At 41.7% G+C, this 1111617-nt stretch overlaps 6 protein-coding genes, 4 long non-coding RNA genes and 3 other non-coding genes across 51 annotated transcripts; 6 read left to right on the forward strand and 7 right to left on the reverse strand.

Annotated features, from left to right (window-relative positions):
* Window positions 1-6470: 6470 nt before the first annotated feature.
* LOC138761196 (uncharacterized) lies at window positions 6471-26147 on the forward strand. 2 transcript variants are annotated; one of them, XR_011356175.1, is made up of 5 exons: window positions 6471-6545; window positions 6650-6767; window positions 9409-9457; window positions 22436-22469; window positions 24469-26147. It is a non-coding gene; the product is annotated as an uncharacterized lncRNA (long non-coding RNA). The 2 variants fall into 2 exon arrangements; XR_011356176.1 differs by lacking the exon at window positions 9409-9457.
* Window positions 25580-161022, reverse strand: susd2 (sushi domain containing 2). Of its 5 annotated transcripts, none has more exons than XM_069932926.1 (17): window positions 160902-161022; window positions 153656-153773; window positions 138306-138590; window positions 121983-122190; window positions 120058-120209; window positions 115306-115473; window positions 114098-114272; window positions 97924-98125; window positions 87286-87371; window positions 75272-75540; window positions 68066-68221; window positions 60012-60176; window positions 54073-54321; window positions 52008-52280; window positions 48565-48741; window positions 46385-46481; window positions 25580-25640 (listed from the first exon to the last, which is right to left on the reverse strand). In XM_069932926.1, the coding sequence occupies exons 3-17, from the start codon at window positions 138403-138405 to the stop codon at window positions 25637-25639; spliced, it is 2481 nt and encodes an 826-aa protein (XP_069789027.1). In that variant the 5' UTR covers window positions 138406-138590; window positions 153656-153773; window positions 160902-161022; the 3' UTR covers window positions 25580-25636. The 5 variants fall into 5 exon arrangements, with proteins under 5 accessions (XP_069789027.1, XP_069789024.1, XP_069789026.1 ...); XM_069932923.1 differs by lacking the exon at window positions 25580-25640 and adding an exon at window positions 26171-27770; XM_069932925.1 differs by lacking the exons at window positions 25580-25640; window positions 160902-161022 and adding exons at window positions 26171-27770; window positions 155912-156022.
* Window positions 161023-178709: 17687 nt separating this feature from the next.
* On the forward strand, window positions 178710-244461 carry LOC138761205 (uncharacterized). 8 transcript variants are annotated; one of them, XR_011356184.1, is made up of 6 exons: window positions 178710-178799; window positions 183039-183206; window positions 184060-184234; window positions 218138-218216; window positions 219752-219954; window positions 241355-244461. It is a non-coding gene; the product is annotated as an uncharacterized lncRNA (long non-coding RNA). The 8 variants fall into 8 exon arrangements; XR_011356183.1 differs by lacking the exon at window positions 218138-218216; XR_011356185.1 differs by lacking the exons at window positions 218138-218216; window positions 241355-244461 and adding an exon at window positions 223876-224228.
* On the reverse strand, window positions 197748-197852 carry LOC138762561 (U6 spliceosomal RNA). Its single transcript, XR_011356963.1, has one exon. It is a non-coding gene; the product is annotated as a U6 spliceosomal RNA (small nuclear RNA).
* On the reverse strand, window positions 208043-208149 carry LOC138762522 (U6 spliceosomal RNA). Its single transcript, XR_011356930.1, has one exon. It is a non-coding gene; the product is annotated as a U6 spliceosomal RNA (small nuclear RNA).
* LOC138762540 (U6 spliceosomal RNA) lies at window positions 210613-210716 on the reverse strand. The gene has a single exon (XR_011356948.1). It is a non-coding gene; the product is annotated as a U6 spliceosomal RNA (small nuclear RNA).
* Window positions 214246-281563, reverse strand: slc35e4 (solute carrier family 35 member E4). Of its 7 annotated transcripts, none has more exons than XM_069932945.1 (6): window positions 281494-281563; window positions 227102-227171; window positions 225870-225966; window positions 221077-221237; window positions 217631-217717; window positions 214246-217022 (listed from the first exon to the last, which is right to left on the reverse strand). In XM_069932945.1, exons 2-6 carry the CDS (start codon window positions 227150-227152, stop codon window positions 216843-216845), a joined length of 576 nt encoding a protein of 191 aa, XP_069789046.1. In that variant the 5' UTR covers window positions 227153-227171; window positions 281494-281563; the 3' UTR covers window positions 214246-216842. The 7 variants fall into 7 exon arrangements, with proteins under 7 accessions (XP_069789046.1, XP_069789043.1, XP_069789045.1 ...); XM_069932942.1 differs by lacking the exon at window positions 281494-281563 and adding an exon at window positions 271113-271270; XM_069932944.1 differs by lacking the exon at window positions 281494-281563 and adding an exon at window positions 239550-239789.
* Window positions 281448-390604, forward strand: c4h12orf43 (chromosome 4 C12orf43 homolog). Of its 13 annotated transcripts, none has more exons than XR_011356179.1 (8): window positions 281451-281835; window positions 284377-284428; window positions 285292-285390; window positions 291659-291723; window positions 292939-293026; window positions 328133-328171; window positions 334427-334480; window positions 335972-336489. XR_011356179.1 is itself a non-coding variant. In XM_069932953.1 (7 exons), coding segments are annotated over exons 1-7 (558 nt in total). In that variant the 5' UTR covers window positions 281451-281621; the 3' UTR covers window positions 332293-333808. The 13 variants fall into 13 exon arrangements, 10 of the variants coding, with proteins under 10 accessions (XP_069789048.1, XP_069789049.1, XP_069789054.1 ...); XR_011356178.1 differs by lacking the exons at window positions 334427-334480; window positions 335972-336489 and adding exons at window positions 332127-332182; window positions 332292-333808; XM_069932953.1 differs by lacking the exons at window positions 334427-334480; window positions 335972-336489 and adding an exon at window positions 332292-333808.
* hnf1a (HNF1 homeobox a) lies at window positions 344213-723969 on the reverse strand. 5 transcript variants are annotated; one of them, XM_069932934.1, is made up of 14 exons: window positions 723529-723969; window positions 694112-694222; window positions 690916-691076; window positions 630827-630891; window positions 614512-614573; window positions 564457-564656; window positions 547122-547377; window positions 531229-531455; window positions 500600-500757; window positions 449799-450000; window positions 445585-445776; window positions 393910-394028; window positions 367744-367876; window positions 344213-344985 (listed from the first exon to the last, which is right to left on the reverse strand). In XM_069932934.1, the coding sequence occupies exons 5-14, from the start codon at window positions 614532-614534 to the stop codon at window positions 344858-344860; spliced, it is 1638 nt and encodes a 545-aa protein (XP_069789035.1). In that variant the 5' UTR covers window positions 614535-614573; window positions 630827-630891; window positions 690916-691076; window positions 694112-694222; window positions 723529-723969; the 3' UTR covers window positions 344213-344857. The 5 variants fall into 5 exon arrangements, with proteins under 5 accessions (XP_069789035.1, XP_069789036.1, XP_069789032.1 ...); XM_069932935.1 differs by lacking the exon at window positions 630827-630891; XM_069932931.1 differs by lacking the exons at window positions 630827-630891; window positions 690916-691076; window positions 694112-694222; window positions 723529-723969 and adding exons at window positions 600622-600944; window positions 606091-606199.
* LOC138761204 (uncharacterized) lies at window positions 600363-615310 on the forward strand. Its single transcript, XR_011356182.1, has 2 exons — window positions 600363-600859; window positions 614466-615310. It is a non-coding gene; the product is annotated as an uncharacterized lncRNA (long non-coding RNA).
* LOC138759974 (uncharacterized) lies at window positions 644580-662617 on the forward strand. The gene is made up of 3 exons (XR_011355286.1): window positions 644580-644657; window positions 647421-647650; window positions 661931-662617. It is a non-coding gene; the product is annotated as an uncharacterized lncRNA (long non-coding RNA).
* Window positions 722956-899286, forward strand: sppl3 (signal peptide peptidase 3). 2 transcript variants are annotated; one of them, XM_069932938.1, is made up of 12 exons: window positions 722956-723573; window positions 737101-737240; window positions 802567-802644; window positions 815217-815305; window positions 819104-819223; window positions 825633-825711; window positions 834777-834889; window positions 867940-868046; window positions 871471-871634; window positions 887225-887412; window positions 893837-893946; window positions 897703-899286. In XM_069932938.1, the coding sequence occupies exons 4-12, from the start codon at window positions 815227-815229 to the stop codon at window positions 897772-897774; spliced, it is 1032 nt and encodes a 343-aa protein (XP_069789039.1). In that variant the 5' UTR covers window positions 722956-723573; window positions 737101-737240; window positions 802567-802644; window positions 815217-815226; the 3' UTR covers window positions 897775-899286. The 2 variants fall into 2 exon arrangements, with proteins under 2 accessions (XP_069789039.1, XP_069789037.1); XM_069932936.1 differs by lacking the exon at window positions 737101-737240.
* Window positions 899287-926503: 27217 nt separating this feature from the next.
* acads (acyl-CoA dehydrogenase short chain) lies at window positions 926504-1079161 on the reverse strand. 4 transcript variants are annotated; one of them, XM_069932957.1, is made up of 11 exons: window positions 1078749-1079160; window positions 1050243-1050406; window positions 1040934-1041020; window positions 1032973-1033122; window positions 1030132-1030243; window positions 1026911-1027062; window positions 1010178-1010348; window positions 981960-982097; window positions 978460-978555; window positions 931023-931079; window positions 926504-927847 (listed from the first exon to the last, which is right to left on the reverse strand). In XM_069932957.1, exons 1-11 carry the CDS (start codon window positions 1078783-1078785, stop codon window positions 927695-927697), a joined length of 1317 nt encoding a protein of 438 aa, XP_069789058.1. In that variant the 5' UTR covers window positions 1078786-1079160; the 3' UTR covers window positions 926504-927694. The 4 variants fall into 4 exon arrangements, with proteins under 4 accessions (XP_069789058.1, XP_069789059.1, XP_069789061.1 ...); XM_069932958.1 differs by lacking the exon at window positions 1040934-1041020 and having other exon boundaries at window positions 1078749-1079159; XM_069932959.1 differs by lacking the exons at window positions 926504-927847; window positions 931023-931079 and adding an exon at window positions 973485-973821 and having other exon boundaries at window positions 1078749-1079161.
* Window positions 1079162-1111617: the final 32456 nt, after the last annotated feature.

A 1111617-nucleotide genomic window follows, 5' to 3' on the forward strand; every position in this document is an offset into this window, starting at 1 on the left:
ACTGGAGCATCCAGGGGGAAACCTATGTAATCACAGGGAGAAACATACAAACTCTATGTAGGCAGTACTAGCCTGTGATGCTCTGCCACTCTGCCATAGAGAGGATGTGGACATGAGGCCTCAAAGTCAAATTATATCTGTCACTGCCTCTTTATCCCCATGGATCACTGTCTCCATCCCAAAATTACAAACGGTTTCAAACAATCTGGTCCTTTTTCAATAAAATGCTGGAGTCAATGGCTTTTACCTTTCAAGAATTTAATTGGAGGAAACCTGAGAACATCCTGAGAAGCAGAGTTAATGGAAGGGGGGGTGGGGGGGTCAATCGACCCCTCTCAATCAACAACCTCCAAGTTTCCCCACCTGTGTGTGTGAGGACATTGGGGGCTGCAGAGGGTATTATCCACAAAGTCCTGGCCAATTGTGACCATGTGTATCAGGAATTTGTCCTTCTGTGCCAATGTCGTGAAAAACTGATGTGTCCACCCTGCACCATTAGTCCCCCAGGCATTCCAACAGCTGCAAGGTCAGCATCATCATGGGGGGGGGGGGGGAAATTCGTCACCCGTGGTTACCCTAAGGCCCCTCAATTAAATTTGTTCTGATGCCAACTCTGAACAGCTGGAACCCTCTTACCAATTGTAAGTTTCTCATTAATCCAATCCAGGAACAACTCTCAGCTTGCAGATGTGACATTTGGAGAAGTATATTTTATTTTGCCTCACATCACGAATGTTTTCCTCCTGTTGAATCCAAGTGTATTGTTGTGATTTCCACAAATGCAAATCAAAAGCTTTTAGTCTGGTATTTGTATAATCTGTTTATTTGTACTTCTCAAACCAGAGGGATGGTATCTGATGGTATCTGGAATTCAAGACTCTGGGGGCGGTTTTTTTTTAATGCTTTTCTTTCCATTTCCCTAATGCACATTTGTTCATGGGACATGGAAACAGGCGGTTTCGCATTATGGACAGATATTATCACTGTGTGGGACCTTTTTATGTACGCTTCCTGTTCTGCTCTTCTATGCTGTCCACAGCCTCTGTGGTCTGCCCAGTAAAAGAACAGTCGAGGGCAAGGTGCCAGTGCTGCATTTGGGTGGTTAAGAGAAAGAGCTGTATCCATAGAATGTTTGTGTGGAGGGAGGGAACCTAGGGAAGAGTCCATTAAGACAGAGTGAAGACGAGAATCTAGAAAGTCTATTTCAGGAAGGGCGATGGCAAAAGGACAGCATGGATGTGATGGGTCAAAACGTAATTTCTGTGCCATACAGCTCTATGGGTCTATGACAGGGAGCTAATTTGTCCAGATTGAAAGGAACAAGGTGGCCCTGGTCAGTTTGGATTGAACATGTATTAGGATCCGATCAGTACAAATCAAGGTTAGGAACAAGACCCTGGTCAATGTGGCTCAATGAAAGCAGGAGGTCTGATCAGGTAGGACCAAGAGGAGGTAGAAAGTGTTGATCAAGGCTGAGGTTAGGACATTGGTCAGACAAGACTGAGGGATGACAGAGATCATGGTTAATGTCTATTAGATGTTGGAAGAAGACCCAGGTCAGGCTGAACTGATGGAGAACATCTGGTCTGGGTCAGGCTGACTGAAAAGTTGGGGCAGGGGCCTATTGGGAGTAGGTTGAATATAGATTAAAGATGTATCGGGGGAATTTAGCAGGTTTCAGTTCATGATTAAAGGAGAGATCTGATTGAGGTGAGGGTAGCAGAGGCTAGTACCGTGAAGCAACAATTCTCTGATTGGAATGTGGCACCTCTGCTTAGCAGCGTCCACATTGTTTCAATTTGGCTGACAGATAAGTGCTCCTGAGCCCATGTTTCATTAGATAGAACATTAAATTATTTATTTAAATATACATTTGTGCAGCTCATTTAGATGTGGACATCAAAGCAGGCCAAGGTATGATACCTGTACATAGCGTGATAAATTATTGTATTGTACAAAACCATTTATCATGAAACCACCAAGGCTTTTGATGCATTTTCAATGAAGCTCATATTATGAAGGCCAGTCACACCTTCATGCAACATTGTATCTCTATGACCTGAAAAGCCCATTGCCCATTGGTTCTTATTATTGCCATGAGCAGACTAGACATTGATTGGCTACCAGCTATCTGTTTGCAAACAAGAAGCTTGCAAAGATATTAACAGAATCCTACACCGCTCAAGCATAGGTTTTAGGCTGTTTAGTTCCATTGTAATGAAAGTGAAGTTGCATGGAGTACACTTCCTTTAGGCCTAGTACGTGCTTCCTATCAGCGTCTTCGGTGACATACCAAATTTCCTCAAGCACCTCACAAAGTATAGCCATTGGCGAGCCTTCTTCATGATTGCATCAACAAGGAGGCTCCAGGGCAGATCCTCGGAGATTTGACACCCAGGAATTTGATGTTCTTGACCCTCTCCACTACTGAGCCCTCGATGAGGACTGGGTCATGTCCCCCTGACTTCCTCCTGAAGTTCACAACCATCTCCTTGGTTTTGCTAATGTTGAGCGCATAATTGTTGGGATGACACCACTCAACGAGCTGATCTATCTCCCTCCTGTATGCTTCCTCATTGCCGTTTATGATTCTGTCAACAACTATAATGTCATCTGCAAATTGTAGATAGCATTGGAATTGTTCCTGGCTAAGAAGAAGTAAAGCTCAAAGGGCATGTAGATTGTGGTTAGAAATCTATTTGGAAATTCTGGGAAAGAATGAGTTAACAGCACAAGACAAAAATTGACATGATCTTAAAACAACGTGGATTGGTGAGAGATGTGTAAAGAATGTAATTTGTGGATTCCAGATTAAAGGAAATGCAAGGGTTAGAGCACACATGTCAAACTCTGGCCCGCGGGCCTAATTATATTTGGCCCGCAAGATCATTTCAAAAGTGTATTAGAGGTGGCCCGCCGATGCTGTTTTTTGGTAATGTCACCCCCACCATCCTCCCCCTTCACTGCACATCCTTCCCCATTGTAACACGAGAAATTGTAACACGAGAAGTCTGTCGATGTCATCAGCCGGCAAGCTGGTTGGAAGGCTCCCCGCACAACCAGTCACTTCTCCCACCTGCCGAGCGGTGCGGCGGATGGGCGAGCACCTGTGATTTCCTGTCGGCGCGACGGGCATGGCAGGCTGCGCACGGCCCCCGGGCAGCGCAAGCCCCGTGCGACTGGCACCGGACGGCCCTTCCACAGTGCAAGCGCACTTCTCCCAGTCGCCACGGCCTTCAGCGCTTGCACCCACGCGGACCCCAGGGATGGCTGGTTCGGCCCTGCACGTGAAGAGAGAGATGGTGGCTGTCCACAAAGGCTGATCGGCAGCGCGCTGGGCCTGAGTGGGTGGGTAAGCAGGGGTGGGCAGAGGGTGTAGGTGAGGAGTAATGGGCAGGGGAAGTTATGGTGGTGCGAGGGGCAGTTAGAGGGAGGGATGAGTAGAAGGAGGGGTGGATAGGGAAGAGGTAAAAGGGGAGGGGCAGGGCGAGTAGGGGAGGGGTGATTAGAGGGTGAGAGATGGGTAGAGGGAGGAACAGGTTGAGGGGAGAGGCAGTAGAGGGGCATATATAGGATGAGGTGGGTAGAGGCAGAGCGAGTGAAGTGAGGGGTGAGTAGAGGTTGGGTAAAGGACTGGTCAGGTAGAGGGATGGTGGGTCGAGGGTGAATAGAGGCCTAGAGCCTGAGGAGTGAGCAGGAAATGCTGAGTCCTGATGCAGGCCAAAATGGACACAGCCTGTGAATGCTGACTACATCTCCACAGGGACCAAATATGTTTCCCTCAGGTCAAGCAAAGGGTGAACTTGAGCTACCTACTCCTCACCTGTAACATTATCCTCCTAAAGTTATATCCTAAAGTTTAACATTACATATGTTGAAAGAAGAGAAAACATGCAGATGTTGTTGAAAATTTTCAATAAATATTTAGTTCGGCCCTCGACTTAGTCCAAGTTTTTAATTTTGGCCCTCCGTGAATTTGAATTTGACACCCCTGGGTTAGAGGAACAGTAGCCAGAGTAGAAAATTAGAAGAAAGATACGCTGGAACTTAGAACAGAATCCCTTATAAGTGCTCTACTGTGAAATCACAAAAAGCCATTCCAAATTGGATAAAATCTCAGATATCACACAACCTCATTAGAAAGACACATTAAAAAAAAAGACAAGTATATATCTGCTGCATTTGTTACCTCTGTAGATAATGCTGCAATAAGTCTAAAGAAGGTTGTCACCAACACAACATTTCAGGTTTAAAGTTCATTCTAGAGGGATGAGTGTCAATAAGTTGAAAAGCTCTGCATTTGTGCCAACCACTAGAGAAGTCATTAAACTAAATCCCGTCCATTTATTCAGTGTTCACGATTTCATGACAAGGGCTGTATTCGTTTAAGGAGATATCTCACCACCACCTTCTCAAAGGAGATTGGGAATGCTCACTGAGTACTGGCCTTGCCAGTGCCACCTGCATCCCATCACCTCAGGAAATAATAAAATTATCCCTTCCCTCTATTGGCAGAAGAGTTTAGGAGGTCTCTTAGCTGACCAATATCCAGCACTTAACTAACAATACCGAAACAGACTATATGGTCATTATCATTCTTCTGGTTCCCGCATTCTTCATTGTTATGCGTGACAGAATAAGACACAATGGAAGAATCCATGGGAAAATGGTAACAATGGTAACAAGCATACAGGAAAATGCAAAAAAAGTGGAGAGAGTGCAGAGAAGGTTTACCAGAATGTTGCCTGGGTTTAAGCATCTGGAGTATGGGGAGAGATTGGACAGATTGGGTCTTTATTCTTTGGAGCGTAGAAGGTTGAGAGGGGATTTGATAGAAGTATTTAAGATTATGAAAGGGATAGACAGAATGGATGTGGATAGACTATTTCCGTTAAGAGGAGGAAAGTTTAAAACAAGAGGACATGAGTTAAGAATTAAGGGGCAGAGGTTTAGAGGTAACATGAGGGGGAACTTCTTTACTCAGAGAGTGGTAGCTGTGTGGAATGATCTTCCGGGAGAAATAGTGGCGGCGGAGTCAATTGTATTATTTAAGAAAAGGTTGGACAGGTATATGGATGAGAGGAAGATGGAGGGTTATGGGCATTGTGCAGGGAGGTGGGATTAGAAAGGGGTGTTTGGTTCGGTGCGGACTAGAAGGGCCTAATGGCCTGTTTCCGTGCTGTAATTGTTATGTTATGTTAAGGTGGTTATATGGGGAAATTCTGATACCGGTAACAGTGGAGTTTGTAAACGTTACATACTGATCTCTAAGCAGAGGTCACATAGTATAACAAAAGATAACACAATAACAAATTCAGAACATGACTTTAAAGTCCTTTGAGACATCCTAAAGTTGTGAAAAGATGAAATAGAAATAATATTTATTTTATTCTTCTCCTTTGCAGCCTACCCTGCTTCTTCTCTTTAGACCAATTATCCTATGTCCTTTTGCTCCTTATGACCTGAATCGCTGATGTTTACAGCCATTTTCCACTGAGACAAATTCATAAAGTATTACATTGCCAAACAATATGGCCAAATAAACTACAGTAGCTCTACAGCAAATGAGTAACATGTTTTGTTCGAAGGGCTTTAGTTTCCTTCAATCACTTTGCTTTCCTTTCACTACATGTGGTGTCAAATTCCTATGTGTCCACTGATCAGCAACAATGAGTTTATTGGTTCAGGCTGCTTCAGTCATCTGAACCTTTTTTGTAACAAGTCACTCTGGACATTGTCCACCAAGCATTCCCTTGATCTTCTTTACCTTCAGGTCCATGGCAACTCTCTCTCCAGCTGTTTCCATTCTTGGAAATCTTTCCTGAATCATGAAAGCCATCTGTTTTTGTCCACTTCATACAGACCATGTTCATATTCTGCCATTCTTAATTCTTTATTATGTCAAAGATTTTCTCTGAATCCCCTTAATAAATGCTTATAAGGAATGTTTATGATTTTATTGTACTTAAAACACAAGAGAAAATATACTCCCTTGAAGGTTTTTAATTCTTATCTAATCTCATATTTGCTCTTGCCATACAATCCTGTGAAGTTTATGCATTTAATATATGCCTCTTTTCTTTACCCTCATAGATTACTCCTACGTGAACATCTCTGGAATTTGTTTAGTAGTAGCTCACAGGATCCTTTATTCATAATATTTGGTTAGAAAGCATGCTTGAAAAGTTTTTTTTTACTAAAATCTATGTGAAACCATCTTGACATATATTGCAGAATGAGGGAAATTGTAAAGGAAAGATAAATGTCATGCCACAAGTGAATGTTAAATGCATCTACAAATTAACATGGTGTCAATGACATCAGATTTTTTTCTGAGTAAATAATCATTGGTAAAAAAGAATTAGAGCATTATCAACGATTACCATTGTTTGCTTATCTGTTTGCTTGGAACATTCTACAAATTCTACTTCGGAATAGAATGTTTATAATTAATACAAACTATGAATGCTTGGCAGTCTGTAAGCAGCACCACCACACAATGTACTGCAGTAGTTCCATTTACATTGCGCCCATGACATCTTCATGTGAGATATTGTAAATTATAGTCAACGTGTTGGTAATGCATGGCCATACTCAAATGTTTCTTTGTACTTAAGTTTTCTTATTAACTTGACTTTTTTGATCTTAGGTTGCCTTTCAATTTGACTTTCTGCTTCCGACAGAAGAAATATGGAAACTATTAATGAGTAAAAAATGAAATAATAACCACGGGATTTGTACCAGCTGATAGTAATCGGATGGAAATGGTAGGTAAAGAAGATAATGGAATGGAGCTCTAACAGTGCACACATAATTCCTTTCTAACCCAATATGTAAAAAGCTTAGTGAGAGTAGCTTTGGTATCGGAATTTACACCGGTGAATGAATCAGAGCAGATATGCAAAGTAAATGTAAGGGAACATCCTGGCAATAACAATCATAATGTAGTACACAATCCTTTATATGGACATCTAAAATCCAGCATTTTTTTTACTGGTGCTGGTACAGTGGAGGGGGGTGGGGAGGGGAGAGAGAGAGAGAGAGAGAGAGAGAGAGAAGCACGACTCAGGCAGGCAGGGGGGAGAGAGATGGTAGTGCGACTCGGGCGGGGGGGAAGAGAGATGGCAGCACGATTCGGGCAGGCGGGGGGGAGAGAGACAACAGCACAACTCAGGTGGGTGGGGGGAGAGAGAGATGGCAGCACAACTCGGGTGGGTGCGGGAGAGAGACGGCAGTGCAACTCGGGCAGGGGGGAAGAGAGATGGCAGCGTGATTTGGGCAGGTGGGGGAGGAGAGAGATGGCAGCATGATTCGGGCAGGCAGGGGGGAGAGAGACAGCAGCACAACTCAGGTGGGTGGGGGGAGAGAGAGATGGCAGCGCAACTCGGGTGGGTGGGGGAGAGAGACGGCAGTGCGACTCAGGTGGTCGGGGGGAAGATGGCAGTGCAACTCGGGTGGGCAGGGGGCAGAGATGGCAGTGCGACTCGGGTGGGTGAAGGGGAGAGAGGCACCAGCGTGACTGTAACAAGGTATAGATAGAGCAGCACAATTCGAGTGGGCTTAAATCTGGGGCAGCTGGCTTTTGTTCTGAAATCCGGAAAAATCCGAAATTTGGAATACACTGACAGACTGTTCCAGATAAAGGATTGTGTACATGTACACTCTAAAATGTTAAGATTCAAGGGAATCAGAGGCCACACAATGAGGAGTGAGTAGCGGGACATCAACTCCTAGACCTCCTGGACCAGGAGATTTAAAAACAGTTTAAAAAGGAAAAATAAATGTCAAAAATAATAAAAATAATGAAAACAAACAAATAAAGATTCCTAGCTGGAACTAATGGGTAAGAAAAGTGCCAGCCAGGCAAAGACAACCAGCAAGGTAGGAGGAATGGTCCACCTCGTGGAGCCCAAGATGGCGATGCTGAGTCCAGGCATCTCCTGTCGACGGAGATGTGACTTGTCAAGCATGGTTGAAGCTCGTCTAGGAGGACAGCAGGAGGTGAGACCGACCCAGGGAGGAGAGGCAAACTGGTCCCCAATTGATTGCCGGGGGCAAGGGGCCTACAGAGAGGTTCAAGCCTCAGGGAGGGGAGTGCGACACATCCCTCCCCCCCCCTTCCTGAGGACAATGAGCACCTGGGAGCAGAACATGACGAGCAACAGGAGTGACTTATGGGAAAGCGCGGGAGACATCAGCCCCGCATTGGAAGATGGCTCCAATAACGATCTCAGCAAGGCTAGAACTGACAAGGAGGCTGGAGGTAACATTGGGAGAAAATTACAGGGAAGACCCAGAACTAACAAGAGGAGCAGGATGATATCAGTAAGAGGGGGAGGGGGCACGGAGCCCTTACTTCAGGACATTTTAAAGGCCATGGAAAAAAGACTGGCCAGAGACTTAAAGGAAAAAACATGGGAATTGTACAATAAAATCGATGTGGGAAAATACCCTAATTGGACTGACAGGAAAGGTGTCTGAAATGGAAGAAAGGGCCAGAGACAATGAAGACAGAATAAGTAAATTAGAAAGGGAGGTCATTGTGTGGGAGGCAGAAAGGGGATGACTCTGGCAGAGAATAGACACTCTGGAGAACCATAGCTGGAGGAATACCATAAAAACTGTGGGGCTGCCGGAATGTAAAGAAGGGGAGGATCCCATAGCATATTTTTCCCCAACACTGGTTGCCAGAGGTCTTGGGAATGGAGAAACTGGGGGAAGCAGTGGAAGTAGAGAGAACCCATTGGTCCCCCTTCCTGCACCCGGGCCCCGATCAAAGGTCACGCTCAGTGCTGGTGAAGCTCCTGCATCATCAGGACCATGAGAAAATTTTAAGGGCAGCGACTATCGGGATGAAAGCTGGGGGAGGGGGGGGAATTGGAGCTGGAGGGGAAACAAGGTGTTATTTTACCCAGACATAAGTGTGGCCTCCTAAAACAAAGAAAAGAATTTGTGCCAATAAAAAGAATCTGGCAATTCTAAAAATCGTATTGCCAGGGGGCAAAAGAAAATATTGTTGGAGGTCAAAGAGGCCTGGGAGTTTGTAAAGGAGCTGCTGGTTTGTAAGAGATGGTATATATGTGGATAATGCTAAATAGGTAATGCCAACATTTTGTTGAATATAAGAATATATTGTAAGTAATATGAGAATAGCAATTGTGGGTTTAACTGTTTGGTGTATAAAAATATTACTGGGAGAATTTGCAAAAAGGGAAATGGTCTGGGGGGCTTGGGAAGTGAGGACGGAGAGGTGTGAGAGGTAGATGAGTGCAAAATGCACAGCCTGTGGTAAGGAGGGGGATGGTGACGATGCTGAGGGTGATTTTCCTTTCTCCTTTTTTTGTAAATTTTTTTCTTCTACTTGTCCTTTTAAGTTTTGTGGTCCTTGTTTCGGTTTTGTTTTCCCAGGGTTTGTCATAGACACTGATGGGCTGGAGTGGACGGCTGAAGGGAAAAGGTTGGATGAATGATGAATACAGGGTGGTGGAGGTATGGTGGGAAACACAGGTCTGGGAGTCTCTGGGGCAATGGCTAAGAGTATAGTATGTTAGTTACAATGTTATTGGCTTGAATGGGAGGGTGAAGAGGAAAAAAGTCTTGACACACAAAAAAGGGAATTGATCTGGCTTTCTCCAAGAAACACATTTAATGGAGCAAGAACACCAAAAACTAAATAGGGGATTGATGGGCCAGGTAATCTCCTCCTTGTTCTGCTCAAATGCAAGAGAGTGGCAAATCTGATAGGGAAGATTGCTCCAGTGATAGTGCAGAATGTGACCACAGACAGAACAGGAAGATTTGAAATAGTGCACTGTCAGATGTATTCAGAATCCTGGACCTGCGTATGCCCCCAACTTTGATGATGAGAAGTTCATACAGGATGTTTACCAAAGATTGGCAGAGGGAAAAGAGAACATCCTGATTGGGGGAGATTTTAATTTTTGTCTGCATCTGTCTTAGATAAGTCAACAAAGAAAATAACTAAAACAAAGGCAGCGAGGGCTACCATTGACTGCACGGAGCTAAATTTGATAGATGTGTGGAGGCATAAACATCCAAGGGAGAGGGATTATTCCTTTTACTCAAAACAACATGACTCCTACTCTAGAACAGACTTTTTCTTGGCTTCAGCACATGTAGAGGGTAGGATCATGGAGACTGAGTACACAGTGAGATTTCTCTCAGATCATTTACCCCTAACATCAACAGTAGAAATGCCAGATAAGCAAGAAACGATATACAGATGGTGTCTTAATACGTTGCTGGTAAAGAAGCCGGAGTTTTGTAGTTTAAAAAGAACACAGTTAGACATGTTCTGTGAGGCCAGCTGTACCTCTACTCCAGATAAATTCTTCCTAAGGGACACCTTCAAAGCATATTTGAGAGGTTAAATAATCAGATATACAAAAGTAGTTAAAAAAGAATATATGAGGGAGGTGGATAAATTGGAGCAGGAAATTACTTGTCTAGAAAATGATTTTCAAAAGTCAGGTTTAGAGGACCATTATAGGGCTCTAACAAATAAAAAATACTGAAATACAATACACTCCAAACGTATAGTATGGAAAAGGCCATAATGCAGTCTCAGCAAAAATACTATGAACTGGAAGAGGGAGCCCATAAAATCCTCTCTTGGCCTTTGAAGACAGAACAGGCCTCAAAGATGATCAATGCGATACAAACTGGGAATGGCAGGATCATGCATAAGCCAAAAGAGATCAACAAGACCTTCGGAGAATTCTATGAGGGTTTATACAAATCAGAATTGACAGGGAGGTCCGATAAAGCCAGCGTGTTCCTGTTTAGGTTAGAGTTACCAAATTTAGACCCAGAAGAACAGGAGTGCCTAGATCTTCCCTTTATGGAGGAGGAGATAGGGAAAGCATTCAACTCACTTTAGACTAAAAAGTCTCTGGGGAAGATGTGTTTCCACCTGAGTTTTATAAGGAATTTAAAGATTTACTGATGCCTCTCTATATGGAGGTGGTAAACCAGGCAATGGAGACCCATACCCTCCCGGAATCCTTTTCAAGAGCAATCATTATGACGATCCTTAAAAAGGACAAAGATCTGCTAATGCCGTCTTCCTATAAACCTATTTCATTTCTAAACACAAATTATAAGATACTTGGCAAATAGATTGGCAAAACATTTGTCAAAACTTGTTGTCCAAACTGCGCTTTACTCTGGAAGGCTATGGGGAGATCTTCAGCTACAAGGTTAATTGGAGCAAGAGCAAAATCATACCACTCACTAGGGGGGGGGGGGGGGGGGGGGGGGCTACAGTCAATGCCAATAAAACAGTTATTTAAAGTGGCAACAAAACAGATCAAATATCTGGGAGTCAGAATAGATAATAACATGAATAATTTATATAAACTAAATTATTCCCTCTTGCTTGAAAGAATTGAGGAGGATTTAAATAGGTGGATGTCCATGCCCATAACCTTAGTGGGCATGATCAACTGTATTAAAATTAATGTGTTGCCAAGGCTTCAGTACTTCTTCCAGACACTGCCCGTGGCATTGCCCCGGGGATTCTTCCAAAATTTGCTCTCACGAGTAAGAACATTTCTATGAAATGGAAAGGTGGCCAGGGTCTCTATGGAAAAATTGACCTGGGATTACAGTCTGGGTGGATTACAAATGCTGGACTTCAAGAAGTACTATTGGGCAGCCCAGTGGAGATACATTGCCTCACTCTTTGAAGGGGGAGGTGTACCATCCTGGGCACAAATTGACCTGCACATGGTGGGCGAGAAGGTAGCAGAGGACTTTATTTATGAATGGGATGCCAAATTGTTATCTGGGAAAACAGGCAGCCCTATACCAAAACAGATAATTCTTATTTGGAATAAAATCAAACAATATTTACATATCAAAATGGGGCTGTCCCCAAAAACACCCTGACTCCTAATAGATTAATTCCATTGATGGTAGGTAACAAGATTATAGACACCTAGCATCATAATGGCATCAGGCGTAGAGAGGACTGTTATGAGCAAGGGCAACTAATGTCATTTGAAGAACTCAGACACAAGTATGATTTATCAAATAAGAGGTTCCACTGCTACCTTTAGATAAGATCTTTTTCTGCAGGACAGATTAGGTCCAACTATGGCCCTACCAGAGTGCAGTGACAGAGGCCATGATTCGAAAGGGGAACACACGGAAGTTCATCTTGGTAATGTATTTCTTGCTCCAAGCGGAAGGACCCAAAACAGACCTTCGCAAATCAAGGTGGGAGTTGGACCTGTAATAATGATTGATGAGCGGTGCTGGTCCGACCTGTTCTAGACCAGCATGACTGCAGTCATCAACGCGAGGCACAGGCTGGTGCAAAATAATTTTCTGCACCAGCTGTACCTGACGATGCAAAAATTGAACAGATCTAAACCAGAATTAACAGATCAATGCTTTAGATGCGGCATTGAGACAGGAACCTTTGTGCATGCAACCTGGACATGTACTAAGGTGAGGCCCTTTTGGGTGGTACTAGGTCAGGTTCTAGGAAACATTATAGGCAGTGAATTCCCGCAGGATCCAGAGTTGTTCCTATTGGGAAATATAAGACATAAGACTTACAATGAATCTGTCCAAATTTCCAAATCCAATTGTGGCCAGGAAGTGCATAGCGGTTACCTGAAAATCCGACTTCTGCCTGAGCATTGCAAGCTGGGACACGGAAATGCAAAGTTGTGTTCCCCTGGAGAAAATTACTTACAACTTAAGAAAAAAGTATGACACTTCTAAAAAAATTTAGCAACTATACTTAAATTCCATAGGAGCACAACTATAGTGTGGTCCATCGTGCCTCACTATCCTACCTTCCCCATCTGCTTCTCAATTGGTTGGGGACGTCCATCCTATCCCAACCAGGTAAAGTCAAGAAAAGAAAGCAGCCTGAGCTCTGACCATCATGCCATGACAAACCCACAAAGCCCTGATATATTTTTCACACCTTTCTTGTAAATGTCTTCAATATTGTGTGTAATATAGTTAAGTGTTAAATGTTGAGGGTCTGTGGGGGGTGGGGGGGACGGAGGGGGACGGAAAGCTTGAACTCTGCAGAGAACATTGTATAGAATTGGTAACTGTAAACTGTAGTCATGGTGGTATTGTTAATATTGACTGATAATGTTGATAACTTTGAGTTCAAGTTTGGAAAATCATCAATAAAATATTCAAAAATAAAGATTGAAGGGCATCAATATGGGAAGTAAATAGGTTGAGGGCTGCTTTTAAGGTCTGAGAATAAGACTTAACATGGGTCAACAATGGAAAGATTTGAACTGGTGATCAATGGAGTATGGCAAATACATTCCTCTAAATTAAAGAAAAGAGAAACTAAAAGTTAGGAGATTCCATGAATGAATAAAGAGTGAATAACGAATATAAATGAAAGAGGGATACAGAAAGGACATAGACGTAGACATCAGAGCATGACAAGAGCAAATCTGAAGGGATTAGTCGAGAATTAAAACATCATGAAAGCCTACTTCTGAATTTTTTCAAGCTTCAATATTTTTATTGCAAATTTCCATCCTGCTGTCATCTTCACATGGATCTCTCATTAGTAAAAGAGAATGCCTCATAGATTAAGTCAATAACTTTTTTTCTCATGTGGAATAAGGAATTGTTTAATATAATTCCATCAATTTTTTTAGTACTTGTATGTATGAGATGACATGTGTTTTCCTTAAAATTTTGTCTGTGAATTTATATGTTAAACTCAATAAAAATATTTTAAAAAGAAAAAGATAATGCCTTTCCATTGTTTCAACTGTCCTTTTTTCTATACCATTTAATTCTATACACTGCTGGACCAATGTTATGACATTTGTAAAACAATACACTGCTGTCTTGACTTACTGTAAAAAGACACCCTGAAATTTTTATTCTTGCACTTCCTTCTGCACTAACTCTCATCCTTGCACTTCTTTCTGCACTTCTTCCTGTCCTTGCACTTCCTTCTGCACTACTTCCTGTCCTTGCACTTCCTTCTGCACTACTCGTGTCCTTCCAATTCCTTCTGCACTACCTCGTGTCCTTGCACTTCCTTCTGCACTACCTCGCATCCTTGCACCACGTCTTGTCCTTGCACTTCCTTCTCCACTACCTTGTGTCCTTGCACCACTTCCTGCACTATTTCCTATCCTTGCACTACCTCCTGTACAAAAGTATTGGTTGACTTCATTGTTCTGAAATCAAAATTTGCAATTTGAAAAAAACACATAAATGATGATGAAACTCAGCAGGTCAAATAGTGCCTTTATATAGCAAAGGTGAAGGTACATCACCAAATTTCAGGCTAGAGCCCTTCATCAAGGTGTGGGGGAACAAGAGATATCCGAACTAATTAGCTTGCCTTCCCCCCCCCCCACTTTCACTTATTATTCCAGTTCCTACTTCCTTTCTCTCTCCACCTAACCTAGGCTCATTCCCCCCCCCCCCGTGGTGCTCTCCCCCACCTATCATCTTTCACTCTCACCACCCTCCTCCTCCCTTCCCCTTTTTGTTCAGATATCTCTCATGTTCCCCCACACCTTGATGAAGAGCTCCAGCCCAAAACGTTTGTGATGTATCTTCACCTTTGCTTTATGTAGGCACTGTTTGACCTGCTGAGTTTCTCCAGAGGGCCAGAACTGCTGTTTATTGGCCAGGGATAAATGCTGACACTGACTGGATGGTTTCCAGCTGTGAGACCTGTTTGAAACATCATGCAAAGAAGACAAAGGAACCCATGATAATAACTGACCTACCAGCAGAACCATGGCAGGAAGTTGGAACTGATCAGTTCCACATAGATGAAAAGAATTACTTGCTGGTTATTGATTACCTATCAAACTATCCTGAGATTATACTGCTTCCTAACATGTCGGCTGATTGAGTGATCCCATAAATGAAATCAATCTTTGCAACATATGGAATTCCTCGAATTGTCTACAGTGACGTTGGACCATGCTACAGTTGTAGAGAATTCCAGAACTTTGCAGAAGAGTATGATTTCGACATGTGACATCAAGTCCTCTACATCCAGAGTCAAATGGTAAAGCAGAGAAAGGAGTTCACATAGTTAAACAGTTGCTCAATAAAGCACTATACAGTGGTTCCGATCCTTATCTAGCTCTAATGAGATACAGAGCTTTTCCACTTGAACATGTCACGTCACCCACTGAACTTCTGATGGGATGTAGACTACGCACCACACTTCCCCACTCTGCAGAGCCAAACAAGATGTTGAATGGAAACAAAAGTGTCTGCAAATGGAGACCAAAAGCAAACCATGACATCAGCAAGAAGCTTAGGGCCACTGGCACAACATGACACAGTGAGACTCAGAGATTCCAACACTTGGGTCAGAAAGGCCACTGTTCTGGAGGAAGTAAATCCAAGATCCTACACTGTCAGAACAGAGGACAGTCAAATACTGAGAAGGAATCAAAAGAGCCTGCTGAAAATGCAAGAGACACTGCAGGAACAGATAAATCCAGAAAATCCAGTCTGCACAGAAACAGAGGAAACACCACCTGTGCTAGACAGTAGTGGACCAGCAGAGCTGACACAAGCACCTGTTTTAAGAAGATCCACATGTGTTATCAATGCACCTGACAGACTCAATCTCTAAAAGAAAAGGAACTGTACATTTTAAAAGTTTGTGCTGCTAATGTTTTGCTTACATTTGTGTTGAACTTTAAATTGAAATGAATACTGTATTAGTGTATTCTGTTTCAGATTAAACATCTCGACGAAAGGGTAGAGTGCTGATAGAGTGCTGTTGATCCTCCTGACCTCTAGAGGGAGTTGGAAACTAGTTTGGTACAGCTTCTGTCAGATTCAAGATGGATGCCTCCATTCGGTCATGTGTGTACTTTAGCTAATAAAGTATAATTGTTTTAAAAGATCCCAAGTTTCTTTAAAAGAAACATCACTCCTTCAACAGGAAAATATTGGATTAGCAGCAATCTGAACATCTTCAAGAAATCTCTACATTAAAAACATCTGATTTAACTTTCTGTTCATTTGCATGTGATCAGTTTCCCTGAGAAAGAAGACTCACAGAGATTTTATTCCCACAACCTTTAATGTGGGAGTGATTCAGTTTGGGTGAACAGAAGAATGCAAAGGAAAATTACAACATCTTATTAGTTTAGGACCTGACCTCCAATCTAATAACAGGTTGGCCATCAAGTGAAAATTAAAAAAAATAGAAACAGAAAATGAAAGCAATACTCAACAGGTCATGTTGACCAACCTCTGGCTAAAATAAATTGCAATAGTTAAACAAAGAAAACCTGCAGATGCTGTGGTCCAGTGCAGTCCACAAAAGTGCTGGAAAAACTCGGCAGGAAACACAGTGTCCAGAGAAAATAAAAGGCAGTCAATGTTTCAGGCCTGAGCCCTTCTTCAGTAGTGCCAAAAAACCAGGCAGATGTCTGAATGAAAAAGTGGAAGGGGAAGGGAATTGGAAGGAGAATAGGGAGGAACACTGGCTGACAAGTGATAGGTAATAGGTGGAATCACATGGGAGGATAAAAGAGAAAGAAGCTGAGAAATGATAGGGGGAAAGGGCAGAAAATAGAGCATTACAGCTCAGTAAAGGCCCTTCATCCCACGATGTTGTACCGACCAATACCTAAAAAATCTAAACTCTCCCTATTTCATAACTCTATTTTTCTTTAATCCATCTGCCTGTCTAAGACTCTCTTAAATGCCCCTACATTCCAACCTCCACCACAAGTCCTGGCAATATATTCCAGGCACCCACAACTCTGTAAAAAGAAATTACCCCTGATGTCTCCCTAAACTTATCTCCCTTTACTTTTTACAGATATTCTCTGGTGTTTGCTGCTCCCACCCAGGAAAAAGGTTTCTGGCTGTCTACTTATCTCTCCTTCTCATAATCCTGTAGACCTCTATTATGTAATCTCTCATCCTTCTTCGTTCCATAGAGAAAAGTCCCAGCTCTGCTAACCTTACCTCATAAGATATATTTTCCAATCCAGGCAACATCCTGGCAAATCTCCACTTCACCCTCTCCAAAGCTTCCACATTCCTTCCTGTAATGAGGTGACCAGAACTGAAGATAAATGTGGTCTCACCAGAGATTTATAGAGCTGCAACATCACCTCTCGACTCCTGAACTTAATCCTCTGACTAATGGAGCATAGCATGCTATAGGCTTTCTTAAATATCCTATCAACCTGCAGAGGGTTCAGAAGGATAACTCTCTGATAGGAGAAGAAAGGGGAAGCCAGACGAAGGGAGACAGAGGAATGAGAAATAGAGAGAAATTCATGGAAATTGGAGAAGTTGAAAAAGATGCCGTCTGATTGGAAATGGCACATCTTAAGTAGATGGGATGATTTCTACCTAACTGGCTACAAAGTGGAAATGCCAACCAGTTTGGCATCTAGCTCTATACCAAGAAGTGAAGAAGTTAGTTTCCTTGCTGAAAATTCATGAAAAACATTAAAATTCTGCATTTCACTATTTTTCCATTCTTTTAGCAACCTTCTCCCTCTCCAGATGCCTTTGTTTACAGTTTATCCCTCTTGTCACCCCAGTTTTATCCAATCAGAGGCATTCCTCCTCCCCACCCCCCCCCCCCATAGCTTAACATACTTCTTTGATCTTCTTCCCAGTTCTAATGAAGGTTCTTTGACCTGAAATGTGTTTATAACCACAGATGTGGCCTGACCTGCTAAGCACTTCCAGCATTGTTTTGATTTTAGAATTCCATTTTTTTTTCTTTTTAAGATCATACTTTTTCTTAAACAAACATTACACCCTAGTGGAGAAGAAATTCCCCTGCTATTTCCTGCCTTTCAAAATGCAAGCAAGGGAAAAGACAAAAAAAATCCTAAATATTAACGAGTGTTGCCACTCTATATTTGGGTCAAAATATATGAATGACAATGGGGAGGTAAACCTTCTGGGCCTGGGCAGTGGCAATAACACAGTCACTAATGAATCCATAAAGAATCAGTCAAGTTTTAATTTACAATGCCCTTATGGGAGGCATTGAATTTAGATCTAAGAGCCGTTCTATACTCACTGGGTACTTACTCTCCACGGACTTTTGACCTGGGGAGTAAAGCAACAGTCAGGATGGCATCATCTCCCAGGAGTTGAGAGGAGGCTGCATTGGCTTCTGAAGACGTAGACTCCTGGTGTAAAGGGTACTCAAGGTACGAATTTGGGGATAGGAGTCTAAAACTAGTGGCCATAGGTTTAAGTTAAAAGGGGACAGATTTAAAAGGGACTTGAGGATGATCCTTTTCACACAGGTGTTAGGTATGTGGAACAAGCTGGAAATGGGAGAGGTAAATACAGTTGCAATATTCAAAAGGCATTTAGACAGGTATGAGGAAAGCCAAGGTATGGAGGGATGTGGGCAAAATATTGACCAATTCACACCTTTATGAAGGGCACAAGCCTGAAACATTGGCTATGCATCTTTATCTTTGCCATATAACTTACAGTTGTTAGTTGTTAGTTCACACTAACAACTGTGAACTCCATTGCAGAGTTCTCTCCAGTTTTAAAAAATTTTCTACTAGAACTTTTCTTTCTGATCCTCAACCAATGCTGCATCCCCTTTACTCAGTCGCGGCAGGAGTAGATGCACGCAGGCCGATTCCAGGGCGCACCACTCCACAACTGTGGACAGCCGTCATAGATCTCCAGAAATGATTCGACCTAAAAGGGGAGGCAGGCCTCTTCAGCCCGGTTAAGGAACCTGCATAGGAGAAGGACACTCCGATATAAAACCTACGACCCAAGGACCTCGCTGCCATGTCCCAACTTGCTTGGCCACGGCACACGAACCATGGGTGTAAAGGGTGGGGCCAGTACTGCGCACACTGCACTCCACCTAAAAGCTCCTTTGCGCAGGCCCGAGGACATGTCCACATCCTCCCCCTCAAAAGATGCACACAAACTCAAGCTAGCATGCTGGAATATCAGAACCATGCTAGACAAGGCTGACAGCCACCGACCTGAACGTCGGTCTGCCCTCATCGCACATGAACTCCTCAGACTCGACATCGACATAGCCGATCTCTTGCAGATGTAGGCAGCCTCCAAGAACACGGCATTGGCTACACACTCTACTGGTCTGGCAAGCCTCAGGCTGAATGACACCTATCTGGTGTTGGCTTCATGGTCAAGAACTCCATTGCCTCCAAACTCGAAAGCCTCCCGACAGGCCACTCTGACCGGATCATGTCCTTGCGACTCCCCCTTCAAAACAAGGGACACATCACTCTCATCAGTGTCTATGCTCCAACCCTTCAGGCGGAACCAGCAGAAAAGGACAAGTTCTACACTGACCTGCGCAACCTCATCCAACACACCCCTACAGCCAACAAGGTTGTCATCCTTGGCACTTCAACGCTCGCGTCGGCAAAGACTCAGAAACCTGGCCAAGAATCCTTGGCAAGCATGGTGTCGGCAAGTGCGCAGAACAGCGGCTTCTCATTACTAACACCCTTTTCCAGCAGAGAGACAGCCTGAAGGCTACCTGGATGCATCCCTGATCCAAACACTGGCACCTCCTGGACTATGTTCTGGTGCGAGGAAGAGACAAACAAGATGTGTTCCACACCAGGGTAATGCCCACCGCGGAATGCCATACTGACCACCAGCTTGTTCGCTGCAAGCTCATCCTTCACTTCAAGCCAAAGTTCAAGAACAGTGGAGCCCCCAGAAAGAGGTTCAATGTTGGAAACTTGCAGTCAGACGTAGTGAGAGGAAACTTCCAGGCAAACCTCCAAGCAAAGCAAAGCTCAAGGATGCAAACTGCCTCATGTCTCCTGAAACCCTCTGGGATCGGCTGAAAACGTCCATACTGCAATCCACTGAAGAGGTACTGGGCTTCTCCTCCAGGAAAAACAAGGACTGGTTTGACAAAAACAACCAGGAAATCCAGGAGCTGCTGGCAAAGAAGCGATCTGCCCACCAGGCTCACCCAGCTCACCTTGCAAAGCCTTCCTGGCCAGAGAAAAAACGAGCCTTCCGTCTTGCATGCAGCCATCTTCAGCGCAAACTCCGGGAAATCCAAAATGAGTGGTGGACTCAAACGAACCCAGCTTAGCGCCGACATTGGCGACTTCAGGGGTTTTTATGAGACACTAAAGGCTGTGTACGGCCCCTCACCCCAAATCCAAAGCCCTTTGCGCAGCTCAGACGGCGAAGACCTCCTCAGCGACAAGATCTCAATCCTCAGTCGATGGTCAGAACACTTCCAATCCCTCTTCAGTGCCAACCGCTCAGTCCAAGAATCCACCCTGCTCCAGCACCCTCAACAATCCTTGAGTCTAGAGCTAGATGACGTCCTTACCCGGGAAGAGACATATAAGGCAATTGAACAACTGAAAAGTGGCAAAGCAGCAGGTATGGATGGAATCCCCCCAGAGGTCTGGAAGGCTGGCAGCAAAGCTCTGCATACCAAACTGCATGAGTTTTTCAAGCTCTGCTGGGACCAAGGAAAGCTGCCTCAGGACCTCCGTGATGCCATCATCATCACCCTGTAGAAAAACAAAGGCGAGAAATCAGACTGCTCAAACTACAGGGGAATCACGCTGCTCTCCATTGCAGGCAAAATCTTCACTAGGATTCTCCTTAATAGACTAATACCTAGTGTCGCTGAAAATGTCCTCCCAGAATCACAGTGTGGCTTTCGCGCAAACAGAGGAACTACTGACATGGTCTTTGCCCTCAGACAGCTCCAAGAAAATTGCAGAGAACAAAACAAAGGACTCTACATCACCTTTGTTGACCTCACCAAAGCCTTTGACACCGTGAGCAGGAAAGGGCTTTGGCAAATCTAGAGCGCCTCGGATGCCCCCCCAAGTTCCTCAGCATAGTTATCCAACTGCACGAAAACCAACAAGGTCGGGTCAGATACAGCAATGAGCTCTTCGAACCCTTCTCCAATGACAACGGCATGAAGCAAGACTGCATCTTCGCACCAACCTTCTTTACTATCTTCTTCAGCATGATGCTGAAACAAGCCATGAAAGACCTCAACAATGAAGACACTGTTTACATCCGGTACCGCACGGATGGCAGTCTCTTCAATCTGAGGTGCCTGCAAGCTCACATCAAGACACAAGAGCCACTTGTCCGTGAACTACTCTTTGCAGACGATGCCGCTTTAGTTGCCCATTCAGAGCCAGCTCTCCAGCGCATGACGTCCTGTTTTGCAGAAACTGCCAAAATGTTTGGCCTGGAAGTCAGCCTGAAAAAAACTGAGGTCCTCCATCAGCCAGCTCCCCACCATGACTACCAGTCCCCCCACATCTCCATCGGGCACACTGAACTCAAAACGGTCAACCAGTTTACATACCTCGGCTGCACCATTTCATCTGATGCAAGGATCGACAAAGAGATAGACAACAGACTCGCCAAGGCAAATAGCGCCTTTGGAAGACTACACAAAAGAGTCTAGAAAAACAAACACCTGAAGAAACACACAAAGATCAGTGTGTACAGAGCCGTTGTCATACCCACGCTCCTGTTCGGCTCCGAATTATGGATCCTCTACCGGCATCACCTATGGCTCCTAGAACGCTTCCATCAGCGCTGTCTCCGCTCCATCCTCAACATTCATTGGAATGACTTCATCACCAACATCGAAGTACTCGAGCTGGCAGAGTCTGCAAGCATCGAATCCACGCTACTGAAGATCCAACTGCGCTGGGTGGGTCATGTCTCCAGAATGGAGGACCATCGCCTTCCCAAGATCGTGTTATATGGCGAGCTCTCCACTGGCTACCGAGACAGAGGTGCACCAAAGAAGAGGTACAAGGACTGCTTAAAGAAATCTCTTGGTGCTTGCCACATTGTCCACCGCCAGTGGGCTGATCTCGCCTCCAACCGTGCATCTTGGCGCCTCACAGTTCGGCGGGCAGCAACCTCCTTTGAAGACGACCGTAGAGCCCACCTCACTGACAAAAGACAAAGGAGGAAAAACCCAACACCCAACCCCAACTAACCAATTTTCCTTTGCATCCGCTGCAACCGTGCCCGCCTGTCCCGCATCGGACTTGTCAGTCACCAACGAGCCTGCAGCAGTCGTGGACATACCCCTCCATAAATCTTCATCCGTGAAGCCAAGCCAAAGAAATGACTTACAATGTTTGACCTACTGAATTTCCAAATCATTGTGTTTTTACTTCAATCGCAGAGTCTGCAGAATCTCATGTTTTTCTCCATAGGGAAATTCAACTTGCTTAGGTAAACAACTTGGCTATCATGGACCAGTCAGGCCAAAGGGCCTTTCCCTCTGCTGTAAAGTTCCATAACTCTAGATGTTGTGATGGACATGTGTGCCTGCTTTGAATGCCTGCTTTTTTGGGATTTAAGCAGTACAGTTAAACATCACCTTCGCTAACCACTGAACACTCTATTCTTCTCCATTTGATTACAGGAGCCCTTGGGTGACCAACAGAGTAAGGGTAAAGGTAAAGGTTCCATTATTGTCATGTAATACATTTTAAGATGTAACATATATGAAATTATTTAACTTTTGTCGCTACTTTGTCCAGAGCCCCTCCATAAGTACCATTAAAGACTCCTTTCAAGTCACCGTCCCGTGGGTCTTCTCCTCTGCTTCTCCATCTCAAATGGGAGTTGGTCTCCCCATTTTCTGGTGCCCTACTCCGGTCCTTCGCTCCCCTCTGCAATCCCCTTGTGGCTGCTGCCGATCAGAGGTACCGCTATTTTTGGCGCAGACTCCCGTGGTCGTGGAATTTTAAATAAAATTACATTTGGCTCCTTTAGTGGGCCATTCAAAGACTGTGCAGAGCTGACAGCAGTCAACTGGGCAGTTGGACCCTGCGGGAGCATGGTATCTCTGCTCCTCGCTCCCCACGGATCTGCACCAGTGGCAGCGCTGCCATTACAGTGGCTCCAGCAGTGCCACCATTTTCATTGACATTATCACCACAATGTGGGCCTGGCATGACTTCCATTCCACATTCCAGTCACTTGAGAGGACCAATAATGACCAACCACCAAGGAGGACTGGGAGTAACAGTCTTTCCTCACTAAGATGAATGAGCAGGTAAAAATGATTATGATACTACCACATTTGTCCTACATGGTGTTGGAGAATTAAACAATCGGAATTAGAATTTATTGTTGTGAATGTGTCACAAAATTCATTGTTTTGCGGTAGCATCACAGTGCAAACATTTATATAAACCATTTTACAAATAAATAATTTATTTTTAAGTAGTAGAAGCAAAAGTTAAAGTAAGGCAATATCTATGGTTCATTGTTCATTCAGGAATCTGGTGGCAGAGGGGAAAAAGCTGTCCTTCTGCTGCCGAGTGCTTGTCCTCAGGCTCCTGTACCGTTTTCCCCAGATGGTAGCAGAGTGAAGAGGGCAGGGCCTGGGTGGTGGGGGCCTTTGAGGATAGAGGTTGCTTTCTTAAGATAGATGCCCCTGATGGATTGAAGACTGGTGCCTGTGATGTCGCAGGCAAAGTTAACAACCTCTGGAGTTTTTCTTGTCTTGAACATTGGCACCTCTGTACCAGACAGTGATGCAACCAGCTACAATGCTTTCTTTGGTACAACTGTAGGATTTTTCAATGCCTTTAATGACATACTGAATCTCCTCAAACTCCTTACAAAGTATAGCCGCTGGTTATCCTTCTTCATGAACGCATCAACACTGAAGCTCCAGGACAGATCATTGGAGATGTTGATACCCAAGAATCTGAAGTTCTTCCCCCTCTCCACTACTGAGCCCTCAATGAGGACTGGTTCGTGTTCTCCTGACTTCCTCCTGAAGTCTACAATCATCTCCTTAGTTTTGCTAATGTTGAGTGCAAGGTTGTTGATGTGACACCACTCAACGAGCTGATCTATCTGCCTCCTGTACGCATCTTCATTGGCGTTTGTGATTCTAATTACAACCATGTAATTACATCGGCAAATTTGTAGATAGCACTTAAGTTGTGCCTAGCCACACAGTCATGGGTGTATAGTGAGTCGAGCAGTGGGCTAAGCATGCATCCTTGAGGTGCGCCTGTGTTGATCTTCAGTGAGGAGATGTTGCTTCTAATTCACACCAACAGAGGTCTTTCGATGAGGAAGTCAAGGATCCAGTTGCAGTGAGGGTGCAGAGGCCCAGGGTTTGGAACTTGTTAACCAGCACTGAAGGAATAATGTTGTTGAAGGCTGAGCTGTAGTCTATGGGTTTTCTCAGTGATCCAGAGCTGAGTGGAGAGGCAGTGATATTGCGTCTGCTGTGGAGCGATTGTGACAATAGGCGAATTGCACTGGGTCCATTCCTTTGCTTAGGTACATGTCCTCAACCACGCCAGTGGTTAACATAGTCATATGGTTCTATAACATGTAACAGACCTTACACCCAATATGTGAGAGATAAAGAGCAGAGGCATTTGCAACAATGTTAATGATCCATTATGGTTTCTATGGTTTCCTCTGCAGATCCTACCATCACAGTGACCAGTCATAAGCCAATTGTATCCACACTGCATGATAATGGTTAAGAGTATTGGGGCCAGAAAACAAAGCAATGCTACTTTTAAAGGCCTGTATTACAGAATGAACCATACATTTAGCTAAACTGTTCCAGTTCTACAACAATGCAAACATCTACCTGACAATGTGGAAAATATTCCTGCTATGTCCTGTTCAAAGGACAAATCCAGCTGATTACCAGCCAATTAGACTACTCTCAATTATCACCAGAGAGAAGGAAGCTGCCATGGACAGTGCTGGGAAGGGGAGCATACTCACCATTGGGCATCTTTGGTTTAGTCAGGATAACTTTGCTGCAAACCTGATCACAGCCTTGATTAGAACAAAGAGCTTGACATCAAGGTACCTATGATTCCAGGTTAATTGGGATATTTGGGTGGCATGAGCACATGGGCCAGAAGGGCCTTTTATCGTACTGCATGTCTAAATTTCAAAATGTAATATTTAAATGCTTGGCACACACTTGCAAGGCCCAGAAGATTGTGGTGCAAACCTGTTTTTATTGGATATGCATGGGCTGCAAAACTAAAGAGTGGATAGAGGTGTTTGCTGCCACAGAATTGTACCTGAGCAAAAGATGCATCTATGTCGACAAAGCAAAGAGCAATACAGTCACTCCTGATGATGAACCACAGCTCAGGACACTTGGAGTAAAATCACACCTTCTCATAGTCAAGGGAGCAATAACCTGCTTGCAAAGATTCACGCGTTGCTCGACCCAAAGGTTTAAAGCAATGCTCTGTATACCTTGAAAATAATGAGTAAAATGGTCTAATTGAGAAAGCAGCATTTGAGAAAAATGGTTGAAGTTGCTAGAGGTCAATCCATCCCAGCCCTGGGACATTGCCGCAAGAGCTGTTCAGTGTAGTGCCAAACATCTTTTGCTTAAGTGTTCCTGAGGTATTGCTTTATCAGTTACCTCCATCGTTAAGGCCTGTTCGTTGATGGTTGCATATTACTCAGTTCTATTCACAGTTGGTCGGAAAACGAAGCAGTCAATATGTGTGTGCCAATGTGGACAACATTCTCACGTGGGTTTATGAATGAAAAATAATTCTCACCTTCAAAACCAAGTTCGAGGTTGCATCAGCAGGGATCTCCCAAGGGCTTTCCATCATCTACAAGGCACAAATCATGAGCAGGATGAAGGTCAACTTGTCTGCACAATCCAACTCAAAGAACACTCAAGAAGCTCAACACAACCTTAGTTCGATTTATATCCCATTCCCACTATAAACTCCCCACCAAAATCTCACTACAGCATGTGCTTATAATCTGGAAAATTCATGACTGATTCTTCCCAAAGCTACTAGGACAACATCTCTCTAGACTTGAAGTCTCCATCACCGAGAAGAGCAAGAGATTCATGCTCAAGGCACTCCACACTCTGAGGGTTCCACCCAAGTTATGTACCAACCTGATTTGGAAATACATCATCTTTCCTTCAGTGCTGCAAGCAAAATTACAAACATTCCTTCCCAACAAAACTGTGGAGTATTCATCATCATCAATAAGAAGGCAGCTCTTCAAGAGTTTAGCCACATTCTTCTGTGTTTAGTATCTGCTTGATATCACAGCTTTCAAAATGTAATGCTAGCTACTGAAATAAAGACAAATAAAAATTTTGAACTGTTCAATGGTCTTTTTATTGTTAAATTTTAAAACTTACTCTTAGTTCAAATTGGACAAGTACGTGGATGGGAGGGATATGGAGTGGGTGGGGCTCGGCAGGATAATAGTTTGGCACAGCCTAGAAGGCCTGAAGGGCCTGTTCTATAGTTGAATATTTTACGATTTCTGTGGAATTATGATATTTATTAAATGTAATCTTTTGAATGAAATTGGATCCTTGATAAGGAGCTAATAATCTCCATGGAAAGAAGGCACCTCTCTGAGAAGCTGCTTGTTGAAAAGCACCAACTTGATAGACACCCTGGTATAAAAGGGAGGGAATAACAGTAAGGACATGTTATAATCATAGATACATACTGCTCAGACAGATCAAAGTAAACAAATACATTTGTCATAGGAAAATAACAATCTGTGTTGCTTTTAATTTGAGTATTAGTTAATGATACATTCAGTCATAAAAAATGACAGACAAGGCATAAAATGAACATTTCCATTGCTTAGTAAAGAACTGCTATATTTATTGATCATATTCCAATAAAAACCAACAAATATATTGTAATTTTGCAGAAATACTTTTATTTTTAAAACATATGAGATTTAAATTAAAAATAGATAGCAAGTTTCAGGTCTATTCTTACACCTATTTGGATTTGAATTCAGTCCTCGCTCACGGTTTTGAAGCCTGATTGGACTGGCTGCACGAACTCTGAGGGAAACAAGCAGGCAATTCTGCAAACCAGGGAAGGAGAAAAAAAAACACCAATTCAGCAGTCTCACTCAAAAATCAACACAGACAGGTATTGTCAGGAATGGTGCTTCTTTTTTCAAAAGTGGCGTGCTCTTTAGCAACTCTGGAGATGTAGGCACACTATCAGGGCAGAGTTGAGAGAGCCCCAAAACACAACTCATCCTTCCTTGGAGCAACAGTGCCAACATTCAGCATGCCTATTCTGTACATGGAGTGCAGAAACACTGCAGGCCTCACAGATCAAAGTGTGGCAAAGGGAACAATTCAGGTGGATTTTCTTTTTAAATTCAGATAAAACCGAAAGCTAAAGTGTGAGGAAAAAAATATTACTTCTGGAACTCTTGAAAGAACTGTAAAAACAGGATTCCTCACATCCCAGCTCCCAATGGGAAGAGTCTTGATAGTCACAAAGTGGTTCAGTGCTGAGTCAATGCATTTGCATTGGTCTGAAGATGGAGAACATTCCCTGCCCTGTCAATAAATCTTACTTAGCTCTGAGCAATCACCTGATGCCTGATATTTATAACACTGTCGGCAAGCCATGTTTTGGCTGGTCCACATGTTATAAACATGATCATTTGAACAGGACCCATCTTTAATTAATTTGTCAGCTCCAGCCTGGAGCTGCCTGAAAGATTATCCCATCTCAATCTGACAGATCTGTTTTTCATTTTTGCAGACTTCTGAAGTTAAAAGAAAGAGATCCATCTTATAGACAGCATTCTCTGGGCTGACAGTAAGGCAAAGGGTTGCCTCGCATTGAGGGTGGGGGGTTGGGGGAGATAAGGTCTCTTTTAAAAGTTACTTATTTTCAGTTTTCCCTGCATTGGGATTTTGAAAAGAATCTTGAGCCATTTTGGCTTTTTTCCTGCAAAAGGAACAGAGAGAAACGTAATCAATAATGTGACATTCAACCAAACTTCCAACAATGGCAGAGAGGAACAGGCCACCCGAAAACAGGGATACACACGGTTATGGCATTATTCTCTCAAAATATGAGAAGCACCCAAAGCTGACATCGAACTCCAAAATTATTGAATGGAACGATTGACAGAACCTGCTCTGGTGATATTTTCACACTGAATTCCTAAGGGTTAGGAATTTGCTCATAACTCTGCTGTGAAGAACAACTTCCAAATACAGTTAAAAAAAACCCTGATTTCCAGAATTCAAGCAACTGGCAACCTCAAGCAATGGACAAAAAAAATTGAGGAAAATAAATTTTCAAAATTAAAATAAATAAAAATAAAATAATAGATAAAAATATGTAAGTTTAAAATTATAAAAATAAATGTTTAAAGTAACACAAACGTTTGGTGAAGATGGGAGCAAATATTCAGCCAGTGGAGGGCCTTGGTCGTCCTTTGCTCGTGGCAGCTGTTTGAATAAAGTTGTGTGAAATAGCAATGGCATCACCCAGGATGAAGAGCTGGTTGGTGCCGCTCGCTGTTGGGGCGACTCTCTTAAAGTGTCTCCTTATCCCTGCTTAGTGAGAGCCGCCCTGGTCAGAGGCTTTATCTGTAAACTTAGGGGAGGGGGAGGTTAATTATCTATAATGTTATTGTTCATCTTTCAGGCAGCTCCATGGAGTGGAGGAACCTGCAGATGCAGTGACGGTTAAATGTTTTCACAGAACGTGACTGAAAATAAAGTAAAATGCTTTAAGGTTTATATGCAAATGAAGTTTGTTCAGTGTAAGTACAATATAGTTTTTTTGTCTTTTAAACTGTTTATTCTTAATGCATAAATATTAGTTAGGTATTGTATGAGTAAGACTCAAGAAACCGGAAAATACTTTTATTCGGCATTTATCAATCCCCATAGGTGCAGAATACCAGAGGTTTTACATTCCAGAAACAGTTATGGGCATACTCACTTTAACAATTACATTCATCTTCATGAACTATACACTTTTCATCATATCTCAACAAAGTGATGGAGTGCACAACCACTTCATGGTTTGTGGTTGCATTTCCTGACCCATTGTAGAACTGCGGCAGGGTTTCGTAAACTGACAACATTTCATCACTCCCAATGTGACTACAGATAATTGTGCATCATGAACTGATGGAATGTTTACAGACTGAAGGTAACACGGCAGGCTTGGGTGAACTGGAGCAATTGATTCAGTCAGCCTGACTCCAAGGAGGACAATCTCTGAAGGTGGCATTCTCAGTCTCTCCTCATCACCCTCCATCTCCTACTTTGTGGGAGGCAGGTGCACCATTTAATGAATCGAACAGGAATGTAAAATTCACCGTTTTGTTTCCAGATCCATTCACGATCTCAACCCTGTAACATCCTCTAGCCCTACAACCTTCTCAGAGAGCTGCCCTCTTCTAAATCCAACCAATCCAGTCGATCTGGAGTAGGTTTACAAAACAACACAATATTGTAGGCTGAATGGCCTGTAATTTTCTGTATACCAAGTTCACTTTCCAGCGAACTTCCAGTTACCAGTGAACCTCCAGTAGCCAGTGAGTCTCCTTTCCAGTGCTCCACAATCATTACCACGGTTACAGCTGTTTTGGTCTCTAACCTCCCTCCTTTTAGGATCTTGTTAAAAAGTTATTTCATAGGTCTTGCATTTGTTCATAGGCCCTGACATCTCCTTGCAAACCTTGTCTGATTACATTCTACTGCATTGCCATTTAACCACACTGAGAAGCAGCATATAAATTCAACTTTTTGAAACTGAAGTTGAAAAAAATAAAGTTAGCAATAGCAGTGCAACGAAAAGAAAATTGCCCAAAATATAACTGCTGAAATAAAGTGGACAGATAGTATGACATTAAAAGTACTTGCTGAAATCATTTGCTTCCTGAAGTGTGATTTGTTGAAGTTGTTCAGTCATGGGGTTCACATTGAGTCCATATTTTATAGTCTTTGTGAAGCAGCCTACTCACACATGACCCTTGAGGGTGGACCCCTTACACCACCACCAACAGCCAGCCTTATCAATCCCTCTCTGCTGATCTTTACACTTTCTCCTTGCCTGCAGCAAATATCTGTAATACCAGCAACAAAAGTGGGACTCAAATCCTGAGCAGATGTTATCCGCGATCACTTGGTGGTATTCATGTTGTCTTGCTCCTCTGCAATTTCCCAAGGTTAATAACCCATTAAAATGGTTGCCAAACTAATCATTTCAAGCATCACATCACTGCCAGTGGTCAGCACCAGGCTTTGATCGGGACAAGAAAGTAGCTTGTCAAGATTAATAGCTTTTCCCTGTTACTGCCTGCTGCCTAGTCAGTGCACAGTTGGGATCATCAGTGGATCACTTATCCAATTCACCTAATCTAACCTGAAAACTTTTTATTGTGGGAGCATTAAAGGATAGAAACAACACTATGATTAACCATGTCCAACAAAGGGATTTACACAAGTTCAGTTTTCATTCAGCCATCAGTGATTGCAGTCTCCCTACAGCGAAGCACAGATGACCTCAGCTGAGTTGGCAGAAGCCAAAACATACCACAACCATTTTATGCATGCATCAAGCCTACACAACAAAGATGCACTTCATTGAACATTACACTATAGTACAAACTCTTCAGCCCACAATGTTTTGCAGACCCATGTAAACCTACTCCTCAACAATCTAATTTTTCCTACCAAAAAACCCAGAGATCTTCCTCCTAAGTAATATAAGAAATAAATAATTTGGACTCGATTTGGATGGAGCACAAAAAAGATTTATTATGATAGCCCTAGCTGTAGCAAAAAAATGTATTATGTCAACCTGGAAATTAGAAGACAACTTGAGAATACAACATTGGTACATAGAAATAAATAAATGTATTCCATTAGAAAAAATAACAAATAATTTAAGAAATAACATCACAATATTCGAACAAATATGGGAACCATACATGAAATACAATAGAGAAATCCTATCATGGACTTCCACCACCTAAAATGACAGAAGGAGAAGACAACGAAATGAACTGACTCAGTATGTAAAAGTAAAAGACAAAAATTTGTTTATTTTTATTAAGTGACGACATTGTTTAACGGGTTTAATGTATCTTATAGATTGAACTTTGAATAAATGGGAAGGGGGGAGAGGGAGGGAGGGAAGGGAGGGGGGGGAAAGGGGAGAAAATGACACTTTATATTCAAGAGAAAAATGTCTGTATGTATTTTGGTCAGTATGGTTTATAGTGTGAAAAATAAAAAATTAGAATAAAACATAACAATCTAATTTTTCCCTTCCCCACACCATAACCTCTTTATTTTTCTTACATCCATATGCCTACCCAAGAGTGTTTTGAATATCCCTTTTGTACCAGCCTCCACCATCACCCCCAGCAATACCTTCCAGGCATCCACCAATTTCTCCTCTAAACTTTCCTCCACTCATCTTCATTATTAGATTTGATTCATTTTAGACCATTCTTTTAATGGGAAGGTGCCAAATAAATGGTAATTTTCTTTTCCTTTAGATGAGGATCAGATATTCTCCCCATTAAAATTATTTAAGTCTTGCTTACTTAGCTTTGGCTAACAATAAGCAGGATTTGGCCAGGGAAATTATTTATGAACCACTGGAAATTTGCTCCAAACCACCCATCTCTCATTTTCTATATGATTAATTAGTAATATTGCAGCAAACACAAAACTGTAACCAGCTCATAAATGTTAAATGTGATGATACTGTGTAATATTGGAGTACATAGGTTGTTAAATCCACCTTTTACTATTGCACTCTCTTGGCACATTCTACTGTCACACTAATGACCAAGTGATTAAACTATGGCATCCAGATGCTAAAAATCCACATTTGACGATGAGTAAATGGAACAGAAATTTATCCATTAGCTTTGGCCTCAGGTTCTCTGGGATTGAGTATGTGTGTTGAGGGGAATGGCTAAAAATCAGCCCAGATACTATTTTTAATTGCAATAGACTATTGGGTGATGGGGCAGACCTCTCCTGACCTTCCTTCTCCAGGTTCAGCTTGGAAGGTGATGATAGCAGCCCTGCGGGGAGGGGCTTGTGTGCCAACACACCCAGCATGACTGAGAGCAAGATCTGTCACAGGTCAGGAAATGTGGGCCAATAGCTATCCACACCCACAGACCACATGGAACAATGCAAGCAACTCAGTTGTTCTCACACTGATCCTGCTGTGTCAGCAAATGCGAGAGATTAATGTGGAAGGTTATGACAACATCCACTGTCCCTGAAGGAACACAGAGGCACCAGTACCGACTTCACCTGATTTGAATGCCAAATAATGGGGAATGATGCCAATATATTTGCAATCTGTCTGACCTCCTTTATCACTGTGGTCTCATCCTTTGGAGATTTACCTTGATTTTCCTTTATAAAATATTGTACTGTAACATATGCGCTACGACGAGCGTGGAAGGAAGGCGCACACATGAGGAGGCAAAATCGAAGACTGCTTTATTGCATTGGCAGCTCTGCTTATATGGGCCCCTGGCACTGTTGTCAGGTGCCTGCGTCATCGAACTGCTGACCTTGGGTTGGCCGGTGTTCCCACCAGAGTTCCCCATCTTCCCGCCATGCAGAGGTCATCTGGGATGATGACCGGTGTCTCCCCCAAGTTCATCAGCCATTTTGAGGGCCAGGGGTTTACCAACTGCTGTGTTGGAGGTGTCGACAGTTAGATTGGTAGGTGCCTCCGGATTGGGGTGAACCAGAAGGGTGGTATTGGCTAGCGCATCTTTGGCCCTCTGGAACGCCCTGGAGGATTCCTCATCCCAAACAATATCTTTTGCTTTGCTGGTGATCAGCACAAACTGGGGGTGCATGATGTGTGCTACTGCTGGAATGAACCTGTGGTAAAAGTTTATCCTACCAGCGAATTTCTGCAGTTCTTTCACCGTGCGTGGTTTAGCAAAGTGCCTGACCACTTCGACCTTCTCGAGGAGGGGTGTAGCCCCATATCTGTTTACCCTGTGCCCCAGGAACTCGATGGTGTCCAGACCGAACTAGCACTTAGCAGAGTTGATGGTCAGCCTGAACTTGCACAGCTGGGTGCACAGCTGTCTCAGGTGGGCGGAGTGGTCTTTGGAGCTGTGCTGGCAATGAGGATATCATCTAAATAGATGAACCCAAATGGGATGTTCCGGCCCACTGTGTCCATCAGCCGCTGGTAAGTTTGTGCCACATTCTTTAGACTGAAGGGCATGCAGAGAAATTCAAACAAACCAAAGGGAGTTATGACTGCGGTTTTGGGGATGTCCTGGGGTGAACTGGGAATTGGTGGTATCCCTGGATGAGGTCCACCTTGGAGAACACCTGTGCCCCTTGCAGGGTGCAGGCAAAGTCTTGGATGTGGGGCATGGGATATCCGTCAGGTATGGAGGCCTCGGTGAGGTGGCAGTAGTCCCCGCGTGGTCTCCAACCCCCTGGTGATTTGGGCATCATGTGGAGGGGAGAACTGTGGCGCCACTATAGAGGGGAACTCCGTCAGGATGTGGGTGGATTCATTGTCTGAGTGTATTATAGAGTCCAGGTGAGGGGCAGGTAGCTTGGCTTTCCCCAAAAGGTAGAGTCTGAAAAGTTCTGGTGTGTACCAAGCGCAGTCCCTTGAAGTCAACCAGCAAGGAGTGGGCCCAAAGTCCTGAAGGTTGCGTCACTGGGGGAAAGTAAAGGTCCATGTAAAGCAGCTGTTGCCAAAATGAAGGGGATGGTTCAGATCCAGAAACTTCAAATGCAGGAGCTGTTGGCTGCCCTCAGTACTAGGCCCTGTTTGCCATAGCGGATATCTAGGCCTGCAGGGGGGAGGACGCTTATCTCGGCACCTGTGTCGACCAAAAAACACCTTCATGACAGTGAGTCCCAGATGTAGAGGAGGCTATCATGTGGGCTGACTGCCACAGCCATCAATGATGGTTGACCATGGTGTTTCCCGAAAACCTGTGGGGGGGGGGGGTGGCTTCAACGGACCTCCGCACCCCATCGCTGGTGATAGTAGCATAGCAACAGCCATATATCTTCAGGCAGCTGTTCCAGGAAGATCTGCTTGAAGAGCAGGAAAGGCTTGTGACCCTTGGTTAAAGCGAGCATCTCACTCAGGGTGGATGGGGCCCTGTCCCCCAATCCGTCTATATGCAGCAATCTGGCGGTGCACTCTTGCCGGGAAAGCCCAAAAGTGCAGGTTAACAGCTCTTCAAGGGGCACATATTTGCCTTGCTTCAGAGGCTGCCAATGGAAATCTACGATGCTTGCCGTTGTGTCCTGATCGATGGCGTTCACGATGCAGAAGTTGCAGGTGTCATTGATGCAGCAAAGCTGGAACTGGGCCTCTGCCTTCTCGAACCAGGCATGCGGATGTGACACCCAGAAAGTCGGAAGCCTGAGAGAGACAGCATGGATGGTCGTTGGCTCCACTTGATCTGTCGGGTTCACAAATGTAGCATATGCGCTACGACGAGGAAGACACACACATGTGGAGTGAAGATTGAAGACTGCTTTATTGCACTGGCAATTTTGCTTATATGGGCCACTGGTGCTGAAGTCATTGGAGTGCCAACCTTGTGTTGCGTCCCTACCAGAGTTCCCCGTCTTTCCGCTGTGCGAATGTCACCTGGGACGACGACCGATATCACCCTAGGTCCGCATGGTCGCTGCATTCATCGGCCATTTTGCGTACTGGTTCTTGTCTCCTTGTGCGGGCCATTACAGTGCCCTTGTAATGATTGTGTTTTATGGCTGGAAATGTTAAGGTCATTCCTCATGGTGGAAGTAATTCTGTCAAGGTGTGATGCAGGTTCAGAAAAATGAGCTGACAAAATTCATCTGGACTTCTGTTGGTTCGGCAGCATTGGGAACTCAAAAAAACTGGGCAAAGTTCAGTATCACTGGAGGTCACAGAAAATTCCATAAACAGGTAATAGTTTTCCGAATAACTAACTCGCAGGGTTTATCTACTCTTTCAAGGATGCCTTTATACAGTGACCTCTTTAAAGCAGATTTAGATTGGATGCTTACAAGAGAGACTACACATGCTGGTAAACTGCAGCAACACACAAAATGCTGGAGCAATATTTTGTGTGTTGCATAGATTGGAGGCAGGTATTTGTGGCTCTAAATGCATTAACTTTCCCTTTGTTTTTCTTTGGGAATAGGGGAAAAGTGAAGATGTAATTCCATATGTTACAAAGATTGATTTCATATATTGGATCACACAAGCAGCCGACATGTTAGGAAGCAGCATAATTTCAGAATAGTTTGATAGGTAATTCTTTCTATCTATGTGGAACAGATCAGTCCCAACTTCCTGCCATGATTCTGCTGGTAGGTCAGTTATTATCATGGGTTCCTTTGTCTTCTTTGAGTGATGTTTCAAACAGGTTTCACAGCTTGAACCATCCTGTCAATGTCAGCATTTATCCCTGGCCAATAAGCAGCAGTTCTGGCCCTCTTGCATTTTTCCATTCCCAGGTGCCTCTCATGCACCCTTTTCAGCATCTCTTGCCACAGTGATTGAGGAATGATAATTCTGCTCTGACTGAGTAGAAGCCCAATGACAACACTCAGCTCAGCTCTGACATTATAGTATGGCTGACATTCACCTCTTGGCCATTCTTCATTCAGATTCTTGATGACCTTCTGTAGAACTGTGTCCTTTTCTGTTTCAGCTGTGATCTGCTTGGATTTCATGTCAGATACAGGAAGAGATTCAGTGATCAGATTCACATGGAGAATCACATCTGTCTCTGTGGAACTCTCATCGTGGGCTTCAGCTAACACAATAAGTTTCCCTGGTGTGTACACCAATTCAAAGTCATAACATTGTAGCTTCATCATTAGTCTTTGGATTCATGGTGACATTTCACTGAGATTTTTCTTGATTATTGCTGTTAATGGCTTGTGATCTGTCTCTGTCAAGAATGTTGGTAGACCATACACATAACTGTGGAGTTTATCAAATCCATAAACCAGACCTAGACACTCTTTCTTGATCTGTGCATATCAACATTCAGATGTTGTCATCGATCTTGATGTATTTGCTACTGGCCTCTAATCTCCTCCCACAGCTTGTTCGGCACCTACTCCATCTTTTGAACCATCCGTAGATATTTTTGTCCTTCTGGATGGGTCAAAGAATGTCAAAAGAACTGATTCTGTAGTTAGAATGGTCTTCAGTCATCCCCATTCTTCTTCATGGTTGTCTGTCCTCTTGAATTCATGTTTGACCTGTAACAACTTCCTTAGGTACATTGTTTTGGAAGACAGGCTTGGAATGAATTACCAGTGAAATGTATCATTCCTAGCACTCTCAATATGCCTTTTTTGTCATTGGGTCTGGGCATCTCTAAAATTGCTTTCACCATGCTCTTGTCTGGCTCCACACCTGCCTCTGATAGTTTATCTCCCAGAAAAGTGATTTCCTTCTCACTAAACTGACATTTTTCTCTGTTTAACTTTAATCCATACTTTGAGGTGCATTGTAGCACTTTGATGAGCCTCTCGTTGTGTTGGTCTTGTGTGGATCCTCATAGGATCATTACAGATGTAAGCTCTCAATGCTTTTCTTTGAATTTGTCTTAATTCCTTATTTCATCTTGATTTCATTTAATTTTGTTTTTCTTTTATATCTGTTTAAAGTTGAATATTATTATACAGTATACTGTTACTCATTGTTTGAAAATCTCGATGTGAAAGTAAGCAAAATTTTTATTCATTTATATACCTTCTATGATGTGCTCCATTGTCCTGTGGAACACTTCCAGAGCTGAGGAAATTCCAAAGGTCATCCGCAGACAGGAGTATCGGCCAAATTTACAGTATTTTGTGTTATCTTCATGCATTTTTATTTGCCAGAAGCCCCGGGATGCATCCACTTTGGTGAAAAACATTGCACCGGCCATCTCACATCTCTGGTTAGAATTTGACAATGTCCCCTCTTTATATTGGTATTCAAATCTTTTGGGTCCATGCATACACATAGTTCACCACTCTTCCTTTTGACACACACCATTGAATTCACCCATTCTGTGGGCTCCTTCATTTCCTTATGACCCCTAGTGACATCATTCGGTCGAGTTCCTGCTCTTTTAGAGGTGCTGGAATCCACCTTGGAGCATGCACTACCAGTTGTGCGTCCTCCTTTAACTATATCTTAGAGGTGAATGGTAGAACTCCAAACCCCTTGAAGATGTCTGGAAATTGATCCAGTATTTCCTCCACGCTGTTCCATGCATTGTTGCTGTTAATGTGGTAGATCCTCTTGACTAGGCTTAGGTTTTCACATGCTTTGTTACCAAGCAGTGATTCATGTCCATCTGGGACCACTGTGAAGCTGAGGTGCTGCTCCTTATCTTTAACTTTCACCATGAGTTTACATGTACCGCTCGAGTCCATTGTAGGCTTTGAGCTGTACAGGATTTGCATGGATACATGGCTTTATCTTCATTGCCCTGATTTCGTGCTCACAGATCAAATTGACTTTTGCATCTGTGTCCAGCTTGAAAGGAATCTTTGCTCCATCCTGCTCAACTCTGTTCACGTTTAGCTGTCAAATGTCTGTTAGTTTATTATCTTCCTGCACAACCTTGCCCATGAAGAGTGTATCACTAGCAGTAGTTTCTTCTATAGTATGTATAGTTTCACTTCTGTTTTGTTTCCCTTTAGAAAAACATTGCTTTGTGTAATGATTTTGTGCCCTTTGCACTTATTACAGACTTTTCCAAAGGTTTGGTGCATGTTGAGTGCCACATCGTTTGCAATTGATTGTCTCTCTATCTTTTTGTTGTTTCCTATATCTAGTTTTCTGTTTATGTGTGTGGACACACATTGTGTCCAGTGAAAAAAGCCTATGCCTTCATTTTCATTGGCTTTTGCAATCTCATGAAACTTTTTTCACATACTGCAGAGCTAATTCACTAGCGTGGCGTATCTTCACAGCTCCAGCTAAGGTGAGCTCTGGCTCTCATTCCAACCTCTCTCTCTCTCACTTTCTTATCAATAATCCAAAACACAATTTAATCATGGATCAATGAATCTCGCAGCGATCCAAAATTGCAATTTCTTGCTTTTAATTACAAGTTTGTTAAAAAAAAATCAAAGCTCTTTTCCTGCAGCTGTGTGCACGAGCAAAACACACACCTCTCAATCTTCTCATTTTACTTTGGTGAACAGTGCTCATCAAACATCTTGATAACCTTGTCAAACTTGCCCCGGTCTTCTTCTTTGGCAAAAACAAATGTATTGAAAACCTCTTGTGCTTGAGGTCCCATCATGGTAAGCAGCAGGGCAATCTTCCATGCATCAAGTGTGCTATTGAGTCCAATGACTCAGAGGCACAGCATGAATCTTTGTTTGAATAACCTCGACTCGTGGTCAACATTTTCAGTCCAATTTATAGCATCAGGACAGGAGCCTTTACACTCTCCATATCTCTCCTGATAACAACTGATGCACACTCTGCACACTCTTGGCGTTTATTCCACTCCTGGAATTGTGTGATGTTTCTTTTATTGTAATACTTTATTAACTCATTCATGACCATGTGGAGGCATTCAACTTGAATCCAACCCAAGCTGCCACCAACTAGTCTTTGACTCCCTCTAATGGTTGGAGGGGATCACTAGCACTCTAGCGTTACAAAATTGACAGTCTGGTACGGGGACACCAATACCTTTGAGTGTAAAGCTCTCCAAAAGGTAATTGACACAGCCCAGGACATAACAGCCAAAACATTCCCCACCTTCAAGAACATCTACTGTTGGAGAGCAGTAGCAATCATCAAGGATCCACACAACCAAGTACACACCCTGTTTTCATTGCTGCCATCAGGAAAGAGGTATCGGTGCCACAAGACTCACAACACCAGGTTGAGGAACAGCTGCTACCCTCCACCATCAGACTCCTCAACAACAAACTCAATCGGGGACTCATTTAAGGACTCTTACTTTTGCGCTTTATTGATTTTTTTCTCTCTGTATTGCACAGTTTGCTCACTTTCCTTTATATGTTTATATGTACACTGAGCATAGTTTTTTTTTTACACGACCAATAAGTGGTAAATTCTGCCTCGCCCTCAGAAAAAAGAATCCCAGGAGGGTATGTATTCTGACAATATATCTGAACTGAGCTGAACTGAAGATTCAGACAGTGTGGGAAAAATGGTCAATGGTGGCCACTCCTTCAGCAGCTTGCAAATCCCAGGCCCCCAGCCCATTTCAATCATTTCTCCACTGGCCACCGTGACAGAGGTGCACCAAAGAAAAGGTACAAGGACTGCCTAAAGAAATCTCTTGGTGCCTGCCACATTGACCACCGCCAGTGGGCTGATAACGCCTCAAACCGTGCATCTTGGCGCCTCACAGTTTGGCAGGCAGCAACCTCCTTTGAAGAAGACCGCAGAGCCCACCTCACTGACAAAAGGCAAAGGAGGAAAAACCCAACACCCAACCCCAACCAACCAATTTTCCCTTGCAACCGCTGCAATCGTGTCTGCCTGTCCCGCATCGGACTTGTCAGCCACAAACAAGCCTGCAGCTGACGTGGACTTTTTACCCCCTCCATAAATCTTCGTCCGCGAAGCCAAGCCAAAGAAAAAAAAGACCTTTCATCTGCTGTTCCCTGGGGTTTCCAAGTCAACTCAGCTTGAGATATTTGTGGGAATGTCCCTCAATGTTACAAGCAAAGAAAGATGGCTTCCAAAGGCCGCCTCTGGTTAATTGGCTGATATTCTCAAGCTTGGTGTCAGTGGACCACATTAATCCTTTGAGGTCTTATGGGCCCTTGTAGCCTTTCTGCAGGTACGACAGAAGTAATCCACCACCCCCTGGATTATCATTGGACTACTAGTAGCAACTTCCTACTTGAATAATACAGCCTGCATTGAAATCACAATTGCAGCCTCAAGCAACCGGCAAATAAATCAAGGAAAATAAATTTTAAAGATTAAAATAGATAAGAATAAAAGGACATTGCACATACAGTACGACACCTGGTATCTGGAATTCAAGCAACTTGCAGCCTCAAGCAACCGGCAAATAAATCAAGGAAAATAAATTTTAAATATTAAAATAGATAAGAATAAAAGGACATTGCACATACAGTACGACACCTGGTATCTGGAATTCAAGCAACTTGCAGCCTCAAGCAACCGGCAAATAAATCAAGGAAAATAAATTTTAAATATTAAAATAGATAAGAATAAAAGGACATTGCACATACAGTACGACACCTGGTATCTGGAATTCAAGCAACTTGCAGCCTCAAGCAACCGGCAAATAAATCAAGGAAAATAAATTTTAAAGATTAAAATAGATAAGAATAAAATAATAGGTGTTAAAATTGTAAACATAAATGTTCTCTGAAGAAACACATAAAGGGAGCAAATATTCAGCCAGTGGAGGGCCTTCGTTGTGCTTTGCTCATAGCAGCTGTTTAAATAAAGTTGTGTGAAATAGAAATAGCATCGCCCAGGATGAAATGCTGGTGATGCCGCTCACCGTTGGGGTGACTTTCTTAAAGCGTTTCCTTACCCCTGCTTAGTAAGTCACCCCAGTCAGAAGCTCTATCTGTAAACCTGGGGGAGTGGGGTTAATTATCTATTATCTTATTGTTAATTTCTCAAGTGGCTCCATGGAGAGGAAGGAACATGTAGATGTAGCAACAGTTAAATGTTTTCAAAGAATAGGACTAAAACTAAAGTTAAATGCTTTAAGGTTTATATATCCTTGCAGGTGAAGTTTGTTCAATGCAAGTACAGTATAATACTATTATCTTTAAAACTGTTTATTCTTAATCTCGATGTATTAGTTAGGCATTCTACAAGTCTTTAGCAACTGGAAAATATACTCATCCGGCATTTACCAATCCCCATAGGTGCCAGATACCATGCATATTACTGTATATCCAATGCTTGTGTCCATTGCCCCTTGAGGTCCCATCTATTCTTCTTTTTCTTTCTTTCTTTGTCTTGGCTTTGCGGACGAAGATTTATGGAGGGGTATGTCCATGTCTGCTGCAGGCTCGTTGGTGACTGACAAGTCCGATGCGGGACAGGCAGGCACGGTTGCAGCGGTTGCAAGGGAAAATTGGTTGGTTGGGGTTGGGTGTTGGGTTTTTCCTCCTTTGTCTTTTGTCAGTGAGGTGGGCTCTGCGGTCTTCTTCAAAGGAGGTTGCTGCCCGCCAAACTGTGAGGCGCCAAGATGCACGGTTGGAGGCGAGATCAGCCCACTGGCGGTGGTCAATGTGGCAGGCACCAAGAGATTTCTTTAAGCAGTCCTTGTACCTCTTCTTTGGTGCACCTCTGTCTTGGTGGCCAGTGGAGAGCTCGCCATAGAACACGATCTTGGGAAGGCGATGGTCCTCCATTCTGGAGACGTGACCCACCCAGCGCAGTTGGGTCTTCAGCAGCATGGATTCAATGCTTGCGGACTCTGCCAGCTCGAGTACTTCAATGTTGGTGATGAAGTCGCTCCAATGAATGTTGAGGATGGAGCGAAGACAGTGCTGATGGAAGCGTTCTAGGAGCCATAGGTGATGCCAGTAGAGGACCCATGATTCGGAGCCGAACAGGTGCGTGGGTATGACAACGGCTCTGTACACGCTGATTTTTGTGTGTTAATTCAGGTGGTTGTTTTTCCAGACTCTTTTGTGTAGTCTTCCAAAGGCGCTATTTGCCTTGGCGAGCCTGTTCTCTATCTCTTTGTCGATCCTTGCATAAGATGAAATGGTGTAGCCAAGGTAGGTAAACTGGTTGACCGTTTTGAGTTCAGTGTGCCCGATGGAGATGTGGGGGGACTGGTAGTCATGGTGGGGAGCTGGCTGATGGAGGACCTCAGTTTTCTTCAGGCTGACTTCCAGGCCAAACATTTTGGCAGTTTCCGCAAAACAGGACATCATGCGCTGGAGAACTGGCTCTGAATGGGCAACTAAAGCGGCATCGTCTGCAAAGAGTAGTTCACAGACAAGTTGCTCTTGTGTCTTGGTGTGAGCTTGCAGGCGCCTCAGATTGAAGAGACTGCCATCCGTGCGGTACCGGATGTAAACGGTGTCTTCATTGTTGAGGTCTTTCATGGCTTGTTTCAGCATCATGCTGAAGAAGATAGTAAAGAAGGTTGGTGCGAGGACGCAGCCTTGCTTCACGCCGTTGTCAATGGAGAAGGGTTCGGAGAGCTCATTGCTGTATCTGACCCGACCTTGTTGGTTTTCGTGCAGTTGGAAAACCATGTTGAGGAACTTGGGGGGGCATCCGAGGCGCTCTAGTATTTGCCAAAGCCCTTTCCTGCTCATGGTGTCAAAGGCTTTAGTGAGGTCCCATCTAATAGGAAACTCACAATTCACCCCTCATAGGAAATGTATTCTTGCCCAATTTTCTGCATGTGATAATGGCAATAACATTTGCTACCCCTTTAATTATTTACTCGGAAAAATTAGATCAAAGGATTTGAAACTTAGGGACATGGCTGATAATTCACAGTTCTACGAGGAATACATCACAGTGAAAGTAGTGAATCATGCTGGGATGAGATTTTAATATTTTATAAATCTTCCAAAGTCATTTTAACGTGTTAATAATCTCATTGCCAACTGAGGACACTATATTCACAATACGGACATATCCCATGTTTACTCGGATCAACTCTAGCATTGAGAAACAGCCGCCCATCTTGGGAATAATGGAGGATGAGATCTCTTTCCTCCATCTTTTCTCACAGCCTCAACGTCCTTCACCTGCACAGGCAACGAATCTCACTCTGCTGCCTCTGGACCAGCAGGCTGGTGGTGAGTGCTGAGATTGGTTCAATCAACTGGTTCACATCACTGGTCCATAGAAACCCTTTCCACTACCACCCAGACCCTCCATAACTGTTCCCTCATTTTCAATTAATTACCACAGAGAGTTTATTGTTTTTTTTAATCAGCATGGCATGTGAATGAGTCAGCGAGAGAAAGCTTGGGAAACAGTTGCCATTGGTGAGTGCACAAGTCAGGTTCTAACCTTTCTTAGAGTAAACACTGATAATGATTTCTTAAACCAAGGAAGTCCTGAATTAGAATTTTTTTTGGTGACTCTCCATCGATTTGGCAGCAGGGCAAGACAATGCTGAGTGGATTCACCAAAAATAGGCAAAATCAAGTTTTTAAAGGAAATGAATAAGTCTGTAGACACCATGAGTGAAGTACTTTGAATTGAAGTTACCTTGATGAAGGTCTCAAGCCCAAATTGTTGGTTATGTATCTTTATCTTTGCTACATAATGAACACTGTTTGATCTGCTGAGTTTCTCCAACATAATGTTTTTACTTCAAAGGGAAATGAGCCCAGCCACAAAACTGGATGAGAGTCTCAATCCTGTTTCAGCCACCAAACATTTAAGGTTAAAAGGAGCAAATGTGAACTTCACCCTTGGGTTTGCCATTTTAGCATTTTTGACCTTGGGTTATATCTGGAAAATAGACAGGGAATGGACAATTCTCACTCCATTCCCATAATGTGATTTATTTAAAAGATGTTGTGGCAGGTTTCAGAAGAATAGAGGAAGGAAAGGAAAAGAGAACATTCTTAATTTATTATGCACAATAAACAGAAATATTATCTCTGATAGCGTAGGGGTGAGCGTGATGCTATTACAGGGCCAGCGACTCGGGTTCAAATCCATTGCTGCCTAGAAGGAATTTGCATGATCTCCCTGTGACCATGTGGATTTCCTCCAGGTGCTCTGATGCCATTCCACATTCCAAATATGCACAGATTAGTAGGTTAATTGGTCACATGAATATAATTGGGCAGTGCGAGCACCGTTTCAATGTGTGTGTAAAATGCCTTGGGATTCTCCTTAATACTCCTTGCCAAAGGCATTTCATGGCCCCTTCTAGCCCTCCTAATTTCTTCTTTTAAGCTCTTTCCTGCTTCCTTTACATTTCTCAGGCTTTGTCTGATTTCAGCTTTGTAAACAATACATTTCCCATTTATTAAAAATATTATTATTGAGTTCAGCATATAAACTTATATTCAGAGTTTTAGAAAAGAAAGCACATAACAAATCATTTGTATACATGTAAGCACCTAATTTGAACTGATCTGTAAAACCATGTTAAACCCGTTTCTGAGTTAAGCCAAATTAAAAAAAAAGGAAAATAAACTAAAAACTACATCTAACCTATCCACTCCCTCTAATCAAGGTTACCTTATATAATAAATAAAAATGAAAATGTGGATCCAATAGTGACCTCCAGACATTGGACAGTGAATCTCCAGAGCACACGATAATTCTTAATTCTTCCAATTATAATACAATTCGAAGAATGGGCCCCACAATTTTATAAATGGAAACTTTCTGTCATTAATATTATATCTAATTTTCTCCAGACTGAAATAGGACATTGCATCATTTTGATTAAGCTTACAACATTTCTTGTTCATCCAAGCTTCCTTCACTTTTCCATTCAACTCTCATCCTCACAAGAACATGCCGCTCCTGATTCTAATCAACTGGCGCCTAAAAGATCTCAGATGTTGATTTACCTGGAAACAGTCTCTCCCAATCTACTTTCTCCAGCTCCTGTCTAATATTGTTGTAATTACTCTTCCCCCAACTTAGTACTTTCACTCAGGAGCAGTCTTAACCATAACTCGACAAGATGGAGTAAAACACAAAAATCTGCAGATGCCGTGGCTGAAGTGATTTCTTAAACATTTCTTAAAGATACATAACCAACACGCAGGCCCAAAATGTGGGTTATGTATCTTTATCTTTGCTATATAAAGTACGCTGTTTGTCCTGCAAATTTCTCCAGCTTTGTGTTTTTACTATCTAAATGATGATCACTGTTCCCAAAATACTCCCACTCTGAAACTTCAATCACCTGGCAAGACTTTATTCTCTATTAGTTCCCCATAAGTCTAATACAGACTTATAGCTGATTGTTCAAAAACCCTCCTGGATGCACCTGACAAATTATATACAAAAATTGGGGAAGTTAAAAATCACTCACAGTAATGTGAGTGGAAAGAAAAAGTTGGAAAACCACTGTTTTAATCATCCCTAATTGACTCGTTATGTGCACAGTTTCATAACTCCAAAGGAAATGGGCCAATGACAATTTTTATCAAGCAAAATATTTCATTAACAATTGGGTCTGGAGCAGTGATCCCTTATTAATCACAGAGCACCTATGGCATAGGGAATACTTAAAGTGGTATGTGAATGGTAAGAAAAAGGTTGAGAACCACTGAGTTTAGAGGTTCAAGCAAGCAAGTCTCATGTAGAAAACAAGCAGGCCAGGTCAATGAACAGAATGGTACTGTGGTGGTACACCACTGGCCTACTGCAGGGGGAAACCTCTGTACCTGAAGAAGAGCATGGGGTGAAGACAACACCTGGCCGGCTGTCAATCAGCCGACCTGAATAGACCAAGCCCCATCCGGTATGGTCTCAATCATCCTCCAGGATATGCCTGAGCTGGCCCTTCGAAGACACTCTCAGAGTTGACTGCAGTTCTCCTCACAGTTGGCTCTGTGGAAGTTTATGTCAAATAAAGCCTGTTGTACAGTCTTTAGGTTTTGTGTGTTTGCTTCTGTCCGATAGCGCACCACGGGTACTGAGGGTGGAAGTGTCTTTATTTTAATGCTCTAACTTCTCCACAATCTCTCCACCTGCTGGCCTACTGTTCTGCATTCAACACCAGTTTAACTCCCAGGTAGCACTAGCCAACCTCCCTGCAAGGATCCTGATGCCCCTCCAGTATGGGTGCAGCTCATCCTTCCTTTACTTTTTATGCACTATTTTGTTTTTTTTCTTTCTTTTAAAACATTTTTATTGATTTTCCCAAATAAGCATGTATATACTAAACATTTATGGAGCACATAACATTAATGACAAATTAGATAACTCACTAAATTATACAACAAATATAGTGCAACCATAATTCAAAATTACATAATTTTTCACATAAAGCATGATTCTAAACCCTATCCCCTAACTATAACTAAAGAAAATAGGTACTTCATTCATGAAATAAAACAGCAAATATTAAAATTTGAAAATAATATTATGCCTAGAGGTTATGAAAGTAATTCAGGAATGGTCTCCACAGCATTTGAAACCTTTTACTTGAATTATTAATTGAGTAACATATCTTTTCTAAATTTAAACAGGTCATAATGTCCCTCAGCCCATCCTTCTTGTACAGGTCCCAGATGCCCTGAAGGGTAATTGGGATAACTCTTTAGCCATGCTTTTCTTCCTGTCCTTGGCCTCACCCGCACTTGGAACGGGGTTACAATAGTTCCATTTACTTTGCACCATACAGCACATTGAAGATGTTGCATTATTCAAGTAGATGTGTCAATGGGGAATTTGGTTGGATTTATTCCCCTGGCATAATTTGAAATGTCAGGTAAAGAAGGACTGGGCAGTATTCCAGCACAAATATTCCATGGAAGGGGGAAGTGGAATGAAGGGCTGGCAAGTTAAATAAAGGGATCAAATTTTTAAAAAACACAGACAGTGAAGAGCTTCATGAAATGATTACTTACTTTTTCAATCGCCTTTCATTCAGGCACAAGATCAGTCCAGTCAGCAGCAGGGAAAACACAGCAAGCAGAGTTCCCAACACGATGCCCAAAATGTTCTCTGTATAAAACAAGGGCAGCTCAACTTATTTATGTTAAATCTCCAGTTCATTTCCCAATTATGAACCTCCCTGAAAAGTAAGCATCAAAAATAACTTAATTTTTTTTTCCCTTAGCTGTTTATGCTAGTGATGCAATTACACGCTAACCTCCAAACCCATGGATTAGAATGATTAGAATCAGGAGCGGCATGTTCTTGTGAGGATGAGAGTTGAATGGAAAAGTGAAGGAACCAGTACTCACAATGATTGTTTGTCTATCCCATCACCCTCCAGCTTTCCCATCCACGGACAGTCTGCATCCCCACAATAGCTTCATTAAGCACCTCTGAATCCACAAACCTCATTGGAAGACGCTAATCTTCATCTCAATGACACCCAAGAAGACACCAGAATATAGAAATTATTAGAGTCAAACAGTGTGGAAACAGGCCCTTCAGCCCAGTTGCCCAATGACCAAAAGATCCCAGCCATACAAGTCCCAGCTGCTGTGTTTGGCCCACATCCCTCTAAACCCATCCAATAAATGTATCCTTCCAAAATGTTTTTAAACATTGCCAATGGTACCTACCTCAACCACTTATGCTGGCAGGACATTCCATACACCCATCACACTCTTTGTCAAAGAAGTTACCTCTTGGATTCCTGTTAAATCTCTTCTCTCTCACCTTAGACCTATGTTCACTGGTAACCTACTCTGGGCAAAGCATTGAGCTGACCTAATTCTCTCATGATTTTCTACACTTCTATGAGATCATACCTCAGCCTCCTGCACCCCAAGGAATAAAGCCCTAGTCTGCTCAACCTCTCCCCATAGCTCAGGTCCCAGAGTCCTGGCAACACCCTTAAAAATCTTCTCTTTACCCCCTCCAGCTTGACAACATATTTTCTAGTAGCTCGGTGACCAAACCTGAACAGAATACTCCAGATAGGGCCTTACCAACATCTTATATGAGTGCAATATAACCTCCCAACTTCTTTTTAATTTCATGTTGACTTTCAGCATGTTAACAGGTCCTTCCAGCCCATGAGCCTACATTGCCCAAATACCCAATTAACCCACAAACCCTGTATGTTTATGGAGGGTGGGAACAAGTGATCATGGATGTGCATCTACAGAATAACTCAGTGCCTTCAAGAGAGTCAAAGGAACTAGTTCTGAGAATAAAGCACCTGAGAGCACTTGGAGGAAACCCACGCAGACACAGGAGAAGAAATAAACCCCTTAAAGATAGCACCAGATTCAAACTCTGATAGCTGGCCTTGTAATAGCATTGCACTGCCTGGTATGCCAACCGTGCCACCCATTCTATATTCAGTACTCTGATTGATGAAGGCCAATGTGTTGAAAGCCTTTTTGACCAACCTATTGACCTGTGAAACTAGTTTCAACGTATTATGTACTTGTACACCAGGACACCTCTGCTCTACAACACTCCACATATCCCTACCATTCACTGTATAGGTTCTATCCAGATTTACCTTCCTAAAATGCAACACCTCACAATTCTTTGCATTAAATTCCATCAACCACTCCTCTGTCCATGTGCACAACTGATCAAGATCCTGCTGCAAACTTTGGCAGCCGCCTTCACTGTCTACAATCCAAGACACTTTAGTATCATCTGCAAACTTGCTAATCATGCCTTGAAAGTTTTCATCTCAAACACTGGAGATGGCAAACAGCAATGGGCCCAGCATTGAACTCTCATCACACCACTCATCACAGGCCTCCAGTCCGAGAAACAACCTCCCACCATCACCCTCTGTTTTTTCCCATGAAGACAATTGAATTTATTGTCAAGTTTCTTTTGGGGAAATATCATCTTGGCTTCCTCTATCCCACTGCTCTCCCATCTAATGTGGCAATGCTGGAGGACATTCATGTTTGCCCATCAGTTGAATTAAATTATTGATAACTTGTCACACATGCAATGCTTAAAGACTGATGACAGACAATAACCAGAAGGGAACAAGTGATCATGGATGTGCATCTACAGAATAACTCAGTGCCTTCAAGACAGTCAAAGGAATTAGTTCTGAGAATAAAGCACCTGAGAGTTAGTTATGAGAGAACTGTCTTACCAGATACACAGAAAACAGACTCTCCACTCCACTGACCAGTTGGCAGACAAGTGTGCATGGGCGATCCATAGAGCATATACCCCTGATCACATGTAAAATTCACTGTAAATCCAACCAAGTAAATATTTCCTTTCTTTTTCCCATTATTGGGCTCTTCCAAAATCCCACAGGAAGTAACTGAAAAAGAGCATCCAAAAGGAGAGTGAATGATGTGAAATCTGATATTCACCAACACAAAGACGTTTTCAGAAAATCATAATATCCTGCCTAGGACATAGTTCTCTTACTTAGAATATCAGCATTTGACAATACTCCCTATAACAAATGTTTTAACTAATGCCAACAGCTTTAGAAAATTGAGAGCTATGAATCCTTTCCACCTGGGGACTTAAAGTGAAAAATACACCAAAACCAACAAAAACAGTATTTAAAAACACAATCGCTTCAATCTCCAACAGAACAAATACACTGCAATTTCTCACGGACTAGCTCCAACTCCTTAAGAATTATAGATTCTCATGATCAGCCCACTTTATTGCTAAATCTTTCTACACAAAGCCATTGATGATGCCTATTGCCCTTCTTTGTCCTCCTTGATTTGTCTGCCACTTTCTACACCAACTAATCCCTCTTCAGATTGCCCATTATATGGAGAACAGGGCAGAACTGTCTGCAAGTGAACAATGACTTTAATACTGCTCTTAACCCATTTCTCCTTCTTTCTCCATGTATAACAGCCCTCTCACACTCACGATCTCCCAACATGCTATCAGTAATGTCTCCAAACAGCTCGCCACTAAATTACATTGCAGGTCCTAACAGCCATGTAATCTAGACCCATACTTCATAGTGTGGGCTCCTGTTGTTCACTGGCTGAATACAATTCAGTTCCACCTCGACTGTTACCCTCTACCCAAGGGAATATTTCACCCTTGATCAAAGCAACCAAATTTATGTTCCAATTGTAATCTTTGCAGTCTACAAATTTCAGCCTATATAACAATAACAACATAACTTCCAGTATTATTTATTTCCACAAAGCACTTTAGGAATGACTTGATAATAAAATGAGACCTTATAATAAATACATTTTTCCATACTCGTGGGTTATTAACTTGTATAAATATTTGTTATCATCACAGTTCCATCTCAGTTTTTCACCAGCCTTTTTATTTCCTCCACTTTAGCCTTAATCTTTCAAATTACCATTTCTAATAATAAATAAAAAATGTAATTCTCCTTCCGAGCTCTTCAAAGTTGGATATTAAACCCAACCAATCCAAATTCTGAAATTAATTGCTGACTGTAAAACCTCCAAGTATTGATGCGACTTGATGAGGGGAAGAGCATTTTTGCCTTGGTTGTGCTTGAGTTCTGTTGGAGAGTGGCAGAGGACCTGCTTTTGACTTGGTTCTGTCGAATTGTTCTTTCCGTGCTCTAATTTTAACAAGCTTGCCTCAAGCAGAAGTTTTAAGATGTGGGGTTGAAACCACGACCACTGCATACCCTTTCAGCATACACTGTAGCCATAAAACTCAGTGACTGTGTGACAGAGTATATAGATATGTTTTGGGGAGATAAATTGGGAAAGGTTTGTTAGAGTAGGTTACATACAAACACTTTAAAACAGATCTTATTTGAAATACTGGAGCTCTGCTAATGCTAGACATATTGGCCCCACAGCTTTTGCAAGAGCTTTGGAGAGTGCCCAAGAGACTTCACTAATGGATTGTTGTTTACAAAAAGGCAACAGTTGAAAGAGCTTGTTGGAGTCGCTTCTGTCTGGAGCTTTTCTAGGAGGGTCATATGGTTTGGCAAGCAGAGAGACTCAAACGGGCTTTCTCTGTGTGTGTGAGAGAGAGAGACACACACACACACAGATCACTTCTCCAGTGTTACAGTCAGTAACAGCAGCTGGGACTGGAACAGGACAAGCTGGTAAGCTGTGGAAAGCCCCATTTGGAAGATGGGTTTGTAAGTGTTTTGTTCAGCCTGGTCAAAGCCCTTGTAGCTTATGCAAGAGGAGAAGACTGGATGTCTAATGTTTCCCTTGGAATAAGAGAAACAAAAAGGAACTCTCTGGTGACCTGAAGGAAAGAGGTTATCATCTGGAGAACCCTGAAGGGGGCAAGTTTCATTAGCAGGACACTGGAGTAGCTGATTAAGAAGATATCAGTTGTGGATGTCCTGGAACAACAAATTTCTCTCTAAAAACTGACAAGAACCTTCCTGAACGGTAACCATTTACCATTCAAGCACCAAAGACTGGTGAACTTTATAAAAGTTAAATTCTGTGCACAGTATTTGAATTGCCTGCAACCAGTGAACTTGGAGGAATGAGAAGTGAGAATGGACTGTGAACCAAAGAACTTTTCTGAACTTACACACACATTACATACATGTGGGCTTAGAATTAGAAGGGGGTTGAGTTAGGTTAGTTAAGTTAAAATGTGATTGTGTTTTCATGTTTAAAGATAATTAAAAGCAACCTTTGTTTATGTAACCATTTGTCTTGGTGAATATCTATTGCTGCTGGCTTTATGGGTCCTCTGGGCTCATAACAACTGAACTTACTTGCTTTAATCATTATAAAGTTTATATGCTGTTGAAATCAGAAATAATTGATTCTAAAATTATTATTGTTGAATCTTGGGTCAACACAACTGAGATGAATCAGACAAAAGAAAAGGAAAATGTAAATTAATTGAGAAACAATAATTTAATCTGAGGAAGAACCCCATGCATTTTTTTCTTTACGATTCAATGCAGCTCAAACCAGATATTAGATGATCCCAGGGGATTTATCATGATTAAAGCATGAGTCCAGGATTCAGATACACAACTCCAATGTCTTCATTGGGGATTTCATTGATGTCAGGAGACTTCAAGATTTTGAGAATGGTTGGTGCATGGAATGTGCTGCTGACAACGGTGGTCTTTAAAAAGACTAATAGATAGGTAAAAGAAATTGATGGTTTTCCAGTAGGGAAATTCTAAAGAGTTGGTAGGGTAGGTTATTATCTAGGCACAATAATGTGGACCAAAAGGCCTGTATTATGCTGTAAATTTCCATATTCTGTGTTCTAAGTATAGAAGAAGAATGGGGGATAGGATAAAATTATGCAGGTGCTTTGAAGCGGGTCAAGATACATTTGAGGGAGGAACATAGAATTAAGGGAATTCAGACCTCAAATCCTTACGCAGAGAATGGTGGGAATGCAAGAGTTGAAGTGAATAGCATGGATGCATTCCAGGGGAAGTTATAAAATTATCAAGGAGAAAAGAAATAGGAGAAGATGCTGAGAGAGTTAGACAGCTTGTTTTGGAGCTTGAATGGGTGCACTGGTCAATTGGCATAAATGGTCAAGTTGTGAACAGTCATTTCTATCCCATTAATTTTAACAGGCCAACACATTAGCCAGAACAGTGATGACATAACTTACCTGGCTCAAGACTTTCAACCAGCATTCGGTAATTCTCATAAGAGAGCTTTGTTGCATTTCCCATCTGAAGGTTTTTGGTGACAAGAGTATCAAACCGACAAAATTCATTCCCTTGGCACAGAGCTGTCATCTCAGCATGTAATGGATCTGCTGGATTGTCTGACACATGGAAGACAGGTGTGAAGTCTGCGTCATGCTTGGGAGCATGCCAATAATTGTCCAACAAGAACTGACTGTCATAGGTGAAGAGAGAGCTCTTATTTTCAATCGCCCCTAAAAAAAAAGAAAGTGTGAAACCCATAAATTTTGTGCATGTCATTCAAAGGACATTTGGACAGATACAGGTGCGCCTCAATTTACAATGGGGTTGCGTTCCGGCAAACCCATCAGAAGTTGAAAAATTGTTAAGTTGAAAAAGAATACAGGTATACCTTGTATAACACCAATAGTGCTGTATTGTTCTTTCTCCACAGCCCTTTATCATTCCCAACAATGATTCCACTTCTCAGATCTCCCCGACAATGATGTTTCAGTCCCCACACTGATCCCGCTGCACCACTTTCTCCCAACAGCGCAGAATCAGTCCCTGTAAGTTTTCTGACTGAACTAAAATAAATGATTGAGCAACGAGGCTACAAATAGAGGAATTATCAACATTTATTGGAAAAATCAGCGATGCCTTTGTTTACCTTACTTTAACGTATTAAATGAAATTAAATAATGACAGTCGCGCTATTGTACCATTGCAACTTTGAAAAATTGTAAGTCAGACCACGCATGTGGAGAGGAAGGGTTTAGAAGTAAATATAGGGAAATGGGACAGACCAGCCCAGAATGCTGACTTAGTTGGCATGGACAGGTTGGGCTGGGAGGCCTGTTCTGTGCTGTTTAACTCTACGTTCAGAATACTGAAACAAAAGTTGTTCCACCAGAAAGAATTCAGCAAAAGGCCCACATTGATTGTTGAGTGCTGAGATGAAAAAGACAGGATCAGCAAAGCAAAGACTGCACAGGCTGTGGCTCAATTTGTAATGAGTGATGAGTGTGGGGGGAGGAGAAGGGGGAGAGGGTGACAGGGAATGGGCAGGATTAAACTAACCGCTATTTCCATCAGGAAACTGGCAACGTAGCATTGAAACCACAGCATAACGAACATGATGACTAACTCCTTGAGGTGGCTCTGTTGATGTTGTGCAACAGCCAGTGGCTTACCATTGCATCTCTTAAGACATTCTACAATAATTTCAAATTAAAATGAAATTTATAAAGAAAACATTGTTTTGTATTAAATTGAGGCAGGACCTTCTGAGCCAATTTTGTCAGGCATCCTGTGAGGCAGTGAAAAACCACCTGAAATTGATTGCTGGTTTCAGTAGCTTAGCAACCAAGAAATGGGCAGTGCAGGAGGGGAAGGAATCTGGACAGTATAAGCAGGAGGAATTAAATTGTCAGCAGTTCAGTGGATAAAAAGTCCAGGGAACAAATGGTGAGTTTCATGGAACAGAACAAACTGAAAAGCTTTGTGAGAAGGGATGCAAGAGAAAATTAGGGAATTAGATGATGGGACAGCAGGGAATCTTCAACTGAAAGTGCAGAATCAGCAAATTCTGTTCCTGTCATTTTAAAGATGCTTGTACAGATATATGAATAGGAAGGATTTGGATGTACAGGCAAGTTTGACTAGCCTAGAAAGGCAACTTGTCTGGCAAAGATGGGTTTAGCCAAAAGGCGTGTTCCATTCACAAGGGAAGTTTGTCCTGGTGAACAAGAGGCAGGGATGGGAGTGGGCAGAGGTGGATGGCAAAGAAGTCCATGTACTGCTAGTATATGGCTGGAGGTGAGTGTTAGGAGAAGTGGTGATGAGGCTTCAGAAGGGTAGTTGGGAGAGGCAAGATTACCAAGGAAACCACTTTGGCAGAGAAATTAGAAGAACTTCTTGGCCTGCTTCCTTAGTTGGGCTTCCTACTCTTGGCGTCACAGAACGCAAGTACAATTTGGATTGGTGCATGTTTCTACATGTGGCTTGAAACCGAGAGAGGGTGAGCGCTGGGAACCATCTACTTACAGCTGGCACCTAGTTCATAGAGCATCTCCGGACTAGCATCAGCCGGAAGAGAGGATCCATTTCTGAAGGTGAAGTCATCATCCAGATGGTTGTTCATCACTCCAAACAGGCCCTCCGTCTGGTTTATAAATGCCTCTGGTAACAGAATGGCGATGCTCAAGATTGTGCCGCTGCCCCATGCATCCACACCAGCTCCAGAGGGAAACATGACAGTAGCATGCTGTGGAGTGGCTGAATATACAAAAACCCCTAGAGGAAGAGAGGCAGCCAAGTAAATACCATTTACTATCATACCACCGACACAGAGGTCATTCACTTGAACTTAGGGTCCCATCAAAAATTAAAGGAATATAGTGCTTTGAGAAATGTCTGTTGCATAAAAATGTCTTACTTACAGAGTCTGGAAAATTACAGAGGGTCAATCACTCAAGTATGGATTTTTTTTTAGCAAGATCAACACATTGAGGTATAGGAAATTTTCCACAAAAGAGGAGACAAGGTCTGGGGTATTTTTTAAATGAATGCTGTAGCTTCAGGAGCCAAGTGTCCGATCCCTGCGCTTTTTTTATGTTCTTATGGAAGGATGCCCCAAAGCGCTTCTCAGATCATGAAGTACTCTTCCAATCATGGATATAATGTAGACAAGGTGGCAGTCAATTTGGAAAATCAATGGAATGCTGTTGGGTGAAGTATAAATATGGGACATGGAGAAATCGCATGCTGTTTAATTTTAATTTTGATTTTGAGATACAGCACAGTATCAGGCCCTTCCAGCCCATGAGCCAGTGCCACATAAATACACCCATGTGATCAACCAACCTACCAACCCTGTACATCGATGGAATGTGGCAGGAAACCTGAGCAGCCTAAGGAAACCCATGTTGACATGGGGAGAATGTACAAACTCCTTAAAGATAGTGGCAGATTCAAAATTATTATGAAGCTGCACAATTGAAATTTATTAATCATATGCTGGATGTTTTGCATCCTCCACGTCCCAGCTTGCTTGGCCATGGCACACGAACCATGGGTGTAAAGGGTGGGGCCAGTACTGCGCACACTGCACTCCATCTAAAAGCTCCTTTGCGCAGACCCAAGGACAGGTCCACATCCTCCCCCTCAAAAGATGCACACAAACTCAAGCTAGCATGCTGGAACATCAGAACCATGCTAGACAAGGCTGACAGCCACCGACCTGAACGTCAGTCTGCCCTCATCGCACATGAACTCCTCAGACTCGACATTGACATAGCAGCTCTCACCGAAGTCCGCCTTGCAGATGTAGGCAGCCTCCAAGAACATGGCACGGGCTACACACTCTACTGGTCTGGTAAGCCTCAGGCTGAACGACACCTATCTGGTGTTGGCTTCATGGTCAAGAACTCCATTGCCTCCAAACTCGAAAACCTCCCGACAGGCCACTCTGACCGGATCATGTCCATGCGACTTCTCCTTCAAAACAAGCGACGCATCACTCTCATCAGCGTCTATGCTCCAACCCTTCAGGCGGAACCAGCAGAAAAGGACAAGTTCTACACTGATCTGCGCAACCTTATCCAACGCACCCCTACAGCCGACAAGGTTGTCATCCTTAGCGACTTCAACGCTCGTGTCGGCAAAGACTCAGAAACCTGGCCAAGAATCCTTGGCAAGCATGGTGTCGGCAAGTGCAATGACAATGGGCGCCTCCTGTTGGAACTCTGCACAGAACAGCGGCTTGTCATTACTAACACCCTTTTCCAGCAGAGAGACAGCCTGAAGACTACCTGGATGCATCACTGATCCAAACACTGGCACCTCCTGGACTACGTTCTGGTGCGAGGAAGAGACAAACGAGATGTGCTCCACAGCAGGGTCATGCCCAGCGCGGAATGCCACACTGACCACTGGCTTGTTCACTTCAAGCCAAAGTTCAAGAACAGTGGAGCCACCAGAAAGAGGTTCAATGTTGGAAACTTGCAGTCAGACGTAGTGAGAGGAAACTTCCAGGCAAACCTCCAAGCAAAGCAAAGCTCAAGGATGCAAACTGCCTCATGTCTCCTGAAACCCTCTGGGATCGGCTGAAAACGGCCATACTGCAATCCACTGAAGAGGTACTGGGCTTCTCCTACAGGAAAAACAAGGACTGGTTTGACAAAAACAACCAGGAAATCCAGGAGCTGCTGGCAAAGAAGCGATCTGCCCACCAGGCTCACCCAGCTCACCTCGCAAAGCCTTCCTGGCCAGAGAAAAAACGAGCCTTCCTTCTTGCATGCAGCCATCTTCAGCGCAAACTCCGGGAGATCCAAAATGAGTGGTGGACTAGCCTCGCCAAACGAACCCAGCTTAGCGCTGACATTGGCGACTTCAGGGGTTTTTATGAGACACTAAAGGCGGTGTACGGCCCCTCACCCCAAGTCCAAAGCCCTTTGCGCAGCTCAGACGGCGAAGTCCTCCTCAGCAACAAGATCTCCATCCTCAGTCGATGGTCAGAACACTTCCAATCCCTCTTCAGTGCCAACCGCTCAGTCCAAGAATCCGCCCTACTCCAGCTCCCTCAACAATCCTTGATTCTAGAGCTAAATGAGGTCCTTACCCGGGAAGAGACATATAAGGCAATTGAACAACTGAAAAGTGGCAAAGCAGCAGGTATGGATGGAATCCGCCCCCCAGAGATCTGGAAGGCTGGCAGCAAAGCTCTGCATACCAAACTGCATGAGTTTTTCATGCTCTGCTGGGACCAAGGAAAGCTGCCTCAGGACCTCCGTGATGCCATCATCATCACCCTGTGGAAAAACAAAGGCGAGAAATCAGACTGCTCAAACTATAGGGGAATCACGCTGCTCTCCATTGCAGGCAAAATCTTCGCTAGGATTCTCCTTAATAGACTAATACCTAGTGTCGCTGAAAATGTCCTCCCAGAATCACAGTGTAGCTTTCGCACAAACAGAGGAACTACTGACATGGTCTTTGCCCTCAGACAGCTCCAAGAAAATTGGAGAGAACAAAACAAAGGACTCTACATCACCTTTGTTGACCTCACCAAAGCCTTCGACAACGTGAGCAGGAAAGGGCTTTGGCAAATACTAGAGCGCCTCGGATTCCCCCCCAAGTTCCTCAACATGGTTATCCAACTGCACGAAAACCAACAAGGTCGAGTCAGATACAGCAATGAGCTCTCCGAACCCTTCTCCATTGACAACGGCGTGAAGCAAGGCTGCGTCCTCGCACCAACCTTCTTTACTATCTTCTTCAGCATGATGCTGAAACAAGCCATGAAAGACCTCAACAATGAAGACACTGTTTACATCCGGTACCGTACGGATGGCAGTGACTTCAATCTGAGGCGCCTGCAAGCTCACACCAAGACACAAGAGCAACTTGTCTGTGAACTACTCTTTGCAGACGATGCCGCTTTAGTTGCCCATTCAGAGCCAGTTCTCCAGCGCATGACGTCCTGTTTTGCGGAAACTGCCAAAATGTTTGGCCTGGAAGTCAGCCTGAAGAAAACTGAGGTCCTCCATCAGCCAGCTCCCCACCATGACTACCAGTCCCCCCACATCTCCATCGGGCACACTGAACTCAAAACGGTCAACCAGTTTACCTACCTCGGCTGCACCATTTCATCTGATGCAAGGATCGACAAAGAGATAGACAACAGACTCGCCAAGGCAAATAGCGCCTTTGGAAGACTACACAAAAGAGTCTGGAAAAACAATCACCTGAAGAAACACACAAAGATCAGCATGTACAGAGCCATTGTCATACCCATGCTCCTGTTCGGCTCCGAATCATGGGTCCTCTACCGGCATCACCTACGCCTCCTAGAACGCTTCCATCAGCACAATCTCCGCTCCATCCTCAACATTCATTGGAATGACTTCATCACCAACATCGAAGTACTCGAGCTGGCAGAGTCCGCAAGCATCGAATCCACGATACTGAAGATCCAACTGCGCTGGGTGGGTCATGTCTACAGAATGGAGGACCATCGCCTTCCCAAGATCGTGTTATATGGCGAGCTCTCCACTGGCCACCGAGACAGAAGTGCACCAAAGAAGAGGTACAAGGACTGCTTAAAGAAATCTCTTGGTGCCTGCCACATTGACCACCGCCAGTGGGCTGATATCGCCTCCAACCGTGCATCTTGGCGCCTCACAGTTCGGCGGGCTGCAACCTCCTTTGAAGACGACCGCAGAGGCCACCTCAATGACAAAAGACAAAGGAGGAAAAACCCAACACCCAACCCCAACCAACCAATTTTCCCTTGCAACCGCTGCAACTGTGCCTGCTTGTCCCGCATCGGACTTGTCAGTCACCAACGAGCCTGCAGCAGACGTGGACATACCCCTCCATAAATCTTCATCCGTGAAGCCAAGCCAAAGAAAAAGTTGGGCTGGTGTTGAATTGGCCAATATTTCAGAACCTTATTCGCATCATTTTATATTTAAGTGGAATCCTGTTTTATTGCAGACAAATAATGTTCCAATTTTAAAACATTTGTTAGAGATTTGGTATAAAAAGAACCTTATTATAGGTACAAAAGGTAAAATGTCAATTCAAACTCCTTTATGTCAAAATTAATTGATTCCTTTTTCGCTGAATAATAGATTTTTAAAGGAATGGCATATTAAAGGTATAAAAGTGTTGGGGGATTGTTTTGAAGAGGGAATTTTCTTTCTTTTAATCAACTTAGGGTAAAATTTGGAATTACAGCGAATTCTTTATTTGTGTATTATCAAGTTAGAGTATTAATGAAAGATAATTTTGGAAGAGAAATGAAAATTCCTAAGTTAACAAAATTTGAATTTTTGATTTCTAATTCATTAAATAAGGGTTTTATTTCAGATATGTATACATTGTTGCAAGACACTATGGATAAAGTAAGTTTGGGTAAATCTAGGATTAAATGGGAAGGAAATTTAATTTGTGACATTGATCAGGATGATTGGGAGATTATGTGCCATGATAGACTAAATTGCTTAAAGTAAGATATAGTATGGTTAATTACAATTTTTTACATCAGTTGTATCTGACCCCTGAGAAATTGAAGAAATATTGATTTAGTAATTCGGAGTTGTGTTCTAGATGTGGATGCTGTATAGGAACATTTTTACATTCAATTTGGCTTTGTGATAGGTTCAACCATTTTGGCAAAAAATTAGAGAATTTCTTCAAAAACTGTTTAAGATTAAATTTTTATTAGATCAAAAAATATTTTTTGTTGGGATATATTGTTCTATTTAATGATTTGGGGTGGATAAGTTTCAGATAGCTTTTCTTTGTTTAACATTGGCTGTGTGGCGATTTCTTGGAAGGATGACGTAGAAGTGAATATAGCTCGTTGACATAATGAGTTGAGATCTTGTATTTATATGGAAAAAAGATATAATTTACATGATAATTATAATTTTTTTTCAGATGTAGTCGCCTTATTTGAAATGTATGGGTTTTGTAATATCTTAAATCATTGTATTTTTTTTTATGCTCCCCTTGTGGGGTTTGTTGAGGGTGGGGGAGTTGGGGTTATTTGTAGTTCTTTTTTGATTTTTATTCTATGCACTTTTTGATAAGTATTTTGAAAATTGTAAATAAAGGTTTAAAAAAAAACAGCTAGTGGTTCAAATCCAGTCACTAGTGTTGAAAAACCTTGGCACTAACCACTACGCTAACAGTGTTCTTTGACTTCATCCCTCGGCCTGATTTACATCTTCCCAACAGCAAAGATGGGGGCTTGGTTTAAATCGCAATTGAAAGGCAGTACTTCCAACAATTCATCCCTCCCTCAACACTACATCCAGTCTCAACTTTTAGGTCAAGTGCTTGAGGTGAGACTGGAATCAGGTCAGGATACTACCAATGGAGCAAGCACTCTGGGAATTGAATCAGGTAAATTCAGAGTGTCAAATTTGTGGCAAATACCAATTTGACACAAAACTTACCTTTAAGATCCATCTTACCTTTAAGATCCATCCAGCTCTGTTCATTGAAAGTAACAATTTCTGCGTTGACCAGTACCTCCATGCTTCCGTCACTCAAATTCTTAGAGATACGGACTTCAATCACATCAGAGTCACTTTCCTGCATGGCCACAGCAGTAATTCCAGTCACATTTGCATTTGTTGCTGTAAAAAAAAAGAGAACAGCTAAATGTCTGCCAATGTTTATCTGACTATAAAAGTTCAGAAGTGAGATGTTGATCCTGGATCGCAGCCCCACTTGTTAAATAATGCTTCTGCAAATTAATGCATTGGTGTTAAATAGCTCATTTTTTCAGTGCAATATTTGCCTAGTATTTCATGCTGTTTTCAGATTTTCATGATGCGAGAGTTACATAACCTTCTGCTGTGATGCACCAGCAGATGTCACCATCATAACTGGCCACTTTTATATTGTTGTAATTGACTCCTGAGCTCTAAAGGTTGTCATAGCCAAAGGGTGGTTATAGGGACAAGCTCCACTGCTGCACAAATGCTCTTCATGGCGGGTGTCTCAAAAAGCCTCTGACAACCAAGTCCAACGCCTGGCCTTCACATGTGACATATTTCTTATTCCTGTGAAGGGGCAAAGGCGGACCACTGGCACCTTGAAACCAGTTGCTCCGGGCAGATGGGGCTCGTTAACCACGGATGGTAACTCATCTAGGAGAGGGAAAACTCTGAGTTCAAACCTCTGCTGCCTTATGGCATTATTGCTCAAGGGAAAGGCTTTGGGAGTAAACCCCAAGGAAAAATTTGGAGTTGGAGTCCCGAAGGCAGTTGACTACTGTACTCAGCACTGGCAGGGCAACCGCTGCAATGCTCCTGGCACCAAACTGTATCGACTTTCGTCATTCCTTTGGACCTATTATTAACATGGGGGGGCAACATGGAGGGCTCACTGCATGGGCAACAGATGGATCTCCATATCAACTCTGCCTTGGTTTGTGCCCTGGAGAGGCCACTCCATAAATCAGTGACTTCCAGAGGCGTAGTGTGGTGAACTGTCATCTACTCATTTATCTGGCCCCACTCCCTTGCTGTGACTGTACCTGTGGCTCCACCCACTTGACCCAGTAGAAAGGCTTCAATGCCATAACCCCTCCCCCAGAAGCCTGGGTCACAGCATAGGCTACACTCCAAGTTTATTGTGAATAAAAGCTTGTCATTCTGTAACTCCAGTCTTTCAAGTTATTGATAGCATTTCACGCTGTACCCAATCGACCATGACCGACGGAGGCCACAAAAATATCTGATTCCTGTTATAACTGCTCATTGTTAGCATGCTACAATTACCCATGTGTAATGATGTCATATCCCAGGATAATATTATAAATTCCCATCATTATTATGGTATAATTTTCCACTAGAATATTCCTCTAATTGCCCAATTATATTATTATGATGCCCACTACTATACTGCAATATCTGGGCATTATAATAAGACAACAATTGCCCCCTCTTACAATGGTGCATTTGCACACAGTTGCCCATTTATTCAGGAAATGTGAGAAACATAGCCCAGTGAATTCAAGGGAGCAGGGGATCCAAGACACCTGTTTGTTAAAAGACGCACAGGAACCAAGACCGCTGAGCTTGGAAACCAGAGCTCCCGTGTGTTAAAGGATTTGTGCAATCCAGGTTGCTTGTGTGTTAAAGGAAGTGCAGGAACAGGGACCTCTGTGTATAAAAGGGGTTGTGGCAACTGGATCCCAGTGTTTTAAAGGGACCATGGGAATTGAGGCTCCAACGTGTTAAGGAGAGTGCAGAAACAAGACCCTGTGAATTGGAGGCTTTGTGGGAACGAAGACCTCTGTGAATTAGAGGTTTTGTGGGAACTAAGACCCCTGTGAAGGTTTTCTGTGTGTTAAAGGGTTTCTAGAAATCAAGACACTGATGATCCAGATCCCAAACCATTTGAATTTCCAAACAATTGGATTTTTACTTAATTGATTTGGGGCATCATTACTAATTTTACTGATTGCAATAGTTCTGGACTCCGAGCAAGTAGATGACTGGTACAAGGCACCCAGTAAGGGAGATCAACCCCGTCTGAGAAGGAGAAGCAAAGGTGGTGACCCTGCTGAACCAGTAAGAGGCTCTGGGGCTGAGCTGTTGGTGACTTGAAGCGAAGAACCCAGGCAGACTGCGGGCTGCTGGCAACTTGCAGTCAAAGGACTCGTTCCAGGATGCTAGAGACTTACTCAAGGCTGGTTGAAGGGGTACCAGATAGGACGCAAGAGGATGCCGAGAGTGCTGATTGTGTCGGAGGTTTGGATCTGGAGCTCAGGTTGCTGACAGTTTGGACTATAGACCGTGTGGCTGCAGAGGTTGCGTGAACACTGAAGGCAAATCCGTGGACACTCAATGAATCTGAAGGGACTCTCTTTTGCTTCTCTTTCTCTGACTGTAAAGGGTACTGAGCCTTTTCTGCTGAGGGCGAATCTTTACTGCCTTACAGCAGACGAAGTGCAATTCCGTGTAATATTACATTTGTTTATTTAAAAGACAATAAAAAGAACCTTGAATCATTCTAAAACTCAGATCTAGTTACAGTAAAAACAAAATCAAATTTTAGTCAAATCATGAGAGAATATTGCTTTTCCTAAAGTAATGAACACAAGGTGGCATTCTGCAGGAGGCCAAACTCTATTATGTGAACACTCCAAGACCTATACAGAAAAGAGATGCTTATTTTGTTAAATATTAGCTTCTCTTTCCCTAAGATAACAAAGGTAAAAGGTAAAGACAAAAAAAATGTAAAGGCAAAGGTTCCATTACTGTCATGTAATACTATATTTAGAATGTAACATATATGAAATTCTTTAACTTTTATCTATCGTAAGGCAGACAGAGAGTCGCCACGTTGTCCAGCACCCCTCACAGAAACCTACAGCACCTCGTGTTCCTAGGTGGTCTCCCCTCCAAATATTGACCAGGCCTAAGTCTGCTTGGCTTCTGAGATTAGACAATCTCAGGTGTATTCAGCCTCTTAGGAAGGGAAGGAAGGGAAGGAACTTTGCATTAAGCAAAATTTTATTATATTTTTATGAAATAAACATGGCTCTGCATACATTAAATTAACAATACCAGGAATATCCAGATGTAGCAATCAAATTTAATCTGCTTTTGGTATTATTGCATGAAGCAAGGCATTTCAAATGGCACTCACCGCTCTGGTTTTGCATTTCCTTTCTCCATTCTACACTTTCACACATTTTTGTATTTTCCTTGTGACACAGAAGAGGCCTTTTGGCCCACTGAATCCATGATGGTCCTCAATAATTCCATCAGCAATCCCATTCTCCACCCTTCTTCTCATGCCCTCAACCCCTCCTATACCCCAAAGCTGCAACCACCTTCCCATCATGTTGCCAGTCAGTGGAATTTGAAAGTAATTTTCTCACCCAATTTGAGCTCTCTTGGATTTCATTTGAGCTTGAAATTACTGCTTAGCATATTAAATTCTTAAACACTCACAATTAAATATTTAATGAAGTATCAATGCAAGACTATTTATTCAAAAGGATGATTCAATAAAAAGCAGTGATTACATAGCCTAAATCTTAAAGTAAATAAGTTTCTAAATGGGTTCATTGCTCGATAGTGAAATTTGCGATAACATCAACAAACATTCACATAATCTTCAACGTGGTAGAACACCCAAGGCAGTTCACAGAAATATTAATGAAACTGATATTGAGGCAATGTAGGGATGTTAACAACTGAGTTAAAGGGCATGTTGCATCTTCTGGACTAGAGCATAGAACTTTGCAGCAAAGTACAGGCCCTTCAGCCCACAATGTTGCGGCGACCAATTTAAACCTAATCAACAAACTAAACCTTCGCTACCTCACACCCTTATCCTTCTACAGTAAAACCCCTGTTATCCAGAATTCAAGCAACTGGCAGCCTCAAGCAACTGGCAAAAAAAAATCACAGAAAAGAAATAGGTGAAAAATATGAACATTTAAAATTTGCGCACCTCACCGTTAGTTTGCCCATCCATGCAATACGCAATTACTCAGTGGGTTGGATATACAAATGTTGCCCGGTGGAGTGGGGCCAATATCATGTGAACATTGCGCAGGGTTTAACATTACCAAGGCATACTATGAATCTGCTGAGCCCCATAATTCAATGTTCCATGTAGTGTGAAAGGCTTTAACAGTGAAATTCATAATTGAAATTTTACCTACCTGCACCCTTCAGCACCAAATATCTATAAATTTACTGCAGATACTGGAAATCTGAAGCAAAAAAAAAATGCTGGAATTAAAAAGAAAACAACAGATTTGGCAGCATCTGTTGTTGCTGAAAGCTAAATGTCGCAGATGCTCAATGACCTATTGAATGCTTGCTCTGTATTCATAGCTAAAATCTGATGCCGGGTGATTGAATTATTTAGGCCATCCTTACAGTTTAAAAAAAAATGTACATCAGGTCTTCATTCAGGTGCATCTTTCCTTAAGAAAGAAACCCGGACTGTTTAATCATTCCTGGTGTTTATAATCTCAAAACAACTCAAGGAACGCAATTCCTTTCAAACAACAACAATTAATATGCTCGCTATCACTCTGTGTCGTGACCAGAGTGATAGGATAAAGCATAGAGATCGGAGGCAGACTGTGATGCACTAGGATAACCTCGTTAACGTGCTTAGTGCTGTCAACTGGAGAAGAATCCTTGCCAACAAATCTCTTCTTGGGATGAAGAAAATCTCAAGGGAACAATTGTTAAGGTTCACTAGAACTTTTCTGACTTCAAATATTTATCCAATTCCATTTTTAATTTGCTATTGCAATTGCTTTTAACTTCCTTTCGGATTCAATATTCCAGATAAGAACAAGTTACATAAAAATCATTTCAATTTCATTGTTTCCGCCTGCTTTTCCACTTACAGAGACCGGATTGATTCAGTCAGTTATTCCTCTTTTTTTTTCTTGAAACAGCCCATCCTTTTAAATACCCAATACGGGAGTTAGAAATAAGTCTTTTGTGTGGTCATTCAATGGAATTTCTTGATGTGTTACAAATAACATTGTTTTCTTCATATTTCCTCATGACAAATAAGAAGGCCATTTGATCCATCAAGTCTTTGCTGACTCCCATAGTCATGCCATCAATCCCATCTCTCCCAGATCTACACAACCATAGGGGCCTATTAGCGCACCCCATTATCTCATCATACCCACTTCCCTACACTTTTTAAGTATTTTGCAATCATCAACTATCCTAACAACAAGACAATCTTTGGGGTGTGGGAGGAAACGTAAGCAGCTGAGGAGGGAAATTCAATGAAGAATATGCAAACTCCATCCAGACAGCACCCAAGATCCAGACTGAATGTAAAACAGAAAAGCAACCACATTACCTGCAAGATGAAATTTTAAATGGGTTTTTTGCATCAGTATTTATTCAGAAAACTAGCACAGAGTAAATGGAAGTTTGGAAAACAAGCAGCGAGGTCATGGAACCCATACAGATTAAAGAGGAGGAAGTGCTTCCTGTCTTAAAGAGAACAAGGGTGGATAAATTCCCCAGGGCCTGACAAGATATTCCCTTGGATTTTGAGGGCGACTAGTGTAGAAATTGCATAGGCTCTGGGAGAAATATTTAAAATGTCCTTAGCCATGAGTGTGGTGCCAGTGGATGGTGGGTAGCTCATGTTCATTTTAAAGGCTCTAACTAGAACGCTTCCACCAGCGTTGTCTCCGCTCCATCCTCAACATTCATTGGAGCGACTTCATCCCTAACATCGAAGTACTCGAGATGGCAGAGGCCGACAGCATCGAATCCATGCTGTTGAAGATCCAACTGCGCTGGGTAGGTTACGTCTCCTGAATGGAGGACCATCGCCTTCCCAAGATCGTGTTATATGGCGAGCTCTCCACTGGCCATCGTGTCAGAGGTGCACCAAAGAAGAGGTACAAGGACTGCCTAAAGAAATCTCTTGGTGCCTGCCACATTGACCACCGCCAGAGGGCATCTTGGCGCCTCACAGTTCAGCGGGCAGCAACCTCCTTTGAAGAAGACCGCAGAGCCCACCTCACTGACAAAAGACAAAGGAGGAAAAACCCAACACCCAACCCCAACCAACAAATTTTCCCCTGCAACCGCTGCAACCGTGTCTGCCTGTCCCACATCGGACTTGTCAGCCACAAACGAGCCTGCAGCTGACGTGGACATTTACCCCTCCATAAATATTCGTCCGCGAAGCCAAGCCAAAGAAAAGAAGAAGAAAAAGTAACCTTGGAAATTATAAGCAGGAGAGCAAGATGTCAGTCATAGGTAAATTATTGGAAGGTATTCTAATTGATTGGATATACCAGTATTTGGATAGCCAGAGATTGATTAGAGATAGGCAACTTGGCTTTGTGCAAGGTAGATCATGTTTAACCAATCTTATGGTTTTTCGAGAAGGTTACCAGGAAAGTTGACGAAGGTAAGGCTGTGGATGTTTTCTACATTGATTTTAGTAAGGCCTCTGACAAGGTCCTACATGGGAGGTTAATCAGGAAGGTTCAGAAGCCTGAACTTCATGGTGAGGTAGTAAACTGGATTCAATATTGGCTATACGGGAGAAGCCAGAGAGTAGTAGTGGATCATTCCTTCTCAGACTGGAGGCCTGTGACTAGTAGCATGCCTCAGGGATTGGTGCTGGGACCATTGTTGTTTGTCATCTATATCAATGATCCGAATGATAATGTGGTAAATTGGATCAGCAAGTTTAAAGATGACATTAAGAATGAAAGTTTTATGGACAGAGAGGAAGGCTTTCAAAGCTTGCAGAGAAATCTGGACAGGTGGAAAAATAGGCTGAAAAATGGCAGACAGAATTTAATACAGACAAGTGTGAGGTGTTGCATTTTGGAAGGACAAACCAAGAAAGGACATACACAAAATGGTAGGGCACTGAGGAGTGCAGTAGATCTGGGAATACAGATATTTAATTCCCTGAAAGTGGCATCACAGGTGGACAGGATTGTAAAGAGAGCTTTTGGCATATTGGCCTTCATAAATCAAAAGTATTGCGTATAGGAGTTGGGATGTTGTGGTAATATTTTTATAAGATTTTGCTGAGGCCAAATTGGAGTATGGTCTGCAAATTTCATCACATACTTTAACTACAGGAAAGATATCAATAAGTTTGAAAGAGTGCAGAGAAAGTTTACTAGGATATTGCCAGGACTTCAGGAACTGAGTTACAGGGAAAGGTTAAACAGGTTAGGACCTTATATTTCGGAGCTTAGAGAATAAGGGGAGATTTGATAGAAGTATTTAAAATTATGAGGGGGATAGACAGAGTAAATGTAGGTAGATTTTTTTTTCTGCTGAGGGGAGGTGTGATACAAACCAGAGGACATGAATTAAGGGTGAAAGGGGAAAAGTTTAAGGGGAACATCTTCATGCAGAGAGTGGTGGGAGTGTGGAATGAGCTGCCAGCTGAAGTGGTGAATTGAATGCTGGCTCCATTTTAACATTTAAGAAGCATTTGGACAGGTACATGGATGAGAGGGGTATAGAAGGCTATGGACTGGGGGCAGGTCAGTGGGATTTGGCAGTAAAATATTTAATCACAGATTAGAAGGGTTTGTTTCTGTGCTGTAATGTTTTATGGTTCTAGGACCACAGTGTCAACCAGATTATTATTAAGATGACTGGATATTGAATCTGGGTCTCAGCTAGACAATATGGACAACTAATTCAAAAGAAACTACTGACACAATTAAGTAAAAACACAAAGCTGGGAAATTGGGTTTTTTTACTTCAATCACAGTGTTTGCAGACTTCCATGTTTTTCTCCTACCAACACAATTATCTGAGAGAGATTGATCACTTTCCATCACTCTGCCCAACTTTAACAAAAAAAACATCTATCCTTTATCTTTGCATTAATATTGTATCACATGATTGGCTGGGAGTCCACTTTACCAACGTATTGAGAAATGGAAATGAGATAATATGTCTTGGACAGGACACAAAGTTTAAAAAGGCAGCTGATTGTTATAAGCACTGCAGTGGAGGATTCTTACCTTCTGAATCCTTGACTTGTTCTGTCCTTCCTTGGACTTGCAATATTCCAGTTGAGGAGTTTCCTTCACCTTTAACCAGGGTGTACTCCCCCATCCCATTAAAGGTGAAATTCGCACCGTCAAATGTGAAGAGATGTGGGTCACCAAATGCCGAGCCTGGAAAAGAGTTCAAGGAATCAGACGATAAATCTATTTATTTGTAGAGTTCGAAAGGAGGGCCTCAAAAGTTGATGAGTTACAGCTTATGATCTCAATCTTCAATGGGCCAACCACGTTCAACTGGGTGTCAGTAAATTTAATTTAATTTGATCCCTGAAGTACGAAGAAAATACATCTGCCATTCCTATATATTTCTTGGTTAGACTAGTATAACAGAAACACCATTGCTCTGATATGGAGGGGTCAGAATAGGGAAAATAGGAAGCTTCCTATTGTTTTCTGTCGACAATACCACCAGCGATATTACAGTGTTTTGGAGACTAGAGGCTGTGTTATCCCCATCAATGAATTAATAGCTGGAAGTTCGAGGAATTGATGGATTCCAGAAGAGGAGCTGTGACCTGGGGCTGATCAGTCATAGGTTGCATTAAATCATGGACAGGCTTGAGAGAGAGTGGCCTTCTCCTGCTCATATTTTCTTGTGCTCACCAAGGGGTGTTCTTTAACCCTCTGTGTGCCATCCCCCACCTAAACAGGAAACCCAGCTCCTTGTGGCACCTTGAACAATGACGTTAGCATTTCATATTTGTAATCATAGGGACCACTACATAATAAGCAGGGACCTGCTTATTCCTTGAAGAAAGGCTCAGCCCCAAAATATCAGCAATATATCTTTGTCTCCTATGGACGCTGAAAGACCAGCTGAGTTCCTCCAGTAATTTGGTGTGTTTTTACTTCAATCACAGAGTCTGCAGACTTTTGTTTTTCACCTATACATGATTGTCAGCTGGTGCTCCATCAGGCGTCCAGCGCGATGGACAGCCTCGGCTGGCTATCTGTGCCTCTAATCGACACCGCTGTGAATGAGACCACCTCAACAGCAGCCTGCCTCTGCTGGTAAGTGGAAAGGCAGCCTCTACCAGAGAGAAACCCACAGGCAACTGCGAATCGCTGTACTCATCGGCTCACTCTGCTGTGGAACACTGGCCCATCCAGCTGAGGTTCCCACGTATTACCCTCGAGAAATCAATGCTTGAATCCAGCATCAGGTTAAATTTGACAGAGAATCTCCTGGAGTCACAGAAGAAGGTCCTTTGGCTGACCATGCAGTACATTTATAATTGAAGGCCAGCCTTTCAGATCCCACGTTAAATTGGGACTGGATACAGAACCCACGGTCCTGCATGATTGAAGGACCATGGATAATAAAGTAAATGGGAAGGGATTCCCTATTATTCATTGCTTTTGGTTTGATTTAGTGTTTGCAATTGGCTATAAATATATTAGTCATAAACAGTGACATTTTTAAAAAGAATTGACATTTTTTAATTATTTTAATGATTTAATTTAATTTTAATTGTTTTGAAATGCCTCTGAATGTCCACAAAAAGGGATGCCATTCTATCCATCCATCCATCCATTGGAATATCCTTATCAATCCCACTCCTTCTGCAACTTATTCTCTCTCACGTGTACATCAAATCCCTCTGTTGTTCCTATCATCCACACACTGGCATTTACTGCGGACAATCAACATGCATGTATGTATCTGGGAGCTCCACATAATCATGGGGAGCACCAGAGGGCAGGATTGATCCTGGGTCACTGTGAGGCAGCAGCTCCAGTGCTGAGTTGCTGGGCCACCTTCCACACTACTCTTTGCTGCTGGAGCTTTCATGATGCTGAAACCACAATGAAGACCGGGAGACCCAGACCCAACATAAAAGCCCTGCCACATCCACAGCTGGTAATTGTCAGCATGGAGCATGACACATTCTGTTTAGTTTTAAACACCTCCACTACACACCTCATGTGCACCTTAAACCAAGGGAAAATGTCCCAGTTTATCTTCAAGGAAACTTTATCAAAAGAGGTGGGAGACAGGAGAGAGAGAAGGAGGGAAAGAGTGGGGGAGTGGGAGAGAGGGGGAGAGAAAGAGTGGGGGAGTGGGAGGGAGAGAATTTTGATGATGAGCAATGCATATGAGATATATTTCTGAAGGTAACAGAGGGGTGTGAAAAATATTTGATGGAGGGGATTTTAACTTTTGTCTTGATCCAGTCATGGACAATACAGCAAGGAAAGTAACAAAGACCAGGGCAGCTAAATCTACCCTAGCCTTTATGAAAGAGATAAATTTGATAGATGCCTGGAGAAGGCAGAATCCAAGATAGAGAGAGATTACTCCTTTTACTCAGGTCAACACGATTCCTACACCAAAATAGATTTATTTTTGGCATCAGCCCAATTGGAGGGTAGGATAGTGGAGACAGAGTACATGGCTCTGTTACTGTCTGACCATTCACTCTTGACTCTATCCATCATAATGCCAGATGAACAGGCCACAGCATATAGATGGCACCTTAACTTGTTGCTATTGGAAAAGCCAGAATTTTATATCATTAGAGCTCAGAGAGATTGGTTCTGTGAGGCAAACTGTCCCTCTATTAACAATCATTTCCTATTATGGGACATATTAAAGGCTTATTTAAGGGACCAGATAATTGGATATACCAAGAGGTACATGAAAGAAAAAACCCCAACTTGGAACAGGAAATAATCTGATTGGAAAAGGATATCAAAGATTAAGTTCTGAGAAAAAATACAGAAATTTGATGAATAAAAAGCTCAAACACTCTACAATGCAAATGTGTAAGATAGGAAAGATGATTTTAAGATCTAGACAACAGTATTACGAGCTGGGGGGAAAGGCCCGAAAAGTCTTGTCTTGGCAGGTGAGGGTGGATGAGGTCTCAAGAACAATTAATGTGATTCAAATAGGAGGAGGCAAGATTTTACATAAACCAAAGGAGATAAATTAATCCAAGCTGGAATTGTACAAAAAAAAACAGAAAATCAGCAGAAAACATATGCAGATTACTCAATATAGTGCATCTGGCACAGTCGGGGGTGGACCCAGGCATGGCTATGGCTTTGGACATGGAGAAGGCCTTTGACAGACTGCAGTGGGACTTTCTGTTCAAAGTACTGGAGAAATTTGAACTGAGACAATCATTTATTAATTGGGTAAAAACGCTCTACCATAAACCCCAAGCTAAAATTATAACAAATGGGCAGATGTCCACAGCGTTGTTTATATTAGCTATTGAACCACTGGGAGAAGTCATTCGAGAGGATCCAGAAATAAAGGGGTACAAGGTGGGCCAGGAGGAGCACAAAATCAATTTATTTGTGAATGATGTGCTTGTATATTTGACTGACCCGGAGGGATCGTTGACCAGGCTGAGGACCACACCGGAAGATTATGGCAAGGTCTCTGGGTATAAGATAAATTTGGATAAATTTGAAATCATGCCCTTGACAAAGGGGGATTACAGACAGTACCAACAATAGAACCAGTTTAAATGGCCGCACAAGGGCATTAAATATTTGGGGGTAAAAGGAGATAAGGATTTGAGTAATTTATATAAACTCAATTATCTCCCTTTTCTCTGGAAGATTGAGGATTTAGTTAGATGGAAAACCCTGCCCATAACTTTGGTGGGCAGAGTTAACTGTATCAAAATTAATATCTACAGTATCTATTTTAGTCCTTGCCCATTCCATTATTCCAACACTTCTTTAAGATGTTCAACAGATGTGTCAGAAAGTTCCTGTGGAATAGTAAAGTGGCCAAAATCTCCTTGAAAAGGTTGACTTGGGATTACCAACGGGAGAGGGGGGGTTTAAAATTGCAAGATTTCAAAAAATATTATTGGGTGGCCCAGGCGAGGTTTATTGCTTCACTCTTTGAGGGAGCCCCCCCCCCCACCTCATGGGCACAAATTGGACAACATGGGGAAGGTGAAAAGAAAGCTATAGAGTTTATATATAAATGGGTCATTAATTAATTTAAAAGAAAATGGATAACCCCATACTAAAGCATGTACATCAGATATGGTAAAGAATAAATCAATGTATTGGATTTAAGGTGGAGATATCTCCCAAAATGCCCTTGACCCAGAACAACTTAATACCCATGACTCTGGACAATATGATCCTGGACACCTGATCCCAGGTGTATTGAGGATTGTCACAAGCAGTACAGCTCATGTCATTCGAGCAGTTGAGGAATAAATATGATTGGTCTAATAAAACATTCTTCTGCTATCTGCCACTAAGATCTTTTCTAAGGGACAAATTGGAACTATCCGTGACCCTGCCCGGGTGTAGTGACATGAGATTCTAATTTGAAGGGTGAATACGCGTAAGATTATCTCTATAATGTACTTCATATTCCAAAGTGAGGGCCTGAAGTTGGGCTCACACAGGTCGAGGGAAAGGTGAGAATTGGACTTGGGCACAACAATCCCTGAGCAGTTCTGGTCAGATCTGGGTCAGGACAGCATGACAGCAGTTATTAATGCCAGGTACAGGTTGGTGTGATACAACTTCCTGCACCAGCCGTACCTCACACCACAAAAATTACATAAATCAAAACCAGAAATCTCAGAAATGTGCTTTAGGTGTGGTGTGGAGATTGGAACCTTTATCCATTCAACCTGGCTGTGTACAAAGGTGAGATCTTTCTTGGAGGACTTGGGGGATATTCTGAAAAAAATTACAAAGGTAGATTTTCCACAGAATCCGGAATTGTACCTTCTGGGAAACATTATGGACGTATGTTTTAAACTGTACAAGTACCAAATTCAGTTTGTTTACGGTTGCCTTATTGGTAGCCAGGAAATGTATAGCGATCACGTGGAAGTCCGACTCCCAACTAAATATTACACAATGGAATATGGAAAAGTTGCATTCCCCTGGAGAAAATCATGTACAATTTAAGGAGGAAATATGACGCATTCATTATCTGAAATATATTGGTACATAGATATAATTTCACCCCTTCGGAATAAAGGAAATGAAACAATCCATCCCAGGGAAATGATTGGGATCAAAGAACTGGAAGAGGTGCTTTTGTTTTTCTTGGCCCTTACTCCTCTTTATTTAAGTATCTGGGGTTTTTCAGTTCTTTTTATCTCTTTTTTTTTCGCGAGGGTCGTTAACCTCACTGGTATTTGTATAATTTATATAACTTTATTCTCAGTTGTATTGGGGCATGAGGGGGGGGGAGAAGAGCAGGGAGTAGGGAGGGGAAAAATAGACTCTGTATGTTATATATAAGTGTTGAAAGAAAGTCTGAATCTCTACAAGATTTTGAAAACCCAAAATAAAATATTTTTAAAAAGATTTTAAAAAGAGAGATGTTGCAATAGTGAAGACCGTCCTTTTTGGTGAGTCTGGGTATTTTATGAGTAATTCAGTAAGGAAGCGTTCAAGAGCCTGACAACTTGGAAAGTAACTGTTCTTGAACCTGGATGTCAGGACTTCAGATTTCTGAACCTCCTTCCTGAAGGTTGTAGTGAGAGAAAGTTGTGACTTGGGTGCTAGCCGTAAACTTTATAGGGCTCCGGCCACCTCACACATTCCAGCAGGGGGCAGCCCTTGATTTAGGTGAATGGTATTAACCCAGTGAAAGTGAAGATCAGGGGACACGTGCCAATACCAGCTGTTTTTGCCACAGACAAGAGTCAACATGAAGTCCAATGTTTCTTTCATTATCTGGTGAAGGTTCATCATTCCCACTGTGATCAGGTCCTCAAATATGTTGAATGGAATTCCCCAGCAACCATCTTAACCTGAACTGGTCTAGATGTCAGGATTTAAGAAGTTCACAACTCCTCCGGTCAGGTTTGAATCCCAGCCCAACATTGTACCAGAAGTTCTGCATTACTGCACTGCTACTTGTACATTACTGCACAGTAACAGGGCAATACCAAGAAAGAAATACTCCTCAGATAATGAACAGTTCAATGCTGCAAGCAAAGATGGCTTGAGGTATATTAGCTGGCAGGTGACATAAATGAAAGCATATCGTGAAGTTTTATAACAGTGTCCAGAGTCACAATATCTTTCCCAAACCCACAACAACATCCCTGTTCTCATCACAGCATCAAAACTCCATTTACAAAGATGAATATGTTATCACACAAAATAACAGGCAGCATCAATCCATTTCATGCCAGGGCTTTTGTCCTGAATTTAAGTGCACTCCCCAGCAAGCACTATGGATTGCAGACCCAGCATTGACCCAGCTAGCTGGGAGCATGTTGACCTGTGCTTGGAATCCAAGTACTGCTTGGATCAACTTGCCAAGGACCTCAACAAGGCAGTGCCATCTTCTGTAGAGTTCCCAACTCAACAAACCTGGCAACCCAGCCATCAGAATTCTAACAGGCAGAAAACAGCTGCTGGGAGAAAAATAAATAAAATAGATCTCATAACTTTGTTAAGTTAGCTGCAATGTCCTTATTGTTTATGCACGTCTGTCTTTTAGTGGCAGTTTTCTTTTGTCGGTTATGGGACTGTAAAAGGGTTCCAACCTGAAAAATTCACTCTCCACACCTGCTGACTGACCTGCTGACCTCCAGCTTCTTGATGCTTACCGATATGTGATGGAAAGTCTGAAAGGGCAAAAGGAATTCCCAAACGTTCACAAACAACTACAACCTTGACAGAATAGGAAGGGGAGGAGGGGTGTGGGAGTTCACCGGCTGTCGATGATGCTGGTATGCTGGATACTGGGAGATGGAGAGCAGCGTCTGAGGTTGTGTTAGAATGACTGGAATGGACTAGGGATAAGTGGCCAGTGAGTCCAAGGCAACAGAAGGAATGCCCCTTTTGTCTTTTGCATGGCAGAATTAATGTTGCTGGATTTTATTTTATTGGGAATACATCAGACCAACGAACCTCAGCAGTGAATGAATTTTTTTTTAAAAAGCTGACCCTGGAAATCTGAAAATGAACAGAAAATGCTGGAAACACTCAGCAGGACAGGCAGCAACTGTGGAAAGCTCTTAGCTTTTGCGTTATTACCTTAGGGATTTAGCCAGCCCATGACTTGCCAGTCCATAAAATTTGGGATGAGTGTAGGGTTGATGTAAATGAGCAATGATGATCATCATGGTGCTGAATGACCTGCGGCATGCTGCTTGCTGCTGTCTAATCGTTCCTTTGCACCAAGTCTGCATGATTGGTATCACTTACCAACTTTTGGTGGGCAGTAGGTCCTGCAGTCGCTGGAAGGTCGCAGGTCGGTGTATTGCTGGCAGTTGTCAGACCATAGGCAGCAGTAGTAGAAACTGATCACATCATAGAGGCCATGGGAGAAGCCAGGCACTCTCGGGGGTTTCTCATATGGCGGGGAGCCCCAGTCGTGCCCCCGGTCAGGGGTGCTCCCTCCCATGGAGTCCACAGTCAGAATTTGTCTGCCTTCAGCATCGTAACAGCACTGTTGGCCTGATCCATACCGGGGACTGGTGGAAGAAAAATAACCTTAGCACAATAGTCTTACTGCACCAAAGGCCATCAGTGAAACATTATCCAGTGACAGTGGCGTCATTAGGGTTGGTGTCACTTGGTGTGGTAACCCCCCCCCCCCCACTTCCATGGGCCTCCTCCCACAGCAATGATACAAACACCAGCAATGATGAAAACAACAGCATGTTCTTGTAGTGCGTCCAGACGAAACCACGTGACTCGAACCGTCATTGTCATTGGGTAATAACGACAGCTCTGACCGGGGCGCAGTAGAAAGTCCAAAAAGGAAATGAGCATTGAGTTTTAGCCTCGTAGGTACATTGATACGTGGAAACTAGGCTGACGGAAAATGTTTTTGTTGTTATAACTAACTACAGGGATACATTTATAAAAAATAATAAATTTCTGCTGAAACACTGCACTAAAATTTTATAGACAGTCATTTTGGTGTCACCTAGTACAGTTTGCATCCCCCACAGACTCCTAGTGATGCCAGTTCCTGGTGATCTTACCTGGTAAGATGTTCCAGCCCTCAATGTGCATTTCAGCATTGTGGTGGTGGAGGCTGATACAATGGGAACATTTAATAGGCTCTTGAATGTAAGAAAAATCCAGGGTCTGGGTGCGTGGAAGGGATGGGTAAAATTGTTACTGTGCAGGTTTACATAGGTCGGGACAACATCATGGTCTGAAGGACCTGCAGTATTCTATGTAAACCTGATGGCCTGATGTTCTATCCAAGACTCATATTTATGAAATAATATTTATTCATTTATTTGTATATATTGTTCTGCATATGTATTATTTGTCTGTATGTGCATTAAGTCTGGTCATGTGTTTTGAACCAAGGACCGGAGAACACTGTTACATCAGTTTGTGCTTGTGCAATCAGATAAACTTGATTTGACTAAACCAGGCAAGAAAATATAAAATAAGGCAACAATGGAGGTAAACAGGAAAGTCTGCAGATGTTGCGATCTAGAGCAGTGCACAAAAGTGCTGAAGAAACTCAGCAGGTCACACACCATTTGCAGGACGTCAAAGGCAGTCGATATTTCAGGCCTGAGGCCTTCCTCTGGCCCAAAACGTTGACTAATTTGCACTTCCTGAGGATGCTGTGTGACCGACTGGGTTTCTCCGACATGTTTGGACACCGTATCAGGCAAGGTTGGGCCATGTTAGAGCTGGCCAGAGTAAAGGCATCATCAGCGCAGCAGGTATGTAGAATTGAGTGTGAGTGTGCAGCTTTGCTCCCTATCAGTGCCGAAGTCACCAATGTACTGAATACTGAAGCCATTGTATAGCACCAAGGATGATAGATAGGTAGAATATCTGCTCAGCATCCTGGGACAATTCTGAGGTATCCGTGAGGTAGTGAAAGTGTCCCTTTCTAGCTTATTACACACCTGTTGGATGTGCATGTAATGCATGTTATCAATTAGCATTTTTGGAATGTAGTCAGCCAGGAATGGACTGAAGGAATGTAGAACAAAGCAAGTCTTCCTTTGTTCTGGAAATCTCAGCTGCCTTCTCGCTAATGGAGTAACAATATCTCTTTAATACAATAAAATCCCCATTATCTGTAATCCAAGCAATCGGCAGCCTCAAGCAACCGCCAAAAGAAATCACAACAAATAAGTTTAAAAAAAACAAGGTTTAAAATGCTGAAATGCACATTGAGGGCTGGAACATCTTACCAGGTAAGATCACCAGGAACTGGTGTCACTAGGAGGCTGTGGGGGATGCAAACTGTACTAGGTGGCACCCACAGAGGGGGTGACACCAAAATGACTGTCTATAAAATTTTAGTGCAGTGTTTCAGCAGAAATTTATTATTTTTTATAAATGTATCCCTTTAGTTAGTTATAACAACAAAAACATTTTGCGTCAGCCTAGTTATTAGTGGTTAGTTCGCCAATCACGCAATACGCAATATCAGGCAACCGACAAATTCACTTATACGACATCCACTTATACATCATCCACCAATCCCCATAGGTGCCGGATACCGAGGGTTTTACTGTACTTGTAATGGATTTGTGTCTCGACTGATCCTCTAATGTTCAATCCTTGCTCAATGGGGTAGATTTTAAAGCATTTGAAAGGAGGAGCTTGGGGAGGAAGAGAGATTCCAGGGAACCGTCTCCTGAGATTGAAGCTTGGACAACTGAAGCCAAGGCTTGTCAACGGTCAAGTGAACCACAAATATCTCAATGAATTGAAAAAGCGGAGAAGGATGGAGGAAGTAGATAGAGTTGAGGTCATGAAGTAGTTTGTCCTGGAGGGAGAAATCTAATTTGAAACATTCCTCAAGCAGGAGCAAGTGTGGGCAAGTGAATCGGGGAGATGATGTTCCATAGGGTCAAACATGACACGAAATATGCAGTGAGACAATCATGAAGTCTCTACCTTTCCAAGCCAATGACAGACAGCAGCAATTCCTGGAACATCCAAAATCACATCAATGAGTATTCTAACATGTGGAAACTGTGGCCCCACTTACACATAAGGTACACAGCAGGAGAGGAGTAGGACACTCAGATCACAAATTGGCCTCACCATTCAGATTTTAGATTTATTGTCAGACTATATACATGACATCACATACAACTCTGAGATTCCTTTTTCCTGCGGACACTGCAGAATTACCACTAATAAGTAATGCAAAAATTGACTGCATACGGCATAAACATGTAAACAATCAAAAGAACAGTAAAGAGATTCCAAATGCAAACCGACTATAATATAGGAAGAGCAAAGAAAATCAATAAAGTGCACAAGTCCCTGGTTGACTTTGTTGTTGAGGAGTTTGATGGTGGAGGGGTAGCAGCTTTTCCTGGTGGTGTGAGCTTTGTGGCACCTATACCTCTTTCCTGATGGCAGCAGTGAGAACAGAGCGCACGCTGGGTGGTGTGGGTCTTTGATGATCGCTGCTGCCCTCCGATGGCAGTGTTTCTTGTAGATGTACTCAATAGTGGTGAGGATTTTGCCTGTAATGTCCTGAGCTGTATCGGCTACCTTTCAGAGGGCTTTATGCTCAGGGGTATTGGTGTCCCCATAACAGATCATGATGTAGCCGGTCAGCACACTTTCCACCACACCTGTGAAGAAATTTTCCAGGGTTTCTGGTATCATGTATCATGTACCTGTCCAAGTATCTTTTAAATGCTATTAATCTACCTACCTCTACCACCTCTCCTGGCAGCCTCGCTTTACCCATCACCCTCTGTGAGAAATATTTTCCCCTCAGATCTCTCTCACCTTAAGCCTATTCCTTTTACTTTTAGATTCCCCTCATCCTACATTTTCTATATCCAGCACCATTTTATAAAATGCCTCCCTTCACTCCAAGGTAAATAGTTCCTCCTATCCAAACTCCTTGTATCTCATGCTCCCCAGTCCAGGCAACATCACTGTGAATCTCTTTAGTTTAATTACATCCTTCCTTCTAACTAGCAAAGCTTCTCTTATGTTATCTACATACTCTGTTAACTCTGTTGTCCACCAACAATTTATTATTGGCCCCTTCATTCCACCCCTCAGTTTCCACAGCACCACGTGTCCTCATACCACACAAACATTTGTGGCATTCCATTCTACCTCACCTTCACCTATTTTGACCTCTCTCCAGTCGTTACGTTAATCGACACAGCGGCATTCCTTTAATCTTGGAAGAGATATGCCAATGTGTTCAGCCCAAGGCATGCTTCATTGCCGAGCCAATGCCTCCATCTGAAATCAAATAGACCGCTTCCGAACGTGGTGATGTTTCTTTGAAGAAACTCTGTTTTCCTTCTCTTTCTCATTATTGGCCCTGTGGGCAATACGAATAGCTACTCCTTGCCAATACGGCAGGCAAAAGTTGCAAGATGTCATATACATTACATTTTTGGTATTTTTACAATAAAAGAACATGACAATAAGGGAACCTTGAACCTTGAACACAGAGGTGAGTTTTAATTCACGTAGAGTACAAGTGCGGTAGCATTTTGTCAGCTATTTCAGTTCAGCTTGGGCGGCATGGTTAGCGTCACAGTTAGTGCGACTCTAATCAGGACCAGGGTTTGAAACCAGCCCTATCTGTAAGGAGTCTCCTCATGTCTGCATGGGTTTCCCTGGGGTCTCCAGTTTCCTTCCATGTTCAAAATGTACCCCCGGTTAATTGTAGGTTAATTGGGCATAATTGTGCAATGTAAGCTTGTGAGCTGAAAGGGTCTGTTACCATGCTGTATGTCTAAAACATTTTTTAAATTTAATTTAAAATGTAAGAAATCTCCCCTTGAAGCACTCATCTTCAAGATTCTTTAATTGTCATGCAATAAAAGAGGTGTAATATTACACAAAATTATCTTTAATCTATTGTAAAACAGACAGATTCACCATCTGCAGAAATAGAGGGCGCCTCTTACAGATGGAGAAAAAAAGCAAAAGAGAGAGACCCAGAGTGACTGAGTGTCCATGGATTTACCTCCAGTGCTCCTGCAGCCTCCACAACCACACAGACTCTAGTCCAAACCATCAGCAACCTGGGCTCCAGATCCAAACCTCTGACACTATCAGGAAGCCTTCAGCACCCTCTTGCATCTTGGTTCCGATACCTGGTTCCCCTTCAGCCAGTCTCCAACAGTCCGCAACCCAGTGTGAGTCCTTTGACCATAGTCATGAGCAGCCCTAGCCTGCAAGAGTTCCTCACCTCGAGTCAACAATAGCCCTGCTGCCTGTGTGTTCTACAGCCACAAACCCCCTCACTGGTCTGCCGCCGTGGAGCCATGGGTTGTCTCCTCTGTTTCTCCTTCTCAAACATAGGTGTTCTTCCCATTTTTGGTGCTCATAGGCACTGCCATTTTGGGCCCAGGCCCCACGATCAAAGATTTTAAAATAAGCCACTATTGGTTCGCTTAACAGGCAATTTAAAGTCTGTACATAGCTATTGGTAGTTGGATTGGGTAGTAGAACCCTGCAGAGGAGTGCTGTCTCCACTCCTCACTCTCTGTGGGTCCACACCAGTGGCAGCGCTGCCAATGCCTTCTTTAGCCCTGATCAAACACACTGGGGACTCATAAAAATCCGAAGATGCTGGAATCTGCAGCAAAACAAACTCAATGAGGGGCTCAGGCCCATTTTGTCAACCATTATTTTTCTTCCAATGATACTGGTCAACCCACTGAGTTCCTTCAGCAGGTTTTTCTTGTTTTAGTCTACCATCGACACACTCAAGGTCACTCAAACTGTTGACCCTGCCTTCATTCATACTGACTCGTTCACACCTGATGTTGCTGATCCACGATGACTCCCAATTAGTCAACATCACAACTTGTTTTAAATCCCTCAATGGCCCTCACCCTCTGTATTGGGAGTGGATTGTATTGGGAAGGGTTGTAGCTGTCAATGTGACAGCATTGCCCCCTACCTGGTTGGAGGACACACCAGCTGCCAATCAATGTTTGGTTCCACCCCACCCATTAATGCACACCTTGCTGTTGGCTCCTTGTAAATTAACTGGACTAGATTCTCCAGCTTGGCTGTACCTGGCCTTGGTCATTGGCTGTTGTAATTGAATTAACCCTCCTGGTACCAAGTAAATGACCAGAGCTGGACCCTCCAGCACTATAAAGGTGCCATATGTTCTTTGTTCTCTCTCTTTGCCAGCTTGGGACTACCCTGCTTCACTCCAGGATTAGAAATCTGGAAGGGCGCTAGAGGAACTGTTGGTAAGATGTGCACTGTTAAAAGGGTTGCGAGCATTTAATTAGTGTCCCTTGTAACATAGAGCAGTTCCTGCACTGAGTCAAGGGTTAGTGGGGCATTGTAGTGATTTTTCCTTGATCATTCTATGTACCAGTTCATTGTGTGTGTATTTTGTTCCTAAACTATTTTCCCCTTATTCGTTATTAATTTTCCCCTATTACTTTCACATGGCTGTTGTAAAGTGTGTATGTGTGCATGTGTGTGTGTTTTGCATCTGTTACCAATTCCCACACTTGCCTTCTGTAATAAAATTCTTCCCCATCAAAACTATGTCCAGAGTCCTTGCCTTTAAGACCTACCAAACTGGTTTCCTTACTGACAACACCCTCCTTATCAATGCGATATCTTTTAGTTTCACAGCCCTCTGAGATATTGGCACTCCCCTAATTCTGGCCCATCGAGAATTGCTGAATTAAACTGGTTCACTGTGAGCAATGATACCTTCAGTCACCAAGGCCCTGATGTCTGGAATCACCTCCTAAACCTTTCCAACTCTCTTTCTCACTTTAAGATGCTCCTTGAACCCTACCTCTGACCTCTCTATCCTACAATATCTCTGTGGCAAGTTAGAGATGTGTTTTGTTGAATAAAGGTTATGTGAAGCACTTTGGGTTATTTTAAGTTTATGTTAACAATCTCTCTCGCATTATCAAAATTGATTGTCATGAATATGTCATGAAATTCATTGCTTTGTGGCAGCATTGCAGGTGCACCAATGCAACAAATTACATTTTAAAAAAAAACAAAATAAATAAATTGGTGAAAAAGAAGAGAAAATGAGTTGTGTCTGTGGTTCATTTTCCAGTCAGAAATCTGATGGTGGAGAAGAATAAGCTGTTGTACACTGTTGGGTGCTCGAGTGACAGAGTATTTAGAGGTGGTTTGGGAGGAATTGCTAGAGCAGCTTGCACACACATATTTTAAAACAAAATATTTCCAGGACTTTTACAGAGTGATTTTTGTAGAAAGACCAACAAAGTTGCAGAATACAGCTGGCCTGGGAGAGGATGTGATTTTTGCAGGCAGAGAGAGAACAGTTTTGCTCTCAGAGAGGGAGGGTGTGAAACCGAGAGAGAGAGAGAGGGAGAGAGGGAGAGAGAGAGAAATCAATTCCTGAAGGACAAGCTGGCAAACTTTGGAAGGCTGCCTGGTCAAAGGAGAAGACTGGTGGTCTGAAAGGTGACCTGAAAGAAAGAGGATCTTTTGGAGAACCCTGAAGGGGGAATGTTTCATCAGCAAGACTGATTGAGAAGGAATCAGTTGCGGATGTCCTGGAAAAGAAATCTCTCTCTGAAAATTAGCAAGAATCCTCCTGAGTAGTAACCATTTGCCTGTTTAAGCACCAAAGACTGGTGAACTTTGTTAATGCTAACTTCTATGCACAGTACAAGAATTACCTGCAATCAGTGAGATTGGACTATGGTCCAAAGAACTTTTCTAATCTTAAATATACATTACACACACCTGCGCTTCATATTAGAGGGGGGGATTAAGTGGGTTAGATGGGTTAAGTAATAAGTTAAAGTTTAATTCTGTTTTCTTGTTCAAATATAATTAAAAACTACTTTTGTTTAAATAACCCTGTATTATAGTGCATATCTATTGCTGCTAGTTTTTGGGGTCCTCTGGACTCCGTAACACTCATCTTCAGGCTCCTGTACCTCCTTCCTGATGGTAGTCATGTGAAAGGCCATGGCCTAGGTGATGAGAGTCCTTGAGGATGGAGGATGTTTTCTAAGCCTCTTGTAGATGTCCTTAATGGAGTGAAGATTCATGCCCATGATGGTGCAGGCTGAGTTCACAACCTTCTAGAATATTTTTTTTGTCTTGCGCATTGACACCTCCATACCAGACTGGTCAGAATGTAGAAATTTGTAAGAGTCTTTGGTAACATACCAAATCTCAAATTCTTCACAAAGCATGCACTCTTCGTGGTTGCATCGAAATGAAGGTGTCATCAAGTAATTTGTCCACGCCTTGTACCCTGCTTGGCCTGATCATTGTTCCAAGCAGCATATCCCTCGTGCACACTTGCACCTCTCTGTCACATGCATGCACCAACCAATTGAACTCTTGCACCTTCCCCATCCTCTGCATTTTACATGCAGCATAAGTGCCCATCTCTCTGAGGTGCATCTCTGCCATAGGGTAGGTGCTCCACCTATTGGTTTGCCTGTGAACTGCAATGACCAGCAACGCATTGCACAGAACGTGTGATGGAGGATTTAAGGGCTCAGGCATGAAGCGTCGGTTATATATCTTTATCTCTAATGGGCACAACGAGACCTGTTGAGTTCCTCCAGCATTTCTGTGTTTTTATTGTGATAGAGCACGAACAGAGTGATAAATTCATTCATGTTTATTTTCTACATGAAGCTTTTCCATCTTCATCTCAATTATTTTATTCTCTTTCCCAAACTGCTAATTGAACTTCAACACCCAAGACACTGAAGATGTTGGAAAGCCAAACATAATCTGTTGGAGAAACTCAGGAGAACCCAGTGGGAGAAAAAAAACCATATTGGTCTGGAATGCATTCTGTCCTGAATGGCAACCATTCGTTTTCTCCCACCGATGCTACTCGACCCGTTGATTTCTTCCAGCAGATTGTGTTTGACTGCTAATTCAATTTCCACTTTGAATACTGAATATTCATCTTGCCTATCACTTCTTGAGGTAGGAGTGTCTGTGTTCTTGTTTCTGTGAGTAAGCTTGCTTGGAATTGGAACTACACTCAAGGTCTTGGTTTGGATAACCACCAATGGATGCATTTTCTCTACCTGTCTGATTTTAAAAACCTTTAGTCAAGTTGCCTTCTCTATACATAAAATTTCACCCACTTATGCAGTTTTTCCTGATAGTTGCAACTTCTCAGTTTTGGCATCAATCCAGTCGATCTTTTTGAACCAGTGCCTCTATATTTGGGTTCTACTATAGAGAGTAGAACAGTGTGAAGTAGCTCAATGAAGAATGGACCAATCATCACCAAATCAGATGACAGGTCACACCTGAGAGATTACATCCTGTCTCCATGTTCCTGGAATTCCCCTCCGGGATATAAATGCCATCTATTTTAATGGGTTAAATTAATAAATAATAAATAACATTACACAGTGGAACTTCAATTATTGAAGTTCGTTATTAGAGATAAATACAAAATAACCAAATGTTTTGTGATTGGAGCGGTAATCTGAATGTCAAGCATTTGTTTACATTGCAGTGGCAGATAGCCAGAAACTGACCCCTTATGTCAATGACTTGGAAAAGGTACAGAGAGTCCACCTTGTACTTCACAGGATCATTGCTCTTGGATAGACAACCATCAGAATTACAAGTGGAATATAGGCCTTTAAATTCAATCAATCCTCATTAACATTTACATTCCACACAAGGAATTACTTATTCTTATCCCCAGGAGTCCAGATCCTAGATCCATTATTCATGGATGAACATTGATCTAGCTTCTTCCTCAACCAATACCCATGGTGTGGCACTGCCATATTCTGTGCAGACACACAGAATCTCTCCTTTCATGCGTCTGCATCTTTTGCACTGAGGACCGGTGAACGCTGTTTCGTCAGGTTGTACTTCTACAATCAGATGATGACTTGTCATGAACTCTAAAGCCCCAAAACACCATTTAAAGTTATTTCTCTTACTACCTATTCTAAATCTCGTGTATTTATGGTCCTTTATACCTTAGCAGCTTATGTGAATTGCAGGCTTTTGCATTGCAAAAAAAATCCAGAACTGACCTTGGCAAACAGCAGAAGATTTTATAAATCAGTCTGGTGCTCTGGTATCATCACGTAGCCTGTCTCAGAACTATAACTTGGACAACATGTTCCATGTTGACACCAAGGACACCTAGACTTTAACTACTAGCAGGGAGCTACCCTTCGTTCGATACTCAAATAATATTAGCAGATTAATAAATGAAAAGAGAGACCCTTGTGTGACTGCACAGAATATGGCAGTGCCACATCGAAGAGCAAAATTAAATTGGCTGAAGACTGTTACTGCTCTAAAACAAATACCTGGAGAAATTTATAACAATCTTTTTATTGATGAAATCCCAATTACAAGGTTAGTTCTCATTGGGTTGAGGTGTTGGAGTGGATGTGGCAAGAATGTGCACAGCAAGAGTTCATGAGTTGAATTCCTACATGACCACTGAGGAAATGGAATTTGTTAAGTTTTGCAAAATGTGGCCCAATACCAGAAAATAACCATGAAATATGGCTGGGTTGTGAAAGCTCACATACTGGCTTTCAGTATTTGAAGTGCTGGGTTGGTGGAGGGGGTGGGGGGGAGGGGAACTGCACCCTCTACTGGGAGAGTGCAGAATGGCATGGCATATGACACAATTCACCCAAGGCTACCATCCCTTCAGAGAGCTAGATTTTGGTGAGACGAGGATATTGAGTGCTTTAGAATACTGAACAGTCAAAACAGACTTCAGATACTGGAAAGCAGAACACTGGAAGAATTTGATGTGTCAGGCAACATCTGTGGAGATAAAAGACTTTGGGTCAAGAATGGGAGGGAAGGGGAAAGAGAACCAGTATTTGGCAGTGCAAGGTTGCACCTTATGCTTGATCGCTGAGTTCATCCGACATTCTGTTTTATTAGCATTGGCTGCAGGTTGGGCTTGATCTAAATGAATGTAGAACAGGTATATTAGGTAAAACCTGTGGGTTTTGAAGTTTGTTATTAGAGATAACCCTCGGGGTGAGGTCACCAACATTCATCAAACCAAAAAATTTGGTAAAAGAAGAAAAAAAACTGCATTTGTGTGGCACCTTGCATGACCTCAGGATGTCCCAACCCCATTTTACATCCAATTAATGTGTCATGGAACTGGACAATTCCAAGTTGGATGTTTGCAAAGAGGAGATGAGGTGAACTTTCAACTCCTCCCCTACCAGAGGACATGGGTGAAGGGTGAAAAGGGAAATGTTTAAAGGGGACATGGTGGGGGGGTTGGAAGTTCTTCATGCAGAGAATGCTGAGAGTGTGGAACGAGCTGCCAACTGAAGTGGTGAATGCGGGCTTCATTTTGACATGTATGAAAAATTTGGATAGATACATGGCACTATACGGAAGGTAACCTGACCTCTCCGGTGGGAAACAGGTCAGAAGTCACCTCACCTGCCAATCAAGGTTCAATCCACCCACAGGTGAGGCTGCAACACCATTGTTTTTCCACTACACACAAGAACAGGTGGGCACACCTGAACCTCCAAACCCCGCCATGCAGCTGCAGTGTAAAGCCCACCATATTGACCAACTTTTTTTCCCTTGAGCCAACCCTGAGCTCCACTCCAGGTTGTGAACTGCTGGCAACAACGGAGCTGTGTTCTGGTAAAAGGTGGGCGGGCTATTGTGGCATATATCCAAGTCTCACTCATTTTAGATAATAGTCCATTTGTACCTCTGCTAATCATTGTGCTATGCCTACTAGTGAGAGAAGAATGGTCGGTACTGTCTGGTTAACCCTCACTTCACGATCAGGAACTGCGATTATCAGCAATTTGTTGGGATTATCAGTGATTAACTAGTGTACGATATATACAATTTGTGTGTTATTCCTTTGTATGTCTGTGTGAGTGTGTTCCCTATTGTGAATTCCCTCAAGTGGAAATAAAGGCTATAGTTTACTAATAATATGTGTCCAGAACTTGTTGCTTCTTGAACTCTTTGAACTTGTTCTCATCATAACACATGGATGGGAGGGCTATGGTTGGGGTGCAGGTCATTGGGACTAGGCAGAATAATAGTTCGGCACAGTCTAGATGGTCTGAAAGGCCTGTTTCTGTTTTGCAGTGTTCTATGCTCCCAGCTTGATTGGAGGAATGCCGGGTCCTGGATAAAGGGCATCTGGAACTGTCAGTTGCTGTAAAATAGCATTGGCTGCAATAGAAATTCTCATCCGCATCACCATCCTCTCACAATGCAATGCCAGGCCTCTGGAAGCTGGAGTTTCATCTTACCTTGCTTGTACGGCTCGAACGCAGTGGACAGCCCCCGGATGGTAGGTACACACACTCCCCTGTTCAATGTCACACCCATAGTCTGGCTGCATGAGAAATGAGATACTTCAGTCAATCCAGCCTCAGTCATCCCCAGCCTCACTTTGTCTTCATGCTCCCTTCCCTTGCCATCAACAAAAATGTGTCAATGCCCCTGCAGGACCACAGTTAACCCCCAGTCTCGGCCTCTACTTAAGGGAGAAAGTTCAGTGTTTCATGAACATCCTCAGAAATATTATTGTTAAAATACTTATAGAATCAAGGTTTATTGTCATGAATATGTCAAGAAATTAAATGTTTTGCGGCAGTTTCATAGTGCAAACATTTCTATAAACCACAATTCAAAATAAATAAACTAGTAAATGAAAAAGAAAGACAAAGTAAGGCAATGTCTTTGATTCATTGATTATTTAGGAATTTGGTGGCAGACAGGAAGAAGCTGTCCTTGTGCCACTAAGTGCTCGTCTTCAAGTTACTGTACCTTTTTCCTTATGGTAGTAGAGTGAAGAGGCCATGGCCTGGGTGGTGGGGGTCTTTGAGGATAGAGACTGCTTTCTTAAGACACCGCCTTTTGTAGATGTCCATAATGGAGTGAAGTCTGGTGCCTGTGATGTCACAGGCTGAGTTAACAACCCTCTGGAGATTTTCCTGTCCTGAGCGTTGGCACCTCCACACCAGACAGTGATACAACCAGACATAATGCCAATGCTCTTCATGTTTTGAGAGTTTTCAGTGACATATGGAATCCCCTCAAACTCCTCACAAAGTATGGCCATTGGCAAACCTTCTTCATGATTGCATCGACATGGAGGCTCCAGGACAGATCCTCAGAGATGCTGACATCCAGGAATTTGACATTATTGACCCTCATTCACATTTAGCAACCATTTTGTCCTCATGTTCTCACACCTCACTGTAAAAACCATTCAGCCCATCATGTCCATGCTGATTCTCAAATCAATCCCATTCCTCATTTATTTTTCTGTTATTTTTCTCTTACACTCATCCACTTCCCCCATTTCCCTTGCCACCCATCAATACCTACAGTATCCCCCATAATGTTTGGGCTATTTCTTCATTATGATGAGAATTCTTCGGTCATCAGCAGTGCAAGTCTTCCTTGGCCTACCCATTCCTTTGTGATTACCAAATTCACCAGTACACTCTTTCTTCCTCATGATGTTCCAAACTGTTGATTTTGGTAATCTTAAGGTTTGGGCGATATCTATTCTTGTTTTTCAGCCTCATAATGGCTTATTTGACTTTGATTGGCACAACTCTGGTCCTCATGTTGAAAAATGGTAATTACAGACTCCACAGGTGACTAAAAGCTTGGAAATAAACCAAGCCCAGCTCTCTTTTATCTGGACAATGAAGCAATTAAACATACCTGAGTACTCTCAAACACCTGTGAAGCCAAAGGTCCCAAACATTATGGTGCCCAGAAATGACGGGACTATGGATAAAACGTGCTGCAATTTCTACGTGGTTAAACCAAAATGTATACAAATAACCTTGAATAAAATCTGGACTGTGCATTTTAATTACATGTGTATTGTTTGATTACAAATTTAAAACTGTGGAGCTCAGGGGAAAATAAAGGAAAAGAGTGTCTTTGTCCCAAACATTATGGAGGGCACTGTGTAAGTTACAGTGGGCAATTGACTTTCCAGCTTGTGCTTGGAATGTGGCAGGGAACCAGAAGACCTGGATGAGAGCCACACCATCATGGGGAGAATGTGTAAGCTCCTCCTCCAGGTCAGGACCAAACCCGGTTCCCTAGAGACACAAGGCAGCAGCACTAACTGCAGTGCCATTGTGCCACTCCTGTGATTGCTTCATCTCCAGTTGCCCTCTGTGGTGTTGCTCCATTGGAAGGGGTTGTTTGTCTCGCAATATGCACTTGGAGCAGGTCACCACCAATAATGTTGGGGTTCTGCTGGATAATGAATGATCATCCGAACAACAAGTGATGAGAATAGTCTTTTATGCATTTATTTATGGTCGGGCTTTCTTTGTTCATTCTGTTTGCCGACAAACCAAGAATCTCCAAGACAAAGGTATTGAATTTCTATTTACTCATTAGAAGGCATGTGCTATCAATCCAAGCCTGGAGATTCTAGGAGCATCTCCAATGAACCTGCGTATCTCAAAGCTACTGCTCGCTGGTATCCTCCTTTGTAGACAGCACACCCCTTCTCACCATCCCATTCAGTCCAGGTAGAGTTACCCTATGGGGTAGTGGTCTTTGTAGACAGTACAACCCTTCTAACCTTCCCATTCAGTCCAGGTAGAGTTACCCTATGGGGTAGTGGTCTTTGTAGACAGTACAACCCTTCTAACCTTCCCATTCAGTCCAGGTAGAGTTACCCTATGGGGTAGTGATCTTTGTAGACACCCACTCCTTCTAACCTTCCAATCAGTCCAGGTAGAGTTACCTAATGGGGTAGTGATCTTTGTAGACAGCACACCCCTTCTAACCCTCCCATTCTGTTCAGACAGCATTACCCTCAGGTGTACTGACCTTTGTAATTTGAGAGTATGATAAGATCACACAGAAATAGTAATAAGGAGAATGATTCGAGAATCTGTTTATGGTGGGTTTGGACAACCATGTACTCATGCAATCTGACTGTATTGTACCTTGATAGGCTAGACCAGCAATTCTCAGTAATGCCTACCACCACCTTGAGGTGCCACAGCACATGAAAGGGGGCACAGACTGAAATCTTTAATCAGGGGAGTCCCAAGGTATACAAGGGGGCATGGAAATAGAATGGATTAAAACATTTTGGGTAAGAAAAGGACCTTACTGCTAAGCTTTGCTGTATAGTTGCCAAACAACACAAGATTTTTTTTATAAGGTTGGAGGCATTTGGAGACAGCCTAGAATGGCCTGGATAGATATGGAAAATGAACAATGTTTTCAGAGCGTTCCTTGCTTTGAGATGATTGTGTTTGACAGACGTGGACCCAGCTTTAGCTATAAATTTGCCTACCATGTAGTTTTCCTCTTTTGTTCCATCGCCTTCGACTCCAGGAAATCAGTGTACAGGGCAAAATGTTTTGCTCCACATTTCTCGTGTCCACAAGGGCCCCCATTTTACTTCAAGTTTTCATGATAGGTGGTGAATGTATACTCCCTTCTGCTAACTTTTATTGAAGAAGGCATGTATTGTTCTGTGGTGGCTCACCACTAGGCAGGCGAAACAGCCCCACTTGTAAGCCACACGGTGGGACAGCTGGCTAAAGTGGCGCTGTCGGGGGTTTTCCCTTCCTCCGATCATGGGGCTCAGAAGACCGCGCTGGGGGACCACGTGACACCTGGGTGATGTTGGCGCCCTCCAGCACAGTTCTCAGCCAGGTCCGGGCTGGGCGTATAAGTGCAGCCCAGCAGCCTGCAATAAACTAGTCTGCTCACTGAGCTCAACCCGTCTGGTTGTGTGTGTTCTTTCAAGAGCAGTGTAGCTGCCGCTACAATTGGTGACCCCAACTGGTTCAAATGTCTTTGAACCCATCATGAGTGAGCCTGGGATCAGCGCTATAGCCATGAAACTGCCTGAATTCTGGGTTCAGGAGCCGGGGACCTGATTCAGACACGCGGAGGCTCAGTTTCACCTCTGCCAGATTTCGTCCGACACGACTAAATTCTACCATATGGTCGCTGCCCTGGACCAGGCCACTGCCAGATGCATGCTGCACCTCATTCAGCCGAAGACAAATACGAGACCATCAAGTGAGTGCTTACCGGATCCCTTAGACCACACATGTCAAACTCTGGCCCGCGGGCCAAATTTGGCCCGCGATATAATTATATTTGGCCCGCAAGATCATTTCAAAAATGTATTAGAGGTGGCCCGCTGGCCGCCACGCCAGTATAACGCATGCACAGTAATACAACAAATCCCAGAATGCATTGGCGTCAGCCCGCTAATCGCCCCCACCTCCTCTGTTTAAGTTGCAGGGTCTCACCGTGGACTCTGGTTTTGGGGCCTGGCCGGTGTCAGAGGAAGCCAAGGCCGCTTCCCAGCGCCCGGAACCGGAGGCCTCGTGCCTGACCTCGCCAGGACCGTTTCCCACTCCCCCTCCCTGCCGCAGGCCGATCCACGACTCACGGTGATGGGGCCGCTGATCCGCCGAGATGCCGCCCTGCAGCGAGAGCCGATGCCCCCGCACTGTCGTTGTCCGACCCGATCGCCCGCAAACCCCGCCCTCCCGCACACAGGCCTGAGTAAGGATTATGAACTTTAATCTCAGGATAAAAATGGTCCTGTACCTGGATACAAGCTCATTAGGCATAAAACTTGAAAAGTGTGTAAATCAAAGGATATCTGTACCAATGGAAAAAGGGCATAGAAAATAACCCTGCTAGAGTTCATGCCCACAATCAGTCACCCATTTGATTGTTTCAGGAATCATGTTATTCTCCCACATTCTCAATAGCCCTCAGATTTTAATATTCGACAGCACACTAGCAACATTTGACAAATCCTCTATAGAGAAATATTATTTATTGAATATTTTATTTCTCATTTGTTAATGCTTCTGGAAAGAGTTTATCCAAAACTATTATTAAACATTTATTTTAATAAGAAAAAGTTTAACATTACATATGTTGAAAGAAGAGAAAACATGCAGATGTTGTTGAAAATTTTCAATAAATATTTAGTTCGGCCCTCGACTTAGTCCAAGTTTTTAATTTTGGCCCTCCGTGAATTAGAGTTTGACACCCCTGCCTTAGACTATCCAGACATCAGCGTGCCGCTCGGATGCTGTACCTCGATGCCCTGGGGGATAGGTCCCCAATGGAACTGATGGATGAGATGCTCGAGCTCATGGGTGAGCACACCAACTGCCCCCTCTTTGAGTGCATTTTCCTCAACCATATGCCCAGGGACATCCGGCCGCTGCTGGTCCAGGAGAGCTTCACCGACCCGAGGAAGGTTGCCCAGAAGGGCCAAGTACTATGGCTCGCACAATTCCCGGAGGGCTCAGCAGTCCAGCAGGTCACGAGGCATGGACACAACCATGCCAAGCCTGCCCCTAGTGCTGCGGTAGAGCATCCGGCCCCTACGGGGGCCCCCTAAGAGCATAACCAAGGCCAAGACCAAGGCTTGGAAGTGTCATTAGCCCTGCTCGTTCCAGGGAAATGACCAGGCCGGCCATTGTTAATGGCTGCGGCGGCTGGCCAAAGACACAGCCTCCTCTACCTGGGGGACTCAGTCAGCGGCCAACGGTTCCTCGTTGACACTGGAGTCCAGATCAGCATCATCGCGGCCATGGCTGTCAAGTCCAGGAACCAACCTCGTGAACCTCCCCTCCATGCGGCCAATGCAACAGAAATCCGGATATATGGAGACAAGACAGTCCACTTCCAGATCGGTCAACGAAATTTCACATGGAGGTTCACCGTTTTGTCCCTCCTGACTGCCATCCTGGGTGCAGACTTCCTCCTTGCACACAGGCTTCTGGTGGACATTCGAGGTAGGTACTTGGTGGATGCTCGTACCTTCCAGGCTGTTCGCCTCAACACCTCCCGCTTGGAGTAACCGCAGGTGGCCACGATCAGCATGCCCTGAGATGAGTTCCAGCGAATCCTGGACGAGTTCCCGACACCCCTCAAGCCACAGTTCTCCGCTGCCTTGCCGCACCATGCGGTATTCCACCACATCCCCACCCAGTGCCCACCGGTTCACACCAAGATACGCCAGCTCCCACCTGACAAGCTCCACGTGGCGAAGAAGGAGTTTTTGCACCTGTTGGAACTGGGAATCATTCAGCGGTCCAAAAGCCCATGGGTCTTGCCACTCCACCTGGTTCCGAAAGCCTCTGGTGGCTGGCGTCCCTGTGGAGACTATCGACGGCTCAATGAGGCAACAGTTCCTGACCGTTACCCCATCCCTCACATCCAAGACTTTACGACCAACCTGCACGGTGCGACGGTTTTCTCCAAGGTTGACCCGGTGCGTTGATATCACCAGATCCCGGTGCACCCTGCGGACATACCCAAGACAGCCATCATCACCCCCTTTGGCTTGTTCGAATTCCTACTCATGCTGTTCGGGCTCAAGACCTTCCAGCGCCTCATGGACTCTGTGGGCAGGGACTTGGATTTCGCCTTTATTTATTTGGACGACATCCTCGTCGCCAGCAAGGACCAGGCGCAACACAAGGCCCACCTATGCGCCCTTTTCTCCCGGCTTGCCGATTTCAGCCTTACCATCAACCCGGCCGAGTGCCGGTTCGGGAAGAGTCCATGCAGTTCCTGGGTCATACCATCATGGCCGAAGGAGCCACGCCCACCGTTGCAAAGGTCGCCGCTATCAGGGAGTTCCCACACCCGGACAGCCTCAAGGGGCTGCAGGAGTTCGCGGGTATGGTCAACTTTTACAACCACTTCATCCTGGGAGCTGCGCGCGTCATGCAGCCACTATTCGCCCTCATCGCAGCCAAACACAAAATGCTCACTCAGAACCCAGAAGCCTGCACCGCATTCGAGGCCACCAAGGACGCCCTCGCAAAGGCCACCATGCTCACCCACCTGCACACCGACCTGCATATGGCACATATGCCTCTCCCACAGCCGTCAGTTCCGTCCTGGAGCAGCAGGTGAATGGACATTGGAAGCCACTGGCATTCTTCAGCAGCTTGCTCTGCCTGCCAGAACACAGGTATAGTGCCTCCAACCGTGAGTTACTGGGCATTTACTTGGCGGTGCGGCATTTCTGCTATTTTTTGGAGGGGAGGAATTTTACCATCTTCAACCACCACAAACCCCTCACCCAGGTGCTCACGATGGCAAAGGATCCCTGGTCAGCCCGCCTGCAGCGTCACCTCTCCTTCGTGTCGGAGTTTACCACCGACATTCGGCACAAGGTGGGGAAGAACAATGTGGTTGCTGATGCACTCTTGCAACCGGCCATCTGAGTGCTGATGCCCGGCCATGACTTCTACTAGCTTGCCCGGGACCAGAAGTCTGATGAGGAGATAAGGGCCTTCAAGACCGCCATCACGGGCCTGCGGTTCTGAGACCTACTGACTCCAAGCGGTGAAGGCACCATCCTGTGCGATATCTCCATGGGCACCCCATGACCAGTGGTTCCCCAGCAGTGGCACAGGCAGGTCTTCTGTCACATCCACGACCTTTCACATCCGTCCATCAGGTCCACGGTCTGGATGATAGCAGAACGGTTCAAATGGCATGGGCTGCAGAAGCAGTTCACGGGCTGGGCCAGAACATGCACCCATTGCCAGACATCCAAGGTGCACAGGCACATCAGGGCACCCATACAGGAGTTCAAGCATGTCCACATTCACGTGGACATTGTGGTGCCCTTATCCATTTCCTGGGGCCACCGTTACATGTTTACATTGGTGGACCGCACCATTCGCTGGCCCGAGGCAATCCCGATGCCAGACGCCTCCTCCGACTCCTGCTCCCGAGTACTGTTGCATGGTTGGGTCACCCCGTTCGGTGTCCCGGGTCACCTCACCAGCGATCAGGGTGCCCAGTTCACATCTGCGCTCTGGGCACAGCTCGCCAACAGGTTGGGGATCCAGCTACACCACGGTCTACCACCCGCAGACCAATGGACTGGTCGAACATCTGCACTGCCACCTTAAGTCGGCACTCATGGTCCACCGGTCCTGAATGGGCGGACAAACTGCCTTGGGTGCTCCTGGGCATCCACTCCACTCCCTAGGAAGATCTGCAGGCGTCATCAGCTGAGCTGGTCTACGGTGCGCCGCTGGCACTATCTGATGAATTCGTCAACGCACCTCACAATCCCCAGTGTTCGCCGCATGAACTACTTCCTCACTTCAGGGCACGCTTGGACTTGTTCGAACCCCCACCGCCAACCAGACATGGCACCCACCCGTCTCATGTTCCCGTCGAACTGCTTTCTGCGTAGTAAATTTTTGTTCGGCAGGGCCAGACCGCGGCACCTCTGCAGCGACCGTATGAGGGGCCGTACAGGGTTGTACAGTGTTCCGGCTCAACATTCACGATGGACATTGGCGGCAGGCGGGAGCTGTTTACTGTGGACAGGCTGAAACCAGCGCACCTCGATTGCACCCAGCCCGTAGTCGTAGCCCAGCCCAAGAAGCAAGGCCGCTCGGCGAAAAAGGACATTGGCACCAGTTCTGGGGGGTCTGTGTGGTGGTTCACCACTAGGCAGGCAAACCAGCCCTGCTTGTAAGCCACGCGGCGGGGCAGCCGGCTAAAATGGCGCCATTGGGGGTTTTCCCTTCCTCCCAACATGGGGCTCAGAAGCCCGTGCTGGGGGACCACGTGACGCCTGGGTGACGTCAGCCCCCTCCAGCGCAGTTCTCAGCCAGGTCCGGGCTGGGAGTATAAGTGCAGCCCAGCAACCTGCAGTAAATTAGTCTGCTCGCTGAGCTCATCCCGTCTGGTTGCGTGTGTTATTGCAGGAGCAATGTATCTGCTGCTACAGTTCATTATTTTCCATAAAATTTAAGCCGACTTTTGAGCTAAGCCTTGGAAGAAATGCTTTCGTTTTGTAATAGGTAATTTTTGTTACTTTCAAAAATAATTTTACCCATAAGCTCTTTGGCAAAAGAGAAGTGTCGGCTGCATTTGGTGGAATACTTATTGTAAGGTTTCATTACATCTCCCCAAATCCTTCTCTGTCAGGAGCTTGATTTGTTTTCAAACGAAAGCATGGGGCCAAGCCATTTTAGGAACTGACGTTAACAGAGAAATTCAAGCGAGGTCGATTGATCTTCAGAGTGATATAATTGCACACCATAAGTTCAATCAATTTAAAAAAGATTTTAGGGTTAAGAATGCTCTGCCAAAGAGATTTCCACAACTATGGGAAAGGTTGAAATATTTTTCATTGCCTTTACCTCAATGTGCTTACCATAAATATTTGTGTACAATGTGACCCCTCCCCACATTTTTGAGGGGAAAAATTTTTACCCCCGTGCATCGTACGACCCCCTTCCCTGCCTGAGTCGTGCTGCCATCTTTCCGGCCGCTTGCTCGCCCAAGTCGCGCTGCGTTTCTCACGACCCCCCCCTCACCCGACTGAGTCACGCTGGCATCTCTCCGCCTGTCCGGCCGCCCGAATCGCACTGCTGTCTCTCATGACCCCCCCTACCCTCACCCACCTGAGTCACGCTGGCATCTCTCCGCCCGCTCACCCACCCGGCTGCACGATTCGCGATGTCATCTCTCGGGATCCCCCCCTCACCCGCCTGAGTCATGCTGGCGTCTCTCTGGCCCGTGTCGCGAGTTGCAGAATTTTTATTTTTATTTTACTCCCATGTATAAAGCAACCCTCCTATTTTTGAGGGGAAAAAGGGGGAAAAAAATTTAATTATACTCGAATATTTATGGTAGTTGAATGTGAATTCAGTAAGGTGATTTCCTTGAAAAAATCCAGGAACAGACTTGATATCAGAAGCGGTGACCTTCGACTATAACTATCCAATTTGGAGTTTGCCATCAAAAAACTTTCACAGGAACATCAAGCTCAAAGTTCTCACTAAAATTTTCATTTTATAAGAATTAATTTTTAAAGTAACTTTTAATTTTTAATATAGACATAAAGCACAGTAACAGGCCATTTGTCCCACAAGTTCATGCCACCCAATTAACATTCACCCTAGTATGTTTCAAATGGTGGGAGGAAACCAGATCCCCTGGCGACAACCCACTCAGACACAGGGAGAATGTACAGACAGACAGCGTGGGATTCGAACCCCGGTCCCAATCACTGGTACTGTAAAGGCGCTGCATCAACTGCTAACTCCAACCGTGCACCCCATTACTTTATTAAATTTTCACATCCCTGAATTTATGCTTTTGGTGCCCTAATGATTCGTTTTGAGCAAACCATTGCACTCAAAGAATCTTTATTAATGTTTTTGTAATATGTAAGCTCATGTTTTCTTCCTTCCTAAACGTTCAATAAAAATTATTTCCTATTTGTTTGGTATCTCAAGCCACAGTGTTACACTCAGAATAAAAGCTTGCTTTCTTTTCACCTCACATAACAAAGATAATTTTTTGTTTTTATGTAGTCAGCAGGAGAGAAGTACAAAAGAAACCAACTAACTTGACCGCTTTACCAAGAAGGGGCCCATAAACCTTGAGCAGAGTTCTAAGGAGGTCATTGCCAAAAAGAGGTTGAGAATGGCTGGACTAGAGGAAATGCAAGTCAACAAGGCTGCGAATGAGCCATTGAAATCGAGATCAGCCATGAGTTTTAGCAGGCATAGCTGGTCCCTAGTTAGAATAGTCTTATCCCAGATGATAATGTTGAGCCAAATGCTCAGAAAGGGAAGATCAAACACCAGGCGAGGCAGTGGGTAAGGGCTGTTAAATATGCGGACATACTAACTTCCAAGTGACAACCTTTTCCCAATTAGAATTCCAACAGGTTTTCAAGGCTCTCAGCAGTCAAAGCCAGGTTTTCGGATTATGATGAGGTCAGAGCTCAAAAGGGAAGGTGGTCACCATGGATGTCATGTGCAAAGGGAGCAGGAAAACTGAGAGAGTGATGATATTTGAAACCTCCAGCTAAGGTGAAGAAGATCTCTCTGGTTCTTTCGGTGACGAATGGAACTTACATGAAATCGCCCAGTGTCAGCTCTGGATTGTGCCAGCGTACAAGGACAATCTGCGATCTCCGACAGGAAATCCGGAAGGGTCTTTTCATATTTGACCCAGTTCAGGCACTTCTCCTTTGCCCAGGCAGCAGAATCTCTCCTGAAGGCTTCCTCCAGATGCCAGGCGAGTGCATGGCTTGGACTCCACAGTGCTCTCACATTCCTGCATCAAAATAAAGCGTCCCCAGAATGAACCCACCTCCTGACTCTATAAACTACTCAAGTCAATAGAAAGTCCACAAACAGGGGCTATAATTCATTGGTGCATGAAGAAGTAGAACAGTGGACATGTGGATGATTTGCTTTCTCATATGAGTGGCTAAAAGATGCAAATCACCATCTTTGTTCCACCAGTATATGTTAAACATGAACAGTTTCATGAGCCCCAGGCATCAGCTGTAACAAAACAGCGCTAATGTATTTCTTACCTTCATCTCTTAAAGGGGAGGGTTTACTGAGGGTGGAGGACTTGGGGAAATTTGTGAATGAACAAGTTAAACATCAGCCTCAATAAAGGAGTCAGCAATCAGTATTGCTGATGCAGTCTTCGCCATCCAAATGGGAAAGGCCCATTTGAGAAGCACTGAGCAGAGAGAGAAGTGCCCCCCACAGATGAAAAGGTTATTCTGCACAAGGTTGGTGGAAGCAATAACAAATTCTATCAACCAATCTAGAGCACTTACTTTGAAATTTAAGTTTTATTTACAGCACGGTGGAACACCCTTCCAGCGCACGATACCTGTGCCTGCAAACCTTGTACGCTTTGGAATGTGAGAGGCCACCGGTGCACTCAGAGGAAATCCATGCAGGTCACAGGGAGAACATACTACTTTGGATTTGAACCTGGGTCCCAGGCACTGTTTTAGCGTTGTGTTACCATCCATGCCAAGGGTGGCCAAACATTTTTGGTTGTGGGCCACGTACAGGGAAATATCAGGAGTCGCGGCCCAGACAACATTAGGCCCAGCAGTTTTCAATCAGTCACACAGCAAGAAAAATGAGGTTTTTAGATCAGAAAACGTCTGTGCCATCAAAAATTCATTTTCCATCAAAATAACTATATGACACTATTGTACAGTTCAACTGTTGACATCACAGTAGTTTATTGATGCGCTTCCATATTACAGTAGGCCTTTCTGTATCTACTGCTCTTAAATTTAATTTAAATGAAAGCAATAAACCTCTTAAAAACTCTTGTGAGGGCTCACCCACGTGGCAGGCAAACCAGCAGTTGTAGTCAAGTCCGCAGTCAGAGACGTCCTCGGGAGCTCTCAGTGTGGGGCAAAGCAACGGACAGGAAGTTGACGTCATTTCTGCCCCGCACGAACACTGGGACCAGCATGGACCTTTTAAGCGCGTGAGATTGAATCAGTAAATCAGTTGATTTGAAAGTCTACTCTTCCACTCGCAGTGACTGATAGCCACATTGGTGACCCGACACGAACGACTCCAGCAACATGGATAACGCAAGCGACTTGACTTTTCAAAATTCAGTTTTGCTTAATCTGCCAATTTTCTGGGCCACTCAGCCCCTCATCTGGATTCAACAAACAGAGGTCCAGTTACAGGTCAGGAACATTGTCTCCAATTAGACCAGGTACTGCTACTTAGTAGTGGCGCTCGACCAAGAGATGGCAGGCCGAATAATGGACCTTCTGCAGCAGCCCCGGAGGACAACAGGTACAAGGCACTCAAAGTCTTGTTGGTCTTGTCTCAGATCTCTCACGTCGCAAACAGGCCGCACAGTAGCTGCATATAGACGTCCTAGGTAACCACACACCATTGGCCCTAATGAGTGACATGCTGGCACTGGCAGACACTCATAAGCTGTGTCGATTCTTCGAACAGATCTTTTTGGAGCAGGTGCCTCCTATTAGCAAATAAGGATTTCTCCGACCCACAGAAGGTGGCCGTGCACACGGACGTCCAGTGGCACACAGAGAGACAGCAGAATAAGGGTTGGAATTAGCACTGCTAATGACCGAAGGCCACCCCGGGCCCCAGCAGCGAAGTCAGCAACACCAAGAGACAACAACAGCTCCAAGTCTTAGTGTTTCTACCATCAGAGGTGGGGATCCATTCCAGGGAAATGACAGAGCCAGCCGTCGCTGATGGCTACAGAGGCTGGCCAGTGAGATAGCCTCCTGGATGTTTGGGACAAGCACTCCAAGCACAGGTTCCTAGTAGACACAGGAGCAGAAATCAAGATTCTTCCCCCCCGACCACCCCAAGCCAGAAGGGCTGGACCAGAACTCATGGCAGCACCGTCCACACCTACGGCACATGCACTACCCCTTTGCAATTCAGTTACAGCCAATTCACTTGGGCGTTTATACTAGCCACGGTGTCACAACCATTGTTGAGTGCAAAAATCCTCCATGCACATTGTTTGTTGGTGAACCTGAAGGGATGATGGCTAGTTGACGCAAAGACATTTCAAACCTTTCCCCTTGGGGAGGCCAGATTGCCAGCTCAGCACCTGCACAGTCACGTTTTCGGACAATAAATTCACCAGGTTGTTGGTGTAGTTCCCATCCATCATCACGCCACAGTTTTCTTTGGCAGTCCCCAAACACAGCGTGATGCACCATATTCCCACTCAGGGACACCCCCTGCACACCTGAGCATGCAGGCTACCACCAGTTAAGCTCTGACTAGCAAAGGAAGAGTTTAACAAGATGGAGGAGATGGGTATTGTGCGACATTCAGACAGTCCATGGGCCTCTTCACTCCATATGGTCCCCAAGTCTGCAGGAGGATAGAGGCTGTGTGGGGATTACAGGAGACAGAACGAAGTGACCACCTCTGATAGGTACCTAGTCCCTCTCATCCAGAACTTCATGGCCAACCTGCACAGGGCACACATCTTTTCAAAGATAGACCTGGTGCGAGGGTATCATCAAGTCCCTGTCCACCCGGATAATATCCTAAAGGCAGCCACCATAACCCCCTTTGAACTTTTCAAATTCTTTAGAATGCCATTTGGCCTCAAGAACACAGCCCAGACCTTCCAACGCCTCATGGATGCAGTAAGGGGGAAAACCTGGATTTTCTCTTCATCTAGCTGGATGACATCCTGGTAGACAGCCGCTCCCGCCAGGAACACCTAGCACACCTGTGCCTACTCTGCCGCCACCTCAGTGACTACAGCCTGGCAGACAACCTTGCCCAGTGCCAGTTCGGCCTACCCACCATTGACTTCTTGGGGCACCGGATCACCTGTCACAGAGCTGTTCCCCTGCCAAGGAAAGTGGAGACCATTCACAAATTCGCCAGGCCCAACACAGTCAAGGGCCTGCAGGAATTCATCGGGATGGTTAATTTTTAACCCACCAGCATCCCCTCAGCGGCCCGGATCATGCACCCCCTGATCAACTTGATGTCTGACAAAACCAAAGAGATAACGTGGCCAGAAGAAGTGACGGCAACTTTTGACCAGGCCAAGGACGCTCTAGCAAACGCCACACTTCTGGTCCATCCCTGGGTAGATGTCCCCACAGCCCTCGCTGTAGATGCCTCCGAAGCAGCAGTCAGTGGTGAACTTCAACAGTTAATCAAAGGCCAATGGAAGCTGCTCACCTTCTTCAGCTGACACCTGTGGACCCCAGAGATCAAGAACAGCGTGTTCAACAGAGAGCTGCTGCCTCTATATCTGGCCATTTGACACTTCAGGTATTCCCTGTAAGGGAGAGAGTTCACGATCTTCTCCGATCACAAGCCCCTCACCTTTGCATTCACCAAGGTGTCCGACCCGTGGTCAGCCCATCAGCAGTGACACCTGTCGTTCATACTTGAATTCACCACCACGATCAACATATCTTGGGGAAGAACAACATGGTGGCCGATGCGCTGTCCTATACGTCCATCCAGTCGGTCCATGCTTTGGCTCTGGGAGTGGATTACTCGGCGTTAGCAGAGGCACAACAGGGGGACAATGAACCATCAGCATACTGAACCGCAGTCACTGGACTCCGCCTCGAGGACAAACCAATTGGGCCCAGAGGTACCAATCTCCTGTGTGGCCAGAAGCCATCCCAATCACTGACAGACAGCAGAGACGTGAGCCAGGATGCTGATCACAACCTGGGTGGCGAGGTTTGCGCTCCTCGCCCACATCTCCTCAGACAAAGAAGCACAATTCACCTTGGCTCTGTGGTCAGCGGCAGCGCAGCTATTAGGAATCCAGCTCCATCAAACAACTCCATACCACCCCCAAACAAACGGCCTGGTGGAACATTTCCACAGGTGCCTGATGACACACCTGCAAGGGCCCAACTGGATAGATGAATGCCGCGGGTGCTATTGGGCATCCGCATAGCCCCCAAGAAAGACCTGGCAGCAGCATCTACTGAACTAGTTTATAGTGCACTGCTCACAATACCTGGCAAATTCTTGACTGCACCCCGTGGCCAAGAGGTCACACCACCAAAGGTCCTGACCAAACTTTGGGAGAGACTCAGAACACTGGCTCCATTATTGATGTCCCACCATGAGACAAGGACCTCCTTTGTACCCAAAGACCTGCAGCAGAGCAAGTAAGTACATTTTCGTCAGCCGAAGAGCATACAGACCATCCCTGCACCCCTACAAAGTGGTACGTCAATAATGAAGCAACTCGTGTTTTGGATGTGGGTGACCAGGAGGAGAAATTTTCCATAGAACACCTCAAGCCAGCACACCTGGTCATTGAACACCCAGTCGTGGTCCCACCAGTCAAGAGGAGAGGGCGGCCATGTAAAACAGATAGTGTACAGAGTATGGTTTCAGCACCATGGGATCATGTGATGGCTCACCCAACAACAGGCAAACTGGCACCAGCAGTCGCAGTTGAGTCCACAGTCAGAGAGATACTCGGGAGCTTTCAGTGCAAGGCAAAACAACGGACAGGAAGTTGACATCACTTCTGCCCTGCACGAGCCCTGGGACCAACGTGGACATTTTAAGCGTGCGAGTTTGAATTGGTAAATCAGTTGGTTTGAAACTCTACTTGTCTCAGTGTGCTTCTTACACTCGTGGTGGGCGATAATAGCCACATTCTCATTTAAAAAGCAGTGCAAAATAAAAAAGCTGGGTGCAAAATAAGAGCAGGAGAAAAGATCAAGAAAGGGACAAGGCTGACTCCAACATTCCTCCACAACACTCAGTGAATACAGTTCATGCTCAAGTGTTCACCTTAATGATTATGGTGTAATGTATAAATCTGTATATAGGTTATCAACGATAGCTTTTTAAAGTTAACATATCTTTACAAATCAAACAAACACACTTCCCCTTCACACCTGAGATTTTTGGCACTCCCTTGCTATTTTCCATCTTTTCAGTCCTGCCATGTTTAATTGTGACAGAGTATTTAGAGGTGGCTTGGGAGGAATTGCTAGAGCAGCTTGCAGAGGATCAACAAGGTATCAACATACAGCTTGCCTAGGAGAGCATGTGATTTTTGCAGGCAGAGACAGAACAGCTTTGGTCTCAGAGAGGGAGGGAGTGAAACAGAGAGAAGAGACACAGAAATCAGTTCCAGAGGGTCAAGCTGGCAAAGTTTGGAAGGCTGCCTGGTCAAAGGAGAAGACTGGTGGTCTGAAAGGTGGCCTGAAAGAAAGAGGATCTTCTGGAGAACCCTGAAGGGGGAAAGTTTCATCAGCAAAACTGATTGAGAAGGAATCAGTTGCAGATGTCCTGGAAAAGGAATCTCTCGATGAGGAGTCACGTGATGGAGAAGTGGCCAGTAGGAGAATACCAGCCCTCTCCAGAAAAAAAGGAAAAAAGTGAGGAAAAAACAAAGCCCCAGACACACAAATCGCAACAAATAAAAAATAAAGATGTGGAGAAAATGGCACCTAAGAAAGAAAAGCCAAAAATAATGGGAAGAAAAGAAGAAAGAAAGACGCCGGAAGAGAGAGGTAAAGGCCTTACCTGTACAAAGAAGCAGGGACCCACCGTGGAAAGAGGAGCCCACTCCCTAAGTTCAGTGGAGACCCTGCAGGGTCGCAACCCATCAAACGCAGGACTGCAAAGATGGCTTACGAATCCAAACAGAGGTGCGCAACTGCGCATGCGCGATGCGCACGACAAAGACAACACCAACGGGAGAGGGGACCAGCTGTGGAGTGGAACTCTACAGCACGGACAGCTGAGAGAGACCCGACAGCAGGGCTCCCAGCTGGAAGATAAAGAAAATAACGGGAACGGGAGGGGTGAGAATGAAAAAAGGAAACCAGAGACACAACAGATAACCAGCCCAGAAGAAGAGGACCAACATCGCACAAAATACTAGCTTGGCAGCTTAAAACAGAACAAACTAAAAGAACGGTATTGGGATAATTTAAAAAAATACCCAACAAACTGAGACAAGCAGCTCAACAAGAAAGTCAGAAGAGACATAGGTACAAGGAAGAGAAGTAGAAGACACAAACCCTAGAGCAAACACAGAAGAAGAAGAAGGAGAACATCAAGCTCTGCACAGAGAAATAGAAGGTAAAATGAATGGACAGTACATAGATTTTTAAAAATTTCAAGAATATATAGAAGCATTAAGAGAATGGCTGACACTAGAATTTAGTGAAATAAAAAGAAAAATGAAAAGTACAGAAGAAAAAGTGAATAGAATAGAGCTGGTCATAACAGAAATAGGGAAAAGATTAGAAAATGTGGAAGAATGAGAAACAGCCGTAGTAATGGAAGTGAACGACTTAAAAAGAAAATTGGAAGAAAGTGATTTTAAAAAATTAAAGAAACACAGGAGTTGTTAGCTCAGAAGATGGATATAATGGAAAACTATAATAGGAGAAACAATATAAAGATAGTGGGCCTTAAGGAAGATGAAGAAGGCAAAGATATGAAAGAATTTATAAAAGAATGGATCCACAAGGTCCTGGAAATGCCAGAAATACAGGAAGGAATGGAAATAGAAAAGGCACACAGAACATTAGCCCCGAAACCACAGTCACAACAAAAACCAAGATCCATTTTAGTAAAATTCCTGAGACAAACAGCAAAAGAAAATAGATTGGAGAAGCCAATGAAAAAAATGAGAGAAGACAAAAAACCACTGGAATACAAAGGTCAAAAAAAAATTTTCTACCCAGACATTAGTTTTGAACTCCTGGAGAAGAGGAAGGAGTTTAACGCAGCAAAATCGATCCTATGGAAGAAAGGCTATAAATTTATGTTAAGATATCCAGCGGTGCTTAAAATAGTTATCCCAGGGCAGCAAAACAGACTGTTCTCGGATCCGGAAAAAGCACGAGAATTTGCAGAACACCTGCAAGATAAAAGGAGAGATGAAGAGATGTAACAAGAACAAAGAATGATGACAAACTTCATATAAAGAAGAAAAATAATGTATAAGTAAGAACTAAGGAGGGGAAGAAAAGGGAAGAAAGGAAGTAAGGGGGGACAAAAGAGGGTGAGCTTTTTTATATGTGAAGATAAAAGTCTTTTCTGAAGGGGGTTGGGTGAAATCAGTTGACGCTTGCGAGCGGGTTCACAATCCAAATGGAGAGGGGAGTTGTGGTTGCCCGGCAAGGAACAAGGGGCAACTCAGAGAGGAGGGGGACATTTGGGGTTAAGGGAATTTTAGATGTGGGAATAGTGGAAATATTTATTTTTAGAAGTGTTGTCTTACTGTGCGTTCAAAAAAAGAAAACAAATGAATATGGGGGAAAGGTGGTGATGAGGAAATGAGAGGTAAACAAAGTATGAAATGGCCATGTTGAACTATATATGACTATAAATATTAACAGAATACGTAACTAAATCAAAAGGAAGAGGCTGTTAAATTTACTGAAGAAAGAAAAAATTGATATAGCATTCGTGCAGGAAACACATCTAACTGAAGTGGAACACAAGAAATTAAGGAGGGATTGGGTAGGGAATGTAATGGCAGTATCATATAATTCAAAAGCCAGAGGAGTAGCTATATTAATTAATAAAAATGTACCAATCAAAATAGAGGAGGAAATAATAGACCCAGTATGTAATGATAAAGTGTCAGATATATTCAGAATTTTGGAATTTGCTCAATGTATACGCACCTAATGAAGAGGATCAAAAATTTATGCAAGATTTCTTTTTGAAGATTGTAGATACGCAGGGAAATATACTGATTGGAGGGGACTTTAACCTTAATTTGGACTCAAAGATGGATAAAACTGGAAAAAAGACTAGCAGAAAGAACAAAGTAACCAAATTTATGGTTAAATTGATGCAGGAAATACAACTTTTGGATATATGGAGACAACACCCAAAGGAGAAGGAATACTCATATTATTCGAGTAGACATAAAACATACTCAAGGATTGACCTGTTCCTGTTGTCAGCCCACATCCAAGGGAGAGTTAGAAAAACGGAATATAAAGCTAAATTGTAATCGGATCACTCACCCCTGTTATTAGCAATAGAGCTGGAGGACATCCCACCGAGAACATATAGATGGAGATTAAACTCCATGCTACTTAAAAGACAGGATTTTGGAGAATTAATTGAGTGCCAAATTAAAATGTACTTTGAAATAAATACGGAATCAGTGAAAGATAAATTTATACTATGGGATGCAATGAAAGCGTTCATCAGAGGGCAGATAATAAGTTATGTAACTAAGACGAAGAAGGACTACAAACGGGAAATAGAACAGCTGGAAAGGGAAATAGCAAGTACAGAAAAAGAACTAGCAACAAGGGAAGATAGAACAAAAAGAAGAGAATTGGTGGACAAAAAAAAACGAAACACTACAAACGTACAAGATGGAGAAGAACATAATGAAGACAAAGCAGAAGTATTATGAGCTAGGAGAAAAAAACGCACAAAATATTAGCTTGGCAGCTTAAAACAGAGCAAACTAAAAGAACGGTATTGGCATCAAGGAAAAAGGACAAACAAATTACATATAACCCAACGGAGATCAATGAAAACTTCAAGGAATTCTATGAGCAATTATATCGAACTGAGAACGAAGGGAAAGAAGACAAAATAGATGAGTTTCTAGCTAAAATGGAACTACCGAAATTGCAAGAAGAGGAGCAAAGCAAATTGATAAAATCATTTGAAATAGAGGAAATACAGGATATATTAAAAAAACTACCGAACAATAAAACGCCGGGAGAGGACGGACTCCCAATAGAATTCTATAAAACATTTAAAGACTTGTTAATTCCTCCTCTCCTGGAAGTAATGAACCAAATAGAAGAAACACAAAACTTGCCAGATTCATGTAAAACAGCAATAATTACAGTAATACCAAAGACGGGGAAAGATCCACTAACACCAGTATCGTAGAGACCAATATCTCTACTCAACACAGATTATATGATAATAGCTAAACTATTAGCAAACAGATTGGCGGACTGTGTACCAAAAATAGTAAAACTAGATCAAACTGGATTTATTAAGAAAAGACGAACAACGGACAATATCTGTAAGTTCATTAACTTAATCCATGCAGTACAAGGAAACAAGACACCAACAGCCTTTGACAGAGTAGATGGAATTATTTATTCAAAGTACTACAGAGGTTCAACCTATCAGAGAAATATATTAATTGGATTAAAGCATTATATAAGGGACCATTGGCGAAGGTGACAGTAAATGGATATATATCAAACAAATTTAAATTAAGCAGGTCAACTAGGCAGGGATGCCCACTATCTCCCTCACTGTTCACATTAGCTATAGAACCCTTGGCAGAACTGATAAGAACAGAAAATAAAATAAGAGGGATAAAAATAAAAGAGAAGGAATATAAAATCAGTCTATTTGCAGATGACGTCATAGTATACTTAACAGATTAACAGAACCAGATTTATCAATAAAAATTACATAAGAAATTGAAGGAATATGGAGAAGTATCGGGGTACAAGATCAACGCAAATAAAAGTGAAGTGATGCCAATAAATAATGCAGATTACACATAGTTTAAGAAAGAATCACCATTTAAATGGCAAAGACAAGCAATCCGATACCTAGGTATTCAACTAGGCCATCTATACAAATTAAATTATCAGCCATTAATGAAGAAATTACAAGATGACTTAGAACATTGGAAAGATTTACCACTAACACTGATAGGAAGGGTAAGTTGCATTAAAATGAATATCTTCCCAAGGATGTAATACCTAATTCAATTGTTACCAATTCACTTAACAGAGAAATTCTTCAATGAGCTAAAGAAAATAATAACGAAATTCATATGGAAAGGGGGGAAACCGAGGATAGCGCTAGATAAATTAACAGAATGGTACAAACAAGGGGGCTTACAGCTACCAAACTTTAAGAATTATTATAGAGCAGCACAATTAAGATACCTATCAAATTTTTATCAAACAAAGGAAAAATCAGATTGGACCAGATTAGAGCTAGATAAAATAGGGGAGAAGGTACCAGAACATATACTATATAAGTGGGATGAAAAGCTGGTGCAACATAGGAATTCACCAGTACTGCACCATCTGCTCAACATTTGGAAGAAGATTCAAGTAGAAAGGAAAAAAACAAATTACCAACTACCAAAATTAATATTGATGCAAAATCAACTAATCCCTTCCACAATAGATAACCTTTCCTTTAAAGAATGGGAAAGAAAAGGGATCAAAAGAATAGACAATTGTTTTTTGGGAAATAATTTATTATCTTTTAGAAGGACAAATATGGTATAACTCATGGTACAATGTTTGCATACCACCAACTGAAAACCTACTTGAAGGACAAATTGGGAAGCAGGCTGAGGTTACCAGAAGGAAGCAGTTTTGAATATGTGATTACAGACACAATGATAATCAAAAGATTTATAACAAACATGTACATCAAACTGCAAGAGAAAGAGAGTGATGAAATAAGCTGTAAACCCAAACAAAAGTGGGAACAAGATCTAAACATAAAGATAAAGAATGAAACATGGGAAAAGCTATGCTCCGGAACTTTGAGAAATACAATAAACATGAGGTTACACATGATACAATATAATTGGTTACACAGGCTATACACCACGCCCCAAAAGTTACATAAATGGGACCCAACAGTATCAGATAGATGTTTTTGCTGTAAGAAGGAAACGGGAACAACAGTACATGCAATTTGGGCATGTGAGAAAGTGGAAAAGTTTTGGGAAGATCTAAATCAGGTATTAAATAAAATCACAAAAAAATAACATACCAAAAAATCCAGAGATCTTTCTTCTAAGTAATATAAGAAGTAAAGAACTTGGACTCGATTTGGATGAAGCACAAAAAAGATTTATTATGATAGCCTTAGCTGTAGTAAAAAATTTATAATGTCAATCTGGAAATCAGAAGATAGCCTGAGAATACAGCAATGATACATATAAATGAATAAATGTCTTTTTTCTTTGGCTTGGCTTCGCGGACGAAGATTTATGGAGGGGTAAATGTCCACGTCAGCTGCAGGCTCGTTTGTGGCTGACAAGTCCGATGCGGGACAGGCAGACATGGTTGCAGCGGTTGCAGGGGAAAATTTGTTGGTTGGGGTTGGGTGTTGGGTTTTTCCTCCTTTGTCTTTCACAGTATTCAAACAAATTTGGGAACCGTACATGGAACACAAAAGAGAGAGGTCCTACCCTGGACCTCCACCACCTAAAATGACAGAAGGAGAAGAAGACGAAATGAACTGACCCAGTGTGTAAAAGTAGATGACACTATTTTCATTGTGTGATGACATTGCTTAATGGGTTTAATGTATTGAATATGTTGAACGTTTAATGGGTGGGGAGGGGGTGGGAAGGAGGGAGGGAAGGGAGGGGGGAAAAAGGGGAGAAAATAACACTGTGTATATTCAAGAGGGAAATGTTTATGTGTATTTTGGTCAATATGGTTCATAGTGTGAAAAATTTTTAAAAATTTTAAAAAAAGAAAAGGAATCTCTACCTGAAAATCAGCAAAAACCCTCCTGAGTGGTAACCATTTGCCTGTTAAGCACCAAAGACTGGTGAACTTTGTTAATGCTAACTTCTATGCACAGTACAAGAATTGCCTGCAATCAGTGAGATTGGATTGTGATCCAAAGAACTTTTCTAATCTTAAATATACATTACACACACCTGCACTTAGTATTAGAGGGGACATTAAGTAGGTTAGGTAGGTTAAGTAATAAGTTAATGTTTAATTTTGTTTTCTTGTTCAAATATAATTAAAAACTACTTTTGTTTAAATAACCTTGTGTTGTGGTGCATATCTATTGCTGCTAGTTTTTGGGGTCCTCTGGACTCCGTAACGTAATTAACTGAGGTAAAAAAAAATTAACTGAGGTAAAGGTTTTCATTGATGAGTAGCATTTTCAACGATTGGTCTAGTAGTTGTTCAAAATGGCAGCAACATCTAGTGTTGAAACTAAGAAGGGCATTGTACATCCAGTGCAATTTATTGTTAGAGACTATGTTTTAATGGGTCATATTCCATTTTATTTTTAAAATTTACCCTGAGCCACTTAAAAATGAGCAACAGGCCACAGATGGCCCACAACTGTAATTTGGCCACCCCTGCTCTACGTTAACCATGCTGCCCATACTTAAAACTTCAACAATTTCCATGCACATGTTTCAAACTATTCAAGCCAACAGCAGGCATGTCATATGCATACATGTGACAATGCAATCATCAACACGCAACCCTCTCCCCCTTGCAGGGGAATCTTGTACTAAAATGCAGAATGCAACAGCAGATGGGCAAATGGCCACCATATACCATGTCATGACGTTGATTTGAAGAGTGGGTGGTGGCAATCACAGGCTCAATCACCAGAGGGTCAGCTTCCAGCTGAGAATCTGATATTATTGACATCATTGTGTTCAAATCTAATTTTTCATTTCACATCCTATCTCTCTTACATCCCTCATTCTCTTCTCCTTTGCTACATCATTATACCTTTCAAAAAAGCATTGCATTTCCAAACTGGAAGAAGGCATTACCTCAATGGTTCAATCAATGTAGTTGCAGCCACCAGTTCAGATCCTTGACCCTAATAGAGAGTAGCCACAATGGATAAACAGGTGGCAAAAAGGAAACACTAGCTCACCTCATTATATTAGTACATTTACTAATTTAACAGACCTTTAGATAAATGCTTAAATTGTCAAGGAGTAGAAAGATATAATGCCAAAGTGGGAAAATGCAAATTATAAAATTAGTATAGATCAGCAAGAAAAATTTGGAGTTAACTGTCCATTTCTATGATTTGGATCACTGGACAGAGTATTTGTGCATCAGTTCTGCTCCAGAAGTCTCAGTTAAGGACCAGAATGGGGAAAGCCCATTGATGCAGAAGAAACTCACTGATCACACAGCATCCATAGGAAGTAAAAGGTAGCAAATATCTCATTCCTAGGCCCTACATCATTCTACCTACTGTGCAGGTGAGTGGTGCAATCTGGGAGGAGATGATGGGATTGAGGAAGAGTAAAATGAGATGAGTGTAAACAAATGATGATGGTTGGCATGATCTGAATGGGCCGAGGGGGCCTGTTTCCATGCTAAATCACTCCATGATGATGATCAGTATAGAATGAGAAGGGCTAGGTGCAGAACTCAACTACATAACAGTTAAGTGAGTGAAAACTGGCAGATGCTGAGGGAATGGAGGATCTCCGGTGAAATCCAGCCCACACGGCCAGCACGGTTCGTGTAACACAATGGTTTTCAAACTTTTTCTTTCCCAATACCATGAGTGCTCTGTGATTAGTAAGGGATTACTTAAGGTTGTGTATGAGTGGAAAGAAAAAGTTTGAAAACCACTGTTGTAATTGTACCTAATTGACTCGTTATGTGCACAGTTACATCACTCCAAAGGAAATTGGCCCATGACAATTTTTCTCAAGTAAAATATTTCAGTAACAATTGGGTCTAGAGCAGTGATTCTCAACTTTCCCTTCCCACTCACATCCCACCTGAAGCAATCCCTTACTGATCACAAAGCACCTATGGCATAGAGATTGCTTCAGGTGGGATGTGAGTGGAAAGAAATGTTTGAAAACCACTGGTGTAACGGTTAGCACCATGCCATTACAGCACCAGCAAAACGGGTTTGAATCTGCTGCTGTCTACAAGGAGGTTGCACATTCTCGGTGTGACTGCGAGGGTTCCCTCCAGGTGCTCTGGTTTCTTCACACATTCCAAAGATGTATGAGGTTAGTCAGTTAATTGGTCACGTGGGTGTATTTGAACGGCGCGGGCTCATGGCCTGGAAGAGTCTATCACCGTGTTGAATGTAAAATAGTCGCAGAATGCAGCCCAACACAAGTTTAACATCACTGCAGAACATACAAAAATCCACCCTAATCACAATGCCTGGTATTGTACCAGAGCATATTCCTTTAGTGGGTGTGTGGCCTCGAAGAGAACCATTTCCTTGAGCCTGGATTTTGGCCTCAAGTTCCTTAAGAGAGGGAGTTTAACCCACGTCTTTCTGACTCAGTGCTACCAACTAAACCAAGGTGATACTAAAACATAAATTAAATCCATCGTACAATCAGGAGGAAGAGATAGCTTCAAAGATTGCAGTAATGTACTACTGATTTTGATCTTTGTAATTTTTAAAAAATCAAACAGTCCTCTTGCTGAGATCCACCTTGGATTAATGCATTACCTGGCAAATCATTTAAGATTTATATTTCAGACTTATTGTCAGAGTACATACATGACATCACATACAACCCTGAGATTCTTTTTTTCTGCGGGCAAGACAGTTACCACTTATTTGTAATACAACAAAAACCATACACAGCATATACATGTAAACAAATAAAGAACTGTAAACAGATAACGAAGTAAACAAACTGACTGCAATACATAAGAAAATTTTTAAAAAGTGCACAGTTAAGAATCCTGAAATGAGTCGCTGATTGAGTTTGTTGTTGAGGAGGGGTAGCAGCTCTTCCTGAACCTGATAGTGTGAGTCTTGTGGCACCATGCTGCCCAATTATTTTATACCCATAGTATGTAATCGTGGGCCAAAATGGCCTGCTACTGTGCTGTATCTCTAAATTAAAAAGTAAAAAGGTTGCCCACCCCTGACCAACCCCCTAAATCTTGTGCAGAAGAGAAGAAAAGGGAATTAGTGAAGGGCCGGACTTTGCATCAACGCAGCCTAAATTGATTAGCACACTCACCGTTCAGGTGAAACTCAACTGGTACATAGATAATGGGGTTCTTTTTCCACAGATGCTTCCTGACTTGATGTGTGTTTTCAGTAGGGCTGCACAATTGGTGCAGTGGTAAGTGGAATGCCTTCACAGCGCCAGCAACTGGGACCAGGGACCAGAGTTCAAAACCCGCACAAGTTGGAAAATACACAAAAATGATTCAGTTAAGAGACCTATGCCACCACGGTACTGTAATGAATGGCATCTGAAGCACATCGGAGAATGACCAAAAGAGAGAGGAAACTAGTTCAGCCATCCATAGGCACAAATGTAGGTACCGGTATGCATGTCAGACTTTCTAATGCAGTGTTCTCAACTTTTTTCTTTCCACTCACATACCACTTTAAGCAATCCCTTACTAATCACAGAGCACTGATGGCAAAGGGATTACTTATAGTGGTATGTGAGTGGAAAGAAAAGGTTGTGAGCCACTGTATGTACAGTAAAATTCTTATTATCTGGATTTCAAGCAACCGGCAAAAAAAATCACAGAAAATAAATAGGCAAAAGTGATGAAAATTTAAAATTGGCGTCACCTAGTGGCTAGTTCGCCCAACCACGCAACATGCAATCTCAAGCAACCATAAAATTTACTTATCCGTTATCTACCAATCCCCATAGGTTGTATTATAATAGTATTATAGAGATGTTTATAATGTCCAGATGTCCATGGGGCAGCACGATTAGTGCAACGCTGTAACAGTGCCAGCAACCGGGACTGGGGTTTGAATCCCATGCTGTCTGTAAGGAGTTTGTACGTTCTCCCTGTGTTTGCAGGGGTTTCCTCTGGGTGCTTTAGTTTCTTCCTATGTATTGGGGATGTAGGTCAATTGGGTGCATTTGGGTGGCAAAGGCTCATGGAGTGAAAGGGCCTGTTACTGTGTTGTACGTCTAAATTTAAGTGTTAAAATAACTCAGGTGTTCATAACCCTGTAATGTTGGAAAACTCTCATCACACACTGCCAGTGATGAGGTAAATTCTTGTGTACTCACATTTCTCCATCTTCTTCCTTCTTGTCAGTGAGTCGCAACATTCCAAGTTCCCATTCAAAATAGGGCTTCGGAGCTGGTTTTGGGGTGAAAGTGAATTCTCCATTATTCCGAACAGCTATTCCAAGTGAGTACAGGTACGTCCATTCCCCTCTCCAGGAGTCTGAGTATGGTGTTCCTGGGAAAGTTAACAATTACTGAGCTAATTCAAATTACATTTATTGAGTCATTCAACATTTCCCATTCAAAGTGCTTTGACATGTGAAGCAAAACCACCATGGCCGTGAATTTAAATCCCAAAGGCTCCATGTAGTAGAGACCAGCCTAAAAACTTGATGTCAAATAGATTTTTAACCACCACTAGATTTCAGGCTTGGAATTGTCCCACTCCTTGTGGCAAGGCGACTTTAATGGCTGAGTCTGGTCTAGACATCTGTGAAGAGCCAGGAGTAAGTAGTGAGATATAGCCACAGGAACGTCTGCAGGGGGCAGTGCAGTGCACAAAAGTGCTGGAGAAACTCAGCAGGACCTATAGGAAGCAAAGGGTAACCAATGTTTGATCCATAAGCAGAAGGGTTGGTTGCAAATGGATATGTGGGTGTGGTTGGTGGAGAGATTCCCTTGTTTACCTCTTGATGAAGTTAAGAGCTCTTGTGGCACATGATTCCCATATTTATTCCTCCGTGAGCTCTTTATAGACCCATCACTCACCTGCACTGGTCCCAATTGACGGTTGCCAATGGACCCACTAACCGACCAATCTTCACACCTTTATGAGCTAGAGGGAGTCGGGAACTGTGATAGTACAGATTCTATCACCAATGCATATATGTACATATGTACAGATGGTAGTGTAGGATGACTGTGATTGGCTGAGAGTGTAGACACACCTACTGGCGGGTCTTAAAGGATTGCTCCTAGCCAGACCAGGTCATACTGGACTGGTCGACCTACTTGTGATATGTTCCAGTCTTTTAGTTGATAAAAGCCTTGGTTTGGATCAACAAGTCTTTGGTTCTTTCGACGCGCATTACAGGAACACCTGGCAGAAACCTGCAGGTCACAAGTACAAGGTGCAGGCACACCTTAGGTCAGATCGTATAGGGTCTTAGCAACCAGGTGTGACACCCTAAAGAGGAGCAGTTGTCTGAGTCCGAGCAAAGCTGGTGCACATTCTCAATCCACCTCCATCACCCAAAATAGTTACTTACCATTTTCTTTGTAACCCCAGAGTTCAATGTTTAAAAGCTGTGCTGGGAGTAATGTCGTGTTCCAAAGGAGTGTCAGGGTCCCAGACACACCCGGTGTACCATAGTACTGCCATTTGGTTTGGTTCAGTAAAGTGCTTTTCCTTGCGTTTGAAAACTTGCTGTGATGCACTGCAGGGTTGAAGGGAACCAATAGAAAGAGAGTTAAAATAATTTACTAGGAGTGGCTATTACTGACCAGTTCTGACTCTGGCACCTCTGTCAGTAAGGGAAGATTCAACTCATAGAGGGAAATTATTTCAGACAAGTTCCTAACACTAGCTGCCCGATCTCTCTCCCCAACTCCTCCCCATGAGCTGGAGTTGCCTCTGACAACTCTTACAACTTCTGTGGTTGCAATTTCACTTCATTATCAGCTGATCGGTATTTGACGCCAGCTTCAAGAATGCTCAGTCCTTACAGTGAGGTCTCACTGCACTACCTGGGGCCCAAAGCTATATGGGACAGTACCACACAAGAACGTGCCCTCTGCCCAGCAAACACAATGCCAAATTAAATGAAATCTCTTCTGTTTACACATGATCCATCCCCCTCCACTCCCTGCACATTCTAACATCCCCATTCAACCATATTATCTGCTTCCACCCCCACACCTGGCAACCCATTCAAGTCTCCTATCATTTTTTATGTCAACAACTTGTCCCACGCACCTCCTTTAAACTTCCCTCTCTTAGGGTTAAGGCGTTTCATCCAAGTCTCCCTATTACTTTGTTTTCTGAACTAGGAGGGCATGAATGTTGAATGAGCTCTTCAATTGAGCTAATGCTTACTTTGCCAAGGTTCGGTGGGAAGGAAAGTTATTTGAAGTGAATGCCAGATGATGGAACAGCTCCCTGGTTTTCTACCTGTGCCATTGATATGCTTTCTGTGGGTGTGAAGTCATTCAGAATGATCTACCTGACATGTGAGGGCCACCATAAAGGTTTAAAGGTTCCTTTTATTGTCATGTAATAATGCATTAAAAATGCAATAATATACATGACAGACTTCAACTATTGTCTGCCTTTAGGCAAACAGAGATGCCATGAGCATTGCCAGATGCCCCTAAGAGTAGGAATAGAGAAGCAGAAGAGGCCTTTCATAGTCACTGAATGTCCTTGGATTCACCTCCATCACTCTCATAGCCTCTGCAGCCATACTGAGACTTGTTCAAACCATTGGCAACACAAGCTCCAGATTTAAACCTCTGATATGATTAGCACCCAAGAATCATCCGCGCCCGAAGACCTTCGGGTGCTCTTCTTGCCTCAGCACTGTTTTGAAACCCAGCTCCAATGCCTAGTTCCCAGGAGCCATCCAGTAGTGTTGTCTCCCAGGCTTCTCCTTCTCAGTCAGGGTGTGTTCTTCCCAGTTTTGGTGCCCTGTACTGGTCCGCTGCTCCCCCAGAGTCTGCAACTCCTTATGGTCTGCTGCCCAGCACAGACGTCACCATCTTGGGCACAGATTCCGGGTTGCAGGATTTTCAAATATACACCATCATCTCCTTTAATGAGCTGTTTAAAACCTGTATCGAGCTACGTGTACCAGGACTGGCCGGTAGGCCCCTGTGGAGCCGTGCTATGTCTCCGCTCCCCGCTTTCCCAGGTCTGCACCAATGGCAGCATTGCATTACACCTGCTGTAATGCAATGCTGCCACTTTTGCTTCCTATTACCTTGGTCATGTTACTTTCAAGCAGATGGAGACCAGCACCTTTAGTATCAGAAAAGTTTTTTTTTCACGAACACCTAAGCTCGTGAATCTTCCTGTACCACCCTATCCATAACTCTACTCCAGGACCACCAATGATCTGTCTGCACTATCACTATGTCTCTTTATATGCCCTAAATGCAACTGAGTTCATTCAATCCTTTTCTATTTATTACCCGTGTAGCTGCTGCATGTAAGAATTTCAGAACATTTGTATATTGTACTTCTATTTCCCAACACCACCAGGCTGAGGAACAGCTTCTTCCCACAGCCAGCGAGACTGCTGAACGACTGAACAAACTGCTTGTGGTGATATGTATATACTGTTCTGTGCTGCTCTGTGTATAAGTGGTTGGCCTGCCCACTGATGACTCAATCCCCTGTGGCTCCTCCCCCTGAGACCTGGCCATGAAGGTTGACCTCCTTACCCCCTTCCATCCATTAAGCTCATGTAGTTGGGCCAGCTGAAATCTCATGTGTATTAAAACCTATCATTCCTCACTCAGTGATAGTGTGTTCCACTGCTCACACTAACCATCCAAAACTTTCATACTTAAGAAACAAAATGTATTTATTTGAATATATGAGTTCTTGTCCTGCATATGTATTGTTTGTCTATATGTCTGGTTGTGTGCCCACGTGTTTTGCACTGTGGACAAGAGAACACTGTTTTATTGGGTTGTACTTGTGCAATCGGATGACAATAAACTTGATTTGACTTGACGAGTTCTTGGAAGGTTGTGCGTGAAGATGAAATATTTTCTTGGTACTGTATTTAAAATGGTGGCTATCTGAGAACAATCACAACACTACAATCTAGTCATGGAGTTTAGAACTATTATGACCTTAGAGTCATCCCCAATAATAATAACTGGGGAAATCCTTTTATGAGAAGTGTTTTTTGAAGCCTATAGTCTAGACTTGTGCTCAGAAGAATCCTTAATGCCTTTCATATTATTGATGAAAACTGAGATCCATATTAGCCAACTAATTCCAAATGTATTTGTTCAACTTCATTAGCAAATTATTGAAGATGTTAAATGAAAACATCCATGATCTGTGTTTAATCTGTAGGAATTGTACAAACTTTCCACATCTTCAAACAAAAGCAAGTCCAAGGTAAAGCAATGGTAGGGAAAGGGTATGGGCTGTGGCCTTAGCTATTGTCATCCCAAGGAGTCCTTTCTCGGCATTCCCATCCAATTTTCTCCAGCCATCAAAGAACATGATGGCATAAGAAATAAAATATAAGAGCAGGGGTGTGATATTGAGGCTTTATAAGGCACTGGTGAGACTTCACTTGGAGAGTTGGGATCATCTTTGAAAAGAAAGGATGTGCTCACGATGGAGAGGAGGTTCATTAGGATGATTCCGGAAATGAAAGGGTTATCAAGTGAGGAGCATTTGACAGATCTTGGCCTGTTCTCATTGGAATTTAGGAGAATGAGGGGGGATCTCATTGAAACATTTCGAATGTAGAAAGGTGTGGACAGAGTAGATGTAGAAAGGTTGTTCCTCCGTGGTGGGAGAATCTAGGACAAGAGGGCACAACTTCAGGATTGAAGGGCATCTGTTTAGCCAGAGATGTGGAGAAATTTCTTCAGCCAGAGGGTGGTAAATCTGTGGAATTTGTTGCCACAGGCAGTTGTGGAGGACAAGTCACTGGATGTATTTAAGGCAGAGCTTGTTAGGTTCTTATTTACCCAGGGCATCAAAGGTTATGAGGAGAAGGCTGGGGAGTGGGGCAGAGTGAGAAAATGGATCAGCTCATGACAGAATGCGAGACAAACTTGATGGGCTGAATTGCCTATTTCTGCTCCTCTACCTCATGGTCTTAACTGCTTAAACGGATTCTCTATAAAGCAGAGGCAAGGTTTGATTTAACATTTGGGCAAAGCAGGTCAGGTGAAATAGCTAAAAACACAACACTGGAGAAACTCAACAGGTCAAACAGTTTCCTTTATAAAACAAATATAAAGATACATAACCGATGTTTTGAGCCTTTCATCAAAACCTTGACAAAGGGCTCAAGCTCTAAACGTTAGTTATGTATGGCAGTCTTTGCTATACGAAGTACAATGTTTGACCTGCTGAGTTTCTCCAGTGTTGTGTTTTTACTTCAACCACAGTATCTGTAGACTTTAGTGTTTTACAGGTGAAATAGCTGGCTTATCCACCTGTTCAAATGTCAATGGCCATGTCCCCAGTTACAAAATCAATAAAGCTCTTGGGTGAAGTCATTACCCATCTGAACTGGCCATTCTGTTCAGATCAACAGTGACAAGTTCCTTGCAATGCATTTTCAGATGATTAATTTCTAAACATTTCAGCTCAGCCTTGATGTCACCATAGAAGATGGAAATTTCTAGGGGATTTATTTGATTCCTGTTAACAAGGGCAACTCGCCTGCAGTATACTTAGGGGCATTCACACAAGAGGAAATGTGTAGGGAGCAGAGAACTTGATAAATTATTGGTTAAAGATTATCACATTTGGATTAAATAATTAATGTCCGATTGAATAAAGGACGCTTTCTCATTCTATGACTCAACAGATGAAATCCTTCCATCCTTTCCTGTGCTTTTTTTCCTCTGATAGAAGAAAGAACTGAAGATTACCCCAAATCACAGGTGACAGTCTGGTCTAAGGCTTTGCAGTAGGACTAAGGTTTTGTTTGAAGCCCTCGTGTAAGCAGTTTAATTAGGTTCACTTCATTTCCAAATTCACCTGCTATTGACTTCACCAATGGTCAAGAAATGAAAAACACCTCATCTCAACAACAGACCCTGACACCGGGTTCTCTCTGTGGATGCTGTCTGACCCTCCAGCTTCTCTTTATTTACTCAACATTCCAGCATTTGCAGTTCCTGTGTTGTTTTAAATGAAAAATATTGCTCCCAAACGATTAATATAAGCCTTCTATAATTCATTATAATAGTTAACTAATCTATTACCAATGACAACAGTCATGTGTAGATAAAGGTTCAGTGCAAGGAGTTCACTTGACCTGACACCCACGTCCCCTGGTGATTATAGCTTGTTCCATTGTCTGTTGACAATTCAAAAGGTATCCTTCCGTTTTCATAGAGCAATGGTGAAATGCAGTGGGCCACCTTTTTATCATCCACATACCCCTGGGTAACAATGGATTTCTTGAACCTAAAAGAGAATAGTTTCATATTTAATCCAATTTTAACATTCAGTAAAGTGATTTTTAAACATGGAAGTCATAACATTGTGAGGCCCTCGGCTGCGGAAGGAAATTGATGGAATAGTTAAGTCACCACAAAAGTGGCAAATGGAATTCAGTCTGGAAAAATAAGAGACATTTATAGAAGGCAAATGCAATATCCAGGAATAATGCCGACACCTCGCAAAGTGGTTGTCCACAGTTCCCTGAAGGTTGCAATGCTGGCCTGTAGACTTCTTGCATTTTGGGTCTGGGCATAAAATATAAAAGCAAGGACCTCACACTAAAACAATAGAAAGCACAATTTGGAACATGGCTAAGGTACTGCATTCAGGTCGTCATCACGTTACTGAAACACCAGAAGTGTGGATGCAGAGACATTAATGAGGATGTTCATGGGGCAAGAGAATTATACCTATGAGTGGGGAATGAAATGGAGGAATAGATTTGATGGGATTTCTCTGAGATCTGTCATTAGCTCAGTGAAAGTCCTCATATCCCATAAGGAAATATAAACTTAAACTATAATATATAAAGGAGAGCTGACTCAGATGGGCTTTGTATTGTTCCTTCCTCTTTGCTGTCACTAGAAATATATGTCCTTAATTACCCTCGGTAATGAACCTCCTACATAACCACAGTCCTGTTGCTCTTAGGCTTCGAATTTGATGATTTAGCCATGACAACAATGAAGAATTATTGGCAGAATGAGATTTGGAGGGATGTTCCCACGTACCAGAAGTCTCTGCCCTTGGCGAGAGAGCCTGTGGCTTACAGCAAGCGACTGCTGTGCATTCTTTAGAAATGCTTGCCACTGGTGGAGAAATTGAGTGTCCATGTTGATCAACTGGTGCCCCCAGGCAGGTTTGTTTTGGCTTGGAAGATGTTGCACTTCTTAAGAGTGATTGGAGTTATCCAAGCAAGAGCCTTGTAGATTGAAAGGGCATCGGGCTATCAAGAGTTGAGGGTTTCACTCAGCACAGAATGCATGGCCTTTGACCTGTCCTTCCAGCCATAGCATTTGAGTGACTGATCCAGATGTGTTTTAGCTCACTGCTGACTTCCAGGATGTTAATGATGGGCCCTTGGCAATGGTAGTCCATTGAATATAAAGGACAGGTGGCTAGACTCACTTTTATTTTTAACTAGAGACAATCTTTCTCTGGAATACCTGTGATGTATTCTTGCTAAATCAAGGCCAACTGAAAAGAAGTATAATTAAGGTGAGAGACCTTGAGAGGAACAGGAAGAACTTGTTTCTATTGGCAGAGAAGATGATATTGAGAGGGCACAGATTAAGATAGAAGGCTGAAGGAAAGTTAAGGAAAATGTTTTTATTCAGCGGATGGCAAGGATTTGCATCTCCTGACCTGAAAGCATTGGGGGAGAGAAACACATCACATTTCATTAGAAAAACCATTGGCCCACACTGCGGACCAAGAGATGGGAAGCAGAATCAACTGAGGTTGTCACCTTTTAAAGTATGGATTTGATAGGTAGAATTGCATCCTTCTGTGCTTTACAAGTACATGCATGTATGATTATAACATGATAATTTCACTTTATTTAAGAGATGAAAAAATGATCTTAATTTTTAACTGGATCCAAAATATTGTAATTGCCTTGAAACCACAGTCAAAATTGAAGGTATTGCTGTCATTGAACAAATGGTGGCTTATAATCCTGTCCTTGACGAGTGCCTTGAACCAATATGGTCCAGAGTGACTACATTAGAGACTCACCTGCAGACTATATGATCTCTACCAGCTTCAAATGTATTGTTAACAATGACAAAATCTTCACCTCCCATCAAGGTTCCTGACTGAGGAGATATCCGTAAGCAGAAATTCCAGTAATCTGTGCAACACTCTCCCAATGGTTCACATGTCACTTGACAAGAACATTGTGATACTTGATATCCACATTTGCCTGCGCATGAACTCTGACCATCTAGAAATTAAAAATAAAACTGTGTCATTTTGCTTGTGGGCCACCTGTTCATATTGTAACTATATTCTTTCTTCCAAGCCACCCAAGAATGGTGGAAGATTCACCTATCATGTGACTAAGGCATTCCAGGCACACAGCCTCTATTAAAAAGATTATTCTCCTTCCTCCATCATATCTTTCTTTCGACTTTGGAGAAATGAATGCGTGGCTTACAGAAAAGTAACTCCCACTCTGGACAAGAAGACGATGAGAATTGCAGGAAAACGTAGCCAATGCAACAAAAGAACAACCCATTTGGCACAATACTTGTAACGTATGCTTTGTTCATAATATGTCCCAAAGTGAAAGATCTGTACTGTTATTGCATTGATGTAACATGAGTAATTAGGAATTTTAGTAAAATGTTATATTACAAAATGAACAAGATTGTTGAAACATCTAAATTCATCTTAGAAGGGTTTCAGAAAGGAAATGCAGAAGATATATCAGACTGTTAACATTGGCTTCAAAGAAGACAGAATATAGGGCTATGTTTTTCTGGATAGAATGGATAAAGAAGTGATCTATTAGAGGTCTACAGGATGATGAGCAATGGTTTTGGCTGAACACCTGATAAAATCTATGCCATCTATGTTCAACAAATGGCAGTGAAGTTCTCTCCTGCAGCCTGCCCATCGTTTTAATCAACATCGCACAAACCAACAATCTGATCATTATCACTTGGCTGTTTGAAGGACTTAAATGGGATCTAGTTGGCATATTCCCCACATTACAACAACCAGTGCTTTACTGTATGTAAAGTGCTTCTGGTTTCCTCTTCCCCGATGCAGCAGGGAGCAAGATATTATTGCTTATTCACTAGAATGCAACAAGCAAAGAAAGAACAGAATTTGAATTTTTCAGTACCCACTCAAGAGTAATTTGACAATTAGGACATTTATTCCCAACCAGAGGTTGCCAGATTATCATTTCATCAGTTTCACAGACACCGTCTTGAAATGCCAAACATCGTCCTACCTAATACATAGTCCTCTTGTTGCATTCCCATTAACATGTAGAAAAAGTCAATATTTTCAGAGCTCTAATTTCCATAAGAACTCACTTGCTGGTAAATTATACCCTTTTAAGGCTGGTTACTTCATAATCAGAAAAGCCAGTGGTGGGATGATAATCCATTTTTGCTTATTCCTAGTAATTAATTACTACTAAGAAATTTCAAATGACATCAAAAGAAGTATGCAGATACGGCCGATCACCAATTAAAATGTGATTTCTAATATCTTGCTTAACTCGGTACATAATGGAAAACTGAAAAAATCCATCTGAAGGGTAGCAGCTTTTAAATTTTAACCAGCCAGTAACCTTAGCTTACTGACAATCAATGGCAAATACAAGTAAAAATCAATTTTCCTTTTCCTTTAGTAAAATTGCTTTCAGCCTCTTGAGAATTCTGTCTGAATTCTAAAAGAAACTACAAACTCGGTCTATCGAGCACCTTAGACATAGCATTATTCAGTTACTTCATAGTTGAAGCAGCCCAGGTGAAATCTGGCCAAAATAAAATTTAAAAAGCATAAAGCAGCACAAAGAGGACAAGTCATAAAGAGTAAGGTCTAGATATGTCTGACCTTAACCTCATGCACTGCCCCAGGTCTGTCCTTAGCCTCATGCACCGCAAAACCAAGGACACCCGTAAATAGGAGGAGCAACACCTCATATTCTGTTTTGGCACCCACCAAGTGGCATTAACATTGCTTTCTTCGGTTTCTGCTGGACCCGTTTCCCTCTCTTCCCTATCCCTCTGTCTCCTTTCTTCCAGCTCTCCACCCCCTTCCCTCTCCGTTTACTGTTGTGCCCTCCCTCCCTTCTCCACCTATTACCTCTTCCCTCCCCCTGCCCCCCATTCCCCACCATTTTATTCAGACACCTGTCTACATTTTACTCATACAATGCTGAAAAGCTAAGCCCCAAATTTTGGTTACATAAATATTGCTACATAAAGTACACTGTTTGACCTGCTGAATTTCTCCAGCATTGTGGTTTTACAGGTCATAGAGAACCACTTTCTCGGGCAGCTCAGTTAGCACAATACTATTGCAGCGCCAGCAAGCCAGGATTGAATACAATGGTGCATGCAAGAAAGTTTGTACTTTCCCCCCGTGTCAGTGTGGGTTTCCTCCTGGTGCTCCAACTTCCATCCACCTTTCAGAAACCTCGGGGTTTTACAGGTTAATTGGCGTATTTGGTGGAGGGAGCAGGCACATGGGTTGGAAAGGCCTACTACCCTGTGCTGAATGTTTAATTTTTCTTTTAATTTAAGAAACAAGCCCTGTGGCCATTAACTATCAGACATGTTTGAGCAAAACAAGTTCTCCAAACAAGTCCCAAAACTCTGGGCAAGAAGGCAGTAGTTTCCAGCATAATGGGTACTGTAATAGTACAGGTCCCGATTGGTCAGGTGATCAGCCTTAACAAAACAGGGGCTGAGAAGATGACAACCGAATGATCGATGCAGGATTTTGAATGGAGAGCAGAAAAGGAGCCAGCAGCATTCTTCAAATGGCAGAACCATCTCTAATGTGCACTTGCCGTTATTACGGTACTGCCCCATATTGTCATTGAAGATTAATTGAATACAGGGTGATCATTGCTTGATGAGGAGAGCCTTCTTGTTGAAATAATAGGAGTGAAGAAAGGGACATTGTTAATTTTTGTCTTCCCTGTTTGCTGGCTATAGAAAAAAAATTAATCATTCATTTTTTATATAGTATCAGAGGCCATTTGACCCAACAAGTATTTGTCTGCTCTCAGAGCATTCGCATCAATCCCACTCAACCACTTATTGTCTCACATGACAATTAACACCTGCCTGATTCTCCTGCCACACAATTACATTCACAGGACCACAAGAGTGGCAGAGAGGATCACTGGGGTTTCTCTCCCCGCTACCCCCCACCACCACCACCACCTCTGAAATGATTTACAGGAATTGCTATCTGAAGAGCACGTGCAAAACTGTTGAGGACCCCTACCACCCCACGCATAGCATTTTTCAGCTACTCCCATCGGGGAAGAGATACAGGAGTATCAGAGCCAGCTCCACCAGGCTGAGGAACAGCTTCTTCCCAAGGGCAGTGAGAATCTTGAACAGCCAAAGGACCTGCTCACACTAACCGTCTGAGATGCTCATATTCACTCAACAATATTTAATTATTTATTTTTATGTATGCATGTATGTATGTATATTTGTCCTGCATATGTATTGTTTGTCTGCATGTATGTGTATTACGTCTAGTTGGGTGTCTGCATGTTTTGCACCAATGACCAGAGAATGCTGTTTCGTCGGGTTGTACTTGTGCAACCAGATGATAAATGTACTTGAACTACACAAGGGCAACAGAGTTATCAATTAACTGACCAGTGCACCTTTGGGATGTGCGAGGAAGCCCGCAAAGTCACAGGGAAAAAGTGCCAACTTCACACGGACAGCAACCAAGGCCATGAATTCATGACTTTTGAGCTGTGAGGAAGCAGCTCCTCCATCTTTGTACTACACTACTGAATCAACCCAGGGCTCACAAAGTGTTCGAAGTGACAGTTCAAAGAAAACGCCAGAGGTGTTGGGCACTTTCAACAAAAGAATGAATTAAATGAAATTAACCTCTTGGACACCAGTTTTGCGGGACTACCGACAAGTGCATGTACTCTGTGTCCCAGTTTTACAGGACTGATTTTGTACCCAACCATTAGCTGGTTCGTATTGGTATTTGTACTTTAAAGGTTTACCCAGACCAGAGTATGGTATACAGTGTATTATGAAAGGTTAAAAATGGCCAGAGTGTGGTCATTGTTGGAGTGGACATAGTCAAAATGGAATGGCTTTGGCTCAAGGGGCTTCAGAGAAAAGAGGCTGAGATGGTGGTGCAGGAGCTGAAGTAAGGGCCACCCAATTTGAGACAGTGGAAATGGTAGCCAAGGCAGGGGATGCTCTTCTCACAGAATATGGGTCATCGGGGAAGCCAGCAGTATCACTGACAACTTCATCTGCGAGAAGTGCATCCAGCTACAACTCCTGACAAGCCGAATTAAAGAAATGGAACTGGAGCTGGATGAACTCCGGATCATTCACGAGGCAGAGGAAGTGTTAGACAGGAGTTACAGATTCGCTATCACACCAAGGAGAGGGTAGATGAGTGACAGTCAGGAGAGGGAAAGAGAACAGGCAGACAAGGCAGGGCACCCCTCTGGTCATTCCCCACAATAACAAGTATATCATTTTGGATATTGTTGGGGCATGATCTACCAGGGACAAGCCACAGCGATTAGGTCTCTGGCTGAAAGTCTGGTCCCATGGCTAAGAAGGAAAAGGAGGAGATGAGCTGTAGTAGGGGGGGGGGGGGGAAACAGATAAGAGGTTCTGTGAAAGAGGTTGAGTATCCCAGATGGGATGTTGCCTTCCTGGGTCCGAGCTATATCAGTTCGGGTTCACAGCATTCTCAGGAGGGAGGGTGAGCAGGCAGATGTCGTGGTCCATGTAGGGACCAATGACATGAGTAGGAAGGGTGAGGAGGTCCTGCAAGGAGATTTCAGGGAGTTAGGCACTAGGTTGAAGGACAGGATCTCCAGGGCTGTGATCTCAGAAGTGATAACTGTGCCGTGTGCCAGTGAGGTTAAAAATAGGAGGAAAATGCAGCTGAACATGTGGCTGAAGGCATCATGAGGAGGGAGGGCTTAGGGTTCCTGGATCACTGGGGTCTCTTCCAGACAGCTGCAGGAAACACAAGTGTGATAGTAGGAGATTTTATCTTTATACATATTGGCTGGGCTCCCATACTGTAAACATTTTCTAAATCAATACTGTATATAGAAGTACCAACTAGAGAGAGTGCAATACTGAATCTCCTATTAGGAAAAAAAACAGGACAAGTGACAGAAGTATGTGTAGGATCCAGTAATCTTTCTGCCATTAGGATTGATCTGGGCCTCGGTTTGAGATTCTAAACTGGAGAAAGGCCAATTTTGAGGAAATGGAAAAGGATCGAGAATGAATGGATTGGGACAGTTTGTTTTATGGCAAGGATGTGCGAATTAAGTGGAAGACCTTCAAAGGTGAAATTTTGAGAGTACAGAATTTGTATGTTCCTGAGAGGATTAAAGGCATAGGGGACCTTGGTTTTTGAGTGATATTGGGGATCTGATACAGAAGAGAGAGATGTATAGCAGGTTTACCATTGTTGGTTTGGCTGCAGGCGTCGTCCTGGGGTCCGGAGACTGCATGCGTTCAATATCTTCCAGTGCGCATGTGCTATGGACTTAGGTTGGCGCGTGCAAGGGGGTTGCATGCACAGTTGAGGAAATTAGTTACCCTGTGATGACTGGTATGGCGGGATAGACGGTGGGTGAATGAGGCTCCAATATTTTCTGTTGACCATTACACGTTGGTCATGCAGTGAACTGGAACTCACTGTCCGTGTGTTGTTCTGATGGCTGGCTCCTCCTTTGGCTCTATCCTCACCTACCCCAATATAAACCCTGGTTTTCCCACCTTACCTCAGATTCACCTGAGGACAATTGCATTCTGAGGGGTTACTGAAGCAATGGGCCAGAACAGTGCTGTGAAATCAAAGCTAATTTATGATGCAATTGATGGATCAAATAGATTCTATGTGTGACTGGCTGCTTCAACCTAAATAAATATAAATTCACAATAAATATTCCAATACACAATTGGAATGCAAATGGAGACGATGTTCTTGAAACAGAGTTTCTTGACAAAGCTGCTAAAAATAACATTGGTAGAATTCGAATGTCCTTATAAAATACTGTTACAGTAGAAGAAACCCAAAATCTGGCTGACTTTATTTTTGTTGGGTTTTTTTGGACCTTGCTCCTTCCTGACTACACAGCTACAAGTTTTACTGGTCCAGAGTGGTGGTAAAGATCACTCTTTTGAAGGCTATGTGCTGGTAACCTCTGTACTATGAAGAACGAAGAAAGATCGTCTACATAATATTGGAATTTACTGTATTTGATTGTTATTTATAATTGTGTAATTATTATATGAGACATAATAATTAGGGGGAATTGTAAGAGCCAAAGGCTCGTTGTTTACCAATGTCGGTTTGGCCGCAGGTGTCAGTGGCGTCCTGGGGTCCGGAGGCTGTGCATGTTTGGTATCTTCCAGTGTGCCTGCGCTATGGACTGTGTTGGTGCATGTGCAGGGATTGCGCACACGGTTGGGGCAGTTTGTACATGTTGACTGGTATGGTGAATTGACAGTGAGTGAGTGAGGTTCCAATATTTTCTGTTGACCGTTACACGCTGGTCGTTAGACATTACATTACCAAAGAGACTGGTCGTTACTGTTAGTCACATTAGCAAGAACATTATCGTTACCACGTTATGAGTCCTTTTGTGTTCATTAATAAACAATTTAAAATGCATTTATTGGAACGTGTCACAGTAAAGAGCCCACTTAGCCTGAGTGACCTTTTTTTGGATAGTAGCCACCATAGCAGGTATAGGCAACATGGAGCAAAATTAGGTACTTGAGAAGTGTAAAAAAATTGCAAGAAAAGCTTCAAGAGAGAAATCAAGCAGGCTAATAAATAGAAAACATGAGGTTGCTTTGTCAGACAATGTGAAAAAAAATCCTAAGGGTTTCTATAGATATATTAAAAGCAAAGGGATAGCAAGGGACAAAATTGGTTCACTCGAAGATCAGAGTGGTCGACTATGTATGGAGCCAAAAGAGATGAGGGAGATTTTAAATGTTTTTTTTGCATCAGTATTCACTCAGGAATCTCACACAGTCAAGGGAAGTAAAGAAAACAAGCAGTGAGGTCATGGAACCTATACAGATTAAAGAGGAGGAGGTGCTTAAAGCAAATAAGGGTGACAAGATATTCCACCTAACCTTGAAGGAGGCTAGTGTAGAAATTACAATGGCTCTGGCAGAAATATTTAAAATGTCCTTGGCCACAAGTGTGATGCCGAAGGATTGGAGCTCACGTTGTTTTTTTAAAAGAGGCTCCAAAGGTAACCCTGGAAATTATAGGCCAGTGATCCTGACGACAGTAATAGGTAAATTACTGGAAGGTTTTCTAAGAGATTGGATATACAAGTATTTGGATAGCTAGGGACTAATTATGGATAGTCAACACGATCACAGTAGTGGCAGTAACACGGTGAACTGTTTTAGTGCTGTAGCCCTTTGACTGTTCCTTGGAAACTAAAAGTGTCAAGGATATATAGAGAGAATCAGAAAATGGAATTGACATGATTGAGCTTTTGTGTCTCCTGCCCTTATCTTTTGAAATGTTGTTTTCTCAGGTTAGATATATCAACAGGAGATTAATTGGAAATAATTGTAGACAGGATGCAGGCAGGAAAAGCAACGGGTAACCAAGTAATAGAAGAATGATGAAAAAGCAAAGGCAAAAAGTGAAGAAAGTTGAAACAAGATAAGCAAAGGCATGAAAGAAATTCAGGTTATCACGGCAATCACAAACACACAGAGATGCTGGATGAACACGCAGTGTCCATATAACCAGTTTCGACCCTTCCTCAAGGTATACCCACCTTCAAGGTAAAGGTGTGTCAAGATACTTATCTTTATTTGCACACTTAATTTCTAAGTAAACTGATAATCACATTGTGCAGAAGAGGAACTAACCTTGCAAAGGAAACCACACTGTTACAGTCTATCAGAAAATACTGTTACAGCCTAATCTATTAAAAATTAGATCAAGGCCAAGGAGCACCAGGAATAATGATTTTGGACCATGAATGCACAGAATGTTTATACCTTCCTGATCACACTGAACACTGAAGCATTTAGTTATTTAAAAACTTGCCTTTTCAAGTGAAATTACCTGCCATAAATTATTGTTTAAGTATTACATTGTGTTAATCGTTTACACCCCATCCACAATGCTGCCTTACAGCACCAATCTGAGCAATTAGACATTAAATATTCACAGATTGTAGAGCTCTTCGAAAGAATCAAAGACTTGTTGATCCAAACCAAGGCTTTTATTAGCAAAAGACAGGAGGTCTTCACAGGTGGCCGACCAGTCCGGAATGATCAGATCTGGCTAGGGACACAACCCTTTAAGGCCCAGACAGCAGGCGTGGCTAAGCTCTCAGCCAATCGCTGTAAGCACAGTCTAGATACTGTAACTACATACACTATATACATTGGTGATAGATCTGTACTATCACATTCACCCCTTCTTGGAGAACTGACCCTGGAAAAAAAAACGAGGGAGAAAATGAAAGGAAGGGGTAGGTTAAGGACAGTAGCGGTCAGGGGGTCTGACCATCCGGCGTGACCGCCGTGGTGCCGGGATTGGGGTCACTGGAGTGGTGTCACCAGTGGGCTCGTCGGGTGCGACTACTCCTTCGCTCAATTCCCCAGTCGTGTTGTCAGCAGGGTAGCTCGGGTCGTTGGGGTGCTGTTGGTCCTTTTGTTGCGGCACGGGGCCTGGGGAATAAAGAGTTGGGGAAGGTTGGGTTGGGGGGTTTGCTGGGTCTACCGCGTCCTGAGCTGGGTCCTGCACCGAAACAGTGTCCTCCCGCCCGTCTGGGAACTCAACGTAGGCGTAATGCGGGTTCGCGTGGAGTAGAGTCACTCGGTCGACCAAGGGGTCATTCTTTGAGTGCTGGACGTGGCATCGCAAAAGGACGGGGCCAGGGACGGTGAGCCATGCCGGTACAGTGGTTCCTGATTTGGATTTCCTCGGGAAAAGGAACATCCTTTCGTGGGGGGTGACATTTGTTGCAGTACATAGGAGGGAGCACTAGTGAGAACCTCCTGCCAGTGAGAGGTGGGGAGACCTTTAGACCGGAGAGCCAGTGTAACTGCTCTCCATATGGTGGCATTCTCCCTCTCGACCTGGCCGTTACCGCGTGGGTTATAGCTGGTGGTCCTGCTTGAAGCAATACCACACTCCAGAAGGTACTGTTGCAGCTCTGCGCTCATGAATGAGGACCCCCTATCACTGTGGATGGAATTGGGGTACCCGAAAATGGCGAAAATACTGCGAAGGGCCTGTATCACTGAGGTGGCAGTGGTGTCTGGGCAGGGCACAGCGAACGGGAAGCGGGAGTACTCGTCGATGGCCATAAGGATGTAGTTATTACGGTTGGTCGACGGTAGGGGCCCCTTAAAGTCTATGCTAAGACGCTCGAAGGGGCGGGTGGCTTTGATAACGTGGGAGTTATCTGGATGGAAGAAGTGGGGCTTGAATTCAGCGCACACCGAACAGGCTCAGGGTCATGGAGCGGATCTCCTCGACTGTGTAGGGTAGGTTGCGCGCCTTCACAAAGTGGGCAAACCTAGTGATTCCTGGATGACAGAGCGCCTCATGGAGTTTCTGTAGTCTGTCCATCTCCATGCTGGTGCATATCCCCCTGGAGAGCACGTCAGGCGGGTCGTTGAGCTTACTAGGCCGGTACAGGATGTCATAGTTAAAGGTGGAGAGTTCGATTCTCCATCTAGCGATTTTGTCATTTTTTATCTTACCATGCTGGGTGTTGCTGAACATGAAGGAGACTGCGCATTGATCAGTCAACAGTGTAAAACGCCTCCCAGCGAGGTAATGTCTCCAACGACCCACCGCTTCAACTATGGCTTGGGCCTCCTTCTCGATCGAGGAGTGTCTACTCTCTGGACCCAGGAGGGTTCTGGAGAAGAAGGCTACAGGCCGACCGGGCTGGTTCAAGGTGGCTGCCAGGGCGAAGTCGGATGTATCGCTCTCGACTTGAAACGGGACAGATTCATTGATCGCATGCAGCGTCACAGCGGCGATGTCGGATTTTATTCGATCGAAAGCCGCTCTGGCTTCGGTCGAGAGGAGAAAGGAGGTGGTCTCATCTTGAATGTTCTCGTAGACTCTCAAGGACACCATAGACAGCAATGCTGTTAGACGTTGGTTATCCTCCTCCACCCGAATGAATCTCAGGAAGTTTTCAAAGTTCAGCAGCCAGAACTTAAAGGCTTTGAAGGCTGTAGCTGACTGTGGGTCGATATCAAGTTTTTCTGGCCGAGTCAAACGCTCCATCCCTTTCAAAAAAATTCTTTTTTCTTTTTGCTAATAAAATTGTCGAGCTCGTCGAAAGAATCAAAGACTTGTTGATCCAAACCAAGGCTTTTATTAGCAAAAGACAGGAGCTCTTCACGGGTGGCCGACCAGTCCGGAATGATCCGACCTGGCTAGGGATACAACCCTTTAAGGCCCAGACAGTAGGCGTGGCTAAGCTCTCAGCCAATCGCTGTAAGCACAGTCTAGATACTGTAACTATATACACTATATACATTGGTGATAGATCTGTACTATCACACAGATCCAGTCACATCTTAATGGATAAACACTAGACTATCCATACCTGGTGTGAGGATAGACATTTTATACAAAACCCTGTTAAAACCATAAGACAGGAACAGAAATAGCCATTTATCCTATTGAGTCTGTCCTGCCATTTAATTTTGAACTGATCCATTTTCCCACTCAGTCCCACTGCTCGTAACCTTTGATGCCCTGGCTAATCAAGAACCTATCAATCTCTGCCTCAAGTATGCCCAACGACCTGGCCTCCACATCCAACTGTGGCAACAAATTCCACACATTTACCACTCTCTGGCTGAAGAAATTCCTCCGCATCTCTGTTCTAAGCAGAGACCCTTCAATCTTGAATTGTACCCCCTTGAACTACACTCTCCCACCATGGGGGAAAAAAAAGACTTTCAAGATTTAATCTGTCCATAACTTTCAACATTCAAAATGTTTCAATGAAATCCTCCCCTATTCTCCTAAATTGCAAAGAGCCCAACATTACATGTAGATGGCCTGAAGTTCAGCTGGAGAGTTAGAAATGTTAAGGACGCTCATTTTGTGCTTTCTTTCCTGTTATCTTGGGGACTTTATCCTGTTTGTTTGAATGCATTAAGAGCTTGTAAACTTGCAAAGCCAGTAAGATAAAAGGTACAAGTTCAAATTAAGCAGAAGTAATATCTACAATTTCAAAGTTCAAATTTACTGTCAGAGTACACACATGGCATCACATACAATCCTGTGATTCTTTTCCTGTGGGCCAGACAGAATTCCTATGACTGATAACTGTACTCATAGAAAGAACTCTAAACATTTTGGCTGTTCAAATGTAGATGTGGGTACAAATATACAGTAATGAATGAGCCTCGAGATGAGTCTATTGATCAGGAATCTGACTGTGGAGGGCTGGCAACTATTCCTGAACCTGGTGATATGAATTCTGTGGTACCATACCTCCTGAACCTCCTTCCTCATAGCACAAACACATATTCCCAACAGTTGGAATGGGTCTCTTGGCAGAAGGAAGTCCGACCTGGAGTGATCTAGGATGCAGTGTGATGTTGAACTGGAAGGATCATGTGTCTGGATTTCTTCATTTAAAATTTTTCTATAGAATTGCCTTGGTAAACGTAGAATATGACATAGTTCGAAAAAATGTCAAGGCTGGCGTTTATCTTAACTTCAAGTTGTCTCAGCCAGTTAGTTATTTTTTAAATCTAGACATAGTTGTTTACAAAGACACATTGTTATCAGGATCACTTAGTATTCTCTTCATGGAAAATGTCAAGCAGTAATCCAATAGGTTAATGACAGACATTAACTATCTGAGGTGATATCTCACCTTGACTTCATGAGTTATTTCCTCTTTCATTTGTTAACTAAATTGATGGTCAGGTTATCATTTGGATCTGAAAACCTCAAATCATGATTTAATCAGCTATAAAATTATCAATGATCTTCAGGCAAGAAAATTATATTATCTGTGGAATCTGCTGCAACAGCTGGCTTAGAAGACCAAGTCTGTGATGAATCTGTGTCATGCTGTCAGTCATTTCTTCATTAACTGGCACTTCAAAGCCATTGGGTAAATTTCAGACAGAAGTGAATAGGTTCTTTGAGGAGTTACAGGGAAGAAGCAAGAGAATGGGGTTGAAATGAATAGTAAACCAGCCATGATTTATGAGCTGAATGGCCTAATTCCATTCCTATGTCTTATAGTCTTGTTCTCTTCTTTGTAACATGATCTACTTCTAACCCGGTTGCCCTAATTCCACAGTCAATTTTCTCATACTGGTGAAGCATACTCACTTCCAGTTAAAGCATGATGCTGGAGAAACTCAGCTGGTCAAACTGTGTCAGCAGACTTTTGTGTTTTACTTCCAGTTGCCTCATCAACAGAAGAATTTGATAGCAATAAAAAGGGCCCAGGAAAGATATGGATGGTGCATTATGGTTAAAAGTATAGATTAGAGTGGCTGGAATTTTTTTCAAAAAAAATGAAGATTTGAGAATGTTGAAATGATGAGGGACCATGACAGAGCAGATAAAGGGAGGTCATTTTTTTTTCAAGACTAGAGATCAGAGGCGTAAAACAAAGAGGAAGGGAGTCAGGAGAGACATATGGAAAAATTTTCCCAGTGTGTGATTGTAGTCTGGAATGAACTGCTTACATCTTCAAAGGGGAATTGTATAAATATAGGGAGCTACCAAAAAGATGGCAGGGAGTGGAACTGGTGAATTATTCTGGTTAAGAGTCAGTACCATTATGCAAGGCCAAATGGCCTCCTTCTGCCCCATAAACATTTGATATTGAGTATGAATTTATCCACAAAGAAACCTGAAATCTGCAGATGCTGGATGGAATCTTGAGTGAACAAAGAGGACCTGGAGGGACTCAATGGGTCAGATAGCAACCACGAGTAGAAATGGTCAGCCAATGGTCGAGACCCTTTATCAAAACCAAAGTGGGGAGGGCCAAGGCAAGAGGCTACTAGGCAGAAAAAGGTGGGAGAAGTGGTGAGACAGATATGGGGGTGGTTATAGGAAACAAATAAAAATGCAAGCAGGTAAAGGAGAAACAGAAACAGTGGGACCAGATAGTGGAGGGGCTTACCTAACTTTGGAAACTTCAATTTTCATGCCATTGGAAGTGATGAGTTTTGTCCTGGAATGGTGTTGAGTTTTGAAAATTGTGAAGCTACACTCATCTCAGGCATATGGAGATTATCCCCACAGACTTCTGTCTCGTGATGGTGGACAGTCCTTGGTGTATCAGGGGATGAGTCACTCAGCACAGGATATCCAACCTCTGGTCTGCTCTTACAACCACAAGCTTTATGTGATTGGTTAAAGATGACCTCCGCAGGATAGTGTCATGCGAATAAAAGCTCTCACGACTGGAAGGAGAACATACGCTTTTATTAGCTTATAACTGAGGGTAGGGTCTCACAGTGGTCTTCAGAAGGGCTCAGGGTTTAGGTGGGAAACTAGGGTTATACATGGATAGGTGGGGACGGTGCCAGCCGTGAATCATCAGTGAATCTCAGTTCACTGCATTCACTCCTTCCTGCAGGTTTTCTCATTAATAAAGCCTTTGACTACTTGCTTCGTGTCTGCAAGTGGCCATTAAGTGCGCTACAATTTATTAATCAGAAAACCTTGACATGCCTCTACATTCTGCTGGCACACGTCCATGGCAGGTATGAGGGAGGAGACTAGGGCTTGCAGCCTTTATTAGGGATCTTACAGGGAGGAGCTACACATACAGAAGGCAGGCCAGTCAGCCCAGCTCACAGTACTGCATTCCACCATAGAGCTAATTGTTGTCTTGAACATTGTAAATTGTAAATCCATTCATAACACATCTTAAATTATACGCTGAATAACTTAATAAAAAGCACAGAATAAATAAATACCCAAGGGCCTAGAAGAAAGATACTCAAATAACCCTGGACAACAAAGACTTCGCTTCCTGAATACTTTTGGGTGTATTTTATGGATTCTGAGCTGCTGATCATGAAAATCACCTTGAAGCTTTCCTATCATGTATCGATTTTTAGATATAACCTATATTTGTAACTTCCTGTCATACTTTAAGTCTACTTCAAGCCCACAAAACCACGAAGTGCAACATGTCATTGAAAATTCATTTTCTTTTTTTTTAAATAAAATAAAATAAAATTTAAAAAAACAATAGTCGGCCAGCATTGATGGATTCCAGTTGCCATGATACCACTTTTCCATGGTTGCAATGTCCTAGTGAAACCTTTCACCATGTTTGTCACTGACTGCACCAAGATCAGCAGGGAAGAAGTCAAAGTATAAATGCAGAAAATTGAAAATGATGTTTTTTTAAATATATACTCATAAAATTTTCTTTATGAAATGTACTTTGTATGACTATTAATGATTCTTCAAATAAATAAAGTTATTTAAAAAAGAAAATTCATTTTCAATTTTCCGCATTTATACTTTTGAAGTCTTCCCTGCAGATCTTGGTGCAGTCAGTGACAAACATGGTGAAAGGTTTCACCAGGACATTGCAACCATGGAAAAGCGATATCATGGCAACTGGAATCCATCAATGCTGGCCGACTATTGTTGGACACAAGAGGCATCAGATGCTGAGTACAAATGAAAATCAGCAGCTAAACATTTTAAGGTCAGTTGAACTAAGGCAATGTGTCAGCATCATTATGTGATTAAACACGCTAAATTCAATCAAAGTTCATTTAATATTTCTCAAACTTCTTACTTGATACAGCAAATCTGAAATTATCTTTGTGTTCAGCTTGAAGTTGTCTATCATAATCACCAATTCTTTTTCAGGAAGAAAATCTTTTGAAAAAAGATGTTGTCCAGTGTTACTTTATTTATTTCTTTGGCTTGGCTTCGCGGACGAAGATTTATGGAGGGGGTAAAAAGTCCACGTCAGCTGCAGGCACGTTTGTGGCTGACAAGTCTGATGAGGGACAGGCAGACACGGTTGCAGCGGTTGCAAGGGAAAATTGGTTGGTTGGGGTTGGGTGTTGGGTTTTTCCTCCTTTGCCTTTTGTCAGTGAGGTGGGCTCTGCGGTCTTCTTCAAAGGAGGCTGCTGCCCGCCAAACTGTGAGGCGCCAAGATGCACGGTTTGAGGCGTTATCAGCCCACTGGCGGTGGTCAATGTGGCAGGCACCAAGAGATTTCTTTAGGCAGTCCTTGTACCTTTTCTTTGGTGCACCTCTGTCACGGTGGCCAGTGGAGAGCTCGCCATATAATACGATCTTGGGAAGGCGATGGTCCTCCATTCTGGAGACGTGACCCATCCAGCGCAGCTGGATCTTCAGCAGCGTGGACTCGATGCTGTCGACCTCTGCCATCTCGAGTACCTCGACGTTAGGGGTGTGAGCGCTCCAATGGATGTTGAGGATGGAGCGGAGACAACGCTGGTGGAAGCGTTCTAGGAGCCGTAGGTGGTGCCGGTAGAGGACCCATGATTCGGAGCCGAACAGGAGCAATGACAATGGCTCTTTTTGAGGTTTTTCAGTTGGTTGTTTTTCCAGACTCTTTTGTGTAGTCTTCCAAAGGCGCTATTTGCCTTGGCGAGTCTGTTGTCTATCTCGTTGTCGATCCTTGCATCCGATGAAATGGTGCAGCCAAGATAGGTAAACTGGTTGACCGTTTTGAGTTTTGTGTGCCCAATGGAGATGTGGGGGGCCTGGTAGTCATGGTGGGGAGCTGATGGAGGACCTCTGTTTTCCTCAGGCTGACTTCCAGGCCAAACATTTTGGCAGTTTCCGCAAAACAGGACGTCAAGCGCTGAAGAGCTGGCTCTGAATGGGCAACTAAAGCGGCATCATCTGCAAAGAGTAGTTCACGGACAAGTTGCTCGTGTCTTGGTGTGAGCTTGCAGGCGCCTCAGATTGAAGAAACTGCCATCCGTGCAGTACCGGATGTAAACAGCGTCTTCCTTGTTGAGGTCTTTCATGGTTTTATTTAATTAATTTATTTAATTTAGGCACAGAGCACGGTAACAGGCCCCTTCAGCCCGTACCATTCAATTATACCTAATTCACCTACAACCAACCACCGGTATGTTTTGTACAGTGGGAGGAAACCGCAGTACCCAAACGAAACCCACACAGACACTGGGAGAGCATACAAAATCCTTACAGACAACATGGGATTCGACCCCAGTCGCAATCGCTGGCACTGTAACAGCACTGCGCTAACCGTGTCACTCAATAAAAAGGCAACTGGAATAATTATGTACATATCTCTAATTATGTACTGCAACATACCTGTTGGAACTGTAGAGCAGGAAATCAGTCCAATCACTAATAAGCAAAAGAGTTTTGTCTTCAGCTTTTTGTCTTTGACCATGATGAAACATTCCTTCATTTTCACAATCAGTGCAAGAGGGAGAGTCTGGCAATATCTTCCGTATTGTTTGCAAAGCTCATAGGAAAGAAAACACCGACTCTTATTTCCGTGGGAGAGGAAATGAAAAATATCCAATAGTGGACCCGAAAGGCCAACATGCCCTGTTTCCGCTCCGTAAATGGTTATATGGTTACGAGGAATGCCTAGAGTTTAAAAATAAGCAAGTAAATGAACAATAAAACTGAAGGATCATTTATTGAACCTAATTTTGTTTCAAAGGTCAGTGCTTGCTAATGCTGTACAACTGTATCACTGCAGCATTCCTTACCTAGCTTGCACTGACCTAATTACAACATGATGTGTTTAGCATCTTCTAATGTAGACTGCAATGTATCATTGAATATATCCAGATTGATTCTGTCTGCTAGTTTTTTCTTTCCTTTCTCAATCTTTTTATTAACATTTCATAATATACACAGCATCTTCTTTGGCTTGGCTTCGCGGACGAAGATTTATGGAGGGGGTAAAAGTCCACGTCAGCTGCAGGCTCGTTTGTGCCTGACAAGTCCGATGCGGGACAGGCAGACACGGTTGCAGCGGCTGCAGGGGAAAATTGGTTGGTTGGGGTTGGGTGTTGGGTTTTTCCTCCTTTGCCTTTTGCCTTATGCCTTATACACAGCATAAGGTGAGTAGAAATAACATAATTAAAATGGCATGTCCAAGTCTACATACTGTATCATATATAAACTCCGAAGATTGAAAATGTGACATATTAGAAATAATTCTAAAAAAGAAAGCAGAGAGAAATAAATAATTATAATATTATATATTAAAAAAGCAACTAATCCACTAAAAAAAATTATTTCAAAAAACAACTGAGCAGCCTATCCTGAGGATCTGTCGAATAGTTTAAAACATAGCCTCCAGTCCACACCTACAGACAACAAAAACAGCAAAAATTCCATCATGTCTGGAAAGGAAGAGTTAATTCATAGAACACTAGTTATACCCTATGAAAGTTAATCAATAAATGGCTTCCATTTTTCTTTAAATTTAGTAGTTGTATCTAAAGTATGATTTCCGATTTTTTTCTAGATTTAAGAAAGATATAACATGAGAAATCCATTGAAATAATGTAGGAGAGTGAGTCTTCCCATTTAAGTAAAATGTCTCTCCCAGCTAATAATGCAGAAAAAGCTACAACTCGATATGCAGAAGTAAGTAAACAACCTGCATCTGTAATTCCATAAAGAGCAGTTACGGGGTTAGGTTGTAATTGAATAACCAGTATCATTGATAGAGTTTTAAAAATATCTTTCAAAACATACAAGTCAATGAAGCCACATCAGTATTGCATCTATCACGAGTAGAGTTCATATTAGGAATGATACAAGCTCGTTTATCTACTAATTTTTCAATGGACTAGCTTCCAATCATTAACTTCCAAACTAAATCAATAAATCTATTAAAACATTAAAGGCTTCATTGTGGATGAAGACATAAGCGTGGTTTAAAAAATGTCTTCTGTTTATCATGCATCTATTTCTATCTCCATGATACCCCACAACGATGGTGCCCAATGATGCTCAGAAGCTGTGAAGTCACTGGTGTAAGGACACTAGTGAGACTTCACTGGGAGTACTGTGAGCACTTTTGGGCTCCTCATTTAAGAAAGGATGTGCTGACGTTGGAGAGGATTCAGAGGAGGTTCGCTAGGATTATTCTGGAAATGAAAGGGTTATCATATGAAGAGTGACTGCTCTTGGCTTGTACTCATTGGAATTTAGGAGAATAAGGGGGATATCGCTTTGAAACATTTTGAAGTTGGAAGGGGTAAACAGAGCAGATGTAGAAAGGTTGTTTCCCATGGTGGGAGAGTTAAGGACAAAAAGGGACAACTTCAGGATTGAAGACCATCCACTTAGAGCAGATATACATAGGAATGTCTTCAGCCAAAGGGTGGTAAATGTGTGGAATTTGTTGCCACAGGTGGTTGTGGAGGCCAAGTCATTGAGCGTATTTAAGTCAGAGATAAATAGGTTCTTGATTAATCAGAGCATCAAAGGTTTATGGGGAGAAGACCAGGCAGTGGGGGTGAGTAGGAAAATGGATCAAGTCACGATTAAATAGTGGGATAGACTCAATGTGCTGAATGGCTCTTTGATCTTATGGACACATAACTGCAAAGAGATAAATAATCAAATCATCTATTTTCAAAGTGGGAGAAAATATCAAGTAAGACAATGATTAGAAAATGCCAAACATCTTGTTATTTATATTTAAACTGGGCATCAGTCCACAAGTAAAATCAGAAAACTCTGGCAACATTCTGCAAGTCAGGCAGCATCTGTATAAAGAGAATCAATCAACATTTAAGGTCAAAGGGACTTCAGAGGCTACCTGACCTGCTGAGTATTTCCAGCATTTTGTTTTTATTTCAAATTTCCAGCATCGACAGTTCAATTGACAATATATTTGAAGATGTTCACTGAGGTTAATCTGTTCACCTGAGATCCAGGTTTCTTTGGCTTGGCTTCACGGACGAAGATTTATGGAGGGAGTAAAAAGTCCACGTCAGCTGCAGGCTCGTTTGTGGCTGACAAGTCCGATGCGGGACAGGCAGACACGGTTGCAGCGGTTGCAGGGGAAAATTGGTTGGTTGGGGTTGGGTGTTGGGTTTTTCCTCCTTTGCCTTTTGTCAGTGAGGTGGGCTCTGCGGTCTTCTTCAAAGGAGGTTGCTGCCCGCCAAACTGTGAGGCGCCAAGATGCACGGTTTGAGGCGTTATCAGCCCACTGGCGGTGGTCAATGTGGCAGGCACCAAGAGATTTCTTTAGGCAGTCCTTGTACCTTTTCTTTGGTGCACCTCTGTCACGGTGGCCAGTGGAGAGCTCGCCATATAACACGATCTTGGGAAGGCGATGGTCCTCCATTCTGGAGACGTGACCCATCCAGCGCAGCTGGATCTTTAATGTCCACAATAAAGCAGTCTTTAATGAATTTTGAATGTCATACCATATATGTCGACATACAAGACAGTTTTGAAATTTTAAGATATCACCCCTAAACAAGGGGTCATCTTATACACCAAGTATAAAATCAAAACTTTGCATTAAAACAAGCAAACGAAGCGCTCAGCAAACACCAATTGCCATTAACAGTGAGGTCTCAGCACTCCCCTGCAAGGTCCATCTGCCTAGTCTGACTACTGCCCGCTCTGTAAAAACTTCAAATGGCCTGTTAAAGGAGCCAAAGGTGGCTTATTTTAAAATGTGTGCAGTGAACTGGGATTCACTGGTAGTGTGTTATATGGATGGCCGGCTCCACCCCCATCTGCTCACCCATAACCCTTGTTTCCTCCCTAAATCCTGAGCCCCTTTGAAGACCACTGTGAGATTCTACCCTCAGTTATAAGCTAATAAAAGCATTCGTTCTCCCTCCAGTCATGAGAGCATTTATTCATGCTACAATTTTATTAGCTTATTCCCTAAATGATGGAAGCAAACTCAAGCCAGGGGTGCTGCTAATAGACCCTCTGTCCCCCGACGCAGCAGAGGAGCTCACGTATTGGCTAGACTGCTTCCAGGCCTACCTGAACACGACCAGAGTCATCTTCTACACCGATGAACTCAGGAGGTCATTACTCGTTTCGAGGGTAGGATCAAAAGGGTATGCAGCCATCAGGGGCTGTACTACATATGATGCTGCCATTGAGGTGTTAAAGTCATAAAACGAGGTCCTAGAGAGGCATCGATCAGCAACAGCCAGGAGAGACCTTTGATGACTACCTGCTGGATCTGTGGACGCTTGCCAAGAACAGCAGGTATGAAGCGGATACGGGCCACGTTTGTGAAAAAGAACTGATCCAGGACCCTCTAGTCGTGGGGGTCTGCTCAAGGCACATGAGGCAGCAACTGTTTGAGTCGGATAAGAAGGACCTGGCTAGTCAAGTTGAACTGGCCAAATCATTGGAGCAGGCCAAGCTCGAGAATGACGACCTCGAAGCCAGCAAGCACGCTTACCCAGGTGACCCCCTTCCAAGGACCAGCTGCTTCTGCTACCCCAGCCCTAATGGCTGCAGCTTCCTGTGCTAGGAAGTGCTTTTTCTGCGACAAGAGCCACCATCCCCAATCTGGTTGCCAAGCTAAAGATTCAGTGTTTTCTAGCTATGGCCCGGGGAAGTTCACGGCCTGCACTGCTCTGGGATCCGATTCCAGCCCCAAGCCATCTGCCCCAAATTCATCCGAACCCACTTGCTGCGCTGCATGCTGACAGAGGGTGGCAGTGAGGAAAAAGTGCAAAAAGGCTCAGTGGCCATCTTGCCACGACCCAAATTCAAACTCGGCGTCATATTCATCAGAAGAGGAAGGAGAGCGGCCATCTTGCTACGCCATGAGGTTGATGCCATTGTACCCATGCAGGGAAACCCAGGACAGAGGGGGCCACTCAAGTGAGGAGTATTCGGTGCATATATATTGATCAAATTCCAGAATTCTGAATATATCTGACATTTTATCATTACATACCTCCCTGCTGGATCTATTATTTCCTCCTCTATTTTGATTGGCACATTTTTATTGATTAATATAACTACACCTCTGGCTTTTGAGTTATATGATGCTGCCGTTACGTGCCCTACCCAGTCTCTCCTTAATTTATTATGTTCCACTTCAGTTAGATGCATTTCCTGCACAAATGCTATGTCTATTTTTCTTTTTTCAGGAAATTTAATAGCCTTTTTCATTTAATTTGGTTATGTATTCCATTAAAATTTATAGTCATATAGTTCAACATGGCCATCTCATATTCTGTTTACACCTCATTTCCGCTTCCTCACCACCACCTTCCCCGTTTTCCCCATTTTCATCTCTGTTTACCCTTTTTGAACTCAATGTATGACAACACTTCTAAAACATAAAATACTTCAACAACTCCCACATCTAAAATTCCCTTAACCCCAAATGTCCCACCCCCCCTCTCTGAGTTTCCCCTTGTTCCTTGCTGGGCAACCACAACTCCCTTCTCCATTTGGATTGTGAACTCGCTTGCAAGCGTCAACTGATTTCGCAGTGACTGTTATTCTCTCCCACCCAACCCCCTCCAGAAAATACTTTTATCTTCACATATAACAAAGCTCACCCTCTTTATTCCCCACTTACTTCTTTCATCCCTTTTCTTTCCCTTCTTCAGTTCTTACTTATACCTTATTTTTACATCTTTATATGTAGTTTGTTGTCGTTCTTCATTCTTGTTACATCTCTTCATCTCTCCTTCTGTCCTGTAGGCATTCTGCAAATTCTCGTGCTTTCTCCGGATCTGAGAACAGACTGTTTTGCTCCCCCGGGATAAATATTTTATGCACAGTTGGATATCTTAACATAAATTTATAGCCTTTTTTACATAGGATCGATTTTGCTGTGTTAAACTCCTTCCTCTTCTTTAGGAGTTCAAAACTTATGTCTGGGTAAAAAAATATTTTTGACCCTTGTATTCCAATGGTTTTTTGTCTTCTCTAATTTTATTCCTTGCCCTCTCCAGTATATTTTCTCTCGTTGCGTATCTCAGAAATTTTACTAAAACGGATCTTGGTTTTTGTTGTGTCTGTGGTTTCGGGGCTAATGTTCTGTGTCACCTTTCTATTTCCATTCCTTCCTGTATTTCTGGCATTCCCAGGACCTTGGGATCCATTCTTTTATAAATTCTTTCATATTTGTGCCTTCTTCATCTTCCTTTAGGCCCACTATCTTTATGTTGTTTCACCCACTACAATTTTCCATTATATCCATCTTCTGAGCCAACAACTCTTGTGACTCTTTAACTTTTTTGACACTGTCTTCCAATTTTCTTTTTAAGTCATTCACTTCCATTTCTACAGCCGTTTCTCGTTCTTCCACATTTTCTAATCTTTTCCCTATTTCCATCATGACCAGCTCCATTCTACTCACTTTTCCTTCTGTACTTTTTTATTTTTCTTTTCATTTCACTAAATTCTAATGTCAACCATTCTTTTAATGCTCTCATTTGTTCTTGAAAAAAAAATTATCTATATACTGTCCATCTATTTTACCTTCTATTCCTCTGTGTAGAGCTTGGTCTTCTTCTTCCTCTTCTTCTGTGTCTGCAACTATGTTTGTGTCTTCTACTTCTCTTCCTTGTATCTGTGTCTCTTCTGACTTTCTTGTTGAGCTGCTTGCCTCAGTTTGCTGGATGTCTTCTTCCATGGCTTCTTGCTGTTGGTCCTCTTCTTCTGGGCTAGTCATCTGTTGGGCCTCCTGTTGCTGTTCTTCTTTCCTATAACTCCCTTTCCTGTTGTTTTCCTCTTCTTCCAGCTGTGAGCTCAGATGTCATGCTGTGTTAGTTCACTCCTCAGCTGGGCCCCCTCCAGTTGGTGTTTTCTTTTTCCTTAGAGTGCGCATTGCACATGCGCACTTCTGTTTGGCTCAAAGAGCCATTTTTGCCATCCAGCAATTGGAACATCGCGACTCTGCGGGGTCATCACCAACCTTGGGGAGCGGGGTCTTTTCTCCACGACGGCTCCTTGTTTCTTCATGCAGGTAAGGCCTTCTCCTTTCTCTTCCGGCATATTTTCTTCTTTTTTTCCAGTTGTTTTTACTGTTTCCTTCTTGGGTGCCATTTTCTTTCTTTTCTCCACAACTTTATCTTTTATTTGTTGTGTTTTGTGTTTCTTGAACTTTGTATTTTCTTAACTTTATTTCTTCTTTTCTGGAGAGGGCTGGTATTCTCCTACCGGCCATACTCCATCACGTAACTCCTCCCAAGTGAGGAGTATTGAGTCTCCGGGGTCCTAGCCTCAATGGTTCTAGATCAGGACAGACCTCACCAGCTCACCGACTCCATAGTGACTGTGAAGGTAAATGGACATTCCACTAAATGCCTAATCGATACAGGCTCTACTGAAAGCTTCATAGACTCACGGACTGTGCAAGAATACAACCTAAAGATGTATCCATCCAATTATCGCATATGCCTTGCATCTCTATTGCACGCTACTCATATTCAACAACATTGTATAGTGTTTGGAGGGAGGGAATTTTGTAAAATATGGCTGTATGTATGTGATGAATTATGTGCTCTGATGCTGTTGGGTCTGGACTTCCTGTATCACCTTAAAAGCAAGGCCTTGGAGTATTCTGGTCCCCTCCCCCCATAACAGTTCGGAACAGAGGGCCTCTAAAAGCAGTACCCACATGCAGCCTCTCCACACTGATTAGTGACACCCCCCCCCCCCCACACCACCTCTCTTCCCAAATCTGTCCCCAGACTGTAAACCTATTGCTACTATGAACAAGAGGTAGATGCTCTCCGGCTGGCGGGAAGTGGAGGCTGCAGCCACCGCCTTCTTACATCAGACAGATTAGGCCCCACTTCCCAGTGGGAATTGGCCACTGCGCCAGGAGGAATAAGCAAAGAACAGGAAGGTGTCAGAAAAAAAACTAAAAAAAATTTAAAATAGCAGGAGGTACAGCACAGCAGATTTCATAAACTCTGAGATACAACATCTGCCTGATATCATCAAACCTAGCAACAGCCCATGGAGAGTGCAAGTGGTAGTGGTAAAAAGGGAAAACAAGTCCAGGCTAGTAATTGACTATAGCCAAACTATTAATCAGTGCACACTCCTGTACACATACCACCACCACCCCCCCCCCTTGAATTTCAGACATGGTGAATGATATTGTGCAATATCAGGTCTATTCAAATATTGCCCACCTCTCCTCCCTCACAAGGGAACCAGGAGACCCAAGGAGTCCAAGGCCCCTCAGTGCTAAGGCGCTCCACCAGGATCTCCAGACCCTTGGACTGCTTAAATCTGTAAATTTGTAAATAACTGTATTTTTTTTTACTTTTATTCTGAAGTCACGTTCTCTGTCTTCATTCACAGACCCTAAATTCTGCAGGAAGAGGTGAATGCAGTGAACTGGGATTCACTGGTAGGGTGTTGTGCTGATGGCTGGCCCTGTGTCTGCCACCATCTGCTCACATACAACCCTAGTTTCCTGCCTAAACCCAGAACCCTTCTGAAGACCGCTGTGAGACACTACCCTCAGTTATAAGCTAATAAAAGCATTTGTTCTCCCTCCAGTCGTGAGAAATGTTATTCACACTACAATATGCTAATAAAATTTAAACCTTTACTGGGTAATTTGCTTTTAAAACATTGTGAATTAGTCTATTAAATATGTGTAGCAACATCACTCCACTGGTCAGCAGTAAGTGCCAGGCTTGGGGCAGTCTTATACAGTAAATACACCTCAAAACATACATTTTAGGTGGAAATTCTGAGGGTCATCTTGTACACGAGTCATCTTATATGCCAACATGCATGGTATTTTTTACTGTAATTTTGGGGAGAATATGATGGGATCTCTATTACCGTGCAGCAATACAGAAACTAACGAGCAGCCTGTACATGGTTGAGATGCTCAGCAGTGGAAATTCCATTGTGTTCTCAATGTTTTGAGGGCCAGCAGATAGGGCCTTATCCTAAACTCATCTTATACTCTCTCTGCCATCTTCTTGCCTATTTGTTTAACCTATATCGATCCCTTTGTAAAGCTCTTTCTATCCTCACATGTTAACTCTCCTTTCTTTGGATTTGCATCCATCAGTCCCTTCACCCAAGTTATTGAAATGGGTGAATTGAGGCCCCAACAGTGAATCCTGTGTAACCTCCAAAAGTGAAAGAAGTCTAATCCATTTCTTCCCATGCAGGTCATTCCAGGAGTTTGATCACCATTCAACAGCTAGTGTAAAACCTAACATTAACCTGAGCATGAGAAGCCTTGGTATTTCCTTTCCCAGGTGGTTCTGCTTGAAAGGCAGAGCAGAGTTAGGCCATTTGGCTCATTGAATCTGGGCTAAACATTAAGCACCTGGTTACACTAATTGTACATGTCCCTACGTTCCCATCAACCCCTCCCAGATTCTACCACTCTCCTTCACATTTGTAACAATTTAGAGTGGTCAGTTAACCTACCAACCAGCATGCCCTTAAGATTTGGGAGGAAATTAGAAACCCATGGGGTCATTGGGAGAAGGTTTCAAACTCCACACAGACAAAGGTCAGGATTAAATCCAGGTCATTGGTGCTGGCAGGCAATAGCTCAATTTGCTCTCAGTTTGGACTCCACTGGCAGTGGTATTGGCTTCTCTCTCAGTTCCTTCCAAACTCTTTAAACTTTAATCACCACCTTGCTCTTCCTAAATAAGAACATAAGAAATAACAAAAAGGAGTTGGCCATCTGGCCCAACAAGCCTGCTCTGCCATTCAACAAGATTGTCGCTGATCTGGATGTAGGCTCAGCTCCACCTACCTGCCTTTTCTTGAATAATCTTTAATCCCCTTAATATGTAGAAATCTATCTTTGGGTGTTTTTATGGAGGGGCACCACTTTGAGGCCAGTTCCATCATTGAAGAAAAGACTTTTTGTAGAGAAGCCCTAAAAGGCTGCTGTAGCATCGCTTTTCTGAAGAGCAGAGCCTCGTTGCATCCTCTGGAGCCGGTGGAGGCAGGTGATTGGTGCCGTAGTGCCACCTGTCAATATGACAGCATACATACGTGACGAGCAATGGCCATCTTCATTACCCATAGTCTCCCATGCAGCTGGAACCATTCAGGTAAACACACAGCAGTTCCAGCTGCACCGGTGGATTATGGGTAACAAAGACGGCCATTGATCCTTCTTCTGCCCGTCGCTGTCCCTCCTGCATGCCAAGTGACTCTGACCTCCAGCACTTATGCGGTGTTACTGCTAAAATGACTGGTCCTGGATAGTGGGCTGACGGCGTCATCACAACGTGATCAGCCCGCCCCTAGCCAGCCACTTGCAGTGGCAGTACATTTATGGAGCAGGGCAGAGCACTCCGCACCACCTGCGCAACCAGCCTGAGGAAGGATCGCATTCAGCGTCTTGGAGCCACGCGCGAAGGATTCACAGAGGTAGGTTCAGCGATGTGTGGGTGGAGAATATCCACCTTTAGAGTCACCATTTTTTCTCTATAAAAGGGCCTTCTATCTTAAATAGAATCCATTGGGCAGATAATGCCATGGATTTACTACTCTCTGGTAAAAGCAGGCCCTCCTCATCTCCATCCTAAATCTACTCCCCTGAATCTTAAGGCTACGTTCTACACTCACCTACCAGTGGAAACATCTTTCATGCCTGTACCTCATCTATCCCTTCCATAATTTTATTTGTTTTCATCAGAAATATTGCCATTCTTGTAAATATTTGTGAGTGGCACAGTTAGTGTAGCCATCAGAGCACCAGCAATCCAGGTTCAAATCTGGAACTGTCTGTAAGGAATTTGTACATTCTCCCCATATCTGCGTGGGTTTCCTCCGGGTGCTCCAATTTCCTCCCACATTTCAATGACGTATGGGGTTAGTAAGTTAATTTGGCAGCATGGACTCAAGAGCCAGAAGGGCCTGTTACCGTGCTGTATTTCCACATTAATATATATGCACAAGATCAGAAGACACATTTGTGCTGCCAAAAATAGAGCCTTCATTTACAGCACACTATCAAGTAGGACACTTAAGTTAGTCAGAAGAAGTCTCTTGCAGCAGGAACTATTTATCAGTTACACACTGAGCATCACATGACAAGAAATTCCTATGCTGCATGGTTTGCGCAGCAGTTAGTGCGAGGCTATTACAGTGTTAGCGAATCAGGTTTGAATCCAGCGCACTTCTGGTGTCTGTGTGGGTTTCTTCCAGGTGCTCTGGTTTCCTCCCACCTTTCAAAAACGTACAGCGGGGGTTGTAAGTTAATTGGGGTATTTGGATGGGATGGGCTCATGGGCCGGAAAGGACTGTCAGTGTAGGGTAAATGTCCCGAGCAACTGAGTATAGGAATAGAAGAATGAATCAGGTGAATGTGTGGCTGAAGGGATGGTGCAGGAGGGTGGGATTTAGGTTCCTGAAACATTGGGACCTTCTCTGAGGAGGGACCTGTACAAGCAGGACAGGTTGCACCTAAACTGGAATGAGATCAACATCCTTGTGGGGAGATATGCTAGGGTGGTTGAGGACATTTTAAATTGAAATGGCAGGGGGATGGGCCTCAATGTAGATGTTCAGGTGAGGAGGTCCAGTAGTCTACAGGAAAAAAGGGTTAGATAGTCCAGTTGGTAGTTGGTAGAGCAGGAGGATCAACCCACACGAGGTGAATAAAAAGGCAACACTGCATCTATTTTAAAACAAGCAGTCCAATTAGTAAGGTAGATGAACTTAGAACTTTAATTAAGACATGGGGTTACAATGTTGTTGCCATCGCGGAGATATGGTTGACTCTCAACCCAGTACCACGGGAGATATAATATTTTCAGGCTAGACAGTGGGGGCAGAGTGTAACAGAGGATGTGGCTTTGCCCTGTAACTCAAGGAATTCATGACTTAAGGATGGTCATCCGAGAAGCTTCCTCAAATGGAGTCATGTGGGGAGAGATTAGGATGAAAAGCATGCTGTCACTTTACAGGCAGTGTATTACAGACTTCCTAACAGCAAACTGGAGATAGAGATGCAGACACAGTGGCAGACATCAGAGAGATTCAATAAAAAGTTGGATTATCATAGTAGAGGATTTCAATTTGCCAAATGTTAATCGGGATAGCTTGAGTGTAAAGGGTCAGAGAAGGCAGAATTTGTAAAATGAGTCCAGGAGAGCAGTTCGACGCAGATAGACTAATGAAGGAAAGAGCATTACTGGGTCTTATCTTGGGTAACATGCCTGCCCAAGTGGATGGGGTGACAGTGGAGAAGCTTTTTGGAGATAGTGACTTTAACTCCATATATTTCAAATTGGCAAGATAAAAAGATAGGGATGGACCAGGAATAAATTCTTAAATTGGTGGGGAAGGCCAATTTCATTAAAGACAGGACCTGACAAAAGATTTTTTATTTGGAGCGTGTACTCGCAGGTACATAATTAGTGTAGAGGTTAGTGCTACATCTGCGATCGGGACCAGGGTTCGAATTCCATGCCATCTGTAAGAAGTTTGTACATTCTCCCTGCACCTGCGTGATTTTCCAAGGGAGCTCTGGTTTCTTCCCACCCTCCCAAATGTACAGGGGGTTGTAGGTCAATTGGGCGGCATGGGTTCATGGTCCAAAAGACCCTGTTACCGTGGTGTGTCTAAATTAAATTTTAAAAATTAAAATTAAATCTACATAGTGGTAAGAATTCAACGGAGAAGTAGTGAGATTTCAGGGCAAACATCCAAGAGAATCCTGGATGCTTAGGCTGATTGAGAGTTGGATAAAGAAAAAATAGGAAACATGGTAGAACTAAAGATGGGGGAGATTGATCAAGTGTCGGGGACCTTAAAAGGGGAATTAGGATGGCAAAGAAGAATCACAAATTATCATGAGCAAAAAGGATTAATATAAAGGCAAAAGACCTCAGTCAGGGACTCTTTTCAAGACTCATGCATCTTATTGAATATTTTTAATTTTCTCTGTATTGCAGTTTGTTTACATTCGTTATCTGTTCACACTTCCTTATTTGTTTACGTGTATATTCTATACAATTTTTTTGCACTAAAGTGGTCATTCTGCCTCACTTGCAAGACAAAGAATCTCAGGGTTGGATGTAGTGTCATGTATGTTCTCTGACAATAAATCTGAAGATTTGCCAGGAAAGAGTAGAGCAATGAAGAACCACATGGCCATTCTGAGCATGGATCCAGAAGGTCTAGGTGCAGTTCAAAATGAATACTTTTCATCAGAATTCACAAAGGAAATGGACATTGTGGTCCGGTAATTCAGCAAAAGGAAGAGTGAAGCTCTCATGCAATTTTCCATGAATAAAGAGGATATACTGATGCTTTTGTTGATGAAAGGTAAATCGATCCCCAGGACCAGATGGGATTTGTCACAGCCTGCTATGGGAACCAAGGAAAAGGTAGGGCGCTGAGATTTTTATAGCTTCGCTGACTACATGAAGTAACAAATGAATGGACAACAGCAAATTTAGACGGGCAGCTAGGAGAAGCCTGATAATTACAGACCTAACGTCAGTGGTAGGGAGACTATTGGAAAATATTCCAAGGGAACAGACTAATGATCATTGGAAAAGGCAGGGACAAATCAGAGATGGTCAGCATTGTTTTGTCAAAGGCAGATCCTGTCTGACTGAAATGTTCGAAAAAGTAGCAAAATGTATTGATGAGGGCAGTGTAGTAGATATGGTTTACATGGAATTTGTGGCTCCACATGGCAGACTAGTCTAAAGGATTAGGACAAGTTGGTTATTTAGATCTAAAATTGACGTGGCAATGGGATGCAGAGGACGATAGAAGATGCCTGTGTCTAGTGGTGCCCCACAGGATTGGTGCTGGGATCCTTACTGTTTGTACTATAGGTGAATAATTTGATTGTGGATTTAGGAGGGATGTTGAGTGTGTCCACAGATAACGTGAAGATTAGTGTTATCAAAAGTGTGAAGGGTAGTCTTAGGTTAGATGGTGACATTGATGTGCCGGTAATACTGATGTGCTGGTGAAATTGGCTGATTTATAATGGATGTAGATTAACGTGAGGTAATGCAATTTGGGAATACTAATAAGGCAAGGACTTAGACACGAATAAAGGGTCTTCAGTAACAGAGGGACCTTTGTGTACAATTCCAAAGATCCTTGAAGGTGGTTCCGTGGGTAGATAATGTGGTTAAGAGAGTATATGCAATAATGCCCTTCCTTAGTCAGTCACTGAATTAAAGAGCAGGAAATTATGCTCAAACTTTATGAAACTTTGTTCAGATCGGTACTGCAGTATTGAGTGCAATTTTGATCATCACAGATAGATAGTGCTGGAGAGGAAATTCACCAAGATATTGCCTGGGATGTGGCATTTCAGATATGAGGAGAGAATCAAGGGTTCTGTTTTAAAATTTTTAATTTTAAATTTAGACATACAGCATGGTAACAGGCCCTTTCACCCCACAAGCCCATGCTGCCCAATTGACCCACATCCCTGGTGCGTTTTGAAGAGAGGGAGGAAACCAGAGCACCCAGAGGAAACCCACGCAGACATGAGGAGAACATACAAACCACTTACAGACACCATAGGATTCAAACCCCGGTTGATGGCGCTGTAGCAGCATTTCACTATCCACTACATTAACCCTACTCATAAACTTGTGAGAGGTGCAAATAGGATAGATGCCAGGAAACTTCTCCTTCATGATGGTAGATAAAACTAGAGGTAAAGATACAGAAATGCTTGAGAAATTCAGCCAGTCTCGCACCACCCAAGGGAGGTAAAGATGTATTACTAACATTTCGGGCCCGAACCCTTCCTCAAGTTATGAGAACTAGAGGACAAGTATTTAGGGTAAGGAGAAAAAATTAAGAATCAATTGGAAAAGGAACTTTTTTCCCCCACACAAATAATGGTGAGATGGTGAATACCTGGAATGCTCTGCCTGAGAGAACTATAGAAGCAGAGTGGCTGACAGCACTAAAGAAGTGGAGACACAGAGAAGATGGGAAGGGCTGGAATCCAAAGAGGAGGAACGCAGCGGGTCAAACAGCATTAATCGACACAGCAAAACTGCCTCCTCTAGTTTTACCTACCACCAAGGAGAAATGTCTAGTCTATTTGTGCCCCTCATCATTTTATATCTCAATCATGTACCCTTTTAACCTCCTCCGCTCCATGTAAAACTGAGCCCTTAAATTTCTCCTTGTAGCTGAAATATCCCATCCCAGTGGGAGAAAAAGAACGATGGACATGTCAAGCTGAAACTCTTCACCTCATAAAGGATTCTGGACTACAATGTTTCTCCCACTGATGCTGCTCGACCCACAGATTTCATCCAGCAGATTATTTTCATCATTTAAGAAGTGCCTGGATAAGCACTTGAATCAGTTGGGCACAGGCCAAGTGGAGAAAGATGGGACTAATTTCAGGTGGATGCCCACTTGTTGGGCTGAATATCCAGTGTCCATGCTGTTGGACTCTACGGCTCTGTTAATCTGGCGTTAATAAAACAGTGTGACAGAAACAAAAAAATGTACAGTAAACTCCCCGTTATTTGGAATTCAAGCAATCGACAAAAAATATTGCGGAAAATAAATAGGTAAAAAAAGACAATAGTTTAAAATTGGCACCCCCTAGTGGTCAGTTCATGAATCACACAACACGCAATCTCAAGTAACTGGCAAATTCACTTATCCAGCATCTAGCTATCCCCTTAAGTGCCGGATACTGGGGTTTTTTACGTAGTTTGAACAGAGCAACCAACCTTGACAGATTCAAACTAATCCAGAAGAAAAACCAGAAGCAGTCAAGCCTACAAGATTATGTCCATGAGTAATCAGACCCTTCTGCGCGAATTAGATTGAAAGAAATTCTTCCATCATCTGAGGGAAAAAGAATGAGGGTGATTAACAAACCAACCGAAAGTGATGAGAGGATTTTTTTTTATGTACAGTGTATGGTTAGGATTGATAATGCAGAGCCAGGAGAAGTGGGCAGGGCAGATTCAATTGTAGCATTTGAAAGGGAGGTGGAAAGAAGGAACTTGCATTGCTATTGGGAGAGGTGAGGAAGGGCTCTGCCTTAATTACCCTTCTGTAAAATAAATATGGTCTTGATGGTCCAAATGGCCTCCTTCTATGCTGTAATCATTCTGGAATTCCCTGGTTTGAAGTCTAACATGTCTGACTGAGAGCTGTAGATTTCAACGGTTGAACATTTTAATCTTCCTGATAAATCTAATTAAGCTGTATTTAAAAAAAATCCTTGGCAATGAACATGCAATTAACCAGCATCACCTCTACTGAATCCGTAAAAATAAACGAATAAAAAAACATGAAGACAAATAAACAACGACACAAATTTTGTGTAATCAAGCCGTGTGATCAGCCTTCGTTCACATAGTTTTGTAGCCATAATGTGATCTATAGGTTATTCAACTTAGTACACGAGAAAACAAGAGCAACATCATTGAAGGGTTTACTCTGCACGTTGTAGACTATTGAGTGTATATATTTATTAACCTTTTTTTAATTTAAGATTTTATAACATGAATAACATATAGGATTACATTAAAAAAAATTAAGAATAAAATAATAAAATTACAATACAGTATCAGTAATCTAAATAAACTATACCCTCCCCAATAATTATTACACATTAATAACCCAACTCAAATTAGTCCAACTATATTTATTAATCTGACAGAAAACTGCTTAAGATTCTTAGCCTGGTGTCTAACATTTGATGACAAGTTGGCTGCTGGGACACTATTCTGCAACTGACTCATGTTCTAATTCAAGTGTCACAAGTCACATGGCCACCGACATTCCAGTCCCATATTGACTATGTCATGCAATTTATTTCTTTTTAAAATATGTTTTGTATTTCACATAAATGATCCATAAATAAGTTATTAATATAGCAAAGCAATGATCACATATACATAGCATATAATTAAAGTAAATGCACAATCCTACAAATTTTAAATTTCAGCCCTAATTTTTAAATGCGATCGTTTGTTAAAATTATGATGCATAAAAATCAGTTAAATAATATTATAACGAACCTCTTTATCAAAAAAAGATATCGGTGGTAGGGATGTGGAATGAGCTTCCGGCAGACGTAGTTGAGGCGGGATCATTGGTTACATTTAAGGAAAGACTGGAGAGGAGAGGACTGGAGGGGTATGGACCGGGTGCTGGTCAGTGGGACGAGGAGGGTGGGGATTTGTTACAGCATGGACTAGTAGGGCCGAACTGGCTTGTTCTGTGCTGTAAGTGGTTATATGGTTATCTAGAATAATCATAATTAAATCCCATAAATCCATTTATCAAAAAGGAAAAAAACTAAAACTAATCTAACCCCTTCCTCTAATCAAGGTTACAAGGAAAATACAAAGATGGATCAAGTCGTGACCTCCAGAAGACAGAGAGATCAACACCTGAACACCCAAATCACCTAAAACTGCCAATTACGATAGTATTCTATAAATGGGCCCCATACCTTTTCAAGCTGGAACTTTTTATCTTTAATATTAGACCTAATTTTCTCGAAACTTAAATATATCATTACATCATGTAGCCACTGTGGATGAGTCGGTGAGAGTTCAACTTTCTATTTCATTAAAAATGCGCATCTGGCAATCAATTTGCTGAAAGCTAGATCCGGTTCACGCGAAAAACCAAACAGGGCAGTTAAAGGGTTGATCCATTTTATGAAAAGTGTAAAATGTTTGAAGCCTCATTGATTTATAAGTTTTGGGAATGTCCTAAATTAGGAGGATACTGGCAGAATATTTTTCAGTCTTTATCAAGGATGTTTAAGATTAAATTAGATCCATGCCCTGTAATGCAATTTCAAGGTTTTTAACTTCAGTACTTCTGCAATGTGGACAATTGAAGCATATGGCTCATGAAAAATAATGGAACAGTATTTAAAATCCATGCAGATACAATTTGCATTTGCTGACAAGATGGAATGCTGATGAGTTGCTACTGCTAGTCTACATGCATGTACTTACGGCAGAGTACATCACACGCTCTTCTGGGTGATGAACTGCTTCACAGAATGGCAGTAGATCTTTCAAAATGGATGACCTCACAAAATCAGGCATCCAAAGTCACTGGCTATTCACACTTCTCACACCAGCACCATTTTGAACTCCCGAGTAGGCTCATACCTCAAGCCCTGGGAAGTATTTTTAGAAAGGATGTTGGCACCTTGCCTGGTTGAGTTCCTCACCAATATCACAGAACCTGAGGCCCCATATTATTCCCTGCATCTCCAGCCATGATAGTTTCCCAGATGAATAAACTAAATGCCACACAAGGCTACAAAATTTTGTGAAGGTGACTTGTTCTTCACACGTCACAATTCAAAATTCATATCTTTATTTATTCACCTTAGCATTTAAAGTTTACTGATTCTGTTGCATAGCAATTCAGTAATTTTCACCAACACTTACATTGTTTATATACATGTTAGAAGGATTTATATTAATTGAGTATTAGGAAAATTATTTTTTAAATCTTTAAGGAATCTGCTAATTCTTTTAAATAATAAATTTTAATCACAGAATCTTAGACAAATGCAGCACAGAATCCACTTAGCCCATCGAATCCATCTTGACTCGACTAAGTAACGAGTGAGACCTATCCTCCACTCTCCCTCATGAGCAAGTTCTTTCTTTTTAGCTCCCACTCAAACAGTACAATCGGGTCTGCCCTATTACCCCGCCTATCCACTCCACACCCTCAGCACATTCTGTGTAACAAAATCTTCTCCTGTCACTTGTTGTTTCTTTGCTGAACTTTTTTTTCATGGCCTTTCCTAACTGATTCTTCTTCAACAAGAGTAGATCCTCTCCATACCCTTCATGGTTAAATACCTCCATCAGATAACTCCACTGTTTAAAGAATAACATCCTGCCTTCTCCAGTCTAACCACCTCACTGAAGTTCCTCATTCTTACTCATTTCAATTCACCCGTTTGAAAGCAATTACATCATTCCCAAAGTGTGACATCAAGAAATGGAGAGACATCAGTAACGTATTACAGGCACTTTCAATTGTTGGCCAGCTCTACATTAGCACAGGCGTGAGCAGTAGCTCTGCTGGTAGCTATATCATCAGAATTAATTGGTTTTGGTTTCAAAACTCAGTCCCAAAACCTTGGTTACACCCTCGTAACACTATTGCTCCACCCACTCACCAAGACCAACACATCACCTGAACTCACAATGTCACGGAATCCTGCCGAGGGAGAGATCTATTGTTGGAAGTGTGGTGCGCTGTTAGCCAGAATCAGACACACACAAGGTAAAGACTGTACAACAGGCTTTAATCCACAAAGACTTCCACAGAGCCAGGCTGGCTGTTGCTGCAGTAACTCTGAGTGAGGCCTCGGGAGGCCAGCGCAGGCTTATATCCTGGAGGGTGAATGACACCCAACCTAGTGGGGCTTGATCCATTCAGGTCGACTGATTGACAGCCAGCCAGGTGTTGTCCTGTCCCCTTACACTCCTGCAGGTACCGAAGTTGCCCCCTGCAGTAGTCTGCTGGTGCACCACCACAAGAAGGAATATATTTCATGTGAAAATGTTAAACAGATTCCAGTCTGCCTTCTGATGCATGTCACAGATATCCCACAGCACCAGCACCAATTCAAAAAGCTCATATAATTAATTTGCAATATACATCCCTCAAAAGTCACGAGCAAATAATTAATTTTACTGTCTATGGGGTTTTATGCAATTTGTAATATTAATCTTTAAAAAATGATAATTCAATAACTGGAAAGGAATTTTAGACAATCTCTGGAAGTGAAAGATATTATAAAACTGCTTGTAATTCTTTCAATGGTATAACATTGTCACTGACACACACACACACATACACACATCGTACACGTGCATACACATGCAAACAACACCAAGATGTTACCAATATAGTCCTCAAGTTCACACCTTCACTAATATAGTTCTCGCACTCTCACCAACACCAATTCCCATTGTCACACAGTGATTAAACCACCACTTAGGCACATTAAACTATGACCAGAAAACCATAATGCTGTCTTAATTTGACAAATTCATTGCTGCATTGTGTGAAAAGAATAGCTGCTTTCTTTGTTATCACACACAAGTTACTAGACATGATCGATCATGCATATGCACGACTTGGATAAAAAAGTAGATGGGGGTTTGAGTTTTTCTGCAGATTACACTAAGGTTGATGTAAACAAGAAAATCTGCAGATGCTGGGCTCCAATGCCACGCACAAAAGTGCTGGAGAAACTCAGCAGGTCGCACAGCATTCACAGGAAGTAAAAGACAGTTGATATTTCAGGCCTGACCCCTTCATCAAGAGTGTCAAAGATCATGCATATGCCTGAATGAAAAGCTGGACATAGCGAGGGGAAGGAGATGGGAGGGTAAAAGAGAAAAAGAAGCTGCGATGGGATGGGGCCATGCAAGAAGGATACCTTTCCAATAGGGGGCAGAAGAGAAGGAGGTGGGAGCTGGAGGAAGTGCGTCAGAAGGGTGTCACATTAGTGGAGCTGTGCAGAGTGTAAAGAGTTATCAAAGTCTAAGAGAAAAAAAGATGATTTACAGATTATGGGCAGAGAAATGGCAAATTAATCCAGACAAGGATGATGTTGCACTTTGGGAAATCAAATGTAAGGGGAGCGTATGCAGTTGATGAAGCCTAACAGCCTGAATACACCAGGGATTGTCTGATCTCAGAAGCTAAGCAGGCGCAAGCCTGGTCAGTACTTGAAAGGGAGACCAGGACCTCCAGGTGCTGTAGCCTTCTGTGAGGGGCCCTGGACAAAGTGGTGACTCTCTGCCTTCCTTACAGTAGTCAAGAGTTAAAGTATCTTATGTATGTTACATTCTAAGGGTAATATTATGTGACAATAATGGAACTTTTACCTTTTACATTAACATTCTCAGCAAGTCTGTGACCAAAAGTGATACCACTGATGAGGAGCTTAATGTTGATGAACACAGTGCTGAGAAACTCAACAAGTCAAGCAGTGTAATTTAGCAAAGATAAAGATATTTAACCAACGTTTCATACTTGAGCCCTTCATACCTTGATGAAGGGATCAAGCCAGAAATGTTGGTTATGAATCTTTATTTTTGCTATATAAAATACACATTTTGTCCTGCTGAGTTTCTCCACCACTGTATTTTTACTTCAACCACAGTGCCTGCAGACTTTCATGTTTTACCACTAAATATTGAAGAAGATGTGAGCATAAAGGAGAGTGAAATAAAGACTCCACATCCTCACAAAACATTAGCATCAAGGAACAACATCTTAACAAGATGCAAGGTTTGCCAAAATAAAAATGGAAGATGTCGGAAGTCTTGTGCAGATACCTCGTGTAGAAGGATACTCAAATGTTGCATGAACATAGTGCTGTAAGATCCATGACTTTATGAATCCATAAAGTTCAGGAGGAAACCCATCCAAAGATGGATCATAGAACCAGAGGATCCAAGGGCAGAAATTCCAGCAGCAATGGCAAGTGTGAACACGCCGCCCACCCCCCCCCCCCACACCCCACCCCCTTCTGGAAACCCAGCACACCGTGGATGAAGGATAAAGTTGCATTTGATTCCCTTTTCTGAGTCTGACAGCAATCATGAAATTCAAATCAAATTTGAACAAAGGTTATTCCTTCAAAAAACCAAAATTAGGTATGATGGGCCAAGTTATGAATCCCAAAACTTGACTGAACAGGATATTTTTGTTTTAACAAAAAAGGAAGCAATGGGGGAAAAGGCAGAAGTTAGACCAGCAAAATTATGGTGAATCCGCAAGAGAGCAATCAGTGGGTAGAAATGGGCAGACAACATTTTGGGCTTGGATCCTTTTTGGTCACAACTGTACCATGGTGGAGGTCCGAGAGGTTATGCAGTTTCATGATAGAGTTCAATTGGTGCTGTGTTTTCAGCACATGTTGTGAAAGGGCGACTGTGGATTAAGAGCTTTCTTGTATTTAAACACAGGCTCATGTGACTGAATGTTCCCATATTTGGAAGAATTGTCTTCAGGGGGAAAGGCCCTTGCAGAGAAGAATCATTTGAGTTGCTGTTGGGCTGTCCAGGAGCTCAACCAAAACACAATATGAGGAGCTACAGGAGCAATACCTTCGCCAACATATTTCATTCCTCTCCAAAGACCAATGATACACACATCATAACAGGAGCATAATCCTACCTCCCTCTGGATCATACACTCCAGCCTCACATATTCAACTGTGTACACTTCACGCTGACTCTGCCACCGATTGCCCACACCACACTGACACACATCAACCTCACTCCAACCTCAATCCTACACTGACACACTCCAGCCTCGCGCTGCCACTCACATACACTCCAAATTTAAATCATCACATTTACAAATGTTAAGTCTGCCACTAACACAGGACTACAAACATCACTCATTTGCCAAAGCCTTCTATTCTCCATGCTGATTAATTCAGGATATTCAGTTTAATATTCTCCCGAATAAACACTCCAATTCTACATTTGCCTCTAACACATCCCATCTTAAATCCTCACCAACTCCCTGAAGATATTGTTGCTAATACAGATACTCCCTCACACGAACAAAACACCACATTTCAATCTCATTATGTCACCAAGATAGAATCTCTAACCTTATGCTTCCTCTCACTCTGCCACACTTAACTCCTGTTACACATACGGACATTGCCACCTCGCACTACCACTGACACAGACACTACATCCCTTATCACTAAAAAGTACTCCAACCTTGAACGGTCAATAGCACATGATTCAATTCCCACTTTCACTAATACAGACACTTACACTTTCGATCCTCACATTGTCACAAACACACTCTCCAACCTCATACAATCAGTAATAATCATTCCTTCTCCACATCATCATTAAAACATATTCCAACCTCATGTTGACATGTAATTGAGATATTTAAAGTGGATGGAGGAGATGGTGAGGAAATGTTTCCTACCTGTAAGGAAATGGATTGAGCCAGTCCTTTAGAGTAGATACAGATACTTTGGCATTTAAAGTAGATCTCTTCAAACAAGTTCATGAATACCCATCTCTGTTTCTTGAACAGCTGTGGACACCTGATCAGTTCAACGTTTCAAAATGGAGAGTGAAGGATTTTGGTTAGTCAAAGGTCATGGAGACAAGGACAGTACAGAGAGTTATACATTTCTACCATGACACTAAGAACAAACTGTTCAGGGGAAACAAAGAATGACTAGAGGAAGTCAGTGGGTCAGGAAGTATCCATAGCTAGAAATAGTCAGTCAACATTAAAGGATCCAAACCCAAAATGTTGTCTGCCCATTTCTACCCGCTGATGCTGTCTGACCAGCTGAATTCCTCCAGCAGTTCTTTCAACTGCTCAAGATTCCAGCATCTGCAGTATTTGTGTTTCTCAACTGTACAGAGCAGCCTGGCCTACACCAGACTGCCACTCTGCCTTTCCCCAACCCTAGACCCCAACTCTTCCTGACTTCCTTCACCCAGACATTGGATAAGCTGACTTCTGCAGGTTTACACTAAAGCTTGAAACCATTGCTTATCATTTTCATTTCATTTTATTCTTCTGTGACGTTCCTCACTGTCTCCTTCTTTGATACTTGGTCAACTGGACCAATACCTTGTCCCTGAAGTTGCTGTCAATTTAATACTGAATGTGCACCTTGGGATATTTCATTCCATTAAAATACACTAATACTGATTGTGCTATGGATTGCAGATACAAATAGGCATTGGCAAATGAGGAAAAAGTACAGAGGACCAATCATGAGAGAAAACTGGGAGCAGTGGAGAAGTTAAAACAAGAGAGGCGTGGAAAAGAATAACTGGTGGGAAGAGAGGAGATTAAAAAGACAGATACTTTGACATTGGTAACCAGAGGAGGACTGAAAGGAAAATAAGTTGTCAGTTCAATTTAATGATTACTTGGTTATTGACCATGGGATAATTTATGAATGCCTTATATTTCATTAACCCATCATTAAAAATTCTCCATTTAAAATTAGAACCAAATTCCTTAGTTGCTCTGTTTGGAATTCTTGGAGAGGACAATGTCTTATTAATTCCAATTAAATATTGTATTTTATCTTTCACTTCATTGCTGGCCATGTGTGCTATTTTGATTAAGTGGAAATATAATACCCCACCTATTCATTCACAATGGCCAAGGGATGCAAGGTCCTGTTAAAGTTTGGAAAAAAATTAGATCGGCAATTAATGATTCTAACATTAGATTCCAAATGTTATGGGGGCCGTTCATGGACTATTACCATAATCTCTAGGTTCAGTATTGTTATAGAACTTCGGCACTGTGTTATCCCATTTCAGAGTGAGCTACTTTATTTTATCATTGTTAATTTTCATCCTTATTTTGGGCCTGGGGTTTGGAGAGTTTAAATTAATTATTATGGCAATGCTTTGGGAATTTATATGTATGATTATTCTCCTCGTGCTTGTCTTTATCTTTTTATTTTCTGTAGCACATTCCATAATGTACAAACTTATTATTACTGAAAATCAAATAATTTTAAAAAGAAAAATGAGTAAAACTTTACAATCCACTTAACCACAAAAGAGCAATATAAATTTACTCTGCACTTTTGCCAATAATTGAACACACCAAGATTTTAGATACCAGTCCTTAATAACATGCTACCTTTGATCATATCTTCCTTTTACCCAAAATAAAAGTTAGCCTTCATTGCTGGAGGGATGGAATTTAAGAGCAGGGATGTTATGCTGTAATTGGAGTACTGTTCTGGTCTCCATACTTGAGGAAGAATGGGCTGGCTTTGGAGGAGGTGCAGAGAAGGTTCACCAGGTTGAATCCAGTGATGAAGGGGTGACCCTATGAGGAAAGATTGAGTCGTCTCGGACTGTATTCACTGGAATTTAGAAGAATAAGAGGAGATCTATAGAAACGTATAAAATCATGAAAGACAGAAATAAGATAGATGTAGATAAGTTGTTTCAATTGGTGGGGGAAGACTAGAACTAGGGGACACATCCTCAAGATTCAGGGAAGTAGACAGGACAGAGATGAGGAGGAACTGCTTTGTCCAGAGGATGGTGAATCTGTGGAATTCACTGCCCATTGAAGCAGTGGAGGCTACCTCAGTAAATAGATTTAAGACAACGTTGGTTCAAATTTTACAAAGTAGAGGTATTAATGGATATGGGGAAAAGGCCAGTAGGTGGAGATGCACCGATCATCAGATCAGCTATGCTCTCTCCCCAGTTGCCTCGGTTTTTACTAATACCCAAAGATCGCCATATTTTCGATTATTTCGGGGCACCAGGCAAGGGTGCCCCCTTAGCCCTTTATTATTTAACAGCTTTAGAACCTTTGGCAATTGCTATCAGAGAAGCACCCAATATTACTGGTATTATTCGTTGCAGGGATATTCATAAAGTATCACTATATGCAGATGATTTATTGTTATATATTTCCAATCCTGAAAATTCTATTCCTGCAGTTTTATCTTTATTAGCCCAATTTAGTAATTTTTCGGGATATAAACTGAACTTAAATAAAAGTGAATTATTCCCTTTTAATGGATGGGTTCCTATTTATGATAGTTTGCCTTTTAAAATAGCTAGAGACCATTTTATATATTTAGGGATTAAGATTACTAAAAAACATAAAGATTTGTTTAGGACTAATTTTTTTCCCTCTATTGGACCTGATCGGCAGTTTACTTACCAATTGGTCACCATTATCCCTATCCATGATAGGCCGAATTAATGCTATTAAGATGATGATCTTACCTAAATTTTTATATATATTCCAAGCTATACCTATTTTTGTTCCTAAATCTTTTTTTGATAAGGTCGATTCTAAATTGTCCTCATATATCTGGCAAAACAAGAATCCTAGATTGGGGAAAAAATATTTACAGAAATCTAAACTAGAGGGAGGGTTGGCATTACCCAACTTTAGAATTTATTACTGGGCAATTAATATTAGTTACTTAAGGTATTGGTTGAATTATTCAGAATTATCTCTAAATCCCCATTGGGTAAATTTAGAAATTAAACTGATACAAAGTTTTTCAATTAGCTCTATTTTGGGAGCTGCTCTCCCTTTTACTCTTACTAAATTATATAAACAAATTGATAATCCAATGGCTAAACATACACTACGTATATGGTTTCAATTCCGGAGATTTTTTGGCCTAACTCATTTTATCTTGGAAACTCCTATTGTACTAAATTTCCTTTTTCATCCCTCTCTAATTGATCAAGCTTATTTACTCTGGAAAGTTAAAGGTATAACATGCTTTTCGGATTTATTCTTGGATAACTCTTTCATGTCATTTGAACAATTATCCATGAAATATGATTTACCTCGATCTCATTTCTTTCGATATTTGCAGATTAGGAGTTTCTTAGTTTCGACTTTACCCTCTTTTCCCAATCGGGAGACTACGACTGTTTTAGAGGATATACTATATTCAAAATTCCCTCCAAAAGGTGTGATATCTAAATTATATAATATAATTACAAAAATAAATTCTGGGACTTTTGAAAAGTTTAAAAATGATTGGGAAAGAGAACTCAATCTTCATATTTCCAATGAAAATTGGAATAAAATTCTGCGACTGGTAAACTCTTCTTCTCTATGTGCAAAACATTCACTAATACAGTTTAAAGTTATTCATAGAGCTCATATGTCTAAAGATAAACTCCATCGCTTTTATTCTCATATCGATCCTATATGTGATAAATGTCAATTGGAAATAGCTTCCCTTACACATATGTTTTGGTCCTGTCCCTCTTTACAGAATTATTGGAAGGAAATTTTTTCCATTATATCTACTGTTTTGAATATTGATTTACAACCACATCCCATTACTGCAATTTTTGGATTACCTATGATAGATTTGACTTATTTATCTCTTCCTGCGGATCGTATGATTGCTTTTCTTACACTAATGGCTAGAAGATCTATACTATTGAATTGGAAAAAGGTTAATCCTCCCACTGTTTTCCAATGGTTTACCCAAACTATACTATGTTTAAATTTAGAGAAAATTAGAAACTCTGTCTATGAATCCCCTTCTAAGTTTGAGTTAACCTGGCGACCATTTATTCAATATTTTCATTTGTGGTGAGTTGATCTGGCTCTGTTTTCTTTCTATGATTATGTATGATAATTGGGCTGTAAGATGAGATCGGAGTGATCGGCGTGGTTTAGCTATATCTGTAGGTTTTTTTTTAAAGTTTTTTTAATTCAGATTTGTTTTTTCTTCTTTTTTGGGGTTTTTTTTTCTCTTTTTTCATATATTGTTATTAATTATATTTTTTTTAGAGATAGTTCACACCCTAAACTGATCTAAATTTTTTTTATGATATATTTTTATTCTGTAATATTATTGTTTAATATCTCTGTATTAATTCATTACTTACTATGTATTTTTTATATCTCTTTGAACTGTATGTGTTTATAAATTATAATAATAATAAAAAGATTGAAAAAGAAAAGCTATGCTCTCCATGAACGGTGGAGCAGGCTCAATGGGCTGGATGGCCTCCTCCTGCTCCTATTGTTCTCATGTTCTTACTACTGGATAGTAGTGGGCAGTAAGGCAATGCCTGGCCTAACCCTTATCGAACTTACGGAATTTTGTTTACCACTGTACTGATGTCAAGATATTTAATGCAGACCATACAATACAAACAGGGCCTGGCGCTACCATTAGATGGACTAGGTAGCTGCCTAGAATTCAGACCACAGAGGGGCGCAGTAAGGGTATCCAGATGTCCGGTTTTAGGCTTGTCAGTTCGGCTTTGGACTTTGAGGGTTCTTGGAATCCGTATGTTTCCGCATTGAGCACATATGTAGCAATTCAGTGTTTTTGGGGCCAGGTGATTCCCTCACATTCCATGCCCAATACCTTTGCTACAGTTTCACTGCCAGAGACCGACTCTGGTTTGAAATTGCCTCTTGCACTTGGACGCATGCTTGCTCCATTCCTTGGCCCAGGCAATGTTCATGGAGTGGCCGACCAACACACAGCGATCAGGGTGATTAAAGCGTTGTCTAGTAGTGGCTCCCGGAGGGAGGGGTTGGGGGGCCCAAGTGCCCTCACTCACCCATGGCCCCATTGGGTTGCTGCTGGGTCGCTGGAGCCCAGCTCGTGTCCCCCCCCCCCGGTTTCTGCTCCCCCCCATTCCATGCTCCCAACCCCCTCCCTGGTCCCCATTCTGTCTGCCCCCAGGTCCCCACTCTCCACCCACCAGGTCCACGCTCTCTCTTCCCCACCCCCAGGTCCCCACTCTCCCTCCCCCACCCAGGTCTCCATTCCCCCACCCCTTCCTCCCAGGTCCCCATACCCCCCTTCTCTCCCTGGTCCCTGTACCCCTCTCCCTGCTTCCACCCCCTGTCTCTGCTTTCCCTCCCACCTCCCCAGTCCCCACTCCATCCTTCCAAGGTCCCCATTCCCCACTCCCCTGTCACCCCCACCCCTTGTTCCTGCTCCTCCCACCCCTGCTCCCCCCTCCCCACTTCCCACCCCACCTACACCCCAACCAGAGTTCCTGTTCAAAGCCGAACCCTGGGTGGATGATTCAATGAGATATTATTCTGTCTCAACAACTCTCTATTAACGTATCTGAGATAAGCTGGAGATCTGGATCTGGGTTCAGTGGTATACCACTTCTAGCCTTCTTGAATTACATTGAAGTTCCAGCAAAGATAGGGGGTATTCAGCCCAAATACTTGGCAGCAAAGTTTCTGCTCAAATCAGGTCCCTTCCCACTCTCTTCACTTCATTTTAACAGCATCACCTCCCCTCCTCATTTCTTTTCCCATTAGCATGTTTTGCTAATTGATTAAACTAACCCATCTGAGAGCAAGTTCTCCATTTTATCACTGAAAAGATGTGTGAAGTAAAAGGTTTTAATTTTCTGTTGGCCTTGGTGCAGGTATGCCAAAATATTTTCTTTTGTATTTGAGAAAGATTGGTGTTTTATTTATTCTTGCAATTTAAAACAAAGTTGGCAGTTTCAAGTTTTGTGCTTTTCATTTTTCTACAAAATATCTGTTTTTGAAAATCAAGGTTGACAATTTTTTTGGGGGGGCTGCAAGTCGTGCTTTTGTCTAGGGCACAAAATAGTCTGGCACCAACCCTGAATACAAACCAGGGATCTTTAAAGTCTGTGTGGTTCTGGGACGAGCTAGTTATTTTAAGAACATTCTCATTGATAAAGTTGCTTAAGGGTGTGGTCAATATTTGATACAATGTTACAAAAGGGTAATAAATATTCATTCTATGAGTAGTTGACCTTGAACTATGAGTTAAAGGCAGCTATTCCAACTCAGTGACAATTTTTCCATGTCTTAGCAGCAGGAACAACACCTCTGGACTTTCATCATTGTGTCATGCTCGAACAGTGAACCCAGTGCAAAAGAGAACCTGGATACCACATTTCATATCAACTATTTCTTTTCGGCTCTATTTTGCCCTTTGGTTGTTCTCTTTTGCTAAGATTCAGGCTCTCTTCAACCTGTCTCACCAGCCTGAGAAGGAATAGGGTTAAAAGCCCTCTCGGTGAATTCCACAAGGAAAGGGATGTCAAGGGATTGGTAGCGGCATCAGAGCTGTTTGATCACATCCCAAAACATGACAAAAGCAAACAACAATGAAGACAGCAAAATCCCTATTATCCGGAATCCAAGCAACCAGCAGCACAAAGCAACTGGCAAAAATAGTCACGTAAAATAAATAGGTAAAAAATAACGAAGTTTAAAATTTCCACGGCTTGCCATTAATTTTCCAATCACACAATACACGATGTCAAGCAACGAGAAAATTCACTTATCCTGCATCTACCAATCCCCATAGATCCTGGATACCAGGGATTTTACTGCATAATGTTCCTGTTTGTCAAAGTTATCTCTGTCCCAGATTAACTGGAGTATTGAAACAGTTCGGACTCTTCCATTGTACTCCTTTAGGTTTCTGAAATCCAGCCACCTTGACTCCTTGGACATTATTTTTCTCTCCTACCACATTCACTGTTCCCACTTCACCTGCTGCACCTACCAATGTAAATTCTCTCAGGAAAGATAGCCTTCCTCCTTCTGGAAGAGACTCAATAGATGGGGACATTTATTGCTGACCGCTGTATAATTTGATACATAATGGGAACCCAACAACAAAATCAAAGAAATGATCTGACCCCTGTAACTTACCATCCAGAAAAGTGTATCAGTACAGTGTCACACAATTTATCAGTATTACCTGAAGATATTATTTTAATCGTTTGGTTTTATTCTGAAGGATTGAATTGCAGTATTATTGCCAGAGGGGATTTTTTTAAAACCTTTGTATTGATCCAGAACCTCCAACAGCTTCCACTAATTATTCAGAATTAATCCTCAATATTGTGACTTTCATATCATGTGAAAGAATTTTTAAAATTTTGTCACACTCAGAAACAACATCTCTAAGTGCCTTCACTCCAAATAGCTGTTTAGTTCAGAGAAACAGGAGAACTGTAATGAGAGTTACAGGGAGAATTAGAGTGTTGCAAAGAAAATTAATGTTGCAGGTAGAATTAGAGAAAGAGATTGAGAGAGTTAGAAAGAGTGAGAAAATTAGAGAGTGAGTTAGTGAGAGTGTTGAAGAGCGTGGGTCCTGCTGAGGTACAGGTGTTACCACGGCAGCTTGCACCGTTGTTTTCTTTTCATTCACCTTCCTTTCCTCTTCTGCCATCTGCAGCATTAATAGCTTTTTTTCAACCCTTTATTCTGGGTCTCCTGAGATTTTGCTGCTACTTTACATGCCTCAGATGATGTGCGTTACGGGTGCGCTTTTTCTCCCAGCTTTCAGAATCGAGGCCAACAACCTCACCAAGGGCCTTTTGTACCAGCTGTGGCAATGCTTTCTTAACTGTGTGGAAGAACGTAGACTGGGAACCTTCGCTTGCATCAAATGGTTCTCCCATGTTGGTTAACCATGCTTTTTGCATTCTGTCAATTAAGTCGTGAACATCCTCACCTTCTTTCATCTCAGTGTCTGTGGCTTCAGCCAGGTTTGTGTGGAAACTTTTCTCAAAGCTACCCACAAGTCACTTTGATGTTTGTTGAATGGTTCTCCCTCTGATTTATTTTGGTTCCCATGGCTTGCTGCAGACCTCCTTCCTCAAATATTTTCTTAGCTTGAAGACCTCCACATTTAGCGAGCAACTGCTTAATGTCACCAATACACAGCATCAGATGGCAGGTACGTGACCAAATTTTGCTGTCTGTGGTGCACTATCGAACAGAAGCAAACACACAAAACGTAAAGACTGTTCTACAGGCTTTATTCAACATAAACTTCCACAGAGCTGGCTGTGAGAATGCTGTTGCAAGCTCTGAGACGGTCTTCGAAGGGATGGATCTAGCTTATATCCCGGAGGGTGATTGACAGCTGACCGGGTGTTGCCTTGTCCTCCCGTGCTCTTCTGCAGTTACAGAGGTCACCCCCTGCAGTAGGCTAGTGGTGTACCACCACACTGTCCAAGGTCCATCCCCCTCTGCTGATTGTGGAAATCCTTTCACTGGGTTTTCTAGATCGGTGTAGGACCAAGGTTTGCACTGTTTCAGGCTTGGTCCTGGAGCTTGTGGTACTACCTGCAGTTTTCCCCCTTGCACTCCTCAGTAAGCACTGGGTAAAACAACAATGAAGGTGTGTATCTCTCAGACTCCTTCATCCTTCTTCAGGATCTCTGTCACAGTGTCATTTCTCTTTGATTCATGAGTCTCTCCGGGTACACTTGCTCCCCACTGCAACCTCTCTGCTCCACAACTGAGGTATATACGGGTCTGTTGACCAGCTTTGAGGTTAATTCTTAAATCCACTCACGTTCGCACCTGCTCTCGTATTTCCACCCTTCCATTGGGTCCTCATCACTTTATGAAGAGAGTCTCATCTGTCTGACTATTGGACTATCTCTTCAATGGCTTAAGATTTACTATATACCTGCTTATGATCTGTCCTGTTCCAGCACCACCTTATGACTTTCTGTTCCTTCTCTCCCTCCTTTTCTGGGCCTGTCTCTTCCCAGAGCCTCTTGCTCAATTTCTTCCTCCAGCTCCTCAAGCAGCTCCCTGGTAGCACTGACATCGTTGCCTCTCAGGGACAATCAGACGCCACTGTCATCTTGTGCACTGGACTGTTCTTCTCACTTCATTCTCCTGAATGGGAGGTGTTGATTCTCATTTCAGCTGCTCTTGCTCTGTTTGTGGGTCTCAACTGGGACATGCCTGGCTGTCCTTCTACTTTCTGTACTTCCTCTCACTTTGGCTTCCCTCATATACATTCATTCTGCTGGTGGATTGACTTGACCAGTCCTCAATGCCTGCTCTCCTAGCCCCGAAGTTGCGCCCAGTATGTCCGATGGTACTGGCACAGTGTAGGGTGGTGGTGGTTGCTCTGGATCCACTGTGGAGGCAGGGGTCAAGGGAGATGATGGCATTTGTTTCTCCTCGTGGTTTATGAGTATTCCATCATCTGGATTGGTAGCTATGTACCCCATCTATATTCCTCGTACACACTGGGATTCACTCTTCCACTGATTCAGGTGTGCTCTGTGTGTCTTTCTCTCCTATTCTGGCGTTAGCTTCCTTGTGGCAGAGGATGGAGTCGACACACTGGTTATCTATCAGGCTGAATGTTCCGTTCTCTGGCCAAGGTTTTGGATCTCTCTTTGTCCGTTTCTTCCACTTATTCATTGTCTAGCCATAGTCTATCTGGAACAAGCTCTTCATGTACTCGGCAGGGGTTATCAGTTCTGTCTTTCCCTGGACTCTTTCAACACCAATTATTTTACAAGGCTTTGTGGCACAGACTTGCTTCTCAGGAGCTTAGATTATGTACACAAGTTATCAGCCCTTACCCTCTCTGCATGGCTCCCAGAAATTTAATTCACCCCTAAAATTCCCCTGAACCCTTTCTTTTTCTGTGTGTGTTTTTTTTTATTTTACTTTCCACTTTCTGTTTCCCACTTCTATTTTTTTTTCCCCAAGGTTATTTCAGTGGTGCACAGTTCTGGGGAGGATGTCTACTCACTCGCATTTTCTATGTAGCTCACAGTTCGCCTCTTTTCTAAGGCTAGTTTAGTAGCAGGCACAGCCCACTAATGGCGGCCTACAGCTTACGATGAGGCAGGCCCAGTCCACAAATGGCGGCCTACGATGAGGCAGGCACAGCCCACGAATGGCGGCCTACAGCTCACGATGAGGCAGACACAGCCCACAAATGGCAGCCTACTGTGGTGCACTGTTAGCCGGAATCAGACACACACAAAGATAAAGACTGTACAACAGGCTTTAATCCACAAAGACTTCCACAGAGCCAGGCTGACTGTGGCTGCAGCAACTCTGAGTGAGACCTCGGGACACCTGACCGGGTGGGACTTGATCCATTCAGGCCGACTGATTGACAGCAGGCCAGGTGTTGTCCTGTCCCCTTACACTCCTGCAGGTACAGAGGTTGCCCCCTGAAGTAGGTCGGTGGTGTACCACCACACACCTACAGCTCACGATGAGGCAGGCACAACCAACGAATGGCAGCCTACAGCTCATGATGAGGCAGACACAGCCCACGAATGGCGGCCTACAGCTCACGATGAGGCAGGCACAGCCCACAAATGGCAGCCTACAGCTCACGATTAGGCAGGCACAGCCCACGAATGGCGGCCTACAGCTCACGATGAGGCAGGCACAGCCCACAAATGGCAGCCTACAGCTCACGATGAGGCAGGCACAGCCCACGAATGGCAACCTACAGCCCATGATGAGGCAGGCACAGCCCACGAATGGCAGTTTACACCCCACTGCAGCAGACCACAGCTCACAATTCACCTAATTCTCTTATAAAATTATTTTCTCTTATTGTCCATATCAGTGGTTTTCAACCTTTTTCTTTCCACTCACATATCAGGGAGCTGTCCTGTTCCGGCGCCATCGTGAGCTGCAGGCTGCCATTTGTGGGCTGAGCCTGCCTCAATGTGAGCTGTAGGCCGCCATTAGTGGGCTGTGACTGCTACTAAACTAGCCTTATCCCTATGCCATCGGTGCTCTGTGATTAGTAAGGGATGGCTTAAGATGGTATGTGAGTGGAAAGGGAAGGTTGAGAATCACTGCTCTAGATCCAATTGAAAAATTGTCATTGGCCCATTTCATTGGAATTATGAAACTGTGCACATAACGAGTCAATTGGATACGATTAAAACAGTGGTTTTCAAACGTTTTTTTTCCACTCACTTACCTACGGCATATGGATTACTTATGGCATAAGGTGATATGTGAATGGAAAGAAAAAGTTTGAAAACCACAGCTCTATACCATTTTCAACACTTAAAACCCCTTAAATCTTAATTTGTCTCTCAGCCATTCATTCCTCAACTCGATGTCTAATTTATAAATCCTCAAATTCTACACTCATCCACAAGAGTCCAAGGTCACACCCAGAGCTGCCAGACCACGTGGAGCCTCCTTCACATACTTTTATGAAAATGGTGTCTGCTTATCTTATCCTAATTTGGCCAGTTATCTACCGGAGCAACCCCGCAGTCCGTCAGTCACCTTCCACAATCCTGCTGAGAGATTGGACTCCTGGCTGGCTGGCCAAGCTTGTGGCAGATCAATATCGATACTTCGTCCAGGTTCTGGGGTGCGATCTCAATCAGCTATATACTCCCTTGAGGAATGAAGGACTCAGACTCTTCTTCTTTAACCAATTCCCTTTATTCAATACACAGGCCTGTGGGAGGATCAAGGAGCTCACTGAACAGACAAATACATGGGTCTGCGTATCCAATTGCTATCTGAAATTAACCAGTCTCAAAACAGTCTCATCCTGGGTGGCATGCATTATCCATCAGCATGAAGCTAGGCAATGACCATCTACATGTTGCACCAAATTTTGGACCAACCACAGTGACCCCCTCCCCTTGGGTATTGTTCACAGTTTTAGCTCTTGTAGGACACATGCTTTTGTGGAAATTTAACAGCTCAGCTGTAGTTGTCAGGCAGCACACATCATAGCCCACCCTTGGGCCTCTGCCACTGTCTCAGCACTCCTCCACAGGGCAGCTGGCACATGCAGGGATTACTTAAATTTTATTAAATCAGCATCAGTATAAATTAGACAAACTCTTACTTCCACGAGAGAGAGAAAGAGAGAGAGAGAGCGAGCGAGAAAGAGAGAGAGAGAAAGAGAGCGAGAAAGAAAGAGCAAGAGAAAGAGCGAGAAAGAGAGAGTGTGAGAGTTACTTAGACTGTCAGACTATTGTTGTCAAAAGTGAGGAAAACCAGATGAAGAAGCTTTGTTTGAAACTCAGAGAGGAGTAAACATCAGGATGAAGCAGATAGAGATGGTTGTGGCGACAGGTACAATTACAATCTTTAAAAGGCTTTAGAACAGGAATTTGGATGAGATTGTATAGTTCGGTAAGACAATAACACCATCTGCAAATTTGCCGACGATACTACAGTAGTGGGTTGTATAAAGGAAGGGGATGAGTCAACATACAGAATGAAGACTGAAAAGTTGGTTGAATGGTGCACCAACAACAACTTTGCACTCAATGTCACCAAAACTAAGGAGCTGATTGTTGACTTCAGGAAAGGAAAACCAGAGGTATACAATCCAATGATCATTGAGGGATCAGAGGTGGAGAGGGTGAGCACATTTAGGTTCTTGGGATCTTTCTTGGACCCAACACACCAATAAAGAAAGCACATCAGCACCTCTATTTCCTTAGGAGTTTGCGGAGGTTTGGTATATCATCAGAAACTCTGGCAAACTGCTACAGATATGTGGTGGAACGTGTGCTGACCGGCCACATCACAGTTGAGTATGGGAGCACCAATAACTCTGAGCATAAAGGCCTCAAAAAGGTAGTGGACACAGCCGAGGACATTACAGGCAAAACTCTCCCTACTATTCAGTATATCTACAGGGAACGCTGACATCAGAGGGCAGCAGCAATCATCAAAGACCCTCACCACCCAGCACACGCTCTGTTCTCACTGCTGCCATCAGGAAGGAGGTATAGGTGCAATAAAACTCACATCACCAAGTTCAGGAACAGATGCTACCCATCAGACTCTTCAACGACAAACTCAATCATGGACTAATTTAAGGACTCTTACTTGTGCACGTTATTGATTTCTTTGCTCTCCCTGTATTGCACAGTTTATTCACATTCATTATCTGCTTAGAGTTCTTTTGATTGTTTATATGTTCATGCTATGTACAGTTTATTTTTTGCACTACCAGTTAGATGGTCACAGGAAAAAAGGAATCTCAGGGCTGTATGTGAATGTCATATACTCTGACAATGAATCTGAAAGCTGAGAAAAGCAGGGGGATATGAATCTAATGCTGGCAAATTGGATCAGTGTAAATAGCCATCATGGTTTAGCAGGGCCCAACAAAAGGGAGAGAATATGCATTACTTACCACTCCTTTATTTTTGTCAACTTAGAAAGTTATAAGTCTCTGAGATACTGACCGAAATCTGATGATGTGGCAAAGCTGGAGCCTTTCAATCAGGGTGTGTGAAAAAAATATTTCTGGTTTTTATTGATATGGTCTTGAAGGGAGTCATTTAGTAATTTAATTATTTATTGACAACATCAAGGTGAAATTAATTGCATTTTAGCTGACATGAAGAAAAACATTTTGGTTAATATTTGATCTACTTAAACCTGAAGAGTGACTGAAAAAGGAGGCCTTTCATAATTTAATGGCTTTGATCCAACTCCCAGGGAAAATTATTAAGAATATAATTACCTGAAGCATGAAGGGTTTTTTTTTAATATTTGAAGTAATTAATACGAAGAGAAAAGGAAATATTTTTTAAACAATAATTGGCCAGGGACTGGTCTTTGCAAATAGCCTATTTCAGGGATGGAAATTATGATATAAAGACCAACACAGAGGGTGCAGGAGAAGAAGACAGAGAGTTTATATCCTTATTTCAGCAAACCATGAGCTGCTGGGGGAACTGAGCGAGTCAGAGAGAGACCATGGGTAGAATTGATCAGACAATGTTTCTGGTTGAGATCCTTTATTGAGACCTTTATGATCTCAATAAGGTGTGAACAGTCCAGGATCGCACTCTTGTACACTCTCTCTCCTGATTTTTATTCATGAGTAACATGGCTAGCACAATGATATCACTGAACCAAAGACCCAGGATCAAATTCACCACTGTCTGTAAGGAGTTCTTCCATTCTCCCCGTGTCTGCGTGGGTTTTCTCTGGTCACTCTGGTTTCCTCCCACCCTCCAAAAACATATGGGGTTGGTAGGTTAATTGGGTGGCATAGGTTTTATGGGAAGGGCCTTCTAAAGTGCTGTATCATTAGAAATGTAAAAAAATTAAATGTTCCCTTGTTATTTCTTTTGATTTGACCTCCAGTAATCTTACTTAAACAGGTTGCTGCATGAACTTTCTACTCTCTGTCTGCTTCCTGAGCTGAAGTTCCAGCAGGTGTCAATCACATTCTGGGACTTCTCACTCAGTAAGTCAAGTTAGACTGGACAACAAAGATTTTGCTTCTTGACTACTTTTGGTGTATTTTATGGATTTTGGGCTCCTAATCCAAAAAAAACCTTAAAATGTTCTTATCACGTATCATTTTTTAAATATAACCTACTCTTGTGATTTCCTGTCATATTTTAAGTCTACTTCAAGCATACAAAACCCTGAAGTGCAACACGTCATTGAAAATTCATTTCCTGCATTCACACTTAGACTTATTCCCTGCTGAACTTGTCAGTGATGAACATGGTGAAGGGTTTCACCAGGACATTGCAGGGCAACTGAAATCTGTCAATGCTGACCAACTATTGTTGGACAGTGTCAGGAGAGGCATCAGATGCTGAGTACAAATGAAAATCAGCGGCAAAACATTTTTAGGTCAGTCGAACTAGCTCAATGTGTCAGGATCATTCTGCAATTAAACATGCTAACTTCAATAAAAGGATCATTTAACGTTTCTCCAACTTCCTGTGAGATACAGCAAATCTGAAATTATCTTTGTGTTCATCTTGAAGTTGTCTGCCGTAATCCCCAATTTTTTTTTTCAGGAAACCAACTTTTTGAAAAAAATTGTTGTCCAGTGTTATTTTACAGGACGAGTTATCATCATGTTGACTCGTGGTGCGGGGGTGGGTGAAGCAAGTTGCAGTTTAGCCTAGTAATGGCCTGACCTTCCATTCATATGGCATGTTTTCACACAGGAGCTGGGACTCACTAGATACTGATCTAGTGTTAATTGGATATAAAATTGGTATATAAAGGTGTATTGATGTGGCCAGTCACACATAACTTGAAATTAGCTGTCTACTGCCTCTTAGCTAAAACTGTAAAAATGTTTTCGTGTATTAATACCCTTTCCTGAAAGTGATAATAACACTATAAATAACAGCAATTAATTCATTCTGATGTCTCTCATTTGACTGCTCCATGGTTTTTGCAGTGGTTCTTTGTAATAAATATTGTATACTCAATAAAAGAATGACCCAAGAATAAGATATAATTTTCACTTACGCCCAATGGTTTATCAGGTCCATCAGCCCTAATTTAATTGTTTTACAATTACAATTACAATTACAAAAGAACATATTATATAATATAATGGAGCATGTATGAGACTCATAACGAGGCCTGATTATGTAACTACTCAATTCATAAACAAGCTTCGCTGAACACCTACCTTATGAGTCTAAGGTTGAACATGCTGTAACAAACCAGTTCAACTCCCCCAACTATTCCTTTCGTTTTTTTATTTTTTAAATATTTTTATTAATATTTATTCACTAGAAAAAATTGAATATAATTGTATGTGTTACAAGAATCAGTAAAAAAAAGTTACATAATCATCATATGTAGAAATACAGAAGTACAATAGCACAAACATAATGAAACAATAGAACCTAACAAAAAAGGGGGAAAAAAACCCAAGATAAATTCTAAACCCCTCCCCCTAAGTAAGGTTGAAGCCCCAACTATTCCTAAACAGATAGCATGTCCTCAGCCTCATCCATTCCTCCTGTATCTCCTGAATCTCGAACATTCCGCTTCTCTTATAGGTCTCCATACAAACCACACGTTACGAGCAGCAATAGACAATGAACCAGACAGTGTTTAATTTTGAAACACTAATTTTATTTCTAACTCTTAAGCTTATAGTCTTAACTTTTAAACTATCCTTAACACCAAATCTATATCCAGCTATGCGCAGGTGTGTAGTGTATAGGTGTGTGTGTGTGTGTGTGTGTGTGTGTGTGTGTGTGTGTGTGTGTGTGTGTGTGTGTGTGTGTGTGTGTGTGTGTGTGTGTGTGTGTGTGTGTGTGTGTGTGTGAGATATACCCAAACCATTACAGTCCAGGACAAAATCTAGAAAGTTACTTCAAAGATCAGTCTTTCAAATTCAGTGTTGAAGTGTAGGCCTTTGAAATTTGATGCTCAGGAATTAATGATGAACTGATGCAAAGACTGGAGTTGTCGCTGCTACAGACTCATGAATTCTTCTTGCATTGCCTTTGAAGAAATATTCACTCCCCTGGTCCTTTTGTTGGCAAGACTCAAACTGGGCAGCCTTCCCAAAGCTTCCAAGACCCTACCTCTCCAAGTACCTTCACTGCTAGTCACATTTAAAATGAAGCAGTCTCTCCAAGTGACCTCCACAATCACAATCAAAATGAAGCACTTTGCTTCCCAAAAAGACACTCCTGGCACAGGTCAATCCATCGAAAAAGCCCAGTCATTCACAGAGAATGCTTTGCTCTGAATTCCACAAAAATGGTTGGCCACGAGAGCTGCTTCAAAGAACTGTCTTTTCTCCAGCATGTTTCTCCTTTGCAAAATCTCAGTGTCTTTGTAAATGTATCGAATCTGGAACAGTCTGTGACAAACCTTCCCTCAGTTCTTCCAATGTATCGAATTGTCACTGGGCTGACTTACATTGTGATGGTGAATGTTAACTGTGACCATTCTGTTCCTCCTGTCTATACTATCCCTTAAATGCTAATCCCATTTTACTAAAACGGGAGCTCGTAAAATATCTCTCAAGTCAGTGTCCAACAATAGTCAGCCAGCATTGATGGATTCCGGTTGCCCTGACACCACTTTTCCACGGACGCAATGCCCTGATGAAACCTTTCAACTGCGTTCGTCACTGACTGCACCAAGATCAGAAGGGAAAAAGTAGAAATGAGAATGAAGAAAATTAATTTTTAATGACATGTTGCACGTCATGGTTTTGTGTGGTTAAAGTAGACTTAAAATATGACAGGAAATCACAAAAATAGGTTAAATATAAAGAATGATATGTGATAGGAAATTTTAAGGTGATTTTTGTGATCAGCTGCCCAAAATCCATAAAATACACCCCAAAGTGTTAAGGAAGCAAAAACTTCCTTGTGATCAAAAATATTTAGTTCTAACTCAGAGCTAACAATGAATTGTAACCTATTATCAAGTTCTATTTCTGATTAATTATGCAGAAGAGAGGTCTGTGGCAGACCATTGGCTATTACAAACCACTGACCTATTCTGAGGCACAGCAGGGAAAGTTGGAGACAAGGAGAGGGTAGCGATAGAAAACTCGATAGAGGTACAGACAGGCCATTCTATAGCTACACACTCGATTCCAGGATAGAGCATTGTCCTAGGTGCCAGGGTCAAGATATCACCTAGTGAGGTTATATGGGTGAAAATGAGGTCATAGAAGGGGGTGATTGTGACACTGGAATTCTACTATAATGCCGTCCACTACCCCTCCTCCCTACCCCACCTCAGTAGTCTGCACAAATTCGTAAGATAGCAGATAACTGAAAGATTGTAATGGTAGGGAATTTTAATTTTACAGATCTTAACTGGAATTGCCGTAGTGCGAAGGGCTTGGATGGGGTGGAATGCAATACACAAGCGAGATGAAGAAACTCAGTAGGTCACGTTGCATTCATAGGAAGTAATGGGTAACAAATGAATCCAGGTAATCACATGGTCATGGAGCCTGACAGCAGCAGGGATAACAGAGGGGGAGCAGTGAGAGCGGCTCTCAAAGAATTCTCATCAAAGACAGGGGCAGAACTTCTTCGCAGAATTGGAAGAGGTGGAATTTGGCACGCATATTCGGCAACGATTTCTCAGGCAATGTGCAGATAGTCCTACTTGAGAGGAAGGAAAACTGGGCCTCCTCTTGAAAAATAAGGCAAGGCAAATGACTGAAGAGTCAGAGTGAGTCCTTTTGGGGTCATTGACCATAAAATAGTTATGGGAAAGGTTCGGACTAGTCCACATGATAAATTGGACCAAGGCCAATTTTGATAGTATTTGGCAGGAACTATTTGCAGATCATTGTACTAAAGTATATATATTACAGCCATGATGTACACTGTGTACAATTTTTTTTGCCCTTCCAATAAGTGGTAATTATGCCTGGCCTGCAGGAACAAGAACTTCAGGGTTGTATGTGATGTCATGAATGTATTCTGACAATAAATCTGATACCATGCTAGAGAGATGAAGGCAAGTCAGAAGCATTTAACATTGAGACAATGCGAATTCAAGGACTGTAAGTTCCTGTTAGAGTGAAGGGCAATGCTGGCAGGAGTAGAGAAGCCTAGATGGCAAGAAATATTAAAGCTCAGGTCAAGGAGGCACTTCAGCCACAGGCAGCAGGAATCAAGTGACTCTCATAAGGAGTGAAGGAAATCAGGAGGGGAGAAAGGGGGATATGAAATAGCTTTGGCAGATTAGGTAAGGGAGAATCCGGAGAGATTCTGCAAGTACAGTGCCCTCCATAATGTTTGAGTCAAAGACATTTTTTTCCCCTTTATTTCGTCTTGTGCTCCACGTTTTTAAATTTGTAATCAAACAATTCACATGTGATTAAAGTGCACATTCCAGATTTTATTCAAGGTGATTTGTGCACATTTTGGTATGGCCATTAGAAATTACAACACTTTTTAATCCATAGTTCCCCCATTTCAGGGCACCATAATGTTTGGGGTATTAGGGTTCACAGCTGTTTGTGAGTGCTCAGGTGTGTTTAATTGTTTCATTGGTTCAGGTATAAGAGAGCTGGGCTTGCTTTGAGGTTTTTGATCACCTTTGGAGTCTGTAGTTGCCATCTTTCAACATGAGGACCAGAGTTGTGCCAATGAAAGTCAAAGAAGCCACTAAGAGACCGAAAAACAAGAATAAAACCGTAAGAGATATCGCCCAAACCTTAGGATGACCAAAATCAACTGTCTTCCATTAAGATGAAAGGGTTGTAGAGCTTGTTGAAAGAATCAAAGACTTGTTGATCCAAACCAAGGCTTTTATTAGCAAAAGACAGGAGCTCTTCACAGGTGGCCGACCAGTCCGGAATGATCCAACCTGGCTAGGGACACAACCCTTTAAGGCCCAGACAGTAGGCGTGGCTAAGCTCTCAGCCAATCGCTGTAAGCACAGTCTAGATCTGTATCTATGTACTATGTACATTGGTGATAGATCTGTACTATCACAAGGGTGTATTGGTGAACTCAGAAATTGCAAAGGGACTGGTAGGCCAAGGAAGATCTCCACTGCTGATGTCAGAAGAATTCTCATCATAATGAAGAAAAATCCCCAAACAGCTGTCTTATGACTACTGTCCAGAGAACAGAAATACAGAGGCGATATTGCAAGATGGAAGCCATTAGTTAGCCACAGAAACAGGATGGCCAGATTATAGTTTGCCACAAGTATTTAAAAGAGCCTCCAGAATTCTGGAAAAACATCTTGTGGACAGGTGAGACCAAGATTAACCTGTATCAGAGTGATGACAGGAGCAAAGTGTGGAGGCGTAAAGGAACTTCCCAAATCTAAAGCACACCACCTCATCTATGAAACATAGTGTTTTGACCTGGGCATGTACAGCTGCCACAGGTACTGGCACACATACCTTCATTGATGATGTAACTGCTGATGGCAGAAGCAAAATGAATTGTGAGATGTACAGAAAATCTTATCTGCTCAAGTTATAGCAAATGTCTCCAAACTCATTGGATGGTGTTTCATCCTACAGCAAGACAATGATCCCAAACATACTGCTAAAACAAGAAAAATGTTTTTCAAATTAAAAAAAAAATAGAAAATTCTCAAATGGCCAAGTCAATCATGCAATCAAAAAATCATTGAACATGGTGAAGGGAAAAATTTAGGCAACAAACCCCGAAACGGGAGCTGAAGATGGCTGTAGTAGAGGCCTGGCAGAGCATCACCAGAGAAGAAACTCAGCACCTGGTGATGTCTGTGAATCACAGACTTCAAGCAGACATTGCGTGCAAGGGTCAAGCAACAAAGTACTAAACATGACTACTTTAATATATCTACCATTGCTATGATCCAAATATTATGATGCCTTGAAATGAGGGGACTATGTATAAAAACTGCTGTAATTTCCACAGGGTATCATTGTAAATGTACACAAATACCCTTTAATAAAATCTGGAATGTGCACTAATCACACGTGAATTGTTTGATTACAAATTTAAAATTGTGGTGCCCAGGGGTAAATAAAAGAAAATAAGTATCTTTGTCCCAAACATTATGGAGGGCACTGTAAATTAGTGCAAAAGAATAACTAGGGAGGTAATCAGTCCCTTTGAGATCATTGAGGTTATCTATGCGTGGAGCTACAGGAGGTGGGAGAGACCCTTCGCTGTGTAAGTCCTACCCTGGTTTGACTAACTGAAGTGCAGCATCTCACACTTGTCAGAGTTAAATTCCATTTGCCATTCATTGGCCCAACTTCCCAACCAATCTAGAGTTGTGTGTAAATTTAGACATCCTTCCTCACTGTCAACTTCCCAACCAATTTTCGTCAATTCCAAATTTAATTTTGGTATTAACTACATAGCCATCCAAATTGTAAAGATAGAATGCAAACATCAGTGGACCCAGTACCGATCTCTGCAGCACATCACAGGCCTATAATCTTTCTATGACCTCAGCAGGTCACGCACCATCTATAGGAAGTAAAGGGCAAATCAACATTTTAAATGTTAGTTTTCCTTTACTTCCCATAGATGCTGTATGGCCTGCTGTGGGTCTCCACAGACACTCAGTGACTATGAAAGGACTCTTCTGCTTCTCTTTTCCTACTCTTAGGGGCATCTGGCAATGCTCATGGCATCTCTGTTTGCCTAAAGGCAGACAATAGTTGAAGTCTGTCATGTATATTATTGCATTTTTAATGCATTATTACATGACAATAAAAGGAACCTTTAAACCTTTATGGTGGCCCTCACATGTCAGGTAGATCATTCTGAATGACTTCACACCCACAGAAAACATATCAATGGCACAGGTAGAAAACCAGGGAGCTGTTCCATCATCTGGCATTCACTTCAAATAACTTTTCTTCCCACCGAACCTTGGCAAAGTAAGCATTAGCTCAATTGAAAAGCTCATTCAACATTCACGCCCTCCTAGTTCAGAAAACAAAGTAATAGGGAGACTTGGATGAAACGCCTTAACCCTAAGAGTGGGAAAGTTTAAAGGAGGTGCGTGGGGCAAGTTGTTGACATAAAAAGAGATAGGAGACTTGAATGGGTTGCCAGGTGTGGGGGTGGAAGCAGATAATATGGTTGAATGGGGATGTTAGAATGTGCAGGGAGTGGAGGGGGATGGATCATGTGTAAACAGAAGAGATTTCATTTAATTTGGCATTGTGTTTGCTGCAGAGATCATGGGCAGAGGGCACGTTCTTGTGTGGTACTGTCCCATATAGCTTTGGGCCCCAGGTAGTGCAGTGAGACCTCGCTGTAAGGACTGAGCATTCTTGAAGCTGGCATCAAACACCGATCAGCTGGTAATGAAGTGAAATTGCAACCACAGAAGTTGTAAGAGTTGTCAGAGGGAACTCCAGCTCATGGGGAGGAGTTGGGGAGAGAGATCGGGCAGCTAGTGTTAGGAACTTGTCTGAAATAATTTCCCTCTATGAGTTGAATCTTCCCTTACTGACAGAGGTGCCAGAGTCAGAACTGGTCAGTAATAGCCACTCCTAGTAAATTATTTTAACTCTCTTTCTATTGGTTCCCTTCAACCCTGCAGTGCATCACAGCAAGTTTTCAAACGCAAGGAAAAGCACTTTACTGAACCAAACCAAATGGCAGTACTATGGTACACCGGGTGTGTCTGGGACCCTGACACTCCTTTGGAACACGACATTACTCCCAGCACAGCTTTTAAACATTGAACTCTGGGGTTACAAAGAAAATGGTAAGTAACTATTTTGGGTGATGGAGGTGGATTGAGAATGTGCACCAGCTTTGCTCGGACTCAGACAACTGCTCCTCTTTAGGGTGTCACACCTGGTTGCTAAGACCCTATACGATCTGACCTAAGAACAGCTACACTCTCAGCCAATCACAGTCATCCTACACTACCATCTGTACATATGTACATATATGCATTGGTGATAGAATCTGTACTATCACAGTTCCCGACTCCCTCTAGCTCATAAAGGTGTGAAGATTGGTCGGTTAGTGGGTTAATTGGCAACCGTCAATTGGGACCAGTGCAGGTGGGTCATGGGTCTATAAAGATCTCACGGAGGAATAAATATGGGAATCATGTGCCACAAGAGCTCTTAACTTCATCAAGAGGTAAACAAGGGAATCTCTCCACCAACCACACCCACATATCCATTTGCAACCAACCCTTCTGCTTATGGATCAAACATTGGTTACCCTTTGCTTCCTATAGGTCCTGCTGAGTTTCTCCAGCACTTTGTGCACTGCACTGCCCCCTGCAGACTTTCCTGTGGCTGTATCTCACTATTTACTCATGGCTCTTCACAGATGTCTAGACCAGACTCAGCCATTAAAGTCGCCTTGCCAAAAGGAGTGGGACAATTAACTTGCTGATGCAATTCCAAGCATGAAATCTAGTGATGGTTAAAAATCTATTTGACGGCAGGTTTTTAGGCTGGTCTCTACTACATGGAGCCTTTGGGAATTAAATTCAGGATCATGGAGGTTTTGCTTCACATGTCAAAGCACTTTGAATGGGAAATGTTGAGTGATTTAATAAATGTAATTTGAAATAGCTCACTAATTGGCAACTTTTCCAGGAACACCATAGTCAGACTCCTGGAGAGGGGAATGGACATACCTGTACTCACTTGGAATAGCTGTTCGGAATAATGGAGAATTCACTTTCACCCCAAAACCAGCTCCGAAGCCCTATTTTGAATGGGAACTTCAAATGTTGCGACTCACTGACAAGAAGGAAGAAGATGGAGAAATGTGAGTACACAAGAATTTACCTCATCACTGGCAGTGTGTGATGAGAGTTTTCCAACATTACAGGCCACCCCTGGGTTATGAAGACCTGAGTTATTTTAACACTTAAATTTAGACATACAACACAGTAAAAGGCCTTTTCACTCCATGAGCCTGTGCCGTCCAAATGCACCTAATTGACCTACATCCCCAGTACATGGGAGGAAACCAGAGCACCCAGAGGAAACCCCTGCAGACACAGGGAGAACGTACAAACTCCTTACAGACAGCGTGGGATTCAAACCCCAGTCCCGGTCACTGGCACTGTTACAGCGTTGCACTAATCGTGCTGCCCCATGGACATCTGGACATTATAAACATCTCTATAATACTATTATAATACAACCCCAGGTATCTGGCACCTATGGGGATTGGTAGATACCAGATAAGTGAATTTTACAGTTGCTTGAGATTGCATGTTGCATGGTTGGGCGAACTAGCCACTAGGAGATGCCAATTCTAAACTTTTGTAATTTTTGCCTATTTATTTTCTGTGATTTTTTTTGCCGGTTGCTTGAAATCCAGATAATAAGAATTTTACTGTACATACAGTGGCTCACAACCTTTTCTTTCCACTCACATACCACTATAAGTAATCCCTTTGCCATCAGTGCTCTGTGATTAGTAAGGGATTGCTTAAAGTGGTATGTGAATGGAAAGAAAAAAGTTGAGAACACTGCATTAGAAAGTCTGACGTGCATACCGGTACCTACATTTGTACCTATGGATGGCTGAACTAGTTTCCTCTCTCTTTTGGTCATTCTCCGATGTGCTTTAGATGCCATTCATTACAGTACCGTGGTGGCATAGGTCTCTTAACTGAATCATTTTTGTGTATTTTCCAACTTGTGCGGGTTTTGAACTCTGGTCCCTGGTCCCAGTTGCTGGCGCTGTGAAGGCATTCCACTTACCACTGCACCAACTGTGCAGCCCTACTGAAAACACACATCAAGTCAGGCAGCATCTGTGGAAAAAGAACCCCATTATCTATGTACCAGTTGAGTTTCACCTGAACGGTGAGTGTGCTAATCAATTTAGGCTGCGGTGGTGCAAAGTCCGGCCCTTCACTAATTCTCTTTTCTTCTCTTCTGCACAAGAGACAGGGGGTTGGGACAGGGGTAGGCAACCTTTTTTAATTTTTAATTTAGAGATATAGCACAATAACAGGCCATTTTGGGTATAAATTAATTGGGCAGCACGGACTCGTGGGCCGAAATGGCCTGTTACCATGCTGTATGTTTGAATTAAAAATTAAAAGATTGCCCACCCTTGTTGGGAGAAGGTATAATGTTCCTGGTTTTATTTGATTTCAGTAGACCAACGTGCTTAAATATAAAGAAAGTATAAAGGACGATCAGTCAGCATACAGGAGGGAGATTGAAAACTTGGCTGAAAGGTGCAGCACCAATAACAATGCCCTCAATGCCATCAAACTAAGAGGCTGATTGTTGACTTCAGGAAAGCCAGAGATGTACAATGCAGTGATCATTGGGGCATCGGAGGTGGAGAGGGTGAGCACATTTAGGTCAGATGTGCGGTGGAAAGTGTGCTGACCGGCTGTATTATGGTCTGGTGTGGGGACATCAATACCCCTGAGCATAAAGCCCTCCAAAAAGTAGTGGACACAGCCAGGAACAGCACAGGCAAAACCCTCCCTATCTACAGCAATCATCAAGGATCCACATCACCCAGCACACACTCTGTTCTCGCTACTTTCTTCAGGTGCCACAAGATTCACACTATTAGGTTCAGGAACAGCTGCTACCCCTCCTCAACAACAAACTCAATCAGCGACTCATTTCAGGATTCTTAACTGTGCACTTTATTTTTTTTATTTTCTTATGTATTGCAGTCAGTTTGTTTACTTCGTTATCTGTTTACAGTTCTTTATTTGTTTACATGTACACGCAGTGTATGGTTTTTGTTGTATTACAAATAAGTGGTAACTGTCTCGCCCGCAGAAAAAAGGAACCTCAGGGTTGTATGTGATGTCATGTATGTACTCTGACAATAAATCTGAAATATAAATCTTAAATTATTTGCCAGGTAATGCATTAATCCAAGGTGGATCTAAGCAATAGGTCTGTTTGATTTTTTAAAAATTACGAAGATCAAAATCAGCAGTACGTTACTGCAATCTTTGAAGCTATCTCTTCCTCTTAATTGTACGGTGGATTTAATTTATGTTTTAGTATCACCATCGTTTAGTTGGTAGCACTGAGTCAGAAACATGTGGGTTAAACTCCCTCTCTTGAGGAACTTGAGGCCACAATTCAGGCTGAAGGAAATGGTTCTCTTTGAGGCCACACACCCACTAAAGCACACGTCCAACTCTGGCCCGCGGGCCAAATTTGGCCCGCGATATAATTATATTTGGCCCGCAAGGTCATATCAAAAATGTATTAGAGGTGGCCCGCTGGCCGCCGCGCCAGTATGGCGCATGCACAGTAACCGCTGTGTCCCAGGGTGAGAGAGAGAGAGAAAAATCCTGGTCCTTGAAAGGTAGTGGTGGGTGGTTTTATAAACACGCTGTCGTGTCCCCCCGCCCACCCCCCCCCCACGCGGCCTGGCCGGTGTCAGGGGAAGCCAAGGCCGCTTCCCAGCGCCCGGAACCCCAGTGGCACAGCGTTTCTTGGAGCTGCAGATGGAGTCAGGACGCCGGAGGGAAGATTGGGGCTCCCTGCCAGGCGATGGGGGCGCCGGCCGCTGGCCGCCCTGCGCCTTCCCACCGGACCAGCGGCGGGTGCCCGGAGTACACGTGGAGAGCGAGGCTGGTCGGGCAGGTAGGGTGGAACCCCCCCCCCCGCAATCTCGGGAGTGGCGTGGGCTGGATCGGGATTAGCCGCGCTCACCTGCTCCTCCACCGCTGACCCGGATCCCAGCGCGGTCCTGAGCGCGGAGACTGCCCTGGAAAGGTCCTGGGACACCGGCACGGAAAGAAGAGCAGGGTCCGTAGAACATTACAGATCAGAAACAGGCCCTTCGGCCCTTTGACTCTACCTCGTGAAAACCCAACACTGGAGAAACTCAGCGGGTTAAACTGTATCCTTTATCCAGCAAAGAGGTACCTGACAATGTTTGGCCCTTGATCCCCCTCATCAATGTATGAGCGAAAGTCTGTGGTTCTTGTAAAAACACCAGAAGGGAGAAACTCAGCAGGTCAAAGGGGGTCCGGGAGAAACTCAGCAGGTCAAAGGGGGATCCGGGAGAAACTCAGCAGGTCAAAGGGTGGTCCGAGAGAAACTCAGCAGGTCAAGGGGGAGGGGTTCGGAAGAAACTCAGAAGGTCAAGGGGAGGGGGTTCGGGAGAAACTCAGCAGGTCAAGGGGGGTCCGGGCGAAACTCAGCAGGTCAAGGGGGGTCTGGCAGAAACTCAGGGGGGCCTGACCTCGGCAGGACCGTTGCCCACTCCCCCTCCCTACCGCAGGCCGACCCGCGACTCACGGTGACAGGGCCGTGATCCGCCGAGATGCCACCCTGCAGCGAGAGCCGATGCCCCGCACTGTCGTTGTCCAACCCGATCGCCCACAACCCCACCCTCCCGCACACAGGCCTGAGTAAGGATTATGAACTTTAATCTCAGGATAAAACGATCTTCCAATAGTTTCATGTCACAGTGATAAATATATTCCTGGTTAAAAATGGTCCTGCACCTGAATACAAGCTCATTAGGCAAAAACTTGAAAAGTGTGTAAATCAAAGGATATCTGTACCAATGGAAAAAGGGCATGGCAAATAACCCTGTTAGAGTTCATGCCCACAATCAGTCACCCATTTGATTGTTTCAGGAATCATGTTATTCTCCCACATTCTCAATAGCCCTCAGATTTTACTATTCGACAGCACACTAGCAACATTTGACAAATCCTCTATAGAGAAATATTATTTATTGAATATTTTATTTCTCATTTGTTAATGCTTCTGGAAAGAGTTTATCCAAAACTATTATTAAACATTTATTTTAATAAGAAAAAGTTTAACATTACATATGTTGAAAGAAGAGAAAACATGCAGATGTTGTTGAAAATTTTCAATAAATATTTAGTTCGGCCCTCGACTTAGTCCAAGTTTTTAATTTTGGCCCTCCGTGAATTTGAGTTTGACACCCCTGCACTAAAGGAATCTGCTCTGGTACAATACCAGCCATTGTGATTAGGGTGGATTTTTGTATGTTCTGCAGTGATGTTAAAATTGTGCTGGGCTGCATTCTGCGACTATTTTACATTCAACACGGTGATAGACTCTTCCAGGCCATGAGCCCGCGCCGCCCAAATATATCCACGTGACCAATTAACTGACTAACCTCATACGTTTTTGGAATGTGGGAAGAAACCAGAGCACTCAGAGGGAACCCATGCAGTCACACCGAGAATGTACAACCTCCTTGTAGACAGTGGCAGATTCAAACCTGTTTTGCTGGTGCTGTAATGGCATGGTGCTAACCGTTACACCAATGGTTTTCAAACATTTCTTTCCACTCACATCCCACCTGAAGGAATCTCTATGCCATAGGTGCTCTGTGATCAGTAAGGGATTGCTTCAGGGAAGGGAAGGTTGAGAATCACTGCCCTAGACCCAATTGTTACTGCAACATTTTGGTTGAGAAAAATTGTCATGGGCCCATTTACTTTGGAGTGATGTAACCGTGCACATAACGAGTCAATTAGGTACAATTACAACAGTGGTTTTCAACCTTTTTTTTTCCACTCATACACCACTTCAAGTAACCCCCTACTAATCACAGAGCACCTATGGCATAGGATATACTTAAAGTGGTATGTGGGTGGAAAGAAAAAGGTTGAGAACCACTGGGGTAGAGTCAAAGTTGGAGGTTGCAATAAGAGAGTAGGTTAGGATGAACCAGTGGATGTGATGGAATTGAACTTTCAGAAGACCTTTAAATAGTTGATAACAAAATTAGAGCACAAGCAATGAGAAGAACATCGATTGAGGATTGGTTAACAGACATGAAACAAAGTTGGAATAAATGGGCCATATTTGGGTTGAAAGGTTGCCATTTATGGGCTCAGGAAAGGAATGGTTCCCCCATATTCACAAATGTTGTTCAATAATTTGGAAGAAGAGGCCAAGGGTAATATATTAGAGTTTGGTGTCAATGCGAGAAGGATACAAAGAGACTTGAAGGGGAATAGGGACAAGCTGAGCCAATGGACACTTCATCCTAGTGTCTAAAAAAAGTGTCATAATCTCAGAATAAGGGGTCAACCATTCAAGTCCAAGATGAAGATCAATTTTTCCCCCAGAGGGCAGTGAATCTTTGGAAATGAGCTGTGGTAATTCAGAGTCAAGACATTCCAACAGATTTTTAGTTATTAATGAAGGGCTATGGGTTAGCACATGGAAGTAGAGCATAGTTAATTGTTCGTAATTGCAAAATAGACACAAGTGGACACATATTTCTATCTCTCTCTCTCTCATCTTTGCAAGGTTACCACACACAATAGATCTCATGCCCAGTTTCCTTTTGCACTATTTTGCTCATATTCTGTGTGAGTGCTTCAGTGTAATAATGAATTTTTCCATTCTTTCCAACTATACTGTGAAGGATTCATCTTTTTGATCAGACACTCCTGGGCAGCCCAGACTGGCCAACTACTTTACTCTTTGCCACATCACTACCTTAAAGTTCAGAATTATTGTCTGAATAAATACATGACATCACATACATTCAGACACCTTCCTATTTTTTGCTAATACCTTGAAGGGTTCAGGTTCGAAACATCAGTACTATATCTTTACCTTGAATGGACACTGTGAGGCCGATCAAGTTCCTCCAGCTTTTCTGTGTGCTTTTACTACAATCACAGCATCTGCAGACTTTCCTGTTTTACTCAATTCCTTGCTGTCAGAATGCCTTTGAGGATAAAGAACCACTTGATGTTCTCCTTGGTCGCTTCTCACTAGGTCACTGAGGAGTCGAAGAAGGGTTTCAGGGTTCTCAAACAAAAGTAATTCTTCTTTAGTTCCTCTATGTTCTCTGGGGTCAGCAAACTTCACATTCAGCTTCCATGTTCCCCTGCTTGCCTTCTGGAGGTGCGAAGGAGATAGTGGTCAGGAAGAACACTGGCAAAACGTCAGTGATTCTGACCATGATGGCCTTCAACACAAAGAACAATTCTATCTGAGACTGGGTTGAGCTGTCCGATCTTGATCAGGTGGGTTGCAACTGTGCTTCACGTGCAGGGTTGCTGAAGGAGTCGCACAGCTGTTCATTCCTTACTGTCTCCAGCAAGAATCTGGAGGAGCTGTTCAGTCTGCTGTCGTCACCACCAGATGGTCCAGCCGCATCAATGATGCAGTTGAAGTCACCAGCCAGTACGACCAGCCTGGATAACGTCAGCAACAGTGGGAGCTGCTGGAAGATCACCAGCTTCTCGCTCCACATGGGCAAGAAGGACACATTGATCAGCCAGAGCAAGGTGCTGCAGTAAGTCAGATCTACCACAGGAAAACTACCTCCTTAACATTGGTGATTACACAAAGTTGTCTCCCTGCAGTAAGAGGTGCGACAATCATTCCAACCCTCAACCCCCACCATCACGACCACATCCAATAGTTCCTGAGGTGTGACAGCCCACACTCTTTATCCTCAATTATGCAGAGCTAACTGTCATCCAGATATGATTCAGCAAAGACAATGTGGAGTATTTGGTAAATTGGAGAATGGAAGTCCAGGTTCACAACTGAGAACAAGGTGTTTCTGTATCCCAGTGAACCGGCTTCATTTTGTGGAGAAATCATGGACACCTCCCTTCAGTGGGAATGTAGGTAAGGGATGCAGACCTTTTAGTAAGTCCACAGCATTATTCATTGTGATGGAAATGAGGTTACTGTATTATACATTGTACAATGTACATATGCAGTGGAATTCTTACTTGCTGCAGCCAGACAAGTACTTGGCAATAGAAACTAACAAAACAACTAAAAATAATTATATACTGAATACTTAACTGAATCAAAAATATAATAAATATATAAATTGTTTTACAGTAATCCTAGTGTAATAAAAATGACATGGCAATAGTGCAGACAGTCCTTTCGTGGTGTCAGATCAGTCCCTGATGAGTTTACCATTCAAAGAGGGGATCAACAGCCTAATAGCTGATGGAAACAAACTGTTCTTGAACCTTGAGGTGCTGGTCTTCAGGCTTCTGTAACTTCTACCTGAAGGTAGCAGTGAGAAAAGAGTGCGACCAGGGTGATGGAAGTCCTCTATGATGCTTGGCTGCACACAGCGGTGCAGGAGAGGGAATCGAGCAGCCGTGACAGTGGTTACAGCAACCACAGGAAGGCTGGGGTGGTCATCGGGAGGTGGAGAGGAGCAAGTGTGGCGGCAGAGGGTGGGTAGGATGGTAACTGCGGCTACAGACACCTCTGTGACCAATGGTGTGAACTGACAGTTTGCGTTGGATTCCCATCCACTTGCTGGGGGATGGAGCAGTTCCTGGAATGAATTAGATTTGACCAGTTTGATTGCTGTCACAATTAATCTCGTCATTTTGCCTTTACCATGAGAATGCTTGGATCCAAAAGGGCACTGGTGTGTGGGGATGTTTTTGCAACATTTGGATAGCATATCTAAGATTTTTACTCTCTCTCAGTGCAGGTGCCAATAAACTGTGATACTGTTGTGTTACCTTGGAATTTGCTTCCCCCTGTTGGGTTAGTCTGGTAATATTAAGTTATCTCAGAACTTCATCTCTCCTGATAAAAAAAATCACACAACTTCATAGCTGAGAGTCATAGAAACACAGTATGGAAACACAGTATCCCACACCAACCAAAAGGCCCCATCTGCCTGCATTTGGCCCATATCTCTCCAAATTTATTCGGTCCCTGTATCATCCAAATCTTTCTTAAACATTGCAACAGTACCTGCCTGTACTGCCTCCTCCTACTTTATCTACTGCTCCCATTGTGGTCTCCTCAACATTAGAGAGGCAGGGCGCAGACTGGGAGATTGCTTTGTTGAGCCCCTCAGCTCTGTCCGCTGCAATAGCGGGGATTTTACAGTGGCCACCCATTGCAATTTCCCGTTACATTCCCTTATTGAGATATCTCACGCACTCTCCGATTGAGATCACCTGCAAATTGGGGGAACACCACCTCATGTCTGAGCACCCTCCAACCAAATGGCATTAACATAGACTTCTCCAGTTTCCATTAAACCCCCCCCCCCCAATCTTCATCTCTTTCTTCCCTTTTCTCTGTTTCCTTTCACAGAGCCAAAATCAATTCTCACCTCTCCTCTTGTCTGCAGTTAACACCTTTTGTTGGTCTGGACTCCTCACCTGCCATTCTTCAGTCTTTATTCAGATTCCTTCCTGTTCTTTACTTCTACCTTGAGAAAAGGCTCAGGCCCAAATGTCAGTAAAATTTCTTTACCTCCTATGGATGCTGCGAGACAAGCCGTGTTCCTCCAGCATTTCTGTGTACTTTTAGTACCACCTCCTCAAGCAGTTTGTTCCATTACTACTTCTTTATCTGGTCAAAGTGGTACCTGGTGTCAATTTTGCTCATCCAACTTGTCTGGTTTTTTTTTAGTGTGAGGCATTCAGAACTTAACTGATCAATCAGATACCTAAACAGATTTTAAAAAAAGCAGATGTTGGAATTATTAAGCAGGTTTGGTTGAATTTATGGAAAGAGAGTGAACACTTTCAGTTGAAGATCCTTTATTATAATGGGAAAGAGACAAGCTTCTTTTGGCAAGGAATAATCATACCGCCCGTGACCCTGTACTCACATCCACTGACCTATCAATTAAAAAAAAATTCTACATCCACTTCTCAAGGTCGGTGAGTGTGCAAGACCCAGTGAAAACAAAGGCATAGCTGTAGCCACAGTGTGTGTCCAGACACAGCCACCAAAAAAAGGAAACGACAAAAAAAATGAAGAGACAATCAATTGCAAACGATGGAGCATTCAACATGCACCAAAACAATGCCCAGCCTATGGAAAAGTTTGTAATAAGTGCAAGGACAGAATCACTATGCAAAGGAATGTTTTTCCAAAGGGAATCTAAACAGAAGTGAAGAAATTGCTCTTAGCACCATTTGAACATGGCATGTAACCCATTGAGCTTCTGATGGGAATGTAGACTACACACCACACTTCCCCACTCTGCAGAGCCAAACAAGAACAGAGATGTTGATTGGAAACAAAAGCATCTGCAATGTAGACAAAAAAAATCCAAACAATGACAATTCAGCAAGAAGCTTAGGGCTACTGGCACAACACGACACAGCAGGCACTTTTTACACTGCCACTGGTGGAATTTTTATTTTTGAAAAATTTATTTATCATTTGCGTCAATAATACAGTAATTATAAGTCATACAAAAAAAATATTTTTTCCGCCCAACCCCCCCGCAAAGAAAATAAAAAGAACACCTACTTCGACATATTTTTTTTTACTAACTGAGAGGGGTTGGTAAGGAGGAAGATGTGGATGGAATTTTATTCATAAAATCCATATATGGTTCCCAAATTTTATAAAAGTTTTAAATTCGATTCCTTAAACTATATGTATTTTTTTCTATAGGTATGTAATTTTGCATTTCAATATGTCATCTGTCTATTTCTACCAAACTCTCCATTTTCCATGTTACCAATATACATTTAGTTGCAATTGCTACCGCTATAGTTTTAAAAAATTATTGATATTTATCAAATTTCAGTTTTATATCTTTTTTTATATATTCCCATGTAAAAATATTCTTGAATCTTTTTGTATCTTCATAATTCGTCCTGACAATACACTCAAATCATTCCACTTTCATATTTTTTTTTTCTTTGGCTTGGCTTCGTGGACGAAGATTTATGGAGGGGGTAAAAAGTCCACGTCAGCTGCAGGCTCGTTTGTGGCTGACAAGTCCGATGCGGGACAGGCAGACACGATTGCAGCGGTTGCAAGGGAAAATTGGTTGGTTGGGGTTGGGTGTTGGGTTTTTCCTCCTTTGCCTTTTGTCAGTGAGGTGGGCTCTGCGGTCTTCTTCAAAGGAGGTTGCTGCCCGCCAAACTGTGAGGCGCCAAGATGCACGGTTTGAGGCGTTATCAGCCCACTGGCGGTGGTCAATGTGGCAGGCACCAAGAGATTTCTTTAGGCAGTCCTTGTACCTTTTCTTTGGTGCACCTCTGTCACGGTGGCCAGTGGAGAGCTCGCCATATAACACGATCTTGGGAAGGCGATGGTCCTCCATTCTGGAGACGTGACCCATCCAGCGCAGCTGGATCTTCAGCAGCGTGGACTCGATGCTGTCGACCTCTGCCATCTCGAGTACTTCGACGTTAGGGGTGAAAATGGATGTTGAGGATGGAGCGGAGACAACGCTGGTGGAAGCGTTCTAGGAGCCGTAGGTGGTGCCGGTAGAGGACCCATGATTCGGAGCCGAACAGGAGTGTGGGTATGACAACGGCTCTGTATACGCTTATCTTTGTGAGGTTTTTCAGTTGGTTGTTTTTCCAGACTCTTTTGTGTAGTCTTCCAAAGGCGCTATTTGCCTTGGCGAGTCTGTTGTCTATCTCATTGTCGATCCTTGCATCTGATGAAATGGTGCAGCCGAGATAGGTAAACTGGTTGACCGTTTTGAGTTTTGTGTGCCCGATGGCACACTTTGCAGATGATGCCGCTTTAGTTGCCCATTCAGAGCCAGCTCTTCAGCGCTTGACGTCCTGCTTTGCGGAAACTGCCAAAATGTTTGGCCTGGAAGTCAGCCTGAAGAAAACTGAGGTCCTCCATCAGCCAGCTCCTCACCATGACTACCAGCCCCCCCACATCTCCATCGGGCACACAAAACTTAAAACGGTCTCGGCTGCACCATTTCATCAGATGCAAGGATCGACAATGAGATAGACAACAGACTCGCCAAGGCAAATAGCGCCTTTGGAAGACTACACAAAAGAGTCTGGAAAAACAACCAACTGAAAAACCTCACAAAGATAAGCGTATACAGAGCCGTTGTCATACCCACACTCCTGTTCGGCTCCGAATCATGGGTCCTCTACCGGCACCACCTACGGCTCCTAGAACGCTTCCACCAGCGTTGTCTCCACTCCATCCTCAACATCCATTGGAGCACTTACACCCCTAACGTCGAAGTACTCGAGATGGCAGAGGTCGACAGCATCGAGTCCACGCTGCTGAAGATCCAGCTGCGCTGGATGGGTCACGTCTCCAGAATGGAGGACCATCGCCTTCCCAAGATCGTGTTATATGGCGAGCTCTCCACTGGCCACCGTGACAGAGGTGCACCAAAGAAAAGGTACAAGGACTGCCTAAAGAAATCTCTTGGTGCCTGCCACATTGACCACCGCCAGTGGGCTGATAACGCCTCAAACCGTGCATCTTGGCGCCTCACAGTTTGGCGGGCAGCAACCTCCTTTGAAGAAGACCGCAGAGCCCACCTCACTGACAAAAGGCAAAGGAGGAAAAACCCAACACCCAACCCCAACCAACCAATTTTCCCTTGCAACCGCTGCAATCGTGTCTGCCTGTCCCGCATCGGACTTGTCAGCCACAAACGAGCCTGCAGCTGACGTGACTTTTTACCCCCTCCATAAATCTTCGTCCGCGAAGCCAAGCCAAAGAAAGAATAATAAGTGCATCTGTCATTATACCTTCAAAATGACTGTTCCAGGAGTCTCAAATCTGTTCCTAATTTTTTTAAAATATGAATTTAATTGATAATATGCAAAAATTGTACTATTTTGTATATTATATTTATCTTCTAATTGCTCAAAAGTTAAAAAGATCCCAAAAAATCAAATCTTATCCTCTGTATACCTTTACTATATCAATTATCAAATAAAGAGTTATTCAAAGTGAAAGGAATAAGTTTATTTTGTTTTAACAACATTTTAGATAATTGATCATTTTTAATCCCTCTCTCCATTTGAATCCCATTCCATATTTTCAACATATGTTTTAAAATTGGTATTTCCATTTTTCCTTTAAACAATTCACTGTTCAATTTAAACAAAATTTGTTCTGGGATAGTTTCTCCAATTTTATTCATTTCAATCTGAACCCAAGCTGTTTTCTCACCCACTTGATAGCAGGAGGGCAAAAATCTTAATTGAGCTGCTTTATAATAGCTTAAAATTCAGTAATCTTAGTCCTCCCTGATCAAATTTCCATGTTAATTTTTCAAGGGATGAAATTTTTTTTTAATGTAAATTCCATCCCATAATTTTTCCACTCATACCCCTATACATTTTTATAGAGCGGCTGCAGTGTAAATGGACCTCAGGAACTCCGTAAGAAACAGGCCTAACGAATACAACATTTCCCCCTCTGATAAACTCCGCAACACAGGAAGGCTGTGTAAAAGTGTCCCTCTGTAAACAACCACATCGGGACTCACCAGAGGAAAGTATGCTAATTGTATTTTGAGAATAATTCAAAAGTTTCTGTGTAAAAATTCCAAGTGAGACCCAGATTCCAACACTTGGGACAAAAAGGCTGCTGTTTTAGAGGAAATAAATCCAATATCCTACACTGTCAGAACAGAGGATAGTCAAATACTAAAGAGGAATCGAAAGAGCCTGCTGACAACGCAATGAAAGAGCCTGCAGGAACAGACAAATGCAGAAATTTCAGCCTGCACAGCAACAGAGGAAACACCACCACTGCTAGACAGTAGTGGACCCGCAGAGCTGAAACAAGCACTTGGTTTAAGAAGATCCACACATGTAATAAAAGCACCTGACAGGCTGAATCTCTAAAAGAAAAAAAACTCCACACTTAAAAAGTTGGTGCTGCTGATGCTGTGTTTACATGTGTGTTGAACTTTAAAATTGAAATGAATTCTGTACTGCGTTAATGTGTCATGTTGTTAGATTAAACATCTCAAGGAAAGGAGGTGTAATAAGAGTGCTAGTGATCCTCCTGACCACTACAGGGAGTTGGAGACTAGTTTGTTGCAGCTTCGGTTGGATTCAAGGTGGATGCCTCTACCCAATCCTGAGTGAGTTCTTTCAGCTAATGAAGTGTAGTTGCTTTAAAAGAACCCAATTTTCTTTATTATAATAAAAGAAACATCACACTTACCCTATCAATTCCCCTCATCTATGGAAAGATGAACAGTTAAGGCTTCAATTGCAGCTCCATCGTCAGAACTGAGAAAGAGAGAAATATGCTAGTCTGGGCATGCGCCGAAAGATTGCAAAGTATGGCTCAAAGGATTAAACTGAAGTAGTTAACTTCAGATTAAGCTTCTTGTCTGAATGTGTTGCTAATATTATACAGACAGGCCTACTATGTTATCATTCTAATTTTTTTTTAGGGTAATCTGCCCGCATTATTCTGGAAGACAAAATGCTTTGCCCATGCTGTCATGAAAGACTTCAGAGATGTTTTAACCACATGAAAGGCACAATGTGAAAGCAAAAATATTATTGTTGGTTGGTCTCCATTTTAGCCAAACATTTGTGGAAGATAAAAGTAGATGAACCGTGCAAAATATGGAACACTTCACGAAACTGCATGTCATCCTTGCACAGGGGCCATGTGTATTCTCTGAAGAGTTCCAAATTTAGTCAAAGAGCTGCTGAAGCGAGCATGATGGCAACTCATTTCAGAGTGTTATTTGTTGAAAGCCCATCTCTTGTACTTTAAAGTAATGATAAATTGTTGTCTCTTCAAAGCAAGTTGTTTTATCTTAAAACTACGCAGTTGGTTATTCCGAAATATTTTGCATGAATTGCATTTTTTTTTAATTCACCCTAAGTTGCAGGGTTCATTTTGCTCTGCTGGAAAGGATTTATGGTGTTTACCTACTGGGTGGGGCATCAGAGGTTGTATCCTTGCAGGATGGTAGCTTCAGGTAATTGGTTACCAAAGCAATAATGTTCGCCAATCCATATTCACACTGTTTTAATGATGGGTGGGTGATCAAGATACTTTAACACAAGAACATGGAACATTACAGGACAGTACAGGGCCTTCACCTCACAGTTTTGTGCCGACTTATGTAAACCTACTCCACAACAATCTAACTCTTCCCTACCTCACACCCAAAACTCTCTATTTTTCTTATATCAATGTACCCAAGAGCCTTTTGAATGTACCTTCCTCCACTCACCCTAAACAGGTGTCTTCCAGTACTTGCTAGTGTCTGTAAGCTGGTTGATAGTTTGTCTTCCTTTAACATTATTGATACATTTCAAAACAAAGTAATGGAGCTGATCATCTATTTCCATTTAAGACTCTGGGCATTGCCCTTGTTCTCTGCCTCTTTGATGACCTCTCCACTCTTCTTGGTGTGATGGTGTGAAGTAGAGCACATCCCCATAATCTGCCGGTGATGGTCTAGATCAGGGGTCTCAAACTCAATTTACCCGGGGGCCGCTGGAGGTAGAGTCTGGGTGAGGCTGGGCCGCATCAGGTTTTCCACAAGAAAAGCTCTTACAAAAACATTCCAAGGTTATCAAATGTCTTTATTTTTATTTTTTAAACACAAAATAAGATGAAAAAATAAATAAATTAACAATTCATAAGAAAAAAATAAAATCAATCAGTAATAAATAAATAAAATGAAAATAATAATAATACAGCAGATATAGATGACTGAAGAAACCACATATAGTCGCTGACTGGAGAAATGTAATTATTATTATTCAGATTCAAATGTCTGTATTAACAGTTCTTTAACCTTTAACTTTCTGAACATGAATGGAACATTGAACATAAACTGTTATGAACATGTCTTCTTCTGCCTACTTCTTACTGCTGGAGATCTGGCAGCGCTTCCTCTCGCATAGCCCAGCCACATTTGGCTTAAGGGAGGAGGCAGTTGAGACCCTCAGTAGGGCTTGAAGATGCTCGTAAGTAAGTCTGGACCTGTACTTGGACTTATTGAAGTTCAAGGTTCTTCTTTGGCTTGGCTTCGCGGACGAAGATTTATGGAGGGGGTAAAAAGTCCACGTCAGCTGCAGACTCGTTTGTGGCTGACAAGTCCGATGCGGGACAGGCAGACACGGTTGCAGCGGTTGCAGGGGAAAATTGGTTGGTTGGGGTTGGGTGTTGGGTTTTTCCTCCTTTGCCTTTTGTCAGTGAGGTGGGCTCTGCGGTCTTCTTCAAAGGAGGTTGCTGCCCGCCAAACTGTGAGGCGCCAAGATGCACGGTTTGAGGCGATATCAGCCCACTGGCGGTGGTCAATGTGGCAGGCACCAAGAGATTTCTTTAGGCAGTCCTTGTACCTTTTCTTTGGTGCACCTCTGTCACGGTGGCCAGTGGAGAGCTCGCCATATAACACGATCTTGGGAAGGCGATGGTCCTCCATTCTGGAGATGTGACCCATCCAGCGCAGCTGGATCTTCAGCAGCGTGGACTCGATGCTGTCAACCTCTGCCATCTCGAGTACTTCGACGTTAGGGATGTAAGCGCTCCAATGGATGTTGAGGATGGAGCGGAGACAACGCTGGTGGAAGCGTTCTAGGAGCCGTAGGTCAAGGTAGAGAAGAGCTTTTCGCACAAGTATGTGCTCCCAAAAAGACACATGGTCCGCTTGAACATTCGGGAAAGCTCAGGGAAGCTGGGGGGCAATTCTCTCAAAAATTGCCCAAGCTTGTCTGCTTTTCCACTCACCTCCCTGAACTTGGTTTTGAGTTCAGAGTTGCACTGCAGTTCAATGAGCTCCATTTGAAGCACAGGAGGGGCATCTTGCACATCAAAGGAGAAGGGGTCCGCAAAAATTTGAAATGTGGCTCTGTGCATCTTGAAGTCTGCAAATCTGTGATCAAATTCCTCCTGTAGCTTCAAAATGACATCCACATACTTCTTACCACTGAATGGTGTGCCTGAATCTATGAGTGCCTTGCATGCTGGGAAATGGCAAAGGTTTGTCTGAGAAAGCTGGGCTTTCCATAACATAAGTTTCGCAGAGAATGCTCTCACGTTGTCATAGGCAGCACTGACAAGTTTCCCCTGGCCTTGTAACTTCTTGTTCAGTACATTAAGCTCATGTGTAATATCAACAAGAAAAGCTAATTCCATGAGCCATTTGAAAAAGACACGTTTGGGGCTGTATAATATATATAATTCCACTTGGTGCCACTGTTGTGTTGAAGTTTCAGTGTTTAGCCGATGCGTCTTTTCCGCTTCTTTTTCTGTCCCGCTGAGCAACAACTTCCGGGTTCAGACTGGACGCCGAAGCGCGTGAAGCGGGAGCGGCCACGGAAATTGCGCATGTGCCGCGTGCATATAATGACAAATAGAAAATGCACACAAATATGCTTATATTCGCAATAAGCCCAGCCGATGCCCCGCCCCCGAGAGCAATATACCCCACCGTGATTGGTAGGTTCGTTCAGCTCCGCACACAACACTGAAAAATGCCAATCATATCAAACTCGCGGGCCGCACTAACATTAAACTTTCATATTAAGGCGGGGCCACAAACTATCATCCCGAGGGCCGCAGTTGGCCCGCGGGCCGCAAGCTTGAGACCCCTGGTCTAGATGCTAGAATATCAAACAAAAGCAGGAATGCTGCTAAGATGCATTCGAAGATGCTCTTTATCAACTACAGTTCAGCATTTAACATGATAATCCACTCAAAATTAATCAGCAAACTTCAAGACCTGGGACTCAACACCCCATTGTGAAAATGAATCCTTGATTTCCTCAGCTCCAAACGGCAATCAGTGAGGATTGGGAAGAACATCGCCTCCACAATCTTCATCAGTACCAGAGCACTACTGGGCTGCGTTTTTAGCCCCCTGCTCTACTCGCTTTACACCTACGACTGTGTGGTTCGGTATGACAACACCATCATCTACAAATTAGCTGGCAATACCACAGTAGAGAGTTGTATAAAAGGGATGATGAGTCAGCATACATGAGGGAGGTTGAAATCTTGGCTGAATGGTACACCAACAACCTTGCACTCAATGTTACCAAAACCAGGGCTGATTGTTGATTTCCGAAAGGGAAAGCTATGGGTGAACAAACCATTGGGGGAAATCAGAGGTGGAGAAGGTGAGCGAATTTAAGTTTTTGGAAGTCACTGTTATATATAGAAAATTTAGGTTAAAATGGCTTAAGTTAAAATGTGATGATTAATCATAAAAAGGGAAGCCAGAACGGACAGGGAGCTTACTAGCAGCCAAGGACAAAAGGTTCAGCTGGATATGTTTTTTTAAACATATCTTTTCATGGTCATAGTGAGAGACATGCAGGAGACAAAAGATTGATAAGAAGGGTGAGAAACAGAATTTAGTGTATGTAGAGTTCGCAGCGTACGTAACGAACGTGATAATTAAAAATGCAGTTATACTTAGAATGCTTTTGCAATACTAACCAATTAAAACAGTATTAATAAGAAGGGGAAGGGCAAACAATAAGGGTATGAAAATCAATGCACTGTATGTATCGGGGCTTAACTGGTGAGAAGCCAGTTGAGTCCAACTCTGCAGACTTGTAAATAAAGCTTGTCGTGTCATCAGTTTTAAAGAGACTCATGTGTGAGAAGTTTTATTTCTGACAAATGGGGGCTCGTCCGGGATCTACACTCCGGCCATGAGGGGAGGCGAGAAGAGGGACATCGGAGGTGGTGCACCCCGCTGAGTTCAGCGGCTCCTAGTCCCTTGATCGTTGCTTCGGGCGGCTTGAGCGAGTGGTATCCGGACAAGGTGACACGACAAGACGGAGAGGAGAAGGGTGACGGTTCAATCCCCGGGAAGACACCGGTAAGTGACGACTTACGATTGTGGTGTGGGGATTGGGTAACAGGTGTAACGGGATACACCTGTTTGGATAAAAAAACCTAACGTAATAGATCAGGTATAGAGCTTTTGTCGTGGCGTGAGGACCCTGTCGTGGGACTCTAGGATAGACCCCAGGGAAACCTCGGCGGTAACCGAAGGAGGGACAGCACCTCAGACGAAGTGCCGAGAAGAGAGGGGTCAACCCCAGGGAAACCTCAGCGGTAACCGAAGGAGGGACAGTACCTCCGACGAGGCATCTGAGAAGAAGGGAGTAGGGTCCAGAACGAGAGGGTCTTCAGCAACGATAAACAGATCTAGGTGGGAAAATGGGAGGATCAAAATCTAAGGGCTCGTCTGAAAATTCAGGACAATTCCTGGGAGTTCCCCTTGACAGCCCTTTGGGGAGAATGTTTGAAAATTGGGATAGTAAAAGATATCGAGACAAAAACAAGAAAAAGATGATCCAATATTGTCTCCTTTGGTCGAAACAACCTATTAAAGGTTCCTCAGTCTGGTGGCCGAAATTTGGATCTGATGAGGATTGGGTTAGACAAGCATTAAACATATATGTAAATTCGAGACCAAAGGTGAATCAAGAAGAGTCAGCGTATGCTTTTTGTTGGGTTCCCTGGCCAGGATCCTTAACAAAATGTTTTAAATTGAGGGTAGCGGGAGAAAAGAAGTGGGAACCTCTGGACAACCTTCCCCCTCCTTATATTCCCCCGGTGCCTACTGCGCCCGAGGAAAGCTCGTTACCGGAGGGGAAAGGTGATGAATCTGAATGCCCCAAAAGGGGCCGGGAAAAAAAGGATGAATTAAGGGAGTCGGACCCTAAACTTCCACCGGTAAACCGACCCTGGACAAGATCCCAGACTGGTCCAGGACCATCAAAGTTTTCAATAAGCCTAAATCCCCTGAGGGAAGTTCCTATGGGAGGACCGGGAGGGGGAACGGGATATGTGAATGTTCCCCTAACTAGTACAGAGGTGCGGGGATTTAAGAAAGAAATGAAAAAGTTATTGGAAGATCCTATAGGACTGGCTGAACAGCTCGACCAATTCCTGGGACCAAACACATATACGTGGGAAGAGATGCAGGCAATAATGGGAACATTATTCTCACCCCAGGAGAGGCAGATGATTCGACGGGCTGCCCTCCTCATGTGGGAATATGAACAACCTGGGGACCCCAGACCCCATGAACAAAAATATCCCTTAAATGAACCCAGGTGGGACAAACGAACACCCGAGGGATTGGCAAGTATGAGACAATATAGGGAGTGGACAATTAAAGGGATACGGGAGGCTGTGCCAAAGGGTCACAATTTCACCAAGGCATTTGGGAACCACCAGGGGAAAGACGAGTCCCCTACTGATTTTTTGGAGAGGGTGAGAAAGAATGTCCAACAGTATGTGGGCGTGGACCCTAGTACACCAATGGGTGAACAGCTTATTCGAATTGAATTTGTTTCCAAATCATGGCAGGACATTAGAAAGAAACTAGAAAAGGAGGAGGATTGGAGCGAAAAACCCCTAAGCGACCTGTTAAAAAAGGCGCAAAAAGTATATGTGCAGAGAGAAGAAGAAGATCAAAAGAGGGCGACAAAGGTTATGGTACAGACTATCCGACAGATGAATGCCGAATCCAGAGGGGAAAGAAAACAAAACCTTCCTCTAAACAATCCAAGATATCCAAGAGAGGGAAGACCCCGGAGGTTCGTTAAGTGCTATTACTGCAATGAGGAAGGACACTTTAAGAGGGAATGCCCCCGATACAAGAGGGAATTGCGTGCCCTCGAACTTATGGAAGAAGATTAGGGGAGTCAGGGGTTCCAAATGTTAGGGACCAAGTATAAGATGGAACCCCTGGTAAAACTAAAAATTGGTCCCAAGGGAGAAGAGGTGGTGTTTATGGTGGACACAGGAGCGGAACGAAGTAGTGTAATAACTGTGCCGATCGGAACTGAACCTGTAAAAAGTAATTTGACAATTTCTGGGATAGAAGGGGCTCCCAGAATGGTATCAATAATTCCCCAAGTAACAGTGAAACTGGAAGAAAGAGAAGGGGTACAAGACCTCTTGTTGTTACCGTCGGCTGGATTTAACCTCCTAGGAAGGGACTTACAGGCTCTCCTAGGTTTGGGTGCTCTCCCTGTGGACGGAGAAGTGCGAGTCCACCTCTGTGCTTTAAAGGAAGAGGATGAACGGCAGATTGACGAGAGAGTCTGGTATAAGGAGGAAAATCGAGGAGGTCTGGACATCCCACCTTTACATGTCACATTAATACCAGGTCATCAGCCGGTAAGGAAACATCAGTATCCTATTTCTTTGGAAGGGAGAAAAGGGCTACAGCCGGTAATTGAGACTCTAATACGAGACGGACTATTAGAAGAATGCATGTCACCTTATAACACCCCTATACTCCCAGTGAAAAAGTCAGATGGATCCTATCGCCTAGTTCAGGATTTAAGAAGTTTGAATGCTATTGTTCAGACCCGCCACCCAGTGGTGCCTAATCCCTATACTATTATGAGTCGGATTCCCCCAGACCATGAGTGGTTTAGTGTAATCGACTTGAAGGATGCCTTCTGGACGTGTATATGGATGTTGGGTGGTATTTTCTGCCCAGCATTTCTCAGGAACTGAGGTATGGGAAATAAAATTACCCTCCTTTCTTCCCCAAATGTGGTCCTGAAACAGGACCACTGTGTCTCTGCATTTCTTACATTTCACACCTGATAAAGACATAGGCAAACTAAGAAAAATCAAAGAACATAACAATAACATTGTGAATCAAGTCTTTCTGCGAAATCGCAAGGTAAGAGGTTTTTCTCCAGGAACACAAGTCCAATCTGAGTTCGTATCAGGGTCCTGAGGCGCCTCTACAGGTCCCTTAAATCTGGATGCGTGCGTCCACCCCTTCTCTCTTGTTCGTGCTGCAGCCTCTGTAGTTAAGAGAACTTGGTATATCTGGGACACCAGATAAGTAAAGGACAGAAACGGATTACCCCTGAACGGATTGCGGGAATCACTAGAATGCCGTTACCCCGTAATAAGAAGGAAATAAGACAATTCCTGGGACTCTTAGGTTACTGTAGGTTATGGATAGAGGACTACTCAGCGTTGGTGAAGTTTATGTATGAAAAGCTGACAAATGAAAATGAATATCCATTGAAATGGACCCAGGAGGAGGAGGGATGGTTTGAGGACTTGAAGCATCGCCTGACGCGAGCCCCGGTACTCACTCTGCCCTCTTTAAAACAGCCCTTCCAGCTATTTGTCACTCATAACCAAGGAACAGCTGTGGGAGTTTTAACACAGGAAAAAGGCGGTCAGCGACACCCAGTGGCTTTCCTTTCCAAAATTGTCAGAGCAATGGCCTTGGTGGGGGGAGTCCCTCAATTCATTGACCATGATTTCCCGAATATGGACAACTAACCGAACGAGATCAAGAGAAACTTGGTCTCTCTCTAACGTCCCCTCTGGTTTTTATTGTCTCTCACGAACCGGCAAATACCCAGTAGGAAAAAGTCCCTGCAAGGCTGTATGGATTCGCATTTCGCCTGGTATTTTCACTTGGTTTCCTAAACCCCTGACTTGGTTCTTATCCACTGTTTTTAAAACTAATTGCCTACCCCTGTCTAATAGCAGTATTCAGTTTTGGAATTGTACCAGTTCCACCATCACAGGACCATACCAATCAAACCCCGTTCTTAAAAGAGTTTGGGAAAGGGGGTATGGAGTATCCCCAAATGGATTATTCTGGGTATGTGGTAATAAAGCTTATACTCGTCTCCCCTTACAGTGGAGTGGAACTTGTTTCCTAGGAATAATCCGCCCAGAATTTTTCCTCCTACCCCACGATCACGGTCATAAATTAGGAGTGAAGGTTTTTGATACATTACACCGTCAGCCCCGCTCTAGCACGGTACATTTTGGACAATGGGGAGATGATTGGCCTCCAGAACGCATAATTCAATATTATGGTCCCGCTACATGGGCTCAAGATGGATCCTGGGGTTATCGTACTCCTATTTATATGTTAAATCGCATTATTCGCTTGCAAGCAGTCCTTGAAATTGTTACAAATCAAACAGCTCTAGCCCTGCAATTACTTGCATCCCAGCAAGGTCAAATGCGCTCTGCTATATATCAGAACCGTCTGGCCCTAGACTATCTCCTAGCCACGGAAGGAGGTGTATGTGGAAAACTTAATTTGACTAACTGCTGCTTACAGATTGATGATAATGGCCAAGCCATTCGAAAAATCGCTGATAATATTCGTACTTTGTCCCATGTACCGGTTCAAACCTGGCATCCTTTTGCAAAATTAAATTGGATGGACAAATGGTTTGGAGGAACCTGGTGGCGTACCTTATTGTGGGTCATCAGAGGTATTTTATTCCTCCTACTTATTTTGCCCTGTATTATTCCCTGTCTACGCAGCCTGGTAATTTCCATGGTCCAACAGGCTATGCAACCAGGGGGACTGGGAGACCCCGTTAGAATTTTACTTCAGCACGAGATTAATTTATCATGAAACGTTTCTCTTCCCCGAGTTAAAATCCCCATTTATATATATATAATACACATTTTAAAGAGAGAAAGGGGTGGATTGTTATATATAGAGAATTTAGGTTAAAATGGCTTAAGTTAAAATGTGATGATTAATCATAAAAAGGGAAGCCAGAACGGACAGGGAGCTTACTAGCAGCCAAGGACAAAAGGTTCAGCTGGATATGTTTTTTTAAACATATCTTTTCATGGTCATAGTGAGAGACATGCAGGAGACAAAAGATTGATAAGAAGGGTGAGAAACAGAATTTAGTGTATGTAGAGTTCGCAGCGTACGTAACGAACGTGATAATTAAAAATGCAGTTATACTTAGAATGCTTTTGCAATACTAACCAATTAAAACAGTATTAATAAGAAGGGGAAGGGCAAACAATAAGGGTATAAAAATCAATGCACTGTATGTATCGGGGCTTAACTGGTGAGAAGCCAGTTGAGTCCAACTCTGCAGACTTGTAAATAAAGCTTGTCGTGTCATCAGTTTTAAAGAGACTCATGTGTGAGAAGTTTTATTTCTGACAGTCACTCTCTTAGAGGATCTTTCCTGGACCCAACACACTAATGGCATCGCGAGAAAAGCACGCGAGCACCTTTATTTCCTCAGGAGTTTGCGGAGGTTTGACATGACATTGGAAACCCTGGCATAAGTGTGCTGACTGGCTGCATCAATGTCTGGTATGGGGACACCAATACCCCTGAGCGTAAAGCCCTCAAAGGGTATAACAGCCAAATCCCTTCCCACCATCGAGAACATCAGGGAATGCTGCTGTCAGAGAGCAGTCAAGGGGGCATTCGCAGGCATGGCCCCTCCTTGCGAGGTACTGTGCCCCCATACGCTCACAGCCATCGCTCACTGTCAGACCCACCCTTGCCACTAGCGCGTGTCAAGTGTCACAGCATCCAGATGACTCTCTATGCAATAAAAGCAGCTCTTTCCACTATGTCAGAAGAATGGAAGAGGTTTATGTCCACTTGGTTGGTAGCAACCCCCCCCCCCCACAAAGTCTATGACGGTCGAACCCAGTTACCCTAATGCCCTCCTCCAACACTCGTTCTGGCGCCGACCCTGGATCCGCACCACCCAGCACCCGCTCTCTTCTCGCTGCTGCCATCAGGAAAGAGGGACGGGTGCCACTTGACTCCCTCCACCAGGTTCGGGAGCAGCTGCTGCCCCTCCACAACAAACTCAATCAGGGACTCACCTTTGCACTTTCGAAAAATCTTTTCTCTCTCTATTACGCTGTCATGTTTGTGTATTTTTTTAAAAGATCACTACCAACAAGCAGTGATTCTGCCTGGCCTACAGGAAGAGGCACCTCAGGCCTGGGCAAGGTGTCATGCCTGTACTCTTGACAATAAATCTGAAAACTCAGCCAAACCAAGGGGATGGAGAGAGCTGTTTTGCCACCTGAAAGAGAGAGGGGGCAAAAAAAAGGAAAGAAAGCTGATACTCATTTTTCCCTAAACTTGGAGCAAAATATGGAACGCTTCACGAATTTGCGTGTCATCCTTGCGCAGGGGCCATGCTAATCTTCTCTGTATCGTTCCAATTTTAGTATATGTGCTGCCGAAGCGAGCACAATAGGACTTTGCTTACGAAATGTATTTATAGCTCGGATAGCTCTGACACTTTAACATTGTGCCATATCATTTGGTTTTTCTTTACACCATTTGCTCCATCTAATATCTATTCTTGTGTGTACACACACACACACACGCCTGTTCTAAATTATTTGGCATGCAGAGAATTGTTTCTTTGGAAATTGTCGGATTAAATCAGCTCTGCAGCAAAGGTTTATGGGTGCTTGCTCAGAATGTAAATGAGCGCGGTGTGGGCGGGGCTCGCTTCTGCAAGCCTGCGCGCGCCGCTTTGCTTTCGCGCCGCTGATGTGTCATTTTTGAACGTGACAAGTAGGATCAGTGGGGGGGGGGGGAACAAGCAGGATCAGTGGAGGGGAACAAATAGAATCAGTGGGGGGACAAGTAGGATCAGTGGGGGGGAACAAATAGAATCAGTGGGGGGACAAGTTGGATCAGTAGGGGGGACAAGTAGGATCAGTGGGGGGGAACAAGTAGGATCAGTAAGGGGGGGAACAAGTTGGATCAGTGGGGGGGGTATAAGTTGGATCAGTGGGGGGGTGACAACTTGGATCAGTGGGGGGGACAAGTAGGATCAGTGGGGGGGGAACAAGTTGGATCAGTGGGGGGGACAAGTTGGATCAGTGGGGGGGACAAGTTGGATCAGTGGGGGGATACAAGTAAGATCAGTGGGGGGGAACAAGTAGGATCAGTGGTGGGTGGGACAAGTAGAATCAGTGGGAGGAAAAGAATGGTCCATGCTTCGAGCCGAAAGCCTTGGTCGATGTGGTCGAGAAGGTGGTTTATAGGGTGGGACAGGGGACCCATTTGGGATTGGTGAGCGAGGTCGAGGTGAAACATGATGGACAGAGGTGGAGGACTGGAAGATGCCAGAGGCAAGAAAAACCACAAGGGGGTCAGGTGGAGGAAGATGAACCACACAGAGTGGGGTGGGTGATTAGAAGACAAAGGGTGCCAGTGGTGCAACGTGGGAAGAAAAGGAGAGATAGTAGAGAGAAGGGAGCCATTCTTTCTCTCCCATTAATGCTGCTTGCTTGACCTGCTGTGTTTCTCCAGCCAACTGTGTGGCTTCAGATCCCAGCATCTCCACTTTCCTGTGTGTCTCTTGATGCACAGCTGCGGTTTTTAACATCAGCATTTAACGGTTGGACGCGAGGGAAAGATGTCACCGATTGTATGGCGTCGTAAAGGAAAACCTGATGAACCTGGGTAATAAGAATGGATTGGTGTTTCAGCTTGTGGAAAATTACTATTTCTAGCTTGCACCTTGCTGCAAGATCATGAAGCTTTAGATTATAAACACAAGAGACACAGTTGTCAACTTAAATACACATTTGAGCCTATGAATTGGTGGAGGAACTCCGTATCCATGGAGAGGCACCAGGACCCGAAATATTGACTTACCAGTTCTACCACAGATGCTGCCTGGCCTGTTCAGTTACTCCAGCACCTCATCGGGCACACACGATTCCAGAATCTACAGTTTATAACTTTTTAGACATTGTCTTATAAATAAGTTGGGCTAGGATGATGATTGGTTTAAAACTGAGGTGATACTTTTACTTATAATTGTTTGCATGTGCGAATTTGAGTTTGTGGAAATCTTTCAAGAGGCAAATAGAATCTCAGAATATAACAAGTGCTTCCACATAGAGTTTCTGTACAACCTCTGAAATAGCAATAGAGGCGATTTAGAACTACGCTGACGATTCTTACATCCTTTGTCTGGTGCATTAAACACTTTCAACTTGGGACTACCAGACAAAATAAAGAATAGGCAGGACAAGAGTAGCAGCACTGTGAATGGGCCAGCATTATTAAAAACATACCTAATCACCAAGATTATTCTGGCTGCTCAGCAACTTGAATGTAATCCTTTTGGCTTGGCCATTTGTTCCTCCCAGGTTTTGGTACAGGATTTGGGATGCCAGAAATAAACTTGGTGGAGAAAGAAACAATGAATCAGGTACCCTCCCTGCCAAGTGACACGGCTTTACTTTGTAACTCCAAATGATTTGGGCCTTCCAAGACCAAATGCCCATGAACTTGTGGGCCTTCTTCTGTCCAAGGCAAGCAATCATGATACCATCCATTTGAGCGCCTCTGCAGAGATGAATTGTGGACTCTCCAAATCAATGGGGAATTTCCACGATTCAAGGGGAGAGGGTAGCAAATTGGTACTTGTTAATTGAGGAATAGCCTACACCTGTGGCTTTTTAAAGTTCATTTGCCCATATAACCGTTTACAGCATGGAAACAGGACATGTCGGCCCTTCAAGTCTGTACCGGTTCACTTGAACAACTCCACTAGCTCCTCCACAAATTCCTGAGGAAGTAGAGGCTTTCTTCCATGTCTCACATCACAGGCACAAGTCCTTAAAATGCAAGCAGCAAGGGTGGATCCGTAAAGTGGGCAGAGAAAGCATTCAGGCGAGGACCGATGGCAAAATATGGAATGCTTCACGAATTTGCATGTCATCCTTGCGCAGGGGCCATGCTAATCTCTGTATTATTCCAATTTTAATATATGTGCTGCCGAAGCGAGCACGTCCATGGAGAGGAGCATCAGTGCCTTAAGAAGCCCCAGAAATGTCAACGCTTTTTCCATTGTGGTGGATTTAATGTCAACTTCCCCGACAGTAAAACTTAATTGGTATAACTCATTCACTACTTTGCTTTCATCTTGGGGACTATGATGTGATGATGCTCTCGAGGTTGAAATGCTTTTGTATCAATATGCAAATATATGAAGTCCAGGCGAAGCACATGCGCGGTCTGCTTGAGCGGCGGCCCCCATGCGGGTTGACTGAATGTTCAAGTTTATTATCTTCTGCCTGTGTATATACAACCAGACAAAACACCACCTTTCCGGACGATGGTACACACATAAACACAGGCAATATACAGCACATAATAATCCAATCACAGGACCATAAGAGTGGCAGAGATGATCATGGGACCCCCATGGATGTGATCTACCTGGACTGTTGTCTGAAGGAGGCTCGCAAAATCATTGAGGGTGCCACTGTCCTTGCCTTATCTGCCCAATAATGAATCTCCGTCGCAGGGGTGTGCTACTGCACTGCCGGGGCTCACTTGAATGCCTCCAGGCCAGCATCTCATTGGGCTGCTTCGGGGCCGCTCCGGCACCTCGCTTAATGCGGGATGAATGGGCAAGATGGCCGCCTTCGTCTTCCTTACCCACAATTCCCCAGGCAGCTGGAATTGCTCTGCATTTCCCTGGCATTGGCAGAACAGTTCCGGCTGAGAGGGGAATTGTGGGTAAGGAAGCTGACTGTTTTGCCCATTCATCCCACCTTCGGCAGAGCTGTGGCAAGTGGTAGCGCGCTGGCCCTTGGGCACCAGGTGTCAAAGATGGGCGCTGAGCTCTCCGCCACTGGAGGTGGTAGCATCAGCATACAAGGTGAAGGCACCGGACATGGCGACAAGGAAGAAGTGGAGGCCAGGCGACACAAGAAGTTCGGCTGCACAGTGGCCGAACAGATCATGAAGACGATGGCCATGACCAAGGTAAGGAATGGCACAGGCTGTCGGTGGCTGTCATGAAGATCCTCACAGCTAGTAGCTACACCTGGAGCGCCACAACTTGCAGGCCAACTGCGCTGTGAGCAGCTTGGTGAGCTGAAGCTCACTGGTGCAGACGGCTGGTTGCGGTGCCTCGGACTCAGTTCAGCAGCTGCCCAGACGAGCTGCCTGCCCGCTGGGCGGTGAGATGCTAGAGGCCAGATGGCTGGTGGGGTGGTCACAGCCCGCCCAAGCCACGTGGAGACAGTCTCACTGATCTTTTATATAGTGTAGCGGCTCACCCACATGGTGAGCGAACAGGCGTCAGCAGCCACAGGTAAATCCGCAGCCAGCGGCAGCTACGGAGACGCTCAGAGCAGGGCAAAGTTGCAGCCCAGAAATTGGCGTCACTTCTGCCCTGCTGGGGCCCTGAGGACTCTGGGGCTGGATGGCCCTTTTAAGCACGTGATTTGAAACCAGTCATTACTACGGAACTCTGCAGTCTCAGCACGATTCTTTCAGTTTAGTGGCTTACTGGCCGCAATAGCACCATAAATGTGCTTCCAAATTGAGCCTCACAGATGTCCAGCTACCTTCAAATTTCTGCATATTTAATCCCATATTTATTCTTATCACCCTTCTGTAATCAATTGTTATTTTATGTTGTCTCCCCAATCTTTAGAATCTTACATCTTGACAATAAACATGCCTCGAGTGTGGCTCATTTTACACTCTGCCTCTGACCTCATGAAGTTGTTTTCTTTCCTGCTTATTAATGCTGCCTCATTAATTCAACATAAAAAAAGAAACTCCTTGGCCGTGGAGAATCAGAATTCTGAAACTCACTTTGCATTAATAAATATTGGCTGAGGAACAAAGAGTCATTTTATTCAGTTTTAATCTATGATTATGAGACTCTGCAAATTCCTCTTGGGACTGGTTTGGACTAACCGGGTTTGAAACATCCTTAAGTATCCTTCTGCTGCATAATTCCACCTTCTTGCCAACAACTCTGGGTATTGGCAGCCATGTTACTCCAGTGCCCAGGGATGCATTTTGTTCAACATTATACTGACACTATCACCTCTTGGAAACTCTCCCAGTTATCCAAATAGCATGTCTAATCATGAAACAATAGAACATTACATGGCTTTCATGAAAGACCTCAACAATGAAGACGCTGTTTACATCCGGTACCGCACAGATGGCAGTCTCTTCAAGCTCACACCAAGACACAAGAGCAACTTGTCCGTGAACTACTCTTTGCAGACGATGCCACTTTAGTTGCCCATTCAGAGCCAGCTCTTCAGCACTTGACGTCCTGTTTTGCGGAAACTGCCAAAATGTTTGGCCTGGAAGTCAGCCTGAAGAAAACTGACGTCCTCCATCAGCCAGCTCCCCACCATGATTACCAGCCCCACCCCCCCACCCCTCCACATCTCCATCGGGCACACAAAACTCAAAACGGTCAACCAGTTTACCTATCTCGGCTGCTTTGTCGGATGCAAGGATCGACAACGAGATAGACAACAGACTCGCCAAGGCAAATAGCGCCTTTGGAAGACTACACAAAAGAGTCTGGAAAAACAACCAACTGAAAAACCTCACAAAGATTAGCGTATACAGAGCTGTTGTCATACCCACACTCCTGTTCGGCTCCAAATCATGGGTCCTTTGCCGGCATCACCTACGGCTCCTAGAACGCTTCCACCAGCGTTGTCTCCACTCCATCCTCAACATTCATTGGAGCGACTTCATCTCCAACATCGAAGTACTCGAGATGGCAGAGACCGACAGCATCGAATCCACGCTGCTGAAGATCAAACTGTGCTGGGTAGGTCACGTCTCCAGAACAACTTCACGTCTCCTTCTCAAGATCATGTTATATGGCGAGCTCTCCACTGGCCACCGAGACAGAGGTGCACCAAAGAGGTACAAGGACTGCCTAAAGAAAGCTCTTGGTGCCTGCCACATTGACCATCGCCAGTGGGCTGATATCACCTCAAACCATGCATCTTGGTGCCTCACAGTTCGGCGGGCAGCAACCTCCTTTGAAGAAGACCGCAGAACCCACCTCACTGTCAAAAGACAAAAGAGGAAAAACCCAACCCCAACCAACCAATTTTCCCTTGCAACCGCTGCAACCGTGTCTGCCTGTCCCGCATCGGACTTGTCAGCCACAAACGAGCCTACAGCTGACGTGGACATTACCCTTCCATAAATCTTCGTCCGCGAAGCCAAGCCAAAGAAGAACATTACAACACAGAAATGGGCCCTTCTACGCTGTGCTGAATTATTTTTCTGCCGAGTCCCACTGACTCCATCGCCCTCCATATCCCTCTCAGTCATGTACCTGTCCAAATTCTTCTTGAATGTTAAAATTGAACCACTTCAACTGGCAGCTCGTTTCATGTGCCCACCACTCTCTGTGTGAAGAAGTTCCCCCGAAAGTCCTCCCAAAACATTTACCCTTAACCCCATGTCCTCTGGTTTGTATCCTACTTACATTTACTCTATACCCATAATAATTTTAAATACATCTTCCAAACACCTTTTGTGTTGTTCAATAATTTGTTTATTAAGTTCTGGAATCATTTAACATTAAATTTTTGATCATTTATAAGAAAGGTATTCTATCCTTGAGTCACTATTCGCTGAAGTTCTCAGTGTATTAAATTATCTCAGACTATTTTTGTCCCATGGTTTTCTCAGCCCCTTTTGAATAACACTTGTCTTTTATCATTTTCTTTACTTTGCTTTACATGTCAAAAGCAAATTACAGGATTAATTGACATGCATGCTGTGTGTGTTTCTGAGAGGTAAACTATCTATAGTCACCTTTTCACATAAAAATCTTGTGAATACACTCGAATATGTTTGAAGTTCTTTCAACAGCTAGCAGTCAATTCCAGTTTGTTCCTTAAATAAACATTAATGCACCAATGTACCACTCTCTACTTGTAGCTGTACTGTGAGTGCAGAGGCCATTAGTTGCACAGAAATGCTCCCAACGAATCCAGGAGAGATGGAAGTCTGCAGTGTCTGAGTAGGGGGCATCACTGGGTACACACCCAACACCAGGCAAACATCAGGCTCAGTAATACTGGTTTTGTGAGTGAAAGGGCCCAATTTCCAGGGTACTCCTTATAAGTTTATCAAGATGCACCACAAGTGTTAATGAATTGCCCTTTCATTTGCACAGTATGCACCCTTCAGCCCATAATATTGTGCCAACCTATGTAAACCTACTCCACTTCAGTCTAATCCTTCCCATAACCCCCTTTTTTTATTACATCCATACACCTTAATACTTGAAGAAGGGGTCGGGCACAAGAGGTTGGTTACATACTGTATCTACCTCCTATGGATGCTGTGAGACCGGCTGAGTTCCTCCAGCATTTCGGTGTCTTACTTGTAATGTCCATATGCCTGTCTGAGTCTTTTGAATGACCAGCCTCCACCACCACCCTGGCAATTCATTCCATCCTGTATACATAAAAAACTACCTCTGAAGTATCCTCCTTGCTCTTGTAGCCTGTGAAAAGGGTGATGGCTGCCCGCCCTATCTATACCTCTCATAATCTTGTATACCTCTATTAAGTCACCTCTCATCCTTTGTCACTCCAAAGAGGAAACCCCAAGGTCAGTCAATCTTGCTACATACGACATGTTCTTCAATCCTGGTAAATCTCCTCTGCACCATCTCTAAAGGTTACTACAGTGAGGCAACCAGAACTGAATGCAATACTCCAAATATGATTTAACCAGTTTTTAGAGCTGCAAGATTACCTTGCAGCTTTTGAACTCAATCCACTAACAAAGGCCTAGTATATCATAAGCCTTCTTAACCATCCCTATCAGTGTGCACATTATGTATTAATTTTATGCACTTGAGCTTTTAGAAAACTCAAACTAAAACTGTACATTCATAATAGTATAGCCTTTGTATAAAACAGAGGCTACTTATGGATTATTTATGGACAAGACATTTCAAATATCTCTCTGTAATAGAAGGCTGCAATTACTATGGTTTTTAAGACTGAAATGTCAGGAAAAATCGCAGAAAAAAATTAATTACTGTCTGTGTGGTTGTTCACATTGGGCGCCTTTTAGATTGCAAGTACCTGAGTGCAACAGTCCTGGTGGTTGGACGTGCAGTAGAGTGGATGACCGTCAACAAATTTTTCTGGTACAATTTACACTGCAAAAAGTTGTAGGAGTCTACAATTCCTGGAGCAGGAATTGACTCAAAGTTCCTGCACATTCCTTTTTAGACTGCCCATGTAGCAATTCCTTGATTGTGCCATTACATACCTGCAGTCTAAAAACCATATACAACAAATAAATCTGTCCGAGTCCAAGATCATAGATTTATCAAGGCAATGGAGAGGAAAAGATGTTTATCTACTGTTAAAGGTTTTTTGGAATAATAGGAAGATTCAAGTGACCAAATGAGCTTCTCCTAAACATACTGTAGGCCAAATAGTCAAAAGCATAATGTTATTCAATAATTTTTGTTTCTACTTAAATTTGCATTGTCACAATTAACAGTATGCTCAGTGTTACTTATAAAATTGTATTTGAATCGGGGATCCAGGCATCAAAGCACAGAACAATTCAATGGCAAAGAAATCAAAGCTGATCAGTACCTCAGCTCTTTCTTCAGCTAGTTCCCATCTATCCCTCCCACCATTCTACAGGCCTAGAAAATGGAAAATGTATGAAGTGATCTACCACATGAGAGAGAATGCAGCTAGTTGTCAACTGAGTTATGTACACTGGGCGAATATAGGAATGGAGAAATTCCACAAAGGTAGGAAAGCTATATTTGGTGTTGCACTAAATTAATGGAGAAATTCATATCCTGACCCAGATCTTGTTCAAGTATAATTTGTTTTAAAAAGACAACTTGCAAGCCTCACTTTCACGATCGCTCAACTGACCCTGTCCATAAACTGCTTTGTCAAGCTAAATTATCCTTTAGACATAAAAAATACCCAAAATTTCATTTGTAATCAATTTGTTCCTTCAATCCATCTAAAAGTGTTTTTCTTTATATATAATATAAAGTGTATTTGGTTGATTTTGTAGAGCTCTTTGATTCTGAAATGTCTTTTGCAGTCACTGAGTGAGAGGAAGAGCGAAGTCTTCACTGATGGTGTCCTATGCAACTCAGTGCAGTAATAGCAAGATCTGCTCTATCTGAGGATGACTCCCTTCCATCAGCTTCAATAAGAGCCGGCAAATTTGAATCCACACAATTTAACCAAAAGTTTGCACAGCTTGCATGATAGTGACATCCGTTGTAAAGCACTGAATTTACCGTGCCCTGTGAAAAACAAGGAAGAGTGAAATTAATCTGCTACAGATAATTAAAGATTCTAAATATACATTCAGGGTAATCAGACATGCTTTGAAAACATTAAATCATTCATTTCAAAGCCTGCAGCATTTTCTTTATTTAATAAGGGGCATCTACTCCAAAATAATTAATATTGCATCCAGCAGTGATTTGGTATATAGGTTAACCCAAACCTGGTGAGATAAAGGTACACGAGGACCGAACGCATCCTATAAGCTGTTAACGCAACACTGTTGTAGCGTCAGCGACCCACGTTCTAATCTGGCACTGTCTGTAAGGAGTTTGTACATTCTCCCCGTGTCTACGTGGATTTTCCCTGGATGCTCCAGTTTCTTCCCACCCTTCAAAATGTATGGGGGTTGTAAATCAATTGGGTGTAATTGGGTGGCATGGACTCATGGGCCGGAAGGACCTGTTACCATGATGTATGTCTATGAAAGTACGTCTAACCAATTTGATGCAAAAAATTCACAGCACAGATAGAAAATGTCATAGAATGGATCCATTCCAATGTAAAACTCTGCCCCGAGGTTCAATGCAGCAGCAAATATCCAAACAGAATCATTTATACTTGCATTAAGTTCATTGGCTATTATGAGCAGGCAGACTCCACAGCTTTCGTTCTGGGCATTTTCTGAACAGTCAGGGGCCAAGTCAGAAGGCTATGGAATATGAAAAGAGAAACTTTCCATTAGGTAGAGAATCACTGCCTCTTCTTGCAAAATTAATAGATGTACTTTTTCCACTGGGTTTATGTATGTAGAGTAAAATCCCTGGAATCTGTCTCCTTTGGGTATTGATAGATGCCAGATAAGTGTATTTTCTGGTTGCTTGACTTGCTCTTACAATGTCTAACTAATACACTTGCATTAAAAATACATAGTTTAAAAGACAAAAATACTATACTCTACTTACACTGAACAAACTTTGCTTAATACAAACCTTAAAATGTTTTATTTTATTTTCAGATACATTCTTTGAAAACATTTAACTGTCACTACATCTACAGGTTCCTCCCCTTCCATGGAGTCGCCTGAAAGACGAACAATAGCTTTATCGATAATTAACTTCCCCTCCCCCAGGTTGACAGATAAAGCATCTGACCAGGGCAACTTACTAAGCAGGAATAAGGAAGAAATTTTAAGAGAGTCACTCTCAACGGTGAGCAGCATCAACCAAGTCTTCATCCTGAGCGACGCCATTGCTGTTTCACACAACTTTATTCAAACAGCTGCTACGAGCAAAGCACGACCAAGGCCTTCCACTGGCTGAACATTTGCTCTCATCTTCACCAAAGATTCATACAAATTTAAACTTACACATTTATTACATATTATTTTATTGTTATTTATTTTAATTTTTAAAATTTATTTTCCTCAATTTTTTTTGCCAGTTGTTTGAATTCCACATACTGCAGTCAGACATTATAGGTTGCATCAATGCATGATGTTAAACTTAATAAATGCATCTGTTTGCAAACATAGAACAGTATCATAGATTTGCAAGTACTAAAATGGGCCTGTCAGCTCTCTACATTCTTGATTACCTTTTGCCTATACACAGTAATCTCATTTACTCACATTAGGTCCATCCAAATATCTCATAAACAGAGAGATTACCCCATCTCCTGTGACAGTGAGTTCGAGATATCAACCACTTTCCACTCTTAAACTTCCTTCTTTAATTAAACCTTCTTCTTCTCACTTTAAATACATTTTACCTTGGGGGAAAAAAAGATTCAGACTATTTACACTATCTATGCCTCTCATTTATATATTTCTCAGCCTCCATCGCTCCAGGAAAAATAAGCCCAACCTATTCAATCTCTCCCCCCCCCCCCAACTAAAGTCATCCAATCCAGACAACATCCTGGCGAATCTGCTCTGCACTCTCTCCAATGCAACCTGTCTTCTTATAATGTGGCAAATAATATTGCACAAAAGTGCAGTCTAACCTCCCAACTTTTATATTCTGCGTCCTGACTTATGAAGGCAAGCATACTATATGCCTTCTACACCACACAATCCGCTTATGTAGTCATTCCTTAATGTACTACCATACATTCTCACCCTATTAGACTTCCAAGTCTTGCCCTTGTGAGGAGTAAGTTCCATTTGCCATTGCTCTGCCCAATTTTCCATCTGATCCAAATCCTGCTGAAACCTTAGAAAAACTTCCTTGCTATCTAAAACATCTCCAATTTTCATGTCATCTGCAAATCTACTCATTATTTCTCATATATTTACATCCATGTTTTTAGCAACGGTGGTTCCAACACCAACTCCTGGAGTACAAGGTGACAAATTTACAATCAGAAAAGCATTCATCCACCAATACCTTTCAGTTCCTAACACCAAGCCTGTTTTGGATCCAGGTCACCTTGGATCCAAAGTCCTTTAACCTTCTGAGACCACCCTACCAAACATCCACCCTGCCTTCAATGCTCTTCTTGGAGACCTCTTCAAAAAAAAAACTCATTTAAATTCATGAGACAGGAATTTTCTCACAAAGCCATGCTGACCATTCCTGATCAGCCCCTGCCTTTCCAAATGTGCATAAATCTTGTCCCTTTTCTTACAATATCTTATCTGCCACTGGCGTAAAGCTCACAGGTTTGCAGGAGGTTAGTCATTAGCTGACATATCTTTGCTGCCCTTCTTACATAAAGGAATAACTGACTATCCTCTCTTCTTCAGCACCTTACCTGTGGCTATTGAAGAGTCTGAATGTAGCTGAATGTAATTGTGAGAGTGGAAGAGTTGACCAGGGAGCCATGAAGGGATCGGACCCTGTGAAATGCTGAAAGAGGAGGCGAGGGAAAGAATTGTCAAGTGTTGGGAGTTTCTTCAAAAGTGGAGGAAATTGTGGAGAAAGGACATGAAGGCTGTTGACATGGAAGGTGAGGACTTAAGGAAACTATCCTTATTCTGTTCCAGAAGAAAGAGGGTGAGGGCAGAGGCATGGGGATTGGATAAGATAAGGTGAAGGGCTTTGTTTACAATGGTGGAGAGGAATGTATGGTTCAGAAAAATCGGATTTCAGAGGCTCTGTGTACAAAAACTCTCAATATTGGAGGAGATATAGACAACACTTTCCATGTTCTATTATTTCCCAATTTCAAAACGTGTCATCTTCAAAGAAACACAAGAATAATATTTTGAATTCTTCTTTGGCTTGGCTTCGCGGACGAAGATTTATGGAGGGGGTAAAAGCCAAGGCAAATAGCGCCTTTAGAAGACTACACAAAAGAGTCTGGAAAAACAACCAACTGAAAAACCCCACAAAGATAAGCGTATACAGAGCCGTTGTCATACCCACACTCCTGTTCGGCTCCGAATCATGGGTCCTCTACCGGCATCACCTAAGGCTCCTAGAACGCTTCCACCAGCGTTGTCTCCGCTCCATCCTCAACATCCATTGGAGCGCTTTCATCCCTAATGTCGAAGTACTCGAGATGGCAGAGGTCGACAGCATCGAGTCCACGCTGCTGAAGATCCAACTGCGCTGGGTGGGTCACGTCTCCAGAATGGAGGACCATCGCCTTCCCAAGATCGTGTTATATGGCGAGCTCTCCACTGGCCACCGTGACAGAGATGCACCAAAGAAAAGGTACAAGGACTGCCTAAAGAAATCTCTTGGTGCCTGCCACATTGACCACCGCCAGTGGGCTGATATCGCCTCAAACCGTGCATCTTGGCGCCTCACAGTTTGGCGGGCAGCAACCTCCTTTGAAGAAGACCGCAGAGCCCACCTCACTGACAAAAGGCAAAGGAGGAAAAACCCAACACCCAACCCCAACCAACCAATTTTCCCCTGCAGCCGCTGCAACCGTGTCTGTCTGTCCCGCATCAGACTTGTCAGCCACAAACGAGCCTGCAGCTGACGTGGACTTTTACCCCCTCCATAAATCTTCGTCCGCGAAGCCAAGCCAAAGAAGAAAGATAAAGTATTGAAGTGGTATCAAATGAACAATTAAAGCATTTTATAATTTATATTAACGGATGGCAATTTCTGGACTTACCAACATTTGTAATACAGAAGGGCTAAATGAGAAGAAACCTTGCAAGTTATTCCAGATAAGTTCAATGTCCCTCAGACAATTATGGAGTTTTTCATTGTCAATTCTCAGGTCCTTCATTCCTCCTTCCACTCTCTTTGCCACCTTATATACCTCAATGACACCTAGGAATTGCAAGAGAATTTCCAGTGTGATAATGTGCTTGACAGGCAATCTTTTACAATATGCTGTGGACATGTGCATCTATCAACAAATTAACTATGGAACTCCACAATCTATTATGTTAGGTTTCTTAGTTTATCACAAAAGACATTTAAAAACCACCCCAGCCTGAAATGACAGATGTAGGTGGGAAGAGATTGGACAATAAGAGAACAAGACAAAGTATGAAGAAAATAATTCTGTGGGATAAGAAAAGACTGGAAAAAAAATAAATCTAACAGGATTCTCAATCCATCTGGACCCTCGACTTTGGCTTCTTACCTTTCCGAGATCCAAATGTGGAAGATTGGGCATGACATTCACCACCTCAATTTCCCCCACCCACGTTCTCATTCTAACCCATCCCGACCTGAACTTGCAGCATTCAGCCCTAGCGTTGTCCTCAAGCTTGCCAACAAGGGAGGTGCTACTATTGAGCCAAAGGAGGCTGAAATCCAGCTCGACAACACCACCCTCTCGATCTCAGCTCCACCTCAGATTTGATCCTATTGTTTCCTCTGCAAGCACTAACCTCAATCTCACAACACAGGTTGTGTTTTCACTAACCTGCAGTTGAAAGACTCACACCAGTCTGCAGGCTGCTGGAGACTGGCTTATGGGAGCCAGGTATTGGAACTGGGATTCGAGAAGGTACTGAGGATGAGGAGGGCTCTTGATGGGTCTTGACCAATGAAAGCTTCCTGATTGTATCTGAAATTTGGACCTGGAGCTGAGGTTGACAAAGGTTTGAAATGGAACCTGTGCAGGTGCAGAAGTGCTGGAGACACAGATACCATGTTTCTGAAGGGACTCTCTTTTGCTTTTCTTTCTCTTATTGTTAGGGGTGCTGGGCAATGCAAATGGCAATTCTTTGTTTGCCTTACATAAGGCAAAAGTAAATTTCATGTATATTACATTTTTTGTATTATTACGACAATAAAAAATGTTATCTATCTGAAGGTAATACAAGATCCACCAGCAACACAATCCCGTTAAATTCATTTTTTTTCCAGCCTGTTCTTATCCCACAGAATTATTTTCTTCATACTTTGTCTCGTTCTCTTATTGTCCAATCTCTTCCCACCTACATCTGTCATATACACGTCCTCCCCTACTTCAGTTTCTATTTTTGACAATCACAACTTGCTCATTTTTACCACTGACATCCAAAGTCCCTACACCTCCATCCCACACCATGATGACCAGCAGATTCTTCCTTGAATAGTGGCCCAACCAGTCTTCCTCCATTACTGCTCTCCTTGGCCTGAAAACGCTCAGCTGGTCATCTCTGGAAAGAGAAACCAAGTCAGAATGACTTGAAACATTAACCCACTATATCTTTGTAAAGGTGCAGCCTAACCTGCTGAGTATTTCCAGTCATTTTCTGCCTTTATTTCAGATTTTTGGCTTCTGCTGGGGTTTTTTTTTAATTTACACCTTCCTTTGCTGTCTGTATGTGTGCTCACTCTGAACAATTCTTTTATCTCACTTCCTCCAAACCAAAGGTGAGTCAATAGTAAACCATCCAAGTCTTTGCAAGCCCCTCTCCCTCCTTCTTCCCTGTCACCTTTCCCCTCAGCTTTGCCTATCTCTCTCTCTTCCCTTTTCTCTGTCTCCTTTCACAAAGCCAAAATCAATTCTCACCTCTTCCCATCGTATCACATTAACACTTTTTGATGGTCTGGATTCCTCTCCTGGCCAGTGTTCAGTCTTTATTCTGATGCCTTCCTGTTCTTTCCTTATTCCTTGAGGAAGGGCTCAGGCCCAAAATGTCGTTAATATATCTTTACCTCCTATGGACGCTGAGATATTTGACTCAGGAAGGATCAAGCCAAATAGTCTTCTAATCCAAACTTTTTACACTTCCGGATATTAAAGAATAATTTAGTGAAAAGCACCATTTGGTTTCACTTTTGATTAAGAACTTAATTTAGCACACACTGAAGTCAGTGGTATTTTCTCCTCTATTTACTGTTATCGACCCCTATTCCATCAATGTGAACTGTATGCTTTCATTAGTATGTCTTGGCAGCCTTATAATACGGGAAATTAAACCAGCTACAGTCATTAATTGAAGTGAAACGTGAAAGTCTGAAGATGCGGAGGTAAAAACACAGGAATGCTGGAGGAACTCAGCAGGTCTTGCAGCGTCCATGGAAGGTAAAGATGCGTAAATAAACAACACTTAAGGCCTGAGTCCATGAATAAAGGCTCAGGCCTGAAACATCAGTTATATATCTCCACTTCCGATGGACACTGCAAGTCCTGTTAATTTCCTCCAGCCATTAATAGAAGCACTTATTAAAACTCTTACTGAAGTACACTAATTCCTTATCCATGTTATGCCATTCTGACTTGGAGATGTTCTTCATCACTGGGTCACAGTCTTGGAATTCCCTACCAATTAGCATCATAAGAGTTGCTTCATTTGAGTTAGATAAGGCTCTTGTGTGCAGGGGAATTAAGGGTTATGGGGATAAGGCTGGGAATGGAAACTGACAGAGAATGATCAGCCATGATCTGAAAAATGGCAGTGCTGGCTCGATGGGCCAATTGGCCTACTCCAGCATCTACTGTCTATTGTCTATTTAATTCCTCCAGGCATTCAAGGTTCACTTTCACAAGGACAATGAGGAACGGGCCAAAGCCACTGGTGACAGTCAGCTCTTAGAAAATGAGTAAGAAGAATAAACCCTGGCAGTAAATGTGGAACATTTAAGTAGAAAGTCCCAAGACATATTACAGGAGTACCATTAAACTAGCTTTGTCACAAACAATTTTTTAAAAAATGGCAACGCACGAGAGTGCAGAACCCACTTTGGCACCTCACAACGATGAAATCCCTAACCAACTAAGTACAATCTATGACTGGGAAAAACGCTCATGAAACTAAGTTGTTTTGCATATATATTGCTTGTCTGGTTGTGTGTTTGCATGTTTTGCCCTGAAGACAGGAAACATTGTTTCATCAAGTTGTACTTGTGCAATCGGATGATAAATATATTTGAATTTGATTGTGCAGACACTACCCTTTTCACTTCTTCCATGTCTCTACAAAAACAAGAGAGTTTTCATATTATGTGTGGCATCAAAAAGGACTTGACAACAGGGACATTATACTTGTCAGGGATTGATCCGTGTGACTATTCTATATCTAACCATCCTGGGAGACTTGCTAGTCTGCAGGCATCTCAACTGAGTAGTTGGAAATGGAAATGGAAAAATTATTCAATTTTTCAGTCACTATCAAAGATTATCTGTTAATGGTCGCAGGAAGGGCTTTAAATATCTGTATGGATATAACCTATTGTTAATTATTGAAATTTAAAAATTAGGGAAATTTATGACGGGAAAATGTGAAAGGAAAAAGGGAGCTTCAGAGTCCAGGACTTGGAGAGAGCACTCAGTTAGCAGACAGACTGATTAATTTTGGTGAACTTTACAGGACAGAAATAGGCCCTTCATGCCAACTAGTAAAAACCACACCAAGTTTCCCTCTGAGGTAGCCCAGTTTCTTGCAGGTGCACCCATCCCTCTAACCCTTTCCTCTTCACGTACTGTAACTGTCCAAATGTCATTTAAGCATCATAAATTTTTTTAGACATACAGCATGGTTACAGGCCATTTTGGCCCATGAGCCTATGGTGCCCAATTTAGACCCCATTAACCTACACCCCCAGTATGTTTTGAATGGTGGGAGGAAACTGGAGCCCCAAGAGAAAACCCATGCAGAAATGGAGAGATGGTACAAACTCATTACAGAGACTCAAACCCTGGTCTGGTCCTGATCACTGGCACTGTAAAGGCATTGCGCTAACCACTATGCCAACCATGTAATTGTACCCACCTCTACCAATTTCTGTGGCAGCCCATTCCATACTCCCACCACCCTTTGTGTCAAAGTTGCCCATCAGATCCTGCTAACATCTTTCCCTCTAACCTTAAATTGGTGCTCTTTAGTTCCAAATTCTCCAATTCTGGGAAAATTCCTGTAACTATTCAGGATTTGCAGAAATTGGAGAGTTGCAAGGCCAGTGGGGACTACAAATAATTGAAGGGGCAACACCAGTGTGGAACTTTAAAATCAAGAAAAATAGTGAAAGCAGAAGCTGGCATTGGTCAATGTTTATGGAAGAAATGGATGATTAGGGGGGACCCTGGTGGCATCGCGATTAGTGCGAAGCCTTTATAGCACCAGCGATCGGGACTGAGGTTCGAATCCCATGCTGTCTGCAAGGAGTTTGTACATTGTCCCGGTGTCTGTGTGGGTTTTCCCCAGGGGCTCCAGTTTCCTCCCACTATTCAAAACAAACCGGGGGTGTAGGTTAATTGGGTGTAAATTGGGGGACACGGACTCGTGGGCCAAAATGGCCTGGTTCCGCACTGTATGTCTAAATTAAAAATTAAATTTAAGGATTGCTCCAAGACAGAATAGAGACCAAGTTTAGAATGAGGTCAAATTTATGAAGAGTAGCAAACTGCTCTAAGAACTTTGGTCTGGACAGGTCTGCAGGTAACAAAGGACCTAGATGAGGATTTCAGTGACAAATGGGGGTGGGATGGGGTCATCAGCTGGGATCACCCCTGCCTCTCACCTGAAATGTAAGCCACTCCCCGTGGAGACTGCAGCACTTCACTGCACACAGATGGCTGGCTAATTCCACGCAAAATATCATTCGCACTCTGAATGACCTAGAAAAGACCACATTTGCAATAAAACAAAATCATTTAAAGTTTTTTTCCCATTCCGTTTCCAATATGTGATATCCACATCTGCATTTCACAAAGCGTCCGTACACATACCTGTATCAAATTTGACCAGTCTGAGACGTCTGGGGTTCTTGTTCAGAATGTGCCTGTGTTAAAGCCTTACAATCATAATAACTCTGTGATTGCAGAGTGACAAAGACTGAGAACTGGCACAAGAGTTGAGGCCTAGGAGATATCATAAATGATGGCAAGTCAAGATGGAGGGGCGGAGTGGCCTACTACCGCTCCTATTTTCTTGTGTTTTTGGGGATGTGCATTAATCAGGCAAGAGCTTAAGTGGACCTGTCACATATATATACCAGCAACAGGAGCAGGTCAGTAGCTAGGAATCTCATAGACATCTCTTGCTGACTGACTCCCCAACACTCTTACCACCAGTGGGATGAATACTCTGCAGTTTTCTGAATGTTCCACCAACTACATCCAAGAAGATCAGTACTATTTGGGCAAAGCAGCCTGCTGTCCCCATCACCATGCACTGTGGCTGCAGTGTGTTCTGCTACAAAATGCGCTGCAGGGAACTTCCCACACTTCCTTGACAGTATGACCTAAACCTGTAATCAAACACAACAAAAAAATCTTCTGGGCCAACCTACCATGTGGGACCTTGTCAAAAGCCTTCATAAAGTCCTGTTACCCAAATTCCCATCATTTTTCTTTCAAGGAGTTGAATGGATATTATTGCACTGATGTTGATGCAATATTGCTGATTAACATGATATTTTTAAAAAAATTAACAAAGCATTAAATGTTCCCTTACTTTAATTGAACTATGCAAACTTACTAATGCTGTTAAGTCGTGCATCATATTTGAACTACGTTTTTTTTTGCTTTGCAAAAAAAGCTATAAAGAATGGGATTTTTTTTCTCCTTTTCAGAGCCCTAATGCCATGACCAGCATTAAATAAATCAGGAGCACAAAGCAGCAAGAAAATAATAAATTTTGTCTTGTCCTGTTCTCCCAGAGGAATCTGACATCCTTACATAGTATTTTCTAAATACATTAGTTAGTTCTTGGCAGTAAGAGGGCAGATGCAAATCGACACAAATATCTTACCTTATAAATCCCATCAAGACATCTTTGTAAATGGTCAACTTTGGCTTCCATAATGCACAGAATGTAAACACTGTCAAAGTGAAAATTATATTTTTAAAGTTAATGCATGGTGACGAATAAAATTAAAGTTGTGCTGTAGAACTTAGCGTGTAAATTTTCCACAGAAGCATGTAGATTGTTAAACATATAGTGAAGCAGAATTTCTCCAGATGGTTTCCTTTGGAAGTTGGGCTTTAGGAATTTACTCTGGCTGGGTTTCCAGCTGGCACCTTCCTGACGAACAATACAGACCAAAACAATGAGCAATTTGTTGCTGGTTGCCGATCAACAGCAGCACATGATATTTTATTACTCATTAATCTCAAATCTCGCTGTTTACCAAAATTCCTGAGGATTTTGTTTTAGAATTGTGCCTCGTTGCGGCTGTTCCACGGAAACGTTAATAAACACACTGTGTTACTAGTCTGATTATATCCTTCTTTCTGTTGTAATTCTATGAATCTTATGCATTCCCAATAATTTTCATAGTACTGAAAGATGCCAAAACAATCTCACAGCAACATAAATGAAATATTTCAGATTGCAAAAATGATATAACAAATTGAACCAGTTGAAGTTCTTTTACACAAATGTTTGATACCTGGAATGTGCTAGGAGAAAAATCAGTTACAATTACTGCACTACATTTAAGAGGCATTTAGATAGATGTTTAAGGAAACAAAGTATAGAAGGGTACAGTCATAATTTGGGCAAATGGGATTAGTGTAGATGAGCAAAAGGTCAGCATGGACAAGTCAGAGCCAGTTGTGGCCTTGCTGAAGGGAAATTTTTGAACCTTGTACAAAGAGTTGAGTCCCAGACTGGATTTGCCAAGAGTCTTACAAATATGACTAGATTATTTTGTGAAGGAGAAAAGCAAGTGTCTCCAAAAGTATTGACTTCCAAAAGTAATTCAAAGGATTCCACCTAAGAGATAAGTATCGTAAATTGGAATTGGAGGGAACCTATCAATATATATGAGAAACTGGTAAGAATTTGGGAGGTAAAAGATGGAATGATGTGACTAGATTGTCTTAAGGTTCAAAACTGGTGCCTCAGTTTCTCACTATTTATTTCAATGATGGATGAAATATTATAACTTGCATCCAGGTTTGCAATGATACCTCATATCTAAGTTTGTAGATGGCACAGTAAATACTGTAGGTAAATATAGATAGAAAATTATAAAGGAAAGTGAATAGGAATACACATGGGAACTGTTTCTTGGATCAAAGAAAGGTATTGCCCTAAATAACGAGAATCTGGTAAATGTGGAGGATAAGGAGACTTAGATATCCAAGCTACAGACAACTAGTGGACAATTGCGAAATTAATTTATAAAATATAATAGAATAGCAGTTAGCGTAGGGGCAGGACAGTTAGTGCAGTGGATAGCGCAATGCTGTTACAGCGCCACCAAGCAGGACTTGGGTGCCAATTCCGCGCTGAATGTAAGCAGTTTGTACGGTCTCCCCATGTCTGGCGTGGATTTCCTCCAGGTGCTCTTGTTTTCTCCCACCGTACAAAATATACTGGGGTTGTCAGTCAAATGAAAATAATTGGGTGGCACAGGCTCATGGGCCAAAAGGGCAGTTACCGTGCTGATTGTCTAAATTTTAAATTTCAATTTAAAAAATCTTTTCTTTCATATCAAGGGGACTGAACTTGAGAAAGGTGATATTTATTATACAGTTTCATAAAGCTCTAGTTAACTTAACTTCCAGCGCCTTGTTCAGTTTAGGGTAATTTATCAGATTTAGATATGTTAGCCTTTGAGACGGTCACAGCAGATTCATCAGAACAAAGCTAAGAGTAAAAAAAAGGCTCAACTTTTGCAGACAAATTTAATTTGCTACCCTGAGCAAGAGAAGGTCTAATTGATGAAGGGCAGGCAGAGAGAAAGTTATTTCCTCTGGTGGGAGAACCCAGACAAAAGGTGATATCAGCTGTCAAAAGTTTTCAACATAAGAAATAGAAACAGGAGGAGGCCATCTGGCCCATCGAGCCTGCTCCACCATTCAATGAGATCATGTTTGATCTGATGATCGACTCATCTCCACCTGTCTGCCTTTTCCCCATGTCCCTTAATTCCCTTGTTACGTAAAAATCTATCCAACATGGTCTTAAATATATTTACTGAGGTAATCTGCACTGCTTTAATGGGCAGCAAATTCCACAAATTCACCACCCTCTGGTAAAAGCAGTTCCTCATCCTAAATCTACTACCCTGGTTCTTGAGGCTATGTCCCACCAATGTAAATAACTTATCTACCTCTATCTTATCGATGCCTTTCATAAGTTTATATGTTTCTTAAGATCGCCTCTCATTCTTCTAACTTCAGTCCCAAATGACTCAATCTTTCTTCACAAGTTAACCCCCTCATATCTGGAATCAACCTGGTGAGCCTCCTTTGTACTGCCTCCAAAGCCAGTACATCCTTCCTCGAATAAGACCAGAACTGCACACAGTACTCCAGTATCTTGTACAGTTGCAGCATAACCTCCCTCTTCCTAAACTCATCCACTCTTACAGTGAAGCCCAACATTCTATTTGCCTTCTTGATCACCTGGTGCACCTGCAAACCAACCTTTTGCGATTCTTGCACAAGCACTCCCAAGTCGTTCTGCATGGCAGCACGCTGCAATCACTTGCCATTTAAATAATGCTCGGATATTCCAGTTTTTTCTTCCAAAGTGGATAACCTCACATTCACCAACGTTGTACTCCTTCTGCCAGATCCTTGCCTACTCACTTAACCTCTCTATATCTTTCTGCAGACTCTCCGTATTCTCTACACAATTTCTTTTCCTCTCAATTTAGTTTAATCAGCAAACCTAGATACACTACACTCTGCCCCATTCACAGATTGTTTATGTACATTGTGAACAGTTGCAGGCCCAGCACCGACAGTGCTAGCCACCTAACCAGAAAAACACCCCTGTATCACAACTTTCTGCTTTCTCTTGGTTAACCAATCCTCTATCTGTGCTAATACATCACCCTCAACTCTAGGCATCCTAATCTTCTGTTTGTCTTTTATCCAGCACCTTATCAAATGCCCTCTAGATATCTTGGTAAACAGGTGAGATGTTGGGCACAAAAATTGTGGCATTCGTATTTGGAATACTGTGTGCAGTTCTCGTCACTGCACTACTGGAGGATGGGAATGTGGTGGGGAACATGGAGAAGAGATTCATCAGGACATTATCTAGATGGGAGGGCTTTAGCTCTGGTTGAGTCTGGAGAGGCCAGGCTTCTTTTCCCTGAGTAAAGGATGCTGAGGTGCGGCCTGAAAGAAGTAATATTAGATTATGAGAGACGTACCTAGGGTATCTTTTCACCTATGGGATAGGTATCAAAAACATGAGGGGCATAGGTTTAAGGTGAAAGGTAGGTGCTTTAAAGGGGATCTGAGGGGTTAGTATTTTTTTAAACAGAGAAAGGCTGATATCTGGAATGCACTGCCAAATGAGGTGGTGAAGACAGATACAATTGCTGTACTTAAGAGGCACTTAGACAGGCACTTAAATAGACACAGCATAGAAGGATACAGACTTAATGCAGACAAATGGAAGTACCATTGTTCAAGCACAAGAAAATGTTGGACTTATCAGCATGTGATAATGAGAACATAAAGTCAGCAAAATGTTAGAACATTGTGCCCCTGGTTATGCAAATATATCTGCTCAAAAGCTACTCAAAATTCTGACCAAAAATAGTCTAATTATTGCCAACAGGTAATGTCATGCCACCTATCCAAAGCTTTGTTTATCTTGTTTACTTAAACTTGTAGGAAACATGATCACAGCAAACCATTTTTAAAGATGGACCTTTCCTGGCCGGACATCACAAAGATCCTGTCCTGCAGCTTGGAGATATCCTCACAGAAATATGTCTGACCTGGTTATCTTGTCCAACACCCAACTGATTTCCCTCAACTTGATATGCAAATTTAAAAGCTAAACCTGGAATTCTACAGTAGTTTTTCCAGCTTTTACATTTATTTGAAATGCACCATTTAGAGGGTGGTGCAATGCATGCAAAGTTAAGGTTAAAAGAATTGTACATATTTTGTAGCTGTAGACGGTAACAGAATTTGCCTCATCATGATGCATCCTCATGCAGTTAACTGCAGAAATCCACACATTGCTGTCACTAGCTCCTGATCCTTCAGTAGGTGCATTATTTTATTATCTTTTCTTCATCTTAAAAATCAGCAATCTGATTAGAACTTCAATTTTTTTTTTAAACTGTAAATTATCCAAAAAATATTATGCTTGTCTTGCAAGTTCTTAATGGCATATGAAGTGCTAAAAACTGCTTGGCAACTTTTCCCACACCAAAATCTAATTTTATATGTGTGGATTATAATTCCCTCAAGAATGTAATATTCAAAACTATTGATTTTAATAAAAATTTTATTGTAGTATTTCAGATTCTCTTGATTTCATGCATTTGTTTCAATTCTTTAATTTGTGCTCTTTATTTCATTTTTTTTCTGATTTTCAATGAAGTTCCTCATTGCCACTGAATGGGTGAATAGCCCATCACAAACAATTGGAATCCCTTTGCACCAATGCTGAATAACAACCAGTGTTAATAAAGTGGACAATGCATTGCACCAATATCACTTGTGTTTCGCACAGTAAACTTGGAAAGTCATGGTGAAATTCGTCTCACCCACTGACAGGCAAAATCCAGCCCAATACCTTAGCTTCTGCTATTAACATCAAAAAGAGAGACCTGGGCCTGATCAAATGATCAAAAGAATGTTAATTTCCCACCAATAGAATCAAACATTAACTTAACTCTATATTTAACTAACCCAAATTAACCCCCTTCTAATTCTAAGCGCACGTGTAAGCAATGTGTATGTAAATTCAAGAAAAGTTCTTTGGTACACAGTTCAATCTCACTTCTCCAAGTTCTCTGGTTGCAGGCAATCACCATACTGTGCACAGAATTTAACATGTATAAAGTTCACCAGGCTTGGTGCTTGAAAGGTAAATGTTTACCACTCAGGAAGGTTCTTGTAGGGTTTGCAGGGAGAGATATTTGTTGCTCCAGGATTTCCACAACTGAGATACCACTACTAGTCACCTCAGGGTCTCACTGATGAAACTTGCCCCATCAGGGTCTTCCAGATGGTAACCACTTTCTTCAAGCTACCACAGATTTATTTCAAGAGATACATCAGACAGATAGCACTTCCAGCCATTTACTGCTCTGGAACTTGCTTTCATCAGTTTCAAAGTTTTCCCTGGATTGCATTTTTCAGTTAATTGTCAGTGTCCCACACACTGACTGACTGAGCTGTTAACATAACTCTCTTCCAACTGCAACTCCAAAGAGAGCATGTGACTCGTGTCTTGCAAAACTCCCACCTTCTCCAGCAAAAATCAACAGGAGTTCTTTCTTCTTCTCAAGTTGTTATCTTTTTTGGTAAACAATCCAGGAGTAACCTTTCTATGCACTTTTCAAAAAGGGTACTGATAGACAGCTCCAGCAAGACAATGGTCAAGCATTTTAGTCAGTTCAATTAACACCTATTTGTGAAAAGGTGCTTAGATCCTGCAATGTGAATTCTTCAGTCTTTCAAATAAAGAGTGGTTTTAAAATGTGTGAATGTATGTAACCTACTCGAAAAATCTTATAAATTCTCCCCAAATATTCTTTCTTTCTTTGGCTTGGCTTCGCGGACGAAGATTTATGGAGGGGGTAAAAAAGTCCACGTCAGCTGCAGGCTCGTTTGTGGCTGACCAGTCCGATGCGGGACAGGCAGACACGATTGCAGCGGTTGCAAGGGAAAATTGGTTGGTTGGGGTTGGGTGTTGGGTTTTTCCTCCTTTGTCTTTTGTCAGTGAGGTGGGCTCTTCTTCAAAGGAGGTTGCTGCCTGCTGAACTGTGAGGCGCCAAGATCCACGGTTTGAGGCGATATCAGCCCACTGGCGGTGGTCAATGTGGCAGGCACCAAGAGATTTCTTTAGGCAGTCCTTGTACCTTTTCTTTGGTGCACCTCTGTCACGGTGGCCAGTGGAGAGCTCGCCATATAATACGATCTTGGGAAGGCGATGGTCCTCCATTCTGGAGACGTGACCCATCCAGCGCAGCTGGATCTTCAGCAGCGTGGACTCGATGCTGTCGACCTCTGCCATCTCGAGTACCTCGACGTTAGGGGTGTGAGCGCTCCAATGGATGTTGAGGATGGAGCGGAGACAACGCTGGTGGAAGCGTTCTAGGAGCCGTAGGTGGTGCCGGTAGAGGACCCATGATTCGGAGCCGAACAGGAGTGTGGGTATGACAACGGCTCTGTATACGCTTATCTTTGTTACATTGTTACATTAGTCAGATCTCTGGCATCATACTTAAATCATAACCTTCTGTCCCAAAATAGAGATTGCTAACAAAGATCAGAGATTAACAGCAAATCTTGGTTATTTCACTTCATACCAAAACTAGAACCGACCCTCACCCCATAACAGGATCAGATTTATCATCTGACATCACATACATCACATACAAACCTGAGATTCTTGTTCCTGCAGGAGAGGAAGAATGACCACTTACTGGTAGTGTAAAAAAAGTACATAACTGTACACATGTAAAGTGTGTAATAAATAACTGTGAATAAATAACAAATATAAACAGACTAACTGTGGAATACAGAGAGTGGGGGGGGGGGTGGTGTGGAAACAATAAAGTACAAAAGTGAGAGCCCTTAAATGAGTACATAGGAACATAGGAAGTAGGAACAGGAGTAGGCCAAAAATGGCCCATCGAGCCTGCTCCGCCATTCAATACGATCATGGCTGATCTAATTTATGACCTAACTCCACCTACCTGCCTTCTCCCCATATCCCCTAATTCCTCTAGCATGTAAAAATTTATCTAACCGAATTTTAAATATGTTTAATGAGGCAGCTTCAACCACTTCCCTGGATAGAGAATTCCAAACATTCACTACTCTCTGGGAAAAACTATTTTTCCTCATCTCTGTCCTAAATCTACTCCCCCGAATCTTGAGACTGTGTCCTCTCGTTTTAGTTTCCCCGGCCAGCTCAAAAAACCTTCCTACATCTATCCTATCCATACCCTTCATAATCCTATATGTTTCTATAAATCTCCTCTCATTCTTCTAAACTCAAGTGAATACAATCCTAGACGATTTAATCTTTCATCACAAGTCAATCCCTTCATCCGAGGGATCAACCTAGTAAACCTTCTCTGGACCGTCTCCAAAGCTAGTATATCCTTCCTCAATTATGGAGACCAGAACTGGACACAGTACTCCAGGAGCAGTCTCACCAGTACCTTATACAGTTGCAACATTACCTCCCTACTCCAGAATTCAATTCCTCTAGCAATGAAGGCCAACATTCCATTTGCCTTTTTAATAACCTGCTGCACCTGCAACCTAGCTTTTTGCGATTCATGCACAAGCACTCCCAAGTCCCTCTGCACAACAGCATGCTGTAGTTTTTCACCCTTTAAATAATATTCAGCTCTTTTATTTTTCTTGCCGAAGTGGATAACCTCACACTTACTAACATTGTTTTCCATCTGCCAGACCTTTGCCCACTCATCCAGCTTAACTATATCCCTCTGCAGACTCTCCACATCCTCATTACAATTTGCTCTTCCACTCAATTTGGTGTCATCCGCAAACTTGGCTACACCACATTTTGTCCCCTCCTCCAAGTCGTCAATGTAAATGATGAACAGTTGTTGGCCTAACACTGACCCCTGCGGCACCCCACTTACCACTCTCTGCCAACCTGAAAAACTCCCATTTATCCCGACTCTCTGCCTCAACCAATTTTCAATCCAGGCCAATATACTTCCCCGGACTGCACTTTCCTGTAACTTACTGATAAGTCTCTTGTGCTGCTCCTTATCAAACGCTTTCTGGAAATCCAAATATACAACATCAACCTGTTCCCCTCTATCCACCGCACCTATTATATCCTCAAAGAATCCTAACAAGTTTGTCAAACAAGATCTTCCCTTTATAAAGCCATGCTGCGTCTGCCTGATTGAACCCTTACGTTCCAAAAGTTTCACTATTTCATCTTTAATGACGGCTTCAAGCATTTTTCCAACAACAGACGTCAAGCTAATTGGCCGATAATTTCCAGTCTTCTGCCTACATCCCTTCTTAAAAAGTGGCGTGACATTTGCTGTCTTCCAGTCTGCTGGGACCTGCCCAGAATCCAAGGAATTTTGGTATATGACCACCAAAGCATCAACTTTAACTTCTGCCATTTCCTTCAGAACCCTTGGATGCATATCATCAGGACCAGGTGATTTGTCTGGCTTTAGTCCCATTAGTTTCTCCATCACTACTTCCTTTGTAACAACTATTTTATCAAGGCCCTCCCCAACATTTGCATCCTTAACTCCGCACTTGGGCATGCTGGACGTGTCTTCCACCGTGAAGACTGACACAAAATATTTGTTTAATGCCTCGGCCATTTCCTCATTTTTTGCTACCAGTTTTCCTTTCTCATCCTCCAAGGGTCCTATGTTAACTCTGGCCACCCTCTTCCGTTTTATATATTTATAAAATTTTTTGCTTTCTGTTTTTATATTTTGTGCCAATTTACTTTCATAATCCTTTTTCCCATTTCTTACTACCCGCTTTGTAACCCCTTGTTGTCTCTTAAAGTTTTCCCAATCTTCCAGTTTCCCACTGCTCTTTGCAGCTTTGTACACCTGCGCCTTCAATTTTATACTTTCCTTTATTTCCTTTGTTAACCACGGTTGATTTTTCCCTCCCTTGCTGCCCTTTTTCCTGACTGGAATATATTTTTGTTGAGCATTACAAAATATTTCTTTGAAAATCTTCCACTGTTCCTCAACTGTTTCATCAATTAGCCTGTGCTCCCAGTCCACTGCCCAATTCCTCCCTCATCCTATGGTAGTCACCCCCTATTTAAGCATAATATATTAGTTTTAGATCTAACTATTTCCCCTTCCATCTGAATGAGAAATTCAATCATACTATGATCGCTATTTCCCAGATGGTCTCTGACTATTACATCATTTACTCTACCTATCTCATTGCACAACACTAGATCCAGGAGAGCATTTTCTCTTGTGGGTTCCTTAACATGCTGCTCAAGAAAGCTATCGTGGATGCATTCTATGAAGTCCTCTTCCAGACTCCCACGACCAACTTGATTTTCCCAATCTATGTGGAAGTTAAAGTCCCCCATGACTACTTCCATATCATTATTACATGCCTCATTTATCTCTCTATTTATTTCCTGTGCCACTAAACTATTGTTATTTGGTGGGCGATAGGTAACACCCACCAGTAATTTTTTCCATTTGTTCTTCTTTATCTCTACCCAAATGGACTCAACATTATGCTCTTTAGATCTTATATCATTCCTCATTCCTGGAGCTCTTTAGATCTTATATCATTCCTCATTCCTGGAGCTCATCTTTGATTAACAGTGCAACTCCACCTCCCTTACCATCCTGTCTATATCTTTGCACCACCTGATACCCTTGAAACTTTAATTCCCATTTAGGGTCACCTTGTAGCCATGTTTCCATGATGACTACCAAATCATAGGCATGGGTACCGATTTGCGCCTCAAGTTCACTAACCTTATTTCTAATACTGCAGGCATTCAGATAAAGTGCCCTTATGCTCTTTGTCCTTTTAATATCTAGTGACTTCTGTAATCTTTTCTTTTGATTTTTCTGCCCACTATTTTTCTTTGTAATTTTCTTAACACTATCATTGACCCGAAAACTCACTGCACCATCTGATTTTTTACTTTCTCCTCCCAGCATTACTTTTCCTATTTTACTTTTCCTGGCCATTACTTTATCTTCCCTACCCTTTTCCCTATCACTCTGGTTCCCATACCCCTGCCAAATTAGTTTAAACCTTGCCCCACTGCTGTATCAAACATATTTGCCAAAATGTTGACACCTTTTGGATTTAGGTGCAACCCATCCCTCTTGTAAAAATCATGCCTTCCCCAAAAGAGATCCCAATGATCCAAGAAGCCAAATCTTTGCCTTGTACACCAGCACCTCAGCCACATGTTCACTTTCCTTATCCTTGCATTCTTTTCATCACTTGCATTTGGAAGAGGTAGTAATCCTGAGATCACCACCCTAGCATTCCTGTCTTTCAGCTTTCGTCCCAGCTCACTGTAATCCCTTTTCATTACCTCCTCCCTTTTCTTGTCAGTGTCGTTTATACCCACATGTACCAAGACATCAGGCTGCTCTCCCTCTCCTCTCAGAATATTTTGGACCCGATTTGTGATATCTTGTACCCTTGCACCAGGGAGGCAGCACACCATGTGGGTATACTTATCTGGCTCACAGAACCTCCTCTCTATACCCCTGACAATGGAGTCCCCAATAACTACTGCATTTCTCTCTTTCATTTTCTGTTGCACCACTCTGCCAGGCTCATTGCCATTGACCTGGTGCCCATGGCCATCTTCTGTCTGGTCATCTCCCTCAACAGAATCCAACACAACATAACTGTTGCTGAGCACTGGTGTGCTCTCCGTTTTTCTCACTTTTTTCTTTCCCCCCCCTGACGGTTTCCCACTTACCTGACACGGGTTCTGGAGTATTTATCGCCCTGAAAGTTGAGTCGATTAACTCCTCACTCTCCCTTACAAGCCGCAGGTCATCAATCTGCAACTCCATATCCTTAATTCGCTCCCTTAGTAACTGCATCTCGGTCCACCTGGTGCAGATATGGGCATTTGGGAGGGTGGAGGTCACCCATTGTTCCCACATCTGACACCCAGTACAGAGCACTAACCCTATTGGCATGACTCTGAATACGAAGGCAAATAACTCAGCTTACCTTTTTTTCCTTGCCTGCTTTCACCGAAGCCTGATAAGCCAAAGCCAGGAAGTCTCACTCCTTCACTCACTGAGCTGCTCCTCGCTGGCCGCTCCCTCCCCTTTCAGTCCTTTTATTGGCCCCTTGACCAATTAACCCTGTCACTTTCAGCAAGCTCCTCCTCCTCTGACTCACAGCCCGACTCTCTCCAAGCTCCTCCTCCGACTCCCAGCCGAACCAAGTAGGCTCAAGCCCCGGTAAGCCCCCGACTTTAATAGCTTACCTTCTCCTCACTTTCAGCAAGCTCATTTTGATTGAGTTTGTTGTTGAGGAATCTGATGGTGGAGGGGAAGCAGTTGTTCCTGAACCTGGTGGTGCGAGTCTTGTGGGTTGTATAAAGAAAGGTGATGAGTCAGTGTACAGGAGGGAGATTCAAAACTGGGCTGAATGGTGCGCCACAACAACTTTGCACTCAATATCACCAAAACTAAGGAGCTGATTGTTGACTTCAGGAAAGGAAAACCAGAGGTATACAATCCAATGATCATTAGGGGATCAAAGGTGGAGAGGGTAAGCAAATTTAGGTTCTTGGGGATCACTATCTTGGAGGATCTTTCCTGGAACTAACACACCAATGGCATCATGAAGAAAGTATGTCAGCACCTCTATTTCCTCAGGAGTTTGCAGGGGTTTGGTATGACACCAGAAACCCTGGCAAATTTCTACAGATGTTTGTTGGAAAGTGTGCTGACTGGCTATATTACAGGCTGGTATGGAGACACCAATACCCCTGAGCGTAAAGCTCTCCAAAAGATAGTGGACAGAGCGCAGAACATCACAGGTAAAACACTCCCCAATATCGAGAACATCTACAGGGAGTGCAGCTGTCAGAGAGCAGCAGCAATCATCAAGGATCCACACCACCCAGCACATGCTCAATCAGAGACTCATTTAAGGATTCTTACTTGTTCACTTTATTGATTTTTTTTGTTCTCTCTGTACTGCAGTCAGTTTATTTACATGTATATACGGTGTTCAGGTTTTTTTGCACTAATTCTGCCTCGTCTGCAGAATAAAAATATCTCAGGGTTGCATGTGATATCATATATGTACTCTGAGAATAAATCTGAAATTTGACCTATTCCTCTTTCCTGATGGCAGTAGCAAGAACAGAGTGTGTGCTGGGTGGTGTGGATCCTTGATGATTGCTGCTGCTCTCTGATGGCAGTGTTCCCTATAGATGTTCTTGATAGTAGAGAGGGCTTTCCCTGCGATGTCCTGAACTGTGTTCACTACCTTTTGCAGGGCTTTACGCTCAGGTTATTGGTGTCCGTATACCGAACCATGCTGCAGCCAGTCTGCACACTTTCTACCACAGACCTGTAGAAATTTGCCAGTGTTTCTGATGTCAGCACACAGCACAAGCTGTGTAGTACGATTGATTCTGACTCCACTGAGAACCTTACATTTGTTAAGGAACAGACCACATGGATATAATGTCACAACATTCCAGATCAATTTATCTTTTTAAGAAGATCCATTACATTAAAACATATTACATTTCACATTCTATTTTTTCTTACCATTCTGGTAAAGTAGAAACTTGGCTGTCTTCAATCAGTCAGCACCTTGGAGTAGTTTTAATAATGCCTTTTATATTTGACTAACCAGCAGCAAAGTGGAGGTTAATTAAAACAAGTTGCAGCCAACAGTTTGGGAAAATAAGCAATTTAGAATTCTCCTTTGATGAATCCCAAAATAGCATGGATGCAAGCAGCTCAATCCAGCACAGTTCAAACAGCACTCAGGTATCTAAAGCAGATTTCCATGAGCTGAAATAAGGGAAGTTAAGTTCAATGCACTTTGCCCTGAAGTAAAATATTTCTGGGTTGGAACTTCCTGTCTTTCCAGGTCATGTGATTACTGGTTGGACAGCATTCTGAACAGATGATGGATCCCTATGAGATTTCCTTTGACACCATGAATTATTAAGTGGCACATAAGAACCTCCAACATTCAAAGGAACACCATTTTGATTGTCATGAATATTACCTATTACACTTCCAATTATTACCTGTATATACATGTGCTCTTATTTGGATTTTGTCAATATGTTATAGAAGAAAGTGCAGGAAACAGCAGATTAACTCATGTAGTGGAAAGAGAAACAGAGTTAATGTTTCAGCGGTGAATTCTGCAATATTTTACCATATAAATATTAACTAACTCATTTTTAATAATAATCCTACACAAATTATAAATTATCATAAATTAACTATTCACAGGTGAACAGAGTTGTAAAGAGAGCTTTTCGCATATTAGCCTTCATAAATCAAAGTATTGAGTATAGGAGTTGAGATGTTATAGTAAAGTTGTATAAGACATTGGTGAGGCCAAATTTGGAGTATTGTGTGCAGTTTTAGTCACTTAACTACAGGAAAGATACCAATAAGGTAAAAAGAGTGCAGAGAAGATTTACTGGGATGTTACTCGGACCTCAGGGAATGTTAAACAGGTTAGGACTTTATTCCCTGGAGTGAAGGAGAATGAGGGGAGATTTGATAGAGGTATTTAAAATTATGAGGGAGATAGACGGAGTAAATGTAGGTCAGCTTTTTCCACTGAGGGGAGGTGAGATACAAAGTAGAGGACATGCGTTACAGTTGAAATGGCAAAAGTTCAGTGGGAACACTAGTAGGAGCTTCTTCGCACAGACAATAGTGAGGGTGTGTTGCAAGCTGCTAGCTGAAATGGTGAATATGGGCTCAATTTTAACATTTAAGAAGAATTTGGACAGCTACATGGATGGGAGGGGTATGGAAGGCTATGGATTGGGTACAGGTCAGTGGGACTTGGCAGAATAATAGTTCGGCACCAACCAGAAGGACTGAAGAGGCCTGTTTCTGTGCTGTAATGTTCTAGTTTCAAATGCATGTGAACAGACATCCAGGAGATATTTATAAGTGAGAACTCATTCGATGGTTTAAATGTCATCAATCTACTGGTTTCCTGAACTCCTGCAACCATTTGGACTTGATACTGAAAACTCCAACCAGATTTCCCTGACTGTATCAGTTATATGTCTATGATATTTGCTCAGCTTGTTTTGCCCTTTTTGTTTTCTTTTTACTTCTCTGGAAGTGGAGGATGTCAGTATGACTGGCCAACTCTTTCTCTGCATTTCTCACTCTGTCATCCTCATTCTCCAACTACTCCCATTCACTCATTGGCCAGGATACCTCATTTACAACGTCACCCTGGTTTCACCCCATCAGCGACATCATCTCACCTCACCATCCCTGTAGCTCAGCGAGCTTCTTTTCTGCCCTTCCCTCTTCTCATGAAGGATGTTTGACCAGAAACATTAACTCTGTTTCTCTTCCTATAGATGCGGCCTGACCTACTGAGACTTTCAACACTTTCGGTCTTCATCCGCCTGGCAATGTCTGGACAAGAGAACCATTCCTGGTGCTCAACCTGAGATTCACCCTGCTCCTTGTGTGCTTGCCCTTAATGAACAATAATTTCTTCTCCTCAAGGCTCTGGCCTTGTGTTGAGCATTTCCACAGTGACCACCGCTTAAAGCTATCTCTCTCAACCTTAAGTTTGTGGTTGGATCCTCTTCTTATCCTTTACTGGCCTATCAAAATCTGGCAGGACCAAGCTCTGCTCTACTGCAATCAACAACCCATATTTTCCTATGACCCAGGAGGTCAATCAGCCAAATAAGTCTATGCCACTGTCAGAACATTCTCATCAGTCTTATTGCTTCACCTCTGCATTTCCCTGTTACACATGATCTTTGACATAAACATAAACTCCCCAGTGGTTCTGCTATGATTCAGTTACAGTAGAGTTAACAAATTAACCTACAAATCTGAACATCTATGGGATGTGGTTAAAAATCAGCAATCCCACGTGGTCACAGGGAAAACACGCAAACTGCATCTAGACCGGAAGTCAGGACTGAACCTGAGTCTGAAAGGCATCACCAGCATTACCCACTGAGCTATTGTGCACTTTCCAACATCTTGGCTGATAATGTCCTGTGATGGAAATGTGGAACCAATGACTCAGAGATTGCTTGGCCTCTCTGTCCAATAACTGTGGCTTTATTGTCTCGTTCAGTGTGTGGATAGATCATTTCAGCCTCTCCATTGGAGGCTGGATGAAATGGGAGATTAAGAATCACTGAACTCTCTTCAAGTGGAGGAGCTTTACAACCTGTACTGACCTGATCTATAGATCGTGTTTTATTAAGGCTGACCTCACTAGTCCCTCCTATCCATTCATCAGCAGTACATGATCCAAATGGAAGAACTTCTAAGCTCTTCAAATGACCATCAATCAGCAAAAGGAAGCTTAATTCCACTGGACAAGTTGGTGAAACAGTCTGGTAACTGCTTCAAAACTTTTGCAGATTCATAAATGCCCAATCAATATGATTGATTGGGTTCTGCCAGTCAATATGAATGTCTATAACCTATCAGTTTGGTAATCCTGGCCACAACTTCCTTACCATGTTCTTGGACAGAGCTGAAACCAGTAGGATATCCCTGGAGTACACAAACACACACACACACACACACACACACACACACACACACACACACACAAAATAGTGCAAAAACACAATGCTGGAGAATCTTAGAATTTCAGGCTTGAGCCCCTCATCAAAGTACGAGCAATAATGAATTATCAACAAGTGCACCATGTTAATCACCATCCTCACAGGATCACTATTTAGAATCAGAGATGTACAACACAGAAACAAGCCCTTCGCCCCATCATGTCCATGCTGACCATTATACAAATCCTGAACTAATCCCATTTATATACACTTGGTCTTTTGCCTACTATCCCTTGGCAATTCCAGTGCTGGTTTAGATGCTTCTTAAATGCTGTGAGATTATCTCCTCCTCAGGTAGCATTCTTGATTTTCTAACTACTCTCTTTGTGAATAAAAGCCCCCTTCAAATCCTATCTCAACTTCCTACCAATGCCTTCTTACTTTAGTGGTGACATGTGGTGTGTCAGGCAACATGCAGGAATGGAAATTTATTTCTGAAACACAAACATGATGTTATGATGTTGGAGTCCACATTAATGCAGTGCAAAGCAATTACACATATATGGGTGCTGTGGCATCTGTAACATCAGTTTCACATCTTTGAATGAAATTTTCACTGTTGCTTTATTTTTCCAGCATTAACTTGCCAAAACAATGTTTACAGTAACACCCAAAATGAGTCATCATTGAGTCTTCCATTCATTTTGGTTTGAAAAAGAGCAGTGGAATAATTAATTTTCATTGGTGAGGGAATGTGATTTAAAGGGCCAGTCACCCTAACTCTGCATTCATTGTCAGATCACCCCACCAGTTGACAGCTGAATCTGTGCACGGCTCATCACTCTATCCACCCAGGCTTCACGGGAGCAAGAAGGAACAAGGTCCATGCAGGCTGCGTTTCCATAAGGTTGTCCCGACTCACACTTGTGAGTTCAAAAAGCCTCAGCCACAGCTCACACACACAACTCCCTGCACTGCTCACAGTGCCACAGTCAACATCACCCTCAATCTCAACGTCAGAATAACAAATCTGCCGATAAAGGCCTCAAGCCCCAACTTGCTGTTCTCTCTTCCAGTCCAGAACTCATCTTCTTCCCCATTATCCCAAAGGGGCAGAAGTTATAGTTTGTATCTGTGTGGCCATTTGGGCTCCCATTACACTGAAAAAAATGAAGATTTTGCCTCCTGAACATTTCTGGATCTATTTTATGGATTTTGGGTTGCTGATCACGAAAATCACCTTAAAGCTTTTCTATCACATACTGTTTTTTAGATATCACCTATTCCTGTGATTTCCTGTCACATTTTAAGTATATTGTCCACAAAGTAAGCTGTTTTGGTTAGTCCAATCATGCCTAAACATGCCCTCAGTGCAGGTGCTTATTTGTTGTCTTAGGCCTGAGCATGCTTAGTCAGGATAAATCCTACATGATACAGCAAATCTGAAATTATCTTTTTATTCAGCTTGAAGTTGTCTATCATAATCCCCAATTTTTTTTCAGGAAGCAAACCTTTTGAAAAACATTGTTATCATCTAAAGTACCATTAACGAGATGTCAATGTCAATTCTGCATTTGCTGGCAGCTGCGGTGACTCAATCTTTCTTCAGCTGTCATAACTGGTTCTCCTCTTTCAAGGCCCACACTGGCTCAGGATGGATTTAAAGGGATAAGGACTACCTCCTGCCAAGGTGATCATCCTGCCCAGAGCAAATGAGCTGGACTGTGATGACAGTCATATCACCCATAGCAGCATAGAGGTCAGCACAATCGGACACAATTTCTTGTCTGCATCACTCTTACAGTCTCTGCAGTATTCAGCACCAACCTTGTCGTAACCTATACGGCTCTGCGGTGCACTGTATCAGCAAGATGGAGCCAAGGCAGCAGGAGCAGCAGGGAGGGAAGGAGACAGAGAGCAGCAGGGAGAGGGATGAAGGAGGAGAGATAGACAGAAGAGAGAGAGAGAGGGGGAAGGGAAGACAGGCAGAACAGAGAGGGAGGAGGGCTGACAGGCAGAGCAGGGGGGGGAGACAGGCAGAGCAGAGAGGGGGGAGACAGGCAGAGAGGGAGGGAAAGACAGGCAGAGCAACAAGAAAAGAGAGGTAGTGGGAGACAGGCAGAGCAGAGAGGTAGGAGGACAAACAGGCAGAACAGAGAGGGAAAGGGGAGACAGGCAGAGCGGTAGGGACATGGAAAAGGAAAAAGGCAGAGGGAAAATGCAAAAGGAGAAACAAGGCAGAACCATGTGGGAAAATGGGTGTGTTGTAAAGGAAGCATTTGGGAGACACACTTTACTGGATAAGTCGGCTTTGTGAGTTCATAACCTCACACTTGATTTTTAACTGATGTACCTGCTAAAAAGGTGAGAATGGGAGTGAAGTTATCAGATACAGATGCAATGAAGAAGACTTTCAAGGACTTCCAGTTTAGACCAGTATTGGGAAGCCACCCTATTTTCTGGTGGCTTGTCAGGAAATATTGCATTTAGCAGAATCTCCCCGGCAAACCTCTCCCAGCGCTGTTTGCTGAAACCATTGCATGTCTCCCTTGAAAAGAAGTCAAGCCCCAGCAGGTGATATGGCCCATAGCCTCCCCAGGTGTCTGTCAGTAAAGCTAAAACCCTCAGGATCATTGGTGCATGGAAATAAGCACTGGTGGTGGGGTTATTTTTGGTGTGTGCAAGTGTATCCATAGGAACTGGATGATGAGGTTGCATCAAACTGTAGGACATTATGAGGGGTGTCTGATAACAATGGTATTAAGTAGTGGAGTGCACTTCTCAATCTTCTTAGAGCTTTTCAAATCAACATTAAAGAGACACAGATTGCTATTTTAATACCTTATAAAAGGCTCATACAACTTTCCCTTGTAGGCTCAAGATCACACTTGCTTTTGAATTGGTGTACCTGTAATGAAGAGCCCTGGCTGATTTTTATCTTGCTCTCTGGCCAAGATCCTGGAGTCTAATTTTAGTGCCTTATTGGTTCCATGGCTGAAAGCAAAGTCAGCACAAACTGACCTTGCAACTTGACAAATTTAATAGCAGGCTGTTAAAGCAATGTCAGATGTTCAGGTTGGAGCCCAGTGTCAACTGGGGGGGTTATCAAAATGATTTCAATTTAAATTGGAAGTAATGCAAAGAGACTATTTATGTCTCAAGATAAGTCTGAAGGCGAAAGCTCAGTCCACTGCTCTATCAGATTTAACTCATTGGAGAATTTAGGACTCCAATACTGAAAAAGAATATTAGATAATAAGGATTAAAGCTCTTTAATAATGTATTGGTTCATTTTGCTTTAAACATTCTGTAAAATAAATTCATTACATCGTCTTGTCTTCAAATGATCGTTAGGAAAAATAATATTCTGTGCAAACTATTTTTTCCAGCTCCTACTAACTAAAGGTGCCAGAAAATGCAAGATAATGAACATTGCTGATTTAATTGACCTGACAACATTATGTGCCCTCAGAGTCTCCGGTTTAGACTGAAAAATTATAGCTCAATTCATACGATTAAAAACTCAAATATGACCAATGCTGGTGGGTATATAAGAGCTATGAATAAATTCAAGTTGCCCATGATATCTCTGCAGTAAAATAGTCAACAATAACTTGCTTTCTTAAAGCATCATAAGTAAAATGAAGCACTTCAAGTGATTTAAAAGAGTTATCAAATGAAATTTAGCACAGAGTTAAAGTGGAGGACTTTCTGAAAAGTGTTTGGGATAACTCCATTAATCAGTACATTTTCATTCCAATGCAGAAGGATGTTTTGGATTTTGTTTTAGGAAATGTGGGCCAAGTGGGAAAACGCTTCAGCAGTCGTCATTATCATATCACGAGGTTCAGATTAGCAAGTCATAGAAATGGGTGAGGAGAAATCTAAAATCAAACAATTGGAAGGAACCAAACAGGAATAAGAAAGGATCTGGCTTGTGTAAAGTGGAGCCAACTAGAGTCACAGAGTTCCTCAGGCTCTTCAGCTCAATTTATCCATCCCAACCAAGCTAGTCCTATTTGCCTATATTCATCCAGAATCTCCCTAAACCTTTCCTATCTATGTACATGTCTATGTTACAATTTTCTCCATCTCCACTGACAACTTGTTCAAAGTACCCACCACCCTCTGGGGTAATGGAAAGAAGGTGCTTCTCAGATTCCTTTCAACTCTTTCTCTTCTCACTTTAAATCTACGCCCTCTAATTTAAGATGCTCATACCCTAGGGGAAAAAAAAGATGATGACTATTTGTCTTATCTATGTCCCTCATAATTTTGTAAAGGTCTATTAGGTGCCCTCTCAAGTTATTTCGCTCTTGAGGGGAAAAGACCCAGTCTATCCAGCCTTCTATTGCAATGCAAGCCTACCATTCAGGTAACATTCTCCTGAGTCTTTTCTGTACCCTTTCCAGCTTAATGATACCTTTCCTAGTGCTGGGTGACCAGAACTGCACACAATACTCCTAGTGCTGCTTGCTAAAGCTGTAACCAAGTGATTAGTGAGCTTTGAAATGTAGATGTTCCAGCTACAGGTTGGATACATTCCCATCAAGGAAAAATGAAAGTCAAAGTTGTCCAGTTGGCAGGGAGAGACTGAAGGATGTGAAACAAAGGGGGATTTAAGATGAATGTCAGATGAATGATTTGAAAAGGACCAATGGTGAACAGAAGAACCTGTGCGAGAAAGTAGGCCAGATGGATTGAGAAGAGAATTGCAGTTTAACATTAAAGGATGAGAAAATGGTTTAAAAATATACACATTCCTAGCTTTATAAATAAGAAGCACAAAGTACAAGAACAGCACGATAAATCTTTATTTAGGTATTACCCTCCCTGTCAACGAAAACTTTTATTTCTATTTGCTCTATGTGGATTCTCAGAACTTCCTCTTATCCAGCTTTTCAGCCTATCCACATAACCATAGTCCATAATCGATAGCATCATTCCAGTAGCCTCTCCAACACCTTCACATCTTTCCCAGAGTGTGGCATCAGAACATGACACAATATTCCAGTTGTGGCCAAACTGAATGCACTCAAAGGGGAACTGAAAAAGTACTTCGAAGGAAAATAAAATTGGAGGGAGGGGTGTGGGAAAAGGGCAAGAATATAACATCGATAGGATAGTTCCTACCAAAATCTGGCAGGACTCAACAGGGCAAATTATCTCCTCCCATGCTAGAAGTTGTCTGTGGGTCCTTCCTCTCTATTTATTTTCATTATAATTCAGTGTTTTTCTATCAAAAAATATTTTTTTGAAATTAGTTATTTTCTTTGCCGGTTATTCCATTGAGACACAGTTGTGGCACAGTTGTGCAATTTTGATATTCCGTTCACAGGTAGAAAATATTCCATGTAATGTGATTACATTTGACAAAGCTGAAGATTTAGTCCCAGGACACTATCAAGAGTCATAATTCTGATGCTGATTTCATTGGCTTTCAACAATCACAGCCATTTTCTTTTAAATTTGGTTTGGCTCCTATCAGAGGCAACTTTTTTGTGACGCACCTCGTGCAATTTAATACGAATTATTCCAAGTATAAATAATGATTTACTGGTGATATAATTTGGAATCTTCATACCATACAAGTGCGTGTAATAGTCGAGTTTTCTGATCCAAATTTTAGGGTAAAATTTAAGTTGTTGAATATTACACGCACACACTTTTTGATTACGATACCTGCGTAATTCGAGGTGCTGGGTGCTCAGCTGGGCGGCTGGCTGGGACCGGGTGATAAGTCCAAGTTCAGGGATTCGGGAGCTTGGATGGCAGAGGCCGAGGCCTAGGTGAGAGTCTGTGGTCGGAGCGTAGGGAGCTCAGATGGGAGGGTGGTCAGGGTGTTGGGAGCTCGGAGAGGTGAGCAGCCGGGGCATCAGGAGTTTGGATGGGAGGGCGGCTTGGGCCTAGGTAAGAGTCCATGGTTGGGGTGTTGGGTGCTCAGATGGGCAGACATCTGGGGCCTAGTTGAGAGTGGTCGGGGCTTTGGGAGCTCAGATGGGAGGATGGACGGGGCATCAGGAACTTAGATAGGCAGGCGGCCGAGGCCTAGGAGAGAGTCCCTGGTTGGGGCGTCGGGAGCTCTGGTGAGCGGGCGGTCGGCGCGTCAGGAGTTTGGATGGGAGGGTGGCTGACGCGTCAGGAGTTTAGATGGGAGGTGGCCAGGAACTGTGCTGTGTCATCAGTAGGGCAACCACAAAAAATATACTTTGATTACATTGCATCAGTGGCTATAGAGTCTCAGTCCCTGAGGTTTGACTAAATACTGAACCACAATAGGTGATTGAAACTCACTTGCAATTTGATAGATCATTTTTGAGCATTTAGTTCACAGGAACAGGACCATTATTCATGAGTATTGCTTGACAACTTGATTATCCAAACTGTTCATGATCTGTCACTTATTCTGTGAAAACTTCCTATAAAAGTAAATAGCATTCTTGGAGAAAGCACAGGTTAATATCAGATGTGTGGCACAGAAATACCAATGTCTTTAGGCTAACTGGACTGTGCTAGGTTTTCTGCTCCCACTTGAACTTTCTTCTGCTCATATTCTTCTCCAGCCCCTCCTTAAAGTCATCTGCAACATTCACTCCAACCACCCACTGTAGTTCAAAGCTCTGCATTTTAACCACTCGGGTAAAAAGAAGTTTATTCTAAATTGCTGATTGTATATTTTAGTTATTATTATACAGATGATCAATAGTTATGCTCATAAGTGGAATAATTCTCTACACTGTTCTTTCAAAACCTTTGGCAATTTTAAAATACTGCACTCAACTCAGTCACACTCAGTTTTCTTTTCTCAACAAAAAATGAGTCCATCTGTTCATCCTTTCCTGAAATGCATAGCCTGGCATTTCTGGTATCAACCTTGTAACTGTTCTCTGGACCCACTCCAGTTCCTCTATCCCCTTTTTCTAATCATGGTGACCAGGCATGTATGAGATGCAATATGTTCTCATCAAGATTCAATACAGGTTTGGCACAACTTTCCTACTTTGTCTTTCAAGATAAACTAGTGCTCGGTCATCTTTTGCAAATTTCTACAAGGTGTGCTGATCACAGAGAGCATTCTGACTTGTTGCATCACTTTCTGGTATGGCAGTGCAAATGCCCCGAACGGAGGGTTGTGAACTCAGCCAGCACTATCATGGGCACTAGTCTGCATTCCATTAAGGACATCTTTAAGAGGTGATGTCTCAAGAAAGCAGCCATTATCCTCAAGGACCCACACCACCCAGGCCATGTCTCTTCTCACTGCTACCATCAGGAAGGAGGTGCAGGTGCCAGAAGACGCACACCCAATGTTACATAACCAGTTTCTTTCCCTTTGCCATCAGATTTTTTAATAGATAATGAACCTATAGACACTACAACACTTTTTTTATTTTTTGCACTAATTATTTATTTTTAAATATTGGATTTACGGAACCATAATTTATTGCAATTTTGCATCTATCATGCATAAGAGACCTGCTGCAAAACAAGAAATGTCGTGACACGTGGTTATGACAATAAATCTGATCCTGCTTCTTTTTCTAGCCTTGCTAACCTGTGAAACAATTTCTAATCATTGATGCATCGGTACTCCAAGTCTACCTTATGTAGAATTGTGCCTTCCAATACACAACTTTCTTATTCTTCCAATCATTTACCTTTACTTGAACTTCATTTGTCAATTATATTGTGCAAATTTATTAATCATTCTTATTCACACTTTTACTTTAAACAGAACACTCGAGGATCCTGAAATGTGACCCATCTAATGATGTAATATGTCTCCTTCGATTCAAGAACGGTTTGTTTTACTGATAGCAAAGAACAAAATGCCAAAGCTACATTGGAAGTTCATTTTGTTGAATGCTCCGGCCTCAACAATGATGTCAGCTGGAGTTTTGTCATGGTACTTTCACTTCCAAGTCATAGTGCTTTCAATTTAAGTCCCAAGTATAAATTTTGAACACATTACATAGGCTGGGACTTAAATGCATGATCTTGTTTCCCTTCTTGCCTCTGGGGTTTGGCTTGAGTTTAATACACTGGGGATTCAAGAGCAGTATCTATTCACTATCCCTTCTTGCCCCTGTGCAGTTGGTGGAGATGGGGTTTCTTGTTTTGAACCCACTCCCAGAATGCAGTTCAATTTCCTTATAACAGGAAGCTATTTGGCTCATTAAACCCACAACAGCCCCCAAAATGATCCCATTCCACATGTTCCATGCATTGTAACTATTCTTTCTCACATGCTCATCAGTTTCCACTGATTCTCCCGCCACTCATCTGCACAAGGGGAAATTTACAGTAGCCAACTGACCTAACTATCCTTTGTGATATGGGAGAAAACTGGAAGAAATCCATACAGTCACAGAGCAAAAGGCAAACTCCAAGCAGACTGGACTGGAGATCAGGATCAAACTTGGATCAATGGATCTGAGAGGCATCAGCACTACGGTGAACCATTGTGCTCCAAAATTTTCACCAAGCCTTTATATTCCAGATTATAACTGCAAGACCTGAATGTAAAGATATAAGTGAGGCATCCTTTATGTTTTAGGTGTTAAAATTGGAAGTTTCAGAGAGAGTATGGATTTTGGTGAGAATTGGGACACAGCATTTTATCTGCCTCACATTCCTTTTCGGCTGATCAGAAATTCTTAATAACTAGAGGAAAGGAAAATAATTCTTTCATAATTCACATGAAATGAGCAATAAAATATTGTCCTCTTTTTCTTGGATGTAATAACATGAAAACATATCTTCCATAAAAACAGCTATTTAATCATCTGGTCTAAAAGTATAGAATGAAATAAATACACTCCAGTCAGACTCATTGTAGAATTAAATAAAAGAAAATACTGAATAAAAATTTCTTAAATAAGGCAATGTGCTTTACTGTAATATCATTAGTATTTTGTCTGCCTGCAGTTTGGCAACTTTAACCCCATTGAATTGTGAATGTGTTATTTCCTGTCAAAGCTTTGTATCAATCAATTTTTAAACTGTCTTCATCTTCCTGATGCTTGCTTCTTGAATTTAAGTAGTCTGCTATCAAGTCTGAGTTCTGGTACATCAGCACACCCGTTAATGTAAGCCCGATACCAGCGTAGCTTAACACGGTCATCTCACTGCCGAAGAGGACCTGTGAAATGACGAGGTTTCCAACCATGTTGAGGTTTCCCACAACATGCAGAGTGACAGCAGAGGTGAGTGTGGTGACACAGAAACTTGCCAAGTTGTACAGTACTGAGCCCAGACAACTAAAGAGAATGAAAATCCAAAGTCTGTTGTCATACTTAATGGATGGCTCCCACACAGTGTCACTCTCGAGCAGAAAAGCAGCGGAAATAAGAATACAGAAGCTTGGGATGGACATCAAGTAAAGCAGGATGACAGAGTTGATCTTTTCTTCCTGAAGGAGAATACCTTAAAAAGAAAGATAAAAAGAGTAATGAGTGTTGTAATATTAGGATCTGTTTTGAATGTGGGTAAAAACATAAAAGGATGACATTGGAATACAACAGATAAAAGCATGGGCAAACTAGAAGGAAAGAATAGACTTAGGAAACAGAAGCAAACTTTGACAGAAACAAAGAAACAGGAAAAACAAAATCTGCACATGCGTTTTTTAAAACTAACTTCTACAGCATTTTTGATGACTTCCGCTATAAAAACTTGGTTATAACTGAATCTGAACAGTTTCAAAAAAGTTGTTCCGAATTCAAAGAATTCCCAATTCAAGAACTTCTTTGAAACATCCACGGCTGTCATTATTTCCATAGTGACTACTTCAGTCTATCAAAAGTTAAGTTCAGTTCCAGTTTTCCACAAGCTTTGTAAAATGAACATGGAAAAGTCACTCATTCCACAGGAGTGACTGAACGGCATGCAATATTTTATTCAATATTGTAACCATAGTAATGAATTGTGCAGTCATGTAGAGTTTGAAATCCTGCCCAAACACCAGAATTGTAACTTTATACATAACTTATTTTTAAACTACTGTATGCCAACTGTGGGGGTTTTTTCCTGAATAATTTTAAAAGTAAAAATCTTCACCAGCAACAAGGACTAAAGTAGATTTTGAAATCTATTAGAGAGTAACAGAGTCACTATTGTTGTAATTTAACTGTCAATTTCAATAATCAATTTTAGAATTTAAATTCTAATAATTATAGTTCATGAACATATAGATAAATTAACCAACAAGGAAAATGTTTGCCAGAAAACAATGGCGGCACTGCTGCAGTTGCAATAATACAGTATTGCCGCTGATACGGACCAGTAGAAATGGAGATGTGTCTTCCATAACTCCTACACAGCTCCTACTGCTCAGTCATTAGGCGAACGACCATATACAGGTAGAAACTGACTGTAGATTGGGCCCAGTAGTGTTTTTTTCTAAAACATCAGAGAACTCACGGAAGTACAAGCAGAAAGGGGCTTCCTCAATTTGCAGCTACATGCAGCTCCTCTCATGGTTCTGAACCATACGGCTCAGATTATATTCGATATTCGGCACCTATGGGGATTTGTATATGCCAGATTGCGAATCTACAGGATACTATCACCAATGTATATATTTGTATCGATTTACATATAGTAGTAGTGATTGGCTGAGAGCCGTAGCCACGCCTACTGGCAGGTCATAAAGGGCTGCTCCTAACCAGACCCAGGTCAATCTGGACTGGTCGACCTCGATGTACTACGCTCCAGTCTTTTGTTAATAAAAGCCTTGGTTTGAGTCAACAAGTCTTTGAGTCAACCGACGCGCTATAATTTTATTAACAAAAATTTCAATGAATGGTGCAAATGCTGCAACCAGAATGCCTCAAAATGGACTCGCAGTCAGCTACTGCTCAGAGTGATTTCAGGCATATCTGCAGCGATCAGACCGCATCATGGAGGAAGAAACAGATAAACTGCTAGTCCTGATGTCCATGGTGTCCACGAGAGCCTATAAAAATATCCAGGACACAACCTCCTACATGGCTGCCATGAATGTGCTGAGGGGACTCTATGAGCGGCCTGTGAATAAGGTTTATGCCAGGCACATGCTGGCGACCAGGAGGCAGCAGCCCAGTGAGTCTTGCAGAGCCTACCTCCAGGCACTGAGGTTACTGGGTAGAGCTTGTGCGTGCACTGACAAAACTGCGGCCGGGATCACCAACGACCTCATCAGGGACACTTATGTGGCTGGGGTCCGATCCAATAAGGTGAGGCAACGATTACTGGAGCATGGGGGAGACAGCCTGGTGGAGACCGTTCAAATCGCTGAAACAATGGAGGCTGCAGCCCTAAGCATGGACGTCTATACACAGGGCTGGGTCCCCCATTACGATGTGAGTAGAACGCCTGTATTTAACCCAGCCTCCCCACGCCCTGTCGATGGCCTCGCCTCCGCTGCCACACTACCCAACGCAGCCCTGAAGTGCTACATCTGCAGGAGGGAGAAGCACAGTTGATCCCTGTACCCTGCGAGGAAGGCCCGATGCCAGAAGTGCAGAAAGCACTTCACCAGCGCCTGGCAGTCCAAAATGGCCAATGCCAAGCACAGTGCCTCGTGTGAGGCCCAATCGCCTTTCCCAAATTCGAATTACTCATCCTCGGAACTCTCATCAAATGAGAGCGAGGAATTGATCGCGCGGCAATGCTTGATGTCACGACACAAGCACTGCGTATGGATGGTGCCCCTCTCGCAACGCTCCACCCTCACCGCTGTGATGCTGATCCCTGACGTGGCTCCCCTGCCCAACAGGACCTTCACGTCAGCAGGCCCCGATGGTCTGCCTGTACCACGAGTGTCGCCAACTCTGCAGCTCAACGCTGACTGCCGCCTCTGCAACTTGCCGTTGGCCCACCCACTCTGATGACGTTACCGTGCGATTGTAGTGCGCACCAGGCCAAGGCCCCATGATGCTCTGTCCCTACTCCAGTGACGCGAGGATCCACCAGATGGCCCCCCCCCAGTGATGAGTGACATCGTCACGCCAGCCTCCACAGTCACCAACACAGGCAGCAGCCCCACTCCCTGTATCAGTTGCTGCATCAGTGACATTAAACCAGGACCAGCCGCACCCCCTATTTAAGGCCATGGAAACTATTAAGGTGAAGAGCCAGTAATGCTCACTGTCTGTTCGATTCAGGTTCGACGGGGAGCTTCATTCACCTGGATCTGGTCCAACGATGTGCGCTGGCAGTTCACCCGACAGACCAGAAGATCTCACTGGCCACAAGAGCCCACTCAACGGGCATCAATTTTTGTGTGGTGACCTTGAAAGTTGAGGGCATCAAATTTACAAGGTTTAAGTTGCTTGTCTATCTCAATTATGTGCGCCTGTGTTGTTGAGATTGAATTTCCAATGCCATTTTTTTTTAAAAACGGTGTCACTGCATTTTGGGGATCCCCATTCTCCACTCTCTGTCTGCCACCACTCTACCCCGGAGAACTCCTGCCAGCGACAGCCCACACCAGTCCCCGCGCCCCCGATGCTCCACTTGCAGCCTCTCCACCCTCTGGGTCGCTCCTCCAGCACTCTTCACCAACCTCACCCCTGGCTGGAAACCGATTACCACTAAAAGCCGGCAGCACAGCTTTGGGGACTGGAAATTTATTAAAAGTGAGGTGCGCAGACTGCTGGATGAGGGCTTCATCGAGCCCAGTGCAAGTCCCTGGAGGGCGCAGGTGGTAGTGGTGAAGAACGGGGAGAAGCTGCGGAAGGTGATTGACTAGTCAAACGGTCAACCACTTCATGCTCTTGGATGCTTACCCTCTTCCGCGAATCACGGATGTGATGAATCAGATCACCCAATACCGTGTGTTTTCCACCATCAACCTCCGTTCAGACCTCCACCAGCTCCCAATCCGCCTGGAGGTCCACCCTTTCACGCCCTTCGAAGCGAACGGGCATTTGTATCAATTCCTCAGGGTCCCCTTCGGTGTCACTAATGGAGTCACGGTTTTTCAGCGAGAGATGGACCGGATGGTAGACCAGAACGCCCTAACAGCTACATTCCTGAATCTGGACAATGTCACCATTTGTGGCCACGACCCACAGGACCACAACACCAACCTTGAGAAATTCTTCCAAACCATGAAACGGCTGAATCTGACCTACAATTTCAAGAAGTGTGTCTTCCAGACCACTCGCCTCGTAATTCTAGGTTGCGTGGTGGAAAATGGGATGGTAAAGCCCGACTGCATGCGCCCTCTCATGGACCTTCCACCGCCCCAAACTCAGAAGGCATTCAAACACTGCCTGGGTTTTTTCTTCCTATTATGCCCAATGGGTCCCACAGTACACTGACAAGTCTCAGTCACTGATTAAGTCCACCTCCTCCTTCCCCTTGTCAGCAGAAGCCAGAGCGGCTTTCGACCACATCAAGTCAGACATCACCACGGCCACTCTGCACACCGTAGACGAATCCATACCCTTCCAAGTGGAGAGCGATGCGTCTGACTTTGCACTGGCAACTACCTTAAACCAGGCCGGTAGGCCTGTTGTCTTCTTTTCTAAGACCCTCCAGGTCCCAGAATCCCAACACTCCTCTGTCGAGAAGGAGGCCCAGGCCATTGTGGTACGTCGTTGGAGACACTACCTCGCTGGCAGGCACTTTACACTGCTGAACGACCAATGTGCGATCTCATTTATGTTTATCAGCAAACAGCGGGGTAAGATCAAAAACAACAAGATTGCAACCCAAACGAAAGTGGGAAAAAGATTTAAAAATAAAGATAAAAAATGAAATATAGGAAAAGTTATACTCTGGAACTATGAGAAATATAATAAATATGAGGTCACACATGATACAATATAATTGGTTACACAGGCTATATATCACGCCCCAAAAGTTAAATAAATGGGATCCAACATTATCAGATAGATCTTTTCGTTGTAAGAAGGAAACGGGAACAACAGTACATGCAATTTGGGCATGTGAGAAAGTGAAAAAGTTTTGGGAAGATCTAAATCAGGTATTAAATAAAATCACAAAAAGCAACATACCAAAAAATCCAGAGATCTTTCTTCTAAGTAAAGAATTAGGCCTCAAACTGGATGAAGCGCAAAAAAGATTTATTATGATAGCTTTAGCTGTAGCAAAAAAATGTATAATGTCAACTTGGAAATCAGAAGAGAGCCTGAGAGTACAGCAATGGTACATAGAAATGAATAAATGTATCCCATTGGAAAAAATAACATATAATTTAAAAAATAAAGTCACATTTCTTGAACAAATTTGGGAACCGTACATGGAACATAACAGAGAGAGCCTACCGTGGACCTCTACTCCCTAAAATGATAGAATGAGAAGACGAAATGAACTGACCCAGTGTGTAAAAGTAGATGACACAATTTTCTTTTTATTTTCATTGTGTGATGACATTGTTTAATGGGTTCATTGTATTGTATATGTTGAATGTTTAATGGGTTTGGAGGGGGGTGGGAAGGAGGGAGGGAAGGTAGGGGGAAAAAATAGGGAGAAAATGCCACTGTGTATATTTCAGAGGGAAATGTTTGTATATATTTTGATTGATATGGTTCATAGTGTGAAAAACAATTAAAAAAAAACAAGATTGTCAGGTGGAAAATCGAACTCTCTATCTTCAACTACAACATTCTGTACCGGCCTGGCAAACTCAATGACCCGCCTAACGCCCTTCCCCGTGGGACATGCGCCAGTGTACAACTGGAACAGGGTGCAGAGACTCCATGAGGACCTCTGTCATCCAGGGGTCACCAGGTTCCCCCACTTTGTAAAGGCCCGTAACCTGCCCTATACGGTTGAGGAGACCTGAGCCTGCCCAGTATGCGCTGAGTTCATGCCCAACTTTTTCCGGCCCGAGAAGACCCACGTCATTAAAGCCACCTGGCCCTTCGAACGTCTTAGTGTGGGCTTCAAGAGGTCCCTACCGTCGACGAACCGTAAAACCTACATTCTCATGGTGATCAATGAGTACTCCTGCATCCCGTTCGCTATTCCCTGCCCGGACATGACTGCCTCCTCAGTCATAAACGCACTGTACAGCATCTTCACCATTTTCGGGTACCCCAGTTACATCCATAGTGACCAGGGGTCCTCATTTATGAGTGCGGGGCTGAGACAGTACTTTCTGGAGCACGGTATTGCTTCGAGCAGGACCACTAGCTATAACCCGCACAGTAACATGCAGGTCAAAAGGGAAAATGCCACCATCTGGAAAGTGATCACACTTGCCCTCCAATCTAAAGGCCTCCCCACCACTTGCTGGCAGGATGTCCTCCCAAATGCCCTACACTCCATCAGGTCCCTGTTATACACTGCCACCAACGCTACCCCACACGAACGGATGTCGGAAGTCGGAATTGGGAACTCCGGCTTAGCTGACAGTCCCTGGACCTGTCTTGCTGATACCTCATGTCCGCTACTCAAAAAACAACCCCCTAGTCGACCGGGTAACGCTGTTACACACTAATCCGCACTACACCTATATCGAGTATCTGGACAGGCAGGAGGACATGGTCTCGCTAAACGACCTGGCCCAAGCAGAGTCTAACATTGTTACATTTCAACCCAAACTGCATCCAATCCTCCCCTAGGTTATTTGCTGGGACAGTGGGACCAGCAGCACCTCGCAGATGACAAAGGCAGCAGATTGGACCAGCCCATGGCCAACGATGACTGTGGACTAGGCGAAACTGCGCCCACACCCGGGGACCCCAGAGATGATACTCCGCCAGCTACCCCGATCCCGACGCCACAGCGATTACATCAGATAATCAGGCCTCCCGACCATTACAGCCCATGAACACTGCATGCTATACACCCCCCCTCCTTTTTCTTCGTACTCATCCCGGGGTCAGTTCCTAAAGAAGGGGTGAATGTGATTGTACAGGATACTATCACCAATGTATATATTTACATATAGTAGTAGTGATTGGCTGAGAGCCGTAGCCACGGCTACTGGCAGGTCATAAAGGGCTGCTCCTAACCAGACCCAGGTCAGTCTGGACTGGTCAACCTCGATGTACTACGCTCCAGTCATTTGTTAATGAAAGCCTTGGTTTGAGTCAACAAGTCTTTGAGTCATTCGACGCGCGACACAGATAAGTGAATTTTCTGGTTGCTTGAGATTGTGTGTTGAGTAACTGGCAAAATGATTAGTAGGGAGGCCGTCAATTTTAAACTTTTGTGTTTTTTACCCATTTATTTTCTGTGATTTTTTTTTTGCCAGTTACTTGAGGATGCCGGTTGCTTAAATTCTGGATAATGTGGATTTTACTTCAACCTATGTAGGCTAGGTTGATAACGGTTATCATTCGAATTCTGTGTTTAATTTATAAAAGAACATAAGACATAAGAGCAGAATTAGAAAACTCGGCCCATTGAGCCTGCTCTTTCATTCGAGTCATGACTTTTAAAAAAATTATTTATTTTTCACACTATAAACTATATTAATCAAAATACACAAACATTTCCCTCTTGAATATACACAGTGTCATTTTTCCCCCCTCCCTCCCTCCCATCCCCTCCAAACCCCTTAAACATTCAACATATACAATACAACAAACCCATTAAACAATCTCATCACACAATGAAAATAAACAAGAAAATGGTGTCATCTACTTTTACACACTGGGTCAGTTCATTTCGTCTTCTTCTCATTCTATCATTTTTGGGGGTGGAGGTCCGCGGAAGTCCTCTCTGTTGTGTTCCATGTAAGGTCCCCAAATTTGTTCAAATAATGTGACTTTATTTTTTAAATTATATGTTATTTTTTCCAATAGAATACATTTATTCATTTCTATGTACCATTGCTGTACTCTCAGGCTCTCTTCCGATTTCCAAGTTGACATTATACATTTTTTTGCTACAGCTAAGACTACCATAATAAATCTTTTTTGAGCTTCATCCAGTTTGAGCCCTAATTCTTTACTTCTTTTATTACTTAGAAGATCTCTAGATTTTTTGGTATGTTGCTTTTTGTGATTTTATTTAATACCTGATTTAGATCTTCCCAAAACTTTTTCACTTTCTCACATGCCCAAATTGCATGTACTGTTGTTCCCGTTTCCTTCTTATAGCAAAAGCATCTATCTGATACTGTTGGATCCCATTTATTTAACTTTTGGGGCGTGATATATAGCCTGTGTAACCAATTATATTGTATCATGCGTAACCTCGTATTTATTATATTTCTCATAGTTCCGGAGCATAACTTTTCCTATATTTCATTTTTTATCTTTATTTTTAGATCTTTTTCCCACTTCTGTTTGGGTTTATAGCTTATTTCATTTTCTTTCTCTTGCAGCTTGATGTACATGTTTGTTGTAAATCTTTTAATTATCATTGTGTCTGTAATCACATATTCAAAGCTGCTTCCTTCTGATAATCTCAGTCTGCTTCCCAATTTGTCCTTTAAGTAGGTGTTCAGTTGGTGGTATGCAAATATTGTACCATGAGTTATTCCAAATTTGTTCAAATGATAATAAATTATTTCCCAAAAAACAATTTTCTATTCTTTTAATTCCTTTTCTCTCCCATTTTCTAAAGGAAAGGTTATTCATTGTGAAAGGGATTAGTTGATTTTGCGTCAATAATAATATTGGTAGTTGGTAATTTGTTTTTTTCCTTTCTACGTGAATCTTCTTCCAGATGTTGAGTAGATGGACTTCTATATTGCACCAGTTTTTCATCCCACTTATAAAGTATATGTTCTGGTACCTTCTCCCCTATTTTATCTTGGTCCAATCTGCTGTTTCCCTTGTTTGATAAAAATCTCATAGGTATATTAATTGTGCTGCTCTATAATAATTCTTAAAGTTTGGTAGCTGCAAACCACCTTATTTGTACCATTCTGTTAATTTATCTAGCGCTATCCTCAGTTTCCCCCCTTTCCATAACAATTTCCTTATTATTCTCTTTAGTTCATTGAAGAATGTCTCTGTTAAGGGAATTGGTAATGATTGAAATAGGTATCGTATCCTTGGGAAGATATTCATTTTAATGCAATTTACCCTTCCTATCAGTGTTAGTGGTAAATCTTTCCAATGTTCTAAGTCATCTTGTAATTTCATCATCAATGTCTGATAATTTAATTTGTATTGATGGCCTAGATTATTATCTAGTCTAATACCTAGGTATCAGATTGCTTGTGTTTGCCATTTAAATGGTGATTCTTTTCTAAACTTTGTGAAATCCGCATTATTCATTGGCATCGCTTCACTTTTATTTGCGTTGATCTTGTATCCCGATATTTCTCCATATTCCTTCAATTTCTTATGTAATTCTTTTATTGATAATTCTGGTTCTGTTAAGTATACTACGATGTCATCTGCAAATAAACTGATTTTATATTCCTTCTCTTTTATTTTTATCCCTTTTATTTTATTTTCTGTTCTTATTAGTTCTACCAATGGTTCTATTGCTAAAGCGAACAGTGAGGGAGATAGTGGACATCCCTGCCTAGTTGACCTGCTTAATTTAAATTGGTTCGATATATATCCATTTACTGTCACCTTCGCCATTGGTCCCTTATATAATGCTTTAATCCAATTAATATATTTCTCTGATAGGTTGAACTTCTGAAATAATTTGAATAAATAATTCCATTCTACCCTATCAAAGGCTTTCTCTGCATCTAAAGCAACAACCACTGTTGGCATCTCATTTCCTTGTTCTGCATGGATTAAGTTAATGAACTTACAGACATTGTCCGTTGTTCGTCTTTTCTTAATAAATCCAGTTTGATCTTGTTTTACTATTTTTGGTACACAGTCGGCCAATCTGTTTGCTAATAGTTTTGCTATTATCTTATAATGTGAGTTAAGTAGAGATATTGATCTATATGATGCTGGTGTTAGTGGATTTTTCCCCGTCTCTGGTATTACTGCAATTATTGCTGTTTTACATGAATCTGGCAAGTTTTGTGTTTCTTCTATTTGGTTCATTACTTCCAGGAGAGGAGGAATTAATAACTCTTTAAATATTTTATAGAATTCTATTGGGAGTCCGTCCTCTCCAAGCGTTCTATTGTTCGGTAGCTTTTTTAATATATCCTATACTTCCTCTATTTCAAATGGTTTTATCAATTTGTTTTGCTCCTCTTCTTGCAATTTCGGTAGTTCAATTTTAGCTAGAAACTCATCTATTTTGTCTTCTTTCCCTTCGTTCTCAGTTTGGTATAATTGCTCTGGTAGAAATGACTGATGTATTTTTCCTCTCAACCCCATTCTCATGCCTTCTCTTCATATCAGTGCAGATTTCAGATTTATAGTCAGCATACATACATGACATCACATACAAACCGGAGATTCCTTTTCTCCTGTGAGCGTGGCAGAATTACCACTAATTGGTGTGCAAAAAAAACTGTACACAATGTATACATATAAACAAACAAAGTGTGAACAGATAACAAATGAAAAGAAACTAACTGCAATGCATAGAGAATTTTTAAAAAAACAATAAAGTGCAAAAGTAAGGATTCTTAAATGAGTCCCTGATTGAGGAGTCTGATAGTGGAGGGGTAGCCACTGTTGCTAAACCTGGAGGTGCGAGTCTTGTAGCACCTGTACATCCTTCCTGATGGCAGCAGTGAGAACAGTGTGTGTGCTGGGGTGATGTGATTGCTGCTGCTCCTTAATGGCAGTGTTCCCTGTAGATGGTCTTGATAATGGGAAAGGTTTTGCCTGCAATGTCCTGGGCTATGTCCACAACCTTTTGGAGGGCTTTATGCTCAGGGGTATTGGCGTCCCCATGCCAGACTGTGATGCAGCCGGTCAGCACACTTTCCACCAAACCTCTGTAGAAATTTACCAGGGTTTCTGGTGTCATACCAAACCTCCGCAAATTACTGAGGATGTAGAGGCCCTAACGTGCTTTCTTCACAATACCATTAGTGTGTTGGGTCGAGGAAAGATCCTCTGAGATAGTGACTTCTGTGACAGAATATAGATATGTTTTTGGGAGATATATTAGGGCAGAGTTTTTTAGAGTAGGTCACATACAAACACTTTAAAACAGGTCTTGTTTAAAATACTGGAGCTCTGCTAATGCTAGACATGTTGGGGCCTCAGAGCCTTTGCAAAAGCTTTGGAGAGTGCCCAAGAGACTTCACTAATGTTGTTTACAAAAAGGCAAGAGATGAAAGAGCTTGTCAGAGCCGCAGACAGTCTGCAGTGGAACTTGCTGTTCTCGGATGGTCATGTGAGAGACAAACAGGCTTTCTCTCTGAGAGGGAGAGGAAGATAGAGAAAGAGAGAGAGAGAGAGACAGAGATCAGTTCTACAGTTCTGCAGCAGCAGCTGGGACTGGAACAGGACAAGCTGGCAAGCTTGTGGAAAACCCCATTTGGAAGATGGGTTGTGAGTGTTTAGTTCAGGCTGGTCAAAGCCCTTGTGGTTCATGCAAGAGGAGAGGACTGGCTGTCTAATGTTTCACTTGGAATAAGAGAAACAAAAAGGTACTTTGTGGTAACCTTAAAGAAAAAGGTTATCATCTGGAGAACTCTGAGGGGGCAAGTTTCGTCAGCAAGACACTGAAGTGGCTGATTAAAAAGGAATCAGTTTTGGGTGACCTGGAACAACAAATCTCTCTCTGAAAACTGATAAGAACCTTCCTGAGCGGTAACCCTTTACCTTTCAAGAACCAAAGCCTGGTGAACTTTATACATGTTAAATTCTGTGCATAGTATAAGAATTGCCTGCAACCAGTGAACTTGGAGGAATGAGAAGCGAGATTGGACTGTGAATCAAAGAACTTTTCTGAACTTACACACACATTACATACACGTGCACTTAGAATTAGAATGGGATTAAGTTAGGTTAGTTAAGTCATTAGTGATAAGTTAAAGTGTGATCCTGTTTTCATGTTTAAAGATAATTAAAAGCAACTTTTGTTTAAGTCACCATTTGTCTTGGTGAATATCTATTGCTGCTGAGTTTTGGGGTCCTCAGGGTTCGTAACACTTTCCAGAACTTAAATGTGCTCACCCTCTCCACCTCTGATCTCCCAATGATCACTGGATTGTATACCTCTGGTTTTTCTTTCCTGAAGTCAACAATCAGCTCCTTAGTTTTGGTGACATTGAGTGCAAGGTTATTGTTGTGCAATATTCAGCCAAATTTTCAATCTCCCTCCTGTCTGCTGACTTGTCACCTTCCTTTATACAACCCACTATCGTGGTATCATCAGCAAATTTGTAGATGGTGTTATTGTTGTACCAAGCCATATAATCAGAGGTGTAAAGTAAGTAGAGCAGGGGGCTAAGCACACAGCCCTACGGTACTGATGGAGATTGTGGAGGTGTTCTTACCAATTCTCATTGATCGTGGTCTGGAGGTGAGGAAATCCATAACCCAGTGACACAGTACGGTGTTGAGTCCCAGGTTTTGGAGTTTGCTGATCAGTTTTGAAGGGATGATACTATTTCATGACCTCTGGATAATCTCTTCATCCAAAGATGATGAATTGAATTCATTTCTATCTTCTCTAATGTAATAATTTCTGTATTAAATGATTGTGTCCACAAGTGATCATCCATCCCAGTTCACAAAAATAAAAATTAATTTGCTTTGAAGATCATAGAGTTCAGATAAGTGTTCTCCAAATATATCTGCTCCACTTCATACAATATCTCTGCTTAAGGGCTGCCTTGGGGAAAACGAGCTTCAGATAATCTGTGATTACTCTGAATAACAGCCTATAACTGTTTTCATACTTGCATCCCACTAATCGGCCATTCAGTGTCCCAGGATAAGAATGGGGGTTTGGCTTTTCGCACTTGACCAAGCCTAACTGGGACACTGAACGCTTTCACACTTGCAAGGTGCCATCCCCGGGGTTAGGACTGTTCTATCTTCTACTGGTGACATTGTGAGAATTATCCAAAGTGCTTTTTCAGAAAAATGTAATAATTCAGTGTTAACAATAGCTGTACAGATGAGATGTGAGAGAAGAAAAGGGGGGAGGGGGGGTGTCTGCTAGAATACAAGGGAAGGACAGTTCTTGCAGGCAAGGCCAACTTGATATATTTTTTAAAACTGCAAAAGAACGGGAACATGTGACAAAGCATCATACCAAATAAGGATAAGAATAAATAAGAGTTGGGGTCGCAAAAATCATGGGAATGGGAGGAGTAAACAAGGGCGGGCTTTAAGACGAGGAGCGGAACAGCTTTTGATAGGTTAAACTAACATATCAATTACTCAGTTAACTAACCAATTAAATTAACAAAGGAGTGGTTATTAACACAAAGAAATGTATAAAAAGGTTGTTGAATATCAGTGAGTGTGCCTTCTCTGAAGGAGACCCGCTCTTGCAAGAACGTTGAATAAAAGGTTATATCGCTTCACTGATTGACTCTGAAAAATTATTTCATCAGTGAGCTGGGTTTCTCACAACGTCATGATACATTGAGTGATGGTGGATCTGCCCTAAATCCTGATCAATGTATTTATGATCTTATATTTGAACAAAATTAATCATCCCTAATTATAACATAATTAAGCTTTATGTACAGCACAGTACGAGACCTTCAGCCCCTGTTGTTGTTGGGCTGACCTATATAAACCTTTATAAGGGACTGTCGGAAACTGATAGCAATAAAGAGCAATAGCGGACAATTTTTAAACAGCATGGGAAAATTGGTAGAGCTATTGCACAAATATAGAAATACCATAGGAAAAAGCGATGGCGGATCTGTCCTCCCAGAATTCTGTGCAGCAGAGAAAGGGCTGTATGCACAGAACACTCATGGAGAGGCTTCTCTGCCACACAACATTCTGGAAAGTCAGGTCTGCCATTGGTTTCCCCCCCATGGTCTTGATAAATTGTGCACTCTAGTGCTACCAACTTTCCCACACTGTTTAAAAATTGTCTACTATTGTCCTCTCTCTCACCGTGACTTTCCCACAGCAAAGTTTATACCTTTATTTTAATTTTTTCTTCCTTCACGTTCCTGCACTCATGCAAAAACTTAGATAATTTCAATCCCATAATACAATTGCCCTTTCTACACTTGCCTGATTGCAATGCTTGTACTAGAGGTCGAGGCCGTCAATCCCCAGTGTGAGATGATGTATCTGATGCTGGCATTGAGACAATTTTCCTTTCACACTAGACAGTTTAAAGGCTGATTGGCCGTTGATTCCTGGGACCACTAGCAAGTGTGAAAGGGACTTAAGTATAGTCTGGTAAAACTGCAGTAGTGCGTGTAACACAAGTTAATTGAGAAGGAAAACAAAAACACAACAAATTAGCCATTTGCAATTCAGTTTGCACATTCATTTCTCATGGTGTTAATTGTTACAACTCTGTTCTGGGGAGATTACAATGTCCTGAGCGATGTTACTATCGTGTGGTTAAAATTTACAAATAGTGCTCTCAACTTATTAGGAAATAGCTGAAAACCATGTGTTTTGTTGCATCAATTCATTGCGATTCACCATTTGCTAATATAAAAAATAATCTCACGATGAATGTGCCTGCTACTACCAGTATGAACGTATCCCATTAATTTATAGTGGGGAAAAAATAAATAGCAGATTATTCCAAATTACTGGAATTTTGCACTTGTTCATAATCATCCAGTAAATTTCAAGAAATCACTGCATTTGTGATGTTAAAACTAAATTTGTCACAACGACCCCATTGTTTAGAAGGGGGATAAATGAAAGTTACATTCATTGCATGCAAGAAACATTTGACGTCAAAAGTGTTGCATAATAGTAATCTAGAAATATTTTGAAAAATAATTGACTTTTCTTTCTACTTCCTTTTCTCTCAGACTTTCTTTTTCACGTATCTAAATTGAGTCCAACTAACCAGGAGTTCCTCATTTTTTATCTAATGAAAGATGGCAACACCTGTACTCTGCAGGGGCTACAAGGGGTTGCAGACTCTGGGGGAGCAGCAGACTGGCGTCGGGCACCAAAAATGGGGAGAAAACCTTCCATTGATAAAGGAAAAGGAGATGACATTACCATACAAGACAGTGACCACGGCAGTGAACCAGGAAGGGGCTCAGCGACTGAGGGACCCACACAGGCTGCTGGAGACTTGCAGATGGGGGGGCCTGCAAAGGCTTCTGGAGACTGACTCATGAGACCAGGTATTGGAACTGGGATTCGAGATGGTGCTTAGGGCAAGAAGGGCTCCCAGCGCTGAAGGCTTCCTGATGGTGTCGGAGGTGTGGATCTGGAATTTGGGTTGCCAATGGATCGAAAAGGATTCTGTGCAGCTGCAGGAGCGCTGGAGGCAAATCGACAGACGCTCAGAGGGGACTCTCTTTTGCTTCTCTTTCTCTTTTACTGCGAGGGGCGCCAAGGCAAATCTTTGTCTGCCATACAGGCAATTTTGTGTAATATTACTTGTTCTGTACTATTACATGACAATAAAAAAATCTTGAATGAGGAATAAGGATAAGTAGGTGACTGCTGTTACCAGATACCCTGTTGATACTATCCCAACACTTTCAATTCTCATTTCCAGCATGCTGCAGTGCCAAAAGTTAACACTTAGGGTGAAAACATTCTAATATATCTTACTGCAGCATATTCTAGGCAAGTAATTTCGTTAATGCTGGACTCTGATCTTCATGTTGAAGCACTTCTTCCAATCACTTTCTGGAGTGTTTCTTCCAGAATACAACTATTTTGCTGTAACTTTTGATCTTTATCTATGTTTTGAGGCTTTCAATTGGCACCTACTGCTAGCTATAACTAATTTATCTACATTCACACAATTAAGGAGTGACTGAAGATGTTGTTGGAAGATGGTTGGAGGATTCTACTGCTGCACTAGTGTTCAGAACTAGCATATTCATACTTCAAAATTAAAATTAAAATTTTAATTTACACATACACTCAGCACGGTAATAGGCCATTTCGGCCCATGAGTCCATGCTGCCCAATTATCCTACACCCCGGTCGGTACGTTTCATGCAGTGGGAGGAATCCCAGGGGCTCCAGTTTCCTTCCACTATTTGAAACGACCTGGGGGTTGTAGGTTAATTGGGTGGATCAGGCTTGTGAGCCAAAAGGGCCTGTTCCCGAGTTGTATGTATGTCTAAATTTAAAGTTATGTTTTAAAATCATGTGGCTTTGTATCAGATCAATGTTTACAAACATAAGCAGAGAAAAGAAAGACCACTAATTTTAATAATCAAATTACATGAACTACATACTGTTCAGTTTGTACAGAAATCAAACTTGAGGAACTCAGCCGATCAAGCAGCATTCAGGGGAGGGGGGGGGAGAGGGATTGTCGACGTTTTGGATCGAGACCTACACAAGGACTCTAAACAGTCTGGTTGACAGTTTTCTTCATTCCCGTTGGTCAGATATTTCTCTATTTTTCTTTAACTATCTTATTCACTTGTCAAATGAACCAAACCACATTTTCTCATTTTAATTGGAATGAGCTGCCAGAGGAGGCTACTGAAGCAGGTGCAATTACAGTGTTCAAGAGGCATTTGGACAGATATATGGATAGGAAAGGCCCAGAAGGATATGAACCAAATGCAGGCAAATGGGACGAGGCCAGAATGCCAATTCGGTATGCAGGAACTAGTTGGGCTGAGGGCCTATTCCATGATGCAATGCTCTATGATTATGACTGATTTTCCACTATCAACATTTTCACCTAAAATATTCCATCTTATGTTGCAATGACAATTTCTATCCCATCTTTAAGATAAAATATACATTTTAAATGTTCAAAATACACTCAGGATGTTGCTTTTACTCATTACTGCTCCCACACCATATTATATATTCTCTGGCTTAAGGATACTTCCCCTGTGCTCCTTGCCATCCAAACATCAACAGCTCCTGCATGATGAAAACCCAGTGTCCCTTACAACGTATCTTTGTCCAAGTAGAAAACTAATGGAGAATCAGAATTTAATGTCATGAACAAGTCATGAAATTCGTTGTTTTGTGGCAGCGTCACAGTGCAAACATTCATATTATAACCAGCTTACAACATTACTGTAAAAAAATAAAAATGCACAAAAGTAAGGCAGTGTCTTTGGCTCATTGATTATTCAGGAATCTGATGGCAGTGGAGAAGAAGCTGCCCTTGTGCCATTGAGTGCTCATCTTTAGATTCCAGTATCTTTTTTCCCAATGGTAGCAAAATGAAGAGGGCATGACAGAGGTGGTGGGGGTCTTTGAGGATAGAGGCTGCTTTTTAAGATATTGCCTCATGTAGATGTCCTTGATGGAGTGAGTCTGGTGCCTGTGATGTCGCAGGCCGAGTTAACAGCCCTCTGGAGTTTATTCTTGTCCTGAGAGTTGGTGTCTCCATACCAGACAGTGATGCAACCAGCCTGAATGCTCTCCATGACAAATCTGTGGAAGTTTTCAGAGTCTTACCAAATCTCCTCAAACTTCTCACAAAGAATAGCTGCTGGCAAGCCTTCTTCATGATTACATCAACATGGAGGCTCCAGGACAGATCCTTGGAGATGTTGACACCCTGGAGTTTAAAGTTCTTGAACCTCTCCACTACTGAGCCCTCAGTGAGGACTGGGTCGTGTTTCCCTGACTTCCTTCTGAAGTCCACAATCATCTCCTTGGTTTTGCTAACATTAAGCGTGAGGTCGTTGTCGTTACCCCATTCAATGAGCTGATCTATCTCCCTCCTGTACGCTTCTTCATTGCCGTTTGTGATTTTGCTGACAACTGTGATGTCATCAGCAAACTTGTAGATGGCATTGGAATTGTGCCAGGCCACACAGTCATGGGTGTATGAGTAGAGCAGTGGGCTAAGCACGCATCCTTGGGGTGCACCTGTGTGGATAATCAGTGAGAAGGAGCCGTTGTTTCCAATTCGTACTGACTGTGGTCTTGCGATGAGAAAGTCAAGGATCCAGTGGCAGAGTGGGGTACAGAGGCCTAGAGTTTGTAGCTTCTTGACCAGTACTGAGGGAATAATGGTACTGAGGGAATAATGGTACCGAGGGCCAAGCTGTCGTCGATGTAGAGCAGCCGTATGTATGAATTGCTGTTTTTGAGGTGATCCAGAGCTGAGTGGAGAGCCAGTGATATTGAACCTGCTGTGAAGCAATTGTGACAATAGGCGAATTGCAATGGGTCTAAATCTATGCTTTCTTCTATTGGTATATGAATGGATATTATCTTGTAGTTATCTGCCTTAATGACTATCGGCCAGTGGCACAGGGCTGCATTCAACCCACACTAATGGGATCGTGAAGAAAGCACGTCAGCACCTCTACTTCCTCAGGAGACTGCAGAGGTTTGGCCAGATATGACATCGGAAACCCTGGCAAATTTCGACAGATGTGTGGTGGAAAGTGCGTTGACTGGCTGAATCACTGTCTGGTATGAGCGGAAAGCCCTGCTAAAGATATTGGGCATACCATGGACATCACAGTTAATTTCATGGCTTAATTCAGGAGGAGAGTTAATAGCCAATGCTCATGGTTGTGTCACATTTAACCCAAATTGATGAAGAATGTCAGGTTTCATGAATCACATAGACTTATTACACCATATTAAGTTGCAGGGTAATATCTATTGTTTTTCTATGTTAGAAATTAAATTTAATATTTTCAACTGCTATGGAGGGATCTAAATATAATTTCTGTACTGCTGATACTGCTCTTTTGTTCCCTTAAATAAAACCAACTGTGTAAATTCTCAATTACTGCAACATGGAAATGAGTCAGAAGTTGTCTAAACAGGAGGAAAACTTTTTCAACAATATACACACAAACAACAATAAAAAAATGGTTTTCTGCCAGGTCAGAGACAGATTTTAAAGGCACTCAAAACAAAACCTCAGGGCCGAGCTTTGGAGGACCCATGCCTCGCCAATAATTGAAAAGCAGAAAAAACATGTGAGAAAGCTGATTTTAAAACGGAAAATGACAGATAAACGTAGCAGATCAGGGAGCACATGGGAAATCAAGCAATCAGCCACCTCAAGTAACCGGCAAAAAAATTCATAGGACGTAAATAGGTTAAAAAAAATATATTCATTTAAAATCGGTGCCCGTTAGTTCACCATTTAAACAAAACGCAATCTTAAGCAACCGGCAAATTCACTTATCTGGCATCTACCAGTCCCCATCGGTGCTGGATACTGGAGGTTTCACTGTACCGTATTTAAAAATATATTAGATACTGGTGATCCTACATCAGAACTGTTACCTGTTTCTCTCTCTTTGTAAATGATGCTAGATCTTCTATTTTTTCTAGCATTTAAAAAAAATTGCCTGCTTATCACCCCTGAGTTTTCTTATTTCCATACTTCATTGCTGATTGCGAATCGTGCAACTAATTCTCCTGCAATCTTTGTGTCACATTTGGATTTACAATTGCTTTTCATCTTGCAATCTAAACCCCACAATGTTTATTAATTCCTATGACCTCAAAGCCATACATGTCCATTTATTTTCTGGTGACAAGATTGAGGAAAAATAAGGTTTACAGACAGAATGCATTACTGCACTTCATCTAATTTCAACAATCTTCTGAGGACAGACTGAGTCAATAGCCCCTTCGAGCTGGATGACAGCAAGCACCCGCCCACTCACCATACCCACCTAAAATAACTGAGAACCCCAACTCACTTTGTTGGATGGATTTTACTCCTCTCAACATGGTTGCAGCGAAAATGTAGAAGCATCCTTTGTGATCAAATTCCACCTCGCCCATAAGACTGAATGAAGCGCCCAGACAGATGGGCATCATGGCAGTGTACTTAAGAACATGATGGTGCTTTCCCAAGAAGAGCTTTGAAATGGCAATGGTAAAGAGCGGGGTGGTGGTGGAGATCACCTGTGCAAAGGAGACCTGCACGCAATTTAACCCCATGTTCCCAAAAGCGATGGTGGCGCAGAAGGTCAGGCTCAAGAGAAAGACTCGGACTTTGGCAGCAGTGGGCAGGCCGCTAATTTCTTTGATTTTCAGATTGACGAACCCCATTCTGATCAGAAGGTAGTCGACAACAATGGCCGTCAGCATGTGGAGCGCCGACAGCAGGAGAGGGTACCGAAAATTGTACACAGCGAAGATGCATTTGTTGAGGCTGGTGATGGTGGTCCCCGTGGCGAGGAGCACGGCGACCGCGGCGAAGGTGTGCACCATCTGCCTCTTCTTCGCGGTCTCCCTGCTTGCTTGATCGGAGAGCGGCGGAGGAAACTCCGGGAAAACATCAGCAGTTGTCATGGTAACTCCATCTTCGGATTATTTTGCACCCGTGTCCGCTAACACTCGGGGTTCCTCCGCGTTGAAATTAAACACAGGAAGGGGCTGATCCTGTCCATTTCAGCAGCTCGATCTTTGTGAAACACCGCCCGTTGAACACAGCCGTTCATCGTTCGATGGTTGTTTGTTTCATGGGTAAAGGAGGAATAGGTGTTTTAAATGAGAGAAGAGCGATTTCCGAAGTCTCTACGCCTTGCTGTAGCTGGACGTTTCCGATGAATGACCGTGCTTCTGGGAACGCTTTTCTCACCCGCCGGCTGCGCATCGAATTGCTTGGAGCCTCCGCTGAAATGGAGCGAGGGCAGGATCGCACGTCACTCTTCCAAATTTAGTTTGATGATCTTGTGACCTTCCCTGCTAACATTTTTAAAAAAACGCGGGGTCAACGGCCATTCTTTACTAAATGGACTGCGCAGGAACGTCCACACGTTTATTTTTGTTTCACAATCACAACCGGAATGCATCGTGCTCAGATTCACGACGCCGATTCACGCAGAAACAAAACGGGAGCCCGTGGGCTAATGGTTGCACCGTTTTCCTCTCACGTGATCCTGACTCCTTCCTCCTTCACATGTTGCAATGTTTGAAGGACGCCTGTCGCCGAGCAACGGACAACACTTGATTTGCGTCAACCTCAATCCTTGCCTTTGTGATTTTCCTGAGCTTGGAACAAGTCAGAGGGAAGTTAATCACCCCTCACAGGATGCCATCGGAATAGATTTTTAGAAAGCATGTAATAAAGTTCCTTCGAAGAGGTCTGAGGGTGACTGATGAGATTGAAGACAGTTACACTGGACACGGAAGATTTTGCTTCCTGAACATTTTGGGGAGTATTTTATGAATTACAAAAAAAAAATCACTTTAAATCTTTCTATCATGTATCTATTTGTTCCAAATTTAACCTGTTTTTTTTGTGATTTCCCGTCATATTTTAAGTGTATTTCAAGCATACAAAACCACGAAGTGCAACATCATTAAAATTTCTTTTTTTTTGCATCACACTTGGACTTCTTCCTTGCTGATCTTGATGCAGTCGGTAGGCACTTTCGGGGGTCAATTGCCCCGTTTGTCAAGCCGCATATTTTGGCAAAATGCGGCTGTGGGGAGACCACGTGAATGTGCAGGAGGCGCCTGCAAGGTGAGCTTGGCAACCCTCCTCCAAGAGGGATAATCTCCGCAGCACAGTGGGCCCCTCCCCAGCCATCTGAATGCAGCCGCCTAAAAGCATTCGGATGACAGTCAGCTGGTGAGCGCCTGACAGCTCCTATCCCTGTTCCCGCTGCCCGCTCTCTCCCCACTCAAGAAATCAGTCCCACACTGTCGGGCGGCCAGCGAGGGCTGTCCCCACACTGTGGGCACTGATTTCGAGAGTGGGGAAAAGGGGGCTGGCTGAAACAATGCCGGTACCCGACTTGAGCGCCTCCTTGTCCTCTGCCGGCCGTTCAGCCCCCGTCTTCTCCCCCACTGGTGCTCCAGCCTTCTCCCCCGCCGGCCGCTCCAGCCCCGTGAGTGGGGAGAGAGCGGGGCAGCAGGATCAGTGTGGGGACGTCCCCGCACTGATAGCCCGCGTTGGCTGTCCCAACTGACAGCCAGCCATCCTGACTTGACAGCCCAAGGGACAGGAGCCAGCTGTCCTTTCAGGTGGCCAGCGCTGCGCTTTCAACGCTGCCACCTGAACTGCAATTTAAAGGGCTGCTTCTTCAGGCCATTCTTAGTGGAGAATGCACCTGAAAAAGCCTAGTGATGAAATGGTGAAAGGTTTCACCAGGACATTGCGACCATGGAAAAGCAGTATCAGGGCAACTGGAATCCATCAATGCTGGCTGACTATTGTTGAACACTGACACGAGAGGCATGAAATGCTGAAAATCAGAAGCAAAACAGTTTAGGTCCGTTGAACTAACAGAATATGTCAGCATCATTATGAGATTAAAAGTGCTATTGTGGCGAACCGGCCCCACTTGTACCGCTGTGTGGCGGGGCAGCCACGTGAAAATGGCACCGTCGGGGGACCTCCTTGCCTCGTGGCTTTAGCCCAGCGCGCGCCTCAGGCAGAGATGATGATGTCACCTCCCATGTGTGGGCGGAGCTCATGATGCCCTTAAAGGGGCACGCACGAGTTTTTAAATAAATGGTCATTGAGAACCTCCAACGTGGTGGTTGTGAGTCTTCTTCATCGTAGCTCCCGCTACTTTGATGACCCTGTTGAGTCCAGACGTTTTTCCGGCCTCCCAGCATGGATCCCGCAGAGATCCACGCTGTCGCGGTGAAACTGTCCCCCTTCTGGACACATCGCCCACATACATGGTTCGGGCAGGCGGAAGCGCAGTTTCGCCTCTGAAACATTTCTTCAGACACCGCGATGTTTTACCACGTTGTGAGCATACTCGACGAGGAGACCGCGGCCAGGGTGGACTACCTCATCCACAACCCGCCGGACGTTGCTAAATACCCTGACCTCAAGAACCTCCTCCTTGGCACTTTCAGCCTCTCCCCACTTTCAGCCTCTCTCCCTCCAGACTCCTGCATTTGGACAGGCTAGGAGACAGAACCCTGTCGGCCCTGATGGACGAGATGCTGGCGCTGGCGGAGGATCACAAGCTCTGCTTCTTGTTCGCCAGATCTTCCTTGAGCAGATACCCAAAGACGTACAGCTCCTGCTGGCAAACGAGGACTTCTCTGACCCACGGCGAGTTGCAGACCGTACAAACACCCTCTGGCGAACCAAGTGGGAGAACGAGGCCGCCCTCAGCCAGGTCACCCGCCCAGGACCGAGTCAGCTGCAGGCCTCCCCCTGGGCACAAGCCGGAAGAAACACCACCCCACCTGGTGTTTCTACCACCAACGCTGGGGGGCTCAAGTCCGTAAGTGCAGACAGCCCTGTACCTTTCAGGGAAACGACTCGGCCAGCCGCCGCTGATGGCTGCGGTGGCTGACCACGCGAATAGCCTCCTGCACATGACCGACAAGTCCACCGGCCAACCTTTCCGAGTAAACACCAGAGCGGAGCTGAGCATCTTACTCCTGAATGCCCTTGATACCCGCACCAGAGCACGGAGCCCTACGCTGCGGACAACCAACGGATCCAACATTGAGACCTTCGGCACTCGCAGGGCGCAGATCTAGATCAGGAAGGACAAGTTCCGCTGGAGATTTGTGCTGGCCTCAGTGGGCACTGCACTGTTGGGGGCCAATTTCCTCAGAGCGCATGGCCTGCTGGTGGATGTTAAGGGCAAATGACTAGTCAACACTCGCACTTTTCAGTCCGTCCGCCTTGATGCCACAGAGGCCTGTAAGCCTAAGATAGCTGCCATCACAGCTCCCAGGAACGAATATTCCAGCATACTCGATGAGTTCCCCACCATCCTATAGCGCAGTTCACCCTGCCATGCCCCAGCACGGGGTCTATCACCACATCTCCACTCAAGGCCCCCTGCTGCACGCCAAGGCCAGGCAACTACCTGCCGAGAAGCTACAGCTAGCCAAGGAAGAGTTCTCCCACCTGCAGGAGTTGGGAATTGTCCGCAGGTCCGATAGTCCCTGGGCCTCCCCTCTCCAGAGGGTCCCCAAGACTTCTGAGGGCTGGCGACCCTGTGGGGATTATCGGCGCCTGAATGACGTGACTACGCCAGACAGATATCCCATCCTGCATATTCAAGACTTGACAGCAAACTTGCACGGCACTCAGGTCTTCTCGAAGGTCGACCTGGTACGGGGCTACCATCAGATCCCGGTCCACCCTAATGACATCGTTAAGACCACGATCATCACCCTGTTCAGGCTGTTTGAATTCTTGTGGATGCCTTTTGGACTAAAAAACACAGCACAGATGTTCCAGCGCCTGATGGATGCAGTGAGCAGGGACCTGGACTTTGTGTTCATATACCTCGATGACATTCTCATTGCTAGCTGGGACTACGATGAGCACAAGGTCCATCTCCGCACCCTGTTTGCCCACTTGGCAGAGTTCGGCCTCACGGTCAATATGGCCAAGTTCCAATTCGACAAGCAGACGCTGCAATTCCTGGAACACACTATCTCGGCGGCCGGAGCCGCTCCAGCACCAGAGAAGGTCGCCACTATGCGTCAGTTCCCGAAACCCACCACCCTCAAGGGCCTGCAAGAGTTTGTTGGCTTGGTGAACTTTTACCATTGGATCATCCCTGGCCATTATTCTCGATGATCGCCGCGAAGGACAAGGTCCTGGTTTGGTCAGAAGAGGCGGAGGGTGCCTTTGCATCAACAAAGGACATGCTGGCGAATGCCACGCTATTGGCCCACCCACACCCAGAGGCCCACACCGTGCTCTCAGTAGATGCCTCGGCCACGGCCGTTGGGTGTGCTGGAGCAGTGGGTCAATGGCCAGTGGCGCCTGCTGGCCTTCTTCAGTAGGCACCTCAACCCCTGGAACTCAAGTACAGCACCTTCGATAGGGAGCCATCAGACACTTCCAGTACTTCCTGGAGGGCAGGCCATTCACCGAACACAAGCTGCTCACGCAGGCCCTTACCATGGCCAAAGATCCCTGGTTGGCTCACCAGCAGTGGCACCTATCCAACGTGTCGGACTTCACCACAGACATCCGGCACAGGGCAGGTAGAGACAATATTGTGGCGGATGCGCTTTCACGACCCGCAATCCACAGCCTCGCCTCCGGCCTAAACTACACCCAGCTGGCACAGGCCCAGAGGGAGATCGCAGAGACACAGGCCATCTGCACCGCTATTACAGGGCTCCACCTCCAAGACATCCATTTGCCGGGCAGCCCGGACATGCTGCTCTGTGACGTTTCCACCAGATCGCCGCGCCCGGTAGTCCCACCGCAGTGGAGGTCATGGGCCTTCAGCATGGTCCACGATCTAGCACACCCCTCGGTCAAGACATCGGTGCGGATGGTGGCAGAGCAGTTTGTGTGGCATGGGCTCAAGAAGGACGTAGCGCAAATGGCGAGGAGCTGCACGCAGTGCCAGACCTCCAAGGTCCACCGGCACACTAAGGCCCTGATTCAACAGTTAGACTCAGCGGCCAAGAGGTTCCAGCACATACACGTTGATATCGTGAGCCCCCTGCCGGTGTCCAGGGAGGCAGGTTACTTACTGACTGTGAACAAGTGAACCATCCCCATCAAGGATACTTCCGCCGAAACGTGTGCCAGGAACTTGCTTGCTCACTGGATTGCCAGGTTCAGAGTCCTGGCACATATCACCACCGACAGAGGTGCCCAATTCACATCCACCCTCTTGACACAGTTGGTGAGCCTGCTAGGGGTCAAGCTCCACCACACCACGGCGTATCACCCAGAAGCAAACGGCCTGGTGGAGCGATTTCACTGTCACCTGAAGTCGGCCCTCATGGCCTGCCTCACTAGTCCCGGCTGGGTAGACGAGTTGCCCTGTGTCCTGCTCGGCATCTGGACGGCTCCGAAGGAGGATCTGTAAGTTAAATCCGCAAAGTTAGTGTACAGTGTGCCACTGTCACTGCCCGGTGAGTTCTTCAGCCTGACAACAGACTCCACGACCAACAACCCAACCCTGCTGGCAGAGCTCCATATCAAACTCGCCTCACTGGCTTCCCCTCCTCCTACACGCCACGTTAGCTGATCATCCCTACTGCCCAAAGAGCTGGATGTGGCCGAGTACATCTTCATCTGGTACGGCTCGCATACAGCGCCCTTGCAGCGCCCTTATGAAGGCCTCTACAGAGTCCTGCAGATATCTGGCAAGACCTTCACATTGGACATTGGGGGTAAAAGTGAACTGTTTACGGTGGACCGTCTCTAGGCAGCGCACGTGCACTTCACTCAAACAAAACAAAATGCCCAGCCTAAACGCCAAGGCCATCTGCCCAAGCAGCAGGACACATAAGCCGGTTCTGGGGGTGAGGGGTTGTGTGGCAGCACACATACTCGTGGCGAATCAGCCCCACTTGTACTGCCGCGTGGCAGAGCAGCCACGAGAAGATGGCACCATCGGGGGACCTCCTTGCCTCGTGGCTTTAGACCAGGGCGTGCCTCAGGCAGGCGTGATGACGTCACCGCCCACGCGGGGGCGGAGCTCATGCTGCCCTTAAAGGGGTGCACGCGAGTTTTGAAATAAACGGTCGTTAAGAAGCTCCATCGTGGTGGTTGTGAGTCTTCTTCATTGTAGCTGCAGCTACGTTATATTCAATAAAAGTTGATTTAATGTTTCCCCAACTTCCAATGTGATACAGCAAATTTGAAATTATCTTTTGTGTTCAGCTTGAAGTTGTCTATCAAAATCCCCATTTTTTCTCAGGAAGCAAACCAGTTGAAATTTTTTCCCCCAGTTTTATTGACAAGTCACAGAAAGATAGAGAAACAGGCACCTCAGCCTATTGAGTCTTTGCTGACCATCAGCCACCATTTTACACTAATCCTAAATACCTAATTTTGTTATTTTCCCCCTTGCTTACACAATAGGGACAATTTACAATAGCCATTGAACCTTGTGATCTTCATGTGCAAGGAAAAAAGAGGAAACTAACAACTACTCTCAGAGAAAAGATGCAAACTCTACACAGACAAGTGTGCATGCTCAAGATTAAACATCGGTTTCTGGCACTGAGGCAGGGGCTCTACGAGCGATTTCAATGTGCCCACATTATTGAAAATTATCTGAGTAAAGAACAAAATGATCCATTTTAGGAATGCAGCTATTTTCATTTAAGGTAGATCTATTACATGACAAATAGATTTCACTTAAGTAACAGGCCAAAAAAGCAAATGGATTTTAAGACGGGAATTTGAGACAAATAGACGAACAGAGTACTTTGAAAACAATGAGATTTATTGAGAACTAGGGATTGTTAAATTGACAAGAATTTGGTGCAGAAATAATTGAAAAGGAAAGTGGAATGATGGGTGTTAGAGTTTGAAGCTGAAGGCTGGATTGTGAAGCAATCAGAATCTCAGGGTTGTATGTGATGTCATATATGTACTCTGACAATAAATCTAAAATCTGAAAAAAATGCTAGAGATATATAACTGAATTACTGAGGACTGATCCAAAACACTGAAGACCTGAGCACTGATCTAAGCAACTGAAGTGCTGGACTATGTGGGAATTCAGGGAAATAGTTAGTGTACTGCAGTGTAATTTGCAAACACTCCAAAATACAAGTGTAGAGAAGGGGGAAAAAAAACTGTATTGAGTGGACATTCTCCATCTGAACTGAAATGGGACTGATGCCTGAGATAAGAGGATAAATAATGAGGTGCAAGAAAGTGGGAGAAATCCACAATGAATGGACAGAGTTAAAGTGATGTTAATTTAAAAGTAAACTAGGCAAACAAGTATAAGAGAATGGAAGAGTGATGGGTGTTGATGATATGATGGTAAAAGTCAGACAGTAAAATGGACCAGGTGAATATATAGAACATAAAGTTGAACAGAAAAGTCTATATGGTAAGACTGTAGCGTTACACAGAAATATGCTGGAGAAACTCAGTAGGTCAGGTAGTGTTCATAGGAAGCAAAGATATATAACTGACGTTTCAGGCCTGAGCCCTTCATTAAGATATGACCAAAAAGCAGGCATGTAGGTGTGGGGGGGGGGGGGGGAGAGGGAAAGGGCAGAGGGAGGAGTAAAGCCAAATAAAAGCCAACAGGCATGATGTTATAGGTAGATATAAGTGAGAGGGCAGAAGAGGAAAAAGCGAAGGAGATGGGGAGCTGGAGGAAGACAGAGGGATAGGGAAACCAGAGAAGTCAATGTTAATTCCATCTAGCTAATGCTCATGTCCTCATGCCTGTTGGCTTGTACTCCTCCCAACTCACTTCCCTCTTCCCCCCGCCATTTTATTCAGGCTTCTGCTTGGTCTCTGCTCCTACCTTGACAAAGGCTCGGGCCTGAAATGTTGATGACCTGCAGAGTTTCTCCAGCACCATTGTGGATTACACAACATATAGAACATGGGTTTGTTGGCCCAAAATGACCCCTGCTTCTGTCCTGCATGGCTCATGTAATTCCACATAAAGTCAGATTTTTTATGCACACTGTTATGAGCCCAGGGGACCCCAAAACCCAGCAGCAATAGAAATTCACCAAGACAAATGGTTAAACAAAAGATGTTTTTAATTTTCTTTAAATATAAAAACAGGATCAAACTTTAACTAATTACTATTAACTTAATCTAACTTAACCCCTTTCTAATTCTAAGTGCACCTGTATGTAATGTGAACATGTTCAGGAAAGCTTTTTGCTTTAATAGTCCAGTTATTCACTTCTCTAAGTTCACCGGTATCAGGCAATTTTTATACTGTGCACAGAATTTAACATTAATGAATTTTCACCAGGCTCTGGTACTTAAAGGTTACCACTCAGGAAGGTTCTATTTGGTTTCAGAGAGAGATTTGTTGCTTGTTGCACACACACACCCAAACTGATTTCCTCTGATCAGCCACTTTAGTGTCTTGCTGAAGAAACCTGCCCCATCGTGGGTCTTCCAAATGATAACCTCTTCTTCCAGGTCACCACAGGTTCCTCTTGTTTCCGTTATTTCAGAAAAAAACATTCTAGCCAGTCATTTCCTCTTGTAAGGACTACAAGGGCTTTCAATAGGCTGAACTCAGATCTCACAACCCGTCTTCAAAATGGGGTTTTCAACAAGCCTGCCAGCTGGCCATGTTGCAGCCTCCCAAAAGCTACTGCAGAATTGTAGAATGCTCTCTCTCTAAAAGATTAATCCAATTTGGTCTTTTCTCTCTCTCTCCCTGCTTGCAAAACCACATGACCCCTCTTAGAACAGCAAGCTGCAACCAGACAGATTGCTGGCACTGGAATCAGTTTCTGCCTGGGCATCTGTTGCTTTAAAGACAATAGTCCATTTACTCCATAACATCAGTCCAATTAACACCGACTTGTGAAGTCTTCATAGGCATTTTTCAAAGTTTCTGTAAAGTCACTGTGGACATGAAGTCTCTACTTGTGCATAGCTCTTGCATTTTAAGAGAGATATCTTTTGTGAAGTGTTACTCTGTTTGTGAAGTGACCTACACACTAAACCTGCACAATCTATCACTTTTAAAGATGTTTTAATATATAATAAAATATATACCCTGTAACAACACAAAGTTTTCTTTCTTGAAATGATGATTTGTATCTTTTATAAAATAGTTAAGATGATGATTTTGTTTTTAATCTGATTTATTTTATGATTCAATCATTTATTGTTTTTCTATTTTTATTTCCCAATATATATGAATGATGTGGATGAAACCATCTAATTATGCATGTTCAAATTTTCAAATAACTCCTAATTGGGAAGATACAGTTAAAATGGAAATAGGAAGACATAGAAAATATAAGTAAGGGCAAATTTGTGCCAAATAGAATTCATTGACAGGATGGGTAAGAGTGAATGCCTAGTTGAAAGGGAGAAGAGATTATTTGGTTCGATTTTAAGCACAATGAATGTTTCATGGCCACAAATAGACTTTATTCACAAAAAAATTTACAAAAGGAAAACTGTTCAAAGTCTCTTCTTCTTCTTAGTTTTGTATCCATACATTTCCATCACTGTACATTATGTCTATTTACACCATTCCCTCTCTCTCTTTCCCCCCCCCCCCCTCCCTTCTGTCGTTGGGGTAATACTTTGTGTAGCCTGGGCTCATAGAAATCTTGTTCTCTGACAATCCAAAGCATTTATATTCGATTCATGGACTAATATGATGCGACTTAAGTATAAACCAACCCAAATTTGTAAAACAGCTTAAGTATTACTTGCTGATAATTGCAGGGCTGCTTCTCAGGATGCTGTTGCCAAGGCTGGGGTCCGTTCTTATGGGTTAGTTCACGCACATCGCACGTTTCCGACCGACCGCTCGGCATTGTGGGCATTGCAGTTTCAAATGACGTCAGTCCGTGCATTACCCAAGCTGGATCAACTATATTTCCCACGCGCCGGCACGTCGGCAAGCAAGGTCAAGGTGCGCATGAGCGAGTCTGCTGAAATGGCGGCGACTGTGGAAGCGCAGGATTCAGATTCTGACAGCGGAGAAGAGTTATCCCGACTCCGAGAGGCGGTGTGGGATGTTGGACACGTTGGTTGTCAGAGGACAATAGGTACTGGAGATTCCTGAATATGCTTGCGTTGGATTTGTCGCACGATTCCATTCTGGTTTAGTTTGCAATCCGTTCAACACGTGAGAACTCTTCTTCTTTGGCTTGGCTTCGCGGACGAAGATTTATGGAGGGGGTAAAAAGTCCACGTCAGCTGCAGGCTCGTTTGTGGCTGACCAGTCCGATGCGGGACAGGCAGACACGATTGCAGCGGTTGCAAGGGAAAATTGGTTGGTTGGGGTTGGGTGTTGGGTTTTTCCTCCTTTGCCTTTTGTCAGTGAGGTGGGCTCTGCGGTGAGAACACGTGAGAACTAAACATGTCTTAAAACTCAGGGCTCCACCTGTGCAACATGCCCTTCAACGAATTGTATGATATCTGGATATTATTTGACGATACGTATATTCCCTTTATTTTTAAATGATATATTTTTGATGGTGTACGCAGTTTAACTCCCAACTACTGAATTCTTTTTTCAGTTGGTTGTTTTTCCAGACTCTTTTGTGTAGTCTTCCAAAGGCGCTATTTGCCTTGGCGAGTCTGTTGTCTATCTCATTGTCGATCCTTGCATCTGATGAAATGGTGCAGCCGAGATAGGTAAACTGGTTGACCGTTTTGAGTTTTGTGTGCCCGATGGAGATGTGGGGGGGCTGGTAATCATGGTGGGGAGCTGGCTGATGGAGGACCTCAGTTTTCTTCAGGCTGACTTCCAGGCCAAACATTTTGGCAGTTTCTGCAAAACAGGACGTCAAGCGCTGAAGAGCTGGCTCTGAATGGGCAACTAAAGCGGCATCGTCTGCAAAGAGTAGTTCACGCACAAGTTTCTCTTGTGTCTTGGTGTGAGCTTGCAGGCGCCTCAGATTGAAGAGACTGCCATCCGTGCGGTACCGGATGTAAACAGAGTCTTCATTGTTGGGGTCTTTCATGGCTTGGTTCAGCATCATGCTGAAGAAGATTGAAAAGAGGGTTGGTGCCAGAACACAGCCTTGCTTCACGCCATTGTTAATGGAGAAGGGTTCAGAGAGCTCATTGCTGTATCTGACCCGACCTTGTTGGTTTTCGTGCAGTTGGATAATCATGTTGAGGAACTTTGGGGGACATCTGATGCGCTCTAGTATTTGCCAAAGCCCTTTCCTGCTCACGGTGTCGAAGGCTTTGGTGAGGTCAACAAAGGTGATGTAGAGTCCTTTGTTTTGTTCTCTGCATTTTTCTTGGAGCTGTCTGAGGGCAAAGACCATGTCATACCCACACTCCTGTTCGGCTCCGAATCATGGGTCCTCTACCGGCACCACCTACGGCTCCTAGAACGCTTCCACCAGCGTTGTCTCCGCTCCATCCTCAACATCCATTGGAGCGCTTACATCCCTAACGTCGAAGTACTCGAGATGGCAGAGGTCGACAGCATCGAGTCCACGCTGCTGAAGATCCAGCTGCGCTGGATGGGTCACGTCTCCAGAATGGAGGACCATCGCCTTCCCAAGATCGTGTTATATGGCGAGCTCTCCACTGGCCACCGTGACAGAGGTGCACCAAAGAAAAGGTACAAGGACTGCCTAAAGAAATCTCTTGGTGCCTGCCACATTGACCACCGCCAGTGGGCTGATATCGCCTCAAACCGTGCATCTTGGCGCCTCACAGTTTGGCGGGCAGCAACCTCCTTTGAAGAAGACCGCAGAGCCTACCTCACTGACAAAAGGCAAAGGAGGAAAAACCCAACACCCAACCCCAACCCACCAATTTTCCCCTGCAACCGCTGCAATCGTGTCTGCCTGTCCCGCATCGGACTTGTCAGCCACAAACGAGCCTGCAGCTGACGTGGACTTTTTACCCCCTCCATAAATCTTCGTCCGCGAAGCCAAGCCAAAGAAGAAGACTGAATTCTTACAAAAATGTTATCGGTTTCCTTAATTTTCTTCAGATTTTTACATCTGGCATGCTTACATAAACTGTTCTTTATGTAATTGTATGTGGTTGACTAACTCCTCAGTTTGTGACAATTCGGGATGCCAGTAAATGCTGATAGGACCAGTAACACCCATCTTATGCAATGTCTCAGTCATGTATGATGCCTTCTTCCTTTGATGTTTTGTTCTGGGAGCTGTGGACTCGCACCCCAGGGTCTTTCTGTATAGCAATGCTCCTAAGAGCTCTGCCCCTGCCATTTACTGTGCATGTCCTATATGACCTCCCAGGGAACATCACCTCACATCTGTCTTGATTAAATTCTACACCTTCAAGAGGGGCTCGGACCTGAAATGTCAGTCATATATCTTTACTTCCTATGGACGCTGCGAGACCAGCTAAGTTCCTCCAGGATTTCTGTGTTTTTTTTTTATTAAATTTCACTTGCCTTTGCTTGAATCAACTTTCCAGCTGATCAATTTCTAACAGTATCCTTAGCAATCTCTTTTGTTATCCATGATTCTACTTTTTTTTGTTGCAGATAACTCAATATTCTTTAACCATTTTAAATTCAGCCACTTTGAATACCTCCACTTTAAATTTTGATCTTAATAGTTGACCTATTTAATATTTTCCTTTATCAGCTGGGACCAGTGAAGATGAGATCACCTCTGCCTCAACAAAACCAAGTCTCAGGTATCTATGCACAATGTTTCTTCATGTTTATATTCTGTAACATTGTTTTCCATCCAATATTCGAGGCATGTGCTCTTTTTAAAAAAAAAAAAAATTGACTTGCTGCCTGAGATGTTCATTTGTTTTATTTGGTTATCACAAAGAAAAGTAGTTCTTTAAATGTTAATTTATTCTTTTAATTAATTTAAGCTGTATTAGATATAGTTAATACTATTGAAATTTCCAATAATGTTCGCATGAAATAGAAGATGTTATAATTGTGACTTCCAAACAACCTTGTAGGTTCAAGATAGTTGCCTTTTTAATGAATTGTTCCTTGTATTCTGGTGATACAGACCAGCATGTATTTCTTCTTGATAAGATGTCCCCAGTATCAGGGACATTATATTGTCTGTCCTTTATTCTGGAAGTCCATTCATAATAATAATATCGAGGGAGAGCCATCACTATGAGGTTCATACAGACTTGCTCAGAATGTGGCTTCAGCCATGAATACTTAGAGTCTCTTTTTGAGACTTGAGATTTTAATACTTACTATACCGTTAGCGATCTTCCCTAATGTCTACTTTTTTGTGGCCGAGTTGATCTTTGCCAATATTACTGTCTAGTCAAAGTTGAAGCTGTCATGCAAATTACTTTGTTACCAAATGTGAAATATTTATTGGGACTGCTAGATTATTTTTCTGTTTTTTAAAACTTTTTTTGTCCATTTCTATTGTATAAATGAATAATTAAATGGCATAACTAGAATTGTGCTTTGATAATTGTCATGGATGACAATTACAATGACTTTACAATGACAGCTGTGTCCTTCAGAGAAGGAATTGTAATAAATATTAAATTTGATTTGTTCTCCCATGTAGGCAAAGCATAAATAACCATCAGCATGATGGAAATGAGTTGCAGACAACGCCAGAATTCAGAAGTCATGTTGCTAAAAGGCTGAGCATCTTTCTAGATAGGTAAGAAAAAATGAATAATCTTGTATTGGTTTCTTGGTTGCATGTGTAACTGCTGTGTATCTGATCTTTGCATTTTACGTTATTTTCTCAGGTTAAAACACTTTATTAAACTTGTAAAAACATTTGGAGAAATAACCAAATATTCTTCCTGTGCAATGATCTGGGATCATAAATGACTTGCCTCTACTCTGGTTTATTTGGTTCTGTTCTGGCTATTGAGGTCAACTTGGGAGCCACAGGTTTCTTCTCTGATCGGACGGGTGGTGATTGACGACAAGGATAAATAGATTATTTGTGAGGGTGGTGTACTCATTCTGCTTGTACTATTGGTCTGTTTGCTCCACGTGTATGGCCTAAAGGTTCCGAACCCCGTTCTAGAAGCAACCTCTTTTGAGTAGTCGTGTCGCAAGACTCCCAGCAGTCAGGCAGGGTAGTCACACAAAGATTTGAGAGCATCCTTGATGCCGTTTCAATGTCCACCTGGTAATCTCCTAAAAATAAGTGTCTGTTTTGAGAGGCCTCATTTGACAACCAAACACCATAGACAACCAGCCTATTGTATATGATGCTGGAGGTGTGGACCTGGGAGGAGTTCCTAGCATTGGTTCACTTGTACTTTCAGTGAATTTAGAGGAAATATCACAAGGTCATTTGATTTTTTTTTTTTCACTAATTTTACAGAAATGTCTTCCTGATGCCCCATTATTGAAAATGATCAGTGTTGTCTCAGTGATGCATGATCGAAGAAACTCTGAAACCTTGTCTTGCTATATCTGATTTGTCATTGAGAGGAAGCTATAAAAATTGCATGGCTCACTTGAACATCTAGTAATGAAAATTTTATACTCCAGTAACAATGTAAAATAGTTTGGGGGATGTCACGTGTTCCCATAGTGTTAGGATTTAGGAGCCTGACCCTCCTGTGAATTAGTGTGTTTATATATAAAAAAAAGGTGCCGAATAAGAAATATTTTGAACTATTAATACTTTTTAAAGTACATTCAAACACTGTTACAATATTTTCAAAATGCCTCCAAAGAAATATAAAGTAGCTGCTGCCTTACCTGGAGCTTGACATGACAAGAAGACCAAATGAGATCTGAGCCCTAGTGTAAGTCAGAAGCAGGGCGTTGGCTTCTAAACTACTTCCTGGCGCGGGAACTTCTGCCGACATCACTCTCCTGCAGCAACAGAGAGGTGGCATCAGAGAAGAACCCAGAAGTGCACGCGTGCATGAAAAACCGGGGCCTTCAGAAATGCTGTCGGAGGAAGAGGAGGATGGACCAGCAGTGAAGAGGCTGAAGATGGAGGAAGCCCAGGTACTAGAAGAGGAGGTATTAAAAGAAGCTAAAACTTTAAAAGTAAATGTTGGATGTTGTTAAATAATTTGAAAAGAAAAATTAATAAATTAGATGGGAAAATGAAGAAAGTGCAGGGAGAAATGCCGCATATGGGTGATAGAGTTACTGGAGTGGAAGATTCCACCACTGCTCTAACTATGGAAAATTAGAAGCTTCAGCAAAAAGTGGATATATTGGAAAATTTTAGTAGAAGGAATAACATTAAAATAGTGGGCCTTAAAGGAGTGGAGGAGCAAGATCCAGTTGGCTTCTTTATGAAATGGAATCCTGAAGTAATGGGTCAAGCGAACTTTGATTACCCTATAAACAAAACAAAAAGTTTTGAAATGAAAGACCTGATTCACAAAAAAAAGTCAGCAGCGATGCCAAAATAGATGAGAGGTAACCTTTAATCAGTGTATTAGAAGAAAAATTAACATCCGACCATGACTATCTTGCACAAGAAAAAAGTCAAAATCTGTCCTTCCACTGAGGAGCATTGCTATCACTGAGTCACTTCATTAACCTACTGTAGGTCATTTGTTGATGAGAAACTTGAACCTTACACGTGAAGGGATGAGAAATTGTGTACCTCCTTGTCGATGGCATGTCACTTAGGTCTCCAAATTCTTTCTATAATCTTCAAGGCACAAGTCAGAAGTGTGATAGAATGCCTACTGCTTATGTGAATGTGTGCTGCTGTAGCACTCAAATTTCAATGCCATTTGTTAAAGAGTGATGGGGTTGATTTGCACTTGAACTGCTATCTAAACATTCATTGCCCTCTGCCACAACTATGGTTATGGTCTAAAATAAATGAACTGCATTTATTTGCCTCTTCTATTCTTGCGTCACATCATCTCCCAAAATGGAAACTTTCCATCAAGAGGACAATAAGAATGGCTGGTAGTACCCTGACTTTCAGTCTTTCCTTTAAGTCTTAACGTCACTTGACTTGGAAGTGTTGCTGTGCCTTCATTGTTGCTTGGTTTAAATCCTGAAAATGCATACCCAATATTGGAAGTTTAATCGAGGACTTGGGGTTATCAGTAAGGACATTTCAGAAGGTCCTCTTGCCAGCTCTGCTTGCATTGTAGCGAGGTCACTATGGCTACAGCTAAGTTATAGCCCTAAGGCTGTAGCTCAAATCCACAGAAGAAAGATACACACATCAGTCGAGTGTATTCAACACTGAGTTTATTCACTGGCAGCTCTGCCTTTTATAGTCAGCTCTGCCGCACCACCACCGAAGCGTGGCTTGAGTGGGCCAGCTACTGATTGGTTGCCTCGGATGCCCGGGCCCCGATTGGGCCCCCTGCGATCCAGCAGTGGTGATCGGCCAGTTTCACTGCTCTGCCAGCGGCCTATGGAAATGGGCATTTCAGCCCACACAATGCTTTGCCGGTTGCCACGTTCGACGGCCATTTCTTGTGTCAGCCTGAGACGCGGGCTGCTACAACATCTGAATAAATATAAATTCTCTGTATCCATTGGGTATATCACTGTTAAACCATAATACAAAAATGAATACCTGAAAGCTAAAGAAATGTATTTTGAACTTAGAAACATTGGTACCTTAATAACCTAATCAATTCAAGTCTGTTTGAACAGTAGTAGTTTTACCTCAGGTTGACAGTCCCATTTTTAGACTTTTTTCATTCAACAAATTACTTTGTCCAACTGTAACTAACACCTTGGTTGTAAAGCTTAAAGAGAATGAGTGCTATAACTATTTCTGTGACTTGCAGATGTACACTTAATATTCTAGCCATTCTTCTCATTTGTAAACACAGTGGAAATTCTCCCAAGCCGACAGGAAAAAGAATCTCAGGGTTGTATCTAATGTTATGTATGTACTTTGATAATAAATTTGAATGCTGAAACTGGTTTTATCAAACATTCCTAAATGTTTTCAACCAGTTACCTTCAACTAGTGCATGGCTCAGCCCTGGGAATCTCCTGCAGTAAAATCAGTAATGCGTTTGGGATGACTGATGACAACAACCACCTTCCTTTGTGCAGTACATGACTTTAATCACTTGAGTTTTTTTTTCCCCTTCTGATTTCCTTTGAACAGTTTTGCCAGGGCACTTTGATGTCAAGTACAGACCCACTTGCCCTTTCTCGAGAATGCAATTCTTTGGTTCATGTTTATACTAAGACCATGATGGGCCTAGAGCCCAAGAAACTGATTTTCAGTGATTTAATAATGAAATGTAGTCTTTATCAGAATGAGAACTAATGAAGATTTAGGCTTCTTCAGGTGCATTCTCAGCCAAGAATGTGCCTGCAGAAGCGGATTCAGACCTGTGGAATGGTCGTTCAGCTGGTAGCGCTGAAAGTGCTGCCCTGGCCATCTAAAAGGGACAGCTTCACGGGAGGCGCCTCTGAGCGCACTCCGGCTCCTGTCCCTTCAGGCTGTCAGGGTTGGGGCGGCTGGCGCCAGCTGTCCCCACACTGATCCCACTGCCCCATGCTCTCCCAACACCCCTGTATCAGTCCCCACACTGTGGGGCAGCCGGTGTGGACAGAGTAGTGGGATCAGTGTGGGGACCGACATGGGGCTGCGGGGAGAGAGCGGGGCTGGGGGAAGAGAGCGGGGCTGGGGGGAGAGAGAGAGCGGGGCTCGGGGGAGAGAGAGCGGGGCTGGGGGGAGAGAGAGCGGGGCTGGGGGGAGAGAGAGAGCGGGGCTGGGGGGAGAGAGAGAGCGGGGCTGGGGGGAGAGAGAGCGGGGCTGGGGGGAGAGAGAGAGCGGGGCTGGGGGGAGAGAGAGAGCGGGGCTGGGGGGAGAGAGAGAGCGGGGCTGGGGGGAGAGAGAGAGCGGGGCTGGGGGGAGAGAGAGAGCGGGGCTGGGGGGAGAGAGAGAGCGGGGCTGGGGGGAGAGAGAGAGCGGGGCTGGGGGGAGAGAGAGAGCGGGGCTGGGGGGAGAGAGGGAGCGGGGCTGGGGGGAGAGAGGGAGCGGGGCTGGGGGGAGAGAGAGAGCGGGGCTGGGGGGAGAGAGGGAGCGGGGCTGGGGGGAGAGAGAGAGCGGGGCTGGGGGGAGAGAGAGAGCGGGGCTGGGGGGAGAGAGAGAGCGGGGCTGGGGGGAGAGAGAGAGCGGGGCTGGGGGGAGAGAGAGAGCGGGGCTGGGGGGAGAGAGAGCGGGGCTGGGGGGAGAGAGAGAGCGGGGCTGGGGGGAGAGAGAGAGCGGGGCTGGGGGGAGAGAGAGAGCGGGGCTGGGGGGAGAGAGAGAGCGGGGCTGGGGGGAGAGAGAGAGCGGGGCTGGGGGGAGAGAGAGAGCGGGGCTGGGGGGAGAGAGAGAGCGGGGCTGGGGGGAGAGAGAGAGCGGGGCTGGGGGGAGAGAGAGAGCGGGGCTGGGGGGAGAGAGAGAGCGGGGCTGGGGGGAGAGAGAGAGCGGGGCTGGGGGGAGAGAGAGAGCGGGGCTGGGGGGAGAGAGAGAGCGGGGCTGGGGGGAGAGAGAGAGCGGGGCTGGGGGGAGAGAGAGAGCGGGGCTGGGGGGAGAGAGAGAGCGGGGCTGGGGGGAGAGAGAGAGCGGGGCTGGGGGGAGAGAGAGAGCGGGGCTGGGGGGAGAGAGAGAGCGGGGCTGGGGGGAGAGAGAGAGCGGGGCTGGGGGGAGAGAGAGAGCGGGGCTGGGGGGAGAGAGAGAGCGGGGCTGGGGGGAGAGAGAGAGCGGGGCTGGGGGGAGAGAGAGAGCGGGGCTGGGGGGAGAGAGAGCGGGGCTGGGGGGAGAGAGAGAGCGGGGCTGGGGGGAGATAGAGAGCGGGGCTGGGGGGAGAGAGAGAGCGGGGCTGGGGGGAGAGAGAGAGCGGGGCTGGGGGGAGAGAGAGAGCGGGGCTGGGGGGAGAGAGAGAGCGGGGCTGGGGGGAGAGAGAGAGCGGGGCTGGGGGGAGAGAGAGAGGGGCTGGGGGGAGAGAGAGAGAGCGGGGCTGGGGGGAGAGAGAGAGCGGGGCTGGGGGGAGAGAGAGAGCGGGGCTGGGGGGAGAGAGAGAGCGGGGCTGGGGGGAGAGAGAGAGGGGCTGGGGGGAGAGAGAGAGAGCGGGGCTGGGGGGAGAGAGAGAGAGCGGGGCTGGGGGGAGAGAGAGAGCGCGGGGCTGGGGGGAGAGAGAGAGAGCGGGGCTGGGGGGAGAGAGAGAGAGCGGGGCTGGGGGGAGAGAGAGAGAGCGGGGCTGGGGGGAGAGAGAGAGAGCGGGGCTGGGGGGAGAGAGAGAGAGCGGGGCTGGGGGGAGAGAGAGAGAGCGGGGCTGGGGGGAGAGAGAGAGAGCGGGGCTGGGGGGAGAGAGAGAGAGCGGGGCTGGGGGGAGAGAGAGAGCGGGGCTGGGGGGAGAGAGAGAGAGCGGGGCTGGGGGGAGAGAGAGAGAGCGGGGCTGGGGGGAGAGAGAGAGCGGGGCTGGGGGGAGAGAGAGAGAGCGGGGCTGGGGGGAGAGAGAGAGAGCGGGGCTGGGGGGAGAGAGAGAGAGCGGGGCTGGGGGGAGAGAGAGAGAGCGGGGCTGGGGGGAGAGAGAGAGAGCGGGGCTGGGGGGAGAGAGAGAGAGCGGGGCTGGGGGGAGAGAGAGAGAGAGCGGGGCTGGGGGGAGAGAGAGAGAGAGCGGGGCTGGGGGAGAGAGAGAGAGAGCGGGGCTGGGGGGAGAGAGAGAGCGGGGCTGGGGGGAGAGAGAGAGCGGGGCTGGGGGGAGGCCTCGCGACAGCCGCATATGGGCATAATATGTAGTTTTACATCGGGGGATTTTGGCCAACTTAAAGTGCCTAATATTGAGAGCACCAAACTGTAAGTAGATCACTCGTAGTCCACCTGTTTGCTTAATATTCAGTCTTGGGTTGGACATCACAATGAGCTTGGTGGAAATTTCCGGCATACCAATGTGAAAGAGCAGTTCAATTATATTCAATACTTGAAATGTTTTGTTTTACTGCTTTTTTTTAAATTACAGTTTCATTACTATTGACAACTCTGGTCCCTTTCTAAAGCAACAAGCAGAGGATGGTGGTGATGAAGGTATTTGATTATCTTGTTTACAATTACTTATTTGTTTTTCTGGATTAAAGGCTTTGTATTAATGCAAATTGTTGTCACATAGCTCAAATGTTACTGGTTTCATTTTAAAAAAACATTCTTGTGCATTTAATATTGAAAATACTATTGGAGATCAACTTCAAGATCAGGATATTAAATAAATATCCTTTTTTTTAAATAAGTTACTGAATGTACTCTCAGGCAGAAAGAGTTTAGCAAAGGAAAGCACATTCTGTTTTTGGCCAGCCATTTACAGCTTTTTTTTTGGCTATGGCCCCCTAGAGACTCTGCTCAAAGTTTATGGGCCCCCTTCCCTGTAAAGTGGTTGTTTAGTTGTTTTTTTTCTGTATTTTTCTCCTACTGACTACATTTTTTTTAAAAAGTTTAAAAAAATTAAGGATTTCAGCATTGGTGTGACGTGACTTAGACAACATTTGGACATGGGTTGTTGTGGCAATTTACATAAGGGCCAGCAATAACTACTTCCAGCTCTACCTCCCCTTGACATTCAATGGCATTAGCACTGATGTGTCCTACATCATCAATTTTCTACAGACCACCATTAACAAAAAAACTCAGTGAGACCATGGCTATGAGAACAGATCAGAGACTAAACATCTGTAGCACATGACTTGTTTCCTCATGCCTTAAAACCTTTACACCATGTACATGGTACAAATCAGAAACATGATGGAATATTCTCCATTTGCCTGGATGAGTGCAACACCAGCAACATTCGTCAGCAAAGAGAATACTGTATCCTATCAACCACTAAGACTCTTATTCTCTCGACCACAGGCTTCAGCGTATTTAATCTACATTGCAGTTACTTGCCCATCTACATTAACAGAACCTGCCAGACATTGTTCTACCAGCAAAATAAACGAGCGTAGCAGGTGAATGTGCATACCACCATAATTGAGTTTCCTTCCAAGTGATGCACCATAGTGACTTGAAAATGTGTTGCTTTCTGGTTGCTAGATCTAAATTCTGAAACTCCCATCTCACCAGAAGGACTGTAGCAGTTCACTGTCACCTTGAAGGCAATGGTGTTTGCCAACAAATGTTGGTCTTGCAAACGATGCCCAGATCCTGGCAAATATTTTTTAAAGAAATTTGAAAATGAATGATATGGGCATTTCTTTCAAGATTGAATGAACTCAAAGGCCATTTTGTTTTGCATGCTATTTGATGCAGGTTTTCGATTATTTTCCACATCTACACCAGGGGATGGCAGGGAAGTCAAACCCTCTCCAGTTCAATGGGAGCCCCCTCCTAGTTCAAGGTAATGTCTGATTTGCAAGGAATGTTGATTTTTTTATTTGACTAAAATTTTCAAATTATTATTGATTCTTTGATAAATGTTGAAGGAAATTGAATATAATAGATATGCCACACAGTGAAGGTTTGTGGCTCATTCTCATTTATGATAGAGAAATAAGTGAGACATTGCACTGCAAAGACTTTCAAGCAGGATTTTGAGACAGTAATTTGGGTCATCTGGTACATTAATCTAAATTCTTGATGAACTTTTAGGAAAAAATATTTGGACTTCTTGAGGAGGTGCATCAGCAACAGAAAGAGAAACCTCAAATCTGGGTATAGGCCGAGAGCAGGGAAACACAAATTTGAGTATTTGATTATATTATACTGTTCAAATATAATGATGTACCTGTTTTAAAATTTAGGCTGATTCTGTTTGTCCAAAGTATAGTAGGCATGAAATAATTGACCTAAAATGGCGGTGACAGTATTTATGAGACTATTAGGGATCAAATCTGTTGTATTAAATAAAATTGTAAATGTATTTGAAACTAAAATATAAAAGAATGCATGAGGCAAATTTTGTATCAGACATACTTCAGTGAATAGTGGGGATTTGTTGAAACTTGGAAGTCTGCAGAAGCTCCTATCGTAGTAAAAACACAAATGTTGGGGGAACTTAGCGGGTCTCGCAGAGCCCATAAGAGGTAATGTAGCATTTGTGCTCTGGGCGTTACGCCCATGCCCCAGGCGCTGACGTCAGCACCTCGAGTCATTGGAGCGCCAGCCTGGGATTGGCCAGTGTTCCTGCCAGAGTTCCTCATCTTCCTTACGTGCGGTAAGTCACCTGGGACAACAACTGGTGTCACCCCACCCCAGGTCCGTGCAGTCGCCTCGTTCATCGGCCATTTTGGGGGTTGGTCCGTGTCTCCTTGCATGGGCCGCTACAGTAAAGATATAACTGGCATTTCAGACCCGAGCTATCCTTCAAGGTAAAGGGCTCTGGATCGGTTGTTATCTCCTAGGGATGCTGCGAGACCTGCTGAGTTCCTCCAGCATTCTTGTGTTTTTATTAGTTGGGATTGGTTGATAAGAAAGGGAATTTTGAAACCATTAAATGTCACTCCTCTTTATTTTTGAACGCTAATTTGAAATGACTTTCTTCTTTGGACAAACCTAGAATGAGCCAACACCTTGTACTTTGTTTTCCCTATGGTTGGCTATGCAAGATTTTGGGCATCATTATTTAGGTGGCAGGTGTAGTGTAGCTAGTAAAGCTGCTGCTGCTTTGCAGCATTCAAATCTGACTTCAGATGCTGTCTGTGTGATTTGCCCATTCTCCCCAAGGCTTTGTGGATTTCGTCTGGGTGCTCTTCCCCCATCATCATAAAGATGTGTGGGTTGATGGGTTAATTGTAATTTACCCCCAGAATATGATTGAGGAGAACCTGAGAGGAATTGATGAGAATATGGGGAGAATAAATAAAAGTAAAGGGTTTAATGGAGGATGAGTAATAATTGATGATCACAGTGGGCTGACGGGCCTGTATCCATCCTGTATTTCTGACTACAAGTAAAAGTTTATTCTGGATATTTGAGCTGTATTGGCTGTTGTCTGTGCCAGTTTAGGCCAATAAGAAAAGTAGATGATAGGGGCAGGCAGAAATCCAAGCAGAGACAGAAATAAATCGAAAGTGAAATAAGATTCTGTTTTTGAGCGTGTATTTCAAAGTGGGTGAAACAAATCTTGCTTCAAAGCCAGTCAGAAACATAGCAATTGTGCAGAGAGCAAGCCTCGATGAGCACCTAATCTGGTTTGGGTGCTAAATGAGCCAAGCCTCTCAAAGAAGCCACCTTTCCTTCAAATAATGTCATGGGATCTTATGTTGATGCTAGAGAGGGCAGACAGCATCCTTGACATCTAAACCAAAGGTTTAAAAACTCAGAAAATGGGTTGTTGATATTTGGCATGACTCAATGGGCTCGTTCATAAATCCAGCTCATAAGGTTGATCCCCAGATTGTGTGTCTAAGCACAGTGGAGCGATGAATTTGCTTTCAATTGTTTAATTCTTGAGGTGAGGATTATACCGTTAAGCGTGATTGACGATGCATTTATCAGAAGTGAGGAGAGCTGTTCTACCAGTAGTAGCCAGTAAAATTGAAGATGAACTTTTAATGTTAAAAAGCTATTGCATCATTCTAATGAGCAGAATAGTGAATGATATAATGCATACTGCACTCAGGTAGATAGTCTATGTAGTGAATACCAGTTTTATTTTGTATCTTGTGGCATTTTGGGACATATCTATACTATAGATTGAGTCAGCTATGTCCATTTGAACGGTGTATTAACTGCCTGTGGCAGAGTTGTAGGCACAGCTTCTCTTTCCTGATTTGCTTCTTTTATTTGGAGATGTCAAATGCCAACCCCTTCATTTTGAATCTGCTTTGCAGACCTAGGTTTTTCATGGAAACTTTCTAAAGGTCTGATGAAATATTGATGGTTACAAGTCTGTTAGCTGGTTAAAATCTCGTGGATTTATAACATTCTATAAGAATCTTGTTATCCAGCATGTGTTTTTCCCATGCCAGATTGCTATTGAAGTTTCAGGTAAGGGTTATGAAACTTCTGGGTTTCATTGGTACTTGAAGTTCGGCCATTGAATGAATGGTCGGTCTTGAAAGACTTGGTCCATATTCATTTCTAGCCATGCACGAAGTGGTAGATAGGTTAGCTTGTCGTTGCCCTGTGGTGTTAAAACCAATTCAGTTGAATCGTAATTAAAGTTTGATGTGCAAATGTAATGGTGTGATTTGATTGAGGAAATGATGTAAAAGCAAAGATTTAGATCCTTTAGTGTTCAGTTTTGTAATTAAGTGCATTTGTAGACTGTACAGTAGTTGTTTTAAACTTGAGGTTCTCATTGAACTACAAAAAAAGGAACAAGGAAATTGATGTGTATGCTTGTCCAGAAACACTTGACTCCAGATTGCCTTCAGTTATTCTGTTTGGCTGACCAGAGGGAACTGCTGAGCTTGGGTTTTTTTTTTTCCAGTGCTTTCACCAGTTCACCTTTCGGCTTGGCTTTGTGGAAATTTCCCTGGGTTGTTTTGAAAAGTAAACTGATCTGTCACATTCTCAAGCAGTCCCTTGACTTTTATTCCAGTTCTGTGGAATATGGAGGTGACGTCTTGGTGCCAAAGTGAGAATACGGACTCTGCATTTGTGGAGCAGGAAGTGCTTGGTGGGCTAGATTTGTGCTGGGCTAGATTTGTGGTGGGCTCCTGAAGAGACGGAGGTTGTTGTTGTAGCCACTTGTAGCGGCGGCTACACTGCTCCTGCAATAACACACAAGATGGGTTGAGCTCAGTGAGCAGACTAGTTTATTGCAGGCCGCTAGGCTGGACTTATACTCCTAGCCCAGACCTGGCTGAGAACTGCGCTGGAGGACGCTGGCGTCACCTGGGTGTCACGTGGCCCACAAGCGTGGGTTTATGAGCCCTGAGCTGGAAGGAAGGGAAACCCCTGACGGCGCCATTTTGGCCGGCTGCCCCGCCGCGTGGCTTACAAGCGGGGCTGGTTCGCCTGCCTTGTGGTGAGCCGCCACACACTCTTCATTTTGAGTGGTCAGGGGGCTAAGGATTCTTACAAGTCAGTGGGGGTGTTACCCTTTTGCACAGCAGCTTTGAGGACATCCTTGAACTTTTTCTTCTGCCTAGCTGGCAATCTCTTGTGTTGGAGTTTGGGATTGAGTGTCCATTTTGAAATTCTGATGTTGAGCATGTGAACCTTGTGTTCTTTCTATTAGAGGTGACTGAGGGTAATTTGAGCTTTGATGTTTGAGATATTGACCTGCAAATGATGCAGACTGTAGCTCGCTTAACCTGCTGTTGGATTTGGAGAATTTTGTGGAGACTGCATTAGTGTTGTCTCTCCCCTGCTCAGAGGTGCCTTGAAGACCAAAAGCTATCTTGAATTACAATCTGGAGATTGTCCAGAGTGACCAAGTGTCTGTAGATTTGCCTCCAGCGCTGCCACAGGCCCGCAGCCACACAGATGCTAGTCCAAACAATTGGCAACCTGAGCTCCAGATTCGAACCTCCGACTTGGTCAGGAACCCTTCAGTGCCTTTGGCTCTTCATCGCATCCTGGTTCCAATACCTGGTACCCCTCCAGCCAGTTCGAGCCAGTCTTCAGCCGTCCACAGGCCAGCACACTATTTGCCTTCATAATCATCCTATCAAATGCATGGCAGCATTGAGGGATCTATGGTCCTGGACCCCAATATCTCTCTGTTCCTCTGTAAAATTGAGAATCCTGACATTAACCACATACTTTACCTTCTAGTTCAATCTTCACTTCAGATGTCCAAATTGAACACTATCTGCCACTTCTCTTCACGAATCTATATCCTGTTGTAATCTACGGCAATCTTCTACAACACCTCCAACCAGGTTTTATTTTGTTTACACGTACCTTTTAGTATATGTGAGTAAACTACTATAAAAGCTCTATTTGTTGAACTAAGGCAATAAAAATTGGTTCCATTAGTCTGCAAATTGTGCTCGCTAGTTGGCTTACATCAACTCTCAATGAAGTTGTGCCTCAGTTTTAAAATTCTCATTCCTCAAATCCATGCTGCTCTCTGTACCCATGTAACACTGAGATATTTGTGTTCCTCTGGAACAGTGATGTACTTTTCAACAGTTTTGGAATTTTAAAGAAATCCAGAGCAATGGGGATAGCTCAGGTTGTAAATTAGCTGTATTATGAACAGTAGAGCAGATTCCAAGAACCAGATGGCTACTCTTTCTTGTGTTGTATTCCTTAACTGAAAGTCCCTTCAAAGTGTCATTTGTGCTTCTCATTTAAAACCTCAAAAGCTATTTTTTTTAGTTTATTCCCAGCTGTCCAAGAATCTCTTACAGTAAAATCTCCATATCGGAATTTTTGCAACCAACTGGCAAAAATATCAAGGAAATAAATAAATATAATAAAATAAATACAAATTTAAATAGAAGCTTAAAATTGTAAAGTAAATGTTCTCTGAAGCAACACACAACCCTTTGGTGAAGATGGGAGCAAATATTCAGCCAGCAGAGCGTCTCAGTCATACCCTGCCTATGGCAAGCTGTTTGAGTAAAGTTTCAATAAAATTGAGTTTGAATAAAATGGCGTCAGGATGAAGAGCCGAATGATGCTGCTGGGTCGACTCTCCCTATCCCAACCTAGTAAGTCTTTATCTTATTAGTATTAAGTATTAAGTATTAAGCTCACACCAAGACACAAGAGAAACTTGTCCGTGAACTACTCTTTGCAGATGATGCCGCTTTAGTTGCCCATTCAGAGCCAGCTCTTCAGCGCTTGACGTCCTGCTTTGCGGAAACTGCCAAAATATTTGGCCTGGAAGTCAGCCTGAAGAAAACTGAGGTCCTCCATCAGCCAGCTCCCCACCATGACTACCAGCCCCCCCACATCTCCATCGGGCACACAAAACTCAAAACGGTCAACCAGTTTACCTATCTCGGCTGCACCATTTCATCAGATGCAAGGATCGACAATGAGATAGACAACAGACTCGCCAAGGCAAATAGCGCCTTTGGAAGACTACACAAAAGAGTCTGGAAAAACAACCAACTGAAAAACCTCACAAAGATAAGCGTATACAGAGCCGTTGTCATACCCACACTCCTGTTCGGCTCCGAATCATGGGTCCTCTACCGGCACCACCTACGGCTCCTAGAACGCTTCCACCAGCGTTGTCTCCGCTCCATCCTCAACATCCATTGGAGCGCTCACACCCCTAACGTCGAGGTACTCGAGATGGCAGAGGTCGACAGCATCGAGTCCACGCTGCTGAAGATCCAGCTGCGCTGGATGGGTCACGTCTCCAGAATGGAGGACCATCGCCTTCCCAAGATCGTATTATATGGCGAGCTCTCCACTGGCCACCGTGACAGAGGTGCACCAAAGAAAAGGTACAAGGACTGCCTAAAGAAATCTCTTGGTGCCTGCCACATTGACCACCGCCAGTGGGCTGATAACGCCTCAAACCGTGCATCTTGGCGCCTCACAGTTTGGCGGGCAGCAGCCTCCTTTGAAGAAGACCGCAGAGCCCACCTCACTGACAAAAGGCAAAGGAGGAAAAACCCAACACCCAACCCCAACCAACCAATTTTCCCTTGCAACCGCTGCAATCGTGTCTGCCTGTCCCGCATCGGACTGGTCAGCCACAAACGAGCCTGCAGCTGACGTGGACTTTTTTACCCCCTCCATAAATCTTCGTCCGCGAAGCCAAGCCAAAGATTAAGTATAATATTAGTAGGTTTTATCTGTAAATCTGAGGGAGTATGTGTTAATTATAATGGCTGCAAAGTTACAGGAATTACCTGGTTAAAGAGAACTGCATGATTAAGGCAAAACTGATTTTTTTTTTCAAATTACATTTTAACTTTTTTTTAAACTGTCTTCTTAATGCAGGTGTATTAGTTTGACATGTAAGAGTGTGTCTCAGTCAAGTGGAAAATTAAAATATCTGGCATGCGTGATCCCCATAGGTGTAGATACTGGGGTTTTTTACTGTATTTTGTTTGACAATGCTCCCATGAAGGGTCATTTTTCTGCTTTAAAACTGCTGCATAATACTGAAGTGCTGCATTAGGTGTACTTCACCCTTAGGTGGCAATATACACTGCACTTGGAGTCATTGCAAATCCTAGATTCAGACCAATCTGTTTCACAGTGAATTTTCTGCAGTTTTTGCACTGAAAATCAATATTGAAGTAAAAACATACCTTGATCAAGGGTTCAGACCCGAAACTTGGGTATGTACCCACCATCTCTCCCCCCCACCATTGTTATAGGCAGGAGGCAATGCTTATGAAGAGTTGTTTGCCTTGTAGCTGACAAAAGTTGGGTTTTCAAGTATATTACATTATTGCATGACAAAGGATCTTGAACAATAAAAAAAACCTTGTACATTACTGACGCAATAATCTTTCAACTTTGAGAACTCTCCGTTTAGAGATCAGTACATTCAGTTATCATTCTTTGGTTCTTTCTCTGAACATGGGATTCCTAAGGTCACATTTCACATTGAACAATTGTGTGTGCATATAGTGTCCCAACTTGGATTCCATTTTAAAAATGTTAATGTGTTTACTGTCATATGCATTGAAATTCTTGCTACAGCCTAAAATGTCATTGTTAAAATGTCTATAATAGTAAACTTAATTGAATTAAAAAGACAATGATACATACAATAGATAAATGTTCACAGTAATCATGAAAAAAGTTGTGCTATTAGTCCTTTCGTGTGTTGGGAGCAGTTCAGGGTTAGTGTAATGAGAGGAAGTTCCAGACTCTGAAGGCTATTGAACGGAGGTGCTGGTTTTCTGCTTAAAGTAGCAGTGAGAAGAGGTTGTGGTTGGGGTGTGGTCCCTATGATGTTGGCTGCCTTCATAAGCACTCCTCAGATAGATGTCTGCAGAGTCCATGATGAATCTAGCTCAGTGGTTCCCAAACCTTTTTGGGCTGCTGCCCCTTGGCTCCCAGGCACATGCCTAGGAAACACCTCCCCCACCAAACACACACTCAACTCTTTCTTGGTATTAGGTTTACTGCAAATCTAAAACAACTAATCTAACACTACAAACAAGCATATGTATTTCACAAATAAATCTTGTAGTAAACCAATTTTTTTTAAAGCAATGTAAAAGGGTAAATTTGCATATCACCTGATATATAATGCACTTGGTCATCATCCCTGAGCGGTCCCGGGCAATCGCCCCACCCCCTCCTCACCTGACGGATAGTGCACGATGAGCATTGCTGCCTGAGTTTGCTGGAAATGTTCGCATGGGCCTTTTTCTTTCCTCACCGCCCCCTTGGACTTTTCACTGCTCCTGGAGGTACAGCACGACTCACCTTGGGAATGACTGATCAGGCTGCACCATAATTGGTTTAAAGAACTGAACAAATGAAGGCCATGTGTGTATTTAAAAAAAACAATTAAAACTTTCTTGTTTTACCTCTTGCCCCGCCCACCTTCCATTCTAGGAAGGTGGAGCGCTACCTAACCTGTGAGTTTGTTATATTTCTGTCACAGCTGAGTGTGTGCAGTATGACATTAATGATGTATTAAATATTACAGTGATTCAGACAGTGAATGGGAGCGGCTGAAGGAAGCAGCAGTTTCGGGCAATGATGTACTCCGACGCAGTTCCATCATCAGGAGTCAGCCAGAAACAAACCAGACTGAAGGCCCCACTGAGCACAAACACAAGGGAAAAAGAAAGAAAAAGAAAAAATTAGCCACTGAATGCAGGGACCAACGGAGAGAAGATGAGGGCAGTAGTTTAAAAAGAAAATCAAGTCCAAAGTGCCAAGTTCCAGAAAATAGTCGGAGACAAACTGAATTTACTGATGAAACTCTGAAAGATCAAAGACACGATGGGGCAAAAGATAATGACATTAAAAGGAGGAAGAAGAAAAATAAATCAAAAAATGCAAAATTGATAGAGTTTTGGTAACAGGTGGATTATGACAGCCTGCCATATTCATTGAGGTTTCTCGACTTCCTTCAAAGGACTGTTCACTCTGGATAATATTCATGCCTTATCTGTTCTGTTGTTTTATTTGGCCATTCACTTTGAAATAACATGGATCTGCAGTTGAGGTGGGAAAGCAATGAATTCTCACACACTACTGTCTAGCCCCAGGGATCATGTCTTTGAGTGGAGATTTGTTGGACTGGTTCAGCTGAATTGTGTTTAATGAACTGTCGCTTGAGGGAGCTATGAATGTGGAGCTCATTGTTCTGTGTATCTCTCACTTGCCTGCCTGAAATGATAATGGTTCCTTTATTCTCTGCTATGTAGCATTGGTCTGATTTATGTTTGAAATTTGAACTGCAGCCATTTTATTTTTTCTTTTAAGAATCATCATTTTTGCTTTGTTTTAACTTGAGCAGAAAACTGGAGGAACGTAGTGAGTCAAGCAACATCTATTGGGCGGGGGGGGGGGGTTATTATGGAATTGTTGATATTTAGGAGTTGAGGCCCTGAATCGGGACTGAAGAGTGGAGATGGAAGATGAGCAATACAAAAAAGAGAGTGGGAGAGTTGAGTGACAAGTAGACTAAGAAGGGGTGAAGGATGAAGATGGACACCAGATTGAAGGGTTATCTGGAATTTGAAAAATCAGTGTTCATGCCATTGGGTTGTAGATATCCAGGTGGAATGAGGTATGTTTATTATAATTTACATTTGGACGTCATCCTGGCAGAAGGATTGGCTGAGGAGGGATTGGAAGGGGAGGGGAGTTTAAATTGGAGCTCAGGTTAGCCATTGTGGTGATAACGCGTGCTCTTATCTTGTTTCTATCTAATCTGCACTCAGTCCTGCTTAACTTTGACACCATCAACAGATTTATCTGCTGCTGATTCTCAAGACATTGTGACTAAAAGCTTGCTTAAATCTCTCCACCACATGATACTACTGTTTTTGCTGCTTATCACACTCTTTTTTACAAAGAAATCCCATGATGTTGCTGTAAGGAAGACTTGGCATTAACCCAGCTTTGGTCATTTACAGTGAACCAAAAGAGTTGGCCAGATCAGTGTCTTGTTACAGCAAGTTGGCATTCTGGGAGTAAAAGAGGCGGGACGTGTAATACAACAGCATCAGTGTCTAGTGTCACAAATAAACATAGTGTATTTGAGGGCATGTAGATTCACTTTTTTCCCCAAAAAATGGCTGGTGGTGGGTTGTCGGGAGATTCTCCTGGCAGCCCACTTGTCAGTCCCTGTACTGGTCATCATTGTATTGAGAAAATGTCAGATTTGAGAGAGATGAGTTTGCAATCAAATGTTACTTTTATTAACGCACAACATTTAATAGAAGAGCATGGGAAAATTGTAGCAGGAATAAAACACAAATGCATAATTTATGAAAGCATGGGAAAATAAGCACATAATTTAATAAAACATGCACAATTGATGAAAGTGTGGGAAAATACGCACATATTAAAACATGCACAATTAATAAAAGAGCGTGTAAAATCTACTGCAAAATTGATCTATAGCAGTGAATTTCAAACTTTTTCTTTCCACTCACATCTTTCTTCTTGGCTTGGCTTCGCGGATGAAGATTTATGGAGGGGTAATGTCCACGTCAGCTGCAGGCTCGTTTGTGGCTGACAAGTCCGATGCGGGACAGGCAGACACGGTTGCAAGGGAAAATTGGTTGGTTGGGGTTGGGTGTTGGGTTTTTCCCTCCTTTGTCTTTTGTCAGTGAGGTGGGCTCTGCGGTCTTCTTCCAAGGAGGTTGCTGCCCGCCGAACTGTGAGGCATCAAGATGTATGGTTTGAGGCGATATCAGCCCACTGCCGGTGGTCAATGTGGCAGGCACCAAGAGATTTCTTTAAGCAGTCCTTGTACCTCTTCTTTGGTGCACCTCTGTCTCGGTGGCCAGTGGAGAACTCGCCATATAACACGATCTTGGGAAGGCGATGGTCCTCCTTTCTGGAGACATGACCTACCCAGTGCAGTTGGATCTTCAGCAGCGTGGATTCAATGCTCTCGGCCCCTGCTATCTCGAGTACTTCGATGTTGGAGATACCACCTTAAGTAATCCCTTACTAATCATTGTTGGGGGCTGGTGACTGGCTGTTAGAGGGTGGGGGGGGAGAGCGGGGCAGTGGGCTTCAGACTGTTCAAACTGAGGACAACCCCCCCCCCCCCAGACCAGCCTGCTCACAGAACAAGGTGACTAGAGACAGCTGAGAGGGGGTCAGTGGGATCAACGTGGGCTGGTCTTTTATCACAATGCCAGTCCCTAACACAAATCTCTCCCCTAATATCAGAAGATGTTAGTGACTACCTTGAATATATTCAGTAACTGAGCACTCACACCCTCCTGCAGAGTTCCAGACTCCATACCCTTTGTTACTTACTTTTTATCTTATTTGTGAATGATCAAGCCCTATTTCGAAAGGCCAACAACCACCCCACATCTGTGCTGTCAAAACCATGAATTATGTACTTATGAATTAAATCATCTCTTCTCCAAACAACACATCAGTGCTTCACCCACTTAACGAAATGGCGAGTCTAGTAGAGGATTCATCACTCTTTCACCACCAGCTCATTTAATCTCCAGCCATTCTATCTCTAGCTCATTTCAGACCTCTGCATTGATAGAAGCATACCAGGACATCTGAGATGGGCTAAACCCCAAGTGCCTGCCAGTCACCCTAGTACACTACTGGCTGTCAGCCGGATCAACTCTGCCTTTCAATTTTGCTGTATAATTATGGGCCACAGGGAGAGAATGGGACAGCAGTATTATTTTTTTAAAGTTTTTCCGGTTGTCCTACTTGCATGTTTTGTCCATAAATACACAAATAAAAATACGATATACACATGCACATCCTTACCAAGTTGGTTCCCGGAATGCTGAATTGCCCGTTTACACAGATGGCATTCTGGTGCTGTTACTACCTCTGCAGCTTGAAAAAAGCTGGGAGTGGAATGACCCCCCCCCCCCCCCCCCTTGTCAGTGCTTTTACAGAGTAGGTGTGGTGTCAAGCCGCATATATCCAGGAATAAAGTGGCTGTTGACCTCCTTTCCAGTGCTCTGGCCAGGTGAAGGTAAAGGGATGATTAGCAGGTTATTCAACCGAGAAACATTTGTACCAATCACATGTATGCTAAACTTGCAAGTCAAAGACAACATCACTAAGGGAAAGCATGCAACAGATGTGCAATGTTTTACTATCTTTTGATATAGTTAGTACCATAGAGCCACACAGCGTGGAAACAGGCCTTTCAGCTCAATTTGCCCATGCTGACCAAAATATCCCACCCACGTTAGTCCTACCTGTCTGCATTTGTTTTTGTTAACAAAGCATTTAATAATATCTGCCCTCCTGTAATGAAATGAATCCTTGCAATAGAGGAACTGGAGTTCAGTCCTGGCTATAGCCAGGACTGATCTTCCTCACTAAAGAAGCATAGGAAAAGATTTATGTGGAACATGTGCATCAATGAGAAGAATGAGCTGTCATGAGAATAACATGATTAGGAACCAGATTATGTTGATGATTCTTTGCTTTTCACTTTTCTCTCCAGTCTCCTTTGGTGTCCAAAAAGTGTCAAAAATGCACAAAAGTGCCTGTAACTAATGGAATAAATGTATATTAAAGAGCAGGTTTTAATACCCAAGACTAGTGTACTATCATCCTTTAATTGCAGGTTCCTAACTGGTTGACTATTTCCTTTAACAATTAAAAGCTGAACTGGATTCTTGTTCATTTAATGAACATAATTGGCATTTAAAAGAAATTGAACTAATGCATTCCATTAGTGTGGAATACAGGGTAATTAAACAGATTCATTCATTTTGAGCATGGATTTCTCAGGCAATTTGGATTTAAAAAGCCAAAATTTGATAAATTGTACATTTCTCTAGAGATAAAATTATCTTAAATACATTTATCTTTTTTTCTACTCGAAAGAAGCTTTTTTACTGGGGGGAAAATCTCTTTGTCAAATGGTGGTACTATGAATTTCATAATAATTTTTGTCTAATCTCCACCAGAGTTGCTATTTAGAGGTCTTCTTTAAAAAAAATAGTTTCTTTTGTGATACTGACAACCTGGGGTATGTTAAGACCTATTTTTTCAAATTTTTCACACTGTGAACCATATCAATCAAAATACATACAAACATTTCCTTCTTAAATATACACAGTGGCATTTTCTCCCCTTTTTTCTCCCCTACCTTCCCTCCCCCCTACCTTCCCTCCCCCCTCCAAACCCATTAAACATTTAACATATACAATAAAAACATTAAACAATGTCATCACACAATAAAAATAAACAAGAAAATTATGTCATCTACTTTTACACTGGATCAAGTCATTTCGTCGTCTTCTCATTCTATCATTTTAGGGGGTGGAGGTCCGCGGAAGCCCTCTCTGTTGTGTTCCATGTACGGTTCCCAAATTTGTTCAAATAATGTGACTTTATTTTTTAAATTGTACATTATTTTTTCCAGTGGAATACATTTATTCATTTTCATGTATCATTGCTGTACTCTCAGGCTCTCTTCTGATTTCCAAGTTGACATTATACATTTTTTTTGCTACAGCTAAGGCTATCATAATAAATCTTTTTGGTGCTTCATCCAGTTTGAGGCCTAATTCTTCTTATATTACTTAGAAGAAAGATCTCTGGATTTTTTGGTATGTTGCTTTTTGTGATTTTATTTAATACCTGATTTAGATCTTCCCAAAACTTTTTCACTTTCTCACATGCCCAAATTGCATGTACTGTTGTTCCTGTTTCCTTCTTACAGCAAAAACACCTATCTGATAATGTTGAATCCCATTTATTTAACTTTTGGTGCGTGATATATAACCTGTGTAACCAATTATACTGTATCATACGTAACCTTGTGTTTGTTATATTCTTCATAGTTCCAGAGCATAACTTTTCCTATATTTCATTTTTTATCTTTATGTTTAAATATTTTTCCCACTTTTGTTTGGGTTTATAGCTTATTTCATAATTTTCCTTCTCTTGCAGCTTGATGTACATATTCGTTATAAATCTTTTTATTATCATTGTTTCTGTAATCACATATTCAAAGCTGCTTCCTTCTGGTAATCTCAGTCTGTTTCCCAATTTGTCCTTTAAGTAGGCTTTCATTTGATGGTATGCAAACATTATACCTTGAGTTATTCCATATTTGTACTTCATTTGTTCAAATGTTAATAAATTATTTCCCAAAAAACAATTTTCTATTCTTTTAATTCCTTTTCTCTCCCATTCTCTAAAGGAAAGGTTATCTATTGTAAAAGGGATTAGCTGATTTTGCGTCAATAATAATTTTGGTAGTTGGCAATTTGTTTTTTTTCCTTTCTAAGTGAATCTTCTTCCATGTATTGAGTAAATGATGCAATACTAGTGAGCTTTTATATTGCACCAGCTTTTCATCCCACTTATAAAGTATTTGTTCCAGACCTTCTCCCCTATTTTATCTAGCTACAAAAACAAAGGCGAGAAATCAGACTGCTCAAACTACAGGGAATCACGCTGCTCTCCATTGCAGGCAAAATCTTCGCTAGGATTCTCCTAAATAGAATAATACCTAGTGTCGCCGAGAATATTCTCCCAGAATCACAGTGCGGCTTTCGCGCAAACAGAGGAACTACTGACATGGTCTTTGCCCTCAGACAGCTCCAAGAAAAGTGCAGAGAACAAAACAAAGGACTCTACATCACCTTTGTTGACCTCACCAAAGCCTTCGACACCGTGAGCAGGAAAGGGCTTTGGCAAATACTAGAGCGCATCGGATGCCCCCCAAAGTTCCTCAACATGATTATCCAACTGCACGAAAACCAATAAGGTCGGGTCAGATACAGCAATGAACTCTCTGAACCCTTCTCCATTAACAATGGCGTGAAGCAAGGCTGTGTTCTCGCACCAACCCTCTTTTCAATCTTCAGCATGATGCTGAACCAACCCATGAAAGACCTCAACAATGAAGACGCTGTTTACATCCGGTACCGCACGGATGGCAGTCTCTTCAATCTGAGGTGTCTGCAAGCTCACACCAAGACACAAGAGAAACTTGTCCGTGAACTACTCTTTGCAGACGATGACGCTTTAGTTGCCCATTCAGAGCCAGCTCTTCAGCGCTTGACGTCCTGTTTTGCAGAAACTGCCAAAATGTTTGGCCTGGAAGTCAGCCTGAAGAAAACGGAGGTCCTCCATCAGCCAGCTCCCCACCATGACTACCAGCCCCCCCCACATCTCCATCGGGCACACAAAACTCAAAACGGTCAACCAGTTTACCTATCTCGGCTGCACCATTTCATCAGATGCAAGGATGGACAACGAGATAGACAACAGACTCGCCAAGGCAAATAGCGCCTTTGGAAGACTACACAAAAGAGTCTGGAAAAACAACCAACTGAAAAACCTCACAAAGATTAGCGTATACAGAGCCATTGTCATACCCACACTCCTGTTCAGCTCCGAATCATGGGTCCTCTACTGGCATCACCTACGGCTCCTAGAATGCTTCCACCAGCGTTGTCTCCGCTCCATCCTCAAAATTCATTAGAGTGACTTCATCCCTAACATCGAAGTACTCGAGATGGCAGAGGCCGACAGCATCGAGTCCACGCTGCTGAAGATCCAGCTGCGCTGGGTGGGTCACGTCTCCAGAATGGAGGACCATCGCCTTCCCAAGATCATGTTATATGGCGAGCTCTCCACTGGCCACTGTGACAGAGGTGCACCAAAGAGGTACAAGGACTGCCTAAAGAAATCTCTTGGTGCCTGCCACATTGACCACTGCCAGTGGGCTGATATCGCCTCCAACCGTGCATCTTGGCACCTCATAGTTCAGCGGGCTGCAACCTCCTTTGAAGAAGACCGCAGAGCCCACCTCACTGACAAAAGACAAAGGAGGAAAAACCCAACACCCAACCCCAACCAACCAATTTTCCCCTGCAACCGCTGCAACCATGTCTGCCTGTCCCGCATCGGACTTGTCAGCCACAATCGAGCCTGCAGCTGACGTGGACTTTTACCCCCTCCATACATCTTCGTCCGCGAAGCCAAGCCAAAGAAGAATCTAGCTCTATCTGGTTCTTCCCTTGTCTGATTAAAAATCTGATAAATACCTTAATTGTGCTGCTCTATAATAATTTTTAAAGTTTGGTAACTGCAAACCACCTTGGTTGAAGCTCTCTGTTAATTTATCTAACACTATCCTCTGTTTCCCTCCTTTCCTTTTTTTTCGAAATTTATTTATAGTATCTCCATAAATTCATTTCAAATTGACTTAGTATAATATTACATAATAGATACTAAATAATTTTCTAATTTTCACCCCCCCCCCACCTCCCCTAACCCCTTAGGTAACCACCTTGTGGTGGTTAATTCCCAAAAACCCAAATGGGTGTGGTATAAACCACAAGTGGCATATGACTTTCGGGAGCAGAAGTACCACCCCCTGCCCCCCCCCAGGCAGACAAAATACACGTATAAACCGAAAAATCATCATTTCTTATATCCATAAAACCCCGGTCCATCAATTTGACCAATCTTATTCATAAACTCTTTTTTTTGAAAATCCAAACTTGATATTAAATTTTGCACCCTTTCCACCCTCCCAACACTGAGTCAAACATTGTTTACAATCAATAAAAGTTTTTTTTTCAAGTCTTCCTGAATTTCATCCACTGAATTAAAACACCTCTGAACATCCCAGTTCAACACCGAATCTTCCATTCTTCTCAGTCTCAAGTTGAATTTGTAGCTTACTTTCAAAAAAAGTCTTTTTTCAAATCTTTTAAAATTTTCTTGAACATAATTCCTTCGGTCTTGATCTTCTAAAGCATCAATGTTATTCATAAGTTCTTTCTTCTGTGTTTCCCAATTTAATACCAAATTTTCCACTTTGTCAATCTTCTCAATGTTAAGTTGAAATTATTGTTTATTTTCAAGAAAAACTTATTCAAAATTTTTAACTCTTCTTGGACATTGCTCCTTCGACTTTAATTTTATAAATCATCAATCTTGTTCATAGTTTCTTTCTACTGAATTTCCAAATTTAATAATAAAGTTTCCATTTTTTCCAATTTTCTCAATATTAAACTGATCTTGTTGTTTAGTTTAAAAAAATCTTTTCAAAACTATTAAAATCTGTTTGCAATGTATGCATACTCACAGATAATAAATTCACTCTTCCAATATTCCATCCAAAAAAAAATCACTGATAAACCTTATTGCAGGTCAAGGAGTTCCATATATATGTTTATCTTCAGAAAATATTTCAAATATTTCAAATCAACATTCGTCGCCATCTTTCAAAAAGGAGTCCGAAATCAACTTTAATAAGTTCTGTTCTTGAGAAAATTCCAGCACCAACTCCGGCTCTGTCTGGGCAAATAGGTCAAATTTCTTCCAAAGTCAAAGAATGTAATTTTGTTCTGTATTTATAGATAATAAATTCATCCTTCCGATATTCCATCCAAAAAAAATCACTAATAAACTTTAATGTTATTTGGATTTTTAAAACTCACGGGCAACCAATGCCAATTACTGCTATTTATCTTCATAAAACATTTCAAATCAATATTCATCACCATCTTTCAGAGGGGTGTCCAAGACCAGCTTATCCGACAGTCCAATTAATGAGCTCCGTTCTTAAGAAAATTCCAGCCTTGACTCCGTGGTTCTGTCTGGGCAAGTAGGCCGAGTTTCTTCCATAGTCGGAGTGTAGTTTTGTTCTGTATTTGAACTCTATTTTCCTTAATCTTTGTTGCCATTTTAAACTAAAAACAATTGATAAACAAAACAAAGACTTTTAACAAAAAATAAATATTCTTAAAACGGGTATTTATATAACTGCCTGGGGGAGACCGGGAATGCACGTCCGCTCCCTACGCCATCTTGCCACGCCCCCCTGTTTCCCTCCTTTCCATAAAAATTTCCTTATTATTCTCTTTAGTTCATTAAAGAATTTCGCTGTTAAGGGAATTGGTAACAATTGAAATAAGTATTGTATCCTTGGGAAGACATTCATTTTAATGCAATTTACTCTCCCTATCAACGTTAGCGGTAATTCTTTCCAATGTTCTAAGTCTTTCTGCAATTTTTTATTAATGGCTGATAATTTAATTTGTACAGGTGGCTTAAATTATTATCTATTCTAATACCTAGGTATCGGAATGCTTGTGTTTGCCATTTAAATGGTGATTTTTTTTTTAAAATTCTGAATAATCCGCATTACTCATTGGCATCACTTCACTTTTATTCGCGTTGATCTTGTACCCCAATATTTCTCCATATTCCTTCAATTTCTTATGTAGTTTTTTTATTGATATTTCTGGTTTTGTTAAGTATACTATGATGTCATCTGCAAATAAACTAATTTTATACTCCTTCTCCTTTATTTTTCTCTTTTATTTTCTGTTCTTATCAGTTCTGCCATGGTTCTATTGCTAAAGCGAACAGTGAGGGAGATAGTAGACATCCCTGCCTAGTTGACCTACTTCATTTAAATTGGTTTGATACATATCCATTTACTGTTACCTTCGCCAATGGTCCCTTATATAATGCTTTAATCCAATTAATATATTTTTCTGGTAGATTGAATCTCTGTAGTACTTTGAATAAATAATTCCATTCTACCCATTCCATTCCTTTCTCTGCGTCTTAAGCTATAGCCACTGTTGGCTTCTTATTTCCTTGAACTGCATGAATTAGATTAATAAATCCGCTGTTCATCTTTTCTTAATAAATCCAGTTTGATCTTGTTTTACTATTTTTGGAACACAGTCGGCCAATCTTTGCTAATAATTTTGCTATTATCTTATAATCTGAATTAAGTAGAGATATTGGTCTATATGATGCTGGTGTTAGTGGATCCTTTCCCGTCTTTGGTATTACTGTAATTATTGCTGTCTTACATGAATCTGGCAAGTTTTGTGTTTCTTCTATCTGGTTCATTACTTCCAGGAGAGGAGGAATTAATGACTCTTTAAATGTTTTATAAAATTCTATTGGGAATCCATCCTCTCCAGGCGTTTTACTGTTTGGCAGCTTTTTTAATATATCCTGTACTTCCTCTATTTCAAATGGTTTTATCAGTTTGTTTTGCTCCTCTTCTTGCAATTTCAGCAGTTCAATTTTAGCTTAAAACTCTTCTATATTATCATCTTTCCCCTCGTTCTCAGTTTGGTATAATTGTTCATAAAATTCCTTAAAGTTCTCATTAATCTCCATTGGATTATATGTAATTTGTTTGTCCTTTTTCCTTGATGCCAATACAATTCTTTTAGCTTGTTCTGTTTTAAGTTTTTCCCCTAGCTTATAATACTTTTGCTTTATTTTCATTATGTTCTTCTCCACCCTATACATTTGTAATGTTTCATATTTTATTTTTTTGTCTGCCAATTCTCTTTTTGTTATATCGTCCCTTGTTGCTGGTTCTTTTTTTGTACTTACTACCCTTTCCAATTGTTCTATTTCCCAATTGTAGTCCTTTTTCATCTTAGTTACATAACTTATTATCTACCCTCTAATGAAGGCTTTCATTGCATCCCATAATATAAATTTGTCTTTCACTGATCCTGTGTTTATTTCAAAATATGTTTTAATTTGGTGTTCAATAAACTCCCAAAAATTCCTGTCTTTTAAGTAGCATGGAGTTTAACCTCTATCTATATCTTCATAGGGGTGAATGATCTGATAACAATCTAGCTTTATACTCAGTTTTCATAACTCTCCCTTGAATATGGGCTGACAACAAAAACATATCAATCCTTGAGTAAGTTTTGTGCCTACTCAAATAATATGAAAATTCCTTCTCTCTTGGGTGTTGCCTCCTCCATATATCCATAAGTTTCATTTCCTGCATTGATTTAACCATAAATTTGGCTACTTTATTTTTACTTGTTTTTTGTCCAGTTTTATCTAACATTGGGGTCCAAATTAAGGTTAAAATCCCCTCCTATCAATATATTTCCTTGTGTGTCTGCAATCTTCACAAAAATATCTTGCATAAACTTTTGATTCTCTTTATTGGGTGCATATATATTGATCAAATTACAAAATTCTGAGTATATCTGACACTTTATCATTACATACCTCCCTGCTGGATCTATTATTTCCTCCTCTATTTTGATTGGTACATTTTTATTAATTAAAATAGCTACACCTCTGGCTTTTGAATTATATGATGCTGCCACTACGAGCCCTACCAGTATCTCATTAATTTATTATGTTTCTGCACAAATGCTATGTCTATTTTTTCTTTTTTCAGGAAATTTAATAGCCTTTTTCATTTAATATGGTTATGTATTCCATTAAAATTTATAGTCATATAGTTCAACATGGCCATCTCATATCCTTTTTACATCTCATTTCCGCTTCCTCAACACCACCATCCCCCTTTTCCCCATTTTTATGTGTTTTCCCTTTTTGAACTCAATGTATGACAACACTTTTAAAACATAAAATACTTCAACAACCCCCAGATCTAATATTCCCTTAACCCCAAATGTCCCCCACCCCCACTCTCTAAGTTGCCCCTTATCCTTTGCTGGACAACCACAACTCCTCTCTCCATTTGGATTGCGAACCCACTCGCAAGCATCAACTGATTTTGCAGTGACAGTTATTCTCTCCCACCCAACCCCCTCCAGAAGACTTTTTCCTCACATATAACAAAGCTCACCCTCTTTCCCCCCTCCTTTATTCCCTTTTCTTTCCCTTCTTTAGTTCTTACTTATACATTATTTTTACATCTTTGTATGTATTTTATTGTCATTCTTCGTTCTTGTTACATCTCTTCATCTCTCCTTCTGTCTTTCAGGCGTTCTGCAAATTCTCGTGCTTCCTCCGGATCCGAGACCAGTCTGTTTTGCTCCCCAGGGATTAATATCTTAACATAAATTTATAACCTTTTTTCCATAGGATCGATGTTGCTGTATTAAACACCTTCGTCTTCTATAAGAGTTCAAAACTTAGGTCTGGGCAAAAAAATATTTTTTGACTTTTGTATTCCAATGGTTTTTTGTCTTCTCTAATTTTATTCCTTGCCCTCTCCAGTATATTTTCTCTTGTATATCTCAGAAATTTTATTAAAACGGATCTTGGTGTCTGTGGTTTCGGGGCTAGTGTTCTGTGCGCCCTTTCTATTTCCATTCCTTCCTGTATTTCTGTCATTCCCAGGACCTTTGGGATCCATTCTTTTATAAATTCTTTCATATTTGTGCTGCCTTCATCTTCCTTCAGGCCCACTATTTTTTTTTTTTTATTTTTTATTTTTCACACCATAAATCACATTAGCCATGATATACACTATTTCTTTTTCACACATATACAGTCAGGCCCACTATCTTTATGTTGTTTCGCCTACTATAATTTTCCATCATATCAATCTTCTGAGCTAACAACTCTTGTGGCTCTTTAACTTTTTTGTCACTTTCTTCCAATTTTCTTCTTAAGTCATTGGAATAACTAATTATAAAATTTGGTTATCAGGAGCTGCAGTTGAAATGCATTCTAAATTTTGTTTCGTTCAAAATGCCTTTCTTACTGTTTGAAGTTACTGTGATGCGATTTACCCGATTGCAAAAAAAAATGTCTAGCTTGACTTGTCCTTTTAATTTTTTCCCTTATTTGGATGGAGTGTTTTCTTTAACAATGTTCTCTTGCAGGTTGGCCAAGTTGAGAAACCAATTCCATGACGGAACCTCTGCTGCATTGTATTTTGCATTGCCAAAATGAGTGACTAAACCAGGATGAAAAATTTATCATTGTCTTTTCCTAAAGAAACTAACTGTTGTGCCGTGATCCCACAAGCGACAGCTGCCATTCACCTCTCTCTTTGCTGTGATTGTTGAGGAACTTTCATCCGGCTTGCACTACAATACAGAAAAATGGCAGAACTGAGAGTCAGTAAGTCAAACAACTGCATCTCAAATGAGTTAAATTTTAGTAGATCAAGGAATGCACACGGGGAGGAGTCACGTGATGGAGTAGTGGCCGGACGGTGAACTCCAGCCCTCTCCAGAAAAGTCGGGAAAAACGAGAGAAAATACAAAGGCACAGAAATACAAGTTAAAGAAAAGTGAATATAAAGGTGGAAAGAAGATGGAGACAAAAGGAGAAAAATCAAAATCAACGGAAAGAAGAGAGGAAGAGAAGACAACGGAGGAAAAAGGTGAAGGCCTTACCTGTCCGAAGAGGCCCGCTGCGGAGAGAAGACCCCACTACCTCAGGTCGGTAGAAAGAGAACTACAACAATGGCTCACAGAGCCGAGTAAAAGTGCGCAACCGCGCATGCGCGACTCCTCGCGCATGCGCGATGCGCATACAAAAAAACACACCGACGGGAGGGGGGACCAGCTGGGGAGTCGATCTCCACAGCCGGCAACGACAGCTGCAGAACACCTGCAGCAAGAAGACACCACAGAAGACAATGGAAACAAGAAAGAAGAGGAGGAAAGGGCAGCAAAGAAACAACAGATGGTCAACCTAGAGGAAGAAGAAGAGGAAGAGGAAGAGTACAGGGAAATAGAAGAAGAAAAGATAGGCAAGGTAAAGGAGGTACTTGCTCTTGTTAGAGGATACATGGAGTCATTTAAAGAATGGCAAACACAGGAATTCAATGATTTAAGAAGAAGAATAAACAACACAGAAAAGAAAATAAATAAAATGGATATGACCTTAACAGAAATGGGGAAAAAAATGGACAAGATGGAAGAAAGGGCAATAGCAGCAGAAATGGAGGTAGAAGACTTAAAAAAGAAATTGGAGGAATCTAATAAAAAAACTAAAGAGACACAAGAATTACTAGCCCAAAAAATAGATATAATGGAAAATTATAACAGAAGAAATAACATAAAGATAGTGGGCCTTAAGGAAGATGTAGAAGGCAAGAATATGAGGGAGTTTATAAAAGAATGGATCCCTAAGGCCCTAGGATGCCCAGAACTACAGCAAGAAATGGAAATAGAAAGGGCACATAGAGCATTGGCCCCTAAACCACAACCACAACAAAAACCAAGATCTATTGTAGTAAAATTCCTAAGATATACTACAAGAGAAAAGGTGCTGGAGAAGACAATGGAAAAAGTAAGAGAGGGCAACAAACCACTGGAGTATAAAGGGCAAAAAATCTTCATTTATCCAGATATAAGCTTTGAACTCCTAAAGAAGAGAAAAGAGTTCAATGCAGCAAAAGCGATTTTATGGAAGAAAGGATATAAATTTACACTGAAGCATCCTGCGGTATTGAAAATATTTATTCCAGGACAACAAAACAGACTATTCTCGGATCCAGAAGAAGCACGAAAATTTGCAGAACAATTACAAAAATAGACTGAGGGATGAAGACGGGTAATGAGAGCAAAAATTATCACGATTGATATGTATGTGGGTAAAGACAAAAATAGACTGAGGGATGAAGACGGGTAAGGAGGGTAAAAATGACCACGATTGATATGTATGCGGGTAAAGAGGTATAAGAGTGAATAGAGACAACGGGCATATGTGAAAGTATCTGTAATTAGAGGAAAACATAGAAAGTATAGACAAGAATTAATAAGGGAAGGTAATGGAATAGAGAGAATAAGGAGGGAACTAAAAGAGTGACCTTTGTGACATATAAAAAACGAAATCTTTTCTGGGGGGGGCTGGGTGGGGGGAAAAGAGCGGTCACTGCAAAATCAGTTGACGCTTGCGAGTGGATTCGCAAATCCAAATGGAGAGGGGAGATGTGGTTGTCCGACAAGGGATAAAGGGCAACTCAGGAGGGGAAGGGGAGATTGGGGATAAAGAAGATAGAAATAGGAGAATAAGGAAAATGTTGGATGTTGTAGGAATGTTGTCTGGTAAAGAGTTGAAAATAAGAAAACAGAAATGGAAAAGGAGGAAAGGTAATGATGGAAAAACGGAAAGAGAAGATAAACAAAATATAAAATGGCTACGCTGAACTATATGACTCTAAATATTAATGGAATACATAACCAAATTAAAAGGAAGAAACTACTAAATTTACTGAAAAAGGAAAAAATAGATATAGCATTTGTCCAAGAAACACATTTAACTGAATTGGAGCACAAGAAATTAAAGAGAGATTGGGTAGGACATGTAACAGCAGCATCGTATAATTCAAAAGCAAGAGGAGTGGCTATATTAATTAGCAAAAATGTGCCATTTAAAATAGAAGAGGAAATAATAGATCCAGCAGGGAGATATGTTATGATAAAATGTCAGATATATTCAGAGCTTTGGAATCTACTTAATATATATTCACCTAACGAAGAAGATCAAAAGTTTATGCAAGATATCTTTTTGAAGGTAGCTAATACGCAAGGGAACATACTAATAGGAGGGGATTTCAATCTGAATTTGGATCCAAATATGGATAAAACGGGGAAAAAAATTAACAGGAAGAACAAAGTAACCAAATTTATAATTAAATCAATGCAAGAAATGAAACTTGTGGACATATGGAGGAAACAAAACCCAAAAGAAAAGGAATACTCATACTACTCGACTAGACATAAAACATACTCAAGGATAGACCTATTCCTGTTATCAGCCCACATACAAGGGAGAGTTAGGAAAACGGAATATAAAGCTAGACTATTATCGGACCACTCACCCCTGTTATTGGCAATAGAGCTAGAAGACATCCCTCCAAGAATGTATAGATGGAGATTAAACCCCATGCTACTTAAAAGACAGGATTTTAGAGAATTTATTGAAAAACAATTAAAAATGTACTTTGAAGTAAATACGGAATCAGTGGAAGATAAGTTTATACTATGGGACGCAATGAAAGCATTCATTAGAGGGCAAATAATAAGTTATGCAACCAAGATGAAGAAGGACTATAATCAGGAAACAGAGCAGTTGGAAAGGGAAATAATAAACATAGAAAAAAAATTAGCAATAAAGGAAGATACAACCAAAAGAAGAGAATTGGCGGATAAAAAAATAAAATATGAAACATTACAAACATATAAGGTGGAGAAGAATATAATGAAGACAAAACAGAAATATTATGAACTAGGGGAAAAAACACACAAAATCCTAGCATGGCAGCTTAAGACAGAGCAAACTAAGAAAACGGTATTGGCAACAAGGAAAAAAGACAAACAAATTACATATAATCCAAAAGAAATTAAGGAAAACTTCAGAGAATTCTATGAACAATTATACCGAACCGAAAACGAAGGGAAAGAAGGGAAAATAGATGAATTTTTGACTAAAATTGAACTACCAAAACTACAAATAGAGGAACAAAATAAATTAACAGAACCATTTGGAACAGTAGAAATACAAGAGATAATAAAAAATTTACCAAATAATAAGACACCAGGAGAGGATGGACTCCCAATAGAATTCTACAAAACATTTAAAGACCTAATAATACCGCCCCTCCTGGATGTAATCAACCAGATTGATGAGACACAAAACTTACCAGATTCATGTAAAACAGCAATAATTACAGTGATACTAAAACAAGGGAAAGATCCACTCTCACCAGCGTCATATAGACCAATATCTTTGCTAAACACAGATTATAAGATAATAGCTAAACTATTAGCGAACAGATTAGCAGAACAGGTACCGAAAATGGTAAATTTAGACCAAACTGGATTTATCAAAAAAAGACGCACAACAGACAATATTTGTAAATTTATTAACTTAATTCATGCAGTAGAAGGAAATAAAGCACCGGCAGTAGCAGTTGCTTTAGACGCAGAGAAGGCCTTCGACAGAGTAGAATGGAATTACTTGTTCAAAGTATTGCAAAAATTCAGTTTACCGGAGAAGTATATTAATTGGATTAAAGCATTATATAAGGGACCGTTAGCGAAAGTGACAGTAAATGGACATGTATCAAAGCAATTTAACTTAAGCAGGTCAACGCGGCAGGGATGCCCACTATCACCATTATTGTTTGCGCTAGCTATAGAACCACTAGCAGAATCGATAAGAAGAGATAATAATATAAAAGGAATAAAAATAAAAGACAGGGAATATAAAATCAGTCTGTTTGCGGATGATGTGATAGTGTACTTAACAGAACCAGAACTATCAATAAAAGAACTATATAAGAAATTGAAGGAATATGGAGAAGTGTCGGGATACAAGATAAACGTAAATAAAAGTGAAGCAATGCCTATGAATAACGCGGATTTCTCAAAATTTAAGGAGGAATCCCCATTCAGATGGCAAACGCAGGCAATAAGATACCTAGGTGTGCAAATAAACAAAAATCTAGGCCAATTATATAAACTCAATTACAATCCACTAATGAAAAAACTACAGGACGATTTAGAGCATTGGAAAGAGCTACCACTAACACTGATAGGAAGGATAAACTGTATTAAAATGAACATTTTTCCAAGGATACTATACTTATTTCAGGCATTGCCAATACAACTGACAGAAAAATTCTTCAAAGAGTTAAAGAAAATAATAAGGAGATTTTTATGGAGAGGGGGGAAACCGAGGATAGCACTAGACAAATTAACAGAATGGTATAAACAAGGAGGCTTACAATTGCCAAACTTCAAAAATTATTATAGAGCCGCACAATTAAGGTACCTATCAGATTTTTATCAAACAAGGGAAAAACCAGACTGGACGAGACTAGAATTAGATAAAATAGGGGAAAAGATACCTGAACACATATTATATAAATGGGACGAAAAATTGGTACAACATAGAACTTCTCCAGTATTACACCATCTCCTCAATATATGGAAGAAGATACATGTAGAAAGAAATAAAATAAATTACCAAATACCAAAACTAATATTGACGCAAAATAAGCTACTCCCTTTTACAATAGACAACCTTGCCTTTAGAAAATGGGAAAAAAAAGGGATTAAAAGAATAGAAAATTGTTTTTCAGGAAGTAGATTCTTATCCTTTGAACAAATGAGAGATAAGTACAATATAACGGGAGATACAGCGCTGGCATATTACCAACTGAGATCCTACTTGAAAGATAAATTAGGAAGCAACTTGAGTTTACCAGAGGGAAGTAACCTTGAATATGTGATTACAGATACAATGTTAATCAAAAGATTTATAAAAAATATGTATATTAAACTGCAAGAAAAGGAAAATGAGGAAACAAATGGTAAAACTAAACAAAAATGGGAACAAGATTTAAATATAAAGATAAAAAAGGAAACATGGGAGAAGTTATGCTCTGGAACGATGAGAAATACAATAAATACGAGGCTGCGTATGATACAATATAATTGGTTACACAGACTATACATCACACCGCAAAAGTTAAATAAATGGGACCCAACAGTATCTGATAGATGTTTTCGATGTAAAAAAGAAAGGGGAACAACAATTCATGCAATCTGGACATGTGAGAGAGTAGAAAAATTTTGGGATGATCTCAATCAGATATTAAATAAAATAACAGAAAACAATATACCAAAGAATCCAGAGATCTTTCTCCTAAGTAACATAAAAAATAAAGAATTTGGAATTGACTTGGAGGATGCACAAAAAAGATTTGTTAAGATAGCCCTAGCTGTAGCAAAAAAATGTATTATGTCAACCTGGAAATTGGAAGATAATTTGAAAATACAACAATGGTATATAGAAATGAATAAATGTATTCCATTAGAAAAAATAACATATAGTTTAAGAAATAATATCGAAATATTCGAACAAGTATGGGAGCCTTACATTAAATACAATAGCGAAAACCTACCGGGAACAAACATTACCTAAGTTGATGGAAGGAGAAGAGAAGAAAAAAATGGACTCAGTAGAAATTCTGGTGTATTTTTGTTGAATGACAACATTGTCTAACTGAATTAATGCAACCTAGATTGTATAACTAAAATGGATGAGAGGGGGGAGGGATGGGGGGGTGGCTTGGGAGGAGGGAGGGGGGAGGGAGAAAAAGTCACTGTAAATGTGTGGAAAAGAAAAAGTGTATATCATGGCTATTGTGATTTATGGTGTGAAAAATAAAAAATTAAAAAAAAAAAAAAAAAAAGGAATGCACACGATTTTTCTTTGATCAGCCGCAGTATTCTGACAAACAAATTTTCAAGCAAATTCTGCAAATCAATTAATCTGCCCGTTATTATTATGTCACTTTAACTGGACCATGTTGTTTATATTGCAACAGTAACCAATTGAAACATAGTTGGATGTAAAAAAAAATTGTTTTGGAACATCCAGCCTCTTATAAATGCAAGTTGCTGTCTCTTGTAATTTATGTTTTATTTCTGAGGAGCTGGCTGAGCCCACTATTGAATTGCTAACTTAAGTGAAACCTTTAAAAGTTACGCTTACAATCAGTAGCAGCATCTTAAAGAGTAACCTGAGACTCCCATGTTCTTCAGTTTGATGGATATTGTCTGTGATTTAATTACAACCACTTGCTTCCATCATTGTCCAAGTATTTGACTGAAGACGTCGGGTTGTGTGCATTATCTTGTCCTGTATTTCAAAGCTACTGGTTTCCCTTAAATTGGCGTACAGATTATGTGTGTTGAGGTGACAAATGGCGTTCCTAAATTTTCATTTGTTGGCATCTACTGAGAAATCAAACAAGGTCACATGTGGGATGAATTGGGTAGAAATCTGACAGCATGCCTCAAGGACCCCCTCCCCCATAACTTTTGTGTTCCGCAAATTTTCCTCAGGGGAAATACACAGTAGCTGTCCGAACTAATTTAATTCTTTTTTTTTAATCCCTCTGGTGCACGTCATGAGATGAAGAGGCAGCTTCACTGTCTTTAAACGCTTGATGGACAACTCTGCTGATGCATTTTCATATGAATCTATCCATTAGTATTCTCCAATAGAAGCAGAAGTACATATCTTTCCCTTGCCTACAGAGAAAAAAGTAATCACGGTGTTGTATGTGATGTCATGTATATACTCGGACAATAAATCTGACTCTGAAAAAGGATTCCAATCCAAAGCATCGACTCTCCTTCTCTATAGATGATGCCTGATTAGGGTGGCCGTTTCCAAATGTCCAAAATGGAGGACATCCCTCTAAACTGCGCGCCCATTTGTGCATATTTGGGCGTGCACGCAAAACACGCACTGCTTGGAGAAAACACAGCATCGGAAAACTCAGAACAAAAAGTTCAACCACTCTGTCTCCCACTCTCCACACTTCCACTGTCCACTGCATTAACATAATGTAGATTTTTATTTATTTTTTATTGTTTAAACAAACATTTCCATAAGGTGTTATCTCTGATATTATACATATATATCATGTATTCATATTTGCCATGATTTTCCACATAGTATTTATCTGAGGTGTACACTTACCTCAGCAGGAAGACGGTGAATTTCTGGTGGGCTCCACCATGGGAAGCCTGTCGGGGGCTACTGGGTGCTGGTCAGTGGGACTAGGCAAGAAAAATGGTTCAGCACAGACTAGAAGGGCTGAAGAGCCTGTTCCTGCGCTGTAGTGTTCGATGGTAATAGAAGAAAGGAGACACACACACACATATTGTAACGTCTACTCCAGTAGAGTTACTAAATGAATACACCAGACAGTGTTAGTTAGCAAAGACACTTTATTTGAATTTTTCTCCTCTTTTAAATCCCTCCCAGCCTGGGACAGGAAGTGACATCACCCCGTGCCTGCCACTCCCCTGCAGGGCATGTGTTTTAAAGATGATTGAGACCCTTGCCATCTTGAAGGTAAGTACCCAACTCTCCAGTGTGCTGTGACCCAGCCCACAGTGCCGTGCACGGCTCCCTGGCCAGGTGAATAAGCCCCGCCCCCCCAACCTGAATCGTCACCCAAAAGAGATGAACTGCTTGCATGCACCGTAGGCGGACACCCTCGTCCCCTGGGCTGGGGGCAGTGAATAGGGGTAGTAGGGTCCACGTGTGCTGGTTTGACTCTGTCTATACTAAACAGTTGAGAATGTCCTCCAATGTCTAAAGTGTACACAATCCCATCCCTTTTGATCACACAGAAAGGGCCATCGTATGGCCATTGCAATGACGTTCCTGAGGTTTGTCTATGCACGAACATAAAGTCAGTGTCGAGGAGGGCTGGAGGCACATGCTGTTTGGAGGTTCCATCCCAGTTGGTTGGAATCTATGTTCTTATTGCGATGCGGTGTTAAAGCTGCTGAAACACATCCAGATTTGAAGGGCAGGATTCCAACAAGAAGTGAACATCACCAGGAACAGTGAGAATGAACCCTAAACCATTTCTGCAGTTGACGCTGGCATGTTTTCCTTCAGGGTGATGTACACTCCCAGCAGAACCCATGGCAACTTGTCTATCTAATTGGGCCTGACGAGTCAAGCTTTGAGTGCCAACTTGAGTTGCCGATGGAAACGTTCCACAAGACCACTGGATTGCGGGTGGTACGCTGTGGTGTGATGTAGTTGTATGCCACAAAAGCGCACAAAGGCAGTCTATAATGCGGCGGTGAATTGCACTCCATGGTCTGAGGTGACGTGTGGGAACTCCGAATCTTGAGATCCAGTTGGCAATGAACGCTCTGGCACATGTCTCAGCGTCACTGGATGGCAGTGGGATGGCCTCTAACCATCACATGAATCAGTCTATGACCGTGAAGATGTGTCTCATGTTCTGAGACACTGGCAGTGGTCCAGCCAGGTCTATATTGCATATGCTCAAAACACCATCGCACTGCTGGGAAAGACTGGAGAGCCACCTTGATATGCTGCTATATTTTGTAAGTTTGGCAGTGGGTACACATCCGGGCCCACTGCGCAACATCTTTCTTAAGTCCATGCCATACATATTTAGTTGCCATGAGTTTGACCATTGCTCTGATGAAGGGATGGGACAGGTTGTGATCTTCGACAAAAAGGCTGTCTCCAAGACACGGGGATGACTAGCCTGGGGTGGCTCATAGACATGTCGCAATCAGACTCCACCCACCCAGTTGTGGTGCCACATGTTGTATATAATCATATAACCGTTTAACAATTTACAGTATGGAAACAGGCCATATCGGCCCTTCTAGTCCGCACCGATTTACGTGAAACTTCACTAGTTCCACTCACTCCCTTGCCCATAATCCTCCAACCCCCTCACATCCATGTATTCATCCAACCTCTTAAATTACAGAATTGACCCTGCCGCAACTACCTCTTCCGGAAGATCATTCCACTCAGCCACGACTCTGAGTAAAGAAGCATCCTCTTATATTACTCCTAAAGTTTTGCCCCCTAATCCTTAACATATGACCCCTTGTTCCAATCTCCCCTACTCTCAGGGGAAAGACCCTATTCACATCTACTCTATTTATTCCCTTCATAATTTTAAATACCTCTATCATATCCCCTCTCAACCTTCTATGCTCCAATGAATAAAGTCCCAGTCCACTCAATTTTTCTCCGTTTTCAAGATACTGCAATCCAGGCAACATTTTCGTAAACCTTCTTTGCACACTCTCCACCTTATCTATATTCTTCCTATAATTTGGAGACCAGAACTGCACACAATACTCCAAACTTGGCCTCACCAATGCTTTAAACAGTCTCAACATCACCCCCCAGCTCCTATATTCTATGCTATGATTTATAAAGGCCAGCATACCAAAAGACACCTTCACCACCCTATCTACATGGGAATCCACCTTCAAGGAATGCTGAACCATTATTCCAAGATCCCTCTGTTCCTCTGCATTCCTCAATGCCCTCCCCTTCACTGCATGCATCTTATTTTGGTTATTCCATCCAAATTTAGCACCTCACACTTATCTGCATTAAATTCCATCTACTACCTTTCAGTCCACCTTTTCAAATAGTCCAAATCCTTCTGTAGTCCATGAAAACCCTCCTCACTATCCACAACTCCCCCTATTTTTGTATCATCTGCATATTTACTCACCCAATTTACCACCCTGTCATCCAAATCATTAATATAGATGACGAACAACAAAGGAGCCAACTCTGATCCCTGAGGCACACCGCTCGTCACTGGCCTCCATTCTGACAGTGGTCCACCATGACTCTCTAGTGCCTATCTTCCAGCCACTGCTGAACCCATCTATCTCTATATTAATCCCTAGAGACTGAACCTTCCTCACCAACCTTTCTTGTCGGACCATATTGAAAGCCTTACTAAAATCCAAATAGACCACATTAACTGCACTACCTTAATCAATCTTACTGGTCACCTCTTCAAAAAATTCAACAAGATTCATCAAATACGACTTTCTCCTCACAAACCCATGTTGGGTGTCCCTGATCAATCCCTGCCTTTTCAGATATTTATACATATTATCCCTAAGAATTCCTTCCATTAGTATGTCTAGGTTTGTGATGGCAGTTCTGTATGCTTGAATATCTGGGTCCATGGCCTGTGAACTCGTCAAATCAGAGATATCGACACCACCCTGGATATGATGCACTGCCAGTCCGGATAGTGCATCAGCGGCCAGATTGTTCTTTTCCTGAAACATTACACACATCGATAGTGAACTCGGAAATGTACGACGAGTGGCGTTGCTGCCTGCCGACCACGGGTCCGATATCTTGCTAAAGGCAAAAGTGAGTGGCTTGTGGTCCATGAAAGCCGTGAAATGGCGGCCCTCCAAAATGTATCGAAAGTGTCATGTGGCCAGGTACAATGCTAACAGTTCTCGATCAAATGCACTGTACTTCATTATCCAACGGCTGTAGGTGGCAGCTAAAGAAAATCGGCCATTGAAGGATTGTTCAAGAACCACGCCCACCGCTGTATCATAGGTGTCCATGGTGAGTGCCAGGGCGGTGGTGGTATTAGAATGCACTAGCATTGTTGTGTTGGCCAAAGCGTCTTTGGTGGCTGTGAATGCAAACTCCACCCCTGCGGACCAAGTAACTTCTTTGCACTTTGTGGTGAGGGGTTGAAATAGTTGACCAAGAATGTCACCAGCTTCTGGAATGAAACGGTGATAGAAATTCACCATGCCCAAAAATTTCTGCACTCCTTTAACCATGGTAGGTTTTGGGAAAGCACACACACAGCATCCACTTTGGTGGAGAAGGGAAACACACCTTCTGCCACGATCTTGTGCCCTAGGAAATCAATGGTCATTCTGCCAAACTGGTATTTGCTAGGGTTGACGATAAGGCCAAATTCATCTAGCCATTGTAACAGGTGGCGTAAGAGCAGATGGTGACCTTGCTCATTTTGACTGGTGATGAGGATGTCATCTAAGTATATGTATGTGATTTCTAAATCCTTGCCCAAAGCATTCATAAGCCACTGGAACGTTTGAGTGGTGTTCTTCAAACCAAATGGCATCCTAAGGAATTCAAAAAGCCCAAAAGGAGTAATAATTGTTTTGGGAATGTCATCTGGATGGACTTTGATTTGCTGATATTCCTTGACTAGGTCAACCTTGGAAAAGACATGGCAATTGTGCAGGCAGGCAGCAAAATCCTGTATGTATATGTCAGGCTTTGAGCCTGCAGTAGTCACTGCAGGAGCTCCACCCACCAGTGTTCTTGGGCACCACGTGTAATGGTGATGCCTAAGAGCTGTTGGAACCCTGAATGATACCCAATTCTTCCATGGCAGTAAATTCTACCTTGGCCTGCTGTAGTTTATCTGGCAGGAGATGATGAGCCCTGGCATATATCACTGGGCATGAGATGCCAATGTAATGGGACACACCATGGGCCATTGTCAAAATGAATTTAGGAGAGAGTACACCAGGAAATCCGTTGACCAGGGCAGTATAAGTGTCAGGGCATAGAGTGTGCACCCTGAGTAGGGAGACTCGTCATTTGCTGCTTATCAAAGGGTATGTTTGGAAAGTAGTGGTGTTGACTAGCTTCTTTCGCTAACGGCAACTAGCAGGTTGTGGGCCCGGAGGAAATCTACACCCAAGATGGGCTGTGCGACAGAAGCCAAAATGAAACTCCAATGGAACGCTGCTTCTCCTATCTTAATTGTGATGTCGCGTGCCAAAGCTGGGGTCAGAAGTCCCATTTGCAGCTTGAAGGGAAAATCCCTGTCGCTTGTGCGTCTTTTCGAAGTACGTTGTTGGGAGCAAACTGAGCTCAGCACCTGTGTCTGCGAGAAATTTGCACATAAGCATCATCATGAAGATAAAGGAGGCCAGTACTCAAGGCAGCAGCCGAGGCCACTACTGGCAGCTGGCTCTGTCGTTTCCCAACAACTTTTCAGGTCTGCCACTGCAGCTATGGTAGCCACACGGGGGCACACATCTACAGGCATTTTTCCCCCACCAGCGGTGGTAAAAATACCCTTCTCGGCGCCTGTCGGTACGTTTTTCTCATTTGGTTTGAACTGCAGCTACGGGTGGTGCGCAGGGCATGGGAGATGTGGACAGACTCTTGCCTTGGTGTGCAGTAGAGTCTGTCAGCCTCCTGGGCCACGTCATGGGGACAGCTGAAATCCATGTTTGCTATTGGTTTGGAGACGTGACCCGGGAGCTTTGCTAGGAATAAGGTCTCAAAAAGAAAGCAACTGGAATGACCGTCTGCTAGTGCGAGCATTTAATTCATTAAATCGGATGGATTCCTGTCGCCTAGCCTCTCCATATTCAAAAGCTGCATGTCCCGTTCATGCCTGGTTAATTCCAGGGTGTCCAGGAGGAACTGCCGGAACCTGGTGTATTGGTTTTCTGCCGGGGGTGTCCAATAAATTCACTTACTTTAGCTGCTGTAACAGCATCCAGTGCCCCAACAACGTGCCAAAACTTCGTGTGTCTAGCTGTTTTTCCATGAAAAATCTGGGCCTCAGTCTGGTTCAGCCACACTTGAGGCTGGTGGGCCCAGAAAGGGGGCAGGTGAACACCTACTGCATTAACTGCAGTGTGGCAGCAGCTGCTGCTGTTGTCCACGTTGACTGTGGATTCGAGCTTCAGCTGGTAGTTGGGGTCACCAATTGTAGCGACTACTCCAGTAGAGCTACTAAATGAATACACCAGACACAGTGCTAGTCAGCAAAGACACTTTATTTGAATTTTCCTCGTTTTAAATCCCTCCCAGCCTGGACATCTGGGACAGGAAATTACATCACCCATGTCTGCCACTCACCTGCAGGGCTCGTGTCTTAAAGATGACGAGAGCTCACACCATCTCTCCAGTGTGCTGTGGCCCAACCCGTAGCGCTGTAGCGGCGACCAGGCCCATGGTGCTGCGCAGCCACTCGGCAAGCTGCACAGGCGACGGATCAGCCCACTGCACTAGGCGGCCGCTCGGCCCGCTAAAACATAATTATTGATTTGTAAGAATAAGGTCAGGCCTGTGAAATATTTTGTAGTTTTAGCTATTTTTTCCCAGTATGAATCAAATTGTTCCAATTTATAATTAACAGATTGTAATGAGTGGTGCAGTGAATAAAGCACAACAGAAATTGTCTGTGGGCTGAACCAACAGAACTGTTTAGTGGAATCGTTGCAGTGCTATCACAATAACCTGACCTCTGACCTCCCCAGCCACTGGGAACTCCTGATCCTGAGGGGGGCCAGCAACTACGGATGCCGGTTTGATAATGGAGAGGCGTGGTTCGTCACAAGTCGCTATTATCTTTATTTTATAAATGTTCATTATAATTTCCTTCCAGGTGTTTAAAGTTGGACTCTCCTTTGATAACCATTTCCTGGTAAGAGTCTTTTTACCAGCCATCAGCAGTATATTCATTAAATATTTATTTCTTTTCAACCAGTCTTGACGTACATACCCAAAATATCTTGTGGGGCATTGTGTATCCCACTCCAAAAATCTTTGACAATAGGACAGTCCCAAAAAATATGGTTTGCATTTTGATTTCTCCAGCAAACAGGGAAGTTACTATTGTAATGGAATTTCTGAGAGGGTGTAATAAAGTATCTTATCAGGTTTTTTTTCCACTCAAACTCCCTCCATTTCTGTGAACTGGTCACTTCCATTGATACCTCCATATTATTATCCAGTCTTCGTTAGGCATAGTTGTCCCTCTTTTGTTTTAGTGTATGAAGTAGAGTATGTTTTAATATTTGATGGACCTTTCTATACACTTGAAATTATTTTACTACCATTATCTGAATTATATGTTTCTTAAAAACAGTTCTATTAAACATGCACTGGTCTTGGTTATATTTTTAACTTTTCTATTAACAAAATTTGTAGCTGCTATGACAGAGTATATAGATATGTTTTTTGGCGATAAATTGGGGCAGGTTTTTTTTAGTGTAGGTCACATACAAACACTTTAAAACAGATCTTATTTAAAATACTTGAGTTCTGCTAATGCTCGCATGTTGGGGTCCCAGAACCTTTGCAGAAGCTTTGGAGAGTGCCCAAGAGACTTCACTAATGGATTGTTGTTTACAAAAAGGCAACAGATGAAAGAACTTGTCGAAGCTGCATTCTGTCTGGAGTGGAACTTGCTGTTCTAGAAGGGACATGTGGTTTTGCAAGCAGAGAGAGTCAAACAGGCTTTTTCTCTCTGACAGAGAGAGAGAGAGAGAGAGAGAAAGAGAGAGAGAGAGCAGTTCTACAGTCAGCAGCAGCAATTGGGACTGGAACAGGACAGGCTGGCAAGCTTGTGGAAAACCCCATTTGGAAGATGAGTTGTGAGTGCTTAGTTCAGCCTGGTCAAAGCCCTTGTGGTTCATGCAAGAGGAGAGGACTGGCTGTCAAATGTTTCACTTGAAATAGGAGAAACAAGAAGAAACTCTGTGGTGACCTGAAAGAAAGAGGTTGTCATCTGGAGAATCCCGAGGGGGCAAGTTTCTTCGGCAAGACACTGAAGTGGCTGATTTTTTTTAAAAAAGGAATCAGTTGTGGGTGTCCAGCATACAAAAAATCTCTCTCTGAAAACTGACAAGAAACCTCCTGAGTGGTAACCATTTACCTTTCAAGCACCAAAGCTGGTGAACTTTATAAATGTTAAATTTTGTGCACAGAATAAGAATTTCCTGCAACCAGTAAACCTGGAGAAATGAGAAGTGAGATTGGACTGTGAACCAAAGAACTTTTCTGAACTTACACATACACATTACATACATGTGTGCTTAGAATTAGAAGGGGGTTAAGTTAGGTTAGTTAAGTCAAGAGTGATAAGTTAAAGTGTGATTCTGCTTTCATGTTTAAAGATAATTAAAAGCAACTTTTGTTTAAGTCACCATTTGTCTTGGTGAATATCTGTTGCTGCTGGGTTTTGGGGTCCTCTGGGCTCACAACACTGCAAATATCGATGTCTTGAAATACTTAGAGAAAAACTTGTTGGAAAAATTTTTTAAGTAAATCAGAACTGAGTTTCTCACCCTTCTTCAAAGATCACAATCCACACTCCACTTGTCATCGACTGAAGTAATGCACAGCTGAAGATGATTCGCACCAGATGTATGCGCCTACGGCCTGCCCTAAATGTTCCAGAGTCCTGACCCGAATCCCTTCTTGCCATCCCTCCCCTGTCTGTGTGCGGGCCCACCAGCTGGCTCGGTACTCAAATCCATCATGCATGCACGGGTGCTGGCTGGCACATGTGTGCAAGAAGAAACATGGCTGCACACGATCTTCATACCCCGTGATGCTGCAAATTAACAAGTACGTGTGTACTCCTGCCACTTCCCTTCCTGTTTTTGTGGATTCTGCCCCTTGAATTGTGCTTCATTTTGATGAAGTACAGCCTACACCCACAAATGGGGAACAAATTAGCATTCTGCTCGAGGTGGCACTAGATGGAGTCCTCAAAAGCCAGGTTTTCTGGCTTAAATCTGGATGTCTGGTCACCCCCACCCAATAGGGTCCCTCCTGCTTCTCAATGTCTTGCTCAAGATTCCAGCATCTGCAGTTTTTTGGATACATGAATCTTTTAAGGTATAGATTTTGGACTGCTTCATATTCTAAGCTGGAGTATAAATAGTATTGAACTTTGCAATAATCAAGTTTGCAGTCAACATGAAGATGGGTTGAAGGGCAGTAGGTTTGGGGAAGCAGGTACTCTACAGAGGGACTTTAATAGGTAGGGAGAATGGGCAAAGCAGTGGCAGATTGAATACAATGTCGGCAAATGTATGGTCCTGCATTAAGGTATAAGGAATAAATATTTTCTGAATGGAAAGTGAATTCCAAAAGCTTCAAAGGGACTTTAGAGTCCTAGTGCAGGATTTCAGAAAGAGTTAATGTGCAAATCGAATTGACTAGGAAAGCAAATGCAATGTTAGCATTCATTTTGAATGAACGAGAATATAAGAGGAAGGATACAATGCCGAGGCTTTATCAGCCATTGTCAGACCACATTTAAGGTATTGCAAGCAGGAGGGATGTTCTGGTAATGGAGAGGGTCCAGAGGAGATTTATAAAAATGATCCCAGGAATAAGAGGGTTAACGTATGACATATTTGATGGCTTTGGGGCTGTTCTTGTCAGAGTTTAGGATGATGAGATGGTGTTTTGGGTGGGTTGGTGAGGGAGAATCTCATTTAAACCTATCAAATATTGAAAGGCTTGGATAGAGTAACTGTGAAGATTTTTCCAATGGTGGGAGAGTCTCAGTCCAAAGGGCACAGACTTAAAATAAAAGGAAATCCCTTTTAGAATAGAGGTGAGAAATTTCTTCGCTCAGAGTGGTGAATCTGTAGAATTCATTCCCACAGATGCCTGCGGAGGCCAAGTCATTGGGTAGGTTTAAAGTGGAGATCGCTTAGTAAAGGAGTCATGGGTTCCAAGCAGAAGCAAAAGTACATTAGCTACGATTTGGATGGCAAACTAGATTTGATAGGCTGAATAGCCCAAGTCTGCCCTACATATTGTGGTCTCTGAGGTAAAATTAATAACCTAAAATCTAAGATATTAACTTGTGAACAAAAGAAATATTAAGACCAAAGTTGAGATTAAAAGTTTCTGACCTTCAAAAATCTATAAAAGATTGAATAATATCGATTGGTCAAGAAATCACTGAACTTGAAATGTATTAAAAACATTGAACTCAATTTTTCACTCCTAAAGATTTCATTAAAAGGCTATTGTCCTGGAACCATTTCATCCTACGCTTGCAAATCAGCTGGGCACAGGAGGCTTAAATATTTAAAATTGTTATTTATTCACCTCTCCTCTGTTTCTCTAAACCAAGCAAACCATTGAATCCTTGAATGTAATTGTCACAATGAAAGGCGTTCATATCTTGCCCTGGCATCTTTTTGTTTTTGGCTTTTAAAATGCCCTTTAGTCTTACTGAGTAACCTTGTCACCAAATGTCTGATCCTAGTATATTTGGCAAACATGCAGCTAGCTGTCTGACATATGATTGATTAACTCCCTAACAGGGTGATATTACCACTAGTCCCATCCACCCCTCTGGCATGCTGCATTTTGGATGGGCATTCATCCTCAACAAGTGGTTACAAACCTAGACTGTTTGTTTCTATTAATCAGAATGGAATAAACATTTATCTATCATTCATACTTGACCAGACCAGCTATTAAATTCCTCCTGCTTTCAATTTGTATAATAATTATTGTGTTTATCATTACCTTGCAAAGTCTCTTTTATAGATACTCACTTTTAAATCTTAGTATTGCTGGCAAGACCAGAATTTATTACTCATCCCCAATTATCCTCGAATTTGCAGGTGAGCTGCCTTCTTGAACCATTATCAATCTTGTTGGGCAGAGTATCAAGATTTAGGTAACTCCTGCAAAGATCAGATTACCAGTATTTTTAGAATCTGAAAAATTATCTATCTCCTAAATTTCACTGTATTATTGTCAAGTCATTTACTTGCATGCTCTTTCAGATCTTAGAATGAGCAGATCACTTCCGCGGCCAACATCAAGTCACTTCTAGAACATTGATTTGGTACTTGTATTGCCAATAGAAGAAGCCCAAGATCTCTATCAAGGCATCTCAAATATTAATGCTATTTGTAATGCATTAACTTGGATGTTTAACAAAAATCACCTTATGGATTTCTAATAATACTATCTAATCTGTTTAAAGTATTTGGTGATGTCTCCATTAACATCAACAGATATTGCAATCTAGGACTTGTCAATTTGTAAATAGCTCCAACTTTTGTGCAGGTTTCAGCCTGCTTGTGTAAATATTCACCAGCCGCTTGTTTAGTGTGTCCAATTATCCTTGGAACACCTTGTCAACGATCAATGTATGCATCCATATGCATTTTGATCTCCCATTATTCAATGAAAATCCTGTTTGAGTTTCATCAGTCAGTTCTCTAACTTGTGCCTAAGGTCTTTTTAAGAGGCTAAACAAAACCCTATGGATTTACTAAGTTATTTCCAGATTGTTCTTGCTGCAAAATTGTTCTAAAATATTTAAATTGCTTTACATTCCACACACAAATCAACATCAAATATTGAACTTGCAACATCATGCTTACTAATCATTATTGATTGTAATTATTTATAACAAGGAATACCATCATTTTAAATTTTTTTTAAAATATCATGCCAATACGATCACCATGTTACTTGCATCTCCCAATAATGAAAGATTTGTGTATTAGAATCTACTGCGCCTGCAATCATCAATTAAGAATTTAAAATATGCCACCAATTAATAAGACATTTTCATGATGAGACCATTTTTTTTCAATCAGCTTGAGACTGATGCAATCGGAGGACCTGATCAACAATGGACAGATTGTTGGTATGCTTTTTGCTGCCTTGATCATGTTATGCAGGATAGCAATTAACTAGTTGCAAATCAAGGTCATGTCAATAAAACTCATGGGTTCAGAGTAATTGATATTGATTTTTTTTGGTCAATACTTATGTGAAAATGTGCAGTTATTGAACAAATTGTTATCTGAATCCAATGATCAATACTGGTTGACTTCAATTTTGGAATTAGTATTATAATCAAATAGATTTTTTTAAAAACTTGCCAATTTTTTGTTGTCTGATTTTTAAACACAAGTCTGGGACTGTATCTTTTTTTTTAAATTCCAAAACCTTCCTCATTTCAGCCACTTTGAGAAGTTTAGGTCCACTGTACTTATTTTTGTCATGAAGTAAATGAAGATTTACTTCTGGCTGTTGACTGAAAGAATGGATTTACAGTGATGTTTTAATTGTAGAAAAGTAAACAAACCAACCAAACCTGGCTAGCTGCTTCTTCCCCTTGCATGGAAATTGATTTCCCCCTATATTGACCTATGTACCTTTACACAATGCTTCTCAACTCCACAGTTAAAAATACTCCTTTTTAGTATTGTAATTATCATTATTGGTAATGTATTGAGTTATTCGGCAGAGCTTTGCGATTTGTTTTATTTATGTATTATTAAAATGAGCTTTCCTTATCAATTAATAAAGAGATGAGTTTTGAATTTTGTCCTGCTCTGATTCCAAAATTAGCTGCAACAGGGTCTGCTACCACGAGATGCCCAACTCGAATGGGTTAGCACTTTTTACTTACTCTCCCATTCTGCAGAAAATTTGAGATTGAACAATGTTACCTGTCAGATATCTCATTAGTTGTGGTCAATTTAGTTTTGACCAATTTTCATGTTAATCTCAAGTAGAAGTTTAACACTTTTTTAAAAGCTGCAGCTGCTGGATATCTGAAAAAAAAGTAACAAACAGATCAGGCAATATCTGGTTGATTAATGACAGGAAAACAAGCCAAACAACATGTGACAGCTGTGAAATTTGGTCAAGATGTATGAAATGCACAGCAGATCAGGCACTGTGGTAAAGGGAAAAATAGATAATCTACACAGAATTGGATAATTCCAATACAAAGAGAAAAAACTACTCTCTTCAACACCTCCCATTAATCTCTCCAATCAGGTGGCTTCACAAACTATTTATCACCTCAACAATTCTGATTTAATACTACTGGCGATATTTTCTTTGCTTGATTCTTCCCTCTCATCATCTGCATGTTTTACTCTCTCCCTCCCAGATCTCGACCCAAAATGTTAACATTCGTCTCTTGCCATGGATGCTACTAAGTCAGGTGAGCAATTCCAATATTTTCTGGGATTTTTTTAATATAGCAGTCAAATCTCACCATCAGTCCAACCTGTTCTCTTGATATGTAGAGTCTCTTTGACTATTCCATGCCACAGGATGATTGTGACATTACTGCTGCCCCTTGTGAATTCTGGTGTCAACAACTAGCTCATGACAGCTCGTGCTATTTGACAGAGTATCATTCCTTTGCTTTTGGCAAAGTAGAGAGCAGTGGCAAGGTATTTGTCACTTTTGTAAAAACACACCAAAATGCTGAAGGAACTCAGCTGGTCTTTTCAGCGTCCATAGAAGACAACGATGTATTGCAGACTTTTGTTTCACTCACTTGTCATTTTTGCCACACTTACTGCAAAGATGTGTTGCAACAGACCAATTAACATTATGTTTGTAGAAAGCATTAAAGTTGAAAAAGCACTCTTTAAATAATTACAAGGATACACTGTTTTCTATTCCCCATTTCAAAACTCTGCCAGCCTTTCTAATTACTTCACTGCCGTTTTCAATATTAGCTTTGACAATAGACTTGTGGTGGTCACTGGACCCAAAGAGCTATCCCATTGAATGAGGTGGAACAAGTGGTTGATGTGTCAGAGGAGGTAGAGTGTAGCCCCTTCTTCAATAGGCCCATCCCCTTGATGCTTCAGAAAACTTTAATGGACACACTTAACAAATTCAGCCCCAACCCTTGGCATGTTGGCAATCCCAGTCAATATGAGAGAAGTTAACAACCATTTTAACTTTGATAAGACAACAGACTCATCACGAGTTGCTTAAATTGAAACAAAATATTTAAATTTTCCAAAGAACCTGACTGCATGACTGAGCAACTCTTGAGACACATACTTTAAGAGCAAAAATTCTCAAATTTCAAGCAACTTGGGACAGGGCAGAGCTGGTCTTTGAATTAATGGCCACCTCCTCTTTATTATGTATGAGAATGAAAGCCATCAATGGTTATAATATTTAAAAAGGCAAACAGGCTTGATTTGTTAATTTAGCCTTTGGTCATGCTAAAGCTGTTGAAATCTAACACCAGCAGCCAGCATTAAAATTCAGTGTTTAAATCACCATCCACACTAAAATTAGATGCCAGTCTAGTTTTCTGCTTGAATTCACAGTGATGAATGTTCTTTAATGAGCGCTCAATGTGTCTTGGAGCAGCAGGATCTAAAGACCAAGCTAGCTTCATCAAACATGTTAGAACTGGGTTTAATTAAGCAGGATTACACAGAGGTTGACAATGCAGATCACCAGTTATTTGTGCACAGTTTTTATTTATTTTTCAAGTCTTCAGCAGTTGAGTTCCAATATTTTGTTTTAAAAGTAATCGCTGACCTTCACAGGAATAAAAATGCAAAGTACTTTAAAATACCCATCGGTCTTTGTAAGGTTTGTGCTCTCCATCGGTGGAGACTGATATTGCTGCAAAGGCAAATTGCTTGAAGTTTGATAATTGTGGCCATTGAATTTGCAGCCTTGCCTCGTCACTGAATCACGGCACAGATGGAGACCATTTGATCCACAGTACTTATGTCAAATTATACCTACTCTCTTTCAAATGTTGCTGCCTGCGCCTCAATGTTCCCACAACACAGCAAATTGTAATCGTTTCTGTTACCTGTTTTCTGGAAATCATTTCTATTACCTTCTGGGCTTTGGGAAGGGTTGTTTGAATGAGTTCCATAACCTACAAACTGATTTGTCTATCCACTATCATAATAATTCTGAACCCAGCACAGCACTTCTCTTGAATCCAATGGTTTTGGCAACAGATTGTGCAGTAGATTCTCTTGGCAGCTAAGAGGAGAAGTATCCTTCTTCAATGATCAATATAAGAAATGGAGCTGGGAAAAGTCATCGAAATTGAAGTTGTATTGAATTGTATTGGATTTTGACATATGCATTGCATTTTTTAAAATGATGGTTACAGAATTTAAATGTCATTAAAAAGCCTCTGTTGAAGCACGTGTAACAACAGTGGATGTTAGCTAAGGTGGAGATGCTAGCCTTTCATAACCCTTTAAAAGAACTGCACTCTTTCAAGCTTGATGAAAGATAATCAGTTAAATGAGATTCAAAGGAGCAACTTGCAGGCTGGCATGAGCCAATACTTTCAATAAAGGAGGTAAAATATAAAAAAAAGCATACTGAAGCAAGGGAGAGCTTTCAACCAGCACATTTCAGTCATTGTACTGAAGAACTACAAGTGAAGGCTGAGTAACAGCTCATTAAGGAGTGAAACCTGAAAGTTTGCAGATGTTGAGATTAACCGTATAACCGTTTACGGTGTGGAAACAGTCCATGTCAGCCCTTCGAGTCCACACCGGTTCACTTGAACAACTCGACCAGCTCAATCAACCCTTCCGCTCTCCGCCTGAACCCTCCAACCCCCTTATCTCCATGTACACATCCAACCTTCTCTTAAATGACAGAAGGGACCCTGCCGCAACTATCTCTTTTGGAAGATCATTCCATTCTGCCACCACTCACTGAGTGAAAAAGCATCCTCTAATATTTCTCCTAAAGTTTTGCCTCCTTGCCCTTAACTCGTGCCCTCTTGTTCCAACCTCCCCTTCCCTCAGGGGAAAGAGTCTATTTATGTCTAGTCTATCTATTCTTTTCATAATTTTAAATACCTCTATCAAGTCTCCTCTCAGTCGTCTACGTTCCAATGAATTAAGTCCCAGTTTCTTCCTGAAATGCAGATGCTGTAAGCCAGGCAACATCCTTGTCAACCTTCTCTGCACCCTTTCCACCTTATCTATATCCTTTCTATAATTTGGAGACCAGAACTGAGTATAGTACTCCAAACTAGGCCTCACCAATGCCTTAAACAGCTGCAGCATCACTTCCCAGATCCTATACTCTATACTATGATTTATGAAGGCCAGCAAACCATATGCCTTCTTAAACACCCTGTCTACATGGGAATCCTCCTTCAGTGAACGCTGTATCATAACCCCCAGGTCCCTCTGTTCCTCTGCATACCTCAATGCCCTCCCCTTAACTGCATATGTCCTATTCTGGTTATTTTTACCAAAATGCAGCACCTCGCACTTGTCTACATTGAATTCCATCTGCCATCTTTCAGCCCACTCTTCCAAACAAACCAAATCCTTCTGTAAGCCAAGAAAACCTTCCTCACTATCCACCACTCCCCCTGTTTTTGTATCATCTGCATATTTTCTTACCCAGTTAACCACACCCTCCTCTAAATCATTAATATAAATAACAAACAACAAGGGACCCAGCATCAATCCCTGAGGCACCCCACTTGTCACAGGCTTCCAACCTGATAGACAGTTGTCCACCATGACTCTCTGCTGTTTATCTCCCAGCCACCTCTGAACCCATGTCGCAATCTCTCTACTAATTCCTAGTGACTGAACCTTCCTTATTAACCTTCCATGCGGAACATTATCAAAAGCCTTTCTAAAATCCAAATAGATCACATCCACCGCTCTACCTTCATCCACCTTTTTTGTCACTTCCTCAAAAAACACAACAAGGTTCGTCAAACATCACTTTCCTTTTACAAACCCATGCTGGGTGCCCCTAATCAATCCCTACCTATCCAGATATGCGTGTATACTATCTCAAAGAATACTCTCCATAACCTTCCCCACCACCAAAGTCAGACTTACTGGCCAATAATTACTTGGCCTACACCTAATGCCTTTTTTAAACAACGGAACTACATTCGCAACCCTCCAATCTCGTGGTACCACGTCCTCCTCCAGTGATCTTTGAAAAATCACTGTCAGTGCCCCTGCTATTTGCTCCCTGACCTCCCTTTAAGTCCTGGGAAAAATCCCATCAGGACCAGGAGACTTATCCACCTTTATTGACCCTAGAAGCTCCAAGACCCTTGCTTTACTAATCCCTATCCTCTCCATAACTAAGCCCTTTACCTCTCTTATCTCATATAGCCCAATGTCCCTTTCCCTCATGAATACAGACGAGAAAAAAATTGTTCAATATTTTTCCCATCTCATACGGTTATTTAGATAGTCCACGGGTCCCATCATCCAGTGGACCTATTCTATCCTTAACCCTCCTTAGGATTCACCTTCGCCTTATTAGCTATAGACTCCTCATACCTTTTTTTGCCTTTCTAATTTCCCTCTTAAGGTTCTTCCTGCAATCTAAGTAATGATCATACATCTCCTCAATCCCCTGTTTTTTATATTTAGTTTAGGCCTCCCTCTTGTCCCAAACCATCTTCTTAATTTTACCAGAAAATCACGGCTCCCTCGAACTTTTGGTCTTCCCTTTCGGCCTGACTGGAACATAAAGATCCTGTTCTCTCAAAATCTCAACCATAAATACCCTCCAAATTTCCTCTACATCCTTTCCGTCAAAAAGATCAGTCCACACAACTCTCTGCAAATCTCTTCTAATTTCTCCAAATCTGGCCTTCCCCCACTCAAACACCTTCAACCTCAGACCCAACCTATCCCATTCCATCATTAAAGCTAATGGACCCGTGATCACTGGATCCAAAGTTCTCTCCAACACTCACCTGCCCCATTTCATTCCTAAACAACAGATCTAACACTGCTCCTCCTCTAGTGGGCATCTCAACATATTGCTGCAAAAAGCAATCCTGAACACAATGCATCTTGCAGCATCCATAGGAAATAAAGAAATATTACAGACGTTTCAGGCCTGAGCCCTTCTTCAAGGTATAACCAAAAAGCAAGCAAGCATCTAAATTAAAGACTAGAATGGGGGAAGAATGGGAGGGGGAGGAGTCCAGACCAGAAGCCAAAAGATGTTAATTGGATATGATAAGAGGAAATGCTGTTACAGCCCAGCAAACGGGACTGGGCTTCGAATCCTTCGCTGTCTGTGAGGAGTTTGCACTTTCTCCCTGTATCTGCATGGGTTTCCGCTGGGGGCTCCAGTTTCCTCCCACGATTCAAAACATACAGGGTTGTAGGTCATTTGGGTGTAATTGGGTGGCACGGGCTTGTGGGTCTAAATGGCCTGTTACTGTGCTGTTTATCTAACTTTAGAAAAAAATTAAAATGAAGTTCACAAGGCGATGTTCAGAGAAATTTCACTTGGTCTTCCCAGTGTTAATGTGACTACATTGTTAACACAGAGCATGGTGTAGTAAATTGAAAGAAGTACCATTAAAATTTAGTTTCTTGGGAGTCACTATCTTGGAGGATCTTTCGTGGACTTTTCACACTAATGGCATCATGAAGAAAGCGAGACAGCGCCTCTACTTCCTCAGGAGCTTGCGGAGGTTTGGAATGACACCAGAAACCCTGGCAATTAGCTCCAAATGTGTTGTGAAAAGTGTGCCGACCAGCTGCATCGTGGTCTGGAATGGGACACTAATAGCCCTGCAAAGGTTAGTGGATGTAACCCAGGACATCACAGACAAAACTCTCTTCACCATCGAACATCTGCAGGGAACGCTGCTGGTGAAGAGCAGGAGCATTCATCGAGGATCTACTTCACCCAGTTCACGCTCTGATAGCAGAAACAAGGTAGAGGTAACACAAGACTCACAACACCAGATTCAGGAACGGTTGCTACCCCATCCACCATCAGACTCAACGACAAACTCAATCAGGGACTCATTTAAGGACTCTTGCTTTGTGTGCTTTATTGATTTTTTTTCTCTCTCTGCCCATTGGTTTATTTGTTTGCACGTGTACATATGTTCTTGAGTACAGTTTTTTTTTGAACTGCCAATAAGTGGTATTCCTGCCTTGCCCACAGGAAAAAGAATCTCAGGGTTGTATGTGAAGCCATGTATGAACTACGACAGTAAATATGATTGAGGGTAAATGCTGCATTGAATCTTAGAGATTTTATGGTACAGGGAGATGGCTATTCAGCCTGTCATCTCTCTGCTTATCAAGAGTTTGATCCCAATCAGCTTTCAGTTAACAAGTTCCAAATTTCACTTGGTAGTTCTACTCCAGTCAAGTGGGGTTTCAGTTGGTTAATGAAACCTATGTAGGAGTATCAGACATTACCATGGGTGGAGCCAGTGGCTAGGAAGAGTAGAGAAATTTTGCTGGGCTTGCGTCTCAGCACCATCGTGAATGCTCGTATGTTTTAAGCGAGCTTGGGCCAGTTTTGCACAGATCAGTGCAAGGAGGCTTTGAAAATATCCTTGAATTGTTTCCTCTGTTTTTCTGGTAAGCCTCTTGTGATGCAGTGTATGTATTTGGATGTAAGAAGATCAGACCTGCAGTCAGTCATTTGGGTGTATTTAGAGTCAGAGAACACAGAAATGGGCCCTTCAGTCCATCATGTCCATGCTGGCCCTTTGGCCATCTACACTAATCCTATTTGCCCTCTCTGGGGCCATATCCTAATAAGAGGCTCAATGATGGCCTGGGGAAATACACTGGTAGCAGTTTCAGCCAGTAGACAGGTCAAGAATATGGTGATGATGGTGAATAGAATGCTGACCCAGATGGTCATTAGTCTTGGGACAGAGTTTGGAGGTCGTAATACAATTTTATAACACTTTGGATTGGCCACAGCTGGAATGAAGTTTGTGTTTCTGATTGACACACGTTACAGGAATGACATGATTGTACTGCAGAGGAGATGTACCATATTGCTGCTCGAGATAGAATATTTCAGCGATAAGAACTGGATAGGCTGGTTTTCTTGAGGTGGAGGGGCATCATATTGGAGATGTACAAAGTTTAAAGGCCATAGGAAGGGTGGAGAATGAGAAAGTTTTCCCCATAACAGATATGTCTAAATCCAGAGGGTAATGCTTTAAGATGAGTAGGTGGATTAGAGGGGATCAAAGGAACATGTCTTTTCACCAATTGGACACTGCAGTCTGAGATGCACTTCTGGGAGGTACACAGATGCTATTGCAATATTTTAAAAGTATCTCAAGGAGTACATTAATCATCAAGACACTAAAAGCTACGGCCAAGTGCTGGTAAATGAGTGTGCATAGATTCTTAATGGTTGACATGGAGATGGTGGGCTGAGGAACTCCTTCCTTGTATTACTCCCATGACTCCAAATATTTGAGGGATTTTGCAGAATCAATGCTTTAAGGCATCATGAAGAGAGTCTCTGCTCCCTCAGGAGTTTGCGGAGGAGCTAGTGGAGTTGTTCAAGTGAACCGGTACGGACTTGAAGGGCTGACATGGCCTGTTTCTGTGCTGTAAACGGTTATATGGTTATGGAGCTTCCAGTAGGTTGTCCATGTATCTGCAGTGGGCAGAGGAGCAGGAATCACTGTTACTGAGTGGGCTATAAATGTGGTCCCAGCTTTGAACGATAATCTAAAGGTAGTAAACAAGAGACTGTAGATGTGGGAAAACCAGAGGAACACATCATGCTGGAGGAACTCAGTGGGTCAAGCAGCACGAATGGGATGCAATAAACAGTCAACCTCTTGAGTCTAAACCTTTCCTGACAAAGGGTTTTGGCATGAGACCTCAACAATCTTTTGCCTTCCATGGATGCTGCCTGACTTGCTGAGATCTTCCAGCACTTTGTGTGAATTGTTGATCTTCCTGCGTTCAGTTCCTCAAACTACCAAAGCATGTTGGTACACTGGAGTCGATGGTGAAGGTCATCTTTCATGTCTGCTCCAGTGAGAGATAACTCCCAAGACTCTTTCATGTCCTTGATAGTTGGGGGAGCAGTTTGATGTTACAGGGGAAGATTGGTAAAAGACCTTTGTTTTATGCATGTTTAGTCTGCAGTCAACCTCCAGCAAGTGGGCCATTAACTTGTGGTAAACTAAGAGCGGCAGGAAAATTGACAATAACCTCTATTCCAATTTGAAGGAAATGAGGGGCTCTGTAATTAACTTTTAAAATGGGCTGTGAACAAACAGGAATACAAACTCAAACAGGTGCAGCTGAAATCTAGCCACCTGTTTCCAGCTCTGCATTCCTATAGTGTGGTTGTATAAATGTATAAATAACCATGGTCCTGCCATATCTAGAATTTCCCCCAGCAGTCTTTGGAAGTTGTAAATCTCAGATTCACCACTAGTTTAAAAATTTCAGAATGATGATGATAAACAGAATTTTCTCTGATTTAAGGCTTTAATAAATCAGCTAATTCATGGATGGAATAAATAAAAGGTTGGTAGAGGAGCAGAAAGTTATACAGCACTGGAATTGGCCCTTTGGCCCAGCTTGTCCATGTGAACCAATTTGGCTATTTGTGGTAGTACCATTCCTCAATCTTTCCTACCCTTGTGCTTTTTAAAAAAATATCTTTTAAATCTTGTAATTGTACTCATTTTTTTTTGTTTTCTCTGGCAGCATGTTCCACCTACCCACTACCCACTGTCAGGAAAAAAGTTTCCCCATGGGTCCTCTTTAAAATTTTCCCCTCTCACTTTAAATTTATGTTAAACTCCCATAGCCTGATTTTTTTTAAAAACCTGACTATTTCACCCAGTCTATTCCCCTCCTGATTTTATAACTCTCAAAACGGTCAACCAGTTTACCTATCTCGGCTGGACCATTTCATCAGATGCAAGGATCGACAATGAGATAGACAACAGACTCGCCAAGGCAAATAGCGCCTTTGGAAGACTACACAAAAGAGTCTGGAAAAACAACCAACTGAAAAACCTCACAAAGATAAGCGTATACAGAGCCGTTGTCATACCCACACTCCTGTTTGGCTCCGAATCATGGGTCCTCTACCGGCACCACCTACGGCTCCTAGAACGCTTCCACCAGCGTTGTCTCCGCTCCATCCTCAACATCCATTGGAGCGCTTACATCCCTAACGTTGAAGTACTCGAGATGGCAGAAGTCGACAGCATCGAGTCCACGCTGCTGAAGATCCAGCTGCGCTGGATGGGTCACGTCTCCAGAATGGAGGACCATCGCCTTCCCAAGATCGTGTTATATGGCGAGCTCTCCACTGGCCACCGTGACAGAGGTGCACCAAAGAAAAGGTACAAGGACTGCCTAAAGAAATCTCTTGGTACCTGCCACATTGACCACCGCCAGTGGGCTGATAACGCCTCAAACCGTGCATCTTGGCGCCTCACAGTTTGGCGGGCAGCAACCTCCTTTGAAGAAGACCGCAGAGCCCACCTCACTGACAAAAGGCAAAGGAGGAAAAATCCAACACCCAACCCCAACCAACCAATTTTCCCCTGCAACCGCTGCAATCGTGTCTGCCTGTCCCGCATCGGACTTGTCAGCCACAAACGAGCCTGCAGCTGACGTGGACTTTTTACCCCCTCCATAAATCTTTGTCCGCGAAGCCAAGCCAAAGAAAAGAAGAAGGTCATCCATAGCCTCCGACACTCAAGGGGAAGCAGCCTCAATCTCTTCTTGTAACATGAGCCTCCAGACCTGAGAATCCTCTTTATACTCTTTCTGATTTAATAACATCTTTTCTATTGCTGGGTGATCAGAACTGCACACAATGCTCCAAGTGCAGCCTTAGAATTAGAACTGAAATAACATTTGGACTATCAATCCCCTCAACTAATTTCTTTTGCAAATGTACTATTAAGGTGTGTTGCACTTATTCAGCCTAAAAAGTCAAAAGAGGGAATCATTTAGACAGGTCAGAGGTTCTATTCCTCAAGCAGCATGAATCACGTTCTTTAAACCTTAAAAAAACTCACCCAATCAGGCCGGAATTGCTCGGGTTTCGGTGAATAAGGAAAAATATCAACATCTTACAGCATGAGCTTCGATCAAAAAAAATCAAAATTTACTCGTGAAGCAATAAATACAAACAAAAGATACTTTAATACTGTATATATTGCAAATTGTGAACCTCTAAAGTTTGCAAAGTGAGTTGTAATGATAAAATTTGGTTCGTTAAATACTTTGGTCCAATTTTTATAATCAAAAGGAAAAATGTTAATGCATATATGTTTGAAGTGAAAAAAAATTCATCAAAAATCAAAGTTTAAATTAAGTTCATATTATAAAGTCTGTGAATAAGGTGGCAGCACAGAATGCAGAGATGACTACTGACTATTGCTAGAGCTTCACATGATGAAAAGATTTGGGTGAGGGAAAGTTCACATAATTATTAGCATGTGGCTTGTAATTCTTCCCCCAGTTTCCCACCCCATCACTCATCTTTGTCAAACTTCTATGTTATATAGCTCTTGAATTAGATACATCATTTGAGGATTTTCATTAAAATTATTGCACATCGACATCCCTCAAAACAGCCCTCTAAAATAAAGTAATTCTTTGGACAGAATTGCACAGGTACAATCTTCCGATGATGTTTATCGGATTTGCCACAAGTCATGGTTGAACACTTTGGAAAAAATTATTAAAATCCTGTTGTAATTTTTTCCAATGCTTGATCCAAGCCTATAGAATTTTCCGTGTGCTTGCTTCTGCTGAAGTTGGCATGGTTACGGTGCAGTGGAGGCCACCTGCTGTGGGATGAAGGTCTCGATGCTGCTTTGACTGGGTGATAAAAGGTGGCTGTGACCATCTGCTGGCTGAGTGTTTTGGTACATCACAAGACTCCCTGAAGAGACTGTAAGTGAAGAATGAAGAGAAAACTGTCACAAAACGGAAACATTCTTTAGAACCTCATCCTAATGCCTTCAAAGGTTCTCGATTAGTATAGGTGTCAAAGGATATGGGGTTGAAAGGGAAAATGCATCAGATGTGCATTGCATAGCACACTCTGGACCGAATGGGTTAATTCTGCTCCAAAGTCTTATGGTCAAAGCATTCCCATTCGCTTGTCGTCAGAGGCCCAATGATTATGGCCATCCCTCTGATGATCCCTCTGCCCAGTTCTGATCCCATTAACTGATGAGGAGGATGGGATGGGTTGTGTGAGGGGGAAGTGGCTTCTCTCTCACTACTCCTTCAGATCCCTAGATCACTACTGAAACTTTGCTCCAGCATCAAGACCATAGTAAAATGCAATGTGCAAACCACCAGAGAAACTCACAGGTAAGGCAGCATCCATGGAGGGAAATGGACAGTTGACATTTTGGATCAAACACTGCTTCAGTACTGAGAAAGGAGAGGGAAGACCAGCACAACTAAAGAGGAGAAAGGTTCAGTTAATGATGGGTGGACCAAGAAGGATGATGGACAGATGGAGCCAGTTGTGGAAGCAGGAGGCATGGAATTTGGAGACAGAGGTGGGAGAAGCATTGGTGGAAGCAGGCAAAGGGGGAGGAAAGAAATAATGGACAGATGGAGTCAGGAGAGGATGAAGGTTGAGACAACTGGAACCATATAAGGGAGAGATGGTAACCAGATGGGAATAATAGGAGAGGGAGTGGAACCACCTAAGGGACAGGTGGTGTGAGAGATGATAAAAACTGATATACAAATATGAACATGAAGAAACAAAAATTGATACATGGGTAAATGAATGAAGCCAGTACAAACAGGATGAGACATGGATATTAGAATGCAGGAAGCAGAATCAGTCTGAGAAAGATAAGAATCTCCTAGCCTTTAGACAGAATCAGCAAGTTCACTGTATGAATGAGATAAGGATAGACAATAGATAATAGAATGTAGGAAGTAGAGTTAGTCTGAATGAGATAAGGGTCTTCTAGCCCCAGAAAGAATTAGCAAGTTTGCATATGTAATTAGTAAAGCCTTAGAGTATTAGCCAATTCTACATATGAAGAGGACACAGCCCTGAGGGTCGGGAAGGTATAAATTAGAACAAAGACAGGGTTGTGAATAGGGACAATGAGGATAATGACATAAGACACCGAAAGGATACCCCCCTGGTCCTCCAAGTGCACAGAAACAGCAGGTAGGCAGGCAGGATTACCTAATGCCAAACCTCTCCAGGAGGCAGAAGAATGTAAGGGGGAGGGTATTCCTATACTGAAATGAACTGTATAAAAGTTGGGTGAGCCCCAGTGTATGTGTGTATTCCCATGGTAAGGGGAAGCACCCAACTTTGCATTGTTGTATAATAAATGTTCTTTGTTCTCAATTTTTGTCTCGAGCAATTTCTGTGAAGGTACTTCTGTTTCTAACAGTGGAAAATCTGCCTCTTGCTACCAGATCCACTGAGACTCAGTTTGGATTTGTGGGACATTGGCACCAGTATTGGAGAAGGAGGGAACTCTTCTGATGGGATAGGGTCCACCTGAATCATCCTGGGGCTAAGGTCCTAGTGAATTGCAAAAACTGGGGTTGTAGATCGGGCTTTAAACTAAATAGCAGTGGGATGGGTTTAACAGTTTGAAAATATGTGCATAATGTGAAAAGAGAGGTTATTGAGGTGTCTAGAATGAAAGAAGATAGAAATGTTATCCTTCATTAAACTTGGGCAATATGGAAACAAAAGTAAGAATGGTGACGAACATGGGACTGAAGGTGTCATCTATAAATGTTTGGGGTGTGAAAAACAAGGTCATTGAGATTAAAGTGCAGTTAGAAATTGCCAGGTATGATGTGTGCATAACGGAGATGTGGCTGAAGGAGGGTCATAACTAGGAGCTAAACATCCAAGGATACACATCCTATCAAAAAGCTAGGATGTGAGGTGTGGCTCTGTTGATTTAGTAAGAAGGGGCAATAGCATCAGAGGATGGCTAATCCCTGTGGGTCAAGTTTAGAAACTGCAAGTGTGAGAAGACCCTGATAGAAGTTACATACAGTATTCCAAATAGCAGCCAGGATGCCTGTTGCCAATTACAACAGAAGCCAATGTTACAGTGGTCATGGGGACTTCAATATGACAGTATTTTCTGGCTGGCTGCCAGTGACTGGTGGTATTCCGCAGGGGTTAGTGTTGGGTCCACTACTTTTCATGATGCCTGAAAATGAATTAATGGAATTGATGGCTTTGTGGCCAGGTTGGGCAGATGATACGTGGAGGGGTAGAGTAGTGTTGAGGAAGTAGGGAGTCTGCAGAGGGACTGGGATAGGTTGGGAGAATGTAACAATATTAGTATTTGGGGAGAATTTATAAGATTTAGAGTACATTCACACATCTTAAAACATTTCTTCTTTGAAAGATTGAAGACACATTGCAGGATCTCTTGGAGAATGGCACTTTTCACAAGTAGGTGTTAATTGAACTGACATCATAAAATGCTTGACCATTGTCTTGCTGGAGCCATGCTGTCTATTAGTACCCTTTCTCCAAAGTGCTCATAGAAAGGTCACCCCTGGATTGTTTACCTAAGATAACAACAAGAAGAACTCCTGTTGTTTTGCTGGAGAAGGTGGGGGTTTTGCAAGACATGAGTCATATGCTCTCTTTGCAGTGGCAGTTGGAAGAGAGAGAGTTATGCTCTCTTTGGAGTGGCAGTTGGAAGAGAGAGAGAGAGAGAATTGAGTTAACAGCTCAGTCAGTCAGTCAGTGTGTGGGACACTGACAAGTAACTGAAAAGTGCAATCCAGGGAAAACTGTTTGAAACTGATGAAAGCAAGTTCCAGAGCAGTAAATGGCTGGAAGTGCTATCTGTCTGATGTATCTCTTGAAATAAATCTGTGGTAGTTTGAAGAAAGAGGTTACCATGCAAGTTTCATCAGCGATACCCTGAGGTGACTAGTGGTGGTACCTCAGTTGTGGAAATCCTGGAGCAACAAATATCTCTCTCTGCAAACCCTACAAGAACCTTCCTGAGCGGTAAACATTTACCTTTCAAGCACCAAGCCTGGTGAACTTTATACATGTTAAATTCTGTGCACAGTATGGTGATTGCCTGCAACCAGAGAACTTGGAAGAAAGTTGAGATTGAACTGCGAACCAAAGAACTTTTCTTGAATTTACACACACATTACATACACGTGCGCTTAGAATTAGAAGGGGGTTATTTGGGTTAGTTAAGTATAGAGTTAAGTTAATGTTTGATTCTATTTCCATGTTTGAAGTTGATTAAAGATTACTTTTGGTTTAAAAGCCACTTGTCTTGGTGAATGTCTATTACTGCTGGGTTTTGGGGTCCTTTGGGCTCGTAACAGTACAGTGCAGGGAAATGTATGGCCGTGCACTTCTGGAAGAAAGAATAAAGAAGGGTGCTCATTTCTAAACAGGGAGATCATTGAAAAAGCAGAGGTCCAAAGGGACTTGGGAACCCCTGTGCAGGATTCTGTAAAGGTCAATGTAGGTTGACTCTGGTAATAAAGACAAATGCAATGTTAGCATTCATTCAGAGAGGACTAGAAAATAAAGGCAAAGATATAATGATGAGGCTTTACAAAAGACAACTTTTGTAGTATTGTGAGCAGCTTCAGGCCCATAAAAAGGAAGCATGTGCTGGCATTGGAGAGGATCCAGAGGAGTTGTATGAGAATGATCCCAGGGATGAGAGGGTTAACGGGGGGGGGGGGGGGGGGAGGGGTGTTTGATGGCTGTGGGCCTGCACTCACTGGAGTTTAGAAGGACAAGGAGGAATCTCCTCATAACGTACCAAATATTGGGGTTCGATAGAGTGCACATGGAGAAGATGCTTCCACTAGTGGGACAGTCCCTTTGGAATAGAGATCTGAAGTTTCTTCAGCCAGAGGGTGGTGAATCTGTGAAATTCTTTGCCACAAATGGCTGTGGTCGCCAAGTCATTGGATATATCTAGAGCAGAGGATGATGGGTTGCTGATTAGCAAGGGAGTCAAAGGTTATGGAGAGAAAGCCGGAGAATGGAGTTGAAAGGAAAAAACAGATCAGCCATGATTTAAATAAAGGAGCCAACTCTAGATGGGCTGAATGACCAAATTCTCCTCCCAAGTCTTAAGATCTTGCTCTTAACATCTCAATTTCTCCTCCTCACTCATGATCAACACATGCATACCTCAAGGATGCATGCTTAACCCACTACCCTACTCACTCTGCACCCATGACTGTGGCCAGGCACAATTCCAATGCAATCTACAAATTTGCTGATGACACCATGGTTGTCGGCAGAATCATAGATGGCAATGAGGAATGTCGGACTCTGGCTTTACCTTACCCTCAATTTAGTTTATGTGTCATCTGAGTCCAGCGTGCTCATTGAATGAAGTGATAGGAGAAGGTATTCGGTTCAACAATCAGTTTATTATACAGCACAAGAATAAAACTTAACAGAGCTCTGGGTCAGTCGTTAGTTCATAGGTCACCTGCAGAGTGAGCTATTCCCCAAGACTGACCCCTATTGTCCAGTCTGCTCAGTTTATATAGCTACAATTTACCATACAGAACAAAAGTTGGCTTCCTTTGCTAGATTTTTACATAAAGTATACCATCAGCAATTTCCTTATTCTACAGTTTATCTCGGGTGTAGACCTCTTATCTTAAATCTTCCAGATCAGACCATCCTATTGTTTTGACCAGAAATCAATTCCTGCCCCAGATATTTCCAATCATCGTTCTGTTCCTGTCTGGCCAATGTCTTCTGTTCTCCTTAACACCTCCTCATGCCTTAATCTTCTTCCTAGACTGGCTTTCCATTCCCTTTGTTTCTTACAGGATATTCTTTGTTCTGGTCTGCCCTGTGTCTCCTGCACTACTCACCACCTCCTTCAGTTGAACATTCCTCCTAAATCGTTTCATCCATTTCCTCTCCCTTGTATTTGGGAGCAAACCATTCTACCCCTACTGGACTCAGCCAACTTTGCTCCATGCTGTCATTGCCACTTAATTACCTTATACTTTTCCCTTAACCATGAAGTAAATATAAAAAGTTGTTACATAGTCCTCTATTCCGTGATATTTTAGCCCCTAGATTCCAACAGGAAGTGTGCAGGAGGAAGATACAGTGCCTTCCATAACATTTGGGACAGACGCCGTTTTCCTTCATTTGCCCATGTATGCCACTGTTTAAAATTTTTAATCAAATAATTCATGTGATTCCAGATTTTATTCAAGGTTATTTGTATACATTTTGGTTTGACCATGTAGAAATTACAACACTTTTTATACATTGTCCCCTTATTTCAGGGCATCATATTTGGAACATAGCAATGGTATGTATATTAAAGTGGTCACGTTTAGCATTTTGTTGCATATTCCTTGCATGCAATAACTGCTTGAAGTCTGTGATACATAGACATCAACAGGGGCTGAGCATCTTCTCTGCTGATGCTCTGGCCTCTATTGCAGCCATGTTCAGCTTCTTGTTTCGGGGGCTTGTCCCCTTAAGTTTTCTCTAGCATTTGGGAGGCATGTTCAATTGGATTTAGATCAGGTGAATTACTTGGCCATTCATGAACTTTCCAGTTTTTAGTGTTGAAAAGCTCATTTGTTGCTATAGCAGTATGTTTGGGATCCTTGTCTTGCTGAAGGATAAAGCGTCATCTTATGAATTTGGATGCATTTGATTGAATTTGAACAGATGAGGTGTTTCAGAATTTATTTTGCTACCGCCATCAGCAGTTACATCATCAATGAAGATATATACCAGTATCTGTGGCAGACAAAGATGCCAAGGCCATAACACCCCCACCACCATGTTTCACAGATGAGGTGGTCTGCTTTGCATCTTGGGCAGTTCTTTTACGCCTCCACACTTTGTTCTTGCCATCATTCTCATACAGTTTAATCTTAGTCTCATCTGTCCACAGTCCTTTTTCCAGAATTCTGCAGGCTCTTTTAAATACTCTTGGCAAACTGTAATCTGGCCATCCTGTTTCTGTTGCAAACTAGTGGTTTGCATTGTGCAGTGTAGCTTCTGTATTTCTGTTCATGAAGTCTTCTGCAGACAGTAGTCATGGACACATCCACATCTGCTTCCTGAAGAGTGTTTTTGATTATGATGAGAATTCTTCTGTCATCAGCTGTGAAGGTCTTCCTTGGTGTACCAGTCCCTTTGCATTTATTGAGCTGACCAGTACACTCTATCTTCTTAATGATGTCCCAACTGTTGATTTTGGTCATCCTAAGGTTTGGGTATGTCTTTTGCTGTTTTATTCTTGTCTTTCAGCCTCATAATGGCTTCTTTGACTTTCATTGGCACAACTCTGGTCCTCATGTTCTAACTACAGTCACCAAAGGTGATCAAAAGCTTAGAAGCAAGCCCAGCTCTCTTCTACCTGCACCAATGAAGCAATTAAACATACCTGAGTACTCACAAACACGTGTGAAGCTAAATGTCCCAAACATTTATAGTGCCCTGAAATGGGGGAACTATGTATAAAAAATGCTGTAATTTCTACACGGTCAAACCAAAATGTACACAAGTAACCTTGAAAAAAATCTGGAATGTGCACTTTAATCACATGATTTGTCTTATTACAAATTTAAAACTGTGGAGCACAGGGGCAAATAAAGGAAAATAGTCTCTCTAGGCTCTTTCATGCAGTGAAAAATCACGACTGTAAAGGTGGAGATTCTCTGCCCTTATGTCGGGAGACTTACCTCTATGAATGCGCTATGGCCGGCTCCAAGGCACTGACTGCAATTACTCTCAGGGAAGGATAATCTGCAGCGTGCTGCACTCCGCCGGCTCACTTGAATGTACAGCCACTGCAAGTGGCTGGTTAGGATTAGGCTGATGACATCACGATGACATCATCAGGTAGCGACCCATCTTCTCTCTCTCTCCCACTCACTCACTCCTCTCCCTCCATGACCCCTTCAGGGCAGGAGTGACTCAAGTCAGAGGCAGCAGGCTGGGACCATCAGGCCAGGGGTCGTCAAGACAGGGGACGCCAGCGAGAGCCGTCAGTTTAGGGGCAGCCAGTGGGGGCCCTCACGTTGGGCAGCCAGCGAGGGCCGTCGAGGCAGGGGTGGCCATTGGGGGCCCTCAGGTCAGGGGTGGCTGGCGGGGGCCATCAGGGCAGGGGTAGTCAAGGCAGGGGTGGCCAGCGGGAGCTGTCAGGTCAGGGACAGTTGGCAGGTACTGACAGGGTGGGGCCATCAGGTCAGAGGCAGCTGGCGGGGGCCGTCAGGGCAGAGGCGGCCGGCAGTAGTTGACAGAGCGGGGGCCATTAGGGCTGGGGGGGCCGTCAGAGTTGGGGCGGCCGGTGGGGACCACTGGGGGCAGCTGGAGCAGGTTGCAGTAAATCAATCCTGGAAATACATGAGAATTATTGCTTCACTTGAGAGGTCTGTATGGGGCCCCGGACTGTGGTGAGGGTGGAGGTATAGGCACAAGTGTGGCACTTCCTGCAACCAGAGGGGAAGGTTCTGGGAGCCAGGGGAGAATTGTGGGGAGGATGAGAGCAAGAAGGAGTCATGGAGTGAGCGGTCCCTATGGAAGGCAGAGAGGGGAAGATGTGTCTGGTAGTGGGATCCTGTTATATGTGCTGGAAATTCCAGAGGATACTGGTTGAATCCGGTGGCTGGTGGGGTGATAGGTAAGGACAAAGGGCTATTCCTGTATTTATTGAATCAGTGGGCAGAGGGGGCCAGGGCAGATGAGCAGGAAATGGAGGAGGTGCAGGCGAGGGCTGAGTTGATGGTGGCGGAGGGGAAGCCACATTTGTGGAAGAAGGCAGACATTTCAGATGATCTGGACTGGAAGACCTCATCTTGGGAACAGATGCAGCAGTGACAATGAAATTGAGAGAAGGAAATGGAATTCTTGCAGGGGACAGGGTGTAAAGAAGTGTAGTCAAAGGAGTTATGGGAGTTGGTGGGTTTGTAATAAACGTTGGTGGAAAGCTTGTCTCTTTAGATGGAGACAGAGAGATCCAGAAAAGGGAGAATGCTGTCGGAGATGGACCAGGTGAGTTTGAGATCGGGGTGGAAGTCAGGCATGTATCTTTATCTTTGCTATATAAAGGACACTGTTTGATCTGCTGAGTTTCTTCAGCATTGTATTTTTACTTCAACCACAGTGTCTGCAGGCTTGATTGTTTTACTTCTGTTTGATTAGCTGAATGGTTCCTCCATTTCTACATTTGATCCATCTATAATGTCACGACAGTAGTGAGCTGTCAGCTGAAGTGGTGAATGTGGGCCCAATTTTGACATTTAAGAACAGTTTGGATTGGTACATGGATGGGAGGGGTATGGAGGACTATGATCTGGATGCAGGCCATTCGGACTAGGCAGATTAATAGTTTGGGATGGACTAAATGGGCCAAATGGCCTGTTTCTGAACTATAGTGTTCTATGGTTTAGATCGACAGGTATGGTAAAGTTGTTTCCCATGGTAAGGGAATCAAGGACAAGAGGGCATAACTTCAGGATTGAAGAGCACCTTCTTTAGCCAGGGAGTGGTGAACCTCTGGAATTTGCTGCTACAAAGAGCTGTAGAAACCAGGTAATTGGATACATTTACAGCAGATTTGTTGCTATCTAAATAGTCAGGTATCAGGTTATGGAGAGAAGGCAGAGGAGTGAGGCTGAGTGGGAGAATGGATCAGCTCATAATAGAATAGTAGAGTGGACTTGGCAGGCTGAATGGCCTACTTCAGCTCCTATATCTTATGGTCTTTTGGACAGAAAATCCATAATATCCATGTCATATGAAATGTTGGATCTTTCCCCTCCGCTTCTGCTGGAATAAGGCTTCGCCAATATTGCTCTGAAGGGAGGTGTCAGCATTCCTCTGATGCACCTTGGTGTTTCTGCCTCGAGGAGAGGAACAGGGACTACACACAATGCTTTTGCACAACGTAGCTGCAGATGCAAATTCATCAAGGTATGAGATCACTAGCTTAAGCTCTTGAACAAGGTTTCTGTGACAAGTCTATATATCAAGGGGATGAAATGACACGAGAAAATTGCAGGCATGCTTTTTGTTTGAATTCCAACCAGAAATAGGTTCAGCTTGTTCAATTACACATGATAAAATTTCCAGTCACACAATCCTGGCCCAGAACGCTGTCCGCTAGGAGTTTGTATTGGAAATATACAGACAACACTTGATTTTTTTTCCATTTTATGTTCATCGTTTGAAAGTGTATTTTAATTCATACAAGCTGACTTAGTGATGCTGGGATTCTACATATTTTATTCAACAAGGTTATGTGGGTGGTGCATGACATTAGTCAACAGGCTTAAAAGATGAAATTTTCTCATGTGAAGTGGTGCTTATGGCATGTGATGAATGAATCATTTCCACTGCCTATGCATTAACAAGCCCAGTTTCTGAGGAAAGGCTGCCTTTTACCAGGAGGGAGCAGCATTACACTTTTCCATCAGCGTGATTTGAAAAAGAAAGAATTATTGATTGATGGCATCATTTGTGATTTTGGGACTGTTGTCTAGACCAATTTCAGTGTGCGTCGTGAGGTAATATATTCTTTGATTCCTATGGTTACTATACAGGTAGATCTTCTCATCTCTATAATATCACACAAAACACAGAAAGAAATCTCCTTCTAATGTAGAGACTTTAATGGATTTGTGAAAAAAATCACTTGCTAATTCCATCAAAAAAGTGAACCAGGTTGTTCAGGATACATGAAAAATTTCATTAAAAAATAATGGGTTCTCCATAATTAATTTGCTGCTTTGATGTAAAATTGGCCTCTTTGTTAATTGGTCTGTTATTGAAAGGGCCCAATTTTCATTCCCATGGAACGTCATGGGAATTAAAATCAGTTTCTACAGTAGACAGTGGAAGAAACTGGAATATTACTTACAGGATCTTAAATATCAAACCTAGCACTGCGGGAGAAATCCCACTGTGATTCTTAGCAGTATCCATTCAATAACCATGTCACAGAGTTCAAGTAACCTTCCAGGCAGCAGTAGGGCTTTTACCACAGTCAGAGTACTACATTTATTTTTGAGAAACCATGAAAGTGGAACGGTGTAGATTCAACAGTGCTTTATTGCCTGGAATGAGTTATGGTTATAAATAGATCCTTCAGAAATTTGGGCTCTTTTGGGACAACCTTGGACCTCCAGAATTTACACAGTAATGGTGAGGGGGATGACAAAGGTTTATATAATTCCCCTACATGCTAGCAAGAAGGAAAAATTGGATACTAATATAGTTGTGGCAGATGATTGCGTGGCAGAAGAGTTGGTGCAGATTTGTCGATCATTGGGATGTCTTCTGGGGAAGGTCTGTCCTGAACTGGAATGGGACCAATATCCTGGCAGGCAGATTTGCTAGAACTGCTGGGGAGGATTTTTTAAACTAATTTGGTAGGCGGGTGGGAACCAAAATGTGAGTGCAAAGAACAGGGTAGAAGGTGAAAAGCATGATGCAATATGTTGCAAGTTTGTGAGGAAGGACAGACAAGGGAGGAAGCATAAATGTAGTTAGATAGTCTATTTCACTGCAAGGGAGTATTCGGAATAAAGGAGATGAGCTTAGAGCAATGATCAGTACATAGAATTACCATGTTGTGGCCATTACAGAGACTTAGCTGGCAGAAGGACAGGATTGGCTAATGAAGGAAGTGGGGTTTAGATGTTTTAAAAGGAATAGGATGGGAGGTAAGAGAGGGGAGTACGAGCAGCGTTACTGGTCAGGGATAGTATCACAGCTGTAGTAAGGGAGGATGCTATAGATGTCTACTGAGTCGGTGTGGGAGGAAGTCAGAAATAGGAAGGGAGCAATCACTAAACTGGGAGTAGTCTATAGGCTCCCAAATAGCCCTGGGACACCGAGCAACAAATGAGTAGGCAGATTTTGATACATGGTCTTTGTCATTAGGAGACTTCAACTTCCCAAATGTTGGCTGCCCCTTCTGATTGCAAGAGGGATAGAGGGGGCAGAATTTGTCAGGTGAATCCAAGAAGGATTTCTGACATAGTATGTGAAAGAGCTGATGAGAGGAGGGGCCGTCCTGAATCTAATACTAGGTAATGAACCTGGTCGGGTGGCAGACCTATTGGTGGAGGAGCATTTCGGTGAGAGTGACCACAACTCCCTGAGCTTTAGCATAGCTGTGGTTAAGGATAAAAGAAGGCAAAATGGGTAAGTGTTTAATTGAGGAAGGAGTAATTACAATGGGATAAGGCAGAAACGAGCAAGAGTAAATTGGGAATAAATGTTCACGGGAGACAGCACTTAAGTAATGTAGAGGATATTTAGGGACCACTTGTGGAGGGTTCAAGATACCATATATAATCATGTAATAGTTGAGTTTTGGGGACAAATTTTTTGGGTCAAATTTGAGGGGGGTCAACTTTTATACGAATTCTATTTTTGACCGCGGTTAAATACCTGTGTAGTTTAAGGCGTTTAGAGCTCAGATAGCTGGGACTGGGTCCACATTCAGGGTATCAGGAACTTGGATGAGTGGATGGCCGAGGTGAAGGTTCGTGGTCAGGGCACTGGGAGCTCCAGTGGGTGGGTGGCCAAGGCAAGGATCTGCAGTTGGGGTGGCGGGAGCTCCAGTGGGTGTGTAGCTGGAGAGAGGATCTGTGGTCAGGCTTCAGGAACTCGGATAGTTGGATGACCGAGATGAAAGTTCATGGCTGGGGAGTCAGGGCTGGGTTCACGGTCAGGGTATTGGGAGCTCGGACAGACATGTCAGGGTGAGGATCTGCAGTTAGGGTGTCAGGAGATATGGTGGGCGAGCAGCGCAGGCAAGGGTTCATAGTCGGGCGGTGGGAGCTCAGATGGGTGAGTGGTTGGAGTGTCAGGAGCTCAGATGGGTGGGCAGCTGAGGCGAGAGTTTGCAATCGGGGCATCGGGAGCTTAGATGGGCATGCAGCCATTGTGGGGGGGGGGGTGGTTGGGAACTCAGCCGGGGTGAGGATTTGCAATCGAGGCATCAGGAGCTCAGATTGGCGGACGACTGGGGTGAGGATCTGCGATCAGGGCATCAGGAGCTCAGATTGGCGGATGGCCGGGGTGAGGATCCGTGGTCGGGGTGTGGAGAGATCGGATAGGCAGGTGGTCGGGGCCAAAAACAGAGCGGTCGACTTTACCATGAGATTGACTATTACATGAGTATGTATGGTAGGTTGGTCCCATTTAAACAGGAAAAAGATAATAGGAAAAGGGAACCATGGTTGACAAAACAGGTGAAGCAGCCAGTTAAGAAGAAACAAGCATACATCAGATTTAGGAAGCAGGAAACAGGAAGGGCTCATGAGAATAATATGGTAGCCAGGAAGGGACTTAAGAGCTCAAAGGGTGCATGAGAAGGTGTTGGCAAGTAGGATTAAGGAGAACCTCATGTGTATGTGAAGATCAGAAGGAGAGTGAAGGGAGGAAAATTTAGGGGCAACATCTTTCACACAGAACATTGTGGGTGCCTGGAATGCCTTGGCAGGGATGTTGGTGGAGGTTCACAGGATCACAAGAAAAAGGAACAGAAGCAGGCCATTTGGCCCGTCGAGTCTACTCCATGAAGCCTCCCTGAGCTAAATTGTTCTCGCATCTAGTTCCTTGTCCCCATAACCCATGATACCCTAACTAATTAGATACTTATCAATTTCCCCTTTATAATCCCCCAATGATCCTGCCTCCACAGCTGCATGTGGCAACAAATTCCACAAATCCACTATCCTCTGGCTAAAGGAATTTCTTCCCATCCCTGTTGTAAATTGGTACTTTTTCATTCTAAGACTGTGTCCTCTTGTCCTGGAATTCCCCAACATGGGAAACTTCTTATTTACATCCACTCTGTCAAGCCATTCATTATTCGAAATGTTTCTATGAGATCCCCTCTCATTCTCCTATATTCTCATGAATAGAGTCCAAGAGCCGCTAAGCGTTGAAACATTAGGGGCATTTAAGAGACTTATTAGTCAGGTACATGGATGGAGTTATTTATGTTAATCAACTTAAAGTATATGGAATTGTTTGAGCCTTCGTCCTTTGTGATGTGATAGAACTAATTGAGTTAGTAGTGAGGAAATATGCAACGGCATTTATAAAACTCACAGCCACATTCCAGTAAAACAATCTAATCTCCAATTTACTATGGAGAGCTCACAGAGCTGACCTGGGTCATTCATTCCAACAGTTTAGTTTTAGTTATCAAAAGATTATGCCTCAAGGCAATTGTGCATTCCTATTTTCCCACTTGCTATTGGCTCTCTCTGCACTGAGCTTTGGAATTCTCATCTGAACCCACTCCAAAGACTTTGCTCTTCCTTTAAAACTTTTCTGAAACCTAACCTACCTGTATTTAACTTTTGACTAAGATTTTAATCATCTATCCTAATACTTGGTTGGATTTTATTTAATAATAAGACCATATGAGATAGAGCTATTGAGCCCATCGGGTCTGCCCTGCCATTCTCCTACTCAACCCCCACTGTCTGTGGCCTTCTCCCCATAACATTTGATGCCCGGCTAATCCAAAATTTATTAATCTATGCCTTAAATACACCTAATGGCCTGGTCTCCACAACCCATCTGTGGCAACAAAATCCACAAATTTTCCATCCTCTGAAGAAATCCCTCCACTTCTCTATTCTAAGGAAGCCCCCTTCAATCCTAAAGTTGTGCCTTCTTGTCTGGGCTCTCCCACCATGGGAAACAACCTTTCTACATCTACTCTGTCCATGCCTTTCAACATTTGAAATATTTCAGTGAGGTCCCCCTCATTTTCCTAAATTCCAACAAATATAGCGCCAAGGGCTGTCAAATTCTCCTAATTTGATAACCTTTTCATTCCGGGGATCAGCCTTGTGAACCTCTCTGAACCCTCTTCAAAGTCAGCAATGACTTAAATGAGGAGCCCAAAACTCCTCATAAATAATACTTTTGTCCATTGGTCTCTACTGATGGCTGAGTTCCTCCAGCATTTTTGTGTTTTTACTACAATCACAGCGTCTGCAGACTTTTGTGTTTCACCCAATGGGCCCTATGTTGCACACCAATGTTTAGGGGGCAAGAAAAATACAAGTGGATGTTGTTGCAGGAAGCACATCTGTACCACTTTTCCTCAGAGGTACTGGAGTTAATAGATATTCACATACCCAACCCTTACTTCCACCTCCATCACAAAGTAAGAATCAGATTTATCTTCAGAAATTCCAGTGAAGTGGCTCATTTTTCACTCAGACAATAGTGTCTGTTTCTTTGGCTTGGCTTCGCGGACGAAGATTTATGGAGGGGGTAAAAGTCCACGTCAGCTGCAGGCTCGTTTGTGGCTGACAAGTCCGATGCGGGACAGGCAGACACGGTTGCAGCGGCTGCAGTGGAAAAATGGTTGGTTGGGGTTGGGTGTTGAGTTTTTCCTCCTTTGCCTTTTGTCAGTGAGGTGGGCTCTGCGGTCTTCTTCAAAGGAGGTTGCTGCCCGCCAAACTGTGAGGCGCCAAGATGCACGGTTTGAGGCGATATCAGCCCACTGGCGGTGGTCAATGTGGCAGGCACCAAGAGATTTCTTTAGGCAGTCCTTGTACCTTTTCTTTGGTGCACCTCTGTCACGGTGGCCAGTGGAGAGCTCACCATATAACACGATCTTGGGAAGGCGATGGTCCTCCATTCTGGAGACGTGACCTACCCAGCGCAGCTGGATCTTCAGCAGCGTGGACTCGATGCTGTCGACCTCTGCCATCTCGAGTACTTCGACGTTAGGGATGAAAGCGCTCCAATGGATGTTGAGGAGGGAGCGGAGACAACGCTGGTAGAAGCGTTCTAGGAGCCGTAGGTGATGCCGGTAGAGGACCCATGATTCGGAGCCGAACAGGAGTGTGGGTATGACAACGGCTCTGTATACGCTTATCTTTGTGAGGTTTTTCAGTTGGTTGTTTTTCCAGACTTTTTTGTGTAGTCTTCCAAAGGCGCTATTTGCTTGGCGAGTCTGTTGTCTATCTCATTGTCGATCCTTGCATCTGATGATATGGTGCTGCCGAGATAGGTAAACTGGTTGACCGTTTTGAGTTTTGTGTGCCCGATGGAGATGTGGGGGGGCTGGTAGTCATGGTGGGGAGCTGGCTGATGGAGGACCTCAGTTTTCTTCAGGGTGACTTCCAGGCCAAACACTTTGGCGGTTTCCGCAAAGCAGGACGTCAAGCGCTGAAGAGCCCGATCCGGGCAGAGAGTGGGAGGCGGCGGCCCCAGTCCGGGCACAGGGAGAGCAGCAGCGGCCCCGGCCCCGGCCCCGGCGGAGGGTAGGCAGTGGCGGCCCCGATACGGGCAGGAGCAAGGGGGAGACGGCGGCCCCGGCCTCGGTCGAGTGAGGCAGGTGGAGGCCCCGATCCGGGCAGAGAGTGGGAGGCGGCGGCCCCAGTCTGGGCACAGGGAGAGCAGCAGCGGCCCCGGCCCCGGTCCGGGCGAAGGGTAGACGGCGGCGGCCCCGATACGGGCAGGAGCAAGGGGGAGACGGCGGCCCCGGCCTCGGTCGAGTGAGGCAGGCAGAGGACCAGATACGGGCAGAGAGTGGGAGGCGGCGGCCCCAGTCCGGGCACAGGGAGAGCTGCGGCGGCCTCGGCCCTGGTCCGGGCAGTATGGAATAGTGTCTGTTTCTTTGGCTTGGCTTCGCGGACGAAGATTTATGGAGGGGGTAAAAAGTCCACGTCAGCTGCAGGCTCGTTTGTGGCTGGCAAGTCCGATGCGGGACAGGCAGACACGGTTGCAGCGGTTGCAGGGGAAAATTGGTTGGTTGGGGTTGGGTGTTGGGTTTTTCCTCCTTTGCCTTTTGTCAGTGAGGTGGGCTCTGCAGTCTTCTTCAAAGGAGGTTGCTGCCCGCCAAACTGTGAGGCGCCAAGATGCACGGTTTGAGGCGTTATCAGCCCACTGGCGGTACTCAATGTGGCAGGCACCAAGAGATTTCTTTAGGCAGTCCTTGTACCTTTTCTTTGGTGCACCTCTGTCACGGTGGCCAGTGGAGAGCTCGCCATATAACACGATCTTGGGAAGGCGATGGTCCTCCATTCTGGAGACGTGACCCATCCAGCGCAGCTGGATCTTCAGCAGCGTGGACTCGATGCTGTCGACCTCTGCCATCTCGAGTACTTCGACGTTAGGGATGAAAGCGCTCCAATGTATGTTGAGGATGGAGCGGAGACAACGCTGGTGGAAGCGTTCTAGGAGCCGTAGGTGGTGCCGGTAGAGGACCCATGATTCGGAGCCGAACAGGAGTGTGGGTATGACAACGGCTCTGTATACGCTTATCTTTGTGAGGTTTTTCAGTTGGTTGTTTTTCCAGACTCTTTTGTGTAGTCTTCCAAAGGCGCTATTTGCCTTGGCGAGATAGACATAGTGTCTGTAATCTTAATGCAACTCACAGAGATACATGTAAGCAATGTTTGAGCTTTTAAATCAGGCAAAATGACAGAGGGCAGGAAAGGAATCAAAAGATAAGCAAGTCATGGAACAGTTCCTAAAGCAGATCACCCTTGAATTTATGAAAAGGTGACAGATTATGCCACAACATGCCTGTTCCACCTGGACAGAATACCAACTGCAAACTTAAGAAAGGTGACACTTTTTCCACATTGACCCAACATCACAGAACTGACTGTACAAATGTTTTACTAGAATAATTAGCATGAATCCTTCTGTGATAAGGTGCTTAGGCTTTGTATATTGCAAACAGTAACTTGCTGTCAAAAACATAAAGCAGTGACCAATAGCTGTGAATGCCATTTCATTGGCCTGCCGTTGTGCCTTATGAGTTCATGGGAATTCTATAGGATTCTGAGACTGAGTGACATGTGAAAAGAAAAACTAGCAAAGCAAAACTATTGTTATAGATTCTTTGAAGTGAAGGAAAATATATAGCTAATGGCTGATTCATATCATCAACAGGATTTGGATATGACAGGTCTTTGTGGGTTAAAATAAGTTGTGTCTTTTTTCACCCAAACGCTGCACCATGGTGCTGGCATGTCTCAAATATTGCTGAGATATTACAGGAAGCACTCTGAGCAAACTTGGCAAGTCCCTTAAGTGGCTATTGCACTTCAGCTGGGCAGTGGGCAAGGTCCAGGAATGGGTTCATTCTCATTGTCTCTCTCAAGCTATTTGGTAAAACATGCCATCTCTCCAACACTAACAGGGGACTGACTGGGTGGGCCTATTATTGGGCAATATACACAAAAGAGTCTGGAAACACAACCAACTGAAAAATCTCACAAAGATTAGCGTATACAGAGCCGTTGTCATACCCACACTCCTGTTCGGCTCCGAATCATGGGTCCTCTACCGGCATCACCTACGGCTCCTAGAACGTATCCACCAGCGTTGTCTCCGCTCCATCCTCAACATTCATTGGAGCGACTTCATCTCCAACATCGAAATATTCGAGATGGCAGAGGCCGACAGCATCGAATCCACACTGCTGAAGATCCAACTGCGCTGGGTAGGTCACGTCTCCAGAATGGAGGACCATCGCCTTCCCAAGATCGTGTTATATGGCGAGATCTCCACTGGCCACCGAGACAGAGGTGCACCAAAGAAGAGGTACAAGGACTGCCTAAAGAAAGCTCTTGGTGCCTGCCACATTGACCGCCGCCAGTCGGCTGATATCGCCTCAAACCGTGCATCTTGGCGCCTCACAGTTCGGCGGGCAGCAACCTCCTTTGAAGAAGACCGCAGAGCCCACCTCACTGACAAAAGACAAAGGAGGAAAAACCCAACACCCAACCCCAACCAACCAATTTTCCCTTGCAACCGCTGCAACCGTGTCTGCCTGTCCCGCATCGGACTTGTCAGCCACAAACGAGCCTGCAGCTGACGTGGACATTACCCCTCCATAAATCTTCGTCCACGAAGCCAAGCCAAAGAGAAAGAAGAAATATACCAATGCTATTTTAACAAACCCCATAGACATGGTAGAGATGAAAGGAGAGAGTGATAGATTGGCAATTAAGATGCCTTTTTAAAAAAAAATATCCGATTTTTAAATTGTTAAAAACTTTAAGGGGTGAATTTCCTGAATTGACAAGAATACTGGGTTTGTTAAAAAGAGGACCCTTGCAAAGAAAATCTTGTTCGCATCTGGAGGGTGATGCGCTGTCAATAACTTGAAAGATGAGAATTATGGAACAATAGGCTTTTATTCACAATAAACGAAGGTCATCCTGTGCTGTGACCCAAGCTTTCTGCGGAGGGGTTATGGGTGGGAGCCTTTATACAGGGTCAAGAGGTAGGAGCCAGGGGTAGAGTCACAGGATGGGGCAGAGCCAGATTAATGAGTATATTAATGAGTATACAGTAGTTCACCACAGAAGGTGAGAAAAAAAATCATTGTGGACCCCTTCCACCCTGCACACAGCATCTTTCAGCATCTACAAGAGTATCGGAGCCAGCACCACCAGGCTGAGGAACAGCTTCTTCAGTGAGAAGGCTGAACAACCAAAGGAACTGCTCACACTAACCATCCGAGACTCTCATTTTTACAAAACAATATTTATTTTTATAGATATAATATTTCTCCTGCATATGTATTGTTTGTCTATATGAGTGTTGTGTTTGTTTGTGTGTCTACCTGTTTTTGCACTGTGGACTGGAGAACGTTGTTTTGTCAGATTGCACTTGTACAATCAGATAACAATAAACTTGACTTGAACTATCTCTTTGGCTGTAATTGTCTTGTGCAAGGAGGGAAAACATTCTAAACACACAAAGAGATGGTAAGAAAATCTACATATCCTGGGGTCTAGAGCAGTACACAAAAGTGCTGGAGAAACTCAGATATAAAGAGATATGGCTTATCATATCACTATTTGTTCTAATATTCTATTAGTCCATCAAAATGCTTCCTTATGTCAGGAATTAAAAATACTGAGTCCTCCATTTTTGACTGAACAAAATGGCAATTCCTGACAGCTCTTGAAGAATTAGCAATGGCCCTGCAATTGTCCCCTTATTGGTTGCCATTTCTCTCAGATGTGAGATAATTGCTGCACTGAAATATGAAGGTATAAGACCTTGACTGCAGATCACTCTAAATTTAAAAAGAGGACCCTTGCAAAGAAAATCTTGTTCGTCTCATAAAATAGTCATCAAAAACATCTGGACCAATTAAACATCCCAACCTTACATTATTTCTAAAGTGCTTCACAGCTTAATTGGACAGAAATTACCACTGAACCATGCAAGGTTAATTTAGGACAGTGTGAAAAATATTACTGGTCATTAGATAGGAAAATGCTGAAACGCTTGCCAGATCTGTGAACATACTACATTTTTGTCAAACAGCCAGGCTTTAAGGAATGTTTTAAAAGAGGAGAGAAAAACAACAAGGTTTGGAGAGAAAATTTCAGTGCAATGGGCCAGTTTACCTAAAGCCTGCGTGTCAGTGTTGGATGAAGGAAATCAGAGATGCACTCAGGGTCAGAGCTGTATATAGTAAAGAGCTGTCGAGATTGGCCCTGAGCATCCTGGGCAAGCATCCAAGGTGCTGTTTCACGCACAGCTTTATTTTGTTTGAATTTGCCAGACGTGAAAGTTTGAAAAGCCCAGCCTCTGCAGTTGCGCATTCAAAAGTCCATACAACGTGCACGTTAATGAGAACATTGATTTAAATTTCACCAAACTATATGTAATCCTCAGGATAAGATGCTCAGCTGTTTTTTGTTAGTTTAAAAAAAAATTATTAGAGTAGATTAGATGGAGTTTTAAAAAAATAGAATACTTTTGATGTGTTTTTTTCACAAAGTGGAGGGGGGATGAATTTATGCTGTTTGAAGTTTTATACGTATGTGATACTGTATTTTCAGTCTCGTCCGCTCCGTAAATGGTTATATGGTTATATGGTTCCCTTTTCTTCATTGCAATATATTTCTTATAAAAAACAATTAAAAAAGAAAAGATTTAAATTTTACATTACTCTGTGATGTCCATTACACAAAACTAAATGGCTCAGAAGAACAATGAGCTGGGACTCCAAATTTTATGAGTTATGTGGAGAGCAAGTTTTCTTTCTTTTCATTCAATGATTATGTGTGACTTAAACCAACTCGACAGGATTTGAGTTACACTTCTCAACATTTAATCCATTCATGAAAAGATAAACTTCCTGGCCAAATATTTGCCTCCCTTATTTTCCTATACATAAGATGAATTCTGTTTAATGTTTCTTGTGTCCGATAGACATAGATGTTATTAAAATCACTGAGTAGAGTTTAGGCTGTTTTGTGATATGATTGTGAACCAGTGAGATAGATCCTCATGTTATATTGTATATTTTTTATGACATAGAAGAAGAGCCTTTAGCCCATCAAAACTATCCTGGTTCTTGGGGCAACCCCATCAATCCCCAAATTTAGAAACGGAAACAGAAATAGGAGCAGGATTAGACCATTCAGCCTGTTGCGCCATTCTTTACCATCATGGCTGAACATCCGAATTCAATGAGCAAATAATAAACTGCTGGAAGAACTCAGCAGGTCAACCAGCATCTCCACCACCAAAAGCGGTGTGTCGATGTTGCAAGTTGAGACCCTGCATCAGGGCTGGGGGGTGGGGGGGGGGGTGGGGAGGGGGGGGGGTTCGAGAAGTGAATAGATGTATGGGAGATGGGTGGGCCAGGAACTGCTGGAACCACAAATTCAGCCTTCTTCCAATGTCGCTTTATCTCTACACCCTAATATATTGATTTGCATTCAATTGCTTTCTGTGGTAGAGAATTTCACAAGTTCTCCACTCTCTAGGCAAAGATATTTCTCCTAACCTTGGGTCATAAATGCCTTATCCCTTTGTGTCCCCCAACCAATGGACTCCTCACTATCGGAAACATCCTTCCTACAGCTACTCTTTCCTGTTGGAATGTTGCACATGAAATGCTATGAGATTCTTCTAAACTCTAGTAAGCTTAAGCCTAACTGACCCAGTCACCTAATGTCAGTTCTGCCACTCTGAGAATCAGTCTTATGAACCTTCACTGAACTTCATCCCAAGAAAGAACATTCTTCTTCAAAGAAGGAGCCCAAAACCGCACACATTTACTCAAGGTGTCTTAATTTGAATCCTATCACAATGAAGGTCAGTAGACTGTTTGCCTTTTTGGTACTCAAAAGTGCTGGAGAAACTCAGCAGGTCACACTACATCCATTGGAAGTAATGGGTTTCCAACACTTCAGGCCTGAACCACTCTTCAGGAGTGCCAAAAATCAGGCAATGTCCGAATCCAAAGATGGGAAGGGGGGTGGTGGATGGTTGGGGGAAGGACAAGGGGAGGAGGAACACAGGTTAACAGGTAAGAGGTAATAGGCAGATACAGATGAGAGGTAGAAGGAAAAGAAGCTGAGATATGATAGGGCAGAGGGCGAAGAAAGGTTACTCTCTGAAAGGAGAATAAGGGAGAAAAAGGGATGAGGGAAAAAGAGAGAGAACAGGGGAGGGGGGGGGGGTTAACAGAAACTGGAGATATTGATGCCGTCTGGTTGGTGACTGCCGAGATGGAATATAAAATATTGTTCCTCCAATTTGCGGGCAGCCTCAATTTGGCAGTGAATGAGGCCATGGACAAATATGTCAGTGTGGCAATGGGGCATGGAATTGAAGTGGTTTGCACTTTGGAGCAGACAGAGTGAAGGTCCTCAACAAAGGCATCTCCCAGTCTGTATCCCGTTTCCCCAATCCATACAACATCAGAACAGTATTTGCCTTTATGAATCGAATGCTGCACCTACATGATTATTTCAGCAACTGGTGCACAAGGACACCCAGACCTCTTTCATTCTCCCATCTATCACCCTTCAGTCAATAATGTCTTCCTGTTGTTGGATAACCCAATACTTATTCACATTACACTGCATCTGCCATGTACCTATCCACTCACTCAGCCTGTCCAAATCAACATGAAGCTTCTCTCAAGGTTCACCCTGCTACCCACTGGCAAGCTTGGAGATGTTGCTTTCAACTCTCATCCAAAACATTAATGCACATTGTGAATCGCCAGGGTCCCAGCTCTGTTTTACCCCATAAGGATCTACATGCCATTCAGATAAAGGCCCTTTAATTCCTCTGTAAAAATAGAGTTCATCCATCATTCTGTGTGTCAGGTAGGATTGGTGGAGGCAAAAGATGTAGGCTGATGTTCCAGGACTAGAACCAGCATAAGGACTGATATGGGAGAAGGAAGACAGCCAGTATATAACAGTACCAGGGAAACCTGCAATAGGTGAAACCTGATGAGGGAGGAGAATGTTGGGCAGGTAGAACAGGGTGAGGGAGGGAAATGTGAACACAAAGAATAAGCCGAGGCAGACAGGTGAGTGTGTGTGGATGTAGAAAAGTGGGGTGTGGGTCACCTGAAATGGGAACATTCAATATTTGTACCATTGGGGTTGGAAGCTTCCCAAGATGCTGTTCTTTCAGTTCACATTTGGCTCTCCATTGCAGTGAAGAATGGCGAGGACAGATGGGTCAATATGGGAGTGGGGCGGAGAGATAAAATGGCATGCAAACTGGAAGTTCAAGGTTGCCATTGCAGAAAGAGCACCTGGGCTCTCAAAATGCCCGTGTAGACTTCAGAGTCTATGTAATCTTAACTGCCCAGTCCTGAATGATAGGATGACCTAAATCTTTGGAGCATGATTTGACATAAAAATTAGGTTCTACCTGTGGTTATCGTAGGGCTTGAGGAAACTCGATGGATATGTTGAATGGAGCCATCCAGGCTCTGCAGTGGCACTTGCTGCACAGACGTGTGTAGCTGGTTTTCTGGCTGGGTTTCTGAATTAAACGTCAAGACCTGAATTGGAATAAAACGCAAGTGTTAACATCCACCACAGGATTTTTCACCATCATTGACTGGGATTATATTATCCTCTTTAGAAAGGAACGGGCTAAATGGAAGAGTTGATAGTCCGAATCGATCCTTGAGATACTTGTCCATGAATTAGGGCTCCAATTCTCAGAAGGCTTGCCAACAGACCTCGGTGAGCAGATTATTGAGCTATGGGGAGTGACCACGTGTAACCTTTGTACGCACTGATGGTGTCCTCCTATGATTGACAGGGGAATCCTAAGGGACACTTTGTAGTTTTGGCAGAGGGAGGGTCTCAGGCCCATCCCCAACCCAAGTAAGAGGATGGATCGGAAGCATCACCAAAGTCTCCATGTCCATCATCTTGAAGGAAGGATTATATTTAAAGAACTAAAAATAAGTTTGCGCCCTTTTTAAAAATGAATCAAAATACCACTTCCCCCAACACCAAACCTCAGCAGCGAATTCCTTCCCTAACAATCCCTCATAACCAACACCTTCTCTCACCAAAATCAGCCCCCAACCAATGGAATGCATTTCTGTTCCAGGGTCTCAGTATGACATTGAAAACCCTGGCAATTTTCTATGGATGTGTGGTGCTGACTGGCTGCATCATGGTCTGGTACAGGGACACCAATTCTCCCGAGCATGAAGCCCTGTAAAAGATAATGAATGCAGTCCAGGACATAACAGGCAAAACCCTCCCCACCATTGAGAACATCTACAGGGAACGCTGCCATTAAAGAGCAGCAGCAATCATCAAGGATTCACCCAGCAAGCTTTCTGTTCTCACTGCTACCATCAGGAAAGAGGTATAGGTGCCACAAGATTCACACCTCCAGGTTCAGGAATGGCTGCTATCCATCTGCCTCTTCCCCATGAAAAAGAATCTTAGAGTTGTATGTGATGTTATGTATGTATTCTGACAATAAATCTGAAATTTGAAAATCAGGGCTCTTGGGGCTTTAAGAATTCAGCAGAACCTGGGTGGCTAGAAAGGGGGCTTGCTGCCAGGATACAGACTGGGAAGTCACACACCCCGTGGAATCCTTGAGGGATTCCATTAGTAACTAGTTGGAAGGGCAATCCCACTGAGTTTCAACAAGCTGGCCAAAGGCAAGTACAGGCAGTCCTTGGGTTACATTCCCGAGAATGATCCGTGAGCTAATTTCTCCATAAATCAGAAATGGTCATTTTCTACAGTGACTCCCACTGCACCATTCTACACACATTTGCTAGAATTCTTTCATTTTATTGAATAATCACCAGAAAATAACCAATAATTAAACGAATGGAATTTATACTGTATGTAGCCATGTAACATTTTATTATGTTACCATCTTAAAAATGGTTTTAAACTGTTTTAGAGAATTTGCATGAACTCATTTTTCCATATGTCAGGAAGCTCCTGTACTGATAATTAACATTCATAGCTGCAAGAGATCTGATCCCAGTAGAATGGTAATCTCCCAGAGGGAAGTCAATAGCCATGTTTAAGATCATTGCCAAAAGATTGACAGTGGAGATGGTGGCACAGTGGCACAGCTAGTCATACTGTTGTCTCAAAGCTGCAGCAACCCAAGTTTGATCCTGACCTCTGGTGCTGGGTGGTACTCACACATTCTCCCTGTCACAATCCAATTGCTCTGGTTTCCTCTCACACCCCAAAGGAATGCAGGTTGAAAGATCAACTGGCCACTGTGAGTTGTTTCTGTTGACTATATGAGGGGAGGAATCTGGAGGGAGTTAATGGGAATGTGGGGAGAAGAAAATGAGATGAGGATAAATGGGTGCTCGATGTTCAGCGTGAACTTTGTGGAGTAAAGAACCTTTTCTGTGCTGGATGACTTTATAAGATGAGTGCAATTTTAAAAAGATGTATTCCAAAAGGGGGTATTTAGAAATAATACAGTGTATTCAGTGAGTCAGTACACGCTTAAGGAACTACACAGTCCCTTTCTGTGCTGTGCAATCCCAGAATTAACCATTATGCAACTGGTGTCACCTCCATGTCACTGAAGGAGACAAACACATTAGGGCCCTTCGACTGTATCCTGGAAATGGACATTCACAGTCTGAAGAATTCCACTGGTCCCTAGCTTTAAGATCGAGCTATCTTACTTATCAGCTTTCAAGCTTTTTTTAAAATGATCTTTTCTGTAGATAAATAGATCTTAGTTGGCAACATCAGTGAAGAGGAAGTAAGAGACTTCTTTGACCATAGAGATCTCACAAGGACAATGGACTCCTGATTTTGATAAAGAAACTTATCTTTTAAACTGAAGTCAAGCAACTGAATACACAGACATATTGTATTTAAATAAGTCTGTCTCCAATATTTATTTATAGCATGGGTGTGAGAGATGGGAAAATTGACCTAAAATTATGAACATGGAAGAAACTAAAGTTCATCAGTAAAATGGCTGAAACCAGTTCAAACAGGATAAGTTTGGGGCTTAGGATGCAGGAAAGCAGAGTCAGCACGATTAACATAAGAAGCTTCTATCCTTTGTGACAAGACCATAGGACTAAGATAAGGAATGGTAAGGTACAATAGAATGTAGGAAGTTGAGGTAGTCTGGATCAGATAAGGGTCTCCTAGCCCTGGACAGAAGTACCAAGTCATACATTTCTAATTAGCTAACCATACACAGATTTATACATATGAAATTAGCCAACCCTAGATAGAATGAGTCAACTCTGCATATCAAGAGACTGTAGCCCAGAGAATCAGGAAGGTGTGAATAAGGACAATGACATGAAGGGACACCGACAGGATACCCCCCCCCTGGTCCTCCAAGTGTACTGAAACTGCACGTAGGCAGGAAGAATTACCTATGCCAAACCCATCCAGGGGGCAGAAGAATGTAAGGGGGAGGGCATTCTGATACTGAAATTGACTGTATAAAAGTTGGGTGAGCCCCAGTATGTGTGTGTATTCCCAGGGTAAGGGGAAGCACCCAACTTTGCATTGTTGTAGTAATAAATGTTCTTTGTTCTCAATTTTTGTCTCGAGCAATTTCTTTAAAGGTACTTTAATTCCTAACAAATGGGGGCTCGTCCGGGATCACACTCCCTCCACTGACAGAGTACCCCGACGACGAGAGTAGGTGCACCCCGGCTGATTCAGCTGGACTCACGGGCGACGGGTGGCTGGTCAGTGGAAGAAGCGAGTGATATCCGAGAAGAGGCATTGAGAACAAACGGCGGAAGGACGCGCGCTAGAGCAGTACTGCCAGAACTCGGTAAGAGTATTTTACTTGTTCCTAAGTATGGGAATAGCGGGCAGTAGAGATGAGAGTCCTGACACAGGACGTGACCACCAGATAGCTACGTACAGCCCGCTTGGGATGATGTTATCTGAGTGGGGCACAGGAAAGACCCGCGGTAAAGACAGACTAGCGGGCAGTAGAGATGAGAGTCCTGACACAGGACGTGACCACCAGATAGCTACGTACAGCCCGCTTGGGATGATGTTATCTGAGTGGGGCACAGGAAAGACCCGCGGTAAAGACAAACTGACGACGGTCAGGTATTGTTGTAATGAATGGGTGGGATACCCGGTTAAAGGGAGCTCCGTGTACTGGCCAAAATTCGGATCCGAGGATGAATGGATGTGTGAAGTTTGAACTTATGGCTCTATCAAAACCAGCCAGACAATGTTGAGAGCAGGGAATATGCAGCCTGCTGGCTCAAGGGATCCATTGAACAGCTGGTTTTGAATGAGAAATAATCTAGGGATAAGAGAGAGGAGGAACCTCTTGTCCCTGAATCACAGGGTTGGGATGTGTTACATTCCCTCCCTCCACCCTATGTTCCTCCTATGCCAGCTCCTATCTTTCCTTCCCCTCCTATGACCTACCCTTCTGCACCTTCCCCACCTCCCCCACCACTAGAGAAGAGAGAAGAGAGCAGGAGTGGTATGATAACTTGCTCACAAAGCACTCGATTACCACCTCTGTTGGCAGGAGAGAGAGGTAACTTTAATTCAGAACAGCGTGAGACTCTTCAGGAAGAAAGGGCAGAACCCTTTGATTCATTTCCCAGGGAGCAGGAACCCAGACCTAATAAGCCAGAAACCAATTGGATGAGACCACTGCGGGAAGTTCCCATGAGAGAGGGTCTCGGTTTCGTAAATGTGCCCCTGACCAGTACTGAAGTGTGTAACTTTAAGAAAGAACTGACCTCCCTGATAGAAGATCCCCAGGGATGTGCCGAACAGTTAGACCAATTTTTGGGACCAAATATATATACAATATGGGGGTCTCGACATAGAATCCCCAGCAGGGGAACAATTGGTACTAACAAGTTTTGTTACCAACTCAGCCCCAGACATTAAGAGAAAATTACAAAAGACAGAAAATTGGCATGAGCAGGGAATAACCCAGCTTCTACAGATCACACAAAAAGCATTTGTCCAGACATCTGAGGATAAGCAGAAAGCAAAGGCTAACATTTTGATGCAAGCAGTTAAAGGAATAGTAGATGAGTAACATGAAAAAAAAAAGGCAGGGACTGTGTGCCAGCTCCTGAATGTTGGGAGAAGTGCAGGGAGTGGGAGAGTAGAGACCAGAGATAATTTCATAAATCACGACTTCCCACTTCAGTCACTGACCAATATTGATTAAAATTCATGCTAAAATTTAAATGTCATAAAGGATCATTTTTCAATACTGTAGAATTAGCGAATTTAACTACCAGTTAATTCCAATTTATGAAATAAATTGTATTTAAATGTGATTTTGCACAGGGAGTACCTGAGAGTTGAGTGATGTTATAACATTTGCAGGGAGAAATGTTTGCGCAAATAGGGTGAGTTCTATACATCTTAACTTTAAGTGTATGTGAGATAAAGAAAGGATCTGATGTGTAAAGTGGCTGGATCAGCCAGTTGAAGGGGGAGTGTGCATGTCCCTTTAAGTGCACTGTGGCACTTGAAATTGAGGCTTCAGGCTCTTGTCTTGCAGTTAGAGGTATGGAGCCCTATCAACACATTTAATACATTTCTTCTACACATTCAGCAGTCAAGGTCCGTGAGTTTAAAGATCACCCACCTCTGGAGAATAAAGATACCTCTGGGGATTCCTATGGGGATTCCTATAAGTTTAATCATTCATTTCTCTGGTGCATTTTCCTCTGGAGTGAAATTAATGCCTCAGCACAATTTCTCTGTATTGCCGCTGTTATTTAATTCATGATAACTTTCCCCCATTCATCAGGTTTATATTTAAATCCGGTAGTGCGGAAGTTACATTGTAAATAATCACGGAGGTAAATCCTGCGCAACTGGATTCAGCTTAATGGAGAAATAAACCTGCGAACTGGTCTATGGTGGTGTGTGAGTACTGCAATAGGTGGAATATGATTTAAATTGGTGGCATTGTTCAGAACAATTGGGTGCATAAGAATAATAATATCATTAAGAACTCACAGATCTTGTACCAGATGCTATTCAGTACATCTTGACTTAAGGACTGGAGAAATTGGCATGTTAGAATGAGATTGGCATGGTACCAATATTTCTTGATTCAATAATGACTCCACAAGCTCCAGGATTCATGCAGCAGAACTTTTAAGTGGAATATAATAGAAACTAGCCTGTACTTAAATTGTTGTGTGTGCAATCTTCATAAGAACATCTTTAATTTTTTTTGGTGCCTGTTTTACAGACTGTTTTAAATAAGGCCAGCTCCTGTGAGCTGTGGCACAAGGCATTTTACTTAAGGCAGAACTAAAGGTTGAATATGTTTCAAGTTCTCTTGCAGGGGCTCTTGTGCTGCAATGTCTGTTATGTACTCACTCTAACAAATTGGAGGGTTGTGCCCCATACAGACAAGCAGCTCCAACTGCATTTTAATAAGGTCTAACATATTCAAAACCCATGCAAATATGGTTTGTGTTTCATTTTACAATTTTTACACTAACACAAAGGAAAGTCAGATTGTTATTCATTTTATTAAAATCTAGTGATTGGTTATATGTAAAAGCATGGCAAGAGGATCAACTAAAACCTGCCTGGGATGGTCCCTTCTGTGTACTTTTAATTACAGACACCGCAGTAAGAACAAGAGAGAAAGGCTGGACCCACATTCAAAGAATTAATGACAAAGTGCCATAATGTTACAATTTTATTCGTTTTTTAATGGTTTATTCAGTTTTGTGTATTTTATTGCTGTTTTCAATGAGCTTTACATTTATCGTGGTTTATTCAGTTTTGTGTATTTTATTGCTGTTTTCAATGAGCTTTACATTTATCGTGGTTTATTCAGTTTTGTGTATTTTATTGCTGTTTTCAATGAGCTTTACATTTATCGTGGTTTATTCAGTTTTGTGTATTTTATTGCTGTTTTCAATGAGCTTTACATTTATCGTGGTTTATTCAGTTTTTGTGCATTTTATTGCTGTTTTCAATGAGCTTTACATTTATTGTGGTTTTATTCAGTTCTTCTTGCATTTTATTGCTGTTTTCAATGAGCTTTACATTTATTGTGGTTTTATTCAGTTCTTCTTGCATTTTATTGCACTTTTCAATGAGCTTTACATTTATTGTGGTTTTATTCAGTTCTTGCATTTTATTGCAGTTTTCAATGAGCTTTACATTTTTGTGTTTTATTAAGTTCTTATTGTATTTTAATGAGCTTACATGTATTCTTCATTGTTGTTTACTAATTTCTTTGGAATATTGTTCGTTAATGTTTTAAGCCCCCCTGGAATAGGGGCAGCAGAGGTTACAATTCAGCTCCTTTAGAATGTAGACAGGGCATAGATTTAATGTATAGTCATAATGGGATATAAGAGATCCCAATACGGACCAGGGGAATTAAACAGCTTTAGTGGAGTACTCTCGATGTTTTAAGTACTTCTGGAGAAGGGGTAGCAGAGGTTACAGATTGTACTGTTTTACAGGCTAGAGAGGGCATAGAGGCAAGGTATTTAGAATACGGATCAGGGAAACACAGTGGGGATAGGCAGTCACACAGTGAGGCACCTGTGTACACAGACTAACCGCAAAACAAACAATGTACATTTCACACAAAGGGGGAAACTAACAAGCTAACCGCAAAACAAACAAGACACTTCACACAACCACGAGACACATAATCCCCCACCTGGCTCTCTCTCTCTGATCATCCCTGAAGGGGAACACCTGTTTTCAGGGAGCTGCTGCTCATCTGGTGCTTATATAACGTGGAAAGGAGAGAAGTAGAGTGCAGGGTGTCAAAATCCTCACAAAGGACATTGGATTGTACATGTAGCAGAGAGAGAGAGAGTTGACACATATGCTAATGTACACAGACAGGCTGCAACTCACAAGTTCAATGAATGTTAGCAGACAAGCTGCAACACACAGTTAAATCACAAGAAACAATCCCCCCCCCAGCTTGGTCTCTTTTCATCACCCCATGAAAGGGAGCACCAGTTTCCAACAACGTGAGCTGCTTGACACTTTAATATCAGGCTCCAAACAGCCTTCGGAGATCGGTGGCCCTAGGGTTCGGGGCTGAAGGGGACATCAGATACTAGCCACAATCAAACGGAACCGCCTGACTACTGCTACTCGTTCGCTGCTGAAGGCAGCGCTTCTCATAGACTGCGACTCGTTCGCTGCTGAAGGCAGCGCTTCTCATAGACTGCGACTCGTTCGCTGCTGAAGGCAGCGCCTCTCACAGACTTCGTCGGGACAACACTTACAAAGGTCGTGTGCTTCAAAGACACTGCTTCCATATTTCAACGTATGGGATGGACTAGACTCTTTACTGAGAACTGGAGCCTGATACTCCAAACCCTAATAAGCAGCTGGACTCACTCCCCTGACCTTCATGGTGCTCCCCTACCTAAAGACTTTACACAGACATTACAATTCGGTTATTGACCAGCTGGGTAAAACTACACCTTACACTTGAAAGATCAGTGTTACTGATCTAAAAGAAAAGTGAGGAAAAGGGGGGGGGGGGGATCAGTCACACTGACACTAGTAACCAAAGATCAGTAACACTGATCATGGTGAAAGATCAGTATTACTGATCTAAAAGAAAAGTGAGGATTGTGAGAGATGGGAAAATTGACCTAAAATTATGAACATGGAAGAAACTAAAGTTCATCAGTAAAATGGCTGAAACCAGTTCAAACAGGATAAGTTTGGGGCTTAGGATGCAGGAAAGCAGAGTCAGCACGATTAACATAAGAAGCTTCTATCCTTTGTGACAAGACCATAGGACTAAGATAAGGAATGGTAAGGTACAATAGAATGTAGGAAGTTGAGGTAGTCTGGATCAGATAAGGGTCTCCTAGCCCTGGACAGAAGTACCAAGTCATACATTTCTAATTAGCTAACCATACACAGATTTATACATATGAAATTAGCCAACCCTAGATAGAATGAGTCAACTCTGCATATCAAGAGACTGTAGCCCAGAGAATCAGGAAGGTGTGAATAAGGACAATGACATGAAGGGACACCGACAGGATACCCCCCCCCTGGTCCTCCAAGTGTACTGAAACTGCACGTAGGCAGGAAGAATTACCTATGCCAAACCCATCCAGGGGGCAGAAGAATGTAAGGGGGAGGGCATTCTGATACTGAAATTGACTGTATAAAAGTTGGGTGAGCCCCAGTATGTGTGTGTATTCCCAGGGTAAGGGGAAGCACCCAACTTTGCATTGTTGTAGTAATAAATGTTCTTTGTTCTCAATTTTTGTCTCGAGCAATTTCTTTAAAGGTACTTTAATTCCTAACATGGGCAAAAGTTAGGTCTTGTTTAAATCTTTAATGAATATTCTTGGACCATTTTATACCATCTTTAAACAATAACTGAGTGAAACATATTAGCTCAAGATTTTTTTAGAGTTAGAAGTAAAACATGCACCGTGGTTGAAGTAAAAACAGTGCTGGAGAAACTCAGCAGATCAAATAGTGTCCTTTATATACCAAAGGTAAAAATACATAACTTATGTTTCAGGCTTGAGCCCTTCATCAAGGTATGGAAAAATGTCAGCAGGCGTCTAAACAAAAAAGTGGGGGGGGGGGGGAGAGGGGGAGACGTGGTCCCAAAGGCTGGACGTAATAGATGAAGAAAGAGGGAGGGATAGCAGGAAGCAAGGGAAAGAAGGATGATTAGGTGAATAGAGAGGGAAGAGAAGAAGAGAGCTGGGAGGGGGAAGGGAAGGCAGGAGGGTGAAGGGGGAGGGGGGTGGGGAGGAGAGCAGGTTAGCAGAAACCAGAAAAGCCTATGTTAATGCCATCTGGCTGGAGGGTGCCCAGATGGAAAATCAGGTGTTGTCCCTCTAATTTGCAGGTGGTCTTGGGGATGTTTCTACAAGCCATCTTTCAACCCTCATTTAGTTGCAACATGTCTTGTTTATTCCATGTAGTGAAACCACAATGTAGTGCTAGACGGTGTGGACAGTGAGTAACTAAAACTCTGGAGTCAATCATTGATTGACGCCTTCCTATTTATAGTCAAGGAATGAGTTGCCGGCTGACATTCTGATAAACATTGTAGTTTAAGCTTACAGGACATGTCATATTATTGTCATGGCTTGCAGCCAGAGGCTCGCTGTTCTAACTTGCAGGGAAGGTTTCAAAAATTTCCCTGAAGTACTCAATGGATGTATAGCTTCAAGGTTTGTGGTGATATGTAATTACACTACTAGGTCACCAGGGGTCATCCCGGTGACCTTATGTATAAAGCAGTCCAGAGCTACAGTCCAGCCTTCCAGGTTCGTCTTTTTAGAGAGACAAGACCTCTTAGTGTCCATATTAGTTTATTAAAGCTGTCTTATACTTGCACTGCTGGTGTGGTTATTGACAGTACAAGGTTGATTAATGAAGAGGCATCCCAGCAAGACAAAGCTACTTGCAAGGAAGGTCACGTTTAATTGAACTAGTGGAGAACTTTGAGGATGTGGCCAGCAGAATAAATCAGCATTTGGATTTGAATTTTTGGATGAACATTTGGAAATGCCAGATACATGTTTGTTGACAGTTAGTGCACAAGGAGCTGGGGAACAATGTTTGGTTGCTGAACAGAAAACAAAGACTGAGTACAGGATGGATGTTGCTCCTGGCTGAAGAAACTATGATCACAGTCTTGGAATAAGGATTTGTTTATTTGGGATTAGAGGAGTACCAGTGGCCCTTTCCTACTCCCATTTCATGCTCTCCGTTGGTTGCAAAATCCTGGTTGGCCCTTGTGTTCGATAATGACCCAGAGGCATTAAGCTCAGGACCAGCCCTGGATTCGATCTTAGTAGGGCTGGGGCCCAACTTGGCTTTGTCATACAGGAAAGCAGGCATCTTAATTTGAGGGGATCCACTGAGTTCCACCACCAGAAGCACAGAAAACCTTGGAGGGGCTCAGCGGGACAGGGAACATCCATGGAAGGCAAGGTGTTTTGACGTGAAATTCCTGATGAAAGGTTTCAGCCTGAAACTATCTTTTGCCTTCCACAGATGCTTCCTGACCCGCTAAATCCCTCCTGCATTTTGAGTGTTCTTCCACTTTTCCAGCATTTGTGGTCTCTATTTTCCTCCAGCAGGTTGTTTTTGAGCCCAGATTCCGGCAGCTGTGGTCTCTCGGATATCCCCCCTTGTGTATCCCCTTTTGGCATTGCGCAAGGAACCAAGTCCCCATTCAAATGTGGAGCATCCTGTCAATATGGAACTGTTGGCAACTTTACTTCTTACTTTCTACTACCTCTCTCACCTCTTCTCTCCATCCCTACCCCCTTCTTTCATTCTTATCACCCTCTGCCACCTCCCCTCCTTTCTTTTTCATCAATCACTTTAAACCTGTGCCCACTGGTACTTGATGTACTGCCATTAATAACAGTTTCATTTCATTTAGTTTGTCTATATGTCACATTTCCTGAATATTCATGCATCTAAAGGCCTTCATGAATGGAACTATTCCAGTAAAAAAGGGGAAACTACTACCTGCCATAAACTTCTCTTGTAAATCTTTTCAACACACAAAGTGCTGAGGAACACAGCAGGTCAGGCGCACCAGAATCCCTAATCAGGAATACCAAAAACTGGGAAGAGGCCCAAATAAGAGGTGTGTGGGGGTGTGCAGGAGGTGGTGGGGGGGGGGGGGGGGGGGTGAGTGCAGACTGGCAGGTGATAGGTGAATTTAGGTGGGAGGGAAAAAAAGAAAGGAGGTAGGAGGTGATGGGGAAGGGGTGAGGGGTGAGAAAGATTCCCTCAGATACATTTTCTACACTCTCTATGAATTTTTTGAAACCATCCTAAACAAAATATTTTGCCTGGAATTGGAACTAATCCTCCAATTATGGATGGACTGGTGTTTGATTATAACTTTGTGAATATTTTAGTTCTCACAGACTTACAAAATCCAATAAACAAAGCCATTCATGTACATATCCATACCCAAAGTCCGTATTTGCTCCAACACACCCTCTCCCACCCATCGCAGTGAGTACATTCCAAAAACTTATCTCGATTCCTCTCATCGTGGGGCACACGACCCCTGTTAAGACCTGTGATGAAAATAAATCACAATGGCTATGCCATTCAAGGAAAACATTAAAGAGAGAAGAAAGAAACTCAGAAGAAAACTAAGGACCTGAAAAGAAAAGGGCAGGTGCGTCGTCTGCGCCAAGTCCTATTTCCGTAATCACACCTCTGGCCGTGCTGGGATAATTTAAACTTATCCCTTTTTAAAAGGGAAGAAATCAATCAACCTGAGAACCAATGTACTGCAAGTAAGGTTGCAATACTCAAACGAATGTGTCATGTTTCTTTCGTAGGTTATACGTAATTTTCTCCAGGGGAATTCAACTCTGCATTTCCATATTCCATCATGTGGAATTTAGCTGGGAGTCAGACTTCCACGAAACTCTATTCACTTCCTGGCTACCACCAAAGTGACCTTCACAAACCAAATTTGGAATGTAGTCAGTCTAAACTTCACTTCTCCAATATCCCCCCAAGAAGAACAGCAGCGGGTCCTGTGGAAAAAACACTCTTGCAATTTTTTTTTAGAGTATCCCTAGGTCTTCATAAAAAGGTTGCACCTTTGAGCACGGCCAGATAGAATGGATGAAAGTTTCTGCCTCCACACCACATCTACAACACATTTCTGAAATCTCAGACTTTGATCTGTGTTGTTTCTGAGGTGTAAGGTACAACTGGTGCAGGAAGTTAAACTGCACCATCCTGTATCTGGCATTGACGACTCCCATCACACTGTCCAGATATGGGTCCTACCACCATTCTTCACTAATTGTTGTACCCAAGTCTGACTCCCATCTCTCCCTTGACCTTTGTAGGCCCGGTTTCTGGCCCTCACTTTGGAATATGTAATACACCTTAGAAATAAACTTACACACAATCCCCTTTCGAATTAGAATCTCCATGTCACTATATTCAGGGAGGCTCATTGCTGGTCCCAATTTTTCCCCTCTAAAAAAGATCTTATTTGCAGATAGTGTATGATTATAATTCAACAAATCTTTCTTGCAAATCTTCCTTGAGTCTCTATTTATAAAGTCTCGTATCCCATATACTTTCTTTTTGCAGCTTCCCAAGCTTGGAAGTTTTGGACACAAGTATTCCAGATCTATTTATTCCATTCATACTTTTCAAAATTGTGTGCCTTTACTTGATAATCGAAGGAAAAAACATTTTGAATACTTTTGTGTAACAATAAATGGAATCTTGAATTATATCCTTTTTTATATTATCTCTTCCTTCTTCCTATTGTAATATATCATTTTGCTCTTCCCTGTATTTAATTTTGCCTGTCAAACGTCCATTCAACCAATTTATGTCCTCTTCAAGTCTGTTATCTACGGCTCAAGGCCAAAACATTGATTATATATCTTTACTTCCTATGGCCGTTGTGTGACCTGCTGAGTTCCTCCAGCATTTTTGTGTTTTTACTACAATCACAACATCTAAAAACTTTTATGTTTCACCATTATTTTCTTCCTCATTATTTACTGCACATCCACTTTTTGTCACCTGAAAGTATTGAAACGGTGACCTGTAAAGCCATCACAAAGTATTTTGCATGTATAGTAAAACCCCTGGTATATGGCACCTATGGGGATTGATATATGCCAGATAAGTGAGTTTTCCAGTTCCTTGAGACTGCATGTTGCATAAATGGAGAAGTAATGGCGAGGCACGCCAATTTTAAATGTCTGCATTTTTTACCAATTTATTTTCTGCAGTTTTTTTTGCCAGTTGTTTGAATTCTGGATAACAGGGATTTTAGGAAAGGAGCAGTCATCATACTGATTCCCGTGAAATTCCTTTGCATGCAAACAATAATAATCTAGCAAACAACCATCCACTATTGATATTTCTTGTTCCTAATCCTCTTTGGTATAAAGATAGCCATAATAGTCTTCTACAGGTTTCATTTTCACTGATTTTATCAGAAGTTCATATACACATTGACTACATTCCCCTGATTGCTTCTTTGTTTGCTCATCAAAACCTCAATCAATTTTGGGCAATTTGATTTGACTTTAACAGTTCATGCAGGCTTTCTTTCATTCATCTCAACTCATCCAAGTGATGACAAGTTTAATCCCAGTTTGTTACTGTATTGTTTGTGTTTTGTCAACTTCATATGATAGACTGGCTGGTCTGCAGTTGCCAAGATGATCTTCTTTGAAACAAGAAAATAACAATTATGATTTTTTCTTTCAGGCAACATGTCACCACCAAAACATGACAAGAAGTTTATTTTCTGTGTCTCCGCCATCTTCATCTTTCGCCCCAGACCCCAGGCCTCTGGAAGGCATCTCACTTAAATGTGGCTGTTTATCCATTTTTATGATTTTTGCCTATCCAATAGTTCAATTACTCTGTCTTTCATTTTGACATTAGACCATAAGACTATTAGGAGCAGAAATAGGCGGATAACCTCTCGAGTCTGCCCCATCATTTAATCATGTTGTGATCAAAAGATGCTCACAAACTCAAGCTAGCATGCTGGAACATCAGAACCATGCTAGACAAGGCTGACAGCCACCAACCTGAACGTCGGTCTGCCCTCATCGCACATGAACTCCTCAGACTTGACATCGACATAGCCGCTCTCAGTGAAGTCCGCCTGGCAGATGTAGGCAGCCTCCAAGAACGCGGCGCGGGCTACACACTCTACTGGTCTGGCAAGCCTTTGGATGAACGACGCCTATCTGGTGTAGGCTTCATGGTCAAGAGCTTCATTGCCTCCAAACTCGAAAACCTTCCGACAGGCCTCTCGGACCGAATCATGTCCATGCGACTCCCACTTCAAAACAAGCGTCACATCACCCTCATCAGTGTCTATGCTCCAACCCTCCAGGCGGAACCAGCAGAAAAGAACAAGTTCTACACCGACCTGCGCAACCTCATCCAACGTACCCCTACAGCCGACAAGGTTGTCATCCTGGGCGACTTCAACGCTCGTGTCGGCAAAGACTCAGAAACCTGGCCAGGAATCCTGGGCAAGCATGGCGTCGGCAAGTGCAACGACAATGGGCGCCTCCTGTTGGAGCTCTGCGCAGAACAGCGGCTTGTCATTACAAACACCCTTTTTCAGCAGAGGGACAGCCTTAAGACCACCTGGATGCATCCCCGATCCAAACACTGGCACCTCCTGGACTACATCCTGGTGCGAGAAAGTGACAAACAAGATGTGCTCCACACCAGGGTCATGCCTAGCGCGGAATGCCACACTGACCACCGGCTGGTTCGCTGCAAGCTCAACCTTCACTTCAAGCCAAAGCCCAGGAACAATAAAGCCCCCAGAAAGAGGTTCAATGTTGGAAAACTGCAGTCAGACGAAGCGAGAGGAAACTTCCAGGCAAACCTCAAAGCAAAGCTCGACGTTGCAACCCGCCTCACGGACCCGTCCCCTGAAACCCTCTGGGATCAGTTGAAGACTACCATACTGCAATCCACTGAAGAGGTACTGGGCTTCTCCTCCAGGAAAAACAAGGACTGGTTTGACGAAAACAGCCAGGAAATCCAGGAGCTGCTGGCAAAGAAGCGAGCTGCCCACCAGGCTCACCTTACAAAGCCGTCCTGTCCAGAGAAGAAACAAGCCTTCCGTCGCGCATGCAGCCATCTTCAGCGCAAACTCCGGGAGATCCAAAATGAGTGGTGGACTAGCCTCGCCAAACGAACACAGCTCAGCGTGGACATTGGCGACTTAAGGGGTTTCTACGAGGCTCTAAAGGCTGTGTACGGCCCCTCACCCCAAGTCCAAAGCCCGCTGCGCAGCTCAGACGGCAAAGTCCTCCTCAGCGACAAGATCTCCATCCTCAACCGATGGTCAGAACACTTCCAATCTCTTTTCAGTGCCAACCGCTCAGTCCAAGATTCCGCCCTGCTCCAGCTCCCTCAACAGCCCCTAAGGCTAGAGCTGGATGAGGTTCCCACCCTGGATGAGACATATAAGGCAATCGAACAACTGAAAAGTGGCAAAGCAGCAGGTATGGATGGAATCCCCCCAGAAGTCTGGAAGGCTGGCGGCAAAACTCTGCATGCCAAACTGCATGAGTTTTTCAAGCTTTGTTGGGACCAAGGTAAACTGCCTCAGGATCTTCGTGATGCCACCATCATCACCCTGTACAAAAACAAAGGCGAGAAATCAGACTGCTCAAACTACAGGGGAATCACGTTGCTCTCCATTGCAGGCAAAATCTTCGCTAGGATTCTACTAAATAGAATAATACCTAGTGTCGCCGAGAATATTCTCCCAGAATCACAGTGCGGCTTTCGCGCAAACAGAGGAACCACTGACATGGTCTTTGCCCTCAGACAGCTCCAAGAAAAGTGCAGAGAACAAAACAAAGGACTCTACATCACCTTTGTTGACCTCACCAAAGCCTTCGACACCGTGAGCAGGGAAGGGCTTTGGCAAATACTAGAGCGCATCGGATGTCCCCCAAAGTTCCTCAACATGATTATCCAACTGCACGAAAATCAACAAGGTCGGGTCAGATACAGCAATGAGCTCTCTGAACCCTTCTCCATTAACAATGGCGTGAAGCAAGGCTGTGTTCTCGCACCAACCCTCTTTTCAATCTTCTTCAGCATGATGCTGAACCAAGCCATGAAAGACCCCAACAATGAAGACGCTGTTTACATCCGGTACCGCACGGATGGCAGTCTCTTCAATCTGAGGCGCCTGCAAGCTAACACCAAGACACAAGAGAAACTTGTCCGTGAACTACTCTTTGCAGATGATGCCGCTTTAGTTGCCCATTCAGAGCCAGCTCTTCAGCGCTTGACGTCCTGCTTTGCGGAAACTGCCAAAATGTTTGGCCTGGAAGTCAGCCTGAAGAAAACTGAGGTCCTCCATCAGCCAGCTCCCCACCATGACTACCAGCCCCCCCACATCTCCATCGGGCACACAAAACTCAAAACGGTCAACCAGTTTACCTATCTCGGCTGCACCATTTCATCAGATGCAAGGATCGACAATGAGATAGACAACAGACTCGCCAAGGCAAATAGCGCCTTTGGAAGACTACACAAAAGAGTCTGGAAAAACAACCAACTGAAAAACCTCACAAAGATAAGCGTATACAGAGCCGTTGTCATACCCACACTCCTGTTCGGCTCCGAATCATGGGTCCTCTACCGGCACCACCTACGGCTCCTAGAACGCTTCCACCAGCGTTGTCTCCGCTCCATCCTCAACATCCATTGGAGCGCTTACACCCCTAACGTCGAAGTACTCGAGATGGCAGACGTCGACAGCATCGAGTCCACGCTGCTGAAGATCCAGCTGCGCTGGATGGGTCACGTCTCCAGAATGGAGGACCATCGCCTTCCCAAGATCGTATTATATGGCGAGCTCTCCACTGGCCACCGTGACAGAGGTGCACCAAAGAAAAGGTACAAGGACTGCCTAAAGAAATCTCTTGGTGCCTGCCACATTGACCACCGCCAGTGGGCTGATAACGCCTCAAACCGTGCAACTTGGCGCCTCACAGTTTGGCGGGCAGCAACCTCCTTTGAAGAAGACCGCAGAGCCCGCCTCACTGACAAAAGGCAAAGGAGGAAAAACCCAACACCCAACCCCAACCAACCTATTTTCCCTTGCAACCGCTGCAATCGTGTCTGCCTGTCCCGCATCGGACTTGTCAGCCACAAACGAGCCTGCAGCTGACGTGGACTTTTTACCCCCTCCATAAATCTTCGTCCGCGAAGCCAAGCCAAAGATCCATTTCCCCACTCAGCCCCACTGCCCGGCCATCTCCCCATAACCTGTGATTTGGTGCCCTGGCTATCAATCATCTGTCTTAAATACAGATAGTCCCCGACTTATGACCTATGTGACTTACAACTATCTGCACTCAAGTCCGAATTTAAAAAAAATGAAAAATATAAAATTTACGTGGTTTATGTTGTATTTGACAAACTATAACAGGGATACAGGTTATGCAAGAGTCAAAATGTGTGTAATTACTTTGTTAGTCTGTGTTCTGGGATCCTGGGGCTGGGCGTGGGCATCTTGATTCCTGTGCGAACGCGCAAGTCTTCGGTAGGTGCATGCACGGTGGGTTTGCATATTGGAGCTCAATTGACGCGTGCACAAGAGTTAAGCGCGCAAATTCTACATCATCGGTGCACTTAACTCTAACGCATGTGTCAAATAAACTCCAATATGCGAACCTACCGTGCATGTGTGGTGAGTTCGCGTATTGGTTTTCAGTTGGTGCATGAACAAGAGTTAAGGATGTGATTTCAATATTGTCAGGGTGCATAATTCTCACGCATGTGCCAACTGATCTACAATACGCAAACCTACCAAGGGTTTGTGCATGCGCCAACCAAAGACTCACATATGCACACAGGAATCAAGATGGCCACGCCCAGCCCCAGGATCCCAGAACGGTGACTAACAAGTTTAGCATGGACCAGAATGTGGAAAGATTCACCAAGGTTGATCAACAAATTCAGGAAGCTTTAAGTTGTTATTGTCAAATGTACAATGAAAAGAAAATTTAATTTAAAAGATTGCTTTAAGACTTTGGAACTCCATGTGCATGGGCACAATGTTGACTCACGTCTATTCCCAAGATACGACTGATTCTTCGGTCCCCATTATGGTTATAAGTCAGGAACTACCTGTATACCCAATAACTTTGCCTCCACAACCAGCTGTGACAAAAAATTCCAGATTCACCACCCTCTAGCTGAAGACATTGCTATACATCTCTATTGTAAGCAGACACCCTTCAATCCCGAAGTTGTGCCCCTTTGTCCTAGACTCTCCCACCATGGGAAACCACCTTTTTACATCTACTCTGTCTGCGTCTTTCAACATTTGAAATGTTTTCAGTGAGATCCCCCCTCATTCTCCTAAATTCCATCACATACAGGCCAAGCACTGTCAAATGGTCCTCATATGATAACCCTTTCACCCCAGCATCATCCTTGCAAACCTCCTTTGAACCCTCTCCAACGTCAACACTTCTTTTCTTAAATAAGGAACACCAAATTTCTTATAATACTCCAAATGAAGTCTCATCCGTGCCTGATAAAGCCTCAAATTCATATCCCTGATCTTATCTTCTTTTCCTCTTGAAATTAATGCCAGGATCGCTTTTGCCTTCTTCACCACCATCTCACCATGTGAGTTTATCCTGCACAAGGAGTGTCAGGTCCCTTTGCATCTGGGTATTTCAATTTTCTCCCCATTTACATTTCTGGTATTATCCGCCTTGGAAAAGACAGATGTACAATATTCATTTTGAACCTCTGCAATAAACTCTAGTTTTGTGAATAGATCTGTAATATGCCCCAACCCTGGTGTCCCTATTTATTCATTAATTGACTCTGGACGAATGTTAGATTCTCTTTTCTGTTTACTGCTCGGATAATCACATGTTCTGTCTTTATCTTTCCTCCACTAGGTAATAAACCTATTGACTTTGAAAGTTTTCCTGAAAAGATTCTCTCCTTTACACCATTTACCTTATTGTTGTTCCTACCAGCTGCTCAATATCATTCCTGCTAGTTGGTGACCTACAGAACCCATCCAGTAGTGTGTTGGCAGCTTGAGTATTTATTCATCAATGGTAAGTACAGATCAGTCCTTGAAAGGCAGGGACATGATGCCATAGAGTTCTACCGCATTGCAGCAGGCCCTTTGGTCCACCTTGTCCATGCTGACCAAGGTAGTCCCATTTGCCTCCACAACTGGTATTAAGATCACTGGCCGGTGGTTCCCTGGATTATCATGACAGTTTATTCAAAATAAAGACCCTCTAGTCTTCCGGAACCTCACCTATGCTCATCTATGATGCAAGTATCTCTGCCAGAGCTCCTGCAATCTCCCCACGACCTCCTAGAATACAGGGATTTATCCTCCTTAATTCCTTATAAGGCCTCCAGCACTTCCTCTTCTGTCACATGATTCTCTTCAGGACATGCTATTTACTTCCCCCAATTCCCTCACCTCCATGTCTTCCTCCACTGTGAAATCTTTCTCTTCAAGTCATTTTCTGCCACAACCGATACTGCTGCTTTTCTTTCCTTCTCTATCTTTCCTGAGTCTGAGAATACGTTACACTCCATCCTCCCCTCCTTGAGGTACTTGTCATGATTGCCAGGTCTTCATATTTTCATGTAGTACGTTACACCTCCAGCTCACCGATGTTGCAATACATTTAAACATGTGTGCTGTAAAGTGGTCGTACACTTTCTCATGCAGTACACAAACGTGCTGGAGAAACCCAGCAGGTTATGCAGCATCCATAGGGAATAAAGGGTAACTAACGTTTTGGGCCTGCGTCCTTAATCTCACACCCTCTTTGTTTAAAGTGATATAATATTGTAGTATTTCTTACACTCATTCTTTCTGTATGTCCCAAAACTTTACACATCATTTTTCTTCCATTAAAGGTACTCAACCACCAAATTAATTGAAACCTTTCCCACAACAACTGACATTGCAAAGGGCTTGAGGAAATAAAAATCATAATATGCCCTTAATTACATGGACAAGTCAGTAATCACGACGGAGGACTTCAAATAACAAGCGCATGCAAATTGAGATTAAAACTGTCAGGAATAATAAAGGGATGCCAGCTACTATATTTGGAGAGAAATAGTAAACATTGTGAAATAAATGTACAGACAGGATCAGCAAGCAATTGGATTCATCCCTGGAGTGGGAATGAGGGAGATCAATCTATAGAAAGAAGTAATCTATCAACAGAAACAATATTGCACAGGCAGAGTAGTCAATCAATGGACAGACACCAGAGGGAACAGATGGAAGTAGTTAATATTGATTAACTTATTTTCAAATTAGATACATTTCTTTCATATAATAACATTTGAGGATTGAGTATATGCGTAATTTGAGATTTGACATAGTCAGCATAATGTGCCTGAGGGAGAAAAGTTGGCCACTTTCATCACTGTATCACCTGACTACCAATATAGCTTTGCAACAGGCAGCTTTTATTTTCTCTGAGGGACTTGGTGAATTTCATGTTCTAAAAGTTTAAATAATTTGAAATTTCTTTTCTTTTCCATTTGTTATATGGGGAATTGATAATGTCTTTTCTCCAAACCTATTTTTTTAGACATACAACACGGTAACAGGCCCTTTCGGCCCACGAGCTCGTGACGCCTACACCCCGGTACGTTTTGGAAGTGGGAGGAAACTAAGCACCCAGAGGAAACCTACAAAGACGTGGAGAGAACGTATAAATTCCTTACAGACAAAGTCGGGTTTTAATCTAATCACTGGGGCTGAAACAGCGTTGAGCTAACTGCTACACTAACAATGTACTTATGTTCTTAAGTACACTGCATTTTCAAAAATTGACAACAAAATAGGTAACTACTGCTATTTTGGCAGATGCAGTCAGACATGCAGCGTTACAATCCCAAGGAGACATTCTCGGTTCAAATCTCACGTACTGTACAAAAGGAAATTAATGCTCAGCTATCCCTATAGAGGATTTCCACTTACTTGTGCTTCACCTAACTAGGTCCCACTGAGTAACATAAAGGCCAGCAGACCCAGGTTCATTGGCAAAATGCTCATAAGGTGGAATGTGATGTGTCCATGGAAATGATTATGTTAATATAAAATAACTTGATCCATAGGGGTTTTAAATATGTGGGAGAGAGCACAAAATAAATGATTTCTGGTGATAACTCATTCACATTGTTGGTTCTGAGTAAGATTACTAAAGATGAAAGTACCTGTTGCAGAGAAAATGGATGAAGCAGAGCTTGTTTATTTAACTTTGCATGGCCCAAAATTGATTTTACCTGGACTGATCTCAGCAGGGATCATTTCCAGCGAAATCATTACCTTAGTGAGATTGGACTGTCAGAACCCACACCGACTTGCTCGAGAATTGGTTGGGTATGGAATGACCACCATAGTTTTAACTACGTTCTGACTGAAAGTGAACTTTCCACATCAGGAAAATAGCTGTTGTTTGACAATCATAAAAATAGCAAGGTGCATAAGCTATTGAAATCCCTAGAGGGATATGAATTAAAGGGCCCCTATTTTAATGGATGTTTTCATCACGTTATCTGTCATATTCCAATGGTCAAGATATTTTTTAGACGTACAGCATAACAGGCCATTTCAGCCCATGAGTCCTTGCCACCCAATTTACACACAATTAACCTACAACCCCCTAGTATGTTTCGAACAGTGGGAGGAAACTGGAGCCCCCAGGGAAAACTCATGCAGACATGGGGAGAACGTGTACACTCATTACAGACAGTGCGGGATTTGAACCCAAGTCCCGATGCACAGCCATTTTACTCTGTGTTAGTTTTAGAACCGAGATCATAGAACAACCTACAGTATATAAACCTACTCATCATCAATCAAGTCTTCCCTCTCTCATAGCCATAACCCTCCATTCTTCAATCATCTGTGTGCCTATCTAAGAGTCTTTTAAATATCTCTATTATATAAGTCTCCACCACTCTCTACAGCACTGCATTCAGGGCACCCACCACTCTCTGTGTGATTGACAGCAATAGTTTTATTTTGTGCTCATTTATGCATCTTGCTTTAATCCTTGCTTGCTGGCCACGGTATTGTCAGCCCGGGGCATGAGACTCTGCCAGGGCATGAGGTAGCTATTACAGTGTACACTGTGCCTCCTCCCAGGCATTTTGTCTTATCATAATGGCAGCAGACCTGTGGCTGAGGAGAGGTCCTCTAAGTCTGACAACCTTCTCTGCATCGAATGAAGAAAAACAGCATTCACAACATTCCCTGCAGCTTCTGTCGAGGAAAACTTAACTCCAGATTTAAGCTCCTGCCCCTGCCCCTGCCCTGAAAAACAATTTTATTTTCAAGAAGGAACCAGACTGCTGTAAGCCATTTTATTGTGCACCAAACCAGGCCCAATCCAATTTCTCTCCATAGCTTTTCAAGGAACAATTTTGCACCAATGTTATTTCAAGTCAAGTCAAATACGTGTACAACCCGACAAAAACAGCGTTCTCCAGTCTTCGGTGTAAAACATTCAGACACATGACCAGACATAACTTACATACCAACAATATGCAGGACAAGTATTCATATATACAAATAAATTGTTTCATAAATAGAGTCTCGGATGGTGAGTGTGAGCAGTTCCTTTCGTCATTCAGCCTGGTGGTGCTGGCTCTGATCCTCTTTCCTGACGGAAGCAGCTGAAAGGGAGGGCTATTCAATTACTTTGTGCTCTTTCTTCAGACAATGATCCTGGTAGATAACATTGATTGGGGGTGGGGTGTGGGGGGGGGGGGGGGGGAAGGAGGGAGACTCCAGTGATCATCTCTGCCAACTGACTTTCAATCCATTTCTTGGTAGCAACCTTACCACACTGTGATGCAGCCGGCCTAGTGTTCTCAATAGAGCTCCTGCAGAAGGCTGACAAGATGGCGGCCGGTAGCCTTGCCCACTTCAGTCTTCTCAGGAAGTGCAGTTGTTGTTGGGCCTTCCTGACAAGTGTGGAGATGTTGTGTGACCATGATTTTTCCTGTTGCACAAGTTTCCTAACTTCTATGGATTCTGCATTTATCCAGACCCGTCCTGAGGGTTCTGTAATTAGCCACATTGGAACCATCTGAGTTCTGCACCACGAATAGTAGGGGTTTGTAGGATTTACATTCAGTTAGTGATGATTTACACATGGACAATAGTATTAATGTTCCACTGACTGAGAAGGAATAATTAGCCCAGACCCTTGTTGATCCTCACTACCATCCATTAGAGAGTGATAGCTGGTAAGAAAAAGGTTGGTTTATATTGATTCTCCCAACCCCACAGCACCAGGAGCATTCCCTGATAGATAGTAGCCTACCCATAGGTGGCTGCACCAGGACTCAGAGGGCCAGGATGTGCCACCACCCAGTAGAACAAAGTGCAGCAGCGAAGGAATTGTGAAGAGATGCAGGAGAGGAATGCAACAAGAAAATCTGCAGATGCTAGGGTTTAGTGCAGTACAGGGGTGCAGTGCTGCAGGAGCTCACAGGAGTGCCACTCTGGCACCTCAGGGGGCAGCTCCAGTACTTCCTTGTTGTCATTTTTTGTGGGCTCCTGCACCTAAATAATTAGCACTGCACCACTGGTGCAGTACGCAAAAGCGCTGGAGAAACTCAGCAGGTCATGCAGCATCCAAAGGTAGTAAATGGCAGTCGACATTTCGCACCTGAGCTCCTCATCAGGAATGTGCAATATTTTAGATAATCCTGGCATAAACTGCAGGAGAAAAATGTGGTATGGAACTCTTCTTCTCCTGTGGGTTTATCATGATTCTCCCTGTAACTCCACTCCCATCCCAACATCATTGAGCACGGCCTTTGCCCAGTTGTGTTCAGTAACTGTATTGTTCCACTGACTGAGAAGGAATAACTGTGTTGCAAGTTCTCCCTGTGTTCCAGTGCATTTCTTCTAGGTGCTCTAATTTCCTTCTACATTCCAGTGACATATAGTTTGGTAGGTTAACTAGCCACTGTAAATCACTCCCAGGGTAGAATCTGGGGGGAGTTTATGAGAGTGTATGGAGAGTAAGATTGAAAAATGTCTACAAGGATTCTAAACTGGCCATGGGAGGCCAGTGTAATCACATCAACAAAAGATTTCTGCAGAAAAACATCACTGAGCATAAGCCAATTGGGCAGCTCTGAACAGAATGTCCTTGAGACTCTATGGAAATTGGATACAGTGGATCCCACTGGATCATTCTCCAAGCAGATGGTCAAAGCCTTTTGGAATGCCTCCTTTCCAGAGCTTCCACAAGCACAAACCCCTTTCTTGGCTTGTGGAGAGAAGAGCCTTCCTGTCAGCTCCTACAAGGACATTCAGACCTTAATCCCACTGCACACTGCCCTAACAATGGTTGTAGAAAGGGCAGGCATCCACCTCCTTGTAGATTTCGTATTTCCCAACAAGGTTTCAAAAGGGCCTTTGATGAAGGTTCTCCTGAGCAGCTGGTATAACTCAATACTCTGTGCTCCATGCTCTAAACCCGGGGATGCTTACTGAAGGCAAACACCCACTGCTGCTGGAAAATCATCAATTCTGTGAAAGATGAAGTTTGGTCTGCCCAAATCTTGTTGGTCTTCTTGTGCAAGGAACAGTCATCAACTGAATGCAGTCATTTGGAGTATTCCAAGTCACAGGATTATATGCTGAGGGACATACTGAAGCTCAATGAAGCCACTACTAAGCTTATTTCACGATATAGTTATTACAGTGAATAAATAATGGCATCTCCAATTTGCATGTCTGTACATTTTTGGAAACAACAGAGAGTTGTCCTGAAGTCCCCTGGGGCTACTGTGAACATTAGTGTTGAAAGGTCATATGAAAGCACAAAGACAAAAGTGATAGTTTCCCACTATACTTATTTCCCAGGAAAGTGTGCCTCATGAAATAAATGCTTTGGCCACCTTCCGGAACTAAGTGGCAAAGCTGGATATTTTCTTGGTGAGAATTCAACTAACCAGGATTATCTTTGAAGTAAGCAAGAAAATATGCAGATGCTTGGGTCTCGTGCAGAACACAAAAGTGCTGGAGAAACTCAGCACTTCTTGTCCATTCCTGATGAAAAGCTCAGGCCTGAAACATCGACTACATTTTGCTTCCAATGGACGCTGTGTGACCTGCTGAGTTTCTCCAGTGCTTTTGTGCACAGCATCAGAGTGTTTTTCCAGTCCTGTCACTAAGTGTGTGCAGCCATTAACCAGCAGAGTCCAGGCACCTATGGGGATTGGTAGATGCCAAATAAGTGAATTTGCCGGTTGCTTGAGGCTGCCAGATGCTTGAATTCTGGGTAACAAGAATTTTACTGTATTTGATTAGGTTGGCCAAGAGTGTCTACTCACTGAATCTAGCTCTCATAAAACATTTTGGACTAGAGTTCATTCATCAATGCCTGAACAGTACCCTTTCTGTTTGGTGGCAGGGAACAATGCTTTCCCCTAGGAAACTTGCACACAATTCTATAAAATGTATTTGTGTCGCTTTATTTGTTCTGGATGAGCTTGCAGATTGCAGAGCAGATTTGCCAGGGACGTTCTGCGGATGAGTTGAAGTACCCTTTGTCATTTGGTTAACAGAGACGCAGAGCGTGCTGTAAATAATACATGGGAATGGAGAGGAAGCATACAGAATATTCCTGCCCCTGATATTTGCTGGGCAATTTTTAAATCACTACAGTCAATTTTCTTTTGGGGAGGGCAATCACCTTTACAGCTGCGACAATCCTGGCATAGATCGATGCTGTCCCTGACCCACAGTGAATGACAGTAGGAGGGGCAAAAATGTGGCTGATACTGGGTTTGGAAGGCTTGAAGCTGAAACATTGCTGGTAATACCTAACATTAATTCACAGATGCTTCCTAACCTGTTGACCATTTCCAAACCTTTGGATGAAGAGTTTGTGGCTGAAACATTCACTCTGTTTCTCTTTTCATAAGTGTTTTTGGCACATTTTGCCCTTGTTTTACAAAAAAATTCCTAGAAAAGCAAATGGCAAGATAGGAATGTTGATCTACTGGTTACCTGCTTTGCCATGGGAAGACTGGTCAGGCTGCTGAGGTTGCTGGCATCAGTGAAGACCATCGTCTGTGGGAAAAGGCTGGTGTGGTACTGAGACAGTTCTGGCTTGTGGCTGTAAACAGCTGTGTTAAAGAAAAGAGTCCTTTAGTAATTCTCACACCAAGTATCTATTCTCATCAGCACTGCTTCAGAGGTGGCTTTGTCCTTATCTGTTAAATCTACCAGTCTTCCACAGGTGTTGCAATTCTCCAGGGTTCTCTTGGCATCTTGGGATATTGCTTCAGGAGTAGGGAGGTTATCACAGTGTTTGCTCTCCTTTATTTTATTTGAACACCCTTTATGTTAAATAAGGCACACTTTCCTGGGAAATAAGTATAGTGGGAAACTATCACTTTTGTCTTTGTGCCTTCATATGACCTTTCAACACTAATGTTCACTCTAATTTGAGAGGCCACTCACACTCTAGTTTGAGAGGCCACTCACACTCTAATTTGAGAGGCCACTCACACTCTAATTTGAGAGGCCACTCACACTCTAGTTTGAGAGGCCACTCACACTCTAGTTTGAGAGGCCACTCACACTCTAGTTTGAGAGGCCACTCACACTCTAGTTTGAGAGGCCAATCACACTCTAGTTTGAGAGGCCACTCACACTCTAGTTTGAGAGGCCACTCACACTCTAGTTTGAGAGGCCACTCACACTCTAGTTTGAGAGGCCACTCACACTCTAGTTTGAGAGGCCACTCACACTCTAGTTTGAGAGGCCACTCACACTCTAGTTTGAGAGGCCACTCACACTCTAGTTTGAGAGGCCACTCACACTCTAGTTTGAGAGGCCACTCACACTCTAGTTTGAGAGGCCTCTCACACTCTAGTTTGAGAGGCCACTCACACTCTAGTTTGAGAGGCCACTCACGCTCTAATTTGAAAGGCCACTCACACTCTGACCTTTTTTGCTGTTGCCCCTTGTACAGTGAGATTCAGTGTATACTGATGGATCAGCTCCTCATTTTCCAACTCAGCACTCGATAGCTCTTGGAATTCACTGTTGAATACAACATTATCAAAAAATCCCCAGGTTTTTCACTTTGTGTCAGAACTGATGAAAGGATATAGTCTTAAAATTAAAAAAAATCTGCAGATATTGGAAATCTGAAATAGAAAGAGAAAATGCTGGAAACACTCAACAGGTCAAGAAGTATCTGAGAGACAAAATTAATATCTCACGCCAAAAACCTTTCTTCAGAAATGGAAAGACAAAGGGTCTTCAGGCTGAAACATTAACTCTGCCTCATGCTCTCCTGATCCTCCCTGACTCAATGAGTGTTTCCAACATTTCCTGCCTTTATACAGATTTCTATGATCTGCAGTTTTTTTTTGGTTTGGCTAGCAACCACCTCTCACTCAATGTCACCAAGAGCAATGAGCTGATTGTCGATTTTATGAAAGGAAAACCAGAGGTGTACAATCCAGTGATCATTAGGGGATCAGGGGTGGAGAAGGCGAGCAAATTTAAATGCCTGGGAGTCACTATCTCACAGGACCTTTGCTGGACCCAATCTACTAAGGTCATTGTAAAGAAAGTAAGTCAGAGCCTCTATTTCCTCAGGGGTTTGCAGAGGTTCAGTATGTCATTGGAAACCTTGGGAAACTTCTACAGATGTACAGTGGAAAGTGTGCTAACTGGTATGGGGACTAATACCACGAGCATAAAGCCCTGCAATAAACAGTGGACATAGCCCAGTACATCAGTACAGGCAAAACTCTCCCCATTACTGAGAACGTCTACAGGGGGCGCTGCTGTCAGAGAGAAGCAGCAATCATCAAGGATCCACACTACCCAACACTCTCTGTTCTTGCTGCTGCCATCAGGAAAGAGGTAGAGGTGCCACAAGGCTCACACCACCAGGTTCAGGAACAGCTGCTACCCTCCACCATCAGACTCCTCAACAATAAACTCAATCGGGGACTCATTTAAGGGCTCTTACTATGCACATTATTTATTAACAATTTTTTTTTCTATATTGCACAATCAATCTATTTAGATTTCTTTCTTTGTTTATATTTCTTTCTTTTGCATATGTATCTTTTTCTGGAGTACAGTTTGCAATTACTGATAACTAGAAATTCTGTCTGGTCCACAGAAAGAAGAATCTCTGGGTTATATGTGATGTAATGCATGCACTCTGACAATAAATTTCAACTTTAAACTTCGGATTTTCTTTCAATCGAAATATCAGATTTGGGATAAAAGTGCCGTAATGATAAGCAAAGCCATGATGAAAAGTTGTGATGACAGGGTTCGCTCACTTCATACAGGCCACTGTGTTGCTCTCTCACCATTTTCCTGAGTCTGCTTTCCTTCCACCTAGAGTAGGAAATACAACAGGCATCCAGGCCCATTTTCTCCTTATCGCCATCTAAAGGGAAGGAGGGATTCAGCCTCAACACAGAGGAAGAAGGAGAAGAGCGAGGTAACAGGAGCCAAATGGAAGAAGCAGGAGGTGGAGAGATGGAGCAAGACCACAGAGAGGGTGTTCAGGAATGGTGGGGCACAGTGTCTGAACTTGCACTGACTGCATAACAAGATTACCTTAACTGTAGCATTAGGAAAATTAGCGCGGCTGCACTCCCCTGTCAGTGCAGCTTTTCTATTCTCTTTATACATATGTTGCTGAGTGTGTGCTTAAGGTAGAGAGATTGTTAAGGAGACCAGTGACCTCCAGGCTTCACATCACTCAGTCGCTAGTCCCTAGGTAATAGCAAGCAGTTAATGGTCCATCCTGGCAAACAGACTGTATTTCAAATGCAATCGAGAATTACAGGAAAATAATTGTTATTCCATGTAGTATTATTAATCTCTAAAGTGTATTTAAAATGTCAAGCCTCCCCTGGCATTCTGTATTAAGAGCTTCAAAGCCACTTTAGAAATCTACAGGGAGCCCTGCAGAGATCACCAGGTTAATGTAGAAAATATTTTTTTCCATAATTTATCAACACATTTGGCAAACACAGAAAAAAAACTCAGTCAGTACAGAAAATAAACCAAGCAATGTACAGAACTTTGGGACTAGAAACAGGTTTAAGGGACCCATTTACATCACCGTGACGTCAGGTACAACTTACGAGATAGGCCATGATGATTTCAGATAAAAATAAGAATTAGTGACCTGGAGCACATGGAAGTTGGACAATATTGATAAATGTGTCAATAAATGCTGCAAAGCCCCTCGCTGGTTCGCCACTGTGGTCACCATCCTTGGGATCATCTCCTCTTCTTCTCCCTCTTGATGGTGGGGATGTTCTCCCTGTTACTGATGCCCTGCACCAGTCCACTGCTCCTCCGGAGTCTGCAACCCCTCAAGGCTACTGCTGAACACTGGCACCGCCATCTTGGGCCCAGACCCAAGGGTCGCAGTGATATACCATCAATCACCCAGGAGACTATTGTGGAGAAACCAATAGGCTTTAATTCACTTAAGAACATAGCATGTCAGCTGCCCTGCACTGAGTTTCAGGGGGCTATGAAACGGCCACAGATACAACCGGCCAATGGGCATGCTTGACTATTACAGTAGTTTACTACAATTACCCCTTGTTTTTAAAAAGAGTCCTGGGGGGTGAAGTGGAACTTACAACGGTTACAATTTAAAAGTCATAAGTTCAGCCTATCAGGTGGTCTGGCCATTTGCTGGGACTGTGGTAGAACCAGTTGCGGCTTCAGTGCAGCAGTGGAGTCCTGGACGGTCTCAGGCACCTGTTTGTATCCATCAGTATTGTGCTGATGAGTAGGCGCCATGCCTGGTGTACCCTCCCTTGGGGCAGAGCCAGGATATGAGAGATCGGGTGCATAGCGTGCGTTCAATGGTGAGGAGGGTGTGGGGTGATTAGCAGAAGTCTCAGGGTCCCTATTGGAAATGATGTCCTCTTGTCCATCTGGATATGCCACTTAGGTTGGATCACAGACTGGAGGTGGCATGAAGGAGGTGGACCCTTTTGACAAATGGGTCAAATTTATGGTTCCTCACATGCCTCCGGAGCATGACAGGCCCAGGGACATTAGCCATGCTAGTAGTGTGGTCCCAGTTGCAGATTTCCTGGGGAATTGTAGCGTTAGTGGCGGTGTTGAGTCCTGACGATAGCATTCAAGATGATGGCCTCCACGGATCGCACATGGCGCTACTGTCCCCAGGTGATGGCGGTGTTGCAGAAGATGGTCCCCACAACCCACTGCTGCAAGGAAAGGTTTGGACTTGCACATTTTGGCATAGTGGCCCTTCTTTCCACAGCTGGAGCAGATCGAATCCTTTGCTGGATAGCATTGCCCAGGCTGCAGAAGTAGCACTTTGGGGGTTCCTGGAACACTGCAACTGTGGTCCAGCTGGTGGCCAGGAAATACATGTGGCATGGATTGCTGAAACAGGTCAGCGGGTGGGTGAAGGCGTGTATGCAGTCCCAAACAACCAAGTACAGCAGCACACCAAGACCCCACCTCAGCACTTCAAGCCCGCAGATTGAAGGTTCGATCATATCTAAGTAGACATAGTAGGACCCTTGCTGGTATCCCAGGGTTTTCACTATCTGTTTACGATGGTTGACCACTTCTCCAGGTGGCTGGAAGCAGTCCTGCTGGCAGACACGTCCACAACCTCCCTTGCCAGCCTGTGGGGTGCCCAGCTGCATAGCACAACTACCCACAGTCCAATGGGTTGGTGGAGCGCTTCAATAGGCACCTCAAAACCGCACTCATGACCAGACTCTAAGGACCCAACTGGGTAGAGGAACTACCATGGGCACTGCTGGGGATCCTCACGGCACCCAAGGAGGACCTCAATACCTCTTTGGCCGAACTCATCTATGGAGCTCCACTGGTGGTCCTGGGAGAATTCGTACCATCCCCAGGCAGACAGCAGGTCAACTCTGCAGCCTTCCTCAGCAGGCTAAGGGAAAGAGTCGGCAACCTGACCCCGATTCCACCTTCCAGGCACAGACACGCGAGTACTGTGAGTATGGTTTCTTTTGCAGGGGTCCACATTGTCCACCATTCAGAGGCCATACAAGGGTCCATCTGGGTCATCTGCAACAATGGGGCCACATTTGAGCTGGAGGTCGGAGGCAAGACGGAGGTCTTCACTACGGACAGGCTGAAGCTGGCACACCTGGACCCAGCACTACGGCAAGGAGGCAGACCACCAAAGGATCCAGAGACTTTGCCTCTGGGCACCAAGGACAATAACAAGGACAATACTGCTGTTTCTGGATAGGGGGAGGGGTGTCATGTGGCAGCCCACTGTAGCGGCGATCAAGCCGGCACTCCAGGTGGCGAATGCAACCAAAGGCCAGCAGCCTGCGCAGCGGCACTGGCCCCAACAAGTGAACCGGCGGGTGAATGGTAAGGACAGCTAAAAGGCCAGCGACTCTAAAATGGCACTGGCCTTGCTGCGCAGCCAACAGACAAGGACAGTACACAAGGAAGAAGGGCATTGTTATTCAGGAAAGTATCTGCGCACAGGAAACCCACTTTTGTTATGCATGTTGTGACGTCAGCTAACGGGGGCCATGGCAGGAACAGTGCAAGTATAAAAGTCAGGTCTGAGCCCTAATAACACTCAGAGCTTAACCTGACTACACTAGGTGTGCGTGTCTTCTTTTGAGTAGCGTGTGGCTACAAGTGAATATTTACATATGCAGATAATATGAACGGTATTGAGAGCACAGAATTCCTAAATTGCACTGAACAGAACTATTTTAGCCAGTATATAGCAAGTATAATTAAAATGCAGGTGAAATTCTGGATGTAATTTCAGGGAATGAAGTTGGGCAAGTGAAAAAGACATTTGCAGAACAGCATTTTTATAATTCCACTTAATTTTGTGCAGTGTGGAAAACAACCCGCAATAAAGATTCTAAACTGGGACAACTCCAGTTGTTACTAGACTGACAGAGGGACTGGAAGCAGCTATTTGCAGTTCATCAGGCCTGGATGGCATTCAAGAAGCAGATACCAAAAAGAAAAAGAATGTGAGTGTCACATCTGCAGCCTCCTGAAAGATGAGACTGAAAGAGTGTGAGATAAGGCAAAAAAAAAGAACCTTCATTTTAATTCATCAATGGCTGCATCAGGTAGACTGGAACATGATAGAAAATGTAGGAGTGCAATTAAAAATTGGGAAAACAAAGATATTCATGAAAGATACAAGTACTACAAATAGTCGGGAAAGCAAAGAAATATTCTCATTATTGTTTGGGAAACTAGAACACAATAGTAGGAAGGTTTTGCTTCAGTTATATAAGGCATTGATGAGATCATATATGGGGTACTGATGTGCAGTCTTGTGTCTTTATTCAGGGAAGGATTTTAATGCAATAGAATAGTTCAGAGACAGTTTACTTGACTAATAACTGGAATGGGTAGCTTGATGATTGACAAAAAAACATTTGGACAGGCCAGGCTTATATCTGCTAGAATTTGAAAAAGTGAAAGGGGCTTGTTTGATACAGGATCCTGGGAGTATGGTCCCTGTTTCAGATTTCCTGGGGAATTGTAGAGTTAGTGGCGGTGTTGAGTCCTGACGATGGCATTCAAGATGATGGCCTCCACGGATCGCATATGGCGCTACTATGGCGGTGCTGCAGAAGACGGTCCCCACGATCCACTGTTGCAAGGAAAGGTTTGGACTTGCACACTTTGGCGTAGTGGCCCTTCTTTCCACAGCTGGAGCAGATCGAATCCTTTGCTGGATAGCATTGCCCAGGCTGCAGAAGTCTGATTGGGTGCGTGTAGAGAGAATGCTTTTGCTTGTGGAAAAACCTAGAACTGGGATCACTTTTTAAAAATACATGGGAGCTCCTAAAGACAGAGATGAAGCAATTTTTATTCTCAGAAAGTTTTAAGGGAGCACAGAATTTTAATGGTATAGAGAGCACAGAATTCCTAAATTGCACTTAGCAGAACTATTTTAGTTAGTACATACCAAAAGAAAATTATAAGGAAAGTCTAAATCATGTAAATGCAAGTTGGTTTAACTTTGTGAATGGACATAACATTTATTATTTAAATGGCGAGCGATTGAAGCATGCTGCCTTGCAGAAAGATTTAGGAGTGTTTGTGCATAAATCGCAAAAGGTTGGTTTGCAGGTGCAGCAGGCTATCAAGAAGGCAAATGAAACGTTGGCCTTCATTGCTGGAGGGATTGAATTTAGGAGCAGGGAGGTTATGCTGCAACTGAACAAGGTACTGGTGAGGCCACATCTGGAGTACTATGTGCAGTTCTGGTTTCTTTACTTGAGGAAGGATGTACTGGCTTTGGAGGCTGTGCAGAGGATGTTCACCAGGTTGATTCCAGAGATGAGGGGGTTAGTCTTCAAGATTGAGTTGTCTGGGAATGTACTCGCTGGAATTTAGAGAAATGAGTGGGGATCTTATAGAAATATATAAAATGATGAAAGACAAAGATAAGATTGAGGTACGCAAGTTGTTTCCATTGGTTGGAGTGACTCAAACTAGGGGACATAGCCACAAGATTCAGGGTAGTAGATTTAGGGCGATGATGAGGGGAACTGCTTTTGCCAGAGGGTGGTGAATCTGTGGAATTCACTGCCCATTGAAGCAGTGGAGGCTACCTCAGGAAATAGATTTAAGACAACGTTGATAAGATTTTTACAAATTTGGGGAATTAAAGGTTATGGGGTAAAGGACGGTAGGTGGAGATGAGCCAATCATCAGATCAGCCATGATCTCACTGAAGGCGGAGCAGGGTCAACGGGCTGGATGGCCTCCTCCTGCTCTTATTTCTTATGTTCTTATATGATTGGAATTTATTCCAACGGACAGCATAAACTTACATTTGGAAGATACAGGTTAAGCAGGGCCAATGAACATGGATCTGAAAAAGGTATGTACTGTCTGTTTAACATGATTGGATCTTCAAGCAGGTAACTAGGAGGATTGAGGAGGGATATATATTTTAGATGGTCCACCTAGATTGTCTATCCTCACTTATACAAACTAGAATTGTATTCACTGGAGTTTAGAAGGTCACTGGTCTTATAATTGAAATTTTGAAGATATTAATGGGTTCGATTGATTCAATAGATTGAATTTTTTTTAATAACTTGAGCAACTTTGTCACATTTGTTTAAAACTTAGAATGTGATGCTTAAAGAGAAAGATTGGGAAATATTTCAAAAAACAAAATAGTACAAAATAGGGTTGGGTATGTTAGAGTGGGGCATTAGTGAGAGGGACCAACTTGCTCACAGTGGGGGTTTAGCATGATCCGACCTGTCGACCGGGTTTGGGGGGGGTGGGGCTGATATTGAGGCCATTTCTCCGACATGGGACAGGAGGCTGCTCTTTTCATTACACTTGACGCACGCTAGGGACACAGCTGGAGAGTCGTTAGCGTGCGTCAACCTAGACGCTACTAACACAGGACGGAGTGGGGCGGGTCTGATGGCCAAGGATGGCTGCGACCGTATGGAGGGGGGGCACAGCATCTCATTTGGTGGGGGGGGAGAAATGGCACCTCGTTTGGGGGTGCAATGTCTACGGATGACTCCCCTAGGTGCTGACCCTGGATAAATGACTATGTTTTGACAATCAGCATCACATCATCCTTCATACAACTGAAGCTTTTCCTACCACAAAAATCTATTTACATTTCTTTAAAATAAGTTGAGGAAGAATCGTGGTGGTTTTTTTATTGCTGAATGTTGAGACATCTTAGAAGGTTCTGCTCAAAGTGGTGTTGGAAACGGTATCAAAAGGGGAACTTGAGAATGTTTTCTTAGAAGATTTGGCAGAGATACATGGGGCTTCATGGCTTCATCCACAAATCTATTCGGAGAGTGAAACAGAGGTATAGGAAACTAAACCAACTCCAACTGACCTACAGCAACTCCTTTTTCTGCAGTCGAAAGAGATGTATATGAGAAAGGTTCTCCAAGAGGCAGAGTAGCTGGCAAGCTATTCACCTCAGAGTTCCAATCCAGAGTCCACACAGTGGAGCAAGATTTGATGTGCTCACAATTCTTCTTCCAAAAGGTTCAGAGGGAGCTCAGTGATCCACAGCCTTAAGGAAAAGGACAGCTCAGTCACACCCTTGCAGACAGCCATACAGAGGATCTGCAGAACCTTTTATGCCAAACTGTTCGACACTAAGGCTACAGACAGAATGGCCTCCCAAAACTTCATGAGTCTGTCACAGAGGCCTTAGATGAGAGTCTGGACCAGCCAATTACCCTGGGGGAGCTGATGGACTCCATCCATTCTTTTGTGTTGAATAAGACTACCAGAAGTGATGGTTTACCAGTTGAAAAGTACTCGTCTCTGCAAATCTGGGTAGGCTTGGACATGCTGGAAATATATAACGCTATGCTCCTGGCAGGCAGCATGTGACACTCCATGATGAAGGGCATTAACACCCTCAAGGGGGAGAAAGAGGATATCAGGATATAATCGTTAAATGTTGACTACAAAATCCTGTCCAAAGCCATTGACAATTGAGTTAAGTCTACACTGGGGCAGATGATCCACCCAGGCCAACCTGCACAGTTCTGGGCAGAATGATCTCTGACAGCCTTGCGCTGCTCAGTGATACCATCATCTTCATGCAGGACAGCAAATCTGAAGGCTTTTGACTGGATATCACTCAGGTACATGATGAATGTGCTTTCCAAATTGGACTTAGGGGACAGAATCCAAAATTGGATTAAAGTGCTCTGCACAGACATTTGCAGTGCAGTCCAAATCAATTGGCGAGAAATAGACAACTTTCCAATCAAGTCTGGAGTAAGGGTTCAGAGCTCTTTGCTGAATCCATCAGGAAGGCGGAGGGAAAAAGAGGATTAATGTTGCTAGGCAATGGAGGCACTCAGGTCAAGACCAGCCTGTAGATGGATGACGTCACCATCTTCTGCTTGGACACACGATCGGTCTGCAGATTGATCAGCATCAGCGGCCAGTTTGAGTTGGCATCAGGTTCCAGGGTCAACCAGAAGAAGACTGAGGAAATGCTCTTCGGTAACTGATTTGACCAGTCCACCAACCCCTCTATAGTCAGATCTGAATTCCTGAAGGTGTTGGGGATCTGGTTTGGAGGAGTCAAGGCATGCAGCAAGAATTGGTCAGATAGGATTGCATGGGTCCACCAAAAATTAGACATGGCTCTTCCTCTCAATAACAGGAAAGAACCTGGTCATCAGATATGACATGCTCTTAGTACTGCTGCATATCCCCCGCACCTCCATTCTGGTAGTCACCAGGTCAATTCTTGCATTCATATGTGGATTGAAAATAGAAAGGTTGCAAAGGGTCGCCACATACAAGTCGCTAGACAATGGGGGCATGGGCGTACCCAGCATGGCCCTCACCTTCATGTGCGGCTGCATCAGGCTGTGCGTCGAACCAAAGTACAAGGGCACCAAGTGCTGCCATGTGGTGACTTCTACCTGTCACAGGTATTGTGAACATTGGGTCTGGCCCCATTCTCGTGCAATATCCCAGTCAGCTGGACTTTTCCACACCACTTATTCTTCATGGAAATCTTTTTCTAGACAAACACCTTTAACCACAAGGCCATCAGGCAGTGGTCAGCACAGAACGTCCTGCAGACATTGAGAGATGAGGACTCGATTGGAAAGATGGGGTGGTTCCCTAAAATAAGCGTCCAAGCCATCTTGCAAATGCCTCATCGCTAGGGCTCACAAGCAAGCACCAGGACTTGGCCAGGCTGACAGTGAGAGGATAACTCAACCCGGTATCAGATCCTTCCTGCACAACCGGAAGATCTGTGATAGTACAGACCTATCACCAATGTATATAGTTACAGTATCTAGAGTGTAATGACTGTGCTTACAGCGATTGGCTGAGCTTAACCACGCCTACTGCCTGGGCCTTAAAGGGTTGTGTCCCTAGTTAGGTCGGATCATTCCGGACTGGTCGGCCACCTGTGCCTCGACGCAAGCACGAGCCGGGCATGAACTCTGTTCATTGGTTGATCGTACAGTTCGTTCAGTACCTTTATGGCTGCGGTGTAAGTGGTCTCATCCTGGATGTTCTCATAGACTCTCAAGGACACCATAGACAGCAATGCTGTTAGACGCTGGTTATCCTCCTCCACCTCAATGAGGCTTAGGAAGTTTTCAAAGTTCATCAGCCAGAACTTAAAGGCTTTGAAGGCTGTAGCTGACTGTGGGTCGATGTCAAGTTTTTCTGGCTGAGTCAGACGCTCCATCCCTTTTTAAAAAAATTATTTTTGCTAATAAAATTGTAGAGCTCGTCGAAAGAACCAAAGACTTGTTGATCCAAACCAAGGCTTTTATTAGCAAAAGACAGGAGCTCTTCACAGGTGGCCGACCAGTCCGGAATGATCCGACCTGGCTAGGGACACAACCCTTTAAGGCCCAGACAGTAGGCGTGGCTAAGCTCTCAGCCAATCGCTGTAAGCACAGTCATTACACTCTAGATACTGTAACTATATACATTGGTGATAGGTCTGTACTATCACAAGATCACACCATGCACGCTGTCCTCAAGATGACTTCTTTCCACGGGAAGTGAGAAACCTGAACGACCAAAGGAACTGCTTACACTATCCATCCGAGACTTACATATTCATGAAACAATATTTATTTAATTGTATATATGAATACTTGTCCTGTATATGTATTGTTTGTCTGCATGTGTGTTACGTCTGGTTGTGTATGTGTGTTTTGCCCAAGGACCAGAGAACACGGTTTTGTCAGATTGTACTTATGCAATCAGATGACAATAAACTTGACATGATTTGACTTGAGAGCATCATTATCTGGAGGTGCTAATGCACAGGACAGGAAAAGAATACAGAGAGTTCTGAACCCAGCCAGCACCATCATGGGCATCAGTCTTCACTTCATCAAGGACATCTGCAAGAGGTGGTATCTTAAGAAAGCAGCCTCTATCTGCAAGGGCCTTCACCACCCAGGCCATGCCCTCTTCAGACTGCTACCATCACGAAGGAGGTACAGGACTCTGAAGGTGAGCATTCAATGGAACAAAACAGCTTCTTCTCCTCCACCATCGGATTTCTGAACAGACCATGAGCCACAGACACAACCACACTTTCTCTTCTTTTGCACTAATTTATTTTTTCATGCAATTTAGAGCAATATTTGTACCTATAACGCTGCCACAAAACAGTGAATTTCATGACATGTTCATGACAATAAATTCTGATTCTGAGGGGTGGGACAAGGGTCCCACATGGGTTTGGTGAACCAAGCAGGAATGAAACATGACAGAGAGAGACAGAAGAGTATAAAGGGAGAGCCCGGCAGGAAAAGCAAAGGCGTCGTTTGGAGGAAAATGAGTTATACACAGTGGTGAGAGTGATGAGAAGACAAAGGCTGCCTGTGCTGGAATCTGATAAGGCGAGAATGGCTGTATTAAGAGAGGCCTGATGGTGAGGTGGGGGTTGTGGTGGAGGGGGAGAGTAGAATGAGCAGAAGAATCAGTGAAGAGATGCTGGGGAGATACACCTGCTCTTATTTTCTTCCGTTCTGATGAGCAGGTGTTACAGACCCTTTGCTCTTTCGCCTGGTGTTTTCCAAGGTATTGATTGTTCAACATCGAGAGACAATTTAAATCAGCAAATGGTATTTTTTTATGGGTGGAGGCCTAATTCCAACAACACCAAATTTGGAAACTGTCTCTTGTGGATTTCTTCCACTGCCAGAACACTCATATTGTGTGAACAATGAACTAGTAATCTGTCTCATTTAGATGAACAAAGAATTGATTAGCACTGAAAAATGGGAGAATGTGGCCCATTAATCTGTTGGCAAAGTGTTGTACATGTGCAAAGACTACAAATCATATATATTCAAGGAGAAAATTACTGACCTATTTGCAATAGGTTCTGTGAGTGACTTAGCTTTAAAAGGCAAACTTAAAGACACATTTAGTCCAACCAGAGTTAAAGAAGAAAATCTGTAGATGTTGGGGTCAAGTGCTATACACAAGAGTCTTATGAAGCAAGCTTGACAGAGATAGGGCTTTTCTGTTTGCAGCGACAAAGGATGAGAGGTAACTTAATAGAGGCATAAAAGATAATAAGGGGCGGCTTAAATAGGGTGGACAGCCAGCACTTTTTTCCTGGGTGACAATAGCAAATACCAGAGGACATCGGTTTACGGTGAGTGGGGGTAAGTTTAGGGGAGATAGATAACTTTTTTTACACTGTGGTGGCTGCCTGGAGCCTGGGGTGGTGGTGTAGGCAGGTACAACTGGGACATTTAAAAGACTCAGATAGGCACATGGATGTAAGAAAAATAAGGGCTCTGGGTGTGAGGGAGGGAAGGGTTAGATTGTTGAGGAGTAGGTTTGCATTGGTCCACATAACATCGTGAGCTGAAGGTCCTGTAATGTCATATATTCTATATTAGGTGTACACAAGGTAAGTGTGAATGATGATACAAAATTAGCAACAGTGTGGATCTTGAAGTGGACGCAGAAATGTTTAATGGAAATTGACTACTCAAGGATGTACACAAATGATACATTTGTGGAAAAATATAAGGTCATCCACTTTGGTTTAAAAAAATAGAAAAATTGAGTATTTTTTAAAATCATAAAATACTGGAGTTCAATTTCAACATCTAAGAGCACATAAGATATGTACGTGGATGGGAGGGCTACAGAGGGCTATGCTCCCTTGGTACAGGTTGATGGGACTAAGGGGAATAAATAATTTGGTATGGACTAGATGGGCTGAATGGCTGTTCCTGTGTTGTTATATTCTATGGTTCTATGTTATATAGTTCAGAGAAGACCTGGGTGTCCTTGCACATGATCAAACGCCAGAATGGTTCCTTGGATAAAAGGAATTATGTATGGAAAAAGATGGATTGTCTAGAGTTATCCTCACTGGAATGTGGAGGAATGAGATGGGAATCTTGTGGAGACATATATAATTCTGACAGGACTAGACAGGTTAGATACAGGAAGAGTGTTCCTGATGTTGGGAAGCCAGACAAGGGGTAACAGTCTAAGGATAAGAGAGAAATCATTTAAGATTGAGATGAGGAGAAAGATCTTCACTCAGAGAGATGTGAAGTTGTGGCAGTCTCTCCCACCAGAGTCTTTTACACAGCTGCTGTCTAAAAAGCATCAACATGGAATGGTGGGGTCATTCCAGTTCCGGCCTTTTACTGGCAGTAGGTGCTGTAACAGTGGCAGAATGCCGTCTGTTTAAAAGGGGCGATCTGGCATTCCGGCACCATGATGGTACATGTATACGTACCATTTTTTTTGGTGCATTTACCGGTAAAAATTTGGACAAAACATGCAAGTAGCACAACAGGAAAATTAAAAAAATAATAATACTGTTGTCCCGCTCTCTCCCGGCCGTTTGCTACCTGCTCTCTGTTGCTGTGGGCCACTCATGGAGTGGGGTGAGGGCAATCCCAAGTGTGGCTGGGTCCAGCACCAACCTGGCAAGGTATCATTCCCAATCCATCACTGATTTGACACTAGGTCTGCCAGATTGAACTGCAATTATAACAGCAAAGGTAAAAGTCAGAGTTGATCTGGCTGACAACAAATAGTTCACTAGGGAATATCTGACTGCCAGGAACTTGGGGTTTAGCCCATCTCGGATGTCTATGCATGCTTCCATAAATGCAGAAGTCTGAAATGAGCTGGAGATGAAATGGCTGGAGATGAAATAGTGATGCATCCTCTACTGGACCCACCATTTCGTTAGGTGGGTGAAGCACTGATGTGTGGCTGAGAGGAGAATGAGAGATGATTTAATTCACAAGTACATAATTCATGGTTTTGACAGGACATATGTGGGGTGGCTGTTGGTCTTTCAAAATAGGCTTGATCATTCATGAATAAGATAAAAGGTATGTATCAAACGGTATTGAATGAACTCTGCAGAAGGAGGGTGTGAATGCTCAGGTACTGAATGTATTCAAGGCAGACACTAGAGAGACCTTCAGATATTAAGGGAGAGATTAGTGTTTAGTGTTGGGGAGTGGCATTGTGATAAAAGACCAATCCCCACATTGATCCCACAGCCCCACTTTCAGCTGTCCCCAAGTGTCTCTAGTCACCTTGTGCTGTGAGCAAGCTGGTCTGGGGTTTGTCCTCTACATTTACAGCATTCCATTCTTCTCTGAGCCCTGGGACTTCGAGGCATTGTGTTCTTCCATTTCTGACTAATGATGCCAAGGTCAGGTTGTTTTAAAAATTTTATTCAGAGGTCTTTTAGTTGAATTTTTTTTAAATAGCTAACCGACATTACCCAGGAAAATCGATGTAAACATGGGGATATGGGACAATGCAGCTTCATCTGTCAGCCATGCCCTAGCTGGATATTTTGAATTGCAAGAGTTTCCACCAAGCTAACTCTGCATCCAGAGGTGCAGAGGGGTGGAGGTGATTGCAGAACAGGCTTTGCTGGTGGGAATTGATGCTCACATATGAGTGAGAACTCACTCACTTCTGCACACATGCCTGGTCCCAGATACAGGGGCCCGTGTCTACTCCATTCCTCCCAGTTTTCCAGCCCATCTAGCTCCTGCATCTGACTGCATCCTGGGCCCCTGCTCCCAGTTTTGGCCACAGCTTTAACCTAGTTCCAAACCCCAGCTCCAGTCACAGACCAACCACTTCCCTGCTCTCTGACTTTGGCCCAAAACCAAACTACAATGGACCCTGAAGGCTCTGGCTTCACCTACCTGTACTCCTGATCCCAGCTTGCATGCCAGTCCTTGACTCCCATCACAAGCCTGGCCCTCAGTTCCCACCACACCTCTAACCAGATTTCTGGTCCTCAGTTCCCACCACACCCCTAACCATGTTCCAGGTCATTGACTCCCACTTTACATAAAACCATATTTCTGGTCCTCAATTCCCACCACATATATAACCATATTCATGGTCCTTGACTTCCACTCACCATATTCACATTCCCAGTCCTCAACTCTGGCTCTCACCTTCCCTGTAATCAGCTCTTTCTGCACACCTAACCAGCAAATTCTCAGGAAGGATAAGTGAACCAACATCAGTGTCCCCTCCTAGGACAATCCAAAATTTCAAGATCCTGCTCAACTCAATTGGGACAATGGGAAGACGATGTCACTCACATGTCCAATTTCTGACTCTTGAAAATGATACTTTTCTGAGATCTCTCATGGACAGAGGGAAATATTCAAGGATGCACTCAAAGCCTCCTTAAAGAATTAAAATATCCCACTGACTCCTGGGAATCTCTAGCCAATGACCATTTAAAGTGAAGAAGGAGCACTTGAGATGGTATAGAGAACCTTGGGAGTCATGCATCAGGAGTATACAGGAGGCCCTTCGTAAGTGAAGGAGCAGATCCCTTAACAAACCACCTACTGGCTCACCCAGTCAGGCACCTCCTGCTCCATCTCTGGAAGAGTCTAGAGTTCCCACAGTGGGCCTCATCAATCAATACATATGTGAACTGGAGAAACTCACCAGGTCATGCAGTAACCCTTCCTGTGGATGGTGCGTGACCTGCTGAGTTTCTCCAGCACATTTGGATATTACACTCAATCCCAGTATCTGCAGACTTTTCTGTTTAACAGGCTCATCAGTCTTCGCAGAATCCACAAAACTAGAGAGGAAGCAACTCGTCCTCGATCTTTGAGAAGCTTTAAGAAAGGAGAAAAGTTTGTCAACTTCAGCAATACCTGGAAACGGCCTTAATGATGAACCCGTTCTTCTGAACTCAGTTTGAACGTAATTATATTTTGGTGAGACCTGACCTCCTCTGTCTCTCATGAAATGTTATCGACTTGATATTTTAACTCTCCAGCTAAGTTATTTCTCCACATGGATTTCATCTGATCCTCTGAATATTTCCAGCAATAGACATTTTCACTGCTGCCTAAATTATTGGACAATATATTTGTAAATAAAGCTAAAAATGTCAATAACATATCGTGAAATTTTACCGCTATTTTTGCCCATAACTCTGCCATCCCAAACTGTCATCTGCATTTGCTCTTGCTGATTAAAAAATAAATCAGCGTGTGAACAGTTTATGCTTGGATTGGGTATTAGCTTTGATGGAGTGAAGGAATTAATAAAAATCTCCAATGTGAAGGTCGTTACTTCAACATAGAATGAAACAATGGAATAAGAACTGCAGGTTTATGGTTATGAAAAACACACAGTAAATGCTGGAGGAACTCAGCTGGTTTTGCAGCATCCATTGGAGGTAAAGAAATATTACTGCCGTTTCAGCCCTGAGCCTGAAGGTATAGCCAAAAGCAGGCATGTTTATACCTTGTCAAATTGGAGGCCGATGACTGGTGGAGTGCCTCAGGGATCAGTACTGGGTCCATTGTTGTCTGTTATATATATTAATGATAATATATGTGGTAAATTGGATTAGTAAGTATGCAGGTGATATGAAGTGTTATGGACAGTGAAGAAGGTTATCAAAGCTTGCAGTTAGAAGAGTGGACTGAAAGATGGGAGATGGAGTTTAATACTGAGTTAAATAGTGAGGTGGTACATTTTGGTCGGACTAATCAGCAAAGGTGATACATGTTAAATGGTGGACAATTGAGGAGTGCAGTAGAACAAAGGGATTTAGGACTTCTGGTACATAATTCCCTGAAAGTTGAGTCACATGTAGATAAGGTGGTAAAGAAAGCATTTGGTATGTTGGCCTTCATAAATCATAAATCCTTTATCTGGAACCATTGGGGGACAGTGTGTTCCAAATTTTGGATTTTTCCGGATTTCAGAAAGCCCACCTGAATTATGCTGCCGTATCCACCCCCACCCCCTTCCAGTCGCCCAGCTGTCTTCCCCCAACCGCAGTCCCTCAGCTGCACAGCAGTCTCCCTTAACTGCAGTCCCTCGGCCACCTCCTCCAACCGCTGGTCCCTTGGCCGTCTCCCCCGACCGCGGTCCCTCAGCCGCCCAGCATTCCCCCAACCGCCATTCCCCACTTGCCGGATTTTGGAGCTTTCTGTATTTTAGATGTCTGGATAAAGGATCGTGTACCTGTATTGAGTACAGGAGTTGGGATGCCATGTTGAAGTTGTATAAGGCATTGGTGAGGCCAAATGTGGAATATTGTGTGCAGTTTTGGTCACCGAATTATAGGAAGGATATCAACAAAATAGAGAGAGTGCAAAGAAGATTTACAAGAATGTTGCCTGGGTTTCAGAGTTTGAGTTACAAGGAAAGGTTAAACAGGCTTAGACTTTATTCCTTGGAGTGTTGAAGATTGAGGGGTGATTTGATAGGGGTATTTAAAATTATGAGGGGGGCGGATAGAGTCAATGTGGACAGGGTTTTTCCATCGAGAGTAGGGAAGAGTCATGGAGGACATGGATTGAGATTGAAGGGAGAAAAGTTTAGGGGAAACTTGTGGGGAAATTTCTTCACTCAGAGGATGGTGTGGGTGCGGAATGAGCTTCCGGCCAAAGTGGAAGAGGCAGGCTTGATTTTAAAATTTAAGGAATAGTTGGATCAGTATATGGATGAGAGAGGCGTGGAATGTTATGGGCTGGGTGCTGGTCAATGGGACTAGGTGGGAGAAGGTGTTCAGCATGGACTAGAAGGGTTGAACTGGCCTGTTTCTGTGCTGAAATTATATGGTTAAGAAGGGCTCAGGCCTGAAACATTGGTAATATCTTTACCTCCTCTGGATGCTGACTTCCTCCAGCATTTACTATCTGTTTTTACTACAATCACAGCATCTTCAGACATCTGTGTTTCACTCCTTATGATCATGGAAGCCAAGCTCTCATTTCAAGTGAAAAATTGCTCTGTGATCCTTGGTATTGCTTGCTTGTAGTTGCCTGTTGCCGTCTCCTAAGGAGACGCACATTACAGTGTCCTGAAATACGACACTCTTCTATTGAGAAAGAGGCACAAGCAATCGTCGAAGCTATTAGACACTGGCGGCATTATCTGGCAGGTAGACGTTTCACCCTGGTCACAGACCAACGATCTGTGGCCTTCATGTTCAATACTCAGGCCCCTAGCAAAATTAACAACAAAATACTTCGCTGGAAACTAGAATTATCCACCTATAAATATGATATTCTGTACCGTCCGGTCAAACTTAATGAACCCCTGGATGCCCTGTCCACAGGCACTTCTGCCTCTGTAAATTTCTCTCAACTTCAAACATTACACAACCAGTTATGCCATCCAGGCGTAACTAGGCTTTATCACTTTGTAAAATCCCGCAACCTTCCCTACTCTGTTGAGTACATCCGTGCAGTCACTCGCGACTGCCAGATTTGCGCTGAGTGCAAGCCCCACTTCTACCAACCACCACGTACCAACCTCATCAAATCCACTCGCCCCTTTGAGCGCCTGAGCATTGACTTCAAAGGACGTTTACCCTCCACCAACTCAAACACATACATCCTCACCATAATTGATGAGTTCTCCCATTTCCCTTTTGCAATTCCTTGCAAAGACTCTTCCACCACTATGGTAATCAAGTGCCTCGATCATCTCTTCTCCCTCTTTGGTTATCCAGAATACATACACAGCGATAGAGGGTCTTCTTTCTTGAGTGATGAACTGTGCCAATACTTACTGGCCAGAGGCACTGCTAGCAGCCACACTACTAGCTATAACTCTCAGGGCAATGGGCAGGAAGAGAGGGAGAACTCCACAATATGGAAAGCTATTCTCCTAGCACTCAAAACAAAACCTCTTCCTGTCTCCCACTGGCAGGAACTTCTCTCCACCACACTACATTCCATCCATTCGCTGCTCTGCACAGCTACAAATGTGACACCTCATGAATGTTTGTTCTCTTTTCCAAGGAGATCGACTACTGGAACGACTATGCCTAGCTGGCTCACGACCCCTGGACCAGTGCTGCTCAAACGACGTGTGAGGAACCGCAAGACCAATCCTTTGGTCGAACAAGTTCAACTACTCCATGTCAACCTGCACTATGCCTTTGTCGTTCTTCCAAACGGGAGGGAGGATACCATGTCAATCCGACACCTTGCACCAGCTGGTGCGCCACTGGATCCAGCTCTGGCCCTATCACCACCATCACAAATATTCAGCCCGACAACATTTCTACCTCACAGCTCCCCAACTTCCGATTCCTGTGATGACTTATTGTCGACACCACTAACCAATTCATCTCCTAATCACGCCATTTACCTTCATCCTGAATCTGATCTGGAATGTCAACCTTCGACACCTTCATTTTTGCCAGGCCAAACAACGCTGACCTCTGCACCCACTCCAATTTCACCACTCCAACAATCTACTATCCAAGTCTCACCACCTCTAGAACCCACTCCAATTTCACCACTCCAACATTCGACTATCCAAGTCTTACCACCTCTAGAACTGAGACGATTCAGATGTCACATCAAGCTGCCAGACAGATTCAATTTGTAATCTTAACTACCTTTAATTTAGTCTTTACCTTAATCTTGGTCTGTTGCGGCCGACTTTCATTTCAAAGGAGGGGTGAATGTGATGATTCTTGGTATTGCTTGCTTGTAGTTGCCTGTTGCCATCTCCTAAGGAAGACTGGCACTGTAGGCTAACCTGTATACAAGTATCCTGATCTCTGCTCTTTGTTCAGTTTGGGACTAGCCTTGTAGATGGCTAGCACTGCTGTGTTCTTGCTAATAAAAGTCTACATTATTCGTTTGACTCAAGTCTCGTGAGTTATTTACTGCGGTTCACAGAGACAATCAAAAAATCGTGTTAAGTATATGTAGAATAGGAGGAGTCACGTGATGGAGTAGTGGCCGGTCAGGGAATTCCAGCCCTCTCCCGAAAAGTTAAAAAAAAACACACAAAGCACAAAGGGACAAGATTAAAATTTATAATAAAGTAAAAATAAAGGTGAGAAGAAAATGGCAGCGAAGAGAGAAAAGTCGAAAACAACGCAAAGAAAAGAGGAAGAAAGAATGTCGGAAGAAGAAGGTGAAGGCCTTACCTGTCCGAAGAGGCCCGCCGCGGAGAGAGAAGCCCGCTCCCTCGGGTCAGTGGAAGTCCTGGGCTCGGGACTACAAAAATGGCTCGCAAAGCCGAGTAAAAGTGCGCAACCGCGCATGAAAAAAAACACACTGACGGGAGGGGGGAACAGCTGCGGAGTCGATCTCCGCAGCTGAGAGAGACACCTGTAGCACAGCAGCAGGTGCAGAACACAGACAATAACGACAACAAGAAAGAAGAGGGTAAAAAGAAAACAAGGAAACAACAGATGGTCAATCCAGAGGAAGAAGAAGAAGAAGAACAGAAAGAAGTGGAAGAAGAAGAGAAAGGCAAGACAATGGATGTATCTTTTTTTAAAGAATATATGGAATCAGTGAAAGAATGGCAATTACAAGAATTTAATGAGATAGAAAGAAGAATTAAGAATGCAGAAGAAAAAATGAATAAAATAGAAATGGCCATATCAGAGATAGGAAAAAGAGTGGAAAATATGGAAGAACGAGAAATAATTGTAGAAATGGAAGTAGAGGACTTAAAAGAGAAATAAGAAGAATCTAATAAAAAAGTTAAAGAGGCACAGGAGCTGTTAGCTCAGAAGATAGATATAATAGAAAACTATAATAGAAGAAATAATATAAAGATAGTGGGCCTTAAGGAAGATGAAGAAGGCAAGAATATGAGAGAATTTATAACAGATTGGATCCCCAGGGTCCCAGGAAGACCAGAATTACAGGAAGAAATGGAAATAGAGAGGGCACATAGAACATTAGCCCCGAAACCACAACCGCAGCAAAAACCAAGATCCATTTTAGTAAAATTCTTAAGATATACAACAAGAGAAAATATATTGGAGAAAGCTATGAAGAAAGTAAGAGAAGACAAAAAGCCACTGGAATACAAAGGTCAAAAATTTTTTTTCTATCCAGACATAAGTTTTGAACTCCTGAAGAAGAGGAAGGAGTTCAATACAGCAAAAATGATCTTATGGAAAAAAGGATATAAATTTATGCTAAAGTACCCAGCGGTACTTAAAATAGTTATTCCAGGGCAACAAAACAGACTATTCTCGGATCCAGAGGAAGCAAGGAAATTTGCAGAACAACTACAAAACAAGCAGAGAGATGAAGACATGTAATGAGAGTAAAAATGACCACGAACTATATGTATGAGTGTAAAGAGATATATGTGTGTATGTATATATATATATATATATATATATATAGTGTGTATACATGAATGTATCCGTATTTAGAGGAAAATATATAGAGTATAGACAAGAATTAATAAGGGAGGGAAAGGGAATAGAGGGAATAAGGAGGGAATTAAAAGAGTGACCTTTGTTACATATGAAAATTGAAATCTTTTCTGGGGGTGGGTGGGGAGGAGTTACGGTCACTACAAAATCAGTTGACGTTTGCGAGTGAATTCGCAAATCCACATGGAGAGGGGAGATGTGGTTGCCCAACAAGGGATAAAGGGCAACTCAGGAGGGGGAGGGGAGAATGGGGTTAAAGAAGTTTTAAATAGGAGAATAAGGAAAATGTTTGATGTTTTAGAAATGTTGTCTTATAGAGTGTTCAAAACAAGAAAGCAGAAATGGATAAGAAGGAAAGGTGATGATGGAGAAACGGAAAGGGAAGATAAACAAAGTATGAAATGGCTACGCTGAACTATATGACTTTAAATATTAATGGAATACATAACCATATTAAAAGGAAGAAACTGCTAACTTTACTGAAAAAAGAAAAAAATTGATATAGCATTTGTGCAAGAAACACATTTAACTGAATTGGAGCACAAGAAATTAAAGAGAGATTGGGTAGGACACGTAACAGCAGTGTCGTATAATTCAAAAGCAAGAGGAGTAGCTATATTAATTAGTAAAAATGTGCCAATTAAAATAGAAGAGGAAATAATAGATCCAGCAGGGAGATATGTAATGATAAAATGTCAGATATATTCGGAGTTTTGGAATCTACTCAATGTATATTCACCTAACGAAGAAGATCAAAAGTTTATGCAAGATATTTTTTTGAAGGTAGCAGATACGCAAGGGAACATATTAATAGGAGGGGATTTCAACCTGAATTTGGATTCAAATATGGACAAAACTGGAAAAAAAATTAACAGAAAGAACAAAGTAACCAAATTTATAATTAAATCAATGGAAGAAATGCAACTTTTGGATATATGGAGGAAGCAACACCCAAATGAAAAGGAATATTCATATTACTCGGCTAGACATAAAACATACTCAAGAATAGACCTATTTTTGTTATCAGCTCGTATGCAAGATAGAGTAAGAAAAACAGAATATAAAGCTAGAATATTATCGGACCATTCACCCTTGATATTGACAATAAAGTTAGAGGACATCCCTCCAAGAATGTATAGATGGAGATTAAACTCCATGCTACTTAAAAGGCAGGATTTTAGAGAATTAATTGAAAGACAAATTAAAATGTACTTTGAAATAAATACGGAATCAGTGAAAGATAAGTTCATACTATGGGATGCAATGAAAGCGTTCATTAGAGGGCAAATAATAAGTTATGTAACCAAGATGAAGAAGGACTATAACCAGGAAACAGAGCAGTTGGAAAAGGAAATAGTAAATATAGAAAAAGAATTAGCAATGAAGGAAGATACAACTAAAAGAAGAGAATTGGCAGATAAAAAAATAAAATATGAAACACTACAAACTTATAAGGTGGAGAAGAACATAATGAAGACAAAACAGAAATATTATGAATTAGGGGAAAAAACGCACAAAATTCTAGCATGGCAGCTTAAGTCAGAACAAGCTAAGAAAATGGTATTGGCATCAAGGAAAAAAGACAAACAAATCATATATAATCCAACGGAGATCAAGGAAAACTTTAGAGCATTCTATGAACAATTATATCAAACTGAAAACGAAGGGAAAGAAGGGAAAATAGATGAATTTTTAACCAAAATTGAACTACCAAAACTACAAATAGAGGAACAAAATAAATTAACAGAACCATTTGGAATAGTAGAAATACAAGAGATAATAAAAAAATTACCAAATAATAAAACACCAGGAGAGGATGGATTCCCAATAGAATTCTATAAAACATTTAAAGATTTATTAATTCCTCCCCTCCTGGAAGTAATCAACCAGATTGATAAAACACAAAGCTTACCAGATTCATGTAAAACAGCAATAATTACAGTAATACTAAAGCAAGGGAAAGATCCACTCACACCAGCGTCATATAGACCAATATCATTACTTAACACAGATTATAAGATAATAGCTAAACAGATTAGCAGAGTATGTACCTAAAATGGTAAATCTAGACCAAACTGGATTTATTAAAAAAAGACGCACAACAGACAATATTTGTAAATTTATTAACTTAATTCATGCAGTAGAAGGGAGTAAAGCACCAACAGTAGCAGTTGCTTTAGACGCAGAGAAGGCCTTTGACAGAGTAGAATGGAATTATTTATTCAAAGTATTTCAAAAATTCAGTTTACCAGAGAAGTATATTAATTGGATTAAAGCATTATATAAGGGGCCATTGGCGAAAGTGACAGTAAATGGATATATATCAAAGCAATTTAACTTAAGCAGGTCAACACGGCAGGGATGCCCACTATCACCCTTATTGTTCGCGTTAGCTATAGAACCACTAGCAGAATTGATAAGAACAGAAAATAATATAAAAGGGATAAAAATAAAAGACAAGGAATATAAAATCAGTTTATTTGCGGATGATGTTATAGTATACTTAACAGAACCAGAACTATCAATAAAAGAATTATATAAGAAATTGAAGAAATATGGAGAAGTGTCGGGTTACAAGATTAACGTAAATAAAAGTGAAGCAATGCCAATGAATAATGCGGATTTCTCAAAATTTAAGAAGGAATCACCATTCAGATGGCAAATGCAAGCAATAAGATACCTAGGTATACAAATAAATAAAAATCTCGGCCATCTATATAAACTCAATTATTATCCACTAATGAAAAAATTACAGGACGATTTAGAGCATTAGAAAGATTTACCATTCACACTAATAGGAAGGATAAACTGTATTAAAATGAACATTTTCCCAAGGATATTATACCTATTTCAGGCATTGCCAATACACTTGACAGAGAAATTCTTCAAGGAGTTAAAGAAAATAATAAGGAAATTTTTATGGAAAGGGGGGAAACCGAGGATAGCACTAGATAAATTAACAGAATGGTATAAACAAGGAGGCTAACAACTGCCAAACTTTAAAAATTATTATAGAGCTGCACAATTAAGATACCTATCAGATTTTTATCAAACAAGGGAAAAGCCAGATTGGACTAGATTAGAATTAGATAAAATAGGGGAAAAGATACCTGAACACATATTATATAAATGGGATGAAAAATTGGTACAACGTAGGAGTTCTCCAGTATTACATCATCTACTCAATATTTGGAAAAAGATTCATGTAGAAAGGAATAAAACAAATTACCAATTACCAAAACTAATATTGATGCAAAATAAGTTACTCCCTTTTACAATAGATAACCTTTCCTTTAGAGAATGGGAAAAAAAAGGGATCAAAAGAATAGAAAATTGTTTTTCAGGAAATAGGTTATTATCCTTTGAACAAATGAAAGATAAATACAATATAACTCAAGATACAGTGCTGGCATATTACCAATTGAGATCCTACTTGAAGGACAAATTAGGAAGCAGTCTGAGGTTACCAGAGGGAAGTAACTTTGAATATGTGATTACAGATACAACGATAATCAAAAGATTTATAACAAATATGTATATTAAACTGCAAGAAAAGGAGAATGAGGAAACAAATGGTAAAACTAAACAAAAATGGGAACAAGATTTAAATATAAAGATAAAAAAGGAAACATGGGAGAAATTATGTTCTGGAATGATGAGAAATACAATAAATATGAGGTTACATATGATACAATATAATTGGATACACAGGCTATACATTACACCTCAAAAGTTAAATAAATGGGACCCAACAGTATCTGATAGATGTTTTCGATGTAAAAAAGAAATGGGAACAACAATTCATGCAATCTGGATGTGTGAGAAAGTGAAAAAAATTTGGGAAGATCTAAACCAAATATTAAATAAAATAACAGAAAACAATATACCAAAAAATCCAGAGATCTTCCTCCTAAGTAACATAAAAAACAAAGAATTTGGAATTGATTTGGATGGTGCACAAAAAAGATTTGTTAAGATAGTTCTAGCCGTAGCAAAAAAATGCATTATGTTAACCTGGAAATTGAAAGATAATTTGAAAATACAACAATGGTATATAGAAATGAATAAATGTATTCCATTAGAAAAAATAACATAGTTTAAGAAATAATATTGAAATATTTGAACAAATATGGGAGCCTTACATGAAACACAATAGAGAAAACCTACCGGGGACATTCACTACCTAAATTAACGAAAGGAGAAGGAAATGAAAAGAATTGACTCAGTGAAATTTCTTGTTTATTTTTATTGAATGACAACATTGTTTGACTGGTTTAATGTATCTTAGATTTTGTACTTTAAATGGATGGGGGGGGGAGGTAGGGAGGGTGGGATGGGAGGAGGGGGGGGAGAAAATGACACTGTATATATTTGAAAAGGAAAATGTATGTATCATGGTCAATGTGGTTTATGGTGTGAAAAATAAAAAATTATAAAAAAAAGTATATGTAGAATATTGAATAGTGCAGCTCAGAAACAAGCCCTTCAGTTCATCATGTCTATATGACCACAATCCAATTATCGCTGATCCCATCTACCTCCACATGGTCTGTATCGCTCAATTCCCTGCCATGTCTGTCTAAATGTCTCTTAAACAATGCTAGCACATCTGCTTCTATGATCTCCCAGGTAGTGTGCTCAGAACACTTATCACACTCTGTGTAAAAACTTGCCTTTAAACTTGTTTCCTTTCATTTTAAACCAATATTTCTATAATTTGACATTCCACTCTGAGAAAAACACTGAATACCTACTCCATATATGCCTCTCATAATTTTATATAACTTCGATCAGGTCTCTTGTCAACCTCCTATGCTCAGAGAAAATATTCAACCTCGCTCATTTCCGTTAACCTCCTTCCCACAGTCTCTCTCTTTCCCTCATCCCTCTCTCCGTTCCTCCAGCTCCTAACCTCCTTCCCTTTCTTCTCCTATTAGTGAGCTTTCTTTCTCAGCCCTCTGCCTCTCCCCTGTCACCTCATTTATTTTCTCTTATACCCTCCCACCTGTATCACCTAATACATCTCACCTGTTAGCCTGTGTTCCTCTCCCTTCCACTTCCCCCTCCAGCCCACTTTTTTTATTCAGGGGCTGCCTGATTTTTGGCACTCCTGAAAAAGGGCTCAATCCCGAAACATTGACTGCCTTTAACTTTCTATGGATGCTATGTTACCTGTTGAGTTTCTCCAGCACTTTTGGTCCTGTGCAGAGAAAACAGTCCTAGTTTGTCCAACCACTGCTTACAATTCAGGCAACATTGTTATGAACCTTTTCTGCATTGGCTCCAAAAGACTCCACATCCTTTCTATAATGTGGTGATCAGAACTGCATAAAATATTGTAAAGGTAGTCTAATCAAAACTTGTACATCTGCAAGATGATTTCACAACTTTGACCTCAAACCACCAATTGATGAAGGCAAGCATACTTTACATCATCTTTACCACCCTGTCCACTTGTATCGCCATTGTCAAGCAGCTCTGGATTTGCACCCAAGATTTCTCTGTACAGTGGCACTCAGAAGGGTCCAGCCATTTACTACAAACTGATGTAGAGATTCCAGACCACCCAAACATGTTCATTAGACTAAAGCTGCACTGGGCACAAACAGCCATTTTGTTCCTGGTAAGACTGCTCCAAGTTTCAGTTACAGTTGAAGACCGAGGGCTCTTCACAGAGATTACTCCTTTTCAGGGAGACAAGAATGTCACCTGAGACAGGGGGTTGGGTTTTATGGATTTGGAGGGAGGAGTGGCAGATTTGGGCAAGTCAGGGACTGTGGGTCTGGAGAAACGCTGTTTTATCTGGTTGTGTATGTACAGACAGATGAAAAAAAAAGACTTGAATTCACTGCAATTCGGCGTGGAATGCAGTCTCTTATAATACCAGCATCAGGCAGTGCATCTTCTACATATTGTTTCAAGGCTCAATTGCATTCAAACCAGAGTTTAAATGTTAACTTTCATTTGATTTAAAAAAAAATTCAATAATAGAATGTGGCAAAGCTGACAAGGCAAAATTCATTACCATTCCAACATGCCTTAGAGGAAGGTCTGATACTTGAACAAGAGCCCGCAACAGAACTGAAATGCCAGAAACGATATTTGATCTTATCTCTGATTTTAAATAGTGGAATATCTCAAAAAAGCCATAGCTGAGAATATTGCTAAAATGAAACAACCATTTGATATGATTCAGGTAAACCCCACTCAACATTTGATGGTGAGATGTGAGATATGATCTTCTGCATTTGAGAACACAACTTCTACAAGACCATAGTTATTATTTCTCTCTAAACAATGTTCAACAAAATTTCTTTTTCAGGTCCACAAGGTAAATCTGACTCCTCCTCCTCATCACCCCATTCGGATCCATTTTCTCATTGCTTTTTACTGTCTGACCGTTTATCTTGACTGAAAAACTAATCACACTTTCTCTTCAAAGGCCTTGCCTCATGGGAGATCTGCATTCAATTTGTCAATTTGTTACAGCCTGTCCATCAATGGATCTTTGGTCAAAGGTGTCTACGTTCAATGGAATCCTTTAAAGAGGCACAGACCTGTTCATCAACTGTAATGAGACAGCAAAATAGCAATGAGGTGACAAATTGCAGGGCAAGGTTAAACCTGTCTGTGATCCAATAATGGCAGCTAGACAAAGATAATTATGTGCCTACTGTCAGAGGTTAAAGGATGGTTGTGTTCAGCTCACTGTGTTTATACACAGTGGCAAGCTGTATTGTGCTGTGCTGCACCTATGATTTTGGTTCATTTTAGTACAGCCAAGTTTGTATCTGGACCACGGTGGCTCAGTGTACTTTTCATTTAGGAGTGAATCATTACCTCTGTTTGATCTCCAGTATGTGCTTAAATGGAAACATGAGTGTAGAAGATGACCATTTGATTTCTTAAGCTGCACTGTCATTAAATAAAATCATAGCTTATCCGTTTGGTGTGGTACAGTATCCTGGGCATAATTATACCTTAACCTGCGTAGCTAAAAGCAATGACCCATTCATTTATATCACTGCCACTTGCGGAGCTGCACTCTGCTTAATTTAAGTGCAGAACTGACGACTAAGAAAATAAGAAATAGACAGAGGAATAGCCCATTCCGCCCTTGAACCTCTTCCGCCATTCATCAGTTTTGCTTTATCCCTAACTGGCATTGCTGCGTATTCTCCTGAAGACTTCTTTTGCTCTGAACATTCTCAGGATTGAAGGGTGCCTACTTAGAACAGAGATGTGGAGGAATTTCTTCAGCCAGCGGGTGGTGAATCTGTGGAACTTGTTGCAACAGGTGGTTATGGAGGCCAGGTCATTGAGTGTATTTAAGGGAGAGATTAATAGATTCTTGATTAGCCTGGGCATCAAAAGTTATGGGGAAAAGGCCGGGCAACGGGGCAGAGTGGGAAAATGGATCAGCTATGATTAAATGATGGGGCTGAATGGACTCGATGGGCTGAATAGCCTATTCCTGCTCCTATGTCTTATGGTTATGGCCTTATACTTTACTTCTTTCTGGAACTCTAAATTCACAATTCTCTTGGAGAAGGAATCTCTCCTGTTTTCTATTTCAATTGCCAAACCTTTATTCTGAAGCCCTAGCTCTTTATTCTAGATTGCTTCAGGAGGGGAAATATATTCTCAGCATCTTCCATCGCCAAGCCCACTCAGAATATTATGTGGTTCACTATGTGGTATATTATGTGGTTCATTGTTCAGCATCCAAATAAATATTGATCCAACCTGTTCAACTTTCACAGATGCAAAAATGCCTTCGTCCCAGGAATCAACCTCATGCTGTTTCCAATGCAAGTAAACCCCACCATCAGTAGGGAGACCCAAACTAAGAACAGTAGCCTACTGAAGTATATGTGATCTCTACATTCAGTTGCAATCTGTTGGCAAACCCTGTTGAACCTGAAGCAGTAAGCAACCTGCACCACTCCAGAGGAGCATAGTGGTGCAGTTATTTCAGCTGCTACTTCACAAGAGGTTAGTAAGGAAGTAGTGAGATGGATTCAACAATGGTTGGATGGGAGATGCCAGAGAGTAGTGGTGGAAAATTGTTTGTCGAATTGGAGACTGGTGACTAGTGGAGTGCCTCAGGCATCGGTACTGGGTCCACTGCTGTTTGTCAAATTAGATTAGTAAATTTGCAGATAATACAAATGTTGGTGGAGTTGTGGACAGTGAGGAAGATTATCAAAGCTTATAGGGTGATAGAGGACATTTAGAAGAGTGGGCTGGAAAATGGTAGATGGAATTTAATACTGATAAGTGTGAGGAGCTACATTTTGGTAGGACTAATCAAAACAGGTCATACACGTTAAATGGTAGATATTGAGGAGTGCAGTGGAACAAAGGGATTTAGGAGTCATGGTACATAGTTCCCTGAAAGTTGAATCACATGATAGGATTTGGTATGTTGGCTTTCATAAATCAGAGTATTGAATACAAGAGTTGGGATGTTATGTTAAAGTTGTATAAGGCATTGGTGAGGCCAAATTTGGAATACTGTGTGCAGTTTTGGTCGCCAAATTACAGGATGGATATAAACAGAATAGAGAGAGGTTTACGAGAATGTTGCTGAGAATTCAGGGTGTGAGTTACAGGGAAAGGTTGAGCAGGCTGGGATTTTATTCCTTGGAGTGTAGACGATTGAGGGGTGATTTGATAGAGGTATTCAAAATTATAAGGGGGACAGATAGAGTCAATGTGGACAGATATTTTCCATCAAGAGTAGGGGAAATTCATGGAGGACATGAATTGAGATTGAAGGGAGAAAAGTTTAGGGGAAATATTTCTTCATGCAGAGGGTGGTGGGGGTGTGGAATGAACTTCTGGCAGAAGTGGTAGAAGTGAGATTGATGTTAATATTTAAGGAAAAGTTGGATAGGTATATGGACGGGAAAGGTATGGAAGGTTATGGCTGAGTGTGGGCCAGTAGGACTAGGTGGGAGAAATGTTTTGCCGTGGACTAGAGGAGCCGAATTGCCCTATTTCTGTGCTGTAAATGGTTATATAGTTTTACAATGCCAGAGGCCTGGGTTTAATCCTAACTTTAGACCACAAAATATATGAGCTGAAATAGGCTATTCAGCCCATCAAGTCTGCACCACCCTTTAATCATGGGCTGATCCCATTTTCCCACTCAGCTCCACTGCCCGGCTTTTGATGCCCCGGCTAATTAAGAGCCAATCAATCTCTGTCTTAAATATACCCAATGGCCTTGCTTCAACAACTGTCTGTGACAACAAATTCCACAGATTCACCACCTTCTGGATGAAGAAATTCTGATACGTCTCTGTTCTATCAAACGTTCTTCAATCCTGAAGCTGTGCCCTAATTGTCCTAGACTCTCCCACTAGGAAACAACTTTTCTACATATACACTGTCCATGCCTTTCAACATTCGAAATGTTTCAATGAGATCCCCCCCCATTATTCTCCTAAATTCCAATGATAACTCTTTCATTCCCGGAATCATCCTTGTGAACCTCCTATGAATCCTCTCCAACATCAGCACATTCTTTTTTAAATGAGGAGCCCAAAACTGCTCACAATACTCCAAGTGAGGGTTCACCAGTGCCTTTGAAAACCTCAACACCACAATCCTGCTCTTGTATTCTATTCCTCTTGAAATGATTATATTTGCCTTCTTCGCCACCTGCAAGTTCACATTCAGGCTATGTTGTACGATGTCTCCCAGGTCCCTTTGCATCTAGGTATTTTCAAATTTTTCCCAATTTAAACAATAAGTCTGCCCATTTATTTTTTTCTACCAAAGTGCATGACCATACACTTTCTAGCATTATATTTCATTTGCCATTCTCTGCATGTTCTCCTAACCTGCTGCCATGTTGACCTGGAAAGCCAATTATCCATCGATCTCTTCTCCCTCTTCTCCTTCTACTTCTTCTGAAATTGTAAGTGGAACTGCCGACGAAGTGGCGAACTCCGACCGATTGCCTCCGTGGGGAGACCCTATTCTAGTCTCCATGACAATTAATCAAGATGAACCCCACATCCTGAAGCATTCCACGATGAAGGTGGAGGTAAATGGGGAGCCTATTGACTGTTTGTTTGATTCGGGCAGTACTGACAGCTATATTCACCCTACATCCACTAGCGTCCTGAATCTTTCCTTGCGCAAAATTGATCTAAGCGCAAAATTTCTATGGCTTGTTCTGGACTAAAACGAGACATTACTGGTTGCTGTAAAATAACCCTGAAGGTACAGGGAAATGAACATAAAGATTTCAAATTGCACGAGCTCCCCAGTCTGTCCACTCCAATGATTTTAGGATTAGATTTCCAATGCCAAATGAAAAGTATCATATTGGCATTTAACGCCCATTACCATCAATCACGGTACCCCAAGAAGCTGTCTGCAGGTTATCAACTCTAAAGGTTAAACCTCCATGTCTTTTTACCAATCTAACCCCGGATTGTAAGCCTATAGCTACAAAGAGTAGGCGCTATAGCAAAGAGGACAGACTCTTTATTAAGGACGTTTATCGAAAGAAAAAATCATCAATCCCAGTACATCCATGCCGTGCACAAGTTGTAGTCATCAAAAATGGCATGAAACATAGAATAGTCATGGACTACAGCCAAACTTTAAACAGGTTTACGCAACTAGATGCTTATCCCCTGCCTCATATCTCAGACATGGTAATCCAGATTGCACAATACAAAATATATTCCACTATTGATCTGAAATCAGCCTACCATCAGGTGCCTATTCACAAAAATGAAAGGCAGTTTCCCACTTTTGAGGCAGATGGCAAACTTTTTCAGATTAAAAGAGTCCCTTTTGGAGTTACCAATGGTATATCCATTTTCCAGAGAGATGGATAAGCTAGTAGAAGCTCATAACTTGCAAGCCACCTACCCTTATCTGGACAATATCACTATATGTGGCAAGGACTTAAATGATCATGATCGGAACATAAAAATTTCTCCAGGTGGCCAAGCATCTGCACTTAACTCTTAACAAAGACAAGTGTGTATACCGCACTAAATGCCTGGCTATACTAGGCTACATAGTGAGTAAAGGGAAGATCAGCCCAGACCCAGAGAGAATGAGACCACTCATGGATCTACCCCCACCTACGACACAAAAGTCCCTCAAATGTTCCCTAGGGTTTTTCTCCTATTTCTCTCATTGGGTGCCCAATTACGCAGATAAAACTACTAGTTTCCCCCTGTCTGAAGAAGCCCTCTGTACTTCTGAACACATCAAACAGGATATAGCCAAGGCGACAATGTCAGCTATTGATGAGGATTTACCATTCCAAGTGGAATTTGATTCGTCAGATTGGGCCTTAGCAGCTATGCTAAATCAAGCTGGTAGACCTGTGGCCTTTTTCTCTCAGATATTACACAGGCCGGAAGTCAGGCAATTCTCTAACGAAAAGGAAGCGCGAGCTATTGTATTCACTATTGGAGACACCTTTTAGCCAGAAGGAAATTAACTTTACTGACTGATCAAAAGTATCATCTGCAAATTTGGCCTCAAAACCATTCATTCCACAATCCAAAGCATTAATATACAACATAAAAAGCTACTCCAACACTGACCCCTGTGGAACATCACTAGCAACTGGCAGCCAATCAGAATATGATCCCTGTATTCCAACTCTCTACACCCTGCCAATCAGCCAATACATGCTAGTATGTTTACTGTAATACCACGAGCTTTAATCTTGTTAAGTAGCCTCATGTGAAGCACCTTGTCAAAGGCCTTCTGAAAATCTAAATATACATCACTGCATCTCCCTTATCAGCCTGCTTGTCACTTCCTCAAAGAATTCCAAGAGATTTGTGAAGCCAGATTTTCCCTTAAGGAAACCATGCTGACTTTGGCCTATCCTGTCACGTGCCTCCAAGTGATCCATATCTTCATCCTTTACAATTAACTCCAACATCTTCCCAACCACTAATGTCAGGCTAACTCGTTTATAATTTCCTTTCTGCTGCCTCACTCCCTTCATGAATAACAGAGTGACATTTGCAATTTTCCAGTCCTCCAGGACCATGCCAAAAGATTATTACCAATGTTTCCACAATCTCTACTGCTACCTCTTTCAGAACCCAAGGGTTCAATTAATCTGGTCCGGGAGACTTATCCATTTGAATATTTCCTCCTTTTTGGTATGTCTTTATCCTGCACCTTCCCTATTTCTTGCACAAATTCCATCTATTCCTGCTCTGCTGTCTTCCTTCTAAATGCTCCCTTCCAATCTACTTTGGCCATTTCCTCTCTTGTGCCACTGTAGTTCCCTTTACTCCACTGAAATACTGACAACTGACTGTTTTCTCCTTGTTAAATCTCAATTTGAACTCAATCATATTGTGATCACAGCCATCAAATGGCTCCTTTACTCTCTAATCACCTCGGGTGCATTACACAACACCAAATCCGGTACAGCCAACCCCCTCAAGTTATCTGAATAGAGTTTGAACGTTCTCCCTGTGACTGTCTGGGTGTTCCAGTTTTGTTTAGGTTGGTAGGTTAATTGGCCACTGTAAATAACCCCTAGTGTAAAAGTTAATGCTAGGATCTGTGGGGTGTTGAAGTGAACATGAGGAGAATAAATAGGTCAAGGTAGGATTAGTGTAAGAAATGGGTGCTTGATCATTGGTGTGGACCTGTTGAAGATTGTTGAAGGACCTGTTTGTGTGCTACATCTCTCAATAACTCTACGACAACAGTACTCCACTTTTTAAAAAAAATCAGCACGTAGCTTCTTAACTCATGATCATTCCAATGTAAACAATACTCATGGATTCAGGAAGTAACTGTAGCAACTCCCAAATCTTCCTTCCTGTTTGAGGCATCGTGTTATAATGCCAATCATTCTGATAGCGAAGAATGTGGAAGAATTGTTCCAATTTGGCAGTTAGTTCTTTTTCAGGCAGAGTTTGCATTGTTTGTTTACAGCAAGTTGTTAACAATGAGCAATTCCTTTGCCACAAGTGAAACAACATAGCATCAGCACAGTTAGCACAGAGCCAGGAACCTGAGCTGTTACAGAGTTTGAATCCGACATTGTTTATAAGTACATTCTCCCCGTGTCTGCATGGGTTTCCTCCAGGTGCTCCAGTTTTCTCCCACCCTTCAAAAACGTACGAGGGTTGCATGTTAATTGGGATATTTGGGAAACAGGGGCTCTCCTGCTCCTGTGCTGTATGTCTAAATTTAAATTTAAAAAAAATTCTACAGAGAGCAGAAACACTGAGCCTTTGAGTGTGCACTCGGTTTTTAACAGGTAACCACAGCTGAGGATGGGCAGTTGAAACGGAGGTGTGTGGAGATAGGAGGAGTCACGGAGTGAAAAGATAGGAGTGAGAATATGGAAAGAGCCACAGAATCAGGAATTATATATAGAGAGTAAGGATTCAGAAACATGGGGCACACTGTGGAGCATTGCAGCTAGGAGGCGGAGAGGCCACAGGGCCAGGATGGGTGGTGAGGTATGAAATTGAGAGTCAAAACTGTTCTTCAGCCTTGCTTGCATTCAGAGACGTCACCCTGCCTGCCCATATAATATTCTGGTATTGAATAAATTTGTGATTCCTAAGTTATTTTATCAGTGTAAAATCTTTACTTCAATCATTAGCCAGTTGTCCGATACTACAGTAAGTCCTATGCTACTCATTGTCTAAGCTAGCCTCCGACCTTTATAAGACCAACACAGTGCCCCTTGTCTCTTCATATCCTCATCAATTTGTCACTTCTTATCCTCTGTCCACCCCATGGTCTGCTCTGGTTCCCGCCATCCTTTATCACATGATTGGATCATTGGGAACTGCACTGACTCAAGCTGAAGCTTTTGAAAAGATTACTCCAAAGAACGTAGATAAATTTGACATGAATAGATCCCACAGGCACCAACGCCATTCAGAAACTCCCATCTACCTCCACCTAGTTTCATTTAGCAAATTAATCCAAATATGCATTTCTTAAGAAAAACTGAATGAATGACTGAGCAACCAACTATCTGAAGTTATTTTGCATGGCCACTGGCTGATAGAATAAATCTGTTAAAAATGATTAATAATTCATTTATTGTAATTTACAGAAACATTTTTCTCATTTAGTGGCTCCTTTCCTAGGGAGTGCAAATTAATTGTAAATTACTTATTTGCATTCCGTCTGGCGAAGATTTACTCATGGTAAAAATATTTGTGCTCGTTCTATTACTATTTTTGTGGAAATGTTTAATTTTTCTAAATAGCTTAATATGGGTTTTAGTGGAGGAATACTTATAGCTCATTTGAAGCAATTGGTGATCATCCCTCAGGAGTAAGAAGGGAGAAGCATTCATGGTTGGTAAGCTGTAGAATCTCTTCCCCATTATTCCCACTGGCTAATGTGCCCCTCTGTACCAGCAAAGTACCACCTTATCACCCACGTAAACTAGCAGACTTTCTAAAGTGAATGCACAGATAGTTAAACCTTCATCATGACAAACGTTTCATCTGTAATAATATTTATTCAGTCACTATTGCTCAATATATAGCCACCATTTAAGAAAGGGAAAGTTATCCACACTGTTGATTAAGAAAATTTGAAGCAAAAGGCAGTCCTGTTGTTCTTTGGCGAGCTGCTTGCTACCTTACAGAGGCAGAATCCCAGCTCCCTGACACAAGCTTGTTCCTCTCTCTGGACTACGACCCCATTAGGCCACAATTTCCCAGACTTTGGGGCTGCACAGTTAATGATTAGTACAGCAATGCTATTACAGTACCAGTGATCCGGGTTTGAATCCAGTGCTGTCTCTAAGGAGTTTGTATGTTGTCCCCATGTCTGTGTGGGTTTCCTCTGGGTGCTCCGGATTCCTCCCACCATCCAAAAACATACAAGGGTTGTGGGTTAATTGGGTGACATGGGGCGGAAGGGTCCATTACCATGCTGTATGTCTAAATTTAAATTAATTGATTTACTTATCTTGCCTACACAGGGTCCAAGCTCAGATCACCACCTTCAGAGGGCAACCATTCTCCAAGCATTCACAAGCAGGATATGGTAGGCCCATCACTTTTACTAATTTTGAGGTCCACACACATGTAACAATGGGATTATCCACTCATGCCCACTCTGTCTTAGAATAGTGTTGTCATTCCATAGCCTTTTAGGATTACAGTGGAGTTGGGAAGTGTTGAGAACTATAAATTAAAGACAGAAAACAGTAAGGCAGTTGTAAAATGCATTCATTGTACCAAGGCAGCAAACCCAGAAAACCTGCTGAAATTATATTGGTTGACAGATATAAATTGAACAGGGAAAAATCAGTACTTTTATTCTGCCATTGAATATCCAAAAGCCACAGGGTTTGCAGAATGGAGATAGGATGTTATGGTAAAGTTATTCAAGACATTGGTGAGGCCAAATTTGGAATTTTATGAGCAGTTTTATCAATAAGATTGAAAGAGTGCAGAGAAGATTTATTGGGATGTTGCCTGGGCTTCAGGAACTGAGTTACAGAGAAAGGTTAAATAGATGAAGACTTTATTCCATGAAGCGTAGAAGAATGAGGGAGATTTCATAGAGGTACTTAAAATTATGAGGCGGATAGACAGAGTAAATGTAGGTAGGCTTTTTCCATTGAGGGGAGGTGAGATATAAACCAGAGGACATGGGTTAAGGGTGAAAGGGTAAACATTTAGGGGGAACATGAAGGGAAACTTCACGCAGAGGATGATGAGAGTGCAGAACGAGCTTCCAGCTGAAGTGGTGAATGTGTACTCAATTTTAACATAAAGGAATAATTTGGACAGGTATATGGATGGGAGGGGTATGGAGGACTATGGACTGGATGCAGGTCAGTGGGATCAGGCAGAAAAAAAGATTTGGCACAGACTAGAAGGGCCAAAGGGGCCTGTTTCTTTGCTGTAATGTTCTCTAGTTTTATGGTTCTATGGTCTCAAAATATCATTTCATGCAAAAGGGTAGTTTCAATTGTGAGCATGATGACACAGGACTCCCGGGCAAGAGCGGAGTGAGGACCTTGGGCTCCTGGGCAGGAGTGGGGACCTCTGGCTCCCAGTGGGGACCTTGGACTCCCAGGCAAGAGCAGAGCAGGGTCCTGGGGCTCCTGGGCAGGAGTGGGGACCTTGGGCTCCCAGTGGGGACCTTGGATTCCCAGGCAAGAGCAGAGCAGGGTCCTTGGGCTCATGGGCAGGAGTGGGGACCTTGGGCTCCCAGGCAGGAGCGGAGCGGGGACCTCTGGCTCCTGGCCAGGTGGGGACCTCAGGCTCTACAATCAACCCCCTTTCAACCCCCTGGCGTTTTTTGACCACTTTGATAGACCCATCAACCCAAGGAGTTGATATCAATAACTGGGGAACCATGTACTTGTCTAAATATCTTATAAGCCTTGCAATTGTATCCACCTCTACCAAATCCATATAACTTCCATCCCATTGGCAAAAAAGGTGCCCCTCATATCCCTTTTAAATCTTCCCCCATCACCTTAAATCTATGCCTTCAACATTGAACTCCTCTACACTTGAGGGGAAAAAAAACAGGTCTATTTATCTTAACTATGCTTCTTGTAATTTTATGTGCCTTTTTGAAGTTTCTCTTCAGCCTCCTACACTCCACTGAGAAAAGTCCAAGCCTATCCAGCCTCTTCTTGTAACTCAAATTCCGCCAGTTCTGATAACATCTTCCCATGTGGCAGAGGGAGAGTGCACGGAGGGAGTTTAATGTTTATTGGATGTCCCACCTGCACTCAGATGGATCTAAGGCACACATGTCAAACTCTGGCCCGCGGGCCAAATTTGGCCCGCGATATAATTATATTTGGCCCGCAGATCATTTCAAAAATGTATTAGAGGTGGCCCGCCCTGCAGCGAGAGCCGATGCTGTTTTTTGGTAATGTCACCCCCACCATCCTCCCCCTTCATTGCACATCCTTCCCCATTGTAACACGAGAAATTGTAACACGAGAAGTCTGTCGATGTCATCAGCCGGCAAACCAGTTGGAAGGCTCCCCGCACAACCAGTCACTTCTCCCACCTGTCGTGCGGTGCGGCGGATGGGCGAGCGCCTGTGATTTCCTGTCGGCGCGACGGGCATGGTAGGCTACGCACGGCCCCCGGGCAACGCGAGCCCCACGCAACTGGCACCGGACGGCCCTTCCACAGCGCGAGCGCACTTCTCCCGGTCGCCAAGGCCTTCAGCGCTTGCACCCGCGCGGACCCCAGGGACGGCTGGTTCGGCCCTGCACGTGAAGAGAGAGATGGTGGCTGTCCGCAAAGGCTGATCGGCAGCGCGCTGGGCCTGAGTGGGTGGGTAAGCAGGGGTGGGCAGAGGGTGTAGGTGAGGAGTAATGGGCAGGGGAAGTTATGGTGGTGCGAGGGGCAGTTAGAGGGAGGGATGAGTAGAAGGAGGGGTGGATAGGGAAGAGGTAAAAGGGGAGGGGCAGGGTGAGTAGGGGAGGGGTGATTAGAGGGTGAGAGACGGGTAGAGGGAGGAACAGGTTGAGGGGAGAGGAATAGAGGGGCGTGTATAGGATGGGGTGGGTAGAGGCAGAGCGAGTGGAGTGAGGGGTGAGTAGAGGTTGGGTAAAGGACTGGTCAGATAGAGGGATGGTGGGTCGAGGGTGAATAGAGGCCTAGAGCCTGAGGAGTGAGCAGGAAATGCTGAGTCCTGATGCAGGCCAAAATGGACACAGCCTGTGAATGCTGACTACATCTCCACAGGGACCAAATAGGTTTCCCTCAGGTCAAGCAAAGGGTGAACTTGAGCTACCTACTCCTCACCTGTAACATTATCCTCCTAAAGTTATATCCTAAAGTTTAACATTACATATGTTGAAAGAAGAGAAAACATGCAGATGTTGTTGAAAATTTTCAATAAATATTTAGTTCGGCCCTTGACTTAGTCCAAATTTTTAATTTTGGCCCTCCGTGAATTTGAGTTTGACACCCCTGATCTAAGGCATCCCGTGGCATCATTTCACAGAGATGTTCTCAGTGACCTGGCCTGCTTTTATCCTAAAGATGATCTAGTCATTTATTTCACTGCTGTTGTGGTACTTGTTCTGTTCAAATTGGCTTCCATGTGTCCAATGTTATAACAGTTCAAAAGGACTCCGTTACTGGGATGATATGGGATGTTATGAGTGGTCTGTGCAAATGTAATCTTTGTAATCTCTTGCCCAGGTTCTGAAGGCTGGAATTCAGAGACCTGATTTTGAGAGCTGTTGTCTGCTTATCATTCAAGACCTTGAAAGCCCATCACAGGTTAAGTGCACAGGAATGAAATCAAACACAATGGAGGGACAAGACAATTTCGGGGTAAATCCTTTGTCTCAAAGGGGGGGCAGCAGTTATATGTGAGAAATCTCCAAATAAAATAGCGATAAAATAAAAGGAAGCTGGGCAGACCAAAAACATTTCTGCTGAAATTCAAATCTGTTGCCTTAGTGATTTCTGAATCTCCTTGGATTGATTGTTGCGATAATTGCCCAGAGCTTCACCACAGTGAAGGTCTGGGCTAACTGAAGGTTAAAAGGGCAGCTACAAGCAGTCTGATAGGATTTAACCCAACTAGTTTGTTCACTGCAATTCCTCACAGACCAATTGTATAGTATTGTCAACTGGGGTCCTGATCTGAATAAATGAGACCGCTATCAAATAATGACTGCCTCTTTTGAAGAGTTAAAGGCTGCAAGAAAGAAGCAAGGTGGTACTAGTTAGCCTAGGAACGACAATGATTCAGACTCTGTCTAAAGGACCTGCTGTTTGGCTTTAAGTCGACTCTTATGCAGAAGTGAATTTGGATCTGGATGGATTTTTATGGTTGTAGGTAAGTATGCTGTCTGTTTTCAGGTTAAAATGATTACACTTTGGGTCTGGGTCATAAATTGCCCAGACTGGGAAGAGATTTTTATTCACTCTGACTTCCCTCCCTCAAGCTGCCAACTCTTGGGTGCCCCATTTGTTGCAAGGAAATGTAGTGAAGAGGGCAAGATTTGCTGCATAGACTGGTTGCAATCAAATCACAACCACAGGCATACAGCAAAAATGAACAAAACTGCAGGTGCAGTAGGCACTCCGCAGGTCAGTCAGAAAATGTCAGTCAGTGTCTACGGAAGGAATAGGAGTTTTGGCAATATTTCACGTCTTCAGCAGAACTGGGAAAGAGATAAAGCAGGGAATGAAACATGAAAGTCTGCAGATGCTGTAATTGCAGTAAACACTCAGAAATACTGGAGCAACTCAGGAGGGGTCGCAGCCTCCATAGGAGGTAAAGATATATTACTGACATTTTGGGCCTGAGGTGTAAGTAAAAAGTAGGTAGTGCCTGAATTAAAATGCTGGGGTGAAAGGAAGAATGGGCAGTGGGAAGAGTATAGACCAACAGACAAAAGGAATTAATTTGATACAGATAGGAAGGGTGAGAATTGTTGAGGGAGGAGGGTATTTTTGTGAAAGCAGAGCTGGGGGCTAAGGAGACAGATGGAAAGAGAGAGAGCAAGGGGAAAGGAGATGTAGTGAAAGATTGGGAGGGGGGGCTTACGGAAACCGGAGAAGTCGATGTTAATGCCATCTGGAAGGAGGGTGCCCAAACGGAATACAAGGTGCTGTACCTATAATTTTCTGGTTGTCTCAGTCAGGCAGTGCAAGGGAATGGGACAGGGAATTGATGTGGGTGGCCAATGGCAGATCCCTGTTGTTTGCGGCGAACAGAGACAAGATGCTCAATGAAGTGATCGCCCAATCTGCGTCCAGTCTCTACAATGTAGAGACCACAAAGGAAGCACTGGATGTAGTAGATGACCTCTGCAGAAGTGTTCACTTGGAAGGACTGTTAGGGGCCCCGAATAATGGTGAGGGAAGTGGTGTGGGCGCAAGTGGAGCATCTCCTGCAGTCACAGGGGTAGCAGATTGGTGGGAAGGGTGGAGTGGACAAGGGAGTCACAAAGGCAGTGGTCCCTGCAGAAGGCATAGAGGAGTGGAGAAGGGAAGATTTATCTGTTGGGGGGGAAATCACGTAGTAGGTTGAAAAAACAGCGGAGGATATGGAAGCTGATGGGGTGGTTGGTGAGGAAAACAGGAATCCTGTTTTTGAAGGTTGGGAGGAAACTGGAGCACCCAGAGGAAACCCACACAGACACGGGGAGAACATACAAACTTCTTATAGACAGTACCAGATTTGAACCCTGGTCATTGGTGCTGTAATGGTGTTACTCTAACCCAGTGGTTTTCAAATTGCCCCCCTAAACTCATATTCCACCTTTTGCAATCCCTATGCCATAAGTGCTCTATGATTAGTAAGGGATTGCTTATGGTGGTATGTGAGTGGAAAGAAAAAGGTTTCAATCATACCTAATTGACTCATTATGTGCACAGTTTCAAAAGTCCAAAGGAAATTCCATCTTTGATAAACTGAGACATACCATATATTTTGGCACATAAGTTGACCGATGTACAAGTTGACCCCCTGTTTTTCAGCCTCATTTTAAGGGTTTTATTGAATATCCGACATATAAGTTGACCCCCATTTTCTGGCTGCCTGAGGTGTCCCATTGACCAGTGTATAAGTCGACCACAAAACTCCCGCTGAGATGGGCTGTTGACAAGCTTATGCATCGACACCCCCTTCCCGCAGATTGATTTAATGGGTATTGGCTGCAGATGATTGATATCATGGAGGCTCCATCGACCACAACACAGCACACAACAAAAATATGAAGCGAGCTTTAAGTTGAAAGTGATAGAAATGGCCAAGAAAACCAACAACTGCACTGCAATTAAGAAAATATGTTGTGCATGAGAAATTGGTAAGAGATTGGAGGAAGAAAGAAGAGATTTTAAGAAACATACCTAAAAGGCAATGTCCTTTGAGAAAAAGAATCGCTCGTTGGCCAGAGTTGGACAATCACGTTGCAGAATGGTTATGTGAACAGAGGCAAGATTGCTACATGGTCACCTGAAATAAAATAAGAACATTTGCACTCCAGTGGGCCAAGTCGCACCCAGACCTCAGTGATGATGTTGAGGCTACAGTCGGCTGGTGCAATCGTTTCATGAACAGGAAAAACCTGGCATTACACCATAAAACAAAAATTGCACAGAAACTACCAAAAGATCTTGAACATAAAGTTAGAAGTTTTCACCAATTTATTATATGTAATTGGCAGAAACACCATATTACGTTGGCAAAATATGGAACATGTACAAAACCACCATGAATTTCGACATGGTAGGCAATAGAACAGTGGAATGGAACAGTGTTAAAACTGTGCAAACCAGAAGTATAGGGCATGAAAGGACCAGGTTTACCGTGATGTTATTGTGCATAGCCAACGGGACAAAATTAAGATCCATGGTAATCTTCAAATGCAAAATTAAACTGAAAATGAAATTTCCTGCAGGCATTTTTGTACATTTTCATGAAAAATGATGGATGGATGAAAATGGTATAAAACTATGGATAGTCAATATGTGGAACAGGCAGCCAAGCAGTTTACACAAAGAATGGAGTTTGCTGGTCTTGGATATGTTTTGTAGCCACTTAACTGAGAACACCAAATGTAGATTAGCACTACATAACACTTACATGGTGGTTATCCTGAGTGGTTTGATGTCTATATTGTAACCTCTCAATGTCTGCTTGAACAAGCCATTCAAAGACCATGTGCGCGAGGAGTGGAATACATGGATGTCGAGTGCAGAAAAGTTGTCCACAAAAGGCAGGACGATGCGTGCTGCGTCACTTGATCTGCTGTGTAACTTCGTACTTAAGGCATGGGACAAAGTTAAAGTAGAGACTGTGATAAAATCATTTTAAAAGTGCAGTATCCCTTGTGCAATTGATGACACGGAAGATGATTTATTGTCGGCCACTGACGATGAAGCTGAAACCACCTCATCAGATACCGACTGAGACCCCATATGATGACTGTTTAAACAATGAGAATATGGATGTGCTTGTCGCCATCTTTGCTTCAGTCGATGATAGTGAGAGTGATTTTGAAGGGTGCTAATTGTATTGTTGTTTTCAATTAAAATCTGTCACAGTTGGATTTTTTGGTTTTTCAAGGGTCGACTTGTACGCCGGATCAGCGTGGATTGAATTTTGAGCTGAATTTAAGGTCTCAAAAATATATCCGGCTTTTAAGGCGACCCCCATTTTTGAGAGATTTTTTGGGTTTCATGACTTGATTTATATGCCAAAATATTTGTTACATGTAGCTAGGCACAATTCAAATGCCATCTACAAATTTGCCTATGACACCACAGTCGTCAGCAGAATCAAAGTCAGCAATGAGATAGCATAAAGGAGTGAGATGGATCAGCCAGTTGAGAGGTGGCACAACAACAACCTTGCACTTAACGTCAGCAAAAGAAAAGAGCTAATTGTGGACTTCATCAAGAGGTTAGCAGTGGAGAGGTTAAGGAGCTTCAAGTTCCTGGCTGTCAACATCTCTGAGGATCTGTCCTGGTACCACCAGGTGGATGCAATCACCAAGAAGGTTCACTCGCAGCTATACTTCGTGAGAGATTTGGTACATTACCAAAGACTCTTGCAAATTTCTACAGATGTACCATGCAGAGCATTCTGACTGGTTGCATCACTACCTGGTGTGGAGGTGCCAATGCATAGGACAATAAAAGAATACTCTGGAGAGTTGTTAACCTGCCCAACGCCATTGCAGTTATCCGTCTCCGTGCCATCAAGGATATCTACAAGAGGCGACGTCTATCCTCAAACTCGGGCCACCCTCTTCACACTGCTACCAGCAGGAAGGAGGTATAGGAGGCTAAAGACAAACATCCAGAAGCACAAGGAGAGCTTCTTCCCCCTCTACCATCAGATTTCTGAACTGACAATGAACCACAGACATGACCTCGCTCTCTCTTATTTTTGCACTAATTTATTTATTTTTAAATGTGATTTATAGCAATATTTGGTCTGTAATTTGCTGCCACAGCACAACAAATTTCTTGACATGGTCATGACAATAAATTCTGATTCTTACTCTGTAACTAAGGGAAAAAAGACAAGTAGATATACATACTGCTTCAAAATGCAGGCAGTTAGAGATGGTATAAATGGACTGACTTGTCTTAAGATTAGTCCAGTGTTATATTAATCACATTCCTCCTCTCCTCCCTCATCTCTCAATCAGGTCCATGCACAGTGGAGTGACAATAGCCCCTTTCGCACTTGCAAGTGGTCCCAGGAATTAACAGTCAATCGACCTAAAAATGGTCTAGTGTGGAATGAAAGTAATCTCAACAATGGCGTGACATGACGTTGTCTCACGCCAAGGATAGACTGCCTTGACCCTTAATGCAATCCCTGGCATCTGCAGATGCCGGCATTGCAATCAGGCAAGTGTAGAAGAGGCAACTGCATTCTAGAATAGAAATGACTCAAGTTTTTGAGTGAGTACGGGAAGGTGAAGGAAGAAAAGATTAAAATAAAGATATAAAATTTGCCGTGGGAAAGTCGCAGTGTGTGAGAGAGAGAGGAAATAAATAGCAATAGCAGACAATTTTTAAACAGCATGGGAAAATTGGTAGCGCTGTAGCACACTATTTATAAAGACCATGGGAAAAAGAGATGGCGGACCTGACTTCCTAGAATGCCTTGTGGCAGAGAAACCCCTCCATGAGTGCTCCATCTATGCAGCCGTGCATACACCCCCTTCCCTGCCGCACGGCATTCTGGGCGGGGAGGTGGTCTTTATAAATTGTGCATGATAGCACTATCAACTTTCCCATGCTGTTTTAAAAATTGACCGCTATTGTTATTTAGTGCTAGTTCTTTCCCATGGACCCTTATAAAGATTTATATAGGTCAGCACAACAGCAGCAGGGGATAAAGGGCTCATACTGTGCTGTACATAAAGTTTAATTATGTTATAATTATGCATGATTAATTTTGTTCAAATATAAGATCATACATAATACATTGATCAGGATTTAGGGCAGGTCCACCATCGTTCAATGCATCATGACATCACTGGTAGAAGGTAGACAGAATTAACCCCGGCATTAGCTTCTTGCAAGTGTGAATGCGTGCAGTGTCCCATTTAAGAGTGGTCAACTGTGAACATCAAAAATGCCTGGGACACGGAATGGCCGATTTAGTGGGACGCAAGTGTAAAAGGGGCTAATGTGAGAAGGCCAATGTGACACGTATCCTTGTTCCATCAGGGTGTTGAGAAAATACCCAGGGAGCTGCACCAAAAATGGCCTCAAAACACAACTCTTAGTGAGTTAAGATGAACCGTGAGATTCTGTATTGTTACACGGGGTGAGAAACAAAGGGTCTGAAAATGTCATGGATTCTTGGGGTTTGAGAACAGTTGAAGGGTCTTTACATAGAGCAACCTTCAGTGTAAATTTCAGCAAATATGTGCATTGTGCAATGTATAAGACTAATAAATTCATTATTATTGGAAAAAAATTCTCCCACTCCGAGATGCTGGAAGTTAGTGGGTGTAACCACTACAGGCAAGAGGCCAAAATAGACAAAGGACAGCTCAGGAGGAAGAAAGATTTTTTCAGATAATAGCTTTCTCAATGAAGAGGTTGGAGGGTTTGGGGGGGTGGGGGGGGGAGGTTCTTAATTTTCCAGCAATAACTGGGCACTGCTTCTTATTCCACAAACTGGGTGATCTCTTTGCTAGAAAATTATCCCCGTGAAAACCAAAGATTCAGTTTTGGGCACCAGGTGAGGGCATTTTCTTCTTTTATCTGATAGGATTTCAAGTTTATCTTCAATACAAGAATGGGCCTTATATATAGCAAGAAAGCATGAAATGACATCTTACAGCCTACACGAAAAATAAATCAGACCCGAACAAGAATTATTGTTGTTAATAACCTTTAATTAATATAAGATTTGATTGAACCTATAAGAGGCTCTAGCAGCAGAAGTGAATCACAAACACTGAGGCAATTAATGGACAGGAGCTTTCTGGGAGATTGATGGCACTCACTAATTGGCTCCAAAAAGTCTCCTGGAGTAAGATGTGCCTTAGAAATTTATCAAGAGACATAGAATTTTGGTGAAGTCAAACCTCAATTAAACTGCCCTAATCCAATCAGGCCCTTCACTGATTTAAGGCAGCAGGATTTGAAGATCTGTTGTTTTGTGAATAGTTGATCACACAAAATGTGCCCTCCAGTACACAGGTGAGGAAGACATTAGATGACCCAATGCATAATACTTTTTAAATGTTGGGAAGACATTCCTAATGAGCACCCCAATTTTCTGTTTTAAGCCAAAAGAAATAATAAAGTTGGCTCCATTCTGTTTACAGTCAAGGTGCAACAAGGTTGATGTAGGCTTCAGAGAGGGAGACCTGAGAAACAGTGATAAGCTCACGCAACACATACAGTACCATGCCTTCAGCCACACTTTAATTCTGCCAGAACAGAAGAACCGACAAGCACACTCAACAGAATTGAAAGCAGAACTGATCGGATTAACAAGTTAGTTGATTCTGAGTGGGCAGGTTTGTGGTGTGAATAATGTCAGCCTGTATCCTGGGGTTACAGTCTTCCCTCAGGTCTTAATAATTTTAAGCTTGTGCTTACCATGTTTAATGTGTAACTAAAGATTGGCACCTTCACAATAACAGACTGCGAGTGAGGCTGATATGGTGCAATATTATTAATTCTAAAGATCAGCTGGAAATGAGCTAGAGCCAAGGTTGGGCAGTGTTAGAAAAAAAGCTAACACATAATATATAAACATATTCAGCTGAGAAATGAGTATTGCATTTTGAACTTCTATAATGGGCAAATGCAACCAATTGCTTCAGTTAATTTAAGATGCTATTTCACAAAAATGCAATTCTGAAGAGAAAGCACCCCAACACATTGTCTGAGGTACAAACTTTGTAAGGATTTCTGCCTCACAAAAATATATTTCAGTGACTAATATATATTCAAGGCGCACTAAAGTGATGGTTGGAAGAGACATCTTAAAGCTAGCCAACTTGTCACTAGCAATAACCAAGATCTGATTAATACGACATCTTGGAGAGAAGCAGCAGCTGATTTAACTATTGATAACTGCAATTTAAGCTACAATTGGCCACAGAAATATGCCAATGTTGCAGAAACAATAAATTCTCATTCTCCAATGTAGCTTCATCTCATCTGCCATAAGATTATTGGAGTAAAATTGTGAATAACTGTGATTGTAGGAATTTAGGTGAAGAAGAATGATATCTGGGTAGGATTTCATAAATGTATATTCCCAGCACATGTTAATTGTTGCTAGGTCAAGATCCTGCAAATGACTTCATTTGACATAGTAGGAGGCCACTCAACCCATCGAGTCCATGTCTGGTCTCAAAGTCTTCTTATTAGTCCCATTTAGTTTTTTTTAATTTATATCAAAGAACTCACAGAGGTCCATCACCAAGATGGCGACACCCATGCTTGGCAGCCCTGACAACAAGGGTTGTCTCCAAGTAGACACAGACCTGTGCAAGGCCCCAGAGTGCAAGAACACCACCCTGCCAAGAAGAAGAAGCCTGAGAGAAGACCATGCAAGATAGGGGATCACAGCAGTGAACCAACGAGGAGCTCGGTGACTGAAGACCTCACCCCAGGCTGCGGGCTACTGGAGATCAGCTCGTGGGAACTTAATATAGGGACTGGGACGCATGAGGGTGCCGATGGGGAGCAGGGTTCCCAAAGGGCCTTGGACACTGACAGGGATTGGAATCAGGGGCTAAGGAGGAGCTCAGGTTCACCGTTGGACTGGTCAGGAGGCCGTGCAGCTATAGAGGTTATGGGGGCATGGGAGGCTGGGGGAGGTGACGAGTTCCACGGACACTCAATGTTTCTGTAAGGACTCTCTTTGGCTTCTTTTCCTTTTCCTGGTAATGGCATTGGACAAGTGGCAAACAAAAATAAACAAAATTTGTGTATTTTAGTACTTGACAACAAAGGACCCCTGAAACTGAATGTGTCTCACTATCAACTCCCCCCTATTCTTCAGGCATGCACCTTCACGAAGAGGCAACTTAAACCATGCAGCATCTTTTGGGGATGTGGGAATGCACAGGAGCACCTGGGAGAAGCTGAACAGCTGCTTGGGAGTGCCTTCATCATTAGGAAGCTGCAGTTCACAAAGGTCACTTGATGGGGATTAGAGATGAGCATTAAATTCTAGGCTTGCCATTGTCTCTATTAAACGCAGTAAAAACCTCTGTAATCTGGAATTCGAGCAACCAGCAAAAAAATGCACAAAAACTAAATAGGTATCAAATGCCGATTTAAAATTGGCATGCCTCGGTGTCTGTTCACCAATCTTGCAACATGCAACCTCAAGCAACCAGAAAATTCACTTATCTGGCATCTACCAATCTCCATAGTGCCAGATAGCAAGGGATTTACACAGAAATGTGCAACTTATCACCGTATAACTATTATACTGAGTTCACCAGAATGCAAGAACATGGGAGCAGGCCACCAACCCCCTCAATTCTGCCCCATCAAATAATGATGAAGGATCGCTACTGGCCTCAAGTAACAACACAGTGCTGGGGAAACTCAGCTGGTCAAATCCTGATGGAGTTTTACTTCTGCAAAACCCTATTGGCCTCAACTCCTCTCCTGTGCCAGATCCTCACAGGCCTCATTTACCTGATCTTTTGAAGAATGCAGAGCATATCCCCAGAGGATGAAAACATTTGGCAGCTCCTTGTGCCATTTTCTGGCAACATCTCAGTGCATTACAGGGAGAGGATCTTCTCCCTGAGGAGGAGGGGACAGTGACCAGTGGAAGGTGAAAGAAGGGGGAAACAGTACTCTGGTACGCATCTCCAAATCCGTGCCTTTAATTATCCAAGTTGTCCTGTCCAGTGGTTCTCCACCTTTTTCTTTCCACTCACACACCACTTTAAGTGATCCCTACGCCATCGGTATTCTGTGGTTAGTGAGGGATTGCTTGAGTGGGAAGAGAAGGTTGAGAATCACTGCTCTAGATCCAATTGTTGCTGAAATACTTTGCTTGAGAAAAATTGTCATTGGCCCATTTCCTTTGGAGTTATGAAATGGTGCACATAACGAGTCAATTAGGTACAATTAAAACAGTGGTTTTCAAACTTTTTCTTTCCAGCCACATACCACCTTAAGCAATCCCTTACTAATCACAGAGCACCTATGGCATTGGGGGAATACTTAAAGTGATAGGTGAGTGGAAAGAAAAAGGTTGAGAGCCATTGCGTTAAGCTTTTGTGTACTTGTAATGCTTAGCAACAATTTGAATACCTAGCATTTAAAGATCAAAGCCCATGAGGCTTTCTTTAATTGGCAATTTCTGATAGTTTTGCAGACAGGTATACAGCCATTCATTAGGTCTAAAGGTCTCATTAGTTGCTTGAGATCTTTCTTGCAGTTAGTGAGAACCTTTTTAACTACAGAAAAAAAATCTGCTTTACATGAACTGTTGGTGGTTCAGCAATATCAAAGGACACATATTCCCTTGTCCTTCCCTCTCCGCCTTCCACGGGGACTGCTCCTTCCGTAACTCCCTTGTCCACTCCTCCCTTCCCAACAGTTATCCCCTCCCTCACCTTCATTTGGAGCCCCAAACAGTGAAGTAACACTTCACTTGTGAATGTGCAGGGTCATCTACTGAATCTGGTGCTCCTATTGCGGTCTCCTCTACATCGGAGAGACTGGGCACAGACTGGAAGATCGTTTTGTTGAGCACCTCGGCTCGGTCTGCTGCAATAACGGGGATCTCCCAGTGGCCACCTATTTGAATTCCCCATCCCATTCCCTTGCTGTCATGTCTGTCCATGGTCTCATGCACTGTCAGGCTGAGGCCATCTGCAAATTGGAGGAACATCTTCCTTCTGGGCACCCTCCAATTGAGGGCATTGACATTGACCTCCAATTTCCACTAAACCACTTCCCCGCCTTCTTCTTCCCCCTGTTGCCTTTCCCCCAGCTCTCTCTCTCTCTCTCTCTCTTCCCTTTTTGCTCTTTCTCCTTTCACAGAGCCAAAATCAATTCTCACCTTTTCTCATCATATCCAATAAACACCTTTTGTGGGTCTGGACTCCTCCCCCAGGACAGTATTCAGTCCTTATTCCTCCTCCTTCCTGTTCTTTGCTTATCCCTTGAGGAACGGCTCAGGCTCAAAACATTGATAATATATCTTTACCTCTTATGGATGCTGCGAGTCCGGCTGAGTTCCTTCAGCATTTCTGTGTGTTTTTACTACAATCACAATGTCTGAAGACTTTTGTGTTCCACTCGTCTCAAAAGAATTAAAGCCCCTGCACCCAGTACAACTGATCAACATGCCAACAAAATTGGAATGGTCTCTTTAATGGATCTGGACTAATCTCTAGCAAACACTTACAAATGTGGTGTAATCAGGGCCAGGATGTGGGTTGGTGTACTGCTTTGATGCCTCGACCTCTGGAATAACAATAAACAGAAGAGTCTCACCGTGTGGATTCTGCAGCTGTGCCATTGTCGCCATGAATGAACTCTGGGCCACGTGACCTTGGACTTGATGCATGATTGGCTGCTGCGGGTGGGCGTGCAGTTGCTGAGGAATCTGCACTGGCTGGAGGGTCGTCAGGCTGCTGCCCACGCTATTAATAACCGGAACGTTCTGAGCTTGAGTCGTGGCAAGACCTGAAAGCAAAATCAAAAATACTTTCAAACACAAATATTTCTTAACAGGAGCATTCCGCTAAATTGAAACCTTGGGCACGTTAACGAGTTCTAATTCAACACATATTGGAGATAAACATTGGAGTTGTTTTTGTGGTGGGAATGTCCATTTTTTAAATCTGTGAACTTGCTTCAAGGATTTAGGCCTTTCTCCAGCTGCTCATCCCTCAGAACAAAGAACATTATAGCACAGTACAGGCCCTTCAGCCCATGATGTGGGGCCGACCCATATAAACCTACTTCACAACAATTTAACCCTTCCCAACCTCACACCCAGAGCCCTCTATTTTTCTTATATCCATGGGCCTATCTAAGAATGTTTTAAATGCTCCTATTGTACCAGCCTCCACCACCACCCCCAGCAAAGCATTCCAGGAACCCACCACTCTCTATGTTAAAAAAAAAAGACCTCTGGCATCTTCCCTAAACTTTCTTCCATTCACCTTAAACAGAAGTCCTCTGGTATTTGTTGCCCAGTGAAAAAGGTGTTGGCTATCTATGCGCCTCAAAATCTTAGATACCTCTATTAAGTCACTTCTCATCCTCTGTCACTTCAAAGAGGAAAGCCCTAGCTCTATCAGCCTTCATAAGACTATTGAATACAAGACTCTACAAGTATACTGCAACATTTCATCTCACAGACAGAACTTCCAACAGTGCAACATCCCCCCAGTGGAAAGTTTATATTATCGTTTTACAAGAAATGAAGATAATCCTGCATTATTTCTTGCCTTCTGCACTTGCTCCGAAGAGGGTGGCAGTGAGCTGCATCCTGGGACTACTCCAGCCAGAATCAGAATCAGAATTTTATTGTCACGAACAAGTCATGAAATTTGGTGTTTTGCGGTAGATTAATGGTGCAAATATTCATATTATAACCATTTTACAACATTAATATATATATAAATAATAGTGCACAAAAAGTAAGGCAGTGTCTTTGGTTCATTGATTATTCAGGAATCTGATGGCATGGGAAGAAGCTGTCCTTGTGCCATTTTGGACCTCACTACGGATGTTGCACTCAAACTTCCAGTATTTTGGACCTTACAGGCACAGATCTGGTTCAAGTAGGCCAAGGCCCAGTTCTATCTATGCCAGATTACCGCTGATGCAATAAAGTACTACTATGTCATTGCATTGCTGGACCAAGACACCACGAGGCGTATTGTCGATTTCTTATGCTATCCTCTAGCCAACGACAGGTATGAAGCCATCAAAGTCCTGCTCGATGCAGCACACACATGCACATACACTTTAAGCAGCTGTGGGAAATAGTGGACAATTAATAATGAACTTGGGGATCATCTAACTCTGTGATTTAACTTGTATCAACTGATGTGATTTAAAGTAAGTCGATCATTTTTAAATGAACCACATAGACGCAAAAAGAGAAGGGTGCAACAAGACTTATTCAGTGATGGCAAAGGTAAGTGTAATCTGCATGCCCTCCACTGATGTTATGGAAGGCAGGAGAGGGGAGAAGCAGGGCATAGATGGAGTTGTTATCCGGATGCTCCACTACAATAATGATGGATTACCTTGCTGATCACATTTAGATATTTGTATGAGTTTGTCATAAATTACATATTCACTGTTATGGTTTCTGCCCCCAACATTCTGCTTCCGTTTTCACTTCCTCTTCCTCCACAATCTAACTCTTCTTGCAATGTTTAAACTTAGACATAGATACAGCACAGTAACAGGCCATTTTACCCCATGAGTCCATGCTACCAATTTACAACCAATTAATCTACACCCCCAGTATATTTCAAACAGTGGGAGGAAACTGGAGCCCCCGGGAAAAACCCACCCAGACACAAGGAGAACGTACAAACTCCTTACAGACAGCACGGGATTCAAACCATGGTCCCGATCACAGGTGCTGTAAAGGCACTGTGCTAATCACTTCTCCAACCATGCCGCTTCCTGTCCACAACAACTTCCCCGATTCAAGAGTATGAATATTTTTGTGTTGGAGAGACATGACATTGACTTCAAAGTCAGCTGTGTTTACCTTTCCCACTTCGGGTGTGGTGCACTGAATGAGAGAGACGCATTTCCCTTTAACATCTGTACACTAAGTCAATTCATCGCTGGACCTTAGTGAAAAATAACCTTAGTAAAATTAAACATTTAATCCAAACAACTCAAGACCACTGACTGGGGGCTTTTCCAAAGGAAGCCACTTGATGGAATGTGATCATCGGAGCAACACACAATGTGCTGGAGGAACTTAATGGGCTAAGCTGCATCCATGGAAGCCAATAAGTAGTCAATGTTGCCGCCAAAAACCCCTTCTCAGAGGTTTCTGACTCAAAGTTCAGTGTGCAGAAAGTGTGAGTTTGTCCCAGTCAATAGGCCTAAAAAAAAAATTGGCACTGCAGATAAACAATGGCACCATCTGCATTTGGAAGCATGGGTCTAAAGTGCAAGAGGAGAAATACTTGAGCAAAGACCTAGAATTTGGGTGGTATGATGTTCAGACCACAGTATTTCTATGGAATGAAATCAAAATGGCCACTACATTTTGCAACTATTGGTGGTTCAGCAGTGTCTAGATGTTGAGGTTTCTCTAGTTTCTTTTGAATACTTCAATACTGTTCCTTTGACTAAGACACTAAGCTAAGACCTCAGGTTTTAAACTTATGTTAAAACTAAAAGGTCATACCTCATCAAAATAAGCCTCCTTCTAGTTCAACCAAAGACCGGGTTTCATCATCAACATCTGGGGATTAGGCTGTTTTCATACAATATAATATGTGTTTTCATATAATATAATATGTTTAAATCCGGTACCGCACGGATGGCAGTCTCTTCAATCTGAGGCGCCTGCAAGCTCACACCAAGACACAAGAGCAACTTGTCCGTGAACTGCTCTTTGCAGACGATGCCGCTTTAGTTGCCCATTCAGAGCCAGCTCTTCAGCGCTTGACGTCCTGTTCTGCGGAAACTGCCAAAATGTTTGACCTGGAAGTCAGCCTGAAGAAAACTGAGGTCCTCCATCAGCCAGCTCCCCACCATGACTACCAGCCCCCCCACATCTCCATCGGGCACACAAAACTCAAAACGGTCAACCAGTTTACCTATCTCGGCTGCACCATTTCATTGGATGCAAGGATGCAACGAGATAGACAACAGACTCGCCAAGGCAAATAGCGCCTTTGGAAGACTACACAAAAGAGTCTGGAAAAACAACCAACTGAAAAACCTCACAAAGATTAGCATATACAGAGCCGTTGTCATACCCACACTCCTGTTCAGCTCCGAATCATGGGTCCTCTACCGGCATCACCTATGGCTCCTAGAACGCTTCCACCAGGGTTGTCTCCGCTCCATCCTCAACATTCATTGGAGCGACTTCATCCCTAACATCGAAGTACTCGAGATGGCAGAGGCCGACAGCATCGAATCCACGCTGCTGAAGATCCAACTGCGCTGGGTAGGTCACATCTCTAGAATGGAGGACTATCGCCTTCCCAAGATCGTGTTATATGGCGAGCTCTCCACTGGCCACCGAGACAGAGGTGCACCAAAGAGGTACAAGGACTGCCTAAAGAAAGCTCTTGGTGCCTGCCACATTGACCATCGCCAGTGGGCTGATATCACCTCAAACCATGCATCTTGGTGCCTCACAGTTCGGCGGGCAGCAACCTCCTTTGAAGAAGACCGCAGAGCCCACCTCACTGTCAAAAGACAAAGGAGGAAAAACCCAACACCCAACCCCAACCAACCAATTTTCCCCTGCAACCGCTGCAACCGTGTCTGCCTGTCCCGCATCGGACTTGTCAGCCACAAACAAGCCTGCAGCTGACGTGGACATTTACCCCTCCATAAATCTTCGTCTGCGAAGCCAAGCCAAAGAAGAATATGTGCTTAATGGCCAGCACAAACCTGGAGAGCTGACATGAATGAATCCCTCTATGAATCTATTACTCAGTTACAACACATACACTGTTACCTGTAGGATCTCTGTGCCTACTTACCAATCACCAATGCTGAAGCCCCTCCATTCGCCAGTGCGGGTGAAAGGCAGGTTGAGTCACTGGGTGCAATGGCCATGACACTTGGTAAGGAAGCCATGATGAGGTTCTGGGTCTGTTGGGCTACAGTCTGCGGGTTGTGTTGCAAGCCATGGAGAGCAGTCAGTGTGCTGACAGGAGGAAGGGTTCCTCCTGAGGCAGCTATCTGTGAAGAGAATGCACCAGGTTAGGATGAAGAGGCAAAGTGTCAAGTATTGTTGCATGTTGGAGTGTGGTGCCTGATTACAATGTAAGGGGCCATGCCCAACTTCCAGTTTAAACCTCAAGGTAATGCATTGTATTCTGATTTATTTCAACTAAATTAAATTAAATTGAGTTATAGCTTCTTCTGGAACAGACTTCATGTGGCCACTTTTAAAACTCAGTGAAAGCAGTAGATTGTTACCTGCTGTAATTTCAAAGACAAGGTGGGGCATTACTTGAGGTGATGAGTTCTGACGCTGTTTAATAAAGGCGCTCACAAAGAATCCAGGAACTTCAACAACTAACAACAATGCCTCTGTCAGATAGAATGCAGAGATTGGTAAGAAAAAGATTTTTATGTTTTGAAATAAAAACTGATCTTTGTTGTCTGCAGCGTTGCTATATTGATACATTTGCTTTTTAAAACCAAGGCTCTGTATAGTTCTGAAGAACCATGGTAGCCTGGAAGCAATAATAAATAAAGTAGTAATTGTACATCATGCAACAAAGAGTTTGTTAATTATCATCAAACTTTGCTGGTCGTAGTTTATACTAGCAACATGGATGAACAAACGGAAGTGCTGTTGTCATTTTGCACATTTTATGTGTGGAAATACTACACAGAATGTATCTTTTTTTTTTTTTTTTTTTTTTTTTTTTTTAAATTTTTTTATTTTTCACACCATAAATCACATTAGCCATGATATACACTATTTCTTTTCACACATATACAGTGACTTTTTCTCCCCCCCCCCCTTTACAGAATGTATCTTGAAGTTGATGTTTAGCCCAGTATGTGGAAACTTTGCAAAGCAGTGTAAATAATTCCACCTGCCATTTAACCCTGTCATTGTCAAGGAATCAATAAATTCTAACATCTAATTTATTAAAGCCAACGTAAATTAGCCAACATTGAAGAATGTTGCCGTCCGTCGCACTCAGCACTGCTGCATTTATACCTGTAATGATACAAAGGTCAGGCCTAACCCTATGCTATTTCATGTGCATTCCAAACCATCTGTGGATCTATCTTACTGGGGGCCTGAATATGCCTGAGATTGTCTGATCTCAGAAGCTAAGCAGGCTCAGGCCTGGATCAGTACTTGGAGAGGAGACCACCTTGGAACACCAGGTGCTGTAGGTTTCTGTGAGGGGCACTGGACAAAGTGGCGACTTTCTGCCTGCCTTAAGGTAGACAAAAAGTCAAAGAATTCCATGTATGTTACATTCTAAATGTAGTATTATGTGACAATAATGGTACCTTTACCTTTTTGAGGGTTGAGAGAGAAATGAAGTGTTAGGAATAACAGATGACAGGAGAAAGCAAAACTGTGACACAGGGTGTTTATTTGACATCCACAACTACTAACTGTATTGAAGCAGAATTGCACTGACTGTACAGTTCTCTCTACTGCAGGGTCTGGTATGTGATACAATTATGGACTATTCTACAAGCAATTAAACAAAATAATTGATCAAGATTGGACAGGTTAGAGACAGGATGTCGGAAAATTTGAATTTTCAAACAGATTACCAATGGATGCATCTTAAAATGATTTTCACTAGAATGCTTTGCCAATTATCTGAGTTAAACAACAAAATCTGCAGATGTTGGGATCTTATGCAGTCTGCAAAAGTAATGGAGAAACTCAGCAGGTCACGCAGCATCTACAGGAAGTAAAAGGCAGTCAATGTTCTGGGCCTGAGCCCTTCCTCGGGAATGTGAAAATACAGGTAGATACCTGAATAAAAGGTGGGAGGAGGAGGAGGAGAGGAAAGAAAGGGAAGGGGAAGAGAAGGAGCACAGGCTAACTGGTAAAAGATAATCGGTGGATATAGGTGGGAAACGGCCTCCTTGTCTGCACAAGGTGCCTAATTGCTTTCTGCTCGTACCTTGAAAAAGGGCTCAGTCCCAAAAACATTGGTTATATATCTTTACCTTCTGTGGACACTGCGAGCCCTACTGAGTTCCTCCAGCATTTCTGTGTTTTTACTAAAATCACAGCATCTACAGACTTTTGTGTTTCATCCCAGTCTGCGTATCGCCTTCCTGATGTAGAGGAGGCCAATGTCCTACATGACCCACTGAGTTTCTCTAGTGCTTTTGTATATCTGAGGTACTTAAGTTCGCAATACCAGTAACACTGTGATACCATGTGATACAAAGGTCAATTGGACCAAAAGAGAAGATAAACATCATGGCAGAATTTTTCACTCAAAACTGACAAAAGAGAACAAATGCCATCCTCATCAAGTGAGGTGGAGTTTAAGACAGTTCTGGTAATGTGGCCACTGCTATACTTGTGAAGCAAGCAGACCTGCTGAAGGTGAACAGTATTTCACCAGAATTTGTCACTCAACCAATCTGAACTCAAATGTCAACAGCGCGTACACCAGGCTACTCTTCATTGACTACAGCTCAGCTTTCAATGCTGTAATGACCTCAGTGCTGGTCAGCAAGGTCCAAAACCTGGGCCTCTGCAACTGGATCCTTGACTTCCTCATCAGATTACACTCAGTATGAATTGAAAGCAAGGTCTCTTCCTCACTGATAATCAACACAGGCGCACCACAAGAATGCGTGTTTTACCCACTGCTCTACTTGCTCTACACCCATGATTGTGTGGCTTCTACAAATTTGCTAATTTTCCACGGTTGTCAGAGGAAGTGTACAGGAGGGAGAGAGATCAGCTCGTTGAACGTGGCCACAACAGTTGCAAAACTAAGGAGCTTATTATTGACTTCAGAAGGAGGAAATCAGGAGAAAACAAACCAGTCCTTATTGAGGGGTCATCAGTGGAAAGGGTGAACAATTTCAAATTCCTGGGTGTCAACATCTCTGAAGATCTGTCATGGGGCCTCCATGTCGATGCAATCATGAAGAAGGCACACAGCGGCTATACTTCATGAGGAGTTTGAAGGGATTTGGTATGTCACCAAAGACTGGCAATTTTTTACAGGTGTACCGTGGAGACCATTCTGACTGATAGCGTCACGGTCTGGTGTGGAGGTGCCAATGCATAGGACAGGACAAAAATACAGAATTGTGAACTCAGTCAGTGCCATCATGGACATCAGTTTTCACTGTATCAAGGACATCTGCAAGAGGCTGTGTCTTTTATTTTGTAATTCTTTATTTATTCCACTATGAACCATATCAACCAATATATTTAAATATTCACAATGACATTTTCTCTTTTTCCCCCAGCCCTCCCTCCCCCCTTCCCATCCCTCTCCAAAAACAGTAAATATTGAACATATAAAATAGAATAAAACAATATCTTTATACAAAAGGAATACAAACAAAAAAGACGTGTCATCTACTTATACACATTAAATCTGATCGTGTTTATCTTCTTATCATTTTAGGTGGTGGTAGTCCTAGGGCTGCTCTTTCTGTTATGTTTCATATAGGGTTCCCAGGTTTTTTCAAATATTGTAACTTTGTCTTTTAAATTATATTTGATTTTTTTTCCATTGGGATACACTTAAATTTGGTTATATATTCCATTAATGTTTATAGTCATATAGTTCAATGTGGCCATCTTATATCTTTATTTTCACTTCTTTTCCACCTCTTCACCACCTCCATCCCCTTTTTCCCATTACTGTTTTTTAAGTTTTCCTTTTTAATCTCAATATATGACAATGCACTTAAGACATGAAATATCCCAACAATCCCCATATGCAATAACCCTTTAACCCCAAATGAACCCTCCCCTCCTTGGGTTGCCCCTTGTCCCTTGACGGCAACCACAACTCCCCTTTCCATTCAGTTTGCGAACTTACTCGCAAGCATCAACCGATTTCGCAGTGACCATTATTCTCCCACCCCCAGACCCCCCAGAGAACACTATTTTCCTATACATATAACAAAGCTCTCTCTCTTTTTCCCCCTTCTTCCCCTTCTCTTATCCATTTTTAAATCTTTATATATACATTATCTTTACTTTATAATTTTACATATTTTTGTATATTTTCTTGCTGGTCTTCCTTCTTGTCACTCCTCCTCCTCTCTTCTTCTGTCCTGCAAATGTTCAGCAAATTCTTGGGCTTTCTTTGAGTCCGAGAACAGTCTATTCCATTCCCCAGGAATAAATACATTGAGTACTGCTGGATGTCTTAATATAAAGTTATAATCTTTCTTCCATAAGATTGTTTTCGCCGTGTTGAATTCCTTCCTCTTCTTTAAAAGTTCGAAACTTATGTCCAGGTGAAAAAATATTTTTTGTCCCTTATATTCCAACGGCTTATAGTCTTCTCTAACCTTCTTTCTTGCCTGCTCCAGTATGTTCTCTCTTGTCATATATCTTAGAAGTTTAACCAATATGGATCTTGGTTTTTGATGTGGTGGCGGTTTCGGTACTAGTGCTCTATGTGCCCCTTCCATTTCTATTTCTTCATGTGAATCAGTCATTCCCAACACCTTCAGGATCCATCCTTTTATAAATTCCTTCATACCTGACCCTTCTTTGCCTTCTTTCAGGCCCACTATTTTTATGTTGTTTCGCCTACTTTAGTTTTCCAATACGTCAATTTTTTGTGACAATAAATCTTGTGTCTCTTTAATTTTTTTTTCGTTCTCTTCCAACTTCCCTCTTAAATCATTTATCTCCATTTCTACAGCAGCTTCTCGTTCCTCCACATTTTCTACTCTTTTCCCTATTTTAGTCATGGCCAACTCTAAGCTTTGCATTCCGTCTTCAGCTCTTTTCATTTTTTTTTGATTGAACTAAATTCTAATGATAGCAATTCTTTTAATGACTTCATTTGTTCTTCAAAAAAGGCTTTATCTAAACTTTGTCCTTCTATTTTACCTTCTACTTTCCTTTGAAATTCTTGGTCTTCTTCCTCCTCTTCTTCTGTGTTTGTGTATCTTCATCCTTCTCTGATGAGCTGCTTCTGTATCCTTGCTGGGCCTCCAGCTGCTGTGCCTCCTGCTCTTGGGCCTCCTGCTGCAGATCGACCCGTTGTTGGTCCTCCTGCTGCAGGTTGACCCGCTGCTGGGCCCCCTGCTGCAGGCGGACCCACTGCTGGGCCTCCTGCCGCAGGCCATCCCCCTGCGGGTTGCCCCGTTGTTGCTCATCCTCTTCCCGCCCTTCATTCTCTTTCTCACCACTTTTCTTTTCTTCTTTTTTGTTTGCTTCCCCCAGTTGAACGCCCCGATACTGGGCGTTTCTCAGCTGGCCGCTCTCCAGCTGAGTCCCCCTCTTGCCGGCATTAACCTTTTCTTTTACTTGCGCACTACGCATGTGCAACTCCTCTCCACAGTGGCCCTCTGCTCCAACATGCAGGTAAAGCCTTCTTCTTTTTCTTCTCCAGTGATTTTCTTTCTTCCCTTTTCTCTGTTATTCTTACTTTCTCTCTTTTAGGTGCCATCTTCTGTCTCTTCTCTGTAACTTTATCTTTCTCTTCCTGTATTTTATGTTTATTGAGCTGTTTTTCAAATTTTTGTTTTCTTTTCTCTGGAGAGGGCTGGTTCCACTCGACCAGCCACTATTCCATGACGTGACTCCCTCCAAGAGGCTGTGTCTTAAGAAACCGGCCTCTATCCTGAAGGACCCTGATCACCCAGACCATGCCCTCTTCACCCTGCTACCATCGGGAAGAAGGTACAGGAGCCTAAAGACGAACATCCAGTGGCACAAGGACAGCTTCTTCCCCTCTGCCATCAAATTTCTGAATGCACAATGAACCACAGACACAATCTCACTGTTTCTTCTTTTGTACTAATTTATTCATTTTTTAAAAGTAATATATAGCAATATTTGCACTGTAATGCAAATTCTGATAAAAATAAAAATTCAGATGATCCTTGGTTTTCACTGTTATGGCTTCAGAGTATTCAGCCATAGGAATGAGTGAACAGCTTCAACTCGCAACTCGATGTATTGGTTGATCAAGCAATTCTATTAACATGATGAGTGACAAAGCTTGAACAAACTTTACGCAGTGAGGAAATGACAGGGTATTGACAACTGTGGAAATGTTTTCACAGTAAATAATTTCCAAATCCAAAAATGTTAACATGACATGCCATGTAATCCTTGGTGATTTTGATACTTTTCTTAGTTTTGATATGGTGTGATCTTTCACATTATATTAATTGCCTTCTCCATGACTAAAACTGATCCCACGTCACAAAGAAAATGTCACATGTCGCATAATTGCACATAGGTTATATAAGTAAGAATATAGTAGCAAAAATTGCAACACTCAACAGATTTAAAATAACAAAGAAACACAATCTTTTCCTTCTTTCTCAGTTCTGATAAAGGGTCTTTGACCTGAAATGTTCATTCCATTTCTCTTTCCACAAATGCCGCCTGGCCTGTTGAGTGTTTTTATTTCAGACTTCCAGCACCTGCTGTCTTCAGGGAGTTGCATCTAACCGCAATTCAGTCACAATAATGGGAGCTGGCCATTAAAGATGAATCTTCTAGTGATACCGGACACTGAAAGATTTACTCAATCTTCTTCAGATCTCTTGCTGTAACAGCACAGTCTAATGCAGTGGTTTTCAAACTGCCCCCTAAATTCACATGCCACCTTAAACAATCCCTATGCCATAGGTGCTCTGTGATTAGTAAGGGATTGCTTAAGGTGGATAAAGAGAAAAGGTCTGAAAACCCCTGTTTTAGTCGAACCTAATTGACGCGTTATGTGGACGGTTCCAAAACACCAAAAGAAATGGGCCAATGACAATTTTTTTCAAGCAAAATAGTTCAGTAACAATCGGGTCTAGAGCAATGGTTCTCAACCTTCCTTTCCCACTCACATACCACTTTAAACAATCCTTTACTAATCGTAGAGCACTTCTGACACAGGGATTACTTAAGGTGGAATGTGAGTTTAGGGAGGCAGTTTGAAAACCACCGATCTAATGGAACTCATGGAAGATTCAGATTTCAGATTTATTGTCCGGTTATATTCATGACATCACATACAACCCTGAGATTCTTTTTTCATGCTGGCAGGCAGAATTACCATTTATTGGAATTGCAAAAAAAAAGACTCAACATACACATGTGAATAAATTTTAAAAATGTAAACAAACTGAAATTGTTTGCAATACAGACAGAAAAAAAATCAATAAAGTGCCAAAGTAAGAGTCCTTAAATGAATCCCTGATTGAGTTTGTTGTTGAGGGGTTTGAAGGTGGAGGGGTAATTGGTGGTGCAAGTCTTGTAGTACCTATACCTCTTTCCTGATAGTAGCAGTGTTTCCAGTAGATGTACTCGATGGTGGGGAAGACACTGCACATTAAAGAACTGTGAAAACTTAACAATCTCTCAGGAAGAAGGTATAGTTTGGTTGAGCATCCTATCAACTTCACAAGAACCGATACTGATATCAGGGTACCCAAGGGGAAATGATTCAATATTAGCATTAATTTTCAGCATCATGAATCAAACTGGAAGGAAGCAAGTTCTTCTCTCCTGAATTTATTTTGTCCTCAACATTTAGTAAGGACAGAATAAAAGAAGAGGATGGGATACCATCACTCATTAAAGAGGAAATTAATGCAACTTTAAGGAAGGATATCAGCTTAGATGAGGTGCAATCTGTATGGGTTGAATTGTTGAACAGCAGAGAGTAGAAAATGTTAGTGGAAATGGGGTATAGACCATCAAAGAGAACTAGAGAAATTGGGATGGAAACAAACAAGAAATAAGGGAAGCATTCAATGAAAGTACAGCAGTTATTATGAGTGAGTTTAATATGCATTAACAGTAGTAGATATTACTACCTTTTGGTAGCTTTTTTTGGGGGGGGGATTTTTTAAATTGTTTTTTTTATTTTTTAAAACTTTTTTCTTAGTTTTTAATTTGTGTTTTTTTTTATTGGAGGGCCTATATTCATTAATTTGAGTTTTTATATAAAGATATTATTGGTATTTACTAATAATAGTAGATATGTCGAAGTTGAGGTTTGCTACTTTTAATGTTCGAGGATTAAATAGTTGAATTAAACGTAAGCGAGTCTTGGCATATATTAAGAAAATGAAAATTGATATTGCCTTTTTACAAGAAACACATTTGAATGTGAAGGAAAGTGTGAAATTAAAAAGGGATTGGGTTGGGCATGTAAAAGAAAAGAAAAAAAAATAGTAGATTAGAAGGATCAAACTGGAGGAGGATTCCCTGGAATGTGTCAGGGAACCAAGAGAGAGCAGGCAATCCAAGACTGGGTGCTGTGCAATGAGGCAGGATGAATTATCAACCGTGTGTAGCCCCTAGGGGTAGAGTGACCACAATATGATGGAATTTTTTATTCGGATGGAGAGTGACACCATTAATTTAGAGACAGGTGCAGAATTTAAAGAAGGGCAATTGGCTGTGAAAGACAGGCAAAGTAAAATTTGTTAGGTTGATGGCATATAGACAATAACAGGTATTTAAAAATCATCAGGAGAAACCTCCAAAAACTGTACCCTTGTGATAAAAATAAAACTAAAACGGGGATGGTGGTGCAACTGTGGCTAACCAGGGAAATCTGGGGAGCACTAACCAAAGAGGGTCCAAAAAAAATTAGCTCAGAAAAGCTGAGGATTTACAGTCATTTGGAATTCATTGGTGAAAGACAAGAGCAAATTTAAAGGGGAAAATGGAGGACATTAGGAAACTCTTGCAGAAAACATAAAAGTGTCAATGTTCAGTTATTGTCGGATATTAATATGACATCACATACAAGCCTGAGATTCCCTGCAGGTCAGGCAGAATTTCTTTCTCTCTCTTATAGTTTTTAAGTTGCAATTATTTCCCATCGGTAATGTTCACACTTACCTCTATCATGGCTGTTCACACAGAAAGGAAATTTACACTCAAATACCCGAGTCGCAGTGTCGACAACGTCCTATTCATTTAGCTCATTGTTGTGGACCATCTGCAGTTCAGTTTAGACTGCAGGCAGTCCGCAAAGATGTCCAGGCCTGCCGCTGGAAAAATTTCAGAATGAGAATGAGTCGTTAATTTTCGTTCCAAACTTTTCACACAGCCTGCATTGTGGGAAATTGTTGAAAATTTCCTGTTATGTAGTGACTGTGTAAAAAGCACAGTTTTCACTCATTCACTCTCTCTTTTTTGAACCAGTTACCAATGGCTTGCTTTTATCATTCTCATTATCAAATAGAGCAGTGAGAGAGGAAAAAAAATGGAGATGAGGAAAAATTGCTTGAGGGGATGGAACTTGCCTTTTCACCAATGTTTAGTGAATATAGAAAACCGACGCATATTGCACAAAGGTAAGAACCCCTGTTTAATGGTTGATGCACAAAAGTCCTGGAGAAACTCAGCAGGTCACATGCCTCCTTGCTTTTTGCTCATAACTTGATAAAGGTCTCAGGCCCGAAACATTGGTTATGTATCTTTGCCATAAAGAACACTGCCTGACCTGCTGAGCGTCCGCAGCACTTTTGTGTACTAAACTAAAATCACAGTGCCTGCAGATATTCTTGTTTAAAAAACCTTGTTTCAAATGTTTATTAATCAAACAATGAATTGAATTGTTTATTGGTTTGTGCGCTATGATACTGTGAAAAAATTTGTTTTGCATACAATTCAGGCAAGTCCTAATAATATTCTTGAATACAATAATATAAAACAAAAGTGCAGATTATGGTGTTTCAGAGAAAAAGTTCAGTTAAAACAGGGCAACAGCCTCCATCCTTTACTAATCAGAGGTTCATTCAATGGTCTGATTACAATGGAGAAGAATCTGTCTTTGAATTTGGTAGAGTGTGTTTTCAGATTGATTGTGTGCGTCTTTTCCCAGTAAAGAGCAGAGAACAGAGTGTGACCAGGATGAGAAGGATATCTTAAGACGTTAGCTGCTTTCCTGAGGTGACTGGAAGTGTGCATGGCATCTCTGGAGAGGATGTTGACTTGCGTAATAGCCTGAGCTACTTTCGCAACATTGTAAATTCTTGTGGTCTTGGGCAAAGCAGTGGCATGTGGCATGAAATTTCCTATCTCTGATGGCTGTTATGTCCAGTACCAGTTCAAGCCAGTTTCTGTGTTATCATCAAACTGCAGCCAACCAGATTAAAGAATTAAAGACAGTGAACAAGGAAGCAAAGCTCATTTTTAATTAATGCAGTGTGGAATTCAATTTTAGTTGTTTTCTTCCGTATTTCTCTCCTTCTGACCTCACGAAAAACAAAAAAAAATTGTTACGAGGTGAAAGGAAATCAAGGCTTTTATTTGGAGTTTAACAACTGTGGCTTTGATTCCAGAACAGACAGATAAATAGGAAATATTTGAGCGCAATGGTTTGTACATAATGAATTAGGGAACCTTAAGCATAAACTAGAGGATGTGAAAAGTTAATAACAATAACTTTAAAAAAATATTTCCTATAAAATTAGAATTTTAGTGAGATCCTTGAGCATGACGTTCCTGTACAAGTTTTTTGATGCCAAACTTCAAATGGGATAGTGATAGTTGAAGTTGCCATCTGACGTGGTAAATGCAGACTTACTCTTAAGTTTTAAAAATAAAGTGGATAAATTCATGGATAGGAAAGATCTGGAGGGTTATGGAATGGGTGCAGGTCAATGGGACTAGCAGCATGAAGTTTTTGGCACATACTAGAAGGGTTGAATGGCCTGCTTTCTGTGCTGCAATGTTCTATGGTCACCTCTTGGTGTGATATCAAGCCTGTCCCTGGATTTTGTGGAGGAAACTACCTTGCTGAATCCATATTCAACTAAGTATGTTGATGTAAAGACAATGAAAAATATTTTGACCTTTTCCTATAGCTTTGGAAATTTCTTTGGCAGATCACTCTTAACCTAAAATCTTTTTAAAATTGATTCAACTTCTGGCGTGCAATTATATCACTCTGAAGATCAATCAACCTCTCTTGAATTTTTGCATCAACATTGGTGGGTTGTTCCTCAAATGGATCTAATATTCAATATGAGATATCGAGGCAGGGTCGGCGTCAGAACAAGTCTTAGCAGGGGGCATTAGGGTAGCCATGGGGGGCACAATGATAACTCACAGCTGGGGAAGGGGGGGGATGTAGGGGAAGATTAGAGACAACTATTCTAACCCCATAAAGTCCAAGTTCTTCTTCCAGATTACCCTTCCAAAATGTGTACATTTTCTTGTTCCTTCATTTGATCTTCTTCTGAACCCCTCACATGGGTAGGTAATGTCAATGTCTAACCTTTCGCCTTCTTGACTAAAGTAGCACTGACTTGGCCACCCACTGTTGGGGACGTCCATGAGTGATCTCACATTCCAGGTACTGAATTTTACATCATGACTTCTTGATCCACTGCAGGGGAAAGACTCAATTGTTAGGACAAAACCAATGGGAAAATCTGCGAGCATCCGTGAGACTGCCTGTCCTGTTGGCACCATCCCTACTGCACCAACAACCCGGCCTGTGCAAGTATCACACCATTGATGCAGTCTATGGTGTAAGCACCACCACTGTCTCTCCAATGGCCTATGCTCTTTCTCACCGGATTACTCATTCGATGTCCAACGGCCAGACCGCAGCTGGGAAGGCAGCCGAGTTCTCAAAAATCAGTTTAAATTTTATGATAAATAATGAACAATAAATGCCTCTTCAATAAAAGGTAGCAGAATGAGACATAAGTTCACTACCATCATGAAAACTCAAAACAAAATGAGGGAGCTTGCAGATGCTAGAAATATAGAGTAAAACTTTAGGCCTGCACATTTTTTTCCTGGAATTGAAGGCGACGGAACAAAAGAGGAAAACTATGTGGTAGACAAATTCATAGCCAAAGATGGGTCCATGTCAGTCAAACACAATCATCTCAAAGCAAGAGATGCTCTGAAAACATTGTTAATTTTCCACATATATCCAGGTCATTTTAGGTCAGTGGTTTTTCAAACATTTTCTTTCCATTCACATACGCCCTTAAGTAATCCCTATGCCATCGGTGCTCTGGGAGTAGTAAGGGATTGCTTAAGGTGGTATGTGAGTTGGAAGGGAAGGTTGAGAATCACTGCTCTAGACCCAATTGTTACTGAAATATTTTGCTTGAAAAACCTTGTCATTGGCCCATTTCCTTTGGAGTTATGAAACCGTGCACATAATGAGTCAATTAGGTACGATTAAAACAGTGGTTTTCAAACTTTTTCTTTCCACTCACATACCAGCTTAAGTAATCCTTTACTAATCACAGAGCACCTATGGCACAGGAATTACTTAAAGAGTGGAAAGAAAAGGTTTGAAAGCCACTGTTCTTGGCTGTCTCCAAATGTCTCCAACCTTGGATAAAAAAACTGGTGTTGCTTGGCAACTACACAGTAAAGCCTAGCAGCAAAGTCCTTTCCTTCAAAAATTGTTTAATCCGTTCAGTTTCCATGTCCCCCTATGCTCTTCCCCCCACCCCTCCCCCCCATTGAGGATGTCAAGCTGTAGTGCCCCTTAAATGTGCTGTGGCTCCCAAAAAGCCCCTCGGCCTCCTGTTGAGAATAGCTGCCTTAGATTGGTTCTTACCACCATTGCTGTGTGTGTGAGTTCCTCAGCTACAGAGGTCGTGAACAGGGTTAATTCTTGATGTCGAACATTCAGCCTTTGACCCAGTGATAAAGAGAGAGCACCACAAGAAGAACACACCAGAACAAATACTGTAATATATGAAAGCGGTCTGAATGCACTTAATTTGGTCTGTTGATTGATCAGCACCCAAGTGTGATATATTTGATGGCATCTTGACCTTGAGGGTAGATTGAAAAGTTTGATAAGACCAGAATCCTCAACTCTTTCCTCATAGCCTGCATGAAGAAGATAAAGTTGCTTTCTTTGGCAACACATGTATCCATAAGCCATTTTACACAGCCACTGAAGACCAGAATATTTCAGGAAATGTGTAAAAATGTCGAGACAGAATTTATTATGTAAATTCCATTCTGTAATTTTTCCACTGGGACCCCTACTCATTTTTATGAAGCGGTGGCAATCTAAAATAACTGCAGTCACTCCATAAGAAACGGGCCTAATGAATACGATGTTCGCCCTCCATCAAACTTGGCAACACAGGAAGGCTGTGTAAAAGTGCCCTAAAAGAGCCCCTTTGTAAATGACCACATTGAGACACACCGGAGGACAGTAAGCTAATTATTTTTTGGAGTAATTCGAAGATTCTGTGCAAAGATGCCATTTGATTCACTCTCTGTGGAGACATGCAACTGACTGACTAATGCTGTTAATATCAGCGTCTGCAGCCAAGACATAGACATTCCAAACCTCAGGCAAGACAGCGCATGCCCCAGCGTGGGGCTGAGCGAGAATCGACATCCTTCCTGTAGGTTGTTCGTACTGAACTACAAATGTTGCCAGCCCTCCACCAGCCTCCCTCCTCCTGCCATTCCCTTAGCAGCCCCCTACACTTTTGACAATACTTATTTTCCTTTTCCTCCACAGGGCACCTGGAACACCACAGCCCTACTGTGAACCTGTACCTTTCCTTGAAGATGTTGTGCAAAAGTCCCCTTGTAGATGCAGCCAGTAATTTCCTTTGGAAATTTTCGCTTCAATCAAAAAGTAGCAGTAGCAACACACAACCAGTCAAATCACAGGTCTGTCCAAGGAACACCTGCTGTTCATGCTTTGTCAGAGACCTTGTGTTGAAGCATGCATATGACATGATATATTCCTGTTTCTGGGGAAGGATCCTCCAGTAAGTAACTTGAGTCACTTCTTTCCATTTAATGTATAAATGGTAAACAGCACTCAGCAAAAGAATAAAATGGCTGTAAAAGAGGGAAAAGACCACAATTTAAGTATGATCAAACATTATGCCCTGGCAATGTTTGGATGTTTGACCCAAAATGATTTTGCTTGCCTTTCATGGATAGAGAGATGGGCAAAGCTCAGTTCACAGTGTCCTAAGTCATATGGGCTTAAAGTAAAACAAGGGGGTGGGCGGGCACCCCACATCCTGAAATATGAACAAATAAAGGTGACAGTGTAATTTGCTGTTGAAAACAGTAGGCTTAGAAATTCCAGTGCACCCTAAAATACCTGCTAGAGTAATAGTGAATCAGCAAGTTATTGTTTCACTGCAAGTGGATTCAGTTGCCGTTGAAGCTCATCCTTTTCTCGGAAAGCATATTGCCTGACCTCCACTCCAGATGTGGGGTGAAAAAGAAGGGGCTTGGTTCGATCTCTTGTCTCATCAATACCAAGGACTCTGGTGGTCGGGTAATTGTGGTGGTGAGGACAAGTTTGAAGATAGGGAGGTATTGTGGACTGGCTTGGCATCAGGGTGGAGATGGGCAGTAATATTGAGTGAGTGAGCAGCTGGTCAGGACCAAGGATTTAAATGAGGGTTTCACTTACGCATTCCTGTCCTTCTCTGGGATTAAGAGCATGTTGTCTTGAGAGTGCCAAGGACAGTTGCCTCCCGAGTTATAGTGACGTCATCACATGATCCTCTCACATTAAATCACTTGGGGCTGCAAAGGTGACTCACAACAGGATGTGTAGGTTATTCTGGATTAAACACATTTTCAGGCATGTAACAGAGAAATACAGAGAGACACCACCAAATGTTTCAGAAGAATGTGGACATGGAGCAGGCAGACTGATGGCAAATCCTCTTTAATGTGGGGAATTGTTAATTTTACAATGTGAAAGGTAAACCAAGCTATGGGAATATATAGACAAACCACCAGGTCTTATTCTAGTGCTGTGGATGGAAAACTGCATTGACAGAAACATTGTCTTCCAGCTGTAACAGTAACCTATCTCATTACCTCTCAAACGCACTTAAAGATTCCATTCCTAACAGGATCTGAGACCTTTGCACTGCTGTCTAGATTAACATTTATTCCTCAAAGAACATCATTAAATCCTATGACCTGACAGTTATTGCATTACTGATTGAAGAACCTCACTGCACACAAAATTGGTTGCCACATTATTCATGCTACAACAGTAGATGTCAACAAAATTTCAACAAGGTTTTTATTTTAATCAGGGAAAAATTATCTTTGGAAATTCTGAGATCATTAGAGAGGTTACCTAAGTGTGATTATTTGCAATCTCTTTTTCTTTTCTTTGCACTCAACTTAAATAGGCTGGACATAAAAGAACAAGCGGAAAAGCAAGTTAAAATGAATAGTTCTCTGAAAATCCAAATGCAGACAGATTTGAAATGAATTATTGGCAAATTCTAGGCCTCTGTGCCCCACTCTACAACTGGATCCTTGACTGTCTCATCGGAAGACCACAGTCAGTACGAATTGGAAGCAACGTCTCCTCCTCACTGACAATCAACACAGGCAGACCTCATGACTGTGGCCAGGCACAATTCCAATACCATTTATAAGTTTGTTGATGACACCACAGTTGTCGGCAGAATCATAAACAGCAAAGAGGAAGCGTAATGGAGGGAGTTAGATCAACTTGTTGAATGGTGTGATGAGAATGACCTTGTGCTCAACATTAGCAAAACCAAGGAGATGATTGTGGACTTCAGGGGAACATGACCCAGTCTTCATCGAGGACTCAGTAGTGAAGAGGGTCAACATCTTCAAATTCTTGGGTGTCAACATCTCTGAGGATCTGCCCTAGAGCCTCCATGTTGATGCCAGAGGCTATACTTTGTGAGGTGTCTGAGGAGATTCGATATGTCACCGAAAACTCTCGAAAACCTCTACAGGTGAAATGTGAAGAGCATTCTGGTGGGTTGCATCACTGCCTGGTATGGAGGTGCCAACTCTCGGGAAAGAATAAACTCCAGAGGGTAGTTAACTCTGCCTGCAACTTCGGGTAATTGTGTTGGTGAGGACAGGTTTGAAGATAGGGAAGTATTGTGGACTGGCTTGGCATCAGGGTGGAGATGGGCAGTAATATTGAGTGAGTGAGCAGCTGGTCAGGAGCAAGGATTTAAATGAGTGTTTCACTTACACAGTCCTGTCCTTATCAGGATTAAGATCATGTTGTCTTCCACCAAATGTTTCAGAAGAATGTGGACATGGAACAGGCAAACTAATGGCAAATCCTCTTTAATGTGGGGAATTGTTAATTTTACAATGTGAAAGGTAAACCAAGCTATGGGAATGTATAGACACCAGACTTCACTCCATCAAAGACATCTACACGAGGCTGTGTCTTAAACAAGCAGCCTCTATCCTCAAAGACCCCCACCACCCAGGCCATGCCTTCTTCACTCTGCTACCATCGGGAAAAAGGTACAGCAGCCTAAAGACAAGCACTCAGCAGCACAAGGATAGCTTCTTCCCCTCTGCCATCAGATTCCTGAATAATCACTGAACCAAAGATACTGCTTTACTTTTCATGCCCTATTATTTTTATTTTTTATAGTAATGCTTTAAGATGATTATAATATGAATATTTTGCCACAAATCACCAAATTTCATGACTTGTTTGTGACAATAAATTCTGATTTTGATATGTACCAACAATGAAAAACATTTTGAGTGTTCTCTGGGCATGTAAACCACTGCATAGTACAGCAGGTTGTGCAAGAATAAAAATATAGTGTTAGAATAAAACAAAGGGGTAGATATCACTTAAGTATCACTTAAGACACTATATCCTGTGGCATGGTTAACATAGTGGTTAGTGCAACACTGTTAAGGAGTTTGTACGTTCTCCCCATGTCTGGGTGGGTTTTCCCTGGGGGCCACAGTTTCCTCCCACTGTTCAAAACGTACTGAGGGTTGTAGGTTAATTGGGTGTAATTGGGCAGCAAGGGCTTGTGGCTGAAATGGCCTGCTACTGTATCTTAAAAAAATGCAGGGTTATAGTGTTAAAGAGAAAACTATAATTAAACAATGCAAGGTATCATCTTATACAAGTGAGTCCACTCAGGAGTCTGATAACAGAAGGAAGAAATCTGTTATAAAATGGTCTATGCTAACTTGTGTTTTAAAAACATGGATTTTGAATACAGTCTTGCATTAAATTGATACAAGTTGGGCAATCCTGAGAGTGCTGTGTAATTACAATGCTCAATTAGGAAAAGAATGTTAACATCATTGAAACCACACTAATATTGTAACTAGAAGTAACTTATGATACCAGAACTATTTCAACTGGACCAAAAAATGGCTATGAATTTATTTAATAGAGTTTTTAATTATGAATGGCTTTGATAGGGTGTAAAGTGAAAGAAGATTTCAGCTATTATTAAGACTGTCATTAGGAGAATGAGCAGCGAGGTTATGAATGATGTCCTGATTAGGGAAAGTTGTTACGGCATTCGGTGATTTGCCACAAGGAATCAATGAAGCAAACACAAGTACATTTTTTAAAGGAAGAAAAAACAAATAAACATAAATTACTTAGCTACTGTACAGCAGCAAGGCACTGGAATTAGCTTCAGATTGTTCCAAAGCAAGAAACAGCCTATATATGATGTATCCAATGAGCTTCCTCTGTGCGACAAAGTTAGATGGACCATCAGTTCCTGTTAATGAAACCTGCTCTTTTATGAGGTTGTCAATGCTCAGACTCTCAGACTACTGGGAATTTCTAATGGTGAAATTCTTTCTTAATTGAGTTAATGCTTTACAAGTATTTGTGTCTGCATTACTGTTGGGAGTTTCATGCTATTACACAGTCAAAGATGCAAGATTCCTTTATTATCATGTAATAGTACAGAATATGAAATATTACATAAAATTGCCTTCTGCTTGCCGCAAGGCAAACAAAGAGTCACTATTAGTATCGCCTTTACAATAAGGCAAAAGAGAGAAAGAAAAGCAAAGGAGAGCCCCTTCAGAGTCATTGAGAATCTGAGGATTCACCTCCAGTGCTCCCTCAACCTCTGCAGCTATTAGCAACCCAAGCTCCAGATGCAAACTTCTGACATGATCAAGAGGCCTTCTTGCCCTCAGCATCCTTTTAATTCCTGGCTCCAATACCTGGTTCCCTTCAGCCAGTCTCCAGCAGCCCACAGCTCGATACAGATACACCGACCACAAGTCGCCTATAGCCTGTGTGAATTCCCTCAGCTGCTGAGCCCCTCGCTGGTCTGCTGCTGGGACATCTCCTCTGCTTCTCCTTCTCTGGTTCTCCCCAGTTCTTGTGCCATGCACTGGTCACCTGCTCCCAGGAGCCTGCAATCCCTCAAGACGCAGGTGCCGCCATCTTGGGCACAGACCCCATGGTTGAAAAGTCCATCGGCTCCTTTTACACACCATTTAAAGCCTGGATGGTACCATCGGCATTAGGATCGGGCAGTTGAGCCCTTCGGAGCAGCGCTGTATCACTGCTCCCCGTTCTTCCTGGATCTGCATTAGCAGCATTGGTGCCATTTCAGCAGCTCCAGCATTAAGGTTTCTTTCTTTGGCTTGGCTTCGCGGACGAAGATTGATGGAGGGGGTAAATGTCCACGTCAGCTGCAGGCTCGTTGGTGGCTGACAAGTCCGATGCGGGACAGGCAGACACGGTTGCAAGGGAAAATTGGTGGGTTGGGATTGGGTGTTGGGTTTTTCCTCCTTTGTTTAAGGTTTATTACATCAGTAAACAACTGTTTTGAGGGTTGAAGGTGATCAAATTACCGAGAGTAAAGGAAGATCTATCTTCTTTCTGTGAACTGATATGATATGAATTCTAACTAATACAAAACGATATTAAAAAATCTTTGCATTTATTCTTGTGTTCTTTTCTTTCCCTCTTCTCACCAAATACCATTCCTGCCCAAGGCAACATGTGGACACTGAGCTGTCAAACAGAGGCAGCAACGAGAAAACCCCATCAGTAAAGGATCCTGGGCAAAGGTGTAAATATGACCCAGTGCATTTCATCGAACAGTAATACTAAAAACAAACTACTGAAACTGCCATCAAATCTGCATGGTTCAATCTTCACTCTGGAGCCTCATAAGACCATGTCAGGTCATGTTCCGATCTCCATGGTTCTCTTGGTAAAACAATAAAGCTATAAAAAGTTTTTAAGATAGTGAGCCTTGCTGAAAATGTAAGTGTTATCTTCACGACCATTATAACAATGTCAGTTCACCGCTGATCACTCATCTAATCATTAACAAAATGGCCACAATTGAAATACAGTAAAATAGAGCAACATTAAATTGATCAATTAATTTAAAAAATGACCCACTTTGTTGCATTAGACTATCCACATCAAACAGTTGCTCCAATCAAAGTTTCCCTCCTACCGATGTGATAATATGAAATTAAAAGTATTTCCAAAGAGTTAAAAAACACCTAAAAACAGATTGGAATATCTTACTGCATTAAGTGTATTATATTTGGGCGGCTTGGTTAGCATTGCGGTTAGTGCCACACTACTACAGTGCCGGTGACCCAGTTTCGAATCAGCACTGTGTGTAAGGAGTTTGTATGTTCTTCCCATGTCCGTGTGGATTTCCTCTAGGTTAATTAGTCACATCGGTGTATTTGGGTGGTGTGGGCTTGTGGACCAGAAGGGCTTATAATTGTGCAGTATCTCTAGATAAAACTAAATTTTAAAAATATAAATCCAAATTGTTGTAATGATGCCACTTATACTATTTTTGTGTATTCATAAACTTTTAAATAATGGCTGAAATGCTGAAAACATTCGTCTGAAACTTGAGGTCAAGTTTTATCACTGCCCCATTGTAGCACTGAGGGAGCGTTGTACTATCATAGGTGTCATTTCTAGGGTAAGATCAGAATCAGGTTTATTGTCATGAACATGTGTCATGAAATTTGTTGTTTTGTAGCAACAGTAAAGCGCAGAATTACTATAAATTACAATTCCGTAAACTCCAGACGTAAAAAATAAATAACTAGAGCAAAAAAGAGAAAGAGTGAGGTGGTGTCCACAGTTCATTGCCTATTCAGAAATCTAACGGCGGAGGGGAAGAAGCTGTTTTTGTAACATTGGCTGTTCATCTTCAGGCTCCTGTACCTTTTTCCCGATGGGAGCAGTGAGGAGAGAGCATGGCCTGAGTGGTGAGGGACCTGATGATTTAAGCTCCGTTCTTGAGGCACCTCGTCTTAAAGGTGTCTTGAATGGAGTGGGCCAATGCCCATAATAGTGCTGGCTGAGTTTACAACCCTCTGTAGCCTGTTTCTGTCCTGTGCATTGGCATAAGATGTCTAAGATGGCGCCAGGATGTGGTGATGTTCTGCCTACAGCAGAGCAGTGAAACTTGAGAACTCACGTTGAACCTTGGATAATATATTAAACCTTGTGCTGATGCAAAAGGATCCCATGTTAGGTTCTCCCACTTTCTGATTCAACAGCTCTAAAGAGAAGCACTTATGACTTTCACAAAGCCGCTGAGAAGCGGGAAATTTGCGCAAATTTCTCGCGATACCAGCTGTGTAAAAAGGTCGGGATGGAAATTAGCTACTAATTTCCATCCTGATATTTTTCCTGCAGGAGCCCTAGACATTTTTTACGAACCACCTGCAGTCTAAACTGAACTGCAGGCTGTCTGCAACAATTGCTAATGAATCCGACATGCATGAGGCCACGTGATGACGTGTTCAGCTCATCGCAGGTCATTACCAATCTACCCACATCCAGTGCCTCACTGAAGAGGAATTGGACAAGTCATTGGATCAAAGCATGCAAAGCAAACTCTCCGGTCCCAAATGACTTTTCAGCAAACCTTTTGGTGATTGTCAGATTTAATTCAACAACTAAAGCAAACATGATTATCTGGGGGGGGGGGGGGAATCGCGGACGCATTGCATCCGGCATAATTTGAAGTTACGGTTCAATTGGGCAGGGTTTCGTTCATGCCCTCTCCCCCAACCCCCCCCCCCCCCCCCCCCCCACCATGCTCTCATGGGAAAGAAATTCAAATTATTACTGCAACAAATCTTTGACCTACTCTAATTATTTTCATCTTGAACTTGCATACTTTCGGTTCCCATTCTTGTACAGAAAATAACATTGGCCTCGCGAATGCAAATAGACAAATGCCTGTTCCTGCGACTAACCTCACACCAGCCTGCAATCTTCTGGTGAATAAAAGGTAATCATTTGCTGAATATAATTCAACACACTAGAATTAAATGTAGGGAAATGTTAAGTGCGTTCAGTAATCCCAGGTTGCACTTGACAATGACATCACTGATGACGTCAATGTAGTGAGGCCATGTGTTGGACATAGGTTGTCTCTGAAATCACCGCCACACAGGTAGTTGTGTAAACGCCCTGCCTGTGTGAGTGGCCATTCCGGAGGTAAGTATGCCAATTTATTATGAGAAATTAACATTACTACGTGTAAAGACCATATCTGATTACCTTGATGTGGAACTTGCTCTACTGCCACGGTTTATGACAGCAATTGCACATCAATACTTCTTAATCAGCTGCAAAATGGTTTTGGAAAGTTATGAAAAGTATTATAAGTATATGTCTTAGTTTCTTCTTTCTGTGAAGTCTCTCGCTTGAACACTGCACTCAGTACTTTGTCTTTATTGCTGTATGGATGGATGAGCTGGACTGCTTGTAACACAAACCTTCTCACTGTACCTTGGTACATGTGACAATAAACTTGAACTTGCACTTGAAGTGGCAGTCACAATCCCCTATGATGAATCATTATATTTAAAGCAAAATCTAGAAAGAGAAAAAAAGAACAGAAACTTCCACTATCGACCAAGTTTAATCTCTGCTGACTTGATTGTAGTGGAAGTTGGAAGTTAAAGTTGAACTAAGGAGGGTACAATCGGCCTTTTCAAACTGAAGCAGCTGGGTAGCCATGCGAGGACCCAGGTGAGATTACTGGGTAGTCAGTAGGTCCTTTTCTTTTCAAACAGCAGTTTAGCCTACCTGTCTAATTGATAACCTGGCGATTTAAGGGGGGGATCCCACCTGTCGCATTACGCACTCACAGACAGCCCCATAGGAAATCCCCTGTTCCCTGTGTTCTTTCTGTTCCCTTTCTGATTAAAGTTTCCTTCCTGTTTAAAGTAAATTTCTCCTAAACACCTGCCCCTCCACCCCGCTCCTGGCCATCAGTGTAACCCCCCCCAACTAATTCCTGACTCGACAGCAGAGGCACAGTGCTGCCGAGCACTGTTGCCAGCTGCCCAAATCAGACTCAAAAACCACCCCAAAACCTGCCCAAAAACAATACGGGTTGGGGGAGGTGGAGCTGCTGCAATCGGGGGGGGGGGGGGTGGAAGTGAGGTGGGGGATGCAGCCAGAAATGGGGGGTGGGGCGTGCTGCTGTGACGTGCTACTGCTGTGATCAGGAGGGGTGCTTCCGCGATCGGGGGGGTGCTACCATGAGGTGCTACTCCAGTTCGTGGTGACAGCTCAATGAGGAAGCAATGGCTGTTTTCATTACCCATAATCCCCCATGCTGCCGGAACCACTCTGCCAGTGCCTGGGGATTATGGGTAAGGAAGATGGCCATTGATCCTGCATTGAGCCAGCCAGGGGCTCCTGTTAAGCATACACGCAAACACCGATACCACCAGATTAACCAAGTGAGCCATTTGCCCTTTCTAGTCGGTGGTGGAGGATGGCCCGGTAAGTTTTACCAGGTTCTCTGATCACCTCCGAGGTCAGTATGGGACCTGGGTGGATTTTGACCAGGCTTGCCTGGTCAGTCCTAGGGTCTTTAACTGAGTACATTGCTCGTTTAATCCCATTTTACAGGGCAATTTGAAAGGACCTAGTGATTCAGCTCTTGATTACTCTCTAATGAGCCTAATTAGAAAATGCTTGTGTTAGCACTGGGTGAGTTTGAAGACTGAGATGACTCTGCTCTTGAATGCCCAGTCAATATTGACTTCTGTGACAAAATAATTGTATTGGATTATATACATAAAGGATGGTGATTTTAATTCAAAAACCTAAATTCTACTGGGCTGGGGAGAATTTTCAGGTGCAAGTAGCTTTCATTTAATAGAGTTGTCACAAAGTCTAATTGAAATAGTTATAACCCAAAGAAAGTTTTACTTAGGCTAATAAGATTTTATTTTGGGATATCGGTTTATTTGCTTAATGAGGTGTAAAAGCAATTGGTGATGCTTTCATGGTTAATGAATCTGAGAATGTAAGAGAATCCTTTCAAAGCTCTTAATTCAGACAAAGCTAATCCCCTGTCCTTCCACACTAAGGGAAAAAAATTGCAAAATGTGCAGCAAAATGTTCCTTGCCTTGGTCTGGCCCCAAACAAAGCATCAGTTTTGCATCTGATGTTTGATGGATGAAGCCTTCCTCTACCAGGCCCTTGCAGTCACCAGTCATCTCCTTGACAACTCTACATTCAACTGAATACATTTGGAGAAGGTAAGGCTTTCTGACTGAAAAATGTGCTGCTTGTCCTTTAACTCTGTTCAGCCTATTAAACTGAACACATTCCAACCTAAATGTTTTTTTAAATGGTATGTATGGGTTTAGCTGTACTCATCAAGTATCTACGAAGGCCTGGTTGCTTGGCTTAAAAATACTATGGTGAAAAAAAAGTCACTACAGTGGCCATTCTTCACATCTCAGCCAAATCTAGTGCATGAGGTGTTAAACTAAGGTGTCAATGTAACAAAGAAGACTAGAAGAATTTCCCCAGTACCTTGGGAAACATTTACCCCTTGGCCAGCTTCACTCCAGTTGGTCATGCTCATTTACAATTAATAGGGTCTTGCTCTGTACAAAGCTGAAGACCATCTGTATTTCCTTCTCTGCAACAGTGCATGCACTTTTGAAATGCTTTGATAGGTTATGAATGACATTCCATACAAGGCAAAAACTCTGAACATCTTTCTCGTGGTTATTTGTGAGGGTTTGTTTGTACGGCTCAGGCTCAAAAATGTTGGTTAAATACCTTTAGCTCCTGTGGATGCTGCGGGACCTGCTGAGTTCCTCCAGCATTTCTACTCTGGGTTTTAATGTTTGTTTTGATTTAGACACAAGCTACGGCCCACAAGTCTGTGCTGCCTTAAATACTCAGATTAACTTGCAAGGGTGGGAGGAAACCAGAGAACCCAGAGGAAACACACGCAAACATGGGGAGGACATTCCAACTTCTTACAGACAGTGTTGGATTTGAACTCTGGTCACTGGCTCTGTAACAGCATTGCATTAATGGCTACACTAACTGTGCTGCCTAAAGGTGAGATGCATTAACCTGTGTTTAAGGAAATATTTGGCATGGCTCCCACATCTCTTTGCCACCCAAATGTGTTTCTGTGGGAGACAGTTACATTAAACTTGGTTTTGAATGAACAGAATAATTAAATTGATTAACCTACAGATACAATTGAAAGTCTTAATAGCTGCAGCTTCCCAGGTCCATAAATCACACAGTATAGGGTATGCCTCAGGGTTTAGTTTTGTTTGTCATCTACATCAGTGATTTAGTTGAAAATAGCATGATTAGAATGTTTACAGATGACCCTAAAGAGGCTGGTACTGTAGATATTGAAGACGGTTGCCAAAGATTGCTGCTGGACCTGGATTAGCTGGGAAAGTGGGCAGTGGAATGGCTGATAGAGTTTAATACAGAACAATGCGAGGTGTTCCATTTTGGGAAGTCTAACATGGTTGGACCTACACAGTTAATGGCAAGGATCTTGAGTATTCAAACTGGGACGTCATGTTGCAGTTGTATAACTTGGAGTATTGTATTCAGTTTTGGTCACCGTGCTATAGAAAAGATGGAGAGGGTGCAGGGAAGATTTATAAGGATGTTGCCAGGATTAGGGAGCCTATGCTTTGGGAGAGATTGAGCAGGAGAGGGCTTTATTCTTTGGAGTGCAGGAGAATGAGAGGAAATCTCATTGAGGAATACAAAATCATGAGAAGAATAGATCAGGTGAATGGACAGGATCTTTTGCCCAGACTAGGAGAATCAATATGCAGAGAAACAGGTTTAAGGTGAAGGGGCATGAGATGTGATAGGCACCTGAAGGGTAAACCTTTTTACACAGAGGATGGTGAGTGTATGGACTATGGAACAAGATGCCGGAGAAAGTGGTTGAGGCAGATACTAGTGCAATATCTTAGAAACACTTGGGCACATACATGGATAGGATAAGTTTAATGGTTATGGGCCAAATACAGTAGATGGGTTCGCCATTTTGGACGGCATACACAGGTTGGACTGAACGGCCCGTTTCCATGCTGGATGAATCTATGACTCTAGAAGAAGAGATAAACTGGCAATAAAATAAATGAAAAAGGAAAATTATTTATAAATATTCATAGTTGGTCTCAAAACATGCTTAGTTGTGAAGACAGAACTTTGGTGGTCTTGAAGTAGTGTTATGGGAAGGGCAACAAAGGGATGTTTAAGACCCTGATGAGTGTTCTTGAATTTTTTAAAAAATATTTTATTTTAAAATTTCAAACATGTATGATCAAATTCAATATTTTAATACAAACTTAAAAAAACTACATACATGTGGTATACAACCCCCCTCACTGCCAAATCCCCCCCACCCTCAGCATAATCAATATAAAAATAAATATAGTCATATAATGTGACAGATTATGCTGTTTTATATTATGTATAGATACGTTTTTGGAAGATAGATTGTGGGGTTTTTAGTTTGGTGTCACACAGATACAAACACTTCAAAATGGTTCTCATTTAAAATGCCAGAGCTCTGCTCAAGTTGGACAGTTCAGGCTCCGGGTGCCTTTGCAAAAACTTTGAAGAATGCCTATAGAGACTTCACAAGTAGGTGTTAATTGGAGATGCTGTAGAATATTGGACTATTGTTTTGGAAAGCAACAGATGAACGGACTCAGAAGATTGGGTCCAGTTCCGCAGTCTGTCTGAATGCAGTTTGCTGCTCTAAGAGGGTCATGTGGTTTTCTCTGTGTGCGAGTGTGCGAATTCAGTTTAGTCATTCTATGCACCAAGATTTTTGCAACAATTTTATAATCTACATTTAATATTGAAATGGATATATAAGATGAAGACTTTAAAGGGGCTCTATCTTTTATTGCTATCACTGTAATTATTGCTGTCAAAAAGGTTTATAGGAGAGTATGCATTTGCAAAGCCTGTTCTAATACTCACATAACAGTAGTAATTAATAAATAATTAAATTCTTCATAAAATTCAGGTGGAAATCCATCCTCTCTTGGGGATTTCTTATTTTGTATTGAACTCAAAGCTTCCTTTACTTCTAACTGAGTAAAGGAAGCACTCAACTCGGTTTGCTCTTCCAAACTCAATCCAGGCAAAATCAACTGTGATAAATATCTATTTTCCTCTTTCAAAAATTCTGAGATATACAATTTCATAAAAATTCCTAAAGGATTCATTTTTTTCCTGAGCTTTATAAGTAATAATATTAGCATCATTTTTAATTGCATTAATTATTCTTGATATCTGCTCTGTTTTTAATTGCTGAGCAAGTACTTTATGTGATTTCTCACCTAGTTCATAATACCTGTCTTGCTCTTCAGATTGCTTTCTATGTCATATAAGTTTGTAATGTATGGTAGTGTTTTTTTATTAATTAACTGTCTATGCTTATCTTGAGAATCTTGTTTTTGAAGATATTTTTTAAAACTTATCTTTCTTTCTAACTGATCAATCTCTCTTATACTCCTTTTTAATTTTGGAAGAAAAACTTATAATTTGTCCACTCAAATATGCTTTTGAAGTATCCCATATGATAAACTTAACATTTACAGAGTTCAGATTTATATCACAAAATGTAGGAATTTGTCTTCTAACAAATTCACAAAATTCTTTTCAATAATGTCAAGTTCAATCTCCATTTGTAAATTGTTTTCTCTTTATCTGGCATTTTAATTGTCATTAATAAAGGTGTATTATTCTATTTAGTAGAATCCTAGCGAAGATTTTGCCTGCAATGGAGAGCAACGTGATTCCCCTGTAGTTTGAGCAGTCTGATTTCTCGCCTTTGTTTTTGTACAGGGTGATGATGGTGGCATCACGAAGATCCTGAGGCAGTTTACCTTGGTCCCAACAAAGCTTGAAAAACTCATGCAGTTTGGCATGCAGAGTTTTGCCGCCAGCCTTCCAGACTACTAAATAGAATAATACCTAGTGTCGCCGAGAATATTCTCCCAGAATCACAGTGCGGCTTTCGCGCAAACAGAGGAACTACTGACATGGTCTTTGCCCTCAGACAGCTCCAAGAAAAATGCAGAGAACAAAACAAAGGACTCTACATCACCTTTGTTGACCTCACCAAAGCCTTCGACACCGTGAGCAGGAAAGGGCTTTGGCAAATACTAGAGCGCATCGGATGTCCCCCAAAGTTCCTCAACATGATTATCCAACTGCACGAAAACCAACAAGGTCGGGTCAGATACAGCAATGAGCTCTCTGAACCCTTCTCCATTAACAATGGCGTGAAGCAAGGCTGTGTTCTGGCACCAACCCTCTTTTCAATCTTCTTCAGCATGATGCTGAACCAAGCCATGAAAGACCCCAACAATGAAGACGCTGTTTACATCCGGTACCGCACGGATGGCAGTCTCTTCAATCTGAGGCGCCTGCAAGCTCACACCAAGACACAAGAGAAACTTGTCCGTGAACTACTCTTTGCAGACGATGCCGCTTTAGTTGCCCATTCAGAGCCAGCTCTTCAGCGCTTGACGTCCTGCTTTGCGGAAACTGCCAAAATGTTTGGCCTGGAAGTCAGCCTGAAGAAAACTGAGGTCCTCCATCAGCCAGCTCCCCACCATGATTACCAGCCCCCCCACATCTCCATCGGGTACACAAAACTCAAAACGGTCAACCAGTTTACCTATCTCGGCTGCACCATTTCATCAGATGCAAGGATCGACAATGAGATAGACAACAGACTCGCCAAGGCAAATAGCGCCTTTGGAAGACTACACAAAAGAGTGTGGAAAAACAACCAACTGAAAAACCTCACAAAGATAAGCGTATACAGAGCCGTTGTCATACCCACACTCCTGTTCGGCTCCGAATCATGGGTCCTCTACCGGCACCACCTACGGCTCCTAGAACGCTTCCACCAGCGTTGTCTCCGCTCCATCCTCAACATCCATTGGAGCGCTTACATCCCTAACGTCGAAGTACTCGAGATGGCAGAGGTCGACAGCATCGAGTCCACGCTGCTGAAAATCCAGCTGCGCTGGATGGGTCACGTCTCCAGAATGGAGGACCATCGCCTTCCCAAGATCGTGTTATATGGCGAGCTCTCCACTGGCCACCGTGACAGAGGTGCACCAAAGAAAAGGTAAAAGGACTGCCTAAAGAAATCTCTTGGTGCCTGCCACATTGACCACCGCCAGTGGGCTGATATCGCCTCAAACCGTGCATCTTGGCGCCTCACAGTTTGGCGGGCAGCAACCTCCTTTGAAGAAGACCGCAGAGCCTACCTCACTGACAAAAGGCAAAGGAGGAAAAACCCAACACCCAACCCCAACCAACCAATTTTCCCCTGCAACCGCTGCAATCGTGTCTGCCTGTCCCGCATCGGACTTGTCAGCCACAAACGAGCCTGCAGCTGACGTGGACTTTTTACCCCCTCCATAAATCTTCATCCGCGAAGCCAAGCCAAAGAAGAGAAGAAGAAATAAAGGTGTGCGATCCGATTATTTATTTATCTATATTTATTTATATATATAGGATTCTAACTTGCATTTGTACTGTAATTAAATATAAATCAATTCTGGAATAAGAATCATGCCTACTCAAATAAAATGAATAATCTTTCTCTGTCGGCTGAATCCTCCTCCGTGTATCTATTAAATTCAAATCTCTCATTAATACCAATGTAGTTTTGCTGCTTTTGTTCTAGTCACCACTCATGTAGATCTATCTACCAATGGATCCAAACAAAAATTAAAATCTCCTCCTATTAAAATATATTCATATGCTTCTGCTAGATTTAAAAATGTTTCTTGAATAAATTTCTCATCAATATTTAGAGCAAATAGATTTGTTGCGAGTCCAGAGGACCCCAACACCCAGCAGCAATAGATATGTACCACGACAAAGGGTTACTTAAACAAAAGTTGCTTTTAATTATCTTTGAACATAAAAATAGAATCAACCTTTAATTTATCCCTATTGACTCACTTAACCCCCTTCTAATTCTAAGCGCATGTGTGTGTAAGTTCAGCAAAGTTCTTTGGTTCACAGTCCAATCTCACTGGTTGCAGGCAATTCTTGTACTGTGCAAAGAAGTTAACATTAATAAAGTTCACCAGGGTTTGGTGCTTAACAGGTGAATAGTTACCAATCAGAAGGATTCTTGTTGATTTTCAAAGAGAGTTTTTCTTGTTTCAGGTCACTACAGAGTTCCTTTCTGTTTCTCCTATTCCAAAGGGAAACACCAGACAGCCAGGTCTCTCCTTTGACCGGGCTGTCTTCCAAAGCTTGCCAGCTTGTCCCACTGGAACCGATGTCTGTGACTCTCCTCTCTTGCTCCTAAGAGCAAAGCCTGCTTTTTTCTCTGCTCTCTGCCTGCAAAGATCACATGATCTTCCAGACAGTAAGTTCTGTTTTCCAGACAAAGCTGCTACTGCTTGTTGTTACATTTGTTGCCTTTTGCAAATGACAATCCATCATGAGTCTGAGCACTCTTACAAAAACTCCTGCACAAATTTTCTGTTTTAAAGTGTTTGTGTGTGACCTGCTCTAACAAACCTTTCCCAATTTATCTCCCAAACACCTCTATATACTCTGTCACAGATTTAAGAAACTCCAAAGTTCAGAATATATTTGACAATGTATCATTACATATCTCCTTTCTTTTGAATGTTCTTGAGGTGCTTCTGTACCTTCTTTCTGAAGGGAGCAGAGAGTAGAAAGTGTGGCCAGGGTGCTAAGGGTCTTTTATGATGTTGACAGCCTTCTTGAGGCAGGACTTCTTGTAGATACAGTAGAATCCATATTACCCAGAATTCAATCAATTGGAATTTGAAACAACCAGCAAGAAAAAAATTGAGGAATTAAATAAATTAAAACATTTCAAATAAATAAGACTGGACGGATGGACCCAGCGGGGAGGGGGGGGGGGCACTGAGACTTCGTTGGACACGTGCATGTTTGCCCTGCTGAACTAGCAATGCCTCTCAATGCACACACATTCTTTTTGCTGTCGACACTTGCGTGGAGGTGAGTCGGGTTGTCAGCATGAGGAAGTTGCACCGAGGGCCTGAACAGGACATGAGTTTCAATCAACTGAAAGATTCATGTATCCAACATCTGTGATCCCGTAGGTACCGAATAATGAGGATTCTACTGTATCTTCATTTGATGAGATTGGTGCCAATACAGGACTTGACTAGGTTTGCCATTTTCTGGAGCCTTCTACATTCCTGGGCATTAAGTTTCCAAAACAAGCAAGTAGTCGGCAGGGATGCAGTGCTGCAGGAGCTCACAGGAGTGCTGATCCAGCATCTCATGGAGCTACTCTGGGCACCTCCTTGTTTTTGGTGAGCTCCTGCACCTAAAAAATTAGCACTGCACCACTGATAGTTGGTACATTTTCTACCTTTCACTGCAGATGTTCAATACAGTATTTGATGACTTATCTAATTGTCTCAAACTCCTCAAAGTCGAAGCATTGGTGTGCCTTCTTCACTGTTGCTTTGGTTAACATACAAGGAGTGTTTGATAGTCCTTTGCTTGCTGGAGTTTAGAAGGATGAAAGCAGGATCTCAGTGAAACCCACTGAATATTGAAAGAGCTGGACAGAGTGGACATGGAAAAGATGTTTCCAGTAATGGGCAATCTAGGGTTCACCCTCAGAATAATAGGGCATCCCTTTAGGACAGAGGTAAAGAGAAATTTCTTCAGTCAGAGGGTGGTGAATCCATGGAATTTGTTACCACAGACAAATTGGAGGCCAAGTCATTGGGTACATTTAAAGGAGAGGTTGATCAGGATGTTAAAGTTTATGAACAAAGGCAGGAGAACAGGGTTGAGAGGAGAAATGCATCACCCATAATTTGAATGGCAGAGCAGATTCAATGGGTTGAATGGCCCAATTCTGCTCCTATGTCTTATGGTCAGTCTTATGCTGGCTCCAGTGGTCCTCTGATATGTGGGAATCCATGAACTTCACCCCATAACTACTTGCTCAACCCACTCCCCCACACCACATAACCCAAATCTTCCAGCCTATCTAACAACTGAATACACTGCTTATTACAATTAGACAGTTGAAGACAATCTGAACCTGCAAAAGGAATGTTGAGGTGAATGGGGAGAATGAATGAAGAAGGAAAGAGGAATGGTCCTAATGTGGGCAAATAGGATTATCATAGTTGGACAAAAAAAGTTGATGTGGATGTGGTTGGCAAAAGTGTCTGTTTCTGTGCTGTAGAACACTGTGACCGTAAAACACTTTCATGGTAATGAAACACATGGTAACAGTTGGCTGAATGAGTTTTCAAGTCTCTTAGTTGTACCCTCAGCCATGAGGTGATTACCCACCCCAGCTCTTGAGCAACTAAGGACATCTGATAAAGACCAGACTTAACCCCTTATCATCTACAAATTTGCTGATGATACCATGGTCATCGACAGAATCACTGATGTCAATGAGGAAGTATATAGGAGTGATGTGGATCAGCTAGGTTGAGTGATGTCACAACAGCCTTGCACTCAACATTAGCAAAACTAATGAACTGAATATGGACCAGAAAGGGGAAGCCAGGAGAACACAAATCAGTCTACATTGAGGAGTCAGCAGTGGAAAGGGTTAGGAACTTCAAATACCTGGGTGTCAGCATCTTTGAAAATCTGTCCTGGGGCCCTCATGTCAATGCAATTATGAAGAAGGCTCACCACTGGCTATACTTCGTGAAGAGTTTGAGGAGATTTGGTATGTCACCAAAGGCTCTTGCGAACTTCTAGAGCATTCTGACTGGTTACATCATTGACTGGTATGGAGGTGCCAATGCACAGGACAGGAAAAGACTATAGAGAGCTGTGAACCCGACCAGCACCATCATGGGCATCAGTCTTCACTCCATTAAGGACATCTACAAGAAGTGTTGTCTTGAGAAAGCAGCTTCTACGCTCAAGGACCCTCACCACTCAGGCCCTCTTCACACAGCTACCATCAGGAAGGAGCTACAGGAGCCTGAAGATGAACACCCAATGTACAAAAACAGCTTCTTCCCATCCACCATCCGATTTCTGAATGGACAAAGAACCACAGACACTACTTTACTTTCTCTTCTTTTGCACAAATGTATTTATTTTTAAATGTAAATTACAGCAATATTTGCACTGTAATGCTGCCACAAAACAATGAATTCAATGACATCTTCATGACAATAAATTCTGATTCTAATTCTTCATTCTGATTTTGAATTAAAAATGTAACAGTTATTCAGACTTGTCATCACTCTGGTTGTCTGAAATACCACAAGCATTTTGCTGTAAGTGGGACTGTCAAGGGCAAGATGTACAGAGAATGTCTAACAGAAGATGTCAAAATGATGCTGCTTTTCAACACCAGCTGCTTGTAACTGAATGCTTTGTCAAAGAAGATGGAATTTTTCCATTGAACCACAATGCATAGTCCTCAACACTAATATACAAAGCTTTTGGAAAGTTGGAACTTCTAAGTTGCTTTTTTTGTTTGCTGTGTACAAGTCCATAAAGCTGAAATGAGGTGGGAGGTTCCTGTGAAACGCTTGGATCCAAACAATTTTCTCTTGCATTCAGTCAAGAACTGCCACGGTTATTTGCCTATTTGATAATTACCACACTATTTGCAGCATTTAATTCCTACAAAGATATTTTTTAAGAGCAACAGAATATTTTATTATTTCATGTCTACATAATTATGATTAATTTCTGAAACTTGGGATTTTTTTTTAGCCTGCATTACTCCATTCTAAGTGCAGATGTTTTCACTTATCCAGTGCTGTACATCCATTGTCTACCTCTGATACACACAGTCTAAATTTGTCCCTCACCACACCCCCAGATCCCCTCACCCAGTGCACAATCTTGGACTGTTCAATAATTCACATGCGTCCCTGAATCTGCTTCTTTTGTTTCATTAATCTGCAGATCAACATAGGTCAATAAGACGGCTGGGTGTATAAGATGCACCCCCCCCAGAATTTCCACTTCAAATGTTGGTTTTGAGCTATTCTCGCTGTATAAAATGGCCCCAAGTCTGGCACTTGCTGCTGAGAGCTTACTGCCCCTTTACCAACCATCCCACTGACCAGTGGAGTGATGCTTTTAAGCACATTACTAAGCCACACAGTCCTGGTTGTTTAAAATTTAGTCAATTCATTTCAAGTAATGGAAAAATACTGACAATTTACTACCACAGTATGCATCAAACATTCTCAGCTGATGTAACATAAACACTAGTGGCGTCACTTGGGCATCGTTTTTTTTACAGGTATAAATGTGGTGTTTAGTATAATTTTACTGATTTACTTGTGAATAATATTACACTGGTCATTGCGAGATTTATTATGATTGGCCTGATGAGGCAGTGTAAACAGAACATACCCTGGGACCCTGGCTGATTGTTTACTGTTTGTCAGCTGTTGCAAATGACGACTATTAGCTTCGTTTGCTGTGCTGTTATTTTAAGGTTGTTAGACTGGTCCTACCACTAAATATTTTTTAACTGAAACTTGTGTTTGGGAAGTTGGATTAATTAAAACACTAAACATGTATTATAAACCTTAGTGTTTTATGCTGTTCTTCTTTGCCATGAGAGATGCTCTAAATCACAGGATATTAAGGTTCAGATTTTATACTTGGTGTATAAGACAACCCATGGTTTGGGGGTGAAATTTTTAAGGTTCAAATTCTGACCTGTACGCTGACATTTAAGGTATACACTTCCTCAGTTTGATTTAAATGTCACTCATGACATTACCCCATTCACAAAATTAATTCTGCTACAACTCCCAACTTGCTTCTGCCCATCCTGAATCCCACAAAATTCTCCCTTCCATTCTTAATAAAGATCCAGTGGTATTCAGATCAGGATTCCTGACAAATAACGTCAAATGAGATGGAAAATTAAGTGATCTAGGCAAAGATGTGCAAGACAATTAAAATAGTGACACGGTTAATAATGCCATAAAAATGCAAACAAAGTTCTGTGATTCGGGTCCAGAAGGATGGAATACAAAAGCGATTAAAATTATATTGAATTTATTTAGAGCATTTGTTCAAGTATCCTTCGGCAACTATGCGTATGTCTCAATTATATAAAGAGCAGACAGAAGCATTGGGAAGTGATTTACAAGAATGACAATAGAACTGAGGAGTTGCACTTCAGTCTTTGCCACATAGATAAAATAGTTCCGAGCTTTTCCCTGAAGGGAAAGAGGTTGAATGGTGACCTCTTTGGATGTTGATGGATGTAGAATATTCTACTTCATAATTAAGAGTCAGAATTAAAATCATTCACTAATAAATTCAACAGAGAATAAAAGAAGCTGTTAAGCCAGAAAATGGTCAGAATGAAGAACTTGTTTCTGCAACTCCATGTGCATTACACTTATCCTACTAGGACTGGATGAAGAAGGGAGACTGGTAGGGCATCTTGAAGAGCACTTAAGAATCTAACTAAAAAGTTTTTTAAGTAATGGACTTGATTATCAAGCAGAAATTTGAAAATTGATTACCTACCGAATAAACAAACAGTTAATACAACTTGTAGAGGTGAGCTTTTACCTGACTAACCTCAATTTTTTGAAGGACACCCAAGGTAAAATAATAAAACAGAGATTGTATTGGAAAGGGTTGTGGCTGTCATGTGAACACACTGCCTCCTACCTAGATGGAGGACACATCAGATGTCAATCAAGGTTTGGTTCTGCTCCATCCATTAGTGTACATCTTGCTGTTGGAGCCATGCAAATTACCTGGACTGGACTTTCCAGCCTGCCTGTACTTGGCCTTGAGCCATTAGCTGTGGTAATTAGATTAACTGTCCTGGTACAGAGCCATTAGTCCCTGCTGAAGACCTGGGCTGGAACCTCCAGCACTATAAAGGTGTAAAGTGTTCTATATTCTCTCTCTTTGCCAGCTTGGGACCACCCTACTTCATTCCAGACCTAGAAATGTGGAAGGGTGTTGGAGAAACTGTTGGTAAGATGTGCACTGTTAAAGGGTTGGGAGCATTTAATTAGTGTCTCTTGTAACATAGAGCCACGCCTGCACTGAGTCAATGGGTGGTGGGGCATTGTAGTGATTTTTCCTTGATCTTTGTATGTACCAGTTCATTGTGTGTGTGTATATATTTTGTTACCACGCTATTTTCCCCTTGTTCGTTATTTCTTTCTCATGGTGGGGGGGGGGGGGTATGCACACGTGTGTGCATGCGCTGCATCACTTACCATGTCCCACACTTGCCTTCCCTATCATAATTGTGCTGAGAGTCCTTGCCTTTGAGACCTACCAAACCTGTTTCCTCATTCATAACAAACATAGACTTGTAAAGGGCATATGATGACATTTCACAGAAAAATAATAATTTTGGTGCGAAACTTGGCTGTGGATAAAAATAAAATACTGTTCTGTAGGGGATAAATGAGCAGGTACAGGTGCTTCTCAGCTTGTGCTGGGATTGCATTCTGGTAAACACATTAAGGTGAAAAATTGTAAGTGGAAAAAGAAAACTGCACCTATCATTTTTATAATTATAATATTAACTTACACATCTGAAAGCACACTGGTCATGAAGGATGTTTGAAGCATTGAACTAAAATTAATTGCTGGATGGTGGGGATGTTAAAACAACAGTCATCAATACAGATCGAACCACTGTAACTGCAAAAAATCCTAAGTCGGAGCACCATGGGTAGGGGCGCACCTTGAGGAGGGGCGCACCTTGAGGAGGGGTGCACCATGGGGAGGGGCGCACCATGGGGAGGGGTGCACCATGGGGAGGGGCGCACCATGGGGAGGGGCGCACCATGGGGAGGGGCGCACCATGGGGAGGGGCGCACCATGGGGAGGGGCGCACCATGGGGAGGGGCGCACCATGGGGAGGGGCGCACCATGGGGTGGGCGCACCATGGGGAGGGGCGCACCATGGGGAGGGGCGCACCATGGGGAGGGGCGCACTAGTAAAGGCTAGAAATATTTGGTCAAATGGCCCAGGATTCAGGGTGGGACTGCTTTCAATTAATTATTTCAATTCCGAAACTTAATCAAAATGCCAATGTTGGTTGTGGAACAAATAGAAGCAGCCCAGAGAGCAGAGGACAATTTTAAACAAAATATCTAAGAGGATCAATCTATTTACATTAGACACTACACTTTATTTTTCCAGGTGAAATGCAGTAAAGACATTTCTAAGTCAGTTAATGCAACCGTGGGATTTTACCCAGCACTTGCAGGCAGCAGTCACCTTTGCATTTTTTGAAAGAGAAAATATGTAACTTCTATTTGCAATGGGGCTCCAGGAGGCATGACTCATCTGCTACATGCTCTAGAATGTCTGCAACAATACCGCTCCCATTGCTTGAAACAGAACCGTGACTGTACATTGCATAAGAAATCATTTTTGATGGCGCATTAAATACTTTTCAAAGACTAACTATGCAAAATTGCAGCAAAAAGCTACAGAAACTCAAAGAAATAAAAAGCTTCATAAAGACCATTTTTCTTTTCTCCCTTCCAAAAACAATGTTTGCAATCCACGTTATTCAAAATATTTTGTGTTAAAACTACATTCTGCCAAAGAATCATAAAACAGGGCAACTGTACACTCTCATTTTAATGCCAGCATTTGAGATCAAAATAAGTGTCGGCCAACTTCAACCATTGAGGCCAGGATGATGGTTGATGTTGGAAATGGAATGGTTTAGACTAAACCAGCGTAATGGAGTGGAAGCAAAGAAATATTTTTCTTTGAATAGCTTACTCATGATCTGAGAGAGTTTTCTACTGCAAACAGATCCCAGGTCTCACATCCTTCATCGTAATGGGCACAGAGCTCTCCTAAACACACAACTGGAGGAAGGGCAGGAAAAGGAATCTCTCAATCATTCTCTTTCTTCAAAATTGTACTGAATAGTTTCTGAGAGTATTTATTCTCATCAAATCAGTCTATTCTTGTTCCATATATTCAGGTTTATTTGATAGAATGATAATCACCATAGATTTAAAAAAATTCTTTGCTATATTATTACTTAAGCTTCAAGAGCAGGTTCGGATGAAGATCAAGCCAAGGAAGTCCAGAAACATCCATCATTAAGGGGAAGCTGGTAGATCAATGGTTCTTCATGGGTGATGAGACATTTCCAACCATCTTTGGGAAACCAGTGAAAAGCTTAGGTCTCACACATCCCTCAAAGATGCAGAGCAGGTACATTAGTTCAGGAAGGAAGCCTTCAGTGGCTTTAAGAGCATCAATGGAACCACAATACCTGGCAAGTTGAAGCTCTGGTAATATGCAGTTTGGGCTCTTTCAACACCTCATGTAGCCACTAACCCTGCATGAAGTTCCAGTCTTGTGCACAGAAAAGCTGGAGAGACTGATCAACTCGTATCTCAGGAAGTGGCTTGGTCTTACCAGATTCCTCAGAAGTATAGGGCTCTATGGCAAAGAAGTCCTAGAGCTACCCATTTCCAGTCTTTCAGAGGTGTATAAGTCCAGGAAAGTAAGACTGGGGATGATATTAACAGAGGCAAGTGATCCATTTTTAGCTCAAACATTCATCATCCTGGATACTGGGAGGAAATGGATCCCATCAGAAGCAACTAAGCAAGAAAAGGTGGCATTAAAGCCTAGGTACATTGTGGGCTGAGTGCATCAGGGAGGAATGGTCTTGGTATTGGGGCAAGTACATCAGCCTAGAACAAAGCTACTCCATCTCAGAGATGCGGGCATGTGATAGAGGAGATACATCAACAGGAGGAAGCAAAAGCTGTCACTCAGGCAAAGCAAGGGCAATGAACAAGATGGGAGGGAGTGGAGAAAAGGAAGATCTCCTGGAGAGAGCTGAAGGAGATGGAGACATTCAGAACAAGCTTCAACATCAGAGCAGCCATCTGCCATAAATATCAGCCAGTGGTATAGAGAGGACCGTACTTGTTCCCTCTGCCCAAAATCAACAACACTATAACATATTTTGGTGGGCTGCAAGATACACTTGGCATCACAATCAGGTGCTAAGGTGTCTTGCAGCAGTACTGCCGGATGAATGATATACTATCAATAATACCAAAAGGCTGGAGTTGCTGGCAGGCTTTTAATACCATAAGACTTGAGCCATGCTCCTGTTTTGACTCGATCCTCGTAGTGAGGGAGGGACTTGGCTTAACTGCCTTTATTAAGGGATTCCAGAGGTTGAAGTCACTGAGGGAAGGCGGGGCAGCCATACATCTACAGTGCCGGTAACCAAGTAACAGTATACAGTGGTGTATCACCACATTCACCCCTCTTTTAAAAAAAAGTCTCGGGGGGGGGTGGTTGGGGTGAAAGTCCAGTGTCCATCACGAGTTCAGCCAGTCTGGTGGTCTTCTGTTCCTTGTGGACTGTCATGGTGCTGGCTGTGGCACAGCTGCTGGTTTCTAGTTGGGTGAGACTATGTCGGCACTTGGTGTACTGGGGTCGAGGGCGGGTTAGGTGGTGTGGGACTCGGTGGGGTGGTGGGGATTGGCCTTGGTGGCCTTAGCAGCTGGTGCCTGGTTTCAGGTAGGTAGGTGCGGCGGGGGTGGGGGGGGGTGGTGGTGGAATCAGTAGTTGTGGGAGGTGATGCTGGGTCAGTGATGGTTTCAGTGTCTCCTGCACAAACCAAGTCCTAGCCAGAAACTGTGTCTTCACGTCCAATCGGGTATGCCACATAGGCATACTGGGGGTTGGCATGGAGCAGGTGGACCTTCTCGACCAGTGGGTGGGTCTTGTGGCCCCTTACATACCTCCTGAGTAGGATTGGGTTGAGGGATGTCAGCCAGGGTGGTAGCATTGTCCCCGACAATAATATCCTGGGTAAGGAAAACCGTTTTTTGTGAGGTGTGGCAGTATACTGACGGTCCACTGGGCAGATGGGGAGTTGGTGATATGCCAATTTTAAATTAATGGTAGAGAACACCCAGTATTGGGCAATCTGATTTACCATATTAGCAATGTGGGGAAGGGGGTATGCATCTAGCTACATGAACCGGTTTATGGTTTGGCTGTCATCAGTAACTATGAAGAGTTTTTACCCGTTCTTGACCACCACGACCAGAGTCCTCCAGGGGCTTGCGCTCAGTTCTATGATACCCTTGGCCAGCAGTTGTTGCACCTCTGACTTGATGAATGCCCTGTCCCCTGTTCTGTATCTCCTACTTTTGGCGGCGATTGGCTTGGAGTCGGGGGTGAGGTTAGCAAATGGGTGGGGGGGGGGTACCCGGAGGATAGCCTGCAGGTCGGACATTGTGGGTTGGTCATGGTGCGTTGATCGGTCACGTGTGGAGGGAAGGGTGGGCAGTTTAAAAATTGGTGGTTGTGGACAGTGAAACGAGGATGGGGCCCGTCGAATTCCAAAAGTGACTCTCCTGAGGTGGCACTGGAAGTACAGCCCCAAGATTACTGGTGTGCAGAGCTGGGGCATGACCAACAGTTTAAAGTTGTTAGAAGTAGTGCCCCATACAGTTAGTGATACCATGCAGTACCTCAGAGTCCCAGGGATATCTTGCAAATAGATGGACTCACCATGAGTGAACAATCCCGCACTGCATCAAGGTGCACAAAACTTTTGGTCCTGCCCCTATCGAACAGGCAGGTAATGGGGTGCCTGATAGACCTCTATCACTGAGTGAGTGAGTTGGTGAGGGCTGTGCTGATCAAGTGTAATGGAAGCCTCCGGTAATGGTTGTAGTTGGAGTTGCTGTCGATATCGAACTGGTGAGATGGCGCCTGCAACCTGAGCTGGAAAAATGGCAGCATCCATGGTGTACACATGGTGCTGTTGTTTGGGGATGGAAGTGACGCCGGCCAAGATAGCTGCCCCTACTGCCCACTGCTCAGGAGGGAAGGTCTGGACTTGCATTCGTCAGCGTAGTGCCTTTTCTTCCCACACCCTGATCACACCACTTCTTTGGCTGGCCAGTGCTTCCAGGGATACTTCGAATGACCGCAGTAGTATCACTTCGGGGGCTCGGCAGCGGTGGCGGTGAAGTTGGGACACTCCTGTGCTGCAGCGGAGTTGGACCCCACATCCCAATATGACAGCACCCGTGATCCCCATGAGGCAGTCACATTGTCTGATGCGAAAGAGTCCAAGTTGCGTAGGGCTACATCCAGTATTTGGAGATCTCGGCAGCCTTTTCCAAGATTAGTTCATCGAGTTTCAGTAGCCGCTGGTGGATATATATTCTGAGCAAATTCCTGCTACACAGGCATCCCGGATGAGCTTGTCTGTGTAAACTTCTGCAGTTATGTCTTTACAGCCACATGCACGCCCAAGTTTGCACATGTACCCGAATGTACTCCTTGAGGGGCTCACCGGGTCATTGTTTGCACATAGTGAGGAGGTGCCTAGCATAGACCACATTAGTCTTGGGATTGTACCTGCTTTGGAATGGAGTTTACTCATGGCCTAGTTGAACCTCGTGCAACCTTTGATGAAAGTGTAGGCCCAACGACTGACCCTCCATCTCAGCAAGTGTAGTTTGTCATCATCAATACTCACGACTTGAGCGCTGGCATGCAAGAAGTCATTGAAGCAGAGAAGCCAGAGCTCAATTTGGTCTAGGACGTCAAGGTTTTGCGGATCTGCATCCTGTTTATCCAGCTTTAGCAGTTTGTCCATTATAAAAAAATTTATGGTATTAAAATTGATACACTCAATAATACCAAAAGGCTGGAGTTGCAGGACAACAGGCTTTTAATGCCATAAGACTTGGACCATGCTCCTATCTGGCCCGATCTCAGGATTTGTACTGAGGGAGGGACTTGGCTTAACTGCCTTTATTATGGGATTCCAGGGGGTGGAGTCACCGAGGGAAAGTGGGGCAGTCATACATATGATCTGAACATATACACAGTAACTGTATACTGTGGTGTATCACCACAACGAGCATTAACACTCTACCTTCCTTCTTCATCCCACTGACCATTAACAGCATTTTTCTGGGAAGGTGAAGATCAGACCAGAATCGCCACATCAAGATCAGACTCCAGGCGATTAGGCGGGGCATGTGTTTGGAAGGTGGCGGCAGACCTTGGCCAGAGGTTCTGCTTCCCAAATAAAATCATGGAAACAAACCTCAGGCCAGACCTTCTGCTGTGGTCAGCCTCACTCCATCTTGTTTACATCATTGAACTTCCAGTGCCCTGGAAGGATGCAGTGGAGGAGGCCCACGAGCACAAGAAACTGAGGCACGCTGAGCTTGCAGCTGATGTGCAGCAACATGGCTGGAAGGCAAGGGTCCGACCAGTTGAAGTAGGCTGCAGAGGATTTGTAGCCACATCAACATCAAGGCTACTCCAGGAGTTGGGACTGAGGAAAGACACACCGACAAGCAGTCAAAGATCCCTCCAGAGCTGCTGAAAAGGGTAGTCAGTGGCACTAGATGAAGAGAAAGGATTCCATCTAGGCCCCCAAGTGAGTGAATGGCTTCTAGGGGGTGAGCCCGGGATGCACTGCTAAACCCTCTGGAGGTGTTGAGGGTCTATCAGCAAAACACTGAGGAAGGAGGGTGTCCACTTGATAACCCAGAAGATGCCACCAGTCACTTGACTACCCCGCAGACCCTGGGCAACAAGTCTCAGGAGTGGAATAAGGGATATTAACATCTAGTCCTACCAGAATAAAATTACAAGATGAAGCAGTGACAGGAAAGGGAATTTGATGGGATTGGATATGAAGGGTTTGATGGGATTGGATATGAAAAAAAACTGTTGTTTGACACAATATTTGGGCATGTTCATAAAGTTATTTTGGAGAAAATGTTAAAAGGCATTTTTAAAAAGCTTTTGTTTAAAAGTCTTGTTTTCATAGAATAACTAGCTGAAACTGCAAAGTTCAGAAACACTATTTAAATTATTTCCTTTCACTAAAGCACACAATAATCAGGAATAGTGCATGATGCATGACCAGTTCACCTCCATTTCACCACATGAGCATCTTTCTTTGCAGAAATGATCAGAAAAGGTTAGTATGTCATTCCATTACTTTGGGAGTAAAATAATAATCCCTATGATAACTAGACACTGCTCTGGGTAGAAATTAAAAACCTCACAAAATATTGTGAACTTTAACATTTTCCAATGAAGCAGGAAAAAAAGTCCATTAAAAAAAAAGTGTTGTGCACCTTATTAGACTTTAGGCCTCATCCTCAGGGCCCATTCTCATACTTCTGTGATGAAGCTAATTCATCCAAGAGCAACCATTGTTTATTTTATATTGTTACCTGCCATTTTTACATGTGGCTCATCTTCTGTACACAAGACTGTGAAGTGAGGCTTGAACCTCGAACTTCCTGATTCACAGGATAATCAACCATGAGGAAATGAATCAATTGTCCTAAATCACATGGAAACATTTTCTAATTGACAATTTGAATGACACATCAAGATGATGGAAGAAATAATCCGCCTGACATTTTGACTAAACCAGAGACAGCTAGAATTTCAATCCTTTAAATCAGAACTTGAAGAAGCATAATTATATTTCTCACTGTTTCTATGTTCCTGTGTTATGCAAACTGCTCCAACACATTTATTTGTTTCCACAGCAACTACTTCCATTTCAAGGCAGCTGTGTACAATTAAGCGGCTACTCATGACTTTGTAGCTGTTGGTGGTACAAATTCATGCAGGCAATGACACAAAATCATCTTAGTGTGTCAGGTAGAAACAATTACCGAACAGAGTCCAAGATTCCAGCAATCGCAGCCTCCGTTCCTCAGGCTTATTTACGTTTTTTTGCATGATTCCCTTCAGCATGAAAGGGAAAGCATTTAGAGCTCACATAATATTACAGGGTTAGTAAGAAGAGGTGTGGCTAAGAGGGTGAGGCGGGATCAGTGGGAGAAAAGGATGTGGATTTTTCAGGCCAGAACCCTTCATCCAGACTGAGTGGAGAGGGAAGATAGCCAGTACAATGAGGACGGGGTGAGAAGGGTTGGACGGGGGCCAGTAGGGGATTGGTGAACCAAGGAGAGGTGAAGGATGATGGACAGAGTCAGTAAGAAGAGGTGTGACTCCTTCAAAGACGTGATGGGCAAAATGTTTGCTTTTAAATTCAATTATTTTTTAAAAAATTTCGACAAACAGCACAGTAACAGGCCCTTTTGGCCCATGCTGCCCAAGTACATCCAATTAACCTACAACCCCAGTACATTTTAGAGGGTGTGATGAAGCTGGAGAACCTGGAGGAAGACCACGCAGACACGGGGAGAACGTACAAATTCCTTATAGATAGCATCGGATTTTAACCCCAGTTGCTGGCGTTGTAACAGCATTTCAATAACCACCCTTTCTGTCCTGCAGGATTCCATAATGAAATATTTTCACCCCAGAAGTCGAACAGTTAACCCACATTGTAGACTTGGGGAGAATCTGAGGAAACAGAATTCTGCCAAGGTTACCAGGAGACCTGCATAAATACTGCATCTTCAAGGCCAACAGCTCATTCTTTCCAGGGTTAACATCAAGCTTCTGCCCTTCCTAAAAACATTCAGCACCAGTTCCCAAAGCTAAAAATGATCATCTTTAGCCATTTGGAGGTAAACAAGAAAATCTGCAGATGCTAGGGACAAGTGCAATACACAAAAGCTGTTGATTTTCTCCAGCATTTTTGTGTACTACCTCTTTAGCCACCGATAATAGCTCTGCCACTGTACTAATGTTACTAAGATGGCACGACTAACTCTCAAAATGACAACAAAATGAGTTAAGACGATAGTGGACAAAGATTGTTTACTTATATTGCTGTTACATGAAAAGATTTCAACCTTGTTGCTTTATTGCAAGTAGAGGATTTTGACAATGTTATCAGAGCTTCAGAAAAGGTTGTATTATATCCATTTATTTTCAAAATATTTCAGGAAACGCTGCTGTCATCACTGTGTTCCTGCAGTAGTGGCAGGAAAGAAATAATAAAGATAATTGCCTGGCACTGCTTATGCACAGCTGTACCCTAAACTTTTAATATTGTGTTATTGACAGGATTGTAGTTTCAAGAATACAAATGTAGTTGTCTAAGTTCTCATGTTCAATGCATTTAGATTTGTATAGGTCTTCTGTTGGACTCATTCAGGCCCATTTGCTGAGTTCCTTGAAGTCTGCTCAGCGAATAAAGGTAAGCAGAAATCATTTGTGTGGAAATGCCCTCCTCCGTGCAGGAGAAATCAAAAGAGCAATGGGGACATGGTAGAGACAACAGATACTGGTATTTTCAGCAACTCAAAGGGTGAGGTGACATCAGTGGGAGAAAAAGATGTGGATTTTTCAGGCCAGAACCCTTCATCCAGACTGAGAGTGGAGAGGGAAGATAGCCAGTACAATGAGGACGGGGTGGGAAGGGTTTGACGGGGGACAGTAGGGGATTGGTGAACCAAGGAGAGGTAAAGGATGATGGACAGTGTCAGTTGATTGGCAGGGGCCAGACAAAGGAAGAGAAAGGCAAGAGAAACAATGGGGACAAGGGAAGGAAGATGAGTCACACAGGAGAAGATGACAATAGTTGAAATAATGAGAGCTGTGAGGGGAGAGATGAAGGACAGATGGGATCAGATGAAACCAAAGGTGGGGGGGGGGTGGAAAGAAGCATCCCATAGTGGACATCTGGATGAAAGAGCATGGATCGAGAGAGGGTGGGCTTTGAGGATAGGTGAGGGGGATGGGGGAGAGGGAAAAATTGAAGCAGCTTGGAAGGAGTGAGAGGGGACTTGTTGCCTGAAAGTAGAACGTTTAATGTTCATGCCATTAGGCTGTACTGCCCAATGGGAGGATGAGATGTTGTTCCTCTAGTTTAAGTTGGTCCTCACTTTGGCAATGGAGAAGACCAAGGATGGACAGGATGCAGAGGGAATGGGAAGAGAAGTTAAAATGGCATGCAAGTTGGAGTCTGGATAATCATTGCAGACAGAGCATAGATGCTTGGCAAAATGGTCCCCAAGTCTGCTCTTGGTCTCTTTGATATAGCGGAGGCTACATCGGGAGCACTGAATAAAGTAAATGAGGTTGGACAAGGTGCATGTGAATTGTTGCCTCGCCCAGAAGGGCAGTTTAGGTCCCTGGAATAGTGGAGAGGTGTAAAAGTAAGTTTTGCAGTCTTGTGGTTGCAGGCGAAGAATCAGAGTTGGGTCAAGTGGAATAAATGGAGAAGGGAGTTATAGAGGGAGTAATTCCTGCAGAAGGTAGGGAGAGGTAGATTTGTCTAATTGTAATTGGCAGAAATGATGAAGAATGATGTGCTGAATGTGGAGGCACAAAAGGCTCCCCTATCCCTTTGCTCTTTGGAGAAAGCGGGTGGAGAGCAGAACTCCGAGGGACAACAGAACTGGAGGAGATGGTTCTATTGATCACAGTGCAGTGAAACCCATGTTCTCTGACAAATGAGGATATTTCACATGCCCTGGAATGGAAGGCCTCATCTTGAGAGCAGATGCGATGGAGATGGAGAAACTGGGAAGAAGATATGGAATCCTTTCAGGAGACAGGGTGGGAGGAGGTGTCGTCTAGGTGAGGTGGGTTTGATGGAGATCTAGAGAGGGAAGAAAAGTGTCAGAAATAATCCAAATGAATTTGAGAGTGGGGTGAAGATTAGTCCAACGTTTATAAAATTGATGATGGGTGAAGTCCCTTTGCAGTAATCAATATGATAGAATAAGATTTAGAGGTAGTGCTGGGGTAAGTTTGAAACAAGGATTATTCCACACAGCAAAAAAAAAAGGCAGACATAAATGGGACCCATGGTTTTGCAATGCCTCATTTCAGCTTGCTTCAATAGGAAGGCCTCCCCATATCTTAATTGGATGTACAGGATCTAAACCAAGAGCGCAACTCAAGGACCTGAGGGATCTTGCTTACTTATTCCTGAGTTTGAGGTTTGCATTCAAGATTTGACCATACCATTTGAAAAGTTCTGTGGGGTCTTTCCGAGGCTGAAATCGCTGTACAGTTGGCCTAAGTCCTTAACCTCTCATTAAGTCAATTTTTCCAAGATACTTTCCAGGACACCCTCTAAGTTTAAAAAGTAAATTCCTTCTTTTCCCTTCAGAATTGCATTATTTTAAAATTTAGACACTTTGTTATTTCAGCGTGTGCTTCAGTTACCTATTCCTCTACTTCTCTGAGGCTGGATCGGTTGATAGCAGGAATCAGGATTTGAAAGAACAACAAAAAAAATTCTATAGACATAGAAAAAGAATTAACATTTCAAGTCAAAATCCTTTCTTCAGCTGTTCTACTGAAAGGCCTTCAGATTAAAGACACTTTTCCAGGTCTGAGAGTGCAAGATATTTTCACCATTTACATTTTAAGCAACATTTGGGTAAACTTCTATCTCATACTAAAATGCCTCTGCCCTATGGCTGGCATTTAACTAAGTTCAGTTTCCCTGCTCCTGTGCAAACCTAGAAGCTTCAAACTGAGCCAGAGACCTTAGTAAAGGCTCAGGTCTCACTCAATTAGAGACTTTCCTCCAATCAGCCAATGCAGTTGCAACACAAAATCCTGTCAGAGCTGGATTACTGAATGGTGAGGTTGCACACTGATGTCTCACTCATAAAGTTGGTTATATCAAACTCTTTGGTGAGAGAGACATTGGATGATGGCTGGCTCAGTGATCACTAGCCAACTCCACCAACTGGTGTCCTCCTGGAGGAAATGAAGCTTGGCACATAATGTCAGAAAATATAGGGAAAGATTAGCTGTGTAAACTGCAGTGGAAGAGATGAATTACTAAGCAACTGATCTCGTGGATGTGCACTGAAGGTCACTAATCTGAGGGAGCAGGGCAGAAAGATAGCCTGCTGTCAAAGCTTTGTTCTTTCTGGACTGGTAGGCTCATTTTACAAGTCATTTTCATGTTGAGTTTCTGTGTAGCATTTCAGATCTTAGATTCATTACTACAGTCCCCTCAGCTGGAAACCCCACACACAAAAATTACCGTTGCCTGGAAACTGCTGTGATTTAAGCAAAATGGAAGAAAACAAGAGGACTAGTGGGGTTAATTAATTTTCAGAAATACTTCAGATGTTTTGAAAGAGTTACTAATAAATAGTTTGAATTAGGGGAGGCAGGGGGGGGTGGTTCAATTCATCTTCCCCAATATCATTACTAGTCATTCCAGCATCTTTTAATTTTTTACATTTGGCCATACAGCCAACTAACCCGTGATGCCCAAATACCCCAATTAACCTACAACCCCTGCATGTTTTGAAAGGTGGGAGGACACGGGGAGAATATACACACTGCTTATTCGCCTGATTTGAACTTGGGTTTCTGGCATTGAATAGCATTGCACCAACCACTACAGTAAATGTGCTGCTGTTATTTCTCAAGGTTCCTGAAACTTTTTATAGACTCACCGAGTTTCACAATGTTCACAATTTCCTTAGCCATCATTGCAGGGTCCTCTGAAGTCTAGACTGACTGAGAGGGAAGGCAGATTCTGCTCTGAACTGGTACCTCACAGTGCATAGGACATAGTCATTAAGATAAGTAGTTCCTGCAGCACCCATCACTGGCTCCAGACAAAGCTGCTACATTTATGAAGGCCAAGAGAAAGATAAGAGGGAAATGGCCAAGGGTTAATTATTTCATAGTTTCCTATGAGGTTCTATGGGACTAGTTTAAGGTGAGTCCTGGATAATATTTATCATTCCACACAACACAAAAATATCAGTCCCATCATCCTGTTATTGAAGTGGTTGTGTGCATGTGTAATCTGCAATATCTGCTCTATTACAACTCGACCATTTTCCAAAATCACTCAATTGAAAACTCAATGGAAATGCAAACTTTTATTGGTAATCACTTTAGAGGGGTCATAAAATGGTGGACCTAAATAATTGGCACAAATATTCTTCAGGAAATATAAAATGATTTTCATGCACGACAGTGATCACGCAGTCAACACTGCTATTGGTTAATTATTTATAAGATGAATGCACACAGGATGGACTAATCATGTAATGTGACACACAACTGCCTCCGTCAAGGACTATAGTCACACATTGATAACGATACTGATATTGTATTCAGAAACATGGTCCAATGTTTCAGGAAGATAAGACCCTAAGGTATTGGAGCAGAAGTTGGCCATTCAGCCCATCTAGTTCATTCCACCATTCCATCATGAAGGCATCACTTCTATGCCCATAATCTTTGATATCCTGACTATTCAGATAGCTAAGAATCTCCGTCTGAAATACACCCAACGGCCTGCTCTTTGGTCCCACGAGGGGGTCTGTCTCAGGTTCAGAAGATGGACGCTTGAGATTGAGATGAGGAGATTTTTTAAATTCATAATAGTGTTATAAATCATTGGAATTCCCAATCCCAGATATTAGTGGATGGAATAATTCGGAATATAGTCATGGTTAAGGTATGTTTGATCCATGGGGAAATCAAGGGCTATGGGACCAGGGAAGATAGTAGAACTGATAAATAAAATTTAAAAAAAAGGGTGCTGGTCAGTGGGACTAGGAGGGTGGGGATTTGCTACGACATGGACTAGTAGGGCCAAACTGGCCTGTTCTGTGCTGTAAGTGGTTATATGGTTATGGTTATATGGAAGGGCAGCACGATTAGTGCAGTGGTTAGCGAGACATTATTATTGTGCCAGTGACCCGGGTTCGAATCTGGCACTCTCTGTAAGGTGTTTGTAGCTACTCCCCATGTCTGTGTGGGCTTTCACCAGGTGATCCTGTTTCTTCCCACCCTCCAAAACATTTGGAGTTGTAGATTAATTTGGGTGTAATTGAGTGGCATGCGTTTAAATGGCTGGAATCGGCTTCTACCATGTTATAAATAAAAAAAGAACACTTTACAAAACTATAATGAAAAGAAAGGGGATCCTTGCAATGAAGTTGTCTTCGGATAGAGTCACTGGTTTCAGAAAGACCTGCTGCTAGTTAAAATAAGCCAATAATTTTACAATTATTTGTAAAATGTGGCAAAGATGTTTCTACCATAGTAGAAGGGTAAAAATGAACTAGAGCTCCCCAAAGTAGCCCTATAGGGCTTCCTAAAGACCTTGGAATAATCAGACCTTCTGCTACTCCTTCTCCCTCATATTTATCAGATCAATGTTTATCAGCAAAGAGGAAAAATAATGCATCAGCTTAATATCTCACTGAAGAGATGGTATGTCCAAAAGAGGTCTTTTAGTCCTGAACTGGAGCATCGAGTTACACCTCATTGCTTTGAGCCTCTTCTGCAGCCGTATTTTGAAATGCTAGCCTTGAATCCTTAGTTTATTGAGGGGAAATTGTACATAGTTGTGATATCATGCCATTAGAGGTGGTGTTTACAATAACATGTATGTAAGCACCATGTGCAGTGTGAGTTCCTTGCTATGTGAGGTGAATATAGTAAGAAATTTGGCTCTGTGACCTTTAAAATGTTGATAAGCAGAGCTTACCAGAGTCACAGCTGCATCCAAGATCCATCTTCGGATACCACACAAAAGAGCAAGATTTGATAGCTCTCAATGAAGTTAATTGAAGGAAAATATAGGGTTAGAGAAACACTTCAAGTGAGGCAGTGAATGCTAGGTTTGAGATGCTTTGCTGAACTGGAGGAACCAATAGTGGAGTTGAATTGATCAAGAGGAATGGAAAGTCCTGAGAACAGGTTGTTCCAAATACTCCATGACCAAAGAGTGCAGCATTTCTTCAGATATTCATAAAGCACAGCAGAATATGCTATAGTCTAACATGTTCACTAGCACTGACCGTCATTTTACTGACCATAAATTATTCAGGACATTTGAATTGTTGAACAAAGCCACACAAACTCAAATAGCAGCATCTCACCCCTAGTAAGGCCCCCTATAGATCTCAGGACCTACTGCAGAATTCAATAATTTCAGATCACCAATTTTTCCCAACTGCATTACAACAAAGGAATGAACTCCCACTAAAATGCTAACTCTAATTTCTTTCTCCATAGATCCTACCTGACCTTGTATATTAATATTACCAGCTCTCTCTGTCTTTATTTCAGATTTTCAATGTGTGCAATATTTTGATTCTCATGTATTTTTAAAATTCTAATGTTAATTTTTTTTCTTTATCCTTTTTTCTCTCCTCCTCTTTCAATCCTTTCTTTCTGTTTGCAGCTCCTCCTTAGATTACCTGAGACTAATAAGTTTTCTCTCTCTCTCTCTCTCTCTCTCTGCCAATGCCATTCAGCCCCACTTAGCTTCCATTCTTTCATGGACATTCCCATTGTTGTCTCCACCCCTTCCTCTTTATGCAATTTAGAGCATGTTTGATTTTTAATTTTAGTCTGTTCTGAATGAAGGACAGAAAGGCTTCTCTCTCCACAGTTTCTGTCTGATGTGCAAAATATTTCCAACATTTACTGATTGCATTTCATATTTCTAGTACCTGCAGGTTTTATTTTTGCTTTTAGTATTGACTAAAATGTACGATGAAAGCAGATCCATCAGAATAATTCCACATATGTCTAACCAGGCAGGCAATCATAACTTGACTTTCTAGTAACAGATTCATCCAAAAAGGCTGATTTCATAACTCCTGATGCACTTACCAATTTAGTATCCGTAGTTAACAAACTAGAGCTTGGTTCCAGACCTGGAGGAGAAACAGGTTGCAGAATTGTGTGAGTTGTCACCATGGTGCTGCTGCCATGATGACTAACCGACGGAAGGACAATATCATTGGAAACTTGCTGTCCATATCTCACTCCTGTCAGGAGAAGAAAAAATATATATTAGTGATTTTTGAAATAGTATCTATTGTCAAGTTATTTGTGGGAATAATAGGGGTCCAACATTGAATATCGTTCCGTTTTATTTGTGAACATAACCAAATGTTATAGGTAAAGCTCTACAAAATCAAGGCCTCTGTACTCCACTTGACTTTCTCATCAGAAGACCACAACAGCTCCTCCTCACAGATCGCCAACACAGGAGCATCCCAAGGATACACCCACGAGTGCGTGGCCAGGAACAATTCCAATGCCATCTACAAGTTGGCTGATACATCACAGTTGTCGGCAGAATCATAAACTGCAATGAGGAAGTGTACAGGAGGGGGATAGATCTGCTCGTTGAATGGTGTAACGGCAACAATCTTACGCTCAATGTCAGAAAAACCAAGGAGATGATTGTGGACTTCAGGAAGAAGTCAGGAGAGCATGACTCAGTCCTAATTGAGGGCTCAGGAGTGGAGAGGGTCAAAAACATCAAATTCCTGAGTGTCAACATCTCCAAGGATCTGTCCTGGAGTCTCTATGTTGATGCGATCACAAAGAAGGCTCACCAGTGGCTACACTTTATGAGGTGTCTAAGGCGGTTTGGTATGTCACTTAAGACTCTTGTAAACTTCTACAGGTGCACTGTGGAGAGAATTCTGGCTGGTTGCATCACTGCCTGGTATGGAGGTGCCAACTCTCAGGGGTCAAAAATAAACTCCAGAGGGTTGTAACTCAGCCTGCGACATCTCAGGCACCAGACTTCACTCCATCGAGGACATCTCCATGAGGCGGTGTGTTTATATTTAGAAAAAAAAAGCAGCCTCTCTCCTCAAAGACCCCCACCATCCAGGCCATGCCCTCTTCACTCTGTTACCACTGGGGAAAAAGGAGCCTAAAGAAAGTACCCAATGTTACAAGGACAGCTTCTTCCCTGCTGCCATCAGATTCCTGTCTTACTTTTGGTGCACTATTATTTTTATTTTTTATATTAAATTGTATGATGGTTATAAGATGAATGTTTGCTTTATGATGCTGCAAAACACAGAATTTCATGACTTGTTCATGACAATAAATTCTGATTCTGAAAATATACAGTATTTGACCTGCTGAGTTTCTCCAGCATTGTGGTTTTACTTCATTCACAGTGTTTGCAGACTTTAGTGTTTTACTCCATTGCAATGATAACACTATTTAGTTCTTTTCTCAATATGAATGGCCCTCCAGTCAACAATATTAAGTATGAATAGCCAGCTATAGAATAAAACCATCTCAAGTGCAACTTTAATTTGTACCTGTGATAGTACAGATTCTATCACCAATGTGTATATGTACAGATTGTAATGTAGGATGACTGTGATTGGCTGAGAGTGTAGCCACACCTACTGACAGGTCTTAAAGGATTGCTCCTAGCCAGACCAGGTCATTCTGGATTGGTCGACCTACTTGTGATATGCTCCAGTTTTTTAGTTAATAAAAGCCTTGGTTTGGATCAACAAGTCTTTGGTTTTTTCGACGTGCTTTTCAATACTGTTCTTCATTAATATCTCAAAAGAGGTTGCAGAGATGTGGGGGATGGGGGGGGGGGTGGTGTGGGGGTGGTGGTGGTGTGGAAAGGAAGCTGGTGAGGGAATAATTACAAATGAAGTTCCGCATTGACATGCTGGGTGAAACTGCTCATTTTTGTGTTGGTATGAAACAAAAAAAATGGATGCTGCAGTCAGGAGAAGTGACTGCAATTGTGACCAATAAGGCAAACTTTCAGAAGACTTTTAAAGCTGTGGATTTGGTGGGAGGAAAGTCATAAGATGTTTACATCAAATAAACTGAATGCGTATCTTACAAAATCAAGGTGGCAGTTGGAGACACGAGATTTAGAGTTTGTTTCTGTGCTATGTACTCTACATAATCCTATAAAAATTTGAAGACTAAATCTTCATGAGCCACTTGTCTGAACAAATGAAAAACAGCTAACTTTTGCTGTGACTTTTCTTTGTCATTCCCACTGGCTCTTACACTTCTCTCCCAACATTGGTTTTTGGCTAACTTTTCAGTGAAATTATATATGTCCAAGAACTTGGTGTCAATCAAGTCCAGACTGAGAGAGTCTATACAATGATTGCAATATGAAATGATTTTGGATAATTTCTCCTTGGTGCTGGCATTTTTTTTACTGCTCTTCTCTCTTTCACTGATTCTCAGACTCCAATCCCAGAGGAGCAGCATCGTGATGCAGCCGCTGCCTGAGTTCAGATGTGATCTGTGTGGAGTTTGCACGTTTTCCCTGTTGCAAGGAAGCTAACCACAGAGGTGGACCAGCAAGGGGATCAGTGGCCAAAGGAATCACACAGGCTGTGGGCTACTAGAGATTGACTCATGGGAACAAGCTATTGGAACCCACATTCAAGAGGGTGCTGATGGCAAGAAGGTCTCATGAAAGGCCTTGGGCCCTGAAAACTTCATGATCATGTTGGAAGTTTAGATCTGGAGCCCAGGTTGCCAATGAACTGAATAGGAGTCTGTGAGGGTACAGAGGCAGCAGGAGCACTAGAGGCACTCAGTGGCTCTGAAGGAACTCACTTTTGCTTCTCTTTCTCCTGTTTTTGGATGCGTTGGGTAATGATCATGGTGACTCTTTGCTTGCCTTTATGTCAGGAAAATGTTGACAGTATTATGTATTACTGTATTATTACATGACATTACATAATTATTACTCTATTATTACACGAGAATAACAGGAACCTTGGACTGCGTGAGATTCCTCTGGGTACATCGGTTTTCTCTCACTTCCCAAAATCAAGCATGTTGGTATCTAAAATAGCTGCTGAAAAGTACTTTGAGTGTGTGTCAAGAGTGGTGGAATTTGAGGGGCTCATGAGGGGAATAAAGTGGGCGATGAAAATTGTATGCTGCAAGTCTAGAATTTTGTAAAACCTTCCAGCACAGCAGCGTATTTGTACCTATGACAACCATCCTTAGTTCTCTCTGACTGTCAGTGAATCAGTACAAACTCTATTCTGTAGATTCCATACACTGTAGAAATTGAATTCAGATTGACCAAAAATACAGTATTTCATGTCTTAATTCTGTTCCTCTTTTGACAGATGTACCATGGCGCCATTTCCTCTTTTCATTTCAGATTTTCAGCATCTGTAGTTTTCAGTTAGTGCCAGTGCGCCACACTAACCGTGGCACAGTTCAAGCAACTATATAATGAATGGTGATGCCAATAAATTAGAACAGTCCTCTTTCTGCTGTGATAGCAGATACTTGTAATAAGTGTCTTTCTGACATGATTACAAGTGCTCCTCACTATCTAACTCATATGGTGCTGAGATTAGTGGAAAAGTAAGGAAGATAGAGCCTTGATACAGCATGAAAAATTACAATAGCTGTGATGTGCTATCGAGCAGAAAAAACATAGTCTGTTCAACAGGCTTTATTCTACATAAACTTCCACAGAGCTGGCTGTGAGAATGCTGTGCTGGCTCTGAGACTGAGCTCGAGGGACCGGATCTAGCTTATATCCTGGAGGGTGGGGCTTGGTCCATTCAGGTCAACTGATTGACAGCTGGCCAGGTGTTGCCTTGTCCTTCAGTGCTCTTCTTCAGGTACACAGGTTTTCCCCCTGCAGTAGGCTAGTTGTATATCACCACAATAGCATTTTTGATGAAGTATAGAAGTGTGCTTTCCAAATGATCATTTACATAATGATTGCATAATTAGCATAATACTTACAACAATAATCCTGAAAATATGAAGTCAACTCCTATTATGGCAGTTGGACAATGTGAAATCAGTCTCAAAAATTTGGAACTAAGAATCTTATGTCCTGAAACTGGTGATAATGAATTATGATGCTTGTGGATTGTTGTTGAAACCCTGACCAGGTCATTAATACTCGTAAGAGAAGGAAGCTATTGTTTGGCCTCTTGTAAATTTGGTCTCAAGGCAGTGCATTCCTCTAAACTGCTTTCTGCAGTCCCAGCTGATTTCTCAGTTGGTCTATCGACATCTCTCCACTAAGAATGGGCAACAAATGTCTTGCCAGTGGCACCCACATTCTGAAAATAAACAAAATGTCTATAAAGATTATTCTACGACAGTTGTTTCTCCATAATAGAACTTTTCTTTCACCAGAGTCCTACCTTAGAAAAACATACTCTTCTAAACCAGCATCATAGTTGTATCCCCAGCAACCATCCTGAGGACTCTCTGTCAGTCACTAAATGCAAACTTTATGCAATCAGTTCCCTGCACTTTTATGAATTAAGTTCAAGTTGCATGAGAACATTGTAAGGGTTATTTCTACATTAATTAGATAACAGATATATTGAAGCTGGGCATAATCCTAGTGTTGAAAAATCAATTTCTAAACTGCTATAAAACTCAGTTCACTGACGAATCACTCAGTAAATATAAAATAGTCGACATGTTGAATATACTTTATCTCTTAATGCCGGCTGAGTTCATAAGGACATCAGTTTCCCATGAGATAAGCAATGAGGATCAGCCTTTTGAGTTTGGATATCGCTTTGGAACAGACTTCAGTAATTAGATATAATTTCATATATCCATTTCTGATGTTAAGTCATTAGTTGCTATACCTGGATTCATAAATTAACCAATTTTAGTTTAAAATGAATACACATTTTGTTCTTGTATGAAATCAATTTATAAAATGATCTACAGTACTTAAGAAACAACAAAGCAATTTAGTATTTGCCAAAATATAGAGGCCAAAACAGGTCTGGAATAAACAGCGAGAGTAGTAGTGATTGGCAACTGGAACGGATAAAACGTCTATAAAAAGGATCAGAATTAGCATCAGAATTGGCTTGAAAAATGTCAGCAATGCAAACATTCACATTCCTGTGTGTAACAGGTTGAAATGGCATTGTCACAACAATATGGAGAATAACCCTGTTGATAGTGTTTTTTTAAATTTTATTTTGATGTCACTTGTATTTACGCTAGCATTCTTCTGTTGTTCTCTTTGCCCTTTTTATCTACACACTTCAGTTTGTTTCAGAATTATTTCCAAATACAATTTTTATCTTCTCTTACTCTTTTTTCTCCTTCATTTCATTCCTACTATTTTCATGCAATGCATTTATAAACCAGAGTAGAATCACGATGGCCAAATGGAGAATAATCTCACACATTATAGAATCATTATCATTCAGCACGGAAACAGTCCATTGACTCCCTGTCTACCATTTAAGTCTAATCCTATTTTAATCTTCCTATATTTCCCTTTTGCCCAGATTTTCCCACTCATTTGGGGAAATTTACAACAGCCAATTAATTTACCAATTAGCAAGTTTTTGGGATGTGGGAAGAAACAGAAGCATTCAGAGGAAACCCAGAAAAAAATGTGCAAACAGCATGAGTTCAGGATTGAGCCTAGGTCACCAGAGCTATGAGGCACCAATAGTTCATCTTGTACTTCAAATTTGATGTTAATCCTAATTGCCTTTATCCTGTCTTCCAAGCAAGTTCTATTTTTAGTGAGAAGTCAAGAGCAGCAGCCCGAGTATCACGCTAGTGAAGGCTGCTGCCTGAGATACAGGTTCAATCCTGGCGTAGGGTGATGTCTGTGTGGAGTTTGCATGTTCTCCCTGAGTCTTCATGCTCCAGTTCCCCCATGGCCACTGTAAAATACCCCTAGTGCAGGAGTGGCCAAACTATGGTCCCCAGGCCAACTGCAGCCCAGTGCCCATTTTTAAGTGGCCCGTTAGAACATAGTCTCAAACAATAAATTTCACTGAATGCACATTGCGCTACTTAGTTTCAACACTATATGTCGCTGCCATTTGGAACAACATTCCAATGTTACTCATTGATGAAAATCTTAACTTCAATTAAAAAAAAATTTACCTCAGTTGATTAAACGTGACAGAAGCAAAAAGACGGAAAATAGCAAGGGAGTGCCAAAACTTCAGACACGGTGGAAAAATGTGTATTTTTTCACAAAAGTCGAGGAAAAATGTTTGTTTGATTTGTAAAGAATGTGTTAAGTTTAATAGCCTACCTTTAAGAGCCTATCTACAGATTTTCATATTGCATCGATATTATTAAGGTGGACACTTGGACAATAAACTGTATTAACTGAGAGTTATGATGAACACTGGAGATGGCCTTGTCCCTTTCTTGATCTTTTCTCTGCTCTTATTTTGCACCCAGCTTTTTATTTTGCACTGCTTTTTGAATGAGAGTTTTATTGTATTCATTTAAATTTAAGAGCAGCAGATACAGAAATGCCTACTGTAATATGTAGGCACATCAATAAACTACTTCAATGTCAACAGTTAAACTGTTCAGGAATGTCATAGATTTATTGGCATTGAAAATGATTTTTCAATGGCACAGGAATTTTCTGGTCTAAAAACATAAATAAAATTTTCAAAAAAGATAAATTATTCTTTCTTTGGCTTGGCTTTGCGGACGAAGATTTATGGAGGGGTAATGTCCACGTCAGCTGCAGGCTCATTTGTGGCTGACAAGTACGATGCGGGACAGGCAGACACGGTTGCAGCGGTTGCAGGGGAAAATTGGTTGGTTGGGGTTGGGTGTTGGGTTTTTCCTCCTTTGTCTTTTGTCAGTGAGGTGGGCTCTGCGGTCTTCTTCAAAGGAGGTGGCTGCCCGCCGAACTGTGAGGTGCCAAGATGCACGGTTTGAGGCGATATCAGCCCACTGGCGGTGGTCAATGGGGCAGGCACCAAGAGATTTCTTTAGGCAGTCCTTGTACCTCTTCTTTGGTGCACCTCTGGCCAGTGGAGAGCTCGCCGTAGAACACGATCTTGGGAAGGCGATGGTCCTCCATTCTGGAGACGTGACCTACCTAGCGCAGTTTGATCTACAGCAGCGTGGATTCAATGCTGTCGGCCTCTACCATCTCGAGTACTTCGATGTTAGGGATGAAGTCGCTCCAATGAATGTTGAGGATGGAGCGGAGACAACGCTGGTGGAAGCGTTCTAGGAGCCGTAGGTGATGCCGGTAGAGGACCCATGATTCGGAGCCGAACAGGAGTGTGGGTATGACAACCGCTCTGTATATGCTAATCTTTGTGAGGTTTTTCAGTTGGTTGTTTTTCCACACTCTTTTGTGTAGTCTTCCAAAGGCGCTATTTGCCTTGGCGAGTCTGTTGTCTATCTCGTTGTCAATCCTTGCATCCGATTAAATGGTGCAGCCGAGATAGGTAAACTTGTTGACCGTTTTGAGTTTTGTGTGCCCGATGGAGATGTGGGGGGGGGGGAGGGGGGGGCTGGTAGTCATGGTAGGGAGCTGGCTGATGGAAGACCTCAGTTTTCTTCAGGCTAAACATTTTGGCAGTTTCCGCAAAACAGGACGTCAAGCGCTGAAGAGCTGGCTCTGAATGTGCAACTAAAGCGGCATCGTCTGCAAAGAGTAGTTCACGGACAAGTTGCTCTTGTGTCTTGGTGTGAGCTTGCAGGTGCCTCAGATTGAAGAGACTGCCATCCGTGCGGTACCGGATGTAAACAGCGTCTTCATTGTTGAGGTCTTTCGTGGCTTGTTTCAGCATCATGTTGAAGAAGATAGAAAAGAGGGTTGGTGCGAGAACGCAGCCTTGCTTCACGCCATTGTTAATGGAGAAGGGTTCAGAGAGCTCATTGCTGTATCTGACCCGACCTTGTTGGTTTTCGTGCAGTTGGATAACCATGTTGAGGAACTCTTGGGGGGCATCCGAGGCACTCTAGTTAATTATTAAAGCATGTTAAACATACAATGAATGGATTTTTCTTGTTGTTTGGGTCGTGATTCCTTATATATTTTTCTACATGTGACCCACAACCAAAATATTTGGCCATCCCTGCATCTAGTGCGTAGGTAAGTGGTAGAATCTGGAGAGAATTGATTAGAATTTGGGGAGAATAAAAAGAGTAGGATTAATAGAGGACTTGTGTAAATGGGTGGTTGAAGGTCAGCATGGATTTGGTGGGCTGGAAAATCTGTTTTCATGTTATTTATGTCCTATGAGTCTATGACAGAAAATTTTGATTCCTGCCCACCTTCACCAGCACAATGTTCTATCAGCTGTCGTGCTGTTGCCATCAATCAGTAGGTGAACACCATTACCTTATAACCTCCAGTCCTGGTGGAAGACTGTGCAGAAAAGCTCAGAGTTTCTCTAAGACTTTGAAACTAATGTGGATATTCTGCCCATATCTTTGCTGAAGATTCAGGATTCATAATCCTTAATCCACCCAGTGCTTTTTAATGTGTTTTACATTACTACCCTGCTTCTCCTGTGGCCTTGCATTAAAACCGGCAATGTAATTCAATGGTACAATTACTTTCCCCACACAAACCATGCCTTCATCCTATCACTCAATTATTGCTCCCACAATTCTTCTTGTTTCTCTTTCTCATTTCAGTCCAAGAGTCTTTAACCTGGAACATTAACACTTCCCACAGATGCACCCTGACCTGCTGAGGTTTTCCAACTGTTCCTATTCGGCAGCACAGTTAGTGTAGCAGTTAGCACAATGCCATTACAGCGCCAATGACCAGGGTTCGAATCTGGCGCTGACTGAAAGCAGTTTGTATGTTCTCCCTGCGTCTGCGTGGGTTTCATTTGGGTGCTCCGGTTTCCTCCCACCATTCAAAAACGTGTAGGTTATTTGGATGCAGCACTGGCTCGTGGGTCAAAAGGGCCTATTACCATGCAGTATTTTAAATTTGAATTTTTATTTCATATTTCCAGTATCTGGAGATAATTGTTGATTTTCAATTGTGTGATCATGAGCTTTCAGCCACGATTACATGTAATTTATTTTGCTGTAAGGTTTTCTTTATGGAAGGGACTGCGAGGCCAGCTGGTAATGTCTTACCCTGGACCTGTAACAAATCTCCCCTGCCCAGCTTTCTTGCAGCTGTTGATTCCATGATGGCCTATGTTGTCAACACTGCCAGTGCTTCTGTAATGGCAGTATTATTGCTGTTGCATAGCTGGGAGAGCAGAGAACGGAGTCACAGCCCTAGTCCAGAGGGTTCCATAGCCTGCTCTTAATGTCAAGTTCTGTACAGGCTTCAAACTGCCTGTAAGACGGTGTTTGTTAGTGAAATCCAGCAACTATGAAGGTCTGCGCCCGTGATGGTGGTGCCTGTGCTCATTTGTGGCCACGAAGGGTTGCAAGCTCCTGGGAAACAGTGGACTAGTGTAGGGCATCAGTAATGGGAAGAACACTCCCCCTCTTCCTTCCCCCCCCCCCCACACTGAGAAGGAGAAGCAGAGGAGATGACCCTACGGGTCAGTGATCATGACAGAAAACCAGCGAGGGGTTCGGCAGTGAAAGGACCCACACAAGCTGGAGACTGGCTCATGGGAACCAGGAATCGGAGCTGGGATTCGAGAGGGTGTTGATTGCAAGAAGGGCTCCCAATGGGCCTCAGGCACAGAAGGCTTCCTGATCATGTCACAGTTTTGGATCTGCAACTCAGGTTGCCGAAAGATCAAATAGGAGTCTGTGAAGCTGTGGGAGCAATGGAGGTGACTCCATCGACACTTGGTAACTTTGAAGGGATTCTTTTTCTCCTTCTCCTTCTACTGTAAAGGGCACCGGCTAACACTAATGGTGACTCTTTGTCTGCTTTATGGCACGCAGAAGGCAAATTTGTGAAATATTACATGACAATAAGGGAATCTTAATTCTCGAAGTCAATCCTTCAGACTGAAATCTACCTAATAAGGGAGCTTATTGCAGCTGCTGGGATTGGATAGAATACCGGGTTGGCTCCCAGTCCAGTATCAAGAGAGTGCAAAACCTGATTTCATATCCAGTGAGTTCATCCTGCACACCTGTATATATCATCTACTGGTTACTTGTCTAGAGTGTGTTTGGGGACTGGCGGAGGCTCTGTTATGCATTGGTGCAAAGGAAACTGGTGAAATTAAGGAATGAAGTCCTGTAATTGGAATGTATGGAGTTAGAAGATAAATCAGAAAGGAGAACGTCAAAGATAATAATTTCAGGATTATTCTCGGAGCCATGCTCTAACAAGAGGAGAAATAGGAGAATGGAGAAGCATGCATGGTTAACAGGAAAGTGTAAGAAGGTGGGATGCATAGTCCTAGGCTACAAGATTGGAAGATCGAGTGTACTGTAATGTTCAAAATGTAGCCTGCACTGCATTGGAGAACCCAATCCCAGATAAGATTGAAGCACCTTTGTCCAAACCACAGGGTTGACCCAGAGCTTCCTTCTGCCTGCCACTTTAGTTCTCTGTCTCATTGCCACACTGACCTATCAGTCTGCGGACTCTTGCACTGTTACAATGAGGCCCAAAATTAGTTTGAGGAGCATCATTCTGGATTCATTATTGAATTGAACAACTTCAAGCAACTCAATCTCTATCAGAAAGGACCATGATATGAGTGATATTGGTTCAGTTTTTTTTTCTCTCCATTAGCAGGTTCCAGCACTTTGCAATTTTTACAATCCTTTGTCTGTGTACTCACTCTGTAAAACTGATCTTTTACAAACAAAGGACCATGTTCTCTCTCCCAACTGCCTACATTAACTCATTAATCCCATTATCCTCCTTTACAGCTTATCTCCAGCTTTATCTTATCAGAGGAATTCTTCTTATCCCACCATCCATGACACTAACTAATTTTCTCTCCTTCCCAATTCTCACGATAAGGACTTTAACCTGAAACATTAACTTTAACTCTTTCCATAGATACTGCCTCCTGGAAACCAGCATTCAGTTTGAGAGTGAGAAACTTGGGTCCAAAATAAACTTAAATGAGGGGAAATGCAAGAGAATGAGGTTAGAGTTGGCTGAAGTGAAGTGAAAAATAGATTTTGCAAGTAAGGTAATGGACCAGGAGAGACACACTTCATGACTCTCAGCAAAAATTATATCCCAATGAGGAGGAAGGACTGAAAGGGAGGAAGGAGAGAATGAATGATTCGGGGTAATGCGGAGAGTATGACATTGAAGAACAAAGCAAGTAAGGTGACAAAAGTTTGAGGTTGGTTCAAAGATTGGGATAAATTCAAAATCCAGCAAAAGAAGATTATATAAAAAAATAATTACAGTTCGTTTCCTCGTATACGAAATGTTTGGGATCGGATGTTTTTCAGTTATTGGGCTTTTTTCAGTTATCAGAACAATGGCTTTAAGCTCAGTAGCATCAGCAGAATCTTGTATCACCGGTAAAACAACAGCAAAAAATAACAGCAGGCTTTTTGAGCATTAAATAATGTTTAATATATAGCAAAAACAACCTGATCTCAGGTTACAAAACAACTATATCTTTATACACGAGAGCTCTGATGTTATCAGAATGGCATCAACAGCGCATCAGAGCCCCACGTGGGCAAATCAGGTGATCAATTTTTTTCAACTTGTGACATCATGTCAGCGCCGCAAAAAAGTTCCATTTTTGGATCTTTTCAGAATTCAAAACTTCAGATATGGCGAAACGTACTGTATAAAGAAAATAAACTCTAAGGACAAACTAAACATGAATATACGGATTGTTTATAATAGCATTTTTAAGTATGTGGAAAAAATGGTCAAAATGGACATGGACCAGATGTGAATGAGACTGAGGAAATAATTATGGGAACAAGGAATACATCAGATACTTTGCATCAGTGTTTATGGTGGAAATACCATGGCTATCCTGTTAATACTAAAAACAATACAAAGAAGAATTAAACACTGTCTCCACCATTAGAAAATTAATGTGAGGCAAATTAAATTAAAGGATGATCAAATCCCTAGATTTGATGGTTTGCACCCTTGAACCCTAAATGAAATGGTTATAGAGATAGTGGATGCAGTGAGACAAACCATTGGATAGAAAACTGCTTATACAATACCCTAATTCAAAAAAGTAACTAAGGACCAGTTTTTTTAAATTTTTTTTATTTTTCACACTATAAACCATATTGATCAAGATACATACATTTTCCTTCTTAAATATATACAGTGTCGTTTTCTCCCCCCCTTCCCTCCTCCCCTCCCTCCCTCACCTCCCCTCCCATTTATTTAAAGTTCAGAATATAGGATACATTAAACCCGTCAAACAATGTTGTCACTCAATAAAAATAAACAAGAAATTCCACTGAGTCAGTTCTTTTCATTCTCTTCTCCTTCTGTCATTTTAGGTGGTAGCTGTCCACGGTAGATTTTCTCTATTGTGTTTCATGTATGGCTCCCATATTTGTTCAAATATTGTAATGTTATTTCTTAAATTATAGGTTATTTTTTCTAATGGAATACATTTATTCATTTCTATATACCATTGTTGTATTCTCAAGTTATCTTCTAATTTCCAGGTTGACATAATACATTTTTTTGCTACAGCTAGGGCTATCATAACAAATCTTTTTTGTGCTCCATCCAAATCGAGTCCAAATTCTTTGTTTTTTATGTTACTTAGGAGGAAGATCTCTGAGTTTTTTGGTATATTGTTTTCTGTAATTTTATTTAATATCTGGTTTAGATCTTCCCAAAATTTTTCCACTTTCTCACATGTCCAAATTGCATGAATTGTTGTTCCCATTTCCTTTTTACAGCGAAAACATCTGTCAGATACTGTTGGGTCCCATTTATTTAACTTTTGACGTGTAATGTATAGCCTGTGTATCCAGTTATATTGTATCATACGTAACCTCATGTTTATTGTATTTCTCATAGTTCCTGAGCATAACTTCTCCCATGTTTCATTCTTTATCTTTATGTTTAGATCTTGTTCCCATTTTTGTTTAGTTTTACCATTTGTTTCCTCATTCTCCTTTTCTTGTAGTTTAATATACATGTTTGTTACAAATTTTTTGATTATCATTGTGTCTGTAATCACATATTCAAAATTACTTCCCTCTGGTAATCTCAGACTGCCTCCCAATTTTTCCTTCAAGAAGTTTTTCAGTTGGTAGTATGCCAACACTGTATCGTGAGTTATATTATATTTATCCTTCATTTGTTCAAAGGATAATAATTTAAAACAATTTTCTATTCTTTTGATCCTTTTTTCTCCCATTCTCTAAAGGAAAGGTTATCTATTGTAAAAGGGATTAACTGATTTTGCGTCAGTATTAGTTTTGGTAGTTGTTAATTTGTTTTATTCCTTTCTACATGAATCTTCTTCCAAATGTTGAGCAGATGATGCAATACTAGAGAATTCCTAGGTTGTACCCATTTTTCATCCCATTTATATAGTATATGTTCAGGTATCTTCACCCCTATTTTATCTAATTCTAATCTAGTCCAATCTGGCTTTTCCCTTGTTTGATAAAAATCTGATAGGTATCTTAATTGTGCGGCTCTATAATAATTTTTGAAGTTTGGTAGTTGTAAGCCTCCTTGTTTATACCATTCTGTTAATTTATCTAGTGCTATCCTCGGTTTCCCCCCTTTCCATAAAAATTTCCTTATTATTTTCTTTAACTCCTTGAAGAATTTCTCCATTAAGCATATTGGTAATGTCTGAAATAGGTATTGTATCCTTGGGAAAATGTTCATTTTAATACAGTTTATCCTTCCTATCAGTGTTAGTGGTAAGTCTTTCCAATGCTCTAAGTCGTCTTGTAATTTTTTCATTAGCGGATAATAATTGAGTTTATATAGATGGCCGAGGTCTTTATTTATTTGTATACCTAGGTATCGCATTGCTTGCGTTTGCCATCTGAATGGTGATTCTTTCTTAAATTTTGAGAAATGCGCATTATTCATTGGCATTGCTTCACTTTTATTTGCGTTAATCTTGTACCCCAACACTTCTCCATATTCCTTCAATTTCCAATGTTATACTTTTATTGATATTTCTGGTTCTGCTAAGTATACTATAACGTCATCTGCAAACAGACTGATTTTATATTCCTTGTCTTTTATTTTTATCCCTTTTATTTTATTTTCTGTTCTTATCAGTCCTGCTAGTGGTTCTATGGCTAACGCGAACAATAAGGGAGATAGTGGGCATCCCTGCCTTGTTGATCTGCTTAAGTTAAATTGTTTTGATATATATCCATTTACTGTCACTTTCGCCAATGGCCCCTTATATAATGCTTTAATCCAATTAATATATTTCTCTGGTAAGCTGAATTTTTGTAGTACTTTGAATAAATAATTCCATTCTACTCTGTCAAAGGCCTTCTCTGCGTCTAAAGCAACCGCTACTGTTGGAGCTTTATTTCCTTCTACTGCATGAATTAAGTTAATAAATTTACAGATATTGTCTGTTGTTCGTCTTTTTTTAATAAATCCAGTTTGGTCTAGATTTACTATTTTTGGTACATAGTCGGCTAATCTGTTTGCTAATAGTTTAGCTATTATCTTATAATCTGTGTTAAGTAAACATATTGGTCTATATGATGCTGGTGCGAGTGGATCTTTCCCTGTCTTTGGTATTACTGTAATTATTGCTGTTTTGCATGAATCTGGTAAGCTTTGTGTTTTATCAATCTGGTTGATTACTTCCAGAAGGGGAGGAATTAATAAATCTTTAAATGTTTTATAGAATTCTATTGGGAATCCATCCTCTCCTGGTGTTTTATTATTCGGTAGTTTTTTTTATTATCTCCTGTATTTCTTCTATTTCAAATGGTTTTGTTAATTTATTTTGTTCCTCTGTTTATAATTTCGGTAGTTCAATTTTAGTTAAAAATTCATCTATTTTGTCTTCTTTCCCTTCGTTTTCAGTTTGATACAATTGTTCGTAGAATTCTCTGAAGTTTTCATTAATCTCCGTTGGATTATATGTGATTTGCTTATCTTTTTTCCTTAATGCCAATACCATTCTCTTAGTTTGTTCTGTCTTAAGCTGCCATGCTAGAATTTTGTGCGTTTTTTCTCCTAGTTCATAATATTTCTGTTTTGTCTTCATTATGTTCTTCTCCACCTTATATGTTTGTAGTGTTTCATATTTTATTTTTTTATCTGTCAATTCTCTTCTTTTAGTTGTGTCTTCCTTCATTGCTAATTCTTTTTCTATATTTGCTATTTCCCTTTCTAACTGCTCTGTTTCCTGATTGTAGTCCTTCTTCATCTTAGTTACATAACTTATTATTTGCCCTCTGATGAACGCTTTCATTGCGTCCCATAGTATAAACTTACCTTTCACTGATTCCGTATTTATTTCAAAGTACATTTTAATTTGTCGTTCAATGAATTCTCTAAAATCCTGCCTTTTAAGTAGCATGCAGTTTAATCTCCATCTATACATTTTTGGTGGGATGTCCTCTAACTCTATTGTCAATAACAGGGGTGAGTGGTCCGATAATAGTCTAGCTTTATATTCCATTTTCCTAACTCTCTCTTGACATGCGAGCTGATAACAGGAATAGATCTATTCTTGACTGTTTTATGTCTACCCGAATAATATGAATATTCCTTTTCCTTTGGGTGTCGTTTACATTTTTACTGATTAATATAGCTACTCCTCTGGCTTTTGAATTATATGATGCTGCTGTTACATGTCCAATCCAATCTCTCTTTAATTTCTAGTGTTCCACTTCGGTTAAGTGTGTCTCTTGTACGAATGCTATATCAATTATTTCTTTTTTCAGTAAATTTAGCAGTTTCTTCCTTTTGATTTGGTTATGTATTCCATTAATATTTAAAGTCGTATAGTTCAACATAGCCATTTCATACTTTGTTTATCTTTCCTTTCCATTTCCTCATCATCACCTTTCCTTCTTATCCATTTCTGCTTTCTTTTTTTGAACACATTATAAGACAACATTTCTAAAACATAAAATATTTCCATTATTCTCCTATCTAAAATTCTTTAAACCCCACTATCCCCTCCCCTTTCTGAGTTGCCCTTTGTCCCTTGTCGGGCAACCACATCTCCCCTCTCCATTTGGATTTGCGAATTCACTCGCAAGCGTCAACTGATTTCGCAGTGACCGTAATTCTTCCCCACCCAGCCCCCCCAGAAAAGATTTTAATCTTCATATATAACAAAGGACACTCTCTTAATTCCCCCCATACTTCCTTTCTTCCCTTTCATTCCCTTCTTAGTTCTTACTTATACTCTATTTTTATATATATATATATATTTATATATATATATATATATATATATATATATTTATATATATATATATATATATATATATATACATACACACATACATATATATATATATATATATATATATATATATATATACACATACCTACATACACACACACATCTAGTTTGTGGTCATTTTTGTTCTCGTTACATCTCTTCATCTCTCTGTCTGTTTTGTAGTTGTTCTGCAAATTTTCGTGCTTCCTCCGGATCCAAGAATAGTCTGTTTTGCTGCCCTGGAATAACTATTTTAAGTACCGCTGGATACTTTAGCATAAATTTATATCCTTTTTTCCATAGGATCGTTTTTGCTGTTGTGATAGTACAGATCTATCACCAATGTACATAGTGTATATAGTTACTGTATCTAGACTGTGCTTACAGCGATTGGCTGAGAGCTAAGCCACACCTATTGTCTGGGCCTTAAAGGGTTGTGTCCCTACCCAGGTCGGATCATTCCGGACTGGTCGGCCACCTGTGAAGAGCTCCTGTCTTTTGCTAATAAAAGCCTTGGTTTGGATCAACAAGTCTTTGGTTCTTTCGACGAGCTCTGCAGCTGTATTAAACTCCTTCCTCTTCTTCAGGAGTTCAAAACTTATATCTGGATAGAAAAAAAATTTTTGACCTTTGTATTCCAGTGGTTTTTTGTCTTCTCTTATTTTCCTCATTGCTTTCTCCAATATATTTTCTCTTGTTGTTTATCTTAGGAATTTTACTGGAATGGATCTTGGTTTTTGTTGTGGTTGCGGTTTAGGGTGCTGTGTGCCCTGTGTGTCCTTTCTATTTCCATTTCTTCCTGTAATTCTGGTCTTCCTAGGACCCTGGGGATCCATTCTTTTATAAATTCTCTCATATTCTTGCCTTCTTCATCTTCCTTAAGGCCCACTATCTTTACATTGTTTCTATTATAATTTTCCATTATATCTATCTTCTGAGCTAACAGCTCTTGTGTCTCTTTAACTTTTTTATCAGATTCTTCTAATTTCTTTTTTAAGTCATCTACTTCCATTTCTATGGCTGTTTTTCATTCTTCCACCTTGTCCACTCTTTTTCCTATATCTGATATGATCATCTCTAATCTATTCATTTTTTTCTTCTGTACTTTTTACTCTTCTTTTTATTTCACTGAATTCTTGTGATTGCCATTCTTTTACTGATTCCATATTTTCTTTAAATAAAAATATATCCATGTACTTGCCCTTCCCTTCATCTTTCATTTCTCTGTGTTCTTCCTCTTCTTCTGAGTCCACTCCAGGATCTGTGTCTCTTCTGGTTTTCTTGTTGGTTTGTTTGTTTTATTTTGTTGGGTATTTTTGGTCTTCTTATTTTTACTAGAATTGTCTTGATGCTGGTCTTCTTCCTCTGGGTTGGTCATCTGTTGTTTCCTTGATTTCTTTTTACTCTCTTCTTTCTTGCTCTCGTTATTTTCTATGTTTTCCTCTTGCTGCTTTGTTGTGGTTGTCAATTTTAGCTGTGGAGATTGACTCCTCAGCTGGTCCCCCCTCCTGTCAGTGTTATTTTTGTCTTGCGCATCACGGTTGCGCACTTTTGTTTGGCTCCGTGAGCCATTTTTGTAGTCCAAAGTTCAGGTCTTCAACTGACCTTAGGGAGCGGGCTTCTCTCTCCGCAGCGGGCCTCCTCGTACAGGTAAGGCCTTCACCTTCTTCCAACGTCTTTTCTTCTTCTCTTCTTCCCGTTGCTTTTGGCTTTTCTTTCTTCGCTGCCATTTTCTCCACACCTTTACTTTCACTTTATTTTGGTTTTTGTGTTTGTGCCTTTGTTTTTTCACTGTCTTTTTTTTACTTTTCTGGAGAGGGCTGGAGTTCCCCTACCGGCCACTACTCCATCACGAGACTCCTCCTAAGGACCAGTTAATACAATACTATAATCTATTATTAGAGGTATTGGCAGACATTTTGAATGCCGTAGCCTGATTAAGCAGATCATATCTTCATGAATGGGTAATCATGCCTGACAAATGTATGAGAGACCTGCAAGGAAGTGTTAGCCAGAGGGGAACCAGTAGAATTTTCAAAAGGTGCCTCAAAAGGTTACTTCAGAAGAGTCTGTGGTTTTGGAGAACACCTCCCCATTCAGCAGGAGAAGACCGACAGGACAATGACCTGGTGGCGGCAGACCAGTGAGGGTTTCAGCGGAAGAGGGACCCACTCAGGCTGCAGGTGACTTTCGGTGGATCCACACAGTCTGCAGGCTTCTGGAGACTGGCTCATGGGAATTAGATATCAGAGCCAGGATTCAAAGGAGTGCTGAAGGCAAGAAGGGCTCGAGTGCTGAAGGCTTTCTGATTCTATTAGAGGTTTGGATCTGGAGCTCAGGTTGCTGATAGATCGAACAAGAGTAAATGCAGGAACCAGAGCTCCAGGGAAAACAAAGTAAAACTAGTGAAAAACAGCCAGAAAAAAAATAAAGAAATCGGGTCGGGGTGGGGGGGGGGGGTGGAATGAGAAAGTGCCAGGAAGAATAAAAAACATCAAAGGAATGAGGAGGAAGGATAAGAAACCCACCTCAAATTAATTACTGACTCCAGTGCCATGCGATGACCAGGAGCGGTGGCCTCGTGGTGAGGAAAATGGCTTTGCCTGCGGCGTGAAGACACAAACCTTTGTACATTCAATCTGGCTATGCACCAAGGTGAGACCTTTTTAGATAGAACTAGGGGACATTTTGGAAAAAATTACAGGGGTGGAATATCCATAGGACCCAGTGTTGTTCCTGTTGGGGGATATTATGGATGTGAGTCTGTCCAAACACCAAATTCAATATGTAAAGGTTGTCTTGGCGGTGGCCAGGAAATGTATAGCGGTTATCTGGAAAGCTGACTCCCAGCTGAGCACCACACAATGGAATACTGAGAGGCAGAGCTGTATTCCCTGGAGAAAATCACCTTTAATTTGAGGAGGAGGTATGTTCGTTAAAGTGTGGCAACCTGCGGTACATTGGACAGCAGGTGTGATTAAACTTTCCAACACCTTTCTTTAAAGGGAATAATGGATAGTAGGCTCGCACCAGTCTTGGAATGCTAAGATTGAGGAAATAACTGAGTCCCAGTTGGCAACCCACACCCCCCAGCCTAAATCTTTTTTCTTTTGTTGTTCCAATGTATTTATATTATTATTCTCAGTAGTTAATGTATGTTTGTTTTTGTTCATTTGAGGTGGGAGAGAGTATTGGGGGAGGGAAGAGGGGGAAAAAAGAAGACTCGATATAAAGTGCTCTGTAAAGAAGCCTCGATATAAAGTGATCTATATGGTTCATAAAGCAAGAGTCTTAAAATCAAAAATAAAATTTAAAAAAAGCGTCTGTGCATCTGCAGCGGCTGCGGGAGAACTTGAGGAGAATCCACGGACACTCAGAGGCTCTGAAGAGACTCTCTTTTGCTTCTCTCTCTCTCTCTCTCTCTCTCTCTCACATTCTATAAGGAGTGCCAGGCCACACAAATTGCGACTCTTTATCTGGCTTAAAGCAGACCGAAGGTAATTTTGTGTAATTTTACATGTCTGTATTATTACATGACAATAGAGGAATCTTGAATCTTGAAGAAACCCCTCTTAGGTTCTCGGTGTTCAGTATTCCCCTCCACTGGAAGTACACCTCTAGACATCAAACAAGAATTGGTTTGACCTGGATATCTTCCAAAAACTGTTGGCAGGGGTATCAGAGGGTGACATGAAGGGAACACAGTGAATGCCTTCATGGTGGGAGGAAAGGTAACTAGAGAAATCAATGGGTCAAAAATTCAAACTTGGGTTCTAGAGAGTTCTCAAGGTCATTGAAATGAGCAAAATCTTTTCATGAATTAAAAAAAAAGAACAAGATTGAAAGCGGAAGGAGAAATTATGGCATCCTTCAAACCATTCAGAAAATATTTCCCTTCAGCAATTTAGGACAGTATTTAAGTTGGAAGTGATTTGTTAGAGGCTAATGATAGAATCTAGATGGTATTAGCAAATTGGTGGCTGCAATAACTTGGGTGAAATTTATATCCCTTTCATATCTCATCAGATACCAGGATGATTAAAACATGTCTAGCAAAGAGGCTAACTGGTAAATTAGACTTCAGTTGTTGAGTAACAGGATGATCCAAAAGGAGTGCATAAATATGCTGCATTAAGTTCAAACTTATAATGAATAACAAAAGTGTAGGAGAAACTCAGCAGGTCCCACAGCATTCATAGGCAGCAAAGACATATAACTAATGTTTTGGGCCTGAGCCTTTCGTCAACGAAATTCACCAGGTCTTTATCTCCTATGAATGCTGTGAGACCTGCTGAGTTTCTCCAGCATTTTTGTGTATTTACTGCAAACACAGCATCTGTAGATTTCTTATTTCACTCCAAACTTATGATAAATTTGTTTCTTTGCAATAATAAAAGACCACTTCATTGGCTATGAAATAACAGGAAGATCATGAAATTTTGAAAGGCACTATACAAATGCAGAGTCATAGTACAGTGTGGACATAGACACTTTGGCCCACCAAGCCCATGTCTTCCAACAGCCATCCATTTATGCCAATCCAACATTAATCCCATGTTGTATTCTCCCCATTCTCACATTCACCACTCGAGCTGGGCTGTGGACTGCTGGAGACTGGCTCTAAACTGGCTGAAGGGGTACCACATATTGGAAGGAAGTGACGAAGGTGCTGAAGGGTTCCTAACTGTGTCGGAGATTTGGATCTGGAGCACGGGTTGCCAATGGTTTGGACTGGACTCCGTGTGGCTGCAGAGGGTGCGGATGTGCTGAAGGCGAATCTAAGGACGCTCGGTGACTCTGGGGGGAACTCTTCTTTTGCTTCTCTTCCTCTGACTGTAAGAGGTGCTTCAGGCAATTTCTGCCGATGGCAAATCTGTCTGACTTACAGCAGGCAAAAGGAATTTAATGCAATAGGACACTTCTATTACAATGACAATAAATTGAATATTGATTCTTGAATCTTGAGATTCTGCCACTCAGCTATAGACTAAGGGCACCTACCAGAGGCCAATTACCTACCAACCTGCATGTCCTTGGGATATGGAAGGAAACCACAGGCACCTGGTGGAAACTCACAGGGACAACATGCAAACTCCGCACCTAAGGTCAGGATTGAAGCCGGATCGCTGATGCTGAGAGCCATTGACCCTACCAGCTGCACCACTGTGCTACCCTCTTTTTCTTGATAGAATTCTGCAAATACAGATTCATTGCAAACAGGTGCATATGATATCTTTAGTCATTCCTACGTAAAGTTATTTTGACCAGATTTCTGACGCACTTAATGCTTGCTGCTATGCAGGCAGTAAGATGGGATTGTTCCAAGTGAGACCGTCAACGAAGGTGGAGAAAATCCAATTCACTTTAAAGAAATCCTAAAAGAATTCAGTGGTTTAATACAATGAAGAAAAATGTACTCAGGGGAGCGAACAAACAGCTGTTCCGTGTGTCCAGTGAGTTTTACCTGCAACAAATTCCAGGAGAGGAAGAAAGGAAAGGCAAGCATGACAAATGCTACCTTTTTAATCTTTATTGATTCACCTTGCTCTCCTCTTGCCTCAGTATCATTCCAAATAAAGCCTAATTTCAAATGTCCAAGTGAAACATTTGGTTGAAGAATCTTGTAATCAGAGTTGTAAAAAAGCAAGTCATTTAAAGAAACTGGTTTTATTTTGTGTAGTGATTATTTCCACACCAACTGGGCCAGCGTGGAATGAAGTGGTAGGTTATCAGCAGCGTTCAGAAGCCTAGTGGTATGAACATGAGGGTGAATGTACAACATGGAACCATGTTGACACATTGTTGGACCCAACACTGCTTTTTAGCTTGATGATGGCTGCCTTCAAGAATTTTTTGTTGCTGTTAGGTCTCTGATTGTTCTTGCCTCCACACCAAAGAAACCTACAGGCTGGAGTACTGCTGCTGGCTGGAATAGTGGGAGTTTTATACACTTATAAATTGAATGTCAACTAAAAAAAGTCATTTGTTGAGAAATTGGGATGCCGCAATTTTAAGTTATGACAGCAATCAACCATTTAATAAATTAACATATTTACAGTGAAATCCCCGTCATCCAGAATTCAAGCACCCAGCAGCTTCAAGCAATTGGCAAAAAAATTTGCAGAAAATAAATTGGTAAAAAATACGAAAATTTAAAATTGGCATCCCCTAAGCATCCATTCTCCACTCCACGCAACACGCAATTTCAAGCTATCCAGAAATTACATTTATTCGGCATCTACCAATCCCCATTGGCAGGCGGTTTTACTGTATATCCTTCTCAAGCAGAAATACTAAATAGAAGCCTATTTGCTAGTTCAAAAGAGTGTTGTATATCACAAAAGTCAGGTGAACAGTTGGATCCAATTCCCTATCGTCGTTAAAGGCAATGAGTGTGTTCCAATAAAGATGTAGACTGCATTGAGTTACTCTGAGAGACATGGTTTTAATGTCAATGAAACAGCTTTGGGCCACATACATTTTTTTCCAAAGATGGAAAGTAAGAAACCCCAAATAATAATAAAATAATTAGGTCATTAGGTCAGCACTAACTCTCTTAATTACAAGAAGTGGCTCTTGCCACTAGTGCCACGAGGCCCCAGAAGAGGAAAGCAGTAAAAAGAGAATCTGTCTCCTCCAGACGGACTATCAAAATTGAATTTCAGTCAATCAAGTATGATAAGCTTCTTCAAGGTCTCTATTAACTTGATCATCATCAATTTCGACTTGAACCTCGGTCGATTTTTGACTTCCTGTTAAAACCTCTCCCTTCGATTTATCTTGATCCCCTTTCATTTGTTGAGATGAATAATGTTGTCTTCCATTCTGCTTATTATTAGGCAGTGAATTAGCAAATTCCAAAGCTTCAGATTCATTAGCAAAGAATTGTGCCTCATATTGTCCATAAAAAACTTTAAGAACTGCCGGGTATCGGAAAGCAAATTTATATCCCTTCTTCCACAAAATTGACTTTGCTGGATTAAATTCTTTTCTTCTTTTAACAATTTCATTACTCAAATCCACTAAAAAGAATATTCTGTTATTCCAAATCATTAAGGGGTTTTGTTGTTCCCTGGCTTTTTGAACTGCCATTTTCAATATCGTTTCTCTATCTTGATAATGTAAACATTTAATCAAAATAGACCGTGGCAGTTGTCCTGGGTACGGTTTTTTAATAAGAGTTCTATGTGCTCTATAAAGTTCCAGTCCGTTTGGAAAATTCTCTGGTCCCAAAATTTCAGGCAGGCAATTTTGAAAAAATTGTACTGGATTAGTACCCTTCGTTTGGAGTCCAAAGGATCCCAAAACCCAGTAGCAATAGACATTCACCAAGACAAGTGGTTTTTAAAACAAAAGTTGTTTTTAATCAACTTTAAACATGAAAACAGAATCAAACTTTAATATCCCTATACTTAACTAACCCAAATTAACCCCCCTTCTAATTCTAAGTGCATGTGTATGTAATGTGTGTTTAAATTTAAGAAAAGTTCTTTGGTTCACAGTTCAATCTCACTTCTTCTTCCAAGTTCTCTGGATGCAGCCTATTCTTATACTGTGTACAGAATTTAACTTGTATAAAGTTAACCCGGCTTTGATGCTCGAAAGGTAAAAGTTTACCGCTCAGGAAGATTCTTGTAGGGTTTGCAGAGAGAGACTTGTTGTTCCAGGATTTCCACAACTGAGGTACCACCATTAGTCACTTCAATGTCTCGCTGATGAAACTTATCCCATCAGGGTATTCCAGATGGTAACCTCTTTCTTCAGGCCACCAAAGAGTCGGGGGAGATGTCAGGGTGGCTGAGGGACCACGGTTGGGGGAGACGGCCGGGCGACTGGAAGGGGGTGGGGGTAGATACGGCAGCACAATTTGGGTGGGCTTTCCGAAAACCGGAAAAATCCAAAATTCAGAATACACTGTCCCCCAAAGATTCCGGATAAAGGATCATGTACCTGTACACTGATTTACCAACATATCAACTTTTTGCAATAAATCCTTTTTCTGAATTTCCCACATCGTAAAAAATCTTCTATCTTTACATTCTTCTATCTCTATATAACAATCCTGAAAATCTTCAAATTTTTGAACTTTTATTTTAATTTTACCAACAGTTATAATACACTTTGCCATATCTGTCTTCATTACAGTCTTTAATTATCTTCTTTAAAAGCTCCCAGTTGAGTAGTAAAATCTGCTTTCACTTCTGCGAATTTTGCATCCATTTTTTCACTAATTGAATCAATTTTTTCAAAAGTTTTATCAAAAATCTGTGGATCAAGAGATTCTGAGATAACATAACATGCACCCACTTTACCTTGAATATATTGATCTCCTCCATCTTCTTTTGACTCCTCTCCCTGTGATTGTGGCACAAAACTTTCCTCTTCCACTCCTACCTCCTCTTCTTCTTCTTCTTCTTCTGTAGATGTAGCCAGTGGTTGAAATTGTATGTGGGCTCTCTGCTTTGCCCTCGCTTGGCTTGCTACCATAGTTGAAGTCGGGCCCGCAGGCTCCATATCAATCACTTCCCTAGTGCGCATGTGCGATGAACTGCACATGCACGTTGGTTCAACAGTCATTTTTGTCGTCTTTTTCCATGTTCCAGCACCATCTTCTCCAGCTCCTCTAGAAGGTGGCGCCGGAGGCCGAATCCTTACCCAAGAAAGCTTAGCAGATCATGGCTAGAGAGAAATCAGGATCGGAGGCTGAACTTTCAAGGTTGGCCCAATCACTGTAACTTCAGTTGTAGCCATTTTTATTTTGCAGTCTGTGTTTTAGATTTTTTTGCAGCCATCTTTTCAGACCTTTAGAAGAATTTTAGAACTGTGCACTATTTTTAAAAAGTCAAGTGGTGTAGCGGCAAGCCGTTACGACAACTGGGCTGGTGCTCTGGGCGGCGAGCGCAACCAAGAGCCGGCAGACCGCGCAGCGGCACTGGCCCCAGTAAGCCAACTGGTGGTCAAATAGCTAAGGCAGCATAGGGGCCAGCATTCCCAATATGGCCCTGCTGCACAGCCAACAGATAGGGACAGCATGCGGGGAAGAAGGTATTGTCATGTAAGAATGTACCCATGCACAGGAAACCCGCTATTGTTATGCGGGCAGTGATGTCAGCAAATAGGGGCAAATGGCAGGAACACAAACAGTGTAAGTCAGGCTTCAACCCCAATGAACTGGAGCTATACCTGACTACACTCGTGTGTGTCTTTACTTCAAGTAGCGCACGGCTACATTTGGTGACCCCAACGGTTTAGACAGCATCTATATCCCAAAGATAAGCGAGCTGGCAGCAGTCCACACAGTCACCCTCAAAGTGCCGACCTTCTGGACGAATCAGCCACACGTATGGTTCGTCCAGGCTGAAGCACAGTTTCAGATCCAGCAGATCACAGCAGAGTCAACTCAGTACTACCACGTGGTGAGCGCCCTAGCCTAGGACACGGCAAGCTGGGTGGCCAATTTCATCCAGGGGTCCTCATCAGAAGGTGCCTACACCATCTTCAAAGACTTACTCATTGAGACCTTCGAGAGCTCTCATGGCGCGAGAGAGTGACACATCTACTCCACTGGGCAGGCTGGGGGACAGGCCCTTGTCAGCCCTGATGAATGATATGCTGGCACTCATTGGGAAGTATGAACCCTGCATAATGTTCAAACAGATGTTCTTAGAGCAACTACCTGAGGATGTCCAACTGCTCCTGGGGGACGCTGACTTCAGTGACCCCCCCGGCAAGTCACAGCACACACATAAGCAGAAAAGAGAGTGCTCAGCATCCATGGGGCTTATCACCAAACCTCACATCCAGACCTGGACAGGCTCACCGAAGGAATAGCAACCCCACAAGGGAGGTGAGCCCAATGACCAGTGATGCTTCTATCACCAGCGATGATGTTCCAGAACCCGCCAATACTGTCCGCCGTACATGTTCCAGGGAAATGCCAGGGCCAGCCGTCGCTGATTACCATGAAGGCTGGCGAACAAGACAGCCTCCTGTACATAAGAGACCGTCAATCTGGATGGCAGTTCCTCATGGACACAGGAGCAGAAGTCAGCGTCCTGGCCCCGTTGGGGCAGGAAACCAGAAACAGGCAAGTGGGCCCCATGCTGAGGGCTGCCAACAACTGCATGATCAGGACCTATGGCACACACAAAGTCTAACTGCAGTTGGGAGGCAGCCTTTTCTCATGGGAGTTCACGTTGGCAGTAGTGGAACAGGCTCTCCCCGGGGCAGACTTCCAACATGCCCACAACCTGCTGGTGGACCTGAACGGTCAGAGACTGGTCCACGCACAGACTTGCCAGAGCTATACCTGACTACACTCGTGTGTGTGTGTGTGTGTGTGTGTGTGTGTGTGTGTGTGTGTGTGTGTGTGTGTGTGTGTGTGTGTGTGTGTGTGTGTGTGTGTGTGTGTGTGTGTGTGTGTGTGTGTGTGTTTACTTTACTTTGAGTAACACGCATCTACAGTGGCAGGTGAAATTAAAGCTCAGTTCCTTTCATTCTCTGAGAAATTGAAGATCAACCTCTAAGTGGATCATGGGCCATTTAAATATACTCCGGTCCAAAGCAGTAGAATTGTTGATGGAGGATACATCCTTCAGTTGGGGAACCACAAAGTACAAACAGAAAAAGCCAGAAAAGGAAAAGAAAGGGAAAGTTTATATTAGGAGTGAGAAGATCAGATGAAGGGAAGTGAGGATTCAAAACACCCTGAATGCAGGGAGGAAGATGGAGACATGGTGGCAAATGTAGGTGAAGCACTTAGTGTGGTTGAAGGGATAAGTGTCAGGGAGAAAAGGGAGCAATTAGTGGGAAGGGATGAATGGACAAGGGAGTAGTGGAGTGAGCAATCCCTAGGAAAGTGGAGATGGGAGGGAAGGGAAATATATGTCTAGTGGTGGGATTCCTTTGAAAGTGATGGAAATTGCAAAAAATAATATGTTGGTTGTGGAGGCTATTGGGGTGGTAAGTGAGGTCGCTGAATGCAACTAGGTTACCCAGTAACAGTGTGGTAGATTAACTAGAAATTTAAATTTAGACATGTAGTGCAGTAACAGGCCCTTCCAGCCCACATCACCCAATTTACACCCACTTAACCTACAAGTCTCATATGTTTTGATGGGTGGGAGGAAACCAGACAAACCTGGGGAGAACGTACAAACTCACCAAAAGTGATGACAGTTATCATCATGTTTAAGATACTAAGAACTTCGCAAAATTATTTTTGTCAGTAGTTATTAACTTGAGGCATTAGATATTTTGTTAAGGTGTATACAAACTGTGTACTACAAATAGTATGTTCAAGGTAATAGAGATGACTGCAGGAATGCAATATTTGAGTGAAGGACGCCAGACCAAATACAAATAAAATGATTTACTGGGATCAACAGCGTCTGCCACAGACATTTATAGTGAAAATCTTTGTAGAAAAGTCAAAGAAAATGAGTAAATTGTTTTGGTTAAATTTATAACTATATCTATTATAAATAATTTCTTGTTTATGAATAGTGATCTCTAATTTAATACACGCAGATAGCTGAGGGCTTGCATGAGTTTTTCCACTTATTTTTAAAAGGAGACACTTCTTCTTTCAGTTAGTTTGTGGGGTTTGATATGTGGGTCCTGGAGTGGCTGCACAGGCTGATCCTTGACAGGCACTGAGAGGATACCCCATTCCTCAAAGAGGAACAAGGTCTGCATGAATGGATTTAGGTGAGTAGGGGTTTGCACAGGTTCAAGACCCACCCTCTCAATATCCCCTCCCAGATCCAGCGGCATGGTGAGGTCCAAGATGCCTGGGGGAAGTTATGTTGCAGTGAATGGCCACACCAAGCAACGGTGCAAGGGATGCCCTTTCTGCGCTTCACGGCACGTGTTTGCTGGATGGCCATTGACTCTAAGAGAGGGTTCATTCGCCCTTTGACATGTCTTCTTTTTCACCCTGCAGGGTGTCTAGCCACTCTCCGCACCAGGCAAGCCTGGTGAGGGAGCCTGATTAGTCACGGACCATCAGACCATGCGACAGGTAGTACTGGGTTACATGGTACTAGTAGCATTAAGACGAGTGACCTGGAGAAGCAGTGTTGTATACGCAAGTGTATGTGCACCATTACAAACTGGCCTTCATATGGTATAGTTTTAGTATATTCTTGCATCAGTCCTTGCTTAGATTGAGGATGGCTGTCTTCAATAAGAGGATATCTATGGTTAACTCTGTCCAGTCTGAGAGATGAAACTTATAGCCACACAACAACATGCATCAAGTCTGAGTAAGATAATGGCTCATGAAGTGGCAGTCTTATCTTTAAATCAAAAGCCCCATTACAGGAAATATTACAAATAGTGTTTTAAATCACATAATTATTCACAAAGCAGCAGTTATAAATTCTGAACAACAAAACTCCTTCCAACTCAACCATGCAAATCAATCAACTGCTTCCTGAACTGAGCTCCTGATTATGGGACTCAGTGTACTCAAAATGGGTGCTATATTTTATTCACTGGACAAAAATTACCAAAGGTAAAGTAATTCACTGTGTGGAAGGTGTGTTAAAATGGTCTGGATGGATTCCAGGTTGCAGTTAGAGGGACGTAATTTCCATCTTTGCATGAAGTTTTCAGCAGATTCTGAACAATTCTATATCTGGGTGGCAGAGAACAATGCCCATTTTTAATGTCTGTTCTGCTAGGTTACTTCAGAGCCAATTAAAGCTGAAAATCCTCTTCCCCTCCAAGTGTCCACAGACATTTTCTCTACAAACCTGATTTTGTTCCTGCTGCACTAAGACACTTTCTGCTTTTTATTTAACTTACTGGCCAAATGAGGAGTCATTTGGCAACAACCGTAAACAATTGATAAACTCTTTAAAAACACTGTAACCAGTAATTGGTTGTTATATGAGTGCTCTATTGCCAGCCAGCACTGGAAAGCAGGAATGGATTAGGGGCCCCTTGCTATTATTAGAAAACCTAGTGAAGGCTCAGTTACAGACGAGTGTTAAGGTTCTCAGATTTCCTCCCTCCTGCCACCCAAGTAAGTCTTTAAAAATAAACACCCATTCCATTTCCATGGGTATAAAAACAACTCCATGGAAAATTAAATTATTGAAATTGTGAGTTTTCATTCCACTGGCTCAGCTCAGCACTGTTTATGTATCTGTTACTTCAGAAAAAAATAGAACAGAAGACAAACTCAGGTCACAATGCACAATATGTTGCTGAATGATAGCATGAGGCTATCTCATTGCTGTGCCTTGAGGGATTAACTGACGTGCAATTAAACTAAAACCCTATCAATAGTTCTATAAAAGAGTCGGGTGTTCAATCCAGTGTTCAATCAATATTTTTAAATCAGTGCCACTAATTTACAGTTCTTTTGCCATTATGTCATTACTGGTTAGGAGAGCTTGCTGGTTGCAAATTGGTTGCCATGTTCCCTTTACTAGTGGTGATATTGGAAGTGTACAGAGCTGGTTGTAGATAAATAATGACAGTAAAATTCCACCTATCAGGAATCCATGCAATTGGCAGCCTCAAGCAACCAGCATAAATATCATGGAAAATAAATAGGTAAATAATACAAACATTTAAAATTGGTGCCTCATGTCAGTTCGCCAATCACGCAAGATGCAATCTCAAGCAACTGGCAAATTCACTTATCCGGCATCTACCAATCTTTATAGGTACTGTACTTTTTTTTCACTCAAACACAAACTATTCTAGTTAATCTATAAATATCAATCAAAGGGCAGAGTTTCCCTTTTCCTACTTGGGTTGTGGTGACACGGAACATGCAGTTGCTGAAACACACATTCATCATGTGAGATGTGCTTCGATGTTAAGGTAAGTGTTCACAGATCATATGCCCTCTGTCCATAATGGGCATCCTGAACTTCCAGTTGCTGCCATTTCAACACCCCTTCCCATTCCCAAACAGACCTGTCTGACATGGGCTTTCTCCACTGCCAGAGTGAAGTCCAACATAAACTAGAGGAATAACACCTCATATTCCATCTGAGCAGTCTGCAGTCTAATGGTATGACATCCTCCTCTGCCTCAACCATTTATTTTTTATGTGTCTCTCTCCTTTTGTCTGACATATAGCAATATTCTGCCTCGGATTGACCAAGCCCACAAGTGCTTCAGTCCTGTTTCTCCATCTTGTCCTCTTTGCTCTGAGTTCTCTTCTCTGCCCTCCCAGTTTTGAGAAAGGGTTCCAGCCTGAAACATTGATCATTCCCTTTATCGCCCACTGATCCTGTTTGACCTGCTGAGTTTCTCCAGCAGATTGCGTTTAGCTGCTATTCCACTGCATTTTAACATAATTAAACATGCAGATGTGACAGCATGCAATAGCACAGTCCCAGCATGTTTATAGTTTAAAGTCAGAACAATAAAGGAAACAAACCTTACCGTGCAATTTGTTGGGTGACAAAGCACTTGGTGAGCTATTATGGAGTGTCACAGGAGTTACTGTGTGCGGTTGTTGAGTTCCATATGCGTCCATAGCCAACTTGTGCCGAAATGCTTCTTCTTTCCTTCGATTCGCAAACCAGTTGTACACTCGCACCTCAGTAACAAGGTTGGAGCCCAGTCCGTGGGCCTGTGATGGCGAGACCCCTCGCTGTATGCACTCAGCTCTACAATAAGCATGGATAATAAATGTATGACCATCTAAATCACTTCCAAGGACAAGCAACATGCTATTAATTGTATTTTGGGTCACCAGATCCATATATCTAATTCGTATTTAAAGAAAATATCCTGTGCTGTGGGTGAAAATTCTTTTTAAATTGTTGCATCTGCTCAAAGATTGTGGCACGACATGGGACCCAGGACTGAAACATTTGATACCCTTTACTTCCTATCGATGCTACATGACCTAGTAAGTTTCTCCGGCATGCTTGTGTATTATATTTGACCCCAGCATCTGCAGACTTGCTTTTTTAAGACAAGATTCAATTAACTGTCGCCACAACTGTTTACAAAGGTTAGATACATGTGCACTTATTCATGGAGTTTGCAATTATATAACACCTTTAATGTAGAGAAATGCTACAAGCTGTTGCACAGGATCGTCATCAAGCTAAATTTGGCATGGAGCCATGTGACAAGAGTTTGTGGAGTGTGACATTTGCACCTTCTCTCTACCAGAGGATCTAGTTTTCTCCCATGTCCCAGATACATGGGGGTTTGTAGATTAATTGGCCACTGTAATTGCCCCTGACATGGTAAAATCTGGGAGAAGATGATGAGTATGTGGGGAGAATAAAAGTAAAGTAGGATTAGTGCCATGGTTTGATGGTCAGCGTACATTCGGTTGGTCAAAGGGTTGATTTTCTGTCTTGTGTCTTTCTATGACTTAAGATATTAGAACAGATGACTAGAACTAGATCATAGTTCTAAAGGACCATCTTATGGAGGGAGAAAGTGGTAGAGATTTAGGGAGGAAATTCCAATCTTAAGGCCAAGCAGTCAAAGGCACATCCATCAATGTGAACCAATGATATGGAAGGACACAGATATCTAGGAGGGTTGTGCGGTTGAGGGTTGTTACAGATATGGGAAGACTTTCACATCCTCAAGACATTTCACAACCTTGTCCTTAAGGATCGACTCCAATAACTTTCCAACTACTGATGTCAGACTAATAGGCCTACAATTTCCTTTTTCTGCCTCCCTCCTTTCTTAAACAGTGGAATTACATTTGCGAGCTTCCATTCCCCCGGAACCACGCCAGAGTCTATTGATTTCTGGAAAATGGCAATAATTTCCTGGATTGCAGCAGCTGTAGAGGGAGTGAGGAATGGGGGGACATACTTGTTAAATGCGAATTTGGTTTGCCCCAGTCACCATTCCCAATGTATCAAACAATCTGGTTTCCAAACCACTAACTGTGTCTGAAAATTTTGAAGTTTCTGCTAAGTAGCTTCAAAGGCATCAGTGTGGCCATGTTGTAAGTTTTCGACAGAAATCACTAAAAAAAATTACTCACATCATAACTCAACAAACTATTATTTTATGATGTGTACATGATGGTGTCTGTTAACAAAAGATGTGTGACAATAGTTATATTTATTTGCCTCATTGCTGGTTAGCAAAGCAAATTTAAGAATTAAGAAGAAACTGACAAAATGATAGGGATAAAAACAGAAATGCTGGAGGAACTCAGGGACACTGGGAGACCTGCTGAGCTCCTCCAGTACTTTTGTGCTGTTACTACAATCACAATGTCTGCAGACGTTTGTTTTACTCCATTGATTGCGATGATAGCTATGATCCCAACATTCCCAAGAGTTCTACCTAGATATCAAGGCTGAGGGAAAGGCCTTCTTGAATGGGATGAGTCAAGGCTGGGGAATGCTGACTGGTTCAAATAAAATACATTCATGTTAAACAGGAAGCTCGGTGTTAGACAGTACAATGGCCACGTTGCTATCATTTGTGAACAGGTACTCGGTTTGCCAATACTCCACATCTTTAGGAAGTAAAGACTGATTTTTTTTTAAACACCGGAACAATTGAGAACAAACTTAAAGAATTGCACTCAACGCAAACTGCTTTTTTGTTTTTGTCAGGAAACTTCAGGTGCAGGAAGGGACTTTCTGGTTGAATACCTTGATGGATAAAACTGTGGTTGAGGTGTCTAATACCATGAGACAAATCCACTTTAAGTGTAGATTACACGTGCACACATTAAGGAAACTCCACAAAACCTAGTCATGGAGCTACACAGCACAGAAACAGTCCCTCACCCCATCAACGTCCATGTTGATCAGTTTGCCTTTCTGAGCTTGTCTCATTTGCCCACACTTACAGCATTGCCTGCACAATGTACACAGCGGCTCTCCTTTTCAGATTATCACTGGTTCAGATTGAACTCACTTTAAATGTTCAGCAGTATAGTGAGAGAGGGGAAATCTCTGGTTAGTAAAGGAAAGTGGTTGGAGATGAGAAGAAGCCAGTGGTTTAGCCTCACTATTGGCTGTAGAGCTGAGCTCAACTGCACTTCAGCACTTTGAGCCCTTGCTCCTTCAACTGAGCTTGGTTCCAGTCAGACATCCACTCATGTCATGGGCCTGGAGATCAGATCAGGCACAACTGATTACTCCACCACCATATGGTTGCAAATCTAGTTATCTTGTGATAACATTCACTTCCTGACCATGTTGCCTCCATGGAAGCAGTAGGCACTTTTAAAGTGCCACACCTGGGTAGTCCTCCTGGGACCCAGGTGTGTTTAATGGGTCGAAGGTATTCCCAGCACCTTTTCACCTACGGGGGGGGGGATCGCCCTATTAAATTGCCAACCCAGTGATTTAAGGGGGATCCCACCCCCATGATGACATGGTGAGTGACACGTCACGCACTCACCAGATCAAATGAAGTAAAATATTTTAATTTTACTCTTCCTAGGAAGCATGTTTAAACCATGTTATATTACTCCCTTTCTCGACCTGCACTGCTGAGTTGCTCCTCTACATTTGAACTTGGCACCAACATGCTGCCTGGTGACACACACATGCAAGCACTGACGTCACTGGAATAATCGGGTCGACCATTTTTGTTTTCAAGCTGCCGGTGGACAAGACCTAGGTAAGTTTAATTGAGTTCCCTAACTACCTCCGAGGTAGGGCAGGGATCTGGTCAATTTAGGAGCCTGCTGACTGGGACAGATCCTTTCAAGCTGCCTTGTGAGTGGGGTGCTAACTGAGCAAATTGCCCGGTTAACCCCATTTTACAAGGCAGCTTGAAAGGGCCTAATGAAACCTGGAACTTCCCAGTGCACTGCTTCATTGAGAGGATTTGAGGGGAAAATAGATCATCCTACTCCATAAACAACAATAGATCAGCCAAGATCTAATTAAATGGCATAATGGCATGGGGTGCTGAGTGGTCTACACCTGATTCCAGGACAATTTAATCTCTGCAATGCAGAGATAAACTGAGAGATCACAGGGTAAACCCCAAATTTGTCTTTGAGATCACTGAACCAATCATCCCTTCAACCATTTTCTCCTCCCAAACCCCTGACTGGCCCAGGTCCCAATCCTCTAATACTCTTTATACCCCCCACCATGATACCCTAAAGCTCTTAAATCAGAGATCCATGGATCTATTCCCCTTTACTCCTCCTTGTCCACAACCCTGATCTCTGAAGCCACCCACCCTCTTCCCACATGCAATTTTGATTGCCAACCATGCTCATGATTAGTGAAGCTCCTCCACCTTAATCCCTCATTCTGATACTCTTTACCTACCCAGCAGGATTCTGAATCCCAACCTTGCCTAACCCCTTCCGGTCCTAACTGTCATGGCCAGCTGCTCCACTTCCTCCTGCACTAACCAGTTCCGATAATGCTGACAAATCCCGTTCCTGATTGCAACCTCAGGTCCTCAGTGTTGACTACCATCAACCCTCCTCCTCAGACCCCAATGTTCGCTATAGATCTAATCCCAGGCCTTGACTGGCTGCTGGTCTTCCATCTTCAACCCCCCACCCCATGACTGGCTGCTGGCCTTCCATCTCCAACCCCCCCTCATCCCTTGACTGCTGGCCTTCCATCTCCAACCCCCCCCCCCCGACTGACTGACTGCTGGCCTTCCATCTCCAAGCCCTCCCACACCATGCGCCCCCCCCCCCCCCCCCCAAATCTCCACCCTGGCTTCATTCCTGGGCATCAATTTTATTGCTCCTTTCACTGCGCCACAGGCAGGCAGTCAGACCCCGGGTTAAAAATGTCTGATTTGACAACAACTCATACTTACGAAACGACAAGCTGGCCAGAAGTAGAACGCTGTCAACTTCAGGTTCGAGTGTGAATCAGCATCACAAGAAAGTATGCTGTACGATTCTCTTGCACAATGGTGCCACTCCCCAGCATCGTGAGAGAGTAGCATATCGCAAGTGTAGAAACATTTTCAAAATTAAAAAGTACGGATTCGAACATCATAGCTGTACAGTACAGTATACTCTTATTTCATCTAGTTTACAAGTGACTCGTGAACCAACAGTTTGGTGTCTCTTTACTGCCTCCTTGGGTTAAAGGCAGCTAAAAATGAACAGATGCTTCTTTGCAGCAGATTCTCCCTCCAAGTTTCACTTAGCAAAAACCCTAATACACCTGTACTGTATTTGTACTGTACCAAATCTACCAGGGGAAAATTCCCTGAAACTACTGTACTCTACATGGATAATAACAGAGTAACTATGTTTCCAAAGTGTAAATCTGATGCAAGTGTTGCAGAATCAAACCCTGACTCTCCAGCACCAGGTCCATCCTTTCCAACAGAAGCCATCTCCAATATCATCTAATTATGTACTGTATTATTATGTTTAAGATATTGTAGCATATTTGGAAGTGTTTCATAAGTGTTTTACATGCATAGAAAAGTAAAATAAATACTATATATGTTATATACTAAGATAAACAATTCCCTAACTAATCCTAAATAAAAATTCGAGTTAAAGACAGATCTAGGCAATGAAACTCATTTTTAACCCAGGGACTGTCTGTTCTGTGCTCTGGAGCATGTAGACCAGGGGTGTCAAACTCAAATTCACGGAGGGCCAAAATTAAAAACTTGGACTAAGTCGAGGGCCGAACTAAATATTTATTGAAAATTTTCAACAACATCTGCACGTTTTATCTTCTTTCAACATATTTAATGTTAAACTTTAGGATATAACTTTAGGAGGATAATGTTACAGGTCAGGAGTAGGTAGCTCAAGTTCACCCTTTGCTTGACCTGAGGGAAACCTATTTGGTCCCTGTGGTGATGTAGTCAGCATTCACAGGCTGTGTCCATTTTGGCCTGCATCAGGACTCAGCATTTCCTGCTCACTCCTCAGGCTCTAGGCCTCTATTCACCCTCGACCCACCATCCCTCTACCTGACCAGTCCTTTACCCAACCTCTACTCAGCCCTCACTCCACTCGCTCTGCCTCTACCCACCCCATCCTATACACGCCCCTCTACTGCCTCTCCCCTCAACCTGTTCCTCGCTCTACCCGTCTCTCACCCTCTAATCACCCCTCCCCTACTCGCCCTGCCCCTCCCCTTTTACCTCTTCCCTATCCACCCCTCCTTCTACTCATCCCTCCCTCTAACTGCCCCTCGCACCACCATAACTTCCCCTGCCCATTACTCCTCACCTACACCCTCTGCCCACCCCTGCTTGCCCACCCCTGCTTACCCACCCACTCAGGCCCAGCACGCTGCCGATCAGCCTTTGCGGACAGCCACCATCTCTCTCTTCACGTGCAGGGCCGAACCAGCCATCCCTGGGGTCCGTGGGGGTGCAAGCGCTGAAGGCCGTGGCGACCGGGAGAAGTGCGCTCGTGCTGTGGAAGGGCCGTCCGGTGCCAGTCGCGCGGGGCTCGCGCTGCCCGGGGGCCGTGCGCAGCCTGACATGCCCGTCGCGCCGACAGGAAATCACAGGCGCTCGCCCATCCGTCGCACCACTCGACAGGTGGGAGAAGTGACTGGTTGTGCGGGGAGCCTTCCAACTGGCTTGACGGCTGATGACATCGACAGACTTCTCGTGTTACAATTTCTCGTGTTACAATAGGGAAGGATATGCAATGAAGGGGGAGGATGGTGGGGGTGACATTACCAAAAAACAGCATCGGCTCTCACTGCAGGGCGGGCCACCTCTAATACATTTTTGAAATGATCTTGCGGGCCAAATATAATTATATCGCGGGCCAAATTTGGCCCGCGGGCCAGAGTTTGACATGTGTGATCTAGACTGTCATATTTCTTTTTTTTTTATTTTTCACACTATGAACCATACTGACCAAAATACACACAAACATTTCCCTATTGAATATACACAGTGTCATTTTCTCCCCTTTTCCCCACCTCCCTTCCCTCCCTTCTTCACCCCGCTCAATGTTCAACATAGACAGTCATATTTCTTAAAGGGCATTGAAAAAGCATGTGGCAGTTGTATTGTTCTCTCCACCTAGTCCAAATTAGTAAAGTTAGTGGTAGTCTGTTGCTTTGCAAATAAAACAATTCAACACTGACTAGGTATTGTATCTGTGGAGTTAAAGGTAGATACTGTGTTTACCCCCTGACTCACATCAGGGTTAGAGCTCTAGACAGAGGTTTCAGATAAGCTGATTCAGAGATTCATCTGAGACAAGCAGAGCCTTCGTCCTATGCACATTGATCTGCTCTGACTTCACATCTATAACTATCTCCAATGTAAAATTCCATTCTTACGACCTTGTTCCTTTTTCTCTGTAACAACCCTCCCCTTAAGATTTGCAAGCTATAAATGGTCTGTTTTCCGTCGGACTCCAGCCCCTGAAGCACCTAGTTTATCTGCCTGAACTATCCAGCAGACAAAGTCATCTGATCTGTCTAAACTTTCCATAAATGTCATACTTTTTCCCTTTCTCTTTAAAAAATGTTAGTCTCTCTTCAAAATGTATCCACATGAAAAATCTTTCCACCCACTCTGACTGGCTGTGTGAAATTGTTTGGGAGGTTTTCTACTAAGCTCTATAAACTCTGGTTAGACAACATTTGGAATGTTGTTCAGTTCTGGTCGCCTCATTATAGGAAAGATGTGGAAGCTATGGAGAGGATGCAGAGGAGATTTACTAGGATTTTGCCTAGATTGTAAAATGTGCCTTATAAGGCAAGGTTAGCAGAGCTAGGGCTTCTCTCTTTGGATCAAAGAAGGATGAGACTTGATAGAGGTCTACAAGATTAAGAGAGGCATAGATAAGGTGGGCAGCCAGCTCCTTTTTCCCAGGGCAAGAGTAGCAAATGCGAGAGGTCATCTGTATAAAGTGAAGGAAGGAAAGTTTAGGAGAGATGTCAGGGTGTTTTTTTTTACACAGAGTAGTGGATGCCTGGAATACATTGCCAGGGGTGGTAGTGGAAGCTGGTACCTAGGGATGTGAAAAAGACCCTTAGCTAGGCAAATGGATGCAAGAAAAAGAAAAGGTTTTGGGTGTGAGCTGAGGAAGGTTTAGATTGCAGAGTAGGTCTATATAAGCCAGCACAAGGTTGTGGGCCAAAGGGCCTACACTGTGCTGTCAGGTTCTATGTGCTAAGTTAAAGCTCCTTGCCAGCTGTTCAAGGGCAGTGACAGATGGGTAATGTATGTGGGCCTGCCGGCAATGCTCACATTCCCAAGAATAAATAAATTGAAAATTGCCAATGTAGACTAATGTAACATTATTCTCAGTGTTGAGATGATCATTTCACCAAGTCTCTAATTTTTTTTGTGTGGGAGATGGCGGCAGATTTCCAGCATCTTGTGTGAAGAAACAGTTCTCAATGTCGTCTCTGAAGTACCTTGTCTCAGTGGGATTTGCTCATCTGCAAGATAAATCAGTGTCAGGAAGTTGTACACCCATGAGGTACATAACAGTCATGGGTTCATCCTGATGAGTGTTATTCAACAGTCAGGATCTGAAATCCTGTCTGCAGTTTCTTTTCATTTTTATAAGTTCACATCTTAAGTCCATCACACTGAGTCTACTTTTTAGTCATATGAGGTGGCTAATATCATCAGGCACAAGTTGTCGCTCAAATTTTATTATTCAAGAGTCTCACAGGAGAGTACAGTTCCTGGAATCTGGAGCAACAATAGTCTGCTGGAAGAACTCAGCAGGTCGAACAACATCCATAGGAGGAAAAGAATAGTGAATTCTGAATGAGGTATTGCAAAACATGACTTGCCCTTATAAACTATGATGACATACTTCCTCTTCCTTAATCTCAACATGGTCCAGCGCACAACCTTGTTCTATTCTGACTTCTTCTCTGGTGAATACTGAAGCAAAGTAGTCATCTAGGACCTTTCCAAACTCCTCTGCCTCCAGGCACATGTTACCTTCTTTATCCCTAAGCTGCCCCACCTTCATTCTTGTCATCCTTCTGCTCTTCACGTATGCAGAGAATGCCTCGAGGTTCTCCTTGCCAAGGCCTTCTTATGCCCCCTTCGAGCTCTCCTTTCTTAAGTTCCTTCCTGTGTACAAAAGAGTCTGGAAAAACAACCAACTGAAAAACCTCACAAAGATAAGCGTATACAGAGCCGTTGTCATACCCACACTCCTGTTCGGCTCCGAATCATGGGTCCTCTACCGGCACCACCTACGGCTCCTAGAACGCTTCCACCAGCGTTGTCTCCGCTCCATCCTCAACATCCATTGGAGCGCTTACACCCCTAACGTCGAAGTACTCGAGATGGCAGAGGTCGACAGCATCGAGTCCACGCTGCTGAAGATCCAGCTGCGCTGGATGGGTCACGTCTCCAGAATGGAGGACCATCGCCTTCCCAAGATCGTATTATATGGCGAGCTCTCCACTGGCCACCGTGACAGAGGTGCACCAAAGAAAAGGTACAAGGACTGCCTAAAGAAATCTCTTGGTGCCTGCCACATTGACCACCGCCAGTGGGCTGATAACGCCTCAAACCGTGCATCTTGGCGCCTCACAGTTTGGCGGGCAGCAACCTCCTTTGAAGAAGACCGCAGAGCCCACCTCACTGACAAAAGGCAAAGGAGGAAAAACCCAACACCCAACCCCAACCAACCAATTTTCCCTTGCAACCGCTGCAATCGTGTCTGCCTGTCCCGCATCGGACTTGTCAGCCACAAACGAGCCTGCAGCTGACGTGGACTTTTTTACCCCCTCCATAAATCTTCGTCCGCGAAGCCAAGCCAAAAAAACCATATAACTCTCATGAGCCCTACCTGTTTCCTAAATTTAATGTATGCTTCCATCTCTTAACTAGTTGCCTCACCTGTTTCATCAACTACGGTTCCCTTTACCCATCATCTTTTCCCTGGGAAAAACCTACCATGTGGTCCCGAAACATCCTCCACATTAATTCTGTGCTTTCTCCGGTGAACATCTGTTCCCAGTTTATTCTCTCTAGTTCTTGCCTCATGGCCTAATAATTAGCCCTTACCCAATTGAACACTTTACCATTTTGTCTGTTTTTATTCTTGTCCGTAACTATGCTAAGGCTCTGGGAGTTGCGGTCACTATCACTGAAATACTCCTACACCAAGAGGTCTGCTACCTGACCAAGTTCATTACCCAGTTCTAGATCCAGTGGTGGCTACTTATTCTAGCATATTTTAAGCCGTTCATTTTTTCATGTTTAAATAATCAAAGAATATCCACATGTAAGAAAGAAAACAATTTCATGAACAACTGTGGGTATGAGGTGTAGGGAGATCTTTGAGTGAGAATCTTAAGTGGAAATGCAAAATGGACTGCAGGAATCTTTGCAACCATTTTACACTGTCATTCCAAACAAGGTGGAGTCATAGAAAGAGGTTCTTCAGCCCAGAGACCGTACTCACTCATATGTTAGTGCTACAGGATAACATACAGGACTAATATATATGTTAGAGCTATAGGAGCTCTCTCTCTCGAGCATCCTGGCTGGCTGCCTCACAGTGAAGTACGGTTGCTGCAGGGAAATGGATTGGAGGCCAATCCACAGGATCATGAGAGAGGATCACTGAAGTCTCCCTTCCTGTTATCGACATGATCTACCAGGAAGCCTGAAGAGGACACCTACACCTCATACCCATAGACCCCTACCACAGCATCTTTCAGTTACTCCCATTGAGAAAGAGATACAGGAGTATTAGTAAAAACACAGAAATGCTGGAGGAACTCAGCCGGTCATTTAGGTGCCCAATAAAGCAAGGATATAGGAGTATCAATGCCTGCGTCACCAGGCTAAGAAACTGCTTCTTCCCACAGGCAGTGAGAATGCTGAATGACCAAAGGGACTTCTCATACTAACCATCCACGACTCTCATATTTTCCAAGCAATATTTATTTATTTTTCTGTATATGTGAATACTGCATATGTATTGTTGTCAGTATGTATGTCTGGTTGAGTATTTGGCCCTGAGGACAAGAGAATGTTGTTTCTTCAGGTTGTACTCGTGTAATCGATGACAATAAACTTAATATCTATCCTATTCTAATTCCATGTTATTATTTTCATCATGATCCTTCTCTCTTCCCCCCCCCCCCCACCACACCCACCCCTCCTCCCCCTTCACACCCACCCCTGAGATTCTACCACCTATCAAAATGCACAGTCTGATCTATAGTGGTCAATTAACCTGACAACCTGCACATTTTTGCAATATGGGGATAAAACTGAAGCAGGAAGAAATGTGCAGACTCCACAGAAACATCACCAGGGGTCAGGCTTGAACTTGAGTCACTGGAACTGTGAGGCAGAAATATTATTCAAAAACTATCAAGGACAAAAATCCAGCACTCAAAAGATAAAGAGAGCATTGTTTTGAGGAGCTGAAGAATAAAGAATGTTTGACACTGTTTGACCTGATTCTTGCTGAGCCCTGATGCTATTTCTCATCCAGCTATGATAGATGAGTTGGTCTTGGAAATTACGGTTATTACAAAGGTGATTTGTAGAAAATTCTTGATTCTCTCAGCATTGTTTCTATCTGCTATGGTCTGGCTAAATATTGTGTCACATTAACAGCATAAAACATAATGTAACAGCATGTCTGCATAAAAATAAAAGTAGATGTCTGAATGTGTTCGATCTCTTCTGGTTTATGGAAGTGATCTGATGCTATGTATCAATGCTGGTTAGTGAACCAGTTGTATGAAAGTGGTGAAAATGTGAACAAAGTAAGCAAAGACACCCAGAAATAAGACTGGCAAGACAAGGGTTAATTTTTTAAAATTTACATTTAGACATACAGCACAGTAACAGGCCATTTTGGCCCACAAGCCTATGCCACCCAATTTGCACCCCATTAACCTACACCCCTGGTATGTTTAGAATGGTGGGAGGAAACTGTAGTCTTCGGGGAATCCCACGTACGCATGGAGAGAATGTACAAACTCCTTTCAGACAGCATGGGATTCGAACCCTAGTCCCAATCGCTGGCGCAGTAAAGGTGTCACGCTAACAATTATGCCAACTATGCCACCCAGATATCCAGCACAGCATCAAGGGAGAGTGGAAAATTATCAGAGGGTCAAACTGCACAGAAATAAATGTTGGGGCATCTTCACCCACAACCATTGACAGTGCTGGGTTAGAGTTACATAGGTCCAAGGGGAATAGACAAATGTGCTGGAGAAATTCAGCATGTCACGCAACATCCATTAGGAAGTAAGGGGTAACCAACGTGTCGGGCCCATCATGGGAACATTGTACAAATGGGCTGCCCCTGCCCTGTAAAATTGGGAGAGGTGGAGTAGGGTGACCAGTAGGGGAGTAGCGGTGGAGACCACTGGGGTGGGGGGGGGGGGGATGGGGAGCAGAGAGTAAGGGTTGAAAAGCAGCACTGAATGGGTTGGGACAATGGAAGCCAGTGAAGGTCAGGGAAACAAAAGAACCAAATCAGGGTGGGCGAGCAAATTCAATGTTGACCCAATTGGCTGCCCTGATGGATAAATAATAAGATATGCGATATTCTTCAAGTTTGCATTTGGCCTCACCCAGGCAATGGATGAGGCTGAGGAGAGCAAGGCATGTGTGGGAATGGGACCAGGAATTAAAATAGCTGGCAAGCAGGAGTTCTAGCTCGTTCATGAGGACAGAGAGCAGATGGAAACAGAACCAAGGATCATGAGCAAAGTCAATGGAGAACCAGTGCAAGAACTGAATGCTTTTCTCCCATTTCAGCGTTCCTTCTATCTACCTGTTTTCTCTGCTCTTGTTAACAGATGCTGAAGCTACTATCAGTCTTCAATTGCCACCTCATCCAATATGGCACAGATCAAAGCAAATTATATTTCTGTTGCTTATCTGCAACCCTTTACCATTCCCTCAACCAATTTCCTTTCTCAGGCCAGAAGAAGCTAGTTAAACAACAAATATCTTATGACTTGATTATCACCTAATCACTAAGAGATGCCCCCCTTCAACTAAAAATTCTCAAAATTTCTGCTCTCTCCTTATAGTGAGCACACCCAACTTAGACGATATCAAAACAATATCAGTGGGTTCAAAGTAATCGCATTGTTTACTCTTCCATACTTAACCAGGGAGCAAGTTAGTAAATGAGTCACTCCTTATGTTTCTGCCAAAGAATAATATCTGAGGCTCAGAACTAGAAACAAGGTGGTAAATAATTTTTTTTAAAAATTAGTCTCAGTGAAACTGCAGTACGATGAGTCGAGTAGTATGGATAGAAGGTGCTTGTTGGAATATATTTGCAAGATTTCTGACCAAAACATTGCTGTATTGATTTGAAATGTATTTACTTGAGCAGTTTTGTGCAAAATGAATCTGTACCATTTTGTTACCATGTTCATTCACCCCACACATTTCACATTGGCAAGGAAGTTTAAAAAAAACTACACTGGACAAAAGAGCCATCATCAAGGTGAGGAACTTTCATTTTTGACATCAGTAATACTGGCCCTATGCAGGATAGAGATTCCTGGTTATACCTTCTTAAAGAACATGCTTTACAAATGACTGTGACTGACCATATGCACACACTAGTATTACAATATTTACCTATTATTTACCCACTGCAGATTGTCTAGGTCTTGTTACATGCAACACTGAGTGGGCACCAGCTTTATAAATGCACTGGAACAGTTTAGCCAGAAGCATAACATAGCACTACAGTGAGGATAATGTCAGGATGCATACGGTACAATTGGTTGTACGCAGGGAATGAATCATCCTGCCTAAAGAATGGATTATTTGTCAGTCTGAATTTCAGGAGGAGAAAGAGTTTCACCATCCAATTATACTTCAGTCTGATGTTGGTTGCAAAAGCTTCAACCTTGTTTTTTGTACTCTTGGTATTTCTGTCAGCACTGAAGGTGAGGAATGGCTCGCCCTTTAACTGTTTACATATTTACCTGGATATGGGAAACAGCAGTGTTTGGATGTGGGTGGCATGGTTGGCATAGCGGTTAATGCAATGCCTTTACAGTGCCAGCGATTGGGACAGGGATTCAAATCCAACGCTGTCTGTAAGGAGTTTGTATGTTCTCCCCACGTCTTCATGGGTTTTCCCTGGGGCTTTGGTTTCCTTTCACCGTTTGAAACATACCAAGGGTTGTAGGTTAATTAGACTCATGGGCTGAAATAGCTTGTTACCACGATGTATGTCTAAATTAAAAATTTAATCCATTGGTCGTAGGTCGCTGAACTTGGTTAAAGCATTTTGGATACTATGTCTGCTGTTTAATTTTGAAGATTCACAAGCTTTATTCTTTATTTCTAGGTATGCTTGCTGCCCCGGCATACCTCTGGCAGTGCAAGGGTCACTCCTACCATTACCATCATAGAAATATGCCTTGGTTACAGGTGGATTGGTAAATAGTAGCCATAAGAGTCTTCAATGTTGATTACAGACTTGGCAGTAAGTCAAATATTGGCAAAAACATTGCTAGGATTTCATGTAACACCCACTGTCTTCCCTTGGTTACAGATTCAGTAGTCAGGTATGTTTACCCCTTCCACCTGCCATAGTCCCAATCTGGCAGCTAAGTGCTTCAGAACTCATGAAGACAACAAGCCATTTAAGTCCCCTTCCAGAGTACATTCTGTATGATTACTATTTTCAGTCCTTCTTCCAGTGGTGTTTAACTTGGAAGAGCACTGAATCTGCTCATAGGTGGCATCTTTAAATGTTTGACCTAACACCATGGGAGTCTTTAATGGTGAAGACTCACAGGGTCACTTCCCCCTTATTCTGCCACCACTTTAGGTGGTCCACATTGCTGGTGGGACCAGGCTTACTGAGGGATGGTGAAGGTGGAATCTGAGATGTTGGTTAAAGAGTATGATTGGACAAATATGACCATGTTAGGATGTAACTTGACTAGATGATAATAAGTGACCTGTTCAGTTTGGTAAATTCTGATAGAGATAGGGAATCCACAATATGAGGCCATCAGAAAAATGAAAACTTCATTGATTCATACAAACCTAAGAGGAACCAGGTTGACAGAGAGAGTTGTGATCTCGATGGCTATGCATGCACAGTCAATTGAGGAGTTTAAAATAAGAATTATATTCTATTGGGTAGCAAGGATGTCAAAGGGTATGGACATAGGAAGATGAAATGAAATTAAAGATATAGCTGTGCATGTAAAAGAAAAAAATGTGTTAAGCTGAGTTACTACGTAAACTCTCAATCTTTCTCCCAACCATCTAAAAGAGGAGCCCACCCTTAAGTTTAATTGATATTCCTCAACTAAATCGGCCTTCTTGATGTTCATATTTGAGTTGTGACAACACTTCTCTTGTCTCTGGAGTCATCTCTCATTAAAGGTGACAAAATTCACCATTGGGTTCAATGTGTCAGTACAGAATTTGGGTGACTGATGAAAGGATGTTTAAAGATCAACACCTCAAAGCTAGCGCAAAACGTAGATTTTGATGGGCTTTGTCCTGAACTCCCACATGGTTCTGAGACTTGGACTACCTAGAGCAGGCACCTCAAGGAATTGGAGAGAAACCATCTCTGAATCTACTGGAGCAGTAAATACACTAGCATTCAGTCCACTCCATTGGGTAGGCCATGTCAATCACATGCCTGACACCAGATTCTCAAAACTGTCGCTCTACTCTGGGTTCTGTTAGGGGAAGATTACCAGGTAGACAGTGGAAAAAGACATGGATGTTTTCAAATCCTGCATGAAAAAATACACCATCCCCCACTGAATCCTTGGAACACCTGACCCACATCCAAAGAGGTGAAGGTGCAGTCTGAATGGTGCAGGGAACCTTAAGTCCAGGTGTCAATACTACACAGAAGCCCAACATAAGTGGCAGAAGGAGAGTACCATCTCACAAACCAACCGCCTTCCCATCTTGCCAGCCACTGCAGAGTTTGTGGATCCCAGTTTTGGCTCAGTGGCCTCCTCAGACCCCACAGAGCCACAATGGAAGTAGGTCATCCTCAATCCCAGGAGACCACCTCACAAAGAGATGAAGGCCACACACACAAGTCCCAGCAGGATTCCTCTTTACTATCTAAGAGCTGTTATGGCCAATTACTGGCCACCCCTTGGGTTAAATCAATCAATTCAGGCGAAGGCTCAAACCCGTCACCCTTCTAGTCTGCAGTGTTCAGTCACACACTGAATCCTTCATGGGCCATTCCTTGTTCAATCTACCATAAACCAAATGCTTGTGAAGATTCAGCCTCCCAAATGCTCAGAGATGGTACTAAAGATGATATTTGACTATCATGAAGCCTTCTGTCATGTGACCTGGACTAGAACCAATTATATTTTACATATTCAAATCTATTTGGCTCCTTTTCTGATTAGGTATTTCACAAGGCTTTTGCTGACCTGTTGCACTCTTCGACCAAGGCCTCTCGTTCCTCCTTACTCGGATTCTTTTGTCTCTCATAGGCCTGGAATAATATTTGCTGTGAAGCAGGTCCCCACTTGAACCTGTTTCTTCTCATCTTCTTATTGGTTGGCTCTTCAACAGGTTCATCCCCTGATGCTCCCTGAGCTGAGTTGTTGAACTCTGCAAAGAGAAACAGCTGCTGTCTGTTTCCTGCCACATCTTGTCCTGTCTTCTGTGTAGGTTGGCTGAACTCTATAATATGAAAAAAAAACAGAGAAGGTTGGCTAGTGGTAACTTCTATCATGTTTTTTTTATAAAACAGCATACTATAGTCATTACATTTTTAAATTCCAGAGTTTAGTGATGGATGAAACACAGTGATAACCCCATTCATCTACCATTTAAGAGAAGAACAATAGAACCATAGGACACTACAACAACGAAACAATCTCTTGAGCCCATCTAGAAGCAATAATTAAGCTTAATATTCTCATGGAATATTCAATGTCCAGAATGTACAGTATCATGTACAGGTATGAATAATGAACATGGACTCTGGCCTATTGGAAAATAGTCCCATAGTATGCCACACATCTCCAATACAGTGTGTATAATTTAAAATAATCAAAACAACTTCAAAAGCCATTGCAAAGCAGCTGCCGTATTTTCACGGAAGACATTTTGGAAGTGTACCCAGCCAATGCAATTGGCATAAAAAGGCATCAAAAAGAATAAACAATGGAAAATAAAATTAAAGTCAGGAATAACATGGGATACCAGTTTTCAATGGACTTCTTGTGCAACAGAAATCCACCACTTTTATAACAGTCCCATGTACAGTTCATCGATTCATGTTACAATTGACTGTTATTAAACAGTCAACAGCTGAGGACATCTCACAGTTAAACAGGCTCTGCTAACAATTAGCACAAAGGGGATTATTTTTATTTGTCAATCAGAATTTCTTCCCGCTTTTCTTTAGAAGTTGATGGGTATAAGGCCTTAGAAATATAATTTTCTAATCATTTTGCAATGAAGATCTATTCTAGAGTTCAGCTCAGTTGTGAGAGTTACAGGCATGAATGTTCATAGAGGGAGCAACCATAAATCACTAGGTTTACAATGGAGATTGATCTGATAGGATTGTTCCACGTAATCCATTCTGAAAAGGGTAATTTGCCATAAATGCAAAGTGCTTCACTGTGATTTACATCTGTTGCAGCATATCTGTCAGAGCAGTCATTTACTCTTCAACCGCTGTCTAAAATTTTAAAATAGGCTAGCTGTATCAGACTGGTCGATGCTATCATCTGCTATAAGAATGTTATAGCACAGAGTAGCGGTTAGTGCAATGCTATTTCAGTGCAAGTGACCATATATCAAATCCAGTGCTGTCTGTAAAGAGTTTGTACGTTCTTCCTGTGCCTGTGTTGGTTACCTCCGGGTGCTCTGGTTTCACCTACAGGGGTTGTTTTAATTGGATGTATTTGGGTGGCTCTCTGAATGAAATGAATGAATGAAATGAGCTCTCTGAACCCTTCTCCATTAACAATGGCGTGAAGCAAGGCTGTGTTCTCGCACCAACCCTCTTTTCAATCTTCTTCAGCATGATGCTGAACCAAGCCATGAAAGACCCCAACAATGAAGACGCTGTTTACATCCGGTACCGCACGGATGGCAGTCTCTTCAATCTGAGGCGCCTGCAAGCTCACACCAAGACACAAGAGAAACTTGTCCGTGAACTACTCTTTGCAGATGATGCCGCTTTAGTTGCCCATTCAGAGCCAGCTCTTCAGCGCTTGACGTCCTGCTTTGCGGAAACTGCCAAAATGTTTGGCCTGGAAGTCAGCCTGAAGAAGACTGAGGTCCTCCATCAGCCAGCTCCCCACCATGACTACCAGCCCCCCCACATCTTCATCGGGCACACAAAACTCAAAACGGTCAACCAGTTTACCTATCTCGGCTGCACCATTTCATCAGATGCAAGGATCGACAATGAGATAGACAACAGACTCGCCAAGGCAAATAGCGCCTTTGGAAGACTACACAAAAGAGTCTGGAAAAACAACCAACTGAAAAACCTCACAAAGATAAGCGTATACAGAGCCGTTGTCATACCCACACTCCTGTTCGGCTCCGAATCATGGGTCCTCTACCGGCACCACCTACGGCTCCTAGAACGCTTCCACCAGCGTTGTCTCCGCTCCATCCTCAACATCCATTGGAGCGCTCACACCCCTAACGTCGAGGTACTCGAGATGGCAGAGGTCGACAGCATCGAGTCCACGCTGCTGAAGATCCAGCTGCGCTGGATGGGTCACGTCTCCAGAATGGAGGCCCATCGCCTTCCCAAGATCGTATTATATGGCGAGCTCTCCACTGGCCACCGTGACAGAGGTGCACCAAAGAAAAGGTACAAGGACTGCCTAAAGAAATCTCTTGGTGCCTGCCACATTGACCACCGCCAGTGGGCTGATAACGCCTCAAACCGTGCATCTTGGCGCCTCACAGTTTGGCGGGCAGCAGCCTCCTTTGAAGAAGACCGCAGAGCCCACCTCACTGACAAAAGGCAAAGGAGGAAAAACCCAACACCCAACCCCAACCAACCAATTTTCCCTTGCAACCGCTGCAATCGTGTCTGCCTGTCCCGCATCGGACTGGTCAGCCACAAACGAGCCTGCAGCTGACGTGGACTTTTTACCCCCTCCATAAATCTTCGTCCGCGAAGCCAAGCCAAAGAAGAAAAGAAGATTTGGGTGGCATGGGCTCGTGGGCTGGAAGGGTCTGAAACTGTGCTGTATGTTTAAAAAAGTGTTCTTAAAATAGGCAAGGGCTTAGAAGGCTCGAAGGTAGGGAGATCCTATTGTTACAGAATACAATTTTTAAAAAATATTTGATTTTTGATTTTCAAAGACTTGTACAAATCCAAACAAACAACACAATTTCTTTCAACAATAGTATATAACGTAGAGTCTATTTTTTCTCCTACCCCTCTCCCATCCCTCCCATACCCTAATACAACAAAGAAAAGATTATATAAATTAAACAGATTAAAAAAAACCAATTATCAGTAAAATCACAAATCCTTAGGGGAACTTAAGAAAAACCCAAAGAAACCTAAAAAAAAGATAAAGTGCAAAGTACAAGAGCATGTCACTTGAACCACAACCCATTTAATTGATCTCAATTATTTCACTACTGGCACAGATTGTTGCATTTCCTTTATTCAGAAGGAGTATAGTTATATCTGTGTACCAATGTGTGGCAGATAGGGTTACCACATCCTAACAAATGTGCCATATTTCCTCCTTAAATTGCATGTGATTTTCTCCAGGGAAATACAACTCTGCATTTCCATATTCCATCATGTAATATTTAGTTAGGAGTCGGACTTCCACATGACTGCTATACATTTTCTGGCCATCGCCAAGGCAACCGTCACAAACTGAATTTGAAATCTATACAGTTTAAAACACACATTCAAATGGTTTCCAGAAGGTACAATTCCAGATCCTGTGGAAAATCCACCTTTGTAATTTTTTTCAGAATGTCCCCCGGGTCCTCCCAGAAAGATCTCACCTTTGTACAAAGCCAAGTTGAATGGATAAATGTTCCAATCTCCACATCACACCTAAAGCACATTTCTGAGATTTCTGGTTTTGATTTATGTAAATTTTGTGGTGTGAAGTACAGCTGATGCAGGAAGTTGTATCGCACCAACCTGTACCTGGTATTGACAACTCCAGTCATACAGGTCTGACCAGTGTGACAGATAATGTTATATTTTATATTGTATATAGATATGTTTTAAAAGGAGATAAATTGTAGCAGGTTTTTTAAGGTTAGGTCACATACAAACACTTCAAAACTGATCTCATTTAAAATGCCAGAGCTCTGCTCAAGCCAGATGGTCCAGGCTCCAAGTGCCTTTGCAAAAACTTTGAAGGATACCTATAAGGACTTCACAAGTAGGTGTTAACTGGACATGCTGTGGGGTAATGGATTATTGTTTTGGAAAGCAACAGATGAACGAATTCGGAAGATTAGATCCGGAGCCGCAGTCTGTCTGAGTGCAGTTGGTTGTTCTAAGATGGTCATGTGGCTTTCTCTGAGTGAGTGAGTGAGAGAGAGAGAGGGAGAGAGGGAATTCAGTTTTACAGTTCAGCGGCAGCAGCTGGGACTGGAACAGGACAAGCTGGCAAACTTGTGGAAAACCCCATTTTGAAGACAGATTGTGAGTTCTTAGTTCAGCCTGGTCAAAGCCCTTGTGGTCCATACAAGAGGAAAGGACTGGCTGCATAACGTTTCACTCGAAATAAGGGAAACAAAAAGGAACTCTGTGGTGATCTGAAAGAAAGAGATTATCATCTGGAAAACCCTGATGGGGCAAGTTTCTTCGGCAAGACACTGAAGTGGCTGATCTGAAGGAATCAGTTGTCGTGGGTGTCCAATGAGCAACAACTCTCTCTGTGAAAACCGACGAGAACTGTCCTGAGTGGAAACCATTTACCCTTTAAGCACTAAACTGTGGTGAAATTCATAAATGTTAAATTCTGTGCACAGTATAAGAATTGCCTGATACCAATGAACTTGGTATGAGAAGTGAGATTGGACTGTGAATCAATTTTTCCATAGATTCTAGCCACTTTACCATTTCCATAGGAAATTTCGGACACATCCATTGAGCATCTTAAAGAAGCGCTGAGGTAGCAGAATGGGTAACAACTGAAATAGATATTATAGTCTTGGCATCACCTTCATTTTAATGCAACTAACTCTGCCCACCAAAGTTATGGGCAAGGTTCTCCATCTACCAAGGTCCTCCACAATCTTCCGGAACAAAGGGAAACAATAGAGTTAATATAAATTGCGTAAATCCTTATCTACTTTTATCCCCAAATAAAGAATGCCCTCTTGCGGCCATTTAAATTGACTCCCTTGTTGATATTGTCTGTAATCCCCCTTTGTCAAGGTCATGATTTCATTCTTTTCCTGATTTATCTTGAATCCAGAGATCTTGCTGTAATCCTCCAGTGTGGTCCTCAGCCTGACCAACAACAACCCCCCCCCCCCCCAAGGTCAGTCAAATATACTAACACATCAACTGCAAATAAATTGATTTTATGCTCCTCCTGGTCCACTTTGAACCCCTTTATGTCTGTGTAATGATAGTGATCATGTTTGCATGAACACAAGCAAGGCCTTGATTATAGTTACTGTTTGATTAGACTTGGTTGACAGCAGGGGGGCCGACACACAGTATGCAATATCTGTAATGGAGACTTGCAGCCTCATGGCCTCGTGCCATTTACAACAACCTTTTCCTTCATCCATGTGTTGTCTAAGAACTCACAAATACAAATACAAGATGAAACCATATGTATCCTGTCAGATCTTCTGCCAGCAGTTCAATAGCTAGTATAAACAACTCTGGCAACAGTAGGCAGCCCTGCCTACTAGACCAACCCAGCAGGAACATTGGAGATATTTGTCCATTTGTAATAATTTTAGCTTGGGGTTTATGATAGAGTGTCCTTACCCAATTGATAAATGGATGTCCCAATCCAAAGCTCTCCAGTACTTTGAATAAGAAGTCCCAGTCCAGTCTGTTGAATGCCTTCTCTGGGTCCAGAGCTATGACCACGCTTGGGTCCATCCCCGACTGTGCCAGATGCACTACATTAAGTAATCTACATATATTTTCTGCTGATTGTCTCTTTTATACAAATCCAACTTAACCTGGATTTGTTAACTTCAGTAAATATTGAGCTAACCTATTGGCCAACGCTTTTGCTATAATTTTATAATCTACATTCAATAATGAAATTAGACTATAGGAGGCAGAATTCAATGGGTCTTTGTCTTTTTTTTGGATCACTGTAATATCTGGTGTTGAGAAAGATTCAGGGAGGGTATGTGTCTCCACTTTCATAATAAGGAGAATGAAAAGATCCTTAAACTCTATATAAAATTCAGCAGGGAACCCATCCTCCCCCAGTGATTTGTTAGCCTGCAATGAGCCTAGGCCTTTCTCAATCTCCTCTCTAGAGAAGGGGGCACTCAGCCCCTCTTGTTCGTCTTGATCCAAACTTGGTACTTCCAATATAAGCAAGACATCATCTATTTTAGTGGAGTCTCCTACTGATTCTGATTTATAAAGCTCTGTATAAAACGTTCTAAAAGCTTCATTTATCTCCTTTGGATTATGTGAAATTTTGTCTCCCCCTATTTGAATCGTATTGATTGTTCTTGACAGAATACAATTCTGACCATGCACTGTTCCCACAAAGACAAACTAATATATACATGGAAGTTCACAGAGAGATATAAAACAATAGGATACTTTGAAATAGGAGCAAGGATAGGCCATCTTTGAGCTTGCTCCACCATTCATTAACATGACTCATCTGAGTAGCTGGAAGCAATGATGTCAGAGAGACATTGGTACACAAGTTATTGAAGGTCAATATTTAGAAGCAATAAATGATTAAGAGGAAAAATATTATCCTTTATTATGTGAGGATTTGGATGCAGAAGAAAGGAAATTTTATGGTAATGGCACTGGGATTTGGTGAGACTATAGCTGGTGTGTTGTGTACAATTTTGGTCTGCTTGCCCAGTGAAGGATATATATGCCATAGAAGGAATGGAATGAATTTTAACTGGATTAGTTCAAGAGATGCCAGGTTAGCCTTATGAGGGATTATGTTCTCTGGATTAGCTTCCTAACTGCTGCTTGACTACTACATTAGGTCACCTGGTGTTACCCTTTCAAAAATAAACTTTTTGTTCTACCCTCCCCCACCTAAAACTAACTAGTTTTTTTTTCTCTTTGATGAAGGGTTATTATTGTTAAAAATAATTTAGAGATGCAGCAATGGTAACAGGCTCTTGCAGCCCACATTGCCCAATTGCCCCCACGTGACCAATTAACCTCCTAACCCTGCGCATCTTTGGACTGTGCAAGGAAACTGATGCACCCAGAAGAAACACTCACGGTTATGGGGAGAATATACAAACTCCTTACAGACAGTGGCGGATTTGAACCCAGGTCATTGGTGCTGTAATAGTGTAGCGCTAACCGCTACACTACCTAGCCACCTACATTCCTGACCTGAAACATTTGACTATTTCTCTTTTTACAGATGCTACTTGACATGCTGAGCATTTTTGTTTCTTACAAATTGGAAGGTAGAAAATACCTGCCCATTATTTAAGAAAGATGCAAAAGATAAAATATGAATTATAGATTTATACAGATATCAGTACTAGGGAAATGCTGCAATTAATTTTAAGGAAGGAAATTACAATAGGAATGCAGAGAGTCACTACGGATTAATGAAAAGGAAGTCATGTTACCAAACCTGTCTTTGAAGTGTTAACTAGCAGAACACGTAAGGGCAATCCTGCCAATGTTGTGTATCTGAGTTTTTTGAAGACTTTCCCTAAGGCTCTACAGGATAGATTATTGAGGAAAATTATAGCGCACACATTTTACTGGCATGGACTGATGATTGGTTCTCTGACAGAAGACAGAAAATAGGAATAAATAGATCATTTTCAGATTGGAAACCTGTGACCAGTTGGTTCAGCAAGGATTGGCACTGAGTGCTGAGCTGTGCATAATCCAGGATGGATGAGGGAATCAAGTGTAATTTATCCATGTTTGCTAATGTCACAGAGTTGGATGGCAGTGAGGTTTGTGGAGAAGGTGCAGAGACAGATTATCGACAGGTTAAATTACTGAGCAAGGACATGGCAGAGAGAATATCAAGTAGAAACATGCAATTCACTTTGCTGGGAAAACAAAAAGGTGTTGCATTTTTTTTTAAACGAGGAGAAATTGATCAATGTCAGAAGGACCTGAATACCCTTGAACATGAATCAAAAAAAATTAATGTGCAGGCTCAGTAACGGTTAGGAAGGCAAATAAGATGCTGGCTTTTATTTCAAGAGGATTTTAATACAACAGTTATTTCAATTACATAGCTCCTAATGAAGGTATGTTGTAATAAGAAGGTATAAAAGCCCCTTTTACACAGTGTTAAAAGACAGGAATCACCTACCTGAATTAATGCAACAAAGGTAGGTTAGGGGGTCACTTTCATCCCATGTCTGACATTACTAAGGTAGGTAGTATCAGAGCCAATGCATTTCACAACGGCTTCTGTTTAAAAGGGTTACTGGGCTTGCCAGTTCCAGGATGATCAAAGGCTATGACGCATTGAAGACGTTGAATGTGTGCGACTTACCAGTGGGAGATTCAAACCTGAACTGGCAACCGCAAGGTCCTGTATGTTATACATCACACAGGATGCTAACGCTGCAATGCCACAGTTCCCGCCTCCTTTTGCTCCAGGATGCCAGCAATAGGAGCACAAATAGGGCATTTAGGCCATCAAATCTTCCCTGCCATTTAATCATGAGTTGATCCATTTTCCCCTCAGTCCCGGCCTTCTCCCCATAACCTTTGATGTACTGCCTCATCAACAATCTACCAATCTCTGCCTTAAATACACCCAATGACCTGACCTCTACAACTGCCTGTAGCAACAAATTCCACAGATTTACCACTCTCTGGCTGAAGATATTCCTCTGCATCTGTGTTCTAATCAAACACACTTTAATCCTGAAGTTGTGCCCTATGTCCTAGACTCTCCCACCATGGGAAACAACTTTTCTACATCTACTCTAGTGGTTCTCAACCTTTTTATTTCCACTCACATAATTCCCTATGCCATAGATCCTCTGTGATTAGTAAAGGATTGCTTAAGGTGGTTTGTGGGTGGAAGGAAAAGGTTTGAAAACCACTGTTTTAATCATACCTAATTGACTCGTTATGTGCACAGTTTCATAACTCCAAAGGAAATGGGCCAATGACAATTTTTCTCCAGCAAAATATTTCAGTAACAATTAGGTCTAGAACAATGATTCTCAACCTTCCCTTCCCACTCATACATCCCCTTAAGTAATCCCTTACTAATCACAGAGCACTTATATAGCATAGGGATTACTTAAAGTGGTATGTGAGTGGAAAGAAAAAGGTTGAGAACCACTGATCTACTCTCTTAACGGCTTTCAACATTTGAAATGTTTCAACGAGATTACATTGGCCTAAATTCCGAGTATAGGCCAAAGCTGTCAAATGCTCCTCATAGAATAATCCCGTCATTCCAGAATCATCCTTGTGAACCTCTTCTGAACCCTCTCCAACATCAGCACATTCTTTCTTAAATGAGGAGCCCAAAACTGCTCACAATACTCCGAGGGTTCACCAGTGCCTTATAAAGGCTCGACATCACATCTCTTATATTCTATTCCTCTTGAAATGAATGAACTGGTTTTCAGTTTTTTATTTCCTTTATTTTATACAAGTTATTTCAACAAATGGGCTTAACATGGTCACATTGATCATTTCAATTAAATGTTTTTGAGATGGATACCCTCAGATACTTGAATTATTTTTATTGAAGAATTGAGAAGACACAAGACCTAAGATGAGGCTGTTGAAAAATTAATTAAAATTTGTTAAGCTTGCTTTAGCAGTGGCCAGGAAATGCATAGCAGTTACTTGGAAATCTAATTCCCAACTAGATTTAGCCCACTGGAAGATAAAAATGCATAATATGTTCCTCTGCAGAAGATCACCTATAATCTCAGAAATACATATGATGTATTTTTAAAAATATGGAATTCAAACCTAAGGTACATCAGGGTAAATCTTTAACAATACCCCCCTCCTGTTTCTTCCCCCCTGGTGCTCTCAATGCTCAGGACCCTAGATAAGTCAGGTTATTTGTCCCTTGATGGGAGTGGGGTTTATCCAAGGTGAAGCCAATCTTTTCTTTTTCTTATTCTTTCTCTTTTCTTACTTTCTCTTCTTTTCTTCTTGTTTCTTGGTGGTGGTGGGGGTGAATTCCTCTTATTTTGTTCTTTATTTCTCATTATCTTTTTCTCCCTTTGGCTCAACATGGACATTGAATTTGCATTTTTATTGTATTACTGTAATTTTTTTTCTTTATAATAATTGAATCACATTGACTTTTTTTCTCACTTTCATTAATAACATGCAGATCGATATGTGTTTTATTTTGTTAATTTTATTGATATTAATGTTTTTGATTATTCTTCAATTTGACTGTATGTTGATTGAAAATTCTCAAAATAAAATATTCAAAAAAATATTTTTGAATAGCAATTATTGATGTAGTTTTATCTACTTTTTCATTATTTTTTGTGCATGCTTACTTGTATATAAATGAATTACTATGTAATTGTCAATTCTGTAATTTATGCTTGTATGTTAAACTCAATAAAAAAGAGAGAAATGAATGGGATCATTGCATTTGCCTTCTTCACCAACTCAACCTGCAATTTTACCTTCAGGATGTCCTGCATGAGAAATCCCAGATCCCTATGCATCTGGGTATTTTCAATTTTTTCCCCCATTTTAAAAAATTCTGCCCTTTTATTGTTTTTACCAAAATGCCTGTCCATGCACTTTCTGACATTGTATTTTATTTCCCACTCTCTGCCCTTTCTCCTAATCTGTCTTCTGCAGCCTCCCTGTTTTCTCAATGCTACCTGCTCCTCCACCTACCTTTGTATCATCTGCAAATCTGGCCACAAAACCATTCATTCCATAATTCAAATCATTAATATACAACATAAAAAGAAGCAGCGCTGTGGAACACCACAAGCAACTATATTCTGACTCTGCTTCCTGCTAATCAGCCAATGTTTCCTGTTATACCATGGGCTCTTAACTTGTTAAGTAGCCTCATGTGCGGCACCTTGTCAAAGGCCTTCTGAAACTCCAAATGCACAACATCCACTGCATCTCCTTTATCCAGCCTGCCAGACATTTCTTTAAAGAATTCCAATAGGTTTGTCAAGCAATATTTTCCCTAAAGGAAACCATGTTTTGGTGGATCTTGTCTAAGTACTCCATAACAAAATCGACTCCCAACATCTTCCTAACCACTGACGTCAGGCTAACCAGCCTATAATTTCCTTTCTGCTGCCTCCCTCTCTTCTTAAATAGTGGGGTGACATCTGTGATTTTCCAGACCTCAGGGATCATGACAGAATCCTGATTCCTGAAAGATCATTACTAATATCTCCACAATCTCTACCGAGATGAAGTGATGATGCTTCCCCCTGCTTGAGCAATCTCAAATTATGGAACACAGACTCAAAATAAGGGGATGGCCATTCTGTACAGAGATGAGAAGAGATTTCTTATCGATAAGATGATGAACCTTTGGAACTCTCTACTCAAGAGGCTCTTGTAGCTCCAGTTGCTGAATATGTTCAAGTCAGATATCATATTTTCAGATGTTAAAGGATTCAAGGGAATATAGTTAGAGTAGGAAAAAAATTGCAGGAGTGAGAGATCTATTTGAGTGGTGGAGCAAGAACCGGAGATCAAACTAAGAGCTATAGTGGATGAAACTTCAATTGGGAAATGAGGAGACATACAGGTATTTCGCAACAGGCAGAAACGTGTTCTAGTCTGGGTTAGGCTAATTCCAACAGCACTCTGCCCTTTCCCCTCCAGAGTAGTGTGTACAAATGTCTATCCCTTTATCTTTGCTCTTGCATTTCTACCCTTACAATTCATTAACTGTTCTACAGCTACTCTCCTTCAACAGCTTCACAATAAATTAAATGAGCAACTAACATTATCTAACTAACCTTTTATCACCAAATGTCAAATTTAGTGCACTTGAATTTATCACGGTATCTTCAATAAATCTTACTGCAACTTTGTTTTCATTCAAGTAGTAATGGGTTCAAAAATCAAACTCTTAACATTATTTGCTGTGTCATGATCTCAGAATTGTGTCTACATGATAAAGCCCGCTCTCAAACAAGTATTTGCAACGGGCATTGCTTTTGGGTCCTTAAGTGCAGCACCTGGATTTTGCTGTAGCTATAACTCTTTACTGGCAGATGCAAATTTTTACTGATGCAGATAGTCCCAAAATAAGCAGGTGAGAGGGAATCCACAGGTGCATTGGCTTGTACTTCACTGTTGTGGGGAATTCTGAACCCCTAGCAAAAGATATGTTTGCACAATGATAATTAGGATTCAGACCTTTTAAATTTTTTATGTAAATTTTTTACATTTAAATTTAGACATACACCTCAGTAACAGACCTTTCTGGCCCATGAGCCCATGCCACCAAAATATCCCAATTACCCTACAACCTTCATATATTTTGAAAGGTGGGAGCGCCAGAAGAAATCCATGCAAACACAGGAAGAATGTACAAACTCCTTACAGACAGCGCCGGATTCGAACCCAGCTCACTGGTGCTGTAATAGTATTGCCCTAATCACTACGTTAACTGTGCTTTTCTATTGTTATACTCAGATTGAGAGATCACAAAATTAATCACCCCTTCTCCAGGGATTCATTATAATCACGGTACAAGACCAGATGTAGAGGACAGATGAGGAGTATAAGTTTTTAATGCACAGATCAGCAAAAGCTCTATTCACATTTATTAAAGGAATCATGGGACACAGAAGATGGCCATTCAGCCCCTTGCATGTAGACCAATTTAATCATTGCAGTAAAACACGAAAGTCTCCAGACACAGTGATTGAAGTAAAAATGCAATGCTGGAAAAACTCAGCAGGTAAAACAGTGCATTTTATATAGCAAAGATTAAGACGCAAAACCAAAGGGCTTGAGCCCTTCAATAAGGTATAAAAAAAAGAAGGCAGGTGTCAAAAAGTAGGTAGGAGCCCAAACAGAATAGATCATTGTGTTGTGCAGTACCTGAATCAGCTCCAAGGACATCTGCCATTTTTCTGGACCCTGCCCTTCCAGTCACGCCGATCTCTCTTGTCAAATATTATTGAGATGATTCCAATTTTTCCTCTAATAGAATGTTACAGCACAGAAACAGGCCCTTTGGCCCTTCTAGTCTGTGAAAAACTATTATTCTGCCTAGTCCCACTGACATGCACCCAATCCATAGCCCTCCGTACTCCTCCTATCCATGTATTTGTCCAAATTCTTCTTAAATGTTAAAATTAAGCCCACATTTACTACTCAATTGGCAGCTTGTTCCACACTCCCACCAGTCTCTGTGTGAAGAAGTTGCACCTCATATTCCCCCTAAACCTTTCTCCATTTCACCCCTAACCCATGTCCTCTGGTTTGTACCTCACCTATACTCAATGGAAAAAACCAATCTACATTTATTCTGCCTATCCCCCTCATCATTTTAAATACCTCTATTCAATCTCCTCTCATTCTTCTACAGTCCAGAGAATAAAGTCATAACCTTTCCCTGTAGCTTAGTTCTTGAAGTCTGGGCAACATCCTAATAAAACTTCTCTCCACTCTTTCAATCTTATTGATATTTTTCTGAGGTTAGGTGACCAAAACAGCACACAATACTTCAAATCGGACCTCACCGATGTCCTGTACAACTTCACCATAACATCTCAACTCCTATACTCAATACTTTGATTTATGAAGGCCAATATGCCAAAAGCCTCTTTACAACCCTATCTACCTATGATACCACTGTCAGGGAATTATGTACAATATCCGTATTCCCAGATCTCTCTGTTCTACAACACTTCTCAGTGCCCTACCATTTACTGGGTACATTCTTCCTTGGTTTGTCCTTTGAACACCTCACACTTTTCTACAATAAATTCCATCTGCCATTTATCATCCCATTTTTGCAGCTGCCCTAGATCCCTCTGAAAGCTCTGAAAACCTTCTTTGCTATCCACAATTCCTCCAATCTTAGTTTCATCTGCAAACTTGTTGATCCAATTTACCGCACTAACATCTAGATCATTGATATCGATGACAAATAGCAATGGCCCCAGCTCCGATCCCTGAATTACACCACTAGTCACAGGCCTCCAATCTGAGAAGCAATCATCCACTACCATCCACTGGCTTATTCTGTATAGCCAATGCCATATCTGGTTTACTACCTCACCGTGAATACCGAACATCTGAACCTTCCTGATTAACCTCCCATGTGGGATTTGTTAAAGGCGTTACCAAAATCCATGTAGACCACAGCCTTTCTTTCATCAACTTTCATGGTAATCTCCTCAAAAATCTCTATAAGATTTGTTAACTATGACCTGCCATTCACAAAACCACGTTGACTATCCTTAATCAGTCCCTGGCTATCCAAATACCTGTATATCCAATCTCTTAGAACACTTTCCAGCAATTTACCTTCTACTGATGTCAGGCTCACTGGTCTATAATTTTGTGGGTTATTTTGGGGGTATTTTTTAAACAACGGAAAACATGACCTACCTTCTAATCCTCCGGCACCTCACCTGTGGCTAAGGACTTTAAACATTTCTTCCAGACCCCCTGCAATTTCTACACTAGCTTCCCTCAGGTCAGAAGGAATATCTTGTCAAGCTCTGAGGATTTATCCACCCTTACTTATTTTTAGACATCAAGCACATCTCCTCTTTAATTTGCATAGGTTCCATGACCTCACTCCTTGTCTTCCTGACTCTGTGATCATTTCCTGAGTGAACATTCATGAAACAAAAATCATCTTCTATCTCTTTTGACTCCATATAAAGCCAGCCACTTGTCAAGGGGACCAGTTTTATCCATTACTATCCTTTTGCTTTTAATATACCTGTAGAAACCCTTAGGATTTTCCTTCACATTGTTTGCCTCATGCCTTCTTTTAGCCTTCCTGATTTCTTTGTTGAGTTTTTATACTCCTCAACTACCTCATTTGCTCCATGTTGCCAATACCTGCTAGGCTCCTTTCTCTTTCTCTGAACCAGATCCCACATATCCCTCAAAAACCAAGATTCCCTATGCCTGGTAACACTCCCTTTGATTCTGACGGGAACATACATACTCTGTATTATCAAAATTTCATCTTTGAAGGTCCTCCACTTACCTCACACATCCTTGCCCAAAAACAACATCCCAATCCATGCTTTCAAGATCCTTTCTCATTTCCTCAAAAATGGCCTTTCTCCAATTTAGAATCTCAACCTGAGACCCAGACCTAGCCTTCCCCATACTTAACTTGAAGGCATTATGATCATTAGACCCAAAATGTTCCCCTACATATACATCTGTCGCTATTGCTCTCTTGTTCCCTTATAAGAAATCCAGTGTTGCAACCTGTCTAGATGATACCTCTATACATTGATTTGGAAAGCTTTCCTGAACACATTTGACAAATTCCAAGCCATTCAGCCCTTTTACAGTATGGGAGTCCCAGTCAATATGTGGAAAGTTAAAATCTCCTACTATTTCAACTTTATGTTACCTGCTGCTATCTGTTATCTCTCCACAGATTTGTTCTTCAAATTCTCACTGACTATTGGAGAATTTATAATACAATCCCTGAGTGTGGTCATACCTTTCCCATTCCTCAGCTCCACCCATATCCATTAGTATATGAGCCTCTGGCCTGTCCTGCCTGAGCACAGCTCTGATATATTCCCTGATGTGTAATGCCACTCCCCTCCCTTTCATCTCACCCACCCCCCACTCTCTGTCCCCATGTCCACCACAAGACCAATATTTAATCTTTGCTGATGTTCATATGAGATGGTGCACCTACCTACAGGACACTCTAGGTCACCACTATTAGGTGCAGGGTGACGATGTGATGAGGGATTCTGAGAAGACAGAGAAGTCCTAAATGACCCTGTTGACTGTTGGCCACATGATCTTTCAACCTGCTCCTCCAATCAACGAGATCTTGGCTGATCTTCCTCAGACCTGACTGTTTTACACACTTGGACCAGTCCAGCTCTTCCAAACAATAAAATATCTGCTGAACAGGTCATGTAGTGTATCTCACACACTCCACAAAGCACCCAGTTCACAAATGGCTAAAGTCTATTCTACTGCAAAAATCTACAAAATCCCTTTGAGAGATGTCTACACTAAAGAAGTTCTCCTCCATTCTTCGAAGGGAATTCTGTGGGAATCTTTCTCACTGCCCCCCATCTGTAATCCCTGCTGATCTCAAGAAGCAGTTAGTGCAATGCCTTTACAGCACCAGTGATCGGGATCGGACTGGGGTTCGAATTCCATGGTGTTTGTAAGGAGTTCAAAGGAGGAAGTGATGTAACAGGCAAAGAATAAAGTTTTAAGTAAATGGCAGAGAGCTAGGGGAAAAAAATGCTCAAATTTAATTTCTACCAGAGTGATACAAACAAAGTTAAGGCCATATTCATGACAGTTCTGAGGTGCAGCAAAATATCTGGAATGAGGAGAGATTGGACAGATTAGGGTTACCCTCACTTGTACGTAGGAGGTTGATTGTGACCTTATAGAGATTTATAAGATTATCTGCAATATAGATCGGGTAGATAGAACCTTTTCCAGGGTTTTGGGGGGGGTGGTGGGGGTAAGGGGTCTAGAACCAGAGGACACAGGTTTAAGGAGAAACAGGAGAAATTTAAAGGAGATCTGAGGGGCAAGTCTTTCATGCAGAAGACTCTGTTCTCTTGAACGAACTGCTTGAGGAGGTGGTAGTAGCAGATATAATTATGACATCTAAAAGGCGTTTGGACAGGAAGAGAGTGAAGGAATATAGGCCTAATGTAGGCAAATGGGATTAGCACAGACAATCACCATGGTTAGCATACTTGAAGTGGAATGAAAGGGCTCGTTTCTGTGTTATATGATTCTATGATTCAATGACCTTCCTGATCCAAGCCCAAGGGAACCAAGATGTGTCAGGTCCAGGTCAGCTAGACACCAAAAAACACAAGGAATGAACAAGACTGGATCGGGTTGGGTTGGGTTTCGATTCTACATCTGAGCAGATGTCAAGAATGAAGCACTAAGATTTTGCTGCCCTCATTGCCAGAAGGGCCATTTTGCTGAGGTGGAAAGATGCTGCCCCTCCCCCCACCTCATACTCAATGGTTGTCAGATGTGATGGCATATCTGTCTCTAGAAAACATTAGGTCTTCTACTACTGCAATGGATCTTAACCTTCTTGCTCTTTGGGGTCCTTTTCTCAATTACTTTCAAAATTTGTAGATTATTCATCTCTGCTTTTTTATGGTCCGAAAGTTATTATTATGAGTAGTGGATTCCTTAACGGCCAACAACCTTCATAGAGTGGGGGTTAGATGATTAGATTAGTTTAAGAATATGTTTTTTTCTTTGACTTTTTTCCAATTTATAACATGGGTTCATACCTACCTTGTTTATCGTTACTTGATACTTGTAACTTGATATTAACTTATTTTAGTATTATTACTCTATGTGCCTATGTATTTTGAATATATTAAAGCCAATAAAAAGATTGAAAAAGATTTAAAGGGGCTGAAACTCACGCTGAACGATTTCTCTCTGCTTCCGAACGTACCACGTGTAGAGAGCAGCCCGTTTTTGATTTTTCATGGGCGTCCCCTTGTTCAGGTGTTGTGACAAGTGGGACTGGTTCAGGCCAGTTGTATCCACCACTTCGCGCTGTGGGATATTGTGTTGTTGCATATAGCACTTTATCATCTTTGCTGCCCTCCACGGATCCTCCCTGCACACAAGGCAAAAGTACGACCAGGTTATGATCCAAACATCAATACTTCTTTCCATTGACTTTTCTCTCCCTTTCCTCTTGAACCATATCCACCAATACCTTCTACAGTGCCAGTGGGTCTCAACCTTTTATTTTCCACTCACATTCCACCTATGCCATAGGTGCTCTGATTAGTAAAGGATTGCTTAAGGTGGTGTGTGGGTGGAAAGAAAAAGTTTGAAAATCACTGTTTTGATCGTACCTAAATGACTCGTTATGTTCACAGTGATTCTCAACCTTCCGATCCCACCCACATACTACCTTAAGTAATCCTTTACTAATCACAGAGCACCTCTGGCTTAGGGAATATTGAAAGTGGTATGTGAGGGGAAAGAAAAAGGTTGCGAACCACTGTCCTACAACTTGTAAAAGCAGTCAGTATGAATCTGGTCAGTCAGAATATTTTTGTAAAGCAACAAAAGAAAACAAGACTTTTGCTAAGATGTCTTCCCATTCCCAATCCCCCAATGTCCATTCCAGGAAGGAATAACCAGGCCCAAGCTGATCCTCCCCTGACTGCCCAGGGGAAGGTGGATTCTCTCCAGTTCAATTGGCAGTCCCTGGTAGGATGGCTGTCAACATGAATAAACTGACTTAAGTCTCTCTATTTAATTGAAAAGGGAATATCCACTCTCTGCACCCCTCCCTGCCTGGCCACCATCAGCAGGTTTCTTGCTCCTGAATTGTTATTGCCACCTCCCTCAGCCTGATCCACCAAATAGGATAAGTTATGAAATGGAGGGGGGTGAGATGTGTGGCAGGAAGAGTGGTATACAGACCAGCTTCATCAAAACTGTTTAAAAAAAGGATCCATTTTCAGTTTTAAACCAACACTATATTTTGTACTTTTGCTTTATTTTGCACAACCTGTTGTACTTAAGTATTGGCTGACTGACTGGATAGCAAGCAGAACAAAATTTTTCACCATTTCTTGGTATATATGACAATAAAGAATTCAATCATTTCAATCAATCAATTTCAAAACTTATCCTAAAATTGTTCGGGGCCAGAACTGCAAAATGTCTCCCCACCCCTCCCAGCCACACATTTAAACATACACACATACAAACACATGCAAGCACACACTATGAACAATGCACAAATACAACACAGACACACAAACATACACACATACAAACACATGCAAGCACACACTATGAACAATGCACAAATACAACACAGACACACAAACATACACACATATAAACACATGCAAGCACACGCTATGAACAATGCACAAATACAACACAGACACACAAACATGCACACATACATACACATACCTTACACATGCACATGCATATTGCATATACCACGCATACACCAAACAGCACATTCACATAGACGCAGCAGTGATGTCACGATGAACCACTCTCATGGGATGAGCATCCAGAGAAGATGAATTCATGCATTGTTGAACTATTATAACACAAGTGTGAACACATTCCTCACTAAACTGACAAGAGTTACTGAATGGAATCAGCAATACTAACTGACCTTTTTATATCTATGATGTTATGTTATGAACTGTGAGTAAAGAGCAGCAATAGGCAATGAATCAGACAATGTTTCATTTTGAACCACTAATTTTATTTCTTACTCTTAAGCTAGTCTTAACTCTTAAACTACCCTTAACACTAAATCTATCCCCAACTGTGTGACTGTGTGTGTGTGTGTGTGTGTGTGTGTGTGTGTGTGTGTGTGTGTGTGTGTGTGTGTGTGTGTGTGTGTATGTGTGTGTTGAAATCTAGAAAGTTACTTCAAAGTTCAGTCTTTCAAATTCAATGTTGACGCGTAGGCCTTTGAAATCTGATGCCCAGAATTAGTGTTGAAATGATGAGAAGACTGGAGTTGTGGCTGCTACAGAACTCACAAATTCTTCTTGCATTGCCTTTGAAGAAATGTCCATCCATATGAAGTGTGGTCATAACACTCCTGGTCCTTTTGTAGACAAGACTCAAACTGGGCGGTCTCCATGAAGCTTCCAAGACCCTGGCACTGGTCTCTCCAAGTACCTTCACTGCTAGTCACACTTAAAATGAACCAGTCCTCCAAGTGACCTCCATTATTAGTTGCAAACAAAATGAACCATTTTGTTTTCCAAAAAGACCCTCTTGGCACAGGTCAATCCACAAAAAAAAAGGCCCAGTCATTCACAGAGCATGCTTTGCTCTGAATTCCACAGAAATGGCTGGCCACCAGAGCTGCTTCAAAAAGTTGTTTTCTCTTGAGCAGTCAAAATGGTTCTCCCTTTGCAAAATTACAATGTCTTTGCAAATGTATCGAATTCTGGAACAGACTTTGACAAACCTTCTCTCAGTTCTTCCAATGTATTGAATTATCACTGGCTGTGACTTGTGTTGTGCTTGTGTGAAATTTAAATATTAACTGTGACCATTCAGTACCTCTTGTCTATACTATCATTTACAGTGATAATCCCATTTTTCTAAAACTGGAGCTCGTAATAATGATAACTATAACATATTTATTGTCATATACATTATATAAGGCACAAATGCACCAAAATTTTTATTGCTGCACTTCATACAAAAAAGATGACAATAGTTTACAAAATTGCATTAAAAAGAGACCAAGGATGGCAAAAGATAGATAACAAATATTCACTATTATCCAAATGCAATAAAAATGCATTTGCTATAGCAAGATAACATTAAAATTATGCAGATTTTCAGAATCACCAGCACCTCTTCAGCCAAGACCAAGGTTGGAACTTGGAGCTGCTGAGATGAACTGCACAAATGTTGTAAAGTACAAGCAGAATAAACAGGAGAAAGTTACACTAAATGGATTAGGTTAAAAAATCTGGGTGAAATATAACTATATTCTATGATGTCTAGTATGGACCTTTATAAGGAAAGAGTAGAACTTCAAACTCAGCATGATTTATTATTAACTTACCCTATCGAGAATCAACTACTTAAACTTAAATCTCAATTTTATGTACATGGAGAGAAATCAGGTAAGTGGTCAACTGAAGGTAGCGGCATCTAAAAGGCAAATTACAAAGATACTTAAGAAGGATGGAAACTTTCATTTTGCTCATTCTGAAAATAATAAAGTGTTTCAGGAATTCTATTCAGATCTATACAAATCCGAATTTCTTGAAAATTCTATTTCAATAGATAAATTCTTACAACGATTGAATATTCCCAAAATACCACCAGAAGATCAAAACTTATTGGAAGGCCCAATTTCAGAGTTGGAAGTTTCCCAAGCTATTTCTTTTCTTCAATCTGACAAGGCCTCAGGTCCAAATGGCTTTACGGTGGAATTTTGTAAATCATTTACTGATTTACTTGCCCCTCAACTATGTAAAGTATTTGAAAATTCCATTTTTTTCTGGGACCTTACCAGCAACTTTTTATGAAGCGTCAATTTCATTGATTCCTAAAAAAGATAAAGATCTGACTGAATGCAGTTCCTATAGGGCTATAGGCCAATTTCTTTGCTGGAATGTAGATTTTAAACCTCTGGTAATAGCACTTAGGTTCAAGGGACTGTCAGAAATGGAGTAACTCATAAGGTTTCTTTGTATAAAGAAAATCTATTAGTTTATATTTCAGATCCCAAGAGATTTATCCCAGCAGTCATCTGTATTTTCTCAATTCAGCTTTTTCTCTAGATATAAATTGCATTTTCATAAAAGTGAACTTTTTCTGATTAATATGGAGGTTCCTCATCTACACTCAAATTCCATTAAAGATTGTCAGAGATAATTTCACATACTTAGGAGTTAAAATTACTAAAAGGTTTAAAGGTTTATATTAACTCAAATTTTTTCCTGTATTCGAGTATGTGAGGTTGTCTTTTTCTAGATGGTCTCCTTTATCATTATATTTAATAGATCATATTAATGCAGTTAAAATAATAATATTACCTATATTTTTATATATGTTTCAAGTGATTCCAGTTTTCATCCCAAAGTCTTTTTTTATATAATATTGACTCAAAAGTTTCTTCCTTTATTTGGAAGAACAAAAAATCTAGAATTAGCAAATTTCATATATAAAAATTGAAAAAAGATGGAGTTATGGCCCTACCTAATTTTAGATTTTATTACTGGGCTGTTAATATTCATTATCTAACTTTTTGTATTTTTTTTATTCTGAGAAATTGGATCATCCATTATAGACAGATATAGAATTGAAAGGTATACAGATGTATTCAATAGCTTCTTTATTGGGGACCTCTCTTCCCTTTAGTTTCTCCATTTAGTTTTTCCAATTTAGGAATTTTTTAAATTTAAAAAACTTTGTTTTATCCAGTGCTATCTTTTTTTTTAACCATTTTTTAAAGGATTGATCAATTCTTTTGTGTATAGAAAACCAAAGGTATTATTTCTTTTGCAAATTTATTTAAGGAAGGTTGTTTAATGTCTTTGAACAGCTGGCAAGTATATATGACTTACCAAATATTCATATTTTTTAAAGTATTTATTGATTAGAAATTTCTTAAATACCATGTAAACCAGACTTTTCAATTGTATATCCACCACTGAATCCTCTTGGGAAGGATTAATTGGAATTATATATGAGAGATAATTGAAATTACATCTAGTACTTCACAATAAGATTAAAAAGGCTTGGGAATTGGAACTTGCAAGACCCTTATCAGAGGATCAATAGGACAATATTCTTAAACTGGGTGAACACATCTTCAATATGTGCTCAACATTCATTAATCCAATTGAAAGTGGTGCATCATGTTCACATGTCCAAAGATAAGCTGGCTTGTACCTTTTCTAATATTAACCCTACTTGTGACAGAGGAAAACCTGATCTTGCTACATTGACATATATGTTTTGGTCTTATCCATCTTTTGAAATCTATTAGAAAGAAACTTTTAATATCTTTTCCTAATTCAATAGCTGATCTTTTTGGGGTTATTGAACCAGACATAGGGAGTTTTTCTGTACCTGCACAATGGGTTATGGCCTTCTCTACATTGTTAGCTAGAAGAGCCATCCTACTCAAATTGAAAGACTCAAGACCTCCAACAATGTTTCAATGATTCCCTCATATTATGTCCTGTTTTAGTTTAGAAAAAAATAGGTATCACATATTTGAAGATACATAGTGATCTTTTATATCCCATTTTCATTTGATGTAAATGTTTATAGTGTGATTAGATGTACTCACTCTTTCAGATGAGATTTAGTCTTACCTTTTTTTTGATTCAAGGTAATAATCAAAAGCTACAAGATATATGTAATCCTCAAGATAAGCTGGTCAGATTTTTTTTGATAGTTTTTTTTAATAGAGTAGATTAGGTGGGGTTTATATATATTTTTTATGTCTTTTCTGTCTTAATCAAGTGCAGTGGGGGGTGGGGGGTGTGGGAAACCGAGTTTATAAAGTTTTATCTTGATATATATACATATGCGATACTATATTTTCAGTTTCGTTCCCTTTTCTTCATTGTACTGTATTTATTATAAAAACCAATAAAAAAAGATTGAAAAATAAAGAAGCATAACTATCAGCCCAGATCTGGTTCCCTGGGCTCTTGGTCTCCTGCTGCAGCTGTTGGAGCTGCTGCCTAACTGCACCAGAGGCCCGGGTTCAATTCCGACCTCTGATGCTATCTGTGTGGAGTTTGCATGTTCTCCCTGTGGGTTTCTTCCCATGTCCCACAGATGTTAAGATTAATGAGCTAAGCATTAGCATAAATGGATGGTTAATGGCCTCTGTGGAGTTATCAGACCTGTGTCTGTGGTGTATCTCTGACACTATAAAAAAGCAATCATTTGTTCTCGGTTCTTGGCAATGTGCAGAAGTGCAGGAAAGTATCACCATCTGAAAGGAGGCAAATATCTCACTGAGAGCTCATGGTGAGAACCATCAGACCTGACAAAAGACCAAGAATGGAACCATGGCCCACTGCACTTGCTCACAGAGGCCAGAAATTTTGCTTTGGGATTAAAGCATAGAATTACCCTTGCAACTCCAGGAAATTAAAACAGGAATGTAATAGCCCAATGCAGTAAAACCCCTAGTATCAAATCAAGTCAAGTTTATTGTCATCTGATTACTGAAGTACAACCTGACAAAACAGCATTCTCTGGTCCTCGGTGTAAAACATACAGACACACAACCAGACATAACACACATACAGAAAAACAGATAATACATATACAGAACAAATATTTCATCCATGTAAATAAATAAATATATTCTGTTTCACGAATATGAGAGTCTCGGATGGTTTGTGTGAGCAGTTCCTTTGGTTGTTTAGTACTCTCGTTGCCCATGGGAAGAAGCTGTTCCTCACTCTAATAGTGCTGGCTTTAATGCTCCTATATCTCTTTCCCGATGGGAGCAGGGTGGAAAGGGTCCCCAATAATTTTGTGTGCCTTCTTCAGACAATGATCCCAGTACATTAGGTTGATGGGTGGGGGGGGGGGGGGGAAATGAGAGACTCTATTAATCCTCTCTTCCACTCTTGTAGTCCTGTGGATTGACCTCTGATCTTTTTCTCTACAGTACTGCACTCTGTTGCAGCCGGCCAGGATGCTCTTGATAGATTTCCTATAGAAGGTTGACATAATGATGGCAAGTAGCCTTGACTGCTTCAGTCCTCTCAGAAAGGGCAGTCACTGTTGCACCTTCTTAACAAATGAGGAGACATTGACTGTCCATGATAGGTCACTAGTTAAGTGAACTCCAAGGATCTTGATGCTCTCCACACTATCTACTACAGAGTTGTTGATGTGTAGTAGAGGGTGCTCATTCCTTGTCCTCCTGAATTCCTCGATCATCTCCTTTGTCTTATCCATGTTGAAACTCAGGTTGTTACTCTTGCACCATTTCACAAGATTTTCCATCTGTAGTGCAACTCATCATTATTGCTGATGAGACCAACCACTGTTGTGTCATCTGCAAATTTGATGACCCCATTGGAGCTGGATCTGGCGATCCAGTTGTGGGTCAGTTGTGTGAACAGGAGCGGACTGAACACTCAGCCCTGAGGTGTGCCAGTGCTCAGTGTGACAATGCGCGACATTTATGGAGATTGACAGATGCCAGACAAATGAATTTTCTGGTTTCTGGAGATTGTGTGTTGCACGATTGGCGAACTAACAGCGAGGTGTGCCAATTTTAAACTTCCATATTTTTTTACCTATTTATTCTCCGCATTTTTTTTGCAAGTTGCTTCAGGCTGCCAGTTGTGCGAATTCTGGATATGAGGGTTTTTTCACCTTACTTTTATGAATAATACAAAATTAATTTGTGTCCCAGTGATATCCTTTCCAGCTGTTCACAGTGGAAATTGGTTTTAAACTCCTGGAGATTCCAGGGTAATTCTATGATGGGATTATGGTATCAGGGAAGGAGGATTGAAACTCAGTCAGAATGCATAATTAGCTTGAAGAAGTGCTTGTTTCCTTGGCAGCTGAAGATGACATTAAATATTTATCTTGTGTTGATAAATTTTTGTAAATGTTTCATTAATACAATGTGTTGATTCTTATCTGCCCTAGGAATTGCTGAGCCATTCAGTTTTATTATAACTGCTGAGATAAAAAATGGATAAATCCAGACAGACCACCCAGCCTCGAACTTTCACTGAATTCGGATGGAGTTGAAAACTGATTGCAGCTTCTTCATCAGAGCTGCGTCTAAATCTTGGAACTCCCGCCCCAACAGCACCGTGGGACAACCATCATCGTCAGAACTGCAGTGATTCAAGAGGTGTCTCAAATTAGTACCTAATGAGACAAATGTAATAAATTGAAGTCAAGAACCTTGGAAATGTTAATCAAAAATAGTTCATTTAATTTGCCTTCAACCAGCTTGTAATCATGATTTACTTTAAATTAATATTTGTCAGATGGGCATCATTGTGAAGGCCAGCATCTTATAAATGGCCACCCCTATAACATTGCACAACAATTTTTTAAAAAAAGGTTTGCTTCCTGAAATAAAATTGGAGATTATTATAGAAATCTTCAATATGGTGTAACTCACGGTACAATGTTTACATACCACCAACTGAAAACCTCCTTGAGGACAAATTGGGAACCAGGCTGAGGTTACCAGAAGGAAGCAGTTTTGAATATGTGATTACAGACACAATGATAATTAAAAGATTTATAACAAACATGTACATCAAACTGCAAGAGAAAGAGAACAAGGAAACAAGCTGTAAACCCAAACAAAAGTGGGAACAAGATCTAAATATAAAGATGAAGAATGAAACATGGGAAAAGCTATGCTCCGGAACTATGAGAAATACAATAAACACGAGGTTACGCATGATACAATATAATTGGTTACACAAGCTATACACCACGTCCCAAAAGTTAAATAAATGGGACCCAACAGTATCAGACAGATGTTTTCGCTGTAGGAAGGAAACGGGAACAACAGTACATGCAATTTGGGCATGTGAGAAAGTGGAAAAGTTTTGGGAAGATCTAAACCAGGTATTAAATAAAATCACAAAAAATAACATACCAAAAAATCCAGAGATCTTTCTTCTAAGTAATATAAGAAGTAAAGAACTTGGACTTGATTTGGATGGAGAACAAAAAAGATTTATTATGATAGCCTTAGCTGTAGTAAAAAAATGTATTGTGTCAACCTGGAAATCAGAAGATAGCCTGAGAATACAGCAATGGTACATAGAAATGAATAAATGTATTCCATTGGAAAAAATAACATATAATTTAAGAAATAACATCACAGTATTCGAACAAATTTGGGAATCGTACATGGAACACAATAGAGAAGTCCTACTGCGGACCTCCACCGCCTAAAATGACAGAAGGAGAAGAAGACAAAATGAACTGACCCAGTATATAAAAGTAGAAGACACAAATTTCTTGTTTATTTTCATTGTGTGATGACATTGTTTAATGGGTTTAATGTATCATGTATGTTGAACGTTGAGTGGGTGGGGAGGGGGGGGGTGAAGGAGGGAGGGAAGGGAGGGGGGAAAGGGGAGAAAATGACACTGTATATTCAAGAGAGAAATGTTTGTGTGTATTTTGGTTAGTATGGTTCATAGTGTGAAAAATAAAAAAATTAAAAAAAAAAGATAAACACAAAGATCATTTCAGATTTGCTGAATCGCATAGGAAGTTGGAGAAACATTCAATTAACCTTCATTGAAGTTAGGATGTTTAATTGCATAATGTTGCTGACATATTGTGTTAGGTCAACTGATCTAAAAATGTTTTGCCACTGATTTTCGTTTGTACTCAACATCTGATGCCTTTCGTGTCAGTGTCCAACAATAGTTGGCCAGCATTGATGGATTCCAATTGCCGTGATACCGCGAGTCCATGGTCGCAATGTCCTGGTTAAACCTTTCACCATGTTCATTATTGACTGCACCAAGATCAGCAGGGAAGACGTCCAAGTACGAAGGCAGAAAATGAATTCTCAATAACATGTTGCACTTCGTGGTTTTGTATCCTTGAAGTAGATTTAAAATATGAAAGGGTATGATAGGAAAATTTTAAGGTGATTTTCGTGATCAGCACCCAAAATCCATAAAATGCACCCAAAAGTATTCAGGAAGCAAAATCTTTGTTGTCCAGTGTAATTAGACTGGTGAACCACTCCAGCCTGTGTCATTACAGGTAAGTTCACCACTTGACCCACAGTGATAACATAAGAGAAATTTACTAACCACAGGAATCAAGGGATTCATAGGAAAATAGATTTTAGTAATCTAAATAGACCCACAAAACGTTCTGTGGTGGTAAATTTCCCATCCTCTGAAGTAAGACATTTTTCCTTATTTTTGTCTTAAATGTCATCCCCTACTATGCCCACTGATTCTAGACAGCCCATCCTCCCTACTTCAGCCATTCAAGCCTGTCAAAAGTTTGTATTTTTCCAATCAGATCTCTTCTCATTCTTCTGAACAAGTGAATATGGACCTAGTTGACCCAATCTCTCCTTGCACAATAATCCTACCATCCCGGCAATCCAGCTGGTAAAGCCTTCATCACATTACCCCTCTGGTAAGCTTGTCCTTTCTTAGATAGGGAAATCAAAACTCCAGCATAGTTTCACCATGTATTATTGCAGTAAGATGTCCTTAGTCCTGCACTTTTCCAACATCTAAATACAACAAATCAAATGGGATGCAAGGAGAAAGCAAAGGTCTTTCATCAGACATGTTCAAACAGACCCTTCCTCCTCCCAAAATGTTTACCAGATGTCTTCTCTTGAATCACTCATAATTTATCTCTGAATGTTATTTTCTGAAAGAAATCTTATGTAAATAAATTGATACCTTCTGCTCTATGGATAATCCATTTGCCCAACAGCAGAAAGCTGTTGGCAATTCAAGGTGAAGAACCCACGCAGGCTGTGGGTTGCAGGCGACTTGCAGTCAAATGACTCACACAAGGCTGTGGACTGCTGAAAATTGGCTTGAGATTGGCTGAAGGGGTACCAAGAAGCAAGAGGGTGCCAAGGGCACTGATGGTGCCGCTTTGGATCTGGAGCCGAGGGTTTGGACTGAAGTCCGTGTGGCTGCAGAGGCTGCGGGAGCGCCGGAGGCAAAACCACAGACACTCAATGACTCTTCGCTTCTCTTTCTCAGACTGTAAGGGGCACCAGGCAATTTCTGCAGATGCCTCACGGCAGACTAAATGCAAATTTGTATAATACTACGACTGTTTTATTACATGACAAAAAAAATCATGAATCTTGATCTGAACTGCAGATTCATTTTGAAATTCAAGCAAAGTCATGTCCTCTTATTCTACTGTTCTGGATAAAATAAAACAACTTTTCATTAGCAAAGTTGTGTTAACCACTCAGAAGCTTGATAACAAGGATCATCTCTCGCTCTTGTGTCCAGTAGCCACTCAATCAAGAAACAAACATATACTTTATAATCCATATCAGCCTATAGGCTCACACTGTTATTCTTGTTTTCGCCCTACCCAAAAAATTCTTGCCTGTGAAACACTTTGAGATATTTCAACCAACTCTTCCTTTGGCAGTTGAGAGTGACTTACTTTCCCTGTGAGATTGAGGTGGTTGATGAAGAAAATATGGGAACTGCAAACTCTTCCAGAGATGGAGTAGGAGGAGCCAGATGGGGCGAGTGGGTGTTTAGTTTGCGAGTGGGAATATTCCATCCGTCACTCACTCACAGCCTCTGTGCACTCCTGACACATACACAGACTCAAGGTTCTAGATGACACAGCTGCAGTTACAAAATGGCAGCATTAACTCATTATTTCAGCTCACTTTTGATATTCCGATGTATGCCCAAGTCTGACCTGTCAGTTACTTTGTTCTCAGGAAAGTGGGATAAGAGGATTAGTCATCCTGGGCAATCTGGCAAGCTTCCAAATCCAGTTCACCATGAAGTGTGGGGACAGCTCATTCCCTGACACCGTCAGTGAAGCAATGAGTAGTAGTAATATGGGGCCAGGAAATGAAATAAAAAATCCTGTCATTTGTCAATTTGCCTCAACTCTGTCCTCCATCCATTCTTTCCATGACAACCAGGCAGTTTCTTGAGAATATCTACAATCCTTCATATCCAGTCGCAAACTGGAATAATTCTACCAGCCCTATTGCTGTGTTTTTTTAAATTTTTTAAAAATTTTTCACATTGTGAACCATATCAACCAAAATATATACAAACGTTTCTCATTAAATATACACAGTGGCATTTTTTCCCTCCCCCCCCAACCCTCTCTCTCCCCTTCCCACCCTCCTCCAAAACCAATAAATATTCAACATATTCAATACGATAAAACCATTAAACAATGTCATCACACAATGAAAAATAAACAAGAAAAATGTGTCATCTACTTTTACACACTGGATCAAGTCGTTTTGTCTTCTTATCATTTTAGGGGGTGGAGGTCCGAGGCAAGCCCTCTCTGTTATGTTCCATGTGTGGTTCCCAAATTTGTTCAAATAATGTGACTTTATTTTTTAAATTATATGTTATTTTTTTTTCCAATGGAATACATTTATTCATTTCCATGTACCATTGCTGTATTCTCAGGCTCTCTTCCATTTTCCAAGTTGACATTATACATTTTTTTGCTACTGCGAAAGCTAATCATAATTAATCTTTTTTGTGCTTTATCCAATTTGAGGCCTACTTCCTTATTTTTTATATTACTTAGAAGAAAGATCTCTGGATTTTTTGGTATGTTATTTTTTGTGACTTTATTTAATATCTGATTTAGATCTTCCCAAACATTTTCACTTTCTTACATGCCCAAATTGCATGTATTGTTGTTCCCATTTCCTTCTTACAGTGAAAACATCTATCTGATAATGTTGGATCCCATTCTTTTAACTTTTGAGCCGTGATATATAACCTGTGTAACCAATTATACTGTATCATGCGTAACCTTGTGTTTATTATATTCTTCATAGTTCCAGAACATAACTTTTCCCATATTTCATTTTTTATCTTTATGTTTAAATCCTTTTCCCACTTTTGTTTGGGTTTATAGCTTATTTCATAATTTTCCTTTCTTCCAGCTTAATGTACATGTTCGTTATAAATCTTTTTATTATCATTGTGTCTGTAATCATATATTCAAAGGTGCTTCCTTCTGGTAATCTCAGTCTGTTTCCCAATTTATCCTTTAAATAAGCTTTCAGTTGATGATATGCAAACATTGTACCATGAGTTATTCCATATTTGTACTTCAACTGTTCAATGTTAATAAATTATTTCCCAAAAAGCAGTTTTATATTCTTTTGATTCCTTTTCTCTCCCATTCTCTAAAGGAAAGGTTGTCTATTGTAAAAGGGATTAGTGGGTTTTGAGTCAATAACAATTTTGGTATTTGGTAATTCATTTTTTTCCTTTCTAAGTGGATCTTCTTCCATATATTGAGTAAATGATGCAATACTGGTGAGCTTTTATAGCTTTTGATCCCACTTATAAAGTAAATGTTCCGGCACTTTCTCCCCTACTTTATCTAGTTCTATCTTAGTCCAGTCTGGTTTTTCCCTTATCTGATAAATACCTTAATTGTGCTGCTCTATAATATTTTTAAAATTTGGTAACTGCAAAGCACCTTGGTTATACCTCTCTGATAATTTATCTAACGCTACCCTCGGTTTTCCCCCTTTCCACAAGAATTTCCTTATTATTCTCTTTAGTTCATTAAAGAATTTCTCTGTTAAGGGAATTGGCAATGATTGAAATAAGGATTGTATCCTTGGGAAGACATTCATTTTAATGCAATTTACCCTCCCTATCAACGTTAGCGGTAATTCTTTTCAATGTTCTAAGTCTTCCTGCAATTTCTTTATTAGTGGCTGATAATTTAGTTTGTATAGGTGGCTTAAGTTATTATCTAACCTGATACCTAGATATCGGATTGCTTCTGCTTACCATTTAAATGGTGATTCTTTTTAAAATTCTGTATTATCCGTGTTACTCATTGGCATCACTTCACTTTTATTTGCGTTGATCTTGTACCCCGATATTTCTCCATACTCCTTCAATTTCTTATGTAATTCTTTTATTGATATTTCTGGTTCTGTTAAGTATACTATGATGACACCTGCAAATAAGCTGATTTTTATACTCCTTCTCCTTTATTTTTATCCCTTTTATTTTATTTTATGTTCTTATCAGTTCTGCCAATGGTTCTATTGCTAAAGTGAACAGCGAGGGAGATAATGGACATCCCTGCCTAGTTGACCTACTTAATTTAAATTGGTTTGATACATATCCATTTACTGTTATCTTCGCCAATGGTCCATATATAATGCTTTAATCCAATTAATATATTTTTCTGGTAGATTGAACCTCTGTAATACTTTAAATAAATAGTTCCATTCTACTCTGTCAAAGGCTTTTTCTGTGTCTAAAGCAACAGCCACTGTTGGGTTCTTATTTCCTTGAACTGCATGAATTAGATTAATAAATTTACAGACATTATCCGCTGTTCGTCTTTTCTTAATAAATCCAGTTTGATCTTGTTTTACTATTTTTGGTACACAATCGGCTAATCTGTATACTAATAATTTTGCTATTATCTTATAATCTGAGTTAAGTAGAGATATTGGTCTATATGATGCTGGTGTTAATGGATCCTTCCCCGTCTTTGGTATTACTGTAATTATTGCTGTCTTTCATGAATCTGGCAAGTTTTGTGTTTCTTCTATTTGGTTCATTACTTCCAGGAGAGGAGGAATTAATAACTCTTTAAATGTTTTATAGAATTCTATTGGGAATCCATCCTCTGCAGGTGTTTTATTGTTTGGCAGCTTTTTTAATATATCCTGTACTTCCTCTATTTAAAATGGTTTTATCAGTTTGGTTTGTTCCTCTTCATGCAATTTCGGCAGTTCAATTTTAGCTAAAAACTCTTCTATTTTATCATCTTTCCCCTCATTCTCAGTTTGGTATAATTGTTCATAAAATTCCTTAAAGCCTTCATTAATCTCTATTGGGTTATATGTAATTTGTTTGTCCTTTTTCCCTGATGCCAATACATTTCTTTTAGCTTGTTCTGTTTTAAGTTGCCAGGCTAATATTTTATGTGTTTTTTCTCCCAGTTCGTAATACTTTTGCTTTATTTTCATTATGTTCTTCTCCACCTTGTACGTTTGTAATGTTTTGTATTTAATTTTTTTGTCCTCTAATTCTCTCCTTTTCGTTATATCATCCCTTTTTACTAGTTCCTTTTCTGTACTTACTATCTCCCTTTCCAACTGCTCTATTTCCCAATTGTAGTCCTTTTTCATCTTAGTTACATAACTTATTATTTGCCCTCTAATGAAGGCTTTCATTGCATCCCATAATATAAATTTGTCTTTCACTGATTCCGTGTTTATTTAAAAAAATGTTTTAATTTGGCATTCAATAAACTCTCTAAATTCCTGCCTTTTAAGTAGCATGGAGTTTAATCTCCATCTATATGTTCTTGGTGGGGTGTCCTCCAGTTCTATTACTAATAACAGGGGTGAATGATCAGATAGTAATCTAACTTTATATTCAGTTTTTCTAACTCTATCTTGAATATGGGCTGACAACAAAAACATATCAATCCTTGAGTATGTTTTATGCCTTCTTGCATAATATGAGCATTCCTTCTCTCTTGGGTGCTGTCTCCTCCATATATCCATAAGTTTCATTTCCTGCATTGATTTAACCATAAATTTGCCGACTTTATTCTTTTTGCTTGTCTTTTGTCCAGTTTTATCCAACATTGGATCCAAATTAAGGTTAAAATCCCCTCCTATCATTATATTTCCTTGTGTATCTACAATCTTAAAAAAAATATCTTGCATAAACTTTTGATCCTCCTCATTAGGTGCATATATATTGAGCAAATTCCAAAATTCTGAATATATCTGACACTTTATCATTACATACCTCCTTGCCTGATCTTTTATTTCCTCCTCTATTTTGATTGGTACATTTTTATTAATTAATATAGCTACACCTCTAGCTTTTGAATTATATGATGCTGCCGCTATGTGTCCTACCCAGTCTCTCTTTAATTTATGTTCCACTTCAGTTTAGATGCGTTTCCTGTACAAATGCTATATCTATTCTTTTTCAGTAAATTTAATAGCCTCTTCCTTTTAATTTGGTTATGTATTCCATTAATGTTTATAGTCATATAGTTCAATGTGGCCATCGCATATCCTGTATACACCTCATTTCTGCTTCCTCACCACCACCATTCCCCTTTTCCCCATTTTCATCTCTCAGTTTTCCCTTTTTAAAGTCAATGTATAACAACACATTTAAAACATAAAATACTCCAACAACTCCCACATCCAATATTACCTTAACCCCAAGTACCCCCCCCCCCCCTTTCTGAGTTGCCCCTTATCCCTTGCCGGGCAACCACAAGTCCCCTTTCTATTTGGATCGTGATTCTGTTCGCAAGCATCAACTGATTTTGCAGTGACAGTTATTCTCTCCCCCCCAACCCCCCTCCCCAGAAAACACTTTTTTTTTTACACATATAACAAAGTTCTCCCTTTTTTTCTCTTACCTCTTTCCTTCCCTTCTCTTTCCCTTCTTTAGTTCTTTACATATACATTGTTTTTACATCTTTATATACACTTTATCACCATTCTTCATTCTTACTACATCTCTCCTTTTGTCCTGCAAGCATTCTGCAAATTCTTGTGCTTCCTCCGGATCCGAGAACAGTCTGTTTTGCTACCCAGGGATGTCTTAACATGAATTTATAACTTTTTTTTCCATAGGATTAATTTTACTGTATTAAACTCATTCCTCTTCTTTAAGAGTTCAAAACATATGTCTGGGTAAAAAAAATATTTTTTGACCCTTGTATTCCAATGGTTTATTATCTTCTCTAATTTTATTCCTTGCCTGCTCCAGTATATTTTCTCTTGACATATATCTCAAAAATTTTACTCAAATGGATCTTTGTTTTTGATGTGTCTGTGGTTTCGGAGCTAGTGCTCTGTGTGCCCTTTTTTGTTCCATTTCTTCCTGCATTTCTTTCGTTTCCAGGACCTTCAGGATCCATTCTTTTATAAATTCCTTCATATCTGTGCCTTCTTCATCTTTCTTCAGGCCCACTATTTTTATGTGGTTTCACCTACTATAATTTTCCAACATATCAATTTTCTGAGTTAATAACTCTTGTGTCTCTTTAATTTTTTATTACTTTCTTCCAATTTTTCTCGTTCTTCCACATTTTCTACTCTTTTCCCTATTTCTGTCATGACTAGTTCTAATCTTTTCATTTTATCTTCTGTTCTTTTCATTTTTCTTTTAATTACACTAAATTCTAGTGATAACCATTCTTTTAATGCTCTCATTTGTTCTTCAAAAAAAGCTTTATCTATATTCTGTCCATCTGTTTTACCTTCTATTTCTCTGTGAAGATCTTGGTCTTCTTCTTCCTCTTCTTCTATGTCTGTACCTGTGTTTGTGCCTTCTTCTTCTCTTCTTTGTGTCTCTTCTGATTTTTCTGATGAGTTGCTTGTCTCACTTTGTCAGGCCTCTTCTTGCTTAGCCTCTTGCTGTTGGTCCTCTCCTTCTGAATTCCTCATCTGTGGGGTCTCCTGCTGCTCCTCTTCTTGCCATTCACCCCGTCAACTTTCTTTCTCACCTGGTACTTCACTCCCTCTCCTGCCGTTTTCCTCATCTTCCAGCTGAGAGCCCGGGTGTCGGGCATCCCTCAGCTGGTCGCACTGTGATTGCTCACTCCTCGCCTGAGACCCCTCCCGTCGGTGTTTTCTTTTACCTTAGATTGCACACTGCTCATGCGCCACTCCTTGCATATGTGCAGTTGCACACTTTTGTTTGGCTCAGAGAGCCATTTTTGCAGTCCACTGGTCGGGGGTTCACGACTCAGCAGGGTCGACACCAACCTCGGAGATTGGGCGCTCTTCGCCACCTCGGTTCCCTGTTCCTTCGTGCAGGTAAGCCCTTCTTCTTTCTTTTCCAGTGTCTTTTCTTCTTTTCTTCCCGTTGTTTTTACTTTTTCCTTCTTAGGTGCCATCTTCTTTCTCTTCTCTGCAACTTTATCTTTTATTTCTTATATTTTATGTTTGTTGAAATTTGTCTTTTCTTGACTTTTTTTCTTCTTTTCTGGGAAGGGCTGTTTTACCCTACAGCCCACTAGTCCATCACGTGACTCCTTCCCTATTGCTGTGTTGAAATCAAAGCTGACTACACCAGCATCTACAGTCATTTCTCCCACATCCTCCCACAATCAGCACTCAATTAAAACCCATCTTGCTATCCACTATACTTCTGGTTTTAGCTTTGTCCCCTCTCCCAGTCTTCTCCTTTCAGTGGTTCCTTTGTCATTAAAAAGCAAAAAAGACCTAAAAGCAAATATTGAAGGTGCACACCACTCAGAAGTAAAAAGTTGTGATGACTGTGGCCAGTTTAGCCTGAACCAGAAGCTGAGTGCAATTTGCAATGCAAAGACTAATTGAAAAAAAATTGGACATTTCTTTGTAGATGCTGTTTTCTTAAGATGCAAGAGAAGATAGAGGATCTGAGGGGGGAGGGGGGGGGAATCTTTCTCACTCAGGGAGCAGTGAGTAATTGGAATGCACTTATTGAGAGAGTGGTGGAAGCAGTTGAGCTGACAAAATTTAATAAGTGTTTGGACAAACACTTGAATTGCCTCAGCTTAGAAAGGTACAGGCCAAATCCTGGAAGTTGGGATTAACAAGAATGGTTGCCCTTTGGCCAGCGTGGACATGTTGGACCAAAGGTCCTGTTTTTATGCCATATGACTCCATTATTAATACTTGTGAAGGACTGTATAGGAATGATGAATGATGTCAATGGCTACACCACTCATTTCAACTTTCACCCAAAGGAATCTCTGATCTCGTGACACCTGTACACTTAGATAAACATTCTGTAGCCTTTGGTCTACTCAAGAGTTCACATGATAATTATATATTCTTTTCTTGACCCCAAGAAGCTGGAAATTACATTAGATTTTGAAAATATCTTGTGCCAAGTCTTCATTGGTATAGTGGTTAATAACCCCATCTGTCATATGGGAGACCAGGGTTCAATTCCTCGACAAGGAGATCACAATTTTTAGGGTGGCATGGTTAATGTAGCAGTTAGCACAACACTATTGCTGCACCAGCAACCCAGGTTTGCATCCAACGGTGTATGTAGGTGTACATTCTCCCCGTGTCTAGGTGTACATTCTCTCCGTGTCTAGGTGTACATACTCTCCGTGTCTAGGTGTACATACTCTCCGTGTCTAGGTGTACATTCTCTCCATGTCTAGGTGTACATCCTCTCCGTGTCTAGGAGTACATTCTCTCCGTGTCTGTGTGGGTTTCCTCCGGGTGCTCTGGTTTCCTCTCACCCTTCAAAATGTACAGGGGTTGTAGATTGAATGATGTATTTTGGGGGGGTGGGGGTGGGCAGCGGCATGAGCTTGTGGGCCAGAAGGGCCTCTTAAATTTACGTCTAAATTAAAAAATTTAAGTTTGAAGAATACATTTTAAAACACTATTGAGGTTCTCAGCACAATTAGTATCCTGATGCACTGTTTCTTCTACATTATCTTGTTTTACTAAGTACAATTAATGGCCTATAAGAATGTGGTTTTTGTTGTTCAGGGATTAATTGATATTTGAAGATCATGGAGTTAAATATGAAACAGCTGGTCCTGTCAATATCTCTAGAATAGTTCCAACGGTAATGGGACATAATATAGTTTGTCATTCAAGATATTGACTGTAAACGATCATACTTCATGTCAAAGGGAATGCAGGCTTACCTATGGAACATATAAAGACACATAAAGATCAATAGGAGCAGGCCACCAGGCCCTCAAGCCTGTCCTGCCATGCAACATGGTTGATCTACCCAGTGCCTCTTCTCCTTCTCTATGACAAATCCTCATCCTCTTATCTTTCAGAAATGTATCCACCTCCACTTCATGTATTTTGAACGACAAAGCCTTCACAATCCCTATGGTACACCATTCCAGAGATTCACTACCATCTGAAAGAAGAAATTTCTAGGTACCTTGCTCTTAATTTACTGGTCCATTGTCTTGAATTGTTGTCCCCCTCATTCAAAGCTGGCTATTGTACTGAACAGATAGCATTGTACAACCAAAACAAATCCGCGGATCAAGCAGCATCAGTGGGAGAAAATTAACTGTCCTGATGATGGGTTCCAATCGGAAACATCAACCATTCTTTTACTTCCACTAATGCTGTTCAACTTGCATATCCTCCAGAAAATTGTATGGTTACAGGCCCTTCCAGCCCACAAGCCCATGCCCCACAAATATACCAATTAATCTACAACCCCCATACTTTTTTGAAGGGTGAGAGGAAACTAGAGCACCTGGAGGATCATCTACATAGACACGGGGAGAATGTCCAAAGTCCTTACAGACAGCTGGATTCAAATCTGGGTTGCTGGCGCTGTAACAGCGTTGCACTAATGACTACGCAAACTGTGATGCCTAGTGGTTTTGCTCCAGATTCCAACATCAGCGGTCTCCCATGTGCCAAACAGCGTGGCACAGTTTTGCCTGTCCATTAAAATGGGCCACCAGCGAGCACAAAGGAACAATCTCAATAATAAAGGTTAGGAATTATAATGTTTTAAAAATTTATGCATACAGCATGACCCTGTGCCACCCAATTTCACCCAAATTGACGCACAACCCCTGGTACATTTTGAATGGCAGGAGGAAACCAGAGCATCCAGAGGAAACTCACGTAGACACAGGGAGAACGTACAACTCCTCGCAGACAGTGCGGAGTTCGAACCCGGGTCACTGATGCTGTAACAGCGTCGTGTTAACCACCACACTGACCGTGCTGCCCTTCCACCTTTTCACAAAAGAGTGACTAATTTTAAAAGATATAGGGAACAGTAAGCTGCAAATTGTATTGTATGAAAGGAGGGTCAAAGCCAATTCAATAGCAAATTTGATTAGGGAGCAGAAGTATAGTGAGTGAAATAATGTGACGAAATGCTTTGGGAGTGGCCAGAATTAACATGTACCTAAGCAAAGATCTGGACCCACTGCAATTCACCTATCATCACAATCGCTCCACAGCAGATGCAATATCGCTGGCTCTCCACTCAGCTCTGGATCACCTCGAAAACAGCAATTCATACATGCGGCTGCTCTTCACATTGACTGCAGTTCAGCCTTCAATACCATTATTCCCCTAGTGCTGGTCAAGAAGCTACAAACTCTATGCCTCTGTACCCCCAACCCCCTGCAACTGGATCCTTGACTTTCTCATCATAAGACAACAGTCAGTACGAATTGGAAACAACGTCTCCTCCTCACAGGAACCTAAAGATGAACACTCAATAGAACAAAGACTGCTTCTCCCCCTTGCCATGAGATTCCTGAATAATCAATGAACCAAAGACACTGCCTTACTTTTTGTGCCCTGTTATTGTTATTTTTTTTATAGTAAGGTTGGCTATATCTTTTATAGTAAAGATGGCTATAATATGAATGTTGGCTCTATGATTGCTGCCTCAAAACACCAACTTATCAACACAGGTGCAAGGTTGTGTACTTAGCCCACTGCTCTACTCATTATAGACCCATGACTGGGTGACCAGGCACAATTCCAATGCCATCTACAAGTTTGCCGATGACATCACAGTTGTCGGCAGAATCATAAATGGCAATGAGAGAGTGTACAGGAGGGAGATGGATCAGCTCAAAGAATGGTGTAACGACAATAACCTTGCGCTCAACGTTAGCAAACCCAAGGAGGTGATTGTGGAAGTCAGGGGAACACGACCCAGTCCTCATCGAGGGCTCAGTAGTGGAGAGGGCCAAGAACTTCAAATTCCTGGGTGTCAACATCTACGAGGATCTGTCCTGGAGCCTCCATGTTGATGCAATCACAAAGAAGGCTCGCCAGTGACTATTCTTTGTGAGGTGGCTAAGGAGATTCGGTACATCACTGAAGACTCTTGAAAATTTCTACAGGTTTACCATGGAGGGCAATCTGGCTGGTTGCGTCACTGCCTGGTATGGAGGTGCCAACTCTTAGGACAAGAATAAGCCCTAGAGCGCTGTTAACTTGACCTGTGATATCACAGGCACCAGACCACTTCATCGAAGACATCTACATGAGGCAGTGTCTTTATCCTCAAAGACTCCCACCACCCAGGCCATGCCCTCTTCACTCTGCTACCATTGGGAAAAAGGTACAGGAACCTAAAGACTCAGCGGCACAAAGACAGCTTCTTCCCCTTGCCATCAGATTCCTGAATAATCAATGAACCAAAGACACGGCCTTACTTTTTGTGCACTACTATTTTAATTTTTTTTATAGTAATGTTATAAGATGTTATAATATGAATGTTTGCTCTATGATACGCTGCCTCAAAACACCAACTTTCATGACTTGTTCATGACAATAAATTCTGATTCTGATCTTTTTCTGTTAAAATTAATACATGAATCCAAATGTAGCATGAAAGTTCTAATGCCCAAAAGTTAATGAAACTAAAGTTAATGTACTAAAGTTAATGAAAGTCTTAAGTACTTGCCTAAATTAGATTCATTCTCCTTGTTACCTAATGGAAGAAAAAGTTGGCATCAATATGAAATGGAGAAAATATTTCAATTTATTCTTCTCATCAAATCTGGGAGAAACTAATAATAACCCAAGTTCTTCAATCAGTTAACATCAGTGCATGCTGACAACCCCTCCAGTGTTTATCATACTCCTCTGCAAGATAAATAGTCACAATTATCAACCTTATTTACCAATTATTTCATCACCGTGGAGACACAATGTATTTTCTTTTGTAATCAGCCTCAGGATGTGGGTTCTCTGGTCAGGCCAGTTCCTAACAGTAACACCATAAGCCCAGCACAAGAGAAAATAGGACAGCAATTTCTTCCGTCAATAATGCTTGGGGCTGTCAATTATTTCATGCATTTATTCAGGCCCCGAAAAAGGCAAGGCATAGAAGGATATGAACCTAATGCAGGCAAATAGGATTACTGTACATGGAGATGAAGGCCATGATGGACATGGTGGGGGGAAAGGGCCTATTTCCGTTCAAATCTAAAACCCTACGACTCATATATTTGTGTTATGTAATAATCACCCCCCTCTGCATTTTTTTTGGAAAGATAATCCTGGTTTTTTTGGGAGATGCTGCTGTTGAGTTCTTGCAGCAGATTTACAAGGCTCTTTTTAAATAAATGCTGGTTGCTGAGTAACTAGACTTTGCTTGTGGCAAGACCAGCCTGCGAACCTCCAGCTCACTGAGTGTTGACAGCACACCAACACCTTTATGTTTTATTGCTCATTCCTAACTCCAGCTGTCTGGCTAGCTCAGGATGCCAGACCAGAAAAGGGCAGTACATTCAGACTCAGATTTAGATTTATTGTCAGAGTACATACAGAACATCACATAAAACCTGAGATTCTTTTTCCTGCGGGGAAGACAGAATGACCACTTATTGGCAGTGCAAAATAACTGTACTCACATACACATGTAAACAAATAAAAAATGTAAACAAATGGACTGTGCAATACAGAGAGAAAAAACTTAATAAAGCTTAAGATTGAATTTGTTATTGAGCAGTCTGATGGTGGAGGGGTAGTAGCTGTTCCTGAACCTGGTGGTGCGAGTCTTGTGGCACCTGTACCTCTTCCCTGATGGCAGCAGCGAGAACAGAGCGGGTGCTGGGTGGTGTGGATCCCTGATGATTGCTGCTGCTCTCCAACAGCAGCATTTCCTGTAGATTTTCTCAATGGTGGGGAGGGCTTTCTTAAACTCCTTCCTGAAATTGCAATGAAGCTCTCATGGCTTTTCAATGATGCACCTAGTAGAGCTCCAGCAACCTGGGTTCAATCCTGACCTCCGTTGCTACCTACAAGCTCTCCCTGTATCTACATGCTTTTCCCACAAGGTTCTTGTTTCACTCATAAATTCAGCGCTGGTTAGTTGATTATCCACTGTAAATTGCTCCTAATATGAAAGGGAATGGTAGAATCTAGAGGGAATTTGACTGGCTCCATCATGGTCTGGTCTGGAGATACCACTACCCCTGAGCATAAAGACCCTCAAAAGGTAGTGGACATAGCCCAGGACATCATAGGCAAAACTCTCTCCACTATTGAGAACATCTACAGAGAACGCTGCCATCGGAGAGCAGCAGCAATCATCAAGGATCCACATCACCCACTCTGTTCCCACTACTATCATCAGGAAGGAGTTGGGGTGCTACAAGGCTCGCACCACCAGGTTCAGGAACAACTGCTACCCCTCCACCATCAGACTCCTCAACAATGAACTCAAGCAGGGACTCTTATTTTTGCACTTTATTGATTTTCTTTGTTCCCTCTGTCAGTTGTTTACATTCGTTAGCTATTTACAATTCTTTTATTTGTTTACATGTTTACGCTGTGCACAGTTTATTTTTTGCACTACCAATTAGTGGTAATTCTGCAGCGCCCGCAGGAAGAAAGGAATCTCAGGGTTGTATGTGAAGTCATGCATGTACTCTGACAATAAATCTGAAATCTGATCTGATGAGAATGTCGGGAGAATAAAATGGGGTGAGTGTAGGGGGTTCGATGGTCACAACCTAGTGGGCTGAAGGACCTAGTTTCTTGCTGTATGATTCTATAGGCTTCATCATTTCCCTATTCATGCCATTCTTTTACTTAATTATAGAATACACAATTCACATTCTCTGTTTCTCATTTCAATTTACACTCTGTGGACTTCAAGCTTTTGACTAATGCACTCTTCAAAGGTAGGGGTTGTTTCTTTTGCACAAGCCAGGGACTCTCTCCAAACCTAGCTATTCCAAAAACCAAGCCTCCCTCAAGAAATTGGCCTGGATAATGATGATACACCCCTACTTTGCAGTTATAGGATTGGCTACACAACAGAATAGTGACTATTGAATTGACTAACTCAGATGAGCAGCTACAGTAGATGCTGGAGCAACATATATGATATAAAAGATGCTGCAAGTTTCACAAAACCATTTTGACCTGTTTGGGTTGATAACTGACATTAAACCACTGAAGTCAAATGGAATTAGATCCCCTTCCAGCTGCTACCGAACATCACTGAAGGAAGTCACAGCTAATCCTTCCTGGATAAAAAAGACAGTGCATTTTCCAAAGATTAAATACCTTAACTACTCGCTTCACTAATCTCCTCTCAGCATGTCATTAAATGTGAGGAATATTTAATAACTGCTTTGGATGCCTCTGGTCATCAGAGAAGATACTATTGCAGAAAATAGTTATATGGTTATATGGTTATGGTTATATATATTAGAAAATTCAGTAGTGCTCTAATACCCAGCAAATGAATTAATTATTCCATTTCAATGCATTCAAGCAGAGAAATTACAAGTGCATTCACTTTTCCTTGATGGTATCTTTATTTAATTGAATATATAATACATATTATCTGTTATAGAAGGTATATATTGTGAATGGCCCTAGAGAAAAGATATGCAGTGGGTTGATTAAATTTATAGCCATTAAAATGTGCAGCTAATATTTCAGTAAATTTAAACAATTGAAGAAATGTGAGCTGCATTTATCCAGCATATCTGTGAAACTAAAACTGAAAGGAAGTGATTCCTTCTAAGAACATTTTCTGAGATGATTTTACATAAAATTGATAAATTGATTCCTTCTTCAAATGAGGGAAGCTTTTGGCAAGGGGGTGAAAATTGAACCACATATTTGGATTCATTTTTAAAACAAAGGTACAAATTTAGCAAGGGCCATGCAACTATTCACATACAAAAGTGTAACAGATGAGATAGGTCCAATCATCCACATTTGTGCTTTCTATCAGTGGTCACTGGGTAGTAATCAGAAAAAAAAACAACCAACCCAAGCCTAATACAATTTCCAAAGTCAATTGCATATTGTACAACCAAACAATCACTTAAACTGCAAGAATGCAGCTTCAACTGAATACACCCAATATAGGTGACCCCCATCCCCTTCTCCATGTAACAATCCTTCTCATGATTTTCTGTAACACAATGCCACATCATACATCAAGGGGTCACAGTCTTAAAATTAGAAGTTATCCATTTAAAACAGAGATGAGGAAGAACTTCTTTAGTCAGAGGCTCGTGGATCTGTGGAATTCACTGCCACACACACTGGTGGAGGCCAGATCATTGGGAGAATTTAAACAGGAAATTGATAAATATATAATTAGTAAGAGTATCTAGGGATATGGGGAAAAGGCTGTAAATTGGAACTAGATGTGAGCATAGTTCATCTTAGTGCAGAGTCACGGAACAGACTCGATGGGCTAGTGTCCTGCTTCTGTTCCTTTATCTTGTAATCTTGTGAAGACATGCAAGTGAAAATAAAAATAAATTTTGCATTAATTTACTTACTTTTTCACATAAATTTCTAGAGCAAATTTTTATTTCATATCCCAGAATTTTTTGGAAGTGATTTGTGAATCCCTTAAGGGTGCTTTTCCATTACCTGAACTGCCATTAGGCAGGGGTTGTCTGTATACATCTTCCCTCCATTCTTTAACTCAACTAGCCTCCAGAACATCATTCCAACATTAACAGGCAGTGGTCATGAATTCCATAATTAAGAGATTTAAATAAAATTCTGTGCATAAGTTATGAATCCAAATGTTTGATTCAACAAGTGTGTATCTTTGCAGTTCTGTGCACTCTCCCAGTACACCAACACTTCCAAACTAATCTATTCATCTCTCTGGCACCCAAATAATCTCTAAGCTATTTCCACCCAGCCCACTTTCCACAACCAGCCCCTTCCTCTCCCCCCCCCCCAACCTCTCCACCCACCTTTTTATTCAGGCACCTGCCTGCTTTTTGCTCATATAAAGGGTTTAGGCATAAAACATCAGTTATCCTTTACTTCCTACAGGTTCTGTATGTCCTGCTGAGTTTCTCCAGCACTTTTATGTATTGCAGTACAATTACAGAATCTGCAGGCTTTCCAGTTTAACAACTACCACGATATCCATCCCATCTCCTCCCTGCCGGATTCATGCCTCTTACTTTAATTCCCAGCATCCCCCCCCCATATTATCTTTCCATCCAATGCACAACATCAGGCTTTTCCCTCCACACCCATAGGGTGTGAGATGGGGATTGAGGAATTATTGGGGATATTGAAAGTATAAAATGGGATTATAGTAGGATTGGTGCAAATTAATGCTTGGTGGTCAGTGCAGACTCAATCGGTTAAAGCACTCATTATGGTCCTGTATGCCTCAACAATTCAATGCCTCCAACATGGAGGCCACCAGCTTCTCAACAAGATGGCGGTGGATGGAGAACATTTCAAATGCACCATGCCTTCTGTATTTACAGATTTTCTGGCTGCTCTGCTTTCCCTCACCATACCCAAGTAAGATGCCAATGTTCTTGGAACTTAAATTTACTCCCACCTCCAGCACTGGCCTTGACCTCTGTTTGGCTTGTCCTTTGAGGAGAAAAGCAGAACCAGTCTAATACAGTGTTCTACTGAACTATTATTTACTTCCTAAAGAATCTTACAAACAGCATGAAATTCTTTGTGGAACAAAGGATGGTTAACAGAAAAGGTTTATACTTGAAAGTGAGAATAAACCTTAATCATTGGACACCAATTCAACCCTACGTTAAAACTGAATATTATGCCATGACACCCCAGACAATTGTACTTTACAAAAAGGTTGAACCCAAATTGCAGATAAAAGATTTAATTCAGTTTAACAACTGGAGAAATTACTTCAAAATTCCCATTCTGAGAGAGTGAGTCACAGTATCTTTTTGAGGCATCCATTATAACAGTACAGTAAGTGTTTGTCAACAGTTCTTTGCTGGCATAGATGAAGGTTCATGATGTAAAATGCCTTTCACAGTAACTGATTGCTTCCTTTAACAAAGACGCTTCAGTTGTGGTTGTTCCAGTTACTCTTCTTTAGTTGCCACCCACTGTTTCTATTTATTTTTTAGTTCTTTAGTGTTTCATTTCCTCATGGGATGCTGGGAATGTATAACTGAGAGCAGGGTTTCAATGTGAATTGGGTAAGAGAGACAATATTACAAGAGCCTGGTGATTATCGTGAGCTATAGTGAGAGCTTTATAATGGAGCTAGTTTTTAAAGTAATCCAGCTAACAAATGAGTTACATGATAGAGATAATGGGGAAGAGACAGAATCCAGACTCTACGAACACTGTGCATCTTACATTAAAACTCAGTGTAGAGACTCGATAATTTGCATAATCCCATAAAATTACTGTTTAGGCTTGTATACTGATCCGAAGTCTTAGCTCAAACACTAGTTAGCGGATGCAGCCTGTGCACCTACATTAAATAATTTCCCAAGCTTATCGACATTAAATCCAAACCAAGCTTTCAGAAGAGGAAACTGATTCAGCTATCAGAGAGAATTTCATTTCCTCAACTCGTCAAACAGTTGCGGTTAACTTTCAGTTCTGCAGGATTGAATCAGATCAATTGTTCGATTTGCCCAGTGAAACATTAAGACACAAAGAAGGAAATCAGATCTTAGAAAGCCTGCATTATATAATGTAAAAATCCTACTCACTGAAGTCCTACTTAAATGGATGACACTGCCTGATAAATTTATACTCTAGTGATAGGATCTGTATGTTAGGAATTGAAAGGGGTGGCACAATTAGCATGGGGGGGGCACGTTTAGAGTAGCGGTTAGCACAACACTGTTACAGTGCCAGCAACCATGGTTCAAATCTGGCATTGTCAATAAGGAGTTTGTATGTTCTCCCTGTGTCTGCATGGGTTTCCTCTGGGTGCTGCAGTTTCCTCCCACCCTTCAAAACATACCACAGGGTTGTAAATCAATTGGGTGTAATTTGGCAACATGGGCTTGTGGGCTGGAAGGATCCATTACTTTGCAATATGTCTACGTTTTTAAAAATGTAATATATTATCTCTGGAATTTCAATTTTATAATACTGTCATCTTCTTCTCACTGAAATGGCCAAATGAAGTAAAAAAATTGGTTTACTATGGAAGGATCATAAACTAGGTGCACCAAATCCACATGATTTGTTTAAATCTCTCTAAACATACAGATGGAAAAGACAGCATTAGGTGTACCCAAAAATTAGACATCAATCTGGGGAGGGTGAAGCATATGACTATATATGTGCTGAAGAGCTTCACAACAAAGTTAAACAAGCACACACTTAACAAATTAGATCAGAATTCTGCAGTCCATGAATAGTGGTGGACAATTTAATAACTACATGATCAGAAGGCTCTAAGAGTATGTCCATGAAAAGTGGTGGATTAATTTAATAACTACATAATCAGAAGGCTCTAAGAGTATCCCCATCCTCAACTATGATAGAGAATAGCATGCAAACCTCAAAGTCAAGACTGAAGCGTTTGCAACCATGTTTATCCAGATATGCCAACGAAAGAAGCTTCTTCCTAAGATCCCCACCACTACAGAAGTCAGCCTTCACCAGATTCCATTCAGTCCCCATAATATCAAGAAATACCTGAGAGTACTTGAATCCGTAAAGACTACATGACAAGACAATGTCCCATCTGTCGATGTGCATCTCTAGTCAATCTCTTCAAAACAGTTAAAACATTGCATCCACCTAACAATGTAGAAAGTTGTGTGGTATGTGTCAAGCTGATATCAATGAATAACAGGACAAAGCATCATTCTCTAGGTAGTTTAGGATATAGTGGAGGGTCAAGGCAGTAAGGACTGTATTGGCAAACTGAAATGTGTTCAATGTTGCTGGAAAATGCAATTTGATTTGTTCCATCATCTAGCCAGCCCCAGGTCATCAATGCTGGAGTTCCTCATCAATGACATTCCTTCCATCATAAGGCCAGAAATGGGCATGTTCAATTCCATACACACTCTTCAGGAAATAAAACACTAATGCGCTGGAAAGGCTCAGCAGGTCACACAGAATCCATAGGAAGTAATGGGTAACAGATGTTCCGTGACTGAAGGGTCCAGGCCCAAAGTGTTGGTTATCCTTTACCTCCTGTGCGATGTGCTGAGTTTCTCCAGCACGTTTGTGTATTGCACTTGACTCCAACATCTGCAGACAACCACCTGTAAGCAACCATCTGCTTACAGAAAATCATGAACTACATTCAGGCATGAATTATCAAGTGGCAAGCTCCACAAAAATGTTAAATAATGTCCATGAAAGAAAATCTAAACACCTACCCTTGTTACTCAATATCATTAATATTTTTGGGCAAGTTATTATTTGAAAGAAAGCTATACAAAGTACAGTAAAACCCCTGTTATCTAGAATTGCGTCAAGCAATCAACAAAAAATAAATATGTAAAAAATACAAAATATTAAAATTGGCATGCCTCGCTGTTAGTTCACCAATCATACAACAAGCAATCTCAAGCAACCAGAAAATTCACTTATCCAGCATTAATCCATAGGTTCTGGATACTGAAGGTTTTACTGTACAATGATTCTAAGCTAGAGAGCAGATAAATCCAACTTAAATGTTATCAAATTGATTCTGTTGTTACAACCCAATAACTTTTTTTTAAATCAGGAAGTGAAGCTTGATTGCCCAATGTCTTGATCATTCTTTTCCATTTGTTTGTTCAATTTAAGCAGAATCCAACTTTGAACTACACTGAAGGAAAAGTATGAGGTAACCTGAAACTCTGAATATGTCACTGAGTGCAGGCTGTGCGGTATCGCCATCTCCTCTTGCCCAACGAACCTCCTCCTCCAAATCCCCATCCTGCCATCCCTCCAGTAAACTATATTCAAATCTGGTACTGTCTGTAAGGAGCTTGTATGTTCTCCCCATGTCCATATGGGTTCCCTTCAGGTGCTCTGGTTTCCTCCCACAGTCCAAAGATGTGCAGGGTTAATAGGTTAATTGCTCACATGGGTGTATTTGGGTGGCACAGGCTCATGGGCCATAAAGCCTGTAACTGTGCTATATCTCTAAATTAAAAATAACAACCTCTCTTTCAATGTCAGCAAAACAAAATAGCTGATCACAGACTACAGGGAGTGGAGGGGTAGAGTTCACTCCCCCATCCACATCAATGGCACAGAAGTGGAGACCATATAAAGTTTCAAGTTCTTTTTCCCTTCATTTCCAGTGACCTAACCTGGACAAAACATGTCAATGCAATGGTTGAGTAAGTATGCCAACACTTTGACTTCCTTAGAAGGCAAAGGAAGTTCAACCTATCCCCCATGTTTCTAAACAATTCCACACACCAAAATAAAATTCTGGACATATGAAGGGGGGAGACTGGGTGATACAGAGAGGAAGAGACCGGGGGGGACAGTGGGGATGGGAAAAAAAGTAGAATGGGAGGTGAGGGACAGATGGAAAAAGGTGAACTTGGGAGAACCCAACATTCTATTTTTGTACAAACAAATAATTGCTGGAGGCACTCAGCATGTCAGACTGCATCGATGGGTAGAAATAATCAGTCAATGTTTGGGTCCAAGCACTTTATCAAGATGGAACATTTGAACATATATATATATTTTTTTAAAAGGGGGACAGAAGCTGGGTGGCGGGCATTGTGGGGGGTTACCCAGCAGTGATAGAGGGCAGAAGGTGTGAGAGGTAAACAGACAGGTAGAGAGAAAAATGATTAGGAAGAGGGGGAAGGATAGGAATGAAAGTTAAAGAGAGAATAAAAATGCAGGCATAGGCAAAGAAGTGAAGGGGACAATGGAATCAGAAGGGGGTAGGAGTCCTAAATTAGAAAAATCAATGATCGTGTCATTAAATTTAAGGCTCATACTGTTGTGTTCGAGGCTATCTAGGAAGAATATAATACAATAACCTTCACGTTTATTCTGTCCCCTCTTGGCCTCTTCTTACCCACTGCCGCACTGTGTTTTGTTTGCCGCTCCTGTTTCTGCTTTAGTCTCAACAGTTTTTTAACCCAAAATGGTCACAGACCATTTGTCTCTCTGGATATGCCTGACCCAATGAGTCCCTCCTGCTTCTCTTTGTTTACTGATATAATACACCAGTTAAGTGTAAAACCAAGTGTAAATTGGACAACAAGAATCCCCCCAAAATTCTCAAAAAACTTTCCCAGAAAAGAAAGACAAAAATCCTGTGATGGTCTGGAAAGAGGTTTGAGCTCGACAGCACCACTGCTCACCACCCCACCCCCCCACCCCCTTTCACTGGTGGTCCCTGGGTTTGTTATAGGTGGTCCAGGGTAATTAAAGGAATACTTTGGTGGTTTGTGGTTGAAAAATGTTTGAGACCCTCTGCTCCAGAGGATTCAGAGAAGAATTTTTGAAAATAAAACCCTGGAGTTTTTGAGTGAAGGGATCCAACGGAGACCCCTAGTGAAGACCCCACTTACACTTCGTAAATATATCTGGGTGAGATATTCAACAGTAGTGTCCCAAATGCATGCTGACCATGGGTAAAAGTTCTTCCTCATTTGCTCCCCATGGATTTATGATTGAGAAGAGTTCATGAAATGATTTACTCACACTCTTAACAGGGGAGATTTATAACTGGCATTGTACACAGGTTGTTGTTGGTTATTCCACCCATGTACAGGATCTTGGGAGAACCAATAGAGAGCACACACCATATAATCTCAGCTAAGCAATGACTCCTTGGCCAAACTGACTCTCTCTATTTTCTGGGCCAACCTCTGGCTGGGCTCGACAAAGGAGTAGTTTGCTTGAGCTGCTAAGGGTTTTACTCACTACAGATAAAGAAGTGTTCCTACGATAATAAGAGCTCAAGAAAATGCAAGGGTAGCTTCTCGGGCACATTGAGCCTACTCCCTGTTCTTTAGGACCATGGATGATCTTCTTCCTCAGCATGGTTTTTCAGCATCATTCCCATTATTCTTTGACTCCCTTAACGTATACAAATCCTTCCATCACTGTTTTGAATGAACACAGTAGCCAAATCTTCACAAGAGGCCAGGGAGGAAATTTCACTGAAATGTATTGAAGAAATTTCTCCTCACCTCATTCCTAAAGTGCCTACCCTTTAGTCACAAACATACTCCTCTGTCAGGGGAAATATTGTCCTCTAGGAATTGTGCAATTTTCAATGAGTCCTCCACTTGTCCTTCTAAATGCTAGGAAATACAGTCCCACTCTAGTTAATTTCTGTTCATGTGGCAATTTCTACAGATGTGTGGTGGAAAGTGTATTGACCGGCTGCATCATGGTCTGGTCTGGTGACACCAATACCCCTGAGTGTAAAGCCCTGCAAAAGGTAGTGGACACAGCCCAGGACATCACAGGCAAAACTCTCTCCACTATTGAGAACATCTACAGAGAACGCTGCCATCGGAGAGCAGCAGCAATCATCAAGGATCCACATCACCCACTCCTATCATCAGGAAAGAGGTATGGATGCCACAAGGCTCGCACCACCAAGTTCAGGAACAGCTGCTACCCTTCTACTATCAGACTCCTCAACAACAAACTCAATCAGGGACTCATTTAAGGACTCTGACTTTTGCACTATTGATTTTTTTCTCTGTATTGCACAGTCTGTTTGTTTACGTTTCTTTATTTGCTTACATGTGTATGTTGAGTACATCTTTTTTGCACTGCCAATGGGTGGTAATTCTACCTCACCCACAGGGAAAAGAAACTCAGGGTTGTATGTGATGTCATGTATGTACAATAAATCTTAAATCTGTACGAAATCTGAAACCTATCACCGGAATAATGGTTCAGGCCAATTGGAAGGAGACTTGAATGTATCACTTCTGGAATGTGTCCCAGGAGAAAATTGCTCTCTCATTCTCCACAAAGAGGCTACACAGAGCTACGTTCCAAACTGGGGTCTTCTGTGCAACCTTCCTCTGCTGATCAAATGCTATATCAGAAGTCCACATACAGGCTGCGGTGACAAGATTGGATCAGAATTCCTTGAAGAGCCACACACACCTGGCTCCTGAAGTATTTACACCTTTTACCGAACACTTTAGAAAAGTAGCATTTGCTTGGATGAGTGTAGATTCAGCAACAGGCTGGGAAAAGGTCAGTAATAGTCAAGATAAAGCAGGCCATTTGATTGGCTCCCTATCCTTCACCCAAAACATTATTTGACAATGGAAGCAGAGACTAACACAGGTTTGCCCAGTGATGCTGCTAGGAACGGGGCTGCTTCACTGCTATTGAGTCCCGGGTTCATTTCCAACTAGTGCTTTCTGTGTGGAGTTGGTACGCTCTCCCTATGACCATGTGGGTTTATTCCAGTTTCCTCCCACATCCCAAAGATCAAGGTAGGTCAATTGGCTGCTGTAAATTGCCCCACATGTGTAATCAGGCGATAGAATTTGGAGAAGTTGATGGAGAGAATAAAATATGGGATTAGTGTCGTGTAATTCTAAATAGTAGGCGCGACCAAGTGTCCGGCAGTATAACTTGATGGATAGGCTGAGCTTGTTAGCCTTGGTTGGCAGCCAGCCTAAGAGAAGGAAAACTCGTTTTCAAACCCGGGAAGATGGGATGCGCTAGCCTTGTCAGGCCATCCTCCTACCTAGATGAAGCACACTACAGCTCGAGGACCTAGCTGTCACCCTGCCAGACTGCTGGGTCATGGCAGATAAACCCCGGGTGTAAAGGGTGGGGCAGTACTGCACACACTAAAAAAATCCATTGAGCAGGCTCGAAGGACATGCCCACGTCTACTCTCCTTCCTAAATCTTCGTTCGCCAAGCCAGGCCATGAGTGTAAATGGTCCACATGGACTTGATGGGCCAAAAGGCCTGTTTCTGTGTTGCATTGCCTATGACTTTGTAACTTTTCATAAGTATCTGGGCAAGTATTTGAATCACGGAAACCCTGGATTAGTAGAGCGGGTGGGTGAGGAGGCGAGGTTTTTCAGTCTTTTTCCAACCGGATTGATGTGAATGAACAAACACCTTTGCGGCTTTAAAAGTAGCATCATTTCAACTCGCCTTGGCCCTCCTTTGACTCCGAATTTATTTGTAAGGAAACGTAGAAGGGAATGAAAGGGGGAGGTGGGGTGAAACGGTGGGTCGCCAGGAGCACCAAGGTCGGTGGCGGCGCAGCCCAGGAAATAAAACATCTCTCACTCATAGCCGGGAATATTTGCAAATGACCTCAAAATTAAGTCACTGCCATTAAAATGAAAAGCAAAAGGTTAAAGTTTGGAAAAAGAAGCACATCGCTGGCGGCACATTTTGTACAAGTTTGCTCAAACAAACGAAGGTGGGTAGTCGGTGTGTTCACCCCGCACTACTTTTTTATTGAACCTGCTGATACTGAACTGAGCCGCAGATAAAACTTGCACCTGGACCAAAGTCCAAAAAAAAAGCCACGGAGCAAACAAACGCTACCCCCCACCCCCGGGAGGTTCGCATTGCTATTTTCTCGGTGAGACCGAGCATCCGCTCATTCATCTGCTACCTATCCTCGCTGGGTTTAGGCGGGAGCTGATTATTTCTTGTTACATTCAGGGAGTGACGGAGCGAAGACTTTGGTCCGCTCGATGAGCATACAGCCATTTCCCGCTGCTCCCCTCACTAAATCAACACATTCAACTCATTTCAACGACAAGACTCGTTTCAGGTCTACCAATTTACGTCCACGTTTGGTTTAATTTGTTATTTCGCCCCTGTATTGTTCGACAATCAAAAGCCTGACCTTCATAAACATCAAAAAAGTCCATAAACACGGTGAAGGTCGATTAAAACAACTGACACTCATTTAAACCAGCATCTGGTTTCCAACCCAAAATCACGTTAAGGTTGTGTGCATCCACCAACTGTCTCATTGCAGCAATTCATGCAAATGATTTGCAGGTATGAATATACTGGGGTCACTTTCGTTAACCCCCCCCCCCCCGCCCTTTTGCTTCGCAAAGTTTAAATTTGCACCAGTTAAATCTATGCCCCACAGCAGCGACAACTACGATCCACCCGCCCCCGATTCGGTTTAACGAAATCTAGTTCCAAATCCAATGAATTTGATCTTGGAGTACGAGAAAGAACTTTTTTTTATTGCTTTCTGCCTTCACCCATTCAGAGAAAGAACACACACGGCGACAGCACGGAGCAAATTTACATGCTGGACGAATGAAATGCACAAACCCGAGAACGATATAATTTGCACACCAAAAAAAATTAATTAATAACTGGGAGCGAAATAACTTTAATCTAAGCAGGTTTAGCATATCGGTCACACGCTTCCGGCCGCCTTGTATAATCAGTAGTTAATGATCAAATGTAACCAAAAAGGGATGGCTATTCTATTTTAGTTTATATTTTGCAAAAGAACAGAGAAATAACTATCAATTGGATAATTAGTAACTAGCTGTGGCACGCCTGATGTAGACATTCAGCTTTCACTCACACGTTGCACAGAATTGGCTGCCTAGATGAGAGGAAACTTCGATGGTACAATATAGGGTTAGTTTTAAAGAGAGAAATGCAAATGGAAGAAGAAGAGCCCTTACTGTAGAAGTTGTTCTACTATTGATCTTTGTTGAACCGCTTCCTCGGGGCTGAGGTTGTCCAGTTCCTTCAAGATCGCCGGGGTGTCATAGTCTTCGTCGCCGTCCTCTGAGCTCTCGTCGCCGGACAGTTTGGACGGGTGGTGGCCGTTGGCTAAAGCCGGCAGCATCTCGGCTTTGGAGGAGGCATCGTTGGGGAGAATGCTGATCGTCGACCCCTGGGCTTCCTCGTTCTTGACAGGTTGATAAGGATCCATTTCATGCAGAGCTTCTATCAGGGTCTGTTTGCTGATCCCAGACCCTACCAGTGCATTCACCAGCTCCTGCTGCAGAGGTGTTAATTTGGTCACCATCTTTCCTCACCCCACAACCCCCCCCCCCAGCCCCACCAAACAGGTTGTAACTAACCCACTTTTCCCTTTCCCCCCCCCACCCCCCCAGATTTATTTAGCTCGTCCTCATTGCAAGGTCTTCCTTATGTTACTGAACCTTTCCCACATGATCCAGAAACCCAAGGTTGGGAACACTCTTCCTAAACTAAGTAAATAACCAAAATACACTATTTTCTACACAAGAAAGTGTCCTGCTTTGGTCATCATAAACGTAGCCTTGTTCATCTGTTTGCATTCCAACTGGGCACATTTTCCTGGGTTCACATTTATCCCTCCGCTTCTCGAACCACTGAACTTTGGACCCCATGTTAACTGTTGTACAAAGTGCAGGGGAATACCTTAAACATTAAAACTGCACCTAAGAGCTCAATACAAAACAAGTGTTTATTTTCCCCTGGTCTACATCAGAAATACACAAAATAACAAATGCTTTCTTTTGAAACCATTTTTTTTCTGACATCCCTCCCTTTCCTTATTTCTGCTTAAATATTTATTTTCCACTCCTGTTCAATATTGATTCAGTTATCAGACCCAGTCAGCTGCTTTCTTCACCAACCTACAATGTGATCACCAAGCTCCGTCAATGGGTACAACGGTCACTGAGTTTTTTTTTACTGGCCCATGCTCCATTTAAACTGGGCTACTTTCACACAGAAAAATTAGAGTCAGTGATCATTAAAAGATGAAAATCAAGGAAGGAAGAACTTCCCAAACTTTTGGATGTCCTGCCCTGTTCATTAGCATATTAAGTGGTGTTATAGTGGTATGACTGCTCTAATGAGTTATGGTTATGTCAAAAGATAGTGAAGGGGGTGTGAGAAAGAGACAGGCTATAGTAACATTTGTTTCTGCCATTAACAATACTCCCACTGCAAGGAAACCGCCAGTAAGACAGGGAATGGTCTTATAACAGCAACATCATTGACATTTCTGGGATTCTTTTGACAGTCAGAGCTTAAGAGAATGAAGGAGGAATAGGGCCATGTAGCCAAATGAGCGATTCAAAGTGACCATGGCTTTTCCTGTGCCTCAAGTCTATTTTCACAACTGATCCCCACATATCCTAACTCTCTGAATGTCCAAAGCTCTGTGAATATTCAATAAATGGGCTTCTGCAATCCCCAAGGGAGATCTTAATTTATGATAAGGAGTTTATCTTTTATTAGCAACCAAACTTTATTCAATATGAAATAGGAACAAGAGAAAGTACCTGCTATGCCATGCCATACCATTATGACAGATTTGAATGTCATCTCAACTCTGCATTCCACTCCAACCTCTCATCCCCTCGATTATCAAGTCTATCTACCTTGGCCTTAAAACTATTCAAAGGTGCTGTTTGTTTCCACTGCCTTTTGAGGAAGACAGTTTCAAAGATGCCCAAGCATTTGAGAGGAAAATAATGCCTAAAATGGCCAGCTGTTTTAACAGTGGCCACTGGCTGTCTCCCTCAAAAAGAAGCATCCTCTTCACATCCACCTTGTAAAAAAACCCATGAGATTTTATACATTCCAATCAAGTCTCCTTTCCTTTCCTAAATTCCAGCTTCACCTTTCCTCATGAGACAACTTGCTCATTCCTGTTATTCGTCCAGTAAATCTTCTCCAAATTACTTTCAAGATACAGGTATCAATGTCATTTCTTAAATAAGGTGGCCAATACTCCCTAGTACTCCAAATGTGATTTTCCAAATACCCTATATAACTGAAGCATAATTTCCCTACTTTTGTATTCAATTGTCCAGAGCAGTCAACAATAATATTCTGTTAGCTTTCCATATCATTTGCTCTTTCTACATACAAACTTTTAATGAATCACTGGGATTTCTTACCATGTAGATGTTTCCTTTAATATATATTTTCCTGCCAAACAAGACAATTTCACATTTTGCCATATGAAACCCTATTGCCTATCTTTTCCCCATTTCTTTTCTATTACTATCTGAGGCATCCATTGGCACTCATCACAACTTAACTTTCCTACCTGTCCTTGTGCCATCAATGAATTTGGTAACAATATTTCCTTCCTTCATGGTAGGGCATCATCAAAACAGGCAGTAAAGGGTTAAGATTACTGTTACATTCTGCTAATAAAGTTCAGCTGCCTGTTAAAGTTCCAGTCAGTTTCTTTTTAGCTAGCCAAAATGTTACCTTCATAGCTCCATAAACTTTACCACAATAGCCATAGATGCAGTACTTTATTAAAGAGCTTCTGAATTCTGAGCATAGTTCCCCTATATTTGTGGCACATGTTACTTCTTCAAAGAATTCCAAAAAATGAGTCAAACATAATTTTCATTTCATAAAATCATGTTGACTTTGGCTGATTATTTTTAATATTATTTCCAACTGAGTGGAACTTCCCTGTATAAAGTAAATATTGGAAAAATAAAACCAATCCATCAACACTCCCATTAGTCACTTCGAAGATCCAAAGAGGAATTCCATCAGTATCTCAAAACATGTCAGCCCATAGCTTGAGTATTTACCCTATATCTCTTGCCTAATGATTTAAATTTTCCTGAGTTCCCTCCCTCCCATTTCCCCAATTACAGCTACTTTCAGGCAGGTACTCATATCTTTGACAATGAAGACGATTACAGAATACCAGTGAGGAACATAGGAACATAGGAAGTAGGAACAGGAGTAGGCCGTAAATGGCCCATCGATCCTGCTCTGCCATTCAATACGATCATGGCTGATCTAATTTATGACCTAACTCCACCTACCTGCCTTCTCCCCATATCCCCTAATTCCTCTATCATGTAAAAATTTATCTAACCGAATTTTAAATATGCTTAATGAGGCAGCCTCAACCACTTCCCTAGTTAGAGAATTCCAAGCATTCACTACTCTCTGGGAAAAACTATTTTTCCTCATCTCTGTCCTAAATCTACTCCCCCGAATCTTGAGACTGTGTCCTCTCGTTTTAGTTTCCCCGGCCAGCTCAAAAAACCTTCCTACATCTATCCTATCCATACCCTTCATAATCCTATATGTTTCTATAAATCTCCTCTCATTCTTCTGAACTCCAGCGAATACAATCCTAGATGATTTAATCTTTCATCATAAGTCAACCCCTTCATCCCAGGGATCAACCTAGTAAACTTCCTCTGGACCATCTCCAAAGCCAGTATATCCTTCCTCAAATATGGAGACCAGAACTGGACACAGTACTCCAGGTGCGGTCTCACCAGAACCTTATACAGTTGCAACATTACCTCCCTACTCCAGAATTCAATTCCTCTAGTGATGAAGGCCAACATTTCATTTGCCTTAATAACCTGCTGCACCTGCAACCTAACTTTTTGCGATTCATGCACAAGCACTCCCAAGTCCCTCTGCACAACAGCATGCTGTAGTTTTTCACCCTTTAAATAATATTCAGCTCTTTTATTTTTCTTGCCAAAGTGGATAACCTCACACTTACTAACATTGTACTCCATCTGCCAGACCTTTGCCCACTCATCCAGCTTAACTATATCCCTCTGCAGACTCTCCACATCCTCATTACAATTTTCTCTTCCACTCAATTTGGTGTCATCCGCAAACTTGGCTACACCACATTTTGTCCCCTCCTCCAAGTCATCAATGTAAATGATGAACAGTTGTGGGCCTAACACTGACCCCTGCGGCACCCCACTCACCACTCTCTGCCAACCTGGAAAACTCCCATTTATCCTGACTCTCTGCCTCCTGTCAGACAACCAATTTTCAATCCAGGCCAATATACTTGCCCGGACTCCACTTTCCTGTAACTTATTGATAAGTCTCTTGTGCGGCACCTTATCAAACGCTTTCTGGAAATCCAAATATGCAACATCAACCTGTTCCCCTCTATCCACCGCACCCATTATATCCTCAAAGAATCCTAACAAGTTTGTCAAACAAGATCTTCCCTTTCTAAAACCATGCTGCGTCTGCCTGATTGAACCCTTATGTTCCAAAAGTTTCACTATTTCATCTTTAATGACGGCTTCAAGCATTTTTCCAACTACAGACGTCAAGCTAATTGGCCGATAATTTCCAGTCTTCTGCCTACACCCCTTCTTAAAAAGTGGCGTGACATTTGCTGTCTTCCAGTCTGCCGGGACCTGCCCAGAATCCAAGGAATTTTGGTATATGACCACCAATGCATCAACTATAACTTCTGCCATTTCCTTCAGAACCCTTGGATGCATATCATCAGGACCAGGTGATTTGTCTGGCTTTAGTCCCATTAGTTTCTCCATCACTACTTCCTTTGTAACAACTATTTTATCAAGGCCCTCCCCAACATTCGCATCCTTAACTCCGCACTTGGGCATGCTGGACGCGTCTTCCACCGTGAAGACTGACACAAAATATTTGCTTAATGCTTCATTTTTTGCTACCAGTTTTCCTTTCTCATCCTCCAAGGGTCCTATGTTAACTCTGGCCACCCTCTTCTGTTTTATATATTTATAAAATTTTTTGCTTTCTGTTTTTATATTTTGTGCCAATTTACTTTCATTATCCTTTTTCCCATTTCTTATTACCCGCTTTGTAACCCCTTGTTGTCTCTTAAAGTTTTCCCAATCTTCCAGTTTCCCACTGCTCTTTGCAGCTTTGTACACCTGTGCCTTCAATTTTATACACTCCTTTTTTTCCTTTGTTAACCACGGTTGATTTTTCCCTCTTGCTGCCCTTTTTCCTGACCGGAATATATTTTTGTTAAGCATTACAAAATTTTTCTTTGAAAATCTTCCACTGTTCCTCAACTGTTTCATCAATTAGCCCGTGCTCCCAGTCCACTCTGCCCAATTCCTCCCTCATCCTATGGTAGTCACCTAATATATTAAGCATAATATATTAGTTGAATTCAATTGCCATCTATTTGTTTTATCTTCTTCCTTTTGGATCACTATTCTTTTGTTAACTCTTTTCTCTTTCTAAATGTCCATGAAACCTCTTACTTGTTTGTTTTGACCTTTCCTTGAGTTATCTTGTTCTTGAAATTTTCCTTCCTTATGAATATTTTTTTGTAATTTTATAGTCATTCCATCTCCAACAACCATTCCCCTTCTCGCAAGTGCTTACAAATGCCATATCTGCCCTTTTACCTCATCAAATACTTCCATCCAGATCCCAAACTGTCTTTTCATGTGAAGGAGTGATTCACTTGCATTTCTTCCAAGTGCATTGAAGTAGGTGTTCATAATATCATCTCCTCTACATTGGAGAGACCAAAATAAATTGGGTGGTTATGTTGCAAGGCATCTGCATCCGCAAAAGGCAACCCTGAGTTTCCAGTTTAATTTATCACTTTCATTCTCAATCCCCCTCCCACTTTGATGAAATACCTGTGGATTTGTGGAATATTTCAACTTGGCCAAGGAGGTGCGGGTGAGAGTTAAGTTAATGGTAGTAAAGAGGAAGCCACATTTTCTGAAGGAGGACATCTCAGATATCCTGGAATGGAAGACTACATCCTGGAAGGAGATGCAGCAGAGGAGTTCAACTACAAAGTTGTCCATCTGTAATATTAAAAGTTTTTTTCTCTGTCTACAGACACTGACAGTTCTGTTAGCATTTCGAATATACTTCTTTTTGTTTCTGCAAAAGGTGTTGAGGGAGTGGTCATTGAGGGCTGAGTCTGAGTGGAAAGGCTTTGGCTCAAGAAGACTAGGTGGTAGTACAGGAGTTGAAGTAAGAAAGGGCCACCTTATTCGAGGAAAAAAAGGATTCAGCGGGTAGGCAAAGTTAAAGGCAGCTTTTAGATATCATATTTTTTTCCTCTTGTCATAGACAGTGGGAATGGCTGCCAAGGCAGGGGAATACTCCTCTTGCAGATTGTGGGTCATCAGGGAAGCCAGCAGTATGCCTGATGATTTCATCTGCAGGAAGTGAAAGAAAGACTGAATACCCAAGTGAGTATATCCAATGTCTTGAACCAAGGGTAAAAAAAAGGAATTAATTAAAATGGGAAGAATTAATAAAAATCTATGATAACCAAAAAGGTTTCTAAATTGGAACCAAATAAGCAAAGTATGTCTAACTACCAAATTTTTAGCTAGTTTGGAGAGCAAAAAAGGCAAGAAAAAGGCAAATGTGCTCTGTCTTGAGATAAGAGAGTGTCTTTTAATGGATTTAATCTCTTAGTCAATCCATCCTGAGGCACCTGAATATTCATTATGATGTATCCAAATAATGATATATCTAATGTTTGTTGCCCAGAAATAGTCTCAAATTAAGTTTCTCTTAGTATTTTGAAGGAATTATTTTTCAAATGGGGACATTTATTTTTCCATATAAAAGAGGAAATAATTGAGTCTAATTAGGAGCAAATACATACAAGAACTTAGGCAGGATATTCAACTTAATAATATTAACCCTCCCTATTAACGTCATCGAAAGAGGAGACCATTGAGATAAGGATTTCTTAACGTGATTCAATAAAGAAAATTTTCCTTAAACAAGTTAGTGATCTTTTTAATAATACCTAAATAATTGAATTGATTTTTAACAATTTTAAAAGGGATTGAGAAATCAAAAGAGCAGGAAATAATTCATTCTTCTGCAAATTCAGTTTGTAACCTTACAATTGATGAAATTGACTAAGAAGTGATAAGATTCTTGAAATTGAAGAGTCAGGATTGGATAATAATATAGTAAAACATCATTAGCATAAAGAGATACTTTATGGATAATTCCAGCTCGACAGATTCCTAAAACATTAGCCTCCTTTGAGCAATTATTTGCCAAATTTAAACTACCTAATCAACATTCGCTATTTACAGATTAGGAAATTACAGTAAATTCGCTATTTACAGATTAGGAATTTCTTAACATTGAAACTTCCCCAAGACTTCGATTTTAATCTTATTTGGGAAGTACATCATTTTAGACCTAATCAGAAAGAAATGCTTTCAGCCCTTTATGATTTAGCAATAGTTCTTTACCTAACATTAAGAAAGTTTGGGAACATGACTTTCAACATCTATTTGAAAAATGTACATCATCCTCTCTCAGTGCTAGACGTTCCTTATTACAATTTAAATTAGCCCCCTATTCCAAAGTTCAATGAGCTAAATTTTACCCCAATGTATCCTCTAAAGGTGATAAGTGTACAACTCAGGAAAGTTCTTTATATATGTTCTGGCTACGTCCCTCCCTTTGTAACTACTGGAAAGAGGCATTTACCACATTATTTTTAATTCTTGATATATATCTGTCTCTGAGCCCTTTTATTGCTATTTTTGGAATGAGTGGACCAATGGACTTATCTCAATCCCATGTGGTTGCTTTTACTTCCCTGATTGCTAGAAGACTACTTTTGCTGTGGTGGAAAGATCTTGTCCGTCCCACGCAGACACAGTGGTTATTGGATTTGATGGCATCCCTCTCTCTAGAGAAAATTAGGTGTTCAACTACTAAAACGAGTATTAATTTTTTTTTCTCTTTGGGGTTCTTTTTTTCAAAATTTATAGATCAATTATTTTTGCTTTTTATCAAAATCTTTTCTTTTTTTCTTTTTCTTCATTTTTTTAACTATTAGTATTGAAATTAGTAGTTGACGAAAGGCTTTGATTATAATCGCACAGATAATAGGTTGGAGTTAGAAATTATATTAGTTATAGGTTTTTTTCCCTTTCTTATCGAGAACATGGATCTTGATTACTGTTGTTTACTATCTGTAATTTTAATTTACTTTTACCTGAACTTTATATCTTTCCTGTAGTTAGGTGACCAAAACTGCACACAATACTCCAAATGTAGCCTCATCAATGTCTTTTTCAACTTTACCTTAACATCCCAACTCCTATACTCAATATTTTGATTTATAAAGGCCAATATGCCCAAAGCTCTCTTTACAATCCTTTCCATCTGTGACACCACTTTCAGGGAATTATGTATCTGCATTCCCAGTTTTCTTTGTTCTATTGCACTCCTCAGTGTCCTACTATTTACTGTGTATGTCCTTTCTTTATTTTTTCTTCCAAAATGCAACACCTCATATATGTCTGCCATTTTTCAGAACACTTTTCTAGCCGGTCCAGATCACTCTGCAAGCTTTGAAAATCTTCTTCATTGTCCATAACCCCTCCAATCTTAGTGTCATCTGCAAACTGGCTGATCCAATTTACTACATAATTATCCAGATCATCGATATAGATGACCAACAACAATGGTCCCAGCACTGATCCGTGAGGCATACCATTAGTCACAGGCTTCCAGTCTGAGAAGCAATCATCCACCACTACTCTCTGGATTCTCCCATCCAATCATTGTTGAATCCAGTTCACTACTTCACCATAATGACCGAGCATCTGAACCTTCCTGACTAACCTCCCATGTTGGACCTTTTCAAAGGCCTTACTAAAGTCCATCTAGACAGTATCCACAGTCTTTCCTTCATCAACTTTCTCGGTAACCTCCTTGATAAATTCTATAAGATTGGTTAAACATGACTTACCACACACAAAGCTATATTGACTATCCCTAATCAGTTTCTTGCTATCCAAATGTATATCGGATCTCTTAGAACACCTTCCAAAAATTTACCTACAACTGATGTCAGCCTCACTTCTTATAATTTCCAGGGTTATTTATGGAGCCTTTTTTAAACAACAGTACAATGTGAGCTACCCTCCAATCCTCTGGCACCACACCCATGGCTAAGGACATTTTAAATATTTCTGCCAGAGCCCTTGCAATTTTTATACTTGCCTCTTTCAAGGTCTGAAACAAGTGTTAGCCATTGGGGATTTATCCACCCTTATTTGCTTTAAAACAGGAAGCAATTTCTCCTCTTTAATCTGCAGAGGTTCCATGACCTCCCTGCTAGTTTTCCTCACTTCCCACAACTCGGTGCCCATTTCCTGAGCGAATACTGATGAAAAAAAATTTAAGATCTCCTCCATCTCTTTTGGCTCCATACAAAGTTGACCGCTCTGGTCTTCAAGGGGACCAATTTTGTCCATTACTCTCCTTTTGCTCTTAATATACCTGTAGAAACCCTTATGATTTTCCTTCACATTATTGGCCAAAGGAACCTCGGGCCTTCTTTTCACCTCCTGATTTCTTACTTGAGGCTTTTCTTGTTTTTTTTTTAAATACTCCTCATTTGCTCATGTTGCCTATCCCTGTTATACACCTTCTGAACCAGATCCCCAATATCCCTCGAAAACCAAGGTTCCCTCTGCCTGCTAGCCTTGCCTTTAATCCTGACAGGAACATCCAAACTCTGTACTCTCAAAAATTTCACCTTTGGACGTTCTCCACTTACCATTCTTGCCCTAAAAACAACTTTCTCATTTCTAAAAACTGGCCATATTCCAATTTAGAATCTCAACCCAAGGCCCAACCTTCTCCATAATTAACTATTATGATCACTGGATCCAAAATATTCCCCTATACATATTTCTGGAAATGTTTGCACCTTGATCCTGCCGTAAAACAACGAATTTTATGACAATGTTCATGACAATAAATACTGATTCTGATTAGATTAGGTTAGGTTCTGAATCTGATTAGGTTAGCTTTTTTATTATTTCCCACCTCCACATTCTTGAAACTGTTTTATAATGCTCTTTACTTTCCAATCTTCTGTGATTATTCCAGAAAACCTTTTGAAGAAATCACAGTTCAAGCCACACCCACTACAATGTCTTCACTCCACCCACTGAATTGTCTCTGTTAACATGGTGCCCTGAACAGATTGCTCATCCTCCCAGAAAGTTCCCTCTCACATCCATTCCGGCAGTAACACAAATCAAAGCTGCAGGATTTCATCCATCCATTTACCTCCATGACCTGCTGAGTTCCACTCGCAGATTTTTTGCTCTAGATTCCGCCATCTGCAGTTTCCTGTATGATATCCGCTGAGATCAAACTCTCCAGTTTCCCCTTTCCTGAAGCATCACAATCTCTGCCTCTGAAACTGCAGCTCATATTTCCTCACAATGTTGAGACTTACTACAGGGATGGTTGCTGGAGAATACTCTGATCGCTACAATTCTGACATGTTGCAGGAACAACTCAAGAATATCTGCCTTCCCTGTTAAATAATGTTTATTTGAGGTTTCCATTCAAATGAAATTTGGATTGTTTTGACCAATTTATTTTAATAAAAGTTAATTAATCTGTATTATAGTTAAAACACAATGCTGGAGAAACTCAGCAGGTCAAACAGCGTACTTTATAAAGATGTATATCTGACATTATACTGTCCACTATTTCCACATTGTAAGATTTTTTTAAAGTAAAAAGGAAACTTTTACAAAGCAACAGACAAAATGTGCAAGTTTGGAAGCACAAAGCATCAGTGTTTTCCCTCCTCCACCAACTTTAAAATCTTCATAGTTACTGTATAAAAGTCTCATCTGAGTTAACCTCTGGTGAAAAGCTTACTTTTTAGGACCTCCCCCTGTATCTGTCTTTCTCGCCACTAGAAGTCTGTTGTCAAGATCTGATAACACCACAACATTGACGATGAGGCTTCCAGGCCAAGGAATAAGTTTTGAAAATTTTGAAAATGATCACTGTTGATGCAATCTCCCTCAAATCCACCATTCCGCACGCTCACCATGTCTCTTTTGAACATACTCAAGGATTCACTAACCACAGCTTTCAGAAGCATGGTAGTCTAAAAAGATGGCATTAATTTGAGAAAAGAAGATCTTCTTCTTTGGCTTGGCTTCGCGGACGAAGATTTATGGAGGGGGTAAAAAGTCCACGTCAGCTGCAGGCTCGTTTGTGGCTGACCAGTCCGATGCGGGACAGGCAGACACGATTGCAGCGGTTGCAAGGGAAAATTGGTTGGTTGGGGTTGGGTGTTGGGTTTTTCCTCCTTTGCCTTTTGTCAGTGAGGTGGGCTCTGCGGTCTTCTTCAAAGGAGGCTGCTGCCCGCCAAACTGTGAGGCGCCAAGATGCACGGTTTGAGGCGTTATCAGCCCACTGGCGGTGGTCAATGTGGCAGGCACCAAGAGATTTCTTTAGGCAGTCCTTGTACCTTTTCTTTGGTGCACCTCTGTCACGGTGGCCAGTGGAGAGCTCGCCATATAATACGATCTTGGGAAGGCGATGGTCCTCCATTCTGGAGACGTGACCCATCCAGCGCAGCTGGATCTTCAGCAGCGTGGACTCGATGCTGTCGACCTCTGCCATCTCGAGTACCTCGACGTTAGGGGTGTGAGCGCTCCAATGGATGTTGAGGATGGAGCGGAGACAACGCTGGTGGAAGCGTTCTAGGAGCCGTAGGTGGTGCCGGTAGAGGACCCATGATTCGGAGCCGAACAGGAGTGTGGGTATGACAACGGCTCTGTATACGCTTATCTTTGTGAGGTTTTTCAGTTGGTTGTTTTTCCAGACTCTTTTGTGAAGTCTTCCAAAGGCGTTATTTGCCTTGGCGAGTCTGTTGTCTATCTCATTGTCGATCCTTGCATCTGATGAAATGGTGCAGCCGAGATAGGTAAACTGGTTGACCGTTTTGAGTTTTGTGTGCCCGATGGAGATGTGGGGGGGCTGGTAGTCATGGTGGGGAGCTGGCTGATGGAGGACCTCAGTTTTCTTCAGGCTGACTTCCAGGCCAAACATTTTGGCAGTTTCCGCAAAGCAGGACGTCAAGCGCTGAAGAGCTGGCTCTGAATGGGCAACTAAAGCGGCATCATCTGCAAAGAGTAGTTCACGGACAAGTTTCTCTTGTGTCTTGGTGTTAGCTTGCAGGCGCCTCAGATTGAAGAGACTGCCATCCGTGCGGTACCGGATGTAAACAGCGTCTTCACTGTTGGAGTCTTTCATGGCTTGGTTCAGCATCATGCTGAAGAAGATTGAAAAGAGGGTTGGTGCGAGAACACAGCCTTGCTTCACGCCATTGTTAATGGAGAATTTGAGAAAAGAAGATAGTCCTCCTGATAATCTCAAATGGAAACCCCTTTCTCTGAGGTCACGCCTTCTGGTCCTACAATCTCCCATGAGGCAAAACCTCCTCAAAACTTACCCTGCCAAGCTCCCAAAGAATCATATATGTTTAAATTAGATTGCTTTTTCTAAGTTGCAATGAGCAGAGAACCAACCTTTTCAACATTCTCTCATTTGCAATCTCTTCATATTGGCATCAACCAAGTGCACCATCTCTGAATGGCCTCCAGTAATAGTGTATTTTCACAAGCTCTGCACCCTCATCACAGGCTCCAACCTCTCCCTGGCAACTGCTTAAACCAGAAATCTCACAACCTGTAATATTTCATTCAGATCTGAGCTATGGACTACACATCTCTCCTCAATGACTGTCTATTTCCACATTGCCCAACTTTGCTCCCTCTCAGATTACCTAATGTTGAAAGCTGCATTCATGCTTTTAAGACCATCAGATTTGACTATTCCAATCCATCCAGCCTAGCCTCTCACGGTTACCCATAATTCTACATGTTGCATTCCAATATGTACCAAGAACCTTGCATTTTTACCCATTATCTGTGTTAACTGACCAACATTGGTTTCCAGTTAAATAATAACTTCCAGTTAAATAATAACTCCCCACCTCTGTAAAGTCTTTTAGCTCCACTACTCAAAGACATCTGAACTCCTGATCATCCCCAAATCCAACTGACAAGGTTCTGAGGTCTGGAAGTCTTCCCTTGAACACCTTCACCCCATACCTCTATTTCCCCCTTGAGACATTCATTACAAGTTACCCTTTTTTTAATCCAACCATTTAGTTACCATCTTTAATATAATCTTCCATAGTTCAATAACAAGTCTGTGAAATGATTCAGGTTTCTTTGCTACTTAATGGTGTTATGTAAATGGAAGTTGCTGTTTCAAGTGGCATTGAAAGGGAAGCTGATGGGTTGATAGTGAGGGGAAAGGAAATTTCACAAAGTCTGGGGGAGAGAATGCATGCAGAAGTGTATGAAATGGAGCGGGATATGTCAAGGGGTAGCACTGGTTGATTTGACAATGCCAAAGTCCAACCAGAACATGTAAACCAAGTGGTCCTTCTGCATGCAAAGTACTGGATGAGTTCACTGTATATTGATGCTTATGAAAGAAGTGAATGCCCTTCATGATCGCTGAATAGTTCCAACAAAAATTCACAAGAACATCTATACTTTACAAATTGAAGATACCAGAAGCAATATTTTTATGATGAAATGATATCTAATTTCAGCAAAACTGTGCAATAATAATCCTAATTTTGCAAAATGTTGGCATCCTTCTTGGAGAGCAAACTATTGAAACACACACAAAAGGGGCTTTGCTGAACTATAGTGAAATAGTTTGGAGACTGTTTAGTTTGGGGTTCTTCATAATGGCAGTATGCACAGGAGGGACCCCCCCCCCCCACCCCAATCAGTCTGTACCTTCTTTTCTCCATTAAACATCAGCATTTTGCACTATGAAGATAGAAGTCATTAGAAATATCTTGGAGTAGATTCATAAAGTAGTAGCAATGTTTCTTTTTGTCAATTAAACATTGAAATTGCATTTTCAGCTGCCAACCATCTTGAGGGGGTAACACAAAGGGTGCTAATACTTACCAGGAGAGAGGCATTGAAGACATCAAGCCGCCTGCTTTCACTGATCTCACACAGGATTAATGCTGAAATAAAAGACTGCATTTAATCATCTGAAACAAGTGTTCAGTCAAGAACCCAAATATAGCAAAAGAACTGCCTGAATGCATTGAATAAGTCCAGTTTTAAACCAAACCACCATGTTAGAATTTGCTTTATTAAGAAATATTTAAGTCATGAAGTGTTGAACTCCTGCAAATGGATCAATGTAATGGTTACCTGCACAAATGGCTAGAGATTCCAAGCAATCCGCAAAATTGTTTGATGGTAATATTACCAGAGTTTACCAGGGATGAACCGATTCAGCTGGCATTCTTTTCATTGTAGTCACCCTGGGCTGTAATTATGTTTCATGAGGGTTGCTGGGTATGATGCGCTGCAGTGCGAACAAATAAGCACAGACGACCTGTACTACAGGCTTTAATTAGCTTAAATGTTACACACAAGGTTCAGTATCCCTTCTGGCTCCATGTGCTCTACTGCCTAAACAAGGTCCGGTGTGAGTCTTTATAAGGGGTTGGTGATTGGCAGGGAGTAGGTGGAGCCAATGCCCCAAGTTACCTCCCTGCAGGTACAGTAGGTCTCTATTTTTAAATTTAATAATATTAATTTATTTCGTATTTGTACTGCATATACTGTAAATCACTTCTAAATATGTATTCTATGTCTTCATATGCGTTTGCATGTTTTTAAACTAGGACCGAAGAGCACTGTTTCACTCTTTACAATTGTATGATAATAATAAACTTGAACTTGAACTTAATTAATAATAAGATTGGAAAATCTGTTAGTTGAAAACTAACAAAGTCCTGAGTTTTTCTGCAATTAAACCTGGGTTTAAGCATCTAGAGTATAGGGAGAGATTGGACAGATTAGGTCTTTATTCTTTGGAGCGTAGAAGGTTGAGAGGGGATTTGATAGAAGTATTTAAGATTATGAAAGGGATAGACAGAGTGGATGTGGATAGACTATTTCCGTTAAGAGGAGGAAAGATTAAAACAAGAGGACATGAGTTAAGAATTAAGGGGCAGAGGTTTAGAGGTAACATGAGGGGGAACTTCTTTACTCAGAGAGTGGTAGCCGTGTGGAATGAGCTTCCGGGAGAAATAGTGGCGGCGGAGTCAATTGTATTATTTAAGAAAAGGTTGGACAGGTATATGGATGAGAAGAAGATGGAGGGTTATGGGCATTGTGCAGGGAGGTGGGACTAGAGAGGGGTGTTTGGTTCGGTGCGGACTAGAAGGGCCTAATGGCCTGTTTCCGTGCTGTAATTGTTATGTTATGTAATGTTATTGAGGCATTTCCATAAGCTCAATATCTATGTCTACGTACGAGATATATTTCTACTGAAAGTAATTATGAAAAAACAGCAATTTATTAATGAATTAGAAAGTGAACTGGCAGATTAATGTGTAAGCTTTATAAGAGGTGCATAGGTTAAAATCTGTTTCTACAATCTACAGCCACTCTCTTCTGCATGTTCAAATGAATGGATAGCAAATCATTAGCTCATAAGGTTTCTGCCACACAATCAAGTGCTGCTAATTCAAAGCAGCTTAAATTGAATTATCCATATATCTGAAAAGAAGTATTTTTTTTCTCTCAGAAAAAGGCTTCCACGTACTTTTAGAAAAAATACCCATATATGACAAGTGAAGAGCATTAAAATGTTAACCTGTCCTTTATCTAATCCTAGAGAGCCTTATAAATCTTTCTTGGTTCAAAATCTGCCTTATTACATTGCCCTTTTCCAAATCCTTGCAGGCTGTCAATCAAGCAATAAGTGAAACGTTACTGCCAAAGAATCAAAACAGAAATTCTTGTTCGCATTATGCTGATAATTCGCCATAAATAATCCCAGTGCTCTAATATTATGCAATTAAGATTTTAAAAAAAGATCTTCTAATTAAGCCATGTTATGTTCTTTTGAAAAAGAAAATTCTTAGCTAAATAATTGCTAAGGAATCAGCGGAGAATTACTAACTACATTCAATGTGCAACTCATCCAGCACTATTCAGTGAAAAGGAGATTTCGTACAAGTTACAAACTGCCACAAATTAGGCCATTTCTACTATTCTGCCAATAGCCACTCCAGAAGTGGTTGCTTGCTATTGGATTCCCAGTAAGTCTCAAGAAATACCTGCATTTGTGCAGGTATTAAACTCTAGAAGTAAATATATCAAATCTCCTGAAACATGAATGTGATGTGGAACAAATAATGGAATTTTAAAAAAAAAGCAGGCCAGGCAACCAGAAGACACAACCAACATCTATAGGTTTTTTTTTGCCTTTCATATAATTTGTTTAACATATCTGCCTCTATCCCATGGCCCGACATGGTTCAGTTTGTCTCCGATACCCACCTCAGTGCAGTGAAATACCAAGGCTAGATGTGAGACGGAGTCCAAATGCACCACAGAGTCTAGTATCGAAATGCAAATGTGCTGATATATTGGCTGCATTTCCCATCCAGCCCCTCATCTTTCACCAATGGATGGCAAAGGTGGCACAACTTCATTCGGTTATCAGGATTAGTAGCCTTAATTATAAAGCAAAGACTAGGTTAGTGGTTTTAGATATTTTCTCGATGCTTCACAGAACATAAAACAGATCAGAACCCCACAGGCTCTTTGGCCCACAGATTAAACTAAATCTCTTTTGACTGATCATGACACATACTCCTCAATTCATGCCTATCTAGACGCCTCTTAAGCACCACCATGGTATCGGCTTTCACCACTATCCCTTGCAGTTTGTTCTTTGCCTTTATATTAATGATTAATTTCATGATAAAATGAATGAGTAAATATATTATTCCTTTATTTTTAAATGTATTATTTAAATCTATTTGAACTGTGTTTACATGTTTCTGATTAGCATATCTATTTTTAAAAAATCACACAAATGCTGGAGAAACTCAGCAGGTATGTAGCAAAGGTGAAGATACGTCACCAACATTTTGGGCTTGAGCCCTTTATCCAAGGGTGGCCAAACTACGGCTCGTGAGCCACATGCTGCTCTTTGACATGAATTATGTGGCTTGTGGGGAGGGTAGGTGTCGGCAGCGGGGAGAGTAGGCGTCGGCAGCGGGGAGGGTGGCTGTCAGTGGGTCGCCAGCTGACTGTTAACAGCCTGTCCGCTGCTAGGCACCTGAAAGCTGCTAGCCGCTTTGCCTTGCTGCTTTCAGGGGCCTAGGGGGGGAAGTTTGGTGTGTAGACTTGATTAGAAAAAAATCTTTTGCAAAATTGCTCCCTTTGGAACAGTGCTTCTTTACTATCTGCAGTGTATCAATATTTTGCAAATAGATGATTTGCAAGACAAGGATCGGAAAATACTTTCCCCAACAAAACTGTAGCAGGGTGGACAACCTCCCGTGCTGGCCACCCCAGCCCCGTAGTCCTGCGCCAGCCACCCCAGCCCTGATGTCCCGCACCGGAGGACTGTCAGGCAGTAGGGAGTTGGGTCGTTGGCTGATTGTCATCAGCCTGCCTCCTGCTAGGCAACTGAAAGCTGCTAACCGCTTTCAGACTGCTGCTTTCAGGTGCCCAAGGGGAGCGCTCGGAAGTGGAGAATAAGTTGAGTAAGTACACTTCGGGGAAGGGTTCTCCACTTTCAGGTGGCCTCCCAACAGCTGCATTCAGGTATTTTAGACAGCTTTAGATTCGGGTATTATGGCCACCTGAAAGAGGCTGTTAATGAGTGTTAGTGGGTATGGCTTGCGATCTCGTGATTGCTACAGCTCTCAAACATCTGAAGTTTATGGTATGCGGCTCTTATGTTAAGCAAGTTTGGCCATCCCTGCCTGTATCAATCTATTTCAAATCAGTTCAAAGGTTTCTAAAACCCTGAGCTTTTAGAAGACGCATGAGGATTCTCAGGATCCATCAGCTGAGGCATTGTCACTTCCTGTGGCCACTCTGCCTCATAGGATCACAAAAGCAGCAAAGCCTTAAAGTCAATTTGTAGCGTAAAGCCACAAATTGGTAAGTACAGGTTCAAGAGTTGGAGGGGTTTGGATGAGTGGGTGAGCCTGGGCAACGAATCAGGGCAGTGGTCATGGTTGGGTGGGGTTTGAGGCAGTAGAGGTCTTCAAGTGTATTTCAAAATTATTCATGGAATTTCACGTCCATCTAAGCAGGAAAATTGTCGTGGATTTAACCTTTCTTCTGAAGGGCAGACTCCGTGATCTTGCTGCACTCTCTCAGCATTGCTACCTCCATTGCACTCCACAGGAGTGTCAAAAACCCACTTGTATTCATGCAACACAAATTCCTTCTTCACCCATATTTCCTTGTCACCCTCTCTCTTTAGGATTTCCACTGAACACCAGTTCTAGGACAGGTAGGTAAGCTACTTTCAAAGCCCTTTCCAATAGCAGTAACTACATGAGGGAAGACTGACTTTATATGCACACCAAGGAACTTTATGCTCTCCACTCTCTGCATGACAGAACTGTTGATATTTAATGGAGAGTAGTTGACTTTTATCTTCCTGAAGTACATAATCATCTCATTTGTCCCTGATACTTGTAATCATTTGCTGCTTTTCTCCTGCAAAAGCTTCTTTGTATCATATCCTTTTTAGCAGCTTCTATTGCTGAAAGGTAATACTGAATGAGTTACAAAGCTGACAGATTCTTGAACTGTTCCAAGATGCTAACCAACCTTTAGATTGAAGTTGAACTCTTTGTGCATGGGGCTGTGTCTGCGAAGTACGCTTGACCGAAAGTTAGTCTGAGTTGGTAGCAAAGTCCCATCACACTGAGCACTGGCACACGTCATGGTTGTGTGTTCAGCCTGCTACTTTTCAAGCTGCTGACCCACGACTGCACTACCAGATTCAGTTTAAACAGAATCATCAAGTTTGCAGATGATGCAACAGTATTTATCAGCAACAATCATATGTTGGCTTACAGAGAGGAGGTTAGATGGCTTGAGACCAACCTGAGTCTCAACGTGCACAAGACAAAGGAGATGATGATGGATTTCAAGAGACAAAAGTCGGCCGCTCTCCATTACACATCAATGGTTCTGTCATGGAGATAAGAGAGGGCACAAAGTTCCTTAGCCTGCACATAAAGGGCATCCTATCCTGGGTCTACAACACCTCCTCATTAGTTAGGAAGGCACAGCAGCACCTACACATCCTCATGAGGTTGAGGATGGCAAATTTACCATCCTCTATCTTACAACATTTTACAGGAGAACAATTGAGAGTGTACTATCTGGCTGCATCATTGTGTGGTAGGGTAGTTGCAAAGCATCAGTCCGAAATTCAACACAGAGGATCATCTTGGGTCTCCCTTCCTCGATCGACAACATATACCAGGAGCATTGATTATATAGGTCTAAAAGAATTACAGAGGACCCTTTCTGCCCTGCACACTGTATCTTTGACTTACTACCATTTAGAAGGAGGAACAGAAGCATCAAAAATCAGCAGGTGCCAGGATGGAAAATAATTTCTTCCTATAGGCTGTGAGATTGTAATTTATAGTGTCCTGTAACCAAGTAAACCATCCCAACATTTTAATGTAAATTATATCTTTATGTATATATGTACCGTCTATGTGTGTGCCCCATGGTCCAGAGAAAAGCTGTTTTTGTCTGGTTATATATATATATAGTCAGATGATAATAAATTTGAACTTGATAACTAAGGACATCCTTTACCAAGTGATTGCTACTAATCCTGTATTTATTGATTTCTAAGCCCTTTTCGTGCAATTGGGAGACATGGTAACTAATGAGATAAAAGTCACATTTCTACAAAAAAGCACAGGGTACTAAAATACTTTCTGAATCTTCAATCATATTGGTCATATTAATGGTTGAGTTCTCTATGGAATCTACACTTTGCAGTAATCTATGAAATGTAATTTTCATGGATGCATTATATAATTTGCTAGCATTGAAATTTATAATCCAAACACAAACTGTGCAAAAACACATTGACACACAATAATTTCCATAAAGTTTCTCCAGATCTCCAGCTGAAAATGACAGGCTCGTGTTTTTGCTGTGCCCTTGTTTCTGCTTACTCGCTGACTGCTAAAAATAAGGGGCTATTAATGATTGTCCCTCCAGGTTTCATTTTCCCCTCAGCTCCACAGTGAGCACCTGCCTCCAGGGGCGCAGTTCAATTCGCCAACTCAGCAGGATGTTGGAATCAAATTGGATTTGTCCCAGCCCTCCTACTCAGACTTCTGGTGCATGAAAGTGGGCTCCATGGTGCCGGTATGATTAGCCTAATCATCACTCTCACCATTTGCCACATTTCTAAGGGCGGTAGCCCATCAACACTTGATCACACCAAAATCAGGGAAAGCAGAATGCATCATTGTGCTGCCCAATTAACTCAGTCATCGCAATCCAGACCCACATGCTCAATTTGCATTAATAAAACACATTTAGCTTGTGCAGAAATCCTAACTCTGTACACACCTCCTTACTCTCAAGCTCTGTTATTTTTAAGAGATCTTCAATTATTTGCATTTTTTTTTTGGTGATTGGAAGGAGAATTTGTTGCAGAGATATCCTGATGTTTGCAAATGGAATATTGGACTTTGTTACAAGAGGGTTGGAATTTAAGATCAGAGAGGTTCTGCTACAACTGTACAAATTACTGGAGAGGTTGCACTTGCAACCCTCGTCTCCTTTCTTAAGAAAAGATATACAGTAAAACCCCTAGTATCTGGCATCAATGGGGATTGGTAGATGCAGGATAAGTGCATTTTCCAGTTGCTTGAGACTTAGTCTTACAATGCCTAACTAATACATCTGCTTAAAGAATTAATAGTTTAAAGAACAAAAAAATACTTACACTTAATAAATTTCACTTGCATTTTATTGTCAGTCACATTCTTTGAAAGCATCTAACTGTCGCTACATCTGCAGGTTCCTCCCCCTCCTTGGAGCCACCCAAAAGACGAACAATAACATGATATAAAATTAACCCTCCCTTCCCCACATTTACAGATAAAGCCTCTAACTGGGGAAATTCTTACTAAGCAGGGATAAGGAGACACTTTAAAAGAGTCACCCCAACAACTAGTGGCATCAACCAGCTCTTCATCCTGGACAACGTCATTGCTGTTTCACACAATTTTATTCAAATAGCCGCTAAGAGCAAAGCACGACCAAGGCCCTCCACTGGCTGGTTATTTGCTCCCATCTTTACCAAAGATTTATGTGTTACCTCAGAGAACATTTATATTTTGTATTTTACTTACATATTTTTTATCTATAATTTTATTCTTATTTATTTTAATTTTAAAAATATATTTTCCTCAATCTTTTTGCCTTTTGCTTGAAGGCTGCAAGTTGCTTAAATTCCAAATACCAGGGGTTTTACTGTACTGGCTTTGGAGGCAATGCAGAGGAGGTTCACCAGGTTGATTCCAGAGATGAAGCTGATAGTCTACGAGGAGAGATTGAGTTGCCAGGGTCTGTATTCATATGAATTCAGAAGAATAAGAGGGGATATTAAGAGGGGGAGATTCAAACTAGAGGACATGGTTTAAGATTGAAGGGGGAAAATTATAAGGGGAACATGAGGGGAAATTTCTTTACGCAGAGGGTGGTGGGGATGTGGAATGAGCTTCCGGCAGATGTGGTCGAGGCAGGATCATTGGTTACATTTAAGGAAAGACTGGATCGTTACATGGATAGGAGGGGATTAGAGGGGTATGGACCGGGTGCTGCTCAGTGGGACTAGGAGGGTGGGGATTTGCTACGGCATGGACTAGTAGGGCCGAACTGGCCTGTTCTGTGCTGTAAGTGGTTATATGGTTATATGGTATATGGAATAGACAAGATAAGGGCTGGAAAGTTGCTTTCACTTGTAGATGAGACTAGAATTAGAGGACGTAGACTCAAGGTTTGAGAGAGTAGATTTAAGACAGAGATGAGGAGGAACTGCTTTTTCCAATGAGTACTGAATCTGTGGTTAGTAGGGGATTGCTTAGGTGGTATGTGGGTGAAAATAAAAAGTTTGAAAACCACTATTTTAATCATACCTAATTGACTTGTTATGTGCACAGTTTCATAACTCAAAAGGAATTGGGCCAATGACAATTTTTCTCAAGCAAAAGATTTCAGTAACAATTGGGTCTAGAGTAGTGATTCTCGACCTTCCCTTCCCACTTACTTGCCACCTTAAGCAATCCTTTACTAATCACAGAGCACTTATGGCATAGAGATTGCTTAAGGTATAATGTGACTTTAGGGGGGCAGTTTGAAAACCACTACTGTAACCCTTTCCCATCCTGATGTCTGACTATATGTCTTTTAAACACTGTAATTACACAGTTCACCCTGGCAGCCCATTTCATATATCCAGCATTAACTGTTTGAAATAGTTGCCCCAGGCCCCTTTTAATTTAAACCTTTGCCCTCTAGTTAAGGATGGATGGGTCAGTAAGTTTGTGGATGATAAGAAGGTTGGAGGAGTTGTGCTGAAGTTTGCTGTAATTAAAAAGGCATTTGGGATAATGGGTTTCATTAATAGGAGAATTGAGTTCAAGAGTCAAGAGGTCATGTTGCAACACTACAAATCTCTGGTGAGACCACACTTAGAGTATTTAAATTTAAGTTTAGACATACAGCACAGTAACAGGCATTTCAGCCCACAAGTCCGTGCTGCCCAATTACACCCAAGTAACCAACACCCCTGTACATTTTTGAATGGTGGGAGAAAACTGGAGCACCCTGGAAAAGCCACCAAGTCACATGGAGAAGATATAAACTCCTTACAGACAGCACAGGATTTGAGCCCTGATCCTGGCACTGTAAAGGCATTCATGTTCAATTCTAGTCAACTCATTATAGGAAGGATGTAGAAGCTATGGAGAGGGTGCAGAGATTTACCAGGATGTTAGCTGAATTGGAAAATAAGTCTCATGAGGCAAGGTTAGAAGAGGTAGGACCTTTCTCTTTGGAATGAAGAAGGACGAAAGGAGACTTAATAGAGGTCTATAAGGGACAGCAAGGTTAGTGCAGCGGTTAGCACAATGCTGGTACAGTGCCAGCGATGTGGACTGGGGTTCAAATCCTGCAATGGCTGTCAGGAGTTTGTATGTTCTCCTTGTGTCTGCGTGGGTTTCCTCTGGGGGCTCCGGTTTCCTCCCACTGTTCAATGCATATTTGGGAATGGGTAGATGGCACAGTGAAATAGGTAGTTGTGTAGCATTTGAAAAAAATTACATATAGTTTCTGTAAAAAATTTGAAAATTTTCAAAAAATTTGGGAATCATACTTACAAATTGTAGGAATTAAGTTGTAATCACCCAACCTGAATCTTCTGACTTCTAAAATTAAGAAAATTAAGATATGCTAGATTTTATTTGTTAGCTTTAGTAAGCTTTTAAAAAAATTATCCAGATGTTTTCTTTCTTATTTTTTCTTTCTTTTTTTTTCTTCTTTTCTATCGGGTTGTTGGGGGAAAAAAAATTTAAATCACTATGTATTAATTTTTCACTATTTTCAAATAAGGAATTTATGTATGTATTTTTAAATGCATATGTGAAATTAAATAAAATTTTCAAAAAAAAAAAACAAGAAGAGTTTGATGGTCGAGGGGTAGCAGCTGTTCCTGAACCTGATGGTGTGAGTTTTGTGGCACCTATATCTCTTTCCTGATGGCATCAGCGAGAACAGACTGTGTGCTGGGTGGTGAGGGTCTTTGATGATTGCTGCTGCTCTCCGACGGCAGCGTTCCCTGTAGATGTAGATTTAGGGTTTTGCCTGTGATGTCCTGGGCTGTGTTCACACCTCTTGGAGGGCTTTATGCTCAGGGGTATTGGTGTTCCCATACCAGACCGTTGTACAGCTGGTCAGCACACTTTCCACCACACTTCTGTAGAAATTTGACAAGGTTTCTGGTATCATACCAAACTTCCGCAAACTCCTGAGGAAGTAGAGCTACTGATGTGCTTTCTTCATGATGCCATTGGGTCCAGGAAATATCATCCGAGATATTTACTCCCAAGAACTTAAATTTTCTCACCCTTCCCACCTCTGATCCCCCAATGATCGCTGTATTGTATATCTCTGGTTTCTTTTCTTGAAGGCAACAATCAGCTCCTTAGTTTTGGTGACATTGAGTGCAAGGTCGTTGTTGGTGCACCATTTGGGCAAGTTTTCAATTCCCATCCTGTATGCTGATTCATCCTCTTTATACAACCCCCTACTGTGGTACCATCAGCAAATTCGTATATTGTCTTATTGTCATACCAACCACACAGTCATAGGTGTAAAGTGAGTACAGCAAGTGAGTAAAGTCATGATAATGACTTTGGAACATTTTGTGCCAGATGAAAGGAATGGAATTAAAACCCATATTGTAATTCTAGCATCCTTTTACCACTATCAAGTGATTTGAAAAATTGATTTGTCCACAGCTCTGCAAACCAATTCTCCTTTAAATGTTACTAATAAATCTGCTTCCCTCCCCTTTCACGTCAGGACATTGCAAAATATAGACGCACATTTTACCACTGCAATGACAGTGAATTGCCAATATCTATTTGTCTTACACGACAAAAACGATACAATAAAACCCCTGTTATGCAGAATTCAAGCAACCAGCAGCCTTAAAACAACTGGCAGAAAAAATTGCGGAAAATAAATAGGTAAAAAATACGGAAGTTTGAAATTGGTGCACCTCACCATTAGTTTGCCATTCACACAACACGCAATCTCAAGCAACTGGAAAATTCACATATCCACCATTTACCAATCCACATTGGTGACGGATAACAAGGGTTTTACTGTAGTTCATTTTAGGATTTTAGAGTGCAAGCAGTTAAAGTGTGGAAATCAACACACCCCTATAAATCTGCACTGTTTACAGTCATCACCAACAGAATCAAGGCAAATCACTGGAACTGATATAATTTTAGTCCACAGATCCAGTTGGGTACATGAGCTTTAACAAAACTTTTAATCATGTTTTACATTGTAATTACTGCTTACTAATCTGTCAGATCCTAAACGATTAGTTTTATGAATGTATATTGCAATGATGACACATGGATATTTCACACTGCATAATTAAAACCATGCTCTTGCTTCCTTGTTCACTATCTTTAATTCTTTAATCTGGTTAGCTGCAGTTTGATGACAACACAGAAACTGGCTTGAACTGATACCTGACATTAGCAGCCATCAGAGATAGGAAATTTCATGCCACATGCCACTGCTTTGCTCAAGACCACAAGACTTTGCAGTGTTGCGAATGCAGCTTAGGCTATCACAGAAGCCAGTGATGCCATGCACATTTCCCGTCACCTTGCAAAAAATGGTGGCGCTGTCAGTGCTGCAATAATACCACTGCTGTGGACCTGGAAAACAGGGGAGTAGAGAGACACAGTGCGACTCAGAAGGGTTCAACTACCTGGTCCTAATGCTGACGAGCAGCTCCGTTTAAGCATTAAATGGCCTGTTAGAGGAGCTGGGAGTGTTTTTAAAGTCATGCAACCACAGATCTGTGCCCAAGATGTGCCCAAGGGAAAAGCAGGATGGTGACCATGGCAGTGGACCAGCGAGGGGCTCAGCCGCTGAGGGACTTACTCAGACGCGGGAAACTTGCGGACGGGGGAGCCTAATGGGCTGAGAGCTGCTGAAGACTGGCTCATGGGAACCAGATCTTGAAGTTGGGATTTGATATGGTGCTCAGGACAAGAAGGAGTCCCGAAGTGCCTAGGGTGCTGAAGGCTTCTTTATCATGTCAGAGGTTTGGATCTGGAGCTCAGGTTGCTGATAAATTGAAAAGGCATCTGTGCAACTACAGAGGCTGTGAAGCCACTGGAGGCAAATCTATTGACACTTTGAGCCTGAAGTGGGTCTCTTTGTTGCTTTCCTTTCTCTTGCTCTGAAAGGGGCACCAGACGGCACTAAGAGAGACTCGCCTTACAGTAGACGGAAGGCAATTTTGTGTGATTTCATTTGTTCTGCACTATTAGATGACAATAAATGAATCTTGAATCATCCCAATCACATTCTGTTCTTTGTTCAGCAAAGACATATAAATCTGAAAACATCCTCTACCAACTTCAAGGAGAGATTCTTCCCCGTTGTGACAGAATGTACTTTTCATTAGCAATAGGATGGTTTTGCTGTTGCACTGAACTTTTAAATCTGTAACTGCAGACACTTTGGTTTCATTTTTGCACTACTCACAAGATCACAAGGAAAAGGAACAGAAGCAGGCCATTAGGCCCATTGAGTCTGCTCTGTGAAACTTCCCTGAGCTAAACTGTTATCGCATCTAGTTCCAATTTCCAGCCTTGTCCCCATATTCCATGATACCCTGACTAATTAGATACCTTTAATTCCCCTAATGATCTTGCCACAATTCCACAAATCCACTATCCTCTGGCTAAAGAAATTTCTCCTCATCTCTATTGTAAGTTGGCACTTTTTCATTCTAAGACTGTGCCCTCTTGTCCTGGAATCGCCCAACAGGGGAAACCTCTTATTTACATCCACTCTGTCCAATCCATTCATTATTCAAAATGTTTCTATGAGATCCCCCTCTCATTCTCCTAATGAATAGAGTCCAAGAGCAGCTAAAGCGTTCCTCATATGTTAGCCTTCTCATTCCTGGAATCACTCTGGTAAACCTCCTCTGTACACTCTCCAACCTTGCTAAATTCTTTCAAAGATTATGGGGCCAAAAACTGCACATAGTACTCCAAATAAGTTCTCACCAGTGTCCCATAAAGTCTCATCAAGTCTCATCAACACCTCTTTATTCTTATACACAATCCCCTTTGAAACGAATGCCAATGTAGCATTTGCCTTCTTTACCACTGATCCAACCTGGTGGTCAACTTTCAGGTTATCCTGCAAGAGGACCCCAATGCCCCTTTGTACTTCATCCAAATAATAATCTGACTGTTTAGTACATTTCTCAACATTATATCCCATCTGCCATCTCTTCGCCCATTCTCCTAAGCTGTTTAAGTCTCTCTGCAAGCTTTCAATTTCTTCTACACTTCAGAGTTACTGAGTTTATGGTGACCAATTATTTCAAAGGTTCAACGGTTCAAATATTCCTTTTACTGTCACGTTATAATACATTGAAAATTTATTATACATTATATACTTCAACTTTTGTCTACCGTAAGACAAACAAAGATTCACCATGAGCGCAGCCCAGTGCCCCTAATAATAGGAAAGAGAGAAGAAAAAAAGAGTCCCTTCAGAGACACTGAGAGTCTGTGGATTTGCCTACAGTACCCCATATATTTCTTACATGGTTCCAAGATTTCAGTCTCTACTACACAACCAAATGTCAATTTTTTTTGGATTTTGAAGAGAATTTTCCTGAAGTCAGTCCTCAATTTGCCTTTTAGTCATCTGACTGCACAAGTACAACCTGATGAAGCAGTGGTCCTCGGAGAAAAACATGCAGACACGTAATCAGGCTTAACACACATATCAGCAAGTAATACATATGCAGGACAAGAATTAATACATACAAATAAATAAATAAATATTATTTAATGCATATGAGAGTTTTGGATGGTTAATGCAAGCAGTTCTTTTAATCATTCAGCATTCTACTGCCAATGGGAAGAAGATGTTTCTCAGCCTGGTGATGGCCGGTAGCCTAAACCTGGGGTCTCTTGCAATTTCATTTGAAATTAGTTTAGGACTGATATTTTCCATCATGTTTATCATTCATGCCTCCATAAAAGCACAAATCAGACATAATCTCTCAGTGTTTCCTTTTAGTTCTTTTCTATACCTTTTATAATACAGGCTAAGATGGACCTCAGATTGTGCTGGACTTCTGTTAGGGAAACTTCAAACAAGACTGTTTCTTCTCACTCCAACAGTGAGGAACAACTCAAGCAAAGCATTTTCACCATTTTTAAAAATTGATAATGTCTCTCTGAACTCTGACCATATGATTTACTGACATAAATTAATACAAATAAGCTATACCCTTGATCCTATACCCTTGAAGACTGGTGCCTTCAACCAATTTATCCAATTTCTAAGAATGTTAGAAATAGTCATTGTTTGAATGCCTTTTCCAGTACCTCACTAATCCTCACATATTTCCTCTGACAAATGCCGTTTCAAACAGTACCTTTACAGTCAGTGGACAGAGGAGACTTTCGTCACATTACTCTCTGTCAGAGTCGAAAGGGCACCGTCTAACCTACTGAATCATCCAATTCCCAGTTCAGGGACATTTTCAGAGAATTAATGGTTGCTAGTGGCTTACTTGTGGAATGTGAGGCACATTTCAGTGCACTATCCAGGCTGACAGAACCATCATCCAAATGATCTAAACCAGATGTAGTTTTCTTCCTACCCTTGTCCAAATCACCTCATTAATTGTGGCAAATGTTTTCAACCTCAAATTGTTCATCAGGTTTCTTTCTTTTAACACCCATCCCATTGCTCTCTAGCTAATGAAATTTTTCTTTAAATTGACGGTCTTTTATCCTGAAGTTGTGCCCTTGCAACAAATTGAGATTCACTGGTGGTGTGTTATACTGATGTCTGGCTCTGCCTCCATTTACCCATATATAACCCTAAACCCTCTGAAGACCACTGTTAGATCCTACCCTCAGTTATAAGCTAATAAAAGTGCATGTTCTCCCTCCAGTCGTGAGAGCTTTTATTCACATTACAGTTTTATTAGCTTATTCCCTAAACGATGGAAGCGCTACTAAAGCCAGGCACGCTGCTGATAGACCCTCTGTCCCCCGACGTGGTTGAGGTGTTCACATACTGGCTAGACTGCTTCCAGGCCTACCTGAATGCGATCAGAGACATCTTCCACACTGATGAACTCGGAAAGTCTGCACTCATTTCGAGGGTAGGAACAAAAAGCTATGCAGTCATCAGGGACTGCACTACCTATGATGCTGCCATCGAGGTTTTGAAGGCTCGGTACCTGAAGTTGAAAACGAGGTCCTAGCAAGGCAATGATTCGCTCTATGTCACCACCATCAATGACTACCTGCTGGATCTGTGGAAGGTTGCCAAGAAGTACAGGTATGAAGCGGCTACAGGCCGTGTTCATGAAGAAAAACTCTAGTCGTGGGAGTCTGCTCAAGGTACTGACGTAGCTCGTCACTCGTAAAGGATGAGCCCCGGTCACTATGAATATAGCCGAGATACCTGAACAGGGAGAAAATGGAATCTAGGGCCTTTATGACTGGTGGTGTGGATGCCTCTGGACAGGAATGGTGAACAGGAAGCATGAGTACTCATCAATGATAGAGAGGAAGAAAGTGTTCCTGTCCGTGGAGGGGAGAGGGCCCTTAACATCGACACTGGGCCTTTCGAAGGGCCTGGATGACTTGATCAGGTGCACCTTTGTGGGGCGGTAGCAGAGTGGCTTGCACTCCTTGCCTCTCCTCTCTCACAAGTGGACCAGGAGACCCAAGGCCTTCCCGTGCTTAGGCGCTCCTCCCCCAGATCACTTAAATTTGTAAATAACTGTATATTTTTTCAAATTTTTTTTCTGAATCAATGTTCTCTGTCTTCATCCACAGTCCTTAAATTCTGCAGGAAGGGGTGAATGCAGTGAACTGAAATTCACTGGTGGTGTGTATACTGATGGCTGGCTTCACCTCCCAGGTCTGCCCCATCTACCCATATATAACCCTGGTTTCCTGCCTAAATCCTGAGCCTCTCTGAAGACCACTATAAGACCCTACCCTCAGTTATAAGTCAATAAAAGTGTATGTTCTCCCTCCGGTCATGAGAGCTTTTATTCATGCTACAGCCCTCTTGTCCGAGACTCCTCTACCATTGGAAACATCCTTGCCACATCTACTCTATCCAGGCCTTTCAGCATTTAAATACCTCTATGCGGTTCCCCCCTCATCCTTCTGTACTCCAACGAGTCCAGACCCCCTCATATGCTCATATCACTGTCCATTATTCTCCCATGGATCCAGTCCCTCCAGCTTCTCATTTTTACAGAAATCCGGTGATATCCTGTCTCGCCACTGGGCATGGCGTGTTGTATCCTCTTCCACTGAGGAATCAGTGATTGAAAGGGAAATTCTCATTATTCTCACTATATGTATGGCAGTAACACAGAAGTCAGATAATTTTATAAGGTTGGATAGATGGCATACGGAAATTCAAAATTGTATACTATTGGAAAAGATTCCTTATAGTTTAAGGAATCAACCTGAGAATTTTTATATGATTTTGAAACCATATATGGATTTCATCAGTAAGAGACCATCCACCTACTCCTCCCAATTAAAATGTAAATGATAGAATAATATGCTAGAAATACCTGTATATGAATAGTGAACGATAGATAAATTCAGGTATTTTTTCTTTTTTCTTTCTTTTCTTTTTCTTTACGGGAGGGGGGACAAAAAGAAAAAAAATATATCATTTTGTATATTTTTTATTACATTGTATTGTGATATGATGAAGAATTATATGTATGTATTGATGCAAATGATAAATAAAATTTTCAAAAAAATCCATTCTCACTATAAATCACCTTGAAAAAGGCAGGTCTTTGTTGCCTGAGGTGCATGCAAATTCTTAAAAACATATTAAGATATGATTAAAGTTTAACAGTTTTCTTGGGCCTAAAAACCTACTTTCTAATGTATGCATACCTCAGTTTAATGTTTCAAATATAATGGAGTTAAATATTTTTTTCATATTTCTTGTGTGTTAATGATATTCCAACCTCTACCTTAATCTTGTGTACATTCCAATCTCTGCAAACATTTAAATGTTAATTAATAATAACATAATTTAATTCACCAGTTGTGGAAATCCATCAATCAGATGATGCTACTGTTGGAGGACTCTTGATTTTAAAAAATTTAACAGGCCCTTCTGGCCCATGAGCCTGTACCACCCAATTAACCTATAAACCCCAAACATTTTTGGAAGGTGGGAGGAAACCAGGGGACCAGGAGGAAACCCGTGTAATCACGAGGAGAATGTACAAACTTCTTTCAGGCAGCAGTGGATTCAAACCCAAGTCATTGATGCTACAATAGCATTGTGCTAACCATGCCACCCCCAGACAAACTGTGGCACCCTTGTTCAAAGATAGCTCACATTAGAAAAGGAAAGTTTGTTAGAGAATAGAGTTAAATACCACAGCTTCAGCACAGACCACACAACAAATCCATGAATGTTAATAATTATGATGGTAATAGAGTCATAGAGCGCTTAACAGGCCTTTCGGCCCAACTCATCCAAGCCAATCAAATTGGCATTCTAGATGGACTGGAACTAGAGATTTATCAAATATACTTCAGGTTCACATTTTCTCTGTAATTTTATCAATTACAAGAGCATTTGACAAGCAGACAACCAACATTTGTAAATGCCCAAACATTTTGGTGATGAATTTTCTTTTCTTCTTGCTGACCATGTTATGTTCATTATTAAAAGTCTGAGGAGAAGAAAAAGCACCATTTATTTAAAATATATTAATTTAAAAAATAATGCTTTGTATTTTATTTACCTGAAGACCTTTGTGCACAAACAGCTCTCTGCAAATACATGCACTGCAACTCCTGGCATTCAGTGGTTATTGCATGTTTATTAGAAGATGTTTACCTACCAGTTTACCTATCTCGGCTGCACCATTTCATCAGATGCAAGGATTGACAATGAGATAGACAACAGACTCGCCAAGGCAAATAGCGCCTTTGGAAGACTACACAAAAGAGTCTGGAAAAACAACCAACTGAAAAACCTCACAAAGATAAGCGTATACAGAGCCGTTGTCATACCCACACTCCTGTTCGGCTCCGAATCATGGGTCCTCTACCGGCACCACCTACGGCTCCTAGAACGCTTCCACCAGCGTTGTCTCCGCTCCATCCTCAACATCCATTGGAGCGCTTACACCCCTAACGTCGAAGTACTCGAGATGGCAGAGGTCGACAGCATCGAGTCCACGCTGCTGAAGATCCAGCTGCGCTGGATGGGTCACGTCTCCAGAATGGAGGACCATCGCCTTCCCAAGATCGTGTTATATGGCGAGCTCTCCACTGGCCACCGTGACAGAGGTGCACCAAAGAAAAGGTACAAGGACTGCCTAAAGAAATCTCTTGGTGCCTGCCACATTGACCACCGCCAGTGGGCTGATAACACCTCAAACCGTGCATCTTGGCGCCTCACAGTTTGGCGGGCAGCAACCTCCTTTGAAGAAGACCGCAGAGCCCACCTCACTGACAAAAGGCAAAGGAGGAAAAACCCAACACCCAACCCCAACCAACCAATTTTCCCTTGCAACCGCTGCAATCGTGTCTGCCTGTCCCGCATCGGACTTGTCAGCCACAAACGAGCCTGCAGCTGACGTGGACTTTTTACCCCCTCCATAAATCTTCGTCCGCGAAGCCAAGCCAAAGAAGATTAGAAGATGTGAGCAACAAGCCAATAACAGAGGGGGAGGTGGTATAGGTTATGTCTGTTGAGCAAACATTTGGCTCTTGTTACCTTGAAACTAACAGCCTTATGTGTCACTTGCCACATTAACAAACAGATAGGTTCAAGGAAGGGTGTACCTGTTATTACTCAGGTCTATTATCAACTCTGCAAGGTCTATTATCATCTCTGCAAGATAACAGTTGTAATCTGCCAATCCATTGTGTTCTGACATTTTCTTGGAATTTTTTTCTTGGAAGTAGGAACAGGAGTAGGCCAAAAAATGTCCCATCGAGTCTGCTCCGCCATTCAATAAGATCATGGTGGATCTAATTTATGACCTAACTCCACCTACCTGCCTTCTCCCCATAACCCCTAATTCCTCTATCATGTAAAAATTTATCTAACTGAATTTTAAATATGTTTAATGAAGCAGCTTCAAATACTTCCCTGGTTTGAGAATTCCAAACTTTCACTACTCTTTGGGAAAAACTATTTTTCCTCATCTCTGTCCTAAATCTACTCCCCCGAATCTTGAGACTGTGTCCTCTCGTTTTAGTTTCCCCGGCCAGCTCAAAAAACCTTCCTACATCTATCCTATCCATACCCTTCATAATCCTATATGTTTCTATAAATCTCCTCTCATTCTTCTAAACTCGAGCGAATACAATCCTAGACGATTTAATCTTTCATCATAAGTCAATCCCTTCATCCGAGGGATCAACCTAGTAAACCTTCTCTGGACCGTCTCCAAAGCCAGTATATCCTTCCTCAACTATGGAGACCAGAACTGGACACAGTACTCCAGGTGCGGTCTCACCAGTACCTTATACGGTTGCAACATTACCTCCCTACTCCAGAATTCAATTCCTCTAGCGATGAAGGCCAACATTCCATTTGCCTTCTTAATAACCTGCTGCACCTGCAACCTAACTTTTTGCGATTCATGCACAAGCACTCCCAAGTCCCTCTGCACAACAGCATGCTGTAGTTTTTCACCCTTTAAATAATATTCAGCTCTTTTAATTTTCTTGCCAAAGTGGATAACCTCACACTTACTAACATTGTACTCCATCTGCCAGACCTTTGCCCATTCATCCAGCTTAACTATATCCCTCTGCAGACTCTCCACATCCTCATTACAATTTGCTCTTCCACTCAATTTGGTGTCATCCGCAAACTTGGCTACACCACATTTTGTCCCCTCCTCCAAGTCATCAGTGTAAATGATGAACAATTGTGGGCCTAACACTGACCCCTGCAGCACCCCACTTACCACTCTCTGCCAACCTGAAAAACTCCCATTTATCCTGACTCTCTGCCTCCTGTCAGACAACCAATTTTCAATCCAGGCCAATATATTTCCCCGGACTCCACTTTCCTGTAACTTACTGATAAGTCTCTTGTGTGGCACCTTATCAAACGCTTTTTGGAAATCCAAGTTATACAACATCAACCTGTTCCCCTCTATCCACCGCACCCATTATATCCTCAAAGAATCCTAACAAGTTTGTCAAACAAGATCTTCCCTTTCTAAAACCATGCTGCGTCTGCCTGATTGAACCCTCACGTTCCAAAAGTTTCACTATTTCATCTTTAACGATGGCTTCAAGCATTTTTCCAACCACAGACGTCAAGCTAATTGGCCGATAATTTCCAGTCTTCTGCCTACATCCCTTCTTAAAAAGTGGTGTGACATTTGCTGTCTTCCAGTCTGCTGGGACCTGCCCAGAATCCAAGGAATTTTAGTCTATGACCACCAATGCATCAACTATAACTTCTGCCATTTCCTTCAGAACCCTTGGATACATATCATCAGGACCAGGTGATTTGTCTGGCTTTAGTCCCATTAGTTTCTCCATCACTACTTCCTTTGTAACAACTATTCTATCAAGGCCCTCCCCAACATTCGCATCCTTAACTCCGCACTTGGGCATGCTGGACGTGTCTTCCACCGTGAAGACTGACACAAAATATTTGTTCAATGCCTTGGCCATTTCCTCATTTTTTGCTACCAGTTTTCCTTTCTCATCCTCCAAGGGTCCTATGTTAACTCTGGCCACCCTCTTCCATTTTATATAATTATATATCCTCACTCACACATTCACATTGTGCCCCAGGGACAGCACTTGGTTCTGATTGGATAATACTACCTCTGAGACCATGTGACATAATGCAATGACTCATTCACTGGACCCCCCTCTCCCAACAAAACCTTATTAATTACACATTTTCAAAAGCAGCATGTTGAGTTTCTTGGGATTCCTGGTTTGGAAAATTCAGGGCAAATTCAGAGTCACCGGATACACCAAGAAACTGATTTCTGATATGTTGAACTCTAAGTACTTGTCTATGTACCATATATTTTGTTATATAAGATGACCCCCAAAGTTTCCACTTAAAATGTAGGTTTTCAGCTATACCCATTATATAAGACTTTCCCAAATCTAGCACTTGCCACTGACCAGTGGAGTGATGCTGACACAATATTTTTAAAGCAAGTTACCCAGTAAAGGTTTAATTTTTTTTATTAGCATATATTAAAATAAACCCTTGTCAGCTCCTTTAACTTAACTGCAGTCAGACTAGGCAGATGGACCCATGGAGGAGCGCTGAGATTTTGCTGTTAAGGTTCAGATTTTATATTTGGCGCACAGGATGACCCCTAGTTTTGGGGTGAAATTTTTAAGATTCAAATACTGTCTTATATGCTGACATATACAATAAATGCATTCCTTGAAATACTGGCGCCTGAAGCTGCCAAACATTTGACTAAGTGACACCGATTGTCCCGACTGTCAAATTACAAGCAACTGGTTATAAATCCAAACCTGTCAAAGATCCCGGAGTTGAAATATTGGCCTTTTTTTTGGCATCCCTTTCCACACCAGAACCCGATGCCTGCATTTCCTCCAGATTAATCTAGCTCTCGGAGTTTATAGCCACAATGTTGGAGACTTTTGGCAAGTCCAAACTATAACAGTAAATTGAGTTATCCTTTATGTGCTTGGTTCTATCAACTTCAATGGAACTGAACACCAGGAAGTGAGGGATAATCTTGCATGAATTTCTCACCAGACATCAAAGGCTTAAATTCCACCCCACTGTGACTTTTAAGCCACCTCATCCTTCTCCAAGAAAAGTACGCAAGTGACACCATAGTTCAAGTTCAATTGCTTTGAAATTTTTAGAATGTTAAAAATTTGGGGAAGACTGAGACTTTTTAAAACACAATTCTTCATTAAACAAGCTTGGCTGGCACCACAGGTTCTTCCCAAATATTTACAAACCTTGTGTGGATATGTGCATCTAATCATGATGGGCTCCCTGATTTCAGGGTAAAGTGGTACCACACAAAGCAAACCGAGAAGTGAGAAGGGCTCAGCCACTACCCAGGAGCCCCAAGCAGAAGCCAAGGCTGGATGCAGCCTTACCTGCAATCAAAATCTGAGAAGGCTATTGTGGTGCGCTGTTAGCCAGAATCAGACACACACAAAGATAAAGACTATACAACAGGCTTTAATCCACAAAGACTTCCACAGAGCCAGGCTGGCTGTGGCTGTAGCAACTCTGAGTGAGGCCTCGGGAGGCCAGCGCAGGCTTATATCCCGGAGGGTGATTGACCAGGTGGGGCTTGATCCATTCAGGCCGACTGATTGACAGCTGGCCAGGTGTTGTCCTGTCCCCTTACACTCCTGCAGGTACAGAGGTTGCCCCCTGCAGTAGACCGGTGGTGTACCACCACAGCTATTAATGCTTCCAATCTTTAATTTTTTAAAAATAAAAACAAATAATAAAGTGCATTAACAACACATTAAAATGAATAATGATTCAAAGCATTAAAATGTAATAAGTAAAAAGGTTGTACATATTTCCCTTCTCCGAATCCCCTTGAACTGATAGTTTTCTGATACCCAGACCATTTCAAAGGTTTTAGCTCATTCCACAATAAAGCAACAGCAGGGGTATTTTACGAAAGGATGACAATATGTTCTTCATAGCAAAAACACAATGCTGGAGGCAATGAGCAGGTCAAATATTATAACAAAGATAAAGATGCAAAACCAACGTTTTAAGCTTGAGCCCTTCATCAAGGTACGAGCAAAATATAGGCAGGCACCCGAACAATATGGTGAGGGGAGGAGCAGGGGGCAGAGCACAGTCCCACAGGCAGAAAGTAATAGGTGGAAAGAGAGGGAGGACACACCACCAAGTCGGGGAGGGGCGATTGAGAAATACTTGCTTTTACTTCAGCTCAGTGGCATTTGAAGGGCTGAATAGTCCTATCCTTGGTTGTGCATGCTGAGAAGTGGGTAGTTGGTGCTTGAGTGGATGGGTGGTTTGCTGGGATGCCATGCTGAACTTCCATTGCTTGCAGAATTCACACAAAATTTATAAGGAGATGCCAAATGTTTACAGTGAGCATTTCTCAACAACAAAACTATTGGAGAGAGAGTAATAGGATGTACCATACAGTAGAATTTTCAGGCAGTTGCCTGCTTTTTGCTCATACCTTGAAGAAGGGCTCAGGCCCAAAATATCGGTTTTATATATATATATATATATTTACCTCCTATGGACACTGCGAAACCTGCCGAGTTCCTCCAGCATTTTCATGTCTTTACTACGATCACAGAGTCTACAGACTTGCGTGTTTCACAGAATTTTCAGATCAATTTTTTTGTATTTAACAAATGCTTAGAGGCAGTAAATCCCCTTCCCACTTCTCAGCAAGTAGGAATGTAGGTGGGTGTAGTTTATATAAATAAACTAGATGGCATGGCATAATATATTTGATTATGTTTGATCAATGTGCAGAGTCTGGGAAGAACTTTGAATAAACCATGTTGATGGCAGAACCTTTTAGAGCTGTCAAGTATCTTGTGTATTAATCTGTGCCCTCTGTATGCTTGTTCAGTAAAGAGGCACCATTTCTCAGAGGTTTTTCAGCCTGTATTGATAGAAGTGTCCAGAAATTTAAGCTAACGCAGGAGAAAGTTTTAGCCTTCACCACGCTAATAGCCAGATGAGCAATTTTATTGAAAAGGAAAGATAACTCTTCACTTACCCGTACACAATGGTTACGTGATATAATGTCCTATTTAAGCTTGGACAAAATTAGATAGAATATTAAAAGAAAGTTTCAATTTGTAAAGATGTGGGTCCCAAATCAAAGAATACTATCATGATTGGAAGAATTAAGAAATTTGAACGTTCTAGAGATTCTGTTCGATGTCTGGATGTCGCTATCCGATCCATAATTTCCCTTTTCTTTTACAAAGGTAACCTTGATTAGAGGGAGGGGGTAGATTAGATTTAGTTTTTAGGTTTTTTTTCTTTTTATCAGTTTTTCTTGGATTTGAAAGCATTTTAAAATTCTGGAAACCTCCCAATACCATCTTTAACTACAATATAACCTGCTAACAGCTTAGCAGCATGCACACAATTTAACGAATACCATCCCATTGCTGTACCATTCTATTTAAGATGCAGATAAATTGCTCATAATAAGATCAGTCAGTACTAAACATTCTAGTCATTTCTCAAATTATTCCCACCTGTCATATTGTTGTAATTCAATATGGAATAAATTAAAGCAAATTTGTAAATTTTTAATGAATTTGTTAACAGCCACAGGCAGCATAAACAGAAATAAATCATAAGTGTAAGACTCTTCACATTGTTCTTTCCATTTCATTCTCAAGGCTTCATCAACTACTTATCTGAATGCTCGAAACCCTGAGTTACTCCAACAGATTGTTTCTTGCTCCAGATTCTAGCATTTGCAGCCTCACACGTGTCCTTCGAACCTGGACGATTAGGTTACTGACATCGCATCAGTGTTTTAAACTTATCAGCAGAAATCCAAGACCAGGCCTTCATGATTTTGTTTGGTATGAAAGTTTATTTTTCCAAATGATCAAAAGTGGGAAGAACTGGGTCAGAAACTGTTCACAGTCACGTTGGCACCTGGATATCTCACATTTTCTGCTGGGAAGTGGGTTTCAGTTGTACAACATATCCATGCTGGAATGGCTTGCAACATTGCAAATGATGAGTTGACAGAACATGGCAGATCTGCTGTTTTATCATCTGGATGTCATTTTGCCAGGTTCCATAACAGAGAGGTAATCCTTCTTCTATTATAAAACCAAGGCAGATTTTTGCTGCCCTGAATCTTCACTGATCTACCAAAACAGGTTCTCTGGTGTATCAATTCCTCAAGAATGTCTATTTTACTGGCTGATCCTGCAAATCTCCCAAAAACATATGGCCTCCTGAATAATCCTGATTTCCTTTACAACATTCCCTTAGAGGGTTTGATCACTGACTTTTGCCTCAAAACCTCTCTAGTTCTTTACCTCAGTAAAAACACAATTATGGAGAAACTCAGCAGGTCAAACAGTGTCCTTTATAGTAGCAAAGATAAAGATTGATAACCAATGTTTCAAACTTGAATGTTGGTTATGTATCTTTATCTTTGCTTTATAAAGGATACTGTTTGACCTGCTGAGTTTTTCCAGCATTGTGTTTTTACTTCAATCATTGTGTCTGCACTTTCATGTTTTACTCTAGTTCTTTATCTCCCTGTTCTCCTTCCAGATACTAATTAAAATCTACCTTTTTGATCAGGCTTATCAAACAGATCAGGCAGATCAGTCTGTTCATTGACACATTTAACAAATGCTAAGACACTGAGATCAATGGATGGTTGTGCTACATGAATGAAAGTTGTTGTTATTTGTTATGAAACACCTTGGAATATTTTCCCCTATATGAAAGGTGCTGTATCATTTATGGTAATTATTGATTGCACTTTCAACCCTGTTGTGGACTTTATCTAATGAGCAGATCTTAACCTTTTTCTTTCCACTCACATACCACTTTAAGTAATCCCTATGCCATCGGTGATCTGTGATCCATAAGGGATGGCTTAAGGTGGTATGTGAGAGGGAAGGGAAGGTTGAGAATCACTGCTCTAGACCCAATTGTTACTGAAATATTTTGCTTGAGAAAAATTGCCATTGGCCCATTTCCTTTGGGAGTTATGAAACCGTGCACATAACGAGTCAATTCGGTATGATTAAAACAGTGGTTTTCAAACTTTTTCTTTTCACCCACATACTACCTTAAGCGATCCCTTACTAATGACAGAGCACCTATGGCATAGGGAATACTTAAAGTGGTATGTGAGTGGAAAATAAAAGGTTGAGAACCACTGCTCTAAACCCTCTTGCTATCATTCTGAAGGACAACATCAATTTAACTGTTATGCTTTACACTCTCCATCAATACCTCAGTTTTCACTTTCTACATCTGAGTTGATGTTTCTTTTAGCCAAATGGAATCAGTTAAATGAAATATTGGTTGATTCAGTATTACTCCACATTGGACGCTTGATTGTAAGTTAATTTAGCATGGGGATTGTGAGAAAACGTTTGTGGTGTTTTTAAAAAAATAACAAAGCATTTGTACCAAATTTCATGCACCTTCTATGGCAGTTCTGTTACAGAGTCAGCTATGGCTTAACTCCAAATGATATGTTTACACATGGGCAAAACTGTAACTACTATTACTTGTTATTATGCAAGCCAAAAAAGTTCTATCAAAGATCATGCCTGTGTAACGTATTATTTTAAGAAAATTTCATGAAGTAGTGAAGCATCATAAATTTTAAAACAATTGTGTCTACCTGCCCTTATCAGCATATAAAATAAATACTTGCCTATTTTTTAAAATATCTAAACGCATTATTTACATTGTTGGAAATTCATAAGAAGGAGAAAATCAATACCGCCCCTCTGTTATATACAATTTACATTTTGAAGTTAAAATCTCATTGTTACTTTTTACGACACCCTAGATCCCCTGGAAAGGGTGCCCACTGTTCCTGGAAATACTTTCCTCTTTGTAGAAATTCATGTCTGCAGGGTCTTGCCTCTCCCACCCCATTGCTTACAGCAACAGAAACCATCTTCATACAACCATGGCCCATTAATAATAATGTTGGAAGTCTTTAACCTGGAAAGTTAACTCTGTTTTTCTCTACACAGATATTGCCTGGCCCAAAAGAGAATTTCCAGTATTATTTCTTTTTATAACAGATTTCCACCTGCAGTTATTTTGCTCTAAGATTATTCCACTAATTACAAAGATGTCGTAAAGAGCTTGTTGAGTATTCTAGTTATTTTCTCTTGGGTCAAAAGACTAAGTCCTGATCTACTTTCATATATGTAGAATCAACTGAGTAGATTTTAAACTAGCTTGGCAGGAAATTGAAAGTGGAATTCAGGAAGGAGAGAAATCAAGCAGGAAGTGAAAGATAAATATGAAGTAAATATAGCTGAACGAGTGACAGGCAACAAATGGGGTGAAAACATTGAAAATGTATAATTGGAAGAAAAAGAGGTCCAATATGTAAAAAAAATACTCACAAAAAGGTAGATAAAATAACAGAGGAATTAGAAGCAAAGGGATATTGATCAAATGCCTGTTGCAGAACATGGGTTCAGAGTGACCAAAGCTGGGAGCTGAATGTTCAAAAATATTTGACATTAGGATAGAGAAGCAGAAAGTAAAATAAAGGATGATATCAGAGGTGTAGTGACAAATGATCTTAGTTCAGGTGATCGTGACATAGAATTAGAATCAACTTGAGTTGAGCCAAAAAAAAAAACAAGCAAAGGACAGAAAGCATTGGTAGAATTACACTGGACATAGATTCTGGGCTGCTCACATACCAGTTTTTAGATATACCATATAATTCAACCTGCAGATAAGTCAACCCCACTTTTTGCCTCATTTTAATGGTTTTAATGATATATCTGGCGTATAAGTTGACCCCCATTTTCTGGCTGTCTGGGCCTCCCAGCAACAACCCAAATTTTTTTTTTAAACACTCTGATTGCCAAGTAACAAAGCTGTAAATTACCGTAAGCAAGTAAAAAGAAACAGTAAAAAATACTTCGGCCTACCAGGCAAGAGCAGGAACCTTTGCCTACATGGCAGGTGTGTCAAGCTCATTCTCCCAGCGGGAGCAGGAACCTCCTGCAGGAGTGCAACTCTCCTGCCAGGAGGATGAGGTCGCTGTTCCTGCTCCAGAGAATGAAGTCGTCGTTCCTACCATGTGGCAGGAGCGGCAATCTCATTCCCCTGGCAGGAACGGCGATCTCGGCTTATGTGGCAGGAGTGGCAACTTCATTCTCCTGGCAGGAGTGGGAACCTCTGCTTACCAAGCAGAAGCAGCTACTCAGGTTCCTGGGTAGGAGTGGGGACCTCGGGGTCTATAATTGTAGAATATCTGGGTGGGTTATGGCAGCACCTGGCAGTGGGGAGTTGTTGGGGAATGGTGGCAGGGAGGTGCTTCCAGGGTTGATTAATACGCCAAATTGATGATTTCCGGGTTGACTAATACACTGAATTAGTGATTCCAGGGTTGACTTAAATGCCAAATTGGCGCCAAATAGTTTTTGATTTGAGTTTAAAGACTCATAAGTATATTTGGCACTTGTTGACCCCCATTTTCTGAAGGTTTTACAACTCGACTTATACGCCAAAATATATGTGATTTCCTGTCATATTTTAAGTCAACTGGTTCAGTGTATATTGCTCACAAAGCAAACTATTTCGGTCAGACTAAGCATTCCTGAGCATGCACTCAGTGCAGGTGCTATGTAAATGTTGTCTTAGGCCTGGGCATGCTTAGTCAGGATTGATCAAAACAGGCTATAAAAGCAGTTCACATATACAGATGCTGTGTATTACATTGATATAGATTGAACACATGTTGATACACATTCTTCAAGCATACGAAACCATGAAGTGTAACATGTCATTGAAAATTCACTTCCTGCATTCACACTTAGACTTCTTCCCTGCTGATCTTGATGCAGTCAGTGATGAACATGACGAAAGGTTTCACCAAGACATTGCGACCATTGAAAAACAGTATCAGGGCAACTGGAATATATCAATGCTGGCCAACTATTGTTGGACACTGACACAAAAGGCATCAGATGATGAGTACAAATGAAAATCAACAGCAAAACATTTTTAGATCAGTTGAAATACAGTAATGTAATGTGTCAGCATAATTATGCGATTAAACATGCTAAATTCAATAAAAGTTAATTTAATGTTTCTCCAACTTCCAATGAGATACAGCAAATCTAAAATTATCTTTGTGTTCAGCTTGATGTTGTTTATCATATTCCTCAATTTTTTTTTCAGAAAACAAACCTTTAGAAAAAATATGTTGTCCAGTGTTATGTATAGGCCTCAAAATAGTGGCTATAATATTGGGCATGGCACAAATCAGGAAATGAGTGAGGCATGTAACAGAGACAATGCAGTAATCACATGGGACTATATATATATATATATATATATATATATACACACACACACACATATATATATATCTATATATATATACACACACACACACACTCACATATATATATATATATATATATATAAATATATACAAATCCATCTATTTATTTATTTATATATTTAAAAAAATAAATATATATATATATATACACACACATGGACAAGACAAATTAGTGGATGACAAAATTATGGAATGAACATGACATGGTTTTCTAGGTCAATATGTTGAGGAAACAGCAGGATAAGAGACTATTTTACATCTTGTTTTGCTATGAGAAAGGCTTTATTGACAACAAAAAACCCCCCAGAAAATACTGGAAACTATTCAGATCAGTCTGCATTTGTTGGAAGAGAAGCACAATTAGTGTTTCAGGTCAAAGATCTGTAACTTGCACTGGGGAGGAGGGAAAATAAATGTGTTAAGCAGCGGGGAAGGTAGGCAAGGGGAATGTCACTGAAAGGGTAAAACATGGAGATAACCTGTAAACAAGGTTAACTGGTCAGTGGGTGAATGGGAGCAGTTGGAAGATGAGAACATAGACAAACAGAATAGTGGAGTGCTAAATGCAAAGCAGAGAGAAATGACCAAAGGAAAAAAAGGGAAATTTAAAAAAATCAGAGACAATATCAAAGATGGGCAGCGAACAATCAGAGAAATAAAATTATCGAAATTGCAGAATTCAGTATTAAGTGCAGAAGGCTGCAACAAGCTAAGATGAGAGATGAAATGTTGTACTTCAAAGCTCCGGAGGCCACTCTCATCAAGGCAACCCGACCTTTTGAGAGGATTATCTTAGATTTTAAAGAACTGTTACCTTCCAACAACAATAATGTTTATTTCCTTACTGTAATTGATGAATATTCCAGATTTCCCTTTGCGATACCCTGCCCTGACATCTCGTCAGCGTCTGTCATTAAGTCACTTGACAGAATTTTCAGCTTTTTTTGGTTTTCCCAATTACATTCATACCAATAGGGGCTCAGCATTCATGAGCGCTGAACTGCGGCGAGCCCTGTTATGGAAAGAGATTGCCACCAGCCGTACCACGAGTTACAACCCGCAGGACAATGGGCAGGCCCAAAGGGCTAATGCTATAGTCTTGAAGACTGTTAATCTTGCTTTAAAAGCACATGATTATCCTGTTACCCAGTGGCAGGAGGTGCTGCCTGAGGCGCTACATTCTATTCGGTCATTATTGTGTACTGCAACAAATCAAACACCTCATGAACATATGTTTGCATTTCCTAGGAAATCAGGAACTGTGATGGACTGGCCATCCTGTTTATCTGAGCCTGGAACCGTGCTGCTGAAGAGCCATGCTCAGGTGCGTAAAACAGACCCCCTAGTCCAACCAGTTCAGCTACTGCATATCAATCCCAACTACGCTCATGTTAAATTCCCAGACGAGAGTACTGACACTATATCCCTAAGAGATCTGGCCTCGCCTGGTTTTCCCCTTCCTCACACCCCTACTCAGAGTGAGCCTGAGAGATTGAGCTCACCCCCCAGCCTGTGACCCCTAGTAAGCTTTCAGATGGCCATGCTGAGGCTCCACTGCCTCATGCTGGCAATTCTGGAGCAAATCCAGTCGTCAGTCCTTCCCACACTACAGACCCAGGAACTGTACCAGTACCCAAGGTTGCAAAGGAGCCACCTGTTTTGAGAAGAAGCACCAGAATTCGTAAACAACCTGATAGGCTGACATATTCATAAAACATCTAATTATATTTCGATTGCTTGCTAGATACTGGCGTATTTTGTCTTTGTCTACTTCATCAACTGGCACTTCAGCTCCAACTTGTATTGAGCCGCCACAGGCAAACTGATCAAAGTGGGAGTGGGATGGGGAATTAAAGTGACGGGCAACAGGTATACTGTGAACTGAATGCAGATGCCCTGCAAAACATTAGTTTCTCCAATGCAGAGAAGACCACATTATGAACACCAAGTGCAATAGAATAGATTGGAAAATGTGCAAATGAATCACTCATTCATCTCAAAAGAATGTAGGGATCTCTGGATGATGGGAGGGAAAGAGGTGAAAGGCAGGTGTTGCATCTCCTGAGGATGCAATAGAACATACTATGAGAAGGAGGATTGTTGGTGGAGTGGATGAGTGAACCAAGGAATGACATAGTGAACAGTCCCAATGAAATGCTGCAAGAGGAGGAGAAAGGAAGATGTGTTTGGTTTTGGAATCTGTGAAGATGGGAGAAATTAAAGAGAATCATCAGTTGAACACAAGAGGCTGGTGGAGTTGCGGTTCAGGGGATCTTTGACCTTGTTCTTTCCCTCAAGAGATGAGATGAGAGCAGTAGTGGAGGGCATTACAAACATTGGTAGAATGGAACCCACAGTTCATGACAAAAGGAAGAAATGTAAAAGAAATGGAAAGTCCCATCATTGGAGCAAATATGATGAAGATGGAGAAACTTGGAGAATGGAATAGAATTTTTTCAGGAAGCAGAATGGGATGAAGAGTAGTCAAGATAGCCATGGGAGTGGGTGGGTTTGTAATGATTTTCTGATTTCATATTTATTGTCAGAGTATATACATGACATCACATATAACCCTGAGATTCCTTTTTTCCTGCAGGCATGGCAGAATTACCATTAATTGGTAATGCAAAAAATAAAGTGTACACAGCATAAACATGTAAACAAATAAAGAACTGTAAACAGATAACAAATGTAAACAACTGACTGCAATGCAGAGAGAACAAAAAAAAGTTATTGGCCCAGTGGACCACAAAACCCAGCAGTAATAGATATTCACCAAGACAAATGTTTACTTAAACAAAGGTTGCTTTTAATTATCTTTAAGCATGAAAACAGGATCAAATTCTACCTTTTTACTATTAACTTAACCTAACTCAACCCCCTTCTAATTCTAGGTGCATGTGTATGTAATGTGTGTGTGTAAGTTCAGAAAAGCTCTTTGATTCACAGTCCAATCTTACTTCTCACTCCTCCAAGTTCCCTGGTATCAGGCAATTCTTATTCTGTGCACAGAGTTTAACATTTATAAAGTTCACTAGGCTTTGGTATTTGAAAGGTAAATGGTTACTGCTCAGGAAGGTTCTTGTTGGTTTTCAGAGAGAGATTTATTGCTCATTAGACACAAACTGATTCCTTCCGATCAGCCACTTCAGTGTCTTACCAAAGAAACTTTCCCCATCAGGGTTTTCCAGATGATAACCTCTTTCTTTCAGGTCACCACAGAGTTCCTTTATGTTTCCCTTATTTCAGGTGAAACTTTATACAGCCAGCCATCTCCTCTTATATGGACCACAAGGGCTTTGAACAGGCTGAACTAAGAACTCACAACTCATCTTCAAAACGGGATTTTTCCACAAACTTGCCAGCTTGTCCTGTTCCAGTCCCAGCTGCTGCTGCTGAACTGTAGAAATGAATTTTTTCTCACTCACTCAGAGAAAACCACTTGACCCTCTCAGAACTGAAAGCAAACTGCTTTCAGACAGACTGCAGCGTCGGATCCAATCTTCTGAATCCGTTCATCTGTTGCTTTCCAAAAACAATAATCCATTACTCCACAGGATGTCCAATTAACACTTACTTGTGAAGTCTCTATAAGCATTCTTCAAAGTTTTTGCAAAGGCACCCAGAGCCTGAACTGTCTGGCTTGAGCAGAGCTCTGGCATTTTAAATGAAATCTGTGATGTGAAGTGTTTGTTTGTGACCTACACTTAAAAAAAACCCTACATTTTGTCTCCTTTAAAACATATCTATATACAATATAAAATATAACATTATCTGTCACAAAAAAATCAATAAAGAGTCCTTTAATGAGTCTCTGATTCAGTTTGTTGTGCAGGACTCTGATGGTGGAGGGGTAGCAGCAGTTCCTGAACCTGATGGTGTGAGTTTTGTGGCATTGGTAATGCAGTCTTGTTCAAAAGAAAAGTAATCCACCTGCTGACAGCAGTGAAAACAGACCATGTGCTAGGTGGTGTGGGCTTTTGATGATTGCTGCTGTTCTCTGATGGCAGCGTTCCCTGTAGATGTACTCTATCGTGGGAAGGGTTTTGGCTGTAATGTCCTCAGCTGTGTCCACTACCTTTTGCAGGGCTTTTCAGTCAGTGGTATTGGTGTCCCGCATTGGACTTGTCAGCCACAAACGAGCCTGCAGCTGACGTGGACTTTTACCCCCTCCATAAATCTTCATCCGCGAAGCCAAGCCAAAGAAGATTGGTGTTCCAGTTGGTACAGCCAGCCAGCAAACTTTCCACCATATCTCTGTTGAAATTTGCCTGGGATCAGGTGTCATACCAAACCTCTACAAACTCCTGCTTTCAGGTAAGATCCTCCGAGATATTAAGACCTTAAATTTGCTCACCCTTTCCACCTCTGATCCCTCAATGATCATTGGATTGTAAACCTCTGGCTTTCCTTTCCTGAAGTCAACAACCAGCTCCTTAGTTTTGGTGACATTGAGTGCAAGGTTGTTGTTGCCCAGTTTTCAATCTCCATCCTGTATGGTGACACATCCCCTTCCTTTATACAACCCACTACTGTGGTATTGTTGGCAAATTTGTAGATGGTGTTGTTGTCATACCGAGCTACACAGTTGTAGGTGTTAAGGAGTTGAGCAGGTACTGATACTGATGGAGATTATGGAGAAGTTTTTACTAATCTTCACAGATTGTGGTCTGGAGGTGAGGAAATCCATGATACAGTGGAGTGTTAAAGGTCTTGGAATTTGTTGATCAATTTTGAGGGGATGATGGAGTTAAATGACAAACTGTAGTCAATAAAGAGCATCCTGATGTATGCATCTTTGCTGTCCAGGTGCCATTGTGCATGTTAATAGTTAGCCCACCACCTCAGATGTACACGGAGAAATCCAGAAGAGGAAAAGGGAGAGTCAGGGATTAAGGTGTGGAGAACATGTGAAAGTGAGAGCAGGATGAAAATTGGTAGCAAATGTCATGAAATTGCTGAGTTTTGTATATTCCAGGAACTTGCACCTATGTACCCACAGACATACTGGAAAAAGAGTTGAGGGAATGAATAGATAGATGTGGTGGCCCGCAATTGCGGAGATTGGGCTGGCACATTGCACAGCAGCAGACGTGGACAGAGATCGCTAAAGCAACACCCAAGACAACAAACCGGCGTGGGTAAAAGCTGGAACAGTACAAGACCAGCAGCCCTAAAATGGTGCTGGCCAAGCTGCCCAGTAACAGATCAATAACAGGCTGGGGAAGAAGGGTATTCACATGCAAGAATGTTGTTATTCATACAGCTGATTTCAGCCAATCAAACAACCTGCAGAATCTCCTACTGTATAAAAGGAGCCTTTCCAGCATCAATAAATCTCAGAGCTTAACCTCCCACACTGCGAGTGTGTGTGTGTTTCTTTGTAGCATTCGGCTACATAGGATTGAAATAAAGTCGGTTTCACAAATCCCACTAAAATACAGGCATAACTTGGACTCATCTACATGTTTGATCAAGAGAGATCGAATGGAGTGAGAAAATTATAATCTTGCTGGGAACTAACCTTTAGAGAGGAGTGACCTTAACAATGCAGAATTTTGCATTAAATTTGAAAGTGAGGCAGTTCCATTCTAAAGCAAGAATGTTAAACTTTAATAATGAAAACTATGAAGATATGAGAGAAAAGAAGGCTGTAGTTAATTGGGAAACACATTGAAGGGTTTGATGGTCACATTGCAATGGAAAATATTTCAATAAATAATGCATAAAATTGCATAAAAGTTTGTTCAAAAGAAAAGTAATCCACCAACGCTTGACAAGAGAATTTAAAGGTAAATGAGGCTTCCTAACTTGCCAGAAATAGCATTAAGTTTGAAGACATTTTAGAACTTGGGTAATGAAGCTAAGAAATGAATTTTAAAATATAACGATAAAAATATAAGAGTATGCTCAGGGCTGCTATGGGTACACAAAACAAAAAGTTGAGCAAGGATAAAAGTTACAGATAGGCACAGGAGAATTTATAAAGAGGAAAAAGGAACTGATAGAATTAAATATATAGCTTGGAAAAAGATCCCTGAAAAACATCCCAGAATTTAAAAAAAAAACAAAAGGATGAATGAAAACAAGGAACTGAAGAACTAGGTATTAGTTTAAAAAATTGGTACTAGAGAAATTTTCAGGTTTGAAAACAGAATTTCCAAGGGCCTGATGATCTACATTCTGGCATTTGGAAAAGTAAAGGTGGTTTCTCTGATTAAAATGTTCTAAAATTCTATTGTTTCTGCAATTGTTCCTGTGAATTGAATACCAGCAAATATGACTCCACTATTTAAGATAGGAGACTCCACTATTTAAGATATGGAATTAACTTGTTGGCCAAGCATAAAGAACAAAAGCCTGGCCTACTGGGCAAACACCACAGTCATACGGCACTGAAAAGAGATTGGAAGTGTTCTGACCATCGGTTGAGGATGGAGATCTTGTCGCTGAGGAGGACTTTGCCGTCTGAGCTGCGCAGCGGGCTTTGGACTTAGGGTGAGGGGCCGTACACAGCCTTTAGAGCCTCGTAGAAACCCCTGAAGTCGCCAATGTCCGCGCTGAGCTGGGTTCGTTTGGCGAGGCTAGTCCACCACTCATTTTGGATCTCCCGGAGTTTGCGCTGAAGATGGCTGCATGCGCGACGGAAGGCTTGTTTCTTCTCTGGACAGGACGGCTTTGTAAGGTGAGCCTGGTGGGCAGCTCGCTTCTTTGCCAGCAGCTCCTGGATTTCCTGGCTGTTTTCGTCAAACCAGTCCTTGTTTTTCCTGGAGGAGAAGCCCAGTACCTCTTCAGTGGATTGCAGTATGGTAGTCTTCAACTGATCCCAGAGGGTTTCAGGGGACGGGTCCGTGAGGCGGGTTGCATCGTCGAGCTTTGCTTTGAGGTTTGCCTGGAAGTTTCCTCTCGCTTCGTCTGACTGCAGGTTTCCAACATTGAACCTCTTTCTGGGGGCTTTATTGTTCCTGGGCTTTGGTTTGAAGTGAAGGTTGAGCTTGCAGCGAACCAGCCGGTGGTCAGTGTGGCATTCTGCGCTAGGCATGACCCTGGTGTGGAGCACATCTCGTTTGTCACTTTCTCGCACCAGGATGTAGTCCAGGAGGTGCCAGTGTTTGGATCGGGGATGCATCCAGGTGGTCTTAAGGCTGTCCCTCTGCTGAAAAAGGGTGTTTGTAATGACAAGCCGCTGTTCTGCGCAGAGCTCCAACAGGAGGCGCCCATTGTCATTGCACTTGCCGACGCCATGCTTGCCCAGGATTCCTGGCCAGGTTTCTGAGTCTTTGCCGACACGAGCGTTGAAGTCGCCCAGGATGACAACCTTGTCGGCTGTAGGGGTGCGTTGGATGAGGTTGCGCAGGTCGGTGTAGAACTTGTCCTTTTCTGCTGGTTCCGCCTGGAGGGTTGGAGCATAGACACTGATGAGGGTGATGTGACGCTTGTTCTGAAGGGGGAGTCGCATGGACATGATTCGGTCCGAGAGGCCTGTCGGAAGGTTTTCGAGTTTGGAGGCAATGAAGCTCTTGACCATGAAGCCTACACCAGATAGGCGTCGTTCATCCGAAGGCTTGCCAGACCAGTAGAGTGTGTAGCCCGCGCCGCGTTCTTGGAGGCTGCCTACATCTGCCAGGCGGACTTCACTGAGAGCGGCTATGTCGATGTCAAGTCTGAGGAGTTCATGTGCAATGAGGGCAGACCGACGTTCAGGTCGGTGGCTGTCAGCCTTGTCTAGCATGGTTCTGATGTTCCAGCATGCTAGCTTGAGTTTGTGAGCATCTTTTGAGGGGGAAGGCGTGGAGGGAGAGGACGTGGATGGGAAGGACGTGGAGGGGGAGGACGTGGAGGGGGAGGACGTGGAGGGGGAGGACGTGGAGGGGGAGGACGTGGAGGGGGAGGACGTGGAGGGGGAGGACGTGGAGGGGGAGGACGTGGAGGGGGAGGACGTGGAGGGGGAGGACGTGGAGGGGGAGGACGTGGAGGGGGAGGACGTGGAGGGGGAGGACGTGGAGGGGGAGGACGTGGACCTGTCCTCGGGCCTGTGCAAAGGAGCTTTTAGGTGGAGTGCAGTGCGCGCAGTACTGGCCCCACCCTTTACACCCATGGTTCGTGTGCCGTGGCCAAGCAAGCTGGGACGTGGCAGCGAGGTCCTTGGGTCGTAGGTTTTATATCGGAGTGGCCTTCTCCTATGCAGGTTTCTTACCCGGGCTGGAGGGGCCTGCCTCCCCTCCTAGGTCGGTCCATACTGCCCGGACCGGGGCCGAGGCCGCCGCAGCTCACCCTGTGCCTGGACTGGGGCCGCCGCCTCCCACTCTCTGCCCGGATCGGGGCCTCCCCCTGCCCCACTCGACCGAGGCCGGTGCCGCCGTCTCCCCCAGTCATACTATCAACAGCATATAACACATTGATCAATAACAGGCTGCTACTTGATGCTAATTTAGTCTTACCCTCTTGGAGATATTCTCTTCCCCAGTTTCCAGCCCCCCTCCCCCCTGGTTCACTTTCTCTGCCACTGCAACCTAGCCATTCCCTGATTTGACAAAGTTTCTTGGACCTGAAACATTAACTATTACTCTTTCAACAGATGCCACATGACCGATCTATTTCCACTTCTGCTACTTTGAAAAGTATCAAAGACTTGAGCAGAGTCAGCCTGGATTTAGGAATAGATGATGCTTGATTAATCTGATGCAGCTCTCTGAGAACATGATGAGTTGAATAAATATGGGGAACAAGTGGAAGTGCTGTACTTAGATTTTCAGAAGGCTCAAGAAACTGGAGCAACAGAATTTGATGAAATATATAAATATGGATTTGAGAATTGGTATCAGACAAAAAGCAGAAAGATGAAATAAACAAGATTATTCTTAAATTGGCATGAAGAATCCAATGGGATATTGCAGGGATCATTATTGGACTCCAGCTTTACACAATCAATATCAATGATTTGACTAAGGTTACCAAATGCCATATTTTTAAATTTGTCGATCATGCAAAACTAGGTGGGATTGCAAGAAGAGGGGAAGATGTAAAAATTCTTCACGGGGAAATTAATAAGTTGAGTGAGTGGGCAAGAACATGAACATTGAAAAAAATGGGAGGTCATCTACCTTGATATACAAAGCAGAAGAGCAATGTATTTCTAAGCATTATAATTAGTGATTGAGCAATGTTAATGTGCAAAGGAACACAAGTTACTGAAAGCTCATTCCTAACAAAGGCCTCAGGCCCGTAACGTTGGTTACCTTTTACTTCCTATTGATGCTGCATGACCTGCTGAGTTTTACAGCACTTTTGTGGATTGTATTTGACCCCATCACTCACAGATTTTCTCGTTCATTTCTCACTGAAGGTTAACATACAGGTGAAACAAGCAGTCGGGAAGGTAGATGGCATGCTAGCATTTATTGCCGAATGTTTAAATACAAGAGCAAGGAAGTGTAGTTTCAGGTAGATTATTTGAAACAGTTTTGGTTTCTTTGCCTAAGAAAGGGTGTACTTCCAATGAGGAAATGCAGTGACGATACAATAGACTGGTTCCAGGGTTGGCGGTTTTGCTACTTCAGGAGAGATTGAGGAGACAAGGCCTGCATTCTCTAGAGTGCAGAAAAATATGACATCTCATTGAAACATTTTTACAGCATTAGTGTGGTGGGAGCAGAGTGGACATTTTTCTTAGCTCAGGAGTCTAGAATCTGGAGACAGAGTCTCAAGCGATGTAGTTAAGCTGTAAGCAATAAAACTGGACAACAAAGATTTTGCTTCAGAAATAGGAGTAGGCTGTTTATGACTGGGATAAGGAGAAATGTCTTCATTGATAGAATATCAGATCTTTGGAATTCTCTTCCTCAAAAAACTTTTTTTTTAATTTAAACATACAGCATGGTAACGGGCCCTTCCAGTTCACTAGGCCTTGCCATCAAATTGACCTACAACCCCCATATATTTTGAAGGGTAGGAGGAAACCAGAACACCCGGAGGAAACCCACGCAGAGACGGGGAGAATGTACAAACTCCTTACAGACAACGCTGGACTCAAACCCCAGTCACTGACACCGTAATAGCGTTCCACTAACCACTATGCAATCCATGTTGCCAACGGAGAGTTGGGGAAGTTCAGTTGTTAATTCAATTCCAAACATAGATCAATAAGTAAATCAGGAACAAGAGATAATATTAGAAAATAACAGAGAGAAGAATAATCAACCTTCATCTGGCTGAATGGTGAAATGGTCTACTTGTGTTTCGATTTATTGGGTTCCTATGTCTCATCTAACCATAAACCGAGTGCAAAATTATTAAAAATTATCAGGAAGCACACAGACTAATGGAAATCTGGAACTCTCTCTCTAAAAATTAATTGTTCAAATTAATTGAAAATTACACAACAGATGAAGTTTTTACTGAGGGGAGTGTTACATTAGCACAGTACATAGATGGAGCCAAGATCTAATAGAATAGAAGACAGACTTAAAGGGGTTAACAAAGTAATCCTACACCCATTTTTATCAATTCAATAAGTGCTTCGATTTTTGTTAAAGAGCGATTACACTTAACGACTTAATTTTCTGTGCCAAATGATAAAAGGCTCACTTCCTTAAAGATTGAACTTGACAGGAATAAATTAACTGTGAAGACAGGCTTTGCTGTCATTTGAAATCCTCTTCAAGTTTCCTGACATTTCAGAGGTAATACCCATTGGGCAGGAGAGGAGCAATTAAATAAATGATAGGAAACTGTATTTGCTCTTTAGTTTTATTGTCTTCATTAATGTTATTTTGGCAACTTTTAAAGCTACTATTATTCACACTTATTTCATATATGGTTAATTTTTACATGTTTATTCACTGCAGCATGCAGATGCAACAGAGATAAAAGTCCATTTTGGCATAACTCTATGATTAGCAGCTTCAGCAAATTCTATTGTAATTTTTGACTGGCCAAATATTCTGGTATGAGAACATAATTAACATGAATCAGACTCTCAATTTCACATCCTTTCAATGCTTTTTCTAAAGCCATTCAAGATTCCCAAATTCTGCAATCATCTCAATACAGCTGTGCAAATCTTCAGGAAATTATCAAGGATAAGAGGTGATAAGAAGGATGTGAGGTGACTTAGTAGAGGCCTATAAGATTATGAGGGGCATAGATAAGGTAGACAGACAGTCAGCACCTTTTTCCTAGTAGCAAATGTCAGAGGTCATCTGTATAAAGTGAAGGGAGAAAAGTTTAAGGGAGGCGTCAGATGTAAGGTTTTTTTTATACACAGAGTAGTGGGTGCTTGGAATGCATTGTGAGGAGTGGTGGTGGAGACTGGTACAATAAGGAATTTTAAAAGACTTAGACGGGTACATAGATACAAGAAAAAAGAGCGTTATGGATATAAGGTAGAAGGTTAAGTTTGTGGACTAAGTTTCTATTGATTTGCATAAGATTTTGAGCTAAGGGCCTGTATTATGGTGTAATGTTCTATATTCTATAAGCAGTTAGCATATCTGCAAGTCAAGAAACATCCATCAACTATTACATTGCACCTTGTCATCAATAAGAGTAGGAAATAACTGTCCCTAAAGTGCAGGTTGGATCTATGCTGGAACTAATCCTAATTAAACTAACATTATCTTGGCCATATTTTTTATTTGTGGGCTTGGAAGCAGCACCACTTGTTTCTCTGGGGTTGACAGAAATTTCAAGTTCTATCTGTTCTTTGACCTGGTTGGACCACACATTATCTGCTCTCACTGCTAGAGCAATGAGCTTGCCACTTCAGATTAACTGTTTTCCCAAGAAGCTTTCTTTTATTTATTTATTTACTTTTTCCTTTCTGAGAAGACAAAATGTCTTGATCTAGTATGTAAAAGTAGATGACACAATTTTCTTGTTTATTTTCTTTGTGTGATAACATTGTTTAATGGGTTTATTGTATTGTATATGTTGAATGTTTAATGGGTTTGGAGGGGATGGGAAGGAGGGAGGGAAGGGAGGGAGGGGGGAAAAAGGGGAGAAAATGCCACTGTGTATATTCAAGAGGGAAATGTTTGCGTGTATTTTGATTAATATGGTTCATAGTGTGAAAAATTAAAGAAATTTTTAAAAAAAGCTTTCTTTACCACATCCCTCCCTTGAGAGGAAAAAAAAATGGTATCCAGAATTCAGCTGGGAAGTAGTGTAAGAATGTAAAAGCTGTTCCTTCAGATTTCTCTGCCAATCAGTATGATTATGATGATCTGCTGCAGGTTTGTTCCTCAGAGAGAGGTGGCCCCTGTGTCAAGGTGCAGTAAAAATCCAGAAATCTGGACCACCTGAGAATCCAGACTTCTCAAAAACTCTCAGCTTTTGTCTGTGTGTGCGTGTAAGCATCACAGGTGCACGGCAGCAACAAGTGACCCTACAGAAGTCACGGAAATGGAAGAAAATTTTTTTTGCACTTTGTATTTTATAGGAAAGAATATTTCATTAATAAACTATCAAACATTACCTGTTTATTTTCCTTAAACGTAAATTTTAAATGTACTACCTGAGAATCGGAAAATCCAGTCTGACCCAATCCCTGAGTAGTGCATATTTTAGAACTTTTACTGGAAAAGGAGTCACAGGCTTATTCCCAACATAATCACCGCTGAATGAATGCAGAGACAGGTGAAAAACAAATGGTCACCAGACACAATGAGGCTAGGAGTTACAGGTCGGCTGAGCACAAATTTCTTCAGGAGAGATGTGAATAGAGACAGGGGTGTCGAGGCACTGATGATCATGCAGCCAAATTATGACAGATCAAGTTGTTGCACACATTATCTTGCTTCAGATTGGTTCACAGATGATGATTGAACTGCATTACATTGATGGAGTTGTCGCACTTCATCCTCAAAATGCATATAAAGTGTCACTGTGTATGGCCTTTTGCCTTTAAGGGATAATGGGCACCTCTCTCCCTTGCAGCAGGAGAAAGATCTCTCTGCCTCGGCTGGGTACAGATATGTGTGAGTGATTCTTTTGTCCCACAGCAGTGACAACATTTAGTCCATGACCACAAAGAAACCTATGTAAAAGGTCTCAAAGATGTCCTTCTCAATTAATCCCATGAAATTAAATAAAATATATAACCAAGCAGTGTAGTTAAGATGTAAGCAATAACACTGGACAACAAAGATTTTGCTTTCTGAACACATTTGGTGTATTTTATGATCATGAAAATCACTTAAAAATTTTCCTATCACACATTTGTTTTTAAATATAACTTATTTTTGTGATTTCCTGTCATATTTTAAGTCTTCTTCAAGCCTACAAAACCACGAAGTGCAACATGACAATGAAAATTCATTTTCTGCACTTGGACGTCTTCCCTGCTGATCTTGGTGCAGTCAGTGACGAACATGGTGAAAGGTTTCACCAAGATACTGCAACCATAGAAAAGCAGTATCAGGGCAAATGGAATCCATCAACACTGGCTGACTATTGTTGGACACTGACATGAGAGGCATCAGATGCTGAGTACAAATGAAAATCAGTGGCAAAATCTTTTTAGATCAGTTGAACTAATGCAATGTGTCAGCATCATTATATAATTAAACATGTGAAATTCAATAATGGTTAATTAAATGTTTCTTCATCTTCCTACATGATGCAGCAAATCTGAAATTATCTTTGTGCTCAGCTTGAAGTTGTCTATCAGGAAGCAAACTTTTTGAAAAAAAAATGTTGTCCAGTATAATCAGAAAAACATGTATTTTCAGTCTAGCTCTAAGTGGCATTATTTTAATACTGTATGTTGATGTAATATGTACAGGAATTTAAATTAAGAAATTCCAATGCATTAACATCAACCCAATTATATATATCCAACATATCAAAAATGATCACTTACAAAAATAATTTAAAATATAATGCTTCACTGCTCAAGTTTCTTGACTTTTTAAAAATTTTCCTTTTCTTTTCCCATTTTCTCATTAAAACATAATCTTCATTTCTTTTCTTATAAATCTATGCTGGAGATAGTAAAAGCACATGAACTGTGGTTTAAATATTTTTCTAGTCATTTAGTACAGAATCAGAAGACCAGAAAATAGCTGACATTAAAAGGTTTGGAAAAGGTCAGAAATCTAATATTGGAGGTATCGGTCTATTAGCCATTATAGGATGAAGTATCAAAGTCAATTATAAATGGAACAATTGAAGCATATATAACAAGAGTGAAAGCAATAATTTAAAACCAATAGAGGTTGATTAAAAGCCTTGCAAGTTTATTGGACATTTTTGAGGATGAAATAGAAATAGATAATGGTAATAACAGAGTGCTCATTATATCTCTACAGAAGACATACCACTAAATAATTTGTAACAGACAAATGGCTAACTGAAAGCTCTTGATTAAGTAATAAGCCAGGTTCAAAAACCACAGGAACTATCAATGGTGCAAATTCTAATTAGATAAGGTGCCTGAATCTGCATTCACAGTAGGTGAGAGGTTAGAATCACCACTGTTTTCTAATGAATGTCAATCAAATTTGTGTGAGCATTACTTAATGTAGTCACCAACCTGCACTTACAGCCTACATTACAAATAGAGAGAAGAATTTGGTACAAACGAATCTCAGAATTTAAAAAAAATCATCACTGCTACAAACAACACAGGAAAAAAAATAATGGGTCTGTAGAAAAATACTTTTGGTATCTCCTTTGAACACTTTTGATAGTTAATTATAAAATTGTTGGCAAAGAGTAGAAAGACTGTTCAATTAATTGTCAAGAAACATCCAGTCAGATAATGCAATGTTTCTTTATATTCCATTTTAGGAAAATGGTACATCATGAGCTTCACATATTAATTACTCAATAGTAGAAATATGAGAGATAAAACATATTTTGTGGAATATGTTTCCCTCATAAGGCCAGCATATATTGCCTAACAGCCCTCAATAAAGTAATAAAGGGCCATCCTTTTGGGCAGATGTAGTCTATTGTTGAAGGCACTCTCAGATTGTTCTTGCAAAGGGAAGCACCTAATTGCCTGAGATATCCTATAGTATTTTGTGTTTTGTTAATTGTACCTGCATCTCGAAAATTTCCATATGGAACATCGAAAGTTGAATATATATTTTGTCTGGACATTTTAATCTCTATTGTTATAGATGCATGATATTTACTTTTGAATATTTTTAGTCATGTATATTATTAATTCAAATTATATTATCCATCTTAAGTAAAGAAACACAACTAAATTTATAGTCCCACAAGTCACACATCCTCACTTACTCGTAACACAGGAATATTTAACCCTATTAAATTAGTGACAAGAGATTAAGCTTTTACTATTGATGGAACCTTAAAAATAGTTTTAAATTAGGTCTGCCAGAATTTACTTTCTTACAGACACACACAATAAGCATGTTTGATTATTATGCAGAAAAGCAAGGTCTTCACTATGTGATAAATTAAGGAGTAAGTCAACCTAAATTAGGTTTGTATGAGAGGGTAAGCTGATTGTACCACAACTATACAAGTGTGCCTTTTAATCAATTCCAAAATATTTTTTAAAAAAGAATGATTACCGTAAGCTCATTTGCTAGGACCAAGTGGCAATTAAAGATTGTATCAATTTCAGACAATCATTTTGTTGATACTTTAAAAAATAATTTTATTTTATAGGAATTTCAGCTTGATGGTTGCATCTTCAATTGATATGTAATTCTAGTTCAACCCCTTGCGCCCAATTGTCAGAAATAAAAAGAAGGCTCCTTAGCTGTAACTTGTTAAAGTCACACCTTGGCAGACTTTATGACCCCTTCATCTTCCTGTACAATGTGCCTTCTTTGGAGGCATTCTTTTTTAATCTGGCATTAAAACAAGTCATGCCTTGCCTTATATTGAAAAGCCAAACAGCGATACCTTCTTTATGAAGAGTGGCCAGCTCCAAAAATCTGCTTTTACTTTGAAAAGTGTTTGGTAGTGGGCAGGGTGACTTTTCTATGGTGAGTTTACTTTATAGCAGAAGTTAACTGGAGCCAGATTAGTAGATAACAGTGAGAGTTGAGAAATATTTGAAGCTAAGAATGTCATCAGTGGTTGAGGACCCATTGAAAATGATCCTCATTTCTAGCTGCCTTACGGAGGACAAGCTCCTTTTATCTTATGTCTGCTGATCTTATCCTAAGTCTTGTGAGGCAAACTTAGAGGAGCTGGGACTTCTTTGTTTGAAGCGTAGAAGGATAAGAGGAGACTTAAAAGAGGTCTACAAGATTATGAGAGGCACTGATAGGGTGGACAGCCAGCGCCTCTTTCCAAGGGCAGGAATTGCAAACACCAGAGGACATGTGTACAAAGTGAAGGGAGGAAAGTTTAGGGGAGACATCAGGGCTAAGTTTTTTTTGCACAGGAAGTTGTGAGTGCCTGGAATGCCTTGCCTAGGATGATGGCGGAGGCTGAAACATTAGGGGCATTTATGAGACTCTTAGACACATGGATGGAAGAAAAATAGAGGGTTATGGGGTAGGGAGGGTTTAGTACTTTTTTAAAGGGATATATGGATCAGCATAACATCAAGGGCTGAAGGGCCTGTACTGTGCTGCAGTTTTATGTTCTCCCTGACCTGCCATCTCAGATTTACATCCCATAGAACAGGGGTGTCAAACTCAAATTCACAGAGGGCCAAAATTAAAAACTTGGACTACGTCGTGGGCCAAAATAAATATTTATTGAAAATTTTCAACAACATCTGCATGTTTTCTCTTCTTTCAACATATGTAATGTTAAACTTTTTCTTATTAAAATAAATGTTTAATAATAGTTTTGGTTAAACTCTTTCTAGAAGAAGCATTAACAAATGAGAAATAAAATATAAAATAAAGTTTGCTGTAAAACCAGACTTCTTTTCATCTCCTCCACCTTCTGGAGCTTTTGCTTCTCGTTCAGATCCTTATACCTGTCCTGGTGTTTCGTTTCATAGTGACGTCGTATGTTATATTCTTTAACTACAGACACGCTGGCTCCACACACAAGACAAACAGGTTTGTCTTTTTAAATGATGAACATATAGTTTGCCTCCCACCTGTCTTGAAAGGTCCTGTTTTCTCTTTCGTTTGGCCATTTTTCGTAAGGGGTTTATTACATGTGAGTTGGGCGACAGGTCACAGATGCTAATGAAAGTAAAGAGAGGAGGTGGGGGCGATTAGCGGGCTGACGGGCCGGCGCCAACGCATTTGCAAAGCATTCTGGGATTTGTAGTATGAGCTGTGCATGCACTATACTGGCGGAGTGGGCCAGCTCTAATACATAGTTGATATGATCTTGCGGACCAAATATATCACGGGCCAAATTTGGCCCGCGGGCCTGAGTTTGACATGTGTGCCATAGAATATACTGTTGTATATTCCAATTGCTTCCAGGGATCTAAAATAAGAGTTCTTTTTCAAAAAATTACTTGAAAGAGAAAAACTAAGAATGGCTAGTCAACTATTTATGTCATTCTTTCCACGTGAAATATGGCCCAATATTATTATAACTGCAAATGGTAAAGATAAAATGAATATTTTCAGCTGAAGTACTGTGCAAATGTGCCAGCTGAAGTAATAATTGGGAAAAACATTTATGTTACTATGGAAACAGTATTTAGTGCTATACATTAATGTTAAACTTGGGCAATCAGAAGATGCGAGGGATGAAGTCAAATCTGCAATTCTGCTCTCAGATAAAATTAGTTCTACCTTTAGACTTAACAGGACACTTGATGTGTTCAACATATTGTGACATTGAAGATTTTATTATGTATATTTTTGAAAAAAAATCAAAATTAAAATATCAAAAAAAAAACAGGACATTTGACATTTGGAATATTAAGACAACTGTCCTCACAGTAGACGAGCATCCAGGAAGATCACGGCAGATCTGGCCATGGACTCAGCTCTACAGAACATCTTAGTTTCCCTACTGTTCAAAAATCTGTCTATTTTTGCCATGGGTTTAATGAAGCAGCCTCTACTGCTTCATTAGGAAGAGAATTCCACATATTCCCTACTTTCTACGCCCACAGATCCTCCTGTCACACCCCCCCAGAATTTGTTTGGACATTTACCTACATTTTGTTCATACCTTGATAAAGGCTCAAGCTCCGAATGTTGGTCATGTACCTTTACCTTTGCAATATAAAGGACACTGTTTGACCTGTTAGGTTTCTCCAAAATCTGTGTTTTTCTTCAATCCAGTGTCTGCAGATTTTCATGTTTTACTTTTATCCTTGTTCTGGTCTCCCTGCCTGAGAAAAATATTCCATGCTTCCATCATAACTATTTCCTTCATAATTTTACGTTTCTATAAGAACACTCTCTCGTTCTTCTAAACTTCAATGATTATAGTCCCCAGCTGCTCAATCTCATTATCTAATCTCACACACAGACAAATAATACATAAGCAAGACAAGTATCATATTTATAAAGAAATCAATAAATACTGTTTTGTACTAATGAGAGTCGTCACTTCAAGAATCAAACTGGTGAACCTCCTCTGCAATGGCTTCAAAGCATTATTGAACAGGTACTTATCTTTGGAACAGTGTTGTTCAGATTTTTCAGTCTGAATTTCTTATCATTTCATTTTTTCTTACAATAGGACCCTCTGCCCTTTGTGTGAATTCCAGCAGAGAGAAGATCTAAAACCAAGGACCAACCTTTCAACATTGTAAACAAATGTAGAATACTTTGGGTGTCTCGTGTTTTGTGCTCAGAACCCTCAAACCAACCACTGGTAGGTATTAAGAAATGGCTGAGATGACTGGACGGTGAACTGTGTTTTGGACCAGACAGCATCCTGTCTGTAGTATTTGCCCGAGAACTAGTCTTGTCATTATCTAAACTGTTTCATTCTAGTTAGGCATCTACCCAACAATGTAAAAATTTGCTCAAGTTATGTTCTTTTGCAAAAATCTAGAGAAATGAAAGCCAGATTGTTAACTTAATCATGCAACAAAGTGATAGAAGGTGTTGTCAACAGTGTTAGGAAGAAATGTTTATTCATGTTGACTTGGTTGGTAATGCACAGTTTAAATTTTGCCAAGACCACTTGACTCCTTGAACACTCTACCCAGCAACATTGTGGAAATACCTTCAAATAGAAGGAATGCAATGTTGCAACAAATTCATAGATCATGGAGTTTTAAAGGTAAAGGTTCCATTATTGTCATGTCATTTAAAATGTAGCATATACAAAATTCTTTTTAACTTTTGTTTACCATAGGACAGACAGAGAGTCTCCACTTTATCCAGCTCCCCTCACAGAAACTTACAGAACCTGGTGTTCCAAAGCAGTCTCCCCTCCAAGCACTGACAAGTCCTGAGCCTGCTCAGCTATGATCTTATTGACTGGCAGAGCAGGCTCAATGGGCCAGATGGTCTACTCCTGCTCTATTTCTTGTGTTCTTATGAAATCAGACAATCTCAGGCATATTCAGACTATTATTTGCTACAGATTAGTAGCAAGCTCTTTGACCCAACTGATCCACGTCGACTAAGTTGTTTACCCAAGCTAATATTATTTGTCTACATTTGGTCCATATTCAAGGACAAAGGAGAGAATTTATGGTTGGAATCAAATGAAGTAGATGAGGTACTTTGCAAGGAGAAAGACATGGAGCATAGTGATAGAGATCATAATGTGGAAAATGCTAATGTGTTAGGACATTTTGAGATCAAGAGGTGGTGTGGAGTCTTTTGAGAAGTTTTAAAGTAGATATTCCTAGGTATACTGATGGGATACATCCCAAGTTATTGAGGCAAATGATGTTCTTGAAAAGATCTTAACATCCTCAATCACAACATGCAAGGTCCCAGAGGATTGGAGAGTAGTTAATACTGTACTTTTGTTCAAGAAGGGAACTAAGGAGAATCTAGGAAATTATAGACCAGTAATCCTGCATCAATGGGAGGGAAACTAATGAAGAGGATTCTTAGGGATAGGATTCATGCACATATGGTCAGATTGGAGACAGACTTTGTGAACAGCAGTTCATATTATTTTGATTCCAATTTTGAGGAAGTGACAAGGTGAGGGTAGAGCAGTGGATGGAGTTTGGCAAGGCATTTGACAAGGTTCCTCATGGGATGCTGATCCAGAAGGTGCAGATGAATGGATAAGGAATTAGCTGGTCCATAGAAATCATCCACTACCCTGACCTCATCAATCCTCTTGATGACCTCTACAAAAAAACTTGACCAAATTTGTGAGATATGACTTCCCACACAAAACACTACACCGACGTTCCCTCATCAGTCCTGGTCTCTCCTTATTCTGGTAGATGCTGTCCTTTGAAATCCCTCCAGTAATTTCCATAATACAGACGTCAATTTCACCACCACGTACATCCCTGACTTGTACCTGCACGTCTTCTTAAATAAAGCACCCTCCCATGTTCTGGCACCTCACCAGCAGTTAATGATGATTATATCTCTGCTAGGGCCCCATCAATTTCTTCCCTAACTTCCCACAATGTCTGAGGACACACTTGATCAGGCCCTGGAAAATTACCCACTGTAACATGCTTTAAAACTGCTAGCATCTCCTCTTTTGTAATTTGAATATGGTCCAAGACATAAGTCACTCCTTCTCAAGGGCAATGATCGATGGCCAATTAACTTTGACCATGCTGGCCATATATCCAAGTACGAATCAATAGGGACAAAAATGTTTCTTATCAGAGCATTTCATGTGTGTACTCTTCATCATGATGCCTGCTGAGCATTCAGCTGGTGGAAAAGATTCACATTGAACATTGCCAGGTAAAATTGGTTTATATTTTCTGCTCTGGGGAATCATTAGCCACCAACAGGGAGCCGTGTTTTTAAAAGGCTCTGTAAACTGCAGCTGGTGGTTGTAAAGTCATGCACATAATTGACACTCACTGCTGTCTGCTACAGAACACTCAGGAAGTTGACTGGTGATTTGGAAGTTGCTGCAAGGTCACCCTGCAAATTTGGGTAACATGCTGGAGCATTTCCTTCATTTACACGAGACAACATTTTTAAAAAAAAATTGAGGTTTATGATAGACAACTTCAAGGTGAACATAAAGAACTTTCAGATTTGCTGCATCACGTAGGAAGTTGGAGAAACATTAAATTAACTTTTATTGAATTTAGTATGTTTTATCACATCTTGATGCTGACACATTGCGTTAGTTCAACAGATTTTCGTTTGTACTCAGCATCCAGTGCCTTTCATGTAAGTGTCCAACAATAGTTGGCCAGCATTGATGTCTTCCAATTGCCCTGATACTGCCTTTCCATGGTTGCAATCTCCTGGTGAAGTTTTTCACCATGTTCGTCACTGACTGCACCAAGATCAGCAGGGGAGAAATCCAAATGCTAATGCAGACAATGAATTTTCAATGACATGTTGCACTCCATGGCTATGTAAACTTTTTTTTAATATATTTTTTTTATTTTTCACACTGTGAATCATATCAACCAAAATATGTACAAACATATCTCATTAAATTTACAGTGGTCTTTTTTCCCCTTTCCCCCCCCCCCCTTTCCCTCCCTCCCCTCTACCCACCCCCCCCCAAAACCCATAAATATTCAACATATACAATACAATAAAATCATAAAACAATATTTTCACACAAAGGAAAATAAACAAGAAAAATGTGTCATCTATTTATTACACCCAGAATCTAGTCGTTTTGTCTTATCATTTTCATTTTAGGGGATGGAGGTCGTAGGCAAACTCTCTATGATATGTTCCATGTATGGTTCCCAAATTTGTTCAAACATTGTGACTTTATTTTTTAAATTACATGTTATTTTTTTCCAATGGAATACATTTATTCATTTCCATGTATCATTGCTGTATACTCATGCTCTCTTCCATTTTCCAAGTTGACATTATGCATTTTTTTGCTATCGCTAAAGCTATCATAATGAATTTTTTTTCCACTTTACCCAATTTGAGGCCTAATTCTTTACTTCTTATGTTACTTAAAAGAAATATCTCTGGTTTTTTGGTATGTTATTTTTTGTAATTTTATTTAATTCTTCCCAAAACGTATTTACTTCCGTACATGCCCAAGTTGCATGTAATGTTGTTCCCATTTCCTTCTTACAGCGAAAACATCTGTCCGATAATGTTGAATCCCATTTTTTTAAATTTTAGAGGAGTTCATCCCTGTATAACCAATTATACTGTATCATGCATAACCTTGTGTTTATTGTATTCTTCATAGTTCCAGAACATAACTTTTCCCATACTTCATTTTTTAATCTTTATGTTTAGATCCTTTTCCCACTTCTGCTTAGGTTTATAGTTTATTTCATTTTCCTTATCTTGCAGTTTAATGTACATGTTCGTTATAAATCTTTGATTATCATTGTGTCTGTAATCATATATTCAAAGCTGCTTCCTTCAGGTAATCTCAATCTGTTTCCCAATTTATCCTTTAAATAAGCTTTCAATTGATGATATGCAAACATTGTACAATGAGTTATTCCATATTTGTACTTCAACTGTTCAAATGTTAATAAATTATTTCCCAAAAAGCAGTTTTCTATTCTTTTGATTCCTTTTCTCTCCCATTCTCTAAAGGAAAGGTTGTCTATTGTAAAAGGGATAAGCGGATTTTGCGTCAATAGTAATTTTGGTATTTGATCATTCGTTTTTTTTTCCTTTCAAAGTGGATTAAGTAAATGATGCCGTACTGGTGAATTTTTATATTGCACCAGCTTTTCATCCCACTTATAAAGTATATGTTTCGGTACCTGTCATGATAATGAATATGTATGAGATATACCGGAAGTCACGTGGTATGAGAGAGAGATAAGAATACAAGCAAGAGAACAAAGGAAACCGGAGAATAAAAAGACACTAAGAAGTTTACCTGATAAACTTGTGTTTAATGTTTTATTAACTTCACATTTCGGGCCACAAATGTGACATTGGCGACGAGGATGGGATTGGAGCTTGAAGAAAATTAAAGACTAAACAAGATTACAGAGGATTACAGACAACTTCAAGGTGATAAGAATTTTCTCTTTGCTTAGTACTTTTGGGGCTGGAATATTTCCTCATGGCTGGTGCAGACGGTGACTTTCTAACACATAGTGGAATTGCTCATTTTGACCCAACGGGTGATGCAAGCACTGTAAGTGTAAAGTGGAAGGCATGGCTGGAAGAATTTGAATCCTACGCCGACAGTCGTGGCCTATTTCTAGATACTGGTACAGTTGAACAAAAAGCGCAGAGAAGGGCGTTATTTCTTTTCACTGCAGGACCCTCAGTTCGGGAAACATTTAAAACACTTTTGAATACTGGAAGAAAGGATGAGTACCAGAAAGCGGTAGATGCATTAAATGCACACTATGTAGTGACACCGAATGCTACATTTCAACGCCATTTGTTTCGGAGAACGAGACAAGAAGATGGCCAGACAATTGCTCAGTACGTGACGAGACTACGCCAGCTAGCTGTTAGATGCAATTACATGCCAGCTGATTTGGACAACCAATTATTGGATCAAGTTGTACAGCACTGCAGATCAGATAAACTCAGAAGACGTCTACTGGAAAAGTTGGAACTCACCGATGCTTTAACCATTGCTGCTGCATTAGAGGCTGTTGAAGGGCAATTTCATACCATGACCCTGAAAGACAACTCAAGCCAGCAAATTAAGAGGCTCTCACATCGCCATAACCAGCCAAGATATACGTCGACACAGGATGTGGAGTGTTATCGATGTGGAAACCGAGGTCACTTTGGAAAAGACCCATATTGACCAGCCAAAGGCAAAGTTTGCAGAAAGTGTGGAGGTTATCGATGTGGAAACCGAGGTCACTTTGGAAAAGACCCATATTGCCCGGCCAAAGGCAAAGTTTGCAGAAAGTGTGGAGGTAAGGACCATTTTGCAAAGAAGTGCAAAAGCAAGTCCAATGCAGACCAGAAGAGGAAGAGTACAACTTCCAAGGGCAAAGCCTGGGGGAAAGGAAAGTATCCTGGAAAGAAAGATACCATTCGCCAGATAGACGGTGACGATGATGATACCCAGGAGGAACAGAGTTGTTACCAATTTACGTTGAATGAAGTACATCATGAGAAAGTCCCAGTGATCATTGGTGGAGTGACAGTTCAGGTCATTGTAGACTCAGGCAGTGACAGTAATGTGATTGATTGACATTTATGGGAGAAGTTGAAAAGGAAAAAGATCATCTGTACCTCAAAGAAGTGTTCCAAGAAACTGTATCCATACACAGCAACCAAGCCATTGCAGACCATTGGATGTTTTACTGCAACTGTTGAAGCTGGAGATAAGTACACCGAAGCAGAGTCTATGGTCATAGAAGAGAGGGGAGAACCATTGCTGAGTAGAAGCACAGTGCAAGACCTGGCAATACTTCATATTGGAGGTTGTGTCAATTCAATTCAGTCATACGAGGATATGAAGCAAGAATTCCCCGCAGTCTTCCAAGGAGTAGGAAAGCTGAAAGGTCGACAATTGAAGCTAGCGGTAGATGAAACGGTCAAACCCAAGGCACAACCAATGCGCCGAACTCCGTTTGGACTTCGTGGGAAAGTCGAAGCCAAAATTAAAGAATTGATCGAACAAGACATTATTGAACCTGTGGAACATTCGACACAATGGGTCAGTCCCGTAGTGATTGTGCCCAAACCAAAGGGTGACATAAGACTATGAGTTGACATGAGAATGGCCAATGAAGCTATAATTAGAGAACGACACCCTATACCAACAGTGGAGGAAATACTTCAAGAACTAACTACCAGCAAGATATTCTCAAAAATTGATCTGAAATGGGGCTATCATCAATTAGAGCTGGATCCAGGTTCCCGAGATGTAACTACATTTGTGACTCACTGTGGATTGTATCGTTACAAGAGACTATCATTTGGAATTAATGCAGCTTCGGAGATCTACCAGTATGAAATCCATCGAGTGATTCAAGGCATTCCTGGAGTTGCCAACATTTCTGACGACATCATAGTCCATGCACCAACGAAGGAAGAGCATGACAAACGGTTGAGGTGTGTACTGTCTAGACTACAGGAGGCAGGCCTTACCGTGAATGGAAACAAGTGCCAGTTCGGTGTGTCAGAAATGGACTTCATGGGACACAGACTTACACGGAAAGGACTAAACCCTGCAGAGGTCAAGGAGAAAGCTATTGCAGAGGCACGTGCACCTCAGAACGCAACAGAAGTGAGGAGTTTCCTGGGATTGGTCAATTTTTGTGCAAAGTTCATTCCTAATTTCGCTACAGTGGCAGAACCACTAAGGAAACTAACCAGGAAAGGTGTACCATTTCATTTTGGATCTGAGCAGAAGAAAGCGTTCACAGCGCTGAAGCAAAGCCTGACAGATGCAAAAACTCTGGGATATTACGATCCGGCGGCATCAACCAAAGACATAGCGGATGCCAGCCCAGTTGGTTTAGGAGCCGTGTTGGTCCAGATGCATGATGGAGGACCAAGAATCATTGCCTATGCCAGCAGATCGTTATCAGTTGTGGAAAGAAGATACTCTCAGACAGAGAAAGAAGCACTCGGACTTGTATGGGCCTGTGAGAGGTTCCATGCATATTTATACGGCATTGAATTTGAACTCATCACAGATCATAAGCCATTAGAGGTGATCTATGCACCTAGATCCAAACCATGTGCCAGAATAGAGAGATGGGTACTCAGACTACAACTCTACAAATATAAAGTAATCCACATTGCAGGGAAAGCAAACATTGCTGATCCGCTGTCCAGATTGGTGAAGGTTGGTGGTCCACAATCCAAGTCAGAATTGGGAACAGAAACAGAGAGCTTTGTACGCTTCGGAGCTATTCAGTCGACACCGAAAGCTGTGACTACGAAGGAGGTCGAGAGAGAATCCGAACGTGATCCAGAACTCATGGAAGTAAGAGAATGCATACAGAGTGGACAATGGGACAAGTGTACTCACAAGGCTTACATTCCCATTAGAGACGAACTTTGTTGCATCGGACAGTGTGTATTGAGAGGTTGCAGATTGGTGATCTGCAAAGATTGAGACCGGATCGTATCCTTAGCACATGAAGGACACCTAGGTATTGTTAGTACCAAGCAAAACCTCAGAACCAAGGTATGGTGGCCAGGTTGTGATAAGGACGCAGAGAAATTTGTTAAAACTTGTCACGGATGTCAAATCACAAGTAGGAGTAATCCGCCAGAACCGATCCGGAGTACGCAACTTCCGACAGGACCATGGATCGACGTAGCTGTTGATTTTCTTGGACCTTTACCGACGGGTGAATCAATTATGGTAGTGATAGATTACTACAGCAGATACTATGAGTACGTGGTGTTGAAGTCCACAACCACTGAAAAAACAATACAAGCGTTAGCAGAGATATTCGCAAGATATGGATTACCTGTTACATTATACTCTGACAATGGTCCACAATTCATTTCAGAGACATTTGCGGAATACATGAGGACCACAGGTATCCACCATCATAAAGTAACCCCGAAATGGCCGCAAGCCAATGGAGAAGTAGAGAGACAAAATCAGTCCATTGAAAAACGATTGAGGATTGTACACGCAGAAGGACAAAATTGGCGAGAAGCATTGCTATCTTATGTGGCTGTCTATTGAGCAACGCCTCATGTAACCACTGGAAAAAGTCCTGCAGAAGCATTTTTTGGGAGAAAAATCCGCACAAGAATGCCAGAAATAAAGGAAATCCGAGACAACCAGGAGATGAGGGACCACGATGCTGAAAAGAAAGGTGCAGCAAAGCTGTACACAGATTCAAAATGTGGAGCCAAATACTCAGACATCATGCCAGGAGATAATGTTCTAGTGAGGCATGAAACTGGTGGTAAGCTAGACACACCTTATTACCATCAACCCTATACTGTCGTATCCAGAAGTGGCAGTATGGTGACAGTCAAGTCTCTGACTGGAGTCCTGTATAAGAGAAATGTATCAGGTGTAAAAAGGTACCAGTCCAGAGATACATCGAGTGAAGAGGTTGAAAGGCCAATACGAGATGCTGAAACTGAGAGACCTGATGATGTTCCAGAGGCAGTTACCAGCACTCCTGATGAAGTGACTAGAGCGCCAGAAACACCCGAAGCCGTGATGAGCAGTATTGCCGACGCTGAGAGTGAACAACCGAGAAGCGACGACAATATCGCAGTCAGGCCGAAACGAAACCGGAAAGTGCCCAAACGATACGAAGACTTTGTGCCATAGTTTTAATAAGAACTTTGGGACAGTATTTAATCTTATATCATAAAGTGCATGTATGAGTGCTGTAGGAAGTAAATTTTATGTAGTTGAGTTATAGTATTACCATTAGTTACGATGTTTGTATGTTTCCGAGGGATATTGGTAAGTGAAGGTAAAGTTTATTTCTGATTAAAGGAGGGATGTCATGATAATGAATATGTATGAGATATACCGGAAGTCACGTGGTATGAGAGAGAGATAAGAACACAAGCAAGAGAACAAAGGAAACCGGAGAATAAAAAGACACTAAGAAGTTTACCTGATAAACTTGTGTTTAATGTTTTATTAACTTCACATTTCGGGCCACAAATGTGACAGTACGTTTTCCCCTATTTTATCTAGTTCTATCTTAGTCCAGTCTGGTTTTTCCCTTGTCTGGTAAAAACCTGGTAAATACCTTAATTGTGCGGCTCTATAAAAATTTCTAAAATTTGGTAACTGTAAACCACCTTGATTATTCCTCTTTGCTAATTTATCTAACGCTACCCTTGGATTCCTCCCTTTCCACAAGAATTTCCTTAATATTCTCTTTAGTTCCTTAAAGAATTTTTCTGTTAAGGAAATTGATAACAATTGAAATAAGTATTGTATCCTTGGGAACACGTTCATTTTAATGCAGTTTATCCTCCCTATCAACGTTAACGGTAATTCTTTCCAATGTTCTAAGTCTTCCTGCAATTTCTTTATTAGTGGCTGATAATTTAGTTTGTACAAGTGGCTTAAGTTATTATCTAACCTGATTCCTAAGTATTGGATTGCTTCTGCTTGCCATTTAAATGGTGATTCTTTTTAAAATTTTGTATAATCCGCATTACTCATTGGCATCACTTCACATTTATTTGCATTGATCTTGTACCCCGATATTTCTCCATACTCCTTCAATTTCTTATGTAATTCTTTTATTGATATTTCTGGTTCTGTTAAGTATACTATGATGTCATCTGCAAGTAAGCTGATTTTATACTCCTTCTCCTTTATTTTTTTCCCTTTTATTTTATTTTCTATTCCTATCAGTTCTGCCAAAGGTTCAATTTTAGCTAAAAACTCTTCTATTTTATCACCTTTCCCCTTGTTCTCAGTTTGGTATAATTGTTCATAAAATTCCTTAAAGCTCTCATTAATCTCTGTTGTATTATATGTAATTTGTTTGTCCTTTTTCCTTGATGCCAGTATCGTTCTTTTAGCTTGTTTTGTTTTAAGTTGCCAGGCTAATATTTTATGTGTTTTTTCTCCCAGTTTGTAATACTTTTGCTTTGTTTTTGAGCTAGTGGAGTTTTTCTAGTGAACCGGTGAGGACTCGAAAGGCTGACATGGCCTGTTTCTGCTCCGTAAATGGTTAAATGGTTTTCATTATGTTCTTCTCTACCTTGAACATTTGTAATGTTTCGTATTTTATTTTTTTGTCCGTCAATTCTTTCCTTTTCATTATATCATCCGTTTTTACTAATTTCTTTTCTGTACTTACTATCTCCTTTTCCAACTGTTCTATTTCCCAATTGTAATCCTTTTTCATCTTAGTCACATAACATATTATCTGCCCTCTAATGAAGGGTTTCATTGCGTCCCATAATATAAATTTGTCTTTCACTGATCCTGTGTTTATTTCAAAATATGTTTTAATTTGGCATTCAATAAACTCCCTAAATTCCTGTCTTTTAAGTAGCATGGAGTTTAACCTCCATCTATATATTCTTGGTGGGATATCCTCCAGTTCTATTGCTAATAATAGGGGTGAATGATCTGATAGTAGACTAGCTTTATACTCAGTTTTCCTAACTCTCCCTTGAATATGGGCTGACAACAAAAACATATCAAAAGTTTTGGGCCGACTCGAAAAATATCGAATAAAGTTGATTTCGCTGTATTAAATTCATTCCTTCTCTCTTGGGTGTTGCCTCCTCCATATATCCATAAGTTTCATTTCCTGCATTTATTTCACCATAAATTTGGCTACTTCATTCTTTTTACTTGCTTTTTGTCCAGTTTTATCTAACATTGGGTCCAAATTAAGGTTAAAATCCCCTCCTATAATATATTTCCTTGTGTGTCTGCAATCTTCAAAAAAATAGCCCGCATAAACTTTTGATCCTCCTCGTTAGGTGCATATATATTGAGCAAATTCCAAAATTCTGAGTATATCTGACACTTTATCATTGCATACCTCCCTGCCGGATCTATTATTTCCTCCTCTATTTTGATTGGTACATTTTTGTTAACTAGTATGGCTACACCTCTAGGTTTTCAATTATAGGATGCTGCCGTTATGTGTTCTACCCAGTCTCTCTTTAGTTTGTTATGTTCCGCTTCAGTTAAATGCGTTTCGTGCACAAATGCTATATCTATTTTTTTCCTTCAATAAATTTAGTAGCCTCTTCCTTTTAATTTGGTTATGTATTCCATTAATATTTATAGTCATATAGTTCAACATGGCCATCTTGCATACACCTCTTTTCCACCTCTTGGCCACCTCCATCCCCCTTTTCCCCATTTTCATCTCTTAGTTTTCTCTTATTACACTTAATGTACAACAAGACATTTAAGACATAAAATATCCCCTGCAGTTCCCACATCCACTAATACCTTAACCCCAAAAGATCCCCCCTCTCTGAGTTTCCCCATATCCCATGCCGGGCAACCACAATCCCCTTTTCTTTTGGATTGCGATCTTGTTCGCAGCATCAACTGATTTTGCAGAGACGGTTATTCCCCCTCCACCCAGCCCTCTTCAGAAAACACTTTTTAAAAAAAATACATATAACAAAGCTCTCTCTCTTCTTTTTCCCCCTATCCCTTCCTTCCCTTCTCTTTTCCCTCTTTAGTTCTTTACATATACATTGTTTTTACATCTTTATATATACTTTATCACCATTCTTCATTCTTGTTACATCTCTTTGACTCTTCTCCTGTCCTGCAAACGTTCTGCGAATTCTTGTGCTTTCTCTGGATCCAAGAACAGTCTGTTTTGCTCCCCGGGTATCAATATTTTAAGCACGGCTAGATGTCTTAATATGAATTTGTAACCTTTTTTCCATGAAGTTGATTTCGCTGTATTAAATTACTTCCTCCTCTTTAAGAGTTCAAAACTTATGTCTGGGTAAAAAAAATATTTTTTGACGCTTGTATTCCAATGGTTCATTATCTTCTCTAATTTTAATCCTTGCCCGTTCCAGTATATTTTCTCTTGTTGTGTATCTCAAAAATTTTACTAAGATGGATCTTGGTTTTTGATGTGTCTGTGGTTTCGGAGCTAATGCTCTGTGTGCCCTTTCTATTTCCATTTCTTCCTGCATTTCTGTCATTCCCAAGACCTTCTGGATCCATCCTTTTATAAATTCCTTCATGTCTGTGCCTTCTTCACCCTCCTTCAGGCCCACCATTTTTATGTTGTTTCGCCTACTATAATTTTCCAACATATCAATTTTCTGAGATAACAACTCTTGTGTCTCTTTAATTTTTTTTGGCACTTTCTTTCAATTTTTCTCTTAAGTCATTCACTTCCATTTCTACAGCCGTTTCCCGCTCTTCCACATTCTGAACTCTTTTCCCTATTTCTGTCATTACCAGTTCTAACCTTTGCATTTTATCTTCTGTTCTTTTCATTTTCCTTTTATTTGCGTTAAACTCTAATGACAACCATTCTTTTACTGATCTCATTTGTTCTTCAAAAAAGACTTTATCTATATTCTGTTCATCAGTTTTACCTTTTGTGATAGTATAGACCTATCACCAATGTATATAGTTACAGTATCTAGAGTATGTAATGACTGTGCTTACAGTGATTGGCTGAGAGCTTAGCCACACCTGCTGTCTGGGCCTTAAAGGGTTATGTCCCTAGCCATGTCGGATCATTCCGGACTGGTCGGCCACCTGTGAAGAGCTCCTGTCTTTTGCTAATAAAAGCCTAGGTTTGGATCAACAAGTCTTTGGTTCTTTCGATGAGCTCTACACCTTTTATTTCTCTTTGTCCATCAGTTTTACTTTCTATTTCTCTGTGAAGATCTTGGTCTTCTTCTTCCTCTACTTCTTTGTTTGTATCTGTGTTTGTGTCTTCTTCTCCTCTTCTTTGTTTCTGTGTCTCTTCTGTTTTTCCTGATGAGCTGCTTGCATCTCTTTGTCGGGCCTCTTGTTGCTGTTCCTCCCCTCCTGGGCTGCTCGTTTGTTGTGCTTCCTTTTTTTAAATTTTTTAAAATTTTTCACACTATGAACCATACTAACCAAAATACACACAAACATTTGCCTCTTGAATATAGTGTCATTTTCTCCCCTTTTCCCCCCTCCCTTCCCTCCCTCCTTCACCCCCCTCCCCACTCACTCAACGTTCAACATACATGATACATTAAACTCATTAAACAATGTCGTCACACAATGAAAATAAACAAGAAATTTGTGTCTTCTACTTTTACATACTGGGTCAGTTCATTTCGTCTTCTTCTCCTTCTGTCATTTTAGGCGGTGGAGGTCCGCGGTAGGACTTCTCTATTGTGTTCCATGTACGGTTCCCAAATTTGTTCAAAAACTGTGATGTTATTTCTTAAATTATATGTTATTTTTTCCAATGGAATACATTTATTCATTTCTCTGTACCATTGTTGTATTCTCAGGCTATCTTCTAATTTCGAGGTTGACATAATACATTTTTTTGCTACAGCTAAGGCTATCATAATAAATCTTTTTTGTGCTCCATCCAAATTGAGTCCAAGTTCTTTACTTCTTATATTACTTAGAAGAAATATCTCTGGATTTTTTGGTATGTTGCTTTTTGTGATTTTATCTTCCTAAGATTTAGATCTTCCTAAAACTTTTCCACTTTCTCACATGCCCAAATTGCATGTACTGTTGTTCCTGTTTCCTTCTTACAGCGAAAACATCTGTCTGATACTGTTGGGTCCCATTTATTTAACTTTTGGGGAGTGGTGTATAGCCTGTGTATCCAGTTATATTGTATCATGCGTAACCTCGTGTTTATTGTATTTCTCATAGTTCCGGAGCATAGCTTTTCCCATGTTTCATTCTTTATCTTTATGTTAAGATCTTGTTCCCATTTTACAGCTTGTTTCCTCGTTCTCTTTCTCTTGCAGTTTGATGTACATGTTTGTTATAAATCTTTTAATTATCATTGTGTCTGTAATCACATATTCAAAATTGCTTCCTTCTGGTAACCTCAGTCTGCTTCCCAATTTGTCCTTCAAGTAGGTTTTCAGTTGGTGGTATGCAAACATTGTACTGTGCGTTATACCATATTTGTCCTTCATTTGTTGAAAAGATAAAAATTTATTTCATGAAAAACAATTTTCTATTCTTTTGATCCCTTTTCTCCCCCATTGTCTAAAGGAAAGGTTATCTATTCTGAAAAGGATTAGTTGATTTTGGGTCAATATTAATTTTGGTAGTTGATAATCTGTTTTATTCCTTTCTACGTGAATCTTCTTCCAAATGTTGAGCAGATGGTGCGGTACTGGTGAATTCCTATGTTGCACCAGCTTTTCATCCCACTTATATAGTATATGTTCAGGTACCTTCTCCCTATTTTATCTAGCTCTAATCTGGTCCAATCTGGTTTTTCCCTTGTTTGATAAAAATCTGATAGGTATCTTAATTTTGCTGCTCTATAATAATTCTTGAAATTTGGTAGCTGTAAGTCCCCTTGTTTGTACCATTCTGTTAATTTATCTAGCGCTATGCTCGGTTTCCCCCCTTTCGATAAGAATTTCCTTATTATTTTCTTTAGCTCCTTGAAGAATTTCTCTGTTAGGTGAATTGGTAATTATTGAAATAGGTATTGTATCCTTGGGAAGAAATTCATTTTAACACAATTTACCTTTCCTATTAGTGTTAGTGGTAAATCTTTCCAATGTTCTAAGTCATCTTGTAATTTCTTCATTAATGGCTGATAATTTAGTTTGTATAGATGGCGTAGATTATTATCTAGTTGTATACCTAGGTATCAAATTGCTTGTGCTTGCCATCTAAATGGTGATTCTTTCTTAAACTTTGTAAAATCTGCATTATTCATTGGCATTGCTTCACTTTTATTTGCATTGATCTTGAACCCCGATACTTCTCCATATTCCTTCAATTTCTTATGTAATTCTTTCATTGATATTTCTGGTTCTGTTAAGTATACTTACGTCATCTGCAAATAGACTGATTTTATATTCCTTCTCTTTTATTTTTATCCCTCTTATTTTATTTTCTGTTCTTATTAGTCCTGCCCGTGGTTCTATAGCTAACGCGAACAGTGAGGGAGATAGTGGACATCCCTGCCTAGTTGACCTGCTTAATTTAAATTGTTTTGACATATATATCCATTTACTGTCACCTTCGCCAATGGTCCCTTATATTATGCTTTAACCTACCTCTGGTAGGTTGAACCTCTGTAGTTCTTTGAATAAATAATTCCATTCTACTCTGTCAAAAGCCTTCTCTGCGTCTAAGGCAACCGCCACTGTTGGTGTCTTGTTTCCTTGTACTGCATGGATTAAGTTAATGAACTTACAGATGTTGTCCGTTGTTGGTCTTTTCTTAATAAATCCAGTTTGATCTAGTTTTACTATTTTTGGTACACAGTCGGCCAATCTGTTTGCTAATAGTTTAGCTATTATCTTATAATCTGTGTTAAGTAGAGATATTGGTCTATATGATGCTGGTGTTAGTGGATCTTTCCTCATCTTTGGTATTATGTAATTATTGCTGTTTTGCATGAATCTAGCATGTTTTGTGTTTCTTCAATCTGGTTCATTACTTCCAGGAGAGGAGGAATTAATAAGTCTTTAAATATTTTATAGAATTCTATTGGGACTCCATTCTCTCCTGGTGTTTTATTGTTCAGTAGTTTTTTTTAATATATCCTGTATTTCCTCTAATTCAATTGTTTTATTAATTTATTTTGCTCCTCTTCTTGCAATTTTGGTAGTTCAATTTTAGCTAGAAATTAATCTATTTTGTCTTCTTTCCCTTCGTTCTCAGTTCGATATAGTTGCTCGTAGAATTCCTTGAAGTTTTCATTGATCTCCGTTGGGTTATATGTAATTTGTTTGTCCTTTTTCCTTGATGTCAATACCGTTTGTTCTGTCTTAAGCTGCCAAGCTAGTATTTTGTGCATTTTTTCTCCTAGCTCCTGTCTTGTCTTAATTATGTTCTTCTCCACCTTATATGTTTGTAGTGTTTCATATTTTATTTTTTTGTCCGCCAATTCTCTTCTTTTTGTTGTATCTTCCCTTATTGCTAATTCTTTTTCTGCTTCTTGACATTGGTCTTCTTGTCAATCTTCCCTCCGTCTGTCTTCCACGTCTGTTTTGTTGCTCCCTCTTCTGCTGTCTTCCTTATCCTACAGCTGAGAGCCCTGGTGTCAGCATCTCTCACCTGCTCGCTCTGTGACAACCCGCTCCTCTGCTGAGCCCCCCTCCCGCCGGTGTCCTCTTTCTCCTTTGATTGTGCAGAGACGCACTTTTGTTTGGCTCCGAGAGCCATTTTTGTAGAGCACTGGCTGGTGGGTCACAACTCTGCAGGGCAGGCACTGACCTCAAGGGTCGAGCGCTCCTCGTCACCACAGCGTCCTGTTCCTTCCTGCAGGTAAGGCCTTCTTTCTTCTTGGGTGACTTTTATACTTCATTTTTTCCAGTTGTTTTTACTTTCTCCTTCTTGGAAGCCATCTTCTTTCTCGTCTCTGTATTTTTATCTTCTATTTCTTGTACTCTATTTTTGCTATGCTTTGCTTTTTCCTAACTTTTTTCCTATTTTCCTGGAGAGGGCTGGTTTTCCCGACTGGCCACTACTCCATCACGTGACTCCTCGGCTTTGTAAACTTGAAGTAGAGTTAAAATGACGGGACATTACAAAAATAGGTTATTCTTTCTTTCTTTCTTCTTTGGCCTGGCTTCGTGGACGAAGATTTATGGAGGGGGTAAAAAGTCCACGTCAGCTGCAGTCTCGTTTGTGGCTGACAAGTCCGATGCGGGACAGGCAGACACGATTGCAGCGGTTGCAAGGGAAAATTGGTTGGTTGGGGTTGGGTGTTGGGTTTTTCCTCCTTTGCCTTTTGTCAGTGAGGTGGGCTCTGCGGTCTTCTTCAAAGGAGGTTGCTGCCCGCCAAACTGTGAGGCGCCAAGATGCACGGTTTGAGGCGTTATCAGCCCACTGGCGGTGGTCAATGTGGCAGGCACCAAGAGATTTCTTTAGGCAGTCCTTGTACCTTTTCTTTGGTGCACCTCTGTCACGGTGGCCAGTGGAGAGCTCGCCATATAACACGATCTTGGGAAGGCGATGGTCCTCCATTCTGGAGATGTGACCCACCCAGCGCAGCTGGATCTTCAGCAGCGTGGACTCGATGCTGTCGACCTCTGCCATCTCGAGTACTTCGACGTTAGGGATGAAAGCGCTCCAATGGATGTTGAGGATGGAGCGGAGACAACGCTGGTGGAAGCGTTCTAGGAGCCGTAGGTGGTGCCGGTAGAGGACCCATGATTCAGAGCCGAACAGGAGTGTGGGTATGACAACGGCTCTGTATACACTTATCTTTGTGAGGTTTTTCTTATAGGTTATATCTTAAAAAAAAAGGTACAATATTAAAGTGATTTTTGTGGTCAGCAGTCCAAAATCCATAAAATACACCCGAAAGTGTTCAGGAAGAAAAATCTTAGTTGTCCAGTGTTTTTACCATTTTCATATACTGTATTATAACAGTGGGTGGTCATGGTGGGGAACTGGCTGATGGAGGACCTCAGTTTTCTTCAGGCTGACTTCCAGGCCAAACATTTTGGCAGTTTCCGCAAAACAGGACGTCGTGCGCTGGAGAGCTGGCTCTGAATGGGCAACTAAAGCGGCATCGTCTGCAAAGAGTAGTTCACGGACAAGTTGCTCTTGTGTCTTGGTGTGAGCTTGCAGGCGCCTCAGATTTAAGAGACTGCCATCCGTGCGGTACCGGATGTAAACAGCGTCTTCATTGTTGAGGTCTTTCATGGCTTGTTTCAGCATCATGCTGAAGAAGATAGTAAAGGGGGTTGGTGCGAGGACGCAGCCTTGCTTCATGTCGTTGTCAATGGAGAAGGGTTCAGAGAGCTCATTGTTGTATCTGACCTGACCTTGTTGGTTTTCATGCAGTTGAATAACAATTTTGAGGAACTTTGGGGGGCATCCGAGGTGCTCTAGTATTTGCCAAAGCCCTTTCCTGCGCACGGTGTGGAAGGCCTTGGTGAGGTCAACAAAGGTGATGTCGAATCCTTTGTTTTGTTCTCTGCACTTTTCTTGGAGCTGTCTGAGGGCAAAGACCATGTCAGTAGTTCCTCTGTTTGTGCGAAAGCTACACTGTGATTCTTGGAGGACATTTTCGGCGACATTTTCGGAGAATCGTAACGAAGATTTTGCCTGCAACGGAGAGCAGCGTGATTCCCCTGTAGTTTGAGCAGTCTAATTTCTCGCCTTTGTTTTGTACAGGGTGATGATGATGGCATCATGAAGGTCCTGAGGCAGATTTCCATGGTCCCAGCAGAGCATGAAAACCTCATGCAGTTTGGTATACAGAGCTTTGCTGCCAGCCTTCCAGACCTCTGGGGGGTATTCCATCCATACCTGCTGCTTTGCCACTTTTCAGTTGTTGAATTGCCTTATATCTCCATCCTCATCTCCATCGGGCACATGGAACTCAAAATGGTCAACCAGTTTACCTACCTCGGCTGCACCATTTCATCTGATGCAAGGATCGACAAAGAGATAGACAACAGACTCGCCAAGGCAAATAGCGCCTTTGGAAGGCTACACAAAAGAATCTGGAAAAACAACCACCTGAAGAAACACACAAAGATCAGCGTGTACAGAGCCATTGTCATACCCACGTTCCTGTTCGGCTCCGAATTATGGGTCCTCTACCGGCATCACCTACGGCTCCTACAGCGCTTCCATCAGCGCTGTCTCCGCTCCATCCTCAACATTCGTTGGAATGACTTCATCACCAACATCGAAGTACTCGGGCTGGCAGAGTCCGCAAGCATCAAATCCATGCTGCTGAAGATCCAACTGCGCTGGGTGGGTCAGGTCTCCAGAATGGAGGACCATCGCCTTCCCAAGATCGTGTTCTATGGTGAGCTCTCTACTGGCCACCAAGACAGAGGTGCACCAAAGAAGAGGTACAAGGACTGCCTAAAGAAATCTCTTGGTGCCTGCCACATTGACCACCGCCAGTGGGCTGATCTCGCCTCCAACCGTGCATCTTGGCGCCTCACAGTTTGGCGGGCAGCAACCTCCTTTGAAGAAGACTGCAGAGCCCACCTCACTGACAAAAGACAAAGGAGGAAAAACCCAACACCCAACCCCAACCCACCAATTTTGCCTTGCAACCGCTGCAACCATGCCTGTCTGTCCCGCGTCGGACTTGTCAGTCACCAACGAGTCTGCAGCAGACGTGGACATACCCCTCCATAAATCTTCGTCTGCGAAGTCAAGTCAAAGATTATAACAGTACAAAAGGTTGTCAATTAGCTATTGAGTCAATGGCAGTACCCAGGAGAGCAATTTCAATAAGTAAAACTGTTATAATCAGCAACTCTCAAGACTTTGGGGATGCCAAGCAACCAATTTCTCTGGACTATGTTATTTCAGATAATGTTATTCCAAATAATACTCCAACATACTTTTATTTCACCTGTTTTTAAGATGTTAACAGTTCAATAATATAAATGTATCTGGGATATGGTTACAAAGGGGCACAATAACCTGAGCCCCATCCAGCATGGCAACCACCAATGAGCCCAATGCTGAAAACGTGATATTGGACAGTGTTCAAGTTCATTATCATGAGTACACATGTACAACCAGACGAAACAGCATTTCTCCAGACCTTGGTGCACACACAATACAGAATGCATAATAGATCACAAACATACTTAAATACAGTATAAATAAATACTTTGGATTAATTTCATCATTTACATGAATCTAACAGCCTATGTGAATAAGTTATTTCCCAGCCTGAATTTGATGCTCATGTACTCCCTTCCTGATGGTAGTAAGTCCCATTCCCCTCCTTTTTATTTCTCTGCAATCCTTGTAACTCATTCTCTCTCACACATGCAACCTCTTTTGCAATGAATGCACAAAGGGTGATTTATCGTAACCAATTAATCAACCATCACGCCTTTGTGATGTGAGAGGAAATTGGAGCACCCACACAGAATGGAACAAACATGCAAAATTTGGACGGAAAACAGCCAAAGTTATGATTGAATGCAGTTCATTGGAGCCATGAGGAAGCGACACTGACTGCTTTGCTATTGTCCCACTAGAGATTCCATGGAGATCTCACCTGAGGTATTAAAAAAACTGAAGCTGTATGACAAAAGTAAGAGGTAAGCAAGACAATCTGCAGATGCTGGAGTCTTTTACAGTGCACAAAGAAGTGCTGGAGATACTCAGCAGGTCTCGCAGCATTCATAAGAAGTAAGGCAGTCAAAGTTTAAGGCCTAAGCCCTTCTTGAGAAGGACTGAAAATCAGGCAGACACCTGAATAAAAAGGTGGGGAGAGAACCACAAACTAACAAGTAAAAAGTGTTAGGTGAATACAGGTGGGAGGGTAAAAGAGAAAGAAACTGAGAAGTAATAGGGGCAGAGGGTAGAGAAAGTTAGCTCTCTAATAGGAGAAATGAATGAGGTGGGGAGCTGGAGGAAAGAAGATAGAGGGTTGAGGCAGAAAGAGGGACCAAGGGAGGGGCTTATGGGAAATTGGAGGTCAATATTGAAATATAAGAAAGAAGGAAAAGGGATCCTGTCTGTAACAAGTGCTAGTGATCGTCCTGATGACTAGAGGGTGTCAGAGACTAGTTTGTTGCAGCTTGGGTTTGAAATCAAGATGGATGCTCCACATGGTCATGTGTACTTTAGCTAATAAAATATAGTTGTTTTAAAAGAACCTAAGTTTTATTATTACAATAAAAGAAACATCAGATGGTACTAGTAGTGTGCATGGTACCAGGACTGGAAGAAACACCAGGAGAGTGCATTGTACCAGGAATGTGCATTAATCATTATCAGCAGTAAAATGGAAAGTGTGAAGATTCCTGATGCTGTAAATTGGACTAGAAATGCTGACCATAAGTGGGGTTGTTTAAACAAAAATTCATGCTGTACCTGCAAGCCATTAGACAAAATAGCACACTTGATGCACAGAAGATTGCATTGCTACTTATCGTGGCAGGACCCAAAGCACTAGAGGTTTTCAAAATGTGTTTTTGCCGAGTCAGAGACCAGGGAAAGTTTGACAAGGTTATCGAGATGTTTGATAAACACTGTTCACCAAAGCAAAATAAAACGATTGAGAGATATGTATTTCACTTATGCCTGCAGCTGCAGGGAGAGAGCTTTGATACTTTTTTTAATAGACTTGAAATTAAAAGCAGAACATGCAATTTTGGATCGCTGCAAGATTCAATGATCTGTGATCAAATTGTTTTCAGCAGGGGTGTCAAACTCAAATTCACGGAGGGCCAAAATTAAAAACTTGGACTAAGTCGAGGGCCGAACTAAATATTTATTGAAAATTTTCAACAACATCTGCATGTTTTCTCTTCTTTCAACATATGTAATGTTAAACTTTTTCTTATTAAAATAAATGTTTAATAATAGTTTTGGATAAGCTCTTTCCAGAAGCATTAACAAATGAGAAATAAAATATTCAATAAATAATATTTCTCTATAGAGGATTTGTCAAATGTTGCTAGTGTGCTGTCGAATAGTAAAATCTGAGGGCTATTGACAATGTGGGAGAATAACATGATTCCTGAAACAATCAAATGGGTGACTGATTGTGGGCATGAACTCTAGCAGAGTTATTTGCCATGCCCTTTTTCCATTGGTACAGATATCCTTTGATTGACACAGTTTTCAAGTTTTATGCCTAATGAGCTTGTATCCAGGTGCAGGACCATTTTTAACCAGGAATATATTTATTACTGTGACATGAAACTATTGGAAGATCGTTTTATCCTGAGATTAAAGTTCATAATACTTACTCAGGCCTGTGTGCGGGAGGGCGGGGTTTGCGGGCGATCGGGTTGGACAACGACAGTGCGGGTGCATTGGCTCTCGCTGCAGGGCGGCATCTCGGTGGATCAGCGGCCCCGTCACCGTGAGTCGTGGGTCGGCCTGCGGCAGGGAGGTGGAGTGGGCAACGGTCCTGGCGAGGTCAAGCCCCCCCTGAGTTTCTGCCGGACCCCCCTTGACCTGCTGAGTTTCTCCTGAACCCCCCTTGACCTGCTGAGTTTCTGCCGGACACCCCTTGACCTGCTGAGTTTCTCCCGGACCTCCCTTGACCTGCTGAGTTTCTCCCGGACCTCCCTTGACCTGCTGAGTTTCTCCTGGATCCCCCTTTGACCTGCTGAGTTTCTCCCAGACCCCCCTTGACCTGCTGAGTATCTCCCGGACCTCCCTTGACCTGCTGAGTTTCTCCCAGACCCCCCTTGACCTGCTGAGTTTCTCCTGGACCTCCCTTGACCTGCTGAGTTTCTCCCGGATCCCCCCTTGACCTGCTGAGTGTCTCCCGGACCCCCTTTTCTTTCCGTGCCGGTGTCCCAGGACCTTTCCAGGGCAGTCTCCGCGCTCAGGACCACACTGGGATCCCGGTCAGCGGTGGAGGAGCAGGTGAGCGCGGCTAATCCCGATCCAGCCCTCGCCACTCCCGAGATTGGCGGGGGGTTCCACCCTACCTGCCCGACCAGCCTCGCTCTCCACATGTACTCCAGGCACCTGCCGTTGGTCCGGTGGGAAGGCGCAGGGCGGCCGGCAGCCGGCGCCCCCATCGCCCGGCGGGGAGCCCCAATCTTCCCTCCGGTGTTCCGACTCCATCTGCAGCTCCAAGAAACGTTGTGCCACTGGGGTTCCGGGCGCTGGGAAGCGGCCTTGGCTTCCCCTGACACCGGCCAGGCCGCGCTGCGGTGGGGGGGTGGGCGGGGGGACACGACAGCGTGTTTATAAAACCACCCACCACTACTTTTCAAGGGCCAGGATTTTTCTCTCTCTCTCTCACCCTGGGACACAGCGGTTACTGTGTATGCACTATACTGGCGCGGCGGCCAGCGGGCCACCTCTAATACATTTTTGATATGATCTTGCGGGCCAAATATAATTATATTGCAGGCCAAATTTGGCCCGCGGGCCAGAGTTTGACATGTGTGGTTTTCAGGATTATTGATAAGAAATTGAGAGAGAGGTTGCTGCTAGAGCTTAGAGCTATGAAGATATGACACACCAGTAAATTAGTTCTGCAACACACAAAAAAGTTTGGTCAGTGTGCAAAGGCCAGTGAAAACAAAGGCATAGCATAGCCCCAGTGTGTGTCAACACACATACAAAAAAAGTGAGATATAGGAAACAACAAAAAGATGGAGAGACATTCAATTGCAAATGATGGAGCATTCAACATGCACCAAAACAATGCCCAGCCTATGGAAAAGTCTGTAATAAGTGCAAAGGGCACAAGCCCGACCATAAGCCCAGGCCCCCCACAGAGCTCCGCAGTGGCCAATAGAGCCAAGCACCCACAGACCAACGCCTGTATTTCTACCAACAGCATTGGGGAGCGGGTGCACGCAAATGTTGACAACCCTACTCATTTCTGGGAAACAAGCAGGCCAAGCTGACAGAACAGCTTTCTTCATGTGTGGGACGGCATCTCAGGCTGCAGGTTCCTTGTCGACACAAGAGCCGAGTTAAGCATCATTCCACCCTCTTTTCTGGAGGCATGCACGAGACCTTGTGGCCCCCACCCTACATGCAGCCAACAACTCCACCATTGCAACATTCAGCTCCAAACGCATACCCCTACACTTCAGGGAAACAGATTTTCAGTGGCAGTTCACCTTGACAGCAGTGTACAAGCCCCTGTTGGGCACAGATTTCCTCTGGGTGCACTCATTACTGGTGGACCTACACAGCAAGCCTGATCCACTCTAAGATGTTCCAAGCTGCTCCCCTCGGTACGTCGAATGAACCAGCCACCCACCTAGCTGAGGTGGAGACTACAGACAACCGTTGCACTTGCCTGCTCACCGACTTTCCCACCATCCTTCGTCTGCAGTTCTCCTCAAAACAGCCACCACACAGCATCCAGCACCACATCATGACTAATGGTCACCCCGCCATCATCAAATGAAGCTACAGTCTCTGACCGCTACCCAGTGCCCCATATCTAGGACTTCACGGTGAACCTCAACATCACACAACTCTTCTCCAAGGTCGACCTCATCCAGGGATATCACCAAACACCAATGCATCCGGAGGACGTGCATTAGAAGGCCATTATCATCCCATTCAGCCTTTTCGAATTCCTCAGGATGCCATTCGGCCTGAAGAGCATCTAGCAGACGTTCCAGTGGCTAATGGATGCAATGGGGCATGACTTGCCATCCCTTTTCATTTACCTAAATGATATCCTTGTCACCAGCACCACACCAGAGGAACACGTGGTCCACCTCCAATGGCTTTTCACTCGCCTGCCCAGTTTGGTCTCATGATCAACCCCGCGAAGTGCAGGTTCGTCAGTGAGCAGATTGACTTCTTGGGACACCGCATCATTAAAGCAAAGTGGTACCTCTCCCAGCCATCCGCCAGTTCCCGAGGCCAGACACGCTCAAAGGCCTGCAGGAGTTCGTGGGGATGGTCAACTTTTACAACAGGTTCATCCCCAGTGCTGTTGCCATCATGCACCCCCTTTTCAACCTGATGACCACCTCCACCAAGGATCTCCACTGGACTGACAACTCCATGGCCGCTTTCAATGCAACCAAGCAAGCCGTGGCATGTTCCACTATGCTCATGCACCCAAGGATTGATGCACCCACGTTCGTGGTCAATGCATCCTGTACAGCAGTGGCCGCGGTCTTTGAATAATTTGTGGATGACACATAGAAGCCGCTTGCATTTTTCAGTTGACACCTTCGCCCACCGGAATGCAAGTACAGTGCTTTTGACAGGGAACTGCTTGCCCTATACCTCGCTATCCACCATTTTTGTTACCTCCTGGAGAGTCGGGACTTCACTGTCTACACCGACCACAAACCGTTAACCTTTACCTTTCCAAGGTGTCCAATCAGTGGTCTCCTTGGAAGCAGAGACACCTGTCGTATGTCTCTGAGTTCACTGCCTCCATTCATCATCTCTCTGGCAAATGCAACATCATTGCAGACGCCCTTTCAAGACCGGCCGTGTGCTCACTATTGCAGGGCATCGACTTCTATGAGCTAGCCTTAGCCCAACAGTCAGACCCCAAGATGAACTGTTTCTGCAAGCCCATCACGGGCCTCCAGTTGCAGGACCTGCCCTTGAATGATGCCATCCTCTGCAACGTCTCTACAGGCAGTCCCCAGCCAGTGGTATCAGCAAAGTGGCAGAGAGCAGTGTTCAACTTAATACACAGTTTGTTGTAACCCTCCATCTGCTCCACAGTCTAGATGATTTCCACCTGTTTCATCCGGCATGGCCTTTGTATAAGGATCACGGAATTGGCACAGGCTTGCCCGAACTGCCAGGTCAAAGGTGCAGATCCACACACATGCACCTGTCCAGCAGTTCGAGTTTACCTTATGCTGTTTCCAAGTGGACATTGTCGACCATCTTGCAGCGGAACCGCTACCTGCTCACAATGGTAGACCAATACACCCGTTGGCCAGAGGCGACCCCACTCCCCGATATAGCCGCTGACATTTGCGCGAGGGTTTTCCTGTCCACTTGCGTCTCCCGTTTTGGCATTCCTGTCCACATCACCACCGACATGGGCATGCAGTTTATGTCCACCTTGTGGACTGAACTGTTTAAACTCCTGGGAACAGAGCTCCATCACACGACTGCCTAGCATCCACAGTCAAACAGCCTAGTGGAACAGTTCCATCGGCACCTAAAATCGGCCCTCATGGTGTGCCTCAAGGGCCCGAACTGGTCAGATTAGCTACCCTGGCTGCTCCTGGGAATCCACACAGCCCCCAAAGATGACTTGCACGCTTCCACTGCTTAGTTGCCCTCACCATCCCAGGGCAATTCCTTCCCACACCCACTAGCCCAGCCCAAGACAAAGAAGCCTCACTCACCTGCGTACGGGAAAAACTGTGTTCGCTCCCCATGATTTGAGTTTTTGTGCTTATGTTGTCATACGCAGGGGTGAGCACAGAGCACCTTTTCAATGTCCCTACGAGGGACCCTACAGAGTGCTCCACAGAACAAGTTCCACTTTCACCTTGGAGATCAGTGGCAGAGAGGAGCTTTTCACATTGGACCACCTGAAGCTGGCTCACTTGGACGAGACCCAGCCGGTCTAAGTACAGCAACCAGCGCGCAGAGGAAGACCTCCAAAATTCCAAGACACCATTGGTGTCAGTTCTGGGGGGGCGGGGGGTGGCGGAAGGAGGCCATGTAGTGACGCGCAACTTTGCTACAAAGAACTGGCCCTGCTTGTTACGCATGGTCAGCAGGGCAGTCGCGACAAAGATGGCAACGCACGTCTGTCTCTTCCACTCCTGAATGGAGGTTGGCGTGAATGCTTGCATCAGTGTGACACAAGCGGCAGGACGTACATGCGGTCCGACTGCCGATCTGATAAGCAAGCGCATGAAATTTGAATAAACACTCTGCTGTGACACTCAAGCTAACAGCCTGCGACTCCAGTCTGTTCAACTGCTCTCTCACAGAACACTACAGACTCTTACTTCTGCACTTTATTGATTTTTCTGTCTCTGTATTGCAGTTTGTTTACATTTCTTTATTCTTTATATTTCTTTATTTGTTTATGTGTACAATGAGTACATTTTTGCATGTGATATCACGTATGTGAGAATAAATCTGACCTGCAAAACAATGGGAGGGAAAGGAAATGTGGCATAGAGAAGTGTAAACTGAGCAACTTTGAGGAACAAAGGAGGGACAATTCAAATTAAGTTACAGAGCTCTGAAATGCGTGTAAGTACAATGTGACCTGGTTTAGAAGGATGAGCAATGAGGTAGGCGTTGGCTGTACATCCACAAGCCAATGGGGCAGCTGCAAATATTCGTAAGCATGCACAATCCTTAACTTTACAGGGTTAGAGAATAGAACCAAAGCAAGGATGATAAATCTTTACAAAACACTTGATAAGGCTCAGCTAGTGCATTGTGCCAACACTGTCAATGTCCCCTTGGAATGATTTTAACACATGAGACAGGGTGTAGAGGCAATTTTTTAAAAGCCGAATTAAGTTGAAAGAGTTATGTGGAGCGGCCAGAGAGAAAGCAGTTGTTCAGTTTAGCACAGAAATTAGATAAAAATTTGATGCAGATGTACCTAGGCCTCTATTTCAGTTGTAATATTTATTTAGATATCTGATGCATGATTCTTGCCAATGACAAACAAGAACTGAGTGTTTATTTTCGTTAGTGTTACAGCAAAGTTGCTACTCTTAATGGTTCAATTCCTTAGTCCCACCCTATAGTGTAAATACATGTTTGAAAGTCACTATAGAAGGACTGAAAATCTATTTTTAAACACTGGCTGCTTAGGAGATTCTTGAAAATATGTGCCAATAAGCTGACTACAGTCATCAATGTTCTGACTAAAGAAATCAGAATCTTTTTTATGGTCTTTCAATTAATTTTTATTGTTTGTATGTTTTAAATTTATTTCAATTTTAATAGTTTTTATGTATTTGAATGTCACAGACAATTAAAAACAGTTCAATGTTAGTTTTGACATAAGGCAAAGCTCCCCCTCAGATTTGCTTGTCAGTGGTACTTTGTTGGCAAAACTTCCATATTGCACTGTCAATAGATCAGTTGTCACCCAGAGCAAACCAATGGACTCCAGGTATGGAGGTCACTGATATAGGCCCTCAGCATTCATCCCTCTTGAATACTGGGATTCAGGGACTATGGATGTTGACTCCAGACAAATGGACCGGATCAGCACAGTCCGTCCAATAGCACCGGTTTTCATTAGCTCTTAAAACAAAATAACATTACCCTAAACAAGTGGTTATGAGGGAGTGGTTAATGGAATAAGTCACAGTCTACAGAGCACCTGCAAATTTTATTAATAAAGTACTATTTACCAGTAATCCAGGGAGTATTCTTCCATTTGTTTATAGTTGGGTGGATACAGTAACAGGGTGGATTTTGAAATGTCGAAATGCCTAACAAGAAGGCTAAAAGTTGAGTCAGAATACAGCAGCCCCAGAGGCCTACCCTGCAGATTGAAGCCTCAGCCTTGCCTGATCTTAAAACTGGAAAACAGATGTGAGTGTTTGGAAGCAAGGTCCCGAAGAAATAATATCAGGACATTGGGGATTCCTGAAGGAACCAACAGTCCGAGTACAAACACTGTATCAGCTTTATCAAACAAGTGGTTATAAACTTATGGTAACTGTAACATAGTTTTCAATGTAATGGGATAATGAAATTGCTCTATGTCATATCGACAGCATTTCCCATCTTGAAGTGGTACTGAAACATGAATTAAAGACGCTGTAACACAGGGCATTATAGACAATATTTTCACTTAATGAATACAGTAAGTCAAATAAAAGTGTATCATGGAATAACTTAATATTTTTACAGTACATAGTGACAGAGAGAGCAAGATATCTGTGTATGTATGCCCTTGCATAGAAGTTAGAATCATGTCATTTTCAAGTGAATGCATTCTATTGTCACTGGCAGATTCAAACTCAGAAGTTTCTCCTAGTCAATGCTCAGTTCAGGAAGAATAAAAGAACATTATGAAGAGGAGTACAGCAGGTCATACAGTCACTCAAGCTAACTCCATCATTCACTCACATTATGGCTGATCCTAGACCTCAACATCACTCTTACATCTGACCTTGCAATGTAAAAAAAACACTATTGATATCAGTGTTACATTTACTCATTGGCTTAGCATTCTCACAATTCTGAATTTGAATGGTTTCCTTTCTCCCTCCTCATCTCTGTCCTAAAGGGGGCAAATCTCCACCCCAGGATTTCTTTCAATCCACACTATGCTGTCCAAGGTTCAACGGTCACCCCAACCCTTGAATGAATGAATGAATTCCAGGGTATGAATAGCCAATGCAACAGGACCTCTGCAAGCAGTTCCAGTGAGTTACCATCGGCGGTGGAGCTCAACCAAGAGACAAGATCTGCACACTTTGGCTGAAAGATGGTACAATGTTCTGAACTTGACAACCCCAGAGAGAAAGTGCTTCTTTGCATTTACCTGATCATTTCCTCTTTGGATCTATATATTTCAGAGATTATCACTTATTCAACTGAACCCATGGAATTTTTAAGCCCATCCTACTCAATTTCTCCTAGAGCAATCAATTCTGCACAAAATATTTCAGATATGCACTTACCAAAGCTCTGTATGATTGAAGCAAGATATCTTCATCTTAATTATCTTTGTAAAAAAAGATTGACGTACTCTTTGTCTTCCCAATTGTTTACAATTCCTTCAAATTAACTTTCTTTTAGATAAAGAAGCAGAAGCAAGGTTTCCTTGATCCCACAGGATAACCTGCAAGAGGATAACCTTTGTTAATGTCTTATTCTACATTTTTACAAAAATATATTAGATGACAAATAAACTACTCCCATCAATAATTTATGTCCATTACTCCTTCGCCTACATCTATTTATACTAATTTCCACTTCTTGATATTTTATTGAAGGTCATTCCTCATCATTACTCTTCTGTCATTCCTTCTGGCCCTGCTCTTCCATTCACCCTATTCTGTTGAAGCATCAAGGACCCAGAAGTATTTAGTTTCAACCTTGTCTCTATAATAGCTACTAGATCAAACTCATTAATATTCTTTTGAATCATTAGTTTGTCTATCTAGCCATGAATGGTTCTTGAATTCGGATAAAGCACCTTTAATTTTAATTTCCATTTTGCCCGCTTTAACTTAATTCACTAATGTGATCACAAAAGTCTGAAGACACTGAGATTGTATTAAAAAAATGTGCTGGAGAAACTCAGATTTCACAGTGTCCCTATGAGGAAAAAATATACAGTATGATCAACATTTTGGGCAAGAGCCTTTCTTCAAGGCAGGATTCTGGCCCAAAACATGGTTATACTGTATATCTTTTCTTCCTCTGGATGCTGCATGACCAGCTGAGTTTTTTTGTTCAGTGTTTTGGTGTTTTCACTAATGTAGTTTTTTTTTGGTCAAATTGTACATCCTACAGCACACATGTCAAACTCTGGCCCGCGGGCCAAATTTGGCCCACGATATAATTATATTTGGCCCGCAAGATCATATCAAAAATGTATTAGAGGTGGCCCGCTGGCCGCCACGCCAGTATAGCGCATGCACTAGTAACCGGTGTATCCCAGGGTGAGAGAGAGAGAGAAAAATGCTGGTCCTTGAAAAGTAGTGGTGGGTAGTTTTATAAACACGCTGTCGTGTCCCCCCGCCCACCCCCCCACCCCACTGCAGCGGGGCCTGGCCGGTGTCAGGGGAAGCCAAGGCCGCTTCCCAGCGCCCGGAACCCCAGTGGCACAGCGTTTCTTGGAGCTGCAGATGGAATCGGGACGCCGGAGGGAAGATTGGGGCTCCCCGCCGGGCGATGGGGGCGCCGGCTGCCGGCCGCCCTGCGCCTTCCCACCGGACTAGCAGCGGGTGCCCGGAGTACACGTGGAGAGCGAGGCTGGTCGGGAAGGTAGGGTGGAACCCCCCCGCCAATCTCGGGAGTGGCGTGGGCTGGATCGGGATTAGCCGCGCTCACCTGCTCCTCCACCGCTGACCGGGATCCCAGCGCGGTCCTGAGCGCGGAGACTGCCCTGGAAAGGTCCTGGGACACTGGCACGGGAAGAAAAGGGGGTCCGGGAGAAACTCAGCAGGTCAAAGGGGTATCCGGGAGAAACTCAGCAGGTCAAAGGGGGGGTCCGAGAGAAACTCAGCAGGTCAAGGGGGAGGGCTCCGGGAGAAACTCAGAAGGTCAAAGGGAGGGATCCGGGAGAAACTCAGCAGGTCAAGGGGGGTCCGGGAGAAACTCAGCAAGTCAAGGGAGGTCCGGGAGAAACTCAGCAGGTCAAGGGGGGTCTGGGAGAAACTCAGCAGGTCAAGGGGTGTCCGGGAGAAACTCAGCAGGTCAAGGGGGGTCCAGGAGAAACTCAGCAGGTCAAAGGGGGGGTCCGAGAGAAACTCAGCAGGTCAAGGGGGAGGGCTCCGGGAGAAACTCAGAAGGTCAAAGGGAGGGATCCGGGAGAAACTCAGCAGGTCAAGGGGGGTCCGGGAGAAACTCAGCAAGTCAATGGAGGTCCGGGAGAAACTCAGCAGGTCAAGGGGGGTCCGGGAGAAACTCAGCAGGTCAAGGGAGGTCCGGGAGAAACTCAGCAGGTCAAGTGGGGTCCGGAAGAAACTCAGCAGGTCAAAGGGGGATCTGGGAGAAACTCAGCAGGTCAAGGGAGGTCCGGGAGAAGCTCAGCAGGTCAAGGGGGGTCCGGGAGAAACTCAGCAGGTCAAGGGGTGTCCGGCAGAAACTCAGCAGGTCAAGGGGGGTCCGGGAGAAACTCAGCAGGTCAAGGGGGGTCCGGCAGAAACTCAGGGAGGGCCTGACCTCACCAGGACCGTTGCCCACTCCCCCTCCCTGCCACAGGCCAACCCACGACTCACGGTGACGGGGCCGCTGATCCGCCGAGATGCCGCCCTGCAGCGAGAGCCGATGCCCCCGCCCTGTCGTTGTCCAACCCGATCGCCCGCAAACCCCGCCCTCCCGCACATAGGCCTGAGTAAGTATTATGAACTTTAATCTCAGGATAAAACGATCTTCCAATAGTTTCATGTCACAGTGATAAATATATTCCTGGTTAAAAATGGTCCTGCACCTGGATACAAGCTCATTAGGCATAAAACTTGAAAACTGTGTCAATCAAAGGATATCTGTACCAATGGAAAAAGGGCATGGCAAATAACTCTGCTAGAGTTCATGCCCACAATCAGTCACCCATTTGATTGTTTCAGGAATCATGTTATTCTCCCACATTCTCAATAGCCCTCAGATTTTAATATTCGACAGCATACTAGCAACATTTGACAAATCCTCTATAGAGAAATATTATTTATTGAATATTTTATTTCTCATTTGTTAATGCTTCTGGAAAGAGTTTATCCAAAACTATTATTAAACATTTATTTTAATAAGAAAAAGTTTAACATTACATATGTTGAAAGAAGAGAAAACATGCAGATGTCGTTGAAAATTTTCAATAAATATTTAGTTCGGCCCTCGACTTAGTCCAAGTTTTTAATTTTGGCCCTCCGTGAATTTGAGTTTGACACCCCTGTCCTACAGATTATTTTACACAGGAAAAATGTGCTTAAAAAGCATTAAAATGCAGGGATCTGCATTAGCTTCCTCCTTTACTGCCATTGCATTTTAAGTTGTGCACATCACTCAAGTAATGATCATTGAAGTGATTTGTTTCTTTGCAGTAATGCACAATTTCTAACATGTCACATGGTGAGAAAAAGTAACTTGAAGTCATATTTGCACATCCATTGCTGGAAGTCATCATATAGACTGTGGAGCATTGCAAATTACCTTCTCCAACCAGACTTGAGAGCAGCCACCCCATTTTTCAGATGTCCTCAAAACGGTTCAGGAAAAGAACACCAGGACAGAGATCTAAAATCCACAGTGGCCCAGGAGACACTGAACAGAGGAGACGACAAACAGTTATTGTCAGAATTGATGTAGCAAGGAGCTGTCTTTCAAGGTTTAATGACTTTAGATACAAATAGATAATTATTTTGCCCTTATCTAACTTCCTTCCTATTTACAGTCATCTTGAGGTCATTCCCACCTTAAAAATTCTAATGATTTAATCTGCTTCCTGTGTGCCCATCCCATGTGTCTTTTTCCTTCCATGAATACCTGTCATGGAATACACTAAGGAGCAACCTTCCTGATTCAATGCAGTGGTTCCTCTATCATCATTGAGGAACCACAGAGAAACAGTAATATATTTTCACATCATAATATGTGTGATTTGGAAGTCACCTTCCAATGCCATAGTGTCCAAAGAACTATTATCCTGTCCTTCTAGATTGCACTCTTCTATATTCTTTTGAGATCTGGAACTCTATTCACCCCTTTACAGCTGGATCCTCAATTTTTAACATGTCATCACCTCCTTCTCACTGTCCATCAATACAGGGGCATCTAAAAGCTATGTGGTTGGGTCCCTGCTCTATTCTCATTACACTCATGGTTACATAGCCAAATTCAGCTCCATTAATTCACTGTTGTTTGTCATGTAACGGTTAACAACAAGTCAGAACACAGGATGGAGCTCAAAAATTTGGTTGTGTGGAGCCAGAACAAACTTGTCAATACCAGCAAGGCCAAGGAGTTTATTGTGGAGTTTAGGAAGGGGAGGCCTAAGGTCTGGTCTTCATTAACAGGTCAGTGGTTAGTACCTTCAAGTTTCTGGGAGGACCTCTACTGCACCAGCACATTGAGGGAACCATGAAGAATGCACACCAATAGAGGTGCAGTGCTAAGTTTTTGTGCCAGTGCTTACCAAAAATGATGACAAGGAGGTCACATAAGGCCTGGCCTTGGTGGCTGATGAGTTGTATAATTTTTTTTTTATTTTTTATTTTTCACACTATAAACCATATTGACCAAGATACATACAGACATTTTTCTTCTTAAATATATACAGTGTCGTTTTCTCCCCCTTTTCCCCCCTCCCTTCCCTCCCTCCCTCACCCCCTTCCCCATTTATTTGAAGTTCAATCTATAAGATACATTAAACCCGTTAAACAATGTTGTCACTTAATAAAAATAAACAAGAAATTTTACTGAGTCAGTTCTTTTCGTTATCTTCTCCTTCTGTCATTTTAGGTGGTGGAAGTCCATGGTAGGATTTTTCAAATATTGTAATGTTATTTCTTAAATTATATGTTATTTTTTCTAATGGAATACATTTATTCATTTCTATATACCATTGTTGTATTCTCAAGTTGTCTTCAAATTTCCAGGTTGACATAATACATTTTTAACCTACTTGAAGGACAAATTGGGAAACAGTCTGAGGTTACCAGAAGGAAGCAATTTTGAATATGTGATTACAGACATAATGATAATTTTAAAAATTGTAACAAACATGTACATCAAACTGCAAGAAAAGGAGAACAAGGAAACAAACGGTAAACCTAAACAAAAATGGGAACAAGATCTAAACATAAAGATAAAGAATGAAACATGGGAGAAGCTATGCTCCAGAACTATGAGAAATACAATAAACATGATGTTACGCATGATACAATATAACTGGATACACAGGCTCTACATCACACCTCAGAAGTTAAATAAATGGGACCCAACAGTATCAGACAGATGTTTTCGCTGTAAAAAGGAAACAGGAACAACAATTCATGCAATTTGGACATGTGAGAAAGTGGAAAAATTTTGGGAAGATCTAAACCAGATATTAAATAAAATCACAAAAAGCAATATACCAAAAAACCCAGAGATCTTCCTCCTAAGTAATATAAGAAACAAAGAATTTGGACTCGATTTGGATGGAGCACAAAAAAGATTTGTTATGAGTTGTATAATTGAGAGTGAATGGTAGGATGAGAAAGAAGGATGACTGGTCATGGAAGAAACGGGTTCCTTGTATGTCCAGAATAGTGCTCAGGGTGGGGGGGGGGGGGGTGACACCCAGAGTGATGAGGTCCCAGAGTGGTCCCATGAGGTGATGAAGCGGCGCTCTGGTGATCTCTGGCAGCACTGCATCCACTTTCAAAGAAGTCTGAGGAGATTTGGCCTGTCATTGAATACTCAATCAAATTTCTACAGGTGTACTGTGGAGAGTACACTGACTGGTTGCATCATGGGCTGATTTGGAAACTCGAGTGCCTAGGTATACAGAAGGCTGCAGAAGTGGCAAAACTAGCCAAGTTCATCAAGGGCACCAACCTCCCATACATTGAAGACCTCTATGTGAGACATTGCCTCAAGAAGGCAGCTGACATCATGAAGGACCCTCATCACCTTGGTCACAATCTCTTCTTACTGGTACCTTCAGATAGAAGGCCCAGAAGCCTGAAGCCCTGCAACTCTAGGTTCCAGAACAGTTTTAACCAACAGCTATCAGCCTTTTAAACTTCCCCATACCACCCTAACTTGAACCATAAACTATCCTGGGACCATCAAAAGATACATCTGTATGACTGAAATGTTACTCTTTTCCTTGCATCAACTGCAACTGTGAATGTTTATTTAAGAATCATCTTATATTTATTATCTCATTTTCTGCCATGGCAAATTGTGATCATTTAATTTGTACTATTGTAGATGATGCGTCTTGTGTGTGGCTGCAGCAAGTAAGAATTCTAATGCATTTTTACATAGTACTTATGTATATAATAATAAACTCTCATCACATCTCTCAGTATTCATAAAAGCAAATAGGCAGCATTCTTCAATATCTTTGTGGCTGCATTCACACAAGCGAGGAAATTATTTTTCAATTGAAAATGGTGTTTAAGTCCTTCGTTAGAAGCTATGCCATCTGCAGTTGATGGTAGAGATTACGACAGTGGTTCCCAACCTTTTTCTTTCCACTCACATACCACTTTAAGTATTCCCTATGCCATAGGTGTATTGTGATTAGTAAGGGTGGTATGTGGGTGGAAAGAAAAAGGTTGAAAACTACTGTTTTAATTGTACCTAATTGACTCGTTATGTGCACAGTTTCCCAACTCCAAAGGAAATGGGCCAATGACAATTTGTTTTGAGCAAAATATTTCAGTAACAATTGGGTCTAGAGCAGTGATTCTCAACCTTCCCTTCCCACTCACATACCACCTTAAGCAATCCCTTACTAATCACAGAGCACCAATAGCATTGGGATTACTTAAAGTGGTATGTGAATGAAAAGAAAAAGGATGGGAACCACTGGATTAAGATAACCTAATGTTATGTTTAAATGTCTCCAAGGTCTTGCGATATTCAAGCAACTCTGATCCTTTACTCATTGGAGTCAGTATGTTTTTCATTTGAACTGCAGGGGGATTAAGTATATCCTGACAGGGTCTCTCTTCATGGTCATTGAGTCATACTTCTGCTTTTTTTCCTCCATGTTTCTCCTTCCTCTTCTTTGGAGCAACTGGCAGGAGCTACACATAGATGGTAATTAGCACAAAGAGGAAAGGATGGATATTGGCAAAGCAGAAAAACCCTTAGATGCATTGCAGGGACAACTCATCTAATTTTCTATTTCAGAGCCCAATAGCTTTCTTCCCAATATTATTGGCCAGAAGATTCTGGGGAAATAGGCTCTCCTTCCTGGAGGCCTTTACTGCCTCTATCCTCTGACAAATCAGCTTGGACATCAGGCTGTCCAATTCTGCCCATGCAGGAGGCCACCAAGACTGTTCTCTCATTTAACAAGCCAGCAAATAATTAAATAGTCAGAATGTGGTCAGGATTTCCTGGACTATGTTGTGAGAATATAGTCAAGTTTACTGTGATCTCATTGCACAAGTACAACCCAATGAAACCATGTGTAAAACCACAATAATAACTGCACACAACATGGAATCCAAAGCACAAAGAAGCTGCACTTATCTTCTAATTTCTTTTAATCAACTATTGATATCTGTCATGTTCTGCTTTACCCAAATCATGTTTTGTGCTTTGTGGTTAACTCTTTATGGAAGAAAATTTCCATCAGCCAAATCTTTTCCCCCTTTTGTACTTTTAAAAATAAAGCCCACCTGCAGCTCTATTCATTAAATTTTCCAGCGTAGAAATCATAACCCAGATAAAATGGAACTGGTCCCAAAGAAAACACTATTTCCTTTCCGAGAACTGAGATCAAACCCCCTTCTCCTATTCCACTCTTTGAGCCACACACTGCACTCTCTGATCTGTTCAATTCCATAGCAACTTGGGAAGGTGCAGTTAGAATTGGCATGCAGCAAGAATATTTTACTTTATTAACACATTCATAATAAAATAATATCCTCAGAATAAATGTCAGACTCAGATTAATGAATTAAATAATCAGTGAAAGTTAGTTTCATTGATTGATGAAGAAGCAGGTATTTAAATATTTGTGGAGAAGAAATAACCTTTTCTAAGGTGTCATTAGGTTAACTGTAGGCTCTACTCCAGTTTTCAAACATGGACATATTCTGATCTGTCCTTTCACAATTCAGTAAAAAGACAAAATTGCTGGAGGAACTCAGCAGGGCTTACAGCATTTGTATGAGGTAGTGTTATATTACTGACGTTTTGGACGTACACCCTGCTTCATACCATGTAGAATGTACAGAGGATGTGTTTTCCCTTATGGCAGTCATTGATCTTAGCTCTCCCTTGCTGCTTGATCATGGGTCCACCATAGGCCATAAATGTGACATTTGCTGTTTCCATTGCACCATCTTTTGGATACCCTATTATTATGCTCTCTGGGAACATCTGGCGATAGAGTCTGAGTGGAAGGACGTTGCTTTGTGATCCAGTATCCAGCTTCACCTTTAGGTCAACCTTGTAGGCTTGTTCTGGATTGTCCTCTGTATTTGGATCCTTGGGTGCTGCGAGACCTGCTGAGCTCCTCCAGCACTTTTACATTTTTACCACAATCACAGTGTCTGCAGGCTTTTGTGTTTCATATTTCAGCATTCTGTTCCAACTTTTTACACCAGTTTCCTATATAAGTGTGTCAATTGTAAGTGGTGCTTCATTTTTCCATCCTTAGTATTTACACATCTAAAACGAGAATTGTATGCATTTTGTTTTGGATAAGAGAAATACAGAACCATGTGTTTTTTAACATTTGTTATTTTTAGATGATGTCAAAATCTTATTTTAATAGAAGAGAGCCCTATTTAATATAGTTTGTGACCACCAGAATTGATATCATGTTTAAAATATGGATTGAAAAATAACCTTCATATTTATATATCATGGGTTTACAGTCTGCAAGAAGAAAACCACATTGATTGTTGCAGGCTTTTTATCTCTCAGAGTAATGTTTGGCTCTTTTTTTCTTCTTTGGCTTGGCTTCGTGGACGAAGATTTATGGAGGGGTAATGTCCACGTCAGCTGCAGGCTCGTTTGTGACTGACAATTCCGATGCGGGACAGGCAGACACGGTTGCAGCAGTTGCAAGGGAAAATTGGTTGGTTGGGGTTGGGGGTTGTCTTTTGTCAGTGAGGTGGGCTCTGCAGTCTTCTTCAAAGGAGGTTGCTGCCAGCCGAACTGTGAGGCGCCAAGATGCAAGGTTTGAGGCGATATCAGCCCACTGGCGGTGGTCAATGTGGCAGGCACCAAGAGATTTCTTTAGGCAGTCCTTGTACCTTTTCTTTGGTGCACCTCTGTCACGGTGGCCAGTGGAGAGCTCGCCATATAACACGATCTTGGGAAGGCGATGGTCCTCCATTCTGGAGACGTGACCTACCCAGCGCAGTTGGATCTTCAGCAGCGTGGATTCGATGCTGTCGGTCTCTGCCATCTCGAGTACTTCAATGTTGGAGATGAAGTCGCTCCAATGAATGTTGAGGATGGAGCGGAGACAACGCTGGTGGAAGCATTCTAGGAGCCGTAGGTGATGCCGGTAAAGGACCCATGATTCAGAGCCGAACAGGAGTGTGGGTATGACAACGGCTCTGTATACGCTTATCTTTGTGAGGTTTTTCAGTTGGTTGTTTTTCCAGACTCTTTTGTGTAGTCTTCCAAAGGCGCTATTTGCCTTGGCGAGTCTGTTGTCTATCTTGTTGTTGATCCTTGCATCCGATGAAATGGTGCAGCCGAGATAGGTAAACTGGTTGACCGTTTTGAGTTTTGTGTGCCCGATGGAGATGTGGGGGGGGTTGGTAGTCATGGTGGGGAGCTGGCTGATGGAGGACCTCAGTTTTCTTCAGGCTGACTTCCAGGCCAAACATTTTGGCAGTTTCTGCAAAACAGAACGTCAAGCGCTGAAGAGCTGGCTCTGAATGGGCAACTAAAGCGGCATCGTCTGCAAAGAGTAGTTCACGGACAAGTTGCTCTTGTGTCTTGGTGTGAGCTTGCAGGCGCCTCAGATTGAAGAGACTGCCATCCGTGCGGTACCGGATGTAAACAGCGTCTTCATTGTTGAGGTCTTTCATGGCTTGTTTCAGCATCATGCTGAAGAAGATTGAAAAGAGGGTTGGTGTGAGAACGCAGCCTTGCTTCACACCATTGTTAATGGAGAAAGGTTCAGAGAGCTCATTGCTGTATCTGACCCGACCTTGTTGGTTTTTGTGCAGTTGGATAAACATGTTGAGGAACTTTGGGGGGCATCCGATGCGCTCTAGTATTTGCCAAAGCCCTTTCCTGCTCACGGTGTCGAAGGCTTTGGTGAGGTCAACAAAGGTGATGTAGAGTCCTTTGTTTTGTTCTCTGCACTTTTCTTGGAGCTGTCTGAGGGCAAAGACCATGTCAGTAGTTCCCCTGTTTGCGCGAAAGCCGCACTGTGATTCTGGGAGAACATTTTCGGCGACATTAGGTATTATTCTATTATCAGGCACTTCAAGAAATCAAAACAGATTTACAAAAAAGAGATTATTTTTTTCTATAGGTAACTGTGTAGCTCCACAAGGTAGAATTGCCACAATTGTCAAGGAGGACACTATAGCAAGAAAAGTCTATTTTTAGACAACAGTTTGCAGAAAAAGGAGAACAGATTTAGATTAGTGTGTGTGTGTGTGTGTGTGTGTGTGTGTGTGTGTGTGTGTGTGTGTGTGTGTGTGTGTGTGTGTGTGTGTGTGTGTGTGTGTGATCTACATATATTCAATCACAGGTGGCCATTCCAAAGGAGGATATGGCCATAGGTTACCATATATTACCCTATAATAAATATTGTACTGTATTTAAAAAATATATTTTTATAAGATTTAACAACAAATGCAAACACACACACACACACACACACACACATGCGTACGCACGCGTGCCCCTTGAGTCTGCTCTGCCTTTCTAATCATGAGCTGATCCATCCTCCCACTCAGCTCCACTCCTAGCTTTCTCCCCGTAACCGTAGATGCCCTGACTAATCAAATACCTATCAATCTCTACTTTAAATACACCCAACCCACAGTCGCCTGTGGCAACAAGTTTCACAGACTCAATACCCTCTGACTAAAGAAATCTTTCTGTATCTTGTTTTAAGTTGACACCTTTTATCTTGAAATTATGCCCTCTTGTCCTAGAATCCCTTACCATGGGAAACATCCTTGCCACATCTGCTCTGGCAAGGTTTTCAGTATTTGAAATGCCTCTGTAAAAGTTCCCCCTCATCCTTTTGGACTCCAACGAGTACATTCCAAGAGCCGACAATCATTCCTCATATACTAACCCTTTCATTCCTGGTATAGTTCTAGTAATTCTTCTCTGAACCCTCTCCAACGCTAGTTCATCTTTTCTTAAATACGGCCACCAACAATGAAGACGCTGTTTACATCCGGTACCGCACGGATGGCCGTCTCTTCAATCTGAGGCGCCTGCAAGCTCACACCAAGACACAAGAGAAACTTGTCCGTGAACTACTCTTTGCAGACGATGCCGCTTTAGTTGCCCATTCAGAGCCAGCTCTTCAGCGCTTGACGTCCTGCTTTGCGGAAACTGCCAAAATGTTTGGCCTGGAAGTCAGCCTGAAGAAAACTGAGGTCCTCCATCAGCCAGCTCCCCACCATGATTACCAGCCCCCCCACATCTCCATCGGGCACACAAAACTCAAAACGGTCAACCAGTTTACCTATCTCGGCTGCACCATTTCATCAGATGCAAGGATCGACAATGAGATAGACAACAGACTCGCCAAGGCAAATAGCGCCTTTGGAAGACTACACAAAAGAGTCTGGAAAAACAACCAACTGAAAAACCTCACAAAGATAAGCGTATACAGAGCCGTTGTCATACCCACACTCCTGTTCGGCTCCGAATCATGGGTCCTCTACCGGCACCACCTACGGCTCCTAGAACGCTTCCACCAGCGTTGTCTCCTCTCCATCCTCAACATCCATTGGAGCGCTTACATCCCTAACGTCGAAGTACTCGAGATGGCAGAGGTCGACAGCATCGAGTCCACGCTGCTAAAGATCCAGCTGCGCTGGATGGGTCACGTCTCCAGAATGGAGGACCATCGCCTTCCCAAGATCGTGTTATATGGCGAGCTCTCCACTGGCCACCGTGACAGAGGTGCACCAAAGAAAAGGTACAAGGACTGCCTAAAGAAATCTCTTGGTGCCTGCCACATTGACCACCGCCAGTGGGCTGATATCGCCTCAAACCGTGCATCTTGGCGCCTCACAGTTTGGCGGGCAGCAACCTCCTTTGAAGAAGACCGCAGAGCCTACCTCACTGACAAAAGGCAAAGGAGGAAAAACCCAACACCCATCCCCAACCAACCAATTTTCCCCTGCAACCGCTGCAATCGTGTCTGCCTGTCCCGCATCGGACTTGTCAGCCACAAACGAGTCTGCAGCTGACGTGGACTTTTTACCCCCTCCATAAATCTTCGTCCGCGAAGCCAAGCCAAAGAAAGAAAGAAAGAAATACGGCGCCCAAAACTATACAGAGTACTCCAAGTGAAGTCCCACTGGTAATTTACAGTCTCAACACTACATCCTTGCTCTTGTCTGCTATCCCTCTAGATAAGAATGCCAACAATGCATTCGCCTTCTTCACCCCTGACTCAACCTGTGTGATGATACACTGCTGTATAACTGTTACTTGGTTACCAGCACTGTGTATATGTTCGGTTCATGCATATTGCTGGTCCGTCTTCCCTCGGTGACTCCACCCCCTGGAATCCCCTAATAAAGGCAGTTAAGCCAAGTCCCTCCCTCAGTATGAGTCCTGGGATCAGGCCAGAACAGGAGCATGGTCCAAGAGTTATGGTATCAAAAGCCTGTCGTCCTTCAACTCTAGACTTTTGGTATTATTGATAGTGTATCGACCTGGAGGTTAACCTTTAGGGCATCCCTCACAAAGACTCCCAAGTTCATTTGCACCTCAGAATCTTGAATTTTCTCCCCATCTAAATAATAATCTACCCATCTATTTCTTCTACTAAAGTGCATGTATGATCATGCACATTCCAACACCGTATTATACCCTTCACCATTCTCCTAATCTATCCAAGTCACTCTGCAGCCTTTTGGTATCCTCAGCATCACCTCCCTTACTACCTATTTTAGTATCATTTGCAAATTCAGACACAAAGCCATCTATTCCATAATCTAATTCATTTATCTACAACGTAAAAAGAAGTGTCCCCAACACTGACCCCTGTAGAACACCACTGGTATTTGGTAACCAACCAGAATATGATCCCTTTATTCCTACACTCTATTTCTTGCTGACCAGTCTATGCTCTAGCCATGCTAGTATCCTTCCTGAAATTCCATGGACTCTCATCTTGTTTAGCAGCCTTATGTGTGGCACCTTGTTGAGGCCTTTTGAAAGTCCAAATACATAACATTCACTGCATCTCCCCTGCCTATCCTACTTGTATCTCTTAAAAAAATTGCAACAAGTTTGTCAGGCTTAATTTCCTTTAAGGAAACCATGCCGACTCAGCCTACCTTTTTATGCTCTTCTAGGTATTCTGTAATATCATCCTTGATAATTGACTCCACCAGTTTCACAACCACTGAGGTCAGGCTAATAGGTCTATAATTTCCTTTCTACTGCCTAGCTCCCTTCTTAAACAACATAGTGATATTTGCTATCATCCAGTCCACCGGAAACATGCCAGATTCCACTGACTCCTGGAAGATTATTACCAATACCTTCTCAATCTTTACACCTACCTCGTTCAGAACCCAAAGGGTGCATTCATCTGGTCTGAGTGACTTAGATACCCTTAGACCATTTAGCTTCCCAAATGTCTTCTTTCTTGTGATCTTGACTGCATTAATTTCTCTTCTGAGATAGCCATGAGAGTCTGGTATGCTACTAAGGTTTTGCACATATTCATAACTATTTGAGAGATGGAATTCCTCTATTTCTCTCTTCCTCGTGAAGCTCATCAAGTTTGGCACGATCTCCATCTTAAATGGACAACCTTATTCCGTAATCTCATGCCATAACTTTTCATGAGATACAATACCAAATGTCTTTTGGAAATCCAAATACACAATATTGACAGTACATTATCCAACCTGCCTAATAACCAGCAACATCAACTTTATTTCTCTTTCCAAATACTGCCTGACCTGCTGAGTATGTCCAGAGTTTTTAGGTTTAAAAAAAATATTTAGAGCTTATAATACTGTCCACTAAATTTTTCAGTATCATTTTGCATTGGAGAAAAGTACATAGTGAATTGATATGAGACGAAGGGAAAGAGAATGATCTGGAAGTTTGGGACAAACATTAAATGTTTACTAAAACTCCTGGTATCTGGCATCTATAGGGATTGGTAGATACTGGATAAGTTTATTTTCCAGTTGTTTGAGACTTCATCCTACAATGCCTACCTAATGCATCTGCATTAAGAATAAACAGTTTAAAAGACAAAAATACGATACTTCCACTGAACAAACTTCACTTGCATTAATATATAAACCTTGGAGCATTTTACTTTATTTTCAATCACATTCTTTGAAAACATCTAACTGTCATTGCATCTGCAGGTTCCACCCCCTCATAGAGCCACCCAAAAGACAACAATAGCATTACAGAAAATTAACCCTCCCTCTTCCACATTTACAGATAAAGTCTCTGACTGGGGTGACTCTTTCTAAGCAGGGATAAGGAGACACTTTAAAAAATTTTTTTTTTATTTTTCACAGTATAAACCACATTGATCAAGATACATACATTTTCCTTTTCAAATATATAGTGCCGTTTTCTCCCCCCACCCCACCTCTTCCCATCCCACCCTCCCTACCTCCCCTCCCATTCATTTAAAGTTCAGAATCTAAGATACATTAAACCCGTCAAACAATGTTGTCACTCAATAAAAATAAACAAGAAATTCCACTGAGTCAATTCTTTTCATTCCGTTCTCCTTCTGTCATTTTAGGTGGTAGATGTCCCCGGTAGGTTTTCTCTATTGTGATTCATGTATGGCTCCCATATTTGTTCAAATATTGTAATATTATTTCTTAAATTATATGTTATTTTTTCTAATGGAATACATTTATTCATTTCTATATACCATTGTTGTATTCTCAAGTTATCTTCTAATTTCCAGGCTGATATAATATATTTTTTTGCTACAGCTAGGGCTATCCTAACAAATCTTTTTTGTGCACCATCCAAATCAAGTCCAAATTCTTTGTTTTTTATGTTTCTTAGGAGGAAGATCTCTGGGTTTTTTGGTATATTGCTTTTTGTGATTTTATTTAATATCTGGTTTAGATCATCCCAAAATTTTTTCACTTTCTCACATGTCCAGATTGCATGAATTGTTGTTCCCATTTCCTTTTTACAGCGAAAACATCTGTCAGATACTGTTGGGTCCCATTTATTTAACTTTTGAGGTGTAATATATAGCCTGTGTATCCAGTTATATTGTATCATACATAACCTCATGTTTATTGTATTTCTCATAGTTCCGGAGCATAACTTCTCCCATGTTTCATTCTTTATCTTTATGTTTAGATCTTGTTCCCATTTTTGTTTAGTTTTACCGTTTGTTTCCTCATTCTCCTTTTCTTGTAGTTTAATATACATGTTTGTTATAAATTTTTTGATTATCATTGTGTCTGTAATCACATATTCAAAATTACTTCCCTCTGGTAACCTCAGACTGCTTCCCAATTTGTCCTTCAAGTAGGATTTCAGTTGGTAGTATGCCAACACTGTATCGTGAGTTATATTATATTTATCCTTCATTTGTTCAAAGGATAATAATTTATTTCCTGAAAAGCAATTTTCTATTCTTTTAATCCCTTTTTTCTCCCATTCTCTAAAGGGAAGGTTATCTACTGTAAAAGGGATTAGCTGATTTTGCGTCAGTATTAGTTTTGGTAGTTGGTAATTTGTTTTATTCCTTTCCACATGAATCTTCTTCCAAATATTGAGCAGATGATGTAATACGTTGTACCAATTTTTCATCCCATTTATATAATATATGTTCGGGTATCTTCTCCCCTATTTTATCTAGTTCTAATCTAGTCCAATCTGGCTTTTCCCTTGTTTGATAAAAATCTGATAGGTATCTTAATTGTGCGGCTCTATAATAATTTTTAAAGTTTGGCAGTTGTAAGCCTCCTTGTTTATAACATTCTGTTAATTTATCTAGTGCTATCCTCGGTTTCCCCCCTTTCCATAAAAATTTTCATATTATTTTCTTTAACTCCTTGAAGAATTTCTCCGTCAAGTGTATTGGCAATGCCTGAAATAGGTATTGTATCCTTGGGAAAATGTTCATTTTAATACAGTTTATCCTTCCTATTAGTGTTAGTGGTAAGTCTTTCCAATGCTCTAAGTCGTCCTGTAATTTTTTCATTAGTGGATAATAATTGAGTTTATATAGATGGCCAAGGTTTTTATTTATTTGTATACCTAGGTATCGTATTGCTTGCATTTGCCATCTGAATGGTGATACTTTCTTAAATTTTGAGAAATCCGCATTATTCATTGGCATTGCTTCACTTTTATTTGCGTTAATCTTGTATCCCGACACTTCTCCATATTCCTTCAATTTCTTATGTAATTCTTTTATTGATATTTCTGGTTCTGTTAAGTATACTATAACGTCATCTGCAAATAAATTGATTTTATATTCCTTGTCTTTTATTTTTATCCCTTTTATTTTGTTTTCTGTTCTTATCAGTTCTGCTAGTGGTTCTATGGCTAACGCGAACAATAAGGGCGATAGTGGGCATCCCTGCCTTGTTGATCTGCTTAAGTTAAATTGTTTTGATATATATCCATTTACTGTCACTTTCGCCAATGGCCCCTTATATAATGCTTTAATCCAATTAATATATTTCTCTGGTAAACTGAATTTTTGTAGTACTTTGAATAAATAATTCCATTCTACTCTGTCAAAGGCCTTCTCTGCGTCTAAAGCAACCGCTACTGTTGGAGCTTTATTTCCTTCTACTGCATGAATTAAGTTAATAAATTTACAAATATTGTCTGTTGTTCGTCTTTTTTTAATAAATCCAGTTTGGTCTAGATTTACTATTTTTGGTACATAGTCGGCTAATCTGTTTGCTAATAGTTTAGCTATTATCTTATAATCTGTGTTAAATAAAGATATTGGTCTATATGACGCTGATGCGAGTGGATCTTTCCCTGTCTTTGGTATTACTGTAATTATTGCTGTTTTGCATGAATCTGGTAAGCTTTGTGTTTTATCAATCTGGTCGATTACTTCCAGGAGGGGAGGAATTAATAAATCTTTAAATGTTTTATAGAATTCTATTGGGAATCCATCCTCTCCTGGTGTTTTATCATTCGGTAGTTTTTTTATTATCTCTTGTATTTCTACTATTTAAATGGTTCTGTTAATTTATTTTGTTTCTCTATTTGTAATTTCGGTAGTTCAATTTTGGTTAAAAATTCATCTATTTTGTCTTCTTTCCCTTCGTTTTCAGTTTGGTATAATTGTTCGTAGAATTCTCTGAAGTTTTCATTAATCTCCGTTGGATTATATGTGATTTGTTTGTCTTTTTTCCTTGATGCCAATACCATTCTCTTAGTTTGCTCTGTCTTAAGCTGCCATGCTAGAATTTTGTGCGTTTTTTCTCCTAGTTCATAATATTTCTGTTTTGTCTTCATTAAGTTCTTCTCCACCTTATATGTTTGTAGTGTTTCCTATTTTATTTTTTTTATCTGCCAATTCTCTTCTTTTAGTTGTGTCTTGATAAGGAGACACTTTAAGAGAGTTACTCAGTTACCCAAAAGGCGAGCGGCATCAATCAGCTCTTCATCCTGGGAGACACCATTGCAGTTTCACACAACTTTATTCAAACAACTGCTATGAGCAAAGCACGACCAAGGCCCGACACTGGCTGGATATTTACTCCCATCTTCACTAAAAGTTTATGTGTTACTTCAGAGAACATTTACTTTTACAATCAAACTTGCATATTTTGAACCTAATATTTTATTCTTATTTATTTTCAGTTTTAAAATTTCTTTTCTTTTTTTTTGTCAGTTGCTTAAGGCTGCTGGTTGTTTGAATTCCGGATACCAGGGGTTTTACTGTATTCAGGTTGTGGATTCAGGAGAAAAAAAATGAAACAATTTAAGGCTCTGCCACCAAATGTAAAGTGGGATGTTACAAATGTAATAGGAGAAGCAGCAGATATGTTGAGTAGGTTAAACTCGTAGGGAAAAAGTAAATGCGCTTGGATGCAGCACATGAAGAGTTTCCAAATGTGCCATAGATCATTTGTAAATAAAGAGAAAAATGTTCAATAGGATGTCATAGTAATACAGAGCTAATCAGATGTCATAGTCTCTCATGGCATGACTTCACAAATGAAGATTTAGGAAGGGGGCTGTCCACATCAGCTGCAGGGTCGCTGGTGGATGATGAGGCCAATGTAGGACAGACATGCCCGGCCACAATGGCTGCAAGGGAAATTCTGTTCTGGGTTTGGTGCTGCTGTGTCATGCTTTTTCCTCTGTCTCCTTTTGTCTTCAAGGCCACCCCTGCATGTGCTCTCGAAGGAGAAGAATGATGTGTTGCCAGGTCATGCGATTGGGGGCTACAGCAGGCCACTGGTGATGGTCAATGTGACAGGCACCAAGGGATTTCTTCAGGGAGTCCTTGTACTTCTTTTTCGGAGCCCCTCTGTCACAGTGGCCTGTAGAATCATACAGCAATCTTGGGCACGTAATGATCCTCCATGCCCAGAGTAGCTGCGTCTTCACCACTATGGTCTCAATGCCTGTTTGAAGGCTTCACTGTTGGTGACAAAGTCATTCCAGTAGATGTTAAAGATGGTGCAGAGGTAGCATTCGTGGAAGCGCTCAAGGAGTTGTAGGTGGTGATGGTAGGTGACCCATGACTTTGAGGTGTACAGGAAGGTGGTCAGTACAACTGCTCTGTCCACATTGACATTTGTGCTTTCCTCAGATGCTTGTTGTTCCAGACTCATTTGTACAGCCTGCCAAATGCGCTGTTTGCCTTTGGCCGTCTGTTGTCAACCTCTATCGATTTTCACATCTGACGAGATGGTGCACCCCAGGTAACTGAAGTGATGGACTGTCTTTAGCTCAGTCTCGTCAATGGTAGTGCGGGGAGGGTGGAACTCTTCCTGAGGTGCGGGCTGATGGAGAACTTCTGTCTTCTGCAAGCTGACTTCCAGTCTGAAGAGCTTGGCCGCCTTTGCAAACCAGGACGTTATACACTGCAAGGCTGTCTCTGTATGGGTAACAAGAGCAGTGTCAATGGCAAAGGGTAGCTCTCAAATGATTTGCTCTGATGTCTTGGTGTGGGAATGTAGTTGCCTCAGGTTGAACAGGCTGCCATTGGTGCGATATCGGATGAAGACACCATCCTCATCATCAAGTTCTTCTGTGGCCCTTTGGAGCATCATGCTGAAGAAGGTGGGAAAGAGAGTCAGTACAAGGACGCAGCCTTGATTACACCGCTGCCTATTGAGAATGGCTCTGAGAGGTCGTCATTGTTGTGTCTGACTTGGCCACGCTGATCTTCACATAGCTGGATGATCATGCTGAGGAACTTTGGGAGGGCATACCAGTCATTCCACGATTTGCCACAAACTTTTCCTGTTCAGTTTCGAATGCTTTGGTAAGACCGACAAAAGTCACGTACAGTCGCTTGTTCTGTTCCCTACACTTCTCTTGGAGCTGCCTGAGAACAGTGTCAATGGTGCTCCTGTTGACTCTGAAGCCACATTGACTCTCTGGGAGGTGTTCTTCTGCAATGAGTACTGTTCAGGAGTACCCTTGCAATGATTTTTCCTGCAATGGAGAGCAGAATTATCCCCCAGTAGTTGGAGCAGGCGGACTTTTCTCCCTTGTTCTTGTACAGGGTGATGATGACTGCATCACAGAGATCCTGTGGTAGTTTGCCTTGTTCCCAGCAGCAGACAAAGAACTCAAAGAGTTTGGCATGTAACACTTGGCTTCATGCTTCCAAACCTCTGGTGGATTCCATTGACTTCTGTTGCCTTACCACTTTTCAGCTGATCTACGGCCTTAAAAGTCCCATCTAGGATTGGAATCTTGTCCAGTTCTGTTTTTTTCTGGCTATTGTGGTAAATGATAAATTGGTGAGTCTTAGACCATGCGGTTGGAATTGAAGAGAATCTGGAAATGTTCCAACCACTAGTTCAGAATGGACACCTTGTCTGTGTATGTCACAGTAATACAGAACCAAAGAAGCTCAGCAAGTTTTGCAGACTGTAATGGAATGTGATTAGTTGTAAGAAAAGTGCAGGGCACATCATTTAATGCAGTTTCAAGTTTGGGTGACTAAAGTTTAGAAGGATACCAAGGACTATTTGTAAATTTCATGAGGTAGAAAAATGGAAAGGATGGTTTTGGCAGCATTGGGCCTGAGCCATAGGCAGAGCCAACCAATGATGTTGGACTGGAAGTAAACAGTATCCATGATGGATAAGTTACTGAAGATGAAGCCTAGCTCAAAGATAAACAGATTAGTGACTGATTTACCAAACATGACATTGGAAATAAAGATCTGTAATAGTTTTACAGAACTGAACAATGTTTTTCTTGGTGTACATGACAGATGTGATGACAGAGGTGGCTGAAGGCTCTGCTGTTCATTTTCGATCATCATCAAAGATTCATCTAAGAGGCCACAGTCAAAGGACCAAAGAGAAGATGAAGTGACAGAGAAAGGTCAAGTCCAGAGTTGACAGCCCATTTCAGGGCACTATAATGTTTCAGACATTTTGTTTCACAGGTGTTTGTGATTACTCAGGAATGTTTAATTGCTTCATTTGGTACAGATATGAGATCTGGGCTTGCTTCTAAGCTTTTGATCACCTTTGAAGTCAGTAGTTGCCATTTTTCAACAAAAAGACCAGAGTTGTGCCAATGAAAATCAAAGAAGCCATTATAAGGCTGAAAAACAAGTATAAAACAGCAAGAGTCACCTCCAGACCTTAGAATTACCAAAATCAACAGTTTGGAACATCATTTAAAAATAAAGAGTGTACTGTTGAGCTCAGAAATCACAAAGGGACTGGTAGGCCAAGGAAGATCTCCACTGTTGATGACAGAATTCACATCTGTTACAAATCGTGTAACAAGCAGCAAAAGACAATGAACAAGACATTTTTATTTTTAAAACACTAATTTTATTTCTAACTCTTAAACCATAGTCTTAAGTTTTAAACTATCCTTATCACTAAATTTATCCCCAGCTATGTGCAGGTGTCGTTAGTGTGAGTGTGAGTGTGTAATAATACCCAAACCATTACAATCCAGGCCAAAATCTAGAAAGTTACTTCAAAATTCAGTCTTTCAAATTCAGTGTTCAAGCTGTTACTTGGGAGGCTTCTTAAATAACCTAGAGATGCAAGATTCAAATACAAAAGAGATTTTACTTACTGATGCCTTCCAACATCTCAGGAAGCTGTTCACTCACTCACATATACATATGTCCCACAGTGGTGCACTACAGTGAGAAGGGTGTATTCTTACGCGGTTACAAAATAGTTCACATTTTTCTGACTATATAACATCCCTCCTTCTCAAGATAAAAAAAAATTAGTGTTCTTTATGAATTACTTTCCAGTACAACTAAGTAAATGAACTTGTACACTAATTTATTTTTAAATAGTTCTTATCGATATCGCACTGGCAGCAGGGTGTTCCTTCACCAACTTGTGGATTTGGCTGTGACTATTGGGCTCTGTGTTGCTGGTTCACATGTAGGTGATGTAGCTCGTTGTGCTTCCCCTGACAACTGCTGTGTTGATGTTTCGGTATTAGTGGTTGTGGTCTCTTCACTTGATACCTCACCTGATACCGGTGTTGCAGGCTTTGCTGGGATTAAAGCTTTCTGCTTCATCACATTGGGCTCTGTGTTGCTGGTTCATGTGCAGGTGATGCCATATTAGTTGATCAAGTAATGTGTCCTCTGTATCCTCAAATCTACATTTTCCAGCAACAATTTTTAGTCTAGTGAGGAAGTTATCAACAGTTTCATTAGTCTCTTGCATTAAGCCTTGAAATTCATAGCATTTAATTCTATGATTAGACCGGGTTCAAGGTGAGAAGCAAACGTTACCAATATCTGCTCTGGATCATTTTTCTCCATCTCTGTAGGCTCTCAGCTATTAAATAAGTCAAGGCTTCGCTCCCCTGTTCAGAGAAGTACATAACTGATCTTCTCCTCTTCTGTTGCATTTTTAAAATAGCTTTTGAATGCTAAATTGCACTTCTGCTGAAACATTTTAAACAATTCAATGTCTTCAGCCTCCCAGTCCATCAATGGGTGAACTGCTGTTGCTCCAGCCTTTTTTACAGTAATGTTTTTTCAATTCTTCCCCTTCATATTTCAGTGACTTACAGTCAATTGTATGGCATTATTGTTGTTCTCTTATATGACTGCCACCATGTTATGTCTCTGTGTCATTTGGGAGGCTTCTTAAATAACTTAGAGATTCAAGATGCAAATAACAAGAGTCTTTACTTTCTGATGCCTTCCACCATCTCAGAAAACGGTTCACACATACTATACATATGCCTCACAGTGGTGCCCTACAGTTACTACAGTGAGAAGGGTGTATTCTTACATGGTTACAAAACTGTTCACGTTATCTTGATTATATAACACAAATTTGATGTCCAGGTTTATGTTGAAGTGATGGGAAGACTGGAGTTGTGGCTGCTACAGACTCATGAATTCTTCTTGTATTGCCTTTGAAGAAATGTCCATCCACATGAACTGTGGACATATCACTCCTGGTCCTTTGTAGGCAAGACTCGAACTGGGCAGCCTCAACGAAGCTTCCAAGACCTTGGCACCAGTCTCTCCAAGTTTAACTTCACTTCTTGTCACACTTAAAATGAAGCAGTCTCTCCAAGAGACCTCCATTGTTAGTCCCAATCAAAATGAAGCACTTTGCTTCCCAAAAAGACCCTCCTGGCACAACTCAATTCACCAAAACGACCCAGTCATTCATAGGGCATGCTTTGCTTTGAATTCCACAAAAATGACTAGCCACAAGAACTGGTTACAAAAAGCCGTCTTTACAGCAGTCAGAATGTTTCTCCCTTGCAAAATCATAGTATCTTTGCAAATGTATCAAATTCTGGAACAGTCTGTGACAAGCCTTCCCGCAGCTCTTCCAATGTATTGAATTATCGCTGGGCTGTGATTGTGTTGTGCTTGTGTGAAATGTTAAATGTTAAAGGTGACCATTCAGTCCCTCCTGTCTATACTATCCCTACAATAATAATACCATTTTTCTAAAATGGGAGCTCGTAATACATCATAAGGAAGAAAAATCCCCAAAGGCCTGTCCGACAGATCAAAAACACTCTTTCAAGAGGCAGATATGGATGTGTCAATGACTACTGTCCACAGAAGACCTCATGAACAGATATACAGAGGCGATATTGCAACAACCAGTTAGCCACAGAAACAAGATGGACAAATTATAATTTGGCAAGAAGAATTTAAGAGCCTGCAGAATTCTAGAAAAAGGTCTTGTGGACAGATGAGACCAAGATGAACTTGTATCAGAGAGATGGCAAGAGCAAATTGTGAAAACGTAAAGGAACTGCCCAAGCTCCAAACCACACCACCTCATCTGGTGGTGGGGGTGTTATGGCCTGGGCATGTACTGGCGCACTGATCTTCATTGATGATGTAACTACTGATGGCAGTAGCAAAATAAATGCTGTCACAAAACAATGAAATTGATGACACATGTTCATGTCATTAAATTTTGATTCTATGGGCAGCCATTCCTTCCCAATGATTTCAGTGCAGCAACAAGATATCCCACGGAATCTGAAGAAGTCCATCAGCACTGAAGAGGTGTCCTGGGCCAACATTGATCGAGATCAGAAAGCAGCATTTGAGCCCACATCCTGTGCTTCTATATCCTGTTGAGTGCCTAGAAACTAATAGATCCAAGTGGCTTTTTAACAGAAGATCTGCCTCATTAGAGTCAATTTGTAATGTAAAATGAAAGGTAATGGTGCAAAGCCATATTTTACTGAAGCACAATGCCTCCCTCACAGCATTCCTGCATGTTGAAACTCTTTCCTCGGTCTTCAGCTCAAAAAAAATGCTATGTAAATTGTTGAAAGTGCAAATTGATAAACATGTTGGGCAGTCACTGGAGTATTTGGCACCATAGTACAACAATGGGATTAATTGTTAACCTCCATAACCAATAACAACTTAGCTATAGAGAAAGACCATCATGTTCCAGGTTGAAATACAATGAATTAAGTGCAGAAAGAGAAACAGGAAAATAAAATAGATTAACAGTGACAACAAAAGGAAAAGCAAGAAAATGTCCAAAATGTACAACTTAACATTTAGAAATAATTTAATACCTGCAGCATGAGTCTCTAGAGTAGTCATTCCTAAAAGGGCCCTACGGCCCATCACATTTAAGTAAAAACCTTGTTCTCTTTTCACTCCATGTTACATAAATGTTTTTATCACTGACAAAAGACAAAGGAGGATAAACCCAACACCCAACCCCAACCAACCAATTTTCCCCTCAACCGCTGCAACCGTGTCTGCCTGTCCTGCATCGGACTTGTCAGCCACAAACGAGCCTGCAGCTGACGTGGACATTACCCCTCCATAAATCTTCGTCCACGAAGCCAAGCCAAAGAAAGAAGAGGAGAAAAGTATGGAAGAAATCAAAACTTGACTGCTTCACATAAACTTTGATCAGAGTCGTGGGTGGGGGGGGGGGGGGGTGGAGGGGGAGCGCAGAGACAAGAAAAGATTGAGAATGTCTGATCTAGTTTCATTATTTCCTTTCTGGATCTTTCAAGGTTGATTGGTGCCGCAGAAAAATAATTCTCTTTACTAATAGTGTCAAAATATTGTGAAATGCCATCCTTAACTTTCTGTTGCTAGTTTAACCGATCTTTTTGGTCCTAATCCAGCAACTCTTACAGTATCCATAAACTGGCGATATGGGAGCAAATAACTGAAAAATCACAACACATTAAGGTTGAAATAAAGTTACCTGGATAATGAACCGTTAAAATTTCAACTGACTAAAACTTCTACAGCAGGGAAGTTTGGACAAGGATAGAAAAGGATGAAGGGGTTAATTATATTTCACATGTTACAATAATGGAAGCAGTTCAAAAACCATGTAAAATTCTGGAATTTTCTTTTTAATCCTTTCCATGAATCTTTAATCTTTTATGTTGCTTCTTAAAACCTACTTCTTCAATCAAGCTTTTAGTGATCTGCATTATCATTATATAATAAAATCCCTGTTACCTGGAATTCAAGCAACTGGCAGCCCTCATGCAACCAACAAAAAAATAAATAGGCAAAAAGTATGGAAGTTCAAAATTGGCGCACCTTGCCATTAATTTGCCGATCTATGCACCACTCAAGCAACCGGAAAATTAACTTATCCAGCAACTACTAATCCCCACAGTTGCCAGATACCAGGGGTTTTACTGTATAGCAAGGTGGTCACATTTTGATTGATATTATTCCAGTGGAGGAAATGGCACCTTTTTAAAATGTTTAAAGGTACTATATCATTTGAATCTTTTTTTATTGCATTTGACAATTTGAAGTTGTGAAAGTTGTAAAAAATATATTTTTGAAACTATTGAAGAAATTATTAGCATGGTGTTTTACATAGTCTCTGTTATATTTGCTCCTCATAGTTTATATGTGAATACATTACAGTTGCAATTCACATATTGAGGACCTTTTTCTTTTAAACACTAATAACTAATAGTGGTGTGGTTAACACATGCTATTACAGTGTCAATGACTGAGGTTCAAATCTGGCGCTGTCTGTAAGGAGTTTGTCCATTTTCCCTGTGTCTACATAGGTTTCTGAGTCTTTGCCGACACGAGCGTTGAAGTCGCCCAGGATGACAACCTTGTCGGCTGTAGGGGTACGTTGGATGAGGTTGCGCAGGTCGGTGTAGAACTTGTTCTTTTCTGCTGGTTCCGCCTGGAGGGTTGGAGCATAGACACTGATGAGGGTGATGTGACGCTTGTTTTGAAGTGGGAGTCGCATGGACATGATTCGGTCCGAGAAGCCTGTCGGAAGGTTTTCGAGTTTGGAGGCAATGAAGCTCTTGACCATGAAGCCTACACCAGATAGGCGTCGTTCATCCGAAGGCTTGCCAGACCAGTAGAGTGTGTAGCCCACGCCGCGTTCTTGGAGGCTGCCAGGAATCCTGGGCAAGCATGGCGTCGGCAAGTGCAACGACAATGGGCGCCTCCTGTTGGAGCTCTGCGCAGAACAGCGGCTTGTCATTACAAACACCCTTTTTCAGCAGAGGGACAGCCTTAAGACCACCTGGATGCATCCCCGATCCAAACACTGGCACCTCCTGGACTACATCCTGGTGCGAGAAAGTGACAAACAAGATGTGCTCCACACCAGGGTCATGCCTAGCGCGGAATGCCACACTGACCACCGGCTGGTTCGCTGCAAGCTCAACCTTCACTTCAAGCCAAAGCCCAGGAACAATAAAGCCCCCAGAAAGAGGTTCAATGTTGGAAAACTGCAGTCAGACGAAGCGAGAGGAAACTTCCAGGCAAACCTCAAAGCAAAGCTCGACGTTGCAACCCGCCTCACGGACCCGTCCCCTGAAACCCTCTGGGATCAGTTGAAGACTACCATACTGCAATCCACTGAAGAGGTACTGGGCTTCTCCTCCAGGAAAAACAAGGACTGGTTTGACGAAAACAGCCAGGAAATCCAGGAGCTGCTGGCAAAGAAGCGAGCTGCCCACCAGGCTCACCTTACAAAGCTGTCCTGTCCAGAGAAAAAACAAGCCTTCCGTCGCGCATGCAGCCATCTTCAGCGCAAACACCGGGAGATCCAAAATGAGTGGTGGACTAGCCTCGCCAAACGAACACAGCTCAGCGCGGACATTGGCGACTTCAGGGGTTTCTACGAGGCTCTAAAGGCTGTGTACGGCCCCTCACCCCAAGTCCAAAGCCCGCTGCGCAGCTCAGACGGCAAAGTCCTCCTCAGCGACAAGATCTCCATCCTCAACCGATGGTCAGAACACTTCCAATCTCTTTTCAGTACCAACCGCTCAGTCCAAGATTCCGCCCTGCTCCAGCTCCCTCAACAGCCCCTAAGGCTAGAGCTGGATGAGGTTCCCACCCTGGATGAGACATATAAGGCAATTGAACAACTGAAAAGTGGCAAAGCAGCAGGTATGGATGGAATCCCCACAGAAGTCTGGAAGGCTGGCGGCAAAACTCTGCATGCCAAACTGCATGAGTTTTTCAAGCTTTGTTGGGACCAAGGTAAACTGCCTCAGGATCTTCGTGATGCCACCATCATCACCCTGTACAAAAACAAAGGCGAGAAATCAGACTGCTCAAACTACAGGGGAATCACGTTGCTCTCCATTGCAGGCAAAATCTTCGCTAGGATTCTACTAAATAGAATAATACCTAGTGTCGCTGAGAATATTCTCCCAGAATCACAGTGCGGCTTTCGCGCAAACAGAGGAACCACTGACATGGTCTTTGCCCTCAGACAGCTCCAAGAAAAGTGCAGAGAACAAAACAAAGGACTCTACATCACCTTTGTTGACCTCACCAAAGCCTTCGACACCGTGAGCAGGAAAGGGCTTTGGCAAATACTAGAGCGCATTGGATGTCCCCCAAAGTTCCTCAACATGATTATCCAACTGCACGAAAACCAACAAGGTCGGGTCAGATACAGCAATGAGCTCTCTGAACCCTTCTCCATTAACAATGGCGTGAAGCAAGGCTGTGTTCTCGCACCAACCCTCTTTTCAATCTTCTTCAGCATGATGCTGAACCAAGCCATGAAAGACCCCAACAATGAAGACGCTGTTTACATCCGGTACCGCACGGATGGCAGTCTCTTCAATCTGAGGCGCCTGCAAGCTCACACCAAGACACAAGAGAAACTTGTCCGTGAACTACTCTTTGCAGATGATGCCGCTTTAGTTGCCCATTCAGAGCCAGCTCTTCAGCGCTTGACGTCCTGCTTTGCGGAAACTGCCAAAATGTTTGGCCTGGAAGTCAGCCTGAAGAAAACTGAGGTCCTCCATCAGCCAGCTCCCCACCATGACTACCAGCCCCCCCACATCTCCATCGGGCACACAAAACTCAAAACGGTCAACCAGTTTACCTATCTAGGCTGCACCATTTCATCAGATGCAAGGATCGACAATGAGATAGACAACAGACTCGCCAAGGCAAATAGCGCCTTTGGAAGACAACACAAAAGAGTCTGGAAAAACAACCAACTGAAAAACCTCACAAAGATAAGCGTATACAGAGCCGTTGTCATACCCACACTCCTGTTCGGCTCCGAATCATGGGTCCTCTACCGGCACCACCTACGGCTCCTAGAACGCTTCCACCAGCGTTGTCTCCGCTCCATCCTCAACATCCATTGGAGCGCTCACACCCCTAACGTCGAGGTACTCGAGATGGCAGAGGTCGACAGCATCGAGTCCACGCTGCTGAAGATCCAGCTGCGCTGGATGGGTCACGTCTCCAGAATGGAGGACCATCGCCTTCCCAAGATCGTATTATATGGCGAGCTCTCCACTGGCCACCGTGACAGAGGTGCACCAAAGAAAAGGTACAAGGACTGCCTAAAGAAATCTCTTGGTGCCTGCCACATTGACCACCGCCAGTGGGCTGATAACGCCTCAAACCGTGCATCTTGGCGCCTCACAGTTTGGCGGGCAGCAGCCTCCTTTGAAGAAGACCGCAGAGCCCACCTCACTGACAAAAGGCAAAGGAGGAAAAACCCAACACCCAACCCCAACCAACCAATTTTCCCTTGCAACCGCTGCAATCGTGTCTGCCTGTCCCGAATCGGACTGGTCAGCCACAAACGAGCCTGCAGCTGACGTGGACTTTTTACCCCCTCCATAAATCTTCGTCCGCGAAGCCAAGCCAAAGAAAGAAGACATAGGTTTCCTCCGGGTGTTCGTTTCTTTGAACGCTCCAAAACGTACTGGGGTTGTAGGTCAATTAGGTGTAATTTGGCGGCATGGGCTATGGGCTGGAAGGGCCTGTTATCATGCTGTATGTCTAAATTAAAATCAAACAGCAAGTGCCATGAACTCTTAACGGTCTTGCAACAAAATCAGTCAGTCACAATAGTGAACGATGGAAAACCTGTGCCATCTATTGGGAAGCCAAAAGACTACCAATAGAAGTTGAAGTGTCAGCAAGTTGTTTTACTAGTATGAAATATGAGATGTTATAGGAGAATTTATTGTCATAAACATGTAACATGTACAAATGCATTGAAATTCTTACTTGCTGCAGCCTCAGAAAAGAAGAGACACGAGCAACAACAGTATAAATTAAATAACTAAAAGGTTTAAGTTTATTGGTCACATTATACCTGGAAAAGTGAAAAGGGTTCTTAGGTGCGTACACCAAAAGGCTATCTCTAGCATTCATATAGCCATGTAAAGAGCACAATTTACAGAGTATAGGATTGCAATGAAAAGAAAGATCAATTAGCACCATGTACGGGCTGCTGCTTTCACACCTTAATGCACCACGAGACAGAAAAATAAATAATAAACATAAAATGATTGATAAATAAATATTCAGAATTGTAGCTAATGCAATAAATTGTGATGTTTAGTAGCTCCTACTGTTAGGACATTTATTCTTTTCTATCAAGAAACATCTATATACTACTTTACACTTAAAGGTTATTGTTTAGCTAGAAGAAGAGTGTGTATGAGTTTTACCCCTGGAAGGAGTAATAAAATACTATGGTATCCATAAATTGGGGAGTCATAATTGATTGCTGAACAATGTAAATGACCACACTGGAAATGGAAATGGACACACCCTACAGAGAATTGCCGAATTGTAATTGTTTTAATAACTTTTGACAGTTGAAAAGTAAAAATAAATTTGGAAAAGAGTTAAGTTATCTAATAAAATAGGAAAATGAAAAGCATTTTAAAGAAGCTAGATTGGGTTCACTTGACAGTCAATGAAGGCATGCATTTGATGGTGACTACATGGACTTGAGTAAGGTTTTGGAAAAGATCCCACAACCCAAACTAATTTTTAAAAAAAGTAAAAACCCATGGAATCCAGAGTTCAAATTTATTGAAAGATGGAGAAAGTTTGTTTTGAGAGCAATCCAGTTAGACTTTCATACATAGTGCTGCAAGAAAGACAGTGCAGAAGTGCAAACTTACAAATGGAGATCAGTTGGTACAGAGCAAAGGCAATGTAGTTTTACTGTTGTGAAATTCATTGAGGAATCTGATTACGGCAGGAAAGAAACCATCCTTAAGGCAAGACCGTTGGTAGGGTGGGATAGGTCCTTTAATATGTTAGCTGCTTTTCCAAGACAGCTGGAGGTATAGATGGAGTCGATGGAGGTAAGGGATGGCCTGAGCTGTGTTCATAACACTCTGCAGTTTCTTGAGCTGAGCAATTCCCATACCACACAGTGACGCACCCTGGCAGGAATTCAAAGGACAATGGGAAATTTGATCTGAAATTGGCTCAGTGGCAGGAAGAAACGACAAATCATGAAGGACGTTCTTGTGATTGGAATACTGTTACCAGGAGAGAAAAAGACCCCTTGCTTTTTGTAATTTACATCTATCAACTAATCTTAAATTTAAGACGCTTACAAAGAAGTCTGCAGATAATAGAAATGATGTTTCAGCACAGACTAGAAGGGCCAAAAAGCCTGCTTTCTGTGCTGTAGTGTTCTATGGTTCTAATCTATCTTCCTCATACTGACTATCTGCCCTCCTCAAGATCAGCTTGATGAATGGTTTTGAACTGAAATATCAACAGTTCCTACACCTCCTCAACCCCACAGATGCTGCTCAAATGGCCGAGTTCCTTCTGCAGATTATTCAGGCATGTCATGCAAAAACCCTTCAATGAAAGGATTCAACATGAAACATTGACTCTCTGTTTCCCGCCATAGATGCTGTCTGACTTGCTGAGTTCTTCCAGCAACTCATTTTTATTTTGTTAAACTGGAATTTTTTTTCTTTGGTGCAGAGACACTGGATAGAATAAATACAAAGAACACATAATCCTTGGAACAGGGATCAAAAACCATAAAGCTTTAATAAAAATGAATAGTAGAAGGGTTAAAAAGAAGAAAATGAAAAATTCCCTCCTCCTTGGAATTGAACTGAAAGTCATGATCATCAGGAAAGAGTTGTAGGTGCCACAAGACTTGCACCACCAGGTTAAGGAGTAGCTGCTATCCCTCCACCATTGGACTCCTCAACAACAAACTCATTCATGGACTCACTTTAGGACTCTTTTGAACTTCATTATTTTTTTCCTTTCTATTGCACAGTCAGTTGGTTTACAGTTCTTTATTTCTTGTATACGGTTTTTTCCCCCCACAGTATCAAAAAGTAGTAATTCTGCCTTGCCCACAGGAAAATGAATCTCAGGGTGGTATGTACTCTGACAATAAATCTGAGCAGATGCAACCTGCAGAACTTGGAATGTCCAGATGGAATATAGGGTTAACCAACACGGTCTGAATAGCCTCCTTGTGTGTTAAATGCAAATTATTCTGGAGGTACCATTTGGCACAGCTCCCACCTGCAAACCACTGGTTGAAAGGATCTCAAGTGGCACCTTTTCTTGCAGAAACCCTTTATTTGAAGATGGGGGCAGAGGGAAGGAAAGCGACCGCGAGTGAGGGGAGTTTGAAAGAAGGGGGCTGCGGCTCAGTTCAATGTGCTTGTGTGGAGCGCAGTGAAAACAAATGGGGTGTGGGGGGGGAGGAGGAGGAGGGGGGGAGGAGGAGGGGGGGAGGAGGAGGGGGGGAGGAGGAGGGGGGGAGGAGGAGGGGGGGAGGAGGAGGGGGGGAGGAGGGGGGGGGAGGAGGGGGGGGAGGAGGGGGGGGGAGGAGGGGGGGGGGAGGAGGGGGGGGGGAGGAGGGGGGGGGGAGGAGGGGGGGGGAGGAGGGGGGGGGAGGAGGGGGGGAGGAGGAGGGGGGGAGGAGGAGGGGGGGAGGAGGAGGGGGGGAGGAGGAGGGGGGGAGGAGGAGGGGGGGAGGAGGAGGGGGGGAGGAGGAGGGGGGGAGGAGGAGGGGGGGAGGAGGAGGGGGGAGGAGGAGGGGGGGAGGAGGAGGGGGGGAGGAGGAGGGGGGGAGGAGGAGGGGGGGAGGAGGAGGGGGGGAGGAGGAGGGGGGGGGGAGGTTCTCAAACAGTTACATCGATCACATCTGATTGATTGGGGATGTGGAGGAGGAGGAGGGGCGGTGCTGCTGCTTTGTGGGCGCCACCCCCACGGGGTGAGAAGGGGGCGGGAGCGGCAGCGGGACACCACCATGACTTGGTGAAAGGAGAGTGAGTGGGAGCCCTGTGTGTGTGTGTGCAAACACAGCGCGGCGTCAACGTTGGCGACCGGAGAAGGTCTTCTGGAGGTGTTGTTTTTAATTGAAGAAGAGAAAGTAAAATCCCCCGTTTTAAGAGGGAGACCGTTCCCAGGGAAGCCGGCGATTTTTGAGGAGATTTGACCCCCTTTTGCATCTCACAGCATCTGTTCTCGGCTCGGTGTCGGAGGCGAGAGGAAGATTTTTTTCTTGCCCCCCCACTCGGTGCACAATGAAGGCGCCCGTCCGCCATGTTACCGTGATGGCCAGGAATTGACTGGAAATCTTCATGGTCCCTTTTTTTTAAAGACTCATTTTATTACAAAAACATTTTACTCCGGTCGAGTTTATTCTCTCCCCACCCCACCCCCCCCCCCCCGCCGCCGCCCTGGAGGGAGGGAGGACGAGGAAAGCGGGAGGAGGGAAGAGAGGCTGAGTTTGCAGCCGCCGCCGCCGCCGCCGCTTTGTGCCGCCCGCCCGCTCACTCACCCTCTTCGCGCCCGGAGCTGCCATGGCGGAGCAGGCGTATTCCTGGTGAGTGAGTTTCGATGTCCTTCCCACAGCGGGGCGGCCGGGATTGGAGTGGGGGGGGGGGGGGGGCAGGGGCACTCGTTCCTTTCACCGGCGCGGAAGGGTCGGCGATCTCGGGTCGTGCTGCTGTGGCCTGGGGGTGGAGGTGGTCTTGTTTTCGTTGTAGGCCTCGGCCTCGGAGTTTGCCAGGGCCCGGAGAGAGAGAGAGGAGGGCGCCGGGTGAGGGCATGTTTTGCGCCGCCGGCGACTGGAGGGCGCTGTGGTCCCGACCGCCGCCGCCGCCGGCCTCCGCATTGTTTCGCTCTCTCTGGGATGGCACCGAGTGCGAGCGGGGCAGCGCAGCTTCCGCGCCTGCATGAAGGTCCACTCAGAGCCGGGCTGCTTGGATCCTGGGCCCAGAGCACCCGATCAATGACAGCCCACCCCCTCCACCCCCCAAATCGCTGGCACCCTCCTTTGGTGATGGTGGGCTGCCGCTCAGATGCCAGCAAGATGAGCATTAGATGGAGGAAACAATTGCTCAGGATAATCAATAAGGAGCTTCTGCATTTTCACGAATGTATAATTGGAACCATGCTTTTTACGCCTGATTGACCACCGGCTAATTGTTGCAATCGTTCTGGTTTCTCTTTCTTTGTAAACCGAGCAATGAGCATATTGGGCCAGGTATTTAGTTTCTGGGATTAGGGCAATCTCAGAGTTCTTTTGCATTGCATTCCATGCACTTTTTGTTGTGAATTTCGACGCTGCAGAACTGGCATTTTACGAACTGACTGAATTCACAGTTGCCTGGATGACATGATGGAGGGAGGGAGGAAGGGGGTTGGGGGTCAAACGGGTTGCATAAGTATATGCTTTCTGGATAATCCTCTTAAGAGCAGGATCATTTTCTTGATATTGAAAGAACGTACACCATGCATTCATTCTGTTCAATTTGCTGTACTTGTTTAGCATGTTGTGTACGTTTGCATTCCATTGAGACTAAAGTATACATTCTAATTGCAGGTTAAGATGTAGGAAAATCTTTTTTGTTTAGTGAGATAACATAATCAGTGACTGGATCCTTTAGAATCCCCATTGAGCTAATTGTATAAAATAAGTTTAAAAAATTTTAACGTACCATTGGGAATATTGTCTCACTGCTTTACTAAATTGAGACAGTATGGGCAAGAGAAATGGCAATTCATTTATGAGTTACTTGAGGAGCAGCTTTTAAGCTACAAACACAGATCACATTTAGTCATTGCACAATTGTTTTCGTATTGTATGGCTTCTTGAATTAGTATTATAGTATTTCACAATTCAAAATGCTGTGCTGATAGTCCAGATTTGGAAGAATGACATTGTACTACTGAGTCCACAATGTAACTGGATTGATTAGATATGATCAGTCTCCATTTTTTCGTGGGTTAGGCAAGTACTTTCCAGCTCACCGGGGGCTCTATGCCACGAGGAGTTGCTGATTACGACAGGACTGCCAAGCAAATGAGTTGCTGGGACAGGATGAAGGAGGGTCAGTAATTGTAATGGCACCTTGACTTATGGTGTTCACTGTAAGCAAAAGATGGTGTCGGCTAAGTCTGAAAGATTGTTTTTTGAGGAGCAGAGAAGGACAAAGTACGTTGGTGTATTTTGTTTGCTGAACCACCCTGTTAATCATATTCCTGGTAGTGTGCTGGTAAATTTTAATATGTTGGCCTGATGCATCAATGTTACTTATCTTGATAAAGTATTAATATTACAAACTCTAAAATTTCATTAATTCACCATGACATTAAAAGTTGAGATGTCACATAGCATGTTATCAGCTGACATTAGCATGTAAATTTGTTAAATAATATTGACACTGATAATAGGAGAATTTTGCTCATATAGTTTGGATCTCTGAATTGCCTTATGATCCATATATTGGCATGGCTTTATTTGTTGCTACACGATCTTCCATTGACAAATTTTATACTCTTGTTTTTTCACCACAAACCTACCGAAAGGTGAAGTGTATAAGCCTTTCTCTTTATTAAATATACAGTACCTTGTTCCTCACTTCATTTTATCTAATTTTGCTCCATTGAATATGATATTAAATATATTTCATATTGGGACTTAAAATTCCTGATTCAAGAATCAATGTTGGAAGGATTTAATGCTCACTAACCAAATATGGGAAATTCCAAGTTAATTTCACTGCGATGGCAAGGACAATTATACAAAAAAAGTTGCAATTTGTATAAATTAACTACTTCAACGGCAAGTTAAATGGTCTTGATCTACAATATGAATTTAATGAAAAATAGAATTCTAATTGAAGTATAATCATTCTTGATAAACATCCTTCTGCTAATTTGCACATATGGGCTGTATTTTTTTAGGTATTATCAAATCCTTGGCAAGTGTAGTATATCATTGACATTTTTAGATTGATTAAGATCCTTATTTTTGCTTCTCTATGTTTTAAATCTTATCTATTTGCATAGACATTTTGAGGGAGAACACAAATTGTCTTTGGATGTTATAAAATTAAGTTATTGAATGAACTTGATGCATGCAATTTAAATATAATAAGGTGATTAAAAGGGTATTTTGAGGCCAAAAGAAAACATTGAAGTGTGTGTGTAAAAGAGCTGAGAAACATTGTTTGGACTTTCCTTGTCAATCACCTATAAAATGAAGGAAGTTGTTGTGGTCAGTAAGGCCTAAGTTAGGCAGAAGGACCTTTAAGCAGCTCAAGCAGCCGGCCCATGAGCCAGGTAAAGAAGACCCAACCATGTGGATGCAGAGTGGGGAGGTACCGGTCAAGCTGAGATGCCAGGACCTGAGGCTTCTGCTTTCTCCCAACCTCCTGGCCAACGTACAGTCCTTGGAGAATAAACTTGATGAACTCCAAATCAGACTTCAACACGAGGGAGTGCTGTGTGATGTACTTTACAGAAACATGGCTAAACACGAATATTCCGGCATTGCTGCAGCCCAAAGGCTGTACCCTCCATTATGCTGAGAGAACACCGGTGTCTCTGTTATCATCAGTTGATCATGGTGCACAGACATGACAGTAATGTCCCAGACTTGTTCTCCTGACCTGGAACATCTGGCGATCAAGTGTCACCCATTCTATGTGCCGAGGGAGTTCGCTGCATCATCCTGGTTGTAGTATGCATTCTGCCCCAGGCTAACATTAGGCTGGCTGTGGAGGGACTGAGTTCTGTGATTAAACAGCCATGAGACAGCACATCCTGATGCCTTCCTGATCATTATGGGAGACTTCAATCAGGCCGACCTGAAGAGGTCTCTGATAAAGTACCACCAATGCATCGCAGGCAAGACCAGGGGAACCAACACACTCGACCACTGCTACCCCACCATGAAAAACACATACCAAGCCTTATCATGATTATACTTCAGCAACTCTGATCACCTGGCTGCACTTCTACTCCAGATGTACAAGCAGAGACTGAAGACCACAGCACCATCGTTGAAGACAGCAAAGCTATGGTCGAGGGAGGCAGAGCGTCTGCAGGACTGTTTTGAATCAGTGGACTGGAACATATTTAAGAAGAAAGAAAATGATTCAGCTATGGCAGCAAGTGCAGGCCATTACAGCCTGTAAAGTGAGGATGAACACCATAGATGGCTACGTTGCTTCATAACCTGATGAGATTAACACCTTTTATGCCTGCTTTGAGAAGAACCAAACAGTGCCAACTAAAATCCCTGAAAAGGCTGAGGATCCTGTGATATCTGTCTCTGAGGGTGAATCATTCAAGAGGGTGAATCCTTACAAGGCGTCAGGCTCTGATGGCATACGTAACAGGTTATTGAAAATCTGCACCAACCAACTAGCCGGAGTGTTCACGGACATTATCATCCTCTCATTGAGGCAGTCAAAGGTTCTCACCAGCTTCAAAAGGGCGTCGATTATCCCAGTACCCAAGAAGAATAGCAAGGGCTATCTCAACGACTATCTAGTGTGATGAAATACTTTGAGAGGCTGGTCAAGTCCACAAATTACATGTACCTAAGTGAAGATCTAGACCCACTGCAATTTGCCTTTCAATTTGCAATTGCTCCATGGCAGATGCAAATATCGCTGGCTCTCTGCTCAGCTCTGGATCATCTCAAAAACAGCAATTCTTACATAAGACTGCTCTTCATAGACTTCAATACCATTATCCCTCAGTGCTGGTCAATAGCTACAAACTCTAGGCATCTGTACCCCCCTCTGCAACTGGATCCTTGACTTTCTCATTGGAAGACCACAGTCGGTACGAATTGGAAATGTCTCTTCATTAGGGGTTTACAACTTGGATTGTTAAAAAAGGAGTTTAGCCTGCCAATTTGGCGGGTTATCTACCCATGTACAGGCCAATTAGTGAGTTACATTTTTTTAAAAACTGCATGGGTAGGCAAGCCACCTCGGACGTGGATTGTCTACCCATGTACATGCACCATGTAGCTGTTACTGGTTAATTTGTAAGTGATCATGACTGCCTGGGCAGAAAATTACATCAGTGCTTGTGTGCAGTGGCAGTTTTCCTTACCCATAATCCACCACACTGCTGGAACTCCAGAGCGGTTCCTTCCCCAGCCCTGACAGCATTCCAAATCGGCATTCACCCCGGCCCCAACAGCATTTTCCCACCCACCCCGATTCCACGCCTGCCCTGCCACTAACCTTTTGGAGGCCAACACAGGGAACAGGGGATTCCCTGCGAAGCGACCAGGCAATTTAGGGACCAGTGTGTAAGGGGCTGCAGGAGCCTGCTACACAGGTAGGATACACGGATCCCAAGCAGCCCCAGTGTATAAACGCCTACTGATCTTCACACAGGCGTACCCTAAGGATGCGTGCTTAGCCCACTGCTCAACTTGTTATACACCCACGACTGTGTGGCCAGGCACAATTCCAATGCCATCTACAAGTTTGCTGATGACATCACAGTTGTCGGCAGAATCACAAACGGCAATGAGGAAGCGTACAGGAGGGAGATGAATCAACTCGTTGAATGGTGAAACGATAACAACCTTGCGCTCAATATCAGCAAAACCAAGGAGATGATTGTGGACTTCAGGAGGGGAATGCAACCCAGTCTTCATCGAGAGCTCAGTAGTAGAGAGGGTCAAGAACTTCAAATTCCTAGGTGTAAACAACTCTTAGGATATGTCCTGGAACCTCTACATTGATGCAATCACAAAGAAGACTCGCCAGTAACTATACTTTGTGAGGTGTCTGAGGAGATTCGGTATGTCATCAAAGACTCTCGTAAACTTCTACAGGAGAGCATTCTGGCTGGTTGCATCACTGCCTGGTATGGTTATAACATGTATGTTTACACCATGAGGGCTGCTGCAAGACACCAAATTTAATGACTTGTTCATGACAGTAAATTCTGATTCTGATACATGATTTCCCCACTCAGCAAATATTGAATCTAGAATCAGAATTTATTGTCATGAACATGGCATGAAATGCGTTGATTTACTGTATCATTACAGTACAGATATTAAAATTAAATAATAAACAATTGAGTGAAATTTGCCACTGGTGGTGAATTTGATCAAGTGTTTGGCAAGATCATCGATGTTTCTTGGGCAGCCTAACTACAAGATGAGTAAACATCAGGTCAGGTGATTTGTCTAATTACCTTTTTTTCTCCTATTGCCATATTCTTTCACCTTGTACTCACCCACTTTTACCATTCAATTGTACTTTCCTTCCACCTGATGGTAGACGTTCTCCTTGGACTAGTCTTTACTCTGCCTCCTTTCCCTTATGCCTTTTTATTTTTTCCTATTTCTGATGAAAGGTCAATGATCACATATGTTAACTTCTGTTTCTCCTCCTAACTTCTGTCAGTTTCCTTACAGAACACAAAAAAGGCCATGGTCTTGGCTGCCTGGTCATATTTCTAATGTTGTTGTCCTCTTTAACATCATTCTAATCCAAGAGGATATTTAGATGAAAGCTTGTTGTGATTTATTCAATAGTGATATTGAACTTTCCTCACTTCACAAATTAGGCTTAACTCCTTATGCTCTAATCGTTAACACAAATTGTGGCTGTAAACTTCAGTTCATTTCTTCATATAATTCAGTGATTTCATTGTCATTCATGAAATGAATGTGGGATTAGTAATACTGCAACAGCAGGATGAGTTCTGGACCTTTGAACCTGAGTAACGAGCACGTGACCCACCATGGCTATTAGGGATTTTAAATTCAAATAAAATAAGTCTCGAATTGGAGCTCATCTCTCCAATTTTAAAAACTCCATCAGGGAAGGAAATATGTGGAAATTGCAGAAAATAATAGTTGGTGGGAAGGGTCTAAATGAAGTCTGAATATCCCATCCCACCTATACATCCATGGCGGATCACATGCTCTCTATTACTTTAACAACTTTAGTTCACTGTCCCTGACCACCTTATTTTGACTATGGCCATCTGGTCCCTATATCGTTCCATTTTCCCCCATGAGGAAGGCCTCTAGACTCTCTACTTCTTCCTTAATAATGTACCCAAACAGTTAAAGGCAGCATGATCAGTGCAACACTGTTCCAGTGCGAGTTACCTGGGTCCGAACCCAGTGCTGTCTGTAAAATGTTTGTACGTTTCTTTCCCCACCCCCCCCCTCCCTTCCCCATGTCTGTGTGGGTTTCCTCTGGGTATTCGGGCTGGAAGGGCCTATTACAGTGCTGTTTGACTAAATTTTAAAAAAATCATTTCTACCATCCCCTCTTCCATCTGGGAGTATTGGTGTTCATCCTCAACAGCTTCACTTTCAGCTCCTCTGAAGCTCTTGGTACTCGCTTGCACTCCAGCAACATCCACCTTTTTGTTGGCTGCATGGTACAATCCATGCTGTAAGCCTACAGGGGTAACGCTCCCCAACTTCTCCGCCTTGTTGGTTACTACATTGGTGTAGCATCTAGCACCCAGCTTTGCTGCTAACTTCCCTCAATTTCATTTGGTCCATCTCCAATGCTTCTCTCCCCTTTCTGGATCTCTCCCTCTCCCTATCTCGGGAGACTGACTATCTACCGACATGTTTTACCAACCCACTGCTTCCTAATTACCTGGAGTAATTAGGAAGCAGTGGGTTGGTAAAACATGTCTTCCCACATGTAAGGATGCTATTCCATTCTCTCAGTTCCTCTGTCACATTTGTTCCCATAACAAGGCTTTCTATTCCAGGACATCTGAGATGTTCTCCAGTAAACCTGGTTTCTTGCCATTGCTATTAATGCAGCCCTCACCCGCATCTTCATTTCCTGCACATTTGCCCTTGCCCCATTTTCCAACCTCCCTGGTGTTTTAGAGATAAGAGTTCCCCTCATTCTCACCTACTACCCCACCAGCCTCTGCATTCAACATGTTATTCTCTATAATTTCTGTCACTTCCATTGGGATCTCACCACCAGCTACCTCGTCTCCTCTCCACAGGCAATGCTATCTCCCTGACTCCCTTGTCCAATCATCCCTCTCCACTAATCGCCTTTTCCCCCGCCCAATCTCCTGAAACTGTACCATCTACTGTACACCTCCTCCCTCACTACCATTCACAACCCCGAACCTTCCAAGTGAAGTAGTGCTTGAGCCTCAACTCGGGCTGTTTATTGGATCTAGTGTGACCTTTTTCGGTAAGACTAGTCGCAGATTGTGAACGATTGCTTCATTAAGCACCTTTTTGCTCCATCCACCACCACAACAACCAGGATTTCCCATTGGCCAGCCACTTTTAATTCCAATTCCCATTCCCGCACTGACGCATCTGTCCATGGCGAACTGTACTGTAAACTTGAGGGCTAATGCAAATTAAAACAACACGCTTAAGTCTCCAAACGGACAGCATCAATGTCGATTTCTCAGATTTCTGACGCCCTTCCCCCTTTGTTTTCTATGCACCCCCCACTCTTCCCCTGATCTCACTCTGTCCCATTTTTCCTTCTCTTTACCTGGCAGTCATCCATTCTTTCCTTCCTCTAGCTCCCCCTCCCCTTCATTCCTGGATCTACTGACCTCCTACCAGACTACAGCTTCTTTAGCCTTCTGCCTCTTATAATTAACTTTTTTCCCCCATTTATTCACCCTCTCACCTATATTCATCTTTCATCTGCCAGCTCATGGTCCTCCCCCCCCATCCTTCCACCTTTATTTGAGATTCTTCCCTCTTTCCAGTCCTGACAAAGAGTTTCTGCCTAAACATTGACCGCCTTTTACCTTCCATAGTTGCTGCCGAGCCTACTAAGTTCCTCCAGCATTGTGTGTGTTCCTGGTAATAAACAGACCTTGTTTTCTGCAGAGATCGCAAGCATATTATATGCATTCACCCCGTAACAGTTTGATACTATGCACCAGGGGTGACCAGATTTGCTTGCTATACGAGCCACATATGAAAAATTTCAGATGTTTGAGAGCTGCAACAATCACAAGCCACGCCCACAAAAACTACCATTGTGAGGACTGGCTCATACAATTCCTGTCTCAGCCAACTTATTTCCGTGACCCACACATTATACGTCAAAGAGCAGCATGTGGCTCGTGAGCTGCAGTTTGGCCACCCCACAATACGCATTGTGTATCTGTCATGGTTAACATGCATTCAATGTATTGTCACCACTCCATTCCCTCCCTAATGCATGACTGATGGAGGTTAAAGGATGCTGTTTAGTGGTCACCATAATCCCTGATTATATGTGTACTGAAGTTCTGACGTAAGGCACCAAAAAATTATTTGCCATGAATTTTTGAAGGCTTCATCTGAATTGCAAAAGGGTTGATTGTGGTTGCATGGCTTGGCAACTGTCTGATCTTGAATACTTTCCACTGCTTGCCTCTAAACAATACATTTCTTCCCCTTTTACTGCTCTTCCATTCTGTATTCCTCCTTGTATGAAATAACATGTTAGATATTTGTAGTCTTCTTGTTTTCATTATCTTTGCTGAATATCTGGTCTACATTTTGTTCTTACATAATCTGCCATGTTATAGACAGTTTCACTGAAGTTGTTTCCCCATATTTTACTAATTGAGAATCACATCAGAATTCTCATCTTGAAAAAATAGTTGGCATTATTTATTGATAAGTGAAAATCAACAAATGGCAGATGCTGGGAATGTGACATAAAAGCAGAAGGAACAGCAACGACTCACCTGGCCCATTGCTAGCTGACCTGCTGAGTTATTTCCAGCACTTTCTGATTGTACTTGAAAAGACTATCTGATTAATTTCTATGTTTAAAACTTGGAAACACCTATGTTTGAAAACCAAAGCAAAGCCTTGGCTCTTAGCTTGAGTTTTACATTCTATCTCAGAAATCATTTTCTTGAAGTGGAAGGCTTTTTTTTAAATAGTTCTCGAAATGAAAATATTTCAGTGATCATTGAAAATTTCAATGGAGTTATCCTGGATTGAATTATTGTACTCTGTTCCTCCAAAATTTATCCTGCCTTATTACACAATTGTTCTCAGCACAGTGGCATCACCACCTTGTTTAAGATGTATTGTGTGCATGCACAGAAGGTTAGCCATAAAGCTTGTGGAAAATGGGTTGCATCTTTAACAGTTGTGGATGTTATTTTCTTGTGGGAGGGAAGGTGAAGGATTGATGGGGGGGGGGGGGGAAGGAAAAAGAGGGGACTCTGCTTACAATAACATGTAAAAGGATTGCTCCCCTATAATACTTGGCTAATGAGTCTGTAAAACTATAAATAAATTTAAAAAAAGAATAGTTTGCACATGGGACCAATAGGCTTCCTACAAAGTCAACTATTCAGTATATTGCATTACTTTTCTTATTCTCTTTGTAGAGATGAATTAAATTAAAATTTAGACATACAGCACAGTAACAGGCCATTTTGGCCCACGAGTCCATGCCGCCCGATTTGCACCCCATTAACCTACAGCCCTGGTAAGTTTTGAACGGTGGGAGGAAATGAGCCATCGGAGAAAACCCATGCAGACACAGGAAGAATGCACAAACTCCTTACAGGTATTTGAACCCTAGTCCATTCCGGATCACTGGCTCTGTAAAGGCGTTGCGCTAACTGCTACGTCAACCTTGTCGTCCTTTAAATATTAACCATAAAATGGAACTCAAATACTATAAAACCCCTGATATCCAAAATTCAAGCAATTGCCAACCTCAGACACAGGCAAAAAAAATCAAGTAAAATAAAATTAAAATAAATTTTATAAATTAAAATAAACAATAAAAATAAATAAAGAATAAAAATCCTTTTTTAAAACGACGAAAAGAAGGAAGAGGCAGCCACTTTGACTATGGACTCTATTTCTAACCTTTTAAACAAGCATGCATGGTAGATAACTGAAACAGTAAAAAGAAAGTCAACAAGAAGTCAAATCAACACTTGAAAAACTTTTGGAGTCATTATCAGAAATTGATGTTTGTCTGGGTTGTGTGGAGTGAGACTTGGAAATAGTTAGTGATCGTGAGGACAAATTAGAGGAACTTTGCTCGGGACTGTCTGCTAACAACTCTAAATTAACTTTGAAAGTTATTGATTTGGAGAGCAGAAGCAGAAGGCAGAATATTACGCTTGGTTGAAAATACCGAAACTGACCAACTTCTTTTCAGAGATGTTTTTGGAAGATTTTGGAAAGGAGTTCTTTCCTTCTAAAACAAAACTCATCGCTTCTTGATTCTGGGTTGCTGCCCATGTTTGGTTATTCAGCAGTTTAATTGCTACCAAATAAAAGTATTAGTAATTCACGAAGCTCGTCAGAAAGGAACTTCAATTTAGTGAACAACAGATCTGATTTATAGACTATCTTTGCCTGAAATGATGATTCTACATAGAGAATACAAAGAAATCATGGCTGAACTGTATAAGAACGGTTTCAAACCGCTTTGTCATATCCAGTATATCTCTGAATTACAATCTTCGAAGATCACAACAAGTTTTTGAATTCAGTAGAAGAAGCACGAAGATTCTTGGAAGATTCAACTTCAACATCAAGTCTTGCATGAACTGTTATTTGGTGTCTAAAGCTTTTTGTTTTCTTGATTGGATGAAGTTTGGCTGTTCTCTCCCTTTTGTTAATTGGAAGGGGTAATGTGTTTGTCTGGGTTATCGTTATGTAAGGTTTTTTTATTAATCTTACTACATTTTAATTTTTTGGATAAGAGCATGAAGTTCAATACATTAATTTTAATAATGATTTGTATTTGATACTTTAGTTAGTCACTTTTTAATAGCACATGAATTGAATACGCTTATGAGCTCAGGCTATTAGTTGACTGTGGGAAATAAGACTAACGTTGTATGTAAGATGTTATTACATATATGCGTATAGTCCAAGCTATGTGTGGGAACTTTAAAATTTGCCATGTATGTTTTTTGGGCTACTTGTTCTACTGAGCCTGCCAATCTAAATGGGGAGTAGGCGGAGTCTTGTATATTTATTGTTCTTTGGTATTAATGGCACTCTTGTTTTAGTTTGGAAAATTATTGTTTAGAAAAACTTCAGATATCAATGCATTAAATGCACATTTTATCCTATAGCTGACCATGGTAAAAGATGATGGGAATACACATGCATTAGGGACTTGAATGTGAATCTTTAATGTAAATTCTTCATCCTTCACTTTGGTTGTAACTTTAGGTACAAGTTTACATTGTTAGAAACATTTTTAAATTTTTTTTAAAAAAAGGAGCTATAATTAGAATCTACAGCAGAAGATAGTTGGGGTTAAAATGTTTTATTTTGAGCTTTCAACCTTCTGATTTTGGTTGGTGGGAGGGAAGGAGGGTGAGTATTTTGGTTTAGGGCATATTTACAAGGTTGCTATGACTTTAGGGTTAGGGTTAAAGATCCGGAATTATACAAAAGGAGAGTTGAACTTAAAAACTAAATTTGATCTTCTTTCAACCTACCCTATTGATCACCAGATTTTAAAGTGCATAAGTCAGTTTTATATTCATAGTGAAAAAAAATAATCGTTTGAGTTTGGAAGAGCCCATCTCATAAGATGAAATAGTTTTTGCTATTTCCTCATTACAGCCAAGTAAAACTTCAGAACCTGATGGGTATCCTGTAAATTTAAAAAAAAATTCTTTTCTAAATTGCTTGTACTCCAATTAAGTTCTATGGTAACTGATTCATTTAAATGGGGCAATCTTCCATGATCTTTGAATGAAGGCTCATAGTGAAAAAAGAAAAGATCCCAGCTGAGTGCTCCTCTTAAGATCAATTTCTTTATTCAAAGTTGATATGAAAAGTTTTGGTTTGTAGGCTGGAGAATATTTTACCATTACTTATTTCTGAAGATCAAACTGGTTTTATGAAAAATCATTATTGTCATTTTAATATACATTTATTGGATATTTTGTATTCACCTCCTACTGCAGTCCTGGAATGTGTTCTTTCGTTAGATGCAGAAAAACGTTCGATTGGTTGGAGCGGAGATATCTATTTACAATCTTGGAAAATTTTAATTTTGAATCATGTTTTTTTTACATAGATTAAATTATTATATTCAAGTCCTACTGCTTCAATTCTCACTCACTTAAAGCAATCCAAATTTGGCCTTGGAGCCACTAGCAATTGCATTTTGGGAGTGCAGAGATATTTCAGGGATCAATAGGAAGGGAATTGAACACAAAGTTTCACTTTGTGCAAATCTTTTATCAAACCCTTCTATTTCTTTACCTTCCATACTATTTTAACTTTTTAAATTTAGCCAGTTTTCAGGGTAGAAGTTAAATCTGCAGAAGACTGAACTTCTCCCTTTCAATTTCTAATCTAGCATATTCTAATTTTCCTTTTAAGATTGTGAAAGATCAATTGAGAAGAATCGTAAGCATCTTTTACGGGAGCATTTCTTTGCTTTACTTAAGCATGTGAAACTGTCTTTCACGAAATGGTCTCCTTTATCTCTTTAATTAGTTGTATAAATTAGATTAAAATGAAAATTCTAGCTAAATTTTTGTCTCTTTTTCAGACTATACCCATCTTCATTACTTAAACGTTTTTTTGACTCACTCAATTCGCTTATATCATCTTGAATATGGCAAGGAAGGTGTCCCCGTTTAAATAAAGCTCATCCTCTGAAGTCGAAAAGGAATGGTAGTTTGGCACTTCCTAATTTTAGATTTTTTTGGAATACTTTATTTTAAAATTTAAATTTTATTATTGAGCGGTCAATATTCGTTGCAATATTTGTTGCAGTTTCATCATCGAATTGACTGTCCCGCTTGGGTAAAAATGGAATTAAATTCCATTAAAAATGTTTCTATCTCGGCACTTATTGGGCCCTCTCTCTTTCTTCAAATAAACTAACTGACAATCCGGTTGTTCAATGCAGTTTGAGAATATGGTTGCAGTTTAGAAGGTATTTTGGATTTCAGGGCTTCGCTTGCAAATCCCATTTTGTCCACACACCTTTTTCAGCCTTCTTTGCAGGATTCTGGTTTTAATGATTGGTATAGATTGGGTATTAAATGTTTTAAAGACCTTTTTATTGATAACAGTTTTGCATCTTTTGAACAATTGCAAACACTCATTTTTTTTCAGATACAGTACAACTCCGATTATCCGAAAGGGTCGGGACCAGGCCCGTTTCGGATAAACTTTTTTTCGGAGAACCAATCATTTTTAAAAACAGCCCAGCAGCAACAGCAAATCACTTGTAACAATGTTTAAACAACAACAAGGTAAGGCTTTTAAATATTATAATAATGTTTAATTCTCACCCCAAAAATTACTGGCCACTGCCAATCACCAACACTTCCTCATTGAGGCTTCGCTTGTGCTGGGGGCTCGAGGGCCCTGATCAGTTCGGCTCTGAAAAAAATTTAGTTAAATGATGATTTTAGATATTCTCGTTTATCATTACTGGGTTTCAGATAATCGGAGTTGTACTGTATTTACAGATCAGGCATTTTATTCAATCTCAGATCCCTCATTTTCCTAGAGTTCCTGAGGTGAATATTCTTGATAGATTTTTCAGATTATAACCTTCTGGTAAAGGGTTAATATCTGTTATTTATGATGAATTGACTGGTTTAAGACACGCTCCTTTAGTTAAAATGAAGAATGCCTGGGAGCGAGCCGGATTTGAATCTTTCACTGTCTAACGAGGCACTTTGTTTTCAAACTGAATAACACTACATCTCTTTGTGCTCTCCACTGTCTGCTTCAATTCAAAATTGTACGTAGGGCCCACAAGTTTAAAGTCAAGTTATCTCGTTTTTTACTCAGATATAAACACTTGTTGCGATAAATGTAAAATAGGTAATGCTTCTTTAATTCATATGTTTTGGACATTCCCCAGTTTGGAAAAATATTGGAGAAAGTTTTTAAAATGTTGGTGATTGTCTTTTTGGATATTTTATTTTAGTTTTCACAGACTTACAAAGTACAATAAACAAAGCTGTCCATGTACCTATTCATACCCAAAGCCAAATTTGTCCCCACCCGCCTCAGTGAATATATTCCAAATATTTATCTCAATCCCAGTACGTGACCCCTATCAAAACCTGGAGTGTAAAGAAATAATGGTGGCAACTCCATTCTAAAGAAAACACTAAAAAGCAAAGAAAAACCTCAACATGTCCTTTTCTTTTCAGGTCCTTAGTTTTTTTTTCTTTTGGTGCTCTTCTTGGAATTCTTGGAGAAGATGATGTTTTATTAACCCTTATTAAATGTCGCATTTTATCTTTCACTTCAGCTAGTGTGACAGAATATAGATATGTTTTTGGGAGATAAATTGGGGCAGGTTTTTTAGTGTAGGTTACATACAAGCACTTTTAAACAGATCTTATTTAAACTACTCGAGCTCTGCTCATGCGAGACGTGTCGGTGCCAAGAGTCTTTGCAAAAGCTTTGGAGAGTGCCCAAGAGACTTCACTAATGGATTGTTGTTTACAAAAAGGCAACAGATGAAAGAACGTGTCAGAGTCGCAGATTGTCTAGAGGGGAACTTGCTGTTCGAAGAAGGTCATGTGGTTTTGCAAGCAGAGAGAGTAAAACAAGCTTTCGCTCTGAGAAAGAGAGAGACACATCGAGATCAATTCTGCAGTGATACCGTCTGCAGCAGCAGCTGGGACTGAAACAGGACAAGCTGGAAAGCTTGTGGAAAAACCCCATTTGGAAGACTGGTTGTGAGTGCTTGGTTCAGCCTGGTCAAAGCCCTTGTGGCTCATGCAAGTGGAGAGGACTGGCTGTCTAATGTTTCACTTGAAAGAAGAGAAAATAGAAGGAACTCTGTGGTGATCTGAAGAAAGGGGTTATCATCTGGAGAACCCTGAGGGGGCGTGTTTCTTTGGCAAGACACTGAAGTACAACGAATCTCTCTCTGAAAACTGACAAGAACCTTCCTGAGCGGTGACCATTTACTTTTCAAGCACCAAAGCCTGGTGAACTTTATAAATGTTAAATTCTGTGCACAGTATAAGAAATGCCTACAACTAATGAACTTGGAGGAATGAGAAGTGAGATTGGGCACACAGTAGATACATGTGTGATTAGAATTTGAAGAGATTAAGTTAGGTTAGTTAAGTCAGTAGTGATAAAGTGTGATTCTGTTTTCATGCTTAAAGATAATTAAAAGCAACCCTTGTTTAAGTAACCATTTGTCTTGTGAATATCCATTACTGCTGGGTTTTGGGGTCCTCTGGGCTCGTAACACTGGCTGTATGTGCTATTTTGATTAAGTGAAAAGATAATACCCCACGTATTCATGCACAATGGCTAAGGGATGTAATGTCATATTTAAATTTGGAAAAAAATTAGATATGCAATTAATGATTCTAACATTAAATTCCAAATGTTATGGGGCCAATTCATGGACTATTACCATAATCTCTAGGTTCAGTATTGTTAGAGAACTTCAGCACTGTGTTATCCCATTTCAGAGTGAGCTACTTTGTTTCATTAACATTAACTTTCAACCTTGTTTAGGGTCAGGGATTTTGATTTTATAAATTTATTATGTCCATTCATTTATTATAGCTGTTCTTTGGGAATTTATATGTATGATTATTCTCCTAGTGTTTATTTTTTTAATATAATACATTCAATAATTATACTGTATACAAACTTGTTACTGAAAATCAATGAAAGTATTTAAAGAAAAAGAATTAAAAAAAATATGCAAGTTTAAAATTGTAAATGTTCTCTGAAGTAACACAAACCTTTGGTGAAGATGGGAGCAAATATTCTGCCAGCAGAGTGCCTTGGTCATGCTTTGCGTATTGGAGCTGTTTGAATAAAATTGTGTGAAACAGCAATGGGTTCACCCAAGATGAAGAGCTGGTTGATGCCGCTCGCTGTTGGGGTGACTCTCTTAAAGTGTTTCCTTATCCCTGCTTAGTATGAGTCACCCCTGGTCAGAGGCTTTATCTGTAAACTTGGGGGAGGGGGGGGATTAATTATCTATAATTTTATTGTTCATCTTTTGGGCGGCTCTGTGGAGGGGGAGGAGCCTGCAGATGCAGCGATGGTTAAATGTTTTCAAAGTATATGATTGAAAATAAAGTAAAATGCTTTGTGGTTTATATATTCATGCAAATGAAGTTTGGTGGAAGTACAGTATTTTTGTCTTTTGAAGGCTTCATTGTTAAATACACGTGTTAGACTTTGTAAGAATAAGTCTCACTCAACCACCTGGAAAATACCTGGCATCTACCAGTCCCCATAGGTGTTGGCTACCAGGGGCTTTACTGAATTGGGTTAAGTCCTTTGCCGTTAAATATTGGAATTACAACTTTAACGATTTCAGGGCAAAGTATGGCTTTGATGCTGTGGATCTTTTCTGATGCAGTTCATGGCTTTTAGATTGTAAGATTCGTTTAAATTGTCCAGCAGCCTTGCCATTTCTCAACTTTTACTTCTGGTTCTTCAATCCTACCTTTTTGTGCATTCTCTCCAGCACCCTGCCATTTATGCAGATAATATTCTTCCAATTCTGGTTTCTTATGCCTTCACCCTCACCTGCAGTATTTTGCATATTATGAAAGCTTTTGCTTCTAGTATTTCATTGATTGCAAAGTGCTTTTAGATATTCAGTGACAATATTAATGTTTGAACCATCAACAATAGTAGTTTTAACTATGGAGGGTCTAAGATTGGAATTCCTCTTGGTCCTTTCTTCCACTTTCTCCTTTGGAAGATTTAGGCAGACCGTGGTTTACGAATGTCCAACTTGCGGACAACTCGTACTTACGGACTACTTGCGGCTTCAGCGGTTCAGAAGAAGGAAAATGCCATCCGCCATTTTAAGTTGGATCATGTTGTCATTTACATTACTGTTGACAATTAAAATCAATGTAATCTGCCTGTTAGCCTGTACTTTAGGGCAAGAAAAGTCTCAAAGCCTTTCCAATGCACGTGCAGCAAGTTCTCACTTAACTACAAATTCGATAAAGACAGACAGGAACGGATCTCATTCATAACCCAGGAACTGTCTGTACTCCTAAAATTTAATTCTTTGAATAAAATATTGATTATCTTAATGATTCTCCTCTGAATTCCTTTGGCTTGTAATATTTGTCCCATTACTGTCTTGATGTCTTAATTTGTGTATACTTTTGTACTTGAAATATCGTGTAAATCCATATAGGCTCAGCAGTGGAGGGAAAAGGAAACTAAGTGTGAAATCTCTGAATTGTGATTTCTCTGCTTTGATTACCGTCTTTTTTTCTGTCTGTGTAAGGCCCCTAAAACTGATGTGCATGCTATATTCAGCCAATCAGAATATGATCCCTGTATTCTGACTCTGCTTCTTGCCAATCAGCCAATGCTCTACCTATGCTAGTATGTTTTCTGTTAAACCATGGGTTCTTATCTTGTTAAGTAGCCTCCTGTGTGGCACCTTATCAAAAGTCTTCTGAAAATCCAAATACACAACGTCAACTGTATCTCCTTAATCTTGCCTGCTTGTCATCTTCTCAAAGAAATCGAATAGGTTTGTCAAGGAAGGTTTTCCCTTGAGGAAACCATGTAGGCTTTGGCCTATCTTGTCATGTACCTCCAAGTACTCCATAACCACATCCTTCACTCCAATGTCTTCCCAACCACGACATCAGGCTAACCATTCTATAATTTCCTTTCTGCTGCCTACATCATTTCTGGAATAGTGGTCTGACATTTGCAATTTTTTAGTCCTCCAGGACCATCCCAGAATTTATTGATTCCTGAAAAATCATTACCAATGCCTCCAAAATCTCTACTGCTACTTCTTTCAGAACCTAAAGGGTATACTTGTTGCTGAGGAGAATGGCCACTGGAATACCCTGCTCTGCCTGCCTATTCGCATTACCTCTCCTGTCACTGAGTTACCTTCCTCCTGTCTCCAAGATATGATGGTGTCCCTATCAGTCCCTTAGCCTCGTAAATGATCCCAGAGTTCATTCAACTCCATAACACCATCTGTGAGGAGCTGCAGTTGGATGTACTTCTTTCAGATGAAGTAATCAGGGAAACTGCTAGCTTCCCTGACTATCCACATTCTGCAAGAGGATCATGTCCCTGCCCTGGTTGCCATTCTTTTAAAGAGGAAAGTGTTAGGAAAAAACTGTCCTTGCCTTGCCTCAACTCTTGCACCTCAGCCTCTGGAACCAAATCCTCAACATTCTCACTCCTATACTGTGCCACTCCTTTTGAGCTTGTGATCCTTTTATTGGCTCCAGCTTATTAGCCAATGGAGAAATTTAAACAAGCACCTGCCTCTCCCAGTGCTTTTGAAATGCCTCTCCTCTCATACTGCTCTCACAGTACCCGACGGGACCCATGAAATGCTTTTTTTTTTAATAAACTCTTCTCCCCTACCTGCTCTGCCGCTAATGAGCTAACTGCGCAATGCTCCTTTTTAAACTCTTTTCCTTGAGTATAATGCTCTCATTTAGGTCACATGATGGACTGCTTTCATTTGATTTTGACACTATGGAATCTATGCATGCTGTTCTGAACTGATTTTTAAATACATTGGTAGACAATAACAGTTGGAAATTTATCATGCAGGAAATGTGTGCATTTTTTTCATATTTACATTTTTACTTGAAGAAATAATTAATAGCCTTCATATGCATGTTGGACGTTTTAAGGTTTTTAAGTCTTGTAGAAGTCTGATTTTGAATTTAATACTCTTCAAAAATCATGATGAATGATGGGGATTCTCATTGCTAGCTTTGTAGTTATGCAAAATGTATCAACAAGCATTTCTCTACTCTCTCTGTGGAATTGTCTCAAGAACATGTAAGGATCTGTCAACATTTTTCACCACTCCCCGCTGACCCCAGAACTTCATTTGATATTTGTACACAGTATCTTGTAAGTCTTGTATCTTTGTCAGTTCCCTGTGTATGTTGACTATGTCAGCTATCTCATCACCTACAATGTCTATATTAATGGTTCTTAATCTTTTAATTTCACTCTCTCTCTCACGACTTTAAGTAATCCCCTGCTAACCACAGAGCACCTATGGCATAGGATAGCTGCATATCAATCCATTCAATTGTTAGAATTGAATTCAATCCTAAATTACATTAAATATTGTGACAACCAAATGTTTACCATTTGCATTTCCTTCAGGGTGCCTTATTGTCTAAATTCCAATGACTATGTATCATTTTCTGTCACCATCCTTGCCACAATTTATCTACTCTGAAACTTGTCCTATTGTTATATTTGCATTCAAATAAGATTGAGGAACTCAGCCAGTCTCGCAGCATCCATAGGTGGTTTAAAAAATACATTGCTGACATTTCAGACCCAAGCCCTACCTTGACGAAGGACTCAGGCCCAAAACATTGGTAATATTATCTTTACCTCCAGTGGATACTGCGAGACCGGCTGAGGTTATCCATCATTTCTGAGTTTTGACTACAATCACAATGTCTGCAGACTTTTGTGTTTCACTTCATATTTTCCAACCCCTAGTGACTTGAGTTAGACTGAAACTTGATGCTCATTCCAAATTTAACCAAATTATCAACAGTCATCAATGGCACTGACATTGAGAAAGCATTCTTTTTAATCCTGTGATAAATAAAAATGTACCTAACTTTGTATTCAATGTTTTTATTGAGGTGTAGTTTGGAGGAGAGGAAGAGAAGAAAGGCAGCCTGGTCCCACTGCTTTGTAAAAATGCTGGTGAAGGGCTGACTTCTAACATTGGTGTGGAGTAACAGTTCATTTGTAATGTGCCATTCTTCCCATTTCACTTTTCAAGGCTTCAGTTTTTCACCATCATCTTGCTTTAAAGTAGATATTTCAAATACTTTTTTTTCTCTGTGAGCAAATAATTGATTTGGCTCATTTGCAAGTAAACACCAATGTGAATTGTCCACTGAATGGACTATATAGCCCCTTTCACACTTGCGCCCCACTAAGTTGGCCGTTCAGTGTCCTGGGATTGGACTGGGGGTTTGGCTTTTCACATTTGACCACTCGTAACTAGGACTCTGAACAGCTTCACACTTGCAAGGAGTCATCCCTGGGGTTAGGACTGTTCTACCTTTTACTGATGATGTCATGACACATCGAGAGATGGTGGACCTGCCCTAAATCCTGATCAATGTATTTTGATCTTATATTTGAACAAAATTAAAAATGCCTAATTATAACATAATTAAGCTTTATGTACAGCACATTATGAGCCCTTCAGCCCCTGTTGTTGTGCTGACCTAGATAAACCTTTATAAGGGACTGTCGGAAAGTGATAGCAATAAATAGCAATAGTGGACAATTTTTAAACAGGGTGGGAAAGTTTGTAGTGCTATAGGACACAATTTATATAGCACGGGAAAGTTTGTAGCACTATTGTGTTCAATTATAAATACTGTGGGGGGAAAAAGCCATGGCGGACCTGCCCTCCCAGAATTCCATTCAGCAGAGAAAAGGCCGCACGCACGAAGCATTCATGGAGGAGTTTCTCTGCTGCACGGCATTCTGGGAAGTCAGATCCTCCATTGCTTTTTCCCATGGTTTTCATAAATTATGCGCAATAGCGCTACCAATTTTCTCACGCTGTTTAAAAATTGTCCGCTATTGCTATTTATTTCCTCTCTCTCTCTCTCTCCCGCTGCGACTTTCCCATGGCAAAGTTTATACCTTCATTTTAATCTTTTCTTCCTTCACGTTCCTGAACTCGCGCAAAAACGTGGGTCATTTCAATTTCACAATGCAATTAACTGTCTCACACTTGCCTGATGGCAACGCCAACGACTGGAGACGCTGGAGATTGCACTAGGGGTCGAAGCCTTCAATCCCTGGTGTGAGCTGACGTCATCTGACACCAGTGTTGAGCTGATTTTGCTTTCACACAAGACACTTTAAAGGCTGATTGGCGGTTAATTCCTGGGATCACTTGCAGGTGTGAAAGAAGCTTATGTTGCAACTTCTCTGTCTGAAAATTAGAAACCACATTCTACATCTTGTTTTTTGCTGGATACTTTTGTAATTGCTTTGCAAAATCATGTGATCTTCTAAGTCTTGTGTATTAATTAGAAATTGATGAAGAGGAACCAAGTAGGGGAAACCTTGATTCTGTGTGTGTGTCAAGCTCTGTATTAGGAAATCTATGTTTCATTTTAATGATCATCTTTGATTACCAAAATTCATTAAGGGTAATAAAAGGAATCTGCTTTCTTTTAATCAATGGTGTTTTTGCATTTTCTGGAGTGTTCAACTTCCTTCAAAGATGTTGTGACTCTCAGACTTTTGTCAAGCCTGGATATTGTATATTCAATTTGTGTTTCTTTAGAGGTAGAAAAAGTGAATCAGAATCAACATTTATTGTGATGAACACATCACAAAATATGTTTTACAGCAGAATCACAGTGTAAACATTCATATAAAAACTACTTTACAAAAATAAATAAAAATAGGGCACAAAAAGTCAATGTAAGTGCAATACCTTTGGTTCATTGATCATTCAGGAATCTGATGGAAGCAGGGAAGAAGCTATCTTTGTGCTTTTGAGTCCTCGTGTTCGAGCTCCCGTACCTTTTTCCTGATGGTCGGGGCGTGGCCTGTGTGGTGGGTGTCCTTGAGGTTAGAGGTTAGAGGCTTGTAGATATCCTTGATGGGGTGAAGTCTGGTGTCCATGATGTCAAAGGCAGAGTTAAGAATCCTCTGAAGTTTTATCTTGACCTAAGTATTGGCACCTTCATACCAGATAGTGATGCAACCATCCAGAATGTTCTTCCTGGTCGGTACATCTGTAGAAAGTTTTGAGCATCTTCGGTGATAAACTGAATATGCTCAAATGCCTCAAAGTATAGCCATTGGGAAGCCTTTTTTTCATGATAGCATCAACATGGAGATGTTGACACCCGGGAATTTGAAGTTCTTGACCTCCAGTACTGAGCCCTCTGAGGACTGGTTCATGTCATTGACAAAATATGTAGATAGCATTGGAATTGTTCCTGGCCACACAGTTGTGGGTGGATAGTGAGCTAAGCACGCATCCTTGAGGTGCACCTGTGTGGATGGTCAGTGAGGAGACGTTGTTTCCAATTCGTATTGATTGTGGTCTTCTGATGAGGTAGTCGAGGGTCCAGTTGCAAAGGGGTTCCGAAAGTGCAAGGTTTGGAGATTGTTAATCAGTAATGAGGGAAGAATAATATTGAAGGCTGAGCTGTAGTCGTTGAAGAGCAGCTGTTATGTACGAGTTGCCCTTTCCAAGGTGATCCAGAGCTGAATGGAGAGAAGTGATAGTGTGTTTGCTGTGGAGTGATTGTGACGATAGGTGAATTACAGTAGATCCAGTCCTTTGCTTAGGTATGTGTTAATTCTGACCATGACTAACCACTCAAAACATTTAATCACAGTAGATGTTAATGTTACTGGGTGATAATCATTTAGCCTCTTTCACACTTGGCTAATCAGTAAATGGCCGTTCAATGAACTGTATTTTGCCATTCACACTGAACCACTATTAACCGGTTCTCTACATCCTTTCACACTCACTACCAGACATCCCAGGGTAGAGGGGCACCCATACTTACTAATTTGTCCCAGAATGCCCATGCCCCTTTCTTTCTTTCTTCTTCTTTGGCTTGGCTTCGCGGACGAAGATTTATGGAGGGGGTAAAAGTCCACGTCAGCTGCAGGCTCGTTTGTGGCTGACAAGTCCGATGCGGGACAGGCAGACACGGTTGCAGCGGCTGCAGGGGAAAAATGGTTGGTTGGGGTTGGGTGTTGAGTTTTTCCTCCTTTGCCTTTTGTCAGTGAGGTGGGCTCTGCGGTCTTCTTCAAAGGAGGTTGCTGCCCGCCAAACTGTGAGGCGCCAAGATGCACGGTTTGAGGCGAGATCAGCCCACTGGCGGTGGTCAATGTGGCAGGCACCAAGAGATTTCTTTAGGCAGTCCTTGTACCTTTTCTTTGGTGCACCTCTGTCACGGTGGCCAGTGGAGAGCTCGCCATATAACACGATCTTGGGAAGGCGATGGTCCTCCATTCTGGAGACGTGACCCACCCAGTGCAGCTGGATCTTCAGCAGCGTGGACTCGATGCTGTCGACCTCTGCCATCTCGAGTACTTCGACGTTAGGGATGAAAGCGCTCCAATGGATGTTGAGGATGGAGCGGAGACAACGCTGGTGGAAGCGTTCTAGGAGCCGTAGGTGATGCCGGTAGAGGACCCATGATTCGGAGCCAAACAGGAGTGTGGGTATGACAACGGCTCTGTATACGCTTATCTTTGTGAGGTTTTTCAGTTGGTTGTTTTTCCAGACTCTTTTGTGTAGTCTTCCAAAGGCACTATTTGCCTTGGCGAGTCTGTTGTCTATCTCATTGTCGATCCTTGCATCTGATGATATGGTGCAGCCGAGATAGGTAAACTGGTTGACCGTTTTGAGTTTTGTGTGCCCGATGGAGATGTGGGGGGGCTGGTAGTCATGGTGGGGAGCTGGCTGATGGAGGACCTCAGTTTTCTTCAGGCTGACTTCCAGGCCAAACACTTTGGCAGTTTCCGCAAAGCAGGACGTCAAGCGCTGAAGAGCTGGCTCTGAATGGGCAACTAAAGCGGCATCGTCTGCAAAGAGTAGTTCACGGACAAGTTTCTCTTGTGTCTTGGTGTGAGCATGCCCCTTTAACACTGGACTAACTGGCACGCTGGTGTCAGATGGCCCCAGGATGATATACCCTACCCTTTTCACACTGGCTAATCAGTAGATTGACCATTCAATGAACTGGTTATAGAAGCTGTTTTTGCCTTTCATACTGTTAACCAGTTCTCTGTGTCCTTTCACTCTCATCACAAGGCATCCACAGGATAGGGGATCCTATCCTCCACCAGTGACATCTGAGTGACGCATCAAGCGATGGTGGACCTGCTAAATGTATTATATCGTATTTAAACAAATTTAATCATGCCTAATTATTACATAATTAAGCTTTATGTACAGCATAGTATGAGCCTTTCAGCTCCTGTTGTTATGCCGACCTATATAAACCTTTATAAATTTATAAAAGACCATGGGAAAGTATAGCTGCACAATTTATGAACACCATAGGAAAGTCTTAGTGGCAATAGAGCATAATTTATAAAGACTGTGGGAAGGAGCAATGGCAGATCTGCCCTCCCAGAATTCCATGTGGCAGGGAAAGAAATAGAATTCTGGGAGGGCAGATCTGCCATTGCAAGTGCGCTCTCTCCCTCTCTTTTCCCCTCTTCCCCGTTGCGTCTTTTCCACAGTCCTTTAGAAATTTATAAAGGTTTGTACAGGTTGGCAAAGTTTATACCCTTTTAATCTTTTGTTTCCTTCACATTCCTGCACTTGTGCAAAAAATGTCATCAGCATGTTACCAATTTGTCCCAGAAATACCTGCCAGAGATGATAATACCTGCCTAGGTAGTATCATCCCTGGCATCTAATGACGTCTGCTTGCCCATTAAAGAGCTTTCATACTGGACTCTTAACCGGTAGATTGGCAGTTAATTATTGGGATAAGGTGCTGGTGTGAACACTGCAATGAGAGGTTGAAAATGTCTGAACACTTCAGCTAGTTGGTTGCTACTGATTTTCAGTACCCTGCAGGTACGCCACAGGGCCTGACGCCTTGCGAATGTTCACCCTTTTGAATGATATCCTGACATTGACCTCAGGGACAGATCTCACAGGTCTTCAGCCTTTGCAGGGATTCTTGAAGGCACATTGGATTCTCCTCAAAGCAGGCATAGGTGTTCAGTTCATCAGGTGCTCGCCCTCGCTTTGTAAGCTGTAATGACCTGCACTCCCTCCATAGCTGGCGTGTATCTGTCTCTAGCTTCCTCCAGAATTGCCTCTTTGTTGCAGAGATGGCCTTCCACAGATCGTACCTGAACTTCTTGTAGAGATCTGGATCCCTGGCCTTGAACACCCTTGGTTTCATCTTCAGCAGCTTGCAAATCTTCTAATTCACCCAAGGCTTCTGGTTGGGGAACACCCAGTATGTGCGTGTGGGCACACACTTGTCCATGCAGGACTTGATGAACTCGGTGAAGCATGTTGCCTATTCTTTCAAGTCTAATGATGAATATGGTCCAGTCCACCAATTCAAAGCAGTCCTACACCTCCTTCAACCATACTTATGCCCTCTTCACTACTGATGCTGTGGTCTTCAGTCTTTGTATTCTGGGAGTAGAAGTACAGCCAAGTGATCAGACTTGCTGAAATGTGGTCGTGATATGGCGATGAAGCAGTGGTTGAATGTGTTGGCTCCTCTGGTCTCACGTTTATCAGGTTGGCCTGATTGAAGTCCCTAGAATGATCGGGAAGGCATCAGGATGTGCTGTCTCGTGGCTGATATGATCACAGTGCTCAGTCCCTCCAGTGCTAGCCTGGTATCCGCCTGTGGCGGAATGTACACTTTGTCCAGAATTCCCTCAGCAGGTAGAATGGGAGGCACTTGATCTACTGATGTACCAGGTCAGGGGAACAAGACTGGGACATACTGTCACATTTGTGCACTACAATGAACTGATGATGACACAAATAATCATCAAGGAACACATCAGTCTAGTTGCTTTCTGACTGGAGGCTACAATAGATGTGCTGAAGATCTCTGAGATATCCTTGGCATCATTGATAAAAAGCAGTTTGACCCCTTGAATTGTCAGTTCGTGTTGCAGTTTGAATGAAGGGAATACACAACGTCAACTGCATCTCCTAAATGTTTGTGCCATAGTAATATTCATGTCAGAAGTTTTAGCAGAAGTAGTGAAGTAAAAGTGGATGGTGTTGATCTCTGCCCACTCCCTGTGGGGGGGGAGGGGAATCATTGCCTATAATCATGCCTAATTATAACATAATTTCAGTATTAATCTTCCATTCAAATACATCTCTAAAGTCCACTACCAGCAGTTGTGAAGGTGGTTGAATAATTTTCTCAGGTAACAAATCAGAACAGGAACACTAGAGTTTTTAAATATTGAGTGCTAAATGTTGAAAAGTATGTGATTAACACAGAGATGCGAAACTGTTGGTGTTGTAATTTGGAGAAAATAAAACACTGATGGAGAAATCAGTGGGCTAGGCAGTTTGTGTGGAGGCAGAGGTATGGTCAACATTTTGAGTCAAGATTCTGAATTGGACTGCCTTAAGAATGTATTTAAGGCAGAAGCAAAAATAACGAGTCTTTCTAAAAATAGTCCTTTTAAAAATAAAATCTATTATATTTCCAGATGTTCAGAATACACATTCCAAATAGAGCTGATATTTTTCATTCCTTTTATTCTGGCATCATTTTCTCATTGTTATTCACTGGTACTGCTGCACTTCATTTTCATCCCATGTCTTTGTTGACATTAGACAGCCGGTCAGACAGCATCTATGGAGGGAAAGTGATGGTTGACATTTCAGGTTCAGTGCTGAGAGTTTAAATGATAAATGGCTTGAATAAAAATTTTTGGGGGAGGAGTGGACCTCCAGCCCCATTGTAACCTTGTTTCTTGACACTCTCCCACATACCACTATAGAACATAGAACACTACAGCTCAGGCCCTACGGCCCTCAATGTTGTGCCAATCTATAGATTCCTACCAAAAAACATGGCCCAAATCCACATGCTCCTTCCACTTTTTCCCTACCACCTCCACCTACTGCATCTATCTGCTCACCACCTGGATTTGTACATCACCATCCATATCAGATTCCATAATCTACCGCCCTTCAATGAGCTACTGGAGGAACTTGGTGTGTCAGGCAACATCCATGGGCATGAATGAGGAGTCATTTAAAGTGGGAAGGGAAGATGTCATCCTTATCAAGAGTGGAAAAGCTGGGAGTGGCTAAGAGGTGGTAGGGTATAGGTCAGGTAGAGGGAGAGGCCACTGGGTTTGGGGCAGCCAAGGTTAGAGATAATTAAGAATGGGAGTAGTTAAAGAAATGGAACCAGATAGAGGTGGGGGTTACTTAAAATTAGAGAGAGAAAATCTCTTAACATTTTGCATTCACATAAGAGAACCAAATCCTATATGGTTAGACCTTGTGGCAAATTCCTGGCAGGATTTTGGTTTCCATATAGACTGGAAACCAATTTCACAGACGGTAAAGAAAATGGAAACTAGTTTGGAAAGCATCAGGAAACACTCTAAATGTGTAAAATCCATCCCAAATATGATTCCTAAAATTAACATCTGTGCAGAATTCTTATTACACTTTCATTTGTATCTAGGATGGATAGCAAATTGTGTTTCTTCTGAGTGCGTAACTTCTTGAATTACTGCCAGCTTTGAAATAATGTTCAATTATTTCTGAATGAACACGACCTCTAGCATCCAATTAGCCCAACAGAGCTCCCTCTGTGCTGTATGTCAATTGTTCAGGAGTTCTAGGGAGTGAGCATTTGCTTGTCATTTAAAAAAAACCCTGGCAGACCTCCTGTTATGAGATGCTTGATGTTAGATGACAGTGAGTAGTTTCATTACTATTAGATCTATTTTTGGACAGAAGAATAGACGTCCTTAGGATAGAAAATACACACATGTCCCTTTACTGAGATTACTAGTATCTGCAATAGTCGCGACTGCTATCTGATTCAACTCCCAACATCCTGTTGCTGTACTGTCATTTTGAATGGTGGCATGTGCTCTGAAATAGTGGACAATTGCACAGAGTGATTTTATTTTTACATACAAAGATTTAATTCTAACCTTTTGTCTTGGCGATCTTTGATCATTTTCATTGAATCTGAAACCAGTTGTAGATTTTGTAAACTTGATCAAACTGTAGTTAAACAAGAAAGTCTGCAGATGCTGTCATTGTAGTTCAATACATAAAAGCGCTGGAGAAACACAGTATGACATGCAGTATTCTTTGTGTAGCAAAGATAAATAACCAACTTTATAGGCCTGAACCCTTCAAGGTGTGAGGAAAAAGCAGGCAGGTGCCTAATAAAATGGTAGGGGTGGGGAGTACAGGCCCAGACACAAGAAGTTATGGGTGTATACGGGTGGGAGGGCAGATAAGAAAAAAAAATGGGATATGATTGGTGTAGTTCTCTGAATAGAGAGGGAAGAAGGTGGTGAGCTGGAGACAGAGAATAGGGAGAGGGAGAGAGAGAAAAAAATAAATAAAATTTTATAAGTCAATGTTGATGCCATCTGGTTGGAGAGTGCCCAAATGGAATATTAGGTGTTGTTCCTCCAATTTGCGGGTGGCCATGGTTTGGCAGTGCATGAGGCGTTGATCAATTTATTAATTGGTTGTTAAAAAGACTGATTAAACTTTGTGGTTTTGTCACAAATGTACTTCATGTCGGAATCTCACTCTCACTTGCTCTATGCAATTGTTGCATATATATTTAATCTTCCATCTCAATTAGACATTACATTTGTAGTCTTTTGAAGTAATAAATGTTCTAATGCTGACAGACCATCAAAATCTATCTTGTAAGATGAGTTGGATTGGCTTCAATACTGGGGAAGGGATGGGGGAAGCATTAACAAAAATAACTTTTGCAACAATTTTTAAAATTTTTCTCATTCAACATTTCTTTTTGCTTTCCAATAATGTATTTTGTGCTAATTTCCAAGGGTCAAGAGCTAGAAAGCTTGTAGACAGGTTGATTGACTTTCACACAATTATTTAGAAATATCCTAACGTGAAACATGGAAAGTTTAATTGCAGCCATCTTTGAGAAGAAAGATCGCTGAGGTTTTGTAACAGAATTCCACAAGTGCACATTGAAATTATCCCACAGCTTGATTTGAAGTTAAAGTGAGCTTCCTAACCTAGATCATTTGAGGTTGGATTGGATTGGTTATACGTATTGCGTCAGGTAGATTTGTGCCTTATCAATTAATTAATATTCTATCCAGATTTAGTTACCACATGCCCCTTATACTAGAACAGTATTTAATGGAAAGAAAACAATATATTCAAGCTCTGGGCTCAGGAGAGGGTTAGTAGTGTCTAAGGTTTGAATTACATACCTAGGCAGACCTTTATTTAAGAGTAGAGCCTTGATCAATCTTTAGTGTTCAAATATCATTTTATTTTGGTTCCACTTCACTTTTTTGCTGATGAGAGCATCATTTGTTGTCCATTCTTAATTTCCCTTGAGCTGATGCCTGGACAATTTTCTGATTTGTTGAGTAGACCTTGGAATTGTAACTGTTCGAGTGCAACTTGGTTGGAGGCATAGCTGGTTCTGAAACAGTCTTAATTTCTGCAGCTGGGATATTGTCTTGTCCCATAGCCTTGGCTATATCCGATGTTGCCATGGCCAAATCCTCCATGTGGAGCTTTGCAACAAGCAGTGCAGTGGTGCCACAGTTACCACTTCTTGATGTTACCTGTGTGGAGTTTACAAGGTTTTACATGATTGCATGGGTTTCTGATTGGTGTTCCAATTTTCTCTCACTTACCAAAGATGAGCTGATCAGTTAATTTGGCTTCTGTAAAGATTTTTTTTAAAAATCAAGAGGTATCTGGTGTATGAAAGTAAGTGATAGGGGCATCATGTGTATATGATGAAGGTGAATTGGGCTGAAGGGATTGTTCTGATGGACTGAAATGGAGCCTCCTATATTATTGTAATTACCCGAAGTTTGTTATGCATTTTCTTTATTCCATTAGTGGCAATGATCAAAGCTTTTGATCAGCGATTAAAAATGCTTTGTGATATGGGTGATAGGAATGCATGACTTAACTTTTGGCTGTACACAAGTTGAGGCCCTGTTGTTTGTAGTATTTGTTTGCACATGTTTGATTTTGCTCATTGTTAGGTCACCAGTTAGCTTTGCAAACAAATAAGATTGCAATCTGATTGGAATTTTCCATGAAAAAACTATCTGATAATTTCATAAATGTTTATTTGCAATAGGATCCATCTTATTGCTGTTCAATTATGATTGTGTGAGTTGAATATCACAACCTGGAAGGTCAATATGTGGCTGTCTGTTTAATGCATCCACAGATTCCAAAGTTTATAATGTTTAAAACAGCATACAATATAAAGGGTGTATACAATTAGGATTAAAAGGCAGTATAAGATATAGTACTTTTTTATGAAAGAATAAGTTGGACTTTTGACAGTTACAGTATTAGCCATGAAGTAATGTTGGGACCCTGCTGCACCTCAAAAAGATGGATGAGGTTATTGCAGCCAATTCAAGGTGTAAATAAGATGATGAAATTGCATAACTTCTTTGTTATCATAGAACATGATCAATGTCAAACATCTGGTTTGGTAACTGCCTGGTATGGAGGTGCCAACCTTCAGGACAAGAATAAACTCCAGCGGGTTGTTATCTACTTGTGATATCTCAAGCACCAGACTTCACTCCATCGAGGACAACTACATGAGTCAATGTCTTAAAAAAGCAGCCTCTATCCTCAAAGACCCCACCACCCAGGCCATGGTCTCTTCACTCTGTTACCATCGAGGAAAAAGATACAGGAGCCTAAAGATGAGCACTCAACGGCACAAGGACAGCTTCTTCCCCGCTGCCATTAGATTCCTGAATAATCAATGACCCAAAGACGCTGCCCTACTTTTCGTGCACTGTTATTTTTCTTTTTTGTCGTAATGTAAGATGGTTATAATATGAATGTTTGCTCTATGATGCTGCTGTACAACACCAAATTTCATGACTTGTTATGACAATAAATCCCGATTTTTATGATTCAGCCCAAATCTTAGCTGTCCTCTTAATTTTTTCTCATGCTTTAGCCATGCTGAGTTCCGAGTTCATCAGTTGTGAAATAACATAGGCACAGAGTGAAACCAAGGAAGTTTCAAATATATTTTGAGGTAAAAAGATAAACAATGTATTGTTCTTTTGATCTTTATTATTTGATCTTTATTATCCAATATTTGAAAAGGCTTTGTTCCATTTATAGTTTTAGCTTTTAGGATGGGGGATCAGATTCAAGGGTCTTCAGTTGACTGCCGAATTCTTGAGACTCAGTCTTAATCAAGCCTCTTTCTGTGAAAAGATTATTTCTCATTTATTTAAAATTTTCATCTTTAAAAGATCATCAAACTTCTGATTTGTATCAAAGTCAGTATTGCGATAAGCCAAGGGCTCAGCTTCATCTTTTCTTTCATTTACAAATACCAATTAATTTTAATTTATTACGTGCATCTCACAACTATTGTAACTTGCTCTTGGTGAAGATAAGTGGTGAATACACTGAAACACAAAAGTGTGCAGGCACTGTGATTGTAGTAAAAACACACCAAAATGCTGGAGGTACTCAACTGGTCATTCAAAGTCCATAGGATTTAACAAAGATAAATTGCTAATGTTTCGAGCCTGAGCCTTTCAAGGAATAAGCAGAATGAGCCAAGGGCAGGGAATCTCAGAATTTTGACAATGCTGGTTGAGGGAGGAATAAAGACCAACAGAAGGTGTTAATTGGATATGATAAGGGGAGAGGTGAGAATTTATTATGTTTGTGTGAAAGGAGACAGGAAAAAGGGAGAGACAGAGCTGGGGGGGGAGGCAACGGGGGGGTGGGGGGGGGTTAACAAAGCTAGAGAATTCAATCTTAATGTCATCTGATTGGAGCTGCCCAGTCTGAAGGTGGGATGTTGTTCCCCAATTTGTGGGTGGTTTCAGTGTGGCAGTACATGAGTCCATAGACAGACATGTCAATAAGGGAATGGGATGGGTAATTGAAATGGGGGCCACTGGGAAATCCACACTATTACAGCAGACAGAGCTGAGGTGCTCAACAAAGTGATCTCCCAGTCTGGGCCCAAATTCTCTGATGTAGAGGAGACCTCAATGGGAGCACTCCCTGTAGATAACTCCCTGTAGGTTCACAAGTAAAATGTTGCTTCACTTGAAAGGCCTATTTGGGGCCCAGGAGGTGGTGTGGGCGCAAGTACAGCATCTCCTGTAGTCACAGAGGTAGGTTCTTGGAGGACATTTGGTGGGGAGGGAGGAGTGGACAAGGGATTCACGGCGGAAGCGGCCCCTGAAGAAGGCGGAGAGGAGAGGAGAAGGGATTATGAGTCTATTTGGATTCCTGAAGTGTTTGTTTGTTTGAAAACAATTGCATTCCTGGAAGTTGAATGTTACCCTTAAACAATGTGTTGGCCTCTCCCATTTCACTCTGCAGTTATGAATTTTGTGTTTAAAAATGTTTTGTAGTTTGCTGCTAGTACTGCATTCATAAGTAAAGAAACTTGGTGCTTGGTTAAACCATATTGTTGTGTCCTCATCATTGCACTCTTGCACAAAGTTTGTTTTCTGATATTTGTATAGCCAAGTGCATTTTATGTTTTGAAAAAGTGTGGGTATATTTTCTGAGTTGTAAAAATTGCTAATCTCTTTGGTTGAATTTTTTTTCAAGGGAAATTCCAGTTTGGTTTTGTCGCTATTTTAAACATTAGTTAGAGACACTAAATTTGGGCTGGAGAATTTTTTTTTAACTAACTTGCATGGATAAATTTTCAAAATGTGTGTCAACACTTTACTCATTTCCTGCTCCACTCAGATAGATTTCTTTCAGCTGTTCACCTAGTTTATTATTTGAAGATAGCTTTGTCACTCAAATTTTTTTCTATTTTGCTATTTTAACATTTAATTGCATAATTTTGGAAAAAAATAAGGGGCCACGGCAACTGTCTAAAGACAAAATAAAACATTTTGAATGCTGTGCATTAATGTATCTGCCCTATTTCACTAGTTATCCTATAATTTGATAGTTTGCTGGAAAAAAAAGTTGAGTTTGTTTTTATGTGCATTGAAGCCTCAACATGTGTTGGGCATTTGAATGTTTGAATTTGTTTCCTATTGTTTAGGTTAATGTTGGCTTCTTTGTCATATTAACTACTTTCATTATAATTTTGGAAACATTAGAATCTTGTCAAATTGTACTTTTATACCACATAGTAATCAATTTTAAATTTTAGCAATATTAGAATGACAAATATGAAATAGTTTGTCACTGGACAACAGAAAGGGCATTCAAGTGTGACAGATTATAGATATGTTTTGGGGAGATAAATTGAGGCAGGTCACATAAAAACACTTCAAAACAGATCTCATTTTAAAATACTGGAGCTCTGCTCAGGCTAGACATTTTGGCTCCAAGAGCCTTTGCAAAAGCTTTGGAGAGTACCCAAGAGACATCACTAATGGATTGTTGTTTTGAAAAACAACAGATGAAAGAACTAGGAGGAGTAGATTCGGAGCTGCAGGCTGTCTAGGAGTGCTGTTCTGTTATGAGCCCAGAGGACCCCAAAACCCAGCAGCAATAGATATTCACCAAGACAAATGGTTACTTAAACAAAAGTTGCTTTTAATCATCTTTAAACTTGAAAACAGAATCACAGTTTAACTTATCACTATTGACTTAACTAACCTAACTTAACCCCTTTCTAATTCTAAATGCAAATATATGTAATGTGTGTAAGTTCAGAAAAGTTATTTGGTTCATAGTCCAATCTCACTTTTCATTCCTCCAAGTTTACTGGTATCAGGCAATTCTTATACTATGCACAGGATTTAACAATTATAAAGTTCACCAGGCTTTGATGCTTGAAAGGTAAATGGTTACTGCTCAGGAAGGTTCTTTTTGGTTTTCAGAGAGAGATTTGTTGTTTGCTGGACACCCATAACTGATATCTTTTTAATCAGCCACTTCAGTGACTTGCCGAAGAAACTTGCCCCTTCAGGGTTCTCCAGATAACTTCTTTCTTTTAGGTCACCAGAGTTTCTTTTTGTTTCCCTTATTTCAAGTGAAACATTAGGCAGCCAGTCCTCTCCTCTTGTATAAACCACAAGGGCTTTGACCAGGTTGAACTAAGCACTCACAACCTGTCTTCAAAATGAGGTTTTTCCACAAGCTTACCAGCTTGTCCTGAGCCAGTCCCAGCTGCTGCAGCTGACTGTATAACTGAATTCTTCCCCTCTCTCTCACTCAGGAAAAAAACCTGTTTGACTCTCTCTGCTTGCAAAACCATACAATCCCCTTATAAACACAAGCTGCACTCCAGTCAGCCTGCGCCTTCAAACTACTCCTCCAATCTCTTTCATCTGTTGCTTTTCAAAACAACAATCCATTAGGGAAGTCTCTTGGGCACTCCCCAAAAATTTTGCAAAGGCCCCCATAAGCTGCCCTGTTTGGCTTGAGCAGAACTCCAATATTTTAAATGAGATCTGTTTTGGTGTTTGTATGTGACCTACACTAAAAAAAACCTGCCCCAATTTATCTCCCCAAAACATAACTACATACAATACAAACACAACATAATCTGTCACAGTTCTAAGAGGGTCATATTGTTTTTGCAAGCAGAGAGAGAGAGTCAAACAGGCTCCTCTCAGAGAGAGAGATCGATTCTGCAGTTTTACAGTCAGCAGCAACAGCTGGGACTAGAACAGGACCAGCTGGCAAGCTTGTGCAAAAACCTCATTTTGAAGACAGTTCTGAGTGCTTAGTTCAGCTGACTCAAAGCCCTTGTGATTCATGCAAGAGGTGAGGACTGGCTGCCTAATGTTTCACTTGAAATAAGAGAAACAAAAAGGAATTCTGTGGTGATCTGAAAGAAAGAGGTTATCATCTGGAGAACCCTGAGGGGGCAAGTTTTGTCAGCAAGACATTAAAAGGAATCAGTTGTGGGTGTCCAGCAAACAACAAATCTCTCTGAAAACTGACAAGAATCTTCCTGAGCAGTAACCATTTACCTTTCAAGCACCAAATCCTGGTGAACTTCGTAAATGTTAAATTCTGTGCACAGTATAAGAATTGCCTACAACCAGTAAACTTGGAGCAATGAGAAGTGAGATTGGACTGTGAATCAAAGAACTTTTCTGAACTTAGACACAATACACACACGTTGTGATAGTACAGATTCTATCACCAATGTGTATATGTACAGATTGTAGTGTAGGATGATTGTGTCTGCCTGTCCCGCATCGGACTTGTCAGCCACAAACGAGCCTGCAGCTGATGTGGACATTTACCCCTCCATAAATTTTCGTCCGTGAAGCCAAGCCAAAGAAAGAAAGAAAGTGTAGGATGATTGTGATTGGCTGAGAGTCAATCACCTACTGGCAGGTCTTAAAGGGTTGCTCCGAGCCAGACCAGATCATTCTGGACTGGTCAACCTACATGTGATACGTTCCAGTCTTCTAGTTAATAAAAGCCTTGGTTTGGATCAACAAGCCTTTGATTCTTTCGACGCACTCTACATACGTGCGCTTAGAATTAGAAGGGGGTTAAGTTAGTTTAGTTAAGTCGATGCTGATAAGTTGAAGTGTGATTCTATTTTCATGTTTAAAGATAATTAAAAGCAACTTTTGTTTAAGTAACCATTTATCTTGGTGAATATCTATTGCTGCTGGGTTTTGGGGCCCTCTGGGCTCGTAACACAAGTCGATAGGATACTTTTGGCATACGGTTTAAAACAGCCCTTAAAGTGAATGCAACATGGCGGCCCTGCTGGAGCTGCTATAATGGCAGTGATGCTGCTGGTGTGGACCCAAGGAGAGTGGGAAGAGAAGAAACAGTGCTCCCTTGGGATCCAACCTCCCAGTTTGACTGCCATCAACTCCGTACAGGCTTTAAACAGCCTATTAAAGGAGTGGACAGTGGTTTTATTTAATCCTACAACCACGTGGTCTTCACCCAAGATGGCGTAGCCTATGATCAGCAATAACTACAAGGGGTTTCGGAGTCTAGGGAAGCAGAGGACTGGAGCACCAGAAAACAGGAGATCATCCCCTGTTTGAGAAGGAGAAGCAGGGGTGTCAACCCACGGGACAGAGAGCATGGCGGCAGACTAGTGAGGGGGTTCTGCGGCTGAAGGGCTTAAACAGACAGCGGGGAGAGGTTGCTGCAGACTTCAATCAAAGACTGCTGGAGACTGGCTGAAGGGGTATCAAGTAAAAGCGAAGTATTATTCCATACACTTGTCTGAACTCTTATTGATGGCATATCAATTTTATTAACAGACTCAATACTATCTTAGTCTGGCCAGTGGAACCTGCGCACCAACTGTTATACCACTTCGGCAGACATGCTTGCACAAGTACCTCTATGTGAGAGACAGTCAGTAATAGTACACGGGTATTGGAATCGTGATGCGCAAAGGTGCTGAAGGCTTCCTAATCATGTTGGAGATTTGGATCTGATGCTTGGGTTTCTGATGGTTTGGACTGCACTCTGTGGCTGTGGAGGCTGCTGGAGCGCTGGACACTCAGTGATTCGAGGGGGGTGGGGGGGAGGGTGAGAGGAAGAGACTACTCTCTTGCTTGTCTTTTTCTGACTATTATTCTATTTTTAAAACTGTGAAACATTGAGTTAGCAATATAATGCCAATGCAATTTTCTGTTTTTGATGTAATCTGATCTCAGTGTGTGCACGTATGGGGAAAATGCATTTTTTATGGAAATGCTTTTTGTACACATCCTAAAATAAGTTGATTGATTCCACAGGATACAGAACATTTGCGGGAAGTGTAGCACATTGCTGGGGAAGAGCAGGAGATGCTGCATGGTTGCCTGGGTACAGTCTTTCTCATCACCTCCTGCTATGTCTCTATCCCATTCCTCAGCAGCACAACTCATCCCAACTTGGAGTTGTGAGCATTATTAAACTGTATCTCAAACTTAAAATCGCTCCTTGGTTATTTATAAATGTTTAAATTTAAATTTACTTGTCACAAATATCTTGTAGGGTGAGAAGGGTTCTTCTGTGGACAGACCAACAGTTTATCTCTAACATTACAGAAATGTGTGTAGAGAGCTGAATTTATAGAATATGGGGCGGGTTGTATATACTGAATTTTCTTTGTCTTCCAAGAAAGTAGAGGCATTGGTATGCTGCTTGATCATTGCGTTGCTTTGCTTGACCCAGGTTGGATGTTTTTTCCTAAGAAATTGAAGCTATCTACTCATTCAACTTTAGAGCCATTAATATGCATAGGGATGTGGACTCTGCCTCCTCCTGAAGTTGACAATCATCTCCTTTGTTTTTGTGAGATTGGGACTTTTGTACTTTCTTTTATTCTCTCTCGTCATTATTTGATATTTGGCCTGCTACGGTTGTCACCAGCAAATTTGAAAATGGAGTTGGAACAGTATGTGGCTTTATTGGGTGTAGCAGGAGTCCAGCGGTGGGCTGCACGCACATCCGTGAGTGGCAGTGTTGAGAGTCACCGTATCATTGGCGATGCTGCTCGTCTTCACTTATTGTGGGCTGTTAGACAGGGAATCAAGGATTCAGTTGCGGGGGGTGGGGGGGTGGCCCTGAGGCCCAGAATTTGAAGTATGTGATTGAATTTACTAAGGACTATGAAATTGAAGGCAAAGAGGTAGTGTATGAACAGTAGTCCCAACATGTGTGTCTTTGGCTTCCAGGTTTTCTCGGGCCAAGGGAGATGGGATCTGCTGTATTGATCTGTTTGGCTGATGGGCAAATCAGCGGGTCAAGGCTGGCCGACAGGCTAGAGTTGACGTGAGCCATGACCAGCATTTCAAAGCACTCCGTAATTTTTTTAATTACTGTACTGGTATGATGGTGGCCTCTTGAAGCAAATTACCTAACTTCCTAATTCCAGTAAAACAACTCAAAATAGCTGTATTTTCTACCTCTTTCCACCTCGTACATTGGCAAAAGAAATATCCAAGATTTAAGTGGTAATTTTTGGGGATCAATTGTTTTCAACCAGAAGATACTCTTTTAAAAAAACAGGAGACTAATTCTGAATGGTTAGTTTTAAGAATAAATCTTCAATATAATGACAGAACCTATGAATCTAGCCTTTAGATTATTTTTAAAAGGGAAATTGTACCATGTTGAAATTATCTTGCAACAGCAAGCAGAAATACTTATCATTTCTGCACCCTTAAGTTTGCCTCTGATGTGGAATCCAAGCATTTAGTTGTTCTTTCAGGACGAAGGTTTGTTCTAGATTGAGTACAGTTAGTAGCCTTGTGCGACAGATTTGAGCAATTATAATTTGGATTGTATACTGAAACTGAGCACCGTTAATGGCCAATTTGCTTTTATTAGTGCTACAACTAATTTCAAAATAGGAATGGATACAACTGCCAGCTATCAACCTCGATTACTGTGTAATTGCCAGCTGTCATTGGAGCAGAATTTCCTCCTTGCAACTGTTGCCAAAGTGTTCCTGTGCTCATCTTAGGCAGATCATTTGTCAAAGCTGAAATTGCAGCAAAGAATATTTTCACCAGATTTCCCTGTGTACAAAGCAATGTCAATATTTAGGAAGTGTCTTAAAAGAGTATTGGTGCTAAAGCTGGTGCTGCCAATTTTTCTTCTCGGGTCTTCTGTACTTAAATTCCTTCTGGCTTAAAATAAAGTAGTCAAAAAAAATTCCATCTGTCATTCTGAAAGATCCATCTACGGTGTTCTTATTCGGCAGTCATTAAGTTATAAACTCAAATAACCAGCAAAAAGAATCCGAGGAAATAAACAAACATTTCAGTAAATAAGAATAAATAAAGTTTTAAATAAAAGTTTAAAATTATAAAAGCAAATGTTTTCAGAAGCAACACACAACCCCTTGGGAGCAACCATTCAGCCAGCAGAGTGCTCTAGTCATGTTCTGCCCATATCAGCTATTTAAATAAAGTTTCAATAAAGTTGTGTTTGAATAAAATGGCGGTGCCCAAGATGAAGAGCCGGCCGGTGCTGCTCGCTGCTGGTGTGGCTCTCTCAAAGTGCCTCCCTATCCTTGCCTAGCAATAGTCCACGTCATTATTAGTAGTAGTTAAATTAGTACGGCTTTAATCTGTAAACTTAGGGGAGGGGTAGGTTAGTTATGACACAGTTAGCATCGGTGTTGGCACAACGCTGTTACAGCGGCAGTGATTGGCGTTCGAATTTAAATTATGTAATTTACGGGAATTACATGGTGAACTTCACATAATTAAAGACTACAATACCGTATTTCCTCTGCGATCCCTGTAGGTGTTGGATAATGGTGATTTTGCTGTATTAATTTTTCTTTGTCATTTAATTTTCCATTTCAGATATGGGTATTCAGAGTATTGCAATTTTGCTACTAACTTGAAGGTTGTGTGTAGTTTTCTGCCCATGTAAATGCAAGCTATGTTTTTTGGAATTGTGATTTTTGTGGCATTTATTGGAAATGCTATTACTTCTCTTAAGCACTCAGTATTCTACCTTTTCAGAAAAGAAAACACATCAGAATGAAACAAATATGAGGATAGAAGAATAATGAAATCCAATTATTAGCTTTAGGCAGCTTGAAGTGACCTCTTCAGTAAGTTCATTGTAACTAGTCAGATGAGAACATTGCATGATAATTTTTTTCTGAGTATGTGCTCATTCAGATTACTAGAAGTAGTAAACATTAGGTATCTAATATAACTATAATGGAATTTTTGACCTATTTGGTTTCTATTTCAAGCAAAAAAAACCCTTGATTTCAAGGAATATTATTTGCTGATGAGTAATTTCTATTAGAAGAATGACTGTTAGGATGAATGCATTTCACTCATTCATAACTCGTTACAAGAAATATAGATGTAATTTTCTTAAATGTATGTGATTCATGCTGCTTACCAACTGAAAAGAGAAATATTTAAAAAATATTCAGATGAGAAACCAGAAATCTAAAGTTTAAAAATTTCCCAGGTGTGAAAAGGAAAAAAAATAAATTACACTTATATATTCTCTTAAAAACCTTTGAATATCCTAAAGTACTTTATTGTCAATGAAATACTCAGTTTTTACTTTAATAAGCAAGAAAAATAGCAGTGATTTTTTTTTAACCATATCTATAGAAGTTTACTGCCCCAGTAATTTTGTAGGTTAAAAGGAGATTTTTGTATCCTGTTTACCACACTACAGATCTGTCTCGTATGACGTATGTTTAACTTTGATTGGCTTGGTTTGATCGCCAGATAAATGACCTTAATGTTTAGCTGCTATAGTTCAATATTAGAAAAGTTGAAAAGAAATCTTTCTGGTCACTATTTAGCAGGTTAATTTACATGATATTATAGGTATTGAGCAATTTTCTAAAATTTGTGGAAGTTAAACCTTACTAAAACTTGTATGCCAAATTTCTTGTTACTTTGGAGAAAAATTCTCAGAACAATTGGTTACTTTGCAACCTTCACTGACCTGAATATTGGAATAATTGCAAAGCCATAAAGTGATGAGGTAGTTTCACTCTTTGTTGTGGCTTGTCAATTAGTGTGACTATTGGTCTAACCCAGTATATTTTATTTAACTACATTGATATGTTAATGAAAACGTGGGCCTTAACGTTAAAGAGAGTTAAGGAAAGGAAAGTATTTAAGTGGCTAACTGTCATTATGGTGGAATTGATTGAAATATTTTCTTGAGAGTTGAACATAATCTGAGAAGTAAGGGAAAAGCATTTTGGCACAAATGATGACAATCCAGTTTTAAAAATACAATTTTGCATTGCATGCTTGGCTTGAATTACTTTCAGCTAGTGATTTTCATTTTTTTTTGTAGGGATTAAAATATTTATAAAGGCAAATAAAAGTGTAGATTACTGTCAATGTAATAAGAAGCATTAGCCTTTTTAAACTATTTTAAGCAAGTGCATTTCTTGGGAAAATGAGGGGAAATTACTGACAATACTGAGAGGAAGAATTAAGGCAATCCTCTGTTAATCAGTATAATTGAAATCAATTCCATTATTTTTAAAAATGAACATTAATGAAAGATTTGAATCTGGAGGAGTCGAAATTGGACCTCACGTGGAACATTTTCTTCAAGGGTGTTGTTTTGAAAGCAAGAACTTGAATTTATTGATACTTTTAATCCTTCAAACTTATCAAAACAGTTCATAAATTATTACTTTTGGTGTTGTCTCTTAAGAGGGAGCCAAATTAATGAAGGGCAATTGAGGACAATGATGCAGATGCCTTGAAAAGTACCATTGTTTCATTTGAATGACCCAAGTTTTCTTCATGGAAATATTTTAAAAACATTTTTTTTATTTTTCACACTGTGAACCATATTAACCAAAATACACACAAACATTTCCCTCTTGAATATACACAGTGTCATTTTCTCCTCTTTTCCCCCCTCCCTTTCCTCCCTCCTTCCCATCCCCCTCTAAACCCATTAAACGTTCAACATATACAATACAATAAAACCATTAAACAATGTCATCACACAATGAAAATAAACAAGAAAATTGTATCATCTTCTTTTACATACTGGATCAGGTCATTTTGTCTTCTCATTCTATCATTTTAGGGGGTGGAGGTACGCAGAAGCCCCCTCTGTTGTGTTCCATGTACGGTTGCCAAATTTGTTCAAATAATGTGACTTTATTTTTTAAATTATGTTATTTTTTCCAATGGAATACATTTATTCATTTCCATGTAGCATTGCTGTACTCTCAGGCTCTCTTCTGATTTCCAAGTTGACATTATACATTTTTTTGCTACAGCTAAGGCTATCATAATAAATCTTTTTTTTTTGTGCTTGATCCACTTTGAGGCCTAATTCTTTACTTATATTACTTAGAAGAAAAATATCTGGATTTTTTGGTATGTTGCTTTTTGTGATTTTATTTAATACCTGATTTAGATCTTCCTAAAACTTTTTCACTTTTTCACATGCCCATGTTGTTCCCATTTCCTTCTTACAGCGAAAACATCTATCTGATAATGTTGGATCCCATTTATTTAACTTTTGGGGTGTGATATGTAGCCTGTGTAACCAATTATATTGTATCATGTGTAACCTAGTGTTTCTTATATTTCTCATAGTTCCGGAGCATAGCTTTTCCCATATTTCAGTTTTTATCTTTATGTTTAGATCTTGTTCCCACTTTTGTTTGGGTTTACAGCTTATTTCATCATTTTCTTTCTCTTGCAGCTTGATGTACATTTTTGTTATAAATCTTTTAATTATCATTGTGTCTGTAATCACATATTCAAAGTTGCTTCCTTCTAGTAATCTCAGTCTGCTTCCCAATTTGTCTAAGTAGGTTTTCAGTTGGTGGTATGCAAACATTGTACCGTGAGTTATTCCATATTTGTACTTCATTTGTTCAAATGATAATAAATTATTCTCAAAAAACAATTTTCTATTCTTTTAATTCCTTTTCTCTCCCATTCTCTAAAGGAAAGGTTATCTATTGTGAAAGGGATTAGTTGATTTTGCGTCAATAATAATTTTGGTAGTGGGTAATTTGTTTTTTTCCTTTCTACGTGAATCTTCTAAATGTTGAGCAGATGGTGCAGTACTAGTGAACTCTATATTGCACCAGTTTTTCATCCCACTTATAAAGTATATGTTCTGGTACCTTCTCCCCTATTTTATCTATCCTGGTCCAATCTTGTTTTTCCCTTGTTTGATAAAAAATCTGATAGATATCTTAATTGTGCTGCTCTATAATAATTCTTGAATTTTGGGAGCTGTAAGCCCCCTTGTTTGTACCATTCTGTTAATTTATCTAGCGCTATCCTCGGTTTCCCCCCCCTTTCCATAAGAATTTCCTTATTATTTTCTTTAGCTCATTGAAGAATTTCTCTGTTAAGTGAATTGGTAACGATTGAAATAGGTATTGTATCCTTGGGCAGATATTCATTTTAATGCAATTTACCCTTCCTATCAGTGTTAGTGGTAAATCTTTCCAATGTTCTAAGTCATCATGTAATTTCTTCATTAATGTCTGATAATTTAATTTGTATTGATGGCCTAGGTTATTATCTAGTCTAATACCTAGGAATGAACCAGATAGAAGAAACACAAAACTTGCCAGATTCATGTAAAACAGCAATAATTACAGTAATAACAAAGATGGAAAAAGATCCACTAACACCAGCATCGTATAGACCAATATCTCTACTTAATTCAGATTATAAGATAATAGCAAAACTATTAGCAAACAGATTGGCCGACTGTGTACCAAAGATAGTAAAACTAGATCAAATTTATTAAGAAAAGACAAACAATGGACAATGTCTGTAAGTTCATTAACTTAATCCAGGCAATATAAGGAAATAAGACGTCAACAGTGGCTGTTGCCTTTGACAGGGTAGAATGGAATTATTTATTCAAAGTATTAGAGGTTCAATCTACCAGAGAAATATATTAATTGGATTAAAGCATTATATAAGGGTCCAATGGCGAAGGTGACAGTAAATGGATATATATCGAACTAATTTAAATTAAGCAAGTCAACTAGGCAGGGATGTCCACCATCTCCCACACTGTTCACTTTAGCAATAGAACCATTGGCTGATAAGAACAGAAAATAAAATAAAAGGGATAAAAATAAAAGAGAAGGAATATAAAATCAGTTATTTGCAGATGAGATCATAGTATACTTAACAGAAATTGAAGGAATATGGGGAAATATTGGGGTACAAGATCAACGCAAATAAAAGTGAAGTGATGCCAATGAATAGTGCGGATTACACCAAGTTTAAAAAAGAATCACCATTTAAATGGCAAACACAAGCAATCCGATACCTAGGTATTAGACTTCATGGGAATATTGATGTAACAAAAACCTCGAAGCAGCATCTTAATTATGGCCGCCTTTGGAATACTTGATGGAAACACTATATTAACATACAGTGACTGTGTCGAAAAACAAGACTACAATTTACATCTTTTGTTCTTGGATCAGCGGGAAGAGGTTTTTAAGTGGCTTTTTTCATGTTTTTTTCTTTTGAATGATCCAAACAAAGCATTTAATAACCACTGAAGCATTTCTAAAATATAGTGACCATTGTCCCATATTAGAAATGTGTATTTAGTAAACTAGAAATGGTAAAATGATGATAATCAGCTATTTTAATGTACTTGAAGAATGTATATTAATGACAACAGCTCTGGCATTCCAGCGGTGTAGGGGATTATGGGTAAGTAAGACAGCCATTGCATGCAGGCGCTGACATCATTTTCTACCTGGGCAGCCATGATTGCTTACAAATTGACCAGCACCAATTACGTGGCGTGTGTACACGGGTAGACAATCCACCTCCAAGGTGGTTTGCCTACCAGTGCAGTTTTTAAAAAAAATTCGACCCACTAATTGGCCTACACACAGATAGAAAATCTGCCTAATTGACCGTTAAACTTGTGTTACAATCTAATTTGTTAACCCCCTAGAGTACACATGTCAAACTCTGGCCCGCGGGCCAAATTTGACCCGCAGTATAATTATATTTGGCCCGCAAAATCATATCAAAAATGTATTAGAGGTGGCCCGCTGGCCGCCGCGCCAGTATAGCGCATGCACAGTAACCGCTGTGTCCCAGGGTGAGAGAGAGAGAGAGAGAGAGAGAGAGAGAGAAAAATCCTGGTCCTTGAAAAGTAGTGGTGGGTGGTTTTATAAACACGCTGTCGTGTCCCCCCGCCCACCCCCCACCGCAGCGCGGCCTGGCTGGTGTCAGGGGAAGCCAAGGCCGCTTCCCAGCGCCCGGAACCCCAGTGGCACAGCGTTTCTTGGAGCTGCAGATGGAGTCGGGACGCCGGAGGGAAGATTGGGGCTCCCTGCCAGGCGATGGGGGCGCCGGCCGCCCTGCGCCTTCCCACCGGACCAGCGGCGGGTGCCCGGAGTACACGTGGAGAGCGAGGCTGGTCGGGCAGGTAGGGTGGAACCCCCCGCCAATCTCGGGAGTGGCGTGGGCTGGATCGGGATTAGCCGCGCTCACCTGCTCCTCCACCACTGACCGGGATCCCAGCGTGGTCCTGAGCGCGGAGACTGCCCTGGAAAGGTCCTGGGTCACCGGCACGGAAAGAAAAGGGGGTCCGGGAGAAACTCAGCAGGTCAAGGGGGGTCCGGGAGAAACTCAGCAGGTCAAGGGAGGTCCGGAAAAACTCAGCAGGTCAAGCGGGGTCCGGGAGAAACTCAGCAGGTCAAAGGGGGGGTCCGAGAGAAACTCAGCAGGTCAAGGGGGAGGGGTCCGGGAGAAACTCAGCAGGTCAAGGGGGGGTCCGGGAGAAACTCAGCAGGTCAAGGGGGGGTCTGGGAGAAACTCAGCAGGTCAAGGGGGGGTCCGGGAGAAACTCAGCAGGTCAAGGGGGGTCCGGGAGAAACTCAGCAGGTCAAGGGGGGTCCGGAAGAAACTCAGCAGGTCAAGGGAGGTCCAGGAGAAACTCAGCAGGTCAAGGGGGGTCCGGGAGAAACTCAGCAGGTCAAGGGGGTTCCGAGAGAAACTCAGCAGGTCAAGGGGTAGGGGTCCGGGAGAAACTCAGCAGGTCAAGGGGGGCTCCAGGAGAAACTCAGCAGGTCAAGGGGTGTCCGGAAGAAACTCAGCAGGTCAAGGGAGGTCCGGGAGAAACTCAGCAGGTCAAGGGGGGTCCGGCAGAAACTCAGGGGGGGCCTGACCTTGCCAGGACCGTTGCCAACTCCTCCTCCCTGCCGCAGGCAGACCCGCGACTCACGGTGACGGGGCCGCTGATCCGCTGAGATGCTGCCCTGCAGCGAGAGCTGATGCCCCCGCACTGTCTTTGTCCAACCCGATCGCCCACAAACCCCGCCCTCCCGCACACAGGCCTGAGTAAGTATTATGAACTTTAATCTCAGGATAAAACGATCTTCCAATAGTTTCATGTCACAGTGATAAATATATTCCTGGTTAAAAATGGTCCTGCACCTGGATACAAGCTCATTAGGCATAAAACTTGAAAAGTGTGTAAATCAAAGGATATCTGTACCAATGTAAAAAGGGCATGGCAAATAACCCTGTTAGAGTTCATGCCCACAATCAGTCACCCATTTGATTGTTTCAGGAATCATGTTATTCTCCCACATTCTCAATAGCCCTCAGATTTTACTATTCGACAGCACACTAGCAACATTTGACAAATCCTCTATAGAGAAATATTATTTATTGAATATTTTATTTCTCATTTGTTAATGCTTCTGGAAAGAGTTTATCCAAAACTATTATTAAACATTTATTTTAATAAGAAAAAGTTTAACATTACATATGTTGAAAGAAGAGAAAACATGCAGATGTTGTTGAAAATTTTCAATAAATATTTAGTTCGGCCCTTGACTTAGTCCAAGTTTTTAATTTTGGTCCTCCGTGAATTTGAGTTTGACACCCCTGTCCTAGAGCCACCAGTTGAACAGCATTTGGCACATAGCATTTTTGAAATTTTTTTTTCAATTTCCCCCTCTTCATTACTTCCATTCCTGTATCTTTCAAATACTCTTTTTGCTGCTTTTCGTATCGCTCTCTACATTAGCATTCTGAATTCCTACAGTCCAAACAAAAGATTCACTATGAATAGAAAAGAGCCATATGTTGGAGATTGTTGTTACTACTTACCTTGTTTAAAATAATTGATTGTAACCAGCTCAATGAGAATCTGTTGGTCAACAATTTGAAATGTGCATAGAACTGGTATATTGTTTGTGTTGTGGAAAATGTATAATAAAAGCTGAGCCTCAACTGAAGGCTGTCCACCTGTAAATTGACCTCCAGCAGTGTTATTTATAGTTATAGTAAGTTATTGAATTGCAAGATGAGCTTCAACAATTCTGCTGAGTTGAAACAAGACAAAGAATTGCAAAATTGACCGATGCGAATTATCTCAAAGCTTTAATTCACTGCATTTGTTTAAGTGGGTGAAGCAATTTAAACTTGTACTATTAGTACATTTAAATCAAATTCATCAATCCTGTCTGTGGAATGTTTTGAGTAAATTTTAATATACATCTTTTACTACATTGTGGAGTTTGAAAAGTCCGAATTTGGGCAAATTCTGGATTGTGTGGGTACTGGCAAGCTACAAAGAGTGGCTGAGAGGGAAGCACAAATCCTGAGAGCAAGTGTGGGTCAGATTATCTGACCCGTTGCAAAAGAGGCTTTGTATTAAGAAATAGAACCATTAAACATTACAGCACAGAAAACAGACCCTTGAGCCCTTCTAGTCTGTGCCAAACTATTTTTCTGCCTAGTCCCACTAACCTGCACCCAGTCCATAGCCTTCTATACCCCACCCATCCATGTACCTGTCCCAATTTTTCTTAAATGTTAAAATTGGGCCCACGTTCACCACTTTAGTTGGCAGCTTGTTCTACACTCCCACAGCTCTCTGTGTGAATAAGTTCCCCTTAACCCTTTCCCCTTTAACCCTTAACCCGTGTCCTCTGGTTTGTGCAGGCAGTCCCTGGGTTGAAAATGCCCAATCTACGAACAACTCATAGTTGCGTACCAAGAAGCCGACCGGAAGTAGAATGCTGTGAACTTCTGGTTTGAGTGTGGTTATGCTATAGGATACTCTCGCATGATGGTGCCATCACTCAGCAGGGAGGGAATGAGGGAGCAGGGAAGTACAGGGGAGTGAAAGAGGGAGGAGGGTGCAAATGAAGAAGCCGGGCACGGATCGAAAGGAATGAAGATACGGGAGGGCAGTTAGGACAGGGGTATTGCCATCACCAGCATCATGAGAGAGTAGTGTAGCCATCTCTCCATTATATCTTCTTTGTGTTAACCTTTAATCATGATCTTATGACCATAGATAGTTACTTTTATTATGTACTGTGTTATTATGTTTAAAATGTTTTAGTGTATCGGGAAGTCTTTTTTATGCATATAAAGGTAAAATATATTTTCTTTTTCTTTCTTTGGCTTGGCTTCGCAGACGAAGATTTATGGAGGGGTATGTCCATGTCTGCTGCAGGCTCGTTTGTGGCTGACAAGTCCGATGCGGGACAGGCAGACACGGTTGCAGCGGTTGCAAGGGAAAATTGGTTGGTTGGGGTTGGGTGTTGGGATTTTCCTCCTTTGTCTTTTGTCAGTGAGGTGGGCTCTGCGGCCTTCTTCAAAGTAGGTTGCTGCCTGCCGAACTGTGAGGCGCCAAGATGCACGGTTTGAGGCGATATCAGCCCACTGGCGGTGGTCAATGTGGCAGGCACCAAGAGATTTCTTTAGGCAGTCCTTGTACCTTTTCCTTGGTGCACCTCTGTCACGGTGGCCAGTGGAGAGCTCGCCATATAACACAATCTTGGGAAGGCGACGGTCCTCCATTCTGGAGACGTGACCTACCCAGCGCAGTTGGATCTTCAGCAGCGTGGATTTGATGCTGTCAGCCTCTGCCATCTCGAGTACTTTGATGATAGGGATGAAGTCGCTCCAATGAATGTTGAGGATGGAGTGGAGACCACGCTGGTTGAAGCCTTCTAGGAGCCGTAGGTGATGCCGGTAGAGGACCCATGATTTGGAGCCGAACAGGAGTGTGGGTATGACAACGGCTCTGTATACGCTAATCTTTGTGAGGTTTTTCAGTTGGTTGTTTTTCCAGAATCTGTGTAGTCTTCCAAAGGCGCTATTTACCTTGGCGAGTCTGTTGTCTATCTCGTTGTCGATCCTTGCATCCAATGAAATGGTACAGCCGAGGTGGGTAAACTGGTTGACCGTTTTGAGTTTTGTGTGCCCCCCCACATCTCCAAAATATATACTACATACTAATATAAACATTTGACTAACTGACGCTAAAGAAAGATCATATGCACTTGTTCTGACTTACATACAAATCTTAACCCGTAGACTGTCTGTATCTCACTTAACCTCAGTGGAAAAAGCCTAGAAGTGAAAAGAACATAGTGGGAGCTTATCAGACTATCATTTGTTCCCCCATCGCTCCAGCTGTTGATTACTGTCCTACTGATGGAATCAGAATCCTTTTCGGAAATGGTGGTAACAGCGGGGATGATGAACAATGAGGCGATTGCAAGACCCAATGACTAGTCTCCCTGAGAAGGTGCATAGGTGGAGATAACAAAGGGAATATTAATGATGGGTTAAGCAAGAAGGTATTGGTCCAGATTTCTGATTGGCAAGCTTGACAAAATGAAATGGATGTTGGTGCTGGCAGTGATTAAAGCGATTTTGCTGATCTGACTGGAGGAGATGTCACTCAAAAGAATTAAGAACAGGAAGGGGAAGAGATATTATGTGCAAAACAGTGAAATCGGAAGTATCCAGCAGGCTAGTGTACCACAAAAGTGTTGGAGAATCTCAGCAGGTCACACAGTATCTATAGGAAGTAAAAGGTAACCAAATTTCAGGCCAGAGTCCTTCAAGATGTAAGCAAAAAAGCAGGCAGTCATCTGAATGAAAAAGTTGGGGAGAGGAGGGAAGAGTGGACAGGTTGAGGAGCCCAAGCTAACTGGCAAGAAGTCAGAGAAGGTACTGGTGAGAGGATGGAAGTGATGGGGGAGGGTGTAGCTTTCTGAGTTGAGTTAAGGGAAGGAGGTAGGGAGATGGAGGCAAGAAGAGAGGGACAGAGAAAGAGAGAAACTTGGGTGAGTGATTTAACGGAAGCTGAAGAAGTCGATGTTAATGCTGTCTAGTTGGAGAGAGCCCTAACAGAATATTAAGTGTTGTTGGTCCAACTTGCCAGTAGTTTCAGTTTGGCAGTGCATGAGGCCATCAATAGACATGTTGATGTGAGAACGGTGTGTGGAATTCAAATGGTTGGGTACAGAGAGAACCTTGTTATTGCAACAGACAGAGTGAAGATGCTCAATGAAATGATATCCTAGTGTGTGTCCAGTCTCTCTGATTTGAGGACACCACAACAGAAACAGGAAGGATGACCTCTGGAGACTCACAAGTGAAGTGTTGCTTCTCTAGGAAGAACTGTTTAGGCCCTTAATGTTGGTGAAGGAGGAGGTATGGTTGCAAGTCCAGCATTTTGTTCTGGGAGGTCATTTTGTAATTTCTTGATTTGGGATAGCAATCATGACTTTTCAGCTAATGGGAAAATGTTAACACATTTTCATCTGTGTCAGTTTTGGTAAGAACACTAAATGCAATATAATAACTGAGTTTTAACCAAGTAGATGAATTAATGTGCTGAATATCAACACAGTGCACTTCGGAAGTGATTAGAGGATTTCTCATTGAGTCAGCCACACCAGCAATTTGTAGCCAATTATGTAATTTGCCTTTAATAGTAGATCAGAAACATGGTGTACTGATGTTGCACTGGAAAGGTATTTGGAAGTAGTTTGCATGAGAGTATTTAATGCTACAGAATTTTTATTCACCAACTTAATTTTAATAAATGATGGCTTTTGATCTCCAACTCCTCACAGTTTTGATTAGAATATACTGCTTTATACTTTTGGAATAGTTCAGAACGGCGCTTGTTCATTCTGAAAGTGCAGAATGATTTGAGCGCTGTCCCCTTGTAACATTCTATAACTGATAGGTTTTTATGATTGAAGCCATTAAATCTTGGATGTTTTGTGGATTCCACTTGCCTTTTGTATGTGAAAGTTAACACTATTTGATTGTCAGGATGTCAAAGCCGATCATTTCTGTGGTCATACTAGACCAGATTGTTTCCCTCATTGGCACAACCGTGATAATTCAGTTCATCCAGGGGTTTCCAAACTGCTTTGTGACTCCAGCTGACAGGGTTGCACTGTCTCATGGCAGACTCATCTCTTTGCATTGCCTTGGATGTTGGTTTGCTATTCCTGTCAACCATTAGAAAACATTGGGCTTTGTAATCTCTTGGGATATTGTATGCTTTAATCACTTTTCGAAATGGATACAACCTTTCCTCTTAAAGCAACCTGCCCATTCCATTAGTCTATTAAACCTCATTTGAACTTCTTGGAATTCATCAACATCCTTCTCCTTAAATAACTAGGCAATATTATGAACCATATTCCAGATGTGGCCTTGCCAGTAACCTATTTTACTGAAACATAATTTCTTTGAGACATGAGATGCAGACGTTCGAATGTGGAGGGAAGCACAATCTGCTGAAGGAATTCAGTGGGTTGGGTAGCAGTGGAATAAAATAATCAGGTTTTGGCTGGAACCCTTCATCAAAATTGAGTCAAGACGAAGGATTTGAACCGGAAACATTGACAATTCTTTTTCTCCTCACTGATGCTGTTTGACCCACTGAGTTCCTCCAGTAGATTGTGTTTTGCTCATTAATTTCTTTGTTCTTATTCGTTAATATTCTATTACCTCCCCTCATTACTTTGGAGACCTGCATACTGGAGTTTCGTGAATTGTGTAAATGACATCCAGACATTTGTATCTTAGATATGAAATCTCTTAGGATGTCGTTGATGTGCTTCTTTGCCTATTTTGCACATTATACATGATTTGCCTCACCCTTCACCTCCCAATTAACACTTCTCCATCTCTTTTGCAGGCTTCATAATTGGGCAACTTGCTTTTTTTTTTAACCTCATCTTTGTCATTAACAAGTCTAGCAACTGTGCATTGGCATTTGTGTAAATTATAAAATCTTAAAGCCCCAGCAATCCAAGCCACATCACTTGCCCAAGAGAAAAACACCCATTTATGATCTTTTTGTTTGTTGTTACTAAGCCAATCCATACCAATATGTTACCTCCTACGCCATGAGCTTTTATTTTCTGCAATAACCTTTGAATGTAATGATTCCATTATGCTATTTGGAAAAATACTTGGAATGTTTTATTGGTGTCTTTACAGATCCAAGAGTTGAATAAGGCTGTAGCAGTGCACTGGATGTCAGCCAAGATTCCAGTAGAAGAGAAATGTAGTAATGTGGATTTGCTGTTGTAGTCCCCTGGGTCTGGGTATATAAATGCTAGCAGAGAAATAGCTCCGTTTCAGAGAGTAGCTAATGAAATCAAAATAATTTCCACAGTTTCCATTTTGGATTAGAACTTTAATTTCTGGATCATCCTCTAGTTTATTAATTTGGTTTAATTATAATTCTGGTAACCTATTGTTGCACAGACTTCAAGGACTTTTTCCAGTTCTAATGAACCTAAAAATATCACATGCATGACAAAGCTAATTAGCTTGGCATAGACTTGACGTAAAGCTTGAAATCTTCCTCGCTTGTGTAACTGACCAATTCACTGGATAAGTGTATTTGACTTTTCGGTGTCTTTTATTGCACGTTTAAAACTAAACGTAGTGTCCTAAACATTATATTTCAAAGTTTTTTCCTGTTTGACAATGCATTTTAAGAATCTGCAAAGCTGTATTGCTTTGGCACAGATTATGTGATTGAGTTATTGTGCATATGTGACAAATATTAATCTATCTTAACACCGGTTACTGTGTTGAGCATTTTCATGCCTTACCTATTCTGCCATTCATCGAGATCCTGACTGATCTGTGATCTTTGTCCATTTTCAGTTTCTTTGCCATTGTTTCCTCAACTAACTCCTGAAGTCTGACTCTATTAATATTAAATTCCCCTTTTCAAGATTCCCTAGCCAATAGAAATAAATTTGTGAACTAATTTGAGTTCTTAGCACTGTTTATTTCCGGCACTACAAAATTGAAAATGTACTTTCTCCAAAGTAAAATGGATATCAAGCAGTTCCAGGTCACTTCATGTCACTCCAAATCAGTAGTCCAAGCCTTTTGGCTATTAGTCTAATCACAGTACTGCTTCAGTGATCACAAAGAGAGCCTGTAGAAACCAATTTGGCATGTTATGTACAAAAACAGAATACATAAGAAATAAATAGAACAAGCTATAATTATAAATTTATTTGGACCTGACAGATGCCCATTCCTGATGCATAGTTGAAGACTGTTAAAACTCAATTAAACTAACCAGTTAAGGATTTTGGGAATGTTTGAGAAAAGAGTAAACTTAGTGATTGAAGATGAATTCCAGTTCATGACATTAAATTGATGGTGAGGGAAGGCTTTATGTAAAGAACTAAGATGTATATATTCATTTGTTGTCTTCCACCCACCCCTTCACCCCTAGCAGTGAAGTGGCAAAAATTGTGCAGGTTTGAGTGTGCAACAAAGGCAAAGTAGTTTTAATGGTATTTTCATTTTCCTTTTGGGAATGGAATAAAATAAACAGAAGAGCTCGAGAATACCTAAATGTGAAATGACAATCTAAAGCAGCCTTTCTCAACCTTTTCCGGCTATGCCCCCCCCCCCCCCCCCTCGGAGTCTGCTTAATATTTATGGGCCACCTTCCCTGTGAAGCAGTCAAGTTTTGGTTTCTTCCACACTTCTCTCCTACAGATTACATAAAAGATGAAAATATGTAAAAAGAAAAGAAAGCTTCTACTTAAATGTGCTGTGACTTTTAAGATCTACTTTACCATCTTTCCTCGTGGTGCATGAACTTTCAGGCTGACTACTTGCTGGGAGTTTGAATTTTAAGGGGATTAGTCCATGTCGGGAATGGGAGGAGATGCAGCTGAGTTTATTAATACATGCAGCACCTACTCAGCCACCATTTTAAGATTCATTTTTCTCTGTGTGGTGAATGAGTAGTATCTTGCCACATAGTGTACTTGACATTTACAGATTGGGGCTTTGCATGTATCCTAGTGCAGCGTGTCAAAAATCACCATCAGGCTCATCAGTACCCAATGGAGGATATTCTTCCCTCCTTTTATGTTGGATATAGTGGCCTCGGTGAACATGAGTGATCCCAAGCCTCCAAAGTTGAATAGAGGTAGGGTAAGAATGTTGGTGTTGTGAGGAATGTGTTAATCTTGGACCATAGGGAGTAAAACCATGAGACCATAACATCTAATCTTAAAATTCTCTGTAGCAATTGAGGGAATACCCCACGCAATTAACCAGCTTTTGTTTGACCTTGCATCTCTTCCTTCCTGGCATTTGATTCAGTTCAGGAAACACCAGAATGGCCATAGATACCATGGAGACTTTGCAGTGACTGTTGGTTGGAGCAGTGACCATGGAATGGAACAAGGAGAACTTGTCCTATATGTCTGCAATTCCCCCATATACCTGCATTGTTCCTGATAGTAGCAAAAGTGCCTGGATACAGCCATGAAGACTGGAGAGGAGCCTTGTTTGTTTGCTGTGTTGAATATTTTTTGATATCTTGCCTGATGTTATTCAATGTAGGTGAGGTTTTGAGAGTGATTTGTTTTCCTGGTGCCATATGCAATGCTGGTCAGTTTTCTGATTATTTGGTTGATGGGGTAAAGGGGATAATTACTGTAAATATTCGAGTATAGTGCGGAAGTGTCTTCCCCCCCCCCTCAAAAATAGGGGGGGTCGCATTATACACGAGAGTAAGATTAAAGAAAAAATGTCTGCAACTCGGGCGGGTGAGTGGTAGTCGGCAGCGTGACTCAGGCAGCCAGGCGGACGAGCGGTAGTCGGCAGCGCAACTCAGGCAGGCGGGTGAGGGATAGTCGGCAGCGTGACACAGGCAGCCAGGCAGACGAGCGGTAGTCGGCAGCGCAACTCAGGCAGGCGGGTGAGGGATAGTCGGCAGCGTGACTTGAGCGGGTGAGGGGAGTGGGGATCGTGAGAGATGGCAGCGCGACTTGGGCAGGCGAGCGGTAGTCGACAGCGTGAGTCGGATGGGTGGGCGAGCGGTAGACGCCAGCACGACTTGGGCAGGCGAGCAGTAGTTGGCAACATGACTCAGGCAGCTGGGCGGACGAGCGGTAGTCGGCAGCGCGACTCAGGCGGGTGGGCAAGGGGTAGTCGACAGTGTGACTTGAGTGGGTGAGGGGAGTGGGGATCATGAGAGATGGCAGCACAACTCAGGCGGGTGAGGGGAGGGGGAGGTCGTATTATACACGGGGGTAAAAAAATTTCCCCTCAAAAATTAGGGGGGGTCACATTATACACGGAACGCATTATACACATATTTATGGTAAATGTTGAAACTCTTTATGCCCTGCTACACATGTTCCCATAGTGAGATGTTGCCAGGCTGATTGACATGATTAAAATCAACTCTGGTGAAGAGTGCTTTAGAGCTTGCCACCATAAGAAGACTGGAGATGTTGGTGATCAGTCATAGTGAAGGGGAGCAGAGTTGGGCTGAAGTAGATTCCAGGCAAGAAAGTAAGCTTGTGGAGCAGGAGTCTTAGATTTTCAGATATATAATTGTCATATATACTGAGAAAGAGAAAATGGAAAGCTTCCTTTTGCATACCATTTAAATAGTAGAAGAGTCTGGCCCCATTTTGCAAAAAAACAAAGGGTAAACAGAGGGAAAAAAACCTTCTGAGACTGAGTAGTCCAGGATCATGCCAGCTCCTCAGATGTAGCTGCCCCCAGACGTCAAGCTTGAGCCCCGTATCAGGTTGCTAGCTCTCCATTGTATCTCCTTGACCCCTGGTTTTGAGTGTTGGAACCTCTCGGTAACCACTGTCTTTCTGTGAGGCTTCTCCATTATCGACTCTTGGTCCTGATTCCCACAAGCTATCAGTGCCTGTGGTCTGGCAGGAAGCCTGCTCTCCAGCAAAGTGCTATAAGACAACATCCTTTTTTTTCTGAAGCTTCCCTCAGTCATCTATAACCAAATAAATTTTTTTGGATCACTGTTGTAATGGATTATAAATATTTGGGATTTTGGTAAGATTACAGTAGGTTACATACATACACACATTTTAAAACGGATCTTGTTTGAAAGACTGAAGAATTCATATTCAATAACATTGCAGGATATCTGGAGAATGTGATGCATATTTCACAAGTAGATGCTAATTGAACTGACATCATAAATTGAAAAAGACCTTTGTTTTGGAGGAAATAAACTAGCTACAAGTACCTTTCTGCAAAGTGCTCACAGAAAGGTCACCCCTAGGTTTTGTTTATCTAAGACATCTTGACCAGGGAGAAGAACTCGTGTTGTTTGTTAAAGAAGATGGGGATTTTGCAAGTGAGAGAGTCACATGGCCTTTCTGGGAGTTGGGGAGAGAGAGAGAGAGAAAGAAAGAGAAGTTAACAAGCTGTCTCAGCTAGTGTGTGTGACACTAAAGGAGCTAAACAGTGTTAAGCCAGGAAGAGCTGGTTGGAAACAAAGTTCCAGGACAGTGGATGGCTGGAAGTGCTATCTGTTTGATGTTTCTCTTGGAATAAGCAGAAAAGAAAGAAACTCTGTGGTGGCCTGAAAGAAAGAGGTTACCATCTGGAATACCCTGATGGGATAAGTTTCATCAGCGAGACATTGAAGTGATTAATAGTGGAATCTCATTTGTGGAAATCCTGGAGCAACAAGTCTCTCTCTGCAAACCCTACAAGAACCTTCCTGAGCTGTAAACATTTACCTTACGAGCACCAAAGCCTGGTGAACTTTATGCATGTTAAATTCTGTGCGCAGTATAAGAATTTCCTGCATCCAGAGAACTTGAAAGAAGGAGAAGTGAGATTGAACTGTGTACCAAAAAACCTTTCTTAAATTTACACACACATTACCTACACATGCGTTTAGAATTAGGAGGTTAATTTGGGTTAGTTAAGTATAGAGATAAGTTAAAGTTTGATTCTATTTTCATGTTTAAAGTTGATTAAAAATAACTTGTTTTATAAAAACCACTTGTCTTGGTGAATGTCTATTGCTGCTGGGTTTTGGGGTCCTTTGGGCTTGTAACGCAGTGCATTCTCAACACATCACACGCATCATATAGAACAAAACATGACCACAAATGATTTAATAAAATATAATTAAAAATTAATAAAATGTATTACAAAGTTAATGTATTTGAAGAGATCTCATTGGTGAATTTAGAACTATATTGGCTGACTGACCTTCTTCCTGTATTTAACTCAAAAGGTCAGGCAGCATCAATAGGTAGAAATGTTCAATCAACATTTTGTCTAAACCCTTTATCTACCCACGAATGCTATCTGACCTGCTGAGTTCTTCCTGCGGTCATTTGTCTGCACAAGATTCCAGCAGCTGCAGCTTTGGTGTTTCTTTAAGATTGCATCATGTCTGACTCATCAATTTCTGGAGGTTAAAACTCATCCTGTATTTATGAAGCAGAGAGATTGATACTGAATGCTGAAAGAAGGGTCTCAAAAGTTGCTAGTTAATGAAGCAATTTTCCAATTTCTAAAAGCAGACAGATGTTCGTGAGGTAAAATATCTCCATGATATTGTGAACCGTTAATAATCCAAGGCCTTGAGATGAAGCGTATATGATTTCTCAACAGGTAGCCATCAGAATTTTGGGGAAGACGAGGTTAAATGATGACTATGCTACTTTTGAAAATATATATGTGGACAAATAAATTATGGGTTGTGGAAGGATGCACTTGAAGCTGATAAAATGTCATGGTTTCTATTGCTAAACTTGCTCTGTTCCTTAGAGCAAACTGGAAAACTCGGTGACATAATTAACTTGAAGACCTTTGCTGAAGGCAAAACAGTAAGGAGAGCTTTGTGCACTGTTGCAGCAATAAGGAATTTAATGGGTTTTTTTAAAGCTTTAATTTCTAATAATTTTCAAAATCATTATGGAAAATTGTTGATTAAAAATGCACTGGTTATTAAAAACATGAAACAAACAAACGATGGTTTCTTTTAAAAAAAAATCACTTCCCAATCTGATAGTTAAGATATAGCATTTGAAATGGTGTTTTGTCAAGAGTTCTTCAGGTATAGCAAGTGCATAACTAAGGCCATAATGTAAAAACAAGTGAGTAGTTGTATGGACAAGTTGGTCACAAAACTTGGGATTAAAGTTAGTATGACAGCTTGGCACAAGTTGTGAAGTGATGTTACATGAGGATAGATGTTCAAATATTATTAATGACTATTTGGACTTGGCATTCAGAAGCACAGTTTCAGAAGTTGTGGAGGACATTGGTTTGGTTGCTATTACTAACAGAGCAGATTGTGACAGATACAGGAAGATATCTGGATATTGCTGAATTTAGCAATCCAAAGTCTAGAGATGAAGTGTATACGATTTCTCCATGATGGGTTCAGGAAAGTAGATGGAAGAATTTTGCAATTGTGATATGGCTATGGCAAAGGTAGCCATCAAGGATAACTTGCGTGAGGGGAATCACGTGATGGAGTAGTGGCCAGTAGGAGAATACCAGCCCTCTCCAGAAAAGAAGAAATAAAGTGAAGAAAACACACAGTTCAAGAAACACAAAACACAACAAATAAAAGATAAGTTGTGGAGAAAAGAAAGAAAATGGGACCCAAGAAGTAAAAAGTAAAAGCAATGGGGAAAAAAAGAAAAGACACCGGAAGAGAAAGGAGAAGGCCTTACCTGCATGAAGAAACAAGGAGCCGTCATGGAGAAAAGAGCCCGCTCCCCAAGGTTGGTGACGACCCCGCAGAGTTGCGACCTCCCAACTGCTGGACTGCAGTACGCAACTGCGCACACTAAGGAAAAGGAGAACACCAACGGGAGAGGGGCCCAGCTGAGGAGCGAACTAACACAGCGCGACCAGCTGAGAGATGCCCGACATCAGGGCTCTCAGCTGGAAGAAGAAAGCAACAGGAAAGGGAGTGATAGGAAAGAAGAACAGCAACAGGAGGCCCAACAGATAACTAGCCCAGAAAAAGAGGACCAACAGCAAGAAGCCATGCAAAAAAAACACCCAGCAAAGTGAGGCAAGCAGCTCAACAAGAAAGTCAGAAGAGACACAGATACAAAGAAGAGAAGTAGAAGACACAAACACAGGTGCAGACACAGAAGAAGAGGAAGAAGACGACCAAGCTCTGCAAAGAGGAATAGAAGGTAAAATAGATGGACATTATGTAGATTTAAAAAAATTTCAAGAACAAATGAGAGCATTAAAAAAATGGTTGACATTAGAATTTAGTGAAATGAAAAGTACAGAAGAAAAAGTGAGCAGAATAGAGCTGGTCATGACAGAAATAGGGAAAAGATTAGAAAATGTGGAAGAATGAGAAATGGCTGTAGAAATGGAAGTGAACGACTTAAGAAGAAAATTGGAAGACAGTGACAAAAAAGTTAGAGTCACAAGAGTTGTTAGCTCAGAAGATGGATATAATGGAAAACTATCGTAGGCGAAACAAGGTAGAGATAGTGGCCCGAAAGGAAGATGAAGAAGGCACAAATATGAAAGAATTTATAAAAGAATGATCCCAAAGGTCCTGGGAATGTCAGAAATACAGGAAGGAATAGAAATAAAAAGGGCACACAGAACACTAGCCCCGAAACCACAGCCACAACAAAAACCAAGATCCGTTTTAGTAAAATTTTTGAAATATACGACAATAAAAAATATACTGGAGCGGGCAAGGAATAAAATTTGAGAAGACAAAAAACCATTGGAATACAAGGGTCAAAAAATATTTTTTTTACCCAGACATAAGTTTTGAACTCCTAAAGAAGAGGAAGGAGTTTTACACAGCAAAATCGATCCTATGGAAAAAAGGCTATAAATTTATGTTAAGATAGTAACAAGAACAAAGAATGATGACAAACTACATATAAAGATGTAAAAATAATGTATCAGTAAAAACTAAAGAAAGGAAGTAAGAGGGAAAAAAAAGAGGGTGAGCTTTGTTATATGTGAAAATAAAAGTCTTTTCTGGAGGGGGTTGGGTGGGAGAGAATAACAGTCACTGCGAAATCAGTTGATTCTCGCGAGCAGGTTCGCAATCCAAATGGAGAGGGGAGTTGTGGTTGCCCAGCAAGAGACAGGGGGCAACTCAGAGAAGGGGGAAACACTTGGGTGAAGGGAATTTTAGATGTGGGAGTTGTTGAAGTATTTTATGTTTTAGAAATGTTGTCATACATTGAGTTCAAAAAGGGAAAACTGAGAGATGAAAATGGGGAAAAGAGGGAAGATGGTGGTGAGGAAGCAGAAACAAGGTGTAAACAGAATATGAGATGGCCATGTTGAAATATATGACTATAAATATTAATGGAATGCATAACCAAATTAAATGAAAAAGGCTATTAAATTTCCTGAAAAAAAGAAAAAATAGACATAGTATTTGCACAGGAAACGCATCTAACTGAAGTGGAACATAATAAATTAAGGAGAGACTGGGTAGGGCTTGTAGCGGCAGCATCATATAATTCAAAAGCCAGAGGTGTAGCTATATTAATCAATAAAAATATACCAATCAAAATAGAGGAGGAAATAATAGATCCAACAGGGAGGTATGTAATGATAAAGTGTCAGATATATTCAGAATTCTCGAATTTGATCAATATATATGCACCTAATGAAGAGGATCAAAAGTTTATGCAAGATTTTTTTAAAGATTGTAGATACGCAGGAGAATATATTGATAGGAGGGGATTTTAACCTTAATTTGGACCAAAGTTGGATAAAACTGGACAAAAGACTAGCAAAAAGAATAAAGTGGCCAAATTTATGGTAAAATCAATGCAGGAAATGAAACTTATGGATATATGGAGGAGGCAGCACCCAGGGGAGAAGGAATACTCATATTATTCGAGTAGGCAAAAAACATACTCAAGGATTGATATGTTTTTGTTGTCAGCCCATATTCAAGGGAGAGTTAGAAAAACTGAATATAAAGCTAGATTGCTATCTGATCATTCACCCCTGTTATTAGCAATAGAGCTGGATGACATCCCACCAAGAACATATAGATGGAGGTTAAATTCCATGCTACTTAAAAGACAGGAATTTAGAGAATTTATTGAACGCCAAATTAAAATGTACTTTGAAATAAATACGGAATCAGTGAAAGACAAATTTATATTATGGGATGCAATGAAAACCTTCATTAGAGGGCAGATAATAAGTTATGTAACTAAGATGAAAAAGGACTACAATCGGGAAATAGAACGGTTGGAAAGGGAGATAGTAAGTACAGAAAAAGAACTAGCAACAAGGGAAGATGTAACAAAAAGAAGAGAATTGGCGGACAAAAACATAAAATACGAAACATTACAAACGTATAAGGTATAAGTATATGTATTGAAGTAAAGAATTAGGCCTCAAACTAGATGAAGCGCAAAAATGATTTATACGATAACCTTAGTGGTAGCAAAAAAATGTATAATGTCAACTTGGAAATCAGAAGAGAGCCTGAGAGTACAGCAATGGTATATGGAAATGAATAAATGTATTCCATTTGAAAAAATAACATATAATTTAAAAAAAATAAAGTCACATTATTTGAACATATTTGGGAACTGTACATGGAACACAACAGAGAGGGCCTACCGCAGACCTCCACCACCTAAAATGATAAGAAGTCAAAATGACTTGATCCAGTATGTAAAAGTAGATGACACAATTTTCTTGTTTAATTTAATTGTGTGATGACATTGTTTAATGGTTTTATTGTATTGTATACATTGAACGTTTAATGGGTTTGGAGGGGGTGGGAAGGGGAAAAAAAGGGAAAAAATGCCACTGTGTGTATTTAAGAGGGAAATTTTTGTATGTATTTTGATTGATATAATTTTTTTTTAAAGTATAACTTGCGTGAGAGGTCACAAACCCTTTGGAAAATAACTAACTGGGATCAAAGAAAAAAATGATCTTTTGAGTCCAGAAAAACATCGCTAATGCAGGAAATCTAGGTTCCCTTCTTAAAAAAACAACTTTAGTTTATTCCTAGAAGGATAGAATTGAAAAGCAGAGATGTATGAAATTTACATAAAATTTTTTTACACATAGGACTTGAATATCTAAATTATAACTTGCTTACAAACTTGGCAAAGGCCTCCAAAAGCTTAATTGGAAAAATGTTTTTTTTTTAACAGATAAAACTATTGGCAGTAAATTTAACCTCAGAATATCCCTTTTGTACTCAGAATGCTGCATATTGATTTCAAAATTTGTCCAAGAGTGAATATGATACATTGCCTGGAAAAGTTCTCAATAGGTTTGCACTGACCAAAAGAATTGATGCATCTTCTTGCCAAAAATAATTGAAATGAGTGGATTTTGCTGAACAATTTTTTAAAATCCCATGACCTCCCATCTCCAACCAAAAAAAAAATCAAAATTTTATAATAGAAAAAAAGGTACAAAGTCTAAGCTGTGCAATATTTGCCATTATGGAAATAATTTTATTTTTGCAATACATAAGGGAATACAAGGCACAAAAAATATGCCATTGGTCAACACCTGAGAGGTTTTGCCCAGCAAGGAAGATTGAATAGGCTTATGCTCTTGACTTTGAGGAGGAGGGGTGGGGGAGAAGAATGGTGATCACTTTGAAGTCCTTCAAATTTGATATAGTTCCACATGCATGGAGTGACATAATTCAGGGACATAAGAACAAAATGGTTGCTAGTATATATCCAAATATAATCCAGCTAAAACTCTATTCTGAGGCATAGTTAGAATGTGAATTATAGCATAAGCTCCTTTTCCACTGGCATCCCAGTTAATTGGCTCTGCAGTATCCCAGGATAGGAACCCCTTTGTGCCATTTCCACTGGGCCACCCTTAACTGGGGCATAACTCACCCCTGGGGATCGGAGTATTCTAGCTTCAACTGGAAACTGATGATTTTCTGCTGCCCCTTTTCCACTGGTTTTATCAGCATGCCAGCGTCAGCTGATGTTGGGGATATGAGTAGGGGTCAAGGAGGTTAATTCCCAGTATGAAATGACATAATTTTATGCTGGCGTGCTGACAGTTTTCTTTTTCCACTGGTTCCTAGCCCAGTTAATTCCTGGGACAAAGTGCCAGTGGATAAAGCAGCCAACTGAGATGAACTTAAAGGGAAGATTGATCAGAGGACATGGGAGAAAGAAGTAGAAATTTACCCTGATGCGATTAAATAAAGAAGCAATGTGAATATTAAATGGTATTTCCATCATAGGTTTTGAAAGGGAAAATTAACTGTAATGCAAAGTTTTACACCTCTCTCTCCAAATTCTGCTCACACTGCTGGTGATGAATGGGAAAGTACTTGGCAGTCAATGTACCTATTAGTAGTGGTAAGCACGATTGGAGCTCCATTTTCATTTTGTGGAGGAAAACAATTCACCAGGGCATTTAAATTGAATGTCTACTTCTGTATGTTTCATGAATGGTCGAACACTTGTTTTTGAGTTAGTTCTAGGTTCAAACCCCACTGCCTAGAATGAGTGCAAAATCGAAGTTAACATTTCAACAGATGCAAAGTGTGTCAAAGTAGAGTAGGATGGATATTAATCATTTAGAAATTAAGGGGGGAAAGGAGGAGAAATGGAAAGCAAGATTGTTTCTAAACAGGAAAGTCTACAGACGCTGTTACTATAGTCCAAAACACAAAAGTGCTGGAGAAGCTCAGCAGGTCACGCAGAGTTCCTTATGTAGCAAAGATACGTAACCAAAGTTTTGGGTTTGAAATCTTCAAGGTATAAGCAAAAAGCAGGCACACCTAAATAAAATGGGGAAAGAGACAAGGGAGGAGCACAGGCCCACAGGCTAGAGGTCCAAGCTAGATATGGACGGGAGGGCAGAAGAGAAAAATGTTGGGAAATGACCAGGGGATGGAAGAATTAGCTCTCCGAATGATGGAACGGGGTTGTGAGCAAGAGGAAAGGAGATCGAGGGATAGGGAAAAAGAGAGATGGGGGGGGGTTTCCTAATGGAAACCGGTGAAGTCCATGCTAATACCATCTAGTTCAAGAGTGTTAAGATAGAATATTAGCTGTTGTTCCTCCAATTTGTGGGTGTCCTTAGACTGGACAGACATGTCAGCATGGGAGTGAGCAAGGAATTGAAATGGTTGGTCATTGGAAGTCCCTGCTATTCCAGCGGACAGTGCAAAGGTGCTCAACTAATTGATCTTCCAGTCTGTATCCACTCTTTGATGTAAAAGAGGCCACAACAGGAGCAGCAGATACAGGAGATGACCCCTGAAGATTCACAAGTGAATTGTTGTTTCACCTGGAAGGATTATTTGTGGCCCTAAATGGTAGTGAAGGGGGAGGTGTGGGTGCATGTCATGTTTGCTGCAGTCACAAGGGGAAGGAGTCAATAGATGAGCGAGGCACGGAGGAAGCTGACCTTGCAGGAGGAGAAGATGAGTTGCGTGGCAAAAACGGCAGAGGATGATTTGTTGGATGTGGAGGCTGTTGAGGTAGTAGGTGACGACTAGAGGAAACCTGTCCTTGTTTCACCTGGGATAGAGTGGACCAAAGCAGATGTGCAGATGATCGCGGTGCAGGTAAGGGCTGAGTTGATGGTGGTAAAGGGGAAGTCATGTTTGTGAAGGAGGATATCTTTGCTAATCTGGAATGAAAGACCTCATCCTGAGATCAGATGCAATGGAGGCAGTGGAATTGAGAGAAAGGAATAGAATCCTTGCAGGGAGAAGTTGTGAAGAGGAGTAGTCTAGGTTACTGTGGGAGTTGGTGGGTTTGTAGAAAATGTCAGTAGAGAGTTTGTCTCCCAAGATGAAGATGGAGATCGAGAAAGGGAAAGAATTTGCCAGAGATGAACAAGGGAATTTGAGGCCGGGGTGAAAGTTAGCAGCAAAGTGAATAAAGTTGATGAGCTCATCATGGGTGCAGGAGGCAGCACCAATGTTGCGGAGGAAGAGCTGAGGAGCCTTTGCCTATGTAGGCTTGTGGCATGGATTGCTCCAGAGCCAACAAAAAGGAAGACCTGTAGCTGGGACCCATGACTATCACTTTGACTTGGAGATAGTGTGATGAATCAAAGGAGAAGTTTGTTTGCAGTATGCTGGTCTTTCCAGCACTGAAGTGCACTTTTTATTCATACCTAATCTATAAAGTGGAACACCTGAGAGCAAAACTACATTTTTCTTAATTTTATGGATCTGACATATTCATTCAACATTTATTGCAAATGTGGCTATTAATCATGCTGTAAGGAGGTTATAGAATTGAAATTTGGTTAGGAAGATCCATAATATTTTCATACAAAACTTTATATTTGATCTGAAGCGAGTTTCTGAAACCTGAGTTTTTTTTAAGAAAGAGAGTGCATTGAAAAGGTGAAAAGCTAAATTATGTCAGATAGGTTCAAGTTATACCAAAAGATGCGGTAATTATTAACTACAAATGCCATCTTTTGGCAAAACTCTCAGGATAAATTGATCTGAAAAATTGGTAGAGAAGCTGCTTTGGTTTTTAAACATATTTTGTTCTTTCTTTGGCTTGGCTTTGCGGACGAAGATTTATGGAGGGGGTAAATGTCCACGTCAGCTGCAGGCTCGATTTTGGCTGACAAGTCCGATGCGGGACAGGCAGACACGGTTGCAGCGGTAAATTGGTTGGTTGAGGTTGGGTGTTGGGTTTTTCCTCCTTTGTCTTTTGTCAGTGAGGCGGGCTCTGCGGCCTTCTTCGAAGGAGGTTGCTGCCCGCCGAACTGTGAGGCGCCAAGATGCACGGTTTGAGGCGATATCAGCCCACTGGCGGTGGTCAATGTGGCAGGCACCAAGAGATTTCTTTAGGCAGTCCTTGTACCTCTTCTTTGGTGCACCTCTGTCACGGTGGCCAGTGGAGAGCTCGCCATATAACACGATCTTGGGAAGGCGATGGTCCTCCATTCTGGAGACGTGACCCACCCAGCGCAGCTGGATCTTCAGCAGCGTGGACTCGATGCTGTCGGCCTCTGCCATCTCGAGTACTTCAATGTTAGGAATGAAGTCGCTCCAATGAATGTTGAGGATGGAGCGGAGACAACGCTGGTGGAAGCGTTCTAGGAGCCGTAGGTAATGCCGGTAGAGGACCCATGATTCGGAGCCAAACAGGAGTGTGGGTATGACAACGGCTCTGTATACGCTTATCTTTGTGAGGTTTTTCAGTTGGTTGTTTTTCCAGACTCTTTTGTGTAGTCTTCCAAAGGCGCTATTTGCCTTGGCGAGTCTGTTGTCTATCTCGTTGTCAATCCTTGCATCTGATGAAATGGTGCAGCCGAGATAGGTAAACTGGTTGACCGTTTTGAGTTTTGTGTGCCCGATGGAGATGTGGGGGGGCTGGTAGTCATGGTGGGGAGCTGGCTGATGGAGGACCTCCGTTTTCTTCAGGCTGACTTCCAGGCCAAACATTTTGGCAGTTTCTGCAAAACAGGACGTCAAGCGCTGACGAGCTGGCTCTGAATGTATACTGTATATAAAGTTCCACTTTATAGATTTGGTATGAATAAAAAGTGCACTTCAGTGCTGGAAAGACCAGCATACTGCAAACAAACTTCTCCTTTGACTCATCCCACTATCTCCAAGTCAAAGTAATAGTCATGGATCCCAGCTACGGGTCTTCCTTTTTGTTGGCTCTGGAGCAATCCATGCTGCTGAAGATCCAACTGCGCTGGGTGGGTCATGTCTCCAGAATGGAGGACTATCGCCTTCCTAAGATCGTGTTGTATGGCGAGCTCTCCACTGGCCACCGAGACAGAGGTTCACCAAAGAAGAGGTACAAGGACTGCTTAAAGAAATCTCTTGGTGCCTGCCACATTGACCACCGCCAGTGGGCTGATATCGCCTCCAACCGTGCATCTTGGCGCCTCACAGTTCGGCGGGCAGCAACCTCCTTTGAAGAAGACCAAAGAGCCCACCTCACTGACAAAAGAGGAAAAACTCAACACCCAACCCCAACCCACCAATTTTCCCTTGCAACCGCTGCAACCGTGCCTGCCTGTCCCGCATCGGACTTGTCAGTCACCAATGAGCCTGCAGCAGACGTGGACATACCCCTCTATAAATCTTCGTCCGTGAAGCCAAGCCAAAGCTATTTTGTGGAGCAATTTTTAAGGTAAACTTTAGAGGATTGGCTATTTAATGCATACTACTTTTGACCATGGCAAGTACCTGCGAGAGCTCAGGCGGACGGCCGCGACCAGGTGGTAAGTACGAGTTTGGGGCATTGGGAGCTCGGATGGATGGGCGGGCAGCTAGGGCCTAGGCAAGAGTCCGCAACCAGGAGCTCGGTTGGGAGGGTGGCTGGGGTGCAGGGAGCTTGGGAGGTGGTCGGGGCATGAGAGCTCGGTGGTAGGCGGCCAGGGTTCCAGGAGCTCGGATGGGAGGGCTACTGGGGCTTAGGCGAGAGCCCACGGTTGGGGCGTCGAGAGCTCCGATGGGCCAGGGCCAAAATTGCCAGATTTTGGAGCTAAAAATAAGGGGTCGACTTTTACATGGTATTGACTATTGGATACACTGAGTGTTGGATCGTAATAAATCATTGGTTATTTTTAGGTATGTGACCGATAAAGAATTCCTTCAATCTTTCAATTCCTTTTATCTTCCACATAAATATTGGTGGGGGGGAGGTCTCAAGCTGGCAAGAAGGTGCAACTATCAGGACATAAATGAAAACCAGTTGCTTGATTTTTCAGGCTGCTGAAATTCATGAGCACAAAGTTGCTAAACCTGAAGAAATAAATTGTAGAACACAGCTCTAATCCCAACTAGCAACAAATTTCCTCTTGGGCACAATGCCCATTTTGGACATGAGCTTCAAACAAAAATCAATCTTTTCTCAAATGGTTGATTCAAATAGATTTTTTTTGTTGATCTTGGAACAGAATTTGGTTTCCACTTCATCACTGTTCAGCAAAATGGCTTTAATGTGTCTGGAGCTGAAGTGCAGGACTTGACTCAATGATGATTCTATTGATGATTAAATATCCTGTCAACTTTTCCCATTGAGGCTCACAACGTTAAGTCTCAGTACATACCAAATAAATACAGGCCATGCCTTGAAATCATCCCCCGAGACCAGCTGAAAACAAAAAGAATAAATGGAGTATTCATGCATTTTTAAATAAATATAATTAACCTTTGAACCAATCAGTTCACCATTTCAAAAAGTGATAAAAGCCATAGTTCACCATAATTGCCCAATTCCCCCCCTCCCCCCCCCCCCCATGGTAAAAATGAAGTGCAGAATTGGATTTGTTGACAGCCATGGAAATGCTAGCTTTCATTCAGCTGGTCATGCTTCCAGGTGTCTTGGACTTTGTGTATCAAAGTGAAAAATGAACTGGCTGTGATGTGCAGAAGGATGTGCCTGTGGATGTAAAAGTCATTTGAGGAAAGGAAGATCTGGAGGCACGTTGCATCCGGGTTTTACACGAGAGAATGTTGGCATACACACATCAGTTTTTTTGACAGGGGCTATTGGCCCTGTGTATGGAGGCTGGGGGAGGCTAAGCACTTGTGTGTTTAAAAATTTAAAATAATTATTTTATAGTCGTCATTTTGTGTTTTGAGATTATTTTGAATAGTTTTTAAACTTTCCTGTCATTGAGGGGTTTTCAAGGTATGATACCTTAAGACTGGGAAACAATTGCACCCTGTCAGATACTTGATGAGTAGAGAGTGAAGAGTGACAATATATGGTCAGCTTATCCATACCTTAGAGGTGTGTGTTGAGAAATTCAAGGTGGTTGGTCAAGGGGCCAGGTGCAGGATGATCCCATCCGAAGCTCTTCGTAATATTGATTTCCCGACATTGTATGCTGTGGAGCAAGTTTATTGAACATTACAACACAGAAACAGGTCCTTCGGCTCTTCTAGTCAGTGGCAAACTACTTTTCTGCCATTCCACTGACCTGCACCCAGGCCTCCATACTCCTCCTATCCATGTACCTGTCCAAATTCTTCTTAAATGTTAAAATTGAGCCCGCATTCACCATTTCAGATGGCAGTGCGTTCCACTCTCCCACCTCTCTCTGTGTGGAAAAAGTTCCCCCTAAACCTTTCTCCTTTCATCTTTGATTTCTATCTCCCCTATCCCCAGAGGAAAAAGCCAACTTATATTTAATCATTTTAAACACCTCTATCAAATCTCTCCTTATTCTACGCTCCAGGGAAACAGAGTCCTAACCTATTTAACCTTTCCTCGTAAATCTTCTCTATACTCTTATCATATTGATATCCTTCCTGTAGGTAGGTAAGCAAAACAGCACATGATACTCCAAATTTGGCCTCATCAATGTTTTGTACAACTTGACTATAACATCTCAACTCCTCTACTCAATACTTTGATTTATGAAGGCCAATATATCAAAAGTTCTCTTTATACCCTATCTACCTGTGACACCAACTTTTAGGGAGTCCCAGATCACTCTGTAAAGGTCTTGTGCTAACCACTATGGCAACTGTGTTTTCTTGGTTTGTCCTTCCAAAAGGCAACACCTCACACTTGTCTGCCTGAAATTGCCCCATATCTGGTTTTGGAAACCTACAAGAGATCCCTGCGTACACACTTTTACTGAAGAATATTGGTGATTTTTGAATATTGGGTTGTTCATTTTAGTTAACAATTTGCACTGTTTTCCTACCAAAAAAGAATAAGAAAGAAGTCTTCTCATGCTCATATTTTAAACAGCTATTGACTCATCATGTCCATAGTATCATTGATAACAATTAGCTCTAATCTATTCCTTCCATTTCCCTGGATGCTACTTAACATCTTAATTTTAAATGTTTAATTTTCTGCCAAATGTTGAAATTAAATATTCTTCAGCGACTGTGTGTATATTGTCCATGTTCCAATAAAACACCGTGGTTATTGCGATGTGAGTTGATCCATTCCTTTTTATCATGTTTGACTTTTCAACAGCAAGAAGTCAAAAAGTATTTCAGACCCTGCTGTTTATATGATTAATTACACTGGACAATATTTATTTTCAAAAGGTTTGCTTCCTTGAAAAAAAATTGGGGATTATGGTAGACAACGTCAAGCTGAACACAAAGATAATTTCACATTTGCTGTATCACATAGGAAGTTAGAGAAAAATTAAATGAACTTTCATTGCATTTACCCAGTTTAATTGCAGAATGATCCTGACACATTGCGTTAGTTCAACTGACCTAAAAATGTTTTGCTGCTGATTTTCATTTGTACTCAGCATCTGATGCCTCTTGTGTCAGTGTCCAACAATAGTCAGCCAGCATCGATGGATTCCAGTTGTCCTGATACCACTTTTCCATGGTCGCAATGTTCTGCCATTCACCACTGTCGTCACTGACTGCACCAAGATCAGCAGAGAAGAAGTCCAAGTGTGAATGCAGAAAATGATTTTTCAATGATGTGTTTCACTTCATGGTTTTAGAATATAACCAGAAATCACAAATCACCAGAAATCTTTTTTATAAAAAAAAACTGATAGGAACATTTTAAGGTCTACAGCCAAAAATCCATAAAATACAGTACACCCAAAAGTGTTCAGGAAGCAAAATCTTTGTTCTGAAGTGTTGTTAGTGGACTAGTTCATGCCAAACATCCTAGATTTTCAAGTTAACTTTGTAGCATATTTGTGTTTACCAGTAATTAAAATTTGGCCTGTTCCGCAGGAAAAAGAATCTCAGGGTTGCTTGTGATGTCATGTATGTGTTCTGACAATAAATTTGAACTTTGTAATGAACAAGAAAGGAAAGTGAAGATGTTTTCAGTGCAATATAATAAGGAAAAAAAAGACTAATTAGTATTTGCAGTTTGAAACATACAAAATCTGAAAATTTTGCTGTGATACCAAAGTTTTTAGTTAATGAACTTCAATCAGAACATTCTGACCTTACAATCACTATTAAAATGTTAAACAAAATAACTGATTTCTTGGAAGAGGTGATGAAGAAATTCTAATTATAACCTTATTTATGGGTTTCAAAAACATAATTAAAAAAAAAATTGGAAATACAGCATGGTAACAGGCCATTTCGACCCTCGAGCCCGTGCCGCCACATTACACCCAATTGACCTACAATCCGGTACTTTTTGTTGTGAAGGGTGGGAGGAAACAGGAACACCGGCGGAAACCTTTGCAGATACAGGGTGAACGTACAAACTCCTTACAGCACTGGAATGGTTGCTGGCGCTGTAACAGCAGTGTGCTAACAGCTGCGTTAATCATACTGCACAGTAGTGGATTGTTCAGTTTTATGAAGTTAGGGATGGTCTTTTCAATGCCAAAGCATGGCATTAATTTTGTAGGTAAATAAATCTCAAATTTCTTGTCTTGGGAAGCCAGCTTCTGAGGATATCCATAAGAAGTTGTTTGTGTTCTATATTTTTAAAAAAAGCTATTCTGGTCTGAGCTTTGAAACTTTGCATATCAAGTTAGTGTTGAGCTACATGTTCACTGAACTGTTGCAGCAGTCTCTGGATCAACCTTTCATCTTACATTCTCACTGAGCCCAAACTTATCCAAAATTCTGCTTACATATTAAGACCAAGTCTAATTTAACCCTTACTCCTGTGCTTGCTAACTTTTATTTGCTATCCACCCAGTAAAGCCTTAATTATTAGTGTTCATTGACATTTTTATTAACTCATGCTGTGATACTTATGATACTATCTTAATTTGGAGAAAGTTTCTGGAAAATTTCTCTGAATGAATCCTTCCAAATATACATTGTCTTGGCTTTGTTTCAATTGCCACTTTATTATGTAGGATTGTAAATAGGCATTTGAAATTTGAAAATAATATTGATTTTAACAGCAATAATCTGCATCGATTTCTGCACAAGCAAAAAGCAAAATCAGTATAATACGTGAACATTTTGTAAGATGATACACGAGCAGCAGTGAGATTTGGAACAGGGGTACAGGTGTATTTACTGTTAAGTTTAGAATCTTGGCTTAATAAATTTCAGAACTCAAGTTCAAGTTTAAATTTATTGTCAGAGCACATATATGACATCACATACAACCATGAGATTCTCTTTTTTCCTGCAGGCCAAGCAGGATTTCTTATCGGTAGTGTCAACTGTACTCAAGAAAAAGATTTACACAAAAGAGAGAAATGTAAACAAAGAAAAAATGTAAATATATTGTGCAAAAACAGAAAAAAATAAATATTTATTTAGTCTCTAGGCTATTTCATGTCAGGCCTCCGCCTGGACGCTGGCTACAAGAGCAGATTGAAAACTTAAAACTTACCTTTCAGTCAACAGCTCTAAAAGGCTACTCCAGCATCCCATTCATATCTAGAGGCTCCTAGTAGTGCCTTCCGGAGCTGATAGAGGTGGGGTGACTGGTGCCACAGCGCCACCTGTCATAAATACATGGCAGAGCAATGGCTGTCTTCCCTACCCATAATTCCCCATGCTTGTGATTCCCAGAACAGTTCCAGCTGTGTGGGGGATTATGGGTAGGGAAATCAGCCATTGCTCTGCTACGTTTTGAGCTGCAGAGAGCGGCCCCAAAGGCCGGTGTGGCTGTCACAGCCCTCATCGGCCACCTCCCGCTGTTTCACTGGTGCCCACTCTTGCCCCTGTCTTGAGGGGTGCAATGGAGGGAGAGGGGTGAGTGGGGAGATGGGTTGCTGATGGCATCATAAGCCCACCCCTAACCAGCCGCTTGCATGTCAGGCGGCGGAGTGCTGCACTCCACTGATTATCCTTCCCCGACAGGGGTTTGAATTGGCGCCTCGGACCAGCCACAGCACATTCAAAAAAGATACACCTTTAGCAGTAAGGGCGAAGAACCTCTGCCTTTACAGATTGATGTTTTCCCTGCTTGTAAGTGCCTACTGAGTGTTGTTTAGGGGTCTGATGGTGAAGGGGTAGTAACTAATCATGAACCTGGGGGTACAAGTCTTGTGCTCAAGCTCAGTGTACGATAAGGCAAGGTGTTGCATCATCTCATTTTCCTGTTTTTTGCCTACAGTTGCTGCTGGGTGGGGTTACTGTTTAACCATTGCACAATTATATTACATAGTTGTTCTCCAGCCTCCGTTCTCCCCAATCCCCATTGCCTTAATGGGAGATGAAAATTGAGAATGGTTTACATCTACTTGCTTAATTGCTATTGCCTCAAAGTTGCAATTTCCAGCAGTCTGTTCCAAAAGAGCAATGAAGTAATGCAATGTTTAACCTGGTTTATGTTTAATCCTGAAAATGCTAAATTTCTGGACCGCCAAAAGTTTGTTTGAAATGAATAAAAATATGAATTGAAAAAGGATTGGCAAGAATGAGGTAGAAGATAAGGATATATTGTGTTGATTAATTCATTGATCAACAGAGTATTCATTCAGCAAGTAAGGCTTAATCCCAAAGTAATACTAGTAAATAATTGATTTGGAGTCCTATGTATTTTTATTGCTTGGAATTAGAGAGAAAAATTGGCTGTCTCTAATTGATTGGTCATCCACCTGAAACATTAACTCCATTTCACTCCACAGATATTATCTGATCTGTTTTACCTTTTGTTATCTGTAATTTTTTTTGATTTTTGATTACTGGTCAAATTTAGGTTTCTCTCTTGCTTCACTCATGTCGCTCTGTATGTGATCAGCAAGTTACCACGTTATGGAACTCAATGTTCCTTTTTAACTTAAAACGAACATGATATTTGATTCGAGATGAAGTGACATAATGTGATGTTCTACTCACTATTATCTGCAAACAAATTTTTGAAGTGTTAATATTGGCCATAACGCGTCACGGTCATTCGGATTACAGTAGAAACTCACCCTGACAGAATTCACAAGCCATCATCAATTTGTGTAGGGGAGAAAAATTTCTTAAATATCAGCACAAACTTTACTTTTTTCAACTCCAGTTTCCTGATGCATGCACTGATGATGTGGCTTTGCATTATGGAAAATGGTGACCTGGCCTGTTGACCAGGAGTACAACGTTCTGTACCGCATGGGTAGCTTGTAGTGTCTGTGTTTCCGTAGGTGTGTTTTCTACAACAAACAAATTATTGCAGATCACTTAAACACAATTTTCTGAATATAGCTCAAAAAGATCAAGAGAAACAAACAAAATATTCCGATTACTTGCTGAATTTCGTGCACATTTGAGTGCATTGTATTAGAGGTGTATGCAATTGGGGTCATCCTACCATAAGTAACCATCTCGGTCTATTTCCTCGCATGCTCTTTATTTATCTTATTCCAAAAATAATTTAGAGCATTATTTTTTCATTTAAGGTGCACAAAATCTGACTTTCAGAAGGAATAAATTTTAAAATAGTTTACATAGCAAATTCTTGATTTTAAAAATTATAGTTTGGCACTAAAATGACGAAGGAGTAAATGGTTTTTTTTTTGGTGCTTTTTTTTAATGGCACTGTTAATCAGATTAACAGAAGAATGTTCTGTAAACTTTTACCTTTTCATTCTTTGATTTTTTTCTGTCATTAGGAACCTAATATTTTCAAGATACCCATTTATGCTTTTAAATGGAGATGCAGGAAACTGCAGATGCTTGAATATTCATAAGTAGTCCTGAACTGATGCTGTCTAACCTGCTGAGTTCTTCCAGCAGTTTGATTTTTGCTAATATTACGAGCTCCTGTTTCATTTAGTGTGAGGGCTATTACAGGCTGTAAACATTCCCAGCTGTGGAGAGACTGGGTGACAACAGCTAGTACAGGCTGTACCCAAATTTGATACTTTGGAGAGGAGAAAGGACATTTGTTGCTTTTTCCAGGGACACAGGTAGTGAGAGAGCCATGTGTGTGGAGCACTAAAGGAATAGCACATTATTGAACACAGACCAGGAATGACTCTGATAATAGATAATTCGGCTGATTCTCTGTGAAGGGGAATTATTGAATCCCACTGTGTCCCAAGGAAATTTCACTTCGATTGACCTATACCTGGGTTTTGGAAGCATCACGTTTTGTTTCCCCCAGACAAGGAAAAGGGGAGTTTTGACAATCGTTTGTATGAAAGGATATTTCTCTGGAAGAAACTCGACAAGGATTTGCGAGTTTTTAGCAGTCTAGTCATTAAGTCTCTCCCATCTCCTTCGTGATTACTTCTGTGCATCAGTTTAAAAATCTGCGTTTTGACCATGGATTTCTAAGACTGAACTTTGGAATGACTTTCCAGAATTGTGCCTGAGCTGTAAGGGTTTGGGTATCCCATACACATAAGTACATTTGCACATAATTGGGTTTGATTTGAATAATATATTAATAGTTATTCATAAATTGTTTTAAAAGAAAAACAAGTCTGCCTTGGTGAATTTTCAATGCTGCTGGTCTGTGACGTAACACTAAGCATGTTAATACATGTGTGAATTACTTCAGGATTTTAGGCATGCAAAAAATTTGATTTGTTCTCGGGGGTACAATTTTGTTTGATTTAGTTCTTAGTTGCTCTCTTTTAGTTAAATATTTTCTATTGTTGAATGTGCCATGCTGATTTTTTTAACAAAAATATATGATGCCTTCACATTTCATTAATCCTATCTTCGTAACTGAAGTGCAATCCTGTAGATCTGAGGAGGTTGTTCTGTGCTGTTGTTCCATGTAGGAAAGACTGATTTATTTTCCATTTTAAGGAGAGAAAGTTAACTTTTATTTTTCTTGGATAAATACTAAGTCTGTGTTGCTTATAGTTTTACATAATTGGTGATAGTCCTTCCTTTTCAAGCTAATATATGTTGTACTGATCCAGCTCTGGCTTGCCAGAAGAATATGTTAACCATACCTTTAAAATATTGTTCTAGTCTGTGCTGCTCCATCAGGTTGATGTTATTTCTTTCACATCTTGTAAAATTTAAAATATGGCCACTTTAAAAAGACTTTGTTCACAACTAGTTATTTGCTTAAAGGAATAATATACCCATATTGATTGAGCATTATTTTTTATCTTTGGGTGTAAAGAGCATTTAATAATGCATATTTAGAGTTTTGGGATATTCATATGAAATTAGAATTGTTATGAATAAGATGATTAAAACAAAGACATTTCTAAAGACATTGTTGGATCTTTGATAAATTGCATTGTCAAGGATGGCAGATTTATTTCAGTGACAAACATTATTTTATACTCATCAACTGCAGAGTTTCTTGTTGAACTTTATCCTCATCATAACTGTTTATAGGATATTAAACTCTAAATTATTTTATATTAAATTCCTCAATTAAAATCATGGATTCGTGGTCCTCCTGCCCACTCTATTCATGTCGATAGGATTCGATCTATCTTTCGATTCATAGGTAACTTATAATTAACCGTGATGTCATTTTTTGTTAATGCTTTGGGATCATCCATTTATCTTTGACAAGTTCTGGTAATAAATGGAAAATTTATACACCACATTTACTATTTTAAGATTTAAGCAGGGATGCTTTTGCTTTGAAGGGGGATTGCCAGCTTCTACATTTGCCTTGTACACCTATTACAGAAGAATTATTTGATGAAAGATTGCTGTTGTCTTTCAATTTCTTGTCAAAAATTGTGTATTTTCTATTTGGAAGATAGCTTTATAATCTTAGACATTGTAGTAGTTTCGAAATGTGGCATTTTAGGCACTGCATTGTAAGGTCTCTTAACATTAGTGAAATAAGAAGGCACTTAACACTGCTACTTCCTAGGAGCCCGAAGAGATTTGGCATGTCATTGAATGCTCTATCAAACTTTCACCAGTGCACTGTGGAAAGTATCCGGGGTTGTTGCATAATAGCCTCTTTTGGGAATTGGGCTGTCAGGAATGCGAAAGGCTGCAGAAGAGAGTAATCATAGCCAGGTCCATCACAGGGTTTGATCTCCCATCCGTTGCAGACATCTATATGAGATGCTGCCTCAAGAAGGACCTCCACTACCCTGGTCGCAACTCTTTTCACTGCTTCCTTCAGATAGAAGCCTAAAAAATCAGCACCTCTAGGTTCAACAACAGTTAATTTCCAACAGACTTTTGAATCTCCCCTTGGTACACTGATCATAGACTGCTCCAACATAACAAAAGGACTTTTGCACTAGGATTAGTGTGAATATTTCTTTATTTCTTTTGTATTTATTATCTCTTAATTTAATTCAATTAGTTTGCTATTATGGATTTTTTTAATGTTTTGACATATAACACAGTAACAGGACCTGATGGCCCATGAGCCCGTGCCGCACAATTACACCCAATTGACCTACAACCCCCGGTACGTTTTGAAGATGGGAGGAAACTGGAGCCCTTGGTGGGGGGAGGGGGGGAGGGGAAGAGAGAGAGAACATATGAGTTTATATGAGTTTGAGTCCTGGCCCCAATCGCTGGCGCTGTAACACCGTTGCACTAACCGCTAAGCTAACTGCCCCCACCCCCAAATACCTGTTCAGCTGCAGTAAGCAAGAATTTTGGCACTGATAGACAGTTCAACTCCGATTATCCAAAACGGTTGGGACCAGGTCTATGACGGATAAACAGTTCCTTTGGAGGACTGGTCATTTTTAAAAACAGCCCAGTAGCAATAGCAAGTAACTTGTTTATACAACAAACAAGGGAAGGCTTTTTAAGCACGTGAGGTCAGTTCGGCTCTGAAAAAAGTTTGGATAAATGAGAATTTCTGAATTATTTCGGATATGCTCGTTTATCTGAAAATTTTTTTTTAATTTGAGGATTTCGGAGAATATGATTTTGGAGAATTGGAGTTGTACTGTATATTGTACAATGTCTCTGACAATAAAATAATCATCATTAAATTGCCAATTTCATCCTTTTGATTGAGGAAACTGTTGTGAGGGATATTGATCTTGCAGCATCCTTTGCCTTCACCTGAGAGTGGACATATTTAAAAAGCACTGCCAACCAGTCTATTGACTAGGCTTGAACCTGCAGCCTTTTGACATGCAGAGGAGGGTAATAATGAGTTTGTTGTCAGAGACATTATGCAATGTACATCTGCACCAAAATTCCTACTTGCTGCAGCCAAACATGTATTTGTTTTAAAAACTATAATAATAAACTTAAAATAAGATAATAAATACTCACAATACTCCTGGTGCAAAAAAAAGTGACTTGTAACTGCAGTGGGTGTTATCACTAAATCAAGACTGATTTGAATCGCAATTATTATTTGCATTTAAGTCTGAGTATCCATCTAGGGTTATTGTAATTGGATAGCTTTGTGCCGCAGCTTCACTTAGAGTAGAATTGGAATTGGTGAGTAGTGTTTCTACCTTTTTCCCAGGATCTCCTATTACTGTTCCAGTTAACTTTGCAGAAATTTACATCAGACCTTGGACTTGTATGGCTTAGCTGGCCAATAGATCACAAAACTCAAAACGGTCAACCAGTTTATCTATCTCGGCTGCACCATTTCATCAGATGCAAGGATCAACAACGAGATAGACAACAGACTCGCCAAGGCAAATAGCGCCTTTGGAAGACTACACAAAAGAGCCTGGAAAAACAACCAACTGAAAAACACAAAGATTAGCGTATACAGAGCCGTTGTCATGCCCACACTCCTGTTCGGCTCCGAATCATGGGTTCTCTACCGGCATCACCTACGGCTCCTAGAACGCTTCCACCAGCGTTGTCTCCGCTCCATCCTCAACATTCATTGGAGCGACTTCATCACCAACATCGAAGTACTCCAGATGGCAGAGGCCGACAGCATCGAATCCACGCTGCTGAAGATCCAACTGCGCTGGGTAGGTCACGTCTCCAGAATGGAGGACCATCGCCTTCCCAAAATCGTGTTCTATAGCGAGCTCTCCACTGGCCACCGAGACAGAGGTGCACCAAAGAAGAGGTACAAGGACTACCTAAAGAAATCTCTTGGTGCCTGCCACATTGACCACCACCAGTGGGCTGATATCGCCTCAAACCGTGCATCTTGGCGCTTCACAGTTCGGCGGGCAGCAACCTCCTTTGAAGAAGACCGCAGAGCCCACCTCACTGACAAAAGACAAAGGAGGAAAAACCCAACACCCATCCCCAACCAACCAATTTTCCCTTGCAACCGCTGCAACCGTGTCTGCCTGTCCCGCATCGGACTTGTCAGCCACAAACGAGCCTACAGCTGACGTGGACATTACCCCTCCATTAATCTTTGTCCGCGAAGCCAAGCCAAAGAAAAAAGAAAGATCAGATCAATAAGCCACCAAGGAAGCATACTTAAATTCATGGTCAAAATATTTCAATAGTTGTGGGATGTGAGCCTTGCTGACAAGAACAGTTTTAAGTTCTAGATCCTGTCATGAAGATTGAACTCTGAAATATTCCCCAGGTATGATGATATAATACATTGTGTTTTTTTCCCAAAAAACACTATAGTAATCTGAATTTTCTTTTCTTTTTAGGGCTTATTCCCTTGTGGATTCCAGTCAAGTCTCTACCTTCCTCATCTCTATTCTACTAATTGTCTATGGAAGCTTCAGGTATGTGTCCTGTTAACTCAAGAGATGCTTTTAGGATTGATGTGATGTCTGGTAGCTAATGTGGAGATGGTGGCATGGACTTAGTGTGTTGATTGGTCACTTTATGTTATAAGGATGTCTGGAATAATTGGAGATAATTTGGCTTGAGCCACACTTGTGCTCTTAATGATGCAAGCACATGGAGGGTTTATAAAGGGGATGAAGCATATTATGCAGGATCAATGTAAGTGGAAGGGGGAAGTGGAATATTCTTCGTAAATTTATGAATTTAAGAATGGAACATTGTTCATCCTGTGTTTTACAGTTTAAGTTTCTCCCTGACCATTTCCAACCACAGTAAACCTCCTCCCATCCCAGCTCAGTATCCAGCACCTATGGGGATTGGTAGATGCCAGATGAGTGTATTTGCCAGATGCTTGTGATTGGTGAATTAACCACTAGGGGGTGCTGATTTTAAACTTTCGTATAAACCCCTTTCATGCTCGTGTCCTACTAAATCGGCCATTCATTGTCCTGGGATAGGAATGGGGGTTTGGCTTTTCACATTTGACCACTCCTAATTGTATCAGTGAACACTTTCACACTTGCAAGGAGCCATCCCTGGGGTTAGGACTGTTCTACCTTCTACCGGTGATGTCATGATGCATTGAGTGAGTGGACCTGCCCTAAATCCTGATCAATGTATCGTGATATTATATTTGAACAAAATTAATCATGCCAAATTATAACGAAATTAAGCTTTATGTGCAGCACGGTATGAGCCCTTCAGCCCCTGTTGTTGTTGTGCCAAACTATATAAACCTTTATAAGGGACTCTGGGAAAGTGTTAGCAATAAATAGCAATCGCGGACAATTTTTAAACAGGATGGGAAAGTTGATAGCACTATAGCGCACAATTTGTATGGCATCGAAAAGTTGGTAGCACTATAGTGTACAATTTTTAAATACCATGGGAAAAAGCGATGGTGGACTTGCCCTCCCAGAATTCTGTGCAGCAGAGAAAGGGCTGTATGCATGGCTGCATGCACAGAGCATTCAAGAAGGGGTTTCTCTGCCGCATGGCATTCTGGGAAGTCGGGTCCGCCATTGCTTTTTCCCACAGTCTTTATAAATTGTGCACTATAGCACCACCAACTTACCCACGCTGTTAAAAAATTGTCAGCTATTGCTATTTATTTCCTCTCTCTCTCCCGCTGCGGCTTTTCCATGGCAAAGTTTATACCTTGATTTTAATCTTCCCTCATGTTCCTGCACTCGCGCAAAAACTTGGGTCATTTCAATCCCGCAATGCAATTGACCATTTCACACTTGCCTGATTGCAACGCCAGCATCTACAAACGCTGTGATGGGTTGAAGATGACATCATCTGACGCTGGCATTGATTTTTGCTTTTACACTAGACATTTTAAAGGCCAATTGGCGGTTAATTCCTGGGATCACTTGCAAGTGTGAAAGGAGCTATATTTTACCTAATGATATTTATTTTCTGCTTTTTTTTTGCTGGTTGCTTGAATTCTGGATAATAGGGATTTTACTATATTAAGAGATTTCCACCATCTATAAACAAACCTGGGCATGTCATGTTTATTTCTAGGTGTATCCTTCATGGATATTAGTTACTCTGCTCTTCCACTAAGAAAAAAACTAAGAAAACACAAGCACTCTTAAAATCTTCACATCCAGAATGTTTTGAGTGTAGTTGTTATTCAAAGAAATATAAACAATAAGCAAAATGCCTTGTGTCAATTAAAATGACAAGCTGGTTCATTTGTCTTGGATAGCACGAGTGAGAAAATAACGTGCATTATTCCTCTCTCCATGGATTGTGCATTATCTACTGAACGGCTCCTGCACGCTCCTTTAGTTTTAGCATTGGCTTTTCGGGGGGTTTTTGGTGTAATAATAATCATTATTTTACTGCTACTTGAGGAGGATGGAGAAAGGTTTTGGTGGGGGGGAGGGGGTGGGTCTTGCATACTGTGTCCAAATTAGCTGCAATGTTTTTTGCATTGTCAATAGTGACCATATTTCAAAGTATCTTATTGTATATGGGGTAGTGTGTGGATACATTTGTTTGTAATTAATATAAAACTCAAAAGTTGAAGTAAAAATATTTGTAAAAGGCTTTTTATAAAAACTGATACACTTCAACTCCTTGCATTTATATAATAAATATTATATTTATATTAAGAAAGTCTGCAGATGCTGGGGTCAAGAGCAATACAAAACTTAGCAAGTTTCACAGCATCATGGGAAGTAAAGGATAGCCAATGTTTTGGGCCATGGATGCTGTATAACCTGTGTTTCTTCAGCACATGTGCATTGCATTATATCATAAATTTACATTTGTAGTCTTTTTGTAGTGACTTTTCCAATTTAGTAATGTTCCATTTCTAGTCTTACTCCCTGGCACAAAATGACTAGTGAATGCTTTGAAATCATTTATTGACCATTTGGAACAGAGAGAATATTCAAAATGTGAAACTATGTGTGCAGTTGCTTTTTTAAAACAAATATAAAAGTGAGTCCATTTCAAGGTGAGCCAAAATGAGAATAATTTTCCTAATAGAGACCATAAGACATAGGTGCAGAAATGGGGTATTCATCCCGTCGAGTTTGCCCTGCCATTTAATCATGAACTGATCCATTTTCTCACTCAGCCCCACTGCCCGGCCTTCTCCCCAGAACCTGTGTTGCCCTGGTTAATCAAGAACTTAACAATCTCTGCCTTAAATACATCCAAAGACCTGGCCTCCACACCTGCCTGTGGCAACAAATTCCACACATTTACCACCTTCCCGATGAAGAAATTCCTGTTCTAACCAGACTTACTTCAATCCTGAAGTTGTCTTCTTGTCTTAGACTTCCCCACGATGGGAACCAACCTTTCTACATTGACTCTCATCATGCCTTTCCACATTTGAAATGTTTCATTCAGATCCTCCACCCCCGCCCCCCCCCCCCCCCCCCCCCCAATTCTCCAAAATTCCAATGAGTACTGGCCAAGAGCTGTCAAAACGTTCCTCATATGATAACCATTTCATTCCTGGAATCATCCTTGTGAACCTTCTCTGAACCCGTTCCAATGTCAGCACATACTTTCATAAATGAGGAGCCCAAAACTGCTCAAAATACTTCCAAGTGAGGTCTTACCAGTGTCCATCAAGCATCACACCTCTGCTTTTATGTTCTAAACCACTTGAAGTGAATGCCAGCATTGTACTTCCCTTCTTACATCACCGACTCTCCTGTAAGTTAACGAGGCCTCCCAGGTCCCTTTTCATTTGAATATTTTCAGTTTTCTCCCCATTAAAAAAAATAGCCTGGCCGGACACTTTCTGACATTGAATTTCAATTGCCACTTCTCTGCCCATCCTCCTAATCTTTGTAAGTCCTCCTTCAACCTTCCTGTTTCCTCAACACTACCAGCTCCTCCATTTACTTTTGCATCATCTGCAAACTTGGCAAGAAAGGCATTCAATCCATAATCCAAATCATTAATGTACCACATAAAAAGAAGTGGCCCCAACACCAATCCCTGTGGAACACCACAATTAACTGGCAGCCAACCAGAATGTATCCTGACTCTGCTACCTGCCAATCAGTCACTGCTCTCCCCAATAGATCAATATGGTACAATTTGAAGGCCAACACTGTCAGAACAATCAAATTATCCTCGTATCCAAATCTTGAAGTTAAAAAGAAAATATTTGCCTCAATTATGCTTTCTTTGCAGCAATTGTATACTTTTTAGAAACATGCAATTAAAAACTGGTGAAAGAATACTTTAAAATTAAGTGTTTCAATTGAGTGTAACATACAAGCATTTGTTTGTTGCACAGTATTCTTTGCCTCAAGATATAGGTTAAATAGTCTTGCGTCGTTAAATATTCTGTCAAACTTCTACAGTTATACTGTGGAGTGTACGCTACCTGGTTCCATCTCAGCCAGGATTAGTAATTCAGATGTCCAGGAACACGGAAGTTAGCCAGGTCCATCACAGGCTCCAAACTCCCATCTAATTAAGATGTCCATGTGAGGCGCTACTTCAAGAAGGCAGTCAACCATAAATATCTCCCTTAATCCTGCTCACAACCTCTTCTCAGCCCCTTAATGTACAAGAGCAGTTTATTTCTAATGGCTGTTAGGTTCTTGAACCTCCTCTTGTTGCACGAATCATGGACTGCACAAACAGCATGAGCGATGGTGGTTAGAAATTTGAAGGACACAAAGAGAGCACCTAATGGAAATGTTACGAGCCCAGAGGACCCCAAAACCCAGCAGCAATAGATATTCACCAAGACAAGTGGTTACTTAAACAAAAGTCACTTTTAATTATCTTTAAACATGAAAACAGAATCACAGTTTAACTTATCACTATTGACTTAACTAACCTAACTTAACCCCTTTCTAATTCTAAATGCATGTGTATGTGATGTGTGTGTAAATTCAGAAAAGTTCTTTGGTTCACAGTCCAATCTCATTTCTCATTTCTCATTCATCCAAGATCACTGGTATCAGGCAATTCTTTTACTGTGCACAGAATTTAACGTTTATAAAGTTCTCCAGGCTTTGATGCTTGAAAGAACCTCAGGAAGGTTCTTGTTGGTTTTCAGAAAGAGATTTGTTGTTCGCTGGACACCCACAACTGATATCTTTTTAATCAGCCACTTCAGTGTCTTGCCGAAGAAACGTGCCCTTTCAGAGTTCTCCAGATGATAACCTCTTTCTTTTAGGTCACCACAGAGTTTCTTTTTGTTTCCCTTATTTCAAGTGAAACATTAAGCAGCCAGTCCTCTTTTATTGCATGAACCACCAGGGCTTTGACCAGGCTGAGCTAAGCTTGTCCTGTTCCAGTCCCAGCTGCTACTGCTGACTATAAAACTGCAGAACTGATCTCTCTTTCCCTCTCTCTGAGAAAGCCTGTTTTACTTTCTCTGCTTGCAAAACCTAATGACCCTCTTAGAACAGCAAGTTCCACTCCAGACAGTCTGTGGCTCCGATAAGTTGCCTTTTTGTAAACAACAATCCATTAGTGAAGTCTCTTGGCACTCTCCAAAGCTTTTGCAAAGACTGTTGGTGCCAACATGTCTAGTGTGAGCAGAGCTCCAATTTTTAAAATAAGATCTGTTTAAAAGAGTTTGTGTCCCAATTTATCTCTTAAAAACATATCTACATACAATACAAACACGACATAATCTGTCACAGAAAGGAGCTATTAATACTTGCAATCAAAGTGGTGGCCAAGAATATAAATTAATTGATTAGGCTTTTTGTGGAAATAGCATTAAAAGACCAGGAAACAAGATGAGTTCAAGCATGAGCATAGGGTGGTTTCTATGGTTATCTATTATCTTGGAGAAAAATGTGAATTTAGGAGATAAAGTAGGTCACGTCAACAGTTTAGGGAGCTAGGAAAAGGAAGCTTCAGAGGCAGCTCTCAGGATGTGAGAAGTGCAAGATCTCTATGTGATAGTTATTGAAGGATAAGGAAATGGAGGATAGAGATTTTAGAGAATATTTTTCTCTGCCTTGAACTTAAAATGATTAGCAATCTTGACATTTAATAGAAAAATTATAGCCTTGAGGGCCATGGTGATTGAGAGTTATTAAACCATTGTCTGCTATATCTATTAGACAAAAGAGAACGAAGGTGAAATTTGAAGTGAGCCACTTGCTACAGGATACTATATTTCTGACTTGTAGTTATAGCCACAGTATTTGTGTGCCTGAATCTGGTGAATTTCTGATCAGTCATTCTCCTCCAGGATTTTAATAATGAGGAACTTAACGATGGTAATACATTAAATATTAAGAATAGGTCATTGTACTCTTAATTTTGGAGATTTTTGTGGTCTCCTTATTTGTGAAAGGATGTAATGGCTTTGGAGCAGATGCAGAGGAAGTTCACCAGGTTGAGTCCATAGACGAAGGGGTTAGTCTATGAGGAAAGATGAGTCGTCTGGACTGTGCTCACTGGAATTTAGAAGAATGATAGGGGATCTTATAGAAACATGAAATTATGAAAGGCATATACAAGATAGAGGTAGGTGGAGTGGAAGACATGGCCCCAAGATTCAGGGTTGTGGATTTAAGATAGAGATGAGGAGGAACTACTTTTCCCACAGAGTAGTCAATCTAAGGAATTCGCTGCCCATTGAAGGAGTGGAGGCAACAAAGTTGGATAGCTTTTTTTTACATAGTAGAGGAATTGAGGGATATGGGAAAAAGGAAGGTAGATGGAGATGAGCTTAACCTCAGATGACCCATGATCTCATTGAATGGCAGAGCAGGATTGATGGGCTGAATGGCCAACCCCTCCTTTTTTTTGTGTTCTTATAATGGACAATAATTGCCAGTTTAATTAGTTCTTACTACAGTTAGGCATTGACTAAGAAACTGCAAATGCAATTGAATGTTGTAAATTCACACGTAGAATTCAGAGTTAAGGTGGAAGGAATATTGCTGATAAGGTGGCTTCACATAGTTAGGCCTAAAATACTGCTTAGAGGAACTCCTGTGGAACTAAGATGATTGATTGCATTTTTTTTTATTTAAAGAATGATTCTCGCCATCAGAATGTTTTTTCTCTTGATGTCCCTTGCATTCACTTTTCCCATAGGGTTCCTTGATGATATCATTTTACCATTAGTAGAACAAAGGCAAATTATATAGTACTTGATTAAATAACATAATCAGCTTCAAATATGTTTCTTTATGAAATGGAGAAATCCTCCATTACAAGGGTTAGAGATTATGCATTTTAGATTTTTAAAATTTACAATATTGTCAAAAGAAGTGAAAAGTAAGAGGACTGGAGGTATTTTGGGAATAAGCTAAAAGTTGACTAAGATGGAATAAGGCTTTAAGCTTAAAAAAATGTAAAAAGGCAAAGTGTAAAATCTTCTTCATTGCTGCAAAAAGGAAGTGCTTTGCAAAATGTGTATTCCTTTTTTCAAGAAAAAGGCAGGAAGAATGAAAAGGAGAACTCTAGAAATGGCTAAGGCATTAACTAAATATTTAATTTTCTATTTGACCATTGTAGAAGGCACATTATAATGGGGAACAAATGGTCTAATGGTAGTAATAAGCTTAATCAATATTACTGACGAGAAAGTACTGAAAAAATATATTGTCTCTTCTGTACCATTAACACTGATGCCCTTCAGCAAATGTTACTTTTCAATGTTTCCATTAAAGTAAAAGAAAATTTTGAAAATCTTACGGATGGACACAAGGAGTTTTCATATTCATCGGGAATGTCATGGTCGGCATTAGTTAATATTGATGGTTGTAGTGAGAAGGAAAGAAGCCAAACTGAGAGTTTTGAACTGGAATTTGGAGACCTCCATGAAGCAAGCAAATGGTTAGGAAAACCCTTTATGGAGAATTTCAAAAGGAATAGTAATGGTGAGAATGCACTTTGCGGGAAGAGGTGAGGGGGGGAGCTTTTTAAGAGGATGGCATTGATTAAAAAAGCAATAAATGGTGAATTTAGGCAAGGAGGACTGCATAATTTCAAGCAAAAAATCCACCATATTAGATTAATCAGGCTTTTTGTAAGTACTTTTTGAATTTCACAAAAAACATCAAGCAGAAAATGTTGACTCTTAAATGAGGTGAACATTTTCCTTGTAAACTTGATATTTTCAGTAGTATTTTAATATTTAAATCAAACAGTGTAACTTGTCAAACATTTCTTTCAATAGCAAGCAGAAATATTTATTTTTGAGCAGAGCTGTTCCATTTCCTTATTGACTTTCACAGCACTGTTGTGGCATGTTTCATCTTCTTGCAATAGGAATTCTTGAACAATTTTTGGAAAGGAAAATTCTAAAGTAGGTGACTTACAGAAATGTCTTCTCTGCCTTCAGTTTTGAGCATTGATATTTTCTCTGCTTGCATGACAGGTTTCACTAGTAAATGGTCAATTTTGGAAAATATATTTTCTGCACAATGTTTAATGCAAAAATGCCAATGTAATAACCCAATTACTCTCATTCTTTTTCCTCCTAATTCTCTCCACACTCAATCCTACAATAGTATACCCAATTAATTGTTGTGCTGTACCTGACAACTCTCAATTTGTTTTTTCCCCCCTCTGTGGTAATTCTGGTTTGTGGGCTCTAAGATCAAACGTAATTTTCCTTCATTTGAGTTGCCTTAATTAGTTCCTACAGGTTTTGTATTATTAGAATATAATTGCATAAACTCTTTATATTTTGCAATCCAAGTGGTATGTTAGTTACAGATATAAGGTGGTATGTGGGGGGGAAAGAACAAGTTTGAAAACCACTTGTTTTAATCGTACCTAATTGACTCGTTATGTGCACGGTTTCATGAGTCCAAAGGAAATGGGCCATTGATAATTTTTCTCAAGCAAAATATTTCAGTAACAACTGGATCTAGAACAGTGATTCTCAACCTTCCCTTCCCACTCACATACCACCTTAAACAATTCCTTACTAATAACAGAGCACTGATGGCATAGGGATTACTTAAAGTGGTATGTTAGTGGAAAGAAAAAGGTTGAGAACCATTGGTCTGGAAATCAAATATGAATTTTACAGACTTAGGGATTTTACTGCTATGAAGAGTCTCTAATCACACAGGAACAACCAAAGCTGCAAATCTCCGTTTCTGTCTGCAATTATGCAGTCCTCCTTGCCTAAATTCACCATTTATTGCTTACCTGCATTCCTCTAACAAAAGGGGTGGGATGTGTAACTCAACAGCGTCAGCATCTGCACCTCATGTCACATATAATGTACTGTATTTGATGACATGTTAGACCCACTTGTTTTTCCCAAAATATGGCTCAAAAATAATCCCCCGGTTTTATACGCCAGGATGATAATGGTGAATAATGACAACAGTAACACTGTCGGTCTCTGCACTGGTCATTGTTGTGCTGAGAAAGCTTCAGGTCCCCAAGAGATGAGTCTGGACACAAGGGATTACTATCAAACGTTACTTTTATTAAAATACAACAATTAATGGAAGAATGTGGGAATAAAGCACATATAAGCACAATATTAAAGAGCATGGGGGGGGGGGAATGCTCACAATCTAATAAGACATGCACACAATGTTTAAGAGGGCATGGGAAAATACACAGACAATTTAAGATAACACACAATTTATAAAAGAGCGTGGGAAAATACATGGACAAGTTAACATCATCCTAGCCATATAGTTTTATTTTTGATATTTCTTTCATTAGAAATTGCTTTTGGTGGCATTTTGTTACTTAAATATAGAAAGCATTTTCCACAGCAATATGAAAAAATACAGTTAACCTGCTAAATTAGTAACTTTGGTATTTCATTATCTTTTGGTGGGTACTTGCATTTTTTTGCTTCAATTTCATATTGGGAAAGTGACATTTTTTTCACATTGATTGAGTTGAAAACTCTTTCTAGAAGTTTGTATATTCTGTGGTTTTCCTACCTTCCAAATGGTCCCTATTTTTATGTTCTGTCAGGTTTCAACTTTATTCCTTGGCTGAAATTGCCCATCTATATCTATGAGTTAAGATTTTGAGACTGGAATATTACTTTGTAAAGGGTGTTTATTTCAATCTTGTGAAGTTTAAGACCGATGAAGAGCATCATTTTTAATTTAATTCGTTAATTGCTGTCTTCCTTTGTGAGTTGAAGAGAGAACTAAGTACTTAACTGAGATGATTTCATTGCACACTAGCTCGGATGTCTTCCTTGCAGGATTGGCATCCAATTTTAATAGCCTTTGACACCTGAGTTTTGAGTAAAACCTCCGAACCTTTATTATAGGATGTGGATTGCATTGCCTTTGGTTAAAGCAGATTTTGATTGAAAGTATCGTCTTAAATGTAGTTACTACATTGCAAGTAAGCATCTGTTACCTTTTTGATCAGGAAGTCAGAATGTTATAGTTTCAAGCTCAGTGCTAGGATGTTGGGAAATGGCCTAGGTTCAAATTTTAGTTCAGCAGTAAAAGATTGCTGTAATATTTGTTAAGGTATAGATCTATAATGTAACAAGGTTCAGTGTTTAAGATAAAAAAATCTGCAGGAGGAACTCAGCAGGTTGAGCAGCATCTGTGGGGTAGGGGTGAGAGGAAGGAATAATCATCTATGATTTTTACACAGAAATAAAGGAAAAATTCTGTTTTTTTAAAAATTGCGTACTTACCTCCATAGTGGTCTTTTTCACAGCACTTTTCCAAAACACTTTTACACTGCCTTCCTGTGTTGCGGAATTTGCCAGAGGGTGAACATCTTGTTGATTAGCCCGGTTTCTTACGGAGTGCCTGCGGTTAATTTAGACAGCATCCACTCTGTAAAAGTGTGTAGGGGTTTTGGAGGAAAAATTACAGGATGAAATTTAGCAAATAAATTTAATCAGGAAATTTTTACATTGCCAGCGGAGTAGAAAATTTGCACAAATTTTCTGCTTCTGAGCGACTGTGTAAAAGTGCCAATAATGTTTTAAACCATCTTTACGATCCAGTATTCCTGTGTTGTCAGCATTCCTTTTTCCAACAATCATTACTAAAAACTAAGCTTGTCAATTAATCAGCATCTGAACCCTTTTAAATACATAGATATGTTCATTTGGAAAAACCTACACTAAAGCTCCAATAAATTTTTTCTCAAAGTCTAGCAGGCCTTGTATGGCCCACCGAATTCCCACGGCCAGTCTACCAGTTAAAGGTCCAGTGTGAAAGCTCTTTAATCGGAATGCAGGTGTTACAGACACCAGGGAAGATTAGCCCCATGCTGATTAGCCCAGTGTATAAAGGACATAGGGTATCCTGGGATAAAGTTGTGACATGTTGATTACATTTTTGCAAAGTGCGGGAACGTGATGGAAAAAAAAGATTAAGAAGGTATAAACTTGGCTGACCTATATAAACCTTCATAGATGCCTAAAGGACTGTGGGAAAGTCGCAGCAGGAGAGGGATGGTGGATCTGCCCTCCCAGAATTCCGTGCAGCAGAGAAACTCCTCCACGAGTGCTCTTTGCTTACAGCCCTTTCCCTGCCACATAGAATTCTGGGAGGGCAGGTCCACCTTTGCTCTTTCCCAAGGGTCTTTATAAATTGTGTGCTATTGCCACTAGGACGTTCCCATTGTGTTTATAAATTATGCAGCTATACTTTCCCCACGGTCTTTTATAGAAGTTATAAAGGTTTATTTAGGTCGGCATAACAACAGGGGCTGAAGGGCTCATACTGAGCTGCACATAAAGCTTAATTATGTTATAATTAGGCCTGATTAATTTTGTTTAAATACAAGATCACAATACATTGATAAGGATTTAGGGCAGGTCCACCATTGCTCGATGTGTCACTCAGACGTCACTGGTGGAGGATAGAATCTCCTATCCCCAGGGATGCCTTGTGATGAGTGCGAAAGGACACAAAGAACTGGTTAACAGGGGTCCAGTATGAAAGGCAAAATCTGCTTCTTTAACTTGTTCACTGAATGGTTAGCTGGTTAGCCAGTGTGAAAAGTGCTACTGACTTCACAGCAGGGTTAAAGATGCAACATACCTGATCTGTAAGCATCTGCAGAGTTGGCCACACCCTTCCGTGTTAAATTCTCACCTTTACTCTCCTGTCCAATGATCACCTTTTGTCTATTGCCTGTGTTCCTCCCCCTGTCCTTTCTCTCCCAGCCCTTTTATTCAGGTACCTACCTGCTCTGTGCACATACTGTGGAGAAGGGCTCAGGCGACTCGTAAATTGGAGGAGCAACACCTAATATTCTGTCTGGGCACTCTCTAACCGTATGGCATTAACATCAACATATCTGGTTTCTGCTAGACTATTCCCCATTCTTCCTCTCTTTCCCATCCCTCTGTCACCTTTCATTCAGCTCTCCACCCCCTTCCCTCCACTTTCCATTCATGGAGCTACTCCTACCACTCCTCTTTTCTGATGTGCCCACCCTCCCTTATCCACTTATTAGCTTTTGGTTGTGAGCTTGTACTTCCACCCCCTCCCCACCATTTTATTTAAGTGCCTGTCTATGATGAGCTCATACCTTGATGAAGGGGCTCAAGCCTGAAACTTTGCTTATGTATCTTTATCTTGGCTCTTTAAAGTATGTTGTTAGACATGCTGAGTTTCTCCAAGATTGTATTACATTAATTACTCTAAACCCAATGGGACCCGAGTTTGTGGTTGGATCTAAAAGTGCAAGTCCAACCAGAGTATTTGATGTAAGTTACCTAAATGCATGCTTGAGTATTTCGGGATGACAAAATGTCGTGATTCAGTTTAAGAGCAGAAGTTTTAATTGCAGGAGAAAAATCTTCATTTGTTAGCATCTAAAGTTGTGATAAAGTTTTAAATTGGTACAATTGTTTGAACTGAATGCCAATGAAGGAAAGCTCATCAAACTAAGCTTTTTGAAATTTTGAGTCTTGGAATGTCCCCTCTCAGGAGGTATGATTTCTAAGGTTGTTTTAGAAAATTTAAATTTACTTTTCTTCCAGAGATACATGACTTTATGGCTTAATATCACAGTTTTCATTTGCATGGACTGAATGATTTTTATGAAGCTATCATTTTCTGTCCTCACCCAGGTCTCTCAATATGGACTTTGAGAATCAGGATAAAGATAAAGATGGGAGTACTTCATCGACCACATTCAATGCAAATAATACCAACAGTAGTAAGTAGAAACCAGACTCAAATATCTTTCTCAAAGATTTGTTTTCTTGAGTTATGTACCCATGATTTTTGTCTCGATTGGAGAGAGGCAGAGGAGATTCACCCGGATGGTTCCTGGCTAAGCGACTTCAATATGGGGAGAGATTGAAAAGACTTGGATTGTTTTCCCTGGGATAAAGGAGACAGAAGGAGAAGATCAAAGTAAAAATCTTTTTCCCTGGTAGGGGTAATTCAGGGGGATTTGAGGAATTTTTTTTACACACACAATACGATGCCAGACTTTCATGAAAAGATGAGAGATTATTGTAGTTAATTACTTGATAGTTATCAGCCATGATAGGTTGAAGGACCTGTTTCCACACTGTATGATTCAATAAAATGATAATTCTTGCTTAAATAACGAAAGCACCATTTGTTTGATGGACCATATGGGCCTTTGAAAAGTGTACGGCAGGAATCTGCACTCGTGAATTTAACTGAAAAATGCATGTAACTTTCATAAGAATTTGAAATGCTGAGCATCGAGGCAGTGGCACAGAACAAACCGATCAGCATTTGGAATTGGTGATGAGCTCGTGACGTTATGCCAGTAATGTTCTGAGAGACCTGGCGCTGTACAACCTTGTGTGTGTGGGCTGGGTGTAGCATTCAGTGCAATGATGGCACTCCATCATTAAATGAAAAGTATAGAAAATGTTGAAAAATGTCTCAAAGTATTTGATTATGCTGGAGTTCAACGTTTTTGGAAAGTTTATTGCTAAAGATCATGAGGAGTTTTAGTGCTAATCTTTTTGACTGAACTTTATTAACGTTAATAACATTGTTTCATAATTTGACTTAATTGATGGGGAAAGAAGAGAATTTGTCATCATAAATTTTGAGATGTAGATAAAGATTGCTATTTGATCCTTGTCCTAGAGATTTAACAGTAAAGGTCAAAGTTAAAGTAGTTTTCCCAGTTGATAAAAATTGTATTTTGTGGCCATAATTAGATGTACTTAAACTGTGCAAAAAATAATTTGTCCTACAGGTAGGTCTTGTGAAAACAGTTTTGGCTCAAGGCAAATTGGCAGAAGTCAAGTTTACATTGGCAGCTGGAAGATTTGTAATGCGGTTCACTATAAGGTTATGTTCGGGGCCTAGGGAGAGGGCTGAATGCTATTATGTACGGGGCCTAGGGAGAGGGCTGAATGCTATTATGTACGGGGCCGAGGGAGAGGGCTGAATGCTATTATGTATGGGGCCTAGGGAGAGGGCTGAATGCTATTATGTTCGGGGCCTAGGGAGAGGGCTGAATGCTATTTTCATTTTTTTTAATTTTTAACATTTTTGCCACTGCATATTTTCTCTTGACCAATGTGATTGAGTTTACTGATTATCAGCTTGCATCATGAAATAATTCAAACATTTAGAAAAACGTTGTCATCAATTAGTTTCCTTCATTTTTTTTATGATCAAGAAAAACCCAAAGAGCTATCTCCATCATTTTCCATGTACAGGGATATTATCTTTTATCCGAAACCCTTGGGACCAGACATTTTTTGGAATTCAGAATTTTTCAGCGCAATACGAGGAGGGGTATGCTGAACGGGGTGGGGGCTCAAACTAAGCTAAACACCTGAAACTATGGTGACCGTAGTCCCCAGGTTGGAGTCTTTTTAAAGACTCCTTCCAGTGTCATCAAGTTCTCGGCAAGAGCAGGTCCCATAGTCGGGGACCGGCGGCATCGGTTGGGAAGTGTCGGGGACTGGCGGCTGTCCGCATTGAAGAAGTCGCCTCAGGTTTCTGGCACGTCTGACTGGTAGGAGCACTGAGGCACAATGCCGGAGGGGTGTGGGTCGTGTCAGGTCATGTTTGGCACCAAATGCGAGCTTTGGTGTGCTTGACGACATCCATGGTAAAAAATGTTTGGTTTTCAGAGGTTTTGGTTTTCAGAATTTCACTTAAAAGATTGGCACTTAAATAAGCCCCCTTTTTTTTTAGCATTCCTTGAAATATAAGTTTATTATAACTCTTCAAAGGGACCGTAGAGGGTCTCCTGTCTTACAGTAAGTCGTCTGTGATAAGTGCAATGCTGGCAAGTTATTAACTTTCAGAAGGAATTTGGAAGGGCCAATATTTTTTCAACTGGTATGAATTAAGTGTAAACCATTAGACCAAAAATATGGAGGTGAAAATGCTCACCAAGATAGTCAAAATATAAAAACAAATGAAATGGGAGTGGATATGAATTCATTATGACCAAATTTAATTGGATCTTCTCATTTATGTTCTTGCCTGTTCTTGACAACCATTGATCCCTCTATAATCCATGGATACTTCTATCTCAACCCTGAACTTAATTGAATCAGGCTAAGGTAAAGAATTCCACTGATTTGTGGCCCCAATCCCTCTTGATCTTCATTTTAAAATGAAAATCCTTCATTCTGAAACTGCTCCAAGTGCTGGATTCCTCTGAGGGAAATATCCTCTCAGCAGCTACCCTGTTAGGCACTTCAGAATTTTTTGACTTCATAAATTCACCCCTCATTCTCCTATACTCCAGTGGGCAAAGTCTTAATCTGCCTGCTCATTCATCCCTGGAATCAATGGTGATTCTTTCGGAACTTTTCCCAATGCATGGAAATCTCTCCTTGTTTAAGGAGACCAGAGTGTACAATTAATGTAAGTTGGGCTTGAGAGAATCAGTCTAGATTTTCCTTTCTTTCTTTTTAAAATTTTTTAAATTGAATTTAACATATAAGCATACATGTAGACTTAATAATTGCATAATAATTCATTTGATTGAGTAAACAAAGCCAAAAAAAGTAGATAAAACCACATCAATAATTCCTTATACCTCAAAAACATTTAATTGAAATGATCTATGCGACCATGTTAAACCCGTTTGTTGAAATAACGTATAAAATAAAAGAAGACAAAGAAAGAAATCTAAAAAGTAAAACTAATCTATCTCCTCCCTCTCAGGTTACCTTGTATAATTAATTTTAAAAATCAACAGTCTGGAACCACTGGGAACCCCTGGAGAACCGGCAAAGAATCATGGGAGCATCCAATAATTGTTAATTTATCCAATTATAAAAAAATTCTTAGAATGGGCCTCCACAATTTCATAAATTGAAACTTTCTTTAATTTTTTTCTAATTTTCTCTAAACTTAAATAGGACATTAGATCATATAACCACTGTGAATTAGTAGGGTACGAATCATCTTTCCATTTCAATAAAATTGCTCGTCTGGCTATCAAAATGGTAAAAGCTAAAATTTTCCAAAATAATATCTGTACTCCAGAACTTAAAAGATGATGAAAGACTTGCTTTCCCTGAAATTTAGGTTAGAGCAAAATGATTAAAGTTTTCAAGCCATCAGGGAACTGAGAGTGTAGATCAATTTTTAAAAAATATTTCCAATGGTTAGGTAGTTGAGAACAAATGCTTATTATCTAAAAATTTAAACCATGCCTTTAAGGTGTCATATTGAGAAGAGTAGAAATTTGAAACTGTCTTCATCTGCAATTGATGGTAGTTCATGTAAAATTGTAGATTTTGTTGTATAATCAAAGAATGGAGGAAAAAGGTCATAGATCAATTGGGATCTCTGAATAATTGCACAGACTTTTAGTGCCAAATAATCTACTCGAGTTTCTAGAACCCCATCTTTGATAATGACTGACCTTTTATATGAATGTGTGCTACAGACAGCGTGATACAGTCTTTACATATTATAAACTGTAAATTATGGAAATCCTTGGCAAAATAATTTTGTTACAGAGCCCTGACTTTATTTATTTGTCTTTTAGGTATCCAGACTATAGACTCTACACAAGCTCTTTTTCTTCCTGTTGGAGCATCAGTCTCCCTGTTGGTCATGTTCTTCTTCTTTGATTCAGTTCAGGTGGTGTTTACAATATGCACTGCAGGTATGATTTTAGAAAAACATGCTTGAAAAGTGTGTTTTTATAGCTTTTTTAATTTTGAGGACTACTGCGTTATGAATGCTACATTTGATGTGTTATTCTTGTTAGAAGTCAATCTTGCAAAAGAAAGTGTCATGTGTAGATAACAGTGCTGCCAACAACCTAAATCATTTTGATGTGAACTCTGTTATTTGTGGGTCACAAAGCAACTTTTATTTCTTTGATAGATAAAGCTGTTTCAAAATTACTGGATGAAATTTGAAAAGCACAGCTAAATTTTAAGCAAGACGGTATTTATGTTCTACAAATGGTGTAATGTGAATTACATTGATTCCCTCTCATTTCTTGGGTTGTGATTGATTTGTTGGTTCTGCTGTACAAAATCATTGTATTGGTAGGCACAAACCCCAGGAGAAGCTAAGAGGGAGCCAGGAGATCCTGACATGGAGGTGACGAAACAAATGAGTTTAGGGAATGTGTTGAAAAAGAATTAGCCTTGGCAATTGAAGGTATGGCTTTCAGATATGATAAGGTAACAACAAGGTTGCTGGAATCTATCTCCGAGCAGATCTGGCAATGCAGCAAATTTATACTTGATCCGAGTTGAAAGGGATTTTGAACTTGTTTGGTCAGGAGAGAGAAGAAGACACCATTTTAATTTGCCTGTAAATATTTTTCATCACCTGCAAAAATGAAATGAAATTTCTGAGAATTATTTTCCGAAACCTTTCGTTTGCTAAGGAAATAGCACGCAATTACAAGGTTGCCTCGGTGGAAAGCAGCAGATACGATGACTGTGTGCAGAAATGATATGGCCCATTTTCTTTTCCCTTTGGTATAGTCATGATGAGATCATGACAAAAGTCCTTAATTTTATACTGAACGGTGAATAAAACGAGAACATTTTCCAACTTGTAACTTCTGAAGACACTCAAGGTGCATACTACTTTAAAGCTGCACAATTTGAAAGATGTAATATTTAATAAAGTACAGGAAAGAAATTGACAAAGAACTCACCCAAAAATAAGCCATCCAAGTTCCCAACTCCACCTATGAAGAAAGCTGGATTGAGCAAATGTTAATGTGATGTGAAAAGAAACAAAAAAGCAGACTAAAATATAAACAAAGCAAGTGTGCATCACTTCAGAACAGAGACCTAGAGATAATCTTTAGGATCATTACAATAACACCATCACAAAGAAAGGGAGGACTTGATTGTTTTTAAACAATGGTCAAAGAAAGTTTTAATTTCTTGCACTCTTAACAGAACAGTATCAAGAAATATCAAAGTAATTTGTGGGGGGAGGGGATGGAAATAGACATACAAATGTGCTTAATTTCGGAAAAATTGGATATTATTTTCTACGATAATCCTGTTACAAATGTATTAAAAATTTCTTCCATATTTTATGTATTGCTTGCCCCTTTTTAAAGTACCTTTTCACATTTTATTTCATCTTTTCTAAATTTGAATGAGTTCATTTCTAAATCCAGTTGACTCTGCCATCCCTTTTGGATTTATCACTTGTTAATTTAAAAAGTGGAAAATGTGACATTAGAGTATCAGTTATCAGTGGTACAAAACAAACAAAAAGAACAGATTGTATTTTTGTAGTACCAATTTCAAGATAGAATTTTTTTTCAATTTGCTTTGCATGAGCCAAAGTAGAAATATTTGTATAGAATAACAAGTAAAGATCCATGGGGGATATTTTTACACATTGAATTTTGTGCTCATTGTTGGGCAATATCAAGAGGAGTGCTTACAGTTTCTGAAATGGATTGTGACAGACATTGCTTATTTCTTTGTTAGTAAGTTAGGAATAGATATTTGTCTTACACTGTTGGATTTCATGGCATTTAGAAATTATTAAGTTTTGAACATATTAGTTGAAATTCAAATTGCTGCAGTAAGATAAGAAGTTGAGATAAGAAAACCAGTCGGTTTTAAGTTAATGACTGATAACTATTGTATGTAAATCTTGGATTTTTTTTTAAACAGAGTTTGTCAAAAATTAGTAGTATTTTTGTCATTTGATCACAACCAAAATATTCTGACAAATGTTTTAGGGTTATGAGCTATTTTCGCTCCCTTAGAAACTCCCTACCTACACCTGTGCCAAAATTCATTGAGTCTTAAGATCATTAGATCTGTATGGAAGGGAGGGCAATAGAGATGGTAGATTATGAGGGATAGGGGAAGAAAGAGAACTGGAGGTGGGAGAGAACAGGGAAAATGGCTTGTGTGAGCTGAAAAGATTGGAAGAGTCTAAAATGGTCAAATTGAGACTGGGCCAAGACCCGTTTATCTGCCCCCTCATTTGTCCTTGCTTTAACTATTTCATCCAAAAAGCCATTGTTTAAGATCAACAACAATTATACTTAAGCATTTTGATAATGGTGAGGCAAGGAGGTTAGGTTGGAGGAATGTGCAGATTTGATGGTGATAAGAACTGGCAGAGGTAACAAAGAAAGGGCATATCCAAAGAGGGATTAGAATACAATTGGAGGTAACATGGCAATGATATATTTTCATTTTAAAGCATGCAAAATGTGATGCGTTATTTAAACTTCTATTCACCTACAATTAAATTGTTTATATGTGATTATAGGGCTGGATTAATCTTTAAATTTCAAGTGAACTCTATTCCAGTTATGAGCTTCTTTCTTTGCAACATGCTTTTGTTCATCTTAAACCACAGAGAATATTTGACAGTATGTGAACAAATAATCCTTGTTTTTCAGTACTGCAGATGTCTGTTCTATACTTTAAAGAGAAGTAATCTAAATATCTATCAAACTATATTTAGACATAGCAAATCATGTTCTGTACTTGTCACTGGTATATAAACAAAATTTTAAAGGTTAAGATACCTGTCCAAATTATTCACTGTTTGATTTACCTTGACTGTTTTTATTAAACTCTAACTTCAAACGTTATGTTTGTTCTGGATCAGCACCTACCCATTATTTTTAACTGGAGCCATCATAGGTAAACATGAAAATTGATTTGGCCTCTAATATCGGTAATGCCTTGGTTCAAGTTTCATTTAAAAGCCAACAATAAATGCACTCCATGGTATCATTCTCATATATTGGCTAGTGCTTGTTGACTCGGTGAAGAAATAAATGCCTGGTGATTTGCGTTTCATGGTTTAACCAAATTAACATTGTTTTCAAAGGAATAATGTTTGAGGCAGATAAGGCATTTTCATTGTCACCTATAAGTACTACCATTAACTATAGTCTTTGAGTTATGGAATAACTTTTTTATTCAAATTAAAATGCAAAAGAATTTTATTATCTTAGTATTATTATACTGATTTTAAAAAAATAATTATTTTATGCTCTGAAAATCAAGCAAGAAAAAGTGCTTTAAAACCTGCTCCTCTTTATATCTTTCCTCGCACAAATTCATACCAACTCTATGAATGTTAGAGAAATCGGAAATTCTATTGTAGTGGAATAACATGCTGCAAAAGATTGTAATACAGATGGAGCGTAGTTTAGAACAAAGAATTTGTCAACTTTCAGTGAGTTGATTAGCTTCTCCTCTCCACAATCCGCAAAACATATGGGAAAAAACATGCAAGGAATGTTTTTCTTCAGAGAATCAATTTGCATCATGGTAGAGAATCAATTATTGAAAGATGTTTTGTAACTATTGCATTTGCACACTGTGCAACTAGGGCACTCAGTTCATTGTAGTTAACAAGCATAATTCACACAGAGTCAAATTAATTTGTTCACAATGTGCGATTTTTGTGTATTTAACAAAATAAAAGCCAAGTTTTCCATCCATTGACAGATTGCCTGTGCTTGCTGTTGTCCAAAACATTAAATCTGCTTTTAATCTGGGATTACCACAATAATGTCCTTCCTGAAGGGATCCATAAACTTCAGCAAAAAGACCCTGCTAGTATCACTCCAATGCATATGACATGGAGAAGGAAATTTTTTTTTAAAAAAACTTAAAACCACAAATTTGGTGGAAATGAATGCTTTTGGGCTTTGCTGGTTGTCAAAAGCATGTCTCTGACTCTGTCAAAAACAATTTAAAAAAAAAACTATTAGAGGTTTAAATATCATTATCATCAAATCTGTACTCCATTAAAAAAAATGTAAATGTTCATATTCTGTCATTGTTTTGGGGTGATGGAAATTATTCTTATGGCGTCTTGGCATGATCCAACATGTAAACAGACCCTTTGGCCACTTGGTCCATTAACTACCCATTTTCACTGTTCCTATATTAATACAATTTTTAAATATTCTGCCTATATCCTATCAACTGACTCCACATTCTCACACCCACCGAGACCCTAGAGCACACATGTCAAACTCTGGCCCGCGGGCCAAATTTGGCCCGCGATATAATTATATTTGGCCCGCAAGATCATATTAAATATATATTAGAGTTGGCCCGCTGGCCGCCGCGCCAGTATAGCGCATGCACACTGAAGGTGAAAATGAAGACGCCGGAGGTGTGGAGGTATCTCAGAGTCCCACCTGCCCGGCTCCCGGACACACAGACGCGGCTGGAGTTGGGGACCATCCTCACTGGGTCTGCGCTTCAGCGGCGACGCCGGACCGAACGTCTCGTTGGCGATGCCTTCCCCCTCGCTCCGTGCGCAGCGGACCCTGCCTCCCGCTCATTTTGTTGGAGACGAGCCCGGCGGCGTGAGATCGCAGTTTAATCCCTCTCCAACCATGGGAGGGGGGTGGGAGCAACGTGCTCTTCTCAGCCAATTCCTCCACCGCCCCGGACGCCGGCGTTTCAACGGGGGGTTCGGGTGCCTTCGTCAGGCGACCGACCTGTTGGTACAAACTCCACACAGACAGCACCTGAACTCGGGTGAATGTGGAGCTGCGACCCCACATTCCACATCAGGACTGTGTGTAAGATTGGGAGCAGTGAGACGGAAGCTTATTTTGTTCCTGTGATTTAAACCTTTCTTGGGGTGGGTGGGGTGGGGGGGGGGTCCTTCTCTGACCACTTGCCTAACAATTAACCTAATCAGATGTGGAGTTACCACAATACAACAGTTCTCAACCTTTTTCTTTCCACTCGCGTCCCTGTGCCATTGGTGCTCTGTGATTAGTAAAGGATTGCTTAAGGTGGTCTGTGGGTGGGAAGAAAAAGTTTGAAGACCACTGCTTTAATCATCCCTCATTGACTCGTCATGTGCACGGTTTCAGACGCTAAAGGAAATGGGCCAATGACAATGAAAGAGTTTATCCAAAACTATTATTAAACATTTATTTTAATAAGAAAAAGTTTAACATTACATATGTTGAAAGAAGAGAAAACATGCAGATGTTGTTGAAAATTTTCAATAAATATTTAGTTCGGCCCTCGACTTAGTCCAAGTTTTTAATTTTGGCCCTCCGTGAATTTGAGTTTGACATCCCTGCCCTAGAGGGTGATTTACAGTATCCATTTAACCTATCCACCATGTGGTCACTGGGAGAATGTGCAAACTCAACACAGCATAAAAGGTCAGGATTGAATCTCTGACGCTGAGTGAGAGTGATTGTACTAGCTTTGGCATTGTACTGGTCCTCACTTTTTCTAAAATTTCTCATCAACCTAAAATTACTGATCTGTCTCCTTGAAAGATGGATTGCTGAAAATATTCAGGTTTCCATATGTATTCGGCTACCATGAATTCCTAAAATAAATTATACAACTCTCACAATTTCCTGATCTCTTTATGTTATATCTAGTACTGATCTACATCACCATACGGCTCATTGGTAGGTAGTGGGATGGATGTGAGTGGTTTGAGGTTGGAATTTCCCTTTACATTTTAAAGATTTATTGTACTAATAATTAATAGTTTAAAAACCAATTGCAAAGAACAAAAGAATTGGCATGATTTTGCTACTGACTTTTGGTTCCTTCTGATGAATTTCCTTTCTGCATGATCAATGTAGTTCCTTCTAAATCCTGAAAAGGTGGGATCCTTAATGTTTACAGTACATGTAATGCTTTGGTGGCAAGATGTAATGAATTGAGCATTAATCATTTGGTGGGTATAAGAATTTAATAATCAATGAAAGATTTCCTTGTATAATCAATGAACTGTTTTTGAATATTGGTTTTCTCTTGTGTTCATTGCAGGAACTAGTGTTGTGGTTTTACAGAAATTATTGGGACATGGAGTAATAATTTGTGTATAGTATAATATGTTAATATCCACATTTAATTTAGAGGATCCTTTGTACATAAGGAGGTAAAGGTATTTGCTTACAATTTTAATAAAATTGTTTGATTTTTGTACTTGCATCTCCCTTGATAGTTCTATTGAATGGGGCAAACCTCAAGTTCTGAGTGAATACTGGTAATCTGAGTTGAGTTTGAAGTTCTGTGAGGTGATAATATTCTCACAATAGGTTCTTTTTCTTTCAGTTCTTGCAACAATAGCATTTGCCTTTCTACTGCTTCCAATGTGCCAATATTTAACAAGAGCCTGCTCATCTCAAAACAAGTAAGAATTTATAATCCCATGTGTTCAAAGTGAACTTGTGCCACTTCCATGATTTTAGTTTTCTTTTTCCTTTTTTTAACGGTCAGAGAATGATTTAAACTGTCTTTTAACATTCATAAATTCTCTTGATTATTTACCTCCAAGGTTAGTTTTTAAGTCCAGCATTGAAACTGCTTATACAAAATGTTTAGCTAACTGAGCTTGTCTAAAATTCTATCGTTGAGACCAATTTAAAATGTTTCACTCAGCCACAGCTGGAATGCTTTTTGGTAATATGTTATCATTTTGGTGATTAAGTGTTAAAGTTTCTCTATAAATGAGTTATTCATCCTGGAATGTACTCGTCAAATTTATTATTCCGTGAAAACTGTAAGTTGCCTTTACTTCTGAAAATATTACTTTTATAAATAATTTACTGCAAAGATAATGTGGTGCATGCTGAACTTAGAAGCAACCTTTTGCCCTTTTTCTTTTAACCATCTTGGCAGCATCTTTATTGTATTCCTGTTCATGTGCTTGACAGCTTCCCTCAACTGCCCCAATTGTATTGACCTCAGCTACCCTTTCCGCTAAAGACCTCTGCGTTCTTGCCATTTTTTTCTTTACCTGACACAGTGGCCATTCATGTCCATGTCCTAAACATACTTAAAATTCGGTTAGATAAATTTTTACATGATATGTTTAATGAGGCAGCCTCAACCACTTCCCTGGATAGAGAATTCCAAACATTCACTACTCTCTGGGAAAAACTATTTTTCCTCATCTCTGTCCTAAATTTACTCCCCCGAATCTTGAGACTGTGTCCTTTCGTTTTAGTTTCCCCGGCCAGCTCAAAAAACCATCCTACATCTATCCTATCCATACCCTTCATAATTCTTTATGTTTCTATAAGATCTCCTCTCATTCTTCTGAACTCCAGCGAATACAATCCAAGACGATTTAATCTTTCATCATAAGTCAACCCCTTCATTCCAGGGATCAACCTAGTATAAACCTCCTCTGGACCGTCTCCAAAGCCAGTATATCCTTCCTCAAATATGGAGACCAGAACTGGACACAGTACTCCAGGTGCGGTCTCACCAGAACCTTATACGGTTGCAACATTACCTCTCTACTCCTGAATTCAATTCCTCGAGCAATGAAGGCCAACATTCCATTTGCCTTCTTAATAACCTGCTGCACCTGCAACCTAACTTTTTGCGATTCATGCACAAGCACTCCCAAGTCCCTCTGCACAACAGCATGCTGTAGTTCTTCACCCTTTAAATAATATTCAGCTGTCTGCTATCTCTCTACAGATTTGCTCCTCCAATTCTAGTTGACTATTGGATGTTTATAATACAACTCCATGAGTGTGGTCATACTGTTTCCGTTCCTCAGCTCCACCCATATAGCCTCAGTAAATGAGCCCTCTGGTCTGTCCTGCCTGAGCACAGCTGTGATATTTTCCTTGAAGAGCAATGCCATTCCTCCCCCTTTAACCTCCCCCCTCACCCTATCACATTTGAAGCAATGAAAGCCCGGAACACTGAGCTGCCAATCTTGACCCTCCTGCAACCAAGTTTCACTAATGGTCACAATGAACCTACGAGGGAGCGATGAGTCTTCATTCCCCGCTATCTCTGGGTCCGCACCAGGAGCAGATCTGCCATTACAGCAGCTCTGGTAGCTCTGCCATTCCGCTTACAACATTAGTGAAAAATGTAGGCAAAACAGCATAAAATGTAAAGGCCTTTCATTATATAACCCTTTACATGGCTGAAATTCTGCTATAATAATTGGAGACAGAAAGATCAGCTGATTTGCACACATCTGAATCCAACAAGCAACAATGTGATATTAGGATGCAGGAGAGGCTATAGGGAAGAGTGGTAGGAGAATGGGGTGGAGGGGAAGAGGAGTCAAAATACTGAATGGAGCCATGGGCAAAAGGCCAGAGATAAGAGAGAACAGAGACATAGACAAATATGTACACACATCATTGAATGCAATGCAGTGCAAGAAATCTTTTTACCTTCTTGTTTGTTGTTGTTTAAACATTATTGTAAGTGTTTTGCTGTTGGTACTGGGTTGTTTTTTAAAAAATAGCCTGTTCTCCGAAATGTTTATCTGAAATAGACCCAGTTCCGACCATTTTGGATAATTGGAGTTGTATATTAAGAACAAAAAGATAATAAGGAACAAAATTAGTCCCCTTGAAGATCAGAGTGGTCGGCTTTGTATGGAGCCAAAAGAGATGGGGGCGATCTTGAATGTTTTTTTGATCAGTGTTTATTCAGGAAACTCCCACAGTCATAGGAAATAAGGAAAACCTGCAGTGAGGCCATAGAACCTATTCAGATTAAAGAAGAGGAATTGTTTGCTGTCTTAAAGCAAATAAGGGTGGATAAATCTCCAGGACCTGCATATACTTTTAGGGGTCATAGTGAATAAAGAATATCAAGATTTATATAGTTTAAATTATATACCATTGTTGAATAAGATTAAAGTTGATTTACATAGATGGAAAGATTTACCATTAACTTTAATTGGATGAGTTAATTGCATTAAAATTTATATATACATATATATATATATATATATATATATATATATCTTCTTATACAATACCTCTTTCAGTCCATTCCAAGTGTAGTATCGATGAAATTCTTTAAGGAATTAAATAAAGTAAATCGTTTGTTTTTGTGGAAAGGTAAATTGTCAAGGGTCTCTATGCAAAAATTAACATGGCGATATGAATTAGGTGGACTTCAATTACCACATTTTCAAAATTATTTTGAGGTGGCACAATTAAAATTTATTAATAGGTTGTTTGATATTGATCAACCACCTATGTGGGCAAAGATTGAATTGGACCAGATTTTTGAAAATAAAATATACCAATTTATTTATAAATGGAATCCTTTTTTATTGTAAAAGTATAAATTGCCAGTATTGAGACATTTAATGGATATTTGATATAAGTGGGACCAGATTATAGGATCAAAAGGTAAAATTTCAGATAAACCGCCATTATATCAGAATAAATTAATTCATTTTTCTTTAAATAATCCTTATATGAAAGATTGGGAAATTAAAGGTGGAAAATTGGTGAAAGATTGTTTTGAAGTCGGCAGGTTTCTTTCTTTTAATAGATTTCAAGAGAAGTTTGGTATTTCATCAAATTTTTTTGCTTATTATCAAGTTTGAGATATATTTTTAGAAAACTTTGGATGAGAATGGATGTTACCAGGTCAAATGAAATTTGAGATGTTAATTGCTGATAAAGGAAAGAAAGGGTTTATTTTGGAAATGTACATGTTATTGCAAGAAAAGATGGACAAGATTAATGTGTATAAAACGAAGGTGAGGTAGGAGAAGGATTTGGATATTGCTCTGTCTTGGGAAGAATGGTCAGATATGTGTGTTGACAGTCACGAAATTACTTAGTGTGATATATGGTTAATTATAATTTTATACATCAATTGTATTTAACTCCTGAAAAGTTGAAGGAATATGGTTTTAGTTCATCAGATTTGTGTTTTAGATGTGGGGAGCAGATACATACTTTTTTGCATTCTGTTTGGGTATGTGGAAAAGTTGAACCTTTTTGGGAAAAAGTTATAAAGTTTTTGAGAGATTTATTTAAAGTGGATCTGCAATTGGACCTGATGATGTGTTTATTGGATTATATGAATACATTAACGACAGGGTTGCGCATGGATAAACCACAGCTAGCATTTATATGATTAGGGTTAGCTATAACAAGAAAATGTATAGCTATTACATGGAAAAATTATGTAGAATTAAATATACAAAGATGGCATAGTGAATTGCAATCGTGTTTGTATTTGGGAAAAGAAACTTATAATTCGTGAAATAATTATCTTTTTTTTGTTGAGATGTGGAGTTTATATTTAGAACATATAGGTATGGATGGTAAGTAAATGATATGTAAAGAGTTGGTGCACCAAACAGTTAACATTAAATACCCGGAAAAACGTTTTTTTGGCTCCGAAGTGGGGTGGGTGGGATGGGATAGTTTAGGTGGGAATTGGTGGGGGTGGGGGGGGGGGTACGGGGTTTCTTTTTTTATGTTTAATGTTTTGTAAAATCTTTAAATAAAATTTTCAAAAAAAATAACAGGTTAGGACTTTATTCCCTGAAGCGTAAAAGAATGAGGGGAGGTAGATGGAGTAAATGTTGGTGGGCTTTTTCCACTCAGGATAGGTGAGATACAAACTAGTGGACATGGATTAAGGGTGAAATAAAAGATTAGGGGGAACATGAGGGGAAACTTCTTCACAGAGAGTGGTGGAACTGCAAGCTGAAGTGGTGGATGCGGGGTCAATTTTAACATTTAAGAAGAATTTGGCAGGTACATGGTTGGGAGAGGTATAGAGGGCTATGGACTGGGTGCAGGTCAGTGGAAAAGGTAGAAAAAAGTTCAGCACAGACTAGAAGGACTGAAGGGGCCTATTTCAGTGCTGTAATGTTCTATGGGTCCCACCGCCCATTCTAATGCCAACGGCTCTGTACCAGTTTTAAACAATCTTCTAAGGGAGTCAATCGTGTTTTTATTGTAAATCTTTCAACAATGGAGTCTGTGCTAAAGATGGTGACACCTCTATGTGACAGCAGCCTTGAGGGATTGCAGACCCCGGGGGAACAGCAGACAAACACAGGGAGCCAGAAATGGGGAGAAGTGCCTCCTGTTGAGAAGGAGAAGCATAGCAGATAACTCTACAGGATGGTGACCATCCATGGCAGCAGCCCAGCACGGGTTCAATGGCTGAAGGACTCACACATGCTGCTGGAGACTGGCACAATGGGAACCAGGTGCCAGAACCAGGATTCGAGAGGGTGCTGAGGACAAGAAGGGTTTCCAAAGGGTCTCAGGTACTCAAGATTTCCTGATCATATCAGTTTGGGTCTGGAACTCCGGTTGCCAATGGATAGAACAGGGAATTGTGCAGCTGCGGTGGCTGCAGGAGCCCTGGGTATGGATCCACGGACGCTCAGTGACCCTGAAGGGACTTTCTTTTGCTTCTCTTCCTCCTGCTATGAGGGATGATGGGCAATACTAGTGGCAACTCTTTGTCTACCTTGTGGCAGATGAAAGGAAATTTGTGGGGAGGATTTGGACTGCAATCTTTAATATTGAATGTTCTGTCTTTCTGGAAGTAACTTTGATGTCTGGTGTTCCTTTTTTAAGTTATTGTTTAGTACATTTTTCAGATAATCATATTAAAGCAGCATAAAATTAACAGTCTGTCTTCACCTTTATATGTGCTTCACAGCCATGTGCCACTCTGCCTTTACTTTTGCGCTGGGAAATTTGAACTGTGCTGTGTTATGTTCTGTATTCATAGCAGACCTCCAAAAGTACACAAGGCCAAAGTCATGTTTAAATTAATAAATAAAACTATATCTCTCTCTCTGTCTCAGAACAATAGTAAACTCAGATTTTTGTGACTTGACTATCTAGTTGTGATAAAGGATTGGATTTGTCTGCTTGATTTATCACCCCTCTTCATGCAGAGTGGTTCCAGCTACATGGGGGGGGGGATCATGGGTAAGGAAGACAGCCATTGCTATTGAGCCAGCCGCCACCTGCTTCTCTCCCACTGGGTACTGGGAGCGGGGACAGGGGCAATGGGGACCAGAAATGCAACTTCCTGATATGAATCACTATAAGGCACTGCAGTAAATCTGCCATTCTGCACCCTTCAGTTTTGAGTTGCTATAGAAATTCTATAAGTTATAATGAACCTCCATACCTCAGGACACACACACACACACACACACACACACACACACACACACTCTTCATTTAACATTTCATTTATTATGTAAATTATTCAGTAAGCATCTATTTGCATGTTTGTCTGTTACCAACGATGTCACAAATCACATCTTTCACTAAGCACAGGACTTGCACACCAAGTTTAAACTCTGACGTACAATATTAGTTTCATGTTGAGCATGAGAAGTATGCAACACTGGTATGTAGAGCAGTGCAGTACTCTGGGGCCTCTCATGATCAACTTGGAATCTATTTATCCTGCTCATAATAATTGCATGTTGATCTCTTGGAATCTACTAGTGAGCCCTGTTATTCAAGATTTGCGCAGATTCCTTGGACTTGTTGCCTTGGACCCCTGTAGAAGATGTGCTTTTGGAGACAGTGGTTCCTTATTCTGATGACATATCCAGTCCACCAAAGTGAAGCTTGCATAACCTTTTCTACAGTGCCCAAGCTGCCATTGTGCAGTCAGTAGAGACCAACTCTCAAGTGACAAGGTGCTGGGAATGCTTCATTTAAATCTACTGTTCAGCCTGGCAATTGATGTCATGTTGATTTAGGACTCTTGTTGAGGTGACAAAAGGCAAAGGAGGAAAAACCCAACACCCAACCCCAACCAACCAATTTTCCCCTGCAGCCGCTGCAACCATGTCTGCCTGTCCCGCATCGGACTTGTCAGCCACAAACGAGCCTGCAGCTGACGTGGACTTTTACCCCCTCCTTAAATCTTCGTCCGCGAAGCCAAGCCAAAGAGAACCTAGTTTTATTGCATTTGGGAGCACTTTCCTCATCCGGAAGAGGGATCAGTAAAGATGGTCCTGACAAGGTACTTCAGCTCGTCCATGTTTTTCAACAGGGTTTTGAGTCTGTCTCTGAATAGAGATAAATGCTGCGGGTGCATTGGAATAGGATGCAGATTGAAAGCCTTGCCAAGAGAGGCAAAAGAAATCATGAGGAAAAAGAAATGGAAAAGACTCTCATCAGTGAGATGAAGATCATTATTTATGTAGGCTGTCCGGGTGGAAAAATCTGCAAACCATTTCTTGATGAAATTCATCTTAGAACTAAGTTTTCAAAGATCCAAGAAAGAACCATCAAAGTTGGTGGCAGAACATGTGGCATGTTGAGCCCTAAGCAAAGGCTGAATCGCACAGGGGTACTTGTGTAGGCTTCACGTGTCTGAAAATTTCAAATGCATTAAAAGAGTCACTTTTCAAAGAACTCCTGTAGCTAGTTTACTGGGAAGTTCAAGATTATTGTCACATGTACCAAAGTACAGAGTTACAAGATAGATCAGTTCGTACAGACAGCAAAACATTACTATTTTGAGACTCATTCCGGAATCTGATGATGAATATAAAAACACTTTCCGTGATTTTGATTCTGTGTGATCTCATACGTGTGATTCTGAGTGTGTTGCTAGGGTGGGATGAGTATTTTGATATGTTGCTAGCTTTCCCAAAGTAGCAAGAGTTTGAGATAGAATCAGTGAAAGGAAGGGGATGTATGAGCCACATTCACAACCCTCTGCATTTCTTAGTTTTGAGCAGAGCAGTTCCTGTACCATAGAGTGATGCACCCTGACAGGATGCTTTCAATCGTTTACCTGTAAATGATGTTGGCATGCTACATTTGTTCAGGTTCTGAGGAAGAGGAGGCACTGGTGTCCTTTCTTGGCCATTGCATTAACCTGAATAGACCAGGACAAGTCACTGGTGAACTTACCTGTTTACCTCAGCACTGTTGATACAAATGGAATGGTTTTAATGAAACCATTGTGAAGATTCAAGTTGCACTAAGCACTTCTGGGTCTGCTTCGTTCATGTGCGCGCATGCATTCTCAACTCTGGGGCACTCTGCTTGATCCTCTTGCACATTTGCAGTTAGTGTTCAGTCGAAGACAAGCAGGTGTTTTTTAATTACTCTACAATAGAGGAAGATGCATCAGTTGTTTCTGGAATCTGTAGCTTGGTTTTTGAGGCCAGGTACTGTAATAGTGTCTTTGAAGTTTAGTTTATAGGTTTCTCCTTCCTCTCAAATACTCAAGTTGTTCCATAAAAATTTAAGAGCCTTTGGGTATGCTAGCTCATACAGCTCTTCCTGAGTTCATCCTTGCCAAATGTTTGTTTTTTTAACCTTCTCATCTGACATAAGAAGATTGAGCACCTCCCCCTCGAGTTTCTGAGGTTGTATTTCAAGTGCATATGTTTTTTGTGGATAGTTATTTGAAGGAACTGTTGAAAGTTTTCAGCCAATTTTGTTTTGGTTGCAGTAGCATATCTAGTCTGTTGATTTCAGGAGAAAACTGTACTACTTCATGGTGGTTTGCATATTAAAGAAACTCCAAAACTGCAGCCACTGAAATCTTGAGCAAACAAGATGCTAGAGGACTCTTGACAAAGAAGTCTTCATAAAGAGTCCAGACCCAAACCATTAACTGATGTTTTCTACCCATGCTTGCTGTCTGACCTGCTGAGTTCCTCCAGCAATTCTGTCAATTTCTAATTTTGTGTTGTGCACAGTGCCCTTAGCCTTCAAAGATGTGTTTTTCATTTACAAAGATCAGAGTTTTAAACTTCACTCTTCATTTTTTTTTTAAATTTGTTCAGTGCCGATGTGAATGGAAAATAAATCAGTAGTGGAATGTAGAGACTTCTCCCCCACAAGATAAAAGTGGGAGAAGGAATCTTTCAGATGACTTTTGTTTAAATACCAGTTTAGCATCTGCGAAGATTATCATAATGATGTTAAGGCCGATAAATTCCATTTGATTGTGGGCAAATACAGCAGCCACTCTATTTGCCAAAAACAAATTGGCCAACAAATTGATCTATATTTGGCAAATTATTTGTGGGGCAAAGTTGGGAAGGACACAAGGTAAATTCAGGTAACTGAAAGCACAATTTCATATCTCATTGAAAGAATGACACAAACACTGTCTCAGAATGTGTACAACATATTTCTGAGTTTGGTTTTGAGAATGTTTTCAGATTTTTTAAAATTGGGAATTAGAGAAAATGAACATTGCACAAATGAGCATAAACTCTGGAGGAGAGTGTTTTCCTTTGTAACTGAATGCGTAATAAGCTCTTGATTGTATTCTTTCAATTGGCACACGTGGATTACAGTGGAAAATTATTCATCCAACCTGTTACAAGAATGCTTTTGCATGCAGTACACGTTCAAATTCATATCAATGTCATCTGCTACTAGGGAATTTTGCATTTAATGTGTATTCACTGCTAACAGAACTAACCAAATTCCTGTTGGTTTTTTTCAGAATTTCATTTGGCTGCTGTGGACGATTCACTGCTGCTGAACTACTATCATTTACTCTTTCAGTCATGCTTGTGCTTATCTGGGTACTAACAGGGCACTGGCTACTGATGGATGGTGAGTAAGACCATTTGTAACCATCTTGTGAAAAAAAAATGTCTTTCAGTCCTCTGCCAGCACAGTGCCTTCTTAAATTGGGAGTAATATTCAGCATAAATTTCCCCAGTTTGAAATATTAGCAAAGTGAAAGGAGAGATTGTTATCCGATAATGACTTATATTGGTTTTTCACTTTGCTCAAGGTTTTGTTCCATTGCAAAGCTTATGATAAAACTTTTAAGCACGTTGAAGGAGCAACTGGAAAATGTCCAAGCTAGGTATATTGTTTGGCCTGGGTCTGATTGTTTTGAAAGGACAATTGAGAATTTTACTCCCAAGAAAATTATTTGCACAGCACTATTTAGCGCGAAGTGTTTATGACTAAAATTTGAAGGAAAGAACGATAATGACTATTTCCTTCATGTGCTGCTTTGAAAGTTCGACCATGCATCTCTCTTCAGGAGGTCCCCGACACTCTTAAATCCACACTTCCAAAATCTGTTCCACCATTTGTTCACAATATTGGGAGTATTGCCTCTGTTTGGTCACACCAGTGTTGGTAATTCCCTCATTCACGGTTTCTCACTCCACCCAAGGCAAATGTTTCTTATTTTGTCCTTTTAATGTTCACGTAATGCATAGTAATTTGACGTAATGGGCAAAATGGCCATTAATATCAAAGTTGGATGCTCAGAATTAGATTATTGCCATTGATTAAATTCTCTTCCACAGTTGCATCATTTGCTGCCAGATTACTACCATTTTGGGGGTGGATGTTACAAAATTATTTATTCTTTCAGACAGATTTTTTTAAACAAAATTTAAATTTTAAATATTTAAATGTAGGTATACAGCACTCTAATAGGCCAATTTGGCCCTATGAGTCCATGCCGCCCAATTTACACTCCATTAACCTGCACACTGTTACCTTTTTGAAGTGTTTGAGGAAGCCAGAGCTCCCGGAGAAAGCCCATGCAGACACAGGGAGAGAGTACAAACTCCATTTAGACAGTGTGGAATTTGAACTTGGGTTGGGTCCCGATCGCCGGCACTGTAAATGCATTGAGCTAACCACTACACCAACCATGCTGCCCTTGCACAAATCCAGAGATTCATAGGCCTCCAGTTACTACTTATCCCCAATTGTATTCAAACTTTGCTTACTTGGCTGTTCCGGAGCCTTCATGGGCATTAGTGAACTTGGTGGCTTTTTAGGATGATCCTGCAGTTTTCTTGTCACCTTCATTCTCCCTTCCCTTTCCCTTTCTCTTCTTTTCTATAGTTCTCCACCCCTTCCCTCTATTCCCAGAGCCATCTCTCCTCCCCCTGCTTGCTGCTGTGCCATCCCTCCCTTATCCACCTCTTACCTCCTGCCATTGAGACAGTGCTTCTACCCCATCCCTCCCCACCCACCATTTTGTTCTGGCACCAGCCAGCAGTTTTCCATACCTTGATAAAGGGCTCAAGCCAAAAATGTTGGTTATGTACCTTTATCTTTGCTATATAAAGCAGTGATCCTCAACTTTTTTCTTTCCACTCACATACCACTTTTAAGTATTCCCAATGCCATAGGTGCTCTGTGATTAGTAAGGGATTGCTTAAGGTGGTAAATGAGTGGGGAAAAAAAGTTTGAAAACCACTATTTTAATCGTACCTAATTGACTCATGTACAGTTTCTTAACTCCAAAGGAAATGGGCCAATGACAATTTTTCTCAAGCAAAAGATTTCAGTAACAATTGGGTCTAGAGCAATAATTCTCAACCTTCCCTTCCCACTCACATACCACCTTAAGCAAACCCTTACTAATCACAGAGCACTGATGGCATAGGGATAACTTAAAGTGGTATGTGAGTGGAAAGATAAAGGTTGATAACTACTGATATAAAGGACACTGTTTGACCTGCTGAGTTACTCCAGCATTGTGTTTTTACTTCAATCATGGTGTCTGCAGACTTTCGTGTTTTATAAGTGATTCTTTAATTCCAGGTTTGTTATTGGGATTAAAATTCTTCAGCTGCCCTTTCATACATTTCCATATTGGGCTGATCTGGTGTTCTGCATGCTGGTACTTGGAGTCATTTAGCAGAGCCGAGATGTTGAGCAGGCCTTGGGTGGCATAACCTCAAGTTTTAAGCAAAAAAAGGTTCCTGCCTCTGGAATATCCTGACTGGTTTACACAAAAAAAAATCAAAGCCAAGGATGGAGATTTGGTTCCTCTGTTGGCTGTGGAACAGTTTAACAGTATTTAAATATCTCTACGTTCAGAGATTTAAACTATTAAGATAGACAAATAAAACATTTACAAATTTTAAGAGATTAATATAATTAATAACAATTTTCAGATTTTTCCATTTAAATTTAGACATATAGCACCTTAACTGTCTTTTTTGGCCCATGAGCTTGTGCCGCCCAATTAACCAACAACCCTGGTATGTTTTAAACAATGGGAGGAAACCATGCAGGCACAAGGAGGACATTCGAATTCCTTACAGACGCAACCCTGATCGCTGGCACCGTAACACCATTGCGTTAAGCTAACCATGCCACCCCAAAGCTGCCAGATGAAAATTTCCTGTTCAAATACATTGGTTCTCTGAATCTGCACTTTGTCTTGTGCAGTGTAATCTCTGCAAAATTGGGCACTACTGCTGGAATCAACAGCAAGACTATTGGATTCCAAAACCTACTGGCACAAAAATAACCCACTTCCCTTTGAAACCACCAGTTGTAGCCAGAAGGCTTGAGATTTGCTATTTATTAAGTGATGGACCATTTTTTCATACAGAAGAATTTTTAAAAAAAATTTATCTGAAAGGATATGGTGGACCGGAGGAATATTTAACCGCAGGAAATGTAGTACATGTACCCATACCTCCTCCCTCACCACTATTCAGGGCCCTAAACAGTCCTTCCAAGTGAAGTAACATTTCACTTTTGAAACTGCAGTGCTCCTGTTGAGGCCTCCGTTACATTAGAAAAGCTCAACGCAGACTAGGAGGTTGTTTTGTTGAGCATCTTTGCTCTGTCTTCTTCAATAGCGAGGACCTCCCATTTCAATTCTGCGCCCCAATCGCACACGGACATGTCTATCCATGGGCTCATTCACTGCCAAACCAGGCCACTCTTAAATTGAAGGAACAACACCTCATATTCCATCTGGGGACCCTACAACCAGATGATATTACCATTGACTTCTCTGGATTCTGTTAGGTCCCTTCCTTGTCTCCCTTTCTTTCCCTATCCCTCTATGTCTCCCTTTCTCTGCCTCACCTCTTTATTCAGAAACCTATCTTTCTCTCCCCCCCCCCCCCCCACAATTACCCCGGCTTTTTTCTCTTCTCCCCTCCTACCCATATCAACCCATAACCTCTTGCCTGCTGGCCTATGCTCCTCCCCCTCCCCTCCAAACATTTTATTGAAGTGCCTGTCTTTTTTGCAAATATTTTGTGATGAAATATTGATTATGAATCTTTGCTGTATAAAGAACACTATGATTTATTGAGCTTCTCTGACATTTGTGTATTAAACTTCAATGTTGTCTTTAAGGATTTCCATATAATGCTTCACAAAGTGGACAGAATGTTGGGGGGGGCGGGGGGTGTGCCCCAAGGTACCAGGCAAGGGATGAGAATGGGAAGGGAGCGGTGGGGTGAGAAGAGGCCCTTTCCAAGCAGAAAATGTTCCACCAGTTGTATTTCAAGATTGATCTTTGCTCAGGTAGAGGTTATACAGATGTTCGTAGAGCTGCAACCACAAAACAGAGAAAGAACTGCTTGTTTGTTAAGTGAAGGTTACGGTAATTTCAAACTCTAAATCCATGTTATAATTTGAGTTCTGCCAATTTTCAGTAAGATCACAAGGCCCATTATTATCAGTGCACGTTCACTTCCTTCTCCCTTCAAAGGGGAAGAATAGGTTGTGCATACAAGGCACTTCTCAGCGATTGAGAGCTTCCTGTGGTTCCAGCTGTAATGGGTTACATCCACACTGATCAAATCCAGACATTAACTGCAAGGCATTGTGCTCAATTAATAACCGATGTGGCTCCTAATTATTAACTTAAGCTGCCCAGAAGACACCCACAATGTCTTTATCCTGAAGAAATCCATTGCAGTTCAGTCTTTGTTCAAGTATGCCAGACCAGTGGTTGATCATTCTGTCACATGGACTTCCTTCTGATAAATGGCTACTGACACTTGTGCAGGTTTCTGATACTACAGATGAGTGTTCATGCAAGGTATGCTAACTCATATAACATGGCTGCATGTTTAAGGACCATATCAGATGTTTGGATAAATCCAATTTTCTGTGTGTCTCATACTAGTCAGAAAGAAGCAAGCAACAAAAAGATTGTATCAGCATTGGGTTTCTGGGCATGGAGTCACAAATACTTGTAATTTTGCTGTGTTACATTCCTTGAGTGGAAAGTACAAAGGGGGTGATCAGTGAGAAGGGATGAATCGATAAGGGAATCACGGAGGGATCAATCTCTGAGGAAGTCAGAGAGGGGAAGATGTGTCTGGTGGTGGGATCACTTCCCAGTTTTTTTCTCTTCCGTCCCCTCACCCATATCCACCAATGACCTCACCTGTGGTACTGTGCATCTTGCCCTGCCCCATCCCCCACAATTTTACTCAGGGTCCAGCCTGTTTTTTTTTGCTCACACCTTGACAAAAGGCTCAGATCTGTTATGTATCTCTACTACATAAAGATCGCTGCGTGACCTGCTGATATTCTCCAGCACTTCAGTGTGTGAAATTACAATCACAGCAACTGCTTGCTTGTTTAATATTCCAGATAATATTGTAGTACCTTAACCAATCTCTCTTATCTCCTCAAAACAAATCAGTTGGATTGATCACTCTTTCTGTTTAATATGTTTTTATTGGCTCTCCGTTAAGCCTCAAGAAATTTCTTCAATGAAACAAGAATCAGGAGAAAAGTAGATAAATGTCAAATTCAATGAACAATCACATAGTGGGCAAAAATATTAATTTTGTTTAGACATACAGCACAGAAACAGCCCTTTTGGCCCATGAGCCAGTGCTGCCCAATTGCACCCAATTAACATACAACCCCGGTACATTTTCCCCTGGGTGGCACAGTTAGCGTAGCGATTAGCACCATTAACTAATATGACCAGGGTTCCACAGTCTGTAAGGAGTTTGTATGGTCTTCACGTGTCTGCATAGGTTTTCCCTGGGAGCTTCGGTTTCTTTCCACCATTCAAAAAAACGAACTGGTGTCGTAGATTAATTGAGCGACATGGGCTCGTGGGCCAAAGGGCCTGTTACCGTGCTGTATATCTTTAAAAAAATTTTGATTTGGATGGACATAATTGTTCTATGGACATAAATTGCATCTTCTTTATTTGGCTCTTTTTTGATGTTGAAATTTAATTTCTTTGCTTTTTCCTTGTGGTTTTGTTAAAAGATTACAGTACAACTCCGATTATCTAAAATGGTCGGGGCCGGGCCTATGTTGGATAAACGTTTTTTTTTTGGAGAACTGATTTTTTTAGAATAGCCCAATAACAACAGCAAATCACTTGTATCAATGTTTAAACAACAGTAAACAACAGGGGAAGGCTTTTTAAGCATTAAAATAATGTTTAATTCTCACCAAATAAACTGCTGGCCACTGCTGATCACCGAGACCTCCCAACTGCAGCCAATCCCCGACACATATGCGCTGCTGCCGTTGATCCCTGGGGAGGCTTCCCGGGCCAGTGGAACACTAACTGGCGAGTCAGTTGGCTCCTGTCTCCTAAGTCACCCGAGCTCCTGACCCCGAGTCCCAACTCCAAATCCTCCCCTGCCAGGCCTACCACACATGCACACCGGGGATTCTGGTGTGCAGTAGTAGGCTGAGGGAAAGCTTCATCGTTGGCGTTGGGGAGCTCCGCTGTGCCAAGGAGGGAAGGAAAGGGAGAAGAGGAAGGGAACGCCACTGAGCCAGAGGTCCCACTCCTGCCCAGGAGGCCACTCTCCTTGATGACACTGGGACAAGAAATTCTTCCAACTGCTTGTGGCTAGGAGACAGTGGTACACAGTTTGACAGGAGAGTTGAAGAGAAAAATCAATAAGGTTAGGTAAAGAGGAAATGGAATGAGAGAGGGATTTACCTGAAACGAGGACAATCATCGTTCTAATTTCATGTCGGGTGAATTTCTTTTTCAACATGTGAGGTCAGTTCGACTGAAAAAGAAATTTGGATAAATGAGGATTTCTGATTTGTTTCAGATATCCTCATTTATTTGAAATTTAAAAAAATTATCTGAAATTTAAAAAAAATAGAATAAATGAGGATTTCTGAGAATCTGATTTTGGATATTTGAAGTTGTACTGTATATTTATAATTATCAATTATTTTGTAGTTCCTTGTGACATAGTATGCAGATGTTCTGCCCATCAAGCTTGTATCAGCTCTAAGGATCCCATCAATCTCACTTCCTCCACTTGCCTGTAACATATTCTCATGTGCCCTTGGACTCTCCAATCTCCTGCCTGCACTAGGGGTAATTTGCTGTAATCTGTAACTAGGATCAGAGAAGAAACTGCAGCACCCCGATAAACATCTGCAGTCAGAAAGAACTCTTGACATTTTAAATTGTTTTTAGGATAAAGGGCATTTGTGAATAGTTGAATTCATTTGACATTTATTTGGTTATTCTTCCTTTCCTGTCGCTGCCAAAATATACAAATATTTTGTTTAAAAAGGCGCAGTCCATTTAAAATCTGGTATCAATGGCAAAGCAAGAATGGTCATTCAGAATGGAAAATGTGACTTTCTGACTTATTTAGTCAGAATGATTGCCTTGTCTGAAAGATTTACTGTGGATAGACAGGGCTGTGAAGTTGAGTTTACACCACAACAGGTTTGAGAGACTTGAATGATCTGTTCTCTGGTTATGGATCTGTTGCCAATATGGACTGAATTTAAGAGTAGCTAATTCTAGTTAACATCCTTGCTATTTATTTCACTTGAACTATTCACTACTTGGTGCTGTGTTGTGACTTTATAACTAGTTTCTGCCATTCCAAATGAAAGATTACAGAGAGTTCTGATTTTAATTGTTTCAAATTTGCAGAAATATTGTCACTGAAATATAACATGATGTTTTACCACTTTCTAAAAGGCATTAAAAAAAATAAGATTATAGTTCTATTTGAGGAAATCTGTAATTTGGTTTATGCATCTAGCTAACACAACTGAAAATTGATCTTTACCTAGGTTTGCTCTTTGATTGTAAGTTTGGATATCTTAATGTGACATTCACAGGTATAAAGTTTTGGGCTGTAAGTTATCAGTATTTTTCAAAAGTATACCAAGTCCATTTGACTCCCAATCTCATTGCAGTTTTGACCTATGCATTGGATAAAAGAGCCTATTTCTTGAAGTGACTGAGACACCATGTGATTGATCATGGCATGAAATTGCATAACCTACTACCCTTGATATTCCATAACAATACCCCATTGGCAGGGCCTATATCATTAACATCTTGTGGAAGATGTCATTACATCATTGACTGTAAACTCAATCAATCAATCAATCATGTAAATACAGGTACATAATCCTTTATCCGGATATCTAAAATCCGGAAAGCTCCAAAATCCGGCATTTTTTTCCTGCTGCTGGTACAGTAGAGAGAGATACAGCAGTGCGACTAGGTTGGAGGGGTAGAGAGACGGCAGCGCGACTGGAAGGATACGGCAGCGCGACTGGAAGGATACGGCAGCACAATTCGGGTGGGATTAAGTCTGGGGCAGTTGGCTTTTGTTCTGAAATCTTGAAAAATCTGAAATTCGGAACACACTGTGATAATGAGTAAGGGTTCCATTATTGTCAAGTAATACTGCATTTAGAATGTAACATACATGAAATTCTTTAACTTTTGTCTACTGTAAGGCAGACAGAAAGTCACCACTTAATCTCAGTGTGTGTAACATCCTGGCTGGCCAACAGTGAGTGACAACCTTTTCACCCTGAACAAGTATGGGCTGCTCTGCCATAGCCTGGGTGAGTGCAACTCCCTCAGCATTGAAGAAATTTAACGTTATCCAGAACAAAGCAGTGCAGTACTACCTGTGGACAATATCTGCAGCATGCACAATCTCCCAAAGGCATTGTGATAACTCAACAACACTGCTTTACCAGCCATAGTTTATATCAATTACCCAGAAAGAAGCAGCAAGCACTTTTCTCCTCGAGAGCAATAAAAGCTGACCTTGCCATTTGACAGAAATTATTGAAAAAATATCTATTGAATGTTTAGTTGACAAATATTGTTTTAACCAAATATCCCTTCTGCTGTGACAGTAGCTAAAAAACTTCAATGAAGTAATTCAAAGATGCTAACTTAACTCAAATGTTTTAGTGGTAATCAAGTTGACAGGGTTAGGTTCCCATCACTGAGAATAAATCTATGACAAATAAATGAAAACGGGAAAAAAAACATGCTATAAATCTAAAATTTGGGGAAAAAAAACTGCTAGAAAACCTGAGAAGTTTAGGCCACCTCAGTGGGAAGAGAAAAAGTTAATGTTTCACTGTAAAGATTCTTCACCAGAACTGGGAAGGAAGCTCATGAATCTGCAGGGAGAATGGAGGTGGGTGTCCCTTATATTGGTACAACCAGGGTGACCATGGGGGAGTCTGTTCAATGAGTGAATACAAACAGTTATGTAAAAGAACAAAGATAATGTTACAACACTGGATGATGTTAGTGGAACTGCACATGAAGCAATGTATGCAGTTTTGGTAAGGAAAGAGATCATTAAGTTGTAAATGGTAATGTTCATGAGAATGTTCATGAGATAGAACATTTCTCCCTGGATCATTAAGGGGGGGGTGGGGGGGGGTGAAACGCAATAAAATCATTGGGTATAGATAAGGTAAATGCTGTTGTATAGGAAAACCATGGAATTACCACCTAAAATGTTGGTTTTGAACAGCACCCTTTGTGTAAGACAACCCCTCCCCCTCATAAATCTGGCACTTACCACTCACCAGTGTCGTCTATTATCATCTGATAGTACAAGAACAACCTGATGAAACAGCATCCTCGGTGCAAAACGTACAGATGTACAACCAGACATAATTCACATATAGACAAACAATACATAAGGCAGAACAAGTATTTCACCTAAACAAATAAATATTGTTTTATAAATACGAGAGTCTCAAATGGTTAGTGTGAACAGTTCCTTAGTCGTTCAGCATTCTCACTGCCTATGGGAAGAAGCTGCTCCTCAGCCTGGTGGTGCTGGCTCTGATCCTCCTGTATCTCTTCCCCAAATGGAGCAACTGAAAGATGCTGTGTGCAGGGTGGAAGGGGACCTCAATGATTTTGTGCATCTTCTTCAGAAAACTATTCCAGTAGATCACATCAGTGGGGGTAGGGAGATTCAAATGATTTTCTCTGGATCTTGTGGTCCTGTGAATTGACCTCTAATCCATTTCTCTACAGCAACCATACCACACTGTGATGCAGCCGGTCAGGACACTCTCGATAGAGCTCTTATAGAAGTTTGACATAACGGTGGCCGGTAGCCTTGCCCGCTTCAGTCTTTTCAGGGAGTACAGTCACTGTTGTACCTTCCTGACAAGTGAAGAGTTGTTGAGTGTCCACGACAGGTCATTAATTAAGTGAACTCCAAGGAACTTTGTGCTCTTCACTCTCTCTCTCTCTACTACAGAGTTGTTGATGTGTAGTGGACGGTGTCATTCCTGGTCCTCCTGAAGTCCATGATCACCTCCTTCGTCTTGTCCACATCGAGACTCGGGTTGTTTCTCTCACACCATTTCACGAGATTTTCCACCTCTTCTCTGTAGTCTGACTCGTCGTTGTTGGTCATATGCAAACTTGGAGGTGGATCTGGCAATACAGTCGTGGGTTAGTAGCATGAACAGGAGTGGGCTCAGGGTTGGCATTAGGGTAACTATGGGGGAGGGGCACAAACTGATGTTCAGAAACTCGTTTAGAGGGTGGTGGTGCCTACCTGCCATGAACCTCCTCCGTGCACTGCCGTCTCACTTCCCCTTCCCTCCAATGTAACATACAAATGAGCTGCTTATAATGAGTGGAGATTAGTGATGCTAGTCCTGCAGGTGGGGGGGGGCACAATAACTCATTTGTGGGGGAGATAATACCTGAGGATGCCCACCCCCTTGCCACCAGCTGTGAGTGAACTGAGTGCACATCCCTGAGGTGTGCCAGAGCTCAATGTGATGGTGCTCGATGTTCTGCTACCAACCCGGACAGACTGGTCTTTCTGTTAGGAAGTCCAGGATCCAATTACAGAGAGGGGTGTTGAGTCCCAGTGAGGACAGCTTCTCCACCAACCTCTGGGGAATGATTGTGTTAAATACCAAGCTGAAATCCATGAACAGCAGCCTGGCATATGAGGTGTCGTTCTTCTGATGGGTCAGGGTGGAGTAAAGTGACCAGCATCTCTGGGAGGTGTGCTTTGTTGTGTTCCCTCACCAGATGCTCGAAGCATTTCATAATGGTGGAGGTAAGTAATTGATGCCTGTTATTGTCGCCCTCTTGGGTACGTGGATGATGGTGACTGCTTTGAACCCTGTTGGAACAATGGACTGTTGCAGTGAGATGTTGAAGATGTCCGTGAAGACTTCTGTGAATTGGTCTGTACAGTCCTTCAGTACCCGACCAGGTATATTGTCACGTCCCGCCTCCTTGTGTGGGTGAAACCCTGTTTCTGGAATTCAGTCAACTGGCAGAAAGAAAATCGTGGAAAAATGATGTAAAAAAAAAAGTATGGAAGTTTAAAATTGGCGTGCCTTGCAGTTATTTCTATATTCATGCAACACGCAGTCTCCAGCAGCTGGAAAACTCACATATTCACCATCCACCAATCCCTGTAGATGCTGGATACTAAGAGTTTTATTGTACTTGGAAGTTAGCTAGCAATATAGAAAAGCTGTCCTCTGTTGTAATGATATTATTTTGCTGTTACTCCATCTAGCTAGTTGATGGCAATGATAAAATAATGTCACAGTGGGTGAGCAACAGCAGTGGTCCTCTACAGCACTTCTTTCTTCAAATACTGTACCTGGCTTGATATGGTTTCCTCATTCACTTAATGAGATGATGAGTGCTGCATGGTTAATGTAGCAGTTAGTGCAACGCTCTTACAGCACCAGCTACCCGAGTTTGAATCTGGCGCTATTTGTAAGGAGTCTGTCTGTAGGTTCTCTCTTTGGGTTTCCTCTGGGTGCTCAGGTTTCTTCCCACCTTCAAAACTTTCTGGGGATTTTGGTCAATTGGGTGTAATTGGGCGGCGTAGGCTCGTGGGCCCAAAGGGCCTGTTATCATGCTGTGCATCTAAATTTAAAGTTATATGGATGAAGATTTACAAGCTTATTGCCATATGCACTAATACAATGTACACATCCACCAAAATTCTTGCTTGTTTCAGCCACACTTAAATGCTGCTACATTGAATTCTGTCTATTCCAAGAAAATGCACTGGTCTTTGTCTTTTGCCACAATGCTTTGCACTTCATCTTTTCACCAGAATTTTTGTTAGGGACTTTTGCAAAATTATTTTCCCATCATTTTCTGAATTCATTATCCAGCTGTGTTGATCTTTTTTATTCTCTAGCAGTGGACTGTATTTTGGAGATGTGCAAAAGTAGGAAATTATTTGAACATTTATGATTTACTTGTTGTACTGAACTACAATTTACCTGTGTGAAGCTTCATTGAATCCTGGTGACTATAAAGAATGATACTCAGCAGCATCAAATTATGCCAGCTGATTTCTGTGGGAACACAAGCTGATGACATTTGCCATACAATCTCCAAATGTGTGCATTGCCTTCAAATAAACTAGTTTATGAGGAGTCACGTGATGGAGTAGTGGCCGGACGGTGAACTCCAGCCCTCTCCAGAAAAGTCGGGAAAAACGAGAGAAAATACAAAGGCACAGAAATACAAGTTAAAGAAAAGTGAATATAAAGGTGGAAAGAAGATGGAGACAAAAGGAGAAAAATCAAAATCAACGGAAAGAAGAGAGGAAGAGAAGACAACAGAGGAAAAAGGTGAAGGCCTTACCTGTCCGAAGAGGCCCGCTGCGGAGAGAAGACCCCACTACCTCAGGTCGGTAGAAAGAGAACTACAACAATGGCTCACAGAGCCGAGTAAAAGTGCGCAACCGCGCATGCGCGACTCCTCGCGCATGCGCGATGCGCATACAAAAAAACACACCGACGGGAGGGGGGACCAGCTGGGGAGTCGATCTCCACAGCCGGCAACGACAGCTGCAGAACACCTGCAGCAAGAAGACACCACAGAAGACAATGGAAACAAGAAAGAAGAGGAGGAAAGGGCAGCAAAGAAACAACAGATGGTCAACCTAGAGGAAGAAGAAGAGGAAGAGGAAGAGTACAGGGAAATAGAAGAAGAAAAGATAGGCAAGGTAAAGGAGGTACTTGCTCTTGTTAGAGGATACATGGAGTCATTTAAAGAATGGCAAACACAGGAATTCAATGATTTAAGAAGAAGAATAAACAACACAGAAAAGAAAATAAATAAAATGGATATGACCTTAACAGAAATGGGGAAAAAAATGGACAAGATGGAAGAACGGGCAATAGCAGCAGAAATGGAGGTAGAAGACTTAAAAAAGAAATTGGAGGAATCTAATAAAAAAACTAAAGAGACACAAGAATTACTAGCCCAAAAAATAGATATAATGGAAAATTATAACAGAAGAAATAACATAAAGATAGTGGGCCTTAAGGAAGATGTAGAAGGCAAGAATATGAGGGAGTTTATAAAAGAATGGATCCCTAAGGCCCTAGGATGTCCAGAACTACAGCAAGAAATGGAAATAGAAAGGGCACATAGAGCATTGGCCCCTAAACCACAACCACAACAAAAACCAAGATCTATTGTAGTAAAATTCCTAAGATATACTACAAGAGAAAAGGTGCTGGAGAAGACAATGGAAAAAGTAAGAGAGGGCAACAAACCACTGGAGTATAAAGGGCAAAAAATCTTCATTTATCCAGATATAAGCTTTGAACTCCTAAAGAAGAGAAAAGAGTTCAATGCAGCAAAAGCGATTTTATGGAAGAAAGGATATAAATTTACACTGAAGCATCCTGCGGTATTGAAAATATTTATTCCAGGACAACAAAACAGACTATTCTCGGATCCAGAAGAAGCACGAAAATTTGCAGAACAATTACAAAAATAGACTGAGGGATGAAGACGGGTAATGAGAGCAAAAATTATCACGATTGATATGTATGTGGGTAAAGACAAAAATAGACTGAGGGATGAAGACGGGTAAGGAGGGTAAAAATGACCACGATTGATATGTATGCGGGTAAAGAGGTATAAGAGTGAATAGAGACAACGGGCATATGTGAAAGTATCTGTAATTAGAGGAAAACATAGAAAGTATAGACAAGAATTAATAAGGGAAGGTAATGGAATAGAGAGAATAAGGAGGGAACTAAAAGAGTGACCTTTGTGACATATAAAAAACGAAATCTTTTCTGGGGGGGGCTGGGTGGGGGGAAAAGAGCGGTCACTGCAAAATCAGTTGACGCTTGCGAGTGGATTCGCAAATCCAAATGGAGAGGGGAGATGTGGTTGTCCGACAAGGGATAAAGGGCAACTCAGGAGGGGAAGGGGAGATTGGGGATAAAGAAGATAGAAATAGGAGAATAAGGAAAATGTTGGATGTTGTAGGAATGTTGTCTGGTAAAGAGTTGAAAATAAGAAAACAGAAATGGAAAAGGAGGAAAGGTAATGATGGAAAAACGGAAAGAGAAGATAAACAAAATATAAAATGGCTACGCTGAACTATATGACTCTAAATATTAATGGAATACATAACCAAATTAAAAGGAAGAAACTACTAAATTTACTGAAAAAGGAAAAAATAGATATAGCATTTGTCCAAGAAACACATTTAACTGAATTGGAGCACAAGAAATTAAAGAGAGATTGGGTAGGACATGTAACAGCAGCATCGTATAATTCAAAAGCAAGAGGAGTGGCTATATTAATTAGCAAAAATGTGCCATTTAAAATAGAAGAGGAAATAATAGATCCAGCAGGGAGATATGTTATGATAAAATGTCAGATATATTCAGAGCTTTGGAATCTACTTAATATATATTCACCTAACGAAGAAGATCAAAAGTTTATGCAAGATATCTTTTTGAAGGTAGCTAATACGCAAGGGAACATACTAATAGGAGGGGATTTCAATCTGAATTTGGATCCAAATATGGATAAAACGGGGAAAAAAATTAACAGGAAGAACAAAGTAACCAAATTTATAATTAAATCAATGCAAGAAATGAAACTTGTGGACATATGGAGGAAACAAAACCCAAAAGAAAAGGAATACTCATACTACTCGACTAGACATAAAACATACTCAAGGATAGACCTATTCCTGTTATCAGCCCACATACAAGGGAGAGTTAGGAAAACGGAATATAAAGCTAGACTATTATCGGACCACTCACCCCTGTTATTGGCAATAGAGCTAGAAGACATCCCTCCAAGAATGTATAGATGGAGATTAAACCCCATGCTACTTAAAAGACAGGATTTTAGAGAATTTATTGAAAAACAATTAAAAATGTACTTTGAAGTAAATACGGAATCAGTGGAAGATAAGTTTATACTATGGGACGCAATGAAAGCATTCATTAGAGGGCAAATAATAAGTTATGCAACCAAGATGAAGAAGGACTATAATCAGGAAACAGAGCAGTTGGAAAGGGAAATAATAAACATAGAAAAAAAATTAGCAATAAAGGAAGATACAACCAAAAGAAGAGAATTGGCGGATAAAAAAATAAAATATGAAACATTACAAACATATAAGGTGGAGAAGAATATAATGAAGACAAAACAGAAATATTATGAACTAGGGGAAAAAACACACAAAATCCTAGCATGGCAGCTTAAGACAGAGCAAACTAAGAAAACGGTATTGGCAACAAGGAAAAAAGACAAACAAATTACATATAATCCAAAAGAAATTAAGGAAAACTTCAGAGAATTCTATGAACAATTATACCGAACCGAAAACGAAGGGAAAGAAGGGAAAATAGATGAATTTTTGACTAAAATTGAACTACCAAAACTACAAATAGAGGAACAAAATAAATTAACAGAACCATTTGGAACAGTAGAAATACAAGAGATAATAAAAAATTTACCAAATAATAAGACACCAGGAGAGGATGGACTCCCAATAGAATTCTACAAAACATTTAAAGACCTAATAATACCGCCCCTCCTGGATGTAATCAACCAGATTGATGAGACACAAAACTTACCAGATTCATGTAAAACAGCAATAATTACAGTGATACTAAAACAAGGGAAAGATCCACTCTCACCAGCGTCATATAGACCAATATCTTTGCTAAACACAGATTATAAGATAATAGCTAAACTATTAGCGAACAGATTAGCAGAACAGGTACCGAAAATGGTAAATTTAGACCAAACTGGATTTATCAAAAAAAGACGCACAACAGACAATATTTGTAAATTTATTAACTTAATTCATGCAGTAGAAGGAAATAAAGCACCGGCAGTAGCAGTTGCTTTAGACGCAGAGAAGGCCTTCGACAGAGTAGAATGGAATTACTTGTTCAAAGTATTGCAAAAATTCAGTTTACCGGAGAAGTATATTAATTGGATTAAAGCATTATATAAGGGACCGTTAGCGAAAGTGACAGTAAATGGACATGTATCAAAGCAATTTAACTTAAGCAGGTCAACGCGGCAGGGATGCCCACTATCACCATTATTGTTTGCGCTAGCTATAGAACCACTAGCAGAATCGATAAGAAGAGATAATAATATAAAAGGAATAAAAATAAAAGACAGGGAATATAAAATCAGTCTGTTTGCGGATGATGTGATAGTGTACTTAACAGAACCAGAACTATCAATAAAAGAACTATATAAGAAATTGAAGGAATATGGAGAAGTGTCGGGATACAAGATAAACGTAAATAAAAGTGAAGCAATGCCTATGAATAACGCGGATTTCTCAAAATTTAAGGAGGAATCCCCATTCAGATGGCAAACGCAGGCAATAAGATACCTAGGTGTGCAAATAAACAAAAATCTAGGCCAATTATATAAACTCAATTACAATCCACTAATGAAAAAACTACAGGATGATTTAGAGCATTGGAAAGAGCTACCACTAACACTGATAGGAAGGATAAACTGTATTAAAATGAACATTTTTCCAAGGATACTATACTTATTTCAGGCATTGCCAATACAACTGACAGAAAAATTCTTCAAAGAGTTAAAGAAAATAATAAGGAGATTTTTATGGAGAGGGGGGAAACCGAGGATAGCACTAGACAAATTAACAGAATGGTATAAACAAGGAGGCTTACAATTGCCAAACTTCAAAAATTATTATAGAGCCGCACAATTAAGGTACCTATCAGATTTTTATCAAACAAGGGAAAAACCAGACTGGACGAGACTAGAATTAGATAAAATAGGGGAAAAGATACCTGAACACATATTATATAAATGGGACGAAAAATTGGTACAACATAGAACTTCTCCAGTATTACACCATCTCCTCAATATATGGAAGAAGATACATGTAGAAAGAAATAAAATAAATTACCAAATACCAAAACTAATATTGACGCAAAATAAGCTACTCCCTTTTACAATAGACAACCTTGCCTTTAGAAAATGGGAAAAAAAAGGGATTAAAAGAATAGAAAATTGTTTTTCAGGAAGTAGATTCTTATCCTTTGAACAAATGAGAGATAAGTACAATATAACGGGAGATACAGCGCTGGCATATTACCAACTGAGATCCTACTTGAAAGATAAATTAGGAAGCAACTTGAGTTTACCAGAGGGAAGTAACCTTGAATATGTGATTACAGATACAATGTTAATCAAAAGATTTATAAAAAATATGTATATTAAACTGCAAGAAAAGGAAAATGAGGAAACAAATGGTAAAACTAAACAAAAATGGGAACAAGATTTAAATATAAAGATAAAAAAGGAAACATGGGAGAAGTTATGCTCTGGAACGATGAGAAATACAATAAATACGAGGCTGCGTATGATACAATATAATTGGTTACACAGACTATACATTACACCGCAAAAGTTAAATAAATGGGACCCAACAGTATCTGATAGATGTTTTCGATGTAAAAAAGAAAGGGGAACAACAATTCATGCAATCTGGACATGTGAGAGAGTAGAAAAATTTTGGGATGATCTCAATCAGATATTAAATAAAATAACAGAAAACAATATACCAAAGAATCCAGAGATCTTTCTCCTAAGTAACATAAAAAATAAAGAATTTGGAATTGACTTGGAGGATGCACAAAAAAGATTTGTTAAGATAGCCCTAGCTGTAGCAAAAAAATGTATTATGTCAACCTGGAAATTGGAAGATAATTTGAAAATACAACAATGGTATATAGAAATGAATAAATGTATTCCATTAGAAAAAATAACATATAGTTTAAGAAATAATATCGAAATATTCGAACAAGTATGGGAGCCTTACATTAAATACAATAGCGAAAACCTACCGGGAACAAACATTACCTAAGTTGATGGAAGGAGAAGAGAAGAAAAAAATGGACTCAGTAGAATTTCTGGTGTATTTTTGTTGAATGACAACATTGTCTAACTGAATTAATGCAACCTAGATTGTATAACTAAAATGGATGAGAGGGGGGAGGGATGGGGGGGTGGCTTGGGAGGAGGGAGGGGGGAGGGAGAAAAAGTCACTGTAAATGTGTGGAAAAGAAAAAGTGTATATCATGGCTATTGTGATTTATGGTGTGAAAAATAAAAAATTTAAAAAAAAAAAAAAAAAAAAAAAAAAAATAAACTAGTTTATGTTATGACTGGACTGCACTTTGCATTCAGATTTTTTTGGATAAATGTTCATTCGGGAAGAACCAAAGTTAGACCACGAAAACCTCAATGCATTTTCAGCCCATTTAAATTTAGACACACAGTACGGTAACAGGCCCTTTCGGCCCATGAGTTCATGCTGCCCTGATACACTATTTAACCTACAAGCCCTGGTACATTTTGAATGGTGGGAGGAAACTGGAGTACCCGGAGGAAACCCACGCAGACACAGGGGGAAAGTATAAACTCCTTGTAGCACAGGATTCAAACTCCAGTCCCAATTGTTGGTACTGTTACAGCATTGCTCTGACCATGCCGTCCCTAGTAACTAATATGATGTGCCATATTAGTTACTGTGTATGTAATTTTGGAGGAATAATCAACAATGGATGTATTTTCCTGGAAGAGATAATTGTGAAATGCTGTCTGGCCACATTGACAGGGTTTTTTTTCCTATACAAGAAAAAATGGCTAGATATTCTCGAGCCTTTATACCCCAAACTACTCCACATTCATTTAGAAACTTTGAAGTAAGGCTGCTATTGGCATGCAAGAAACTTAGCAGCCACTGCCCCACCCCCCCTCCACCAACCCCTCCAAGCAGCAGTAAAATAATCAGAATAAGAATTTATTGTCATGAACAAATAATGAAATTTCCAGCAGCGACTTTGTGCAAATATTCATATTATAACTATCTTACAATCATTCATATAAAAAATTTAAATAATCGTGCACAAAAAGTAAGGCAGTGGCTGGTTCATTGATTATTCAGGAATTTGATGGCAGAGGGGAAGAAGCTGTCCTTGTGCCATTGAGTGTTTGTCTTTAAGCTCCTGTACCTTTTTTCCGGATGGTAGTAGAGTGAAGAAGGCATGGCCTAGGTGGTGGGGGTCTTTGAAGATGGAGGCGGCTTTTTTAAGACACCGCCTCATGTAGATGTCCTCGATGGAATGAAGTCTGGTGCCTGTGATGTTGCAGGCCAAGATAACAACCCTCTGGAGTTTATTCCTGTCCTGAGAGTTGGCACCTCCATACCACGCAGTGATGCAACCAGCCAGAATGCTTTCCACGGTACAACTGTAGAAGTTTTCAAGAGTCTTCAGTGACATGCTGAATCTCCTTAGCCACCTCACAAAATATAACCACTGGCGACCCTTCTTTGTGATTGCTTCAACATGGAGACTCCAGGACAGATCCTCAGAGATGTTGACATCCAGGAATTGGAAGATCTTGACCCTCTCCACTACTGAGCCCTCGCTGAAGACTGGGTCATGTTTCCCTGACTTCCTCCTGAAGTCCATAATCATTTCCTTGGTTTTGCTGATGTTGAGTGCAAGGCTGTTATTGTTACACCATTCAATGAGCTGATCTTTCTCTCTCCTATACGCTTCCTCATTTCCATTTGTGATTCTGCCAACAACTGTGGTGTCATCAGTGAATTTATAGATGGCATTGGAATTGTGCCTGGTCACCCAGTCATGGGTGAATACTGAGTAGAACATTGGGCAAAGCACACATCCTTGGGGTGTGCCTGTGTTGTTAATCAGTGAGGAGGAGATGTTGGTTCCAATTCATACTGACTGTGGTCTTCCAATGAGAAAGTCAAGGATCCAGTTGCAAAGGGGGGTACAGAGGCCCAGAGTTTGTAGCTTGTTGACCAGCACTGAGGGAATAATGGTATTGACGGCTGAGCGGTAGTCGATGAAGAGCAACCATATGTATGAATTGATGTTTTCGAGGTGATTCAGAGCTCATTGGAGAGCCAGCAATGTTGCAACTGCTGTGGAGCGATTGTGACGATATTCGAATTGAAGTGGGCCCAGATCTTTGCTTAATTCTGGCCATGGCCAGCCTCTGAAAACATTTCATCACAGTAAAAGTTGTTGTTAATGGGCGATAGTCATTGAGGCAGCTCACATTACTCTTCTTAGGTACCAGGGTGATTAATGCCCTTTTGAAGCAGATGGGAACCTGTGATTGCAGCAATGAGAGGTTGAAAATGACCATGAACACTCTGGTTAGTTGGATGGTGCAGATTTTCATTTCCCTGATAGCTACACTGTCAGGGCCTGACGCTTGTGAAGGTTCATCCTCTTGAGTGATGTTCTGACATCTTTCTAATGAAATGAATAATCATTACACCAAAAGCTAAAAAAAAATGCCAGTGCTAAAACTTAAAAAAAGAGCATGCAGGAATGGTTTAGTAGGTCAGTTGCATCAGTGGAGGGAGGAATAATGCACGTTATTTTCTCAACGCATGCTATCCAAGGCAAATAAACTAGTTGATCATTTTATTTGACATGAGGCATTTTGCTCATTGTTTATATTTCTTTGTGTAACAACTATACTCAAAGAATTCTGGATGTGAAGAGTTTAGAGTGCAAGTATTTTCTTAGTTCTTTTAGTAGAAGTGACAGAGCAGAGTAACTATAGCTATGGAAATAAGCACACTTCCAGTTTTGTTAACTGATGGTGGAAATTTCTTTTTAATACCAGCATTTATTGTCCCTCTCTAATTGCCCATTGAACTGAACAAGCAGAAGGAACCAACCTTGTGGGTGATTCTGGGCTCCCACCAAGACCAGGCTATGTTTCTGTGTGACTTCAGTTGGTAGATTTCCCCCTTCCACCCAATTCAAAGAAGAGTCCAAATTGAAAAACGTAAATTTCCCAGCTGCGATGGTGGATTTTGAACTTGCATCTCTGCTTCAATGATGCAGAATTCTGACTGATCCAGTAACAAAACCAGGAGATTATCATTCTCCTATTTTGCCTATTTCAGCGTGACGACTGGACTCTTGCTTAAAAGCTCCTGAATGATTGTGTCATGGATGCAGAGCCAGCCAGCATTGAAAGAATGACAAGTGTCCTGGAAATTCCAGAAATGTAATTTTAATTTAAAAAAAACAGTGCATTTAAGTATTCATATAAAAAGTTTAAATTGCAGGTCACTCATTTAGTTTCATTAACAGCTGAAAAAAAATCATAGGTCATCTTCTCAATCATAATTGTATTATCTGTTATGTTGTGGTGTAAGTTTAATCATTGTGTAATGTTGGATTATCTTTTCTCCATCTATCCAACTTTGAGTTTGTAGGTGTGCCCTTTTCACTGGTATTTATAACCAGCTGATGTATTACCTCACTTATGATTAATTCCAAATTTTACTGTCTAAAAGTTTAAGTTCAAGTTTATTATTATCATACATTTGTAAAGTAGCACTGGATGAAACAGCGTTCTTTGGTCATCAGTGTAAACGCATGTATAGACATAACACAGATATTTACAAGCAATTTGTATGTCGTACATACTGTATATAAAAATAAGTATTGTTAAATAATAGTAGATTCTAGGAGGGACTGTATGAGCAGTTCATCAGTCTTTCAGAAGTCTCACTGCCTTTGGGAAGAAATGGTTTCTCAGCCTGGTGATTTTGGCTCTGATTCATTTGTATCTCTTTCCCGGAAGGTGCTGTGTGCAGAGTGGAAGGGGTCCTTAACAATTGCTCTCTTCAGACAACGATCCTGGTAGATCACATCGAATGGTTGGTGGGGGAGGGGGGTGGAGAGAGATCTTCTCAGTGATCCTCTTTACCTACAATCCAATCTGAAGATCAAAAAGACCTGAAGAATTTGACTTAGGGTGCTTGAAATGGAGCTTACCAATGAATGAATAAATCTTTCTTCATTTTTACCACAATAAAGATGATTCCAATCCAGCTCTTTTGGTGGAAGACCACATTGCTGTTATGATAAATCACTGGTATTTTCATTTCAGTTGGCAGTATTCTATAGCTGTGAATTTAGCAGTTTCATAATGCTTTCTAGTTGGAATTACGCTGAAGTTTGTAATAGAAATAAAACAAAAATTCAATGTCCACAGGCTAATGTTAGAATATTGGCTAATTTGAGAAAGCAACATTTGTGGAAAAACAATCAAACATTGGTTTGATTATGTATGTGTGGTATTTAGCAGAAGAAAACTATATTTTGAAAAGGAAATGCATTTGTTTCTTATGAATAGCTGCAATGTTTGAGGAGAGGAAACTTCTACATTGTGCACAGTGACTATTGGAAATTGCAAAAAAAATATACTATATTAGGACAAAAGTTAGAATATTTATCTTTTGAAAGAAACTTTATCCCCATTTGATCTGCTATGTTGAATTTAACTGAATAAGAATTTGACCTTAGTTTTAGAGGAGGAGCTGATTCTTACTGAGGGATTTTCTGAAAATAGTAAATATTGGGAATTTAATTTGTGGGAAACAAGTAAAGCATTATCAGATAAAATTGTACAGCTGTATACTGTATATTTCAGCTTACAAGTCGACCGATGTATAATTTCCCTCCACCCCCCTCTTTTCAGCCTCATTTTAAGGATTATATTGTATATCTGGTATTTTCTGGCTGCCTGGATGCTCCGTTGACTGGAGTATAATTCGACCCCCAAAGATCACGATGCCTGAGATGGGCTGTTGACCGGCGGATACATCAATCCCCATAGATCGCGCAGATTGATCTGCTGGGCGTTGGCTGCAGGTGATTGCTATTATGGAGGGTCCATCGACACAACGCAGCACGTGATGAAAATATAAAGTGAGCTTTAAGTTGAAAGTGATAGAAATGGGCAAGAAAACCAACGGCACAGCTCCAAGAAAATTTGTGCATGAGAATTTGGTAAGAGATTGGAGGAAGAAAGAAGAGACTTTAAGAAAAATACCGAAAAGGCAATATTCTTTGAGAAAAGGAATCGCTCGTTGGCCAGAGTTAGAAAATCACATTGCAGAAAGGGTGCGTGAACAGAGGCAAGATTGCTACATAGCCACCCGAAATCAAATATCATACACCTTAGTGATGATGTCGAGGCTACAGTTGGCTGGTGCAATCATTTCATGAACAGTAAAAATTTGGTATTATGCCAAAAAGCAACAATTACACGGACGATACCAAAAGATCCTGATCATAAAGTTCTAAATTTTCTCCAGTTTATTATAAGAAACCGGCAGAAACACCAGTTTGCATTGGCAAATATCAGAAACATGGACGAAACCCCCATGAATTCCGACATGATAGGTAATAGAACAGTGGAATGGAAAGGTGTTAAAACTGTGCAAACCAGAAGTACAGGCCACAAAAGGACCAAGTTTACCATGGTGGTATCGGACAAGTTAAGACGCATGGTAATCTTCAAACGCAAAATTAAACTGAAAATTAAATTCCCTGCAGGTATTTTTAAACATTTTCATGACAAAGTATGGATGGATGAAAATGGAGTAAAACTATGGATAGACAATATATGGAACAGGCAGCCAAGCAGTTTACGCAAAGAACGGAGTTTGCTGGTGTGGGATATGTTTTGTAGCCACTTTACTGAGAAAACTCTTTCTTTGGCTTGGCTTCGCGGACGAAGATTTATGGAGGGGGCAAAAAGTCCACGTCAGCTGCAGGCTCGTTTGTGGCTGACAAGTCCGATGCGGGACAGGCAGACACGATTGCAGCGGTTGCAGGGGAAAATTGGTGGGTTGGGGTTGGGTGTTGGGTTTTTCCTCCTTTGCCTTTTGTCAGTGAGGTAGGCTCTGCGGTCTTCTTCAAAGGAGGTTGCTGCCCGCCAAACTGTGAGGCGCCAAGATGCACGGTTTGAGGCGATATCAGCCCACTGGCAGTGGTCAATGTGGCAGGCACCAAGAGATTTCTTTAGGCAGTCCTTGTACCTTTTCTTTGGTGCACCTCTGTCACGGTGGCCAGTGGAGAGCTCGCCATATAACACGATCTTGGGAAGGCGATGGTCCTCCATTCTGGAGACGTGACCCATCCAGCGCAGCTGGATCTTCAGCAGCGTGGACTCGATGCTGTCGACCTCTGCCATCTCGAGTACTTCGACGTTAGGGATGTAAGCGCTCCAATGGATGTTGAGGATGGAGCGAAGACAACGCTGGTGGAAGCGTTCTAGGAGCCGTAGGTGGTGCCGGTAGAGGACCCATGATTCGGAGCCGAACAGGAGTGTGGGTATGACAACGGCTCTGTATACGCTTATCTTTGTGAGGTTTTTCAGTTGGTTGTTTTTCCAGACTCTTTTGTGTAGTCTTCCAAAGGCGCTATTTGCCTTGGCGAGTCTGTTGTCTATCTCATTGTCGATCCTTGCATCTGATGAAATGGTGCAGCCGAGATAGGTAAACTGGTTGACCGTTTTGAGTTTTGTGTGCCCGATGGAGATGTGGGGGGGCTGGTAATCATGGTGGGGAGCTGGCTGATGGAGGACCTCAGTTTTCTTCAGGCTGACTTCCAGGCCAAACATTTTGGCAGTTTCCGCAAAGCAGGACGCTGCCTGAGAAAACTAAAAGTAGATTAACACTACATAATACTTACATAGTGGTTATCCCAGGTGGTTTGATGTCTATTGCAACCTCTCGATGTCTGCAGAAAAGACGTTTACAAAAAGCCGTTGTGTAACTTTGTGCTCAAGGCATGGGCCAAATTAAAGTAGAGACTGATAAAATAGTTTAAAAAGTGTAGTATCTCTTGTGCAATTGATGACACGGAAGATGATTTATTGTCGGCCACTGATGGTGAAGCTGAAACCACCTCATCAGATACCGACTGAGACCGAATATGATGACTGTTTAAACAGTGAGAGTATGGATGTGTTGCTGCCCATCTTTGCTTCAGACGATGATAGCGAGAATTATTTTGAATGGTTTTAAATGTGTTGATTTTAGACAATGATAGTGATTTTGAAGGGTGCTAATTGTGTTTTCAATAAAAATCTCAATGAAATCTGTCGCATTCGGGGGTTTTTTCTGTTCAAGATTTGACTTGTACGTTAAATCGGTTTTTCAAGGGTCGACTTAGACAGTGCGGATTGGATTTTGTGCTAAATTTAAGGTCTCAGAAGTATATCCAGTGTACAAGTTGACCCCCTTTTTTTTGAGAGAGAGACTTTTTTGGATTTCATGACTCGATTTTTACGCCGAAATATAGAGTATGTGGTCTGACCATTTGTTGTGTAACTTCAGAAGTTTTAATTTCGATCACACTTGGTATAAGTAACCTTTTCCTTTAGTTCATATTTTATTTATCTGTCTTGAGACAAACTAGTTTCCTTGCTATTTAATTAAAACACCAATAACTATGCACATTTTTGCTGATTGGCAAAATAATGTATTTCAAAGAGGTATAGGGGAAGAGGCTAACGATTGTAGCTACACTAACTAACCCTTCTCATGCAGCAAGTGAGAAGATGCTCTTTGTGGTATTTGCAAAATAATACTGAGACTCCTCAATGTCTATCTGTAATATGTGTATGTATTAACTTTAAATGTGTGTTTGGATGAAATGTGAACAAGTATTTGCAATAAATACTTTTGTAAATTTTTTAAAAAAGCGATGGTATCTGATTGAAAGCAAGGGACCACCAGTTGAATTGTATCCTTGATCATAGACTGAGATAATGGCTCTTTTATCCAGCAAATGATGCAGACAACTTGAGCTTTAGATGAGGACTAGACTGTATAATTGTATTTACTTGTTATTATCAAGAGAAATTTAAACCTTGATAGCTACCACATTAAAGTTCTTTGCCTTTCATAATTAATATTAGGGTCAGCAAAAATACGCATAAAGGTTCTGGGAGAACTCCAGATAGAGTGGATCCATCTAACATTCGGGACAAGTAGTGGCTTGGCCCAGGGAGAGTAAATGGTTAAATTAGTACAATTGCGAATACATTTTGAGACCTCAACACATTTCTGCCTACGAACTTTTTGAACTGATGTTCTGAACATTAAGTTTGCATTTCTTTCAAGCGAGTATTTTGAGTGGAGGATAGCAATTTGAATACAGCTAAAACATTCCAAGTCGCATCGCAGGAGTGCCAACAAACAAAAAGTTGACATTAAATTATGTGAGCTATTGAGCAAATGCCACATGCTTGGAGGTAAAAGCTGAAAATATTGAAGACGCTCCCCATAACAGTGAGTGGCATGGTTAGCTGTTCCAGTGACCAGGGTTCGAATCTGGCGCTGTCTTTAAGGAATTTCTACGTTCTTCCCGTGTTTATGTGGGTTTCCTCCAGGTGCTCCGGTTTCCTCCCACTGTTCAAAACATACCAGGGTTAAGGTTAATTGGGTGTAATTGGGGCAGCACAGGGATCGTGGACCAAAAGGACTTGTTACCATGCTGGATGTCTAAATTTAACTTCGAATAAGCATCATCTGTTTTCTCTCTCTACGCATGTTGCCTGATCTGTTGAATATCTCTGGCATCTTGTATTTTTCCTCCAGATTTCTTAAGTAAATAAAAAAACAAACAAATGCTAATGAAAGATAAAGGTTAAAGTTCCATTATTGTCACGTAATACTACATTTAGAATGTAACGTACTTGAAATTCTTTAACAGAAAGTTGTCACTTTGTCCAGAGCCCCTCACAGAAATAAGACCCTAGCGAGGAATGAAATCGCAAACCTTGCTTGAGAAGACCAGTGTTCTAGCCACTGAGCTATCAGACCCTCATTGCATTCCAAAGTAATGGGATTTTATGAAGGAGGGAGAGTTTCTGGCTGAGTCTGGTGAGGGTTTGGCCATGAGTGCAGAGTGACTAAATTCTGGGGACTTGGAAATTTCTTCGTAAATCTGAAAATAAAAATTGTGCAGTTCAGATTTGGCTGAACCCAGATTCAAGAAATGTTACCCACATGTTGGAAGAAATGTGTTCCTTGTGTCTTTTTGCCAGGATTTTAATTTGTGCTAGCCCCAAGGTTTTTTTGGCAGTCTCCCAGAATTTTCCAATGTGATTTGGTGATTCTGGTTTTACTTATACTGTTTTCCCTTACACCATGCTCTTTAGAAGCTTAAATTGCATTCTTTGTTCTCGGTGAGATCGTGGCCTCTTTTGACCTTTCAAATCAGCCTGCTTTGTTTGTGCCAATTAGTCCAGGCTGTTCTGGCAGATCCATGCTCTATCACGATTTGTTGCTCACAGTTGCATTAGGAAGGAAATGTGCATTGGTTGCTGAAGGAGGGAAACCATCCCATCCTCTCCTCTCAGGAGGAGACATAGAAGGCACGAGCATTTTTTCCACTCCAGCTTTTCCCCAAAACACAATCATTCATAGAATGCACTCCTTACAAAGATCTCTCTATACCCATGAAGGCCTTGGTGGATCCTTGCTGAAAGAATGAGCATCCTGCGAATCCTGTTCTTCAGCATGCCCAGGTCCCTCGAAGCCCTTGGAAGCACTTTCACCCATCGTTGCAGCAAAAAAAAAACACCCGCTGGAGGAACTCAGTGGGTCAGTCAGCATCACTATGAGGGAAAAAAAAAAGTGGTTAACATTTCAGCTCAAAACCCTGCATGCGTGCCTCTCCATTCTTTAAGCAGCTTCCTTCCACAGGAGTTGGACAGGTGCTACTTCGAATGTGCTTGCCTTTTAAGCTACCAAATAAATGCTCACTACTCTCAGTTCTTGGTAGAATGCCTTTAATCACGTGATCTGCCCTCTTTTACGTCACTTCCGGTTCAGAACCCCAAAACCAGAAGTAACGTCACAGTGTGTCTGCGAAATATCCCGACAGCACATGCTTCTGCCCAAGGACTTCGGAGGGCCCATGCCATCATCTCGGGTCAGTACACAGTGGCAATTTGGCCCATCCTGGGCCTTGACTGCTCGGCCCACTACAGTGTTCCCATTGTTCTTATGGTTTCAGTCTTAAAAAAGAAGTCTGTGAGCTCTTCATTTTAACTATTGAATATGTGGGTGAATGCAACAAATTAAAGCATTTAAGGCTGCAGTCAACTATAATTTTTAAAAAGCTTATAGTTATCTGTGTCGATGGATCTTTTGCTCATCTACACTAATCCCATTTTCAATCACCAGGTTCTTTTCCTTTGTCTATTTATTTCACTGTCTCTTCGATCTCGTGTCTGATTGCACCGCCACTTCCTCTGGCATTAGAGTCCAGATACCAGCTGCTCTGTTTGAAGAGGGGTAGCAGGAATGAGTTCCATTCAAATCTACTTTGCCTTTATGTTTTCCATACCGTTGGATGAGGTTATTAGCTCCATGTGTAATTTCTTTTGAGGTGATATTCAAATGCAAATTGTTGTCAGAGCAGTTAATTATTTTCTTTTTTTAAAAGTTTAATATAGACACACAATTCGGTAACAGGCCATTTCACCCATGAGTCTATGCCTGCCCAATTTACACCCAATTAACTTACACCCCGGTGTAACAATCTTAATATTTGGGGAGAATTTATAAGATTTAGAGTAGGTTACATACATACACACATTTTAAAACATATCTTATTTGAAAGACTGAAGAAATACTGAAGATCTCTGGAGAATGTAAGCACCTTTTACAAGTAGGTGTTAATTGAACTCAGTCATAAAATGCTTGACCATTGTCTTGCTGGAGTTGTGCTGTCTATCAGTATTCTTTCTGCAGAGTGCACAGAAAGGTCAATCTTGGATTGTTTATCTAAGAAGAAAGAATTCCTGTTGTTTGCTGGAGAAGGTGTGGATTTTGCAAGACATGAGTCACATGCACTCTTTGGATTTGCAGCTGGAAAAGAGAGAGAGTTGAGTTAATAGCCCAGGCAGTCTTGCTGGAGCCATTCTGTCTATCAGTACCCTTTTTGCAAAGTGCATAGAAAGGTCACTCCTGGATTGTTTACCTAAGATAACAACTTGAGAAGAAGAAAGAACTTGATTTTTGCTGGAGGTTTTGCAAGACATGAGTCACATGCTCTCTTTGGAGTTGCAGTTGGAAGAGAGTTATGTTAACAGCTCAGTCAGTCAGTGTGTGGGACACTGACAAGTAACTGAAAAATGCAATCCAGGGAAAACTTTGAAACTGATGAAAGCAAGTTCTAGAGCAGTAAATGGCTGGAAGTGCTATCTGTCTGATGTATCTCTTGAAATAAATCTGTGGTAGCTTGAAGAAAGAGGTTACCATCTGGAAGACCCTGATGGGGCAAGTTTCATCAGCGATACCCTGAGGTGACTAGTGGTGGTACCTCAGTTGTGGAAATCCTGGAGCAACAAATATCTCTCTCTGCAAACCCTAAAAGAACCTTCCTGAGTGGTAAACATTTACCTTTCAAGCTCCAAGCCTGGTGAATTTTATGCATGTTGAATGCTATGCATAGTATAGTGATTGCCTGCAACCAGAGAACTTGGAAGAAGGAGAAGTGAGACTGAACTGTGAACCAAAGAACTTTTCTTAAATCCACACACACATGTTACATACACGTGCGCTTAGAATTAGAAAGGGGTAATTTGGGTTAGTATAGAGTATTGTGTAAGTATAAAGATAAGTTAAAGTTTGATTTTATTTTCATGTTTGAAGTTGATAGTTTAAAAAATCACTTTCTTGGTGAATGTCTATTGCTGTTGGGTTTTGGGATCCTTTGGGCTCATAACAGTGGGAAGAAACCGGGACCCCCCCCCCCAGGAAAACCCATGCAGACATGGGGAGAATGTAAAAACTCAAACCCCAGTGTTACAAACTAATAAAATCTTATTAGTACTAACAAAGGAACAGCAATGGCAAGTTCACCAGACAATAGTAAATTTTGTACTTTAACCCATTATGCACAAATGTATATATTATGTGTGTGATTAAATCCTACTAAACTACTACTGTTTAAGCTTGATTCTGAAAAAGTCACATTTAAAGTCCAGTTTCAAACACCTTGTTGAATTTGAGGATTTTTTAAAATTGTGGTTCAGAAATAATTATGAAGCAAAAGTGAAGCATCAGATTTCTTTAAAACTAAAATTCCTCAATCTTTCATACGTGATTTTCCATAAACTTCCTCATATTTTCCTTAGGAGTTACAGAGTCTGTAACTTTCACAATGATTTCAAACGTCTTAATCATAAGTGACCATTCCTCTGGACACAAATTAAGTTGCCTCTCTTTTCTTAAAAGAACAGTTGGAGTCGTTAATTTCTTTTAAAATAACTCTGCGTGTCCCTTTTACTAAGAACAACTTATCCTTTTCAAAGGATTTTGAAACTTCTTTTCTTGACAAAGAAAGCAAATGTGTATTCACAGAAGGTATAGTTTCTTCCAACTGACTCAAAATGTCTGATTTCTTCAGTAATATTCTTTCTTAGAATCATATGACACAACAACATCACTGATTCAGTTTCACTTCTTCAGACCTCATCTTAGTCCAAAAGTATAGGTCGCTGACTCAGAATCTTCTGTACAGGTCACTCAAACGGTAGTTGACTTTTGAAACAGCTGCAAGCATACCGCTGAATGTACACAAAAATGCTTTTAAGAATCACACATAGTACTTGAGTTTTCAATTAAGACCACTTTGACTCCGAAAAAGACCTCACTTTTGAGTGTACTGTATCTGTGTCTGACTCTGTTCCAAACCCACAGTAACCTTACCAAAAATGTATATAGTTCTATAACAACTTTAAATATTAACATTAACATTAACCCATCAGTTACACCAGTGCTGATCGTTGGCGCTGTAAAAGTGTTCCACTAACGTTAACTGTACCACCCTAATTAATTAATTGTGAGTTAATTGAAGAACAATTAATTAATTTCAGAATACAGTGGTTGAAATGTTCACGCCAAGCTCCAAATTGTGCCAGGAAAATTATCATTTTAATAATCTAAAAAAACTATCAAGAAAACGATTTCTGTGTTCACATTTCTTAATCTCCTTTAATGGAAACTAAAGTAAAAACACGGGAACTCAGCAGGTCTTGCAGCCTCCATAGGAGGTAAAGATATATTACTGATGTCTTGGGTCTGAGCCCTTCAATTTTGTTTTTACTACAGACAGCATCTGCAGACTTTAGTGTTTCAATCAATGGAAACTAAAGTTCCAGCAAGGCTGTTGAACTTCATATGGAGTTGGCAATTGAGCAGAGAGCCAAATGTATTTAATGTATCACTCCATGCATCCAAGACTTGGTAGATTTGGTCAGGTCCAACACTATTGGGGGATTGGCTGTTTTATTGATATGGTACCATTTGTGAATTTAACAGGCAACTGTTTTAACTCATTCACTGTCAGATCCAGCTGAACGATCAGGATACTATCCAAAGTATCCATTTCTTTTTTTTTCTGAAGCCACCAATTCACGTACAGCGGAAGTTCAAAAATCCAGACTGCTTGGGGATTGGGTTGGTCCAGATTTTCTACATTTTGAAGCAGTACTTATTCATATTTAAGGAGAAATAAAGCAGCACTACTTGAAGATGGGACACTTGGCAGCTTCTACCTCATCTCCTGCACTGTTTGATGCTGCTTTTGCTTTCTTTAAATACTTTCATATAGTAACTTGTAGTTTCTCTGTGATAAGATTATTCTGCACTATCTGTGCATGCATGACGTCTGGAATACTGAAGTTATGGAAATAAACATTTCCATGGACTTCTGCCCTAGCCTTTTTTATATTGCAAATTGTAGAATTTCTGCTGTCATATGTTTCCATTGGAACAGTATTGCTCAAACTATTTTTTGTTTCTTAATCATTTTAAGTTTGTCACTAAATTTCAACATGTTCTTCACACCACAAAGTTTAGCTACTTCAGGATTCATTATTATGGGTTTGTAAATACACATGCTATATATGGTTGCTGCTGTACATCCGTGCTGCTTAAGCATGTACGGCCACACACAAAGGCCCGCTACATTTTAAAAGTTTGAGAGTTTTTGGATTTCTGGCATCCAGAGTTTTGGACTTCTACTGTATAAGGATCCTGCAGTTCTATGCAAGGTTAAAACTGTAATGCATATATCAAGTCTGTTACATTTCTACCTTAAACTGAAATTATTTTTAAACATACAAGAAATTGTTTTCTTGACTAGGTAATTAGACTATTTTCATTTTAAAATATTTCTGTCTCTACAGTTTCCTACATGTGGTCAATATAATTTTCTCAAAATTAACATTTGCAATTATGTAAACTTTCAGTAACTGAAATATATAAAATATTTCCAAGGTAAGAAATTGTTCAAGGAGGGTTATATATCTTTTTTCCCTCAGTGACCAATCAAGACATGGATTTTAATTATTAGAATCGTATGGTGCTTAAGAAAGCTAATCATTCCAAAATCCCTTATACTTTGTATCATGTACTGAATAGGAAACAACCCACGGAATTGAAGTAAATGTTTGTTGCATTTTCTTTTTTTTTAAAAAAACAACTTCTCAGGTGTTCTTGCCACCTCGAAATTTATGTATGAAAACTTCTTTCTTTTGCTAGCCATTTATTTAGTTTTGGTTGGTTCTTGTTCTTTCTTCCAGAAATGTCACTACTGTTGTTTCACCTGCCATGCATTCATTCACTTCACCTGTCTGAATACATCCTCTTGATCTGTTACTATTCTCACTGTTTTCAACACCTATTTCGAAAATTGTAACATTGCTACCTTGTTGAGGTTACAACTATGTTCTGTGTAATCTCAACTGAAAAATTGGCATACAATTCTATCTGACATTTCAAACAAAACTTAGGCAATGTCCATTGCAAAATGACTTTCGTTCATTCAGTTTCCCTCATTTTCCATGTAACTCGTTTATAATAATTGTCATCACTGCTCTTGAAGTTGTACATAAACCTATATCATTTTCATATTTTGTTTTCAGCTTGATTGTGCAATAAAGGAGGTTGGTGAACAAAATTCATTCTAATTCGAAGAGATCGTGTCAAAACATTTTGGGATACAATGCCAAGCAACATTTTAATGTGTTATTTACCAAGTGCTACATTGTTGGAAATAACGTTTGAGATGTTAAACCATCTCAACCAGCACCACAGAAAAATAGACAAGTTACACCTGGACATGAAAACTGAGTGCAACAATTAGACATCATCTGCTCAAAAATTTCCAGCAACTTTTGCAGGCATGCTGCAGGTGTAGTAATTCTATATCCTCCTCAGAGAAAAACATACTTTTAAACTCCAAAAAAAAAAATCGTATCCATCTTTTACTCCATCAGCAGCAGGGGTATCAGAAAATAAAAACTTTTTCAGTCTTTTTTTTACTGCAGAAATTGAATAACATGCTTGAAATGGCTTTTTTCATGTTTGAGGTAGAAAATTAATTTGTAAATGGAAATGTTTGCCAATTCACTTTTTGTTTTGTTACAGCTCTGGCAATGGGACTCTGCGTTGCTATGATCGCTTTTGTGCGATTGCCAAGTCTTAAAGTTTCCTGCTTACTTCTTTCTGGACTTCTTATTTATGATGTCTTCTGGGTAGGTTTCATTTAAATATCACTAATGGAACAGATCTGCTCTTTACAGCTTCATAAATAACTCCATAATTGTAATCACAATCACTGAACTCTTTATCTTTATGCTTGTGCATGAAGACGCACTAAAATTAGTTCTTTTAAATTCTTTGACCAACAGTGAAAATGTGCAGTGATCTCGTAATGCATGTCATTAAGCAATTAGAGATGCCATGGATGCCAAATGTAAGTTTGAAGCTTGGGAGGGTTCAGTTAGCAATTTTTTTAAAGGAATTCTTTATCCCTGATTCACTCCCCTGCTCTGTCTCTCCTGAAGATGGTGGCTTGTGCTGGCACGATTCCATGGGTAGCGATGGTCCTCTGGTACATCAACCAAGTGGCCATTCCTCGTGCATGAGCCTTGACGGTGAGTGCCGATGAGCCAGTCCATCTCACGGGCGTTAACAGTTGAGCTTGTCCCGTACTCACCTGAAGTCTGTAATCAGACTTCCAGCAAGGTTGCGGAATAGAAACATTGAACCCCGATGAGCACTTTGCCAGAATTAATGTAGCACAGATTAAATCAATTACCTTTTTATGTTTCAGTGAGCCTTAATAACATAAGGTTAAAGTAAGTGATGAATAGTTGAGAAAGTTTTTAGCCTATTTAATGAGAGCTTTGAAACACCCATGTTAAGGTACTTTGGTTCAAGGTAGAGTATGTTTCTTCACACTGTCCCATGCATTCAATCTGTAACATGGTTATTCATAGCAGTGATCATTTTGTCAGTCCATTCCTTTCTTTGCACCTCCATTCTTCCTCAAGGGACAGGCAAGTTGGAGTATGATTCTGTAGGCACTAGTAATTGTTGCACGCCAAATGTACGTGTATGATTTTCATGTCAGCCTTGAGTGTGAACACCCTGTTCAGCAGTGGAAGTGACATATACCCACTCGCTCTTGTGCCTATATTTATGCATTGAGAGGATATCCTTGCTCATCCCTCCATCTGATGCTCACTGAGCTCAAGGGGAGGAAAAAAATTGCAGATTAGAATGTTCACAACAGACCAGGGATTTAACTTGTGACCTCTTTGTTACTGTTCCTCAACACAGATCTGTAGTGTAACATGGTGTATTTATTCACAATGCCTTCATTTTGTGTTTGAACAAAGCAACCTTTGATATGTACCCTGTGTTTTATATTTAAATCTTTCACTGAATAATGACATTGTTATGCATATGCCATAATCTGCATCAGCTAAGAATGACTAACAAATCACCACCTGGGCTATCCCAAGGCTGCAGTGGGTTTGAAGCCACTGTAATGACTATCTGTTTTTATCTTTGTCACCACTGAAGTTTTATTTTTCGGCATTATTAATACAGTACTAATGTTGCTAAAATACAAATAAATTTAAAACTACCATGCCCCATGAATTTTAAGAGATCTGGCAACGTGGGTGCTGTTAAAATCACCTTTATGGTTAAATTTTTAACTATTGAGGAAAATCAGAAAATGAGGTACTGAACAGGAAGATCCCATTGTTGTTTGTGTGGCCATTCTCAGAATTCAGTAAATAATAAACATTTTAATAAACACTGTACTAAATATCCAACATTGTTCTATAATTTAATTAAGTGTAAACTTCCCTTTTTGTTCTGACCGTTGGTGATTGTAGACCATTTCATGTCAGGCCTCCTCCTTTAGGCCGACTACAGGAGCGGATGGAAAATTAAGAACTTTCCTTTCAGACGGCAGCCCTAAGAAGCTGCTCCAGCATCCCATTCATATCCAGAGGCACCTCATAGCGCCCTCCGGAGCCAATGGAGGCAGGGCGACTGGTGCTGTAGCGCCAACCATCATAAATACACGGCAGAGCAATGGCAGTCTTCCCTACCCATAATCCCCCAGGCAGCTGGAACCGTTGTATGCTTCCCAGAACAGTTCCAATTGCATGGGGGATTGAGGGTAAGGAAGATGGCCATTGCTTTGCCACGTTTTGAGCCACAGAGAGCGGCCCCGAAGCGACCTGGTGCAGCTGTCTCAGCCCGCACCGGCTGCCCCTGATGGGTCCCGCTGCCCTGCCTTGGACAGAGTGGGGAGATGGGTCAGGGGCTAACGGCATCATCAGTCCGCCCCTAACCAGCCGCTTGCAGTGGCTGTACATACCAGATCAGGCAGCAGAACGCTGCACTCTGCCTATTATCCTTCCCCAAGAAGGGTTGGAATCGACGCTTTGGAGCCGGCCACAACGCATTCAGGAAGGCACGTCTTTAGGCATAAGGGCGAAGCACCTCTGCCTTTACAAATGAGTGTTTGGTCTACCTGAAAGTGCCTAATGTCAAGTTAATAAACACAGTACTGATTCGATGGATTGCTGAAGCATCCTGTTCACCTTCCTGTAATGTTTCCTCCTTCTTTCAGCACAGTTGAAGGACCTACCAGCTTATTAGAGCTCTCGTTATTTTGACTTTTATTGCATTGTACCTTGTTTAAATAATTTAATAGTTGTTGGTCCTTAAGAACTGTTCATTTAGACATCACATGGTGTTGAATGTTTCTGATTAAATTGAGCTGTTTGACTAGCAAAAGGACAATGATGGACGTGGAGTACAGTTCTGGCTTGAGCTCCATCTGCAAATAGTCTTATCTGAATAATAATGGTAATGTGCTTGTTGGCTGAAGCACACGACTGGGTCAACATTACGCTAAAGCCCCTTTCACACTTGCCAGTAATCCCAGGAATCGAATGCCAATCGGTCTTTAAAGTGTCTAGTGTGAAAACAAAATATGCTCAACCCCTAGTGCAATCCCCGGTGTCTGCAGACGCTGGCTTTGAGATCAGACAAGTGTGAAACGAGTAGCAGCATTGCAGACACTTCCAATTAAAGATAGAACAGACCAAACACCAGGGTTAAACCCTTGCAAGTGTGAAAGCTTTCATGTCCCTATTAGGAGTGGTCTAGTGTGAAAGGCCAATCCGCCATTCCTATCCTGGCCAATTTAAAGGTATGCAAGTGTGAAAGGGGCCATCTGTCCCCTCCCCAACCCACTGGGGGCTGCAGCATCTTCAAAGGATGGTACAGACTGAAATTATTAAAATAGTTGCATGTGTTTTTTTTTATGCAATCGGTAGGAGAGAAATATGGAAGCAACCAACTAAAACTTGAATCCTTCACAGGAAGGGGGCCTGTAAACTGAACTGAGTCCTAAGGGGGCCATGGCCAAATTATCAATCTTGGCACAATTTTTACCTTCGAAATGCTAAAAAAAAATACAAAAAAATGTTGAGAATTGCTGTTCTAAGGAACAAGAATTGAAATACCAGTAGTCGACTGGGGAAAAAATCATACTGGTGAATACAAGAAATGAATGCAGTAATTTGGAAGTCATTAGTATATGGAATAAATAATAACTTCCCTTCATTTTGCCCTCTTTCCCTTCAGGTATTCTTCTCTGCTTACATCTTCAACAGCAATGTGATGGTGAAGGTGGCCACTCAACCTGCTGACAATCCTTTAGATGTGCTCTCGAGAAAGCTTCACTTAGGACCAAATGTTGGACGTGATGTTCCTCGATTGTCACTCCCTGGGAAGTTGGTATTTCCAAGGTAAGAACTGTGCCTGGACTGATAAACTGGGCTCTCGATTTTTAAGTACTTGATGTAAATATTTTTGAATATTCTGGAATGGACAAGGAATTTAAAGATTTTATTTTACATAGAAGGATTGAAGCACTGTAAATGACAATAAATGGTATGGTTGGCATATCAGTTAGTACAATGTTATTGCAGCCCCAACAATCAGGATCAGAGTTCAAATCCCGCGCTGTCTCTAAGGAGTTTGAACATTCTCCTCTGCATGGGATTTCTCTGGGGGTTCCAGTTTCCTCCCACTGTTGGAAATGTACTTGGAAATGGGGTTGTGGGCTGTTTGTAGGTTGGTTGGGTGTAATTGAGCGGCACAGGCTTGTGGGCCCTGCTGCTGTGCTGTATATTGGAATTAAAAATTTAATTTAAATTTAAACTTTGCAGGGGATGGCAGATTGGGTATGGCGGTATTTGAATGAAATGGTGGTTTGGATCATGTCAGAATGTGGACTATATTGAATGTAACTATACCACACAACTCAACATGGAAGTTGATAATTTATGATTTAACACCACTATCCAGTTGTGATATGGTAGTTCCTGGCTGAATCATAAATAAATGCATGTTGCCTGTTCTCTGTCAACGGAGAGCCTGCTATCAGTGCTCTGGATGACAAACATCCAGTCATATCCACATGGACTACTTTCCTGTTGTTCTCTGGCTAGAAAATGAGATCTGAGCAGATCTTGTAGCTGCTAACCTGGGTTCTCATTAAGTGTATTAGTGTGCTAGCATCCATTTTCCATGCAAGTTCCATGCTTTGTTAATTCTTGATCAAGTTCATGTACAGCTTATTTACTGAGTCACAAATAGTCTCATCAAGTAACAGAGGCTGATGATCTGAATTGAGTGCTAAGTAATAGATATTTGATTGCTTTTTCACCAATTTCCTTTGTCCATTTGAAAAATCAAGTGATAATATTCTGACTAACATGAAGAGATGGATATATTTCTTGGAATTAAAGGAAAGTAATTCAAATGATCTTCCACAAATAAAAGTCCGGTGTGAAATCCAAGTATCCCATTAAGAATGCTTTGCAGAGCTTCACTGAAACGGCACATTTACTTCTGTTTTATGTTTGATGCAGGAATGAGTTTTCAGCTTCCTGTCTAACCTTTGTATCGACTTCACTCTGCCTCAGCTCATCTGCTGCTAATTCCCTTCTTTGCATCTTTGTTATCTGTAGAGTTGACTTATCCAATGCACAGCCAACTCTCATACTCCATCTCCCATAAATAATTTTGGCCAAGATTCCTTGTTCCAACTAGCACATAATTCTGTTTTATTGACTATTATATGAATTCCTTGCACTGCCAGCTTCCGGAAGTGACGTCAGTGCGTCGTTACAGTCACTGACCTACAGTGACTGCCAGTTGAACACCATCTTCATTTTGAAATGCCTGTCTTGTTTGCAAGTCTTCCATTGCCCATCCATTTCTGATCCGTTAAAGTTCTTGTAGCTGTGTAGAGTTCAGAGATGTTTGTATTTCAGTGCCGACCTCTTGCCTATTCTCAATTTAATCTTTCCCTTATGACATTTATGGCTTCAGGTGCCAATAACCTAAGCTCTGAAATTCCCTCTATCCCTCTGTCCTCTTCTACCCAACTTCTTTTTAAAACTTGGCACTCTTGGTCATCAACTCTGAAATCCCCATGACAAATGTGATATAAAAAGCTGCTTAAATATTTTACCATGAATATGTTGTTGAATATTATGAAAATTTGATCAAATAATGGAGCCAGAAATGGCACTGAATATCTTGATAAATTAGTAGGTTTCTTGGAATTGGAAAGAAAGGCATAAATTATCAACAGCCTGGTGTTAAGAACTTTAAATATATCCCCATTCAAATGGGGAACAAATGGTAGACATTAGCCAATTGCTTGCTTAAACAAAGACACCCTTGCAATCAAATAAGAAACCTATTATGTCCACTCCAGTGGTAAATTTTAGTTTCAGAAGAAAAAAAATGAAAGCTTCTGATCAGATAAATTTCTCAAAAATTCAACCAACAAACTAAGTGTAGGGTTAGTGTAAACAGGTACTTGATATTTAACGTGAAACACGAAAGTCTGCAGATGCGATAATTGTCGTTTAAAAACTCAGAAATGCTGGAGGGTTTCAGCAGGTATCCATAGGAGCTATATTACCTTCTGAAGGACTCGGGCCCGAAAGGTCAGTGATATTTTTTTAAAACCTCCTATGGATGCTGCAAGAGCTACTGAGATCTTCCAGCATTTCTGTGCATAATATTTAGCACAGATTTGGAGCTGAGCAGCCTTTAAGACTCCCACATCCATAGCCATAGAACCATAGAACATTAATTACAGCACAGAAACAGGCCTCTTCACCCCTGTGCCGAACCATTTTTTTGCCCACTGACCTGCACCCAGCCCATAGCCCTCCATACCTCTCCCATCCATGTACCTGTCCATATTCCTCTTAAACTTTAAAATGAGCCCAAGTTCACCACTTCAGCTAGAAGTTTGTTCCACACCCCCATCCCCACTTCTCTGTATGAAAAATTTTCCCCCTCGTGTTCGCCCTAAACTTTTTCCCTTTCACCCTTAACCCATGTCCTTTGGTTTGTATCTCACCTATCCTCAGTAGAAAAAGGCTATATTTACTCTGTCTAACCCCCTCATAATTTTAAATACCTCTATCAAATCTCCCCTCATTCTTCTATGCTCCAGGGAATAAAGTCCTAACCTGTTTAACCTTTCCCTGTAACTTAGTTCCTGAAGTCCGGGCAACATACTAGTAAATCTGCTCTGCACTCTTTCTATCCTATTGATATCTTTCCTGTAGTGAGGTGACCAAAATTGCACACAATACTCCAAATTTGGCCTCACCAACGTCTTGTACAACTTCACCATAACATCCCAACTCCTGTACTCATTGCTTTCATTTATGAAGGCCAATCTGCCAAAAGCTCTCTTTAAAACCCTATCCACTTTCAGGGAATTCTGTATCTGTATTCCCAGATGCCTCTGTTCCACCACACTCCTCAGTGCCCTATCATTTACCGTGTATGTCCTTTCTTGGTTTGTCCCTCCAAAATGCAACACCTCATACTTGTCTGCATTAAACTCCATCTGCCATTTTTCAGCCCATTTTTCCAGCTGGTCCACATCCCTCTGCAAGCTTCGAAAATCTTCTTCACTGTCCACAACACCTCCAATCTTAGTGTCATCAGCAAACTCACCAAGTTTGGTAATTCAGCAATTTACCACCTTATCATCCAGTTCATTGACAGAGATGACAAACAGCAATGGTCCCAGCACTGATCCCTGAGGAACACCACTAGTCATAGGCCTCCAGTCTGAGAAGCAATCATCCACTACTATTCCCTGGCTTCTTCTGTCCAGCCATTGTCAAGTCCAGTTCACTTCTTCACCATGCATCCCTTGCATCTGAACCTTCCTGAATAACCTTCCATACAGGACCTTGTTAAAGGCCTTACTAAAGTCCATGTAGACAAAATCCACAGCCTTTCCTTCATCATCTTTCCTGCTAGCCTCTTCGAAAAGCTCCAAAGATTGGTTAAACACGTCGTATCATGCACAAAGCCATGTTGACTATCCCAAATCAGTCCATGGCTATCCAAATAAATGTATATTCAATCTCTTAGAACACCTTCCAATAACTTACCTACTGCTGACGCAGGTTCACTGGCCTATAATTTCCAGAGTTACTTTAGGAGCCTTTTTTAAACAGCGGAGCAACCAATCCTCTGACACCACACCCGTGGCTAAGGACATTTTAAATATTTCTGCCTGAACCCCTGAAATTTCTACACTAGCTTCCCTCAAGGTCTGAGGAAATATCTATATTTCTTTTTAAAATATTTTTATTGAGTTTAACATAATAATTCTTAAACATGGCAATTATAGTAACATATACATAGCATGTAATTAAATGCACAATACAACAAATTTTAAATTTCATCCTCTAATTGTTAAATGTGATTGTTAAAGTGATTATACATAAAAATTAAGTTAAATGATATTATAACAAACCTTAATATAGTATATTTAAAAATTATTTAGAATAATCATAATTAAACCCCATAAATCCATTTATCAAGGTTGCAAGGAAAATACAAAGATGGATCAAGTCGCGACCTCCAGAAGACAGACAGATCAGCACCTGAATCACCTAAAACTGTCAGTTACAATAGTATTCTATAAATGGGCCCCATACCTTTTCAAACGGAAACTTTTTATCTTTAATATTAGACATAATTTTCTCTAAACTTAAATATATCATTACATCATGTAGCCACTGCAGTGAGAGTTCAACTTTCTATTTCATTAAAACTGAGCATCTGGCTATCAACATGCTGAAAGTTAGAATTTTCTCTTGAGGTGCCGATACAAGTTTATTTGGTTCTATGAGAAAAACAAAACGGCAGTTAAAGGGCACGGTTTAGCCGGCCAAGTGACCGTGTGGTTAGATGGGCCGAATCGTCGCCCCAGTTGGCTGACTCAAGATGGCACGTGCCCTCCTTCACTCCCGAGGCAAAGCCCATGGTTGACACCACGTGTTGCCCGGGGAACTCCCCGCTTCCAGGTGGCCAGCCAGAATGTGACGCTGCGACGCAGTGACACTTCCGGAAGCCGGCGCACATGTAACCAAAAGTGGGTATTCCCTTGCACGCAGCGTGAGGAATTCAAATATAAAGTCAGTTACTGGTTCACCTTCGCACCGTGTGGATACGCTGCAGCGGTGACCCTGATTGTTCCAATGTCTTTGGAACCCTCATCAAACGCGATAGGTTGCAGGATAGTGATACCACTACAGTTGCAGCAGCTGCGACCAACGCAGTGGGTGTGCAAAACAGCCCAGGAATTGGCTGCAACTGCGTGAGTCACAGTTTCACATCAGAGGCATTGTCTCAGAGAACACCAAGTTCTGGCACATCGTCAATGCTCTGGATGCCACCACCGCAGCCAAAGTAAGTTCCTTCATGGAGAACCTTCCCAGGATGTAAAAGTACGAACAGTTCCGGCGTTTCTTCCTCGATTCCCTGGAACTCAACTGGGACGAGCGTGCCATTCGCATCCTAAATATGCAGTGCCTGGGCGATAGGAACCTCTCCAAGCTCATGCATGAATTGCCTGGCCCTGGCGGACGGACACACTGAATGTTTCCTTTTCGAGGCCCTGTTCTTTTCCCAGCTGCTAGTACACGTCTCCTCAGCAGTTTCTGACATGGATTTCAGTGCCCCGCACCTGGTAGCCAAGGAAGCAGACAGACTTTTCTGCAAAGCTCCATCCACATTTAGCCCGTCTACGCTTATGGTAGTGCTGCCTCAACAACCTGGCCAGGCCCCCCCCAGCAGTGGCCGCGGCACAACTGCTACGCGACAGGCGCCCAGAGAAACAAAATGAATACTGTTTCAATAACCGCAGATGGGGCTGAAACGCCCAGCGGTTCACCCCACCCCTGTGCTATTGACACCACCTCTGGCCCAGATGAACTCCCCACTTCTGGCTGGCGCACTGCTGGCCAGGGGGGAGACACCACGACGCACTGACGTCACTTCCGGAAGCTGGCAGCGCAAGGAATTCATATAATAGTCAGTTACTGGTTCATTTGCCCCATGTGGGCGTCTTTTATTATGTGGCGCTGCCGTAGTGGATCAAATCTAACCTTAAAAATCATTGATAAAGACTGAAAAATATTCTGCCAATATCCTAATTTATTTAATTCAAAATAACTTTGCTTCTTTTGAGCAATTGTCAGTTAAAATTAAGCACTTTAATAAATATTTTAGATATTTGCAAGTTAGAAATTTTGTTCAGTCTAAATTGAACGCTTTTCCTAGAATCGCAGACTCAAATATTCTTGATATACTTTTTCATCTACAATTTGTTCGCTATGGATTGATATCACGTATTTATATTGATTTGTTGGATTTAAAACTAGCTCCAGTGGGTAAGATTAAAAATGATTGGGAGCACGATCTTAATGTAACTTTTTCAGATGAGGATCGATATTCCACTCTTCGTCTGATCAATGATTTTTCATTTTGTGCAAGGCACTGTTTATTACAATTTTAGGTGGTACACAGAATCCATATGTCTAAACTCAAATGATCCTGTTTCTATGCAGATGTTGATCCATTTTGAGAAAAGTGTAAACATTTTTGAAGTCTCCTTGATTCATATGTTTTGGGAATATCTTCTTAGGCCCTGGGGATTTATCTACCCTTATTTGGTTTAAGGCAGCAAGCACCTCCTCCTCTTTAATCTGTATAGGTTCCATGATCTCACTGCTTGTTTTCCTTACTTCCCACGGCTCTGTGCCCTTTCCTGAGTGAATACTGTTGGGGGGGGAAGAAATTAAGACCTCTCCTATCTCTTTTGGCTTCATACAAAGCCGACCACTCTGATCTTCAATTTTGTCCCTTACTATCATTTTGCTCTTAATATTTTCTGCCTAAGCAACCTCCTATCTTTTAGCCTTCCTGATTTCCTTCTTGAGGTTTTTTGTTGTATTTTTGATACTCCTCATTTGCTCCATGTGCCTTATTACCTGTTATACACCTCTCTCTTCTGAATCAAATCCCCAATGTCCCAAGAAAACCAAAATGATGCCTTTTAATCTTGCCTTTGATCCTGACAGGAACATACAAACTCTGTACTCTCAAAATTTCACTTTTGAGTAGCCCTCTACTCTAATTTCATTTGTCCACATTAGAACCATATCCTCCGACTTTCTTCCTATTAAGTGTCTAAGTGCCTTTTGAACGCAGTGTTATAAACTGATTCTATCACCACCTCTGACTGCATGTTCCAAATATCAAACACTCTATACAAAACTTACCCCTCAAATCCCTTTTGCAACTCCTCCCTGTCACCTAAATTTATGCACTCTTGTTTTTGATACTCCTACGATGGAAAAATAAAAGAATGAATACACTATAATCTGATGAGCTGTTACCCCTGTTTCTGTGCTGATAGACGCTGTGAAACTTGTCTCTGTATTCTGTGTACCGTGGTATCATTTGACACTTGCAGATTGCTTGTTGTCCCACAAAACATGAAGGCACATATTTTAGACTGAACCCAGCCTTCTTTGATCTAACTAACATTTCAGCTGAAAGTTGAAACTTGACTGAGTACTGATTTCATTGTGTAGGAATATCCTTCAAGATTCTCCACCAGTTGATGCCTTCTGGAAACCTGGGGCACCAATGTCGAATTAACCTTACTTTTGCTGCCTGTTCTTGCTTCTGCACAAATAATATTTAACCTCATTGACAGAATTTTGAGAGAGTCAGGGGGCAGAAGTGAGTGAAGATGCTATTACTAAGGGGAAACTTTTACTAAGGAGGTGCTTGGGAAACTGAAGGTGGATAACTCACTTGGACTGGACAGACTACACCCAAAGATTCTGAAAGAGATTGTGAACACATGAGTAATGATCTTTCCAGAATTGCTAGAGTTGGGAAGATAATGTCTAACAAATCTGTTGGGGTTCTCTGAGGAAGTAACGAGCAAGACAAAGGGGAGTTAGTAAAGGTTGTTTACCTGGATTTTCAGGAGGCCTTTGATAAGGTGCCACACCTAAGGCTGCTAAACAAGATAGGAGGCCGTGGATTGGTGGGGAGAGGAACTGCATGGATTGGTTGACTGGTGGAAAGCAAAGAATGGGGATAAAAGGGTGCCTTTTTTAGCTGGCTGCCAGTGACTAGAATGTTCCACAGGGTTTAGTGTTGGGTCCATTACTTTTTGCATTATTTCTGTAAGACATAGATGAAAAAATTGATGGATTTGTGGCCATGTGAATGATCCAAAGATAGATGGAGGGGGTGGGTAGAGCTGTGGAAGTAGAGTGTCTGCAGAGAGACTTGGATACTTTGGGAGAATAAGCAAAGAAGTGGCAGATAAAGCATAGGAAAGTATATGGTCATGTACTTTGGAAAAGGAATAAATAAGTAAACTATTTTATAAATTGGCACAGAATTCAGAAATCGTAGGTCCAAGGGTTTTAAGAAGGCATTTGACAAGGTCCCTTATGGTCGACTCATTCAGAAAGTCATGAGGCATGGGATCCATGGACCTTGGCTGTGTGGATTTAGAAATTGCTTGTGTGCAGAAAGCCGAGGGTAGTGGTAGATGGAACATATTCTGTCTGGAACTCAGTGAAAATGGAATTCCACAGGGATCTGTTTTGTGATTTTTTTTTTATAAATGACTTGGACAAAAAAGTGGAAATATGGGTCAATAAGTTTGCAGGTGACAGGAAGGTTGAAGTTGAAGATGGTGCAGAAGATTGTTGTAGGTTATAACAAAGTATGGACGCAATGCAGAGTTTGGCGGATGAAGTTCAATCCGGAAAAGTGTGAAGTGATGCATTTTGGAAAGTTGAACACAGAGGCATAGAACATGGTTAATGGCTTGATTCTTAACAGTGTGGGGGAACAGAGAGACCTTGAAGTTGCCTCACAAGTTCATAGGGTAGTTAAGAAGGCTTATAGCATGCTGACCTTTAGTTGAGGGATTGAGTTTGAGTCATAAGGCAATGTTGCAGCTTGAAAAAAATACTCTTGTTAGACCATGTTTGGAATATTGTGTTCAGTTCTGGTCACTTCATTACAGGATGGATAGGAAAACTTTTAAATCGGCGAAGTGGAGATTTACGAGGACGTTGCCTGGATTGGAAAATGTGTCTTATGAGGCAAAATTAATAGAGCTACGGCTTTTCTCTTTGGAGTGAAGGATGAAAGTGTCTTAATAGCAGCACAGATGGAATGGACAGCTAGCACTTTTTTCCTGGGGCGACAGTAGTAAACACCAGAGAATATCTGTACGGGGGGGGGGGAATGGAATTTAAGGGAGATGTCAGGGGCAAGGTTTTTTTTTACACTGAGCGTAGTGGGTGCCTGGAATACTTGGCAGGAGTAGTGGAGGCTGGTACGTGAAGGGCATTTAAAAGACAATCATATGAATAAAAGAAAAATAGAGGGTTGTGGGTGTGAGGTAGGGAAGGTTTAGATGGTTGGATAGGTTTACATAGGTTGGCGCAACATCATGGGCAGAAGGGCCATTACTGTGCAATAATGTTCTGTGTTCTAGAACGGTAGTTTTCTCTTTTTAAGTTGATACTATGCAAAATTGAATAGCACAGTTAAATATTGTAATTCAATTTAGAAGATATGAATTTTTTTAAAAACCCTTACAATTCAAAATCCCCTACTACTAAGCAAGGTTAAAAGGTAACACAGGAATTAAGTGACCACTCCTGGAGATGGACAGCACAGCACCAAAGCTTCAGAACACCCTAATTCTTTAGGTTACGATAATAGTCCATAAATGGGATCCACATCTTTTGAAAGTTATTATTTGAATCTTAAATGGCATATCTATTTTTTTTCTAAACTTGTACAAGACATAATATCACTTAACCGTTGTGTATCTGTAGGTGGAATATTGTCTTTCCTGTTAATCAAAATTGCACGTCTGGCTATCATTGAGGTAAAAGATAAAATTTGGTTTTGAGTTGGAGTCAGTAAAACATCACCTTGAAAGGATCTGAATACACACATTTCTAAACTCACATTCCACCTTAAACAATCCCTATGCCATAAGTGCTCTGTATGTAATTAGTAAGGGATTGCTTAAGGTGGTATGCGAGTGAGAAAGGAAGATTGAGAACCACTGCTCTAGACCTAATTGTTACTGAAATATTTTGCTGGAGAAAAATTGTCATTGGCCCACTTCCTTTGGAGTTCTGAAACTGTGCACATAACGAGTCAATTAGGTCCGATTAAAACAGTGGTTTTCAAACTTTTTCTTTCCACTCACATACCACCATGAGCAATCCTTTACGAATCACAGAGCACTTACTGGTGTAGGGATTGCTTAAGGTGGAATGTGAGTTTATGGGGGTAGTTTGAAAACAACTGTTTTAGAATGATCAGTAGTATGCATACCATCTTCCATCCAAATTTTATTAACTTGTCTCTTAGCTGCCATTTCTTTCAATTAGCTAGCCAAAAGCTTACCAGATTTTTCACCATGACTCTAATAACATCTCAAAAATTGCTGTTCAATGGGATATGTAGTAAGAAGATGAAATTTAGTTTTATGTTCAATTCTCCTTTTATATAAATTAGGATTTTTAACTTGTTTAATCTGATTGATTAAATCTAATCTTTCCTTATTAGTCTTCTTCTTTATATTAGCTGTATAAGAAATAATTTGCCCTCTCAGATATGCCTACATAGTATCCCAAACAATCGTTAGAAATTGTTGGAGAGTAATTTGCAGTGAAGAAAAACTGAATCTGCTCTTCCATTAAGTTAAAAAAAATCTTTATCTGAGAGTAAGGTAGAATTAAATCTCAATGCCCCTTTTTAAAAAGGAATGTCAGGAAAGTTCAAAGACAAGATAACAGGAGCATGATCAGATATCACTATTCCTTGATATTCACATCATTTGGTCAATGATATTAATTGATTATATATTAAAAAATAATCAATCTGAGTATAATTATGATGTACATTTGGTGAAAAATATCTCTGTTGATAGGAGATTTTTTTTTAAAACCAAACATCTGAAATCCCAAAATTTCTTTAAAAAGAGTGAATTACAGCTGCAGATTTACATAGAACAGTAGGTATAGCCATCAATTAAAGTCCCTCCCTCAGTACTAGTGAGTATTATTTAAATCAGGTAGGCTGAAAAAAAACTTTTAAAATTCCAGCTCATCAGTGTTAGGGGCATATATATTAGGAAAAACAACCATTTTATTATGTAATTTACTTGTAAGAATAAAATAACGACCTAGATTATCTGATAAAGTACATATGTAATGTTTGGATTAATTAAAATGGAAACTCCCTGATTTTAGTACAGGTACACAATCCTTTATCCGGAACCCTTGGGGGACAGTGTATTCAGAATTTCTGATTTTTTCCGGATTTCGGAAAGCCAGATTTAAGACCACCCAAATTGTGCTGCCGTATCCACCCCCACCCCCTTCCAGTCGTGCTGCCCTACACCCCCTCGCCCACCCGTCTTGCGCTGCCAGTCTCCCTCGCCTGCCCGACTTGCGCTGCCGGTCCCCCCCAACTCGCATTGCCAGTCTCTTATGCTGCTGGTCTCTTGCCCGCCCGACTCACACTGCCGGTCTCTCGCCCGCCCGACTCGCGCTGCAGTCTCTCTCCCCACTTGGTGGATTTTGGAGCTTTCCAGATTTTAGATGTCCAAATAAAGGATTGTGTACCTGTAACAGAAGAAGAATGAAAACATTGTCCTTTCCATTGAGACATGAGCCTGTCCTTATCAGAGTTCCTGATATGGGTTTCTTGAAAAAAAGCAATATCAGCCTTTAGATGCCTAACATGAGCATTTAATTGGACCATTCATGCCAATAATATTCCATGATACAAATCTAGTTTCATTAATAATGTTTGTGTCTGTCATCATTCCAAGATCTGTCACCTTGAGACCACGCTGTAACACAAAATATGTAAACCATCAAACAAATATAACCTGCAAATCCAATAAAACCCAAAAAAAAACCCCTTCCAGCAAGTTTACCGATTCTGAAGGTTGCAAGACAAGTTTGCAACCAGCTCAAAAAATACATTTCAACCCTCACACCTGTACTGTAAATCTTAATATAGCTCCTTAGATTAAAAAAATTATCAATTTTCCCCAAATGAACCAAAGTGAAAAATACAAATTAGCTGTAAAGATAAACAATATATGAACGTGTGCACTAGAGACATGTCCTGTTCCCATTTTCAACTAAAATGAAAAATATATACACAGTTGTGTTAACATCATCAAAGCGTTTAAATCTTAAACCTTCAGAATAATATCAAATCATTAGTAATTAAAAAGAAAGAAGGCTTCTTAAACTGTAAAAATCCACATTTAATTTTCCAAACCTAAAATACGTTATTTCAATGCTGACCTAATTTTCCCACGGTCATATAATAAACAACATACAATATATCACTTGAGGTATTAATAAATGAATTGTCAAAATAGGCAAATACTGTCAGCATTAATAAAGATTAATAGAATCTATTTAAATCTTTAACATCAAAGAAACCCAAAATAAATTAAATACACAAAATAAACCAAATTAAAATAAAAAACATCTAATTATTAAGTAATTTAACCCTTCAATTAATACCAGAAAAGAACAGTCCGACTTCCCCTTAACCAAGAAAAAAAGCCCTTTCAAGATTAAATCAACTTCAGACACAAAATATTAGTTCGTATCACACTTGAGGTTGAAACAGAGTCAGCCAAAACTTTGCGAGCATCATCTACCAATTCTAAATCCTTTCTTGTATAGCTCAGTCATAACATCTCTATGCTTTCTGTCTCCATAACTTTAAAGCAGAAATCTTCAACGATTCTAATTTGTTGATCCTAATAGTTCAAATTTATATTCTGACAAGCTTCACGAATAAGACAACCTTTCTCTTGATAGTAATGAAAATGAAGAATTACAGAACATGAACGGTGTTCCGAGGTTGGCTTGGGAACCAGAGACCGTACCGGTGTGCTCTGTCGAGATCGGTAGAGTAGTAGTAAAAAGCTCTCTTCCAAATACTTCCCACAAGTAAATTTGAGAAGACATCAGTTAACTTGACTTTCTCAGTATCTTCCTTTAAGCCCAAGAGCTGAACGTTTTGGTGTCTGCTGCTTCTTTCCAAGTCAACCACCTTTGTAATTAACTTGTAGTTGCTGGCAGGCAATACGTAACATTGAGTTTCTAGTTTATCTATATGGTCATTAACAGACACCAAACCAACCTTTGCAGTTTCCAAATGATCCTCAATTGCTGAAATTGATTGCAGGACTTCTCTCTGACTCTTTCACAGCTGCAATTATTTCTCGTGTTATCTCCCGTGCTTGCTTTTTCAACATGTCAGAAACAAAGTCTGCAGTCAGAGGTGCTGTCTCCCCTTTACCATTTTTAGCAATAACCTCTGGTTATTGTCGTTTTCAAAAGCAATGATGTTAAATATTGTATGGATCAGGTTGAAGCCACTTTGATGAAAGATGATTAAGTGGGAAATGTTTAAAATTGATTGGAGCACATAACACTGCCTCTGACGCCATGCAATCACCAGTCCCGAAGTCCAGCACAGTGGTTTTAAAACTTTCTTTCCACTCACATCCCACCTTAAGAATCCCTTACTAATCACAGAGCACCTATGGTATAGGGATTACTTAAGATGGTATGTGAGTGGAAAGAAAAAGTTTGAAAACCACTGTTCTAGAATATAAAGGGAAAGATGTAATGCTGAAGCTTTACAAGGCATTGGTCAGACTACATGTGGAGTATTGTGAGGAGTTTTGGGCCTCATATTAAAGAAAGGATATGTTGGTGTTGGAGAGAGTCCAGAGGAGGTTTACGAGAATGATCCCAGGGATGAGAGGGTTAATGAATGAGGCTCTGGGCGCTTGCTTGCTGGAGTTCAGAAAGATGAGGGGAGATCTCATCAATGCGTAGCAAATATTGAAATGGCTAGAATGGGTGTGGAGAGAACGTTTCCAATAGAGGGAGAGTCTTGGATCAAAGGGCATAGCCTCGGAATAAAAGGATGTTCCTTTAAAGTGAGATCAGGAGGAGTTTCTTCATCCAGTGGATTTTTGGAACTCATTGCACATATGGCTGTGGAGGCCAAGTCATTAGGTATATTTAAAGCAGAGATTGAGAGATTTTTGATTAGTGAGGGTGTCCATAGCCGCTTTCAGGTGCATTTTCACCAAGAATGCGCCTGCAGAAGCGGATGCAGACCTGTGGAATGGTCATTCAGGTGGCAGCCCTAAAAGCGCTGCACTGTCCACCTGAAAGGGACAGCTGCAGGAGAGACGCCTCGCAGCGCACTCCAGCTCCTGTCCCGTGCCAGGGTGGGGGGGGGGGTGTCCTGTCAGGCAGCAGAGAGGGGGACTGTCAGGCACAGGAAGTTGGGTCGCCAGCTGATTGTTATCAGCCTCCCCCTTAGCAGCTGCTTTCAGGTGGCTGCATTCAGGTGCCTCGGGAGACTTAGTGCTCCGGCGATTATCCCTCCCAGAGGAGGGTTAGAGAGTGCGCCTCAGAGGCGCCTCCTGCTCTTTCAAGTGGGTACCCCGAGAGCTGCATAGGAGTAGAATTTTCGGCTTTACATCGGGGTATTCTGCCCACCTGTGGTTGGGGCGGGGGGGGGGGGGTAGGTTGGAGAATGAGATCAAAAGGAAAAATATATCAACCATGAAATCAGATGTTTCATTAACACTAGGAAGATGGCATAAAGAGATTCAAAGTTGTATTCCTTTAGAAAAAAAATTACATACAATTTAAGGGGTTAATATTTGATATTTTTTGGAGCCTGTAAGATAGAATAATGGGATTAAAATTATAATTATGTTTCTTTGTTTTCCATGAACTGAGTAACAGTATTTGGAAAAATGTTCTTTTTGGGATCCTCGAGCGTCTTCTGAAGCAATCCAAATGTGTATTTTAGATTTAGATTTATGTATTATGTATTTTAGATTTCGATTCTAGTTATTGGGGTTAGTAAGGGTTGGGGGGTAGTTGATTTTTATGGGTGTTTCTAGTAGTTTTAATAATTTTCATTCTTTTTTTCTCTTTTTACATATTTGAACATATATTTCAATATATTTGTAAACACTGTAACATTGTGATTTGATACTAACTTATAATTGTCATGTGTTGATTTAAATAAAATATTCAACCATGATTTTGAATGGTGGAGCAGACTCAGTGGGCTGAATGTTTTAATTCTGCTCCTAAGTCTTATGGTATCTATAAATACAGGATAATATCGTTTGATTATTTGACAGATTGTTAGTTAACAGAAATGTGTTCCTAAAATTCAATTAGATTTAAATTTTTTTTTAGAAGAAACAAATTAAACTCATGGAATGACCATATTTGATGGCATATAAACCTTCTCCATTTCATCAGGGAATATTAGGAATTTTTTTGTGTATTTACGGGTAAACATTTAAGGTTATTGAAATATGTAGCTACAGTATAGCGGGAGGGGGAAAACTAGGGTCGCACTGGTTCCACTGCCCTGCTCTTCCAGGGAGGAAGCAGGGCTGTGGGGTCAGTGTGGAGTCCGGTGATGGTCTGTTGGGGGGACTGGGCAGTTTGGGGACAGATGGAGGGCCGTTGGGAGGGATCAGGGCAATGGGATCAGTGTGAGGACTGACAGAGGGCTGCCAGGAGAGTCTCCCGCCAGCCTGCCACCAGGCCTACACTGATTTCACCGCCCTGTTCCCCCTTGATAGACCACCAGCAGCTCCCCACAATAGATGGCAGCGATGCTAGTGAGCCACACAGCAACAATGATCACTGTTGGTGTAACTCACCATTATCACCCTAAATTCAACATTGCATGTGTTTTTGGGGGGGGGGGGGGGTAAAGTAGGTTTTATATTCCATCAAATAAGGTAATTGCATTGAGATTTATAATCACTAAATTGGGTTGAAATGTAGCAGGGTGTGTTGTTGTGTGAAAAATTTTTTGTAACTGAACACCCAGAACATCCTTTACACAGTTCCACAGGCACCCATTTTTCTATGCTCGGGATTGGAGACATTGTCATGCCAGGACTTCTTTTGTGCTTTGTACTTCGATATGACAACTACAAGAAACTAGCGAACAGCGATGCCATCCCAGCAAATATACCTGGCCGAATGCAAAAAGTGTCCTACTTCCACTGCACCTTGATTGGTTACTTTGTCGGTAAGTGGAAATAATTCACCAACAGCAAAAAAAACCGAGCATTTTATGCAGTTTGTCGAGTGGCAGCTTTGTCATGTTCAAAATGTTTGTACTCGGTTATTTTGTATATTAAACTGTTACTATCTCATGAGGTGTTCACAATAACAGCTAACACAGCTTTCTGACTGAATTACATGTTTGCTGATGCCTTTAGCAAACATTGGAGCTGTAAATTTTAATGCAACACATAAAGACAGCTGCTTTGTTTCAAAAGAGAAAATGTTAAATCTTCTGTGTGCTCAGATGTGCACTGAATCTGGGCAGAGATGTCAAAAACACTGTTATTGATAATTTTGATGGCATGTACCCGAGTCAGATTGGTATATGACAGGGATCTTGTATTCCCATGTTTCTGCCCTTCAGGTAGAGACTGGTTTTGGGTAGAGCCTTTTGCTGCAATCCACAGAACGTGGAGCATTACAGGCCCTTCAGCCCATGATGTGGATTTACAACAATCTAATCTTTCCTTACTCACTCCCATCACCTTCTACTTTTCTTGTATTCTCTGTTTTTGTGCTCATCTAAGAGCTTATCTTGCACCCTGTGCCCACAGAGTGGGAGGAGAGAGGGTTTAAGTCCGTGATTCACCTGCAAATGAAATAAATAAGTTGAATTTAAAGTACCGAATCAGTGTGTTAAAACTGCACTCCTTCAAGAAAGTGGAGAGTATTTGCATCACATGCCTGGCATTGGGTGGAGATCATAACGTGAGGTGTTGGCTACAGCTTCAAGGATCTCTTGCCATCACAAATCAGTGTCGGGTCAATGTTGATTTTTCCCTAAGATGTTGATGGTGGAGAAGTTGATGGTAGTAATGCCATTTGATATCATGGTGGGTGGCTGTCTTGGAGATGGAATGGCAGGAGTATTACTTGCTACTTATCGATCCAAGTTTGAATATTGCCTTTGATCTGAATGTTACAGCCTGTGCATTATCTCGAGATGCCCCTTGATGTCACTGTCCCTTTGCAGGTGAAGCAATAGTTGACCAGCTTGAATTTGTCCTGCTTTTTCTGAATCAATTTTTACTTTGTTGTTTTAACATGGTTGTCACCACATTTGACCTGATTGGTAGAAGTTTCAGCTGGTTCTCAAACCATGTTTCTTCACTGCAAAAGGAAAGGGGAAGATCTTCCTCTGCCTGAGATCACAACTGCCCCAGTTCTCCAGGCCAATCTGGAGAACAACGCCTCATATACGCCAGGCTGCTGTTCATTGACTTCAGCTCAATGTTTAATACGATAATTCCGCAGACGCTGTTGGAGAAGCTGTCCTCATTGGGCCTCAACACCCCATTTCTGTAACTAGATCCTGGACTTTCTAATAGAAAGGCCACAATTTGTTTGGGTCAGTAGCAGAATATCAAGCACAGTCACGCTGAGCACCACAGGGCTGTGTGCTCAGCCCACTCCTATTCACGTTGCTGACCCATGACTGCATTGCAAGATCCAGCTCCAACAGTGCCATCGAGTTGGCAGATGACAACAGTAGTTGGCCTCATCAGCAGCAAAGAGGTGAAAAATATCGTGAAATGGTGCGAGAGTAAAAACCTGAGCTTCAATGTGGACAAGATGAAGGAGATGATCATGGACTTCAGGAGGACCAGGAACGACCACCCTCCACTACACATCAACAACTCTGTAGTAAAGGGAGGGGAGAGCACTCAACAGCTCCTCACTTGTCAAGAAGGCACAACAGCGAATGCACTTCCTGAGAAGACTGAAGTGAGCAAGGCTACTGTCCACCGTTATGTCAACCTTCTATAGGAGCTCTATCAAGAGCGTCCTGGACAGCTATATCACAGTGTAGAAATGGATCCGAGGTCAATCCACAAGATTACAATAGTGACGGGACCACCGGAGTCTCTCCTCCCATCTCCCCCCCCCCCCCCCGCCCCCGACGTAATCTACTAAGATGGTAATCTGAAGAGAGCATGCAAATGAGGATCCCTTCCACCATGCGTGCAGACGTCTTTCAGCTGCTTCCATCAGAAAGGAGATACAGGACTATCAGAGCCAGTCTGAGGAACAGCTTCTTCTCATGGGCGGTGAGAATACTGAACGGCCAAAGGAACCACTCACACGAACCATCCGAGACTCTCATGTGTACAAAACAATATTTATTTCTTTTTATAGGTAAAATACTTGTCCCGCATATGTATTATTTATCTGTATGCATATAATGTCTAGTGTGTGTCACCGAGGACTGGAGTACCCTGTTTTGTGGGGCTGTACATGTACAATCAGATGACAATGGACTTGACTTGACTTTCATGCACTTTCTTCCACCACGGTTGGGGTGCAGTCTTCCACTGGGAGCCTAGTTCTCAGCAGAGCAGTGAATCCCAGGACAAGCCAGCACATCACAGGGTCTCTGCCCGTCCAATTGGCCAGCTGCCCTCTCAATGATTGGACAACCAGTGAGGGTCCTCCACAGGCTCACCAGCTTTCAAAGGTGACACTAGCCGCTTTCACACTGGCACTTGAACCCAGTAATTAACCGGCAATTTACCAGTTCACGTATCAATGTGAACATTCCCAAATTTGCCCAGGAATTAACCACCGAGGGAGGGTGTATCACTGCCAATCCATTTTCAATCAGCTCCAATGTGAACAGGCGACCCGCTAAGCCCAGTCCCATTAGTGACGTGCTGATCACGTTCTTGCATGTGTGGGAAGTTCTTAAAGAGGCAGGGAATGGAAAGAGCAAAACATGTTTTTTTATCTCACACAGCATTCGCATGATTTTTCCGTTATGAAGAGCTTCTTATATGCCAGCATTGGTCGTTCGCACTGAAATGAACAAAGCCGGCATTTTTCTGGGTCAGTGGATATTGTTACACAGCAAGTCGTATTTGACAGCATGTTAGACCCATTTGTTTTGCCCAAAAAATGGCTTTTAAAAATTTCCTCTGACTTGTATGCCAGGCTAAAATCAGGGTGATAATGGTGAGTAGTGCCCGTCAGAAATGCTGTCAGCCCCTGCACTTGTCATTGTTTTTTTTAGAATATTTTAGTTTTGATTTTCAAAGACACATGTAGATTCAGACAACAATACACTTTCTTTCAACACTTGTATATAACATACAGAGTCTGTTTTCCCCTCCCTACTCCCCCATCCCCCAATACAACTGAGAATAAAGTTATATAAATTATACCAAATACAAAAAAAACCCAAATACCAGTGAGGTCAACGACACTTGCGAAAATAACTAAAGAGAAAAAGAACTGAAAAACCCCAGATACTGAAATAAAGAGGAGTTGGGGCCAAGAAAAACAAGAGCACCTCATTTGTGCCACGTCCACTTCTTTGATCTCAATCATTTCCCTGCTGGGACAGATTGTTTCACTTTCTTTATTCCGAAGGGGTGAAATTATCATCTGCGTACCAATATATTTCAGTTAAGGTTGCCAAACTCTAATGAATGTGTCATATCTCCTCCTTAAATTGTATGTGATTTTCTCCAGGGGAATGCAACTCTACAATTTCCATATTCCATCATGTAATATTTAGTTAGGAGCCGGACTTCCACGTGACCGCTATACATTGCCTGGCTACCGACAAAGCGACCTTCACAAACTGAATTTGGTACTTGGACAGTTTAAAACACACGTCCATAATGTTTGCCAGAAGGTGCAATTCCGGATCATGTAGATAATTCATGCACTGGTCATTGTTGTGGTGAGAAAGTGTCAGGTCTATGAGAGACTAGTCTGGACACAAGGGTTTGCTATCCAACGTTACATTTATTAGCATGCAACAATTAATAGAAGACTGTGGGAAAATCATTGCAGAAATAAAACACATAGGCGCCCAATGTTTAAAGGAGCGTGGGAAAATACGCACAATAAGGCATGCGTGCACCTGGCTTTGTGCAGCTCGCAGCTTTCCTATCCTGAGAATCCAGATAGTTGGACTTGCTCTAGCAGATATTTCATGTAATTCACCAACATCTTACCGGTGTTACAAGACCCATTTCTGATGCGTGAAAGCCTGCAATATAGTTTGTGTGAAGATAGCACATCTATTTGCAAATCTGGGTGGATCTTGGTAGATCTCTATTTTTGGACTTGCTTTGCTGAATGGAGCTCTTGGATTTATCTTGCTTTTGGATAGAGTGAATCAAGTTAACAATTGTATGGTCGTAACACAAGAGGAAGCCAAGATTAGTCACTTGGCACCTCTGGGCAAAGGTGGTTGTGTTAGCTTCGACATGCCTTTTTCCATTCTTCCTTTGAAGTGCGAGGTTAGACCCACGTAACTTGCACATCTCTGGCTGAAGAATTGAGTAAATTTGCAGTCCTCTGTGGTTATTGCTTCATGTTACCACTTCAGCGTGCTTGTTGGCATGTTCCTATAAATCCTTCATTAAGCCAGATTTGATCTCTTGGTTTGGTGGTCATGCTAGAGAAGTGGTACTTAACCTTTTTCTTTCCGCTCACATAACATCTTAAGTAATCCCTTACCAGAGCAGAGGATGCCATAGGTGCTCTGTGGTTTGTAAGGGATTACTTAAAATAGTATATTAGTAGAAAGAAAAAAGGTTGAGAAGCACTGTGCTCGAGCAAGAGATACAATAAGCCTTGAGTTGACTCATTGTGGTCAAACATAATTCTGCTGCCGAAGGCCCACAATGCTTAGTGCTCCCAATTTAGAACAGGCAAGACTATATTGAACACATCCCATTTAGTGTCTGACCTCTTTGTAAAGACTGAACTTAGTTTCTCCAAGATCTCAGCAGGGGTCACTTTCACTGTGATGCTCCAACATCTGCAGCAGTTAAGTTGAGGCAAGGATGAGGCCAGGCATGTTTTTATCTAACCACCTGATGGAAATGGCAGGAGTGTCTTTCAGGACATGGTCAACATGATTGGTGTTCATGTCACCAGATCACTCATGACGAAGGTCATTGAAGTAACGTACATTGAAATACATAACGTGCCTTTGTTGCTCTTTTTCTTCCAAATAATGTTCTGATTCAGTGACAGAAGAAGCGAAGTTGATGCCCATATTTGATCTGATATCAAGTCCTACTTCAAATACAATCATTATTAAAGCCCACGTAGCCACTTCCTCTTCACTCTTGTTCCTCCTTTGATGCCACCTCAGAGGACTGATTGGACAGAACGTTTCAAGGGAGCTTGGTACAATTATTCTTTCGAATTTAGCTGTATCAGGTTGGTGCTCGGTTTGTCCATCATGTAGCTCTTTGCTTTGGCATGATCCAGAGATTGAAGAGGAGGAGTTTGTAGGACTATCTTGACTTAGCTGTTATTTTGTTAAATCCAATAATTCTCTCATTTTATCAGCTGTCATAATGATTTTGAACAACATAACAAATTGCTATGGCATTATATAGGGCAGCAATAAGGAAAAGATTCAGTGTTGATCCGGAGTTGCATTTAGACTGGATTTCCCTGGCAGATTTTTTCCCCCTAAAGAACCTTTACGAGCTAGATAGATTTTTATTATTTTGTGGCCATAGTTCTGATGCTGGCTTTGCATTTCAGAAGAAATTAAATGAATTTAAATTCCCTTGATACTGTGGTGGGGTCTAAATTCAGCTTCAGATTACTATTTCAGTTACAGAACTACCGTCTCATTAGCTATTTGGTTCTATCCTATTCAAGGGATGGTGTTCTGATAATATACTTAATTATATGTCATAGGAGTAGAATTGGGCCATTTGGCCCATCAAATCTGCTCTGCCATTTGAATCACAGCTGATGTATTTTTGCTCTCGACACCATTCTCCTACCTTCTCCCTATAACCCTTACTAATCAAGACCTCTGCTTTAAATACGGCCTCTGCAACTATCTGGCAATGAATTCCACAGATTCACCACCCTTTGGCTGAAGAAATTTCACCTCTCTGCTCTGAAGGAGTCCTCATTATTATCCCTCAACTAACATCACTCAAAGAGATTAATACATTAGGCCAGTGCCTTTAGCGCCACAGTTGGTGCACATTTTTACAGTGTCATCGACCTAGGTTCAAATCCATTCCTGTCTGTCAAGAATTTGTACATTTTGCCTGTCAACATGTGACCCCTCTGGGTGCTTCGGTTTTCTCTCGCTTTGCAAAGAGGTACGGGGGTTGGGAGGTTGATTGGTGTTTTGGGTGACACAGATTGTTACCATGCAGTATCTCTAAATTAAGCATTTTCTGTAGGCAGGTCAATAACCTTGAAATAATGTAGTTTCCGGTATATTTCATTTTCTTGCTTTGCAACTCCTTGAGAATGTGCATTGCTAAGTTTGTTGCCCTTCCTTTCACAGGATACTGCAAAAAAAAAAAATAACGTGCACTAAATCAGAACTTAAATTGTTCATGGTGATCAACTTGTTTTTTCAACCCATCCTTCTGATCTATCTTCTTGTGCAGGTCTTCTGACTGCCACTGTTGCATCAAGAATTCACCGGGCAGCCCAGCCGGCACTCCTCTACCTTGTTCCATTTACATTGCTGCCACTTCTCACCATGGCTTATTTAAAGGTTAGTCGAAAATCAAAAGCAAGTGAAACCCTTGTTTGCAGAGAGTGAGCTATGTTGTTAAGCACACATTGCCCCTCCCTAATCTCACGTGTGCTTTAATTGGACTTGCTTCTTCTCCATTGCCTTTCTGATATAAATTCTTGGAAGTTTTGTTTAGAGTTGAATTACTGGGGAAGAAGGCATATTTTTAAATGAGAAAAATAATTAATCCTGGATGTTAACATTTGACTGTATTACTTCCTTTTTAACAACACCAATTGTGATCAAGTTCTCAAACCACATTTTGTACTGTAAGAGTTATCTCTTTTATGGAAACAACTTTGTAAGTTTACGTGATGAAACGTGTACACTGCAACAAATTAGAAACTTCACTGTTGTACAATAGGCATAAAGAAGGGTCAGAGACTGTATTCAGCTGCTTTTCTCAGTATTGTTGTTTGATAAATTGGTCGTGTTAAATCTTTGAGTGAAATTTGAGTTTGCAGAATACATTCTAGCTAAATCACTAATGGCAGTAAGAATACTTGCATGCACAACGGTGTCATCAGCCTGCTATTATGCTGGCAATGCTATTCAGCTACATTTTATATTTACATTAGAGTGGTGCTCTGGGTAATATGGATTTAATCTAACAACAATAATAATTAGCACTAGCCTTTGCAGATGACAATTTAGATGCTGGAAATGTGAAATAAAAATGGAAAATGCTGAAAAAACTCAGCAGGTCAGCCAGCATCTGAAGGAAGGGAAATGTTTCCGTTCTGACATCGTTCATCAGAGCCACTGCAGAGTCTGATTCTTTGCTGAGTCTCTGGTCTTTTCTAAAATTATGTCATTTTCAGCATGAGGAAGATGTTACGTCTGGGTGATATTTTTTTTCACCTTGATAATATTTAGGATGTGTTAAAATAGATTAACTGCTCCAGTCCTCCTGAAAAGGAAAAAAAAATAGGCAACTAAGTAAGATTTGGCATGCAGGACAGTGGTGGAAGTGTCATTTTTATTAGTTTCCCTCAGAGAAGCATTCTTCTTTCCTTCCTGGACTACAATCCATAAGGCGACATTTCATGTGTCATATACTTTGCAAATCGGACTTGTCAGCCACAAACGAGCCTGCAGCTGACGTGGACTTTTTACCCCCTCCATAAATCTTCGTCCGCGAAGCCAAGCCAAAGAAACTGCTTGAAAAGCTGCACCTCATCAAAATGTCTGCATCTTGATATCCTTTAATAAACCCTTGTATATTAGTTAGAAATATCTTGGGTAGAGTTACATTATAAATTGTGGACTCGTACCTTTAGGGCCTAAAATGCTTCTGGCAAAAATGGAAATGTGCCCGTTGTATGGAACTGTGCCAAATAACAAAAGAACTTGGAGCATATGCATGTATCTGTACAGAGCTCTATACTAGTTTACTAATTCAACTTTATAGTCAACATGAAAAAAAAAGCAAACAAAAAATGCTTCAAGTTGGTGTTGGATTTGTAGAGCGTCACAATGTTCAAATTTTACGACCAAGAGAGACCCAAGGCTTTTCTTTACATCAAATCTCACACAATTCACTTTAAAGTGGGCAGTTGGCCGGCTGATGGAAAATTATATTGCCATCTTGCCTCCTATTAATTATTTGCCGGAATTTGTTGACAGACAGTTGGCTCCAGATCTATCAATGGAATCCGTGCCCAACCAGTCGTAATGGGATTTCCCAGGATTTGAGACCCTTCTGAATTTCACTGGGATGGGGCGGGGGGGGGGGGGGGGGGGAGTTCTATGCTTAAATAATAGGAGACAGAGAGGAATGCAAGTGTTGTTTTTAATTATTTTACTGTTTTTCATTAACTCTATAAGGAAAACATAGAAGAATGGCAAACACTAGGGCCAGGAATTTTGGGCCCTTTGATTTGATGAGAATCCAGACTCCTGAGAAACTGGATACAGCGGGCTTTTTTTTCCCCGAAGCATTGATCTTTGGACATGTTCAAATTATACTTATTATGAAAAGACTATGAAAATTATTTTGTATCGTATTCTAAACAAATAGTCAATTTTGCATGACTCCAAATATATTTGTTTATGAAAACGTGTATCCCCCTCAAAACAAACAGGATTTCATGTCCTGCCACAAATCAGATAGGCTTTGCATAGGATCTCAAATTCATTCTAAAGACCAGTAATCTCTCTATTTTATCTCAGAGTTCATTCCAGTTATTGATTATGACCGGTGTGCAAATTAGTTGCTGTTGTCTGCGTTTACCATTTGTAGTTTGAATATGAAACTTATGGAGAACTGAGGTGAGTCGTATTGATGAAGCAGAATCTGAGATAAACGGGATTCTAGTATTCCTTTTGCTTTGGTAATGCCACATAATCGTAGTAGCACACAAAGATGGAGAAAGAGCCAGATGTCATCAGTGTGGCTGTTAAGAATGATGCATTTCAAGCCAATTCCAATATCTTGTTCTAAATCATATTCAGAGAAGTGGACTTCACCCTTTGCTGAGTCTCTGGTGGTGTGCCAGCTATGCTCTTAATGAGGGAGGCAGAGAGTAAATGTTGAGACCAATTCCCTGAGCGGAAAGCAGAACCTGAACATAGTTTCAGATGCTGTGTGTTACTGCGGGAAGATTATTAACATTACACAAAGCCCTGAGAGTTCCAGTCACTACAAGCAATTACATTATCTTAAACCAGTAGAAATGTATGAATTGTGAAATGCAACCCAAAGTGCAAATAATGCCCTATTTTGCTAGGGCTACTCTTTAGGTCCTATTATTATTAATGAAGCATTCAATAATCATCAACATCTATGAAGTTCCTCCAAAAACATTTCCATGAAAACCATTTTCTGGCTAAATCTTTTTGTTTTTAGTACAAGGTCATAATCTTTTATCCAAAATTCTAAAAAACCAAAAATTTTTTCCTTGGATGTCGTCTGCACACCAAAGATTGTGTATGGTGCTAATCATGATCCGGCACGACCCACTCGTCCAGCGCCACGTATCAGTGCTCCTACCAGTCAGATGTGCCCCTGCTGCTCACGGACTTGGACTGTAAAAATGTCAAAAAGAGCTGCAGAAACCCCTGTGAGTAACAGAGCTTTGCTCGTGGTGTAGCTGTGTGGCATCTTACTGAAGATTATGGTGTTGGAACTACCACCATAAGGAAGCAGAAAGATAAGTTGTTGAAGTGATGACCACAAACAATGAAGAAGAGAACCTATACCACTGACTGGTTTGATTGTACAGAAATCTCTGAATGAAACTTGACATTGGAAGAAATCTTTTTAAAAAGACTCCAACCTGAAAACAATGGTCACCATATTTTCAGATGCTTAGCTGAGTTTGAGCCAGTTTATGTTTGAAGTTTTACTTCAAAATAAAATGTACGCTTATAATTTTATGAACTGTCATTATCTCCCTTCATTTACCCCCCCCCCCCCATCCAAAGACCCTTCTAGTTGGAGTGCATCTTGCTGTGCACAAATCTGAAATCAGTGCAATTACGTACCGCCATTACTATTTTCTGAAAAATGTGTAGTCCCAAGGGTTACGGATAAAAGATGAGGTACCTGTAGTAGTTCGCCCTTAAAATACTCCTTAAAAATTGCTTAAAGCCTGCCCTAATTTGTGGCTCAGTCTCATATTTGGTAACATTTCTCTAAAATGTCTTGATATTTTATTATGTTAATGGTGCTATGGAAGTACAGGTGATTGTTTTACAGGTCCTGCTGATTGCCTGTCATTGTTTTGTTCTCAGGGTGATCTAAGACGAATGTGGTCAGAACCATTCCACTCCAAGGCAAACAGCTCCAGGTTCCTGGAAGTATGATAGCAAGAAGTGTAGCAGGACGCAGGAATAATGTACATCTGTATGCCGGGCACGAGAAGATTTGTGTCACGTGGTTTCATTCTTCTCATCAAACATGATTGGTGCTTAAAGTGTAAACAAAAAGGTTGCGGAGGAATTTTTTTTTCCTTTTGTGGAATGCAGACTGTACAATTAATTCAACCCATCTGCAGTCTTTGGATTTGCAACAGACTCTCACACCCTACCATGTATATTACAAGTTAAAAAAGACAAACCAACTTTTTAAAATGACAAGATATCAAATCTAATCTTGTACATACAGCTGCTCTGCAGAAGATGCAACTTGGAAGGTGCTTCTTTGAAGGGACCAGCAACTCTAATTGTCTTGAACTTTAGGCTAAAGCAGAAGACAAGGCAGTGGCAAATCTTTTGAATTCAGTAATTACCTGTCAGGTGACTTGTGTGTTTCTCCCCACAGATGCGAGTTGGGCACTCAGTAAAATCTCTGCTATAATTAACTTTACACCTGAAGTTTTGTTGCATCGATCCAGAATGGGTAAAGCTGCCAAGATGAATCATGTTGTGTACTTCAGTGGCCTGTTGTAAATTTTAGCATGTATAGCATTAAATATCGCTTCAGTATAAAGCCCACTGTCTCCTTTTCCAAATGCTCCTATACCACATGTGAGTTTAGAAATGTAATTGTAGTTTGCACTTGTACTTGTGTTAATGACCTCTTCCCCAGTTGACCTTGCACAATTATGATTGATGTAGCAGAAAATAACTTTTTTAATGATTTCTTCTTTTGCTTTATTGATTTTGATTAATTTAGCTAATGCATGTATCATAGCAGTACTTGTTATTTGAACCCTCTTGATTGTAGTTGTGTATCCTTGTAAATATTTTTTTTGTATACATTTGTTTAAATGTGCATTGTTAATTCTACCTGTTGAAAAGCGTAATCTGGTCCAAGTTTACAAGCAGCATCTGTTTTGTACCTTGGGTTTGTATTTAGTTCCTTTTTTTCCCCAGATACTGCAGCACAGTAATTATAGGGTGGCACGCAAACCAAACCAGGAAGGAGCGTGCTTGTAAAATTTTACGTCATTATTGACCAAACAAAACTGCTATCATAAATTCCAAATCCAAATATTGCATAAAACCAGTCCAGGGCCTGGAGCCAACATGAATTAATTCTAACAGTGCTTCAAGGTCTTCTTCCATGCCCACCTCTACCCTACCATCAGCCCCACCACACCAAACATACAGTGTTATATGTCACTTTTAAAGGAGGAAGTGCTCACATTTCCTGAAAACCACTGAGTGTAATGTTTTTGTGCTGTAGACTAGACCAATTGCTAAGCCATTTTATAGACCATGGCTTTGCTGAAAGCCTTCAAGTGGACTGAATGGATACCGTACAATCATCTGTACATGAGTGTATTTCTTCCCCAGAAATGGACATTGTCTTCATCTCTATATAACATACACAGTCAAGATACCTTTGTAAATAAACCAAAAGTTTAAGTGCAATTGTGTAATTTATTTTTGGTTTGTACATTTCACAATAATAATCGAAATTGCTTGAGTTTATTGCAAACACCTGCAGTGCTCTAGGTTTTGCTGGAATGGTACAAGGTTGTGGACTGGGCTTATTACTCACAGGGGAAGTAGCCAGTTTTAAATCAAATGGAGCGAAAGGTGAAAGTCTACAGACTATGTAGTCACAGTATCTAGAGGAACTCAGCTGGTCTGGCAGCCTCCATAGGTGGTAAAGAGACATGACTGATGTTTCAGGGCTTACCCCTTCCTGAAGGTATGAATAAGCGCTCAGGCCCAAAATGTTGGTTACCTTCTGTGGTCGCTGTGAGACCAGCAGAGTTCCTCCAGCATTTCTGTGTTTCAAATCAGCTGGCCTGAGCTGACAATGTCCAGTAAATTGTTCACAGTCTGAGAGGTGGAGGCCTTTGAAATTGTAAATTTTTGAATCAGTCGATAACCTCTGTGTTGGAAATGCATTATGTTTCTCCTTATCTGATGTACTGTTAACCGAAATGTTCCAATAACCAAACTTTTTTGTGGCGCCGACATGACGTCACAAGTTGAAAAAATTTTATCCACCGACTTGCCCATCTAGGGATTCTGACGCTCTGTTGGCACCTGTTTGGTAACAATAGAGGTCAGAACCAGTCGAGAAGACAGACACTGAATGTTTGGATGTCGCCTCAGTGAAGCAGGCTGGATTCTCGAGACATCTGGAGGAAGTCGGCGGGTCAGGCAGAGCATGGGGAGAAATTAGAACGTCAATTTTCTTCGTTTCAGGTAACTCCCTCCTCTCTCTTTCCATTTCTTCTTTACCCTCCACTGTACTTGGTTTACAAACTGCGCTGCTGTCTTCCAGCTGCAAGCAGTGGGAAGAATCCTTTGTCATCAAGGAGAGCGACCTCCTGGGCAGGAGGCAGTGGTGGTGAGGAGGAGTTAGAGACTGGCGACGGCTGATATTACCATGCTGTTTTTGGGCTTTTTTCAGTTTTCATCCGATCCCAAATGTTTTGGATATGAGGAAATGTACTGCATTACAAAGAGAGAAAGGTACTGTTGACATTTTGGACAAGTGCAGAATTTTTTTTCCATTTAAAAAAATAATGATGTTCTTAAATTACAAAAGTCTTCTGAGTTGCACTGCTCTGGGAAATGAGGTATGTATAATTAGTTGCATTTACAATTTCATGTTGCACATATTTCTTGTCACCTATATCCCCTTCAATAATAATGCTCTTTCCCATCAGCTAATACTGTAATAATGATTTATTTGCTTTTACTGTGCTGACATTCATACCTGGTGAAAATATCCAAGGTACTTCACAGATCTGTAGACTGACAGAAAGTTCATATTTGAGCCAAAAAAAGGAAAGATTGGGGGTAAAGGTAATGGGGAGCAGGGGAGTGGAGAAATGGCCTGCAGCAGGGACAAGTTGTAGAGCAGTGCCACATCCTTATCAGTGACATTGCAGAATCCCAGCATCACCAAGTCCCAGTACAGATTTTCAAGAGGAAATAATTCTGATTCTGCAAGGGAGCATGTTAGCTAGTGTCATTATTTAACAATTCAAATATTCCACAAATACCAAGTCCAGGCAATTAGTCTATGGTCAGAGCAGTTTTTAATAACAAATCAGATACTGTTAAAGATGTACACCAGGTCAGCTTTGAGTGGAGGCTCTCAAAATCTTTTGAATGGCCTTGTTTTTCCACTCCATCTGTAATGGTGAAGGTTTAGAACACAAAGTTTCTTCTGTGGGATCTCCCAAACACTGCTGCAAAGAATGCATGATGAGAACTGTACAGTTTGGAGGTAACTGTGATATCTTAGTGAAGAGAAAAGTAAATGTTTAAGGTCTATGATGTTCCATTCTGGTGAAGAGCCTCAACTTGAAACACTAACTCATCTCTGCATGACCTGCTGAGTGTTCCAGCATTTTCTGTTTTATAGGAATATCAAGCATTTTGTTTTAATGTTCATGCCTGTGTCAAGCTCCCATGCAGCCTTTAATGCCAAACCTGTATGGATTATTAAATCTAACCTAGAATGCATGGGTTGTACATGACTACACGCAGCAGTTTTTCTCACCTAATACACACGGTGGACACTTCTCAGAATACAGTGAACTTCATGATTGCCTTGCCAGAACAAAAGACCATAGAGGTGTTTCCAATATTTTGATGAGCATTTTATTTTAAAGCTTTTACCCAATTTTATCAAAATCTGACAAATTTATCACTGACCTTCGAAATCACACTCAGTGATCCAATTGAAGTGCATGTTGATTGTACTTCTTCCATCACCCATTGGACTCCAGAAATCCAGCAGGAGATTGGAAATCCCACCTCCAGCTTGTCTCAGACTTGTGTTGTAATACACACACTCAGATGTTGGCACCATCTGCTCCGCAAGGAGAACCTTGCCCACAATTCTCTATGCAATGGTTGGCCAGAGGAGAGTACATCTCAGATTGATGAGTGACTGCATTTCAAATGCCCTAAGCTGTAAAGTGCTGTGGGATGTTGTTCTTTCTAATGTATAATCACAAATGTTCTATTTGTCCTCATTCTAACGAGGATGCAGAAGCAAGGGATTGAGAATAAAAAGCTCATCGGCCATTTTCTTTCATAGTTGAGGGTTCATAGCAGTTCCCAGAATGGAGATGTTAATTTAGCACAGAGCAGCAAGGCAATTTTTTTTATTTTCTCTGTGATTCTACTCTGCTTCTGCGTATCCAGCCACTGATGTCGCTCACTTTTTTTTCAGGACATAATCTTTTTTCACTTCTTGAGAACAAAATTTTATCAGATCAATCATTTTCCAAACATAAGTGTATTTCATGAAATATTAAGACATGGTGCCATAGTTACAGTTAATAATTGTTAAAAAAAATATTTTCCCTGATGTACTGTGTACATGTTGATGTGGAATATCTGTGACTTTAAGTCTCAATGAACAATATTTACTGCATTGGCTGTTCTAATAATGCAAGTACAATTGCTGATTTGATGTATTTTCAAATGTCCTGTTGGGCATGGCATATTTACTCAATTTGAAGATTGCTGGACATTTTAGATTGCCTACCCAATGAATCTAATTTCAGTTAAACAAGTTTAAAGCCATTAAGTTCTAATGTACTCTTAACTAATGCCTAAGTCTTCCATCCTCTGTTATCTTTTGGCTTCAACCTCTCAAAAGAACCGGAACTAGTTCTTACGAAAGTGAGCAGGACATTGAGGAACAAGTGAAAAGCAAGTACAAGGTGTTCCTGGATTGCGTTCTTCACCACGCTTAAAAGGGAAAATAACTCATCTGTAGGCACCTTAAGGCCAAGGTCCAGGAATCTATTAAAGGCCACATTGGTCAGATTCTTCAGAGCCCAACTTTCGATGACCTGAACACCTTTGACTATATCACGCAGCAATCTTCCTACTCCAGTCTTGTCACCACCTTGACAGCAAGAAGTTTTAAGCTGACTTTAAAAAAAGTCTGAGCGCATAAGGTATTTTTGCAGAAGTTTTAAAACAGTGAGGAACTTCGGCAACAAAACCTCATCATCAAGTACGAGAATACATCAGGGCATTCTGAGAGACCTAGTAATTGTGGCCATCTTGAAGAAAGGTAAATTCAATGCCACAAACTATTTCCTCTCCCTGTTGTCTCTCATTATTTGGTGGGCCTGAACAGCCTTCTGCTTGTGGTCAAAGTGGATTCTGTCCCTTTAGAGGTAAAATGGAATGATTTTCAGACTCCCATCAGCTCCAGGAGCTTTGCAGGAAACAGCACCAACCCTGATATTGTAGCCTCTGACTTTGTCATTCAGGAGGGACTGAGGAGCCTCAAAATTGACTGCCAGTAGAAATTCATGTTGATTTGAACTAGTGGAGTTGTTCTAGTGAACCGGTGAGGACTCAAAAGGCCGACATGGCCTGTTTCCGCTCCGTAAATGACTATATGTCAGGTCTGTTTGATGATCTGCATGCTACTAGCTGAGGCAATGGAAATGTAACAGACTTCAGTGTTGAGCAAGACTGAGTCATTGCCCAAGACTTCAATCTACGTTCCCACAATGTTCAACTCACATCCAACAAATTATTCTACCAATGTTGAGAAGATCAGTAGTTGAACTGTAACATGCAGATTACACTTGTGTTTGCGCATTCAGAGGGCAATCTCCAAGTGTTAACTCATTCACTAAAACAAACCAAAGGATGGGCCAACTGCAAAGTGAAGATCCTTTCCCAACCTACCCTTGCTGTACAACACTGTCGTCCTCTGACAAGAAAGATCCATGCGATTATCTTCAAAAATATGGGCTGTTTCCACATATCTTAGTCAGACATCGATGCTGAAACCTGCTCTCATTTTCAGAGCACTGGTTGTAACCTTTGGTTGTTTGAGGAAGGGTTAGTACAAAGCTCATGATCTACATCTACAGGCACCCAGTGATCCTTTTAAGGAACTTGGACTATCTATAGCACCAACCTCAAAGCACTGGAAAAGTAACACTACATCAACAGTCTCCAAATGCACCAGCAATCTTAGCAGATCACTGAGCCTTCCTCAGGCCAATATCCCTACCATCAGGTCACTAAAGTGTGTTTTTAACCAGCATTGAAAGTTTGGTGTAGGGAGTGCAAACAAAAGGACACATTTTTCCAAGCCTTGTCGTGGGAAGAGATGAGTAGGTGCTTGGAAACGATGGAAGGAACTTGCTGCTTCCCACTGCCCAGTGAGCACCTCCTGTGGCAAAATTTGTTGGCCTCACCAGTTTCCTCAGACCTTGAGTGGGTCCACTGAGTAGTAATAAGGTGAATTTTTTGCCCAGAGTATGGGAATCAGTAACGAGAGGATGCAGCTTTAAGGTGGATGTGTGGGGAGGGGAGAGATTTTACAAGAAACTGAGGGCTATTTTTTTTAAACCCACGGAGGATGGTGGTTGACGCAGGTACTATTGCAATGTTTGACCCAATGTTTGATCTGGGTCAAACACATGGGACATTTTTGTCAGGATAGACAAGTTGGGTCAATGGGTCTGTTTCCATGCACTATGACCTATTGCATGAAGGACTTGCCTGCTTCAAGTATCTTCTTTGGCTTGGCTTCGCGGACGAAGATTTATGGAGGGGGTAAAAAGTCCACGTCAGCTGCAGGCTCGTTTGTGGCTGACAAGTCCGATGCGGGACAGGCAGAAACGATTGCTTCAAGTAGCAAAACAGTAAATATCCAGACTTATCATTTAATGTCAATGGAAAGGTTCTCTAGCACTTAAGAGCTCTTGTGCCCTGAAACCAACTCCTTCAACCAAATGATTTAAGATTAGAGAAGCTGGTACTTGCAGCAATTGCCTCATTGTTCACTTGCTGTCAACATACACACATTTCAAGTGTAACTTTTCTCTTAAGTTCTATTATGTTATGGCTGTAGTTATCTACTGTCACTACTGTAAGAAATGTATACAATCTAGAGGAAGTTGTCTTTCAGTAGTTGTACTACTTATCAAAAATGCCAAACAATATGGCATTGAGGATTTCCCAAAATATAAATTTGATGAGCAAACTTTGAATCACTAATATAAATTCACTTTATACTTTGCTGGTGGCTGGCAGTACTCAATTTGTCTATTTAAAACAATCTAATTTGAAACATTAATAATTTGGGATCCCTCAGAATTCGAGTGGTGATCATTGATATCGCTTTCTTAGATGTGTTTCTCCAATAAACATTGTTTCATAAATAATTTAAATGAATTCACATTATTGTAACATGAGCTACATGTGCATGTATTTTAACCTGTTATTTTTATGTCTAACAGTTCTTCCATCTCCAAAATTAATATACTTGCCTGCTCTAGCTATCACTTCTGTTGACATCTGCGAAACCTCAAAATCATTGATTGTTCATCATTCAGTATTAGGCGTGCAGAAATTTCACCTATATTTTTAAATCCATCCTTGGTTCTATACTCTTCCAACACAGAACAGTCCCTTCAGCTTGCATGTCTGTGCCAATCATGATGTCCAAGTCAAACCTCTGCTACTTGCACCTGTCAGATACCCTTCCACCCCCTTCATGCCTAAAAGCCTTTTAACTGCAACTATTGCACCTGCTTCCACCATTACTTCTGGCAGCCCATTCCAATGCACCTATCACTCTCTGTGTTAAATACTTGCTCCACACATCTCTCTCAAACTTCCTCCTCTCATCTAAAAATACATGACCTCTAGAGCCACCCTGTACTCTGCTCAAAGTTTATGGGCCCCTTCCCAGAGAAGCAATCAAAGCTTGGTTTCTTCTGTGCTTCTCTTATGAACTACATTAAAAAAAAATTATGTTACACAAGGTGAAAATAAAACAAGGCTTTTACTTAAACATGCTGTGATCCCAGGAGGGCCCCCATTGAGAATGGGTGCTCAAGAATGTGAAGCTTTTGCCCAGGGGAAAAATTTTTGACTGTCCACCCAATTAATGCCACTAGTGATTTCATACACCTCAATCAGATTGCCTTTCACCTCCTACTCTTTGCACAAGTTTGAACAAACCCCATAATTCACACTCTCTAAACCAGGCAACTTCCTGGTGAACCTCTTCTTTCTTCCAATAATGGGTCAGCCAGCATTGCACATAAGTGTTCCAAGTGTGAGCTAATTAAAATTTCATGCAACTGAAACATGACCTCCTTACTTTTATAATCCTATTTACTTTCCACAGCCACTTTCAATGAGTTATGGAGGTGGACCCACAGATCACTTTGCACATCAACACTTTCAATAGCTGTGTCTTTAACTGTATACATTCCCCTTACAGCACCTTGCACTTGTCCAGATTAAACTCCATCTGCCCATAGATGTAATTGATCCATCTTCTGTTATATTCTTTGAAGGACCTTCTACACTGTCTGCAACATTACTAATACTTTACATTCAAGTAACTTGTATGTATCACAAACATCAGGGACAACAACAACAATCCTTGAAGAATACCAGTGGTCAGCAATTCATATGTACGGCTGCTCTTCCATCAACTACAGCTCAGCCTTCAATATCATTATTACCTCAGCACTGGTCAAGAAGCGACAAACTAGGCCTCTGTACCTCTCTCCGCAATTGGATCCTTGACTTACTCGTCAGAAGACCACAGTCAGTATGAATTGGAAACAACGTCTCCTCCTCACTGATTATCAACACAGGTGCACCTCAAGGATGCGTGCTTAGTCCATTGCTCTACTCATACACCACGACTGAGTGGCCAGGCACAATTCCAATGCCATCTACAAATTTGTCGACAACTTCACAGTTGTCAGTAGAATTACAAACAGCAATGAGGAAACATACAGGAGGGAGACAGATCAGCTCACTGAATGTCAGCAAAACCAAGGAGATGATTGTGGACTTCAGGAGGAAGTCAGGGGAACACAACCCAGTCCTCATTGAGGGCTCAGTAATGGAGCGGGTCAAGAGTTTCAAATTCCTGGGTGTCAACATCTCCGAGGATCTATCCTGGAGCCTCCACATTGATACAATCACAAAGAAGGCTCGCCAGTGGCTATACTTTGAGAGGTATCTGAGGAGATTCGTATGCCACCAAAGACTCAAACTTCTCCAGGTGTACCAGCATTCTGACTGGTTGCATCACCGCCTGGTATGGAGGTGCCAACTCTCAGGACAAGAATAAGCTCCAGAGCGTCGTTAACTTGGCCTACGACATCACATGCATCAAACCTCACTCCATCGAGGATATCTACATGAGGCAATGTCTTAAAAAAGCAGTCTCTGTCCTCAAAGACCCCACCACCCAGGCCATGCCCTCTTCACTCTGCTACCATCGGGGAAAAGGTACAGGAGCCTAAAGACGAGCACTTAACAGCACAAGGACAGCTTCTTCCCGCTGCATCAGATTCCTGAATAATCAATGAACCAAAGACACTGCCTTAATTTCCATGCACTATTATTTTTACTTTTCTATAATAATGTTGTAAGCTGGTTATAATAAGAACTGCCACTTGTCATTTGTGGGCTTGCACGATAACAGCCGATTTCAATCAACTCTTCCTGGCTCCTGCATGATCATATCATCCCCTATCTAGTACATTTCTACAAGGCCTAAACTCCCTGGAAGAGAGCAAATGATCCAAATATCTGAATCCATCCTCCATCAGCTCTTTAGCCATGCATTAAACTGCACTATCCTCTTGTTTCCTGCCTCACTAGCACGTGCAATAATCCTGAGAAAACAATCCTTGAAGTCCTGCTTTTTAACGTACTACCTGGTTCTCTGAACTCATTCTGCAGGACCCCATTTCCCTTCATGTCTACGTCATTGGTAGCAATGACTTCAGGCTGTACTCCCTCCCCTCCCAGAATATCCTGAACCCTGGCACCCTGGAATCGGTCTTAAACCTGCAGAAATGCTTATCTGTGCGAGAGTCCTACCACTATTCTTCTTCCTTCCTTCAACCTCGAATGAGCCTCAGCACCAGTCACATTGCCAATGATCTGGCTCCTGATACCTCCCTCTGGATATTGCTGGGAGAGATTACCTAATATATTTGTTTCTGAGGGGAATGGCCACAGGGGAACTCTACACTCTCTGCCTTTGCTATACCTAGTGGTCACCTAATTGCCTGCACCTTGGACAATGATTCATTATAGCTGGAACCTCTGACCACATCTGTCTCTCAGATGATCCTGTTCATCCAACGCCAGCTACACTTCCTTCACATTCTCACTGAGGAGTTACAACTGGGCACAAGCCCCACATATGTAGTCCCAGGGAAACTAGAAGTCTCCCCAATCCCACATACTGCAGGAAGAGCAAACATGTGTCTTGACTGCTGTCCACACTTGGCTGAGCTTACCTGGACTAACTCTGAGTGCTGAAAGACCCTCCCTATCCTTCCTAGACCCTCTGCAGCACAGCACTCTCCCTCAATCCCTGCCACTTCCAAATGACCACTCTGCAAAACCTGCTCTACCTTGATTGTCTGATATGCCTCCAAAAAACGATCAAATTCAGCTCCACCTCCTCAACGCATTGGTTAAGCTGCTCACTGCTATACTTGCAACATGTACAGCTCCAAATCTACTTCCTCGCCTTAACCCTAACCCACACTGGAGGCCACCATTTTAACTACACCCACCTTCTAAGAGTCTGGAAGGTTGTAGCTGACTCACTACCACTGCTTACACATGAGATTGAAGAATTTCAACCAGATAACAAGCCCCTTTGCTACACTTTCACACATCAAATCAATGTAGTATTAACGTTTAAGAAAGCTAAAAGAACAGACAATTGAAAACTGGCAAGAAATTGGAACATGTAAGTACTTAAAATTCAAGAATGTACAGAACAGCTTGAAATGGCAGATGACCATGATAAACCCAAGGATTTGTCATCAACAACAAAAGTTGTACTTTTTTTTCCTTTGGCTTGGCTTCGCGGACGAAGATTTATGGAGGGGGTAAATGTCCACGTCAGCTGCAGGCTCGTTTGTGGCTGACAAGTCCGATGCGGGACAGGCAGACACGGTTGCAGCGGTTGCAGGGGAAAATTGGTTGGTTGGGGTTAGGTGTTGGGTTTTTCCTCCTTTGCCTTTTGTCAGTGAGGTGGGCTCTGCGGTCTTCTTCAAAGGAGGTTGCTGCCCGCCAAACTGAGGCGCCAAGATGCACGGTTTGAGGCGATATCAGCCCACTGGTGGTTGTCAATGTGGCAGGCACCAAGAGATTTCTTTAGGCAGTCCTTGTACCTCTTCTTTGGTGCACCTCTGTCACGGTGGCCAGTGGAGGGCTCGCCATATAACACGATCTTGGGAAGGCGATGGTCCTCCATTCTGGAGACGTGACCCACCCAGCGCAGCTGGATCTTCAGCAGCGTGGACTCGATGCTGTCGACCTCTGCCATCTCGAGTACTTCGACATTAGGGATGAAAGCGCTCCAATGAATGTTGAGGATGGAGCGGAGACAACGCTGGTGGAAGCGTTCTAGGAGCCGTAGGTGATGCCGGTAGAGGACCCATGATTCGGAGCCGAACAGGAGTGTGGGTATGACAACGGCTCTGTATACGCTTATCTTTGTGAGGTTTTTCAGTTGGTTGTTTTTCCAGACTCTTTTGTGTAGTCTTCCAAAGGCGCTATTTGCCTTGGCGAGTCTGTTGTCTATCTCATTGTCAATATAAACATCTTATTTTGTAGGAGAGTCTGGAAGTAGTTTAAGAATTGCCTAAATAACATTACAGCAAGAATTGAGGATAATCTTATCACAGATACTTCTGCCACATGGCATTCACTCTCTCAAAATTCTAGCCCTTTAAACAAATGAATCATTTGTCCTTTTAGAGAAGAATGGCAGAAGGAAATTAGATTGAAAGATTAGAAATACAGTCAACAAATTGGTCAGTTCTGAGAACAGAAGAGATAAGAGATTGAAAAGTTACAGCACCATTTTTAACCAAAAGTGTACCTAATATAATTTGGATAGATACGGGAAGATGTTGGGAGAGAAACAAGTTCAAGGACAAATGGCAAGATGGGCACCTGCTGACTGACCCCAGACTTTCAATGGAGACACAAGAGACTGAAGACGCTGGAATGTGGAGCAAAAAAAAAACTACTGGAGGAGGTCAACTGAAACAAAGTAGGAGTCCTACACCTGGTTACATTCTGGTTAAACCAATGTGGCTTGAACAAAAGTCCTCAGTATTTGGAAGAGATCATCGAACCTTTGTTCAGCATTGGAACACAGATTCTCAAATGCGAATGTCAGCACTCAAATAAACAGAGCGTTTCAGCCACCTTTAAATCTTATACTTGAAAAAATCATATAAGAAAATGGCACATTTTAAATTCTCCTTATAGTCCAAATTTTTCCACCAAGACAAGAAAGCCCAATGTGCTGACATTTAATTTCAACTTTATTTTCTGGTGAGACAGTTTTGTTAAATGGATTACGAACGTGTTTGCATCGTGATGCCTTTTGATTCGTTGACAAGTGAGTTTAGAAATAATTTTCACATTTAGTCTTGAAACTGCAGTAATGACTTGAAACACCAATATCAAAATTCATAGACAAGGTGTACCTGTAACATCCTTTCAACGTTCCATCAATGCGAAAGGAAATTGACACAAGTGTCTGCACAGTGACACCAGCAGGTGTTTCAATGCACGGATTAACTTGTAGCTCCTGCTACAGACACTCTGCAATGTTCTGGGAATTGATAGAACATGCACAATATACAGTAAAACAAAAGCCCTGTTATCCGGAATTCAAGTAACCAGCAAAAAATATCAAGGAAAATAAAGAAACAGAAATTAAAATAAATAAGAGTTTAAAATTGTAAAAGTAAATGTTCTCTAAAATAACACAAACCTTTGGTGAAGATGGAGGAGCAAATATCCAGCCAGTGGAGAGCCTTGCTCATGCTTTGGTTGTAATAGCTGATTGCAGAAACGCCATTGCCCAGGATGAAGAGGTGGTTGATGCTATTGGGATGACTCTCAAAGTGTCTCCTGATCCCTGTCTTTATTTTTATTAGTATATTAATAAGGCTTTATCTGTAAACTTGGGGGGGGGGGGGGGGTTATATGTCTATACTGAAATGTTATTGTTTATCTTTCGGGCGGCTCCACGAAGGGGGAGGAACCTACAAATAGAGCATTAGTTAAATATTTTCAAAGAATGACTGAAAATAAAGTAGAATGCTTTAAGGCTTATATTCTCATGCACGTGAAGTTGTTCAGTCTAAATTCAGTACAGTCTTTTTTGTCTTTTAAACTGTTTCTTCTTAATAAATGTGTATAGTTAAGAGTGAGTCTCAAGCAACCAGAAAACTCACTTATCTGGCATCTACCAATCCCCGTAGATGCTGGATACCAGGGATTTTACTATAAATGCTTCCACCCACAATCACACTGTGACAGCTATGCTTCAGTGGTAACATTCCAGCTTAGCTGTCTGAGGCTATGGCATTAAATGGAGGTGAACAAGAAAATCTGCAGATGCTGGGGTCTAATACAGATCACAAAAGTGCTGGACACATTCAGAAGGTTGTTCAGTATCCGTAGGGGCTCGTGTACCAGCAAAACCAGAGAAAGATGTTCCCATATGTAAATAGGAAATCCCTAATATATGCGTAAGACACCATAATCCCCCTTGAACTTCAACTTATTTACCTTGGGCAAATATGTGGTAACAATTTCCTCCCCTAAAGATCATTCTAACCAGATCCTCATGCAGAAACAAAGATTACAAGAAACAGAAAGCTATTTAGTGATTCTGTTAAAACTAGGCGACAATTTGTGTTTGTCCTGCAAGCCCTAGCTTTTCATCCTTCCTCCTCATCTGAATCTTTTCATTGTTTCCAGTAGTTTTGTTTACAAAGTGGAAGAAAAGAATTGTTTAGCACTTCCTAGCTGCTTTACCTCAATCCACAGCTTGGAATAGCCTTGTCAAGAAGTGATTCTTGCCACTGAAAGGTGTTGTTCAAACTTATCGAAGCATTCACTGTTGCAAACAATCCAATCTCAGCAGAGTGTACATCCTGGGAGAGAATAAAAATGTTATTGATTATCAAGACTTAAAAGTAAGCCACATACAACATGAACATAGAATGGGGATTTCATTTACATGAAGATGAAATGTTTAAATGTGGGGGGATCAGATGGTAGCAGCTGCAAAGATACACAAAATCTATCTGTGGTTTTCAATTAAGGGAAGAATGAGAACTTAGATGAAGTGGGTGTATAACATTCAAGCTGGTTCTGCCATCAGTTGGATTGTGACTGTTCCTTACTTATCTCTCTGTATCCATGCACTCCAATGACTTTACCCAACAAAGCAACCTATTTTAGTGTTCTGAATTCTACTGACTTCTCATACATACTGTATTCAGGTGAAAATTCAAAAGTTCCACCACCTTTAGTGTCCTACGTGTTTTGAAATGCTGAGTATTTAGGGCACATGCCTTCAGTCAGCCTCTTAAGTAAATATTCAAGCAGGATCATGGCAAGGAGGTGTTGCACCTGAGGATTTTTAAGTGAGAAAACCTGCCTCTGGGTGCTGTTGATCTCATAATGCACGTAAATTTGGTGTGACGGGTTCCACATGCGGAAGGCAGCTGAATCTTCAATCGTTTGGGGAAATCGGCTCTTGTTACAGGTAAATTGTCCAATGCTGAGGTGGGAGCATGGGGCTCGGATTCTTGAACATAGGGAGGGCAGAGTCTCCAGACTCCTGAGTGTGAGAGCATTGGAGGATTAATGTGATGGGGAGAGGGAAGGGGATGGAATACAGGTAAAAAGGAAATACTTCCTTTCTATAGCTCTTCTTGTTTCCCTTCAACTGCTTGGTTTTCTGACACTAGGGACAATTGGCTAACCATATTCAATTCTGAAAAATCAGTTGTAACATCTCTCAGTTTTGTTAACATTCACAATTAGCTAAACATTTTGATGGAAGTGCTCAGAAGGTCATGCAACATCTGTGGAGAGAGCAACCGAGTTAACGATTCCAATCTATACCCACTCATCATGACTGCAGGAGTAAGAAATACAAGCATGTTTTAAGTTACAGTGTAGGGGAGTGATGGAAGGAATAGCTGGAAATCAAAGTGGTCTTGGTCGCACCTTTATGAGAAATAGCAGTTGGATACAGAAAAAAGGGGGGAGGAATCTACTGAAATGGAACGGGGCAGCTTTATCTCGATGAAGAAGGGTGGTTACCTGAGACTTAACGTCAATGTTAAATACAATCCTGTATCTAATTGTCTGACAGTTATTCATTTCACTCCCACTCTGATCTCGGCTTTCAGTCTCTTGTTCCAAAGATGCCCAATGTGGTAGGCTCGAGAGAAGTTTCCCCATTTTACATCGGAGTTCTTTGTAGCCTTGCGACTTAACAATGAATTTAACAATATCAGGTGAACACTATTTTCTCTCTCACTAACGATAAATGCGGTTGTACCTTTTAGTTTTAATTGCTTATTTTTTCTCTCTTCTGTGTCGAACAGTGGTTTTCAACCTTTTTCTTTCCACTTACATAACACTTTAAGTATTCTCTATGCCATAGATGCTCTGTGATTAGTAAGGGATTGTGGGTGGGAAGAAAACGAACCACTGGTCTAACTCCTGGGTTTGAAAGTAATTGTTTACCTAAACAACTCTATAGCCTATCACAGACATTCCCATTATTGCCCCCAACCTGCTCTTCCAAAATTTGAAGTCTGAATCTTAACTCACAAAATGATGTGTGGCATGTTGTTAGAACTTAAAATCTTCGGGAGTCAAGATTTAGTTTACTGCATCTGCATCAAATATATTAACTTTTTAAATACCTCCAGCAGATCACACCTTGCAGCTCTAAGCTAGGTTATATGTCATGCTCCCGATAATTACAAAAGCAGTAATCTTTTGCAATCTGAATTTCCGACATCCTATTATGGTACAAGAGGCACAACTAATGATTCACCAGCAGATAAATTAAATAAAAAGGATCCATTGCCAAAAAGCAAGAACGCTACCTTTTAAAAACATTTTTGGAATTGAATGGCTGGGTTAAAGGCATTGAATTTGGAATCTTATCTAGGGATTTAGTCTGCATTAAATATTTGTGTGTCTTTTGAAAAGGAGAGAAAGTCAGATGTTTGCTGTTTCTTTTCAAACTGTTCCACAGCCTTCCTGGTACTCTCTCTCAAAACCTTGACAATTAATTCCTCATCTTCTGCCGTGATGTACTAATGAATAAATCATTCAACCAAGCAGTCATGAGAGACTGAAAACTCCTGGAGGAATTCAGTGTACTGTTGAGACCCTGCATTATGACTGAGAGAGGCAGGTCTTCGATCTGAAACTCTTAAAGCCAATACAGGGTCACAACCCACAGCATCAGCTATTCCTTTGCCTCTCCACAGACTGTGCTCGACCTGCTGAGTTCCTTCAGCACGTTGGTTAGTACCACACTATTACAGCGTCAATAACTTGGGTTTGAATCCAACTAGTAAGGAGTTCGTTTTCCCTGTATCTGTGTGGGTTTTCTCTAGGCACTCCAGTTTCTCCCACTGTTCAATACATACAGGGGTTGTAGATTAATTGGGATATTTGGGCAACACAGGCTCGTGAGTCGGAAGGGCCTGTTGCCATGCTGTATACCTAAATTTGAATTTAAATTCAATCAAGGGGCCAGCCAAGGCCCACTAATGTGACCACAATATCAAAATTTTGTAGTCAGATTCACTAAAGTAGCAACTCGCATTGATAACAACTGATCCCCTCCAGGACTTCAGCCTGGAGTTAAATTTTTTGAATTGATTTTTAAAAAAATTTTAGACATGCAGCACGATAACAAGCCCTCCCAGCTCATGAGCCCATGCTGTCCAAATACACCAATGAACCTTCAACTCCCATACATTTTGAACAGTGAAAGTAAACCCATGCAGACATGGGGAGAAAATACAAAGTCCTTACAGCAGCGCTGGATACGAGCCTGGGTGGCTGGCACTGAAACAGCATTGCACTAACTGTGCCGCCATTGTGGTGCAAAGTGTTGAAGGCCTTGTTTCTATACTGCATAACTATGACATTTGGGAAGTGGGGCTGGCATTGTCCCACTGAGCCACTTATTCTCAGCACAGTATTTGCAGGCAATAAATATATTCAGTATTGCTTTTATCTCTCCATTTTAAAATGTAGAGCCTGTGTATAACTGCAGATGCACTCAGCTTCTCATTAACATTATTTTATTCTGCGGTGTCATCTATTGCAAACAGCCCTCCCTCCAACATCTCCTCGTAACAGACCTTCAGAAGTGAAACGTCCACTGTCAAATGCTCGACACCCAGAAGATCTTTCAGTCCAGGAGCATCCCAAAGCTTTTGTCTTTGCGGGTCACCCTGGATGATTAACACAAAGGTGGAAGGGTCCAGTGTGCAGCTGACCAGAAATGAACAGTTAGTGTTCCTGTCACCTCGAGTGCCCCATGTCTGTTTCTGCTCGGAGAGGTGATTAATGCCTGGTTTAACAGCATATGCACATGAGCCAGTGATGTGGATTTCTCCAGCTGCCAGGGATGGTGTTATGCTGGACCTTGCCCAGCCAAACAAAAGCTTTTAAGTGTCTCGGGCAGAAATATTTAAATAATAAAATGATAATTAAATAAATTGGCAAATAATTGATGGTAGTATTTTTGTAAAATAACTTAAGCTCTAACCTCCATCTCTCTTTATCCTCTATGTCCTCCCTGGCATTTGAGCTGAGTGTTGGGACATGTAGTGTGTCTCATCCTTCCCTTCAGTAAGTCGATACTCGGCTCAAAACTCAAATGCGGTTCAAGCAGGTCATTAGATCCTTGGATTTCTGCAATTCATGCATAATTACTTTGGGTTGTAGTCAACACCCTGGACTAACGGGGCAGCACAGTTAGCGCGACATGATCACAGCGCCAACGATCTGGGTTCCAATCTGCCACTGTCTGTAAGAAGTTGGCACAATTCTCCCCATGTCTTCATGGGTTTCCTCCCACCCTTAAATATACAGTGGTTGTAGGTTAATTGGGACATTTGGATGGCATGACTCATGGGCCAGAAGGGCCTGTTACCATGCTGTATGTCTAAATACTTTTAAAAATTCAGTGTAAAAATTTAACTCCCCAGGTTGAAGTCCTGATGCGGGTCAGCTGTTATCAGCATGAGCTGCTACTTTAGAGATTCTGAACTTAAACGGTTTGTGGATGTGTTAGATAGTGGGCTCCTTGATTGAATTTAAAGGGGAATAATGTGTGTCTATCATACACACTGTGCAATGTACATATGCACTGAAATTCTTACCTGCTGCAGCCAAACATGTACTTGTAATGAAAAATTATAATAGTAAACTACCGCTAATTGAATTAAAAGAGATAATGAATGCACAAGGTAGATAATAAATAAAGTAAAACCCCCTGGTATCCAGAATTCAAGCAACCTCAAGCAACTGACAAAAAACTTGTCTGGTGAGCAAGATTTAGTCAGACATTGCAAGAACAAGTCTCAAGCAACTGGAAAATATAACTTATCTGGCTTCTACCAATCCCCATAGGTGTCAGATACCAGGGGTTAGACTGAATTCAAAAATTTATGCATACATAGGAAAGTCTTCTCTGAGACTTAAAAATGAACTTGTGTTCTCCCTTTCCCAGTTTACTCTTTTCACAGATGCTCTCTGCTCTGCTGAGAGTTTCTTCCAGTGTTGTTTTTATTTCAGATGTCCAGCATCTGAGGGTTTTGTATTTTCATTTATTTGTGAAAAATTGTTCTAATTTCACCAGAATGGCAATGCCAAGTTATTTTATCATTAAGATGGACACAAAGGGAAAGACCTTAATTTTTAAATGTCACGATTAATCAATAAATGTTAACACTCTCAATGTCCTCTCCTTATCAGACAACAGGAAGGATTTTTAATAAACAGCAATGTTTCTTTGCAAGTAATCTCCTGAGGACAATAGAGAAAAGCACTTCTGTTTCCAAAGCAGAGCAAGTTCGGAGAATGGTTAAGAGAGCTTTAAAATAGAAGAGAAAAAAAAATTTTTTTAAAATATTTCACTTAAAGTTTAAAATCACAAAACATAACATTTAGATGCGGCCAAGAAGTAGGTACTTTTTCATTTGACGTGGTTAAAAGTTTTTGGTTGCAAATTAAATTGTTTTTAGAGCAGATATTAAAAGTAAGTTTACCTTTTGGCCCAATGTTGTTTTTACTAGGAGATATTAAGTTGATAGCTTTAAGATTGAAATTGAATATGTATCAAATTGAATTTTTGTGCTTGTTGTTGGCGGTTTCCAAAAAAGTGTTTAGCTATTACGTGGAAATCGCACTCGATTTTAGGGATGAAAAGATTACATATAATTTGAGAGATAAAAAATAATAATTTTTGAGGAAAGATCTTCAATAAGAAATTTGGGTTACTAAAGCAAAGCATATAATGGGTGAGGTAAGAGAAAGTAGATTTTAGAATAAAACTATAAGAAAATTGAGATGAGAGAACGGTTGCCAAATCTGAAACATTCAAGAGGGGTTCCTTAAGAAAAGAATCCAACTCCAGCAGCTTTTTTGGAAAGAAACTTGCAACTAAGTCTTCTGCTTCTCAGCAGTGATTCGCTCCCTGAAAGCATCAACCTTGGTCCTGAGCACATTGTCCAGCTTCGGTAAACCTGACATGTTGCAAGAAGTCACGATGCTACCCACAGGCACCTGATGTCGCTGCCCAATTTACAGGTAGACTGAGTTCCTTTCAATTGACTAAGTATCCCAAATTTGCTGCCAATTAAAATACACTAACCTTGTGTAATCTGTGTTCCTTCCTGCAGGTCCTTTTCTGGATACTGTCAAGACAATTCAGTAAACCTTGGGTGAGGGACCATGTCACCAGGGGATTGACGAAGAAAGATCGAGTTCAATTTACCTTGGGGGCCCCATCTTCCTCTGCTTCTCTGACACCAGCCCGGCCACTTAGTCAGCCCAAACTTGATCTGTGATTCCTGTCTTGGGATCACACAGACACCAAATGTTGAAGAGAACCTGAGATAGCTCCAAAGCAAACACGAGCACAGCTGCAAAAACAAACTTTTAGTCACTTTGCAAAGCTTGAGAACTCTGTTACAGCAAGAAGCACTATCATGAGCTGCTAACTTACTACAATGGAGACTAACTCGTGGCTTACAAAATCATTTAATGTATAGTTTCTAATCTCTAGTTTCTGGAACATTTGAATACACTGCTCCATATATCTTAAAATTCTCTTGGAATTCATCTGTTAGTTTCACAACATTCTACCAAATGATAACAAGAAAGGAATGCAGCCCCTCTTTTTCCCTTCCAGTCAGCATTTTAAAAGTTGCACTTTTATTATATTCTAAAATATACTTTATCAGGTAAAGGTCTAGAATGAGTTTGGGTGGAAAAAAAAACATAATGGGGGGAATAAGTGAGAATGTGAGTGCACCAAAGTGAAGAGCTTAAATGGGAAAAGCCAATTTAAAAGGTTTCAATGGGCAGAACACCCATTATGGCTGGTTCTTCTTGTCAGTAAAAACACTAGGCATCTCAGTGAGCCATCAAGCACTCAGCCACATACCTGCCTCAAATCACTCAACAATGCCATGTTACAATAATTCCACACTGATATTTATTAAAGTGAAACTATCACAATTCAGTGTGGTTTAGGAGAGAATCTAAATTAGATTCAATTACTCTCAGGGTGAGAGCTGAGGCTGGAACCTTTGCACAGTCAAGGTTGAGATTTCTGTAAGTACTGAGGGAAGATGCTGTACATTGTCAGTGAGGCATTAAACTAAGACCCATGCTTCTCCCTCAGTGGAATGCAATAAGTCCTTGACATTTATTTTTAAAGAAAGCACCAACATGGATACATATACATGCCACAATGAAAGCAGGTTAACTTGTTGAGAAAAAAAACCTGCACAGGCTGGAAGTAAAACAAAATATGACAAACACTCAACAGGTGAGGCATCATCTATGGAAAGAGAAACAGGCTGGAGATTCTTCATCCTATTTTTGTTGAGGATTTTGAGATGGGCAAATGAAAATAAAAACATTGTTGACAATGGGGTTGGTGCGCAGTGGGTTCAGAGGAAAGTGAAATATATCAACCTGCTGAAACTTTGTTTGAAAGGAAGGAAAGAAGTAAAATGTTGCAGCATTGAACAATTCAATGGATAGGGTAGAACTGTGGTTACAATGAGTCAGTGTTGTTTTTGAGAGCGGTCATGGCAATACGATGGGTCTTGGCCTGTCAGAAGAATCAGTGAATACTTTGAACGTACCTGTGATCCTGGGTGAGTGAAGTGTTAATTCTCTTCCTTTTTTCACAGATTAACTTGTCACTGCTTCAGGCATGCAATGGGAAATTGATATTTACTTGGTCTGCTTAAAATAAAACAGGCTTTATATCCAAAAGTCACTTAGAAGCTAATACACTGAAAAAGTCCTGGATATGTGATGTTAAGGAACGGGGAATGTCTTCCCTCAGCAGGATGCCCACTGAACATGTGTAAAGTTTGAATGTCCAGGATACCATAGAAGGGCCATAATAAAACATTTAAACCAATAAGTCATTTTCATTTAGAAATTTCATTGATGCTGCTCTAAGGTGCCTGTTGTTTTAAATGCTGTGCAGTGGAGAAAATCAAGGGTTCAGATTATTCCAGTGCTTGTACTACTTTGTCTGACTTTTTTGTACCTTTTGGCAGGGAGATTAAACCTGAAGGCAGGATACGTTCCCACATAAGTGGTTTTAACAGCATGTCTCTAAAGAGTTTGCTGGAAGAATTTGCTTAAGAATGTATTCATTTATAACCAAACAAAAAGGGGAAATATGAATATTTCTGGAAAGAAAGTGAGTGTGTCTAATTTCCTGAAAGTAGAGGAATGACCTTCACTTGTGGTTAGCAGTGAGCATTTGTATTTTAAAAGCTAGGTTCTTAAAATCTATTAAAGTATAATATAGGATCAAAATTACAAATTGATATCAAATTGACAAACTGCATGAAGCATTATTACAACTCATTCACGTGAGACCAGAATCCTGTTATTTCCGGTAATCTCTGATTCGCAGCCTAATAATTATATTTTCGGTTAACCAAGCATACATACACTCCAACATTAAGTCAAGGGATTTAAAGTGAAAGAAATCATCCATTACCATTTAATATTAAGCAAGATTTATATTAAAGTCAGTTCATTTTCCAATTCAGCATCGCTACAGGATGGACAGGTAATTTATGCTCCTATACAGATGGATTAATGCTCTGATGGAAATAAAGACACCTCCTTTGTCTCTTCCAGATCTAATAAAGATCTATTCAGGGGGGGAAAAACTGGACTTACATTTGACTCCAAGTCAACATTCTTGCATCAAATGGCAGCAATAAAACACACAGATTAGTTTAATTCTCAGGTCAGCCTTCCTGGCACCCCAGCCAACTGCTAGCAATTACTTGCCAGGAAGTTTGGGACTTGGATACATACGTGTTTGAGTGAACGACCAAAACCTGAAGCCCACCAACCTACCATTACGTTTGGTGGCCCATTCCGTGGTATTAAGCTGGAAGATTGGCCTACATTCCACATACCAGCCATTCTCAACTGAGGCCACAGGACATTTAAGGGGGACTGAAATCCTAAAATATTATGTTTTTTATGTAGTCGGTAGGAAAGAAGTATCGAAGAAAACAACCAAACTTGACAGCTTCATGGAAGGGGGTCCATAAACTTTCAGCAGAGCCCTAAGGGGGTCCACAGACAAAAGAAGGTAATGGCTGTTGCACACTAATAACACACAGAAATACTGGAGGAACTCAACTGGTCTTGCAGTCTCCTTAGGAGGAAAAGATATATTACCGACGTTTTGATCCTGAGCCCTTCCACAAGGTAGAAGCAAAGAACAGGAAGGCATCAGCGTAAAGAAGACTGACAGACCAACAAAAGGTGTTAATTGAATATGATAAGAGCTGAAGTAAGAACTGATTTTGGCTCTGAAAGGAGACACAGGGAAAAGGGGGGCAGAGAGGCAGAGCTGAGGGAAAAGCAACAGGGGTGGGGGGGAGAAGAAAGGGCTGGATTTAACAGAAACAAGAGAAGTCGATGTTAATGCCATCCGGATGGAGGATGGATGTTGTTCCTTCAATTTGCGGTGGTCTCAAGTCTGGCAATGCATGAGACCGTCGACGCAAGGGAATGGAACGGGGAGTTGTGTAGGGTGCCCACTGGGGTGTATGGGCACCCTCCAACCACATGGCATTAACATAGACTTCTCCGGTTTCCATTGAAAGCACCCCCCCTAACCCCTGACAATCTTCTTTCCCCAGCTTTCTCCCTCTCTCTCTCTTTCTCCTTTTTCCTATGTCTCTTTTCACAGAGCCAAAATCAAGTCCTATCTCTCCTCCTATCCAATTAACACCTTTTGTTGGTTTGGTCACCACCCTCTGCCACTCTTCTTTATTTTGACATCTTCCTGTTCCTTGCTTATTCCTTGAAGAAGGGCTCAGGCCTGAAACTGCAAGACCATGGATGCTGCAAGACCAACTGAGTTCCTCCAGCATCTTTGTGTGTTTTTACTACAATCTGCAGATTTTCGTGCTTCCCTGCTGAATACTAATGTTGGTGATAGCAGACGTCTTTTTGAAACAATGTACCCAATCAGGTGCATCTTTGAGACTGGAATTATTTTGATGAATCCTGCAAGATTATGAAGTTATTTAGTGGCTGTAAAAAATAACAGTGGCTCTTCCTTCCTCCTGCACCTGATGGTCTCAAGTCTGGCAATGCATGAGACTGTGGACGCACATGTCAGCAAGGGAATGGAATGGGGAGTTGTGTAGGGTGCCCATTGGGGTGTCTGATAGAGCAGTTTTCCAAACATAAGTACAGTAAGCACAGAATTGAGATGGATGTCCCCTGAGAGATCACTGCCATTGTAATGGACAGAGCAAAGGTGCTTCAATGTAATGATCTCCCAGTCTGTGCCCAGCCTCTCCAATGTAGACAAGACCACAAGGGGAGTACCAGCATTGAGCACCTTCGCTCTTTCCACAGCTAGACACAGACTGGGAGAAGGTTTTGTCAAGCACCTTCACACTGTCTGCAGCAATGGTAGGGTTCTCTCAGTGGCCAACCATTTCAATTCCCTGCCCCACTCCTGTGCTGACGTGTCTGCCCATGGCCTCAAGCACTGCCAAACCAAGGCCACCCATAAATTGGAGGACCAATATCTAATATTCTATCTGAGCACTCTCCAACCAGATGGCATTAACATCAACTTCTCCAATGTCTGTTAGACCACTCCTCATTCTCCTCCTCTTCCCATCCCTTTGCCCCCCTTCCTCCACCCTTTCCCTCTCCATTCAGAAAGCTATCCTCACCACCGAGCACCACTTCTGCCCCCTCACCCACCTATGACCTCTAGCCTGTGCCCCTTCCTCACCATTTTATTCCAACGCCTGTCTGGATTTTGCTCACACCTTGATGACGGGGCTCAAGCCCAAAACATTGGTCATATAGCTTTGCCACAAAGAACGCTGCACGGCTTGTTGAGTTTCTCCAGCATCTTTGTGTTTTCTACAATCAGTGTCTGTAGATTTTCTTGTTTATCTTTGGAGAATAGCTATGACTCAATAAAACTATGTGCCTGTAAGAAATTCCAACAAAAGGTCTCAGGAAGGTCTTAAAATAAATTTCTCTTCTGGTTTTACATTATCAGAGAACTGGAGCACAAATGTCATGATGTTCCATGCAGTAAAGGAGAACTGCTCTATCAATCCTATCTTACGCTTCTCTGGCGAGCTTTTTGGAAATAGTGTTCTGTAACACATCTTACTTTGTTCATGTTATACTCACAAAGACATTTGACTAACATGAGTAAACAAAAGAAATTAAGCCTTTTGTTATCAAAAGTCTGGGTAATGGAAAAACACACAGAAATGCTGGAGCCTTTAAAATAGACTTCTCCAGTTTCATTTCAAACCCCTCCTCCTCCCACTTTTTCCTCCCCCCCCCCCCGACATCTTTCCTTCAGCTCTATCTCTCTTCCCTCTGTCTCCTTTCACAGAGCCAAAATCAATTCTCTCCTCTCCTCTTATCATATCCAATTAACACCTTTTGACTGTTGGTTTGGACTCCTCCCCCACCATTCTTCAGATGCCTTCCTGTGCTTTGCTTTTCCCTTGAAGATGGCTCGGTCTCAAAATGTCAGTAATATATCTTTACCTCCTATGGATGCTGCAAGACCGTCTGAGTTGCTCCAGCAACTCTGTGATCTTACTACATTCACAACATCTTCTGGGTAATGGAACACTTCTCTTGTGTAAACAACCCAGATGTAACCATGGGTGAAATGAGGAATAAAGTTCACAGCCATATGTTAACCAGAGGTCTGCCTTCTCAGTCATGAAGTCTCAGAATGTTTGCTTTTCATTCTCATTTTTCAAGGAGTGAGCGATAATGTTAATGGAAAATAGCTAATAAATATCAGTTCACATATGGATGTGCTACTGTCGGCAAAGGTTCAAACTATAATTCAATATTTTGCTGGCCTTTCCATAGTGGTACAGTGCCAGTGACCCAGGTTTGATCCTGGGCTGTGTAGAGCACACATGTCATATTTGGCCTGTGATATAATTATATTTGGCCCACAAGATCATATCAAATATGTATTAGAGCTGGCCCGCTGGCCACCGCGCCAGTATAGCGCATGCACAGCTAATACTACAAATCCCAGAATGCTTTGCAAATGTGTTGGCGCCAGCTTGTCAGCCCGCTAATCGTCCCCACCTCCTCTCTTTACTTTCATTAGCATCTGCGACCTGTCGCCCAACTCACATGTAATAAACCCCTTACGAAAAATGGCCAAACAAAAGACAGAAAACAGGACCTTTCAAGACAGGTGGGAGGGAAACTCTGACCCCAGAGTTTGATGAACTTGCATCTAAGAAGAGATGCCAAGTATCTGGTTTAGACCCAGGTGCATCAGAGTAAATCACAGTGTAGCAAGCGAAGCTTGGATTCATATTTTCTTTGGTTAACTTTGGACTGTTCATAGTTGAAAGATTGGATTTTCATTGAAGCAAGTTGTTATTTTTTTGACTTGTTGGCTTGCGGAAAAAAATACATTTAAAAGGAGCTTAAAGGCTATAGAGAAATATTATTTATTGAATATTTTATTTCTCATTTGTTAATACTTCTTCTGGAAAGAGTTTCACCAAAACTATTATTAAACATTTATTTTAATAAGAAAAAGTTTAACATTACATATGTTGAAAGAAGAGAAAACATGCAGATGTCGTTTCAAGGCATTGTATAAAGATGGTATGTTAATGATAAATAGATGGAAAACATGACGAAGGATTTAAGAAAATAAGAGGCTTAGTTCCAGCTACAAGTTAAATTGCAAGAAAAAAAATCATATCCTTACAATTTTTAATCCTTTAACTTCCATATTTATATCACTATGAAGCTGGATTTACCAAGCATTGCATTACTCACCCAGTGTTCAGAAATGTGGCTTGGATTGACCACTGTGAGCTAGTTAGCTTTACTCCATCGATGATAATATTGTTGTAGTAATCCTGTTCAAGACAAGAACCATAGGTATTATATGATACATTGGTGGAGAGTGAGGTGGATTTGGAGAAATCTACATCAATGACAAGTTCAACGTGCCACTGCTTTCTTATCCTGTTGAACTCATCAAGTCATTACGTTCTCTGGTGCTGATGACCTTGCCAATAACCAACCACACTCAATTTGTCCTGTTAAGCTCTCACAGCCTGTGCATCCAGAGAAACATTGCCGTTGTGAGATGCTGTATTTGCCCTTCTCATCTCTGCAGTTAAAGATCCGTTGCTTTCCAATGGCAACTTCAAATCCTTCCAATTTGCATGCTTGGGAGTTTTCCTTCAAGTACAGGAGATCTTCTCATTTTTCATAGACATGTCAGAATGGGAATGGTGTATGGAATTAGCCCTGGCATTTTTAGCTTTTGCCCATTTAAGTGCCCAGGCCTGAAATGTTGGTCACTTTTTACTTCCTCTGAAGGCTGCGTGACCTGCTGAGTTTCTCCAGCATGTTTGTGTGTTACATTGTACATCTACATCCAGATTTCTCAAGCACCTTGATTCCTCTACAACTCCCCCTGCATTCGCACATAAAAATCTCCATCCAATATTCCAGACTGTCAGATTTCCAATTGCATTTATCCTTTGTCCAAAAGGAAAATCTGCTTTCTTGCACCTCAGTCATTTATGATTTTTAAACAGAAATAAAGAAAAATTCAGTTAAAATTGTGCGTACTTACCTCCGCGTGGCTATTTACATAGCATTTTTCCTAAGCACTTTTACACTGCCTTATTTGGTTGCGGAGTTTGTTGGAGGGAAGAACATTGTCTTGATTAGCCCAGTTTCTTACCGAGTGGCTGTAGTCAATTTAGACTCCACACAAATTTTCTGCTCCTCAGCGGCTGTGTAAAAGTGCCTACAGATGAATGCATCATCAGGAATTGTCAATTGCTTCATATTTAGACAGTTTAGGGTGAGTGACTGAGCTGCCAGACTACTGTGACGGCAGTGCTGCCACTGTTGCAGACCCAGGAGAGCAGAGACCACCCAGTTCCAATGCTGGCAGCTCCGCACAGGCTTTAAGTGGCCTATTAAAGGATCCAACGATGTTTGTAAGTAAAATCCTACAACCACGGGGTTTGTGCTCAAGATGGCAGCAGCCATGAGGGGTTGCAGACTCCAGGGAGCAGTGGACCGGCACAGGGCTCCAGAAAATGGGAGAACACCCCGCACTCTCTTCTTCCACCCCCCCCCCCCACCCGTTGCCCGTTGAGGAGAAGCAGAGGAAACGACCCAACAGGACGGTGACCGTGGCAACAGAGGGGCTCTTTGCAGAAGGACCCACACAGGCTATGAACCAGGTATCGGAACTAGAATTCAAGAGAGTGCTGAGGACAGGAAGGGCTCCGAAGGGCCTCGGGCCTTGAGGGCTCTTGATCGTGTGAGAGGTTTGGATCTGGAACTCAGGTTGCCAATGGATCGAAACGGAATCAGTGGCTGGCGAGACTGCGGGAGAATTGGAGGCGAATCCATGGCTTCTGAAGGAACAGCCTTTTGCTCCTCTTTCTCTCTTACTGTAAGGGGCCCCAGGCAACACTAATGGTGGCTCTTTTTCTGCCTTATGGCAGGCAGAAGACTTTGTGTAATATTACATGTTCTGTACTGTTGCATGGCAATAAAAGAATCTTGAATAAAGTTAAATAATTGCATCAGACCTACATTAGATTATATCTTGGTTCTGGCACAGGTGCAAAAGGTCTCGGTTTAGTTGATCATTATTAGTATCATATTATTATTCATTACCATGTACTAACTTTGAACCAGTCCCATAGGCAGAGTTACTTTAGAGATCACTTTTAACTAATCAAAGTACAATAAAACCCCTGTTATTCAGAATTCAAGCAACTTCATGCAACCAACAGAGAAAAATTGCAAAAAATAAAAAGTACGAAAGTTTAAAATTAGTTCGCCAATCATGCAACCTCAAGCAACTGGAAAATTCACTTATCCACCATCTACTAACCCCAATGGGTGCCGGATACCAGGGGCTTTACTGTATTTGTACTAATGATTGTTGTTTATCCTTAAAAGTATATAAATGGTCTGCATATCTGTTAAATATATACATTTTATTAATTCATTCTACAACAGTGAACTATATTCAATTACTGATCCAAGAGCAGATTCTGTCTAGAAATTATGAAAATGTCTTAATACCACTTGTGAATTCAATGATATTTTAGTGAAAATTAAAAGATGTCAAGGATAAATTATATTTGCCAGCTCCTTTCGACTTGACTGAATGAGAGCACAATGAAATTTCGGGAAATATAAATTAACTTGTACTTGCAATGCAGTCAGCAAAAATCACATCGAATATCGTTATAACATCATAGCAAATACCTGCTTCATTAGATTCAGTGAACTTCTGTTTGCTTATTTTTAAACTCTTGTATATAACTTTGGGTTTCATTAGAAATCATGTCCCTTGCTAATTCCTTCAGCTTTAATGTAATTTTACATAGTCGTGGTGTGTCTCCTCAGGGCTATGGAGTCCATGTAATATTTCAAAGGAGAAGGAAGACAGCAAATAATGCAAACATCCCAGCTGCTAAAATGACGCAATGCTATTATGACACAGCGCTATTACAGCACCACTGACCCAGGTTCGAATCCGGCATTGCCTGTAAGGAGTTTGTACATTTTCTCTGTGCCTGCATGGATTTCCTCAGAGTGCTCCAGTTTCCTCCCACCCTTCAAAAAGGACGGGGTTTGTAGGTTGATTGATGTATTTGAGCAGCGCAGGTTCATAGGCCAGAAGGGCATGTTATGTCTCATTTAAAATTCAATTTACTTGGCAGGGAAGAAAAGCAACCAGGGTAACTTAAATTGGGTTTAAACCCGCAGCAAATTTCTACAGAGATTGATGAAGGGCTCAAGCCTGAAACATTAGTTATGTATCTTTATCTTTGCTATATAAAATACACTGTTTAACCTGCTGAGTTTCTCCAGCGTTGTGTTTTTATTTCAACCACAGTGACTGCAAACTTTTGTGTTTTACTTTAGAGAAAATATTCAATTTCCTTTTGATTTTGATTCCTCTTGCAATGCCCTGACATCTTATTCAGCCTACTTTATATCCTAACATTTATTTCCGATTTTCAAAAATAAAATCTCCATTCTTAGGGGTCAGAATGATATCACAGAGCAACAGCATTGAATTAAAAATCAGTTTCTGTTTATCAGAACTGGAAAATTAATTAGTTTAATTTCTGCCAGCAAATCCCTCGCACTGACATCCTTAACCCTTGTATGCTTTCAATAACTGGTTGGCTATGACCAGGCGCTGGATTTCGCTGGTTCCTTCGTAGATCTCGGTAATGCGGGCATCACGATAGTGCCTCTCTGCTGCCATGTCCGTGACATAGCCCATACCTCCAAGAACTTGCATGGCCTAAACAAGATGGGGAAATGGGAATCAAGCTCAAGTAAACAGCCAACGCAGTGAATAAGGCAGGCCTGTAAAAAAAATCTAACATACGTTTATGTGGGATTGTGATGAAAGCCAATAACTTTAAAAATACTGCTCACAAATTAAAAGACATATTCACTTTGTACATAAGAACACTATGATTCTGCTTTATATTATTACTGTTCAAGTTCCAATTAGCTCCTAGAAAAAGATTCCCTTTAACGAGTTATAAGTTACCTGTTACCTGAATTTTAGAATGTCCTCCATATCAAGGAGGCCACTTCGACTAATCTAGCAATTTCATTGGCTTGTCAGAAAATTATGCTCAAGTCAAAAACATTTTTGCTTTTATCTTTTCCTTTTTGTATTGCCATACATTTATTTGCATTATCACCACGTGCACATTCTCATCCCTCCAATGTAACTGTTTTAGCACTGGACTAACCATCAAAGTGAATGCATTTTATGATGCATTAATTATCTAAAAAAAATACTGAGCGTCAAAATATCAAACCTAGGAGGACATTCATTCTAAGGATCTGTATCTAGATAGAAATCTCATCCTTTGCTGGTTATAAATCAACTCTTTTAGCAAATGAATTTCATTTCAATTGTTAAACCTTTCTAAAGCTTTCCATTTTATCTTTCAGATTTTATTAATAAGATAATTTGAAATTCCCTCTCAATACTGTGGTAATATTACCACAATTCAGAATTCAACTTTTTAAAATCATTTTGAGCCAAATGTATTTTAAATTTCTCTCATCATTTGTTTCAATTACAGTCAGTTGTAGATTCCTTGTATTAGTTGATTTCAGAAACCCTACGCACCTATTGACTATTTATTACTTTTTAATGCTACTAAGAGCGAACTAATACATATTAGACAAAATTATATCCTATTTCTGATTGAATATATTCAATCCAACAGTGTTAGTTTTGGTATTATCATTAAAAGGAACCTCTGAACAGCCATGGGATGCAGAATTCCCTGGAGAATTGGGAAGTCAGATGTTCAGAATGGGGCAGCACAGTTAGTGTAGCAGTTAGCACTAGGCTATTACAACACCAGCGACCCAATTTGTAATGAGCTTGTATGTTCTCCCCATGACCTGTGTGGGCTTCCTCCTGGTGTTCTGGTTTCCTCCCACATTCCAAAGATGTTCAGTTAGTAGGTTAATTGGTCTCATGGTTTAGATGGGTGGCACAGTCTCGTGGCAATATTAGCTCATCCTCGTTAAACTAAATGGACAACTTTGAAGGGTTTCCCGTGGACCAAGATGTGCCTGCTAATTCATCTTAGGTGAGGTACTACCTGAAAAGTTAAAAAAAAAGACACAACCCCCCACTGCCATCTATTCTCAGCCCATTAGAAAATTTCATCCATTGTCTCAAATGAGTTTCAGAATATCATGACCCTATTTGCACATAGAAGATGCAGATTAAAAACTCAAAATTGTGAAATTCCCACATTTTAACCTTTTCAAGGCCGAAGAAAAATCCTGTCCACCTGATCAAACACAGATCATGTCAATAATTTATGAAACATATTTACTCAAATGTCAAAATTGGCTTCACTTGCATGTTGAAACCAAACTCATACAACAAAATATAATACATACATAAAAGTTTAAAAAATGGTTCAAAACTAACATCCATGAGATTATGACCAAACACTTCCAAGTCAGAGCCTGATCTCAACATTGTGCACATCCATCATTCTATTGTGTTCTATTTTCACTTCCTTTAAATTTTACTATGATCAAAGCATTTCATGCTATTTTCATTTATAAATTATGCTTAGAGATCTGCTTCTAAATGATGATCTACACATGATGCAAATGCCTAGAATATTTGAAATTACAGAGGAGTGCTGTGAAGTGTAGAGATGTGCAACGTCTTAGCATGGTGGCATTAAGGAGCTAATCTTGCATTCCTGACCTTCAATAATTTAATGATGGAATCCAAAATTTAGAAAAACGGTAAATACATATGAAAAATTTAGGCTTTTCTAATACATTACAACTCTGATTATCCAAATGATCGGGTCCGGGCCCTATGTTGGATAAACAGTCTTTTCAGAAAACTGCCCAGCAGCCACAGCGACAGCAAATCACTTGTAACAGTGTTTAAACAACAACAAACAACAAGGGAATGTTTAATTCTCACCAAAGATTGCTGGCCATCGCCAATCACTGACACCTCCCCATTGAGGCCCCTCTCCTGCCCAGGAGCCGACATCCCCGCCCCTGCCTGGAAGCCCTATGTTCCTGCACCTGCCTGGGAGCCCTATGTCCCCGCCCCTGCCTGGGGAGCCCTATGTCCCCGCCCCTGCCTGGGAGCCCTATGTCCCCGCCCCTGCCTGGGAGCCCTATGTCCCCGCCCCTGCCTGGGAGCCCTATGACCCCGCCCCTGCCTGGGAGCCCTATGTCCCCGCCCCTGCCCGGGAGCCCAACGACCCCATCCCTGCCCAGGAGCCCAATTTCCCTGCTGCTACCACTCTTGATAATGTTGGGGCAAGGAATTCTTCAAACTGCTTGTGGCTGGGAGACAGTGGCACGTGGTTTGAGAGGGAGTGTTGGAGAGAAAAGTCAATAGGGAAAGGTAAAGAAGAAATGGAAAGTCAGAGGGGAGGGAGTTACCTGAAACGAGGACAATCATCGTTCTAATTTCATGTCGAGTGAATTTTTTTCTCAACCTGTGAGGTCAGTTCAACTCTGAAAAAATTTTGGATAAATGAGGATTTCTGATTTGTTTTGGATATTCTTATTTATCTGAAATTAAAAAAATTTTTTTTTGGATAAACTAGGATTTTGGAGAATCCGATTTCGGATAAACGGTTGTACTGTATTTCGCTGCTGGGCAGATGGCAGCGGACATCAGTATTGCTCTGTGCTCAGATGTTCAGAGGTGAAAAGCAACAACCCACAATTAATGATTCATTTTTACCTTCTATATTCCACCAGAAGAGTACCTTGAACACACTTCAAATTCTGATGAAAATCAAAACTCAATGTAAAGGGAATCTTATGAGAAACGTGTAGCATAGGTAAATCCCCCAGTGAATTAACAGCCTTACCCTATATTTGCATAACACACAATGTAAATTAACAATGCCTTTTTCATTCAAAACTCTGTGATAAACCTCAGCACTTACTTTGTGAGCAATGGATGTTGCAGCCTCAGATGCTGCCAGTTTGGCCATTGCAGCTTCCTGTAAATTAGGTGGGGGGGGGGGAAGAAATAAAAGTTCAGTTGCATTAAACCAACAGCAATTTACATGATGCATAATGCACACATGATGTTCAGACTTTACCTTAAGCTTTAACATTATATTGGATAAAAATATCTCTTCTTTCTCTTTGGCTTGGCTTCGCGGACGAAGATTTATGGAGGGGGTAAAAAGTCCACGTCAGCTGCAGGCTCGTTTGTGGCTGACAAGTCCGATGCGGGACAGGCAGACACGGTTGCAGTGGCTGCAGGGGAAAATTGGTTGGTTGGGGTTGGGTGTTGGGTTTTTCCTCCTTTGCCTTTTGTCAGTGAGGTGGGCTCTGCGGTCTTCTTCAAAGGAGGTTGCTGCCCGCCGAACTGTGAGGCGCCAAGATGCACGGTTTGAGGCGATATCAGCCCACTGGCGGTGGTCAATGTGGCAGGCACCAAGAGATTTCTTTAGGCAGTCCTTGTACCTCTTCTTTGGTGCACCTCTGTCACGGTGGCCAGTGGAGAGCTCGCCATATGACACGATCTTGGGAAGGCGATGGTCCTCCATTCTGGAGACGTGACCCATCCAGCGCAGCTGGATCTTCAGCAGCGTGGACTCGATGCTGTCGACCTCTGCCAGATGGATAAAAATATACTCTGCAACCAAACCAAAACTTTTCCACCCCACCTTACACAGTAGATAGAACTGGATCCAGAAAATGGTTATGTTAGCCTCACTGTATCGCATCACTTAGGAACAGCTTCAGTTTTATTGCTTGACAAATTCCTCATTCATGGCAACAATGAACCCACTGCACACGTGCCAAGGCTGTTCATGGCTTCTTCGAAAGCTTTTGATCATTTTCAGGTTCTCACCAGAGTTCATCCCACAGGTTTTGGATGCTTCGTAGTCTTGCAGCGAGAAAAAGGTAGCAAGCAGTAGCTGCCTGCAGACACTGCCTGCACTTCTATAGCGACACCACCTCATTTATTATAGAGTAAGTCAGGATTGCCCTTAGTTGCAGTGTTTTAATATTAAATAAACAGAAGATGAACTGCCATTAAATATATGTTTATTTTGGCTATATTAAATGATATACTGCAACCTGGAATGTTTCATATATTTAGCAGGCTAAGGAAAAAAACCAGAAACCTTATTATGGTGACACATACTACAATATGCCATGGAAATGATGCTAGCAATTACAAAACAATTAATAAATTACAATGAATAAAATTTTAAATTATAAATTGGAATCTAATATGACGCTTTTTAAGATTATCACCACAGCAGCGTTTAATAAACTGTTGTCAAGCCCCGATTAATCGAAAGATTAAAAAGATTAAATATAAAATCGAAAGATGAATAATCAAATACAATGTCTTCATCCCCACACATAATTCAGTAATGAAACAACCTGAAAGAATGAGATTTTGCCTGCAACATTACAGCACAGTGCAGGCTATTCAGCCCGCAATGTTGTGCCAACCTTTGTAAACCGACTCCACAACAATCTAACCCTTCCCTACCACACACCTATAACCCTCTATTTTTCTTACATCCATGTGCCCATGCAGGAGTCTTTTGAATGCCCCTATTGTACTGGCCTCCACCACCACCACCCCCAGCAATGAATTCCAGGCATGCACCATTTAGGGTTTAAAAAAAAATTACCTTTGACATCTCCCTTAAACTTTCCTCCACTCACCTTCAACAAATGTCCTCTGCTATTTGCTATTGTCACCTTGAGAAAAAAAGTGCTGCATGCCCATCCCATCTACATCCCTCATAATCTATTAAGTCAGGTGACTTAATAGAAGTAAAACCCCTGGCATCTGGAATTCAAGCAACCGGCAAAAAAAAACACAAGGAAAATAAATTAAAAAAAAGAATACCATAATAGGCAAAATAGGTAAGTTTAAAATTGTAAAAGTAGATGTTCCCTTAAGTCACACATAAACCTTTAGCGAAGATGGGAGCAAATATTCAGCCAGCAGAGGGCTTTGGTTGTGCTTTGCCTGCAGCAGCATTTGAATAAAGTTGTGTTTGAACAAAATGGCGTTCCTCAGGATGAAGAGCTGGTTGATGCCGCTCACTGTTGGGGTGACTCTCTTAAAGTGTCTCTTCAACCCTGCTTAGTAAGACTCACCCCGAACAGAGGCTTTATCTGTAAACTTGTGGGATGGGGAGGTTAATTATCTATATCGTTATCGTTCATCTTTCGGGCGGCTCCATGGAGGGGGAGGAACCTGTAGATGCAGCGACAATTAAATGATTTTAAAGATTGTGATTAAAAATGAAGTAAAATGCTTTAAGGTTTATGTATTCATATAAGTGAAGTTTGTTCAGTGAAAAGTACTGTACAGTGTAATATTTTTTATCTTTTGTCTTTTAAACTGTTTATTCTTAATGCAAGTGTATTAGTTAGGTATTGTAAGAGTAAGTCTCAAGCAACCAGTAAATTGTTATTGGGCATCTACCAATCCCCACAGGTGCTGGATACTAGGGGCTTCACTGTATATTATATTTAGCATAAGGATTGTAATGTACCTAGTTGTTCTATAGCTGCCATAGAAGGCCTTTGATAGTCCAAATGGGCTTCAGTTTTAATTGTTCACAGTTCTATTTTTAAAGTACCAGTACTAAATATTTGGATGGACTTGACCCAAGTACACTGGGTCTACCTGAACCACAAAGACAAACTGAAAATTTGTGCACCAAGTTTCTGTGGGAGGACAGCTATGATTTAAACCAGCTAGATAAACATTTCCAAGAGAAAGAACCAAGTGAGATACCGAAGAAGATACCATTACAGAAGCTGCATACAATAATCATGAAATCATGTTTGTTTTGAACTTTTCTCTGCTGGAATAGAATACATTTTCCTTACTAAACTACTAATTCCTTATTAATCCACAAGCTAAGAATTTCAGTGCATCTGTCACTGTACTTAACAATAAACTCTCATTACATTTGGCTAAAATTTGAAGACAAATAGGTTTAATAACCTAGCTGCTATCAAGCATTGAACTTTGTCATTCGTTGGGGGTGGGGAGGAAGGGCCTTCAGCTTTTAAACTCCCTTTAAATTTGACAAATGTGGAGATTCCAGCATGGTTGTGCAACTGCAAAGGAACAAATTCTAAAAAATTGAGAAATTATTGCCAGGGATGAATGGGGATGTTACTTTAGTGCTGGCTAGAGACTTCTGTCAAATGCTACCAGTAGTTCTATGTATTAAAGCACTGTATGTCTGGGAAAATGATAGATGATTATCCTTGAAAAATATGTGAATGCATTTGATAGGTGATTTGTCTGCGGGAGCTTGCTTTGAACTGACTCAAATAAGGAAATGAAAATTCAGACTCAACAGGAATCATTTTGATGAAAAACTTTGGCTAAATTGTTACGTCGCTTCATGATCCGATGCAAGCTGTCTTCCCAAATGTGACACAACACTATTTGAATTATTAATGATTGCATTGAAAATCAATTTTAGCACAAATAAAAATTAATTTAAAAAGTTTTTTATAACACAGCGAAGCCAAATGGTGGCCATTTAAACCTGTGGCTCCCAATTACACCCAATTAACTAATAACCTTTGGAAGATGGGAAAAGACCAAAGCAGATGAGAAAAACCCAAGCAAACCCAGGGAAAACGTACAAACTCCTTACAGACAGCAGTGTAAGTTTCGAATCTTGAACAACCTGTACAATACAATATGACAGGCACTGAGGAGGCTGTACATTTTCCTGTTACATTTTTAAACTTTCTGTCACCACCCAGTGTGCGATCACATAATCTTGAACTAAAAGAAGGAGCACCACTCCAGCTATTCAGGAATTTGGATTCGCCAGTCTATGCAACAGCACAAATTTATCATTTGAAAAATCACTACCACTTATAATTGAAGCTACAATAATGAATTTCATTCCTCAGATACCAATTAACCCATCTGATCTACCCTTACAATTCAAGTGACTTCAGTTCCCTGTTAAACTTAGTTTTTCTATGAGCATTAATCAGGTGAAAAGACATCCATTATCAGTTGGCCATAATCTAGAAACTCAGTGCTTTTCCCATGGTCAACTCCATGTTGATTGCTCCTGAGCTGATAAAAAATAATGTATTCATTTTTACACTGGATTGAAAAGAAAATATGTATTCTGAAGCACTTTAACATTGAAATTAAATAAATGCATATATTGTGCATCAGTAAATACCTATTTGAGGTTTGTAATTATTGTATACAAATTTATTTTCAGTGTGTATGTTTTTATTGGCAACTTTAGTTAAACTACAATTTTAAATTTTTTATTTTTACATTATTCATAAAATAATTAGACGGTTAACATGTTATTTCATTTACACAGCATTATAAAACCTGAATGCATGGAAATAAAGGAACACATGATTGCCAACATAATAACTTAAACAATGCTGGGTATAGAAGCTGGCAACATACATTGTACCACTCCAGCCCTACATATCCATTATATCATTAGAAAATCTATTGTTAATACAGTAAATGTCCTAAATCCAGATTACTCAGGGATTGGGTTAGTTTGGATTTTCTGGATTCTCGGGCAGGGCTTTTAAAATTAATCTTTAAGGAGAATAAAGAGGAGAACAGCTAATTTCGATTGTTTCTTAACAAAATGTTTTTAAAAATAAAATACAAAGTATATAAAAAAAATATTTATTCAATCATTTCCGCAACTTCTGTGCATCTGTATGGCTAACGCATGCATGCACACACACAAAAGCCTGCTAAGTTTAAAAAGTTTAAGAGTTTTTGAGAATTCCGGATTCTCAAGTGGTCCGGATTTCTGGTATCTGGATTTTTGGACTTTTAATGTAAGACAGATCAGTCAGCTTCTGTGCTGAGAATAACAGAGTTAATAGTTCAGGTCAATAACATGGAAAAATATAGAAATAATCATGTTTTGTATTGCAAAGAATCCAGAGGGGTAGAGAGAACAAAGGGAATGCCCATGATAGAAGGGAGATGATAGAGGCTGAAATAATGTTCGCCTTGGAAACATAAGAGTAGTGAAAGTATGTTAATTGTACATAATCTTTTCAGGGGATGTGCAAATAGAAGATGTAAACTGGTGGCTGAAGATAGAGAGAGAAAATGCAGGGATTATGATATGCAGAATATTGTAGTTGCTGGAAATCGTAAATGAGAATTCTGGGAACATCCAAAAGTCAGGCAACATGCCAAGTTAATGTTACAGGTTGATGCCTTCTCATTAATTCTGATACAAAATGGAAAGGCTGGTTATCTGAGATTGTTGAAATCAAACTCAAGGTTCAGTTTTTGATTTTAATTCAACAACCTGCACAATTACTTCTTAAACCCAGAAAGAAAGAGAAACAGGAGAAGAACAATCTGGCTTTAATGTGCCTGATTCACCATTTGATATTTCTTTAATACGATTGCTTACCCCGCACAACTTTCCTGCTCTAATTCTTGATTTTAGGCCATACACATATGATTTGGCATCCACAACCTCCTGTGGCAACAAATTTACCACACTGTATTTTTGACTCTCTCCAAAATGACTGACGCCTTATTTTAGCATCATGACCCCAAGGGCTAGACATTCCATACAGGAGAAAAACCATTGCAGCATCATCTCCTCACTCAAGCTCCAGCGAAAATTTTGGTATTTAACAATGAGTTAAATGTCCTCGTTAATTATTTTCTGTTCTAATCTTTGATACTTACAACTTTGTTTCTCCTTTAGATGCTAATTAAGCTATTGTGTCTCAACAATCTGCTGGCCCTATTAGCTTGCCGGCATCTTCTGGCACAAACCAAAGCAACCAGACCGCCTTTAATCTTGTCATCTCCAATAGTTTAATAGGCTATGCTAGTTCTATTTCTCTAAAAATATCCCATTATTCATGTACTTGATTTCTTTTCACTCCAAAGGACATTTCTGTGGGAATGAAGACCACCTGCCTAAAAGAGGTGGTCTCAAGAGAGAAAGAACCAGTTTCTTTTAGTGCTAAACTCTGGAAGAGGTCATGGATTTGAGAAGAATATGAGAGGCAAAAGAAATGGAATGCATAGCACAGATCAGTAAATAAAGAAAACATACAGTGAGAAAGGGATAAAAATTGTAACTAATAAAGGGAGTAACTGCATGCCAATGAATGGGAAGGTAGCTTACTAAAATACGGAGAAATGGGTTGGAAAAGCGTGTCTCAATCTAGTGAACCAGTGACTGCTGTGAAAGAGCTGCTGACAATTAGGGAAAGGCCTTGTGACAGCATGGAAAGACAGCTAGCAGGAGGAAACAGGCCCCACTAGGGCTTCCACGGGCTCACTACCCTCGGAAGCCGGATCCAGCCTGTAAGGTGTGTGGGTCCCGCCCACTTTTGACTACAAAAACTTGTAGAAGAAGATACCCCCAAGTTGGTGAGAGAGGGGTCGGAAGATGATTCATTGGCAGATAATCCGGTAACTGACACAGGAATGGAATAGACAATGAGTTGGATGAGGCTGCAACAACTGCAGCAGGACACAAGCTCCAGAGTTACAGATATGGTTGGGCAAAGGATACTTCCACTAGAGGCCCGAAAATACATCAGGGCAGGAAAGGATGCCCGAAGAAGGGACCTTGCATCGACAGCTAACCTTTTGGGAAGCAGGTCGAGTTAGTCGACTGAAGTTCAGCAGCAGAACAAAATCAAAAGTCTGCATGACATCAATACCCCAATCCCAGCGGAGGAAGAGCAAGGCACAGAAGAACAACCTGAACCCAGCCCATTTTAACCAGCAACGGCAAAGAAGATCCAGGGACGAAAGCCATTGGTCAAGTGGTCAAATCCTGCAAGAAGGCAATGTGGGGGGAGGTCAATGCTGACCTCTGCAATGTCTTAGAGACACTCAGAGGCAACACCATGAAGAAGTTGAAGAGAATGGGGCAATTGATCTATAGCTAGGGGATAGAACATTTTGGAGTGCAAAAGAGGAAGAAGACTACAGCGATGATCCCCATGTCCAAGGAGGCTGAAGGAGATAGATCGTCTGGTCAGAGAGAGGAGGCAACTGAAGAAACAATGGAGGAAGGCCGCAGAGGAGGAGAAGGACGGCATAAACCTGTTACAGGCTTGTATTAGGAGCAGGCATGTGACTCTGAGGTGAGCTGAGAACTTGGTAAGGAAGCACAGGAGGAAGGAGCAGACAAGAACAAGCTTCTATAAAGATCCCTTCAAGTACGTGAAGGGTCTCTTCACAGGGGAGAAGAGTGGAAGTCTCTCAGTGTCAAGGGCAGAACTGGAAAAAACACCTGGAAAAGCTCTACACAGACAACCAATGCCACGAAGAGATCACCATCCCACCTGATATGCCACCAATCCATCCACCGGAACACTAACTTGATATCAGCCCACCTGGATGGAGTGAGGTGGAGAAAATTGTGCATAAAGCAAGGGAAGCATTGGCTCCAGGTCCCAATGGAGTGCCATACAGGCTCTACACAAAAACATTTTGTGTCCTACAGTTCCTCTGGAGGCTCATGAATGTGATATGGTGTAACCAGGGGTTACTGACATCTTGGTGGAGAGCTGGAGGAATCCTGAACCCAAAGGAAAATGGTTCATCAGAAATTAGCCAATTCCGCTAGATTAGTCTCCTGAACATTGACTGTTAAGTTATCTGCAAAAAACCCATCTGATTGAAGCACCAGTCCAGAAAAAAGGAATCTCATCTCCTATGCTTGTCCGGAACATGCGTGCAACATCTGGCATCAGATCCAGGTTGCCAAGGAGGAGGGATCAGATCTTCATGTAATGTTCCTGACCTTGCCAACACCTTTGGCACAGTCCCTCATAACCTCCTCTGGACTGTTTTCCACTTCTTCAGGGTCCCAGTGGCCCTCACAAGCCTCGTTAAGGCCTACTTTCAGTATGTGCAGCTATGTTTGACAACATCATACTACATTACAGCGTGGCAACATCATGAGGTGGGAATCATGGTCGATTGTACCATCTCCCTGCCAGCCTTCACCATGGCCATAGAGGATCTCAATGGTGGTTGGAGGGCAGTGCATAAATCCAGGCTTGAGGCTGCTGCCTATCAGAACATACATGGACGATCTCACAACGCTGACCACGACCAAGGCATGTACTGTACACCTGTTGAGGAAGCTTCAAGAGAACATCGAGCAGGTTCGGATGAAAATCAACCCATGCAAGTCTCGAAGCAACTTCACTGTCAAGAGGAAGCTGATAGACCAACGTGAGCGATGAGATGATTCCAACAGTCTTCAGGAAACCAGTGAAAACTTAGGTCGGTGATGTAACACATCCCTCAAAGATACTGAGCAGGTACATCAGCTCAGGTAGGAGGCCATCAGTGGCTTTAAGAGCATCAATGGAACCACACTACCTAGCAAGCTGAAGCTCTGGTGTATGCAGTTTGGGCTCTTTCCACGTCTCATGTCGCCACTAACCCTGCATGAAATTCCAGTCTCGTGCATAGAAAAGCTGGAGCAACTGATCAACTTGTATGTAAGGAAGTAGCTTGACCTTCCCAGGTGCCTCAGCAGGATAAGGCTTTATGGCAAAGAAGTCCTAGAGCTACCCATTTCCAGGAGTACAAGTGTGCCAAAGTAAGACTGGAGATGATATTAACAGTGGCGAGTGATCCATTTTTAGCTCAAGCTGCTGTCATCCTGGATACTGGGAGGAAATTAATTCCATCAGAAGCAACTAAGCAAGCAAAGGCAGCCCTCAAGCATATGTACATTGTGGGCCAAGGGCAGCAAGGGAGGAATGGCCCTGGGGCCAGGACCCCAGCCTGGAACAAGGCTGATCCGTCTCAGTAACGTAGGTTTGTGACGCAGGAGATATGTCGGCAGAAGGAGGCGGCAGGTACGCAAAGGCCATCGCTCAGGCAAGGCAGGGGTAATGGATGAGATGGGAGGGAGAGGAGAAAAGGAAGATTTACTGGTAAGAGCTGTGGAAGATGGAGATATTCAGAGCAAGCTTCACCATCAGGGCAGCATACAATGTCTTACCGTCTGCCATGAATCTCAGCCAGTGGTATGAAGAGGACCCTACATGCTCCCTCTGCCCAACTTCAGCAACACTTAAACATATTTTGGTGGACTGCAAGACCAGCCTCATTCAAGGCCGATACACTTGGCGTGACAACCAGGCGTTACGGTGTCTTGCAGCAATTCTGGAAAATCGGCAGACGAGTGTCAACACTCTACCTCCCCCTTCATCCCACTGGCCTTTAATAGCATTTGTCTGGGAAGGTGAAGATCAGGCCGGAATCGCCACATCAAGATCAGTCTCCGGACAATTAGGCAGGCCATGTGATTGGAAGATGGCTGCAGACCTAGGCCAGAGGATCTGCTTCCCAAATGAAATTGTAGAAACAAACCTCAGACCAGACCTTGTGCTGAGGTCGGCCTCACTCCATTTCGTTCACATCATCGAGCTTCCAGTGCCCTGGGAGGATGCAGTGGAGGAGCCCTATGAAAGCAAGAAACTGAGGCACGCTGAGCTTGCAGCTGATGTGCAGCAACATGGCTGGAAGGCAAGGGTCCAACCAGTTGAAGTAGGCTGCAGAGGATTTGTAGCCACATCAACATCAGGACTACTCCAGGAGTTGGGACTGAGGAAAGACACACTGACAAGCAGTCAAAGATCTCTCCAGAGCTGCTGAAAAGGGTAGTCAGTGGCTCTGGATGAGGGGAAAGGATTCCATCTGGGCATCCAGGTGAGTGAATGGCTCCTAGGGGGTGAGCCCGGGATGCTGGGGTGCACTGCTAAACCCTCCGGAAGTGTCGTGGGTCAATCAGCGAAACACTGAGGAAGGAGATGTCCACTTGATAACCCAGAAGATGCCACCACTCACTTGGCTACCCCGCAGAGTCTGGGCAGCAAGTCTCAGGAGTGGAATAAGGGATATTAACACCTAGTCCTACATAACACAAATCTTTCAAAAAGAAGCAAAAATGTTGTACCTGCACCACCTCCCTCCAACATTTTGATCTCCCCTTCAGGATTTAAGTTGTCTTGTCTTCCTAGTTACAAGGATTAGAAAAGTGTCTAACCACTTGTTGCATGTCAGGAAAGGCGCTAGGTGCTTTTCTTGGTTTGCACAGATGATACTTTCTGTTGTTATTTCTGATACCTACCTTCCCCACTTCAAGATAATACTTGGTTCAACTAAGTACTGTGCTGCCAAAAGGGTTGTACAATGAATTTACAGTATGTCTGCCCTCTTGGGACTTCATACAACATTGGAAGAGACGGGTTCTCCTTTTAGTGTCAACACTTCTGCTCATACTTTAGCCAAGAATCCATTGCCTTGTGATTTATTTATTTCTTCTTTTGTGATATCATGCTCAAATTGGCTATGATAATTTTCCTTCAACTCAAAAGAACTTCAGGAAATGTGATTGCAGTGCTTGTGAAGGAAAGCAGGATGAAAGCCAAAAATCAGAAATACCATGAATTTTATGAATAGTGGAAACATTTGAAAGGCTGTGCAGCACATTGCAGCCTCAATCGCTTAGAATTGGTGACAACTCCTCCTCCACAATCATCCTCAACACCATAGCCCTACTGTGCCCCCTTGTGTTCCCATGACTGCAGGGCTAAACACAGCTCCAACTCCACCTATACATTTGCAGATGGGACATCACCATCATAGGCCAGGCCTCTAACATTGAGTCAGAGTGCAGGAGAGATACTGTAGAAGGGCTTGGTGCCAGGACAACAATTTTTCCATCAACCTCAGCAAGACCAAGAAGCTGGTTATAGATTTCCAGAAGAGAAGCAGAGCTCACTCTCTGATGTGGAAATTGCAAGTAGCTTTAAGTTCCTAGGAGTAAACATCTCCAATGACTTGTCTTGGTCTACCCACCTCAGCATAATGGCTTAGAAAATGCACCAGCATCTCTACTTCCACAGAACCCTGAGAGAATTTGGCACGTTAGGTGCATTCCTTAACATTTCAAAGTGCCCTGTTAGAATGCATCAGTACATAGTGCAGAAACTGCTCTGCCCAAGACTGCAGAGGGTTCTAAACATGGCTCAGTCCATCACATAAACCCCCCTCCCCTCCATCGATTCCATCCATGCCTCCCGCTGCCTTGGATAAGCAGCCAACATATCAAAACCTCATCCCACCCCGGCCACACACATTTAACCCTTCTTCATTGGGAAGATGGTTCAAGAGTGCAAGATCAAGTACTCCCAGATTGAAGGACAGTTTCTTTCCTGCTGTTGTCAGGCTCCTGAATGAACCTCACAAAAATAAAATGATGTTGCCTTTGCTCTGTACCAACTCACCCCTCTATAACTCTACACTTACTGTACTACACAAGTCTAGATGGACTGCTCGCAAAACACATCAGTTAGTGCAACATTATTACAGCACCAATGACACAGGTTCAAATCTGGTGCTGTTTGTAAGGAGGATGGACGTTCTCCCTGTGTCCCGCCCTCCAAAACAGTATGAGAGTTTGTCGGTTAATTTGCGTATTTGGGTGCCATTGGCTTGTGGGCTGTTAACGTCCTGTATCTCTAAAATTAGTGATAATGTTTCATTCCATATATTTATTAAGTGTATATGACAATAAACTTGAAATTTAATTCCTATTTCCTTCAGTTTTATGCAAGTCCTGATTTCAGCAAAAGGTTTACATAATATTCAAGCTTTCTTAGTTTTTATTTCCAAGGCATTGGTGATCTACTGGACTGGCAGACAAAGTTTTGTTCTAAATTTATAATACTACCCCAATATACAACAATTACCAATAACATCCTATCTATATTCACCATCATCAGGATTGTGGTAACATTTACATATCTACATTGAAGTGGTATTGTTATTTGACATTATATTAACACCGCACATTTTATATTCACAAACCCAAATGGCAGAGAAGCATAAAGATAAAGGACCTTTTGAAAAGATAAGGAACATGCAAATTGACAACTGAAAAAGTGAAAATTCCAATTGCATCTGGTTTGGCAGTGAAATAACACTCCAGTTGACAAATTCACAGAAATCTCTCAGTTTTAATGCCTCCAATCCACTTAATGGGCTTTTCTGATCCAATATAAATTACAATTAGCCTCTCAATCCCTTGGAAGTCAGAATATTCCACAAAGCATTAATGTTACAGATTTTGATGTTAACACCAATTTAATTCATTTTGAGTAGATGAGGCTTAGTTTGACCTCGAATCCCAAATGCAGCTTTAAAAGAAATCAACTTACTTTGTGTGTGCTGTCTCCTTGATCATATATAATCCAAATAACAACAGAGTAGCTGAACTGCTCTGCTGCTAAGACACATTACATTGGGAGAAATCATTGCCCTTTTCGTCTGAATTCAATTCTTGAGGAAGGCTTGCCTTCCATTAGGACACAGGAAAGAGGAGCAGGTTCTGACCATAAAGCCCCTCGAGTCTTCTCCATCATTCAATAAGATCATACTGATCTGTTCGTTCACCTCAACCTTTCCTTAGTCATAATTCCTGGTTTTTGAGTTTGGAGGCAATGGAGTTCTTGACCATGAAGCCTACACCAGATAGGCATCGTTCATCCATAGGCTTGCCAGACCAGTAGAGTGTGTAGCCCGCGCCGCGTTCTTGGAGGCTGCCTATGTCTGCAAGGTGGACTTCACTGAGAGCAGCTATGTCGATGTCAAGTCTGAAGAGTTCATGTGCAATGAGGGCAGACCGACGTTCAGGTCTCTCGGCCTTGTCTAGCATGGTTCTGATGTTCCAGCATGCTAGCTTGAGTTTGTGAGCATCTTTTGAGGGGGAGGACATGGAGGGGGAGGACGTGGAGGAGGAGGACGTGGACCTGTCCTCGGGCCTGCGCAAAGGAGCTTTTAGGTGGAGTGCAGTGCGCGCAGTACTGGCCCCACCCTTTACACCCATGGTTCGTGTGCCGTGGCCAAGCAAGCTGGGACGTGGCAGCGAGGTCCTTGGGTCGTAGGTTTTATATCGGAGTGGCCTTCTCCTATGCAGGTTTCTTACCTGGGCTGGAGGGGCCTGCCTCCCCGCCTAGGTCGGACCATACTGCCCGGACCGGGGCCAAGGCCGCCGCTGCTTTCCCTGTGCCCGGACCGGGGCCAAGGCTGCCGCTGCTTTCCCTGTGCCCGGACCAGAGCCGCCTCCTCCTTCTTTCTGCCCGGACCGGGGCCTCTGCCTGCCTCACTCAACTGAGGCCGGGGCCGCCGCTTCCCCTTCCTGAAGAAAACTGAGGTCCTCCATCAGCCAGCTCCCCACCCTCACTACCAGCCCCCCCCCACATCTCCATCGGGCGCACAAAACTCAAAACGTTCAACCAGTTTACCTATCTCGGCTGCACCATTTCATCAGATGCAAGGATCGACAACGAGATAGACAACAGACTCGCCAAGGCAAATAGCGCCTTTGGAAGACTACACAAAAGAGTTTGGAAAAACAACCAACTGAAAAACCTCACAAAGTGTATACAGAGCCATTGTCATACCCACACTCCTGTTCGGATCCGAATCATGGGTCCTCTACCAGCATCACCTACGGCTCCTAGAACGCTTCCACCAGCGTTGTCTCCGCTCCATCCTCAACATTCATTGGAGCGACTTCATCCCTAACATCGAAGTACTCGAGATGGCAGAGGCCGACAGCATCGAATCCACGCTGTTGAAGATCCAACTGCGCTGGGTAGGTCACGTCTCCAGAATGGAGGACCATCGCCTTCCCAAGATCGTGTTCTATGGCGAGCTCTCCACTGGCCATCGTGTCAGAGGTGCACCAAAGAAGAGGTACAAGGACTGCCTAAAGAAATCTCTTGGTGCCTGCCACATTGACCACCGCCAGTGGGCTGATATCGCCTCAAACCGTGCATCTTGGCGCCTCACAGTTCGGCGGGCAGCAACCTCCTTTGAAGAAGACCGCAGAGCCCACCTCACTGACAAAAAGACAAAGGAGGAAAAACCCAACACCCAACCAACCAATTTTCCCCTGCAACCGTGTCTGCCTGTCCTGCATCGGACTTGTCAGCCACAAACGAGCCTGCAGCTGACGTGGACATTTACCCCCTCCATAAATCTTCATCCGCGAAGCCAAGCCAAAGAATTACAGCACCAATGACACAGGTTCAAATCTGGTGCTGCTTGTAAGGAGGATGGACGTTCTCCCTGTGTCCCTGTTTTCAGCCGTTGGGGAGGGTGATAATTCCAAAAGTTATTTTCTGAGGATTTTTAATTTAATTCTCCTGTCCAATACGAAACTGTCTTTTGGGTCCACATTTTCCTTTGGGGATACATCCTCAGAGCAGCCAATAAAACTTATTTATTTCAATTTGATTATTTCTTGTTACTCAAAAAAGAATTTTGCAATTTACCTCTGAGTTTATTCTCATAAAGCAAATCCTTGATCTCAAGAATCAACCTAGTGAATTCTATCTGCAATGTCCTCCAAGGCAAGTATATCCTTCTTTAAATAGGAAATCGTATCTGCATTGAGCACTCAAGGCATTGTCTCACCAAATCTCTGTACAGTTGTAGAAAGTCTTCCCAACTTTTTTCTACTCCTCTTGCAATAGTGGTCAGCATTCCATTTAACCTTTGAATTACGTGTTGCACCACAGGTTTCTGTGTTCTTTGGTTGAGTACCAACATGTATTAATTTTACAAAATTTAAACACAATGCTGATATTCTATTCTTCATACTAGAGTGGATAACCTCATATTTTCGTGTCATTTTATGTATTGTTGCTGTAGCAGTTACTGCACGCTATTACCGTGCCAATGACTCAGGTTCTCATCCAGCGCCTTCTGCAAGGAGTTTAAAAGGTTCCAAACTCTGTATATCAAAATCAGCTTATTCCTTTTTCAATGTTTAATAGGGATTTAAAGATATGGTATTTTCAGGGTATAAAAGTGATTCAGGATTGTTTTGAAGAGGGACAGTTTCTTTTAATCAATTGAGCGAGAAATTTGGTATACAAGTAAATTCTTTATTTGTGTATTACCAACTTAGAGCTTTGATAAGGGATAATTATGGTCAAGAGATGAGTTTACCTGAGTTAACGAAATTTGAATCTTTGATTTTCTTTATACCAAAGCAAAGATTTTCTTTATACCAAAGAGAGGTTTTATTTCAGATTTGTATCAATTGTTACAGGAAACTATGGATAAATTGAATTTGGGGAAATCTAGAAATAAATGGGAAAGTGATTTAACTTGTGTTATACCTCAAGAGGATTGGGAGGTTATGTGTCATGAAGGGGTAACTAAATTGACTAATGTAAGATATGGTTTGGTTAATTATTACTTTTTGCATCAGTTATATTGGATTCCTGAGAAATTGAAAAAATACGGATTTAGTAATTTCGATCTTTGTTTTAGATGTGGGCTAAGTACTGGAACTTTTTTTCATGTAGTTTGGTGCTGTGATAGGGTACAACCATTTTGGGAAAAGTTAGGCTGGTTTTGGAGAAATTATTTAAAATTAAATTACTATTAGATCCAGAGATTTTTTTGTTGGGTTATATGGTTTCTTTGACTGGTTTGAGGTTGGATAAATTTCAAATAGCATTTGTACATTTGGTGTTATCTGTGGCACGAAAATGTGTAGCAATTACTTGGAAAGACAATGTAGAGATTAATATAGTGTATTGGCAAACTGAATTGAGATCTTGTATTGATATGGAGAGAATAACATATAATTTACATGATAATTACTCTTTTTTAAAATTTGTTAAAATGTGGTCATCTTATTTAGAATATATGGGTTTGGAAATATCTTAAAATATTGTATATGTTTTATGTTTTCTTTTTTGGCTCCCATAAGGTTTAAAAAAAAAGGAGTTTAAGAGGTTCTCCCCATGACCATGTGGGTTTCCTCAGCATGCTCTGGATTCCTCCCATATTCCAAAGACATACAGGGTTAACAGATTAATTGGTATTATGGGGCAGTGCTTAAAGGCCTGTTACAATACTGCATCTCTAAATTTATATTCCTTCTACTATTTTATTGCCCAGACACTCCATCTGTCAATTACCATCTCCAAACTTCAGTCCTCCTTATAGCTTATTTCTGTTTCATCACAATTTACATTTCCACAAAGCAGTGTTGATAGCAAGCTCAAATATTTATCTTCGAAGTCACTGAATAACAGTGCCCTCCATAATATTTGAGACAGATTTTTTTTCCTTTATTTGCCCCTGTGCTCCAAGGTTTTCAATTGTAATCAAGTATTTCACATGTGATTAAAGTGCAAATTCCAGATTTTATATAAGGTTATTTGTATACATGTACAAATTACAGCACTTTTTATATGTAGTCCCCTCATTTCAGGGCACCGTAATATTTGGGACACAGCAATGGCATGTGTATTAAAGTAGCCACATTTAGCACTTTGTTGCATATCCCTTGCATAGATATCACCAGGTGCTAAGTATCTTCTCTGGTTATGTTCTGCCAGGCCTCTACTGCAGCCATCTTCAGCTCCTGCTTGTTTTGGTGGCTTGTCCTCTCAAGTTTTTTCTTATATGGAATGCATGTTCAATTGACTGAGTTGGCCTTTCAAGAATTTTTCAGTTTTTAGCTTTGAAAAACTCCTTTGTTGCTTTAGCAGTATGTTTGGGATTATTGTCTTGCTGTAGGATGAAGCACCATCCAATGAGTTTGGAGGTATTTGCTCAAACTTGAGCAGATAAGATGTTTCAATACACCTCAGAATTCATTTTGCTTCTGCCATCAGCAGTTACATCATCAATGAAGATCAGTGACCAGTACCTGTTGCAGCCGTACATGCCCTGGTCATACACCCCCACCACCATGTTTCACAGATGAGGTGGTATGATTTGGATCTTGGACAGTTCCTTTACACCTCCACACTTTGCTCTTGCCATCACTTTAATACAGGTTAATCTTAGACTCATCTTTCCACAGACCTTTCTCCAGAATTCTGCAGGCTCTTTTAAATATTCTTGGCAAATTGTAATCTGGCCTTCAAATTTCTGTGGCTAACTAGTGGTTTGCATCTTTCAGTGTAGCCTCTGTATTTCTGATCCTCTGCGGACAGTAGTCATTGACACATCCACTCCTCTCTCCTAATCTGTCAGACTGACGTTTGGGGACTTTTTTCTTCATTATGATGAGAATTCTTCGGTCATCAGCAGTGGAGATCTTCCTTGGCCTACCCATCCCTTTGTGATCACTGAGTTCACCAGTACACTCTTTCTTCTTAATGATGTTCCAAACTGTTGATTTTGGTCATCCTAAGGTTTGGGCGATGTTTCTTTCTGTTTTATTCTGGTTTTTCAGCCTCATAATGGCTTATTTGACTTTCATTGGGCAGAACTCTGGTCCTCGTATTGAAAAATGGCATCTACAGATTCCAAAGAGGATCAAAATCTTAGTAAACCTAGGTCTTCTACCTGTACCAATGAAGCCAATAAACATACCTGAGCACTCACAAACACCTGTGAAGCCAAATTATGGTGTTCAAAAATGGGGGAACTATGTATAAAAACTGCTATAATCCTACATGGTCAAATCAAACTACAATAAAGCTTGAATAAAATCTGGAATGTGCACTTTAATCAAACGTTATGGAGGGCACTGTAAATTGTAAATAGGCAGGGCACCAGCATTGATTGCTGTGTCCCTCACTAAGCACACACAACCAATTTTAAAATGAACCACTTTACGACATCGTGCTTAAAGTTAGTTAGCAAATCTTCTATAAATGCAAAATATGTTACTCTCAAAACTGTGAGCCCTTTGTGAAGTAACCTTCCATGCAACACCCTATCAAAAGATTCCAATTACACAGCATCTTCTTGTTTCATTTCATCTACCCTACCAGTTACATCCTCAAACAGCTTTTTAAAACCTTTAAACTATTTATTTTTACACAACTAGGTTGACTTTACCCGAATTAAATAGTGGTTTTCTAAATGTTGTGCTACTATTTCCATAATAATGAACTCCAGTATTTTCTCAATGACCAATGTTAGGTTGACTGACCACCAGCTTGTTCATTACTTTCTCTCTGCCTTTTTCCTTCCTTAAAGAGCAGAATCATACATGCAATTTTCCAAACAGCAGCACCTTTCCTGAATGTAGGCAATTCCAAAAGATAAAGCTTTACATGTGGGAGATTGTGTCTCATATATCACAGTTTTCTTTTGAAGAGGTGACTAGGAGGATTGATAAGGTCACAGTGATATGTGGTCCTCAGCAAGGCCTTTGACAAGTTGTGGAAAGCTAAATCCTATGGGAGTGAAGGTGAGCCAGCCAATTTGGCTTCAAAACTGACTAACTTGAAGGAGACACGTGGTAGTAGAGTCGTTTTTCTGATTGGAGTCTTGTGACCAGTGGTGTGCTGCTGTTGTTATTGTTATCGATATTAATGATTTGGATGGCAATGTAGTTGACATGATTAATAAATTTGTGGATGACACCAAAATTGGTGGCCTAGAGGACATTGAGAGAGGAAATCAAAGTTACAATGGTATCTACCATAGGTTAGTTGAAAAGCTGAGCCAAAGACTGGCAAATGGAATTTAACTCTGACAAGTGTTAGGGTAAGTTAAACCAGAGTAGACAACAAAATGATAGGGTGCTTCAGAGTGTTGTAGAACTGAGACACCTAGGGGTTACAAGTGCATAGTTCCGTGAAACTGGTGACTCAGGTGGACAGGGTGGCGAAGAAGGTGCTTGCCTTCATTGGGCAGGATATTGAGTACAAAGGGCGGAGACCTCCTGATACAGCTGTGCAAGGCATTGGTAGACACACTTGGGAGTACAGGGTGCAATTCTGGTTGCCCAGCAATATAAAGAATATCAGTAAGTTGGATGGAATGCAGAGGGGATTCACCAGGATGTTGCTATAACTGGAGGATCTGAGTTACATGGAGAAGTTGAATAGGCTGGGTGATTAATCCCAAATATCCATTCAATTTATTCTTGAACAGCACTGTTGAAACTGCTTCTGAACTCTTTGTTAAGGTATAATCAGTTAACCCTAGCTACTCTTAGTCAAAGACTGGAACAAAAACAGAAAGTAGAGTATGCCAATGCCTTGGTGTTTACAAGTGGATAAGAGAATACATCAATAACTCTGAATAATTGAAATATGTTGTTTGGTAATACTATGTAACCATTTCTGAGGACCATATGAAGGCAAAGCAGACAAGCACTTTAAAAAATAAATAATTTCCATGGAGGAAAACAACTCCATAAAATGGCCTTACTGATCTGAAAGGTGGATGAGGCTCGAATGCAGAGAAGAATGCAGTTTGGTTGTTGGAAGTGGGGGTTGAGCTTTTTTTAAAATGAGGCTGTAGTAGAGTGACCACCTAACAAAGATTTAAGTCACTGAATCTTCTACTTTGATGTCAACTGACTTTGAGCCAAGAGAGTGATTTATTTTAAACCAGGCCTAAATTGCCATTCATTTGGTAGCTGAAGTTGCATGGACTTTCAGTACGCATGCTTGGATTCATTTCATTGATGTTTCCACATGGAATTCAAAGCTGATTTGAAGGATGCTATCATTAAATTGTGCAAGGAAAACAAGACTAAAAGATTTGATGGTCAAGGTGAGCTTCAGTTTTCCTTTTAGTCTGAATTTAGCAAATTATCTACCATAGTAAGATTAGTAATACAAGCAATTTGAAAATGTTCTGAGTAAGTTGTACAATGTGGGGTTTGGTGGTGTTCAGGGGAGGGGTGGTGGAGTTTACTGAAACACACTACAATTGATTAAAAACATTATCTTCCTACAGTATTTCAGGTTAATTTGGGGAATACTTAAATGTATTAACAGTCATTTCATGTACTGAACACGTTACAGTGTCAGATAAAAGGCCATGTTTCATAGTTTCGATTCCACGACTATGTGTTACTTTTTAAAAAAAATACAGATAGCCCCCGGGTTGAAGACATCTGGATGTAGAATGGCGTCAATTTCCAGTTCAAAATTAAATTATTTTTCTTAAACAGGAAACAATCTGAGGCAGTGCTTGCAAAATTCCATTTGTTCAGAATTTGATTATTTTGTATCAACTGAATATTAACCAAATTGCAAACATAAATGCAAAGTGAGAGAGCAGTAGGGAGGGGGGGGAGAGAGAGGGGGGAGCGAGTGATCAAGAGGGAGGGGGAGCAAATGAGGGGGGAAGGCAGCAAGGAGGGAGCAGGGAGTGAATGAGCGAGAGGGAGGGAGGGAGTGGCAAGTGAGAGAGGGGGGAGCGGGGAACGAGCGAGATGGAGGGGGAGGGAGCGGGAAACAAGTGAGAGGGAGGAGGAAGGAGCGGGGAGGGAGAGGGAACAGGAAGTGGGCGAGGGGGAGGGAACGGGGAGCGAGCGAGAGGGAAGGGGAGTGAGCGGGGATCGAACGAGAGGGAGGAAGCGGGGAGTGAGCAAGCGAGAGGGAGGGAGTTAGGAGCAAGTGAGAGGGAGGAGAGTGTGAGCGAAGGAGCCAGGCATGGATCGAAAGGAGCAAAGATGTGGGAGAGCGGTTGGGTCAGGGTGGCTGCCATTGACCAGCATCACGAGAAAGTAGCCACCTCTCCAACATCTTCTCCTGTGAATGTTGACTTTTAATCTTAATCTTATGACCATATGTAATTACATTTATTATTAAAAGTGCTTAAGTATTATTAAAAGAGAAGTGTTTATATATATATATAAAAAGATAAAATTATATACTATATACTAAGATAAATATTTCGACTAAATGTCGCTAAATAAGGACTGTATGTACAGACAGTTCCCAAATTACGACTGTAATGGGGACCAAAGGATTGATCATAAATCGGGAAACGGGGACATCGGGCGGCCATCCAGGAAAGGGGACTTTGGCCTGCCACTGGGAGCGGGGATCACTGTATACAGTACTTTTAATACAAAATATGTACTTGTACAGTAATTTTAATAAAGATTTTTTTTTTAATTGGTCATATGTGCAGATGGATGTAACTCGCATAGGTCGGAAGTGGACGACTACCTGTTCCGACTTGCACACAAATTTGAATTAAAGACAGACCTAGGCAATGGTACTTGCTTTTAACCTGCGAACTGCCAATAACAAAAACAATTAAAAGTTGATACATTTTTACTAACCTGACTGTGAGATATTAATTTAATTAACTGAGAGACTAAAATTTTCAAGAACATGCATTTAAGGATAATCTAAATTTGTTCAAGCCAATGAAGTACTTCTGAAGAACTTTCCTTTGTAATTGTCGGTATGGATCAGATAATTCATTTATGACCACATTAGATCACTTATATTTTATAAAAAAGGTAAAAAAAAAGTAACCTCTGTTTTTAAATCAATGCATTCTAACATATATTTGTGCATGTATGTCTGTTCTCCATGCAAATCAATATGGAACATTCTAGAAATGTCCAAAGAGGTTCAGTAGGGGTAACATTTGACGCCGAATGTCAAGACCACATTGAATTTAACCTTTTAGGTCATATAAAGTTCAAAAAAAATTGAACGTGCACCAGGACGCCTCAATTAATTACTGTGCTGTGCATCAAGAGAACCATGCATCTCTGTTACAAAGAATATAAATGTGGTTTTTGAAAAAATATATTTATGCAGAATTACCATAAAGTTTTTTGGGGTATTTTGTTTCAACCACGTGTTGAAATAAAACTGAGTGTTTTATTTCCTGTGCAATGCCAGGTATCCTGCTAGTATAAAATATGAAAACTTGCAGCACTGAGATTCTGTTTAGAATATTTTTGGTAAGGATAACTCTGGCAGCAGTTCAAAATGTTACTTGCTCACAGCATTATTGCTAAATTTGCCATTGCAAGGTTAGAAACTAACTCTGCCATCTAGCTGTAAAATGTTTCTCAAACAGAATTAAGACAGGATATTGGCCAGTATTTTCCACTGATCAGTGAACTGTGTGTGCTATCTATCTGACCTCAAAACACACTCTCAACAACAGCAGGTTTCCTGGACACAAATTCTGAACCAAGAAACCAACTCACAGCTGAATTGACTTCCACAAAAATACAAAAACAAAGAATCCATTTAAAAAAAATTCTTAAAAGATTAAAACCCTTAAACAGTAGGAAACAATTAAAACTATTGAGGAATATTTATATAAACTTAATTAAATCATAAATTTTTTTAAAAATTGTTACACAGGGTACTTATCCCTCTTTCCACAATCTTCTTCCATTCAGATGGAAGAACTTGCTGGCTGGGCCAGCTTTGCTCCACAGGCAGATTTCTTAGTAAAAATGCAAGGAAACTGGCAGAAGTTTGCATCCCTCCCACAGGACTCTACAAAGGCTACACTGGCAGTCGACATAGCTACAAAGATGAGTGAGCAATTAGACTGGACTTCTTTAGGAGTTGCATATGTTGCAAAGTTAGATGGGAAAAAGCTGGTGTTTCCATACGGAACTGTTGGTTTTTAAGCAGAAGTCACAGATCATGATTTTTATATTTGGCTCCAATTCATTTTGGACTTTTTATTCCCTGTATAAGTGTCAAGTTTAAAATGATTTTGGCAAACTCCATTCTCATAACTATTCATAATTCCCAATAAGATCTCAGGTCAATCAAGGACAATATTACTCATAACAGAGGAAAATTGCACACTAGGTAAATCTGACAGAGCAAAGACAATTAAAAGGAAATGATACAGGATTCAGACGAAGCCAAAGGGTGGTAAATCTGTGGAATTTGTTGCCACAGGCGGTTGTGGAGGCTAGGCCATAGGGTTTATTTAAGGCCGAGATTGATAGGTTCTTGATTAGCCAGGGTATCAAAGGTTATGGAGAGAAGGCTGGGCAGTGGGGCCATGAGAGAATGAATCAGCTCATAATTGAATGGTGCGGCAGATTAGATGGACTGAATAGCCTACTTCTGCTCCTATGTCTTATGGTCTAAAGCTTCGGAAGAATTTAGAGACTATTCAAAAGCATTTTAAACCACTTCACCAAGAGATTAAGAAATAAATGACTAAAAAATGGTAGATCACTAAATAAAGAGACCTCTAAGTGTAGACACAAGTTTGCAGGAAACTTATAGTGCATGTAGTGTCTGAACTTGTTTTTGTGGAGGGCTGAAGTCAGGGTAACAGCATAGAGGATTCTTGCAAGGGGAGTGTTCTCTTCCACAAAGTACATCATGAGTACACACTTTTGCATCCCCAGGTGGACAAATTGCCAATGCCTGATCAAATCTATCCAAGGATATGATGGGAAGTGAGCAGGAGATTGCTGGGGCCCTGTTGGACATTTTGGTGTCATCTTTGGCCACAGATGAGAGGTAAGAGGGGAAAATATTTAAAGAAGATCGGAGGAGGAAGGTTTACTGAATGAGCTGCCTGAAGTGGTAATAGAGGAAGTTACAATCACAGCTTTTAAAAAGCATGTTGATAGGTACATGGATAGGAAAGGATATGGGGCAAAGGCAGGAAAATGGAACTGGCATATATAGACATCTTGGTCAGTTTGGATAAGTCGGGCCAAAGGAGCTGTTTTCTTGCTGTAAATTCTGAAAACTTGGCCACCATTCATGGCTGGTCTTTTACCTCAGAGACACTTTCCTACATTTTCCATTCTCCTATTTCCTTTCATTTCCAAAAAGTCCTGAATGGCAAGTTCCTTTTTAAACTATGATCCTAGTTCTTAACATCCTAGCCAGGGGAAGTATCAACCATCCATCTAACCTGTTAAGCCTCTTCAGAATTTTGTTAATTTCAGATTTCAGTGAGATCAACTTTCATTCCTATTAATTTGTCCTTTTATCTCAAATGTAGCATCTCCCAATGTATGGTGAGAGAAACTCACTCTAAAAAAAATCTAGCTTAATATAATGCTGATAATTCAGCAAGGTTGCCCGTTAAGCCCTCTGCTTTTCGATCTTAGTGATGGTTTTGCAGGATAGCAGAGAATTTAGTGGTATTTTTAGAAAGGGAACTGAACATAAAGTTTCCTTATATGCAGATGATCTTTTGTTGTTTATTTCCAACCCTGAGATTTCTTTATCAACCACAGTTTGTTCAATTTGGTCAGTATTCAGTGTATAAAATAAATTTTCATAAGAGTGAATTATAACCCATTAAAGGATCTTTGGCTGTTTTATGCCAATTTCCCTTTCAAAATGGTTAAAGACCAGTTCAAATATTTGGGAATCACAATTATAAAGAGTTGAAAAAATGCATTAAAATAACTTTATTTAGGGTTAACCAAACAGACGAAAGAATCACTGTCAGGATGGAGACCCTTGTGTTTGACAATAATTGGATGTATTAATGCAATTAGAATGAATTTTGCATATGTTCCAATCTTTACCAATTTTTATTCTTAAAGCTTATTTTGGCTCATTAGATTTGATTATTTCTTCATATATATGGCAAGGCAAACAGCCCCATATAAATAAGGCCTATCTTCAAAGAACCAAAAGGAACAGAGGTTTGTCTCTTCCAAACTTTAGATATTATTATTCAGCAGTTAATATACAAATTCTATTTTTGTTATTACCTTTATATACTGTTGATGATCATCCTGCTTGGGTAGAAATGGAGTTGAATTTTACTAAAAACCTCGCTATGTTGGCAGTTTTAGGTTCTTCTTTACCCTCTTTCATTTTCAAAACTGATAGAGAATCTGATAATGGGAGATAGATTAAGGATATGGGCACAATTTAAAACATTCTTTGGTTTTCTTAATATTTCCCTATCCAGCCCGATTATTAAGAATCATCTTTTTCAACCTCTATGTTGTATGTATGTTTTAGAGAGTGGGTTCAATCAGGTATCAAAAGTTTTAGAGATTTGATTTAGGCAAGTTTGCTTGATTTGAACAATTAATAGTTAAATTTAATCTTTCTAATAGGAATTTTCTTAGATATTTACAAATCAGGCATTTTGCTCAGTCCAAACTTCCTAATTTTCCCTGAGTTCCAAAACCAATATTCTTGATTTACTTTTTGATATAAAGTTTTATTATGGCGGCTTGATAGTAACCATTTATGATACCCTGATGGATTTAAAAATGGGTTCAGGGAATCCAATCTGGAGTGAAAGGGATAGAAATTTGAACATATCAATTTCAGATGAAGATTAGGATACTAGACTTGACCTGATTAACAATACCTCATTTTGTGCACGACATTGATTATTGCAATTCAAAGTGGTACCTAGAATACATTTGCCTAAAGTTAAACTACACCATTTTTATTCTGATATGGATCCATTATGTGACAATGTAGAATTTATGAGGCATCTCTGATTCATATGTTTTGGGATTGTCCAAAACTAAAAGTTTTTGGGAACAATTTTTACAAACAATATCAGAGATTCTCAGGATCATATTAGATCCTTGCCCTTGTATTGCTTTGTTTGGTTATTCTCAACAGGAAAATATTTTCTTGAATCTCATTCAAAGAATGAGATTCATTGAAAGCCAGATGAGCAATTTTGATGAAATGGAAAGATAGTTTACCACCTACTCATATATGTAGGATACAGGATATTATGTCTTGCTTGAATTTGTAGAAAATTAGATATAATATTAAAGAAACTATGATTGAATTTAATAAAATATAGGGCCCATTCATGGACTATTATCAGAACTTGATTACATAGGTTTTAGTGGTCTGGGAGTTACTTGCTTGTTGTGTGGAGGCCGAAACTTGGTTTTTTGCTTACTTTTTGTCAATGACCATGTTTATTGGGAGGGGTAGCATTAGTATGAGGGGGGGGGGGTGCCTTTCTTTATTATCTTCCTTTGGTTTCTGTGTTTTTTTTTCTTTTCTTTACATTTAGAAGAGATGATTTTATTTAGTTATCTTATCAGGAGTTTATTTCAATAATAGAATAGAAATTCCAATTGAATTTCTATTATATATGATTAATGTATATTAATGGCTTATGATTCATGTTATGTATTTTAACGTATTCAGATTACAATTATTCTTCTTTTTCTTTGGCTTGGCTTCGCGGACGAAGATTTATGGAGGGGTAATTTCCACGTCAGCTGCAGGCTCGTTGGTGACTGACAAGTCCGATGCGGGACAGGCAGACACGGTTGCAGTGGTTGCAAGGGAAAATTGGTGGGTTGGGTTGGGTTTTTCCTCCTTTGTCTTTTGTCAGTGAGGTGGGCTCTGCGGTCTTCTTCAAAGGAGGTTGCTGCCCGCCGAACTGTGAGGCGCCAAGATGTACGGTTTGAGACGATATCAGCCCACTGGCGGTCGTCAATGTGGCAGGCACCAAGAGATTTCTTTAGGCAGTCCTTGTACCTCTTCTTTGGTGCACCTCTGTCTCGGTGGCATGTAATATTTTTCTCTTCCAAACCAATAAAAATATACTAAAAGGAAAGAATGTAATGCTGATCATTTTGCTTAAAGTCTCTTGGAGTACTACAATTTCTATATTCTGTCTGTGGAAATTAAATGTTCCTGCTATTCCAGTGTTTTAGCAATTCTATACAAAAGCCTTCAGATGGATGCCTTGATATAATTGCTTGTGTAGACTGAAAAGCTTTTGGCACAAAGAGGTTTCTGTAAAATTCTGGGCATGTTCAAGGAAACCGAGACTTAGCTTGACCAAGCTCTATAGATTTTATAATGAATTACAGTGCTGCCTCTGTTGAGTCAGAACATTTACAGACACACTCTTGTGTCTTATCTACAAACAACAGAAAGGATGCGGCCGATTCTAAAGCAAGAACAGGTAAAGAGGTGGGGAAAATCAAGGGACAATGCTTCTTTAACAGCTGCAGGTGTTTGTAAGTGATTCAACACACAGCTGCCTCCTGAGCTCACAGCTGAGGATGACAGAGAAACAATTATACAGGGGCATCACGAGTACAGCTGTGCATTGTTAGTGGGCACAAAGCCAGAGCAGATGGTTGTTCAAAGTTGTGTCTTAAAAAGAAAGCCATGAAAAGAAGACAGTTACTTAGATCATTTTACATTTGCATGGTTATTGACTTAACGATCACTGCGCTTGGTCTGTTTTTTTTTTAAATTCATTCATCGGATGTGTATTTCATGTTCAAGGCCAGCACTTATTTTCCTTACGATAGGGATAGCCAGTGGTCGTCGATGCTTAGTTGTTGAGCGCAGAATTAGCCTTTCGGCCCAGCACGTCCATCCGCACTCGTCTCATCTCCCTGAATTAAATCCATATCTTTCTATGCTGTGCTCAACTTAGTGCCCGTCTAACATGTCTCAATGCAGTGACTGGTATCTGACTTCACACCTTCCCCAGCAGCAATCACTGTTATAAAACATTCCCCTTCAACCTCCATAAAACAACTTCTCATTTTAAACCAGTACCCTCTTGTTTTTGGTAGTCTACTGATTTGCGACTCTATCTATGCCTCTTTTAATTTTATATATCTCTATCAGGAAACTCCTTAGCTTTCTTTGCTCCAGGGAATATAAGCCCAGCCTATCCAAACTCCCCCCCATAACTAAAGTCCTTCAATCTGGGAAATACCTGGTGAACCTTATCTGCGCTCTCTTCAATGGAACCACAACTAGAAATGTGCACAAGATGCCAAGTGAGCTCTAACAAGTGTTTTATAAATTTTCCACCGACATTCCAATTTTCTTATTATATGCCTTGAGCTTGGAACACGAGCATGCCACCCTATCTACCAGTGTTGCCACTTTTAGAGAACTATGCCCTTTAGACCCTCTCTGCATCAAAATTTCTTAGCACCCTATGTCCTTCCCTATTTGACTTCCCGAAGTGCATCACCTCATACTTGTCAGGATTAAATTCATCGAGCCAACACCATTCTCAACTTTCCTTCTCAACTATAACTTTCCTTAAACAACCTCCTCACGAGCCACAATACCACCACCTTTTGTGTCATCCAAACTTACCGATCAGACCTTCAACATTCACATCCAAAGTGTAAAACCCTGGTATCAAGCACCTATGGGGATAAGTGTATTTTCCAGTTGCTGGAGACTCACTCTTCCAATGCCTAACTAATACAGCTGCATGAAGAATGAACAGTTTAAAAGACAAAAATATTATACTGCACTTACACTGCACTTATATATTCATGCATGAATATATAAACCTTAAAGCATTTAACTTTATTTTCAGTTGCATTCTTTGAAAACATTTAACTGTCACTACATCTGCAGGTTTACACCCCCCCCCCCCCCCCCCGCCCACCTCCCATTTCCATGGAGCTGCTTGAAAGATGAAAATAACATTATAGATAATTAATTCCCCTCCCCCAAGTTTACAGATAAAGCCTCTGACCAGGGTGATTTACTAAACTAGGATAAGGAAACACTTTGAGAGAGTCACCCCAACAGCAAGCAGCATCAATCAGCTCTTCATCCTGAGCGATGCCATTGCCATTTCAGACAACTTTATTCAAACAGCTACAATGAACAAAGCACCACCAAGGCCCTCCACTGGCTGAATATTTGCTCCCATCTTCACCAAAGGTTTATGTGTTACTTCACAGAACATTTACTTTTTACAATTTTCCCTATTTTATTCTTATTTATTTTACTTTAAAAAAAAAATTTTCTGCAACTTTTTTGCCAGTTGCTTGAATTTGGGATACCAGGGGTTTTACTGCGTATCACAAACATCAAGGGTTCCAGCACTGATCCGAGGTACACCACTGGTCACAAACTAACAGTAAGAAAAACATCCTTCCACCACTACCCACTGGCTCCTTTCACTAAGCCAATTTTAGACCCAATTAGCCATCTTGCCTTGAATCCCATGCGCCTGAATCTTCTGGACCAGCTTACGATTGTCAAAAATCTTGTTAAGTTACAAATAGAAAATATCTAATGCTCTGCTTCCATCAATCTCTAAAAACGTAATCAAATTATTGAGGCAGGATTTCCTCTGCACGGCGCCATGCTATAAATCCCTGATAAGCCCATGCCTTTTCAAGTACACACAAATCCTAATGCTTAGTGTTTTCTCCACCAATGATGCAACGCTCACTGACCTGTGGTTACCTGGTTTATCTCTGCTCCCTTGTAAAAATCTCTGTTGGGACTCCAGCTGTCTCTTCCATTGATCTCATAAGACTAAATGATTTATCAATCATAATCCCTGAACTCAATATCTTCCAAGTCCTTCTCCATGGTGAATACAGACACTTCAAATGTAGTGTTCATTTGAAGTCTCACTGTGGCCACAGAAGCTTATTTCCCTCACCAATGAATCCCACACTACTATTGCTTGCCTGAACTACTCCCTACTGAGTATCAGAGCTAACAGAAGATTTCATATTTCACATTTATTGTCAGAGTACATGCATGACATCACATACAGCCCTGAGATTCCTTTTCCTGTGGGACAGCAGAATTACCACTTATTGGTAGTGCCAAAAAAATTGACTCAACGTACACATGAAAATAAATATAAATAAACTGACTGTACAATGCAGAGAGGAAAAAAAACAAACAATAGAGTACAAAAGTAAGAGTCCCTGATTGAGTTTGTCGTTCAGAAGTTTGATGGTGGAGGGGATAGCAGCTGTTTCTGAACCTGGCGGTATGAATCTTGTGGCACCGTTACTTCTTTCCTGATGGCAGCAGCGAGAACAGAGGGTGTGCTGGGTGATGAGGGACTTTGATGACTGCTGTTGCCCTCTGGTGGCAGAGTTCCCTGTAGATGTTCTGTATGGTGGGGAGGGTTTGCCAGTGTTGTCATAGGAAACTAACTCTACTATTATTGCTCACTTGAACAATTCCCTGCCCTGCTGTGTTTCAAAGCCAACTGTGGTGCCACAGATGTCGCTGCTTCTTTCCATTGAGAGGCTATCTTCCCTATAGTATCCAAGACCGTGTACTTGTTTGAGATTGGAATGATCACGGAGGGCTCCTGCACCACTTGACTGCACGGACAGCCGACACTGGTGGCCACCTGTCTCTATTATTCCTGAATCTGTACTGTGACATTCCCTAATCGTACTATCTACTCCATTTTCTGCATATGCTCCACAACCATGCTTCAATGGCTTTATCCGACATGAGATGCACCGAGATACATTTGCCCCAGGGATACAGTACTGGAAATACGAGATATATTCTTCCACATTTTTTTCAGGAGGGAATTACAGGATTTTGACCTAGCAACAATGAATATACTGCCCTTACGGAGATGCAGATTTGTGAGATTCTGTGGAAAAAGCCTTGATGAGTTGTTGCAGTACAGCCCAGCACTGGTACACACCTTCAGCCAGTGCACCAATGGTGGGGCAGTAAATGTTCAAGATGGTGAATGGTGGATACAGGATATAGTGTATAAGATGGGAGCCTCTTAAGAGTTCTTGGACTTCATTCATCCAGACAAGAGAGCATCCTGTCGTAATCCTGCCTTGTTCGGTACAAATGGTTCAAAGGTTGAAAGGAGTCAGTAAGTGAGCCAGTTGCTGCCAAATTCTTAGTTTCTGACCTGCATAGAGTCAAGATATTTAGCTCTCCTAGATGGAAATCTGGTCAAAGGAGACCTTCAATATATTTATGGTAGTGAATTTGAAGATGCTGATTTTGTGCAAGGTCAAGGAGATGTTGTATGACTCATGTGATACGTTATCGAATCATACAGCAGAGAAATAAGGCATTGGGCCCATCATCCAAGCCCTAAGTACCCAAATGAACTATCGGCAAACTCCAATCAGTGCCAATTGGCAACATTACCTCCTCCTTGCTGACCATTAACACATGGGCACCCCAAGGCTGCGGGTTTAGTCCTGTCTATACCCTGTGCACTCACGACTGCATTACCACGTTTGACTCCAATGCAAACTAGAAATGATGAGACAGATTACAGAACAGAGATCGAGAATCTGGTTTGGTGGTGCCAGAACAGCAATCTTGCTCTCAATATTACAGAGACCAAGGAATCTATTGCCGATTTTAAGGGGAAGCCAAAGGACCATGCACCTGTCTGTTGATGGGACAGAGGTGGCGAGGGTTAGTACCTTCAAGTTCCTGGGAGTCCATTTCTGATATATCTGATATGCACTACATTGAGAGAACTGTCAAGAAAGCACGCCAATGCTTCCACTTTGTAAGAAGTCTGAAGAGATGTGGAATGGCATTGAATACTCTATCATACTTCTACAGGCACACTGGGGAAAGTACACTGATTGGCTGCATCACAGCCTGGTTTAGTAATTCAAGTGCCCAGGAACACAGAAGGCTGCAGAAGGTAACAAGCAAAGCCAAGTCCATCACAAGTTTCAACCTCCCATCCACTGGAGTCATCTATGCAAGGTGCTGCCTCAAGAAGGCAGCCAATGACATAAAGGACCCCCATCATCCTGGTAACAATCTCCTCTTGCTGCTATCTTTGGGAAGATGGAGCAGAATCCTGAAGTTAGATTCCGATGGCCACAAGCTATTGAACCTCCCCTTACCACAAAATCAAACTACTCCACACTACATAAAGGACAGACTGCACTATTATAATGCCACTTTTTTCTTGCCCTATGGTAACTGTGAATATTTATTACCTCTTAAAACCATAGAACATTACAGCAAAGAAACAAGCCCCTTTGGCCCTTCTAGTTTGTGCCAAACCATCTTTCTACATAATCTCACTGACTTGCACATAGTCCATAGCTCTCCATATCTCTTCCATCCACATACCTGTCAAAATTATTTTTAAATGCTAAAACTGAGCCCTCATTATTCACTTCAGATGACAGCTCATTCCGTACTCCCACCACTCACTAAGTGAAGATGTCCCCCCTAAACATTTTCCCCTTTCACCCTTAACCCATGTCCTCTGGTTTGTATCTCACCTACCCTTGGTGGAAAAAGCCTACCTACATCACCCTCATAATGTCAAATCTCCCCTCATTCTTCTATGCTCCAGGGAATAATTCCTAACCTAGTGGTTTTCAAATTTTTTCTTTCCATTCGTGTTCTTCTTCTTTGGCTTGGCTTCGCGGACGAAGATTTATGGAGGGGTAATGTTCACGTCAGCTGCAGGCTCGTTTGTGGCTGACAAGTCCGATGCAGGACAGGCAGACACGGTTGCAGTGGTTGCAAAGGAAAATTGGTGGGTTGGGGTTGGGTGTTGGGTTTTTCCTCCTTTGTCTTTTGTCAGTGAGGTGGGCTCTGCGGTCTTCTTCAAAGGAGGTTGCTGCCCACCGAACTGTGAGGTGCCAAGATGCACGGTTTGAGGCGATATCAGCCCACTGGCGGTGGTCAATGTGGCAGGCACCAAGAGATTTCTTTAGGCAGTCCTTGTACCTCTGTACCATTCATGTACACCTTAAGTAATCCCTATGCCATAGGTGTTCTGTGATTAGTAAGGGATTACTTAAGGTGATATGTGAGTGGAAATAAAAAGTTTGAAAACCACTGTCCTAACCTGTTTAATCTTTCCCCGTAACTCAGTTCCAGAAGTCTGGGCAACATCCTCGCAAATCTTCTCTGCACTCTTTATATCTTATTGATATCTCTCCTGTAGTTAAGTGACTAAAACTGCACGCAATACTCCAGATATGGCCTCACCAATATCTTATACAACTTTACCATAACATCCCAACTCCTATAATCAATACTTTGATTTATGAAGGCTCTGGCACTCTGGTTCCCATTCCCCTTGCAAAAATAATTTAAACCCACAAAGCAGCACTAGCAAACTTTCCTGCAAGTATATTAGTCCCCCTCCAGTTCAGATGCAAACTGTCTCATTGGAACAGGTCTCGCTTTCCCTGCAAGAGAGCCCAACAATCCAGAAACCTGAAGCCCTCTCTCCTGTACCATGTCTTTAGCCACATGTTGAACTGCTTTATCCTCCTATTTCTAACCTCATTGGGATGTGACATGGGTAGCAATCCTGAGGTCACAATTTTGGAGGTCCTGTCCTTCAACCAAGGGCCTAACTCCCTGAACTCTCCTTGCAGGATCTCCTCACCCTTCCTATCCATGTCATTAGTCCCTACATAGACCACAACATCTGTCTGCTCACTCTCCTTCCTAAGAAGGCCATGAACTCAATCTGAGAATTTGGACGCTGGCATCAGGAAGGCAACACACTATCCAGGAATCTCAATCCTTTCCACAGAATCTCTTAATTATTGAATCCTCTATCACTACAGCTTGCCTCTTCTTCTCCCTTAGCCACAGGACCAGACCCAAAGCCAGAGACATGAATGTCGTGGCTTGTCCCTGATAGGTTATTTCCCCCCCCCCCCCAAACAGTATCCAAAATGGTATATGTTATTGACAAGATCAGCCACAAGGGTGCCCTGCACTTCCTACCTGTTCCCTCTCCCTCTCCTGACTGTCACCCTTCTACCATCCTCCTGCCCCCTAAGAGTGATAGTGTCCTTGTAACTCATGTCTATCACCCACTCTGGCTCTCGAATGATCCAGAGTTTATCCAACTTCAGCTTCAATTTCTTAACTTGGTTTGTCAGGAGCTGCAGCTGGTTGCATCTCACACAAGAAGTCATCAAGGATACTGCTGGCTTCCTTGACGACTCACATTCTGCAAGAGGAACAATCCTCTGCCCTGGCAGACATGCCCATTGTCTAAAACTAGAAGAAAAAATATATGATATATAAAACCTGCCCTTACCTGTTCCTACATGCTGTATCATTTTTGTTCCTCAAATAGTTTTCCCCTTACTTCAACTCCTGCACCACCACCTCAGCCCCTATTCGTCAGTTCTTTTCAATTTAACGTTCTACTGTAGATTTTTTTAATGAAGCATTGGTTCAGCAACAGCAAGTAGGAATTTCAGTGCATCTGTACATGGTACAATGTATATGACAATAAACTCTTATCATCTAACCTTATTTACTTGTACTTGTTACCAAGACATTGTCATTTGTCACCAAGACTGAATTACCTCCTCATCTAAATGAGCATCATGTGAGAGGAATTTTTTTTTACAAGAAGCAATAGATGACCAAAAAAAAACTATCTTGTCAGTGACATAAGGAAAACTGTTGGTCAAGAGCTTTTAATTCTACAAGACCCTGGAAAATCTCCAACTCTGCAATTTTTTTATATCACATCAGGTTTTTTAAAATCCGCTAGAGTGCAATATGAATACAAATTAATGAAATGTTCTAACCCCTAACTTAATTTAAAATGCAATAATGGACCTTACCTTCCCACATATTGCATTGATAAACTATTATATTGGAGTTTACTATCAGATTTAATCTGGACATAAAGAAATTGGTATTATAGCCAACTAAATGCAGTTCATATTTTGCTGACAGTTTCTCAACTTAGAAATAGTTCAGTATCTATTATGCATTCAATGTCAAGAAATGTTATTGTCTGCATTGGCTGATTAGTTTGCTGATGGGTTTCCAGAAATAGTCATCAGTAGACAAATGGAACAGCTAATGTAACCAGCAGAATTTGCTATCTGCATTTGCTTTCAGAATTTCCTTGCTATCTTCGTAATTCGTTCCAGTCCTATTCTCCAATTCTCTGTCCCTTTTGCACTCCGAATTGTCATTCCACTGCCTTCAACAGCTTGGACTCTTGAATTCTCAAGTAAGTCTCAAAATGTCACCGTGTCCTTTACAAGCTCCTCAAAATCCATCTTTCTGTCCCTTCCCCTTTCATTTTATTTTTGGCCCGGAGTCAAATGTTGCTCAAAGACACTTGTGTGTAGTGCAATTTCTTATATTAACAGACCTTGTACAAGGGCAAGCTCTTATTATTCACAAGTAAGGATGATTTTTAAAATGATTTCAATACTTCCCTGAGATGAGAAGAAAGTATTTCTAGGGATTACATAATATCCACAGAAGAAAAGAGTATACAAGGCATCTGTTGTATTCTTCACATTATTAAATACAAAATCTTATTCTCTTTTCAGATAAAATATTTTGCTGCCATTTGTCTCAATTTCTCCAGTAAAGTATTAATCAAATTGGAGCAAAATAGACACATCTTTCTGCCCCATTCAAGTATTTGCCTTAAAAGTAGCCACTTTGCACTGGAGAGTCTAACCTATTTTCATATATGCATAAGAAATGGGAGCACGAGATGGTCATTCCAAGCTGCTCTATCTTTCAACAGGATCTTGCTGATCTTCCAGATCAACAATATTTTCTTCCTATATCCTCATATCCCTTGATTCTTCTAAGATCCAGAAATGTATTAAGGATTAAAAAAAAACACAGAAATTCAACAGATGATCCTTTGAAAAATGGCTCGGCCAGAAACGTGATTTATATATCTGTACCTCCTATGGACCCTATGAGACATGCTAAGTTCCTCCAGCATTTCTGAGTTTTTACTACTGTCACGGACTTTCATGTTTCACTCCAGAAATATATTCATATCGGATTTGAAGCAAACAGTGACCATGTCTCCACAAGCCTCTAAAGTAGTGAATTCAGAGATTCACCACCATCTATGTGAAGAAGTTTTTCCTTATTTCAGTCCTATATGGCCTACTTTAAAAAGGTGATGCCCTGGATACCTCTGCCAGAAATAAAACACCTATTCCTGTCAAGCCCTTTACAAGTTCTGTATGTTTCAATAAAGGCCACTTTTCTTTCATCTAAACTCTAAAGATTATCAATGATCAATGGGAAGTTTTAAAACAAACTTTAGTAGCAAATAATTTTGAATTGTAATCACTGTTTTAGTGTAGGAAGAGTGTCAGCGATTTCCACACAAACAACATCATGTCTTCTGTAAAAGACACAGAGCATTTAACTAATTACTCTGCCAATTTCCTTTCCCTAAATTACAAATTCTCATCTCCATTTTCTAGAAAATCAAATATGCCATCGTTGTTCTTTTTCACACAACCATTGAACTCTTCCAGTCTGTATTTGTTTCTCACAAGTTTATTCTCATATTCTGCTGAATTCAAAACAAATCCAAGTGTTCATAACTATTACATTTTCTGGCAAATTTGTTATCCTTTTCTTTATGGATGGACTGCAGTGACGGCTACACTGCTAACTGAAGGATCGCACAACCAGACAGGTTGAGTTCAGTGAGCAAAAACTAATTTATTGCAGGATTCCTGGTTGGTTTTATACTCCCAGCCCGGATCTGGCTGAGAACCGCGCTGGGGGGGCCGCGACATCACCGGGGCGTCACATGGGTGTCCCCAAGCACGGGCTTCTGAGCCCGGTGCCAAGGTCGGGAGGAAACCTCCGACGGTGCCATTTTGGACGGCTGCCCCACCGCGTGCATGACAAGCTGGGCCGGTTCACCTGCCTAATGGCATAATGCCACACAGCACCCCCCCCCCCCCCAGAACCAGCACCAATGTCCATTTTTGCTGGGTGGCCTCGCTTCTTCGGTTAGGCCACAACTACTAGTTCGGAGGGCTGGCTTTAACCTGTCCACCATAAACACTTCCCTCTTATCACTGATGTCCAGTGTGAAAGTGGATCCTGAACGCTGGATGACTTTGTATGGCCCTTCGTATGGTCTTTGTTGAGGTGCTGTGGACAGGTCCCATCTGATAAAAAAGTCCTCTGCGGAGTACAGCTTGCTGGGGACATAAGAAGCCCGTGTGCCGTGTCTGGGCGGTGGTGGGGGTGTAAAGGATTCCAACTGGGCCCGGAGGCGGGAAAGCAGACTGTGCAGTGACTGCTGGGGGTTGTGAGGTGTGTTGACTAACTCACTGGGTAGGGATAGCGGTGCACCGTAGACCAGCTCGGCTGATGACGCCTGTAGGTCTTCTTTGGGTGTCGAGTGGATGCCCAGGAGCACCCAAGGCAGCTCGTCCACCCAGTCAGAGCCAGTGAGGCGGACCATAAGTGCCGACTTAAGGTGGCGGTGCAATCGCTCAACTAGCCCATTGGTCTGTGGGTGATAGGCCGTGGTGTGATGTAGTTTGATCCCCAGCCTGTTGGCAAGCTGTTCCCAAAGTGCAGAGGTGAACTGGGCACCCTGATCACTGGTGAGGTGGTTCGGAACGCCGAACTGGGGAACCCAACCATTCAAAAGCGCTCGGAAGCAGGAGTCCATAGAGGATCTGGCATCAGGATCGTCTTGGGCCAACGAGTGGTGTGGTCTACCACTTTGAAAAGGTAACGGTTACCTTGGGAAATGGGTAAGGATCCGACGATGTCCACATGTATGTGTCTGAACTGTTCCCGGAACGTGTTCGAAATCTTGTACGGGTGCTCTGGTGTGCCTGTGTACCTTGGAAAGCTGGCAATGGGTGCAGGTTCTGGCCCAGTCCGCAATCTGCTTCCGAAGCCTGTGCCAGATGAAATGTTCTGCCACCATACGGACCGTAGACCTAATGGAAGGGTGGGAAAGGTCATGGATATGGTGGAAGACCACTGGTCGCAGAGTGCCCATGGAGACATCGCACAGGATGGTGCCCTCACCATGAGGAGTTGGGAGGTCCTGGAACCGCAGGCCCGTAATGGCAGTCCTGAAGGCCCGTGTCTCTTCGTCGGACATCTGGTCCCAGGCGAGCTGGTCGAAGTCGAGGCCAGGTGTCAGCGCTGAAATGGCAGGTCGTGAGAGTGCATTGGCAACCACATTGTCTTTCCCCACCTTGTGCTGAATGTTGGTGGTGAACTCCAACACGAAGGAGAAGTGATGCTGTCGGTGGACTGTCCAGGGATCTCTTGCCATAGCGAGTGCCTGAGTGAGGGGTTTGTGGTTGGTAAAAATGGTGAAAGGCCTCCCCTCCAAGAAATAGCGAAATGACGCACCGCCAGGTACATGCCCAGCAACTCACGATCGAAAGCGCTATACTTGCGCTCTGGCGGGCGAAGAAGTCGTCTAAAGAATGCCAGTGATTTCCACTGTCCATTCACCTGCTGCTCCAGGTGCTGACGGCTGTGGCAGAGGCATCGACGGAGAGCGCCATATGCAGGTCGGTGCGTGGGTGGACGAGCAGGGTAGCCTTTGCGAGGGCATCTTTTGTGGCTTCGAATGCCCTGCTGGCCTCTGGAGTCCAGGTGAGTGTCTTGTCTTTTGCCGTGATGAGGGTGAAGAGCGGCTGCGTGGTGCATGCAGCACCTGGAAAGAAGCAGTTATAGAAATTGACCATACCCACGAACTCCTGTATGTAGCCCCTTGAGGTTGTCCAGGCATGGGAACTCCCTGATTGCAGTGACCTTCGTAGCGGCAGGTGTGGCTCCTTCGGCTGTGATGGTATGGCCCAAGAACTGCATGGACTCTTTCCCGAACTGGCACTTGGCCAAATTGATCGTTAGGCCGAAATCGGCCAGTCGGGAGAAGAGGGTGCGCAGGTGAGACTTGTGTTGTGCCCGGTCTCTGCTGGCAACAAGGATGTCGTCCAGGTAAATGAATACGAAATTCAAATCCCTCCCCACTGTGTCCATAAGGCACTGGAAGGTCTGGGCGGCGTTCTTGAGCCCGAATGGCATGCGTAGGAACTCGAACAAGCTGAAGGGGGTGATGATGGCTGTTTTGGGTATGTCCTCGGGGTGCACCTGGATTTGGTGATACCCGCGCACCAGGTCGACCTTGGAGAATACCCTCGCGCCATGCAGGTTGGCCATAAAGTCCTGGATGTGAGGGATCGGGTAACGGTCAGGTGATCGGTGGGGGTGTAATGAAACACCCTGTGGCGTGGTGAGGCAGTGGAGAACTGCAGCTTGAGGAGGGACGGTAACTCATCCAGGATACACTGAAACTCATCCCTGGGCATGCTGATCGTGGCCATCTGCGGCTGCTCTGTGCGGGAAGCGTTGAGTCGAATGGATAGGAAGGTACAGGCATCTACCAGTCGCCTACCTCGAATGTCGACCAGGAGTCCATTGGCAAGGAAGAAGTCAACACCCAGGATGGTGGTTGGAAGGGACGAAATGGTGAACCTCCGATCTGGAAGTGGACAGTCTTGACTCCATACGTTCGGACCTCCATCGAATTGGCTGCACGGAGGGGAGGTCCTCGTGGCTGGTTCCGGGATTCGATGGCTGTGGCCGGGATGATGCTAATCTGGGCCCCGGTGTTGACGAGGAAGCGTTGGCCGCTGACTGAATCCTGCAGGTAGAGAAAGCTGTGTTCTTGGCCAGCCGCTGCATCCATTAACAGCGGCCGGCCTGCTCGTTTCCCTGGAATGAGGAGGGCTGATGACACTTCCGAGCCTTGGCTTCCCAGCGCTGGTGGAAGAAGCAGAGGCCTAAAGTGGATGACTTGCTTCTGGCTATGCTCTTTGAGACCCTTGCATGGGCCGAGTGTTCCACTGCAGCGCTAGAGGAAGGCTTGGCGTGGTCATGCCCATGACTCGTAACCTGCTGGACTGCTGAGCCCTCAGGGAATCATTCAAGCATTTTGAGTGACCTTCCTAGGCTTGATGAAGCTCTCCTGGGACAGTAATGGCCGGATGTCTTCAGGCAGATGGTCGAGGAAGATGCGCTCGAAGAGTGGGCAGTTGGTGTGATCCCCCATGAGCACAAGCATCTCATCCATCAACTCGATTGGAGTTCTGTCCCCCAAGGCGTTAAGACACAGCATCCGAGCGACAAGCTGATGCCTGGAGAGACTGAGGGAACCGGTGAGCACCGGCTTGATGGTCCCATACTTATCTTCCGCGGGTGGGTGCTGAACGAGGTGCAGCACTCATTTGGTGGTGGCCTGGTCCAAGGCGGCAACCACATGGTAAAACTTGATCGAATCCGATGAAATCTGGTGGAGGTGAAACTGAGCCTCTGCGTGGCTGTACCAGGTCTCCGGCTCCTGAACCCAGAAGTCAGGAAGCTTGATGGCAATAGCATTGATCAAAGGGTCATTCATGTTGGGGTCACCAATTGTAGCGGCGGCTACACTGCTAACTGAAGGATCAACCAGACGGGTTGAGTTCAGTGAGCAAAAACTGATTTATTGCAGGCTGCCTGGATGGTCTTATACTCCCAGCCTGGATCTGGCTGAGAAATACGCTGGGGGGCCCCGACGTCATCGGGGCGTCACATGGGTCGCCAAGCGCGGGCTTCTGAGCCCGGTGCTGAGGTCAGGAGGAAACCCCCGACGGCGCCATTTTGGCCGGCTGCCCCGCCGCATGCGTAACAAGCAGGGCCGGTTCACCTGTCTAATAGCATACCACCACAGGACCATCTTTCTTGTGGTGCATTTCTGCTTTAATGCATATTTGTTATAAATCATGTTACTTTATAACCATAACCATATAAGCATTTCGGGTCATTGATTTTGTGCGCCCTCTTCAGGCATTGGTCCCGATAGATCTTCATTCAATAACGATGGAAGAATTCAATGCAGGTGGAATCAGTTGTAGAATTGTTTGATAATGAACCTCATTCCTTTATTCTTTCACCCTCAAATTTCCAATTTTTCTTTGATGCAAAATTCTTCTAAACCTCCCTCTTATTTCACAGAATATTTCAAATTTATGCAAATCATTGACCAGTAGAAACACCGACAAAAACGCAACAATTCTTCAATAACAAGCAGTTGCATGTCCACTGTCATCACTTTTAATGTTGCTTCCCAATCTACCACAGCCAGTTCATTCCTCATACATTCACAGTATCATTTGCTTAGATTGAAATCCTTGATGTCAAATTGAACCTCATCACTGTTAACCTAATGTAAAATTCTCTGGGCATTAGGGTCACTCTTTTCTGAGCGCTTCTTTATTACAAGATTATTAGTTCACTCTTTCTAGTTGCAAAGTATTAGATCCAAACAGCCTGTTGTTAGATGATTCCTCAACATATTGACCCAGAAATCAATTGCGTAAACATTCCAGGATTTATTTCTCTATGCAGTTAATCAAATAGAAATTTCTTATCTGAGGCAGTTAAATGAAAGAGAAACAAGCCGACTCCAACAGCAACTTTTGAACAAGTATGGAATTCGCAGAAACCGTTTTCAATCATGTCACAACTTTGAAACTGATCATTCGTTTCCCTTCCAGCACTGAGTGCTTTGATATTATTATGAGCAAGAAGATCAGTAGGAATTGTATTCAGGAAAAAAATGTTACATTACGATTTTCCATTTTGCCCGACTGCTGTGAATAAAACATATTTTCTGCATATTGTACAACAACAGTTGTGATTCTGTGGAATGCAACACTCTTAAAATAACATGACACTATTTTTGTAAATGTGATTAAATGGTATGCACATTCCACATCCCAGACACTATTTATTTATTTCATGACTGAGAACTTAAAACTAAGAAAATATATTACGTCATTCTACATTTGTTTTGGTCGCCAAGTTTCTTTATTCATCCTGACTCCTGGCTCCTCCTCCTCGTCTCCTGCTGGGCATTCCCTCTACTTGAACATCTTGTTCAGAGGTAGTCACATTTCATAACAGGGACTCAGTAGTGAATTACAACAAGGTATTCTACTGCACATTTCATCAATTCACATTCAAGCAATTTAACAGAGAGACTGGTGGAAACACCCTGACTGATTTGTGTCAAGGATAACTGCAGTTCTCACTGTTACATCAGATAAAACAAATGACTCAGCAAAGATTAAACATTGATATTCTGGAGCTAAGTGGACTACTTTCATAGCAGCACACAGTGAATCAAGTCATAGTGATAATGTACCATCCAAAATCAGGACAATTTGCATAGGACAGATCTTTATCTTGTGATTACAGCATCCATCTTGTACTATTTTCCAGCGAAGGTATCAGGAACTCAGAATGTTATTTCCTTTCTCCTAAATAGAAAGACTGGCTTTTCAAAATTCACGATTACCAATCTCAGTTCTCAAAGTGCTTTATCAAAAAGTAATTTTGAATTGCAGCTACTGTTGTAATGCAGGGAGAGTGGCAGCCAATTTGCACACAAACATGAGGTGTGTATTTTTCAGGATGACATCCCATCCCAGATTGTTTAATTCAGTACAAACCAAACCAGAGCCAACATTCACATTTTCCTGCACAGTCAAACTTATCACCACACTAGGGACAGCACAAACCAACTCACTACCTCCACAAGAACAGAACAGTTCAATGCATTACCACCATTGGGGCAGCAGGCAGAATCACAGAAATTTAGTGCACATGGGGCTCCTTCTGTCCATTCTGCATCTTTTAAAACATTTAATCCCACCTCTTAGTTTTTCTTAGCTAATCTTTCAAGTTAACCATCTTCAAAAATAGGTCCAAGTCCCTTCCCACTCCATTCAGAGAGCTCCCCCCGTCCCCATCACTTCTTAGCTTTTTCCCCTTCTGCCCCACACTCATATCCACCATGTGGTTCCCTCCTCCCCCTCCACCTTTTTATTCAGGGGCCTGCCTGCATTCTGCTCGTAGCTGGATGAAGGCCTCAGGCCTGCCACATTGATCGTGCATCTTTGCTTCCTGTGGATGCTGTGTGATGTGCGGAGTTTCTCCAGCACTTTTGTATATTGAACTACAATCACAATGTCTGCAGAGTTTTTTTATTTAGCTCAGAATCAGAATTTATTGTCATGAACAAGTCCTGAAAGTTGGTGTTTTGCGGCAGCATCTTAGTGCAAACATTCATATTATAATCATCTTACAATATTATCATAAAAAATAAAATTTATAGTTTACAACATTACTATAAAAAATAAAAATAATAGCTCCAATTGCTTTTAGGAAGTTTCCATGAAATCCCATTTCACCAATCTTGCAAGTAGTGCAATCCAAGTTATAATAAGGGTGGGAAAATTTTTCCACTCCACTTCTTTGCCAATTATTATTCTTGAACTGACGACTTCTGATGCTCAGCCCACCACCGTGAAGTTTTCCCCTCAATGCCTATCAAAGCTTCTCGATATTGAATACAACTATTCAACTTGTCGTTTATCTTCTCTGATCCAAAGAAGTAATTCTCTGCATATCCAATAATTGAAACAAGTCAGTCCCAGCATTACTTGAGAAAACCTCCATTATAAAACTTTTATAAAGTGTGGTGCCAGAATTGTACTTTAATGTTCCAGCTGAGGCTAATTTAGTGACTTTCGAAGTTTTAAAAAAACTTTCATGTTTTTCCTCTCAATGCTCTATTTACAAAGCCGAGACTGCTGCAATTTCTTATCTAGCTTATGAATGTCGACTCCATTTTGTACTGAAGAGCGACTGACTGTATTCTTTAAATTGTGTGTATATCGGGTAAATTAGAGCAGCTACATCCTCGATGGAATGAAGACTAGTCCCTGTGATATCGCAGGCCAAGTTAACAACCCTCTGGAGTTTTTTTTTCCTGCCCTGAGCGTTGGCACCTCCATACCAGACAGTGATACAACCAGACAGATTGCTCTCCATGGTACACCTATAAAAGTTTTTGATTCATATGTTTTGAGTGTCCAGAACTACAAGAACATTGGGAACAATTCTTTAAAACTCTATCACAGATTCTTAGGATTAAATTAGAACCATGTCCTTTTATTCCTTTGTTTGGTTATTATCTAGAAGAGAGGATTTCCTTCAATTCAACTCAAAAAAGAATAGTAGCTTTACTTCATTGTGGGCCAGACGAGCAATTTTGATAAGATGGAAAAAAACAGCATAGCACCAACTCGTATGCACTGGTTACAGGATGTTACATCTTGCTTGAGTTTGGATAAAATTAGATATAATGTTAAAGAGATCAGGGTTAAACTTGACAAGATATGGGGCCCATTCATGAACTAGTGTCATAATTTGATTACTTAGGCAGGAATGCTCTGGGGGTTTTCTAACCAATGTCCGAGAGCCGATATTCAATTCTTTATAATTTATTTGCAGGTCACCGTGTTCAGTGGGAGGAGTTAGATTAGCATGGTTTTTTTTTTCCTTCCTTTTATTCTTTGTTCTTATTTTTGCTTTTTTCTACACCTAGAAGGGATTGATCTATTTAGACAATCACAATGTATTAGAATATGAGGTGAAATTCTCAAAGATTTTTAACTTTCTTTGAGAATTATATAAGACAATGTATAACTTATAGATGACTTATTATAATAAAAGCTATATATTTAATTAATATCTAAACAATATATACATGTAATATTTCTCTCCATCAAATTAATATTTTTAAAAGAAAGAAGTTTTCAAGAGTCTTTGATGACATACCGAATCTCTTCAAACTTATCACATAGTATAGCTGCTGGTGAGCCTTCTTCATGATTACATTAATGTGGAGGCTCCAGGACAAATCCTCGGAGATGATAACACCCAGGAATTTGAAGTTCTTGACACTGTCTCCACCGCTGACCCCTTCAATGAGGACTTCCTGCTGAAATCCACAATTCTCTCCTTGATATTGCTAATGTTGAGTGCAAGGTTGTTGTTATGACACCACTCAACTGGCTGATGTTATTATTATAATTAGGATTTATAATGTCACAGGGAAAACAAGTAAACCACAGCAAAACCCCTGTTATCCAGAATTCAAGCAACTGGAAGCCTCAAGCAAAGGGCAAAAAAAAAAATGCAGAAAATAAATAGTTAAAAAAAGATGGAAATTTAAAATTAGCATTCGCCAATCATGCAACACAGAATCTCAAGCAACTTATCTGGCATCTATCTATCTCCAGAGATGCCAGATACATGGGTGGGTGTGTGATTGTGTGGGGATGTGTGTGTGTGTGTATGTGTGTGGGGGGGGGGTGGGGAGGTGCGGGGGGGTGGGGAGGTGCGGGGGGGTGGGGAGGTGCGGGGGGGTGGGGAGGTGCGGGGGGGTGGGGAGGTGCGGGGGGGTGGGGAGGTGCGGGGGGGTGGGGAGGTGCGGGGGGGTGGGGAGGTGCGGGGGGGTGGGGAGGTGCGGGGGGGTGGGGAGGTGCGGGGGGGTGGGGAGGTGCGGGGGGGTGGGGAGGTGCGGGGGGGTGGGGAGGTGCGGGGGGGTGGGGAGGTGCGGGGGGGGTGGGGAGGTGCGGGGGGGTGGGGAGGTGCGGGGGGGGTGGGGAGGTGCGGGGGGGTGGGGAGGTGCGGGGGGGTGGGGAGGTGCGGGGGGGTGGGGAGGTGCGGGGGGGTGGGGAGGTGCGGGGGGGTGGGGAGGTGCGGGGGGGTGGGGAGGTGCGGGGGGGTGGGGAGGTGCGGGGGGGTGGGGAGGTGCGGGGGGGTGGGGAGGTGCGGGGGGGTGGGGAGGTGCGGGGGGGTGGGGAGGTGCGGGGGGGTGGGGAGGTGCGGGGGGGTGGGGAGGTGCGGGGGGGTGGGGAGGTGCGGGGGGGTGGGGAGGTGCGGGGGGGTGGGGAGGTGCGGGGGGGTGGGGAGGTGCGGGGGGGTGGGGAGGTGCGGGGGGGTGGGGAGGTGCGGGGGGGTGGGGAGGTGCGGGGGGGTGGGGAGGTGCGGGGGGGTGGGGAGGTGCGGGGGGGTGGGGAGGTGCGGGGGGGTGGGGAGGTGCGGGGGGGTGGGGAGGTGCGGGGGGGTGGGGAGGTGCGGGGGGGTGGGGAGGTGCGGGGGGGTGGGGAGGTGCGGGGGGGTGGGGAGGTGCGGGGGGGTGGGGAGGTGCGGGGGGGTGGGGAGGTGCGGGGGGGTGGGGAGGTGCGGGGGGGTGGGGAGGTGCGGGGGGGTGGGGAGGTGCGGGGGGGTGGGGAGGTGCGGGGGGGTGGGGAGGTGCGGGGGGGTGGGGAGGTGCGGGGGGGTGGGGAGGTGCGGGGGGGTGGGGAGGTGCGGGGGGGTGGGGAGGTGCGGGGGGGTGGGGAGGTGCGGGGGGGTGGGGAGGTGCGGGGTGGGGAGGTGCGGGGTGGGGAGGTGCGGGGTGGGGAGGTGCGGGGTGGGGAGGTGCGGGGTGGGGAGGTGCGGGGTGGGGAGGTGCGGGGTGGGGAGGTGTGTGTGGGGGAGGTGTGTGTGGGGGGAGGTGTGTGTGGGGGGAGGTGTGTGTGGGGGGAGGTGTGTGTGGGGGGAGGTGTGTGTGGGGGAGGTGTGTGTGGGGGGAGGTGTGTGTGGGGGGAGGTGTGTGTGGGGGAGGTGTGTATGTGTGTATATTATATATCTACACACGCACACAAGCAGGATAGCTGGCATTATCTGGGGAATAAAATACTCAGTTGTTGACTACGTGGTTTAAACAAAATACACAAAAAAAACTTGATGGCAATTCTGCATAAATATATTTTTTTCTGTTTCCTGCTGCCTGCTCCTTTCCTGTCTGGAGGCCTGAGCACTGAGATGGGCGTATTGCTGTTGTTCTGTTACCTGCTCCTTGCATGTCTAGAAGCATCAACAGTGAGATGAGACTGATGTCTCTTGCTTTCTCCTTTATCTAACTCTACGGGCTTGTGAAGAGCTTCTCCCAACGTTGTTTCACCATATTGAACTGGGTTTGGTTTCTGAATATACATTGAAGCATACCACTGTAACTTCAGGTTTTTTCCACTGGAACCTTGGTTTCTGAATATACATTGAAGCATAGCACTGTAACTTAAGGCTTTTTCCACTGGAACCTTGTTGGCCAATTTACCGGTTAAGGGTCCGGTGGAAAAGGGAAACAATCAGCATGCCGGTGTCAAATGACAAACTCACGCCGGGAATTGACGGCCTTGACGCCTACTTACATCCTCGGCGTCAGCTGATGCCTGCATGCTGATTAAGCCAATTGAAAAATGGACCAGTTGCATCCCTGGACTATCGTTGAAAGTAGACTCTCCTTTCCTCCGGGATAACTTGTGGCCTATGGGAAAGCACGGCCAATTAACTGGGGCATAATGGAGGTGTCCTTCGTGCAAGTTCAAATTCTTTTTGAACTTCTAATGACCTTAAAGGTTAAATTCAATGTAATTCAGCATCAAATGTTACCACAATTATAGTAAACAGTAATGCAAGTCAGTGCTAATAAATACTTGTACAATAAACAGTAACACAAGTCAGTACAAACTGGTCAAAAAGCACTTTTAACCTTCATATGACTTTAAAGGTTAAATTCAACGTGGTCATGACATTCAGCCCCAACGAAACCTCCTTGGAAATTTCTAGAGTGTTCCACGTTGATTTGCATGGAGAACAGACAAATAGACATACATGCACAAATATATATACACATTTTTTTAAAAACACAGAGGTCTCCCCTTCTCCATGGTTATGCTTTCCACGGTTTCAGTTACCCACGGTCAACTGCGGTCCAAAACTGATCCAACCGCCCCGCTCTCTCCCCACAGCCCTGTATCAGTCCCAGCTAATCTCACTGGCCTGCACTCTCCACACAGTCCCCACTATCCTGCTCTCTTCCCACAGTCCCGTGTCAGTATATAAAATTAATCTAAGGTGATTGACTTGCTAGAGCTAATCTTTTACCTCAGGATAAATATGCACAGCACCAGTAGGATCTGTGATCCATAATCATATCAATAAAGTGCTGCCACTCTTCTATGCACAATTGCTGCCCTTGGCCACAGATATCAAGGGACTTAAATTCACTTAGAAGACTACGTTTTCCCGATAATGTTATAGGTGTCTAGAATTAAAAATGAACACGAAAATATCCAAGAGTGATATCAGTTTTGAAGATCAAAGCAACCTCTTGATTTTGTTTATTTAAATGACTCATATTACCTTTGTATATGATTTTCCATTATCCTTTAGCATAGCTGCTCTCCAAGTCAGCAAGCGGGCGCTCTCCAGTGCCAGGCCCATGTCAGCCAATTTGAACTGCAAATAAAGTCAAATTTATATCATCAGCGTCAATTATTCCTTTTATTTTATCATCAAAGAATTTGCAGTTGTCGATCAGCAATGATGTGCTTGATTTTCACAATAGAATTGGAATCAAGACTGGAATTTCAGTTATAAATCATTCAATTGAATCATGTTATTTTCCAAAAGATCAATGGGTCACAGTTCACTGAAAGGAAATCAGAACATAGGTTCTGTATTATGACTGTATGGACAGCACAGAGGATGCCATTTGGTCTACCATGCCTGTGCTTGTTCTTTGGAGGGGCTATGTAGTTATCTCAGCAAGCTGCTCTTTCCCCAAAGCCTTGTAATACCTGTAGCTTTGAGTATTCATCCATTTCCCCTTTAAAAGATATTCTTTGGCTTGGCTTCGCGGACGAAGATTTATGGAGGGGTAATGTCCACGTCAGCTGCAGGCTCGTTTGTGGCTGACAAGTCCAATGTGGGACAGGCAGGCATGGTTGCAGCGGTTGCAAGGGAAAATTGGTGGGTTGGGGTTGGGTGTTGGGTTTTTCCTCCTTTGTCTTTTGTCAGTGAGATGGGCTCTGCAGTCTTCTTCAAAGGAGGTTGCTGCCCGCCGAACTGTGAGGCGCCAAGATACACGGTTGGAGGCGCTATCAGCCCACTGGCGGTGGTCAATGTGGCAGGCACCAAGAGATTTCTTTAGGTAGTCCTTGTACCTCTTCTTTGGTGCACCTCTGTCTCGGTGGCCAGTGGAGAGCTCGCCATATAACACGTTCTTGGGAAGGCGATGGTCCTCCATTCTGGAGACGTGACCTACCCAGCACAGTTTGATCTTCAGCAGCGTGGATTCGATGCTGTCGGCCTCTGCCATCTCGAGTACTTTGACGTTGGAGATGAAGTCGCTCCAATGAATGTTGAGGATGGAGCGGAGACAATGCTGGTGGAAGCATTCTAGGAGCCGTAGGTGATGCTGGTAGAGGACCCATGATTTGGAGCCGAACAGGACCTTCCCTCCAGAAACCATTCTTCGTCATAACTGTCTAAAAAGTGTTTCTCTCTTTGACTGCTGCTTCTTTTGAAAATTACCATTGAAGTTTGCAACACAGTTTCTCCTTTTATTAAAATTAACAAAACCACTGAGAACTTCGCATATCAAATTTCCTCATAATCTCCACTTCCCTGAGGAAAACTGGCCCAGAGTTTTCTCTTCTTTCCACAACTTAACTTCATCCTAACAGTGCTGTACTTTTCTGACCTTCCCCAAGAACCTAAAAAACAAAATTGAACATAGTAATCTCACATGGGGCTTTTAAAAATTCAGCATTATTTTCCTGCTTTTGAACACATTGCTGTACTAATTAAGATCAAGGCCCTTTGACTTACGAAAAACCCTCTCAGTATGGTAAAACCCCTGTAATCTAGAATTCAAGCAACCAGCAAAAAATAATCACTGAAAATAAATAAGTAAAAAATATGGAAGTTTAAAATTGGCACACCTTCCCATTAGTTCACCAATTACGCAACACACAATCTCAAGCAACCAGAAAATTCATTTATTCAGCATGTACCAATCCCTATAGGTGCCAGACACCTGGGGTTTTACTATAGATCCCAACTAATCATCTTCAAATATTTGGGAAACAAAGATTTCCAAGTTTTTATGTTCTTGCATCTTTTTTTTTAAACTATACCAGGCAGTTTCTTGTACTTCTTGCTAAAATACATCACTTTAAATTTCTCTTCATGAAATTATGTCTACAATATTTCAATCAAATTCACCATTCCAGCATCCTTCTGATGTTAAATTTCCTTCACTTTATGAGTTTTGAGTCATTTGAAATGTTGATAGAGTCAAGCAGGTTGGCCAGTCTAAGTTTTGTCATTGTTTTGACAGAGAAATACCAACTCTGGAAAATTAACAAATGTTTTGATTTTAACAATACTTTTAGAGTTTACCTATCTCCATTTCTCACATTGGTACTTTCACATAACCATCAACGACAATGTAGCCAGCTTGATTGACAACCTATGAACCACTCAGTTACCAGTGATTGGTAACTGCTCGAAGAACCATCTACAAAATGGCACTGCAGGTACTCCCTCGAGTTTCTCAGATGATACCTCCCAAATCCACAACCTCTAATGCCAAGCAAAACAAGTACAGGAGGTGCATGGGAATATACATGCAGATGCTCCTCCAAGCTCCACACCATCCTGACTTGGAATCATATCACTTAATTAAGGGCTCAGTCTTGGAACTCCCTACCCAACAGCACAGTGGGAATACCTTCACCACAAGGTCTACAGTGGTACATGAAAATGCTCACTGCCACCCTCTCAATACAATTCGCAATTTGAAACAAATGCTGAGTTTGCCGATGCCAAAAATAAACCTGTACGTTAATCCAACAAAATTAAAATTAAAATTAAAAAAGTTTACCTACCTCGGCTGCACCATTTCCTCTGATGCAAGGATCGACAAAGAGATAGACAACAGACTCGCCAAGGCAAATAGCGCCTTTGGAAGACTACACAAAAGAGTCTGGAAAAACAACCACCTGAAGAAACACACAAAGATCAGCGTGTACAGAGCCGTTGTCATACCCATGCTCCTGTTCAGCTCTGAATCATGGGTCCTCTACCGGTATCACCTACGGCTCCTAGAACACTTCCATCAGCGCTGTCTCCGCTCCATCCTCAACATTCATTGGAATGACTTCATCACCAACATCGAAGAACTCGAGCTGGGTGAGTCCACAAGCATCGAATCCATGCTGCTGAAGACCCAACTGCGCTGGGTGGGTCACGTCTCCAGAATGGAGGACCATCGCCTTCCCAAGATCGTGTTATATGGCGAGCTCTCCACTGGCCACCGAGACAGAGGTGCACCAAAGAAGAGGTACAAGGACTGCCTAAAGAAATCTCTTGGTGCCTGCCACATTGACCACCGCCAGTGGGCTGCTATCGCCTCCAACCATGCATCCTGGCACCTCACAGTTCGGCGGGCAGCAACCTCCTTTGAAGAAGACCGCAGAGCCCAGCTCACTGACAAAAGACAAAGGAGGAAAAACCCAACACCCAACCCCAACCAACCAATTTTCCCTTGCAACCGCTGCAACCGTGCCTGCCTGTCCCACATTGGACTTGTCAATCACCAACGAGCCTGCAGCAGACGTGGACATTCCCCTCCATAAATCTACGTCCGCGAAGCCAAGCCAAAGAAGAAGAAAATCAATACCAGCCACCTTTTTTTTTTAAGATGAATGTACTTAAATTCTGTATTAATGCAAATTCCTTGAGTCAATATCTCCAGTGTGGTTCTTAATTGTCTGCAGAGATCGTGTTCACATTGATCTATATAATTGCTACAGTAACATCCACATGATTCTCCCCTATGGTAGAAGTGATTTTACCTGTATGGCCTGGAGTTTGGAGATAGGAGAGCCAAATGCCATCCTTTTCTCAGCATAGTCCACAGCACAGTCCAGAGCTGCATGGGCAATTCCGAGAGCCTGAGAGGCAATACCAATCCGACCTGCATCCAGGGTTTGCTGAAAGACAATTTGTAAAAAAATGTCAAAAACATGAACATCTTAGTCCATTTCTGCACAAGAACAAGAGAAGTTGGGCTGTAACATACTTATCTTCAGCCAGGAGTTCTGTAGAGAACTATCTTTTATTCACCCCCTCATTGTTACTTCATCTCCAACTTTAATGCCTCTCTATTGAACTGTAGCAGTCAGAGAGGAGTTGGAGGTCAGATGTCAATGCCTCCCATCTTCTTCTCTGCTACAGGACTCACCACTGATAACAAATACACTGAGCCAAAGGCTCAGATGCTTGGCATCATAACTAACAATAGCTGGTGCAAAAAGTATCAGTGGTGCTTCAGGATCTGGCATCCAAGAATATGTCACTTGTCACAGCCTACTTTGATTCACTTGACCATTCTTGGGTATGAAGGATCACCTCACTCGGCACATTGGATCCGTAGCAGGGTTAGTGTTGGCAGGCAGGACAAGGTTCAGGTGGCATACCACAGCCAAGATCATCAGACCCATGATGGAATGACCGGACAATTTGAAAAAGTGTTCCTTTTTTCTAATTAAAGGCATGCAGGTTTTACATGCTCTTTAGGTTGCATTCTCGGCACCCGAGCAGATGATTAGCTACTTCTGCCATTCCACTCACTCAGAAGATGAAATGAGACAAATGTACAAGTAAAGGCTTATCTGAGTGAAAGTAATATGGTTCCATAATAGGTATGTGCAAACTGTAGGTGTGATATCAGGTGCTGACTTTGAGGCAGAATATTCAGGCATACTGGCATAAATTTATAATCACAGTGAACATGTCAATTATCTAAAAAACTTCAATGTTCTTTTTCCTGTACATCTGTAACATGGATTAACCATCAAGTTTGGATATGGTTCCATGAACACCCATCTTCAAGTAAATCATTTGGACAGCAAGTACTGAAGAGTGAACATATTGAGTGAATCTCTGTAGATTTTTGTCTCCTGGAAAGAGACACCAAAAATGATATAATTAAGTCTGCTGAGATCATTCATGAAATTGTACCAGAATACAGAAATAATTAAGTAGTCTGAGGAAAAATTTGGAACAGAGAATATAGAAATTTAAAAATAATCCAAAATGTTCATTAAATCTTTGCATAAAAAATATTTGACAGCATCAAAGCATCAAAAGTATATACAAAGAAAGAACACCAGTCATTTAAAACTCGTGTCCTGGCATGAGAAATGAAATATAGAAACATGTTTAAATTTGCAAACCTCTCTCCATAAATAACGAATTAAACATGGATTGGCCCAGACCGTGCTTACTTAAACGATTTGGTCAAAGGCTTGGCAATGCAACAAGTTAATTACCATATATTTCTGCATATAAGATGACCCTTGAAGCACCCAAAAAAACATGGCAAAAACAGGAGTCATAGGCCGGATACAAAAACGTAACCTTAACATTCTACTCAAAATACCACTCAATTAGTTCCATAACCTGCTCATACCCCACCCAACAACAAATTTTTAAGCTACCAGTATAATAGAAAGAAATTTTTATTGTAAAATAAAATCTAAAATCCTTCAAAATCACTCTCATTGTCTGAGGCAAAGAACTCGGAAAGCACATCCGGAGTCTCACTGTCATCATATGGGTCCCAGTCTGAAAACTGATCAAGATCTTTCAGTAGTTTCGGAACAATTTTTGTTTTTTGTCATATTATCAGATTTTTCCTCTTCATGAAATGGCTGCAACAGCCTGCTGTACCTTTAAAATCTCTACTGTGTTCTGGGTTTGATCGTGCCCATTTCAGTGTATATGCTCTGATTTTATTTCTTGTGACTATATAGCAATCTTGCCTCTGTTTGAGTACTCAATCTGCAATGCAATTTTCCAACTCTGGCCAATGAACGATTCCTCTTCTCATCGAACATTCTTTCTTTAGTATCTTTCTTAATTCTTTCTCCACTCTCTTACCATCTCCGTTATATCAAAAGTCCTTGCCCCAGCACAGTTTGTAGATTCCTTGGCCACTTCAATGACTTTTAACTTAAAACTTGTTTCATACTTTTTTCACTTTGCTGGAGACTCCATGATAACACCCACCTTCCGGCCATGCCCAACAGCTCAGTCAATCCCACACCAGCTCAGTCAACACACGTATTTTTGGGAGGTTGTCTTATACACATGATATATGATAAAACCATGAAATTCAGGCTGAAAATGGGGACCTGTTTTATCTGAAGGTCATATGGTAGATATATGGTAGATAGGATAGTTCTTGTAGTTACAGGAGAATGATTACACAAGATTCTAAAGTATTATATAAATCTATCTTCTGAACCTCAATTACATGCAGCAATTTGTTGCAGGATATAGAACAGGAAAGATAAAAACTGGACCATTTACTTAATACTGAAGTCTGCAATATTCACTTATTATTCAGGTCATCTCCTAGCAAGGATTTCTGGAATGAGTTAGCAGAAGTTCCTGAACACAGTCAAAGCTCAGCTGCAATAATACACACCAAGCTAATTTTGAGTTAATTCCTCTTTAATGTTCTCCTATGGCTGCATCTTTTAATTTTACGTTTGCTTTTTCATTAGTATCATTTTATTTAAAGGCCAGCACCCCAAATACTAGAAAGATTATTTTTTTTATATATGCCTCAATTCTCAAAAATTCAAATTATGAAATACATTATTACATTTCTGCCTACAGAGAAAAAAGAACCAGTTTAGAACAGGTCTCCAAAATTCATAACCACAGCAGGCATTTGTTATGGGTACCAGTAAGGCATTCGATATGCCCATGAACACATTTGCACTGTTTGCACACTTAACCCATTTTGGTGAGCATGTTAGGGCATATGTGACTGACATTATGATTTTGCTTCTCTGTGTTAATGTTACACAGTAATTTGATGCCACTACTACCACTTGAGAGGTTAGTATTCCAGTCGAAAATGCATGCCACATCAGACCAATTATTACAAATGAATAAGTCCTTGCACATTGATTTCTCATTTATTTTGACTGATTGTTGCTATGACTGTACAAATGTTTGATGTTTTCTGAAGGGAGTTGTGTGTCGCATGGTGAATAATTCTGCTTTTATACAAGCCAGATGAATTGAGAATCGTTGAATTAATGGTTATTTCCCCATAGTACTGCACTGGAAGAACAGGCAGACATCCAAAATAAGACAAATTTCGAAGAAGAAATGGGGCAGAATGAGATCTTATTTAATCACGGCGTTTAGACTGCACTTTTCCTATCTGAATCTCAGTGACAAAATGTTGTGGTCGTTGCTCAAGTAAGACACATTTACTGAAATGACATGCCACAGCTTCAATCTCAAAACAATGTGTGGTGACATTCTCAGTAACTGATGATTATCTGTTAGGAAACTAGTATAATCCACTGATAACACATTCTATGACAGTATCATAGTGCAAACATTCATATTGTAACACAACATTGGAAGTCCAACTCCCCTCTACTTATAGCACAATGGACTGCGGAAATGAACAGTTGTATACCTATGGAAAAAAAAAATCACATATAACAAAGAATAAATATGACACTTTTGTAAAGGTCTAGCAGTCATACCTGGACCACACAGGGCCCAGATACAATAATAAAAAGGAATAAAAAAGGGAATAAAAGTAAATATATATAAACATAGTTTCCTCAACTGTTCTGTAAATACTTAAAATATATGTACGGTCCGATGGTGAATGGATCTGTATGAAAGTGGGGAGAGGGAGGGAGGGACTGTTTTGTTTTTGTTTGTTGTGTTGGTGAGAAAAAGTTTAATATATTGTATATTTAAAATGTTACTACGTATATTTGGAGTTTATTCTTATCCTGAGAGTTGGGGCCTCCATACCAGGCAGTGATGCAACCAGCCAGAATGCTCTCCACAGTACACCTTTAGAAGTTTACGAGTGTCTTCGGTGACATACTGAACCTCCTCAGGCACCTCACAAAGTATAGATGCTGTGAGCCTTTTTTGAGATCGCATCAACGTGGAGGCTCCAGGACAGATCCTTGGAGATCTTGACACCCAGGTATTTGAAGTTCTTGACTATGATTATGATCAACAGATGCTGTTATCTTCTCCATTTTATAAATGTCCATTATAATTTCCTTCCATGTGTTTAAAGTTGGGCTCTCCTGTGATAACCATTTCCTGGTAAGAGCCTTTTTACCAGCCACCAGCAAATATTCCTTAAATATTTATCTCTTTTCTACCATTCTTCAAGATCACCCATTAACACTGACTGGCCCTGCTTCCAACCATTTGTTCCTCCAGACTTGACAATCCCAAGCCCTACATATTGATTTGGCTGAGGAGGCAAAATTTCATCTTTCCACATTTGCTGATGTTAAACTGGTGGTTTGCAAATAAGTTTGAAGGAAGAGGGTTCAGGTTGTTATTGAGAGTTGAGTTAATGAGCGGGAACAAGGCTGAATATGTTACTGAAGAGGAGAAAAATTGTGAATTGGTGAAAAATTCGTGCTGATGCTGGATTCACTAGTTTAAATGTATTTAAGTTTTTTTTAAATTTAGACATACAGCATGGTAACAGCCCCTTTCGGCCCATGAGCCCATGGCACCCAAATATCCCAATTAACCTACAACACCTGTAAGTTTTGAAAGGTGGGAAAAAAAGTGGAGCGCCTGGTGGAAACCCATGCAGGTATGGGGAGAACATACAAACCCCTGATTGACTGCGCTGGATTCGAACCCAGGTTGCTGGCATTTTAACCGCATTATGATAACCAAATCTAGGCATTCAGCAGCTGATAAATACATAATGCTGCTGGGAAGTTGCATACCTTGGCTGATCAGGAGTGGCTGGGGTAAAGGTGGGAACCAATACAGTAGGAGTAAGTAATTGGTCTCAAAAAAGCATGAGGTATCAGAAACTGACACGTTATCCAAGAACAATACATTGGGTACCATACATGTGGAGTTTGCACCTTCTCCCTGTGATTGCAGGAGTTTTTCCTGGGGCTTCTCTCACATCCCAAAGATTTGAGGGTTGGCAGGTTGATTATGTTGCCCCTCGATGACAGAATGTAGGGGTGTTGATGGGAATGTGGAATAAAATGGAATTAATAGAGAGATTGGTGTTTGATGGTTGCTGTGCAATCATTCGGTGGGCACTGCACAACGAGATTTATACAACATCTTTGCAAAGAAAAGCATCCTAAAGTGCTTCAAAGAGGTAAACATCTCGGGTTTGAGCTAAAAACAATGATAGGACCAACAGCATTCAATGGTATTGCAAAAACTTAAGTAGCTAAACACAGAAATATGAAAACTGCAGTCCAATCTATCCTGCTCCTTTATTGTTTCTATTATAACAATACCTTAATACCAATAACAATAAACTGACATTAAAAGCCATATCATGGCATGAAGTGCCTGCACTTTCCAGCTAAACATTGCAGCAAAGGTTTGGGCCACACATTCAGTGATTCTAAATTCCTAAATGGTTGATCAGTGTATTTCCTGCAAAGAACTTTCTGTCAGCACTGAAATTTTAATTCTTAAAGGTACATTTTTTTCCTGACTTAAACAAATGTTGGGAACTTTAAAAATTTGCTGTCTGTTGGTTCAAGTAATTCTAGCCTAATGAGTCCCAGCTGGCAAAAGTTTACACAATTTCCCTTTCAAACACACAATGCAAAGCTTAAAAAAACAAGAACAAGATTTTTGCATTCATTTTGGAGCTCCTGTGTTCAGGAAAACTGCAAGAAGCAGGTTCTTCTACAGAGAGGAAAAAAAACTATATTGAACGGCTGTGAATGCTGCGCAAAAGGAAGATCAGTTTTCTGTACCGCAAGGCTATAACGGTACAAAAATGCAGGATGAAGGTTGTTCGTTCGAGATCTTCTGTAGAGTTCCCTTTGAGAAAAAAGAATTAATAAGAGTTTCCCTGGCTCTTTACTGCCAAATTCTTTTTTTCTTCTAGCTCTGTGGTCACATATAAAGTTGAATAGCATGAGTAAAATATCAAAGTAAACTAGCACCACTTTCAATAGCAAACAATGAGCCCACTCTGTGAGAACCCAGGGCAGCTGCTACATACCACTCACAGATCCCCCTCCCCCAAACACCTTGATCACACAAATTCTGCTTTGTGCTGTTCTCTTATCGTGCAAGTGCTGGTGCTTGTCAATCTAAATGCCTATTGTTAGCATCAAGGTTCACAGATTATGTGTACCTTAAATACATGAGAACAAATCTCACTCTGCTCATCACCCCCAACACGATTTCATTTTTCTAACACTGCCATTTTTCATCTGTCTGGGTGCAGTTACAGTTAGATCAGTAATGCTCCATGCACATCCAGTTTGCAGAAGCGACAGGAAAAAGTATTAAGATCTAGCAGTCAACAACCGAAGGGGCAGGCTTTAGGTCAGCTAAATGGTATGAGTGCTCTCTGTTGCATTAACAACTCAAGCCAACAGGCAGCTCTAGCCTCCATCAACTGCTTTGCAGTTAAATTTCACTGTTTTGGAATGCAAAGAGACCCAGTCTTTTCAAAATCAACCATTTTCATTTATCTGGTAGCTTTAATAAGATCATCCCTTCATATTTCACAAAAATATTAGCAAAGAAAGTTGATCCTGAGCCACATTAGAAATTAGGACAGGTCATAAAAATGTTGGTGAGAAAGAATTTGAGGAGTTTCTTAAAAGAAGAAAGCAGGGGGAAAATGTCCCAAAGTGTTATGTATACATGTCTGCGTTGGTATGACATCATCATGATGTCACTCATATATACTGTGTACTGAGGGAAACCATCTTTAACTTGTATTAAACCATGAGAGAAGCATCACGTGTCTCTGTACTTATGTACTCTGTACTCACTAAATGACAAATACATAACAGTGGCAACAAGAATTGGAATGGAACCACCTCCTTTACTCCAGACAGTGGAGGGAAGATTTAAAAGGGAAACACCAGATTTTCAACACAGTTGAAAAAGGAAGATCAGTTTTCTGTACCGCAAGGCTATAACGGTACAAAAATGCAGGATGAAGGTTGTTCGTTCGATATCTTCTGAAGAGTTCCCTTTGAGAAAAAAGAATTAATAAGAGTTTCCCTGGCTCTTTATTGCCAAATTCTTTTTTTTCTTCTTCACACAGCCCCAGCCCCAGCCACAGAGGACAAAGGATACAAGTCTCAAAATGGCAGAAAATACAGAGGTAAAGTTTGGAGAGTTTGTGGAATCAGAAGAAAACTGGTGGCAAGATGGCGTAGAGATCAGACGTGTAATCCCTGCTCTCTCTGGTCAGATTTTTAAATGCCCATTTTTTAACCCTTTATTTTTAATTTTAAAACTTTAATTTTTAGTTTGATATTTTGGTAAGCTATTATGGCTACTAATGTAAAAAAAACTAAGTCTCAGTTAAAAAAGAAAATACAGTTTTGAAGTGCAGAAGAATTGGGGCCTAAACAACCTGAACAGCCTCGGATACGTTTTCAGCGAGCCCCAAGCTTCAACGATCGCTGCTGGGGACAAAACCTAAGGTAAAAGTTACTCACCAGTCTCAAGATGGCACTGGTTCAACCCGTTATGTGGAGGAAGGAGCACGCTCCTGAGAAGTCGGGCACGACTCTGGAGGCCTGTAACAAGGAACTCTCCCGTTGGAAGAGACGGGAGCGCAGAGGAAGAAGATCTCGACGGCAGGCACGCAGTCTGCAGCGCTGTTAACTACGGAGAATTCCGTAATTTTATTTTAAAAATGGTCTGCGGGGGGACGGCAGCGACAACCCCTTGAGGAAGTCGGGGAGTCGTCATTGGGTGTCCAAACCCGCAGCAAAATGACCAGAATGCTACCTTTTGAAGAGCAACAAGAAGAGGACTTACCTTATTCTGCCACTGTACAGGAAATGGAAGAAGAGCTGGAAGAAAGTGAGTTACAAATCATGGAACCAGATCCTGCATTCCAAACTGCACTTCAGCCTGTTTATATGATGCTTGAAGGTATTGCTTCTTATCTGGATGTTATTACTGGTCAATTGAATCAGGTGGTTCAAATGAATACTGATATAATTTCAGACTTAAATGTGGTTAAAATCTGATGGACTGAAATGGACAAAATGGCAGAAATGGAAAGAATGGGAATGGAAAGAGTTCATCTACTCTTGAAATTAGTTCACCATCTGGACTTGAATCTTAAGGCTGAATTTTTTTTGTAATATGTTAATATCTCTGACTAGCTGGCTGGGGAGGAGGGGATTGCACTAACTTCTTTGTTAGTCATCAGTCACTAGTGGGTAATCCACACCCAGTTTTTTTTAGGGAGTTACTACCTTTTGGTAGTTTTTTTTTCCTTATTAATAATTATTATTTCTATTTCGAGAGCCTATATATTTTAACTTGAGAAAATTTTTTCTTTTTTTGTTATTATTAATTTTGTGACTATTTTTGGTATTTAGTAATTGTATTAGATACGTCGAATTTGAAATTTGCCACCTTTAATGTTCAAGGATTAAATAATCCGATCAAGCGTAAGCGAGTTTTGGCTTACATTAAAAAGATGAAGATTGATGAAATCTAAAGGTATAAAAAACTTGGAGGATTGTTTTAAATAAGGTCAATTTTTATCTTTTAATCAAATGAGGGAAGATTTTGGTATTAATGAGAATTCTTTATTTGTTTATTATTAACTTTGATGTCTAGTAAAACAAATATTTGGTAGAAACATGATTTTACCTGATTTGAATCTTTTCTTGTGATTGCACCAAAGAAGGGATACATTTCATTGATGTACCAAATATTACAGGGAAGTATGGAAAAAAAGGGATGGGATTAAATGGGAAAGGGATATTAACCTTACTTTTTCTGAGGATGACTGGTGAGATAATTGTCATGATAGTGTTACTAGATTGATAAATGTTCATTATGCAATGGTTAATTACAATTTTTTTACATCACTTGTATTTAACACCTGAAAAGTTTTTTTTAAAATATGGTTTTAGTGAATCAGATTCTTGTTTTAGCTGTGGTAATTTGGTTGGAACTTTTTTTCATGCTGTTTGGTTATGTGTACATATACAATCTTTTTGGAAAGCAATTCAATTGTTTTTGGAACATTTGTATAAGATTAAAATACTTTTAGATCCGACAATATTTTTTGTTGGGTAAGTTGAAGCCTTTGAAAGATTTGGGATTAGATAAATTTCAGATTGCTTTTGTATATTTAGCTTTATCTGTAGCAAAAAAATGTATAGCAGTACATGGAAAAATGCTAATAAGATTGATATTAATAGATGGCATAACGAGATGAAAACTTGTTTGGTAATGGAAAAAATTACGTATGTTTTACATGATAATTATTTTTTTCTTAATAAGTGGTCTTTATATTTAGAATATTTACATTTAGATTTACCTTGATTAGATTTTAGTAAATATATTTCTGTTTTCTTTTCTCTTTCTTTGGCTCTCCTAAAGAGAGCTCTGAGGGGGGGGGGAGGGGGTTCTTTTTTCTTCCTCTTTTTTCATATATAAAGAAAAAATTTTATCGTTCATAATATGTATTTTTCTTATTGTATGTAATAACTGTTGAACGAATAAATAAAGTCATTAAAAAAAAAACTGGTTTAACTATGTAGAAAGATTCAATCACGACTGTCTAGACCATAATATTGAAGAGACACCGCCTATAAACCGAAAGCAATTGCTGTTTTTGAGCTTAATGGGCAGTAGTTCATTTGATCTACTCAAGTTCCTGCTGGCACCTGAGAATCCAGGACAAAATTGTACACACAATTGTGTGCAAAAATAAGTTATGGCTGAAAGACACAGATTTTAATGAGGGAAAACAAAGAACAAGCAAACCTGTTAGCGAATACTTAGCTGTATTACGTAAACTTGCAAAACACTGTGATTTTGATCAATTAACCCAAGTATTACAAGACTGTTTAGTAATGGGCTTGGCTGACTGCAATACCAAACAAAAATTACTAAGCATGGATGAGGTAACATTGGATGTAGCATTTAAAACAGCCTCTGGCTCAGAATGGCCAATAAAAACTTGGACATCAGCCAAAAAGATGTACTTGTTGGGAAATTTTCCCGCCAAGAAAGCTTCTGCTGCGGGAAATAAAACCACAGTCCGAATTATTGTTATTTCAAGAAATCCAGATGTCACCTCTGTGATAAAGAAGGGCACATCAGGGCCAGATGCCCAAGAAAAAAAGGAAAAATGGATAAAAGGCAGAAACCAAAACATGAAAAGCGCCTATACAGGGTGAAAACAGTGGAAGAAAAGGATGAAAGCCCCAGCACCGGCAAAGAAACAAACACTCGGAGAAATTCAAGACATTAGGGACCATGTATGTTCGCAGATTAAATGATAAAAACTCAGCAATCTATACTATATCCAGTTGAAAATCAACAATGAACCTCTCTGAATGGAGCTGGACATGGGGCAGCAGTGTCACTGGTGCCTATGAGTTTTAAAAACTGCTACCTTAGCTCCCCATTAATAAAACCAGTACGATTTTAAAGACAGTCACGGGGATAAGGTCATAGTGTTTGGGACATGCAAAGTGAACAGATAATACAAAGTACACCCACCAAGAAGACTACCTCTCTACATTGTGGACACAAAGGGGCCAGCGATACTCTGAAGAAACTGGCTAGCACACATTCAGTTAGACTGGGTCAAAATTGAATCAATAATTAACTTAAACTAGGAAGAGAAGGCCCATCCAAAATTGGAACAAGTTCTCAAGAAGTATCAAATGGTTTTCAAAAAAAGCCTGGGTAAAATCCAGGGAGTCCAGGCAAAACTACAACTGAAATCAGGTTCTTTAAGACCAGACCAGTACCCTTTGCAATATAAGGAAAGAATGAATCGGAACTCAATAGATTCGAAAACGAGGGAATACTGGAAGGAATTCAATACAGATGCCCAATGAAGGCATTGGGCATCTCCCATTGTGCCAGTACGAAAGGCCAACAGAGAAATCCAAATATGTGGTGATTACAAAGTCACCATTAACCAGGCTCTGCAGATACCTCATCATCCTATGTCCAAAGCGGAAGAATTATTCCAGGTCCTGAATGGAGGAAAGAAATTCACAAAATTGGATTTATTACAGGCATACAAACAAATAGAATTGGATGAAGACTCAAAGAAATATGTGGCAATCAATACTCACTTTGGCTTATTCACCTATACCCGAATGCCATACAGAATATCAGCAGCCCTGGCAAAATTTCAAGCAACCATAGACAAATTATTACATGGCATCAATGAAGGATGTTGCCTCAATTACATCATAATTACAGGTTAGGATGGCTCTGAGCATCTATTTAACCTAAAAAAAAAGGTCCTAACCCGACTACAATAAGAAAGCATCCATGTGTGACGGGATATATGTATTTATGGTACCTTCTGTCACACATCTGGGTTTTACCATTAACATTGAAGTACTGCTGGTACTGAAGCTGTCTGATGAGCACCATACCCAACAAACCGAGCTGAATTTCAGTGATTCTTTGGCTTAGTGAACCATTACTGGAAGCACATTCCAAATATATCAACGCTCCACAACCCGCTGAATCAATTGTTGAGAAAAGACAAAAAAAAATGGTGCTGGAATGAAGAGACAGGTAATGCAGTGGACCTCTTGAAAAAACTATTAATGGGGGGCGTGGCAAGATGGCGTAAGGATCAGACGTGCCTTCCAGTCCTCTCCTGACTCTATCTTATTGTTTTGTCTAGAAATGCCCGTTAAAATTCTTTAAAAGTTTAGATAACTTCAGTGCTGTTAATTTAACTTCTGATGGTACAATTGGTGAAAAAGAGCAAAAAAAAACGACAACAGATCATCAAAAAACTACATTTTCCAAAAGTTCAAGTTTTGGAGCCTACTTGTAGAAAAGACACCGGGACTCAGCGTGAAATGGATCCCAGGAGAGAGGTACAGTGTTCGGATGCAGAGCTCTATGTTACATCGGTAGAGCCCCCTAAAGAGGGCGCCAAACAGCCTTTAGAACAAAGAGTTACTCAGGTTCGCACATGCGCAGTAGCATCTGACGGCAATGTTATAAATGAACCGCTTGTAGTATCATCAGCTGAAGTATTACCAGCTGAAACACTGGCTGGGGAAAGGCATCTGTCAACTGTAGCGGTGGTGCTGCAAACTGCACCTCTTGAGATAGAAGAACCTATACAACTTGATGTACTGGGAGAACTTAATACATTATGGACTGGGGAAAACCCTGGCCAGCGTCCTCCAGTCACTGCTGGAGAGGCTGTGGCTGGGGTTTCCACACGCAGTCATACTACAAGGAAGGCAACCAGAATGAAGGAAGGAACTGAAGATTCTTTGGTTATGCAGAAAAAGCAGGAATCTGTTGAGCCAGAATCTCTTCCAATTGAAAAGATTCTTGTGAATCTTGAATCTAAATCATCTTATACAATGCAGGGATTATCCAAAATTATGACTGAACTTGGTACTAGGTTTAATACCCTGGTGAAAATACATTCTCAACAGATGGCTGAGTTTGGAGCTTTTAAGCTTGAAGTGAGAGATAAATTTAATTCGTGTGAAGAAGATATAGACGAAATACGGGATCAAGTTCTTGATGTGACCAAAATGGTTGAAGATTTACAAACTCAAAATAAAAATTTGGTGAAAAAGATTGATTATTTGGAAAACCAATCCAGACGGAACAATATAAAGATTATTGGTTTGCCGGAAGGTATGGAGGGACCAGACCCAAGAAAATTTTTTACTGAATGGATTCCGCAGGTGCTGGGTCAAGAACATTTCCCAGAAGGTATAATACTGGAACGTGCTCACAAAGCTTTGCGTAGAAGACCTATTTCAGGTCAAAGTCCAAGACCTGTTTTGGTTCGTTGCTTGAATTATTATGACAGAGAAATAATTTTATGAGTGGCTATTAGAAATGCACAACAGAGAAAATCACCCTTGATGATTCAAAATAATCGAGTTTTCTTCTATGCAGATTTGAGTCAAGAGGTTATGTTCCAACGACGGGAATTCAACCCTGCTAAAGAGTTGTTGTGGAAGAAAGGTTATAAGGCAACCTTTAGATATCCAGCTGTTTTGAAGGTTTTTCAAGATGGTTACCAATCAAAGTTCTTTGATTCTCCAAAGGAAGCTATAGCATTTGCTCAAGAGCTGCCAATCACTCAGTTTCAACAGAGATATAGTCCGCCGCGATCTCCAAGGAGACAAGAGATGGAAGAATAGAGCCGTGCTCCAAGAAGGAATGGTCGTAATGGTGACTCGGCAGTTGGAGCTGATTAAAAGAAGAGTTGTCCTTTATTTTTCTAATGCTTTTTTTCAAAAAAAAGGGATATTAAATAATGATGATGTTAGTTTAAGATGAAGTGAGAGTTGGGGGAGAGAACTGGAAAGGCACTATTTTCTGAAAGTCATCTGCTACGTGTGAGTTATCTCACACCCATTTTTTTGGGGAGTTACCGCATTGCGCGGTTTAGACGGGAGGGGGTATTTTTAACCTCCTACCTGTTTTTTTTTCTTTTTTTTGTATTATTAGATTAAAGAGTGAAGGGTTTTTTTTTAAATAATAAAAAAAAATTTTCCTTTTTTTTCTCTTTCTTTTTGTTTGATTGTATTAATCGTGGGACGCAATGAAAGCTTTATTACGAGGTCAAATTATCAGTTATGCATCCAAACTGAAGAAAGAGAGAGTTAGAGAAACTGAGGATTTGGAGAAGAAAATAACAATCTGTGAAAAAGAATTTCAAAAGAAAGCTACTGAATTCCAAAAGATCCAATTAACTAATTTAAAGTTGAAGTATAATAAGTTACAGTCATATCAATTTGAATGTCTGTTGAATCGTTTAAAAAATAAATTTTATGAATGGGGTGAGAAAGCTCATAATGTATTAGTTTGGCAATTAAAAAAGAACAGTTATCTAGGATTATACCAGCTATTAGAAATAAATCGGGTATTACTTTTAGTCAAAAAGAAATTAATGATGAATTTTGTAATTTTTAGAAAAAACTTCATTTGACTGAATGTAAAGAGATAAAAGAAGATGCAATAGACTCTTTTTTGAAAAATATTAATTTACCACAGTTATCTCAAGAAGACAGACAAGAGTTAGATAAACCTTTTACGGATAGTGAAATTGAAATGGCTATAAAAGATATGCCAAATGGAAAAGCGCCTGGTGGAGATGGTTTTTCTATTGAGTTTTACAAGACTTTTTATGTTGATATATCTTCCTTATTTAAGAATGTAATACAACAACTTTATGATACTTTTCAACTACCTGAGTCCTGTTCTAATGCTATAATTACAGTTATACCAAAAAAAGATAAAGATACCTTACAGGTAGCTTCTTACCATCCTATATCTTTGTTAAATGTAGACTATAAAATAGTGGCTAAAGTTATGGCTAATAGGTTGGCTCAGTATTTACCAAAGATAATACATCGTGATCAAACAGGTTTTATAAAAAATAGGTATGCTTCAGATAATATTCTACGATTAATTACTTTGATAAATAGATCTAAATCTCAGAAGAATTATCCAATGGTGGTTTCATTGGATGCAGAAAAGGCATTCGATAGAGTAGAATGGAAGTTTTTATTTAAAGTACTTGAAAAGTTTTCGTTTGGTCTCTCATTTATTGGTATGATTAGGGCTTTGTATAATGGTCCGAAAGCTAGAGTTGTTACTAATGGTTTGCTTTCAGAATCCTTTAATTTAACAAGATCTACTAGACAAGGATGTCCATTATCACCCGCCTTGTTTGCTTTAGTTACTGAACTTCTAGCACAATTAATACGTCAGAATGATAGTATCAAAGGTATGAGAGTCTTGAATGAAGATTATAAAATAAATTTATTTGCGGATGACGTTTTGCTGTATTTGGTGGATCCTGATGTTTCTCTGCCAGCACTTCAAGATTCCTTAGAGATTTATGGTCAATTATCTGGTTATAGTATTTAATAATCTATATAATCTTTATATTGTATTAGACCCTGATATATTTTTATTAGGGAATATGCAACCGTTGATTGATTTAGAATTAGATAATTACCAGATCTCTTTTATTTACTTAGCGCTGGCAGTGGCCAAGAAATGTATAGCGATTACTTGGAAGAATAGAAATGTATTGTCTTTAGATAGGTGGTATTCAGAGATGAAGTTTTGTTTGGTTATGGAAAGAATATATTTTTCTATACAAGATAAGATGTCTTTTTATGAGTTAAAGTCGACCCCATTCATTGATTATATACAATTTAAATAAGTTTGAATTAATCACTTTTTTTTTCTTTAAAAAAATCTTTTTTTATTATACATTTTTTCTATATATATGTTTTCTTTTTTTTCTTTTTTTTAATTTTTTTTATTATTAGCTGGATTTTTTTGTTTAAGTTCTTTTTGTTTTTGTTTTTTCATATATATTCTTATATAATAAATTTTTTTTGGATTAATAATTAATAATTTTTTTTTGTTTTTTTTTATATATATATCAATCTTTTTTTAAGATATATATATATTTTTTAAAATTATATTAATAGTATTAATTCTTCACTATTTATCGTGGGGGTGGGGAGGGGGGTTTAGGGGTTAAAAATAGTTTTTTTTTAGTCTTAGTTTTTAGTTGTTAGAGGGAGATGCCGAGATTGGTATTGTATTAACTATGTTTCTTTGTACTTGTATTACTTTATTTTGTATTTTTTATGTACGTGAATTACTTACTTTCTTCATATGTTAAAATTAATAAATAAAGTTTCGAAAAAGAAAAAACTATTAATGTCCAGTGACAATGCTCTCGTCCACTATGACCCCCGCAGTGGATGCTTTGCCAGTGGGATTAGGAGTGGTGCTATCACAGTTAATGGAAAAGGGGGAACAACCAATATTTATGCCTCACAGTCTTTGACGACTTATGAACCCAATTTTTCCCAGCTGGAAAAGGAAGGACTCACCATAATATATGGTGTAAAACTTATATAGTAGAGAGTTTACCTTAGTAACAGACAACAAACCACTGAGTTTAATTCTAGGTCCTAAAAAGGGACCTAGAATTCAAAGGTGGGTCATGCTGCTCACTGCATATGATTACGACTTGAAACATAAACCAGCAACCCAAAACAACCATGCGGACATTCTATGTCGCTTACCTCTTCCAGAAATGGAGCAGGAATACGAACTAATTAAATGGACAGTGGAGGCTACAGCTGTTTATCAAGAACAGTTTCATCGTTTACCAATTACAGCAAAGGTGATCAGCAAAAACATTTGAAAAGAAGATATATTATCAAGGGTCTTTTACTTCGCATCAAATGGATAGCCCGAGGCTGAAATTATATTGGAAGAACTAAAACCCTATTATACAAGGCACCTTGAAATATCAATTGAGGAAGGTTGTTTATTGTGAGGAACCAGAATGATCATTCCTAAAAAATGGTAAACAGCCATATTATCAGAACTCCACAACAATCACTCAGGAATGGTTCAGATGAACGCATTGGCATGTATTCATGTCTGGTAGTCCTCAATAGACATTGATATTGAACAGACGATAAGGAGATGTGGCATTTGTCATGATACGCAACCCAAAGCTCCTTAAGCTGAGGTTAATCCATGCAAAATGGCCATCACAACCATGGAATAGGAGTCCTATTGATTCCACTGGTCCTTTCATGGGGGAAAACTTCCCTATTTTTGTAGATGCACACTCAAAATGGGCAGTAGTGTCACACCTGAGAAAAACAACAATGAATCAAACAATGACAATGAAGACTAAGAAATACTTAAATGCCTCATGGAGCCTCAAAAGTGCATCTTTTCTGTTGAGCTACAAAAACACGCCTTACTCTACTACCAAGAGAACACCAGCTGAATTGATATTTGGACGTAACCTCAGAACAAAACCTTCTACAGTACACTCAAACATTGGCCTTCGAATGGAACAATCAATATCTCTCAGTAAACCTGCCAGATCTCAAGAAGTGGGAGAACCAGGAATGATAGGAGACTACCAGGATAATAGGGGGCCATGGGTGAGAGGAATTATCCTTCAAAAATTGAGTCCTTGTTTTTACTCCATACCAGTGGGAACTAAAATATGGAATCGGCACATCGACCAACTAAGGGTAAAAATCCTATGGTCATGCCCCCACTCACGACCATGATGAGATTCCAGAACCTACTGTCGATGTTCTAGAAATATCTTTGGAGAGCAAGTCTCCTTCATTATTGACTGCTCAACTGAGTAGCCCTCAACCAAGCAGCCTCTGAATGAGCAGTTCTATTCTATGTTTTACCCAACAGCGTAGTAGTACACAAAGTCCCAATGGGGTTCACCAAAGACCAAGTTCACCATACTTTCCACCAATGGAGACAACACCCCAGAAGGTAAAGAGCCCGGAAAAGTTGGAAATTACCCTGGCGACTTCCCCGACAGCTTCTACCTCTCTAAGATGATCTGAGAGAGAGAGAGAGAGAGAGAGAGAGAGAGAGAGAGAGAGAGAGAGAGAGAGAGAGAGAGAGAGAGAGAGAGAAGGTCCTCCAGAATTACTGGACTATGTGCAGTGGGGGCGTGGCCATGCTAATGAGGTAAGCAGATGTTTTGAAAGAGCTCTCCACAAAATGTATTAAAAAGAGGGTTTAAAAGATCCAAAACCAAAATTTTATCATCAAAAATCGATAAATCTGGTGCTAAACGACCGAGGCAACCAAAAATAAAAAAAGTAACAGCCCAGCCAAGAACATCGAGTGGAAGCATGATGAGGAGTAACACAGCAGGAGCCTTGGGACCAGCTGAAGCCAGCAGACCTGGAGAGTCAGCCCAAGATATAGCCACCATCCTGAACATGATGGAAACTTTATGCAGTTGTTTTACAAGTATGGAATCAGCGATGAGAGATGCATCGGAGAAGGTAACGGAAATTAAAGAAGTTGTGGGTGACTTAAATGAACGAATGTCTCATTCAGAGGCTGAGCCAGACAAAACCAGACAGGCTGAAGGCACCAGAAGAAAAGCAAAAATATGGGACACAGAAAAGAAAGGACTGATGGACAAAATCGACCATTTGGAAAATGTTAGCAGATATAACAATGTATGAATCATTGGACTGAGAGAAAGAAAAGAGGGAAAAGATGCCATGAGTTTCTTTGAAACATGGATCTCACAAATGCTGGGACAAAGTTAAATGCAAGGCGGCAAATTGAAAGGCCTCACTGGACCCAGAAGAACTGGCGAACAGCGACCATGACCAGTCCTGGTAAGACTTTTAAGTTACCAGGAGAGAGATGCGATCTTGAGAGCAGCATAAGGATATTCAAAAAAATATTAATGGCTCATTAGTAGTGGACAAGGCAAAAATAATATTTTTCCAGGACTTCAGCTCTGCCTTGGTCACATAAAGAAAGGAATTTGATGAGGTAAAGAGATCACTGCAATCTAAAAACTTTAAATATTCAATAATTTATCCAGCAATGCTGAGATTGGATGTCTCAGAAGGTAATCAACAAATTTTCAAGAATAAAGAAGAAGTGGAAGAATCTTTAAGAAAGTTATGAAAAGATAAAGTCGTCAGCTGAAAGGACTGTTGTTATGGGCCCAGAGGACCCCAAAACCCAGCAGCAATAGAAATTCACCAAGACAAATGGTTTACTTAAACAAAAGTTATTTTTAATTTTCTTTAAACATAAAAATAGGATCAAACCTTAACTTATTACTATTTACTTAACTTAACCTAACTCAACCCCATTCTAAGCACACATGTATGTAATGTGTGCAAGTTTTTAAAAAGTTCTTTGATTCCCAATCCAATTTCACTTCTCATTCCTCCAAGTTCACTGGTATCAAGCAATTCTTATATTGTGCAGAGTTTAACATTTATGAATTTTCACCAAGCACTGGTGCTTAAATGGTTACCAATCAGGAAGGTTCTTGTCAGTTTCAGAGAAAGATTCGTTGCTCATTGGACACACACAAACTGATTTACTTCCATCAGTCACTTCCAGTGTCATGCCGAAGAAACTTGCCCCATCATGGGGCAAGGAAAGGAGAAGAAAGCTTCTTAACCTTGGACAACTCTGCAGGGTAGGAAACCACAGCAGTGGACCAGACTCCAGTCCGGCCAGGTCGCGGACTGCTAGCAACCAGTTTCTGGAAACCAGGTTTGGGTTCCAAGATTCATGAAGATGCAATGGCATGCTGGGCTCCCGATTAGCCTCAGGTTCTGGTGGCTTTCTAATGCTTTGGGGTTCAGAACCAGGGGTAGAGGAAATGCGATGTGGTTGCCCCAAACGGGCTCACCACTGAACAGGTCAGGGGGTGCAAGAGAGGGTTGGACCCACAGACACACGATATCTCTGAAGGGACTCTCTGCTTCTCTTTCTTGTCTTGATAGTGGTATTGTATTAATAGCATCTTCGTGTGCTTTTTAAATATTTTTAGACATACAGCATTGTAACATTAATGCCCAGAGGTCTGGGCCACCCAATTAACCTACAAATCTGCATAGTTTGAATGGTGGGATGAAACCAGAGCACCTGGAGGAAACCCACGTAGACATGGGGAGAACGTACAAACTCCTTACAGACAGTGCAGAATTCGAACCCCAGTTGCTTGCATTGTAACAACGTTGCACTAAGCGTTGCAGTAACCGTGCCGCCCTAACTTTTAACAGAGCAAAGGAAACTATTTTATGTAATTTGTGTACATGACAATAAATGCAATCTTGAAAGTGTGGCACTTTGGTAATTTAGGAAATATTATTGCCAATTTGCTCACAGCAAGTTCATACACAGTAATTGATAACATTCAGATTTTTTTTTAAAAATGTCAGTTGATGGGTAAATATTGTTCAAGTGTCTGGGTTGACAGGTAAATATTGTTCAAGTTTCTGGGACAACTGCCTGATTTTCTTCAAAAATATCACGAGTTATCACTGAAACATCTTAAAAAAATTAGGCAGCACTTTGGTTTAACAACTCTTCTGAAAGACATCTCCTTCCACGACACAATCTCAGTGCTACAAGTATGACCCAAGGTCTGGAATGAGACTTGGGTTCTTATTTCTTTTCTATTACTTTAAAAGTGAATCAAACTTTTTCCTCACAGCTGTTAGCTATGGCAGGTGAGCTAGACCCATGTTATGTTCCTCCTCCATCATGTGGGAACCTCAGAGATGCTGCTAACGTCCCTGGTGACTGACTGCATGTGCAAGAAGTGTGTCCAGCTGCAGCTCCTGACAGACCACAGGTCTAGAAGCAAAGCAATGGAGAAGTGCAATGAATCACTTTGGAGCAAATGCAATACTGAAAATGTTCTGGATCACATATTTAGTAAATTGGTCACAGTGCAATTGGCTGATGGAAAGATAGGGAATGGGTATCCAAAAGGAGAGCAGTTGAAGGAAGGTATTGCAAGAATCCCTGTGGTCATCTCCCTCCAAAGCAGATTTACTGCTTTGGATACTGTTGGGGGAGGTACCCCCTCAGGGGAAGGCACTTCATTAGATTTCAGATTTATTGTTAGAGTACATACATGAGATCACATACAACCCTGAGATTCTTTTTCCTGTTGGTAAGCCAGAATTACCATTTATTGGTAGTGCATAAAAACGGTACTCAATGTACACATGTAAACAAATAAAGAAATCTAAACAAACTGACTGCACAATAGAAAGGAAAATAAATCAATAAAGTCCAAAAGTAAGAGACCTAAAATAAGTCCCTGATTGAGTTTGTTGCTGAGGTCTCTGATGGTAGAGGGGTAGCAGCTGTTCCTGAACCTAGTGGTATAAGTCTTGTGGCGCCTATGCCTCTTTCCTGATAGTAGGAGTTAGAATAAAGCATTTGCTGGGTGATGTGGGTCCTTGATATTTGTTGCTGTTCTCTAACGACAGCATTCCCTGTAGATATTCTCGATAGTGGGGAGGATTTTCCCTGTGAAGTCCAGGGGTGTGTCCACTACGTTTAGCAGGGCTTTATGCTCAGGGGTTTTGGTGTCCCCATACCAGACCATGATGTAGCTGGACAGCAGAGGAAGGTGGCTCATCTGGGAAAGGTGCCTCATCAGGAGAAGGCAGCAGTAGTCTGGCTCTGCTGCACAGGAGGAAAGGAAAAGAGTGGCAGAGTGGTTGGGGATTCTATGGTAATGGGAATAGGCAGGATCTTCTTTCACCAAAACAGGACTTATGGTTGGTGTGTTGCTTCCTAGGTGCAATCTTGGAGTGGCTGCAGGGCATTCTAAAAGGGCAGGATGAACAGCTAGTTGCCATGGTGCATATAGATAACAACAATACAGGTGGAAAAAGTGGGAGGTAAGAAAAGGGAATCTTATAGAAACGTATAAAATTATAAGATTCTGGCAGGGAATATAGCCTCAAATATAGATTAGAACTAGGGGACACGATTAGTGTAGTGATTAGCACATCACTATTACTGCACCAGCGACCAAGGTTAAAATCCCACATTGTCTGTTAGGAGTTTGTACCTTCTCCCCACGTCTGTGTGGTTTCCTCCAGGATCTCCGGTTTCCTCCCACTGTTCAAAAACATACAGGGGTCAATTGGGCAGCACAGATTCGTGGGCCGAGAGGGCCTGTTGCAATCAAATTTAAAATTCAAGGGAGTACATTTAGGACAGAGATGAGGAGGAACTGTTTTTCCCAGAGGCAGTGAATCTACAGAATTCTCTAACCAAGGAAGCAGCAGAGACTACCCTCATTAAATATACTTAAGATACAGTTAGCTAGATTTTTTTCATAACAAAGGACTTAAGGGTTGTGGGTAAATGGCAGGTAACTAGAACTGAGTCCCTGGCCAGATCAACCAATGACCTTGTTGAATGGCGGAACAGGCTCAACATGGCCTATTCCTGCTGCTATTTCTTATATTCATATGAGACTTTAAATTGTGCTTATGCTTTAAATTAGGGAATGGGGGAGTGAGATCTAGGAGAAGGGAAGATAAAGATTAGAGTACAAGAACAAGTTTAAACATGGACCTTGCATGTAGGAATTATGCAGAAAACCATAAATATGACAATTTTACATCTCAATAACTCTAAAACCTTGGCTCATAGCTCAGTAAGCAACAAAAAAATATCAAAATTTGTGTAAGAAACAAATCTTACATTGATTAATTCAGTAATATGAGCTTACCTGGTACTTGTTCAACTAAGAACACTGCAAAAGATAAACATTTGGTGTAGTGATAAAAGTAATTCTCCAGAACCGATTTAGAATTTAGACCAGTGTACAGAAACTACAAAAGGTTGTGTGACAGATTATAGATATGTTTTTGGGAGATTAATTGGGGCAGATTTTTTAGTGTAGGTCACATAGAATCACTTTAAAACAGATCTTATTTAAAATACTGGAGCTTTGCTCATGCTAGACAGGCCAGCAACAAGAGCCTTTGCAAAAGCTTTGGAGAATGCCCAAGAGATTTCATTAATGGATTGTTGTTTACAAAAAGGCAACAGATGAAAGAACTCCTTGGAGCTGCAGGCTGTCTGGAGTGGAACTTGCTGTTCTAAGAGGGTCATATGGTTTTACAGAGAGTTAAACAGGCTCTTTCACTGAGAGGGAGGGAGAATTCAGTTCTACAGTTTTACAGTCAGCAGCAGCAGCTGGGACTGGAACAGGACAAGCTGGCAATCTTGTGGAAAACCCCATTTGGAAGATGGGTTGAGACTGCTTAGTTCAGCTGGTCAAAGCCTTGTGCTTCACCCAGGAGAAGACTGGCTGCCTAATGTTTCACTTGAAATAAGGGAAATGAAAAGGAATTCTGTGGTGACCTGAAAGAAAGAGGTTATCATCTGGAGAACCATGAGGGGGCAAGTTTCTTCAGCAAGACTGGTTACAAGGAATCAGTTGTGGGTGTCCAGCGAACAACAAATTTCTCTCTAAAATGACAAGAACCTTCCTGAGCAGTAACCATTTACCTTTCAAGCACCAAAGCCTGGTGAACTTCACAAATGTTAAATTCTGTGCACAGTATAAGAATTGCCTGCAACCAGTAAATTTGGAGGAATGAGAAGTGAGATTGGACTGCAAATCAAAGAACTTGTCTAAACTTACACACACATTACATACACATGCACTTAGAACTAGAAGGGGGGGGTTAAGTTAGGTTAGTTAAGTTCATAGTGATAAGATAAAGTTTGATCCTGTTTAAAGATAATTAAAAGCAACTTTTGTTTAAGTCACCATTTGTCTTGGTGAATATCTATTGCTGCTGGGTTTTGGGGTCCTCAAAAACAACATAGAGAGATGGTAAACTAAACACTTAATCTTCCTGACATGACAATGAATTGCCTTGAATTGTAGTTCAAAGATTACAGATGCATTTATTCAGTAGCGACATGCAGAATGCAGTCAGCCAACACTTTATGTTCCTTGGCTACAAATCAAATTCTTGAACCAAAGAAACATCTCTGCAGATGCTTGTTTGCACTGGTTCTGCTCCATGTAGTGCCCTACCAAGTATTGCAAGAATCCCTTTTACCATTTGACAGAGAAAAACAATTTATTACCTTTATAAGCAAGCTACATCATTATAATATCATATTCTGTAAAACTATCAGAACAATATAATTTTAAAGCTGCACATTTGATATATCCAATGTAAGGTTAACTGAAAGAAAATAATATCAAAATTGAGGAAACCCAAAAGTTCCAAAGCATTGAACATTTAGATATTATATAAATGAATGTAGACCTTTATCCAGAAGTACATTTTTTTTACTCTGGTCCAAATGAAGGTGAGGGTTTTGTGGCACAAGCGCTTGTTGCTGAGAGATGTGAATTATTCAGGCATGCTTGATTGCAAGATTCCAACAACAGGAAAATCAGAGTTTAATGTCGACAACAACTGATAAACTCGTCCATACACTTCCCATTGCAAAGCAAGGTGGATGTTTATGTAATGGTCGCGACTGGGCCTATTTTGAATAAATGATATTTTCAGAAAACTAGTCATTTTGTTTAAAAACAGCCAGTAGCAACAGCAAATCACTTTAACAGGGTTTAAACAACAACAAGGGAAGGCTTTTTAAGCATGAAATGTTTAATTCTCACCAAAAAACAACGAACAAATTAAGATAAATCCAACACCAAAAACTCAAAATTCTCCTCAGAGGTTTTTCCAAAATTCCAACATTTTTTTAACCTGTGACATCAGTTTGGCTCCAAAAAAAATTTTGGATCACTGAGGATTTCTGAGTTTTTCGGATATCCTCATTTATCAGAAACTTTTCAGAGATGAAATTTTGTCATTTCAGATTCAAACATTTTCAGATATATGAGGATTTCTGATTTTTCTGAAATCCTTAATTATCTGAAAAAGATTTCGGAGCTCAACAGACGTTACTTCCTGGTCCAAAAAAATTTTGGATAACTGAGGATTTCAGAAATCCGATTTCAGATAATCAGAATTGTACTGTATTTAAAAATAATAGCACGAGTTGAACAATCAGACAGCTCTAACTTGTTCCATCCTGTAAATAGTGCTTGATATATATCACCACTGTATTAATTCTCTATTACCCTTTTAATTCTTTAATAAATTAACTTCTACATTTTCCAATATCAATAATCCAATTTAAATGGCTGCAAGAGGGCATCAAATATTCAGGGATAAAAGTGGATAAGGATTTACGTAATTTATACAAGCACAATTATTTCCCTTTGCTCTGGAAGATTGAGGAGGATCTTGGTAGATGGAGAACTTTGGTGGGCAGGATTAATTGTTAAAATGAAAGTGATGCCAAGACGACAATATTTACTTCAGTCCTTGCCCATTCTATTGTCGCAGAGCTTCTTTAAGACACTCAACGATGTGTCAGGAAGGTCTTGTGGAATGGTAAAGTGCGTAGGGTCACCATGAAAAAATTGACTTGGGTTTATGAACTGGGAGGTCTGAAATTACAAGACTTCAAAAGATACAATAGGGCTGTCCAGTTGAGGTTCATCGCTTCTCTCTATAAAAGAGGTGGTACCCCATCCTGGTCACAAATTGGACTACGCACAGTAGGAGAAAAGATAGCAGGAGAGTTTATATATAAATGGGACACTAAAATGATATCAAGGGAAATGGATAACCCATATTAAAACATGAAATTCAGACATGGCAAAAAACAATATATCAGGCTAAAGGTGGGGATGCTTCCTAGAGCACCCTTGACCCAGAAAGAATTAATACCAATGACTCTGGATAACAAGATCCTGGACACCTGGTGCTGGAAAGGGATCAGGTGTATCAAGGATTGTTATGAACGGGGGAAACTTATTTCATTTGAACAGGTGAGGAATAAATATGATTTGTCAAATAAAACTTTCTTCTGCTATCTTCAGCTAAGATCTTTCTTGAGGGATAATTTGGGACCGTCTATGGCCCTACCATTTGTGTAGTGACATGGAGATTCTAATTCAAAGGGGGAATACACACAAGTTTATTTCTATGATATATCTCCTACTCCAAAGTGAAGGCCTGAATCCCGGCTTACACAAGGCAAGGGACAGGTGGGAGACAGACTTGGACACAACAATCCACGAGTGGTGCTAGTCTGGCTTGTGTCGGGCCATCATGACAGCAGTCATTAATGCCAGGTACAGGTTGGTGCAATATAATTTCTTGCATCAACTGTACCTCACACCACAAAAATTACATAAATCCAAACCAGAAATTTCAGAAATGTGCTTTAGGTGTGGAGGATGGAACCTTTATCCATTCAACTTGGCTGTGTACAAAGGTGAGATCCTTCTGGGAGGACCTGGGGGACATTCTGGAAAAAATTACAAAAGTGGATTTTCCACAGAATCTGGAATTGTATCTTCTGGGAAACATCATGGACACGTGTTTTAAACTGTCTAATTACCAAATTTAGTTTGTGAAGGTCGCTTTGGCGGTAGCCAGGAAATGTATAGCAGTAATGTAAAATGCTGACTCACAACTAAATACTACACAATAGAATACAGAAATGCAGAGTGATATTTCCTTAGAGAAAATCATGTACAATTTAAGAGGAAATATGACACATTTGTTAGGGTGGGCAACCCTATCTGTAATACATTGGTATGCAGATATAATCATACCCCTTCTAAATAAAAGAAAGGCAATAATCTGTTCCAGTAGTGGAATGATTGAGATAAAATGAAGTGGATCTTGGCACATATGAGATGATGTGCTCATGTATTTTGTTCCTTATCTTTTTTTAATTTCAGGTTACTTTGGGTTTTTCTTAAGTTCCTTTAAGGGTCTGTGATTTTACTGACAATTGGGTTTTTTTGGTATTTGTCTTATCTGTATAAACTTTATGATATTAGGGTATGGAAGCAGGAAGAGGGACAGGGGAAAAACAGACTCTGAATGTAATATACCATTGTTGAGAGAGATTGGGTTGTTTGATTGGATTTCTGTAAGTCTTTGAAAATCCAAATTAAATATTCAAGAAAACTTAACATCTGAATCTTCAACCGAAAAAACATCAACAGATTTCTGAGCAAGATGAACAGCTTAATTTTATGGTTATGTACCCAATGTATTAATTCCTGGTAGAAGCAATTGTTTCTCTCTAACTAGCTTATCAAATCTTATAATTCTACACTGCCTAAATACTTCATTTGATTCAAGGTGATTATGATGAAAAGTGGAAAAAAAACCAGACATCTGTGAAGGAGTGAAGACCAATGTTGTCAAGGGAACCAATAAAAATTGGCATTTGGAGACAAAGCAAAATAGATAAGTACAGTCTGCTCTGCAGAGAGAAGAAAAAAATCTATTCACCCTTTCTCTTCTTTCTCTCTTTCCTGCTCTTCCCTCTCACCTCTCTCCCACCTTAACCTCCTGTTACATCTCACGTTTCCCCTTTGCTCTCTCACTCTTCTTTTCTATTTCTGACCCTCAGACTCTTCTACTTCCCTCTGTGGCTCATCTTCTCTTCTACTTGATATCACCCCTATTCTATCTCCCTCGCCCCTCCCCATTCTCAATAATCTCCTTCCCACTGTCTCATCCTATCCGTCACCCTCTCACATAACTTTTCCATTCTCTCCACTGTTTTATTCTCTCTCCCATCTTTTTCTCCATCTCTTAACCTTGTTGCCCAACACCCCCCCCCCCCCACTTCCCATATCCTCCTCTTTACAGGAATTTGACCAGCGTCCCTTCCAAATCATCAGCCAAGATCGCCTCAGGCCTCAGAGCACATGGGGATGAATCACATCAAAGCAATTTGAAGAGGAAGAGTGAAGTACTTCAACAAGATTTTACAAACAGATTTTTAAAATGCCATATAATGGAAAACATTTATTTCCATTTGTCCCACCAAAAATGGATTGTCAATTGGAAAGCTCTGCTCTAAAATTCTGCACATATATTTCATCCTCTGAAAAAAGATTCTGAACCCATTGGTGTCCAATGTTCAGACAAATGGAAACAAACCCTCATCTACCTCTATAGTTCTGCATATTAAGTATGTACCATTGCAAATTTTCTCCACCATTTCTGCAGATCTACGATGAGTAGGCAATGACTGTTGTCCCTGATGTTGTTCCAATTAGCTTCATCTTTGTCTTTATTTACATTCCAAAATAAGATGTACCCAGAACAAAACATGTTTGAAGAACTCAGCAGGCTGAATAGCATTAGTGAAAGAAAAGGAATTACTGATATTTTAAAATGATTTTTTTGTTGCTAAGAGATTGATAAAATGTACCAATGCCTCACACATTGAGAAGCTTTCATATAGATTTACTCCAGACACTACAAGTAGCCTTAAAACATCTGGAATATTGAATGAAACTTTGTGTTTGTGTGATCAATTCATACACCACAGTATAACAATTCGATTTAGAAGGTAACTAGAAATGATAATCATTGTGTGGGATTGATAATCTGATGTTAACACTGAGAATACAGCATCTTTGTATCTCTGAGTGTGTTATGCAAGCTGTGTTGCTCACACAGCAATTCCCATTACAATGTTTCAACAGGATTGATTACTAATGTAAAATTCTGAAACAAGGTTAGAACGTCAGTGTTGCAGGATTCCATACTAAATCAGTATAAATTATACATAGTATCAGCTCATACCATGGCTATTTTGAATCCAAGTCCTGGTTCACCCAACAAGTTCTCCTGAGGAAGTCTGCAGTCTTCAAAAATTAGGTTTGCAGTGGAAGACGCTCTAATCCCCAATTTATCTTCCTTCTTTCCCAAGGATAGCCCTGGTGTAGGCATTGGAACCAAGAAAGCACTTATTCCCTGTAAATGCAATGCAAGCAAAACACTTTAAATATATTGACTTGATACCTGAATATGTTACATGTGTTTCAAAGTACAGCAAAACCCAGCTAATCCCTTTCACAATAGATAACCTTTCCTTTAGAGAATGGGAGAGAAAAGGGATCAAAAGAATAGAAAATTGTTTTTCGGGAAATAAATTATTATCCTTTGAACAAATGAAGGATAAATATAATATAACTCACGATACAATGTTTGCGTACTACCAACTGAAAACCTACTTGAAGGACAAATTGGGAAACAGTCTGAGGTTACCCGAAGGAAGCAATTTTGAATATGTGATGACAATGATAATTAAAAAATCTGTAACAAACATGTACATCAAACTGCAAGAAAAGGAGAACCAGGAAACAAACGGTAAACCTAAACAAAAATGGGAACAAGATCTAAACATAAAGATAAAGAACGAAACATGGGAGAAGCTATGCTCCGGAACTATGAGAAATACAATAAACACGAAGTTACGCATGATACAATATAACTGGATACACAGGCTATACATCACACCTCAAAAGTTAAATAAATGGGACCCAACAGTATCAGACAGATGTTTTCGCTGTAAAAAGGAAACAGGGAACAACAATTCATGCAATTTGGACATGTGAGAAAGTGGAAAAATTTTGGGAAGATCGAAACCAGATATTAAATAAAATCACAAAAAGCAATATACCAAAAACCCAGAGATCTTCCTCCTAAGTAACATAAAAAACAAAGAATTTGGACTCGATTTGGATGGAGCACAAAAAAAATTTGTTAGGATAGCCCTAGCTGTAGCAAAAAAATGTATTATGTCAACTTGGAAATTAGAAGACAACTTGAGAATACAACAATGGTATATAGAAATGAATAAATGTATTCCATTAGAAAAAATAACATATAATTTAAGAAATAACATCACAATATTCGAACAAATATGGGAGCCATACATGAAATACAATAGAGAAATCCTACCATGGACTTCCACCACCTAAAATGACAGAAGGAGAAGACAACGAAAAGAACTGACTCAGTAAAATTTCTTGTTTATTTTTATTAAGTGACAACATTGTTTAACGGGTTTAATGTATCTTATAGATTGAACAAATAAATGGGAAAGGGGGTGAGGGAGGGAGGGAAGGGAGGGGGGAAAAGGGGGAGAAAATGACACTGTATATATTTAAGAAGAAAAATGTCTGTATATATCTTGGTCAATATGGTTTATAGTGTGAAAATTTTTAAAATTTTTTTTAAAAAGTACAGCAAAACCCTTGGTATCTGGCACCTATGAGGATTGGTAGATGCCAAATAAGTGTATTTTCTGGTTGCTTGAGACTCTTACAATGCCTTACTAATACATTGGCATTAAGAATAAACAGTTTAAAAAACAAAAATACTGTACTGTATTACACAGAACAAACTTCACTTGCATGAATATATAAACCATAAAGCATTATTTTCAGTCACATTCTTTGAAAACATTTAATTGTTGTTGCATATACAGTGTACAGGTTCCTGCCCCTCCAAGGAGTCACCCGAAAGATGAACAATAATATTATAGATAAATAATCTCCCCTCCCCATTTGCAGATAAAGCCTCTGACCAGGGTGACTCTTACTAAGCAGGGATAAGGAGACACTAAGAGTCACCCCAACGGTAAGTGGCATTAAGCAGCTCTTCATCCTGGGTGAAGCAACTTTATTCAAACAGCTGCTACAAGCAAAGCACGGCCAAGACACTCTGCCAGCTGAATATTTGCTCCCATCTTCACCAAAGCTCTATGTGTTACTTCAGAGAGCATTTACTTGCGTAATTTTACTTATTATTTTATTCTTAGTTATTTTTATCTTTAAAATTTATTTTCCTCTTTTTTTTGTCAGTTGCTTGAATTCCAGATACCAGGAGTTTTACAGTAGTTTCACTTTCTATTTTATAATATTCCTGATCTTGATGTAACTTGTTCCCCTGAAGGGCCCAATATTCTCTGATTATTTCTAATCAACTTGCTTGCTTGGAGCAAGCTGTATATTTTATTCAGTCTATGTGGAAATCCCATCTCCACAATTTTACATCAATTTCTGACAGGCAGGATCAGAACTTGTCAGAGACTAATAACTGGATCAGCATTTCATGATCTGAAAGATCTCAGGTAGAAATAGACCTAAGATGTGTACTGGATGTGATTAGGTACCAATAGTGAAAAGAAAAAATATTTATCAATGAAAAATATGGACACAACTGGAGTTAACAGCAAAGATTTTTTTTAAAACAATAAACACAATCAGGAATTTATTCTGATTACAACAAATTTGTAATGTAAATAAATGCACTGAGAAGGGTCGAGTAACATAATTCCTGCATAAAGATTAAGACTTAGCTGAGATGCATAGGTTAATTAGAGAGCAATTTTAAACCGAACAGTGTCAAATTCCAACCAGTGATGTGTTTTTCTGAGTCAAATGCAAGTCGGGGGAAAACTGCCATTGCGGGTGGTAAAGGTGGGATAGTACACATGGCCACGGACAGACATGTGAGTGCAGGAGAACTGAAGTGGTTGGCCACTGGGAGGTTGCTGTGGTTGAGAATGGAGCAGTGGTGCTGAGCAAAGCGATCTCCCAGTCTTCATCCACTCATTGCACGATATTAACTCAAATATGAGCGAGAGTTTAGAGCTGGGCACCTTTAAAAAGAGAGTCTAGTGAATTAGGAGGATGATCTAAATTTTCTTGCCTCTTTGGAGGCATAGCAGCCCATACAAGAAGAAGAGGTATAACGAAGTGGCCATTTTGGAAATGGCAGTGAATGAGGGGAAGTGAAGTCTGAGTTAAGTACATGAGCAGCTTTGGTAAAAAGGGCGGAGAAGAGGGTAAGGTCTTTCAGTGAGTGGACAAGGGTCTGGCAGATGGAGTAAAATGGTGACAAATGTGAGGTTATCCACTTTAGAAGGAAAAATGGAAGATCAAAATATTATTTAAATGCAAGCAATTGTAGCATGCTGCCATGCAGAAGGACTTGGGAGGGCTTGCGCACGACTCACAAAAGGTTGGTTTGGAGGTGTAGCAGGCAATCAAGAAGGCAAATGGAATGCTGGCCTTCATTGCAAGAGGGATAGAATTTAAGAGCAGGGTACACGGTACTGGTGAGACTGCATCTCGAGTACTGCGTGCATCCTTCTCTTGAGGAAGGATGTACTGGCTTTGAAAGCAGTGCAGAGCAGGTTCACCAGCTTTATAACAAAGATGAAGGGGTTAGCCTAAGAGGAGAGATTGAGTCATCTGGGATTGTATCATTGGAGCTTAGAAAGAGAGGGGATCTTATAGAAACATAAAATTATGAAAGATAGAGGTAGGCAACCTGTTGGTGGGGGAGACAAGAACTAGGGGACATAACCTCAAGATCCAGGATGGTAGATTTAGGTCAGAGATGAGAAGGAACTGCTTTTCCCAGAGGGTGGTGGAATTCATTGCCCATAGAAGCAGTGGAGGCGATCTCTGTATACATATTTTAAGACAGTTAGTTAGATTTTTATATAGTAAGGGATAAGGTGGAAATGAGCAGGCTTGATGGGCCAGATGGCCGACTCCTGCTCCTATTTCTTATGTTCACCTATTCAGACTGAGCAGCTTAGTTCAGTGCAGTGGGGATGTCAGTCACGACAGAGGTTTGCTCCTTCTGCAAGGTAAGAGAAGGACTTAGGACTAGTGAGACTTCTACTATTCCTGGGGATGATATCTGCACAAAGTACATCCATGTGCAGGTCCTCAATGAGTGTTAGATGAACTCAGGATCATATGAAAGGCAGTAGAGGTCAAAGGTTCCAGCTATTGTGATGTGGTCACACTAAAGGTCCAGGCTGCATCTTAACCACTAAGAAGAGAAAAGGGAGAAGGCTGACAGCAAAAGTCCACCAGTGGCCATTCCCCTCAGGAACAAGAAAACAACTGCTGGGGGCTATGACCTATCAGAGAGTCAGGTAATTGGCATCATGACTGGTTCTGAGGCTCAGAGGGAAGGATGAAGTCAGGTCAAGCAACAGAGGACAGGGGCACTGATGAATATGTGGCTGCAAGAGAGACTCCAGGATGATGTACTGCTTCCCTGGTGCCAGGGTCTGTGTTGGCACAGGACATTCTGAGAGGGGAACAAGAGCAACTGGAAGTCAAGTTTCATGTTACGATAGAGTTCACACCATGAAAAATGGCCCTTTGGCTCAATTGCAAATTTCTGAGGGGGGAGTTATTTTGTCAGAATGCTTCGGTACCAGGGTGATGCACGATTTCTTCAGGGGGAGGGGAATTCATCCATACTTAAAAAAGATGTTGTACAGACCAGCCAGAAATGAGGTGTCCATCCCGCGCAACTGTTCATACAGTGTATGATCCTGTCAGGACCCACTACCGAGCCTGACATTCCCCTGATAACAGAGAAGATGTCCATGATTATCCAATTTGCCTGCATTCAGCCTATATCCCTGAACCTTTCCTATCTAATTTTTTAAAAAATCATTGTACATTATATTCCAATGACTAGACTATTCATCCATAATTTAATTTTCTCAGATGTAATGCTTGGAAACAATTGCACTATAAATTGAATTGGTACCAATGATGCAGGTATGAAAGGAATGTGGTCCTTGAGAATGTTCAGGGAGCTAGGTAGAAAGTTAAAGAGCAAGACTTCCAGCATTGTAATCTCAGGATTACTGCACATGCAATGTGCTAGTGAGGCAAGAAAGATAGCACAGTTTATCTGTGGCTAAGGAGCTGATGCAGGAGGGAGGGATTCAGATCTTTGGATCAATGGTATCTCTTCCAGGGAAGAGATGGGTGAGTGGACACGGTGATTTGTTTATTTTTATGCAAGGTGTTTTGTGAGCAAGGCAGATGACCTTTGAGCCTGGATCAGCACTTGGAATTATGATGTTGTGACCATTACAAACACATTGCTGCAAGCAGGACAGGATTGGCAGCTCTATGTTCCCAAGTTTCATTATTTTACACAGGATTGAAAAGGAGGTAAAAGAGGTGGAGATGTGGCATTGCTAATCAGGGATAGTATCACAGCTGCCTTCAGAAAGGACCTAATAGCAGGCTGAACTACTGAGGAGGTGAAGGTAGAGATCAGAAACAAGAAAGGTGCAATTGCTCTGACAAGGCTACTTTATGGGCCTCCCAGGAAGTGGAGGAATTAATATGTAGACAGATTACAGAAAGTTGCAAAAGCAACAGGGTTGTCATAATGGAAGGTTTTAATTTCCTTAGTACCCAAGGCTCAGATGGGGCAGAATTTCTTAAGTGCATCCAGGAGGTTTTTTTAAAGAAGCACGTATGTCGCCCATCCAGGAAGGAGACACACCAGACCTTGTATTGATAAATGAGTCCACCCTAGTCATCTAAATTTCAATGGGGCTAATGAGGGTAGAGCAATGAATGTTGTATACATGGATTTTAGAAAAGCATTTGATAAGTTCCCTCATGGACAGTTGATACAGAAGCTCCAGGCACATGGGATCTCATGTTGCTTGTGTGGATACTCTCAGCACCAAATGGCTACTCCCAGCCTGTCCTTCACCGTCTCTGATAGCAATTGCACATCGTCTTAGCTGCCCACTTGTGAAGCAATGACCCTTCAACAATTGAGCTAACAGCTAGCTTCCCAACATAGCAGAGAATAATATGAGGACGGCAGATGTCTGTGTGCGATTCCCTGTACAATCTGTTCTGCTGAATCTGTGGTTTTTTGAAGCATCATACAGCAAATGGGATCCAACAAAGGTATACGAAACTGAAACTTAACTTTATATATAATTTAACTGCTTTGAGATATCAACAAGATTTCTTTACCCTTTTTATCTGTGGAGTACCTTTGAGTAATTTATTCTACCATCAGAAGTTCTAGGATACATTTGAGGGCATTTTCTGATTTGTCTTTTTCAGATCCAAAGTGTTTTATACTTCCCACACTGAATTCTCTCTTCCATTGTTTTAACTGTTTTGTCTACCGATATCTCTTTGCACCCATCCATACCATTCAATAACTCTTAACCTTCTGACAACTGCATACTAAGGCACACAATTCACTTTTGTTTCATCTCAGCTATTAATCCAAATGAAAAATGAAAGTACTCAGTACAGATGTCTGAGGAAAACTACTTGTCACATTTGCAATCACAGATCAAACCCTTCACCCCTACTGTTTCTTCCTCATGTCAGAAAGCCAAATCCAATTCCAATCACTGTCCCTTATGCTGCTAATGTCAAGCACAATCTTGTCAAATTCCTTTGTAATTCCAAATATGCAATATCCAGGATAGTCAGTCATCATCATGCAATTACATTTCTCAAAATTAGCCAATCATTTAGATATACATTTGATGCAATAGATTCAAAGGATTCCAGTCCACGACCATTTCAGTTTTAAATTTAGACATAAAGCACTTTAACAGGCCCTTTCGGCCCCACAGTAACAGGCCTTTCAGCCCACAAGTCCATGCCACCCAATCTACATGCAATTAACCTACAACACCCGATATGTTTTGAACACTGGGAGGAAACTGGCGCTACCTAATAACATAATACACTTTTGATTTTGTCTCCATTAGTGTTCATTCTTCACCCATGTAATTCAAAATTCCATCAGTTTATATTGACAGATCTGGTGAATGGGGAATCTAATTATTACTATTCCGAATGCCTTTTGTGTTAATTTAACTAAGTAAAACTAATGTAAAATCATTAACAAAAGTGCAAATGCAGCTGGTACAGACTAATGCTTTGTATCATAGAAAAGGCATAAAAGATAAATATCTTAAAGGACCGACTGATACAGCACATTAAACACATCAACCCCAAGAAGGGCACAATAAAAAAAAGGCCAGTTAATCAAGCTGGTCTTTCTCATGAAGTATGTAGATATTCAGATGTGCCACCCTATCCATTTATCTGCTAGAGTGAATTTTCTTTCTGCTTCTCAAGGGGAAGTCAAATAATTTTCTAACGTGTCAACTAACATCCTTTAATTCCTATTACACCTTCCCAGTATTTCATTGAGTATTTGCTTCCTCCATTTATCCTGCAAGTGGCCAAATTATGACTCTTTCTCATGTGCAATGGGATAAGAGGGCTCAGGACATCCCTCTAACCCAAGTAGATGGGCCACAAACATAGGACCTGACATGAGAAAGCCATGGTCAGATAGCATCCAATCGAGGTGATCACAATTAGTTTGCATGCCATTTCCCTGCAGTATACAGATGTGGAAGACACCTGTAGAAGATGGGAACTGTGTATTACGGACTAGGTTCACAACCCATATGATTTAAGTACACGTATTACATTAATTATGTAGATGACAAAGGATGAGAAATATATGTGTGAAAAATAAAACAGTTTTAAGTCAGAATAGATACAAAAGCACATGAGAAGAGGAGCAGGAGAAAGCCATCCCACCATTCATTATGGTCATGTCTGATTTATTCTGGATAACCCCTATGCTAGTTCTTCACAACCCTCTTTCAGTTATTGATCTACCTCCACCTTAAATGTATTTAATGACGTGAATTCAACAACTCTACCTCAGAAAATTTCAGAGACTCGTCACACTTTGCAAAAATAAATTTCTACATACCTCAGTTTTAAATGACTAGTACCTTACCTTGTAATTACATCCTCTTGATCATCGGAAAACACATCTCAGCATCTACTCTGGCAAAGCCCTTTAGAACAATCAAACATGTTTGAATAGGGTCACCCTGTATTTTTCTGAACTCCTCGGTATATAGATTCAAACTGTCTGGCCTCTCTTTATCGGATTTATCTGTCATCCCAGCAGAGTTACCACTCCCTCTTTTTAGACAAGAGGGCTGAAAGATGTACACGGTAGTACCAATACCCTGTTCAACTGTAACTTAACTTCTATTTTTAACTCCAACCTCTTCACAATAATTACACGGGACAACAAATTTTTTTCAAAAATTTGCTTCCTGAAAACAATTGGGGATTATGATAGACAACTTCAAGTTGAACACAAAGATTCAGATTGACTGTATCACATAGGAAGTTAAAGAAGCATTAAATTAACTTTTATTGAATTTACCCAGTTTAATCACATAACGATGTTGACATATTGCGTTAGTTCAACTAACCTAAAAATGTTTTGCTGCTGATTTTCATTTGTACTCAGCATCTGATGCCTCTTGTGTCAGTGTCCAACAATAGTGTCAGTGTTCAGCATTGGACTCCAGTTGACCTAATAACGTTTTTCAATGGTTGCAATATCCTGATGAAAACTTTCACCATGTTCGTCACTGACTGCACCAAGATCAGCAGGGAGGAAGTTGAAGCGCGAATGCAGAAAATGAATTTTCAATGACATGTTGCACTTCGTGATTTTGCATGTTCAAAGCATGTTGTCAATCAGCTGGATGTAGCCATGGCATATAAACCGTGCAGCAACCATGCGTGCTGTGGTCCTGATATACAGGTGCGAGAGGTTGTGGATGGCGTGGAAAACCCATCGTCTCCATTGATCCAGAATGGCTGGTCAGGGCTGGAGGTGGAGACATCGCAGAGCAGGATGCGGTTGCTGTCTAGCAGGGGGACATCTTTGAAATGGAGCCCGGTGATGGCTGTGTGAAAAGCCCGTGTCTCTGCGTCGTTTTCTTGCACCCATGCAAGCTTGAAGTAGTCTAGGCCTGGTTCTAAGGACTGAATAGTCAACCTTGAGAGGGCTTCTGCGATGACATTATCCTTACCGAAGAGGTGTTGAATGTTGGTGGTGAATTCTGAGACATATGTCAAGTGGCGTTGCTGGCATGCCGACCAGCGGTCGGAAACTTACACAAATGAGTAGGTGAGGTGTTTGTGGTCAGTGAAGACAGTAGAAGGTCTGCCCTCAAGGAAGTAGTGGAAGTGTCCAACTGCGAGGTAGATGGCTAGGAATTCCTGATCAAAAGCACTGTATTTTAACTCCAGGGGGAGGCGCAAATGGTAGCTGAAAAAGGCCAGTGGCCTCCAATGTCCATCGACCAGCTGTTCGAGTATGCCCCCACTGCTGTGGCCGATACGTCAACTGTCAGGGAGGTGGGGACGTTGGTTCTAGGGTGGACCAGCAACGTGGCATGGGATAGGGCTTCTTTGGTCTGTTTGAAAGCGGAGGCTGCCTCCTCGCTCCAGGGCAAGTCTTTCTGTTTGGAGGTCATTGTGGCGAAGAGAGGGCGCATGATTCATGCTACGGCAGGAATAAAACGGTTGTAAAATTGAACATGCCGACAAATTCTTGAAGGCCCTTGAGCATGTTGGGCCTTGCGAATTGCCAAATGGTCTCCCACTTCTCCGTCCTTGGTGATCCTGTGGCCAAGGAAATCGATCCCCACCTGGCCAATCTGGCATTTTGCTTTGCATTGAGCTTTTAAGTCCGAAAGGCATGCACAGGAACTCAAAGAGTCCGAAGGGCATGATGATGGCTGTCTTCCCAACATCATCTGGGTAGATGAGGATTTGGTGGTGGTCTCGCATTAAGTCGACATGGAGAAGACAGTTGCGCTGTGCAGGTTGGCCATGAAGTCTTGTATATGTGGGTCTGGGTAGCAGTCCAGGGTGGTTGAATTGTTAAGGTGCCGGTAGTCTCCCCAAGGTTACTAGCCCCGTGGCCTTGGGGACCACATGGAGAGGGGAAGCTCAAGGGCTGTTGGGCCTACAGGCGACCATAGCTCTTCCATTCATTTGAATTCCTCCTTGGCTAATTGCAGCTTGTCTGGGTGAAGTCGTCTGGCCTTTGTGTGGAGGGGTGGGCCCTGTGTCAGAATGTGGTTATGCACCCTGTTTTTGCATGGTGGGCGTGAACTGGGGCCTGAGAATAGGCAGGAATTCGCCCAAAATACAGCTGTACCTGTCAGTGCAAGTGGTAACAGTGGTCACTTTCTGGTCCTGAGTGCTGGTGGCCACGTGTTGAATGGTCTGGGACATCTGGGCGTGCACCAGGTGTTTAGCTTTGAGGTCCACGAGCAGGCTGTGGACTCTGAGAAAATCTGTGCCAAGGAGTCACCATGGTCAGTGTGAAATCCCAGCAGAAGGTCTCATTGCCAAGATGTATCAGTACACGCCGGATGCCAAAGGTCTTAATGGCAGTATTGTTTGCTGCCCGCAGGGTTGGCCCTCTTGGCTGCGTTCGTGTCTCTAAAGGCATTGGCGGGATGATGCTGAGCTCTGCTCCTGTGTCGACAAGGAAACGCTGGCCCGTGGTTTTGACTGTGACATGTAGGAAGCTGTTTGTGTGGCCAGCCGCAGTAGCCATTAGCAGCGGCTGGCCTGGGCATTTCCCGGGAACGAGCAGGGCTGTTTGAACTTGCGAGCTTCTGCCCCCCAATGCTAGTGGTAGAAATGCCACCATACCTCTGGTGCTTCTGTCGGTCTGTGAGGGCGTGGCCATTCACCATTTGGTCGGGTTTTGAACTGCTGCACTGTCTGGGGACGCATCAACTGATTCTTGGCCGTTTTGTTCTCTCTCTTGATGCGCCAGAGAATGTCCGCCTTTGCCGCGACCTTACGAGGGTTGCTGAAATCCGCTAGCAGCAGCTGGATGTCATCGGGCATCTACTCGAAGAATGCCTGCTCAAACGTGAAGCAGGGCTTGTGGCCCTCTGCAAGTGTGAGCATTTCACCCATAAGGGTGGATGGCGTTCTGTCCCGAGGCCATCCAGGTGCATAAACCTGGCTGCTCTCTGGAGTCTAGAGAGCCCGTTGGTGCTGATGAGGAGTGCCTTCAAAGCAGAGTATTTACCTTCCTCTGGTGGGTTCTATATGAGGTCATCAACTCTGGCTGCGGTTTCTTGGTCCAGGGAGCTGACAACATGGTACTTGGTGGAGTCTGAGGTAACCTGCTTTATCTGGAACTGTGCTTCTGCCTGTTCAAACCAAGTGCGTGGTCGAAGCGTCCAGAAAGTGGGGAGTTTATGGGCAACTGCACTGACTGCTGCATAATGTTGAGTCCAGAGGCATCTGGACCGATCGGGGTCACCAATGTAGCAGTAGCGAAACAGAGTCAAAAGAATGAGACCAGTACTCAGTAGGCTCATCTGCACTCCAGTTGTTTATTTAAACTTCCTGCGCTGCACCTTGTAAGGCCACGGATAAATCCTGCCCTCGCACCGGAAACCACATCACGATGTGGCCCTGCACACATGCAGACCCGATCCGGCCAGCGAGAAAGACGATCCCGGAGGTGCCATCTTGACATGGCTGCTCTACTGCCAGCAGTGCTGGTTCGCCAGATATCAAAGATGTGCACTGCCACATGCTATTTATCAAATTCTGCAAAAGTTGTAGATAGCTGTATTTCTGGGCCTGTCTGGACTTCACATAATGAAAAAGAGTAAAGGCAAAATGTTGCAAAATAATTACCAACTAACCCACCTTAACAAAAAAAGGATGACCAAAGTTACAGATTTAATCAAATAATATTATTAGAAACATTTTTTAAATCTTGCTTCTCTAACCAAATCCCTGAATGTTTTACAGCAGGGGTGTCAAACTCAAATTCACGGAGGGCCAAAATTAAAAACTTGGACTAAGTCGTGGGCCGAACTAAATATTTATTGAAAATTTTCAACAACATCTGCATGTTTTATCTTCTTTCAACATATGTAATGTTAAACTTTAGGATATAACTTTAGGTAATGTTAAACTTTAGGATATAACTTTAGGTAATGTTAAACTTTAGGATATAACTTTAGGAGGATAATGTTACAGGTCAGGAGTAGGTAGCTCAAGTTCACCCTTTGCTTGACCTGAGAGAAACATATTTGGTCCCTGTGGAGATGTAGTCAGCTTTCACAGGCTGTGTCCATTTTGGCCTGCATCAGGACTCAGCATTTCCTGCTCACTCCTCAGGCTCTAGGCCTCTATTCACCCCTGACCCACCATCCCTCTACCTGACCAGTCCTTTACCCAACCTCTACTCACCCCTCACTCCACTCGCTCTGCCTCTACCCACCCCATCCTATACACGCCCCTTTACTGCCTCTCCCCTCAACCTGTTCCTCCCTCTACCCATCTCTCACCCTCTAATCATCCCTCCCTTACTCGCCCTGCCCCTCCCCTTTTACCTCTTCCCTATCCACCCCTCCTTCTACTCATCCCTCCCTCTAACTGCCCCTTGCACCACCATAACTTCCCCTGCCCATTACTCCTCACCTACACCCTCTGCCCACCCCTGCTTACCCACCCACTCAGGCCCAGCGCACTGCCGATCAGCCTTTGCGGACAGCCACCATCTCTCTCTTCACGTACAGGGCCGAACCAGCCGTCCCTGGGGTCCGCGCAGGTGCAAGCGCTGAAGGCCGTGGCGACCGGGAGAAGTGCGCTCGCGCTGTGGAAGGGCCGTCCGGTGCCAGTCGCGCGGGGCTCGCGCTGCCCGGGGGCCATGCGCAGCCTGACATGCCCGCCGCGCCGACAGGAAATCACAGGCGCTCACCAATCCGCCGCACCGCTCGACAGGTGGGAGAAGTGACTGGTTGTGCGGGGAGCCTTCCAACTGGCTTGACAGCTGATGATATCGACAGACTTCTCGTGTTACAATTTCTCATGTTACAATGGGGAAGGATGTGCAATGAAGGGGGAGGATGGTGGGGGTGACATTACCAAAAAACAGCATCGGCTCTCGCTGCAGGGCGGGCCACCTCTAATACATTTTTGAAATGATCTTGCGGGCCAAATATAATTATATCGCGGGCCAAATTTGGCCCGCGGGCCAGAGTTTGACATGTGTGTTTTACAGTATTTGGATAGTTGTGAATGAAAAGCTGTCAGAGTGCGCCATCTGCTGGTCTTCTTCATGTACCCTTTATTTGATTCAGCAATAAGCTTGATTGGTCTTCATCTAATGGTAAGGAAGTATGTGTTAACAATGATCTACCATGATTAAATTAAATGTAACCAACTCTGAGGGGGGGAAAGCAAGTCATAGAGAAATATTTCAAAGTTAGAAAAGGCAGAGTGACCAAAGAGAATCTGGTGGGATTAAGACAGGATCTGTGGACAGAAATTGTTAGTCGATGTTTCAGTCAGGAACCTTTTATCCATACAGATAAAGAGTCTCAGCCCCAAACACTGACTGACCATTTCTATCCATTACCTGGTGAATCCTTTCAGATTCTCTTTGTTCACTCTATTCCAGCATCTACAGTTTTCTTTAAAAAGAAAGCCAGAATTTGAAGGACGTCAGAAATTGACCACAATGTTACTGTTAACTTGAAAAATACAGATGAAAGTGTTGGAAGAAGTTGTGGTAGAATACATGATATGTACAATATCCTCATGGGACGGAGCTCTACTTTTCCAATTAAGAAGCATTATCCAGCAGGAGGTGTTAAAAATTTGAAATGAAAATAAAAGATTATAAAATTTCTTCAGTTAGAAACCTTGCATCTGCTGGGAAATATAGAAAACACAGCAACAGAATGCAAAGCAGCTATAAGAGCTGCATTAACAGAACACAAGAGAAAGTATCCAAGAAATTATCAAAAACTGGATGAAAAGGGCATTTAAACTGGAATGGATTGCAATAGTAATTATTTCCAGGTGAAACCGCAGTCATCCAGACATATTCCATGTACAATTCATAGACATGCATTTGGCAATTCAAATGCTTGTTCAGATGTTTCTTAAACATGTTGGTGGAAGAAAAGGATAAAGTACCAGAAAGAATGCTTGAAAATTAAAAATAAATGAAGGCAAGATGGTACCAAAAACTAATAACCACAAGAAGATAAATAGAAAAATAAGGTGATTAAATACAGACAAATCTCCAAGGCCATATGATTAGCTCAGAGTAGAAAAGCATCAACTTCAAGAATGGCTACTAAATACGAAAATATAAACCTATTGTCCTATTGCTCCAGGAATCTATAGAATATATGATTGAATCAGTGAGGACGGTGAATATTTGAACGGGATTTATTTTGGAGGTGGCCACCAATGCAGTCAATAAAAGAGGGTCTATGTATGTTACTAATATGGGCTTCTAGAAAATGGTTGGTAAGTTCCAAGAGGATGTCCATGACAAGGCTGCATAAAATTGCAGGTAATCTTTTGAAAAGGCCAGTGACTTAGTTGGGGGTAATGAGACAGGGCTAATTGCTATGTACTCAAATTTGCAAGATGTGGGAACTAATATTCCTCCCTGTGATTTTGGTACACAGAGCGATGACAGGAGCAAAATCGTGCATGACAATTTGTAGGTTATTATTGTCTCTGACAAACCATAGCTGATCTTTGACTTCTGGCTCCCTGCTTTCTTCCCACAACATTCTTTTTTTTCTCCCAAAATATTTGCCCAGTTTATTCCCTCTTCCATATTTAACATTTTATATGGGCTCCAATTTTTCTTATTTATTATTTTTCTTTCCAGTCACAATTTCACTTTACCGTCTCATCCGCAGAGAGCTTGCAGTTGATTCAAAAGTCACCACTATCATCGACACCATTAGTTCAATTTTCTGGCAAGCACAGGTCAATAGAAAAGGCTATAATCTAAAGTAATGTATGGCACCAACAAAATTTAACACATGGGAATTAATAGTGAATTATAAGATGGAGATAGCAAGTCATGCCACTTTAGGTTTCTTTCCCACTTTGAAACAGATAATCAACATCTGCTCAGAAATGAAAGAAAGCATATAATTCTGACTTTCTTTTTAAAAACAAAGTGGGTGCAGAGGAGATTTACCAGGATGTTGCTTGGATTAGAAAATATGTCTTATGAGGCAAGGTTAGTAGAGCTGGGACTTTTCTCTTTGAAGGATGAGAGGAGATTTAATAGAGATTTACAGATTATGAGAGGCATAGATGGGGGGACAGCCAGCACCTGTTTCCCAAAGCAGGAATAACAAACACCAAAGAACAAATGTACAAAGTGAAGGGAGGGAAGTTTAGGGGAGACATTGGAGTAAGTTTTTTTTTTAAATGCAGAGTTGTGGGTGCCTCAATTGCATTGCCAGGGATGATGGTGGAGGCTGAAATATTAGGGGCATTTAAAAGACTCGTAGACAGGCACATGAACAGACAAAAAATAGGTTACAGGGTAAGGAGGGTTTAGTACTTTTTTGTAAGGAATATAATCGGTCAGCAGAACACTGAGGGCCAAAGGGCCTGCACTGTGCTGTAGTTTTCTATGTTCTATGGCTTCCAGAGTCTCATCAACTTCCAAAAACTTTCCCTGCTATCATCCTTGGGCATTAAATTGAAACACAATAACTAATTCGCATTCTAATTGCTTCTATCCCCTCGCCTGCCCAACTCGTGCTGCCGATCTCTCCACTTCGTCTGCCCAACTCGCGCTGTCGTCTCTCCCCCACCTGCCGAATTTTGGAGCTTTCCGGATTTTAGATGTCTGGATAAAGGATTGTATATGGAATATTGTATGATTTTTTGGGGAAAAGTTTCGAATTATGATGAGATTAGTAATACCACTGAGTTATGGTAGCTACAAAATCTTTGGAAAATTCCATTTTCCAAAGGGAAAAAGAGAGCAACACATTTGAAGGGATAGTTTTTAAAGTGCCATGTAACCTCTGAGACCAATCAGCATTTTTCACACATCAGATCAATCACCAGCTGATAAAAGTTGCTTACAGCTTCATTATTAATTGTTGCTTTTATTTTTAAATGGAGTTGTTAACTGAATTTTCATCTACAGGTATGTAGTCTGTGACTGTATGTTGGAATTAGGTTCAAAAAATTTTCAAGACTTACCCCAGTAATTGGTAATACTTTTAACTGAACGTCACACTTCATTTAAACTACTCAAATGTGATATGGTAACTGGTAACTGATATATCTATAGAATAAACCCCCATTATGATGCAGAAATATTTTACCTCTGTATAGTCACATACACAATTTGCAATGTGTACATTCTAGCAATTTACTTCTTCCACAAGATCATTCAACACACATCCACTACAATTAATGGGTCAGAGGCAATACCTGTTTCCTATTGCTATCACTTGCAGGTCGAGGACAATCTTGGTAATTTCATCACTCCAGAGACAGAGCATTGGAAACCGCCCCCCCCCCCCCCCAGATTCCCTGCAACGTGTGGCAGCATCTTCACCACATGGACTGTAACATTTCATGGCACATTACAACGGACTCTGGAGAATCAAAGGATACTCAACAAATTCTGGACTTGTTAGCGATGCCTTCATCAAAAAAGTTTTTAAAACCATCCATGCCTATATGTACAACTACCTAAATAATTATGCATGGAGTAACCTCACAACTTTCAACGATCTCATTACTGAAGGATATTTGCAGGTGGTGCCTTTTCTTTTACGCCTCAATAGAATTCCTAGCCATTGTCCTTGAACCATAATCCTCCTTGAACTTTGCTTCTTACAAATTTAGTCATGGATCCAGGCACTAACACAAAACCCATCAATGGGCTTACTTTTAAACTATAATAGCTGCACATACTCTCAATGAGAACACTTCTGCTTCCAAACAGCCTGTGGAATAGGAAACCTGCTGGAACACATCACTTCCACTTACCTTGTGTTTGAGTGATTTGTCTGTGGTGGCAAAGACAATCGCAGCAGAAGCATCCCAGCAATTTGTGATCCAAGCCTTTGTGCCATTTAAAATCCAGCTATCACCATCTAGCCAAGCAATGGTTGAGGCCGCGCCAGCATCACTTCCATTCCCTGAAAGCACAAGGGCACAGGACTGAAAGACTGTGTCAGCATTGAGCAAACATTACTTTTATTGAATTTAGAGTTCACTTTCTCAATATGCCTATATTTACTTTTTAGGGTCAAGAAAAATCATTTTTCCAACTTAGCAACCAGATTTCAACTTCTTTTAGAAATTTAGATTGTATTTAAGGGATCAAAATTCTTTATACTTCTCTTTCAATAAAAAGCACCCAGCTCCAAATCCATCACATTATTTGATTAAATAATCTAGAGACTTCCTGTAAACCTATTACATTGCCTTGTTATGACAGGAAACTCAACTGGACCAAAGAATTTAAATGAATCCCAGCCAGTCTTTCGTGAGGAACCGTATCGTTGATTTGTATTTCTCTGGACTGTCAGTCATATGACTGAGTGTACAACAATTAACTTGGCAAAATATAAGTGAGAAGACAGTATACAAGAAAACAAGAGCAAGAATAGGCCACAGGGTCCTCAAATATGCCCTACTATTCAATTTTTTTTTCTAAAAATAAACTTTATTTGCAATAAATTCTATCCAATACAGGAGTAAAAACTGTTCAAGATTTTACATTCATAGTTTCAATCACATTGAGCAAGTTATTTTCAAAACCTGTTCATCTCATATCAAATAAGTTATTTACAATACAGAAAAAACTGTTCAAAAATGTTTTAAATAGTGTCAGTCATCTCATTAATGTCCATTTCATGTTTTACATTGTTGTATTAATACTCATTTACCACCACTGTGGCACCTTGTTGTTTCTCTCTCCCCTCTGTTGGTTAATTGAGGGGCTTCCCCTCTGTGTCATCCTTTTAGCATAGCAGTTAGGTTAGCAATGTTACAGTGCCAGTAGGGTCGGTGACAAGGGGGAGCATCCACAGCCATTCCCCCCCCCCTACCCCATACGGTCGTGGCCATCAATCGCCAGATCCGCTCCCACCCCCTCCGGCGTCACTAGCGTGCATCAAGCATCACTAGCAGCTAATGACACTTCACGCCATAAAAGCAGGCACTTACATCAGAGGGTCGGATGATGGTAACAGCACTCCTCCCCCGCTGAGCAAGTTAATGAGTTTGCAAGTTCTCTAACATGTTAATGCTGCCCCCCTCTAACATTCATACTGGCGCTGACCCTGAGTGCCAGCAAGCCAGGTTTTATATAGTATATACATATGATTTTGGGAGATAAAGTGAGGCAGGTTTTTTTTTTAAGTGTACATACAAACCCTTCAAATCAGATCTCATTTAAAATACTGGAGCTCTGCTCAAGCTAAACAGGACGGCTCCGAATGCCTTTGCAAAAGTTTTGGGGAATGCCCAAGGGACTTTACTAATAGATTGTTGTTTGGAAAAGCAACAGACGGAACAACTCAGAGGATTAGGTTAGGAGCCGCAGTCTGTTGCTGTTCTAAAGAGGGTCGTGTGGTGTTGAGGGAGAGAGAGTAAAACAGGCTTGAGAGAGATAGAGAGAGATCGAGATAGAGAGAGAGAGAGAGAGAGAGAGAGAAAGAAAATAAATTCTGCTTTTGAAAAGATGTTGTAACATTGAATCTTCAGGTTTTCGCGTGCAATGACACCCACCCATTCGATGGCCTGATCACAAAAGGGCAAAAGCTGGTCTCTCAGTTCATTTTTGGTTATTCATTCCACAATTTTCTTTTAACTTTCACCACATTAAAGAACCGATAATTTCCATATTTTGGCATTAATTTGGACACTGGTATCACTTGGGGTCTCTGCAATCCACGGAAACAAACCTGAGCCAGAGGACAGTTTAAAATATGAACCAGATGCATCTTTATTATTGAGCATTACTATATGGAGGACACTGCTGCATTTCTCCAACACTGTGCTTTTACTTCAACCACGGTGTTTGCAGACTTTTGTGTTTTACTTCTACCAAGGAATTCTTGATGTAAAAACTCAATGATGGAGAAACGCAGTAGGTCAAACAATGTCCTTTATATAGCAAAGATAAAGATACATAACCAATGTTGCAGGCTTGAGCCCTTCATCAGGGTATGTTTATTTTGCTGCAGAAGTGAGTCTGGGTCATAGAGCTTGAAAGCAGCAAGAATTACAGATGCGGAGCAGTGAGAGAGAATCCCACAGGAATTCTTAATGTCCTTCTGGCTCCTAATATAAAAGAACTTGCTTCTGTTACCACAGTGATCCACTATCATCTTAACACTCTAACTATTCTTCCAGCAAACATTATTGCATTCATTGGCATTGATGTTTATCCATTTTGCTAAGAATTATTTTCTGTAAAGACATTGACTGAGGTGATTTCAAGTTCAATTCTCCATGTTAAACACGGCCTCTATATTTCTGGGTTAGGGAAGAGGATGATTATAAAGGGTAAACATGTAGACATATTGACTCAAGAAGAGATTCAATTGTAACAATCCCAAAGTCACACAAGCATGTGACACACAGTCAAAGTTTGAAAAAAGTACCTTGGGGCATTAAATTCATGTGGAACCACAACTAACAATGCAAAGCTCACAAGTAAAGATGGTTAGAAATTGTGCAAAATTAAATTAGCACAGAGACATCTGCACCACCAATGTAACTAGAATTGTGACAAATTACTATAATCGCAAGAGCATCAGGACTCAAAACAGAGCTAGGAGAGCTGCTGATGGACCAGGTTTGAGGTTTGAATAGAGTTTGCATGTGTTCCCTGTGACCATATAGGTTTCCCCTGGGTGCACCAATTCCTGTAACATCTGAAAAGTGTGGGGGAAAGGATGGGGTTGGTATCTTAATTTACCACTGTAAATTGCCCCTAGAATGTTGCTAAGTGGCAGAATTCGAAGAATTTTTAAAAATGGGATTAATTATAAGAATGGTGTAAAAGGGTGGTTGATGGTCTGCACAGACTTGGTGGGTCAAAGAGCCTGTGTCCATTTTGTAGGTTTCCTTCGTAAATTAGAACCTTTCTAATTTTTAGATTGAAGCCAAGACACTCTGGTTTCTTAACATGCTTAACACACCTCTCCAAAGTAATATACATTGACTTTATGCACTAATGTTCATGAATAACTTACCAGGCTCACTCAGGCCAAAGCAGCCAATTTTGGTTCCGTCTGTGAATGAGGTTATCCACTTGTGCTTATGATCTTCTGAACCAAATTTAAGAATTGGACCCAAATACAACGACTGGAAATGGAGAAAACAATTAATTTTTAATGCATTTTCAGCAAATGATTTGACAGCAAGCTGAATGCAAGCATCAAAATGGCTATGGGAACAGAATAAACAGGAATACAGCTCAAAAACCTCAAAAGCATACATATGGCTGCTCTTCATCGACCACAGCTCAGCCCTCAGTACCATTATTCCCTCAGTCCTGGTCAAGAAGCTACAAACTCTGGGCCTCTGTACTCTATTCTGCAACTGGATCCTTGACTTTCTCAATGGAAGACACAGTCAGTACAAATTGGAAGCAACATCTTCTCAATGATTATCAACCCAAGTGCACCCCAAGGATACATGCTTAGCCATTGCTCTAGCCATTATACACCAATGACTGTGTGGCCAGGCACAATTCCAATGCCATCTATAAGCTTGCCAATGACACCACAGTTGTCAGCAGGATCACAAATGGCAATGAGGAAGCATACAGGAGGGAGAGAGGTCAGCTCATTGAATGGTGTCACATCAACAACCTTGTGCTCAAAGATAGCAAAACCAAGGAAATGATTATGGACTTCAGGAGAGAGTCAGGGGAACACGACCCAGTCCTCATCGTGGGCTCAGTAGTGGAGAGGGTCAAGAACTTCAAATTCCTAGGTGGCAACATCTCCAAGGATCTGTCCTGGAGCCTCCATGTTGATGCAATCATGAAGAAGGCCCGCCAATGGCTATACTTTGTGAGGTATTTGAGGAGATTCGACATGTCACCAAAGACTCTCAATAACTTCTGCAGGTGTACCATGGAGAGCATATTTGCCTGGTATGGAGGTACCAAATCTCAGGACAAGGAAAAACTCCAGAGGGTTGTTAACTCGGCCTATGATATCACAGGCACCAGAATCCACTCCATTGAGGACATCTACATAAGGTGGTGTCTTAAAAAAATCAGTCTCTATCCTCAAAGACCCCCACCACCCAGACCATGCCCTCTTCACTCCACTACCACTGGAAAAAAGTACTGTTGCCTAAAGACGAGTACTCAGAGGCACAGGAACAGCTTCTTCCCTGCTGTCATCACATTCCTGAAAAATAGACACTGCCTTACTTTTCGTGCACTAATTTTTTTTAATATTATTGTTTACACTATGATGATGCCACAAGACACCGAATTTCGTGACTTGTTCACGACAATAAATTCTGATTCTGACTAGCTTGAGGAATGACAAGGTTAAGAAGAAAAAAGTTGGCAAGTAAACTACCCAGAAGATACACGTGAAGGCACTAACTGAGATAAGAACAGATTCAACTGAAATAGATTCCCATATCACATTAGCAGATGGCAAACATTTCAGGCCAAAAAGCTCTCTGGGACATCAAGTGCCCACAAATACATACCCAGCAATGACTTGTCACTGGGAAGAAATTCTGTGAAAGTAAGTCTTCACTGGGTGTCACAAAGGGACTGAAATCTATAGCAAAAATGAAATCTCCTGGAGGAACTCTGAAGCAAATTGCTACCTTCATGAAGATTCCAACACAAAATCTTGACCATTCTTTTTCTCCCACCAATGTGTATGACCCACTGAGTTCCTCCGGCAAATTGTTCTTCAATGGGTGAACTTATCTCTGCATTTTTGGCTCTTTCCCATAACCCTTTACTTTCATCAATCCAAGTGCATGATAGTTACAGTAATAAAGAATCCAAATATTTATTGATACACAAGTCTTACTGCAGTACAACTCCGATTATCCGAAATTGGATTCTTCAAATTCCTCAATTATCTGAATTTTTAAAAATAAATGAGGATATCCCAAACAAATCAGAAATCCTCATTCATCCAAAATTATTTCAGAGCTGGATTAACCCAGGACCTTGGGCTCCCGGCAGTGGGGACCTCAGACTCCCTGGCAGCAGTAGGGACCTCAGGATCCCGGCATGAGCAGGGCCTTGGTGGGGAGGTGTCAGTGATTGGCGATGGCCAGCATTTTTTTGGTGAGAATTAAACATTATTTTAATCCTTTAAAAGCCTTCCCTTGCTGTTTCTTGTTGTATAAACACTGTTACAAGTGATTTATTGTTGCTACTGGGCTGTTTTTAAAAAAATGTCCAGTTCTCTGAAAAAATCATTTATCCGAAATAGGCCCAGTCCCGACCATTTCTGACAATTGGAGTTGGACTGTATTTTCATTCAATGTCTGCCAGATCTACAATAATTTTCCTCTCTCTCTGGATATTCTCACCTCATTAAATATGATTGTTTCACTCCCACTCACCTCCAGCATATTAATATTCAGAGCCATTGCAGCTTCACCCAGTATTCATGTGTACAATTTTAGAACTAAGTTCAAGGTACTCAGAAGTTACAACAACTTGTAGTTCACCCCTTCACATCCCACCCCTGTTCTCCAACCTCTCTTCAATCTTCCAAACAACAGCACTCAGATCAATTGCAGCATCTTTTCTGCCTTGCTGAGCTGCTCAGGGGCTTTAACTTTTCAGCTAACTGTTTAAACTGGTGTTAAAAACTGAACTTGCTTAGTTACTGTGGCTTTGTTCCTCACTTACATAACTAGCTGGGCACTCAGAGAAATTTAAATGAAAATCTTTCTAATATATTACCAGAAACATACAAATGATTCCGTAAAATAATATTAGTTTAAATTAACAAAATTGTTCAACATGTGAATTAAACAAATCCTGTACTGTAACAATTATTTATTTTTTTAAATCTCTATACATGTAACAGACTCACATTATTTACACTCATGATGACACCAGTGGAAGCACAGCCCCGACTTATCTCTTCCATGGCAATGGCATATGCCAGACAATCCAGTCCTGCTCCACCATATTCCTCAGGCACCTCCATTGCCAGAAGTCCAATTTCTCCCATCTTCTTTACCTGAGAACAGCAATGCAAAAACATTCTTAGGATTGCAAAACCACAACGCATTCAAAATCTATGGGTAATTTATAACAGAGGCAGCACATTCACTAGCTCACAGGTTTTCCACATCTCTAAAATAAATAACATTAAATGGCATCTTTCATGACTTTAGGTCATCCCAGCACTTTAAAGACAAATAATTAATAGTTATTTTTGCAACTTCTTTTCACACATCCAAACCCTAAAAAACACTAATTTCAAGCTCTGCCACAAGACAAGATAACCAAGGGGATAAAGGAAAAGGCAAAGACATTCTGAAGCCCTCCTTGAAAATATGCAACCACTACTCTGTTTCCTAAAAGTGTGGAAGCATCATTTTGGTCAGCACAGTGAGCCCTACCCTCCAGCTTCCCAGTGTCCTTGGATATATTAATCAGGCTCAAGAGATTTGTCTCCTTTCATATGCATCAGGACCTTCAGCACCTCCTCAACCATAATTCTGACCATTCTCAAGACACTACCATTGACTGCCCCAAGTTCCCCAGACCTATGTCTTTCTCTGGAGTAAAAACAGAGAGGTAATCATTGAGGACATTGCCCATCTCCTATAACTCCACACAGAATTGGCTGCATCAATCCCTGAGGGATCCTATTTTTTCTCTGGTTACCCTTTTTCCCTTTATGTATTGATAAAATCTTGGGATTATCCCTAATCTTACCTGCTGCAGGGCTTCCCAAATGTTTTAGTTCACGGAACTCTTTTGGGGAGCATTTGGAAATCGCGGAACCCCAATCGTCAATTACAGTTTATAAGACTTGGTATATACTCAGGGTCGGCATCATTTGTGGGGGAGTGGGGGCATTCACAGGCTATTCTCCAGGATGTATTACTGCTTGAAAAGACACCAGTCCAAGACCAAGGATTTCCCCTCCACCAACCACCCCCCCCCCCCTGCCCTGAACCCCAGTCACTGCTTGTTGTTCTGGCCAGAGTTCAACAATGGACCATTTCTCCCCACAGATGCAGTTAAACCTGCGGACTTCCTCCACCATTTATTTGTCTGCCCAAGATACCAGCATCAACAGGTCTTTGTGGTTCTCAATAACTTCTTTGTTGTCCTTTCAGCTCCACAGCAGGTCAAGACAGCATCCACTAAACTCCTCGTCAAACCCAAACCTACAGTCACAGGACTCATGTAGCCGCCTTTCCTCACCTATCATCCCCCTTTTTTTCATTTTCTAAATCTAGTATCTGATTCCTAGAGGAAGCCTCTCCCCCTACCTGCGTGCAGCTAGACCCCGGAGCAGGACATGTGGTCATTCCAGCACGGGCAGCCTTGCTGCGCTCCTGTGCCGAGGTGGAAAACCATCGCACCGTCACTTGAGAAGCAAGGTGCCAGATCCAAGTTGTTGCAATCATGCAAGTCACACTAATGAATAGGTCTCCCCTTTCAGCTGCTCCCTCATCTTGCAGAAGCAGGTTAGTTGCACTGTTTGCACTGTCAGTCAATGAGAAATGGAGCACACCACACAAGTGGGGTAAAAGAAAAAGGGCTCAAAAACTCCTGCTGTGCTGATCACACATGGGGAGTGAGCATTGTGGATTAGACAGGGAAGAGCTTCTGGTCCTTAACCCTCCTCCAGTGAACCAGGAATCCAAGGAGAATCCAGCTGGTTCAGGGAGGGGATATTGTACGTGCTACAAAGGAGAGTGTTTTTTTTAATTCACACATGACCCTTCACACTCTGCAAACCTTGGTGCAAGTAAGGAACATGGTGGTGAAATGATTTGCAACCCTGACACTAATTCTCCGTTCTGGTGAACTGCGGCAATGTGAGTTGCACTGGCAGGAAACAGCAGAACAGCCCAGTTGCAACATGAGAAAAGTGGGGATCGTATCTGTACTTAGAGGAAAATATAGATAGTATAGACAAGAATTAATAAGGGAAGGTAATGGAATAGAGAGAATAAGGAGGGAATTAAAAGAGTGACCTTTGTGACGTATGAAAAGTGAAATCTTTTCTGGGGGAGGTGGGGTGGGGGGAAATAGCGGTCACTGCAAAATCAGTTGACGCTTGCGAGTGGATTCGCAAATCCAAATGGAGAGGGGAAATGTGGTTGTCCGACAAGGGATAAAGGACAACTCAGGAGGTGAAGGGGAGATTGGGGATAAATAAGATAGAAGTAGGAGAATAAGGAAAATGTTGGATGTTGTAGGAATGTTGTCTTATAAAGAGTTGAAAATAAGAAAACAGAAATGGAAAAGGAGGAAAGGTAATGATGGAAAAACGGAAAGAGAAGATAAACAAAATATAAAAGGGCTACGCTGAACTATATGTCTTTAAATATTAATGGAATACATAACCAAATTAAAAGGAAGAAACTACTAAATTTAAATGAATAAATGTATTCCATTAGAAAAAATAACATATAGGTTAAGAAATAATATTGAAATATTCGAACAAGTATAGGAGCCTTACATTAAATATAATAGCGAAAACCTACCGGGGACAAACATTACCTAAGTTGATGGAAGGAGAAGGAAAGAAAAGAATGGACTCAGTAGAATTTCTGGTGTAATTTTGTTGAATGACAACATTGTCTGACTGGCTTGATGCAACCTAGATTGTATACCTAAAATGGATGAGGGGGGGGGTGGGGGGGTGGTTTGGGAGGAAAGGGGGGGGGGGGGAGAAAAAGTCACTGTATATGTGTGAAAAAGAAATAGTGTATATCATGGCTAATGTGATTTATGGTGTGAAAAATAAAAAATTTATTAAAAAAAAAGAAAAAAAAAGAAAAGTGGGGATCGTTTGCCCAAGCACGCCTCCACAAATCACGGGAGCTTTTAATCTTACAAAAAAACTGATCCCCTCATTGTTGGACAAGCATAGTCCATCAAAATAAATCAATTAGAAATGAATAAACAGTGTGGGATGAGAAATAAAACAGACCCCTGATTTCCCCAGTGAAGCATTTTCTTTAATCATTGCAGACCTTAATGTCAAACTTCCGAACAAAAAGTTGGCCTGTCACAGTGGAGATCAATAACCTTTCCACTCTGGCAGAGGCCAACTGAACACCACTTAGGAGCTGAACTTCCTGTGTCCACAGTCAGTCGTACAATGTCAAGAGTGCTGTACATTCAACTCAAGTTTGCTTCATTTGAACAATTAACAATTCAATTTAATCTTCCTATAATAAGCATTTTTTAGATACCTGCAAATTAGGCATTTTGCTCAGTCCAAACTTCCTAATTTACCTCGAATTCCTGAAACCAATATACTTGATTTACTTTTTGATATAAAGTTTTATCATGGTGAATTGATAACAACCATTTATAATAACCTGATGGATCTAAGAATATGTTCAGGGAGGGGAATCAAGAATGAATGGGAATGAGATTTGAATATATCAATTCCGGATGAAGGTTGCGATACTACGCTTGACCTGATTAATAATACCTCATTTTGTGCACGACATCGCTTCTTACAATTTGAAGTGGTACATAGAATACATATGTCCAAAGTTAAACTATCTTGTTTTCATTCTGATGTTGATTCACTATGTGATAAATGTAAAATCTTTGAGGGTCCCTCTGATTCATGTTTTGGGAATAACTAAAAGTTTTTAGTTTTTCCAAACAATTTTTACAAACTTTATCAGAGATTTTTAGGATTAAAGTGGAACCTTGCCATTTTATTGATTTTTTTGGTTATTCTCAACAAGAAAATATTTCATTGAACTTAATTTTAAAAATAGTACCCTTTACTTCACATTAGTCAAATTCTGGCCCGCGATATAATTATATTTGGCCCGCAAGATCATATTAAATATATATTAGAGTTGACCCGCTGGCCGCCGCGCCAGTATAGCGCATGCACACTGAAGGTGAAAATAAAGACGCCGGAGGTGTGGAGGGATCTCAGAGTCCCGAATCCCGGGGATCGGAGCGCCGCACTCAGCCAGCCCGGCTCCCGGACACACAGACGCGGCTGGAGTTGGGGACCATCCTCGCTGGGTCTGCGCTTCAGCGGCGATGCCGGACCGAACGTCTCGTTGGCGATGCCTTCCCCCTCGCTCCGTGCGCGGCGGACCCTGCCTCCCACTCCTTTTGTTGGAGACAAGCCCGTCGCCGTGAGATCGCAGTTTAATCCCGCTCCAACCATGGGAGGGGGGTGGGAGCAATGCGCTCTTCTCAGCCAATTCCTCCACCGCCCCGGGTGCCTGCATTTCAACGGGGGGTTCGGGTGCCTTCGTCAGGCGACCGACCTGTTGGTCCAAGACAAGGGGAGAGCGTACAAACTCCACACAAACAGCACCTGAACTCGGGTGAACGTGGAGCTGCGACCCCACATTCCACATCAGGACTGTGTGTAAGATTGGGAGCAGTGAGACGGAAGCTTATTTTGTTCCTGTGATTTAAGCCTTTCTTGGGGTGGGGGGGGGGTCCTTCTCTGACCACTTGCCTAACAATTAACCTAATCAGATGTGGAGTTACCACAATACAACAGTTCTCAACCTTTTTCTTTCCACTCGCGTCCCTGTGCCATTGGTGCTCTGTGATTAGTAAGGGATTGCTTAAGGTGGTCTGTGGGTGGGAAGAAAAAGTTTGAAGACCACTGCTTTAATCATCCTTCATTGACTTGTCATGTGCACGGTTTCAGAACTCTAAAGGAAATGGGCCAATGACAATGACAACGACAATGAAAGAGTTTATCCAAAACTATTATTAAACATTTATTTTAATAAGAAAAAGTTTAACATTACATATGTTGAAAGAAGAGAAAACATGCAGATGTTGTTGAAAATTTTCAATAAATATTTAGTTCGGCCCTCGACTTAGTCCAAGTTTTTAAATTTGGCCCTCCGTGAATTTGAGTTTGACACCCCTGCTTTACTTCATTGATAGCCAGATGAGCAATTTTGAAGTGAAAAGATAGTTTACTCTTGCTTGAGTTTGGAGAAAATTAGATATAACGTTAAAGAGATTCTGATTGCATTTGACACGATATGGGGCCCATTTATGGATTAATATCATAATTCAAATACATAGGCATGTGTGCCCTGAGGGTTTCCTGTCCAATGTCCGGGAGCCAAGACTCGATTCTTTACATATTATTTGTTGGTGACCACAGTTAGCGGGAGGAGTAGGATTAGAATGGGGGGGGGGTCCTTCTTTTTCTTTTTTCTATTTTCCTTTATAAGTAGAAGAAATTAGTCCAATTAGATAACCAACAACAAATATGTCATAATATTAGAATATGAAGTTAAGTTTTCATAAGGTAATTTCCATTTTATTTGAGCATTGTGTACAAGACAATGTATAAATCACTCATGATTCATATTCTGGATTGCATTATATAAGAGTCATGTAATTAATGTTTATAACGTAATATTTCTCTCTACAAAATCAATAAAATTATTTTAAAATGGCATTCTTTCTTAAATGAGGAGCCCAAAACTGCTCACAATACTCAGGTGCATTACACAACACCAAATCCAGTACAGCCAATCTCCTCAAGTTACCTGAATGGAGTTTGAGCATTCTCCCTGTGACCGTCTGGGCGTTCCAGTTTTGTTTAGGTTGGTAGGTTAATTGGCCACTGTAAATAACCCCTAATGTGAAAGTTAATGCTAGGATCTGTGGGGAATTGAAGTGAACATGAGGAGAATAAATTGGTCAAAGTAGGATTAGCGTAAGAAATGGTGCTTGATCATTGGTGTGAACCAGCAGGTTGAAGGGCCTGTTTGTGTGCTGTATCTCTCGAAAACTCGATGACAACAGTACTCCACTTTTTTTTTTAAATCAGCACGTAGCCTTAGCTCATGGTCATTCCAATGTAAACAATATCCCTGGATTCAGGAAGTAACTGTAGCAACTCCCAAATCTTCCTTCCTGTTTGAGGCATCGTGTTATAATGCCAATCATTCTGATAGCGAAGAATGTGGAAGAATTGTTCCAATTTGGCAGTTAGTTCTTTTTCAGGCAGAGTTTGCATTGTTTGTTTACAGCAAGTTGTTAACAATGAGCAATTCCTTTGCCACAAGTGAAACAACATAGCATCAGCACAGTTAGCACAGAGCCAGGAACCTGAGCTGTTACAGAGTTTGAATCCGACATTGTTTATAAGTACATTCTCCCCGTGTCTGCATGGGTTTCCTCCAGGTGCTCCAGTTTTCTCCCACCCTTCAAAAACGTACGAGGGTTGCATGTTAATTGGGATATTTGGGAAACAGGGGCTCTCCTGCTCCTGTGCTGTATGTCTAAATTTAAATTTAAAAAAAATTCTACAGAGAGCAGAAACACTGAGCCTTTGAGTGTGCACTCGGTTTTTAACAGGTAACCACAGCTGAGGATGGGCAGTTGAAACGGAGGTGTGTGGAGATAGGAGGAGTCACGGAGTGAAAAGATAGGAGTGAGAATATGGAAAGAGCCACAGAATCAGGAATTATATATAGAGAGTAAGGATTCAGAAACATGGGGCACACTGTGGAGCATTGCAGCTAGGAGGCGGAGAGGCCACAGGGCCAGGATGGGTGGTGAGGTATGAAATTGAGGGTCAAAACTGTTCTTCAGCCTTGCTTGCATTCAGAGACGTCACCCTGCCTGCCCATATAATATTCTGGTATTGAATAAATTTGTGATTCCTAAGTTATTTTATCAGTGTAAAATCTTTACTTCAATCATTAGCCAGTTGTCCGATACTACAGTAAGTCCTATGCTACTCATTGTCTAAGCTAGCCTCCGACCTTTATAAGACCAACACAGTGCCCCTTGTCTCTTCATATCCTCATCAATTTGTCACTTCTTATCCTCTGTCCACCCCATGGTCTGCTCTGGTTCCCGCCATCCTTTATCACATGATTGGATCATTGGGAACTGCACTGACTCAAGCTGAAGCTTTTGAAAAGATTACTCAAAAGAACGTAGATAAATTTGACATGAATAGATCCCACAGACACCAATGCCATTCAGAAACTCCCGTCTACCTCCACCTAGTTTCATTTAGCAAATTAATCCAAATATGCGTTTCTTAAGAAAAACTGAATGAATGACTGAGCAACCAACTATCTGAAGTTATTTTGCATGGCCACTGGCTGATAGAATAAATCTGTTAAAAATGATTAATAATTCATTTATTGTAATTTACAGAAACATTTGTCTCATTTAGTGGCTTCTTTCCTTGGGAGTGCAAATTAATTGTAAATTACTTATTTGCATTCCGTCTGGCGAAGATTAACTCATGGTAAAAATATTTGTGCTCGTTTTATTACTATTTTTGTGGAAATGTTTAATTTTTCTAAATAGTTTAATATGGGTTTTAGTGGAGGAATACTTATAGCTCATTTGAAGCAATTGGTGATCATCCCTCAGGAGTAAGAAGGGAGAAGCATTCATGGTTGGTAAGCTGTAGAATCTCTTCCCCATTATTCTCACTGGCTAATGAGCCCCTCTGTACCAGCAAAGTACCACCTTATCACCCACGTAAACTAGCAGACCTACTAAAGTGAATCCCCAGATAGTTAAACCTTCATCGTGACAAACGTTTCATCTGTAATAATATTTATTCAGTCACTATTGCTCAATATATAGTCACCATTTAAGAAAGGGAAAGTTATCCACACTGTTGATTAAGAAAATTTGAAGCAAAAGGCAGTCCTGTTGTTCTTTGGCGAGCTGCTTGCTACCTTACAGAGGCAGAATTCCAGCTCCCTGACACAAGCTTGTTCCTCTCTCTGGACTACGACCCCATTAGGCCACAATTTCCCAGACTTTGGGGCTGCACAGTTAATGGTTAGTACAGCAATGCTATTACAGTACCAGTGATCCGGGTTTGAATCCAGTGCTGTCTGTAAGGAGTTTGTATGTTGTCCCCATGTCTGTGTGGGTTTCTGCTGGGAGCTCTTCCTTTTTATAAATAGAAGAGATTAGTCTAATCAGATAATTTACCACAAATATGTTGTAATATTCACCGAGGATAGCACTAGACAAATTAACAGAATGGTATAAACAAGGAGGCTTACAATTGCCAAACTTCAAAAATTATTATAGAGCCGCACAATTAAGGTACCTATCAGATTTTTATCAAACAAGGGAAAAACCAGACTGGACGAGACTAGAATTAGATAAAATAGGGGAAAAGATACCTGAACACATATTATATAAATGGGACGAAAAATTGGTACAACATAGAACTTCTCCAGTATTACACCATCTCCTCAATATATGGAAGAAGATTCATGTAGAAAGAAATAAAATAAATTACCAAATACCAAAACTAATATTGACGCAAAATAAGCTACTCCCTTTTACAATAGACAACCTTGCCTTTAGAAAATGGGAAAAAAAAGGGATTAAAAGAATAGAAAATTGTTTTTCAGGAAGTAGATTCTTAGCCTTTGAACAAATGAGAGATAAGTACAATATAACTGGAGATACAGCGCTGGCATATTACCAACTGAGATCCTACTTGAAAGATAAATTAGGAAGCAACTTGAGTTTACCAGAGGGAAGTAACCTTGAATATGTGATTACAGATACAATGTTAATCAAAAGATTTATAAAAAATATGTATATTAAACTGCAAGAAAAGGAAAACGAGGAAACAAATGGTAAAACTAAACAAAAATGGGAACAAGATTTAAATATAAAGATAAAAAAGGAAACATGGGAGAAGTTATGCTCTGGAACGATGAGAAATACAATAAATACGAGGCTGCGTATGATACAATATAATTGGTTACACAGACTATACATTACACCGCAAAAGTTAAATAAATGGGACCCAACAGTATCTGATAGATGTTTTCGATGTAAAAAAGAAAGGGGAACAACAATTCATGCAATCTGGACATGTGAGAGAGTAGAAAAATTTTGGGATGATCTCAATCAGATATTAAATAAAATAACAGAAAACAATATACCAAAGAATCCAGAGATCTTTCTCCTAAGTAACATAAAAAATAAAGAATTTGGAATTAACTTGGAGGATGCACAAAAAAGATTTGTTAAGATAGCCCTAGCCGTAGCAAAAAAATGTATTATGTCAACCTGGAAATTGGAAGATAATTTGAAAATACAACAATGGTATATAGAAATGAATAAATGTATTCCATTAGAAAAAATAACATATAGTTTAAGAAATAATATTGAAATATTCGAACAAGTATGGGAGCCTTACATTAAATACAATAGCGAAAACCTACCGGGAACAAACATTACCTAAGTTGATGGAAGGAGAAGAAAAGAAAAGAATGGACTCAGTAGAATTTCTGGTGTATTTTTGTTGAATGACAACATTGTCTAACTGAATTAATGCAACCTAGATTGTATAACTAAAATGGATGAGAGGGGGGGGGATGGGGGGGTGGCTTGGGAGGAGGGAGGGGGGAGGGAGAAAAAGTCACTGTAAATGTGTGGAAAAGAAAAAGTGTATATCATGGCTATTGTGATTTATGGTGTGAAAAAAAAAAAAAAATGTTGTAATATTCGAATATGAAGTGAATATTTCTTAAGGGAATTTCTATTGTATCTGAGCATGTATACAAGGCAATGTATAAACTACCAGTACTTAAGATTCATACTCTGTGTTGTATTAAGCTGTGTGGTTAATGTGTAGTCAAAATGTAACATGTAATATTTCTCTCTTCCAAATCAATAAAAATATATTAAAAAGAAATAGAATGCATCACAAGAAGGCATTCAAAAGGCATCTGTGCCAACCCACCTCACACCGTCCACCTCACACCGTCCCCCTCCCCCCCCCATCCCCTCAACTGCCTCCGGACCCTTTGACACTCAGGCAAGCCTGGGCATCGATTGGAGCGCGGGGAGGGGTGGGTATTGTGAAAATGAGGGTCAAGGTGAACATCAGCAGAGGGTCTTGCGTTTCTCTCCTACTAGGTCCCTGTCATTCCTTCTGTGGAACCCCTAGGCATTTCCTCGGAATTCCAGGGTTCCGCAGTACCCTGTTTGGGGAACACTGTGCTAGAGCTATGTCCTTCCCCCTTTTTGCCCTCCTGATTTCCTTTTTTAACTTGTTCCTTAGTTTCTGAAATTCCTCCAAGTTTACACTTGATTGCATTTACTTATACCTGCTCATGCCTTCTTAAATTGAAATTTAGACTTACAGCACGGTAAAAGGCCATTTTGGCCACGGGTCTGTGCCGCTCAATTTACACCCAATTAACCTACACCCCGATCTGTTTTGAATGGTGGGAGGAAACAGGAGTACCCAGGGAAAACCCACACAGACAAAGGGAGAACATACAAACTCCTTACAGACAGCACGGGATTCGAACCTTGGTCCAAATCGCTGACACTGCAAGAGTATTGCGCTGACCACTACATCAACTGTGACCAGAATTTCCCTCTTTATCCAAGCTCCCCTACATTTGCCTATCTGACCCTTCATGCTAACAGGAACATGCATGTTCTGGACTCAAAAGCAACAACTGATACAGTTGAGGTTTGGCAAGAGGGATTCTTTGACGTTTCCTCTCGGTAAGACATCACAACATCATGACCACAACATTTAAATAATGCCATGAAAGGTAATGACTTGTTGTCCTAGAATTGTTCAAAAATTTAGTCACAATTTCTGAAGAGACCAACAAACCCATTGTCTTAATCAATAATTTTCTTCAGGGTAAGTCATCCCCCTGAAATACATTTCTTTTTATTTCAGATTTATAGTGTTTATTTTTTTAGTTTCAAATCTGGTAATGGCAGGCATTCATGTGTATGTAGTGATAGGAGTGGAGGAAAGTGAAGATAAAGAAAAAAAACTAAACTATGCCTCCAATATCTTTGGCTTGGCTTCGCGGACGAAGATTTATGGAGGGGTAAAGTCCACGTCAGCTGCAGGCTCGTTTGTGGCTGACAAGTCCAATGCGGGACAGGCAGACACGGTTGCAGCGGTTGCAAGGGAAAATTGGTTGGTTGGGGTTGGGTGTTGGGTTTTTCCTCCTTTGTCTTTTGTCAGTGAGGTGGGCTCTGCGGTCTTCTTCAAAGGAGGTTGCTGCCCGCCGAACTGTGAGGCGCCAAGATGCACGGTTTGAGACGATATCAGCCCACTGGCGGTGGTCAATGTGGCAGGCACCAAGAGATTTCTTTAGGCAGTCCTTGTACCTCTTCCTTGGTGCACCTCTATCACGGTGGCCAGTGGAAAGCACGCCATATAACACGATCTTGGGAAGGCGATGGTCCTCCATTCTGGAGACGTGACCTACCCAGCGCAGTTGGATCTTCAGCAGCGTGGATTCGATGCTGTCGGCCTCTGCCATCTCAAGTACTTCGATGTTAGGGATGAAGTCACTCCAATGAATGTTAAGGATGGAGCGGAGACAACGCTGGTGGAAGCGTTCTAGGAGCCGGAGGTGATGCCGAACAGGAGTGTGGGTATGACAACGGCACTGTATACGCTAATCTTTGTGAGGTTTTTCAGTTGGTTGTTTTTCCAGACTCTTTTGTGTAGTCTTCCAAAGGCGCTATTTGCCTTGGCGAGTCTGTTATCTATCTCGTTGTCGATCCTTGCATCTGATGAAATGGTGCAGCCAAGTTAGGTAAACTGGTTGACCGTTTTGAGTTTTGTGTGCCCGATGGAGATGTGGGGGGGACTGGTAGTCATGGTGGGGAGCTGGCTGATGGAGGACCTCAGTTTTCTTCAGGCTGACTTCCAGGCCAAACATTTTGGCAGTTTCCGCAAAACAGGACGTCAAGCGCTGAAGAGCTGGCTCTGAATGGGCAACTAAAGCAGCATCGTCTGCAAAGAGTAGTTCATGGACAAGTTGCCCTTGTGTCTTGGTGTGAGCTTGCAGGCGCCTCAGATTAAAGAGACTGCCATCCGTGCGGTATCAGATGTAAACAGCGTCTTCATTGTTGAGGTCTTTCATGGCTTGTTTCAGCATCATGCTGAAGATTGAAAAGAGAGTTGGTGCGAGAACGCAGCCTTGCTTCACGCCATTGTTAATGGAGAAGGGTTCAGAGAGCTCATTGCTGTATCTGACCCGACCTTGTTGGTTTTCGTGCAGTTGGATAACCATGTTGAGGAACTTTGGGGGGCATCCGAGGTGCTCTAGTATTTGCAAAGCCCTTTCCTGCTCACGGTGTTGAAGGCTTTGGTGAGGTCAACAAAGGTGATATAGAGTCCTTTGTTTTGTTCTCTGCACTTTTCTTGGAGCTGTCTGAGGGCAAAGACCATGTCAGTAGTTCCTCTGTTTGCCCACCAGCCTCCAATATACAGCACTAGTAATAGTCATTACATTTGCTTTTGATGCTGAGCTTAGAAGCAAATAAATCAGCTCAAATTCCCTTGCCGCTCTCCAGTTCAAAATGCTGGACATTTGCACATGAATCCTCATCGAGGATGTGATAACATTCCATACTAATGCCTCTCTTATTATATTTGAACTTAAGAAAAATGGAGCAGATCATTTAAAGGCAATGAAAATCCAAGAAAATATATTTAGCGCAAAGAAACAATGGGACTACAAAGGCACCAAACTCTTCTGTTTACTGTTCTCAATCTGTCCACACAGAAGGAGCTGTAAGTTTTGCTCTTTGAGTAGTGTAAAAGCTATGATTGGTCAAATATCCCCCACTTTGCACAAATACATAATAATCCCCAATTAAGATAATGGCATCACCATTTCATTTTCTTAACCACTTCCACTCTATTGAGAATGATGAGGTCCAAGAGTAACAACATGAGGAGTCTCAACATGGAGAGAACAAAGATGACCATGGACTTCAAAAGGACCAGGAACGACCACCCTCCACTTCACATCAACAACTCTGCAGTGGAGAAAGTGGACAGCACCAAGTTCCTTGGTGTTCACTCAACTAGTGACCTATTGTGGACATTCAACAACTCCTCACTTGTCAGGATGGTGCAACAGTGACTGCAGTTCCTGAGAAGTCTGTAGTGGGCAAGGCTACCGGCCACCATCATGTCAACCTTCTACACGAGCTCTACCAAGAGCAGCCTAGCTAACTGCATCACAGTGTGGTATGGTTGCTGCAGAGAAATGAATCGGAGGTCAATCCACAGGACCATAAGAGTGGCAGAGAGGATCATCAGGATCTTTCCATCGACATGATCTACTGAGATTGTTGCCTGAAAAGAGCATGCAAAATTACTGATGACCCCATCCACCCTGCGCACAGCATCTTTCAGCTGCTTCCGTCGAGAAAGAGATACAAGAGTGTCAGAGCCAGCACCATCAAGCTGAGGAACAGCTTCTTCCCATGGACAACCAAAGGGACTGCTCACATGAACCACCCGAAACTCTCGTATTCATAAAGCAACATTTATTTATTTGTATATCTGAATACTTGTCCTGCATACGTATTGTTCGTCTGTATGTGTGTAATCTCTGGTTGTTTGTCTGTGCTTTCTGCACCGAGGACTGGAGAACACTGTTACATTGGGTGGTACTTGTGCAATCAGATGACAATAAACTCAACTTGATCTTTCATCCAATTCATGTGCTTTCTTAAGATTTCTACCCCTCTTTGGTTGGTTCTATTTTTAAACACAATTAAGGGAGGGATTATCTTAAATTGGCTTTCCCGGTTGCAGTTTTCTTCTGAGAGTTACAAATGCATAGAGTGTGTCAATCTCATGTGACCCATTTTCCTGAGCTGTTTATAAATTTATTGCTCTACATTGGGACTAAGGAAAAAGCCAAGACCACTACTTGCTCTACACACAATGTCAAGCAACATTTTTTTTAAAGGCAACTGGCCAACTGTTCAAAGGTCCTGAATGCATTACTCATTCCTTTCTCTACTTACTTCCAATCAAGAGTCTGTGTAACGAGGGAAAGGAACATTCATTGTATGATGACACACGTTTAATTACCCAAGACCTATCTTTGCGCTGAAACATCGTTATTTCAAGAGCTGTGATTTGAAAAGATACTACTAAATTAAATTAACTTATTTTCTTCTTCCTGACTCATTTTGTTCTTAAGTGTTAAAATGTTCGACTTGGAGAATTACACATCCTGATAATATTCAGCAGAAAATAATATATTTGGTGCACATATAGAGTGAAAATTTTCCTTTTATTAGATCATGGTAAACTGTGCTTTACAGAAGTTAAGAAACAATAATAGCACCGCATAATATACCATATTTATTCATTTCTGCAACCTGGAATTGACCCAGTGTTATATAGATTTATCACTTGCATCCAAGATAAGCTTGCAAACTCCTAAACCCATCTTTACATACATTTTTTGTATTATAGATAAAATATTTCTGTTGTAATACAATATCATCACCATTTAGAAGAAAATTCAAACAATTTTTAAAATAATGGTCTCCAGAATGCTCTTGTGCCTCGACAGGGCGTCCATCAATCAGATGCACAAGAAGAGCAAGGTGACATGTTTCAACGACCATCATTCAGCCAGTATCATTACCATCTACCAGGAAGGACCTGGACCCACTTCAGTTCACATATCATCACCACAAATTAACAGCAGATCCCACTCTGTGCGAGATCACCTCGACTACAGCAACTCCCCTGTCAGGCTGATGTTCATTGACTACAGCTCCACAATCAACACCATCATCCCAGCAAAACTGATGACGAAGCAAAAGGACCCAAGACTCTGCAACTGGGTTCTCGACTTCCTTATTGGCGGACCCCAATCAGGGGGAGAATGTCAACATCACCTCTTCCTTTCTGACCATCCACAAAGAGGCACATCAAGGCTGCATGTTTAGCCCCTACTCTCTTCTTAGATGCAAGTTCATCAAACTCTGGGGTCAGAGTTTGCCTCCCACCTGTCTTGAAAGGTCCTGTTTTCCGTCTTTCGTTTGGCCATTTTTCGTAAGGGGTTTATTACACGTGAGTTGGGCAACAGGTCGCAGATGCTAATGAAAGTAAAGAGAGGAGGTGGGGGCGATTAGCGGGCTGACGGGCCGGCGACAACACATTTGCAATGCATTTTGGGATTTGTAGTATTAGCTATGCATGTGCTATACTGGCGCAGCGGCCAGTGGGCCAGCTTTAATACATATTTGATATGATCTTGTGGGCCAAATATAATTATATCACGGGCCAAATTTGGCCCGCGGGCCTGAGTTTGACATGTGTGCTGTAAAGTATCTTCGGACATTTTAATACATTAGATGTAGAATACAACTAAAGCTTGTGGTCAAGTTGTTGAAGGTTTCATCGTCATATCTCACTGAATGCACTCAGCAATTAACAATTTATTTTCAGGAGTTAATACTGTCTTTTTATTCTGACTAAATTACAAGTTCTGAAACAACTGATGGTACAGTCAATTTGATTATTGCAAATTATTCTTGCTACTTGGTAGTCATGAAAAGGATAAAGACTAGTCCTCAGGATTGGGCCCTAAAGTGGGAGAAGGCAGAGTTCAATAATGTCAAGCACCATCTGGCAGAGGTAGACTGGGAACAACTGCTAGAACAGAAAACAACATCCAATAAAAGTGAGATATTTCAAGTTATATCTCAATAAGGAGTCAATAAGGCCCAAAAAGGATAAGCAGCAAAGATGATAAGTTTAGTAAACCTTAGTCAACAAAGGAAAAAGGAGGTGCATGTCATGTGCATAAAATTGGCTTATAGGGGATATAAGAGATCTTAAAAAATTAGGAGAGCAAAAGGGACCAGGAAATTATCTTGGCAAGGAGAATCCTAAATAAACACTTCTCAGCAGTATTCACCAGAAAGAAAGATAGGGACGCTGGAGAGTTAAGAGAGATGTATGCTGTGCACAGGAGATCAGGCCCCACAAATCTGAGGCTTTTGTTGAAGTTGATGAAGATAGGGTGGTGTGCTTAGACTTCAATAGGACTTTAACAAGGACCTGTCTGATTGAATGGTTCAAAAGGTTAGGGTTTAATTAGTAAATTTGCAAATGACAAGAAGCTTGGTAGTCATAGACAGCAAAGAAGATTGTCCAAGGATACAGAAGAACATAGATCAATTAGAATTTAATCCAAACAAATACGAAGAATTGCACTTTGGCAAGTCAAAATCAAGTTAAACATATAAAGTAGCTGGAGGGACCTTAGTAACACTGATGTACAAAGAGACCATGGGTTTGAAAGCCCACAGCTCACTGAAAGTTATGATTCAGGTGGATAGGATTAAGAAGAAGGCATTTTGTATGCTCCCCTTCAAAGGCTGAGTACAAGAGTGGAGGTGTCATGTTGCAGCTGTGCAACGCTTGGAAGATTCTGTACCATGTGGTTGCCACAATGCAGAAAGCTGATAGCAATAATAGTACATGAGATTCACCAGGATGTTCCTTGAATCGTGGGCTGTACTTCTATGGAAAGATTGGATAGGCTGGGTCAGTAACTATCCTACTCTGGTTTCAGAACAAAGAGAAGATTCAGAAACAGTAGCAATAATCACTAAAAGAATTGAGGCACAAAAAATAGTAGGTGCTTGAACCTGGAGAATTAACCATTCTGCTGGAGGAACTCAGAAAGTCAGGCAGCAATGGTGGAGTTCCTCCAGCATTTTTTGTTGATGCTATCACTGAAAGAATACTATGGTTCTCTACTGCTGCCTTGGATGCCAAGAGACCGCCAGGGGAAATGTGAAGAAACATTCTGTGCCCGATCTCAATCTTGCCTCTCTCTTATTTCCAGCAGGAAGTAACTAGCTCTCCATGTATTCATTCTCAAAGTAGTTGTGGGGTCTCCGTACAGCTGAGGTGGCCTGGGAATGTGGGAGAGAGCCAAAAGGAAAGCGAATGGAAAAATAAAAAGTAATAATAATTAAAAATAACAACTCTACTTGCTAGTTTGAGACAGAAAATGCTGAAAACACTCAGATCTGAAAGGTAATTTGAAGTTGGAGAGGAGATGGCAGGTGGAAGTTTGGGGAGAGAAGTAAAGAGATGGTGATCACTCATAATCATCTGTTTGTTACAAATGAGTCACCAATCTCATATTTTGCCAATATCAGGTCACTCAAGATTGCTTATACGTTTAGGAAAACAGAAATCATTGAAGAAAGTGGGTAGATTGGGAGGAAGAACAAGCGAGCCATTGATATTGCTGGTAGAAGTGTGGAGAGGATTCTATCCTTCTACTTGAGTCTGCATCCACAGGCCTCCCTAATAATCCTTACCTGTTCCGCAGGAAATTTGTGTTCTCTGTCAAGTTGTGCGGCAACTGGAGCAAGCTCCTTTTCTGCAAAACCTCTGCAGGTGTCTCTCAATAACTGATGAGTTTCTGGAAGCTCGACCATCTGGTAGACAGTGTGCAGTTGTCGTAAACATACTGATTTCACTGCTGGAAGGAGAAAATGCAAGATAACTATACAACTGCAAGTAAAAGTTATGTTTTTGAAAGCATGAATATTCTGCAATTGCTTGATTAATGCACCAATGTTATCCCAATCCGGGCGACGATAGGTGAAGACAAAGTGCCATTTCCACTGCCTTTGAAGAAATCTATTCCAAAGACTTGCACCCACTGAGAAAATAAAATTTATAATTTGCTTAAATACACAACCCATTAGTTTTTTTTTGTTAAAAAAAGACCCCCCCAGTTCTCGACATTCCCACATTAGGAAACATCTCCTTGTCAACCCTGTCAAGATCTCTTGGGATCTTATCCTTCATTATTTTCTGTTTATCCTAGACTGTCTGATCTTACTCCATAGGCATCCTTCCCTTTCCAGATAGTATTATATTAAACCTTCTGTGAACTGTTTCTAGCACATCTTCTGATTTGCACTGCTCAATTCTCACATAATAAGGAGCCCTCTTCTGCCCACAATATTACAGATGCAGCCTCACCAATGATTAGTATAGCCTCCATACTTTTGTATTTAATTTCCCCAACAATCAATATTGACAATCTGTTAGTTTTCCTAATTACTTGCCATATCTGTATATCAGCCTTTTGCAACAGCAAATCATACATTCTGACACATGGGAACCCATTTCAAAACGAGAGAGAGCATTAAGTCCTGCCGCACTGAATTTTCATTGGTTACTGAAAGGCACCAGTTTCCAGTGTGAAGAAAGGACAAAGGACCAAAACCAGGGAGATGATTGTGGATTTCAGGAAGAAATTAGAACTCAGAAGTGGAGAGAGTTAAGAACTTCAAATTCCTGGGTGTCAACATCTCTGAGGATCTGTCCTGGAGCCTACACATCGATGCAATCATGAAGCCGTTATACTCTGTGAGGAGTTTGAGGTGGTTCAATATGTCACCATAGACTTCTGAAAACTTATTCAGGTGTACCATGGAGAGCATTTTGTCTGGTTGCATCACTGTCTGGTATGGAAGTGCCAACGTTCAGGACAGGAAAAAACTCCAGAGCTTTGTTGACTCAGCCTGCATCATCACCGGCACCAGTCTTCACTCCAAAGTCATCTATAAAAAGCGGTATCTTCAGAAAGCAGCTTCTATCCTTAAGGACTCCCACCAGCCAGACCATGCCCTCTTCACTCTGCTACCATAGGGAAAAAGGTACAGAAGCCTGAAGATGAGCACTCGGTGGTACAAGAACAGCTTCTTCCCCTCTGCCTTCAGATTTCTGAATGAACAATGAACCACAGACACTGCCTTACTTGGTCTTTTTCTTTTACTATTTGTATTCATTTTGTAATGTGGTTTATATAAATGTTTGCATTGCGACTGCCGCAACACAAAGAATGTCACGACATGTTTCATGATAATAAATTCTGATTCTGAAATAGCATTGATACTTAATTCTTGGGACGCAAATAATTGCGGCAGCAAACCGGCCCTGCTTGTTCAGGGTGGTCAGTGGGGCAGCAAGACAAGGATGGCATCACGGGTCCTTCTCTTCCGGCACAAGTTCCAGAACATGAGGGGTGGGGTGAGGACGGCCTTAAAGGCTGCAGTGCGAACTTCAAAGTAAATCAGTTGTGCTAAACAAGCTCACAGACTGTTGTCTCAGTCTTATCGCTGCACTTGCGCACAACACGCTACAGTATCATGTCATATTTTATCTCACTACCTCAGGCACAAATCAGAGAGTAGGAGTAAATAGGCAGAAAAAAGAGAGTAGACATGAATGAGTTATTTTGGTGTCTGGCAGCTATGAGTAGAGGGGTGATGCATGGAAGCCCCAGCAGTTCATAATCTATCAGGGAAACATTCAACATATCAAATTTGTTCTATACAAAGCAAGGCAACAGCATTGGCTGCAAGGGGGACACAGAGGGAGGCTTTAGAGATAAAGTTACTAGGCATGAACTTATTGGATGAGCTATAATGAGGTAAAATATGATGTCTCCATCTTCAGTGAAAAAACAGAAATGTCTTTTTTTTTTAAATGACCATGGGTTGAAGTGTTGCTATTCATTGGGAATAGGGTGTCTAGCACACAATTCACTGCAAGTTAACACCAGGTTCAGCAAACAAAATGGAAAGCCAATAATATTGAAAGAAGATTTGAGTATAACTGTAGAGAGGTCAACCCCTAATTGCACAAGATGCTGATGAGGCCACATCTGGAGCATTGCATCCATCTGATTTCCTTGGCTGAGGAAGAGCATACTTGAGGTGGAAGGAGTGCAGTAAAAGCTCATCAGATTAATTCCTGGAAATGGCAAGCATGTCAAACAAAGAAAACAATATCCTCTCAATGGTCATTTCAAATTGTTAAGGAGCTTGACAGTATTCAGTACACTAACATTTCTCTAATTCCAGAGATCATATACAAGAGGTTAGTCATGAAAAGTAACATCTTCTTCCAGAGTGTAATGAATCTTTGGAAATCTTTTCCTTAGAGATGCTGCAGAGACTCAATCACCAACTATATTGAAGGAAGAGATCAATAGAAATTTAGACATTTTGGAAATCAGGGAATATCAGTGCTGATAAAAGGTTGCTCAAGTAAAAGATCAACTATAACCTTGCCAAATGGCAGGAAGGCACAATGGGCTGTTTGGTCTACTCCTGCTTCTTTCACTTTTATTTTTTTCATTAATCAGCAAGACACACTTTACACTGTAACATTCAATAATGGTGCACACACACCCTTTGGTGCAATCACCCCAGACGATTTCAACTCTCAAGTTGAGGTGCAATGATGCATGTCACAAGAGAAAAGGAAATCACCATGGATGTTGGAAAGAGATATGGGATCAGTGCAGCAAAGATTAGCCATAATCTTAAAAGGCAAATCAGGTGCAACTATTTCTAGATTTAGTTTAATTGGGCATCATGTTCAATGTAGATACTGTCCTCTGCTTGGATACATTTTTGAATAGTAGGGATGTAGTGTGGATTGTGGAGGGCCATTTGGCCTCTCTGTCTGGAACCTGGTGGGAATGTGGATTATGGAGAGTTACGTGACCTCTCCGTCTGGAACCTAGTCAGAAGTTGCATCACCTGCCAATCAAGGTTAGACTCTGTCTACCCATTAGTGCACACCTGACCACTAGCCCCTTTAATCATCTGATTACCTTGGCCGGACCCTCTAGCTTACTATACTATAAAGCCCATCACGTGCAATAGCTCTGCCTCTTTTGCTCTTTAGCCTGAGACGAACCCTACACTGGACAATGCTGAAAGAGTTGCTGCTAAGTTGTGCACTACATAGGGATCGGGGCTGTTGTATACTATTATAGTTGTAGGTAGCATCTGAGCCATGCCCACATTAGACATGGAATGGTGGGTAGCATATTGTAGTCCTTGAATGAGATAAGTCAGTATAAACAGTTGCTAGTATCAGAAGTATTAAGTCCGATGTGACTGGGTTGTACTGTGATTGTGAGAGTTTAAACACTTACTGGTATCAGTAGTGTTCAGTCTGATGTGACTGGGTGCATTGTGTTCTGAGATTGAGAATATTTGTAGGTGCTGACCCTGTTGCTATCCCCTTATGTGTGGTTCAATAAAGATTATTTCTGCATTCAGTCCGTGTCCAGATCCTTTATTCTTTTTCCTTCTGATACAACAAAGAGAATTAATGGTTATAGAAAGACAATAGATTGGTAGAGCCAGCTATGACCAGTTCAGCCGAAATCTTATTGAATGGTGAAGTATGCTCTACAGCAGCCATTCTCAATGGGGACCATACAAACCCACCCCACCCCATCCAACTTCTGGGGGCTACAGCACAGTTAAGGGGGGGGGGGGTCCACAACTAAAACCATCAAACATTTTTTATGTAGTGGGGAGTAGACAAGTACAGAAGTGTAGCACAAATAAAAGCTCTCACAACTGGAGGTAGAACAAATGCTTTTATTAGCTTATAACTATGGGTAGGATTCAAAAAGGGTTCAGAAGGGTTCTGGGTTTAGGCAGGAAACCAGGATTATATGTGAGCAGATAGGAGCGGAGCTGAGAGACAGGGCCAGCCATCAGCATAACACATTACCAGTAAATCCCAATTCACTGCATTCATGCCTTCCTGCAGGATTTAGGGTCTGTGAATGAAGACAGAAAACATAGATTCAGAAAAAAAGTTTTAAAAAGTAGTTATTTATCTCCAGGGATCTGGAGATCCTGATGGAGTGCCTTAGCTTTGGATTCCTTGGGTTTCCTGGTCCTCTTGTGTGGGAGAGGCGGGCTGGGTCTCCAGCTCAATGGTAGAGGCACTTTCCTCCTGAACCTGAGGCCCTGACTGGGGGTGGCGAGAATGAGCTCCATGGCTCACAGGGCATTTGAGGCCATGGACCCTCTGTACCAGTGGATGCCAGGTCCCTGATGGAGATGGTGTCCTCTCTCCCATCCGGGTACTCCACATAGGCGTATATGGGAATGGTGTGGAGCAGTTTCACCCTTTCTATCAGGGGAGTCAGTCTTGTTTCTCCTCACTTGCTTCCTGAGAAGGACTGGATCAGGAGTGGTGAGCCAGGTTGGGAGTGTAGTTCCCGATCTCAATCTTCTTTCGACATTAAATGAGAGCTCGTACATAGTAGCGACTGGATGGAATGGTGCACCACAGGGAGGACTTCCTGCCAGTGTGAGTCTGGAAGGCCTTTTGACTTCAGGGCCAGTTTGACAGTCTTCCAGATCGTGGTGTTCTCCTTTTCAACCTGTATGTTCCCCTGGGGGATGTAGCTCATAGTCCTAGTGGATGCGATGACCCTCACCAGCAGATACTGATGTAGCTCATCACTCGTAAAGGATGAGCCCCAGTCACTATGAATATAGCTGGAATACCCAAACAGGGTGAAAATGGAATCTAGGGCCTTTATGACTGACGAAATGGATGTGCCTGGGCATGGAAAGGTGAACATGAAGCAGGAGTGCTCATCAGTGATAGAGAGGAAGAAAGTGTTCCTATCCGTGGAGGGGAGAGGTCCCTTAACATCGACACTGAGCCACTCGAAGGGCCTGGATGACTTGATCAGCTGTGCCTTTGCAGGGCAGTTGAAATGCAGCTTGCACACCGCACAGACCTGACAAGACTTGGTCATTTTTCTGACATCTTCCGTGGAGTAGGGAAGATTGCGCTCCTTTACAAAATAAGCCATGCGGGTGGCCCCTGGATGGCAGAGCTCATTATACAGAGACTGCAGTTGGTCGATGTGTGCAGAGACACAGCTTCCTCTGGATAAGGCATCTGGAGGGTCATTAAGAGCACCTCACCGATAGGTAATGTCATAATTGTAGGTGGAGAGCTCTATCCTCCACCTAGCAATCTTGACATTTTTGACTTTTGCCCCCTTGACATTATTAAATATGAATGCGACAGAGCGCTGGTCAGTGAGGAGCGTAAATTTCCTACCAGCCAGGTAGTGTCTCCAGTGCCTCACAGCTTCTACAATGCCTTGAGCCTCCTTTTCCAGAGATGGGTTCCAGAACTCATGGCCTTGTAATGTCTAATTAAAATTGCAAACGGCCTGCCCGCCTAGTTGAGGGTAGCGGCCAGGGATACATCCAAAGTGTCGCTTTCCACTTGGAAAGGTACATTTTCATCCACCGTGTGCATGGCGGCTTTTGCAGTATGATTCCGGAGATAGTTAAAAGCCATTTGGGCTTCAGTCGAGAGGGGGAAATTAGTGGCTTTTAAGAAAAGGTGAACCTTATCAGAGTATTGAGGGATCCACTGGATAAGAGAAAAACCCCAGGCATCTCCTCAAAGCCTTTGTGGTCCTGGGAAGAACAAGCTCTAACAGGGGGGCGCATCCTATCGGGATTGAAGCCAATTATGCCATTCTCCACCACGTAGCCAAGGATAGCCAGCTGTTTAGTTCTGTACACGCACTTGAGTTATAAGAGAGGTTCAGGGCTTTCACCGCTTGGATAAAATGCTGGAGGTTGGCATCATGGTCTTCCAAGGTATGGCCACAGATGGTAACATTATTGAGGTAGGTCAAGGTAGCCTTCAACCTATACTCATCCACCATTCTGTCCATCTGCATGTGGAAGATAGAAACCCCATTAGTGACACTGAAAGAGACCCTCCAGATTTGATAGAGACGACAGTTAGCCTCAAATGCCGCATATGAACAGTCCTCGGAACGGATTGGCAGCTGATGATAAGCAGCTTTCAGGTTAATGGTCGAATAGACCAGATACTGCACAATATCAGACACCATTTGCGAAATTCGAGGGATGGCGTATGCATCCAAGAGTATGTACCGATTAATAGTTTGGCTATACTCAATTACTATCCTGGACTTGTTTTCCCCTTTTACCAATACCACTTGCTCTCTCCACAGGCTGGGGCTAGGTTCAATGATACCTTCATCAAATAGACATTATGTCTCGTATTTCATGAAATCTCGGTCTGCTGTGCTGTACCTCCTGCATAGGTTTGCAGCCAGAGGATAGGTTTGGGAAGAGAGGTGGTGGGGGGGTGGGGGGGGGGGTCGATATTCAATGTGGAGAGGCTGCAAGTGAGTTCTGATTTTAGGGGCCCTCTATTCCGAACTGCTACAGGAGGAGGGGACCAGAATACTCCAAGGTCACACTTTTAAGGTGACACAGGAAGTCCAGACCCTACAGCATCGGAGCACACAGTTCATCAAGTACATACAGGCCAATCTTACAAAACTCCCCCCTTCAAACAATAGATGTGCTATACAATATTGTTGAATACGCATAGAATGCAAATGAGACGCAAAGAATATGCAATAATTCGTAGGATACATCTTTAGGTTGTACTCTTGCACAGTCCATGAGTCTATGAAGCTTTCAGTAGAGCCTGTGTTGATTAGGTATTTAGTGGAATATCCGTTTACCTTCACAGTTACTATGGAGTTGCTGAGCTGGTGAAGTATGTCCTGATCTAGGACCATCGAGGCTAGGATCACAGAGACTCCATACTCCTTACTCAAGTGGCCCCCACTGACCTGGGTTGCCTTGTGTGGGTAAGATGGAGTTGACCTCACGGCACAGCATAATGGCCATCCTCCTTCCTCTTCTGACAATGACAGCACGGAGTTTCAATTTGGGTCACGGCAAGATGGCTGCCGAGCCCTTTCGTGCTGTTTCCTCACTGCCACCCTCCGTCGGCGTGTAGCACAGCAAGTGGGTTTGGGTGAATTCAGGACAGATGGCTTGGGGCTGGAATCAGATCCGGAAGTGATTCAGGCCGTGGACTTCCCCAGGCTTCCCCCTCGCGTGACAAACCCTCACCCAATGTCCTTTCTTACCACAGCCGGAACACACTAAGTCTTTAGCTGGGCAACGAGGTCGGGGATGCTGGCTCGTCGCAGAAAAAGATCTCCCTAGCACGGGAAGCAACAGCTGTTAGGGCTGGGGTAGCGGGAGAAGCCGGTCCTTAGAAGGGGTCACCTGGGTGAGTGAGCTCGCTGGCTTCAAGGTCGTTGATCTCAAGCTTGGCCAGTTCCAATGATTTGGCCAGTTCAACGTGGCTAGCCAGGTCCTTCTTTCCTGACTCAAGTAGTCGCTGCCTCATGTACCTCAAGCAGACCCCGCAACTAGAGTATCCTGGATCTGTTCTTCACGAACGCAGCCCATAGCTGCTTCATACCTGCACTTCTTGGCAAGCGTACACAGATCCAGCAGGTAGTCATCGATGGTCTCTCTAGGACTTTAGCGATGTAGAGTGAGTCAGTGCCTCGCTAGGACCTCGTTTGCGACTTTAGGTACCGAGCCTTCAAATCCTCAATGGCAGTCCGTGGTGTCTGCATACCCTTTCATTCCTACCCTCGAAAGGAGTGCGGACCTCCTGAGTTCATCAGTGTGAGTGACGTCTCTGGTCGTGTTCAGGTAGGCCTGAAAGCAGTCTAGCCAGTACATGAACTCTTCAGCCGCGTTGGGGGACAGAGGGTCTAACAGCAGCATACCAGGCTTGAGTAGTGCTTCCATCATTTAGAGAATAAGCTAATAAAACTGTAGCACAAACAAAAGCTCTCACAACTGGAGGGAGCACAGATTTTTTTTATCTATGGGTAAGGTGGAGGGGGGGGGCGTGGAGGGGGGGGGCGTGGAGGGGGAGGGGCGTGGAGGGGGAGGGCGTGGAGGGGGAGGGCGTGGAGGGGCAGGGCGTGGAGGGGGAGGGCGTGGAGGGGGAGGGCGTGGAGGGGGAGGGCGTGGAGGGGGAGGGCGTGGAGGGGGAGGGCGTGGAGGGGGAGGGCGTGGAGGGGGAGGGCGTGGAGGGGGAGGGCGTGGAGGGGGAGGGCGTGGAGGGGGAGGGCGTGGAGGGGGAGGGCGTGGAGGGGGAGGGCGTGGAGGGGGAGGGCGTGGAGGGGAGGGCGTGGAGGGGGGGCGTGGAGGGGGGGCGTGGAGGGGGGGGGGCGTGGAGGGGGGGGGCGTGGAGGGGGGGGCGTGGAGGGGGGGCGTGGAGGGGGGGCGTGGAGGGGGGGGCGTGGAGGGGGGGGCGTGGAGGGGGGGGCGTGGAGGGGGGGGCGTGGAGGGGGGGGCGTGGAAGGGGGGGGCGTGGAAGGGGGGGCGTGGAGGGGGGGCGTGGAGGGGGGGGCGTGGAGGGGGGGGCGTGGAGGGGGGGCGTGGAGGGGGGGGCGTGGAGGGGGGGGCGTGGAGGGGGGGGCGTGGAGGGGGGCGTGGAGGGGGGGCGTGGAGGGGGGGCGTGGAGGGGGGGCGTGGAGGGGGGGCGTGGAGGGGGGGCGTGGAGGGGGGGCGTGGAGGGGGGGCGTGGAGGGGGGGGCGTGGAGGGGGGGGCGTGGAGGGGGGGGCGTGGAGGGGGGGGCGTGGAGGGGGGGGCGTGGAGGGGGGGGCGTGGAGGGGGGGGCGTGGAGGGGGGGGCGTGGAGGGGGGGCGTGGAGGGGGGGGCGTGGAGGGGGGGGCGTGGAGGGGGGGGCGTGGAGGGGGGGCGTGGAGGGGGGGGCGTGGAGGGGGGGGCGTGGAGGGGGGGGCGTGGAGGGGGGGGCGTGGAGGGGGGGGCGTGGAGGGGGGGGCGTGGAGGGGGGGGCGTGGAGGGGGAGGGCGTGGAGGGGGAGGGCGTGGAGGGGGAGGGCGTGGAGGGGGAGGGCGTGGAGGGGGAGGGCGTGGAGGGGGAGGGCGTGGAGGGGGAGGGCGTGGAGGGGGAGGGCGTGGAGGGGGAGGGCGTGGAGGGGGAGGGCGTGGAGGGGGAGGGCGTGGAGGGGGAGGGCGTGGAGGGGGAGGGCGTGGAGGGGGAGGGCGTGGAGGGGGAGGGCGTGGAGGGGGAGGGCGTGGAGGGGAAGGGCGTGGAGGGGGAGGGCGTGGAGGGGGAGGGCGTGGAGGGGGAGGGCGTGGAGGGGGAGGGCGTGGAGGGGGAGGGCGTGGAGGGGGAGGGCGTGGAGGGGGAGGGCGTGGAGGGGGAGGGCGTGGAGGGGGAGGGCGTGGAGGGGGAGGGCGTGGAGGGGGAGGGCGTGGAGGGGGAGGGCGTGGAGGGGGAGGGCGTGGAGGGGGAGGGCGTGGAGGGGGAGGGCGTGGAGGGGGAGGGCGTGGAGGGGGAGGGCGTGGAGGGGGAGGGCGTGGAGGGGGAGGGCGTGGAGGGGGAGGGCGTGGAGGGGGAGGGCGTGGAGGGGGAGGGCGTGGAGGGGGAGGGCGTGGAGGGGGGAGGGCGTGGAGGGGGAGGGCGTGGAGGGGGAGGGCGTGGAGGGGGAGGGCGTGGAGGGGGAGGGCGTGGAGGGGGAGGGCGTGGAGGGGGAGGGCGTGGAGGGGGAGGGCGTGGAGGGGCAGGTTTCTTACCCGGGCTGGAGGGGTCTGCCTCCCCTCCTAGGTCAATCCATACTGCCTGGACCGGGCCCGAGGCCGCTGCTGCTTTCCCTGTGCCCGGACCGGGGCCGCCGCCTCCAACTTTCTCTCCGGACCGGGGCCTCCGCCTGCCTCACTTGACCAAGGCCGGGGCCGCCGCCTTCCCTTTGCTCTTGCCCGGATCGGGGCCGCCGCCGCCTACCCTCTGCCCGGACGGGGGCCGAGGCCGCTGCAGCTTTCCCTGTGCCCGGACCAGGGCCGCCGCCTCCAACTTTCTGCCCAGACCGGGGCCTCCGCCTGCCTCACTCGACCAAGACCGGGGCCGCCGCCTCTCCTTTGCTCTTGCCCGGATCGGGGCCGCCGCCTCCAACTTTCTGCCCGGACCGGGGCTCCTCACTTCCCAAAATGCCATGCGGCAGAGAAACCCCTCCATAAATGCTTCATTGCTGCAGCCGGTCATATAGCCCTTTCTCTGCCACATGGAATTCTGGGCGGGCAGGTCTGCCATCACTTCTCCCCCCCCCCCCCCCACCGCCACGATATTTATAAATTGTATGCGATAGCGATACAAACTTTACATTGCTATGTAAGTTGAGCGCTAAAGCGCTACCAACTTTCCAACTCTGTTTAAAAATCGTCTATTATTGCTAGTTTTTGCGAGCACTTTCCCATGGTCCCTTATAAAGGTTTATCTAGGTCAGCACCACAACAACAGGGGCTGTAGGGCTCATACCGTGCTGTACATAAAGCTTCTTTTCTTTGGCTTGGCTTCGCGGACCAAGATTTATGGAGGGGTATTGTCCATGTCAGCTGCAGGCTCATTTGTGGCTGACAAGTCTGATGTGGGACAGGCAGACATGGTTGCAGCGGTTGCAAGGGAAAATTGGTTGGTTGGGGTTGGGTATTGGGTTTTTCCTCCTTTGTCTTTTGTCAGTGAGGTGAGCTCTGCGGTCTTCTTCAAAGAAGGTTGCTGCCCGCCGAACTGTGAGGCGCCAGGATGCACGGTTTGAGGCGATATCAGCCCACTAGCGGTGGTCATTGTGGCAGGCACCAAGAGATTTCTTTAGGCAATCCTTGTACCTCTTCTTTGGTGCACCTCTGTCTTGGTGGCCAGTGGAGAGCTCACCATATAACACGATCTTAGGAAGGCGATGGTCCTCCATTCTGGAGATGTGACCTACCCAGCGCAGTTGGATCTTCAGCAGCGTGGATTCGATGCTGTCGGCCTCTGCCATCTCGAGTACTTCGATGTTAGGGATGAAGTCGCTCCAATGAATGTTGAGGATGGAGCGGAGACAACGCTGGTGAAAGCATTCTAGGAGCCGTAGGTGATGCCGGTAGAGATCACATGATTCGGAGCCGAACAGGAGTGTGGGTATGACAACGGCTCTGTATACGCTAATCTTTGTGAGGTTTTTCAGTTGGTTGTTTTTCCAGACTCTTGTGTAGTCTTCCAAAGGCGCTATTTGCCTTGGCGAGTCTGTTGTCTATCTCGTTGTCGATCCTTGCATCCGATGAAATGGGGCAGCCGAGATAGGTAAACTGGTTGACCGTTTTGAGTTTTGTGTGCCCGATGGAGATGTGGGGGGGCTGGTAGTCATGGTGGGGAGCTGGCTGATGGAGGACCTCCGTTTTCTTCAGGCTGACTTCCAGGTCAAACATTTTGGCAGTTTCCGCAAAACAGGACATCAGGCGCTGAAGAGCTGGCTCTGAATGGACAACTAAAGCGGCATCGTCTGCAAAGAGTAGTTCACGGACAAGTTGCTCTTGTGTCTTGGTGTGAACTTGCAGGCGCCTCAGATTGAAGAGACTGCCATCCGTGCGGTACCGGATGTAAACAACGTCTTCATTGTTGAGGTCTTTCATGGCTTGTTTCAGTGCCAACCGCTCAGTCCAAGAATCCGCCCTGCTCCAGCTCCCTCAACAGCCCCTAAGGCTAGAGCTGGATGAGGTCCTCACCCGGGAAGAGACATATAAGGCAATTGAACACCTGAAAAGTGGCAAAGCAGCAGGTATGGATGGAATCCCCCCCAGAGGTCTGGAAGGCTGGCGGCAAAACTCTGCATATCAAACTGCATGAGTTTTTCAAGCTCTGCTGGGACCAAGGAAAGCTGCCTCAGGACCTTCGTAATGCCATCATCATCACCCTGTACAAAAACAAAGGCGAGAAATCAGACTGCTCAAACTACAGGGGAATCACGCTGCTCTCCATTGCAGGCAAAATCTTCACTAGGATTCCCCTAAATAGAATAATACCTAGTGTCTCCGAGAATGTTCTCCCAGAATCACAGTACGGCTTTCGCGCAAATAGTCTTTGCCCTCAGACAGCTCCAAGAAAAGTACAGAGAACAAAACAAAGGACTCTACATCACCTTTGTTGACCTCACCAAAGCCTTCGACACCATGAGCAAGAAAGGGCTTTGGCAAATACTAGAGCGCCTCGGATGCCCCCCAAAGTTCCTCAACATGGTTATCCAACTGCACAAAAACCAACAAAGTCGGGTCAGATACAGCAATGAGCTCTCTGAACCCTTCACAATTAACAATGGCGTGAAGCAAGGCTGCATTCTCGCACCAACATAAAGCTTAATTATGTTATAATTAGGCATGATTAATTTTGTTCAAATACAAGATCATAATACATTGATCAGGATTTTGGGCAGGTCCACCATCACTCAATGCATCATGACATCACCAGTAGAAGGTAGAACAGTCCTAACCCTGGAGAAGGAGAAGGCTCCTTGCAAGTGTGAAAGTGTTCAGTGCCTGAGTTAGAAGGGGCTATAGATATTTTAAGGAGTGGAGAATGGTATGGCAAATGGAGCGCAAAAATGTTGGTAAATGTGAGATATACTTTGGAAGGAAAATTAGATCTGCCTGTTGTTTAAGTGGTGAAAGAATGCAACATCCTGCTGTGCAGAGGGACTTGGGGATGCTTGTGCATGAATGTCAAAAGATTAATTTGCAAGTGCAATAGGTAATCAAGAATGCAAATGACTTGTGGGCCTTCATTGCAAGAGAGATCACATTTAACAGCAGGGATGCTCTACTGCAAGGTACTGATGAGGCCACTCCTTGTGTACTGCATACAGTTCTGGTCTCTTGAGATATGATATACTGACTTTTGAAGCGGAGCAGAGGAGATTCACTCGGTTGATTTTGGAAATGAGGGGGCTAGTTTATTAGAGAGAGTGACTATAGTCACAAAATTCAGAAGAATGGGAGGGGATGTTATAGAAACACAAAATTAAGAAAGTGATAGATAAGTTAAAGGCAGGAAAATTATTTCCGCTGGTAGGCAAGTATAAATTCAGAGGATATCATCTCAAGATTCAGGGGAGCAGATTTAGGACAGAGATGAGAAACTGCTTTTCCCCTAGAGTAGTGAATCTGTGGAATTTATGACCAAGGAAGCTGTGGAGGCTGCCTCATTGAAATATTTAAAACAAAGTTAGATATATTTTTGGAAAGTAGGGGAATGAATGTTCAACAGAGACTATCGACACCTCACTCTCCCTACTCTGACTGCCGCAACTAATGACATGGGCTAATGAACCTATTTTTCAACACGCGTAGACCCCCATGCATGCACATTGCAGAACGCGCCGAAATCGCTGCCACCGGGTCTGAGCCAACCACACATGCGTGGCCAAGGGAAGAAGCCCATGGTCCCCGAGACACTGCGGACACCCACAGCCAAACCACAGGTAAGGAATGAGCCTTTGGCTCCTACACAAACCACGAACTATTAATTATAGCAACTCCCGGCTACTTTCCACTTTGCCCTCTCATTGCAGTGAATATTTATTTATCTATCTCTTTTTCTGTATCACATTATGGTAATTTAATTTATAATATTGTTGTTGGTGTATCTTGCATACCTGTGTGACTGTAGCAAATTAGAATTTTGGCGAATATTTTCATTGTACTTATGAATATGGCAATAAAATCTCATAAGAACATCAGAAATAGGAGCAGGAGTAGGCCATCTGGCCTGTCGAGCCAGCTCCGCCATTTAATAAGATCATGGCTGATCTAATTGTTGACTCAACTCCACCTACCTGCCTTTTCCCCATATCCCTTAATTCCTTTTTAATGTAAAAATCTACCTTACCTGAACCTTAAATATGTTTAATGAAGTAGCCTCAAGCGCTTCCCTGGGCAGAGAATTCCATAGATTCACTATTCTCTGGGAAAAACTGTTTTTCCCTCATCTCTGTTTAAATTTACTCCCCTCAATCTTAAGGCTGCATCCCTTAGTTCTGGTCTCACCTACCAGTGAAAACAATTTTCCTGCCTCTTTCTTATCTATCCCTTTCATAATTGTATATGGTTTTTTATAAGATCTCCTCTCATTCTTCTGAATTCAAGTATAATCCCAGGCGATTTAGTTTCTCCTTGTAGGTCAACCCCCTCATCTCCAGGATCAACCTGGTGAACCTCCTCTGGACTGCCTCCAAGGCCAGTATATCCTTCCTCAACTATGGAGGCCAGAAGCGCACAGTATCTTGCAGGAGTCTCACCAGTACCTTGTACAGTTGCAGCATGACCTCCCTGCTCTTGAATTCAATTCCTCTAGCGACGATGGCCAACTTTTACCTTCCTAATAACGTGTTGTACCTGCAACCCAACTTTTTGCGATTCATGCACAAGCACTCCCAAGTTCTTCTGCTCAACAGCATGCTTTCACCATTCAAATAATAATCTGCTCTTCTATTTTTCCTACCAAAGTGGATGACGCATTTAATATCATCTGCAAACTTGGCTACATTACCCTCTGTCCCCTCTTCCAAATTATCAATGTAAATGGTGAACAGCTGCGGGCCTAGCACCGACCCCTGCAGCACCCCATCCCACTTACCACTATCTGCCAATCAGAAAAACACCTATTTATCTCAATCTGCCTTCTGTCAGTTAACCAATCCTCAATCCATGCCAATATACATTCCCCAACTCCATTCATCGTATCTTATTGATAAGTTTCTTATGCGGCTCCTTATCAAATGCCTTCTGGAAATCCAAATATACAACATTAACTTGTTCCCCTCTATCTACCGGACCCATTATATCCTCAAACAACTCCAGCACGATTGTTCAACAAGACTTTCCCTTACTGAATCCATGCTATGTCTCCCTGATGGCACCCCTTCGTTCTAAATATCTCACTATTTCATCCTTAATGACATCTTCAAGCATTTTCCTGATTACAAACATTAAGCTAACTGGCCGATAGTTACCCATCTTCTGCCTAAATCCCTTTTTAAAAAGTGGCATGGCATTTGCTGTCTTCCAATCTGCCGGGTCCTGCCCAGAATCTAGAGAATTTTGGTAAATGACTACCAATGTCTACTATAACTCCCGCCATTTCCTTCAGTACCCTGGGATGGATCCCATCAGGACCAGGGGATTTGTCTGCTTTCAGTCCCATTAGTTTTCTCATCACTATCTCTTTTGTAACAATTATTTTATCGAGGCCCTCACTTCCCTTCGCATCTCTAACACCAATCTTTGGCATGCTGGATGTGTCTTCCACCATGAAGACTGACACCAAATATCTGTTCACTGCCTCAGCCATTTCCTCATGACTCAATATCAATCTCCCTTTCTCATCTTCCAAGGGACCTATGGTGACTCAAGCCACCTCTTCTGATTTATATATTTATAATTTTTTTAATCTGTTTTTATACTTTGTGCTAATTTACCTTCATAATCCTCTTCCCTTTCCTTATTTCTCGTTTTGTTGTCCCTTGTTGCCTTTTAAAGTTTTCCCAATCCTTCAGTTTCCCACTACTCTTGGATACTTTGTACACATGAGCTTTTAATTTTTTACTTTCCTTTATTTCCTTAGCTAACCAAGGCTGGCTCTTCCCTCTCTTAGTGCCTTGTTTTTAAACAGGAATATATTTTTGTGGAGCACTGTGAAAAATCTCTGCTCCCAGTCCATATAACCATAACCATATAACCATTTACGGAGCGGAAACAGGCCATGTTGGCCTTTCGAGTCCACACCGGTTCATTGATTTTGTGCGCCCTCTTCAGGCATTGGTCCCGGTAGATCTTCATTCAATAACGATGGGCGAATTCAATGCAGGTGGAATCAGATAATAGCAAAACTATGAGCAAACAGATTGGCTGTCTGTGTACCAAAAATAGTAAAACGACGAAACTGGATTTATTAATGCTGACCAATTCCTCCCTCATCCTGTTGTAGTCTCCCCTGTTCAAGCATACTACACTAGTTTTAGATCTACCTATTGCACCCTCCATCTGTATGAGAAATTCAATTATATTATGATTGTTTTTTCCAAGAGGGTCCCTAACTACTAGATCATTAATTTTACCTTTCTCATTGCACAATACTAGATCTAAAATAGCATTCTCCCTTGTTGATTCCTTAACATGCTACTCAAGAAAGCTATCACGGATGCATTCTATGAGGTTATCCTCCAGATTACCTTGACCAACTTGATTTTCCCAATCTACGTGGAAATTAAGGTCCCCCACGACAACTGCCATTCTGTTCTACATGCCTCAGCTATCTCTCGGTTAATTGCCTCTGCCACTGTGCTATTTGGTGGGCGATAGACAACTCCCATCAGTGATTTTTTTTTCCCCCTTTACTATTCTTAATCTCTATCCAGATGGACTCAACATTCTGCTCCTTAGATCTTACATCATCTCTCATTATTGCCCTGAGCTCATCCTTGATTAAGAGTGCCAACCCATTTCCTTTACCTTCCTGTCTATCTTTTTGTATTACCTGATACCCTTGAATATTTAATTCCCAATTATGCCCATCCTGCAACCATGTTTCTGTGTTGGCCACTAAATCATATGCCTGGGGACTGATTTGTATCTCAAGTTCACAAACCTTATTTCTAACACTACAGGCATTTAGATGAAGTGCCTTTATACTCATTGTCCTTTTAGTATCTAGTGAACTCTGCAGCCTTTTCTGCCCTCTATTTTTCTTTTCTCTTTTCTAACTCTAGCTTTGGTCTCTGTACCACCTTCCTCATTCTTTCTTTGTAGGTTCCCATCCCCCTTGCCCCATTAGTTTAAACCTTCCGCACACCACGAGCAAACAACTTCCCTTGAACATTGATCCTGGCCCTGCCCAGATGTAGACTATCCGGTTTGTATTGGTCCCATCTGCCCCAGAACTGATCCCAATGCCCCAAGAAACTGAAACCCTCCCTCCTGCACCACTGTTCAAACCACATATTCATTCTAACTCTCCTGCTATTTCTACTCTGAATAGCTCGTGGCACTAGTAATACACCTGAGGTTATTACTTTTGAGGTCCTACTCCTTAATTTAGCTCCCTAAATCAGCTTTTAGGATCTCATCCCACTTTATTCCTATATTGTTGGTACCAATATGGACCACAATAGCTGGCTGTTCATCCTCCCCTTTCAGAATGTCCCGCAGAACCTCCAAGACATCCCTGACCCTTGCACCTGGGAGGCAACACACTATCCGGGTGTCCCGGTTGCAGCACAGAAGCTCCTGTCTATTCCCCTTACTACAGAATCCCCTGTAACTATTCTTCATATCATCCCATATTACTATTGTCATATATCATTATGTCAGAAGATAGAAAATACAAGGCTGAAACTACCTGGACAGATTTTTTTTAAGAGACATGAAAATTAGGAAAAAAAAATACACGATAATAAAGTGTAACTAAACTTGCACATAAGAACCCAGCTTTTTGAAAGAAGATAAATTGTGAAATTATTACATTTTTTATTGTTCTAATTGAAATGTGTTTATGTGGGTAAAATTGGATCATTAATCTGTTTTTTTTCTTGTTGCTCTCAATAATCCAAGATCAATTTTACTTATGAGCAAACTGCATTAGTAATCATTCACACGTAAAATCACATTCATCCCAAAATTGGACTATGCATTTCCTGTCATGATCCACACAAGCATGCAGGTCATTCCCCCAGCAGATATGTACCTAATGTCTTCAACTATTATAATTTCATTTTAATTTAGACTTGCAGCACAGTAACAGACCCGATCGGCCCATGAGTCCATGCTGCCCAATTACACCCAAATGACCTACAACTCCCAAACATTTTGAATGGAGGGAGGAAACCGAAGCTCCCAGAGGAAACCCACGCAGACATGGGGAGAGCGTACAAACTCCTTACAAACAGATTTGAACCCATCACTGGCACTGTAACAGAATTGTGCTGTTACACTAACTGTACCACCCAATGTTATACAATGCAAGTTTCAACCTGCACCAACATCAGATGAAACGCAAAGTTCCAGACAGCCCTAATGGAATAGTCAGAGGAGGCCTAGGAGTACAACACATCACATTCTTGCCTTATTTGTGATTAGCGAACTTTACTGACATCAGTATATCACACAGAACAGCTTCAGAACTGACTGCAGATTGTTCAAACTCTTCCAGAGAGTTCATTTACTGTTGTTAAAATATCAGGGTCCACATGTTGCAGCATTCAGCTGCTCAGTTGCCTTTTCAGTGGTGATACTGCTGGCAGCACTGCACTACTGCGTACTTTGATAAAGTGCATTTTGGGCGACTCAAGTAATCTCAAGTGCAAGGAACAGGAAGACAGAAATGTCCATCCATGTAAAGCCAACAACAGTCTTCAGTAACATTATTTTACGATTGAATCTTCCCAATCAGTAATATTTTCAATGACTGAAATCTTCTATGAATGTGTAACAAGAGCGATAAGGTGCATTGAGTGCCTGACCTTTAGCCACATTCTCATGCATGGACTTTCTGTGGAGGGGAAGGCACAGCAATTCTGAACCCACTGGCAATTTCAGATACTATTTATTGTCATGTAATAAAACAGAAATGTAAGATTGCATGAAATTGCCTTTAGTGTGCCATAAGGTAAAGATTTTCCATTAGCATCAACATTGTCCAGTGCCCCTTACAATCAGAGAAAGAGAAGCAAAAGAGAGCTCCCACCCTACCCCCTCCCCCAAGTTGCCTAGTGTCCATGGATTCACCACTAGTGCACCTGCAGCCTCTGCAGCTGTAGAAGACTCCAAATCAGTTGAAATCATCAGCAAACTGAGCCAAGATCCAAACATCAGACATGATGAGGAGGTCTCAGGAATGCTCCTTACCCTCAGCACCCTCTCAAGACCGGATTCTGATACATGGTTCTCATGAGCCAGACTCCAACACCCCACCCGCAGCCTTGTGTGAGTCCTTTGGCTTCAAGCCGCCAGCAGCTCACCACTTGAGTGCGTGTTTGTTAGCCTCAGGGCCCCTTGCTGCTCTGCCACCATGGTCACTTTGCTTTGGGTCATCTCACCGGGATGTGTTTTGCCCTTTAATAGAGCATCTGCTGCTCCCTCCAGTCTGACACTCCTTGAGGCCACTGCCAAACACAGGCACGTCACCACCTTGGACCCAGGCCCCTCCGGTCGCAGAATTTTAAACAAAGCACCGTCATCTCCTTTAACAAATATTTAAACTTGTATGGAGCTGTTGGCAGTAGGACTGGGTGATAAGACCCTGTGAGGGGAGCGCTGGGTCTCTGCTCCCCTCTCTCCCCGAGTCCATGTCAGCGCTGCCATTATAGCAGCTCCAGCAGCATCGCTTTTTTTTAAAAAATCAATTGAGGCAGTCCAATCTCCACCATATTTATCGTTTTGCTTAATACAACACGAGACAGGTCACCAAAGTTCCATACTCACAAATGAACAACTCATATTTTTAATTTAAATGAGAAGAAACTGCCATCACAAGGATTTGCCAGATTTGTTTGCTTTTCAAGGTCCATTAACTTTAATCTACTAAATAACCTGGATCTAATATCTAAAGCATTTCCCATCAGGGCCAACAATCTTTTTGTTGAGAGCATCCACATGGCAATTTCAGCAGCTGCTACTGCCTTCAGGGTGGATTTGAGCGACAAGGACCATCCTCAAACTTTGACCTCATACTCCATTGGCTGAGAATGACCATGCCAGTGCAAGGATATTGGTAGAAACCGCCAATGGTCTCCTGAAAATTAGATACCTGGCTTCTATCAGTGCAGGGCACAACGCTGCATGTACCTCACAGATGTGGAGACTGCACAGTGCTGAGCAGCATAACCTGGTAAATAAAGGATGACAGCAACATCCCTGTATTCCCCAAAACATGGTACATCTCAAACAGTGAAGACCTCCATACAAAAATTATCTCCATTCAACAGACCAAAGGGATTATACATCCATGATTAATACAAGCCAGATACGACTTAGACTGGAAGATGTCAAAGTGATAGAGAGCAAAAGAGGTGTCACTCATTTAAGTGAGAAGTGATTGGACCAAGGATGGAGTTGAGTTAGGAAGAATCTTTCATTGGTAACTTTCAGCCTTATGGCCCTCCAACTCTGCATAGCCCACTTCTCTCTCATCCCCTTGGTCCACCAACTCATTTGTCTGGCTAAATTCATACTCACAGACTCCAAATCAAAGGTATAGCTATGGGAACATGCATGAACCCAAACTACTCTTTTTTTTGTGGGATAACCCTAACCCCGCATTACAAATGCATGGCTTGTGGTCATCTCAACACACAAACAAGCTCACTAATATGATTAAATTCAAAAGAGGTACAAATGTTCATTTCTACAAATGACAAAACTGGTTCCTTCTCTCTACACTTTTAGTAGTTGTTCAGTAATTAATGCCATTCATTACAATACCGTGAGGTGTGGTTGCCATAAATGATCTTTGTCCATTTTCTGACTGATGGATGAAATCGACTTACAGAAGTCCATACAAATGAATCCAGTTTGTTTCTCATGGAACAGTCCTTATTTCAACCTAACTGAGGTCCTCTCCATTAGAATATTATTGGTGTTCCTTCTTGCACTTGTATAGAACCCAAAAATGCATTACTTTGTTGCCAGTTTCCTCCCGGCTCTCATTTTCATGTAGTGTATTTTTGACTGTTCCACCTTTTCTGAATTTGTTTGTGATTTCACAGCCAGAGTAAAAACCATCCCCGTAACCACACTGTGGAGTCATGTATCAATAAATGCATTTCAATGGGTAACCACCTTTTGAGTAGGTGTTTTGTTGAGGGTCTTATAGGGATTTTGACAACATGCCCTTGAATGAATTATTTATTTAATAAAAGCCTCATGACAGTATAACATGTCTACAGCCTTCAATTTGGTCGGATTTTGTGGCCAGTGGAGGAAACTCCTTTCAAACTTTCAAAATCATCACCTGATGTGTTAACTTTTACACTTACACACACACAAACAAAATCTCCCTCTCTCTCTCTATATATATATATATATATATATATATATATATGTATATACAGCCGCTGAGCAATTCAAACAATTTTTAAAAACTTTTAAAGGCGGGCCCTGTTATAAGTTTAAACAAGAAAGTCTTCATATGCTGTGATTGTAGTTTACACAAAATAAATGCTGGAAAATTCAACCTTCTTTATGTAGCAAAGATAAAGATACATAACCAATGTTTCGGGGATGAGCCCTTCATCAAGGAATGAGCAAAAAGCAGCCAGGCTGCTGGGGGAAGGAGCACAGGCAAGAGGTCATAAGTGGTTACAGGTGGGAGGGCACAACAGAAAATCTGCGAAGTGATAAAGGGAGGGGATAGTTCTCTGAATAGATATGCAAGAGGGTACAGAGCTGGAGGAAAGGAGAGAAAGGGATAAAGAGAGGGAGAAGGGGGAGAGGATAAGTTGATGGGGGAGTGTCCATACAATTTGCAGGTGACCTTGCAAAGGAGTGGGGGACAGAACTGAAATTAAAACAAAAATACCAAATACTGGAGAAGCTAAGCAGGTCAAACAGTCTCCTTGATGTAGCAAAGGTAAAAATACACACCGTTTGACCAGCTCAGCTTCTCCAGCATTTGGTGTTTTTACTTTAACCACGGTATCTACAGATTTTCGTGATTTACTACAGAATTGAAATGGTTGGCCACCGAGAGATCACTGTCATTCCTGCGGACAAAGCAAAGATGCTCAATGAACCTATCTCCCAGTCTGGGTCTAGTCTCTCTGATGTAGGGAAAGCCACATTACTGCATCCGCTTCTTCCGTTGTGGCCTTCTCAACATCGGAGATACTGGACTGTTCCAGGCTATGAGGGGGATGCACTGAGGTATGGCGCAGCCAGTGAGAGGGCATTTGTGGGGAAGGACCACAGTCTAGAGCAGCCATTTTCAACCTTTTTTTCCTGCTATATCTACCCCCCCCACAAAGGACTCTGCTCAAAGTTTTTTCAGCTCCCTTCCCTGCGAAGCAGTCAAGCTTCAGTTTCTTCCATTCTTCTCTCCTACCAACTATAGAAAAAAACCATAATATTTGTTACTCGAGGTGAAAAGAAAAGAAGGCTGCGGTGGAACATGGTTTTGCGGGCACGTTACTCTTAGTTGGGCAGGCTGGTTTCCCTGCGGAACCAGTCGCCCCTCACCTGACCCCTAATAAAGGACGAGAGCCCTAGTCTCCTCCCCCATATGTGCCCTTGGACTTGAGCCAGCAGCATGCTGAGGTATGCTTGGATCTTTAATCAATAAAGCCTTTGGCCCTTACTTTGTGTCTGTGAGTGGTCATTGATCGCGCTACATTTTATTGATCTAAAATTTTAAGTGCCATGGACAAGGCGATTTGGTTGGAGAGCTGGAGATCGACCCCAAAGACCCAGAGGCCTCCATGAAATTTGACATGTGGCTGCACTGCTTGAAGGCCTATATGAGGCGCAACGAAATCACAGCAGACAGCAATGAGCATGACCTACTATTCACAGAGCTAGGCCATCACGCATACCAACTAATCCATGATTGCATAGGGTATGAAGAGGTGATGACCCTGCTCTGGCAACAATATGGAGCGCCAAGGAATGCCATGCATGCATGCTTCCAGCTCACCAAGGCCCAGGTAAGTCAGTCAACGAGTTAGTGCGGGCCATGTAGGAGCTGGAACGAGACTGCGGGTGCTGGGATGTGACAGCAGCGGAGTACCAGGTGGAGCTCATCCACGATGGGCTGGTCGTAGGATTCCACTCCCAACACTTCTACGAACAACTCCTGGAGAAGGGCGGTTGGTCCCTACATGAGGTCGTGCAGATGGCCCAAAAGAACACAGAGGCCTATGCCGTGAGCCACACAGCCCCCAGATACGCAGAACGGGCGGCACCATCTTGGGATTCGGGGTGCCTGCTCCTGACTGCCGTCACAACTGCCAAGCACAAGAGGTGCAACTACTGTGGGCAGAGCAAGCATCCCCAAAAGTACTACCCTGCACATAGCACGACCTGCTCAAACTGCCAGCAGAAAGGGCACTGCGCAAGGGTATGCCCATCTAAACCCCCCCCCCCCCCCCGGCAAGCAGAGCTGCATGCGACCCACGACCCATGTCACCCCCGTAGCTTGAGTAGCTCCAGTCGTCACTTCCAGTTCTGGAGAATGAACTTCCGGGCCCATGTCTTGACAAGGAAGGACGTCACTCCCGGCTTCACTCTCGGGCCCCGCCACATGTGATCCATGGGAGCAGCTATATTCGCAATCTCCCAGGCAGTCATCTTGGCGGCCACCAACTTAACCACACGGCAGCAGTGGGTCAGACAGCAAACTGACATTAGCTTCGATCATCCTGGACCACACCAGCTGGGATGGTCCATGATGGACATTGAAGTAAACAGTCACACCACAAGTTGCCTGTTCGTCACGGGGAGCACCGAGAGTCTCATACACCTGGGCACGGCCGAATGCTACTCCCTGACCGTGTCTCCTGTGAAGTGCCGGGTAGCACTAGCCTCCAAGTCCATCTCGACAGAAATCTGTGGGAAGTGCTACACGAAATACAAAAATTTCAGACAGTTGGTGATGCCCCATCTCTGCGCCCTCATCATTTTGGGCCCAGAGGAAAGGGGATTTATTAAGTCCAAAGGGGAACAGTTGCTGAGGGAGGGCATAATAGAGCCCAGTAATAGTCCATGGATGGCAAAGGTGCTGGTGGTAAAGGAAGCAGAGAAGAAGCAGATGGTAATTAACTACAGTCAAACCATCAACCAGTTCACCCTATTGGATGCCTACCCCTGCCCCAAATTGATGACATGGTGAATGAGATTGCAAAATACAGGGTCTTTTCAACCTACAGGATCTCAAGTCAGTGTAACATCAAATCCCTATCTGCCCAAAGGACTGGTCCTACACAGCACTTAAAGCCAACGATAGACTGTACCAATTCTTATGGGTCCCATTTGGACTCAGAAGCAGGGTGTCGGTATTCCAAAGGGAAATGGACCGCGTGGTGGATGACAATGGGTTAAAAGTCACTTACCCTTACTTGGATAATATCAACATATGTGGCCATGACCAGAAAGAACAAGACAACAACAGACAACAACCTGCTGAGGTTCCTGGCCACTGCAAAAGCCCTCAACCTAATATACAACCAAAAGAAGTGCATGTTCAGCATGGAGCATCTGGTGATCCTGGGGTATGTGGTGGAGCATGGTGTGATTGCCCCTGACCCTGAGCACATGCACACCCTCCTAGAATTACCTCTACCACAGAACTCCAAGGCTTTGAAAAGATGCACAACGGATCCCTAACTAAGCCGACAAGCCCCAACCCCTGGTGAAAACCATGATCTTTCCCCCATCAGCAGAGGCCCATAAGGCCTCAGGGACAAGATCGCCAAGGCAGGAATACACGCCATCAATGAGTCAGTCCTGTTCTAAGTGGAGAGTGATGCTTCCTACATCACCTTGGCCACCTCACTGAACCAGGCAGTCCAGTAGCATTTATTTTGTGCACCCTGCAGGGCCCCGAACACATGGACTCCACCGTGGAGAAGAAGACACAGGCTATAGTAGAGGCGGTGCGCCACCTGGTAGGCCATTCACCCTGCTGAAAGATCAGAGAGCCGTCACCTTTACGTTTAATAACAAACAGCAGGGCAAAATTAAGAATGACCAGATCATGCGGTGGAGAATTGAGCTGTCCACCTATAATTATGAGATCTTGTACCGGCAGGGTAAGCTCAACGAACCCCCCCCCCCCCCCCGACGTGCTGTCCAGAGGAATCTGCGCCAGGGTGCAAGTAGATCGCATGCACACCCTCCACGATAGACTCTGCCATCCAGGGGTTACAAGACTCTACCGCTTCATGAGGGCATGTAACTTTCCCTACTCTGTGGGGGAAATCAGAGAGATGGCACGCAATTGCCCAGTCTATGCGGAATGCAAGCCGCAGTTTTACAAACCAGAGTGAGCCCACCTCATCAAAACTATTCACCCCTTTGAACGCCTCAGTAAAGACTTCAAGGAGCCCCTCCCATCCACAAACTAGAACAGCTATTTCTTGAACATTATGGATGAAAACTCGTGCTTCCCATTCACCACTTGACCACTGACACTGTCATTAAAGCACTCTGCACCATATTCACTCTGTTCAGGTACCCCACGTATGTGTATAGCAACCAGGGTTCAGTGTTCATGAGTGAGGAGCTGCGACATTACTTCCTCTCCAGGGGCATAGCGGCAAGTATAACAACCAGCTACAACCCATGAAGGAATGGCCAGGTAGAGAAGGAAACGGCACCATTTGGAGGGCAGTCCTGTTGGCCCTAAAGACGAGAGGGATGAATGTGTCCCAGTGGCAAGAGGAACTCCTGGAAGTGCTGCATGCTACCAGGTCTTTACTCTGCATGGCTATGAATGCAACACCCCATGAAAAATTGTTCTCCTTCCCTGGGAGATCGGCATCAGGAACCACACTGCCGGTCTGACTGACGGCCCCTGAGCTGGTGGTGCTCCTTCAGAAGCATGTTAGGACCCACAAAGTGGACCCTTCTTCTTTGGCTTGGCTTCGCGGACGAAGATTTATGGAGGGGGTAAAAAGTCCACGTCAGCTGCAGGCTCGTTTGTGGCTGACCAGTCCGATGCGGGACAGGCAGACACGATTGCAGCGGTTGCAAGGGAAAATTGGTTGGTTGGGGTTGGGTGTTGGGTTTTTCCTCCTTTGCCTTTTGTCAGTGAGGTGGGCTCTGCGGTCTTCTTCAAAGGAGGCTGCTGCCCGCCAAACTGTGAGGCGCCAAGATGCACGGTTTGAGGCGTTATCAGCCCACTGGCGGTGGTCAATGTGGCAGGCACCAAGAGATTTCTTTAGGCAGTCCTTGTACCTTTTCTTTGGTGCACCTCTGTCACGGTGGCCAGTGGAGAGCTCGCCATATAATACGATCTTGGGAAGGCGATGGTCCTCCATTCTGGAGACGTGACCCATCCAGCGCAGCTGGATCTTCAGCAGCGTGGACTCGATGCTGTCGACCTCTGCCATCTCGAGTACCTCGACGTTAGGGGTGTGAGCGCTCCAATGGATGTTGAGGATGGAGCGGAGACAACGCTGGTGGAAGCGTTCTAGGAGCCGTAGGTGGTGCCGGTAGAGGACCCATGATTCGGAGCCGAACAGGAGTGTGGGTATGACAACGGCTCTGTATACGCTTATCTTTGTGAGGTTTTTCAGTTGGTTGTTTTTCCAGACTCTTTTGTGTAGTCTTCCAAAGGCGCTATTTGCCTTGGCGAGTCTGTTGTCTATCTCATTGTCGATCCTTGCATCTGATGAAATGGTGCAGCCGAGATAGGTAAACTGGTTGACCGTTTTGAGTTTTGTGTGCCCGATGGAGATGTGGGGGGGCTGGTAGTCATGGTGGGGAGCTGGCTGATGGAGGACCTCAGTTTTCTTCAGGCTGACTTCCAGGCCAAACATTTTGGCAGTTTCCGCAAAGCAGGACGTCAAGCGCTGAAGAGCTGGCTCTGAATGGGCAACTAAAGCGGCATCATCTGCAAAGAGTAGTTCACGGACAAGTTTCTCTTGTGTCTTGGTGTGAGCTTGCAGGCGCCTCAGATTGAAGAGACTGCCATCCGTGCGGTACCGGATGTAAACAGCGTCTTCATTGTTGGGGTCTTTCATGGCTTGGTTCAGCATCATGCTGAAGAAGATTGAAAAGAGGGTTGGTGCCAGAACACAGCCTTGCTTCACGCCATTGTTAATGGAGAAGGGTTCAGAGAGCTCATTGCTGTATCTGACCCGACCTTGTTGGTTTTCGTGCAGTTGGATAATCATGTTGAGGAACTTTGGGGGACATCCGATGCGCTCTAGTATTTGCCAAAGCCCTTTCCTGCTCATGGTGTCGAAGGCTTTGGTGAGGTCAACAAAGGTGATGTAGAGTCCTTTGTTTTGTTCTCTGCACTTTTCTTGGAGCTGTCTGAGGGCAAAGACCATGTCAGTGGTTCCTCTGTTTGCGCGAAAGCCGCACTGTGATTCTGGGAGAATATTCTCAGCGACACTAGGTATTATTCTATTTAGTAGAATCCTAGCGAAGATTTTGCCTGCAATGGAGAGCAACGTGATTCCCCTGTAGTTTGAGCAGTCTGATTTCTCGCCTTTGTTTTTGTACAGGGTGATGATGGTGGCATCACGAAGATCCTGAGGCAGTTTACCTTGGTCCCAACAAAGCTTGAAAAACTCATGCAGTTTGGCATGCAGAGTTTTGCCGCCAGCCTGGTGGAGGAAATGCACCTCCTGCACGCAAATCCCCAGTATGCGCTGGTAAGGTACCCAAACGGTCGGGACGACACAGTGTCCATTTGGGACCTGGCACGAGTGGGAATCCCAGCGCGGGAGGTGCATCCTATACTCTTGGGCAGCGACCAGCCGACTCCGGGGACCATCGGGGTTGAGGACATAAAGATCCCACCACCAGCAGGCCCCTTGAATGTTTCCCCCGCAGGAGGGTCCCCTCTCTAGTTAATAATGACCCCCGCCCCCACTCCCACAGACCCGGGAGACAGACACAGTTCAGCCCAGTGATCGAGCCATCAGGCTGCTGGAGCAAGAGGCACAGTCAACAGGACTGCAGAGGTCCCAATGCTGGGTAAAACCACCCGAGAGAGTAAACCTGTGAACATTACTGTGCAACTCATGGACCGTAAAGTCAGTGCCCCGCATCACCCACTGGACTCAGTATATGTGGTGGAACATGGTATTGTGGGAACATTCCCCAATGAGCTGGGCAGGCTGGTCCCCTTGCAGAACCAGTAGCCCCTCACCAAGACCCCTAATAAAAGCTGAGAGCCTTAGTCTCCTTCCCCCATACTTGCCCTTGGACTTCACCCAGCAGAATGTGGAGGCATGCTTGGATCAATAAAGCCTTTGGCCCTTATTTCGGTTCTGTGAGTGGTCATTGATCGCGCTACAAAGGCTTTTAATTAATTGTGTTGTTTCCTTCCCCCCCCTCCCCCCAACCCCGGGGCTCCATTGTGATTGGCTGTTGTATAGTTGCCATTACTGGGCATGAAGGGGCTGAAACTGAAGGGGAAAAACCTCTCAAACAACAGAAGGGGAGGGGGAGAATAAGGTGCCAGCCCCTGTGACAATGGTGTAAATGTCAATTAATGTAACAAAGTACGTGATGGAAATGTATGGATACGAAACTAAAGGTGGCAAGAGACGGTTGTCCTTTGTGAAATAATTTATTGTGACTAAAGTCTGTTTGCTTTAAACTCACCGGAAACTCGGACCGCTCTCGGCAGCAGCGAACCCATCCGACCGACCCTGTGCGCGCCCGGCGATGCGTCCCCCCCTGGTGCTCGGCGCTCGGGCCGTCCGTTCCGGCTCGGCAGGTGCCGCGGACTGGCGAGGAGTGTGGCACCTCTCGACTGCGAAAGAAACCGGGAATGATCTCAGACACAATCGTGGAGGAACGCCAAAAAACACCCGCTGGAATCTTGAGTCGGCCAAGAAATTGCTGGAGGAACTGAGCAGGTCAGGGCTGGGTAGAAATGGTCAACGTTTTGGAAGCACCGTGGTTGAAGTTACAACACAAAACAGGAGGAATTCAGCAGGTTAAACAGGGTCCTTTATAGAGCAGAGGTGACAATCCAATCAACGTTTTGGGCTGGGCCCCTTATCAAGAGAGATCAGGTGAAATTGCACATGCAAAGGGGAGGGGAGAAGCTGGGGAGGGCCCAGTGATGACAGTCGAGGAGTCAGGTCAGAAGGCATGGGAGGTGGAGACAGGGAGAGGGAGAAGCGATGAGAAAGAGAGAGCAAGATGGAGAGAAATCAGTACAGGAATAGGTAAAGAAGAGATGGAATCACATGGGAGGGGGGAAAAATCAGTGTTCGTGCCTCGACGTTTAAGGCTGTCCAGGAGGAATATAACCTGTTGCCCCGACGATGGGGTTATTGTAGGAATAGTTGGGAGATTTCAAATGATTGGTGATAGGAATCGCAAATTTAGACCCACAAACCGAGGGTAGGTATTTGGCAAAGTGATCATCCAGTTTGTGTTTGATCTCACATGTAGGGGATGCCGCACTGAGTACCCTGAATGCAATCAATCCGGTTGGATGACAAGCTCTGCCTCAACTGGAAGTTCTGTTTGTGGCCCTGGATGGGGATGAAAGGACAAGTTGGACAGAGAATTACAGATTTCCTGTTCTCTGGAGAAGCAGTTCTTCCTCATCTCTCTTAATCTTGAGGCTTTATCCTCTAGTTGTTGATAGAGGACACCATTTCAAGCTGGAACCCGAAACATTGCCTCCTATGGATGTTGAGGGGCCTGCTGAGTTTCTCCAGCACTTTTGTGGATTAACTACAATCATACCATCTGCAGACTCAATGCATGTTGCCAAGTAATCCCACCTAACCCTATCCCTGACCCTAATCCAACTCAAGAACTAATCCAACTCTTTTTTTTTTATTTTTTTATTTTTTTTATTTTTCACACTATAAACCACATTGATCAAGATACATACATTTTTCTTTTCAAATATATAGTGTCGTTTTCTCCCCCCTTCCCATCCCACCTGTCAGAAATAAAACTTCTCACACATGAGTCTCTTTAAAACTGATGACACGACAAGCTTTATTTACAAGTCTGCAGAGTTGGACTCAACTGGTTTCTCACCAGTTAAGCCCCGATACATACAGTGCATTGATTTTTATACCTTTATTATTTGCCCTTCCCCTTCTTATTAATACTGTTTTAATTGGTTAGTATTACAAAAACATTCTAAGTATAACTGCATTATTAATTATCACGTTCGTTACGTACGCTGTGAACTCTACATTCACTGAATTCTGTTTCTCACACTTCTTATCAATCCTTTGTCTCCTGCATGTCTCTCACTATGACCATGAAAAGATAGGTTTAAAAAAAAACATATTCAGCAGCTCCTTCTGTCCTTGACTGCTAGTAAACTCTCTGTCCATTCTGGCTTCCCTGTTTATGATTAATCATCACATTTTAACTTAAGTCTTTTTAACCTAAATTCTCTATATCACAATCCACCCCTTTCTCTCTTTAAAATGTGTTGTATATATGTATAGATATGAATGGGGATTCTAAGCTAGGGAAGAGAAATGTTTTATGATACATTAATCTCACGCTGAAATAAAAGTCTTACAGGGTCTCCCATCCCCCCTGGTTGCATAGCTTGTTCGACCATGGAAATCACCAGGCTGCGTAGACAGGGAATAATACAGGGCAAAATAAGTAGGAGGAATAAAATACCTCCGATGACCCACAAGAAGGTACGCCACCAGGTTCCTCCAAACCATTTGTCCATCCAATTAAATTGTGGGAAAGGATGCCAGGTTTGAACCGGTACATGGGACAATGTACGAATATTATCAGCGATTTTACGAATGGCTTTTCCATTATCATCAATCTGTAAGCAGCAGTTAGTCAAATTAAGTTTGCCACATACACCTCCTTCCGTGGCTAGGAGATAGTCTAGGGCTAGACGGTTCTGATATATAGCAGAGCGCATTTGACCTTGCTGGGATGCAAGTAATTGCAGGGCTATAGCTGTTTGATTTGTAACAATTTCAAGCACTGCTTGTAAGCGAATTATGCGATTTAACATATATATAGGAGTACGATAACCCCAAGATCCATCTTGAGCCCATGTAGCGGGACCATAATATTGAATTATGCGCTCTGGAGGCCAATCATCTCTCCATTCTCCCAAATGTACCGTGGTAGAGCGGGGTTCACGATGTAATGTATCAAAGACCTTCACGCCTAATTTATGACCGTGATCGTGGGGTAGAAGGAAAAATTCTGGGCGGATTATTCCTAGGAAACAAGTTCCACTCCACTGTGAGGGAAGACGAGTATAAGCTTTATTACCACATACCCAGAATAATCCATTTGGGGATACTCCATACCCCCTTTCCCAAACTCTTTTAAGAACAGGATTTGATTGGTATGGTCCTGTGATGGTGGAAGTGGTACAATTCCAAAACTGAATACTGTTATTAGATAGGGGTAGGCAATTAGTTTTAAAAACAGTGGATAAGAACCAAGTCTGAGGTTTAGGAAACCAAGTGAAAACACCAGGTGAAATGCGAATCCATACAGCCTTGCAGGGACTTTCTCCTACTGGGTATTTGCCGGCTCGTGAGAGACAATAAAAACCAGAGGGGACGTTAGAGAGAGACCAGGTTTCTCTTGATCTCGTTCGGTTAGTTGTCCAAATGCGGGAAATCATGGTCAATGAATTGAGAGGTTCTCCCCACCAAGGCCATTGTTCTGACATCCGTGGACCCCCGCAGACCCAACAATTAGTTACATTAAAAGTTCCTGCAATTTTAGTTGCCAGATCTACAAAAAGGTTATCTCCCCCAATTGCATTACCGAAACTTACATGGTTATTTGGATGGACTCGAACTAAGTCCGGCTGTCTTAAAGGGACAGGCAATTTCAAGTGTGGAGTGTAACTTTTCATTGGAACAGTACGTTGGTGTATGCAAAACCAGAGTCCATCAGGGCATGGTGGGCTTGAGTCACCTTTCCAACCGTTAAGAGGGAAAGGAGTGGTATTAGGAATCTGTATATAATGACCCATATTATTTCCTTCTTTTTCCACACAAGGGGTATATGGATGTTGGGTGGTATTTTCTGCCCAACATTTCTCAGGAACTGAGGTATGGGAAATGAAATTACCTTCCTTTCTTCCCCAAATGTGGTCCTGAAACAGGACCACTGTATCTCTGCATTTCTTACATTTCACACCTGATAAAGACATAGGCAAACTAAGAAAAATCAAAGAACATAACAATAACATTGTGAATTAAGTCTTTTTGCGAAATCGTAAGGTAAGAGGTTTTTCTCCAGGAATACAAGTCCAATCTGAGTTCGTATCAGGGTCCTGTGGCGCCTCTACAGGTCCCTTAAATCTGGATGCGTGTGTCCACCCCTTTTCTCTTGTTCGTGCTGCAGCTTCTGTAGTTAAGAGAACTTGGTATGGACCTTCCCACTGGGGCTGGAGTTTTTCAGTCTTCCAGGTCTTGATAAGAATCCAGTCTCCTGGTTCCACTTTGTGTAAAGAAAAGTCTAGAGGCGGTGTTTGTGCCAATAGTCCTCTCTTTCGTAAATCTGTAAGAGAGCGTGACAGTGCCTGTAAATAGTTCCTAACAAATATATCCCCTTCCCCCAAGGTGGGACACCCCTCAACTGTACTCCAGAAGGGAAGCCCAAACATCATTTCATAAGGGGACAGCCCTACATCTTTTCGTGGGGCAGTACGAATTCTCAATAAGGCTAGGGGCAGACACTTTATCCAAGGCATTTTAGTTTCCACCATTAACTTTGTCAATTGGATTTTTAGTGTTCCATTCATACGTTCGACCTTCCCTGAGCTTTGTGGATGCCAAGGGGTATGTAATTTCCAAGAGACCTGTAATGCATCACAAATCAATTGCTGGATTTTTGAAGAAAAATGTGGACCCCTGTCTGAGTCTATAGAATCCATTATACCATATCTGGGGATTATCTGCTCTAGGAGGAGGCGAGCTACTGTAGAGGCTGTAGTATTTATTGTTGGGAAGGCTTCTACCCATCGGGTAAAGTGATCTATTATCACCAACAGATATTTCCATCTTTGAACTTGAGGTAACTCTGTGAAGTCGATCTGGATACGTTGAAAAGGGCGTATGGCTAATGGTTGACCTCCCATGGTCCCTGTCCTCATTATCTTCTTATTAATTTTTGTGCATAGGTAACAATTTTGCACCTCTTGTTGGGCCAAGGTGTAGATTCCCTTACACACATATTCTCGAAGCACTGTGTCACATAAGGCTTGAGTGCCCCAGTGGCTCTGTTGATGCAGGTGTTTTAAAATATTGCGAGTTATTTCTTTATTTAGAACAGTTCTTCCATCTGGTGTTTTCCATGTTCCATCAGGTAATTGGCTTGCGCCCAGCTGATCCATGTTCTTTTCTTCCTTAGCAGTGAAAATGGGAGCTGTCTTTATGCCTTGCCTTATTGGGATTAAAGTCAGCAAACGGACTTCTTGTTGCATGGCTGCTCTTTTGGCTTCTTCATCAGCCAGTCTGTTTCCAATTGCTGTCGGGTTATCTCCCCTTTGATGGCTTGGTATGTAGACCACTGCTATTTCTTGGGGTAATGTTAAGGCTTCTAAAGTCAGAGTAATCATCTGTTCGTGTGCCAATTCCTTTCCTCTTGATGTAATTAGACCACGCTCCTTCCAGATCTTACCAAAGGTATGCACTACCCCGTATGCGTATTTGGAATCTGTGTAAATCGTTCCAATTTTCTTTGCCAGTATTTTGAGGGCTCTCTGCAAGGCATATAGTTCACAGGATTGTGCTGACCAGCTTCCGGGTAGTCTCGTGGATTCTACTACTTTCCAAGTATTTCCTTCTATTATAGCATACCCATTTCTTCTCATTCCGTCAACACATCTGGCGGAGCCATCAATGTAGAATTCATATCCTTCTCCCAGCGGAGTATCGCAAAGGTCTTCTCGGGTCTTGGTCTGAAGATCTGTCAACTCGACACAGTCATGCTCCACCTCTTTCTCTGTTTCACTGCCGTATAAAAATTGAGCTGGGTTGCAGCTATTAATTTTTGCAAACTGTAAATCTTCTCCAACCATTAAAATGGTTTCATACTTTAATATGCGAGAATCAGTCAGCCATCGATGGGCAGTTTGTGTTAATAAAACACTCACAGAATGGGAGGTGTACACAGTCATCTTTCCTCCAAAAGTAAGTTTACGTGCTTCCTCTACCAACAGAGCAGCAGCCGCTACTCCCTGGATACACGTCGGCCATCCGCGAGACACTGGGTCCATCATTTTGGAAAGGAAAGCTACTGGGTGTCGCTGACCGCCTTTTTCTTGTGTTAAAACTCCCACAGCTGTTCCTTGGTTATGAGTGACAAATAGCTGGAAGGGCTGTTTTAAAGAGGGCAGAGTGAGCACTGGGGCTCGTGTTAGGCGATGTTTCAAGTCCTCGAACCATCCCTCCTCCTCCTGGGTCCATTTCAATGGATAGTCATTTTCATTTGTCAGTTTATCATACATAAACTTCACCAAAACTGAGTAGTCCTCTATCCATAACCTACAGTATCCTAAGAGTCCCAGGAATTGTCTTATTTCCTTCTTATTACGGGGTAAAGGCATTCTAGTGATTCCCGCAATTCGTTCAGGGGTAATCCGTTTCTGTCCTTTACTTATCTGGTGTCCCAGATATATCACAGTTTTCTCAACAAACTGTAACTTGTTTCTGGACACTCATAGACCCTTTTTCCCCAGATAATTCAAGAGTCTAATGGTTTCTCTCCTCATTTCTTGTTCCTTGGGTCCTGATAATAGTAAATCATCCACATACTGCATTAGTTGGGAATCATCAGATTGTGGATAGTCCATCAGGATTTGTTCTAGCATTTGTCCAAACAGGTTTGGAGATTCAGTGAACCCTTGGGGCAATACAGTCCACCGAAACTGTCTCCGTCTACCTGTCCATGGATTTTCCCATTCAAACGCAAACATATCTCTACTTTCCTCTTCTAACGGACAAGTCCAGAAGGCATCCTTCAAGTCGATAACACTAAACCACTCATGGTCTGGGGGAATCCGACTCATAATAGTATAGGGATTAGGCACCACTGGGTGGCGGGTCTGAACAATAGCATTCAAACTTCTTAGATCCTGAACTAGGCGATAGGATCCATCTGACTTTTTTACTGGGAGTATAGGGGTGTTATAAGGTGACATGCATTCTTCTAATAGTCCGTCTCGTATTAAAGTCTCAATTACCGGCTGTAGCCCTTTTCTCCCTTCCAAAGAAATAGGATACTGACGTTTCCTTACCGGCTGATGACCTGGTATTAATGTGACATGTAAAGGTGGGATGTCCAGACCTCCTCGATTTCCCTCCTTATACCAGACTCTCTCGTCAATCTGCCGTTCATCCTCTTCCTTTAAAGCGCAGAGGTGGACTCGCACTTCTCCGTCCACAGGGAGAGCACCCAAACCTAGGAGAGCCTGTAAGTCCCTTCCTAGGAGGTTAAATCCAGCCGAAGGTAATAACAAGAGGTCTTGTACCCCTTCTCTTTCTTCCAGTTTCACTGTTACTTGGGGAATTATTGATACCATTCTGGGAGCTCCTTCTATCCCAGAAATTGTCAAATTACTTTTTATAGGCTCAGTTCCGATTGGCACAGTTATTACACTACTTCGTTCCGCTCCTGTGTCCACCATAAACACCACCTCTTCTCCCTTGGGACCAATTTTTAGTTTTACCAGGGGTTCCCTCTTATATTTGGTCCCTAACATTTGGAACCCCTGACACCCCTAATCTTCTTCCATAAGTTCGAGGGCACGCAATTCCCTCTTGTATCGGGGGCATTCCCTCTTAAAGTGTCCTTCCTCATTGCAGTAATAGCACTTAACGAATCTCCGGGGTCTTCCCTCTCTTGGATATTTTGGATTGTTTAGAGGAAGGTTTTGTTTTCTTTCCCCTCTGGATTCAGCATTCATCTATCGGATAGTCTGTACCATAACCTTTGTCGCCTTCTTTTGATCTTCTTCTTCTCTCTGCACATATACTTTTTGTGCCTTTTTTAACAGTTCACTTAGGGGTTTTTCACTCCAGTCCTCCTCCTTTTCTAGTTTCTTTCTAATGTCTTGCCATGATTTGGAAACAAATTCAATTCGAATAAGCTGTTCACCCATTGGTGTACTAGGGTCCACACCAGCATACTGTTGGACATTCTTTCTCACCCTCTCCAAAAAATCAGTAGGGGACTCGTCTTTCCCCTGGTGGTTCCCAAATGCCTTGGTAAAATTGTGACCCTTTGGCACAGCCTCCCGTATCCCTTTAATTGTCCACTCTCTATATTGTCTCATACTTGCCAATCCCTCGGGTGTTCGTTTGTCCCACCTGGGTTCATTTAAGGGATATTTTTGTTCATGGGGTCTAGGGTCCCCAGGTTGTTCATATTCCCACATGAGGAGGGCAGCCCGTCGAATCATCTGCCTCTCCTGGGGTGAAAATAATGTTCCCATTATTGCCTGCATCTCTTCCCACGTATATGTGTTTGGTCCCAAGAATTGGTCAAGCTGTTCAGCCAGTCCTATAGGATCTTCCAATAACTTTTTCATTTCTTTCTTAAATCCCCGCACCTCTGTACTAGTTAGGGGAACATTCACATATCCCGTTCCCCCTCCCGGTCCTCCCATAGGAACTTCTCTCAGGGGATTTAGGTTTATTGAAAACTTTGATGGTCCTGGACCAGTCTGGGATCTTGTCCAGGGTCGGTTTACCGGTGGAAGTTTAGGGTCCGACTCCCTTAATTCATCCTTTTTATCCCGGCCCCCTTCGGGGCAATCAGATTCATCACCTTTCCCCTCCGGTAATAAGCTTTCCTCGGGCGCAGTAGGCACCGGGGGAATATAAGGAGGGGGAAGGTTGTCCAGAGGTTCCCATTTCTTTTCTCCTGCCACTCTCAATTTAAAACATTCTGTTAAGGATCCTGGCCAGGGAACCCAACAAAATGCATATGCTGACTCTTCTTGATTCACCTTTGGTCTCGAATTTACATATATGTTTAATGCTTGTCTAACCCAATCCTCATCAGATCCAAATTTCGGCCACCAGACCGAGGAACCTTTAATAGGTTGTTTTGACCAAAGGAGACAATATTGGACCATCTTTTTCTTGTTTTTGTCCCGATATCTTTTACTATCCCAATTTTCAAACATTCTCCCCAAAGAGCTGTCAAGGGGTACTCCCAGGAATTGTCCTGAATTTTCAGACGAGCCCTTAGATTTTGATCCTCCCATTTTCCCACCTAGATCTGTTTATCGTTGCTGAGGACCCTCTCGCTCTGGACCCTACTCCCTTCCTCTCAGACGCCTCGTCGGAGGTGCTGTCCCTCCTTCGGTTACCGCTGAGGTTTTCCTGGGGTTGACCCCTCTCTTCTCGGCACTTCGTCGGAGGTGCTGTCCCTCCTTCGGTTACCGCCGAGGTTTCCCTGGGGTCTATCCTAGAGTCCCGCGACAGGGTCCTCACACAACGACAAAAGATCTATACTTAATCTATTCCGTTAGGTTTTTATCCAAACAGGTGTATCCCGTTACACCTGTTACCCAATCCCCACACCACAATCGTAAGTCGTCACTTACCGGTGTCTTCCCGGGGATTGAACCGTCACCCTTCTCCTCTCCGTCTTGTCGTGTCACCCTGTCCGGATACCACTCGCTCAAGCCGCCCGAAGCGACGAGCAAGGGACTAGGAGCCGCTGAACTCAGCGGGGTGCACCGCCTCCGATGTCCCTCTTCTCGCCTCCCCTCACGGCCGGAGTGTAGATCCTGGACGAGCCCCCATTTGTCAGAAATAAAACTTCTCACACATGAGTCTCTTTAAAACTGATGACACGACAAGCTTTATTTACAAGTCTGCAGAGTTGGACTCAACTGGTTTCTCACCAGTTAAGCCCCGATACATACAGTGCATTGATTTTTATACCTTTATTATTTGCCCTTCCCCTTCTTATTAATACTGTTTTAATTGGTTAGTATTACAAAAACATTCTAAGTATAACTGCATTATTAATTATCACGTTCGTTACGTACGCTGTGAACTCTACATTCACTGAATTCTGTTTCTCACACTTCTTATCAATCCTTTGTCTCCTGCATGTCTCTCACTATGACCATGAAAAGATAGGTTTAAAAAAAAACATATTCAGCAGCTCCTTCTGTCCTTTTTTTTTTTTTTTTTTTTTTTTTTTTTTTTTAAATTTTTTATTTTTCACACCATAAATCACAATAGCCATGATATACACTTTTTCTTTTCCACACATTTACAGTGACTTTTTCTCCCTCCCCCCTCCCTCCTCCCAAGCCACCCCCCCATCCCTCCCCCCTCTCATCCATTTTAGTTATACAATCTAGGTTGCATTAATTCAGTTAGACAATGTTGTCATTCAACAAAAATACACCAGAAATTCTACTGAGTCCATTTTTTTCTTCTCTTCTCCTTCCATCAACTTAGGTAATGTTTGTTCCCGGTAGGTTTTCGCTATTGTATTTAATGTAAGGCTCCCATACTTGTTCGAATATTTCAATATTATTTCTTAAACTATATGTTATTTTTTCTAATGGAATACATTTATTCATTTCTATATACCATTGTTGTATTTTCAAATTATCTTCCAATTTCCAGGTTGACATAATACATTTTTTTGCTACAGCTAGGGCTATCTTAACAAATCTTTTTTGTGCATCCTCCAAGTCAATTCCAAATTCTTTATTTTTTATGTTACTTAGGAGAAAGATCTCTGGATTCTTTGGTATATTGTTTTCTGTTATTTTATTTAATATCTGATTGAGATCATCCCAAAATTTTTCTACTCTCTCACATGTCCAGATTGCATGAATTGTTGTTCCCCTTTCTTTTTTACATCGAAAACATCTATCAGATACTGTTGGGTCCCATTTATTTAACTTTTGCGGTGTAATGTATAGTCTGTGTAACCAATTATATTGTATCATACGCAGCCTCGTATTTATTGTATTTCTCATCGTTCCAGAGCATAACTTCTCCCATGTTTCCTTTTTTATCTTTATATTTAAATCTTGTTCCCATTTTTGTTTAGTTTTACCATTTGTTTCCTCATTTTCCTTTTCTTGCAGTTTAATATACATATTTTTTATAAATCTTTTGATTAACATTGTATCTGTAATCACATATTCAAGGTTACTTCCCTCTGGTAAACTCAAGTTGCTTCCTAATTTATCTTTCAAGTAGGATCTCAGTTGGTAATATGCCAGCGCTGTATCTCCCGTTATATTGTACTTATCTCTCATTTGTTCAAAGGATAAGAATCTACTTCCTGAAAAACAATTTTCTATTCTTTTAATCCCTTTTTTTTCCCATTTTCTAAAGGCAAGGTTGTCTATTGTAAAAGGGAGTAGCTTATTTTGCGTCAATATTAGTTTTGGTATTTGGTAATTTATTTTATTTCTTTCTACATGTATCTTCTTCCATATATTGAGGAGATGGTGTAATACTGGAGAAGTTCTATGTTGTACCAATTTTTCGTCCCATTTATATAATATGTGTTCAGGTATCTTTTCCCCTATTTTATCTAATTCTAGTCTCGTCCAGTCTGGTTTTTCCCTTGTTTGATAAAAATCTGATAGGTACCTTAATTGTGCGGCTCTATAATAATTTTTGAAGTTTGGCAATTGTAAGCCTCCTTGTTTATACCATTCTGTTAATTTGTCTAGTGCTATCCTCGGTTTCCCCCCTCTCCATAAAAATCTCCTTATTATTTTCTTTAACTCTTTGAAGAATTTTTCTGTCAGTTGTATTGGCAATGCCTGAAATAAGTATAGTATCCTTGGAAAAATGTTCATTTTAATACAGTTTATCCTTCCTATCAGTGTTAGTGGTAGCTCTTTCCAATGCTCTAAATCGTCCTGTAGTTTTTTCATTAGTGGATTGTAATTGAGTTTATATAATTGGCCTAGATTTTTGTTTATTTGCACACCTAGGTATCTTATTGCCTGCGTTTGCCATCTGAATGGGGATTCCTCCTTAAATTTTGAGAAATCCGCGTTATTCATAGGCATTGCTTCACTTTTATTTACGTTTATCTTGTATCCCGACACTTCTCCATATTCCTTCAATTTCTTATATAGTTCTTTTATTGATAGTTCTGGTTCTGTTAAGTACACTATCACATCATCCGCAAACAGACTGATTTTATATTCCCTGTCTTTTATTTTTATTCCTTTTATATTATTATCTCTTCTTATCGATTCTGCTAGTGGTTCTATAGCTAGCGCAAACAATAATGGTGATAGTGGGCATCCCTGCCGCGTTGACCTGCTTAAGTTAAATTGCTTTGATACATGTCCATTTACTGTCACTTTCGCTAACGGTCCCTTATATAATGCTTTAATCCAATTAATATACTTCTCCGGTAAACTGAATTTTTGCAATACTTTGAACAAGTAATTCCATTCTACTCTGTCGAAGGCCTTCTCTGCGTCTAAAGCAACTGCTACTGCCGGTGCTTTATTTCCTTCTACTGCATGAATTAAGTTAATAAATTTACAAATATTGTCTGTTGTGCGTCTTTTTTTGATAAATCCAGTTTGGTCTAAATTTACCATTTTCGGTACCTGTTCTGCTAATCTGTTCGCTAATAGTTTAGCTATTATCTTATAATCTGTGTTTAGCAAAGATATTGGTCTATATGACGCTGGTGAGAGTGGATCTTTCCCTTGTTTTAGTATCACTGTAATTATTGCTGTTTTACATGAATCTGGTAAGTTTTGTGTCTCATCAATCTGGTTGATTACATCCAGGAGGGGCGGTATTATTAGGTCTTTAAATGTTTTGTAGAATTCTATTGGGAGTCCATCCTCTCCTGGTGTCTTATTATTTGGTAAATTTTTTATTATCTCTTGTATTTCTACTGTTCCAAATGGTTCTGTTAATTTATTTTGTTCCTCTATTTGTAGTTTTGGTAGTTCAATTTTAGTCAAAAATTCATCTATTTTCCCTTCTTTCCCTTCGTTTTCGGTTCGGTATAATTGTTCATAGAATTCTCTGAAGTTTTCCTTAATTTCTTTTGGATTATATGTAATTTGTTTGTCTTTTTTCCTTGTTGCCAATACCGTTTTCTTAGTTTGCTCTGTCTTAAGCTGCCATGCTAGGATTTTGTGTGTTTTTTCCCCTAGTTCATAATATTTCTGTTTTGTCTTCATTATATTTTTCTCCACCTTATATGTTTGTAATGTTTCATATTTTATTTTTTTATCCGCCAATTCTCTTCTTTTGGTTGTATCTTCCTTTATTGCTAATTTTTTTTCTATGTTTATTATTTCCCTTTCCAACTGCTCTGTTTCCTGATTATAGTCCTTCTTCATCTTGGTTGCATAACTTATTATTTGCCCTCTAATGAATGCTTTCATTGCGTCCCATAGTATAAACTTATCTTCCACTGATTCCGTATTTACTTCAAAGTACATTTTTAATTGTTTTTCAATAAATTCTCTAAAATCCTGTCTTTTTAGTAGCATGGGGTTTAATCTCCATCTATACATTCTTGGAGGGATGTCTTCTAGCTCTATTGCCAATAACAGGGGTGAGTGGTCCGATAATAGTCTAGCTTTATATTCCGTTTTCCTAACTCTCCCTTGTATGTGGGCTGATAACAGGAATAGGTCTATCCTAGAGTATGTTTTATGTCTAGTCGAGTAGTATGAGTATTCCTTTTCTTTTGGGTTTTGTTTCCTCCATATGTCCACAAGTTTCATTTCTTGCATTGATTTAATTATAAATTTGGTTACTTTGTTCTTCCTGTTAATTTTTTTCCCCGTTTTATCCATATTTGGATCCAAATTCAGATTGAAATCCCCTCCTATTAGTATGTTCCCTTGCGTATTAGCTACCTTCAAAAAGATATCTTGCATAAACTTTTGATCTTCTTCGTTAGGTGAATATATATTAAGTAGATTCCAAAGCTCTGAATATATCTGACATTTTATCATAACATATCTCCCTGCTGGATCTATTATTTCCTCTTCTATTTTAAATGGCACATTTTTGCTAATTAATATAGCCACTCCTCTTGCTTTTGAATTATACGATGTCTCCAGAAAAGTCGGGAAAAACGAGAGAAAATACAAAGGCACAGAAATACAAGTTAAAGAAAAGTGAATATAAAGGTGGAAAGAAGATGGAGACAAAAGGAGAAAAATCAAAATCAACGGAAAGAAGAGAGGAAGAGAAGACAACGGAGGAAAAAGGTGAAGGCCTTACCTGTCCGAAGAGGCCCGCTGTGGAGAGAAGACCCCACTACCTCAGGTCGGTAGAAAGAGAACTACAACAATGGCTCACAGAGCCGAGTAAAAGTGCGCAACCGCGCATGCGCGACTCCTCGCGCATGCGCGATGCGCATACAAAAAAACACACCGACGGGAGGGGGGACCAGCTGGGGAGTCGATCTCCACAGCCGGCAACGACAGCTGCAGAACACCTGCAGCAAGAAGACACCACAGAAGACAATGGAAACAAGAAAGAAGAGGAGGAAAGGGCAGCAAAGAAACAACAGATGGTCAACCTAGAGGAAGAAGAAGAGGAAGAGGAAGAGTACAGGGAAATAGAAGAAGAAAAGATAGGCAAGGTAAAGGAGGTACTTGCTCTTGTTAGAGGATACATGGAGTCATTTAAAGAATGGCAAACACAGGAATTCAATGATTTAAGAAGAAGAATAAACAACACAGAAAAGAAAATAAATAAAATGGATATGACCTTAACAGAAATGGGGAAAAAAATGGACAAGATGGAAGAACGGGCAATAGCAGCAGAAATGGAGGTAGAAGACTTAAAAAAGAAATTGGAGGAATCTAATAAAAAAACTAAAGAGACACAAGAATTACTAGCCCAAAAAATAGATATAATGGAAAATTATAACAGAAGAAATAACATAAAGATAGTGGGCCTTAAGGAAGATGTAGAAGGCAAGAATATGAGGGAGTTTATAAAAGAATGGATCCCTAAGGCCCTAGGATGTCCAGAACTACAGCAAGAAATGGAAATAGAAAGGGCACATAGAGCATTGGCCCCTAAACCACAACCACAACAAAAACCAAGATCTATTGTAGTAAAATTCCTAAGATATACTACAAGAGAAAAGGTGCTGGAGAAGACAATGGAAAAAGTAAGAGAGGGCAACAAACCACTGGAGTATAAAGGGCAAAAAATCTACATTTATCCAGATATAAGCTTTGAACTCCTAAAGAAGAGAAAAGAGTTCAATGCAGCAAAAGCGATTTTATGGAAGAAAGGATATAAATTTACACTGAAGCATCCTGCGGTATTGAAAATATTTATTCCAGGACAACAAAACAGACTATTCTCGGATCCAGAAGAAGCACGAAAATTTGCAGAACATTTACAAAAATAGACTGAGGGATGAAGACGGGTAATGAGAGCAAAAATTATCACGATTGATATGTATGTGGGTAAAGACAAAAATAGACTGAGGGATGAAGACGGGTAAGGAGGGTAAAAATGACCACGATTGATATGTATGCGGGTAAAGAGGTATAAGAGTGAATAGAGACAACGGGCATATGTGAAAGTATCTGTAATTAGAGGAAAACATAGAAAGTATAGACAAGAATTAATAAGGGAAGGTAATGGAATAGAGAGAATAAGGAGGGAACTAAAAGAGTGACCTTTGTGACATATAAAAAACGAAATCTTTTCTGGGGGGGGCTGGGTAGGGGGAAAAGAGCGGTCACTGCAAAATCAGTTGACGCTTGCGAGTGGATTCGCAAATCCAAATGGAGAGGGGAGATGTGGTTGTCCGACAAGGGATAAAGGGCAACTCAGGAGGGGAAGGGGAGATTGGGGATAAAGAAGATAGAAATAGGAGAATAAGGAAAATGTTGGATGTTGTAGGAATGTTGTCTGGTAAAGAGTTGAAAATAAGAAAACAGAAATGGAAAAGGAGGAAAGGTAATGATGGAAAAACGGAAAGAGAAGATAAACAAAATATAAAATGGCTACGCTGAACTATATGACTCTAAATATTAATGGAATACATAACCAAATTAAAAGGAAGAAACTACTAAATTTACTGAAAAAGGAAAAAATAGATATAGCATTTGTCCAAGAAACACATTTAACTGAATTGGAGCTCCTTCTGTCCTTGACTGCTAGTAAACTCTCTGTCCATTCTGGCTTCCCTGTTTATGATTAATCATCACATTTTAACTTAAGTCTTTTTAACCTAAATTCTCTATATCACACCACCCTCCCTACCTCCCCTCCCATTCATTTAAAGTTCAGAATCTAAGATACATTAAACCCCTCAAACAATGTTGTCACTCAATAAAAATAAACAAGAAATTCCACTGAGTCAATTATTTTCATTTCCTTCTCCTTCTGTCATTTTAGGTGGTAGATGTCCTCGGTAGGTTTTCTCTATTGTGTTTCATGTATGGCTCCCATATTTGTTCAAATATTGTAATATTATTTCTTAAATTATACGTTATTTTTTCTAATGGAATACATTTATTCATTTCTATATACCATTGTTGTATTCTCAAGTTATCTTCTAATTTCCAGGCTGACATAATACATTTTTTTGCTACAGCTAGGGCTATCCTAACAAATCTTTTTTGTGCACCATCCAAATCAAGTCCAAATTCTTTGTTTTTTATGTTACTTAGGAGGAAGATCTCTGGGTTTTTTGGTATATTACTTTCTGTGATTTTATTTAATATCTGGTTTAGATCTTCCCAAAATTTTTTCACTTTCTCACATATCCAGATTTCATGAATTGTTGTTCCCATTTCCTTTTTACAGCGAAAACATCTGTCAGATACTGTTGGGTCCCATCTATTTAACTTTTGAGGTGTAATGTATAGCCTGTGTATCCAGTTATATTGTATCATGCGTAACCTCGTGTTTATTGTATTTCTAATAGTTCCACAGCATAACTTCTCCCATGTTTCCTTCTTTATCTTTATGTTTAAATCTTGTTCCCATTTTTGTTTAGTTTTACCATTTGTTTCCTCATTCTCCTTTTCTTGCAGTTTAATATACATATTTGTTATAAATTTTTTGATTATCATTGTGTCTGTAGGCTCATATTCAAAATTACTTCCCTCTGGTAACCTCAGACTGCTTCCCAATTTGTCCTTCAAGTCGGATGTCAGTTGGTAGTATGCCAACACTGTATCATGAGCTATATTATATTTATCCTTCATTTGTTCAAAGGATAATAATTTATTTCCTGAAAAGCAATTTTCTATTCTTTTGATCCCTTCTTTCTCCCATTCTCTAAAGGAAAGGTTATCTATTGTAAAAGGGATTAATTGATTTTGCATCAGTATTAGTTTTGGTAATTGGTAATTTGTTTTATTCCTTTCTACATGAATCTTCTTCCAAATATTGAGCAGATGATATAATACTGGAGAATTCCTACGTTGTACCAATTTTTCATCCCATTTATATAATATATGTTCAGGTATCTTCTCCCATATTTTATCTAGTTCTAATCTAGTCCAATCTGGCTTTTCCCTTGTTTGATAAAAATCTGATAGGTATCTTAATTGTGTGGCTCTATAATAATTTTTAAAGTTTGGCAGTTGTAAGCCTCCTTGTTTATACCATTCTGTTAATTTATCTAGTGCTATCCTCGGTTTCCCCCCTTTCCATAAAAATTTCCTTATTATTTTCTTTAACTCCTTGAAGAATTTCTCCGTCAAGTGTATTGGCAATGCCTGAAATAGGTATTGTATCCTTGGGAAAATGTTCATTTTAATACAGTTTTTCCTTCCTATTAGTGTAAGTGGTAAGTCTTTCCAGTGCTCTAAGTCGTCCAGTAATTTTTTCATTAGTGGATAATAATTGAGTTTATATAGGTGGCCGAGGTTTTTATTTATTTGTATACCTAGGTATCGTATTGCTTGCATTTGCCATCTGAATGGTGATTCTTTCTTAAATTTTGAGAAATCCGCATTATTCATTGGCATTGCTTCACTTTTATTTGCGTTAATCTTGTATCCCGACACTTCTCCATATTCCTTCAATTTCTTATGTAATTCTTTTATTGATATTTCTGGTTCTGTTAAGTAAACTATAACATAATCTGCAAATAAACTGATTTTATATTCCTTGTCTTTTATTTTTATCCCTTTTATTTTATTTTCTGTTCTTATCAATTCTGCTCGTGGTTCTATAGCTAACGCGAACAATAAGGGTGATAGTGGGCATCCCTGCCTTGTTGATCTGCTTAAGTTAAATTGCTTTCATATTTCTCCATTTACTGTCACTTTCGCCAATGGCCCCTTATATAATGCTTTAATCCAATTAATATATTTCTCTGGTAAACTGAATTTTTGTAATACTTTGAATAAATAATTCCATTCTACTCTGTCAAAGGCCTTCTCTGCGTCTAAAGCAACTGCTACTGTTGGAGCTTTATTTCCTTCTACTTCATGAATTAAGTTAATAAATTTACAAATATTGTCTGTTGTTCGTCTTTTTTTAATAAATCCAGTTTGGTCTAGATTTACTATTTTTGGTACATAGTCGGTTAATCTGTTTGCTAATAGTTTAGCTATTATCTTATAATCTGTGTTAAGTAAAGATATTGGTCTATATGACGCTGGTGCGAGTGGATCTTTCCCTGTCTTTGGTATTACAGTCTGTGGCTGCTGTCCCTTGCCACAGAAAAAGCACTCCTGGGCTCGGGAAGCGGCAGCTGTTAGAGCAGGGGCCGCTGTAGCGGGAGCAGCCAGTCCTTGGAGGTGCTAACCCAAGAGTGCTTAGAATTAGAAGGGGGTTAAGTTGGGTTAGTTAACTTAATAGTGTTAAGTTAAAGTTTGATTCTGTTTTCATGTTTAAAGATAATTAAAAACCACTTTTGCTTAAGTAATTACTTGTTGTGAAAAAATATTGCTGCTGGGTTTTGGGATCCTTTGGGCTCATAACAGAACTAACGCTTTTATTAGCTTACAACAAAGGTAGGGTTCACGAACAGGCTTCAGAGGGGTTCTGGGTTTAGGAGGGAAAATAAGGTTATATATGGGCCTCTTTTCAATCTTCTTCAGCATGATGCTGAACCAAGCCATGAAAGACCCCAACAATGAAGACGCTGTTTACATCCGGTACCGCACGGATGGCAGTCTCTTCAATCTGAGGCGCCTGCAAGCTCACACCAAGAAACAAGAGAAACTTGTCCGTGAACTACTCTTTGCAGACGATGCCGCTTTAGTTGCCCATTCAGAGCCAGCTCTTCAGCGCTTGACGTCCTGCTTTGCGGAAACTGCCAAAATGTTTGGCCTGGAAGTCAGCCTGAAGAAAACGGAGGTCCTCCATCAGCCAGCTCCCCACCATGACTATCAGCCCCCCCACATCTCCATCGGGCACACAAAACTCAAAACGGTCAACCAGTTTACCTATCTCGGCTGCACCATTTCATCAGATGCAAGGATCGACAACGAGATAGACAACAGACTCACCAAGGCAAATCGCGCCTTTGGAAGACTACACAAAAGAGTCTGGAAAAACAACCAACTGAAAAACCTCACAAAGATAAGCGTATACAGAGCCGTTGTCATACCCACACTCCTGTTCGGCTCCGAATCATGGGTCCTCTACTGGCATCACCTACGGCTCCTAGAACGCTTCCACCAGCATTGTCTCTGCTCCATCCTCAACATTCATTGGAGCGACTTCATCACCAACATCGAAGTACTCGAGATGGCAGAGGCCGACAGCATCGAATCCACGCTGCTGAAGATCCAGCTGTGCTGGGTGGGTCACGTCTCCAGTATGGAGGACCATTGCCTTCCCAAGATCGTGTTATATGGCGAGCTCTCCACTGGCCACCGTGACAGAGGTGCACCAAAGAAGAGGTACAAGGACTGCCTAAAGAAATCTCTTGGTGCCTGCCACAATGACCACCGCCAGTAGGCTGATATCGCCTCAAACCGTACATCTTGGCGCCTCACAGTTCGGCGGGCAGCAACCTCCTTTGAAGAAGACCGCAGAGCCCACCTCACTGACAAAAGACAAAGGAGGAAAAACCCAACATCCAACCCTAATCCACCAATTTTCCCCTGCAACCGCTGCAACCGTGTCTGCCTGTCCCGCATCGGACTTGTCAGCCACAAACGAGCCTGCAGCTGACGTGGACATTTACCCCCTCCATAAATCTTCGTCCGCGAAGCCAAGCCAAAGAAGAATATGGGCCCCAGGGCGAAGAGCCGGTAGGCAGGACCAGTCGTCAGTACAGGGCACTTCCAGTGAATCCCAGTTCACTACACACCATTACCAGTACCACCACTGTGGCCACATCTAACCACACACAAGCTGCTGACAGTAAGACTTTTTTTTATATTTTTCACACTATAAACCATATTGAACAAAATACATACAGACATTTTTTCTCTTGAATATATACAGTGTCATTTTCTCCCCCTTTTCCCCCCTCCCTTCCCTCCCTCCCTCACCCCTTTCCCATTTATTTAAAGTTCAATCTATAAGATACATTAAACCCGTTAAACAATATTGTCACTTAATAAAAATAAACAAGAAATTTTACTGAGTCAGTTCTTTTCATTGTCTTCTCCTGTCATTTTAGGTGGTGGAAGTCCACGGTAGGATTTCTCTATTGTGTTTCATGTATGGCTCCCATATTTGTTCGAATATTGTGATGTTATTTCTTAAATTATATGTTATTTTTTCTAATGGAATATATTTATTCATTTCTATGTACCATTGTTGTATTCTCAAGTTGTATTCTAATTTCCAGGTTGACATAATACATTTTTTTGCGACAGCTAGGGCTATCATAACAAATCTTTTTTGTGCTCCATCCAAATCGAGTCCAAATTATTTATTTCTTATATTACTTAGGAGGAAGATCTCTGGGTTTTTTTGGTATATTGCTTTTTGTGATTTTATTTAATATCTGGTTTAGATCTTCCCAAAATTTTTTCACTTTCTCACATGTCCAAATTGCATGATTTGTTGTTCCCGTGTCCTTTTTACAGCGAAAACATCTGTCTGATACTGTTGGGTCCCATTTATTTAACTTTTGAGGTGTGATATATAGCCTGTTTATCCAGTTATATTCTATCATGCATAACCTCATGTTTATTGTATTTCTCATAGTTCCGGAGCATAGCTTTTCCCATGTTTCATTCTTTATCTTTATGTTTAAATCTTGTTCCCATTTTTGTTTAGGTTTACCGTTTTTTTTCCTCGTTCTTCTTTTCTTGCAGTTTGATGTTCATGTTTGTTACATATTTTTAAATTATCATTGTGTCTGTAATCACATATTCAAAATTGCTTCCTTCTGGTAACCTCAGACTATTTCCCAATTTGTCCTTCAAGTAGGTTTTCAGTTGGTGGTACGCAAACATTGTATCGTGAGTTATATTATATTTATCCTTCATTTGTTCAAAGGATAATAATTTATTTCCTGAAAAACAATTTTCTATTCTTTTGATCCCTTTTCTCTCCCATTCTCTGAAGGAAAGTTTATCTATTGTGAAAGGGATTAGTTGATTTTGCGTCAATATTAGTTTTGGTAGTTGGTAATTTGTTTTATTCCATTCTACGTGAATCTTCTTCCAAATGTTGAGCAGATGATGCAATACCAGTGAATTCCTACGTTGCACCAATTTTTCATCCCATTTATCTAGTATATGTTCAGGTATCTTCTCCCCTATTTTATCTTGTTCTAATCTGGTCCAATCTGGTTTTTCCCTTGTTTGATAAAAATCTGATAGGTATCTTAATTGTGCGGCTCTATAATAATTCTTAAGGTTTGGTAGTTGTAAGCCTCCTTGTTTGTACCATTCTGTTAATTTATCTAGTGCTATCCTCGTTTTCCCCCCTTTCCATAAGAATTTCCTTATTATTTTCTTTAGCTCTTTGATGAATTTCTCTGTTAGGTGAATTGGTAATGACTGAAATAGGTATTGTATCCTTGGGAAAATGTTCATTTTAATACAGTTTATCCTTCCTATCAATGTTAGTGGTAAGTCTTTCCAATGCTCTAAGTTATCTTGTAATTTTTTCATTAATGGATGATAATTTTGTTTATATAGATGGCCAAGATTTTTATTTAGTTGTATACCTAGCTATCGCATTGCTTGTATTTGCCATCTAAATGGTGATTCTTTCTTAAAATTTGAGAAATCCGCATTATTCATTGGCATTGCTTCACTTTTATTTGCGTTGATCTTGTACCCGACACTTCTCCATATTCCTTCAATTTCCTATGTAATTCTTTTATTGATATTTCTGGTTCTGTTAAGTATATTATAATGTCATCTGCAAATAGACTGATTTTATATTCCTTCTCTTTTATTTTTATCCCTCTTATTTCATTTTCTGTTCTTATCAGTTCTGCTAGTGGTTCTATAGCTAATGCGAACAGTGAGGGAGATAGTGGACATCCCTGCCTTGTTGATCTACTTATGTTTTGCCAATGGCCCCTTATATAATGCTTTAATTCAATTAATATATTGCTCTGGTAGGCTGAATTTTTGTAGTACTTTGAATAAATAATTCCATTCTACTCTGTCAAAGGCCTTCTCTGCGTCTAAAGCAACTGCTACTGTTGGCGCTTTACTCCCTTTTACTGCATGAATTAAGTTAATAAATTTATAAATATTGTCTGTTGTCCGTCTTTTTTTAATAAATCCAGTTTGGTCTAGATTTACCATTTTAGGTACATAATCTGCTAATCTGTTTGCTAATAGTTTAGCTATTATCTTATAATCTGTGTTAAGTAATGATATTGGTCTATATGACGCTGGTGCGAGTGGATCTTTCCCTTGCTTTGGTATTACTGTAATTATTGCTGTTTTACATGAATCTGGTAAGCTTTGTGTTTTGTCAATCTGGTTGATTACTTCCAGGAGGGAAAGAATTAATAAATCTTTAAATGTTTTATAGAATTCTATTGGGAATCCATCCTCTCCTGGTGTTTTATTATTTGGTAGGTTTTTTTTTATTATCTCTTGTATTTCTACTATTTCAAATGGTTCTGTTAATTTATTTTGTTCCTCTATTTGTAATTTTGGTAGTTCAATTTTAGTTAAAAATTTGTCTATTTTGTCTTCTTTCCCTTCGTTTTCAGTTTGGTATAATTGTTCGTAGAATTCTCTGAAGTTTTCATTAATCTCCGTTGGATTATATGTGATTTGTTTGTCTTTTTTCCTTGATGCCAATACCATTCTCTTAGTTTGTTCTGTCTTAAGATGCCATGCTAGAATTTTGTGCATTTTTTCTCCTAGTTCATAATACTTCTGTTTTGTCTTCATTATGTTCTTCTCCACCTTATATGTTTGTAGTGTTTCATATTTTATTTTTTTATCTGCCAATTCTCTTCTTTTAGTTGTATCATCCTTCATTGCTAATTCTTTTTCTATATTTACTATTTCCCTTTCCAACTGCTCTGTTTCCTGATTATAGTCCTTCTTCATCTTGGTTACATAACTTATTATTTGCCCTCTGATGAACGCTTTCATTGCGTCCCATAGTATAAACTTATCTTTCACTGATTCCGTATCTATTTCAAAGTACATTTTAATTTGTCTTTCAATGAATTCTCTAAAATCCTGCCTTTTAAGTGGCATGGAGTTTAATCTCCATCTATACATTCTTGGAGGGATGTCCTCTAACTCTATTGTCAATATCAGGGGTGAGTGGTCCGATATTATTCTAGCTTTATATTCTGTTTTTCTTACTCTGTCTTGCATATGAGCTGATAACAGGAATAGGTCGATCCTTGAGTATGTTTTATGTCTACCCGAATAATATGAATATTCCTTTTCCTTTGGGTGTTGTTTCCTCCATATATCCAAAAGTTGCATTTCTTGCATCGATTTAATTATAAATTTGGTTACTTTGTTCTTTATGTTAATTTTTTCCCTAGTTTTATCCATATTTGAATCCAAATTAAGGTTGAAATCCCCTCCTATTAGTATGTAAAGTGAATGTAAAGTGCAGTCCCCTGTCTGAGGTGATGTTGGCAGGCAGGCTGAAATCTGCAACTCAGCTTGCAATGAGGCCTCTGGCGCAGGACTCCATGGACACGTCAGTGGGCAGTATGGATTCTGGCCGCCTGGTGAACAGGTAATTTGCTCCCCGGGAGACTGGCAGCGGACCAATGATGTACGTTGGGTGAAAGAGTTGAAGGGGGGTCTTCAGGTGCCTTTGGACTTTGGAGGTCTAGCAGTATATACGTATCCTGGTCCAGTGCCTGACCTGCTTGCGTAGGCCATGTCAAGCAAATCTATCCGTCACCAGTTGGATGGTTGCCTGAATAGACCAAACCATAAAGTGCATCGAAAACGTGACACCTCTAAGCAGCTGGAATGATGGGCTGGGGTTGGCTGGTGGACACATAACAGAGGAGATTCCTGCCTGTTGGGGTGACGGGGATGTCCTCAAGTTGCAGGCTTGAGACTGCAGTGTGGTAGGCTGGCATTTCTTCGTCCAGCTGCCGTGCCATGGCAGGTGCCGCGTAATCAAATCCTGGGGCAGGGAATGCACCGAGCGGATGGAGGTGTGAGACAGTGCATCGGCCACCATGTTGTTTCTCCCGGAGATGTGTTTGATGGTGGTGGTGTATTCCGAGATGTATGGCAGGTGGAGTTGCTGCCGTGCCGACCATGGATCCAACACTTTGGCAAATGCGAAGGTGAGAGGTTTGTGGTCCGTGAAGACCATGAACTCCCTCCCCTCCAAGAAATACCGAAAGTGCCAGATGGTGAGGTAAAGGGTGAGCAGCTCCCTGTTGAAGGCGCTGTATTTCAGCTCTGGGGGTCGCAGGTGCTGGCTAAAGAACATGAGTGGTTTCCATTGACCCTCAATTAGTTGTTCCAGCACACCGTCAACTGCCAAGTTGGAAGCGTCAACTGTGAGGGCTGTGGGCACATCCACCTGCGTGTACCAGGAGGGTGATGTTTGCAAGGACGTCCTTGGTCTGCTCAAAAGCCGCTACTGACTCCGTGTATCAGGTGATTTCCTTGGCCTTGCCAGACAGGGGTCGCATGATTCAGGCCTCTGATGGTAGGAATCAATGATAAAAGTTGATCATGCCCATGAATTCTTGTAGGCCCTTGACTGTACTGGGCCGGGCAAACTAGTGAATGGCTTCAACCTTCGCCGGCAAGGGAACCGTTCCATGCCGGTCGATGTAGTGCCCAAGAAAATCAATGGCTGACAGCCCAAAATAGCATTTTGCCAGTATTCAAATACTCAAGTGCGTCAAATTCTCTTGGTACAAGCGGCTGGCGATCAGGATATCATCTAAGTAGATGAAGACAAAATCCAAGCTGCACCCCACTGAGTCAATAGACCGATGGAATATCTATGTCACATTCAAGTCCAAAAGGCATCCACAGGAATTTGAAAAGGCTGAACAGGGTGATAAAGTCCATCTTAGGGATATCGCTGGGGTGGACGAAAATCTGGTGATACCCGCAGACCAGGCCGGCCTTGGAGAAGATGTGTGCCCCATGAAAACTGGCCGTAAAGTCCTGAATGTTGGGCACTGGGTAGTGGTTGGCCGTGGTGGTATCATTGAGCCTTCTGTGATTACTGCATCGGCTCCCTCCAGCCGATTTGGGCACCATGTCCAGCAGAGAGGCCCATGGGCTGTCTGAGTGCTAGATGATCCCCATCTCTTCCATTTTCCTGAACTCCTCCTTGGAGTTTGTAGGGTGGCAGCCTGCGTGCCCGGGTGTGTAGCTGTGGTCCTTGAGTGGGAATGTGTACAGAATGTGTGGGCATCTGTTGAGAACTGCAGTGTAATAATGGTCAGGAACTCCGCTAGTATTCTGGCAAATTCGTTTCATGACAAAGTCATAGAGTCCAGGTGTGGAGCCAGTAACTTGGCTTTGCTGAGCAAGAAGGTCATAGTATTCACTAGGTGCCGTCTCTTGAGCTCCACTAGGAGGCAGTGTGCCTTATGTGTGAATATTGCTGTTGTTAGCAGCAGTGAGCACCAGTCCTGACTGCCAAGGTGCAGGTGTTGTGGCTTGAGGGGGGGCAAGACTCTAACCTCTGCCCTTGTGTCTATGAAGAACTTTCACCTGGAGTGTCGATCCATAAGTAAAGGAGGCTATCAAGGTAGCCAGTCGCCATAACCATTAGCAACAACCGACCCTGGTGTTTCCCAAAAAAGAATAGGATGGACAGCAACGGTGGGCTCCTAAACCCCACTTTTGGAGGTAAAAAACCATCAACAGTCCCAACTGCAGTTGCTGCTGTGGGCGTCATCGGCTTCGTTGGTGCCACAAGGTGTGTTGCATCAAGTTAGTTGATGGACATCCCGCCAAGCTGCTTGATGTGCCACAGGACATCTGCACAGGCCGCTACTTTGTGTGGGTCACTGAAATAGTCGTGCTTGAAAAAGACTGGTTCAAACAGTAAACGTGACATATGACCATCTGCTAGTGTCGATGGCAAGCAGTCGCCTAAGCTGCATGCTCACAGTGGTGAGACCAAAAGTACGGATCAGGAGCACCTTGATTGTTTCATACCTGTTCACAACCAATGGCCGGTGTAGGAATTCAATGATTCCTGGTGAAGCCTGGTGTTTCCTGGTTGAGTGAACCGACCACATAGTAGTACTTTGTGGCATCCGAGATGATTTGCCTGACCTGGAATTGGGCTTCAGTCTGTTCTAATCAGACCTGCGGCTACGAGGTCCAGAAAGTTGGCAGTTTCAGTGAAACTGCATTCTGCGTCCTTGGGTCGGTCATTGTTGGGTCAAAATGCTGACCATCGAGGACACCAATGTAGTTGCAATAGGCACACAGCAAGTGAAAGTTGAAAGTGAGTTGAACTCTTGACTGCATTTACATCCCTTGGAATCCAATGACGCTTGCAACTCCTGGGACCTTTATGACATCAGCCGCCAGGCTATGGGCTTGCCCTGCACGCAGAGTTCTCTGTCAGATCTGTCACAGACTTGCCAGAAACTCTGCGAGCCACCACTGTGACATAATTTTAAGTTTACCCCCACTGTCCTAGTGTGTGGAAGACAATTAGTAAAGCATTATTCCAGTTTATTTCCAATTCACCATCTAGCTTTATTAATGTATCTTAAAGGCCTGCTGAAAACCTAATCATTGCTCTTCAAAAATTGGTCAAGCAAGATTTCCCTTTTTGAAGTATGTCCTGACAATTTATTATTATACTTTTTGTTTCTCAATTCCCTTCCATTTTCTTCTTTAATCGAATTTCCTTTTGTTTTTCTACTACGAGTATTATAATTCCATTTATACAATTAAATTTTATAAAATATCAACTATAAATGGTATGATATCAGCAATAGCTTCCCTAGATTTTTCTAAAAGAGCATAAATGTAATCTATCGGGTCAAAGTGGGATGGCGGGGATATTGTCCAAGTTTAATTAATTTATAATAGACTCACTTTTTTCTACTGAAAATTCACTTATATCATTATTCATCTCATCCTCAAATATCATAATTACCCATTCTCTAGCCCTGATTAACATAGAAGCAAAATAAAGATTTAATTTTTTATTATCTTTCCAAGTTCTCATTTTTATGATTATTTTCTTTCATGATTTGCCTTGAAAATATTTAATGTTCTTTTATTTAATTTTACAGTACTTATTGTATTTTCATTCTCTCATAACACGTCATATCATCTCTCATAATCCACTCATCTGCTCTGGACATTTTTAATTTTCCATCAATAAACAAGGAGATAACATCACTGTTACAGAAATATATCAACATCTCCCAGCAATCTACATACACATGGTGTTTCTTCCACTCCTATTACAACCTCCCCCCCCCAACCAGAAAATAAGGAAAAGACAGAGAAAACAAAAAGAAGAGGAGGCTAGATGTGATGTCAGCATTTCCAGTAAGTGTCCATAGAGGTTGTGGAGCCACCCCCTTATATAATTACTTTCATTAATCCATCTATTGGTAGATCTCTCCAAGTCTTTGTCAGGGAGTGGCTACAGCTGTGCTCCTGTGTACATCAGATATGGCTGTCATATTTTAATAAAGGTGCTGAGTTGGTTTCTAAGATTATATGTGATGTTTTTTCCATGGGAATACAGCTATGCATCTCAGCAATCCATTTATTGATAAGAAGGGAGTCAGATTTCCAGGTCATTGCTATGCACTTTTTTTTTGCTATGGACAAAGAAATAAATAAGTATTGAATTTGGTTAACTTGTAGCTTATGTCCACAAGGTTCCCCAGCAGATACAACGTTGGATCCGGTGGAAAGGTTACCTTCGTTATTCTGATAAGTATGACAGCTAAATCCTGCCAAAATGGTGCTAGCTTTGTGCAGGACCACGTTGCATAAACAAATGTTCCCAACTTCACTCCACATCTGAAGCACAACTCCAGCTCCTCTGGTTTTGCCTTGTGAATCTTTTGAGGTGTGAGGTAGAGCTGGTACATAAAGTTGTATTGAACCAGTCTGTATCTAGAATTAATAACTGTTGTCACACTATCTCTACACCAATCTCACCAACATCTCTCATCAATTGTGATAACCAGGTCTGACTCCCATCTCTCTCTTGATCTGTGTAGCCCCTGCTTGGGGCTTTCACCTTGGAGTACTGAGTGCATTCTTGAAATAAATTTGGGTGGTTTCCCAGTCAAAGCAACCCTTTAACCACATTAGGTGTAGGCCAGGTAATTGCAGGGTCCCTCCCCCCTCCCTTAGAAATAATCTTAACTGGAGGAAACAATGAAAGGTCCCATAAATTGTATTTACCTTTTCGCTGCTCAAAGGACATACGCTGCCTCTCTTCGTAGGAGTCCTCAATCTATTGGATCCCCTGCCGATGCCAAATCTCCAGAATTTTATTGCCCATGTTCATGGGCAGCAATTCATTACGAGTCCATGGCACCTTTGGCAATATTTTCACTTCCTCTCCAATACATTAATTGATCTCGTGCCAGATTTTAATCAGACGTTTCAGATTGGGTTTTCTGTTTTTTTTTCCCCTATTAATTTGGCATCCCATTTTTGTATGAAATCCTTTGCTGTCCTCTCCCCCATTGCATGCACCCAAGTGTGTGGTTTTCTCCTCCTAAAAGAACGACGCAAGGAACCTCGACTGAGCTGCTAGATAATATTTCTTAAAATCAGACAACCTTAGACCTCCCCTCCAAGCTGTAGTCCCATGTCAGTTCTTTTAAAGCTATTCTGGGTACAGATGAATTTCTTTATACTGGCCATGGACTTTGCTCAATTATTGCCAATTGTGCAATTTCAGGAAAGACATAGTCCACCACGGTCTCCAAGGAGAGTGGAGACCCAAGATGGGAACCGAATTCCAAGAAGAAATGGTGGTCGGAGTGACAAAGTTGATTTAAAAAAAAATTTCTGAGAAGATTTCAGATAATGATGATAGTTTAATGTGAAACAGGAGTTGGGAGAGGGAGTTGGGTGGGCATCATTTTCCAGTAGTCATCAGCTACGTGTGAGTTATCTCACACGCAATATTTTGTGGGAGTTACCGCATTAGCGGTTGATACAGGAGGAGGTGGTTGCAAACTCCTACCTGTTCTTTTTTTTTTAATCAATTTTTGGATTAAGGAGTGAAGTTTTTTTTATTATTATCTTTAAATTTTTTTTTCTTTTTTGTAGTTTTAGGAGGGGATAAGGGAAGGGGTGTTTTTCTTTTTTTTCTCTTTTCTTTTTTTCTCGTTCTTTTTCTTTGTGTTATTGTAAGTAATGTCTAAACTTAAGTTTGCCTCTCTTAATGTTCAGAGTTTAAATAATCCTATTAAGCGTAAGAAAGTACTTAATTACTTAAAATTAAAAGTTGATGTGGTTTTTTTTGCAGGAAACTCATTTAACAGATAAGGAACATTTCAAACTTAAACGTGAATGGGTTGGACAAGTTTTCTATTCTTCATTTAATTCAAAGGCGAAAGGAGTGGCAATTCTGGTGCATAAGAATTTACCATTTCAGTTACAGAATGAAGAGAAAAATGGAGGAAGATTATTAAAACTGAATTGTACAATTCTTAATGAGGCTTGGACTCTGCTTGATGTTTATGCTCCAAATATTGAAGATACAGCTTTTATTGTAGATGTGTCTTTATTACTTGGACAAATTCCAATGTGATGATTGGGGGAGATTTGAATGTGGTATTGGAGCCTTTATTGGACAAGTATCCAAGAGTAATTAAGAAATCCAAGATGGCAGTACAAGTGACCAATATGATGAAAGATTTGAATTTAGTTGATATTTGGCGAAGACTTAATCCTACAGAGAAAGATTTTTCTTTTTATTCTTCACGTCATAATTCCTTTTCAAGAATTGATTATTTCTTAATTTCAACACATTTGCAGGATAAGGTTATATCTGTGGATTATAAGGCAAGGTTGGTCTCAGATCATTCATTATTATTATTAGAATATCAGAGTTCACAAGATGTTCAGAGAACCCCGAGATGGAGATTTAACATTATGTTATTACAAAAACCAGAATTTATTAGTTATTTAAAAAAACAAATTGAGAATTTTATTAGTAATAATGTTAACTCTGTTTCTAGTCATTTTGTTTTATGGGACGCAATGAAAGCTTTTTACGAAGTCAAATTAGTAGCTATGCATCTAAAGTAAAGAAAGAGAGAATTAGAGAGATTGAAGATTTAGAGAAAAAGATAACTGTTAATGAAAAAGAATTTCAAAAAAATGCTACTGAAATACAAAAGAACCAGTTAACTAATTTAAAATTAAAGTATAATGAATTACAAACATCGATTTGAATGTTTAATGAATTGAACTAAACATAAGTTTTATGAATGGGGTGAGAAAGTTCAAAGTTTTATCATGGCAGTTAAAAAAAAGAACAATTATCTAGGATTATACCAGCAATTAGAAAAAAATTGGGTATTACTTTTAGACAAAGAAATTAATGAGGAATTTTGTAATTTTTATAAAAAATTATATACATCTGAGTGTAAAGATGGAAGTGAAGATGCAATAGATTCTTTTTTGAAAAATATTAATTTGCCACAGTTGAATCAAGAAGATAGACAAGAGTTGGATAAATCTTTTATAGAGAATGAAATTGAAATGGCTATAAGAGATATGCCAAATGGAAAGGCACCCGGTGAAGACGGGTTCTCTATAGAATTTTATAAAACTTTTTATGCTGATATATCTTCTATTTATAAGAATGTAATACAGCAAATTTATAAAACTTTTCAATTATCTGAATCTTGTTCTAATGCAATAATTACGGTTATACCAAAAAAATAAAGATCCTTTACAGGTTTCTTCTTATCGACCAATATCGTTGTTAAATGTAGATTATAAAATTGTAGCTAAAGTTATGGCTAATAGATTGGCTCAATATTTACCTAAAATAATACATAAAGATCAAACAGGATTTATAAAAAAGATATGCGTCTGATAATATTTTGCGACTAATTACTTTGATAAATAAATTTAAATCTCAAATGAATTATCCAATAGTGTATCATTAGATGCAGAAAAGGCTTTTGATAGAGTGGAATGGAAGTTTTTATTTAAAGTCCTTGAGGAATTTTGTTTTGGTTCTTCGTTTATTGGATTGATAAAGGCTTTATATAATAGTCCGAAGGCTAGAGTTGCTACTAATGGACAGATTTCAGAATCTTTTGATTTAACAAGGTCTACTAGACAAGGATGTCCATTGTCACCTGCTTTATTTGCTATAGTTATTGAACCTTTGGCACAGTATATGTCAAAATGAAAATATTAAGGGTATGAGAGTTTTGAATGAGGAATACAAGATTCATTTATTTGCAGATGATGTTTTATTATACCTGGTAGACTCTGATATTTCTTTACCAGCAATTCAAGAATCTTTAGAAAATTATGGTCAATTATCTGGTTATAAGGTAAATTGGGCTAAAAGTGAAACTTTGTCAATTTGTAAAGATGATTATTCGATTTATAAAAATATTACGAAATTGAAGTGGACAAAACAAATTAAATATTTGGGAATTAATGTCAATACGGAATATCAAGATCTATATTCAATTAATTACCTTCCTTTAATAAAAAAGATTAAACTAGATTTGATTAGGTGGAAGGACTTACCTTTAGGTTTATTGGGGAGGATTAATACTATAAAAATGGATATTTTTCCTCGGATGCAATATTTATTTCAATCAATTCCTTTTTTTTTTAAAAAAAAAGTTTTTTTAAGGATTTATATAAAGCAGTTAGAGAATTTTTATGGAAGGGAAAATTTCCGAGGGTAGCAATTAAAAAGTTGATGTGGGACTTTCAATTTGGAGGTTTGAGATTACCTAATTTTCAATATTATTATGAAGCAGCTCAATTTAAATTTCTTAGTGCATTAATGAATATGGAGGATCTGCCTAGTTGGGCAAAGATAGAACTGGCAGTTATTTTAGAAAAATCTCCACATGAATTTTTGTTTCGATGGAATAAAAAATTGTTACGAACTTATGATGTACCAATATTGAAACATTTATTGAATCTATAGATGAGTAAACTTGATAAAATGGAGCTTAAAAATAAATGGTCTGGGCGATTTCCATTATATAATAATCAACTTGTTCCTTTTATGGTCTCCAATATCACTTTGAAACAATGGGAAAGGAAAGGAATAAAAAACTTATCTGATTGTTTTTTTGAAGGACAAAAGAAATTTGGTATTAGTGGAAATTCTGTATTCAGTTAAGATCATTTGTAAAACAGATATGTGGTCGGCAAATGACTTTATTGCCCGAAACTAGTTTTGAGAAATATGTACTTTCAATACCAGAAAAGGGGTATATATCTGATTTGTATTGTATTTTACAAGAAAATGAAAGTAAGAAAGATTGGGATAAAGATAAGTTGAAATGGGAAAAAGATTTAGGTTCTACAATAGCTGAAGAAGCTTGGATGGAAATTTGTCCAAACAGTATTTGGAAATTGATTAATGCTAGATTAGCGATGATTAATTATAATTTTATACATCAATTATATTTAACACCAGAAAATTTTAAAAAAATTTGGTCTTAGTAAGTCAGATTGTTGTTTTCGTTGTGACCAGACAGCTAGTACTTTTTTTACATGCTGTCTGGTCCTGTGACCGATTGCAACAGTTTTGGAAAGGTATTTAATCTATATTTAATAGATTATATAATATTTGTGTTGTATTAGATCCTGATATATTTTTATTAGGGAATATGCAATCATTAATTGATTTAGGATTAAATGATTATCAGATTTCTTTTATCTATTTAGCTTTAGCAGTGGCCAAGAAATGTATAGCGTCTACTTGGAAAGATAGAAATATACTAACTTTGGATAGGTGGTATTTAGAGATGAAGTCTTGTTTAATTATGGAAAGGATATCTTTTTCAATTCAAGATGTCTTTTTATAAGTTGAAGTGGACTCCATTTGTTAAGTATATGCAATTAAGTTTGATTTAAGTATGTTCCTAGATGTGATATTTTAGATCTGATAAATTTTTAAAATTATTTTTATTTGTCATATTTTTCTTTTTCTTTGTGTTTTTTTAATATAATATTGTT

Source organism: Narcine bancroftii, chromosome 4 (genome assembly GCF_036971445.1).
Source record: "Narcine bancroftii isolate sNarBan1 chromosome 4, sNarBan1.hap1, whole genome shotgun sequence".
NCBI classification, from domain to species: domain Eukaryota; kingdom Metazoa; phylum Chordata; class Chondrichthyes; order Torpediniformes; family Narcinidae; genus Narcine; species Narcine bancroftii.

Coding starts and splice junctions, on each gene's coding strand:
- c4h12orf43 (XM_069932946.1), top strand. CDS start 281,622: ATGACGTCAGTCCGTGCATTACCCAAGCTGGATCAACTATATTTCCCA. Junction 291,724..292,938: donor AGAGGATGGTGGTGATGAAG/GTATTTGATTAT, acceptor TATTTGATGCAG/GTTTTCGATTATTTTCCACA. Junction 293,027..301,159: donor GAGCCCCCTCCTAGTTCAAG/GTAATGTCTGAT, acceptor TAAATATTACAG/TGATTCAGACAGTGAATGGG.
- susd2 (XM_069932924.1), bottom strand. CDS start 138,405: ATGAAGGAATGTTTCATCATGGTCAAAGACAAAAAGCTGAAGACAAAA. Junction 54,322..60,011: donor GAGCTGGATGGATCTTAAAG/GTAAGATGGATC, acceptor CTCTTCCTCTAG/GGGTTTTTGTATATTCAGCC. Junction 52,281..54,072: donor CTATGAACTAGGTGCCAGCT/GTAAGTAGATGG, acceptor CTTTTTTTTTAG/GGGCGATTGAAAATAAGAGC.
- slc35e4 (XM_069932939.1), bottom strand. CDS start 271,710: ATGACAACTGCTGATGTTTTCCCGGAGTTTCCTCCGCCGCTCTCCGAT. Junction 251,963..271,085: donor GGGGTTCTCAGTTATTTTAG/GTGGGTATGGTG, acceptor TTTCTTTTTAAG/GTATTCTCCTTCAGGAAGAA.
- acads (XM_069932957.1), bottom strand. CDS start 1,078,785: ATGGGTTCGCTGCTGCCGAGAGCGGTCCGAGTTTCCG. Junction 1,050,407..1,078,748: donor GAGAGCGGTCCGAGTTTCCG/GTGAGTTTAAAG, acceptor TTCTCCTTCCAG/CAGTGAAATCAGTATGTTTA. Junction 982,098..1,010,177: donor TTGGATTCAAAATAGCCATG/GTATGAGCTGAT, acceptor ATTGTCTTTCAG/CAAACCCTGGATGCAGGTCG.
- sppl3 (XM_069932936.1), top strand. CDS start 723,551: ATGGCGGAGCAGGCGTATTCCTG. Junction 802,645..815,216: donor ATTGTCTATGGAAGCTTCAG/GTATGTGTCCTG, acceptor GTCCTCACCCAG/GTCTCTCAATATGGACTTTG. Junction 868,047..871,470: donor TTATTTATGATGTCTTCTGG/GTAGGTTTCATT, acceptor CTTTCCCTTCAG/GTATTCTTCTCTGCTTACAT.
- hnf1a (XM_069932931.1), bottom strand. CDS start 606,186: ATGAACACCTACTTCAATGCACTTGGAAGAAATGCAAGTGAATCACTC. Junction 450,001..500,599: donor TAACTACGGATACTAAATTG/GTAAGTGCATCA, acceptor TTCTCTTCACAG/ATAGCTGCCTCAGGAGGAAC. Junction 344,986..367,743: donor AAGCCCTACGATAACCACAG/GTAGAACCTAAT, acceptor CTTCACTTACAG/TCTCTTCAGGGAGTCTTGTG.